The 1,100,054-nt window shown below is 40.0% G+C and overlaps 10 protein-coding genes and 1 non-coding gene across 21 annotated transcripts; 6 read left to right on the plus strand and 5 right to left on the minus strand.

The window, feature by feature from the left end:
- The first annotated feature begins 11,331 nt into the window (after window positions 1–11,331).
- Window positions 11,332–17,345, plus strand: COX6C (cytochrome c oxidase subunit 6C). The gene is made up of 4 exons (XM_068396415.1): window positions 11,332–11,437; window positions 12,466–12,593; window positions 14,239–14,377; window positions 17,219–17,345. The coding sequence occupies exons 2-3, from the start codon at window positions 12,480–12,482 to the stop codon at window positions 14,356–14,358; spliced, it is 234 nt and encodes a 77-aa protein (XP_068252516.1). The 5' UTR covers window positions 11,332–11,437; window positions 12,466–12,479; the 3' UTR covers window positions 14,359–14,377; window positions 17,219–17,345.
- A 729-nt stretch (window positions 17,346–18,074) lies between these two features.
- VPS13B (vacuolar protein sorting 13 homolog B) lies at window positions 18,075–524,294 on the minus strand. 6 transcript variants are annotated; one of them, XM_068395717.1, is made up of 63 exons: window positions 524,235–524,294; window positions 523,288–523,465; window positions 514,516–514,659; window positions 467,904–468,027; window positions 463,938–464,105; window positions 462,600–462,781; window positions 458,549–458,723; window positions 447,286–447,554; window positions 444,140–444,235; window positions 443,672–443,794; window positions 441,723–441,860; window positions 440,252–440,339; window positions 435,352–435,543; window positions 434,570–434,739; window positions 430,635–430,829; window positions 428,890–429,014; window positions 410,628–410,812; window positions 359,014–359,148; window positions 357,975–358,148; window positions 304,073–304,182; window positions 288,343–288,490; window positions 276,155–276,282; window positions 268,468–268,702; window positions 256,488–256,708; window positions 250,922–251,128; window positions 234,513–234,684; window positions 233,367–233,481; window positions 231,129–231,270; window positions 228,941–229,349; window positions 223,177–223,288; window positions 195,560–195,763; window positions 186,327–186,453; window positions 184,137–184,280; window positions 139,769–140,471; window positions 130,356–130,493; window positions 117,807–118,214; window positions 105,411–105,610; window positions 103,402–103,606; window positions 102,886–103,070; window positions 86,012–86,208; window positions 76,104–76,285; window positions 73,948–74,297; window positions 67,783–67,944; window positions 58,120–58,275; window positions 56,548–56,811; window positions 56,310–56,393; window positions 55,967–56,142; window positions 55,300–55,470; window positions 54,449–54,650; window positions 53,256–53,444; window positions 52,888–53,034; window positions 51,503–51,786; window positions 49,816–49,943; window positions 49,006–49,205; window positions 46,212–46,330; window positions 44,381–45,204; window positions 39,705–39,881; window positions 38,621–38,791; window positions 31,791–31,967; window positions 29,212–29,314; window positions 28,287–28,536; window positions 22,154–22,411; window positions 18,075–18,131 (listed from the first exon to the last, which is right to left on the minus strand). In XM_068395717.1, exons 2-62 carry the CDS (start codon window positions 523,432–523,434, stop codon window positions 22,166–22,168), a joined length of 12,102 nt encoding a protein of 4,033 aa, XP_068251818.1. In that variant the 5' UTR covers window positions 523,435–523,465; window positions 524,235–524,294; the 3' UTR covers window positions 18,075–18,131; window positions 22,154–22,165. The 6 variants fall into 6 exon arrangements, with proteins under 6 accessions (XP_068251818.1, XP_068251819.1, XP_068251820.1 ...); XM_068395718.1 differs by lacking the exon at window positions 18,075–18,131 and having other exon boundaries at window positions 20,168–22,411; window positions 467,904–468,024; XM_068395719.1 differs by lacking the exon at window positions 18,075–18,131 and having other exon boundaries at window positions 20,168–22,411; window positions 288,343–288,487.
- Window positions 524,295–591,937: 67,643 nt separating this feature from the next.
- On the minus strand, window positions 591,938–597,901 carry OSR2 (odd-skipped related transciption factor 2). 3 transcript variants are annotated; one of them, XM_068396635.1, is made up of 4 exons: window positions 597,677–597,901; window positions 594,000–594,727; window positions 593,266–593,365; window positions 591,938–592,500 (listed from the first exon to the last, which is right to left on the minus strand). In XM_068396635.1, the coding sequence occupies exons 2-4, from the start codon at window positions 594,653–594,655 to the stop codon at window positions 592,318–592,320; spliced, it is 939 nt and encodes a 312-aa protein (XP_068252736.1). In that variant the 5' UTR covers window positions 594,656–594,727; window positions 597,677–597,901; the 3' UTR covers window positions 591,938–592,317. The 3 variants fall into 3 exon arrangements, with proteins under 3 accessions (XP_068252736.1, XP_068252738.1, XP_068252735.1); XM_068396637.1 differs by having other exon boundaries at window positions 591,938–592,418; window positions 597,673–597,901; XM_068396634.1 differs by having other exon boundaries at window positions 597,673–597,901.
- Window positions 597,902–619,470: 21,569 nt separating this feature from the next.
- On the plus strand, window positions 619,471–772,953 carry STK3 (serine/threonine kinase 3). Of its 2 annotated transcripts, XM_068396881.1 has the most exons (11): window positions 619,471–619,780; window positions 627,122–627,202; window positions 627,646–627,774; window positions 631,605–631,719; window positions 656,890–657,054; window positions 657,474–657,641; window positions 696,248–696,385; window positions 698,471–698,596; window positions 714,288–714,480; window positions 724,405–724,580; window positions 771,008–772,953. In XM_068396881.1, exons 1-11 carry the CDS (start codon window positions 619,758–619,760, stop codon window positions 771,164–771,166), a joined length of 1,473 nt encoding a protein of 490 aa, XP_068252982.1. In that variant the 5' UTR covers window positions 619,471–619,757; the 3' UTR covers window positions 771,167–772,953. The 2 variants fall into 2 exon arrangements, with proteins under 2 accessions (XP_068252982.1, XP_068252983.1); XM_068396882.1 differs by lacking the exon at window positions 698,471–698,596.
- Window positions 772,954–788,507: 15,554 nt separating this feature from the next.
- KCNS2 (potassium voltage-gated channel modifier subfamily S member 2) lies at window positions 788,508–789,941 on the minus strand. Its single transcript, XM_068396993.1, has one exon. It carries the CDS (start codon window positions 789,939–789,941, stop codon window positions 788,508–788,510), a length of 1,434 nt encoding a protein of 477 aa, XP_068253094.1.
- A 74,672-nt stretch (window positions 789,942–864,613) lies between these two features.
- NIPAL2 (NIPA like domain containing 2) lies at window positions 864,614–919,291 on the plus strand. Its single transcript, XM_068396965.1, is given in 13 exon segments — window positions 864,614–864,691; window positions 864,693–864,736; window positions 864,738–864,963; window positions 886,352–886,420; window positions 889,489–889,660; window positions 900,239–900,298; window positions 902,271–902,392; window positions 908,605–908,701; window positions 913,035–913,170; window positions 915,578–915,666; window positions 917,393–917,456; window positions 918,788–918,882; window positions 919,197–919,291. Coding segments are annotated over 13 exon segments (1,347 nt in total).
- Window positions 919,292–947,348: 28,057 nt separating this feature from the next.
- Window positions 947,349–970,947, minus strand: POP1 (POP1 homolog, ribonuclease P/MRP subunit). The gene is made up of 15 exons (XM_068396835.1): window positions 970,736–970,947; window positions 968,039–968,221; window positions 965,255–965,430; window positions 962,593–962,841; window positions 961,973–962,060; window positions 961,485–961,660; window positions 960,616–960,866; window positions 960,392–960,485; window positions 959,487–959,598; window positions 958,395–958,514; window positions 952,744–952,859; window positions 951,248–951,439; window positions 950,199–950,353; window positions 949,017–949,361; window positions 947,349–948,182 (listed from the first exon to the last, which is right to left on the minus strand). The coding sequence occupies exons 1-15, from the start codon at window positions 970,854–970,856 to the stop codon at window positions 947,522–947,524; spliced, it is 3,039 nt and encodes a 1,012-aa protein (XP_068252936.1). The 5' UTR covers window positions 970,857–970,947; the 3' UTR covers window positions 947,349–947,521.
- A 248-nt stretch (window positions 970,948–971,195) lies between these two features.
- RIDA (reactive intermediate imine deaminase A homolog) lies at window positions 971,196–981,833 on the plus strand. Of its 3 annotated transcripts, none has more exons than XM_068396908.1 (7): window positions 971,235–971,305; window positions 972,839–972,858; window positions 975,429–975,534; window positions 976,107–976,161; window positions 977,817–977,885; window positions 980,576–980,631; window positions 981,063–981,833. In XM_068396908.1, exons 3-7 carry the CDS (start codon window positions 975,439–975,441, stop codon window positions 981,129–981,131), a joined length of 345 nt encoding a protein of 114 aa, XP_068253009.1. In that variant the 5' UTR covers window positions 971,235–971,305; window positions 972,839–972,858; window positions 975,429–975,438; the 3' UTR covers window positions 981,132–981,833. The 3 variants fall into 3 exon arrangements, with proteins under 3 accessions (XP_068253008.1, XP_068253009.1, XP_068253010.1); XM_068396909.1 differs by lacking the exon at window positions 972,839–972,858 and adding an exon at window positions 971,730–971,951 and having other exon boundaries at window positions 971,262–971,305; XM_068396907.1 differs by lacking the exon at window positions 972,839–972,858 and having other exon boundaries at window positions 971,196–971,305.
- Window positions 981,834–1,007,895: 26,062 nt separating this feature from the next.
- Window positions 1,007,896–1,011,862, plus strand: RPL30 (ribosomal protein L30). The gene is made up of 5 exons (XM_068395765.1): window positions 1,007,896–1,007,988; window positions 1,008,083–1,008,133; window positions 1,009,075–1,009,220; window positions 1,010,361–1,010,491; window positions 1,011,757–1,011,862. Exons 2-5 carry the CDS (start codon window positions 1,008,113–1,008,115, stop codon window positions 1,011,804–1,011,806), a joined length of 348 nt encoding a protein of 115 aa, XP_068251866.1. The 5' UTR covers window positions 1,007,896–1,007,988; window positions 1,008,083–1,008,112; the 3' UTR covers window positions 1,011,807–1,011,862.
- On the plus strand, window positions 1,011,379–1,011,513 carry LOC137661669 (small nucleolar RNA SNORA72). The gene has a single exon (XR_011047893.1). It is a non-coding gene; the product is annotated as a small nucleolar RNA SNORA72 (small nucleolar RNA).
- A 1,687-nt stretch (window positions 1,011,863–1,013,549) lies between the features above and the next one.
- MATN2 (matrilin 2) lies at window positions 1,013,550–1,091,978 on the minus strand. The gene is made up of 27 exons (XM_068395766.1): window positions 1,091,939–1,091,978; window positions 1,082,441–1,082,608; window positions 1,067,723–1,068,292; window positions 1,063,122–1,063,244; window positions 1,057,282–1,057,404; window positions 1,050,609–1,050,731; window positions 1,046,255–1,046,377; window positions 1,042,312–1,042,434; window positions 1,040,145–1,040,267; window positions 1,037,001–1,037,123; window positions 1,036,717–1,036,839; window positions 1,036,233–1,036,355; window positions 1,036,017–1,036,139; window positions 1,035,686–1,035,808; window positions 1,031,855–1,031,977; window positions 1,031,638–1,031,760; window positions 1,031,426–1,031,548; window positions 1,031,133–1,031,255; window positions 1,030,806–1,030,928; window positions 1,030,542–1,030,664; window positions 1,030,258–1,030,380; window positions 1,024,636–1,025,049; window positions 1,021,906–1,022,058; window positions 1,017,700–1,017,771; window positions 1,017,019–1,017,129; window positions 1,016,680–1,016,775; window positions 1,013,550–1,013,820 (listed from the first exon to the last, which is right to left on the minus strand). Exons 2-27 carry the CDS (start codon window positions 1,082,592–1,082,594, stop codon window positions 1,013,768–1,013,770), a joined length of 3,837 nt encoding a protein of 1,278 aa, XP_068251867.1. The 5' UTR covers window positions 1,082,595–1,082,608; window positions 1,091,939–1,091,978; the 3' UTR covers window positions 1,013,550–1,013,767.
- Between the last annotated feature and the right edge of the window lie 8,076 nt (window positions 1,091,979–1,100,054).

Raw genomic sequence — 1,100,054 nt, forward strand, 5'->3', positions numbered from 1 at the left:
CAGTTGTCTGTGGAGTTTGCTTCTACAGACAATAAAAACAATTCTCTTTTCAGAAACCTGAAAACCCAGAAACTCTTCTGGATGGATTTATGCTTTACTGGCGTTCAAAATACACAATCTAATCATATTCATTCAGACTTACTTTTCTTGTTTACTCCCAAGTAATGCAACATATTGGAACTATTTTGGAATTTTTTTAAGCCGTCATTTGGATTCATAAATATTTACACTTAGATGCTATTACTGTGTGTTTCACTTCCCTCTCATCAGACCTGGCATGTTTATTAAAACATTTTATAATCTTTGAGGGTGCAGTCCTGAAGTTGCTCATTCAAATACTTTTGATATCAACACAAGCTGTGACTATGCACTTCAAGAAGGGGCTTTATACATTTTGCTTTGACTTCTCTCCTGCTACTGCATGACACAAAGTATCAGACTATGACACTAATTCCTGAAAATATGTAGTGCCAGATTATGTTATTAAGGCGCACACTTATAATAGCTTACAAGGGTGGTAGTGGTGGTCACCAGGCCATTTAAAAGGGGGCAAAGTGCTTTCTCATTTGTGTTCGTACAATGCTGCCCTGCCATTGCCTCCATACTCCTCGTGATCTCTTTTTAGTGGCTGTTTCTTAAAGTACTGTTAATGGGGAATGGTCTTAGACCCTGAGCTGTGTATTCGTTTGTCCTTTTCAAGGTGTGGAAATCCAGTATTTAATCATCAGGCATTGAGATCGGCAATGAAGAGAGGTGCTTTGCAGACACAGCAGTAGACCAGATTCAGCAGACCCAGTTTCTGTTATTGGTTCTCTTATTACACAGTACTGGGTGGCCAAGGCCAGACCTGTTTGTGCCACACCTTCTATATCTTTTATACGAGAAGAATCATTGTGACTCACTTTGCAAATTTGACTCAAAAAAAGAGAAACCTGCATTAATGAACTCAAAAGTGTCAAGGAATTGTGTATTTTCATAAATGTGGGACCCTCAGTTTCCTGCTGTTGAAAAATGGCAGGTGTCACTTCATTGCTCCTTCTGTGCCTTTATCCCTATACAGTATTACAGACTTGGGAACATTTTCTGTCCTCTACCACTTGTACGCTTGTAGAAGTGGCCAGCCTCAATCCCACCCAACACTATTGCTCTAGTCAAAACTATTGACTTTAGCTTGTGTGTGTGTAAAAATGCTTGAAAAGAGACCAGATGTTTCAAAGTTCTGTCCCAAACTTGGAGAAGAAAATCCTTAAGTTATTTATGTTTGTAATGTTAAATACTGGGTCAAACTGATCACTGTGTAGCTGCGGGTGGCCAATGGAGCTGCAGTAATCCAGCTTGAATTTGACCTGTTTAAACTGTCCCATTGCATTCAACTGATGATTTTTGTCACTGCCTTTTTATAGAAATGCTTTTAGTCAGTCATTGTGAATCATGTCTGAAAACAGCTAAGATGGGATTAACTGGTATTTTTTTTAAGCTTATGGAACATTGCTGGTTTTAATACATTCAGTAGTTGCTGTAAAAATGTTAGGGAAAGACAGGTTTGAATAAAAATTTTAGACCTGGATCTGTACTCACAGTTCAAACCTATGTCTAATGGCCTGATTTGGTGCATTCCCAGGATTTCAGAGAGTTATAATTCACATCTGTGTTTCTAACTCCTTCATGTATGATTGTTCGAATGTGCACTTTTGGAACAGGTCCATGTCTAATAGGCTAAAGTGTAGCTCCCAAATCAGAAGCCACATGCTATTGCTATATAGTTTTTTATTTTTCCTCTTATTACATAGCCTTCAAATAAGGTTCTGTCAGTCCAGCACATTGGATTAATACAAAACACTGAGGTCTACACTTTCTACTTAGCTGCTAACGAACTCACACATTCTGACTTCTACTGGTGATTTAGTAAAGCATTTGCACAATGACCATGATGGATGCTTCTCTGCCAAGTAATAATTTATCAGAGTGAGGGAGCAGACTTGAATTATGCAGGACCCACTAGGCTGCCCTAGTATGGTAAGGGTAGTCAAGGTATAGATGAGAGTCTCTTATTTTTAATATTCATTGAGCCAAGCTAATTTATACGTCAAGGCTGCATTTACTTGGATTTTCCTCCATTTCTCTACTAATTAAAATATTTTAATTTCGTGGTAACATATGTGAAAGCGTTGACAACAGCGTTGCTTATTCCACATGTTAATTATGTATTTGTTCAGAGTATGCTGATGAACAGTGTGCATTTCTCATGTTAAGTTTTCATTTCATGTCAAAGGAAAAGTGGAAATGTAGTAAGTGGATTTGTGCTTTTAATTTCAGATATTTCTTTTTCCTCTAAAACAATCTTGTACATGATTCCTCCGTACCATATGCGTTTGAAAATCTTCTGTTGGCAAGAAGTTTAAAAAGAAAGTAATACTCACTTCTCAGAAAAGGATTTTTGAACAAAGCAAAGCAATTGTGCCATTAATGAGGAAGTTAAATGAAACAAATGACGAGGCAAGCAAGAAAAAAACACAGCATCACACTCAAGGAATGCACAGGCACACAATAGCTTATGCAATATTCCCCATCTGTCAAAGTCAGTAAATACAGATATTTCATTGGAAATATTCATTATAATAGGCCGCAGTGCCTATGGCTTGGTAAATGCAATCAACAAGTTTTAGCATTCCTACTAGTTTTCACCTAAACTAAATGAATTTCATCCGAGCTGCAAACCCCAACTGCTCAGTATTGGTTTTGTAAACCCCAGACCCTGATCAGTGTACCACTCATTCCTGAAAGAGGTATTATGGGAATCGAATCTGTCGTGTCTCTAAAGCAATTTACACCTTTACAGTTTTGTCTGTGTATATGTGTGTGTAGGCATGTATAGAAGCCTATAAAAATCTATACTTCATGGATTTGTGTGTGTTTGTGGGCATGTATATACACACTATATACATACATGCATAAAATCACCTTGTTTGGCAAACTATTTTACTGTCATAATCACATAGGGCTTAAGTTTGGTGTATACCATCTTTTTCCTAATATAATGTTCCAACCATTTTCTTCTGTATATTTTTTTTTAATGAATGTCTTTACATTTCATGAAAATGTTTGCGTTTGTACTTACTTGCATTTCAGAGGATAGAGCCGTTATGCCTGCTTTGTTGAGGAATATGGTTCTTTCCAGCGGTCTGCATGGCTGCTGGAAAGAGAAAATAAATGCACTTTTTGGGAGTTCTTTTTCCTCTAGAAAGCATATGCAAGAAAAAAAATTAACTTTCCGTCTGTTTTTTCTCCCAAATGAGAAAGTAATTAACAGCACTTGTTGGGCCATTCACTACAGACTACGATAAATGATTTACTATTTTCAAACTAATGAACCAAATGCTTGACCTAAAAAAGGAGAGTGTGTATGATTGTGTTCATCTTCCAGTTATGACCTTCCAGTTCAAAGATCGTCTTAACTCCTGGCTGCTTGATGCTGAAATTTGCTGAATGTATTGAAACTCATTGCCTTAACTCACATCTCCAGAGATGCACCCGGCAGTAGTAGGCCTTCAGAAAGCTGTCCAAAGGACGAAAACAGTGATATTTTTTTCTTCTGCTTGAAACACCAGGAAAGCAGCACTGCTTTGTCACTGTATCTCCACGTGAAAATATATTAAAAAAAAACCAACACAGCAAAACAAAATCAACACACAGAAACACATAGACGTAGTTGGGCTTGCCGAGGTAATGTAGTACTAACCACAGATTGTATTCCCAGACAACAGCTAAGCATTGGAAACAAACTGCCCTGAGAGCTTTTGGTATCCTTATTTTCATCAGAGGGGTTCTAAAAACAGATAAGATACGCACATCTATCAGGAATGACGATGTATTTTCAGACCCATATTGCAGCAGGGGAGTGAGCAGATGGACTCTTGAGGGACTTCTTTTCTCTGAACCCATATTCAGGTTGTTCTGAATGCAAAAGTTTAGCCTCTGCTAAGGAATCTTACGACAGTCAAGGGGCGTGACACTTCATTTGCTCTGCACCCGAAACTCCCACTGAAGCCAATTATTCAATCTGATTTAACAAAGCCCACAGCTTCTCTGGCTGTGCAATTGTTGGTAACCATCAACAAACTGATTCATCTACAATTGGGCCAAATGTTACAAAATCTGTTTCTGAGTTCTTGTTTGTACCCCCATCATAAGATTACACCAAAATTAAAGCATGCAGTACTTGAACTAACTTCAAAGGCTGAGCTTGCACTTCTAGCTAGTTCAGCCTTTTTATTGGTTCATGTTTTCCATTTGGCTTCAACATCCTGTTCCTTACTGATGCCCTTCTAGAGTTTCATTTACAAATATTACATCCCTGGTTAGTGAGCCATGCTAATTAATACTGTGGTGGAGGGTATGGATTATAGTAATCTCATGCCTCCTGCTTGGAAAAACACTGCAATTTTTCCAGACATTTACATGTAATGCCGTATTGAACATGGCCAAATTTGTCTTTGGAAAATGTATCATGAACTCATTTAATCAAAATATATTTAACTAAGGTTGCTTATGCTGTTATCTATTGCCAGTTTTGCTAATCATGAAGCTCAAAAATTTCAATGCAGTAGAAACCTGAGATCCATAATTTCCTAATTAGATTATTTCAAACAAAACAGTAAAGTTAAAACAGGCTGGTTTAAGTATACATATTTTTAAAAGTTTGTGCCAATAACAAGTTTGTTAAAAAAACACGAACAGATGATTTGACTACTTTCTGGAAGCCTCACACGTCTGACTGTGCCTTACCTTTCAAACCTGGGACCACAATCTGACATGGATTTTAGCTACACTGGGGATATTGTACTCAGAGACTCCCTGACTGCTGGAACTTCAAGTGTTGCCAAAGTCATGATTGTAAAGAAAATCTATTATATTTGCAGTACCATCAAATACAAGCTATGGAGCCTTTACACAACGTAGCAATCCTAAGTTGAGAGGTTCTTCCAACACCAAAATAAACAAAAGCAATGGCATTTTTTAGGAAGAGAGGATATCTTTTATTAGACCAGGTGATGTAATTGGAAACAACGGACAAGCTTTCAGACTCACAGTTTGTTCACCAGGTCATAAAGAGGTCAAGAAACACATTATCTCTGGGGTACTTGTTATTTTATTTTTGGTTTTAATTGTGTTTGTGAACTCTCTTTTCATAAATGGACACAGTTTGGTTAAGGTGACTGCAGCATGATGATACAAGTCACAACAAATCTGAAAGAGACCCCTCCCTACTCCTTCTAGACTGTCATTTCAGACCCAGAAAGCAAAACTTGCCCACATCTCATAACAATTACCATGTAATCACCTCGACATGAATTAAAACAGACTAAAATGAGAGGTTTAGAAACCTATGAGAAAAGTCTAAAAACTTGCCACAAGAAACAATTGCAAAAGTGGCACTTTACACATGACCTGGGCCAGTCTTTTTTTGCCAGAATGAGCTCTGGGTAAATTGTACTGGGCAAATAGAATAAAGCGCATAGATGTCTCCAGGTTAAATTCTACAGCTGCAAATTTTTAGGTGTCACTCTCTCAGGGTGCAGGCCCTAACCTGAGCAAGGCCTCTTCTCTCTATGCAGCTCACCCCTCTGAGAGGAGCATGCTGAGCCAAGAGCTGCCCAGAGCAAGCATGTTGAACCTCACCAAGAAAGGGGCCACATGCAGTGCCTCGAGGAGAGGGAGTCTGACCTTCTATTTGAAGGAGGCTTTCCCACTTCACAGACACTGTTTTACACCCACAAGTAAGCTGGTCTGTCATTTTCTGTAAGAATTAATTCCTCGAACAAAATTATAGCTGTATGAACAACAGCAGTTGGACCTCCGCCTTCCTGAAGGTCAGATGATCACTGATCACATCTAGAAAAAACAGAAGCTAACAAAAGGTCTGGTCTAAACCCTAATAAGGTATGAAGAACACTCCTTGTTTCAATGGCTTCGGACCACTGAAGGGTACTCATGAACCTTCTGCTCAGAGTTACTGTAACGCATCCATGACCAAAGAGGAGAGGACTGGTAAATGTACCTGGTGATTGCTGGGCAGGTCATGCAGACATTGTCTGCCATACAACAGTTTCCATATGGTAGATGATGTTTGGAGCTAGAGAGTTTCGCCTTCTGTGAAACTAAACCATGTCACAGCATGTCAACCAAACTGTGCTTTGAAACGAAGTGTGAAAAGCTTGGCCTTTTGTCCTCATGTTGTGGTCCTTGCTTTCATTTTCAAAAGGAGGAACTCTGCTTCCATGCTTTTCTTACCCTGGACACTTTCTGGAGCTGAACCCAGGCTAGGCATGCTTGTGGCCTACAGCTCATAGGCTGTCAGTTGCTGAGATGGGACTGTAGAGACTGAATTACATGTAACAATTTTAAGTGCTGACTGGTTAAACTGTAGATTGGAGTGTTTGTCTAAAGGTGGTTTAACTCCACAGATTTCTGGAAAAACGAGGATGAGCAATGAAAAAACTTTCCCAGAGTAAGGCACTTCTACCCAAATACAGAGGAGTAAAGGAACAGTATAAAAACATTGTCTTTGATGACTTAGTTCCATTGCAGACAGGCTACATAACATTTAAAAACACAGAAGAATCCTGGCATCATTTAAAGGGCTTTAAGCAAGGAACAGGGACTGGGAGGAGGTGTTTCTGTGGGTGTGTTTTTGTTCTTTTCTAAGAAATCAGATGACAATGTCGAGCGTTTCTGGCAATGAATGATGAAGTTAGACTTGTCTAAGTTATTTTAGCTAAGAATGACACATATATAGAGTATTACTAAGTATTACTATATATGTAAACTGAGTAAACTGAGGAAGTGTGGTCTGGATGATCGGATAGTGAGGTGGATTGTGAACTGGCTGAAGGAAAGAAGCCAGAGAGTGGTGGTCAATGGGACAGAGTCCAGTTGGAGGCCTGTGTCTAGCGGAGTCCCTCAAGGGTTGGTACTGGGACCAGTACTATTCAATATATTCATTAATGACTTGGATGAGGGAATAGAGTGCACTGTCAGCAAGTTCGCTGATGACACCAAACTGGGAGGAGTGGCTGACACACCAGAAGGCTGCGCAGCCATTCAGAGAAACCTAGACAGGCTGGAGAGTTGGGCGGGGAGAAATTTAATGAAATATAACAAGGATAAGTGTAGAGTCCTGCATCTGGACAAGAACAACCCCATGTACCAGTACAAGTTGGGGACAGACCCGCTGGAGAGCAGCGTAGGCGAAAGGGACCTGCGGGTCCTAGTGGACAGCAGGATGACCATGAGCCAGCAGTGTGCCCTTGTGGCCAAGAAGGCCAATGGCATCCTGGGGTGTATTAGAAGGGGTGTGGTTAGTAGGTCAAGAGAGGTTCTCCTCCCCCTCTACTCTGCCCTGGTGAGGCCGCATCTGGAATATTGTGTCCAGTTCTGGGCCCCTCAGTTCAAGAAGGACAGCGAACTGCTAGAGAGAGTCCAGCGCAGAGCCATGAAGATGATTAAGGGAGTGGAACATCTCCCTTATGAGGAGAGGCTGAGGGAGCTGGGTCTCTTTAGCTTGGAGAAGAGGAGACTGAGGGGTGACCTCATTAATGTTTATAAATATGTAAAGGGCAAGTGTCATGAGGATGGTGCCAGGCTCTTCTCAGTGACATCCCTTGACAGGACAAGGGGCAATGCGTGCAAGCTGGAACACAGGAGGTTCCACATAAATATGAGGAAAAACTTCTTTACGGTGAGGGTAACTGAACACTGGAACAGGCTGCCCAGAGAGGTTGTGGAGTCTCCTTCTCTGGAGACATTCAAAACCCGCCTGGACGCGTTCCTGTGTGATATGGTCTAGGCAATCCTGCTCCGGCAGGGGGATTGGACTAGATGATCTTTCGAGGTCTCTTCCAATCCCTAACATTCTGTGATTCTGTGATTCTGTGATTACTTGTTTAAAAATCCAGTTTACCTAAACAAGGTTTTCCCATTGCTAAAATAAGCAGTGTATTTGTTTCAGATAGGCCCTCCAAACCTGGAGGACTTCAGAATGAGAACATTTAATATAGAACCATACTCCAGAAAAGAAAGTGGGAAAAAAGAAGTGTCACGTGAATGTTGAAGTCTCAGCTGTGGAACCTGGTGTGTTTTCTAGTTCTTGGGCCTGAATACCCAGGCCTGAATACACACATCAGCCATGTCTTGACTGCAAGTTGGGAATTTGGGAAATAGCAGAGGCTCTTTTTTTAACAATATAACTCATGATGGTACCAAACACAGGATCATTCATGTAATTATATCACTATTTGATGTGTATAAAAATACCAAAATCTGTCTCCTTACAAGTTGAACAAAACTTAAGAAATTGCTTTTTTTTTTGAGATTTTTCTGTTTCAGAAGCATCCATAAAATCAACAAAGGCTTGTGAAATCCCTGTCTGCTCCATTTATTCTGATTTGAACTTTTGCTTTTTTTTCCCTCCTTTGTTTATAATGCCCTTTTGGAAGTACAAAAATATTTTTCTTCCCCCTACTAATTTTGACTTTTTCCATTTAGGAATCATTGATTCACCCTCATTTTTGTACAGCTGCCATTCCAATTCTGTTAAATAACTTCTTGTGCCACAATATCTTTCTTTGTTCCACAGCACCACTGATTGATGTCAACACAGCCATGGTAAGAGAGTATTTGATTAATTAATTTCTGGCACAGAAACGGGAGGAGGAGCACAAATGTATGCATTTTCATATGTGGCACATAGCATTGTTTAATTTTTTTTTCTTTTGTGATAGAGAGGTAGATTTTTATAATAAACTATTTAGGAATGCAGCTGGCTCAGAGGATTGCTGATGTCCCATGTGATCTTTTTCCAGTAGATTTTTGGTTCTAATTTGATCCAGACTATGAGTATCTAAAGACTTTTTGTGGCATATGCAAAATCACTTGATTGATTGTCACAGTCCTGTTCCTAGTCGGCTCCAGTCCACACCACAGAAAGTACAATCCTAAGTATCACAGCTGGCACTCTTTGTGGAAAAGACAAGGATTCACTGCCTAAATTTTCTCTCACTGAAGTTAGAGGTAAATTTTATTTTAAATTTCAATGGAGCAGAAGCAAGAAATAGTTTAGCATTAATGCCTTCCCTCACTCCTCAAAAGATGATCCTTTTCAAGGACACCATGAAGAAGCATCAACTGTTGCTGGTGCTACAGTATTTTGGAGAGGAAAAGAGGACTGCAGATTCTAGTTTGGTAACTGTGGCACCTTTTGAGCAAACAGTCCTAATATTCATGTGCAAAAGACAACTGGAGCAGGTGCCAGAAACCCCAGGGACTGGGGAAGGAAAAAACTGCGGTTGTCTCTTTATTGTATGCCTCAGAGTTTTCAGGTTTGTTTGCTTTGATGCATTTGGATGCATGGGGTCCACTCGGGTCCAAAACCACATTCAGCCTTATAATTCATTCAGAAACTGGAGTGATAGGAAGCAACACTGTGCACTGAGTTAATGGAGCTGATTATCTCTGCCCTCCTCCCACAGCTCTTCCTCCAATGTATCCTCCATCCTTTTTTTATCCCTTATTTGCACAGCCCCGAACTGCCCTTTATACAGAACAATAAGGAGTTGGCTGTATATTCCACAGTAATGACATCTAAGAGTAATAACAATTAGCACTTCATTTAGCATCTTAACTATAACACAAATAGGCCTAGCCAGCAGTATCTCAGGCACATGGGGAAACTGATCACATAGAAAAGAATTTAACGACCTGGCCAGCCATGAAGTAAGCTATTGAAAACAGCAATCAAGATGATTATTTTATTTGCAGACCTAGGTCCATCCACCAAAATACTCTTTCTCACCGAGACTGGCGCTCATAGGAAAATTGCTCATATATAATTTATAACGATAGTAGCCATGAAACCTGCTATGCTTTTATTGCAATTAATTTCATATCCTCTTTTTCTGACTGCATAATACGAGGGCAAGTTGAGTGGAGCTTTTAAGATCCCCTAGACAACTCTCCCTGCCATTTCTTTCCTGGGCTCACCAAATGACAGTATGAGTTCGCCTCAGGAACAGCAGTACACTTGTGGACCCGGGTATTTCCTTAGACCCCCACAATCAGGTTATAGAGATATCTTGTAATTCTCTCTGCATGACATCATTAACATTTGGCTTTTTGTGTTAATCCACATGGGAAAAACTCTTGGACAAACATTCTTCATTTCAGTCTCAACTATTGTAACAAACTTCTCTTCAGTTTGAGGAATGTTGTCCAAATTGAATCTATTCAGACTGCTATTGCAAAGACCATTCTTCCAGCTTGTAGCTGAGGCTGTATGATTGCTCTCTCCAATTTTATACTGATGCTTTCCTCTTCTTTAATCCCATCAAAGGAAAAGCAACTTCTCTTCAGTTTTAAGGGCCCATTTCCTCTGTCATTTAATGTCAGGATCTGCTGGCTTTGGCAAGGGAGTGCAAGGCTTGAATGAATACCTCGCTGCACAGGAGGGGCTTGAGTTTTTAAAAGGCAGGACTTTATAGCATTTAGTGTAAATCCCACAGAGACTCTCCAGGAATAAAAACAATGACAATACCACATGCATGTGGTGATTAGGTGGAGACCATGGGCAAAGCATGTACGAGCCTCATTTCCAAGAAAGGTACAAAACCTGGCTAAGGGATATTTATAAAGGATTACAAATTACTTAATTTGTTTCTAGGCTTGGCCAATCATTCTCAGCAAACTCTATAAAGGTTATGATTTCATGTGTTCTGTTATTACAGCCGTTTGGGTTTGATGGCCACGCTGGAGATCTGGAAAAGTGACTGTCGTGTGCGGAAAGGGCGGAGGGCACTGTTTTGTTGGGGAAGTGGTGGGGCAGCAAGCATGTAGCATTGTGAGGGCTCATGGCTGGCGCCAGGGATGCGGCTTGACTCGGCTCGGCTCAGCCTGGCCCAGCTCAGTAAGGCGTTCCATGCGCCCACCTCCGCTCTGCACCGCCCTCGCGTGTAGCCTGAGCGCACAGTGGGGAGAAACCAGGCGCCTCGGCGTTGGGCAGGCCGGTGCGCACGGTGTTTGCAGCGCCCGCCGAGGGTGTTCGGGGCTTGGGAGGCCTGAGGCGAGGGAAGGGCCCTCACTGAACCCCGCGGCACTGCAGTGTCGCCCCGGGCGCCCTTCGGGCGGGCAGCACGCCCTCCTCCCTTGACTCTCGCTCGGCAACGCTGAGGCCCGACACGGTGAGGCCGACGGACCTTCTCCCCGCTCCCCCTCCGCACCACACGGGCACTCCCCTCCGCCGCCCCGGCAGCGCGCGCGCATTGCGGGGCTTGGCCCGCGCCGCTCGCCGTAGCGAGGCCACCGCCCCCCCGCGCATGCGGGGTAGCGGGGCCGCAGCGGGTGCCCGGCCGGCGGGGCGGAAGGACGTTGTTGGGCCCGCGCTGAGGTGAGGCCGCGCTCCCGCTCCCTTCCCCCGCCGCCGGGTCCCCTCTCGCCCCCTCAGCCCAGCGGCCTCCAGCCGCCGCTCTCCCCTCGGCCGCGGCCCCGCGGCCCGTCGCGGCAGCCCGTGACCTCTGCGCGTCCCTGAGGGTGGCGGGGACGGGCTCTGCGGCGGCGGACGCGCTGCTGGAGGACAGCGAGGGGCCGGAGCGCCTTCTGTGAGGGGGGGCCAGGCCAGGCCGGGGCTTGTTCTAGCATGGCCAAGGCGCTGCAGCGCTTTCCTCCAGTAACGGCGGCAGGGCCGGAGAGGGGCCTGCTTGCGATGGTTCCTCTTAAGTGTGTGAGGAGACTGGGGGTGCGCGGCTGTGGGCAGCACCGAAGCCCCTGGGCACAGCGCGGCTGCCTCCTGGTTTTCTCTCCCGCTCCGTGGCCCTGTGAGCGCCGGAGGCTGCACAAAGGGCAGCACCCTGCGGGCGGCGCTGCCTCGGAGCCGCTCCCTGCCGAGTGAACCTTTAACTTGTGTTTAAAGAGAGCCGCCTGCTTCGGGCCTTACAGGTTTTCAGTAAAATCTTGTAAATAGAAAAAAAATCTTTTAAGGGTTTGTAGTTACTTAAAAAACCCCACAAACTAGTTTAAGAGGCACGTGCTTTTCCTTAGAAATTAATAAAATGTGATCAGGGTTCTAGATGTGTTCGGATGTGACCACCAGGACAGCTGGCCTGAAATGGTAGACCGTGCAGGGAGAGAAGGATTTAGTACGAAGAGCGATGGCCAGTCTTGATTCCTTGAGTACTGTGTGTAAAGAGTATAAAAACTTACTTAGATTCATGTTTTTAATAGGTTGTCCTTGAATGTTGTCCCTTAAATATTCTCATAGAGAAGTCAAGTGGAGAAGGACCACTGTTGCTTATGTTGTGAAGACGGTTATTACACAATATAAAACCCACAATCTTTCTAGAGTGGAGTTACAGAAAATTATTTATGTAGAGCTGCTTGTCCCACAATACTTTTCTCCTTTTTTTTTTTTTCTTTTAGGAAATATAATCACCATGTCATCTGCACTGTTGCCTAAGCCGCAAATGCGGCGCCTTTTGGCCAGGCGGATGAAGTTTCACCTACTTGGGGCATTTTTTGTATCTGTGGGATGTGCGGCTTTATACAAGGTGAGAGCTGTAGTCATTCAATTATAAACTGGACTCATTAGAGTGTTTTAAGAATTCATAATATTTTTTTGTCGAGATTTGGTTGAGCTGTTCATCAGAAAGCTTTAGTAATGTATTTTTGTAAGCATGTTTCCAGAACATAAATAAATCTTCCTAATCTTCATTTGAAGAAATGATATGAATAACCTGATGCCTTAAGCTGTGTGATCAAGATCACACAATTTGTGACAACTTAACCTTGAGTCTCCTGGTCTTAGAGTACTCTTGATCATTCGCACAATTGATGCACATTAACACTAGATTGTCTGTGTCTCTTTCTGTCACGGTATCCGAGACTCTGGAGAGTTGTCAAAGTCTTATTTTATTTCTAGACTGATTTCAGAAAACTTGCTTATATGCAATTCAGAAAACTCATCCTTCACACTGAAGATATCAGTGTGGGTAAGGCTGGTATGGTTCTTTTATCCTTTCTTTTGAAGTATCATGTGGAAATGGAGCACTACATCTCCAAAAAAATCCACTTACAGATTGGAGTTGTTTTTTTGTGCTCCTGAAGAGACTTCTGACGAAGATAGGAGTGGTGGTTGTTCTTGAGTGCCTTTACTAAATAGTTCTTGGATCTCATACACAAAGCAAGCAACACAGTTTGAATTCCTGTGGAAGAACTGGATCTCGGTTTACCCATTGAACTCATTGATACCCTATTTGCAGCATTGAGTACTCAGGAAGCTATTGATAAAAGTGACTAGAAATTACATTTATTTCAGATCGTTCATAAAAATATCACTGTTCACTTAAACTTCTCAGAGATCAACAAATGTCTGTCAGAAACAATAAGCTTGCACAGTTAAAGTTCAGCATCTACTTAACACATCTGTTAAGAGGTGGGCAAGCTTGTTTGTGGTCAGACTTAAAACAGTTTTCTTAACAGTCTGTGGTTTTATACCTTGTTTGGCACCCCCACATTAATACACTAGAAAGGCAGCAGACCATATTTAGAACAAATAACATGGATCTCAGTAGTGATTGTTTGTTACGTGTTAGATACTGTTGGACAAACCCACCTTGGACTTTCCTTCACATTTTTGGAGGCTTCTTGAGCATATCCCTGTGCGTCAGGTGAATGAGTATGCAAGGAGTCAGGATTGTGTGTTTTTATGTCAGTGAGCTGTAAGATTGGCTTGGCAGTCTTGTAAAATTTTACCAGACTTCTGTAGTTGATGTACAGCGTAGCTCAAATGTAATACATTATTTTAGGATGCCATTTTATCTGGAGTTACAGTTTTGCAGCTGCCCACAGGCACAAAACTTGCCATAATGGCATGTTTTACGTATAAAACTATTAGCAGGCTGGGCATTGGACACTCAAGTGTCGATATAGGTGGAGTGTTTGTGATCTTAAAAGTGTAATGTGCTATCTTGAAATGGACTTTCTTTTTAAGGTTTCACTTCAGACATTTGTTTTCCTGACCAATGGTCAGGTAGCCTGAACTGTGGATTTGGACAAGAATAAAGTAATCTTTTGCTAATTTGAGCTAAAGGCTTTTTAGACTGATACCCACAGATACAAATCACAGCACTAACAGAAAAAAAATTCTGTTCATAAAGCTTTGCAAGCTTTAATTTTCTGTGTTTTACTTTCCAGTTTACAGTTGCTGATCCCAGAAAACGAGCTTATGCAGAGTTCTATAAAAACTATGACCCCATGAAGGACTTTGAAGCCATGAGAGCAGCTGGTGTGTTTGAGTCTGCACCACCCAAATGATGGTAACCTGCATTTACAGGTAATAAGCTACTCTGCATTAGAACAAGAGTGTTTCAGTGAAACATTGTGCTTTTATGTGGAGGTTCTTTTATTTTGATCAAATAGAAAGGTGCTTCCAAAGAAAAAGGATACAAATTGCACTCAAGAGACCTCCAGGTAATAAAACCACGAAGAAATACGGGAACTGGGGAGCGGGGCGTAAAGGCAGAGTAGAAAGCTCCTGAATACCTTTTGGGTAACGTGTTTAACTTGTGTGATATAGCAGACTTGCACAGAGGGATGCTGTGACTTTCCTTCCTCATGCCCTTCAGAACAATTCTGTCTTCGCATGGAGAGGAGACAAAGCTCTTGTACATGACTTGCCTGATATCACTGTTACGTTGATGCTGTCACATCTTGAACTGCTTAGCTTCGGGCTATCTATATCTACTACTTAGGTACTTATGATGGTAGAGTGAAAGAGAAAACCGAGAGGCTGTTTCTCTCTCATAGCATGCATCTTAATGTAAGGAGTAGAGACAGCTTCCACATATCCTTTTGTCTTTTGAAGTTATTGAGATGGAAAAGATAACTAGTCATGAGGGGAAATAAACACATTTATATACATATATACGTGTATATATATATATGAAAAAATCGCAATGGCAGTCAGCTCTGTGTACTACTGTTCAGATTCTTGCCATACTGAATTAAGCTTGAGTAGAACTTTGTTGACGATACTATTTTCCTAGCACTAAACACTGCCTTTTGTTTGAAGACTACCAAACTTTGTCCTCCCTTACTTGTCATAACACTAGGGAAAAAAAAGTCTTAATTTCAACCTTGTCGTAGTTACTAATAAGCATGCTCACTAAACTGCACAAGCTCATGATGTGACAACTCAATAAAGAATTCCTTCCCCCTTCTTGATCCAGATTTTTTACATTGAGTTCTCTGCTTCTCTTAAAATGACTTCAAACTAATCTAGAATGATAGCTTTTTCATTCTTTCGGAATGTTTTCATATTGTGATCATTATGTGATAATCTGTGGCTCTAATTATTCTGGCCAGCTGGATTTTCTTAGCGTGTTTGCTTAAAGCAGCAAGATTGAATAAAACATTTGTACTTAACACTATTAATACTAAATTCTATTGTGTGAATTTCTACAACTATCTGGTTTCTGCATAACACAATTACATAAAAAAAGTGGAGCTCCAGCTCTTCTAACAAATGTAAAAAGAAAAAAAAAAGAAAAAAAAAGGGGGAAGTCCCTTTGTTATTTTTTTTTTTGTGAGAAAGGGAACCTTCTGTTCTTTAGCTATGACTGCAACAAAGATAAATAATGAAATGATGAATTTACCTGGTTTTAATCCTGGTAATTCTGCCTCTGGTTCAGTCCTATTGCTAATACAGAGGCACTCTTAAACTTTTCTTAGACACTAGAATTGCATTCTTTAGTCAGGTGGCCTTCATCAGAGTATTCTGAAAGGCCATCTGGTGGTAAAATCATTTGAAACAAACACTGTCAACAAGGATGCATGTTGAATATTTAATTGGAATCATGAGCAGGATTTTTTTCAGTGCAAACAGAGCTCCACTCTCAGCTTATGTTCCCACTTGCAGCTTAAAAAAAAAAAGTTGCACATTGTGTGCACCTGTTAAAATTAAATGTTTCCTAAACATTTCTTCCATTCCTTAATTACACCAGCTCAAAAGAAAATGTGAAAGAGAAATCTTTATATGTGATTTTGTTCTAATTGCTGATGCTTCTTATTCTTTAGCCTATTTATATAAGAACTGATATTGTTTTACTCCTTCCTTGTAGAAAGGAGTAGAGGGGTTTTTTGTGCCTGCACATGAATACATAAGTAGAAGAAGGGGAAAACAATGCCAGTGTTTAAAATGTTCTGAAAAGACTGTGAAAAGGACAAGTACACAGAACAGATGGAAGACATTTTCATTTGCCTCAGTAGCTTAAGTCTTAGCTATGGAAGTTGGATGGAGGTTCAGTTTGATGCTTTTTTTGGTATAGTTACCTAAAGGCTACAGTGGTCATGCATGCTCTGCATCTCCTGTTATTGGATATACTCTGGCAGTAAATACAGTGGTTTAACCTCATGTAATACTCACTCTGGAATCAGTACTTAGCCCTAAAATTGAGGAAAGGGTAGGGTAGGGTAGGCAGGGAGGAGAATTCATCAGTTAAGCTGGTGGCTTGGAACTCTGCACCGAGTTTGTTCCTGCTGGGCATGCAGGCAGCTTGGTACCTAAGTGTGAATTTACGTTGTTTTGTGTGCTTGGCACGGACCTTGTGTGGTGATACTGATAATGGAAACCAAGGTCAAGTGCAGATTTGTGGAGTATCCTACCTCTACAGTGTGCTCAGTAATAGAATAAAGGGGCAAGCTAAGAGTTTGCTGCTAACCACTTGCATGACTCTTGTCATGGAGCACAGCTGGTCTTGGATTGTGTTCAATGTAATGTGGAGAAGCAATTTGAATTTGGTTTTCTTCCTTCCTTGGTAGGTTGCCTACACCACTTGTTTCCTCTCTGGCTCCTATCTGAAAGCTGCATTCCTTTCTCTTTCAGGCCCTTAGCAAGATTGATTCAGTTATCAGTGCAGCATGTATAGCGAATCTGACGTGCTGTGCAGTATTGTTCCAGCTCTTGATTTGTTCCATGTTTCACTTCTGTTTGCCACATGAAGGGTCTGTGAATCTTAAACCATCAGGAAATAATGGGGGGGGGAATTCCTCTAGACTAAACCACCACATATAAACATTCTTCTGTATTGCTTTGCATTCATACATACTAATATGTTTACTTAGAGCATGAAGTTTGTCCAACATAACTTAATATTTTTTTATATCTATCTTGCAGATCCCTTCAGTCTAAGGAGACTTGATGACCGAACCTTATTTGTTCACTGAATTGTAAAGTGTAATCTGTTTCAGTGCATGGCATGCTCTAATGTAACTCAATAAATAAAACAGATATGTGAGTGGCACTTAGTTGTCTTCATTTTCTCAGATGCTGGGAAGAGTGGTGGAAAGTCTTCATAAATTGGTGAAGACGAATAAGTCTAGCTTTTTTTTTCCCTGAGGAATTATTTGCATCTCTATTTTGTCCCAATTCTACATTTGATAATAAAGTATATCCCTAAGCAATTACGGCTCGGTTGTCTTTGCTGCTGATGGAATATGGAAGAGGATAGTGGTCAGAGGAAGGGAGAGGCTGGATTTCTGTAAGGGTTTGTGTTACCTCTGGCTTCAGAAGGTGAACTGACCTTGAGATGAAAGAATTTGGAGACGAATTCTGGAAGTACACGAGCCGACCTTCCTAACTTCTGCTGCTGCCATCACTGTATTGACTTCCTTACAGCAGCAAACTGTTACATCAAGACTTATACCTATGTAAATACCCATTCTTACACAGGGTATGTAACTGATTGGAAAATGACTCTCAACTGCAGGTATGTTCACACATTTGGTGTAAAAGGGGAAAGAGGGTAAAAGCAGACAAAAGAAGAAATACTTATCTTAGGATATTACAGGAATGAAAATCTTTGCATGCTGCTTCTAGACATGTATCATCTTTTTAATATCTGGAAGTAGCTAAGCGTAGTTTTGATCTCTGCTGCATTCTCTGTAGTCAAAGACCTCATGCTCTTCTGCCATGACACCCATCATTTGGAACATACTGTGTGCATTGCCTGTTGCTGAGGTTGAAGATGGTACTAGGACTGTAGCTCTTGATTGCTGAATGTGGGTACTAGGAGAGGAGTCGAAGCTGACTGTGAAAGGAGGGAAGGCTTTGTATGAAGACGCATGACAGATTAAGCCATCTGTGTTGTATTTGAAGGTCTTCAGTTCAATTCCTGTTTGGAGTAACACTCATTATTTTAAATGGATCATTAACTACTTAGCACTTAATAGGTATCCGTGAGCAACATTTGGACTAATGAAAGCACGTAAGTAAGTAGTGTATTTGATCCAGAACGCTATTACAGAGCAACATGGGATTTTCTTTAAACTTTCCATACAGGCAGCGCTTCCTTTAAGCAAAGAAAGAATTTGACATTAGTGGTGCAGGGGAAACCATCTAGTAATCAAAATACCCCTGCTCCTATAAATGTAAACCAAAGCTTAACAATGGCAAATGATACCCATTTATCTTCCCAATGTACAGTATAAACATTGTATGCCATTAAGTACTGACTAACATTTTCTCAGGCATGTCTGCAGGTTTAAACAGCCAGGGGTCTTCAGTCATACTGACAGCTTCAGGGGCAAAGAAACTTGCTACTGCCAGGTGTGCAGGCTAATAGACCTGGCTTCCCTTGCAGCTCTAGCCCCTATATCCTTCCCAGTTGCTATGAATTAATTTACTTCTAAATTCTAAGTTTCTTCTAAACTGTTATAGCCAACCGCAGTTATTGTTGTAGTCTGTGTTCCTTCAGTTACCAGCATGTGTTGATTTAAAGAAATGGGAGTCTTGTCCTGAAGCTGATTGCAGGCTTTTTGACCATGCAGTAGAGCTCAAAGGTATCTCTGGCTATATGTATTCAATGACGATGACAAAAGGTGAGCTCTAACTTCCATGTCTGTGCTTTGAGAGTCTGTAGGTTGTAATTGTTGCTTTCTGTATAATGGTATTATTGTTTCACAGGGGATGCAAAGCAAGTACTGCCTTTCAGGAAGCAATGCCAGCCAACCCACAGCTTGCTTTCCCCTGGAGGGGAATGGGAGGGCAAACCTGGGTACCTAACATAGGAGCAGGCAGAAGGGCTAACCTCCTTTTCTGAACTCAGCACAACCCATCAATTTTAATTTTCTTTTTTTTTTTTTTTTTTCTTTTTGCCTTTGCGAGCAAGAGTTCAGCTAATCCTATCTTTCTTACAAACAATTGGGAGTGGGACTTAGCATAGTACAACAAAGACCTGTGTGAGTTAGACCCTCCTAATCAGCTGCTTGTTGCAGGGTCTGGCATGCTGTTTCTAGGAGATGCAGAGCTGAAAAAACATGCTTGTCTGCTCTGAGACCATCCCGACTGTCTGTAAAGGTTTTTGCTATATTTATGTATGAAATAATATATAAAAAGGAATTGTTTGACCTAAACTACTTTGGGAAAGCAGTTTGCTGTGTATAAGCCTGACCATGTCTTCAAATTTTTGGCTGGCTTACTTTATTCTTGAGTGTTTGAGGAATGATTGATTGTTCTGGAAGCAAACTAAAAAGAGAGATTTGAAGTTGTGAGCTCTCCAGGTCTAAAGAGCATTATGAGAGTAGGCATGTTTTAAGAGTACACACTGGAGTGCTTCAGCAGCTAAGTACAGGCAGCTGCTCTTTGGACAACTTTGTTTTCATAGTTCACACAGCTCATATGTAGGAGAGGCTGATTAATATGCCATCTCCACACATGTTTCCATACATGTGGTCAGAAGGGGGAGAAAGAACCTGCCTAATGCAGTAAAGATGCTAGCTTAATTCGCTGAAGAGGAGTGTAATTTAAGCAAGTGTTTATTCCAGGAGAAGACAATTCAGGAAAAACACAAATGTATCTTAAACAATGGCTGCAATCTACAAACTTCTAGAAATCAAACCGCTGCCGTCCCTCATTTTTAACAGGTGTGTTTGCATCCTCTTGGCTGGTTTGTGTACTACATAAATAATGAACAGATCAGTCTAATTCAAATGGTGACTACGGTGCTGTTTTGATTCAGTTTTAGTCACAAAAACATAAAACTTTTCAGCACATGTTTTTTGACAAGCGAATCATCAGTTTTTACTTCCAAAGTATTGTCATAATCTATTGCATTTTCTGGTACATGATGAAGTCCAGTGACCAACTGGAAGCGAATGGGGTCTACATGAAGCTTGTGTGTCTGTCTTGTCACTGTGCTGCACAGTGACCTGTTCATTCCCTTGGAACTGAATGACCAAATAGCTCACAAAAAGCACTATTACAGGAATAGCTTTATTATCTTTAAACAATCTCATATTACAATTTATCCACCAATATGCAAAATTAGAAGTATTAAACTATTTCCATCAAATATTCAGGAATGAAGCGTGTGTGTGTGTATATATACATATACATTTTTTAAATAATGTTATTTAAACAATGACTAAGTTATTAAATCACTGTATGAAATGTTGATAACGGATGGGCTTATTTCACATTCAGGAAAGGACGATGCAGATCCCAGGCTTCTGTATTTTCAGTACACAAGAGACACGGCTTTTAGAAATACCTTTTAACAAAACAGAACTCACGAGAAAAACGTTGCAGTTACTACGTTCTTATTTACTGTGATTTGGTCATATCAAGTATGCATAGAAGTTATTAACTATAAAGCATATGTATCTGCTCCAAATGGTGATCAGATTTTATTCCAGTTCTTGTCTCCAATTCCAGACATGTTCAGGAAGCCCCAGACAAAATTCATGTCCATAAGTACATTGAAAAGGGAAGAAAAGTAACACGCATGGTTGAAAACCAAGTAAGCTTTTGTTTCTTAAAATAAACCTGCCATAGCCAGATTTGGTTTGTAAAGTAATCTAACTGTGCCCAGAGAAAGTGGTTTCTTGTCTAATACAAACTAAAACATCTGAAAAATAAGACACTTAGAAAGCTCATTTGTCTTGATGTGTTTAACATCGTATTTATAAGTGTATCGTTAATTCACTATATTCAGCATAATTAACTATTAATGTAATTGGAGCCTGCGGGTCCATACTTTTTGATCAACTTGGAAAAAAAAAAAAAATCTCACTTTGCTTAGCACAAGCATATTTGAAAGGTTGTGTTTCTAAATATCCCTGGTTTTATCTGTTCAAAGATGATAAGCATAAAATGAATTAGGGCTTAAGTGAGAACGTACTATGTAGTGGTGGCAGATCAGAAGTAAGCGAGACCCAACAAGGCTATCCTTAACACCTGCACATCTATATTACATTGAGCTTATAGATTTTTGATAGATTTTACGGAGACTAAACTCTTGTTTCTTCAGTTTTTGAACTGCATGTTACTGGCTTCCAGCTAACGACCAGACAATGCACAATGTCATATATACATTGAAAGTACTTCTGAAAATTTGATGGTGGATAAAATAAAGTTTCTGTATACAGACAGTTTTAAAAATAAATTCATGTTGTAGTTCATGTTTTGTTCTTCAAACCACACAAAGGCACTAGTTTACATTGAGGACTAATGTCCTGCAAAACTTCAGTCAAATAAAGGAAGCTATTCTAAGGTTAAAGTGGTGCTAAAACCCAGCTGTCACTAGTAACTTAAAACAGCCACACTGGGTTTTTCAGATTTAGTGGGGGAAAATGTTTTGCCTCAGGATGGACATGTTGGGGGGAGTGCGTGTGTGGGGGGAAAGGCTCGGCCTTGAGCAAGTTTTTACAGCTGTGTTATAAACATGGTTTATAACAGAAACTGGCAGACCCTAAAATATGATAGAGTAGGTATTGATACACATTTTGTGTGTGTGTGGCAAAAATGTCTCTATGCATGCAATTTTTGGTTATTGAAAAGTAAAAGGATTTTTGGGTATTGAAAAGAAAAATGATTTTGATTGAGCTGTAGTCCAAGGCTGTTCCTTTTCACTTCATTCGTTTGCTAGAACACTTTCCTTCTAGCACTAGTATTTTGGCTAGGGAGCAGGAATGTTGTCAAGATTAGAAAAGCTATTAGGCTTAACTTTGTTATCATCTCCTACCTCCTCAAAAATTATGTGCATCTCTACTTGATGTAGGTTACTGCAGAGACAGCATTACTTTCAAAATGGTAAGGTATTAATATACTCACCACAAATAATTATTAATGAAATCCTTTCCTCAAGGCTTTATTTTTCACCATGGTGAATTTGCTAATGAATACTTGGGCAAAATTTGGATCAACTACATATTGGTATGTTTTCATGATAGTTGGAAGGTGTTCAGTAGCCACAGTTTGCAATGCTGGCACTGTCGCGGTGCTGGGAGTGAGGTGATACGATGTCTTTGTGATGTACTCCACAAGGCGGTTGTATTGTTGTTCTGATAGTCTCTCTCTAGCTCCATCTGCCTGAAATCAGATAGATAACATAAAATGATTACTGAGTAATTGACAGTAACTGAGCTTAGTAGTAAGGACAGTAACTTCTACATTACTTTCTGTAAGTAAAAAAATCTTCCTCCCTGGGATCTTTCTTACAATAGTTTAATGGATGTTTTAATCAACTGTTCTCCCACAGTTTAGTGCTTGATGGATTAGTCCTCTCCTTTGTTGTACTGGACACTTCTGAGAAGCTCTAACTCTACCATAGAAAATTTACGCAGTATCTTTTGAGAATTTTAGGGATGGACTCTATACACCTTGCTCAAGAATAGCTCTTTACAATAGATCAACTCTTTGTAGACAGGAAAAGCATCTGAATCCCTTTTAGAAAAATGCCAGTAGCTCCTGGCAGTGCTTATTAGCAATTCTAATTAGCAAAACCTTTTTCTCACAAAGTACAATTAAAGATAGCCCATAGCTATATCTGGGCAGTTAAGTTTAAGTCTTTTTAACTTACTTGATTTAAAACAAAGACAAGAAGCTACTTTCCAGGTGAATGTTCTATGACAGGATATATCCATCTGCTTCTGGTCAACAAAAAAAGCCATTCTGGGTCAGAGGACCCACACAATTACATTTTTTTTTTAACCAAAGGGTTTTACTAAAGATGGTTTGGGTGTGCCATTTCTGGAGAAGAAATTAAGTTGTCTATGCCAACTGCTTTTTCCACCACCATGAACTGGAAGGACTCCTCTGAATAAATCCCTTTTTGCAGGCTGAAATACATAGAGGTCCAAGGCTCTAGCAAGAAGGATGCAAGTAACCTACCTCTAGTGGAAAAAATACAGTAAATCAAATACTGTCAACAGAAAGGTGGCATCTACCATATGGTTCCAACCAGATAAAGAATTAGATGAAAAGCCATGGGCAAACCTGGCTTTGGAAGATCAATCTGCTGTGCCCTTTTTTTAAGAAGAAATTGAAGATGACTATCATTAGCTTGAGAAGGGAAAGCATGCAAGCAGGCATCAAGCTCGTTGCATGGTTTCAAAAAAATGTATTTCAGAAATACCCCTATGGATCACTAGCAAAGTCATTCAGAGTAGACGTTATTTCCAAAATATGACAACGAACAAAAAGGCAGAAGCTGCCCTCGGGCTAGGCTTTGATGCTTCCTTCTTTTACACTTGGAGAACTGCTGACCAGTTTCATTTTTGTAGGATTTAAACTGTCTTTGTTTGTTGGATGTCACGCTAAGGATTCAAAGGCTGCTATCTTCTGACTGTCTTTCGGGGAGTTTTACACATGCCTCACGAGATGTGATGATACTTTCAAACACTGCTATTGGATTCAATTTAACATCCAGGATCAATATCTTGTCACATCTCTGGACTGCAAGGCTCATTTTAAACAAACCATTGCTTATTTGAAGAAAGAATTATGATTGATAGATAGTGACAGATGTCACATCCAAATCAAAACAGTCCCCTCTGTTTTTTTTTTTACTATGCCTTTGGAGATGGATTTGCTGCTCAGCAAGTAGAAACCCTCCTGTTTTCAATCATCACCACAAAAATGCTAAAGGAAGCAGGCTTATAACAAGCTCAGAAGCTCAAGGTTGGAGCCTGTGCCTAGAAACAGTGGAAATGATGACATGGGCAGAGGAGAGTGTGGTTTCCATGAATGACCTTAAAGGGAGGGAAAAATCAGAAGGCAGACTGCTGCAGCAGACGCACAGCTAACAGTGGAGAATGGTGTCTGAACCATGGCTTCAATCAGGTGACACAGAAAAAGTATCTCAGCAGTCAGTCCGTTTTACCAGTTGAAAGGAGAGCAATATGCTAGAGTAGCACCTATGTCAACTAGATTTTAAGATACGGGGTAAATCTTGCAAGTAGGTGACTCCACATTTTTTCCTGATTTCTACTTCTAGGGCGGTAAGCCCAGGGGAAGCTGGGTTACAGTTCCGCCTCCACACCCACCAAAAGACCCAAGTTATCAAAGGAGATGGAAACGGTGTTGGCATCCACTCACCTCCTCTTCTTCATTCAGCTCCGGGCTATATCCCACAGATACAGCACAGTTACTCAGGAGGAAATACTAACTGCACTTGGATGGTCTTCCAACGTAACTGGGACCCTACTTGCTTCCAGATGACTTCATCTGCAATCATCTGCTTCTCCAGCCAGTTTCAGTTTAGCTTATATTGTCAGGACAACAGAAACTTGGAATTACTGTTATTCTGCATTTTTTCCTAAATGGGACCTAACATATTGTCACTAAGTGCCTTAGCCCACTACTTTGAACAGCTATAATGTTAATAGCCAGATCATTCAATGAATCAAAACTTAAGTCAAGGATTGCTTAACGCACCTGCTAGCGGAATCTCAAAGATAACATGTCCTTTCATGCTAGAAGGACATACTTTTGGGCTAAGAACTCCAGAATTTTTCTAAAAGTCCTCCCATTATGGCTTATAAAGAATAAGCCTTCAGCAATTCTAAATAACTCTGCAGTAGCTATAGCATCTTTGTTGCACAGACTGGATGTGTATGAAGCACTGATGGTCTGCTTTGTGCACACAGATTGAGGAAGGAGGTCTGGTTCCTTAGGGATTTTTTTCACTGCTTTGAACAATCCAGAGACTGGTTTTCAGCTCCAGAGACAATTAACATGTAGCACTATCATGAAAACCCTGTTGTAGATCATCACAAAGCAATTCTGAAATATCTGAAATTCCAGGGCCCTTCAATTTTTTTGCTGTCTTCTTGATGTTATGAGCTATACCAAGAACAGCTGGAATGGAGGCCTTTTGAGTTTGATGTCTGTCTGGAAGCAAGCAGTGTCTCAATCACTTTGGAAGATAATCCAGGTACAATTAATGCTTCCCTTTCAATAACAATGTCATCAGTGCCAGAGGTTTCAAGAATCCATCCTGGCTATTTCTAGCCAGATGGATTAAGTTATACATTGTGGAGGCGAACAAGCCATCAGGCAAACCTATTGCTGAAGGAGTCAAAATATGCTCTATAACGTCTCTGGTGATTACAGCTGTAGAATAACTCATGTTTTGTTTCCTAATAGTTCCAAGAAGCTGAGGAGAGGGAAGGGGAGAAACTGTTTTGGGCAGAGCTGAAACAAAATGTTTGGCAATTATTTCTGTGAGCAATAAGACAAAAAAAGTGGATTTTTATAATGTTGAAATGAAATGTTTTAATTGGTTGTCTTATTTCTAGGATCTTTGACTAAATTGATCAGAAAAATAGACATCATTTACATTTGGTAATGTCACCTCTATTTTGTTAAACTCATCATAATATTTTGGTTGACCTGACTGGGCGTTTTCCAGCTAAAAATTCTGGCCATCTTTACTAACGTCATCATGTACAGAAGTGTTTGCACGTCAGCTGAGGACATCTTCAGTGCAACAAGATGGCCTGCCACTAATATTTAGAAGTCGTGTCTATTTGGGTGTAGGTCTGCAGCTCTGAGGCTGCTCACCTGCAAGTCACAGCTTGCTGCTCCTAAGGTTCCTTTCCCTAATCACATTCAAAGAGTTTTTAGAGAAGCTCTTGCAGGGGAGCTGAAGGGGGGGCCCTGGCTCCCACCACTACCAGCACTGCACACAACGCCCCAAGCACCACAGAACTGACATGCTCAGCTGCAGAAAGGAAATTACTAAGTATGAAATTTCCCAATCCATTAAGGCAAAAAACTATAATAAACATTAATTACAAAAGAATATTACGTAACTCTAGGTAATTAGTAAAACTTTATGAAGCTTTTGGAATCTTTTATTGTGTAGCTGCCTTAGCATAAAAAAATTTAAACTTTCTTATTCTTGTCTGCCTTACTTTCAACTGCTCCTCCTTATAGCACATTTCTTTAAATTTTCACACAAGTTTCAGCATTAGCTCCTGCATTCAGGAGGAATACTTACGCCAGGTCTGTTTTGTACAGCATCACTCAGCTTTTGCTGTCTTGCCATCACTGACTTTGCTCCACCTGGGGAACAGGCACTCTTCACCACTTTTACCATGCCACACATTTTCACTGCATTCTCAAGAGTCAGCAAAAGAGATTGTGTACTGAGGCTGGGTGGCTCAAGGCTTACAGCTCCTGGCATTGCTATGCCACTGGAGTAGGACTCCCACATTTCTATCCAAAACTTGAGAAAAAAAGATGTATTTGGTCCAGTACCTCCAAAGCAGGTCACATTTACTGCATGTACTAGCATGTGTATGTGGGAATGTTGGACTGCACACACCATGTACATGTAATGTGCATGTACAGGAGCCACTTGCCCAGGAGTCCTGTACATTCCCAGCTGCAGCAGCTGTGGGGACTAGAATTAGGTTCCCTGTCCCTTGCCTTCCCTTCTCCCAGACAGGCAGCCCCTCTGGCAGAAAACTTTGGGCAAGCAGCCCTTCCCCCAGAGCAGCAGCCTACTCCTCACCCCTTGGATAACCAGATACAAAGACAAGAGCCATCACACTACAGCCTAATAAAAAAATGTCTGGGCTGGTGCTAAAGTTAAGGTTAGGATGGGTTGAGTGCATCAAATGTCCTAGGATGGGTTGAGTGCATCAAATGTCCTAGGGAGACCAAACTATCTTCCTCTTCCCTCCAGGACAGTAGCTCTGGACTGAGCAGGATAGTCTGGATTCAGTCTGATGCGTGCCTCCAGCAACCACACAGCATTCAGGGATAAAAAAGCTGAGCTTTGCCCACTTGCATCAAAATTTAAGTAATGCCTCATGTAGCTTTGTGGTGAGAGAAGGCAATTTCAGTCAACATTACTTAGAGACTGAGGTTAGTGGAAAGACAATAAATGTAAATAGAGAATTCAGCACTAAAAAAAGCTTTCACAAAAAAATGCAAGCACTGTCATGACCCAGATGAAGTCCTTGCTGTGCTGGAATTGACGGCAAAACTCTTCAGTGACTTCAGCAAAGTTAGGATTTTAGTCAAAGTGCTGAAGCCTCCCCTACTTTTTGGCACACCTCATACTTCATGGGGTTTTACGTATGTTCTTTTCTTATATTTGAAACAGAGAGATTTCTGGTACAGCAGTCTATGAACTACCTGACACACTTTTATAAAAACAACAACTGGGACATGCATGTTTGTTTTTGAAATGATGTCTCATATGATTCCACTTGAGAGTTTAATACAATAAACATTGTTTCCCGAAAGTGTAAAAATATAGCATTCTTCTACCATTAAATGAAGATAATTCATCCAAAACCTCAGTATTCAAATAGCTTAGAGATCTTTCAATATGAAGATGAAGGATTTATGCTCTTACTGGAAAAAACTTTGTGCATCCAATCTCAGCAAAGGAACTGATCCATTTTAAAGCTAGCATTTGCAGAAGAAGGAAGATCTAAGGAAGTAAATACAGCTAGCAGACAAGTAAGACCACTGTATTGGAAGTGGCAAGATAGGAAACATGCTGAAAGGAGCATTCATCAGTGTCACTGAATGTTACAACAGGATTCACCAAAGAATAAAAGGAACTGTTCTCGCTGTGACTTCGTAGGTACAGGCAGCAATGCTGACTTGCCAAACAATAAACACCTCATGCACGTGTAGTCATGACCACCTCTTCAGAAAAGAGCTGGTGCTTACCAAGAACCCAGACTTGCTCTAATTTTTCCCTCAGAAAATTGTTGTCACAGATGTGAAATGTCATGATCAATAAGAGGACAGAAGGCAAGAGACACGTCCCTTTCATCCAAAGGGCAACACAATCAACTATGAGTTGCGTGAAAACAGCAGGTCCCCTGGTTTGGCACTTCAACCTCTGGCCTCCCCATCCAAAGGTGAGTATGCCCATTGCTAAAAGCATCATCATCAGCATAAATTTATCTTTGAATTAAAATCGTACTCAAGTCTTTACCTCCAAATCAGAAGGCACTCTCTGTTGTTTTAGCTGCACCTTCAGCAGGTCTTTTTGCTGATCATCTTCCAGACAATCAATTTCAGTCACAGGGAATGCCTGCTGCTGTGTGTCTTCACTGATACTGACCACAAAGAGCACCTCCGAGGTAAGCAGCAAGCAGCCTTCATGCTGCTGGCCTGATCCACTCACAATCATGACGTCTAAGGCCATATGGACCTCTGGCCTTCCTAGAGACTGCAGCATTTTCCTGCATTATCAAGGAAAAAAAAAAAAAAAAAGAGAAAAAAAAAGAAAAAGAAAAAACCCCGAAGTAGTCAGTATTATGCATTGGATCCTCCAGGACTTCATTTGATCACTAATATTTTTACTTAAGCCTGTAGCTATCACCTACAAACATAAAATAAGCCAGGGAGTATATTCCAAATCTCCATTACTGAAAGATGCAAGACTTACTTAAGATCTAGAGAATAAATGTGAAACTGTCACTTATCAAAACTCGTTATCATTCGCTGCAAAATTGGCCTAATAACCGTGCTAGGTCAGCCTATTTCCCATCCTAACAGAAAAATTACCCTGAGAAGTGGCTTACAAATTCAGTGCAGAAAATAAAGCTATTTTCACTAACAGCTGTTTCTGGAGATGTGCAGTATTTTTCTTGGGCCCGGTGCAATGGTAAATAAGTAAGAACTTACTGAATGCCATTAAAGAAATATCAGCTCTGTAGTTCCAAAGCTGGAAGCAGATCAGCAGCCCATCATCTGCAGATTGGGTTTCTATGCACTACCTTTGTGTTTAATGTTCCTAAACAAACTGCCATAACTCAGCCTTTCCTAGGGAAGCAGCCTGTTAACTTGACCACAGGCCAGAACCTATTAATAAACAATGTGGATGTAAAAATGAGCAAGTGTCTAAATAATTTTACCAGACATATTTGACGTGGCTATTTGGAGCCTGCTCAACGTGTTGATCATTTGGATGAGAGCGCTGCTTGGGAAGCTGAGAAAGTCCAGCTCCGTGCAAAATACCTGTGGTAAGAGAATTTAAGTTTTTTAGTAGTTGTTTTCTACCAAACAGTTACATGTTGTAGTGATGTCATCTGTTTAGAACAGTTCATAAAATAGTGCAGATCCAAAATGATGTCACATCTTTGGAAGCTGTAGTCAAGATAATTCATTAAATATTACAATGCAAGAGTTGTGCACTTAACCCCAGTGATCTTGCATTAGCAAGAAACAAAAAAAAACCCCAACTGTGTGTTCTAAAAATCAGCCATACACTTGCAATCAAGAGAAACATAATGCTCCTGAGAGCCATCATTTCAGAGTAGGACTGGACACATCACTTAGGATTTATGTAGAAAAAATCAAGACCGTTGTTAACTTTCTTGCTTAATATTAAAATACTTCCATATACGTGTCACGATCGGTACAAATTAAAAAGCAAGTTTGCCTGGATACAGTATTTAAATATTCAGTTACTTAATCCAGCTGTTAAACACAGATCCATATACATTTATGAGATCGCCTGGGGCATCTGGTTTATTGTGAATTTTTCTTAGTGCCAGCACAGAATGGAGACTACAAGAAGCAGTTAAACAGGTTTCTCAATAGACCATCCAAAGCTGAAGATGATACAGTATGTATGCTTTCAGATGGCTTGTAAACTTCTAAAGATGAGGTATGGTCACCAGAAAGAATGAGTGAGTTGCAAAAAAATTCACATATCAAGTAGTTTTAAAAATTTTTACGAGACAGACGGGAAGTAGGTTAAGCGGCAACCACCAGTGCTATACAGTTTAGTGCAAAGTTACTCTTTAAATAAACAAAGAGATTTTCTTTTGTCTAATTAAGCATTCCATTGAAGCAAAAGGCATTTTTGCATAAGGGTGTCAATAACTTAGATTCCTTTTTACACAATGGATAATAATTTAAACAAAACATCAGCGTTGAAAAAAAACTTTAATTTTTAGCACACATGTTGATGGTAACACTTAAAAGCAGCATCCCAGTTGTAACAGTTGGCTTACCGAGGTTCTCAGCATTATGTGAGTGAAAATGTTATTTACAGATGGAGAAAGAGAGAACATGTGTTTACTTCTGTGTGGTCCCCCACCCCTCGGTCCCCCCCAAGAGGCATGGTCCCACTTCCAATCCAGTTGTGGGTAAGAGTTACTTAACTCTTGTGTGTTTTCCTCTCACGCACTGTCAGCTATTATTGATACAGTTTTTATGTTTTTTCCTGGCTAACTCTTTTTGTCACATGCTCATGGAAAACATGATGTCTTGTATACCCTATCTGCAATGAAAAGTGTCCCTCTACTGTTACAAGTTTCTTGATAAAGACTGCAGCGGAATTAAATGTAGAAAGAATAATGTCATGGACAGCAAAACCACCGCACAGCCAGCCGACAACAGACAAAAGTTTCTGATTTTACCGATACGGGTTTTAAACCTATGGGATGCATAATTCAGGAGAACAGTTATTATTTACACTCATACAAACAAGATACAGTTAATTTGAAAGAATTGTAATAATTAAATGTTTCATTATTTCTTGAAATAGATTGCTTCAAGGAATGATTTCTAAATGTAATGGGAAGCATGGAAACAATATCCTAAACTGAAGCCCTAGGAGAACTACTCGTATTCTAATCAACACGTCACAAACATAAATATTGCTGGCGATTAAAGGCATAAATCTTCAAGGTTTGTCCGGTGTAATTAGTGAAGTAAAATTGTTGACACATTGTCCTTGTATCAACAGGTCTCCCTGCTTTTCTTCCCTGACTGCCCTCCCCCCCACACTTTAAATATCCAGACCAACAGCTTTGATTTATTGATACTGGAAACAAAGAAACTAGTGTATTTTGATATTTTATTTTTATCTTTTACAGTTTTTGGTCATCCAGAAGTATTCACATCAATCTGAAAGGATTCACTACCACTGCCCCTAAGTGCTCAGTCTAGCTGGAAAACCCACCTCTGGTCGTTAAAAGGTGACCTGCGTATCCAAAAATGGGACTGTCTTCTCACAACTCCCCGGCTTAAAGGGGATGGTCCCACTACCTGACTCACTTCTTTCTCCCAGGAACATAACTCTCTCTTTGTGTAGAGGTAGCACAACTCTTTCCTTGCCATAACAAAGCAATCTCAAAATAATGCTCTAATTGGATATAGTGTTGCTCTAATACTTTTATGTCAAAAACTCTTTTGTAAGCACATATGTTTCTGTAACTAATTCTACTGTATTCCAAGAATTACTTCATGCTTTCTGCATTCTGTGTCTCTGTGGCTGTGCAATGCTGATCGGTAACACAAGAAAGAAGCGCAACACGATAGTTTTTAAGAAAACGAACACAATATTTATAACTATTCAGCGCCGGCATTTCTAAATCTTTCTCTAAGTCACACAGCTACCGAGACGGTTAAGTAATGCATAGCAGGTTGCATCTGAAGAGCATTTTAAAATTTAAACGGGGATGTTGGAAACAGAGAAACTCACCGTAACCTGTCTGTGAGACAAGCTCAGCTGCCCCTCCGATGGGCTTTGTGAAGACGCCCATGATTCCTTTCCCCACGCCTGAGATGACCCCCCTGGCTTTATGCCCGGCTGAAGCCTGGGCCTCAGACACTCGCTGAAAGTTCTGCATTGGCTGATCCACAATCCCAGCGATTGCACCTGAGAAAACAAGAGTCCCCAGTAATTAGTGAAGATTAATATCCCAGAATAAGAGAATATCTTACTACTGGACCTGAATGTTGCTTGGATTACAGACTGTACCCCACCCTTCTTATACAGCTATTTAGCATGTGACCCATTAGCTAAACAATACCTTAGCTTCAGTTTAAGTTAAATCTCAACTTCCTTTTTTTTTTTTTAATGTATTTTACTTTTTTAAACATTCAGATAACTTGACAGTATGCTTTCATCTTTCAATTACTTTCACTAAACACTTTTGCTGAGTTAGTTTAATTTAGCTCATTCTGTGTAGCAATTCTGAAAATCTTGGGCTCGGAATAAAATCCACCCATTTTAGAAGACTTGAGCTGTTATGGAAATGAGATTTTCACGTAAGCCTGAGATTGACTTCATGAGAATAAAAACTGCCTGTATTCAATAGATCATTTTTATATCCTCTTCCACTGCCAGAAATGTTCATAAGCTAATGCAACTTTTGATGTATTACTAAGATTAGCAGAATTAGACTTTGAGACTTTTTGTTACTTTTTTGTGAAAACGATCATATTTTACTTTAATGCACATGGGTCAAACTTTTACAAGTGACACAGTGACCTTCCCAGCTTTTAGTATCAACAGAGAACTCCAACTTAAATCTTCCTAAATGTAAACAGGTATGTGAGGTGGTACGTTTCTTTGATCTTGAGTTTACTCGAGCCACTTAACCACAGACATGTCTCTAGTTATTGTAATTTTGATAGATAAGCTATTTGGAAGTCGCTAAGAGTACAAGGATTGGACAAAGTGACATCAGTTAGAAAAAGGTCTGCCTGATCCGAGGTTCTTTGCTCAGTGAAAAGGAAGTTTGCAGGCTCCTCGGCTAGCTCTCAGTTTGCACCTTCAGCTGCAAATATCAAGATAAAACAATTATTTAAGGAGTAGGACCGAGTGTCACCTTGGTAACCAGGCATTTTTACAGCGACCCAGACGTCTTTGAAGATTCTGCTTTGTATGTGGAAGCAAATCCAGGCATAATTCCACAGATTCGTATAATCACAGCGGAGGTATTTGGCCCCATGTGTTCACCAGCGTGACACACACTACTCAGCTAGCTGCTAACCGGGTTTCAGATGGTTTTAGTTACCATTACTGGATAAACAGAGAAGTTGCTGACTTTGAACAACAAGAACTAATATTGTACTTGTATACTGGTATTCTGTCCAAAGAAAAGATGAAGATGAGAAGTAGCACACAGTTCTCCAGACCCTTGTCCCTGGGATACTATCTATCAGCAGTTCAAGAAACTTGCATCCCCCATAAATGCCTCCCTCTCCTCTTAGAGCGATTGCTTCCAACTTCTATACATGTATCATTTACTGATAAATGTATAGTATTTCCCCAGAAAATACTCAGTTTTTATTGAGCTCAGTCACTGAAGCCGAGTGTGCAGCTGAGCATCCACCCTTTGTACAGCAAAGGCCATGAAGCTTCCTTAATGCCATGCCATGGAAATGATACAAATTTCAATTCAATTCTCTCTCATTAGTACTTACCAGCTGCTCCTGCTGCTTGACTAAAATAATACCCCAACACCGCATTACACAATTGGGATTGTTCGTCCAGTCTTTTCTTTTGTACAACTGTGATGCATGTGAAGGCATAAAACAATACTTGGAGTTCTGCTAAGCTACATATTACATTACCCTGTGACCTCCTTCACCCTATCTATTGAGGTCATCCACAGCAACGGCGCTTTCAGAACAGAAGTTATTGCCTTATTAAATGTAATCCACCTAAGTCCTAGCACTAGTAAATTATTTACTGCCATACACTTGAGCAATGTTATAAGGTAATAATAAATAAGAGCCTACTCCAAAGGACCTGGGGTATGCTCCAGGCACTTCGCAGCTGGAATTAGGCCCAGAGGACAAGGAAACAGAATGGAAACTGCTGTGACTGTGTTATATATGATTATTTATATAGTACCCCAAATAATATATAGCTTAATTAGCCAGTTGTTTAGTACTTCCACACTTTCTGTTATTCTGCCATTTTATGCATGCTCTGAACTTGTCTGTGAAGCCATTGCCCTTTTGTACCTCAATCCTTTTGCAAGTCCTGTCTTTCTACCTGCAAAAAATATAACTAATGATCTTCTCTTCCCTCTCTGCTCACCCTCTGTCATCTTTTATCTTGAATTGCAACTCACTGACACAACTCATTCGTGTGCTCTGGTCATGCCACAAATCACATAATAAACTACAACCTTACTCCTTCCATTAAGGAGTAGCTGGTCCTACCACCCTTGCATGGGGAAGCCAGATCTGTGCAGCTCCTTTCCTGTGTGCATCATGTGTGGGCAAAGGATCAAAAAAAAAATCATAGGTCAAAGGCTGAGCAACCTCAAAACCCAACAGCAGTGAGATAATGGTGACACACATGTGAGGTTCACTGCATCTCCTAGCACCAGAAACTGCAAAGCAGATGTCCCCTGGCATCCATGTGGCTTTTTTCTTTCTAACATAAAGTTAGCGGTAGGAGCACCACGTCGGAACTTACCACAGAAGGTCTCTCCTGCCAGGTTTCAGTAAGGTATCAGAAAAGCAGAGCATGAGGAATATATAGTGGTTCCTCCTTTCCCACTCTTATTCTCACAGTCTAGAGACAGCTATGGTGTCCTACTGCTGTCCCTGTCCCTTCTCTGTAATGTCCCTTGCCCATTTATTTTTTTTAAGTGAAACTGTTCTCCATTTTTCTTTCCTTCCTTACCCTAGGCATTCCATTTTATATGCATGTCCACATATGTACACACAGATTATGTATGTATAAAGAAAACCTCAATAAAATCAAACACCAAAGCAACAAAACAAAAACATATTCTTCCCTTACTGGACCAAAGAGGTTCCAGCAACACCGTAACATCTGCTAAACATCAGCTGGGGTGCGCTCTGGTTAATACATGTTGCTCAGTAACCATAAAAAAGATACTTTGATAACTACGAAATTCAGATAGTTCAGAGTATATCACTGGATTACTTCAAGAAGAATTTGATTACGGGCAGCAACCGGTTTGTGCGCAGACTGTCAATGTTTGGTGAACGCAGCACGGCTTACAGAACTTAGCAAAGCTTGGGTTGCTTGTGACAAACTCTTTCAGACCAAGAAATAATTGGAAAAAATCCCCCACCAGGAGAAACTGGCCATGCTTTGCCATGAGGCTGGAAGCCAGCCATGTTGAAACCATTTTGCTTCCTTTTCTCTGTTGTCCTGCAGGATTGCCTCAAATGTTTCACACCAAAAATATGGCTGAAACGTAGTCTCATCACAGCGAACACCACATAAGAGTACAGCTAAAAGAAAAGAGCAGCTGTTGGTGTACATTAATATATTTGCAGAATTAGTGTGTGGAATAGCACGCAGCTTCAGGATTAGCACTGGCTCTTAGTATCTCGCTTGTAGATAGGCAAACATAGAGTGGCCCCGATTCAGTGACTGTTGCACAGCAAGAACAACCACCACCACCCTTAACAGAAAAAATTCGAGCTTCTGAAATCCAGGCTTTGCCTTCTCTAGCAGCACAGTTACACTGTCAGTCAGTACTACTATCAACTCACTTTCCCAAAAGCATGAAGGAGTAACTGAAATGTTAAGCACTTTTGCCGTTGTGAAAAATGGCTTTTCTAGTAGTTGTCAGCTTTTTGGTTATTCAGAAATGCTCAGTTTCCCAAAGGGAGCTACTTCAATACTATATTTTTCACTAGGACCAGTAGTTGAAAACAAAGCCTATAGTTTCAATATTCTCTTTTACACAGTTTTAAATTATTATTTTAAGCTTGACCCTGTCATGAAAAATGAATAAGATAGATAGTTCCTTGGTGGGTAGTGTCGATCATCTAAATATTTTAAATACAATTTCACTGCATTTTTGTCTAATCATATAAAAGAAAAAAACACATCTATCATAAGCTCTTGCTTATTTTCACGCACAAGTGTTACTAAAATGACCCAAAAGTCTCCCCCAAACTAGAAAAGAAGATGATAGCCTGCCAAAGATAACAATCAAATCAAACAACACCCTGACAGTGCTTGAGTCATTTAAAATGAGACGGGACAAAGCAGTTAAGAATGTACCACAGGGAACAACTTGCACTGAGGAGGAGACAAGAGTACATGATTTTGGCCCTGATTCAGCAAAGCTCTTAAGCACATGCTTAAGAGCTTTGCTGAATCAAGGCCACCATGAGCCAGATTTTCAGTAAAATCAGAAACGCAACTCTTTCTACGTAGATACCACAAGGTATCGGTGAACTGAGGGCTCTTACATGCCTGTGCCTAGGCACAAAATCTGCATTTGCAATTCTTTAAGCTGCTTGTGTGAGTCAGATGGCTTTTACACACATGACAGTACTGTGTCTATCCTAGAAATGTTATTCACACTTCTCAATTTTACAATTAGAAAGTCACAGAAATGATGGCTTCAAAGACTCTCGCTCTCTGCATTCCTGTGCTCATCTGAACTCTTCATCCTTGTGATTTAGAACAACATAGCAGCTCTGCTTCGTTTTGTTATGTATGAAGAACTTGGAAGTGTTTTTAGAGTAAGCATGTTCACGTTCACTCTGAAGTGCTGGTGAAAGAAAGAAGCACAGTGGTACCTCCCTTCAACTACAACTGTTTTTTTGGGGGAAGCCACAATATTCTTTAAACTAAATGATCAGGACAGAAACAGCTTTCTGATGCGTTTGTAAAAATTGAAATGTAGGTCTATTCATAATTTAGGTCTCGGCACAATTTACATGAATGCTGCCGTGTATATAGAGAAAACATGCTTTTTAAAAATCAGGCTTAAATAAAAAGTTATTCCTGATAAAAATTCACTGGAATATTTCTGATTCCTCCCTTAGTGAGAGGTCCCATACTTGCCGAGTCCAGCTACACAGTAACTGTAGCTATTTATCTGTGTGCTTCATTGCCTCCACTGCTGAGAACGGAGGTATTTAGCAGGGAGAAAATTAATAATAACAGCAGGAGTAAGAACAAGATCCTAGCTTGTGGAGGAGCTCTGTTTAAATGCTAATACAAAGTTTTCGGTTTCTAACTAAGTTTGATTGCTTAGGAAATCAGGGGCACTGAAATTCTAACTCTTCTTTTTGGTTTTGTTTTTAACTCAGGCAAACAACCGAAGCCTTGTGCGCAGGGCGGTACAGGCATGGCGTATTTGTGCATGCACATTACGAGTTCTGGGCTTTCCTGAACAGCAGAAACTTTGCCTTGCTACAGCCAAAGCTTCGAAGTTTTCCTCTTTAGCTCAGGCTGTACAGCTGAAGCTTTTAGCTCTGAAGGGCTCTGGTGTGTCGGTGAAGGGGTAGCCACCACATTATCCGGTTGTCTTATTAATAACCGAGCTGAGATCACCAAACCATTTCACCAGCGCACATACACCAGGTTGACACGGTGCTTCTAAAAGTATAATCTTTCATCCAGCTACTCAACCTGACTGCCCTTAGCCCAATAAAACAAGAAGGAAAAATAAAACCTTCTCCGAACTGCCTTTGATTTGCAACACCAGTAACAGCTTACTATCGGGATAGTAGCTACTAATATATGAAGTTTCTCCTTTATGCACATTTCTCCCAGGACACTCGCTTGCTGGTTTGCAGGCATTATCAAATGACAGTGCTTCACATCATCTAGTGTTATTGCTTAAAATAATTTCCAGTAACTTAACCCAAACTTGTAACATTTTTACCACTTCCTCTTTGGGGCTTTCAGGGTTGCGGCTGCAAATTTAGGAGTTGTGTACACTACTGAAGATTAGGAAAGAGGACAAATCCTTTCAAGCTTCAGCTCTTCTAACCTTTTGCACTGGACTGCTTTTGGTCACTTTGATCTCTAAGGGATTCATACTCTCTAATACGTACTGAGGAACTCCGCCAAACAACACAGTTCTGCATTCCTTTGCTGTGTGACAACTAGAAGTAACCTAGAAAATCCAGCCCCTTACTGCAAAACTTCTCACAGAGATTTTTTCCAGTGCAGTTTAGTTTTCAAATTTTTAGGTACTACTTTGAAATGACCAGAGTCATCTTCACTTCTAACCAAATCACTTGGCTGCTTGATGAATACAATTACACTGAATCAGGATGATCTGGGTCTCTTTATTAATGCAGAATTCCTCATCAAAGCTTACTTAACATCTGCACTAAGTTCAAGTGGCTTTCAAACATAACCAAGAGTCCCCGATGTCTACAGTGCAGCAAAAACAAGCAGGTTCGGAAGGCATTCCTATAACTGATTGGAAAGTAAACATCAGCATGATGACGTCTTTGTGCTGACTTAGTTACAAGTCACCCTGGCAATGCAGAAGTATTCTTTTCTTCTCAGATATACATCATACACCAATGAAAATATTATTTCACAAAGACAGTGCAAACTTGTCTATATCTGCAATTATTTTATCAGCAAAAAACATATACAAAAATTACTAAACCTTGATGAAAAGAAACAGTATCTCATATACATACTGTGAGGCTATTTCACAAGAAAACACACAAACAAACAGATTTTGCAATTATAACTCACATGTAGAAAAGGCTGGTGAGCAGATCAGAAAACAGTATTATCACTCAACTTGATATTTAGTAGTACATTACCTAGAAGGCTAATGCCTAAACGAGAGAGCCCCTGTCTCAGTCCTTCTCCCAGGCTCTCTGGAAGCTGCCTTCTCCATTCTTCTTGTCTGTTGTAATGCTCCTCATCCAGTGACAGCCTATCCATATTCCGAGCAAGACTTGTTGCCAGATTGGTAATTGACGTCAGTGTACCTAAATACACGGAGATATACATTTGGGTCTGGATCAAAATGCTTTAATTTAAAACATGGAGACGTTCTATGCCTCATTGAAATACTGAGCTTACAAGCAGAACAGCAAGTCAGTTGAAAAGTCGCCCATGTGTAACATGCTTTACTATTTGTTAAGCATCACCACACTGCTCCCATGGTCCACGTCACGCCCTTTACATTACCCTGCACCAGGTTTGCCTGGACGGTGCAAAAAAAGCAACCCATCCGAACATCCCTCCCCAGTTCCCAAACTTCTGCAAGGCTAACCTAAACGGAGAGAGGGGGTGATGGAAAGGTAAACATATATTTACAGAAAGAGCCGGGGAGGACGTGTCCTGAGGGAGTGTGGAGCAGCAGCAAGCAAGCGGCAGGGCCAGCGGCAGTGGCTGGAGCCACGCGATGGCACTGTTCATACAGGCTTCGCAGAACCCGAGCTGCTCCCGCTCCCGGACAGCCCAGCCCTGCTGTCAAAACCTATCCACATACTTACACAGTTATAACAACTGTATCTACTTTTTTTTTTTTTTTTGAAAAAAAGAAATAATAAATATGATGAGGCGACACGGTGTAGAATTTCTGATGGTTAGCAGAAGTACAGAACACCTTTAATATTTCTGCAGTTATCACATGAAATACTGGCTGAGCCAATCTCCGTTTCCCACTGGGAGGTTTAAAATTCTGAAGTTTCTGAAACATTCTTACACACTGTAGTTAAGCGGTGATCTGTTTAATACATAAGATGTTATATACGAGCTTTGTTACCCTCCCAGCATTTCGCTGCAGCCTAGCAAGCCAAACAAAGCTGCAAGCAATATTGTTTAAAACTTTTAACACATCCTTTAACAACGCATGACAACAAAGCAGTAGTTGGAGCAACAAAGTGAAAGATCTACCTTTGGAAATGTGTTTTACAAATGATGTTGTTCCTCTGGAAACTCCACTGACAAATGCTCCTGGGCCTCTGGTCAGCCCTTCATAGGGGAGCCTAAAGAAATCAGCTATGCCGTTCCCTATGCTTCTCACTAGACTAGCCGGGCTTCCGAGAATTTCCAACGATCCGACAACCCAGCCTGTGTGGAGAAACAAGACACATGTTACGGCTGCAAAAACTGCAGAAGCAGCAGTTGTGAAAAGGTTATTCCTTAATTCTCTTTTTCACACTAGAATTCATCGCATTATGAACTTCCTTTGAGCAAAACACGGGAAATAACTCATCCACTATGAATTCAGAAATGGCAATCTTTCATACTTCGTAAATCAAAGAAATCCTTTTGGCAAACTCACAAATAGCTTTAGAATGACTTCCTTCCAGGAGCTTCCCGTATTTCTGCTAAAAGTGTGCTAGAGAGGCAGATGCTAGAGCCTCACAGCTACGGAAGAACGGGGCTGGGAGTTCAGATCGCGGGGTCGGTTTTAGATGCTATAAGGCAGCGTTGTGATTTCACATCCTCATGTGATAGAATTGTGACAGGGAGTTTACACTGATACAATGTACTGCTTTACCGGAGTGTGGAGGTCAATTGCTTGATGGAGTGTTAGGAAAGGGGATGCAGATTTTTGACAAGTGCTTAAGAAGTTATTTTAAATCCACCCCAACCCTTCTAAGCTGATCATTTTCTTTCAGAGCGCAGTGAAAGCCAGACAAACGTCTTTTGCTCAGTGCAGTTGTGTAAACAGCAATGACATCTACATGCTGATTAGGTTACTCATAGGGGAGTATTCCTTATGCATATCCCAGGAGAAGTATCTGTGGATCTGGTTTCCTATACAAACGCAGGGTTGCCAGCAGCTTGCTGGATGGCCGAGCGTGCAGCAATCTGTTGCTGGAAAGCTGTTTGCAGGTCTTGTCTTTCTCAGGCTGGTTGGCAGCAGATTTATTAGGGAAATAGCGCTGCATAACTCTTTTTTCGTCAGCCCAGAGAGAGCAATTCAGAAATGGCAATAAACATTAAATGGGAACTGCCTGGTCTTTGAGCCCCAGTACCATGAATTTCAGCTGGCACCGTCAGAGTGACACAAGGCGTGACAGAGCCAGGAGACTGAAAGATGGACAGATTGGCCTCCTGCTCTCTCGCCGAGGGCCCTTCATCTGCGCTGCCCTCCTCACTCCCATCTCATCACTGCAAACTCCTGCTATCCAGATGCTTTTCTTGTTTTCTAGTAACCCCTCCCAGTCACTCCTGTGGAAAGCTCAATCATGAAACTGAACAAAAGAGAAAATGTTACTCATATGAAATGAATTAATCTCATACCATCATTGTAAGCTCCCGGAAAATCTATTATTCTTGTTGAATCTGTCCCACATTTCAGCCCTGACAGGTTGAGAACTCCAGTTCATGTAGTATAAAGAGTGGGAACCACAGTGGACATAAGGGAGAGGGTGGGATGGACTATGAAAACAAAAAACAAGTACTACTGGCAAAGTGACGAGCAGAGCAGCAATGAGTGCTGTGGCCCCACAGCACCTGCCCCAGAGACAAGCGTCCCCCTGGCAGTGCTTCCCCACCGGAGGCCAGGGAAGCCAGCGCTCCAGGCTGGGCCTGCGACTCCCTCACTGTAGTATTTTTAACAAATTATCCTTGCCACTGTGTGAAGTGATGAAAAGCTGGAGGGGCGGGGAGGCGTGTACAGATGGGAGAGATGTTCCTTCTGCTTTTTCTGATCAATAATGTTGCAACAATCCCTTACTAACAGCCTTTTTTTTTTTCCGCCTAATGTCCTTGGCATTCCTTGTCCCGAGGCAGTGATGGGATGTCATGAGGTGACGAAAAGGGGCTGCACAACACCACGGATTAATGCCTTGCTGCCCTGCAGGCACCGCCAGGCTGGGACACGAGAGACTCCAACGCCACTCACCTGTTTGGCCGGCCAGCCAGTGTGTTCAGGAATGAAAATGGATTAAAACCAGGAATGAAACCAGTTAAACACAAAGCTGAGGGGTTGCCTGGTATCCTGGGGATGGGCTGTTGCAGTCTGGCCCTGGCCTGAGGGCTGTCAGTTTTGGGAAGCTCTGGAAGGAGCATGCTCGCCCTTGGAGAGCACATGGGAGGAACGTGAAGCCTGCAGCGAGGGTGACCCTCCTTGGCCAGTGCTCAGAGCAAAACTAATGGCTCCTCACTGCCGGCATGGACCACCCAGCCCAAGGAGGAAGGCGTGGGAGTAAGTCGGGAATAGGAAAATGATAAAGCAGGAATAATCCCTCAATTCACAAGCTCAGTGCTGCATTTTACTTTGCAGAAATATAGTATCATGTCAGGTTACCATTTCCCAAAGTAGGCTTAGTAATTATATCCACTAATATGAAATAATTATGACTATATTAGCAGAGAGCCACTGCACTTTCTTTATAGGCAACTATAGGGTTAGATCTGGCAGTTACCAGTAATATTTTTAAATAGAATTTTATTAACTTTTAAATAGAAGCCAACTTAATTAGAAAAGTATGGGAGATTTGCATTGCAAGTTTTGCTAATTTGAGACAAGCAACGCTAATCAGCATATCTGGGCAGAGCTCTCTAGCCCCATTCATTGCCTACGAGACATGGATTCTGGCCGCTCTTTTGCACCATATGGGGCAGCCTGATACACTCTCTTTAGCAGGCTTTGGGGCAAATCCTGCCCCCTCTCCACAGGACAGCAATGGTCTCGCACATGGCTAAGGGCAAAATGAGACTATATCCCACTTGGAGCATAAGGCATAGCTGTATGGGAATGCTGTTTGTGCAGATGCTGCAATGATTTATGCGTGGGACAATGGTGGGCAGAAGGGGGGTCAAACAACGCCTCATTTTGCAGATTAATGTGGTTAAAATGCAGGAGAGTGAGGTCCTCTTCCATAAGAGACCAATCCAAGAAGTGTAACTCACCTGATGGTGAGGAAAGGACTCAGGGCTTGCAGACCATATAAAACTTTTTGCTTGATTTTCCCCTCCTTTTTAACTTCGTTGACACAGTCAGCCTTTTGACAAGTGTCACAAACTCTTCAAAATAAAGTACCTTCTTTGCCCAAGCAAACATTAAACAACGCAATTCACCATTTTAATCATGGTAACCCCTTTCAAAAAATCCATTTTAGTTTTAGTGCTTTGAGTGGGATTTAAGTAGTAACTAAATATATGCTTACGTATTTTCCTGACGAGAAGTACCACTGAAGGAAACCTTGTATTTCTTAATATTTAAACCTGCTTGATTTCAGCTACATCATGAGCCTAGAGCAAGGGGTGTCCTGTGCAAAGCTGCACACTGCAAGGGTAGCACAGGAGGAAAGACCAAGACCAGGCTCAGGAATCCCTCACTAGCATATGTGCCTCACCTGGGATGTTGTGGATGAAAAGCCAGTACAACCCCAATTTCCTGCTGCAGTCTATCACCACTTGTATCACCACTCCTAGCCAGTTGTGGGGAGAAACATTCACACTGTGGACCATATTTGGCCACAGTTTCACTCTTCATTAGCAAGAAACTAGATCTCCTCTTTTGTACTATGGGATTTGACTGTAAAACAAATCCAAACAAGTAGTAAAAAAGAAAAACCTGCAAATTTTGCAAGCAAAATAATGCAAGAAAAAAAAGAATTGTTGCAGAATGTCCTGGTGCACAATTGTGTACACAGATGCCGTAATCAGCTATGCAAATCAGGTCTGCACACACTGAAAGACCAGATCAGCATCTCTCTATTTATGATTACCTGAAATGCATGTGTACAATTTTGGAAACATGCACAGAAATCAGGTTGCAGATATGCTTGCAGCACAAATGGAAGCATCAGGATTTCAGAAAATCTGACCATTAGTACTGCAGGAAAAGAAATTCCATGTTTCAGCGTGGAGTATGTTACTTGCGTGTAATCATGGAGGAGTTTCCTTCTGTCTCAGGTACAAATTCCGTACCACACCAAGACACAGCAGAGACCAAATTTCATTATTTCTAAATTAATATTTATGGAAAACAGAATGTACTTGCTAACCTAATAGACTAATTGCTCACTATTGATCCTACAAGGAGAAAAAGTTAGTAACAGCAAACCTCATAGTTCTTGGATCAAAGGACAACAAACATCTGTGTGCCAGTTTAGCATGAAGGCTGTATGAAGAAAGACAGATTCCTAATCACAAACTTCAGCCAAAAGGAGTTTTAACAACAAAACAACATTCAGGGCTATAATTTACTTCTGAATGCAGAGCAACATGCTGAATAATTTGATTAAATGTAGTTTTGGGGAGTTTATGTGAGGAACGTGGGTTGATTCTGACTAGTGCTGTAATACAAAATGACAAAACCTAAGCCAGCTAGAATACATTTTTATGCTGTGTTCAGGGTTTCGTAAAGCCTTCAGGCAGCTGGCTAATGTTTAGCACAACTTTACAAATCTTCACTGGTGTCTGCTCAGCCATTTTATTTCTCTTCTGTCGTATGGCAGGACATGAAAGGTGTCTGAAAATATCATTATCAAACAGTGTTTGAGGGAAACAATAATTGTATGGCTACCATCTAGGTTATTCAGCTTGAAAGACAATCACAGAATCCCGGTACCTAATAAAAATGTTACATGCTATGGAATAGTACTGACCTGCTCTGAAAAGTGCTCCAGCAGCATAATGCATGGCCAAGGCATGGATAAGTTGCCTGGCAGTGGTGAAGATGGGTCCTCGCTCAAACACAGAGAAGGAGAGAGGGGTGTGATCTGAGGCTATATACAGTTTCAATGAAGCATGAATACTGACAAGGAGATTAACAGGCTGTATTGTTAATTTTCTTAACTTCACTGGCTTGACTAAAGCTCTTGCATGCTCTCTCACTTGTTCAGGCAGCATCAAGGTAGTATCTGAAGTATTCATGGATTGACAAGCGGTTTTGTTTTCTGGAAGATATGTATCAAACAAAGTCTTAATGTAGTAAACAAAGGTGTCTTCCACATACAGCCTAGCTGGTTTGAGTTCAAAGCTAAGGTCATTCACGTGAAACATGAAATTCTCTTCGTCAGAAAAAGCAATGCACAGTTTTATAAAGCAGTTTTCCTTATAGCTTTCCAAATCTTTGTTACAAACAATGAGGTTGTTCACTCTGGACCACTGCACGGTCTCATTTTTCTCTCCTTGGCACAGCAGGACTGCAAAATGGAAATTGGATTTGCTGTACAACTGATTGTCCAGTTGCAGGTCTTCACAATACACTTGGAGACTATGAAATTGTGGGAGGCCTTCCACGGCGTCCCGCTGGAACTCTTGTGACAGGGGTCTCAGGTAGCTGGTGGCTGGGGCCATGTGGAGGAAAACGTTGTCTGCTGTGAGACGCAGAAGTTCAGATGACACTTTATGGTTTGTAATATCATCAAAAGCAGAAAGACTTAACTGACTGATGAACATTTTCAGTGACAGGGTTTGCTCTTGACTTCTAAATAGGAGGGAAAAGAAGTTTTGTTAATTCATGTATTTGGAGTTCACCTGGCATCTTGCTTTCTCAAAAAGCTATCAGGAGAGACATTCTCTGTAATACATGGGAAATTCATTGTGCAAGTCCCATTAATGTTAATGGGATGTGGCAGCCTTAATCACCACAGTGGATATCACCCAGGGGGTCTTCTAAGATATTAAAGCAGACAACAAATACAATTTTCTGATAACTCATGTACAGCCTTAGCTGTTACAATACTTTCTGGGAGTCACCACAGCATTTTTATACCATTGCATCGAGGGCCTCCCCCCCCTCCAGTGTTAACTGCCCATTGCCACTTTTAACTAGCAAGGGGGCTATTACGTACTGCTGATGACCAGTTTCTCGGGGATTAATACTTATATTATAGTGCAAATAAAAACAGTACAACAAATTCCACTCTGATTGTAACAGCATTGCTGGAAGCCAGACATTCTGCATCCTAGAAATAGGTAGTGTTATAATTGCACTTGAATGGAGCTGAGGACCAGACTGTGGTGTGTGGGGAAGGCTTCTAAGGAAGAGTGTTATAATCAAGTACAGTTAATTACTGACTGTAAGACTATTTCTACAGCCCTCGCACATCAAGCTTCCTACTAATTTTAGTGGAAGCTTGTATGATTACAGATGGCAGGACCTAGCTGAATACATTTTAGACTGATGAACACACCAAAATTAATTATGATGGAAAATGTCTTTTCTTAATGAACAACTCAGGACTTCTTTTTGCATCAGACATCTAGGGTTTACCCTGAAGTGACACGACTTTTGATGTTAGATTGTCCTTTTTTAACTGTGATATACAAAGCATAACAGATGGTCTAAACATGCCACAGAGCATACAGCAGTATTAAACAAAACAAACAGTTAAGCCAAAGTTCGTAAGTCACATTTACACTTAGAAAGCTGACTGACCTCTCAGCACTGTTTGGCAATGCTTTTTATCATCTTTTATGTGCTTTATGTACCTGTTGAGGTTGATTTCGACAGGTCCTGCTCTTCCTTCTGGGGCCAAGGTTATGACTGTTGTTCCACACTGATGGGCAATGTCCACATAAACATAGCCAAAGCCAGTTAAGAACACAATCTAGTGGAGAAAGTTAGAAACATACAGAATGCTACCGAAATTACTATTTTTAACATCATAATTTGAATTAATCCTATTAATGCCTTCTGGTTGAGATCTTTTACTTGAATCATGATAATTCTCCGGAAAAACAGAAATAGATTTCAGTACTTCACAAAATAACAGCTCTGATACTTTAAGTATTTCAGTTGTACAGCAAGATGAATTTTGCACCTCATCCTTTAACTATTTAACTGAACACATTTTAATAAGAAACTTCTCCAGAAAGGAGAAGAATCCTTGTATGATTCTATGTGTAGATGTGGTGCTTAGGGACATGGTTTAGTGGTGGACTTGGCAGTGAGGTGGACTTGACAGTTAAGGGTTGGACTTGATGATCTTAAAGGTCTTTTCCAACCAAAACGATTCTATGATTCTATGAAATGATCAAGACGTGCTGGGGAGGAGGGAGGTTATATGAGAAAAGAATAAATAAGAAATTTTAATTTGTGATTTTGGATTAAGGAGAAAGGCATATTCCTGGATCTCTGCAAAATCCCGCATTCTCCTCCGGAAAACAAACCCTAAATTAACATTCTCTTGCTATGCCCTAGCTCAGAGCTGGTTAGACGAATGGCTGCTAGCATGATGCAAAACACATGAAGACTAAAAAATAAGCAACATTTTGGATTAATGAAGATTTGCTTAACAACTCATCACTGAACACCTTTTTTCAGCCATCTAAACTGGTTTGGTGAGAACACCTTCACAAGCAAGGTGCTACCACAAAGAAATGGCAAAAGTCTATTGGAAAGCGTAAAATGTCTAAAAAGTCAGGAAAATGGGAACTTGACAACAGGTTTGTGTCTCGCTTATAGATGTGCAAACTTTCATTCTGAACAAGTTGTCCTTAGGAGTACATATTCTACTTAAAGAAATGATGTATTGTTTTTGAAGCTTAATTCTGCAATATTTCTGTGCAAGTTTTATGTTTTTCAAGAATATGAAAGATTAAGGTCTTTTTAGGTTTGGAAAACTCACAGCAGTCCTTGTTAGAGCAAGCTGGCTTCTGTTTTCTTGTAGGGCTACTATCAATACAATTGTTTACTAGATTGTAATGACAGAAGCTGTAATTTAAAGGAATGCAAACTCAAGGAAAAACACAAAGATAATGGGCTAGCACAGGTAAAATAAACAGTTGTTTGTCTTGAAGAATCCTTACTGCTGTTAACAAGTCACCAGAAGGAAAAGCACTTGGAAGTTTAGTAGGATCAGCACTTAAACTGATTCTTGTTACATGATTTATAATAACCTTGTACAGATAATTAAATTTCGTTCATCAAATTATCTTATTCTTCTGAAAATTACATATAAGAGAATTTCTAATTTCGATATGTCAGTTTTAATCCTTTGCTTATCTGGAAGAGATTCACAATCCTGTATGATGGAATTGGAGAAAAAAGGACATTTACTGAATTTTCAATACACCCTCATTATTCTAAAAAACCCTCATTGATCTTAAAGGTTCATCATTTTAATTCCAATTTCAGATGATTCTGATGATAAATACATTAATTTTAGTAAATTGGGAAAATTTTCTTTCTAATGGAATAAGAAGCTCCTATCTGTGACTAGGTAGAAAGAGTACAAATTACTTAAGATCCTCTAAATCCCAGTTATTTCACAATCAGAACCGAGTTGTATGTGAAGCTATTAGCATATTCCTTATTTACTTTTATTTATCATTTTCTAAGAGAAAGACTGACTGAGAAATCCTGGGGAAATTCTCTACATGTAAACCCTAAAACTTCAATAACAGAAGGCTACACTTTTTTTCTGGAGAGTTCTTCAAGTAGACAACGATCCCCAAATGTTGTCTTAGCATCTAATTCCTTCTAGGAGCCAGATACTTATAAAGAACCCTGGTCTGGCATAACATTAATGACTGAAATTTGAAACCTTGCATTGCTTGACTGGCTTGCTGAATGAAACTGAACTACTTGCTATATAACATAACACTCAATAATCAAGAGCATTTTGTGATTGGTCCCCAGGGAAAACATCTGAAACTAGTATTTCTTTCAAAGAGCCAAGCAGTTTATGTTGATTCCATGTAAACTAATGACTTCAAAGATGGAAAAAATTCCCATCAAAAAGAATTACTCCAGTCAAGGAAGTTTTCATTTACCTCAAAACAGGAGAAAAATAACAGAAGGAAAGAAAAGGGGGGTTTTGTTTTGTTTTAGAAAGGCATGCGTAGCTTCTGTGAAGACACAGAGGGAGAATGACAGCGATGATTCCTACAAGATGTAAAGATGAAAACCCTGTGATAATTAAGTTATCAAATAGAAGGATTTTGCTGGATCCTGTGGGATTCTTTGCTTATATGGGCCAGAAATTTTCAGGACTGATTTTTCCAGGGAATAACAGGTTGATTAAAAAAGAAGTGAAAAAATTCAGCACTAGAAAGTCTGTATTTTTGATCTAGCTATTTTTAAAAACAGTCAGTGAAGAAGGTAATCTGTATTCTAAAACTTCCACAGGAAGGTGCTTAGGAAGGAGAGCTCCCAAGACTTAAACAAAAAACCCTAAAACCAACAGAAAGGATATGCTTATTGCAGAGGAACAAATTAATGTGCAGGTCAAGAAGACAATCATTTATGGTGTGAACTAGGAAATAGTTTATAACAATTTACTTGTGTTCCTTGATTGTTGATGTCCACAAAATCACTCCATTCATTTACTAATTCATCGGATGACATCACTTTCAGAAGAATGCTGGGCAACAAATCTCTTGTTTTGCAATCTGGATAGCTGGAGACTTGATGGTAAAGTTCATGATGAACCGAAGATTCAGCTGGAATCTTTCTACAATAAACTTCAAACTTTGGTGTATCTGAAATTTTATAAAATATACAAGATTAGCGCTTTCTAAAAGCCATATTAAATCAAAACTCACCTATGCTTACACAAATGAGGAAGTTTCTGGCTGAAATATTACTAATAAATAAAAACATTACTTTTCTATTAGTTGGAATTTTATGTGTTTCAGTTTTTTTCCTTTTCTTTTTTATGTCATTAAGATTTACATAAATAATGTTCCAGTGATCATTACATTAATACACCGTAACTGGAATTTTGGCAATATGTGTTGTGTTACATTTGCAAATCTGAGGAGATTTAAATGTTCCACGGGATTGAACTGATGTCGACAAAACTCCACTGCCTACTACTTTCCTACAGATGAGTCACCTTGACAGCTGGAACCAGGAAGACCCAAAAGCCTGGAGCCATGAAAGTTCATACTTCTGACCTCACGATGAGCTCCACTAGCTTCCAGGCTTCAGTATCTTCCAGAGTCTCTCACTTTGAAATAAGACTTTTATGAGGACATCAAGTTCTTGTTGTAACCAAACCACATACTGAACTCAACTTTGTATTGGAGATACAGTAAAATAATTTCTACTACAACAGTGCACTGCTTCTAATTACTGCATACTACCTACCTTTGAAGTTCTCTTTTACAAGCAATGGAACGGAGCACCTATTGTGGATAATTATACGAGGACTAGGATCTTCTGTAAGTGTTAGGTACGTGACACCAAGATGCTCTTGATAAGTCAGTGCTATAGCTCTAAAACAGAAGCAGATACATTTGATTATGCATGTTTTGGATGAAATCTTTATGTATTGTTACTCTGGACAATTAAAAACATTCAAAACTAGCATCTGTAAGATTCTTTACGATCAAGTTTCAATTTCACAGATATTTATATACATTTAGGCAAGTACATATCTCCACTGAGAATTATATTTAAACAGACAAACACGTGGAAATAGCACGAAAAACAACATTAGAAAACAAATCACTTCATAGAGACTACTCATGAATTAAATTGAGCACGTGTGTTTGCAAGATGAGAACCCCAGCCAGCAGAGATTTATATTAAATTAAAAACATGAGATTGTAGGCCCAAATTTTTAACATAAATCTTTAAAATTTTCCAGAAGAATGTGCATGCATACTTCTCTGATACACATGAAAGATATTTTTAACAAATACATAAATTTGTAACTGACTGCTCCCCTGGAATGATCTAAAGGCTATCGCCCTTTCAAATGTTAGTTATGGATCATCACTACATAAATTTCCAAAACAAAAATAAACTAATTTAGTTCTACTCATTAGCTACATAAAATATCTTCACACGTAAACACAAATTCTTTTTTTTTCTTGTGCAAATTTATTGGCTATTTCTAAAAAACTTCACCTCATGGTGATTTTAAAAATCCAAACAGTCTGCAAATTTGATTAGGAACATGGATCCTCCATGCCTGTCTCAGAATTATAAGGAATCCTTTCTTTGTTCTTCGCATTTTAAAATTTTTTAAATTTGAAGTCTGTGTGAGAATCTTTAGTATCCACATGATACCTCTTAGACTCTGCAGAGGAACTGTATGAGGGTTTGAATGATATCGAGCACTTCAGGCACGAGAAAGAACATATGGCTGGTAATATATAGTGATGTAGCTTCTCTAATTTCAACAGATTCTTTTTTTGTTTAGACCAACATAAGCATGAATATACTCAGATGTCAGGTCTGAGAATTAAAGCTGGGCATCTGACAAGACATTGGACTATTATTTTTACCTAGCTGGATGCATTTGTTTGTAAGTAAGTGGAATGCACATTTGGATATTTCAAGCTTTAAAACTTGGAAATCTTCCCTTGTTGTAGTCTCAAAATAGCTTCATCCCTTTTTTGCTTTTCCTGTTTATCCTCATTATTATTACTAAAATATATTTTTATGTTTTGTAAACAAACCCTAAATTTTTGTATTGTATTATTTCGCACTATCCTTGAACTCTTAAATTGTTACTCACAAATTAAAAAAGGCCATAATCTCGAATATAAGTTTTCATGCTCTTATTTTGTATGCATGTAAAAAAATAGCAGCCCGTACGTTATAAAAATTGTACAGCTTGTACACGGTCATAACATTAAACCATTTACAATAAAAGCATCAAAACCATGAAAAGATAACAATTTTTAAATTAAAGTAAGACTTGCCTTTACATATGGGGGGCATGTGTTACTCTGACTTTTGCATTAATCTCTCATGGTTTGTTACTAGCTGAGGCTTTATAGCAACAAGCAAAGTCCATTATTCATGGCTGTTCAGTGTACAGTACCTGGTACAAAATCCATGTTCACTACGAAGCCCTGTGGGCACCGCCACGCTCTGTCTAGGAACCTCCTGTCTAATGACAGCTGGTAGGCTCCACACCTCACAACTCCCCGTGCAGCCGCCTGGACTGAAACTCAGCAGCATGCGTTTTTCAGTAAGAGATGCCCCTGAAGATAAGGGACTGGGGTCCAACATCAGGTCCCAGCAGGGCACAGCGCTCAGCGTCTCGCTGGGTGGTGCCCCGGCTGGATTGATGCTGAACACCGTACTGTCTGATGAGTGGAAGTCCTGCAAAGAAAAAAGATGGTGGCAGCACGACACGGTGGCTCCTAACAGGAAGTTTATTCATGTTGATCTTGCACAGAACAGCCTCAAGTAGCCAACTGACCACAGCTAAAGGTTGCACTAAGTCCATTGCATTAAAAGCTATTTGGCCAAATTCTGTCTTCAGGTATACTTACGCAGTTAACCAAGCACAGTTATCTACAGTCCACTCTCAGCTGCACCACACAACTCTACCAAAAGCAACAGTTACATCACTGTAACATAACTGTGAGAAGAAAATCCCTTTATAGATATAAAACTAAGAATGGATTTTAGCCTCAACATTCTTCCAATTCCCCATCCCATAAGACTGCCACAAAATGTGCGATGCATACATGCAGACACCGATGTGAAGAAAACTAATGCAGAAAGAAAACAATACAGAAATAGGGAACATAAAAAATTTGTTTATCTGCCAACACCTCTAGCAAGTTTGACCCTGAGAATTCTTTCCACATATTTTACTATAAATGTAATTTTCAATAAATATGTATAAATGGCTGATTAAAATATATTGACCATGCATACATTTTGGTTCCTGTAAGTTAGTCCTTAAATACACTGTGCAATTATTAGAAAACTGATATTCATGATTTGATGCAGTTCACTGAAATACATACACTTTGGGCACGTCTCTAGTTCTGCAGCTTTGTTCAGTTAACTGGAATCTTCCCAAAAGGATAACAAAAAGTTTTCAGCCTGCCAGGCCAATATACCTCTTTTACACACGAACTCAGTAAAAATTCTGAGAACAATTTCAACAGCTACTACGGATTGCGCTGCCTGTTTTACAGAAATGGCCATTAGTGCCTGAACAGATGGAGAACAGGCAGAACTAATTCTACAATGTGCAAGAATCTCCTGCTTTGCACAGATTTCTGATCACAGTTAATTACTGGAGTTGAATTTACCCCGGATTCTGTATTTTAAATTAAAATGATTTAAAATACTTTATGATGTCTGAAGATTTCTGTTCAAGCTCTGCTATATACAGTTCGGACCATACAAATCTAAATGCTCATGTACTGCAGACGACAAACAAGAACAGTATCCAGAGTGCTTTACCTCTTCTCCTGAGTGGGCTTTGGAAATAGAAAGCTGTGGCCTATAATAGATTTGATATGATGTATCATTGATTATCGTTGTCTTATCTTCTATCTGTAGAATTTGTATGCCTTGTCGAACCATCGAAGAAATGCAGAATTGACACAACTGTAAGATATTGTATTATCTTGATGAGTTGGGCAGAATGTTTTTGGCGATCTAATTCTTTAAATTATACTTCATACATCGTTTATACCCTCGTTATGTTTTACATGTATTAACATAATTAGGAAGGAGCTTTCACACTGCATGCATTTGATTGTTTTCATCTGCTATATGACTTTGTTTTTAAATTATAAAGTTATAAATGATAATAATTTTCTTCTAACCTTTTGATGTCCTGGAAAAGCACCAAGTTTTATTTCAGCTTCAATAAAACCTTCTTCATCCAATGTTACTACTTCCCCATTATCGGCATCCTTCCATTTCGGGGAGGTCACATTATGAACCAGCTTAATTGCCACTGATTTGTGCACAGTGTTAGTGTTTGCCCAGTATATTCCAACCTGAAAAGCTTCCTGTAAGTGAAAAATGACCGATTATCACCTCTCGACAATTCGATATGCTTCTACTAGAGTTAAACCTAGTTTCCAGTATGAAGCCAATCTTATTTCCTCCCTTTCTCCCTCTGATTCTTTCTATGTGGTACAAGGATAGATGAAACCACAATGTGGATATGGGACGAATCCTCATGGTGGAATCAAGACCATACTCTACACTGATACGTGTTAATAGGCAGACTTTTTGTTTATTAACAGACATACATGGGGGGAAAAAGATAGCAAAACAAACAGGAAGTATCAGATTATCCAATTGGAATTGACAAGCTGCTGTGTGAAATTATTTTAATCCTTTAAAAAAAAAAGAACATTGGGCTTCTAATAAAAAAGCGTGTGCATGGCCAAGCTAAGCTCTGTGAAATGATCCGTTATACAAAACTCTGAATTCAGGAAGGTAGGCATCCTAAAGAATCTTCCTCGTTTGTAATTCACCCTATCTCATTATCAAACCTTTCTTGGCACCACATGAGCTATGAAACAAGTTGACCTAAAACACTCAAACCAAACATTCCTTCCAGGCTGTCAGCTTTGCTACTGTGGTCAACACACTTCCCAGGTGACAGGTCGGTACAGCAGGGGCCAAAGTCTATTTGGCCTTTATAGCAATGTACTTCGGCTGCTACATTATGCCCATGATGCGGATTCATTGGCTGAATTGGGAGGAAGGAGAGAAGGCTGCTGAATCAGAGGGCATGCAGGTCTTGTTCCTACAGTGTCTTACAGACAATTTTTAACTATGCATCTTTAAGACACGTTGTTCTTCAAACATTGCTATCAAGTATGTCATGCTACCCACTCTCGGTGGCTCAGTCAACGTGGCAAATTTCTGTTGTTATTTCTACTCCTTGTCATATGACTAACAGACAGAGTGACTGGAAAGTGGGAATCATCTGGATTAATAACCATTCTTCAGAATCAATGTTTAGCAGAACTGTGCCTGTTAACATGAATGGCAAAATTACCTCAAAGTTGGGAGGTATAATCACTTTCCCAGTAGGTACTTGAAGAACGATCTTCTCTCCTTCAAACAGCCAGAGGTCCCACTTGGACTGATTGATAAGCAAAGCCCAGGGCAGGAGTTCTATCAGCAGAGTTTTAACACATGGCTTCCACACTGACAGCTTTACCCGCATTGGGCTATCCCATTGGGAGAGTTGTTTGTTGCTGTTCAAAAACAAATAAACAAAAAGATAAAGTCAAATGAATAATGAATTCAAGATTACAAATGATAAGCCAGCATTTTCAGAAATTTGAAATAGAAAAACAATGTCCTCTTACCTTATCATTCTGGAAAATACTAAGATGCTGTCAGACAGATCTAGCTACATGGAGGCTAGAAAGACATATTTTTCACTATCTAGGCTCAACCTAAATTGGGTCAATTAAAGAAATGCCTTAACAGAATTACCACTATATTCAGAACTAAACCTGTGACTTTTGTAGTCATAAAATCACATTTCCTTTTTTTTTCAGCAACTCCTCCCACAGCACCTCCCTGTTTCTGGACTGAAACAAACAGCTACTGAATAAACAACAGACTCTAGAGCTGCAGTAAAGAAAGTGCATTTACAAAAAAAAAGAGTTCCATTTTTATAATCTTTGCTGATGCAATCTTCTCAGTGTAATCAAGGGCAGCCCCCAGGCTGACCTCATTTTTTTCCCACCTGCAACAAATTCTGCAGCTTACATACAGGAATCATGTAATTACTGAAAGCATATTCAATGTTGATCACATATAGTCTTCTTGAATGTTATTTCAGTTTATTTGAAAAGGCAATGCAACAGCCATGAAGAAGGTTTAGCAAAGAATTACCTGTCTGAATCCTTCCTATTATATGGCCATGCAGCCTGGGAAGGATTAGCAGTGCCATAGAACTCGGACAGTATTTGGTTGACATTGCCTTCTGGATAGGATTTAGTTGCTATCTGTTTAATTAGCGTGGTTGAGATCGGAACTGCACAATCTGATGGATCATCTTCCTCCCTGTCATTGAAAACAGATTCAGTCACTTACACAACAAGATCAAGCACTAGTAGTACTAACATTTTCTTTAATGAAGCTTTCCAAGTGTACTCTGCAGTAGGAACGCTCTCAAGGTAATCACGGATGAACCAAGTTATGATGTCTAACAAGTTCCTGAGCATTAACTGACATGCATGAATTTGTTATGACACTGTAATGACCTTTGTGTCTGAGACCCTAGAAACTCTTCAGTATTCTCAAAAAACATTTCAAGATCATTTAGGAATTTATTTTTCAAAACACAAAAACGCGGACTGCTTAAGCAAACGATATGCTTAGGAGAGTTATACCAAATTTAGTATTTCCTATCATATCATTTCAGGCCACATATGCTTGTTCTGTTGTACCTCCTCTGTGTATGCCACACTCTTGGAAAAAATGCACCAGAAGTTAAAGTGTGAATTATTCCTTCTTTTCCATACAAATGACCCATTTTCAAGGAAAGCGAGTATTTTACCTGGCTTGAAATGTCAGGTGGTGTGTAAGATCAGGTTCTACATTTTGCAGTGCTTTCTCCTGTCCTTTCCCTGGAATCACTTGTGTTTCATTCAGTCCCAGACTTCTTTTCTCTAAATGTATGATAATTGGGTCCGGAAGATGGCTCCTTACAATGAAAAGAGGGCTGAAAACAATCTACAAAAAGAAAAGAATATACCAATTTAAGGCTAATTTTCTTCCAGTATTACAACTGTTGAAAGAAGCTGTTAATAAATCTTTAAAGTAGGTCATTCTGCCCTTAATTTATTATATGATTTGTAAGGCATAAACATTTAGATTTCAGAGACATTAAATGTACTTACAAATCGTTGCTGCACATGAGAGTTGGGCTCTAAAGTCAAAATTGTGCACCACACATATGTAATTGAACTTTTTGAAGATGGTACCTGTATGCAAAGAGATCAGCAGCATTACACTAAAATTATTTCAGGATGATAATGTTCAACACTTCATCACATCAAATAGAGGTCTAAACGCAAAGTCCCCAGTTCTCTCAGACATTTTTTAGGTTATATTCCATATACCTATTTCTAGTCATACCTGAATGACAGTGCTGTGTTCTGTATGTTTAGAACTTAGACATACGTCTTGTGACCAGTCTTCATCTCCTGTAGCTTTCACGCTCAGCTTGGTGAGCTCATTGTTTTCTAGGACATATGAAGGCAACTTCTGCTTGGCTGCAAGGCAGTTGATGTGTTCTTTAACAACGGCCTGTCCATCCTGACTAATGTAATGCTGAACCACTTTCAGTTCAATATTTTCAGAAAGGTAACTACAGACTGTCTGTCTTCCACGGACTAGGATCTAAAACACACAAAAATATGCAGCTCATGTATAAACAATTGTGAAAAAGAAAGATCAAAACTGAATTATAGAGTGAAAACCTGTACAAGAATAATCTCCCTATTTTAGGTTTTCCCAAGCACTGCTGAAGGCAGTGAATGGTAAAACATTATTTTTATTGGCCAAATGTATGTGCAATTTCATAGAAACCTAGGCATTAAAATGCATGAAATATTGCTAAGGCAGTATCCGGGCTTGAAAGAAATATGTGACATATCCACTTTCGTTCCCACTGAACTCAGCAGTACTGCCCACGGCTGACATAGCTCTGGTTTGGATTTTAAGAGTACTGTGATGGTCTCTGAATGTTGAGCCCTTTCTGAGCTGACACAGTGACGTACTTCAGAAGAAAGGTTTCTACTGACACCTCACATTCCCATCACAATCCAGCAATCTAGACCTTGAAGTATGTTTGCCGTTTTAAAGCTTATAATTCCATTAAATGGCTGTACCATATTTCTGCATTTAAGTGCACCCACCTGGAAAACGACCAAATTAGACTCAGAGTTGTTGCTGTCCATCAAACATGAATTGTTTATCATAGAACACATATCTGACTTTTTCTAAGCTATACCAAGAAACAACGTTCCTTGCTTTTCATTAATGAGGGTGCACACCATAGTTACAACCTACCAAGCAAAACCTCTCAGCAGGGCTTTCAGTGACGCCAGGCACTGTTCTTGTCTGATCAGCTGTATTTCTGTTGTGCAACATAAGGCGCGCTGCCATATCCATGAGCTGAACATGTTATGTCCACCACATGCTCGGGTTTCTGCCAACGCAGGCAGAATGACTGCAGTGTTATTACAGATCTCTTTACAAAGACAGTATGTGAAAAGTTACTGCACAGCAGCCCAGTTTCAAATGTTAATTTGGTCATTACTTCTTTCTCTTTTAACAATACAAAGGCCTGAATTACAACCCAGAATAAGATATGAACAGTTTCTTAAAAAATATATATAAATTCTGCTTCTCAAGAGCTTAAAATATGCAAGAGATTGTGTAACAGCACTGTCAGAACTTAGAAACCATGCAAAGGGATGTTTACTGGAACATGCAAAATATGTGGTGGTAATTGAGCTTTTAAATGCTAAGCTCCATACCAAAGAGAAGAAAAGAGTTGTAAAAACTCCCAAAAATGCCCCCAGAAGACCGTTATACTTGTTTTTTTTCAGATTCCAGTAGGAGAGAATAAATAATAAGGTGACTAATTTGTGAATAGATTTAAATTACTCATGTTTTTTTTTCCAAACTGGATCAAATACTTACTTGCTTTTGCACTCCACTGAGCTGCTGTACCTTGATAATAAATGATGCTGTCCGGCCCTTGTACTGAATGGTACGAATAAAGGTTCCTGTATTGTCCACACTGAATGGTTCAGACCACCGCCAGTTTCCCCAGCCTTCAATACAGACGTGTAACAGCTGGAAAGAAAGCAATTACTACTTCAATACGTAACTGGGGAAAAAAAAGCTTTGCAGTAGGATAGAAATTCCCATGACAGAGAAATATTCTTGGGCTTAAAACTCAGCAATGTTAAGCACACCAGTTCTCTGAATGATCCGCTCATTCTGTGATTCTGTGATTTCAGATACAAACAGCAGAATCAACAATACCATAAGATGGCTCTGCATCATGCATTTCTATAAATGACCTGCTTTAACAGTGTATTTAGGATGGTAAAAATCCAGCACACAACTTTTCAGAAAAAAAGGGTATGCAGACTAGAGAGCACAAAACAGGAAATAAAGAGATTTTTCTTTACTGCCCTTGAAATTGTTCTAGAAATCCACCCCCTTTATTACCAGCAAGGTGATATGAAACGCAGGTCCAGGCCAGATTTTTGGCCTTCAAAATAAGACAGAAAATTATAACTACCCTTCCCTTCAAAATAAAGAAGGACGCAAATCTATTCGTATGTATACATGTATAGCTCATATATATACGTGTATTAAATGCAGAACTCAGCATATTGTTGAGAGATGGGAAACATTTCATTTCTTACACAAACGTGGTGGCAACTTCAAGCTTGACTGCATGAGAAGAAATTTAACTGCATAATTATACTCCCTGTGTGATTTATTCCGGAAAAGGAGTGGCTTTTTTCCAATTTAACTTAAATCACTTCCAGAGCAATATAGTCTTTCATCATCTGAAGAGCCTTTCATCCATTAACCCACCATACGCACTTACCTCTATCCCATGGAGATTCTTTAAGCCAGAGTAGTGAAAATTGGTACTGTTCCATGTAGGTCAATGAAGTTACATAAATGTACGCCAGCTGAAGATCTGGCTATTTAGCTCTGTATAGATCTTTTGTGGCTATGCAAACTGAAGAATGTGAAGGGATCAAAGCAGTAAGCATTCTGGGTAAAATTTTTCTTTGCAGAGGGCCAGCACGGAGCCTAAGCATCACTTAAGTCCTTTAAAACAGTTATATAAAGACCTTGTGGGAATTCTCTCTTGAGGGTTGAATTTCACTCTGATTTTGGACATCTGTCATTAATTAATTTAAGTAATTGAGAACAGGATCAGGCCCAAAGTTTGAATATTTACACGAGCAAAAATTGAAACTTGTAAATATTATGTTCTCCCATGATTTGTTTCCAGAAAGAGATAGCACTGGCCATAGATCTGGCCAGTTGGACTTAGTGAATGGCTGGATGTTGGGTTTTCTTCATTGTTTTAAGAAACAACCACAGAAACAACTTTCAAAGATATTACAACTCAGTAGCCTGTTTGCAATTTGTGGTATCCTCAGCACAAGTTACACACAGAACAATAACATCCATTCAAGTGGGTGGCTTTTGAATTTGCAAGAGTGATGACTGTTGCATTCAGATTCAAATTAGCTTTATGCTGGAAGCGCAAAGACTAATATGTGCCAGCGTGAACATGGGCATGCATCTGGATGTGCACATGCGTGGGCACAGCTTTATATTCAAGAATACGTTGAGGGAAGCTGTGCGCTAGGACACTCTAACTCATAAACAAACATGCGCTTTGATTCTTAAATATTAGTTACAGAAAGGAAAAACAAAACAGAACAAAAAAATCCAACTGCAGCGGCTGGAATCAGTTCAGTTTCTTACAGAGGCAGCTGGGAATAAATCTCATCACATATGAAAACTAAGAGAAACAAGAAAACTGTTTACTTTGGAGAGACTGGTAGCTGGAAATGACAGCCAAATAATGAGAAAAGGTACTAAGTGGTCAGTCTCAGCTAGAAGGCACACAAAATACGGAGTGCTCCAAAGATAGATGTCATATAAATGCCATAATTGATGATTAGTAATTGTATGTAGCTCCAACTTCAGGATGTCTCCCACCCTGTATAAACAGCTTTGCTCATGAGTTGAATGTTCCCAAGGAACATGCTGTCAGCTTTCCCTGAGCAGTCATTAGCTCCCCAAATGCTGCCTTACTAATTTTCTTTGTAGCACAACGACTAGTCTGCATTTAACTTCATGGTTCAGAAAGAAAAATAAAAAAGAGCTATTATCATATATTGACAATTTCTTGATTTATAAACATACTATTTGTATACTGGTAAATGCTACATACAAACCGAACAGCCTTCAGAAGTTATTTTAAAGATATCTAATATATTTGCATTAATGACATAACAATGTACGAATTGGGTACTGCATAAGTATACTTTTGGGCCAAGCAACTGCATTCCATGAAAATGCAAAGGGATCTCTGGGTGAATCAGTTATTTAAATGTGAGACTTCTGGAAAACGTGGCCAGAAGTAATTAGGAAATGACACCAAGTGATATAGAGATATATGGCAGGAAATAAAAATTGAAGTAATTTTAGCAAATTAAGTAATCAGGTGTTAACATTATTTTAGCAGAAGACATCATAATAGATGGTGTTAGATACTCAACAAAGCAGAGCTCTAATGTTATAAAACTGACCTAATACTACAGATTCATGGTAATTGCCATGTAACTGCTTTTCATTTATCAAGCTTTAAGTAAATTATAAGTATTTATCAGACACTCTGATTAAAGAAAGTTCAACAAATACAGCTAAGTATAGTACGTATATTAGGAGAAAAAAGAAATCATTGCAAAAAGGTACAAAAAATATTCAATGGACTTCAAAAGCATTCTAACAAATCTAATCTAGTGATAAGTGACAATTTATAGCTTAGAGAGAGAATTTAAAACAGACTATGTACTGTGTATGTGAAGATAGGCACTCATTTGTGTAACCATTTGATTTCTGTATTTTCTGTTAGGGAAACATATCAACAGATAACACAGAGTTTTTTGTTTTGACTAGACTTTGCTGGGGTTTGGATTTGTAATTCTGAGCCATTATGGATTTCTGTTTTGAAAGGGCAAGAAATTGCCTTTAGGGAGGCAGACTAAGATGAAGCTGCTCCTATTGGAGTGAATGGCTAGAAAAGCTGTATTCTTTATTACATCTCTTCACAGAATGTTTCTATGCACTCCTCAAAATTTACTTAGGTTTTCAGCTAGATGTATGAGTGAAGGATACGACCTGAGTAAATAAAGCTAAGTGTCATATGACAAGGCATGAAGACTAAAATGGGGGATTAAAAATGAAACTAAGAATGGAGCCTGTCCAGAAAAGGCAGCATTTTCCAGCTGTATAAGTAATGTAAAGCTTATGCCCCCAAAATGCTTAGTGATAGAAATTTGATTTCTACTTTGCTTGTAGATCCACCAAAGTTAACTTGGTTTCACTGTAGTTGGATTATAACGGTCTTCTAAGCAAAACTAGAAAATGCTTTTTGGGAAGACTAAGGGTTATTGCTCTCAACTCTGAGAGACTGGGAGGAATCAAGTGAGGACCTGGTTAATGGTGTGGAAGCAGTTGGTTATTTTAAAAGATATGAGACAGTAAAATAAAAGCTGTAATGATGTAGCAGCACAGAGGAAATGGAGACCTGGTGACTGGACCTGAATTCTAAGACTTGAAGATAAAGCAATTTTTAATTTAAAAATTAAAGGAGAAGGATGATCGGTATTTTTTCGTTGTGTTTTCAGGATACAAGGTGGCTCTTGACCAGAATTAGGACTTACAACAATAAAACCAATTAGTATTTGGGAAAACAGTGAATGAAATATTCATTCTACACATTGTCAGCTGCAGCAGCCACCAAAACAGTTTGAATTTCAGTTTGGCTTCATTTTCTTACGGGACCTAGGAGATCTCATCAGTTCTATGCCATTGGCCCTTGTAAGACAGAAGGCCGGTATGGAGCAGGAGAGAAAGAAATTTCCATCACCCCATGTTGGCTAGTAGAAAAAAGGTCACACTCGGCAGATAAACTCTGACCCTTGGTTGCTCCATACAACCTGCAAAGCAGGCCTGAACCTCGCAGGTACAAACTAGCTCTACACACTGTGGAAGAGTCCTTTGGTTAAGCATACATAACCAAATTATGAGGCTTCATGTGATTAATGAGTAATATCAATCCTTATCTGCCCTAGATATTATCTAGAGAGTCAATTACATATAATATAGTATAACCATTGATTTCGAATGCAGGACCTCAAAGGAAAGCAACAATACATTTCTCACTGCTTGAACAGTGTAAAATAACTTAAAGCTTTTTTTTTTTCCCCCCAATGTTGTTCTGTAAATGACCTGGGGAGGATTACGTAAAGTACATAAGGTCGTGCAGAGAATCTGTAACATCCTTAAACAATAAAACAGGAAAATATCCCAATAATAACTGATGTGTAAGTCATAGTTTCTAAGTTTGAACCCACAGAGTACTGTATATCATCTTACACTTTATATAACCCAATACCTGAAAGAATGGCAACTTGGAAATAAATAACAATGAATTATGATTCTGCTGGAGATGCAACATAAACTAAAATTTGGCTTCAGTCTTTTTTTTTGTAGGAGAACAAGGAGGAGGTTCTTAAAGCTATTTCCAAATCTACAACTGTCTTTAAAAATTGCTTATAAAATTCTAGGAGAAGCTGTGCTTTGCAGGCATGCTATTTAAAATAAGAGAAGAAAAACTTTAAATGGGTTCCAGTGAAGATATCATTAATATACCAACTACTACTGATATCTATTCAAGAACTTATAAGTTCAGAAGAATAGAAAAGAAAACGACAGAGATCTTTTCCCTCAAATTCTATATAAGTAGCAATAAAGTGACACAGAGCTGTTTCAGGCATATTTACCTACTTTGATAAGAAATAAATCTATTTTGTTTATAACCAGTAACTTGGCCACATTCTCATTGAAGTCATTGCCCAAATCAACACAGGAACTGATTTTTACCCAGTACACCTGCTGCTTCAAGTTAAGGACAGCAAAAAAGTGAAAATAGGCTGTTACCATAACCCTGGGAGAAGACTCTGGAGAAAGGTTTGGGAGCTGCTACTTTGAACGCCAGCTTCTCCTCTGCAACATTATGTTTTGCATAGAAAGCAAAATAATTAATTTAGATCCATTATTCTTTGCTTCTTCAGAGGACTCTGCTGAAGTTTGAGCATGAGGGAAATAGTAGTAACTAGCGTGTTACAGAATATTTTTGCTGTTTATTCACAAGCAAACCATCTCTGCAGAATACATTCAGGTGACTCACATGAATACCTGGTTTTTACATTTGCTGTGACCCCTAGTGGGACCCTCTGACTGCCTACTGTCTTGCAAGGCAGAATTCCTTAACTCTGAGTAAATTATTAGGAAGATCTGATCTCTTCTAACTTTAGGATTTCACTCTATGTATCATATGCTCCAGTCCTCCTAAAAAACACAGCTGTCTTGGAGACAAACATGACTTTTGACATAACTGGGGTCCATCCCATGAAGCAACTTGAAGATCAAGATAAGAAGCGCAGACTGGATCCAATAATAACGTAGGAGCCAGTGTTGTCTGTAAAGCACAGGAGTGATGTAGCTTCTCTTCCCTTTTAATGATATCTAACAGACGTCTAACTTTCATTAAAATCTGCAAAAGGAACTCATGAGGTCTGGCAGCTTTTGCTAGAATTGCTTAAAGCCTCAAATATCATCAGTTTTGGATTCACCCCAACTCTGAACGGGACTATATAGTCGGGGGTGTCTTATCCCTAAGGAAGGTCAAAACCTCATGAAATCTGAGGAAAACATGGGGGATGGAGCAGAGCAGAAGAGCGAGCATCAGACCTCAGACTTATTACTGAAATATTAGCCAAACTAGCGAGACTTGCAGGAATCAGAGTGAAAGTTAAAAGGGAAAGGTTAGGTTCCCTGAAATGTAGCAGATCCGGGCTGGGAAAAAATGAAGGAAGGAAGGAGCTTTAAGTTAAGCCAAACAGTTGGAGGGACACCATCAATAGCTGATAACTCCAAATCCTTGGTGTGCTATAGCTGTTTTTGTAACATGAAAAAGTTGAACAATTTTTAATGTTAGTCTATAGTAGCTTCATTAATATTAAAATTAATTCTAAATGTAAATAAAGCATTATATAACTATGTACTACTACAAAAATAACTTATTTTAGGTATACATGTTTGTCTTAAATAATTCAAGTGCTGCATCTCTCACTATGCTTAATTAGCAAAAGAAAAATGGAGAATTTTATTGATGTGAATGTGAAAGAAATACAATCCTTTTAAAACTATTTATTTTCATTTAACTGAACTGCCTTGCCATACTAAAAAAACATTTTTCAGAGGTTAAATAAAGTATTTCATGGCAACCGCTGCTTCTTAGTGCCTGTGTAACAAGAAACATGAGACAGACGAAGTTGTGCAAGTTGGTTTTCTTTCCCAGTAAGAGAATGTGGTATCTAAGACCTTGTCCTAACTCATTTTATCCCCAGGAGTAAGTCAAGTAAGTCAAGTATGAACTAATGCCTGGAGGGAAGTCCCTGACTCCAGAAGTATGGATTATTTCACATTTATCTTACAATCTGCTCTCAGAGTTCTTAAAATTCACTAACTTGGCAAGTTGGGAATTATCATGAGAAATGAAATAATCTCATAACTATGAAGTCATCTAGCATTCCACGAATATGACACTTGGAGGGTTTGTCCATGCTTGGGCATTATTCTGACCTTTGGATAATAAGCTGCTAGATAGTTTTGCATGGAAACAATTAGAAAAGTGCCATAGCATAACAGGGACAACCTGATGCCTTAATTGAGTCGTCATTTTCATTTCAAGGATTTATATTAACGATTGAAAAAATTTACATGACAACATTTGTAATACTGTTTAAACAAACTTATTTCATATGATCTGAACTGTCAAAGGATTGTGCTGTTTAGACTCTTTAGATGAAGTGCCTTTCTGAAGCATGCTAAACTTACAGTGATTTGTATTTAACATCAATCAAACGAACAAGGCTTATAGATGGATGCCAAGATTCTCTGACCTTTGTAAAGAAAATTTGCTTCTATCTCAATAGTGTGTGGAAAGCCTGTGCTTCCATATATTTTCAGTGAAATTACCTCAGTGCTATTTTTTAGTCTCTTAAATTTTCCAGCAAGAGATGGCTGTTGAAAAATGCTAAAAGAGCAGAAATCTTCTTGAAATTATTCCAAGGGCTGGGACAAGGGAGGTATAGCCCCCCTACTAGAAAAGCCCACTGGCCAGCAATGTGGCTGAGTCAGGAGGAGTGAGCTGTTAGCTTCGTCATCTCCTGGGACGTGGGAATCCAACATGACACTCCTGACTGTTTATCAGCCCAATTCTTCAGTGAATCTGAATCTGATCAGAGCAAAACAGAATGGGGAAACCCTTTGACATCACCAGCTTTCAGCTGAAGAATGAATATCTGAAAAATGAATCTGAAGTTCCTACTGTCATGTCACCCACTCCCTAATGTGTGATTTGGTTTTCTGCTGGACTTTCCCACTTTTCATCCTGCACTTTTATTTTTCATTTAATAAGAAACTTACGTAGCAGCTGTGAGAATGGAATATTTTGCACTGCTCAAGTCTGTGACTGAAAGGACAAGATAAAGATCAATGTTTTCATATTTAAACTCTCCAGGTGCTGGATGGCTAATGGCATATGTTGTCTGGTGGTCTTTAGCAGCTTGGCTGCAACTGACAGAAGCCGCAATTTTAACTCTTCTACTTTTCACTTTGCTTGAGTCAATCCTAATTTTCAAAACTCTTTCCAGTTTGCACCATTATTGGAAGTACACCATTATTAGAAATACACCATAACCAGAACTACACCACTACTAGAACTATCTAGAATTATGGTCAAAAAGAGGATTCTCTCAGATGAATAATCTTATGTAAGTAACCAGAAAATGGATAAGAAAAATTGTTAAGTGGAAAGCCTTACTTAGTTCTGGTTTTATTTATATTTGCTATAAACTTTTCCTTCTTTTTCCCTGTGCTTATGAAAAGGTTTAAATGATTTTTTGTGTGGTTGCTAAAAAAGCAAGTGATAATTGGTTATGAAATATAGGTCATATTTAGCTAGCTTTCTATAAGCCTGGTTGTTCTCTCTCCCTCACACAACCAGAGGGAGTTATGGCAACCGTAACCCAAGTGCGAGTACTGTCACCTGATGAGCGGAGATCCTGTCTCACAATCTGACACTTGCCCAATTGCACAGAGCACAGTCACCCATTTGGATTGCTTGCCCGTGGGCTGGGGCATCACAGGCTATTTGCTTGTATGAGAAAATGTACGTCCTTTTTGAAAACCCGACAAGGGACGTACAATACTCCAGTGTCTCTAAGTCTCCAAAGGTCTCCCTCTGTGCGCTATTCCACCAGCGCAAACCGTTTATAACAACTCCTCTGTCGCTGGGGTGAGACGGTCCTTCATTAGCCTGCCTTCCTCTTAACTTACGCTTTGACTTCAATGTCAACTGCAGCTGTTTACTCTGGCTGAATTTGCTCTGCACAGATTACCGCATTCATGTAAAATTCAGTAGTTTTGCACATCCACCAACTGACATATGAAGAAAAACACAGTAAATTTGCCATCTCTGCTCCCCAGCGAAACCCGAAACTTGCCAGCAGTGAAAGTGGGCACAGCTCCTGTTTAGAATTACCAGCCAAATTTCACCTTCTTTTTTCACATGCTAAGGCTGGTATTTTCCAGGGCTCTAGAGGAGTTAGGAACATCCATCCACTACACTTCTGTTAGGATCTGTAAAAATTTTAGTAACTCTTCAGTGCAGGACTGCTGCTCAGCAAGTGGGGTGGCACAGGTCTCTAGTCTCCCACTCAGCAGGAGCTGGGTATGTATTAAAAAGAGAGAAGAAATAGCTTTGCTGTCGCATAAGCACCTTTTTTAGGTTTAAATTCTTGCCCTATCTTGAATCAAGATGAAAAGTCCATTTTTCACCACCACTCAAGAAAACCAACAACATGGTTTTATTGAAATATTTCCTGTTGATAATTTTACAATATTTGATTTCAGTTTCAGTGTTTATTCTTAAAAAAACACCCAAGAAGCAGAAATGGCATTATTTAAACTATATAAGTGGGGTGTTTCTGACAATTTCAAATCTTTTCTAATGCACCACATGCTGACTTGAGAGATTTGTCCAGTTTGACCCTGTTCTGCAAACAATTTCAGTGAACAGATGCTTCTGGTAACAACAATTCATTAAAAAAATTCCCCAAACCTCTAACGTACATCACAGAAAACAGACACTGATCACTTAGTTATAAAAACCTGGCAAGCGATCTTCTTTTGCTTTTTTTTCAGAAGCTTCAGTTTCAACAACCACTCAGTTTTACAGAAAGCGGTTGTGCACATCCAGTTCTACCCCTGAGTAACTTCTAAACACTTCTGGCTTTCCTCACTCTTTGTTTACCTTTTCTCTCTGATGAAGCCCCAGCGTGTGGCTCCTGAAAGAACTGGAGCATTAGAGATAGCTGAGACAACAGAGAAAACTGAAGAACCAATGCACACAGCCACCAGTAAGCTTTAGCAATTGCTGCATTCAAAGGGCTGTTTCTGACGTACCTGCGGGGACTTGTGAGAGCGCCAGCTGTACTGGTGACTGTGGAGACTAGCCAGCAAAATATTTTCATCGGTATCCACCTGGCCAAACCGCAGTGTCTCTTGTGTGTCATTACAGATCACAAAATGGCTGAAGACCAACTCCTCTGCCTCAGGGCATTGGTTCTGAAAGGAAAGGGATATGAAAGCCAGTAAGCATCTGATTAATTGCAAGACATTTGGCAGCTGTCTGCCCAGTGGCGACTGTTACAACACAGAAATGCTTCAAGATCTCTTGCTATTAGCTTTGGTCTCTCAGTACTCTACTCTCTGCAAAAACTAGTGTTTGGGTTGACAAAATACATCCTAAGATTTAACATATTTTACTTTATGTTTCTGTAATGCAAATCTTGAAGATTTAAAACCACAATAAAAACTTGATTTCCTAACTTATGTAAAAGACTTCAATGAAATTAAATTCAGTTGGAAATGACAAGTCACACAGGGCAGGTGGGGCACTGCAGGCTGAGCAGACAGGAATGAAGAGGTTTCTCCATGCTTGACAACTGATCTCTCAGGCCAACAGGCTGCACTTCCTCTTCCCCAGCTGCTCCTTCTAGTTTGAAATGTTGCTATGGGTCAGCAGCAGAAGACTCTCTCCTGACACCACAATACTTAAAAAATAAAGAAAAAGCAGGAGACATGGTAAGAGAAGTTTCACAGCTTCACGAGGCTAGTTTGAAAATGCATCATGCAATTTGACAGTCTAATAGGAAAAATCAATAACTATTGTGGGTTTTAAAAGTATTTTAGATTTTACAATACTTTTTCTTCTGCCTGCAGCACCCTTCCATCCCTCTATTTCTGCTTTTCATCTGGCTGCTTGTCACTCTGTTGACACAATTAGACTATATGATAGTCATAAAAATTATCAGAGCTACAGGTCTTCCGCCCCTGAAGGCATGAACTATAATCCCCTATACAGCAGAGGTCAAAGTGTGCCTGACGATTTGATTTGGAGATCATCTCTCATATATTTCTGTCCTAGTCACTACTGGGCTAGCACCTTCCACTTACAGGCAACTATCTAACAACCATAACAATTACTCCAAGAAAGCAACATTTGGATAGTCTTCCTGCAATTTAATGGGTATAACACAAAGAATTAATCTTGTGCTTTTTGTTACCTCTTTTTGACCCATCTTTCTTAGCACACACTTTTGACAATGCTTTATTGTTGGTTGGTTCCCTTCTCTCCACAATATAGCCCAGCTGCTCTTTTCTCATCCTTTCTTCCCATGACGTCTTCTCTAACTTATGGGACCTCCATGGTCTTTGAGAGCTGATTCTGTTTCCCCTCCTTGCTCTCTCAGTGGACCTTTTAAACGGACATAATGAAGCTAGCACCTCCTCTGTCCATGATCATATGGATCTCTAGTTCTTTGATAACAATGTGCCTGGAAGCTTGCAGAAATTCAGAGATCAAACAAGAGAGAGAAAAAAATATTTCCTCATAGATCCCTATGGATCCTTAGTTATCCGTGAAAAACAGTTCGGTACATTGCTTGTAGCACATTGCTGGGTAATACACATGGAACAGATTTTCTGAAAAGTGAAGTGTGCAAGGTATGTCCAGTTTAGCACCCTTGAATGCATGTTCACTACTGTTATTAACTTCAGAAGAACCTAAGGTGCAGGTTGCGATTCGTTTGTGACAATGTCAGAATGATTGGCCGAGAGTGTTGGTGCAAAAAATTATTCATCCTAGAACTATTTAAGCATGAGAATATTTACATTAAAGTTTCTCCTCAAATCTCATGAATTCTGCATAAGATCAGGTATCTTCTGTGAAACAAGAGTCAGGCAAGCATAATCAAAATCTCACTTTTTCAAAGTAGTAAAACTCATTACAGAGCAATATGTCTGTATCGCATTCAGTAGCAGATCTCGGTATGCTAAAGGCTGACATTTACAGTGCCACTTCAGAGTGCAGAATTTATTTTGGCATTTTCTAGTGGTGGATCTATGACTTTTTACTGTCAAGCTGCCATACCCACATACCCATAAGTCTACCACAAGTATATATATTTTCCTGTTACAGCTTTGCAAAATGTTCCTTTTAAAAGGCAGGATTTACTATCTACAGAGCTCAGCATGTTGTTATAGTCAAACCTAGATATAACCCCAGGGGAATTTAAGAAATTTTTTTCTAGTCCAATACATTTTCTTGCTGATTATGCACAGACCGGAAGAACAACATCAGAAGATGATGAACTTCCTTCTTTTTACCTGACTAACTTAGTTTCAAGTAAGTTAACACAAACTGTAGGTTCTTGCATTTTCCAGAGGGAAAAGAGAATCCAGCAAGTTTTTGGTATGCACAGAACTCCTAAATTGTACTGGGGGAATGTTGTCCCATCAGAGATTATTAAGAGACTTGCACACATTTTGGTGCTGATGAATGACTGCCATTAATCATCAGTCTTAAATGCTAGATTTGCTACTAGAATCCACTGCTTTTAACAGCAACACTTCTCGAAGTTAAGAGGTATTTTAAGCTTGATTTTATAACTGTTCCAAAATTTTAACCAAGGAAACACCAAGATTTGCATAATAAGGCACTGCTCCGTGCTGCCAGGCTTAAGAGAGAGCTACTGATGCCTCAAGTCTTGATAATAACAGCTGACTAAAGGATCATCAAGGAAGTCTGGGGATGCTTTAGCTCAGTATGGCAACTATGCACTGTACAGGCAGGGTTCTAGCCAACTCTTACTCTCCTTGCAGTAAATGCAGGAGATTTTTCCCAGAGACAGTACCACCCATGCTTCTTGGTTACTGGGGAGCTGCAGCAGCTCCCTGCACCCATCACAGGGAACAGGATCCCAAATTTGCTGCTGAAGTCTGACAGTAGACCAAAAAAAAAAAATTCAGAATAAGGATGGAGTGAGGAAATCTTGATTGATAGAAGAGAGTGTAGAGAAACTAGATGTAATAAAAACAAACAGAACCAGGCCATTTGTGTGGCAATGATGCTGAAGGGCTGAATGAGGACTCCAGGAACTGAAAACACTAAGTGTGGATTAGGAAAAAAATTCCCTCTCTGAATTAAAACAGCAAACCAAAAGAATCAGCAAAAGATCAACAGCCTGAATCAGATACAGATTAGGGTCAGTTCCTGGGGGACAATTTCCTGCCCCTCTTTAGATCATTTTTCAGCTGTTCTTTTCTCTCAGAGAGGCCTAGAAAGTGTGTCTCCTTTATTGGGCTTTCAAATATTTTGTGAATTCTACTCAGAGAGGGGAAAAACATCGCACATAATACTAGTCACCAGGCTTTCCCTGTCTCAGGGCTTTCTGCTCACGTCTCAGCTCACAGCTATTTCAAAGCTTTTATGGATCTGGAAAAAAAGCCCATAAAAGCCTAGGCCTCTTTATATGCACAAAGTTATTTTCTGTGTGCTATCACAAGCTACTGAAGACCTGTGCAAGCCCCCCTCCCACCCCTGTCTGGGGTACACACACATACTCTCTCTCTAGTACCTAGTAATACTTTCGGACAGAAAGTCTTTAGCAAGTTCTTATCTCACTCAAAGTTCCTCTAAGAGAAAAGAACATTTTCCTTCTGATTGTTTAAACTTCATTCTCATGGCAGTATCCTGACATTATCAGCTAGAAAGTTAAATTGAAGGTACATGCAAGTTTTCTGTGCTCTTTTCCCTTGTTCATTGTGCTTATGGTAGAAAGACGGGGAAACTACTATGATCACAGATGTCATTCTGACTGATCCCAACTCATTAAGAAAACTTATGCAACTGCCAACAGAAAGGTCAAGCATCATGCAAACCTCAAGATAAAGAAGTTCTAATGGTTTAAAAGAGGAGCTTTTATAACTTCCGAGGGGTTTAGGAAAACATTTTCAGTGTGAGACCACAGAGGAATAGTTTTTTCCCAGGAATACTCACTTAGTACCATACCTGGGGAGCTGTTTCCTCAGCTGACCCTGTCTCTAGGTATCACAAAGCACTAATGCTATAAAACAATTTGTGAAGGCTTAAATGCCCAAATAAGGAGGAAAAAACCAACCCTCCCCATGTATATTCACAGGAGACATGCATTTTCCATCTCACTTTATACTCTGTATGTTATTATTAAACAATAAAACTAAATTAATAGCAATCTTGAAATTCCCTGTCCAGTTATTTGATTATTAAAACCTTTACTTTAGCTTTGCATTTAGGTGGGCATTAGCCTGTTACTGCTTGTATTTAAACAGGGATTTCAGATTAGACAGTGAAATATGTCAAAAGGGGGAAACTGTTTTTAAAAAGTGCTAATCCTCTCAAATTTCCAGCATGTGACTTAGAAGTATAAAGCAAGTTGTATGCCTGGTGTTTTTTAGGCTTATTCTACTTTCAAAACATTCATCATTACTTAAACAAACAAACAAAAAATCAGTTCATATCTAAGAAACAAAGACACTGACAGAGGCTTCTGTTAATCCTGAACTCTTGACCTAAAGGTGCAGTGCGAAATTGTTTCATGCTTCATCTGTTTGTCCACTGACTACAACATCACTTGTTTCAGATATTAATCTAGTAAAAAATATGTGGAGAATTCAAATAACCTTTCCTGCTTATTAAATTCATGCTTCTAGTTGGCAGCATTTATATTGTATTTTGTGTGAACAACAAACATCAAATAATGCTTATCATTGGGAAATTCATTCCCTCCCCATGCAGTGTGTGCCACCCCCTAGTCTGGAAGTAAAGCCACATACAAAACATCTTGGTAACAATTAATTTAATAAGCCTTTTTGAACCCACTTGTGTGTTAACTGTTCCCTAATTTCAAAGCGATGCAAGTTTTTAATCTCGAATACTCAGGGCTAGATACCCACCACATCAGAACATGGTGGCAAGTACCCTTGACACGAGAGGAAACGAGAAAATTACAGCAACAATTACAGAAGTATATCCTCCTGTGGCTCATGTTAACATTGCCAAATCCATGTATAAATCAGTACCAACTATTCATAGAATGTACCTGTCAGCAATATACGACGCGACATATGGCTCTACTTAATCAAATATACAAATTCCATTTTTTCAACTCAGAATATTCCTTCAAGGCACAGAGTAGTCAGTCAGTCATTCACACTGTGATGTGGTTTAAAACATTTAAATATTTATGCACCATATTTTATTTATATGTATAGCTATGTCTGAGAGAACTTTTTTTTTCCATCCTAAGAGGAAATTGACCTTTCTGAAGGCCATTTTGCAGTAGTTGCCACACATGTCTTAGACGAGGGACTAGCACTAAGTCAGAAATATTTTGGGTTTAAACAGCCTACCAAGAACTCTCTTATACTTTCAATGTTTGTTTTTTATTAAAAGCATTGTTCAAAATATGACAAAAACCAGAAATTGGAGCTACAAAGATTTTTGTTCACATTGATATTTGAGCCAGCTGTAAAGATTTAAATCACACTAGATCTTGTTTTATGAATGTCCTTTTGCAACAAGAAAACCATGGAATGCCCTTAAAAAAGAATTTTTTGATATAAAACAGATGTTTTATCCTTTTTTGAGGGCTTTGTTATTGTAGTGCCATGATAGGTAATTAATTCCCAGGCTCCACATAGGTCTTCAGGCAGATGAAGAGAATGATTTGATTTCAAGGCTATAGCGGAGTAAGGGAATTACAGGCCTTCGAGGGGTCATTGCAGAAGCAAGGTTCCTTACACTGGGACTGGCTGCAGCCATTAATGCTGCTTGCACATAATGTAATGTGAAACTAGTGTTGAACTTCAATAACGATAGAAGCAGTAGCTGGAAACAATATGCTCTACCACTCAGACTGAGCTGTGCTTACATATCATGCACCACTCATCTTTTCATAAATTAACAGAATATTATGCATTTCAAGACCAAGATTCTGGTTATTCTGATATAAATCCATGTAGTTTCACTGAAACTCAAGCAGTTCTGGCTACATCTACCTTTACATATAGCATTCATTGCCTCCTAGTTTTCACTGCTATCACAGAATTACTGTTTACTAGTAAAAAACAGTTTTAGTGAAAATTAAAGCATTTGCATCTTGGAATATTTTTAATGAAGGCAGTTGGTATTCGCATTTGCTATTAATCACAATAGCTACATTTTTTCTCACTATAGTATTTGCATACCTGCTGCCAAGCTTGAATCGCTGTATTCAGAGAATGAAGTGCATACTGGCCAAAGTTGATGAAAATGGGGTCCACCATTATTGTGCAGTCCAATAGCCTTCCTACTGTGCTGCTGGAAATAGCAATCTGCCCCCAGATTTTGAAAGGTTTCACAACACTCTGCATAGTCACATTTCGGCACTCCAGAAGTTTACAGTCGGCTTGAGTCGAAAACTGGATCTCCTGGAACATCGACTCATTGCTCCACTGACGAAGATATAGATGAGGCTCATCAAAGGAAATTATCATGTATTCTAGTTCAGATGGCATGTTCTTATCAGGTAAAAAGGGCTGAAGAAACTTTGGCAGTGCTGAAAAGTAAAAGAACAAACAAGACTAGGAACATCACTATTGCCACATTCTGTATGTTTTTGTAAATTGTGTTTTAACTGCTCGTACATATGATGAAAACAAGTAAAATTCATAAAAGAGCCGACATTTCTGAAATCTGAAATTAATCCTGTTCACACTGTTTATTAGATATAAAATAGAACTGTAATTAATAGCAGCTGCAAACAAAAAGTATCTGCAAACCAAAAACTTTTCATGGTAAATAGACCAGCCAGACAAACTGCTTTATCTACACACTGCACAATACTTCAGATTGCCACCTATTATTTGGAGCAGAGACCATATTTCTGTGAGAATTTTTGCTATAGTAGATGTATATGATATTCCACACACAGCACATTATGAATACAATAAAAATTAGCAATATAATATTTGCTGACATGTGAGTGTGCAGGCTAACAGGCTCCACAATGAGAACTGTCTTTGCTGCAATTACAGAGAGTTCAAGACCACAAACCCACTGAGATGCAACATATTACCCCATAATACTAGAAATTAAACAAAACAGTATCCCAAGACTACTGCATGAGAAATATATCATAAAAAAGATTTTATCGCATTCACTGAAGTCTCAGTCCTGCAAAGTGCTGAGCACTGTGGCAGCAGACACTGCAAGGCACATACACCACTTGTGTAACATTAAGCATGAGAGTATTTCCACTGATGTTATTATTTATGTTGCTGGAACTACTCACACACTTAAAATTAGCATATGCTCAAATGCTCTACAGATTTGGAACCAAAACACTCATCACTTTCCAGGATCAAGTCCTATTATTCTACAAAAGCATAATGGATACAATGAGTTTTGTGCTCCCTTTGCATATAACATAGCACAATGGAGCCCCAAAACTTAAGGTCTTTAGGTGCTATAACAACAACAGCAGCAGCAGCAGCATAAACTCAGTCGCTGTTGAAAAACGAAACAGCTGGGTTTGATTTTAATCTGATTTTTGCTTTTTTCCAGTACATGTAATTTTAAAGACTGAGCATCTGGAATTGGAGTGTAATAGTGCGGAAGATTGTGTACTGATAGAATTAGCCAATAGACAAAAAGTTATCTGCTAGACGTTGAATGTCAGTCTTGGTATGATTTGATAATGAATATATTATAATACTCGCAGAAACACAAAAAATACTCACGAAGCAAGCTGTCCCTATCAAAATTATCCAAGACATTTGCTCATCTTCCATGGAAAGCATTCCTGGCATTCAAAAATCAGACAATAATCTAAAGATCTCTTGGAATGTATTTACCATTAATGCAATGACAGAGAGCACTGAACAAAACCAGATGTAGCTCCAGAAGTGATCATAATTGAAATAACAGTTAAATCTGCAGTTCTCAGAGGTCTTCCAAGGAATTCTTACCAAGGGGGTTGCAAAATCTTCAAATATTTTAATAGTACAGTTAATATGCTGGAAAATTTAGAAGATCAAATTCATTCACTAAGATGGCTCAAGACTGAAGTGGCACCTGCTGTCACTAATCAGACTACGAAAACCAGATGGCTTCTACAGTTACCCATTCTGGAGGGAGGAAGGGGGCTGATCAGCCAGCCCCTCTGCCTACCGCATGTACTTTCTCAGTGCAACAGAAGTGATCCATTTTGCCCTGAAGCCTGTACCACCGGTGGCTGTTGGTGATAATTTATTTCATGAATGCCTGTTTGAATGAGGAAATGGGGCCTACAGACAGCAAAACAGCGATTAAGCAGCACATATGAACTATATGCTTTTATTAGTCTACATAAAGGAGTACATACCTGTGCCTAGTTGCTCAAGATGATGGCAGAGGTGGACTTCCAAATAAGTAAATTGGATCAACACACTTAGTGACGGCACAAACCAAGGAGTAAAACAGGAGTCAACCCTGGTACAGGCTGCTAATGCCGTGGGGGTTACAAGTGGATCACACGCACTTTGTGAGCCAGATTCACTTTCTGAGCTGTGGAAGGTAGATAACAAAGGGGTAGTTCAGCACTTCCAGGATTTCATCGCTTTACAGTAAGACTTGACATAGCCAATGTCATTGTTTTCTTTTAACTGCTAATGTTAGTGTATGTGCTTTTTTCCAAGCAGAACACAGCAGACAAGACTGCAATCCAACAATGCTTTTATCACGCTGCACTTTCAATTTACAAACTGAAACACCTGAACAACAGAAGCCAACCGTATTTACAGAAAATAAAACCAAAATATACCAGGTATCTTTAATTGCTGAAATAGCTAAACAAAGTACGTTACCATTATTAAAGCTATAAGAATGAGCTGAAAGTTAATCTGGTCAAGAGAAAGATTTTCTTCATTTTATTTGAAGGAAACAAACTCACAACCATCAAACTACTTCTACGGATAAACCCTGTCCCTGTAAGCTTTCTTTCTTTTGGCCATCATTCTGCAGTCATCATATTAAAAGAATCTCTGAGTGTTACAAGCTTAGCCTGGAGCCTTTTACTAGCACCTATTACAACATATTAACTATACATTTAAAAATGCCACCCCACTGATTTTTTTTCCTAGCCGTGCTCGTGACGTCATGAATTTCCAAGCATTATCTTTCGGTCTCTTGAGTGAAACTAACACCACATCACAATTCTATGGGTTGCTAAGACACCACTGAAGTACAAATAAACTTTCTAATTTAAGCCAAATCTATCCTTAATGTTCCTTATTCTCACTCCCTTTGCAGTTTGGCACTAAAGAGTTTAAGTTTAAAAGCATAGACTTGATTGAAGAAAACTATGTCCACGTCCTCAGCCCAATACTGCTTTTGTTTTTTAAATAAAATTTAACAAAAGATTAACTAAGGCCAACTTACTACTTTTGTCAGAAAGTAATTAGCTTTTATAAAGCACCATGAATAGATTTCCATTGACACTGTAAAGATACTTTAAATTCAAACACAAGTTTAAATTCGAACATTGGCTTTCAAAGCAACATGTCTTATGCTTTTAGGACCAAATTTTTCTTCACTTCATGTGTGTTAGTGCAAAATTATGCACAAATATAGTAGGTACTCAAAATGTTCAGCTGCAAATGCGTAAATTCCATGGATACATAAGTTTATCAGTATTATTTTGTGTTATGGTAATTAGCTAGTATTGTATTTATTTATGAAGCTTAAATCCAACTTTAGATTCGTGGACATAAATCAAAATACTTGTATAGCAGTAAAACCCAACTAAAATTAGCTAGTTAACAAAGAATCAAGACAGGATATCAAGAATGGATTAGGTTGGTGAAGGATGAAAGACAGATCACTTAATCAGATTTTTAGCTGCTTTCCTGTGCTTCACCTCTTCAAATTCCCTGTCTACATTTCAAAAACTGGTGGTGTAGGGCTTTTGAGAACTGGCCTCTTTAGAAATAAGACTATTCTTTGCGTTCACATGTTAAAACATCTATGGGAGTGGACTAGACTCAGAGAAATGAGCAGAGCTTTTCTTTGCTCTGCCATGGATATTCCCTAGATTATTGGAACAAAGCATGGAAATAAATCTAAAAGCCACCAAAATTCATATGTCGATTTAGACCATTAAATAATTTTGAATCTGTGAAACTGGTTAGTGCTCTCAGGATAACTGTTAACATTTTAAGAATTTTTGCTCATTGCATTTTGATTAGAAATAGAAGTTCAGGGACATATGGAATGACAATAGAAAAAGGGTAGAGAGGTGCGAACAAAAGTTAACCAAACTAGAAGGAACTTAAAAAAAATAATTACACTTTGATATTCTGAATTAAGACTTAATTTGCACAAACAGTTATAACTAACTGCAATAAAAAGGAAAGACATTTGTTTCTGAAATTATAAATTACTTTTCCTTGGAAACCTATTCCTTGAGTCACCTGTCAGTGACTCAGCATTTTTATTTCCTTGGATATGTTTTTTTTGGAGTTGGATATTTTCATAAAATAAAAAACAAACAAAGCCCTCCAAAGTCTTTTTTAGTCAAATTTTATATACCTGCTGTTTATTTATCAAGCACTTCAGTGTTATGGGACCTTTGTCATTTCTCTTTCAAAACCACATGCTTGATGCAGGAGGAAATGTGGCAGGAACTTCACACCAGGGAAATAATTTAAAGCATTTAGCCCTACTTCGCTCAGATTTTTCTGCCCCATAAGCTGCAGATCAAGCAGAGGTAATATTCTGAAACTCAAAATGTTGGGAACAAAATTATTCCAAACTGCTTTTTGTTTCCTCATGGAGAATCACCTTAGAAACCAAAAAGGCCCACCACTGAAAGGATTCCCTAACAAACTTCAGAGTCCACCCACATGCTTAAAAAACTAACCAGAGAGAAACAGCAAATGAGGGTGGGACAATGTGTCTCCCTGGGACAGCACTGACCTTGCATCCTCTCCCATTGTAGGGAGGGACAAGCGCTGGCAGTGGAAAACTGAGAGGAGCAGGACAATGTGGGCTAAACCACACTTTAGACGGGAAAGTCACTCTACAGAGAGAAGATCACCTTCTAGAAAACATCTGAGAAGAAATGCAATGAAGATCACTGTTATTGTTTATCTGTGAAAGGGTCCATTTGATTTTTACTCAACCAGAAACAATATCCAGAATTACAGCCCCCATGTTGTTATGAAAATAAAAATACAGTAACAGTATAAACCACTTACAGTACAATCTATACTAAGAGCAGCATACAAATGACTATAGCATTGTCTTAAAAAAGAACTGTAATAAGAGATCGGAATATTGAGTGAACAGCTTTTAAAGGGGACTGTAGTCCTTACAATCACTACCATGACCCTCTGATTTTAAATTAAATCTCATTTAAACTTTTTGCCTAGCTAAACTTCCGTCAGACCTTTAGCACTGCTACTTTCTTCTTTTACGTTGCACAGAGCACAGAAATCATCACATGCTGTGCACAAACAGAAAATAAAGTAGTGTTAACTGAAAACCCAGGAAACTTTCTATTAACTATTGGTGAACAACAGTAGAAGCATTAATATCATAGAGGTAGATCTGACTGTGAAATCAAAAGTTGTGCATCAAATAAATACAACATCAAAAAAATCCCACATTCTCTTGGCTGCTGTGGAGCTACAAAATACAGTGTGGACTCTCCATAACTTTTCAGCTGGGGAGAAAAGGAAGCTAGTTAGCTTCTACTGTTTGTGTTTGGCACAACATGCTGAGGGGATGGGTGTAGCAAAACCAGAGGAAATTCTAAATAAAACTGATGTGACTTTAATACCAGAAATGTCTTTTTTTTTTTTTTTAATCCTGTGAAATATCAGAATGTTTAGAATGGAAAATATCTACATTCAAAGTCATTCTATATTATAAAGTATGATAGTTTCACACCACACAAAGCCATTTGAGTTAAATATATGGCAACTGGGAACAATGACTTAACAGTGAGCTGCATTATTCATGTTATTTTAAGAATGGAATATTTAAATGAAAACTGCCATTTGTGACAAAACCGCAACATGGGAAAATATCACTGGGAAGAAGAAAGAGACCACTTAACTCATATAATTTATGACTCAAATGCTCGTCTGAACCCAAATTGTTAGAGGTCAAAATCCAGTACATCATCTACTTTGAATAAAAGCTAAAACAATTAGCAAGAAACATGATCATGATTCCTCACTTCAATTTTTAAAAAGTAGCAATTTAACGCTTATTTAAAAGTTTTTGTACTTGTTTCATGGTTTGTATCTTAAGGTATTTTCAATTACTATTTCACATTAGTACGTCAGTAATTATAAAAATACTGTTTACATTACACAGGAGATGTACAAATATATAAAGCATCTTGTAACGTAACCCATTTAAACACAGAATGATAAACCCCTCCCAACCAAACCAGGGAGGGCCTTTAGTATCTCGTCACCCAAACAGAGCTTTAAATAAAAGTAATTTTGATTATAATTTGCTAGTCCTGCAACATGAAAATGCAACCTATAAAACTAATATATTCTATGATAATTTCCTTTTAATCCCCTATTTTAAGGTCTTCCATAGACAGTCATTTATGCCATATATGATTCCTTCCACAGACACTATACTAAATCCTCAAGGGGATGCTAAATTATTTCCCTTAGGAATTCACATTTTTTCATTCATTGAATAAACATTTACAAATGTTCACTCAAACCTTATTCACAGAATCACAGAATCACACAGAATCAACCAGGTTGGAAGAGACCTCAGGGATCATCGAGTCCAACTGCTGCCCCTACACCACCCTGTCAACTAGACCATGGCACTAAGTGCCATGTCCAGTCTTTTCTTAAACACATCCAGAGATGGTGACTCCACCACCTCCCTGGGCAGCCCATTCCAATGCCTAATAACCCTTTCTGAAAAGAAATTCTTCCTGATGTCCAACCTGAACCTCCCCTGGCGAAGCTTGAGGCTGTGCCCTCTTGTCCTATCGCTAGTTGCCCGGGAGAAGAGGCTGACTCCCACTCCACTACAACCTCCCTTCAGGTAGTTGTAGATTGCAATAAGGTCACCTCGGAGCCTCCTCTTCTCCAGGCTAAACAACCCCAGCTCCCTCAGCCGTTCCTCGTAGGTCAGACCCTCCAGACCCTTCACCAGCTTGGTCGCCCTCCTCTGGACTCGCTCCAACACCTCAACATCTTTCTTGAAGTGCGGGGCCCAGAACTGAACACAGTACTCAAGATGCGGCCTCACCAGTGCCGAGTACAGAGGGACGATCGCTTCCCTAGACCGGCTGGCTACATTATTCCTAATAGAGGCCAGGATGCCATTGGCCTTCTTGGCCACCTGGGCACACTGCTGGCTCATGTTTAGCCGGCTGTCGATCAGCACCCCCAAGTCTCTTTCTGCTGGGCCGCTTTCTAACCGCTCTTCCCCCAGCCTGTAGCGCTGCATGGGGTTGTTGTGGCCGAAGTGTAAGACCCGGCACTTGTTCTTGTTGAACCTCATGCCGTTGGTCTCGGCCCATCTATCTAACCTGTCCAGATCCCTCTGTAGGGCCTTCCTACCCTCCAGCAGATCGACACTCCCACCCAGCTTGGTGTCATCTGCAAATTTGCTGAGGGTGCACTCAATCCCTACGTCTAGATCATCTATAAAGATATTGAACAGCACCGGCCCCAGAACTGAGCCCTGGGGAACACCGCTAGTGACCGGCCGCCAGCTGGACTTTGCCCCATTCACCACCACTCTCTGGGCTCGGCCATCCAGCCAGTTTTTGACCCATTTAAGAGTCCACCCATCCAAGCCCCGGGCAGACAGTTTGTCTAGGAGGATGCTGTGGGAGACAGTGTCGAATGCCTTATTGAAGTCTACACAGACTACATCCACAGCCCTGCCCTCATCTACTAAGCGGGTCACTTGGTCATAGAAGGAGACCAGGTTGGTCGAGCAGGACCTGCCTTTCATGAATCCATGTTGGCTGGCCCCGATGCCCCGATTGTCCTGCATGTGCTGTGTAATGGCACTCAGGATGATCTGTTCCATCACCTTGCCTGGCACCGAGGTCAGGCTGACAGGCCTATAGTTCCCTGGATCGTCCTTCTGACCCTTCTTGTAGATGGGCGTTACGTTTGCTAATTTCCAGTCAGCTGGAACTTCTCCAGTTAACCAGGACTGCCGGTAGATAATCGAGAGTGGTTTGGCAAGTTCATTTGCCAGTTCCTTCATTACTCTAGGGTGAATCCCATCCGGGCCCATAGCCTTGTGGGTGTCCAACTGGCACAGCAAGTCAGTAACCATCTCCTCCTGGATCATGGGAGGTTCACACAGCCCCCCGTCCCTAACTTCAGGCTCTGGGGCCGAGTCTCCTGAGGACAACCGATCTTGACATTAAAGACCGAGGCAAAGAAGGCATTGAGCACCTCTGCCTTTTTCTCATCCCCTGACACTACACTACCCTCCTCATTCAGCAAGTGGTGGAGGCTCTCCTTGACCCTCCTTTTGCTGTTGATGTATTTGTAAAAGCCTTTTTTGTTGTCTTTGACTGTAGCAGCCAAATCGAGCTCTAATTGAGCTTTGGCCCTTCTAATCTTCTCCCTACATGACCTGGCCACATCCCTATAGACCTCCCAAGTTACCCGACCCTTCTTCCAGAGCAAGTAGGCTCTCTTTTTTTCCTTAAGTTCTAGTCTAAGTTCTCTGTTTAACCAGGCCGGTCTTTTTCCCTGACGGCTTGCCTTCCTACAGACTGGGACAGCCTGCTCCTGAATATTTAACAATTCCCTTTTGAAGCATGTCCAGCCTTCCTGGACTCCTTTGCCCTCCAATTATTCAATTAATTCATTGAACAATGAATGGTCTACAAAAACCTTAAAAATAAACAACATACACATATATACTACATCCTTAAGCAGACAGCTCCTCAATTTTTACACTTCTAGTTACTTCCTGATCAATCTCAGAAAGAGCTTGCATACCACAGGATTTGGATCATGACATCTTTGCATATTCCTATATTCATTATTGGCTGATATACTTTAGCCTGCCAGCTACTGCTCAACATATCAGCTGGATCCACATCTTCTCACAAACATTGTTGTTTTCCTGTCACATGAGCCACATAAGTTTTATACTTTATAACTGATGTTAGGAATCAGTAATAAAGTACTTAAAACACAAGGGATCAGCTCTCTGGTATTAATAATTGGCATATCATAGAGGTTACCACAAAAAAACCCCTGCAGAATTTGAAGGAAAAAATATTATCATTGAGCAGCAGCTGCATGCACATGGCAGCTGTTAGTCTGACTCAAAATACAAGATCAAACTAAGAAAATAAACTTCAACAAGACTAAGCATTTTTAGACTTTACAATTAATAGTGAATTAAAGTTGCTAATCAATCATGCAGTTACAGCATGTGATTAATGTCAGATCATCATGAGTCTCCAGGAAAACTAAGATTCAACTTTTATACAGTCTTCACTTCTCATTCTCATTCGCAGATACCCTCAGCCTTGAAGTTCCCTGGTCTAACATTTGGCACTGGCTTTAAGCACAGCTCCTTGTGGCTCTTCTCACAAGTCTAAGATCTCATGTTAAACACGTGCTTTAGGAACAAGTCTAACATAGAAATTTACCATGACATGGGGCAGTCTCTCTCTCAAAATCAAAACAGTTTGGGATTTTTTGGTCAAGTAGAATCCAGAATACATTCTAGGGTGCTTGGTCACAAGAAAATACCCATGCTGGTATAAATATGTTTGTTTGATGAAGATAGAGCCACAGTTTCAGCAAAGTTACTGCCAACATGGACTTCCTATGCTACTAGGGGTCTAGAAAGGTTGGCCTTCTCTGCAGGTGCACAGTATCTGTCCCCACCTCCTAACAAGGCTTCCTTTTAACAGAACATTTAAAGTGATCCTTTAGAGCTTAACCGTTACCTTAAACTTGTTCTGTAGCTGTAACTATACGTATTTCAGTGCTTGTGAACTGTCTCAAAACCTCCAGGTCAGTGACATGTGACTGGCATGATTTGCTCTGTCTCCAAGAAAGAGATATTGTGCCTCAAACACAGGTCAAAGCCTCATCTCAGAGGAACAGCTGCTCTTTTTCTGAACCATTAAGTTTCTCTGAGAAGGATCACTCCAGGCTGGTCAGGACTACTTCTTCCACACCTGTCCTTCCTGCAGTCATCCTTAAGAAAGCTTGCAGTACAACCTTGTTTGAAGCTAGTATAAAGAGATCAGTTTGAATTTCTATCTGAAACTGTGGCTGAGGCAGGGAATATAATCTTTTCTCTTCTCTGATTGAAATCAGAGGTTTTCCTCATGTGTCTCTCAGGTTTCTGGCTTCAGACCTACATGAATCTTTAACTTTCCAGTCTACTGTTAGTTCATGTAGATATAAACTACACCTCTTAAAACTACTATAAAATCCTCAGGCCACCAAAAGTATCAGGACTAGTGACTGCAGCCTTCATGCATGTGCTTAAGGAGCTGCCAGTTCCTAACATCTTCCCTTGACTTCCCTCTTTCCCTTCTCTTTATTTACCTTCAAATGCGTCAGTAGCATGGCGCATGTTTTTTGCTGCCTTCTTTCCTTTCCTGTTATCCCTATTCAGTGAACTCCTAATGCTTCAGTTTAATTCCTGTTCTTTCAGTTGTAGTTTCTGCTTTAGGTTTATGTGTACACGCACAATCTGGAGGGCACAGTGCTTCTAATATCATTGCTGTGGACAGAGCAATTGTCTTCCTTGGAGTCTTCTGGTACCTCAAGGCCATTAGGATATTTCTACCCCTTTATAACTTGACACACTGATACCACTGAGCGTGGTCACTACTGTGGAGCAGGCTTGCAGCCTCCCAGCTGAGAACTCATGAGTTTAGACCTTCTAGGCAGGTGAATTCATGTTGTGCTGTAAAATGTTTCTGATGTTAATCACAGTTCAAACTGGTTTTACATTTTTTTTTTTACTTATTTGTATTTCATTTTAGCCCTAGCCTCTTTCTGAATGATTACAACTCATTAGCTTATCAGAGCTCCCTGAATGAAACACTGCATATAGTGATGAACCCTATTTGAGCAGAAAACAATAAACATGATTACAGAGCCAAATGCCTTGACGAAAAAAATCTACTAAATTTCACTACTACACTTTCAGTTCCCACCGAGTTCACATTTCTGTGGTGTTAAGCTCACCAGGAAGGCAATTTTACCAAGGTCCCACATTCAGAGGAATTAACCTTGTCTAAAACACTTAACTTCTCAATGATGAAAATGCATTCTTTCACAATTAACATCAAGAAATCATTTCCAACCTGATACTATTAATGGAAACCAGATGTTTAATTTTCTTTATTGATTTTGATGGCCATGTTCATATCCCCTGATTTCTCCGAATTCTGTAGCTTCACGTAAAGTATATGTGGATGCTACACACTCATTCAAGCATGTGTTCATACACAGGCAGCGACAATCAGCAAATACCAGTGATCCAACAGGGTCACTCTGGGTTTTCCGCTCTAACTATAAAATGTTAAGAAGGTCTTTGAAAGCAATTCCACTGCTGTTTGTGGAGAGAACTTCTACTCATTTCTTCTTACTCTACATATTAGCCAAAACTGAACAAATGCACATAGAGTGAATATCTGTCATTGTACATTGTTTCCAGCTGTAAACATAATGAAAAATGGATCCCCAGTGTTTGAAAACACCAATTAAATTTTTTTACTGTTAGCATAGTAAGCAAGCTGTGTGAATAATAATGTAATGCTCTTGAAGTACTAAAGTTTTGTTGAATATATTTAAAACAGACACTTGGCTTATTTTAGTCATTGACTTGCACTGAGGACAGAATAAAGGTGATGTATGGGGGGATACATGGGAGAAGAATGTTTACTACTACGTTACACAATGGACTGTGCCTAAGCCTTCTTTTGTTAATTAGCTGATTTTACTGCCTTGTGCAGCGAAGAGGTTTCAGGATATGGCCTGTTTGTCTTCACTTTTCAGTAATCCTTGTGTTCAGAAAATTGATGAATATGATGCTGCCAGGCTGCCTACAAATCTAAAAGAGAGGTCTTTTTGTACACACTTCATGCCCTTGCGAGAACGTGAACTACAGTCTGAAGCTCATTTAAGACTAGCTACTCTTACCGCATATGAAAACAGTATCTTATTTCCTAAGTCTCTTGAAAAAGATCTCTCAAGAGTGCAGCACTAGATTTCTGTTTTTCCTCTCCTCTAAAATTACCTTTGGTCATCAGCTGCATTCTGACTGCTGTTCAGGACAATCCTCCAAAGATCGGAGGCTATGAGCTCTTTCTGATCATTCACAAGGTTGATACTGGGCAGCTGTAGTTCACAGACTTTGCTTTCTGATAGACTGAATTCCCGGAATGCAACAAATGACTTCTGAAGCTCATCCCAGTACTCCAAGCTGCAAGGAATCTGTGATAAAAGGGAGAAGGCATAATTACTTTAAGCTTGATTCCAAATATAATGGGATTTACTGTACATGCTTAAAGTGCAAAACTAAACTAAAGTAAGTTGTCATATAGAAAAATCAGAATTGTAACTGTTACTCAGATTCTGTGCTGTTTTGACTTAAATGTTTTTAGAACCTCATTGCAGTATAACACTTGAAACTTTCTCTTACTAGGTCCAGAAATAGCTACTTGTTCCATAGTACCCAAGAATAACAAAGACAATTCAACTAATCATTATTTGTATTATGCAGCCAAAAAATCCATCAGATGTCATCACATCATGGTATCAGGGACATTCGAATAATCATTAATGTTTTTTTTTGCTTGAACTAGCTCTTTTAATTTTATTACATAACAAAATATCAATTTATTAATACCCATTTATTGTCATATTAAAATGATCACAGATGCAGAGTAAAAACGATGATAGGCAACACAATGGCTCGTGGAGGGCCAACACATGAATAAAAATCCTGGGACAAAGCATGAAGTACTTGTAATCACATGATCTTTTCTTCCATGGAATATGCTATTTAGGCAACTGTGTGATTTTAAAAACCCAAAAAAACAATAAATAGAAGGTAACTGCAATTTAATCACATTCTGAATTTTAAGTCTGTAAATAACCCACTTGGATTATTCCTGGATGCATCACTGAGCTGGAGAGAATGTTATTAGAGACAATTCTAAAGAAAACAGAAACAAATTTTAATAAAAGCATAGCCTTTAAAGGAGTGTGTCTTAGGTCTCCGTTTGTCTTTTTGTAATATCATGAAAGTGAATGAGAATATGAATTTAAAACAAATGCACACTCAGTAAGATATGAAGATTTTAGAATTATGATACAGAAATCCACAGTTATGGCACTTGTACATGCTGAAGAAATACTAAAAGTGAGGCTGACATAAAGCAAATAGTAAAAAAATGCATATGTATGTCCTATTGCCTTTTTTATCCCTGTCTGTCTGTGTGTAGACATATATATATAAATAACCAGGGAAAAAAGTAAGAATGTGGTAGAGGTGCAAGTAAATCTAGGCGCAGCCAGAAAAAGCTCTGTAAGTATTCTTCCTTGTTACTCAGTAAGGACTGTAATGTACATGGAGGCGACAGCAGGCTGATTAATTAACAGGAATTAAGGTTAAGAAGGAAAATTCAGGGAGCTCAGTAGTTCAGGCTCGGGAGGGCAAAGGAACATAAATAATTTCCAACAAGGAATTCTGGAAGAATTAACACGTGGAACCACAGAGCCCGAAACATCAAGTTTTACTACATCTGTCAAGTGATAGATCACACAGTGATACTTGAAGATTGAAAAGAGCAATCACAGTCACTTATGTTTTTAGGTCAGGATGGAAGTAAAAAAGCAAAAAGAAAAAAAAAGAAAAAAAAAAGAAAAAAGCTGATGCCAGCAACATATTATAACATAGAATAGCATAGGAATATCAATCGGGAATACACATAAAGATAGCAACATATCTGTTTATAAGCTGCATATTCCATTGAAAATAGTGAGGACATGTAAGTGTCAGCTGGAAAATTATGAAACAGTATGATGATGCCTGGAAAAAGCAAATGCCATCCAGGTGAGGTATTTCCAAAAGCAAGGGACAAATATTACTTGAGTTGTGTAAGACACCAGTAAGGCCTCATCTAGAATATGGCATGCATACATGTTAAAAACTTATTAACTCACTCAGAGTGGAATCTGTGAACAGTTGAGGACCAAATGAAGCAAAATGAAAGGAACACGATTGCTGTACCTAGACACCTCAGGACACAAACAGTGAATAGAGGAAAAGGTCTCTAGAAACTATGGGACAAAACTGAGTTGCTCTATGAATAAAGTGTAAGGCTAGAAACCTGAACAGCAGAGGTCTGAAGGCAGCCTTGGTGCTCATGACAGCTGCTTTTAAAAGCTTGATTTGTTAATAAGATGGAGCATTGCCCTGACGGAAGGAGGCTGGGCTTGATGACCCAGAAAACATCTTGGTTCTACGTTGCTAACTCTACAGTGGTTCTGTGCACAATAACAGCAATAGGAAATATTACGTTATTGTGTTTGTAGCCATATTTCAAAGTCACACTATATTTATTCATTTTGCTCTTAGTGTCACTAGAGAGTTTTACATTTCTTTAAAACTCCTCAGTGTTGATTTTTCTTAGGTTTTAATGCCTGTGGACAAACACTCAAAATTGCAATACCACAGTAATGTTCTTACCCTTCAATTACGGACATACCCAAGGAACTCCCCTGTGTTAACTATGAACATATAAACAGCAACTTCCATCATCTGCTATCTTTCATACTACATTGTAGAGCCATTCACACTGACATACTTCTTTTCTAAACCTTCACAGTCCCACTGGTGGCAAGCCGCCTGATTTTATTTAAAATGTTGCAATATTTGGTGTATTTCCTATAGCACGAGGTCTTGGAATTATAACGTTACAAAAGGATCTGCATAATTTCTAAAAAATGTTGCAGCCTTTCATGGTTGCACAGGTACTTCTGGAAATATGACACAGACTCAAAACAACAGTATTTATTTCTTTATATTTGAAAATCTCAGTCCTTAAAATGACCTTCAGATTTTTTACGAGTCCGATTCAATATATTTGAATACTTGGTTTGGCCTTGTGCTTCCTATTGCCTATCAACACCTAAGTTATCTTTTCTTGTCAATGCTGTTGGGTAACATGTGTGCAACAAAAGTCTTGTAAAGCCATCCTCCTATTGCTTAGGATATATATTTCTTTCAGATTACATCTCACAACAAAACTCTTTTCAATATGCAAGTCTCCCTAATGAGAATCTTGCAAAATTGGGATCTGAATGGCAAGTAGTGGGTATTTTAAAAGAGGATAAGCAAGGTGATAAATTCTATTCCCACTACGATTAATGAGCTGGAAGAACAAGTCAAAGAGCACAACAAAGGAATTCCGTAAGTGACACTACAGTACAAAAAACTTAAAACTATCAGTAAGGCTAGAGGAAAGTAATATAGAGAGACTGAAAATAAAGATGGAAAACAAAGGCAGAGCAAAACTTGAGGGGGGGGGGAAACAAAACAGATTTCATATATATTGTTTAAAAAAAAAAAGGAAGTACTTAAATATTTCCACCACTCAGTAGGTGATGGAAATATTGAAACTTATCTTGAGGTAAAGATGGCAGAGTAAAATGAACAAAACAATTATTATGCCATAAATAAGTAATAACTCCTCTTCGGGCTCTGGTATAACCTGATACGGTGTATTTGTCTTTTAGGGACTTCATGGTAACCTCCTAAGCAAATTCTGAAGAATTTGGAAAGGCACAGGAGTGATCGCTGGACTCAGCAGTCTGAGTAGCCAGAAAGAACGTATCACCTAACAATTAAAGCAGGCTGGTAAGCATGTTGAAAAGATTATTCCTCTTTATTTTTCCTCATGAATTTTTTCCTACCTGTGTTGTAATAAGTCAAGAAATCTACCAGAGTGAGAGACAGTATGTTTCAAGATGTCATCTACACATTAGAAGTAAAAAGTCAAAGACACGCTTTATGTGATTGCCTGTACAAAATATAGCTCATGCTTTGGGACTGTCCAAACCACAAGCTTTCTAGTTTGAAGCTTGCAAAAGACTTAGTTGGCTTAGTATCTTTGATTCCTACATATCTAGCTTTATTTGTTCTAGGGGGTTTATTACTAATGCCTGATCTGGGTAAGTTTAAGAAAAGATGGTAGCTCTGGGCAATATTAGCTGCCAAAAATAATAGTTGTGAAAGCCTGGAAATGGGCTATAACGCCAGAACTGAGTCATAGGTAGTGGGAATAAGTGAATTAGCTGCAACAAAAAATTCCCCATGTGTAGAATTAAATATGGTACTTTTACCTTAAAATATTTGAATAAAACCTAAGCTGTAATTCAGATAATTGTTACCTCTTAGAAAATGTGACTGCTAGTGCTGCATCTATAAAACTAAACACTAACGAAGCACTTCTAACCACAAACTTCTTCGCTAAACAACAAGCACGCTTCTTCAACAGACACTTCTCCATTGCTTTTTGCCTTCCTTCCTAGCTTTCAAAGCAAGTTTTAATTGCAATGATTATTTTCAACTGTAAAATACAAACAGAACCATTGCTGTACAGCCCCTGTCACGTACGTGTGCATAAAACTATTATTTAAGTGTGGGCTCAGATTTAACCAAAAATCTCCAAGTTCTGTTTTGCAAGAAAACCATGTACTATGGCGCAAACACTTATTTAGAAGGATGATTATGGCAACAGAGAGCAAAACAGCAGAAAAATGCTTTTTTTTTTCAGCAGCATTAACAACGGAGATTAAAAGCAGAAGTGAAAAGCTACGTGAAAACAGCCTAAACACTAAGTACTTACAACAAAAACTGTAAGATAGATAAATATATTTAAAACAAAGCAGAGAATTTGAAGGTTCCTCCTTTTTCTCTTTACTGCTGTGGACTATAGACATGGGAGATCTGGAAATTGTGTGGCACTGTTCTGATGAAGAATAAAAATGGTGTGTTAGCAATTTCTGATAGGAAGGAAAGCATTTGCCTCTGAGTGACAGTTCCAGTCCTGCCCCCTGCAAGTACAGGACACAAAGAAACAACTCAGCTGAAACAGTTGCCTTGGAGCAGAAATCTTTTGAATTAGTGAGTGGATTCTCTGTGAATCTCTCGTTTCGCTCTAAGAAAAAAATCTTCATATATATTACACTTACATAGACATTACGAGAATCACCTCTGTGAACATATATCAACTCTCTACAAATAAAGCCTGTCTCAATTTCAGCAGAGCTGAAATCTGTCATATACATTTCCCCAAAAAACAAAACCCCCGAACAAAAAGAAACTTGAAAACCCCCTTAAAAACCTGCATCCTTCAAGTCATTTCCCACACACTTGTTAACCTATCAGCAAGACAGTATTAATAACCAACATGAAGTATTCCCACTAATGCACTACAATGTGATAGCTCATGTTTTTTCTCATTCATCATATATTGTGTCACACATTATCTGTACCAGATTAATTTAATTCCTATTTGGAAACTAGGGGTCAAGAAATGCTACAGAATCTATTGAGGCTATGTTACACACTAATATTTTCACCCTAGCTTGTACACCCTATTGACTGCATGGATACTCCTTAGTCCCACTTAAAGTTATGTGTAATAATAACACATGATGGGAGAGAAATGACTGTTGACCCAAATGTGCTTTTTAAAGGCTTTCAAGATCACAACATGCATCTAGATTTTCCTGTGACCTGATGTTATCCTCCCAGCTTTAGACTACTTTGCTAGTTTGGACTTGCAAAGCCTTGGGTGCATGTCACATCACCAGGTATGTTTCTATAGCTGAGCTCTCTACCTGAGCAGAGGGCCAACACCAGTGCACTTCCACAAGCTGTCACCTTACCATAAATGACCATCCCTATTATGCACTATACATACTGTCATCATGCTAACAGGTCTCAGACACAGAAATCATTGCCATTTAGGACAGAAATAATTAAAATATCTCAATTTCTTAGCTAATCCCATCTTTTTCATAGGCATCTTTTTTGCCTCTAGGAAAAAGCTACAGCCATCTGCCTACTTATTTGAGGTTGCTGAATGAAGGGTATATAAAAGTACTATTATATTAATACTTAAATAGTGGAGCATGTAATTTTAAAACTCAATATAAAAAATGGATCTTTAACTATACACATGCAGATCTCTTAGTTTGCAAAATACATTTTGTCCAGCTGAGAAAGAAAGAAAGATATTAACAGCTGGCTTACAGAAGAATCTGCTTCATGTTGCTTTCAGCGATGCTTCCTTTTCATTCATGCTTTTGCTAGAAAATAAGCTTCTACAGAGTAAACGTTCATTTCTTGAATCTCAGTCCCTCAGATGGTGGGCGCTTCCTTTTGGAAATGAAGCTATTCTCGTTCCAGAAACAACTACTGTACAAGAAAACGCACACAGAAGACAGGAAGCGTGTGTGTGTTTTATCTTCTCCGAGCGGGGCCACCTAAGTGAAGGAGAGGCAGAATACAATACAAACTAGCACTTTGTGTCAGACGCCAACCCATGCTGAGATTTTAACTCCAGCTTCCTGAACATGAATAAACTGATTGCTCTGTAATAAAGCTATTCTGTTGTTAGGATATTTTACTGTTTTAGAGCCAACTGCCTTAAAAATACAATTCTCCTATTAGGTGAACAGAAGTCACAGTAGTAGGAAATAAAAAGCTTTATCCAGATTTTTATTAGGGAAAAATTCTTGGCAATAGCTACCAAGAACATTACTTTTAAATTTTATTTTGAAGTATTGTTTATATAAAAATAGCAAAAAGCCCTGCAGAAAAACATATTATGTAGAAAATATGCTCAAAAGAAAATTAATATGAAATAGAATAAAAACTCCATAATACGCCTGTTCACACAACACAACACACACAATCCAATCTGACCAGTGGAACAACGTCTTGGACAACTCTAGGATACATTCCTGTTTATCTTATGTGATTGACATTGTGAAATCGTGCTACAAACCAAACTGCCTGCAGGATAACATTTTTTCAGCCTTCCTCAGGGCTAAGATTGTATCATATCAGTGTAGAAAATAGCCTCCCCTGGCACAGCTACAGACCACCAATTTTCCCTTTTCATGAAGATCCAAATAAGAAAAAAGATGTGTTGGTCTATAGTGAGGTAAAAATTTAGCCTCCTGTTAGTAGCATGAGGATTAGCTGTAGTACTAGGATTAAAAACATCCTAGCTGTACAAAGTATTTGCTGGCTCCTCAGCTCAATCTCCTTTGTATTTTTATTATGGTTTTCTGCACTTTGAAACCATTTTGATGTGTTACGTACCCGTATATTTTGGGCAGTAAAAGTTATTCCACTATGGTGCACTCTCAATTTTCAACACTCATGAATAATCAGATACCACAACTGGAGAAGTTTTTCAAAATTATCCCATATAATTTCTTCACAGAATTTGTTTTACTTCTCTTTGAACTTGGTTTAACAAATTTTGTCCTAAAGTTAGAACACTTAAATTATAAATACTCATTTTAAAATTGAATATGCAATATCTGCTTAATTTGATTTTTTCGCCTATCCATACTGAGGTCTTTGGCTGAATAACGAAAATAACTACCATTCTGCTTTCTGAGTAATAACGTATACCTCGTCTCTCTCAACTCCATTTAACAAATTTATTTATAGTCCTATTAGCGTATTTATTTCATTTTATTTAAATTTACATCTGTACTGCAGTTTGTAAAATAAATATGAAATAGAGTTATAATAAAGAGATGTGAAAGAAAAGTCCTGTCTTCTGAGAGAAATTGTTCTTTAAAAATACATAGCTGCCTTTTAGCTGACTTTGGAAAAAAGCTTCTATACATCTTCAACTAATAGAAGCTATAAAAAACCCTTTGTAATATTGGAACCAGTTGAGAAACCACAAGTATTCAAATGCAGGAAATCATGATTTTATAACATTTTAATGTGATCTACTCTTGGGAAACAAAGTTAACCAAGCCCTATTTCTGTACAGGAAATATTCCACTGTACAGTTGTAATACATTGTGGTGAGGGGTACAGCTGCAAATTTTTCACCTGTAATGCCCCACTGGTATTGTGGCTTACTGAATTGCATCAAGATTGCCTTCCTGTCCGGAAAGCCCTCTAAGTACAAACAAGACTCTAAGCCCAGGTTTTATTTTCCCTTGGTATCAGAATATGGTAATTTAAGAGCCCTGAGAAATGCTTTTTAACCTTTCAGAAGAAATATGCAGCATTCTTTTATTAGGAACTATGTTCTTTGCCTTTTTAAAACAACATGTGACCAACTTACCAATTTATCAGGCTAGCAGGTTCAGAGCGAATGCAGGTGTGTATAGTAATGTAATCTGTCACAGATACTGGCTTTTTTCATTACGGAAATATTACTCTCCACACACTAACAGCTTTTGTTAAGAAAGCACAGAATAGCACGATGCTATAACTGAGAAGATTTCTGCACGACTTCTTAAACAGGAAAATGTATGTACTATTAAGTGTCAAACCCATTTTTTTCTGTCATTCATCTTGACACTGAGTTTACGTGAAGATCGCTCGCTTTTCTAATAGCAAAAGCAACAGTATTTCATTTAATTTATTAGGGTCTTAATTTATTGTTGCAAGTATTGAGAAACAAAAGCATATAGATAGGAGATCTTACATTAGGGACTTACCTACTTCTTGCAATACTCCTTATTCTCTTTTTCTGATACAGGAACAATCTTCCACATTTTATTTAAGGCTTTTCATTTTCTAGGCTTCAGTATTTATTAATAATACAAGCATTATGCTGTTGAAATGTAGTCACCTCTGGGATTGAGGGCAGCAGTCTATTGACACATGAAGTACTGCATAATTTTCGGTATATGGGCTATTTTGACCACATATTCTCACCACAGTAAAGCCTGACTCCTACAAGAAGTTCCACAAGATCAGCGTACAGCCGGAAGGACTCTGGTTTGCAAAGTTTCATAAATCAGAGTTACAGAATCTGAAAAGTACAGAACACGAGGAGAGTGTAAATCTGTCATTAAGATAATCTGATGGTTTCGTCAGTCCTCTGGCACCCGGTAGAATTTTCACCGGCTCAGTAACCCCAAAGGGTAAATTTCAGTGTGATGCACAGGGAAATTATGCACAACTTCCATTAACATTCCCAACGAGTTACGCTTAACTCCCTGCAGACTGCACAGAAACCGTAGGCCAAACAATACAGTCTCATCTCAACGCAGTGAACACTAAGATCACACAGCAAAATAATTAAGATTATTCACACAAAATACAGCAACAAAATAGTAAAGTCTGAGATAATCCTACTCTCAGGCAAGGAAGCTCACAAATAATGTTTAAAGCTGGAATTCCTAAAGAGAACGGGCTCTGTTTCAACATCTGCTTAAGTCTCACTGTGTAATCCTGCAACTCTTTTAGCCTCTACTTCCTTCCTTGCAAGAAAATGAAGACAATGCTTATCATTAATAGTCAGAGTCTTAACTTCAGAAAACATGTGCAAAACTCTGCCCAGCATCACAAAACTTGCTTGCATCCAGATCATCTGGAGTGTAAGTGGCTCAGGCTACAAGCAAGCCTTCAGCCCTCTTAAACAGACCAGTTGTTCACATGATGACCTGCATCCATTTTTGTACCATGCATGGATGTAAACACTGCTTCTGCTGACAAGAAAGCTGTTTCCTACATTAGAATAAAAGGCATTCATTACAGTTCTAGTTTATGATCAGACACGCTCAATAATTATACTGTATTGTTTCGTTTCAAGCCCGTTGCAACTCTTCACACAGCAGAGAGATCATAAAAACACCATGTACAGTATGTATAATAGTGGTGTGACTAGTGCAGTCATTTTGAATAACATCAAAAGATAGAATTAACAAGAAATATTAAGTTTTCAAAAGCAGAACCCCAGATAAAGCACCAAATTTGCCTTCTGAGCAATTTACAACAGCTAGACAAACTATTTCACCATCCAAAAAAGTCTGATTATTTGAATAGAGTACTGAACTGCACGGCAGTAGATGCAAAAATTTGCAAACCGACAGGTTTATCAATAAGCACAGTTGAACTTTACAGCTTATTATCTAATAATACTATGAACTTAAATCACTAACCTGTCACACACAAATCATCTGGATTTCCAAAATAGTTGTTGCTTTGGGAACGTAAGATATAAATCAAACATGAATAAAATTTGTGGTTTCCCAAAAAGCTCTTTTCCCAGACTCTCATATGCCCAGCTGAACACCGTAGCCCCAATAGGGAATGAAAAGTAAAAAGGAAGCAGAGTCAGCCAAAAATGAGGTATTCTCTGTTAAAAGGAAAAATGAATGTCTTTGACATTGATCATAATTCTTTTCCTGTTGACTGTCATGTCAAATCTTTCCTGGAATAATGACTTACAGTAGGTAAAATGTCAGTCATTCTTAAGCTCATGCTTCCTTAAGCCACAGTTTAAACAACCACAAGGTGTTAGAAAATGACTGTTTATTGGCTGACAGTGTTGAAAAAATCAGATTCCAGACTGCAGAGTTTGCAAATGCTTTATTTAAGTAGCGTAAGCGTGTAAGGCAATGCAACAGACAGTTTTTTGAATCCTCACCTTTTGAAGTTGAAAATATTTCATCTTCTCCTAAAAGAGATTTCACCATCTCAGCAAATGCTCTGAGTGGATTTTACCAAAGCGGTTTTATTTACCTAGTCTTTCTTTATTAAATCTCAGTTAAGCCCTTGCAACCTCAGACCTATACTCACTGCCCTAATTTTCTCCAGTAGACTTTGAGATCTGGTTAATTTAATCACCACTTTTCTAAACGAGGAATAAGTGCTCTGTTCATTAGGAGACTATATAAAGAAGAAAGGCCAAAAAAAGAAGACCTCAGCACACATTCATCTTTCCGTCAGCTGTTATAATGCTGACTACACTTGCATGCAATAGGAATCCTGGCAGCTACATCAGCGAAACATCCTCAAATACAAAAACCTGTCAGCGTTATAGCTCAGTAGATATTTTAACTTCATATGGAGAAATGAACAAATGCCACAAATTATCTTCCTTTTGTCTTGTAAGCTTTAACAGCTTGTATCTCTCACTGGATGACAATCCAGGAGAAAGAACTTTAAGTCTGTGTTGGTGATGCAGCTTAAACAAATCAGAGCGCTCAGAATTTGGAGCATTACACATTATATGATCGCTTTGATTAGACAAATCTGGTTTTCTCCACCTTTTAAATCCACGGCCACCTGTGTAAACGCTCTTGTGACAATACATAGCTTTTTGTTTGAGATATGAGGCAGTGCCAGCAATACCCCTTATTGGAAAGAGAACTACAATGGAACGGCAAACACTGAGCATCTCTGCAAAAAGTTTACTAGCTAAAACAGGCCTCCAGTTGTACAGGACATCATTTGTATGTCCTGTTCACCTGCTTGCACAGAAAAGCAGAATACTTCCTTGATGGCATACAAATTGCTTTCCTGTCTTGGTGAGCCCCTCCCAATCCTTGCTCTCTCCCCTGCCAACCCAAATCTGTCAACCATGTTCTTGGTAAAGATAAATTATACAAAAATGTGGCCCAGATGAAATCAGAAAAGTAAAACAATACAGGCTAATCAGAGGCAAAGACAAACGTAAATCTGAGATTCTCAAGACTGCAAGAAGACACAGGAAGACTCTGGGAAACTAGAAGCATAGTGCAAGCACAGTTTTAAGCCCCACAGCATAGATATCCAGCAGCACTTTCTTTGAGCTTAAATGCCTAAATGTAGCTAACCCCTATTGTATCTGTACAATTTGAAAGTCACTACTGAATCACCAAGAGAACTTTTTTCCTGCAACTTCCCCCTTCAAATTGTAAAAATACCACAGAAATGAAGAATGCTTATCCTTTCTCAATGGATGGAGGAAATAGCCACAAATTCTCTTTCAGCCGTCCTTGCAACCAGCTCAAGCCAATGTTCTCAGCATTTGGGTTATGAAGAGAGAGACTATGAAGCCCTTCCTCTGCAGTTTAGACTGTCTAGCACACTTTTGTTCCTGAGTTTCTCTCGTATCTTCTACAACTTTGATATGCCTGCAGGAGACATTTCTATATACCTTATAAAACATATTCTGCTTGAAGGCTATTACCACGCTTCGAAGTCCTCAGTGGAAGACATATTATGGACAGATTCACAAGAACGACAATCATCACCACCAACAGATTCCAACTTTATCTGCTACGAAACAAGAAAGTTACAGAGCAAATAAAAGACCTGTTGCCCTTTAACGATGAGATGGTTGCCTTGTAGAACATAGTTTACTGTTAAACTGGGAAACTGAGGCATACCTTAAGTCTTCACACGTGAATACTTACTGAAACAAATCTATAAACATTTGCACAACTTTTTCCCATAGAAATTATCTGCACAAGAGAGTGTACTAAATGTAACAGTAACTGTTTTGGAGCAAGAACAGTAGGCTTTGTCTCTCTGGTTTTGTGTACATATTTTCTTTATATAATAAAACAGGCTTTTAAAGTTGCTTGTCCACATATCTTCAACCACAAGACTTTCTCTTATCAGCAGTCTACTCGAATGATTTAAAAGTTTCATCTGTTGTAACTGAGAAAGTCTCACAGAGCATCCTTTTTGATGTACCAATATCAATCTTCAATATTTAAAAGTAATGACATTGCTGCTTCATCTTGCTTATTATCTTTTGAATTAATTTTGTGAAATTTTTCCAGGTTTGGACTTTCCTCTGCTCCTGAGGTGTGAATATGATTCTCACATCAACACCGTTCTACCCTTTGCCCTTGCTGATTTGGGCAGTAATGGATTACCCTGGCTTATATGACATTAGATGGAGTCAGTGCTGGGATTAACTTCACTCTTATGAAATGTGTGCTGCCTTAAGTGAAGTTGTCAGTTGAATACGCTTTTTCTTCTCCATGTATTTTAAAAATAATCTTAGCAGTAGTCAAGATCAAAACGGTTTGCCTTTACCAACATTTGAGTTGCTGCCTTAAGGTCTTTTCTGTAGATCCCCTTTATACAAGGGGTACATTATTGGTGGCTTACAGCAATATTTATCACATTACTTGGACAAGATACAGCCTATTTACTTTTTCTTCTTAGGAGAACATGAAACTACTGCTCTTGTGTGTATATTCCTTCATCCCACATTGACCTTCACTAAGATATTTAGCTGTATCTAGAGCTTTCTAAACACCTATCAAAAAAAAATCTCACAACTTGGAAAAGACAACCATTTGTAGAAATGAAACAGAAGCTGACAGAACAGTCAGGAGTTAATAGTTTTGATCAAGGAACTAGAAAGACGTTTAGTATAAAAGACTGAGGAATATTCTACATCCATAGCACATCTCTCTCTTGACACAGAACCCACTATTAACTTTTTTTTTGGTTAGCTGTACAATGTTGCACCCAAAACACTTGTAAGCACAGTGGCAAATTGATTTTTGCTTTGCTTTTGTGTTCCAAAAATAATACCTGTGTATGTACTCTCTTCATCAGTAAGAACTTGCAAATACTGCTATATAAACTTTAGAACAGCCTTGAGAAGGTATATTCAGAAAAGATCTTGGCACTGATATAGGCACAAGGGGAGTAATAAGAAAAGGTGTCCAGGCCAATAAGGGCTAGAAGTGATGCCAGACAGTGGCTTTGGTACCTGAGGATAAGAAACACCTTATGTCACTGAACAGGAACTCCTTAAAAAATTAAGAAGAGGTACCAGGGAAGTCTAAAGGTGTTTCATCAAATACTAGTTATCTGAAAGAACGGTAAATCACACAGAGCCAAAGAACTTTTGTAGCATGTGAAAATGGGACAATGAGGGATTAAAAATTAAATAGAAAGGGGCTGCAATGTCCGGTAAACAGGAAGAACAACAAGTTCAGATACTCCAATCTCCCAAAAGAAATACAATCCTGATGCAGTTTCTTGCAAGTGCATCTAGGATTCTCTTTCACTTCCTTCAAACAAATAGATCAAACTTCTATTTCAAATCGCAAAAGAAGATGCAACCATGGCAGAAACATCCGTTCTTCCTTTTCCATCCACAATTAAAAGCAATAATGTTGGGATTGTAAAAAAGAAAAGTATTAGAAACTTGACCAGTGAAACTGCTTACCTTTGCAACACCACAAGTAAAAGAACAAGAAAATAAGCTCTAGGGAGAATCTAGAAATAGCAGCAAGGTAAGATTTTACAGAAACAATATAGTTAATATCAACTCTTATAATCTGAAGCTGTGCGCTTATCCTTTGGCCGCAGCAGATGACACGCAACTTCAATATCTAGAAAAATTCTCTTTATGGTGAAGCTTTTGCAAGTTCCAGGAATTTGAAGAACAGCTATAAAAACAAAGAGACTTCTAAAACCTACCCATGATTAAAACGATATGCCAAAAGAAGTTTAACAAAGATAGAAAGCTAGATGAAATGTCACAGCAGCTTACTTGGAAAGAAAGAACACGTAACTGGCAAACTTTTAATCCAAGACAAACTACAGAAGTGCACCTTTGCCTGGATTTATGTGAACTAAAGGATTAAGGGAGACTAGTATCACAGCTGGTGACATTATGGGTCCTCCTAGCATTTGAACATATACACAATTCTGGGAAAGTTTTTAAAATATATTTTTAATATCCTTTGATATCATTATTGCCTTTAAATTTAGATCCTTTTTTCAAAAAAGCTGAAGTCTTTGGCTTGCAGATGTTCCTCTAATGTTTCATGTCAAGAAGTGAATAAAATAAAGTGTTGTTTTGTCTTTTTTATCTTTATATTTTGTGAATTTTCCATATGCACTAAATACACAGTATATTAAGAAACTGACATATATCCATACGGGGAAAAAAAGTGGAGCTGATGAAAGGCCTCCTGACTAATATAAATCAGAACCTAAAGTTTGAGATGAGTATTTGATAAATGTAGTTTGCCTAAATAATTTGAAAATCGCCTCTGTGTTACTTATTCCACCCACATATCTATGTTAGACTAATAAAAAAATGCATATTGTCCATGTTTAAAATGGCTGTTTATCTATCTTGTGCTGAGCTGCTCTGCATAGGTGCATGGCCATTTCTGGAAAATGTGATAAATCACCATCTAAAGCCAGGCAACGGTTACTGCCATAATTAATGGCCCACTACCAAAATATGGATGCTCCTGTAGGCATTTCTGCACTCCATGTGCCCAAGAACACAGTTTTTGAATAGATGTCCTCTAATTTGGCTGATATCTTTCATCTCTTCCTTTGTAATTGAAAGCCCAAGGTGGTAATACAAGACTTACTAAGAATTAATGAATGATAAAATTAACAGACCTTAAGAAGAGAGTGTGCCACAGCAAAAAGCATTATGGAGGGAAGCTATACAGGGACATTTGACCACAAACTTAAAATGGGACTGATGGAAACAGTTCTCTCTGGTCAATATATAAGATTAAATGGAAATCTGAGCAATTACATGAAGACCAGTAGAAGCTGACAGAACCTGAACACTGGTAGCTGAGTGCTTCCCAGTCTCTATCTTACTGTCCAAGGCGATCATAGGGGGATGAAAGAGGACTGCAGCTACCTTCTTTTCTCTAGACCATAGCTTGGAAGCACAAAGCAGCAGAACGTGTGTGCTACTAGGAGCCCAGCTGCGTATGCCTACTTGAAGAACTAATGATATTCCCCCTGTACAGGGTCATATTATTACACAAGCACATACGTTATGTTCATGATGTCTGTTATCTACAATGGGTGCTTAATGCAATTATACCAAAAACTTGGTGTGCTGTCCTCTGAAAATACCGCCCTGAAAGAAGACAAATTGCTGGCTTTCATAGCGACCTAATAGGGTCATCAAGACAGCACACAATAACATAATTTTGATCTTTGATTCAAACCTCATGCCAAGTGGAGCTGATTTTTTTCCATTTAATTTTAATTTTCATATAAGTGAAAGGAGCTGACATTTGGCTGTCTAGAGGGCAAAGAAATCTGCAGAACACTTACATGATCTCACTAACAGTATGTGCACGGTAATAACGTTATACCATTTACCTGAGGAAGATTATCCTACTTACCCATAACTCAAAGCATATTGGTGCATAATTCAATTTTAAAAGCAAGTTTTAAAGTTACAGCAACAATGAAATATAATTCAAAATTTCTGAACAAATAGGAAGAATTGGGAGATACTTATTTCCCTTAACTCACAACACTATTCTGATTAACAGATTCCAATTAATAAAAATAATGACAGATCCAACTGGTAATACAAAAAAGAAACTGATATTAAAAAAAAACTAAAATTGAGCAAAAATCAAAATAGGTATGCAAGGAGTAAGTGAATTTATAAAGATGAATTACATTAGACAGAAGAGAATGTAACTACTTGATTGTGTGTTTTAGAAAGCAAAAATTCTCAGAGTTAAGGATCAGTGTAATCGTGAGGTATGGTATATTTTTGGGTTACAGAGTCACACAGATGCAGCACTCAGCCCTCCTTTGAAGGGCAGCTCCATGATGCCACACAGTCAAACTAGACTGCCCACTTCAATCCTTGCAAAGCAAAATGAGAGAAAATAGATCCTTGCTCTCTACCCTGTGGATCTTACTAGAACCAGCACAACCATCTGCCATCACAGACACAGGAGAGGATGGCCGGATTGGAGATTTGAGTTCAGTGATTCCACCGAATCTTGGCAATTTCAGACAGGTCTTCCCTCACATGTTTCAGTTTCAAATCAAATGAAGCCTTTACTTAAAGACTGATGGATGAAATCATAGGAAGACAGAATAAAAACTCTGCATGCTTGCAAACCAGAACTGATAAATTTGGCTATAGCTTATTATGTCATAGAAAAACTTTACAGGTAAGTGGTTAAAATGTTCACACGAGTAGTTTTAAAACTAGAGATGTGCTCAAGCTGTGGAATTTACCTCCTATTGATTTTATAGCACTCTTGACATTTGTTTTGTGCTCATTTTTAATAAACCTAAGTTTGAAAACATTCACAACTGTTTTCTTTTGTTAATGAAAGTAGAAAACTCTCATTACCCACCTGAAGAACATCTCCAAGGTCAGCAGTGCTAATATCTGGGTCTTCAGTTGTATTAAAAGGAACAGGGTTAATTCGTACAAGAGTGAGCGCTCTGGGTTCTGGATATCTCCACAACATCATTCCTGGACTATCCTCAGTTTCATTGTAAAACACAACTTCATAGGCACTGGGCAATTTTTGCGCTTCTGTCAAATGAAAGAAAGCTATAATCTGTTATATAATTTCTAGAAAGAAACATGCTCGTTTATGAGACCAAAGTAGTTAAAAATAAACCCCTTAGGATCAAAATGAGAGAAAATAAAAAAAGCCATTTCCCTGACTTTTAAAAGATTACAGCTTAATGGAAAGAAATCAAAAAAGCACTTTTTTTTTTCATTCTAGCAGATGTCTTTTCAATTGCTTTTCCAAAAAAAGTAAAGTATTCATTGTAAGAGGTAAATAATCTTTAATAGGTTACTACTGTATTTACTTCATGATTTAAAAAAAAAAAGAAGAAAGCAATAATATTCTTCTTACCAGCATCTTGTATATACTGGAACAGGCCTGTTCTCAGATCATCTGAGGTATGCTCAGTTTTTGAGGCCTGATTTGGAGGCCCCACACACGTGGGGTGTGTACGTTCAGATACAAAAGTGTCTACACTGCCCTTTTTAGTGAGGTACTGCCACAGAAGCTCCTGGAGAAGAACTAAACAGTTCAAGTGCTCTTGACCCCAGAAAACCTTAAAAAAAAAAAAAAAAAGAAAAAGAAAGAGATAAGACAAAATAATTACATACAAATATTTAGTCATTATTGAAGGAAAAAACCTCTCCAAAACAATAGGAACTTTATATGGCTTTCAGCCTGCTCTACTTATACCTTAATTGCTTGCAAGTATCCTTAATGTGAAAATAAAGAACAGGAACAAGAAGAAATCTCTACAAAACCATTTGGCAAATTTGTTCTTTTCATCATTCGAAGGAAAATATTAATTCTTACTACTTACAATTGATACTGATGCTGTCTGGAAGAGTACAGAACTTAAAAGTGATGCACAAGAACTTACGGCTGAGTGGAGTACGTAATGCTACGACTAGTCACAGATTTTGCAGTTTAAGATATGACAAAAAAAACCTTAAAGCTGCAAAGTTTAAACTGTTCAAAGAGCATGATGCTCCAAAAGTGGAATTCTGGAATGCATCAAAAACTGAGTAAGTGACACAGCAAAGAAGATGAGTAGAAAGACATGAAAGATCATCTCAAGCACAAATATTGAGTATATACAGCACATGAATCGGATGTGCTGTAAGTTCTCAGAGTGAGGTTTAAAAGTTTAAAGTTTGTTGAAGTTTAAAATAAAAATTTAGAAAAATATCTAAGAAAAACAGGCATTCAAAGTCCAGAAGATTCAAACACTCTATAGCAAAATAAAAGGCAAGTAGATGTGTCTCTCTCCCAGGTTTGACAAGCAGCACTTGTTAGCATTCTCAAATCTATTCTGGCAGACCAAATACTTAATTGTTTTCTGCAAAAGCTAATAAACTCAGTTGATACTCTAATAATAAATGGCTTTCCCAGATTTATAGATATTTTTCTGGTGCTTGTCAAAACCCCAAAATTTTGGAAAAAACCAACTTTTTATTATTAACAACATGTAGAGGTAGACAGCCAAGTACCTGCGAATAACAAATAAAAAAGAAGAGGAGAAACAAACTGACTTTATTTATTCATGAAGACATAATTTTTTAAAATTTGTATTATTCAATTAGCCCTATTCCCAATGCTGTGGTTTTAAGAACTTCTAATGACGATTCTGGGAAAAGACCTAATGACATGACTAAATGTCAAAATTTCCTTTTTGTGTTTTATATGCTTGATTTATATATTTATTTTAAAACATTTGGTGTGTATAGATACTACAATAAAAATAATTAAAACAAGATATATCTTAAAGCCCACTTGTTTAAGCCCCACAGAACCTATTTTTCATTTCAAGAACTCCCATGCTTCTTGGCCTGGTTTCAAGTTGTGGGCACTTCCAAAAAGGAGAGGATAGCATGGAAAACTGAGTATTAATTGCTACAAACAACAGTTTATAATTACTCCCCTGAGAAACTGATGTAAGTTTAGAAGGAAAGGATATGTATTTCTTAAAGCTACCCCCTAGGCATTACAGACACATAGCTCACGGACAGACAAACACACACACACATCAGAACAGGGTCCTAGATATTAAGTGTTAGTAATTTGATCCAGTAGCTTTAAGGGAACACACACATACAGCTACAATACATGGCTTAAGCAGTATTCAAAAAAAACCACCAAAACACTGTACACAATTTTTCAATCAACAGTTTTACATGAAAGAATACTTATTTTAAAAGGTAAAATAAAAACCACCCAAAAAAAACAAGCAAAAAATCCCAACCCAATGAACTGTTATAGGCTGCAAAGCTTTACAGGTTTACATGCAATTTATTTATGAAATCTCAATCATCCAAAGCCAGTCGAGCTCAATAGCAGAGCCATAAGCACCTTATACAGACCTGCAGCAGTCCTCCTCTCAAATCGATGTATATTTTCGGAATAGATTGCTCTGGGCCAGGATCACCACTGTGCTTACACCACTTGGCCTCCACATTAACAGAGCAGCAAAAAGGGCCCATCAGAGATCTGGCTCTTTCTTTGAGACTTGTTTTAAGTAGGAAATCTTGTATGTCAAGGACAAAAGATGACCCATGGATTCCTAAAAAGAGAGACAGACAAGTAATTCTGCTGGTATTTATTCTCCCAACATCTGTGTGCTTACTTCCTGAATTCACTTTGCCATGAGCCTGGGAATCTCTGCCCGCAAGCAATTACTCACACAAGTAGTCCCACTGACCTTCATGGAAATACTTGTGTGGACAATCGCTCTCCTCTCCAAGCAAGAGCATCACAGTTGGGCCACAAGACTTGTGATTTTTCTTTTTTTTTTTTTGGCTTGCTCTTCTGACACTATCGAGCATGCTTTATATGGTGTTGCAGTTATGGAGCAGGTATGTCCCATGCACATTCCTTACAAAGAACTATTCGCCAAAACATTATGGCTTTTACATGTGTGAGTATTTTAAGGTTTATGAGAAGAGACATTTTTCATTAAACTTGAAATTTTTTTCAAAAGAGTATATTAAGAACAAATACAGCTGCTTCACTTGATTATATTTTAAACTGATAGGAAATAGCTATTTTGAACAATACTCTCTGCTTTTGTTCAGGTTAGTTATTATAAAATATTGCCTTGCTAGACTTTGTAGTGCTTAGCAGGAGAATAAGGGTAATGTTTGAATTCAGATAATTGAAAACAATTACTGTAACTCAAAATATATAACATGTGTTTACCTAAAAAACAGTTTAATCTAAACTTTTCACATCATAACTATTTGCACTTTACATAGCTTTATAAAACATAAAAATTATAATGGCAGGTTAGATTTATGACAGAACTTATGTACTCTCATTAAAGGCAAACATTTTTAGGAAAGAAACATTATCTAGAAATGTCACATCTCTTGTGAATTTAACTTACTGAAAATCACTGTTTAATAAAACAAACCGTACTTAATATCTCTGTATTCTTTTTGTATATTTACAGGAAAAGTACTACATCTGAGGTTGGGTTAACTTTTTTCTCTTCTGGTGCTCATACTTGGACTCAACACTCTGCATATTGAACGTCACCATTCTTTAAGATGCCCATAGCTTATTTTTCTAATGAAACTGGATATTTACCAAAGGCAAAAGATTAAAAAACACCTTACATACAGATGTTTCACGGTACAGGTCCATTTTATGTTGTCATACCTTTGCTGGTAGAAAAGTCCCACAAAAATACAATTCCCTGTTTTGAATACATGCAGTAAAACTTCTCCTATGAATCTCTTTTAGAATCCAGAAAGAAGTCTGTCTGCATCCTGGGAGTTACAATTTCATTAAACAGAGAAATATTTTATACAATGGAAGGAAATACATTGGATTTTTTTTTTTTAATCGAGCATTCACTAGGAAGGGGGTCCAGCAGTCCCCATAGCAAGAATGGCATTGAATTGTATTCAACCCGAGTAGGAAGCACACACAACAAGAATCTCTCCCTTGAGCAGTGTGGAGTTTAATAAGAATGATCAAGGGCTTGAGCAAACCTTTATCCCATGCCAATCAACAGGACTGTTGTCACCGATTGGGAAAGGGGTTTTAGCTCTGGGTTGTTTAGGCTGGCTGCTGAACCCCTGGGTCTGGCCTCATGTGTAACAGGTCTATACGACAGAAACTGTTCACTGAACTTCAGTGATAAGCAAGAAAACTAACATCAACACACCCTGACGCCTCTCCTTTTGGTACTGGTTCAGACTTGATTCTGTAAACTGTGGAATGAAGCAGCTTCACATACAGTCTTAAACCAAGAAAAGGAGGTATTTTTATGGGAAGGGCTCACCCTCACCCTGCTATGCTCAGTCTAGTTATTTTAAGAGGCACCACAATATTTGGAAATTCAACTTTTTTTATACTCTACATGGAACTTTGACTTTAAAGAGGAGAAATTCTCGGTAACTATTGCACAATTCTGCAATATACAGAAATGTTCTATAGTTTTATTGGAATATGTGCCAAGTTGCAGAAATAACAAAAGGGAAAAAGGAATGCCAGAATACAAGTGGTTTTATTTATGTTTTCTTTCACTGGGATTACACTTGGAAGGATTATGTTTTGCAGTCTTTTTCTGTTGTTATCTCAGCTTCACAGAGTACAAAGAAAACACAATATCCAACAGCTTAGAAACAGAACTGAGCATTCAGCACATAATACTGCTGGTTCAAAATCGGCAGCACCTTTCTCAAGCGCTATGTAAACAATGAGAAATGAAGACACAATTAAGAATAAGGAAGTGTCGGTAAATTTTAAATAAAAGAAATATTACAAGACACATCAATGGATTGTGTCCTACAAATACCAGGAAAAGCTCAGGGACTCAATGAGAGATTTTTCTTTTTCCTGCTGCGACCCAGATTGCTCTTGTATAGGCAAGAATCACATCCTTGTCCTTCCTAGCAGTTCTATCTACATGCCCTTTTGAGGATGAAGTGACTCTTCGTATAAAAACCACTGTGCTCTTAATACAAAAAAATGCAGAGATCACTCAGACAAACTTGCACAAAGTGATGTCTTGAGGAAGCTTAAAGAACACAAATGAAGAACAATAAGTATGCACAAACCCTAAAAAGCAATAGTAAATAAAGACATCCCTGGGCCTGAGGGAAGCTTCAGTGGGGCACCATTACTACAGAAATCCTAAAGGGATGACGTTAGAAAAGAAATAATCTCACATTCTAAGGGAAGGGAGTGAAAAAATACCAGTATGCACTAGTAGAGAGCTTATTTTAAGATTGCTAAATGCCACACTAGCATTCAAAGTATATGTTCAGTTAGTGAAGTTGCTTTCCTATGACTAAAGCAATCACCTCAGAAAGGTAAAGATGCAAAATAATTCTCTTGTTTTTTTCCCTCCTACACACTATTTTCACTCAGTCCTTTCATGCATCTCTCACAAACTTCTATTGTAGAATTCGAACTTCAGTTTAAACAGATTAAATCAAAGTCTCCATTTGAAGTGAACTTGAGATGGCACCACACAGAAGTCATATATCTTCATAAACGATTGTTGTGATATGCAGAAGTTAACTTGTTCTGTTTGGATTATTGCTCATGAACACCAACACACTTTTCAGTACGTGCAATAATTTACTTCTAGGAACAAATAGTTTCATGACTTTTAAAATACTCCTCCAAGAGACTAATAAATATGAAGCACTTGCTTTGGACAGTGTTTAAAAAATGCTGCCAGCCCCCTCCGTTGTCAGACTCCACCCAGACCCACAACAGCACCGCAATATGCTGCCACGCTAACTGAGCAAAACACAGCTTACACCAGGCTTCTGCATGCCATTGCAAGGATTACCCTTCTGATGACATATGCTCAAAAGGAATAGCCACGTATTTTTATATACTTGGAAAAAAGGTAGGAGGGTTTGAAAAAAAGCTAGCACTTGCTTGGTAACGTCAAGAAATTAACTTGCTCAGAAATTAAAGATGGAGATCATTACAACAGAGCAGTGAAGAAAATTTACTGAAGGACAACATTTGCTTTAATATTCTAACATCTTTCTTTTCTTAGTCAGGAGAGACTTGATTTATGCTAACATTTACAAAGACATCTCCTAGAATCCAAGTACTTTAATATAGTTATAAATATGCTTATATTAGAGTTTATATATAAGTATAATATAGCTATATTCATGTTTACCAATAATAGGAGGTACCATGTTTGTTAAATTGCCCTGTGTGCATCAACCCATTTGTGTGTATAGTAAAAAAAAAGAGCTGGCCCATTTTAATAGATGCAGCAAATACATTAAAACAACCCTTGCTTTACAGTAACAATCACGTAGTGTTTAGGCAAAACAGGTGTTAAGAAAGAGTTCTGTTATTTTTCCTGGTTCACAGACAAAGGGAGAGACAATGTTTTGACATTAACTATGGGCTTTCTATTTTCAAAACCATTTTAAAATACTGATATTTGAATCAACTCCAAATGAATCAAGTAGAAATGTATCAGGAGTTTTTTTCCTTCTATTATGCTCTGTGCATTTGCTCTTCCTTAGATAGCTGCAAATCCTCTTTGATTCACTGCACTGTAACCTAACAGAACATAGCACACGATTTTAACTGGCAAACTTCTATACAGGAAAAGAGTTTTAAGAAAACAGAAACACGTGTATTACAATAAATATAGCAAATGGCACTGGACTATAGTTGAGCTACCTTTTGAAAAGCCTCTTGGAAACAAGTAGCTTTGGTACAAACTGTAGCACTAGGAAGAAAATTGCTTTTCTGAGTTTGGGGCAGCTCAGAAGCAAGACTGTGTCCCAGAGCACAGAGCTTGCCACGCTGGTTCGGACTGGGTAAGATGCACGTGAGCGATGCAGTCTGCACCGACCGCAGCATCTGGCAGATTGCATTCCCACCCAAAGGATCGCGGTGCGCTCTGAAGGAAGAAGTCCAGGCTCTCCCGTGGGCCCTCCATGCCTGGGCGGCAGAGATATAATCTGGCTGCTGAAGGTGAATTAGCGAGTGGTTTTCCGTACTACCTTCTGCTTTAATGTCGCACGTTACTAAGGTGATAATCTGTGATATTTGCTCCTGAGCTTTCACTCTTCATATTTGCAACTTCAGTAGCTAGTTTAAAGTTGCCCAAGATACTAAGACAGATTTGAATATGTAAATATGTTATTATATCTAATATATTGATACAATTATGTACACGATTTTTTTCCTCTTGAGGAAACTTAAGATACAACATGTAACGAGCGGTTACTCCACAGTTACGCTCCTCTGTTGACAAGTATCCTCTAGGAAGCAGCTTCTGAGAAGAAAGGGTAACAAAGCTATGAAAACAATTACAGGGGAAATACTGCAGTTAATTTAAGAGTCTGCCAATTTATTCAAGTCGGGAAATAGCAGCAGCAAACAAATGGTGAGATGTAGTAAAGGACAATTTTCCAGGAGAGATTTAGTTAACAATCCACTGGCCGCCCTGGATTTCTCATTAGTGTTGAGCTGAATCTTATGGTAGCTCATTCTCCCCCCGAGAACAATATTTACACATTAGCAATTAACTATTCTTTAGTGAAAGAGAGTTTTTCAGCGTTACATGGGGACACACGCGGGCTCTGTAAAAACATGAGATGTGTAACACACGGTAAACAGAAAGTAATGATCTTAAACAGGCCAAACCCTTGAATTCATCACTAATAAACGTCCCCATGCATTCAGCAGTCCTGGCTGCTGGGAGCCTGTTTTCTTCAAATACTTCAAACACTAAAATCCAGGAACATTTATTATTTTAATCCATTACAGGCAGTGCTTGATTTAACTTTATTGGTTGTGGTGGTGGTAGTAGTTATAGTGGGGGTAAAGCTATGTTCTTTTACACATCATTTCAAAAGGGCTTAATTATATTTTATAGCTCAGGCCAGGAATCCTGCTTGTTTTGTGTCTAACAAGGTTCAAATGGAGTTCAGGTCAGTGATGAATCAGAAGAGAAGTCAAAGATGGTTATCTATTTGAAATGAGCTCATCTCCCTTAAAGAATAACTGGGCAGGTACATCATGTTCATTACACTACCGCATACTAAATAGATGAAAAATCTCAATTCACTCATTGATTTGGTAATTTTGGATTTTGTGATGCCTGATCAGAGAGAGCATATTAAAGTTAAGATCTAAAGATATTTTCATTTTCGGTCAAGGCTGTCTTTGGTATACAATAATTTAGAATATATTTGTAAAGCTCTGTATTGCCCTACCTTACTCTAATTAAGTGGAGAAAAATGCATAATGGAAAACAACAAAAATAGTGTTCATTTTGCATCCGTGAGTCTAGCTTTCAAAACTGACTGAATGCTACACTGACACGAGTAATACTTGGTTCTTGTACCATAAATATTTTATTTTTAGATATCAGCAGTTTTCAGAAAAGTAACTAAACATTCTTAACTCCAGCTTTACAGACAGGCATGGAGAGGTTCCTCAATGTAAAACAAATCATGTATTTTCACATCTTAACTTTAGGTGGTTGGTTGAGAACTTTGGTTTATTTTCAGGAGATAGCTGGTACCTACAACTGTCACTGATTTATAAAGTTGTAGATACTTAGCACTACGAAAAAAATCAAACATTGAATGGTTGCACAGTAAATGAAGCATTACAAAATAGTGGATGGCACTCAAAATGTAGCCCTATATAATTGTCACAAGGTTGAATTAGAATTACAGCTTTGGTGTCTTGCTCCTCTGCTCTACGCTTGATTCACCGGATTTCAACTGCTTTAATAAACTAAATAGTCCATGAACTAGAGGGTAACTTCTCTTTATAAATAAACCATCCTTAGGATAGTGCCCAGCAGCACCTGAGCTGTTTTAGCCTCTATAACCCAGTGAATTATGCTTGTGGAAGTTCAAGGCTTGACAGATATACCCAGGCCACACAAACTGAACAGGTTTCCCTGTACTCTTGGGATGTCGTTCCCCAGGATTAAGGTCAGTCCAGGTCCAGGCTCCTATGTTCCAGTCTTCTCCCTTTGATCCTCCCCCTCCCTCCTTTATATACTTCTCTGAATTCTCATTTGTGCCAGCATGGTCATTAAAGTGTCCCTGTGCACTGAGCCAGCTGAAGGAGATGGTCTTGCTGGAAAGTCTTCTTTCCTGGTTTAGTTTTCAGACAGATCTGTCCCAACTCAATGAACAGCTGCCCGAGTAACAGAGCTAGCACAAGCCAGAGTGTGGAAATGCGCAGCCACAGGAACCCAAACTTCCTATGGAATTGCACCTTTTGTTTGGGCAGCAAGCTGGTGATCTCATCCCATAAAAAACATTCTTGTCAGAGGAAAAGAAGAAACATGTTGCCAGTATGTCAACAATTTTAACATCTTAAGGAACTGGTCCTTAAGACCAGGCAATAATGACTAATCTCTGTGTTCCGTACCTCACATTGCAAAATGTAGATTGAACTGGAGGAATTACACAGAAAGCATAAAATGTACTAAGAAAACATTCAGCTTTCACTGTTACCTGTGTTTCCTCATGAATGTAAATATTCTATAGAATTGACAACCATGAAATTGCTGTATCACCTACTACTGCCATATATGGCACTGGGTTCCACATAACAAAAGAAATTCCACTCTGAAAAAAATATGCAATTACTTTCACAATAAAAGCTGAAGAGATTACAAAAACAACCATATTTGTTCTGAATCAAATTTCAGTTGGAGTCTACTTTTTAAAGTCGAGTTATTTAAACTGTAAATGCAGTTCTACAGAATTAGGGCACAGTCTTGAATCAACAGCCTACAACTAACTTTTTTTGTCTTTTTTCTTTTTTTTCTCCCCGAGTTAACGTGCTAGTTCATCAGTAGCAATTCTGAACCCTGTTACAAAGTACCAGTAGGGAATCTGACCAGGATTAATAGTGGTACTCAGTCCTGGGATTAGGTGGTGTCTTGTTTCATGGATTTTAGGCCATCTGGTTTTCCCTCCTACACTATACTCCTGCAGAACTATAAACGCACCTTCACCTCAGGGACTATAGAAAGGAATTAGAATTCTTCTGCTTTTCATTATCAACAAGATTCAGTAACTCATTTCATTGTCAGGATAATCCCCTTTTACTCTTTCTTTTGCGCTTGCAGGGTATGCCAAAATGACAAATAAAATCCCAGATGTTAGAGACCTGATGAGGTCTCCACCTTTTCTTGAGTGTTGGGTTTAAACTACTTGGGACACGGTGTCAAATCTGACAGGACCCTGATGCCCACACCCAATATTCATTAAGGTTTGTTAGTGATTTGTATAGCTGTCTACAAGCTGCACTTCCACCTCAATCCTCAGTGGCCATTTAAATATTTACTTTGTCCTCTGGCTTTTACTGACAAAGAATTAATTTCCTATTGTTCAAGTGTTGGAAAGAGTTTATATTTCTTTCTAAAAGTAACAAAGGTCTTCTGGGTGTTGTAAATGGCTTGTTACTGCTGCATATTATTTTAGGTAGTCATATCTAATTTAATGTTTTATTTCCCCATGGGCTAACTTGCCTATCTGCAGCATCCAAAGACTATGACAACGCCTTAGCAGAGTTTTCTCAAGAGAGTCAGTTAACTCCAAAATGAAGTTTGGTCTTTGCTTTACACCAGTTACTAGCTGCATTTAATTTTTAATATTCCTGTAAAGTATCTTAAGTATGTAATTTCTTTCAGGTTTAATAAAAATACTTGCGATCATCATACGCTCAACTAGTGTTTATTTTTTTCCCTTATTTATATGCTAAAGTAATCATCTCTGCATATGGGACAAAGGGCTGGGGAATTCTGTCTATGATCTTTGGAGTATTTTATGTCCGTAACTCTCTCAGTTCAGACACTGAGACTTCAGAACAGCAAGACTTCCCTCCTGTGTCCAGCCAGAGCAAAATAAGGCTCTACTGAGAGGCTACAGGCTTCTTGCTGCCTTTCTCTCTGGGGAGAGTATAGTCCTCAACTTCTCTCATTTATCTGCTCTTTTGGCAGGTAGGTAGTGCTGATTTCAACACCAAACTTAAATTAACTGAAAGCCATATGTTTAGAATTGCATTCTATTTCCTAGTAGTCATAGATAAAAATTATTTCAACTTTAAAGGCATGTGACTGTTCCAGAGTGAGCTACATACATCAAGTGTGATACCAAGCGATCTCAAATCTGACTGGGTACATGGCACTTGAGAGCTCTAGCCACTTTGCAGAAGATGCCACATACTTCAGACAACAAGAATCACTGAACCAGGTCTAATAATAGTTCCTGAACTTGGGGTTTTCGTCAACAATACAAATAAGCTGCCAAAAAGGAGCTAAATGTTTGTTATTTGCTTGTATGAAGTTTTGGGTAGAAGTTTTAACTTGTAACTCTAAGCCACAAAATATAAAATGACTATAGATAATTATTTTATTTAACACCAGTATGACTGAAACTTCTGCCCTTAAGGGTATCAGAAAAACTATACTGGTAGCCTCTTCAAAGTAAAATTAATAATACTTTTTTTTTTTTTTGAGAAAGGATTTTGTTTTGGTTTGTTTTTTGCCAATACACCGCATCACATTCTACAATAGTATTACTTTACTAAAACCAAGATACTTGGGATTTCACCATAAGTACAGAGGAGAACATAAGTATTCTAGCAGAAATAGTAACCATGTTGTTACAATAACTGTTGTATTAAAACATGAAAAATGTCCAAAAAATGAAGTCCCTTGACACACTAAGGGTTTGGGGTTGTATAACAGTGCAGCAGGATATGTAGAAATGGAGGTGTTTTAATTTGATCCAACTGCAATGTGAATGTTCAATACTTGGAATTTATTTTGTTAGAAGTGAAATAGTTCAACTAATGAGCCCCTCCATTTTTCAGAAGGTGTATCTTTTCACTTTCATAAGTTAAGAAGAAAAATTAAAACAGAAGGCCTTTAGCTTCCATGACTAAACCAGGAAAGTCTAGAGGGAAAACTGATAATTAAAAAAAGTTATATGGCAAGCTTCCTTCTTAATTTCAGCTAAAAAAATCAAAGCATTACACAAGGTCACGCACTTTTGTTTTCCCCCTGTAAGGGAGGAAAAATGCCGACAGTACATTCTTGTGAGGTTTTTTTGCTAAATAATTCCTAGCAAATAGGATTCCTTACAAACCAACTTCATCTCCTACATCAAAACTCATCTGGAAAAGGGGTCGTTTACACTGTTTATAAAACACTGCCACATAAAATGTGTAAAAAAACATATTTCACTAAAAATAGCTTGCGTAAGTAAGGGATTAGAGTAGTTTCTACTGCTATAATTGTTCCTTTGTAGTTTTTTCCATGATGTTTTTGAACAGTGTTTTTAACTATGTTTATTAAAGTCAGCACATCAAAAAAGATCAAAGAGAAAGCTAGTGAGAACCAAAGAAACACCAAGCGTATTGTGTTGTCTCACTGGGGAGTTATGCAGATTCAAGTAAACAAGTGCAAATTGTTGAGGTTTTAATAAAAATTTTCTACAATTATTGTATCTGAAGTCATTCTATATAATAACATCTGTACAGCAGATGGCCATACTGTACAAAAGGCAAGCAATGCTCCTTTTTCCTCCTCTGTTTTAACAGTATATCTGAGATGACTACTTTTGTCATTGTGCTTAGTTTGGTTCAGCAAATAATTCGTAAAATGCAGCTGCTGCAGACGGTCACAATAGTTACTTGACTGTAAAATCAAAGACACGGTGAAGTATTTGCGTATTAGTTTCATACTATAAAAAAAAATCTGACATTAACCCTGTTCAGCTCAAAAGGTATATCAATAAAACCTTTTGTAAAAAGAAAAGTAGTGAAGAACTGACATATTTAAATACTCCTTGCTCTCAAGACACAGCTACTACACTTTTTAAAAACTGAGTTAGATTGCATAATTTCTTTGCAATAATAAAACAAATCTAGTTGGTAACTGTGGTATTCTGCTAAAGTATTTTTAACAGAAATTATAATACTGTTTCCCCCACACTGAGTAATTTTTTTGTCTTTCCTGAAGTTACAATTTCCACTTTAGTTTCTATCAGCACTTTAAATTAATAATTTGAAATAAAATCCAAACAATTTATTAAAAGAATTTTTGACCATTTCAATCAGTTTTGTGGAATTGCGTCTTTTGCACTTATTGAAACTTAAAACAAGTTATTGCACCGTCACAATAGCACGAAAACCTCATGTACATGTATTTTTATTTTTATAAAGCAAAGATAAGGCAACTGTAACTGGAAAAAATCTGAAAAGAGTCCGTTCATGTCTATTTATTGTCTGGTTACGAAAGTTCGTCATACAGAATAACTGATCTCAATTTTCATTAGATTCGGCATCAGTATTGCTTTACTTAACAATGCTTGCCAGGCTACAAACATACTGAAGATTCATGTATAGCTTGTGACACGAAAAATAAAGATCGGCTTCCTCAAATTGCCAGAAGAGTTAAGAAACAGAACTTCGTAGCGGAACGTTTCTGAGGCTTAACGTGCAAGGCAAGGTACGTCCTCTTTCCGGGAGGATGAAAAACTCCAGGGTAAGTGATACACACTGCTGAGTTTGCCAAATTGCTTTATAGTACAGTGACGGAACAGGCTCGGCTTTGATATATCGAAGCTTGCTGTGGACATCATAATGTATCATGGGACGGATAATGTATAAATGATAGAGGAGAAGTGACGGAAGGAAAGAGGATTATTATACAGAAAGAAAACTAGAACTATTTAAAGGACATTAGAAAGGCCTTTTACTCAGTTGCAGTGCTTTCGATGCTAAGGTTGTGATCTGATTGGAAAAGCGTGGGAACGCAGGCACTGTTCCTGCCTGTACTGCTGTTTATTTATGGATAAATCAAGAGTTTCAGGCTCCAGCACTTTCACAGGCTTTCATGTCACATGAACCTTAAATTTTTCATTTTTAACTTTTAAAACAATAAAGAAGCACTGAAACTTGCTGGCCTGAGGAGAAATATTTCTGATGAAAAAGAAATAAATCACCACCTAGCTTGGCCTACAACTTGTTCCTCTCAGCTACAGACCATTTTACCTCGCAAGCTACTCTGCCAACTACCTACATCTGGCTCATCTCCACATCATGTAAATGTACCATCTTATTAATTTTATTATAAGATTAATAAAACAATTTACAAAGACACTCAAAATATCTTCATTTTAAATGAGTCTCTGGTATCCTGTTAATTGTACCCAAGGTGTAAAGTTTCCTTGCAGTACTGCAGTAATGAGACTGGAGCGCCTGTTTTCCCCAAGTGACTCTCAGCTGTGCATACGAAGCATGTAAAAATTTAAAACTTCATAAGCCTGAAGGAGAATAATGGTATGACCCAATATTTACATAGTAGCATATGCCAGGGCTCTGAACAATTATTTTTGTATTTTTTAAAACAGAAATATAGGGTCCTAACAAGAAAATGTAGTTATAGAGTGAAAACTGTCAAGATTTTGCCCTTTGAAGTATGTGCTGAATTATCAGAATACCAGAATAGTCGCTCTTGTAACCACTCTTCCAGCCAGAATTCCGTCAATATATTAGTAATTACAAGCTAGGGGATATTAACTACAAAATTAAGCACTCCTGGGCGCTGCCTCACTGAAAGCAAAACTCACATAATGGAGTCTATCAGGGATTTGCTGTTTTCCGTTGTGGATTTATTATGTTAGCTGGAGGAGCTCCCCTCAATGCTCCACGCTTTAAAATGGTTACTGGACCACCACTTGAACAAATCAGTTGCACTTCCAACCTTCAAAAACTCTTACCTGCAGTTTTATGTCCACTTTTAACATTCAGGCTCCCACTGAGGTTTGATAGAGAGACTAACAAAGCAGGTTTACTGGGATCTGGGATGGTTTCCATCGAAACAACCATTTGAACAGTGTGAATCGAAATTTTCTGGAAGCAGGAAAGGGCTCGCCACAAGTTTTCTTGTACTGAAGCCTTTTGCGCAGCGTAGGTATGTGCTGCAGGTAGCAAATCCTTTGTACTGGGGTGTTTGGTTATGGAAGTGACATCCTCATCTGGAATAACGCCAGCTGACGGAGCAGCCTCCTTCCTGGGCTCATCATCATTTGTGGTTACGATTTTCTTTAAAAACTGGTTTATTTGATCAAGTCTGACAAAACTGAGATTCGCTTTCAAAGGTTTTGATATGTCCACATTTATGTCAGCTGCAGGAGAGAATTAGAGAAAGAGATATGAGAAGCTACAGTGCAATTATTCAAGCAATGTAAAAATATTAGGCATTTAGTGGAGATAACTATTTCTACCATGTTTCATTAAAAGGACTGAATAAATGGTACAACATAATGAAACGATATTTTTAGGAATAAATCTGAATTAAAACATTATGAAAAGTACTATAAGCAATCTTCACTATGCACAGTTTTAAAGAAACATGTCACAATGTCCATCTTACTTCCTTGTTTCTTCCCAGGATCACCACAGCTATCTGAAAGAAACACACTTTATTTGAGCATGTAGGAGGGTAAATACATTAGTCCTTTTGTGTCAGAATGAAAATATACTTCACATTCTCTTGAGTTTTACATCCAGTAGAACTATTTGACTCAACTCCAAAGCCAACAGCAAACATTTTCAACACATTTAAATGAGTGAATAACATGTATATTCTGTTCTTTCCTATACAGCTAATATGCAGTAGTCTTCAATCCATTTTCAAGATGAAATGTGAAATAAAAAGCAAATATAAAAACTGAATTATTTTTAGATTTCTGTGTTTTCCAGGGAGACTGGAATAACCTAGTATTTTTTAAATGTTCTTTGTCTCCTTAGTAAAGGATTTTGGTACTTCCTAGACTGCTAAAAGTCTCACAGAATTTTTAGAAATCACAACTAGTATGAACAACATTGACAACAGTGATATTTTAGTAGCTGAGATGTTGCAATTACCAAGATTATTTCACAGATGGGAAGCAGGATTTTATGATGGTTGAAACTTATTTCTGTGCTGCTATCTGCCTTTTTATCAGTACATTGTACTTCATTACAGAAATCCAGCTTTAACCTAGTTTTAAAAATTTTTCATTTAAAATTCAGCTTTCACCCAGTAATGAGACAGCTACCCTGGGCAGGGGGAGAAGTTTGTCTTTCACTTTGCTCTTTGATTCCCACCACCCCACCCCCAGGAACCAAAAATGATAAAAATTCTATGCATATATCTGAACTAGATTAAATGTTCAGAGAAAACACCACTACTTAGTTTCAAGTTTCATTATAAATATATATACAGGAAACACTGTTTGTTGAAGGTTTTACACAGATTAATGAATATTTCACCAAAATTAGGACCTAGTTTCAAGTTGTCCAGGATCTCGTTCTACACTTAACGCTGATGCAAACTGACAAGCTCGATTCTCCCACTCTTTAGGTCAATTACAACAGTAAAGGGCTGCAAGAGCAGAGCTGCGGAGCTGCTCTTAAGCATAGGTTTATACTGACTTCAGAGAGAGTCCCAGGCACACGACAAAGCACTTTTCTGACCCCACAAAATATCTGGGGGTTCTAAATTTCAGTTAGATGCTTTGGTATCTGAATAGATAAGTCTTTGAATTATAAACTAGCACTTTTTCTACAGAGATGAAAGAAACTTATTAATGACATGTAAGATTTGTTGCAGTTGAATTAAAAAACCCAAAACAATCTTAGAAAAAAAGTCTGTAGTACTCCACAAGCCACAGCTAACTGAAATTTAAGACTGAAAAACTATTTTAATTGTAACTTAGAATTTAATTAATGGTTTTCTGAAAATACTTTCTCTTGTGTTAAAGCCTTCCACGCTGAACTAGAAACTGTGGCAAAACACTAGTTAACATGTGGGCCTAGTAGAAAGGCAAGTATCAAAGTAAGGAAACTGGAGATTAGAAGAGAGCAAGATTTTTAGGCATCCAAAACTTGGAAGATTTTTCAAAATACTTAGGTACCAATATTGTTCATTAAAACGAAGGGAAGAAAAATGTCATAACACTTGAAAATCTCTCCACCCTTCTTGGCACTAAAGAATACCCCAAGACTTGCCTGCCTTCTTGCACACATCATTGGTCCCCTCCCTCTCTTTGAATGGAGAAAGAAGACTTACAAAGAAAGTAGAGACCCATGTGACATTATGATATTAATTTACTTATGATACTCAAATGGAAAGGAGTGTTATTCTAATGAAACGTTTAAAAAAAACCCAACAAGAACCCACACAAACGAACAAGCAGTGTTTTAAAATGACCCAAGTTTGAAATCAACGCACACTAGGATTTGGGTTGCTGAACCATTTAGGCACTTTCAAAACAAGTCCCTTATTGACTTAATTTTCTCCATTAGTGATGTAGTAATAAAGGAGTAAAAGAGAAGTTCTTGGCTTTGCTCATAATTCAGTTTGTAAGTTAGTAAATGAGGAAAGGACCCTTACTGCTTGGTGTGCCAGCTTTCACATCTAACTGGTTTGCCAGAGGCACATGTTATTGCCAACACATTCCTCTGGTAGTATAGCCCAAGAGAGGAAAAAACAACAAAAACCCTACAACCCCAAAACTACTTAGACATAAGTTGATAGAACAAGCGTCAAGCTAAAGCCAGAGAGTAAACTGATCGAGAAAGATTTAAAAGGAGATGAATATGACAGCAATAGTTCTCTCTTGGGTTTCCTCAGGCCAGGGCAGAGAAGTCACAGGGCGCTGGTGAAGCTCAGTGGTGGAACATGCATAGCACCTGTGGTCCTGGGCCTGTGTTTTATCACTACTGTTTGTCACTTGTTTTCACAAACACCACGCTCGCCCAAGACAGCAATAAAAAAAATGGTCACTAGGACACCAGAGAAATGCAAATGACTTCTCTGTTTTCTGTTTGGAAATGGCTCATGTCACGTAGAAAAATGTTATCATGACTGATAACTTGACAAAGGTTTGTATTAAGTTATTATTATCCAGTGAATCAGCCCCAACAGAAGGTGGTGGCAGCCAGAAGCATAATTGCAGAAAATGTAACTCTGCATCCTTCACTGCAAATATTTTAACTATCTCATAATGACATAGGTTATTTTTATAACTGGGGAAAGATTATGTAAGGAGATTCTTTGGCATTAAGTAAAACATTCAAAAAATGAAAATTCAATTGAGCAATCAACATGTTTTTAGTTTTTGTGCTGTTTTACACGTTATACTTAGTGCTGCAAAAGAAACTTTAACATTCCTTCTAAGAAAAACATATTTAAGTGATGGACAGAAACAGTGAAAACTGATGAAATATGAAGAGCTATTTATAGCAGTTGATGAAGACAGATGTTCAGCAGCTTCTCCAGTTACTCAAAATGGGCTAAAAAGAGATGTTACAACATAAAGGGTTACCTAGATGCAGCTGAAATAAAATTTCCAGGGTGCAAAATCCAAGGGTAACATCTTTTTAGATGATTTTAAACACCTCGGGAAGCACACCACACAACACTCTGCAGATTCTGTACCAGTAGGAAAACACACGTTCCTATAATTCAAACAACTCCTTGAATTGTCCAAAATTACATCAGAATTAGGACAGGGCAAAAGGTAGCTCAAAGCCACCTTTAACTCCTCAATTACATGAGTCTCTACTTTGACTACTAGTGATTGGCTACTGCAATTATACCCCAATGCTTTCTTTAGATTTAAGACATAATAGCAATAGCTTATTTTGCCAGTTGTAACCTATTTCCAGCAAATAAATAGTAAAGAAATTAAAAGAGATTGCGTTCAAGTTATTTCTGGTTATGTTTAAATCAGACTGAACTAGATGATATCAAAGCAGTATTTTTTATTACAATGTAGCATTTGAGTGCAGAATTTGAATTGTTCTTTCTCCATTTCTTCGCTACCTGTCTTTAGATTACCCAGTAAATCCACGTCTGTCAATTATTAGTTTCTAATTACCCTTCACAACTTTCTGAACAGCTACTAGGAAACAGAATGATGAAATAACTATTGAGTTAAAAGGAGATTAGATAAATATAAATAAATTACACTTATTATATGCTCCCACCACACCAGGAGATGACTTAACGGCGAAAGGAAAAGAATCACGTTGCAATAATGAAATCAGAGAGGGAATTCAGGTCCCAGAGGCGATTCTACGGAGTTTATGTTAATGTACACCTTGTGGGGGACCAAAAATCAACTGGAATAGTTACCTGAAAACTGTTTCCAGCTATTTTCTCATTTAAAAAGTTCCAACTTCACTTGACCCATTAGTCATCATATTACTTACATTTATTACGTATTTTGAAATCTATTACAAAAAACCCAATGGATTCAATATGGCCTGTTTTAACAAAATCATAACATCTGTAAAAGAAAACCTATAAGCAGCACTCTGAAATTTCTGTCTGAAACAATTTCGTTCTTTGTCATTTTATTACTTAGAGCTTCAGATAAAAAATTTCAGGGTTATGAGTATTTTACCCTTGTTCTCCATAACATTCAGATTTGTACCGTGAAGATATAATTTTATTCTGTGAACTTGGGATAACGATATTACTCAAAAGGTCTTCTTATATGGTGGGCTAGGGATGAATAAGCAACACAAAAATAACAGAGCTCCTTGCAAGTTGCTTTAGGTCAATCCCAGCTCTTACTGAAGTCAGTGGGCTTATTCTAATATATGCCATAACTTAATGTACACCAGGTTACTACTTCTATGACTAATAAACTACCATAGTATACTCTTAATCTGAAAAACCAGAAAGTAAACTCCATGAAAATTATTTGTAAGCTTTATTTATAAGACTGGGATCTTTTCACAGTCTATGAGAAATGTTGAACTGTGAGAGAGAAAAATATGGTGTTTTCCAAGAATTTGTTCACTTCTCATACCCATCATTCCACAGTAGGTCTTTTATTTCTCATAGCTAATATTGAAAAGACCAGGTCTTTCTCCCTCAGGTTGGACATGGGTCTCACTCTCTCCTACCCTAAGAAGGCTGTAAAATATTAAACTTCTTAATAAATAGTGGTGCTATAAAAGAAAATACTATTTGCCCTAAACTGTTAAGAGGATTGGATTTCATAGTTCTGAACAGGAGAGGAGCAGACAACAGGCATGAAACATTTTACCATCAGTAATATTCTTCCTCTGGGAGCCACCCATCCTGATGTAGGGAGTTTAAACAGAGGAAATCTGAGGAAGGTAAAGGTAATCTTGAGTCCTGATTCTGATTTGGAGTCCGGGTGGCCCTTCAGTAACAGGGAAAAGGCTAAATTGCAAAAATTAAATTTATAAAAATAGGAAAGAGAGAGGCATGTAAAGAGAAAACTAGCTGTACTGTTCTCAATTGTCCCTGGTCAGGCATCAAAAGAGAGACAAATTAAAAGAAATTGAAAAGCAAGAAGAATCCAAACGAATTGTTTTTATCCTCTAATTCATCATTCCCAATTTGGATCAAGGGAAAAGAAGGAAGAAACTTGAGACAAGGCTTCAGAGGCCATCTGCAGTCCATCTTGTATTCTGCTTCTGTGAGACAGATGCCAATTAGTCTGGAAGAGGCTGGTAGCCACGGCTCAGTATTTCTACCTACTGCCGTCTGTGTGCTGCAGCCCCACAGAAGCAGCTCTCTAAGGCCAATATGGCAAACTACAGCCTTCAGGGAGCTCAATCAACTCGAGCCATGCGGGGTGTTCCCCAGCAGTAACAACTCCTACTTCCATGACCTAGTATGTCATTGACATTACACTAAGGTGACACAAGACATTAACAGCTCTAGCTGGCCAGCGCTTGCGTTTGAGATCTCAGACAAGGCTCAGAGTGATGTAATTCTATTAATTTTAAAAAATTGTCACAACTGAAGCAAAATAAATTGTTGTAGGTCGAGAAGACCAAAGATACAATTCATAAAGAATGGAAGGTTACTGCTATTCATAGGATGATGACTGAAATTAAGCAACTGTGCTACTACCAATCACACTACAGAAATGTGTCAAGGGTTGGGTGGCAAGGCCAAAAACTATAATGGGGGCATTGGGAGGCACTACCATGAAAGGAAAACTCTAGCTAAGGGAAACAATAACTCTCTCAACAGAGAGACAGGGAAGTTGAAGCACAATACGGTGAGAAGAAATAAATTGTTCCAGGTCATGAAGCATGTTTGTGGAAAAGAAAAGAACCCATAAATACTAACTCTCTATTACCTGCTTAGCTGCTGAACAATACAACTATATTAAGACATATATGAAAAAAAGAGGATTTCAGAAAACTGAGCAAATGTTTGACATAAGTTTTAAAAGAATGCCAATACACTGAAAGAGATACCAAGAAACTATTTTCCAAGTTATCCATGTAGCTTCGGTGTGCAGTTTTCATTTTCAGTGCTTAGGCATTTAAGAAACTAAATTTAAAATAAGTGTTGTAGACACTGCTTTTACAAAGGTAATTTTATGCATTATTACACTGATATTACAGACAATAGATGTGTCTGTAATCAGACGATCATCTGATCGACAGCCAGCTAAACATGAGCCAGCAGTGTGCCCAGGTGGCCAAGAAGGCCAATGGCATCCTGGCCTCTATTAGGAATAGTGTAGCCAGCCGGTCTAGGGAAGTGATCGTCCCTCTGTACTTGGCACTGGTGAGGCCACATCTTGAGTACTGTGTCCACTTCTGGGCCCCGCACTTCAAGAAAGATGTTGAGGTGTTGGAGCGAGTCCAGAGGAGGGCGACCAAGCTGGTGAAGGGTCTGGAGGGTCTGACCTATGAGGAACGGCTGAGAAAGCTGGGGTTGTTTAGCCTGGAGAAGAGGAGGCTCCGAGGTGACCTTATCGCAGTCTACAACTACCTGAAGGGAGGTTGTAGTGAAGTGGGAGTTGGCCTCTTCTCCCGGGCAACTAGCGATAGGACAAGAGGACACAGTCTCAGGCTTTGCCAGGGGAGGTTCAGGTTGGACATCAGGAAGAATTTCTTTTCAGAAAGGGTTATTAGACATTGGAATGGGCTGCCCAGGGAAGTGGTGGAGTCACCATCTCTGGATGTGTTTAAGAAAAGACTGGACATGGCACTTAGTGCCATGGTCTAGTTGACATGGTGGTGTCAGGGCAACGGTTGGACTCGATGATCGCTGAGGTCTCTTCCAACCTGGTTGATTCTGTGATTCTGTGATATGTCAAAACCAAAGCAATACCTACAGGCTGGTACACCTGTCTGGAATATTTCTCTTTGCCCTCTTAATCAAATAAATATCACTTCATGGCTACAGTGTCAGTGCTTTAAAAACTTGTTTGTAAAAGAGCAAAGGGGAAAAAAAAAACTACTAGAAAGCTCAAAAGTTTTGCAAATGACCCAGAGTTAATTAGAAAAGTCTGCACCCTGGCTAGTTCCCCTTCTCACATGTCAGCTCTCATTAAATCAAAAAATTCTCATTTCAAAGTTAACAAACACCATGGTTAACAAAACTGTTAAACTGGGATCAAGTGCGCACATTCCTAGGTTTATATATGATGTCATGCTAAGCAGCCCACAGCTGAACTTGCAAGTAGTATGAATGATTTTTCAATATATTAAGTATCTGATCTAATGCTAATTTTCTCTCTATAGGCTAACTGTGCTGGGAACAGGTGGCCCTGCTTTCAATTACGGAGGGCTAACATGCCAGTGTGAGGCCTGGATTAGTTCACCTTCTCACAGGGAATTTGCCTCGGTTGGGAATGGATTTATTATGGCTTCACACATGGAATGGAGCTCATGTCAGCTGAGGGCAGCGATACATCATATGATTCAAATTAACCTGCTGTGGACTGTTCCGCAGGGCTGATATTGTGTATTAAAATGACGACATTTTTAAAACAGCTTGAAAGAAACCAGGATTGCTGAAGTGCAGTGGTTCCAATTTGTTCCAACTAATCTATCACCTGCTGGAGATACTGTTCTAGTGGGTTTCTGGTAGCTGCTATTTTCCAGGTTTCTCCAAACCACTGACCTTGCTAATGGATACAATTGTTGCCTTTGCAAACAGGGGAGAAAAAGCTGGAGAGAGTGCCATGGTGCAGTTTTGTTTGTTGTTTTCCATGCATAACGCTGGATCCAGTGCTGTGCCCCTCATGGCACCCAAACCGTGACAGGGAGGGACTGGCAGGAAAGAACAACTCCCCAGGTCCCCCAGTTCTCACTTCATCTTTCAGTGGGACATGGTACTTCTTAGTTTGTCTGGACAGTTTCTTGTGTAGAAATTATTTTGAAAAGCAAAGTACCAAGGACCACATTTAATTCACACCTAGCCTAACGTCTGCCCAAAAAACTGCTGGGGGAAGAGGACTTTGGCGTAAACCATCTATATTTTGCATGTATAAGTATTTTAAGGCAATTTGTATGAAGCTGTACTTCATAAACATGTTTTGTATCATTTGCAGAAAGTATACATCAAAAAGACAGATTTTACAGCTAAGAAAGCATAGTTGATTTCAAAAAAAAACCTCCAGAGAAAGGACTAGAGGGTAAAGATGATAAATTTTCAAAAACTATTAAAACAAGATGGTCATATTTGCTCCTCACCTAATGAACGATAACTAATGCTGAAGCAATAAATAGTTCACTTATATTTATTAGACAAGAATTAGATGTACAATCCAGTTACAGACTGAATATAAAAGAGAGGGGGTCATGTAAACTGGTGTGGATGGAATTTAAAAAATTTTAAATAATTAGTTACTGTAGAAAAAGAAAAAATAGTCCTTTAATACATTGTGGGGTTAAAGTTGAGGTCTGTTCCCACAGGCCTGATGATGAATGCTTATTTCTCCTAGGATCCTATTACCTTAAATCTGGAAGAAATATCATTTTTCTTTAGTTGCCAAAAACGTACAAAATAATCGACTCATGTGGCAAGAAGTGCATTAATGTATCCTGTTATTCTCATCTAATTAGTGGTTTCCAAGTTTAGCTACTTGCTGTAGTTTTTTGATCTCCAAGCTAATACGGACTGACAACCTGGCTTCCTGTGTGGTGAAACCATACGGTTTTTCTGTGGAACACTATCTACTTATCTATTTCAGCTGACAAACTATTTACAAGGAGTATCGATTTTATCTAACACAGCAAACACTGGGAACCACTTGCACGTTTTTTTCTTTTAACTGCTTGCATAGTAGTTTGCATCATAAAACACAGGCATGTTTGATTGCTATATTTGAAATTTAACCTCAGCACACCAATAACGTACTTTGTAAGAAAAGTGACATTACAATTAAACTGCTGAACTTCGAGCACTTAAAATCTACACAGAAAACTGTAGTTACCACAACTGCTACATCCAGATTTTTGTCTGCATAGGCACAGCTCTTAAAAACGTGCTGACTTTGCAGAACAGCAGATCAGCTGCATCCAACAGGTAGCACCTACTAGTGCATTCAATGCATTTTAATAATTTATTTACTGCAGTTATAAAACGCATATACATAAATCAATATGAAAACACACAGTACGTCCTTAGAAAATATGCCAGTTAGTAGCAGCATTATTCACCAAATGTTCACCAAAAAAGAGTAGACCTTCAAGGCCTAAAACATAAACGTACTCCAACAGTGCATTTATTTCTTAAATTTATTAACTGTGATGTCTCCCATCACAAATATCATTTGTCTGGTGACCTTACAAGAGCTCTCAGGAGTTTTGCTGAGGTTCTTGTCCTCAATAAACAACTGCCAGCTTAGTTAGGATCTGGTGATGTACACACTTTCTCCAGGCCCACTGACGGCCAAGCTACCTCACCCTGGAAGAAGTTGTGGTTAGAGGACTTTCCCCCCAGGAGAGTTAGTAACTTATTTTCCAGTAGCCTGCTGAGGAGCTGTCAAGCTTTCATAACTCTTTGCATGTGCTGTTCTGACACAATCACATGCGGAAAGCGCTTTCCATTACTCATCCAATGAAACCTCCAGCCCCCAAGGAAGGCTTCTTGGTAAAGGTTAGTTTATTTGAAGAGGATCTCACAGTGGCAACAGCTGAGGTTAGAAAAATCTGCAAAGGAACCCAGAGCTGTTTTGTTATATTACACTGGCAAAACACTTCATTAAAATTCAGAGTAATTACGGTTGAGTCATGTGTAATGATAGTTCCAATTAGCAGCAAAAAGACGATTAAAAGAATGCCTTTTGGCTAAGAAGAGATCCTGGAGGAAATCTCTGAAGCTTTATATGCTTTGCAAGAATAAATAGACCGAAGTTTATGATGCATTAATTTATGGTTTTTCAGTTCCCTATTTAGCCAAAACCACGGAGGGGGGAGATTAACACCAATTCGGGATCTGACTGAATTGTTGAGCATGGGGTAGGCACTTAGACTACTTGTGAATATAGACTTTGCAAGCTGGTACCAACTTCCATGTTTGCTAGTTTAGTTAGAAGTCTGTCCTACTGACAGGAGATGATAAGGGGAAACACCTTCAGGTGTGTAATATACTAAATATAAAGGCTGTGCCCGGAAACTTCCATGAGAACCTTGAGAAAAGGGCAATGCACAGACAAAGGGTCTGGGAATATGGGAATCTTCCAGATGTGGAGAGAGAAAACAGAAAAAAAAATTGAACAGGAAAAAAGAAAGAAAAAAAAAAGAATAAAAGAAAACTAATCTGGCAGTAGTGACCAAAAGATTGTAGCCTCGAGAAAGAATACATTTTCCTTTTGGCTTTCCAACGGAACTCAAAAATCCTAACTCTTGATATTCCTCTGCTTTCATCTGCTATCTATAAAGGCCACTGGTAGTAGGTGTCTCTGCTTCTCTTGTGCTGGTCATGATTAGAATGAAAATCTACTATTATTATCATTTAATCATTTAGTTCAAATGGCAGTAGAACACACAGTAGTTCTGAAGGTTCAAAGTCCTATTAATGAAGGCAAATAGGGATCAATATAACAAAAGCTCTGCATTGTCAGATGCTTTTAAAATCTGCTCTTAAAATAATGCTTTTAAGGCAGCACACAAAACCAAAAAAGGGGCAATGATGAGGTTTTTTATGTACTTTATTTTTACCTTGAGACTCCTGCCTGCCTGCAAGCAAAAAATGGATTTTCACGTTACTTAACCACAGTATTTATAGTCAGGGGGTAAACACGTATGTCTCATTCTCTGGTTGTTCAATTTGATACCCTGGGGTCTGATATGCAGAAGTGATTACTGCTTCACCCAAAGACAATATGAACTGTGTTTCCAACATCTAAATTTCTATATTTTTAACTACCTTGGAAAACTAAACTGTAACCTTAATGTAATGAGAAAAACTTTGATTTCCCTGTGCCTCAGTCGCCTTCTGTGAAATGGCGAGGGCATACTCTTCCATCATCCGCAGAAGGGTTGTGCAGGTAAATTAGTGCTTCTGTTGTGCTCAGATCCTAAAGCAGTAAGCAACGCAGAGGAAATTAATTCTGCTATAGAGCCAGGTTTAGATAGTGTGCTGTAAGACTGTACGAATAGGTAACTGACTGAATAGGAAAATGCAGTACTGAAGAGCTGGTCACTAAATGACTGATAACAGCTCATTCTATGTGCTGAGTGAACTAAGGATATTCAGTGAAAAAAAAAGAAGTTACAAAATTCAACAAATTATAACAAATATGTATAAGAGAAATTAATTATGATGGCACAGGTAAAGGTATTTTCTAACTTTTAATATAACCTCAATTATATTCTACATAGTAATGTAGTTATAAATACGTAATTCACAAAATAGAGAATGCATGACATACTTCAATTTGCATGAGTTTCTGACAGTTTCAGGACAGTTCTGACAGTTTCAGGAGTGGAACTTCAAGTCACATTATTTTAACTAAATGCTAATAAACCTTCATACTATACCACTTATATTCTGTGTTAATTAAAGAAGCACAATATCACTATTTTTAAAATTTTATAGCAACTCTTTAGATGATAGGAATTTGCAATGCCATTACAATATCCAGATTCCAAAGAATCCAAGAGAAGGCGGCGTATGAAAATATTCAGAAATATTTTAAAAGTCAACTTTTATAAACATAACTATAATAAAATTTCAGTTGTTCTAGGGCTAGAAGCAGGTAGGTTTCATTCCATTGGAAATCTGCCAACCTCAGCCTTCTTGAGCAGTAAAATTTCTAAATTTACCTTGGGAAGAAAATAAATAATTATACCTCAAACCTATGACTGGACCAGGACTGACCATTCCTCAACTTTGATTTCAATTCAGGGTACTTGCTGGAGGAAAATTTCACATTCATTAGCAAGGAATACAGCATTTTTCTGATGATCTAATGTGTGTGTCTATGTGTGCATATCAACAAATAGATTACATTAGAAAATAGAGATTAAAGTGCAATGCTTACCTGGTCCATTAAGGAAGTCTTTAATTTGCACAGTGATAAGAGCAGGTGGAATACCACTTTTAGCATCTACCTCTCCTGCTACTGTCTGCAGCCAAATCTTGCAATAATCCAGAGCTTCTGGTAGTGTCTTCCCAGGATCTACAGGTGATAATGATCATAGTCACTGATGATATTCCAGGCATAGATACATAACAAAATGCTACACACAAAACTGATTAAATAAAATTAAAAATTTAAAATGTAACACAGTAAATAATATTCCTAATATTACTGTTAAACATAGCATTTGTGCCTACAGACAGGTGCATGTGTGTAACAACAACAAGAGGCAGGAGGGCGAAGCTGTAATTACACAAAATGTAGAAAAGGCACAAAAATACCAAGTAAAATATGAGTAAAAGACATCAGTTACCACAAGATGACGTTAAATATCACACAATTTTAGCTTTAATTATGATGACACTTAAGGAGTCCTTACAAGAGAACCTGTGCTCAAAACCTGCTACTTCTAGATCGTATTTTTATTGCCAAGGAGAGAAAATAATAACGGAAAGATATATGATAAAGGCTAAAAGACCAGAATGCTACCAGACCTCAGGAACAGAGCATAATGACAATGTGGTTATATCATTCTCTTTGGAGTTTCACTCAATAGCTAATTAGTAGCTGTTCTTGCATACCACTTTGTATTGCATTCCTTTGATCAGATTATAATATTACAATAGGACACTAAAATTAATTTCCTCCAAGTGCTATTCTTGTCTTCATTTTCCACCTATCAGAAATGGCAAAAACAGTACTGTAAAAAGGCTTTTTAATCTTTAGCAACTCAGGACCTTCATTATAATAGTCCTCAATTCTGGCACTACAGGTCTTCAATTCTAAATAATCAATTATTCTTTAGTATCAAGACTGCTATGTTAATTATTGAATGTCTGCTTCATCCTTAACGATTTAAGGAGATTTTCTTGATGCTATTCTCTACCATTTTCAGTCAATTAAAAACTGCTATAATTGCTTTATTTGAATTTTACGGAATGGATTCCTTTCAAGAACAGTATTTACATACCCACTATTATTGTCAACATATGGTATCGTGGTAACACAGTCATATGTGGACTGGGTATATAAAGTCAGCTTTGGAATTTGTATTTCTTGACCTTATCATGCGATTCATATAAAACTTGGCACATATGAACCCTTATGTGATTTCAAAGAACCTACTGAAACCAATTGATCATGACTTTAGATCTATATGGAAAAGATCAAAAGTTAGCACATTCTTCTGTTTTTATTTGATCAATCTTCAGGCAATGACTTTACAGCAGTATTTGTACTGCACGGCATATACATTACAGCCTTTCCTTCCCTTTATTCCCGCTATACATTTATAGTCAGCTCTCAACAGTTATTTAAGAGCTGTCACTGCATACAACAGATTTGTATATTTTCCATGTGAATTTCTACATTTTTATGGTTCTTAGCCCTTTCCTTTAATTACATTAACCAGAATGGTGTGGCACGCTCACTTTTCTATAGTAACTGCTTTAGGGAATATCTTGTTTCCTGTGTCTGGAGTTTGCCTAGTATACTGAAAATAATAATAATAAAATATCTTTACCACCAAAGTACACATATTTTCCAAAATATAGTTTTGTAGTTGTTCTGAACAAGGATGTTATCTCTGACTTGGATCTACACCATAATTCTTGTTTTGTGCTAGTAGCTCATCATAAATAATACGGTAATGTTTTTCAGAATATACAGTGTAAAGCATTGTAAGAATTACTGAACATTGTGCAATGAACATCACTGAGTCAATTAAATTGATCTCTAAGTTATTTTTCCTTCAGAAGTATTAGTATAAACATTTAGGTGTACCAATATGGGCCAAAATGTTGCAATACGCCATTATTTTGTCTTGTTTCTGAAAGGTATCATCACATACTGTATATCGCATCCTAGATCATCCATCAGCTTTTCAGAAAATCCAATAAATTTAGTCAAACATTTCTTTTGAAGAATACATTTACAGGTATTCCTATTATCCTAAGATGAGTTTATGTTATAAAATACCTAATAATTAGTTCAACGTTGCAGCTGTTTAAAGATGAAAATATCTCTGATGAAAAGACATTACATAGCAGAAAATCCTTGTGTGACATAATACATTAGCTATACAAACACTGCCCTTAGGGCACTGGGAATTGCAGCACGTAAGCACAGAATCAAAAAAATAAAGGAACCATGGGGCTCTCAGGGGATTATTTTGCTCTGTCATTTCTCCAAGGAGTGCAGCACTGTCACCTCTTCATTACCTGGGGCACTGCAGGACTGCGATACATGAATAATGAGAGGCACTTCAGAACTTACAGATTAGGAACACAACGCAAAGAAATCCCAATGCACAAAAGTAGCCTGAGTCCAACAAAACATATTACTTTTAACCCAGCACTGGCCTTACTGATTTCAAGCATTTTTTTTTTTTTTTTTTTTTTTAGTTCCAGTGAAACTGTGTTATTCTGAAACTGAGCTAAGTCTGGAAGAAGGACAGTTACATTGACACAATTTTGCATGGAAGGTAATAATCGCAAAGGGCCATGCAAAGAATTAGTTTGAGTGCTTCCAAGCCCATGGCATATGGTTAATTTGGAACCTAGGTTACAGACTTGACCATACATGCAAATATGCCAGATATGGATCAGTAAGTAGGTTTTTATGTAATGAGAAGAAAGCTAAAATCAAGAGGTTTCAAAACTGACTATGCTGGTATATTATCTCAAAAACTTGAAGGGAGTTCCAAACAGGAGTTATAAAATGTATCTGGGTGGGACAAATTCATTTACATCAAAGGTCAAATGACTGAAATGTGTGTTTTGATTAAAATATCTTCTAAACTAGAAAACAGCATATGCATTTTCATAGGATTAAGGATCGGGAAAGGAATAAACCAATATCAATCAATCAATACCTATGCCAAGGGCATAGGAATCGACAAAGAAGCAATTGAATGAAAAATAGAAAATTTAGGCTGAAAAGTGAGGAATTCTTGACAGGGAGAACTGTTATAGAAAAAGGACTCCTTTCCCTCAAGGAAATGAAGGAAACATTCAGAATGTTTAAAAATACACTTGACAGAACACTATAAAATATACAATAGGGAACAATTATGCATCAGCAGGGAACTGGTCTGAATAATGTATTATGATAGGTCATTTCCATTTTCATTTTCTATGATTCTCCGAAAAATCAACACTTAAATTTGCAGTTATTTGTATAAAGAAAATGCTGGAGAAAACCCAAGGGATGCATATATAAGTAAAAGGAGAGGCTAGAATTACTCCGCAGCAAGCCAAGAGAGAGAAAAGAAAGGCTTGAGAAGGGAAGAGCAGTGAAGACGGCCAGAAATTCTATTCTCTACACCATGTGAAAAATTTGCCTGTGGCAGCAAAAGAAAAATGGTGAGACAACTATCACAGATTGACAATCAAGACTGTAAGTTAAAATCTGTAAGACTGAGAAGCTGTGAGGCCTTCAATAAGTCTACATTTTCCCCCCACCTTTTTTTTTAGAAAAAAATAACCTCTAGGTATTTTTGAATGCACCCAAAATCCAAAGCCACTTTTTGGTTTTGCTAAGGTCCAGACCTCAGCTCCAAACTTCACAGTTTATGAAGTATTGTCCTAAACTTGATTTGAATTTGCAAGCTTTTGATTTCGCCTGCTATCCTCTCATTCTCATGTTAACAGGAGACAGCAATCTCCAAACTTCAGAAGAGAAAGGGGAATGAGGGGAAAGGAAAGGAGGGACGCAGGAGAAATTTCACATCTTGAAGATTTTCATTCTTCAAAATGTCATTTTGTTGCAGTTTGTAGCCGAGAGCCAGGGCAGCTCTGGGGGCACAGCCTGTGGGAGGCTTTAACAGGGGGGCTCAGCGACCCACAGCACCCCAGCAGCCACCCCGCAGGGGACAGGGCTACCGAGTGCGCGCACAGCACGGCAACTTGGCCTGTTCAGCTGGAACTGTACCCAGACCAAACGAGCTCTGCACACGCTTTTATTTCAATGGATGAATCATATTTTGGTCTGCAGTCAATTTTAAAAGCCAGTACGATGCTGCAATCACCTCTGCATTTCAAACCCCGAAGTGGAACGTTTGGTCTTGTTTTAAAAATGTTTTCCATTGGAATTTAAAGAACACAAGTGAGAAAACATTTCTACTAGCGTACTCAGAAGTGCAATGTCAGGAAGTTCAAAAATGAGCACTTACAGTAACCTGAGGACTGTACATTCCCAGGCCAGCTTGCCTTTATGGGTGGGGGCTGCATCCCCCCCAATCCACGGATGCAGATGTACTGGACAATAAACACACTCAAAGGGGAACAGGTGACACTGCAGCAGAACTCCCTCAATGCTGTGCTAGGAGAGAGCCTTAAATCCTCTCCCTGCCTCGTAGGAAGCACAGGCTGACAGAGAGGCAGTGAATCACACTTCCTGCCAGAGCCAGCCTGCCTTGCTCTCTGTGCAGCCTGGCCTTCCCATTAGATCAGAGGTTACATGTGGTCTTAGCTACTGCATCTGCTCTTCATGGACCCCCTGCCATCAAAGGCGTGGGTGTAAAAATAAAATAAAACAAAAATCAAGAATAATTCTGGATGGCCTCACGATGCCTGTTTTTTGCAAATGCTTCATTGGCCAAAGTTGAAGAAATTCCACACATAACAGATATTTATTGAGAAATTTCTCTGCCTTAAAACAACCAAGCACCACAACCTCCTCTTTCGAAGTAAACAAATAAACAAATAGAAAAAAGATTCTTCAAGAATGCCCAGAGCACAATGCTCAGGAAATGAGGTAATTTTGTATCTGGATTACATTTACCTGAAACAAAGCAAATAAAAGATTTAAAAAAATATTTATAAAAGCGGCTTATGAGATTACATTAAAAACAATTGCACCCACTTTTATTTAAGTGGAAATGGCCAATGCTCTGTTTGCAGAAACTAACAGTTAGCAGATGCCTTTTTATTAAATGGAGGATGAGCATTGAATAAAAAAATGTTGTTTTATAGTATCTTTCAGGCTATTTATATAGAATCTTACAAGTAAACTCAGGGAGCAACTAGTCTTTTTAATGACACTTACTAAGCAATTAATATTTATTCCATTAATTTATTTGATTTGAAGTTCCTATACCTGGCAGTAGCATAACTGCAACCAAGCTGTGCAATTTTAAAAATAATTTTAAACACAAATGAAGCAGTTTAGCACAACCATAATAAAATTGAACGAACATTTTAATAAGCTAGTAAGTCTCCTCCTACAAACTGACTTGCCAGTAGACCTGGTTGGAGAGAAAGACTGAGGAAATTGAAAGCACAGCCATCAGGTCTTTAGCTCCAAGGCAGGCAAATGCTCCCACATACAAACACTGGCCTGATGGAAATGTGCCGCTACTAACTGCTAATTAACACACTAATAAGACTTAGCTTTTAAATAGCCTATTTCCTCCTATTTTATTCTTAAGTTCTTATTTCTTTCATGTTTCAGAAAGTAAGCAAAAAAATAACACAGCTAGTGCCAGAGGAGCCAAGTTCCTTGGGTGAAGTTTGGTATTTTGGCCACTGTGCCATACTCCCAAATAAGAGTGACAGCTTAATGTGCAAGATCCTGAATTTTAAGCTCTATTAACTTGAAACCTTTCAAAAATAAGAACAAAACCCTTGTCCCAAATAAAATATATGTGGCTTTGTAACAGTATTAAAAATTTCATTTCTACACATATTCAAAGCAGTAAACCATCGTAAGGCAGTAAGCTTAAATTTGTCACCAGCTCAGGATTAACTATTATTCTCTTTAAAACTCATCCTGGTGCAGTTTTACAGGATAATTTCCCTGTTTTATTCAAAGCTTCATAAAACAGACTCTCATCAAACTACCTGTTAGAAGCAGTTCTAAATTCTAGAGTATTCTTTCTTGACTTACAGCTGAACAACATATTTCTTAGAAATACACTAATGGGAGGTGAGGGATGGAAAATATGACTAGGTCCAAACTATTACCAGCTTTTCTTTACCCTAAAGTTTTTTTTGGAACTCGCATCCATCAAAAAATAAGACCTTCCTAACTTCACAATAGAATTTTGTATTTACTTCTGCCTTGCAAGATTTGAGAGTTGTTTCAGAACCGTAGATTTTCTTTTAGAAAAGCCATAAGAAATAGCACGGTATTTCACAAGATCTGAATCTGCTGCTGTTGAACTAACAGTAGTCAAGTCTTCAGAATTACACAACAAAATTGATTCAAAACAATTTTTACAGATTTTTAAAACATTCCTAAAATATTCTTATGCAGCATATATGGTGCATATATACACACAGAATCATGATTTGAAATGGCAAAGGTTTTTTTAGCATGTTTTGGATCTAATGTACATATTTCACATATAGCTTAACTATGCAAGCTTAAACATATTAGTGTAAGTAATGAGAAACCACTCCCATAGGAGTACCAATAAAACTTTATGACAAACGTCATGTATTTTTCCTTTTGCCCAGACAAGTCTTAATTTTTTAGGTTGTGACGAAATTTGCTATGTTATAGGCCCGACCTTCTGAGCTGCTGCTGTGCTGTTGCCCATCTTCATTATGCGATGTAATGCACACAATGTTTTCATCAGGCCTGCTTGCCTAGTCCCACTGTTTAAATGTTTTTTTAAGAGGGAATAGGTTCCATCATTTCTTTTAATCTAGTTAAAATACATCTTTTATGTTTAGCTTGTGTCCTCTTCCCCATCCTATCTTAGATAATGGAGAGATAGTTGCATGCATACATACAGACACAAGGAGAGCAGCCTTCTAGAGACTCGAACTGGAAATATTCTTTAGCAACATTCACTGTAAATTAAACATCATTTATGCCCTCTTCCCACCCTCCAGTCCTTGATATATGGAGAAATACAGGAATACGGTGCATACCTATTGTACAGAAGGAGAGAAACTAATTTATTTCTTTCAAATAAACTTTATATCGTTCTTCATTTGGATGACACATCTCTTTCAGATAAAACTGTCAGCAAATAGTCACAATGTCAAGAAAAATCAGCATGAGTGATGAAATCAACTGTAGCAGTGCAGAAAATGCCATGCAAAGCTCCTGATGCTGAATTATATGATACGCAATATATAGACTGTGTGTGTATATATATACATATACACGCACACACATATATATAACACATAGTTCATGGCTATTTTCCCTCAAATATACATGCTAGAAATGAAGAATAGAAATTTCCAAAATTAACTACAGTGTTATGACAACATTAATCCTAAATGATGCAATTACAAGCACAGCAGGCTTTCCTAAACAAGAGGCAATAAAAATTTTATACTACCTATTTTGCTGTGTGAATTAGTGGGTGACTTGAAGTGTGGATTAGTTTTATTAAATTATTAATACATTTAGGATGGTGTTTTTAGGCACTAGAACTTTGGCACCCACCTTTCAAACTCTTTTGAAAAGAGCTCTAATGCTTCGGTAGCAAGCACGGGATTCTGTCTGATAGACAAGTAAGGTACTTACTACTGCCCACAAAGGCAGCAGGACAAGACCAGAACCTTTGCCTTCACATAATGTCTTGACTCCTGCCTCCACACTTTTTTACCTTTACCTGACACGGAGACAAAAAGCCAAAGAAAAGAGTAAGACCCATGTAGGGCTAGTCTTTGGTCCTCCAAGAAGACTTCTTTGCGTCTCATTGAACGACAGCTGGTGACCAAGGAGCTCTCAGGCTGTATGTTCCTACTATCTTTATTATTTAAACTTCTTGTCATGCTTCTGCGCTCTCTGATCCACTTTAAATTTGTAGGAAGACTTTATTACAGCTTGTGTTTTCTAGAATTGCTCCCGTAGATATGAAGATGGTCAAAGACTTCAGAAGTTAATTGTAGGAGCAGAATGGAGGGAACTTTGCCCAGTTTATTGGTAATGTGGTGGCAACTTGTACAGGACACACTTGAATGCCTCAGACATGAGAAATGAGGAAGTTCTATTGCATCTTTCCAAAACACTGTTAATGAAGTTGTGATCTTTAACTTACAACTACTCCAACTTTCCTCCAAGCTTTGCTTTGTTAATTGATTTGTATTCTTTTCATATTAATTGCTACAATGACCACCTTTTATATAGTATTTAACAAAAATACTGGAGTAAATCAAATTCATGACACAGCTATGTTTCTTTCAAGACATGACAGCAACAGCAGAGAAAGATGAAAATGGGAGAATGATGAAAGAAAACATGGCAGGGAATTAATCTTCTCCCTATTTTAAGTATCTTCTTTCCAGGTGTCTAATCTTCCTCACTGTTTAATCCCTCTTAAAAGTTCCACTATAATTCAGATTTCTGAAAAAAAGTTAGGATCTATTAAAAGTAGAATTTTTAGTCTTCTGCATAAGCACATTATTTTAATGTCAATTTTCAAAAGATACCATCTCGTTCAGCAAAGATTCGGTATAGCTGCACAAAAAACATATACTACTTTTCACAACTAGCATGCTGTATGAATTCTGGCAACAAAAATCGAGCAATGTTTTTTGCCTACAGCTTAGTGAACAATTTAAAACCCCACACTTTTCTGGCTGCACGTTCAGCAGACCTCTGCATCCTCATTTACATTTTTTGTGTGTAATACTCTGTAATGATGTATCTCATTAAATTCTTACACCCAGTACTGGCTGTCAGACAAATGAACTGCAATCATTTGATTTCTCTCTTCAGCAGTACAGATAAGACAGAAAAAGAAATTTTCACAATATTTTCTTCTGAATAATTATTCTGATATTTATTATTATAAAAAGCTGTCCATTAAGAGAAGGAAATTCTTGCAAAACCCTATTACTCAGCTGAATGAAAACTTAAAAATATATGACATCATTAGATATCATTTGGAAGATCACTATAATTTTCTTAAAGGTTATGATCAAAACACCAGGTGCTTCTACAATGTTTACCTTTAAATTTTATCAGTAGGCTAATATAGGAAAATATTGTGATATTCAGTCACAAAAAATATTTTTTATGAAATCAGCTTGGCTTGCAACTCTTACTTCTTTAGAAAACATTGAGAAGTTAGAGTAATGCAACAATCCCTGTGGCAATCTGGTAATGAAAAAGTAATATGGAGGAACAGGAAGAACCGGTTGCTAAAAGGTTAGATCTTCATTAATTTCAAACATTTCACACACTTAACTTGATTCAGCTGTGGGGTATAACCCTAAAAATATCTATATTTACCGTCTGATTTTTAAAGACATCCTAGAAGTCTCTCAGCTGTTTTCCACCGCTCCAAACTTTGAGAAGTGCAATTATTTTGGCAGTTATAACCAGAAGTGAACGTTAAATGCTCTTACCTGTACACTTGTAGTCTGAGGCTACTCCTTTAAGACCAGCATCAAACACCGATATTTCTACCTTTTGCTTTCTGTGGTGGCAGCTCAGGAGCACAGAGGGCTGCGATACAATGAGGTAGAGAAAAGGCTGTAGTTCTATGTCCCCAGTTCCCCTGCGACCAGGCTGACGAACAATAGTTATACCCAGGGCTTGTCGAGCAGATGATCTTGTGGAAGCATGCAGACTTTCCAGTGACAAAAGACCCGTTTTTCTCCCAGTAGACAGGGGAACATTACTGTTCAAAAGATCGTCTGCTGTGACGGAGGAAATGCATGGCTGACTGGGCTTCTTGGTATCATGGCTGCCACCTGAGCCTGACTCTGGAAGGTTCAAGGAGCTTTTGCTTATTTTCTCACCGTTTTTCTGATCTTGTGCTGACTTGGATTTAGGTAAGGCAGTGCATGAGTAAGTCATCAAGGAGATTTGACTTGCTGTAATAAAAATGTCAAAGGGAATGAAATTGAGATTCTTCACGATGGAAGACTGGCGGGAAGGACGGGCAATGCGGTGCTGGCTGGTACCACTGTGCTGCTCGATCTGAACGATTCGGATCTTAACACTGTCGCTGCCAATTCCACTGTCCTGTGCCCCGCTATAACGGGAAGAAGTCTCAACTGTTCCTCCATCAGACACATCCATTTTTTTCTGCTCTTGTTTGGAAACCTGCGAAGGAAAATATTATATTAACTTATATCCATATCCCAACTATTTCCATTTCAGTGGCAGCAAACAATCACTATATAAACATGATGTCAAAAAAGAGAATTATAAAAAAATATGTGCCAAGTTAACTTTAACACAGTAATCACTCATGAAAACACAGCAGGTGTCTGTTCCAATGAAATGATGACTCACAACAGACAAAGTGCCAAAAGAACATGTGAAGGAAAAAAAAAAGAAGTACTGATTTCTAGGCTTAAATGACTTTTTTTTTGTTTTTAAATTTCAACTCTTTCTTTAAACTCTAAAGAACCTACAAGAAATTTATGTTTTAATATAAAACCATATCTTTGTGAAATAGTGCATCGTAAACAAAAAGCTTAGTCAGAATTGTTTTCTAGTTTTAAGAATTAATGCTCAAAAAGTCCTCTTTGGCACTAAAACATTTTACCGTGATTAGATGAAATAGAATGTAATATTAATCTACTGCAAAATCACAAAAAGACTAAATAGAAATTGTAAGCTGAAATTTATAAATATTATGTTGTAGAAAAAATATTTTTCTTAAAAGTCATGGAAATGACAGCTGCCTTATATAAGACACCAAAGCTGAAAGAAATATCAGCACTATCTCAAGACTGCCTCTGTGACAGGGTAGGAGTTCTTAGCTTACCAAGGCTCACCAAGGCTACATATGGTCTTGGCTGTGACATTCATAAGGGTTTCTCATGAGAAATCATCGCATATAGAAATATTGCAAAAAGAAAACATACACCACAGATGAACAGAAAAAAGAACGCTCCTTCTATCACAGGAAACGCAAGAGTGAAACAAAAAGTTGAAAGGCTGTGTCCAGGGACCACATAGTACCAGGTCAAGAGACAGAGATATCCAAGACAAGGAAGTGCTTCAGGAAGAAAACACTTCCAGTGCTGCTCATGAAACAAGTAGAAAACTTACAAAGAGCTTGAGGACAAGGTGGGGAGCATGTGCTAAAATATTTGGGAAAAAAACCCCTGCAGAAATTAAATAATAATAATAACAACAACAATGACAACGATGTATGGCCAACTAATCAGATTCATATGGAGTTGAGAGACATGCATTCACCCTGTAGAGCTTCCACAGCATAACTAACACTTCCATCTGTGCTGCCCAGAAGAAGTGTTTCTGCTCTGCTCCGTACAAGAGCTAACATAAGAAATGCGCAACTCAATCAGATTTGTGACCCATCCAGCCCAGTACGCTGTTTCTGACAGCACTAGGAGACTCTGTCAAGAGAGACCATGGATATTGGCCACTTCCTGCAATCTGTTCCTCTCCTACTCCCCAGGCATCCACAGCTGTGGCATTTGGGATGCCAGTGGTACACACCTGTGTAGTCATTTTAGCAACCATTTCTGGACTTCTTGTCCATGAATTTGTCCACTGCCTTTTTGAACACGCTGACAGTGTCTGGCCTCCACAATCTTCCGGGGCAGCAAGTTCCAATTTTTTTTTCTTTGGTTTAAACTAACCTCCTAGTAGTGTCAATGCATTTCCCTGATCTTTTGTAGTGCATGATTTGAATGTTCATGTCCACATTCAGCTCTATCACCTCTGCTATGACTTCGTAAACCTTGATCATAGCCCCCCTCAGCCTTCTCCTCTCCAGACAGGGAAATCCCAGCCTTTTTAGGCCCTCCTCACAAAGCAGCTGCTCCAGCACCTTTAGTCATTTTAGCCTTCCTTCCCTACTTATGTAACTCCACAATGTACTTCCTGAGTGCTCTACACAGTATTCAAGAAGTGGGATCACTATGGTTTTATATAGCAGTAAAACGATGCCTTCTGTCTTGTTCTCAGTCTCCATCCTGACGATGTTCAATATTTTGTTGTGGTTTTTTGGCTGCCACTGCATATTGACTCAATGATTTCATTTCTTCATTCCAGGACCTACTTCAATAGTTTCTTTTTATCTTCTCCACCCTAGTGAATCTTTGAAAAGGGAAGATATAAAATAGGGCAAACCATACCGTAATCTTCTTTTGAAAAAAACAATCATGAATTACAAGTACTTATAAAATTTATCAGAAACTTAACTACAGGAATGAAAGGCAGTAAATTACTGAATTTCTTCGAACTTTGGTCTTTATGCAGCAACCTCAATAGATTCTACATATACTGCAGAAATTGGGTTGTAGGGGAGTTAAAGAAAAGCAGGTTTTTTTAAAGGTTCCTTTATATTGTGCTTTATGAAACAAGGGGAGCAACCCCCTCTCCTTTTCTTTAAAGGAATGAACATACAAAGAGAAGTACTACAGAGGAAATCCTAAAACAGAACCATTAACTAGCTGAGATTTTCTTTGAAAAGGTTTTTGCCAGCTCTGGTTACAATCTTTTCAGATTCACTCATGTACATATTTTTCAAATAACCAATAAAATTCCTTGCGGCTGATTTCTACGGCAGACTCATATCACTGACTTGTAAATGTGATACCACTTCTAATGTAGCCTCTGTAAAAATAGTTAGAGACCATTTTAATGAATTACTACATTGTGAGCCAAGAAACCTTGATTTGTCCTGATATCCTAGCAAAGTTAGGCTATTTATGCCTCAGCCACTTTGTCTGGTAAACTACAAAGTGCTTCGTCCATATCCTGAATTGATGGCACTTTCAAAAATGGTAGAGATGTTTTTATCGCTCATGTATTGAGGGCAAGCAGAAGGGATGGAGCTGTGAAACAATCTTGCCATATCATTTCATGGAAATGCTGCCTGAAACAAAGTAGACGGCATATGCTGCTAAACCCAGCAATTTTTAATTGCTCCATAGCCATCAGTTCAGTCTGACAAAAAATCTTTTTAGAAAGTACGGTTCTGTAGTGAATGATGCTCTTACAGGTGCTATGTGGTATTCTCTTTTTATCCTCTATGAAGCAGAAATTTCTACAGCTACTTGACATTCAGGTTATGTTTGACTCGGCTAAAGGGATTGAAAATACAATGTCATCCACTAAATGATAATCTTCCAGGGAGAAAAGCACTGCATGTGTATGACTGAGTGGAGGGAAAAAGCAGATTACTTCTGGTTTCTGAATGGATCCGTTCTTCTCACACCTAAATAGATTTGACTTGAAGCCTGTTTCTTTTCTTCTGTCTCTTTTTATAATGAAGTATTTATTAAATGTGCTGGTCTACATAGAGCATCTCAAGGAACAGCTGCAGGGCCTGTAGCGATAGGACAAGGGGTAATGGTTTTAAACTAGAAGAGGGTAGATTCAGACTAGAGATAAGGAAGAAATTTTTTACAGTGAGGGTGGTAAAGCACTGGAACAAGTTGCCCAGAGAGGCGGCAGATGCCCCATCCCTGGAAACATTCAAGGTCAGGTTGGACGGGGCTCTGAGCAACCTGATCTAGTTGCAGATGTACCTGCTTACTGCAGGGGGGTTGGACTAGATGACCTTTAAAGGCCCCTTCCAACCCAATCTATTCTATGAGTCCATGATTCTATGAAGGTAAGAAAGCAGCTCTACCTCCATCCCCATTCAGACTATAATTTCTCTGTGAAGACTACTGCAAGGGTGCTAATTGGTCCCAACTGCTGAGTTTCCTGTTATGCGGACATTCGACTACAGAAACTTTACTGAGACCCCAAATCAATTCATGCAGGTCACCGAACAGCAGTCAGATGGTAACTTCTGCTCAGTACTAAGCAGTATGAAATATGAACCAGTGCCCCAAAGGTGAAAGACACCATATCCTATTACAGTTTTCCATGCCACCCGGTTCCACAATGAAACTTTGACTTATGTATGCTCTTACCACATTTATTATAAAGGTTGGAACAAGTGAGTAATGATTTGCAAGACAGCTTTATATAACACAACTGGGTACAACTGGAACTTCTTGCATCAATTTCAGCTCAGTAAACATCAAGCCTTCCGACCAAGTTTCACAGTTAACCTGAAAATATGCCTAGCAATAAACTTGGGAATCATTTAGGTATTCCTCTAACGGGATAAGGATATGAGAGGGAATGACTCTCAGTATAACAACTCCAAAATGTTTCTTTGCTTTATTATGGAATAAATGGGCCAATACTTTAAAGATGTCAAGAACAGCAATATCAGCTCGCTGTTAGCAAATGTAATGGTAACATTTATCATTGGGCTGCATTATATCAATTCTCTTACTCTTTACATAACCCATTTAAAATGAACAATAAAAGTTTTCTTTAATTAGCTACTGGTGTGCATTAACATGATCATGATTAAACCATAAAAACCAACTGTACATTACTCTGGTCCCCTATCCCATGTGTTTTAAATTATTTTAGTTGAAAATGTACTTTGAGTCCCTCTTAAAAGTTCGACCTTTTGCTTTCAGAGAATTAAATGCATATTACTGTAGTGGAGAAGATAATGTTTCAGACCTCCAGGCATATATTAAACACACTGGCAGCACATTAGACAAAATGCTTTACTTATTAGATACTTCCTATTCTAAACAGTGTCATCAAAGGCTAAAAACAAAATCCATATAAAAGCTGCACAATGCTTCCACACAGAACCTGTGCCAAAATCCCTGTACTTTCCAACTAATGAGGAAAGGATGTGTACTCTTAACATATGAATGTAAGATTTTCCAAGCATTCACTTTAGGAAACAGGACTATTGATTCCACATGGCTTATGTTAAATGAAACTGTATTGGTAAAATAACCTTTAAGATATTTGGCATGATAACTATAATTAAACAGTATTCAAAGGAATAAAACAAAAGGGAATTTGGTTCCACAATGGCTAATTAAAATAAAATGAAAAAACATAGCATGTCATCTATCAAGATAAATTGTTATTGTTTAAGAACTATTTAAATACTGTTAAAATATACTTTTAGATAAAATCTGAAAGGACTGGAAAAATATTTGTGGCTTAAAAATGGATAGTTTGGCAAAGAAAAAAGTATAGGATGCTGAAATTTTATGCTGAGATAATAGCTTTAAAGCTTTGAGCATAACCAGATGGTACTTAAATCAGAGGAATTCTACAGTTTCACTGTCAGAATGAGTTGCAATATGGAAAGGTTTTCAATAGCTAGAAAAAACACGTCAAGATGATAGTTTACTTAGATCACTTCAGTGCATTTTCTCGTCCTTTCACAGTTATATATCCTATCAATACTCGACACCATAGAAAAGGTGTTGAAAGCTACACTAGTAGCTAGGGAACTGTAGCTAATTCTTCCTTTTCATGTGTTGAGATAGGTAACTTTACCAGCTTAACCCCTTGAGTTCAATAGGGCATATGACATATACATCTACCTAGTGAAAGGGCAGGGAAATAGTACGTCCTGTGGAACACACACAGAGAAGTACATCATAAAATCAAGGGTAAATAAATATAGTTGCTTTTCAAAATTGGCAAGCAGTCCCATCTGAGGTCACTGCAATCTTAACCAGGTAACTCTTCATTATTTTCCTTTCCTGATAAAAGGATTTAGATGGTAGAGACATGTCTTCAAAGTTTTCACTCCATAAAGAGAGGCAATAAAACCATCAAGCTAAACACACAACCTAATACTTTAGACCAATAATTAACACATTTTCGGAATCAGAGAGAAGTGTTTTACAACAATTGGCAGCATTTTTCCATTATATTTTCACTTTCCTAATCTCTCAAGAGTTTTCAACAATAACAAATGTAAGCATGTGCAAATTTCACTATAAACATTTCTATCAGTTTTATTTTCTTTTACTGATATTTTACAGGATAATTAATTAATACAATAACTGTAAGCAACATAATCTTTGGAAGTTCAACTGCTCTAGATCAAAAGCATCTACATCTGCATAATTTTTCCAGCTTCTCATATTAATTATGGTTATATCTCGACACTACTGAAGTAAAATTTCCAGCCTTCTGCATAGCCGTTCCTTAACTCTGATGAAAACCCTTCAGCCGATCATGAGATCATTCTTCACATTACACAAATTACGGAAAGAGTCACAAGTGTGAAACCACAGAATCAAAGTGCCAGTCACATCTGCTCCATCACTGTGGCACGTGACCTAGTTTTATTTCTTTTGCTAAAAAGTAGTAATATTTTCATGGAAATAAAAATCTTGCCTACCACACAAACTGAGCTACAGAAAAGGAATATGTTCCAGGTTTTTTTCTGTTGTGCTTAAATTGGAAGGACGAAGGAAATACTGCATAGTTTCTTTCTGGCATTGTTCTAAGTACTCCACCTACTCCATCAAAGAGTCCCCAACAGTTTAGAAATTTATTTGACATATCATTGTTATCTAAAGAACCTTTTATTTGGTTAACCAAAGTTTGCTACTTTGTTCTACTGAACGCTTCAACTAAAACAATTTTATTTTGTTTTGCATATGAGTTACATGATTGACTTGAATTCTGACCATTATCAAAATTATTTTGTAAATTGACATATTAACCTTACATGGAAAATATAATGAAAGACACATATACAAGCATATTAGACTGCCAAATTATGTCTTCCTAATAAAGTTTCTCTTTTAAGTTTTAAATTAAAACTTCAGTCCTACAATTTAATCTAGACACTCGTTTCTACTTGTATCAATCCAACTGCAGAAAGAGTTCTGTATAACATGAATCCAAAACTGTCCTCCAAAAAGGGAACTATTAAATCAAGCCAAAATGAGGCAACAAAAATACCAGAAATGTTTGAAATAACTTATTTCATATAAAAGTCAAATATTTTTTTTTCCACTAAGGAATTTTCTTTTTAACCAGAATTTGCTGCAAAACAAATGATGCTGATTTGAAGTGTCATGGTGTATATGAGCTCCCAGACCTACAGAAATACTTCCGACAGGAATTCAGTTGTAATTTTCACAATACTGCAGGAATTATGTGAAAGATGTGACGGCAAGGAGAAATACAAACTCAGCTTCTTTGTGCAATGTTTTGCCAGCTCTTCAAAAGTAGAGTAAGAGGCTACATTCTGTTAAACACTGATACAAATATTTGTAAATCAAAGCTGTGCTAAATGTTCCAATTGTAACATGGGTATATGCAAATGCTAAACCCTTTCTAACGCCAACAGAATTATTTTTTTAATCTTAGTACAAACAGAATATTTTTGGGTTTTTTTTCTAAAGAAATGCTTCCAATTTAAGACCAGGCTGAAATCTGGCAGAGTACTTTGTCCAACAGTAATTTTTCACTGATATTTTTACTAAAAGTATTAGGTTTTTTGTGTTATTTTAAAATTTAATTTCAGAATTTTAAGTTAATGTCTTTGCTTTTATACAAAAAAAATCTGGATTAAAATAAATACACATATTTACTTTAGACAAGGTGAGGGTTTGTTCATTTTTGCACATTTTTTTTTTGTTAATGCCAAGATACAGAGTTTTTCCATGGAAGTCTGCTTGCATATTTCTCTTGGACGCTTTAAAAAGACGTAGCTGAAATTTCAGCTTGATTTTGCATGACATTCTCCAGCATTTCAGTGTTAAGATTTCAGTAGAAGATGGCAGTTTCACCAGTCTCAGTTTTGGGTCACATTTCCATGCAGAAAGACATATTGAACTAAATGGTGGTTTAGTGTTGATCCAATCTTATAGAAAACAACTTTGTCTCTTCAAGCTAGCTGAAGGCTGAATTAACTCTCATTCACTGGTGTGCCTAAGTACATTGAGGGAAAAAAAACCCCACAACAAAAAACATTCAAGGACTTACAATTTTCAGTCATTAAGGCTGTGGTTTCACAACAGAAAGCTTGCTCTCAAATACTAGACAGACCAATTACCTAATTCAGCGCCCAGTATGGCTGTATAAACAAGTTTGCCATTGGAACTGGCAAGTCACAGCCTGCGGTGGGATTATTTTAAGTGGTGTTGTCACTGACCAGTCCTAGGCAATCACAGAACTACTGGGTGGCCCCTAGCACAATACTGGGCTTCGGTGCAAAAAATCCCTGGGTCCTACGCATTGATGTTTTTCTTCACCAGGTGTTCAATCATGGATCAAAAACTTTCTCACGCAATGAGTATGTTTAAAGTAAGAATTCACTGAGCAATTCTTAGATGTAAGAGTTTAAATAATTTAATAATATTAAATATGGAAATACCAGATGATTCACTGGTATGACATCCAGAGAAGAGAAATTTAAGAGTTATTTACTCCCATTGGAGTAAATTGGAATATTCTCCCATTGACTAATATTCAGTGTTCTTTAAAATAAATGAAAAGATGCAGAAGCAAATGCCAAATACCCTGGCAGTGATCCAAAGCAGGATTCAACAAAGCCTCAGAATGGAAATTTAGGCATCATTTTCTAGGACAGGATGAATGAATGTACAAACAATGAAAAGAGTCATCGTTGTAATGCAGTCAAGTAACTTGGTACTTGATTTTCATAATACAGAATCTACCTGCAGCCTCTTAACTGAATAAGCATACAGTTAAATGAACTATCCCCAAAATGAAATGCCATAATCTTTTCCTTAATATATATTAGAGCCTTTATCTGTTTTGATCATCTCAAAGGCAATTAAAATAACTAAATCCACAGCAGATCAGAAGATGCCATTTACAAATGTTACCCAACTAAACAAACTTTCTTCTACATGATTTCCAGTAATGTAAGTCAGACTGAGTCAACCTATATGCCACAAGCAGAAAAATCCACAGTACAGGAGTCTCCAGTGAGAAATGTCCAACTCTGGCACACGATTGCTCACTGAAATGTGTGCTGGGATGTTGAGTGCTTTAGGTTTTAAAGTGTCCAGATGTCTGAAAAATTATCTTTTATGCCTTACTGCTTTTTTTTTGTTTTGTTTTGTTTTGTTTTAAAGGTTGTTACATCTCGCCAAATCAACTTGTGTCTAGCCTAACGTTTGACTAAAACATGTTTCAATTTGTCCAGAGTATCTTACAAAAAGACTACATGAGGAAGTAAAGCACATGAAGTGGCATGTGAACTAAAGACTAGGAAATTAAGAATTCCCGAATATGTTTTTTTGGTAACAAGGCCATCACAAAATATCCACATTGTGAGCAAGTTGTTTGTCACAGCCTAGGTGTGCAATTCCATGCCAGACTGAATTTGTGTTTCCTCATTTGTGCCTTGTATGATTGTGTAGAACAGCCAGTTCAGGGTTTTGAAGCATCCAAAAAATAATCTCAGGAAAAAAAAAACACCAACCCAAAAAAATAAGAAAAAAAGTACTTGTTTATTTGGCCTGTTCTGTTTCCTGCACTGGCTCATTGTACTACTACAAAGAGGAGAAGGAAAAGGACAGACTGTGGCAGCCCAGTTTGGATTAGCTTAATGAGCCTCAAAATTGCATGCTAAATTGTGCCCTCTGAACTCGTTTAAAAAGAATTAACGTAAATAAAATAATTGTGGTATTGGAGCAGGAACGAAAGGCCAGAAACAGGACCTTTGTAAGCCCACTTCAGGAGCAGATGACACATGGAGCTGCATCTTCGGGCTTTTCTGACTGATCAAGCCTGGCAGTCTTCCAACTGCCTTAGTCTCTCAGTGCTAGGAGGCTGCTTCAAAGCACCCAGCACTCAAACCATACTGAGATTTGACTTTATACCTTATTGGAAAATCAGCGGAGAATTATTATGAAACACATCCTGCAGCAGTCTGCCATTTTCAAAGCTTCTAACTGCAATGCTAAGATTTCATTGGAGCCATCTAACTGATCATCTAACTCATCTAGCTGATAAAAACATTAAAGACAATTAGAAGACCTAGATACAAAGACAAGTTTTCTTCTTAATGAAAAACACTTTTGGCCTTTGCATGCTTCTATATGGCATTATTATGGCATATTATATTAAAGATGCAAAAAGATTGCAGATATTACTGAATATTATTTACATATACTGTTTTTCATAAAAATAATGGTTTTCCAATTTTGGGCCATGAAGTTCCTGTTGGTTCACTAACAATTGCTGCTTTTTTCCTACTTGTTGAATGTTATTAAAATACTTTCTTAAATATTATTCTAAATATAATTTTTTAAATTATGCAACTGCTGCAGTTGCCATGCAGAAAATACGCACTGTTGTAAATAGAAATGCATACAGCATAAGAACAATATGCCTGTGGTCCATACGCTCAAAATATTTGTGAGATGCTGCCCTAAAGCTAGTGTTCCAAATAGCTCCTAATTCAGCTATATAGGCTGTGCAAAGTATTCCTTTCTGCACATAATTTTTTAAAACGTTGGTTCTCACTCCTAGTACTGAAAAAATAACCTTTGAAAAGCAAGCTCAGGATGGTCCATCTTCTGGAATCTCCAAACAGCCCAAAAAAGAGACAGACAGAACCGCCTCATCTATTTAACACATGGCAAAATGTTACATTTACAAATGTCATTTGAAATGTTCATCCTTTAGTGTACTGCTATAGGATATTTTATCAAAAACAATCTTTGAAGAGGTACCTTAGCATTTTCTGTTTGTCTTTAAAGCCTTCTAAGATACCAAACCGGCAGTATATGCAGTAGTGACACAGCTATGAACTACTTTTCACAGAATCACAGAATGTTAGGGATTGGAAGGGACCTCGAAAGATCATCTAGTCCAATCCCCCTGCCGGAGCAGGATTGCCTAGACCATATCACACAGGAATGCGTCCAGGCGGGTTTTGAATGTCTCCAGAGAAGGAGACTCCACAACCTCTCTGGGCAGCCTGTTCCAGTGTTCGGTCACCCTCACTGTAAAGAAGTTTTTCCTCATATTTATGTGGAACCTCCTGTGTTCCAGTTTGCACCCATTGCCCCTTGTCCTGTCAACGGATGTCACTGAGAAGAGCCTGGCTCCATCCTCATGACACTTGCCCTTTACATATTTATAAACATTAATGAGGTCACCCCTCAGTCTCCTCTTCTCTAAGCTAAAGAGACCCAGCTCCCTCAGCCTCTCCTCATAAGGGACATGTTCCACTCCCTTAATCATCTTTGTGGCTCTGCGCTGGACTCTCTCTAGCAGTTCCCTGTCCTTCTTGAACTGAGGGGCCCAGAACTGGACACAATATTCCAGATGCGGCCTCACCAGGGCAGAGTAGAGGGGGAGGAGAACCTCTCTTGACCTGCTAACCACACCCCTTCTAATAAACCCCAGGATGCCATTGGCCTTCTTGGCCACAAGGACACATTGCTGGCTCATGGTCATCCTGCTGTCCACTAGGACCCCCAGGTCCCTTTCCCCTACGCTGCTCTCCAGCGGGTCTGTCCCCAACTTGTACTGGTACATGGGGTTGTTCTTGTCCAGATGCAGGACTCTACACTTGCCCTTGTTATATTTCAATAAATTTCTCCCCGCCCAACTCTCCAGCCTGTCTAGGTCTCTCTGAATGGCTGCGCAGCCTTCCGTTGTGTCAGCCACTCCTCCCAGTTTTGTGTGATCAGTGAACTTGCTGACGGTGCACTCTATTCCCTCATCCAAGTCATTAATGACTATACTGAATAGTACTGGTCCCAGTACCGACCCTTGAGGGACTCCACCAGATACACATCTTTAATCTACAGCAAAATAAACGTTAGGGAGAAGCATAAAATTAACGAATGGAACAAAAAAAACCCCTTATGTGGAGGGATGTTCTACTTGAATTATTACACAAATACTGACAAGCTTTAACTGTTTAGAGTGATGATCATTATTATGTATGCATATAATCATACATACAAATATAGAGTACAAAAATTTATTTTTTTTTTTTTTTTAAAAATTAGTTTTCGATTTTATAGCACCCACTGGAAAATTCCCAGCCTGTCAGGATGCAGCACATTAGAATTTGGGAAACTTGCTACTGAATTAAGGTTCAGCTTCCTGAGAAATACACGAAGTCTTGTTCGAACAGCCAGGATGCACAACTTTGCCAAGCTAACTTTCTGACTTATTGTTTTGGTAGCCGGGCCATACTGATCCTGGGCATAAACCCATTTGCTATGGTGGGCTTCATCACAGACAAATTTGGACAAAGACCCAATGAGGCACCCAACCCAGACCAGCCTACTGAGAAATTACTTTGTACAAACACCAAGGATCCAATAGACACAATGGGTAGAACCCCCAGATGTTCAATGTGTAATAAACATTTATCTGGGGAAAAGTGGCCTTATTGCCAGATAGAATGAATTTTATGAAAAACAGGGAGATTTTTAAGAGCATGTAGATCAGTTAGGTGTCCATCTCCCATTGAAAAAATAAGAGTTTGGCAGATAATTTATTTGTGATTCTGAATCTCTCCCACTCTCTTCTGTCCCTGTTTCAGAAAGCAAAGAATCAGCAAAAGTGGCTGATCCGTGGAGACCAGATTGCATATTCTAGTGAGAAAGCAAAAAAGACATACAAATTACTGCAAGAACACAGGTGAAGTAACACAAACACACAGACCTAATTATCCCTGTAGTTACACACAGAAAAAATGCCTGATTTCCTAAAATACTATCTTAAGTCATTGTTCTTCAGACAATTATGAGTTTGATGAAACCTACACACAGGATCCCTACTCAGTAAAGCTAACAGATTTTCAGTTTTATGGATCCTCTATTTTAACCAATTTTCCAATAATTTGAAATAGTTGTCACTGTTCGTTTCTGAGAATACCCTACTAAATCACTATTATTCCTGCACTTTGATGGAGAAAGTTAAAATTAGTGGAAATCTTTACTCAGGAGGAGTCAAGAATGAAGCTTTAAGTCTTGATTCATGCAATGAGTCACAGATAATTTTGGGGGAAGGTACACTCTCAGTGAAATTAAAAGAGTTGGAAATACTGCCTAGAAACACGCACTGAGGAAAAAAATTGCTAATATGCAAGGTTATTAACCAAACCCATTAACTAGTACAGCAGAAACACCGAAGTTGCATACTATGTATACACAACCGAGAGCTTCACAATGTCTTCTCTCTAGATAGGTACTGGTTGCCAATTATCTGCAGAAATAAGTTCCAAGTAATTAGAAATGGCTGCAAACCTGAGTTTGATTCAGTAAATGTTATTAGTATCATGTGCATGACTCATATCAGTGTCTTATCACAATCATCATCTATGATTTCACCATTTGATATAGCAAACAATAACTCAATCAGAGTGAAGCTAGCTGTAAAAATTGAAGTACAGTGCTGCTCTTTATTCTCCTCAATACTCATCAGAAACACTCTGCAACACAAGTCAGTGTGACAACTACCTCTACTATCTAAATGGGAATACAAACTGTACCAGATTTTATCATATTTACCGAAGCCACAGAACCTGTGCATGTACTTTGTGGGCCTTGTCACCCAAGTGTGACACTGTACTAAAACACAGTTCACTGTAATTTTACTATTTTGGCTTTTGTGATAGATGGCAGAATACATTGGACATATTAGAAATAAATGAAATGCAGCTAGGCTCTTTATTATCCTTCCAGTTTGAGTGCTATGTGTCCAGGAAGAAACACTATTACATTCTCTGCCCCATTCAACAAAAGTCCAGTGCAACATTCAAATGTTCAAGACAAGTGGAAAAGTATTCTTACTAAGACAAGTGAACTGCCCTGCAAGCAGGGCATAGAACAAAATGAATTGCTGGGATTCAGAGAGGCTCAGAAACCCACATAATCCCAGAAATTAATGATGTTGCTGATCAGGGTAAGGATATTAATATCAGAGAATTATTGTCTACTTTTGGAAACCTCAATTGAAGTGTAGAGTTCAAGCTATATTCTTCCATTAAAAATATCTAGTTTAAATTCAGACATCTCAACATTTTCACGATGTGACTGTGGATGCAACTTGTACAGCATTGCAGGGGGATGAATGAAACTCTACAAAGCAGTTTAAAATATGTTAAAAAAACTGCTTAGATTTGAAGTGTAAAACTAAATTGTATTTCTACAAATTGCAGGTTAACACACAACTCAGAGCATTTGGCATGAGAGGTTTTCACTGTATGAAACCTCTGTGCATGCGTGCACATCAACATACATACATATATGGTCTTTTGAGTAATCCTCATGTGTTGTGCCTTCATATCTGCAAAACAGACCCTTTCTCTTAAGAATTCGTATTTTAGTGTGAATTTACTTCAGTCCCTTGCCTCCTTTTTGCTTTGTGGAAAAGTAAGATTTCTGCTTTGAAGAGTCTTGGTAAAATCACAGCCATTTTCCCAGTACACGAATTGCATCTATATTTCTACTGGAATGAAAATGTTTGCTCATAGGAAGTATCAAAAAATACTGCACAAAGATATCTTGTGCAGTAGACATCTCCCTGCTGTTTTTGGCAACAAAATCAAATGATGAGACAAAGCTTCCTAACAATGGAAACATGGTACGGTGATGACTCAAGATACTGGCAAGGACTTTATTTTGATAGTGTCCTTTAACTAACCAAAGACCACTTTATTTTCAGGAAAACATCCGGCAAGTGGCTATGTGGGAATCCAAGTACTGGTAAAACTACCAGGAAAATGATGCAAGTATTATTCAACTATTCCAGCTAAGGGTTTTTACTGGCATTCTCAAGAAGTTACACTTTTGGCACTCTCTCTGACACTATCAAGCTACAAGTTCATGTTTAAAACTGTATGACCAGAATAGTCCAATGGTAAAAACTATCAGAAGATGATTATGTAATTTATGTTTCAAAAAACATAGCCAATCCACAAATATTAAGTACTGCATTAAAAGCAAGACTCCACAGAAACTAAAATAATGTCCAGGCCACCAGACAAATCAAAATAATACACAGCCTATTTGTCCAAAATAATACAAATAGTCTATTTGTCTTCATCTGAACTACTAAGTCAACATGACAAAGAAATGAAGACAAGTTGGCTCAACAGAAATTGTAAAGCAAGAATATAATGCAAAAACCTTAGATCTACTTTTAACAAAGATGGGGAAGCACTTGCCTTCCCAAGAAAGAAAGGAGTCCTCACTAAATTTTTTCTCAATTGAAATGAAAACCCATTTCAGATTCACTGGAGTCAGAAACTCTCCTTAAGCAGCAAGAGTGTTATTTACAGATTTTCAAGATTAGTTTCTCTTTGGCCTGTGACTTCCATTCAGGTGTGAATACTCTGTATGAGGTACAATTTCAGCACTGCTAGAATAGTGTCCCACCTATAATATGAAATAAGATTCTACTGTATTGCACTCTGGTAGAGTTTAGCAAACAAAGATTAATTTTAACTTATTGCACAACATGCCAAACTACAGGCAACCACAAGGGAAAAAACTGAGAGCGCAACAATTTTCCTACCTCAAGGGAAAGAAAGCGTTTGTTAGACATCAAGATACTTGGATTTTAATTTTATTAGAACATTTCTTGTCATAAAAGAACTCTCATGCAATTTGAAGGATTAAATCTAGCAAGTTCACTTACTACCTAAGTGGATAAGATTACCTGTAGAACAACCTATACTAAGAAAATGAAGTTATACATGGTGCAAATTTTGCCCATCAATTCTATGCACATGTATGTCTCAAATGTGCTAACTTTTTACAGACATCTTCACGTTCTTATGTATTTGGAAAAAAACATACAGTCAAATTAACTCATACAGCTTCCTTTCACATTTCAAGGTTTCAGGTCTTTAACGTGAACAGAAATAGGAAATGTATGTCACCTTACAATCAAACATTCACCATCTTACAATGGTGCTGTAGAACACAGACTTTCAGATTTAGATGAGACTGATTCATCTGCCATCTGGACGAGGGGATCGAGTGCACCCTCAGTAAGTTTGCAGATGCCACTAAGTTGGGCAGGAGTGTTGATCTCCTGGAGGGTAGGAAGGCTCTGCAGAGGGATCTCAACAGGTTGGATTGATGGGCTGAGGCCAACCATATGAGATTCAACAAGGCCAAGTGTCGGGTCCTTCACTTGGGGCACAACAACCCCATGCAACGCTACAGGCTTGGGGAAGAGTGGCTAGAAAGCTGCCTGGTGGAAAAGGTCCTGGGGGTGTTGATCAATGGCTGGCTGAATATGAGCCAGCAGTGTGCCCAGGTGGCCAAGAAGGCCAACAGCATCCTGGTTTGTATCAGAAATAGCGTGGCCAGCAGGGCTAGGGAAGCGATCGTCCTTATGTACTTGGCACTGGTGAGGCCGCACCTTGAATACTGTGTTCAGTTTTGCGTCCCTCACTATGAGAAAAGACATTGAGGTGCTGGAGCGAGTCCAGAGAAGGGCAACGAAGCTGGTGAAGGGTCGAGAGCACAACTGTTATGAGGAGCGGTTGAGGGAACTGGGGTTGTTTAGTCTGGGGAAAAGGAGGCTGAGGGGAAACCTTATCACTGTCTACAGGTACCTGAAAGGAGGTTGTAGCGAGGATGCTGTTGGTCTCTTCTCCTAGGTAACAAGCGATAGAATGAGAGGAAACGGCCTGAAGTTGCGCCAGGAAAGGTTTAGACTGGATATTAGGAAAAATTTCTTCACGGAAAGGGTTATCAAGCAGTGGAACAGGCTGCCCAGGGAAGTGGTGGAGTCGCCATCCCTGGAGGTATTTAGAAGACATGTAGATGTGGTGCTTAGGGATATTGTTTAGTGGTTGACTTGGTAGTGTTAGGTTAATGGTGGGACTAGATGATCTTAAAGGTACTTTCCAACCAAGACGATTCTGTGATTCTGTGAAAGGGGGCCCACAGGAAAGATGGGAAGAGACTATTTAGCAGAGAGTGTAGTGATAGGATGAGAGGTAATGGTTTTAAACTGAAAAAGTGTAGATTTAGATTAGATATTAGGAAGAAATTCTTTACTGTGGGGGTGGTGAGACACTGGAACAGGTTGCCCAGAGAAGTTGTGGATGCCCCCTTCCTGGAAGTGTTCAAGGCTAGGTTGGATGGGGTTTTGAGAAACCTGGTCTAGAGGAAGGTATCCCTGCACATAGCAGAGGGGTTGGACCTAGATGGTCTTTAAGGTCCCCTCCAACCCAAACCTTTCTATGATTCTATGATTCTATGACTTTTTACTAAGGTCTAATGAATAAAGAATTCTGAACATGGACTGGATATTTTTTTTGTTTAAAATATTGTAAAAATTATTAAACTATAATATGGCTATAGCTAATCCTGCTCAGCATACAACTGGTTGCAAATTGTCCAAGGATATTGTTGCAGCTCAGACTCATGGAAATTTTTTTTGAGAGGAAACAGTAAACACCACTTAACTCTGTCCAATCAAATAAACTGGGCCTCTTGAACATCTTTGTATCCATTTGATTTTATATACATAGAAGGCTATTCTCTTTTGTGTTTAAATTCACTACTGATAAAAAGAAAATTTATTCATACAAATATTCTTGTCACTCTTCAAACAGTACGAACAGCTCCCATGACTGGAATGTTGTCATGGATAGCTATGTACTATTTAGGAAAGACAGACCAACGAGGTGAGGAGGTGGTGTTGCTCTTTATGTGCGAGAGCAACTGAAATGTATTGAGTTCTACCCAGGGGGGGGGGGTAGAACAGGTTGAAAGCTTGTGGGTAAGAATTAAGGGACATGCAAAGGGGAGTGAAACTGTTGTGGGGGTCTACTATAGACCACCAAACCGAGAAGAAGATGTTGATGAGGCCTTCTACACACAACTGGAGGTAGCCTCCAGAACACACTCCTTGGTACTCATGGGTGACTTTAATCACCCTGATATTTGTTGGGAAGCCCACACAGCTAGACATGTTTAGTCAAAAAGGCTCTTGAAGTGCATCAATGATAACTTCTTAATTCAGGTAGTAGAGGAACCAACCAGAAGAGATGCACTGCTGGACCTTGTATTAACGAATAAAGAAGGACTAGTTGGGGACATTAAGGTTGGGAACAGCCTTGGCGACAGTGATCACGACATGGTGGAGTTTAGTATTTTACAAGGGAGAAGTAGGGCAATAAGTAGGATTACAACCCTGGACTTCCGCAGGGCCAACTTTGTACTCTTCAAAGATCTACTTGCAGGAATCCCATGGGCTAAGACTCTGGAGGGCAAAGGAGCCCAAGAAAGTTGGTCAATTTTTAAATACCACTTCCCCCAAGCCCAAGATAGGTGCGTTCCCTTGAGTAAAAAATAGGGTAGATGCTCTATGAGACCTGCATGGATGAGCAAGGAGCTTCTGAAGGAAATCTCGTGGAAGAAAGAAATTTACAGTTCGTGGAAGAAGGGTCTTGTCACTTGGGAGAACTATAGGGAAGCTGTCAGGACGTGTAGGAAGGCAACAAGAAAGGCCAAAGCCCTCTTAGAACTAAAACTGGCAAAGGAAGTAAAAGAGAACAAAAAGGGCTTCTTCAAATATATCAGTAGCAAAAGGAAGAACAGGGAAAGTGTGGGCCCTCTGCTGAATGAGGCGGCAGCCCTGATAACCGAGGATGCAGAGAAGGCAGAGTTGCTGAATACCTTCTTTGCTTTGGTCTTTAATCCTAAAACCAGCCCTTGTGATCTCCAGACCCTGGATGTAGGAGAGGAAGCCTGGAGGAGGGAAGACTCTCCACTAGTCAGTGAAGACTGGGTTAGTGATCAGTTATGGAAATGGAATACACACAAGTCCATGGGCCCCGATGAGATGCACCCAAGAGCTGATGCTGTTGCTCTACCGTTCTCCATCATTTTCGCAAGATCGTGTCAAACAGGAGAGATGCCTGAGGACTGGAGGAAAGCCAATGTCACTCCAGTCTTCAAAAAAGGCAAGAAGGAAGATCCAGCAAACTACAGACCAGTCAGCCTCACCTCCATCCCTGAAAAAATGATGGAGCGGCTCATTCTGGAGGTCATCTCTAAGCACATGGAAGAGAAGAAGGTTATCAGGAGTAGTCAGCATGGATTTACCAAGGGGAAATCATGCTTGACTAACCTGATAGCATTCTATGATGTCGTGACTGAATGGGTAGATGCAGGGAGACCAGTGGATGTAGTCTACCTTGACCTTAGCAAGGCGTTTGACACAGTTTCCCATGACATCCTTGTGAGCAAACTCAGGAAGTGTGAGGTAGAAGAACAGACAGTGAGATGGATTAAGAACTGGCTACACAATAGAGCCCAAAGAGTGGTAATCAATGGTGCCAAGTCCAGCTGGAGACCTGTAACTAGTGGAGTCCCCCAAGGATCAGTGCTGGGTCCAGTCCTGTTCAACATCTTCATCAACGACCTTGATGAAGGGACAGAGTGTCTTCTCAGCAAGTTTGCTGATGATACGAAGCTGGGAGGTTTGGCTGATACACCTGAAGGCTGTGCGGCCATTCAGCGTGATTTGGACAGACTGGAGAGCTGGGCAAAGAGGAACCTAATGAGCTTCAACAAGAATAAGTGCAGAGTCCTACACCTGGGAAGGAGTAATAAAATGTACCAGTACAGGTTAGGAGGTGATCTGCTAGAGAGCAGCTCTGTGGAGAAGGACCTTGGAGTCCTGGTGGACAACAAGTTATCCATGGGACAGCAATGTGCCCTTGTGGCCAAGAAGGCCAATGGTATCCTGGGGTACATTAAGAAGAGTGTGTCCAGCAGATCGAGGGAGGTCCTCCTCCCTCTTCACTCTACCCTGGTGAGACCTCACCTGGAGTACTACGTTCAGTTCTGGGCTCCCCAGTTCAAGAGGGACAGAGATCTACTGCAGAGAGTCCAATGGAGGGCTACGAGGATGATTAAGGGACTGGAACACCTGCCTTATGAGGAAAGGTTGAGAGACCTGGGGCCTTTTAGTCTGGAGAAGAGAAGACTGAGAGGGGATTTGATTAATGTGTATAAATATATGAGGGCTGGGTGTCAAGAGGAAAGGAGCAACCTCTTTTCACTTGTGCCCCGCGATAGGACAAGGGGCAATGGATGCAAGCTAGAGCACAGGAAGTTCAACCTCAACATGAGGAAGAACTTCTTTACTGTAAGGGTTACAGAGCACTGCAACAAGCTCCCCAGAGAGGTTGTGGAGTCTCCTTCTCTGGAGACTTTCAAGACCCGTCTGGATGTGTTCCTGTGTAACCTGCCCTAGATTGGTCCTGCTCTGTCAGGGGGGTTGGACTCGATGATCTCCAGAGGTCTCTTCCAACCCCTAACACTCTATGATTCTATGAAATTTCTGCTAGAACAGGCAAATGAGTTTTTTGAGAAAATACCCACATTTGTTTCCTGCCGAAATCTCTGGCATGAGTTACAGAATGTATCATTCTATTAGGCAGTTTCAGATGATGCAGCATTACCTCAATTTGAAAACAGACTACAGCTGGCCAGAAAAATTGAAAAGTAGGAAGGCAGCTAATATGATTAATAGCAATAGATTCTGAAAAATTATGCCTCATTGCTCAAGAGACATGATAGTAGTAAAGTGAAATTCTGGCCTTAAGAAAATCAGTAGCAAATTAAGCAGCATGTTTATCCCTAGTTGACCATCCAGTCCATACAAGCCACACAGGTGGCCAAACAGTGTCTACTGCCAGCTATTGAATAACGGCTTTCCCTCAGTGGCAACACCTATTTTGTTTTCTCACCATCCATTTCCTCATTTCACAAGACAGATAAAAAATTAATTGAGACTTCTATTCTGCTTTATAATTTGTCTGGGAACACAAAATATTACATATTATTTGAGGAAGACTGACATACAGAGGGATCATACTAGCTTCATTTATTTCCAAAAATAGGTTAAAACGCCTGAAAAAGGTTGTTTCTCATGAAGAAATGCCAGAGTAAAGTGAGGATCCTTCTCGCACAGAAAACAGGGAAGTTCAAAATCTGAGATTCCTCACTGCCTACTGAGTATTGCTTCAATGAACTCCTTACTGGCTTCAAGTATCCTTTCTCCTTTTATTCCTCAGCTTTCCCTTTAAGAAAAAACCATATTATTTCACTTTAAAATCAAGAGAATTACAGAATCCATGTGTTTATAATTACTGTCAAGAATCAATTTTTCCGCACTACCAAGCAGGTGATGTTCCATACAGGGAAGAAACTATAACCAGTGCTGTCTAAAGGTGATGTTGCCACAGCATCAAACTCTACTGTGTACAAGCCTTAGATGACTCAAAGGAGAAGATTAGTGAAGATCAAAGAATGCAGAACCCTCAGTCATACATCGTGTGACCTAACACTCAAACTTTCGTCTCCTCATCAGACGATGAAGCAAATCATCACTATGACACATTCAATGTCCACAGTGTGAGAAAGCCCAAGCACGTGTTCTCTCACACTTCTGTTTAGGGTGAGTTCAAGCCACCGTGTTGTCTCTATTGATTTTGTCCTGCCTGCACTTCAACAACCAACTATATTTGTTATTTATGGCATAACTAATAATTCTTACACAGTTTCTGTTTTTCTAATCCTTTTTTTTTGTAAAATGAACCAATATGATTTCTTGTACGCGGTCTATAATCTAAAGAACAGTTTGAGTTTTGGACCTATTTCATAATGTTTTTATTATCTCTGTAATGAATACTTCAGATTTTTTGGTTAATACATTAAATGACCTGAAATGGCAAAGTTTTAAATTAATTTTACGTACCATGTGGTTATTAAAAGCATTTTATTTTGACAAGAAAGTACAATATATTTATATTGTACTTTATAATATTTAAGTTACTGATAATAAAAATAATATCCACAAGTTACGTTGAAAATATTGCTAGGCAGAGTATGTCATAAAGAGATTGGACAGAACACTTATGTCTTTTAGACTATTCCACTAAGGGTGGAACGAGACAAAAGAAACGTAATTCATAGGGTAGAGACAAGAAGATCTGGTTCAGATAATCAAGCACTGTAGACTAACGAAAAAAGAGAAAAAAAATGGACTGAACCCTAACTCACACTTAAAACTCAGGTAAAAATTGTTCTGTCCCATGAGGCTCCATCTTAAAACACTTAGAAAAATACCAAAAGAGAAAAGAAAAAAAACCCAAACCCTGAGAGATTAATTAGTATTAACGTGACCATAGAGGAAAATCAACACTTTAGTTTTCTTTCTCTCTTTCTTTCTCTCTTTCTCTTTCTTTCTTTCTTATTGTAAGTTTTAAATTTTGCTGTTACAATTTATTTTTTCCAGAAAATAACAACAGTCCCTATGAGGTATTTTCCCATTAGCTATGTTCCAGCATGGCAGTTTCATCACACTTTAAGAAAGCAGTGAATATCTAAACGCTATTGATGTGAAGCTTCACAGTATTCTGATGAAATACTTGTCTTTTTTCCTTTCATCAACAATATAAAATACCTTTTGATGTTGAAGCAATATTCTTTGGAGTGTCCAAACAAGGAAGATTTGGAAGCATGCCTATAATTCTCAAACTTTTTTGCAGATTATTGTTTTGGGTAAATGCCTCCCCAGCTACATTTTATGGGAAATCTTCATATGCATGAACATCTTATCACCTTAATTTAAGTGGTCACAGAAAATGTTAAGAGAAATTGGTCCTGAATCAGTGTTTAAACGGCTATGGGATACAACTTCCCATTTTTTTTTCCACATAGTTTGTGTGCTTGTGGACATTAAAAACTAGCAGGAAAAAAAGTTTCTTCCTAGCAAAAAGGAAATACACTTTGAATCTATAATTTCAAGTTTGGTTTTAATATACTAGGAATTCTTTACCTTGTAAGTTTAATATCTACCTTATTTCATATGTCTATTGATCTTTCTGAACTACATAAGTCAGAATGCTTATTAAACAGACACTTCATTGTGAAATAAAAATTGTCTTAGTTTTGTATCTCAAAGAGAGACCATAAACCCTATATTCTCATTTTAATTTTATATTTGCAGAATCTGAGCATGAAGATCTCTTCAATACAGCCATTTTAGTTGCAATAATAAGTTTGGAACATTAGGTTTTTTTCCTAGTAATTCTAGGACAGAAGCTAACGATCACATATATTTACAGCAAAACAGATTTCCCTTTGCTTCCTAGTTCTTCATTTTCCTTTTTCACATTCTAAGGACAATACTTAAATTGATATTGAAATGCCTTTCTTTGTTATCAAAACTTCGTGAGCTTTTAGGTTATGGAAGTGATTCTCTTCTACAAATTCATGTAGGGTGTACAAGGCATAATCTGGATTTAAAGCACACAGAAGTGGCCTCACTATGCAGGAACGGAAGCACAAGACATCTCTTAATGCCAGTGACATGAATTAGAGCTACTTTGGAGATCTAGTTGTTGTGTGTGCTTAGGAACTACAAATTTCTGCAATCCTCCTCATATGAGAAAACATTTCTCTGGGAATATTTCGTTATTTCCAAAGCCATAAAATAAACACAGTGAGAATAACGAAGGCTAATTTGAAGCTAACCCCTTTCAAGCTGCTTGAGAACCTCTGCCAAACTGCTTCCAATCTGAATAATCCAAATTTTGTTACTTTCTCTTTACCTTGTTTCTTAGGGCTGTTATCTAAACTTTACAGTTTGTAACCTAATGAGAAGTTTTATAATACCTCATGCTTTTAAATGTACGATCATGAAAAGAGAAAAGAAGGCAGCTACATTTACTGATTATTCATGCAAAAATGCAGTCCACAAATCTCAGGGAATGAGATCATTGCTAACAATTTTATTAATAAATTAAACATATTAACCATCTGCAATAAATTTGTAATTCTCCAATTACTGTAGTGCCAACCCACAAGAAACCATCTTATAGCCTAGGATATCAAAGATACGGGACTACATGCTGCATGATCTCCTATTCCCAGAAATGAAAATTCGAAGCTTTAAAACATGGGGCAAAACTGAGCAGATATGCATGACTGGATCAGTAACTGTGCAAACTACAAGAAAGACAGAATTCTCTGAGAAGTATTTTATTGGTTCACATTTCAATACCTACTGTTTCTGGGACATCATTGTTCCCATACACTAAGTTTGCTCTGCTTCTAGTCATTGCAACAAATTTCAAATGCATAATGAAAAAAGTCTTTAAACCCTCAGGAAGCTATCTTCGCACAACATTACCTTTTTTATGTGCCAACACACTTTTGGGTATCAAGACATACCTAAATTCATCTGATCTATATAAAATACAGAAACTGAGGCTGTTTTGTCTCTCTAACACTGATTCCCTTAGACTTCAGGAATCAAAAGACAAAAGATAAACACCTTCTTCAAAAGAAACTTGTAAATGAGGATGCCAACTTCTCAAAGTTTCAACATACTAAAAATACTTCCAATTACACAAGCTTTCCACAAAGATACTAACCAGTCAACACAACATCTGTGCAACATGTGCATCTGCCACTTCACACTTTGGCTGTCTGGCTTCTTAAGTAGTATTATCTGGAACTTGTTTTACCAGTTTTCTGATTGTTATTATTTTTGAACAAAATACAAATGGAAAAGAAAGCTATGTTTGTTTTCAAAAAAAATATGGTACTATTTTTTTTTCCACTCTCCACAGAAATAATGCATTGATAACTGACTAAAGTTTCGTTGAATTGCTCTTCACTCAAGAGAGCTTGCTCTGTTAAAATCTCATAGGCAAGAAAGACTGCCATAAATTCCATTAGCTAGCATTCCTTCAAATTTTATGTGTGATATGATGTGATTGCAATAGCACCTTCGTACATACTTCCTGTTGATCACGTTCTTTATCTTACAGTGAAGTTACATCAACAACAGAAGGTTGATGAGATTGCCATAAATAGAAATAAACTACAAGAGAACATAAGAATAGTCCTACTGGGTCAGACTAAAGGTCCTTCTAGACTCCTGTTCTCTGACAGCAGCCATAAGTGGATGCTTAGGGAAAAAAGTATAAATAAAGCAAGCATACAGAAATACTTCTTCAGAACACTCTTCCAGACTTCCTGAGCCAGCATATTACAGGGTATTAGAACTTATCAGAAATGCTTTCTTAAGCCTAATCTGCAGTGACAGAGAATGACTTATATCTTCTTCAGATATTACTGCAACGTGTCTAATGTGACAAATCAGTACATAGTTTGATTCAACCAGGCTAGAAAGGAATGAGCTGCTACAGATGTGAATTTTCTATGCCTTCTCTCTTTTGGAGACCTCTCAGTTAACAATTAGTTTGCTGTAATTAGTGTGTTGTCTATTACTCATTGAAGCCTTTGCTGATTTTGTCTGGGCATCGGTGCAGATAGGAGCCATACCTCCCCCAACCTTTCCCATTACTGGGATGATTACAAATAATATTCTGCTTGCTATGAAATATCCAACCTTTACATTAGTTAAGACTGCAAAAATAATTTTTGTGGTAAAAGAACAGAATGCCAAAGTGGAAACAACTTTTGCTTCTCCCTCCCTGCCTCCAGTATTAATATTATTTATTCAGAAAGCTGGTGGGTTGTCATTGCAATTTCTCAGAACGTGGGGGTTAGCCTTATGGAACATGTCACATCTGCTGGTGGGTTAGACTCAAAGTGACTGGCCAAGAGCCAGGTCTAGAAGCAAAATATCATCTGGCAGGCTTACAAACACTGCTGAGGCCAGTGCTTGGGTAGCCTAGACGGAGTGCTCAAAAGTCAAATACCTAGAAGCAGGTACTCCAATGGCAGAAAACATTAGCCAGCAGGTCATGCCTTGAATTTCTGAATGAAAACAAAGATCCGCCCACACCAGGTTTCCCCGCTTTTCGCTCAACACTGGTCCCAGGTGAATGACAGTTTGTGTCCTATTGGCTCTGACTGCAAATTTTGGTTGAAATATATATCAGTTGTGAATAAAAATTCCAACCAGACACTTCAGTCCCAGGTCATTCTTTGTGTGACCATTTTACCAGTACATCTAAGTCCATCCTTCACCACCTCAATTGTTAAATGTAGTTTCTCCTCAACTTTAACAAGTAGGTTTTTTTCATGTGTTTTGGGGGAAGAAATAATTTTTAAGCATCAAATTTGTGTAGGATCTACTGTATTCTAATGGCTAGAAACACATAGATACAATAACAGCAAGAACACTGAAGAATTTTGGAAGCTTTGTTCATTGCTCTGGCAGAAATAACAGAATGGCAGAATGGGGCAGGGGAGGTCTGAGAGGGGCAATTTTTTGGTTTTTGCTTGTAGTGTGAGCAAATATATCCATATTTGCAACAATTGATTGTTGAGTGCTGTGTTCATCACTGCAATTAAAAACTTGTGAATAAGAAAAGAATGATGGATGGAAAAGATGATGAATTTGGCTATGACTGTTTCAAGAAATAGCTTATCATAGAATCATATAATGGTTTCGGCTGGAAGGGACCTTAAAGATCATCTAGTTCCAACGCCCCTGCCACAGGCAGGGACACCTTTCCACTAGACCCGGTTGCTCAAAGCCTCATCCAATCTGGCCTTAAACACTGCCAGGGAGGGGGCATCCACAACTTCTCCGGGCAACCTGTTCCAGTGTCTCACTACCCTCACAGTAAAGAATTTCTTCCTAATATCTAATCTAAATCTACCCTCTTTCAGTTTAATGTTTTATCTTGTTTTATATTAGTATATTAGCTACCTATCTGAATTTCAGATTGTATGGGATAGGTATGGACTGGTAGCCTACTGAAGCTGGCATTTGGGCTAACACAAAATAAACAAGACTATGTAACCTGACAAATAGGGGTGGAGGGGACAGGGAGAAATACACCGGCAGAAGACAGAAAATGGGTGAAGGCTTTAGATGACATCCTCTGGAAAATAGTTCAGGTGTTTAACTCGTCTTGAACTTTAAAAGCAAGCATCTTGTGTTCACTAGTTTAACTGATTTCTTTCCTAGAGCCATAATCCTCACAGAGGTTTTGTGAAGAAAAAGTAAGCATCTGAAAGTACCTATGAAGCTCTTCAGCAAAGATACAAAGTAACTGTGCTTCATAGTCATAATTATTTCCAATGTAGTTATTAGACAGGAATGTTCTTTAGGGTAAATTTAAGCAAAATTATTTGTGTAGCAATTAATATTTTTCCAAAAGTCTAGCCTTACTCTGAAGCTTATGGAGGAGTCCTTTGTAAAGAAAATAGTTGTTAATGATCTCAATGGTCATATTTGATTGAAGAGTATAAAACTTACTGACTTGCAGTAAGATATGTTATCCATGCATGCCTACATGGTCAGCAGCAGACCAAGATGAGTGTTGGTTTGCATTTCATTTCTTTCTCAAAGAGGAGTTACTGTATTTTCCACTTCTAAATGTTAGTATGACAAATAGATGCTCTCTTGCCAAAAATCTCCAGGTGGTAAGTGATGGACACCAGGAAATGGATTTGCCAGACTAAGAAATAAACTCCTTGAGAACTCACCTGTTCTATCATTGATCAGCAGTAAAACTAGTTATCACTTATATTGGAAAGACTTTTACCAGAATATTAAAAATTCTTTTAAGAATGAGGAAATATGATCTTTTTATTAACATTGCACCTATAATCTTAGGTGCATCACTGAACAAAATCAGGACATTAACTGCACTTCACTATTATATTTGTATTTTTTTTCCTAGCACTTATGTTTCTGTTCTCCATGTGCAGGTATTATATCTTCTTCTTGTAAGAATTTGGCATATATTAATTCTGAAAAAGTGAATAATTAGGAAAAGGCAGCAACATTCTTTGCCCCTCAGGTAATTTATCAAACACCACATATGTGTCCATACTTTAAACCTGTCAAGCAGATCAAAGCAATATTCTTTGCAATAATAGACTATACTTTATGAAGTCAGTACAATAGGTCTACTGTACATCAAAGATGAATTTATAAAAGAGTATAAAGCTAGGGCTTATAATAAGTAAAAACACAGCACTGGAGACCTGGCATGAAACTCTTTACAGAATATTAAAACACTTAAAGAAAAAAAAAGATTTATCCATAAATCATAACTTCTTTATTATTATTGTCTACACTAATCTTTACAACACTGCCCTATAAACCACTAAATATAGCCCATTTGGAAATCACACCTTTGAATTTTAAACAAGGGGTTGCTACTTTGATGACTGTCTGTATTTAAGTAAACAAAGCATGAAACAGAGAACCACAATATATTTTATTTTTGAGGCAGGAGACAATTATTTAATCCTTCTATTTACCAAGAACTTCCAGTGAAATCAAGCTTCCTAACTAAGATTAGTGATGTTTATAGCTGCTCAACAATCCTCAGGATTTATCTAGTCAAATATTTGGAAGAGAGTGATGTTTTTTCACATCTTAAATGCTGCTTTTTTTTTCCCATTTTTTTTCCCACTCTTCTTCTGCAATATACACGAAAAACATTTTTCCAATAAGATTTGAAGCCAGCATATATCCAGTGTATCTTCTCTTTATTCTTCCTAGTTTAAAATATAGTTAGCTGTTTCAAATATGGTTTTCAGACAAAAGGGAAAAGAGGTAACACAGACTGCCACTCTGACACATGGGCATTAACAGCAATTATTGAATTTCTAAAGTCATAGATTGTCATTTTTTAAACAAGAAATAAGATGCACTTCTTTAACTGGAAAAGAATTACTTATTGGAAAAGTTTATGAGTGGCTATAGTGGATTCTCTATCACTGAATTATTTTATTATTTTTAGAAAAATTATTTATGGAACAGAAACATTTTAAACCTTCTCTAATTAAAAATCTCTCATCTAAAGATGAATTAGTTGATGGAAATCTTATGGTCTGAGGTAATTCCAATCACAGTGATCTCCACTGTCACCTTAATCAAAGATTCTATAAAACTCTGAATTATAAAAAAACCCTAATGATAGAAAAGTTAGCACATCTGTCAGCTTTGCTTCTAATGTTAGACAATTTTCCAAAGGACATCCTCTTCATTTGCCCAAATCAGTTTTAAAGCAATTTCTTTCAGCCTTAACACTAATTACTTGTCTCATTCAGGCTAATCAGATGGCTTATCTGTCTGAAATTGCACCCCTACCTATTTTCCAATTAGTACTTTTAGTTTCATTTTGGCAATTTACCTGTTTTCATTAAAGCTTGTTTTATCTTCTAATTTACTTAAGGTCATAAATCAGTAAAAATTCAAGTCGTTAGTTCTACCTTAAATAGTGACTAAAATCGAACAAATCCAGTATCAATACCAATCCTTCAAAGTCCACTTGATGCCTCCCAACAAAAGCCATGTGCACTGATGATTAGATAATCCCTTAATGAAGTCAGACTCATTGCAATTGATGCAACAGTGTCAATATAACCATGCTGTGAAAAAATTAAGAGCAAGTGGATCGGCTTAAGTTACTGAATTAATTATTAGTTATTTATTGAATAGGTGCCTGCGATGATCTGATATCATTCTAACCTGCAATGCTAAACTGTTGAAAGAAGAAAGTTAGAACAGCACTTAGCACTTGGAAGATGATAGTAGGCTAATCAGTAAGTTAAACAGAATTCTAACAATCCTTACTATTCTACTTATGCAGTCATAATAAAATATTCCAGAAATCCACCAATGCCAAAACGTCAACTATTCTATTTCACTAATAGAGCAACTACAACTTACAACTACGTTTTGATCTTATGTTCAAGGCACACGTACATAATTATATTTCTAATTGTAATGTTCTGATAAAAACTAACAACCGCCAGTATTATGTCTTCTAGCCCTACTAAGCAATTTTTTTTAATGTCAGTAGAATCAGAGATTAATCCATCTAGTTGAGAAGAAAAAACATTTTCTGAGACGTCATAGTCTTACTAACTGAATAATTGCAGTTTACTGGATTAAGGTATGTCTGTGGGTTTTGAGACCCATATACAGATAGTTCCCATTATAAACATATTTAAAGGAAAAGTCAGACATATTATAAAAGATATTATAATTCTTATTACTGAGAGAAGCTGGCAGCAAAGAGCCTACTTCTTTCTAAATACTTACAGACAGAGTGTCCTGGTTTGGCCTAAACCAGGCCGATTTTCCTTTCAGTGATTTTTACTTTCAGCTAAGTCTCCTCTAAGTAACTGCACTTTCTGAAACTAACTGCATGCTTTTGCAGACAGTGTCTGCTTCCAGGACTGATAACGCTCGAAGTTTGTAGTTATCGCCAGCCCAGCTTTAAACCGTGACACAGAGATAGAGTTTTATTTCCTGCACTATTAAATGTTCTTTGTAACCTTTCATTAATTACACTTACTTTTAAAACCCTTCACATGTCTTTGCAAAAAGCACATAACAAACTCCTCAGTACTGTCAAATCAAAACGTGCTAAATTGTTGTCTAGCTTTATCATATAATCCAGTGGTAAGAAAGAACTAGGAGAGCTCTTCCCTTTTAAGCCTAAAGAGCAAAATTATAAATTCAGCTTTCAAGACTGCCTTGAAGAACTGATTGCAACAGTTTTCTAGTAATAACAAAAGCAAATAAATGTAAAGACATAGAAATACTTTAATACTGGCCTCATTTGAGGGTCAATATTCATTTTTATACATTGTAAAAACAGAGATAAAATTGAAAAGGAATCCAAGAGATCTTCTCTAGCAGATATCAAGTGTACCCATGTTTTTAAAAACAGTAAAAACCGGTATGGTCACTTATGCTAGGAAAGTTTTGCTGACTATAATTAAAAATAATTTCAGGATGTGACCTCTGCTCTATTTCCGTATTTCTGAGAGTCATTAAAAAACAGGGCCTACACTTTTCAGGTTTGTGCAGTTATTGGTAGGAACATAAAGTTATTAGGCACAGAAAGACTTGTAATTTTCTGTTGGCATGCTTTTTAACGGGAGAAAATGAATTTGATGCTCCTGCTTTGCAGGAAAGAGTACCTGCATTAGAAATGTCATTAATGTAGCAATGTACATTACTAGAATATAATGGCCCTAATTGGAGTGGTAATACAGCTAATTCCTCTCCCCATTTACTCCAAGTACCAGTGTACTTTGTCAAGAGTAAGATAAACCTCAGAAAAGCTACACTAGTGGCTTTTAGTCATGTTTCCAAACACTGAGAGATTACAGAAATATCTATTATTAAGGACAGGCATACTCTAAATCACAGATATATACTGACTCTCACAAAAGATTGTAAAGTACTTAGAACAGTGACAGGACAATGGGCAATGGGCACAAGCTGAAACATGGGAAGTTCCATCTGAATATGAGGAGGAACTTCTTTACTTTGAGGATGACAGAGCACTGGAAGAGGCTGCCCAGGGAGGTTGTGGAGTCTCCTTCTCTGGAGATATTCAAAACCCGCCTGTGCAACATGCTCTAGGTGAACCTGCTTTGGCAGGGGGTTGGACTAGATGATCTCCAGAGGTCCCTTCCGACCCTTAACCATTCTGTGATTCTGTGATATCACCAAGGATTAAAACACAGTTAATTTATATCCAGAGTGAGATCCAGACAGAAACTGTTAAATGTAGTTTGTGCTGAAAACTTCCATTGTAATACTGCTGATTTGTACTCATTTGCTACAAGTCAACAAGAATACAGGGAAAAGGCAACCATTGCATTCGTCCCCTTCTCTTTAAGGAAAGAACATCACTGCTCACAGCCAGACATGTAATGACATTCCCATAAATTATTTATTCCTATAAATAATGAGCAGTACACGCACTTTCTTGTGTTGGACTGAATGCTAAGTGGATTATTGCCTTTTCAAGTCTTGAACCTGAAGTTCTTAATTTTATTTGAAACCCAGATTTAGACCATCATTCTGCCACAGGAGGCTATGGGAGGAAAAGCACAAATACAAATTCCTATTTGTCTAAAACCTTAAAAAACTCACCACAATTGCTTCCCTGACTCCAAAGGTCAAATGTTTATTAACACATCAAAACAGGCAGCTGTAAACTCAGGGTATTTCCAGTCTTAATTTCTTGATTGTTTAAAACCCCATCCATAAGTTTATCATAATCAAGTATGGATTATTATTATAATTTATAATAATAAAATTATTGAAATTTTACACTTCAAATTCATATATGTGCATATAGTCCTGGGCTAAATGCAGGGATCCAAAAAAATCCATTACTATAACCATGATATTTTAAAATGATAAATTACTACTATCCCATTAGATTACTGCTAGATTTTTACTACCAGTACATTTAGACAAAATTTAATTATACAGTTTTAAGATTTTTCAATTTGACATAGAAACAGAAGTGAATTTGGTTTTGAATGCAATGTCCACTACTAAATGAACCCACACACTCTTGGAGAACCCTGCATTTTGCTATAAAACATTAATAATGTTGGATGAACAGCAGGGATGAATGTGCATTTATGTAAAATTTATATAGGAAAATTAGGTCTATCTTCAGTGTGTGAGACACATGTGTAATATCCATGGTACCTAATACAAAACATCAAAAGAAAAATTTTTTCCATCAGTGACTGGTGTCAAGCAGGTCATATCCCTTTATGGTACTAACATCTGTTGGGCGTGAATTAATTTCAGTGGCATAGGTTTTCTTAATGAGCGATGTGCCAAAATTGTGATACAATGTGGATAGACACCTGCTTTCCATCTGCTTAAATCCAGTCCCTTGAAAACTCTCCATCCCGTTCCTCAGTGTATCCTCATTTACACATTAAAAAAGGCAAATGAGATATTCATTACATAACAGCGAGAATACAACTTAGAATAATACAGACAGGAATGTTCAGGAATGTCACAGTTTTGTCACTGCAATTTTATTTATTTATTTTAAAATATGCAAAGCTTGCTTGCATAAAGGATACTTCATTTCGTTCCTTTAAAAATAAAGAACAAACAAGCTCTTCAACTCCTGCTGTTGAAGAGCCACAAATGGCTGCTCAACTCAGCCACTAAAAGATTGCTTAATTTCCAACAGAAAAGGTTAAATACTTAAGAAAAAGCTCTCTAAGCATGAGCCCCAGTGGGGTGTAACAGAGAGAAAGGACTTGTCAGTAATAGCATTTCTTGTGAGAAGTAATTACGAGATAATTGTAATTGTGAGAAGTATTATTACAAGACAATTCATTAACTATTGATAATTTCTCACAGTTTATCCAGGGTAGAATAAACTAGATAAAGCAGAGAATGCAAATCCATGTTTCTACGTTTCAGTGAAAATGTATCAAATTTAACTCAAACCTGCAAAGCTTGTAACTAAAAAAAAAACCCAATGAACAAATCTCGGAAAAAAAAAAAAAAACAACCCTGAAAATTCATCATGGAAACAGGAATAGCTGTATCATTGCTAAGAAGATTAATTTCAGAGGGGAGAGGAAGAGAGGAGGAATAGCCATATTGTCAGCTGACTGAGCTGAACTTCAAACAAAATTTTTAATTTAATTTCTCATCAGACTTGGAATACTGTATACAGAGAGTACGTTGTAAGATTGTGGCTTTAGGTAAATGAGAGAAAAGCCTGTTCTGCAGATAAATTCCTACTACGGATAAGCAATGTGCTAGCAGGGAACAAGAGCTCAATTCAGTGTGCGTGTCTAGTCAACTAAGTTTCCGTGGGATAAGGAAGAAGGTCCTCACCTAGATAAATAATTGATCAATTAGTCTAGATGAATAAACTAAGAGTAAGAGTACAAGGCCAATTTAATGATTCGTGGTTATCAGTGTACTCTCACAATGATCTATGCTGGGGCTGATCATATTCGATATATCCATAAATGGAAAAAGGAATGAAGAGCAAGGTGAGAAATTTTTCTAAGTATGTTATTCAGGGGCCAACTGTGAAGAACTGAAGACCCTAGAATTCTGAATGAGAGGGCAGTAAAACAGCAGATTAAATATGATATAGGTAAATGTGAAGTGATGCAAGCAGGAAAAAAAAACACACAAAAGGAATATAAAAAGATGGCCTCCAAGTCGACTACTGTCACCTAACCCAAGTTCTTAACCTTATTACATACAGTTCTATGAAAGAGTCAGGTAGAAGAAAAAGAAAAAGAAAGGGAAAGGGGAAAACGGGAAAAAGGAAAGGGAAAAGGGGAAGAAGGGAAGAGGAGAAGGGGGCAAGAGAAGAAAGGGGAAAAAGGGAAAAAGGTCAGCAGCAGTCATAAAACTCCAATTCTCTTATCAAGAATTATAAGGAAGGAAGATGGAAGAAAAGGGAGAACATCACTGTGCCAACGTATAAATCCATGTGTGCCTGTCTGTATCTTGAATACTGGGTGCAATTCTGGTCTTGGGGTCCAATTCTGGTCTGGACCATACCCCACTTATTCCTCAAAAATGGACACTGGAAAACTGAAAAAAAGCCAGAACATATTAACAAAAATAACTAATGGAATGGAACAGTTCATGGGGAACAATCCTAGTTAAAAAAGACCGTAGGATTCTTCAACCTGGAAGAAAAGAGACACTGAAAACAGGGTATGATCCAAGCATGTAAGATAAAATGGCCCAGAGATGGTGACTAAGAAATATTCTTTTTTCTTAAGATAAGAACTTGATGCAAGATAAGTAAAAAGAAATTAACAAAAAAAAACCCCAAAATGGTGGTTCTGTTCCCATTGCATATAACTAGCCGACAAACTCCTTCTCACAGCTTGTTGCAAATGATGAAAGTTTAGATGAATTTCAAAGGCAACTGGACAAATCCATAAGAAAAAAACCACCGAAGACTCTCAAGTACATAGACATCACCACTATATCTGCAAGTTCCTGTGCTGCAAATACTACATTATAGCTGAGAAAATATTATAGGGATGCATAATTAATGTATCTGTTCTTACATGGTTTCCAAGACATATGTTAATGTAGGGCTAAATAAATGAGCCTCAGTTTAAGCCACTAGGGCCATTACTATATCATGTGCCTCACATATCAACTATATTTATCTAGTCATGTCTTTAATATTTATCTAGTAATGGATCTGAAATTTTTGTATTAATTCCTTTCTACATTCTGTGCAGTAAGTTCAAAAATATCGATGAATTCATCACAGAAAGCACTTGTGAAAATTTAGGGTACTTAAAAAAACAAAAAGACCTAGCTAGAAATTTGTAATGGTGCTTTCTAGACTTAACAAAACAAACAAAACAACCAACCCAGGATAATATGGTACAAAAGGAATAAGTATGTGATCCCTTCCAAAAGATGATCCAGGAAAAACCCAATATTTTGAACAAAAGCAAATCTGCCAGTGAAACGAACTATTAAGCACCACAGAAAATCTTCAGATCTGTTTCTTTGATATAGCCTTTTATGTTAATTGAGAAAAACCTGGAGAAGGTATCATGATATTCTGAAGAATTTTTCTTCCTGTGTAAGAAACAGGACAAGTCTTCAAATAATTTCAGAAGACACAAAGCCACATTTATCCTTGCTCTTATTACTTAATCTCTAAAACAGCCACTCTGCACAATGGAAAAACTGGAGAACTGCATATGAATATCATGAGTCAGTCGGGTCAAGACTACTGGAAGTTAAGACTGTGTGGATTTCTGGAACAAAGTAGACCGTAGGAGACCAAGAAGAAAGACTGGAGTGAGGAGACTGGGAGAAGGAAGGAATGTTATATTAGTTTTATGACTTAAGGGTGTTTTTTTTTTCCTGGGGGATGCTGGGCAGAATACATACATAGAACAAAGAGCATCCCCATCTCTGCCTTTCTTCATGATGTGGTTCATCCCTGACCCCTTAAAATATGTTTTTTATTTTGTTAAAAAGTATAAATATTTAACTTGCTTGAAAACACTGGTTTCAAAAATAGCCATGTGTTATTCTTTATACATGGTTGTTTTTAAAGCAGACTTAATATGATGATTACTTGACATTAATGAATAACAAAACTAATTACTGTTGGCAAATCCACATGCCCCAGGCAGTCTTAATACACTGAATTTCCTCTTTACCTAATAAAGAGAGATTTACCTGCTTAAGGATTTTTAGGCTTCAGAGAATGCAGTTGACTAATTTTTGCCATTTTAACTAAGTGTGGCTTATTTTTTGAAATCCAAGGCAGACGAATAGAACACACTGAACTCAAAATCACATAAATTAGAAATTGATAGAGGGATGTTATGATCAGTTAGAGATTATAACATTAGAACTAGTTCAATCACAAAACCCGCAGCAGGTAGTCTTCTGATATGAAAACTCAGTGAAATGACCCCAGCTCAACATCTTTTTGTCATGTCTCTTGGCAGTGTTCTACACCAAATAAAATTTTCCCTAATATCCAGACTTGAATAATGTTTCCTTTCATTTTTAATTATATAACTCCTTGCATATCTCTATAATTCTTTATACAACTCTAGATGATTCTACTTCAGCCTTGATGTTTGCACTTCTCAAATATTTGTGGCTTCACAGCTCCAAAACATTCATCTTGCAGCCAAGGTGTATGCATTTGATTCTTATGATCCACCCTCCGCCCCATAAATCATACCCAGAATCCTCAAATATTTTGCTGTCTTTCTTTGGAATACTGGTTAGCTTCAAAGGGCTGCTAGCTGGAAGAGCTGTCATCAGCCCACATAGCTGGCACCCTTGAGTGCTCACCTTGCTGGAGAAAGAATCAGCAGGGAGGCCTACAGAAAGAGTGCTAGAGAGAAGGAGAAAAAGAGACAAGCTTTATATATTCATAGTTTTTACTTGACATTTACCGCAAGCAGTAGAAACTACTGGCTCTGAAAAAATGAAAAGCATTGCTAAGTACCAAAAAAGATGAACACACCTAGGTGACAAAGTTAAGATGAACAAAGCAAAGCTTCTGACTGACATGCTTTGCCCTTCCTCAGAATCCACAAAGAGATATCTATCAGATTACCTTCTATGATAAAATGGCTGGATCTGTGGACAGGGGTAGAGCAGTGGATGTCATTTACCTCAACTTTGGCAAGGCTTTTAACACTTCAACAACATTCCTGGTTAACTGGAGAAGTTCCAGCTGACTGGAAATCAGCAAATGTAACTCCCATCTACAAGAAGGGCCGGAAGGAGGATCCAGGGAACTATAGGCCTGTCAGCCTGACCTCGGTGCCAGGCAAGGTGATGGAACAGATCATCCTGAGTGCCATTACACGGCACATGCAGGACAATCGGGGCATCGGGGCCAGCCAACATGGATTCATGAAAGGCAGGTCCTGCTCGACCAACCTGGTCTCCTTCTATGACCAAGTGACCCGCTTAGTAGATGAAGGCAGGGCTGTGGATGTAGTCTGTCTAGACTTCAGTAAGGCATTCGACACTGTCTCCCACAGCATCCTCCTAGACAAACTAGCTGCCCGGGGCTTGGATGGGTGGACTCTTAAATGGGTTAAAAACTGGCTCGATGGCCGAGCCCAAGGAGTGGTGGTGAATGGGGCAAAGTCCAACTGGCGGCCGGTCACTAGCGGTGTTCTCCAGGGCTCAGTTCTGGGGCCGGTGCTGTTCAATATCTTTATAGATGATCTAGACGTAGGGATTGAGTGCACCCTCAGCAAATTTGCAGATGACACCAAGCTGGGTGGCAGTGTCGATCTGCTGGAGGGTAGGAAGGCCCTACAGAGGGATCTGGATATGTTAGATAGATGGGCCGAGACCAACGGCATGAGGTTCAACAAGAACAAGTGCCGGGTCTTACACTTCGGCCACAACAACCCCATGCAGCGCTACAGGCTGGGGGAAGAGTGGTTAGAAAGCGGCCCGGCAGAAAGAGACCTGGGGGTGCTGATCGACAGCCGGCAACATGAGCCAGCAGTGTGCCCAGGTGGCCAAGAAGGCCAATGGCATCCGGGCCTCTATTAGGAATAGTGTAGCCAGCCGGTCTAGGGAAGTGATTGTCCCTCTCTACTCGGCACTGGTGAGGCCGCATCTTGAATACTGTGTCCACTTCTGGGCCCCGCACTTCAAGAAAGACGCTGAGGTGTTGGAGCAAGTCCAGAGGAGGGCGACCAAGCTGGTGAAGGGTCTGGAGGGTCTGACCTATGAGGAACGGCTGAGGGAGCTGGGGTTGTTTAGCCTGGAGAAGAGGAGGCTCCGAGGTGACCTTATTGCAGTCTACAACTACCTGAAGGGAGGTTGTAGTGAAGTGGGAGTCGGCCTCTTCTCCTGGGCAACTAGCGACAGGACAAGAGGACACAGCCTCAAGCTTCGCCAGGGGAGGTTCAGGTTGGACATTAGGAAGAATTTCTTTTCAGAAAGGGTTATTAGACATTGGAATGGGCTGCCCAGGGAGGTGGTGGAGTCATCATCTCTGGATGCGTTTAAGAAAAGACTGGACATGGCACTTAGTGCCATGGTCTAGTTGACAGGGTGGTGTCAGGGCAACGGTTGGACTCGATGATCCCAGAGGTCTCTTCCAACCCGGTTGATTCTGTGATTCTGTGATTCTGTGATTCTTGTATCCAAGTTTGGACATTACAGTCTGGATGGGTGAACTACCAGATGGATAAAACACTAGTTGAATGATTGAGCCTGCAGGTTTCAACACAGTCGAGATTAGTATCTTAATTAGTAATAACAGGAGAGCCTAAAGGAAAGCCAAGCAAATACATTCAGTGCCTTAAGTCACTGTCATACAAAATTCCATTCATAATCTGAGTTCCAATCTAACTTTCCTCTTGTCTCCCAATCCTTGTGCTCAAAAGTCCCTTCAGACCTTAAATTTCCCTAAACCTTTTCACTAAATCTGAACAATGATTCTGTGTATTCTATATTCTGGATTGTTTTTTCTTTAAAAAGACTAAATCTCTACTAGCAATGCAGAATTTTCAAGCAATGCAGAATTTTCAATCATCAGCTGGACACCTTCAGAAACAAGAATTTTTTGCAACTTTCAGTAGTCCATGGCCAGATCTGTAAAAAATCAAATGCATTGCTAGGAGTTCTTTCTATATTTCATCTGCAATGTCTTTAAAGACACTGTGGCAACAATACATAAAAAAACCGTGGAGAATACATAAAAAAAAGGTGGACAGCAGGATGACCATGAGCCAGCAGTGTGCCCTTGTGGTCAAGAAGGACAATGGCATCCTGGGGTGTATTAGAAGGGGTGTGGTTAGTAGGTCAAGAGAGGTTCTCCTCCCCCTCTACTCTGCCCTGGTGAGGCCGCATCTGGAATATTGTGTCCAGTTCTGGGCCCCTCAGTTCAAGAAGGACAGCGAACTGCTAGAGAGAGTCCAGCGCAGAGCCATGAAGATGATTAAGGGGGTGGAACATCTCCCTTATGAGGAGAGGCTGAGGGAGCTGGGTCTCTTTAGCTTGGAGAAGAGGAGACTGAGGGGGGACCTCATTAATGTTTATAAATATGTAAAGGGCAAGTGTCAAGAGGATGGAGCCAGGCTCTTCTCAGTGACATCCCTTGACAGGACAAGGGGCAATGGGTGCAAGCTGGAGCACAGGAGGTTCCGCATAAATATGAGGAAAAACTTCTTTACGGTGAGGGTGACCGAACACTGGCACAGGCTGCCCAGAGAGGTTGTGGAGTCTCCTTCTCTGGAGACATTCAAAACCCGCCTGGACGTGTTCCTGTGTGATATGGTCTAGGTAATCCTGCTCCGGCAGGGGGATTGGACTAGATGATCTTTCAAGGTCCCTTCCAATCCCTAACATTCTGTGATTCTGTGATTCTGTAATTTACCATTCTTATTATCTTCCTACTTTTAGGCAACTCTTTGAATCCTAAAGCTTCTGTTACAGTTAATTTCTCAGTATTGAAGTACACTTCTTGACAGATACTCAAAAAAATCTTTGACAAGAAAGTATCTCAATCTTTTAATTATTCTAGCAGAAAAAAAAGGACAATCAATAAAATCAATTTCATTTATGGTCAGTTATCTCAAGAAATTCAAGGCATTCTTTTATCCCCTTTCCTATTCAGAGAATGCTTGTGTGCATTGTTTTTACATACTTTTGCTTATTGTGTGTTTGCTCATTCATGCATGAGTCCCTGAAGAGAAGCACTGTAAGTGCACAGGTTCTGAATACCCTTGAAAATAACTGAACAAGTACTTAATGCAAACAGTTTGACGGTGTAAATTCATGTACAAATACCAAAATAATGTTTATTCAAAAATGTTCTATTCCTTTCAACGTCAAAAAAAAATCACCGCCATGCTATCTTGGGGCAGGTTTGGAAGACAGGTTTTATACATTCTGATTTGCAAATGCAAACTTTCTTGGTTTCTCCATTTCATTTTGTACTTTCCCATGGGGAATATAGTTTTTTCTGTTTCTTCCTATTCTTCGGTAAATCATGCTTAAGCATCTAATAGAAATATTGGTGAAAATCCTCAAATGCTATGAACCAGAAGCTCTAAATCTGCAAAAGAAATAGGCACTGTGGGGAAAAAGCCATCCTAAAGCTATTTTTGATGAATCGTCTTGCTGAATAAGACTGTGTAAAATGCAAATGCAAGAGGAACACTGCAGCAGGAGAAACAGAGCACAAGTTCTGTGTATCACTATAACCTGCATAACAGCCTAGGTAACTTGCAACAGTTTAGGAAAGCCTTTGGAGGATGGATAACTTCAGCTCAATTTTTCTTTTAAAGTATCAGGCAGAACACATCCAAAGACGTTTGAGGAACTGGCTAGTGCCACTGCTGCAATTATCTTTATCATACATGAAAGGACATGTTGTCTGGGAGAGTCTTTGATATCTGGAAAACAGTAAATGTCATGCCCATCTTCAAAAAGAGCAAGGAGGAGGATCCAGGGAACCACTTGATAGTCAGTCTCATTGTAGTCCCTGGGAAGATGACAGAACACATTTTCACAGAAGCCAATTCCAGGCACTTGAAGGACAAAAAAGTTTTTGGGAACAAACACCATGTATTTACCAAAAGGCAAATCATGCCTTACCACAATTTGATTGTGTCCTATGATGAGATGATTGATTCTGTGGATAGAGCACTGGATGCCATTTGCTTTGACCTTAGCAAAGTCTGGACAGAGTCTTCTACAGCAGACTTGTATCCAAACTGCTATGTGTGACCTGAATGGGTGGACTACAAGGTAGGTAAAAACAACACTGGACCACTAAAATCAGAGACTAATGGCCACTGTTCCAAAGTGTAGCTGAACTCTAGTTACAGAATGATATTCCTCAAGCTTTGATCATTTTTAATGTCTTTAATAAAGACCTTGGCAATGATACAAAACATACCCAAAGAAAGTTCACAAAGACACCAAACTGGTGGGAGTTGTTGATACACTGAGGGGTAGGGCTGCCATTCAGAGGGACACTGACAAAATGGGGGAAAGGTTTAACAGAAACCTCATGAAGGTCAAAGGTAAATGCAAAGTCCTGCACCTGAGGTGGAAAAATCCCCAATCAAATACAGGCTGGAGGCCAACTGCTACAGAGCAGCTTTGCAGAAAAGAACCCAAGGGTCCTGGTGGACAACAAATTGAACATGTGATAGCAGCATGCCCCTGTAGTGTTGAAGGCTAAACACTTACTGGGCAGCCAGGAGATGAGAGGTGAGATGATTTCCTTTTATTAGGTACTTGTGAGTCCACATCTAGAGTACTGTCTCTAGCTTTGAGCTCAACAGCAGAAGAAGATTGATGAACCTGAGTAGGCCGAGTGTTAATAGGTTAAAGTACAGGATTTATGAGGAGAGGGTGAGAGAGATAGGTTTGTTCAGATGGAAAAAGAGAAGGCTAAGGATGGTGGTGGGGTATCAAATTGCTGTTTCCTGTTACCTAAAGCAGGGTTATGAAGAAGATGAAGTCAGACTGTTCTTGGAGATATATAGTGAAATGTTGAGAGGCAATGGTTAAAAGTTGTATCAAGCAAAATTCTGAATGGATATAAAGACAAAAATTTGCCAGAGCGAGGGTAGTTAAGCACAGGACAATTACCCAGAGGGGCAGTGCAACCTCCTTCCTTGGAGATAAAGAAAGATTTGACTGAACAATGCACTGAAAAGTCTGATCTAGCTTTGACATTAATGCTCTTTTGAGCAAAAGAATGGTCTCCAGAGACATCTTCCATCCTAAATCATTTTCATTCTTGCAATGAAATAATTAGCAGGTGTGTAGTATGAATAGCTGTGTGCAGGCTCCAGACTTCATTCATTGAGATGAAAACAGCAGCATACAATCAGTGTATTATATTTCTCTCTGCTGACTAAAGGAGAAACATAAAGATAATAATAAATGTGCATATATTAGAGGCTGGGGTGGCTTCATATAGGCACATGAGACTACAGAACACTGAAGAAAGAACTGGACAAAAAGTAACTAACTATTGGATTTTACACTTTGAGTAAATCAAGATACAGTTCTACAACTTATTAAAGAGAACGCAAACACCACCTTGAACCAGAAATATTCCCATTACTCATTACAGGAGATCTCAATAATGCAAGGGAGATATCAATGAAGAACAAATAAGCATCTTGGGATGCAGACAACAAAATCTTTCTGAAATTCTGTAGCAAATTGGTTTTAAGTTTGTACAGTCCACATTAGTCATGCAGCACTTCTGCACAGTGCCAATTCAAAATTAAAATTCTTGGCAGCCATTCAAATCTTCTTATTCTATCCATTCTGCTGACAATGGGAAAACAGTGCTCCACAAATTATTTATTGAAGATATTCCCATATATACTTATTTATAATGTTCATCTCCAAAAGAGGCCCTGTGTCTGCAAAGTATCCAAGGAAAAAAAAAAGATACACTACATTTCTTTTCTAATTCTTTTGTGTTTCAACATGGTAATGAAACAATGCCCTTAATTTCCCTCTATCCTTGGGAAAGGATAAAGGAGGGGGGGTGATATGATGCCTAGATTAGCAGATACAAATGACTTCTGGGGTTTTGACAGGGTGAGGAGAGAGGAATATAAGTAGTTTGGCTGCTCTAGAGCATTCCTTGCTTCCACCCAGACTCACACGCATGCTGAATTTGTGGGATTTAGGAAAGGAAGGAGAAGAGTTTCTTCAGGTCTCCCATTAGCTAGATTCTTGGAAAGGAATAGTGGATTGTGTCTTGCCCTTTAACTCTCTCCCTGACTCTTGGTTCTTATTTGTGAAGATTTCCCAATGGGTCCAACAGCCACTCCAGTGGATTTAGTGCCTTGTAACATATTAACTTCTACCATCTTTAAAAGATGCTGTCAGCCCGACTAGATTCCTGGTTTTGAAGATAAGAAATATGTATTTTTTCTTAGGGCAAAGTTTTCACTTGTTTTTCTCCTGTCTTTTTTGTATCAGCCCAGAAGTTTAATAATTTAAACTTACAAGTCTGTCATAGTTAGTGACTGGCCTTGAACACAAACTGAGGTATCAACTTCCAGAAATAAAGAAGAATGACACATTCAAAAGATGGTTGCTGAACACTGTAAGATTCCAGAAAAATGGAGAGATTAATTGTTCAGAAGATGAAGGACCCTTTATGATGTATCCATCACCATTCTTACTGAAGCAGTATAAGAATATTCAGAGGTAGATTGAATCTTAGGTACTTGAGTGAAGACAGTTAACGTGCGTAGTGGTTACTAGGCACAGAGAAAATTTTACGGTTTACTGGCTTTAGTGAAGCACAGTGTAGTATGTGAACTCAGAAGAAGATGCCAAAGCTTCAATAAAAGTTAAAGTTAAATGCCAAACAACTTCACCAACCTACTTGGGTTTGTTTATTTATTTATTTTAGTTATTCCTTCATCGCTTACATAAAGTAATTCTCCTTGTACATAAGATGTTGCAGAATCACCTTAGTCTAATTTACAGAATAACATTCTTTTAAAATAGCACTCATTCTATTGTTAGAGCAATGTTAGAATGTACTTTAAAGCTGACCAAACAAGCAATAACAAAATACGTATTTCATTTACCTATATATTTTTGTCTAGATGATGGAAATACCTGATCAGAGCTACAGTACTATAAAAAAAACCAGCTGCAAAACAGGGAAAAACCTACCTCAGTGGTGCTACTGGAAGGTTCCAGTCCAACCATATTGGCTTGTACCAGCTGCTGAAGAAGTTGTACTTGAGCCACACTGAGGAAGAAATCCAGGTTTGTTGTCACATTCACCTCCAAAGAATGACCACACACCAAAACTTCCTGTGGAGAAATTAAGGGAAAATACTAGATGATAGCTACCAGGGAAATAATTTTCAGCTTCTATATAACTGTATTGCGATTCTCTGCCATAGTCAATGCTTCAGCACTGTATATAGTATTAATTTGGTCATTTTAGGAGAAAGTGGTGTCTCAGGCTTCTAAACAAGGATGTGGCTTATTCTTTGCTTTGCTTTCAACAGCATAACTATTAAGACAAATTTTGCAAGAAAAGCATCTCATGTGTGAGGTCTTGTTTCCATCTCTTGGTAGTATCAGACACTGGACTGCCAGATTTTGTTTTTTATTTCCTTGGCAATGACCACAATTCTCCTTTTCTTCCAAGAAAAGGATGTACTCTTCTTTTTTTTTTTTTTTTTTAACAAACACTGCTTGATTTATAACGAAATCATATGTTGGAACTCACTGATAACCAACCTAATTGATTTCTCTTTGCCTGTAGACCATTGTTAATACCTTGGCAAAGCTAGCTGGATGGCCACTCTTTTATTGGTGTTATTTAGCACAAAAAAAAAGCTCTTCACCGCTGTTGGCAAGTGATAAAGAGATGAAAAACAGAACCAATACGGAAGGGTTGCTTAATAAGTATAAGTACTGCCCCTTCTCATGAGAAGGTTGCTCAGTGTTCAAGCTCTTCATAATTTAAACTAGAACTCTCCCTTCATCAGTGAAGGTCATATCCAGGGAACAGATAACAAGAAGAATGTATGTACAGAAAACACTGAAATTCTTGAACAAAAGAATTAGTAAAGCTCAGAGATTTTTTTTGTTGAATAACTTCTATGCATGCTAGCCACTCCCTAAACTTTCTATTTCTTTTTTATATTAAATAATTTTCCATCTGCCCTTGTGATGACCCTTTACGCAAAATACGAAGCTGTCAATTTTTTCTTTCTATACCCATTAGCTGTTATTTTCCAATAATATACACCTATTGCATGTTGCAATACACATCTAATACCCTTTATGCTCCTGTACCAGTTTTGCTCTTCCCAGGAGGTAGCTGTTACGAGAAATACTCCTTGTGAGCTGACAAAAACTTTCTGATATTTCCTCTACATAAAATGTTTTAAATTCTTGGGCTATAAACTAATGCCAAAAAATGAGCCAATACCTTTTGTGGGTAACGTGCTTCACACACTAATCATTAACAAGTTGACCCACAGACCGGTAAAAGTGATTGTTAAATCTGGAGTACCTTGAAGTACCCACAGTAATGGTTGGGGAGCAGATGCTTTGTGGAAATCTATAGGCTTGAAAATCTGGCTCAGTTCAGCTCAACTTTCTTCTTATAGATAGCGTATAGATTGCATTTTCAGGCTTCTTTATGAGAAGCTTGTGAATACAATGCTTTGTAATGTTCATAGAGTCATAGAACGGTTTGAGTTGGAAGGGACCTTAAAGATCATCTAGTTCCAACCCCCCTGCCACAGGCAGGGACACCTTCCACTAGACCAGGTTGCTCAAAGCCTCATCCAATCTGGCCTTGAACACTGCCAGGGAGGGGGCAGCCACAGCTTCTCTGGGCAACCTGTTCCAGTGTCTCACCACCCTCACAGGAAAGAATTTCTTCCTAATATCTAATCTAGATCTCCCCTCTTTCAGTTTATAACCATGACCCCTCATCCTATCACTACATGCCCTTGTAAAAAGTCCCTCTCCAGCTTTCTTGTAGGCCCCCTTCAGTACAGTGGTTGTACTATAGCACCTCTTTTCAACACCTTTCCACCACAAATCTTTTAAAAATATTGCTGGAAATCATTAAAGGATTCCCATTTTCTGAATTGCAAACAGGCTTATCTGCCTCCGCCAGGATGCCTTTAATATCAAATGCTATACACAAATTCTTTCTCCAGCACAGAAAGAACATTTGAGCCAGTGAGTAAAATTTTTTTTTTTTTTTTTTTTTTTAGTTGGTGATCTCTGTATGTGAAAACACACCTGGACACGTAAAATGGTGGAATGGTAAAATATTAAGATTATCCACATATTAAAATTCATGCTATTTCTGTTCACATTTTTACTAACCTCTGGGTGTAAATTCTCTGCTGCATCAATTTTCGTAAAAATAATTGCAGGAGCTGCAGTTATTCGAACTGTGAAATCTGTTAAAATTGGAGTTAAAATTGCTCTCCTTTCCTGATGTCGTCGTATGCTAAAAAAAAAAAAAAATTAAAAAAAAAAAAGAAAAGAAAAGATGAAGTTACATTATAAATTGTTGAGGGGCAAAACCTTCTCATTCTTCTTTACATCCAGCATGTAGCAGAAAACTCCTTCAATAGTAGTTTGGCATTTGATTGCTACCTCGATAAGCATTAAATATCATCATTATAAATCATGTTAATTCCAATCTTGAAGGCAGACTTCTACCTCCATTTCACAGAAAAAGTATGTCTAAACATTTGACTCTTCAACCCACCTCCAGGCAGACAAGTTTGACATTTGACATTGCTTCTTCTACTGTTTAATGAACTATACAAAATCATTTGAACAAAGATACAAACTTTATTATCAGTGTTTTTCAAACTTGCCTGTGGATGCCCTACACTTTAAGAACAGCTGTCCTGAAGCCTGCATAATATTTGAATTCATGCATTAAAACTCTGGTGAAAAAATTCTGCACACAACAACATAATTGATACAAAAATCAAAGACATGAAAAATTAAACTAGCAAACCCCATGAAACTCTAGGTCTCGCACATTAAATTTATAGTAACTATTGCCCAAGATGTTTTAAATGCCTTGAAAATGGAGGGATGTCGGTCTTCCTCCACTGCTTCTGTCACTGGTTGTTCTTAGTTGGTACCTTTTCATCTAAATATTAACCTTTGCTTGCCAAGAATATTTGTACCATTCAACTTGATAATTACCTTTGTTTTCTAGCTGGGTGTTAGTTTTTTTTTTTGCTTTAACCAAATACTACGCCTAGAGGCACAACTCTGTTATAGATGGATCACTAATAGCTTATGACAACACATTCTAAATAGCCAGAATCTTCTGGGTCAGGTCAAATAAACTATTGCCACAAAATGCCATATGAGAGCCTCTGATCAGGGGAAAAGAAAAAATGTAATGAGATCAAGATGGTGTTCAGCCCCTAAAAGAGGATACAGTCCAAATTCTTGGGAGAACCCTTCCATCAAGACAGTTTTTTGATAATTCTTTTTACCTATCATCATTTATAGAAATGCTATATACCTGCATTTCACCAAGGAGAACTCTAAAAATCATCAAAATGTTATTGGTCCAAGGTAAGTTTTCCTATGCTTACAAAACAGTAAATTATCAACTGTGAAACAATGCAAGTTAAAAGCATACACTAAATATCTATCACTATATAAAAGATCGAACTGCACTGTCATATAGAATAAGAAAATAGATTTATGCAGAACTCTTCAGATATATCTGCATGCCAGTTAGGTATCCCTGTACTACTTTTAATCTCCCCATCTCCAGTAATGGAAACACAGGAGTTCGGACATAAGCATAAATCACACAGGTGAGCCAGACACATGAACTATGCAATTAGACAATTAGTCCTTAAGATCAGTTAGAGTTATCCATGCTGATGTCATTAAACGATATGGTTATGTGCCTGTCTATGCAGAAATTTCTGGACTGCATGTAGAATAGGTAATTAAATCTCTTGATTAAGAACAGGTATCGATATACATAGTCTAGTAAAGGTAATGGTTCTGAAATGGATTCTGTTGAAAAGTAAACAATCTCAAATGTTGATGGTTTGTAGGCCAAGAGTTAGGCCAAAAAAAAATTAAACAGATTTCATAACGTGACTGTAATTCAGTCAAGTTCAAAAGGTTCAAAATCCATAGATGACAATTTAATTCTTAGACTATTTTGATTTTCATGCTTCAAATTCTACTAACAATTTGCCTAAGCATCCTCAAAACATGTAGAAAGCATGGCGATCTGAAAGGGAATATAAACTGTCAGATGTGGGTAGGCCTAAAAGCTTTTAAATTTATTTAGGGCAACAGTATACAGAAGTTAACAGAAGATGCTACAGAGCACAGAGACAGTATTTACTGAGCACAAGTCTAATAAAATTTTTGCTTCAAATGACCTTCACAAACTTTGCTTCAAATGACCTTCACTAAGCAGGCTGTGCACTACCATAAGTAGTATGCAGTATGCTTAAGAGCAAGCCAATTAGTGAGTGTGATAAAACTATCACCTTACATTAAAAGCTTTAACATTTTTGTCAGCTGTAGCTCTGCTGGTCTCTAATGATAGTTTTTAAAGCAAGATTAGTCTAATTAGACCCCCAGATTAGAAAGCAGACTCATTAGTGGTTAGTGTACATCTTCAACTGAGAAAATGGTCTTAGATTTTGCCAGTTCTAAAATGCTCTCTCCCTGCCATCACCTTCATTTTAAATTTAAACCAGATGGCTTTCTACCCAATTCCTATTTCCCCTTCACAATAGGATGAGAAAGAAATGCCTTTCTTTTTAAGGAAAATGAAAGAGCTAAGTAGTAGAACAATTCCATGAAAGAACACAGAGCCATACATTAGAAAACTTCCACTTGAAGGGGCATAAAACTGCTAGTGAGTATGATTTCAATATATGAAACAGAGCTATAAAAGCAAGTTATTTGTTGAACCCCAACTGTCTCTCTTCAATCATTGTTCAAATTATTTTTCAGCTCATACATATTCCCATTTCTTAATTTTCAAATGTTATTCTAGCAGATCCCCAGTACACTGCATTTTAAATTACTTTTTTTGGTAATATAGATTGATAGCTAAGGTTTTTAATTTTTATTTTCATTTAAAATCATCCTTACGTGGTATCCTTGTCCTGATCTACTTAGTAGTTTCCACATTTCTAGTTGGTGAATTTCAAGTTGAGCCAAATCAAGTATTAGCAAAGTAATTGTAAGTACAAACAGAAGGCAAACAGAGCACAGTAAATAATGAAGGGAGAGGATATGAGAAAGAGCACAAAAGGAACAAAGAAACAAATTCCAGTTTGAATTATTAAGTCTTCCACACTGCACCTAAGTGCACCATTAACTTAACACAGGTGTACGCCACATGAGCTTATGAAAAAACTTGATTGTGAAGAGCGTAATGATGGCTCTATGTCTGCAGCACATTCATTCCATGGTTCATTTATGCATCTGTTATATATTTGTCTTGGAAAAAAAAGGAAAAGCTAGTGCTTTTAGAGATGTTAAAGCAGTTGATCATCTATGCTTGAAAGTACAGCACATTTGAAAAACCATACGCTAACACAAAGCAACAAGGCAGCAAAGCAGTTGTGATAAGGCCTGGAGGTGTATTGAATTTGGGCTATATCTGCGCGACAACATGAACTCTGGTTATGGACCACGGATCCACATTGTAAAAGCAGAGGACAAAAATGGTCTCTGTCCTCAAAGGCTTACAATTTAAGTATAAGAAAAAACACACCTACACACAGGGAAGTAAAAGGGAACAACAGTACCATAGGTAATGATATCCATACTAGATGATCTTTCGAGGTCCCTTTCAATCCCTAACATTCTGTGATTCTGTGATACAGTGGCAACCTGAAAGCTGTCTTATGAGTTTTCATATTACAGTATAATAGAAACAAATTTTTTGGAAGGATCTGAAAGAAGACATTGCAATAACTTTGTGAACATTCACAGGAAGTGCCTTTATAACATATAGGTTAGCCTAGGAGCGAGCTAGAAAGTGCTTCTTCGAAAATTAAATGCGGCAGCCCTGGTAACTGGTACGATGAGGTCTGATGAGCAGTGAGTGCAGATGTGTCAAAGCAAATGAAAGAAGACACATAAGCAAAGACATATCTAATGATTAATATGACAACAAGTGTTGTGGGAAGAAGAGAGAAAAAAATGTGAATAACAGAATTTTGCAATCAAAGCAATAACATTTGACTACATCAAATCAAATCATCAGTATTCGATTACATCGACTCAGAAACAAATTGAATTTATATGAGGAGGAGGGACTGCCAAAGAGATGATGTTGTACTAATCAAGGAGGTGTGATGATGTGAGACTGGATAAGCTGTGAAAATGCACAATGGACTATAACCTGGCCTTACGTGGAAAAACTAATCAAAACAAACGGAAAATACTGTCCAGTAAGAGCTAAATATAACCTAGATGTGAAACTTGGAAATCACAGAATCATAGAATGGTTTGGGTTGGAAGGGACCTTAAAGATCATCTAGTTCCAACCCCCCTGCCAGAGGCAGGGACACCTTTCCACTAGACTCGGTGGCTCAAAGCCTCATGCAGTCTGGCCTTAAACACTGCCAGGGAGGGGGCATCCACAACTTCTCTGGGCAACCTGTTCCCACCATCCTCACAGTAAAGAATTTCTTCCTAGTATCTAATCTAAATCAACTCTCTTTCATTTTAAAACTGTTACCCCTCATCCTATCACTACATGCTTTTTGTTTGCCTTATTCTTAATTATAATTTTTTTCTTAATAATACCTTACTGAATCTAGAGTTTGATCTTTTATACACTTAAAAAAATACACAGGTCAGGGAGAAACTCATATACATGAATGACAATCAAGAGCTCATTTATGCCACGTAAGTTTACTATCTACAGAGAGATGAGCCCTCACAAAGAATTCTGCAACTTGAAATGGCAAAAAACAAGTATTAGCATGGAATAGGCAATATAATCAAATAGCAGTGTGAAGCATGCAAAACCAAAGATGTTATGTTGGTCAGCATGCCAGCTTAGGACTTACAGAAGAGTTTTCTCCTGCAGGTTTCCCATGTAGTTGTATAAATCAGTTAATCCTTGATCCACAAATGTATTAGGATGTCTAACTACTACTGACATCATCATGCCTCGTACTTCCATCTCTCAGTGAGCAGAACAGTTCACATCTTTTCAGCTCTCTGAGGTGTTGCAAAGACACATTGCAAGAAAGTGAAACAGCATAGCAACATTTTGAGGAATATCTAACGACTGAAAATAGACAACAAACAAAACGTACACCATCCGGCTGTACAGAATGACCATTGTTGTATAATTATGCCTCAGTAAAGCTAATTTTCATCTTACTAAGAATGTCATGCAACATATCATTGCTGTGGACTAATAAAGAAAATAACACACTCCATCTTACTGAGTAAGGCTTTTTACAGTATGAATACAAGCACGACTTCAAGTACAATAAACACAGCAACTCAAATACAGGACTGAATACAAAAGTATTGCATTTTATTCAAAAGATTCACAGGGAATGTCCCTACTTCCCTACACATGGATCTACAGATCACTTTTTTATGGTTTTCCTTATTAGAACTTGGCAAGCTGCACTTCGACTTTCCAAAAAAGCATGAAAATGAAAACTATTCAAAGAAAAATCTGCAGGAAACCTTTCTGAGGATCCTTGCAAAGCAAGAGTGGTATTTTGTTCAGTTTTGTACAACAGATCATTGGCTCCCTGACATACTCAATGAGAGTCACAGAGAGCTGTTCCAGATGGTGGTATGCCAAGGACAAAACTGTAATGCAGTATATTGCCACACTCAATTCATTACCACACAGAGAAGTAATGCTTTTAAGCTCAATTAATTTTTTTTTTTTAAACAGAGTTTATTCAGGCTGCAGGAAGCAGAAGTTGCTGCTGGGAGCTGTAGAAGGATTGCATAGGGACGGGGGCGAGGCCTCAAGAGAGGATATATTTCTTTATTTCCTTCAGGGCTGTTGTTTTTTCCATTGAGAGGAAGGAGAGGGAGGAGGAGATCTGCAAGCTGTAAAAGCAGTGTTCAATCAAGAAAACTTCTTTTGGTTAAGTACTCCCAGTTCCCCACATGCTGTTTGGTAAAGGGAATAAATGTGGACAGGTTTCATTTGTACGTAACCTTATTAGAACTGTCTGACTGTTTCCAGTATTCTTTTTATATATTACACCATTAGGGAGCTTTTTGTAACATCCAGAGTGAAGTATAAACATTTCATAATGGGAAGAGTTATGATCCCTGATCCTCAGTACAGGATAGCATTTGGACGTTTGTTATTCTGAGAGAGAGCATCCACTGTACCAAAGTGCTCCCGTTCCCTCGTTCTTCTTGGGTGACCTGTGGAGGCACAGGAGGCATCACAGCAGCACTTTGTAGTAGCTCCTCTTGAAGAATTTTGCACTAAACTCCTTGAAATAATCAACACTTTGTCTCAAAGCAAGATTGCTTGCTTTCCAAATTACAGTGTAAAAGTTAAAAAAAATTCAAACCCATGAGATATTAACTACTAGAAATATTGAACTTCAGAAAAATTAGTGGGGAAAAAAATGAAGGATTTACTTTCTGTGTAAAGATTGTTAAAGCATTTAAATGATAAATTATGTCAAAAGCTTTCAAATATTTGTTTTTATGATATCCGTAGATCTTATATTTAGAGTGATTTGGTTTTCATGCAAATTTTTAAAACAAGAAGAAAGTTCAACCCAGTAGACTGAATTACAATATAATCTATTTCAGAATTTTCACAACTATTCAATTTATTAAAAAAAATACAGCAGTGCTTTTAGAAATGGGAATGGACAATTAATGGCTGGTATCTATGCTGAAATTTTATGTAAAGTAACTGTACGAAATACTTGGATATAGGCTGGATTCCATACTGCACCACATAGCACCTAAGAATTAAAAAATGAGGGAAATGGATCTCAAAAAAGAATCTTAAAACCCAATGAACCTAATAAAACATAATACTGGGTCTAAATGATAAGTAAAACCAAATAGAAGTATATTAAAACCAAATAAAGAAACTAACCCTAAAATAACTCAGTAAAAATCATTCATTATGTTCCAGGTTAAACACATCTAAGAAACTTAAAGAATTAAAAAAGAAAACGGTATCACAGATAGGTCAAAGAATAAAGCTTCTGTGGCAGTTGCAGGAAATCTTAAGATAAACTTCACCCTGAAAACACTAAGCACCATGTAAAACACCATGCAGCCACCCTCTTGGTGCATGCTGGAAATATCTCAGCGGATGACAGAGTTCAATGCAGGTTCTTCCAGTTCTCAGCACACCACTTCCACAATCACAAAATAAACCCAGATGCAGCAAAACTGACTGCCAACTAAAAAGCAAAAATCCTGAAAAAGAACTGTAGTAAATGTGTAAAATTTTAACCCAAAAGGACAAGAAAACACTCATACCAACTTGCTCTTTAAACAAACGCAAGCTGGAATTAAAATACAGTATTGCATACCAGAAAGGAAAAGCTAATGTATTTAATTACAGCTGATCTAAATTAAAACCCAAGTAGAAAACTCATTCAAAAGCCATTTCAAAACAAATATATTTATTTGTCAAATATATTCTAATAAAATTTTATTTTGGAAGTCTGCTGAGGAAAAGAAGAATGTCCAAGCAGTTATTAAAAAAAAAAAAAAAAAAAAGAGAGAACTCAGATTATGTGTAATAGCTGCTTCCCTTATTCTTATCATAATAGCTTTTCAGGAATCCCACCAAATTTCCTATCCAAATCTATAACCATAAAGCTCAGACCAAAGCATGCTGGCAATATGATTTTAGTCATCAATGGGAAGGAAAAGGAAAGCCAATTCCTCAGTGGCTGTTTTTGCAATGTTAGCTTAACTTGCAAATTGGCCAGAACTCCTTTGAGATTGATGTCATCTTATCTTTCAAGAAATACCAGTGGCCCTGTGTTGTTTTGTGAGAAAGAACTTCATGGGCAACTTGCCCACCATCAAGGCCCAACTAAAAGGTTATACACATTTTTTCAAGGCTAAGAATTTAAAAGAAAAATTGTCTATGGAATTATATTAGTTAAAAAAAAAATTGTTAAAAGACAGGAAAGAACTAGGTGATCTTATACATGAAGAACAGACACTATTACTGTGTTTAAATTTTTATCTGTAATCCTGTCACTCCTTGTGGTTTTATCATTACTTTGGTTAGATCTGCTTTTCCTGCCCTCTATTTTTCAGTGATAAACTGGAATTTATTCTTGATCAGATCTTTTTGCCTGCACGTAATCCTCCAGAGTGAGCTTATTTGCTCTCTTGGTCTTTCATCAGTTCATCACTTACAAAGCTCAGTCTGCGTGCCATCCTCACGTAGCTTCTTCTGCTACAGCTTGCCTCACTTTCAGAAAAATCTGACTCTCCTCTCATCTCCCCTTTTCTGAAAATTAACCAGCAATAGTTCAAATCTTGTCTTTCCATATGATTATGCCTGTTTTTCTATATCACTTTTAGGAACTCACCCTTTGATTCAGGGAGGAATCTTATCTTAGGAACCATAAAATTATGCACGCATATTTAAATATATAAATATTTAAATATATTTAAATTAAAATTGGCTTGGTTTTGCATGAATTAGATATAAAGGACTTTTAAATGAAAATAAATAAATAAACACGTGGGCAAACAGGCATCTTCTAGCAGAAATGCTTCTAAATCCACAAAATGACTTTTGAAAGCTTGCTCTTGGCCATCAGACCTTATTCCTGTAAGTCTGAAAAGAGAACTCTGCCACACAGTCTATAAAAATTCAGTCTTAAACCACCTGTATGAATTTTAAGTATAAAAAAGTATATTAAAACAAAAATAAAAATTTATTATTTTCACAAATTACCAATTAAAACCCCCCTATTTTGTATTTTAAAAGTTCAAAATTTAAAATACCATGCAAGTGTATGCATGCTTTATCTTTCAACTCTGTTTAACTAGAAGGCGGGGCTTTGCATGCACATATCATACAATACACAATAAGGAAGACTCAACAGTTGAAATATCTCATTCTCAAAATTCATCTGGTTTTAGTTACAGAAGTGCAAAAACCAGTTCAGAACCAATAGGAAATGTTCTACTTTACCCTCCTCTAACTTAGAAATGTCTAAGCTGGTTTTACTCAAGCTTTGTAAAAATACAAACAAAAGAAGTTAAAAAAAAATGAAAAATCAAAACCAAAACCTCCCGTTGCTTTTAGACTAAGAAGCTGAAGTCTCAGCCCTGGAGTTATTTTTATGGATATACAGTAAGCCACTCAGAAAAGAGCCTACAATGGAAATGAAGGCACACAATAACTAGACAGTAACTACAGTGTAACAATAATAGTAATATGCACTTCAAATATATAATCCAAAACTCCATGGAAATGTGCTTGCAGCATAAAGCAAAAACAATACAGAATTATTTGATTCAGATATACTGTGAATGATATCTGCAGTGTTTTATGCTTTGTAATTCTAGAAAAGAATAAGTTAAAAAAACCTTCCTACCTACTGGCCATGTTCCATTCAAGTGCTGGATTTTGAGAATTTCTTTCACTCTCTGACAAAACCCCTCCTTTTCCATTTTCCTTCTCTGGTTTCAACTGATTCCAATGAGCAGTACCAACGTTTATAGATTGAAGATCTATTTGATATTGTCTGTCTTCAACCTCTGATCCAGGGTCTCGAAGTATTCCTAGATTCAGTGCTCTCCTGTAACGCCAAAGAGGGGGGAGGAAGGGAAGAGGTCAAAAATCAGACCAATCAGATACTCATTAAGATACAAAATTAAGAAAATTAAGGTATCAATTTTGCCATTCTTCATGACATCTAAGCATTATTTTAAGCCCAGAACTTCAGAAGTATCCAGCTGCCTCTTTCCTATAGAATTCAATGGGAGATAGGCAAATAAATATATTCCGAAGTTTAGTCAGATCCACCAAAGTCGAGACAAGATCAATCCACTGACTTCATTGCACTTTCAATCAGGTCCATATGAGCAGCCTTATGGGGAAGCAGGACTAACTCATATCTACTGAATAGGTAAAGGATGACATATTCAAGACCTCAAAAAAACCAGCTATGTATCAATCAGTAGTACAAACAACTTTATTGCGAGACAATTGTTCCACCGTTGAAACTTATCAAAGAATAAAAATTAAAAACAACATTCCAAGATGATGGAAAAACAATTCAATGTTTTTAACACAGAATTTAAGTGCAGTGCTTTGTTATTAAAAGTCTTCAGACAAGTGAGAAAAAAGCATTTTTGAGTGAACCACATTACTCGTGGCTTCTGCTAAATTCTACTACATTAGATTTTATGAAATATTTCAATCTTGAGCTGAGCTTGGGAAACAGCCATACACAACTTCCACAAAACATTCAAGATCTATTAGATGACTGGAGGCTGCTAAAACCTTTCTGTTTTACCAGTGACCAGTATTAGAGGAGTCTCCTACTACCATTTGTCTTCTGTTAATAAGCTGTAGTAAATCTTCCAAAAAATTATCTTGCCCTTTCTACACTACGAAAAATATAGCTTTATGTGCACTGTTCGTTTGATATTATAATAAAAATGCACAATTGAACTTATCACTGGTTTTCAAAACAAGCCAGTAAAGGGAGAAAGGGGATCTTATCTAAATTTTTTTGCTTTGAATCTATGATCACATCAAATTGTGGTCTATTTTTATTGATTTCATACATCTGAGTTGAAGCTTAAGCTTCGTATTTGCATATGTCATCCAATCTACTGTTCCATTCTAGGTTGTCGTCTTATGCCAGAGTCATTATTTAGTATATAACTACTGTCTCCACAGAGAACTTAAAAATTCTGCAATTTGTTTAATTATTGATGCTAACAATCTAAAAATAAATAAGGATTAAAGCAGCACATCTCAACCTGTGATGCACGCACTGCATGCGATCTGTAAGTATAGGTATGCAACCTACATCAAAGTGCAATCCCAAGGCTGCCCAAATCCAAAGACAATTGAAACTGCTAATACCATTGCCATTGTCACCAATGGAGCATGCTAGCAATTAAGAAAATTACGTAATTAATCGTATCTACCCACATAGGCATGTGAATGGCAGGAAAGATGTTTTGATCAAGTCATTCCTGGTGAGGCAGTGTGATGGCATTGTTCAGTAGCCCTATAACTTTCTTAAATGCTTAGCAGAAATACACTGAAAATCTGTTATGTCAGTAGCGGTATTTCAAAATTAAATGTGGTTTCTTAAAACTCAAGAATGTGTTTGTCAACTTTCCACATAGAGAGATCTAACCACAACAACTGTGTCTTCTATTATTCTTTCTAGGCATTATTTCATCAATATGAATGCAGTTCTGTTTTGTTTGGGTTTTGTTTTTTTGTTTTGTTTTTGCTTTTTTTTTTTCCAAAAACCACAGTAGATGATTGTATGACCCAATGTCTATTTTCATACTTTGTCTAATGCAAGTAAATATTGGAATATATGTTTTGTGAAATATTAATGAAAATTAAGTACTAAATTACATATTTTATGAAATGTGCTCAAGTATATAAAATACAGAATATGACACTAATTTCACCTGCATAATGAATTCTTCTCTCCTGTACTTCACAGTAAAGAATATTTTTCATTCATTCTTTTACAAGCAGCTTGAGAACTTGCATTAAGCTGCACCTAGCACTATATTCCTTAGGCTCCTTCAGCACAACCATGACCGTGTGAACCAAATTCCTAGAACAGAATGTGGCTGTATGCGCCAATCTGAAACTCCCCATTGTGACAATGGCTTTTTTCCCCTCATAAATTTACTTATTTAAATCTAAACCCCAATGAAAGCACTCTTTGGCACACATTTTTTAGGTGCAGCAAAATACGCAGAGTTACTATTCAGACACAAGGTACTAGCGCATTGCATTGCTAGTATAAGATTTGTCCACTGGATCTTTTTTTATTTGATCCAATTAATTTTCTAAAATGTAAAGGACTGGATAATGTTTGCACTGCTTTGGGATATCACAGCCTAATACTTTCATGCTGATATAAAAACTGCATTTTCATTCTGTTCCTACTATTAACAATCTCCTATATATAATACTGAACTCATCCTCTGATCCTTTAGATACCCCTTTGAAAGCCAAGCAAACAAATTGTGTTTCTATAGATTACCCATTTCGAGAAATGCATATTTTATGCTAACACGTAAAATACGAGGATTAGTTATTAATGCCTTGATGTTTCAACTAAGCTGATTATTGCCTTCAGAAAGTACATCCTGCCAGTTTTATACAAGGATCAAAATATAGCCTTTTCCCAAATAAACTATATACATACAGGCATTTCAATAAGCACTCATTTCTGGTTTTCCATATCAACTGTTTTCCTAAGAACACCCCCAATTTATTAGTTGTATTCTTCCTAGAAGGATGAGAATAAGTTAAACTGCAGCAGAATTGGCCTAACCTTAAGAATACATGCTATGTAGGAACTCTGCAGCCTTTTTGATTCTGCAGCTTTCGAAATCCTTGTAGCAGATAAAATCAGGGAAACAGAGTAAGCCAAATTCATGACTTCTCTACCCCTAGCATAAATGCTCTTTTACCAGCTGAAATGTACTGTAGGGGTTATATTTTAATTGCTTCCCCCTTCTGAAAACAACCATCCCATCTGAACCTTTCAGCAGGTGGTGTAGAATACAACAGTTAGTCAATAATACAGTAAGATCATAAGCAACCAGAGACGACCATAAGCTTGTTACAGGAAACACAGCTTTAATGTTTTTCTTTTTAAAATTGATTTAGTCTGGGTGAGGCTTTTTGTATGTTTATATAAGAAACAGCTCATGTTGAACCAGTTACTACACGCTGCTGAACGGGCATAGTTCTGAGACCCACTGTAAAGAAGTTAAATCTATTCACTTATAGCTCATCTGAGACCTACAAAAAGCTAAGCAAGCCAGGAAAATGGCATTTAAAGACTATACACTATGTAATGATTAAGAAATGTTCACAGCCTTTACACATGGCAGTTAATTTTTGTTAGCACTTACAAGATCTCTGTGTGCACTGATTTCCACTTCCAGGTACAGAGATGACAAACCTGTCTTGGATCCAAAGCTTGGATCAATATATACCCTCTACTTTACAGGGGTAAAACCAGTGGCACCTTGTTGGACCTGCATTTAGATACTATGCAAGAGGACCACTTCCTCTTCTGCTTAAGCTTGTAGAGTTCAAGCCCAAATGTAGTCTGAAAGCCCATCACCTATGAATGAGATGTGACTGAACTAGTGTAGAAATCACAGCAATATTTATCAGTGACCTATTCCTCCTTAACTGCCTTTTTCCCAACTTAGTTCAATAAAGATTCCTAACTTATTCTCCTGACAAGGCCATTGAATGTATTATACCAAACAAGGGAAACAAACAAATGTTTCTTAGGGAAACAATGGACCACAGCTCCATTTGGAGCGAGATGCTATAGATGTTAAGAAGGCCACAGAACAAAAACGTAGTAAGCCTAGAGCATCTATGATAACAATACTGGCCTTTGAAAACGTTGAGCTTCTATCAGTAAAACCCCAGAGAGGAATCAGCTTTCCAAAGAAAGGCAACTTTTTTTCTTCTTTTTTCTTTTTTTTTTTTTTAATATTATAGCAAGTAGGTGCTTCTTGGTCACAGGCAAAGAAGCTAACGCTTGAGCCACTGGGAGAGAAACAGAACTTCCCCAACATCACAGAACATATGTAGACATGATCTTAGAACAGGAATAAAAGAAACCCTGTAGTATGAGAGTTCATGATGGAAGACTTGGATTTGCCTAAGTCTGGAGAGATGAAAAACACATACTTGTGAGGAAGGCCGAAAGAAGAATGAGAAGTTAAGGAGAAAAAAAGGAGGGCACAGGAGTGGACAGGATGGAGAAGAAAGATGGGATCAGGGCACTAGTGCTAAAATTAAAGAAAAGCAGCACGTAAGAAATTTCTATTACTGCAAGAAGAGAGGAGGAGACATCCTTATGCAAGAAGGGACGATCCTGACAAATTTCTAAAATTTTGTACATGATCCTGGGTATACATTCTGCCATCCTGAGTGAGCTCTGTATCTTCCCCAAATGGTAACCTCAGCTTTGCTTCCCCACCCTGCCAAATAAGGGATACTTATTTGTGGTTTAACAAACATAGTGTTTTATAACTGCCAGGATATTAGAAACAGTTTATTTTAGTCTGGGTCAGTAGAGCAGGCTCTCAAATGCTGTCAGCGGTAAACTCCAATTCTCACCATTTCTGCCTCTTTTCCCCAGGAACCATGCCACATATGAGTGGCTTTGCTGGCAGCTGCTCCTTTTCCTCTCTCCAGCTCAGCCTCAGAACAACTCAATTACTGCCCCATCTCCACACTTGCTGGCAGCATACTCTGGATTGGACACCAGCACATTTTTATTAAATACAAATATAAACTGAGTACAGTAAGGTTCCTTTGTTTAATGCTTTAGTGATTAGCAAGTGATACTATTTTGCTCATATGTCTATACTCACTTGACTTTTCATTTTAACATTACATTTAATCTTTACAGGAATCTGTTTAACAATGAAAACTACATTCCCCCTGATTAGCTCTTGTGTTGTGTTCTGTACAGCCAGATACATCAGCATTATCTACAGAAGACACTACACGGCGGGTGTCCTGTAAGTCAAAGTGGTTAAGGTACCTGGGTTTATCTTCAATGTGGAAGACATATAAAAAGAAAAAAACAGTGCTAGCTTCATAAGAAAAATAAAAATGACTGATCACTTCTAAACATTTACATAGTGGACATATACACCACATTATTAACACAGAGGAAGAAGTTATTAATTGAATTCTGACTATGTTTTGTAGCCATCGACGGTCATATTTCCAACTCTATAATGATTTGCAGTGTTTATAGCTTTTGTAAATAGACATAAATCAACTTAGAGGTAGATTACTTGTGCAATTAGTATGTTAAAAAATAAAAGACAAGCAGTGACTGAAACATACACAAAAATTTATTTTGATTGTGCTAGACTGCTTCAAACGATTTAGTGAAGCAAAAGTACAAGTATAACACGTAATTTTCCTCTATTTTAAACTAATGTTGGATAAATGTCTGACTTGTGTCTCTTGCAGACTGGTTCCTTTTTTGTTCTGTATACCTACAGATGAGTAGCATGGCGAAGAGAGGAACTGGTATAAGTGTAAAAAGGCTAAAGAAGAGGATGAGACATGAAGTAGCTGTAAAGATCTTTAGATAACACAAGGATAAGCATATTGGAGAAATTATGGAATTCTACTTTCAAGTCATTAAAAAAAAAAAGATGATTCAACTACAGAGTAGTATGCGCTACGACATCATTCAAAACAGGAATGTCAAAGTGCCTGGTGGAAAAAATTCAAAAGACAATTGGATGTACAGAACAAATCATTGACCTCACGATCATCCAGAAGAGATCACCAAATAAAAGACTACTAAGATTTAGCTGAGTGTCATTATGTGTCTTTTAGCCTCCTCAGTGTCAGAGTCTGGAATACATAAGGACATGTTAGATATATGTTTAGAAAACTCAGCCCTGAAAAGGAGTTTGATCTACAGCTATTTCTAGACACTGAGCTTCTAGACACTTAAAGCACAGCACACAATCTACTACTATGAAGATCTCAGTTCCTGGCAAACAGAGAATGACATTAAGAGAAGGTATTCAAAATCTTCAGCAAAGCCATCACACTACTCTTTCTACAACTGTTTCTCTTAATCTCCAAGCTAGGTATTAAACAGTCACATTTGAAACAAATGTAGATGGGATAGATAGAAACACAGACTTATCCCCTCTCTCCACTTCTTGACTTTCCCAGTTGTGCAGCAATAACTCTTCTATGGAAAATAATAATAGTAATAATCAAACTACTTAACTTTTTCCAAAAAATCTTACCAAAACATGCTATTTTCTTTTTATTTATACTTTTAAGTACAGCTTTTTCTTGCCAAGCTGAAGTAGACAGGTCTTCCCTTACAATTACTTTGTAAGCTTTTTCTTAAAAATAGACAACAAAGACAAAAATCACAGTTCTTAAACTGCTCAGAGATGAAAGACTGTAAAATTACAATCACTTTTCTTTTGCCTAACTACTTTGTGTCCTTTACTTGATCAGTCTCATCCACTGCAACTATTGGGTCATACAGATACTTACTTTCATCCAAAACCATTTTAAAAAGGACTGATTTTCTTTGAGCTATCATAATGCAAGAGAAAAGATATTTGGTTTTGAACATACAGAAGAAGAAATCTGGAGAACTGAATTCAATGGTCTATGCCTATTTTGCAGATGTGGCTGATTCCCTCTCAAAAGGAATAGAAGATGCTGTCTCAGTTAGAGCTTGAGGTGACAAATCTAATGAGACGCACAGACATGTAGAAGAGCTAAGTCTGCCAGGTGTTCATACGTTGTGCACAAGAAGGTCTAGGACTAGGGAGACTGCTAGAGACTTCCTTCTCTGCAAGGTTAGAACATGCCAAAGGAAAACAGGAGAGGCAGATTTCATTCCTATTCTCTCTAAACTCACTTATTCTGTGACTCTAAGCAATGAAATTAACCTCTTCAACAGTTTACTCACATATATTATGGGCATAATGCCAAAGTGATGTTGTGAATATAATTAATTAATTGCATAGAAAATATTTTGCGATCATTGGATATACAGTGCTATAAGAATACAAATAAATAAAAATATGTATAAAAATTAACTACTGCATTTTTTTATCAAGATATTATTTATGTACACTATTTATATAACTACTTAAATATTTTTATTTTGAAACCCAGTAGGTACATATTCAGAGGAAAAAATAACAACAGCCCCTCATGCCCATTAATTACAGTGGTGGTGCCAGGTGGGTGCTACTATAATTCCATTTGCTATCCATTTAGGAAGGTCAGATTTTAGTGAACTGGACCACACCAAGGTCAGGATTGGTAGCAGTGCATTGATCATATAAAAGTTACTAAACACATGAAAGGAACTACAGTAGATCACACATCAAACATTTTGGCCCTGTGCTTCCTTCCTCTAGTCCTCTGGGAAGGAAATGCTCTACACATCCTGTGAGGTGACCAGACATTTAAAAGTAGCCCCTTGTTCCAAAGGCTCTGGCAAAGTAACTGCCTGCAAAGAAGCTGAAGAACTTCTGCAGTGCAGTCGTCTTCTACAGTTGTATCATCTGGAACACAATATGAATGATCCTATGACCATAAGGTATGCTATGGTAAACTATAAAGTAATTTCAGTCTCTCTCTCAAAAAAAAAGTGTAAAATGAAACAAAGCTGAAGTTTGCAGCTGCGCATTTAGATGTCATCTGTTTAATTACTTTTGTAATTTTATTGTTTAAATTCCTCAGCAAAAATAACAGCATGAGCAAGTCTGAACTTTTAAAGATCAGTTTTTCATTTTTATACTGTTTAATGTTTAGACAGTTTGAGGAATCTCGTTATAGTTTTGAAGCATTCACCAAAATTCAGGGAGCATAGTATAAATATACAGTTGACAGACTGTATAAATGATAAGTATGCACAATTCCAAAGGAAGGTCTGTATGATATTTCTGGATGCCAAATGTTTTTAGAAAAAAAAAAGTGGAATAGAGTTTCTCTAAATAGAGTCAGTGAGAAGAGAGCTTGAAGGGTTTAAGTGGGTGGAGTAGAAGTCTGGGGTGGGGGTCAGAAAAAAAAGCCAAAATAACTACATAATCCGAAGACTTTTATGCTTTTGTTTCATGGTAGAAATAATTTTATCTCAAAACTTAATGCTGTCTGGCAGTAAAAGTATCTTTAATTTTGATTTTTCAAATATTTCATGTGTACTTGGCTTACCATATAGCTAAGGTAAATCATCTTGTGATTTTCCCATTGCTCTCATCCTGTATTTTACTTTGTTTTAGTTGATTCATCTAGTTTAGTGGTACAATACCTCAGTCTTTTCAGATGTTCTATAAATTCACCTGGAAATACCGAGGATGAGTTTCACTGAACACAGTCTTCATATTTGATGCACAGAATTTCTTTAAATGGTGCAGTACAACCTGGTACAATGGTACAAGCTAGAAGACATACTGTCCAGAGTATGATAAGCTGACATGGGACAGGATTTCTTTTCACTCTTGTGTCAGTGTACCACACTCATACCTGGACATCAATCAAATTTTACACAAAGTAGTACAGAACACTAGAAATAAATACCAGGTTTTCCCTTATACTAAACAATGGGTACTAACACATTTTCAGTACGTGTATATTGTAGTAGATGATGTTTATAGCATAAATAATACAACAAGAAACCACTCTATAACATGAATATTTAGCTTTCCAAGTCAATTCACATTTATCTTCGACACGGATGAAATTAGTTTCTCAAGATGCCACTTGTATTTTCTTTTTCTTTTTTTCAGAATCATTGCATTCATAATAGCAAGCTCGAACTATTTTTAAAATACTGTATATATGATACTGTAAAATACGTCAAAAACAAAGACTTAAAAATTACCTCTAGTTCTCCTTTTCTGAAGTCCTTGCACTGCTTTTTCCATTTAAATATCACTGGGAAACTGTCCTTGTAGAAAACTTATTCCATCTTCATTATGAAATATATTACCTTCCACGTTAAAACGAGTATTTTGTCTTCCTTGAAACCCCATTAAACTATTGTTAATGGCACTTCCAAATTCAATCTGAATCTATGCCTAACAAGATACATTGAAGAGGAGCTTACTTCCAAATACACTTTTGAACAGGGTGGAAGAAAAAAGATGCAAATAAATTTCTTAATGTATTCTCAGTGATTCTTAGGACTGGAAAAGGCAGAAATTATTCATAATCGTATCGAAATAAGAGATAAATATATGAATAATGTGTATTTCGCATTTCCCCAGGGAATTCAAATTTATCTTGTGTGTACTGAAAGAAAATAAAAGATTATGCTCTGACTAGAGAGGCAGTATAGTTTCAAGCTCCTTCTAATCAGGTTGTAGAAGAAACCAGAGCCATCTATACAAATCTGATCATCCCACATGAATCATTCCCTGCAAAACACAAAGAACGGCACCTTTCATACACATTATGAGCTGTATGGGAGCACTTGAATCTTTACTTTTTTGGTGTGTTTTAAGGCTATAATGATATGATTAAGGCATGCTACTTTTTTACTGAATATTGTCTTGTATGACTTGAACTCATCTACAGTATGCCTTTGGATCTCATTAGAAAATTTGGAATTCAGAAGAAATGCAGGGATTCATTTTATTTAAAATAGTTTCAGACAACAAAACTATTGGAGGGTAGTAAAATACTTAGGTTCAACCAGACCTCTCCCAGCTCACACGTTATGAAACTGTAGCCAGTTAGCCACTGCTAGTCTGTTGAAACCAGACTGGTTCTTGCTTCTCCATTCTGAAATGCAATACATACATATTGTATGATCTTAATATTTAGATTTATGTAGATTTACTAGCATCAAAAGTAAGATTCAAGTTGCCCCAGGAATGTTCCTAGACAGGCTGGATGGAAAGATGGCCCTTTAATCCTGAACATAGGGGCAAGCTCAGACTGTTGAAATGATCCTTTTGCTGTAGAATGTGGAAAATTAAGAGCTGTCAAGACAACTTTAGAAAAGGAAGTAAAATCACCTAAACATTGCAAAAAGCAAGTGACTGTTTGATTACCTAATTGAGAAGCTTATAAATTTCTTGTTGAAAACACAAATAGTCTACTTGAGAAATCCAGATTTGCCCGAATGTTGATTTTTTAATGAGAAAACAGTATTTTTACAGATATTCATTCTTTCCCTGCTTTCCTCCTAATTTAGGTTGAAAATCAATTGGTTTCTCAAGATATTGACACATACATGAATGTCGATTTTCTTTGATAATTGCCACAGGCTCCTCTTCAGACACGATGCATGTCTGCATAATAATTGCATCTACTGTCTTGTATTTTCAGGCAAGGAATTTGGTGTACTCCCACTCTTCCCAGTCCTTCCTCTTTTTAAAAGATATTACACCTCCCTAAAATGAATTATCCTGAAAGCACACCTTGGATATTTGTACCTCTAAGTCTGAACTTTTCCCTTTGTGATTTAAATTCTATTTTACTTCTTTTCTTCAGCTATGCCCTGTATGAGTAAGTCCTGCGTTCAGGGAGGTCAAAGTAAAATCATCAGTGCCCACAAAATATCAAGGTTCTCCCACTTTTAGTTTCCTTAGACAATTACAGCTTTGAGTTCACATGCCTGTGGGCAGAAACTCTTGCTACACAGACAGAAGCTAACCAACAGGAGAGACCTCAGTTATATAGAAAATGATTCTTCCACTTCCGTGTTTAGTTCTTTCTAGAGGAAATTTAGTATCAACTACATGCTAATAAGCGTTTCCAGTACGCTTAGTGTAAAGGCAGGCCTGCTCATTTTAATTCTTAAAGGAATGAAGAGCTGAAGGGCAATTGTTCAAACTGGTGTTTCTCCAGTCTTCTTTTTACAAAATATTAGGACTTGAACAATCAAGGTGATGTTATCAAAACAGGACAAAATGCAATTTATCTGGTAAATTTTCTCCTTTCTTTCCTTAGAGAATTCTGGAACATAACAAAGTACAGAGTGCCCTCAAACTCCCTTGTCCTGCATTATTCCTTATTGGATTTTTATAGGTTTCTTGCCAACTGCTTGAGAATCAGATAAAGCACCATCCCCAAACCTTCCAGCTTTCCCAAGATCTGTTATAGGGCTTTTTTCCTCTCAGAAAAAGCATTTGAACATCTGTCTCTTGAATTATGAAAGTAAAATATCCTCCTGAACAGTCTTTCTCACCAGCATTTTCCTGTTTGTTCTGGCTTTGCAGGGGGACTGAAGCAGAGGAAGGAAATGCTCCACTACAGCATACTTTGACTGTGGAAATTATGATATACCTTTTGACAGTATTTCACCAGTTCTTTTAGGGACTGAAGGTAAAGCTGCTAGGTATGTTATTACTAGAGACCTCATCTCCCCTTTACTATATCGTTTCTATTCTTTCTCAAAGTACAACTAACGGAATCATACCTAAAAGTCAAGCACATTCTCCTTGACTTAAAACCATCAGAAAAAGTTTTCAAGAACTAACAACTTTGACAAAGTGTAAACTTCCACAGAGAAATCTAGAAAGGTTTTCTAAAAGAAACAAGAGACTAAAGCTACTGAGAAGTACTTTGCACATCACTGACAGGACTAATTTTTTTCCAAACATTTTTAATTAATTTAGTGAAACATCCAGAAGATGTGGAAGGATGTAGTAAACCTTCAAGAGAGATCTGCTTGAAAGGTCAGTTTACAAATTAAATTCTGATACATAGATTCTTATCTTAAAATCTGTAACACATTTTGAGTCCCATTCTTACAGTCAATTTTAAACCCGCTAATTCCTCCATGTTATTAAATAGAACTACTGCAACTTAAATTTACAAATAGGTATTTCAGATTGAAGTTACTAACTTTTTGTTTCGTCCGTGATGAACAATAAATTGGTAGCTCTTGTTTTAAAAGCACACTACTGCTTAATCTTAAACTGTGATACCAATATATTTTGAAAATAAACTTTTACATGTGCACAGATGCACCACTTTAAAGGGGTTATTTAAGTAAAGGCTTTTTAACGTATTTAGAATATGCTTTAAAAGGTGAAAAGCATAACAAATGAAACCTATTAGGAAACTAACCTCAAAACTCATCTTTAGGACAAAAGTATAAAATACATAAAAATCTTAGAGAACCAGAGAGAACAGGTAAAGGACATGATAAAAACAAGCAGAGCCCAAACTCAAGAGGATTCTCATTCATAATGATAAACTGTTGCTGAGTTAGCTTCTGGCAGCAGGAAACAACATATTCTTAGAAACCTACATCCTGCCATAGGAAGCCACAGAATACACCATTGCTTTTGTAAACATTAAATATAAAGCCTTCACACTGAATCAGTTAAAGCCTACTATTCAGCATTGTCCTGGTTTGGCCTAAACCAGGCCAATTTTCCTTTCAGTGATTTTTACTTTCAGCTAAGTCTCTTCTAAGTAACTGCACTTTCTAAAGCTAACTGCATGTTTTGCAGACAGTGTCTGCTTCTAGGACTGATAACACTCGAAGTTTGTAGTTATCACTGAGGCACTGGTAGGGATGTTATGCAGAAAGGCTCTTGCTGTACTTAGTCTTAGAGAAACCAAGGTCACTGCTAAATTCCTCACTGCTTACGAGTGAAGAGACAAAGGGGGGTCGCACCTGCAGGGAGGAGCGGACAGGACAGGTGACCCAAAATTGACCAACGAAGGTATTCCATCCCATACATGTCATTCTCAGTAAAAAGCGGGGGGATCACGAGGGTCTGGCCCTTCCTGCCTTCCCTTCACCCTTCCGCCTGCTGGTTTTGGGTGCTGCTGCTGCTTCGGGCTGCTTCTGCGGCTTGAGCCTTTGGCCAGTGTCCAAGAAGGACTCTGTCCGTTTTCCTGCTGCCCCCGATCCTGATCCGTGCATCCCTGAATCCAGTTCTGGACCGTTGCTGGGCCCAGCCTGGGCCTTCCTGGAGCCTGCCCTGCAGTGCCGGTGGTGACGTGGACGACATTGGGGGAGCTCGATCTTGGTTTTGTATATATTTGTATATATTTGATTATTCCAATATTATTATTATACTCTTTTTCATTATTATAGTTTATTAAAACTGCTTTAACTTTCCAACCCGTAAGTCTCTCTCCCTTTTCCCTTTCCCTTTCCCTTCGGGTGGAGGGGGAGGGTTAACAGAGAGCGTCTGCCACAGGTTTAATAGCCGGCCCAGCTTTAAACCGTGACAAGCATGTACACAAAGCTTGTTGGTTTGTTTTCTTTTTTTAACAGAGGTTTTAAGAAAGCTCCACTTACAGGGCAATATCAGGCAAGAGTCCTCCTCATCTACTCAAAATATCCCTGTGTATTCACAACATTGACCATAAAGACTACAGATTCCAATGTCAGGTAGTTCAACCGACTTCATGAGGCACCCAAAACATATAAATGGTGGTAGTTATGAAGAAAACTCATTACTTTCTGTCTGGAGCTAAAAAAAAAAAATATAAGTACACTACACAGATACAAACACACACACAAACAAATACCCAGCTCACCACACTGCCCATTTGGGAAACAGCAAATTCTATCATATGTAGTTAGTTTGCATCCAGTTTAGTAAAGATAGTTGCTTAAATTTTTTATGACCTGCAATGTGTGAAGAATACAATATGTAGATTTTTAAAATTAGTTTTAGAAAACAACTTCTACAACACTTGCAGTTACATAATATATCAGGCATTTTTTTATCATGCCAAGAACATGGAAAATCAACCATTGCAAGCTGTTTGAAGAATACAGTGTATCAAAAGAGAGTCTGAACCAACACATACCAGAGAATTCCATTCCTCTGAATATTTCTTGAATATATACATGCATATATACACATCCAACCTTAAACTGGGAAACAGAAAAATATCAGATTTGCTTTGCAGCTGGATTTGCTAATCTGCAAGTTTCTTCGTGTTCTTTGAAAAACAGTCACATACAAAGATTAAATAGTGTTAACTATTCAACAGTTAAATAACTTTGATTACCAGGAAGAGTTCAAATCTGTTCTGTTCCTATCCTGCAAGTTCCTATCCTATCCTATACAGGATATCTCTATGTATAGATACTCCTACGTTCTATTTGTATCACCTTCACACCTGTTCATTTTTTATTCCTGGGGAACACACACTATCATGCCAGAAAAATGAGTATCTGTGATTTATGCCAACCATTGACACTGAACTCAACAGAGATGCCTGATACCATCTCTGTATTTTATTACTCTCAACATGCACTTGTGTTAGCCATTAACATACCAGTGTTAGTCACTGCCTTCTCACAGAAAAAAAAAAACCATACCAACCAAAAGCATCAGAGGGCATGAAAAACGTTTTGAAAGGCTGAAGAATGCTACATTTATCTTTGTGTCCTACAACTAATAAACCCCATAAGAATATGAACTAGTCCTAAAAAAAAGTGATGATTTATATCTTTAAGGACAAAAAAATAAAAAGGAAAGAAGAAAGAATAGCTTCTGAAATGCAACAAAACCACGGCACATAACTTTTTAATCTGTTTTTTACTGCAGCATAATCAGGTTTAATAGCAATAATGGGAGACGAAGTAGTGTGCACAGTAAGAGCTTAAACATAAGAAACATTAAGCATGACTTTGGACTGTACTTAAGGTGGTTGAGCACTAAGCTATCTTGGAAAATCAGTAAGGGGAAGGAACCATACTCACTTAAACAATACAACTTGAGCTGTTTAGGATAACAGTAACAAGGATTAAATTTTGCCATGTGATCTTTGAACAGAAACCCACAGAGAAATATGCTCAAATAGCATGTAATCATTCTGGATATTTCTGATAATCCTTTTTGTTAAATAATCGAAAAGCAAAGTAGGAATACTTTAAAATGTTAAATGGAAAAGAAAGACATTGCCAAACCATTTTGCAAAAGAAAGAAATCTTCTATCCAAAAAAGTAGTTTAAGAACTGTGGTATGAATTTGTCATAGATAAAACCTTGTGAGGGACATCACAGAACCCACAAATATTTATGGAATGAACCACAATCTGTATACAGAAGTTAACAAATGTCTCATTACAAATGGGATACGGTTTTCCGAGTAACAGAAGCACACAACTTGCATTATATTTAACTTGAGATACTGTTATAATTAAAAATACTACAAAGAAAAAAAGTCTGCTTTATAAATTACTGGAAAATACTTTTCAACAAACAAAACATTTGTTGAAACAAAATCTGATGGAAATTATATTCACTCACACTTAAGTAGAAAACTGTACAGAACAGTAAGTTTTTAAAAGCTTTCCTGAATTATTTTAGAATAAATTATTTATCATCACAGCCAAGACTTTTGGATGTTACTTTTCATTATATAAGACAGAAAAGTAACCTTGATATGTGGATTCAATCATATGTTTTAAGAATCATCAAAGGAAACCCAGGGAAGAAACTGAAGAAACTGTGTCAGATTCTGTGCTGTGTTTCAAAAGCCCAAACCACGATGGCAGATTAAGCTGATCCAAGCCCAGGCTGCTGCAGTACTGCCTTTTTGCTAAGGCTAATCCCTTTGTGCCTATACAATAAATAGGCTCAGGGCAACAACCTGACTGAAAAAAATTGCCTGAGCGATGCCTGAATTATTTGAGATCCTTTAGCTACCTCAGCCAGCTCACTATACACAAGTACGACCAGCAACACCACGGAGCTGCAAAGAGAAGTAGGTCTTAGAACACCTGGAGTTTAGATTTGCAACCTTGGTGGGTGCAAAACTCATTGCCCAAAGAAGACTATGGCTAAAGTAATGTTAAAAAACAACATTAGACACACCCCACTCTAGGCTGCCCAAGGAAGCCCAGGGTTGTGCTTTACTCCTTTAGCCCCTTCACTGGGCATGGCTAGTCTGCACATCACTTGCTTCGGTGGGAGAGTGAGAGACTTCTCTACTCAAAGAGATGTTCAAACATCTGACATGTTTTCTCTCCACTGTAGTAAATCAAGAATTTGGGGAGAATTAACAGTGTAAAAAATATTTTCAAATGTGAGGAAGAGCCATTATTAGAGATAAGGGAAGCAAATAGTTACACAACCTGATTTCAGTGAAGGAGGTGTGTTTTGGTGCTAGTTGAGGAGAAACAGAGACATGAGATTTCTGAGGGGTTCATTTAAAACATGCAAAAGGTTATGAAACAACAAGAAGAAATTACTCTTCCTAGGGAGAAGACAACAAGAGCTGCAGTAACCTTAAGGTCTCAATAAAAAAAACCTACACACAACAAGTATTTATCATGTAAAGATTAGGAAATATTAAGGCAAGCAGTTCAAAATATTGAGCATTTCAGTATACAACATGATAATAGAATATAATGAAAAGTTTAAAAGTATTAAAACTCCAAAATTCAAACATTTGTTGTTTGATTTTATTTTGATTGGCTTCACTATAATAGCCTTCATCGCAGCAGAATTGCAGTTTTTTGGAAAAAAGAAAATGGAAAAAAAACTATGTTAAAGATCACCTCAAATCAGTACAAACAAAGGAACTCCTAATCTCTCCTCCACTTGGTCCCCACAAACATTCTACAGATTTCAAAACTGAAGTTGTATGAACTTCACGTGTCAAGCTCCATATATATCACACAGCAAATACTAGTTAATTGTGTTAAAGCAGTATTTGAGACAGCAAGAAACATCAGAAACACAAGGAAACTCTGAGTTCAGGCTGTTGTGTATCTTTAACTCAGTCTTGACTTTGCAGAACGTACGGTAGTTAAGATCACCCACAGCTGAGAAACCTTTTTATAGAACAAAGTGTAGCGCACTGGTACAACCAGTGTTGTGAAAGATCTACTTTACAACCGCTATTTACTTCTGACCTTAAGCTGTTAAGTGATGGCATCTTGATTAAACAGTCAAAGAAATAGAGCACACGCTACAATAAATTATATAAAATATGGTACTGAACACTTTTGTAGACTCCTTTTTTGAAGAGATGCTTCTCATGCCTGTCTCCTAAGTTCACAGCTAAACTGTCTGACCTGAGAATTTCACGACCTGAAGCAACAGACCAGTTTAAAGGGAGTCTGAAAACCTATTCCCAGTACAGTTCTAAATCACACACAGGTGTTAGTGAGAATGAGCTATACCTGAATAATGAAACGACCATAACCACACTTCAAACTCAAAAGCTTTACCATAAAAACTAAATGCAGTTGCCCTAAGCACTGAGATCTTCACTCAACTGCAACTCTTTCAACCTCTTAGCAAATGGACTAGAGTAAGGCAAACAGACAAAACAAGGCTTGAACACGGAGCATGAGGTTGTTACCATATTTGCCCACTGAAGTGTGAGTGCAAGCCAGTCATAGCTAGCCAGGCATTGCTCTGCAACTGGTACACAAGGCCGGGGGAGACCACTGCATTGCCCTGCACTGCTAAAGAACAGGCACCTCCACAAGGTGTCCAAGCTCAGAGCGATTCTCCTCACCATTCCTCGCCACTGGAGTCCCTCCCAAACACGTAAGCAACTTCTCATGATCTTCCAGGTGAAACTTGAAGGAATTTAAGAGAATTTAAGAGATTTATGAAGATGGTCTTTGAGACCTCAGAGAAGGCTCCAGGGAGACCTTCTAGCAGCCTTCCAGTACCTGAAGGGGGCCTATAGGAAAGCAGGAGAGGGGCTTTTTACAAGGGCATGGAGTGACAGGATGAGGGGTAATGGTTATAAACTGAAAGAGGGGAGATTTAGATTAGATATTAGGAAGAAATTCTTTCCTGTGAGGGTAGTGAGACACTGGAACAGGTTGCCCGGAGAAGTTGTGGATGCCCCCTCCCTGGCAGTGTTTAAGGCCAGATTGGATGAGGCTTTGAGCAACTGGGTCTAGTGGAAGGTGTCCCTGCATGTGGCAGGGGGATTGGAACTAGATGATCTTTAAGGTCCCTTCCACCCAAAACCATTTTATGATTCTATGAAATCTCTGCCTGCCTCTAGAGCAGGACTATTGAGCACACATAAACACATCTCTCTGAATCTCGATAAAATTAACTTCATTCCTCTTCCCCTCTCCCCCTCTTGAAGGGCTGGGATGCTGTTAGGGTGAAGAACACATTTGTGCAAATACTTCAGCCAAGTCAGAAGCAGTGCACCCAACTGAAAGGAAGGAAGAACTTTGCACGACAGAATATACATTAACAAAATTGAAAGTAACAATAAATCATTGAGAAGGGATGTTACTTTTCATATTAAAATCTTTTTTTTTCATACATGCATTGTTTGAGAGTTACTAGGAGACTTTAAAAAATAACTTTAACTGTTTTACAGATTTCACCTTTGCTCTGTTTGAATGAATTGGTTATTCCTTTGAATTCATTCATTATTGACATTTACTTGACAGTTTTTTCCCTGACATATTTAATAAGGTTTCCAAAAGAGCTGCCCCGATTAACAACAAATGGATGCTTAAATGACACAATAATGGCAGCGCTCTTTGATAGGAATGTTTCTATAAAGCATATTTCAATTTGCTTCCTATGAGGAACTGAACAAAGAAATTAAACATTATTCTAAGAATCAGATTAAAAAATTCAGTGCTACTAAGTGAAACAGAAAATATAGAGTGGGTACGTGTATTGAGCACACAGTGATTAAACTGATGAATTAAAGTGAAAAATAAAGTTGCAGAAATGTTTATTATGTCTTATTATGAAATTTATTTTCTTTTGACTATCACATTATAAGGAAATGTATTTTAAATATATGTATTTAGGCAAATTAGTTATGCATTATTGCAGATTCCAGTAAAACTCACAATTAAAGAAATTTCAAGTAAAAAAAAAGATTGATAGTTAAAGCTGAACATTTTTAAAGTTGAATTCCAAATACAAATTAAGCTTTGAATAGCTTTTGGTATTAGATAATTAACAAGATGCAATTCTGAAACTAAATGGGCAGTTCCAGCTGTTATTTTACAATTAGTTTCCACTGAGGGTTTTAAATTAATAACTGCTGCAATACCCTCAGACATGCCAATGTTAATTAGGAGTGGTGTTTCCATGTAATGCTATCCATCTATATGAATATTTTACTAGGCAAAAGGTCTAAGTAGACTTTTTTTTTTTTGCCGCTCTACTAAAGATAGAAGAAGAGAGAAATGTAAAGCAGGAAAAGACTTTACTTCCAAGCCCTATTCCAGAGAGACGTATAGGATTCTTATGGAAGATAAATACAAATTTCCTAAGGCCCTTATGCTAAAAAAAGCATGAGCTCAAGTAGAAGAGCAAAAGACAGTATTTAGAACTTGCTATTTAACATAAATATTTTGATTTAAACCTCAATCCAACAATTAATAAAGCTAAAGATTATTAAAAAAAAAAAAGATTGCATATCCAAATTAAATGTAGAGAGAATCTTGTTAAAAAGAAAGACATATCTTGAGGAATAAAAACATTCTGGTCTGAAATCTGAAAAAAACAGAATACAAATTACAGGAACAAGTTTAAAATTTTCACTGTTACAAATTTTTTGCCTTAACACAGGAAGAAAAGAACTAAAAATGGTAATATGTACCCCTGTTTCACAACTTCTATGCAATAAAAGAAATACCTCTCCTTGAAAGATTACGATTTCTTTTTTTTCCTAAAAGTTATTTTTCTGCATAACATTACCTCTGGAGTTTTAATCATTTTGAAATTAAAGAAAAACGGCAATAGAGATTTTATGATGCACTGTAACTTTTACTTTTTCTAATTCCCTATGGTACATATGCACATTTTAATAAGCTGCTCACCCTTCCATCAAAAACTATGTATGCATATATTTTTTTAGCTTATCTTTGTTGTCTTTATTCAAAGAAAAATAAAGAAACTCAAGTCAGCATTAGCTAATTCTTTGTTTGCCTACCAAATAAGCTTCAATGAAATATCCAAAAAAATAAAGTGAAATGGAAAATAAGTTTTATTAGAACCTTTATAAAGCAATCAACTCTTAAAAGGAAATTATTCATATTAGGTGTATATTCTGGAAAACATTTAGTTATCCGAATACTAAACTTCTATGAAAATAGGGGGTTTTTTTACTGTTTATTGGTTTGAAAAGGAAAACCTTTTTATTCATACTACAGTGACAGAAAATCCAGGCTTTTTGTTTACAAAAATTTAAAGGTATAGTTTTTTGAATATAAATATGTCCCACAGCAATGTAATACTGAACAAAAAATATTTCTGAAGAGAAGATGCTTATAGATGTGGGTGCTGTTGAAACATTTTGAAAAGCATTTGATTTTCTAAACCACATTCAAAAGAAAAAACAGATTTCCACACAGGCTGCTGGCTGTGTATGTGCTTCTTGCATAAACTCCTTCCATCATTCTTTTCTTCCTCTCACTCCAGCACTATCAGCACAGACAGACAAAATTGTTTATTAGTCCTTTTTTTTAAACTGAAGGATTTTTGTTAACCAATTATGGGCATTACATGATTATGACAAGCATGCTCTAGATAAAGCTCCTTGAAATAAAGATAAATAGCAGATATTTTATATGAAAAACAACATTGTTTTGTTATTTGTAAATGTTTGAGAATTAAAAAGCAGTGGAAAACAGTGCACTACAGAAATTAAAATCATAGTAGATTAGATACATTTATAATCAAAAAGACTTGTATAGATGAAAAGTTTTAAGAAAAAATACTAAATAATTTACAGCTATCTTTTCATGATTAAACACTTCACATGTAATTTTTTTGGGGGGGGAGGTCGGGGTATGTTTAAAGAATTTCCATTTACATTCACAAATTGAAAACAGTCTAAGGACAGCTTTATGCTTTGATCTATGAACGATCTACACATGAAAATGACCATGGAACATTCAGACCTGGAGTATTAAGCTTTGATGTATGACATGAATGAAATCCTTGGATCTCAAAAATGATGAATCCAGAGTGTGGACAACAATTAGATTCTTTATTGGCCAACCCGAGGAAAGCTTGTGATTCTGTTCACCTAAACTTCCAGAACTTGATAGTTCAGTAATATTTATTCCAAACTTTATAATCAAAGCCTTTTCACAATAGCCTCCAAACAGCCTGCATTCTCTGTGCTCTTTGTCAGCCATTTAATTTTTATCTTAACAATACTTTACCTCAATATTATTTTACTCTATCTGTTCACAGATGCTCCCTAAAATTCTATTAATTAGTGTTTCATGTCACAGTTTGATAAAAACAACCATGTTGGGGATGATTGGCAATGGTCTATATAATAGAGCAAGCAATTTGCACTGTATTTGGTATAATAGGGCCCTTAGAAATAGAACTAAACGTCATCTCAATTTCAACTCTGTGCTGCTTTATATTTAAGCAGAGCTCTGTGTCTACTTCCTCTTATTTTTTAGTCAGAGAAACAGAATTGCTGGGTCTTGTGACGAAGTTTTCTCCACCATTTTCCTATTGATACTGTCCAGTTCTGCTGGTAGCTTAGCACAACTAGTGCTATTCATTGTTATAAACCCCCAACATACACACTTTTTCTTTTTATTCAGTCCTTTTTATGTCATGTTTCCACTGACCAAAAGTGTTCAAGGATTCCAACTATGATCAGCTTAATTACACTAAGCACTGTTTGTATATACAGGAAAATACTGTTGTAATCTAAAAAGGTGACAAAATTATCTCACAGAATGTGAGGTAATTGGGCAGAAAACTGATTAAGATGACTACGGACACATTTGATTAGTTCCACTTCTTTAAAGCATTATAATTTATTCATGCTGATATTCTACATTAGCCACTTTTATTAAAAGACAAAGAACTAAGGAAATGACAAAAGGAAAACATATGAAGACACACAAAGAAGTAAATGTGGCTTTTTGAGCTACCCCAGGAGATGCTACTCTGTTTGCTGCAGCCATCTCCATACATGGAAAAGGATCTTTCGGCCTGGTGCCCTCAGAATTGCTTTATATCCATCAAAAGTCTGTTCTTTTGAGAAGTGATTATCAAACAGATCTAAATAATCTGCTAGGTTTGTTGTCTGGAGAAAGACTTGAGCAACTTGATCTAAATTGCTTTGAGTAGGAGGCTGGACTACATGAACTAAGGAAGTCCCTTCCAACTGAAATTATTCCACAATTCTATGCTTCCCTCGGATTTCTGTAACAGAATCAGCCACATAACTGCTTTTAGCACTCTCCACGTAAAAACTTATATTTTTTAGAGAATTGCTCACTGCTAGTAAGAAATCTTAACTGATGTACTCCAAAGCTAACAAAGCATTGCTACAAACACCACAACTGCTAAAAGCCTCTGTGTAGTAGGCATACAGTTAAGTTCTTAATTTCATTACACTGGCACCGTAGCAGAAGCGTACCTTTGATGCTATGTACCAAAGAACCCATAGATGAGAGAGTTTTATTAAGATCTTGAGGAAAAAAGCTTCAGCTGGAATTTTTCTCTTACTTAACACCAGAGAGCCAAACAAGAGTGAGCCCAGGACAGAGAAATGCAATTTTTTGCCTCCAAAGAGATGCTTGTTTTTTCCTGTAGTTACAGCATTTATAAAATTTCCCTCCAATGTGATTTCTCTGATATTAAACAACTGGCTTTCACTCCATCAGGGTATTAACATGATTTCCCTATCTCAGCACTCCTCCTCCCCAAAACTGCTAGACCTTCTTCTGTTTTGTCAAATGTATTTGACCATTCATTTGGCCACTTCAAAAGTCCTAACATACACAGCATGATCACAGAATCACGGAATCACAGAATCACAGAATGTTAGGGATTGGAAGGGACCTCGAAAGATCATCTAGTCCAATCCCCCTGCCAGGGCAGGATTGCCTAGATCATATCACACAGGAACGCGTCCAGGTGGGTTTTGAATGTCTCCAGAGAAGGAGACTCCACAACCTCTCTGGGCAGCCTGTTCCAGTGTTCAGTCACCCTCACCGTAAAGAAGTTTTTCCTCATATTTAAGTGGAACCTCCTGTGCTCCAGCTTGCACCCATTGCGCCTTGTCCTGTCAAGGGATGTCACTGAGAAGAGCCTGGCTCCATCCTCTTGACACTTGCCCTTTACATATTTATAAACATTAATGAGGTCACCCCTCAGTCTCCTCTTCTCCAAGCTAAAGAGACCCAGCTCCCTCAGCCTCTCCTCATAAGGGAGATGTTCCACTCCCTTAATCATCTTCGTGGCTCTGCGCTGGACTCTCTCTAGCAGTTCCCTGTCCTTCTTGAACTGAGGGGCCCAGAACTGGACACAATATTCCAGATGCGGCCTCACCAGGGCAGAGTACAGGGGGAGGAGAACCTCTCTTGACCTGCTAACCACACCCCTTCTAATACACCCCAGGATGCCATTGGCCTTCTTGGCCACAAGGGCACACTGCTGGCTCATGGTCATCCTGTTGTCCACTAGGACCCCCAGGTCCCTTTCCCCTATGCTGGTCTCCAACAGGTCTGCCCCCAACTTGTACTGGTCACGCAAGCCAAGAAATGACCACATCATCTTGCTTTTCTGCAGCCTGCTGAGCTGTCTCCAAGCAGCAGCACCCCCAATCACAAGTTTAAAATGGTCAGGTAGTTAAAACCCACAAAAATGTGGTTCTCTTCTTCATTGCTTAGCAGAAACTTCATTTACTCCTACTATCTGACTCCTCCATAGTTTTAATTAACTGCTCTTCCCTTTCTTTGGCCAGGCTAGGCAACTGCCTCACTTGCATCCTTATCCAAAATCTCCTTTATTCTGCTCCCCATCCCCGTCCCAAGGCCTCCGGGTATCTGCAACAGTTCTGCTCCACAGAACTGGCAGTTTCTTGATGGGAACATACAATTCTGGTCATACTAGTTGAAGACAAGCACACCTTAGCTGGGGTTTAAGAATCAGAAATTCATGAGAAATCATTAAAACAAACAAAACAACTCCTAGGATTTAGTAGGGGGAAAAAAAGAATGAAAAGGAGACATTGTCTCTTACTGTGACCAGCTAAAAATAAGTCACTGTACTTCTTTCAGGAGCCCTATATTTGCTGTTACGGTACATGCATTTTTGTTTACCACATGTACTAATAGACTAAACTCAATTAGTCCATTTTCTCCTGGAGGAAATAGTTATTTTTAGACTAATTTTTATATGGTATAAGAAAACTGAAGTTACTATGTCAATACATTTCTTTCCAACTTCCAATAATCACCTGCAAAAATATTTGTGCCCAAACTTTCAGGGCACATTATTTTTCCAACATCCATTTTCAATTTAGTTCTCTCTCCAAGTTAAGCAAGTAAGCTATTTTTCCTAAGACACAGATGGAGTCACTTCAGTTACAGGCCAGAAGTGGCCAGGTTTATTAAGTATGACCTGCAGCCATACCAGATTTACCTTTCATGCACTGGCATTCTGTTAATGATATATAAGCATATTCAGTTTTTCAAGTATGAATTTATGGGACAAATTCAAAAGATATTTGGAAATTCTATTCAGACTTTAGCCATGAAAAAGTTTCTCAGCCTTTCTTAAAAGAACAGTTTCTAAATGAGAAGCAAAAAATCTTCTTTCTCATGAAACACTACAGAAGTGACATTAATTGCATGTGGTTGTAGTTCAGACCTAAACAGAAGACTGTTTAAACCAAAGTGACACTGCAAATTAAGTTTGTATCCCCACTCCAGAAACACTGTAAAGACAGTGGTTCAGACAATGATTTATTTTCTTCTATTCTATTAAAAGCAGCAGCAGCAGCAAATTAGAGGAGAAGAGAAGCTGGAAAAAGACAGAAGATGACATATTGGGATTATTAGAATGCTGTAGCAGCTAATTCTTCAGTAATCAACAGGCTGTTGTAATTTTTTTTTAGTCTCTTAAGCTGGATATTGTACTACTTGTACCTCTGTGGACATTTACGAAGAAATCTTTCACCGAAATACATGAGTTACACATTGTGTGGGTTTGCTCATTTTACTACTTGATTTTTAAGCATTCCATATTAGCTCCAGTTGCACATTTCTGCTATCTAGTACCATCTACCGTGGGCAGGTTAAAAACGGCAAATACTGTGTAAGTTAAGAAATCTCACATTTGGAGAAACAAATACTAACATCAGGCCTACGTGTTAAAAATATCCCACTGGTTATTTTTTTCCCTTGAATACAGACTGTGTGTCCTGCCCTAACAACACAAAAACCTTTGTATTATCTTATTTTCCGAAGAAAAACTGACATGGTGAAATGAACTCTGCTCACAACTCTACTGGTCTAACAGCAGTGACTGCCATGTAAGAAAATGAATGGCTATCTTCAACAATGCTTCTGTAACTACAGTACATTCTGGAATCAAAAAATACGTAATTAGAAAATGCATCTACTTCTACTCCAAACTGGATTCTTAATATTTTTAATTAATATTAATTTATATTGCTTAAAAGTGTTGAAGCTTGCATAAACAGATCAGAACAGTAACCCTCTTCCCAAAACCAAAAGACCACCCACTACCAACTTCAATATTGTCTCATAAAACTGCAAAGTAACTTGACACTCTGCCCCAATGTATTTTAAAAACACCAAAGCTATTATAATTGGATGATTAAAGGAACAAAGATAAGACTGAGTCATTTGACAGCTGCTGAGAAATTAGAAGAACGGTCACTGAAGCAGTTAGAGGAAATTACTGAAAATGGCAGATATTTCTCAGAAAAAGACACAGGAAGCATGATGTTGTGAGACTGGTCACAAAGAAGCCAGTGACAGTCAGATGAGAGATGTCTGTGGCCCAGTGCTTATTTCTACCTTACCCATTTGTTGTCTTGATTTCTAAAAGAGGACTAGAGCATATCGTAACTGTATAAAACTATGAAACCCAAATATACACTGTACAAACCTAGTCCGCAACATTTATGTATATAAGACCCAGAGAGCCATAATGCAAAGGGCATCAAGAAACTTTAAGCAATTGAGTCACTTCTGACTTGAAAAGCACAGAATTTCTGCATTTCAGGTAAAGCCACAGATGCAAAGATATCAGACTCAAAAATGTAAACCAGCCTAGCTTCATTGATTTGAGATGTAAATCGCATGCCTCCCGTTGCTTACTCACTGACTTGTGACGTGCGTACAAGGAACATTGCACAGTTCCCCTAGGTGACAGAAATAACTTATGGAAGCTGGAACCTGCAAATTTCACTTTACAATAGAGGATTTTTCTGATAAATTTTTTTTGTTGCTGTCAGAAGAAGAGTGGAACCTACATTTTGGTTCTGTAACTCTCAAAGCAGATATCAGATGGGAGTCTCCTTGGACAGAGAGGGCAGAAGCAAGAAGAGCCTGTACAAATGTTGGGAAGATGTCTTTTATCAGTGGGCATACTGAGAGTTGGATCAAACCCTGCCATCCAAAGCTGTTGCTGTGCCAGGCTTTAAGATTTCTTCCATGAAAGCTCCATAATACAATAGATACAATGCTCATTTAAAAAAATAAAAAAAAAAAAAAAGAGAGAAAGAGAGATAAACTACTATAACTAAACTTACAAGCAAAACCACTAAATATTTCCACATGGAAACATGAAGAAAAAGACTCTCTTACAACTTTTAAGTGATCAGAAGAGAAACTGGAGATATTTCATGGTCTCCTAAAAATCCTAGTCTTGACAAAAAGTAAAACTTGCTGTCATTTGCTAGGCAGTAAATGTTTTACTGCTGGGAAAAGATTTTGATGTTTGTAATTTCTATTGAAGAGCACTATGAAGTAGTTAAAAATATTGCCACATCTGAAAAACAGACCAACGGGAAGTATAAGACACTTGTTCATCTGTATTTCTGTGACTTTTCTCACTTGGTGTTATTTGCAACCATACTTTCATGTCTGGCAACAGTGCCAGCTCTACTAAGGATCATATATTACTTTTATCATGTTGATTACATATGTTCACCAGTTTTGCTGCCTATATATGATTAGTGTGGTTTGCACATACTTAGTGACACAATCCAGAGCATGACATTTTCATAGAAAATGTGTTTACTGGGAAAGAGCTCCTTAGAAGTTTGCGTTCCTTTCAGCTTTGATCTACATGACATCAAGAATCCTACAGTTTGAATACATGTTTACCATTTATATTATTAAGACCTATCTCCTTCACACTATATGGCTACTGAGCACTTTGGTAGTCACAAAAAATTTCCTTTTCTCTTAGGTGAACTTAGTAGTAGCTGAATAAAAGAAAGCCTCTTAAAATGCTCTCATCTGTGAGCTGAAGCTTCGTAATGACTTGACATTTAAATTCTGTTATTCATCAGCACTTCACAGAAGAACTTGATTTGTCTAAATGGATTTGAAAGCCCACAAGTGAAGAAAATCAGAAAAACCTGGTTTTGAATATCAAAAGATTGTATGTGAAAAGTATTTTTACAGGCTGCACGTACCCGTTTTATTGATCAATTAACTTCTCTCAGAATAAATTTTTCTGAGACCATATATGAAAACCCAAACCCCTCTCCCAACACTTACTGATAAATGTCTTTTCTGAGCACAGCTCTGCTAAGAGGGTTGTCAGCCTGAGGAGCCATACAGACAGATCCAATCTTGAGAACCAACGTGTCTTCTTTAATTGCTGGATTAGCTGTAGTTAGGAGAAAAGAAAATATATGTTTGACTAAAAGTCAAATGCACATAGCAGAAACACTGAAAAACTATTTCTTAAAAAAATCTAAATAAGAATTTCTGCTAAGGATTCAGTTCTGCTCAGGAGCACCAACTAATGCAAAAAAAAAAAAAAAAAGCCATAAAATCAATAGCATTATTATGATACATAAGACAAAACTACTGTTATTTAATTTCCCCATGGAGTTTTATCACACAGCTAAATCCTGGTCTGTGACTTCTCATTTTCTCTGATGCTTTTTTATTTCATTTTTTTTTTTGTCCAAAATGGTGTTGATCCCACAGACTTTTCTGTGATCTGTTTCTCCAATAATTATCTGCTGAAATATCAGCATGTAAAGCACTCTGAATCATGTGCCCTTTTTAATATGAGCCTAGGTCCTTCAGAAGTAAAACATTGCAGGATATTACAATATAACCATCCTAGTAGCATTTGGTATGGGTTGCAACACACATGAAAAGTTCAAACATGAGGACTGAAACAAGAGAATCTGAAATCTGACACATATACAAAGAACAAGATGTAGTACTGGACAGTAAATTCCACATCAATAACAAAATTACTCCAAGAAGAAAAATCTCTGCTTTCCACTTCATCTCCATCATATTCAAATTTCAGCCACATGTACAAATTCTTAGTTTTAAAAACAGTGGTCACATTACATAGAAAACCAAAGTTCTGCACAGAAAAAAACAGCACCATGTTTCTTGTACTAAACAAACTCTGTGAAGTTTCCTTGCAGGAAAAGACTGAGTCTACTGCATCTCCTTCTCATCAGACAAAGACATACACAAAGCATCTGAATAAGCTTCTGCTCAGAAGACTTCATAGCACCTAGGAAGCTTCTGAGAACATGTGATGCAAGCTCAAGGAGTTCATCATCTGAAGTGAAATGGTTCACTTCAACACCAGCATGATACATAACAAGGATGGAACAACACCACACTTGCTCCAACATCCAAGGAAATTCTGCAAGACTCTCATATACGAGTTCTGAAAACAAAATGATACTAGCAGAACAAATTTTAAATATTTTACTGATGACTGAAATGTTTGGTGTGGAAAGAACCAGCAAAATCTGTGAGCTTAAAAAATAGCTTCTCCAGACCCGTTAATGTCTTGGTGAATAAGACACCATGCTTTGCAGCTATATGTATACATATGTATATTTTTAAACAGATATAAGAAATCACAGAATTCACAGAAATTCTAATATGATACTTTGAAACAATTGTAGGGAATACCACAGTAAACGTGCAGCAGAGTGGTAACACGAGTTTCGACACACAACCAAATCAGAACACAAGGGATTTACTTAAAAGAACCTCATCTACTTAGAAAGCAAAGCCAAATCCTTTAGTCCCCAAAGCAGAGCAAAACCATATACAGATGGTTTGGTTGACAGAACTAAGGCAGAAAAATTAAGCCGACAACAAAATCCTGTTCGTGACTAAATCAGAAGCCATATTTTCAACTTTTAGATCAAAAAATTAGTAAGTATTAGAATTCCTGACACTGTACACTTAATGTGTTGGACTTTTTTTCCTGATACTTACATAAAAAAAAGGAATGAAGATATTAAATATACTTCAGATTGTAATTGCAATTTAATTAGGTGGCAAATGCTTTATTCTGAGAAGTAGTTTTTAATAAAACATGTCTTAGGCTAAGAATTTTAATTTGTCTCTGACACATAGCAAAGTAAAATAAACACAGGACTTCTCATTACGGTCTCTGTTATCTAAGTGGTTTAGGATTTTTTTTTCAAGGCTGGTCATGGTTCTTTTGTGTACAGTTTCCTGTAGGTCAAGGAATTAAGTCAATCTTAAAACAGAAAGAATTACAGGCATTAATATTTTCAGCTGGTTTCTAACGGTACTCTGAGTCACAATTTAGGATGATGAATTCATATCTCCATTCATTAACCCACGAATCCTCCCATTAGCTTTTCAAAATATGGGAATAATGTAGTAAACATAATCACAGTCATTATAAATATTTAAAAATTTGAGAGGAAAAAATGTCTACACTACACAATATAAGTACAATCTAGGAAAAACTTACAGACCCAAGTGTAATAATGTTGTTCACAACCTCACTTGGTTTTACCCACTCATCTCAGTCTTCTTTTTACTGAGCTAAACACATTATGCTCTTTTAATCCTTTCTTGTAAAGCTGCTTCTCCAGCACTTGATTAACATTTGTGGTGCTTTCCAGCACGCTCTCCAGTTTTATCAATTCCCATTTTTATAATAGAAAGCAAATTGGACATGATATTGCATCATCTGCCATATGCAGAAGAACAGCTACCACCCTTATTTCGTTTCCTTAAATCCACTGTGACCTTTAATCTGTTTTCAGCCACTGTTTCCCAGACAGTCTCTCCAGTTCTGAAGATATGGTCTGCATAAATTTTTTTCCTTGATATATAACTTTAGCTTTACAAGATTTAGTATATTTTCTACAAGTAGTGATGTAAGCACAGTGATCCAGATGCATGGCCTATAGAGTCCTTAACATTATTTTCTTCAGGAAATTCTTTGCAACATATGTTGATGCTAGCAGAAATGGTTTTATATTTACTTTCAGACTATTAAATACCAGTTTCACTTATTGTTCCCAACTGACAATTTATTTTTGTTTAGACTTCTAGTTAGCCATTTTTAATTCATTTAACATTTCCATAGATATTGTATGGGGATGTATTTAAATTAGAATACCATGAGACACAATGTCAAACTCCTTACCAAAGTCTAAGCACATCAAATCTTTGCAAACATTCTATCAAATTAGAATTGTAACCATGATGAAGCATAGAAATCACATGTGTTTAACAAGACTAATTTTCCATAAAACCATATTTATTATCATGTAACAAATATGTAATTCTTTATTATTAAATGCTGTAACAATTTTTTTTTGCTTTACGTTCTCTGAAGCAGAGCAATAAAACTACCTGTCTTAAGTTTATTTGAACATCACACTTCTCATTTTACTAGATATACCTTCAGCTGTCTAAAACCTGCTCTTACAAGGTGTGTTAAAAATTAGCCTCAGAAGACTAAGATCCCTGAGCACAATTTACTCAGTCTGACTGTTTTGAAACTGTTAATAGTAAGGAAGGAGGATGTTACAGACCACATGTTATGACAGACTTCAAAGTAGGGAGTCATGCTCATGTGACAAGAATATATCACTTTTACAAATGCAAGACATAAGTTTATCCAGTATGCTGCCTTTTCTTTTTCACTGTCAACAAATTTATCATGTCCTCTCTAGTGATTCCCACTATTTTGCTCCTAGTATATATTAGAAAAAGTTCCTATTGTCCTCAGACCAGCCAGATGTGGTTTTTCCCTGTCTCTACCACTTCTTATCGGTTTTTTGCAATTCACAATTTTTATTTATAGTGTTCTGCTACACAGTATTTCTTGTTTCTATTTGTTATATATCGTTTTTATGTATTTGGTTGTCTTTAGTTCATCACTAATTAAGTGAGGGCTGCTGGCCAGAGTCTGAAACACCACTTAATGTATTAACAAATCAAACTCTGAGGGAAAGCAGCATTGCTTATTGCCTAGGATAGAATGCTGCCCTCAAGTTCACCATAAAAAGAAATGTTAATCTGCTGCTGCTGCAAAAGCCACAAAACTAAAATGTTATAAAATTGTGTGGGTGTATTCATGCATGCGTGTATGTAAATTCCTCAGCAGAAAAATCATGATTTTCATTATTTCATAGTGTTTGTGTACCACAGATCATGGTGCAAGTTTGGTTTTGGATTTTGGACTGCATGAATAAAGAACAGATTTCCTTTTTTTTAACTCTACATGTAAAGTCACAATTATATGTGTTTTTTGGTGGGGAGGATAGTTTGGTAGCTATCGCTAGGTCCAAGGTATGAACAGCAGACAACTGATTAGAAAATAAACTGAGGTCATTGTTTTTCTACTTTTACTGGAACGATCACAACCTGAAACATGCAAATCTTATTGGATTAAAAATTTCTCTTAATCAACGATGAATGAGGTCTTATGGGGGCATATCTCCACAATCGATAACACTTTTCTGACCTAGCACACCAGTAACATGGGTCATATTCAACTTTTACTCCTTATGATTGTTTCTAATTTATATTGTTCTTGAAGACAATAAGCAGTAGAAAAGCACTTTATTTCACATTCAGAATCAGACAAGAGTTTGGGAAAATCTGGGGTGAAAGAAGAAATGAAAGAACTTATTTTCGTAGTGATGATACTTCAGAACTTTCCAGTGGAAGAGGTTAGCTGGCTTTCTTACTAATTTGGTAAAGCTAATCTTCAGCATTATCCTTTAAAAGCATACATAGTTTTTCTTCCTACATCCACACTTAACCATGGCAATTCTGTTCTTTGTATGCATTTCCAAGCAAGGGATAGCAAGAAGACAAAGTTTTTTATAATTTCTTTTTAATGAAGTATACAGCTACAGAGCTACAAAAATATACTTTTAAAAAAAGATTTCCTTGACAGCATGCCCTAGAACTCCCTTCCAACCAGAACCATAATTCTTTCTTGCCAACACAGCCAGTCTAATTTTATCTTCCTGTGTTTTCAGCATTCCCAGTTGGAAAATCGTAGAGGATGCTGGCAAAAAAATGATCTATGTAAATGCTGACTGTCTGCACTTCTTGCCATTAGGTTATGAGAAAAATTTAAAGATTATACTCTTAGGATTATATTGTGTGCTATCATATATAATGGTAAAAAAAAACCAAACATACCTATAGGACTTATGTAAACATATGATACCAGTAAAACAATTTTTTCCTTTTTTCTTGATCTCTAAAAGAATTGTTCGTAATGGAAGTGATCACATTCCCACTATCTGTTACAAAATATAATTTTAATGTCAGCATCTCTTCATTTACATATAAAGATTGTAATAGGGATGTAAATATATTTTATGCATGAAGGGAAAAAAATTTCTTACAGAAAAAAGTATTATCCATAGATCAAATGGCTACTTACTGTTGTTTGAAAGAACCGTTTATGCTATCCACACCTCTGTAAACACATGAAAGCCTCTCACATAAGGAGTCTGAATAGTTTCAACTAAGACTTACTAAATAAATGATAAACTATATCATCTGTTGGTTATCAGTCACAAGGTACATTTTAATAACTTTTTCCAAACTGAACTAGAATATCTACCTGCTTCACTATTGCATGGTTTTCTAGGTGCCAATTTCCACAAGAGCTAAGGCTCCCTGCTTACACTCCATCGCTGGAACAGGCATCTATGGAAGACTGAACTAGTATCAGCATAATGAGAGCTGACACAAGAATCATCACTGCAGAATTGGGTTAGGTTCTCTTTCCACAATTCTTGAGCATTTTTTTTTTTATAATCACATTTTAAATGCAAACTCTGTAGGTACTGGGAAATCAAAGAACAAATAAATACCTAAAACACTTCTCAGTAAATCTGCAGAGAAGTAGCATGAATGTTAGTTTCCTAACTCTGCCCCTTAAAACTGAAGGCCCTAGCAATTGTCAGCAATTTAACTAAGTTATAGTATTTGTCTACAATACTGAACAGCAAAAAAACTCTAACATAAAATACTGTACCTTCTGCAGTATGACGCTCTTCCTCATTTTTGGGAAAGAAGACTCTTATTACACCAGTGTTGATATAAATTAGAGGCAAGTTGCGGGAAGTTAGAGCATGAGTCCTCATAGGTTGGTCTGGTGATTTTCTTTTCTCCTTTTGACTCCTTGGCAATCTGGCTTGAAAAATGCTTGCCATAGCATTAAGCAAAGGAAAACAGAGGACCACATCAAAGGCCTGAGCAGAAAGAAGGATCTCATGAAGAAAGTGAGGAGAACCATCAGTGTGACCTTCTGATAGCTTATGGAACGTTCTTCGTTCATTTCTTGATATCAGTTTGTGCCGGACATTTTTTGTTACAGCTTTGGTATAAGTGAGAGAAAGAAATCCATGTTGTTGGTGTGAGCCATCTAAAAGTTTTGCAGTGGTCTGTTTCAAGGGAAAAAAATAAATAAATAAACTGCTGCAAAAATGTAAACATATAACATCCATCACTGCCATATTCTCTGTTAGTTAGGTTGTTTAGGGTTCTATATTTTCTAATAGCTTTCCACTGTCTCTGAATAGTAGAATTTTTTTGAATGGACAATTTGTCCACAGTGTGTCCACACTTCACTGTATTGTCTCAGCTAAAACTATGAATTGCTGAATATTTTTTTCTTTTCTGATTATATATGATGTATGAAGTTCAAATCCAATCGGCGGAAAAAACCCTCCATATATTCAACAGTCTAAATTTACCAAACATTTTCTGATAATCTTTCACAGAGTTAAATATTTTGATTTCTCCTTAACTTTAGACGTTTTAGAAGTAGCTCTTACTCCCTTGCATTGTTCCTTCTGTACGTGCAAACACCATAGGTGCTAAAACAATGCCTGGGTGCTGAGATAGCTTTACTCCATCTAAATATGGGTTTATAAATCACCCATAGTCAACTAAATACTCTAAGAATTGAGTTGGTTTTGCACTCATCACCTCTGAGTATTTAAAGAGAATAGCTGTACCACGTGCTAAAGCACATCACTTAAAGATACATTGCACTGTACTTCAGAAATAACAGTCCTTCACTTAGAAGGACAGATTTCCCAGATAAAGATGACAATTAGATGCTTAGCTCCCAGAAGATGTATAGTACAGCTTTCATATTATCTTTGAAAGTCTTTCAGTCATAAATTATTAGTGAGTGAAAAATGTAAAAATAATAACTAGGAAAACCATTATTTTAATAGTGTAATAAACATTTTGATAGAATTTTATAAGATTTTTTAAATATTAGCTTTAATCATGTAAGCACAAATGAAAGCAACTACATTTTGCAAGTGGTTGCTTCTTTCACCATCTTAAATTTGATTGAAAACAATTTAGTGTAATTTAAATCTTAACAGAAGAAGAACATCTCTTTCTTAAATAGAATACATAGCTTAAATGCTGGAAGCTTTTATGAGTAAGTGAATTAAAACAAATTAGTGAGTTAATTTCCTACAAGAACTGAAACAAACAAAATAAAAGAAAGTATTACCAATCAATATTCATGATGAAAATAAATCAGACAACACAGAACTTCCACTAACATAAGAAGATTCTACACAGCCATACATTTGTGAAGATAAAGAGCCCAATGTCATCACATATAAAGTCTTGCAAGGATAAACAGGCAAGAAAAAAAGGGGTTAAATATCTCACACTGAGATATTCTGAATTGGCAAGTCGTGTTCGAAGCATTCAAAAGAAAGACTCAAATATGAAATTGTTAATTATTGCATTATCATAAGAAGTAATTTTAAAAGGTTACATAAAGATATATTGCAGTAACATAAATTACTCGAATTCCTAAACAGATACCAGAATTACATGAACAAAATGCAGCGTTCAGTACTGGCTTGTATATATTTGGTCTCCAAACATTACTGTACGTGCTCACTTTTAATGTAAGTGAACTCCATTGACTTCAGTGGACTGCTGTTAAGTATCAGGTTGTGAACCATCAACCCATATTCCCATATTTACTAAAAAATTACTGACAACTATTATTAAAGGATAAGAGGGAAATAACACAACTAATATAATCAATATAAGCAATAAATATATTCAGAAAAAAAAAAATAGATGACAAGAAATGAAAGCCATTTCAGGTTGTTTTTTTTTTTACTTCAACTGGCATATATTAGTGGAAGTTCTGTAGCAAAATTTTTAATAAAGATTCTTACAGAGGGAAAGAAGCCAGAGAAATTACTGAAAGGGTCCTGCTTGCTGATGGGTCGAACCAACAAGGTACGTCTGTTCAGCTTGTCAGTACAGGAAAGGAACACACCTCCATATTGCCCCAGAGACCAAAAATCTTCCCCAAGGCTTGAGGTAATGAACGAGGCATGGAAGAGCGGAAGACAAAAAGGAAAAAAAAAAAATTGCTATAAGCAAAAAAAAAATTACATTAAACTTGTACAGTTCTACGTAACTGCAAGATAAAGCCTATGCCATATCTTTTCCTAAAAAGCTGAAATTCAATCAGATCAAGCAAAAAAATGGTAAAAAAAAAAGAAACTTTGTAAAATTTTATGCGAAAGGACAACCTATAGCAAGAGGTCAAGACAAATGAGGATGAATGTATAGTAAAATGCTGCATACAGAAAAGAGACTTACCCCTGGATTTTCAGTAGATAGATTTATTAGAATGAGGAGGAGAATGATTACAAGAACCAAGAAACTGTGAACAAAATGCTGTACTTATATATGTCACAAAATCTTAGTATTATTTAGAAAAAATGAACTATTAAGTATTAAAATGGGCTTTGTAATACAGTTCTTGTAATCATTCTTCTTAACATATACAAGAATAAAGAAAAATACACTGCTTAAGAAGAGTTATACAGGTAAACACCTTCGTTTACTAAAGAAATCTCACCAAAAGCTTTTCTCTGCATTGTAGAAATATTCCTTCAAAATGTCCTGACTGCCAGTCTCCCCCTGGCCTGGAAGACAGAATGTTCACCTTATCTATTCTCTGCTTTTGGTTTTAGTCCATAGAGATTTAAAAGATAGAGAAAGGCACTCTGAAGAGATTATGACATATGAGAACCATAACAATTTCGTCAAGTGGAATAAGCTGGTTTGGTTTTTTTTAAAGCCTTTATACAACTTTAGCAAACAAGAACACCCTGAAGTTGAAAACGTTTCTAATGGATCATTAGGGTCCTGGGAGTGAAGTACCTTCTCTCAAGCTTTCCATACAATATATGGACAAAGAAGCTTGTTAAAAGCACCCAGCTGCTGGGATTCCAAAGCATTTTAAAGCATCATGACTTGATTTTAAAAAATAAAGTACAAATTTTGGTTATCAAATATTACAATATGTACAAATAATAAATGCATTTGTAACAGGCAAAAGAACAGGAATTCAAATGTTTGGGTTTTTTTCAGGCAGCTGATCAGAAAAAAAGTCTCAGAAACATTGGTAAATTTGCTAAGTTAACATTACATCTCCTTCCTATTGTACACAGGGAACAATAAGTGTCCAATAAGACCTTGCAGACATTGCCTCCTAAGTCAAAATGATTTGTGCTCCTAAATATTTTAGTCGCTTTCAATGCCAAAAAAAATGTTCTGAAGCTTTTAACTACTTTTTTCTCTCGGGGAGTAACACAACAACTATTCTATTTTCTCTTAATTTCTGTCTCCCATAACAGAATCTGTTGATCTGTAATGGCAAACACTAACCCAGCTGATCAAAGATGACAGAGGCTCTCTCTTATTTTGTCAAAACTAGTGTGTTCATGGCCAATACGAGCTAGAAGGTGGCACATGCAATCTCTCTACAGAACTCTGTGTCTGGGTGCCGAATGAACACAGTCACATTGGGGCAGCAAACTATTCAATCAACAAGACTTGCTAAAGTTGCAAGACATATAGTAGGCCTAACTACCTACCCTAAAAGTACATAACATTGATGACATACTGGTTAACATTAATTACCAAAATTTTACTCGAGCATGTCTGCATGTGCACACACAGATAATCAGCTTAGTTCCCTGCATTACGGTGCTGCTAAGCCATAGCAAAAGAAACAGTTCCATTTTTTAGAAACTTCTTTTTAATATCTAAGAGTATGGTACTATAAATCATTAAATATTGGCACTTTCTAACACATCATGAAGCAATATTTAAGGAATTTCCCATTCAAAAGTTCAGCTACAATAAGTGATTTTAACGGACCAACGGAGCAGTAAGTGTGAAAAAACACTCTCCTGATTTGTAATGATTTCTATGTATTTCTTTGGAATCAGATACAATTCTGAGAAAATGTAATTCTGATTTTTATCACTTAAAAGGTTAAAATACTTTCACTGAAATTGAACAATGACCTTGAATTCAAGTTAAGAATTAAGAAAAAAAACACCTGCCTCCTTCTTTCAGTCTGAAACTGAAGCAGAATAACTCCCAGGAATTACCTGTTTCTGTAATGGTCAATATTGAAGCTTTCTATTTTACATTTGATTTTGGTATAGACATCCTGCATATCCACTGAGGCACTAAGATCTTCTAGTTCACTGACAACACAAACTTCTGCAATAGTAAAAAAAAAAAATTATTACTTATTAATCTGAAACTTGTAATTTTTTAAGCAAGAAATATGTCTGAGACACTACATTTCGTAAATAGGATGATACTACGTCTACTCGGAGTCTTTTCATAAAGCACTTTTTGATTCAAGTGTCACATAGAGAGGAACCAGAAAAAATCCTGGAATACAAACCTTTTAATACAAATGTTTAGAGAGACTTATATATGGGGTTTTTAGTGAAGGTGTTCACAGTATAATTTCTGCAAAAAAATGTAAAAAAATATTTGCCAAGATACTTACTCTAACAATACTTCACATTTCCTTCTCTCATGTAATCAGTTTTTTAAAATCAAAGGTTGGAGTACATCTCCCTGAAAATCAGCTTTAATCATTAGTCTCCTTATTTTTTCACATTTCTGTGAGTAACAATGTTAACTGCTAAGCAGCAGTGTTTCCTAACCAAAGAAAATATTCTAAGTCCTGCAGTACATTTATAGAATCCAAGTTCCTTTCAAACAATTACTATCTGGATGATAATCCAACTTTAACCTCAAAGAAAATACTTCTCTTTTCAACAAAGAAGTTGAAACTCCATATTAAGCTTCCTATGGCTTTAAGGTTTATACTATGATGACTACATTAAATTTAAATTTGAAATTATCAATATAAAACTACATGTCTATACACAGACATACACAAAACATACTACTAAATCATATCCAAAAATGAAACATGATTACTGCTAAGGCAATAAATGCAGCACTCTATTAAGTAAAATAACCAACTTATTTCCAGCTTAATATAATCACCCTTCCACATGGAGAGGCAAGTTATGCCAAAGAACAACACTGAATTCTGATTACATGCACTAACCTAACTACAGCTTGTCGCTCTAGTTTAAAATACATATCCAGCCCATTCTTTCTGCATTACAGTGTTTAATATTGTCCATAAATGCTCTGAATAGCTAACACTGCTGTAAAATAATGTATGGAATTTAAAATACTGTGTCAGGGGAAAAAATGCTGAATACCTGTGCCATTATTTCTAGGATCAGGAGCAAACAATTTTATAGTAATTTTTGGCAACATCCACTGCATCCATAGGCTAACACGTCCACTTGAGACTCCAATATTACTTGTTGTTTGTTCCAATGTAATGGAGTCTGAGAATGGAGAATCATCACCACCCTGAAGAGAATCACCCTATGAAAGAGAGGTAACAGCTGAGGAAAAAAAAGTATTTCTTTTCAACACTCCTCTTTTTTCTTCTGTGTAGGCTGAGGTAGATGCTCAAACTATATAAATACAGACTCACAGTGTATTTGAATTAAGTCATTTTTTAACATCAGGAAAAACATAAACAAAACATATTCCCCTTTTCTTAGGCAGAAATAATAGACTTTGGCAGAGATTATATGGTAAAACTGTAAGGTTCCATGACTTAGTTCCACTTGGTGTAGTGAGCTTTCCTCATTAACTACACTAATGAAATACTACCATCAATGAAAAAACACAGGCTGATAGGAATATTCTGAGATGCAATGGGAAAGGGGATAAGCAGGCTTGTGCATATCGGAAAGGGAAAGGAAGAAAGAGTTGTTGGAGGGCCCAGTATAGCCATAACACTTCTATACTACATACACACGGGTTTTGGGTTGGTTTTTTTTTCCTTCTTCTATGTGCTTCCCTTTAAGTGCTTAAGAAAATAATTTCACAAAATAACAGCTTTTTGTAAGAATTGGAAATGTTTTTGTTGCCACTTTTAAAATATTTCTATTGTTTAAAAAAGGTGATTGTCACTTGTGATATTCTTAAATATATATGTTGACAAATGAGCTTGTAGAAGCTTCTGTGCCATTGATAATCTCCGTTCATTCCCCAAAACGTTAACAGCTCAACAAAGAAGACACAAAGGTTACAGTTTTCAGGAAAAGAACACGACAAGTGAAAACTATACTGAAAATTCTGTTACGAGGGCTTATCAGAACCCTGCAGACATGTTCTGATAATTCTTGATGGCACAACTGAAATATTTACCAGTCACAGGACTTCATCCTGCTCCTTTGCTGGCACTTACTGCCTCCAAATAGGAAAAGAAAGATGCAAACATATAACTGCTCATCAGCTCCTAGTGTTTATAGCCTATTAAACTGAATGCAATGGACAAATAAGGCACTAATGTCAACCAGAGGCCACTAAAAATCCACCAGCATCTTCACTTGCAACTCTACCAAGTGTTGCAGGTTTTCTTCATTATTCAAGCACAAAAGAAAGGAACAGGGTATTATCACTTTGATCCATTAAGACAAAGTTGTTTCTAAGATTTACAGACCAATAAACACCCAAAGTCTTAACTTTCATTGAAGGTTTGGGGGATTAGGAATTGTAAATTATGGTGAACAACATGTTTGGGAATTTTGAGACTTAGATATTTAATGATTAACTGAGATGATTTCTATAGAAGACACCCTGACAGCAGACCTACATAGAAAGCATCACAGTTTGCCTGAATCCATTTTAACCTGTCAGGCAAGAAATGACAATGCACTCACTTCAGCTTCAGATGTCCCAGAAAAACACTTTCAGTAACAAAACTTAAAAATCTGACAGTACTTGACTCATTCTGCAGGCCAAGACTGGAGAATGCGAGTATGGAAATTCTGTTAGCAATCTATTTTCTAGATGGGTAGAACTTATCTCAAAGCAAATTTCATAGCTCATGTGGAAGCATTTATGTTGATAAATCACATTCTCAGTCAACTCAGGCCTACAGTTTAATTACAGGATTTCTATCATGTATATATGTTCTTTTATCACCAACCTAACCGTAAGAGAAGACAAGAAGGTAGGTCAAAATCTCACAGAATTTTGCACACAGTCCATTATGACCTTGGGGTATCTGATATATGCCAAATGGAGTAGCTGACATCATGCTTTTAGAATTTATTGCATAATGAAGAATATGATTAGCTTTACCTCTTTCTTTTTCAGAGAAACACCAAAACACAGCTTCTGCTTCATGCATTCAGCTCTGTGTCACTCAAATTAACGTTTACGAATTTTTTTTTTTGTTGTTCCAGCAAAACTCTTAGAAGACACAGAGAGAAACAGCGAAGGTACTTTAACTGTGTGCAGTAACTTTTACCCTTGAAAAACTCAGTGATACCTACACAATTGGTAGGAAACCATCTATGTTGTCAATAGCTGACAAAGAGAACTTACCGCTCCAGATACTCATTCATATGAGGAAGGGAGAGCTTGTGCAACTAACATATGCTACTGGAAAATGATACCTAAACACGAGACTATAATATCTGGACTAGTTCAACAGATGTAATATGACGTGTTGAAATGAAAATTAAGATTCAATTCACCTTCAGTTATCTGTGGTGATGGTGGATTTGCATTAATCAAAATTCTTGAAAAAATACAGATATATTGCTATTTATTTTTATATTTATTATAGAAGGCATTATTGCTTACAGCTCCGAAGAGACTACCTGTAGAGTCAGAGGTGACTACCTTTTGAAAAACTGTTAGACTCCAGAGGTGCAAAAAGATAGCTGCTATTAATATGAGGTTTCTTAGTGAAGTATATACACTTTTCCATCTCCTCATCTCACTTTTGAAAGCAAATGAAAAGAACAGGCCATAGCTCAAGACAAACTTTCAGGCTAAATACTGATGGAGGGTGATGCTCCATACGCTATATATGCATTGCAATATTCATTCGATGCTGAAATTACACAATTCAGAAAGAAAAGAAAGAGAAAATCCTGCTCTCATCAATTAAGTTTTAGTAAAAATCAGTGGTATTTCCATAACATTATATATAATTATAAACTTGTGCAATTTTTTAAAATATCATCATTGCTAGATTTAGAAACAAACTGCAACATGTGTTTTATGGACTGCGAAAATATATTTTGCTTTATGAAATGTCATTCAAATGACGGCGGGCTTTTGCTCTTCAGATACCATTTGTGAAGAGGAAAACAAAGAAAAACGAGTCCAGTTCTAACTTTACCATGGTTCAAGACTATTAATCTATCCAATGGTGCATTTTCATTATGAATGTAACCAGCTAGTACAAGATACAGGTATGTGTAAAACTGTCTATGTACAAATCTGTGTTGACTGTATTAAAGAAATCTGTTAAAAAAAAAAAAAGGCATCACAGAAAAAAGATATCCTGTCAGTTACTTGAATTTAAGCTGCTGTTCCTAAAAATTACGTAGTTCAACTTTGTAAATCTCTAGGATTAGAGATTAGTGCTATTATTACTAATCATCAGTGGCTGGTGAACAGCAAATTACAAAATGCCTGTTTTTTGCAAAAGAGTTCATGATGAAGGAAACATTCTCTAAGAGAAGTGTTTCATTAGTGTACAGAAAGCAAGTGCTGTTAGAATTGAGAAGATTTCCTTAAATATTAGTCATAATGTGTCTAGGAACCATGGATATGGCATTAGGTGACAGTGTACAAGTCAGACTAAAAAAAAAAGATATTACTCATTGGATTTGTGAGTGCCATGTAGGAATGAGATGGCAAAGCATGAAAGAAAGACAATGAAGAGTTTTAACCCATAGGAAAAACAAGTAGCTTACCTTCAAGAAAACTAACAAAAGAGTAAGAAAATCATGTAATATTGACAGTACTAACTTCTGAACAGGTGTAATCTATACTAGCATCTTAAATATAAAAAGGCAAACAGGGTAATGAAAATAAATTGGAATGCATGTTATATATTCATTGTCCCATGATGGGTTTTGTCTGTGATGCCTTTATTCTACATAAATCTAGATGTCTGCTATAAAATGCTTGATCACTTATTAATGGTCAGATTGAGAGACAGAAAGAAAATAAATGAATGAATGAACAACACAGAGCTGGAGGCACCAAAGACCTGCAGAAACAAACTGAAGAAAACTAACACCTATGTCTTGGTCTAAATCAAGTTCTTGCTCTCTAAAAAAAAAAAGCCGTACTTGGAGGTCTATCAATTAAATGTGTGGTCCTCATGGAGTCCATAAAGGCAGAAGTGCAATTAGCCCAGAAACTAAGATAAGAGGAACACTGCTCTCTCTATATATAGAGACAAACATACAGACTGGTCTGAAGTAGCTGGACAAGTACCAGAAAGGTATGAGCAAGATTAATCAGAAAAAGAGAAAGAACACTTGTCTGTATATGTATATATTTATTTGCACGTGTGGTGGAAGGAGCAGGGAGCTATAATAATGCAGGTTATGGAAATTAATTTGGGCGATAAGATTCCGAATGTACTTACAGAAGACAAGTTACAGAAACAAGGGATGATGAGTCCAATGGTGAGAGAGCTGGTAATAGAGCATAGAAGAGAACAAGCAGACAACCAGAGTTAAAGGAGAAGATTCATCTGGTTCCCTTCAAACAGACCTCCCAGAGGGAAACTTCCCTATACCATTTTATCCACCCATTTTTATAACACCTTCTCTCTTTTAGAATCCTTTCTTCCCTGAAAGGTTCTTAACCGTCACCAAGTCGTCAGTGCGTTTAAATCAGTAATAACTAACTTATAAATGAAATGGGAGAAAGGACCTACTCAAGGCTAACTTTTTTTTTTTTTTTAATTCAGCCACACACTATGCCTTCTCTCCCTTCCTGCTTCCTTCCCTGTCCTTTCTCTTTTGAGCATTTCTTCTCCATTGTGTCCTCATTGAGCAAACTTCCTTACACAAACCCACCTGTAATTCCTCTCCAAGTCATGGACTCAACATGACCTCTAAAAACAAATGCTTCTAGAATTTGTTTACTCTTCCTTCTTCCGTTTTTCTCTTACATTGTCTACAAATTTAGATTCTTAATGTAGCAGGGCCTGTCTCCTGCTATGTATCTAATAATATTTAATGTCTACCACAGTAGGACATCTAATTGGAGAAATCTCAGATAGCTCATTTCACTAAGATGCATCCAACTCAGTAAGTGTGGCACAGTGGACATATGGCACCCAATAAGATGAAAAAGTAAAGGGGTGGTAGAACCTGCCAAATAACATGTTCAGGGCAGAGGTTAACTCCCTTCTGCCAAACTGTGACTCATGTTTCCTATTTGCTTCCCCAGCAAAATCCTTCCTGCCTCTTGCCAGACCTTTTTGTCCAAAGACTCGTATCTCTGAGTACTGTTTACTAACCATGCCTTTACAAGACACTTCCTACTGCCTTCACAAAGAACTTTACTCTCTCCAGTGCCACCTAATTGTCCTACAAGGCAGCACTGAGAGCAACATGGAAATAGATATCTTTTCAGCACTGTAAGCAAAACTCAGTTTTGAAATTGAGAATGAAAATTGAGAAACAGCCTTGGAGAGTGTCAGGCCTGGAAGTCACCCAGCATCTCAAAGGATGAAGGTAGAGCAGCCACTTCTCCAGTGCTACCCCATGTTAGTCCTTACTGCTTCTCCTGAAATGGCAGGCTCCATTGATAGGACAGTGGCATAAGCCAGGAGGCAACAACCACCCAGCCATTTTGCCATCCTTTGACTATCCCTGTCCACCCTCTTCAAACACTAGCTTGCCTCCCCTCAAACTATCTACTCTGCCTACTTGTAAAGCTATAAAAAGCAGAAGCAAAAATGCATCCTTCCAGAGCTGTAAAGACAATACTTTGAGAATCCTGCCTCCCTTTTTAATGAGTCTTTATTTGCAAAGTCCTCGTTCTGACATCAGAGAAGCCTCATCCTATTTCATGACTTGCAATTTCATGCCATCAACATGGCATCAGTTTTGAGCCTTTCAATTCTGCCAAGGAATTCCTTCCTCCTTCTTGTTTCTTTGTGTAACTCATCCAAATGGTTCTTTGACATTCTGCCTTCCAATAACTTCCCACACCTTCATAATTTGTCTTTGAATGATACCCCTAGAAGATGATGCTTCTGTGTTGGAGTTTCATTGTGTCTGGGATGACTGTTCTCATCAAGCCTCACATGCTTCAGAAACGTTGGAGTCAAGGGTACTTTGGAAAATAGGGATCCCTGCAGCAGGGCAGCTCTGAAGGATGGAGCCAGCCAAGGACAATATCCCTTAGCTGAGATCCTCAGATGGATTTCACAGGGTATCAAGAAGTAGTAGCCAATTAAAGGTGAAGGAAAGAGAGAAATAATACTTATTTAAACCTGAGAATATGTTTATTTACAGTTCAAGTCAAAGTTCAAGCCAATGTTGACATTCTGTGGACTGATTTGCTGCTCTCTATTCTTTTCATTCTATAAAATCATAGAATTATAGAATGGTTTCGGTTGGAAAGGACCTTAAAGATCATCTAGTTCCAACCCCCCTGCCACAGGCAGGGACACCTTTCCACTAGACCTCCCTTTCCAGGGAGAGGGCATACACACCTTCTCTGGGCAACCTGTTCCAGTGTCTCACTACCCTCACAGTAAATAATTTCTTCCTAATAACTAATCTAAATCTACCCTCTTTCAGTCTAAAACCGTTCCCCCTCATCCTGTCACTACTTGCCCTTGTAAAAAGCCTCTCTCCCGCTTTCCTGTTGGAGCCTTTTCCAAGTTCTTTTTGTAGTGTAGGCACACTTCATTTGCCAAACTGTAACTTACAAACTGTGATGAAGGGAGTGGGAATGAAAGACAGTCTCCTTCTTGCCCGCCATACGCACCCTCACTCTCCCATGGTGCAGTTCCAAAATGCTTTTTGTATGAAAGTCAACTTGGTTCTAAAACTTTGGCAGGTCTCTACATTTCTGATAGTTAAAAAAAGAAGAAAACAATAGTAAATTAAGCTTAAAGGGGTACAGTTAACAGCAAATATGTACAGGCACCACCGTAAGTTTTGAATTTTATAATTGGTTTCTTTTATTTTCATGATTTAATGTGTTCAGATGTTTCATGCATTTTTTTAACTTTTTTTTCCAGAGAGTTGATTTTTGTTTAGTGGTTTGAGCATACAGATAACTTTGTTCTGTAGAAAACGAAGGCTATCATTTTCCCACACTCTTCTTTAAGCTTATTTTTGTGAAGATATTAAATGATGTACTATGCTTCTCAGAGAATCAGCCAGTTGGTCATTTTGGCACAAGGTTACTTCTAACAGTATTTCTGAGATTCTTGAAGAACTGCATTTATCTAGCATAACCCCAGACATATATAAAAACCAAAGTAACCCAGGAATGTGCAATCAAATTTAAAAGCAGTTAACCCTGAATTTTTGGGAATGTAGCCCCTACCAACTTCCAAGCCTATTGTATCTATGAAGTTTAAAAAAAAAAACCAGAGTTACAGGTACAGGCCCAGATGTATCATTAGAAACTGCTTCATCCTTTTCTAAATATATAATAGAATAGGCTGTATACCTGATATGCTATAACCAAAAAATACACAGGTGAGGAAAAGAGGCCAAGGTGCTTGCAGTTTCTGTTATTAGTGCTGGAGCTAAGCATTCGCTGGCATCACTCCAATATTGTTTGTGCTTATGCTTGTCTGATTTGCAGATGTTATTCACACTTTAATTTCTGTAGCATGTGAGGTGGCTTTATTAAATCCTATTCAAATTATGTAGCACACAATTGCGTAGCTGGAGAACAAAAGTTCATTTAGTCCACTCACAAGCGAGGCCTACACATGCATGTGTTTCTGGAAGTGAATTTGAAAACCAGTCCTTGAATTTCTAGGAGTCATATGGAGGCTGTCAATGTAAAACAATGCTCTCGGAAATAAAGGAATTGTGAACCTCTGGACACAGCCAGAGGCACAGTAAACTGGGAGTCAGACACCTGAACCTGCAATTGCCAGGGATTTGGAACTTGTTATACCACAAGGCCTGCAAGTCCTAACCAGGGCCTCCAGTCACTTATGCTTAGCTTTGCTCTGCAGTTCTGTACTGGGGTTACTGCATTCTCACCCTGTATTCCAGGTCACTTGTGTGTACTACTGCTTGGACTAACTAGCTTGACTAGTAAAGTCAAGTAAAGACTAGTAAAGCTAAAACTGCATTAAGCTGAGGCTTTCAGTGATAACCTTTTGTGTTTGCAGCTATGCCAGCTGCAGAGCTTATCACCAGACATCCCCAGCTGCTCAACACCACGTCCCTGTCAGAGGTTACTGGGTTACTGGCTCTGCCCATCCCTTACTTCAACAGTTCAATGTGAACATACTATCTAAATTTTTTCTGCCATTCAAACATATGTAAACAATTGAATTGGCCCATTCTCTTTCTCAGTGGCAGAAGCACTGCAGATGCTTCTCTGAAGGCAGATGTTGCTACATGGCTATCCTTTGGGAGGTGAAAAATTAAGAGATCGCATTTCTTCTCAGCCTTCTGTTCATGGTACTGTAACCAGAACCATTGGGCAGAGTCACAGGGCCTGAAAAACTGATGGTCTGCAGTAGCTGACGTCTGTTTTTTTTTTTTTTAAAGAAGCTAAACTTCTTAGAAACTTTTTGCTGTGAAAAACTAAGAAATTGAAGTGAGAAGAGAGGCTGTGCTCTTGTTTCTCATGCAGTTTCAATTTTCATTTTGGATTTTCAGCACCCAGCATGGTATTGTGAAATATGTTCATGCATTAATTTTCTGCTCTGTTTCCAGATCTACAGAAAAATCAAGCCAGAGTCAGAAACCCTGAACTATTTTCCCACAACTTCTCATGCCAAGTCCTAAAATATACAATTTAATTCTTTCACCAATTGTTGCAAATTGACCAATATACTGAGTTTATTTTCTTAGCAGAATTTATCTTTGTTCATCAGGAAGATCCAAACATATGAGGCCTTCATCCTTGGCCTGCCTAAAGCTCAGGGATGATCACAGTTTGGCCACACTAATGCTATGCCTTATCAAAATAACTTCTGCGTTCTTGCTCAAACACTGAGTTTCCCCAAGGACTAAACACTTCTACCACTGTTTGTACTTAAGTAAACAGTAACAAGTGCCCTGTTGTAGTCTGTACTACCTTTGCTTTTGCTGTTCCAAAGGCAGGATAGTAAAAATGATTAACTGTTTCAGTCCTCCAGTACTTAAGCCTCTCACTCATGTTTCCCTGTCTTACCACCACCCAGACTAAAATTCAGTAAGCTAGGTAGCTTTATCCACATCGGACTGCAGTGCTCGCTATCAACTTGTCAGCATGAAAAGAATTACACGCAGCTTAAAATATAAATCATCCTCAGATCACATAAACAAATTACTTCTTTTGCTGTCTAATATAAACAGTTGTGAGAGTTTGCTTTCCTCCAATTCATTTATAGCAAGTCCGCTGCAGTTGAAAGAAGCTTTAAAAATAATAATTTGTCTCCCACAGAACAACACATTAACTGTAAAATCTCTAAACTTAAAAAACCCATACCTATTGCAGTGAAGTATTTTTGTTTGACAGACTTAAAGATTTCAAGATTTAAAAATATAGGAACATATAAACAAAATACAGACTGACAAAACACAAACTGCTGGAAAATCTCCCTTAGTCAAACCTCTAGAAATACATATTATTGTTTAATTACTCCATATACTTCATTGCTGCTTATCAGCAATAATGACTATAAAATGTATAGCTGCAAGGTGAAACTGTGGCTGATGCACTTGATTTTTATATATTACCTCCTGTATTTCTTTCATTAAAAACATTACTGTTACAATAGTCTGAAAACAAGTTATAATTTACAAATATAGGATGGTATTTTCCAAATCAAACAACATGGACCTAGATTTGCTCCCACTGACTTCTTTGCGAGTAACATTAGGCCAATATTAAATACCTTCAAATTTCTACAGACCAAAATACTCATCTATAAGTAATCAATACTAGCGTTGTAGAGAATGTAAAGACATTAAGTACACAGTATTTAAAGAGATTAAAATAAAAGTATTTTTCTATTTCTCCGAGTATTCACAAGTTGTTTTCAGACCTGCCAGTATCAAGACAGCAATCAAGCAAAGTTTTGTTGGTGTTACATCTCCTGTTCAGTGAGTGCCTGCACTATAACTGCCTCATCTGCTTTTATTGCTCCCTTGATAGAATTCAGACTCTGGGAAGGGAAAGGAGTGGTCTAGTTCCAACCAGCAGCAAAACCACAGACAGGGATAAATCAGACCCAGGAAAATGGCGGAATGCTGCTCCAATCTTCTCAGCTGCCTCCACTTCCCTTTCCTCTTTACCGTTCACTGAAAGCATGCCTTTTTCAGTCATCCTCCGCTTCCACAAAGTATCACTCTCAGTTGGTTAACTTAACCTCAGACATCCCAGCTCCTACAGTCACCATTTCTGTGAGGTATTCCTGTCTCCAAACACCTTCAATCCCTCCCCGTGGCTCCGATTTTCTATGCCAGTGTCTGAAGAGTACTTGAAGAATACCATGACATATGAAGTTGACAAGCATTAGGTTTCTCTGACATCCCCTGCGTCGCTTCTACGCTTTCTGAAATTAAAATTACTTCTTCAGTAGGTACCTAGAAAAATATTCAGCCCTCAACTGTACTTTGGTGCAAAACAATGCAACTGGGTTTTAAGGTACTTGTTTGGATTTCATCAGTTAGGCTCTTGTGAACAAACAGGGTCTCCAGACAAAAAGTCTTATGCCTAAGATAGATGTTGTATACAACGATCCATACTTGGATAGACTGTAGAGGACTATGTCTTCACCCAGAAGAAAAACTTGGCCTGATTGAAAATCGTACGGTGTAACAACTGACATCTGTAGCCCATTAGGCAATCTGACAGGTAGAACTAGCTGCTGTACTTCACAGGAGACAAAAAATTAAAATCTGTCTACATTTCTTGTCTACAAGTCCTGTCAACTTACTTTGCCTGCTTTTGGGGCAGAGGAATAGCTGTGTAGCTCTCTGTACAGATGCCACTCAGATGCACCCCTGCATCTATAATGGCATTCTGTGCATATATGAACATACTAAGGTTATCTTTCTTCAAATAAATTCTGTATTATATGGACTATAACTGATGCACTTAGACTGAAGTAGTTCAAAGTAGCAGCTGGATACAACAGAAGTTACCAGATTCTCTCTCTCATCTTCACATCCTACCCTCTTCAAATAAAGGAGAAGCACAATTTCATGATCACACTATCTACAGCTAAGTATGGTGATAGTAATTAAGTTAGCAAAAGGAAACAGGGAAACTAAGTGCGTAACTATTCTCAAAGGATAAACAGCCTTCACTGGTGAAAAAGAATGAGGGAGAACAATCCTTAGCTTAGTTTTCAATACATATATTTTTAAATTCTCAACAATTCTTACCTCAAAGAACAGGAAAGCAATCATGTCATTATAAGGAAAACCTAGCTTGTGGTTTGATAATAGGAAATATGTTTAGTAAGTTCGGAGACAGCCACCAGCTGCAAAAGAGTGTTACAGAGATACTGCCAACCATCATGTTGCAAATTATTTAATTTATATTCTCTAAAATAGTCTATTAGAAACATGAGAAGAAAACACGGTTCCTTTTACTAGTTCTTGCTGGTTGAGCAAGTGTGATTCTCCTACCTCTTTCCCTTTCCCATGCCCAAAGGTACTACACAACTCATAGACATCAGGACTGTGAATAGTCTCAGGAACAATGTTCTTAACTACTTCACACATGATGATTTGCAAAAGTTCATTGTATAGCTTCAAAACACTTTAAGATTTATTTTTACTGATGGCCACCAAAGGTTAAAAAGAAAAAAAATTCAGGTAAAGTGATGACTACATTGATTTAAAATGGTGGTAGAGTGCTTCAGATAATTTTCCCTATGGCTTAATAAAAATCTATTTGAAAAATGTTACTTTGTTTACACCATCTAGAATGTATTAACTTAGTCATGCTCCTGGGTGATTCACCTCACTCCAAGTGGTAGCTTGACATAAAATTAGTCCTAAGAGTGAAGGGATAATAGGTTTTTTGAGGTTTGTTTTGTTTTAAACCTCAGGTTTTAAATACAAGAAAGCACTAGGTCAAGACAACCTCTGATGCTACATCCCATAACAACCAAAACATTTAGAAGAATCCTCCACTGGCTATCCATTCTTTTTCACATTACAGTACCACTAACTTCTCTCTTCAAGTTATCTTCAAGTGATCTTCAAGTATAAACATTGACTCACAAATTCATAAAAATGATAGTACCCACAAACTCAAATGCAGCATTTTTGTAGCTACTAGTCTTATAGGAATCTAAACTCTGCTTGACTTCCCATGACAAAGATGCTCTCCAAGTCTTTTTTTTCAACTACCGTAACTCAAAACCTTCGCCTTTGTCTCTTTTTTTTTTTACTGTTAATTAAAGCCCTTGTACATCCTACATACTGTTTTGATTTTAATCACCTCAATACACCTAATCTTCCCACCTAGTTAATCAGAAATGGAATACAATTTTCCTCAGCTGCTGAGCCAAAAATATTACCCTCCTACTTGAATAACTCCGTGAATCTTTTATGAACAATATAAAAATTAGCCTTCTAATTCCCATTTTCAACTTCTGACAAAGAACTTCTTACAATCTCAAATATCTGGCCATGTATTACGTTCTCCCACCTCACTGTCCCCATTAAACAAATGGCACCTGCCTCAGTATCCACTTCTGTCTGTGGACTTATATACCTTGTGCTGGCTCTTTCTTCTGGACCGCCTTCCTATGCCAGCCACAGACAGAACACATTGGGCTGAGAGCTCTGAATGGAGATGATGGACAGGAGCTCAATTCCTCAGTCTTTCACTCATCTGAACTACGGCTTCATGCAAACATTTTCTCCTGTTTCTACTGTTCTTTCCTCATCCATATCTTTAATAATATCCTGAGAGCATGGTCTATTTTTTAATTTATTTATCCAGTATAAGCACAATGATAAATTTCCTTTCAAAGCCATTTCCAAATCTCAGTTGTGAAGTGCTATGTCAACTCTAAGTCCCCTATTGTGAAAAAAAAACAGTATTAATGCCATGTGTTTTAACAGAACTTTCTATTCTAACAGAAGTGAAATTATGGTCTTAGCTTCAGAGTGCAAAAGACTGAACACAAATTCTAACATTGTCCTTTGTTGGCTAATTCACCAAACTTCATTTAGATCAGGAGAAAATTTATTTAGCTAGTGCATAACATTTGTTAGAATAGGAAGAAAATTAAATAAATGATGAACAACATTTTGCAAAGGGGTAGGATATGAACACTGAACTTGGATCCATGTTACCAAAATAATCTTGGTAACATATGGATTAAAACAATTACTGAATCAGTTTCAAGTAATGCTCCAAGTACAGCATGTACTCCAAATACTGCTGTCTATATAGAAGGTCAAAACCAAATTGTTATTTATAAAGCTAGTGGTTTCCGATTTTAATGAGAAAGGGATTTGATTTAAGTAGGTGGAAAAATACTACTTTTGTGACCATATACTATCATTGCTTACCTTCAATTCTGTATCCATGGCAAAATTTTTCACAATTGACATCACACACACATGGAAATACACCAAAACCAATGCTATTCAAATAATCTAGAAACATTTAGTGAAACAACTTAAGAACTGAAACTCTAGCTCAAACACCTTTTCATGACAGTTACCTCTGTGTGTGTGTGATGCATATAAAAAGTAAGCAATAGCAATCCCCGTTTCATTTTCTCCAAACCCAGGAATTAATATAAACCATACATAGGATTAAAGCGATGCTGGCCAAATTTTGTTGAATATGTAATTGCACTCAGCATTCAAACTGCTGTGTATTTGCCTGTGCTCCAGAACTGTTCTACGAGGTGCCCCCAAAATTGCTGTTTATCTCAAGAATGAAACCCAATCTCTCAGAACAGTCTACCCGCATTCTAATAGCTTTATGTTAAGAATGAAGCATTGCATACGTATGATATACCGTTGGTATACCTTCGACTCATCTTAAGCATTTTTGGCTCTCTCCTGGAGCACAACAAGGCTAACTCATTATTCTAACTAGTAAGCCTGACAGAAGCACTACGAAAACCACAAACACTAGGCCTATTCAGTTGCACAGAACCCTATGACCACCCATTCTACTATATATCAGCTACCTGGTGACTCATAGCTAATGATACTCATGGATGAAGTTTAATACTGTATTCATATGAACCACATCAAGTTCAACAAGACCAAGTGCAAGGTCTTGCACATGGGTCGGGGCAACCCCAAGCATAAATACAGGCTGGGTGGAGGATGGATTGAGAGCAGCGCTGAGGAGAAGGACTTGGGAGTGTTGGTCGATGAGAAGCTCAACATGAGCCAGCAATGTGTGCTTGCAGCCCAGAAGGCCAACCGTATCCTGGGCTGCATCAAAAAAAGTGTGGCCAGCAGGTTGAGAGAGGTGATTCTGCCCCTTTACTCCACTCTCATGAGACCTCACCTGGAGTACTGCATCCAGCTCTGGGGCCCCCAACATAAGAAGGACATGGAGCTGTTGGAGTAAGTCCAGAGGAGGGCTACGAAGATAATCAAAGGGCTGGAGCACCTCTCCTATGAAGAGCGGCTGAGAGAGTTGGGGTTGTTCAGCCTAGAGAAGAGAAGGCTCCAGGGAGACCTCATAGCAGCCTTCCAGTGCCTGAAGGGGGCTTACAGGAAAGCGGGAGAGGGACTTTTTACAAGGGCATGTAGTGATAGGACGAGGGGTAACGGTTATAAACTGAAAGAGGGTAGATTTAGATATTACAGAATCACAGAATCACAGAATGTTAGGGATTGGAAGGGACCTCGAAAGATCATCTAGTCCAATCCCCCTGCCGGAGCAGGATTGCCTAGACCATATCACACAGGAACGCGTCCAGGCGGGTTTTGAATGTCTCCAGAGAAGGAGACTCCACAACCTCTCTGGGCAGCCTGTTCCAGTGTTCAGTTACCCTCACCGTAAAGAAGTTTTTTCTCATATTTATGTGGAACCTCCTGTGTTCCAGCTTGCACCCATTGCCCCTTGTCCTGTCAAGGGATGTCACTGAGAAGAGCCTGGCTCCATCCTCATGACACTTGCCCTTTACATATTTATAAACATTAATGAGGTCACCCCTCAGTCTCCTCTTCTCTAAGCTAAAGAGACCCAACTCCCTCAGCCTCTCCTCATAAGGGAGATGTTCCACTCCCTTAATCATCTTCGTGGCTCTGCGCTGGACTCTCTCTAGCAGTTCCCTGTCCTTCTTGAACTGAGGGGTCCAGAACTGGACACAATATTCCAGATGCGGCCTCACCAGGGCAGAGTAGAGGGGGAGGAGAACTTCTCTTGACCTGCTAACCACACCCCTTCTAATACACCCCAGGATGCCATTGTCCTTCTTGACCACAAGGGCACACTGCTGGCTCATGGTCATCCTGCTGTCCACTAGGACCCCCAGGTCCCTTTCCCCTACGCTGCTCTCCAATATTAGGCAGAAATTCTTTACTGTGAGGGTGGTGAGACACTGGAGCAGGTTGCCCAGAGAAGTTGTGGATGCCCCCTCCCTGGCAGTGTTCAAGGCTAGGCTGGATGGGGCTTTGAGCAACCGGGTCTAGTGGAAGGTGTCCCTGCCTGTGGCAGGGGCTTGGAACCAGATGATCTTTAAGGTCCCTTCCAACCCAAACCATTCTATGATTCTATGATAAAAGCCTTCTTTCCTCAGTATGGCAGAGAAGCAGAACTCCTTTCCATGCCTCAAAATAATATTTTAAAGTCTTAGGCACACACAGAGATTAAGATCAGGTACCAGACTGCTCCAGGCAGTGCTGTACATTAAGGAAGCAGAAATACATAAAACCAAGTGGCCAATATTTCTTATATTTGAAGTTGCATACCCAAATCCTCATGCGACTAAGTTACAAAAGCACTCCTGGGACATGGGACAGCTGGGAGAGGTGAAGGAACTGAGCTCCAGAAGTAGTTCAGTGATGGAGGGTAACAATGGCTGGATGGACCTGGGGTGAGCGTACAGCTGGGTGACCTGCAACACCAGCCTTGGGAGCCTTCACTGCCCCTGTAACTCTCCTGGTTGCCAATACAGTCTACACACAGCAACTCTCCACTGACTCAGGCATTGTAGTGAGTGGCTTCAAAATAATAGGCTGACTGCTGAAGGTACTTGGAATGACTAACAAGCAGCACAGGCATCACAGGTACTTCCAAAACACCAGTTACTATTCTAATAATTTAGACTTGAAGAATTCCTTATGCTTCTTGACCTGAAAACCCTAACCAAAATTTTCTGACAAGAGTTAAAATTCATTCACATCAAAGAGAAACAATCCAGACAAATAATAAACATAGGAGCAATACAGCAATTCCTTTTTTTTTTCCCCTCCTTCCTCCTGTTCCACCAAACTAAGTAATGAAGTATTTTTCATTAGTTTATTGGGGCAAAGCTACTTTCCATAGGGACACCACTGCTCTTTCTGATTCTTCTGATTCTTACTTGACTGTGCACCACCACACCTTGTAAGTCAGAACTCACACAACTTTTTTTTCTAAGGAAGTCTACCTCTGTCGTGGTCCCAATGTCAGCAGACGGGCTGTATGTGCTGGTATCTGGTGGAGCGGTACCAACACTACTCTTAACTGGAGAGTTAGGAGGAGCAGGTCCTGTCATGGTTTCAGTACAGACAAAAGACTGATATAAAATTCCTTTCCTCTGAATTTTATTCCAAACTTTACTTGTGATCTCAGCGAGTTCATACAGAAGTTGCACCTAAAAGAAAAAAAAAACACCTTTTTTAAGATGAAGCTTTCCTTAATGAGGTGAAGGAAAATCATCAAAGTCCTCCACTGAGACTTAGAATATAGTAGAATTGAACTTGTCACCATTTGTAACATTGTGATAAGCAACTGCATTGCAATTAAAATAATTAATATCAGTTACAGTATAGTGTTTTTGATAAAAATAACCTGTGCTTTGTCTAAACGTATTGTACGTAGCTCATAAAAACATAACCAATAACATGATCTTGTAAAACTTTTGCTAATATCAATTTTAACAATAAAACAAAGGTAATTTATGGTATATTTCATATGTATAGATAGTCCCTCCAGAAAAAGGCAAAATAAAAACTTTATGAAATATCAACACCACAAAAATTATTCATTCAAATCCTATTAAAATAATGATCCCAGGCAGCATATGAAATTGTTCTATGTTTTACGAAGAATATCCATTATCAAACTCAATAGTCTCCTGGCATATGTCATTCCAATATTCAGAAACACACTGTTTAACTTGCACATTGTTTGACTCAGTTCTAAGATATTTACACAAGTTTTTGTAAATAAGCATTTATCATGGAATTTGTATGACAACATACTGCAATATACTGTATAAAACAAGCTCAGAGAAAACTGCAAACAATATATAAGCAGATCCACAGCTGCATACCATACTCAACTTGCCATTATAAAAAATGGAAATTCTCATATTTATAAGAACTTTAAGCCTCAGGACACATCTACTCTATGAAGCTGGCTCCTTATGTGGGCAGAACAGATGCAGAAAAACACTGCTGTCAATCTACATTTGATACAAAACAGTACTTGATTTTGTGCGTGAGAATGTGTGAGGAAGTCTCAAAGTACATGGTACAGTCCTTTCTTAAGACATGAAGTGCTGGAATTTTATAAAAACCTTCTTAATGCATCTTGGATTTCCTTCTGAAGTTTCAAGGCTTACACTGAGCAGGTCATATGCTCTTTTGACAGAATTTTTCCTTAAAGGACATAAACATCTGAGTACCATTTTTGTCTTCATATACAGAGCAATCTACAGACAAAAAATAACCCTGGCTGCAGCAAAAAGTTCTTTTAGTTATGTTTTAAAATATTTTGTGTCTGTAGCATTCTGATATGCACTGGTAACCTTTAAATTACTAATTACAAATTTCTAAGTTTTCTCAAGTCTTTTCCTTGTAACGCAGGAAGATCAACTAATACTACTCAATCAATCAGATGGACATTATAACATTAACTGGTGTTGACACTTTGCTGGCAAAAAAAGTCTCTAGAAAATTAATAGGATACAGGCACATATCTACTCTGCCCTGGTGAGGCCGCATCTGGAATATTGTGTCCAGTTCTGGGCCCCTCAGTTCAAGAAGGACAGGGAACTGCTAGAGAGAGTCCAGCGCAGAGCCACGAAGATGATTAAGGGGGTGGAACACCTCCCTTATGAGGAGAGGCTGAGGGAGCTGGGTCTCTTTAGCTTAGAGAAGAGGAGACTGAGGGGTGACCTCATTAATGTTTATAAATATGTAAAGGGCAAGTGTCATGAGGATGGAGCCAGGCTCTTCTCAGTGACATCCCTTGACAGGACAAGGGGCAATGGGTGCAAGCTGGAACACAGGAGGTTCCACATAAATATGAGGAAAAACTTCTTTACGGTGAGGGTGACCGAACACTGGAACAGGCTGCCCAGAGAGGTTGTGGAGTCTCCTTCTCTGGAGACATTCAAAACCCGCCTGGACGCGTTCCTGTGTGATATGGTCTAGGCAATCCTGCTCCGGCAGGGGGATTGGACTAGATGATCTTTCAAGGTCCCTTCCAATCCCTAACATTCTGTGATTCTGTGATATCCAAATCATACATGCTTGCAACCTCCCCTCCCTCAAAATATTTTTTGGTCAAGAAACCAAAGGATAATTTAAGCTATACTTGTCTTAATGAAGCAAGGCTTCCAGAAATTTAATTATGCTGCTGTTCATAAAGGCACAAAATAATGAAAAAGAAAGAACTTCTGTGTTTACATACATGCTCATAAACTTGGTAAAGAGGTTTGTTGTTAGCTAATGCAACACTGAAGAGTTTAAATCTTACTGGGGTTGCAACAGTTATAATCATTAAAGCTAATCATTACTTATGTTATCAGGGAGAATTTTTAAGATTGTGCAGGCTAGAATCTTTGCAGCCACTCTGAAACAGTGGCTATTTCAGACAGCACTAGCTATCTCTCCGAACATGGCCAGCAACCAGACAGCCAAGCAGTATGACCCTAATACTCTATCCTGCTCTGAAACCAGAGAAAAACCAAGAAGTTCACCAAGAAAAAGAAGGAACACTTTGATTAGAGGGAGGTATGTTGAAAATCTTTCACAGAGATACGTTAAAAAGTAGAAAATACCAAAAAGTCTCACACCAAAACCTCATTAAAACAAAAAAGAAAGCACATGTCTACATGTAAATGAAATTTTAAAACTTCACATAAAGAGCTGAAGTTATCTTTGATTATTTTTAATACACTTAATTTTATTCCATTTGTTGTTACTCATTAAAATGGAAGGATTTCTACTTCTCTTGAAGGTTGCACTTCAAGTGAGTAGTCAATATTTTGAAAATCCATTTCTGATTATATTACACAAGCTAATATAAGTGTAAGGCCTCTCTCCTTTATAAGTATTTTTGAGCATAACAGTTAATATATAATAATTATTTTAGTACACTCTATTCAAGAGAAGAAAAATGGTATGACAAAAATAGGAATAACTCTGCCAGTACTTGTTAAAAAAGCTTCCCTCTTTCACTGCTTCCACTCCCTCTCCAGCAAAACCACACATAACTCAGTAAGACCCCGCTGTCTACTTGGCAAAATCTGTAAAGTTCAGTATGTTACAGCATTTTATACTTAAAAAATAACACATTACTACAAAATTGAAAACTACAACAAAATGCAATAGCCTGGCAATTTTGCACACTGGAAGTATCTATTGACTTTAAAGGGATACAACCATCAGAACATGGTTTCATATTAAATCATAATAGGCATATAGTAAAATACTATATGCTACCATTTAACAAATTCACTAAGTATCACCTACTCTAAGGCTGTCATCTATAGGCAAAATACAGCCCGTCATTCTAAAGAATCAAATTTCATAGTTACTCTACCGTGAATTTATAACTATCAAATGCTGTTTATGTAACTGTATTTTCCATCTTCTGTTCTTGAACATCTGGTTAAAGAAGACTGGTGTTTTTTTCTTTCCCTTTTGCATAAGTAAAGAAGAAAGGACAAGTAAGGCAGATGCAAGGGAGAAAGGACAGCTCAAGAACTTTCACTAAACTTAAATAATTTGTCCGTACCCTTTTGGTCATTATAATACGTCAGTAAATGAATAACATCATAGTGAACAGGGGCATCCTTTAAGACAAAACTATTTGGTCTGATATTCCACTGTACAACTTCATTTTAACATTTCACTATACTCGTAATATGATTTCCATGGAGCTTACAATTTTATTTTTTTAGTGCAAATATTTTCTTACAGTTTTCAAAACAAATTATTTGACCATACTTTGGTAGGAAAGCTTGAAAATGTTTTATTTACTCCATTTTTCTTTTTAATTTACAACTCAAACTTCAATAAGGCTTCCACTTACAACAATGCCATTCCACTTATAAATTAATACTATTAATGTATTATATATATTAACCATAAGTAATACATTTGGAGAGTTAAAGAAATCAGAGCTGATCAGACAATTTGCTGGAATTTCACTGAGAGTGTACTGATCAAATGTAGGAAACTATTTTGCTACATGAACATCTCAAAATATTTACCAATTCTCTGAATAGCTGCAATATCAAGGGGAATTTTGTACAGTTCCATGAAAATTAATACAGAATAAGGCAGGTTTCCGTAGGCTGTGAAATTATTGCATATGAATTCATTAAACATTATGGAAACACCACAAAGTTGCAAAGTAAAGCTTTCAGAAGTCTTTAAATAGAAAATGTAAAATTGTCAGCAAAATTATAATTTTGTCCTTTCCTATTTATACATTTATAACACAGCGACAACCCTTTCTTTGTGCAAACACACCTGTCATACAGCTTTACAAGTCTGAGTAGACCTTGTTGAAGCTGCTCAATTTTAAATTTTCATTTGCCATGTCCAGTGCACAAGTTCTCACTCCACCAGTCCTCTTCCTAGTGAATGTGAGCCCATCCCTTATAGAAGACCACAGCATATAGCAAATGAGGCAGAAATAACTTGGATGGAAGGCAGTGAATGGGGCAGGAGACCACACATTGACGATAAAATAAATATGTAGTTTAAAACACTTGTTTCATTCATAGAACATGGAATGAGGCAAGGGAAAAATTGCACGCAACTGAGAAACATATTGTAATGAGTACACACAAGGGGTAACATTAAAATTAAACCAGGCACCTTAGCTTTAGTATTCCCAGACTTAGGCCATAGGTCCATAAATCTTTACAAACATGATAAGCTATCTATCAGATAAATATTAAAATACTTTGTATTCTTTCCCTTTCTTTCTATTAAATGAAGCAATAAACAGTACACTTTGTCCATGACTTCCTTTGAAAAATCATATACACAGCTAAAATTTTGGAGCAGACAGCGTATGAAGGCAGAGTCCTACTCAGACCTCAACAGACTGGCAGTTCCCAAGAACAAGAGTGTTCTCTCCAGCACCACTGGAAATGCTGCAACTGTCAGGTAAGTGTTATTCAAGTTGCAGTAAAGATTACTCCAAATTTTGCATAGAAAACCTACTCTCTGGAACTACAGCAAACTTGATCCAGATCAGTAAAACACAGGGTGCACTTTCTGAAAATCTAGCAACACCTTTGTCTTTTAATAAACATAAATAAGGTGGTAACTTTTGTTTACATACATTAATTTTGTTTTTTTTTTTCCTTTAATATAGGATACCATTCTTTGCCTAAAAAATAATTTATGTTTGAAGAAATGTTAGTTCTATGAAAATATGGTAAAAAATTACATTAAACCACTTCAATATATGAATCCACAATGATGGCAGAACAGCACTATAGCATTTAATGGTACATCTGCAATTAATTTCACTCCATCAGCCAAAAGATGCATTATACTGTAGCTATTACATTTTGAGAACAGTTTAAATTACAAAACTTGAGAAAACTTCAAAGCAAATCTTAACCTAAGCACCTTGATCTTGATGGCTCATTTAAAGAAAAAGCTAAGATAGAAGACACTCTCTTCAACAAAATGCAGAACAATTGTACTTAAACAGAGTTATTTTTAATTTCCTTTCATAAATCAATTAAATGTACCAACCTGGGGGTTCGAGCATTTTATTTCGAGGGACTCAAGGTCGACATGGAGGCAGACAACAAACGAATGTCTGGATTCTGTCCCTGAAGCAAGCAGTTTCTGTGAAGTAACAGCTAAAGTAGAAGTACAGCCCATTGGTTCCACTAAATTAAGTGTCATCTGTTGTCCAAGAAGAGTATATATACTAAAATGATGAAGGCTAATAGTCCATGGAAAAGCATCACCTAATGATTAAAAAGAAGGGAAAACAGTTAAATAATTGCATAATAAAAACTAGGCTGTTATTGTCTCAAAACTCAGTAAAGGCCTTATCCCTAAACCCCCTCAGAAGTCAGCAAGTGCAATCAACAACCATTAAATCGATTCCAAACTCTCACAAATGTATTCAACCATCAATTCCATTCCACACCTCAATATCTAAATAATAGCAATAAATTTTTTACAACTGTTAAAAAACTGAAATCCATTGGGAATTTTAACCCTAAACTGTGAACAGATGTGTACAACATAGTCTTTAAAAAAGTCTTTTTGCTTTATATGATTTTCTCCAACTGAGGAGTATCCTGAAACCACTCCCCACTTATTTCAGCATATGGATGGCAGAGGCAGTTCTTTACATTATATACTTACACATGTTTACAGGTTTTAATACTAAAAAGGAGAATTATCTTTCTTCCAAAAACTTACAGCTTGTATCTCAACAGAGTTGTGCCACAGAGTAAAGCCTATCCCAATGCACTTCTCAGGTAAGTGAGACCTTGATTACAGTGCAGCTCTTTCCACTGCCTCCACTTAACTTCCTAGGAACAGAACGGCGACGGATTTTGTAAAAACCAATTACTACAGACATACACTGAGCACTTCATTTCTTAGATTTTGGAGGGAGCCCACCCAGAGAACTGCCTGGCAGCCCACCATGAATCATTATCAAGAATAATCAGTGAGGGAATTGGCAGTGTCCAGCTGAACCACAAAATGGCTGCAACTTCAACGCAATCCATTTTCTTTAGATTGTCAATGGCTGGGAAAGAAAAGGAAAAGTTTCCAAAGCAGGACCACAGAGAGAATTATTTGGGTAGGTCTTTAAAAGGCCAACAGAAACTCTTTTTAGTGAGAGAAAAACTTCAACAGCTCTACCAGCTAGGGTCAAAAGGAACTGAGAACACAGACTACGGAAACTGAAGCAGAATCCCTGTGGTGAGTTGACCCTGGCTGGCTGCCAGGTGCCCACCAAAGCCTGTCTATCACTCCTCCTCCTCAGCTGGACAGGGAAGAGAAAATACGATGAAAGGCTTGTGGGTCAGGATAGGGACATGGAGATCACTCAGCAGTTACCATTACAGGCAAAACAGACTCCACTTGGGGAAATTAATTTAATTTATTACCAATTAACACCAGAATAGGAAAATAAGAAATAAGAACAAATCTAAAACCACTTTCCCCCCACCCCTCCCTTCTTCCGGGGCTCAACTTCACTCCCAAATTCTCTACCTCCTCCCTCCTGAGCAGCTCAGGGGCATGGGGAATGGGAGTTGTGGTCAGTTCATCATGTGTTGTCTCTGCTGCTTCTTCCCCCTCACGCTCTTCCCCTGCTCCAGTGTGGGGTCCCACCCACCGGAGACACTCCTCCACGAACTTCTCCAGTATGGGCCCTTCCCACGGGCTGCAGTTCTTCAAGAACTGCTCCAGCATGGGTTCTTTTCATGGGGTGCAGCCCTTCAGGAACGGATGCGGGTCCCCTGCAGGGTCACATGTCCTGCCAGAAAACCTGCTCCAGCCTGGGCTCCTCTCCATAGGGTCACAGGTCCTGCCAGAAGCCTGCACCAGCATGGGCTCTCCATGGGGTCACAGTCTCGTCAGGACTCATGCACCTGCTCTGGTGTGGTGGGATCCTCCATGAGCTGCAGGGTGGGTACCTTCTCCACCATGGACTGCAGCAGGACAACTTGCATCACCAGGGTCTTCACCACAGGCCACAGAACCTCTCCTCTGGCACGTGGAGCACCTCCTCCCCCTCCTTCTTCAGTGATGTTGGTGTCTGTGGAGTTTTTTCTCTCACATATTCTCACTCCTCTCTCCCAGCTACTGTTGTGCAGCTGTTCTTTTCCCCTTCTTAAATACATTATCACAGAGGCGCTACCAAAATCACTGATTGGCTCAGTTTTGGCCAGTGGCGGGTCCGACTTGAAGCTGGCTGGTATGGGCTCTGTCGGACATGAGGGAAGCTTCTAGCAGCTTCCCACAGAAACCACCCCTGCAGACCTCCCGCTACCAAAATCTTTCTATGTAAACCCAGTACGACCCCACATATGATAACTGGGCCCTGGAGTTATTTATTTATAATTTAGGCTCTGCAAGAGACACTGAACCAAAACCCAATGAATGTTCAACAGAAATAGGAAAATGAAACAATGAAAGAAACCCTCAGTTCAAGAACGACAGGGAACTGCTAGAGAGAGTCCAGCGCAGAGCCACGAAGATGATTAAGGGAGCGGAACATCTCCCTTATGAGGAGAGGCTGAGGGAGCTGGGTCTCTTTAGCTTGGAGAAGAGGAGACTGAGGGGTGACCTCATTAATGTTTATAAATATGTAAAGGGCAAGTGTCATGAGGATGGAGCCAGGCTCTTCTCAGTGACATCCCTTGACAGGACAAGGGGCAATGGGTGCAAGCTGGAACACAGGAGGTTCCACATAAATATGAGGAAAAACTTCTTTACGGTGAGGGTGACCGAACACTGGAACAGGCTGCCCAGAGAGGTTGTGGAGTCTCCTTCTCTGGAGACATTCAAAACCCGCCTGGACGCGTTCCTGTGTGATATGGTCTAGGCAATCCTGCTCCGGCAGGGGGATTGGACTAGATGATCTTTCGAGGTCCCTTCCAATCCCTAACATTCTGTGATTCTGTGATACGTGGGTAATTCTCATTTTATCTGAAATACATACGGGTTTTTGCTCTTTAGAAGTACAAGAGTATAACAATTGTTTCAGGTTTTGTTGTTTTTTTTTTTTTTCCTCTAAAAGTCTTCATCATTCTATTTATAAGATTTTCTGTTGAGGAAGTTGGGCCTTTTTCACTTAATTCACTTGAATGATGGAGAGTCTGTGCTCAGCATGTGAATTTTCTACCCACCAAGAGCAACTGCCTGCCCCAGTTCAAAGTAACATAAAAGTGGCTGGATGGAGTCTCAGATCCAAACACAGCAGGCTGGTGAAACATCCACAAACCTCAGCCTGGGCTGAAACACTGTTAATCTTTGTACACAGCACATTCATGTGTAGGAAGAGAAGGAGAAAAGTTCTCCTTCCTGTGCAAAAATTCAGAAGATTATTTGGTATGAGGTTTTATTTTTTAAGATTTGGGCCTGGAGTCATGAGTAAGAAGAGTCCAAATTAATCTAATACCCTAGAAGCATGGGAACCAGTCTTGAGAATCAGAACACAAGACAGCAGACAAATACAAATATACTCTGGGATGGGCCCTTGGAGTCTCACAGCGCAACAAAGAATTCAAACCAGTGTATTTAAACAATATATGGGGAGTGTGTTTGCTGGCCGGTGTGGCCTATGGTCAACACTGTCTTGCCGAGAAATCACAACACTAAGAAACAGCACAAATTAAGTGTTGTGATTGTTTAAAAGAAACTTTAGAAAAGTTTTGAAATTAAAATAAAGCTGGATCCAAACATCTTTTTACCATATTATTTTAGTACGAGTTCCATTGTTTCTTCCACAGGTGGCACAGCAATAAATTTATATGGTCAGGAGTATATATCAGGAGAGTTTGTGTGTCTCATCCTAAGAAAGAACTGAAAACTTCGGCAGTTTATTTTGAAGCTATTGCATACTGAAGAATTTAGCTCAGCCAAAGTAACTTGAAAATATTTTGTAAAGGTTTCAGATTAGAAATTCTGAAGTAGTTAGCAATCTGTATTTTTTCCAAGTTCAGTCAGCCAAGAAATACAAAATATTAATTGTAATAGATGGAAAAAATTCAAATGCAAAGTCAACTCTAATGACATGTTTCTAATTACTATGCATGAACTTTATTTTTCTCTGTGACCACCACGGTAAATTAACATCATTTATATTTCATGGATTAGAAAAAGAATCTCCAAAGAAAATACTGAATGTTAACTCTACTGTGCTGCATACATTATCTACCTTAAGTATGCTGAACAAACACTGTAGTAAAGAAATGGCAAATTTACAACTAGAAAATTCCCCCTAATGTCATCAATTACCTCTTCCTCAGCTCCATACACACTATGTGACCATTCTAATATTATACTGGAACTGTCCACCTGATAAATCCTCATTTTGTTGTTGTACTTATGTTTGCTTTATTAATTTTAAAAAAAACCTGTACCTGCATTTATTTGCAGGTTGGTTTTATGAAACTATTTAAATAATTAATTCAAAGCGTCTAAACATCAAAACCAACATTGTTTATAGGATTTATTTCAAAAATTATTTATTATTAGGAAGGAAGGAAAAGTCAGTGCCACACTGGGCTGATATTTTCTCTACATCTAACCTTCCCATCCATGTATACTATTGCATTGTCACCTAATTGCTTAGATTCTTTTAGACTGAAATATTATAAGTAAACCTGACATTGCCTTCAGTGAAACTAGAGCTCACCCACACTTCTCTTATGGGCAAGATTAGAAAAGATACACATAAAAGACCCTTAGTATGGTTGAAGATTTTGGTTAATTCCTGATCTAATGCTCTCATAAATCCCTATTTTTCATTTCTTCAAACACCACTACCGATTTAAAAAACTTGAAAATGTATTCATTAAGATATTTCAGCAGCTTTGATAACTTCTAAAATTTATAAATACCACTTTCAGATCTTTGGCAGTTGACTGACCCAATCACCAGGCATTCATCATTCATCTGCTATTTGCAATAGTTTAGAAAGACTCCTTCCCTACAGAGTGTTTGAGTTATTTTTCCAATACTAATTACAAATTTTTGCTATGTGCAAGCACTTTCTCTGGTAGCTATTTGATGCACTTTGTTTCTTAGCTAGAATTAATGCTCATTATAAGCATTTCCAAAAGCATGACATACAATATTAGTAAATGTACTTAACTACCAATAATTGTTACATGTTTGCTCTCACTTTTATATGATACTTCTCTTTGTATTAAAAACCAGATTGCAGAAGTGGCAGTTGTACAGAGTGTTGCGTATACAATATTGACAGTTGCATAAAAGAGAAATTTTGTTTGCTTAAAATTAGTGATGGTAGGAGAGAGATCATGAAAGCTTTATCATGCATGTGATCTGGGATCTGTTCCCAGGCTTGCTCAAGGTATCCTTTGCAATCTTCAAAAAGCATCTTGCCTACTCTGTCTTCGTTCTTTCTGTACCCACATTGCAGTGTCTTCACACGGATTTCCAATGCACTCGCAGAATCACAGAATCACAGAATGTTAGGGATTGGAAGGGACCTCGAAAGATCATCTAGTCCAATCCCCCTGCCGGGGCAGGATTGCCTAGACCATATCACACAGGAACGCGTCCAGGCGGGTTTTGAATGTCTCCAGAGAAGGAGACTCCACAACCTCTCTGGGAAGCCTGTTCCAGTGTTCAGTTACCCTCACCGTAAAGAAGTTTTTTCTCATATTTATGTGGAACCTCCTGTGTTCCAGCTTGCACCCATTGCCCCTTGTCCTGTCAAGGGATGTCACTGAGAAGAGCCTGGCTCCATCCTCATGACACTTGCCCTTTACATATTTATAAACATTAATGAGGTCACCCCTCAGTCTCCTCTTCTCCAAGCTAAAGAGACCCAGCTCCCTCAGCCTCTCCTCATAAGGGAGATGTTCCACTCCCTTAGTCATCTTCGTGGCTCTGCGCTGGACTCTCTCTAGCAGTTCCCTGTCCTTCTTGAACTGAGGGGCCCAGAACTGGACACAATACTCCAGATGCGGCCTCACCAGGGCAGAGTAGAGGGGGAGGAGAACCTCTCTTGACCTGCTAACCACACCCCTTCTAATACAGCCCAGGATGTCATTGGCCTTCTTGGCCACAAGGGCACACTGCTGGCTCATGGTCATCCTGCTGTCCACTAGGACCCCCAGGTTCCTTTCCCCTATGCTGCTCTCCAACGGGTCTGTCCCCAACTTGTACTGGTACATGGCGTTGTTCTTGCCCAGATGCAGGACTCTACACTTGCCCTTGTTATATTTCATTAAACATTCTCATGCAACATGCATTGTTGAAAAGAAAAAGATATTGCAATCATTACATATTAGGTCACTGTTGTACTTCCTCCCAGTCATGCAACACGGAAGCGGTTGTATGGCTGCATAATCCTAGGTGTACTCAGCAAAAGCCCTAAGAGCTCTGCCCAAGGCCAGAGCTCACTTTCAGCAGATGAGATTTAGTTCTACAGACTTCAAATATAAGCACAAACTCACAGGCTTTTCTAACTTAAATCCAGCTATTAGAGAGCTCTTAACAGCTGATCACAACAAGTTGTTTATGCAGAACTTCGTTGCTATTCTGATACTGAAGAATGTCACTAAAATGTGAGAACTAATTTTTTAAGGTCATTAACCATAAGAGGTAAGTTAAATACAATAATTGCCATGTTTTACAGATGGTGACACTGAATATAAACTCAAATAGCACACTATTTGAATGTCAAATATTCATTTTACAATTTACAGAAATTATTTTTCAGTTATTGTATTGAAGTTGAGCATTTTTTTAAATCTAATGCAATACAATAACTTCCAAGAATGCCAACATACTGCTGCCCTACTTTAAACATTTAACTGCCTTTTTGCAGGTTAAAATCTATATGCTTCTATTATATTGTAGTAGTCTATGACCAATACATTTCATTATAATTAATTCACACGCTAGTATTAGAAGCCTTAATTCTCTACTGCCCTACAAGTCACTTGACAACTTACTGAATTTAAACACATGCTACAAAAATCTGTGAGGTTATACAAATTGTCATATTTCACAAACAAAAGCCATCTCTCAGATTTAAATGTTTGGAATACAGTGATTTACATGATTGTCAGTATCCTGCTATCCGTAGAAGAACGTGAATATGATATCTAGCAGTATCAACAACAATTTTAAGATATTTTGAACACTGGTTTCTAAAATGTATTTTACTGTGTGTTACCTAAATATCTGTATCCTACTGTATCTTACCTAACCAAACGTTTTTACAAAGATGGATTCATAAAAGTTACCAGTATAAACCCAAAGAGGAACATTTTACATGTGCCAGCTAAGGATTATTAAAAAAAAAAAAAAAAAAAGGAGTGAAGCAGGGAGAACAGACTAAAAAAGCAGCAACTAGTTTAAAAATACGAGTGGAAGCCAGGAAAATATTCTAAAGTAAAATAATTAAAAAACCATAAACTTCAAGAAAGATGTTGAGGTGTTGGAGCGAGTCCAGAGGAGGGTGACCAAGCTGGTGAAGGGTCTGGAGGGTCTGACCTACGAGGAATAGCTGAGGGAGCTGGGGTTGTTTAGCCTGGAGAAGAGGAGGCTCAGATGTGACCTTATTGCAGTCTACAACTACCCGAAGGGAGGTTGTAGTGGAGTGGGAGTTGGCCTCTTCTCCCAGGCAACTAGCGATAGGACAAGAGGACACAGCCTCAAGCTTCGCCAGGGGAGGTTCAGGTTGGACATCAGGAAGAATTTCTTTTCAGAAAGGGTTATTAGACATTGGAATGCGCTGCCCAGGGAGGTGGTGGAGTCACCATCTCTGGATGTGTTTAAGAAAAGACTGGACATGGCACTTAGTGCCATGGTCTAGTTGACAGGGTGGTGTCAGGGCAACGGTTGGACTCGATGATCGCTGAGGTCTCTTCCAACCTGATTGATTCTGTGATTCTTCTAAACACAGGAAGATTTCATAGAAGGTTCTCATTATTACTCTAAAACTTAGTGCTTTACCTGAAACAAAGTTTTAGTTCCCTTCATGTCTTCAATTTATTCTCTTATAATAACATTTTAAATTTTTGGAAGACCACTTAGCAGTCCAGAAGTCCTGATCATAACAACATATTTTGTCCATCTATAAATTTACCACATTTTATCCTAGCACTATAGGTTGGGACTTAAGAGAGTATATAGATGAATTGTCAAGTATTTTAAGTTGGATGTACACAAGCATGCACAGAAAGTCACAATTCACCCTGAGCAGTTCTCTAAACATTTCAGTTCTGCTCAAACTGAGTTTCTAACTATTTAATTTTTTCTTAGTAACTATTTTACTTAAAGAGTAGCTACAAACAGGACAGAGGTCCCCCTCTTTACAAGGAGCCAAAATGGTGAAGACAAGGGGCAACACGTACAAGTTGCACCGGGAGAGGTTTCATCTTGATATAAGAAAGAAATTTTTAACAGTTAGGAACAATCATTCACTGGAACAACCTCCCCAGAGATGGGGAGGTTTTCAAGAAGCATACTGGACAGGGTGCTGGGTAATGTCCTCTAGGCTCCCTTTGCCACAAAAGTTTGGGCCAGATGATCATTCAAGGTCCCATCCAACCTGGGCTGCTCTATGATTCTGTGATTCTCTTGCAATATCCTCAGTGAATACTACCACATGGATCTAGCACCTGATTGATTTGAACTCTAAAGATAATACTTAATGTAATTTAATACCTTTTTATGAACTTATTGAGTTGTATTTGTTATTCAACAAAAAATCAACAGAATACCTCGTTCTTTGCATGGATAAATCCATTTCTGTTCATATGTTACTCAGTATGACTGAGCTAAGTAATGTTTCTGAATTGAAGTACTGTATTTAAAATGTTCTTTTAAGTATTCCTACAAACTACAATTACCTCAGAAAAGTATCAGAACTCTGAAAACAAATGGAAAGACCTGATTGTGGGATATTGTATAAGCTACTTTTACAGTATGTTGACATCGTGAGGTCAGTAAGTCTTTGTGAGTAGGCTGCAATATTCCCCAATGACAGTATGACTTTGCTCCCTTTTCCTCCTCTTCCAGCTTTCCATGTAGTAAGAAAAACACATGAGTGACCACACAGCTTTCCTAAAAGTAACAATGCATCCTTGTAAACAAGCCTTTTACTTATATCTTCTTCATAAAAGAAGGAATGATTCAAAAAATAGTTTTCAGGAAAAGTAAGGTTGGATAAATATAATTTCAGAGAGATGGTAACGTCTTAAGAATGACAGTATGTCCCTGAAGCCTTGTTCAAAGACAGCATGCAAATTAAGAGACTGTACCAATAAAAGTCCATAATTATTTACCTCTACATGTGAAGAAACAAAGAAGGTGACTTAAAAGCTTTGAAAAAACTTTTTAATAGTCTGTTTAAAGGGGAGTTTTGGCATGGGAGAAGGCAACAGCTCCACTAGAGAATCAAAAATATCAAGATTGTGAGAACTTCTGTTTGGCATTATTCCCAGAGCACAAAGCCACACACAAATAAATTCCTTACCATAGGCTTTATCCCAGCCAGGGGGATTCTTTTCTCTCACTAGGATCTTTCCTTCCAATCTGGGTTTGACAAAATTCAAATGACTTCTTACTTTCATAAATGCTTTAAATTACATCATCAGTTTAAAACAAACAAAAGACTGGTTAAATTTATTTATCTTTTATCTGTCACTATGATTAGCAAATTAGATCATTCCTACTGAGAGTTATTAGGAAAAACACATATATCTTTCTCTCTCTTTTTTTTTTCCTTCCTTTTTTTCCTCCTTTTCAGTTGGCAGCATCTCTAATATGACTTTCAGTATTACAAACTACAATTTTAGTTTTGTTGCTGTGAGTTAAAGTAAAATACAGGAAGGAGAAGGGTCCAATATAAGTGGCAGAACAAAGAGAGAGGGAAAGCACTGTTATAAATCCAAATGAATTTCAGATGGCAGGAGTAGCTCCTGAATGTGCTTTTGACTTAATTTCTCATAGCATAGACTTTATAATTCTTTATATTTCAGCAATAAGTATGCAGAAACCAGAATAATTTTCCCAGAAAATGCTGTCACAAAAGCAATGGAACAATTGCTGCATCTCCCTCTCTTCATCTTAGAACAACTACACAAACCAGCAACAATTCTTTCCAAATAATATAGTTCAACAATACAATAATGAACTAACTGTAGGCCAACGTACTGGTTTTGGCGGTGACAGACTTCATTTTCTTCATGGTAGCTGGTATGGGGCTATGTTTTGAATTTGTGATGAAAACTGTTGATAACATGGGGGTGTTTTAGTTATTGCTGAACAGTGATTGCACAGTGTTAAGGTGTTTTCTGCCTCTCACACCACCCCAACCAGCAAGTAGGCTGGGAGTACACAAGAAGCTGGGAGGGGACACAGCCAGGACAGCTGACCCCAAGTGACCAAAGGGATATCCCATACCATGTGATGCCGTGCTCAGCAATAAAAGCTGGGAGAAGGAGGAAGGGGGAGGACATTCATAGTTATGGCATTTGCCTTCCCAAGTAACCATGATGTGTGCTGGAGCGCTGCTTTCCCAGAAATCACTGCACACCTGCCTGCCAGTGGGAAGTAGAAAATTAATTCCTTATTTTGCTTTGCTTGCACATGGAGCTTTTGCTTTACCTATTAAACTGTCTTTATCTCAAACCCGTGAGTTTTCTCACATTTTGCCCTTTCTCCCCATCCCATTAATGGGAGTGAGTGAGTGGCTGTGTGGGGCTGAGCTGCCTACAGGGTTTAAACCACAACAACTGGCATTTCCATGAAATTTTAAACTTGGTTATGAGGCTAGATCTCATGGATGCCATTAAAATAAACCCAGATCCCAAGACTCAAGACTGTTAGGGATACTTGCCTTACCTATTTCCAATATACAATTTTACATATGAAGAAGAACAAGATTTTTACATCAGTATTCCTTCAAAATACTGCTGCAAATCCAATTACTTTGATCATTTCTAAGGGCTCTATTTTTAAAAAAATCATATCGAACATAAGCAGCTTGTTTTTCCTTGCTAGGTCCTTTACAGCTTATCCCCTGCTTTCATTTCTCAATCAGTTGCAGAATGTTAAAAGCTGAGTCTTCCCTCAAATTGGTCTACAACTCAAGCCTCTATCAAATATTAGCTTTTCAAATAAGAACTACCGTACTTTTTTCTCATCCTTAGCCTATGCACAAGAGCATCCCCCCGTAAACACTTGTACAAAGCATCTCAATTTTTTTCGACAAATTTTGACAACTTTGCTACAAACCCTATAGACACAAAACAGAACACAATTGTTGTCTATCATGATGACCAATAAAGTCTCCTTCTTTTCTTTTTATAGTCTGCTGTATTTATAAATTTCTTTTCTCATCTTACATTGAATCATAGAATATCTCAAGTTCAAAGGTACCCATAAGAATCAGAGTCCAAGTCCCTGCTCTTTATGCGACTACCTAAAATGAAATTATATGACTAAGAGCATCATCCAGTCACTCCTTGAACTCTGACAGGGTTGGTGCCATGACCACTTCCCTGGGGACCCTGTTCCAGCGACCGACCACTCTCTCAGTGAAGAACCTTTTCCTAATGTCCAGTTTGAATGTCAGATCCAAGATTTCACCCCCCCACCCCCCAGCAAAGGTGGCATGACAAGTTTTTCTTAGCCTGCCTCCATTCTGTCTTGGAATTCACAACTCGCTGCCCCCTCCCATTGTGTCAAACCAACTGTGGCTACGCAGTAACTCGAATGACAAAACCAATGAAGGTAAAAACTGTACTTCTGAATTCTTTTGGCTTCAACAAACATACAAAACATATCACAGAACTAGCTCTTGGTGATGAGTTTCACTTTGATCTCTGTGGGGCAAACCTTGTAATTACTATTTCTAGCCATCAATAATACATAACATACTGCTAAAAGAGTAGCACAACACCAGAAGTTTTCAAACTAAAATGAAGGTAATTTTCATAACAGTAAAAATGGAAATTAAAGAGTAAGTTTTATGAGTTTATCACACTACCTTCTTCCAGTATGGGTCTCAGCACAACAAATGGGATTTCCTGCAATGGTTCCATGTGTTTGTGTCCAGCACTCATAATCTTTATCTGGGGCAAGCAGACGACAAGTGTGCCAGGCATACAGGCCTGCCCATGGTACCAGCTTCGCACAGTCCCAGGAATGTCACCCGATACAATAGTACTCGGGGAAGGCAGGCTATCATTCGGAAGGAATACACAACAAGATTGCACTTCAAGCTGAAAAAACAAAACCAAGAAAGATTTCTCAGAAACAGATTACCATTTTCACCCCCAATGTGGAGTATTCATCTTGGTACAAAATCTCAAGTTACTCATCCATCACAGCTGACTGAAAATAGTCTTAGCTTTGAGTTGAATTAAGAGGAAAGGTGACACAAAATGTTGAAAAATAATATATTCTTGTAAATTATGATTATGGGAGAGGAGGGAAGAAGTGTGGTTTTGGTCTGTAAATTCAATCAGAAAGGTGTTGCCATATAAGCCGAACATACAACTATCTACATTTCAACAGCTTTTTACAAGAAGCATAACTGAGTCAGAAAATGTTCTCACAATAAAGCTGAGAAAACCTTCCTCTTTTTGCAGTTCATTACCTTTTGTTAGCAATAGCTAAGCCTCTAGAACTAACCAACATTTTATATGCTGTTACCTTCTATAAAGACTTCTATAAAGACCTATTTCAGGGAAAATTCTGTCTTTGTAGTCAACAGTAATGAGCATGAACAGAAAGGTTAATCATCAGATAAACTAGGAGAAATATAAACTTTAGTGAAAAAGGGACTTTAAAACAAATGGACAGGTGCATACACAGACCAAGAGAAAGAGAAATGAATAAAGTTCACAAAGTTTATACAGCTTTTGTCCTGTTTTCATTGCAAATCAGAAGTAGTGTATACGGTTTCTTATGAAATAGCACTTTTTTGTTCTTTATTTTCAAGCAATGCTGTTATCCTGAAACATTTCTGATCATTCTGCCATGTCCTTATGAGCTTCTAGCAAGGCTGAGTGAGCCCACACCAGGAACGGAACTCATCATGACTTGTTAGCTCAGAGATGGTGTAAGCTGCAGACTGTTAGTCTTCCTTGGCTCCTACAAGTAATATTCTGCACCTGGATATCAAATAGTCCTAACAGCCTGCACACTTGAACTCTTTGTTAATGGAGTACAAGCTATGATTCAGTTCATTTCTTCACATTGTTTGGAAAAGTCTAGTGTAGAAAATGTAGGACACAAGATGTTATATGTAGCTGTTATACAAGAACATTTGTTTGCTGTAAACTTACGTAACAGAGTCTTTCAATTTGACATCATTAAAGACATCACAGCTTAAAACTGATAACCAAGGTTTGTACTCCATACCCTCCCTTGAAGGCTAATAGTCCCTCAAGACCACAATCATGATTTGCAATAGAACTGGAATTCCCCAACACCGTAAGTACTTTGCCAGCCTGGTGAGGAGAACACAGATATTCATCTTTATTTCAGCATTTTTGTGCCCTTTTGCTTAGACAAACTGACAAGAATTCACCGCAGAAAAATATTAGTAGAATTTTGCAAAAATAAATACATTGTTACATGAAGTCTGTGTTTGTTTCTAGTTTTAGAACTGTTTGAGTCGTAAAATGAAGTTAATTACATCTTTGATAAGTAGTTTATTGATCCAAGGTTGCAGAGTATACTTTATTTATACTGGATGAAAAGCGATGGTGTATTGTTACAGATGTAACAGACTTGGATTTTTTTTTTAACTGGTAAATTAGTCATTTGTCAATTTGCAAAGATTTTTACAGTGACATATTAGATCGTTTTCTGGTCTATTAGTAATAGGTTGCAGGTCAAGCCATTGTGGGATAATGATAAATAGATGACAAAAGAACTTATGATCAGTATAACTTTTGTTTCATCAGTGCATTTGCTGAATAAACAGTTTATAACAAATCATCCATTCTTCATATATATATATCCATGATGATTAACATCAAATGCTGCCTGGATATACAAACCATGTGGTGGTAATAATCTAAAAATTCCACCAACTTGGAGAGATGCTACACTTCATCGCATTACCAGCAGCAGGATCTACAGGAGATGTTTTACAAAGTCCTCTTGAGAAGAGATCTCAATACTCAGTAGAGTTTTTACACTTAATTTACAGTTCAGTACAGCTTTGTACTGAAGACAAGTTCTTCAGATCAGTTTTGTTTTGTTTTGTCGTATCAAGAATATTGAAGGGGAATCACAACAGTTCCACTCCTTCAAACGCCTGAGGGAAATCCCTGTTTACATAGGTGGCTACTTTGTCATTCATTTTCAAACAATTGAATGGGAGTTCGACCATGAATTTTCGTGGAGTTTACATGATAGCATCAGGTCCTCCATATGTAATATTACAGATTTGTTACAGATATAGTTTGCTCACTTGTGTTTCATTTAAAATTAAATTTGCAAAACAGTATTGTAGGATTTCGAAGGCCAACACAATGAACATAGGGCAAAATTCCACATTTGAGGGCAAATCATGCTATTATTACAATTACATAAAAAATTGCCAACTGGGATGCACAAGGGTCCAATAAGTGCAAAACTGGATTGCACCTGTTGAACTGCTCAGAGGCAGATTCTTCTTACACACAACTATCAACTCAATGGAATTTGTCTATGTTTATCTGACAGAATCTGGAGATCTGTCTAATAACAAGTTCCGGTGAAGGAATGGAAGAGTGCACCTGAAATGATGGAATTATATGTTGGACAAAAGTGAGAACGTACGCTACAGATTGCTTCATCAATCGGAAAGCGCTTTAAAATATATGTAATCCAAATTCTTAAAATTAAACTACATCAATAGCATATATTAAAGCTATCATATAAATCTTTTTACACTTTTTAAATAACTGTTAAACTGTGTGTCTAAAATTGTGAATTTAATGTAAAATGTGACTGATTTATATAACTGAATATAAAACTGAAGCAGTAAATCTTGAATTAATGTAAGGATCTGACAATCCAAGGGAAAGAAAATGAAGTAATCTGCCAGTAAGAAGTCCTCAAACTGGGGGTCAGATCCTGTTCATGGAAACCATCTGGTGGGGACCCTCCAAGCCACACCAAACACAAATGATCTTTTAAAAAAAATATCCTATTCATTAATGCTTCGCAGCTGCACTGAGTGTTACTTCATTTTTCCATGGCAACATCCTTTCTGTTTCAAGGATCTTATTTCAGTTTTGGTAGCAACGTGTTCTTTTGCCAATACTGAACACATTCATATGTTAAAGAGAAGGAATTATTACAAATTCTTGAAACAGAATCACCCCTTATTTTCATTTCTATTATGTCAAGGCCTATACATGCTAACTAATGTACGCTAATGATAAACCAATGACGTAAGCAGTATTTTCCCTTCTACTTTTAAAAAGTTACGCAAAGCATATTGCTCTAAGCCTTTACTAATATGTAAGCCTAAACCAGTGCAATGACTTTAAGATTCTGTTGTATAAAAAGGAAAGTATTAAGTTACTGGAATAAATGGAGTATTTTTAGTTCATATTTTATAAAAAGAGAATGTGTTCAATAGAGAGAAAATATAAACTGCAGAAGAGTTAGGTCTTCCTAACTGAGGAGGGTGGGCAGGAGTGAAACAGAACAAGTGACATGCCATAGTTATCCTGCAGAAGTGCAACAAAGAGGGACAGGTTGAACAACAGTCTTTACAGCCTTTCATGATAGTGATGCCATAAGGAGATTCCCTTCCCTAACGCACATTTTCTAGCTATATAAACAAACTGGAGGCATTGAACATAACCTACAAGGTGACACTCACATAAAGGCGTCTCCTGGGAAGTGGCCTCTCTCCACATTAATCATCATCCATCGCATGCTCTCAGCCGAAAGGCTAATGTGTTTTTCTGAGAGTTTCAGGTACAAAATATAATCTTGCAATGACTCCCAAAACTGCAAAGAACCACTGTTACATATCTCAGGTAGGAGTTCTGATGTGGTCATTATTATAAGACCATACCTCAGCCTCTGATATCCAAATTAGCTCTACCCGATTAGACCAGATGCAGTTGAGCCGGACTCCCACTTTTGTTAGAATTTTAAAAAAGTAGGCCAGAAAGTCATGTTTTGAAGTTAGACAAAAAGTAAAAATTATATAATTGGAAAGCAGAGCACATGAGTAAGAGAACTAAAGAGAGCAGGCTACCTGTACATACAAGTGAGTATAATAAGGATCAGCTGCATGTTCTTTGACCATGTAAAACACAATATCTTACCACTACACAGTATACTTCTTCTTTTGTAAGAAAGCTTGATTTTAAAAAGTTTTTATTTAGTTATGGAAAATTTCATTTTTTGTCAGTTTGTGGTAAGTAACCAAATTCAGAAATCATCCTAAATTCATCCACTGCTGAATAACTGTGGATAGCTGTAACTGCCGAGTTACAAGTCACAGAATCTCTTCCTGACCCATGAATAAAGACCACTTCAAAGAACAGGAACTCTAGTCAGTCTCATCCTTACATTTCTGTTCTTTCAATCAATGTTTCACTTCGACTAAAATTTTGTATGATTTATATGCTTTAAAGAAAATACTATTTTCAAATATTTCAGGAAACAGACTCATTTTTTCAAATAATTTCAGCGATATTTAAAGATGTGGAATATCTGGCTAAGTTTTATATATAATAATTACACTCTTATTTAGTTGGCCTTCATTGCAACGTTACTCATTAATTCATTCGCTTTTAATACAGATCCTTCATTGTTCTCACTGGAATTCAGCATTAACAACCAATTAAAAATAATTGTGTTTATACTGCTTCACAATTTTAGCAACTATTAGTATGACAAACACATGAAAAGTGAGTATTACCCTCCTACACAGTGTAACTGCCAAAAAGACTTCAAGGTTGCATATAAAATCCTACAACAACTAAATAATAAAAACAACTTTTTATAGTTAAGTATGAAAGTCTTTTCACTTCAATACTAATAGCTTACCACAACTTCAATGCACAAAATCTTCATGCAATATTCTATCACGAGCAAGCCAGGGCTAGGGCTAAGCAAGTACCAGCTTTGGATCCAAAATAAACTTTCCAGTTACTTTTGTTCCAAACACATTTACTTACTCAAACTTCCACTAAAAGAATAATCCTTTGATGATTTTAAGTTATGAAGTTCTGTTTTATCTGACAACTACAGACTTTTCTGTTCTACAATTGTGTTAATAAAAGATCTAGGAACACTAAAATAGCTTTAGAAAAAACCTTAGCATCTAAGTGCTCCAGCATTTAACCAGACAAAATATTCTAAAAATTTGCCTTTTTCATGCAAAATGATAAGAAAATACAAGAAATCTGTATGAATTTAACATACAAATATATTTATGTGTTTAATTAAATGTGTATTATGTTTAATAAAATAAACATATCATACTGTACTTGAATTGAAAAGCAGAGTCATAGCCTTCATCATCTTATCCTCTATACGTTGCCTTGCACAAATTTCAGCTTTCCCATTTAGGCTGGTATTGAGGGAAAAAACTATATATATGCATTTGTGTCTTGCAAAATATATTTAAATAAAACAGACATAGAGACTACTAGCAATAATAAAAAGCAAGCATATCTATAAATCCTTCATATTTAACTAAGAAGGACTGCTGCATATTTGTTTGGAAGCATGTTCTTTGACTTTTCCTGCGGTGTTTCTTTGGAGTCTGTTGAAACTTTTCACTGGTAACATGTAATGTTCTCCTGGCAAGGTACTGGCATATACTTTACCAAGTATGATCAAAGCATAGGGTTGAAACATATCAGAAGTGTGTAAGCTGTTGTATGAATTCATAGGGCCATTTAATTTCAACATAGATAAAACCTAAAAATATAATTTAATATTCATAATGATGAAAATTGAAAGCTTGGGTACCTTACCAAAAAACCCTGTAAAAAGTAAATAAATCTAGAATCTCAAACACCAGAAAGAGTATCCAATACAAAAAAATCCTCTGCCAGTATTAGCTCTGATCCATGAGTGTATTTAGTCAGAGCAGTGATATATTTACAAATCACTCTCTGAGAAAACATGTGCCTATCACTGTCATCAGCTTTCATCTCCACAAAAAAACCCACTAGCTTGAACACAACCTTTTTTTTTTTTTCTATTTGGTAACAGCCAAACTTCATTTTTAGCTGGTCAGCATCTTAACCATTCTTCGAAACAAATTAACTTTGCTGATTGCTCACGTAACAAAGCATACCTTGAAAAATATAAGAGCAGAATATCAGTCCTGATTCAATTTTCAACATTTATAAAGGATCCAGCTGTTCATCATCCTCATTATTACATTATTGTTTTTATTATGACTCAAATTGTAAGCCTCATTTATTTTGGGACTCTCATTGTGCTAGGTACCACCCAGGCACATAAGAAAAATACACTGCTTCCTTCAAACAGCTTACAAATTATCTCTCTTGACTCCCCTTATCTAGCCATTTTAATCTCCAGTGGTGACAACATTAAGAAAGAAAGGAAAACAAGCAAAATACTCATGAAACAATGATGAAAGAGCTGGCTGAAAACTCAGCAGAGTTAATAGAAAGCATCTCCTCAACTTCAGTATATTCTGCAATCAAGTCACAAGTCTGAAATCCTTGCTCAGGCAGAACTTAAACTTCCGAACTTTCTAATATTTTGAACCCAAAGTACTTTCTGCATGAAAGAGGAGTAAAACAGACACAGGTTCTGGGATAAGCCTGTATATAAATAAATATATTTCTTGGTAGGAAGAAGGAACAGGATTCAACAATTACTTTCTGTCAGGAATAGTGGGAGGTATATTTTGTTTATTTTATTTTAACACAAAACCAGTTTAGCTACTATCTGCTGGTATACCATAAAATACCAGTCTCATAGAATGTACTGTTCAAAAGGCACAGATTATAATAATTCTAAATTAGAGTCATTTCTAAGCAGGCACTTGGTATATACTTGGAAGAATAGAGTCCCAATTCTAGCATTTCTAAGTCAGCTAGTATTTGATCATGCCATCTTAACACTGGACTTCTAACATGGCCTTTTCCATGTATAGCATGGATATATACTGCTACATGAAAACTCTTGCTTTTACTGATCAGCAATCACAATATAGAGTACAGTCTAGGATGATATGATTTAATCCCAGTGGTCATCTACTTGTCCTTTATGAAAAGATAGACAACTTAGCAGCTGAACCATCACTGTATAACATCATATTGTATCATAAACCCCAGGAAAGTATTTATCATACACATTTTCCTCAGATATTTTCAGAAAGTAAGGTATTCTGAAAATCTAACTAAAGATAAAAATGTGTATAGCTATGTTTATAACACAGAAAAGTGTGATAAGCATTTTTTTCTTCATATAGTTTTAAGGATCTTCCTCTTAGATATAAAAAAGTATTTCGAAAACTAATATTCTAAAACCAAAGCATTCTTTGCTTAATTTACAAAAAATCTCTATTTTATTTTTCATTCTCTAAGACTTTGAAACTACTCAAATAAGACAATAAAACTTGGGAGCTCCTTTAAAAACCCTCTAATAAAAAGCACTAGGATGCATAAAAAGTATCATAAAGTTTGGAAAGACATAGTTTTTTTTTCACTTCCTTTTCATCTTACCTGAAGTGTAAGGCGCTTAACTGCATTCCACACTATTCCAATAAATTCCTTCATTTTTTCTTCAGGACTTCTGCAGCTTTCAGATGAGTTCAGCATGGTTTTCACAGGAAGTGACAAACGACGAGATTCTAATACAAACAATAAAACTCAGTTACACAAAGAATATATAACTAATATACATACTTAATAGTAGCAAAGAAAAAGATTCCTTATTTTAAATTCTAGAAGAGATTTTCTCTCACTATGCATCTCATTATGTACATAATAGCATGTCTATTATTAGTTTTAAACTTGGAAAAACAACTGTATCAATTACGCCTGGTGAGAAATACAATGAAATTAAATACTTAAACTTTTTTAATGTACACTGCTAAGAAAATATTATGAAGAATGCTTGACCTAAGCAAATTAAGACAGTTTTCAAAGTGTGATAAGCTATTTGGTGATGGAATAGCAATCCAAGAGATTTCCACATACATTGCTGCCAGTGTAATCTGAAAAAGATTTTAGTTCTTTAAACTCGTCATTAGAAATGAAAGATAGCTCATATTAAATTACAGCCTTTGATTTGTTTTCTTTAAAAAATTCACTTAACAGAACTTGAGTACGCTTCCAAAAAAAGGCATAGAAATTAAAGCACTTCCTTATTTTGTCAAGCTTAAAGGTGCTAAAGTATGAAATATTTTAGCAAAATTCAAAATTTTCTAGTAAAAAGAGAAATTTCCTTAAATTGATAGTTATTTAATAACATGAATATGAAAATATTTTAGATAACAGAAATATTTAATTGAATATGAGCATAGCAGAACTTCAAAAGAGGACTAGTGAGGAGATCAAGTAGTAACTACAAATTCATTAAAGACTGTATGAGTGGTACATACTTCCTCCTGTCATCTCTTACAGAATATCCTCCTCCTTATGTTTTGGGATACCCACCAAATTATTGTTAGCTTCTTCAACATTTCCAGTTTTGGCCTACAAGTTGTTGAGCTGACAAAACTGCAGGAATAAATTATGAAGTCTTCATGACTTCATTTTAAACTAAATTGAAATCATCACAAATGTGACAATTCATGTCTCCCAATTACACAGCTAGAAGAAATCTGTGGCATACAAACCACAGAAAAATTCTTAAAACAAAATAATTCTACCAACTGAACTCAGGTGAGCAGAAGTATATGTCCCTTGATATGCATCACTTGGTCTTCAGTCAGTTTTGATCGTGCAAGGAAACATGCAAGGAATTAAAAACGAAACATCTGAGGTGAATTTCTGCCAAGAGCGTGCAATGTTAATGCCACTTGAGGAATTAATTTGTGATATTTTTCCCATCAGGGCTAGAAAAGACCAGAGTTGATTAATATTCTAGACAAAATCCTTCAACAAATAGTATTTTTAATGATCTGAAATGAACAAGCAGCATTAACTTTATTAAACTGATGGGGAATCAAAAGATTCAAAAAGAGAGGTAGTCAAAAGAGTAAAAGAGAATTTTTATGGCTGCAGTATAATTAGTCCTCTCAGATACTACTGAGAGGTTGTGGAGCCCAGAGAGGTTGTGGAGTCTCCTTCTCTGGAGACATTCAAAACCCGCCTGGACGCGTTCCTGTGTGATATGGTCTAGGCAATCCTGCTCCGGCAGGGGGATTGGACTAGATGATCTTTCGAGGTCCCTTCCAATCCCTAACATTCTGTGATTCTGTGATATTCCTGGGTCCGATTATGGATCTATTAGAATGATAAAGAATGAAAATTGGATCATGAGGATGTAAAAATTGTAACATTTCAGGACTGTGTTGTCAGCTGTGCTGGAGAGACAAACAAGTTGTTCATACAGAGAAGCAATGTGGAGTAACTATTTCATAATATTTTCTCATGTGGACCCTTTTATGCCATGCAGTGAATATTCCATCCACATTATGAATGGATTAAGTTAAAACAAAGACATTCAGTGAGGAATAGCTGTTCTGATTTAACTTAACCTACCTCAGTTCACACCATCTTCTCTGTGTAGTCAGGCCCTACACCACGCATATGACAAGGTAAGAATTATGAACAGCTTGAGTATCAAGAAATATTAAAATGAAAGAGTTACTGGCACACAGAACTCCAAAGAAGGGTATACAAAGTCACTGTGAGATGCTGGAAATTTCACAGGCAGAAATGCTTCTGGTCAGGATGAATAGATAAATACAATGTAAAACTATATTCTACAGGACAATCAGCAGAGATTATCAACGTCCTACGTCACTGAACAAGTGCATTCCTCATGAGTGGGATCTAAAGCTAGGTTTTGTTCCAGTCTCCCATGTTTTGTTCACTGGTAAACACACACTCTGCTAATTCTCTCTCAATTAGGGGAACCGACTTTCTAATGCCAGGAACAACAACCTGTGGGTTAAAAATAAAATTAGGTGCCCGAAGCACCACTTGTTTCTCTCCATATATGTGCAATTCAAACCTGTAAAGCTAATTCAAATTCCAGGAATATTCATGATAGACAACAGCTTCACTGTAATATCCCAATAGGCCAAACCAGGACACATACTCAACCAAAAGACCAAAAAAAAGAAAGCCTCAAAACCCAACAAACAGATAAGGAACAATTCAACCAGAAATCATGGAAAATAGAGAAGTAATAAAAGGTGTTTCAGAGTGGAAAGAGGAAATAAGCACAGATGTAACTCCTGAAAAGAAAATAAGTCCGCTGTTCATTTTTTTTCCTGTACTGGTAAGTCCCAGACTTTTGTATGAAGGGATGCTGGGACAGAACAATGTCTTAATTCCTCATCAGGCAAGGCCATCAGTAGATGACATTGCTAAGAGACTGTAGTAGCCTAGTGTGGCTATCGTGTGTGTTTGGCTAGTCCTCTGTAGTAGACATGTAGACTGGATCAGCTCCATCTGTCTCGGTATGAAGGTTAATCTCCTAAAATAATTATGCTACTCAGCTACTACTGAACTGAAAACCTAGGAACGGTTCCTGGCACTGTAATCAGCCTTGTGTTGAAGCCAGAAGCCAGTGAGTAATAGCTAGATAGAAAATATGATTTGTATGAAACACAAACTGATGAGGGAAAAAATGGGGGGGGGCTGTTTCAGGTTGTACAAGCTGAAGTTTTAAGAAAAACAGTGTACAGGAACGTAAAATGTTCCTAGTCTCATCTTCTAGTCTCATATTGTGCAATTGGTATTTCTGTAAAAATATACACCACAACTATTTCAATCAACTATCAATTACTCAGAGACTGCCACACTCACCATCAATTTCGGAATGCACACTGGTGAAGAACAGACTTTTTAAAAAGAACTGATCAGATCAATCAGGATTGAGCTACCAGAGCAGCAGTTTTCATAATTCATTTCACAATTTATGGTTAAGGTATAGAGGGAGTTCCAAGTGGTAATCCTGCTAAATTAGTCATAAACGTACTCTCTTTGTAGGAGATGCCACTAAGTAAGACTTATAGGTATAAATTCTAGGTAGAGGTGTCTTTCTTATACAGACATATGCCTCTTCCTTTGTGCTTTTTAGCCTACTGGGAAATAGTTGCTTTAGAAGCCTGATCCATAAATACTTAAAAGTTTTAAAAATAAAAAGATCTTTAGGGAAAACGGTGCTATTCTGGGCTATTAATATTCAGTGACCTAAGGAACACGAAAGGGAAAATAAAACCTTTGAAGTGCTAAGATTTGGGGTAAATGGACATTTACTCAAATCAAAGCAGAAAAGACCACAGATCAGAGATTTTCCACTGCTGGGTTGAGGACTACTTCTAATTTGTACTACTCACCACTGGTCTCATGCTTTCAGTTCCTCCTCTCTCCTTATAGCTAGCAATTGAACTAAAGGGAGGTAAAATACAGTGCTAATACCTTATTCCTAATTTGTATGTGGTACAGATCTATCATGTCTCACCCCTCTGGCACAAGATGTCATTTCTCCTGGCCCACTGTGTGCCTCAGATACCTCATGCATTAAGAGTGCAGCAGCTTCTTTCTGGTTGGAAAACGTTATCCTGCTGTAAGCAAACCTGTACTTTCAGTGAACCCCAAACGCTCAGAGAGCTCCTACTGAAAGACAAGGTTCATAGTCACCCAGGCAGCAGCCTGCAGTGGGATAGTCTCTCCACCATCCCATTGTATGACCATACTCAAAATGCATCTGTCACATGACCTCAACAAGCTGGGCAAGCTTTCCTTCCCACATCACATCATCTGTCATATAGCTTCTCTCACATCAGAACCCAGTTAAGCTGAGAAAAACCCTATTGCAAACTAATCATAGTTACTAAGAGGCCATGACAGCAAAACACATGAACACTAATAGTATTTAAAAGAAGGAAGAAACCAAAGGAAAGCATACTGTTACTACATGGCTCTTTCTGGAAAGATTTTTTCCTCTGGTAAAATTAAAAGTAGTCTCCACAGCGTCAAAGAACTCATTGGGATTTCTTAATATCTATTCACATTTTAATGCATTAGATACGGCCTTTTATCAGAAACAGAAACAAAAATACCAAGGTGTTTGTGAAAAATGCAAGCCATTAAGGAACTGATCAAGGGGTCTAAGGGATTAGCAATCAGATTAAAACGCAGTGGAGGAGAAAATTCAAACTTCAAACAAATCTGGAAAAAAATCTAAATGGCCTAGAGATTTTTTTTTTGTGGAAGATTAATTGGCTGCTTCATACGTAAAACAAAACAAAAACTACCCCCCAAAAAAAACCCCACCCCACCTAGTTAAAACTTACTTGCTCTTTTCTGTAAACCAGCAGGTTTTAGTTTCTATGTATAATATTGTGCAAAAGTAAAAATTCATTTACATTTGTTACAGAAAAGCTTGTTTGTCTTTAGGTTTGCATTCCACTTTTCCTCGTAAGTCTATATATTTTTATATCTGCAACACAACAGAACTAAACATATAAGTGTATATAGAGAGACAGATGAAGGCATTACAAATGATTCACACTTTTGTGTGTGTGTATATATATATGTGATGGGCAAAGAAACAAATTCTGTTCTCAATAGAATGCACTTCCATATAATAATTTCATTCCATGATTTAATATTAAAACATTATATATATACAAGAAATTGCAAAAACACAGAGGAATATCTGGTTAAAAATACTTCGTACCTTAATGTACTACTTTTACCCACAATCCAATTTAAAAATAAAAAGTTAATCTAAGTAGCAGGCTCACTGAAACCATTAGGTGAAGCTCAAAGTTGTATTTACGAATATTTTCTGAACCATCAGTATCTATCAGAAGTGTTTCAGAAATATCCACATTTTATTTTTGCAGTATCATAGGAGAAGTTATTTCCTATACCCCCATTCCTGGATGACTGATATTTGAATTATTCATGTAACAGATTTTTTTCCTAAGGATAGACTATGATGATCTGTATGTAAAAAAGTTTGCACTCTTCATCAGGATGCTTGAGAATAAAAGCAGTACTTAACTAACTTAAATGGCAGCAGAAAGTCCTTTTAAGCTTATAAAAATACACAATATATTTGCCCACATACTGAATAGTCTTTGCATAAATAATTTCTTTACTGGGCTTTGAGCATTTTTGTATTCTACTTTACTAACGGTGCAGATCATACATTACTTTTATCAATCAAGATGATAACTGAGCCACACAGTCCCTGAGAACTAGCCAGAGCAAGTACTTTATACCCACGGATATGCTAACTCAACGAGTTATCAGCAGAATAAGTGTTAAAATACAGAGGCTTTTGAATTTTTACCCCACATGCCTTTTTCTAGAGTAAACATATGTCAGTAAACAAAGACAAACGTGATATTAACATTGTTGTGCAAGCAAAAAGGATCTTTCTATGTGAAAGTGAGGGTTGGCTAGGGAATGGCTATGGTCAGCATTTTCTCTCACCAAATTCTTAATGATTGCTCACTATTTCTGGCAAAAAAAATTACTTATTTAGTTCTGGGAACAAAAATAAAAAAGGACTGACACTTTTGTACAAATCAATAACAGCTTTTCACATGCAAAACTGAGCTACTATATTAGTAATTACAAAAACATGTTATATGTGTGTGCATATCTAAAGCCCATGCCTGAATTTATCTTAATATTGCTTACCATTCCAAATAAATTTTATACTATGAAGTAAGAATTTCTGCCTGTGGATTTGCAAGAACTTTTCTGGCAAATGAAGGAGGAATTCTGCCTAGTTTTCTGCCTTTTTAAAAACACACTGAAAGTTCCCTAGTCTTTTAAATATTATCCAAAAATAAACACCCATTCTTTCTCTCTCAGCTTTGAATTTCTCCATGCAGAAAGCATGTCTGATATATTACATTGGCTTTGTGTTACTAATGTTTTTGAAATCCACACACTTGAACTGAAGAAATCATGCCATCATAACACAGACGTCAAACATTTTACTAGCTATGAAAACTCACAATAATTATTTTTTAATATAGGTATGTAACTGTCCAGCCATTTAAAAGTTACTATAAATCATCTGTGCTAGGAGAGCTTCCTTTTAAATAATCCTTCCAAGAACTAATCCCCATTTATAAAAATATAAAAATTCTAGTATTTTCAGGCACCCTAGGTAAATGTGCATCAGATTTTAATTCCTATATTTTACTTTGCCTACGTAGCATCTATTTAATTTCATTCATCTTCCCAAATAAATCATCAGTCATACATTTCATAGCAGGCATGAATAAACGATAATCATTCAGTTCATTGAGCAGAAATAGTGACCTATTAATTCAAATACTTCAGATTATCCATTGATTTCTCACCAGCCAGACTTCTCTAACATTTGCCAGTTTTTTGCATTCCAACAGCTCATTTTAGCAGGAATCTACTCCAGCATTCTAGTTGTAGTTTAGGAAAAAAAACAAAAATCAGTAACTGCATCCACTTTTGCTAAGTACAGGTCATATTCTGTCACACTGTACTCAATAGAAAGTTTACTAACTTCAGATGAAACTTCAAATAAAAACAGAATCACAGAATCACAGAATCAACCAGGTTGGAAGAGACCTCAGGGATCATCGACTAACACAGAATCAGTTGGTCTAAATAAAATAGAGACATGTCTACATTTAAAGCTTCCTCTTTTCTCCACTTTTATGGGGAAATATTTAATAGTGGTTCAGAAATATCTTACGTGTATACTTTGAGGAATTTTAAGAATTACTTGATTAAAGCTTTCAAAATCAAATTACTAACACTTCCTGTCACAATCAAGAAGTTACAGTTACAGTAAGTATCTAATGACCAACTTATAAGCATGTTATTATATCCACACTATCAAATGTTAGGAAGTGACTGAAAGGAGAGGTGGGGGTCTTTCTTTGCCTGGTTTCCTATGGAAAGGAGGCTTATGCAATCCTATGCTCTATGCATATGTGTGCAACTCATTTGCTTGTCCTCTAATTCCTTTTGCATTTGCTGGTCAATATAAACCAAATTTGACAGGATAAATATCTCGGAGACACTACATTTCTACAAGCTCTGGTAAAATAAGTAAGCAGGGTAAAGAAGGTAGAAATTGGCAACAGGAGCTCTGTCCTTATTAGAAATCAGACAATTTATACAGGACAGAGAACATAAAGGCCATCTAGGACAGAGTTTTAAACTTTCTTGTTAAGACACCATCCTTCATCTGCCTGAAATGCAAATGACTAGTAGACTAGGTGTAACTTAGCACTTATGAAACTTTAAAACTCTTAACTATTTCTCTGTAACAACAATAGTTCAACAGAACAAAATATCAATGTTTCAGAAACAGAAGTAAGAGATTTTTCCAAACTGGAATGATTTCATGTCCTGTCTTTCTCTCCATATACACATAACTCTTACACCCCACTTATACGCTTCCTGCAGAATGAAACAATGCTGGATTCTCTTCTCAGCTTTGAACTTGGGACTGACGCTCCATCGTAATACTGAAATTGTAGTGGAATTAAATGACAGTGCATTCTCTGACCTCTGGCCTAAGGAAAAAAAAGCTGTCCAAAACCCACCATTGTTTAATTCTCTTTGGCAAATGCTCTTGCAATCTGTCCACCAAACAAAACGGAGCGGTCTCATGTCGCAGGCACTAGATCTAGTGATGAAAATCACTTGCCTGCTGTCATATGCCCTGATGTACTCTCTTGACATGGCTGAAATGCAGTCAGCCCCTGTACCATGACCAAATACCTGGCTGTTCCATAACAGAGATCAGCAAAATTTTATGTGACAAGTGTACTTTCAGTTATGGGATAGGGCATTTAGTTTTCAGGTGCCTTTGTAAGAGGCTATGTGGTCCACTCCAGTTGAAAGGTTCATGAATTCTTAGATGATGCATTATATTCCACTTACCTACCTATCCTGTGGCTGTTATTTTACTAAAGAATATTTTAGTAAAGAATGAGCACCTATCTTGAAAGTGAAAACAGACACTTCGGCTTTAATCATTACTCAAGCATGCACAGGACAGCTTTCAAAAACTGCCCTGTCCATCCACTGCAGCCCATAATATCTTCCTGTATAGGTATGCTACATATGCTATATATATATATATATACACACATATAATATATTTATACACATACATAGCAATCATTTTACCACTATCCAGCCATAAGAGCTATACTTCTATGCCTGGCTACGGGTCTGCAAATCACTTTTCATTGAACTAACACGGAACTGCTGAATTGCCGAGAATGGGAGAAGTGGGTGGGTAGAGGAATTGAGGTAAATATTACGTTTTTTTAATATTCTTTCTTTATCACTTTGCTTGTTCACAGCCACATTATCAAAATTTAAACCATATATTCTATTATCTTACTCTGGTTTTGAAGCCTCTGTGGTTAAGGAGATTTATAAATAACTACAATTTGAGACTTAAAAACAGAAACCTTGGATTTTCACAGACAGATATCATATAAACAGTAGTTTTGCTCTTTTCCCATGCTTCATTTTTGGCAAGGTCTCAGCAGCCATTAACTAATAAACTGAACTCAAGATCAATGTTTTAAATCATTTTACAGCTGTGATTACAAACTGCTTTCATTTAATACACAGGGTTGGTTTCTAGCAGTTCTCAAGGGAGTGACTGCTGAGATCATGCTAGACTTGAAAAGGGTAAATTCAAAATCACCACCTGAATAGCATGATTTTAAGACACACTCTCTTCCAATCTGCAAAGACTATGCCTATGTGCTTTCTATCAATGTAGAAATCTCAGTTTTCTGACAACTTAAGGCATCTGTAGCTAGAGCCTTGATGATTAAGAAATATGAAGCTTACAAGGATCGTTGCCTGTTTTACCTAGAATGGTTTAGTAGCATAGGTAGCATTATAGGTCCTAGACCTATAATCAGCGTGGTATTCCTGGTGTAAAAAGGTGAGACGAATAACGAAAGAAAAGTCAGACAGAAAGTAGGTGAAATTAAAAAAGAAGGAAATAAAGTAAAAAATTGTGGGAGCAAGGGACCCAGAAAAGTTAGAAAGGAGGAGTATCACAGGTCCTCTACTTTTAGTTTAACAAACTAGTCACTCATTCACCATATTCCAGCACATTATATAATTGTAAAGCAACGAATTGTGAAAGAAAGGATTCACTGAAGCTTCTCTGAGAATGAGATCTCACCTTTCTCACTTGCATCCATCCAACCTTTTCTAACCACTGTAACTGGTGGCTTTGTAATCAGAGACCTTTTTTGTGACATGACATACACGTTAGTTTTTACTGTCCCCTAAATCTTCCAGCGCAAAGCCAATTCTGACAAACAGGGCACAAGATGAACTCTACAGGAAAAGCTTCTAACATTGCATGAAGTTTCAGGAGGCTATACAGAGAATAAGCTTGCATGGCACTTCAGTGTGACACGGCTCTCCTTTCTTTAATTAAGGGAAATCTGTGTGGTCTAGTGAAGCAGACAGACAGCAATCCTTTAAATAATTTTAGCATCCCTTTAAATAATTTCATTAGTATACAAGGCTTTTGCTCTTCGGCATTCATTTTAGGTTTTTATTCCTCATTTTTGCATGTAAATCTCAAATACTTCAGGTATATTACACCTGACATTTTATCTCCAGAGTATAACAAATAGGTATACATTTTAAAACACAGGCTAGCCTTCAAACCAGCAGTATCAGGCACATTCCATCTTAAAAACAAAACAGACCCTCTGCTATACGAATGTAGCCTCACTTAAAAAAAAAGTAACTGTTTTCAAAAAACATAACAGTTGAGAATTAATGAAGCCAAATTTAGTACTCTCTTCTCTAAAAGACTGCTTCTAATTCAAAAAAGAAAATGCTTAGTCAATGTTATCTCTTGAGAGAATTAGTACTATCACCTTTCATTTATTAGTATCAAACTCTATGCCACGAAATTGTTCTACAGAGAAGCCAAATATCTGCTTAATCATGAAAAAAAACCAGCATTTAAGCTAAACTTACTTTACTTATTCAGTTTATCAAATAAGTGATAGCTGACATAAATAAAACCCAAAAATGAACTTTTCATTTTTGCAGCAATGTTGAAAACACATCTTGATATTGACTTCAAGTTAAGAAGCGGAAGAAGCTGAGATGCACAGAAATCCTTCTTTTGCTTTTAGGACGTTATTTATAATTTATCATTTTGTTTTATCATTTCTGCACTCATGCACACAAAACCCAAAACAAAAGCAAAACTGACATTCACGGCAGATCTAGATTTTCCACAATAACGTTTTCTTTCAGTAGACTTCTGGTGGGATCATTACTGCAGAAAAGATAATACTCAAGGTGAAGAATTACAAAGGATGAAGATCAAAACTGGCTACCAAGCTAAACAGGCATCAGACCAGGACACTAATTTTTAAAACTCAAGTACAAATCTACTTCTGCAGACTACATGCATACTTATATAAATTGGTAATTAACACAAACTAATCTAGCATCTGTTCATGCAAATAGCTGGTTCGGAATGTCAAACATTCATAATTACAAAAGATTCTCTAGTGAATTACACCTTTGTGCTTTGTTGACAAGCACAGATAGAATTAACCTCAAGAAGAAAAAATCATATCATTTATGACATTGATATAGCAGAACAGATGATAAATATAGTTAAAAGAAGAATATGCTTAGTATAGTGGTTTCATTACAGGTAAAAATAAAGGAAATTCATAAACAAATGGTAAAAATAAAAGAATAAATGTGAAAAATAAAGGATATTCATAAATTAAATAGAAAGAAGTCTTTGAAATTAATCTGTTATTTTGCTACCAATGATAACATGGCAACCCACATAATATTCAGCAAACAGATTTTGTGGGTTTAGTCCTTTTTAATCTCAAAATAACAATTAAACCCTACCACTAACGGACAAGATTGTAATCTCAGATTCATCAGACATCATCTTGAAGTACTTCATGATTATCTGAAAATAAACATCAATGCAAAGGAAAAGAGAATTTGTTCAGTGTATTTCAGAAGGATTACTAAAAGTCTCAGCTGGATAGTCACTTTTTTTGGATGATCTCCTACTTTACTACTTGCAGACAGCACTATATGAACAAATAGCCTAGAAAATCACAGAAAGCCATATCATCTTGATTAGTGATAACAAAGTTTAACTTTAGCACTTTTAAGTGGCCAGAAAATATTCCTAAATCTAATAAGTTCTTGAACTCCAGAAACAGAAGTGCCAACAAATGCATTTTCTATGGGAGAGTGATTTTGAAAACAGTGATTTTATCTGTTTATGCACAAATCTTGACTTCCATACATGCCAGCCTTTAAGCAATGTGAACTTTGTGAACAATGTGAACAGAGTGACTGAAATCAAAGAGATTAATCACAGTGTATAAAGTCTGATAAAATTATGGACTAAAATATTAATTATCGAGGCAAATAGCAGATATTCTATTGAAAGCACATCTCCTTTATCTCGTTTTAGAAAATGTGTTACATGAAACTATCAGGGCCCCAAAGATAGCACCTAAACAAAAAAGAGAAGAAAATTAAACATAAACTTCAAAATTGCAAGTTTGATTATTTTTAATTTTAAAAGTTGTAATTTTCTGGGAGAATATTTCTTTCAAACTGGAAGTTGTTCCACAGTATTTGCACAGCTAATGCTGTTCAATTGTAGACGCATGTTATTGAGGGAGGTTGCAAAGGCAGAATGGCTAGTTTCAATTAAGTGACCATACCTGTTACTGTTTTTGTTTTGATAGGACTGCTGGCATACTCAGAGGCTTGATTTGATTGCTGCCTTGCCAAAGGTGCGCTTCCAACTGATGCTTCATCCTCTTTTTTTCGAGTTACTGACACACCAAGTGGAACAGTTCCTACAGACTGCTAGAAAAAGAAGTGCCTTGTGAACCACTCAAAACCAAAACACATTAATATCGAATTACGACATTGTCATGAGAAGGATATCCTAAACTGCATGTTCTGAAATGTATAGAAGACAACTTGAAACAATGATTAGAGCACATGTATTTTGAAAACAAATTATGAAACTCTACAACCAGACTTGCATTTGTAATCCTTTATTTTAGTCCTGTTAGTCTGGAGAAAAGCTTTACAACAACAAAAAAAGTGAAATAGAATTTATTAACTTTGTTAGCCAGTCAAAATGCACATAAATAAACCTGGATGATCACCAAAGCAAAATAATTATCTAAACGTTTAATGGAAACTGGAAAATTTTAGCCAGATATGAACATTCCAAAGTTTTGCAAAGAAAGTTATCGACTTTCATTAAACTACGAAAGATGCATTATTTTTTATACATTATTATATTTGTTCCTCACATTTTAAATATAAAATTCAATTCTGACCACTACTGATTTTGAGTTGTTTTGTCTTTCAAGCATATCAGTAAATGACAAACTGTTCAAAATATGACACTGTTAAACAAAACTGAAGGCATTAAAATCTAGTTTGAAGGACTGCACCCTTATTTTAAAGATTAGAAAAGAGTGATGTGTATTAATCCACATGGGTTCCGGAACTGGCGGTGCACAAATGAATACAGTCTGTTGGCTTTGTTGTTACTTTTTTTACTAACACGAGCTAGAAAAGACAAAATCGTTAAAAAAAACTGGATCCTCAATTTTGCTGTATAGCTGGCCGTTAACATTTTGCTGTAGTATTAGCTGCTATGTAAATTATAGATGCATCCCAGCTGACAAAAGCAGAATATTTCTACCATTGATTTTGCAGAGGTTTATCATTTAAAGATGACAAAAGTTCTTTCTAAAGATCAGACATCAGGATTACATGCATCTTAATCAATTTTTGTGTAATTTAATTTTGTTGGTATTGGAGTGAAAATGTAATCCATATAGCTGGGTAATGAGAAACCTCACACGTTGCATTAGGAATCTCTGTGGGAAATAAATTCGTGTGAGGCGGGCAATGTGCTTGTAAATTTTCTCCAATAGAAAACAGACCACCGAATCAAGCAGTGTGCAACACGTGCACACATACAAAACCCCAAAACAAACAGAAAAATCATTTAATTGAAGGCGAATTACTTCCAAACGCCTTCACCATTTTCCACTATAAAAGTAAATTAAAATAAGAAAGACAATCAGATAATCAATCCTACTCCAGTGAAAACAATCAACTTATATTTACAGTGGTATGCAAAGTTAATAGGAAAATACTAATGTCAATGACAAACAGAACTCTCATCTCTCCTTCTCCCTCTGAATGTACAGTCATCAGCTTTGTCTTCAAAAGCACTAAAAAGTCATTCTGGAAGACAGTTACATGCCACTTTGGTGTCCTCTAGCCATAACAACAAAAAACCCATCAGCTTTGAACAGACAAGTTTTACACCACAGAAATATTTCCCATATGCATACAGAGAGAAAGTCTGAAGCTTTGTAAACTTTCGTCAGACACATTACATCACTTATTTTCAAAATTTAGCACTTTATCTGATACAACCTTCCATAACACAAAGCCATCTGCAGCTTTCCCATGACGGCAACTGTTGAGCCATGATTTGGCAATTCTGGACATAACATTGCAAGAACATTGACTTGCCAAAGTGAAGCAAGAGTTTCTGAAGAAGAAACACAGACAATACAAGACAGTACAAAAGACAACAGGATGGAAATACTGTCTGAAGAAGCAGTATCTATTTCTGAACCATTGAATAAATGGATCAGCAACATACAATAATAAGTTACACCACTAGTCATACAGTGAAAAACATCAAGACTATCACAGCCAGCCAAAGCTGGAAAAAATTATGACCAAATATTGAGTGCTTGAGTGCTGATCTGGACAATGAAACAGCTGTTTCATCTTTGCTCACTGAAATCAAGCCTGATGTTGTTGTTGATGACGCCCAGTACAAACTTGTCAGGTTTTTGGCAAAAGACTTCTGGTTAAAAGAATGCAGAAGATGAAAGATCAACATTGAACTAGATGGAAAAGGATCATCAAGATTTGGGTTTTAGCCACAAACTGATGAGGAAATTGCGGCTTGGGAAATAGCAGATGACAAGAGCCCCACAGCTGTATGAGAAGATGAATCTGATGGGAAAGGAGACATTGCAGGCAAGTGTTATCATAAGCATTTCATCACAAGAATCCAAAAAGCTAGCGATACAGTAATATGTAGTAAAGTTTAACACACCTACTTAGATGTAAGCTTTATGGTTACTAATTGATAGTGTTATAAAGAAGATAAATAAAGAACATTTAATAAAGTTATAGAACTATGGTAATATTTATATGAGGTTGTTTTGTCAAGACAAAGTCAAAATCAGATTCTGTTCTAGAATACTGACCAATGCAATAATGTTATTATAATGGCTATTATACACTGAATACTAGAGTAATAATAATTCATAGTACTCAAAATAAGAAAATTTATTACTTTTCCAGTATAATTATTACAATTAACTTTTTAAGCAGTGGCTAAAAAACTACAGGAAAGCTATCCTTTTCCAAATTTAAATGTTATTGACACAAATAATCTAACACATTACACACCATGTTAAATATGTGTACACAAAACACACACATACATATATGCTATTTATGCATGTAAATGGATCAACAGATACAGATTAAAGTTTTTATTTTACTTCATACTGTGAGGTCAACATGACTTTGGAAACGATAAAGATCTAAAATTGGAGAAAGGTACAGAACAATAATAGCTAAAAAACAACCTGCCAAAAATACCAAGCCCCAAGTATTTCCTGATTTATGTGGAGATATGCCACCTAACTGAAGCTAAAATATCCTGTAAAGAGGGCTAGTGGAAAGTTGCCCCAGGTAGAATAAATTAATATTTTATGTTACTTGGGATTTTCAGTAACTAAGTATTTTATTTCCAAATTAAAACTTCCCAGGAGTGTGAGGTTGAAGAGGATACAGGCAGATCTGGGAACATGAGAAATGCCTTGAAAAGAAAACTTGACCAACCAATTAGACGAGTAACTTTCATTTGAAGGATGCCTATACAGTCACCTCCCTGATAACAAACAAAAGGCAAAACAATATTCCAAGATAGGAAATTAAATATTATTACTAAAGGAAAAAACGAAGCTCTGGCTTGTGAAATGTTGAATTCAGAAGCCTCAGCCCAGACATGGGTTGCCATCTTTGAAATGATACCAAACCCAGCTAACCCATACAGTGGATGCTGTTTGCACACAGAATAACGTGCACACGTGCAGCAGCTTGCAAGCAGCAAGCAGGAAGAAAAATTAACAAAGTCTTTGGAATGGGGACAGATGGCAATTCTACTTAAGACATGGTGTTTTGTGAACATCTAAGATCACCATCATGCAATCACTATCTGCCTCAGAGAAGAATATTTATCTATGCTGCAAGACTGTCCAAGCTGTGTCAGAACAAGCGCCAACAGCAAGGAGGATCCAACTTGCAACAAGTTCTACTATCATGAAATCACAATCATTGCTTTGTTTTGATTTCTGAGATTAATACCATAAGCACACACCTAAATTGCTTCAGAGAGCTCAAATAAAACTAGGCATTAGGCCTAGTTCTCATTTAAAATTAAATAATTTAATAAAATTAAATTAATTAAAATTAAATTAATTCCTAATTAAAAAGATTAGGCATGCGTAACCGCTGGGGTTCACAAAAGCACCTTCTTTCCTGGCTGATGAACTTGCTAATTCAAATTAAATTCTATGACTGCTTCAGGCAGGAATTTCAGGTATGCTCAGAAAAGTGCTCTGCTGGGATAAAAGACCAATCACTGATTAGCTGTAATCTTCCCAAACTTACGTGATGAACCGATGTCAGCCAAGAACCCCCACATTTTCATCAACTGATGAAAGCATTCCATCAGCAGTTTCAAGGGGCCTCTGAAAGTAGACTATATAAGGCTCAAGTCCCATGTAGTTTTAGTCCCTTAAGTAAGCAGTAACTTCATTCCTACATCCTTCAGAAACTTAATTATATTCTTCAGGGTAAGAGGTGACAGAACCTGATAGGGATAAACACAGTGCTTTTGGCCTGCAAGCAATATCAGAAATCAAAACCTATCACAATTTGAGAAATCTTTGCACACCAAGAAGATAATTACACCTACTGTGAAACATGCTTGTTTTATCAAACTTTCCTGCTATTTATCAAGTTAGAAGAGGAAAACTAGAACTAAAGAAGGGCAACACATCTTTACCCTCAATAGCCAACTTTGCCACAACACAGAAAAATCTTAAGTTTGGGTACTAAGATTTACCCTTACATTGTGTCATTCATTCATTGCCATTCATTATCAGAAGTATTTGGCTCAAAGACACAAAGATCTGCAATATTCCAAAAGTCATAGAATCACAGATTCATAGAATGGTTTGGGTTGGAAGGGACCTTAAAGATCATCTAGTTCCAACCCCCCTGCCACGGACAGGGGCACCTTCCACTACACCAGGTTGCTCAAAGCCTCATCCAACCTGGCCTTGAACACTGCCAGGAAGGGGGCATCCTCAACTTCTCTGGGCAACCTGGTCCAGTGTCTCACCACCCTCACAGGAAAAGAATTTCTTCAAATAACTAATCTAATTCTCCCTTCTTTCAGTTTAAACTGTTACCCCTCATCCAATCACTCCATGCCCTTGTAAAAAGTCCCTCTCCAGCTTTCCTGTAGGCTCCCTTCAGGTACTGGAAGGCTGCTAGAAGGTCTCCCTGGAGCCTTCTCTTCTCCAGGCTGAACAGCCTCAACTCTCTCAGCCTATCTTCATAGGAGAGGTGCTCCAGCCCTCTCATCATCTTCATGGCCCTCCTCTGGACTTCGCTCCAACCTCTCCATGTCCTTATTTTGGGGCCCCCAGAGCTGAACGCAGGGCTTCAGGTGGAGTCTCACAACGACAGATCAAGTTAGAGGAATTACTTGTTCTACGTGAGTCTACTGACCAAGTCATGATGTTAAAATTATTTCATCATTAGCAAACACTTCAGAGAGACCTCTGGTGCAGACCTCTGAATGAAGAATTGCCCAAAGCATACGATCAAGGGTTGATAATATCCTCAGCTCACAATGAATTTTCCATAAAGCAGTGAAAGGATTTTATAATACAGCAAAATTCCTAAGATAATGGTAGAGAAAAGAGGAAATGAGCAAAGAAAAAAGTTGAAGGAAAAAAATTGATTAAATTGAATTGCTAATGATCAATTCTGTAACCCACCTATCCAGCTGATAAAAATTCTTGGTTTTGAATTGGGATACACAATCTTCCATGGTGTAAATGTTCATGAAAATGGGAGAAACTTAGATTCTGGAAACACGTAGGTGTGTCACATTCTAGTGCTTTAAAGCATGATGAATCTGGAATAGGTGCAATGTCTTTTCCTTAGTTATTCCTGTATATGACTAAAGATGTTCTCCCTGCACTGCTGGTTTTAGATCTGCTCCATTGCTGAAATACTCATTAAATTAGGTAGTAACATACACACACGTGTATTGAACAGCCAGAGAAAATGACAGATATATGCAGCCATGCACATTTATATTATACATGTACATATATGTGTAGGTACACATTTTTGATAGTTTGGTCTTCACTAAAATTAGTCATTTTATCTCATAGAAATGTGTAATGTAAGGTAAGTATTGACAAGCGATGAAGGCTTTACAGTAATGTGCATTTGAGAAAAAAAAAGATTACATGCATTCATTTATATATTCACTGAAAAGAGTATCACATACCTGACTGTCTCATATCGAAGTATATCTAAGGCTTTTTTTTCCAAGGAAAACAAACTTATTAAATATTCATCTATGCAAAGCTAAGTATGGGCTTTTATAAAAAGAGTAAATAGATGAAAAACAACACTAGTTTACAAAAATAAAACAAGCCACATCTGAAAAAATCTTCAAAAAATAAGTCAAAATAAAATATTAAATTACTGGAAACAAGGCCTCTAAATGTAGCTTTGTTTTGCTATTTAATAGGGAGGCAATGTTAACAAGCAGTAAACAGCATACATACAAGAAATCACTCTCTATAGTGGTATCTTTCCCAAATTCTTTTCAAATTAACCTTTCATAAAGCATTAAAGAGCATATCTTTTCAACAGGGCGTTCAGATCAAAGAAACACAAGGAGTTTAAACATATATTACAGATATGCTGAACTAATGAACTGTTAAAAAGCAGCAAGTAAACAGCTGCTGCACATGCTACACTAACACATCTACTGCTGCTACAGGTATAGCTCAGCTTTACAAAAACAATCCATACAGACTAATGCATTTTAAAAAAAAAAGAACACCAATTTTGGCTGACACATACAAGAACATTTAAAAAAAAAAAATCAACTCGAACTTCTGTACCATTTTAAACCCTGCTTAAAATCTAGCATAGATTCATCAATCATCAAGCGGGGTACATAAGAGGTCTTTTGAATTTGCTGCTCCAACTTAATGGATTATTACCAGTTACTGAAAAAAAAAAAAGATGGTAACAAAAATATATTTCATAAAAATCTAACAAATTCAGGGAACCAAAAATGTGATTATATTTAACACCCAAATAATGTAAAGTATGTGATTTCGATGTGGAACAAATGGATGGAGTGCAACGTATCTGGTTCATACTAATTGTCCTTTGAGCATTTACACGGACTGTATATAAAGCAGAATAATTACGTTTTTATCAGATTTCTTATTAATGCATTAATTCTTAAAATGTAGAGTTGAAGAGCAAAACATTTACATTCAAGAAATTTACCCATGTGTCCAACATAATATTCTTTATAAGTATTGATATCTTTAAATTTTTCTTAGTATTTCCATTTCATAGGTATAACACACCAAATGTCAGTACAAAAAAAAAATACCATTCAATAACTTGCTCCAGAATGCTTTTCACCTACTGTTGAGGTTTTGAACCAAAGGAGAGCAAAATCGAAAAGAATATTTTTTAATTTATTCTTCCCATATTAAGTACTAAAAAGTTGAGAATCAACCCATTAACCATTAGAACTATCACGTAATGGGTTAATAACAAGGTGGCACGACAAATTCACTCTTTCTTAACATATACATTAGGTAGCAAGATCTGGTTGTTGTGGTTTTTCTTTCAAACTAACAATTTGGTGCAAGTATCTTAAGAGGCACGATGTTCAGAAGGTGCCAAATTAAAACATCTCCAAGATGTCTCTAGCTTACAAGTCAAAAAATGAGAATTTTGAAAATAAGTTTTGAACTTTAAGTTACAGCACTTTGTTTTATAAAGTTTATTCCTTGCTCTGCACCAGACTCAAGTTATTTCAGTTCAGTATTATTGAAGAATAAACTAATATAACTTAACAAAATCAATTCCAACAATCGCTGCCACTTTAATATATATTGTGTCTTGGGTGTTCTGGTTTGGGGTTTGGTTTGGTGTTTTTCTGGGGTTTTTTTTGTTTTGTTTTATTTTGTTTTTTTAAAAAAAAAAAATCAGCTGGCAAAGGTTTCTGGTGTTGATTACTGCACACTGTACACACAGTACAGCGCTCCAAACAGGAAAGGTGATCTACCAATAGTGTCTTTTCTAGACAAAAGCAACATGTAATACTTGCTACACTGATTATCTGGAAAGATCATCAGCTGATGATGAGGTGAAAATACTCTCATGATAACCAATATCTTTTCCTTACCTCTTCCTGGCTCTGTTACCAATCCGCAGTTTTTTTTTTCCTTTTCTGACACTAAATAACTGTCTTTTCTTCTGATTGTACATTATTCAGAGCTGTTAGACATGAAATCAACATAAAACATTTTTGAAAAGTGTGGATAAATTGTATAATTACGCAATCTTAACTAAACTTCTGTGCTCACTTGAGTTTAGAAAAGGAAAGGAGCAGCAAGGTAAAAGAGCTAAAATATTTCGTTGTCTATGAGAATACACATTGATATCAAGTCAGGAAACTCATGAGCTGCTTTTCCCACTGGAAAAGGCTGCTGTACTGAATGCCTTCTTCACCTTATTCTTCATGAGCAAGATCAGCCTTGAATCCCAGCTCACGGGGGAAGGACTGAGCAAGGAAGATGTACTCTCAGTGGAAGAGGATCAGGTCAGGGAATACTTAAGCAAACTAGATATATATAAGTCCATAGGCCCTGATGGGATGCACCCATGAGTGCTGAGAGAGCTGGAAAATGTCATCACAAGGTCACTTTCAATACTCTTTGAACAATCATGGCAATTGGGAGAGATGCGTGATGACTGGAGGAAAGCAAATGTCACTCCCACCTTGAAAAAGGGCAAGAAGGAGGACCTAGGGAACTACATGTCAGTCAGCCTCACCTCAATCCTTGGGAATGTGATGGAACAACTAATCCTGGAAACCACTTCCAGGTATATGAAGGACAAGAGGTGACTGGGGAGTAATCAGCACAGTTTCACCAAGTGGAAGTCATTCTTGACCGATTTGATAACATTTTATGATGAAATGACTGGCTTGGTAGATGAAGGGAGAGCAGTGGTGTCCTGGTTTGGCCCAAACCAGGCCAATTAGTCTTAGAGAAACCAAGGTCACTGCTAAATTCCTCACTGCTTACGAGTGAAGAGCCGAAGGGGGCTCGCACCTGCAGGGAGGAGCAGAGAGGGCAGGTGACCCAGAATTGACCAACGAGATATTCCATCCCATACATGTCATTCTCACTTTCCTATTTATCACTAACCCACTGCCTCCTGGAGGTGGGGCCCAGGAGGGAGGGGCCCTCCTGTCTCCCACTGATTGGTACCAGCTTTGCCAATTATCCAGTTAAAAGCCTGCAGGTGTGATGGCAGGGAGAGCTATTGCATTTTGCCCTCTGCCCGTGCTGGGTGGAGCTACTGCATTTTGCCCTCTGCCCGTGCTGGGTGGAGCTGCTGCATTTTCCCCTCTGCCCGTGCTGGGGGAGCAACTTTGCCTGAGGAGGATTTCCAAGCTCTTGATCTTGGTTTTGTACATATTTGTATATATTTGGTTATTTCTATTATTATTGTTATTATATTCTTTTTCATTACTATAGTTTATTAAAACTGTTTTAACTTTCCAACCCATAAGTCTCTCTCCCTTTCCCTTTCCCTTGGGGTGGGGGGGGAGAGGGTTAACAGAGAGCATCTGCCACCTGGTTAATAGCTGGCCCAGCTTTAAACTGTGACAGATTTATTGGAGCTCAACGTGGGGCTCGAGAGAAGCTCCAACAGGTTGCTCTGATAAGTTGAATCCTGGCTCTGGTGGGAGGAGACACAGAGAGCTCAGCTAAGAGAACATCAGATTTCTTCCTTTGAGATTTACGAGGGGTTGGAAAGTTAAAACAGATAGTGAAGATGGTGATGTCATTTTTGAATGCTGTGTTATCTCGTCTTTTTATGGAGTTTCTTTCACAATTGAGTATTGCAATGATGCCTTACCTGCCGTGGGCACTGTGTTATTGCTTGCTTCTTATGAATGTTTACATGCAGTTTAGCAGTGGGCGCTGGTCGAAATGTATTGTTTTGGTATGGGGTTTGATACTGATTTATGCTGTGATGAACTGGGCAGTTAATATTCTGATCTCTTATCTCTATGACACAATGATGGGCAGCTTTAATCGCGAATCAGTAGCAGCAACTTCATCTGCACGCTCCAGGTGCCCTTTAGCTGATTCTGTTAATGATTACACTTCCAGTTTTACTTTGGGAAATAGTACCTTCTCCTTTTCTGCCAAGCTGATTCCACTAGATTTTGCGAAATTAGGATGGTGCTGTCTAGGTGGTATGTTTTTATTTTTGGTTGTCCTGAATGTGTTTCTGATGTGGGATAAGATTAAATATCGGTGCAGGGACAGTTGTAGGTGTTATGCAGCCACCTCAGACCCTACAGCGTGTACTGCCGATACAGCCACTAAACCCACTGAAACCTTGGCAGCCTGTACCACAGCTGCTACACCCCCCAAGATGGCCACTGCATCTACTCAGACCCCAGCATCTATCGAATCTGTACCAATTGCTCCTGTAACCAGGAAGAAATACCAAAAGAAATCAGCTCGTGAAGTGAAGGATGATGACTCAGAGCCTTCTAAGGCAGAGCCATCATATGACCCAGGTGAGGGCCCTTCTCAGGCAGAGTTAGGGCCCAACACAGATGGGGGTTTCCTCGATCGTCCTTTTAAAGCAGACCCATCACAGAAGAAAGGTCCTTCTAAAGCAGAACTATCACAAGAGGAGGACTCGGACATAGAGATAACCTACCACTCTTTATCCCTGAAGGACCTGAGAAATATAAGGAAAGACTTCAGCCGTTATGACGGTGAACCTATTATTACCTGGTTGCTCTGATGCTGGGATAATGGGGCAGAGAGCATGCAATTGGATGGCAGAGAAGCCAGACAGCTGGGATCCCTGTCCAGAGATGGTGGTATTGATAAGGCGCTCGCAAGAAAGTCAAACACTGTCAGTCTCTGGAGGCGACTCTTGTCAGCTGTAAAGAGCAGGTATCCCTATAAAGATGATGTTATGAGTCACCTAAGCAAATGGACCACTATAGAAAAAAGGTATTAACTACCTTAGAGAACTAGCTGTGCAAGAGATCATTTATAGACACCCACGGGACATTGTAGATCCTGTAGATCCTGATGAAGTGGAATGCAACCGATCCATGTTCCGGAAGGTTGTGAAGAATGCTCCACCGACATATACCCATACATTGTCAATATTAGTATGGGGAGAGATGCTATGGCACGATCTAGTGTGGGCGAAATGGCTAACTGTATGCGACAGTATGAAGATAGTATTTCTTCCCCACTGCAGGCACGCATCTCGGCTGTGGAAAAACTGACTAAGGAGAACAAGGACTCATTTAAACAACTGTCAGACAAACTGTCCATGATCGAGAATAAACTTGACTCTCTACCTACGCAGGCGCGCGTTGCAGCTGTTAAGAGAAAACGTTCTCCTACAGGACCAGCTCAAAGGAAACAGAACACATCACGAGGTATCCTGTGGTTTGCCCTGCGTGGTTATGGGGAGGACATGAGCAGATGGCATGGACAACCTACCAGTACCCTACAGGCACGAGTACGTGAGTTGCAAGCTAAAAGAAATACCAGAGAGAATTTTTTCTAGGAGGATGGCTGCTCCAGTTACCAGTGAGCAGGACCCCAGTCAGGGTAGATGGGCCTCAAATCATTTTTTCCCAAGTGTGAACAGGAGAAATGAAGGTCCAGTCCCTGTGAGCAGCACGAATCCATTTCTTAATTAGGGGGGCCCTGCCTCCAGCCAGGTGGAGGAGAGGGACAACCGAGTTTATTGGACTGTGTGGATTCGATGGCCTGGCACATTAAAACCACAAAGGTATCGAGCCCTGGTAGACACTGGTGCACAGTGCACCCTAATGCCATCGGATCATAAAGGGGCAGAACCTATCAGCATTTCAGGAGTAACAGGAGGATCTCAAGTGTTATCTGTATTGGAGGCCGAAGTGAGCCTAACTAAAAATGAATGGAAAAAGCACCCCATTGTGACTGGCCCAGATGCTCCGTGCATCCTTGGCATAGACTACCTCAAGAGAGGGTATTTCAAGGACCCTAAAGGGTATAGATGGGCCTTTGGTATAGCAGCTATAGAGACTGAGGACATTAAACAGCTGTCTACCTTGCCTGGCCTCTCAGAAGATCCTTCTGTTGTGGGGTTGCTGAAGGTTGAAGAACAACAGGTGCCAATTGCTACTGACACGGTGCACCGACGACAATATCGCACCAATCGAGACTCCCTGATCCCCATTCATAAACTGATTAGACAACTAGAAAATCAAGGAGTGATTGGCAAGACTCGCTCACCCTTTAATTAGTCCCATATGGCCAGTGCGAAAGTCTGATGGAGAATGGAGATTAACTGTGGACTATCGTGGCCTAAATGAAGTTACGCCACCGCTGAGTGCTGCTGTGCCAGACATGCTAGAACTTCAATACGAACTGGAGTCAAAGGCAGCCAAGTGGTACGCCACCATAGACATTGCTAATGCATTTTTCTCTATTCCTTTGGCACCAAAGTGCAGGCCACAGTTTGCTTTTACCTGGAGAGGTATCCAGTACACCTGGAATCGACTGCCCCAGGGGTGGAAACACAGTCCTACTATTTGCCATGGACTGATCCAGACTGCACTAGAAAAGGGTGGAGCTCCAGAACATTTGCAATACATTGATGACATCATTGTGTGGGGTGATACAGCAGCAGAAGTTTTTGACAAAGGAGAGAAAATAATCCAAATTCTTCTGAAAGCTGGTTTTGCCATAAAAAGGGGCAAGGTCAAGGGACCTGCCCGGGAGATCCAGTTTTTAGGGATTAAATGGCAAGATGGGCGTCGCCAGATCCCGATAGAGGTGATCAACAAGATAACAGCCATGTCCCCACCAACTAACAAAAAGGAAACACAAGCCTTCTTAGGCGTTGTGGGTTTCTGGAGAATGCATATTCCAGATTACAGCCAGATTGTACGCCCTCTTTATCAATTAACAGCAGTCACATTTTGGCATGCATTGACACTTTGTAACAAAAAGGTAATACACTACAACGCCATTGACTGAAAGCATCTGGCACCACGTATTCCATTGTATTTTAAAAATTATGCAAAAGCCTTAAAGACTAGTTCTATTTCCAAATTTTCCTTTTTTTTTTCCAAGTTAGTTTGCAATACGCATGAGGAAGAATGATGTATGTAACTTGCACACCATACAGAAATATAACTCACGTAGAAGGGTTGCACATTAAGTGAATTTCCAAATTCTAACATTTTCTTTAGATAACACTAAGTCCAATCCCCTTCTCCCGCAAACAGTTGTCATACTTATTGTTCCTAAAGACATAAAACTCCATATAGGAACAAGTTAGAAAATTTCCTTCTAATGATAATAGAAGCAGCAAAAAACTTTACTGTAGTCTTAATACTCAGTATTTTAAATTTTTTTACTGCTAGCCTAAATATATGAAGAACCTGTTTATATTCACGATTATTGTACCAAACTTAACTTTTCACTTAAATAGTTTCTCTCTCCTTTGGTGTTTATCTTTAGTCAAGCTTTTAAAATCCTCATTTATTATTAATCACACTTTTCAGACACCATCTAAGAACATATCAGGTTATGTGACACAGTATACTAGATACTACATAAACACAGTTAAAGAATTTATAACCTAATTGTACAAAATAGACACACGAGGTAAAGGAGGGGAGAAAGTGTACAGAAGTAATATCTGTACAAGCCAAGTAATATAATGGCCTCCACTATCACACTAGTTCTACAATTATTAGCTGCTGGGTAAGCAAGGTGCAAACAGAAGTAGGTGTAGCAATGGTCTAACAGTAATAAATGAAAAGGGATAGTCCTTCCTGGGCTGCGTGTAACCCCCACACCCCAACACGGCAGTCGCCCATTGTTCTGTTCCAGTTGAATAAAACCTCAGTAAGGCCAAAGAGAATTACATTTCTCGGTGGCTTCATCACATTAATCTTAAAGAAAAGACCGTATGGCTTTATGAAAAAAAATCATTGAAAATTATGTGTTTCGTAAAAACGCATTTACTTTTATTATACTTCTGTCCTAACCCGTTTCAGCTTATGAAGTTAAGTATGTTCTGATATTTCTAACTTTCCATGCTTTCAGACAAAAGTACACCAACACAGTTACATTACACATAGTGAGTACTTCAGTAAAGATATAAAATAAATGTACTACCAAATTGGCATTATAAACCTAAGAATCCCAGAGTAATAGTTAAAAGGCAAACAAATTTGAAGAAGTCCTGGTATGTAAAGGCACACCTGTCTCTGTGGGGACCCAGACAATCGCAGCACTATCCTGTATGCAATCAGAAGTTTACATTGCTATAGTTGTGGTCCCAAATAAACTAATAATTTAACTTTTGAACTCGTAAGTTATTACTTGACAGAATGTGTAGAGACAACCAAACGTACTGAAAGATTTTCTGACTGTGTTTTCAGATAAAACTCACAATTTTGACTTACTCAAAATGACAGAGCAAAAAATTGTATTAAGTAGATATTAAAATTTAAAATATTTTAACATTTAAGATCTCTGACTCGCACAGGAACTTCTAAAGTGATGTACTTTCTTTTCTTTTCTTCTGTTGCAATTGTATAAGACTGTCAGAAAAGGAAAGAGCTTTATCAATCAACATTTTGACACTAACACTTACCTAAAAGCATCATGTCTTACAGTTCTTCCATTAAATGTTCAAAAATTATGAAGGATGTACAGAGCATTTTTGTTTTGTTATACAAATTAAACTATAGTAACATAGTCTATACAGAGTAATATACGAGGCCATAACTTTGACTAGAATGCTAATCCTAGGATAATTACACTATTATATAAAGAAAAAAGTCTTTGCTTAAGGATAGTTTAATACAGGTATAGTTTTCTTTTCAAATAAAGTTTCTTCACGACTACTACAGACATTGTAATTTTTGTTATTATGTGCAGTCTATTACCACAGTTAGGTTAATGGTGAAACTAGTATGATGTTAACAGTTAGGTTTATCAATTCACATTTAAAATAATTTTGAAATGACTAAGCAACTCTAAATGCTAATAACATTAGAAATGTGATACAGTAATTTTAATTAGAAATAGATCACAAATAAATTTAGAAGGCTGTGTAAGGTAATTACTACCTAACAAGGTCATTTACACACAAGAAACAAACGTTTACAGATCACCACCAGTTTGATCAATTATGACAAATTTAAGCTTTCGAATATTCTACTGGTCTGCCATACAGCAGTTAAAAAGAAGTTTAAAATCAGGCAAAACCTGTGTTCTTTCCAGGTCAGAAGTACAGGGCATGAAAATTAAGGTCAAGAATACATTAAAGAAAACAATGTGCCACACAGACCCACAGCCTTAACTTCTCGATTCTTTTCCAAGCACTTTGTATGCAAATATGTTTTGACATTATTATATAGAGAATCTGTTACAGCATTCACTTATGTCAAGTTATCATAGAATCATAGAATGGTTTGGTTTGGAAAGGACTTTAAAGATGAACTGTATGGTTCACCTCCTATTAAAATGAGTTTTAATAAGAGTAGTGATTTTATAACAAATTATCCAATTATTTGACAGACCATCCCAAATGGTTAAAATATGATTTACTATTCAGACTCAGGAGGCTTATGAGGCCTCAGTAGTTAAAATTAGTTGCAAAATACTGATCCTAAACAGTGACCATCAAAAAACATTCACTCTATTCTTCTAATTAAACATTATAAATGAAAATGTTGTGAAATTAAAATCTTAATGTGCAAACCTTAAGATTTTAAATAATTCAAAATAAGATCAACAGTATGTGCAGCAAACCACAGAGAACAGGGTGACAGAAAAAAAATACGTGGAACAAGAAGGCACTGCTGGCATATGGAACAGAAAGTTTCCCCTCTCCCACTCCTTTCCCTCCAAAAATACGTACCTGCTGACTGTGTCTACTAGCTCGTTTCTGAGGCTGGTAGATAACCCATGTATACAGGACTGGATCAACATTAATTGCTAATCCTTGTACACTGGACAAGAGTACTGCACCTATACACCGTAGAAAATAAAAGAAAATGTAAACTATCTGCTAAAGAATCTCCATATATGTATTCATTTTTCTTGCACACAAATCATCTTTGACGCAGACTTTTATTTAGATTGGACTTAAATATGTATTTATTTTAAATTACAATCAAGAGTAATAATTAAAACAAACTTCAATAACTTCTTGAAAGTGAGAAACTTGCCAGCACTGCCAGTGTTATGGACACACATATACACACAAAAAAAAAGCAGAGAATTGCGTTTTGATTTTGCTTATTACAATTTTTTGCCAAGAAAAATGCTTGTTTTCAAAGTTGTGTGTAACTGAATACACACAACACCTTTCCTCAGTTTCTCAGCCAACAATAACATTATGCAAGAAATGAGTCAATGAGACCCTTGACAGAAAGAAGAATATAATGCGTGACTCCCCTCAGCCTCAATAAAGAAAAACTTGGTCTAAGACAGCGAGTTCTTCTAATAAAGACAGGTCTACTTTCAGATAGCGTTCTGCCCAAAGCTGCTCAGGATAAACATTTTTCATGTAAAAGTGGTCATGAATATACGTTAGTGGACTAGTTAGGTAAAATAAGGCAAATTTTTGAACTCTGCTAATGTTGGCAGTCTCAGTACTGTGAGCTCTTAGGATTTTATCCTAAGTTTTATAATATACCTTATTTCCTTTAAATCTCATTTTTGAAGTCCTAGGATTACAAGATAGGGCTACTATATCTTCATTTCTTAAAAGTAAACTTTGAGTTTTCTTACACTTGTGAAAAAAAAACTTACAAGGGAAATATTAAGGCTCAAAATAGGAGAAAAACTATTCTCAGTATCCAGAAATCTTTAGCATATATTCAAGCCAAGCACACTAAAACCCCATTTACGAAGCGCTATTTCTGTTAAACCTGCATTAAAAATCTGATGATATATTAATTTAGTGAGGCTTTTGTTTTAATAGTACAGATAAAGTATCTGTTGCAGCAGAACTTAATTACAGAGCTGTAAAATTCAGAAGCAAATGGATTAATATAATACAAAGGTAGCGATTATATTGAAAAAGTGTGGCAAGTAGTAATAGGCAGTTATTTTTTCACATACATTTTGCAATTTTACAACAAAGAAATAAATGAAATAATGAAATAAATAATGAAATAAATTCAAAACAGAAATCCTGGTTATTGGAAGGTTCCAGAACCAAGTCCTAGAGAATTACAGTAGTCCTATAACTCAAAGAATTGCAGTTCCTAAAGCAATATATACTATGAAATTTACTCTGTAGTATACAATATAATTATGCAGCAATCTGAATTTAATAATAAATTCAAATAAATTCAGAAAGCTTGTCACACAATTCAGTGTACTTTCCAAAAAAACAGCAAAAACAGACTCCTCAAAACACATAATACATCATCAAAATTGTAAGTGGGAAAAAAAAAAAGATAAGTTATGAGTTTATTGTATATAACAAGATTTTAAAACCAGCTGAATTCCAAATGGCAGAAGACCCACCAACCTGGGGTGACGCAAGCAAAGCCTGATGAGTACAATGGGAAAATGGCAGTCAAGAAATACACAAAGATAAATCATCCTCCTAGCACAGGCTTGGAGTTGGAACACACACTGTGAGGAACTCCTATACACAGACTAGCCTATGTGATCTGATGGTTTTAAATGTCAGTAATAAACCTTAGAAATAAATCTGTAGTTTAAGGCAAAGCTGATGTTGAGCATAAAGTAAAGGGGTAATGTCCAAGTAAGACAAGCAGTGAATATGCCATACAGCAGGATCTGGAGGAGGCTGGAAAAAGGAAGCAGAAGGTAAGGGAGGATTCATAAAGTATATGCCACAATCATTAGCTTTTGTAAGATACTTGGATGCCAAAATAAGAGAATCCTGCATCTTGAAGAGATACTGCCTGTTGTCAGCAATACTTAATGAAAGGTTTAACGTATATATGATATGACAAGTGGGAGTCAGAGACCTCCCAAAGAGTGAGGAATTAAGTCAGCCTACAAGCAAAGTCAACAAAAAAATCTCACATTTATAACAGACTCCTGAAAAGAGAAAAAAAAAAAGTGTTACTGTAGCACAAGATGCTAGTTACTCAATTTAGTTTCTTGTTTACTGAAAAAAATTAGCTAAAACTAAGAAGTTCAATACCATTAAGTCATGCTTTGAACTTAAACTATCTTTTCACTTTGGTGAAGTCACATTAGCACAATCCCACAAAACACTAATGTAAGGTAGAACAAAGTAGTTTATTTTTCTAGTTGTCCTTTGTCATTTACAGCTTGTGTCTGGGAGAAAAAAAAGAAAAGAACAGGAGAAGTAGTCAGATAAGCAATTACATTATTTGTCTTTCAATTTGACTGTCAGGTAACTTTGGCCTCCTACCAAGCCACTTCTGTCACATTGAATTACTGAAATTTACTGCGGTATTTGCTACTCAGCCACTATCTTCAAAGAGCAGTTTAATCACCTATGTAAAGTTGTTTTCTGTGTAACAGCTGTCTTCAAAATAAATAACTATGTAGTCAAAGAAAAGTTTCTCAGATTTGCCTTCCCCCCCCCAAAAAAAGTCTTATACTTGTGTTTTCATGCCAAGAAATAAGAATCCCCCCAGTTTTAAAGGAATATCTCACCAACGTGAGGACCAAGCTGTAACTTGGCAGCAGACTCCTTACACGTCTAAGAAAAAAAATTAATTGCTATTTTGTCTCTGTCAAAATGTAATGCTTGAGTTTCCTGGATTTCATTAAGACTGTGGTGAACTTTCTTTTCTCCCCTCCTTTTCCTCCTTTTAATTAAATTTACATTTTAGAAAAAAACAGGCCTTAGTCCCATACCATACTAGATTTCCTTTCCAGATCCCTGTTCTTGCCAGAGTTATCTATTACATCTATCAAGTAAATGATTTGAAAAATAAGAATCAAACCCAACACCATGCAATCTTCGAACATCTGAGAATTTCCTCAAAGGCATGGTGTCATTTGTCAGGCACAGTTTGGGCAAATAATTTCTTTCCTCCCCAACTGTTGGCTCTCTCCTGAAGGAACGAACCAAGGGGATGCTGCAGGAAGCAGAGGAGGATGAACAGGAGGCAGCAGAGCACAGCTGTGCTTGGCACTCTCATGCTGCGGATGAGCTTCTTGACAAGCTTCCTTGAACGATGACAGCCGTGGCAACAGCATCTTCCCAAGGGACTGGAGGGCCCACAGAGGATAACCTGGGGCCTCTTGCACTTGGGTTGGCTCTGCTGCCACCTCCTCCCACCTTGAGTGCTGAGCAAAGGTTGCTGGAGAAGCAGGGAGCAGAGAGGTCGCTAGCCTAGCCCGCTCCTTCAAAAGGGAAATTCAAGCATATAATAAGTGGGACAAAAAGGGAATATGGTGCACCTCTGTCGAGGCAGAAGAGGACAACTGAGGGATGCAGCTGCAGAGAAAAGAGGCCAGAGGTAAAGGCAGGATAGATGAACTGGGGCAGAGTTGAGCAGCAGAGTGATGGTGCTGAGGGATGCTCAGTGGTGATGAAAGAACGGGAAATGTATCACAGAGGCAGGAGAAAAGGATGAAGGCAGCAGGATGGTGAAAGAGGAATGCAGAGATGAATGAGTGCTTTGGGAAGGAGAAGGGAACTGGCAACATTTGGCAAAGATGGCTGTCATTTTGGAGATGTAAGAACCTTGTGAAAGAGTAAACTTTACATTACTGAGTCACTCCCAACATTTTAGTGAAAAAAATTTACTAGGAAGAGTAGACAATAATCAGTCATAAATTTCCTTATCAAAACTCAATATTTAACACAACAATAACATACTATGACGCACTAGACATTGAGAAGTGGCCTTGCTATTTATGTGCAGAAAAATTTATTTTATCTCTGCAACGATAAAGGATTACCCTGGCAGAATTCTTTCTAAATTCTGCTCTGTGTATATGCAGTATCCAAACACATCTATATTGCTATTTCCAGTAAAAACTTTCAGTAAACATTTTAGATATTCCCCTATAAAATGAACTTAAAAACCTTTACAGGAAACTGAAATTTGGGGAGGGATCAGAAATAAGAACAAAGGGAATTATCTATTCTGAAAAGTTTTTTTTATTTTTAGTAACTAAGTAACTAAAGAAAACATTACACCATCTTGCTATATAAACTGCACCATGAATTATTTTAGCATTGAGTTCACGACTCCTAAATGTCTCTGGACACGTGAATGATAAGCAGGTGCTGATACAGGTTGAGTTAGCATCAGTAACTTAGTATTCAATTATTTTAAAGGACGACAGAAAGAAGAAATAATCCTTTTACTTATTATCTTATTGTTTTGAAGTGCATTTCCACTAAGGCATACTATAAAAATGCAGATCTGCATATTACACCCAAATGAAGAGTTTGTTTTTATAAAAGTATATAGGCAATTAGTTCTTTCTGCTAGTTGACTCAGAACAGATGCATTGTAAATTAATAAATGTGGAAATACCTAACTCTGTTTAATTTTAGCTTGGGAGTCAACTAAGGGAAAAAGAGTGCTCTTTACTACTCTGCTTACTGCCAAAATGTCTCGCTTACCCACATTCCAAACAGGCTTTACCAATTAGCTATCCCATGGCACCACAGCCATTTCCAGTCACATCCCAAGCTGAAGAATGAGAGCTGAAGTAGGAGTTAGAAAGTGCAGTTACACAGCATAAAAATTAAACATGCAACCTTTTTGTCCACTTTGGAATATCAACGACAAGCCAATATGATTGTCTTGCAAAATAATCAGCTTATCTAAGAGAAGAAGTCTTACATTTCATCCTGAATTGCCGAGTCAGACAAGTGAAACGGATATTTCAATCTACATCAAAGTTTATGTGAATGTGAAAAATTATTGTTACATTATACCAGCTACAATATGTTAATAAATTTTGTCTAACTACTGAAATATATGTCTGCATGTCTCCCTATTCAAGGTTGACTTGAATGATTACAGATGGCCTTTTATGTAAACATTATCCCAATTTTCTCTCAGAGAAAGATTTCCAAGTCTACTGTACTTTTGTATAATTTTACATTCACCAAGAGCTTAAAACAACTCTTAGTTCAATTAATTTAGTTGCTTAGACCAATATTAGAATATTTCATTAAAAGAGAAGTAGTGGGGTAACATTTTCCCCTGAACTAAGGCACTTTGGTCTGCAATATCGAACACAGTTCCTTCGTACAACAGTTACTCTTTGCTTAAGCATACACACACCACAATATTTTAACACTATTCCTTTTTGCTTTTGATCTTTGGAAACATGCAGTAAGAATGTACTTCTGCTACCATGACCTTGTAACTCTCCTCCTGAGGTTCATAGCAGAAAAGTATTAAATGCTGAAACAAAAGAGGTCAGCATCATTAATTTTATTTTACAAATAGAGAAAGTGAGGCAGAGAAGTGAAGTTATTAAATCACACAGCAGGACCCAGGGATATAATTCAGATGTTAAAGTTATGTGCCACAGCTAAGTACTTACTGTAACTAGTAGTAAAAATAAATGTAGGGGTGTGACTTGTATTAATCGTAAGTCTAAATAACATGAGCCTAATTTCAGTTGAAGGTTCTAATAAGCCATTGTTAGGGTTAAAGAAAAGAAACACCGTATCTCCACCAATACGCATACCCAAATTTTCACAAATGCTGAATTACGGAATTATAACATAAATTATATTCAAGGACTTGACATAATGAGGAAAAACACAAAGCTGCTGAATACACTGGTTAACAGAAATGGCTGTATGTCAGGAAATGTGTAGGCAGCTGTAGTGTAGAGACATGTCAGCTTTATTTGGATGATTACTGAATTGTCTCTGTGAAAACATAACAGCAATATTCCTATGCTGAGCTGCATAGCACCTCTTCCTGAATTTCTAGGTTTTTAATGCAAGAACTTCTCACTCAACTATCATTTCCTCATGTTCACTTTTAGGTCCTGTCTATATATTTAAACATCACACTTAACTATTCTGTAAATATAAGGAGAATGAGGAGCTCTAAATTCAACTGACAGAAAGGACTATACAGATAGAAAGTAAGGATTTATTATAATGACTTCAAAACCACATCGTCAGTTAGTGAATAAAATGATATGAACATTTTAAAAAACATGGGGTGTTTAGAACACTTGGTTTGTTTTATTCGTCAAAAAAAGAGGGAGAAATACAACTTTCAACTTGCTCAGAGAGTTTTATTTCCACTCAGAAAATGCAGCGTGGCCCAAGCTGACTCCAAGCAGTGGCTGTTACTGGAGATGGTGCTATGCAAGCAGGTATTCAGAAACCGAGCAGTGCTTACACGTAAGCACTTCAGTTTACAAAGGTATCTACTGAAGTCTGGTCCCTTTGTATTTTTTTTTTCCCCAAAAAATCCCCCTAGAAAGCTATCCAACATTTGTTGTTATAAATCTGATCATCAGTTTGACTCTTAAGTCCTTAGACTGTGTTTATCATGAAAGTTCATAGATAAGATCTGCTCTGCTAGCATCATGATACTTCCACAGATAAAAGAGTTAGTTCTCAGGCTATCAACAGTTTTGCCTCTGTATCTGATACCACCACAACTACATGTATGACAAAGATTAATTAGACCTCTAATGCCATAAACTACATTAACTTGATCATACCTGACCAGATTTTCAAAATGCTAACAAAGGTTTGAGAATTTTAGCTTGTTTAGCTCTACAACAGAAGAACTCAAATACATGTTGTAATGTCAAGGCTGTTCCTTTTCATTTTCCGTATGGAAGCAGTACAACTTGCAGTTACTCATGAGTTTTCCCTCAATCCTATTTTAAAGGCTGTGGTGGCTATTTTTCAGACTACAAGGACTTTCAGTCTCACTTGTAAAATGCCGTAGTTCCATGGAATGGATTTCTGATGAAAACACATCTTCTCAAGCAGACTAGAAATAAAATGTTTATACGGATATTTTTTGTTAAACAAGAATTTTGCTAATTCCTGTATTTAATGGGCTGAGATTAGACATGAGAGGAGTAGGGGAGCAAATCCCTTCTTTCATCTGATCTCAGGAGTCTACTACTACTTTTGGATCATATTCTATTCTGCAACAAAAATGTGAATAAATTTAATTACAAAGTAAGAAATACTATGGCTCAAACCTACTGTTCTCCTAAGGAATCAACAAGCATAAGGACAAAGCAGATTCACTTATGTAGTCTACTGGAATTCCCTACACAAATTCCACAAGGTGTTTCATCAAAGACTTTTAAAGAAACTATGCTACCTATAAGGGATAAGAGAGGAAGTTAAATAGATAAATAATCCGAGATTGGATAAATTATTTAGAAGAAAAGAAACAGTGAGAGGAAAAACACGGTAATTTTCACTACGGAATAAGGCAGAGCCCTGCAGGGACCTGTGCTGCCCAAGACACTCCAGGACATTAATGTCGTGACCAACTCTGCTGAGTTATCCAGAGTAACCAAGAGTCGGGCTGACCGAAGAACTCCCAAAGTATCCCACCTGATTCATTACAAATAAACATACTTTTCCTAATGGTATCACTGCCTCATATCTTAACTTGACATGTAAAATGATAACTGAGCTGACTGCTTTGACTCAGAAAACAAGATTTCTGTTTATTCTGGAAAAGTGTTAGCTCAATGTTAAGTAGGAAGGAAGAAACAGGCAATAAAACAGAAAATATCATCTGTACTACTGCATAAATCCATTGTGTACACAGATATTGAGAACACTGCTTGCAGCTCTGGTCAGTCAAAACGGTCAGTTTTAAGCATTCAAACCCGGAAACTTCTGTTTCACAATACCATTCATTCAGTATTTATGCTCCCTGATTCACTCTACGCTCCATGCCAAAAGCATTATACATTCTCCAAATCCCACAGCAGAAAGCACAGAAATAAAAATGTATACACACGTGTATCTTGAATTTCGCTTACTGGTTAAGTAATTTTCTCTTCATTTTTAAATGATTGTCTATTTACTATAGTCAGCTCCAAAGCAAATGGGTTTTGAACAACTCCAGGTCCAAACCACCTGGATGTGGACCTCAGAGCCTTAGACAAACTGCAACAGCAGAACCTCTTTTCCAAATGCAATATTATTTGTAGATTTTTATGATTGCATTGCTCTTGGTACGTATGTATACAAATGTGTAAGTACCACCAGTAGCTGCACTTTACATCCTGTTTACACAGACATTAATTGATGAAGATATTGGAGTCTCCAGATATGCAACAAATGTGTTCTAACCACTGCAGACAATACTGCAGCACAGTTTGGTTAGAAAACCCTCCAAATTCCACACAGAAACTGCTGCACAGAGAGCTTCAGCTGAAGGCCAAAGGGCCATGGAGAGGCAAGCCACTGAGAAAACACATGTCAATGGACAAAGGCTTCTTGCAAGTGGGTGAGGGAAATAATGTTTTGACAGAGGGACTGCTGAGTAAAATCTTGCAGTTGCTTATGAGGAGCTTTGTCCAAAAACTTCTAACTGCACGTGGGTATTCTCAACCCTCTTTGAGGGAATACTGGCTATCAGGAAGACTGTTTTCCTGGAAAGGGAAAGCCTCAAACTGCCTGTTTTACTAAATGAACTTTTTATTCCTTGCAGAACAACAGGACTGCAAGAACAGTGAGAATCAAACAACTCTGCACCACTCAGTGGACTGAAATTGAAACTAAAGCATCCTGATGGACAAATGACTAATCTTCAAGATCTAAAAGACAGCCTGAATGCTCCAGCTGAAAGTCTGCAAAACAGCAGGTTAAGGACCATAGTTGACTTGGATAAGCAATCTATTGCGTGATCTTTCCTTGCTGTGAATTAGGATGTTTTCAATAAGGGGTAGACAAGGTTGAAAAACTATATGACCTATTGTGAGACGGTTTAGTGCAAGGCTGATCAGGGTGCAAACTTCCAGGGTTCTAGGTGAATAGCTCATACAGAGTAAGAAAACACTGGAGAAACTGAAGCAGAAGTCTCAAAGCTATCTTAAATAGGCTGGGTTTGAAAGGATTAGTCATATGGAACCATTCCTAGACTTGTGGAGCACCTGTAAAGTCAGAGATATGGCAGGAGGACATCAGAAAAGAAGTGCAGATTTATCTTTGCCTTTAAAGGTCAGACTTCCTCTTCACTTCGTAACCAAGACATCTATACTGAGTGATTCTCAGCCCAGAAAAACTGCCAGAAAGATGACGTTAGATTTATCAATATCTCATTCAGCTTAAAAAAGCAGAAAATAGCTGAGGTCTGCTCCAAGGCTCTGAAATCATGGGAAATACATTTTTGCTGGAATACTTGATTTCACCCATGTACCAGCAGGGAAGAGAGGACCACATGCAATCATCTCTCTTAATGTAGAGAATAATATCAGTCATGATCCAAACGTATTACCCTTAACTAAGCTATCAGAATGCCTCACAAGCTCTCTCAACTTTTCCACTATGAAAAACAGCAGAGTGAAACTTTACTATATTCAGTTTACAAACCATGATTTCTATGATCTGTAGGCAGTTAACCATGCATTGCAATACACATAAGCACACTAAAATCAGGATTGTATCCTCCCTTTCTCTATGACCACATTTGTAGAGTGCTACCACACCTTTTCTTCTATTGTGACACAACATTATAGGAAGATTGTGAACTAATGATATAGTTAGAATGAGCAATGCCTCAATATATCTCCTTCTAAGCGATTTTCAGTACAATCTCCAGTTTGTTACTCTTATAACAGGGTTTTAAACTAAAACCAGAAAATGCTCTGAAAACTGCCTAGAAGTTTTTTAATACAGTTCAGCTTCTGTATTTATAAAACACCGCACTATCATCTGCCAAAACGCTATTTTGCAATTTCTTACAGCAGTATTCCTCTAGGAATTGCTACAGGGCAACATGGCACCGAGGGAGCTATTTTCATTTCTTCTTCAGCAACTGAATATTTGTAGTGTTGTGACTATGGACACCAACCAGTCTTGCACTTTAGGTTACAAAACTGAAATATTTTCAGCAGTTGATGCCTCACCTGCCTTCTCTTAAAAGTAATTTGAATAATATAGAGCTGTGGTTTCTGTTTTCTTTTTTCTTAAACATTACAGCTTCTCAGAGGCAACAGGAAACACAGAAGATTTCATATAATGTCTTAGGTGCTCAATTAAAAGAATATACCCACAGACACAGAGGCTGAGGAATAAGAAAATTTAGGAAGGCAAGCAAGCTTTACAGTAGAAATTCCACATATGGTTATGCTTTTCTACAGCAGAAACGTAAGTAGAGGAAGAAGAGAAAACTAGGTATCTTCTAAATAGAAAATCCTAATTAATTCATATATTCTTTTATATTGCTTAAGAAGACTTCAAGCTCTACACCAGTGATTCAAGATTGCAATAAATAGCATATAAATGAGCTGCCAAACAATGAGCCAGAATAAAAATAGCCACAGTACATTACACTGTCAAAGTTGTGACACTACAAAATAGGTAAAGTTACACAGGCAGTTCCACCATAAATTTTTCTTTTTTTTTTTTTTTTAAATATGAGCACTCCAACAGAAACTTGATACGCAGGGCTCAAGTTGAAAGCAAGTGTATTCTTTAAATAAAAAAACAACCAAACAACCAACAACTGAAAAAATAAGAAATTTGTAGTGCTTGGTTACTTAGTCAGAAAGAAATACAAGTTTTAGATACTATGAACATAAAATGGGCAAGTTTTCTAAAGGACAGTCAATCCTGGTCCTTTTTGCTGCTGATGTCTGCATAGGCAATAATTTCAGAAGACGCTTGTATTTGTGAATGACAGTATAGACCCATAAAACCCATTTCATTGAATCTGTGCTCAATTCACACAAACAAGGAAAATTACATTTTAGAGGTAAACCTAACATCATATTAACTTAACTCCAAATTTGTATGAAATTCCCTAAGTCCGTTAAAGATATTTGATTTTGAGCTTTACAGTACCATTTTGATAGACTTAACATCTGCCCTATAAACCCAAAAAGCCTTCCTCAAGTTATGAAACCTACATGTAAGAAAAAAGAGAGAGCAGATAAACTTCTCCACATATACTGAAATGCTTTTACCAAGACACAAACAGGCATTAACTAACTGACCACATATACTAAAATGGTTGTACCAAAACAAAAAAAGGCATGAACTGACATCTCAAATGTGGAAATAACTCTATTCACACCTACAGGAGGGGAGCCAGCTTCAGAAAGTCTTGGGAATGTGCTGTAGTTTCACAAGATTCTAGAAAGAATATTTCAAATTAACTACATCACATATTGGAGGGTTTTTTCAAAATATACAGTGTACTGCTAACTGAAAAATTCCCACACAGCCTAAATACCAAGGAAAAATGCCCTGTTGCTGCATATTGTGAATTTGCCTAAAATTCTGACTGAATTTACATATCAGCATATTGAATGCATGTAGTGCAATCTGGATTCCTTGCCTGCAGTTTTGTCTGTCACTTCTCTTTCATCTGGGATGCTAGTAAACTCAGCAGAATAAATAGCTTTCCTTTGTATAATCTTCTTGTAAATAAACACAAAACCTAGAAATAAACAATTACTCTATTAATCACAGCTTCAGTCATCTCTATATGAAATGTAAAATTGCACCTTTACCGGTATTGATTTTATTCTCTTCTAGAACAGCTTCATATATACTAGTTACAAAGAGGAATTGATATGACATGTCCTCTAATACTTTGGTAACTTCTAGTAGTATTTATGCTACTAGAAATGTACAGTAATTCAGAGCCTATAGACAATGGTGACAGTCACTATGAATGTTACAGAGATTAAAGAAGGCTCTTAGCTGTGCAAGGAAAAGCCCATCACAGTTCTTTTACAGAGATGAAGCAATTAATGTTAGAAATGCCAGAAAAGAAAGGATCCAACACGAAACACCAACACGAGTAATACTGGAGGACACTGTTGATCATCCTGCCTTTATTACTGAGGGCAATTTTGAATATTTTTAAAGTATTTTTAAAAACTAAAATAATTTTCCAATTCATAGAGACAAAGGTTCCCAGGTAAATTTAACAAAAATTCTGAATTACTGAAATAACTTTTCTCAATAATATAATGAATGTTACCGTGATCACCAATAGACAAATAATAAAAACATGTCTTTACAGGTCATATAGAGGGCATAAAAATCAAAGGATTAAGTTAAAGGTGATGCTTAAATCTTCATGGCACAGTACAGTATAAATTTCATAAAGTATTACTTAAAAAAAAAAAATCAATGAAATATAGCATTCAGAATATCTTTAAAGATAACCAGATAACCAAACTAGTTTATTATAAAAATTGCTTATTCTTCTGCCTGAAATAAAGCTGTGAGCTTCCAATGCAGCAAACAGAAAAAGTAACTGTTAGGCTTTTCACATCAGAAATTAATGCACAAAACTACAAACAAAGCCAAAGTTTGTGCAGTTCATTTCTACCTGTAGTAAACGGGGAGTTAGTTACTTAATATTTACTAGTTGTTTCAAAATTACTGCATCATTTAGTTGATGTAGAACTAAGCTATTCTTCTCAATACCAGCATGTTTGTAAACTTCAAATGTACAGTTCAGGTCAGCTGTTAAGATAAATTATTCTCAATAAGAAGAGATAAATTTGATGAATCCAAAAAACTGAAACACCTAATATAGTAAACTCATTTTCTTTTAGACTGAAATAGGCATTTTTGAATGGTGTCAAGATTTATGATAAGTATCTTCTCACTCGTGGGGATCTAATCAAGAACTTATTAGGGACAGGCTTGCTAAATCTCATAATTAATATTTCTGAATTAGAGGAAACCTGTATTAGATTAACTACGCTTAATATACACTAAAGCATTAGTTATACTATTATGTAAACGTATCTATTTTCAAATCCATTTTTTCACCTCTTCCATCACTGCTAAACTTTTTTTAAACACTTGAAACAAGGTAGAATTTAATTGATTATATATATTGATTAATAAATCCAAAATGATGTTTAGTTCAGTCAGTGTTTTAAATCACTTCCTAGCTAAACTGGCAGCAGGATGTTACTTTCACTTTTGGGCTTGAGTGAATGGTTCTCTTCATTAAAAATATCAACAGCACTGTATGGTTGGCTATTTACAAAAAATTATTTATTTATGTAAACTACAAAACTGCATCTCTTGACTAGCAGAAGTGCAGAAAGCTGCTGTCATACATTTAGGCCACAGTGGGAGTTTTTAAATGTGCTGCCTTGAAAAACTGATTTTTAAGTGAAACCAGCTTTCACGTTTTTACAGTGTCTTCTGAGAGAAATGTTACAAATAAACAGAAACATGTAACCTTTAGTATTATTTTGTCAGTAAGCTGAACACTGCAGCTTTATGATTTTACAAACCTCATTTAAGATTTTTAGCCAAAAAAAGTGTTAAGTAAACTGTATAAAACATCTGCACAAGCATTATAAGAACACTGAGTTTATTTACAGAGCAAATGTTCCTGCACATGGCTAACAATGTATCGTGATGTCTTCAGAATACTAATTTTCTGAGCAGATCTTTCAGCGATGTGCTCCGTAAGAGTGGTATGTGCTCTTGCGTCATATTTTACAGATCAGCAAAACCCGTACCTGGTACAAACTACTTAGATCAAGTTTTCATGCATTTGTTATGGCACAGATGAGACTATTATAATAAAAAAGAAATCCAGTCAGGTAAAAACAATAAGAAAATAATCAAAGAGAGTTCTAAGCAATCAAACATTAAAAGGGATACTTACTTATAACCGTGCTTTAGACACTCCATGCAATTTTAGATTTTCTGCCTGACACTACGTGTTGCGGGCCCTACCATGTAACCATAGCACGAGCTAAACAAATTGTTTGCTAATCCAGATATCTCAGAGCTGTATTTCTATGCTGGAGCTGGAGAGGTGCCAGTTCTAACACCACGAGGTGAACATAACAGCAGGCATACTACATAACTTCTGTACCTGTAAGAGGAAGAAAGCTAGACGATTTTACCTCACCTTCATTTTCTTGATATTAAGGGAAGCAATTCTGACCAGCTGCTTCTTCCCCAGCTCATTAACCTCATAGTCCTTTATTACGATTATAACACTGCGTGTAGAAATCAGATTTCTGGAATAAAATGCAGACGACGTTTATAAAGTCTTCTGCCTGTTTATAGCTTTATGTTTTGTGACACTAAGTGGATACTTGGCTTTTGGGTTGGGCTTTGGGCAGAGGGGGTTAACTGGTGAGAACATTTAAAGACTGTTTAAAAAGTGACTGATGTGTAAGCATTTCAAGCGTGCAGTTGTCATTCTAACAAAACTTCATCTTGGATCAGGGACTGAGTAATTTTCAAGTTTCATTAAGTCACAGGTTTAAGAGAAAACCAGTTGATATATACTGTTAACAAAAGGAGTGGTGTCATACATGCTGTGTTTCAGTTGCCTCCTGCTCCTTATCACACCATTAATTTTACATGGAATAAGCTTTATCTGCTTTGTTACTACTGCTGCATAGCTAGTTGCTCCTCTTATGTAAGTTTATACCAAGTCCAAAGGTTATTAAAATCACATAAATTTTCTGTAAATATTAATCTATGCTCAGAGATTAATCTATCTCCACAGTGACAAGCTAGATGCTAAACAGTGTCCAACTGAAGAACATGACAAGATAGTTCAAAATAACTGTTTACTTAGCTGTTTTCAGTCCAAGGCAAAAGCAGATGAATAGTTAATATGACTGCCTTCTAAGTTTTCAGTTTCATGTTCATATTTTACAGATATGTGTAAAGAATCTTTGTCTTTACTTAAAATCCAGAGAATTTGCCAGAAAATAATTTCATGTTGTCAATAGCTAGGAATATCCAAGTTGTTTTTGCACAGTAACGAACTTAAGTACGTCCTAATTTAAGGAAAACAACTGCTATCCAGATCAATCCAGTTGTGTCTGTGGTATGGCTCGGAGAAAGAAACAGGGAGGCTCACAACAGCAGCCTGCTATAGTTATGGACATATTGGAAAAAATTATTCAATAGAATCTGCTCTAAATTCTTGTACTCCCAGCCAGAAAGCTCCTGCATGGTTTGGTATAAAAATAGCAAGGTACACTGAGTAAGCAAGCACCTCATTGTGCTGCTTGTACTGCCTGCTGGTTATGAGAGCATGTTTACATTAGCATCTGCATCTGTCAAATCTCAGAAGACCTGACAGCACCCTATGTTGTTTCATTAAATGCAAGTGTCCCAAGTAGCCTTACATATTTCTCTGTAACTCAGATGATCATATGCTGAATTCTACATTAATCCTTTACACAACTCAGGACATCTTCCTGCACAGCAGCGAATCTTTATCACAAGTTGCATTACGATTTTCTGTTTTAACAATTTGCAGCATATTTACAAATGTATGAGAAATATTATTTAACAGCTTAAAGGATTTGTATTTTTAATACATGATTGTCTACTTCTCATCGTTTGTCAACACGTTCAGCTACACAAGAGCAGGATAACAGATTTCAACGGATGTTTAATTGAAGTTTTTTATTAAAACAGGCTAAAACTGAATTTTATTAAAACTCCCAGCCACTAAGAAAAAAATGTTCCATATTTGAAATAATTCTAATAATAATTAAAAAGAAATACTACAACATCTGTAATCCAATCACAGTAGCATAGTAAGAGTGAAAGAAAACACGAAAGTAGTATTTAAATATAAATGATACTCAGCTGTGAAAAGTACAATAAGCAAATGCATCCAACATCAAAATATGCTGGGGGTCAAAATTTAAGGTAAACATGGATGGCAAGGTTAACCTTACTAAAACTTTGACTTTTACATATCTGTCCTGAGTCACATATTCATAGGCTACAATCAGAACAGATATTCTTTAAATATAATACATTACAATGTATGAAAGTCTCCTTCCCCAGAAGTATGGTATAAAGGTAATACACTAGTTAAAAACAAACTGTCTTAAACATTTATTTTGTGTCAGACCACAACTTAATGAATACTAATTGTGCTTGAAAACCAAGGCACAAGAAGAGTTCTTCGACATGAAAGATGAGCATTTTTAACATCAAAGAACCTACTGTACACTTCTTTATTAGACATGACTCTTTCACTTAGATGGAATAAAGCGAATTAATGAATAGATCATCTATGGATCTAATCTGAATTTTTGTAAATGTGCCCATATCTTATACTCTGCAGCTGTAATGGCTAGTGAAGCAGCTACAGACACTGAAAAAAGACAGTATTTTATAGATGAGGTTTTGGACACCACATATTTGATGTGCAGCACATTTTAAACTGTGAAACATTATTAATATAAGGAGAACACTATGGGGGTAATCCATCGAGTATTTACAATTAAATAACCATTTACTAATAAAAATTCACAAATTAATTCAGTCTTGCATTATTCTACAGAAGAACAACCATTAACAGTTTGTTCCTGATATCAGAAAACCACTTAGCGTTAATTCCTCTAATGAATCCTACAGACGGGTTTTCATGTAAGAGATACCACTGTTACTGTAATACCTAGAAATGTTGAGATGTAGAATTTTTTAATTTTTTTTTTTTTACAGCGGAAGAGATAACACTCTATTTAAAACATTCCTTAAAAATTATATACCATACTTATTCCCACTCTCACAGGATATGCAGACTGACTCCTCCAGCCCTAGCAAAGACTCCCGTCATGAGAGACCACCACATTCAGGAAAGGGAAGAGAATCCTCCACGGATGCCACTTGAAGAACAAATACAGACAGCTCCCAGTACCTTCCAGCAGAACTAGCCCATCCTCCCAGATGGTCTAGCTGTGCCCCCAACTCACAAGCCCCTAGCCCTGTTAGGGCATACTGGCTGGCACATACTAATTCTGCACATTCTTTCACTCTCAAGTACTGGCAGCAATCTCGTGCTAACAAATAGGTAACAGATACACTGTTTGTGAAGTGCCTAAGGCAGATAACACCAAAACCAGCATTACCTGCAGGTAGCTGGCTGAAGTGAAGCTACATAAGTAACTTTCACAGTATATGCAAGGATTCTATCACGTTAGATATCTCACTGGGAGAAAGAAAAAGTCATTTAATCTAGCCACAAACTTCATGGTACTCAAGCTTCAGTATAATGTAAGTCAAATAATAAAGCTCAAATGTAACGTAAATCATTATTACATGAAGGTTTACTTTCCTGTCACAACTGCCATATTCGGAAGCAACCTACAGTTCTAAGTATCTTCTAAGTATTTTCCATTGGTGCAAAATGTTTGTAAATGTTCTCTAAGCTGAAGTCTCAAATAGATAGTCTTTTGTGAACAAACTTTTCCTCATCGTTGTTTCATTACGACATGAGCATATAGAGTAAAATAAAAAATTAGATTAAAAAAACTGAGAGAAGCTATAATCGCCCTCTACTGAGATACTATTTATTCACAGGTAACACAATTTTCATATTGTCCAATGGAAGCACTGAGTTGCCACACAGAAGCGCATGTTTCTGTTGATCACCAGGAAACTGTGGATCCTAAAAGTCAGCCCATGAATCATATCTTAGGTGCCTGAAGGAACACATGAGTCAGGCTTCCATAATGAGAGGGAAGAGACACAAGGCAAAATAAAAATCAAACCCACACCAAAACCCAGGAAATGTATCTTCCATCATTTTCTTTCCGGATAACTTATTGGATCAAGAAGGAAAAAGGTATTATTTATGAAAAAATTCCAGCTTCCTCTATAGTCATCGACTATCTCTCAGGCATAGACTAACAGTATGGGCCCCTGAAGAGACCCAGCAGTGCCCTCTGGTGATCCAGGTCAAATTTACCTGTGTTACATGGGCAGAAGAAAAGTGGACCAATGCCCCTACAGAAGCTCCAGATAAAGGAGGAGGAATCTGTCACCTCTGTTGGGGAACTACAAAGCAGCACATCTAATTTGCATATATTTGTACTGTTCTGTGAACTTTCTGCTATGAAATTTACTTTGTTGCAATGAATAAAAATTCCATCTGCATTTGGGGACAAAAAGGCACCAACAGGTATTGTGTCCAATACACTTGTTGCAAGTTGCCAGTCCTTCGCTTACACTGAAGATGACAGTGACAGGTAGAGCAGTTTTAGAGAATGGGACAAGAAAAGGGGCATTTGTTTTCTTCTTTGCTTGGGTGATTTTTTTTTTTTAAAAGATATGTAAGAGATGCGCACAGGAACATGGCAGGTTAGTATAACTTAAATCAAATAAGTGCAGCAGACTGGCGTTTTCTTTTGGTCCTTTGACATGTTTGGGAGAAACAATGGAAAATGGTAGCACTGGAAATTCTGGCAATGTTGCTGGTCTCAGTGGAAATCCAGTATTCAAAAGCTGCCCAAAGTATTTAACTGTATGGCAAGATCTACCAGATTGGATTCCCAAAAGAAAAGCTTAAAAATATATTTTAAAGGCATAATTAATTTAGGTTCTTAATACACTGATATCATTACTCACATCTTATATTTCCTTATCTCCACTACAGTTACTCTTGCTGAATTCTAATCTTTCTTCCAGCCATTCTGTTATCCAACAGCTTCCTTCTATCTGCCTCGTCTTTTGCAATTCTCATGTGATATTATTCCCAATACACCAAATATCTTTATTCTCATCAGCATCTCCCCTTATTTCTTCAAATGTAGCCTCTCAAGTACATTTAATGTTTTCACTTTCAACCCATCAGTATACCCCATACTCTTACAGACATGTTGTCCTACACCCACCTTTTTGGTCTTGTTCCTTAACTATGTTGAGTTTTCTGAACCTGTAATATAGTTTATTTTTTGAACGTACCATTTACTTTTACAGTGTGACAAATAATTTATTGTAATCTGATTTCAAACTCAGAAATTTGGTAACTAAAGTTTTATGACAATCATTATATATAGGTCTCATATAGCAAATAATTATCATCTATAAAGTTTCTGCTAGGTCTGTATTATTTCTATTTGAAATTTAAGCAAAAATAATCAAGAAAGAAGATTTGCTGCCTTGCATACATTTTGATGCTGTAAGCCAAACCTGAGAATAGCCTTTCAAATATATTCTTCAGTTGAATAGATTTAACTGGAACGTAAATTAAAAGGAACACAAATTTAGAAACAGGGAAAGCGAGCAAAACTTTAAGATGGTATTTTGTTCCTTTTTCAACAAAAGTTATCGTAATAGGACAAGAAACTTTTACGTATTTTGGATTCTCACTTCACAGACATTCACTGGAATGGTGTGGCAGAAGAATCAATTAACTCAGACCATGTGGATCTCAAGTTTTTTTCTCTTAAGGAAAATAAGGCACAAGACAAGAAGTGTGTCACTCAGCTCCACTTCAACAGCTGCTCTTCCACTCCATTCTATGTCAGCTAATTTTTCTCCGAAGTCATTTTACTGCTATCTCCTGTGCAATTGGCTTTTGCGTCTGCCCTAAAATGGCACAGAAGAGCAGCAGATTCATTACCGCTGAGCATGACTAATTCTTATCTGGTTACAAAGCGAGTTCAGAAGTAAATTCTTTTAACCTAATTTCTTTCCTAAAATACTATTACCCCTGCTAATCCGTATTATATCTTAATTATCAACAGGTAATTAGGGATATGAATAATATGTTGCCAAGCTACTGTTTCATTTTCCATAGTTCAAAAAATGTTTCCATTCCTTTTCTGTTCATCACGGTAAAAAGCACATACACTGTCAGGCACACGATTTGCTGATCTGTGCCACTTTGCAGCACTGCCTGTTTGGAAGGCAAATTGCTAAAAATTACAACAGAGAACAAACACTTTTGTTGCTAACACGTAATCATGCAGAACTTGCTATGCTTACAATAAGGGGACATTTGTAATTTCTTTTTTCATTTTGTCTTTATTTATGTTATTTTGTGTTAGTTTAATTCCTCAAAAGCCTCAATCTTAAGATAAATCTGGAAAGTAAATGTGTTACTGAAAAGATAACTTACTACTATTTACAAAAGTTTACTGTGGATATAAAAGTTGTTGTAAATGCCTGCGTATCCCCCATTCCTTCTCCTCCAGACAACGAACAAACACTATCGCCTATTTTCCAGAATAAATTCGCACTCCAGAGGCAAGATAATGACTTTTCATTTGAAAAATGAATTTTATCAAATTAGACACAGGAACATAAAATAAGGGATTCCACACAGCTGAAGAAAATGAAACATTTCCTAGATATCAAACAGGAAAAAATGTTGCTGTATGCAGCAAAAATTGTTGTTTGGTACCATTTTAATGGTCTCAAAATGTGGAAGAAACCAAAAAGAGTACTTTCAGAAAGAAAAAGTCATTATTGACTACATTTAATAGATTACAAATTGTTGTCATTCTGTGCAGAACTAATTTAATGTTGCAAATGGTAATGTATATCAGTGTGTTTAAAACAAACAGGAGTTAAGCTAGCATATAGTCTAAGTATAACACTGACTTTGTACTTGTAAACATCCTTTCCACACAGAGCCCTTCAGGACATTCAAAGAATTTACTGAATGAGCTACTTGGAATAAATAAAGAACACTCAACTTGGTCTGTAAGAACACTCAACTTGGCCTGTAATACTTTAACTGATTTAAAAAAAGGTTTTAACTGTTCCCCTAGTTGCCTGGAAATGGCCATTTAAAAAAAAATGCTGCTGTGGCAATAGTAAATCTTTATTAATTCCTCATTTTTGGTTTTTCCTGCATGGGGCTTGTTAAAAATAATCTTTCAATCCAAACAGTTCAGGACTGAAAATTTAGCACTATATAGTGAACCACACAAAAGTACTGAAACAAAAGATGTTACTTTTTTTTTACATATTCACAGGAACCAGTTAATTCTGGCAGTAAAATTAGCTTAAGTAATAGTTACATAATCTAAAAGAGAAGATGCATTTCTTCCACCTCATTACCACGCTTAGCTTTAACAAAAATCACCTTTAACTCAGTTACATGTACCAGCTACATGACTGTTCAAAAGTTGTTACAGATGACCTGTCAAATTTTATTTTCAAAATCTTGAAATGGATTTTAAAAGTCTGCAGCTACACTTATGTAAAATTCATTTACCATGCAAGTTTAAGTGCTTGAATCTCTATTTAGCAGTAAGTTGATTTTCTAGAAAATGTGTGGGCTACAGGTGCATTTGCAGAATTACCAGTTATAATTACTGTAAAAGTGCATTTCTTGTCAAGATATCCGTTTGAGAGCACCAGCACCTACTTTGACATACCTTGTTTTGTTTGAATGTCAAGCAAATAAAAGCAAGTTGAAATCCAAGAGCTCAGAGTTGACAAAAAAAATATTTTTAAAACTACTTTATATACAAAATGCCTTCCCTCCATCCACTGTACGTTCTGACTATATCCATATGGGGGCAGTAATGTTAAAGAAAATAAAACACCCTAAAGTAGTCACCTTAATTAATTTGTTCACAGATAATTTTTTAAACACAAGGTTCTCAATACAATACTCCAAAAAAAAAAAAAAAATGAAGCCTACTGCTCCTCAGAACTCTGTTTAAAGTGCTACCACAGAGTAATTGCTCTTTTCATCATCCAGAGCCTAGATCTATTTCCTGGTGTATTTAATCGTCCCTAGGAATAATCTACCATTATTTTTGCATTGTACTTACTATATCTAAAGCAGTGTCTATAATGCAGCACTGTCCTAAGACAGACAGCAGATGGAGAGGAACTCATTTGTCCATAGAGTCTGAAGAAACAAGGTGCTAAAACAGCTATTATGGATTGTCACCAGAGTAACACTTCCCGGATTAGGAGAACTGTATCTCAATGTAAATTATTCTATCAGGTCAGCTGCCTTCCCCCTCCATGGAGTAGCTGGAATCTCAGTGGGATAACCTCTGCCTGGACACTCAGAGCAGCAGTTTCTCCGTTGAATTGAAGCTGGCCTGAACCAACAGCCCTGTCAGAGTCACAAATGAATGTTCTTTCAATCTTCATCCTGTCCCTCAGGCACACTTTCCCAAACTAGCTGCAAAAATCACCATCACATGTATATCTGAAAAAAAAGCCAGTTCTTCCACAACCTTTCCACAAAACTAGATGATTAAATCGCCACCAATCATTCAATGGCTTCCTGAATGTACTGGTAATCTACGGGGAAGAAGTCATTCATTGTTAGGTGAAAGGCTGTATGAATACAGCAACCAGCTCTAGAATTTATTAGAAGAGACAGACCAGGAATACGAGCTATGGAAGCATAAATGTTTGCAAGGTTTCACAGAAAACCCCCCAACAAAAATCAAAACCAAGAAAGCACACCAAACACAGTGATCATTATTCTGATCTCTTCACTAAAACTTACAATTACAGTCCCCCAAACGGCCTTCTGACTTTCCCTGCACAACAGTTTTCAGTCTTTGTGGTAAAAGGGTTGGGGGATGCACTGTGTGAAAACAGCCCCTCTAAGACACGGTCTTTGTACCCCTCAGAAGTTCGAAAACCCACTAGTCTAACACGAATTGCAACCTGCTACAAAGTCATAAACTAGAAAGCTCCTTCTGTGTTCAAGATTCAATGACAACTACTTAATAACTTATGCTGAAAAAAAAATCATTCAAAAGTGGAGTTAATAATATGAACAGAACTCCAATCCACTGTTATAGCTGTGCTACTTGGAGATGGAAATTATGTAACAAGGTTATCTTCTAGAACCATACAACACCTAATTGGCTCTAAATACCATCAACCTAGGTGGTATAAGAGCGTGAGCCTACTTAATAAGAATCATATGATTGCCTTAAAAAATCAAATAGCCTAAAACCTGCATCATTTCAGGTGCAAAGGGTACGGCATTTGCATCTAATTTTGAAAAACGGATTGGAAGCCTCCTTGACTCCACCTGTGTATATACATTTCAGGATGAAAACAGTCATTCCCATTACCCTTCAATTAAAATAAATGTATTTCTCCCTCACTCTGCACTTCCCAAGGCCAACTCTCTTGTCTCCTCACCTTGCAGTCTCCTCCATCCTCTCCTGGAGCTCATCCAGCCACTTTTCATAAACATCTCCCAACCATTCATTCAATTATTCACAGATTTTTCTTCTCTCTATTCTCACAAAATCATAGAGCAGAGGGAAATAGGAAAGTAACTGGAAATAAGACTACTTTGAACTGTTAAAAAAACCAAAAAGTCCAGGAATGATACTTCAAACAAAATTACAGCTATTTGTAAACTCTCATTTCATCTCAGGACTCAGAATCCCAAATACCACTTAAGTCCCACTACACTGGGAATATGCAGACACATTCTACGCAGTAATATAGTAGTTGATACAAATCTGGAACAATTTCACAAAACGTTTTGATATCAACAAGATGTGCTTGCTGAGCTCCCAGCTACTTCGAAAAAAAAAAAAAAACAAAACACAAAAAAACCCCTTAGTTCTCCATACAAAAATACAGAAGTCAAAGTTTAAAACCTAGATTTGAAAAATTCTAATGAGGTCTGCAAAATGACATGAAGTACCACAACTGATTAGATGTAATTCGATCCCCAGAGAAAATGAATTCGTATTTGATGATGACAGCTTGTATTTGTTTACTTTTCTTTTTTTTTGCACTAAGGAGTTATCAGAATGTCTCTGACTTCTGTAAAACATTAAAAGGAAAATGAGCAGAAAACTTCCTACTTTCTTACTGTACTACACAAATAAGTATGGCAATGTTATCCAACGACTGTGATACATAACTGTTTTGAGAGCTAGAACGAATGAAACGGGATAACAGGATGGGAGAAGACTTCGAACGTAATTATAAATACATGGGAGCCATCTAATAATTTTGACGATGCAATAGCCTGTCACTTCTGAAGTAACTGGTCAAACCCAAAGCTTGGCTTGCAGTTTTCAAAGCAGCAGTGATGAGCTCTGTTACTTTTGAGGCAAGCAGGGCCTGTATTAGGACTAAACTGCACCCTTACTTAGAAGTGAAAGACAAGCTTGAAGTAGGTTTCCGGGGCAAGGAAAGGAAAGCCTTATTATCTGTGTCTGATCATTAGCTCACGGAACAGACACTTTCCTATAGAAAGGGCAGAAAAGGGTCAGAGCCACAGAGCATGTCTAGCAATTATGTTGATAGCTATCATGCCAGCCGACAGCTGGGGGAATTGTGGGGTGCATTACATATGAAGTTGACTTTATGGCTGCAAAGGTATCAGCTTTCTTCATAATTTGGAACTAACAGGGAGTTTCCTCTTAAGGCAGATGGATTTTTTCTGGCCATTTGAGAAGGATTTTGGTTGTTAATGCTAAGAACCTGTACAAAGAGAGAGAATGCTAACAACTGTCTTAATTGCACTTCTGACCAGAATACCCACAGAGATCGAGACCAGCAGAGCTACTGTATCAGATAAAATTCTTTCCCCAGACATTTGGTTGTCCTATTCAATCAGATTTCTCAGATAAACATTTTGGATTTGGGACTAGCAGATTCTAATTTTGCTCATGGAAAGACGTGCTGAAAGGTTTTGGTTTGGAAAAGCAAACACGAAACATCCCCGGTGCACAAGTTAATATTGAAAGAAAGAAATCTCACTATATATTAATCCTTGTGTGCATATGGCGTTCCTGGTAAAAACTCAGGGGCGCTAACTTATCCAGCTAAATCAAGAAGATATCGTGTGCTCCTTCAGTAGCAGAGCAATGTTGCAGCAGGTTCCAGGTACTATTCTTTGAGTTTCTGTTAGTAACTATTGCCTGACTAAATAGAAAAAAAAAAAGGGGAGGGTGAGGGGGAGAGGGTGGGTGTGGGAAGGGGAAAAAAAAAAAAAACTTTGGAATATAGAATCATAGAATTGCTTTGGTTGAAAAAGACCTTTAAGATCACGGAGTCCAACCATTAACCTAACACTGCCAAGTCCACCACTAAACCATGTCCCTAAGCACCACATCTACACATCTCTTAAATAACTCCAGGGATGGTGACTCCACCACTTCCCTGGGCAGCCTGTTCCACTGTTTGACAACCCTTTTGGTGAAGAAATTTGTCCTAATATCCAAACTGTTGAGTCTAGTTCCCTTACCACAAGGAACCAAAACACACTTCCCAATTCTACCTACTCGTTTGAAAAGCTTGCTGTTAGCTAAAAGACAGCATATTCAGAATTTAAAAACAATTGTAAGCAGAGTGCAATAAATAAATAAATCCTGGATGCCAGAGATTGTAAGTCAGGCTATTACAAAATTTACTGCCCAAGTTGAGTGGAATGTGGAGTGATTTTTTGCCTCTGATCCTTGTCAGACATGTTTCAAAAGACATGGAGGTTCCCACTCTCTCAGAGGGACAGGATCAAACTATCAGCTATCTTTAATTTCATTAATTATCCAATCAGGTCACATATTCCTTTAAGCCAACCTAGGACTGCTCTGACACTGACAGCAGGATGTAACTAATCTGTGTGCTCCTAACCATAGTACCTGCAATATTCAAAGAGCAATCAGTGCTTCACTCTTTCACTGACACCTAATTATATCAGCTAAGCCCAACAACAGAAGTACAGGATTAGATACTAACTGACCTGCCTATTCTCTTAAAACGAAATGTCCAATGTAAAGTTAAGGATAGAGAGAAAAGAACATTTGTATACACACACATACACATACACATGCATACATATGTGTATATATGTACTTGGTCAAACTTTTTGTCTCTCCTAGTAAAGATGGAAGTATTATAAACTACTTCCTCATCATCTTCCTTTAAATCAGTCTAGTATTCACCTGGTTTTTATTACACAGTTAAACAATTACATACATCCCAAAATACATGAAAATATTTCACTTGCATCAAACTACCAGTTCAGATTGCATTACCTTTTATCTGTAGTGCAGGGCCTTCAACGGATGATGAAATAATGAAACCCGTTATTCTTGTGAGGTAATTATGTACAATATCATGTATTATTTAAGCTTGATGTTCTTTCTAGGCACCTCAGATTGTTTTTTGTTTCTTGGGGTTCTTTTTGCAGCTAGGGTGGCTATCCTATTAAGTCTCAAGCAGCTGAAAGACACTGTTCCAGCCTCTTCAGATACCACCTATGGACAAGAAGCTTTCCTGCCTTAAACAGGAACATATGCATACACACTATATATACTTTATCTACATTCTCCACACACAGACACTTGCTTCTTACTATCAGCATTTAGTTTCTTTCACAGATCTCCGATTCAGTATTAAAAAAGAAAGCTTTATTCATAATATGATGTTTGAAACATATACTACGGTTACATGGACCAGGTCCATTAGTACTCAGCAGAAAGCACAGGTAACTGTTGGGCTTTACTTTGGATGTGCCTGTAGTTACCTGAAAACGTATCAAAGGAAACTCAAAAACATTCCTCCCCTCTTTGCTGACCTCTCCTCGCTTCACTGGCAGCAAGGCTGACTGGGTGACCTAACAAGCCTTTTCCGTCTCTTGCTTCTGTGCTAACTGACAGACCCAAAAAAGAAGAGTTTTTGAGGGGGAATTTCAATAGAGATGGGGAAACGCAATGCACAACGACAACGTAAGAAGAATAAAGAAATGAATGAAAACAAAAGACACTTGGGAGATCGGCCAATCTTTGCCACTTCAAAGAAAACTGACTTTTTTGCCATTTGAGCAGCTTGTCGGCAACAGATACAACAGACATATTTTCCATACTACAAAATATAACTTTTACATAATATTACCATTAAAAAAAAACATTCACTAGTTGCAATCTCACGAAACATTTGTTGACTGAAAAACATGCATGGGTTTCCACATATATAAAGAGTTAATAATTGTTGAGTTTTCTATCATCACAATGAATTAACTTTCAGAGCAATAACATATAGCCAAGGATCTATTAATAATTCAGCAAAATAATAGATGGCAAGTGTGAAATCACTTCACAGGTTGTAACAGTGCTTTCCAGTAATGCTATTATAATTAAGAATCTGTCATCATTGCTACTTAAGACAAAGCAGTGCAAGGATTTATACTTTCCGTTATAAATACCAAATCTATTTTCCAGGAAATAAGTTGTCTTCAGCATCCCCATTCTTTTCCAATAAAAGCTGTGGTCAGGAAAAGTAGTCTGTTGCATTTATGTAATCAGGTCTTGTATCTTTTCTTATAAATCTAATGAACAGAAGCATATAAATAATTATGCTAGTATTGTCATTTCCCAGTATTGCAAAAACATTGGAAGGAGCCTGCCTTGCCATCTGCAGTTCTAGTACACACAGTAATTTCACTAGCTGATTGACAACCTGATAAACATAATTTTTTTTTTCCCAAAACACGACTATTTCAGTTACATAAAACATGTCTCCTTATCACAGTAAGACTATTACTAGAGAACTTCCCTTATTTTTAGATAATTCTCCTTTTCACTCTCCATCTTCTTTACCATCTGTGCTTAGGATTCTCTCCATCACAGCCCTGTACGAGCACAAGCAGTCTAAACAAACAACTGCACAAATTAAACTAAAAAAAACTCTTGAGGAAACCCGTCAAGACATTAATGTCTAGTGTTGTGCTTACAAGGGTGCGATCGCTTTCTATTTTTGGCAAAGTATGGCAAACTTCTCACTCCATCCCAATAAAAACAAACTCACGCCACCAATTTAAAGCACTGCCCTAACCCTGCTAATGCTATCACTGCAGCTACTGGTTACACTCCTCACCACAGCAGCAGCAAGTCTATTACTTTCTCCTTAGCAGACCTCACAGAGAAATAAGCAGCAAAGAAAGAAAAGCTTGATAAGAAATGTGTTAACAAAGGACATTGCTGTCAAAGAGCTGTGCAACAGACTAATCTATAAATTAGCTGCATAATCCAGTGAGACCATAGTGACAGCTCTAAAGCCCTAATGCCTGTTCTTTATCAGGCCAAGATAGATCTAGGTCTTTGACATTTTAATGAAGTAGAATTATTACTGATTTGGGTTATCAAACCAAAAAGCCAGAAAGAGCAAACCAGCCAGCAGCTAGCTGATCTTTTCAGCATCAGCCACTTAGTATTAAGAGAGATAAAGGCTTCACAGAATCCAACTATTTCTACTTACTTAATACTTGAATTATGGGATAGTGGTAGAAAAGTACTCTCTACCTTAAGAGACATTTAGGCTCTTTCCAATAAATACAAGAAAAAAAGAACCTACAAATTGGTACACTAGGTCTAAGCTTTGACTTGAATGCTCTGTCAAATGTGAAGTACACTAGAAGCATCCCTGAATTCTGGCAATCTAAAAAAAAAAAAAAAAAAGAATTGTTACAGTTCAGTTTCCTACATCTTTTCCTTCTGCAGTGTATTTAAAAAAAATAAATTTTATGGAATCTCTGCTTCACTAAAAGGATAAAAAAAGCAGCTGAGCGATTTTAATCCTCATTTTCAGATTAAATATTTATGGTAGAATGATAATTTTACTCCTGTGACACCAGTCATATTTCATGTGATTAATGCCTTTCAGAAATCCATGCTCTCTTACACAAAATATTGGAGCAGTTCTGCGTAGATAACCTAAATATATTAAACATTTTTAAATGTCAGTCACAACATAAAATATTTGTCACAAGTTTATTCTAAATCCCTAAGCCTGAGGATTCAGATGATTAATTTTAAATGTTTGCTTCCGACATTTAAGAAGCAATATAACTTCACAGTTTTTGCAAGTTTCTAACTAGCCCTTGACTTCTCTTTTTAAGATCTTCTAATGCGCTTATTTTCTTTTTAACAGATATATGTGATACTCATGAGGTAAAAATACAGTGATCACTGGGCTTAAAGGAACAGAAGGGGACAGCACAGTAGAAAGAGGTAAAGTAAAAATACTGGAAACGTTCCTTTTATGAGGTTCCTTGCATTACATGCAGACTAATCTGGCTTTTGTTGGGCTAGCTTTCCAAACCCCTACTATCATTAGGAGACTTCCTATGGTCTCTTCTGGCCCCGTATCTTACTAGGTTCATGACCTTTTCAGCAAACAAATATAAGTTTTACTAGTATTGGCATAAAACAACCGTGTTGAAAAGTTAAAAAGGATTAAAGAAAGGTTCTTGCTACGAACAGCTGAAGAACCATCTTTAGTTTCTTGGGAAATAACTCATTCCTGAGCCTTGAGAGTGCCTATGTAGGGACCCTCTGGGTCTTCCCGAAGTGCTAGTGCTCAGGAGTGTGTAAGCTCTAGTATTTCTAAAAGCTCCCTAAGACTTTGGTGAGGGCCAAACACACACACTGATGTCATTGGGGATTGTGAACTCAAGAACCCTAAACTTTAAGGAACGGAGTAGAGGTATTGTAACACTGCTTAAGAATCAAATGTGTGTGCAATTATTTTTTTTTTTTTTCCAAATAGAACAGATCTATATGATGCTTTTTCACAAATGATGCAACACTATTCAAATCACCTCTTAAATTCCATGTGAGGGAAACTTTTTCCTCAAATAACTGAAGATCTGCCAACAGAGTGGGTTTATTAGTAAATACCACACTTTCAAATTAATTAAATGTGGCTAGAGATTGGGCATTAATCCACTTTTGGCTGACTTCTGTTTTCAGGCTTCTACTCTCACAACAAGCTCTATAATCCAGTTTAAAGCCAAACTACACAACCGTCAGTCCTGGACAGACATCAAAAAGTCATATTAGCTGTCGGTTTATATGTTTTACCAGTCAAAACCAATACTGCTTCTTTCATTACAGTGAAGTGGGAGCAAATACCTAAGTAAGTACTGTCCGCTTTTGTCTTATTCATGCAGTGTCTTACGTTCTAACTAAGATTCTGTTTTGAAATAACAATAGTTAAAAACGCCAAGAACTCTCTATGTAATTTTTATCTTATGATTCTAAGACTCAATTGTACAATACTTGGAGTTACCATTACACACTCTTTATGAGACTATAATGCTCTGTTATATCACTGTCAGCAAAAGTTGCCCCGTTATGCCCACTGACCTTTTTTTTGTTGGAGGAAAAAACAAAAGCTAACCCAGTTTGGCTTAATGAGCACCTAGTCAGTACACTTTTTGTGCTCTGAGAACTAATACTGGTTACACTCCTTCAAAGAACAACATGACCTCCGAGGGTTCCTCCAGCTGCTTCTCTCAAACTGCTGCCATCACCTCATCTTATCTGGCTTTCAGCCAGCTTGCTCTCATCCACATCTTGTATCTTCATCAGGCACTGACAAAGGCACTATCCAAAGGGAACAAATGCAGCTGGGCGCCATCAGTGCAATGCAATCACTGTTCCATGGAACAGTATACAAAAATAACTCAACAGGTTGTTAAAACAAATATTTCAAGCCTGCATTTTAAACCAAACTTCTAACTTTTGCTATCAAATAGGAGAAAAACACCAACAACCCCAAACTTTTGAAGTAATCTGAATGACCAGAAACAAGCATGAATGAACTGAGACACTTGACTGCATCTTACTGAGAGCATACCTGAACGTCTACAAGAGTGGGGCCAACCGCAATCTTAGTCTTGACTATATATCTTCCTTATATTTCATATGTCAAACATAATGTCCAAGACAATTATTGGCATGAAATTGCATATCACTCTTTTAAAGTTTTTTCTTCATATATTTTCGATTTCTAAAATTCAAGAGGATAACTTACCAGATAGTCCTTGATTATTACAGAAATCCCACCAGTACCATGCACTAAGCGAGAGACAGCAGTAAGTCAAGATCCATCCACCTAATTAATTAAACTCTACTGAAAAGCAGGTGGCAGAACCTCCCTGAATTAGCTTTCAAACATACAGTTGTACTTGAATATATCGTCTGGATAAGCACACACTTGGTTTTAACATTTCCAGTAAGAAAGAATACACTGATCACCCTTCATAAATTGTTCTAATCACTACCTTCATCAAAATGCGCACCTCTCTGAGTTTGAATTCTTCTGGAATCACTGTTCAACGTTGCTAGATTATGATGAGCTTCAAAAATCCATTTCCTTACCAACATTCATAGATTATAAAGCTATCTCTTAACTGCCTTTTTAATAACCTTAATAAACTAAGACACTTCATTATTTAAAACAGGTAAATTACATAAGCCCCCATTTATTACATCAACATTACAATCTGATATTTATTGTGCTACTGTTCGTTTTAACAACATTTGGCTGACAGAAGTAAGCATCTCACATTCCACTTTCCCTCATGACCATTTTTACTGGCATTAATTGTACTCCACATACATACTCCATAATTTATCTAGAACTGGTATCAGCCAGCAATGCTAGTACTACAAAGGTTATCCAGTCTCTCTTTAAACCCCTCCCTTTCTTCACCCCCGACACACAAAAAAAACACCACCTGTATTCTTCTAGTGCCACAAACTTGTTTTCTCAAACCTTAGTGAAAATTGAAAGTAGTGATCTAGACTGATGCTCATCCCATTCTTTCATTTATCTTAGATGCAAATGTGTAAACAGAAATGCCAATGAATAGGCAAATTTTAGTTTGTCCAGGTCTGCCCCCTGCCCCTATCTCACATCAGACAGCTAAGACTATCTACTTTTAGAATTTCCTAGTACGCAATTTTCCCAATGTTTAGTTTATCATAATCCCACTGTTCAGCAGTCATTTCTTTTTCCTTGAATCTGAATCAGTACTTTTTCCCAAAACAAGCTGCATCCTTTCTCTGTAGTATCAGTACTTGTCATTCTATATCGTGAAACCTTATTCTAATACAACTGCCTGTTTGTATTTCAGCAAGAAAAACAAAACTCTTCTGTCTTGTGGAAAAAAAAAAGACACCCCTCCACTCCAAAACAAGGATTATCCATCCCTTCTCACTATTGCGCATCTAATAATGTTACAGGCAGAGCTTAAAGCCCTTCAGGTTAGCCATTCTGATGGAGCAGCACTTGAACACAGAGTAGTGAGAGGATGAAGTGACCAAGTCATTAAGGAGGGGGTTTCTGATCGAAATCCTCAGATTGACAGTTACGGGTGGGCTTTACTGTAACACAAATAAATACACCTGCTTCACCAGACATGATCTGGGCCCTCAACTAACCAACATCACTCTTACACAGAACAAGAAACAGCTCATGCATACATGTTTTCATTCCCTTTACACCAAAATCAAGATCAGGTCTTGCCTGAACAATGTAACTAATTAGCACTGGACTTGTATAAGAATTTCACTGCTTGGTTCTTTGGGAACTATGAAGGAAAGTATTGAATATATTTTCCCCAGAAAAGCAATTACAAATTCCAGGAATTTAAATGAGTTTAGTTGAATGTTTCCTTAAGTACTACTTTGGAAAAGAAACTAAAGGTATGGCACGAGCAACCTTCCTCTTAACGAAAATCTCATTATAGTATATTAGCGCACAAATAAAAAGAATATAATTTATAAGAATGTTTTGAAAAAGGAACAATTTAAAAATTGTGTTAAAACCAAGGGGATGACCCTCAATTTTGGTCCTTTCACCAAGACCAGATTAAAAGAAACATACGTAGCTTAATTTTTAACTACTTTCTTACATTCTTACCACCACTAAACTTCAAAGCCCATTCTCCAGCAAAGAGATCCAACTGTTAGTTTTAAAAAAAAATAATTCCCAATGCTTTTATTCCTTAGCTACTGTCTGCAAGGATCTCCTCCAAAACCCCCAAGTAAAGACTTTATGCATGCTCAAATCTTACATCCCATCCTGCATTCATTACTTCACCCCATTAACATTCCACGCAGAGAGCCCTTTGCTAGTTTTATGAGGCGAAACCACAGAATGTCAGGTTAACAAAGCCCTGCCGAAAACATTCCCCTCAGTAAAACTCTTCATCGGGAGTCTGTTTACATAGATTTGCAATGAATTATTAGCATTATAGAACTGGAGGAAAATTAGAAAGGTTGGTAATGAAAATACACAGCTTGTCTCTATACCTACATATAAAGCTGACTGCTTCTTCATCACCGATATTATTTCACCATATCTTTGTTTTTTAAAAGAAATTAAAAACATAATTACTATACACTCTAGTACTTTATCTCAGGAATTTTAGAATTTTTGTTCTTTTTCACTCAGTTTGTTATAGGGTGGTAAAACGAAAAGGCTTTATGGCTTGTAGGACATGTGGACTGGATGTTTTGTGAACTGTTCTGACTTAAAATTATTATTACATTGGTACCTGCAATTCCTTTGATAATGTGGATGACGCAAGTTTATATTCTTATACTCCACATACGTAAAATAATAATTAAAGAAAAGTAGGCTGGGTCTGTTATTCTGGGTTCTGCCTCACCAGTATTTAACATAATTAAATGAAGAAAGTAGTAGCTGTAGAACTTATGTACAAATAATATTAATTTGATAATTAAACTATTATTAATGCACCGATTGAAATTAGTGTACACATCCATATATGTATATCCACAATAACACACAGGCACAACATTCAGGCATTTACACTGTATCCCATCAGTTCTCCTCCACACCATCCACCTCATCTGCCCTGCCATGCCTGTATCTTGCTGCTCTAGAAGCACCTCAGGTGCTTACAGGACTTTAATTGAAGTCCTCTTTATTCAAAAGTTTCTTCTTATTTTGCAAAGAAACAGGAATTATTTGTATCTTTCAACAGGGCCATAAGAACACTTGTATTCATTTGAGATTGAATTAAACTGACTGAATAAAAAACTATCCAAGTACACAGATTTGCATCTACAAAATAAATTTCACTCCTTTAGTAGGAGCGTCTATCGAACCTGCAAAAAGGGAGAATTTAGACGCTACCTTTATTTTAGTTTTAAGAAAGGATGAAAAGAAAAATCAGAAAACTAGATGTTAAATAAAACCTATAATGGAAAAGAATGCTAAAGAAATAAAGCAATATACTTTAGTGAAGTTTTGCATAATGTGTCACTGTTTACTTTTAAATATTTCTTCTAGCTACTGAAATAAGAAGGTTATAGAAATATAAGATTTTACTGAGACACAACAGAGAGATTCTGAACCCAAATAACAGTTAATGTAATAGAAAGTATGACCTCTCAGCAAACTGTCTTTATATTTTTTAAGTTATCATCACTATAATAACACTATTGCTACAAAAGCATGTACATAAAAATGTTGGCTTGTGTTGGTTCAGTTATGAGACTTACACTTTATCTAACAAATCTAAAAAAAGAACAGAATGGGAAACCATCTTGAAATGACAGCTGCCACAGGAAACGCTTTACCTCAAGGGAATTTCCCAGCACTATCTATTTTTAATCATGAAAAATATTTACACAGTTCATATACATCACTTTACTGTGGTTTTAAGGACAAAAAAACTGCTAATTTCAATCATTTCCAAAGAAGATATTTTCTGCGTTTTCCAAAGGCCCTTTAAGCTTGGGAACAGAGCAATTCTAATGCTGAATTAGCTGGTTTCGTATTGTACCATTTCTCACAAATAGAAGTACAGTTAAAGAAGTTCAAGTAAGAATTATTTTCTTATGAGTGCTTCCAATTTGATTCTCATTGCAAATCCTAGAAGTGGCATTGATCAAATATCCCCCATTCAAAAATCTCATTTACATGTGACATACACAAACTCTGTAATAACTTGAAATTTCTACTCAGTAGCAACTCATTGCTAAACTACTAATTCTACTTTTGCCCTAAAAAGAGAAAAAAATTGGAAGGTTAAGGTCATAAGTACATAAGGAGGGTCATTTTCACAGGGACACTGCTTATACAGTGGAAACTTAGAAGAAGGACCACCACCAGTAGGCAGCCAACTGCATTAAGAAATCACTACCAAATATTTCCAAGATCTGTAATACAACTTGTTCGACCCCTAGTAAAAGGCCACTTCTTTCAGGCAATTGCCTGTTGCTGGCCCCTTGGGTGGTCCAAGACTCGGGTGGTCTAGTGATTTTAGCTTGGACAGCTTATTTCAGTTTTTACTATATTTAAGTGTCTCACATCACATTTTATTCTTCTGGAGAAAGAATTCAAACTTCACTAAAACAAGTAACAGTCTCTTATTTAAAACTTGTTTCCTGAACATTAACACAAGTCTTATCAGAAAACTGTTACCACAAAACCAAACCAAACAAACAAAAAGCTTTTACACTACATCATTCCAAAATGACATAAAGGACCCTAAGGACCCAAAAGTATCCTGCACACATAATCATCCACACAGTAGTCTGAAATCTTTAATGTTGAGGCTGCTATTAATGTCCTCATATGACAATTTCTAGTAGATCCACCTGACAGAACTGTTGTGAGCATAATTTTTTTCTTACTAGTGTGGGATGTAGAAAGGAAGAGAGCAAGTCAGTTCAGATGAGGTTTCTACTTCCAGAGTTGGCTACATTGCTTTTGGCACCTGGCTGAGCTCTGATTTGACTTCCACTGTACGCACTTTACAGGCAATCTGTTGTGGTGGGAAATTGTTTGAACAACGATGGCACGATGAAGCACTTCTTTTAAAACTGATTAAGACATGTTACTATCCAGAAAAACAACAGCAACAACAGAACTGCACTAATTACTGAACTTCAGCATTTAACCAAGTGACAGAGAATGATAACATTGCATTTGGATGCAGTTCACTGTACTGTAGTTTTTAGGTACTTCTTGAGAAATACTGTCCAATAGCTTTTGCTGGGCCCTAGCACAAGTTCAGGTTCATCCTTTATTCTTCCCATCATACTGGTGTTACATTTTTTCCCCTCTCCACATTCTTATTCATTACATATATCGGACATGAAAAATTAAAGATAATTAAATTGTCTTAGTTATCAAAATGCATAAAACTTTGCAGTAGACAGCTCAGCTGCTCCACGCAGTGATATAAACATTCAAACAATATTCCAGTAAGATTAATTTTGCAGACATAAAGCAGACACTGAAAACACTAGACGGTACCAGTAAGTGGAAATAAAGAACAGTAAGGGATCAAAACAAAACCAAAAACACTCATCAAAGAGCAGATGCTCATAAAACAAAAAATCACAAAGAATTTTGATCAAACCAGAAAATCCAATCTGAAGGGGGGTGGGGGGGGAGCAGTAGAACTTCAACATTTTTCTACAGACAAAAATGTGCTTTGATTTTTCAAATGTACTTTCCCCTTCTTTTTTTCTAAAGAGGGATGATTATATGAAAAAGGCTCTTCTCACAATGCAGAAAATTTATTATTAACTAAGGTCAAAGAAGTTCTGAAAGATTCGATAATAGTTTACGCAATTCCCAGTGCATTTGTTATCTCCCAAGCTGCCTTCAGGAGGATTTAATAATAATGTCACTAAATGCATTTGAAGTTCTTCCTCAGTTTCAAATTAAGAGTCAATTTAACAACACAGATTATAAAAATCTACTTATTATTTTTGTTTATTCTTAGCTTACTATTAATGCATTAGATGTTATACCTTGCCTCAAATGTACATTGCCATTACTGCCTCTGGGAAAAGGAACTATTATTGGTAAACAGATGCCTCTTAAGGGTAATATTGGATTCGGGGGTTTAAACATAACCACTATCCAATTTGCCAGCTTAAAAAAAGCTTAAGTTAATATATATGAATTTTTTTATATATCGCTTCATCAGAACTGTTTAATATTTAAAATATGCTATTAATATTTTTAAATATTTAACAATAATAAATATACTTATTTAATAAACTAATTCGTCCCGATCAGCATTAATGCCAATGAATTATGCAATGCCCAGAAGCTACCACAACATCAGCTGGGCAAGGACAGTGGGCATGCCCCAGGACAAACACTGACTTGGGAGATTCTGTCTTTTCTTCACCCAATATCGGACAGTCTCTGGCATTTGAGGCGGGGAAAAAATAACCCCAGAAAAGAGCCTGCATTTGTTTCATTTAAATGCATTTTAATAGCTTGAGCAGGCAAAAGCAATCTTTATCCTGAAAAGTGAAGAACCACCAAACAGACAAAAATCTTTCTCTGACCCAAGGACAAGCTCCAAACAGCCTCGTGTGAAATCTCACTGTGGGACAGAAGCAGCATTTGAAACAGCGTGAAAAAATATCTTTAAATATACCTATGACTGAAGGAATAAACACGTTTAAACACCTTCAGTTGTAGAATTCTGCTGTGTTATTGATTTTCATATGGAAAATGTATGAGCAGCATACATAAAGCTGCTCAAATCATTTTGCTGTTAAACAAACAAGCACATGCCTAGAGGGGACAGAATAAAGTAACTAGTCTCCTTATGATGAATAGCATTAACTTGCTCTGGCTTGCCAAGTCAGTAAGCGGTGTGAATTTAATGGCAATTAGCCGAGATCAAAGTTGAAGTACCATGAACAAAGTAGGTAAAACTGACAATATCAAAGGAGGGAAGTATATCACGGGTGACTGAAAAAAAATTACTTATTTAGAATGTTTGGAGCCGTTAATAGAAAAGGACAGATCCTTATACAATGTTTATTTTCAAAACAGTATTACTCATTAAGCATGGGTAAATTAGCCAAAAAAAACTGATAGTGAAGTAAACTATTCGGTAATAGCTCCCACTGTGGACACACTGCTCAGAATGATATTTTCTCAAGAATTTCAACTCAGAGTCAAGCATTCTCTGTCCTACCTGGCAAACAATTTATCAGCCACTCAAAGTGAAAGAAAAAGTTCACAGGCATCAGAAAAAGGCAGAAAGGGAGAGAGTTCATGTATTTTATACACAAGTAGGCTTTAGGGACTATTAGTAACTGGAAAAATATTCCTCTCATTAAATCTACATGTCTTAATCAAGACTGACATAAAAAACATATAAATTTAAATTATACATGATTAATCTGGGAAAAAACAGCTTTGAGGTTTTTTTTAGTGCTTAAGGAGACCTCCACTTCCACATAATACTAGCAGGAATTAAATTCCTATCTCAAATATTAGATGCTTAAAAAACCTACAGCATGCTCACTAATACTTAATATATAACTACTATCACTATAAAATTCGAGGCTTCATGTAATACCTTCCAAGCGAGAGTCTGAAAATATTCTTATGGTAATTCCCATCACATTTTGCATGGATGGTAACACATACTTTTACAGATGAACTGATGCACAGAGAAGTTAAATAATTAGCCAGGACCAGTAAGTTAAGAAAAAGGAATTAACACAAGATAGTTTCCTTCTACTGTAATCACTAGCCCATTCTTTTAATATAGGCAAAATAATAAACAACAAAAGCAAGTTGCAATGCTGTTTGAATTAAACATGTTAAACCTAGGCATAAAGAAATGGTCCAGTATAATAAATAGCAATATATTTTTGACCTTAACCTGAAGGGTAAAGACCCAGCAGTTCTTCACCAATTAGTCAGTGGCGTCTACGAGCAACTCACTTGAGCAAGGACTAAGTTTCTCAGAAGATCAAAGATAACTGGTGTTACACTCTGCCCTAACCAGACCCAGATTCACACTTTCCATTACTGATTTACATTGATCTTATGACTATTTTTATAGAATCAACAGAATAAGTGTGCTTTTACTCTTTTACTAATATTTGTTTAATTAAGTTAATTAATTACTGCTCAACTGAAATATCGTACAAAAGACCTCACGCAGCTTTCAAAGTGTAGGCTGAATCCTAATCTCCTTTTTTTTTTTAACTAGCAGTAAGGATGAAGTCAATAAATTGTCAATTAATAACATACTTGCTTTGATGGCTCTTCAGTAATTTACTTTCATACCACTTCATAAATTTCTTAGGAAAACTTCTGGGATCGCTGATACAGTACCTCTGCCATGGGAAAATTTGGTTTAAATCTGCTCTGCTGCTAATAAACCAATAAGACTAACTGGCTGATAATCCTCCCACACTACACTGTTTAGGTATATGCACTCAACCAGCGAAAGTTTAATTTGTTCCGCTAATGGCACAGAAAACTACTCAAACTTATTCACCATATAAATTTGAACTTCAGTCTGCTACTTTTTGTTATTCCTTAGGCAGAAAATTCAAGCTATTGAATGCTTTGTAATTCAGACTATTTTATCTTTTCTTTGATCCAAAGCATAACAATAATAATGGACACTATCAGTAACTAAATATTAAACTGCACTTCACAGAAGAAACATATTAAAAAGCCTTAGAAAAGTCTGAATATTATTTGCATTGGCACACTGACATGCATGACACATTCTATCGTTCTAAGCAAGTGTAACATTATTCTTAAACTACTGCACTAAAATCAGTGATGCTAACCACCTTTTACATATTTCAAGCTGCCACACTTAACTTTTGGCTAGGATTTCTAGGGGGATGACACATATCTTTATTAGGTACAGCCTATTTATTTGTAAGATAATTTAATTTATAAGAGCATGCTAAAAATTTAGTAAAGAAGCCATAGAACCCTCAAAATACTGATTTTCTCTAAAGTTATGTTGATAGCATTGATACAGGTTTATATAAACTAAAACATCTATTATGTATAAGATAATGTGGCATGCAAACTTCATGTAAAAGTGTTGCAGGTGTCATATATTGATGACAGGCCAAGGCCGGGTGTAAAAATTCTTAAAATAACTATGAAGAAACTACTATGTCATAAGATATTTTATTATTATCTTATGAAGGAAAAACTACTGGAGAATATTAGAAAAACTCAATCAACTACTGCTCTATTTTCTATCCCACCCTATATAAGAAGAGCTTGTCTGCATTTCCCTAGAAGATGTCAACCACACTGCGCTGGTACTGACAGAAACTAGGTAGGATTTGTCAAAAACCACCAAGAGTTCAGCTGGCATTCTTCCTGGGGTATGAAGAACCAACTGGAGATTTTCCAAAGGGATTGAGTTATGGATAAAGGAACTAAAGAAACTGTCCTCCTGTTCCACTTGTAATCCTCTGAGAAACAAGAACATCCAGAGCTAAAAAGATTTCTATTTTCTCTCAAGCTGTATCTCTCTGATATATTTATAGGGGTAGGTCAAACAATGTACTATAGATTACGGTATCATTTTTCTAAGCTTTCCTCCCAAATCTCAACAATGCTCAGAGCATCCTCTTCACAGATATAATGAGAATAGATACCTTGTTCTCTCCTTACTCTTATACACATGCATGCACATATACAGGTACAGTTAAACATGAAAATATTTAAGAAAATTATGACAGCTATGCGGTAAGAAGTAATTAGGTATTCCCACTTTTTTCAACTGTAACTAAAAACTCAACTCTGGTCATTGCAAATTCTTATTTTGGCATTCCAGTTTAAGAAATGAATGGTAGGAAGGGGGCTTTATCTGTCTTTTAAGAAAACAAATATAATTCTCCACAAAAAGAAAATGAGTAGGCCTGCAATCTGGGCTAGCTTCACATTTTTATTAGCTAAAAGAAATTTTTGTATTTGTTACACTGGTTCTACTTCTCCAAACCAGCAGCAGTAGGAAGGCTTCTATGTTCTAATGCTGTTGGGAGTCATGGCCCCGTGAGGTGTGAACCCCAAAACAACTATTCACAAAGGCAAGGTCAAAGTCTTGGGAACACACAAACTGGAGTATTACATGCTGGCTGCTATGCCATGGAGCCAATAACCTCCCCTAGAAAGAGTATCAAGAAAAAGGCACATACAGAGGCATCTGTGTTAGACAGAAGTTGCAGAACTTTGCTTGCCCCATGTCAGAAAGCATGGCAGGAACTCAGATGTTGCTTTATTTCTTCAAAGCAAGGACTGAAATTCTTCTGTAACTGATTCTGAGTTATAATGGCTCCCAATATAACAGTATTCCCTTGCAAGTGTTTCACTAAGGGACCTTGCAGAAAATGAATGAAAAACATCTTGCTCCCTTCGCATTACCTCATGCTACTTTTGTACAAGTATGCTTCTTAATTACTAATTTCTATGCTCTTAAAAACAAACGTTCTGAAGTCACTTGCTCAAGTATATTCACACCTCAATATACAGAAACCATTTACTGGAGCTAGCTGAGCTGCTGCCATTTGAGAAGAGGTGACGAACTATTGTAGCTAAAGCCAAATAGAGCCAAGCCACAGTCAAGGCTACAAGGGTTAGTGCATCCTTCTTGCAAATATCCCTGCATCATCCTCTTGGAGCAGCCCATAAGAGTACCTCAGTGGAGGAGAGCAATGCAAACCATTCCAAAATGTTCCACTTTGCACAACACTAAGATAAATACTGTCCTCCCTGGCTATAACTCAATACCTCTAGTAGTGCTGCCTTGGACAAATATTAATGAAGATTTTAACCATCATACTTCAGCTCTTAAGGTGGATTATTCTTGCCTCTCAGTTTTCCCATTAACAGGAAGGAAGGCACGATCTCTGAGTTTGTGGCTTAATTTGCTGCCATTGTGTAGAAATCACCTGCTCCTTCAATCACAATTTTGAGATAATGATATTCCAGAGGAAAAAAAAAGTGTGTATGGTGCATATTAGAGATGCTCTTTTCCAGGAAACAGACTGAAACAAAGTACAAGGAATCTTAATTCTACTTGTAACAGAAACAAGAAGGAAAAAAATACTTGACCAATTCCTGAACGGTCCTTAATTAAGAAGCCCTGCAGTCTCACCAACTGCTGTAAGATGATTATGAGTATCCCTGGATAGATACAACATGGCAATGTTGTCTGCCTCCCAAGTGCCACACAAAGACAAAGTTCACACTGCCCTTACAGATATTCCAACAAGCAAAAGTGTGTGCTCCTACTCTCACTCACCTTGTGTCACAGCAGCTTGTACAATTCCTGCAGTGAAAGAAGAGTGGTTACTTCTGTGCTGTTGACTTGGGAAGTGTGAGGATACTTGAGACACAACATCTGGCACTTCTTATCAAAAATCTCTGAATCAAGTGTAATGGGATGCACACTCTTTGGTATTGTGCAAGCATTTGAAGAAAAATTAAGTTGAACAGTTAATTTCCTACATGTCTATCTTTTCAAAGGAAACATGGTATCAAGCTGTGAAGACAAGGAACTTGGCAATGCAGTCATCTACAAAAGACTGTGCAAGCTGTAACATCGCAACAGTGCAAAGAGACAGACATCCTTTCAATTCACGGCTCTTGACAGCTATTATACTCTTATGTCCTCAGTGAGCATGCAGGTAACATTTTTGAAATTGCTACCCATACATGTGCTTTATTTTGGTATTTACAAATCTGTAGGATTACAACTCCCTCATCACAAGCAGAATAAAAGTTAGAGAAAAGTCTATGTAACAAAACAAATAAGGTCTTAAAATAAAGCTGGAATAATCTGTGCAAAGTGTGCAAAAAGCAGATAAATATTCTGATTCTTAGGTCCTAAATGTTCAAACAGCTCTTGAAAATAGAAAGTCTTGAACTGAGGATGCAATGATTAAAATAACACTAACCTTGGTTAGCACTTAAATGATCACATCTCCCTTCAGACTAAAAACGTAGACAACAGCCAATAGCTGACATCTCACTTCAACATTTTACAGCTGCTCTAAAGCAAAGACTTTCGACATTTGAATGCACGCATGCATTTTATTTTCCCAGGATTTCAGAATCCACATCCAGGCTGCTGCTCAGCCATTATAAATGAGTAATTCAAGTAGGGCATGACTGCTTCTTGTATTAACTTGATAACGATGTTTCATTCGAAGTGCATCAACAGTTGTGTTAGTTAAGTCATCCCTTTCACAGGCTTGTACTTATTCTGTGTTATGTTACCAGTGAAGAAATAAAAAAGTATTATTTGCTTCAAATTATTATAAAAGTCTTCACACTAAATATAATTAGTATTATGAAGATTATTATTATATTTTTACTACACCTTTTTTCAAAACTCCAAAATACAATCAAATATACCTTAATTATTTCCTGGTCTTATTTAAAAACAATTTTATCAACTGACTGCAATCTGCTCTAAAGTTTTATTTCATCAGTTTAGACATGCAACTGCTTAAAGGACTGACGTGCACTTTAAAACACACATATCTCTTTTCAGAAAATTCCATTATACTGAAGATTACTTTGTATCCATCAAGTTTTCCAGAAGTTGGTTTAAAAACCACAATTTTAATATAATAAATTTTAAGCTTAACCTTTAATATTGAATCTATTATCAAACATATACAAAACAACTATTTTGCAGTAATTTTAATGTCTGAAAAATGTTAATCCAGGGCTTGAGCTAAAATATCTTTCAAATACTACAAAGATATATTGAACATCTTTCATTTTCTTGTATGAATTTTCAGGTCACAACCTAGAGAGATTTGCTCAATGCTGAATTCCTCTTTCTCTTATCACAGCAAGGACATTATAACAGAACTCAAAATTAGAGGGAGAAGAGAATTCATGTTCTCCATTCTTTAATTTATTTCCATTGAATAGACAACCAAACATGAACATTGTTACACTAAATATAAAAAATACACTGTCTATATAATTTATTCAAAACCCCATGAGGAAAAGATGTCCAGTTTATTTAAAAGATGATTAATTACGTATTCCTGATTACCCTCTATGCCATGGACAAATACAGAACAGAAAAGAATAATACTGTCCAGAGGTGATGATCCGTCACATGCGCTCCGTAACCCTGCTCGCTAATGTTGAGCCAGTGTGTTTAATGCTTCATTAGATTCAAGCATATCTTCTCTTATTTTTCCAATGAGAATTGTTTCTATTTACAAAATTTCCATTATTTTCTCCATTTTGGGGGGAAAAAATCCCTATAATAGCCAGTTCTAATATTATACTTTATATTACATTTAAGCAATATTTCCGTATGGTTTAAGTAGTTTTATTCCAGAAATAAAACAAGTATAGGCACTTTTGAGGGCAAGGGGGAGATGGGAAGAGGCAGTCAGCCTCTGATTTATTCAGATAATTATTCTGATATCTAACATTAATTTTCACATTATACTTTTTTTTTCCTTTATGGTTTGTATCATATTATTAGAACATGGTCTGTTTTTTCCTCTGGCATGACTGTTAGTTATCAACACTGAAATTCAACAAGATGTGGCTCAAACTCCAATCAGTCAGACTCCTTTCACGTTCACCTTCCCACAGGCAGTGGGCTATTTTGGCAAGATTCTGGACATGAGGCAGCATAGTCAAGCTATTTCTCCAGCCTGGCACCGATCCCAGGCACATGGCCCGAGAAGCTGTACAGTGACAGATGATGCACACGGGCTGAAAGTGGACGAGTTGGCAGATGCAGGCATACTCTTACTGTGCCAACTGTAAGAGCTGACATGTTTGTTTGGAACCCCCCATCCCTTCAGTTCTCATTGCCAGAGCATCCATTCCTTTATGCATAACCATGCAACCTTCTCATTAAGTTCAGATAGTACAAGCCCAAAATGATTTGCTATTGTGCTTATAGACAAAGAATCAATTTTCTAAATCTCTTGGGGAAAATCATAACATTTTTTTTTCTAGATCTGTCTACTTCATCTTGAAAATACATCAGGAATTAGGAATACACTTAGGAAAACCAGACTTTGCATTAATTTGCTGTGCTGTAAGTGGAGCTCAGTATCAACAATTAGCAGCAGAAGAGTGCTTGAATGGGAGTTCAGGACTCAGGTCAGCAAATTCCTTTGCTCCAGCAAATGTTTCTGTCTTAACTGAACCAGCTGCATGATTAGGGCAACACCCAGAATTTTCTCTTTCAGACATGACTTCAGAAAAACAAATTGATTTTTCCTTTTCAAAATGCTTTTTCCTCTACTGAAGAGTGTAAATCAGATTAAAATAAAGAATTAAAAAATATTTAGCTATTTAATTGAACTATATATCCACTACAATCCTATCACTGCATTTCTCAAATAGATTTAGTACTCCATGTAATACTGAGAATGTCAAGATACCTCAAATATACAGTATTTGTGTTTGAAGTTGCTGTACTTAGACATCGGGGAGGGCGAGAGATCTGTTATATATATGTCAACATTAAATGCTCACATTACATAAGTAGGCTAATTTTAGCTATTAAATAGAACTGAAAAGTTACACAGTGCACTGTTATCCTCGTATCAATTTTAAATATTTCTGCCCCCTTAGACAACAAGTACATACATGAGCATCTTGCACATATTAGTTCTATTGCAGTGCACAGGTAAAAGGAAAATGAAATCAGCCCATACAGCACAGAACTGATTAAATGGTCTAAAGGTTAAAAGTGACTAATGGTTCCTGCAGTACTAATGTCTATATGGCTTGCAGATTTTTGATAAAAAGAGATTGATTTTCAGAAGCTTCACAACGCATGAAGAAAATTAAACTAATTTAAATGTTTCCAAAGTTGGATATCTTAAATATAATCTGTCCAAAATAATTTTCAGTTTGGTCAACTACAGGAATACGTCTTAGCTTGGAGCTCGTCATTGTGTTGAATTAAAAAAAATCAATATACTGCTAAGATTCTAACCCACTTTGTCTAATCCTGGCTGTGAACTGTTGCTTTCTACATAAAACTAACTATTCAGTCACTTGGAATTTTGTGACCACAAATGTCTACTTGTAACATCATGGAAAGGAACTTCTGTGGGAACCTAAGGTCATTAACATTCGAGTGGAAGGGAACAATGTGGTTGAATACACACTCTGCGTATTTAAGACTGCATCCTAAACCAAATGAGACCGTTCGTACATGGGAATCTTTGGAGTGACTCGTAGCTTCTTTTTAACCTACTACAGAGTTGAACCATGAAAAGTACTGAGAAAAAATAAGTTATTTAGAAACAATTATATATTTAGATTATAATTTCCACATTGAAAAGAATGGAGATACTTCATTTAATGCTGTTTTTCATCAAATGTGCTATATTTCTGTTCAGTAACATGTTACTTAATCACTTGTTACTAAAATTTGAAAACAAAAATTGACCTGGTCAAAATGCATTTATATTTTACCACTAAAAGTTTACTGATTTTCAGTGATATCTATTTAGCATTTCATTACAAAAAAAACAGCCATGTTATATGAATCATTTACATCACCAAAGCGGTAGTGAGAGCAACATAATTCAATTATAAAACCTGGAAACAGTTTAAAAACCATTTGAAAGTAAACAGTTACAGTCCCTTATGCCCATGTCTGGGAAGCATCCAAAAGGAAGTTAAAGATCCCATGGCATTTTTTCAAAATGAGTAGGAGCTATCCCAATATGTTGGCCAACATACATTTTCTCAACTAAAAACAGATTTCAATGTCCAAAGCTATGTGTCAGCAATTGCTGAGAGCATATGCCTGTCACGTTTCCAAAACTCTCTGCACCATCAGTAAGTATCTCGTCACCTTGCTGAATAACACTTTTCCAGATGCCGCAAGTGGAAAAGGTAAATGCATTTTCATAAATGTATGAAGCACAGATACATTATCCTATACTGTTATGGAAACAGAAGTTATCATTTCAACCCACATTTACATTATTTTTTTTCATACGAGAAGTGTTAAATATGATTTTAGTGGCCATATGAAAAACATCGATATCGCCAGATTGTAACTGAAAGAAATCCTATGGAACACACATGCACACATACAAAACAAAAGTAGCAGAAATAATCTCATACCTGCCATTCCCTAACTTCTACACGTTTAATGCGTTACAAGGTAAAAGAAAAAAAAAAGCTTGAACAACTTTTTTTTTAGTTACTTTCACAGAATTTTCTAGGTTCTGCTCTGTTTAAAGAGAAGGTGGGAAGATTTCCTTTATGCATGTCAAAGCCTGCATATGCCATATTACCCACCACTCAAGAGGTCAAATCTCTCGTTGCCAATACTGATACACAAACTCCTATCCAAAGAACTACAAAATCAACTACATTACCTATAGGCAGAATGCTGTTACCCTGAGTTAAAAGAAAAGAGGAAGTCAGGCAATGACTTTTGAAAGAAAAAGGTATAAATGCAGAGGAGAATCAGGCTTTCCTACTCCCTCACTCAGCAGATTTCCTAGTGCAATATCTCAGGCTCCTGCTATTTGGAGTTGAGTCCCCATCTTCATTGTTCAAATTTTGTTTTTGTTTTGCCATGTTACCAAACTCTTAAGTGATACTTTTAAGAAAAGGAAATTGGAAAAAGGCAAAAGCACTTCTTTGGCTATAGATATTACTCTGTTGACTTCCATAGTGCAGCTGAACAGTACATCTCAAAAACAGTCAGGCTTGAAAGAAAAACAGAAATATTTTCAGGGAACTTAACTACACAGGCTGACTTCCTAACAACTGGTAGGACAGAGTGTAGCTTTTTTTTTTAAATATCATTTTTTAAGTATCATTTTACAAAACTCAGAATCCTATTTAGTCACAATTTCAGAATTTTAGGGTACATGTACTGCTGAAAGAGTTATGGCATATTGAGAGAAACTAAATGCAACGTATGCAGAGAGATGAAAACACCTCTTCCCCCAAGAGGATTTGCAGAATCACTTGATGGAAAGTTGAACAAGCTGCCTTATTCCTGCATTGCACAATTACCTTTCTATAACCAGAACTTACTGCCCGTTACTAGAGTTATGCAACCCACTGGAAATAATGTTAATCTAGTCAGCGTTGTATAGTATGTCCCTCCCTGATGCTACTCCCATGGACATGAAATTTAGAATTGGAGCCAGCAGAGTAATAGGCTGTGCTTGAGGACAAGTTTACTTCCCTCTTAGAAAAAGCAGTAAGTGCTGGATCTTTGTAAGACGGTAGATACAGAAGTGATTCAGGTCTGGAAAAATATTTGATAATCTGGCTGTAGTGCACAACTGTGAGGGCAATGGGTGAGGATGGAGCACACGCAAGCTTGGTAAACATACGAAATTAAATGCGTTTAAAAAGAGGCTTTTACCTTCTCAGATGGGTATTAACTAACTTGCATTTACTACTGTTACCAACTTGCTCTTCCCTACACCATCCTCCTGTCCTGCACCTCTCAGTAGTACCACCATCTGCTGCCGCCACTTGAACTTGTGATGAAATTAAAAGACGTCAGACATTTTGTTTACTACAATCAACTAATTTCAAAATCATAAAAGAGTGAGAAAGTGAGGGAGAAATCGCATTACCACAAAATACTTCTGCCCTCAAGTTTTGTAACTCGGAAAAATTCTAAGTTTAGCCTCACAGTTCAGGCAGTTGAACTACTATTTTTAATCCAATTTTGAAAACTACAGGACATTATTAGAAAAAAATCTTCTAAAAATGTATACTTATCTGAATTTAAATTCACCCTACAGCAACATAAGTACTACACAAATACTGTGTTTTCAGTAACTTACACTATTAGCATTCATATTTTTCCAAGGCAAAATATGAGAATAAGCCAGATTTTAAAAGTAATTAAGAGGATATAAATGTTGTGTGCTGCAAGAGCACAGTTCTCAAAAGAGCAGAGTCCTGGCAACTATCATAAACCTTTTGAAATTGTTCATATTAAGATTAAAGATCACTTTGTTCCTCTATTCCCACAACTAGTTGGTATGGTAAAAAGATCAGTCCCCTAGTTTTATATGTAACATCTTTAACATTTGCTCTCCTTTCTGTGCTTGTGATTAAATGTAACATTTTGAAATCCCAAAGTTCTGAGAAAAACATAAATCCTTGTCCACAGCTGCTGTTTGACTCTGGAAACACATGCATTTTCTTTTCAAGCATCTACCATCAAAAAATCCCACAGGACTTGAACTGGAGAACACCTGCATCTCTTCATTTAGTTCCAATAACACAGTCTAAACTTCAAAATTACAAAAATAGATGCTATGTTCAGCTGCAGTTACATTCTGCCCCTAATTCCCGTGAACAAAAATGCTAAGAGCGTGAAATCATTCAGGCAAGCTCTGTCATCGAGAGGATAAGATTTTTTGCACCAGAAGCCCAGTGGGAACTTGATAGAAAACTGGCAACAATTACAGATAAAGTACATAGTGAAATCCTCAGGGAGAGAAAAGGAAATGTAATAAGATAGATGGGTATAATTTTTACACATTTATGCCCAAACCACAAATGTGAATTGTCTTTAATTACTCCAATATATTAAGCGTTTTTACTCATTCATAGTGTCAAACCTTTCCAAAAATACTTTCAATTAGTTTATGAATTCTCTTTTCCAAGGTTTCTTCATTTATTTACTAGCACAAGCATTTAGAACTGAGAACTTAAAAAATATCGTTGTTCCAGCTGTAAAATCCAGACTTTGCAGTACCCCCAGTCTAAGTAGGCAAAATTAAACTAAAAAATATGTCAATGGCAGGCTTTTTGAACTACAAAAAAAGGGAGAGTTGGGGCACATAGAGGTGTGTATACATAAAAACAAACATACATAAAATCTCTAACCTTCTTTCAAATAAGTTCTAACAGATAAAATCAGCCAGTTTATGATAGGAATGAAAAATAATGTTCTTCCTGGTACAATATTTATGGCACTTTTTCATGTTTGAAGATATGATTTCTTCAGTCAAAAATATTTTCACTTCACAAATTATTTTTCCTTTATTGGGGGAGGGGGGGGAGAATGGAGTGATCTTATCTAAACTTAAAAAATATAGACAGTGGAGGAAAAAAAATGCAAAAATCTTTGGACGTTTAAGAAAAGTACAACTTAAAGGACAAATTACCAAATTCTACAAGGTTGAATATTTGCTCTTCAGCCTCCATGAAGCTTTCACAAACTAGAGAAGCCTTCTCACTCTTACTTTGCTCCACTGGGTGTATCAATTTACCACACATCAGCGTGATATTAACACAGGTAATTTTGTTTACTCCCTTATTTCACTGCTGCATTACTGAATATTCAAGCTGATCTTAAAGAAAACGTTATTAATTGTATTTTTTATTTTAGTTCATCTTGATTTATATGTAATAAAGCTCTCCATACACTGGCTGTGCACGAACCCCCAATTATTCAATACGGCAAACCAAATAGAGCTTAATCAGCTCACCTCATCTATTCAACAGCTGCTCATAATTAAATACTAACACCAGCATTCATTTTGAAATCTCCCTATTTCTCTCAAAGGCCAGGTGAAACAAACAAGGCCTGCAGCTTGCTCTGATGGTTAATAAAGACAGGGTTATTTCAGGGAAGCAGTAAGACAACCTTCCCAAGGCCTGGAGTAATGGAATAATCTCCTCTCTTGTATTTATTTAATATGCTGCAGTTTAGCTAAAGTCTGGAGAGCATATCCACTGATTTTTACAACTATACAGAGATACCAGTGAAAGTTTATCATACAGCAAAAGTATCCAAAATTAAAAGCACCACCATGCAGACTTGTATTTAAGGACTAACCAAAATCATATTTATACTGTGTGTCCCTAAATACCTCCTCTGCCATAGGTGGATCAGTTTTCCACCGTGCTAATGACACTTTGTGCATCAAACAGTAAAATACTCTTGCTAAGTAATCACCAGTATATGCTCTTGTTATACATACTACTTACTTTGCCTGTATACGCTACACATCACACACTTTAATGCTGCCTTTTTTGGAATTACATTTTATAGAGTTTTTTCCTTTGCTGGTTATACTCGACGCAGTATGGTACTACTAGAACTGTATTTTTTTTCCTCTTCCTCTCAGCAGCAAGAAGTGACATAACAAGAAATAAAATACTAGTGTAAAATGCTTTATCACTCAAATTGTAAATACATACTCGATCTTTGCAGAGCCACCTATAGATAAGCAGTAAAAGCAAGCTGCACAACCACCCTGGTCACCCTGGATCATACAGTTCGAGTGGTACACAACAGTAGACAGTTGCTGACTCAACAGCGAGAGGAGAAGGAAAGGTCCCCTATCTGTTCTCCAGGTAAATATGCCCTGATTTATTCAAGAACCTCATGCCACTTGCACAACCATCTCCTTGGCATTTTATATCCAATCACCTGCTTTGATTTTAGACCAAGTCGTTTTCCATTATCCTTCACAGATGCATAATGAATTAATTAGTTTCTCTTCCTTCACTAATTTTTACATAAGCAAAAAATTTGTAAAAGTCATTTGCATAGGCATTGTGTTGTATTCCAAGATTCTTCCAGAGTACCCAGAAATTCCTCTGCAAATTGCTTCTCTTCGTTTTACATACAAAAAGATATTATATCATTCTGTTCTTAATGGCAGCGGCTAAATTGCAGCTCTTTAGCTTTGTACAGCTCCAATGCACCCCCCTGCCCCACTGCACTGATATTGAGTTTTCAAAGTTCTGAATCCTTGTATATGGGGAGAAGTAAACTGAGTTTACCTGAGTGCTGGGTGACAAATTCTCCAATCCCACCAAGCTGGAATTGCTGTCTCTCTTAGCTCTTCTGAGAAATTATCCGTGTATTTTGTGACCATCAACTCTACAGCTATTTGTATATACACTTTGTAGAGTTAGAAGACTTGGCCAACCCTGGCCTTATTTCCAGCAATCTGATAACACTGAACAACCCTAGATTATTTTTCTCATCTCTCCTGGACAGCTTTTTTCATTCTTCCTACAAGCACGTTGCACCACTCTCTTCACTCTTCTCTGGAGACCAAATCCCTATTCCAGAACATCATATCTAACATTATTAGGATAACTTCCTCAAATAGCACAACTTCAGTACTGCAACCCTTTTGTTCCCCTGAGGCATAAGTTGAATTTGCTGTCAAATTATCCAGTAGAGTTTTCTTAATTCCCAGAAGTGACTGCAATTGACAGCAAAAGCATTTTTATGCTCTCAAATCACTTCATGTTTTCTCTCCATGTAGTTGTAATGAAAAGGATAGCCATATCTCCTCTATTAAATTGCCTCGGTTCTTTCAGCAAGCATTTGAAAGACAAGGCTTTAATTAACTCCCTCATCCTTTGCATAGAACCTGAGATAATTTAAACATCAATGTTTCCCAGTTTAAATTACATTTTAAAAAATCATTTGCCGTACACTGTTCATGTTTACTGGGACCAAAGCTTTAACACATCAGTCAGCTTTTCCCTCTCATTTGTCATCAGTCACAGGTGCCACCTTACAAACCTAGAGAAGCAGAGCTGAGTCTGAGCATGCAGGTTAGCGACCAACACTGAGTACACAGAATCAATACAACTTTCCTAAGGCACTGGCGGGGTGGGTGAAGTGTCCAGTAAATTTTCAATTCTTCATTCTTAACATTTAAAATGTATCTCCATTCACCTACAAAACGGGTACCACAGACAACTGTCTTTTGCAAACCAATTTTCTGTCTCTCAAAGTCCCTGCATATGAGTCTGGCCAGCACTTCATTTCTCAGTGCCTTAATTCTCATAGGCATCTCCTGTCACAACCTATCAAGTACTCTCTGCTATCTAATTGGACTATCCATAATACTGATGAGCTAAAATGTATGTGATCACTGTGACCTGTAACAAAAGCAATAATTCTATAGTATAGGTAAGCATGCACAGCTCCTTTAAAATGTAATTAATAGTCTAAGCAAAAATCAGAAAATGAAACTGAAAAGATCCTCCAAAAAGGCAGAAAATACAATAATCAATAACAGTAATAAATATTATTATTATTATGAACATTTAAAAGCTACTTAAGTGAGACAACAGGTGTAACACATTTCTACTTTTTTTAAAAAACAGATCTGAATAATTCAGAGACTGTTGAATCATGAATTGCTTTTCAGCAATGTTTCAGGGGCAGAAACTTAAGATAATTGTTATAAAAACACTGCCGTAAACATTTCCAACACCATGCTCTCCAAGAAACATAGAAGTACAGTTACTGAAAAAATAACCTAAAAACTGCTGGAGTGCACAGTGCTTACAAATATTTACTTTGCCTTAAGACTCAAATGTTGCTTACATATGCACATAAAAATTACAAAGATGGTAATAAATTAGCTGTTACTTTTCAGACTAATGACATTCAACAACACATGAAAAGAATTAGAGAAAAAAAAAAAGCACAGTTTTCCGTTTACTTTTGTGTTTCATAATATTGGGGACAGCTAATTCTTCTGCTTTCTTTAAACTAGATGCTTTTTGGATTTGTTTTTTTTTCCCCTACTTGATTCCACTCTTAGCATGGCAACAGGATAAACTTTTAAAAACATTAAAGCATGATTTTTAAAATGCACCATACTGACAGCAAAACCTAGATCCATGTCTATTTCACAAACTATATTAATAGTTATTTTAAACTAAATACATTTCAAAATTGTCAGTGCTCCTTAAAACAGACCACTGTTTTGCTTAAAGCCCACAGAAACCATAAGAATGTCAGGTAAGACTATTTATGCCCACAAAGTCAACACCACCCTTAAATTTATCCAAGCAACCCTCTGAAAATATTAACTTGTTTCTCATTTAAATCCACCACAACATCAAGTTTGATGACGTCAAATGTGTGCTCTGTAGCATTTTTTAAAACCACATTTTTATTATTAACAAATTTTAGGATAAACAAATTCTTAACTTAATTATAAATTATGCTGCAAATTTATACGAACCATTTTGAATTCAGTATGTCAACTTCCGTACAAGAAGCTCAACTCAATAGATAAAGGGAAGAAAGAATAAAACTATATTTTCAACATGGATCCTGCCCCCCAAACAAAGTTTAAAAAAGGTTCTGTATAAATAATTTAAAAGGCAACCAAAGTCAACGAAGCATTCCTTATTGAAGATGACATACATCAAAATTCTGCTTTTAGTTTTTGTGTCTCTCAGTGAGCTAAAGTTATAATGTGTGCAGTATGTGAAAAAGATACTTTGGCATTTGGCACATTTTATATCAAGTCCCTCTTTTGAAAATTACATTGGATAGGAAAAATGTAATGCGATACCAGCTTAACAAGACTTTTGCACTTACCAGAACTATGGCAATAGTCCATATACTGTGGAACTTGGATTGTAAAGGCTACCAAATCTGGAGCTAAGAGAGATTCTGGCTTTCTGCTCTCATTGAGCCATTTACTGCTGTGTAAGTCTCTGGTGTCAGAAGGGCCTTGAATTAAAGGAATCAGCTTCTCTTTTCCACCATCACCTAAGATGAAGATTAGACTCCTTAGAGCTTTTACCATAACAAGATAAATTTTCAACACATAAACATTCACTAGTCCAAAGAGAACAGCTGTTAACATTGTAAGTACAGAATTAAGAGAGGAAATAGAAAGAGCAATCTCATATAAATTATTAAACAACTTCTTTAATGTTATCTTGTAAATGTCTTTCCATCAGGAGGATTTCAAAAGAAGTAATCAATTCTCTTTAAAATAGTAATATCCATCCCAACTTTATAAAATAGTTATCTTTAAAAATCACCGTGAACTCAATTTAGAGTTAAATACACTACACTTTTAACATTCTTGACATTAGCTGCCTTTACATATGAAGAGATCATGGACATTGATTGGAAAAGTTCCTGTATGCTCTTCAAGAAAAACTGTATTAAAGAAATTTAAAAACTGTTTATCACAGAGCCCTCAAAAACTTCACAAGCAAAATACATACTTGTAGCATTAATGGAAAATGAGACATTAAACAATAAACAGAATACATCAAAATTATGCTACCAATAAAGCAAAATGCAAATATTCTGTGTAATATGAAAATGCAGAATTGCTCCAGTTTCTTCAGTGCTGTTGGACTAATATTTGTCTCAGCAGAAAAAAATATCATCTTTATTTTTTTTTTTTATTCAGTGTAAAAATTGACTATACTGGGGCCAGACTGGATCATCCTGGCACACTTAACAATAATAATAAAAAGCCCCAAAACAGAATACAAAAAAACCTCTCTGATTCATAGGAACAATGAGTAAATTCTTGTTTCAGTAACTCTCCTTGTAAAATGCAAGGCCAATTCTCCTATACAGGCAATAAAGTTTTACATGGTCCAGCTGCACATACCTGGGGCTTTGGCACAAATTTTTATTGATCCCACGGTCCCAGAGGCACATTTGACCAATGATGTGCCGCAGTACTTCAATTCAACATTCTGGATTGAGCCCTCAAGAGTTGGCAGGGGATTCTTAGATTTCACACCTAATAAAAGAAAACTGCAAATGTACTAGCCTGTTGAATTTAAATATTTTTATATTTCTTCACCAAGGCATTTAAACTTAATTATACTTTAATTATCTACCTTAGATGTTCTTATAGCATTTTTGTTGTGATTCAGAGTTTTTAAATGGAAGTGAGAGAATGTTGTATATGGGCATTTTAATACAAACAGTTACGCATAAAATATATAAAGATATTGTGAGGAAAACACACAAGGCCACTTAGAAGTTGGAATAATAAATACATATATATATATATACACATACATACACTTTTGTTTTCACTTTATAAGTGCCACCTCAACTATTCTCTTTCATGTTTTTATTATGACCCTTTCATTTCAGGATCTTAAAATGACTAAGTGTTTTCAGCTTACATTTAGACAACAGCATTTCCCTCAGTAGCAATGTAAAGCATTAAATCCTTGCAGCTGAACAGCACAGAAGGCCAACAGCACACTTGCCATTTTTCAACGGAAACTAGAGTTCAAACCTTGCCTTAGGTCACAAATGGAAATAAGTTTTGGTGGTCTTCCCTCAGCCCCTGTTTGTGCACACCAGAAAACTACCGCACGGGTTGGAATAAATGGGTGTTATTGGCAGTTGCTTCTGAAGAGCTGCCTAGAACTGCGGTGGCAGCAGCAGGGGATCTTACAAGTGAGGACTGAGATATGTTGGCTGAGCTCGAGGGCAGCCCTCAAAACAGCCCCAGAGCATGGGTGGACGAAGCCAGCCCTCCTATTCTGTACAGTGCTGCCTATCAGAAAAAAATACATAAATTTACTTGCAAATTAGAAAGAAATAGTTTCAACACCTGTAAGAAGTATGAAAGAAAAAACTAACAGAATTTACCGGGTTTTATGTTTTTTTTTCCCCTCATGCAAAAGTGGCTTGGAATTCGTCAGTTAAAATCGGCAAGCAGCTTGTTAATTATACAAACATTAGTATAATTCTGGAACTGTTTCCTCGCATACGTAACATAGAATTTGTTCCAAAATCCATAATTATGCAAGAAACGTATTATGGGATATCAGGTAAAAAAAAAATTTAAAAGCATTTAGATATCTACTTCAAGATAGTTATACACATTAAAGAAACTATATTCTCTACAGAATGAACTCATTAGTTTTTTGCACAATCTATCAAAGACTTAACCCAAAGAAGAACCTTTAATATATATTAACTAGTAAGGAAAAATTCCTAAAAAATTATAGGAAACAGAGATTTAGGATTAAGCCTGGCAATTGTGCTTGGTTCACTGTGCCTATTTCAGTTCCTAAGCATTGAAGTGTATTTGGTAGCGCATATAAAACCATTTGGTAAACAGACTTCTGGACATATATGTTCTGGTAAGACATTAAAATAATTTTTGAATAAAAAAAGAAAAGAGAAACAGCATACGAAGGGACACATGGCATTCAGTAAACCAGACTGCCATGTGAAAGCAGGTTCCACATTCTCTGCATACTTTCTTATCAACATTTAACCTGTCTTCTGTGTTCGAGGTATGCCCAGCCTTTTCCTAATTTGTCATTCAGGAAGGCTTCAGGCTCAAAGAATGCTCACTGCAACCCATTTGCGTGCCTGCCACTACAATACGCCATTGGTGTTCAGTCTGAAAGATCAGCTACCAGTTTTAGCCTTGTGAATACACCCTGATTCCCAGTCTTGCCCAGGGTAAGACTCTTTCAAAGATGAAAATCCCCTTTGATCTAAGGTGTGGTATCAGACAAACGCATGAATTTGTCAAAAAAGCAGACAGGGTACCTTTAGGCATTTCCTAGTCTTGGCTCTGCCTCCTTCCTATAAGCTTGTGCAAATAGAGGAAGAAGAAAAAAAAAAAAAAAAAAAGAAAAAGAAGTATGTTTTTCCCTGTCTTCTGCCTATTCCAAAACAAAGATTATAAAACACCGTTAGTAGCAGCCAAGATTACTGTCAAATCAAAACAAATTTGAGTTCATAATTTGACCTCCATCTTTCAAGTCTTCTCAAAACTGGTAGCTTCTTGCTGTTTTCATCTTTCAGCAACTCTTTTATGCCTCAAATTACAAGGTGTGATGACGATACATTTCTCTCACTTCACTATGGAACATTAAGTATGTTTAAAACTAAATATTTTCCATCATGGAGCCACTTTTAGATGCATTACCCTGGACAACCTCTCTGCATTAAGACTAAAACTTTCCACCTTAGTTACATGTGTAACTCAAATTTTGTTTTAGTATTGTATTTCAAAACAAGAAATCAAGATTCACGGACGTGATCATGTTCCATATTTGTTTCCGTTCACTCCTATTCCCTCATCAAATAACTTCTGGACTCATTGAATCTCAGCAAGATATGCCAGCGTTATCAAATACATTTATTTCCTACAATCTTCATGAAAATGTGGGTATATTTGTTCTCTCACCTGACCAGTCAGCATATGCATGACAGTCAGCAAAGCATAGCTCAAACTAGCCAGTGCACTGTTTTTCAATTAGCCAGCAGTTAGGGATCATGATGGGAAGCTAGGAAAGCTGAATGGCTTGGCCTTGAAGAAACCCACGAACTCTCAATACATCATCGTATAATTAACAATTATATGACTAACAACTATATTTTAATTCATATGAAGTAGTAACTGATAGCAGTAATAAGCTATTTCTTTCTGGAACACCTGTTAGAGGGACAGGATGAATACTTTCTCAGTTGTTTTCAACTATTTGAAAAGAAAATAGAAAAGTATTAGGATAATATAGCATAATCATGCCCCTCCTTTTCTACGTTGCTTTGACACCAAATGGCAACATCATCCTGCTCTCAGTTTTAACACCCGATAACCACAGCACACCACAGTAATCAAGGAGAAGTGGCAAGAAAAATTACTTCTGCTCAGGTTTCACAACTCTGGACTGAAGGATACTCAGAAAACCTATTTATTAAATAATAAAATCCTATACAGAGCCTACAATAAGGAACTCAGGATGTCTAACTAGACTTTCATCACTAAGACAAAAATCACCTGAACCCAAGGTGATTCCCCTTGCCCAGTTACAAGTCTCTTTTTCAGAGTGCAGAAAGTTTAGCAACTTTTGGTGAACCATTTATAATGAATAGGTTTAATACAGGGAAACAGCGCATTTTCTTCAGTCTCTGAAAATTTTTGGAAATGATGAACCATTACTCAAACTTGTCAAACTGGCAAGCTGCTCTATAGAGAAGAAAGAAGCCTCGTTTCCTATATATGCCTCTGACTATCTGTAGTTTCCATCCCTGCAACTTTAGTTCTTCCCAAATATTCTCCCTTATTATCTCTTTCATCAGGATAATATTGTTATAAAATCAAAGTTGCAACAGCTGTACACATAGCTAAAATATTCCTTAAATTTCAGCAAACAAATGTTTAAGCGAGCAATGACTGGGGCTCCCTTCCCTCCCCTTAATCAAATCTGTCATTGCCAACAGCAACATTATCTAAATTCAACATCCTGCAAATGAAGCATGAGAAAGGCTTATTTCCAAGGTGCAGGACAACAAAGCAGAATTTGTGCTGTACTCGCTCTTCTGGAATCACAATTTCAAAAGCAGCACTGTTATTTACTTGACTTTGTTGCTCAATGTACTCAAAATTGGAGAACAGAGCAATCCTGTTTGTTCTTCAGTGCCCGTCACATTTTCTTTAGTTAATATAATATTCTCATCAGGAACCTGGTAATCAAAGATTTTATGGAGACAGAGATACACATATACCTGTCTCCACCAAGTATAACCTGTGGCTGCTTCCAGATAAAAATGACACTTCTAGTTGCGTGCTTTTCGTACTAGAAACATCTTGCCCATTGTAAAACTATTTGCAGCAAAAATGAAGGGTTTCCTTCCCAATATGTAACCGTGTTTATACTTGGTGATCAAACATAATCTGTTTTAGTTGAATCAGACTATCACACATAGAATATAACATTTCACCAAAGACATAAAAAGCTGTTCTTTCCATACTGCAGAAGCCAAAAATAGGCAGAAATGTTTTCTAACTTAAAATCTGTAATGCCTTGACAACTTACACCTTATGCACACTAACTCACTTTAATTTTAACTCCAAGCCTAAAGAGCCATTCTGTTCTAGAAACACCCACAGAAGTATCACACCATCGAGCAAGGTTCTCCCACACTTTAAAGCAGGCATTCACATCCTCCCCACAACTTTTCTGGTCATAGCTTTGGTCCTCTCCACATACATAACCCAACTACGCAGCTCGCCCCAAGTCCATGCATTCAGCAGCATTCTATGTGCAAGCAGGAGGGAATCAAATAACTAAAGGCAGGTCACAACTGTGTCTTTATAGATCAGCCCCGGGTTTCTGCTAACAAGCCTATTAATGCTGAGCAATCGTTTAAGCCCTGTTAAAAAAAAGTTACCTAATTACTGATTTTACCCATGGCCTGTACATCTTTTACCAATCTGTCTGTAATGAGGTGAATTTGCAATGATTAATGGAAAACCAAGAGACAAAATTTAAACTGATCAACAGAAAAGACAGGAAACCAGCAAAAGAGGTATGTTACTGATTCTGAGGACAAGAGTCAGGACTGTGTGCCGCCAAATCTCTGCAATACAATAAATAATTCTTTAGAAAGATCATGAAAGAGAGAACTGCAAAATATGACATAGGAAATGAATAATGTATGACTAAAACTTCTAGAAGCAGCTCCACATGAATTCTCCCCATATTTAGGTTATGGCCTCAGAAGGAAAAATTTCAATATTTAAAGCATTAAATACCAATAAACTATGGTTTGGCAACATGATATAGTAAAAGACTGTCACATACATGTCAAAATGATTTCAAACTCAGTAAAAAGATCAATCCATGAATAAAAGCAAGGAGCTATTAACCAAACAAAACAACATTTAGGCCTAAGTCTTACTGCAATCAGGAAAAAAAAGTCCAATCATTTTCACTGAAACATATATTTAAGTTTTATATGACGAACACAGAAAAGCTAGTAAACAAATTGAAGCATAAGAGAAACTTCATTTCCTTCACGAGAGATACTCGTTTGTGCTCAGTCCCTGCTTAAGCAGTACCCTCAGTGAGAACTTCTGAAAGTCTGTACTGAACTTGGTCAGAGAGATGGCACTTCTGAGGAACTTGAAGCTAAAACCAAACTTAATTCCTCCCTCCTTGCGGTATGAACACAATAGAAACCACAAAGACCAGCTCTAGCTGGCATCAGTCCTACTTCTCACGTTCAAAGCACTGGGGTAGCATAAGCTTTCCTCTTCTTTCTTGCAGTAAAACAGCAGCAGCATAGGAACTTCAGCATCTCTTTTAACTACTGTGCTTCCTCACAAACAATACCTGAAGAGACAACACTGGGGTGTTGTATTTGGGGCTTTTTTCCTTCCTTTTTTTTTTTTTAAAAATTGGAAAAACAGAGAGAGATTTTCTAAAACGTAAAAGCCAGGTTATAAATACTTCCTCAGTTTTTTCTGCAGTAAAACTAAATCTTTGGGATGAAGTTCCTCAAACATCTTTACTGTGTTCACAATTCCACATTTTTAATCTGTCACCATAGGGCTGCAAAATACGGTCTGCAGACTAACAGAGACACTCACATGCTACTATTATTTTCTTTCTTCTTCAAAACAGTAATTCAGGCAGCTTATTTTAAGAAGGTGTCAAAGGACAGGTCTATTTTTTTTCTAACTCACTTTATTTAGCATTACTATTGCTATTCTAATTATCATAATTATTTTTTTTCTTGTAACTCTGTCAATGAGGTTTCAGTCTACATACCACTGTTCTAAGAAATTACTGTGTCATCCCCACCCACTCCCAAGACTTAACAGGGCAGTAACAGGATTATGGTAGGCTTCTCTTGCCTCTAGCGTACGGTGAGCTGGACAGATTTTCTACTGTCTTGAGCTTCCTGTGCCACAGTTCCACACCTAAAAGAAATCTGTCCTCAAAAATAGCTCTGCTTTCATTTTCTCTTCAACCATGGTACTCAACGGAAAAGTAAATGCATGGAAGGGTAAAAGCAGTTATTGACAGACTAAAATACTCTCTAAAGAAGGTCAAGCTGCTTTTTTCTTGGGCAACAATGACAAAATATTTATCAATGTAAGTATCTACCATTCTCTTCATCAGAACATAAGCTGCAAACACCACATGTATGCACACATATAACACAAAAATGAATCTCTTCATGTACTTTCAGTATTTTCAGAGACAGATTTCAGGCCCAAGCACACAGCCAGTCATATACTGGTCTTCACCTTGGAGATCAATATTAACATCTCTATAACTAACCATTTGAATCCTTAAACTGCCTGTAAACCAATTAAGGCTTTTCCATTTCCTAAACACTAAAACAGATGTAGGACCATCATTTATTAATGGAGATTAACATATTGCAAAAAATTTCACAGCTTGCTAAAGAACAACAGCATTGCTCCTACAGGAAGAGTCACTTAAATCTGGCAAATCCCTGTTGCCCTATTCCCATTTTGAGACTCTACACAATGGCCTTCATACAGGTCCCCATCTGCCTTAAACCACAAACTTCTTGATTTTTCTAAAATCCTCCTTCAAATAGAGAGTTAAATAAAAAGTCTGTGATTCAAAGACTGAAAACCAATATTGAAGAAATCATAGAATATTTGGAATAATATGTTTAAGGCATTCTAGGTCAGAGGCACCTTCAAATAATTCTTTATTGATAATGTTTTAAGTGATTATCCACTCAAGTAAAACAATGCTTTAATTTTGAATGCTCAAAGACGAGCTGAACAGCTACCACTGGAAAAAAAAAAAAAACCTTTTCTGAAAATACAACAGAGCTGGGAAATGTTTCAGAACACCCTTTACCCACTTTACTAAGGCTGGCCAGCAAACATTCACGGACTTACTACCACAACCTTTCAAAGGACAAGGACCATCCTGAAACATTCTCTGTGCAGGGTACAGAAACACAATCCATGCACAGCCTGACTGCTGCTCCTTTTGATCTAAATAGTCAACATTTAGAGAAGTAATACCGTCTTCCACCTTTAAATATATATAGTATTGCAAATAGCTCTAAAACCTTGACGTGAAAAGTGTAGTTTTGGGCAACTTATTATTATTAACCTTATTATTGCTAGCATTCAGGCTATTTAGGCATCACCAATTATATCTAATTGAACTATTATTTTAGATTTGGCAACATGACACTGGTCAGGACACAGGAGTAAAGTGGCTTTAGTGGCATTGTTCCTGCTGTTGTAAACAGAGGTTTAAAAATAAGAAAAGGACTGATTTTCCTTTCTGCACAATTCAACAGCTGCATTTCAGATACTGCTGTATTATCTGAGACAAATGGTAGAAGCCCAAGTTAATGCATTAAAATAACTTTTGTCTTCCAAGAAAATACAGAAAAACTATCAGAATCTGAATTTCTAACTCTCAAAAAGCATGTTCTATCAATCCTCCTATCTATACATTATCAGTAGACAAATGCTAAAAATGGCATGGATGCAAATGCTTCCAGGATACAGACAAAAAAGAACTTGAGGAACTTTCACCATAAAGTATCTGAAGCAAGATCCTGAAAAAGACAAAGACAGACAGATGGACAGAGAAAGAGCTTACAGTTTCCACCCCTAGTAACACACCCCCTTTGGCTGGAAGCGTGCACTTGCAATCGGTTGCTTCCATCTTAGTCATATAAGCTTTCTACCCCTTTCAAATACAGTAGTTTTGCTGTATCTGAGGACAAGTTCAAATAGCTCATACAAAATGCCAACATGTAGAGCATATTCAAATGCTTTTTCTCATTAATATATGCCAATATGATCATAAAAAACCTGAACTGCATTTTCTATCCTGCATTTCTATTAAGGCAAGTTCAAGTTCAATCCAGTACCAGCTCAAATGCCTTACCTTCAAATACGCTAAGCGTAAATTGCAATATACCTTAGGCTCTGGAATAAAGTCTGCATTTTACAACTCGTCTTTTAGAAAAAGGTGCATAGCAACTAGAGAAAAAAGACATCTACAGCTTTGAAGGACAGCAAAATGTAGGATGAAAGAACAAAGTCTTAGAGGTACCAGAGCTCATCTCAGATCTCATCAGCTTTGTTTCAACCGTGGAGCTCATTTCTCTAAGACACATCTATTTAAATAAGCTATTTGGCAACTATGAAACTAATAAAGCTTGGTTTCCTGTGAGTTTATATTCCTTTGCCCTTAAAAATCCTTATTCACCAGAGCAGATGCAAACCTTGAAGTGCTGTGTAACATACCTACTCTGCAAGAGACAAGAAATGCTAGATCTCACCTGGACCTACATGTGGTTGGGAGCTTCCCTGTAACACGCATGACACCTGGTCACCTGCTTGCTGTCAAACAGAGTATCTAACAAATGAAATCTCTCATAAGCTCAATTTGCAACAATTGTATATAGGACAGAACAGTTATGGACCAGTAAAAAGGTCAACAAATTGAGGATTCTAGAAAATGGACACAGTTAGCCTTCAAGAAGTAAAGAAACCGCAAAGGTTTATAAAAATTCAAAAGAAGGGCAGACGTGTTCAGTAACAGTATTATCAAAAAACAAAAAAGAACTAACATCCAAGATGTAGTCATTAACAGTTTGATTTCCCAAGTTGATGGGGATGGTGGGGGAAGTGAAAGAGAACATTAACATCTTTGAAGTGGAAGGTGAAGATAGCCAGCAGTCGCATGGTTAAAAGATGGACAACAAAGGTCGCTGCTGGGGACACTGACAGTAAAGGAGTAGGAAATGTCAGGAAGAATGTAATTCAGACAGGGTGAGTAAGTAAAACACGATAGAGATTACACAGAAAAGATTAAAATACAGTATATCAGTATTATCTTGAACAGTCTCCCCACGATTTTCCTTCTCAGATAGTATATGCTGCTTTGAAGAACAGAAAGATCTGAGGCTACCCCTTCACATGTAGTTTTCCACATGCATGGATGACAAAATTTCACTTTCTTTAAAGAGGAGTTTTGTTTTTAACTGGAGTATCATTCTTACTCAATCACAGTTTTCTATATCACACTGCATTTCTTTACAATACCACAGTGCTCCTCCCATCAATTTAAATATGCATTGTTTAGGATATAAACTTAAAAACACAATGCTCTAAGTTTAACAAAAATGTTTATATTTTCTTTTAAATATTCTATACAACTACTGAGGACTTAAAGGGAAACAGTACATTTAGTGTCTGGAATGGCAGTTTCTTACACCAGGAGGATATTAACCTTTAATCCTTGAAATCATTAAAGAAATGTTTGTAGAAATATTTTTAGCCTCTTTATCTGGTCAAAGTACTGGAAGTTAAGTCGTGTCTGTACAAACCAATCATTTCACCAGCAGTTTTATATTTCTTTAAAGCCTCATATAAAAAGCACCTGCTTAAAGTGAGTAATGGAGTTTTATATTCATTGCACTTAGGAACAGCGTATGTAACCTATTCCGTTTTCCTCCCTTGTGAAATATATTTCAGCTTATATTGCACAGCACATTACCGATGTGTATAAAGACCCTCTGATCAGCAATTTGGACTGCAGACAGCAACCTGCATGAGTACACTTTTTTCCTCTCCTTAAATACAGTATCCACTTGATTCAGCAACTCAAATTAAAACCATCCTTTAAAGATGATGATCTCACCTTCATAGTGAATACACGAAGCCCATACGTGCTAACACCATAACAATGTCAGGCTACAATCTACAGCACATACCCTACACAACCAACAAGCCATACACATGCTGTCAGCATTATAAAAAAAAAAAAGAAGCTAAATATATTATCTTCTCTGGCCAAAGAATAGAAAATCTCCATTAGCATGATTAATTTCTGAGAGGTTAAAAATCTTACTGTATTAAGACACAAAGAAGATATGTACTTTAGAAAATCCAAATGCAAGGGAAGTTCTGTAACATAACACATACTAAGGATGCAATTTAATCATGTAATTGGCATTTTGTCAAAAAAAAACCCATTTCCAGAATATAAATTATTAAAGCACATGCCTGTGACATACTTCTTTATAGTCGAGAAATTTTAGGATTTCTTCAACTCAACCTCAATGTAAGGTTTCCCTGCAGAATTATTTAGTACTGTATTTTGATAAAAGTATAAACTTGCAAGAGCCTAACAACAGTGTTCTTCAATCATGACAACATTCATATTGGACACTAGTATGTAATATAGGCATGACCACATAATATAAAGCACATACTGTTTTTCAGTAAGCTGCTGTTTTTCATTTAAAAAACAACAGTGAATTTTGACAGGACAATTCAAATAATTTTTGTACACACTTTTGTATGATTAACCAGAATCATACAATTGCATTCATGAATTCATTATAATATCTATTACTATATTACACACGAAAGCACATTGATTTCAATGTATTTCAATGTATTTCAAACAGTGTTCTTAGCAGACTGATTTATCCTCTATGCACAGAATCATATCTTCACAAAACCAGATGCTACCTTAAAGTAGATAGTTACTCTTTGCATATTCTTCCATCCACATATCTTTATGTTGATAAGTTTTAAATAACAGGGAAAATAAATTTGGCAGAACAACTTAAACTAAGCATAGAATTACCCGTCAATATTATTGCACAGAAGTACTTACTGAACTAAACAGGAAGAAGGGCTATATTACATTAGCTTGATTAGTACCTCATGGAATGCTGCAGAAGTAGTTTTGAGGTCAAGGCAAGTTTACAGAGCCCATGAGAAATGGAAGGAATAGATATTCTATAGTCATACATTTGAGGAATATCTGTGATTGGTGAAGTACATGTTTTCTAACTTACTGTAATCACGTTAGCACTACAGTAAACGTGTTTGTTACAAAATGTAACTCTGATATACTCAGTGCAGTAAAACTTGTTAAATCTACCCAATGTTGAAATATCTGAGGAAGCAGAGGACTTCAAAGTTAAAACGAAATTCTAATAAATCTTCACAGTATCTTAGAACAATATCCAAAGGAGAATTTGAAAAGAAAGAAAAAGTCAGGTTTTTAATACAGAGGAACATTACTATGAACTTACTCTTTCTACAGTGTTGTTTCTTTTGCCAATTAGACATCCTTACCATAATTTCAAGTATGTACTGAATGTCCTTATAGGTATTACAGCTCGGCTTAGTTTACAAAAGGAGGCCTATATGAATGGCAGTTGTATGCTTTTCAACAGAAGGATGTAAACTTATTTAGCAGTCTGTTTTTCTCTTTCATCTTATCTCTAGTTTCTGTGTAGATTTATAATGCTCATTGTTTCCAATTTTAACAAATCACCTAATGGCAGAAAGGAAAATATGTTAACCTTGGAATTATTTGCAGTTGTAGAAATCCCTTTTGTCTGGCTCATGCAAGGCCTGCAATCTGTTTTAAACACAGATTGTCTGTCTTTTGTCTGACAGCCACCAAGCTGCACAAATTACTTTCTGCCTGTTCACCTGTTTGCAGCTGTGGCTGTAAGCTAAGGATTCTGCAGTTTGACTTCAGCAGCCACTCCAGGATTGATGACATGTGCTGCTGATAAACCGAGCAATTTGAAGAAATTACTGGCTAAACTTATTGAAAGACATCTGTGCATGAGCTGAGAACTAGAAGCCTTCAATTGTGTGTTTGCAACCTGCAGTGGCGGCAATCTGTTTGAAGTGATATCCTTCTATAAGAGAGCTGGCCCTGACACAAAATAACTAAACCATCTTTGCAACATATTTCCTCACACACCAATAGAATTCTGTTCTTTTGGTCTTAAATATACTTCCTAAATAGAGGATATAAAAACAATTAAGACTTCCTATACTCATCTAGCAGAAGTAACTTCTTTTGAAGTGTTTCCATTTTTCACTCAGATTTGGCATTCTACTGTTTCCCAGCCTTCTCTGCTATATAGACTAATTCTCAGCAGTTAATGGTAGTATGAGCATCTCACAGGCACACTTACTCTTTCATGTTAGCCAATAAGACAGGCCTTTGCAGTATTATGATGGTACAGCTCAACTCTTCCTTCCACAGGCAGTACATCCATTACCTCTTCAGCTAACTAATATTAACACCTGAAATTTCTGCCCTAAAATTTAGTAATCAAGAAATTGTATTTCCGAACCTTGTGAATCTGGATAATGTTTGAGCTTCTGGGGGATATTTGCAGATGTTAATTTTAAGCTCAGGAAGCCCAGGACTGCTATCAGGGTGAGCATGTGCATGCACATGTGTGTATGTATGAAATTCTTTTGGTTTAAAAAAGCTCCACCAGAGTGGTGAGCTGTATGTGACGGTTAGTCATTTCTAAGCGGTACAATACATTTAGCAAAATAAATTTCTAGGTCCTTTGGGACACGTTCTCTAGCAATATACTTCAATGTTGCTCCCATTTTCTTTGTTCTTACACATTTAGCATAAACACATTTCAAGTATACATTGTGACAGAGTAAGCCAAATGAGAATTCTACACATCTTCAAATGTTTTAGTAGCCTAGAATAAACAACAAATTAAAAACAGCATTAAAATTGCTTGATACAGCAATGAGGAAAAAAAAATGTAATTGAAGGGAAAGTGTTAAGCCTAAAAATGTAACTAAGTGCTTAAGGAACTTAAAGCGTGTAGTCAGAAGCACAGAAACTGTCCACTTTCACATGTGCACGTTAACCCCCGCCCCCAAAGCCCTCCTTTCATGCATTTAAAAAGGATTAAGTATGCAGTAGTTAAGTATATGCAGTGAACCGTCAAAACAAACTATTCGTTCACCTTGTCTTTGCAACTAGTTCATACTAAAAGTCAAAGTACTGACTAAAATGATCAATCAAGACTTCTATCTGTGCTGTTTGTTAGTTTTAACAAACGAAATTAGTGCTTCCATTTTAATTTCCTAAGTATTTGAAGGCAAATATTAGCTTTAAAAGTATCTTCACAAACCAGGCCTACTAACAATGACAACAATTTTCAAAATACGTATTATATTTGATAAAAAATTATCACTGTGCTTAAACACATCTGAATATAGGAAAGCAAAACTTTCAAGTTAAGTAGCTATATAAATTGGGCTTTCACGTTTCAGAACCTATAAGCTGGATTCAACGCAGAGCTGAAGTGACCTCCTTGAAAAAAAGGATATACAGTATAGTGTATATGCGTACAATAAATCAAGTCCTGATTATGTGCAGCGCATAACTATACATCACTAATAATAAAACCCTTAAGATACTGTGCTATAGCAGATATCTAAGTAAATGCAGTACGTTTTATCTTTACCCTCTATGCATATTGTGAGTTCGAGCATTTTTAATGTCAGCTTTTATTTTAAAAGAGCTAAGTCGTGAGAACATTCTTATGTACCACTTCATAACTCTGACACCAAGTATGTATAAAAAGATTAGCCTTTATTTGGTATAAAATCAGTTGGCAGTTTTACATCTGTGCAATGCAACATAAATACCCAGCTGGCATCTCAACTCACACACATATGGACTTCAAAACAGAAACTTCCTTATTTGCAGCCCTGCCAGGGTAATTTTGTGTACTCTGCATACTACAGCTATTTGTCAGGCCTCTGCAGGTGTGCACTGCACATAAACACACAGCTGTAGTCTAGCAAGCCAAGTGTTCCATCAAACACATAAAGGGAGACCTCAGCAGCTGGATTAGTCATCCCTGCAACAGGTCCAGGGAGAACAATATGGGTTAGTATTTTTGGAAAAGCATGGATGGTAAATTTATGATTATGCTGGCCTTACCAAATAACTGCTGGATTGTGTCATTTTTATGAAATGTCTACTTATTAAAGTTTTTGTTAGAATGGCTGGAACAGACTGAATATTTTTTAGTTTTTAATATAAACAATAAGGTAGTTTATGTATAAAATAGTTTATTAAGTGCAAAATGTTAAAAGGTTTTCATGCTAGTGGTTGGTTTTTGACAGATGTTACAATTATTTGCATTGGCTTTAACAGACAAATCACTGGAATCAATTATAGTTAGTATATCATAAAGTTTCTTACTAGTTATATATTATACTTGGTCACATTTACTGTAACTATATAGCACTTTTCTATCTCTATGTTTTTTGCTCTAACTGCTTAGATCACAGGTTAAGTCCCAAAAAACACCTAATAAAAAGAAGTGCAGAATAAACACTTTACTGTAATTAACTTGCTTGCTTAAAGTGCGATATTAATGTTTTTTAAAAAAACAACAAAAATTACTCTCAGTACTGTTTCGAAGACATCAGCATCCACAGAATTTCACGGTGGTCATACAGACGTTAAAAATATTTTCATCAACCAGAAAAAGCAGTAAGTCTAATTTTATGCAAGTTTCCTTTAAGAAACTTCATCTGTCAAAAGTAAGAATAAAATTAATCAATAAGAAAATGAATAAAACTTTTAAAACAATTTGCCGCCTATTTATCCAGAACGTTCAGCGTACGGTATGTAATTTTAGCATTTAAAAATTGCCTCAGAAAAGATGAGAAAATATTAACACTATCAGAACAAATCCTAGATGCATTTCATCCATTAAACTTTGAGTTCAAATAATATGCAGGCACGTGTGCTTGCTTCTCTTTGGTGTTTGTTTGGAATTTACCAGTTCTTACATATAGCTCTCTTTTCTGAAGATGACATCTTTACACACGTATAACAGCTCTTTCAGATTTGATGTGCTGAGAGGAAGATGTCAATTCAATACACGAGTAGGGTGGACATTGACCAGCACTGAGAACGTTACCACATTTTCCTCACATACAGCAGTATTTGGCAGCACCTGGGAACACTGTGAGCAGGAATCCATTCCCAGCTGCCTCATCTTCATTAAGTTAATTGCACAATTTCAAGAAAGAAGAGAAGGGGCTTCCTAAAGGTCACTTTCTTAAGCATGACCTAATGATATTTCAAGACCATATTCCCGGTGGATGACAGATACATCACTATTGGTGGCTCAGTAATGTACATAAAGGTTATGTTAACATTATGGTAACATAAGATCTAATCATTAGAATTACTGATGGGTAACTAACAATCACAGTGATTTTCTCATGTGGTATAAAGGTAGGTGTGTTCTTTAAAGCCCAACATGTTGCGGTAAATGCTGAAAAGGTGCATGTGGCAGCAGAGACAGAGAGATGAACAGCCATACTCAATATGAGAGCCACTAAAACATGTCATAACAAAATCAAACACTTCAAAACAAAATGGATGTTTAGAAAGTAGGGAAAATGGAAATAAAGTTAATTATTCCTTTTATGCAAACAACTACCTTTCCAAATCAAAACAGAAACCCTAGAAAAGAAAACACATATAAAGACTTAACCATGGAATTTTCAGGTAAACTGAAGAGAGAGTCCATATCAAAGATACAAGAAAAAATGGAATAGGGCAGAACAGACCGATGGTTTGAGGGCAAAGTTGACAAGATTTAATGGCATATTATATCATTGATGAACAAACCATATTCAAAGGAAAAAAAGAACTTTTATTAAAATGATCTACCATCATATAAGAGCTCCTGAGAAAAGAGTAGAACCTACTTTAGAAAAAACCTAAAACATCTTTCTTGAAAAACAACTAAAGATGATCACAACATTATAAAGCAAAATAATGTGATGTTCATAAAGTACAACTGTGCCTTTCCAAACTACTAGTCCTCTTGACAAAAATCTGAAAGGAAACCTTTAAGAAAGTGTTTCTGTGAATATTACAAAAAAAAAAAAAAAAAAGAGGAATTAGTGCTCATAATTGTTAATCAATACTATGCAGTGAACTATAAGTGAAAAGAAATTAGAGAGGGGGAAAGAGAGAGCAAGAAGGGTGAGGGGCATTGGTCTTCCCTGGGCGTTACAGTGATACAACAGATTACACTGGATCTATCAGTCAGAAACTTGCGTTCTAATCCTGGTTTTGGCAGGTATTTCCTGCCTGAGCTCAAGAAAAACATTCAGCTTCTGTGCATTAATTTCTCCCTAGAGAAATACAAGTTCTTACAGGGGCATTTATTCATAGATGGGGAGGATGCATGTTTTGTAATAATTTTATTAATATTCTACAAATTAATCACTACACAATCAGCACAAAACTATTACAGTGTTGCTGCTATATATGTAGATCTAAAATAAGTTTTCTACTTGTACACAGAAAAGATCTTAACCTTACTGTTATAGGACAATCTTCTGGATTAACTGAATGCCACAATAATTGCTGTGTTATACATTAGCCCCACTGCTGTCAAGTCACTCAGATTCAGCCTTTCCAGGAGCAAAGCTTCAATATCACCTATGAAAATGACGGACCCAATCACACGTTCTACTAAGAGTACCATCACATTTTGGTACTACAAATGCATGGTGCTTAAGTTACTAGGGATGAGGGGTGGAATGTTCTAGTAAGAGGCAGAAGACAAGGAAGGAGAGCCCTAAACACTCCCATAGTAGTAGGGCTCCACAAAAGGTGAAGTCCTACAGAAGCTGGCAGAACATCAGGAACTACACTTCCCTGAGCAGACTAAATATGGAACTTGGCTTGGCCTTGTTGTAGGTATGGATCTGAATCTGGCCTGAGCTCTCTGAGACAACCTTTTCCAATCCAAAAAAAAAAATTTAAAAAAATCTAGTCATATCATGATGCAAGTTTCCCTTAGCCCATTCCCATATCCTGAGGAACTGCATTCCAGTACAACTAAATCAAACCACAGACACTCTTCTCTGTCTAGAGAGCTGAGGCAAGTGAAGTACTTTCAACAAAACGTCCTCTCCAGAAAGAAAAAAGAACTTATGTGAGCTAACTGATAGGGAAACACAGTTATTATTCTAATGATGAAGGATGTATCTATACAGCTAGATGGCAGGGATGAGTGCAGTTTTTTGTGTACACAAGTCAAATAGTATTCAGAATTTCTTCACAATCAAGTTATCCACACTTTTGTTTTCTTTTAATTTAAAACTCAAATTCAACAATTTGTCCACCTTAGCTGGCTGGGATTTTAGGCACAGTTATATTATGTACATCTTAATCAGATCTTGCCTAAGACTGTATCAAACCCTTATGGAATAAATCAAAGCAAGAAATCTAGGAGAATAAAGGCATTACTGAACTTCTACAACTTCTGCTTCAGATGGAATGCCATTGTTTTTATCAAATTAACAAAAGTTAAAGCATATAAGATGCCCACTTGGGAACTAATCAAGAATATTGATGAACAAGAGCACCGCTGAATAAGAGCATTTCATGTCTTCAAAATTTTTATTCATTGAGGCCTAACACTTAAGACGTTTCTGCACAACGTTAAGCCAGCAGACCTTGATAATTTAGTGAAATATATACATCTTGCCTACCACAGGAAAACTACAAGCTACTCCTGAAACGAAAAAAATGGCTTGCAGTTAATACATTGATACAATATATTAAAGAAGAGAACCATAAACAATTACTGGAAGGATGCAGTATTTCCTAAATTAAAGTTTGAGTCTCAGCAGTGACTTCTAAATTTTAGAACACCCCATCACTAACATAATTAATGTTCTGTAAGAAACAAGAAAATATTGTCCCTGTTTCAAGTGCCTATCAACTGAAAAAGGGACAAAACCAAGGTGAGATACTCAGAGATACATTCCATTTATACAAATGGATACAAACGCAAAAGTAGTAAAAAAGATTTTCTAGTACAGAGAAACAAAGGGAAGAACTGCAAAATATTCTGTAATTTTGGTCTTTTTTCTTGTTAAATCTTATCCTGGTAAACATTACAATTAAAAAGCCATCCAATATCTTAAAATGTTTGAGAAATGCATATTGACTGTATCTTCACAACATATTTAAAACCTGATAAAACCTAAATTGATAAAGAACTTCCTATATTGAGAACTACACTGTTGTCCAAACAGCTGAAGCAACATTATCAAACTGTAACGAATTCCAGACCCCTTTGGGCATCACACAGACCATGCTTACTTACCTCTCCATTCCTACCCCCACTTTTTCCCCATTTTTCTTAAAATACAAGCTATTTTATAGGGTGACTGTAATATGATACTATGATCATTGCTGATTGCAGTTAGAAACAGACCCTTCTAATCCAGCTGCTCCCCACTTCAACAAATGCCATTTAAAAGCTACTTCATAAAAACATTATTGCTTCATACTTAAAACACATTAAGTCAAGATTTTGGAAATTCCATTCACTTGATTATATCAGCAAGTGCACTATATGTTAGATTTATCATTAAAGCAAGATCCATGAGAACTGTTTTCCAGACTATAGTTAATGCTCTTACGACACATTTGGCCAATGAAAAGGGATGAAAAACTGTAGTGCTTTGAAGCAATAGCCAGTAAATGCCGCTGTGGTTTACCAAGAGTGGGATGCACAACATATTAGACCACAGTTAATGAAATTAAACCATTTCTTATGGTTTTTAAATCTGTCCTGTATTACTTCCTTGGAAACTACACAACTGCTTCATCTTTGAGATTTTACTTTTTCTGTAGTAAATTGTATCTCTTACATCTACTGGTAATTAAATCAGTAAGCGACTACCACTGTTCTGTATTTTACAATACTATTTAAGGCAAAATAACTCAATAAATAAGCTGCATGTTCTTTTTTGTTTCCACATAAAAATGAAATTCTAACTTTATGTTCCTTATTCAAAGATGCAGGGAAAAGATTACTGTGAGGAAAACAGGATAAAGTATTTGCATACTACCTACTTGTGTAAGATATACATTGATAAGTAGTTTCCTTCCATAATATGCCCATGAAATGTGGATTTAATCTAATGCTTTCTTCACACAGTTTGGCAGAAAAAATACTCCTGGCAGATATTTTGGTACAATAGATTTTTAAAGCTTTAACTCCAGCCTTCATGTACAATTTCTTCAACAAAGCAAAGAAGCGGCTTATTTACCAAAAATAAAACACTATTTGTCCTCTACTCTTCTGAAGTCTTGAAGAACCAAACAGATAGTTAATCTTCAAAGCCCATTTACTTCTCTAGCATCTTTAAATATTTACATACTAATTATAAATCTATGGTTAAAGCCTAGCTAAATTAAATCCTTAAAGAGGACTACATGTCTCAATTATCACAGAATCACAGAATCACAGAATCACAGAATCAACCAGGTTGGAAGAGACCTCTGGGATCATCGAGTCCAACCGTTGCCCTGAACACCACCATGTCAACTAGACCATGGCACTAAGTGCCATGTCCAATCTTTTCTTAAACACATCCAGAGATGGTGACTCCACCACCTCCCTGGGCAGCCCATTCCAACGTCTAATAACCCTTTCTGTAAAGAAATTCTTCCTAATGTCCAACTTGAACCTCCCCTGGCAATGCTTGAGGCTGTGTCCTCTTGTCCTATCGCTAGTTGCCCAGGAGAAGAGGCCGACTCCCACTTCACTACAACCTCCCTTCAGGTAGTTGTAGACTGCAATAAGGTCACCTCGGAGCCTCCTCTTCTCCAGGCTAAACAACCCCAGCTCCCTCAGCCGTTCCTCGTAGGTCAGACCCTCCAGACCCTTCACCAGCTTGGTCGCCCTCCTCTGGACTCGCTCCAACACCTCAACATCTTTCTTGAAGTGCGGGGCCCAGAACTGGACACAGGATTCAAGGTGCGGCCTCACCAGTGCCGAGTACAGAGGGACGATCACTTCCCTAGACCAGCTGGCTACACTATTCCTAATAGAGGCCAGGATGCCATTGGCCTTCTTGGCCACCTGGGCACACTGCTGGCTCATGTTTAGCCGGCTGTCGATCAGCACCCCCAGGTCTCTTTCTGCCGGGCCGCTTTCTAACCACTCTTCCCCCAGCCTGTAGCGCTGCATGGGGTTGTTGTGGCCAAAGTGTAAGACCCGGCACTTGTTCTTGTTGAACCTCATGCCGTTGGTCTCGGCCCATCTATCTAACCTGTCCAGATCCCTCTGTAGGGCCTTCCTACCCTCCAGCAGATCGACACTCCCACCCAGCTTGGTGTCATCTGCAAATTTGCTGAGGGTGCACTCAATCCCTACGTCTAGATCATCTATAAAGATATTGAACAGCACCGGCCCCAGAACTGAGCCCTGGGGAACACCGCTAGTGACCGGCCGCCAGCTGGACTTTGCCCCATTCACCACCACTCTCTGGGCTCGGCCATCCAGCCAGTTTTTAACCCATCAAAGAGTCCACCCATCCAAGCCCCGGGCAGACAGTTTGTCTAGGAGGATGCTGTGGGAGACAGTGTCGAATGCCTTATTGAAGTCTAGATAGACTACATCCACAGCCCTGCCCTCATCTACTAAGCGGGTCACTTGGTCATAGAAGGAGACCAGGTTGGTCGAGCAGGACCTGCCTTTCATGAATCCATGTTGGCTGGCCCCGATGCCCCGATTGTCCTGCATGCGCCGTGTAATGGCACTCAGGATGATCTGTTCCATCACCTTGCCTGGCACCGAGGTCAGGCTGACAGGCCTATAGTTCCCTGGATCATCCTTCTGACCCTTCTTGTAGATGGGCGTTACATTTGCTAATTTCCAGTCAGCTGGAACTTCTCCAGTTAACCAGGACTGCCAGTAGATAAGAGAGAGTGGTTTGGCAAATTCATTTGTCAGTTCCTTCATTACTCTGGGGTGAATCCCATCCGGGCCCATAGCCTTGTGGGTGTCCAACTGGCACATATATTATAGAACAATATATTGTATATTTTCCTATTTACATCAATAAATCTATCAAAACATAGTATTTTTTCTCAGAATTTAAGACAGAGAGCTCACAGATGAAAATGAATTTATTTCTAGCAGTCCAACCAGCTGTAGTCTCAAGCTAAGTCCTTCAAGCTTTCCAAATGAAGCTCTTCACACACCGTATTTTAACAAGTTAATTTATGACTAAGCACTGTTAATTGATAAACTTTTAAAATTACCATAATTAGTTAACAGTAAACTGAGGGACAGTCAATAGTTCAGGTCATTTTTACATAGCATCACTTGTAAGAAGCCACTGCTATTCTTCCCCAGGGACTATCAAGCCACAGTTTTGCTAGTTAGAGTCATCAGCGGAGTGAGAAGATTTATATGTGAGAGATTAGTCATGAAACAGCATCAAAAACAATTCGTAAGAGAAAAGGCAAACAGCAACAGCCCTTCTACTGCCCCATATCAGAAGAGCTATTGTCTTCTCTTTGCTACTTAGAAACATTTTACTAAACATTTTACTAAATAATTGGAGAAACACTGATATAAAAATTAGAACTCTTCCTTGATGGGAAGCGAGGGAATAAAGATATGGGACCTTCCAACTAACAGAACGTATTTTCAGGCAAACCACTTTTTCCAGATAAAAACATTAAAAAGTCAACAGTGGAGTTCTCAATACAACTTCCAATACTGAGACTATAATTTCTGTATATATTAAAACAGTAGTCTCCTAAAGAGAAATAAAATGAGATAATTATTGTGCTTAACAGAAAACTGTCCTTATTAGCAGAAGTGTTGAATAACACGGTCTTTAGCAGAAGTTAAACTGCACACCAAAGTGGCAGTGAAGCTCAGATCACATACCCTCATTTCCATAATCATTTTCACATGTCTAGAATGCATTAAATACAGTACCATCTTAAAAATGAAAAGCAGACATTCCTTTGGAAATTAATTCAATATTTAGCATGTCACACTCAGAAAACATCTCCTTTTTTATAACGCATAAAAATTGGAACATAATAAATAACTATAAAGATGTTTATTATTTCATTTGCCTTAATTTTGTCATATAGGCACAAGCATACACTACAGCTGTGGAAAGATGGCATTCATGTCTGTAACACTGTATTCTGTGTAAACCATGAGTTTTTCTCTGAAAATATATACAGAACCTAAAAAGAAAAAAAAAAATCAACATGGAAACTTCTTTACCATGCATTTCCACATACCTCACATTAACTACTCCTGCTGACAAGACTTTGATCTCAATAGTCTCCAGTCATTTCAGAGAAAGAAACAAACACACACATTACAGAACATTTCTTCTTACCAGATTCTTTCCTCACAAACAAAAATTTAAGCCTACGCATAATGTATATACATATCTTGAATCCACATATGCTAGCATTGTGGAAGTTAAGAGCTAAGGGTGCATGCAAGAACACTAATTAGGAATTGCTGTGAATATTGCTTCTCTTTCTGAGGACTTTTGAAGAGGATCAAATTCTTCCCTACAATCTGTATCTGGGTTATCCACAATCAAGTTAATTCTCATGCTAACTTAGCTCTGAGGGCAATTGCTTACGGAACAAAACTAAAATTACTGTATCTGAAACAGCGTCATTGTTCCTCATTTGTAATTATTATTTCCAGAGGCAAGCCTGTGGTTCTTCTCACCATGGCTACTTGAGCTCAACTATTAAACCCTTCACTGTAAAGAACTTGATTATCTCTTCTGGATAAACAGGATCACTTGTGACAAGTCACTGAAGAATTAGTAACAGGCAAGTAGAGCTAAGTGACATTCTCCCTAAAGATCACAGTACAAGATACGTTAAATTAAGTTTTAACTTGCACTTTCTTTCAGGACTTTTCATTATGCTACTAGAACAAATTCAGCAGTTTCGCATATGGGAATGGAAATTAATTTTGCAGTGCTAAGAAAACCCTACGCAGCAAATGGACAATAAACCATGATAATCAAACTTTTCAAATTACATCCATGCTTTGAAGAACATGTATATAAGCAGACGAGCAAGGGAGAATTCCTCTAAGTTCAATTATATGATAGAATAAATAACATATTCTAACGTCAAGCTTCTCCATTTACATCACAATGCATTAGCTGCTTCTTGTAGTGGTTACACAACATATGACAGTATAGTTCCCAAGACTTCAGACAATGTCAATAAATACAGGAAAGAAATTTTTTTCAACACACCGACCAGAATGCGTAATTAATAATCAGACATATGTTTCAAATTAATTCCCAGAGGAAATAGTTAACTAATAACCTTTCCACAGAGTACACAGGAGCAATGTGTAGACCAGCTATATGAAATGGCAACTTACTTTCAATAGACTTCATCCTATCATGGGAAACTATGTATCTGCCAATACATTCACAGGTGGAAAGATCTGGGTTGTTATCTCGCCAACCCAAAGTATTTCATTGCAACAGGAAACAACACACAAAAGACAGACCATACAAAAGGCATAAACTATTTACAACAGAAAATCAAGGAAAGAGAAGATGATGTTAATGATTTCTGAAAGTCAATTTATCCCATAACAGCGACCCAAACAAAAAAAAAAAAAAAAAAAAGTAAAGATTTCTAACACTAGTGGCAAAGCTTAAATAGACATACTACCCTAATACTTAAGATTCAAACGCCTTTTAAAGAAGAAAATATGCCCATACTGATATGGACACAAAAATGTAATGTGTAAAATAAAAGAAAACAAGACAGGTATCTCATTTCTTATATAAGGAATGTGTATTGTTTCATTTCACCTGCAGAGTATGTCATCACTGTAGGGCAAGGCCAAAAATGTCCAGAAGTTTTAATAAGAAAAATTAAGAATATTCTTGCTGATGATCAAATTTTGTTTTTCCAGAAGACAGCTGTTAATATTAAAAACGGAGGCTGCTGGTAGTTTTAGAAATCTACACATTTAGAATTACTCCAACAACTTCCATACAGATAATGCATTTGTTATATTTTTTTAAAAAAAAGGGAATACTGCAGTTTTACAATTCATTAAGCTGCTTTTTAGCCACACATAAGCTGACAATCCTCAGTTACATTCCCTCAAGATTCGCAGAAGTCTAAAATATTTCTGCTGCAATTCTATAAACTAAATAGAATTTTGAAAACCAAAAAAAAGTAATGATAAGTATTTTAGAAGAATACCACCTAAAGAAATCTCATCTGTGTTTCTGATCAGTTACTTCGCTAGTATAAAAAATACCACACCTATACAAACACATGACATACTCAAGGGAAATATAAAGAAACAAAGATGAAAATGAAGGAAAACACTTGCTCTTGCTTCAATTGCAGCCAGTGATCACAAAACAGGTAGACCATTTAAGTAGTCAAGCAACTGAAGGAAAGGCCAGCATTCCTTATGAAATAAAAAACCCAAAGGAAATGAAAATGGAAATGAAATCAAGGGAAAAAGGTATTTGGCTCTACACCCTGAGAATTGCATACAGCAGCATATTACAGAAAGGTCCCTGGAATCCGGCTGAGCTTCAACAGCAGCAGCATTACACTGTAAGTGCCAGGTCATCAGTGGCATAGTTGGCTGATTAAGAGATGATGTAATGTATTTACTTATTTTAGTAAGAAACTGCACAAAACACAGCCATACAGCCTGATATACAGAGCATTTTTATACAGATATCAAATAAAGCAAAACCCTGAAGTCAATCATTTAATTAGAAGGAAATATAAGTGACTGAGAGACTTCAAGGAGATTGCATCTTACGTATCTGCATAGAACACAAAGCAAAACAAGCTAACCCCACCACTATCCCCCAAAAAAACCAAATCACAAACAGAATAAATTCATATATTTTCCAATAATACCACACGAGGAGGACTTCTCTCATTACCAATAATTATCCACAGGACAGGTGTGGTAGCTCTTACAAAAAACATTGTAACTGGTTTTATACCATGGATAATATTAATGCTTAGAATAGTTTTGGATATAAATAGTAGTTTTCTTCGCACAGCATACCCACACAGCTGTACAGAGGCTTGCTTCACAACTCTTTACAATTGAAGGCTGCCTTTGCAAACAGTCTTCATATGCACCTTCCTATAATCAAAAATTCTACTCTTTTGTCTCGTACTTTAAATTTCTCCTCTTACATCTACAAACTAGATAAGATGACAACCTTTCAATGTCAACTTTTTTCCCCTTCTTTAAGGCCAGAAGAAAAACAGTTGAAGTTTTTACGGCAGTGTATCTGCAGAAACCCCACCACACAAGACTCTAGCGACAATTTCTGAAATGACCACCAAATAGTAGTAGTAAATAAAAGAAATGAAAATTTTACTTTACAGAAACTTATTCACCACTTCAAAACAGAGAAACTAAATCCTACCTACACACTGACTACAGATATCTGCTTCATAAATTTTCAATGTAGGAATGTTACTAAAAGAAATTTCAGCTGTTTTACAGAATCACAGAATGTTAGGGATTGGAAGGGACCTCGAAAGATCATCTAGTCCAATCCCCCTGCCGGGGCAGGATTGCCTAGACCATATCACACAGGAACGCATCCAGGCGGGTTTTGAATGTCTCCAGAGAAGGAGACTCCACAACCTCTCTGGGCAGCCTGTTCCAGTGTTCAGTCACCCTTACTGTAAAAAAGTTTTTCCTCAAATTTAAGTGGAACCTCCTGTGTTCCAGCTTGCACCCATTGCCCCTTGTCCTGTCAAGGGATGTCACTGAGAAGAGCCTGGCTCCATCCTCTTGACACTTGCCCTTTACATATTTATAAATATTAATGAGGTCACCCCTCAGTCTCCTCTTCTCCAAGCTAAAGAGACCCAGCTCCCTCAGCCTCTCCTCATAAGGGAGATGTTCCACTCCCTTAATCATCTTCGTGGCTCTGCGCTGGACTCTCTCTAGCAGTTCCCTGTCCTTCTTGAACTGAGGGGCCCAGAACTGGACACAATACTCCAGATGCGGCCTCACCAGGGCAGAGTAGAGGGGGAGGAGAACCTCTCTCGACCTGCTAACCACACCCCTTCTAATACACCCCAGGATGCCATTGGCCTTCTTGGCCACAAGGGCACACTGCTGGCTCATGGTCATCCTGTTGTCCACTAGGACCCCCAGGTCCCTTTCCCCTACGCTGCTCTCCAACAGCTCTGCCCCCAACTTGTACTGGTACATGGGGTTGTTCTTGCCCAGATGCAGGACTCTACACTTGCCCTTGTTATATTTCATTAAATTTCTCCCCGCCCAACTCTCCAGCCTGTCCAGGTCTCTCTGAATGGCTGCGCAGCCTTTCGGCGCGTCAGCCACTCCTCCCAGTTTTGTGTCATCAGCGAACTTGCTGACAGCGCACTCTATTCCCTCATCCAAGTCATTAATGAATATATTGAATAGAACTGGTCCCAGAACCGACCCTTGAGGGACTCCGCTAGACATAGACTTCCAACTGGACTCTGTCCCATTGACCACCACTCTCTGGCTTCTTTCCTTCAGCCAGTTCACAATCCACCTCACTACCCGATCATCCAGACCACACTTCCCCAGTTTAGCTGCGAGGATGCTGTGGGAGACCGTGTCAAACGCTTTACTGAAATCAAGATAGACAACATCCACAGCTTTACCATCATCTATCCACCCGGTAACATCCTCATAAAAGGCTATCAAGTTGGTTGAGCATGACTTCCCCTTGGTGAAGCCATGCTGAGTGCCCCTAATGATCCCCCTATCCTTGATGTACCTAGAGACAGCACCAAGAACAAGTTGTTCCATCACCTTTCCGGGGATAGAGGTGAGGCTGACTGGTCTATAGTTACCCGGGTCCTCCTTCTTGCCCTTTTGGAAGACTGGAGTGACATTCGCTTTCCTCCAGTCCTCAGGCACCTCTCCTGTTGCCCACGACTTAGCAAAGATGATGGAGAGTGGCCTAGCAATGACTTCCGCCAGCTCCCTCAGCACCCGCGGGTGCATCCCATCAGGGCCCATGGATTTATGGACGTCCAGGTTGCTTAATTGGTCCCTGACCCAGCCCTCATCAACCAAGACAGATTCCTCCTCTATCCTGACTTCTTCTGGGGCCTCAGGGGTCCGGGGCTCCTCAGGACAGCCTCCAACAGTATAGACAGAGGCAAAGAAGGCATTCAGTAACTCCGCCTTCTTTTTATCCTCTGTCTCCAGGACCCCCACCTCATTCATCAGTGGGCCTACATTGCCTCTAGTGTTGGCTTTACCTGCAATGTATTTGAAGAAGCCCTTTCTGTTGTCCTTGACCTCTCTTGCAAGGTTTCATTCCAAGGAGGCCTTAGCTTTCCTAGTTGCCTCCCTACATCCTCGGACAACAGACTTATATTCCTCCCAAGTGGCCAGCCCCTCCTTCCACGATCTGTACACCCTCTTCTTCCACTTGAGTTTGCCCAGCAGTTCCCTGTTCAACCATGCAGGTCTCCTGGTACCCTTCCTTGACTTCCTACCTGTTGGGATGCTCTGATCTTGAGCTCGGAAGAAGCAGTCCTTGAATGCTAACCAACTATCTTGGGCCCCCTTACCTTCTAGTACCCTGTCCCATGGGATTTCCCCTAGCAATTGCTTGAAAAGGCCAAAGTTGGCCCTCCTGAAGTTCAGGGTTGCGATTCTGCTAGCTATTCTGGTCCTGCCACATGAGATCCTGAACTCTACCATCTCATGGTCACTACAACCAAGGCTGCCCTCAACCTTCACCTCTTCAACCAGACCCTCCTTGTTAGTGAGGATAAGATCCAGCAGCGCTCCTCTCCTAGTTGGCTCATCCACCATTTGCATCAGAAAGTTATCATCAATACACTGGAGGAACCTCCTGGACTGGGGATGGCTGGCTGAGTAGGCCTCCCAGCAAATATCAGGGTAGTTGAAATCCCCCACGACAACCAGGCCCTGTAATTGCGAGACTGCTCTCAGCTGCCTGTAGAAGGCCTCATCACCCTCCTCATCCTGATCCGGTGGCCTGTAATAGACACCCACAACAGTATCACCCCTGCCAGCCTGCCCCTTAATTCGCACCCACAAACTCTCAACTTGCTCCTGATCCGCCCCTGGACAGAACTCAATACATTCTAGCTGCTCACTCACATAAAGAGCAACTCCACCACCTCTCCTTAGCGGCCTGTCTTTCCTGAACAGGACATAGCCATCCATGACCACATTCCAGTCATGCGAGGCGTCCCACCAAGTCTCTGTAATTGCCACTAGATCATAGCTCCCCGACCGAGTATTACCTCTTGAGTAATGCACGAAGTATTTTTGGCACACTGCTACAAGTACGTTACAGCATAGCAGAATGTAGAATTTCATCAACTTTGACATCCTTTTGCTTGAGGTAGTATGGACTTCAGCATTAATAGACAAGGCACAAATAAACCTACGCAATTTACCTAAGTCCAGTGTAAACATTAAGAAGCAGATATTAATAATTATTTTAAACACACAAAGAATGTAAACAATCTTAACCTGCAAGATTGTGCATCTTTCAGAAAGTAAAAGAAAAGAAGCTGATGCATTAAAATAAGAGCTTGAGATTGCTGCAGTGTGATACCAAGACCAGCTTATAAATTCAATCAGCTCTGAGGTGCTCTCCCCTGGGGCAATGCCATCATTCCCTCTGCCTTGAATTGCCTCTAGTGCTCATGACGGCACATCATAAGCCAGATAAATGGCTAAACCGACTGAAAAATCACCCTCAGAATGAGCAATTTCTAGCTGGATCTACAAGCTGAACTAACTGCTCACATATCTGCCTGATCATTAGAAGGTGTGGGAAAGCTGCTGTCAGGAGTGGAAGGGAGGACCACCCCTTTACACAGTAGTATGATCCTACATCAGCTAAAAATAATAGGAAATCACATCCTTTGTAAGACAGTACAAATGAGGTTTCAAAACCCTCTTATCCTTATGAAAATGCCTGCAATCAAAATCTGGCACCAAAACACTTCAATAGCATATACAAGAATAAACAGGTGCCAAAAGTTTCAAAAAGACTGTCTATGTCTTTGTAAGAACTAGATCCAAGTTTTATGCTTATCCCTTGAACCCTTAAAGCTTCTATTAGGAGTATGATTAGACTGAAAAAATAGTTTAAAAAAACCCATCTGCCTCAAACACACTGTAATCATGGGGCTGCAGGAGGACAATGCAAAACTCTGAATCATTATAAATGAGATATGATAATTACAAAGCAAGAACACAAACCACTGTTTTGTTTCTGGATAATGTTCTTAATATCCTTCCTTGCAAAGGTAAATATTAATTGTTTTGAGCTACTGCCTAGAGACCTGAGGCATCAAGGCCCTGTTGTGCTAGATTAGTGATTCTGAAGAGCAGCTATGAATGCCACCACTACATCAATTTAATACATTTAAGTGTTAAAACCAGCTATGGATTTCCAATCATAGTAAAAAAAATAAATTAGATCCATAATATACAATACTATACACATACTACTGAAGGATGTTTCGAATTTAAAGCACTTAGAGCCTAACTAAGAATCTGGAATCAGGGAAATGAGGAGACAGATGTGTGGGCAGGACTGAAACTTAGGGTTTGCAGTTTCACTTTGCATCCCTGCAAATAAATTAACTAGAAAAAGATAACCAATTAGCATTCAGAAATTTTGGATTTGATTTTTTTTGACATAAAATGACAAAAATTAATAACCTGTATTTGTTCCACATGGTCCCTGTAAGCAATTACAGATCACACATGCTCAGAAGAAGCTCAGATGCTTTGGATTCTCAATGGTAGCAACAAAAGAGAAAAGAACAGACTGTCAAACATTAAATGAAGAGGAAGAGACGACAGAAGTTCAAGGCAACTTAAGACAAGCCCCTGCAGAGTGAAGGAAAGCAAAAGACAAGACAGCAAGGATAAAGAAACTGTATAGAAAGTCCCTCCACACAATCAGTAAGAAAGAATAAAGAGAGAGAACTAATAGGCTCAGTAATACAGCTGTGAATAAAACTTCATAAACAACATTTGAGTATGTCCTTCATTTTCTCAGAACAAAGCCAAACATCTAAAACACTGCCGGTAATGTAAATCAATACTTATACATGCGTGCAAGAGAGACAGCGAGAGATCATTTCTTCCTATTACACGATCCAGCAGGACTGTCTTCAGTATCAAGTAACCAAGACAGCCACCTGTCCCAATGGTGAGTTACACAAGACAACAAAAAGTAGAATACTTATCACCTCCTGAAAATAATAGTTTCCTATTAAAAGCCACTACATTGTCAAATGTCATTGCTAACTTTCTTCGAATTTTATTGGGCATTAAGAAGAAAATACCCACTAAGTAAGAAATGAGGGAGAGAAGTTTCTTGTACTGGATAATTTGAGTTTCCATTAAAAAAATATATTTGCTCTAAGTCATTTTAGACTAACACTCAAACTCTCAGTTCAATTAAGACAAAAATGTTTCCTTCACATAATCAGTCTGCATTCAAAATATTATTGAAGAACATAAGAGTTAAAAACCAAATGTCCACCTAGACCAACATTCCACCTTGAACCAATGCTGCATTCCTAAGGAACAGCACCAGATCACAGAAAGTCTGAATGACACTTCCTAGACGATCCTCCAACTATTAGGAACGTACTACTCTTGAACCAGAAGAGTTGTCTTTGTTTCAATAGCCTTTCCATAATTTTGTTTTCTTCTCCTTATTTACCCAGAGGTTGTTTCATTTGTTTGTTTAATGTAAACCCAACAGCAACCACATTGTGTTTTAACAGGGTGTCCTCCGGTCTGACTACTTCCCATGTGGAAATGGCTCCTTTTGCTTAGCATCCTTTGGAACCTGGTATCTACTGGGTTTGTCTAACGACACAACCCATACTGGGGGAAGTAGTCACTCTTTAAGTCATAAAATTTTTTTGAAGCTTTACGCTTCTCTTGGTAGGCTGGTCTAAACGTAACCATTCTCACTATTGCAAATGTGTCCTTTATTTTTAATATACCAATTTCCATGGGTTTAACTGGAAGATTTTATCAAAGAAAAGGCAAAAAATTATGAAGGAATCCTTTGCTACCCAATTTACTATTCATTTGAAAGTATACAGGTGGCACAGCCAGGTCATTTTTCAAATCTCAGAGCACAAAGAAGCATTCGTTACTTATTTCAATTGAAGGTCTCTTTCTCCAGTTCTCATATAAGCTTTACAGATCTCCTCTGCGCCCTCTTCTAGTTTTCAATTTTCTTTTTAAGCTACAAAATACTGGACATAAGCATTATCTTCTGCCTTATAAACGTCATACATAAAATTTATGCTTACATATTCATATTTTTACTTATCATTCCGTTATCACACACACAAAATTCTCACTAGCTCCTATTGACACAGTAGGACACAAAGTCCCTGTTGAGCTGTGGGCTGCTATGATTCCTGTACATTTTCAGCATCCGTGTTTTTGAAGAGTGAGATCCTCTTTGTATAAATTTGGTCTACATTTCTTGTTCAAATGTACATAATCCTGGATTTTATTTCAGTGGATCCCAATAACCATGTAATTCAAATCATACTGTGCAACTGCCCTATTACTATCATTTGGCATTCTTCCTAAAACATATATTTTGCAATGCATAATGGTAAGGTTTTTTCCAACAGTTCTGTGAAAAGGAATATTTCACCTTTGAAATGATAAAAAGTTCTAGAATAATAAAACAGAAAAGTATATTTAGTGTGTTTTTAAATAAAATATTCAAAACTTTATACAAATGTCACTAAACCAAACAGATGCACAAGCAGTTTTGATTCAGGTAAATGACATTAGCATGAACAATCACAAAAAAAAGTGTAAGGAGTAAGAAGCCTATTTAATGAAAAAACATAGAAATGTTTCCATATGTTTTATGAAGTATTCTTTACCCTTTAAATGAGCACATTCAGATTTAGTCGCTGGCTTGGTTTCAGAGAAACCCCATCTGTACACTACATCGCTTACAGGCACATCTCAGTCATGCAATAGCTATGTCACAGCTCATATATCAAATAAAAATCACATTCAAGGCCACACAACCTTATATACCCAAAGTCTTCCATTCTATTTAAAGTAATCCTAAGAGAGCTCTTATTGCACCTCACTGCTGATGTCACATGACTTTTGTTGGAAAACAGAGTCCTACAACTGAAATATCAAACAGTTCTTAACACAGATGAGAATGATCTAAAGGACAACTACATTGTACTTATATATTCTGGAAGTCAGGTGGTTTTTTTTTAACAAAGAAACAGTGGGGATCTAGAAGTATAAAAATAGTAGCACTGCACGATGTTATGTTGTACTGTGAAAAGCAGGATAAAAACACAGGCAACTCACAGTAGGCTTACGGAATTCATCTGACATTTAGATTCCAAGGCTAATAAAGTTGATGGCCCACATCAAGGACAGAAAGTGAAGAAGTTGTTATTTTACCTTCCTGACATCAAAGGTTTCAGTGCCAGAACAATCATTTCAAACCTAACAAGCAAGGATAACTGATAAGCCACAAGGCCACGTTACATGGCAGTCCATAAACACATTAGCTTTTGTAGCAAGGAAACAGAATGAACACCGATGTTAAAGATCACTGAAATCATACAAATCCAAGCCATCTCCTCCACAGAACACCTTGAGCAAGCAGAACGCTGCTGAAACATTTGTCTGTTTACTTTGGTTTTCCTTATTATCAGGAAGTTTCCTTTGCCAAAGAGAAATTGTGTAAAAGAAAAAATATCTGAGGTAGTCAGCTAAATACAAATGCCTCACAATGAAAACCAGCTATCTTCAATTAAAGAGAGAGATTCATTCTTGCTAATGTCTACAGTTACAATATATCGCTGAAGTACTGGCAATACATATAAAGATGATTATTCAGTAGCTGTTGCTTGATAACTTCCTAAGAAGGTAAAGAATGTTTCCAGTAGTATATGAAATAACAAATGACACAGCAATCACCAGAAATTTATATTATACTTATTTAACTTCAAACAGTCAGTTTCATGGTGTTTATCTTAACATTTACTAACTTGTATTTAAAACAATTAGTAAAGCAAAAAACAGACAAGCAAACTTCTGTAACGTCACAGCCAGCAAGCTTGGTAAACTTTTCTTATGATTTGGTATTGTAGGCTTGGATTCTCATAATAGTGATGAAATATTACATTTTCAATCACCACTCACTACACATAAACCTATTACATTAATATGCCACAGAATGAACAGAAGTCTCACATGAAGAAAACATATACACAACAAGATACAAGTTAAATATAAACCAATAGCAAAATATACAACTTCAGCTAGCACCAAAAGCTAAAAAGGGTCAACTGTGTTAAATAGACACAGTGTGATCAAGAGGATAGTTCAGAAATCAGCTGGCTCCAGTTAGAGATCTAGGGGAAATAATATTTCAAACAGAAACTAATTTGTGAAGCATCAAGTAACTCAGAATGAAAAGGAAAAGAAGGAAGCCTTGTGATCATCCAGCCTCTATTCTTCTAAAATACAGGCCACAGGATTCCCTTCCTATATTTAAACAGCAGCATGAATCTATCAAAAAAAAAAAACAAAACCAAACCCTGCAGTCTCAGTAAGTTGTTGCAGTCATTAACTATTGTCAACATAAAAAAGCATCTTTTAACTGGAATTTGTTTTGGCTACTGGAACTTGTTACACCTCAATTTGCTAGACAAAGTTTCATTTTGAATACATGATGCAGTTGCCTCAAATGCTAGTAGATTTGCCTCTTACAAAGCAACTCTTCCAGGCTTGCAAGTAATTTCTGTTACAAGTTTCATCTCCCACTCCAAAGTCCACATGAGCCTTAAGAAGATCAGTGGCTTTTCAAATGCCAAAACGACGACTTGAATGCCATTCGGAAGTCAAGCTGTTCTTTGAGACTTCTGGGAGGACAAAACAACATACAGTGCTAATCCGATGTAGGATAACCATGGAGCCATTTCTCAGTGTTATGCTCTTTTTGTTTATATGCTTGAAATCAGTGAAAGCAAAGACAAAAAAAGGGCAAAGAACGAAAAGATATTCCCCCCTTGAATACAAAGACTTAGCCAAAAGGGTATACCTGTATTTAATATAGATCAAACAGGGAAGAACCCAAAAGGGTATTTTGTTTCTGAACTGTGATTTTAAGTGCAACTGCACTAAGAAGTCATTTTCTAATTGACTAAAACTAAAAATCTCTGTACAGTACTACCACCTCAATGAAATAGAATATGACTCCTAAGTACAGAAAAAAATTTGAAGTGGATTTTACAGAAGTGAAGGGCATATCTTTTCTTTTTAGATTATGAGACGCTAGAAAGATCTCTACTGACTACAACTTATTAAACAACCTATTATTAATGGAAAAAGTTTCAAAACAGCAATAAAGCAAAGTCAGAGTTGTTTAAAAAAATTTACACTATAGCTCATTGCCCTATTTTACCTATTGTATCTGCTCATTATTTTTCACTACCATTTTGGGCAGCAACTGCAAGTCGTACTGCAGGACAGAAAAATAGGGAAGTGAGCCTTAGAGACGAGTTGCTTAAAAGACTATTCCTCAAATTTCAGAAAGGTTAATGAATGTATTAGCAACTCTGACCTTTTTGATACAACATGTTAAACCACCATATGAAGAAATCTGACACAATCACCATTTTATCATGCTTTCAAAGAGCATCTACCTCTGCTTGAGAAGAGCCAGTATTCATTCCCACATGTAAGTCATCAGGCACCTCAAATTCACTGTCATTGTCACTGGGTGACAGTGGGGTGACACACAAAGCTCCTCAGAAGCTGCCCTGGAAGAGTCACATCCCCCTGCAGGTGTTGGGTGTCAGCCTTGGACCCGCTTTGCCACCCCTTCCCCAGGCAGAAGAAATTCAGAAACCCAAATCTCCTCTTTGCACTATCAGTTCTTTTCAATATTCTGCCATCTCAAACAACTTTTTTTCTGCCAATCTTTGTAAAGTTTTCAATTGACTTCTGCAGTATTTCTATGATCTATCAGAAGCTTATACTTTCATAAATGAAGTGTGGACTGGAATTCTAACTAGATAATATTCAGACATGTACAAGGCTGGCATATTAAAGCTTCAAGTTTCCCTGTTCTTTGTGGTAGAAACTTTTAAAGTACTATAAATGCATAGGAAATGAACATGATATCAGAATATGTTCAATTATATTCAAACAACTAAGAGTAAAACACTGACAGAACAGACTGCAAAGGAGATTGAGGAATGTGATATATAGACATAGAGAAAATGTAATTCTACACAGAGAAATCTTACTGCATTACAGCAAACAAGAATTTCAAGGGAAAATTAAAGAGAGTCTCACAAAAACCTAATTGACAGATACTCATGCCATTTTGAAAGACTAAGAACAAAGCCACCTGGTGCAATAAACCATAGCCTTATGTTTACCCTAGAAGCATTTGTGCAGTTAGACGGGTTCCAGAAAAGACGGGGCAATGTTATAGAAACCTAAATGACAATCCCCATAACTCAGACCAGCTTCAAAATGTAATAGGGAGGGAAATACGCAAATTTAGTTCTCTAGAAAATCATCTATTTCACTTGTACACGTGCTTCAAGGTATTCTTGTTATAAAGCCTGCAGCTTCTTTTTCTGCAGCCCAATTTTCTCATCAAATGCTACCACAGCAAATGCAGCATCTGACTGAATACTTGATAGATGAATATTAGAAAAAAATGGTTTTCAGTGAATGCTCTGAACCGTATTTCTTTATTTCATCTCACAACCAGATGTGTAGACTTTTTAGTGCTTACTTCAATGCCCTAAAAACTGATCACCAGCTCTTTTCTGTTGATCATTTCCCCCTCTGGTTTTTAAGTTAGAAAAGCTCTTTACTGACATCGTTAGAAAGAAACTCCCCTAAAGGTTTATATTCAAACTCAGACAAATCATTCAAATGAAGGTAGCAAAGGAATTGGGAGGGTATGAGATGGGAAGACTGAGATAATGACAAAAGTTTGGTCCAGTACTATTCCCTTTTTCAGCTAGTTTTTTTCCTGTATTTAGGGAATATTCTGTATATATACCAAAGAGAGTTTTTTAAGCCTTTGTGCAAATTTACAGAAAGCAAATTCTATGAATTGAAGAAGTAGTTGTTATTATTGCTGAATATGGTAGAGGTACTATCTTGGAGATAAGCACAAATCTGCTGGCAAGCTGTGTTTCATTGATAACATATGGGATACTGCAACATACGAATAGATAGCAGCATAAACGTGACCCCACGGGGAAAGTAGCCTGGACACAAAGTACACATCAAAACAAGTTGTATAAAAAGCTCTCTTGAAAGACAGAAGATCAAGTGCTTAGCACTTTGGTGATCGCAACCACCTCATCTAAGCCCAGTGGACGGAATACAGAGTTAACTGATGAAACCAGGAGCCGAGAGCTATAGCAAGATGCAATCATATAAGCTTTCAACAGAACCGTAAATGCCGTTATGTCAGTGCCTCAAAGCGTTGCTTTAAACCTTACAGTCAGTCCAAAAAAAAAACTAGACAAATACCTATGGACTCCTAATGTCTCTGAAGTGATCTGGTTTGTTGGCACGAACAGTATATTTTTAGATGCAATTTCCTAAGACCATGCCTAGAATAGTGCAGTTCACCTTTTTGAACTGTACATTATCTTCATTATAACACAATTTCACAGCATTTGAAAAGCTGTTGAATACACGCAGAAATTATGTTCTTTAGAAGATAAGTGGGACTCTAAAAAAATCTGCAAAGTTTAAGTAAAATAGATACCTAACAGGTGTTCTACATCGTATACCCTACAATTCTAAAGTTGCCAGTCAGATATTTACTGCCAAGGGCCTACCGAGCACATGGTTATAACTTCTTACAACACCAAATATTCGCTGACAAGCACTCATACAAAAATTGCATTTAAATCCTGAGAAGCATGAAAGACAGTACAACTGGTTTTTAAGAAAAAAAAAAAAAAAGCATCCTCTCTGTTCATGTTTCCTCAGTTTGTAACAGACCATAACAAAAAAATTTTTTCTTTCAGTACATTTTGGATGGAAGGGAAGAGGAGACTTTCTTCCCTTCTGGCAGGCAGGGCTGCCACTCGTCTCCATTCTACTGGGTAAAAATGGACTCTCCTCTGATAGCAAATCACAACAGACTCATGTGATGTCCAAAGTGTCTCTGAAAAACACCTATTTTATTCCTAACTCTAGTCATCCTTTGGAAGTGTAAAAGGTTGAAATCTTCTTTTACCAAGCAAACAACTAAACCAGGCTCTTACTTCAATCCTCCTTTTGCTGACACTCGCTGCAGATGGATGGCTAATTCTTCACAGTGGTAACAAATCTGAAGGCACTCAGAAAAGAGTATCATTCTGCATCCCAAAATTTAATTGGGGTCTGGATTTCTGACATGACATGTTGGTATATATGTTAAAGGGGAGTAACAGAATTTAGCACAGTCCTTCGACAGCCAAAATATCAGAAAATACAAAGTCATAAAGCTGAATGGAACCAGTTATCTAGGAGGGGGAGCATCCACTGAGCTCACACTAAAAAGGCTGATACAGAGATACCAGAGAAGGGATTTTTCAGGAAAAATTTTCTTTGAGAAGACAGTAAAAAGATAAGAAAAACATTCCAGAAGACAGATGGAAATGGAAATCTCAAGGACTCCTTGACTTCCTAAAACTGTTAAGTTGGGATAGCTCTTTAAGTCAGCACAGAAATCCTTCTTGGTCAACTTGTAGTAAAGCATGTAACGAGTTTATTAGTATTCTTACTTGTTATTACTTTTCTTTAGAGACTTTTCTCCAGTAATTCCCATTACTAAAATATCTATTTTAAGATGACTTGGCTACATCACAAAACTGAGATTACTTATAGGAGAATAAAAAATGCTAACTAATACAAGAATAAAGTAGTTGGCATAACAAAATTGCTGTATGCAGCTGTGGTATATCATGCAAGCCAGGTAAAAACAAGAGATCTAACCTAAGAAGGGAACTCAAAGCCTCCGCAGACGTGCAAGGATATATCACTAGCTTCTAAAATGTTGTGATTCTTGCATCGTCCTCTGAATCAATCAGTATTCACTTATCTCAGAAAACAGATAAAGTCAGACTACAATATACTCCCGCTAAGGTAACAATTCATACGAAACAGAACCAAATGCAGTTTCCTGACAAGATCCGACCCCTTGAAGGAATGAAATTTTTCTTCTTCCAACAGCACATTGAGAAAAAATGCATCAATGTCTTAAACTGGAAAATTTGAATAAATTATTAGATTACTTAAAAAAACCTTTTGCATAAGTCTAGATTTAAAATATTTCTACAACACTACCTGAGAGCTGCATTTCTTTTTAATTTCTGTATTTTCTACATAGTCACACGCCATGCCCTGCAATAACTGAGGAACAAAAAAACTGATTACAAAAATCCCCAGTTCAGAAAAACCATCCTTAACAAGAAAAACAATACTTGAAGCTACCATGCAAAAGACAATTTTACCCCTCCACACCTAACTGATCAGATCCCCTGCTGTTTATTAAAGACAAGCAGAAAAAGAGGCAAATGGAAAGGAGAAAGGAAAAGGATCGGAACAAAGAAGTCCGATAAAGAAGAAAAGGGTCGGATATCCCAAGATCTCACATAAAAACAGTGAAAAGAGGAAAAGATCATGAATGAGATGCAGCAACAAAGTCAGGGTGTAAAGACAGCAGAAATCAGCATAAGAAGCTGTAATATCTGGATTTCTCATGCTGCCCTCAAAACAAAAAAAAAAGAAAAAAATGAAAAAAGGAAAAAAAAGAAAAACTAAAACACACATTTGGTTTGATCTGTATCTATACCAGCCTTATGATGTAACCGTAACAGAAAGAAACTAAGCTCAGACTGTGGACTACACTAATTTAAATGTTTAATAAGTTTAATAATAGTTAATAAGTTGAGTTTAATAAGTTAATAACTTTAACCATATTTAAATTTACTTCCTGAATGAGGAGGGTAGTGTAGTGTCAGGGGATGAGGAAAAGGCAGAGGTACTCAATGCCTTCTTTGCCTCGGTCTTTAATGTCAAGACCGGTTGTCCTCAGGAGACTCGGCCCCCAGAGCCTGAAGTTAGGGACGGGGGGCTGTGTGAACCTCCCGTAATCCAGGAGGAGACGGTTAGTGACCTGCTGTGCCAGTTGGACACCCACAAGACTATGGGCCTTGATGGGATTCACCCCAGAGTAATGAAGGAACTGGCAAATGAACTTGCCAAACCACTCTCGATTATCTACCACCAGTCCTGGTTAACTGGAGAAGTTCCAGCTGACTGGAAATTAGCAAATGTAACGCCCATCTACAAGAAGGGTCAGAAGGATGATCCAGGGAACTATAGGCCTGTCAGCCTGACCTCGGTGCCAGGCAAGGTGATGGAACAGATCATCCTGAGTGCCATTACACGGCGCATGCAGGACAATCGGGGCATCGGGGCCAGCCAACATGGATTCATGAAAGGCAGGTCCTGCTCGACCAACCTGGTCTCCTTCTATGACCAAGTGACCCGCTTAGTAGATGAGGGCAGGGCTGTGGATGTAGTCTATCTAGACTTCAGTAAGGCATTCGACACTGTCTCCCACAGCATCCTCCTAGACAAACTGGCTGCCTGGGGCTTGGATGGGTGGACTCTTCGATGGGTTAAAAACTGGCTGGATGGCCGAGCCCAGAGAGTGGTGGTGAATGGGGCAAAGTCCAGCTGGCGGCCGGTCACTAGCAGTGTTCCCCAGGGCTCAGTTCTGGGGCCGGTGCTGTTCAATATCTTTATAGATGATCTAGATGTAGGGATTGAGTGCACCCTCAGCAAATTTGCAGATGACACCAAGCTGGGTGGGAGTGTCGATCTGCTGGAGGGTAGGAAGGCCCTACAGAGGGATCTGGACAGGTTAGATAGATGGGCCGAGACCAACGGCATGAGGTTCAACAAGAACAAGTGCCGGGTCTTACACTTCGGCCACAACAACCCCATGCAGCGCTACAGGCTGGGGGAGGAGTGGTTAGAAAGCGGCCCGGTGGAAAGAGACCTGGGGGTGCTGATCGACAGCCGGCTAAACATGAGCCAGCAGTGTGCCCAGGTGGCCAAGAAGGCCAATGGCATCCTGGCCTCTATTAGGAATAGTGTAGCCAGCCGGTCTAGGGAAGTGATTGTCCCTCTGTACTCGGCACTGGTGAGGCCGCACCTTGAATACTGTGTCCACTTCTGGGCCTTGCACTTCAAGAAAGATGTTGAGGTGTTGGAGCGAGTCCAGAGGAGGGCGACCAAGCTGGTGAAGGGTCTGGAGGGTCTGACCTATGAGGAACAGCTGAGGGAGCTGGGGTGGTTTAGCCTGGAGAAGAGGAGGCTCAGAGGTGACCTTATTGCAGTCTACAACTACTTGAAGGGAGGTTGTAGTGGAGTGGGAGTCAGCCTCTTCTCCCAGGCAACTAGCGATAGGACAAGAGGACACAGCCTCAAGCTTCGCCAGGGGAGGTTCAGGTTGGACATTAGGAAGAATTTCTTTTCAGAAAGGGTCATTAGACATTGGAACGGGCTGCCCAGGGAGGTGGTGGAGTCACCATCTCTGGATGTGTTTAAGAAAAGACTGGACATGGCACTTAGTGCCATGGTCTAGTTGACATGGTGGTGTCAGGGCAATGGTTGGACTTGATGATCCCAGAGGTCTCTTCCAACCTGACTGATTCTGTGATTCTGTGAAATGATCTCCAATTAAAACAAAGGTGTTTCTGGAAATAGCCCTGATTACTTTCTCTGAATCGACAGCAGACCTGGTTCCAAAGTATGTTTTGGAGGATGTTAAGCAGATGCAGGAGCTCTTGTTTTGCTTAAGACAAAGCTCACAAAAATCAGGACCTGCAGTTATACATAGAACTCTGTAATCTCCTTAGAATCCAAGCTTTTAATTAACATATCACATAGTGTGATATGTATCTTTATTCATTTAAAAAAAAAAAATCTACAACAACAATACTGCAAAGTAAGGAATACTTTCCTACAATAGTACAACACTTCAAAGCAAGATCAAAGCAGTTACATCTGCTGTGCCACATTTAATTTTCCTATTACGCTTCACACAAACAAAAGGGAAATTCACTCGGTACCGTTAAATAACACTGTAAAAGTACACCTCCCTTTCTTCACTTATTCCTCAGAAATTCCTCTCCAAAACCAAAATCAAAACTGTAAAATGTTAGTTCAAAAATTTTCTTGCTTACTATAGTGTCCTGGGAATCTAATGTTTCACTAACTATGTCTGCTTCATTGTTACTACCTTTTTATGTTACTATGTATTTCTACCATTGGTAGAATTTTTCTACAAAAGAACTGCTCACCCTTTAGAGGCATAATACTAACCTAAACAATTCATACCCAAAGCACTGCTCTAATTGTAGGTTAGTATTTTCCAGTAAAAAATACAATTTCTGTCCTTACCATTACCTTATTACATGTACGTTGCACTAATTTTATTCTATGACTATGAGGTGGACTAGACACGTAGGTAAAACATTATTCTTTACTGCAAGGGTCACAATATTCATTCCTCATACAGTTTGCATTTCAACAGCTTAACAACTCTCCCACAAGATATATTCCTGGAGAAGAATATCTTTTTCTTAAATATCTATGCAATTACAAACTGGGATTTGGATCTATAATCTCTAGGTTTAAAATTATCACGACATATGCAGCTTTTTAAAAAGCCTGATTTAATATGATAAATCATGTGGGGCATCAGACTAGCAATTGCTATTGCAGTACATAATACTCTGTTATCTTTCTATGGCAAGAATACCTTTAGTATTTATCATCTTACCTTGTCACAAGAAACAAAATGCTCCCACAAATGGAAAGTAATTTTCCATGTCATTCACTAGAGTTCATTACATTAAAGTAATTTTAGAGCATACTAGTATTTTGTAAACTATTAGTATTGTAGGCACTGTTACAATAAGTTTTAAGCAGCGGTCCAATACTTAGAATGTGTCACATGATTTCAACTTACTGCAACTTTTATTTGATCAAGACCAGACACACTATGTAAACTCACTATGTACTCAAGATCAGCCTTCAATATGACATGTTTACAAACACAAAACTTGCTTCTACAATGTTTAATAGCTTATCAAGGTGCTTATTCTTTAAGGGCTTTTTTCCTACAGTAAAGATTACTACTACAGCAAACAGATTTTTACTACAAGAAGTTCCTCACAGGAACTTCTTCAATTCTGCACTTACTATTTTTCTATTTCATTCGCATTCCCTAATAATTTATCCTATTCAAAATTTCCTTGCTGATATTTCTTGCCTCATCAAGATCAAAACCTCTCATTAGCCTGCTACTTTCCAAACTGCAAAATTTCTCATTCTAAGTAACAAGGAGGAACGTGATAGCACACACTTAAGATTTTTAAATAGCAACTACTGAAGCCCAAGAACTAAAACTTGTGAACAAAACCCTATAACAGGCAGTTTTAGCAGCCCACAAAAGCTTTGTTTACATTTTAAAATGAAAGGGGGTCTCATGAAACCATAAACAGAAAAGATTATACAATCAGTAGACAATAATTATTTATTATTTTTTTTGTGTTGTATCACCTGTATGTATGTATTTCCCTCTTAGAACATCTCACTATATAAACTGATCTAATATCCTACAAAGCAGGATTCTTTAATCTGAAGGGGAAAAGGAGAGATACTGACTTCTGTAATTTCCACAACTGTCAAACTACCACAGAGTGATGGTCTGAGCTGGAAGTATTCAATGTCATACACTAGCACACTTATTAACCAACAACAGTGCGACTGAGTTTATATGTACCAATAGCATCAAAGCTCAGGTTAAATCTAGTTGGCATGAGAATTAGAACAGGAAACAGATTTCAGAGGCACCATTGCTGAGTTTTAGCACTATCTAGGACTCCTCAGTTATGATTTGGCTTTAAAGTTTAAAAAGGTGAAAAACAGCAGTAATACATTTGACATATTAGCAGCCTTCCAGTATGTACAGGAAGGTTGTGATAAAGACGCAGCTAGGCTCTTCCCAACAGTGCATAGTAGGAGGATGAAAGACAACGGTCATATATTGAAACAGGAAAGGTTCTGCCTGGACAGAAGGAAAAGCTTTCCCACCATGTGAACACTCAAGCAGTGGTACAGGTTGCACAGAGAGGCAGGGCATTCTTACCCTTGGAGATTTTCAAGGCCTGACTGGATAAAGCCCTAAGGAACTTGGTCTGATCTCGTAAGTGACTAGGACTGTAGGAGATTAGACTAGAGACTTCCTGCAGTCCCTTCCAACTTGAATTTTCTGACAACTCTATTATTTTTTGCCAGGAGCAAAGAAAAAAGTTTCCTTTTGCTTCTCTGAAAAGTACTCTTCAGCAAATGGTAGCATGACTGGGGTCAATACTTCCATTGCAGGACCTCTGCATGCAACTTTTTCTTAAAACAGGCACCAAAACACACCATGGCCTTCTCATTCATGCTTTATTATTGTGTTAGCAACCACTGATGGCCTCCTGGATCACTCTAATTTGACAACTTCTCTGGGTTCTCCCTTGTCATGGTTTTAACCTGGCAGGCTGCTAAATACCATGCAGATGCTCACTCACTCTCCGCCCACCTCTCCCAGGGAGTGCGGGAGAGAATCGGAAAGGTAAAGAGACTTGTGGGTTGAGATAAAAACAGTTTAATAATTGAAATAAAATATAATAATAAAATATACACATAAGTGATGCACAGTGCAACTGCTCACCACCCGCTGATCAATGCCCAGCCCACCGCTGGCTAGCGAGCCCGGAGGAGAGAAATCCTGAAACTGCAATCCGGGAAGAGAGCGAGCAAGCTTCCCAGCCAACCCTCATCTACCTACTGAGCATGACTTGCGTGATATGGAATATCCCATTGGGCAATTTGGGTCTGTTACTCTGGCTATGCCCCCTCCCAGCTTCTTGTGCACCTGCACATGAGTAAAGCATGGGAAATTGAAAAGTCCTTGATTTTCTTAGCAAGAACTAAAAACGCCAGTGTATTATCAACATTCTTCTCATACCAAATCCCATACTAAATCCAAAACATGGCACTATTCTAATAAGAATAAAATTACCTCTATCCCAGCTGAAACCAGGACACCCCTCAAAAAAGAATCTTTCCTTCTGTTATCTCAAAGCTTTCTTTTGTGTCTGCTCTGAGCTCTTCTCAGAAATTTTTCAGTTCCTATTATGCAGATCTGTGACTTCTATTCTTCCCATAAGAAGAACACTTATATTCTTCTTGTCATAACACTGAATTCCAGTAGCTTAATCTCAACATACTCTATTGCTCTTAGAAAAGAAGCCACCACCTCAACCTCCCTGTAAAGCTTTTCATGTGACGCAGTATATGGCAGCTAGAACAAGGCAAAAAGGCAGCCAGAACAAGGCAAAAAGGTAGCCTACCTCCCTGCTGTCTTAATAGAACAAGAAATAACATAAAGCTAACAGCTGAACAAACAAAACAGGTGCTCTCAGTCACAACTTCCATTGCTATTTGTGCAAATAAACTACAGGCTCTGGAGGAAGGGCACTATTTATAGCTCTAAGTTTAGGTCTCTTGTTTTTGGTAGCCCACCAACATACCCAACAAGAGTTCACTGTTAATTTCAACATACACACTGAACTGAGCTGCAATTCTGAAACACAATTCAGCTTAAGAAACTTATATATGTTTATGTATATCTACAGATTTCATGTATATACGTGTTCTTTTCACAACCTATTGATTTGTTTTACTCTTTCTTTTTGTCCTTTACTGTGCTGTTGACACTAAGTATACATTCACTTTCACCACAACAGACATTTTAAAAGTCTCAAGTGGATCTTTAAGTACATTAGATTCTTTAGCACAATGTTACAAATCGGAGTTAAGTTTGTATGAGTGCCATAAGTATGCCTATCACCATTCTTTCATGAGAAAGCTGTATTTTTCAATTTCAAAGCTTATTAGTGTATATTAATTAGACTGGGGGGAAAAAAAAAAAGCACTTAAACTTACTGGTTTACATGCATACTTCACGTGTTAGTTCCTCATTTCAGGCCACTACAGAATCATTGCTTCAGGCAGAGGATTTATTAAGATACTCAACAAGCTAAACCTCATTGATTACATATTAAAGGTGATAAAATGTCCCACCTATCCCATGTTCAGTGTAAGTCAGTTCATGACTTAAGAATATCACTGAAAATGTCTACAATAAGAAGAAACAAAAGATTATATACAACTATATTAAGTTCAAATAACTAAGAACAAATTGTGCTTGGGGTGCTTATCTACACTCTGTTTCCATTTGAAATTAGAGTCGATAATCTACCAGACTTTCACAGAAATGTACTATGTATAAAAATAATACTATTTACACATTGTATTCAGAAGCCTGCATGAAGGATGAGGATCCTTCATGTGGGTACAAGCACCCATGCAAGACAGTAAACTGTTTATACTGTGCAAATTTCATACAGCTGTGTCCTGCCACTCCCAAGCAATGACTTAAGAGAATACACTATTACACTTCGATTTTAAACAGAAAGTTTAAGTCATACTCCTCAAAATGAAACTTTGAAATGTTGGGCTTTTGCTGGGTTTGGTGTTTCGGGGGTTGGTGGCAGGGGAGCAGGTAAGAGGAAGAAAGTAGTTTTAAAAACAGGGGTATTAGAAAGGCAAGTCCCTTACTTCAGTCTTTTTCCTAAGTGGTTAAAAGAACTATGCAGCAGCTCCACAACCCTTTTTTATATGTACACCTGGGAAGAATACTGAATTCTGTTACTTTCCTCAGTGTTACCCTGATGTGGTTTAGACCAGATGTTTAAATGTTACAGTATGTACATTTTCTTCTCTTCTTCCAAGGCAAAAGCAAAATAAGAGGAATATTTGACTTCACTCCACAAGAGACCTATTTAATAGTTTGGCGGTTATGTAAGTAAAGGTAGCTTGGCTAAGTCAATGTTGACGACATACAGAACGACATGATCCTAATGAGTTGGAAAATATTGGCTCTCATGAGATTCAACCAGATGCTACTGCGCTGAGAAAGCTACTGTATTATTGAATTTCATTTTTATGAGGTAAAATTTATTATTCAACCATTAAGGTATCCCACATGAAATCTTGCATAAAATAGTTTTACAGTTACTTTCTGGAAAGTAGATTTTATTTTAACTTTAAGACATCATTTACATGAGGGATTCAAATGCCTATTTGATCACCTTCAGTAGAGAAACGTAAGGTCTGCAAGCAATTTTCCCAAAAATACCAGATTAATGGAACCGAACTGTCAACAAAATAATGAACTACCTGAATAGGACAAGGAAAAAGTGGTAGCAAGTTCCAGTTTTCCAGAGTAAACTAAAGCCATGTGTGACTGTGTATATGTTTTCTTGGCAAGCTGAAATGGTTAGAAACTGAGCGCTTCGGGTACCTACTAAAAAATAATGAAAAAATACACAGTAAAATCACTCCAGAGGATTAATTATGCTCAACCACTGAAAGATCTTAACTGGCACTATTTTTCTAAAATTTTGGTATTTTGTACACTAATTTTTGTAAAAAAATTGTGAAATTATAACTGTAAAAGAATTTTAATAACATCAATACATCTACTTGCAAAAATGTAGAAAGCATGATGCCTTTCAGATTCATGTTTGTTTCCACATTTATAGTGGATGAAATGCAAAATTGGGATGTTTCACAAGCATGTGCAAGCATAAGAACTAACACATTATTTAACTGACATGTAACATACTGTTGTGCTTGTAGACTAGAAAGATTATAAAATAAAACCAAAACACAAACATAAATTTCCAAAGACCTATGTGTGGTTTGAAGACTTTTTTTGTTCTTTTTTCCTGTTTTAGATGTAATGCATTATCAAAAATAATGCCTTTTTCTCAACCCATAAAAAGATCAAACAGTTGTTTGCAGCTGTTTTATTTATCCATTTCTTATTTTGCATTTTGTCACTTTGTATTCCCATCTACTATTCTTAATTTTCTATTCTTTTTGTTCTTGCACAACTCCTATTTTAGGCAGTATGACTCTTCCTTGTACTTTTTAATGGTAAAGCCTATTCATTCAAGTAATAAGTTTCAATGTTTATATTTATCGCAATTTTTTTTATTGTCTTGGCTTCTCTGAACCCAAAAAATATCAGCTGACATTTGAAAAGAACCTTTGCCAAGTAGGCATTTAAAACTACAGATTACAAAACTGCTCAGGTGTCACTGCAATGAAGGGAGTCAGGTGCTTTCAAAAATTCCATTAAGCCATTACCTGTATCTGCAAATTCCAAATCAGTTATAATAAAAAATGTGCTCTTAGCAGAATTAAATAGTCTCAAGCTAAGGAAGATATAATATGTAAGCATATTTACAATAAATAGTGTAAAAAACTTATATCCTTCTTGAAATATTCATTTTACCTGTCCTCCACAAGTTCTGAGCTCAATCAGCTAGTCACAGTGCTGTATACATCTTTTTACCGGTGGTTTTAAGGTAACAGACCTTACTATGTATGACAAATACAAATTTTAAGTAGTATAGGCACTTCATTTCTAAATTCTGTCAGAAACCAAACATACAGAACTTCCTTTTGAGACTTCAAAACTTACTTTTTCAGACAGCTTGCCTTTGGACAAGTTAATCAAAAGAGAAACTCTCAGACTACCTGATGAAGACAGCAAGTCAAATAACTAACAAACTGTGAAATAGTTGAGGAAAGTGTTTTTCTCCTAGTAGAAAAAGGTTTCTGGAAAGCAGAGGGAGGAAGGTAGGTGGGGGGGCATAAGAGTGTTCAAGTAATTTTCCCTTCCTGGTATTCCATGAATCTATTCACAGCAAGAATTTGTACAGGAAAGAGCTTGAGAGTTTGTTCTGAATCCCTACACCACCTTCAGCCTCAATTAGTTTTGAAGTAAGTTTTGGAGCAGAAAAACATTTCTGCTCCAGATGAAACTGTAGGACAGAACCCCAGATACCAGCTATAAATTCTGCTCCTATGTTTGCGGAAATATACAGTGCAGAGCTCCCTTTTTAAACTACATCCAGAGAAAGTCTTTCAGCAGTTACCCAGCAGACAGGTTCCCAAAGAGGCCTTCGTACCTTGGGAGACTCTCCACAGCATGTCAAAGTGCCAGTAGTCAGGTGTTCTTCCCTGATGTTCTCTCCTCCTCCTGCAACTCAGGTATCTGTACTTGTCTTCCTATTAAATTTTGGCTTAACTTTTACTGATTTTCTACTTTAACTCCTTCTACCTGCTTTTCCTTGCTTTGGCTTCCCCTTCATCTCTCTTCCCTTTTTATTAGTTGATCATCTTTCTCCCTTTTTCCTTCCTTTCAATTTTTTCTTTCTTTTTTACCCTAATTCACCTGTTCTTCTTTCCCTCTAGTATGTCTTAGCCCATATCGTAAGCACAGTTTCAGTGATGGAGTTTTAAAACTGGAGGAGATGGCTGTGTTGGAAAAAGTATACAACTAGGGACCATAATTTCTGCTAAAAAACTTCTATGCTGAGAGGATACAAAAGCTTGTGGTACCACTTTTGAGTTCAAGTAATACTGAATCAATATGTTATGGAGGCACATCACTCACTCACAGAAAGCACCTGGCACAAAGCCTCAATAAAGACATAAAGAGCTCAGCAACAACTGTTTCATCCCAATAACTCTCTTCAATCACGGCATAAAAAGTGGTAATACAGACATAGGCAGTTGAGAAAGATGTAGGCTATGTAAACAAATGGCAAACATATTTGAGACTAGCTATGTGCAAGTAGTAAACTATAGAAGAAAAATTTGACATCTTAGTATATTTTCAAAATTGGCAGAACACATCTGGAAGGGTAACTCATAACTAGAACATTTCTATAGGAGGGCACAGTTTGCTCACAAAGGACAAAAAAGCATGGTGGTGTACTATGTATCAAGAATGTGTAAAATCCTGTGATCCAGACTGTCGGTAGGCAGATTTGCTGGAAACCTCTGGGTAATAGCCAACCATTAAAAATAGGAAGACAAACTACATAAGCCCTTTCTTTTTTTTTGAGAATAATGTCGTGTCTGAGCTGGGCTTTTTTATTTATCTTTAACAGGGCGGGGGAAGAATCTAGAGACATAGCTGTTTGTCCTGCTATATTTCTAATTAGTTAGAAAGATGGCTTTTAGAAGCTTGAAAATGTAAAGGTAGAAGACAATTTGGGCAACAGTACTCATGAAACACACAGTTTATGATTCTTGTCACCACAGAATGAAAGCAATGAATTTCAAGAGAGAGATCCCCTTGGAAACAGGATAAAGTGAAGGTAAGAAGATCTTCAATTATATTGTTAATTTTTCCTGCAAGAACACTACAATTTCGTAGAAACAAAACTCAGAAAAAGCCAAGGAACACAGGGAAAGAGCTATAAAAGAAAATAAAACAGATGTGTTTATATTTGCATTATTTGTACAAAACTGATCAAAGAAACAATTAATCCACAACATCACAATGATGGAAAGCTATTTTCTTGAAGTACTTTTGTACTACTTCAGTGCATAGCTACAAACGAGCTGTGATCAGATGGAAAATTCAATACAATGACAAAAAGGCTGTTATTTCCCTGAGATGGTAGGTTATACAATAAAAGCTCATCTGTACACCCACAGAGATACAATGGCAGGAGGGGGAGCCCAAATAATACCCTGCTGGGCTACTCCCAGGTCCACCACAGGAGCCATCAGCACATCAAAGGCTGATCTGCACAAGCCCAGAGGTGTACAGGGGCATGCAATGGCAGGCGGGAAACCGAATGAAGGACTTGCAAGCAACGTTCATTAGCTGTTTTTCTATGTTGCAGAAACAAAGCTAAATGTTAGTAGAAGCATATCAGTAATTAACAGATGTGCCTTGTTTACCAGAAAGTTCCTTATTGACCATATTATCCTCATAGTTACTTCACTGGGGAAAAAAAAAAAAACAAAAAAACACCACCAAAAAAATCTGAAATTACAACTTCCCTGTTCAATTACTGTCAGGTTTTTTTTAGAAGCTTGCATACATACATGTTACTGTTAAAGTACGTGGAAGCTGACACTAAGTACAAGGATAATTTTCAACAAGGCATGATACTAAATTTTACACAAAGGTATGGTAACAAAAGGTAGTAGACTTAGAGAATCAACTAAACCAAGAATCAGGGCAAAAGGGTAGATGAGATTCATTTCATAGCCTTGAACTCAAAGCTGTGTTCATCTAGTTAACGCAAAGTACAACTACAAAAGTATAAAATTTACCAGGTCAAGCGTTAAGCCACGAACAATAGAAGATCAAAACAAGTGTACTATACTGTTCATTTACTTTATTGTAAGTACTTAAAATGTGCACTTCAGATTTCTATTCTGCAGATATATTGTTAGCATGGTTGTATCACAGCTCAGTGAACTGAAGGACCAAAACATGTTAAATGATGGAACAGGTTAGTCTGGAACTGTGCAAACCCTAAGACCATCTGAAATGATCAAATGAGTGTATTTTCACATTTCTCCGAGGTTTGGATTGTAAACCTGCTACCTTCAGAAGTACCAGCACTTGAAAATAAAATCTCACAATCTCATCCTTAGGTGACCCACACAGAATCAAGGAATGAAGAGAACCAGTGACTTTTGGGAAAGAAGGAAAAACTAAGCACTTAAAACATTTATTCCAAGGGTTACATATGTGAAAAATACAACAGTTCTTTTGCATCATCAGATCAAGACAGATTCAACTTTAAAAAACAGGACTGAAAAGGGAAACTAGGACTGAGCAAAATAGGACTGATAAAGACTTCCAGCGGCAGTCTAATCTACCATTCTGCTTCAAGTCATGATTTACTACATCGGTCATTCTCCTAACACATTCTCCAAGACTGGTAATGATGGAGATTCCAAAAGATCTCAATTATTCTTCTTAGGTGTTTATTCACAACAGATAAACAATAATGGGTCTAAATAATAGTGGGTCTAAATTATTCTAGCCTGCATAGAAATATAAAGAAGGAATACATTATCTTCTTCCAAATGACCTTTATGCACTTGAAGACTGTGGTCTCCTCTGTAAACTGGCCAAATTCCTTAACTTACTCCCAAAAACCACAGATGTGTTGCAAAAGGATGACAGGTAAACAATTTCATTATTTATATCATCATCACTGAGACTTGCCTATCTTCAGCAGTTCCACAACAGTTAAGTAACGTTTATTTATGAAACTGGATGAGAAATATTTGCAGCCCTTTAAAAAAATTCAATGTTTGCCATTGATTGATAAAACCCTTAATAATCCAGTATTTTTTATTTCCTCCAACAGTTTCACCTCTGAATGATCTTAAGTTACAACACTGCACCATATAAGGTAGCAAGGCTGGATGTTTCAGATGAGGGAAGCATGGAAAAATTATCCTGTATGGGAAAATTAAATGCATCCAGAAATTGGTGCCAAGAAGTGAAGTTTGGTGGCTTAGCTTATATCCTGGATTTTAAGCATAAGCCATAAATACCCATATACATACAAAAAAATTTCTGTCTGTTAACTACTACAAGTAAAAACCTGGATTTAAAGGATATAGTTGTATGCACATTCACTAGCAGTGCTCTGTACCATAACAAACACTTAACCAAAAGCATAACACATTTACCTGAAGTCTGGAAAACCTCATTCAGTAAAGCTTCATTTACCACCACTGAACTGACGTTTCCAACAGGATGACACCAGCTCTGATAAATAGTTTGGAGCAGAAGGGTTTGAGCTCTAGTTGCTTGAACTGTCAAATTAGGAAGCTCAAATATGCATTCTGCTAGTGGGACATGAGCTCTCTTGGTCCTGTTTAAAATATTGAGAGAAGAAAAAGGAAAATCATTACTTTGGTTCATAAAAATAACAATTTAAAAACTTCGAGAATACCAGACTATAAGCAGTTAGTTTGTAAGGTTGGAGCTGTGTGCCTGTTCAATTTCTTCTTGTAATAGCTGATTCTACTTATACTGAAATTTACCCTAAATAGGACTTTTGTTACATGATTTAACTTTACATCTCCCTCCAAAACACAAGAGGAAAAAATCATATCTTTTTATCTAATTATCTCTTGGTTTTAAAATATTTAATAAAAGCAATTCCAAGTGCTTCCACAAAAATAAGAGCTACTCATAAAATTGTGCAGTTACTAACACAGAAGAAATCTGTTGAAAAGTTGCATTTTCTGGATTTTTTTAATTTAAAAGCTTACAGTGAATCACTAAATGATATATGTCCAGTGATCCAAAAAAACATGCAGAAAATATCCATACAACAAAAAACAAAGAGCCCCACATTCCATATTTCTCCTCATATTCCATATTTGTCTGACACAGAACTCATTAAGTGATTCTACTATTTTTCAATGCCTTCTACCTTATCACTGGGGAGGAGGAACAGGTGGAGACAGGCTTTTAGAGGGCAGTGCAAGGTAAAGGACATGCTGTTTGGAAATAAATTCTTCTGTGACAATATAGTCCACTATCAACAAGAAGGCTCTACCACAACTATAGCGAAGTCAGTGTGTTACTTTTTCTTCCTAATATATACACTATTACCTGTAATTAAGCAACAGACTGATTTGCTACATTCAACAAAAACTGCAAATCACAGAATCACTCAGGTTGGAAGAGACCTCATGGATCATCGAGTCCAACCGTTGCCCTGACACCACCATGTCAACTAGACCATGGCACTAAGTGCCATGTCCAGTCTTTTCTTAAACACATCCAGAGATGGTGACTCCACCACCTCCCTGGGCAGCCCGTTTCAATGTCTAATGACCCTTTCTGAGAAGAAATTCTTCCTGATGTCCAACCTGAACCTCCCCTGGCAACGCTTGAGGCTGTGTCCTCTTGTCCTATTGCTAAAATTTGAACTTGCTTTCCTAGAATTTCCTAGAGTGTAAGTCCAACCTCTGTAATTTATCAATTTAAGCAGAAAAGGTGTGCATAAGTAAAGGAGTATATAAGGTGATTCTGTACTTAGGGAAATCCATGCCTGCAAAACAAAATGCTATATACACAATAAGATGTGTATATAGCAAGATTGAACAGACAGCACAAACCATTTACATTTATGCAGAATTGAAGTTGGAAAACTAGATATGCATGTTAGTAAAGCTTTTGCAGGCATTACATGGAAATAAATGTACTGCACGGTGATATCAATCAGAATGTTTCCTAGTACTCCTGTGTTTTCAAGCCATGTATTGTGATCTTTTATTATTTATCTCATTGCAGAAGTGCACTGTAACATTTTTCCTTTCTGGCCTTTTCCTATCTGTTCTTTCTCGTTCTGTTACCCTTTCAGATAACTGTATTTTGTACTCTTCCTTCTCATTTATGAGTAAGATTAAAACTAAATATTTCTGAAAAAAAAGTGTAAAAGATGGGTTCCCTAATGCAAAATTGGGAAGGCAGAAAGAAGGTAGAAAATCTTTTTTTTAGCAAAATTCAGGATGAACATGACTCCACAATAATTCGCAGTAATTCCACCTAAATTAACACATTTGTGTTAACAAATTAATGTACTTTAGGAAGGGATCTGTGAAGAGCTGTGACAATCACAGCATACAATAAGACAGTGGAAAAGATTTTGCTTTATAAGTTTGACTATTCATTTAATACATAATTACAAGCTACTGTACTGAACTATGCTAAATTTAAAACTTAAAAGTTTCACATAAAATATTCCCTTATGGGTAAAATACTGTATGAATTTTTTTAACAATATGCAAATTCTATGCTTATTGTACTTTAACAATCCCATAGGAATGAAGTCTACTGGTCCTTTTCTGATAACTTTGGAGGAATGGGAAGTTGAAGAAAATAAATCCTTTTTTATAGAAAAAAAAATCAAGGCGGGTGGAACTATTGTACCATGTGTGCAGCAAATGTTGCTTAAAGGAAATTTTAACTAGACCTGGCTAGTGATGAAAGTGCATTTATAATTCAGGATTTATTATAATAGTTTTGAAACACAAATAATGCATTTAAAAAAACTTAAAATACTAAGTTTGCTACCAGACTGCACCTGTTAATACAGAAAACCCATCATTAATAAGGTACTGAGCTACATTTAACCAAGTTTTATGACCCAAGAGATATATTCAAGCAATAAGTGAAAATACAAGTACAAATAATTTTTTCAGTAAACCAAGTCAGATCTGTGTTTCTATATTGTATCATTAAATTTGTATTAAGCAACTGAATGTGACTTCATATCAAAACTCATCACCATATTAAAACAGTTACTGCACATAGTTGGAGTCTAAAACCACTATTTAAACTGCACTTTAAAACTGGTAACAACAATGGAAATAATTATTTCTCAAATCTTTACACTGAAGAGTTAAGATGCAGTCCTGAACATATGTTCATTTAACTGAACAGGTTAAAAAAACTACCCATTCAAACATTCTTCTCTAGGGGAAAATAAATCCTAATGTAACTAGCAGGATAGGCTACTCATTAAAGCTGAACTTGGACAAGTTCCAGAATAAATTTAAGGAAATATGAACAAGCAAGTCTTGCTGTGTAGTGGCATGGAGTGAAAATGAATCTGTCCTAATTAAATGATTTTCAAATACACGTTGGTTGTACCCAGTTTGCTGACAAACTGTAATACAGACTTGCTGAAATATTTGGATAAATCTGGCGTACCATTAAAGAAAATAGTTTTCTTCGCTGTTTTTGAATGAAAACATGAATTGGTCCTTATTATACACCGTGCATAGGCACCAATATAACCAATCCATGTAAGTTCACAGGCTTCCTATGAAATATTTTCAGGTCGTAGACTTTAGGAATAGCAACTCATTCTTTTAAAATCAACACCTCAGAGTGACTGAAAGAATATAGTGGTGAACAGCTGGCTCCAGAGGTTTATATAAAGTCCCCAACTGCAAAGCTGAAACCTGCAAAATGTTTCCAAAAATATAATTCTTGTTATTACTCATATCCTGTACAGCAAAATACTATTAGTTCATTTTTTCCAAAATAACAAAACCATTAACCTGCTACTAGAACCCAGCAACTGTGCCTTAGAAGAACCTGAATGTAATTTAAACACCTAAATAATTTCAGTCAGCATTTGCACACCTTTCCTCTTAGGCAACACAAAATGTATGCTGGTTTTATATTTGACGTGACAAAGGCTTCATCTACATACGTACAACAAATCCATCTTTATTCTTAATTTGATCTTTCATATCAACTTAAAGAAAATGACAATTTTGATCCTTTTTCTTAACATTTAAGCAACTATTATTGGGTAAGGGAAACAATGTCTAGCTACTTAATGACAAATATCAAACCTCTGAAGGGAATGTGCAGGGAGAAGAAAAAAGGGAAAGGAAGTTAACCACTACAGTCTTGGAATGACTGTTTTTTTAAATGCAAGACTGAAGTCACTACTATCACAATAAAAACAGTTATACCACACATCTGCATATGCTAACATAATTTTCAGTCTTCAGACAGCAACACACAGTTATTGGTGCTAGAGGACCAATTTAATTATTATCAAAAAATAATGATAAAACCTGCTTTGGAACACTTCATTCCAAAAATATCTCCAAGACTGATGTCTTCAAAACTCTTCGGCTCTTCTATAGGCTTACTAAAGGCTGCCTGACATCTTATGTCATCTCTTACAGGTGACTCTTCAGCAGCTGCAGCTGCCTTTGCCTCCTATTTGTAGGAAACTGCTAATCACACAATTTAATACAACAGAGAAAACAATGAACTTCAATATTCACCAACTTTTTTCTTTTTTTCGATGAATAAAAAAAATTAACTTTTCCTTTCTGAAAATTTTAGAGATGGGATTAGAAGGGAACAACACAATCATTTCAAAACTGACTTCTGTATAGTAGAACAACAGTTCTGGAATTGAAATTGTCAGTGACAAAAACTGTTTGTAAAATGTTAATTCATATGTGAACTTCAGAAAAAAAAATACAGATTTCCTGGAAACAACTGTGAAAACAAAACAACACAGGCAAAGTACAAGCTTTAATATGTCTTAGAAAATGAACGGAGAATACTCATTCACGGTACAGTGTGTGTCTTAATGGAACAATAAAATTTACCTTCATATAGCAAAGTAAAAATAAATGCATTATTACAAGAATAAAAATAATTACTAAAATCAAACAAATTTCTAAAAGGAAGAAACCTTGCAAAAAAAAAAATCCCTTTGAAGCAAAGAATGCAAGACTCTGGACATACATGTTAGGAGCTCTAAACCTGGATTGTTTTTAAAATCTTTTAGTTTGTTTTGTTACATCTGGACATTAAAAATTATGATCATTAGATTAAAAATTATGATAGTTACATGCGAATAACAGTACTGGTTTGTGAAGCAACAAGGAAGTGAGAAGCAGTGACCTCAGCAGGATGGTTACTGTAACTTTATCTGCTGTGAGACATCAAGAGAAAATGTTGAAGGCTGCAAGAAAAAACAAAGACCTGGAATGTGAGGGTAGGGAAGTCTTAATTTCCCTCAGCTCAAATCCAGCCACACTAAGCATCAGATGAGTCTTTCCACCCACTTAATTAAAAGTTTAAGATAGAAGGCAAGAAAGCAGTCTACCTCCACTTCCAGTTAAGTCGTTGCTCATTTGCCTCAAAATACAATAGATTTGAACTAAAAATTTGTTGATACCAAAAAGGGATAACCCAACAAGGGGCTGGGTTTTCAGTCTTACTTTTGGACACATGATAAACTAAGGTGGCTGCTGAAACTGTAATCAGGAACATGTTAAACTTGCAGCTGCATTAGAGAAAGATATTTAGGATGTTTAGATCAAATTCAGCTTACTGGCTTGGGGAAAGCTCATCAATGGGACACATTCTAGGGATCTGAACTCCCATCAAATTGCAATTTGAGGTCAGTCACTAACTGCTATTTCTTCCTTTGAAAAAAAATCCTTTTCTAATCACTAGTTAATACTTGTCTCCAGAAAGAATCATTAAAGTGATATGAACAAACTATAAAAGAGTAAAATTCCATGTTCTCTGCTCTGAGGAAACTACAATATGAGCCCTCAGTCTTCTTTATGTCCTTAATATATATGGTTAGCTTTGCACACATCATCAACAAACTTAATCTTGTGTATAAAGTTGTATCTTTGAAGAACTGCATCTTCAGAACTCCACAAGGTGTGTGTGGGAAATTAGAAAACAAGGGATAAGAGTATCTCCTCACAAAATGTGATTAATGCCAATTCAGGACATTTTTTTCTTACTTACACTTTAAGCTATTCTTTCTTTACTTCTGCAAGAAGGTCCATAACTTTTTTACTTGAATATAGGAATCTTATTGTCATTGATTGTGAATATTAGTCGGCACAAGAGAATGGATATGACATTTAGCTGCATTATGTCCAATGAGAATCAAATATAAGGACCATGAGAAAAATCAGTACTTATTACAGTGACCAGAGATCAAAACATATTAAAAAACAAAAACAAAAACAAAAAACACACAGAAAGAAGTCTGGAAAGAAGCAAGGACTTTCTATAGGAAACCACTGGCTTGATGAAGGTAGTACAGAGGGAATCATACCAGAAGCTGAGCACTTTTACATCTACAATTTGAGTTATGCCTTTTATCTTTTCAGGAGAACCAGCTCCTACTTGGAAAACCAGCAATGCCAAAATAAATGCAATCATTATGATTTATCTGCTAGTAAATTATAGTTTCTTAGGGGTGGGGAGAAATCAGTTGGAACTCAGAGATGCTGTAATTAAACACCTGCAGATGACCAAGACCACCAAAACCACCAGAGGTAACCAGGTAAAAGTTGCTAGTGTCTATAAATCTCCAAACAGCAAAGATCTGTGTTTATTAAAACAAAGCAAATGTTACATTTTTTGCAGCTTTTGTAAATCCAGTATCATTGCTTTGGATACCACAGTGTAATCCAATGTCACTAGCCACACGGGTGGAACAGGGTTCAGGGAACTGCCTTCCCACAGAGCAGCCTGCTTTACTGTCCAGAGAAGCAACCCCTCTCCCTCCCCACTTCACACACTCCCAGAAGCAGCAGCAACAGCCATTAGATCAATCCTCTAAACCTGCCACACAGAGCCATTTGGTTGCCATTAGCAGGTGAAACCAGGAGCCAGGAGGGCTCAGAAACATGCTCGTGCTCAGTGAAGAAAACTGCATGTACGAATGCAGTCATCTGCTGAACATGATGCCACAAAACAGGAACAGGACACAATGGATCTCCATTTGGCAAGGAGATCCATGCTTAACCTGGTGTTATTAGGGCAGCAAGAGTCACAACTGTGGAAGCCCTGAGAACAGCAACTACTTCCATCATCCTTTCATGCTGTCAGAAGTAAGAGCAGCAGCTCTCACAGAAACTATCCCTCCAATCTGAGGGAAATTCACACAGTCAATTCAGCAGCTAATAATACAGTCATTTACAAGATATTTTTGTAGGACAGAATTTTGTTGAACTACTAGGAGCACAAAAATGTAGATTTCTATACAATATGATCTTTTAAAATTGCACTATTTTGTTTTTAAGTTACTGCCAAATTACCTTATTCCCAGAAGAGCTGCAAAATTTGGCAACTTAAATACAAATTCGTAATCTCCTAATAAATTTATTTCAAAATGTGCAGATATTTCATTTGTTAGTCAATTCCACTCTATTAATGATTTCAAATTTCAAACTCTTTTCCTACCTCAAATTGGCAATGTGACTTTCCTCTTTTCTATTTCTTACAACACTTTGGAAATTATCAAACATGTTCAAAAATTAAATATACATTATCTACAAGAAAACAGCCCAGCTCATGGGCCCTATCTATGGTGAGGAACTTTCCGTTTGCCAGAGCCAGCACAGCTGACCAGACATGACCCTTTGCTGTAGAAGGAAAAACTTGAGCGTAGAGCTGTATTTTATGCAGCAGAAAAGTTGCTATCTCAGGAGTCTGACCCTTCTCCAAACAACACAGAGACGACGAACTCTCAAGAATGTAGATACAGTGAACAGAGGCTTTGATTTCTTCTCATCTGAAGACAGCTCCTGAAGTAAGGATATTAGCAAGTCTTGCAAGCTAGGAAGAGTGGCTTGTGAGAGTTAACTGAGAGAGAAGACAGGCAGTGTTTAAGGCCAGACTGGACAAGGCTTTGAGCAACCTGGTCCAGTGGAAAGGTGCCCCTGCCTGTGGCAGGGCAGTTGGAACTAGATGATCTTTAAGGTCCCTTCCAACCCAAACTATTCTATGATTCTGTGATTCTAAGATAGCTCCTCTCTTTGGGGAGCAAGGAAGAGGAACTGCCTCAAGCAGGAACAGTCACAAGGACAGATCCACAGACTTTGTCTCACAAAAAGTTCTCTAAATAACTTGTAGAGCATCCTCTCAACCCTTGTAGACACAGCAAGACAGAAAGTGACAGAAGACAACAGTGGCTTTTAAGAAGGGAAGAGGCACAAAAAGGCCCACAGAACTGCCTTCCTCTCACAGGTTTCAAATCGTAAGAGGAAAAAGGAAAAAAAAAAACAATACAGTGGGATTAGCAGATTTGGGATTAGGGCACAAGGATAGAGAATAGACACCAAGAAAAAAATAAAACAAATAAGAAAACACAAAGGAAAAGAAGCATCTTCAGAGTATTTCCAATAAAATGCTTGGAAGATGGGAAGAATAATATAAGAACAGAAGAATCTCAAAGCACATGTGAAGAGAACAAGCTGTATGCCTGAATCTTCTTTGAAAGAGCTTGGAAACTGAAAGAAGGGACCAGAAAAAATAAAATTATTTTTAGAGCATTAAGAGGAAGATAGTTGTGGAATAAAATGCTGACAATGGGAACGAAACAAAATACTCAGATCTAACCCATACACACACTAATACACAAACCTCCTTTCCTGCCCGCCTCGCAAATTTCTCATATATACCACTTTTGAATAGTCTTAACTGAGCTCTACGTACTCCCATGAAAATTGTGTGAAATCGAAAAGAAGTGACCAAGTAATTATCCTTTTTCTTGAGATTATTAACAGCTGCAAAGTTGTTAGAAGATGGACCACAACTCACTGAAAGAAGCACAAAACTCCCCTTTTGTTTCCTCTCTGAAATGTTCAAAGATCTTGGGAATTAACACCATTTCAAATTCCCTGCTAAAGATTCAAGAGCTGAACACAACGCCAACTTCAAGTAAACACTAACAACTGATCTAAGAAACTTTGTCCAGAAAGGTAAGGTGGTTAGGATTTGAGGTTTTCCATTAATTTCTTCTACTAAATACTTTTTATTTTGTTTCATAAATGGATAAAATCTTTTGGTGGAAAAAGACGCATTTACAGTCAGAGAAAAAAGGTTGTTTGAAATTCTGGCAATTTTTTTACAGCTAGACTATAAAGATCAGACAGGTAAGAAGGTGAATGTCTGCATTAGCTAAAACAAAATAAATATTTGAATGAAAATATTCCCACGGAAAAGAACAAGCACATCTGGGTCCCAGAGGGAACAAGCATGAGGAGAATACAGCAAACAAACGATACTGGACACAGGACAGTATGCTTCTCCTACCTAGAGATGAACACAGATGCAGAAAAGCTGCTAAGGTATTACGGACAGCTGAACAGGTGAACATGCACATAAGTCTTTATATTTATTTGTTGCTCTGAGTGAAAGTAAATACAGCTGCTTTTTTTTGTTAATAAAATGTTTTTAGTCACCATTTATCATGGTTATCAAATTCAACTGAGTGTCACATTATAATGCTTGTAAAAATAGGTGCATAATTTAAGACTAAGGAGTTTCTGGTACCTCACTCCAGGTGGAAATGAAGCCTACCACTCAGGAGTGAAGCTCAGCTTGTCCAGCAACATAACAATGCTCCAAAAGCATAACAAAGGTAACCATAAAAAGATAAACAAAATGAGCAATTCTATATAGCTTATTCAAATAAGCATATCACTTATTCAAGAAGCCTTTAAACACATAGCCTGGGAATTATCTGGCACACAAGGTGAATTATACAATTTCAGAAACATAATCCTACAGGGAACTATAGTAAAAGTCCTAATGCATGAAAGACAATCTAATTTTTTCTTCAAGTTATGGTATTTAACAACTACAATTTTTAAAACAGTGTTTTCAATCCTATCAACTCCCATGACATTTTCTTAAAAAAGAAGATGCAAAGAAAAAAAGTGAAACGTAAGAGAGCAACTGTAACGCTATAGTACATTCCTCCAAATTTCTGTGTAATAGCCAACATTTGAATGGGGCTGGCTAGCAAGATGACACCACGTTGATCTCTATGCCCTTCAGTTTCAGGGTGCAGGTTTCAAGCAGGTTACACCCTTATTTGCCAACTAATAAGGGTCAAATGGAGGCTCCAGTAACAGTCTGTGGCTCTGCATACTGTTTATATCTGTTAACTTGGTCCCCACCAGTTTCAGGCCACATCAGCTAGCACTTTCTCAAACAACGCTGAAGAGATCAATCACGCCAGAAGCTGTCTGACCATATCCTTCTTAGCTTTTTTTTTTTTCCCTCCTTTTGGGAGTGGAAGGGAAAGCTACAGGTAAGCATGTGGATATGAACTGAGCCTCATGAGGCTACCGGGCCTCAGGGCCACAGATTGGTTTCTGGAATTATTTAGTAGTATGGATTCCAGCTCAGAGATTGTATTTCTCTTTGTGATTCACAGATACACTTAAACGGAAAAAAAAAAGCCACCAAATTGCAAGCAAAATTCTGGAGAAATAAAGGACAAACACTCTGTGTGAAGAACTGCCACCAGCAGATCTTTGTGGCTAGAGTTTACATGGGTAAAGCCTCAAAAACTGAGAATATCACTGAAAGTCCTAACCAGACATTTTCTACAGAGTGGTAACACTAAGGAAGAGAAACAGAATTTCCAAATATATCCGATGCAAAAGGAATATATATTAGGGATTCAAATTTTCTTTAGTATTCATGTTGCATAACAGCACTTCAGCTTTAAGACAGTAAGTTCTTCATACCTTTCACCAATCGCAAGTAAAGCAAAATGTGGCTTTAACCTCAAAAATCCTACACCTTTTGAACTAAATACCATTTACTTGTTCCTAGTACAAATGCCAGCAAATACTGATGGCAACAGTTACTACAGCCAGGATAAAGTATTCACCACGTGCACTCACTTTCCCTGGACAGATATTAGTTAATAGGTTTAATTTACTTTCACTGAAGAGCCTTGACAATTAATTAGTCTAAATAACTACACTGGAAACACTACAGATGACCACCCTTTACTGTCAACTCTGCTGAATTTCCTCCTCATGGACAATACTAAAAAAATACAACTGCTTCCAATTTACATTGATTAAAAGTGCACTTTTAACAGATTTGCTGAATGCTGCCTGCCACATCTGCTGAGAAGCAGTAACATTAGATCTGGACTCTATTTAAAAAAAAATTAAACTAGAGGTTTCCAATTGAAGTTAATTTGTAGTCACACTAATCAAGCTGCAAGTCATGTACTTAGAATGCAAAATCCCTCCAGGAGAGAGGGTCGTTCTTGGTAACTGACAACAGCTCCTTCCATTAGAGTGCAGTTGAAAAGTGCCCCAAAATTTTCATCCTGAAACTCGATACATTAATATCACTGCAGATTAGAAAATGTTCCACACAAGTTCCTTAAGCATCTTCATCCTTATACACAAGCATGGCCTACTTTAACTTTTAGAATTAAAGATACGTTAAACCATGTTATCAATGAAAAATCTCCTGTTAAAACTAAGTGTTAAATCACCCTATATTACTGTTCACAATTTGCTATGATATATTGACATACCTGTTCCTCAAACACAAAGATGCACAGTAAATCAAACTTTTGCAAGTGTCAAATTCATTGCTCACAAAGCCATACCAAAAACAGCTACCAATAAATTAAAAAAAGAATCTGATCTGCTGTTCAATATCTTTATAGATGATCTAGACGTAGGGATTGAGTGCACCCTCAGTAAATTTGCAGATGACACCAAGCTGCGTGGGAGTGTCGATCTGCTGGAGGGTAGGAAGGCCCTTCAGAGGGATTTGGACAGGTTAGATAGATGGGCCGAGACCAACGGCATGAGGTTCAACAAGAACAAGTGCCGGGTCTTACACTTCGGCCACAACAACCCCATGCAGCGCTACAGGCTGGGGGAAGAGTGGTTAGAAAGCGGCCCAGTGGAAAGAGACCTGGGGGTGCTGATCGACAGCCGGCTAAACATGAGCCAGCAGTGTGCCCAGGTGGCCAAGAAGGCCAATGGCATCCTGGACTCTATTAGGAATAGTGTAGCCAGCCGGTCTAGGGAAGTGATTGTCCCTCTGTACTCGGCACTGGTGAGGCCACATCTTGAGTACTGTGTCCAGTTGTGGGCCCCGCACTTCAAGAAAGATGTTGAGGTGTTGGAGCGAGTCCAGAGGAGGGCGACCAAGCTGGTGAAGGGTCTGGAGGGTCTGACCTACGAGGAACGGCTGAGGGAGCTGGAGTTGTTTAGCCTGGAGAAGAGGAGGCTCCGAGGTGACCTTATTGCAGTCTACAACTACCTGAAGGGAGGTTGTAGTGAAGTGGGAGCTGGCCTCTTCTCCCGGGCAACTAGTGATAGGACAAGAGGGCACAGCCTCAGGCTTCGCCAGGGGAGGTTCAGGTTGGACATTAGGAAGAATTTCTTTACAGAAAGGGTTATTAGACACTGGAATGGGCTGCCCAGGGAGGTGGTGGAGTCACCATCTCTGGATGTATTTAAGAAAAGACTGGACATGGCACTTAGTGCCATGGTCTAGTTGACAGGGTGGTGTAGGGGCAACGGTTGGACTCGATGATCCATGAGGTCTCTTCCAACCTGGTTGATTCTGTGATTGTGTGATTCTGATTTAGTATTATGTTGCTTGATGCATTTTTTAAGCAATGGCAGAGAAGTACGCACAATGTTGAAGCAATCTAGCATACTCCCTAGGTTGATTGTTCACACCTGAGGCAATTCTACACAACCACCTCTGCAGAATCCAAGAGAATGACTGCTTCTGTCTGGTCTTGCACTCCCCGTATCACTGGCATATCTCAACAGTTCAAACAGGTTTTTACACGTGCTAGCTCTAACTCACATGATGCTGGTGTGGCTGAAACTGTCTCCTGTCCCATACACTGATGGCATCTGTTCAGTCATGCAATCTCAGCTCTTTTCTGTTTCGAAGGATACCCTGAATTTTCATCTGGCAGTTATATCCAATTACTGACATAACTAATAGTCACAACCGAATGCTACAAAATTAGTTTCATATGTTTTCAACCTGTTTTTGCTTCTGACCCAGGAACTGAGCATGCCCCTCAAATGCCCATGTGAAACACAATCCACATCCAATCTAAATTGACATTACTCTTGATTTACTATGACTAGTCAATAAAGCAGGCTGCCAAAATTGAGACCCAAGTGTCAATTTATTGGAAAACTTCCTAGATTTATGATCTAATGTTCACAGTCTGTGGATACCTGGCTCTGTGTTTCCTGCCAGCAGGGTCCGCTTGCCTCTTACTAGCACAACTGCACTGAACTGCATGACGGCTACATCTCGTGACTCTCAAAAGCTCACAAATCTACTGTGATTTCTAGTTCTAAGCAGCATTACTCCTCTGGACATGCCTTGCAAAGATGTTTCAATCAAAAAAGTAACAAAGACAGATAGCTCATCTGATCCCCATTATACACTTTTAATCCTCTCTTCAGTGAGTAGCAAATCCTAAAATCTCCTACTGTCATCACAGGTGTACCTTGTTGGTAAAGGCCATGTCAGCAGGAGCTAATTTCCTTGCTAAAGAACTTCTTACTGTGCAAGAAACCAGATCTTCTTCTACCACACTGCTTGTGGATCAACATGAATTGCTCTCACTCTGGTCAATTCATTGTGATACCACTAAATGCACACAGGATTTTCAAGACGACCCATAAAGCCAAAATGAGGGGGTGTACATCCTGACTCATACTGGAGCTTATAATGACCTTACAGGATTGTGTAAGGTGTCTAACTATGAAGTCTGTCAATAAGAATACAGTTGTATGGCATACCACTACATGGCTTTGATTGAGAGGGATGTTTGCCTTGTAAGGGATACATGATGGAAGAAAATGGAAGTGAAGCTGTATAAAAATATAAGCAACTTTACAGTAACAGAGGTTTGAGAGAAATCTAAACAGTAATAACACAAGGTCTTTAGAATTCTCAGTTTATGTAATGGTAATATTAAAGTTATGAATTAAAACTAAATTATGTGTACAAAGCAACCATTTGGCAACTACATGACGACAAAGTCAAAATAAAAGCTAAGAAGTCACATAAGAAAACATAAAATACTGATGTTCAGGTTGCTGGCAAAGTATGTTTCTCAATATCATTGTATAATAGTTAGCCAAAAGGAGGTTATGACCTAACATACCAATCTAATGTAAATGTAACAGATTCTAGAGACATAGTAAATATTTACCTTTACAGTTAAAACTGTGTTGAAATATTAAGAACAGCTATATTATACAAATGTTAAGGGTTCAAAAAAACAAAGCCTACAGAAAACGCACATATATATTCCATGTGAGGATATCTGTAATCTAGATTTCTGTAGTGATTTTTCAGTACTGTGAGGCCATATATTAATAAAATAACTATGCCAGGACTGTAATCCACAGCTTTCTCAAGTGAAACAAGTGACATCATTATCTGTAGGCAGCTGAGGTGCCCAGCATATGATACATGTGACTTCCTTTAACAGCAGAGCAAATTTTAAACTTTGTTCAGCTTTTGTCAATAATGGATAGCTCTTCAATAAGAACACTAAAGGAAAGAGACACAATGCCAACACAAATCAAATCTCATGTTGTCAAGAATCCTCCCTCATCAGAAACTGCTTGACTAAAATCAGCACACTGCCTATGTTTAAGCTGAAATTTATTTCTTAAGACAGTATCTGCAGAAAACAGTTCAAAAGAAAGAATCTTTGCAAAAATTCTATCAATTTAGTCTCATAAAACTTTGTTTGTTTATCAGTAACCTCAATCTACTTACAAGTTTCTATTCTAGATTTTTGTTCTGATAGAGTAACAACTCAAGAACAATAAATTAACTGCTCTATACTCTCTAATAATTAAAGTGCAGGCCATGAAATCCTAGATACTAATTTATCCAGCAGGTCTTCAACTTGTTCATGAAAGGTTCATTCACACGCTCAAACTTAACATGACCAGCTATTAGTCAAGTCTGTGCTGGTGCTTCCTTGCAGAAAGCAAACCAGCAGCTATTGCTCTGGTCTCAAAATGAGAAAGAGGAGACTCATTATCAAGGAAACAGACCCCTTGAAAACAGACTACTGGACCAAGAAGCTGAATAGAAAGGATGCAGGGATGGATCACGTCATCCCCATTTATAACCTTATTCCATCAGTGTTTAGAGTCTCAAAAACTGCCACAGGTGGAGACAGTAAGTGAGAACCTTCCCACAGACCTGAAAAAGGAAAACAAAGAGTCTGGAACACTTGTCACAGGAAGGGAATTTAGAGAAGACAGGTCAAGAAAAGAAGAAAAGCAATAAAATAACACACAAAACGGGACCAATATCTAGCTCAAAACATACAGATGACACACTTCACTATCAATCCAGATATCAGAAAAATAAAGGCAGGCTATTCAGAATCTATATTCTTTAATGTTACTTTAATATTCTTCAGAAGTACAATACAGTGATATTCTATAAGTGATACAGGCCCATAACACTAAAGTGTCTCACACTAAGTTACCTCATCTGTTACCACAAACATTGTAGCCAAAAGAAAAAAAGAAAAAGAAATCAGCTAATTCCTCTCAAGATTTCTGTTTGGCAATAAACATTCCTGTCATTCATTCTAGGCTTTTAACCATATTCTGCTAATTCTCAGTTGCTTTTAGACATCCTCCTGAAAGCTTTGAAAGCTGCTTTACAATCTGGTATGCAACACTAAATAAAGTAGTTGTAAAATATTGACATTAACATTGTATTTTGCATCTTGTTTTACTTGACAAAAACAAAAGACCAGATGTTTTTACTTTAATATAGAAATAGATTAGCTATACAACTTAAAAGATGTCGAAGACTTAGGTAACTAGTGAGCTTGAGCACTTTTCTTTTACAAGAGAAAGCGTATTAACTGAAATTAAAAGAGACATCAATCTAGTAGGTAAACGAAACAGTACTTTTGTAATGTTTATGGTTATTTACTGGAATTTATGGGGTTGATGTTGCTGAAATTTTATCTGTTAAAACATGCTACCAGCTTTATCACCTAGTTTTAAAAAATAAATATTACTACAGTATTTAATACACTGCATACATTTTGAGATTATTATATTGAAACTAGAAAAGAAAGCTATTCTACTGATTTATGTCAGAAATAAAGCTGAGATTTTCACTGCTAACTCAAAACATACTACCTGAGGGATTCCATAACAGTTCATAAAATGTCTTTGTTTTCAGAAGGTATGGTCTGTGGTATACATTTTCTATGAAGAAATAGAAGAACACATGTAGCATCAGATGTGCGTACTTTAAGAAACTCTGGAATGTGAAATCTAAAAATCCAAATAAAGCAGGTGGTATAATTTGGGGGGGAGGAAGGACTGAATTTAAGTTTAATGACATTACCAGGTTATCCTACCAGACTAATTCTCACTCACTGCATGACTTCAATGAAGCTCTCAGTCCTCATGCTGATTTCGATTTAGTTCAAGTGCTATTTGATGCGTTTCATCTGGAGTTTTATTCACTTCAAACTACACTTCATTTAACCAGGCTGCTGCTGTACTCATTTGTTTTTCTACTTTATTACCCGCAAATTGGTGTTGCTTAGTTTAGATAAATTGTTGGAATAAGTTAATTTTATATAATTATTTCACACTGTTAATAAATAAATAAGCTTTAGAAAGATATCATAGCACAGAAAAAAGTGAGAAAGCTATTAAAATTATTTTAAAATACACTAGACCACAATAAGTGTTGGTCTTACAAGATCTACTAATAAATGCTGATAGATGATTTGCTGTTTTAAGGCAGGACCATTCCCCTGCCTCCACTCTGCAAAACTACTGCGCATTTTTATTTTACTATGTTTTTAGTCTACCATACTTTATTTTCCAGCTGGGCACACATCGTAATACAATGTATTTTGTACAGTCAGAAAGAAAGTGAGCAAGACAGAAAGCATGAGAGAGAAACCAAGAATGCATGAGAGAGAAAGAGATAGAGAACGCGAGCACGAGACCGTGTACATGAGACAGAGTGTGATGGCAGGCACGCAACGGTGCATGTGGAAAAGCGCGAGAAACCAAGCACGAGTGAGCAAGAGATTGAGTGCTGCGAACACAAACACACACAAAAGAGAATGCAAATGCACTCATGAGCAAGCACTAGCAATTGAGCATCATGAACTTGTCAGATGACAGATTTTTTCCAACTATTTTTCATCTCCAAAATAATATTTTAACTTGCACAACTAACCATGGGTTTTCTAATGTGCTAAATAAACTTAAGTTTACCATTAAACACTAATTTATTTCTACAGTTTACTAACAAGGATAACTAACCAGAGTTTACTGTTAAATGTCAGGTCATGTCAGGAACAGCTGTCAATCCTACTCTGGTTAGTGCCAATTATGGGTTATCCTGGTAACATTTACAAATTTTTAGGAAAACTCCGCAACAGAACAGCAATTCTTCTGAAGTGGTTAGTACTTTTGTAAACTATCGATGGAAAATATGAGAAAGTCAATTAGGCTGCTACCACCTGGTGGTGTGCTGATTATGCTAAAAATCCCTTATATTTATCATGGTATCACAGCTTGTGAGAGAAAAACTAGTATATTCTTTATGTAGCACTATGAACAATCATAGACGTAGTCTTTTTTTTTATAATCCATTAAACTTTCACAAACAAATGACTGTTACAAATTAGCTATACGACACGGAATGTTCGAAACCGAAGTATCTAACACATTAACCTGTTTTCCTGTTATCTTGTCATTTTATATAAGATTTTTTGTATGGATTTAGTTATAAAGTACTTCTACAGCTACAGCTACTGCTCATAATGAAGGATAAAGAAAACTAATGTTCTGTTCAAAGTACTGTTAAAACTCATTTTCTTGAGAATAGTTTTTATAAATACAATTTATTAATAAAAATTATTACACACTGACATTTATGATGACAAGATTTAACCTGTAGGGCTAAATTAAAATACTGAATTTCCATGGCATTAAAGTTAAAAAAATATATATATAGCTCATTTTATAAAACACAGAATTGTTTTCAGAACAAAAGTGTTTGCATTTAAAATCTGAACTACTACCAACAGCTTAATATCTGATCACAATGTTAAATGCAATGAGTAATAGAAATAAAAGTCTGTTTTAGCAGAGACTATCTTTTGGGGGGGGTTGGGGTGTTTTGGTGTTTTTTTCCCCCCCATTTGTTTTTTTTACTTCGTTGAGTTTAAAACAGAAAGAGCTGACCTTCAGTTCAGTTAAACACATGAAGCTTGCCATCAATATATAACTTCAGGTTTTGTATCCACTGAAAGAAGAATGGAAACTGGTTCACAGAATTCTACAAGGTCTAGAAGAAAGCCATTTACTACAGGGCTTGCGTAGCCTGTTCTCTCAACCAAAGGTCTAAAATGTTTACTAACAGCTATCCTTACAAAGAAATTTATTAATGATAACAGACTTAATAGTAGAATAGGATAGAACAGAGAGAGAAGTTTAGGGATATATATGGAGCTTAGCTTTTTTAAACCCTTCATTAGAAACACGAAGTAGTTGAGTACATTGCTTAAATACACTGTACATGCTTAATGCTCACCAGTATTTGGGGAACTTGATCAGCTTGCCATAAACAGCAGTACTGAACGAGGGGATAACTGGGACAGGGAAGCAGTACAATCCTTTACTGTCCAAAGAAGTTAGTGCTGCTTGAAAACCAAATACCTGAAACAAATTAAGTTGGTGAAACTATATACCATCACATGATTAGATCACTTTCAAGTTACTTTAATATAACATGCGCGTTTTTAATTCAACTTAATAAATACAAAATAGATTGTGTATTATTTTTAAATAATTCCTTTTCCCTTCAAACACAAAAATAACTAGAAAAATCTACCTAAAATAACGTCCCAGTAGGAATACACATAACAATGTTTTCTTCACTCAAAAAATGTGTTGATTACACTTTGCTGAATTTTTAAAAAATGCTGAATTATAATTTATCTACTAAAATACATTATTCTATATCCTTTGAATCTGCAGATTGCACATTGCCTTTCATATAAAATAAAAAAGAAAATCACTTTTTGTAATTATAACAACACTGGCCTAAAGAACTGGTATTTAAGGAAACGAGAAGCTTCCCTTCAAAGCTTTTTTTCTTAATAAGAGCACCTAAAGAAAGGTTCATCGCAACTATTCTTTATGATTTTCCCTGTTCAATATGGAAAACAAATGGCTGTAGAGTTGACTTTTTAACATGCTGTACCATCACTCACAGAAGAGCAGAACACTTCAGTCTATATTAAAGCTAGCAAATAAACCCTATAAAAATCAAAACTGAAATCCACATTTTGCAAACACTGATGAAACAGCTGCTAAAAACTTTCTGAACAGAAAAAAAATCTCCTCAAACTGAAACACATACAGATGACTTGCAATATTGCCATCCCATTCACTTTAAATGTGACAGAAGGTAAACTTGTCATCCAGAAAACAAAGCTTGTCATGCAATTCTGGGACAGAGCTTGTTTTATGCAGATAGTAGGAACTTCATTGTTTAAATCTCTATTAAGATATCAGCATGGAAGTAAATGGATAACTGAGAAATTTAGCAAAATTAACAGTGCTAGTAGTAAATATTTACATTTTAGTAGCACCCAAAAGGTTTCAAACTGCCTGAGTACATCTAAAAGGTTGGAAGGCCTGTTTTAAAACCCCACTTGAGATTTCACTTTTTCATTCTACTAAAATCTCAGCAGATGGCAACAGAATAATCTAAAGCAATTTTTCAGTACCTTTCTTAAACTTCCCTCAACCTCACAATAAGAACTCCTCTCACATAATGGATCTTTAACTGAGAACATTCAGAGGTTCTTCCTCTTATAATAAAACAAACGAAATTGTTAGGCAAAAGGTTTTGATTGCATGCCTTCACTACCATAGTTTTGCTCTATCACTACTGCTAGAAGCTATAGTTTTTCCTCGTAACACCCCATCAAGTTTCTAAGTGCAATTCACTGTGATCTACATACTCTACGAGCATTAACATAGAAGAGGGAAAATGTTTCTTTCCAAATTATTTTAACCCAATCTTGCCACAAAGACCTTGGGGTTTCAGTCTGCACAGCTTCCTCATATGAAGTTCTCTGTTCATGTTACAAAACGTTTGGCTCAGGTCAGAAGCAGCAATCCCAAACAATAACATTCTGTGAAATGTATTTACTCTATGTCCTTTTAGATAAGCTGAAAACTTTCTCCCAAAAAAACTGCTAACACTTAGGATTAATTTTTTCTCAGCACATTGCAATAAGAAACAGATCTCAAGCCTTCTTCTTTCACCTTCAGATAGCAGTGTGAGTAACAGTAATGAAGCAGGTTGTCAGACGGCTGACCAAGGCTGCTGACCATGTGCACCAGTTGCTCAGCATACATCGGCACCGAGTGCTCCAGGTTAACCTTATCCACCAAAATTCGGACAGAAGGTAAAGGTCGCAGGGGCTGGAAGCTTGCAGCATTTAACAGTCCACTTAAGTTCTAGGAGAGGTAGGTGAAAAAAATATGCAATTATTACACTACAGATGTATTATCGACCACATTTACGAATTCTTACCTCCACACACACACAAGCAAATCTACATGTAATAAACTATTTACAGATACCATGGCCTTATGGTCATTATAATACAAATTCTCAAATCTTTTCAAAATAATTTCTTCGAAGTTTAAAATTTCTGTATAAACTTTTTATCTAGAATTGTCTTGGGTGTAGGCGTCCAGGTGTTGGGAGCCGGGGGTTGCAGGGCGGCCTCAGTGAGGGGAGGCCAGGGGCTGCCCCGTGCCAGGCACGACTGGTTCCAGCCAGTTCCAGCCGGTGCTGCACCGGCCCCACCACAGGACACAGCTCAGCCCAACAGCCAAGCTGGTGGCACCTCTGTGGAAACATATTTAAGGAAGGGCAAAAACACCACACAGGCTGAGAGAACTGAGGGAAAAAATAAGTGAGAAACCACAATATGAACAGCAAGGGCAGAGGAGGAGGAGGAGAAGGCGGTGCTCCGGGCACCGGAGCAGATGTTCCCCAACAGCCCATGGAGGAGAGCACTGGAGCAGGTATTTCCCTGCAGCCTGTGGATGAGACCACACAGAGTAGATATCCACACTGCAGCCTGTGGAGGTCCCCACACTGGAGCAGGTGGATACGCCCCAAGGACACTGCAGCCTTGTGGAGAGCCCGCACTAGAGCAGATTTTTCCTGAAGTACTGCAGCCTGTGGGAAGGACTCACGCTGGAGACAGGGAAAAGCCTGAGGAAGAGGGAGTGGCAGAGATGAACTGTTATGGACTGACTGCAAGCCCCCACTCCCCATCTGCCTGGGCTGCGGGGTGGGAGGTAGAAGAGTCAAGGAATGAAGGAGTGAAGTTGAGCCTGGGAAAAAGGGGGGATGAGGGAAAGGCGTTATTTTGATTCTTGTCTTTGTTTCTCACTATCCAAATATATTTTAATTGGCAATAAATTAAATTATTTTTCCCCAAGTCGAGCCTGTTTTGCTCATAATGGCAATTGGTAAGTGATCTCCCTCTCTTTATCTTGACCCATCCAGTTCTCTGGCCCCTGTCCTGTTGAGGAGGGGGAGTGAGAGAGCAGCTGGATGAGCATCTGGCAGCTGGCCAAGGTCAACTCACTACAAGGATATGCAAAGTCAAAATATTTTGTTTTATAAAATATTTGCTTACATTTTTACCACTCCAAAGCACTATCAGCATACTAAACTCATGCTGATCTAACCTCTACACTGTCATATATTATGTATTCACAGCCATGCCAGACACCTCAGAAAAAAAATGCCATTCCACAAAAATAAATATTGCAATTTTACAAATCCAACTATATTTTTCATAGTACCCATTAAAATGAAGTACTGTATCCAGTACAAGACAGACATGGACATATCAGAATAAGTTTGTTGAAGGGCTACCAAAGTGGTTAGGGGGCTGCAGCACATGAGCTCTCTCTTGGGATAGACCAAGACAACTGGAGTTGTTCAACATAGAAAAGGCCAAAGGGAGATCCTACTGCTGTCTACAGCTACCGACTGGGAGGGTACAGAGAAGAGGGAGCCAGACTTGTCAAAGGTGTACCATGAGGGGACAAGTGGCAACAGACACAAGCTGAAACACAGGCAATTCCAAGCAGGTCTATGGCGAAGCTTTTTATGACATCTATCCTTGGAGCTAATTCAGCATTTGACTGAACAACCTCTGGAGCAACCTGCTCTACTTGGGCTTGCTTTGAGCAGGATGTTGGACTCCTGGAGATCATCTCCAGAGAACTCTTCCAATCCAAATTACTATATGAATCTAAAAGTTTTATTAAACTTATATCAGAATAGGACAATAACCTGATGTATGTATGACATCCAATCTAAAAGCCAAAATTATTATTATTTTCAATAGGCTTGGCTTCACTTAGGAAACAAATTGAAACTCCAAGTAAAAAAAAAAGTTAACTTGAGTTCAACTTGTTTGCCTCACACCTACGATAAATATGGGGTTGTGAATAAGGTGAAAAGCACCACAATCCATTGCACTGTTCTGGGCTGAAAGGAAAGAATGCTTCCTATTAGGCACCTAGTGATGTCCCACTTTCTAATATTAGAAGCTTCTGAATGTATCCTAATACATCAAAAGAGAACAGATTTGTCACCAGTTCACTCACTCCATCCAGGTTAACTGAAAAGATAAACTGTCTAAATTTGAGAAAAAGATACACACTCCTTAAGCACACTCACTAAATAAATGGCACATACTTGAAACTTATAGATGTTGCAGTCTAGAGACTAATGATCCAAGTAAAGTATTAACGTGTATGTTACTATGTGTATTTCACTTCACCAGTGAAAATGGTTATACAAGCACACTACAAGAAATACCATAGATTAAGATTTCCTGTACTCTGTCCTCTTGTGCATACACATACAATCTTAAACCACATAAACATTCTGTAAACAAGCACATTCTATAAGAAAATACAGCACAAGTTAGACAGCGCTCCCTGAGTCATTACCAAGATAATTTAATGTCATTGTGCCTTCCACCATGTAATATTACTCAAATCCATCTCTAAAAAAACCCTAATAAACTTTTTGAAATCTTTTTCACCTTTCTTACATATCAATACTTCACAAATACTAATAAGGTTACTTTCACAACGCCTTCAGAATATAAAACTTCATCTCCATTTTAGATAAGAAATTATCATTGAAAAGAAAAGCTGATACAACCATAATTCAGTAATTCTGGAAGTCAATTGAATGCCATTTTTTGAATGTTTAGCATAGCAAAGTACTTCACAAATAAAAGCCTAACTCCAATTGCTTTAATTAGAACCACAGATACTGAAAACTTCTACAAAATACATCCTACTAAAAAGAGCTCGTCCTCAAGTATAAGCAACATGTATTTAGTGTCCACTTGTGAAAAACACATTGGAAGTGTTTAATATGAGATGAAAATTCTTGGAAAACTCAATCAAAAAAATTTTTTTCCTCTTCTTCCCATCCCTTCCGTTATCCATAAAATACCTTCCAGTCTCTGCCGCAAGAGGTAAACCTACTGCAAGTCTTCACTACAAAACACTGACTCATCCCTACAGTACCTCAGCTTTGTGCACTGAGGAAGGAGTCCTGCAGGAATAAAACCAGTACAGGATTCTTTAGCTGGAGTTATACTACACCCATCCAGAAGATAAAACAAATTAAGGCTATTAGGAAATTTCATTTCTGGCTCTCTGAGCTAGTCAGTCAGTAGCTAAATGCTCAGTAACAGTCAAAGTCCTGCTGGCATCCTGGCTGGAACTAGTACACACAGAGCTGGCTGTTAACACCTCTGAAGTCTCTATGAGCCTATGTATTCAAAGATTTTTATTTGACCAAGTTTGGGAAGACCTGCATGGCAAAATGACAACAGGTACTCTTCTGATCGAAAGGTTTCCATAAAAAACTTCAAGTCGGAGCTACTTCTTTTTAATCTACTTGATTTAAAATCCTTTTTCTTCCAAATTCTTTTTTCCTACCAGTACATGACACCTTCAGTTTACAAGTCTAGCTAGACACCGCACACATTACTCATCTTAAGTATCTGAAGGGAAGCCTCATGGGCAAACTCATTTGGAACTCAGTAATACATCCAGCACATGGAATAACAGCCCAGTGAAAAAATTATACGAAATAGCACATGCTGATACGAAGAAATGAATAAATATCCGTGCATACATACCTTCTCACCCATGATTACAGGCATCAGGTGGTCTAGTAAATTGAATTCTGCCACAGGGATTATAATTGTACACTTAAGAACAGTGAACGTTGTAAGTCGAGTGGGAATGTATTCCTCCAATAATGTTACCTCTTCTGAGCTTGGCATAGTTCTATTTCCATCCATATTATCTACAATAAATCAAGATTACATATGTTTTGACTAAAATATATAAAATGTCTCCTGCAGTCGCTGTTTCAGAAATGGTTAGTGACTAACAAAAAATGGAAAGGATTTTCCCCACCCTTCATAGTTAATAATTTTATTCCACATTGCTTCTAGCTAAGGCTAAATGCAATCATAACTGGATTTTCCTTACTTTGAAATCTGTATAGCTCTTCCTCAGAAACTCATCTTAACAGTTTACCATCACTTGTGTCCATGCATTTTTATCCTGTATAACTATTATTTCAAACTAATAAATACATACCAACAGGGCTACTTTCTTATCTAAGACTCCAAAATTAAGCTAGAGTTGTCACTGAAATAAGCCCTCCTTACTCAACAAGAAACTTGTGACTGAAACAAATGGCCTCCAAAGAGTCTGAAATTATCTCAGAGCTATATACAGCACTGATGGGGATATTGCTATTCATTTAACCTTTATTGTAAATTTTGCTCTTTGGACTCATAAAATCCCCCGACAGATTCAGAGTTTAACTATTTAGAAGTTGCACCTTCAAGAACACTGAATTTGGTCTGGTTTAATTCTGGATATTTGCATATATGCAATAGGAGCAAACCTGGCTTAATTCTGCTGTATGGCTCATATTCATGTTCCAGAGCACAAACTATCATTTTCATTATGCGGTGTACTGCACTGCTATCCAGTCGAAGATTGAGTGGACCCACAATGAGGCTTTTTGTAGACATCTCCTGAACATTTCCAAAATCTTCACTCTTTACTGAAGAAAGGTCTTGTTGGGTCCCAGTAACTACAAGAAATGTTATAAACAACAACAAATTACACCAACAATTGGACATACTAAAAATTTTTATCAGCTACTTCTGTTTCATATCCTGTAACCACAGACTTATAAATATACAGTAAATATAACGATGCAAATTGAACACATAAATATACCGTGACTGGTTTAACATGTTTAAACAAATACTGTTTGTTTAAACTCTGTTTAATGCAGAGCAAACAGGGTAAGATTCTGCCTTGCCTCCAAGCACAGCATAACTTAGGAACCTTTCCATTAACCTTGTACCCCTCAAGCTTGGGACCCTCTGAAGGTGTCCAAACTATCTCCAGACTTCTGTGGCAACTTAAGCCCAGATGCCAGTGACAGCCGTGCTGTTCAAAACTTCCTACAGTTTATTACAAAGATATCCATCCCGAACAATCAAGGAAAAGGTGTGCTGCAAAGAAACTAGAGATAGGGGCTCTTGAAATGCTAGCTGCTGGTACTTGGGCTAGAACAGTGATGAGAATCACACTCACTTGTATTGTCATAAACCAGACTGACCCTTCCTTCCATTCACTGATGAGATAAAGCATGCGCAGCAAGAATGAAAACTTCTTTAATCATCATGTCTCAGACCATTTTTAGAAGGACTACCACAGAGGTAAAAGGGTAGTTTAGTCTCTGCGTCCAAAAGATATAACACCTTTGTGCTCAGAATTAAAACTAGTGTACCAATAAAAGCATAGCTATCGTTTTTGTGATACAGACATAGGGTAATGAAGTAGACCGAAATAATACGTTCACTGTATACAGGCTACTCATCAGCTATCAAACAGTATGACTACATTTCTCTAAACATACTTCATGGAAATTGTTCAGTTAAATTATGCAAATTTCAGAAGCTTAAGTTTTCCTGTTACGTATGCCTTGTAAAAAAATACCCTAACTCCTTTAATGTATTTAGTTTGCAGAATTTCACTTGTAATTTTTTTTTTTCCTAATAAATCATCACTTTGACAGTGTCTTCATTGCTTTGACACAAACACTAAACATTAAACGTCTTGCTAACCATTCTGCAAATGAACAGTCTGACAAAATAAACATCAAGATTAAATGGATTCTGAGATCACTTAACCTATAAAAATGAAAAAGTCCTGAGATAAAATTGTAGGATAACAGTTTAATTCATTCAGTGAATCTGGACAGCACATACTCCTTAGATAGCACAGTAGTCCATAATCCACCCAGTCAAAGCTGTGACAAATAGGAAAGCCAGGAAACACACAGCCATTGCCATCAATTTCACCTTGGTTTCCACAATTTAACACATCTGCAATTGCAGCGCTGTCCATTTGATACGTTCTCCTTGTACTCATGGATCAAGCCATGCCACAGAAACCAAAGTCTGTGTAAGCGGTGGACTGACTTCTTCCATGATGATCCTTCTCAACAGTAGTATTTTTCAAGTGATTTCCAAGCTCTTATCCAGTTCCCTCCCTCCTTTACTGCACTCATTCAAAACAGCCTTTTTAATGGGGGAAGTGAACTTCTGGGAAAAGGAAGGAAGGGTAGGGGTTTTTTCTCTTTTCTTTAAATAATACTCTAGAAACTGTTCTTGCTTCTAAGCACTGGTGAGGAAAAGGTCCCCAAACAAACCGAGACTACGCCGAATTTGACACAGAGCTGGCCTAGTGCTCTGTAGGCCTTTACAGGCCTATATACTCAGCAGAAGAATTAACTTTGTCCCTAGAAGCCCAACAGAAGCTGATGGTGAAAGCATTTATAGCCCCTGCTTCCCTTGGTGTTTTGTTTACCATTTCTGAGAAGGAAAATAAAAAAAAAAAAAAAAGGAAAAAAAGGACAGAAAGATACTACCTTAAAAAAACCTATTCAAATCTTCAAATGGAACTGAAGTTACAACACTTTTAATAAGTCCTGAAAAACATTTTTTTTAAAAAAGCAAACAATACTGCTTGCTGTCAGGGTATGCTTTATTTAATATGCAGTTAACACACATTTTTGTCCTTCCAATTCTACACAGTACCTAATTCAGATGAACACTATTAAGAAGCGTAAAAAAAACATAACCTAAAATAAAAAATACCAAGGCAAAAAGCCTTTAGAAGTAATAACAGCCTACCTTTTCAAAAAGAAAAAAACAAAACACGTTTGTATATATTGTATATATATGAATAATATACTGAAGTGACAGTACTTGTACAAACCATTTTCAGGAATAGTTCCATTTAATTCTAACTAAGTGCCAAGAGAATGTGATAGGAAACCTATTGGTTCTACAGAAGCAGGTGATCACAGGTTACTTTTGAAACTGCAGATGCATAAGGGAAAATAATTTCTGATCACTGAGTATTCATTTCTCCATAAACCATATGTCTAATTCTAACTGACAAAAAAAAAAATCTTAAAATGATAGTGCTGCATAATAAACTTGCCACCGACATAGACAGGTACATATTATAAACAAAACATAACTTCAAAAGTACACCCCATTAGGTCTGTAGGTCACGCAAGTCAGTGATCAGGGAATTGATAGGCTACAGAGAGTTTCAGGGAAATCACTGTTTTGTATTGAAATACAAAACAAAAATAGAAAAATAAAGTCAGAAGGGAAGGACAGGCAGAATTTCAAAATAAGACTACTGTCCATGACTATCTAGCTTGTTTTCATTCAAAATACTAAAAGTGATTAATGCACTTAGTGAAGTGACAGATGAAACTCCTAAGGTTAACATTATCCATGAGGCACTTGCGGTTTAATCAGTAATGGTATGCTTCGGGAAAGGTTAAAGGGGCAAAGAAGGTGTCAAAGCAAAACTACCTTGACAGATAAAAACCTTACAAGTCACAGTAACTGCCTCCTATAACTTAAGTTCAGTTAGGTTTTTTAAGGGAAGGTGGTGTGCACTGATTGTAACTAAAAACATAGTTAATGTAATATGTAAAATTTTACTTAAATACTTTCATATAAACACCACACATTAAAAATGTAGCAAGATTTATATTGTTTTTAAAATATTGAGGTATTTATACCTTCATTTTAAATGAAATAATTTACACCTATTTGTTTATATTCTATTTAATAATTACATACTTGGCTCGCAATACAGAAAAAAATAGCTAGAAAATAACTAGCAGAAAACATCACATTTGCTTTTCTGAGGAACAAAACTATTTGAAAATGTAAGGTTTTAAGTTCTTGATTCTAGAGCTATAACAACCATTTAAACCATTAATTTAAAAATTAATTACTCCATTAGTCTATGTAGTCAGGTGGCTGAAATTAGGAGTAATATTTAAACAAAAACACACAGCAAGGCTTGATAGGAAGCCAAGCTATGTTTTGTGAGGTTTTTTCCCTGGTGACTGACGCAGGAAATAAAAGCCAAGGCCCTGAGAAAGCAAACTGAAAGAAATAGAAGAGAAGCTGAGGCAGGGAAAAGGTAGTCAGAAAATATCAGTAGCCTGGCCTTGAGGCAGGGGGGCGGGAAGTGTTTCTAAATTCAGCAATTTCTGAAAAGGCTTAGTTAGAGTCAGAAAAAGATACGTCATTACATTTCTTGTGCGTTCAAAGAAACAAGGCCAAATACTCCACAAAAATCAATTTTTCCTCATAATCAAATAATCTGTGCATATTCAAATTTCTATACCAAAAATCAAAAAGGAGATAATGCTTATCCTAGGTTTTCAACTTCTCTACGTAAAAGTTCTGCATGCAATCAAACAGTTATTTCTTTATTAAAAAAAAGAATAGACTGCAATAGAAGCTTGACTTAATGTACATTTTCTCAGCTTCATATCACACTTATACTACAGAGGGAGGAAAGACTCAGGGACAGGAAAGAACTGTTAAATTGCCTTTGATAGCAGAGGGATACACCAGGTAATGGCATCATTTAGTTCTTTTTATAAGCTTTGCATGACCCATTCTCTAAACAAACTGCAAGTTTTTCTTTCCTACTCCTTTTATACTTAATGTCCAACAAGTCCAGAAAAGAAAAACATTAGGAGTTGATACTTCTCTTACACAGAGACAAAAAATGCACAAAAGAAACCCCAGATGAGCTGGACTAGGTAGCAAGGACAGACAAATGTTTGGTCACAAAACAGCAAGAAGTTACCAACAGATGTCCACAGAAATAGTGTTCGTGATAATAAATACACAGGTGAGGAAGAAAGCTTTATTTAGGCAATAAAACTGCAGAGTAGCAGCTGTAGATTAATTCTCTGCACTCTCTCTCATCCTTGCATTTTTCTCCATGGGAGAAAACAACAGTCCTATTCATCTTCTGCATCAAATAGATGATCAACTTCATTCTTCAACTAGAATTTCTCAAAAGATTTTTTTTCCAAAGTCAATTATGACAACATTAAAAAAAAAAAAAAAAAGACATCATACTTTATAAAATTCACCACTGCTGCCTGCTGCAACAGAATTATTTTCAGTTTAGCAACTAATGTATGATATTTTTTTTTTAAAGTTGTTGTTTAAAAGATATCATTGTCATTACTTATGCAGGGGAAAAAAAAAAAAAGGAAGAACAGCAACAATCAACAGCTAACCTCAAACATATCAATGAAGAAGAAACCATTTTAACGATGAACCTCATGGTAAACTTAAGGTAAGTTAGAGGACAGCTGGTCAAGGACCAGCTCTGCATGAAAAGTCTTTGCTTCTATTATTTAACAGGGTAAACAAAGAAAAAAAAGGTACCTTTGCCACTGGTGCTTTCCATTGTGTACAAGTAATCCATGTAGAAAGCCCCAAACCTCTGCATTCCAGCTATCTCTGTGTACGTCTCCTACCAACCAAGCAAAGCAAACAAAGAAAATGTTGTATAAGGAAAGAATCTTGAGATTACCAACTGATAGGCTGGTATGAGAGAGATATATTCATGTTTGGATTTGTGCATCAACACACAGAAAGGCTTATCAAAACAAAGGACAGAGGTTATCCCAAAGAATTCACCTTCCCAATAGGTAATGTAACTTCTATTTGAGGCCACACAAAGGCACATCCATAATTCCAGTGGACATGCTGACCAATTCATCAATAACATCTAGTTACTTAGTACCTTTAATGGAGTAAATATTCTTAACTTGACCTCTTGCATCCAACAGATCTGCCTAATTAAATACACTGACAACTGAAGCTCATACATTCTGGCTTTTTTATTTAAGGAATATTGTGGTTTTATCTTTAAACAGTAGGATACCTATTAAGACTTTATGCCATCATTCAGATTTGTACATAGTATAATCCATTATTACACAGCAAGTTTGCCTCCACTCTTGCTAAAAAATATGCAAATCATAAAAGTATCAAAGACAGGCCAAGGAAAAAGTAAAGCTTAAAACTAAAACACACTATGTAAGATGTTTGAATATGTATAAGTACTTGTGATTTCACTAATTAATTTTATTTTTTATGTGATTCTTCAGGGTTACACTTCATCAGTAGTACTAAAAGGGTGAAAATAATAAAATTTAAATTTAAAAGAAATTAGATATATTCAAAGCTGTAAATGGCTTACCTGTACAATAACACGGAGCACAGAACTCCACCTATGAACACACCTGGAAGGGACCACCTTGGTCACCACATCCAGGCTTTAATAATTGCAGACAGTCAGGGAATAAAGTTTTACTGCACAATTTGCAACAACAGAGACTATTGGTGCCTGAAAATCTGTCTCTACCGAAGGCAGAATTAGCAAGACTTCCTCTAATCAGATAAACATAACACACAGACAGTAAAATTAACATTGGCCAAGATCTGGTTTCCAAGAGAGCACTTCTTAGTTTGAAGACCATGAACTACTTACTGGTTGGGATTAAAGAAGTATGTGCTAGTAAAGCTTGACCTTTTGCTAACATTATCTCATATCTCTGTTTTCCTCTGCAGGTGTTCTGTAGTTAGTGCTTTTGGGAACTATGGCATTAATTCAGCTTTTGGGGCAGGAGGGGAGTTTGAGGTTTCTTTTGGACATGTTTTTGTTACCTTTTTTTTTTTTTTAAACACAAACATGTTTACTTTTTTTTTGGCCATCTGCAAAGTAAGACACAGTTAAACGCAACAAAGCAATGAAAATTAGTCCTCTAATAGTACTCAGATCTAAATAATCATTAGAAATCCATTAGAGAGCATTAGAAACTACTTCTTAAGAAAAATGTAATTCTCTGACCTTATGATGAGCTGCATCCAATATAAATTCTGCACGAATACTATTATTTTCTGGACTTCTGTAATCAAACAATGAATTGGTAAGGTATGTCATCCCTTTTGCACTCAAATTTTCTCCGCAATTAAAGAAGTAGGCCTCCTTCATGAGGTAGCAGAAAGTAACAAGGCAAGGGAGGAAAATAAAACACATTAAAGTTAACAAAGCAGTTTCAATTCTGTCACAACACGCTAATGGCATGGTAGTATCCCTCAAGAGCATATGAAAGAGGGTACCTCAGCACCAGACACATATTTCATTACCAATGAGGTTAAGACAATTAAAATAATTTTACCCAAATAACACTGAAGTTCCTGTCCACTCCCTCCCCATTTTCAAGTTAATAAAGACGACCTGAGCTAGTGAATATTATACAACCCATGATACAGAACATACTAGTTTCATTTTAACAGAAAATAACCTCAGATCATTGTTACTCCGAATTCTACCCCATCCTCTTAACTATACACAATCTTGTCATTACCTATTCCATTTCTCTGACCAATGCCTTTCACATGCTTTATCTATCCTCTTCATGATGAGCAGTTATTTCAATGCATGACCTGCTTGCTAGCTTATCACTCTTCTTTATTTATCTAGGTTTTTACATGCCATCCATATCCCAAACCCTTTATCCTTCTGAAATCAATACAACTCTTCCATCAAGAGTTATTCTTCTAAAAATGGGTATTTATATGAGATTGATTTTTTCCAACCATCTATTCTCAATCACATACAACAAAGCTGGAACCTGGATGAAAGGCACAAAGTCCCAACTATAGCAGTACAGAAAGAGAACAGGTGAGGCAGCATCAACATCACCACCATTCTCACAAAAGCAGAGATTTTCTTAAATTCACACCCTAGAGGGTGGCAGAAAAATGAAAAAGAGCAAAAATCCAAATGTCCCTGATCAACTAACCTACAGGAAACTCATTCATTCACCCACCCACCCCAATCCAAAAATCACTTCTCTCATGATTTTATACCTCACAATCTCATAGTCACTGCAGACAAGGCTGCTGTCCACCCTCACATCCCCAACCATGTCTCTCTAACAAGGCCAGCAGAGCATCTTTTACACTTGGCTTATCCTTGCCTCCCCAGCCTGTCTTTCTGGAAAAGCCTGTATCTATCCATTGCAGCACACCAGTCATGTAGCATATCGCACCACACCGCTATAATCCCAACAATGTCATACTCTACAGCTGCGTAAGGATATCCAATTCATCTTGTCTGTTTTCTGTGCTGCATGTGTTTGTATACAAACACTTGAGATGGATGCCAAGCCATGCCACTCTCACAGGGGAAGAACCTGTCCCATCATACCTGTCATAGTACAGTATACAATCATTTTCCAAATAAGGAGATACTTGACAGTAATATACAGTCACTTTGTATTTTTCTTCCACCTGATTTTGTCTTATTAAGCAACTGAAGCTTTGCTTCTATTTAAAATATATAAATTAATACTGTTTTACTCCTTCACTTAATACTGGTCTCATCAACGTTATTGAAAAAGGTTCATTCAATATTTGAGCCACACTTCTATTATCTTTAGCATACAGTGTTCCCATTTCTTCCCTTACAATCTTCTGTTGATTTAAGTACTTTCAAAGGTTTTCAACTGTTTTAATTTGTTATACAAGATCAAAGTATGCAGACATACATAATAATGAGTGGTAATGAGGCTGGCAAGGAAAGAGCCTTATGTTTTGCAGCTTCTCACTCTTCAATATTTGCCTTTCCAACTGTAAGGAATAGACATTGAGTTCTATATTCCAGTGACACATTCAAAAGACTTAAGTCAGAATTGGTAACAGCAGTGTTTCCAATTCTTGCAATCAAATACTTTAATAAAGCATACCAGAATTGCTTATTCAGCAAATCAACTGATATTTCAATATACTCACTTCATCACTCCTATTCATGTTCTCTTCAAAGTCTTTAACTCCCATAATTCCTTTAAGGCACATAGCTTGGCAACCAACAAAACCTATTTGGCAATCAAAGAAGAGTTTGCCTTTCATAAGGACCTAGTAAGGAAAAAAAAAGTGATATTTTGAAGAATTCTGCTCCATGAGAAATAGAAAAGATGGAGCAAATTGAACCAAAATATGTTTAGGTTTATATATTTAGAGCTTTAACAAATAGCACGTTAATCAAATAGGGCACTTAGAAGGAAGCAATTACTTCAGTGTCTGATCACCATAGCACTAGAAATCTAGAGACTGTCTATCTGCCTGATTATTACAATAAACTCATCCAATATAGCAGAATATGAAAAATCAGTAATGAAATAATTTCAAAATATTTTATTGGTAACTAGTTGCTACATTATTTATAATGAATAAAAAAACACCCTGTCAATGGAAAATTACCTCAACTGTGGTTCCTTCTTGTTCCCAGCATATAACTTCTTTGGATTTTACTTTCTGAGGGCTGTAATAACTACTTTCTGCTTGCATCTCAGTGAGCTATGAAACAATAGGATAAACACCTTATATAAGTCAGTATTAGTATTAAACAGCAGTAATGCCATTAATATACAGAACTGATGAAGACAAATTAAACTATGGGCCAAAATTTATTAACAAGCAGGAAACAGGTGCAGTTAAACAGCTGTAATGCATTATCCATATTAGAACTTCTCATATTCAACTTCTGGTTGAAGTATGCCATAACAGAAAGTTTTAAATCTACTATAGTACTTTTAGCTTGCTTATCTAAAGAGAAACTATGTGAAACGGTGAAACAGATACACAGCTGCATTATTAAATTGTATCAAATTAGCTTATAAATTGCTGTAAAAATCCATAAATACATTATTGATTCTTCCCAACAAATAATTAAACAGCATGATAATATTAAGGAAATATTTTGATTACAACCATATTCATATTTGTTTCTTGTCATGGCAATTGAGAGAAACATGCGTTTATTTTTCTTGCATGATTTCAATATAAAAATGTAATATGGTAAAACACATGCGCTCAGCTTAAAAAGCATATAACCTGCATCTAAGAAAAAGGAGAAGAGACACACAAAATAATGAAGGGGTTATGTTTTGCCTTAAAAAAAATAAAGTTTATGTTGAGCAGCTTAAATAGTTCAAATTCTAATTTTTATATAAAGAAGATCTCATTATTTTCAAGAGTGGATACACATGGATGTTGTTTCAAATTAAAATTTTGTAATCCAAATGTCCCAATAAATTGGATTTAAAAAAATCACTGACCACCCTTCAGCTGTGTGCAATTACTGTAGAGGAAAAGCAATTAATTGATTAAAAGAACTCAGACATTACAAGAATCATTTTCACCATTATTAGAAAATGCTACATTTAATTTGGCATGATTTTTAGCTGGAATGATATCAACTGTTCAGAATGCTAATGCAGAAACTTGACCTTATTTTTTAACCAAAATATGAAGCACAAATTAATTCCATACATTATTTGCATGCAAGCAGAACAATGAATTCTGGTTTCTTCCTAACTGTCACCATATTAGTATCATACCTCACATTTAAAACCTATAGAATGGAAGATGTTACATTTTAAACTTGCCAATGAAACATTAGGAAAGCCCAATCCAGCAAATCTTGATCAAAAAATAAGTTCATAATATTTTTATGAGTTTTCTCCAGTGAGGAAAGAGCGCACAAAATTACTGCCGTATGACAAAGCGCAAAAGCAAGAAGATGCTGACCTATGACAAATGAGAAATTTGAGTTTTGGCTATTTGTTCAGGTTTTTTTAAGTGGTGTTCCAGGAATATAATTAAAGGAGGGAGAAAAGATTTTCCATGATTTATTTTTAGCCTTTTTTTTTTATTGAAGGCTGAAGAAGATTGACACAAAAGAACATGATTGAATGTTTGTTGAAGCTTTATGTCCTCAAATTTTGCAACCAAGTTTGCCAGGAGACTGAAGGCTTAAAACATTAACCTCCCCACAGAATGCCTGCAGCTCCCTAAGTCACTTGTCTCATCCCTTCTGACAGTTGCTGAGCAGCTAAATGCTCTGCTACGCCACCAAACAAAAACAGCTATGAGAAAGTTGCCATGAAGCCCCTCGAAACACTCTCTTGTGCCCAGATGACAAGCCAAATGGGCAGTAAAGGAACAGGGAGCTGCTGATGGTGTTGAGTGTATAATCAGGCACAAAAAACATTATATGAGGGTTATAAAAGTACTGCAGTTCATCTGAAAGGCTCAAAGTCATAAAAAACAACCTTCGTTATTCTGCCGCTCATAGAAATAGTATTATTTCCTGTTCTGAAGAGTTTTGGCCTTGATTTAATATATGTTTAATTGTAAAACCAAGAGCCACTTTCCATTGGGCGGGTGACCAAGCTGGTGAAGGGTCTGGAGGGTCTGACCTATGAGGAATGGCTGAGGGAGCTGGGGTGGTTTAGCCTGGAGAAGAGGAGGCTCCGAGGTGACCTTATTGCAGTCTACAACTACCTGAAGGGAGGTTGTAGTGAAGTGGGAGCTGGCCTCTTCTCCCGGGCAACTAGCGATAGGACAAGAGGACACAGCCTCAAGCTTCGCCAGGGGAGGTTCAGGTTGGACATTAGGAAGAATTTCCTCTCAGAAAGGGTCATTAGACATTAGAACGAGCTGCCCAGGGAGGTGGTGGAGTCACCATCTCTGCATGTGTTTAAGAAAAGACTGGACATGGCACTTAGTGCCATGGTCTAGTTGCCATGGTGGTGTCAGGGCAACGGTTGGACTCGATGATCCCAGAGGTCTCTTCCAACCTGATTAATTCTGTGATTCTGTGATTGTAGTTATGCACGTAGAATTGCTTGCATATATTTTGGCACGTGTTAGAAGTATTTTGCTAATTCAGAACCTTAATTTTTAATTTCTGTCAGTACAGCTCAGTATCTTATTCAGACTCTCCATATTCCCTTCTGCAAGCTTACAAAAGGAATAGAGAGAAGCCCAGCAACTATTTTGAGATTTGTTTACAGAAAATACTCAAATCTTTGTATTTATAGTTTGTAGTTCAGAATATGTGTAATTTATCCTTTCTTCCCTTAATTCAATTCTAGCCCATGGAAAATAATTTCAACATTATCAATTTAAATTCATATTTGCACAGATTATAGTTTAAAAAAAGAAAAAAACATTCCTCCAATTCATAAGCTATATGAAGCTAAAGCTTTTTTATAAAGAAATATATTTATATAAATATTAGATGGGTAGAATACTGCAATAAACATTCACAGAAAGCCTTTTAAGCTTTTTCTCCCATCAAAAAAATATTAATCTAAGTGAATTAAGTGGTTTCCCTTTAAGATGAAAATTGTTCGCACTCAAATTCTTGCTCAAATGGCAAAAACCTCACATTGCAATTAACTACACTTTATGATGCAAGAGGAACTTCCAGCATTCACATTGTTGTTCTTTAATGTACTATTCCCTGTCTCGAATCAAACAGTACACAAGCACTCACAAAAATCTTTATGCACTTTCTCAACAAGCCAAATAAATCCTATACGACACAGAGAAATACTTACCTTAAAAGTCACTGTTGCCTTTGTACAGTAAAATCCAACTGAAATAATAGGATCCTTATGGGACTGAGATTTCTGCTGATGTAGCATCGTTCCATCATCCATTCCACTAGAATCATTCTTTTCATCATCATAACTCACAATAGCAGGAACAAAAGACCAAGCCCAAGAAACCCATCCTTGTTGCTGGTCATAGTCTTGATGCAAATAAGGATCTTGATTAATATACTGTGTAGGATATTGCATTACTGAGCTTGCTTCATCTTCTGTGCCTTTTAAAACAAAAACTACGTCAAATTTGAAATCAACCATAGTTGAAAATTTATTATACTCAAAATTATAGTATATGAAATTTATCTAGGACAGTATTCCACATATCATTCATTGATATTTGGTTTATAATGACAGAAAATAAGTAGAAATTTTAAATTTCTGAATCTAAGTTTCCAAACACTTGTTTGATTCATTAACATTTTCCTCCAAAAAATATTAAAGGTCTTTGCAATGATTTTATTATCGTACATTTGCAGCAAGACCAGAATTTGTCATCTATACCACATGCTTTCAAGACATCTTCTATTAAAGCCCTTCTGAAGTTGCAAATTAAACCCTACTAAATAACGATATATTACAATCTTGTAGTTTTCAATTTTAAAATTAAATAAAAAAGGACTTCAATTGCAAAAGCCATAATAAGGAAAATGTAAACACAGTACAGATCCAAAAATTAAGGTTGAAAACCTCCTTTAAGTCAGCTTTTCAGGTATTCAAAGATACATGTTTATCTATGCTCTAAAAAGCTGGTATGCCACTTGTGAGTCAAAAAAACAAATGTTCGTCTTCTGTGAAAAAAATATTAGAGATAGCATACAGAACAAAACAAGGATTTCCCCAAAGATACAAGTTTAAGATTCATGATCCAAATGAGTAACACTGTGCATGTTCAAATGCAGCACAACAAGCTTAGCCTGTCTGGCTTCATCACCACTCTTAGGGGACTCCCGAGGGGTATTAACTACTTCAGAATTACCATAGCTAGTACAGGATGCAGTACTATTCCCATAGGGGAACAATACTGAATGTATTATTTAACCAAGAACAGGAATAGGCATATTCCATTTCTATTTACTTATTTTTAAACTCAGAGATCCCATTCTTACAAGTTTTAGAGCTTTCAGGCTTTAGTCTAATTAGTCTTTAGTCTTATTATTTATACACTGGCGCAATGGGAGAAAGCATAAGAAAAAACACTCATGAGAATTCTCTGCATATGCTTAGAGGCGAGGACACCTCCTCCCACAAGGGCAATGCAAGCTTCCTTCCTGCTCTCTTTACAAAAGAGTGTCAGAGATCAGATTTAAATCCAAATGTAAATCTTGAAACACGGAAAATACAGAAGAGTATTCTGTACATAAAGTCTTGGAAACAGCCAAGAGGCAGAACTGTAAGATGTAGAAGGAAAAAGAATTGATATGGAGCATGACTAGAGTAGTTAGGCTAGACTGTAGTTGCCAAGCACAGAAGAAATGGTAAAAGGTCTGCCAAAAAGAGAAAAAAAAAATCTGGAGATGTAGGACCTGGGTCATGCATAACATTTGGTCTACATAGGCATAAAATTCAGCCATCATTTAGCACACCTCTTGCTGCAGTAGGTGTAGAGAGACAACAGTAAAAGATGCCAAATAATATTTTGGTTTACAATATTTATTAATATTTTGGAAACCACTAATATAAGACAGACGAGCAGCTAGACTAAAACGGTGATATCTATATCCTGGTAGACAGAAGATGGAAAAAAAGAAAGATACATCTATCTTCTATCACTAAATTAAAACTACTACAACCATTATGGAATCAACAGTCAAACTTTGGAACAAATGCACATCAGCCTAGTAAGCAACCCACAACAGCCTCTAAACACTCCAAAGCAAAAATATAATGTAAATTCCTTTATAACAAGTAATGTATGAAGGGGACTATGTACTTTGGAAACACAAAGTCTCTTTGGTTTTTACTAACTACACTATCCACTGCATCAACTGCAAACATACAGGATAGTAAAGCATAATGATAAAACCCCTATGCTTTACATACATGAGTTTGTTAAAGGACAAAATGCTCCTACTCATCAGGTTTCTAAATCCACTCTTGCTAGCCACCCATAGCAAGATCACACTAGAACAATCTTGCTTCATAGCGTAGTGCGGTGATTCCAGTTAAGAAATACACTTGATATAAACTACAAGATTGCAATGTGACTGCATCTCACTGTTTCCATGTTCAAATCAAGCCCGATCTTCAGAAATCAAGTTTGATCTTCAGAAATTCACTACCCTTTCTTTTAAAGGGTTTGAGATACTTACCTCTAAGAGTCTGCAAACTCTTATCTCTCACCATAAGTCTGGAACTAACCTCGTAGAAAATTACTCTCTTTGTATTTATTTATTTTTCTGCCTGTGTTCGTGTTCAGCCAGGCAAGGCTGATCCAGCTCAGCCTGTGGCTACATAAATGCAAGTGCTGGCAGAAGGGGAAGAGGAAGGGAATGCATCACCATCCCTGCTGGCAATAGCATGAATTTTCACCTGATTCAATCACCCATTAAACTGCATAAGTGAAACTTGGTAAGTATTTCAAGAACCCAGCTTTAGATGTTCATTCTTGTATCGTTAAATAATGTAGATATTAAAATTCATTTCCTTATCCATACCTTACCTGCTATAAGGTAAAGAAGCTACTGCAAACTCACAGATAAGATGACATTATCAGTAGTTATGAACACAAAACTTATGGAATAAATCTTTTTTTTTTTTTTAAAAAAAAAAAAAAAAGACATTTGCAAGCAAGAGTTATCTGGCCGATGACAACAGTTTTGGTACTGACTTGAGAATGCAACAGCCCTTAATTTTGTCCTTGCAGCTTGAACTGTGCCTTGGAGAATCTCAAATGTAATAACACACACGCTTTCAGAGTAACAAACACTTCCTCTATGACTTTCCTTTGCATATATTTATTATATAAGGAATGCACAGAAATTACTAACGTACAGTAAAAAGACAAGTTCTATGTTTGTACAAGTTCCTCCCAATATGTTTATACTATTCAGTGGCTGTGTTGCCAAACTGAATTTTATTCGAAAGATGTTCATTTTGGATCTATAAGACAATAAATTGACTGCCACAAGATAACTCTTAATATTTACTATGCTAGTAGCTTAAATTTTTGATGTTTAAATAGTTTTACTTCACAGCACATATTAAAAACTAGTGGCTTGTGATCTATTGCACGTGTATTACACTAGCACAGCAGTATCGATGGAGGAGATTGTACGTAACTGGAAATTATATCAACAGCAGCAGAAACTAAAATCCTATGTACCAAACTCTAGTCTGATATGCATTCCACATCTCCTTTTAAAAGTAAACGTACTCCCAACACTTTCTAGTTGAAACTCTGATGCCATCAAAATTGTTGTAGGATTAGTATTTGTGCTACAAAGTCGCACACTCAAGTGACAGTACTTTTACACATTTAAGAGGCATCACACTTATTTTGTACAAGACAACCCACTACAGTGACTGAAATAGCCAGGAATCAGTACTGCAAAATAGTAAGACTTAAAGGTTTCTTCTTATTTCTGTATCAAGAACATCATTTTCCTTAAACTCAAACGTCTGGATCCTACTAGACCAGAATATGCTCCCACCTCACAGACAAACATAGATCAAGGGAAGAAATCATAATTCCCTTTTACTGCTGAGTTGTACAGTCCACTGGATATGCAATGTGACTGCAACATACGAAAGCTCCAGGTTCAGCTCTAGTGAACCCGCTTTATCGTGGTGTGTACCTCCATTTTTTAAACAAAATTTCCCAATTCCCCAATTAAAACAAAATTAAACAAGCTTCTACTCCTAGTCTACCTGTCTTGTCCTACTGTAAATTGAAACTACCCTAGTGAAGAACTGATGGATAAGGAGGGAAAGAATGAAATCACCTTACAAATTTGTTAAGAAAATTCCAATTAAAGAATGCCACAACAATTCTGAAGTGCTGAAATAACAGAATCACAGAATCAATCAGGTTGGAAGAGACCTCTGGGATCATCAAGTCCAACCGTTGCCCTGACACGACCATGGCAACTAGACCATGGCACTAAGTGCCATGTCCAGTCTTTTCTTAAACACATCCAGAGATGGTGACTCCACCACCTCCCTGGGCAGCCCATTCCAATGTCTAATGACCCTTTCTGTAAAGAAATTCTTCCTGATGTCCAACCTGAACCTCCCCTGACGAAGCTTGAGGCTGTGTCCTCTTGTCCTATCGCTAGTTGCCCAGGAGAAGAGGCCAACTCCCACTTCACTACAACCTCCCTTCAGGTAGTTGTAGACTGCAATAAGGTCACCTCGGAGCCTCCTCTTCTCCAGGCTAAACAACCCCAGGTCCCTCAGCTGTTCCTCGTAGGTCAGCCCTCCAGACCCTTCACCAGCTTGGTCGCCCTCCTCTGGACTCGCTCCAACACCTCAACATCTTTCTTGAAGTGCGGGGCCCAGAACTGAACACAGTACTCAAGATGCGGCCTCACCAGTGCAGAGTACAGAGGGACGATCACTTCCCTAGACCGGCTGACTACACTATTATAACACCAATATATATAACACCAAGTTATATAACACCAATAACTATTCTAAAGTGCTCCCCATGATATTACTTGGGGTTGCTAATGAATTATTTTAAAATTGCAATTATTTAAACAATATCCCAACCTCAAAATTAGGAGCAGAAGTACGAGTTTGTTAAGGGTGAACTATAAAACAAGTGGCAGTGATTTTAAAACACCAGAAACAGGACAAGAGGTAGGAGATAGTTCTATTTTAGTGGCAAAGGAGACTAAATAACGTGAAATATCACAAAAAAGGGCAAATGACTCTGGGTTGAGGTACAAGTGACAGGACAGTTAATCTCAAAGTGATATGTAAGTTCAGATATCCAAGAAGTTGAGGAAGGTGTTAGCTGTCTGACAATGCCAATCCAAAAAGTGGTTTTGTTTCATATCCTGCTTACAAGTTCAAGTAGATCAATGGGAAATACACTTGGCTTACTGGAAGCATTCAAAAAATTGCTTGCATTGTGTCATCTACATTAAGCCACTTTTAAAATCATCAGCTGAAAAACTGGTCTGATATTTAAGCTTTTATGTAATAAGTAAAAACAAAAGGTCAGCCTATGACTCATGCCCTTCAAAAATTCAATCAGATTTTTTGGGGTCTTTACTTAAGGAGTATTAATGTTTTTCAAGAAAAAAGAAATGGCAACAATATAAACAAATTTTATCTGCTCAACTTCAGAACTTTATAATTTGGTAAGAATTAAACTTTACTCATTTTTTTTAATTTGCTACTCATTTTATCGCTGCTCATTTAACTGATGTTAACAGATGTAAGCAATTCTACGTGCCTAAACATGTATTCCAAATTAATGAAATTTGGCCATCTCCATCCAATATCCTCAGCATATGGGATCTCAGCAACCAGTTACAATGCACTATTATAGATGCTTACAACAAAGTTACTCACTGTCATGCTGGCTGCTAGACAGCCACACAATGCACTGACCCTACAAGCCTTGTTCCACAGGTGTCTATCTACGCTGCATCTTTACAGCTTGTTGAAATATGAATTGCAGGTATATCTACTGTTCCTTGGGAGGATACCAAAGTAAATAGGCAAAGAAGAAGATCCAATGACTGGAGCAGGGGGTGGGCGGGGGGAAAGTGTGGGGTTTACTGCACAGGTCATTTACCCCATAAACACATGAAAACATGAAGAGCTGAAATGACATTATGTACCCTGGTACAATGATTATATGCATATTTCCATCTCTTTAGCCCTCAAGAGAAGACAGATAAAAAGTGCGGGTCAAAAAAATACACAGGAAAGCATAATTTGGCACATACAACCTTTTATCCTGACACCACTTCAGTCAAACTGAGGATCATTTTCTCCACTGTTTAGGAATAACTCTACTCTACCCAAACTCTTTAACACAGCACACAGCTGCTTTTCCTCAGTCAAGTATAGATAAATCTTTCAGTTCTCCCATTTTTATCCTAATAGAATATTGCAGAGTCAATTCCTTCTCCAACAACTAATGCTCATCCAGAATTTCTTGGTGTCACAAATTATTTGCACCTGGTTTTCAGTCAACTCAAATCTCATATTCAGCCCAAAGCTGGCAACATATTAAACTCATCCTCTTGACCTGCTTTTTGTTCCATTGCTATCTCAAAAAATTCCCCCACACTACTGTTCTTACCACCAAGTTTTCAATAAGAAGCACTTCAGCTCATTGAAAATTTGAGTTTTATAGGATCTATGCAACATGTTATCCTGCTTAGCAGTGTTAAAGTGTTAACTACTTGCATTCACAAGGGTCATCTTTATATTCATTCACTCACAACAGGGTCAGTGTGCTTTACAAACATCAGAAAATTTCACAATATTCCTTTGGTATGGAAAGGTACTGTTCCTATTGCCATTTTATACCCGAGAAACGTGCTTCATATGCTGGAATCACATCTGCCATGGATTTCATTTCATGAAAGAAAAAAAAACAATCCCACAACTTTCATATTACAAAATCCTAAGGCAATCATTCAGAGGAGGCAGCACCAAGAACTGTTAAAACCAGCTCTCGGAAGCTCAGTAGCTTATACTGCTCATGATTCCAGCTTCTCACATCTGTCCTAAGCTTCTTGCTCAGCACCTCCTAACATCATTGTGCCGACCCATCTCAGCTGTCTGCCTGCCTGCCTTGCACCCCTCTCTCAGCCATGTAACTTTTCATTTCTAGGCCACTGTTTGTATTTCTTTGCCCAGCAAGTGCTAGACTTCCTCCGCTTGAGCTTTCTCTGTTCTTCAAACCCCTCCGATCATTCTTTACTCAAGCAGCTCTAGTATTTCAGCCTTAGGTCATCAACCTCAGCAACTGCATCCAACTACATTCCAGCTCTCCCTTGCATCCTGGCTTATTGTTCTCTTCATGCCTAAATCATTTTCATTTCTAGTTACATTAGCCAATTTTTTCCACCACAAACCAAAAGCTTATTCTCAAGTCCCAGCTCCCCACAACTACAACTGCTAGTTCTGCCACAGGCTCTTGTCCAAACCCTTCTCACTTTTGTATCTCTCTGCACTGAAATACATCCATTCCCTCCTCTGCACTACCAGTACAATGCAAGACCACATGTGTGTGTACATACATGAGCGCACATGTGTATACGGATGCCCTACACATATACTAAACTCTATGCAGGAAACGAGCATAAATGGTATGAAGGAAAACAGTTGATAACAGTTTTAGCCTGTGTGTGGCAAAATATTTTGCAGTGAAGATAGAAATGGACTTATAGAACTGTTTCTACAGCTCTGGCTTGGCCACCCAACAATTGCCATCTGTTTTGTGTTCTGAAGGAGATAGCTCTGTCAAATAGATATGATCATATAATTAAGTACAATGACAATGTTTGAGCACAGCATAGTTGAAGAAAAATTGCATAGGAAATTACAGATTTCTTCCTTGGTAGTTCTCATCATTGCAACTAGTCTAATTTCTGACCCTTCTAACAACTCTGTTGTGCATCGGTGTGAAGTTACATGATACTTCTTTTTTAGATGGCTATTTTATGAAAAACTAGGAAGTCAGAGTCATAGTCGTTAAAAAAAAAAAAAAAGAATGCAAGTAAGATTTCCAGACAGCAATTGCAATTCAACCTTCCTGACATACATTAGAAATAAGGATGGCAAGAGATGCATTGTCAAAGATTTTACTCATATTTGGACATAAGAATCTCAAATTCCATTCCAGATGCAGAAAAGACTGAGAACTTGTAGGCAGCTGCCTTTTGTTTTAATGTGAATCTTTGCTTAAACTATGCTTCTGTTTCACCACCTCACACCCTAACCGAAAGAAGCCAAACAAACAAAACCCGCATATTTCTCCTATCCAACTTCCATCCTCTTCCACAGTTACAGCTGTTCATCCCAGTCTTCTCACTACCCAGCTAATCTTTGTCGCCAGTCCTTAGATCTTTCCATCTCAAACTCACTGCCTACCAGTCCCAGCTGTTCGCATATCGATTTGTATGATTTCTCTATTCTTTCAATGTCTTTCCTATATTCAAATAGTCCTACTCGCCTTAGCAGCGATATCTTTATCAATGATCTGGACAAGGGGATCGAGTGCACCCTCAGTAAGTTTACAGACGACACTAAGCTGGGCATGAGTGTTCATCTGCTGGAGGGTAGGAATGCTTTGCAGAGGGATCTGGACAGGTTGGATTGATGGGCTGAGGCCAACTGTATGAGGTTCAACAAGGCCAAGTGTCAAGTCCTGCACTTGTGGCACAACAACCCTATGCAACGCTACAGGCTTGGGGAAGAGTAGCTAGAAAGCTGCCTGGTGGAAAAGGACCTGGGGGTGTTGATCAATGGCCGGCTGAATATGAGCCAGCAGTGTGCCCAGGTGGCCAAGAAGGCCAAGAGCATCCTGGCTTGTATCAGAAATAGTGTGGCCAGAGGGACTAGGGAAAACGATCATCCCTCTGTATTCGGCACTGGTGAGGCCGCACCTTGAATACTGTGTTCAGTTTTGGGCCTCTCACTACAAGAAAGACATTGAGGTGCTGGAGCGAGTCCAGAGAAGGGCAATGAAGCTGGTGAAGGGTCTGGACAAGCCTTACGAGGAACGGCTGAGGGAACTGGGGTGGTTTCACCTGGAGAAAAGGAGACTCAGGGGAGACCTTATCGCTGTATACAAGTACCTGAAAGAAGGTCGTAGCAAGGAGGGTGCTAGTCTCTTCTCCCAGGTAACAAGCAATAGGATGAGAGGAAACAGCCTCAAGTTGTGCCAGGGGAGGTTTAGATTGGATATTAGGAAAAATTTCCTCACAGAAAGGGTTATCAAGCAGTGGAACAGGCTGCCCAGGGAAGTGGTGGAGTTGCCATCCCTGGAGGTATTTAAAAGACAAGTAGATGTGGTGCTTAGGGATATTGTTTAGGGATATTGTTTAGTGGTTGACTTGGTAGTGTTAGGTTAATGGTTGGACTTAATGATCTTAAAGGTTCTTTCCAACCAAGACGATTCTGTGATTCAGTGAATTCAGCTACAAAGTTCAAGCAACTCTAAATACATCATAATCCTCTATGGCATGAAAACTTGGCCAAATTTGGGTGAACTTCAATGGGAACAAAAGAAAGATAATTATGGTACGAAGATAACTCTCTGTCTGAAAGCAAGGACACTGCAACTTTTCACAGAAAAGTTCTTCACCCTTTCTCCTGCAAATAGTACAATTAAAACATTGGTTAGATGTAAGGAGTTCTTGAAATGCACACCAATGTTTCTTCTAAAAACTGTGCTTTTTAAGGCTCAGGAAAAATTAAGTTAATATTTTCAGAATATTAATTAAGTACTTCTAATCATATGTCTTGTGTAACAAACTCCACATTTCTTCTAAGGCAAATAGTTTCTAGTGCAAAAAGCTACTTGAGCTTTAAAATAAATACAACAGAATTATTTAGAGACCTCTGATTCATTTGCTCAGTTCCACATAACAAAAGCATGACAGAGAATTCTACATCTCGCATGACAGTGAAATGGTTATCTGTGCCAACCAACACTGAAGGCTATATTTTGGCAAAAAAAAAATCCCCTGCTGTCATTTTTCCAATAATTGATTTATTTCTCTGAAACTAGAGAAGACAGCAATACAGGATTAAAAAAAAATTGTAAACTTCTTATATAAATTGAAATTGTATATTTCTTAAACAGAACAAAATGAATTAATTTAATAGTTTGCACAAAGTTTCAAACTGTTGTAATACTATAAACATAAGCACAGCTTAAGAGTGCCGCATCACCTTCACATATAATTCCAAGAATTTTCTAGAAGTCATCATGCTCTTGGCTGTGTGGTACATATCTCTTCCTACTTCCCCAGATCCAAATTCAACCTTGGAAAGATACCCAAAACTTATGTCTTGAGATTAAAATTAAAATACAAATCTAAATAAGTACCCTGTTTTGACAAGTAAATTAACTTCTGCTCTACAAAAGCATAACAACATGAAAATTCAGAATTTGGAATGACAGTCCATCCTCCCTCTTCTCTTAGTGCCCGATACATCACAAAAACTTTAGATTCAAGTCTGGATATTCAAGATCATGACATTCATGATTAAATTACTGAAAAAAAAAAGAGAGCATGATATAAGTCAATACGACTGCTTGACTCTTGAATGTTCTGTGTTCATATTTTACACAGAACGGAAAAAACAGGAAAGTATTTAAGTTCTGATGTCTACTTAGAAATTTTATTTCCCTTATATTTTAATAAAAACTAAGCACCTATCTGCCTTTCTTATGTTGCTGCAAATTCCTAATAATTCACCTAACATAAAACCTCAACCCTCAAATACATGACATGATACAACTAGAAAAAATAAAAATACAGTAGCAAAGTTGTTAGGTCCTAGCAAAGCCACTTAAAACTGAGGCTGGAGTGAAGGGTTCACAGCTCAAAATGCATCACTGGCCATCCAGTACCTGTTGTAACCCCAGCAATATTGGGGAAGCAGCAGATGGGAAGCCATCACACAAAGGTAAAGAGAATTCACCTATCAGTGCGGTGCTCCTCAAAAGATCATGTCACAGTAAGTTACCAGACAAGATCATGCAGAAGATGAATACATGTTATACAAAAATAAAAAAACAGAGTAGACTAGACAATGTAAAAGGATAGAACTACTGAAAACACAGTGCAAAGTAATACTTTGCTGTTCAGAACAAATGCAGATATATCTATTCTCAGTAACAAGTTTCAAAGATGAAAAAACACAACTTTGAAACTGGCAGCAGCCACATTTGAACCAAATAATAGAGAAAAGTCAAAGTTGCCTATGGACAGGTGCCTTGTTGCACAATATAGGAACAGATAAATCCAAAGTACCCTACTGTGTCACAACTCCTAAAATGATCTTTAAAAAAGTTTAACCTCAGCATAGTCAGGACTCTCAGAATACTTTTCAGAACAAAACATGAAAAAGAGGTTAGAGCACCACAATCTTGCGCAGCACAATGAATCGGCTCTAACAAACTGCAGACTGCCGAGATACTTTGCAATGACTAGCCTTGGCCATCTACATTTGTAAAAAGCAAAGAAATTAATATTTTTAACATTTCTTTTTAAGAAATAAAAATTTTATTTACCTGTGATACTTCCCAATATATCTTTAGCGTGGCAAATCAAATCTTCACTTTCCCCATCTTTGAAGTTGCCTATTTCTCCATAATAAAGAGCAATCCCAAGTTGCATTATACGTATAAACATGGGAAGCTGCTGATCCGAGATTGAAAGTTTCAAACTTTCAACTAAGGTGTGAATCTGCAACATGAAAGAAAACAAAAGCAAATAATAACAAGCTCTGTCATCATTAAAGCCAACTTTTAAAACATACAACTCCATATTAATTTTGTATGTGCATTCTTATTTTTAAAACAAAAGCTGTAATATAACACAAGACAAAGGGCTGTAAACAATGTCAAAAACATACACTGAGTTGCTACACGAGAGATCTTCAGGTTGAAAAGTCAAATGTAATATATTTTGCATATATGTATAAAAAAAATTTTTTACAATTGTTGCCAGAGAAATTTCTAAAACATAAGTCACATAAGTGCACCTGATTAAACTTTTATTTTCATTATAGATTCATAAAAATCTCTGCATGCTAAAGAAAACTTAGATATACTGGTTTTAATATGCAAGGTCCTTCATTTTGATTCTTTCCCACTCCCAATGTTATTGCGAGTGGACAAGTAACAGGAGGGGAAAAAGGATTCATTCCAACTGAAGTGCAGAAAATCACCTTCTCTGGATATTCCAGTTCAAACATGCAATTAAGTAGTTTTCTCTAAATGAAAGCAAGCTTTGCAAAGTCTGTAATTATTAGGATGAAAATTTAACCTTCTGTAAATATCTTAGCTATTTTATTCAACACTTCAGAACAGTTTTATGAGTATGTGATCAAGCTATAAAGACAAAAACAGACTTGATAAGAAAGCTACCTTTCGTTAAGCGAGAGCTGCATAAAATAAAATTACTGTAATAAAATTACTGTCTGTAACATTAGACATATCTCTAGCTCCAGGTTCAGTTTCTAGAAGTTGTGGGTAAAAATAAGGAAAATGGAGAGTCAGTACACATCAGCATTGGCCTTAATGCAATCCAATTTAAGAAGCATGAAAAATTACTTTGTAAACAGTACTGTACATCCATGGCAGGTAAAAACACAGTAGTAAAATAAATATTTGTATAAAAATATTCTAATATACTAATAAGACTTCACTAATAAATTTATATGAGTAAATTTATTCATAAAGCCCCAGCCTTAATCATATAGAATGAGTGACAACATAGTATCAGCCATTTATATAGACTAGAGGAAAGATTTTAGGTATTAGAATTCTGCTATTATTTAAAATTGTCTGAAAGAAAACAGCATGTAAAATCCTAAGATACATTTCAGAAATCAAAAATTAATTCTTCAATACAATTTTTCAGGGCTAGTTGATTAAAAGTTGTCAATAATAAATATTTTCTGTGCAGATGAACAACAGGAAGGATAAGGAGCAAAAAACTGTCTTAAGATTTGGAAGAAAAAAAAGACTATTTTGCCAGAAGCCTTTTTAAAAGTCAAACAAGGGGCATATGTCATTGTGGAGGACAGGAACACCAGGTAGCACTGTAGGCAATGAACATAAATATCTAGTGGCTTAACTGGAATTATGTTAAGAAGCCCTGGACTTCTTGTACAGCACAACTCTTCCATCACAATCCTGCTCTTAAATTGCCAGTGGAACTCATCTGCCCCTCAGTAAGTTGACTCGTCTCACTAAAACTGGCAGAAAACTATATATTTCTTCCTGTTCAGTTAGCTTTCTGTCACCACAGTGAGTTGACTTAGATGAGTGACAGGTCAGACAAACGTCAGTGCTGCTGCAAACAGGGGGAGACAGGACTGACATCCCCAGTGCAAATCAGTTCATTTGTCTCACAGTTGTCTCATCCCATGACGATTTCAAACAGAAAAGCAACAAAAAGCTTAAAATTCTAATCATTTTACATGTGTTTCGCTGCCTCCCCTCACATACACTACTTTAACTGTAAAATTGAAAATAGGAGCTTAGTGTTCCCAGTTTAACAGCACACAAATGCATATCCAAGTATTTCAGAACTGTCCTCCTTTGAGAAGTCTCAACTTAAACTCATTAAGATTAGTTTGGCCAAAACTTTGCAATAGACGTAGTAGTCAAAATTATACAGGTTATAAAAATATTCTAGTCCCTACAGAGAAACTAAAAGAGTATATGCTATTACAAATGTGGAAGTCTTGGAAACTCTCACTCAAGACTAAAAAACAGATGTGCTTTACCAAATGAACAACACAGAGTATGAAAGTTTTCATTATAAAAGGTCTTTACAAATTTGGAGAAAAATATTTGAGTGCTGCAGGCTTTGGTCTTCAGCTGGGAAAGAAGCCACCAGAACAGAAGCTGCTGGCATTCAGTATTCTACCCTTCAGACGCACTGAAGCTACAGTAATTTCATTTGCACTGGAGACTTTCAAAAAGCTTTAAGCATCCTTGAATTAATTCCACTAACGAAGTAGTTATATTTACTGGTAACATCTCCTTTTACTTCAACTGTAAGAAAATACAGCTATTTCTATACAACACTTAAATATTTTAAAGACAGCCTATTTAAATAACTGCATCCTGATCCACAGCACACAATCTCCATGCATACAAGTCAGAAAGTTATCAAATGTAAAATCTGTGAGGATTAACAGATTTGTAGTTCTAATCATTGCATAACAGTATGGCAGTGAAATAAGAGAAAAAAATTAAGATTTTTAAAAAATCATTACCTTTGGACCATTATTCTTTGGAATATTAATTCACCTAAATATTAACCTAGCATCATATATCTAAATGCTTTGATTTAATTAAGCATATTTCTGAACATCTTCATAAACAGTATTTTAAGTTTAAAGATTGAAGAAAAAGAGAAAAAAGGAAGAAACAAATTAAAAAAAGAAGAAAATGATAAAAGGATAAGTAAACTATGTGCAATGTAACCAAAAAAATCAGGCTATATAGGAAAAAAAGATAAAAGACATCTTTGAACAAACTTAAAAAAAGGGCAAGTATCCAGAATTTTGTGACAATTCTTATCTGGATAAATACTCATATGGCCATAACCATATCCACAAATCTCCAAATTTGCCCAAAGTAATCAAAGGCATACAGCTGTACAGCACATCAAGAAATAGGAGCATTTGACAAATTGGACATGATTACTAATTAACTCCCATCCTTAAGTTCACAACAGCTTAGGACTTCCTGAATCATATCATGAGTCAAACAAATGCACTATCCCAACTGAAAGAGTAACACTTCTAAATTATATTCTTGAGAAACGCCCATCAAAATTTATCTCAAAATTTACGATTTTGCAGTGTAAACATCTAAAAATTATTTTTATTAAAACTTGGGAAAAGCCTAGTATAAAGTCTGTGTCTTAATTTAAAACAGTTCTCAACTAATTAAACGGACACCACTATTATTTGTTGAGAAAGGAAGGAAGACAAACCTTACATATATGACTATTCAGAGCAGAAAAAAAAAAAAGCAGCAGTGAAAGGTAGTTTAGTCTCTCCCTGAACTCAGAGTTTTGCTTCTGCACTGCCAAATGTAAAGATGTCACCTAGTGTCAGATGTCCATGAGTAATATTGCACCCCTGCTCACTAGGAACAGAGCTGGCTTGCTAATCCATTTCACATGGTTCACCGCATAGTGTTAATACACTGAAGTTTCTTGTTATTTATAAGAGTTTGAGCTACATTTGAAACAGTAACAGAAGTGAAAAATCCTTTCCATCTTATTGCAGGCTCCTTAAAGCATACAGTGTTTTTTCTTCTTTATCACATTGTCTGCAGATCTCTTTTTGCTTACAATTATCATGGGGTTTTTTTTAAACTTCAGGAAAAACAGAAAATATTAGAGAGCATTACTTCCTTACTTACATGCTGTTACATAGACTAATTGCATCATATGAACAAAACACAATCAAAAAAATCCCTTTAGCAAAAAAACAATAGCATTAGCTTTTCGTTTTACTTTAAATTTCAAAGTATATTTTAAAAAACCTCAAAACTTCACAAGTGAGTAGCAAAATAAATTATTTTGGATACCTACTTTAATAATAGATGGCATTTTGGAGTTGAGGTTATCATAAGTAAAATGCAGACGAGTCCTGAAGGAACATTTGTACAGTAGAGGTTCCTGGTAAAATTCTATTTTACCACTAGCATTTCTCTTATCAAGACATACTGTGCAGTCAGAAAAGTTGATCATCTTTCTCAGTACTAGATCGGTGGCTTTTAAAAGAAGTATACAGGTTAAAAAAATATATCGCATAAGAAAACTAAGTTATGCATACATGTTCTTATCTAGAAGAAAACAATACTAGACAGTTGTGTGGTCATTATTTAAATCATCAGCAAAGTACTTGCTTACGTGACTAAAGAATAACTTAACATGTCAGACTTTTCAGCTGAATACTTAAGTGAGGACAAATTAGTTATACCCAATTCAAATTTTCATTCTTTCACTGTACCTTAGATCTGTTTATAAAGTAAGATTACTGTTTCGTGTGCAAGCTAAGACCAATAAATATTATTACTGTTATTCTCCCAGAAAGAATCTTGCATATTTTCCCCCAGTCTTCTTTTGAATCTTCCAAAGTAAATGAGATCTATTATAGTGATCTTAACATGAAACATATCTTATGATTTGTCATATTGGTTTGTAATACTTTTAGCCAGAACAAAGAAATGGGTCCAGTGGTCAGGAAACTATTAAAACTCCCTGTGCTACTGGAGATCTTCTGTATGATCTTAAAACACTCTTACTGTGCCCAAATTTTGCCTCTACCAAATGTCAGTAAGAACATCTAGACTCACAGGTGACATTGGTAATTCAAAGACTGAGACATTCAGATACTGAAGATCAAGATAAAAATCAAAAAGTTTCAGGTTTTTTCCCTGAAAATACGAAGCTAAATGAAGCACGCCTAGCAATTGGTATGCCTTGCTCACTATGGTGCAGCACATTTTACTACCTCTCTAGCCATCCTGTTTAGATAGTTTTAAGATCATCACAACCAATTGCAATGGAATGCCTTAATATGCTAACACTCATTCACAAAAAAAGAAACAGATTACCTAAGCACTGACCGCCAGCAGCAAGCACAAAATGAAGCATAATCACAGAAGGATAGCAAGTATGAGCATAGAGGACTACAAAACATGTTGTATAACTATCTGTGATCGTAAAAGTATGCATTAAGAATCAGTCTATACCATAATTGGCTCTTTAAAAAGAAGGACAAGGGAAAAACTAGTAAGAAATTAAAACAGGCAGAAAGTATCTTTCTTCTGACATAAAGAGCCATTCTTCTTAGACTTGCAAATTTCTATATTAATTTAAGAGTGCCTCCACTGTGATACCTAAAACCAAAAAATATCTACTCACCAGAGATGTCCATAAATGCTCGATCCCAAAACTCATCCACTGTATAGCATTCTGCAGAAGTGATATTGACTGAGAGAACAATATCATCCTCCACATATTTTAAAATGAGATTGTTGATCACAATGTTGACGTTGTTTACAACACGCCTAATCAAACTCTGAACATAACCTATAAAACAAATTCTTAGGAGTTATAAGGAAGACATGATGCCAGATTCATTTATTACCAGAGGAATTATTTCCAACTTGTATGCTTTTTTAAAATCAAAATTAAAAAGAAACCAAGTATCACTGTCCTTTACTTATCAAAAAAAAACACAGGACTTAAAACTCTTTAAAAGGGCAACCAGTGCAGTTAAGTCAATCAGCATCCTGGAAATGCAACAGAGGAACTATAAAAACAAAATTGTAAATACTAGGAATACAATATAGTGCAAGATTAATTTTTTTGTGGCAAGAATCAACCTTCAAAACAATTAAGAAAACAGAAGACTGTCTACAATAATCAAAAGAATTATTGTAGACAAAGAATTTTAATGACAGTGACTTTTTTTACTTGAAAGATATTTAGAAATAGGTTTGAAAAGTGAACACCAGTTGCTAGGTTACTTTTCAAGTATGCATATACAATGCCTATTTGCCTCCTCACCTATTTTTTAAACGTTAACTAAACATTAATACGCCTAGTACTTTTTTCATTCTAAAAGCTAATATAATCCACATCATGCTCAGTAAGACCCCTGTGAGGTATAACAAAATCAATTTCTGTCAACAACCCAAATAGTAAGCACCTGCACTGAAGCCTGTTGGGAAGAAATCCATCTAAATTTTCTCAGACATGATGTGATTGGAAAAACGATCTCATCTATGAATTCCCAGTATGCAGTAAACATTCATATTTTACCAATATGGTAAAGAAATTAAACACTACCCATATTCATGTCTTTTATGTATACTGAATGTAACTATGGAGCTAACTCATTTGTGCTGGAAAAAAAAACAAGCCCTAAAATTTCTATGTTTTAAAATTGATAACATTAGTCACATTCTATCTAAAAATATATTTAATACATGCTGTAGAGGTCTGGTTTGGTAACTACACTGAAAAAAGCCAGTTAATCATACAAATTTAAATCCACAGGCTTCAAAAATGGTTTTCGGAAACTCGCATTAAATAAGACTCATTTATATAAACAATTTTAATTCAAATAAAACTTAAAATGAACATCAAAACACTGTGAGATCAGCAGGCGCAGACTCAGGTTGCTACTTCCATTCCACTCTGCTTTTTCTAGCTATTCATCGTTTTCACACTCAAATATTACTTTTCACCTCAGAGTATATGGAACATTTTACCATTACATAAGTGATTTTCTTCAGTTCCACAACAGCAAATATACACAGCTGACAAGACTTTTTTCCTTTTTCAGCATTCAAAGCCTCCAACCACCTCTTTTATTAAATGCAAAACGTGCTTTCAGCTACCATTAGCAGAATATTTTGATTCTGATCAAAATATTCAGGTACATTTCTATGTTTTAAGAGTATTTCAATATGAAGATCTCAATTGTAAAACACATATCACATTTCTTATCATAACTCACTTTGCTTCGTCACCCTTTGAGCAAAGCTAGTTCCAGCAGGACAAAAATAGCATTTTAACGTTTCCTGCCATCTTAATAGGATTGTAATTGTATAAAAACGAAATCTGGAAAATGTTTTAGATCATTGTCTACAGAAACAGGAAATCCAGAAATGTAGTTAAAGTCAAAATTTTGACAGCTGAGTACTGTCAGATTTCTAACATAATCTGAATTTACCTTTTTAGCATATCAACCTAAAAAACTACCGAAAAATATGCGGAGTAACTTGTTTCTAAGAATTTTCTCACTGACTTCTTAAAATGGTAATGTATTTTTAGGTTATATAAATTCAGAAAGATTGATGTATTATTTCAATAATTAAGGGGCATAAGAGTCCCATATTCATCGCTGCAATGGTGCAAACTGGGCTGTAAATAAACAAAAGCCAGCACAAAGCATTTAGTTGCTTTTCTTAAGTTCAGCATAAAAATATTTTGCAGACTACTTAACTAGCAACTACAAAATCATAACCAGTGATTTAGTTATTATTTTAAAGTAAGCTACTAATTTCATTGAAGAAAGTGAAGCTGTCGCTCCACAGATCCAAAGTTTTTTTCAATAGTTTGCTTTCAAAGGTTTTTCAAAGTCAATCTAATTCAAAACAAAGTAATTAAAACATCAGTAAGTTCATGTATAATACAGTTTTTAAAAGGTTTTTGTTTTAAATACAAGTGGGAATTGCTTCTTATTCCTGTAATTTTTAAACATAGCACTGTGACCATCTTTGCTACTAAAATTCAGGTATTCTATGATGAAGTGACTAAAAATTCTATAAAATGTGTAGGAGTAAATTCTCTCCTGAGATGCTACAGAAAATCCACATGTATGCTTTTTCCGAATTCTCCAGAAGCTGGTAGGCTGCACTGTGCAGTAAGACCTACGAATGCAGCTTCAGATCCAAGCCCCCAAAATATTGTAGCACTATAGCCCACAGAGTGGTCTATTGATTCAACAGAACTGATATCATCAGACTGCTCACATCTAAACACCTTAAGTTTAGCAGTGCTCTATTGTTACAAAAGCTACATTTTTAGCTAAGCTCTGCCTAGCTCCTTCTCTGAGAACACAGCAGAGCTAAAGGACAAACAAATCTTTCAACAAATTACAACAGTAGTCTGATACCTGTATCTTCCAAAGATTCAACCAAATCTGAAGTAGATGACTCAACATCTTATTAAAATCAAAGATGTGCAAATTGCAGCTTAGCAAAGCCATATCCTTTACCACAGAGAATAAAATCTTCCTATAAGGAGGCCTCTACTCCTCATGAAGGCTGTTTACCACATAGGACCTCTATAGTAAACAGTGTTATTTATGCATCAAAAAAACAAAAACAAAACCAACTGTCTTTATAGAAATGCACCACATGAAAAGTAACTTACAGTCCATTCAATAAGGTAAGCTTTTCACTAATGCTCTCTGAATCATTAGACTTCACTACCAAGATACTCTACGTAGTTGAAGAAGGAATGTGGTGACAATGGAAGTGATAGTGCCCTACAGTCTCACAGAAGCACAGAGTACATTTACAGAATCTATCACATAGTACCGTAAGAAGGCACAAGATCTGATAATTAGCTATGGTATTGCAAATCCAACATGTGCAATTCTTATGAGCACAATAATCACTGAGAACCACAATAAATTCATAAAAGACAACACACAAACCAATTTTCAATGTGCATGTTGCACCTGGATCTGTGGAAACACATCTTTTGGAATGTTTAACTTCATCAGATGTCAACATTACAATAAGCAGACCTCCAGCCTTTCACTAAGGCTACACCTTTCTGAGAGGTCCACAGATAACACCAACTGAAACAAATTTGAGGAATCAAAATCCTAAAACTGTCACTGAAGTCAATACAATCATTCAATTCTTTGGCAAGCCTTTGGCTCCTGTTGTTCACAGGTGAGACACAAAGAACAAAATGCCAAGGGACTGCCAGAGCTGAAGCGCTGTCCATGGTAGCACACGGCGGATGCCAAGAGTCCTGCAATTCCTATTCCTGAGATCCAATTATGGGATCTCAGAGCTTTAAGAGAACCATTCTGAAGCAAGATGATACTCTGTAGTACATAATATTCCACACACTGAATTCAAATGTTCTCTTTTGATTCGAGGCAAATATAAACTTTCCATTAACAAAAGGCAGAAAAAAAAGCCTAACACAAAACTGTCATGTCTTTAACCCATCTAAAATTACTTGGCCCAAGAAGGCAACTTGCAATTCTTTCCAGTACTCTCCATTATAGCCACCTGAATGAAGTTTAGGTATTTTCTACCACTCAAATACAATCCAGCTTCTGAAATTACGGTTTACCTGGAGGTAAATCAGGGTCAGGAGAAGCAGATTGCTGAACTCGTCGTGGTTTTACTGCTGATTTCATACTTTCTGTGGTACTGCGGTTTGTTGAACTGGAACCACAACTTTCATGGTCTTCCTGCTAGAAGAAAAGAAAGGGGATATCAACCAAACAAAAAGAAAATAAATGTGGGGAGAACGACTTGGTAAAGATTTGGTAAATTAAACTTCTGTTAATGTTCTTCCATCAATTCAGTCCTGTACATGCATCTAACTACAGAAATTTTTACAAAACTAGCTAAAGAACATAAATTATTTGTAATTAATACTTTCACTAACTTTTATTTAAAAAAAAAACTTCAGTCTTTTAATTATTAATTTCAATTGACCACATTTCATCTAGCTACATTTCTGCCAAAACATTCCTTCAGAAACAGAGCCCTACAGACTACCAAAACAAATACGAGAAACTACCGAATTTTATGAGATTACATGCCTACTCATGAAACCACCTCAGACAGTTCCAAGATGTCAGAGTCATGTCCTTCCTAACACGGGTAACTGAAGCTGATTCACAAAGCAAAATATTTTTGCAGACTTCTAAAATAGCAAAACATGGCCCCAGAAAAGATAAATGAACTGACGGCATCTGCTCATCTTGAGCTTCTATATAGCCTATTCACCTTAAGGAATTCAGAAGCAGGAAACATGGCTCGTAAGTAGAAAATATGATATAAGCCTTACAAGATGAAATTTGCAGACACAAGAAAATCTCAATTAGCTGAATTTAGGTTTTTAAATACCCCACTAGTATTCCCATTACATTCCAGAATGACAGTTTAACTACGAGATTCAAGTACAAGAAAGCCAAGAAAAGTAATGCAAATATTCTTGTAAGTGTATTAGAAGAGCAGGTTAGAGAGGAAGCAAATTCTTACAACTTTTGACCCAAGCCAAATTACCTCTTTGATAGATGTAGTCTCTTGCAGAAAAAAAAAAAAAGAGTTAAACGCTCTCTGGGTCATGGCATACTAGGATCACACAACGCATTCATAAAAAGAAGGGTTTGGGGAACAAATGTCAAGTGCTGCAGTACGAAGCTATAATATTCTCAAGTCCTCTAACCACCAAAAAGCAAACAGCTTAAACTGTGCACGGTTCTTGTACAGGATAAATCATGTGTTTCCCTATATGCTGCCTGGTATTTTTAATAATCTCAGAGAAATTACAAAATGAAATCTTCACATTACTTGCTTCTTAATGTTTTTTGCATGAAAAATAAAAAAAAAATTAAGTTACATGTAATGATACATTTTAAATAGAAGTCTACAACTTCAAAAACAATTGAAGAGATAGTTTCTTTCCTTCCATTCCAATTTTAGAAAAACAACACAGAAGGAAACTCTGATAAAGTGGAAATACCACTTCACTAAGAAAAAAAGATGAGCAATATAATCTTAGCCTGGAGAAAAAAAAAGTAGAAGGCTGAACTTATTTGGAGAAACTGCAGAAAACGGACCCATTCATACATTAGAAGGGTAGAAGATAGCTTCTAAAAGAAGGATTAGTTACCAAAATGGATTTGAGATTTTCCAGTCATTAATATAGAACTGAAATAAGCTGTTCGTTGCTCTTTAATTTACGGTTATTTGGCCATTTCAGTCATACAGGACTTTCCCATTCCAGTGTATGATAAAATGAAATGTGTCCTGGTTTGGACTAAGACAGACTTTTCAGTTAAGTTTCTTTCAAGTGACTACTTTTCTGAAGTTGACTATATGTCCTGCTGCCGTGGGAACTAGGGTCCCCTTTGGGTCTCTGTCCCACAGAGGAAGGGGCTGTAGAGTGCCACAGAGTGGGGAGGGGCGGACAGGACAGGTGACCCGAACTGACCAAAAGGGTTTTCCATCCCACTCACGTCATCCTCAGTATAAAGCTGAGAGACCACGAGGGTCGAGCTCTCTTCCCCTATGGCCGACACCCTGGGAGGACCCTGCCCACGCTCCTGCCTTCACTCCTGGAGCCGGTTCCCGCTGCTGCTGCTGCGTGTGCTCCGGGACTGCCCAGCACCCGCGCTGCAGCGTCAGCGGGGACGTGGGTGTCATCGGGGAGAGCTCAGTAGCGGTTTTCTATACAGTTCATGATTTATTATACTCTTTTTCCTTGTTATTGTTCATTAAAACTGTTTGTTTAATGAACTATTGTTCATTAAAACTTTCCAACCCACAAGTCTCTCTCCCTTTTCTCTTTTCCTTTCCCCCCTGGGGAAGAAGGTTAATAGAGCAGGTTTGTCATCCACTTAACCGCCTGCCCAGCCTTAAATGGTGACAAATGAGTGTTTAGCATCAACTCTGTTTGGAAGGCATTTGTTTGATTTCTTATCTCTGACAACCTTCTGATGCTTTTCATCGAGGAACACAAGGAACACAAGCCTCCTGAAGACTGAGTCAGAACTTCTAACTACAGTGCAACTTCATTAGAAAGGCACCACTCTCTTCATGGCATACCTGAGCAATAGTGACACCTTGAAGCTATTGCTTTACCTTTAAACTTGGGTTGACAGAAACCTCTTCATCAACATGTATATTTTGTAATCAGAAAAGCCCACCTCTCCTTCACGTCTCCAGTTTACTACGAAAAATTAGATCATAGATTTCTAAGCTCAAATTTCTGAAATAATGTTTAACCATACCGTCTTTCTTGGAAACTAGTTCGTATGTAGCATGAAAATATTTTTTCAGATGACTCACCATACTTGCTATTTATGTTTTGAACTTGCAAAAAAACTCAACATGCCAGAGTGCCCAAACAGCTCAATTAGAACATTTCCTTCTTTCCTGAGCTCACTTATGGATTGTACAGAATGCTGTGGTATGACTACTTAATGATTTGATCTGATAGGATCACATTATGCTTACCTTTTAATATTTATGTTGGCTACCAGAAAAAGAAAGGGGGGCCAGGGGGATGGTGAAGGCATTCTATTTTTGAAGTGTTAACTGTACAAAGCCTGACTGCATTCAAGTCTAACTTTTCTATCTGTGTACTGCCACGACCATGTTTGATGAATCTTCTCATAACTTCATGCAAAATCTATGTGATGGTTCAATCATAGAGTATGACTAACACTTAAAGATGAAATAAGAGTGGTTTAAGCTTTTACCACTTTCAGAGAGTTCGGAATACACACTAGCACACTGAGTTTTGGGGGGTTTTGTTTGTTTTAAAGGAAAGGGGAAGAGAACTCTTAGACTGTGTTGATTTTGAAAGAAAGTCTCAAATCTTAACCTATAAATAAATCCAATACAATAAGCTTTTTATATTTCCCTGAACTACAACTCTGTTGTGACAAAAAAACGGTTGCAACCATTTAGAGCATGTTGGACCTAAAAGTAATCAAAACAAAAATGTACATGTTCCAAGATGGTGCCAAAATGAAACACATAAAAATTTATCTCAGAAATATACCTATGTGACTTAATCCACATGAAGTAACAGAGTATACCTACATTTAAGAAGAATTCAACCTGACCAAACATTTGAAAAAAGTTTTTTTAATCTGGGATAACATCCCTTCATTTCCTTATATTACACAATTATCAAAAAGGTTTCAGAGTTGCATGGGTTTTTTTGAGTGTGAACACAGCATTTTTCACAACAGCTACTGATACTTTAGAAAGCAAATGTATTCTTTAACATCCAGAAGATGATAACAGTGGCCATAACCTTATAGGAACTACATTCCTATATAGACATATATCCAAAAGCTTTCTGTATATGCATACTTCTGCTCAATGTTAACTTTAAGGGCACACTATTAATTTCTCAAACATGTGGCTGTCTCATAAGCCCAGAAGTAAAACATGTTCATTAAAGAAATGGGAAAAAGTTCCAAGTGAACTGCCAAAACTAGCATAATTATGAAACTATTTAACACTGGAACCAACTAGAGTCACACACTGTGTCTAGATCACAATGATGTCATCAGAAACACCCGGCCAAAAGGCACTAAAACTACTGCACTCCCAATAAATCCACCTCACACCAGATGACAAACATTTTAAAGTTAAAGTCAAAATTATACTGGGGGTGGGAAGGGAGTTACATTCTAGAAGTGCTATTAACTATAGTTATAGTATGAGATTTGATAAATGCCCATTCATTTTACCACTAATGAGAGTGATTCCAAACAACAGTAGTGTTTAGTTTTTAGTGGAAAACTAAAAAAACCTCATGATGTATCTAGAGAGATGATTTTTAAAGAAAATAATACTCATTTACAAAAATATCTTTTCCCACTAGCTTGTACCATAAGTAAAGCCTAGAAAACTTAAAAAAAAATTTAACATGAGGTCCTGCTTATGGGAGTTGTTATACAAATATACCTTGGATTGGGACAAATAGAATTTTGCACAACCAGGCTCCTTTTTCCCTTTTGGCAAACCAGGTACTCGGCTGAAATGTTTACATAGAGCACTATGGTTACATCTAAAACTATGCAAGTCATAAGTAACACGCTAAAGACACCTAGGCTAGTAAATTTACATGCCAGCTCTTCTGTCAATTTTCTACTGCAATATAAAAGTTATTGTAAGGTTTAAATGGAATTACAAATGACAATGCCTGAACACAAACTAGATGAGGTTTATTATGATCTTTCCTAATAAGTGGAGTTTATTATCTTCATTCATTATTCTGTTTTCCAAATTTAAAATACGTAGTTCTTTTTCTCTTTAAAAAGAAGACACCTTCTCATTTTAAAATACATAAATCCTATTTAGTGTGGAAGACCTCCAAAATGCCTCATAAGCATGCTTTATGGGAAAATAACGTATTCTCTTGGGGATCACTTCCCTATTTATGCAAATATTGTCTCTCTGCTTTCATCAAATCAAGATAAAGAAAACTGAGTTCTTAAAAAAAAAAAAACACACACAGGAAAATGTGTAAAAGCAATAACCATTATGAACTAAAATTTTAAAACCCAAACTGATCCTAAGTACCTACTGCACAAACTTGCAGAGAGCTCTCCATTGCCATTTTCTCTCTTCCTCTACAAAATTTTGCCTCTTATCCTTTGTAATTTCTAAAACAATGAGCTTAATATCTTTTACAAGTCAGTAAGAGATACATGTTTGTATTTCTGTAAAGTATATCTTAAATTGCAAGATGCAAAAACTGCAAGAGAGGAACTCATTTCCTGCTGGTGGACTATGCTTATATAGCCAAGTAGTTAGTTGCCTGTGGCAAGGCTGAAAGTAATATTCAGAATACACTCCTTCTAGTAAGGCCTTTGACACAGTCTCCTGCACAGATCGTATTCCCAACCTGGTGAGATATCAACTGGACAGTAGGAGATAAGTTGAGTGAAAAAGCGGCTGGACCACTGGGCTCAAAGTGCTGTGATCAGGGGTACAAAGTCCAACTGGTGGACGGTTACTTGTGGCATCCTTCAGGGATCAGTACCAAGCCCATGGTGTTTTAACATCCTTATTAAAGACCTGGAAGATGGAATACAGTGCACCCTCAGCAAGGCTGTGGATGGTACCAACCTAGGGAGAGGAGCCAACGCACTGGTGGGCAGGGCTGCTATTCACAGGGACCTTAGGAGGCTGAAGAAATGGGCTGTCAGGAACTCCGTGAGGTCCAGACACAAACACTAAGTCCTACACCTGGGATGGAGGTACTCTGTGTAACTGCACAGGCTAAGAGCCAAACTGCTAGAAAGCAGCTTTGCAGAAAAGAATCCAAGCGTCTCAGTGGACAGCAAGTTGAACATGAGTCAGCAGTGTGACCTTGCTGCAAAGGCAGCCAACTGTGTGCTGGGCTGTATTAGCAAGGGTGAAGCCAGGGGCCTGATTCTTCCCCTCTCTTTGGCCCTTGTGAGACGTTGTGTGGAATACTGCACCCAGTCTAGGGCTCTCCAGTACAAGAAGGACATGGACGTACCAGAACCAAGTCCAATGGAGGGCCACCATGGTGGTTAGGGTGCTGAAGCACATAAGCTCCCTCAAGGGAGACTGAGACAACTGGAGTTGTTCAGCCTGGAGAAGGGAGATCCTACTGCTGTCTACAGCTGCCTACTGGGAGGGTACAGAGAGGATGGAGCCAGACTCTACGTCCGTCGCCACTCACCCTCTCACAGTACACCTTTGACAAATCTGAAACACAGGCAATTCCAAGCAGGGCTATGGGGAAGCTTTTTCACTAGGTGGGTGGCCAAGTATTGGAACAGGCTGACCGGAGAGGTGGTGGAGTCTCAGTCCTTGGAGCTATTCAGCACCTGGCTGGACAAGCCCTGGAGCAACCTGCTCTAATTGGACTTGCTTTGGGCATGATCTAGTTGGACTAGATCATCTCCAGAGATCATCCCAAATTGCTCTATATTTCCTCTCCATGGAAAAATGAGACAAAAAGTTTTTAAAAACATTATCTTAAAAATACATTACAAGCTTCATTAAAATGGTAAACACTATCAAGATCTTGCTTTCAAAAAGATATCTGATTTTGTGCCACTGCTATATAATTGACAATATGCATTATATGCATACGCAAACAAATTCATTCATACTACACTTCTGTCTAACCTTGCAACAACACTTCTGCTGGCTAGCACAGGTCAAGTGTTACTTACAAACAAGTCATCAACTTTAACATAGCCTTAATAATTTCATTGCACAATTATCCTGCAAAGAATATTTTACTAAGAGTTAATAACAAACAGAGACTGAAATATGGAAAAAGAAAATTAACTTTACTATTTTTCTAATGAACAGCAAACTGGAAGTGTAATAACACTGAAACAGAGAAAAATCAGTGACTTAAACATGACATCTGTAAATCTTTTGGAAGGTGAGAGTTAATAGTCTAATGCACGCTAACTTTAACATTATATATAAATGAATATTTTAAAATTATGACAGTATAATACTGAAAAGAAGATTTAGACAAATCAGACAGGGTTACTATTTTGTAGAATAATTAAGGAGTTCTGTATTACATATGGAAATTATAGCTTATACATATACACTTGCTGTACCTTCAAAAGTCTAGTCAAGACAGTCCGTTTTCTTTCACTATTACAAAACCCAATTTTACATCTTTTCAAACTGGCAAATCACATACTTCAGAGTGAGTACTTGGAGATTAAGCTCTGTCTTTCTCTAAGGCAAATGAGAACATGGTAGAAAGTCTTTATTTTTCTACTTAAATTTTTTTTTCAGTATTATTTCATGTAGAAACATGTCAAAAATCAACTCTTTAATTACGTACCAGACTGCAAAGAAGAAATACCAAGGAATTCGGGGCAGAGGTGTAGTGGTATAGCACCTTGACGAGCGAGGGGAATAACTGCCAATCTGGAGCAATCAAGAAATAATTTTACAAGGTATTAGCCTGCATTTGCATCTTGTTGCATCTGATCTCAGCCGATGTTAGATTCAGAGAAACAAGTAGTAACAGCAACTAGCAAGGCACACTAAGATACCTGTACTACATCAGGAGGTTACATCCATCTCTCAGTCTGTTATCACAAGCCATGTTTTGTTAATTCTATATCAGCATAGCACAATGTGCTCTGAAATAGAGGTATGAGTTAAAAATCCATGTGAAAGCTGTGGACAGGCTAAAACACTGTCACAGCAGCCCCAGCTGAAAGCCAAGAAGCTTGTAGTAAGTCTATTGCACTGACACTGCAGAATGTGTGCTGTTTGCGTATTGATCTCTAGGCAATAACATCTCCCTGTGATGTTACTACTGCTTTGATTAGCTGATTATCTGAGGTATTTGAGAGGAACATTCCTTTGTTTACAAGAAAGGGAGCTGTCAGAGTCTGAAAGCCTATGGCAATAAGGCCATAGAGCCAAAGATAAATAAAACAGGCTACTCTCACTTTACGTGCTCCTCAGAAATACACCTGTGCTGGTTTTGGCTGGGATAGAGTTAATTTTCTTCATGGTAGCTGGTATGGGGCTGTGTTTTGTATTTGTGTTGAAAACAGTGTTGATAACATGGGGATGTTTCAGTTACTGCTGAGCAGCGCTTACACAGAGCCAAGGCCTTTTCTGCCTCTCACACCACCCCACCAGCGAGCAGGCTGGGGGTGCACAAGTAGTTGGGAGGGGACACAGCTGGGACAGCTGACCCCAACTGACCAAAGGGATGTTCCATGCCATACAACATCGTGCTCAGCATATAAAGCTGGGGAAGAAGGAGGAAGGGGGGAAGGTTCGGAGTTATGGCGTTTGTCTTCCCAAGTAACCGTTACGCGTGATGGAGCCCTGCTGTCCTGGGGATGGCTGAACACCTGCCTGCCCATGGGAAGTGGTGAATGAATTCCTTGTTTTGCTTTGCTTGCGCACATGGCTTTTGCTTTACCTATTAAACTGTCTCTATCTCAACCCACGAGTTTTCTCACTTTTACCCTTCTCATTCTCTCTGCCATCCCACCAGGGGGGAGTGAGCGAGCAGCTGTGGGGGGCTTAGTTGTCAGGTGGGGTTAAACCACAACACCACCCTAACTTCTCAACACCCAAGACAGAGAGACAAATAAAATGACTTTGCAAGTCTTTTTGAGGGAAGTGAGTTGTACAAGTATCTTCCTTCTATTTTGGAAAGAAAGCTATAACATAAACTGTTAACTGATCATCTAGTAAAGTTTCTGATATATTTATTGTGTTTTAAAAAAAATATGAGACCACCTACCATGATGTAAGTGCTTTTTAATAGAAATAAACATTTCAAAATGGCTTTTCTGCAATTCCTCCTAAGATAAGCTTTTTAAAGTTTTCACTCATCCTCATGTTGCAGGAAGCTTGCCTAGTGCTTTGGTTTGGGGGAATATGGGTGGGAGCATCTTAATTCTGTAACACTATTCTGTGTTTGTTTAATACCTATCACAGCGGAGTCCTGATCCATGACTAGAGCTCTCAAAGCTACAAAGAAGAAAACAACAAACAGTAAGAAATGTTACAGTAGCAACTGGCAGCTATACTCAAGATTTGGCATTACTATAGAGAAAGGATGGAAGGGATGGAAAAAAAAAAAAGGCAATTCCTAAATGTTTGTTCCACAAAACTCACAAGGTACAGAACTCTAACTCAGCAATTCTCACACCAGGGTGGCCTGAAAGGAAAGGAGTCAGAAGGAGAGACGCAGCAGAAAGACTACTGCTAGATGAGCTCCTTCAGCAGAACTGATGATGTGGGGCATCCTTGATATAGGGTGGATGTGGGCTAAAAAGGGTCCTTCTGCCCCACGTATTCTCTGTGCCTGCAAATGAGAAGAGTGGCTGAAACAACTTACCTGAAGGACTGGGAGGAAAGAGAGACAGGAAACACTCAGGAGAACAGAAGGCAAATATGAGAAGAAAAGAGAAGTGACCTACAACATTTTTATTCTCTTTTCTGACTTTGAGACTGTTAAAAAAAAAAACCTTTCTCTTGAAAATTAAGTCTGAATAAAACAGAATATATATTTCACATTGAAACAGTTTATCTCCATGCATGGAAACTCCGGAACAGTTTGACTGTTCTACTGTCATTCAGCCTAATGCACAATTCAGTGCTGTTACAGGACCACCTGACCCACAGATAGGTCCAGCCCCTGAACTAGTCAGCACCACAAACATTTCCTTCTTACACCACTGCATTTCTTCTGGGTACAGTAACAGTATTTAAGCCAGTTTACATTTTTTTGTGTGCTATTTTGGAAGACACTGTACCAAAGACTGGACATACTCTCATCCTTGTTACAGGTCCCTAACATTTATCAAGTATGTTGTCCTGAACACTATAGGAAGATCAAAACACCATTGCAAGCATGGCTAAATCACATCACTGATTCATTAAACATTGTCTGGGAACCATTAGCAAAAACTTGGCCCATTCAGGTCACTCTTCCCATTGTAATCTGTTCCACCTGCTACAGGGCTAGCACTAGTCCCTAACCCTGGCCTCAGACTCTTCACCAAGACATCACTTTCCTTTGTAGTGGCAGATTATTAAGGGTACTTGTTCCCCCCACTGTCCTAGTGGGTTGCAGTTGCAGCTCCATTTCACACTTTCTTTAGGGGGTACTTTCCCCTAACACATTTGCTATTGCAATTTATTAGGAAGCCAGACCCCATGTGCAAGAATTCCCTCCACCAAGCACCTGCCAAGGATGTAGTAATAATTTTTATTACAACGTAACCTTGCTACCCACTTCCTTCAGAGGAAGGCATAATACTGTCCAGACCAAGTTTTCTCCTAATTCCAAACACTACTGAGCAGGATATCTACAGCAGGGCCCCAGTAAGTTGAGTAAGCCCCAGCTCTCAAATTTCTAACAACAGGACAAACCTCTGACACACGACAGAGGAAGGCCTGAGGCACAAAGCTTTGCCTGGAGAACCTGCTGTCCAAGTGAGCTCTTTTCACTGCTGAGCATCATTTGGGCAGTGTTCAGCTTTTGGCAGCTGCTGGGGTTAGAAAGAGAGGAAAGGAGGTAATGAAATGGCAACGGATTACACATGCCAATATCAGAAGGAGGAGTATACCCATTAGGGTCTTCGCAGCTGCCACTGATGTTCACAAATTTATATTTTCAGAAATTATTATCCCTGAAGTGACTAATTCTCCATTAAAATTGTTTGAAACCAGACAATAGGTTCAAAATTTAATGGTGCAGTGCGAAAGAAGAGAAGACTGAATGACAGACAAAAATCGCACGCATGTGGTTTCCTTAAGATAACAAGTTTAAAACCCAACACAACTGAAATGCGTTGGGGTCACAGCTTTTAGCCTAGCAGTCCTTTCTTCCTCAGTTACTGTTTGAGATGGGTCCAAGCCAAATTTGAGCTTGCAGCCATTCTCCCCAGACCATGCAGCAGGGGAATTCTGCGCCAGCTGGGAATGGTACTTTTTCAGGACATTTTTGCCAGTGGAGGGAGGTTCAAGTAGGAATGAGATTTCCCAGCCATGGGCACAGCAATACTGCAACTCTACAGTTTTCACTGCATTCTGCAAATTCAAAAGCATGGGGAATTTCATTAAAGAAAAAGTAAGATCTCAGCATACAATACGATCTACAGCAGGAGATTGGAACATTGACATGACACTAGTAAAAAATAACTTCCCCTTTTTAAGAACTAGGCACAATCTTCAAAAAAAGATTGTGTATTCACTAATGGCTTTTTAGTGCTATGTTAAGACAAAACTTCATTTCCTAACTTATTTCCAGTAGTATTCTCATGCAGTATACTTTTTGTGCATTCTATGCACACACAGGTAATACTATGTAATTGTATTATTAATGCCATGTATGAATGATATTCAAATAGCTGTAACAAATTAAAATCTATTGAGTAGAACTGTATGTTAAATTTTAGAAACTTCCATATGCCTGCCTGAAACATCATTAGTCCTAATGTAGATAATTTTCTAACTTTTCAGCTGATCAAATTCTAAACATAGAAGCCAAGTTAGCTGAGGGTTCCAGTTATCTCCAGCCATTTAGTTGTCTCAAGGAAAACTTCCATAAAAACAAGACAATAATTTTATCAAAAGCACAGAACCACAGAACGTTAGGCATTGGAAGGGACCTCGAAAGATCATCTAGTCTAATCCCCCTGCCGGAGCAGGATTACCTAGATCATGTCACACAGGAACGCGTCCAGGTGGGTTTTGAATGTCTCCAGAGAAGGAGACTCCACAACCTCTCTGGGCAGCCTGTTCCAGTGTTCAGTCACCCTCACCGTAAAGAAGTTTTTCCTCATATTTATGTGGAACCTCCTGTGTTCCAGCTTGCACCCATTGCCCCTTGTCCTGTCAAGGGATGTCACTGAGAAGAGCCTGGCTCCATCCTCATGACACTTGCCCTTTACATATTTATAAACATTAATGAGGTCACCCCTCAGTCTCCTCTTCTCCAAGCTAAAGAGACCCAGCTCCCTCAGCCTCTCCTCATAAGGGAGATGTTCCACTCCCTTAATCATCTTCGTGGCTCTGCGCTGGACTCTCTCTAGCAGTTCCCTGTCCTTCTTGAACTGAGGGGCCCAGAACTGGACACAATATTCCAGATGCGGCCTCACCAAGGCAGAGTAGAGGGGGAGGAGAACCTCTCTTGACCTGCTAACCACACCCCTTCTAATACACCCCAGGATGCCATTGGCCTTCTTGGCCACAAGGGCACACTGCTGGCTCATGGTCATCCTGCTGTCCACTAGGACCCCCAGGTCCCTTTCCCCTACGCTGCTCTCCAACAGGTCTGTATTTAATCTGCTTGTATTTAAACTTGTATTATAATATATACTATATATATATATTATATATAGGTATAATACTGCTTGTATTTAAACTTTCAATTACACATTAATAGCCCTACTATATTTGTAACAACTCACTTTAAGTTTTGTATTTTATTTTTATTCTTTCTTTTTAAGTTAACTTCAGATACCACTATGGGGAAGAACAGATTTTTCACCAAATGTAATTTTATCAAGTGCATCTTATTTAGATAACATTAGTTAACAAAACTAATGGACTAAACTACAAAGCTGGCTGAAAGACTGCAAAAACTTCTTGGTTAATCAATAAAAAAAAGTACACATAGGTGCAACTTATTCAATACATGTACATTAAGGAGTTTTTACTTATAATCAGTCATTTCTTTTGCAGTTGTCGGTCTGTGATATGTACACAACTTCAAGGAATTTATTGCTATTTATAATGCATTGCTTTTTAAATAAGAAAGCTTTTGAAACATTACCTTAAACCTAAACAAACAATAATTTATCTTCTAAAATACTCGGCAATCTATCACACAAAACCACCAGAATGCTATATATTAAGTGTAGCTTTCAACACTACAGTATAACTGTTGCGAAGTTTTACAAAAGACCTCTGTAATTCTAACATAACATGTAAATTTCTGTCACATTGGTTAGTTTAAAATACAACGTGCCTCCTCTCAGTCAGTAGGGACTTTTTATCAGGATCAAACATTTATTTTTCTTCCTAGAGACCACCATATGCATACCACTTCCTTCCTTACACAAATTTTGACATTCAAAATTCTTCAAATGAATATACTTTCCTTGGTACAAGCTATTCAGAAGAGATTTTTTTTAATACAAAATTAAAAGCAAAACCTCTTCTCCCAAATCTGTGCCAATCACTTTGAATGGAAAATAATTTTTCTTTCATCCCTGGTCTAATTTGCAATGAAAGAATGAGTACAGTTTTAAAATGAGGGAAGAAAGTGAGTGTTATCAAGAAATGAAGTTGCGGGCCCCACGGAACAAAACATACAAATATTCTTAAAGGAGCTGGGGGGACAGAGATGGGATTGTTACTCATTGGTACTCAGCTACGCACTCCACTCACATGCAAAAGTAAGAGATTAAAAATTGGCCAACAGGATGGAGATATAAGAAAAAAGGGAAAAAAGAATATACGTATGTGGAAAAGTTAGAAGCCTGGAAACATCCTCTAATCTCATATAATGCCAAGCAGGAAAGCTCGGGGAGGATTTAGTGTGGAAGAAGAAAATAACGTATCTTGTTTCAAATTAAAGCATGCAACATCATCTGTAACAAAACTATTGAATAACATAGGCCAAGTAATATATTTAAAGCTAAACTCACAAAAATATTCTCTTAAATCTGTAATTCATCAGGTTTTTATTTATTTACATTAAGAAATCTGTTTTATAAATTTAAGTTTGACATGAATAATCACAGGTAGCACACCACTAAGTCATCACTTCATTCAGGTTTCTCTAACATTTGTCATTTTACATGGTATATATTTGTTGGGATGGTGGATAGTTTTAGCTTCTTCAAAAACTAACTTAAAGCATACTACGCACAATACTACAAATTCATTTAAGTGCAGCTGCATTCATATCAAATGAAAAGAGAGCTTTCCTTCGCTGGTGCTTTTCATCTGCAGTCCTCAAGAGCAGTTGCAACAGATAACTCCATTATTCAGAAGGCAAATCCCTCACTTTACAAAAAACATCTTGATCTCTATTTTAGGTAATACCAATAACTGAAGGACTAAGACAATCCAGGATTGTCCACCCATGGCAATCACCCAGGGATCAGGTTCATGCTTTAGCACCTTCCTGTGGTACAGATCATAGTCCATTCACTCCTGAATCCACCATACACAGGCAGACACCATCCTCCACTTACTCTTTTCAGGCAGGTCTCCTCACTACTGTCTTTCCCCTCCTTCCCGCTCAAACAGCCTGTCGACCAAATACTTACCCCACATCTCACAGACTAGGTTGAGCTACATCATACTTGTGCCTACAAAGTTGGCCACTGCAACTATCACTTCTGAATGAGTCCTATATACCATTAAAATAAATAAAAAATTATGATTTTAAAAACTATGTTCAACATAAAATATTCATACATACATATTGTTAAACTGCTCTGGAAATATAAAGCTCTAAAACATGTCAGTTTGAGTAATGTTTTTTTCTGAAATCTTGAATAAGTATGGTCAACTGATTCTGAGAGCTGCTCTTTCTCAAGACTTACTGTTAGGGGAGGAACACAAGTTTGTGATTCACTGCACAAACAGATTAAGTATTTGTTTTATGCTTGGTAAGATAAAACGCATCTAGCTTTCATATAGCCAACAGGCTGGCATATCATTATTTCCAAGTTTCCTGGTCAAGAAGCTAGGATGCAAAGAACCACACACCTCCACTTCATCCTGAACAAATATTGAAGTGCACAGATTTTAGATAGTCCTTTTACATCTATGCGAGTCTCAAAATCAGTTTCTAAACTGTAATACAAGGTTGAAATAGACAATACACTACACATCAAGAAAGTTACCACAGGACATGACTGTGGCAGTGCATCATATTCATATGAGTCTCTTAACATAGTCACACAGTGATATCTAAATATCCATGTTTTTAATAATACTGAACTGTGTTTCCTACATTGTGACTTTCTACATGTTTTTGAAACATGATCTGGCAGTTAGAACTTCATCCTAATCCTGCTCCCTTGGTGGAAGCACACAGGCACACTTACATATAGGTAAGCATTTGTGCCAAATGATGAACAGCCTCTTTCTATCCATATGCAGTCTTTTTAAAAACTATTCCATGCTCTACAAGCATTAGGATGAACAAATATAGTTTAAGTAGAAAAAGCAATATAAAAATTAATTTAAAATACAATTGAAGAGTTACAGTTTCAATGCAACCGTTAAAAAAGAAATGCAATACTTGAGATAGATAACCTGTGGGTTTTAGCAGCTCTTTGAAAAATAAAGTAGCAATGATACAGATTAACAAAGAGCATCTATGTTATGAAGCCAAAACTTCATGCCAAATCATGATACAGAATATTGGAAAGTTATCAATTGTATATATACTTTTATGATTTTCATAGATGACAAAAATAGCCCTAGTCACTGTGCTATCGTCTAAACTCCTTACAAATTTTTACATCATAATTGTCAATGCCAAACTTATCGACAAATCTAAGTTATGAATACTTCTGGATATACAGATGCCGCTTACTAAAACGTCATTTCCAACGTAAAATTAACACGTTACATGTAAGATCTCAAAAAGCAAGGGTGCTTCCACCTCTGCACTTCTTTTGTGCCTGGATTACAATCACATGTGCACACTTGCCCATCACATACCCTCTGCTCCTATGTGCAAACGTACTATACTACAACCTTTAATTACTTCCCAAGAAAGATTACTTCATTAAGTTATTTCAGCAACGCTCATTAGTTTAGTATATAAAAATAGATGAATATACACACAGTATATGTGGATATACTTATAGCTAAACTGATATGTATTTACATATGAGTTTGTGTATATATACATATACTATATATTTATATACTTTTGCTTAAAGTGTAAGATATCTAATATCATTATCTATTAAGACATTATTTTACAACCACTTCTACAAACAAAAGGGTCCCGTACATGTCTGCATGGACAAAACTCATACTACACAGTTTTTCCCCCTAGATTCAGTCTGTAAAACAAATTTAAGAGAAAAAACACAGATGGCATGAATACACCACAACATTTTCCACGAATAATCTGTGTTCACAGAATCACAGAATCACAGAATCACAGAATGTTAGGGATTGGAAGGGACCTCGAAAGATCATCTAGTCCAATCCCCCTGCCGGGGCAGGATTGCCTAGACCATATCACACAGGAACGCGTCCAGGCGGGTTTTGAATGTCTCCAGAGAAGGAGACTCCACAACCTCTCTGGGCAGCCTGTTCCAGTGTTCAGTCACCCTCACCGTAAAGAAGTTTTTCCTCAGAGTGTTCCTGTACTCAGCTTTGCAAAACAGTATGAAAATGTTTTCTGTGACAAATATCAAGTAAGTGATATTCATCTGTGGTATTCACAATGTTACATTTTACTAGAAAAATATCCTTGTATTTAATCAAAATTTTGCATGAGGTAAATGTTGTAGGTCAGGGAGAATATTTTTCATCTGTTACTTTTGTAACAAACATCCATAACTATTCATAACTATCCCTGTAAATTAAAGATCTTTGCCGGGTTTGTTTTCCCCCCCACATACACACTCAGGTTTACACTTCAATGCGAAACATTTCCCTGGCTGAGATTACAGACTTTTTTAGTCTATAAAACAGTGGTAGAAATATGCAATGAAAATCACATTTATTTATTTATTACATAAGAAAGTTTAGAAAACCAAGCAGAGGCTTAGACTTCTCTTTTAAAATGCAAGGCACCCTCACCACTACGTCATTTTAGGTCAATCGCAACAAAAACAGTTTCTTAAACATATTTGGAATATTACATTTTTCTGATATCAGACTAAGGACTTCTTAAACTCCAAACATAAGAACAACTAAATGTCTCAAAACCTAACAGGCATGATGTGAGACAGCAGAAGACTCTAAACAGATTTTTCTTGTTTCTACATGATAGGGCCAACTGGGATTTGTTCCAGAATAAAAACTTTGCACTGTAATCAGGTGCTAAAGATAAGTCAACATACTGAGACACTACCTTTTCACTTTCAGAGAGCTTTGATTAATGTAAATCACCAATGAAATCATATTTATTACCTCTCACTGGCATGTTTAAATAAGGTGCACAACTGTGATTTTCAAGGGGTTGCATTAAGACATCTATGGACGGTGACCACTTTGATTATTTACACATTCCTAAAAGCAGGAAAGCACTTCAAGGCTGCTGAAGAATCACACATAAAAAAGGCTGGGAATTACCAAGTTTCAGGGTACTGCACCTTCTTAACTCTTTCCTTATCAATTCTGATCTACAGCTGCAGAAAGAAACAACATACAGTAACTCCTCGCAGCAGCTTTGGGTTCTATCCCAAAGGGCAAATGACCAAAGACGATGACAACATTTCTCTCACACAGAACACCTGTATGTTGTAAGATTTTTGAACAAGATTAAATCCTCACAAAAATATTTTGACCAACTCTAACCTAAACTTCTAAAGTCTTCAAAAGCACCACAAACTGAGGGACTCCAAAAGGAATTTTTGCTGACTGCTGCATCAGCAGCGTGAAGGATGGAAAACTGCAGGAACGGAAGAGCAAGCGCTGAAAAGTAGCGGGGCTTTTCAGTTGAATTAAACAAAAAAAACCCACAAGAGCTGCTTATCCAGTCTAAAAATTGGACGTGTTCCACACAGTGCTGAGGAAACACGTATGCAGAAATACATGCTGCACATCCCATCCCAGAGGGCTCAAGAAGCACCAATATATTTGGCACTCCTGTTCTGGTCCCCATCCCCTTTATTCTCTCCCTCACTGCTCCTATGCAAATGTTACTCTTGGCTTAATACACTCCTTTATGCGTACAGCGGTCCATCCACCCATATTCATGCAACCAAAAATGACACAGCTCATTTTGCCAAATATCTCATAAAGTATACACCAGTGACAGACCACTAGTCCAGTTGAGCCCTTTCCCATGTTTACTACTGTTAAAATTGTCAAATTACAGTGTTCCAACCTCTGTAACAAGTTCTGAACATGAAATCCTCCTCCTCTTCCTAATGTCAGGAAGGAAAAGGGAGAAGTGACTCCATTTCTGTCTTCCACACAAAAGTCTCATGTTGTTCCCCTGCTGCAAGTGCCATTAGAGCAGAGCATGTATCTGGGAGAGCACCAGCCCTGTGGTGGTATATACATCAGAGAGAATCATTAAATCACTGAAGCTGAAGTTTTCACTTGTACTTCCAAGTGTGCCATAACAAAGCCAGAGATATTCAATTTCCTACGGCTTCTAGCCTTGCAAACATCCTGATCAAGTTTTAAAAATCCTTCATAAGTTTACTCAAGAAAAATTTTCAGGCACCAAACTAATTTTTTGAGTGTCATATGTTAGCCCAAGGAAGAAACCTGATTTACAGTAGCCCAAATGATCAGGGAAAACCAGTTCAATTTATAGACACCTTCTTATAAGAAAATAAGATAAGATTATCAAAAAGCTCCTGTTGGTCTTAAAATTCTATTAATCCACGATTGTAGGAAGCTTCTGCAATAATTACTTATTCCAATATTGACTACTGAATAGTATCAAAAAGGACAGACTAGTAAATGATCAGAAATGGAGGTGGGATAGTGTGACAAAGATGACAAAATACAAAGGAAACAAGAAAGCAGAGGGGTAGAAACAAAAACCAAAGTGCTCCTTAAAAATCACATCTTCAATACAAAAGAAATACAACTTTCACCAAAAAGTGCGAGTCGTAGCATGGCCAGTCACCTGGCTTAATCCAAGGAAAAAAAAAGTAGTAGACATTACCCTTATTCTCTTCCACAGATCCCTGTTTTGCTACATAAAACTCAAACGTGCGATTGTCTCTTTACAAGATTTTAAAGGGACTAAGATTTACTAAATGGCTTATTATATGTAAGATCTGCAAGTTTACCAAAACAGTTTGGAAGAAGTTATGAAAATGGCTCTCTGAACAAGAGCCAAACCAACTAGCAAGAAAAAATTCCTATAAGCATCTCACAGCAATACTTCAATCAACTACAACATGCTAAGTTGAACTACACACAGAGCGGTAAATCTTAGTTCCAGCATTATTAAATGGAAAAAGAAACCTCACTGACTTTTGACAGTAAATTTTAATTTGGCATCTGAATGTAAAAACATGTCCAATAATTGGTTTTTATCATATAGAGACAATTACATACACAGATATTACTAGATGTATATTAAATACTGCAAGATCTACAAAAGTTATTGGAAACAGGTTTTTCCCCATACTAATGTACAGTTGTTTCAATGACTACCTTTTTAACCATCTGAATACCCCATGGCACAGCGTTCAGAAACTAGGTGTCAGTATGCACCTCACACACGTCCAGTTGTTCTTGATGTAAAACAGGACCATATAAGACAATACAGTTAGAATAAAGATACCGTGTTCAAGCATTTCAGATAAGCAATGAAAGGCATGTTTGCTAACTACACACCTAGCAAGGTCGGGTTTTTTTCTTTTCTTTCTCCCCCGCTTCTGGAGGAAGGAGCTGTGTTTCTCAGGTGGAAGGAGCCTGAGTTTCCAAGTTACTTTGCCCCAGTATTAACTTTCAAGCAGAGTTTGGGACATTCTCCAACTCAACGTGGGGAGGTAGGAGGAGGCCAGCAGTGGGGGAAGACTCAATTCATTAAACCTTTTGCTGAAAACCATGCAGGTGGATTATTTTAGGTACATTACAAAATACCACCATGACTGTATAACAGCAGCTTGTTATGAGATATTCAGTAAAACATTTTATTGGATATGAGTACAGAAAAACCAGCTGTAGCAAACCATGACCTCCAGAGAATCGTGAAACTACCTGCTACCTGCATGGTATTTTGTGCAGATGCCCCTGCTAAGTAGGAAATTAAAATGGCTACAAGTTTTCAAATTAATCTTTGGGCAACCAAATTATCGATTTCAGAATTGCATTAAGAGCAATACATATCACAGCAATGAAACACCCTGGGTAAAGCTACTGAACTACACGTGAGTTTGACAACTGAGGAACCTGCTGGGCCACATACAAGGTAAGGGAAGGGCTGTGGATGGAGATGGATGAGATGACCAACCCTGGGAGTCAGGGGCTTGCAGGCTTCTCAGCAGGGACCATAAGGGCAGTGAAGCAGCAACACTGCTGTCCCCAAGCTGATCTCTTGCAGCACCTTAAATGCTACACCCTGTAGCAACAAGAAGCCTTCTGCATAACCTCCATAGTCAGTGCTTGGCCCAAGCAAAAAACAAAATCAGCTATCTACACAGCGAACACCAAGAGGTGGCTAGTTTCAATATAATAGAGACTAAGCCCTAGTGAGTATTGTCTCTGAATATGTACACGTACTAGAGACTATTTTGAAGTTTGATAAACTTACAGGGTTTATTAGGGACTTTTTCCAACAACTTACATCCTGCTAAAAGTTTGTCACAGCTGCTGTTACAAACAACAGATTTACTGAGCAGATAATGTAACTCAACACATGGGAACATACTATCTGCAGCCTCACACAAAAAAAAAAGATGGAAAAACCCACACACACAAAACCACCCTGTGAACCCTCTTTCTACCAAATTACAGTGTGCATTACTGCTAACAAATTTTTTCTCCAAGGCTTAGACTATAGCAAAGAAAAGATAATGGTGTAGAAAAGTGTTTGCATTTTATATTGTTATCGTAATTTAAATTTATATTTAAATGCATATTATGTATCACTGTTCTCTAATGTACTAGATGAAGTATATAGCTATGTTCCCATGAAAGGGGTGATTAAGTGGTTTTATAGAATCATAGAGTTATATATGAGAAGCTTTGGACAAAACATCAAATATTTAAACAGTTCACAAAATAACATTTTTTTTAAGAAATGAAAGTTCCCAAAAGAACAAATAGAAAAAGAGAACAAGGGTAGCATTCCCAACAGGAAAAAGAAAAGGCAATTTTTCCTAAAATAAACTGGTTTTCATTAAAAATTTTATCAAGTGAGCGTTTATACACAACTCTATTTATAAATAGAAGTGTGATAAAGACTACTTCTATTTGCAGTTTTATAGTCAGAAAAAAAAAAAACTAAATCAGAACATTCTACACTCACTACCTCTGCTTACCAAGCCAAATCAAAATACTTTGAAACTCCCATAAGAAATTGTGCAAGTGTTCTATTTTTTAAAATTATGAGATTCATCCAAACAGTCTATTAAAGAGAATGAGCTATTCAAATGGGTCCAAATCTGATTTTTAGTTGTGTAAATTTAGACTAAAAAAGACAGTACTATATAACTGGTTTTGTCAGATAGGCACTTGTTAATCTTTAAGACTCATTAATTTTTAAGAAATAAATGTTTCCAAATACTGTAAACATTGACAAAAAACTGCCTTTGTCTTCTATTTTTCAGCCTAATTTAGATCAGGATTCGGAATAAAACAAGTATTTATGGAAACTGGTACAGGACTGCAAGACAAGTTTCTAAGACCTGGCTTTCTCATGGGGAGTGTGCTTATACACTACTCGTCTTCAAAATACAATGTGAACCCTTTCCAAAACACAGGTCTTGCACTCCTTTAATTAAGGCAAAATAAATTATGCAATACCTCCAACAAATCTATATTCAAAATGAAGTAGCAATTGAAGCACTGTGGGTTTTTTAAGTGAGAGGGGTGGCTGAAGTAAGGAAGGGAAGTTCAGAAAGGCAAAGCATAAGCTCAGGCAGCAGCAAATAGCTCAGGTGGAGAACAGCATCTTACAGAGCAGCAAGTAGCACAGCAAGCGGTGATCTGAAGTAAATGATGACTGGAAAGCTGAAACATATGAGATCTCTCAGGCAGTAAAGCTTAAGAATCAGTCTGATTAAGATTAAGCCCCTGTTTCTTTTTGAACAGGCTGCACATTGCAGAGAACCAAAACCAAAGCAAAGCCAGAATGTGTATTTAGGAATATACTTGTGCTTCTTAAATTGCAGAAAGAAGAGGATAATCTTGCATGCGCAAAACCATTTCTTATTCAATAATAAGAGTAAACATGACAGAACACATGCATTTATACTCAAGAATATAAATACTGAAAAGATAATGATTTGTGCAAGAAGCCATACCAAGCCAGCACAAATGACAGGATCATACCACATTTAAATTCATTGCAACAGTGTTCAATGACGAAAAAAAAATCATCACGTACAAAGGAAGCTTTTATGCTATTATGACCTGAATACGTTCAGAAGGTTACTTTTAGAAACCACTTAAGAATGTGCTACAGTTCTCCCAAGAGGCAGAGTTAAACACTGAAAATAGCAGAACACTCCATTTAAGTATGTCCTTGCTTTCTGCTATGTGAGATTACTATACATAAGCCTTCTGCACAGATCTAAGAAATGTGTTTCTTCAAATGAAAAACTAATAGCACAAAACACAAACATGCTACACATTAAAGATGCAAGTATCATCACTATTAAGATTTTGAATTGGGTGAAGATATCCAATAATATTACATATTCATAAAATGTAAAATGTCATACACCAGACATTTTAGATGGGCAAAACTCACAGGTCAGGCATCAAAAAATGAGCAAAAGTAAAAACACTAGAACAGACAGGAAAACAAAAAAAAAAAGATAACTTAAGATCATTTTGAGATGAGGCACAAGGGAGTATCACAGAATCACAGAATGTTAGGGATTGGAAGGGACCTCGAAAGATCATCTAGTCTAATCCCCCTGCCGGAGCAGGATTACCTAGATCATGTCACACAGGAACGCGTCCAGGCGGGTTTTGAATGTCTCCAGAGAAGGAGACTCCACAACCTCTCTGGGCAGCCTGTTCCAGTGTTCAGTCACCCTCACCGTAAAGAAGTTTTTCCTCATATTTAAGTGGAACCTCCTGTGTTCCAGCTTGCACCCATTGCCCCTTGTCCTGTCAAGGGATGTCACTGAGAAGAGCCTGGCTCCATCCTCTTGACACTTGCCCTTTACATATTTATAAACATTAATGAGGTCACCCCTCAGTCTCCTCTTCTCCAAGCTAAAGAGACCCAGCTCCCTCAGCCTCTCCTCATAAGGGAGATGTTCCACCCCCTTAATCATCTTCAAGGCTCTGCGCGCTGGACTGTATGTGAGTGGTGCTGTTCTCTGACAGTCTTCAAGCAAAGCAGGACAGGACAAAGTTTAAAGAGGAAGGGCACCACCACTCAAAAAGCTCAGTCCCACCAGATCACACTTCCTTCATGTTTCTGTCACAGTAGTATCTCAAAAGCAGGGGATCTCTTCAGAACTGCTAGCAGCAATCCCCCCAGCTTTCTGTCTTTGGAGCACTACCCATCATTTGTTCTGGAATGAGCAAACTGCCTGCCAGTTCTTTTCCAAAAAAAGATGAGAAAGGAGCACATCGGATTGCTCTCTGCTCAGGAGAGCTCAGAAACCTACAAAATCAGAAATCACGAAATATCAGGGTCAGCAGATCATAAACATTACTTCAAGAGCTCAGAGCCATCTTCTACGAGCAAGCAGCACACACAGAACTTGTACCAGTCCCACTGGTGCCAAGGACTGGACAGGATCTTGGTATTAGCATAGTCATCAAGATTGGTTTAACAATGGATAAAGACATAAAGCATTAGTTTCAAATTAGCTGCACTTTATCCTCCAATAGCGTCAGAATCATATAATTGCATTCCAAAATAAGAATTTGTGGGCCAGAATCATCAATCTCTAGCCAGGTCCAGCACAGCCAAAGGGAAGATGAATGCTCGTCAGCCAGCAATTCTGAAGCAAGTCTGTTCCTCACCAGGTCCTAAAACACTGGCCATTTCACTTCAGACTCCTGCGCTCTCATTACCTTAATACTTGCTTTTAGTACTAGATCAAGGTGAAAACTGGTGGGAAAAAATCATTTAATTGGAAGCACTAAAGTTTACTTTCAGATTTCTGAAAAACTGTATGTTGGTAATTCCCTTTCAAATAAAGTTTTCCAACATTCCTGAGAGCAACACAACTTTGTCTGATCAAAATATTCTGCTGTTTTCACACACAAAAAAAACATCCACCCAAAGTGAATTCTTGGGAATAATGACCACAAAATGTTAGAGTTTTCAATAGTGGGGGAAGTAAGGAGGGGCAAGAGTAGAACTTCTGCCTTAGATTTCTGCCGGGCAGACTTTAGCCTGTTTAAGAGGCTGGTGGACAGAGTCCCTTGGGAGTCGGTCCTGAAGGGCAAAGGAGTCCAGGAAGGCTGGACATGCTTCAAAAGGGAATTGCTAAATATCCAGGAGCAGGCTGTCCCAGTGTGTAGGAAGACAAGCCTTCAGGGAAAAAGACCGGCCTGGTTAAACAGGGAACTTAGGCTAGAACTTAAGGAAAAAAAAGAGAGCCTGCTTGCTCTGGAAGAAGGGTCGGGTAACTTGGGAGGTCTATAGGGACATGGCCAGGTCGTGTAGGGAGAAGATTAGAAGGGCCAAAGCTCAATTAGAGCTTGATTTGGCTGCTACAGTCAAAGATAACAAAAAAAGTTTCTACAAATACATTAAGAGCAAAAGGAGGGTCAAGGAGAGCCTCCACCACTTGCTGAATGAGGAGGGTAGTGTAGTGTCAGGGGATGAGGAAAAGGCAGAGGTGCTCAATGCCTTCTTTGCCTCGGTCTTTAACGTCAAGACCGGTTGTCCTCAGGAGACTCGGCCCCCAGAGCCTGAAGTTAGAGACGAGGGGCTGCGTGAACCCCCCGTAATCCAGGAGCAGACGGTTAGTGACCTGCTGTGCCAGTTGGACACCCACAAGGCTATGGGCCTGGATGTGATTCACCCCAGAGTAATGAAGGAACTGGCAAATGAACTTGCCATACCACTCTCTCTTATCTACTGGCAGTCCTGGTTAACTGGAGAAGTTCCAGCTGACTGGAAATTAGCAAATGTAACGCCCATCTACAAGAAGGGTCGGAAGGACGATCCAGGGAACTATAGGCCTGTCAGCCTGACCTCGGTGCCAGGCAAGGTGATGGAACAGATCATCCTAAGTGCCATGACATGGCACATGCAGGACAATCGGGGCATCGGGGCCAGCCAACATGGATTCATGAAAGGCAGGCCCTGCTTGACCAACCTGGTCTCCTTCTATGACAAAGTGACCCGCTTAGTAGATGAGGGCAGGGCTGTGGATGTAGTCTGTGTAGACTTCAATAAGGCATTCGACAGTGTCTCCCACAGCATCCTCCTAGACAAACTGTCTGCCTGGGGCTTGGATGGGTGGACTCTTCGATGGGTTAAAAACTGAATGGATGGCCGAGCCCAGAGAGTGGTGGTGAATGGGGCAAAGTCCAGCTGGCGGCCGGTCACTAGCGGTGTTCCCCAGGGCTCAGTTCTGGGGCCGGTGCTGTTCAATATCTTTATAGATGATCTAGACGTAGGGATTGAGTGCACCCTCAGCAAATTTGCAGATGACACCAAGCTGGGTGGGAGTGTCGATCTGCTGGAGGGTAGGAAGGCCCTACAGAGGGATCTGGACAGCTTAGATAGATGGGCCGAGACCAACGGCATGAGGTTCAACAAGAACAAGTGCCGGGTCTTACACTTCAGCCACAACAACCCCATGCAGCGCTACAGGCTGGGGGAAGAGCGGTTAGAAAGCGGCCCGGCAGAAAGAGACCTGGGGGTGCTGATCGACAGCCGGCTAAACATGAGCCAGCAGTGTGCCCAGGTGGCCAGGAAGGCCAATGGCATCCTGGCCTCTATTAGGAATAGTGTAGCCAGCCGGTCTAGGGAAGTGATCGTCCCTCTGTACTCGGCACTGGTGAGGCCGCATCTTGAATACTGTGTCCAGTTCTGGGCCCCGCACTTCAAGAAAGATGTTGAGGTGTTGCAGCGAGTCCAGAGGAGGGTGATCAAGCTGGTGAAGGGTCTGGAGGGTCTGACCTACGAGGAACGGCTGAGGGAGCTGGGGTTGTTTAGCCTGGAGAAGAGGAGGCTCAGAGGTGACCTTATTGCAGTCTACAACTACTTGAAGGGAGGTTGTAGTGGAGTGGGAGTCGGCCTCTTCTCCCGGGCAACTAGCGATAGGACAAGAGGACACAGTCTCAGGCTTCACCAGGGGAGGTTCAGGTTGGACAATAGGAAGAATTTCTTTTCAGAAAGGGTTATTAGACATTGGAATGGGCTGCCCAGGGAGGTGGTGGAATCACCATCTCTGCATGTGTTTAAGAAAAGACTGGACATGGCACTTAGTGCCATGGTCTAGTTGACAGGGTGGTGTCAGGGCAATGGCTGGACTCGATGATCCCTGAGGTCTCTTCCAACCTGGTTGATTCTGTGATTCTGTGAAACATGGCGTCGAGACAGACTAGCTCTGAGTGTATGCAGCTCCAAAAGAACATTGCCCTGGTGGTACCCTGTAGCCACAGGACTTGTGTACCTTATTAGGCACTTCAGTGACCAAGGCGGCAGCAATACTTCCAAGGAAACACAGCCAGAAAAACAGTCCAGAATGGAGAACAAGACATCCGAGGTACAAGTCACACACAGAGAAGCAGTTTAATTACTGACAACTCAATACTGAATAGTCCAAACTCAGTATCTTGTTTCTTCTTCTTCTTTTTCCCCCAAGACAAGAGAGAAAAAAGGTTAAAACCAACACTGGAATTTCACTAGAAAGAAAACACCGTTTTGCAGAAATTATGCTTTCATCAAAAATGCCAAAAGTAAAACAACTGAGCAGCTATAGCATGTTCTTTTTTCAAGTTAATTTGGGTTATACAGATACCAATAGAAGTGCATCTCAGCTTTTCCAACAACTATATGCACAGTTCACTTGGTTTTACTTTACTGAGAACAGAAGTGCTTAAACAATTAGTGTATGGGTAACAAACTACAGTATTATAAGTCACATTTATGAGTGGAATACTCTTAGATATGTAATAAACAAAGAAAAGATTAAAGTATCTTGACCTTTAGATGACAGTTCCGAGGAGGGAAAGTTAACTGCAGAAGATTTAGCATCATCAACAACTAGAGGATTTCAAATGAAAAGAACGGTTGTATACGCACAAGCAGGTACAAAAGATGTCCACCATTCACTCCACGCCACCCAATTGCTTTCAATTTTTATATGACTACAACCATAGCTCATTTTTGTACAAGTCAAGCAAAGTAGAACATCCTTAACAGAGCAGGAAATGAAGTTTTATTCGTTGCACAAAATAAATCAACAAAAATGTAATGTCTGTTGATGACAATGAAACCACTAGCATATGCACTCGGGACTCTGATCTATCCTGCCCACCAGATGCTCCCTCCTTGTGGAAGGCTGGTAAAAAGAACTGGAGAGTTCACTGTGGCTTAAGCAGATTTTTCTCATGCTGTTAAGTATTTTTCCAAAGTTTTACTGCAAAATCTTAATGTTCTTCACGATTGTAAGCAAATATTGAGGATGAACAACCTATAGCCCACAGGCCATATGTAGTATGGCAGGACAATTCATCTAGCTTGTTCCCTTTGGCATCCTCTCCTAAGAGCCTCAGCTGCACACCAGATGATTGCACTGGAGCAGGCAGCCTGCTCCCCATGACCATTTTATCTAGGAAGCTTGTAGCCGCTCCCCCATTATATAATGAGCCTGTATTTAAATGCACGCTGGGAAAAAGGGCTGAAGAGATTCCAGGATGGATGGCCACTTCCCACTGCCAGAACAATGCATTTACCCCACAACCCCGTCACTGTCCACATCTGAGGAACATATGGGAAAGAGGACAGTCAGGAACGGGCTGAATGAATTGTATGGAGTCAGCAGCACACCCTCTTTCTCAGGTCTTCATCAGGTCCTGCTGCGGAAAAACTGCTGGGCAGAAAGCTTAAACACTTGGAATCCAGTAGAGATGCAGGAAGGCAGAGGCTTCCAGAAGGCAGCAGAACTACACACATATACAACACAGTCCAGATGATATTCACCTGCAGAAAGGGTCCCAGAAGCCATGAAATATGACACTCTTCTGCCACTGGGAATAAAAAACAAACCTAGAGCAGTCCACCCACGCACCCAAAGGACTGGAACACAACTGTTCCCCACAGTAGACTGTGGAGCAGCATTGATTGCATTGATCAGGAGACCACTTAGCTCACAGAACTGCATGGAAAACCACTGTCGTTCTTTGAAAAGTAGTCCCTAATTATCAACACAATTCTAAAATATCAGGACTAATGAGCTTTGGGCCTAATTCTAAGTAATTACACATTACTACTGCTGCAGCAGCTGTTAGCTCATTTCAGAGAATCCTACACTAACCTGAAATGTTGAATAACACTGACAGGCTAAAAGGGGGAAAAAAAAAAAGGGGGGGAAAAAAGGTACTTCGCTATCTAATGAAAGCAAAACACATTTTCAGCTTTAACTGAAAATACTTGCCAATTAAATAACTCCAATCAATAGAGCCCTTTACATGACAAAATCTTCCAGAAGAAGGATTCATGCATAAAATAAAAAAGGGTAAAGCAACTTTGTGTTATTCATCCTCCAATTAGGTGCAATGCATAAGGACTTATACTGGAAGTGAAGGACACCACCTTACAGCATTCTGGGCTCTTTAGACCCTCGCATTTTGACAGATACCCCGCTAGACACCAACTAGTCCAAAGCTGACAGGTGCCTGGGTAAAGGAAACCAAGTGAGGATCCTCAGTAAGCCAAGGTGACAGCATCAGGACATGGTTTCTTAGCAAGTCAGAGGCAGAACCACTAACCAAACATGCCAGGGCAGGAAGAGATTTTCATAGTTCCCAATAGAAGGATCAAGTTTGTTCCATCTTCTCCAGAGGCAAAGAAATAAATATTTACAGTTAAAGTTCTTAGTTTAACTCCAACTGTTAAATAAACATGAAGATGACTAAGACAACAGGATGGTTCAGGATACTGCAACAGGATGGTACAATTTCCCTGGGGTTCTATGGCCTGTAAAAATGTAAGGCAGTGATTTTTCCTTAGAAAAGAAAGTGCACATTTAAAATGGAATATTTCCCCATTCTTTTGGAAAAAGTGCAGCTTGCTAGGATACAGTTTATTACTGGATATAAGTGTTCAAAATAAAACACAGTCTACATCAGTTGTGCATCAAAATTATTTGCCTAAAAAAAATTATTTTCCCTAAGTTATTATTTCCCTAAGCAACAGGTGAATAAAGAGATTTTTTTTGCCTAAGTTCAGTAACTGTATCTAATAAATTATAATTGAATCATACCCTTTCAGAGAAAATACCACTTTTTCCAAAAGAACAAGCTATAATTTCAGAGTACACTTTGTACTTGAAAGAATTAAGAGTATTTTGTCTTTTGGAATTTTAAGATGCTTTTACTAAAAGTGGATAAATTACAGGCTTTTTCCACTACAAAAATCTGTAATCATGCCCATTCTGAAAGAGTAGGTTTTGCTATAATGAGGAGCTAAAAATACATTCCAACAAATTTAACTATGCTTTAATCTACCAACAAATGAGGAAAAACTGCTTCCTCTCCAAGGATATATTCTTAAATGCATTACCTCACCTCAGTCCCTGTTAAACCATACCAATCCAAACTCTTCACCCGACTACATGAAACAAAGCTGGATTGTAGGGTTCTGATTTTGATGTCAGCTGGATTGGGACAACTCTGGAATTACTCCAAAGTAAATCAATTGAGGTATTCCAGACCGAGGCCAGGGAAAGCTGAATCAGAATCCAATCCTAGATTTCTAGGCATTATGCCAAAGATGATACATAAATCCTTTCACCCTATACCTTGGAACAAAGACATTGACTATTGGCATTGCATTTCCTTGCTGTGAGTAGGTCAGTAAAAAAGCTGAGTAAAACCAGTAAAGGTACAAGGATTACTCTTAATCTTTCTACTCTACACACCTGTGTCTACAGACAAGAACTATTTCTCTGCACTTTATAAAGAGAAATACACCACTGTCCTGGTTTGGACTAGGACAGACTTTTCAGTTAAGTTTCTTTTAAGTGACTACTTTCTCAAGCAAACAAAGCACGCTTGTTGCCGTGGGAACTAGGGTCCCCTTTGGGTCTCTGTCCCACAGAGGAAGGGGCTGTAGAGTGCCGCACCTGTGGGGAGGAACAGACAGGACAGGTTTTCCTGACCAAAAGGGTTTTCCATCCCACTCACATCATCCTCAGTATAAAGCTGAGAGACCACGAGGGTCGAGCTCTCTTCCCCTATGGCCGACACCCTGGGAGGACCCTGCCCACGCTCCTGCCTTCACTCCTGGAGCCGGTTCCCGCTGCTGCTGCTGCGTGTGCTCCGGGACTGCCCAGCGCCTGCGCTGCAGCGTCAGCGGGGACGTGGGTGTCATCGGGGGGAGCTCAGTAGCGGTTTTCTATACAGTTCATGATTTATTATACTCTTTTTCCTTGTTATTGTTTATTAAAACTGCTTTAACTTTCCAACCCACAAGTGTCTCTCCCTTTTCTCTTTTCCTTTTCCCCTCTGGGGAAGGAGAAGGTTAATAGAGCATGTCTGTCATCCACTTAACCGCCCACCCAGCCTTAAACGCAACAACCACTTACATGTTAGTATTCGCATTTGCCTTAGTAAACCTGTCATCTGGAATATAAATCAGTGAGGCTGCGGTATCTGAGTTTCAACTATCTACTTGCTCACCTGCAGAATTAAGATAAATAAATGCTTTTGTTGGTTTCTACTTTCAGTAATCAAGTGTATCGAAAAGACTAATATTGGGGGTTTCCCCTATAAACTTGAAAAAAACAAAATGCAGTTCTGTAGCAACAGTATTGCAGTAATCGCTGTTTGTCTCTGTTCCTGTGCAAATGGGTTCCTTTCCAAAATTCAAAAATACATACCATGACATCACCACCAATTACAATTCACCAAATCAACCACAGCAAAAAGAAACCAAACAATGTTTTCTACCAGGTGCATCCCATGAACAGTGCAGACTGTTACGCTGCGACAACCTTGTTCTGAAAGCAGCTGGTGCAGGTTTGAACCCTGAGCTGCAGAACAGCAAATGCAACTTGCACTTAAATTTGAAATTCAGTTATGTCAGTGATGTACAAGCCAGCTTCTTCTCTCCCAAGACCTTAGCCTACACGTTAAGGAAGGAAAAGGACTGTGGCAGGAAGGAAGGGGACTGCTGGCTGGCTAACATGGACCAATTTGGTCAGTTACTTGTCCAGGACTACCCCACAGCACAGTTCCTCAAATAGATGAGCTTTTGTATCACCTTAGCTGTCTCCATAGACAGTCCCCAATACCAAAAGTTAGATACAGCATTTGTATTATTTTTTTAAGTGTTGGCACTGAGGATGCTTACACATTTCTAAAAACATTATGTATTAACACACAAGTTTCTGGCAAGATATTGTGCTATTTTCCCTGCTAATCTTGATGTGATATACTTGTACATACCTGTATGTGACAGGCAGTATCAGAGAGCTTAATAAACTCAGAAGCTTATGTTGTTGTATTCAAAACAGTCACTCTGAAGCAACTCCCGAGTTGTGCAATTACTAGTTTTCTTAAGCTTTTTGAAAATGCAATAGTTTGTTAAACTCCTCTGTACCTCCATGCATGGCCTGCCAAAGCAGCTCTGTTATTTCAGAGCTTAAAAGCCTTTGGAGTACAAGATACAGAAAGCATGACATACAGAGCCAAAGATTTCTGTTCAAGGGGACCTATGTCAGGAGTGAACTTTCAGAAGACCTGAACAACCAACTGCTCTGTCACCTTTTGGAGGTACCGGTAAGTTTAATGAACTTGTCTAAAATCAACTTTGAGTGTTCATGTTGAAGGAAAGTCGTGTACGTACATACACACACCCCCTCTGTACTCATACATATCCCAGAGACAGTAAAAGGTTTAAATTTAACACACGTAATCTCATCTGAAATATATGAGCATATGCAAATTACTAGCGTTGGTGGGAGGGATTAATAGTTTTTTCTATCTACTAACTTGCTGATCTTTTTTTAAGAAACATACCACATTAAGCTGCACTAAAAGCAATCCTAGTGTATTCATATTCAAATTCACCACAACTTTGGGAGCCACAACACACTACAAAGTTCTAAAACACAAGTTACAATGACCATGGCTACATTAGCTCTAATATTTAACTTAAGCCATCCACTTCCTTACTAAGATGTTAGTTTGCTACGTGTAATCCCTCCAGCTCCCTAGCAGTACAGACACTTAAAAAAAAAAAAAGAAAAAGAAAAAGAAAAGAAAAAAGTTCTGGATACTATCCTAGCTGGTACAGAAGACTACTATTATTTACATTTCAACAATGCACTTTCTAACTGGTGTTTTGAGAAGAGTTCAACCTGACATTCAGTTTCCAAGTTCATTTTGCAGCCTAGAAACCCCTTGCATCTTCCCCTTCTCTCTCCACACAGCAAATTCAGCTGATTTGATCTATAAATATAAACAAGCATAACATTCACAATCTTAATGTAAACTTTCTAGAATATAGCTGTACTATGTAGTGTAAATACCCAGACTGGGGTCTGCAGCTTTCTAGTGATTACAGAACATGTGAAGATGGTCCATGAAAGAACTGCAGAAGAAAATACTGTTTTCACAGAATCACAGAATCACAGAATGTTAGGGATTGGAAGGGACCTCGAAAGATCATCTAGTCTAATCCCCCTGCCGGAGCAGAATTACCTAGACCATATCACACAGGAACGCGTCCAGGCGGGTTTTGAATGTCTCCAGAGAAGGAGACTCCACAACCTCTCTAGGCAGCCTGTTCCAGTGTTCGGTCACCCTCACCGTAAAGAAGTTTTTCCTCATATTTATGTGGAACCTCCTGTGCTCCAGCTTGCACCCATTGCCCCTTGTCCTGTCAAGGGATGTCACTGAGAAGAGCCTGGCTCCATCCTCATGACACTTGCCCTTTACATATTTATAAACATTAATGAGGTCACCCCTCAGTCTCCTCTTCTCCAAGCTAAAGAGACCCAGCTCCCTCAGCCTCTCCTCATAAGGGAGATGTTCCACTCCCTTAATCATCTTCGTGGCTCTGCGCTGGACTCTCTCTAGCAGTCCCTGTCCTTCTTGAACTGAGGGGCCCAGAACTGGACACAATATTCCAGATGCGGCCTCACCAGGGCAGAGTAGAGGGGGAGGAGAACCTCTCTGGACCTACTAACCACACCCCTTCTAATACACCCCAGGATGCCATTGGCCTTCTTGGCCACAAGGGCACACTGCTGGCTCATGGTCATCCTGCTGTCCACTAGGACCCCCAGGTCCCTTTCCCCTACGCTGCTCTCCAACAGGTCTGTCCCCAACTTGTACTCATACATGGGGTTGTTCTTGCCCAGATGCAGGACTCTACACTTGCCCTTGTTATATTTCATTAAATTTCTCCCCGCCCAACTCTCCAGCCTGTCCAGGTCTCTCTGAATGGCTGCGCAGCCTTCCGGCGCGTCAGCCACTCCTCCCAGTTTGGTGTCATCAGCGAACTTGCTGACAGTGCGCTCTATTCCCTCATCCAAGTCATTAATGAATATATTGAATAGTACTGGTCCCAGTACCGACCCTTGAGGGACTCCACTAGACACAGACCTCCAACTAGACTCTGACCCATTGACCACCACTCTCTGGCTTCTTTCCTTCAGCCAGTTCACAATACACCTCACTACCCGATCATCCAGACCACACTTCCTCAGTTTAGCTGCGAGGATGCTGTGGGAGACCGTGTCAAATGCTTTACTGAAATCGAGATAGACCACATCCACTGCTTTACCATCATCTATCCACCAGGTTACGTCCTCACAAAAGGCTATCAAGTTGGTTAAGCATGACTTCCCCTTGGTGAAGCCATGTTCACTGCCCCTAATGATCCCCCTATCCTTGATGTGCCTAGAGACAGCACCAAGGACAAGTTGTTCCATCACCTTTCCGGGGATGGAGGTGAGGCTGACTGGTCTATAGTTACCCGGGGTCCTCCTTCTTGCCCTTTTTGAAGACTGGAGTGACATTCGCTTTCCTTCAGTCCTCAGGCACCTCTCCCGTTGCCCACGACTTAGCAAAGATGATGGAGAGTGGCCTAGCAATGACATCCGCCAGCTCCCTCAGCACCCGCGGGTGCATCCCATTAGGGCCCATGGATTTGTGGATGTCCAGATTGCTTAACTGGTCTCTGACCCAGCCCTCACCAACCAAGACAGACTCCTGCTCTATCCTGACTTCCTCTGGGGCCTCAGGGGTCCGGGGCTCCTCAGGACAGCCTCCAGCAGTATAGACAGAGGCAAAGAAGGCATTCAGTAACTCCGCCTTCTTTTTATCCTCTGTCTCCAGGGCCCCCACCTCATTCATCAGTGGGCCTACATTGCCTCTAGTGTTGGCTTTACCTGCAATGTATTTGAAGAAGCCCTTTCTGTTGTCCTTGACCTCTCTTGCCAGGTTTAATTCCAAGGAGGCCTTAGCTTTCCTAGTTGCCTCCCTACATCCTCTGACAACAGACTTATATTCCTCCCAAGTGGCCAGCCCCTCCTTCCACAATCTGTACACTCTCTTCTTCCACTTGAGTTTGCCCAGCAGTTCCCTGTTTAACCATGCAGGTCTCCTGCTATCCTTTCTTGACTTCCTACCTGTTGGGATGCTCTGATCTTGAGCTCGGAAGAAGCAGTCCTTGAATGCTAACCAACTATCTTGGGCCCCCTTACCTTCTAGTACCCTGTCCCATGGGATTTCCCCTAGCAATTGCTTGAAAAGGCCCAAGTTGGCCCTCCTGAAGTCCAGGGTTGTGATTCTGCTAGCTATTCTGTTCCTGCCACATGAGATCCTGAACTCTACCATCTCATGGTCACTACAACCAAGGCTGCCCTCAACCTTCACCGCTTCAACCAGACCCTCCTTGTTAGTGAGGATAAGATCCAGCAGCGCTCCTCTCCTAGTTGGCTCATCCACCATTTGCATCAGAAAGTTATCATCAATGCACTGGAGGAACCTCCTGGACTGAGGATGGCTGGCTGAGTAGGCCTTCACAGAATCACAGAATCAACCAGGTTGGAAGAGACCTCAGGGATCATCAAGTCCAACCGTTGCCCTGACACCACCCTGTCAACTGGATCATGGCACTAAGTGCCATGTCCAGTCTTTTCTTAAACACATCCAGAGATGGTGACTCCACCACCTCCCTGGGCAGCCCATTCCCATGTCTAATAACCCTTTCTGAAAAGAAATTCTTCCTAATGTCCAACCTGAACCTCCCCTGGCGAAGCTTGAGGCCTTCCAGCAAATATCAGGGTAGTTGAAATCCCCCATGACAACCAGGCCCTGTAATTGCGAGACTGCTCTCAGCTGCCTGTAGAAGGCCTCATCACCCTCCTCATCCTGATCCGGTGGCCTGTAATAGACACCCACAACAGTAACACCCCTGCCAGCCTGCCCCTTAATTCATACCCACAAACTCTCAACTTGCTCCTGATCCGCCCCTGGACAGAACTCAATACATTCTAGCTGCTCACTCAAATAAAGAGCAACTCCACCACCTCTCCTTAGTGGCCTGTCTTTCCTGAACAGGACATAGCCATCCATGACCACATTCCAGTCACGCGAGGTGTCCCACCAAGTCTCTGTAATTGCCACTAGATCATAACCCCCCGACCAAACACGGATTTCTGACTCCTGTTTATTCCCCATGCTGCGTGCATTGGTGTACAGGCATTTCAGGGAGCGAGCTGAGCACACCGATTTCACCCTAGGGGGATGGGAGGCCTCCTGGTCTACCTCAACACTAGAGCATTGTCCCAGTGGTGCAAGCCCAGCTACCACCCCATCCCCCTTCGAATCTAGTTTAAAGCTCTCCGAATGAGCCCTGCTAATTCCTGTCCCAGAACCCTTTTGCCCCTACGAGATAAACCTTTCCCATGTATTACTGTCAGGTTTTGGTTTGTTTGAGGGAAGGAAGGAAGGAAAGAGGTTAAATATACATTGACTACCATTCAGCTGGGCATACATGACAGTGCCTGCCCATAAAACAGTCAGAAAACACCTCTTCACTGCTATCACTACCTTACTAAAATGTGGAATAACAGTGAAATTATGACTTCATAAAGCAGTTGTTTACCTATGTACTACGTGCTATTTATATTTCATGACCCAGCTGTTTCCCCTTACCATCAAGCAATAATGAAATAAAAAAAACAGTTAGATGGGAAGCTGTCTTTAAAATGCACAGATATCTACACAGATATACACACACAGATAAACATATGTGTAAAGAACCAGCTTTCTACACCAATGCAGCCCAACAGGTGAGTAGGTCTCCTGCTTCCTCCCTTAAGTAACATCACGATCCCCCAAGCAAGGAATCTATAGCAACAACACAGGAAACGGGGAACTACAGTTTTAAATGAGTAAAAGAAGCAACGTCGGCTTCCTCCAGGACAAAATACTCTTTCCCTCCACATGAGCAACAGTGCTGAACTGTCAACTTTTGAACTACTTCACATGCAAAGTAGGAATAACAACAAAAGTGGGATAGGTATGGATGTTAAGTATCAAAGAAATGTGTAAGAGGCAGCTCAGTAAAATGAAATTGTGTTGCAGACAGAACTCATACAGAGATAAGCACAGGAACATGATTATCCATGCAGAAAAGAGAAGCACCTGCTTTTGGTTAAAATAAATAATACAGATTTTGTTAACACTGGCATTTGACATAGGTTTATAAGTTTTCATGTGCGTGACTAAAGAGAAATGTGCATATTTGGGGGTCGAGTGGTTTTACTGGCTGTTGGCGTACATAATTTGATTTCTAATTTTTTTTCAATAGAACACAACTTGCCAGTGGCAAGTTACAGTCAAATACTAGAATCAATTTTAGAAAAAGTTATGGAAGCAAAAGTGAAAGAAGAATGAGAGAGAGACACAGAGAGAGAAATGAGTTAACATGACTGTTACTTGTGCCCTATTTGATAACAATAAAATATTCTCAACAATATGCGAGTTTCCACAACTCAGAAATGGTGAAACACTTCAGCCAGGATGTACCTCCATCATGGTTTGCAGCTTCTACACCAACAAATCTCTACCCCTAGCACACTCCAGTTCCAAGGAAAGCCTCACAGATTGATATATAGCTCTTCTTGCAGAAACGGTAGCCCATATACAACAAGCTCATAACACAAATTTTCAACAAATGATAGCATTGAGAAAAATTATATGAACATGTTTATGAACATTTCTTGATTTAATGATAAATTTTGAGATCCTGAATTCTCACCATGCTCTTTCTCAACCAACTCAGTTTTGAAAATGGACCCAGTCTGCTTCTTCGCTCTCCATGTTGAATTGAAATTGCAAAGTGCATTGACATGGCACTGCAATAGAGACACACTGGATCTTGAATATTCTCTAGTTCCAAAAGACCACTCTTGGGGGGAAAAAAGCATTGGCTATCATTCAGAAAGGTCAGTTCAGTAGGTCAGCCGATAACCACTCAATATATAATTTAGTGGGATGAGACTGATCAGACAAGGATGCATTTAGACAACACAGCTAATCAGAGCTGAACCTTTCCCACACTTGGTGTCTTCTCTGTATGCCATCTTTGGCCCTCACTGATCACCCAGCAAGCTAATTCAACACACTAATCCAGAACAAACAAAGAAATCAACCAACTTCATCACCTTTTGGGGACTGGTTCCATTTTCTACGAGATAAGCAAATTGTCCGATTCACCCCACAGTAAGACAAATGCCAACACATGCAAAGAAGTAGACTAAAGCTGGAACCAAGACAGAAGGCACCGAGTGAGCTCCATCAGCCAAGTAAACTGAACGAAAGACTACAAGAATCAACACAAAACACTCACAGCCTGAGAAGAGCTGCTGAGATATTACTTCACGAGTTTTTGTCAATATCATATTTTACTGAACTTGGGAACACTGACAAAGGAAGAAGAGACCTAACATGAAAGAGTGACGAGGTTCCAAAAAGAAGAGGAATGAACTTCTACAGCCAAATAGGAAAGCACAGTTATAGCTAAACTGGAGTTCCACGTAGAAGGGAGGAAGCTAATTAGGAAGTCAGTGCCCACATTTTCACTGTTTAAAAAAAAAACAACTTAGAAATTAAAAAAAAAAAAGAGAATAAACAAAAATTAAGGGGGGGAAGTAAAAAAGATTAATTTAAAAGTGTTTGCCCAAAAGCCAAAGGCTTTTAAAAAGTACATATCAGAAACACATCGCATAAAGCACTGATTTCTGCTGAAATACAAGTTGATCCTGAAAACAGCAAGCATGATATGCACATCTATTTTAGAACAAAACCATGAAATAACTGTGTTCTAGCAATCTGCTCTGAAGAAAAAAAATTAATTTTCGAAGCATAGGAGAAAACAATAATATATTAGACTACTAAGACTGAAATATTATGACAGATTCAAGAAATTCAACGCTATGCAGTATTCCCCAAAACATTATACACGTGGAAAACTCCAACATGTCCAAAGTTAGGATTATATCTTTCCAAAATGTGGCATCCTGACACGGTTCCACCAAAAGAAATGAGAGATTTCTCGGCTAGTCAGGTGTTCCAAGGCAAAAAAATGAAATTCTTCATGTAAGTGTGGTACCCTCATCTGGTTAAAAAATTTATTTAGAGTTACCTGTAAACCTATGAAAGCTTAAAGGACCACTACCCCCCCAAGAAACACCTCTCCCCTTCACATCCATCAGGTGGTTTTAATCTCTTCTCACCTAACCTATTTCTCCACTTGGCTGCCCCAGCCTTCCTCCATGTACTACTCCTACCTGCATTAACCTCTTGATACTTGAGAAAGACAGATCTCCAATTGATGTTCTGCATAAGACCAACTAATTTACAAAGGCATGCTCCAAACGTGTTCCTTGTACTCAGCTAACAAGACCATAAATCTCAAACTGTGAAGCGCCTACTTTTGTAAATATGCTTGGGACTCTTCAGCAAGTCAGAGAGAACTCCAGAAGAGATCTCTTGGAAACGTACCCATGCTGCAACCATCCAGTCAACTCAAACTTTACCTGCTGATGAAAGAAAATTGGAGCTGCAGTCTCTGCAGCTGCAAGGTTGTTTAACAGCCTATAGAAAGGTCATACATTAAATGAGGTACAGAGTTAGCGCCACACAAGCATTGGAAAGAAGCTCAACCTCCAAACCTGGGAGATTGATTTGTGAGTTAAAGTGAAGTTCATATGACATTAAGGTATATAACCCATGTTTATACATAAGTAAATATATTTCTGTCCTTCTTGAATTTAAAGGACAATTAAACTGGTTTTTGGAAGGCAGAAGGTTGTTTAAAACTTGAGAAGTGTTATTTCCTCTTTGGCAACGCCATGTTTCCCAATACACAAACATCTTAAAAAGGCAATGAGCCAGTCTAAGCCAATATAGCCAAATAGCAATAAAAGCCAAATAATATTTAATTCTAAATATTTAAATTTTAGAAAAGCAAAAAAAAAAAATTTAGAATAGATCACAAGAAGCCTAGCCCATATGCCTAAGACCAACTGACTGTATGAGTATACTAAAAGATACAAAGTACCACCAATCACGAGGCAGCTAAGGAACTGGAGGTCTTGAACCTCAACAAAACCCCAAGAGTTTTAAACAGCAGACCTCCACCAGTATAGCAGCTATAAGATAATACATCCAGGTCAAATTAGCTTTACAGCTACCAGCACTGCATTATGAAGACTGTCTTTCAATCATTTTTTGGTAACTGAAGAAAACCACCAGTTTAGAAAGAGGTAGCTCAGGGGACAGAAGGAACAAGAAAACAGGAATTTTAGAATTAGACTTCCAAAATGTGAGAAGCAGAAACTTCTTGCTCTCTACTAATACTGAATCAGGTTCCCACAGTACACAGGAACACAAAATAAACAGCAGCAACACCACTATGAGGTGTCTACACATGATAACGAGACCATACTTTGAGGTTTGTCAGTATGAAAGACATAAGGACTTCACTTGTTCATGCCCAAGAAAGAAAATTCCTTATTACGATCTGAAGTGCAGCTGCACTGCTTAGTTGTGTCGGTGTCCATTACCTTCCTTATTAATCACTGAATCCTCATATGCCTAAAATTCTTCCATTTTCCTCATACGTCTTCTTGACAAATAATCTCATACCAGAAAGTTCTGCTGTTTATACAGAGTCCAAGACACTGCTGGAAGTAGGATATGAGTATTAATTTGCTGTCTCCTGTCCATGCCAAATACATAGATCTCAAGCACTGGTATTTGCCTGTAATATGGAACCTGCTTCACTACCACCACAGACAGTTTTCCTTTTCTTCTAGTTTCTTCTTACATTCTGAGAGAGCAATTCCAGACTGTTTGCAGAATGTTTGCTACTTAAACCATTATAAAAATGAACAGAGTGATAAAAATCTATCATTCTGGAAGCTTAGATTCTGCTTTCTTACTATGTAAACTTTTTCCTGAACCCTTGGATAAGAGGAACACACAAATTTACTGCAGTCTCAGAAAACACTAGAGGGATGTGCTTTTATAAAGGAGAATAGGGGAAAATAAAAAAAAAAAAGTGGTGCTTGCACCACTTCTGTTGTCCAGACTTACTGTGCTTTGACCCACAACCAGCAGATTTCTTCAAAAGCACAAATTCAATCTGAAGTACACCAGACGTACACAGAGAAGATCTTGTTCAGAAGACAAGAGGCAAGCTGAGAAAAGGCAACATTTACTTACCAGATAGTATTGCTCCAGCTGCTACAGGCACTGAAGCAAAAACTAACTACACATACAGCTCCTGGCAGCTTCCTTACCTTGCAACGCCTACACCAACACAGAGCCATACCTTTGCCTTGCTTTCTCTTCATCACCCTTATAATTCACAAAGTGCATCCATTTGAACACAAAAAAACTATTGAAAATCACTGGTGTTATACAATCTCAATACATTTTGTAATAATGACCAGGCTGATTTTGACAACATTCCTCTTGAAATGAGCTGCATTCAAAACCTGAGCTCCATAGTAAAAAAACATCCCCAAATACATTTTTGACTGCTTTTCTGTTCATGAATCTGCTACCACAGCAAACAGGCCTGACACAGTGTACTTGGCTTCTCTTTTTAAAGAAGTATAATGTTAACATTTGCAGGACTAAATATTTCAAGGAATGAAACTATCAAGTTTTAAATCTTTCTAATAAGCATTTAATTTTTAGCCAGTTGGAGAGAGCGTTTAGAAGATAAGCTGGCAGGAAGAAAGGAAAACATATCTTGTTTACATCTTTCATGCACATGTGTACTGTCATGATAAAACACTGGGAAAATGTTACAACCACCAGAAAGTTCCGCTGCAGTGGGCACTCATACATTCCCTGTCTTGTTCGGTCGTCCACTGTTTGGCTGCTCAGAAAAGCATCCTCCTAGTCAGATCCTTCTCAGATAAACAGAGTCACATGTATTCACAAGGTACTGGGACAGTTTATCATGCCTTGTCCCTACGGGTGTTCTCAGGAGCTAGGCACAGCACTGCCGATGAAGATGTCACCCTTGTATTGCACGGAACAGAAAGCAAGATGCTTACTATCCGAAGTCTTGTTCTTTAGCAGAAACACCAAAAAGCAAGGCTCACGCACCCAGACTAAGTACTAGTATTAGGTCAGGACTGCCCCTCTATCTTTGCCTGTAGGCAGCACACCAACACTGGAAGCTCTCCTAGGGCCCAGGAACAAAAGGAATCCGGTGGGACCACTCATACCTTTCACAGTAATCAGTTTCAGACATTTGAAATCACCAGTACATAGCCCTGAAAAGGGCTTCAAAAAGAAACATGCTGACAAATTCACATGAGAACTGTCCAAAATGACTAACATGGTAACAGGCATTTAGGTAAGCAAGCCAGCTATTCAGGTTGAGGCAACACAATGGCAGAGGAAGGACTTCTACAGCTAGAGTATTAAGAAATGTGCCCACAGGCATCTTTGAACAAATTCACAGTAAAGGCCATTTTTTCTCTTGCAAACAGAATTACTGCAACTTAAAATGTCAGATACCTTGCTTTTTAAAGACTTTTCATATTAAAGTGCTTAGTAGGAAAATAACAGGTAAATCACATGGTCACTCTTACTTGCCCAGCCAGAACGTATGACTATTAATCCAGCTTCAAGAAAAGCTGTTCAGTATCTCCTCTTTAGCCACTCACTTGAAAACAATGGAAATAGAAAGACAATAAGTGTCTGAACCAAATGCTGCAAGGCCTTTTCTAGCAGCTGTTGCAGCCTGTCTTCACTGTTTCCTCTACTGAAAAAATAAGTTTACTAAATGTTTTTGCAAGAGATTTGTGAGACATGGTATTTCTGCCCTAGAAAGATAATATCCTTAAAAGAGAACCTCCTACCTAAACCATTTCTTTTCACATCAAACAATTCACAGAAAACATAAGAACTCTTCAGAATGGAGTTCTGGACAGAAAATAGCATAAAACCCAACCAAAGGCTCTGCCAAACCTTCCTGAACCTTTGGAAAATGTTAAACTCTATTTAAAGTCTGATTTACACATAGGAATTTGTTTAACTAAAAGTAATACAAAAACCTGTTCTTGTTACTTATACTTACTTGTATGCACACACACAGAGAAATGGATAAAATCCCCTTTGTTACATTCAGCTATTAAAACATACATAAAAGCAGCATGAATTGGCACAGAATTTCATATTCATCATGAACCCGAGACTAGGATTCAACACCAGCTGACAACATAGTTTGCTTCCTGTAAGGCAGATCTCAATATAATCTTCACCTTAAATGTTGTATGCAAACATTAAATGTGAGTGTCAGATTTACTGAACTAAAGATACCACTATGAACATGAATAAGTACCAAATAAAAATATTTGAAAAAGAAAGACCTTGAGTTTCTATGCAAGCAAAAGAAAAGCAGAAAGGTGAGCCACTAAAGACTGTTAGTCCCTCCTCTGACTCCAGCTCTTACCATTTTTGCTGCTACTGAACAGCATACACATACTCAAATGGAAAAACCAGCACTGCGTGTCCATACAACCACACACGATTGAACTACTTACTGCAACCCAGGTGACATGCAAAAAATAGCAAAGCACTGCTTTGGACCTGGAGCTAGCTTTACCACTTAACTGAACACATTATATAACTATACCCTTATCAAACACAAGCCTTCTGTCTTCACTTTCAAAGTCCTTCATAACCTTTCTGCACACCATCACCTGGGCTGCTCTCCACTGCTTCCACAAATTCGTTAAATTCCTTCAAAACTTTTTTTGTAATCCCTCAGTAAAAGGAACAGTGCTTAATCATCTGTATGCTGATATAAACAACTACTTGGTTTCCCTGTGCCCTTCTAAGTGCTTATATCTAAGTCTTCCCTGATTCCATAATTAGTTATCCTTGGGGTAGAGAGAGTTTCATCTTCATATACATAAGCATATTCATGATGCACTGTGTCCTGATTAAGGGCAAGGACTCAAAAGTGAAGCAGTAATTCAGATAACACATTTCTCCTTGGATGTCCTCATTTGCGTCAGTTCCAAGACTAAAAGCCACAGAATTCGAGGTTGAACATAAAGATTAGTCTTGTGGTTAGTTACAATGTCAAGAAGGTGAAGGATACAGACACAGCTTGTCCTTCCCAATTTGCACATAATGAATTCAAAGCCTCTGGTTTGGGCACAGAGTTATTGTGGCATGGAGGGGGGAAGAGAAGTGAGAAAAAAATTTCAATTTTTTTTTTTTTTGAAATTAAAAAAAAAAATAGTTTGGGTAGAAAAGAAAAAAACAGTACATAACATTCATGAAGAACAGTCTCATGGGAGTCTATTACTATAACTTAACAAATAGCAGCCAAGCAAACTTCAGAATCAGATTTAAGTGTGAAAGAACACATTTCAAATCGTACTTACCAACATAGTTCATCAACTGATAACATTATAAATGGACACACTTAAAACTCAGTGCTGCAGAAGATCACATTCATGAGCAAATGAACAGGCACAGTTGCGTTAAGCTGACAGACATCAAAAAGCCGTGCAAAATGCCTCACACCCGATTTCTACTTCAATTACTTGCATTAATGAAATTCATAACCAAAAGAGCACATATAAAGCATGTTCAGTAGAATACCACTTTAATCATTGCAAAGTGCTTTTCCTGATGCACTTAAGTTTCATTTTCTTACAAAGTTGCCATATTTATTTAACATTCTGGGTTTAGAAGTGGTAATATCACCTTTGGAGAAGGAAAGGAAGGAAGAAAAGCACTGAAAAGAAGGGAAAAGCGAGGACCTTCAAAATGCTCAAAATTCAAAATTCACTGGGTGAACTTACCCCTTATACAACATTTCTGGTTAGAAAAGGAGAATATTAGCATAAAACTAGAAGTTGAGCCATTACTGTCTACTCCAAACTCTTAGCTGAGGAGATGCTGCAATAGCATAAACAGAAAAACAACCCAACTAACACTGAAACTGAACTAACAATGACAGCATCAGAGCAAAGCACAGACGTACAGAAGCAATCCCAAGGGGCTAACACACTTCAAAAACATACAATGGGAGAGAGTTTTTGCTCACAAAAATCTGTAGGGACCACTGGACAATAGCTTCAAACAATGCCATGTATCTTAATCCCCATACATCTTAACAATAAACATTCTTTGAAATAGCCCCTTTCCAAAGGATGCACATCCCACCAAGGTCAGAAGCCTTATTTTATGCTCAGGTTAAATTATGCATGTGCTCATTAGAGGTTTCACCTGAGGAAGAAAATGCAGGATCAAGCCAATAAATTTTTGAGAGCTAAACTTTCTTGCTAATTATGCTCTTTGCCAATATGAAGCTCTTGGCAGAACAGTTCCAGTTGGAGCTAAATTCACTGAAAGTTCATTTTACTACCATTTTCCATAGAAATATTCTATTTCATTCAGGTTTTCTATTCACTAACTAAAAAGATTTTTGTGACAATTGGTTTTACCCCAGTACACTGTCACACTGGAAGTTAGAACACAAGAATTTGTCAAAATATTTTTTTTATAAAACACTTTCAAATAGCAACTTAAGAAATAAAATTCAAGCTGTCAACTTTTTAAATCAAATCCTCAGAAAACAGCACAAAAGTATTTTCATTTACACTCTTGTTAGTCAAAGATAATCCTTCTACGGCACAGACCCAAATTTTACCCTCCTGAGTGTACATACCACTGAATAATTTGTTCAAATGTCAGTTACAATTTTCAAAAATCCTTTCTTGCCTCTGAATCTTAAACATCTGTAACAAATACTTGTTTTGAGAGTGCTTTACATTCATGACACTTGACCTTTTGCTGTACACACCACAAAATTTAAGTTTCAAATACCATGCAAGAGGAAATCTGATCATTCCAGCAGTAGCCATCTGCATGGTCCAGTATCAAGTATTAGTTCTGGGTTGCACAGTCATGGGCTACAAATCTTTTTCTGCAACTTCTATCATTAGTTGTAATTTACTGCTTCTAAAACACATTTCTCATGGAAAGTCTGGCCTCAAAATCTTACTTTAACACTGGAAAAGTACTTAGTATTTGGCTGTTGGTGCGTGTACATGTGTGTAACTACCAAATGCAAGCATATGCTTTGCGAGTAGCATACCTAGGACTAGAGATTTCTAGTCCAGCAACAAAAGCCTTTTAGCTCTGGAACTGTAAAAGAATATTACAAGAAATATCAAATATAATGGAAAAGGGTTTTCCAATGCTCTTGCTGCCTTCTATCTAATTATTGATGTTAAAATTTAACAGCTCATCAAGCACCCTACCAAACACTTGAGAGCTTTGCACAAATTGGAATTTTCTTTTGTATGTTCGTTAATATAACTGGAGGAGTCTATGTTGAAATTAAAATGTGAACGTGGCTAAAAAAAAAAACCCACAAAAACGCAAAAACTGCTCTACAGTTAAAGCACCATGCTGACTAAAAAACAAAAACCAAAGTTCAACAGTAACATACCCAAGTACTTTTTGTTAACTAAGTTACATTTATAACAAGATTGAGCCACTGCGTATTTCAGCTTCATTGTGTCAGAAGTAAGTCTTTCCTGAGCCTGTGAAATGGTATAATGGACTAATTATTTCTAGCAACTAAACAAAAAGCCCTTTGAGACCCTTACATGTAAGAAGCCTTCCAAGTACACTCAGGCAAGTACTATAACTTCTAAAGTGAAAAAAACTCCAGGATCTTGAAAGCACTCCTTCAATCATAAAAACACATCATCTTTTGAAAAATGCCCAATGCCCAGTGGTGCCACACACAGCTGTCTCAAGCAACCAGCACTGCTTCTTGGGAGAAAGCACACAGGATCCTATATTGCTCCTGAAATGCATTTCTTGTCTAGTCATCGGAAAATTCTGGCAGAGCACTATTAACGTGCTTTTACATCTTCAAGAACACAGATACAGCTAATAAAGAATTAAAAAATATGCATAAAGGAAGATACTAGCCATGATGAGAATAACAATATTAGCCTCTCAGAAAATAACAGGGACCGCAACTTCACATGCCTGATTATTCAGATGGCTTTAAAGAACGTGACACATAGAAGCTATTATTCTGACCAACATCTCAATGTTAGAAAAGCATTCATCACATTTCTTACCTGAGCTCCATCCTTTAATTTCAGGATGCATTCCATTGTATTGATAGTGATGACAACTGGTTCTGATCCCAATTTTGTCCATGGCACATGAATACGAAGTTCATGAATATGCCCACTTAAAAAAGTAAATGGTAGTTTCAGCTCCTAACAAGAACAAAGAGAGTGGTGAATTAACTACTGAAACATATCAAAATTTAAGACACGTTTTTAATTTAAAAAAGTGCGATTCTAAGACAAAACAAAAATCAAAATTTATTCTCCCTCCTCAAATCAGCAGTGTGCCACGAGGCTTGGCAACTGGCTTTATCATCACTTACACACTTAGGTTACAATTAGTCTGTTTAAAGGAGACATTTGGATTATCATGTCCTTGATATTACAAGACAGTTTAAAACCACTCTCACATGAAGCTACTGCAAAATATGGCCCTATTCAAGGCAATTTCTTCAGAAATAATTTAGTACTTTGAGTTGTAGGAGCTCGGTGCTCTTATGATTGGGCTATTGTTGCCACATTCACATCAAACTGCTCAGTAAATACAAAGTTATTAAATTCTTCATTGGCAAAACCAGACTCCTCCTCACCAAGGCCTAATGTGGATATCACACTGCTTTACAAACTGGTGCAAGTCAGTCCAGAACTCCTAAAAAATGCCTGGCACTCCACCCAGTCAATGCATAGATCACACCTCCATAGGACAGCCCCAGTGAGCCAGCTGCAGCACGCAGTGAGTCAGCAGGAAACAAGGTGCCAAGGTTCAGATAAATTCTTTGCATACTAAGTGTTGGAATTTCCCCAGTAGCTTCAGGGGTTCTCCTGGGAAGCATGAGCTTAATGCATATCAGACAGAATGGTCAGGCTAGAGACCTGTTCCTAGGATTAGAAATCAAGATTTAAAATAATGAAAATAAGGGCTTAGTGCAAAATAAAGAAACAATATTTGATATTATGTCAGAATTTTAAGTCAGCATTTTCAATACTAAGTATTCTAATGATGAGGCTTCAATGAGGATTTATCTTCTTACCTTTCTGATCTCCTATACTGACTTTTTAGCTATAAAGGTTTAAAGTTTTAATGGGGGGAAAAAAAACAATAGATGTCTTCATTTGGAGTTGCTCATAGCTTGGTCTTCATCATAGATGCTGGGAACTACAGGTGTCAATCTTCTCATGTTGAGAAAGAAGGGAATCACAGAATCACAGAATCAATCAAGTTGGAAGAGACCTCTGGGATCATCGAGTCCAACCGTTGCCCTGACACCACCCTGTCAACTAGACCATGGCACTAAGTGCCATGTCCAGTCTTTTCTTAAACACATCCAGAGATGGTGACTCCACCACCTCCCTGGGCAGCCCGTTCCAACGTCTAATAACCCTTTCTGTAAAGAAATTCTTCCTAATGTCCAACCTGAACCTCCGCTGGCAACGCTTGAGGCTATGTCCTCTTGTCCTATCGCTAGTTGCCTGGGAGAAGAGGCCGACTGCCACTCCACTACAACCTCCCTTCAAGTAGTTGTAGACTGCAATAAGGTCACCTCTGAGCCTCCTCTTCTCCAGGCTAAACAACCCCAGCTCCCTCAGCTGTTCCTCGTAGGTCAGACCCTCCAGACCCTTCACCAGCTTGGTCGCCCTCCTCTGGACTCGCTCCAACACCTCAACATCTTTCTTGAAGTGCGGGGCCCAGAACTGAACACAGGATTCAAGGTGCGGCCTCACCAGTGCCGAGTACAGAGGGACGATCACTTCCCTAGACCGGCTGGCTACACTATTCCTAATAGAGGCCAGGATGCCATTGGCCTTCTTGGCCACCTGAGCACACTGCTGGCTCATGTTTAGCCGGCTGTCGATCAGCACCCCCAGGTCTCTTTCCGCCAGACCGCTCTCTAACCACTCTTCCCCCAGCCTGTAGCGCTGCATGGGGTTGTTGTGGCCGAAGTGTAAGACCCGGCACTTGTTCTTGCTGAACCTCATGCCATTGGTCTCGGCCCATCTATCTAACCTGTCCAGATCCCTCTGTAGGGCCTTCCTACCCTCCAGCAGATCGACACTCCCACCCAGCTTGGTGTCATCTGCAAATTTACTGAGGGTGCACTCAATCCCTACGTCTAAATCATCTATAAAGATATTGAACAGCACCGGCCCCAGAACTGAGCCCTGGGGAACACCGCTAGTGACCGGCCGCCAGCTGGACTTTGCCCCATTCACCACCACTCTCTGGGCTCGGCCATCCAGCCAGTTTTTAACCCATTGAAGAGTCCACCCATCTAAGCCCCGGGCAGACAGTTTGTCTAGGAGGATGCTGTGGGAGACAGTGTCGAATGCCTTACTGAAGTCTAGATAGACTACATCCACAGCCCTGCCCTCATCTACTAAGCGGGTCACCTTGTCATAGAAGGAGATCAGGTTGGTCAAGCAGGACCTGCCTTTCATGAATCCATGAATCTAAGCCTCCTAGATACTGGGCGATAGTTTTGGTCATTTAAATAGACTATTTCAGTTGGAACAGACCTACAGCGATCATCTAGTCCAACTGCCTGACTGCTTCAGGGCTGATCAAAAATTAAAGCACGTTATTAAGGGCATTGTCCAAAGGCCTCTTAAACACTGACAGGATTGGGGCATCGACCACCTCTCTGGGAAGCCCATTCCAGTGTTTGACCACCCTCTCGGTAAAGAAACGCTTGCTGATGTCCAGTCTAAACCTCCCCTGGTGCAGCTTTGAACCATTCCCACACGTCCTGTCACTGGATACCAGGGAGAAGAGCTCAGCACCTCCCTCTCCATGTCCCCTCCTTAGGAAGCTGTAGAGAGCAATGAGGTCGCCCCTCAGCCTCGTTTTCTCCAAACTAGACAAGCCCAAAGTCCTCAGCCGCTCCTCACAGGACATGCCTTCTAGCCCTGTCACCAGCTTTGTTGCCCTCCTCTGGACACATTCAAGGACCTTCACATCCTTCCTAAATTGTGGGGCCCAGAACTGCACACAGTGCTCAAGGTGAGGCCGCACCAACACTGTGTACAGAGGGATGATCACCTCTTTTGACTGGCTGGTTACACTATGTTTGATGCACCCCAGGATGCGGTCTGCCCTCTTGGCTGCCAGGGCACACTGCTGACTCATATTGGGCCTGCAGTCAACCAGCACCCCCAGGTTCTTAACTGTTGCATTTCTTAGTAAACTCAGGGACATAAACCTTTGTTCAGAACTCCAGAATTTCCCTGGCAAAACTAGGCAACCTGGATCCTAAGCACCTTTGCACCTTGGCTCAGTTTAGGTACTTCCATGCTTCGACTCAGTACTCCTGCAAATGTGTAGAAGTTAAATAGAGAAAACTAGTCCATGAAACTCTGAGGTCAAGCAGGCAAGTTGCTAGGGAATTTCAGACAAATGTCTAGAAGCGGATCCAAAAAGCCTGTTTTCCTGCACTACTTGACCCTAGACCTATCCCTGCTGTACAGAAGTTCTACATGAAAAAAATCTGAGGACAAGTGGATTTTGCATTTAGTACTTGAAATATATTATAAAGTCTACCTATAGAATACTTCTGTGAAGCTAGTTAATGTCATTATTTGCCTAACATCTTGAAACTGTAATCAAATCTTAGTGACATGTTTTGAAAGCCCACTAAAAATTTTTATTTTTCTAAGTAGTTACTGTGTCATAAGTTCAGAGTTGAAATAACCACTATTGCAACTGTGACAGGTTAGCATCCCGAGATAGCCTCTAACTAGTCACCCAAAAGCAAAGTCCAACTATTCTTACACAGAAATACCTAGCACCATCACAGCAACAACAGCTGCTAACAGGAGCAATTTTAAGGAACATTCTCAGCCTTTCTACTGGTACTATGAAAAAGTTCATCTTGCATCCAAGAGCTAAGAGTAGATGAAGTATATTCACTGCTGACAAAATCTTCAGAGAAGACAACTACACAAAAGTATAACTCTATTTTTTTGCAAAGTGCAGCTTTCAGTTTGTAAATTAGTTTTTGGGGTTTAATGAGCTTTCATTAATGAAGTTTAAAAAACCACACCCATCTCATGTCAGGGAAACTCCTGACTCCCACCTTGGCCATGCTTACACAAAGCCACATCTAATTTCAAGTCACCATTCCAAAAGATGACAGTTAGAGACTTTCTCATAAAAACAGTTTGAAGAAAAGTGTTAATTCGTTTTCCAAAGTGTTTTTTCTTCATCTCATTCACTAATATACTGAAGGATTTTAGCTAAAAGCTTCTCTCTTAAAAATTCAGCCTTAGGCTTACAATGAACACAAAATTTTAATCCAGACAGCTTCAGTTAAGCCACTGAAAAGCAAGTACTGGGCAGTTTAGCTAGAGATGTTGCTAGACTAATCAAAGAACAAACGAAAAAGTACCTTATGTCCCACAGCTTGGGAGGTGGGCGCAGAAATAAGTGATCAAAAAACATGCAATCTAAAAATACATTACAACTTAAGAGACAATGCTTTCATGAATCAAGACAGCAAGCTATCACTATTAACAGCAATAGATATGAATTCCCTTTCCAGACTTGCAGATAAGTAATTTTTATGTCACTCTTCAGTACCGCAATATCTATTTAAACCCTGCCTTGTGTTCACAAGTCTGTGATGAGTTTATTTCAAAAGGCATTCTAGAACAGAACTTTTTCCACTATTTGCTGGATGAATTTAACACATTCTCATTTTTGTCTAGTTAACTGTAAGATATTGAAAGAAACAGAAGTAGGAATTCTTTCAAAATGAGCGGATACAACCAGATGAACAGCGTATTTAGAAGACAGAGTTGTTCTTTTTCAAAGGAAGTTAGATACAAATGTTGTCTGACATTATCCTAATTGCACAAGCAAGTTTCCTTAACGCAATGCAGAGAAATCTTTGTTGTGCTACTTCAGTAGACAATACAAGTGGGTGCCAAGTTTAGTAACTTGTTCATAATACAGTATAACAAAGACCATTTTTATTCCTCCTCCTTTCCCATGCAATCTTTCCCTTTCATTAAGTACTGCATGAAATTCTTAATATATCTTTTGAACTTACAACTGATTAGACTTCACATTTTAGATTTTCTATTTACATCACATAAATCCTTCAAATAATTATGATATGGCTGAAAACAAACTCCTGGCCTTGACAGATAAATAACTGACCAACACCACACAAGACTGCAGACCAGATGATCATAATTCCCCTTGCCCTAAAATATAAGGCTCTCCCAAACTTTGGGGTGATAGGCAAGTACTGTCTCCTCCACATCAGTATTAACTCAAATACCTTTTCTTCACATTCAAGGCTGTATTTCACAAGTAACCCAGTGGCACATAACACAGACACTTACTGTAAGGGTACTTTAATGCCCTAATTTCCTTAAAATTATTTTAAGTACATTAGAATTTTTCATAATTCTTTCTTTCTAAATTCTTTCAGATATGAGAAGTCCACACTACAATAAAACTCAATGATCTTTAGACCAAGTTCTCCTTCGTCTTTCAATGAAACACCACTTCATCTTTCCCTTCTGAGTTTGTAAAACAGCTAACATAATAAGCTACAATGTTATGGAAATATACACAAGCAGAAAAAAGAGCTCACCATGTATCTTATCTCTTTGGTACCAGTGTGCCAACAGAAATACTACACACAAGCTAGTTACCATGTTCACAGGTAGTTCTGTTACCTCTGGTACCATAGTGACCTCACATAAAAGTTGCCAAAAGTGCTTAAAAGGCTTTTCCATAAAACAATATTTAAATATTAATTTTAAAGTTTAATTACAAAATACTTCAAGTAGTTTTTGTACAATGTGCCAGTTATTATGCCTAGATGGAAAATTTCTTGGAATGCTTAGTCTTCTAGTAACCATCCAGGATAGGAAAAAAAATTATTATCAAAATTTTATTAGATTTAATCTTCAACTAAAGATAATTATTACAAAATTAACTGACTATTCAAACAGTGACATAATTATGTACAAAAGCCACATTGTACCTAGAAGGTTGAACCTGAGTACAAACTAGTACTCAGCTTTCACTATAGAACTGATATTGTCAAAAAAAAAAAAAAAAAAAAAAAGGGTGGGGGCATGGGAAGGACAGACCCTTTGAGTTATTGCAATAACATTTGGCTTAGTTTAATGAGAGCATATAAAACATACATAAATATATATAAAAACATGCAAAGTATTTTCAGGTACTGAAACATTCCCTTTGGGTTTGATAAATCTTCTATGTCAACAAGTATGTTATATCCGATTTCAAAAGGTATTGGTTCCAACTTGGTCCCAAAAATAGAGATCTTCTAGAAGACAGACAGCAGTTTACACTGTTCTTATCTGTTCTTTGAGATTCTGTTTAGTAGCCCGTAAGAGTGCAAGATGACATGGAAATGCTAACATCAGCTGAAGCGCAAGGAGAGGAAGAACAGATTTGTTCCCAGATCTGTTGTAAGGTGCTTTGTCCAGGTAGTTTGGCACCTACGTTGATGTTCCCAAATACTCATGTATAGTTTCACAAAAGCTGGAATACTCTAAAAAAGTTTAAGGCTCCAGACGAAGATATCCAGGGTATGTGCATTTTCATCCAAAGCCTAAAGCATGAAATTAAGGCTGCATTCATGCCAGATAAGGAGCAGGGAACCAGGCTGGGGATAGCAGCCGAGGACAGGAAGGAAGTTAGAAGAGCAGAGCAGTTAAGGTGACTAACTGGATATTATGAATCCATCCAGGCAGAGAATCCAAATAAATAATATATACTGGTAATTTTTAGAGACTTTAGCTTTTCAAGTGAGCTCCCTGCCAGCTGCAAGAGGCTTGGGATGTTGTATCACCAATACTACATACTCGAAGAGTTTCGCTGAGCAGGCAATAAAGCAAACATCCCTTCCACCAAAAAAGAGGAAGACACCCTAAATACAGCCTGTGGGTCCAGGCAAGTTCCAAAGAACAATAACAGCCAAATTAAGATCACTACATTTCACATAAACACACAGCCAAATAATGTAAAAAAATTAATGAGCTAAATTTCATGTTAATTGCATATTCACATCCCCATTCAAGCTGATAAGACATGAGCACAGGTATATACGGCAACACTTGCCTCTACAAGAGCCATGACATTAACAGATTGCACTGGATATTTAGGTACCCAGCTGATACACAGGCAAAGCTGAAGCCAGGGATCACCTATCTGCAAACTGCAACTATGTGAAAGGGAAAAACATAGATGACGGCAGCAAAATCCTAATAGCACCAGGTAATACAGCAGGTTTGATATATCCATCCCAAGTCATCATTTGCTATTAGGACAAACTTTCTCTCTGCACGGTATAGCACTGGAACAGTTTACCCAAAGAGGAGGTTTTCACAACCAAGACAGAAGATTTCAAGACTGACCTGGAGAAAACCACAAGCTGATCTGACGTAACGCTGGCAAGAGCCCTGCTCAAACAGGAGGTTGGACTAGACGACCTCCAGAATTCCCTTCTGATCAACCCTTCTTTGACTCCATAATATATACATTAAAAAAGACTTTCAGCATTCGCAGGAGGAACACATCCTACACAGCTGAAGTCTAGTATCCACACCAGCTGTATGGACAAGCTGTAGCAAGAAAATGAGGCACTTGAGAGAAAATACAGAGGCCACCAAATACTTGAATGACAAATCAGTCTCTTTACAGAAGCACAGAAAATAGGACAGGATCTCTTGAAAGATTGTCTCCTCTTCTACAACAGGATCAGAGATACTTCATTAACCATAAATATTTTTCACATTTTTAAAAGGTCTCCCCTGACAGAGACCTCCTCAGTCTACTCCAATGCCTCATAATTCGATTAAAACATCAGAAAATTTTCCTTGATGTCCAATCTAAGGTTCACAGAGCAGAATTTATACTATTCTTTCTTGTCGCATCCATATAACTCTTGCCCTATCTTGTCTCACCTTATTTTATTCAAAACTAAAAACACATTCCCTGTTCCTTCAATGGCCATGTTGTCTAAATCTCCCACTACTTTTTGCTGCATTTCTCTCAGCTCCTCCACTTGGATTACATCTGTGGCTCTAGCTAAGACTCGCTACACCATGCACAACAGAAAACAGCTTTATCTGTCTCACACTCTCAAATCCTTAAGTTGTCAACTCATATAAGCAGAGAAGGAAACAGTCCCTCCACTAAGACTTAATCAGTTCATATTGACAGCAGGCTCCAAATTCTCTATCAAGTGTTTTACTTGGTCTTTTTAAGGCTAAGTTTTAGAGTCTCTGATCTAATCCACACAAACCAGCTGATCAAACCTGTCCCTCAATTACTCTTAAGTTTAAATACAACTAGAATGATGAGAACTGGAGTCATAAAACAACACAGAGAACACAAATCTGTGTTTAGTATGTATAATTAAAAGGAGATCCTACTTTACTGTGTGACATTTTGAATTAGTTACTATATGCAATTAATAAATATGACTGGAAAAGCAATTTAATTAATGTTCATACTATAAAACAATGGTTACTGAAAGAAGAAACATGTCTACAAAAAAGCCTTTCTCTTCACACCCCACAACTTACAGAATGTGCAAAGAATTACCATTCATTACTAAACAAATGGCATGGAATTAATGCAAGAATAACTAAATGCAGGGGGGGAAAAAAGGACTTGCATAAGAAGAAAAACAGTGAGTACCAAATAAAGATTTATCTGTGCAGACCAAACTAAATTATTTAGCCAATTTGTTTTAAATCAAAGACACAGACTGTAACTACTGTAATACAACATACCTGTTCAAGCACATCCAACTTTAATTCAAGTTTACTAAGTACAACATCTCCTCCCCAGAGCGACAACTGTAGATCTGAAGGCTTCAAGTTCTTTATGTAGCGATTCACATAACTCATCAGAATAGGAGTTACATAGGACTCCAGCATTCTGGAAGATTTCTGTATTACAGGTCAAGCACTAGGGAAAAAAGACAAGACAATGTGATATTATTTATAAATCTGTCAGCCTAATTTTCAATAAAACAACATTCACATTGTTTGGATGTATGAAAAATTATATTTCAAATTCTGCTTTATAAACATATATGTCAATATGCAGAGATACACATACTTACATATAAAGACGAAATACATACCAAGATGAAAGCATGTCTATTTGCACTGACAAATTTCCAGCTTACACGCATATATATATATACACACACACATATATATACTGGAACTAATAACTGGCTTGCTCACTATCAAAAGAAAAGCCAACCCAAACAAACCAAAAAAAACAGCAAAGGAGGAGGTCAAGCAGTCTACCACGCTTTCATATAAGAGTTAAATGACACAAACCCTGTCACTTTTAACCGATAAAAGTCCATGCTAAAACATCACCCCAGATACACCTCACCGATCTGATATCTGGAGCATCGTATCACGTACGCGACAAAAATGCCAGCTTCGTGCCACCCTTAACTCTAAGCAAACCAACACTCTTCACAACCCAAGTTGAAGTTACATTAACGCTTGCCACCACCCCCCTCCCACACCCCATCCTTTCCCGCCCTCCCTGTAGCCCTGAGGAGACCCTTCCCCACCCCCATCGCCGCCGCCACCGCCTCTCCCGGGCACCCCCACCAAGCCGGGAACCCCCTGCCCGTACCTTCGGGACACCCCTCACACCTCCCTCCCCCAGCCCCACGCCCTCTCAGGACCCCTTTACCTGCCCCTCCAAATACCTCCGAGGCTCCGCGCCCCCCGCCCCGCCGCCGCCCTCACCGGGCCGGCCGGGCCGCGGGAGCGCCCGCGCAGGCACCCCCCGCCGCTCCGGCTCCACCGCACTGGCACTTCCGGGTTCCTCGGCGCGTGTGCTCTCTCCCAGCGTCCGCCGCCTCCCACGTCCCGCGCGCGTCTGGGCCTGTGCCTCAGCCGGAAGGATTTGCCGGCAGCACGGAGGCGGGGCCGGAAGTCGGCCTCTTGAAGCCGGTGAAGGTCACGCGCTCTGCCAGGAGCTGGCGGGCGGGGCGGGGTGGCCGGGCGTTGCGTGGGGGCGGGGCGGGGGCGGTGGGGGCCGTTAGGGAGGTGGGAGGGGGCGGGAGGCAGCATCTCGTGTGTGTGAGGGGAACTGGAGGGGCGGCAAAGCCCGCCGGGATCGGGATCCGTGTGTGCCGGTTCCTCACACGGCGGAGGAGGCCCTGCCCCCGCATTGGGGTACATTCAGAATCACAGAATCACAGAATCAACCAGGTTGGAAGAGACCTCAGGGATCATCGAGTCCAACCGCTGCCCCTACACCACCGTGTCAACTAGACCATGGCACTAAGTGCCATGTCCAGTCTTTTCTTAAACACATCCAGAGATGGTGACTCCACCACCTCCCTGGGCAGCCCGTTCCAATGTCTAATAACCCTTTCTGAAAAGAAATTCCTCCTAATGTCCAACCTGAGCCTCCTCTGGCGAAGCTTGAGGCTGTGCCCTCTTGTCCTATCGCTAGTTGCCCGGGAGAAGAGGCCAACTGCCACTTCACTACAACCTCCCTTCAGGTAGTTGTAGACTGCAATAAGGTCACCTCTGAGCCTCCTCTTCTCCAGGCTAAACAACCCCAGCTCCCTCAGCCGTTCCTCGTAGGTCAGACCCTCCAGACCCTTCACCAGCTTGGTCGCCCTCCTCTGGACTCGCTCCAACACCTCAACATCTTTCTTGAAGTGCGGGGCCCAGAAATGAACACAGGATTCAAGGTGCGGCCTCACCAGTGCCGAGTACAGAGGGACGATCACTTCCCTAGACCGGCTGGCTACACTATTCCTAATAGAGGCCAGGATGCCATTGGCCTTCTTGGCCACCTGAGCACACTGCTGGCTCATGTTTAGCCGGCTGTCAATCAGCACCCCCATGTCTCTTTCCACGGGGCCGCTTTCTAACCACTCTTCCCCCAGCCTGTAGCGCTGCATGGGGTTGTTGTGGCCGAAGTGTAAGACCCGGCACTTGTTGAACCTCATGCCGTTGGTCTCGGCCCATCTATCTAAGCTGTCCAGATCCCTCTGTAGGGCCTTCCTACCCTCCAGCAGATCGACACTCCCACCCAGCTTGGTGTCATCTGCAAATTTGCTGAGGGTGCACTCAATCCCTACGTCTAGATCATCTATAAAGATATTGAACAGCACCGGCCCCAGAACTGAGCCCTGGGGAACACCGCTAGTGACCGGCCGCCAGCTGGACTTTGCCCCATTCACCACCACTCTCTAGGCTTGGCCATCCAGCCAGTTTTTAACCCATCGAAGAGTCCACCCATCCAAGCCCCGGGCAGACAGTTTGTCTAGGAGGATGCTGTGGGAGACAGTGTCGAATGCCTTACTGAAGTCTAGATAGACTACATCCACAGCCCTGCCCTCATCTACTAAGCGGGTCACTTGGTCATAGGAGACCAGGTTGGTTGAGCAGGACCTGCCTTTCATGAATCCATGTTGGCTGGCCCCGATGCCCCGATTGTCCTGCATGTGCCATGTAATGGCACTCAGGATGATCTATTCCATCACCTTGCCTGGCACCGAGGTCAGGCTGACAGGCCTATAGTTCCCTGGATCGTCCTTCCGACCCTTCTTGTAGATGGGCGTTACGTTTGCTAATTTCCAGTCAGCTGGAACTTCTCCAGTTAACCAGGACTGCCGGTTAACATTCCTGGCGCAGAGCAGCCTGAGGAGGGCGGCTTTAACCCGCAGCACCACGGATCCCTGCGATGTGTTACTGTTGGGTGCGCGGCTTCAGCCGACTCTAGCTCCAAATTTTTATTCACGTTGTTATGTTGATGAGCGGCCATTTGGGGCAAATCTCGGTGATGGCAAACATGTTGGTTGTTTCCACGGTGTTTAGTAAGGATGGATGTTTTACGGTTTGCTTTTGAGTGAAGCTCTGCTTAGGTTCTCAATTTCACCATTTCAAATGTGAGAAGAAAGTTGCTCAGAAATACCTTCGATTTTCTGTGTGACCAGAGCTCTTCTCCATATGTTGATCATAGTGAAAAGCCCTCCCCAACAGCCCTGAGTCCCTTGGGGTTGCTCCTGGCAGCAAGTGATTGCCCTGGAGAGGCATGAGTTAACGGACTCCTCACGGGCTGGCATGTGGATGATCTGGAAAAGAGCCTGGGCCCATCTTCTTCGGGGTGAAGTGCAGAAGGCAGTGCCTGTGGGCATGGCTTTGATGTAGATAATGAATAACCTTATACAAAGGCCTCTGATCTGAGTTTTGAAGAAAAGGCTGGGATATGCCCGTAGAGTTATATGTTCCTCCTGGAAACGTGAAATCCTGGGTGTTTAATCTGCACGGTGTAGTTACATGTCTGAAAACAGAAAATAAAGCAATATATGGCACGTGGGGCAGGTTCATGTGAAGCAGGGCGCAGTGAGCGCTCGGGTAGGAGCCTACCTCTCATAGCAGTACATGTGTTGAAATCTGGCTGAGCTAATCAAGGTCTGAAGGCTCCAGCTCCTGAAGGGTTAGCTGTCTACACTGCCTCTGGAATACACAGGCTGAGTTAATCATGAATCTACCCTTATTTTACATACACCAACCCCTCACTGGCTGTGTCATCTTCACTCATGAATCACAACCCGTAAGCCAGTATTCACCTCACAAAGAGTTGAAGCAGCTTGGACTGCTTTTCCTCTTACAATGAGGGTGACCACTCCCACAGCTCACACTCGAGCATATGTTTGACTGTTCTTCAGCAGGCAAGGCATGTTAACCTGTTGCTAAGAGGTGGTAGCAGGCAGATGAGGGACAGAAATATTTTAACATCATCAGTGGTCTTTAATTAAGGATGTCTTTCTGACTTAGAATTTCTCTAGTGCTAACATTCTTGAAGAGTTCCTTTATGCAACTGCTACACGTTTCTGTCCCTCTGCTAGAGTTGTGGGAGGGGTGAATTTTACTGGTGAAACTTTTTGGGAGTCTACACTGCAAGCCAGCTCAGTGAAATAATCTGTGTTAATGGAAGCAACCTCGTTTATAGACAGCCTCCCTATAGATTTGCATTGACACAACAGAGGGATGTGCCAACAGATAAGTGTAATGTTGAAGCACACCCTAAGCACGCATCAAAAACCATCATTTCAACAGAAAAACATTCCTCTGCTTCTTTATCCATTGTGTGATTACTTTTGAATGACACATCCAATCAACGCTGGAATGTTTTCTGAAAGTTTGGAATTGAAGAACAACGCCCTATTTTGGTGAAAATCAGTAAACTAGAAGAAGAGTAGGGGAGACACGTAGTGCTCCTGGCAGCTGCTTGGCAGACCTAGCAGCTCTGAACAACTCTGTAATTTTCCTGGCAGTTATTAGCATTTCGTTATAACTACCTCCATCTCAGTCCCAGTTCAAGTATGTTGACGCCCTGAATAACTTATTTCCTACAGAAGAAAAAAAAAATACAAAAAATGGGAGGAAGGGATCATGCGGGAATGAGTCTTTGACAGAAAGGAAATGGGCGGCATGAAATGGAAGTAGCTGGAGAGGGTTACAAGAGGTCCCCAACGTACAAAGGGATGAGAGCAGTGCACATGGGGAATTTGCAGGTAACAGGCAGGTGGTGTGTAGTAATGAACTTGGCCATAGTAAAGCAAAGAGGGCATGTCTGCTGGAAACATCAGCTGCCTGAACTAGTCTGATTTATTCAATATTTCAGCAATTCAGTGAAATGTGCAGGATAGATATATTCAAAAAGTGCGTATCTAGTGGTATGCACATCTTGTTGGTTCCTATAACTTGAGTAATTCTGAATCCCTTAAAGGCTAGCAAAAATAGATACAGTTCAACCTGGAGACTGAAAAAGTGTACACAAGATTGTGTAACACTTGGCCAGAAGTGAAAAGATTACAGGAGTTCAAGGAAGTCCTCAGGAAATGTATCTACCGGCACAGGACTGCATCTTGATAAAAGAGACTATCAACGTGTTTCTAGCTTCAGTGCTGTTGCTGCTATGACTGATTTGCCATTTTATGCAACAGAAGCAGGATCAATGAAGCGCAAAACGGAGAGGAAAAATAGAGTTCATAAAAAATGAGGAAAGTTGAGAAAAGGTAGAGGATGATTTAGTGAATATCCTACTACCTGAGGCTGCAATCAAGGGGAAAAACAAGGAAATTAGACATGTAAATAGATTTTTTTAAAAGTCTGTATAGCCATATCAGTTAATTTCTACCTCTTCTGTTCATTAACTTAAATCAACCTTTTCTTCTGAGCACCATTTTGGAAAGACCCCTCTACTGATGTTGGTGTTTGACAGTTGTTGTGCTTCTAATGGCAGAACTTGAGTCTCCTGCCTCCTGTCCATGGGCAGCCCAGGGCAGTCGTGTGAGCAGAGGGGTTTGGAGGTAGGCTGGCCCAGGCTGTTTGCAGGATGTGAGGGAATCTGAGGTTACTGACAAGGAGGGTTGGGAAACAACCAGTGAGGAACATCTTTTTTCATTGGACAAAGGTTTCCAATCCTCTCAACTTCTCCTTCACTGTGTCTGTTAGCTAATAGAGAGACTTTAACTGGGTTAACTTACCAGGCAAACTGCTGTCCATGTCTGCCCTGCTCCGATTCTGCCTGTCCTGCTCCCATGCCTCCAAGTACAACAGCACGGGTGCAGGCAGGTGGTCCCGGGACCCCTCAGTCTACCCATGTGGGAGAAGACTTTGCTATTTTGTGATTCTTTACAGCCTGCTGAGGTGCCCTGTGGACAGTATGAGACTGACAGCATGGAAGAGTTGGGGATCCTAAATAAGCATACTTACTTTAGAAACACTTGTGAAGAAAATAAAAATGATTTGGGCTTCTTCCTCCTCTCCTGTTCTAGGTGCTAAAACTTGGACTAGTTAATTTGTAATGTTTCCTGGTGGTTTCTTTTTCTGTTTTTACTACACATTACTATTTGTAGTGAATTATATTGTATATTGTATATACTATATATATGTAAATAAATGTGTATATATTATAAAATATTAAAAATATATTATAAAGCTATTAAGATTTGCCCCTCTGTTTTATGGGAAATTTCCTGAGCTCATGACTAAACTGACTAAAATTATGTATCTTCTAATATTTTTCAGACATTTAAAAACTACATCAATAAAAACAAGCAATATAAGTCAATCTGTTTCACTATTAGAATTACATAACTTATTAGAGATGTCATGTATCTAATTATTAAATCATATATAGCCATCAAAAAGTGGGAAACAAGAATTGCCATGCCACTTTTATTACTATGGGGTCATTTTCAAGTTCACCAAAATGCAGAGATTTGAAAGTTGGAAAAAATAAACCCAAATAAAAATTAAAAAAAAATTCACATAGTTTTTCATTGTAATTTGAGTGTTAGGTATAGTCTAGATTTAAACGTGCAAATGATTGTCTGTTATAAGTTTTGTTTGTTCTTCTATTCCCTAAATTTTGAAAAAAACCCACAGCTGTAGTCTTGAACTAGTAATTTTTTTTTAAGTGTAACGGAAAATAGACTGAATTGTGGCACCTTTAAAATGGGAAATCAGTGTTCAAAAGAAAAAAAAATAAATCTGGAGTTTGTAACTATGATTATGAACAAGAGTCTGTTGAAACAGTTAAGTTCACACTAAGTAAAACTAAAAAGTATTAATTTAGTGAACGAAGGTCACAAAGTTCTGGAAGCAAGTGGCTTTTGATACGTAATCCCAACTCATTGCTGCCTCATCTGGCTTTTTAGGAGCTCACTTTTCCCAACACTTTCTAAATCTCTGGTAATTTTAAATCCCTGTAGTAGCTTGGGCACAGAACGCTCGGGCACTGGGGAGCGAGGCACATTTATGCAACTTTGGGTGCTAACCCGGCTCAGGGCTTTGCCAGCTTCCTCCAGTGTTTCCTCTGTCAGTGAATGTTCACTCTGAGTGAATGGGGCAAACGTCTGATGAACCCCCTCTTCAGAAGGGTGCACGATGGACTAGCAACCAGCTTAACCAACATGAGCAGGGTTGGGTTGGAAAGGGTCTGGTCCAGACAGCAACGGTGCACTCCAATGTAAGGATTGAACTACAGTGACTGTTCTTTTAAAATGTAGACTGCACGCGTAAATTCTTTTTACATATGTTCAGATTGCTTTGGGAATTATTAGACCTCTGATACAGAGGCTATATTGCATCTCCAGAATAGCTGCGGTACTGAACTTTTATTCATGCACCAGAATGAATGAAAGACAAGATAGGAAACCTGAATCGAACAGGGTGGGAATGTACAAGCAACGCAGTATTGTTCTTCTAGGAGTATAATTTCCAGGTAAATCGTGAGAGGCACATGTGCCCGTCTAAACCAGAAAAGTTAAAACTTGAAAGTGTTTTCCAAGGTTTTGTTGAATTCGTAACAAAGGAGAACAATTACCTGTCTTGCAGTAGTGAAATTTTAGGGTATATAAAGATATTTGACCTGTTCCGATATGCTTAAGGTGTTTATGTATCCTTTGGGTATAAGGAGGTATCTTTGACTTCTACACCTAATTATGGAATACATCAAAAAAAAGTCAGCCAAGAAGATATTATTTCTGGTTCCAGTACATGAAATGTATGTCTGACATTTTTAAAATGTATATGTAAAGAAACATGTAATTTATTACTGCCTCCAGGCATGAGGAGATTTATGTGCTAAAAGTTTCACACAGGTTTTTGCTTGACTGTTGCTCTACTGTTCATGCAAAACATATGTATTCCTAATGACAACTTCTAGCGTACATTCTTTTAAAACAGTTCTGCTTTTCAAGAGTTAAATCATCACATTTCTCTGATATTAATATATTTACAAAAATTGCAAATATATAATTTTGTATGTATTTGTACTTATAAAAAATTGTCAATAAATACAAAATTCATAAATATACTATAAATACATTGCAAATAAATATTTGTAAATACCACTCTGCTATTATAATTTTTCCCAATTTCAAAAATATTATATGTTATCAAAAGATGAAAAGTAATGGACAGCTTCTTTCTGTGTCATCGGTTGGTTCTTTAGAGGTTGAAGACAGAAATGACAAAGCTCAGTAATGTTTTTGCTTGAATTATGCTAAAATCCAGTTGCCTTCGTCGTTTATTGCAAAATCAGGTTTTCAGTGACACCGTAACACTCCATGATGCCCTTTGCTTGGCTTGTCCTGCAGCTGGAGCCAGGAGCATTTCTGCAGGAGCTGAAGTCTGTTCTAAAGTTTCTTCTTAATGGAAATGAAAATGTCCTTAGATTTGATTTGCATCTTGTAGAGCTGATATTAATGAATATCAGACATGTTGAACAGCTACAAGAACTGCAAAGCCAAGAAAATGTGTGTCAGCTCCAAAAAGCCACCCTTGGAACCTGTTTGGCAGCCACAGCTCCATGCAAATAAAATCTTCATTATTTCAGCAGTGACCTCCTGGGTTTCTTGGACTTTATAGATAAGTAAACATGGGTCCTAACACTGAAATCAGACTATATAAATTGAAATCAGACTGTGAAAGAGACAAAAGACTAAAGAGAGAACATGTAAAGCTTACGATTAGGATACTTGGATCTTTTATGTGAGGGATGCTTTTATTCATTTCCGGAACTTTTGGTAATTTTTTAGGTGTTCATACTAGCATATAACTTACAGCCCTTAGATAGGCTTGCCTTTTTCTCTCCAAAAATTTATGGAGGTTAGTATTAAATGATTTTCTGATGTATTTTGTCATGAAAGAAAGTAGCTGTTTCACATCACTCCAAAAATAATGGAGAAGTCTCCATAAGGATCCAACTTCCAAGGGGATGACTGCTCAGCATTCCCTCTGTCCCTGAAAAACAAGATGTAGAGACTGGGGAAGATATCTGCACACAGCAGGAGGTTTGGAGGAAAGGATAGCGTGAAAAGATGAGCAACGAGTGACCATACCCTGACACATGAAAGGAGACTGCATCAACACTTAAAGCTGGACATCTAATGATTCGATTGAATTAGCCTAATGATCCGATTGAATTTTAAACTGAGGAGAAGACAGAGCAGGTGAATACAACACAGAGGATGTAGAAGAGACCTGGAAAAGGTGACTAGGAGATAGGTACACCGTCTATTCATCAGGTTGCAGTTTTGAGACATTTTTGGTTTGGTTAGAAGTTTCGAGACACTGTGGACTTGTTCTTGCTTTTAAGCAAGTGCTTCTTACTATCTAGGCAGCCATTATCAATTACTTGCTTTCCTGGCTTTTTTCTTGTCATTCATGTAATTTTCTGTCCACATTTTAGATTCAGTATTGCTAATGACATTAATCTGGGTATGGAATGGAAGCTGGAGAAAGTGGAAAGGTATCCTTTCAATCTTAAGTTCACTGAGTAGGCAGCATTGTGCATCTTGTGTTTTATTCCAGACTTACTTTTTTTTTTTTTCAGTCCATACTTTTACGTAACACACTCACTAGCAATTGATATTGATTTCCAGTGTGCCATATCCAACATGCATTCATGCGATGCACAAGAACTTCTTGTTATACTTCTTGTTATGCTTTTTATATCATCCGTCAACAATATAGTGAGCAGTTCTCTATGTACAGGTAAATATAATTCATTAGTCCAAAGATGAATAATTATACCATCTAATTCACACTTTTTTGAGTTTTAGTTCAAATCAGTGTTCTTGATGCCATTTCAATTACGTGATATACACCTATTATTTTCTCAATATAATCTAAAACCTGGAATGATGGGAAGAATGTTGACTTACCCCAGATTATTAATGGTAGCCAGAATTTGAGAGACTGTTTTATAAAATACCCAAATGTTTATAGCATGATTTAAGTGAGAGATTGTTGTAATGTTGTATGAGATATTACAAAGAATTTTATTAGTAAAGGCTCTCACTCTTTTCTGAATCTTGCTCCGTATTGGAAATTCTTAAGATCTATGTGAGAAATGAAGAAAATATGACTAACCCAATCTATTAGTAATTTACACTAATTAGTAATTTACACTAATTGTGACACAGACTGCGAAAATAAGGTTTGCTGACATCTGGACACTGGGCTTCTGATAGCTTGTTCAAGCTTTATGTAGATATCTCATGCCTAAGAACAAATATGCACAAGTCTATAAGATGGAAAGAACTCCCAAAAATGAATTCTTAGGTTTTATTTCAAAGACTGACACCACATGAATCACCTGGTTCATGGTAATGGATCTCATACCCTTACATCCAGATGTTTTGTCGTCACCTTTTTTGTTTTCAAACACACACACGACATTTCTAGAAATGCAAATTAGGCCTAACAATTTAGGGCACTGAAAAGATGTTCTCTTCCCAGCAAAACACAGCTGCTGATTTTAATTCTGATCACAAATTACCTGGAAAAACTGAGCCATTTTAGGCTATTTTCCTACCTCTGCTTTCTCTCATGTTTCACACAGTTTCTTCTTTAACAAGAAACAAATCTGTGTGAAAAGGGGGAAATAGTTATATTTCATAGGGGAGTGTATTTACTTCTTTCAGACATACAAATTTGATACTGAGAAAGGATGAATACTTGTTTTAGGGAAGCTAGACAAAATATTTATCAAGGTAACCTAAACTTTACCAATGGAAAACATCTGAAGGTGGGGCAGCTGCTATTAGTTAGCAAAGATAAAGTTCATGTTCTCATCATCTCATGTCAGAGGTACCACAACATCCTTTTCTAAAGCACCTGACAATTGCAAATCTACACCATTTCTCTTCCCTACAAAGTGACAACCTCCCCTTTGCATGCCTCCATTAAGTTGTCTGAGTTTATCACAATAGATATGAAGGATTTCATTTTCAATGAGTTGCATTTCTTTCAAGCACATTACCCTTACTCTCCCTTCTTTACTCTTGCAGCAGATCCATACTCACTTCTGCTCCAGCAGTGATGCAAATCACCATCCTGACACCAAGTTTTTCACCCTTCTTGTGTTTTCTCCTAAGCAGTCTTTCATACATAGAGACAACATGTTTTAAACATCTGCAAAGACCCTCGCTATACTTTGTCATATCCTTTCTTAAAACTCACTGTCACCAGGATGTCTACCAAAATGACAACAGCTAGGAGCAAGGGAACTGATACCCTCCCTGTCTCGTGGATCACTGTCATACAATTATGTTCTTGGGCTCCCCATCCATCAGTCATGTTTCCGTGTTATCTTAGGATGTAATTAGGTGCAACGTTTTTTCCTGTGTCAAAGCTGATGTACAAAACACATGCCAACTGTTACATCTGGGGAAAACTTAAAGCCAGATGACACCTTTATGTTGTATATTTTTCAGGCAGGGACCATCTTTTTCTTCTGGATTTGTACAGTGTCTTGTAAAATATTACTTTGATTCCTGACTTCAGCTTTTAGCTCTGCTGCAATGCAAATAATTTTGATAGCAAAATCCTTTCAATGAGATCCAATCCATTGGACTGGAGTCATGCAAAACCAGTTTGCGTTGCTTGGATGGCCTTTAAAACCGCTTGAGTTAAAAGCAATAGGCATTGGAGAATTATATGGCTTCTAATCTCTTCCAGCTCAAGGGCTTCCCAGGAGCAGACTGTGTGAACTGGCAAGAGGACTAAAAGCCTTCCTGTTCACTGCGGTTCTCAGAATTGTACACTAGATAAAGAGAGGGATGTAGTGACCACAGAGAAATACAGCCAAAAGAAATGCAGTGTCTAAATATGACTGGGAAAGGAGGTGAACCCAAGTCTGAGTAGAGCAGAATTTTAAACTAAAAAGTCCTAGAAACTTCAGGGAGCTGGGAGCACCTCCAGTCGGTCTCTCTTTGTCCAGATGCAGCAAGAAATGAAGCACTTCTTTCCAGACACAAAGACAAAAAAGAATGGACAGCAGACGTGTCATTTTTCCCAGCTAAGCAAACTTCTGATGGACTGTTTTGCTCTCACTTTACAAAGAGGAAAGAACAGAGTAGTACTATCCCTCTTAACAGGGTTGTAACAGACGTGCAGACCCTGATTGTCTTGCTCTCCAGCAGCATGCTACCTTTTGTGCTCTTTCATAGATGGTTAGCACTAAAACCACTAAAACATTACCGCCTCCAATTGAGTGAGGAGCCAGGGCCATCTCACAGTAGTTCTTTGCTTCTGAATCAGTGGTCAATCTGTTCTAAGAAGACAAAAACACAGAATATTCTTATTATTCTACATATCCTGGTAGTATTGTTTCAATCTGTCAGCGGTATGGTCTGTGAGACAGTGCACTGGTTAACATTGTAAAGGCTCCTTTCAGAAACTGGGAAGTTAGAACATATATTATTTTAATGAAAGCATAGATTGTAGAGGCTACAACAAAATCCACAGGAAGATCCTAAATCCTCCAACACTTTGGATTTTTCAACAGCCTGGATTTGGATTGACCCTAATAATGTGTGTACTTAGCGCTTAGAATCACATGTATAAGGTCCATAGAAAATACAATTTACCAGCTGTGCAAGTATTTTTCTAATGACTCAGACTCTCTGCCTTTTTGTTATTGTATAAAAATGTGATGCTTTTATACTGAGCAGCATAAATTACATTGTTCCTTCTCTGCTGTAATATAAGGTAACCTTTTCCTTTAGTTATACATTTTTAAAGGGTGATATAGAGAGTTCTGTGTACCCAGGGCACCTCCTGGAGTTTCGTTATTCTCTGTCACCAGTTAGAGTGGCTTTCAGGCACTTCTGCCATCCTTCACTTCCTAATCATCAAAGATCTAAAATCTTCATGTTAGCTATTTGTATCATGGGAAGCATGAGATACCTCTGCATTTCAACATCTTTCTCTGGTTGAAGGGATACCTTCAATTCTGAAGTACTTAATTGCTATGGCAAAAACAGTGTCGCTGTCACAAAACATACTTTTTGTGGACTGATACTGTAAAATAAATTACCTTACATGGTAATTTACGTTAGTCTCCTATGAGAGGAAAACTGGTCCAAAAATGCTATATCCGAGGCTGTTTCTCTGAAGGGAAGAATGTGGATGAATAAATAATTTATTTCCAAGCATGGAAGATAGCAATTTTGTTTGCTCATCGTTAAGACCCTCACTGAGGTAAATAGGATCAGGACATGACTGAGCCCTGCATGTAGTAACTCTGGACAGAACTGAGTCAAAAGTATTGCATTACAAAATCATCAAACATTAATTTTTTTGAAGTTTTGGCACAAAGATTGCACTGTACCATCAATCATTAAAAGGTACATGCAAAATATAGCAAATGTCTCAATTAAAAGCAAAGCAAGAGATTCCTCTGCATGACATGTTCTTTACAGAAGAAAAATTAAGATGACAGTACAATAAATCAAAACATGAAACTGGAAAATGTATGCTGTTGCTTTCTGTGTAGGACACACATGACCCATGACTTACTGAGTGTTCTGATAGTTATGAAACAACCTCCACTTTAGCGGGACTTTCATGCAAGTGAATCAGTTTGCAGAAGGGCTGTAAGGTCTTGTTTTATGCTCACTTAATTTTATGGCTGAAGCATCATCAGGAGGTTTGACTGTGGCTTAACAGGTATTCAATACATAGAACACAATCCAAAGGGCTAATGACTGCCAAGCTGATACAATGTGTATTTGAAGAGGCAATTTAATGTAAACTTTTGTTTATAATGTGCCACATGTTGTGCTGTAGCAGTCCATCAGTACTTGCCAAACCACTCTCGATTATCTACCGGCAGTCCTGGTTAACTGGAGAAGTTCCAGCTGACTGGAAATTAGCAAATGTAACGCTCATCTACAAGAAGGGTCGGAAGGACGATCCAGGGAACTATAGGCCTGTCAGCCTGACCTCGGTGCCAGGCAAGGTGATGGAACAGATCATCCTGAGTGCCATTACATGGCACATGCAGGACAATCGGGGCATCGGGGCCAGCCAACATGGATTCATGAAAGGCAGGTCCTGCTCGACCAACCTGGTCTCCTATGACCAAGTGACCCGCTTAGTAGATGAGGGCAGGGCTGTGGATGTAGTCTATCTAGACTTCAGTAAGGCATTCGACACTGTCTCCCACAGCATCCTCCTATACAAACTGTCTGCCCGGGGCTTAGATGGGTGGACTCTTAAATGGGTTAAAAACTGGCTGGATGGCCGAGCCCAGAGAGTGGTGGTGAATGGGGCAAAGTCCAGCTGGCGGCCAGTCACTAGCGGTGTTCCCCAGGGCTCAGTTCTGGGGCCGGTGCTGTTCAATATCTTTATAGATGATCTAGACGTAGGGATTGAGTGCACCCTCAGTAAGTTTGCAGATGACACCAAGCTGGGTGGGAGTGTCGATCTGCTGGAGGGTAGGAAGGCCCTACAGAGGGATCTGGACAGCTTAGATAGATGGGCCGAGACCAACGGCATGAGGTTCAACAAGAACAAGTGCTGGGTCTTACACTTCGGCCACAACAACCCCATGCAGCGCTACAGGCTGGGGGAAGAGTGGTTAGAAAGCGGCCCGGTGGAAAGAGACCTGGGGGTGCTGATCGACAGCCGGCTAAACATGAGCCAGCAGTGTGCCCAGGTGGCCAAGAAGGCCAATGGCATCCTGGCCTCTATTAGGAATAGTGTAGCCAGCCGGTCTAGGGAAGTGATCGTCCCTCTGTACTCGGCACTGGTGAGGCCGCACCTTGAATCCTGTGTTCATTTCTGGGCCCCGCACTTCAAGAAAGATGTTGAGGTGTTGGAGCGAGTCCAGAGGAGAGCGACCAAGCTGGTGAAGGGTCTGGAGGGTCTGACCTACGAGGAACGGCTGAGGGAGCTGGGGTTGTTTAGCCTGGAGAAGAGGAGGCTCCGAGGTGACCTTAATGCAGTCTACAACTACCTGAAGGGAGGTTGTAGTGAAGTGGCAGTTGGCCTCTTCTCCCGGGCAACTAGCGATAGAACAAGAGGGCACAGCCTCAAGCTTCGCCAGGGGAGGTTCAGGTTGGACATCAGGAAGAATTTCTTTACAGAAAGGGTTATTAGACGTTGGAATGGGCTGCCCAGGGAGGTGGTGGAGTCACCATCTCTGGATGTGTTTAAGAAAAGACTGGACATGGCACTTAGTGCCATGGTCTAGTTGACAGGGTGGTGTAGGGGCAGCGGTTGGACTCGATGATCCCTGAGGTTTCTTCCAACCTGGTTGATTCTGTGATTCTGTGATTCTGTGATCAGTACTTCCAGTATAATTTAAGTTTTCCTAAAGTTCAGCTCCCTGTTGTGTACATCTATCCCTCTTTCAGGATGTTAGAAGAAACTATCAATTATTTTTCCTTACAAAATAACAGCAACAGTTTCAAATGAAACAGAAAAAAAGCTAATGTAGTTTCTTATAGCAAAATAAATATATAGGGGTTTTTTTTCAAGAAAGTATTACAAAAACATTAATAACTAGTGCAAAAACGTAAGCGTAGAAACATAATTTTGAAACTAGGAACAAAGTTCATTTATCCTCTGTTTGTTTATTGGTAAAATATTTTCCATTATTCTAGAGAATGGCATTTGTAAAATGTTATTTCCTTAGATACAGCGATGCAAAAGCATTTATATTCTTTTAATCGCTTGTGCTTCTATTTAACCTAAGTACCATGTACATGCTTGGAAACCTAGCTTTCAATAGCAGCAAAGTATGTACATAATTAGTAATGGGGCCTTCAATCATTCTCCCTCTCATGTTCCACTGTTTTCCCGTATTCCAGCACAGTTATGTGCCCTTTAAGCTATTTTTATCAAGTGTGACAACTTTGAACTTGTTCCAAGACCATATTGTCTTAGAAGTGACCTTCTGGTGTGGAAGTTGAATGTTCTCTGAAAATCTTGCATATAACATGTACTTCTCTATATTTACTCTTAATGTAATATCTTCAAAGAATACAAAAAAGTCAGTGAAACACGAACTTTTTCTATAACAGCCTTAGAGCCTGATCCTTTATACATGACTTCAGTAGGATTTACACATGTGTAAGGGCTGTGGACCATGTGTGCAAATATGGACACATGTTGTATCATATTAAGGTTCAATAATAGGGCTGGCCAGGAAACAAGGATTCTGTTTCGTGAAGAATTCTGAGGTTTTGGCATTTGGTTTCATTCTGATGCAGGGTGAAATCAAGACTTTTTGGAGTGTTTTGAAAGCAAGACAATCCAAGAAGGAGACAGAAAGACAGACACACCACTGGGGCCAAGTAGTTACCTGTCGTGGTGAATCCCTGTTTCAGACACTGCTTCAAATCTGACAGCGGTGATTCAAACCTGAAAGTGCCCTGGGCAAGATGAATTTCCTCGCTATCACATTATTTGGTGTCCATAAATGAGCAAAGCCCTTCCTCCTCATTTTGACGGAAATTCCATTCTAATGTTGAGGTGGGCAACTCCGGTCCTTTCTCAGCAGGGCAGGCAGCACTGTTCGCTAAGCTTTTTGCTTGTGGAGCATCGTCTAGCCATGAGATATGTTGTATGCCAGGGAACCCAGGTGGTGTATTTTATCACAGGGCAGGCGACAGGCCACGGTGCTGTACTCTGCTGCCTCGCAGGACTCTCTAAACCTATGCCTGGTGGTATTCCCTGAGTGGCCACAATCTACTCAGCAGACACTCATGAAGCAGAGTTTGGGGACCAATGATGAGAGCAAAAGGGCTGGGTGTGATGGTTTTATATCTCATTTTTTTATAATGTGCCACAGGAATCTCTGTCACTGGAGTTGTTTGTGTGTTATATCTGCAAAATATTTGTCTGAGATATACGTCTCTAAAGTGTCAAGTTTTCTCTGGTTTACAAGGAATCGGGTATCCAAGGGAGCAGATTTTCTGTTTGATGAATGGTGCTTGGTTAGAAAAATGCTGAATGAGTATGAACCCCATCAGCTCTGCTTTATTTCCACTCAAATGAAAGTTAACATTATTTGATTTGTTCCTTGAAAACAATAGTGTTGATAACAGGACTTTGAGATACATATGTGTTTCAGCCATATCTGTATCACTGCAACAGCAATATCAGCAATTTTTTTAAGTATACTTTGAGCATTTTATGCCCAAAAAATAACATCATAACATTGTGCTGACTTTTTCTGCAGTGATGTTGTAGATAATGATAATAAAGCAATTCTCATACAAGTTACATTTCCATGTGGATTATACTATAAAAATTAACTTTTCCAGGTTAGATAGAAGCTCTAGCAAACATTAGTTGATAATTTAATTTAACTTCATATATATTTGAATATTTGTTTCATGCAATAAAAACTCAAAAGAAATCTCAACAACCTTGAGTGAAATTCTTATGGATAAACGGAATATAGCTTTGCCCGTGGATTGAAAAAGTCCTGGAAATATTTGTAGATTCCTGTTTTGTTCAGCTGTTTTACTGTCTGCAAGCACTGAACTGTGATAATGGTAAGAAACAGTTAAAACCAGTAAAGAAAACTTTCTAAAAGAGGAAATAACGATTGACTGATACTGCTTATTTTAAACTTGAACAGTTAGAAAACTGATGAACAGAAACAAAATCTGGATTTTCTCTGAGTTTGTTTCTAAGACAATTGTCTAAATTTAGTTTCTATGTTTGAAAAAACCTCACAGACTATATTTAAAATAAAAAATGGTTTTTTTCTTCATCATTCATTGCTGGCATGACCTAAGACAAGTTTCTGGTACATTTTGCCTAAGGGCCGAAGTAATAATTTCAGTCTGAATGTAAAATACTATCCAGCAGTCTGTCCTAGATCTTGATATGAGAAATGGCCAAGTAGACTTTTCTTCAGTTCTTTTTTATTAAAACAGTGTTTCAAAGGGTAATTTTAAAAAAAAAAAAAAAAAAAAAGCAGGGAATTGGAGCTGCCTTTTTCAAAGATCCGATGATGGTAAGTTTAACATTTATGTGGTAGCACCAAAGAGGCATGACCTAGTAAGGCAGAGGCAGCTTAACAGATGATATGAAGTGTAAATGCTAAAGATCTGCTTCAGCGTGTCTGGTAAGAATTACAAGTACGGATTATTCCCACTTTGTAGATGTAGAAGCAAATCAGGAAGATCATAACTAGATTTAGACCAGGACTTGGTGTCAGAGATGGGATTAGAATTCAGAAGTTGATTGCTGTCGAGTTTAGTTCATTAACTCAAACTACAAGGCATGCTACTAGATATCTGGTGCTCTTGTGGCTGGTGGTCACACCAGAGGCCACCCAGCCCGAACAACCATACTCTGAATGGAGCATTTTTCGGCTTTCTGAACTGTGGCACTTGTTCACGTGGTTACACTGTAGCAGGCCACAGCCAAAGCAAAGAATTAGTTCTTTTCACAGAAATTGTCAGATTCAGCTGTTTCACCAGGGATATATTCTAGCATTGCATTTCCCCACTATCTATGCATTCAGATAAAGTGAACTGGCAAGACTACCTGCAATAATGCCCAGCTGATGATGTATCAGATCTCCCTAAAGTCCAGCTTTGGTTGCCCTGTGTTCCAGAGCTCAGCTGGGAATGGCTGTGTGAGGGAGCATGGGCAAACCTGTCCTTGTGGGGAAGAAAACAGTGGCACTAGTGCACTCTCATATCAGTAAAACAATAGAAATACCATTTTAACAAGCAAATCAGTGAATGGACTTCATAGGCTGTAAAACCTCTTGCCTGAAAGCCAGAAGGCGTCGATCTTCATGTGCTATTGGCCCACCAAGGGAGGTATGAGCAGCACGGATCTCACAGCCGTATGAAAATAGAGTAAGCAGAATGTTTTAAAACTCTCTTTTAAAAAACTAGAGGAACCAAATTTGTCTTTATTTTGATCTTGGTGCGTAGAGGCAAATGCCAACCAGAAGAGGGAGCGCATGTCAACTGGAAGTCTGTGCCCAGCGCTCTACTGACTCAACTAATTATCCTGCTGACGAATACATCCATGTTGGCAAAATAAATAAAGAAGATAAATCTGGGCTTGCTTTCTGGAAAAGGGCAAAGCTGATCAGAAAGGAACAGATACTTACATACTCCATTGAACTGCCCTATCAGAAGTATTTCCAAGTGTAAGAGTGGCTAGATTTGAGACAGAAATGTGTGTCACTCTTGTGCTTTCATGTACATCAACTCAGCTCATGTGAGCAACAGCAGGCTCCTTGCTGTGCCTCTCCTACTTACAGCTCACACAGGGATCACTTATGTATGTAGTACAAGTTATTCCTGTAAAGAGGCCATGACCATTAATTGCTTTTCTCTTGTACTCCCTTCCCTCTTTTGCCCTGTTTTTGTGCCCCTTCTTATGACAGGTGTCACTTTTCCTTATTTCTCCTGCTGTTGTGTTCTCCAGCTGTACTTCTACCCTAGGCTCCTCAGGGGAAAGAAAATAAGAGAAAACTACATAAAATAAGGTCTGGCTGCCTGCGACACTCCTGTTGCTCTTGGGAGGCTCACCCTGCGCACAGAGCAGGCACCAAGGGACTCCAGCCGCCGCTGGCTCCAGCTGGGTCTGCTGGCAGGAGCGCTCAGCTCCAGGAGAGGTGACATTTCCCTGCCACACAGGACTCTCTCTACCATCTTCTCCTGCTCCCTCTGACACTGGACCACAGCTCCAAGTAGTTATCTTGGCATGAGGCTGCACAGCTATGGCCGCAGGCTGCCCCAGAGGGGCTGCACATGTGTAATTGGGAAGCACTGATTGCTCCAAGAGGGACTTACCGTACTCTCTTCAGTTTAGCGCTCATTTGGGCAGGTTTCTTTTTCTCCCTTTTTAGCTTTTTCACCCTGCCCTTATTTTATGTAGTTCTCTCTTATTTTCTTTCCCCTTGGCTTCTTATGCTCTTTCTCTGTCCCCGCTGACCCTTATTCTTCGTTCTTCTCTGTCACATTCTTTACCCTCCACTGCCTATTTTCTATTGTTCTTTTTATTCTTGTTTCCTTTAGCTGCCCCCCCCCCACCCCGGCATTTTCCTTCTTTTGCTTTTCTCTTCTTTATTCTTGTCCCTGCTTCTTTGCCCCTAATCCCATCTTCAAAGTGGTATCTCACATCTTCAGCCTACCAGGAAATAGTCCTGCTTACAAACTCACATCTATTTTTCTTTCTCCTGCTGGTCATGCCACTTAATACATCTTTCCTTCCTTGAAGGGAATAGGCTCTGATCAAGGTTGCAAACATTTTTTTAAATGGTTAGAGTGGATGAAATATTTGAGGAATATTAATTAAACAAATTATTTTCTTATTAATGTTTAATATATTTGCTTCTGCTCAAATAGTCATTGAATTATGTTATAGTATATTTCAGTCTTAACTGCAATCAATTAACATATAAACAATAGATTTAGAATCATTACATTTAAATTGCAAAAATTATTTTCATTTGCATTTTTTGTGATCATATGTGTAAGTTACATGTTTGCACATAGAAACTAAGAAGGTAGGTATAAGTATTCATTATTTTCCCTTTTAAAATCTGTCCTATAATGTGACTTTTCACAAATACTCATTTCAAATAATTATTTTTTTAAAAATTTTGCAAATTATTATTATTGGTTCATTACTGAACCAAAACCAGAAGGCTTTTTTCCTTTCTATATTATTAAGACCAACAGAAGAGATATGAGTGACAGTTTTATTTACATACTATAATGGAACAAGAGACCATTAGGCTTTACACAGTATAGAGTAACTAATATTATTCTTTTCCATCGTTTTTTTGTCTTTCTGAGCCACTGAGCCCTTGATCTTTTTAAACAATGCTGGGTCAAGTCAGCTATCTATCTAAGGAATAGTTTGCTAGAGAAAACAAAAAAGCAATGGTGTCTGACAGTCTTCAAATGCACTTTGTACCTTGTTGTTTTAGCATCAGCTATTGACAGATCTAGTTGGGGAAATTTCTGGTCCTATCAGCACAACAATTCAATCTTCTACAGCACTTTTCACATCAGAGCACATTACAGATAGCATTATCATCCCTCTGTTGATAGCACAGGAGGCTGGGGTAGGGATAACTGACAGGTTATAGGTAAAGGAAAGATCTGACTGGAAGAAATAAAATTCCAGCAGAAAACAAATACAAAATTATGTCTTGCAGTGACATTTCCCCCCCCCCCAAAAAAATGTTACACAAAGAACTTTTCAAACCTTGCTGAAATTTGCCATCCTTTGATCTGACTTTAGATATAGTTGCAAAAATAGTGAAATTAGGGTAACTTTTGCTGACACCATTTTGGATTAGTCAGGTCTTTCTTTTTTTTCTTTTTTTTTTCTTTTTTCTTTTTTCCTTTTTCTTTTCTAAAGTACAAGTTTGGTCTCTGAGGAAACATTCCCTCTCTACCACACAAGTGGTAAATAAAATCTACAAATAAATTCTACTATTCCCCCAAATGTATAGGATACAAAAAAATGTATTCATTAGTGTGAGATATAAAAATGTAGACTCACACTTCTGAAATCTACGGCTGTTCCTTTCACACTTGTGCCAAAGGCAAACAAACATAATTCTCCCTGGCAGCTGGACGACATTCCAAACAGCCACCACATTAATTCACTCACCTCCATCAGCCTCCGCCTGCAACCTGCACAGCTTGCTGCCAGGAAGCCTGGCAATAAATTCCAACTCTAAATATCAAACAAGGTAGAAAATCCCATACAATGCGTTATTCCAAAGGACAAAATGGGCTCGCTCGATAGGGATACCGAGGAAGGGGCTTTTCTACCACCTTTTGGAGTTTCTGTTGCTGCACTTGCGGAAGCTGGGAGTTTTAGTCACAGAAAATGTAGGTTTGCACTGGCAGTTGAAGTCTGAAATTGTTACTCAAAATTTGTGTCATTTTCTTACTGAAGTCTATAGCTAGTTGTTTGATTAAAACTAAGATTAACCTCTAGTAACAGCTGATGTGATTATAAGGGATCTAGCCTGGAATTTCTGTGTATTTGACTGTGTCTGGAGAAGGATGTTGTGGACACTATGCTGCAGCTCTACAACATCTGTTAGTGCAGAGCTTCTTATTTTCTCTCCAACAAAATGTATATGAAAATGGAAGGCATGTACCAAATAATAGCACTATCTATGGTTATAGATTATGTTTATTTACTTTATAGATATATTTATTAATATATTTGGTTAATATATATGTATGTATATATGTATGTACACAAAACCATTCCACTTTTCTCCTAGTCTTTAAATTGTTTTTATTTTGATTTCAAGATGAAAACCAAGAAATAAAAGTAGTTCTGCTCTTGGAGGAAACGGTGTGCACCTCTCATGCCTAACAGCAACTGCAAACAAAATAGTCATTGTCTCAGGTCACTGATAATTTCTCATTGAGTTAAAGGTATGGTGCACAATAAAGGCATCACAAATCCGAAGGTTTTCCTATACAGGTTATTTTGTCACTTTTTTCCGTTCACCTTTTTCAGGAAAGTTGTGTATTCTGAAATAAAATGAATGCAGTATGTTAATTTTGTTTTCCCTGCAATGATTTTCCAGAGTTCAGCCTGGAAGAACACCCGGCAATCTAAAAGTTTTCCAACTTCTCAGGTTCTTGTGAGTATGAAGACCTGGGCTGGAAAACTCAAGGGAACAGCCGTCAAAAAAAGTTGTGACTGGTTTGGCTTAAGGTTGCACTCAGCACACCAGAAAGTCAGCCATTCTTTACATTTGGGCCCCAGCCAAAAATAAGTGGAGCAAATGGGATAGTAAAAGAATAAAATAATTCTCAGAGGCACTTCGAATCTCAGAAAAGTTTTACTTTGTGTTGTGAGCGAAGTTGCTGACAATAATTTTGTGCAAACTGCTTCCACCCATGTTAGTTTTACTAACTTCAGATTAGTTCACTGCCTTTAGGGATGGCAAAAAAGCTCCCTCTGTTTGATTAGTCATCTATCTTGACTTTATCTTTTTAGAGTTTTGCAAAGCTGATAAAAATACACAAATTCACACAGGACTATTTATTTGGATTTCAGCCAAACCTCTGATAAAATTGTGTGTCATGAGCTTCTGTATCAGCAAAAGTAGCTCATTTTTGAACAATAGGATAAGTAGTTCTTTAAAACATATTTTACACCTTGGAGAAGTGTTTTAGTGAGGAAAACATTATACCCTGTAGATCTATAAATTCTTCATGTTTTCTTTGAGCGAACACCTACTCCACATTCCTGCAATGACTTATTTTCAGTGCTGCTTTTAGTGCGGGCAGAGGGGTTGTTCATACCATTTCCACTTTTCTTGTTCTTTTTGAAGTTGCACTAGGATCTCCACCTGTAGGCTGTTTATTATGTTGAGTGGCTGTAGTTTCAGTGGAATTAGAGCTAAAATAAGCTTTCTGACAAAAATTGAATTCAACTCCTGTTTATCCCTCCTTCCAAATTCTAATTGCACTACATTTCCTGCCACTGGATCCTTGCCTGGGATGGGTTTTTGTACTGTAGTGTACAAACTGTGCAAATGTCTACCCCCCCTTTGTTGTTGACAGCATAGTTGAAAACTTTTCCAGCATAAATTTGATTTAGTCCACTCTCCATGAGGACTGATGCTTTCCAGTTACATGCTTGTCTTCTTCATGATTTTCTTTTAATCTCCAAATAATTTAAACTGGCTTGTGGACTTCCTAAAATATCAGCGTAGGGTAAGGAGCTACAGGGTCAACAGGTCTTGCTATAATGACTAACTAGACAAGGACTAAGTGCTGCAGTCCTTTCACATTTAAAACTCCTGTTGACCTCAACAAACCATAAGGAGATAGTCTGGTTTGAACTGTCTTCACCTCAAAAAGGGTATTCACTGGGCAGAGAGGACTGGAGACAAAATTGCTTCACTTTAGGAATGGCTAGGAGAAGTATACCCTAATTTGCACTTGCAAGTCTTTCAGTGCTTCAGGTTTTTTTCATACCGGCTGCTGAGCTTTAAGTGGCTTTACTTTCAGGGTATTTTAAAATTAATTTGTTTTTTAAGAAATGACACTGTTCTGCTGTATTTTTGCTCTACCTTCTTAGTGGAGATTTAAGTGTAAACTCCAGAATAAGAGCTGCTTTTGGTCTAGGGGGATGGTGGTGTTCAGTTTTGAGAAGTCTCAAGATTTTATCTTGAGTTTCAATATTTGCTCCTTCCTTTATAACTGCCATTCTTGGACATGAATGAACCCATGACCGTTTTAAGCTTCTTTTTCTTTAAGTGTGTTTCTACTCCTCACATTTGTAACATCTGAAAATACAAACACAAGTTCGATAAAAGGTTAGAAGTTTAAAAATTCCACCTGATTTTTTCTGGAACTTAAGATTTTTAAGCCTGTCTCATTATTTTTGATGCCTGTAGGACACCAGTTTTAGGGTTAGCAGAACTATATGTTTCAGCATGAGTTCGAAACCAAGGGACTTAACAGAGCCTTAAAGAGCAGCTGACAAAAAAAAAAAGAAAATAAAAAAGAAACAGATTTTTTAATGTGTTTTTAATTCAGTTATTCTTTAACAGGGACAACATTAAGATCCTTATTTTTCATTTTCGATGACCTCCATATCATATTTGCTGAGTTTACAGGTCAAAAATCAAAAATCAGCTTCCACCTGAGATTTGAAAGTAAGAAATACTCATTCTGCCTCCTACGTCGTTGCTAGTAATAAAGATTCTGCAATAGGAAATTAGCTGACAATTTTGTTGATGATGTGCAAAACAGAATAGAAGCCAGCTCACCCTCCCAGAGCTCCGTGGCTCTGCAGTGCTAGCAATAGTAAAAACAGGCTTTTGGTCAAAAAAGTAAGCAGCTCTAATTTCAGGGTACTCAGAGAACAGCTCTGTTGAGTAAGAGTGTGCGCCTTAACGTAGTGACTTTGCTGCCCGTAACTCTGCGTTAAACCGCTGGCACTCAGCAGCGGGGCAGCGTTGCATTCCAACGGCCAGCGGCTGGCTCTGCCTGCCCACAGAGGTGCATCGCCGTCCAGGCAGCCTCCTGCCCGGCCCCCAGCACCACCAGGCTGGGGGGAAAGGGAGAAGAGAGCTACCAGGTTTTGGGCGGTAAGGTCCTTTAAATGGAAATGCCCGTGGAGACAAGATGCGCTCTGCTAAGTTGGAATCAGGTGCCGGAGCAAACAGGACTCAACTCTCCTGGGCGGCTGAGAGATGGTTGGGATTACCTCTGTCGTGAACAAGAGCTGGTATTTTTCTTTCTTCCTGTCCCTAATAAAGAAATAACAGCCACTTTAAGAAAGATGTGTTCTTCGGCCTGGGATTATTTTTCTTAAATGATCTTGACTGAAAACTTCATCTTTATCAAAGAATCTTCAGAGATTTTAAAATGGTTGTGGCTCTGTCTCTTATTCCTCCCCGTAGGAGAGGGAGAACAAGGCATGAAGTGGGACTATGAGTCTATGTTTGCTCACAGTCTGTTCCTTGGGAAGAGCAGCTACATGCATGAGCAGCTTGCAACCCCTTACAAGGTTAAAATCTTGCCTGGGGCAAGGATTAGTTTAGTGAAAATGCATAAATAACATGGGTTTGTCTGCAATGATACATTCAGGTGTCTGACTCAGTATTATTACCAAGAATAATTAACTCAGCAACGGGGAAAACACACATATACACAAATGAGGTGCTGATATTCATGAGATAAATTTCATTTATCATGCACTGTCTCACCTGCCTTCTGCTCTCTATGCCATCAAGGCCTCTGAGACTAATTTGAAGGAGCATGAAATATGTTTAAGAACCAAATAACCAAAAATACAAATAGCCAGATAAATGTTTCCTCACCTCTTCAGAGGTGGACCAAGCATAGTTCTTGGATAAAGTGGTATTTAGTGCTGCATCTATGATAGATTCAATGGGGGGAACAGTGCAGGAGAGGGAGAGCTCTAGAGATAGCAGAATGCAAAATTATGGCATTATGAAACATGGAGCAGCTATTTTGGGGTCATTTTAGGGCATTTTTAGGTCATAAAATGTTCTCTACTACGTTGTCTAATTCGACTCATGGAAAATCAGTACCCTAATTTTAGAAGACAGTGGAAATACATTCAGAATAAGATAACATTTAACAGGTTCAGGTTAGACATTAGGAAAAATTTCTTCACAGAAAGGGTTATTAGGCATTGGAATGGGCTACCCGGGGAGGTGGTGGAGTCACCATCCCTGGAGGTGTTTAAGAAAAGACTGGATCACAGAATCACAGAATCACAGAATCACAGAATGTTAGGGATTGGAAGGGACCTCGAAAGATCATCTAGTCCAATCCCCCTGCCGGGGCAGGATTGCCTAGACCATATCACACAGGAATGCATCCAGGCGGGTTTTGAATGTCTCCAGAGAAGGAGACTCCACAACCTCTCTGGGCAGCCTGTGCCAGTGTTCAGTCACCCTTACAGTAAAGAAGTTTTTCCTCAAATTTAAGTGGAACCTCCTGTGCTCCAGCTTGCACCCATTGCCCCTTGTCCTGTCAAGGGATGTCACTGAGAAGAGCCTGGCTCCATCCTCTTGACACTTGCCCTTTACATATTTATAAACATTAATGAGGTCACCCCTCAGTCTCCTCTTCTCCAAGCTAAAGAGACCCAGCTCCCTCAGCCTCTCCTCATAAGGGAGACGTTCCACTCCCTTAATCATCTTCGTGGCTCTGCGCTGGACTCTCTCTAGCAGTTCCCTGTCCTTCTTGAACTGAGGGGCCCAGAACTGGACACAATATTCCAGATGGGGCCTCACCAGGGCAGAGTAGAGGGGGAGGAGAACCTCTCTCGACCTGCTGACCACACCCCTTCTAATACACCCCAGGATGCCATTGGCCTTCTTGGCCACAAGGGCACACTGCTGGCTCATGGTCATCCTGTTGTCCACTAGGACCCCCAGGTCCCTTTCCCCTACGCAGCTCTCCAACAGCTCTGTCCCCAACTTGTACTGGTACATGGGGTTGTTCTTGCCCAGATGCAGGACTCTACACTTGCCCTTGTTATATTTCATTAAACTTCTCCCCGCGCACTTAGTGCCACGGTCTAGTTGACACAGTGGTGTTAGGTCAAAGTTTGGATTCAATGATCCCAGAGGTCTCTTCCAACCTAGTTGATTCTGTGATTCTGTAATTCTGTGATTCAGATGCAGGGTTCTTCAGGACTATATTGTTACCCCCGGCATTTTGGAGCTAGTTTCACTGGTAAATCCAGTAAAAAATCACAGATGTCTGTCATTTACAGAAATTAACCTTATCCAGTTTGTTTCTTCCCACAAAAGTAGACTACCATATCATTCCTTTGGGACATTTGCCAAATCCTTTTGGATAATCGGATAGAGATGCCTTGGAGTTGTGAACAGTTGTATTTCTGCTGTGAACCTACAGTAGCTCTGTTTTATTTTTTTCCTCTGTGAACCTTGCGTGAGGAATGCCTGCTCTGTTGGTTTTATCTTCTCCTTCCCAGTAGGATTACTTAATGCGGTTCGATTCTGTGCTGGCTTGCAATGTAATGAAGCCATATGAAGTGACATTACTGGCTGCAGAAGGGTCACTGGAGAGATTAGCACACATATTGCTCTCGAATATCTGCTGAACAAAGTAGGCTGAAGCAGGAGGAGGCATCGTCATTGCACCAGGCATGAAGAGACAGTGGTGGAGCTCTTCTTGTAAAATAGCATGAAAAAGAGGAACACCTCTCTGCTTTCAACAAAGGAAAGGAAAAGTTTTACTTCACTTCTGAAAATATTTATGGAAGGGAATAAAAAGACTAACTCTAGTGGATGTGCATCTCCTGTTACAGAGCCACAGCCCTGAGTCAGGCAATACTCTTTCGATGTCAAATGACAACATTGGGAATTTTGCTCTAGTAAGGCTACAGAATTTGGCCCATTAAAAATCACTCACTATCCTTCAATTTTCAATCATCAGCCTTTCCAAGCCAAGTACTTTTTCTTGTTTACACTCATGTAAATCCATAGAGGAAGTAAGATGAAGTCATTACTCCCCAGGTTACACCATTGTAAAATGTTGTGTTTCTAAATTCCATGACTCAGCTTTCAGGGACTTGTTCTGTTATCATTTTAGCAAACACTCTGAGTCCCAGGAAAGTTCATCACCTGGTAGTCTTTTTTTTCTGAAGGAGTTTAATACTGAAAAGGAATCAAAAACCACTTAGGAGGTTTTACTTGGGACTACAAATATTGCAGAGGCACAAGTTTTGCCAAGTGGTTAGCTGGAGGCCAAATTCTGCAAATCCTAAAATCGCATGAGTATTTCTTTCTGCTTGAAAAAGACTCACAATTTGAAGGACTGCTCATGTGAAAAGGGATCTGCAGGATCTGGCCTTTTCTGGCAAAGCCAAAATCATGGCTTTGCTGTATATAGTTAACCTGCATTCTGTTTAAAGGGATCCCATCAGGAAAGTGGAAACAGATTTTTCTTACCTAAGTGCTTACAGTTGAATTTAAAAATGCTGCCCTTGTCAGAGGTTAAACTGTCCCCTCCCTCTCTCTTATAAGCATTTTGAACTGTCTACATTAAATACTGTAAATAGGAAATACAAGGAATAAGAGTACAATCTAAGCACAAGAAACTGTAAAACAAAAGGGCAGTTTCATTGTCCTTATTAAAACGAATAAAAACTCCATCCAGCTGCTTGTGTTTAACCAATACAAAGTATGGTTTCACACCAAAAGAACAATTTATTCTGTGAATTAAAACATTTAAAAGGCCTTATTAACAATGGTGAGCACTTACACACATGAGCAAAGTCAGTGGCTGTATGCACACGATTAAGTGCTTACTAATGCAGATAATGCTGCAAAACTGGGGTCAAAAGTGTATAGAATAACTGGACATGGTTCTGGTTAGAAATTAATCCAAGAAAAGCCCAAAGATCTGAATGACTGCAGTAAAATATATGGGGGTGTGTAAACATAGAAGTTGGGTTCAAGGAACTAAGCCCAGTTTCTAATTTCCATATCATCCCTTTCTATCTTGCAGGATTAAAAATCTTGCCACTTAGACCTATCTCTGTTGCTTACTTTCTCAAAGGTCTTGACTTGTTTTCTGTGGGGAGAGAGTTGGAACTTTTTCCCGTGAGGGTGTATCTAGAAATGTTTATATACACATCACTGAACCTATTGTGCCTCCTGTTCACCCTCTCTCAATGTCAATATAGTCTGCATAACATGATCAGTAATGCAGCAGTGTAATTAGCTACAGAGATCTAACTGTCTGTTAATAAAAGGCCTAAGGAAAACAAAAATCTGTCTTCCAGCAGGAGTGCCTGTCTAAACATTTGTTTCCAACCTCCCAGGTTTAACGTAAAATTATAGTGCATCTCTTCCCTAGCAATACCTATAAATAAATGGACACTGACTTCAGTCAATTTTTACTCTTCAAAAAATCACTCCCTGGCTTATTATTCTGCTTTTCTTCTACTTATTTTATCATTTCTACTTTTCTCTACCTTGCCCTACAATTTCCTTTAGTTTCTTCCCACCATTTTAGATTTCTTGCACAAAATTTTATTGTATTTCAATCATAGAATCATAGAAAGGTTTAGGTTGGAAGGGACCTTAAAGATCATCTAGTTCCACCCCCTTGCCACAGGCAGGGGCACCTTCCACTACACCAGCTTGCTCAAAGCCCATCCAACCTGGCCTTGAACACTGCCAGGGAGGGGGCAGCCACAACTTCTCTGAGCAACCTGTTCCAGTGTCTCACCACCCTCACAGTAAAGAATTTCTGCCTAATATCTAATCTAAATCTACCTTCTTTCAGTTTAAAACCATTACCCCTCGTCCTATCACTACATGCCCTTGTAAAAAGTCCCTCTCCAGCTTTTCTGTAGGCCCCCTTCAGGTACTGGAAGGCTGCCAGGCTGAACAACCCCAACTCTCTCAGCCTCTCTTCATCGTCTTCGTGGCCCTCCTCTGGACTCGCTCCAACAGCTCCATGTCCTTCTTATGCTGGGGACCCTAGAGCTGGACGCACTACTCCAGGTGGGGTCTCACAAGAGTGGAGTAGAGGGGCAGAATCACCTCCTCCGACCTGCTGGCCACGCTGTTTTTGATGCAGCCTAGGATACGGTTGGCCTTCTGGGCTGCAAGCACACATTGCTGGCTCATGTTGAGCTTCTCATCAACCATCACCTCCAAGTCCTTCTCCTCAGGGCTGCTCTCAATCCATTCTCTGCCCAGCCTGTACTTGTGCTTGGGATTGCCACAACCCACGTGCAGGACCTTGCACTTGGTCTTGTTGAATTTCATGCAGTTCGCACAGGCCCAGCTCTCAAGCCTGTCAAGGTCCCTCTGGATGGCATCCCTTCCCTCCAGCATGCCAACCGCACCACACAGCTAGGTGTCATCGGCAAACTTGCCGAGGGCGCACTCAATCCCACTGTCCATGTTGCTGACAAAGATGTTGAACAGGACTGGTCCCAATGCCGACCCCTGAGGAACGCCACTCGTCACTGATCTCTGCTTGGACATCGAGCCATTGACCGCAACCCTTTGAGTGTGACCATCCTGCCAATTCCTTATCCACCAAGTGGTCCACCCATCAGGTCCATGTCTCTCCAATTTAGAGACAAGGATGTTGTGCAGGACAGTGTCAAGTGCTTTGAAAAATTCCAGGTAGATGACATCAGTCGCTCTTTCCTTACCCATCAACTCTGTAACCCCATCGTAGAAGGCCACCAAATTTGTCAGGCATGATTTGCCCTTAGTGAAGCCATGTTGGCTGTCACCAACCACCTCCTTATTTTCCATGTGCCTTAGCATATTTTCCAGGAGGATCTGCTCCATGATCTTGCCAGGCAGAGAGAGGTGAGACTGACTGTCCTGTAGTTCCCTGGGTCTTCCTTGTTTCCCTTGTTGAAGATGGGGGTTATGTTGCCCCTTTTCCAGTCGGTGGGAACTTCACCAGACTGCCATGACTTCTCAAAAATGATGGATAGCAGCTTAGCAACTTCATCCACCAGTTCTTTCAGGACCCATGGGTGCACCTCATCAGGTCCCATGGACTTGTGCACCTTCAGGTTCCTTAGATGGTCTTGAACCTGATCTTCTCCTACAGTGGGTGGTTCTTCATTCTCCCAGTCCCTGCCTTTGCCTTCTGGGACTTGGGTGGTGTGGCTAGAGTACTTGCTGGTGAAGACTGAGGCAAAAAAGTCATTGAGTACCTCAGCTGTCTCCATATCCTGGGTAAAAGGTCTCCAATTTCCATTTTAATACTAATAGTCTCCTTTTAAATTCTGTTTTTTACTCTGTTTTCTACTCTGTTTTCAGTTTGCATATCACTTCATATCCTCTACCTAGCAAGTTCTTCTTATTTCATATTCTGCTTTTTTTTTGTTCCACTTTTTGTAGCCTCTCTCCTGACTGCCCTTGCTTTGTTTTATTCACCTCCACATCCTTCTCCCTGGCTCTCTACTCCTCTTTTCTAACTGGTACTCCCCTTCACTGCACCCTTTAGGTTTATATCCCACCTGTACTTGTTTATATCCCACCTGTCCTGTATGGAAATATCTCAGGCAAGCCCAGGAGCGAAACTTATCTTATCGTGTTTCCCTGCAGTGTGTATGATGAGATTTAACTGCATGAGAAATGACAGAGAATTCCCTTTAACATGGCAAAATCAGTGAAACTTTTGAGAGATGGGAATCTTTCTTGGTAAGTAAATGGGACAGTTTGAACACTAACCAGTAACAGTTATGCATAGGTACAGCTAGAAAAAGCCACTTTTTGAGAGGGCTTGTCAAAGCAATGAAGAAAAATCTTGTTCAAATTAAAAAAAAAAGACAAAATCGTGAGAGAGGTAGCAAGCACTGGGACTGACTGTAAGCATTTTTGTGGGTCTGCAACACATTTTACACCAAAAGAGCAATAACCCCCAAACAGAAAGTCCTCGCTCTAGAAAAATCCAACTTACCAGCAGCAATTTTTAAAATTGGCTCTGTTCTTTATATTTCTTCAATGTCTTCACACTATTTCTTCCCTTTTAATGCTCTATCTTTTTCTCTTTTAAGATGTTTCCTCTTACAATGTGCAATAGTTGGTTTCCCCTGCTTTTCTCCTGCTGTCTCTCTCTGTTCCTCTGGATCCCTCCTGTCGCTCTTTCTCCTTCCTGTGTTCCTCAGTTGGACTCTTCATGTGCTCTCTTTGTACTCATTTTTTAACTCGGATGTTTCATCATACTTTCATCACCATAGAGGTCTTCTATGCTAGCTTCTTCCCACACCACAAATAATATATTTATGCTCTGCTGGCATAGCCACAGAAACTGCCTCTCTCTCCTTTCAGTCGCATGCGCTCTCATTCTTTCCTATGCACATACACTGCACCAGCACTTCAAAACAAAAACAAATATGTGGATACATGAAGATTTCCCCAATATGTGTTTGTACATGCAGGCTCCACAAATGTATTCAAAGCCTGCTTACAGGCTCTATGCCAGACCCAATTTATGAATTATAATACAGCCTCCTACTGAAACACATGTTCAACCTCAGCACACTTTCTTCTAGATCTCTTTTCCACATATGCACAGAACCTCCTTCTCATGTGTTTTCTCATTTCCTGATTGATCTATCCTCAGATGACTTTTAAATAAAGAGGTTCAGGTTTTGAGTAATAAGGTATCAGCTAGACTGAAAGTAGTTGGGTGAATGTTGCGGGGGACAGGTTTGCTCTTCCGGTTTGGAAAAACTCTCCTGGTTTTCTCAGGAGAGGTTTTTTTAAGTGTTTATTCCTGAAAGGAAAAGGGGGCATCTTTGTTTTGAAAGGCAGGATTTTGGTAGTAGCTTGCTGAGCAACTGGCCTGGACCAGTATCCTTATTTGATCTTAGGAGAAATCTCTTTTGACTTTTCAGAGGACAGTATTTATAGCATGCTTTTGTCACACTTGGTTTTAGGCTTTTGTTCTTGCCCTCAGGCATGTCAGAGAGTAAACTAAGAACTAAGATAAGACCAGTTTCATGACAGAAATGAGGTTCCTCAAAGCAGTGCAAGGAAGGGCAACCATAATAGTTCTTATGTGACTAACGACAATGGTGTGAATGGTACAACACTACCAACCTCTCTCAGGGCTGGCTAAGTGGCACAGAAAGGCTCATATGCTCCTCAAAGAGTTTGATTGTGTCAGAACTTGAAGAAAAATGTTTTACAACATTTCTTCAAGTAATCTCCCCTCCTCTTGCCCACCCAGCTAAGGACAATATGGAGATGTGACTTCCAGCCTTTGAGCTGGAACAGTTTTTTGCAGTCTACCAAATGTACTGAAGATCAGCAGAACACTCTTGGCATTGCAGCTACATCTCCAGACTACATCACATGGGAAGGAAAGGCAAGCACTTGCAGAGGTCATGGTTCAGTCCAGCTGGACTCTTAGTCTATGTGACCGGTGAGCAACAGCCTCAGCATGTGGCACGCAGCAGCTACTCAGTGAAGATACAGAGGAAGTGTTTCAAAGTGTACTTTGCCAACAGCCCTTCAGAATCACAACTCTTGGCCTCTGCAGTGTTCCCCTTGCCAGCATCCTCTTAGCTCCCAAGAGACTTTCCCTTGTTGATCACTGATGCACTCAAAAGTACAATCTTGACTAAAGTTTATCGGACCTGTCTTTTGCCCTGTGCTTTCTCTGTCCAATGCCTCCTCCACACAGCAAAATCATGTGATCCAATCCACACGTGCTGCCTTCAGCCCTCAAACTGTTTTCAGGCTCTCTTCTCAACCTAATACCAATCTAGCTTACTCCTCAGCTTCATTGGGAAATTTTTACAGGGGGAAAAAACTATTCAGCTCTTCAAACTGCATTTAAACATCCTGGTAGGTGTGTGTTGGTGTGCCCCAGGGTTTTGGTTGCTCAGTTCAAAACTGGGAATGTGGTTAAAACGCAAGCCAGATCTCTTTGGACAGGGTGCATAAATTTCTTTTTGATGGAAAGCCAGGTACAATGGAGCTGACTAGGAAAGTGATATGTGGTAAGAGCCCAACTTAACATGGGGTTCCTATGCGGATATGTTGCTTGCTTTATTTCAGGAACTCCAAAATGTTTCCAGGGCCTCCAGTTTAGAGGTAACCTTAGCTCATCGTGTCAGCCAGGGAAGCTGTCAAGGCCCATCAGCAAGCAATATTGAAAGACTTGCACCTTCTTTGTGCCCCAGGAACCTCAGAGTGTTTTCTGTCTTACAAATAAAGCAGGAGTAGGAAGTAGGATAGACTTAGATACCAACTCTGAGACCCAGTGCTTGTCTTACAGCCAACTATGGCCAGTCTTTGGTAACAATTGGACTAAACCATCAATTAAATATTTGTATCATTTCAGAATGAAATACTAGCCACCTTCTAAACGCCTAGTTATTATTTGCATAAAATGATGTCATATCCTTTTTGCAGTCACCTAATTTCTCTCAAGGTAAGCAGTTTCCAGGCTTACCTATATGCCAATTATGCAACAGGACAGACCCTCATTCAGTGGTTTTTGTTGGGAGCTTGATATTGCTTTGGTTTAAAACCTGCATAATGGCAGCTGCCTTCTTTCTTATGTGTGTGAAAAAGCAGATACACACAATGTCCCTGAAGTCTGAACTCACAGAAAGCCCCACAAAAGTATTGTTTAGTCTCACGCATTAAATAATGTCCAGGAGCCTAGGATATGTCTACACTGCTGATGAAGAAACTTCTGCCTGAGCCGAAGTGGGTTGATAAGCAGTAGAAATGTGCCTGAACGAACGAGTTCTGCCTTACGCCATCCTGCTGCCAGACCTTGTCTAGCTCATTTGCACAGCAGTGATTGCCATGCCAGCTTGCTGACGTGGCTCACTGCAAGCTGAGGGATCACTGCTGGGCTCAACGTGGAGACAAGGCTAACGAGTATCTGACTCCCAGGGAGTGGTGGTGGGCAGGAGGAGGAGATGCAGAAGAGGGAAGGAAGGCTGACTGCTGTCTGCTTTTTTTCCATTACATTCTCATTTCATATTCTCATCATCTTATTTACATATATTTTTATTACTTATATTTATGTTTTTCCATACTATTTTCTCTCCTTTCTCTTATTAGATTATGAGAAGTATCTATTGATATTTCTTCCAAGACTCTTGAATGCGTGGGAAATCCTTGGTGCAGCTACTGGCGAAAGATGCTATACGAAGAAAACAACTTCAGCATGATGCTGCCATTGCACCCATCAGGGAACATATCTCACATATCTCACACTGCACCTGTCAGGGAACATATCTCATAATATGACGCCATTGAAACAGAATTGAGGCATTGTACTGAACACAGAAATATTCCATAGCTTTTGTGTCAAGGTCACTCTTACCAACAGGATAAAAACATGCACTGGGAAGAGAGTCTGGCGATAGTTTTCTGTGCATGTTTAAGGGCAGAAAGTCATAAACAACTTTTAACAAAAGCTTCTGACACTGCAAAACTAGACTACTTCTGTATATACAGAATTAATTTTTAGCCAGCACAGTCCTGCAGCATGAAAACAGAGAAAATGAGCAGGAAGTACTCTGACAGATAGAAAATCCAGCTATATACTATTTTTAACCAGGGATAAAAAAAGTGAGCCTCTGCCCAATGTATGTGCAAAGTGGATAATTTTCCTTTTTTTTTATTTTTATACAGCTTTTTATTTTCAAGGCAGGGATTTGGAAAATATCGTAAAACAAATTTTGCAAGGCAAAGATTTACAAGTGCTTCTGTCTATCTTTCTGATAGGATAGCCAGACATCAGGGAAAAACTTTGCTTGCCTCTCAAGAATATTGGAGCTATCAAGATGAATTGGGCATAGAAGATAGTGTATGTAAGGGCAGCTGGAGGACTGAGAACAGAAATTCTCGAGAATAAAGCAGAGCCCTTTTGGAAGAGAATTTTGTATCTGGAGAGCCAGAGGCACAGCAAATTGGCCAAATTATATCAAGGATATCCAGGAACCTGGTGAGCAGATGTGAGACATGCGAGGAAATGTGGTCCAAACAGCAAAAGAGACTATGAAAAACTGCAGCATCCCTAGCAGCTCTTGGAGCAGAGTAGGAATGGGACTTTTGAGAAAATGCACTGCAAGAAGTTACAATTTTGAGCTAGAAGTTACTTACACAGTAAGTACTCATACATGTCTTGCAAATGCAAGTGTAAAGACAAAGCACTGCCACAGTTGAGCGTAAACTTAGCCCATATTACTTTGTTTTCATGCTGCATGTATTGAATTGAGACTGTTTCCCAACTGAGAGACACTAAGTTACTGAGAGTAACTTAGCCCAGGAGTGTGTTAACTTGGGTGGTTGCAATCACCTGAACATAGTAGGAGACTGTATGTCTTCAAAACGCAAAGAAAATATATAGTCAGCGATTCCTGAATAAAGAAATACATGTACCAAGAGCCTGAACAGCATCTTGAGGCCACACACAATGTCATCTGCATATTTCTGCATCATTAGCCCCAGCATCACTGTCACTAGTGGTGGTGAGAGGATGAGGAAGAAAGATGCGTATGGAAAGATGGGAACTCGCTACCACTAAAAACCTAACTGCCTTCTAAACAGGAGACCTTGTTGTAACCAGGGATCTCCCCAGGACAAACTGTGATCTTGAAAAAACTCAAGGCATTGAAGAAGTAAATTCGTGTTGATATAATACAGCAATGGGCAAGCCTGTGTTTCTCTGAGACATTATTACAACACCAGGACATTGGCATTGCTATAAAGGGTAGTAAAATCTACCTCCGCTGAGATATGATCAGCACTACATTGAGAAACTACATCCACCAGAAGGACTGAATGCAAGAAAGCCTTTTGGCACTACCAGAAGATAAATACTCATTAAACTCCTACGGGATATATCCAAGACCCTATGCTACAGCACAGTGTGGAGCAACACATCTCCAAGCCCTGAGGAAAATATCTTAGATCCCACACAGAGTTAAGAAAAGAGAAAGAGAGAGATGAGTGTGTTAAAATATGTATGATGCTAATGACTTCAAGACTTCAAGGGTGTGTAACAGAATGCTAAGCACATAAATTGGCCATGGTATTTGCACTTAATTTTGGTATCTCAAATAAATGCAGTAAATGGGACATTAGTATAAATATATTCCCTATGAGGACATTGTCACATGGTAATTTAATGTATAAAACCTGTCCATCCTTACCCTGTACTGTTGGCTGATATCAAAAGTATCTATGAGCTGAAGGCCCATCTGCACTGCCTCAGTAAACACAGTGCCAGTATCGGCAGCAATACCTACATCAGCTTAAATCTAAATAGTTCGTGCAACAACAGTGATTACGTACAGGAACAAGGTTTAGCACAAGCTTCACTAATCTTCCGGGGATGAGTGGCTGGTTTACATAGGTTGTCTGAAGCAGTGTGAGGATGCTTGCTCATACTCCAAAATGAAGCGTAAAGTGACTTTGAGGAGGTGGTTGGTCAGAGAAGATCGCATGCAAGGCTGAAGGAATACCGCCAGGCTATTGAATTGTCTTGACTGTCTCTCTACCCTTGCTTGAAAACTGAATGATCCCAGACTTTCACTGTCATGTGGATTTAGAGAAATTTGCCTCCAGGCACCCCCTTGCCTCCCCATGTTCTCCTTACAATCTCCTGGAACCAGTTGTGCCCAGGGAGCGGATGCCAGAGGACATCCCTCCTCCTGGCCCACCTCCTCTGCACTGTGGAAAGGTGGGGAGCAAGGTCTGCTGTCAGTGTGCAGCTGGGTGGAGCCACCAGTTCTCTTCTCTTCTCTTCTCTTCTCTTCTCTTCTCTTCTCTTCTCTTCTCTTCTCTTCTCTTCTCTTCTCTTCTCTTCTCTTCTCTTCTCTTCTCTTCTCTTCTCTTCTTTCTTCTCTTCTCTTCTCTTCTCTTCTCTTCTCGCTCTTTCTCTTCCTTTCTCCAGTTGATTTGCTGTGGATTGGAGCACCTGAAGGTCAACTGTTTTGCTCCACTAAGCACTAAAGCTCTTGCACACAACCACATGTGAGATACCCAGGCAGTCAGGGAACTACTTTCCTGCACCCATGTCCAGCTATGTTCAGTCTGGATATAACTTACTTAGTAATACACGAGGAAGTTAAAATATCTTCTGATATAATTTTTTTCTACTTCATAACATTTAAAAATTTGACTTAACCTCTGAGTGTTGAGGGTCAGTAACCTGCTGAATGTAACCTCTCAGTGGGCACTGCTGCCAAAAGAGATCCTAAGGCTATACAGTCAGAAGCACTTATGAAGAGTAAGGAAGATGATGTGACTGCTACACTTAGCATTGGTAGGACTCATGATGGACTAAAGTCCATTCCTGATGATTACAATCCATAGAGGATGCTGATAGATTACACAGACTATGGAGAAGAGCCATGGGACTCATTAAAGAATCCAAAAACATGTTTTATAGCAATAGACTCAAAGAGTTTAATATGTTATTTTAAGAAAGAAGAGGCTAAGCGATGAGATGATCACAGACCATGAGTATCTATGGCAGGGATGTGATTTTGATAAATGAGAGTTAGTCTAGCAGACAAAGGCATAATAAGATTTAATTGCTGGAAGCTGAATCAAGGCAAATTCAAAATAAAAAGTAAGGCACAAAAATGTAAGGGCAAGAATAGTTTTTCCTTGAAACAATTCACTGAGGGTTGCTGTGGGCTCTCCATCACTGGAAATATTTTAATTGAGATTGGCTGCTTCTCTAAACTTTGTGCTCCAGTTCAAACAGGAATTAATTCAGGGAAGTCCCATGGCTTGTATTATGAAAGAGGCCAAGCCAGATGATCACAGTCGTCCCTTCTGACTTTATAATTTATGAGCTCTGATATAATCAGACCCTAGCACAATATAGCCATAGGCAAAACCACTTCCTATTCATCACAGATTATTCTGAGAAATGTTAGCATCTTCTCATTATTTCATCAGGATAAATCAGGCATTATAGTTTATGGCTGTATTAAGCTGGTAAAACATAACTGTAGTTTCATGTGTCTTTAACTCATTACCTTAAAAAACCTCAAAACATTTACCCAGCTCATCCTAACTGTTCAGCGTAAAAAGCATTTAAATGTTGAGAACAATGAGTTCAGGCTCCAATACTGCTGAGTTGTCCTTCAGTAAGAACACACAAAATGTATCCTAATAAATGAGCAACCCTAAAGTAAACCCTGCATCACTATCACCTGGACGTAACTACACCTAATGTCCCCTTGATCTTTGCACAGAACTCTCATTGCGTACACAGCAAGAGCAGTAAATGGCTCTAAGGAGGGAGATACTGTTTCACAAAAAGGTTTAAGACAAACATGGACAGCAGAGAAGTGCTGATTTAGTAACAGAATATTTTACAGCAAAGAAGGTCACAATTGGCAGCATTAAAGGTTTTATTTTGGTTAGTTGACAAGTGCGAATAAATGCTATACAGAACAGGTAGTCAAGTGCCAGCAATATTTTTCTTTTGAAAATGTTATCTTCATTTAGATCTTCTTCAGTAGAATATCATCAGTCAATCATAAAGCTGGCTGTTCCAGCCAAATACTTTTACCATTACACAATCCTGTGTGAATACTGGGTTCACGCAGTGGAGACATAATCCTGCAAACCCTGAAGAAGATAATGTTTTCTAATCCAAAAAGAGCCCATTTCCCCTTTATAAATTAGGAAATGAATCTTTACAGAAAGTGGCTTTTAAAACAAGCTAAATTCCTATTCCAGATAGATTGGCTTAACTGAATTTACTGAGTTGAACTTTTCGTTATTAGGCAGAAAGACGGACAAACAGCTTATCATCTCCAGCATGTTTTTCATGCACAGTCAAGGCAGTATCTTGTGACCAGCTTCACAGAACACATCTGACTTTTTAACTAATGTACAGTTTTTAAAAATCAGATAGCTAAGAATAAGCAATGGATTTAATAGTGACTTTAAAGAGAAAATACAAAGGAATTGTTGCAGTACCACATAGCTAGTTGTATCCACTAGACATAGCGACTTAGCCACTGAGTCACACTAGCTTAATTTACCTGAACTGTCCAGATCAGACTGTTTGTTGCTTATTTGTTGAAAGTTCATGAGGAATTGGCACCTCTTTAAAAATTATAATTCTATTTTTCATAATCATGACAAAAGACATTTCAAAAGAGCTGTGGAGTCTCATTAATCACCTTTTCTTCAGAGCTAGATTATATTTTAAATGATCGTAAGTAGATGTCACGTAATATTGCCACAAAATATTTAAATGCTTATCGTCAGCCATACAGGCAATTAAAATAGCAAGTGGATTGACTTGATGAGCAACTTGTGGCTGAAGTTTAAGTTTGCTACAGAATTATCAGCAGGGCTCCAAGTGGATGGTATCTTCTTTGGTTCTGTTATTTTTGCATAGTCCCAACTGCACCTCTACAGTCACATCCTCCAAATCTTATCCCTCTTCTGGCTGCCTGTGACACTTTCCCACTGCCCTCTCCTCTAGATATCCTCGTTCCATTCCTGACATTGTCTCTTCTGTGCTACATCTATTTCATTAACTTGAAAAACTTATTCCTCTCACTGGACTTTTACCTAATTTATACTACTTGAATTCAGCTTAAAACCACTGAAAGCAAGGTCACCATTTTTATCCTATTCTTCACAGTACACAAACGTCATGACTTGAGTTGTAGTTCACAGAATCACAGAATCACAGAATCACAGAATCACAGAATGTTAGTTCCTTGGTTTTCATCCCCAAACTAGTACTTAGACAAAGAAAATGTACAGTAAATGTATTACCGATAGATGTAATGCAATAATTTGAGCACAAGAAGATTAGATGAATGGCTTTGATATGACCATTGCCTTTTGGTGAAGGACTTGTCTTTGCGGTATAGCTTTTGATGGCCTAAGATACATGGATTGACCTGCATACACCACCAGCTAACAATCATGCTGTTGTACACTCTCGGAAGGAAGAAAAATCCATTGACTGAGAAAGGAAATGAAAGACTATTTCAATCCCAAGGAAGAAGTAGCAAAGCAACCTAAATGAAAGTAAAACCTCTGAAAAGAGCATTGCATCTCTGAGAAGATGAAAGGGGGGTGTCAGTGATATCTTATGATTTTTAATAGCTTTGCAGTTGCAGGCTGTGATGTGTGAATGTGGTGTGTTTTCCTAATAAGAGGAATAAGTGCTCTGAGTTGATCCTTAAATAAATGTATAAAGGGCTGAAAAGCATGAGCACAGAGTACAGCTTGAGAAGTGTAAATACAGATATGAAATGACTGCTCTTGAGTGCAAGAGGCTGAGTGATAGAACGAGAATGAAAGAATATAGTGTTCCTTAAAGAGTTTACTTTTTAGTGGGGAGAAAATGAACATACTGTCTTCAGTCCTACACTCCCTCTTTCTTTCTTCCTTTTATCATCTTGACAAAATTGTTTGCTTTTGAAAAATAATGAAGATTTTTTAAAATAACTACCCTTCTTATACCTTAATACATTGCTTCATTTCTTCAAAGTGCTCAGCAAACATTGCTAAGTCTTCCTAAAAACATGGCTCTAAAATATTACTATGAGATAGGGAAACTGAACCCTGGAGATGAAACGACTCAGCTGAGGTCCCGTATTTAAAGCTTCTGAGTGACACTGTTGTACAAATAATGATTATATTAATAAACAATGCCATTAAATAACTGATAGTGGAATCAAAGGTGGAACACGGGATTTCCTGCTTCTTCTTTTAATGTTGTGGACCACACAGCCTGCCTGTAGAAATCCATCTAAAGCATTCTTCTTCAGTGTGTTCTTACTTTGCTGTATGAGCCTCTCACCAATGAGTAATCAATTCCTGAGCTATCAGTTTAATAAGTTACACATTATGCCTCACTTGCACATTTTATCAAATGGGATCTATGATCCATTCTAAACACCTTGTGTGTTTGGAGTATGTTGGGGATCTAGTGTGACCTGGAGAGATCCAAATGCTACTGGATGCTCCGTGACTCCAGCAAATTAACGTGATGGTCTCTACAGCTTTCTAACTAGGAAAATGTCCCTATATCAGAAAAACTGGTTCCACATTGACAAGCCAAACTGAAAGAATGAAGACTGCTGTTTCCTCAGATTGTGTCTCTTGCTGATACCAAGGTTCCTTTCATGATCAAGCGGAAGCAAACTTAAGGGACAATGTGAGTCCATTTTGCTGTAACTGCCCATGCTTTACTTTTTCTTTAAGTAAAGCTTTTAACCTATGAGCAACTTGCAGAAAAAGCAAATTTACACCACCTTCATTCTCACTTACCCAAATACCTAAGATTCAGGTTTTGCTCTGGTATGTCAGTAATAATAAGTGAAAATGTACAGCTTGTAAGAATACATCAGAATAGGACAAATACTGTAGAACACTGGTAGAATACAATAGAATGCATAGATCTATGTATTCCATAGGATGGGATAGTATTGTTTTCTGAAAACGTGCTCTTCAGCTGGCTCATCCCCATATAGATAACCTTTTCTCAAATTGCATTTTGAAGATCTCAGAAAGCTTTTTCCAAAAAATCAATCATTTGTAAAAATGTCTGATAAGAATACTTTTATACGTGACTGTTCTGCACCTTTGATGACTTTAGGAAAAATTAAGCACTGCTGGGCATATAGTTAACAGTGAGCTATGTCATTCTGCTAACTCACTGAAATACCAAATCCAGTATTCTGGACTTGGAACACTCCCTTGAGGACTTTGTGACCATAAACCAATAAATGGATTACATTCATCCACATGTTTTTTTCCCATCTGTGACAGATAATGTGGCGTGCCACAACTAAGGTAAAATAGGATGGTCAAAATGCAGTTTCTTTCATGTCCTACAATTCATCAAGAAGCACCCGGATAGATGCCAAGACTTTCAAAATCTTGAATTAAATGCAGAGGCCGAACCCCAGAGGTTTAAATAAGGACACTAACATTTTTTAATATCTGGATGGGGACATCACTGTCACAGAGCAGGAATACTCACAGCCCAGCTGCAAATGGATAAAAATTGCACTGAAAGCAATCAGCTTGGGAGTATGAGGCAAGAACTCCCACAGTTTTCTTTCCTCCTCCCCCATCTGGCAATAAAAATCCCACAGAAGAGAAAAAGCTCCTTTTAGTTTAGATTTTAGATGTTAAAAAATAGGTATGTCACTTTTACACAGTGCCTGATGTATTAAGTCTCAAATAACACAAGAATTCTTATATAACCCAGTAATCAGTGAACTCAATTGTTTATAATATGCCAACAGTAAATGCAGGAGGAATTTATAATCATATTTTCATGGGGACTAAGCCAAAACTCCTTCTGCAATTCAAACAAACTGCTTCATTTCTCCATTTTGGACAGGTTTAAAACACAAAGAGATATGACAATATGTCAGATAAATTTCTCTTGTGGCATTTTCCCCATTGGGGTGACGCAAAGAAAAGTCAGAAGATTAGCTTGTTATGTGCAGTGTGTATTTTACAGTTACTGTACAGGTGGATGGTTACAATAGTCTGATGACAAATTTTTTCTACAGAAAAAATTACCAAAAAATTACTTCACTTCCTACATTTTCTATCCTTCCTGTCAATTCTCCACTTTTTTTTTCCTCCTCTCAAAATGTTCTTTTCTTTCTCAGCATATCTCTCCAGTAGACTTTGTTTTTTTCTTTCTTTCCTGCCTCTTTTAGACTCCCTCAACAATGGAAATTAAGTGGGGTTGACTGAATTGATTCAAACACAATAGAAATACAGTTCCAGTGCCTGGAACTTAAAGACAGATTTCCCCTGACTGATGTCTGCTAGTCCTAACTGTTTTGAGACAGTATTTTAAAATCATTTCTCAGATGTTTCTTCAAATGAAACGATCCCATTCTCAGTAGGGAAAGAGACAATACCTTCCTCATTTCCTTGCTGTTGGCCATCAGTTGCTTTTAGTCCTAGGCTTCCCTCCTTCCCTTCTCCACCCATTCCCATCTCTTGCCTGAAGCTTCTTTTAGAAGAGATTTCAGCTAGGAATGTGCTTCAGCACCCCAAAAGTCAATCCATGTGCCTCTAAATGTCCCAGTGTCAGCAGGGCAGTGTTCTTGCATTGGCTTGTCTACACCAGGATTTATAACATGGTGGCACTGCAAAAAAACACATCTTCTCCCCTCTTACTTTCAGCCAGGGTCATTTTCAGATGCAAGCTGCCCTGGGGCTAGCAGGGAGAGGAAAGCAGCCCTCACTGGAGCCAAAGCTCCTTTGCCAGGGGAGCAGGACAGGAGCAGGGATCATGTCCCTCAGGCATGTGTTGACTGGCACAGTGAGGTAGGGGAACGTGGGGGACGATGGCGGAAAAGGCTTTTTGTCAAAGTGCAACAGTCTAGCTAAGGAAACATGAAGAACTGAACAGTGACACAGATACTTGCAGCCTGGTGGGCATTTTTGGAGCTCCTCTGTTCCCTGTGGTCCCCTGATACCTTCCTGATCTACTTGTGAGCCCTCAACTCTTCTACTCCTGCCCTTTTTTGCCTTCGCTCCTCACAGGTTTTTTTCAGTTAGTCCTTTCTCCTCCGGGGAGGACTTGACACTTTGGTTAGCCCATTAGTGCCCCAGCCAGCCCTGAGTCACTGAGGTGAACAAAAGCTTCCCTGCTCTTCCATTCATTTCTGCTCAGAAGGAAGGAAGAAAGGGTAGACATTCTGGGAGGGAGAGGGTGAAAGCAGCGATTAGACCAAGGCACAGCTATCATTTCAGTCTGTGAATGTGGGTTGTAATGGAGAAAATTAAGATGCTGCCTTTCCCAAGCCCTGCAGACAGACCAGTCTTGGGACACGCTGGAGAATATTCTCTTCACCTGGAAACATTTCACAGATTCCTACTGACACTGATTCCTCTCCCAAAGTCCAAGCCCTACTTCAGTTCAACACCTATGTTCCATAGCTTTAAAGGCCAAGATCTCAGCTTAAAGTGGTGCAAAACTGCCAGTTTTTTCCTTGAATTTAGGGCAAAGCAACCCTTTCTGCACTTGGGCAAAGGCACTTGTCTTCTGTGATGAGGCAAAGAGATTTGTGCTTCAAACATTCTTGGTAATACAACTTCAAGATGCTTGGCACAGCTGAAATCCCGTGAAAGAATCTGATGCAAGAAAACAGATGAAAGCTGCAATGTGGTTGAAGGGAATTGCAGAGATTGGATTGAGGACAGGATTTGGCCTCTACCACTGAACATTCATGAGGCCAAACATGATATGGAAACTGTTTCAGTAAAATGTAGTCCACAGAATCAACACGCCAAGGAGCCTGAACAGCTTCATTTATCACTGCTCCACTGCTGGTGCTTGCCTTTACGCAGGGTTATAACTTTTTCCGTTAAATCCCATGTCTGACTCTCAGTCCCTATTGATTTGATTTCAAAGGATGCAGAAAACTGTTTATAACCAAACCTGTGTATGATTCCTTTTTTAAAAGAGAGCTACATGCTTAAAATCCTTCTGACCAAGAACATAAGAGTTTGGATGTTGTTCTGAAGCCGTTGAGAATAAATGGAAAATTAATTGCTACAGATAGGTGTGGTGAAGAGGAATACTAAATGTTAAAAATACTCTTTAGTATAGAAGAGTGTCTGTGGCAGTACCCTCACTTAAGGAGAGAACTATGGAAAACTTGAGACTCTTTGATATCACAGAACAAAATTAGTCAAGGATGTAGCTGGTTTTTCACTCTCCATTTCCATCTGATTCATTTTTCTTAGTGTTCCCACAGTGTCTCTTTGAAGTAGCCCAAACACCACTGGCTAGAAGAGCTTTCCACTGTATCTTTCCCACAAATTTGTTGAAAGTTGTTCAAAAAAAGATTTCACACATATATGCTTATTTTCATATGGAAATCTTTAACTCGTGAAATGAAGAGCATTCTTTGGTCTCATATCCAATATTTATCCTAGTTAAAGAGATGATACTGATTTGCACCACTAAACAAAGAGCACATTAGTATTGCAAGCAGTCATTTTCCATCCAGCTAAGCTTTCTTTGGAATGCAGCTGTCAATTTTTCCTTTTTCAGACCCTGAAGGAAGTATCCACATTTATTCAAAATAAAGAATCCAAACTTTCAGACTCCTCAGAGCAAAATAAGCCAGAAGGTGGAGTTGCAACTGTAATTATGATCTTTTTAGTGCCTGAGGACAATGTCTTTAGTTAACTAGATGCATTCCACTGCTACTAATGTAGTCTGTTCATGTTTAAAAATGTTTATTTTGTCCTATCTAGTCATAGCTTTCAATGCTATTGATAAATACAAGCAATGCATGCATCCAATAAACATAAGAATCACCAAAAACATCCCTTTCTTGTTGGTGCAACATCAGGTTGAAGAATCCATTTCATAAACTATTAGCTATTCTCTTATTTGATGTAAATGTGGTAAATGTAATGCTTATCACACCCTACTAATAGTTCTTAAATTGTTTTAGAATAGTGTATATGTACCTAAAATTGAACTAACCTGATCAATTTCCCATATGAAAATACATAAATTACAGAGATCAGGGAATTACAGAGATCAGAGAAAAAGTGAACCTTTATGCACTTAAAGCTATAAGCAATTTGTCCTGGGAGGAAAGCACAGAAACACTGCAAAGCTACAACTCCATGAGAATATTTTGCTTCCATCAGCTCTCCACTTTTTGTGTCCTGGGTTCTGATGAGAGACTGCTTTTAGCTTCACTTGTAATTAAAACTATTCTAATGTTTTTTGCTACAAGTAAATATTACTCGAGATGGAAAAGAGCTTTAAGACTTCAAGCTGAGAAATACAGTGCTGTGTAACTCTGCCTGCCCTTACTCTCCACCTTTTTAGTTTGAAATGCTTGGGGAATTTTTTTCACAGGGGGAAAGATCTCTTTCTGACATTACACCCTGCACCTTCCTATCAAAATGTGATTAGCGGAGCTAAAGAGTGACTGGCTCAATATCGTAAAAATTAGCACTTGTTTGAAATGTGAGAACATTGTCTTGTTGCAGGCTTTCAGAAATGATACTTAACTGTCAAGATTTTTTGCTGTCATTTATTTATTTTCCTTTGACAAAAGTTCATGGCACAGATCTGAGATAAGCTGTGCTGTTGTAAAACTAGTGTGAAACCTTGCCTACAATAAAGGAACTGAGAATTGTAAATTATTTAGACAACTATGAAACAATTTTGTAATTCTGTTTTACTACAAGTTACTCGGCTGTTCCAAAGGCTCGAAAGATCTGTGTGTGTGTGTGTGTGCATGTGTGTGCATGCATGTGCGTGTGCGGGTGTGTATCTCTATGGAATTTTCATGGCAGTGGATTTTTTTAATCTAGAGTCACATTCCTCAGTAAAGCTAATACAGGTGTCTGTCCTTCGAGCTAACTAAAAAAAAGCAATTTAGTCCCTTCAGGAGAAGGAGACAGGCTGGAGACAATGGAAGATGTCACCCGAATTGTGCCAGAGCCTGATCAGAAGTAGGCTGAGCTCCACCAGAATCTGCTGTGGCATATGGAGGTTAGGAAGCCGGCTGGCTAGATAGTGGGGGGGTGTGCATATGCACGTCTCACTGTCCATAAAAAACCGCAGCCAGAGAAGTAGTCCTGCGAGGAACCCAAACCAGACAGGCACGGCTCTATGGGGAACGCACTCTGCTACAGAAGAAAGCTTGGAAACTTTGAATACGAAAAGTGCCTGTTGTTTATTTCTACTGTGTTCAGAGAAACAAGATTCTGAGTACATGCTTTGTAAATAAACCAAAGACATTCCTGACTCCTATCATCAATTTCTCCTCCTAATGGAAAAAATCCAGCAAATTTCCACTCTGTGAATAGGGGCAATAATACAAGCACGAACACAGGGTCAAGTCAAGTGCTATCCTCACTTATACTGGTACAGCCTCACTCAAATCAGTGCAGGAAAATGTGTCCCTCGATAGAAGAGTCAGAGAGAGACTTTCTCTTGTATCTGAATTTTCAAACCCAGAAAGCTAAATGTAGAGGGATCAACCGTGCTCATTCCTTTGGCTAGAAGGAAAGTTGCACTTCCAACGAAGTAAGTAGAGTTTTATTTCTCTGAAAAGTTTTAATTTGTAGACCAGCATTTTTCTTGTCCTAAATATACGGACTCAGCTTGCTGAAATCTCTTCTTCTTCAGCCCTCCCAAATGCAAAACAGTTCTCGTATCGCAGTACCAGGCTGCCTCATTTTTTGAGACCTGATTTTTTCAGACTCAAAAGCTATGAGATCCTTTGGATAACAAGTAGTGGGCACTCAGTTTCTGTATGGTCAAAAGTATTTTTCCATAAGTGAAGGTCTTTGGAAGATATAATTACATATTTTTATATTAAAAATATATTATAATATATATTTTATATTATGAATAATACAGCTGGAGGGAGAGAAAAAACAGTTTTCCTATATAGCAAGCTTGAGCCTTGCACAGTTCATGAAGAGAAAGATTTAGAAAAAGCCCTCAGAATAACTGCAACTGCTGGCCACACACATCCTTCAGGATTGGAGTTCATTACTGCTTGATAATGTAGCCTCCATATCAATGCCATATTACAGTTAAACACCAGCAGAAGCCTTTGAATTTTCCACCTTCTATTTAAAAGTCACCTTTGAAAAATCACCTTTCTTCCCATAAAAACATTGTATTTGAAGGGTTCTAACTTTTCCTCCTGGGATACTGTAATAAAAAAGTGCACGTGGGGTTGAGTGAAGCCACTGACGTAAAGGGCATAGCTGTGCAACACGCAGGCAGGGATGTACCAAGTGCGTTCACGTGAACAGCCTCATGCACTCTGATTGCATCTTGCAGGAAGACAGAGAGGAGAGCCTAGAGGAGCGATTTAGTTCGTCCACAAAGTCTTTCACTCATGTAACTCTCTCTTGTACAAGGGAAGTCCTAGTACAAGAGTAGGGCTCCTGACCACTGTAGTAACACAGGTAAATTAGTTAATCTAGTGATACCTAGACTGTGAGTTGAAACACAGTCTTGTCAGTCTTATATTCTTTTTGAAGGACCCATCTCTCAACCAGATTTCTTGCTCGGGGTGTCTTGCAGGAGTAGGGCAGCAGCCAAGAAAGCACAGTAGCCTAAATGGTGTCAAAGAATGGCTGGGAGGGAATCTGTTGGATGCTGTCTCTCCAAAGCTGCAGAAGCTGGAAAGACACAACAGATGTCACCATGTGCTGGAGTGGAAAAGAAGTAACAGCTCTAAGAAAGACCAAGTCTTACAAGACTTTTGATCTGTAGTTCTAAATGATGGGGGAACAATAAACCCAAATTAAAAAAGAATTGAAGTTCTAGAGGAAGTTCATTTAAAAGTCCAGAGAAACAACTGGACTAAAGGAGTGATTGTTCTTCTGGTCTCGTGACTTCTGCATTCCTGGCTATGTGGTGGCCCAGCTTTAAGAAATGGGAAAGGATGGGAAAGCAGACAATGAAAGTGAAAGGAAGAGGATGAGGCAGGAGATGCACAGTAGGTCTATGAATCATTAGCGCAATAATGACTTCTACATTTCTGTTTCTGGAGGAGGTGGTCAAGAGATGAAGTACAGAAAAACTGGGGAAGGAGATCAAAGTCAAAATCTGAAAGACCCCTTTGAAAATCAATAGGGGATCATAAGGAGGAGTTTCAAAAGGACTTGTTAAAAGAGTGATTACAGAGCTGGGAGAACCACAAGAAGAAGTCAAGAAATGAAAGGGTTGGATTGCAGGAAGAGGGTCTAATTGCTGTGGAGAAGAGAGAGAAAGCATGAAGTTGGGAAGAGCAGTCCAAAAGAAGTAGGACTCAAGCTAAGGAGATGAGGATGGGAGAGGTCTGCAAATACTTCCCAGATTCAGACCCCACTTACTCACAGGGAGTTCATGCAATTGATGAAGTGCAAGTCCAGTTACATCCCCACCTCCATACCTCCCAGCCAGACAAAGGTTTTTCGCCTCAGCTGAGCTGATAACCACTTCCCAGCAATGGAAGCCCTACTGCCTGCCGAGTGCCCCAGTACCTCTTCCTCCCACCCCAGAAGCACCTGGTCCCGCTCACCCCCGTGCGCCAGCTCTGGTGCTTACGCAGCCCTGCATTAAGCCAGAGTAGAACTAACCCAACAAAGCAAATAGTTTTCCACCAGCTTAGTGTACTATTAAGCAATACTTTAAATAGCAAAGAAAATACATGGGATGACATATGGAGACACTTTCCCACAGAAGCATTAAAGGGAGTTTAGCACAGTGCTTAGTTTCAAGACGTATGAGTATCTTTGATGTCTGTAGCCCCACCTTTACTACGGCTTACAGTCTCAGAATATCAGATGGAGAGAAGGATGGATATGCTGAGGCCAGTGTTTACTCTGAGCAACAAGATAAAAAGGCTACAAAATTCTAAAAATAAGAGATCCTTGCAGAAGCTTGTTATTTCTGCACACACTAAAAGCTAACAAACTGAAATGGCAAGGTCTCATCACACTGTGAAACACCTTATATATTTAACTGGAACTGCAAATACATCAGATGTATTTGGTCATAGCCATAACACAACAGATCATAAATGTGGAGAGAGAATGTGGGAAGATAGCCCTCTGCCAAGGCAGGTGTGGAAGGACTATGCCAGTGCAGAACCAGGTAATATTAATGCTTAATTATCACAATTAAATATCACAAAAGACAGCAGCACAAGGCAGCATCCTATTGCCATAAGGCTGCCTGGCAGTCCCTACAACATCTAGCTGCTGTGGGATCTATGTTAGGCTTTGTACAGCATGCTGATGTAAAAAAAACAGCCTTCTAAAATCTTAGAAAATGCTTCAGCTAGACAGCAAAAAAATGGTGTTTGGTCATTCATATATAAATTCAGATCAGGGGTGTAGAGATATATATTATAAATATGAAATAATTATTAGATTTTATGGGAGTATAATAGAATGTTAACAGTGCAAATTATTGATAGTATTAACATGTAACATAGTCATTCCCAAAAAGGAATCTAATGATGAAAGTATATGTGTGGAGTCTGCTACACACTGTGATAGGACATTTATATAGAGGGAATGGCCAAGACGTACAGGGACTCCATTTGCAGAAAGCGTTTGGTGAGAGAGGACATTGTATGTGAAGGAAGGAATAAAAGCTGAGCGTTTCATTCTCTTGGCTCTGTTTTCATGTTTGCTCACAGAACAATTGCTGACTTTAGCCGAGTCTAACTTACTGTTCAGCCTCGCCTCGGTGCTCACTGTCAGCACTCGCATTTTCAAGCCGTTGCGATATTGTCTGTTCATCATGAGCACGGTAGGATACACACTTGAGCTCGAAAGGCCATGGTACATGTGTATCTAGCAGAAGGAGCTATTTATTCCGATAAGTAGCTGACACTTGTTACTCAGCTTTCTGCTGAGAGTTTGCAAAGGGCAAGCTGCCAGGGTACACATGCCAAGGGCAGCTCTGTCATACCCGTGCCCAGGATGGGAGGGCATGGCCATAACATGGTGGCTCTGACCCAGTTTGTTCAGATTCACTGCATTTTTGTGGAGGCAGGAGACACGTGGAAGCCCTGGTCTCCCCTGGTTGCACGGCCCGTGCACCTGCGGCACATGGGAGCCCTGCCTCCCTCAGCGCAGGCGATGCAAGATGTACAGGCAATGGAGGGAAAGATCCACAAAATCTGTGTGTTAGGAGAGACAGCAGTCAGGGCAAAGCTGAGTGAGTGCTGACAGCAGAGCCAGGGAGGAAAGCAGAGAGCAGAGCTCCTTTTCAGCAGAAAACTCTCTGGAAAGGCTGGCCAGGGATTCTGGGCAAAAGACGTCACGTGATGCTGACGGTGCCTCTTCGGGTTTGGGAAAGCAGACTGTGTTTATTCTTCGTAAATAAACAGGATTGCACCAGAGAGTTATCATCAATCTCCCATGCTAAGGAAACACCCAAAAAGGTCTTAAATGCTGGCTCACCTCTCAGACCAGACTACGACAATACAGCTGGTTCACTTTCTAACGTACTCAAACACTTGCAGGAATGCCAGTACTAACTGGCAGAGCTGGACGCCATCCCACCCTGACAGCATGGGGAAGGAGCTGCCCTTTCTGCAGCAGCCTGGATTGGCCCAAAGGCCCCATGTATAGGGTTAAAGCCCTAGGGAAGGGAGCATTGGGGGTCAGGGGGTCTGAGGCAGGGAGTTTGGGGTTAGGCCTGGTTGAACTACTTGTCTCTCATACAGAAACTGTGTCATCTACCTTGGATAGCTTTAGTATCACTAATAGTTGAACATCACTGGAGCTGTACTGCCAGCTGAAAGGGAGAACAAATTCCAGGTTTGCCATGTGATAAATCTTCTTTGAAAAGCCTTACCTGGGAGGGGGAGAGGCTGGATCTCAGGTCTCATCCTGCAGGTACCCCACACAAGCAGTCCTTAACAGCTTCTCCGGGGGTCGGGTTTAATCCTTTGATTAAGGCGAGCAGGATTTCGCCAGCAATAACCTCGTTCTTCTGTGAAGCAAAGCAAGTTAATTAAGTTCACGTATCTCTCTCGGCCTGGCTAGAGGTGTAAGTTACTAAATGCAAAGCAACACCAGACAGCAGCTGAGGGCAGGAAAGGCAAAAGTCCCATCTAGATCCAAACCTCAGATGGAAAGTGCATGGGCAAAATCAAACCACCCATGCTTATCCACTCTCGTTGGCATGCCTAACTCTTCGGAAAAATTATGTGGGATCTTTGTCATGAATGACAACAGCTGATTTAACATCTTATCCCAAAAGACTCCACTTAAAGTTCCTGAGGAATTTCTTAAGTAACCACATATGTTGAACTGTTACTTATCTTAATGAAAAAAAGATAGTCACTTAACAAAAAGATATCCAGAGATGAGTTCACGCTATGGATTATACAATATGTACCCCCCCCAAAAAGAGACAATCTTAATGTATACAGGCACAATTTTTCCATATGAAAATACTAAATGTAATTGTTTTCTGTCACTTGAAGGAAGTCCTGGCTCCACTGAAGTCAATGGCAAAACTCCCATTGACTTCAAATAGATCAGGATTTAAACCTTTGCCTTTAAGAACATGCCGACTGATTTTTAAATTTTCTTTTTAAAAAAAAAATCAAAAGAAAAATGTGCTTGTATTTAAAAGTTTTGATGCCAAGTTTTGTCCCGGAGTGAATTACTTCAGCCTTGATATAAATCTATCAAAATAGGTTTAAAAATGTAAAGATGAACACACCCTTAAAGAATAGCCTGGGTCTCCTCTTCTGCTCAGGTCCATACAAAAGAAGTTTGCACAGACAATAATGTGAATAAAGGAGAAAAGATAAAATAACAAGCCAAATAATATCCAACCTTATGGATGTAGTCTGCCATTTAGAAATAGGCAACATATTGTAGTCTTAAGTATTTAATAGTAAAAATATTTATTTCCCCAGCTTCAATTTTATTGAGATACCCAATATTAAGGAAATAAAATTAATCTATTTAAATTGCTTTACATCAAGTTAAATTAATTAATTACAGATACTTAATCTGAATACAAAAAGATACTTTTCCCATTTCATTTCATGTTGCATAATACAAGAAAGCTGACAGACTAGGGGTCAATATATAGCTGTATCCTGTCTTTGGCAATTTTTAGGAGCATTTGTTTAAGGACAAAGTATAAAGCCAGGGCAAGTATAGAAGTATGAGGTCAACATCTTCTAAAATGCAGTAAATGCATAGTTCATGAAAATATTTTATTCTTTCTAAAAATTCATTTGAGATTTTCTAAATCTGTTCTGTATCTGACAATATTGTCTTGTGAGGATCAATGAATTAACACTGCGGTTTGGTGTTGGCATGCAACAGCTAGATCACATTGAAACTTCTGCTTAAATAAAATATTTGCATCTTTCCCATTGCAATCTTGATTCATTTCTAGTAATGTTAATCAAGAAAAATTTCTTCTGTACTTTCACATTTAAGCAGAGAAACAGTTGGTGTCTTTTGACTCCGTCTGAAAATTAACCAGGCTCCTAGACTCGAAATAATACCCGAACTAAACAAGTTATGCAGTTTTCCCAGATGCATTAGCATAGCTCATCGATCATTGCAATGATAGTATGACACGGTGACGATACAATTTTGCTATATTTGTTACAGTGATACCAAAGCAAAAAAAAAAAAAAAAAGGACTCGACATTGCAGAATGTTGTAGAAACAATTTCTCTACTTTCTGATTATGATTAAATCTTGATGTGCTTTGAAATCCCTAATGTGTAATGCAAACCAGGATTTGGGGTGTTAGGAATGCATCCCCACCCTTCTTCCAAAACACTCTGTAAATTATCATCTGCAGACCCCAAATCCTTGAGTGGAGGGGGGAAGGAAGGAGAGGGAGGCAGGGAGAGGGAGAGGGAGAAGGGGGGGGAGAGAGAGAGGAGAGAGATTAGAAGCACTTTTCACCTCTTGGTCCCGTCAGTGTGCTCAACGCCGAGAACCGTGCTTCAAATCCAGTGTTATCGTTAGGCCCGATTCAAAGGAAGTCAAATAGTCTACTGAGAAAACAGTGGAAAAAGTAAAGGTCCTGAAGAAGTAAGTGCTGCATGTTGAAACGTATGCATGTCACACCCCATTTGTCTTTCATATTGAAGAATAAAGCAGCCTGTCCCGCAGCAGTTATTATACACCATATTCTTTATTTTAAAAATGCAAGAAATTTGGCACAAAGAACAAAAAATCAACTGATGAAAAGCATTTATGTCATGGTTTAAATTAAGACCTTTGTAATGCAAGAATTACATCAGCAGTGGGCTTAGCTTAATGAAAATAAGACAGTGTTTTTAAAGACTATGAACGAACAAATCCTCTCCACTTTCTGGAAGAGAGAAAAGGCAGATATAGATAAATAGATAATTTAAGCTGAAATCAGAGCAAATCACACTTTGCTACCTCTAGGAATTACTGAACTTTTTATTCCACTGACAATTCTGGGTCAACGAAGTCAAGTGAGAAGCTATTTTATATTCACATGTGGATTTTAAACATTTTCAGGGAATATAGGTATTACAAAGTCTCTTCGATATTCTCATTGCTTGAACTTCTGGTTAAGATTAATTGAAATTTTAGATTTCCTCTCTTTTGATGTGTTTTTGGTTTTCGGTCCGCCTAACAAGATCTAAAAGTTCGAATGTTCTACTTTCTCAACTTTTAAAAGTGTTTATTAGAGTATTATTTTGATAGAATGATCGTTAAGGATTTAATAAAAAATCATTTTGAATGAGAAGAAATGAATTAATATGAGCCATTTGGGGCTACTAGCAATGATGTAGTAATGATTTGATTAATGCTAAAATGTATGGGTGAAGGTAGCAAAAGGGAAGTTGAGTCTTCTCTTTGATATGTATTGTTTGATATAAACTTTTGTCATCTATTCTTTGTGCACTTTTTTATCTTTATGGGTCTGCCAAATGTTTTATGAGAATATAAGCAGTAAATTTCTGATGAGAAAGCAAGATAAAATAGTGGTTTCTAGTGGAGATGAGTATAGAGTTCAAAATCTAGACAGAAAACTTTCTGCTGTAGTACGGTGAGTATAATTATATATGATTTTAATATTTCTTTATTGTATTTATGTGACAGAAAACTGCAAAGCGACTGGATCGAGTCTATGTTTTGCTGTTATTGATGACATGCAACTGTTTTAGTCACAAAACAACATATATATTTGGGGGGGTGTAATGTATATGTGTCCAAATATATATGTGTTATTTACTCAATATAAAAATCATAACAAAAGTTGATTTTACTTATATCAGTTTTTCAGGGGGAAAAAAATACAGTATTTTGCATTTCTCTGTTTCTTTTTGTATATTAACTAATTATGAATTAATCATCCACATGTTGCAAAGTTATCTTAAATATTTGGGGATGTAAATAAATGAGGTGAGCATGCACAGCACAGAATGAACACTAATATTTATGTTTTATAAATATGTTTTATAAATATATTGTTTCTAAAAATGTGATCAAGCTACTGCCAATATTTGAGATGATGATGTGTATTAACACACTGCTAGCCAATCTGGTTTGAATGGTCTCTGAATTAGTTATGGAGAATAAATTATTTCTGATGTGGGTGAAACTAGCTATCCAAATCCTGGAAGAACCTTCATCTTAACATTTCTTCATGTGTCCATTGGGATTTCCAGGAAGATAGTCGGTTCTGTGGTAAAATAAGCGTTGTCCTCTGTACCTACACAAACTCTCAGTAACAAAAGGATGAGCAGCAGAGGTTTTCTCAAAAAAAAAGGATTATGTCAGTGCTTTAAAAAATAGTTTTTATCTTTCACTTTCAGAGGACTTCTGACATCTGTTGCAGTTTTATTTTGAACAAGTGCAGAAAACCGTTGACTTTCATTTTCCACTTCCTTTGGGCTGTGGGAATGAAAGGGTGAAGGGAATGGATTTGGAAAGATGGGGCCTGATTCTGTACCCAGAGCAGGTCAGCAACTATGGCTGGTGTCAATGAGACCTGCTTGGAAGCAGCAGCTGCAGGACTGGGCCTAATGCTAAAGGTGATCTGGTGTGCAAGAAGCAAGGGAGATAAGGGAGTTGGATTTGCTGCTCTTTTTATTTGCACACACACACACAAGTTCCTTGTCAATCAAATACAACCCTTCCACTCGCAATTGGTGTCTCTCCGGGAGGACTCAGAAGGCTGTTAGGAGTCTGCCCAGTCCTTGAAAAATAGCAGACAATACACAATGTTTACCAAGAAATCCCTCCCTCTCACTAAGTATTGTTTTCAAGGAATTTAGGTAGGAGCTAAACAAAAGGAAACAACAATTTCAAGCTGTCTAAATTGAAAAATGGCTTTTCTTCCAAGAATTCTTTGCCCCCTTGATTTCTGTCATGTCATCTCAGATATCTTGTACTTCCGTCATCTCTAAAATCCACAGTCCCCAGGAAGTAAAGGGGGTCAGTACCTACCTTCCTAGCAGCAAAAAGGGGAAAAATATGACTTTTCCTTTCATACGTGATTTAAGAGAAATCCAGGCAACAGACAAAAAGACCCTAACATCTAAACCACTCCGCTTTTACAGATCACCTTGAACAAAAGCCGATACCAACATCGTCATTCTCTGACGGGGTGGCAGTTGTGTGCTGTGGGGGCAGCGGGCACAAGAGGCTGGGCTGGGAGGCAGAGGAGGTCAGTCCCCATCCGGGATTTCTTCCCCTGTTGTGCCGAGCAGTGTCTGCATGCTGCCCTGTTTCTATAACACTAAGCTACTTGAAAACGCGATAAATAAGCAGAGCAGCCTTTCTTAGTGGGATAAACTGCTACTTCTGTTTTGCCAGAGGACTTGACAGATGTTGCTAATGAAAAGATTAGTTTCTTTTCGCCTTGTCACTGGTAGGTAGATCGGAGTAGGAATCTGCTCTCCTGCCCTGCTGAAGTTTCTGAGCTTTCAAAACACTTCCCTGGGCAGAAAAGGTACCAACGTGAAAGAGCATTTGTGCCAAGGAACTTTTTCTTGTGGGCAAGGTTCTGACAGCTGAGATTGACAGGTGGGATCCTGAGTGAGATGTTTCATGCTGTTGTTTATGAAGCAGATATTCCTCCCGATGCACTAAGTCAAAACGGCAGGTCTTAAAATGCGGTCGACGAAGCATGATTTCTGAAGAGCTGGCCACTCACCTGGTGCTAAATTCCTTCCTTCTGCTAACTGCTAAATTGCATTAGACACAGACAAAAAAAAAACATTAAAGGTTTTCCTTAGATTAATTTTCTTAATATTAATTTTCCATGTCGGCAAGGGTTCTCATTACCGCAAATATGTTATGCAACTGTGGGCTGCACGGCTAGATATGCATCGCAACTGCTATCTATTAAGGTATGAGGCACATCATGAAAATATTAGAGAATGTCTGCCTTAAAAAATTACTATCTCCTGTTTAAAGCAGGTTTATATTAATAGGGATCCTCAGCCTAAAATGTTTTGGGAAAACAAGCCATCCCTAAGAAGCTCGATGTGGAGCTAACGTTCACGGGGCCTGATCTTTGCAAATGTGCACACTCATAATCAGTTTTATTCGTGACAGAAGTTGTACAGAGTTTAAGGGCTCATTCTGTTAGATGACACGCATACATGTTTACAAAATGGCCGCGCAGGCAGTCATACTAGTCTTAAAGACTGCACTTTGGTACGAGACAGGGGAAGAATCTCGCCAGCGAAGGTTCTTTGAACACATTCACTTTTTTCTAGAATACTGTAAAAGGTGCTACAGCTTTAGACTTCAAAGTTGTGAAGATTATTTGCAGTTAATCCATCGGTGTTACAAGCTATAACAAGAACTCTGCCCATGCTGTAAAAAAACACTAATAAGAACTATCTTGACTCCAGAGCCTGATAGCCGCCCACTTTGGGAATGAATGATCGGCGTCTATCTTCCCCAGCTGGATGGTCAAATTACAATAAATGATAATTAGCAAATTAAAACTTAAATAGTCTTCCTGCTTGCTTGAAAGGGGAAAATTGGTTATAAAGGCATTTTTCTAATGCTAAACTAAATTTTATTGCATCAAAAGGTTATAGCTAGATGTGTGAGTTTTTTTCCAGAGAAAAAGAAAATTCAAACTTTACCCTTCTCAGCATTTAAAGCTGAGCTTCATACACAGACACATACTTATACACAGGCAGATTTTTGCCCTTCCAGCTCCAGTGATTTCAGTCTTTTCACTTGTAATTGTCCTGACACATTCCTGCTTCCATTTATTTTAATCCTCTCAGATTGTGACTCTTATTTGGAAACTGGAGCACTTGGACTAATTCAAAAGTACTTTCTGAAAGAAATATTCTTTCATGCAGCATTTTGTAACACTACTGTTGTAACATATTACAAATTGGTGGTGTTAGATCACCCTAACACAGACAGCCACTTCCCTGCTCTGCCCTTCTGAAATGTTTACTTTATCCTACCAAAAAAAAAATCTAATTAAGCCTCACAATCAGCCTCATTGCATAAATAATTGTTAGTTTCCTTGGGTTGCTAACAAGAATACTGAGACACAGATGGGTTAAATGAGTTGTTAAAAGCCACACAGTAGCTGCATTTTTATTATAAGGGTTAGCTCAAAGGGTAGCTTCACTGATTTAAAATATGAACAAAGGAAAGAGAATCCATATGAAAAACAAATGAAAAAAATTCACCCTCTGTGGACAAATTTCTGCTGAAAAGGATATGCACAGTGATCAAAGCAAAGTTTAAAGAATGAGCGTCTGGAAAAAAAAAAACTTTAAAAGATGTTTTAGTTATAATAATGCAGTTATCCAAATGTCAGTGAATTTGATCAAAGCTGATCTACAGAGCTCAGGTTTAGCATTAGGTGAGTCATTTTCTTTTATTAGTGATGCTTTTTCATTCAAATGGGTAAAAAGGTGAGAGTTTGGATATGTTGAAGGTTTCATTGGCTTACAGTAGGGACAGACAAATGAGGCCCACCTAGTTTTACAATCTGGCCCACAGCTACTTTGTTTTTAATAAAACGCAGCATATTGAAAGGGCATGTCTCAACATGTCTTGACCCATCCAAACTGGATCAAGATGGAGAGCTCCGTATTGAAACCAGTCCACTCCCGGGATGGGGCCTGTTGTCCCCAGGGAGTGGGAAGGGTCCCTGCCTTGCCACGGAGGGGAGAAAACAGCCAGCCTTGCTCCTCCCAGCCATGCACCCATCCCTCTCCAGGCCATGGGCTCCGGCTGCCTTGGGGGGAAGTATATTTTCAGGCTCCAGTGCTGTGGGGAGTCCTGGGAGTTCATTCAACCATCTTGACCAGACTTTGTACTGCCACAGTCTGTCTAATTTACCTGTGAGCGCAGTGTGGAAACCGGAGTGGTGTTAAGTCCTCATGGGCAGTTTACAAAGCCCACACAATTTTGGGACAAGGACCCCTGTGCTCCAACCCACAGGTGTATGAGGACAGTCCCTGGGGCTCCCCAAGGAGAAGGAAGAATGTGTTGTCCCAAAAACCTGTTTTTTCCTCTCACAGCCCCTGAACAGCTTCTACCATTGCCATGAGAAGCATTTCAGGGCACCTCTGCTGCTGCCTGGCAGAGGAAGCCCCTAAAAACTAGGTTTTAAAATAAAGTCACCTTCCTAACCTCCTTTATTGTGGCCAGGACGCTGTAGTGTGCTTGGGGGTTTGCTGAGATGCTCAGACAGCAAACAGTGTGATGGTAGGACGGGGGGTTCTTGAGCATCATTGGGAGGTTGTGTACTAGAACAAGGCCCTGATCCTCCGTCAATCTCGATGCTATCAGAAAAATCAGTATTAATAGCAATGTTGAAGTTGAGAGCTCGGGGAGCTGCTACTTTTGGCAGCTTGCGACTGAAACTGTGTAAGTGCACTTCACAGCGCATTCTCTCATCTGCAATTTCCTGTTGCCGAAACCTGAAAATTTCACTCAAACCCTGTTGCTGCCTGCAAGTGGCTATGGGGCAAAGGCCACCAAGCAGGTAAGCTCCTGCACCATTCCCTCACCTCTATCGCGGCTTTGCTGTGGGGCTTTTAGGGAAATTAATCTGTTGTGACCCAGAGTTTGGGGAGACAAACAACTAACTGCAGGGCAAGGTAGTGTCAGCCTATAGTTTGGCTACTCTTTGGTGGCAAGTGTTCACATGCACTCTCTTCCCCAACAGTACCCTGTAGCAAAAGGCAGGTATCTCATTCCTTTGTGGGAGAGGGGAAGTGAATTTGTGTTTATGAGGGGGTTAAAGAATACATAAGAGCAGTTTCTTGGCAGTAGCTGAGATGCTGAACTTTCACACCCCTTGTTTTCCCTGCAGTAACTTGTTCATCTGCCTGTATCCTTACTTCCCAGTTGGAAAGCTCTGTTGAAGCAAACAAAAAAATGCTGCCTCTGTAGGGCTGGGCTTGGGTGAAGGCAGCAAGGTCCCCACCTACAGCCCTCGCTCCTGTGCCATAATCTCAGTTCGTCACCAATCTTATCCCTAAATTGGGCGATTTTAGGGAACTGAGCCTGTTGTCCCCCCATGAAAGGACAGGACCATGCAACTACATCACAGTCTAATTTTTAATTTAAAACTTCCTGTGTCTAGAGATTGATTTTTGTTTTAACTAGGCAAATAAGAATCAGAAACATGTGAGTTGCCCATAGCTGAACTACTGAAAAACTGTTAGGTCGTTTTTCATTTTTTTAAAGGGAGTTTAAAAACATGAATCATGACAAAGATGTGGTTGTAGAACCACAAGAACGTGACATGTGATGGTATGAGCTGCCGCATGCCTCTTAATGCAGCATTAATTTCAAGACCCACTTTTCTGTGAAAGAAAATTAGAGGATAACGGGCATGTGACAAAAGAAGATGGGAAGGATCTGACCCATTCACCCAGATTTGTTCTGTCACTTATGTAACTGAAATCCCCTCGAAGACTTCCTTGTTTTCCTAGCATTTCTCTGTTGTAGCCCATGCCCATGCGTCTCCAGGACAGGATCAGGCTGTCACTTCCACTGTGGGGTGGGAAAAGGAGGCCACAGCATGGAAATGAGAGGCAGAGTCATGGGGTGCTTGTGTGGTCAAATGATTCATCCCAGCACAACCAGCTCTGGACTTAAATCAGGGCCAGGTTTACACTGTACCCAACCGGGCGGCCTTGAAAGGGCTCAGAAGGCCAGGGTGCCCTGTAGGCATCTGCACCGCTTTTGCATTGCCCTTGCAGGCAGCCTGAGCACACCTGGGGCTGGAGCTGCCCACGAATCCCATCTGCCATTGCAGCTGGGCCTCGAGGCCTTCTAGAAAGGCCCTGAGGGTTTGCCTACCTGCCACCATCCTTGCCAGCCCAGCATGCAGGCAGACGGGGCAGCACGCAGCTGGCACAGCATGGGGAGCCACAGGGCTGTGCTGGAAGTATTAATTAAGTATTAATTAGGGCCATCCCCTGGACTTCAAGGGCACTCCAGTAGGCAGCCTGTGACCATAGGTTCTGAGCTGCTCCCTCACAGGACCTTTGGTCCTTTTCCTGCTGATGCACTGAGTGCTGAGCATTGTCACCCAGCTTAGCCTGGTGGGGCCCGTGGGATCCAGGGAGGAGAGGGTGCCTCCACGACCTGGGAGCATTCGCTGTGCTTGCTAACTGTGAGCCGCAGATTAACATAATCCAGCTGTCTGCCTGTGTTTATCAAGCCAAAGAATTTACAAGGTTTAAATAAAAGGACTGTGGTATAGCAACAAAAGCACCTAAAGCACATAACTTGTACGGAAGATACCAAGCCTGTAGCAGCTGTGCTCATTTCACGCAGAGGCTCAAGCGCAAGCTCTCCCCATGTGCTCAGCATGGCACGTGGAGCGCAGGCTGCTTTGAACGCGGGCAAACTTGCGTTAACACGATGGGAAGGAGCAGCTGCATTCTAGCGCACCAGTGATCCATGCAAAATGGGTCACTGGGAGATTTAGAAACTGTACCTTTCAATCCCAGCCAAAGAGATACATCAAGGCACGCTGACGTGAAGCACAACTGACACACCTTGAGGCATCTTCAGTGCACTGAGTGGTAGTGACGCCAAAAGATGTCAGCTGGCAATATCAGAGAAAATGCCTTGTAAATAATCTCTGAGGAAAAAAAGAAAAAAAGGTTTTATTTCCTCTTATGCTTGAAAAAAGAAAAGCAAGCAAGCAATCAATCTCCTTCCCCCAGACAAACAAATGGGTCTCCAAAATGCCCTAGCATGTAGGAGATCCGTCAGGAGCGTGCAGCGAGGGAGCCCCAGGTCAAGGCGCTGCCAGAGGAGCGGGAGTCTCGCAGCGCTGCCTACGGCAAGGCACCACTGGCGCCACCCGTGCCAGCCGGTTCCCTGCCGATCTGTATAGGGAAGGTGAAGTTTGCTCATTGCAAAGCTAGAAGTCTGGGTGATTTCTGCAAAGAGGGAAAGCAGAAAGAGCAGGGGTTTGTAATCTTCTCCCAGCTGCGGCCCTCAGCCCTGTGAGGCGATGGAGCCACTCTCTGGATCCTATGAGAATTTCAGGGAAGCAAAAGTTCTGCTGCTCCCCTTCTCCTACCAAGAGGAGGGTGATGGTAGATGGACCCCAAAGGCCTGGAGAATCACTCTGACAATCCCGAGCAGAGCAGGGACTGCCCAGCGCCCTCCTCGACCCCCTTCCACTGCTGCCCCAATGGAGCCACTGGCAAGACGGCTTGTGGGAGCACTCCCCCAGGTCCTAAAATCCAAATCAGCCCCGTGATGGCTGCCAGGCCTGCCTGCTGGGGCTGGCAGTAGCCCACAGCTGGCATAGACATCGCCTTCAACCAGTGGAGCCAGATCTGAGAAGAGACACCTGGACATCTCCTGGGGCCGCCACGTCTTCCAGCACAGCACGCGGAGTCTCTGCCGAGGCTGTGCTACCTATACACCTGTCTGCACCCCTGCCCCTGTGTCTGCTGGAGACACAACCTGTTTGTGCTCCCTACTGGTACAGCTGTGCTGGCAGAGTCTGCTGCATAGACCACTTGCTTAAGGCTGAGCTCAGTGTTTTCCATATCAATACATTTTAAATAAGTTTTTAAAGTCAACCTGCACCGCAAAGTCTTGCCCTGGTGCTGACAGAGGAAAAAGCCTTCCTGGGGAAGACAGCCATATATTACTCTGGCTCGGTCACATGGGGATGAAGGTGCGAGGCCACTGCGCCCAGGATTAAACACTGCCAAGTCCTGCTTTGCTCATCATAAATTCCCAGGCAGTGTTTGGAAGTTGTGCCTGGGAAAGGGTGCTCAGGCTCATGGGGGAGGCTCAAAAGAGGGGGAGCAGCCTACACTTTGCATTGCCTTAATCCTGCAAATTGAGAAAAGATGTTTAGTGTTCTCAGCATAAATATTTTTGCGTCTCTTGTTTGGTAGACTAGAAGCCTCTAGAAAAAGTTTCACAAACATCTGCATCTGGATTTTTGAAAATAGAGATTAAAATGAATGTTTTACACACATGTGATGCCTTTATTTTGAATGTAAACAAACATTTTTAAATCTAAGTATTCCTCTCTTCAATAACTTCAACAAAAATAACATTTTGGCTAGTAGCTACTCTATTTTTGCCATAATTAAACCATTATAAGTAGGAAAAAGAACTAATAAAAGCTTCTGTAATTAGGGAGGAAAAGAGATGCTGTGAGGAGGGAAAGATACACTGGAAACACAGTACAATATTAATACAAAAGCAACATATGCCTAAAACGTTGTGTAATGTAGCTTGGAAAACAAAGTCACTCTTCCACATATAAAGGACTACCTACAGTTAGAATATTAGGAGCACGAGGAGATTAGGGGCTCTGAGCCACCAGTGGAGCTCAGATGACTAACTGCAAACTCAGTCTTGAAATTTTGGGGCCGGTACATCGCTTTTTTCATTCACCTCAAGCCATTGGTTCCTCTTAATGTCTGTGAGGGCTGTGGAGGCCGGGGGTTGCAGTGCTGCTGCCAACAGTGCTCCCACTCCGAGCAGCCAGGGCTGCCACCGGCCGCCTGCGCTGCCAATTCAGGTCCTCCAGGGACCGCACTCCTGGCTTTGGGCCAGACCCAGCATGCTTAAAATGCTCCGAGTATGTCTATGGCACCTGCACTGATGCCTCCTAAGTGCCACGTGGACGTGGCATCAATTAATGGAGAGGTCAAGGGAAGACCAGCAGCGCATGGGAAGTCCCAGGCAGGGAAAACAAGGTCTGGGTTAGTGAAGAGAGGGGAGCTCGTATGAGCTGATCGAGGCAACAAGTAGAAGCTGGGATGGTTCAAAAAGAGTGAACCAAAAAGTCTGAGTGAGAGAATGTGTTTAGGAGAAGAGAGGTTGAAACACAGGGTGAGACATGGGAAGGCAAAAGAGAAACAGGAGGAAAAAAGTAGGGAAGGAGATGGAGGGGACACTAGGCAGGAGGCGGGGTGAGGAGGTGAGGCCAGGGTGAGAGAAGCAGCTCCTGAAGCAAACATCCAGAAGCAGAGCAGTGAGAAGAAAGGAAGAGGAAAAAGGAAAGGGGAGGGAGGTTTCAGTAAATAATGGATTTTCACATGTTTTACTCAAATGGCCTGGATTTATTAAAATAGCAGGACCCTTGGCACCAGCCCTTAACCCCAGCCAGACACGACCGTGCCACGTTCCTGGGTCACTGCTGGGCTGTTTCCCATTTAGATCTAGGCTGTGCCTGCTCCTGAGGTGGTACCAGTACAAAGTTGGGCTTTGTCAGCAAAGCTGCACTGGCATCACGCATGCTGGTCTGGAACAGCATGGCATGCTGTCGCTGTGTAACAGATAACCTCATGGAAAAGCATTATACACACATCGCTGAGCTGCTCTGCCATTGGCTGCGGACAGCATTCATTTCAGCAACTAATTTACAAAAAACTCAATTTTCAGATGCAACCTAAAGGACTTTGATTTTTTAATCTGATTTGCCTCCCCGAAAATGGAGATTACGGCCAGATGATATCTTATTATCTGCTATTTTTTCTCCCCAGTATGTAGCAAAACTAGTCCTTTGCCCTGCTACTTCTCTCCACTGCAGCTGCTGCATGTAACACAGCAAAAGGTGCAGAATGAACGGTGCCACTGCAGGAGAAAAAAAGCAGTGCCCAAAAACAGGGGGCAATGGGAGAGAGAGGAACATAGGGAGGCAGAAGGCAGGTGGTTTGGGAAGCTCCAGGAAACTGTGGAAGCACAGGGCTGCATGGTGTGCGCTCAGACTGAGCTGCAGAGGAAAGGAGGATACTTCACACAGACAGTGTGAACGGCAGCCGCAGGGATATTAGTGTATTTAGTGTTTGCATTGTGAAAGTCAGGATGGCACTTTATGGCTATAAAAACCCTAGCCCTGCCCAAAAGATAGCTTTACAGAACTTGTTTCCATTCCCAACATGTCTAAAACCAATGAACCGTATCTGTATTTTAACATGTTCTTTATAGCTGGCTCTGAAATTTCCCAGGGAGAGATGATCTTTTAAAAAGTGAATGGAGCGCGTCAGTGCCATAGGCAAGAGTATTGATAGTAAAGAGAAATCCTAAATCATCCTCTGACATTTTAACATGATAGCTACTGGTTTAAATTTAAAAAACAGTCCAGAGACGAACCATTAGAGATACTTGTCACTGCCTCTCTTCCCCAATTTGGGCTTTGTTCTGGCCACTGAACTTTTGAAATCCTCAGAAGACAAATTTATAGTCTGTGTCTGCTCAGGGGAAAGATTATTAAACAGGCAACCCCTAACAATTAAATAATACCTTAGCTATATGCAATCATTTTAATTTAGTCCTTTGATATCGTTCGTCTGATTAAGCTCTTTCCAAACAAACTGCACATAGAGCTCGGCCTAGGAGGAGTGGACTAAGCCCATATGTATCCTGACAGGGGTGTTTACTCAAACAGAGTTATCCCAGCCTTGCTGTGCGTACTTGGGGACGCAAAAGGGCCTGGGGATAGGAACTCGGAGAACAATAAGGGAAGAGAAGCTTAGAGGAAATAACCTACTGGGAGAACAGGAAGGCACTGGGAATAGAAAAATCAGGCAGAGAGGAAGAAATCAGATATTGGGAAGATGCTCACAGAGAGGGAGTGAGAGATGCCCATGAAGAGATGTTTAGAGAGGAGCAGTGTGGAGAGAGGAGCAGTTTGGAGAGGGAGGACAGGGGCTGCCAGCACGGGGCCAGGGGAAGGCAGTCCCAGGGGTGCAGCACCCCACAAGGGAAGGCGTGCCAGTCATGGGGAGTGAAGGGAAAGACAGCAGATGGCCCTTAAATAAACTTTGACTCAGGAGGCTGTTCTTTAGCCAGCAGAACAACATTTCTGGCTGCAGAAACATTTTTTTCCCTCCCCATCTTGCTGGGCAGGAGCAGATGGAGAGATAGGCCTTGACTGCCTAAGAAAGTTTGGCTGAATTTGAGACTGCCATGTCTGCCACATCAGTGGAAACTCACCTGGCTGCCTTGGCCTGGGGCAGAGCAGGGCTGGCTCGGAGGTCCCTGCCCCTGGCCCCGGGGTGGACATGGTAGCCCTTTGCGGAGGCAGCAGACTGCTGCAGGCAGTAATGCAGCCCTTTCTGCACTGATGGCCTGACTGCAGCCCAGGCGCTGCTGGGTTTGACTTGCTACTCATTAACAGGGTTCAGGTAGTGTGGTTCCCTGTTGCAGGACCAGCGAGGGTTGGGGATGGGGACGCTGCAGCCGCCTAAGCTCTGTCAGCATCTGCTCCCCATGGGCCTGCTGGGACCTGTGATACACCCATGGATGGACCATCCATGAGCCCTGGTACCCTGCTAGGTGGGGCCCAGGAGTGGAGACCTCCTCGCTGAGCTGGGTGCAAGGGGATCGCTCACCCCACCCCAGACAGGGCTCCCTAAGCCAGGAGGGAAGATTTCTCCCTGCCATTCTAACCTGGTCCTCAGTTTGGGAGAGGAGTAGGGCAGGATGGGTGTCCCCAGCCTGGGAAAGAACAACTTTTGGGGTCCCAAACTACCCAAGACACTGCAGGGAAGGTGCTGGGAGTGACAAGAGCAGTGGGATGGCAGAGGAGAGGAGGCACATCCAAGCCACCCTGCAACACATGTCTCAGCGCTGGCACCAGACCTTCCCAGAGGGGACCAGAGGCACTGGTGACGGGCTCGCAAGGGTGACAAGGGAGGGGAGCCTGGGGGTCGGTGCCACCATCCTGCATACTGCGTGCAGGTGCTGAGCGTGCAGCCCATGGGTGGGTGTGCCAGGCCGCCAAGAGTCATCTTGATGGGGGGGCAGCTGGGGGCATATGGGGGTGGCAAGGGAAGAAGTGAGAAAGGGGGGGGGCCACGGTGGGGCGAGGGTCTCCCGGGAGGGGGGAACAGCCCCTCTCCTCGGCGCCCCTCCGTCCGCCCCCCGGGTGTGACCTGTGCTCGGCAGCGGGCGGCTACCGCGGGCGCTGCGCAGCGCGGATGGAGGCGGGTGGGGGGAAGAGACGGGGCGCGGGGGGGGGGAGCTCCCCGCTGCCAGCGCCGCCTCCCTGCCAGGGCCCCGCGGGGGTCCCGCGGATGAGCCCCGGGGTGGGGGGCGGTATTTGCGCCTGGCTGTTTGCTCCCGGAGCTGTCGGGAAAGGATCGTCTTCTGCGGGATAAAGTCCCTGTCTGCGCGGGTGGACTGCCCGTGTCCAAAGTCTACTGGCGGGAGGCCGGCTGCGGCAATCTCCGCGCAGGGATGGCTTTTACAATACGTGGGCTGATTGCAAATAAGTTACTAATAAGCCGCTTTGGCGTAAGAACGGCTCTATGCATTATTTCCTAAGATCTGTTTATTTGCAAGTATTTCTTTCTTTCTCTTCTTTAAAAAAAAAAAAATCGTTCGGGAGAATAAAAAAAGTACAGAAGTTAATATTTAGACATTCATACTATTAAGTAATAGAGCTATAAACTCTCAAATACGGCACTTTCGTTTTACTTAACAATAGATAACACAACAGCGACAGTGAAACAGGCCAAACAAAAGCGATCACCAAAATTGTTGTGACAGTACAACTACCCGACTGGGAAATTTATTCAATATGCTTTACCATTGCATTGACACAGCAGGAAAAAAAAGCCCAAATGTTCAGAGAATAATACAACAAGGCAGGAGGTATTTGGAAAAAAAAAAGGATTTATTTTGAAATACACTTTTAAGAGATACTTTGCCTCCCCGAATTGATATCGATGTGCATCTGACACGACGATATGAAACAAACAAACGAAGAAAACCACATTCTGTACAGAGCTCTAAAATGAGCCGCGAGTATCTACAAGATGAGCTTTATGCCTGGGTGTGGGTTGGAGAGGGGCCCGATCCTGCAGTCCGCACTCTCGAAACGAGTTTTCGCAGACGTGTGGTGGGAAAGCTTGGCCCCGAGTCTGCGCGTGTGTCTCCGTGTGTATGTGTGCATGTCTTGTGAGTTCCTACAATACAGTCCTTGAGTAAAATGAGCAAGTTGGAGCTGCCGGAGCGGGCGCGGGTCCCTGGCTGCTCTAGAAGTCCTGCCGCGGGGTGTGAGTTAGACTGTGCCGCCGTAGATCACAGTTTCGCCTGAACACTTTGCCGCACTGCTCACAGTTGTAGGGCTTGATGTCTGTATGGGTAAGAAGGTGAGTTTTCAGATTACTTCTTTGATTAAAGGTTCTTCCACATGTGGGGCATTTGTGTGGAGATTCCTGTTCAGATTTGAAGCAAGCAAAGGATTAATCCTTCACAAACTACCTGGTTTAACGTATTAACTGCACTTTTTCTTATCGCAACGCACAACTTGATATATCGGGGTTCGACACGAACGACAGCAGCCCCGGGAGGACGGCAGACTGCCTCGCTCGCCCTGTCCTGCCCCAAATGCTATAGTTCTATATAGTCTATAGTTCTATATAGTCTATAGTTCGCATTTCGCGCCCCTGAGGCGCAGGGAAAGCGGCCGCCACGCCGTCCTCCCGCTCTGGGGCTCCCGCTACCCGCCCGGCAGCCGCGGCGGTCCCAGCGGGCGGGCAGGGAGCTCCGCACCGCTCCGCACCTCTCCGCACTATGCCGCCGGGCTGCCCCGCCGCCCTGCCCCTGCTGCTGACGAGGTAGGGCTGGAGCCCTCAACGAAAAACGGCTCGAAACGGCGGCGTGGGCAAAACCAAAGCCGGGGCTCGCTCCCCGCCGCCAACCGCGTCCCCGCCGGCTTTCAGTCCATCTCCCGCGGCCGCCGTTTTTACGCGGGTCTCCCGGGGCCGCGGAGGTAACCGCTGGCTGCTTCCCTCTCCCAGGGAAACACGGAGTCGACAAGTGGTGAAGCCCCCTCGCTCCCCTCCGCACCGGAGCCCCGTTCCCCCTGCAGCCGCCGCCCTCGCCCTGCGGCGGGCCGAACCGAGACGAGCCGGGACGGGCCGGGACGGGTCCGCGCCGGCGGCACACGCGCGGAGAAGGCCGGGGAGCGCCGGGCTCACCTGCATGTGTAGGGTTTTGTGGACCGCCAGGGTCCTGGACTGGCAGAAGCCCTTCCCGCACTCCTGGCACTTGAAGGGTTTCTCTTTGGAATGGATGTACCTGGAAGGCAACCCGAGGGGTGAGTGGCGCTGCCGGGAGCGCGGGGCCACCCGCACCCGGGCCCCGCTCCCCCAAACCCAGCTCCCCCCAAACGCCCTCACCCTGCTCCTTCCTCCCCCCTCCCCCGCGTATAATTCTATTTATCGTTAAACTCCTCTATCTGTTCAAAACATTTGCAATTAGTTCGTATCGAGGAGTGATTGCCCTCTCTGGTCACAGGTCGGGACAGCATCTGCTAAGCCGGCGCGACTCGAGTCCGCTCTCACCCGAAAACTGAGCGGATCTTGCGCCCGGCGGCCGCGGGAACCGCTCGGCACCGGCCGCGGGGTGAGGAGGTGGAGGGGGGAGAGCCAGGGAGCGCCCACCCGCGCCCCATCCTCCTCCCCGCACCCCCCAGCGCCGCGCTTCAGAAGCACAACAGCCCCGGGGACTTCACCCCAGACCCCCCAACGCAGGTGCGCGTCCCACGCGAGCGCAGGTTTTGGCTGCCCTGGCCCCTCCGCGGCCGCGAAATCGGAGCGGAGGTTTCTCCTGTTGCCTTCCCGGCTCAGCCCAGAGCTCCCGGAGAGGCTCAGCCTCACTCCCCCCGACCCCGGCTCTCCACAGCCCGGCCGCGGGCGCGGTGGTCCCTCACCGGTGGTCCCGCAGGTGGTCCTGCCTCCGGAAAGCCTTGTGGCAGATATCGCAGGTGTAGGGCCGCTCGTCCGTGTGGGTCCGCTCGTGGATGAGGAGGTTGTAGGACTTGGTGAAGTGCCTGCCGCAGAACTTGCAGATGAACTCCTTTTTCGTCTTGGAGGGCAGGCGGCCGCGGGAGGGCTTCCTGTCCGGGGACAACTTGCTGATGCCCGACAGGGGCGAGGCCAGTCCGGGGCTCAGCTTGGCGAGTTCCCCCACTTTGGGGGGGTCCTCCTGCGTGGCGGCCACGGCCAGATTGGCAAAGTCAAAGCGAGGCCTGTCCTTGTGCAAGGCTGGGAGGACGTGGGCAATGGCCCCTTGCTTGGGGTGGAAGAGGTGCGTGGCAAAGGGGAGCGCGGGGAAAGGGAAGCGGGAGTCCACCAAGCCCTGGGCGGCTGCCATCTCCGTGATGGTGGAGCGAGTGATTTCATGCACGTTGGGGTAGCCCAATGTCCAGTGGTTCATGTGCATGGTTTGCACGGCGCTGAGTCCATACAGACCTTGCAACTGGTCCACAGCTGCGGGGAAGGTGTTCACAGCCTGGAGGAAGGAGTAGTTGGTGAGTTGCAGGGATGGGTGCAGCGGGATGGGGGCTGGCAGAGCCTTGCTTCCCATCTTCCCGGGGCGGGCGCAGGCCGGCGATGCGGCTGGTGCCTCTGCTTGGGCTTTCGAGACGGGGAAAAAAACCTAGGAAGCAAGAGGGAGAAAGCAGGGGAAAGAGAGTTTTACTAAGAGCAGCGTGGTCCCCCTGAGCCGAGGCGAATGCAGCGGCGAAGCCAGGGAGGGCCAGGCACGGCCCCGGTGCGCTGCCTTGCTGCAGCCCCAGCGCCCTGCCGCAGCCGCGGCTCCCGTCCCCGGCGGCCGCCACAGACCCACTGGCCCGATCGTTTCGACCGGAGAAGCTAAAGCGTAAAAAAAAAAAATTTAAAAGTATCACTCCCAGAAACACCCACCCCAAATTAAAATAACAAGGAGAAAACCCAGCGCCGGGCCAACCGAAGGCGCTGCTGACTCAAATGAAAGTAATCGTGGAAATATGCACCCGGAACGGGGCCGGAGCCGGGGCCGGGGCCGGGGCCGGGGCCGCTCCGCTCCCCGCCGCCTCTCCATCGTCACCCCGCAGCGCCCAGCCCGAGCCGCGGCCACCGCGGGGACCCCCGGGGCCGCCTCCCTCCTGCCCCCCGCGCCGACTCGGCCCCCGGCGTCGCTCCCACCCTCCGCCCGGCCCCCGCGGGCGCGGAGGCCCCGACCCCGACCCCTCCTGGCTGGGGCCTCTCCGGGACAGAGCAGGGTGCTCACCGAGAGCCGAGGCAGGCCGGGGGGCGGGCGGGGGTAAACCCCGCGTTTATCCCAGCTCGGGTGCTTATTATTCTTCCTTCAACAACAACTCATTTATCAAGATAACCGAGGGAAAGAAAAGGCGCTCCTGCCCCGCACGCACACCTCCTACGCAGCCCCCCGCGCCGCAGGTCCTAAATAAATCCACTTTGCGCTGAGATCCCTTCCAGATGGCCGGCGCTGCCCCACGCAGCCCGCCCGGGCCCGAGCGATCCCATCGGCGGCGAGGAAAGCGGCCGAGGGTTGCCCGCAGCCCGGCACGGCGCAGCCCCGCAGCCCGCTCCCTCCATCCCGTAGGGCCGGGAAGGGCGAGCGCAGCCCCGGCGGGACGGAGCCGTCCGGCTGAGCCCCCGCACCCCCTCCGCCGTCCCCCGGCCGGGAGCTCCGCCGGAGCGGCGAGGCCGTGAGCTAATGAGCGGTGTGTGACTGTCAGAGGGTTTCACTCAGCCCATTCAACCGAAACCGCCGGGCCCTCTTCTCCCGCCACCCGGGGGGATCCCTCGGCGCACCCGGGGAGACGTTCCCCTCCCACGGGACCGGGGGCATCGGCGCGGCGGGCAAGCCATTACCCTCTCCTTTTTTCCTTTTCGGTGAGGGTTCAATTCCAGCAGCCAAGCGGCTGCCACGACCCAGAAGGCGGCAGCTCTTCCCCAGCGCAGCGAAAGGAAGCGCTGGGGTCTCTCCGGGCCTGTAAACAAGAGGCAGGGCCGAGGGTGCCCCAGCACCTCCTGGGATTTTATGTGGAGGGCCTGGTAACGGGTAGTTTCCAAAATAAACAACGCAGCCTCCCCTCAAAAAAATCCTCAAACAACCCCCCAAAACACCACCACAAATAAAGGAAACTCTCCGAGCGCAGAGCCCGCGCCCCGGGAGCGACGTCCCTGCCCCTCCGGGCCGCCGCCGCCCCGCAGCCCTCACCGCGGCCACACGGGTCGGGCCGCTCCGCTGGCACCGCGCAGCCGCCGGCTGGAAAGCGACTTTTCGATATATTTCCTAAAATACCTTTCCCGCCCGTTTGTGGCACCGCACCGAATTGGCCCTCCGCGGAAAAACTGTGGCAACGAGGTCGGGTGTGAATCGCAGCGCTGCCCACCCCTGTTTTCGTTTGCCTTGAACCGGGGCTCTCCGGGGTTTATCTCCGCTGCTGCCGAGTTTTTCTCGTTCGTGATTGTATCGAGACCGGGGACAGTGTTATTGATACGACCTGTTATATATGGCGACCTTTTCCTTTTTTTTGGAGGGGGGATGGTTATATATAGAGACTTATTTTTAAAGATGTCGTAGTGTGAGTTCCTATTCGCTTTCCGCCAGGAACCGACACAGAGGCAATAAAATCGCTTTTCGCTGACTGCTCCCGCAGCTCCTGCCTCCATCCCGGCTGGCTGCGGCTGGATTTCGGAGCCACCGGCTAGGAGCAATGACCTAGGTAGGTATAGGATTTCTGTAGGGCAGAGCTTCGTCTTTTACAGCCGCGTTTTGCGACTGTGTGTGGGGATGTCATCGCACAGCGCTCGTTTTCGTATCAAAGACGCAAATCCAAAAAACTATTCCCAACACGAAATACGTATTTCAACGCAGAAACTTTTAAAACTACACTGTTGCCTAATCCACTATACCTTTATTCGTACTCGGGGATAACTTTATTAAAGCCTATCAAAAAAGACCAGAAAGTGCCTTCGTGCGTGATTTTAAGGTTACTTTATAATACGGTGCGGGGGGAAAGTCAACCAAAAACGGATGTTACTTAAACTTTGGCACTTCCTTTTCCCTTTCCATTCAGAGCGCTTAATTAAATGAAGCCCTCTGTCTCGGCAGTACGCCCCTCTCTACCTGCCCGCCCGCCTGCCGCCGACCTGCCGGCCCGCCCGGCTCTGCCCTTCTGCCGCGGCGGGGCCGGGGCCGCGGCCGTGCCCCGAGGGCGCCGCTGTAGTTCCCGGGGAGCGGGTGGGCCCCCGGGGCGCCTCCACTCCCCGCCAGCCTCACCCAAAGCCGCGGCCGCCGCTGCCCGCGTAGCCAGGTACGTTTCCACGGACCAAGGAGTTCTCCGGTCCAGCCCCGCAGCCCACGCACGGACCGGCTCCTCCCCGCGGGGAATTTCGCTTGAAGGACATGGGCCGCGCTCCGGGAGGTCCCCGCCGCCTGGCCTCACACCAACGAACGGCAAACTGAAAGTAAACCCGGCGGCCCCGCACTCCCCCGCCGCGGGGACTCTCCCCTCCCGGGGCCCGGCCGCAGCTCCGCCGCCCCGCTCCCGCCGACGGCAGCGGGCAGGGCGGGCCGGGGGAGCCACTCACCTACCGCAGCCGGCTGCTCCTCCCGGGGCAAAGCCGAGGCGGCGGCCGCGGCACCTTCACGGAGACATTAGATCCACAGCGGGGGCGCTCAGCGGGGCCGGGGCCCGGCGGCGGCCGGCATGTTGCGGAGGGCTGGGCGACGGCTGGGAGCTCTGGCTGCGGCGGTCCCGGGGCCCCGGCATAGACCGCCGCCACCCGCCCGCAGCCTCCCGCCTTCGACCCCGGCGAGGCTCGGCGCGAGTCTGAGCCGCCCCCTGCCCGGTCCATCACATTTCAGCGGTGAGTGGCGTGGAGCGCTGTCCCCGCCCGCCCGCCGCCTCCGGCCCACCCCGCGGCGCGCACAGCTCCGCGCTCGGGGCCGCGCCGCTCCGCCCCGACGGGACGGGACCGCCCCCGGCCCCGGCCCCAGCCCCGGCCCCGGCCCCGGCCCGCCCCGCCGCGCCGGCCCCACTGTTTACTTGTGTTTGGGTAGCAACTGGGTTTTAAAGGGGCAGGACGTCCCCCGCCTCCCCTCCCGCGTCACCTAAGGTGACTTGTCCCTCCGCGAGCAACCCGCCGCCCCCCGCCGCGCTGCCGGCCGCAGCCGCGGGGATTTGCGCGCTCCCTGCGCCGCACCGCCTGCCGTGCCCCGGGCAGTGTGACACACGCGGCGCGAGTTGCTTAAATACCTAAAATAACTCCCCCAAACCCAAAGCGTGGGGGTTTTGTGGGCGTCCACCCCTCCGAGGGGACCTGTAGGTGCAGGTAACGCTCACGTCCAAATGGCTCCATGGCCGTCGGGTCGGGTCGCCCCATGGACCGACACTTTAGCGATTCGGCTCTGCCCTTTAACTGCTATTTAGGCACTTAAAAAGGCAGATTGAGGAGAACCGATGCGGAGGTATCCCCATGCGCGGGGACTAAGCACGCAATCCCTACCTGGAACAGACAAATAGTTTCGAAAGAAGATTCGATTTATTACCGGGGGATTTACTGCTAAATGGGGCCTCTGTGACCCTCTTCGAATTGCTCGATTAAAGCACTGTACTTATTTTCGTCGTTAGCTGTAATATGGTTGGTTGCATACAGCGAATTTGGGATGATTTTTTATCTTTAACGTTATCTTGTTCTGTGCATTACTTAAATCACATGTATGGGGAATTTATTGTATCGTCTGGATTGGAGATCGGAGGTAGGCTTTGGGAAGTGTAAAAAGATTTCCAAGAAATGGCATTTAAAAACAGTTTTGAAAATTTTTCAAGATCGCGTCTGTGCCGGTTAATTCGAGCCCGCGCAAGGGAAGAGGATACAAGAGACGGCTGCACCGGGAATTTTTTCTCCTTTTAGTATACAGTAGAAAAAATTTAATCAAAGAGGGGGAATAGGAGTCGGCAGAGGAAGGTTTAGAGGTGTCCCCTCAGAGGGCAGCGCAGCCGAGACTGGCGCTCGTTGCAGCCCGCGGCTGCCGCTGGCCGCCGGGCGCTCGGGTTGTTTTTACTACTTTTCACAAAGTCGTACTTCGAAAATGCCCTATTGTACATTCCAGTCACCCTAAATAAATAGTATTTAGTCTCCTGGGCAGTGATGACACCGAGGTTCACAGTTCCGGGAGAAGGAGCGATCGCCCCGGGCCGGGCGCGGGCGGCCGCGGGAGCCTGCGCGGGGCGAGGGCTCGCCGGCCGCGGCCGCACTGGGGGCTCCGGCGGGATGCGAGAAGGGAGCCGCATGCCCTCGTTGTTTTGCTTTCTCGAGCGAGGCCGGTCCTTGCAAGAACGAAGCGGAAAGGGGACTTTTCAGCGGCATTTTCCGCCCCATACTATTGCGTTGTGGATGCCAAAGTGGACCCAAGGATGGGAGGGGGCTGTTTCGGGAGAACCGTAATTTCTTGCCCTTTACAGCAAGGAAGAACAAACTGCAGCTGCTGGGGAGAAAGAAATCCCCACAACCAAACCCAAATAACAAAATATATTAAAAAAACAACAGCAACAAACTCCCCACAACCCAAACGGACCAGGCAACGAAAAAGCCTCAAAGCAGAGGGAAGTGGGGAGGGGAACGGAGCGGCGCAGAGTCGCTGCCCGGGCTCTTCGCTCCCCCGGCAGCTCGTGGTACGTTTCGGCTACGCCGTGAGCGGGGAAAGCAACCCTCCTCCGCTACCGGCAGCGCGGCGGCAGCCCCGCACTTCTGCACTGGCAGGGAGCGGCCGGTGACCCCGGCACGCCGCCGCCCGACCCGGCCAGCAGGTGCGCGGCGAGAGCTGGCGGCGAGACCCGCCGGTACCGCCGCGCCGACCGGCGCCTCCTCACCCCCCGGAGCCCGGGGCCGCTCGGGCGTCGGGGGCTCCACGGCAGCGGACACCCGTCGAGCAGGGGTGACACCACCGGGGGCAGAGGCCACTAGGTCCCCACGGAGCCTCGCGCTTCCGCGTCACCTTTCGGCGTCCACCCCGGGCGGGCCTTGCCCCGCCGCCCGGTGCGCGGAGCAGGCACCGACGGCCACCCCGCGGCCTGCTGACCACGGGCGCTCCCGGGCCGGGCAGGTGCCCTGCTCTGCCTCGGCAGAGCCCGCCGCCCTGCTGTGCCCTGGACGGACGCGGAGCACGGCCCGGTGGCGCGGCGGGGCCGGTGGGGGGGGCGCCCAGAGCCCCGCGTCAGGCGGCGGCGGCGGCCCGCGGTGCTGCAGCGCCCCCTGGAGGCCAGCGCGGCGCCCTGCCTACTCTGCCCGCCGCCGCTGCCGGCCCGCTCCGGACCCGCGGGCCGCGGAGCGCGTTGGGGCAGGCGTCCCGGCGGCACCCGGCGCGGAGCTCTCCCCGCACCGCCCGGGAGACGGGAGCCACGGTGCCCCGAGAAGGCGTGGAGGCAGCAGCGCTCTCCGTGGGCTCCCGAGCGCGCATCTCGCGCCGCCGGCTCCCATCCGCGCGTCCCGCCGGTGCCGACACCGCCGCGGTCATCTTTGCCTCCCCTCGCCCCCTCTCTTTTTCTCCCCTCAAAAATACACCCGGAGCGCTGGACTCCGTCCGCGGGGGCAGGGAGACAAGCAGTGTTTGTTCTCGCTGCGAGGAACAGATCAGCGCAGTTCACCCGCCGGCAGTGCAGCCTGGGGCAAACCTTGACCACCCGCCCCATCCTGAGCACAGAAATACACCCGGGAGGGGGGAGAGAATCGTGGCTCGGCGGCAGCGAGGCCCCGCGGCGGGGCTCGGCCGGCCCTCCCGCGGAGCACCGTGGGCGGCCGCGGTGCTCGATGCGCGCACGAAGCGGCTCAGAGCTTAGCAAGTGGGCGGCTGCGGTCGCTGGGGGACTCACCCCCCTTAAAATGAATGGAGGGGGAAAATTTCCGTGGGAGCCGGGGGTGCGCCCAGAGCCGGGGCCGGAGGGAGAAGGGGCGGCCGGGAGTGGAGTCGGCGCGGCCGGTGCTGCTGCAGCACCGACCTGCGGGTGTACCCGAGCCGGCTCCGGCCAGGGGCTCTGCCGAGGGAAGGAGCCGGGGAGCGCAGTCCCCGGTGCACGGCACCCCCGCACCCTGCTTAGGGGGACGCACCGACGACTCCCGACGGCTCGGGACAGCGCTGCCGCTGCGCGCAGGGCCGAGGGGCCGCTCGGCAGCGGGCCGGATCCCAGCCCCGGGCTGCCGCCCGCCGCCGGACAGGCTGCAAACGACTCGGGCTACACACCGAGGACTTTAATTTTTTTTTTAAAGGAAAACAGTGACCGCCCGTCGATCTGTCATCTGATTCCGCTGGTGTTTTTTGGTGACTAAGTCATCACTTACTGCACCCAGATTTATTGGGGTGGGATTTTTTTGTTTTGTTTTTAACGTACCAGTCAGGAAACGCCACGGTTTAACAAACAGGCGCAGGCGGCCGGAGGCGAGGCGCTAGGCAGGCTCCGGGGGACACCGCCGATGCAACTCCCGCTCAGCATCTCCCTTTCCCCGCCTCAGCCTCGGATCCCTGTAAAACACCGCCGCGATTAATTTCCATAAAAGAAGAAAGCAATTAAGCACACAACGACCGCAGCGGGCTGGGTCTCGCCCGCGTCTCCCACAGGCGCACAACCCCCGCCACCCCCTCGCCCGCGGCCCCTTGCCCGCAGTCCTGGCCGCGGGGCCACTCCCGGGCAGCAGGGAGCGGGGCCAGCCGCCCTGCCCGCGGCACAGCCGGCTGCCCGCCCCGACGCCTCCCCGACGGGCACCACCACCGCAGCCAGCCCGACGAGTGCCTCCTCTTCGCCCCCCCTTCGCTAGGGAGGCCCGAGGCCCGGGGGGGCTTTTGCTCTTCAGCCGACGCCGTGCCCCGGCTCCACTCTCCCGGGAGTTCCCGGCCCCACGTCGGGAGACCGCGGGGCTCACGGGCACACCGGGAGAAGTGTCAAACAGCCCTTGGCCGAGGCCAGCTTTGCCGTGTGCACGGTGGTGGGGTCCTCTCGTCCTGCGGAACTTGCGCGCTGTGCCGCGGTGCAATCGGACGGTGCGGACGGGGCGAGGGAAGACGCGGAGGCAGCCGTTGGCACAGCGGAGACCGGGGCGAGGACGCCGCCCACTGCGGTGCTGCCGCCTTGCCCCGACGGCGGGTGCCTGAGAGAGACGGGGTGGCCCCGGGGGTCTCTGCGGAGCAAAGGCTCCGTGGCGGGGGCACAGGCTGGCAGAGCCGGCCTGCGCCAGAGGGGACGCTCTGCCCCGACCCCTGCGAGCCCTCCCAGCACAGCCCAAAGCCGGCGGCTTTCTCCTGCCCATCTCAGCCTGCTGCCTGCTGATGTCCTCAGGGAAGAGGGGGGAAAAAGCCCTCGATAAATGGACTTTTCTAGCCTAAAGCATTCCTTTCCCTGCCATCAGCGATGAGATGTTTTTGTGGTGCCTGAAATGAACAGTTGTCAAGACATAAAGAAATACAACGTGCTGTACCTTATTATAGTTTTGTTTAAGCAACCATTTGGCTAAAGTCTTTCTTGCCGTCAGCACTGAAACACTGAGCAGGGCTGCTGGAAACACAGACACCCATCGCACACGAGCGGGCCCCTTCCTTGTCTCTCCATACCTCACCCCCCACCCGCCCCCGAGCCGAGGCTTCCGTTACTCTCTGGTCGTGGCGTTTTACCTCCCTTGGCAGACATGCCAAGGAACAGCTCGCAAGGTGGAGGCCAGCGGGGCTTCAGGGCCGCCTGTCTGCTGCACAGACGCGGGCTTGTACGCTTCGCTCCTGGGGAAATGGGGGATTTCAGGCACCAATGAAGTTCTGCAGCTGCCTCGGGTTGGAAGGATCATGAAGTTTGCAATCTCCGAGCCAACTATTGGGGGGAAATCTAAGAGAAATATTGTATAAAAGCAATAAATTGTTTTAAGAAATGCTGTTGTACATTTGGTTGCGTGCCTCGTAACTCACCTAGGACATGCGAACTCCAAGGCATCAGAGAACGGGGCCCATACATCTTGTCCGGTGGCGTATATTAAATAACTCCATTTCCTTTTAAGAACTTTTTATACCCCAGTGAATAACTCGATTTTCACAAATAAAATTAATGCTATAGGGTGAAAGTCAGCAAACAATAGAAAAGCTCAGAGGGGTTTTTGCAGTTGTAAACATGCAGAATCCATATGGTCATTAGATACATCTGTGGGTTAAGCACTGATTTGTTTATGCAAGTCTGATGCTTATGATACTCTTAAACTGGGACTATTCTGTGGAATATATGTATACTGTAATCCTCTTTTACCTACACTCCGCATGTGTATTTCCTGTTTTCAGCATGCATTCTCGATGTGTAAACTGTGGCGAAGGATATGTTATAAACCAGGATACGACAGAGCATTTCAGATATTTTCAGAGCATTGCAAGCACAGTGCAAGCATATGCAAATCATCACTTACAGATGTGCACAATGTCTGTCTTAATCTCTGCGTGTTTTTTCACTTGTTTGTGGCATCTAATTCAAAGAAAAGGACAATAATGGATATTACAAAAAAGTACCAATTGTTCCTGGGCAGACTCACCCCTAGGATGTCCAGACAAATCTTACTGATGCAACCCCACACTTAATAAAATCAGTGTCTTTCAAAGTTAAGATATTGAAGATTCCTGAAATATGAGGAAATTGAGGGAAAATGTACCACGGTAAGGCATTTGAAAACTCTTAAAGACACTGCCAAGGCTGGACACAAACCTGTATCTCTATTGGGTACGATCCAACAAAGCACTCAAGCGCATGCTTAAGTTCATCACTACCCAGGGCAATACCTAAGCAAGTGCTTCAATTTCTTTATATGCCAAAGTCACCTGCTGAGTATGTGTTTTACCACTGGTCTAAAAGACCTCCTCAATCAGGGCCATTATTTTCAGATTGCCTCATAAAAATAAACAAATGAATAAAAGCTTATAAAAAAAAACAAGAGCAGTTACCATTCTAGGTAAGATTTTGCATCGTGCCTGCTTTTATGCCGTTTTCCATGAGTTAAGTTGTTGGCACTCAGTCATCTGGTGTTCTCCTCAGCTTCTCCTGCTGCCACCGCATAGCACCACTGTGTGCACCACCCTGTTGGGTGAAAGGACAGGTGCTCCAACGCGGAGTTTGTGGATGTGATGCTGATACACCTTGGAGATTTTTCAGAGCAGAACAGTTTGGACCTAGCTTGTGGCATGGGAAAAAGAGTCCTTTTTCTCCATGAACTCTCCACAGCCACTGTGGAGAAAGATCAGGGCAAGATCACTCTGGAGTATAGAAAGGCTCCCTTCCTGTGAGCTGAGCCCTTCAGATGACAACATGCACACCCAGTGTGTCATGGCAGACAGTCTCTGGTCTCTGCGTATCATGAGTCAGCAACAGATCAAAAGCATGTAAAATTAGGATGAGTCTGAGCTGAGACCCAGCAGTGGATTTCCACCTTCTTTGCTCATGGACCCCTGTTTTCTGTTCCTGTGGAGTTGCAGGTCTCTGCTCAGAGGACTGGCATTCCACTTGCTCTCCTTAGTTCCCTTTTTCAGACCCCTCAGAAGTATTTGAGTGACTTACACAGGCTGGTAAATGGTAGGATGAAAACTAGCAAGTGGATGTTTCCTCTGTTTTGTCCGTACTAGATGGCATGGTCCATCTCATGAAGAGTATCAATAATTATTGTGGATCTGCCTTGTTTGCATTAATTATTTCATTTATTTGACCTGCTCAGCTGTGATAGGCTGGTGAAAATTATTTGTTGGTTATGCTATTCTTTCAAACGCCCCTTTGGGAATTGTTTCCAAGAAAAATACAAACCCTATTCATTTCAACACCAGAACTCAATTTAGCACCAGAGAAGCGCTGAAAGCCGAGAACATTACACTGCAGCAGAAAGAGAACTGCCTCGAGGTCTCTTATTTTCAGCTTTTCAGATGAGTGGAAGGGGGAAAGAGATACTGTCTGCCACACTGCAAACTTTCAAGTATCGTGCATATTCCCCTTTTCTACTTCATTTGTCCTGATGATTACTGGTCGTTCAAACGCAAGCAGGAGCTTTTGAATCTCACTGTTGTCATGAGTTTGCCTGTCTTTGAACTGCTTGATGGAGCCCACCTGCGCAGGTAGAGCACTCTGCTGTTTTGGGAGGCTGGGTGCACGTGGAGGGGAGCAGCAGAGACCCTGGGACAAGGCGCGCTTTGGAATGACAGTCTTCCTGGCTGTTATGGAAGCAAGGATCAATGGTGCCTCCAGGACCGGGGGCTTTCAGGGAGCCTAGGACAGTGCCTATGGAGAGCTGTGGGGAAGCTTCCATCATTAACAGAAATGCTCAGAACAGAGAAGGCAAAGCTGATTATAGTAACTGAAAAATTATTTTCTGAATCCAAGAAAGGCCCCACAAGAAGACTCATGAAGCCACCTGAAAGGATTCTTGAACAAAATGTATCTTGTGCTTGAACTCTTTGTGAAACCTGAAAATAGAGAAGTCTGTGTGACTTTGGCCAGAGGGCTTTGCCAAGTTTGGCTCGGTAAGAATTTCTATTGGGAAGAAGCATCAAGTAAATACAATACAGTGTGTTTATTTCAGTGGGAGCTGGCATGAGAGCCAGTCTGTGGCCACAGCAGCATTGCTGACACTCCCAAGATCTGAAAAGGAGACCACCGAGACCACCGGCAAAGGTCATTAGCTAAGGTTAAGCAGGGTTAACCCTGACCTTTCTCCAGCCTCCAAGCAGACAGCTTTTGAGCAAATACAAACCCACAGTTATTAAAGAATTCTTAAACAACTACAATAACAAAATAGAGTGGAGTCAAAACTGCAGATCTGTTTTATTAAAAGCATAATATTTACAGATGACAGATGCTGAAAGGCAGCAGAACTGGTTTTAAGGACCATCCCTGTACCTAGATAGCAGAGGCACACTTGAAAGCATTTTGTCTTTTGAACCACAGTGAGACATGAATTTAAGTTTTTCAGAAAGAGTATTTTCATTCCTAGAGCTTGGTAATTCCTATGTGCTTGAAAGAAGAATACTAGAAATACTTGACTTTCTGTTGGAGTTACAGGTGGAGCCTGAAACGCTAAAAGGCTGTCCAAAGCATCACTTAAGTCTGATCTAGTCCAGCATTAGTCTAATGTTATCTTTTCCCCCCTCAATGTTTTCAAGAAGATATATAAAACCAGACCAGAGCTGATGTTTACTTTTACAGCTAATGGTTCCTCAAATCTACAAGAACTTCTAAGGAGTAGATAAAAGCAGCTGCAGAAGTGATCTAGAAATAAACATCCAGAAGAAAACATAACTGCAATCAAAGTTCCAGCTGTTCTCCTCTTAATTCTTATCAGTATTCTTTTTAATCAGGCACATTTTGAAGTCAAAGGCTTATTTCCAACAGCTTTTTTCCATACATACGTATATATGTGTGTGTGTGTAAGTCCCTTGAAATATTACAGAAGTTCTGTTTCACATCAAAATAGTGTACATTGTCACCGGAATTATTAATTTTCTTTTCCTCATCCCCCATGTTCTCTCTGGGCCCCTCTTTTGCATCTGGCATGTGTACTGATACTCAAGATGACAAATACTGATAACTGCGAAGCTGCAATGCTGCATACTTCCATAACGCAAAGCTTAGCCAAAGTTAGTCACTGATTTATGTCCCATATTCTGTTCAACAGCGCAAGGGTTTTTTTTCTAATTCCATACCTTTAATCCTCGCCACCTTCAACCTAGTGTGTGTCAAATTTCCATCTTATTGTTGCAGCTGTGGTTCTTAAAACTAAAGTACGCTTCTTGAAGGCAGTGACACATTCTTAGGTTTATTCACAGATTTAAATGCTCAGTTTTTCGAAACGGCCTGAGCTCATTAAAATGTGATGGTGTGGGTTTTTTGCCATATTAAAAGGTTGATACAGAGGCTTTAAAACACAAAGGAGGGATGTTGGGATGACTATTTTTATTCAGCCCAGTTCTATAGGAATTGTGGTAACTTAGGCAGAGATCGTAAGCCCAGGTTTTTCTTTAGTAAAGGGGTTATTTACAAAATACACAAGGTAGAAAAAGCTCTCTCCCACACAAAAACCCCTCTGCAGGTGTATAGATGAAAGGAAACAAGCTCTGCACCATCTAGGTACCATATTACTCAGGTTGACTTCATGACCTACAGTAGGAGGTAGCCCACAAAGCAGATCGATTTCAGAAGAATCTATACGCTCACAAAAAAGAGCTGCAAAAATAAAGTATTTTCATTACAATCTTCGCTGTTTTAAGAGCACACCCAACTTCCTTGTGCTCTCCCATGGAAAGCGGACCAGAGGCAAGATGCTGTAAATATTCCTCCAAGAGCTTGCAAGCGAGCCCTCCGTGTTACGGTCCCAACCCCTTCAACAGCTGTCTGTTAAGGATTGCTCTTCCTGTAGGTGAGCTGGTGAAAAGGACCATACCTTTGCTTCAGCCATTTCAGTTCAAAGTCCGGTGCAGTAACTCATACCCGCTTTTATCGTCTGTAAAGGCTGAGAGGTTAGTGTTTTCCACTAGAGCAGCTGAGACATGTCCCATTCCAGGAAAAGGCCAAGAAAATAGCTGAGAGCAGTAACAACTTAAACTGCTGAAAAAAATCTGCCAGAGGACATCTGTCAAAGCCCAAAGAGTTCCAGTTATGTATGATTTCATTTGATCCCAGAGGCTAAATAATGTACAGGAAAGATTTAATAATGTTATGCAGATTATGTGTGGAAATGTAAAAGGAACCAAATACAATGCCAGTTTGAAAAATCTTCATGTGCTTGTAGCACTATTATTGCTGCACAGTCAGAAAACACAGCTTGAGTAGTAGACTATGATAATAAAATTAAGAATTGGAATTGCTAGAATATTTACTCAGGTGAGACCATTTGATTAAAAAAAGATGACTTAATATTTTCCCTCTGCCAGGAAATTATCAGCGGAGAGAGCCCCATTTCTGTTTCCACCACATAAGTTCCACTGCCACGTGAAACCCTGATAGTGAAAGTGTGGTAACCAAGGATCGCTGCTCACAATATTTCCAAATGCCAGTGCAAAGGCAACTTCAGCTATTAAAAGAAGAACAAAAATGAACAGCTCTCAGCTGTATCTGTTTGCAAGTGTGAGTTACAGCATCTGATGGAACTAAAATTCCTGAACTATAGATATGGCCCCTTTTGCCAAGCCACTTCCAGAAACAGGAATTTCTGGCAGAGAGGGGGAAGAGGCAGATGAAATGGTGATGTGAACGGCCACCACAGGGTCTGCCAAATGATATCTGTCAAATCTTCTGGTAGTGTAATGCCCAATGCCATGTGACACTATTTAAATACTGGAAAAGGAGGGATTATTAAACAGGATTCTTAGCCAGGATGGCCATGGGCTTCATCATTAAAAAAATAACCTGAAAGCAGAAGCAAAGGGATCCTATTTGGTAATACCTGAAAACTTCTGTGCAGACTCTCACAAAGGAAGCAAGTGTAATGTTTTCTAGATTCCTTGAGGCTGGCACTTGTGGTGGTCTTTCTTTGGCTGGTGCTTTTATCTCCCTTGGGATAGCGGTTATAGTTTTAGCAGCTGAAAACTTATGCTCACCCATTTTTCTTTCAGTGGAGGGATCTAAGACTTTTCCTTCCAAGGTTGGGTCTTTATTTGCAGGGAGTTCCAGCAGGTTTCTTAGGTTTCTCATTTCCTCTTGCTATTTCTGCTCTCATCTGTTTTGCAAATGGCCACCATAATGTTAAGCTTATCTAATGGCCAGGCCTCCAGCTGGAAGACTGCCAGCAGTGTTCTGAAAATCAGTCAAAAGCATTCAGAGGAGATGGCCATCACCTTCTCCCTGAACCTCAAACATAAAACTTCGCTGATAAGCACATACTCCAATGCCATGAAAAGCAAGAGGTTAGTCTTAAATTTGGATATCACTTCAACCAGCTTCCTTGGGTGACACTCAGACACTCTGCTGAATCAATCTCACTCTACAAATATTAAATTCTTTTTTTTCAGTGTTTAGAAAAGAATCTGGTTGCACACACACACAATTAAGACTGAGTGTCTCCATGATGGCTTCACTGTGAACCCAGGTTGTATTCTACAGTTGGTTCTCCTTATTTTGTTTATCAGGATCCTTTTCTCCCTCACTGGCAGGGTGTAGTCCAGGTCCATCTGCTCCTGGCTTTTGACATTAGGCACGGCCATGGCAGTTCCTGCCATCAGTGAGACTTTGTCACAATTCCTGCTGAGAAAAGTGGTAACGGCAGAGTAAGTTTCTTTTCCTTGGTAAGGGGAATTCTGAAAAAATGCAAGATCTGTTACAGGTCTTTATGTGCAGATATACACAGAGGACAAAAATCTCATGAATTTTGCTATTGACCTGAGTGAGTTCTGGATTTTATTCAAAAGGAGGAATTCAGTAGGAATACTGGGTCTCCAATTTAGAAACTTGAGAAGAAGCCTAAAAAGCTGTCCAAGGTCTGCATAACACTCTGAGGACAGAACATGTAGCAATAAAGATTGATGTAAGAGATAACAAGCTTAACCTTGCAAAAAGAAAAACCGAAGTTTGTCGTCATAATATTTATTTAGTTAAGATCTGAGAAGGAAGAGCCAAGAGCAGCTCCTTTAGGACCTATAGAAGAAGCATCTCTGTAGGAATGGGGTCTGTGTGGAAAAATCATCCCTCATTTGGACTTCCATTTCCTCAAAGAGGACGAATTCTGACCTTGTGGGAGATAGAAAAAACAGGCCCAAAGGAGGAAAATGCAGTATGAAGACACCTACACAACAAGAGACTACCCTCTGGAGCAACCTTATTTTGAAAAGAGGGCTGACAACAGGAAGAGAAAGATCTGCTGGCTGCTGCTGTGTCTGTCTGAAGGGCTGGCTCAACCAGCGGTGAGAGAGAGAGAGAGAGAGAGAGGAACCTCCTGTGAGCCTGCTGGGAAAAGAGTGTTTCCCAGCTTCCAGGGATCTCGCTGCCTCAGTGCTGTGGGATCTGCTACTGACCACGGCAGGAAGGCTGCTGAATCAGCCGCTGAGCATCAGTCAAACACTTTCCACTCTGATGTACCACAGGACGCAGGAATCAGAGGGGCAGGAATGCATGACGGAACTAGAGAAGGTATCAGTACGCAAGGTAAACGCCTTTCTGGAAAAGCAAAAGAAAGTCATACCCTTAATACTGTTTCATTAGACTACATAGTATAGCTTAGCTTATTTATTTGGAGTAAATGAGAATATATTTAGGAGGAAGTGATAATTAAGTGACTTTAGTAAAAAATTAAGCTTAAAACAATAAATATATAGGTATAAACTGGCACAGCTCTAGGGGTGTCAACTGGTGACTTACATGGCCTGTGGGTCTGCCTTAGCACAGTCATTTGTTGATTAAACAAACTTTCTTAAGGCTGAGGAATCCAAATAACAGCACTGAGGCTCCCTCCAGCTTCTAACTTGCACGATAAGGTCCTGTGCTAGCCTTCCTGTCCTAGGACTAAGACAAACAAAAACAGAATTTCTGGAATCCATTGCATTTCTGAAGGGTATTATTTAAAAATTAGACTGCAAGAGATTATTATCACAGACACACCACTTTAGAACAGACTTCCTAGAAGCAAAGCAAGTTTGGGGAAAACCTCTCAAACAATCCCCCTTACTGTAAGACACCTGTTCTCAAAACACGTTTTTTTTTTAGTGGAAGTCACCCCAGCTGAATTAAATTTGTTTCCCTTGGGCCTGCATTTTCTTTAGCCAACACAACAGCTGCACCATGTGGAGATGAGCCACAAGAAGTGTAACAACACATGTTTGTGATTGCTGTATCAGCTTTGGCAGATTTAAGTGCAGAGGTCTTTAGCTGCCTTCTATTAGAAAGCCAGTTTTACAATATATACAACATCTTGCAAAGTAGCAGCAATAATATATATAGCTTTATATATTTCTTGTACATGCTGGTACAGTAAAATCAGAAAGGAATTGACTGTTACTTGTGGCTATAAATATTGTATCATCAAGCACAAACATTTTCTTTTGCATGTAAAAGTAGGAACAGAACAGGAGGATGGGTCAACTACAATAAAATCCCCTGAGACCCCTGTGCTAGCTGTTATCCAGTCCTGCAGAGACACTCAACCGTTCAGAATGTTCAGTAACCCTGTTATTTCAAAGCTGCAGTAAATTTAATCTCCCCAAGAAATTGCTGAATTCCTGGAAAATAATGCATAATCTTGGTTCAGCATGTTTTGTTTTTTTTCTCATTTCAAGAACAGGTGCCAAAAACTGGTCTTGTGGAGTCTAATTCAATATACTTTAGAACACATTTTTAAAGTCTGCTTTTGAGGCATTTAATTAAGAGCTGTTGAGTATCCCACACCTGTTAAAATGAGGTACTTGTTTTTGAAAGACCATTTTGAAAGGTCAGGATAAATGTCAATAACACAGCATAGGATCAAGCATTTGTGTTTATAATGTGTTGTTCCTGTTACTTTATGTATAACTAGTGCTGTATATATTTGTGGGTATACTAACACAGTTGTGTGACTTTAATCTTCCTACACATTTTCTCACTTAAAATTACTATACCATTGCATATTGTATAATATGCAATGCATATTATACATTGATATTGTAATGCATTATACATTAATATGCAAGACATTATACAACATTGCATAAGTGCCCCTGTGACTCCGAACAGCAAATTTTCCAGATGCTTAGTATCTATTCCATGATAAGGGGACCACTTCTACACTGTTTATCTTCTCTGACTGCATCGTTTCTAATCAAAGGAACCTATGACATATTATTAGAGGTAACATCAAATAAATGGTGGTAGTGTTTAATGTGATCTGCCTCTGATTTTGACCTTTCCTCCATCCTCCTGGGAGATGAATCAGGCTGAGGATGGAAACACCAGTCAAGCAAAAATCTGCATTTATATTCACACTCCCATGAGCAAATTAGACGAGTCTCTAATTTGAGGAGATAGGACTCTCCTTTGAGAACTGATCCCCAAAGTAGTATATTTGAAAGAAAGATTCTGTTGATGTTAACAGATTTTGGATCAGGTCCTAGACGCATTCTGCCTAGTTTGAACCGCATAGAGCAGGGATTTACTATCTATTAATCTTACTGAAGGAGAGATGCAGCATATATTAAAACATGTAGTTTGCCTTTTTTCTTCTGTTTCAGTTTCTCATTGTTTTACCTAGTATTCAAATCAGCACATTCATTTTAAAATTAGCTTTAAGGAACTTAAACTGTGTATTGTTAATCCAGTAAGAGCAGCTTAATACCACCAGTGTAACAAATTAGATCATGGAACTACAGAAGAGCTCAAGGATGAAGCAATAAAAGTTGTGTACTGGCCAGTTCAAGGTTACACAAAATCATTAAGCTCTGTCTTGTTTAGAAGACATTGAAATGTGATATATGAACACAAAGAAGTAATGTCTTTAAATCTTAAAACGATTAGCAGTTTTATTCTGTAGGGATCTATGGGAGGAGATGAACTCCACCCTGAGGAAGATAAAAGACCTCAGTTTTCTCAACTGGAAGGAGTGATTCATTTTAGGTGGAAGCGGTATGCATGTGATATTCCTCATGTGGTAAATTAACTGTTTCCATTAAGAAAGCTCCTTACATATGGAATTGCTCTATTTTGCTCCGCTCTGCAGAGAAAATTATACCACCAGAATATTTTCTTTCTGCCTGGGTAAAAATGAGTGGAGCTGATGTCTGTTGATAAACTCTTTTTTGCTATTAAATAAATCCATTAATCTTCCACTGGTTTTCTGCTTCCAACTAAGAAAATTTATTTTTAGTGAAGGAATAGTGGAAAAAGCTTAGGTCTCAAATTTAATGGGGTTCATAAGCTCTGTAGATAGTAACTTGCTTTATGTTTTGCTGTGGTTTCATAGCCTGACCTATGTACACTCAGGCACTTCAAAGTTTTGTTTTCAGCAGAAAGTTCCCTTGCTTGGTAGTGACAGTAGTTTAAGTACTCATCCTGGGTAACGGTGAGGATGCCGTAAAGCTCTCCCCTAATGAACCAAACCAAACCTGATTAGTGGATGCTCAAATCAGTTCATCGTATAAAGCCAGTTCCATGAAACTTTATTATTTGCTGCTTTGCTGCTGCTTTAGTACATGGGCTGCTGTGGGCAAGGCTTCCCGCTGCTTTTAAGAGCAGAATGGGAATGTAAGTGCAAATCTGGATCTTTTTCTTGTTTTCAATGTATTTCTACTTTCCACGGGATCTTATCTTGTAATCAGACCCATTACTTTACAGTCAGTCATGAAATGGCTGTTATGCCACTGAACTTTTTTTCTGAAGTTTAAAGCCTAGAATTGTATTTAGTTGGTTTTTTTTAAAGTGTGACTGTACATGTTATACGAGTAGCTTATTTGAACTTGAATTATGATCTTCTGGCATGTTTTGATTGGGAAAGGTTGGAAAAAAGTAGGAAACTGAAATTTTGTGGTTTCTGGATTTTAAAGCATTTAGAATGAGTGCTTCTTCCACATACAAAACACTGGCTTTGTAATATCTATGAAGCAAGCTGGAGATGCACTTCAGAAATAAATAGGAAGGGTTTTATTAAAAAAAAAGCTCTATAATTGAATAAGTTGTAAGCATTTCATGGCATTGCTTTTGTAGTGCTCAGTATTCATGATGTGCTTTCCAGTTGTATTGGATTCTCCTTATTTGTCAATTGTTGTTCTGTTCTTCTGCTTCCCACCTTTTTACATTTCTCTTTGAGCACTTCTGGGAAAGGCCCACAAGGGCAAGGAAGCTTCCCTTCTCTAAATCTGAAAGCATGGGTCTTGTTAGCCTCTTGAAAGCATTGTCCCCCAAAATAAAAAAATACCCTTATCTTCACTAAACGTTTCTGTTATGTATTCCTCAAACTCTCAGCTCAGGAGCTAAAGGAAGATGGGAGAAAATGCAGCCTTCATGGTGGTGGAAGCCTTGGGCATAAAGCTGTGTGTATTCAGGCAGCTGAAGTTCGTTTTGTGTAGCACTTGCTTCATCAAGTAACAATGATTCGATCATTCTTTAGTTATTGATACTAGTTTCCATTCCTAACACAGGCATCAAGCCTTGCTAGTTAAGTGTTAGTTATTTATTCTCCAGGGTGTGAGCATACTTCTTTGCAGACTGGAGAACAGATGATTGCCCCCAGAAAGAGGGGGAATATTTTGGTGTAGAAGGGAATCCAGAGTAACCCTCAGTATTACCACAACAACAGTAACTGTTTTACAAACCAAAATGAGTTTTTTATTCAAGTTGATGGTAATCTGTAGATCCCACGAGCGCAATCAACACAGCTGTAGTACAGTCTGGAATATCTTCTGTGGTTAACTGTAAATAGCAACTCTGTATCCATGGTTTATTTTTACCATAGTGTGCTATAATAGGAAAAATAGCCAATAGTAAGTCTATGTACAGCCTGTTACTAAGAATGTGAGCTAAATGGTTAGTCAACAGAAAAATCCTATCCTAATCAACAAATGTCTTTAGGTCTAGTAATAATATTTTGGATACCAAAATGATGTATACTAGCCAGTGAGAGGAATTGCAGCTGTGCAGCTAATATTTTACTCTTGCAGGTTTTTAGTGCTCTTTTTACTTTCAAGTAGGAATTTTGTGAATCGTGCTGATTTTAATAGAGTGGATATGGATGGCAGAATCTGTACCTATATTTCCTGACTATTTTCTGCATCTCTCTTTTGCTGGACCAGCAAAAAGTCCATTTCCTTTTATGTGACATTAATTAACCATTAAGTTGTGAATAGTTCTGGAAAAGAAATAAAAACCAATTATTCTTTATTCCTAAGTTTGATTAAATACTCGCTTTAAAAATATCTACATTTTAGTCCAAACTTGAGAATATGCTGTTCTTTCATATTTTATTTATAACTATTTTATGACTGACAGCGTTAAGAAAGTATATAACAAATTCTTAGATAAGCCTTCAAGGTTGTTTCACATTAGACGTGATAGGTAGGAAAAAATACAGGCACAAGTGAGTTTTTCTTATCTTTTGTATAAACAAGCTGGTATTTCATTCAAGGCCTTTTCCTTAACTTTCAGCATACCAGATCGTTATCAGGCAGTCACAGGGAGAGACATGCAAACATGTTGTTGTTGGCTATTTATGACTGAATTTATGAATCAGTTTCTAAGGAAATCAGGCTTCCGCATGCACTCTATCTCTGTGCTTGCCTGCCGTTCCTTGCCTTTCTCCCCTTCACAATCATTTGTGGCTTAGCTGGCCAATATTAACCATGTTTGACAAAAAATTGGAAGTCTGTAATGATAGTAAGTTCCTATTTTTACAAAACTCATAGGTGATGGGTAGAGGAGGGAACGCCCTGTTTGTGGTGCAGTCCACCCCATGGCAAGGGAAAGTAAAGGAAACTCTGTCCGTAGCTGCTGGGTTTGGGAGCATGCTGCAGACCGACCTGCAGCCTTCTCCTGTGAGCTAAACACCGGGTTGTGATACAGACGCAGGATACTCGTAACTCTGTGAGGTAATGCTGGAGTGGGCCAAGGCACAGTGAGATAGTGACGTGGAGGGGTTGTACGGAGCACAGAGCTGGGGGCATGCTAGGGGGTCTATGCAGGCAGTAAGGATATTGCCGGTTTTGGCGTGCCAGGGGGTGAACGGAGCTATTGTGGAATGATAGAGGGGACACTGAGGGAGAGGGCATCGAGGACCCTGCAAAAGAACTGGGGAGCTACTGCAGTGAAAGGGTAGAAAGCACACGGGGAAAGGAGCTAGGCTGTGAAAAGCACCACGGACATGATGAAGGACTAGGGGTATTCTGTTTGGAGAGCATAAGGTGTTTGTGACATACACCTCTTGCAAAACATGTACTATTAATTCTGCTGTTTTCCAGTAGCGCCGTGTATTAGTTACAATGCACATTGTTTAAATGAGCCTGATCGAATACCTTCTGAAGTAAATGCTGCTTTTATTTGCTACCAAAGGAACAAGATAAGGTCCCTACTATAACATACATAATGTATTTGCATGACATTTATGAATGACTTTGAAGTGTATATTTGGAATTTAAATCTTACCATTAGTAATACCTGTTAGAAACTCAGACAATGAGCTTCTCAAGTAATTTTTATCCTTCTCAGGTTTATTACAAATCATATGCAACTGAGGCAGGACACCTTGGAACTTTTTGGTTCATATATTAAGGAGCTTGGGGACTGTCTTAGTTTGTGGTTATTAGGCACCTAATACTTGCCCAGGCCATCCTGATTCCTGATTCCATTGCAGCGTAAGTAATTATAATAGAAATTATTTTATCTGTTTACAAAACTACATTATAATATAAAATAATTATAGTACTCAAAAACTAAGTATGATCTTCATCCATCCTTTGGTCTAAGGAATTGTATTTGATGTTGATGCCAGTTCTGCAGAGAAGGGAGTCCTAATGCATGCTGATAAATTGGTGAAATGGATGAAATAATACTTCAGAAGAAAAAGAGTAATTCATTCAGCTTTCTCCTATATTTTTAAGATTGGGCTACATTAAGCCTTTTCTTACTCACCTGCCTTCTTAGCAGTGTTATATACTTCCAGTGTTGGAAGAGATCACGGGAATACTCATGTAGATTGTCTACAACTTCCTCATCTCCATGTTGTCTAGACATCAGCAATCTCATAGTATATTCATGCCTCCAGAACATCTAGACTTCCCTTGACCAGAAAGCCTGAATGAGGTAGTAGAACAGAGAGAGTCTGTTTTCCCTTTCAAAGTTCCTTCTTTGCTGGTGGCTAGGTACAGTATTGTAATGAATACCAAATCAGTGTTAGATTTCACAGCACGGTTCCCAAATTCATGTTGCAGGGGAAAGGTGAGAGATGTTATTTATTCCAATGTTATCAACTAAAAATACCATTTGAAATTATAAGAGATTAATAAAATGATCTTGAAAAATACTATGATATATATGTTATCTTCTTATTGATATTTTATTTTCAGCACATATGTACTTAGAAAGCATTCTGGCAGTTGAATAAGGCACAACTGAAACTTCTGTGAGAAAAGCATGGAATTACGTCTGTATTTTTTGACACTGACTCACTAGGTTAAAGCCAGGTAACCCAACTCTTTCTGTTTCAGGCATCTTAGTTTTTTTCACACTCTTCTTTCTTCAGTGGCAGAGATGGAGGACACTCCTGTCCCCTTCTTCCTCAATTATCGGGTGGTCAGGGTATTTTCTGGGAGTGTAGATTGTGGTATTAATTTTTTTTGAATGAAGAGAGCTAATATCTAAATCTGCTTTTCTTGGATAAATTTTCTTCAGACTTGTTCTCATTGGCTGTTGTTGAAGGGCGAGGGAAGAATGGCAGATTAGGCTGTTTAACTGAACTTTTTCCAGAGAAAGACATATATGCGTGAACAGGAAGAGGGAGCACTTCTCGGCTCCCTTTCCTTGTGTTGCTGCTACAACTGTAATATAGTACCTGTATTTTTTTTAAGATTGCTTTTCCTTGCTCAAATGTAGAGTTTATCACAGCTTTGGCTTGAGAGGCTGGAAAAAAACTGCCTCCTCTGAAATAGCCTGAACAAAATATTGCTTTAAAGATTTGTGTTAAAGGATGTGGAGACAGTCTCTGCATTCCAGGAGTATCACAGCCAAACAGGGATGTCAGGCTACCCTTCATTAGGTGAAATTGGTGAAATGTAAATAATAATTGATCAGTGGGTACATCCGAATACCCTGTAAAACAAACTTGGACACTAGCCACATGGCATCTTCTACCTGCCTGACCTCACTTGTCCTAGAAGTGGGAGACAGGAAGTCTTGCGCAGTTCCTCCTCACCACTTTCTAAGACACTCATACCACACTGCATCTGAGGCATCTGCTGGCTCCTTCTCCTGGGTGGGGTTTTTTTGGCATCTCCTACAAACAGTTGTCTATGGCATGGACACATCTGGCAGTACTGCTGGTAAACCACACTGGCTTGTGGGATGATAGTTGAAGAGCTCTGCATTAATCTGTTGTGCAAAGGAAGATTTTCTATTGCAGTTTTTCCATGATTCAGAAAAACAAAGAAACCCAAAAGGTCATATGTTGGTGTGTGATTTGTTTTACGGGTTCATTCAGTATTGCCATTGTGCATTTAGCCTGACCACAGTGAGTCAACTGGACTGGATTGACTCAGGCAAAGTCAAGGACTTGCACAACAGTAGGACTTCCGTCATTCAAAATTCCCTTGCTAATGCACATCAAAGAGATGAAATTAGGTATGGAGTGAGGACTTTTTTAAGGGGGAGTGCTGTTGTACATCTAAAATCAGCTTAAAGTGGAACTTGAGCATCTCAGTATGTATATGGATCTTGCCCAAGTGTTTTACTCCCTTGAACTTCCATCAGTTAGGCAAATAAATCTACTTTCAGGAAAGGATACGGAAATTGGCTTGAACATTTAAGCTTTTCTTGTATTGACTTGGCTGGATCTACCTGGATGCTTTGTCAGTATCTTCAATTGCTACATAAACAGCAGAAAGTCAGAAGTTGTAAGGCGGAGAAATCGCAGATAACTGTCATACGATACTCGGTGGCCTATAATCTGCTGCTTGAATAATTACGTGACAGCTTCCTATGGCTTTGCAAGGTAACTTGTATGCTTTGGCACTAAAAAGTCAAGTGCCAAGTGCCAGCGTTTTTCATCTCAAAGCTGTATGGTGTCACCCAGGCCAGCTTTGGAGAGCAGCTCCCCCGTCCTGCCATGACTAACTTCAGTCTTCCTCTCTGCTGTGCTCTGGAGCCAGCTGTCCATGGAGAGATTTAACTTCTCAAGGAGTGGCTGGATGCAGCTCAGCACCGAGTGCGGCTGCCCCTCGGCTGGTGCAGACAGGCGGATGAAAGGCGCAGGCCGCCCGGCAGCGTTGCCCCGAGGTGACGGGGCCCGGGGGCGGCAGCGGGGGGAAGAGCCGCTCTCAGCCTCCGCCTCAGGCCGCGGCTCTGCCCCAGGCCTGCCCTTGCCCGAAGGCCCAGCTCCAAGGGTCGGGGGATGAGGTCAGCGTGTGGGGGAAGCACGGCTGTCCTTCGCCTCGGCGGCGCCTCAGGGCCGCGGGCCTCTGTTTCTCCGCCGCCCGGTTTGCCTCGCCCGGCCAGGCCCCCGCGGCCGCCCCGCCTGCAGGAACGGGTGGGGTCGGTTCCTCGAGAGGACTACACCTCCCGGCGTGCCCCGCGGGGCACAGCCGCGCGGAGCATGCCGGGAGCGCGGCGCCTCTGCCCCGTCCCCCGCCGGCGGCACTGCCGCCGCCTCCATGTTCTTCCCCTCCCGCCGGCGCGACACCGCCCGCTCTTCCCGTGCTGGGGTGGGGCCTCGTCCCTCCTGCCGCTCGGAGCGACTTCCGTGCCGCCCAATCAGCACTTGCAATGGCGCAGGTTGTAACCACTGAGAGGTCGCGAGGGGGCGGGCCTCCGGCGGCCGCCGGGTAGGTAGCGGTAGTGGCGGTTGCCTGAGAGAGGCCGGGAGCGGCGGCGGCCGCCGAGGGAGGGCGCGAGCCCCGTTTAAAGGGCCAGCGAGCTCGTACGAAAGTTGGGAGGAGTTTAGCGGCTACCGGCCCGGTGCTGCCAAGGGGGCTTGGCTGGGAGCCCCCCCTCCAGGCGGCGGGGCCGGGGGCAAGCAGCGGCATGGAGCAGGCAGCGCCCAAGAGGTAACGACCCTCCCTGGCGGCCCCTTCCCCTTCCGGGAGCGAGGCGGGGTGAGGCCTTGGGCCGGCGGGGAGCGGGGGCGGGGCCCCGTCGGCCTCGGGAGACTCCAGTCCTGGGCGCTGTGAGGGGGGCGGCGGGACAACGACGGGGCCTGAGAAGGGGTTGTGTTGCGTTGGGGAAGGTCGTTTTTAGAGGGGGGTGTCCCCTAAGTAACCGTCCTGAGTGAACGTCCAGGTGGAGGCAAACCCTTAGGGGCTAGTTGAGTTGCCAGAGGAACATTTTAATGTGAAACGAGGGGAAACTTCATCGCCAAGAAGAGTCCTTTGTGGCCTGGGGGTCTGTGCACTTTATAGTTAGAGCGTGTGGAAGAAACCGACATAAGGAGTTGTTCGTATGTTTCTACATTAGAAAGTGCCCTTGTGTCCTGCTGGTGGAGAGATGCTTGTGGGGGTGGGAGTTGCATAGTTGCAGTTGCAAATCAGGGAGTGGGAAGAGGAAAAAATCAAGAGTATTCCCATAGTATATGTATCTTCTGAAATATATAGGCTATCTGGTCATCTTAATTACTATGTGGTGTGGGGTTTTCTTTTAGCATTTATCATTTGACTTCTTTCTGTGTGCATGTGTAATGATGTAAAGCCATGAGCTTTTGCTTTAAATGTGACACTTGCCTTAGTGCACAAAACAATTTTGCTTTATTTCTATGGGTATATTTAAATTGGAACAATCCTTTCTTGGCATAGTTATATATTACATAGGATGTGTGGTATACAGAATGTACAGTTTACATATACGCTTACTGTCTTAGAGCTCCAAGTATTTTACTCTTGCTTCCTGTTAATTTAATGAAAAATCTAGGGACTACACAATATAAACTGGTCGTAGAAGATGATAAATCAATTTTTACATTTTACTTTAAAACTTTTACATTCCACATTTAAAACCTCTAAAATTCTTTAAAACAGCATGCTGTGGGATGACAGGACTTGGGAAGAATGTGGTCTTGAACTTCTACGTTTTTTTCCTCCAATAATACAACAATTAACAGTATCTACTACTTGAAAACTTTGACCAAGAACTGATTAGCAGTTGTTGTGCAGAGTGTTTTTTAGCAGGCAATGGAACAGTATCTACTACTGAAAACTTTGACCAAGAATTGATCCGTAGTTGTTACGCAGAGTGTTTTTAGCAGGTGATGGGGTGAGGAGGGACAGGCCTACACTGTAGTTTCAGGCTGACAGTGCTGCGTATCTCAAATAAAGGAAGTAGGACGGGCACTGGCGAGGGTTTAGGAGAAGAAATGGGAATGTATGAGGAGTAATCAGTTACCAGCACCAGTGCAAAGCTTGGAATCTGGTGATATCAAAGGATTGAAGTTAGCATAACCTACAAGATTTTTCTTTTGGAAGATCTGGGATTTGCTCTAACTTTGTTACCTAGCTGGAGGTGTGTGTCTGGCCTAATTGAAAGTGAAGAACTGTTTAAATCCTTAGATTCAGTCAGGAAGAACTAGAAAGCTGATGAGAGAACTTTTAAACTCTCTGGCATGTTTGTATACTTTCCATGTTTTTTAAAGCTTATTTTTAGAAATTTGAATGTGATGAGAACTTAATGGATTTGTTTCTTTAGTGGGAGGGAAGATTTGAACTCGGTTTTTAATAAGATATTAACTCAGGTTTTCATAAGATTTCAACTAAGTTTTTCATAAAGGTGCATATATATCCCCTTTATCCGTTGTTTTTTACAGTTTTCTGATTGGTGTTCCCAACTATTCTGCTAGGCCACCCCCCTTTTTCTGCAAGTCTAGAAGGAGTACAGATTATATTTTGTGGGCTGATTTTTTTTTGATGCCTGCCTTGGGTGCAGTAGCGGCTTGGGATGGGCACACCATGTTTGCTTGGTGAAATAGATGTGAGCACTAGACTTCTTTAATTTGGTGCCTGCTGCCCACAGGAACACTTACTGACAGGGATCGATTGCCACGATATCTGTAGCACAAGACATTCATCTAGAGGTAGCAAGAATTTTATATGAACACTTCAAAGCTGCATGGATGTCCTAGAATCCCAGTGTTCTCTCCCAGGTGCAGGGCACTTTCAGTCCCCCCTTCTCTGTAAAGGAACTGACAACACGGTTGTGTGTTGTGTAAATCTTTAAAACAGCCCTTCAGAAAGTAGCAGTGATGATGCCCAAGTTGACAGGCTGGGCCAGTGTGGCTTTTAAATGGGGATGCTGTCAAAATCACTAGCTTTTCTTGTTTGGCCAATGTACTGCAACAGTAACAAGACTTCTAAGGAGGAGTCCTTTTCAGAATAATTTTGTTTACTTTTAAAAATAATTTAGAGTAAGTGTTCTGATTTTATACTGAACAATTTGTGCAGGAGTTGACACAAAGTGTTTTCTTGCATCTGAATTTCTAACTGTATTTCAGATGTGCTTTATACTTCTTCACCTCACTAAAAACACATTCACTCTTGGAAAGAGACACAAAATTTGCTTCTGAGTCTTGTAATTTTCCTCTGTTATTATTGTTGCATTTTTCTGTATATATTGGCATACTCAGGTGTGAGGAGATAGATTACATACAAGTGAGAAGGAAAGTAGCTAGATACACAAGTCTGTCAAACACATAGTTTTTAATCTTGCCCATCTGCTGCCCACTGCTGCCAAATAAAAGGCCTCTTAACAAGCATGGAGCACGTTAATTTAGGTTTTCCAGTCCTTTCTTTAAACTTGAGCAGTTTAATTTTCACTGACATTTAAATTTTGTGGGAAGGAAAAAACTCTTTTTTAAAATATGAACTGTCTGTGAAAAATACACTGGTTTTAATGTTGGTGTCAATGGACATGTAAGGCCATATTGATGACAGTTGTCAAGTTCCTCCTGAAAACAATGGGACAGAAGTGTAAGTTTGCTTGGGTTTTATTGGTAGAAAACTAAATGTAAGTATGCAGTACAATAAGCTAAACTACTTGTGTGAACAATGTAAAGCAGTGTAAATGTCTCAAGGCTTTCGCATGGCACCTCTATTTCTGATGACTGCAGTGATTTCTCTTACTAGCTTCTCTTTTAATATATCAGTATAATTGATCCCAGCCATTCTTTTTAAATGTTTCAATGTGCTAGAGCTTCTGCAGAACAAGCTGCATATATTCATGTTTTGTGGAGCAGCTGTGCAGTTTTCCGTAACTCATGACAGTAATTGATGGGGTTCTATTCTTTAGTACTGATTTATTTTTCAGGATTTTTTTATACCTACCTCTGTAGCACATAACCAATTTATTTTGTAAAGTCTGTACGTAATGACTATGGGACTTTAAACTCATACTTCTTTTTTTCATGTTGTGCGGAAAAAGGTCTCTTGCTCTTTCAGGTCCCAATTCAGATTTTTCTGATATTTATGCCAGGATTGATAGTCTTGGGTGCCTGTCACTGTTTCTAGATTTCTCTGCATTTAGTTATGTGGAGTTTTGCGGACATACTCAATGATGTGTAAGATTCTGGTCGTGCTAAGTATGAATGTGTTTTATTTTTATAAATCCAGTTGATGGGAAAATTCTTTGCTAGGATGTTTTTCTGTTTAAGAGACTAGGTGTAATGCAGAAAGTCAAACCTGTTTGGAACAAGAAAATCCTTTTGATAACTCTTGTTGTTCCAGAATTGTAGTTTAGTTAGTCCTCCTGCTTTCAGGAACAGCTCTCCTGGAAAACTACTGAGATAGCCCATAGTCTCTACCTGATGATTTCCTAGAGCAAAGAAAAGCAGAATGACTTTCTCCCCAGGTTTTATACTTGTATTCTACACATCTCCTTTAGACTTTCTCACAGATATATCTCTCTCTTTCCTGTATTCCTATATGTGAGATATATATCTTATAAAGGTATATATATCTCTTTTTTTTTTTTCTAGCCACAGAATACAAGTGGCTAGAATAAAACAGTGCCTGAATTTACTGATTTCTTCGTTCTGTTTTAAACTCTTCTGTTAGGAAAGTAGAGGGCCAATGAGGGAGAGGAATGAGACGTCTTTTTTTTTTTCCTCTCTCATTGTTCTTGAGCCCTTTGGCTCTTCAGTTGCGTGTTCCCCCCTACCCCCCTTGTATTTCTAGTCATGCCTTAGCAGGTAGGTATTTTGCTGGGTGCTCATAGTATTCACTTCCCACGTAGAACACCTTGATGCCTTAAAAAAAAAAAAAGTGATCCTTCTGAAGTGTTTGGCTCGGTATGTCTTACGTTGCACGTTTTCAAAGTGTGGACAGCAAGGACGCACATGTACACAAACAACTCCTGATTAAGAAGCTGATTCTGAAGTCTTGGATGTGTTTCTCTGTCTCAAGTTTTAGTTGCTTGTTTTTAACCAACGCAATAAGGTAATATTTCTAGTCTTTTCTTCTTGTATTCTACTTAGTGCTTTACAGCAATTACAACAGTCATCTTCCTTCTCCCTGCTTCTCATGAAGTTTTCATAAACGCTTTCATTATTGCAACCCTTTCAGGGTATATCGTGTGCTGCTCTGCAGTTAAAAGAGCTGGCAATTCTGTTAAACTTCTAGAAATAGAAATCTTTAAGCAGTCTGAGTCATTAGGATCTTTCTATGGTTCAAAGAACTGTGGTGTTAATACTGTAACTTGAACACCGGACCTAGCATCTGTACTCTTACAACATATTTGTGAAGGAGTGTGAAGTACTTTGAGCAGTGTATTTGGTGATGAAATTCCTGAGGTTCACATATCTTTCTTCCTTTAAATAGGTTTGGTATTTAGCTGCCTTAGTGTTAAATATTATTTGTAATAATATTTATACATAATAATGATTTATGCATAAATCATAATGTATTTATCAGAGTTGGATAACGTGAGAATAGTTTTAAAACTACAGAATGCTTATTTCTTTGGTCTCCAGGTTGCCTCTTAAGTACTCCAGATAATCTGTTATTTGACAGTGACATTGGTTTTCATCAGTTCATGGCTGTTGGTGATTGTTTCCCTAGCTCTTCTCAAGCACTCCCAATGTCTTGGCATTAATGGTGCTGCTGGAACCCTTTTGGTATGGATTTTTTTTTTTTCCACTTCTCATTTTAGCAGGCATTGCTCTTTTGATGAGCGTGTGGAAGTGTTCTCTTCTTAGACATCTTTGGTTGAGGTCACTGTATGTTTTCTCTTTTCTTACAGTGACTAGAAAGTTCAGTTCCTCCACTGTTCTGTTGAGTATGTATGCCTTCTGTTACGCAGCTCTTTGATCAAGTGAGAGACTTGGCTGATGGTCATGCTTTTTATTTTTTTGAGGCTCTGCTGGTATCATAAAGCATACTGTGCGTGCTTTTTCTTGGTGGTAAGCAGAGGACAATTGCAGTAACTTATTCTGTGAACTCTGCCTTTAAGGCTGCAGATAACCTGATCAGAGAGAGGGAAAAATAATTCGAAACAAAAGCAGCAAAATTAATGATTTCTTTCTTTAAAGACTACCTGCAAAATCTTTTTTTTTTTCCCCCTCTTCTTTTTATTTTTCTCAACTTATACTTGTTCAGTAATGAGAAATGTGCTTCCCTGCAATATTTAAGTTCCATCTTTCTGCTTTCCAGTCTCTAACAAGCAGAGAGAGGGCAAAAGAGAAATCGGAATTGTTATGTGTTCCTGCGTTTGATTCGCAGGCCAATTTTGCAGACTTTATGTAACTGCTTTCATTTGAGTTTTCTGCTGTTTTTCTTCGTGTTTGTGAGTTGTGCCTTTCCTTCGTTGTGGAGATTTTTATTGTCCCTTAAACACACATGCTTTCCAGCTTCCTGCCTGTTTGCTGTAGCAAACTGCATGGTCTTTACAGCAGTTCATGCACCTTTCCGTACTGATTGTGGATGCTTTTTGTATTCATATAATTGCTACATGAGTGAAATAGTTCTTTGATATATAAATGTGTACACCTCCACCAGCCCATTGCTTTCCTTGTTTAATACCAATCCATATGACCTGTGTGCTTATATAGTACTTAAAATTTTTGTCTTTAGTTAGATGGCAGTAACAAGTCTTTTCTGGCTCAGTAATTCCCTCATTAGTCATTTCACTAATTTTTATTAGTTCTGTATATCACAGAATTGCATCTCTTAATATGAAGGAGTTTCTTTTGAACACACTTCATCCCCTATTTTGTATTCATTTCCAGAAAAGTGTCACAGGGTAACATATTTTCCAGAATTCTCAATGATCTGCTGTGCTTCAAAGTTTCTTTTTTTTCCTTTTTTCCTCCTCCTGCATATGGAATGCATTGTCCGTATCTAACACTACAGCACCATCTATTCTTTAGCTCATCGTCTACTTTAATAGTACCCTTGGCTATCATATAGAGTTAACTTGTTATTTCAGTCTTGCAGCAAAATTCCCTATAACTTTTTAAGGTGAAGGATTTACATGTTGCAGCCACCCGGCCTCACTGCAATGCGTGTGTGGTTATATTTTCCTGTGCCAGGTTCAGTGTCAGCTCCATTGCAAGCTTGCAGCCAAGTTGTGTTCTGAGATATGCCAGGAGTCTGAGGGGCTGGATAGATGGGAATGCTGGAGACTGCGGAAAGGCTAGGACCGTTTGTAAAGGACAAAGGGTAGTAGTAAGAGTGGGTTGAAGGTACTGGAAGAAATAGTAGGGTGATACTGAGTGATTTGAGACTGTGTCAGAGAGAATTGGAGGGCAAAATATGGTGGTGATATGTGGTTAGAGATTTTGTTGCACCTGTCCGTGTGTATATTCACAAAGATGCAAAAGGGACTGCCCCAACAACTCTTAGAGTACTCAGCTCTTGGAAGTCCAGTGTTCTGCTACCACCTGTGAAGGTGAAGTGCTACCGTGTGCTTCCAGAGTCATCTTGACTTTGGGTTCTGCTTTTAAGTTGATGTAATTTGCTGGCTTATGAGTGGTATAGTTAGAAAAGGGATACTTCACGTGGGTGAAAGATTGGTTTATACTTTCTTAGATAACAACATGGTGTACTGTAGGCAGTAATGAGCGTGTGTTTGCATGTTGGCTGCTTTTTGACGAAAGGTGAGCTTTAACTGTATTCTTTGGCTGTTTCTACTTTAGCAAAGGAAGTGGTTTGGACAGTGAATTGGTCCCATGCTGCTTTGAATTGAGCAAACATTAGAGGGAAAGTGATAATGACAAAAATTTTCATAACTTTTTCCCTCTTCTATGGTGGTTCACTAAGATTTTATTACTGCACTTTAATTAGGCATTTCATTTTCATTGGAATATATTTTTCTTTATAATCTCTTTTTCTGTCTGCTCACTTGTATGAAAATTTGCTTGAGCTTCGAGTCTTTTCCTCCCCAAACAAATAAAACCTTTGTCTTTCTTTTAGCAAACTGAAGAAGCTAAGTGAAGATAGTTTAACTAAACAGCCTGAAGAAGTCTTTGATGTTCTGGAGAAACTTGGTGAAGGGTAAGTGCAGCTATTTACGAGGGGATGGGATCAGAGGGAAACAGTATATAAAACGTGTTGGAATATTAAGTTACAGAGACAGTGACTGTAAATGTCCTAAGGAATGCGTCTCTAGACAAGTTTTAATAATAAAGCGAATGCGTGCATCGGTAGACTTCCATACTTCCCCAAATATATTTATGCATTTTTGATGTCCCCTGTTTATTAAGGCAGCAAAGCTGGTTGCGCCTGCATTGGAGTTAGATACACTACCTCTTGACAAAGAGTCAGTCTTCAGAGGCACGTCTTTCCTGAGGTCCTGATAGAACGGGATTTTTTTCAGCCTGAAAAAACCTTCAAACTTCTGCATGGACATGGCTTCTGTGACTTTTTAAAGTTTCTGCATAATGGAAATAAGAAGCAGTTTATCTTGTCTAAAAAAAAATTTCCTCTTTTATTTTCAGGTCTTACGGTAGCGTGTTTAAAGCAATACACAAAGAGTCTGGGCAAGTTGTAGCAATTAAACAGGTTCCTGTGGAGTCAGATCTTCAAGAAATAATTAAAGAAATCTCTATAATGCAACAATGTGACAGGTAGGTATGGCAATTCTACTCCCTTTCTAAGAATCTGTGTGAAAATGTACTTGTGAATATAGCTGAAATATATGCAGCTGCAAACTTTTTTTAATATGGAAAACTAAAGCAGTCTGTGTTGGACAGTTTACTTAAAGGAACCACTTTGCGGACCTCCTGCTATCCTTAGCTTGGATTGAAGGAAGTCCAAATAGTGTATGTAACAGAACCTGTTGAAAGAAGTAGTACTTGCCTCTGCTTAGAATTCTTCATGCTCGCTTCACTTTACTTGCACTGACAAGCCCAAAGGTTAATTCTTCCTGTAAATGTCTTAGGCCTTGTAAATTCAGAGTTACCTGTTTCAGAAGATTGATAAAAATGTTTCTAGCACAAGATTAATGACTAGCAGTTAACTTCCAAAATAGTACTCTATCGGTTGGCTTTTTCATGCAGGAACATACCCTTTAAAAAGTGAACAATCTTCTAATAGTTCTGAAGAAGGACTGTTACCTTACACTTGTTCACAGACGGTATATCTTATGATTGCTAGTATTGTAGGAATGGAAGACTCAACATCAAGTGTCTGCAAGGATGCAGAAATTGCTTTGCATTTCCTCTCTTCTATCGACTTATCAGTTTCTTATTTGTATATTTTTTGGGGGATAATCTTTTCAGGTTTTGTCTGTAACTTAAAAGTCAGATTTGCTAGGGTGAGTATTCATGTCTGGTCAGTGGTACAAGGATCTATTGTTTGTGACTCGAAGTACAATAAGGAAAGCTTTACACTCTAGTTAGGCAAAACTTTCTTTAAAATATTGATTGCTTTAGTCATTAACTTGGTGAATTGTGTTACAGCAAATGGTCTGTTATTTATCAGTTGTTTTTGGGCTTTTGTGGCATATCAGTGTTCTGTCTTTAAATGAAAAATTTACTCTTGTTTGGCAATGAGCAGTACTCATCCCAGATTTAAAGATAATCCTTTTGATGCAGTCTGAATTCATTCAGATTTGTTGCTGAATGTTTTGCTCGGGTGTTACATGGAGCTTGATCGTACTGCTCCACAGCATGTTGTCTATGGGGTCATGAAGGAGGAGAGGAGGTTCAAATATTTATCTTTAAATATAGAGATAGAAACCTCAGGGTACATTGAAAAACAGTTGCATTTTCATGTGCTAGGTACTAACTTCTTTAGAACCTCTGCCTGAGAGCCCTGATCTGAGTATTTGTGACCTATGAACACACTGGATCTTGTAATCCATTCCCTTCTGGCATTGACTGCTCTGAATGCTAGAAGCTTGTTGAATGTATAGGCAGGGGAATGGAAGGAAAAGAAAGGATTTATGTTTTTTCCCACATTCCATGATGATGTGTGATAAGGTTGTTTCAGGTGATACTAAAAGGATTTGGGACCCTTGAGGTTTTTTTCGGGCTCCTCGTAATCCTTTTCATCCCTGTGAGACTATTCTTGCCTGTCTGGCCAACTGGAATTTTGTGACAGGTGCAGATTAAAAAGGAAGCAGTAATCTTGTTTGTCTGCTTAACTGTGGGACTAGATTTGATCCACAGAACAGGTCCTCAGCTCTTCCTGTGCACTGGAAGAAGAGTTAAAATATGTTTACTTTGATTCTTCTTATTGCTGTGCTCTTAATTCTTTTTATCTCCCTCGCTTCATTTCTTTCCCCTTACATAAAAGAAGACATTGAATAAGTTGAAAAATAGCACCTTACGAATTCTCAGAAAGAATTCTTTGTGGGCTTAAGCCATGTGAGCTGACTGGAAGCAGTGGTGTAGACTGCAGTTTGTGTATGTCTGTTAATACTAGACCAGGATTGAAACAGATACTTAAAACAAATGGCTGTGAAATATATTGACAGAGAAAAGAAGTGGTGATACTTGAGAATCTTCTAAACTTTTCACCTTTCTTTCTGTACTATGCTTCTTGTGCCATTTTCATTCTTGTCCTAGGTGGGCCTACTCAGCGTCTTATTCCTGTGTCCCCTGTCCTGCCCCCCTTTCTCTGCCCTTGTTCTTTGTTTCCTGCTTTTCTTTGAACAACATGTTGCATTTAGTATCTACTGGACATGTACTGTTGTATAACTTTTTTTTTTTGAGTAAGAGTTCAGAATTTTAGAACAGAAGCTCTTCCTTCGCTGGACAAGATGCAGCCATTCTCTGCTTGGAAAAGAAGGGTTGGGCTGCAGCTCTGCGCCATGTGCTTGTATATGTGTCATGTGCCTTCGTGCAAATACAGTGCTGTGTGGCACTGATGGGAGGGATGATGCACTTTTTAGTACTTTATTTTCACATATGGTGATTCCACAGATATTACAGAAAAGCATTGAGCTGTTGCAGCATCTCAAATAAAATATGATTAAATCTTAACACTTTACCCTTTATTCTCCATGCCTGTTTCTAGAACTAGATACACTGTATGTGCTGAAGCTTTTCTAAGGGGAAAAACGTAGATTCTAAGACAAGCAGTTAATACGGAAAAGGCTGACCCATGTAGTTAACTGGGACAAGACTTTAAGCAAATGTGAACAGTGTTTTGAGATTGCACAGCACTTGATGTTTTGAAAAGATTATCTTATCCTGATTTGTAATAATACACATTTTTTGCTGGGAATACTAGTATAGTGTTAATCTGGCAAGAGACGGTCATGAAAATCAGGGGATTTTCTTCAGAAGTAGCAGCAACCTTCCTCGCTTCAGGAATTTATAAAGGGCAAGATCAGTATGTTGTACTTGTTTGGTAGACATTTTGACTAGTTAGGAGGGAACTGGCCCACCTTGCCTTCTGTAAAGGCAAGTTCCTATAATACTGATGGCTGCTCTTTAATGAAGTAGTTTGCCGATGGTTTTGACCATCATGTTGCAGGAGGCAACCATAGGTGCTCTCTTTTTCTTACGTCAGTTTTGTAACGAAAAATGTTGCTGCCCAACATGCTGTTCCTAAAATATGGTTCCTTGCTCCAAAACAAAATAGTGTTTGATTCCACCCCACAATGCAGGTGTTCTGACCAGAAGCCACTGTCTGAGATCTCAGTATCTTACTTAGTGACTTTGGGAGATGGATGGCAACCTAACTGTAACCTCCTTTGCTTAAGTTCCTGCAAAAAACCCTCCAACCTTTTATTTCCATAAATACACCATGTAATCTCTTTTCTGAAGGAAGATGCTTGTTATGTTTACCACATCTGTTTCTGCCTTTCTTTTGCAAGCGCCTCTGAGGAAGCATTGTGTCAAGTGACAAACTGATGAGCAGCAAAGCAATATGTTGTGTTTATGACAGTACTATCGCTTCACATGAGACGCTTCAATTTGAAAATGCATTTGCAAATCCAGAAGTCTTGTTCAAACCAACACTAGATTCGGTTTAATATGCAAGTCTAGACCTGTACTTGAAATAAGTCCATGCTTGCAAAACCAGAAAAACATGGGTGATATTTCATGGTTTTTTGCTGAGGAGAGAAGCAAACAAGGCATGTTTTTAAGACGGGAAACATCCAGTAACTTTCTGAGGAGAGTTAAAAATTGAGAGGCCTTAGAGGACGGAAAAACAAAGGTATATCAGAAGACTAATGTTTGTGAAGACTATGTCTGTATTTGAAGATCACTGAAAGGTTGTGATATATATAGTAGTGCCTTTATAATTTTATTAAGCAGTCAGACTTCATTCTAACAAGGCATTGGTTAAGCTAATTGCAGTTTTAAAATGTATTTGGTTATACTTGCTTTTTAGCTGTGTTAGTGTGTGTCAAACTGTAATTTTTAACAACACTTGTGATGATGATTTTTTTGTTTCCCCTACTAAGAATTCATCTATTTATCTAACTCTTTTTTCCGTCTAGTCCCTATGTTGTCAAGTACTATGGCAGCTATTTTAAGAACACAGATCTATGGATTGTTATGGAATATTGTGGAGCTGGCTCTGTTTCGGACATAATTAGACTTCGTAATAAAACGGTGAGTTTTCTCAAAAAATGTATAACACTTATTAAAATTAAACTGTGAATTAAGACTAGAAGCCAGAATAAAAGTCAGAGTTACGAGACAAGATCTTGGTTGATGCCAAGGGGCGTATCTGTGTCTTGGTTCCTTGGAAACAAGCTTGTGTAGTTGCTCTGACTATGTTTGTCCATTCCTCTGTGCAGTGATCATCAGCAGAAGTAAATGCATTTTGGAATATGAAGATCCTGTAAGTTTCTTGAAAATTACTGCTTTGTACAAGGCAAAATTGTATGTGGCTTCTTCCCCCTACCGCTTCTGCCTCACAGTCTGTCAGCAGGCCGCTTAGTACATGCATGGTTTGAAAACAGACATAGAATTGTCTTGCTCCCACTCAGAAATTAGGGAGCGTGAGAACTAATTGGGATTAGTCAAGGAATGAGAAGGGGAAGGGTGCCACTTAAGGAATGTGAGAGGGAACCAAAATGGAGGGTTGTATGGAAGAGTCTTAATGGGCTTATAACAGAAATAATGTAGAGGAGGATGCAAACCTGTAGAAAACAGGCTTTGTTAGTTCCACTTAAGAAACAGTTTCTCTGAAAAATGTTTTATTGTAGATGTCAAATAATATTTAGTTCCTTTGAGTCCATTGTTTTCAGTAGTGTGCTGTAACAGAAGGTGTTCATTTTACCAAGTACTATGAGATGGCCCTCTGCTTGCTAGCTCTTTACATTTTGTAAACACAGCTTGAGATGTTCCTTGCACCATACCTGGGAGCAGAGAGGGAAAGAGAAGGAGAGAAAAACAATCTTTAGGCTTAGAAAATAAAATGTTAGTGAAAATGGAATTAGATTTATTAGGAAGTGAGGGTGGTGTCCAGACTAGAGGGAGCCTCTTTGGGACAGGTGGCTTGCATTAGGGCTGCTGTAATGTTCAACTGATGACTGGGGAAAAGCCAAAAACAACGTGAGATTGCTGGAGATCCTGCAACCTTTAGAACTGGTGTCCCTACAGTTGTAAGGGTTGGAAGAGTCAGTAGCTCCAATAAGAAATGGTGCAAGCTAGTCCAGAATTTAAAAAAAAAAAAAAAGAAGAAAACCCATTTAAAACAGGATTTAGAAAAATAAGGAGTGCTCTTGTGTTTGTATTAATAGAAAATGCTAGAATTTTTATTTTAAAAAAAGTGTGCGTATGTGTATGTATTTATATTAAATAAATCGGGCAATCTAGTTTCCCTCGTGTCTCATAGGATATTGACATAGTAGAGAGGTTAGAGATTTGGGAAAAGAGATGGAAAGAGATGTTTGAGTCTCAGAGCAGATGCATACCAATGATCAGACAAACTAACTCTTCTACTGCTCTTTGTGGTTAAAGTTGATATGATTAAATAATGTAAATTCTGTTCTAAGAAATAGAATAATCAGTAAATACATGGATATGTGTAATGAGGGTAAAGTTAACATACCTTTTGTAAAGGCAAGTCATGCAGCATGTGGCTAGTAGAATCCTGTAAAGGAGTTGTTGGGCACACAATTAATGCTGATTGGTGTAAAGTTGGTCTGGATGTGTTTGGTAGTGAAAGGTTTATGGACAGACTTCCACACCAGAGGGTCTTCAAGAAATACACCTGTAGTGCAGTAAATGGGGAGTTCTGTCATACATGGGTAATTGGTTTAAAGATTAAAAAAGAGGGTGTGAGTAAATAGTCATTTTTGGAATACTACGTGGGTCTGTGCTGTCCTCTTTGGCAAAGAGAGTAGAAATATCGATGAGAGAGATTTGTATTCCTAGTAGTAAAACTGGGGAAAAACTTTAAAGGCTTTGTGGTACTGAGTGTCTGACTGAGAATATAATCATAAGTAAATGTGAAGAGATACATTTGGCTTGGTGGGGGAGGCAAAGTCTTTATATACGGGTTCATGAGCATTTCAGCTTAATGTTTAGAAATAATTGAACAAGTAAAGGGGTTGCCAAAGATTACAAATAGTAGCAAGGAGGTAACAGAACTGTGGAAGCTACAGAAAGGTGACAAGTATGATCAGAAGTAAAGAATACTTCTCTAGAAGGAGATAGTAAATGAATTAGGATACTTCTGTGTTGAGAAGAGGTACCTGGAGGGAGAGGCATGGTGGAAGGTTTCGAAAACCATAAGTAGCACAAAGAAAGTGGGTAAGATATGATTATGCACTGTTTATTACAAAACAAGGGATCACTGGTGTTAGCAGATCCAAAGGAAAATTTTTTTTTTGTCTACACATGATGATGAGGTCCACTGTATAGTTATAGATGATCTTATAGGTGCTAAGAGTTTGTTTTCAAAAGGCAATTGAATAAGACCAGGAAAAAATGACTGTGGCTGAATACGAATATTTAATGGCTGGAGTGGGAAATCCATGTGCTTCAGATCTCTGGGAGGGTGAAGAAGACAGCTATCACTGTTTACTTGGCGTGTACTTACATTCGTCCATAGGTACCTACTGTAGGCCACTGATGAAGACAGCCTACCAGGCTAGATAGAAATTTTATTCTGATTTAGGATAGGGGGTGTTCTGGTGCATGTAACAAAAAAGCAAAGCAAACTCCTCCATTTCTTACTTACTGTGCCTACGTCTTGCAAATTTTGGAAGATTTAGGCAGAGGCTCTGTACTTGTTTGAATGCTCTCTCTTTGTGGAACAGTGACCTGATCACCCAGACTATTGTGTGGTGGAAAGCTTGTGACTGTGTTACTGGAATGAGGCTGCTTGAAGTACTTCAGCATTCTGTTGGTGACCACCTTTTTTTTTTTTTTTTTTTTTTTTAATGGAAACAAGAAGTGGTTTCATGGTGCTTTTCACAAGAAAAAAAGAAATGTCTTCACTTGGAATTGACTCGTTTTTTGTCAGAATGTTTGTTGGATAGGCCCAGACACACAGCGTTATGTGTTCTGTAATTTTCCTAAGTTGTCGAATGAAGACTCTGGCTGAGCCAAGGGAAAGTTTATTTCCTGCTTCTCTATATGTAAAGAAAAGAAACTGAGGAAGAGAGAGTTGAAGTAAGAACTCTTACTTTAAGGTAATGGTCATCAGGATCATCATATCAAAATACATCGTAGGAAAGCGTGAAAAGAAGCATGACCAGCAGGTCAAGGGAGGTGATTCTGCCCCTCTGCTCTGCTCTCACGAGACACCACATGGAGTACTGTGTCCAGCTCTGGGGCCTCCAACATAAGAAGGACAGGGATCTGTTGGAGTGAGTCCAGAGGAGGGCCATGAAGATGATCAGAGGGCTGGAGCACCTCTCCTGTAAAGAGAGGCTGAGAGAGTTGGGGCTGTTCAGCCTGGAGAAGAGAAGGCTCTGGGGAGACCTTATAGCAGCCTTCCAGTGATAGGACAAGGGGTAACAGTTTTAAACTGAAAGAGGGTAGATTTAGATTAGATATTAGGCAGAAATTCTTTCCTGTGAGGGTGGTGAGACACTGGACCAGGTTGCCCAGAGAAGTTGTGGCTGCCCCCTTCCTGACAGTGTTCAAGGCCAGGTTGGATGGGGCTTTGAGCAAGCTGGTGTAGTGGAAGGTGTCCCTGTTCAAGGCAGGGGGGTTGGAAATAGATGATCGTTAAGGTCCCTGTCAACCCAAACCATTCTATGATATGATTCTGAAAGGTGAATGTCCCCTCATATTTGGGGAGTAGAAGTTACTATGTATTTGACCTTGTAGCTTATCTCTAAAAGTAAGAATTTACCGATCTTTTTTTTTTCTGTATCTGTTTCCCCTACTTCTTCAAACATTTCGTTGTTTGTCTAGAAAGCGAACAATGCTGGACTTTGCTCTAATGGACCAAAAATGAGGGAAGCAGAATTCAAAGTTAAGGAAATTTCTAGTGACTGTTGGGAGCCTGTTCATATCAAGAGATTTTTAGCTTGACAGGAGCAGCTTCTTGTCCAAGAGGCCCAAGCTAATTCTTTGAAGTTAAATCGACCTCTGGCATTCTGCCCAAGAGTATTCTAGCATGTCAGGCAGATCAGCAGCACTGGAGCAAGCTTATGATGCCTGTTAGCTCAACTGAGGTGTGCTATTCGTCAGTCCAAGGCAACAAAGCTGTATATCTAGTTTTGTCTGCCTTTCTCAGAGACTGCTTTGGGAGGTACGTGTATTTTATACAGTCAAACTGTGGGTCGCTGCCAAAAAGGGCAGTTCCACTGTTATCCTTCAGCCTGGCTGATGTGTTCCTGCCTTTTCCACATCTCAGATGCAGTGGTTGTGTGGCTGCAGGGTAATCTTGGATAAGCTTGATGATCTGATGGGGCAACTTTTTCCTCTCTAGTCTGTCCTCCCCACCCCCTCGTGAGCTAATTCAGGAACTTACGGCAGCACAGTGGCTTGATCTGATGCAAGAGAGATATTAGGAATGAGCAGTGGGGAAAGGGAAGGAAAAGAAGGAATGAGACTGACTTTTTCAGTGGCAGCTTGCAATAGAATGAGATAATTACAATGTGAAGCAATACTTTAAGTCCTGCTGGCTGCTGTTAACATATTGGGGAGTACTGACGTACCAGCAGCCCTACCTCTCTACTGATAATTTAGGGTGCACTTGCTTATGCGCTGATCAACTGAGTCATTCTAATCCTGTCTTATTTGGGGATCAATTCAGTTGACTGTAGCATACCATATAGTGGCTCTGCAGTGGACTTATGAAACAAAACCTGCTTATTTGGGACAATATTATAAGTGACAAGTGTAGTAATGAACTACTCTACAGGTGGTGTGCTGTTGGGACCAAAGGTCTTGCATCTTGTATCTGAACTGTGGATTCCTTTACATACCAATTTGTTTATCAGTTACATATACATTGCCTCATGTATTCTTATTGATTGTCTTTTGCCGTGTTTTCTTAGCTAATTACTTTTTTCATGTGTTTAGACTCCAGTAATTCAAATGAATAGCATATCTGTATCTCTAGATGCTGTGTTTGAATGTCCTCCTGGTTTTGCTTTCTGTATATGCTACCATGGGGGTCCAGGGCAGACTTTTGTTACCTCTCTGGGCTAAAGGCACTTTGCTCATAAGAATGTTATTTTGCATTTTTAAGCAGTCATATTTCTCTGTAATTTCACACTTAAAATAGTTTTAATATGTAGGCCTTTGCTGCACTAAAGTATCACAGAATCACAGAATGTTAGGGATTGGAAGGGACCTCGAAAGATCATCTAGTCCAATCCCCCTGCCGGGGCAGGATTGCCTAGACCATATCACACAGGAACGCGTCCAGGCGGGTTTTGAATGTCTCCAGAGAAGGAGGCTCCACAACCTCTCTGGGCAGCCTGTTCCAGTGTTCGGTCACCCTCACCGTAAAGAAGTTTTTCCTCATATTTATGTGGAACCTCCTGTGTTCCAGCTTGCACCCATTGCCCCTTGTCCTGTCAAGGGATGTCACTGAGAAGAGCCTGGCTCCATCCTCATGACACTTGCTCTTTACATATTTATAAACATTAACGAGGTCCCCCCTCAGTCTCCTCTTCTCCAAGCTAAAGAGACCCAGCTCCCTCAGCCTCTCCTCATAAGGGAGATGTTCCACCCCCTTAATCATCTTCGTGGCTCTGCGCTGGACTCTCTCTAGCAGTTCCCTGTCCTTCTTGAACTGAGGGGCCCAGAACTGGACACAATATTCCAGATGGGGCCTCACCAGGGCAGAGTAGAGGGGGAGGAGAACCTCTCTTGACCTGCTAACCACACCCCTTCTAATACACCCCAGGATGCCATTGGCCTTCTTGACCACAAGGGCACACTGCTGGCTCATGGTCATCCTGCTGTCCACTAGGACCTCCAGGTCCCTTTCCCCTACGCTGGTCTCCAACAGCTCTGTCCCCAACTTGTTCTGGTACATGGGGTTGTTCTTGCCCAGATGCAGGACTCTACACTTGCCCTTGTTATATTTCATTAAATTTCTCCCCGCCCAACTCTCCAGCCTGTCCAGGTCCCTCTGAATGGCTGCGCAGCCTTCTGGTGTGTCAGCCACTCCTCCCAGTTTGGTGTCATCAGCGAACTTGCTGACAGCGCACTCTAATCCCTCATCCAAGTCATTAATGAATATATTGAATAGTACTGGTCCCAGTACCGACCCTTGAGGGACTCTGCTAGACACAGGCCTCCAACTGGACTCTGTCCCATTGACCACCACTCTCTGGCTTCTTTCCTTCAGCCAGTTCACAATCCACCTCATTACCCGATCATCCAGATCACACTTCCTCAGTTTAGCTGCGAGGATGCTGTGGGAGACCGTGTCAAACGCTTTACTGAAATCGAGATAGACCACATCCACAGCTTTACCATCATCTGTCCACCGGGTTATGTCCTCATAAAAGGCTATCAAGTTGGTTAAGCATGACTTCCCCTTGGTGAAGCCATGCTGAGTGCCCCTAATGATCCCCCTATCCTTGATGTGCCTAGAGACAGCACCAAGGACAAGTTGTTCCATCACCTTTCCGGGGATGGAGGTGAGGCTGACCGGTCTATAGTTCCCCGGGTTCTCCTTCTTGCCCTTTTTGAAGACTGGAGTGACATTCGCTTTCCTCCAGTCCTCAGGCACCTCTCCCGTTGCCCACGACTTAGCAAAGATGATGGAGAGTGGCCTAGCAATGACTTCTGCCAGCTCCCTCAGCACCCGCGGGTGCATCCCATCAGGGCCCATGGATTTATGGACATGTGATTTGTAGCTATAAATTGGTTATCTGAGGCCTAATAACTCTTATGTTTTCTGTTTAAGTAGCATCTATCACAGTATAATTTCCTCAGTTTTGCTCACATGGATTAAATAGTATCCAGCCAGGCCATGCACAAAGACTGAAACTCCTTCTGCGCTGGTTGCCTTGTTTTAATGATCTCGGTTGCTGGAAGTCATGGCAATGGACAAGTCCATTGTGGATATGCTGCTGACCATGTTCCATCAGTAAGCCTTCTGGGAGGTGAATTGAATCAATGGGCTAGTCAGCTGTGTTACTGATCTTTAGACAAAGGCTCTTCAAGTACTTTTCGATACAGCTGGACTGAGGAAGAGGAGTAAAGTAGTTTATCCCAGATGTCCTGGTTGCCTTATTCAGTGTCTAGCCTTACAAACCAGGGTAGTCTATACTAGCTTCTGCAGTGGGGCACAGAGATCATTCAGTGCTTGATGAAAAAAATCCTTATTATAACAGTGAGCTATTTACTGTTACATAGATGCTGGGTGGTATTATGTCAATTTTTAGGAATTATTTTTCCTAGTTCTTTAGACTAGCATTGTATGTTCCTTCAAAAATGGGTTGTGGTGTCTGAATCTCAAAAGGATAGACCTGTTTTGTAAACATGCAGTAAAACTGTGTTCATCTGCTTGGAAATTAGCTCATAGGAGAAAATTAGTTTTCATCTCGAGGCGGGGGGGGGGGAAGTATTTATTGTTTGTGTGCCAGAAATGAGATGCATTGTATATGTTGGTTAATTGTCATGAAAGAAGAGCGAGTTAGAGCTATACTGTTATTCATCAGTTTCCCAAATAACTATGTGTATATTACATGCAAATAAGGCTTCCAAAAAAGCATTCAGAAGTTGTGAAGTTTCAGAACGAAGACTGGCCATGCAGCATCCTCTGGTACATGTGCAGTGTGCAACACTAATTGCCCTCTCTTCTTCCTTTTTCTACAGGACTCAGTGTTAGTGGGTCATGCTTACGCAGTGAGGCATCACTGTATATGCTGTTAAAATAGTATATAATCTGAGGCCTGGTGTTTATTTGCAAAATACTAAAAGAGTTACTCTGAAAACAGAATTGTCTTTCCCCAAACTTTATCTGACCTTCATCTTCCCATTAAAATAAATACTGTTATTAACTAGTCAGATATTTCTATGAACATCTACAGGTCAGTTCTAAGGAGAGTTAGCTTCCTGGATGATTTCTGTAGTTTTCCCACCTAGATTACCCAAGGTAGATGCATAAAAGGTTGGAGATCCATTTTGTGGGCAGTCTTAAAACTGTTGGTAGCGATGTACTGTTAAAATGCTTAGCATCGTATAATTCACAGGCTTTGTGTTTTTAAAATGTGCTTCTTGGAAGAAAGCTTACAGAATACTACTTCAGTACCAATGGCTGTATTTGCTGGGTTTCACAATGTTTATATTTGCTACTGATCTCTTTCTGCAGTCAGGTCACTGCTAGAAGCTGAGAGAGGCTATAATAGGTTGGGGAGGGGATAGAATTTTCATGTTTTTTCTGATCTATACAGACTATCTAGTTGCATATTTAACCGATGTCCTTTCACTCCCCACCATCCCCCAGTTTTCAGAAGGGAAATTTGGAGAGATTTTAGGAGAACGGCGGAAGTTGCATCTGTGGTTTGAACTCAGTTACTCATTTTTCAATTTGAGCTGCTGAAGATTTTTCAAAGAAAAGATAGTTAGACTTACATCATGTAAGCAACAGCTTTTTTCCCCCTCCTTGTATATAATTTTCAGTAATGCTAGTTTTAAGTTGCTGAAACAATAAAATGACCATGTAAACACAGAATATGAAGAAATCTATACTAATGTGTTCCAATCAAAGGCAGCTGTTTAAATGAATGTTAAATCAAGGTAGTCCTTTATTGGTACCCCATATACACCTCACATCACAAAACACTCAAAGTCTTATTCCTGTTATACTAAAGGGTGGAAGTTTAACCTTATTGCCACCCCACAACGCTCTTTCCCCTCAAAGAACCCCATCATTGTTTGCCTTGGAGAGCCGGAAATATCAGCTGAATTGTTAATGTCTTTCCAGTTTGAGTCAGTCTTTCTGCATATAAACTTCTAATCCAGGCAATAAAATTTGTCTCAATGTAAGGATTAAACCAAGTTTCGTTAAGGTCAGAACAACATATCCCTTTTCAATATATATTTTATTTTACAATAAAAGAATGTGTTTAAAGTTGGAATGGATTTGTTGCTGTATATTATTGTGGTGAGTTCGATTAGGTTAATCAGGACTTTGTTCAACTGAGTTTTGAAAATCTGAAAAGGGGAGAGTCAGCAATCTCTCTCTGCAGCCCTGTGAACTTCTTTCTTCTTGTATCTACCTGAACTTCCTTTGTGACCACTTATGACTGTTGCTCATTCTCCTTTTTCTCTGCTACTCTCAGAAGTGTCTGCCTCTATGAGAAATTTTTTTAATCCCCCCTTCAGATTGTTGAAAATTGCATTGAAATATCCACTCTTGTTCAGATAAGGCAAACTTTGCTCTGTCAACGTGCTGCATCATGTGTTCTAGCCCCCACTGCTAAACTGTCCAGTTTGTCAGTATTTCTTTTATAGTAGCTTGAAACTGGGCACAGTGTTCTGAATTTGGCTTTACATGTGCTAAATAAAGGGGAATAACTAAATGACATCCTCAGCTCTCTCTTTATCCTCATAGGAAAGTGGCCAGGTTAATTTGGCATGATTTCCTTCTGGTAAACTTAAGCTGGCTGTTTCCAATCACCTTTTTACCCTTTGTGTGTCTAAAAATTAGCTTCTATGAGGATTTGCTCCATAATAGCCTAGGGACTGAGGATAAGATGGCCAGCGTGTAATTCCTCAAATCATTCTTCTTGCCCTTTTTGAAGATGGTGTCATAAGGGGACATACCTTGATTGCTGTAATTTTTTAAAGCTGATAAGAAGTAGCATTGAGTTGGCACTAGCCAGCTCCTTGGTACATTTGGATGCATCTCATCTGCTGCTATGGACTTATATTTGGCCAGTTTATTGGAGTAATTCCTAACTCCTTCCACTTTTACTAAGGCAGAGACAACGGAGAGCCAGGGAAACCCTACTAAAAACTGATACAAAGACAATGCTTAGATGATTTCTGCATCATTTGTCAATAGATTGACCCCCTCCCCCCCATTTAGCAGCAGGCCAACATTTTTTCCTGTGCTTTTTTTCCTTTTCTTTTTTTTTTTTTGCATATAGAGCAATACGAGCTCTTCTTGCTATTCTCTGTATTGCTGTCCACTTTCAAACCCACCCTAGCCTTGGCCTTCCTAATTCTGCTCCTTAGTATCCAGGCGATGCTTCTTTATTTGTCTTTAGTAATCTGTTCCTGCTTCTGTCTGTTATAAGCTTCAGTTTGTACACTTTAGCTCAGTCAGGAGTTCCTAGTTCATCCAAGATGGCTTCCTGCTGTGCTTCCTCATTATCTTGCATGTCAGTAAGGACTGTGATCGTACTTTGAGGAGGTTGCCCTTGATGCTCAGCCAGCTCTTCAAGGTCCCATTGTCCTTTAGGGCAGCATGCCCTGGCATCCCATCTACTAGTTCCTTTAACAAGCTGAGGTTTGCTATCTGGGAATCTGGTTCTGCTACTGCTTTTGTCACTTCCCTCCATAACTTAACCTCCAGCATCTCATAGTCACTGCCAAGGCTGCCTCTGCTATCCCTGGTGAGTTCTTACTCTCTCATCAGTAGCTGGTCTAGTGGAACATGTCCTGTAGTGGGCCTGCACAGCACCTGCAGTAAAAATTATTACTACTCATTCCTGGAATTTTTTTGTGCCCTGCCCTGTTGCCCTTCCAACAGGTATTGAGGTGGTTGACCCCCTGCCCTGGCCAATCAATGGCCTATGATCAGAGGCTTCTTCCAGTGCTGAGGATGATGTCATCTGCTTCACCTTTTTGATTGGGTGGTTTGTAGCAAGTGCTGCGATGGCAGCCATCTTTTGGGCTACCCTTCTGATTTTGACCTATAAACTCTCAACAAGTTTAAATGTTCCATAGCAGAGCTGCATGTTTGTGTAGAGCTCAACCCTGCCCATCCATCCTGCTTATGGCTTGTGATGAGCCTGCATCCGTCTCTCACAACATGCTAGTTGTGCGAGCTATTCAGTTGTGTCTGTAATTCCAGTGACATCATAGCTGTGCACAGGCTGGCAGTTCTTCCTGTTTGCATCACAGGCTGTATACTTCTGTGCCCAGGGTTTCAGATGTACCCATCTGCCCTATGTTATCTCAAAAGGTGTAAGAAAACCTCCCCTGGAACCCTGTCTGATATGTGCTTCCCCATTTGTTCCTCCACTGAAGGCTTTGGTTTCTGTTCTTTGGTGAACCTAGTTTATATCTCTTCTCACTAGGTTAGCAAGCCTGTTGGCAAAGATACTCTTGACCGTTGTCAGGTAGATCCTGTTTCTTCCCAGTAGTCGTCATTCCTCTGAGGATCCTGTGTTCGTAACAGCAGCAAAGCATTAGTGTTTTTAGCAGACCTGCTGGAAGGTGTGGCTCTGCAGATGCTTCTGCTTGAGGCTTTCCCCTTGTCTGGCAGGATCAAGAAGACCACCACAATGACCATTGTTCACTTAATACAGGTTATTCAAGATCTCCCTTGGTGACGCTGTCAGGGCCAATGTGGATGGTGCGAACAGGTGTGTAGTTTGTGAGCCAAGTGATCTATTTGCAAATACGTTTTATGTAATGGTCAAGTTGTTTTTAAACAGTGACAACCCAAATAAGTGCTTCCTGTTTGAAAGGCATGTGGTCATATTTTTTTAAATGACCCATGGTTAGGATTTCCATTGAAGTTCTTGATCTTATTCACAGTGCTTTGTCAGAACAAGACTTTGAAGAACGAAACTAACTAAACTGGTGCTGATCACAACTGTGTGTAGACATGACAAATGCGTGCCGTGATACTGAATCATAGTTAAAATCTGTTTTCCCACATTATCTGTACTTAGTACAGTGCTGAAGAGACTCCGTACCATTCTGCATTACTTCCAAGGCTGTGCTCAGCATCTGGTTAGCCAGTTTAGTACCTCATAGATATGTTACAGTAAGCTGGAACTTGGTAGTGAGGAATAAGGGCTAAGGAGTCTGACTTCTGTATTCTAATCAGTTCTTGATCTCCCTATGTATACTTACTAGTGCTAGCTAATGTTGAGCATGTGGCCATGGGAGATGCCTGAGATTTCCTGAAATAGTTTTCCATACAAGCCACTAGATACGTTTTAGATAATTTTATGTTGCTGCTAGGCTGTATTCATTTTCAAACTACAGATAGAAGACTGATTTGTTAGCACTATCTTGAATTATCTAGTACAAAAATACTAATTTAAGGAGAAGATGGGATCTGTTGCATATTATATTCAAGAAACATTACAAAAGTTATGTTACTGGGATTACATAGTTAAAAATCTGAAAAAATACCAACACTGATCATCACCTGTGCAGTGAATTGTCGTTGTTATGTTTATTGGGGCATATTTTCCATACGATATGGATTGAGAGCAGCCCTGAGGAGAAGGACTTGGGGGTGGTCGTTGACGAGAAGCTCAACGTGAGCCGGCAGTGTGTGCTTGTAGTCCAGAAGGCAAACCATATCCTGGGCTGCATCAAAAGAAGTGTGACCAGCAGGTCAAGGGAGGTGATTCTCCTCCTCTGCTCTTGTGAGACCCCACCTGGAGTAGTGCGTCCAGCTCTAGGGTCCCCAGCATAAGAAGGACATGGAGCTGTTGGAGCGAGTCCAGAGGAGGGCCATGAAGATGATCAGAGGGCTGGAGCACCTCTCCTGTGAAGAGAGACTGAGAGAGTTGGGCTTGTTCAGCTTGGAGAAGAGCAGGCTCCAGCAGCCTTCCAGTACCTGAAGGGGGCCTACAGGAAAGCTGGAGACGGGCTTTTTACAAGGGCATGTAGTGATAGGACGAGGGGGAATGGTTTTGAACTGCAGGAGGGTAGATTTAGATTAGATATTAGGAAGAAATTCTTTTGTGTGGGGATGGTGAGACACTGGACCAAGTTGCCCAGAGAAGTTGTGGCTGCCCCCTCCCTGTCAGTGTTCAAGGCCAGGTTGGATGGGGCTTTGATCAACCTGGTCTAGAGAAAGGGTGTCCCTGCCTGTGGCAGGGGGGTGGGAACTAGATGACTTTAAGGTCCCTTCCAACCCCAACCATTCTATGATTCTATGGGCAGCATGACTTGGGCTCAGTAAGAGTAATGACACTTGCTGCCTCATTTCCTTCGTATGAGCCTATGCCTAAGTTGTTATACTTGAGTAAAACTGGATTCTCCTGTGGTAGTGCGTTCTTATTCTGGCTATTACTGTAATATTGAGGTGTCCCCTTAGTTATGATATAGGAAGAAGAAGGGATTATCTCCATTAGTTTGAGACAATTATTGAAAGTCTCAGACCAAACCTTGTCATCATAAGTAACTTAGATGTCATGATTTGGTACCTCATTCAAGGCGCAGGCTGTGTTTGAACAGCACTGTCTTTGCACAGAGCTTGCAGATCTGCCTAAAAAAAGAAGTTTGAAAAGTAATTGCTCTGAAAGTGAAGCTCCAAGTGGCTTCAGGAGAGTGTAGTCTTATTGAACCTTGTAGCAGATGGTGGGAACCAGAATCTAATGTTGACTTCAGGCTAGAGCGGCAACCGTAACAACTCTTTTTCTCTCTGAAGCTTTCTCCTTTAATTCATAAGTTATACTTCACATATTACAAGCGGGAAGGGTATTGTAGCAACTATCGTCTCTTCTCCCGTGCTCATTTGCTTGTCTCTCCTGCATCTCAGCCTCTTTGTTAGTTCAGCCTTGTCTTCACATAAATGAAGACTTGGAGAGGTATGTGATTATGATAAGATCGGTGATGTTTGAGCTTCATAGCTTCTGGTGGAAGAATGATTATAGCATGGTGCCTTTTATTTCCCATGAGCATGGACTTACCCAGTGTACTTGACTAATCAGACTGTTTAGATGCAGTGATCTGATACTTCCTGGAAGCATCGGGCTTAATATGCGTGTATTACTTAGTGTAAGAAGAGCAGATGGGAATGGACTTAGGCAGTTAAAGCAATTCAGCTGACCCAGACCCCATCAGAGGGGCCCTCAGGAAGGAGAATGATTGACTGTGAGCAGAGAACCTGTAGATGAGATGTCCCAACAGCTGCATGGATTAGGTAGTGTGTGATAGACTGTATAAATGCACCCTTGAGTCTCTCTTGTGCATGGCATCCATAGCCTGTTAGATGTAAATATATGGATTAGCTGGTTTCCTAATAGATGTGGAACACCTGAATTTGCTGCGATCCGCTTTGCTTCAAATTTCCATTTTAAAGATTGGCTTCATGGTTAATGTTTTACGTAGGCTGTAGAGTTGTTCACCTTTATCATCACATTCATTTTAATATATAACTTGTGTGTGGTTTTGATGATGAAGGATTTGAAGCTGTTTCATGGCTGACTCATATTTGGAGGGTAGTACCAGCCAATCAAAGGGACACAGCATGCAGAATTAGAACTAGCCAAAGATACCAAGCAGACAAATGTTCCACAGGATTTTAAATTAGGATCTTGACACCACTGGAAATCAGAAATGAAGTAGAAAGATGACTGTGAAATTATACTAAGGTGCAAGGTATAGAGCATGTTATGCTGATGGAAGAATGGTGCTGTGTGTTTAAAAGCTCAGAATAAAATAAATCATCTGTTTTAACAGGAAACATAATACCCATGTGGCTTGATCAGGAATAGTACAGTATAAGAACCATATATCTAGACCAGGATAGCAACATTGACTGGAACATATTACTAGTATTAAAATATTAAATAGTTTTGTTTCTTTTAATAGTACTGTGTGGTAGTTATCAATGGCATTACTTGTATGTCAACATCAAACTACTGTTAGAACTAGAGAGTACTGGATATTAAGTCGATGGCAAGTCGTGCGCTATGGCAAGGCATATTATGGGCTGATTCTGTACTTAACTGTTTCCTTTGTAAGTTGAAAGTCACTTGCAGTGACACAGGACTACACTACCTATGTAGTGACTTTTAACCATCTTAAGAGGAGAGCCTGTGATTTAGGGTAAAGAAGGGAGGAGACATAATATGAAGTATTTTGATGTGGATTTTAATAGTTTATTTGAGGTTTTGTAAGATTTTGTGAATAAGTGAATAAGAAATAAATCCAGGAACTTTGGATCTGGTTATGTATACTTTGGTCCCTGTTGCTTTCAAAAATTGGTAGGCACGAGAAGTGTATCTGCCTCATCTATTCCCTCAAATTACATTAGGCTTTTATTAGTTTATGTGCAAACTAGTCTCCATGTGATGTAAAGAACTATACATTGTGTTTTGTTGTGTTTAAAATGAAGTAGTTTTATATATTTCCCAACAAAACAGTTTTTTCATATCTTGTATATATGAAGACATAAGCTGTTGATGCATTTAGGATAATCTGTCTTCAGGAATATGTCCTTTTAATACAAGTTTAGAAGGATGGAATGCATTGTAAAATCTAAATGGAGTTAACTGCTATGCTCATCGCAGGGGAAAAAACAGAATAGAATATTTCAGGTCGAAGGGACCTACAACAATCATCTAGTCTAACTGCCTGGACAATTCAGGGTTGACCAGCAGTTAAAGCATCTTATTGTGTTTTGTCCATTGTCCAATGTGCATTGTCCAAATGCCTCTTAAACACTGACAGGATTGGGGCATCGACCACCTCTCTAGGAAGCCAGTTCCAGGGTTTGACCACCTTCTTTACAAAGAAACGCTTCCTAACGTCAAGTCTAAACCTCCCCTGGCGCAGCTTTAAACCATTCCCACACGTCCTGTCACTGGATACCAGGGAGAAGAGCTCAGCACCTCCCTCTCCACGTCCCCTCCTTAGGAAGCTGTAGAGAGCAATGAGGTTGCACCTCAGCCTCCTTTTCTCCAAACTAGACAAGCCCAAAGTCCTCAGCCACTCCTCATAGGACATTCCTTACAGCCCTTTCACCAGCTTTGTTGCCCTCCTCTGGACACTTTCAAGGACCTTCACATCCTTCTTAAATGGTGGGGCCCAGAACTGCACACAGTGCTCAAGGTGAGGCCGCACCAACGCTGTGTACAGCAGGATGATCACCTCTTTTGACCGGCTGGTTACCCTATGTTTGATGCACCCCAGGATACGGTTTGCCCCATTGGCTGCCAGGTCACACTGCTGACTCATATTGAGCTTATTGCCAACCAGCACCCCCAGATCCCCTTCTGCAGGGCTGCTCTCCAGCCACTCCTCTCCCAGTTCATACTTGTGCCTGGTGTTACGCTGTCCTAGGTGCAGAATCCCTCATTTGGACTTGTTAAATTTCATGCCATTGACTATTACCCGGTGCTCCAGTCTTTCTGGATCCCTCTGCAAGGCCTCTCGTCCTTCAAGAGAATCAACAGCACCTCCCAGTTTGGTATCATCAGCAAACTTATTAATGGTGCACTCAACTTCAGCATCCAGATCACTGATAAAATACTGAACAGAGCTGGCCCTAGAATTGAGCACTGAGGAACACCACTGGTGACTGCCAGCCAGATGTGGCCCCATTCACTACAACCTTTTGAGGCCTGCTTTTCAGCCAGTTCTTCACCCAGTGCACTGTGAACCTGCTCATCCCAAAGTTGGACAACTTGTTCAGAAGGATGCTGTGAGGGATAATATCAAAAGCCTTACTAAACTGCAAAAAAACATCTGCTCTCTTCTCTTCATCCACTGGGCTCGTGGCCTTGTCATAGAAGGTTATCAAATTAGTTAAACAGGACTTTCCCTTTGTGAACCCCTGTTGACTGTGCCTGATGATTGCATTGTTCTTTAAATGCCTTTCAGTAGTACCCAGTATGATCTTTCTATAATTTTTCCAGGAACTGAGGTTAGACTAACAAGTCTGTAGTTCCTTGGGTCTTCCCCTCATGCCTTTCTTGTGAATTGGAATAACATTGGCTAGTTTCCAGTTAACAGGGACCTCAACCACTAATTTTTCAAGAACTGAAGCTAGGGATTTACCTCCTTTGGAACACATACTTACCTTTTGTTCAGACAGTCAGCTAATTTACTGGATATTCTTGAGTAGCTGAATATTTTGGAATTCCTTTATTTTGGGGTGATATGAAAGCTTTAAATGTAGACCAGTCAACTAAAACAAACAAACAAACTACCCCTGATTTATTGAAATTGGCATAAATGCACCTAATTCTGCTGTACAGAATAATATTAGTTGTAAATGATACTAATACAGAATCACAGAATGACTGAGGTTGAAAGGGACTTCTAGAGATCATCTGGTCCAACCACCCTGCTCAAGCAGGGCCATCTAGAGCTGGCTGCCCCGGACCATGTCTATGTGACTTTTGAATGTTTCCCAGAAGGGAGTCTCCACAACCTTCCTTGGTCAACCTCACAGTAAAAAACGTGTGTTCTGACGTTCAGAGGGAAGTTCCTGTGTTTCAGCGTGTGTCCATTGCCCCTGGTCCTGTCACTGGGCACCACTGAGAAGGGCCTGGCTCTGTCCTCTTTGTACCTTTCCTTCAGTTATTTGTACACATTGATGAGGTCCCCCTCGAGCTTTCTCTTCTCCAGGCTGAACAGTCCCAGCTCTCTCAGGCTTTCCTCATAGGAGAGATGCTTCAGTCCCTTAATCATCTTTATGGCTCTTTGTTGGACTCTCTCCAGTATGTCCATGTCTCCCTTGTACTTGGGAGCCCAGAAGTGGACCCAGCATTCCAGCTGTGGCCTTACCAGTTCTGAGCAGAGGGGGAGGATTACCTCCCTCCACCTGCTGGCAACACTTTGTCTAATGTAGCCCAGGATACCATTTGCCTTCTTTGCAGCATACAAAATACTTAAATACCCTTAATGTTTTGCAAAAACATCTGCAATAGATAGTTTTGGTGTACAGGAACAACATAACTTTCTGTACAATGCTTTATACGTCCAGTAAGGGAAGAAATGGTGTATGTATGGCTCAGCTGCCATAATGCCATAGTTAAATAATGTTTCTGGTTTTAGAAGTATTTTTTTTTGAGATTTTAATATTTCTGTGTTTTCAGTGGTATGCGTAGATGGTGTATGTTCTGCAAAAAGTTTAAATTGCACAAAAATAAAAAAAGAATTTTGGAAGATTTTTTTAAAGTCTCTTTTTGTTGTGATTGCATGGTAATGTTCAATATGGCAGTACATTTTCTGAAAAGGTAATTTTCTGTAGGGAAGGTGAGTGTACTTTTTTGGCTTGTTGAGTAAGGCTGGAAATTCATTGCATCCTTCTAAATATTATAAAATATCAAAGCGAAACATTTTGTCTGTGTATTGTTATGCATACGCTGGGCTGTGTTTGGCAATAATAGAAGCAGGAATTACTTTAGTGACTGCATCACACTATATAGATGATGAATATATACATGTGTGTGCATATATACGTGTACACATTTTATGAAGCACAGGTGGATGGATCTAGAACATCTGGAGTTGGGATTACAGAATCACAGAATCAACCAGGTTGGAAGAGACCTCAGGGATCATCGAGTCCAACCGTTGCCCTGACACCACCCTGTCAACTAGACCATGGCACTAAGTGCCATGTCCAGTCTTTTCTTAAACACATCCAGAGATGGTGACTCCACCACCTCCCTGGGCAGCCCATTCCAATGTCTAATAACCCTTTCTGAAAAGAAATTCTTCCTAATGTCCAACCTGAACCTCCCCTGGCGAAGCTTGAGGCTGTGTCCTCTTGTCCTATCGCTAGTTGCCCAGGAGAAGAGGCCAACTGCCACTTCACTACAACCTCCCTTCAGGTAGTTGTAGACTGCAATAAGGTCACCTCGGAGCCTCCTCTTCTCCAGGCTAAATAACCCCAGCTCCCTCAGCCGTTCCTCATAGGTCAGACCCTCCAGACTCTTCACCAGCTTGGTCGCCCTCCTCTGGACTCGCTCCAACATCTCAACATCTTTCTTGAAGTGCGGGGCCCAGAACTGGACACAGGATTCAAGATGCAGCCTCACCAGTGCCGAGTACAGAGGGACGATCAGTTCCCTAGACCGGCTGGCTACACTATTCCTAATAGAGGCCAGGATGCCATTGGCCTTCTTGGCCACCTGGGAACACTGCTGGCTCATGTTTAGCCGGCTGTCGATCAGCACCCCCAGGTCTCTTTCCACGGGGCCGCTTTCTAACCACTCTTCCCCCAGCCTGTAGCGCTGCATGGGGTTGTTGTGGCCGAAGTATAAAACCCGGCACTTGTTCTTGTTGAACCTCATGCCGTTGGTCTCGGCCCATCTATCTAACCTGTCCAGATCCCTCTGTAGGGCCTTCCTACCCTCCAGCAGATCGACACTCCCACCCAGCTTGGTGTCATCTGCAAATTTGCTGAGGGTGCACTCAATCCCTACGTCTAGATCATCTATAAAGATATTGAACAGCACCGGCCCCAGAACCGAGCCCTGGAGAACACCACTAGTGACCGGCCGCCAGTTGGACTTTGCCCCATTCACCACCACTCTTGATGTATCTCAGGATGCTTATGGCAAAGTGAGCTTGTTCTCTCTTTTCCCTGTGCTTCCCTGTTACTGCTGTTCCTGATAAACACAACTCGTGCTCTCTGCTTACTACTTACAGGTGACATTCACTTCTATGGGCTTTTCTGACTACTGTATGTATTTTGATGCTACCTAAATACTTCTTACTTGTGTAACACGTAGCTTTCCTTTACCGATGGTCCCAGATGGTGTATCAGGCTGCAGTACTCTAGAACTCATTCTCTTCTGGTTTACAGGGTTGTCAGTCCTTAGCTTCTTTGTCCGTCTTTTGGTATGGGTGTTCTGTTACCCTCTGCTTTTGAGAGCTGGATTTTGCCACGCAGCTGCAAAAGCACTTCTTCATATAGAGTTGTTCCAAAGATCTCCATGCGGTTTAACCATTAATTTTTCAAGAACTAAAGCTAGGGATTTACCTCCTTAGGAACACAACATATTGAAGAGAGGTCTTCTCTGCAGACCCTTCTAAGCACAGTTTCTCATAATACTTGTTTCTAGATGAAAGCATGCAGTAAGTTGTATGCCTATCTTGCTATACAGTTGTCAGTGCTCGGGATCATTTTTTGGTGCATGTTCAGGATTAACTGCGTGGAAGTCTTTGGAGATTCAGGACATTATATTGTTTCTGAACTGGGGTGGATTTGGCAAAGCTCTGGCAGGAAGTGTTACACTCAGCCTGTCATAAACCATTCATGATACAGTATTTGTTAATAGCCAGAGCTTAAATTGCCTGTAGTGTGAGTCTTCAGATAATCAGTTTTAGTGTACTTCACCACAAAATTATTAGCTCACATAATGAGAGTTGTCTCTTTCTCCAGATATCCTTCTGACCATACTTCAGTTTATCTTACACTTGATTTAAAGTCACTTCTTCCTTGGCTCCACGTCAGGTAGATGGTTTTACTCCCCTGGTGCAATGCCAGGAAAGCAGTCTTTCAGCTGTGTATAACAGGGTTTTCAGTTCTCCTGGTATACAGTCATTTGAAGCAGCATAGCATTCAGCATAAAGTAGCACAAATAAAAGCTTTGAGCAGTGTGCCACTGAACAGAGACACTGAAAGATCTCAGAGGTAAACAGCAGGCAAGGAATGCATAATGCACAGCAGGCGATAACTGCTTGCTGTGGAGCATGGAGCTAATGCCTCCACCAATTTCATCCTCTGCTTGCATAGGGAAAGGTTTATAAAAGTTACTGGGACTCTTTGGGTATAGCAACACTTGTACTTATTTGGAAAGCAATGCCAATTTGAGCAGCTCGTACTCTGCTACATCCTTGCTGACGATGCCGTGAATTGAATCAGGGAACTGATTTGTTGGAAAAATAATTTGGCAGACAGGTTTATTTTTAACTAGGGTCAGTTACAGTTGTTCACTGGAAGGGCTGACACACAGCAGGAATTACTGCTGTAGGTTGCAGTGAAAGGAGGGACTGGAGCTTGGCACTGCTATTTAAATAAATGTGTGTGTAACTGTGCCCTTGGGCTCCACGCCCAGGTTTTATGAGACTGGATAGAAGCTGGAATAGGGAAGTGGTTCTGTTTGTTAAATAATGAGCACCTCAAGTGCATATAATCTTGCTGACTAATCATTTTTTCCTTTCTGTTGAGTCATTCCGTTGGCTTAGAGTGATTATGAGTGGGTTTTTTGTTTCTTGTGGGCTTTTGGTGGTGGTTTTTTTTTTTTGGAGAGAGATGCGGATGTGTACCAACACTTTCAAAACTGAAACTGGAAGGAATTGCTATCGCTTAATTTAATTCCTGTGTAGGATTGGAAAAGTAGAGAAAGAGAGGAAAAAATGTAACCCGGTGTTGCAGCCAAACTGGAGTATTCGTCTTCAATTTTTCAGTTTCTTGCATTTCTAAAAGTGTGTCAAGTTCATTTGCTTAGTTCTTATATTAAAGCATCAATGTACTGTAATTGAACAGCATTTCAGTTGCATTAATAGTTTCTTTGTATTTCCTTGAGAAATTGCATCACATGAATTGTGTGTGTGTTTGATTTTATTCTTGTCCTGGTTTGGCCTAAACCAGACCAAATTTCCTTTAGGTGATTTTTACTTTCAGCTAAGTCTCTTCTAAGTAACTGCACTTTCTGAAACTAACTGCATGTTTTGCAGACAGTGTCTGCTTCCAGGACTGATAACACTCGAAGTTTGTAGTTATCGCTGAGGCACCGGTAGGGATGTTATGTAGAAAGGCTCTTGCTGTACTTAGTCTTAGAGAAACCAAGGTCACTGCTGAATTCCTCACTGCTTACAAGTGAAGAGCCGAAGGGGGGTCGCAGCTGCAGGGAGGAGCGGATGGGACAGGTGACCCAAAATTGACCAACGAAGGTATTCCATCCCATACACGTCATTGTCAGTATAAAGCGGGGGGATCACGAGGGTCTTGCTCTCTTTCTGCTATGGTCGGTGTCCGAAGAGGACTCTGTCTGTTTTCCTGCTGCCCCCGATCCCGATCCGTGCATTCCTGAATCCAGCTCTCGACCGTCGCTGGGCCCAGCCTGGGCCTTCCCGGAGCCTGCCCTGCAGTGCCGGTGGTGATGTGACCGACATCGGGGGAGCTTGATCTTGGTTTTGTATATATTTCTATATATTTAATTACTTCTATTATTATTATTATGCTCTTTTTCATTATTATAGTTCATTAAAACTGTTTTAACTTTCCAACCCGTAAGTCTCTCTCCCTTTTCTCTTTCCCTTGCCCTTCTCGGGGCTGGGGGGTGCACGTTAACAGAGAGCATCTGCCACCGGTTTAATAGCCAGCCCAGCCTTAAACCGTGACAATTCCAGAATAAATGTTGATGAAAATCTGAGAAGTGTTCTTACACGGTCTGGTAACTGCAAAAGATTCACTTTCACTGTTTCTCTGATAACACTCATTCAGGAGCTTCTGTCTTCCTAGTATGTTGATCTAAAGCAATGAAGATAAACAACTGGGCTAACTGATGACTTAGTAGTCCATGTAGTTTATGAAGCAGATAAATGAAAATATATCTCAAATTTTTTTTTTTACTGTATTGTATTTTCTTTGGTCTGTCAGCTTGTTGCCAATGGATACTTGTAGCCTATTGTATCGTTTGTGATAGTATATGAATTCTGCAACATACTGAAATAGTAAATAAGAGAAGCATTTTGGACTGCCCAGTATACAAGCACCTCTTTATTTATAGTAGGTGTTTAATCATTGATAGGTTTTTTTTTTTCCTAGCTTTAAAACTGAAGTTTCTGTGGTCTGCTTAAAAAAAAAAAAACTCAAGCAAAAGAGTTCTTAGTGTTTCCTTTGTGATGCTTTTACAGAGTTCAATAAATATCCCAGCTGTGAATTTTTTTTTTCCCCGTACTCTTCAAATTTTGAATTTTGTTTCTCAGTTTGTATTCAGTTACTTGACTAATTTGAGAGTACTTTTCTGTTCATCCTGACTGAAAAATAAACAGCAAACATGATATGAAGGAGAGCTGGGTATAACTGTGCAAAATGTGTTGTTGATTTCAGGAACCCTAAAGTTCTAAAGAGCCTCAACTCTCCTACCTTAATTCTCAGAAGTAACTGAAGGCCATGCTATTATTAAAGAACATAAAGAAACCTGTTAAAAATTCATCATGGCCGTAGAAGAGAGCTGTATGCACTGGTAAATGTTATGTAAAGGAATAGGTTTTTTAGAAACCAGAAGATATTAACAGGCTGCAACTACTTTGAAAGTTGCAGGCTGACATGTTGCATTATCTTCACATAGTGGTAGTTCTGTTTACTGAAATGTGTCTTGTCTTATGAAATATATTCAGGGCCAACTATGTTAAGATTTCTGTTAGTTCAATTGTACAAATTTATAGTGCGATAGTAACATGATATATTATAGCATAGCTCGTGTGGATTATCTGAATTTAACATTGAGAACTATCAGGAAACCTTTGCACAGATGGCAAGCTGATTAACATTGTTGGTAGGTATTTAAAAAAATACAATATTTGTGGCTGAAATTGAAGAGCCATAGATTCAATCTGATTGTATTGAGGATGCCCCCTCCCTGGCAGTGTTTAAGGCCAGGTTGGATGAGGCTTTGAGCAACCTGGTCTAGTGGAAAGGTGTCCCTGCATGTGGCAGGGGGGTTGGAACTAGATGATCTTTAAGGTCCCTTCCAACTGAAACCATTCTATGATTCTGTTTTTCCTGTGAGGATATCATCTAGCAATTGTCAAGTGATTCAGGTAATTTAAAAAGAACCCAAAAGTTCAGTGAGCATTCATTCTCTGCATCAGCCAGCAACAAGAAAAGAACAGTGTAAGAAAAAGCCTGTACCATCTGATTGTCATCCATTCTCAGTCATTTCTGTAATTGTCTACAGTTAAAGGAATGAATGATAATAGGTACTGGCACCTTCCAGCATAAGAGTACCCTGGCATCTTAGTTGTCCTTTTTCAGGGCTGAGTAGTGTTTTAGGAAGGTTAGTGGGACACATCTGTATGGGTGTAGTTCTACAGCTTTGTGTCAGTATGGAACACAGGCTGAGTGAGAAATATTTATTTTCAAAAATCAGCATTTACTTACATTCCATATAAAATGAAGGCACTAGTCTTAAAAGGAATGAATTACGTGACAGACTTCAGTAAAATTCTGTAAACTAGTTGGGAACTGTTTACAGTTAATTTCAGAGCATTTGTATTTCTGCATGCTATATTATCTCCCTACAGATAATAAGTAGCAAACTATCCTCAACACATATATTTTTTGCAAGCTTTATAGTAAATAATTATTTGGCTCTTTTCTGTACACCTTTATCCCTTGCTTTTTGTTTTGTGTTTTTTTTGTTCTGGCAAAGCAGCTCTTAATTAATCCTCTCTAATTTGTAAATTACCAGCAATGAGAATCACAGAATCAAGCAGGTTGGAAGAGACCTCTGGGATCATCGAGTTCAACCGTTGCCCTGACACCACCCTGTCAACTAGACCATGGCACTAAGTGCCATGTCCAGTCTTTTCTTAAACACATCCAGAGATGGTGACTCCACCACCTCCCTGGGCAGCCCATTCCAATGTCTAATAACCCTTTCTGAAAAGAAATTCCTCCTAATGTCCAACCTGAGCCTCCTCTGGCGAAGCTTGAGGCTGTGTCCTCTTGTCCTATCGCTAGTTGACTGGGAGAAGAGGCCGACTCCCACTTCACTACAAACTAATAGTAGTGCAGTTAGGAATAGCTGGTGAACAAAAGCTTGATACTACTAGTTGCAGACTTAGCAGGCATTTCGTGTGTAGGAATTTGAGAAATAAAGAAAACATGGCATTCCTTTCATCTCTTTCCAAATATAGGACTGTGCTAGTGTGTTGGGCAAACTGTGTAAAGAACTTAAGGGCGTGGATGTTTGAGGAACAGCTCTAGCCTTCCACAGCAGAGAAAGGGCTATCTCTTTTTCCGGGGAGGTATTCTGGTATGTTCCATTTAGTCCAGTGGTGACCACCATTACCTTTGTTTTGACAAAGGTAGTTCATAACTTGGCAAATAATATGTATGATCTTAGTGATAAATTTATTAGTTGTATATTGTGGAAACTGTGCAGCATTCTTTATGAAGGATGTCAACATCTAAGGAGTAGTAACTCTTGAATGACAAGCAAGAGAATATTGCATATTCTGCCATCTGATCTGCATCAGTTAGCCCTTTCTCTAGTTTTGTAGCTCGCTTGCTCTAATTGGACTCTAGGTATATAAGAATCTAGCTATATGGATCAAGTTAGTAGATCAGAGTTTTGAATTGTAAATTCTGTTGGGCATATTCCTGTGTTAAAATAGCTAAGGTACGTTGTCCGTATTATTTCTAATAATAATTATGAAATGATTATGTTTTAAAATGTTCAAATATATAACCTCTATGTGTATACCTCAAAGTGGTTTTATGTTTTTTTGCAGCTAACTGAAGATGAAATTGCAACTATTCTGAAATCTACTCTGAAAGGACTTGAATACTTGCACTTTATGAGAAAAATACATAGAGATATAAAGGCTGGAAACATCCTTCTTAACACTGAGGGACATGCAAAATTAGCTGATTTTGGTGTGGCTGGCCAGTTAACAGTAAGTACCTGTGGAAAGATCATTTAAAAATGCTTTAGTGCTCTTAACCACGTTCTTTTGTCTTTCTTCTGCCTTGAATTTTGTGTCTGAGGAGTGACTAGTAGTAGTGGTAGATCTAACATTCTTTATCATGATGAGTATTTAATGTATTGCAAGGCTATTTAGTTTTTAGTTGTTTATTTTTATAACCTGGTGTACTTCAAGTGCCTGATGATCCCACTTTAAACTTTTGTTTGAGGTTGATGATCATTGTCATGTGTTTGGCCTCTGTAGGCTGATGGGCTGAATCTGGTCTTAATTGGAAGTCACTACCATTTGACCTTTGGGTGGCTAATTTAACTTTTAAATATAGAATTAATATCAAAAAATCTGAAAACAAGCATCTCATGTTTTAATTGCATAAAAAAATATAATTACAGGATACAATGGCAAAACGTAATACTGTTATAGGAACTCCATTTTGGATGGCTCCTGAAGTAATACAAGAGATTGGCTATAACTGCGTGGCAGACATCTGGTCCCTTGGTATCACTTCAATAGAAATGGCTGAAGGAAAGCCTCCGTATGCTGATATTCACCCAATGAGGGTAAGTGTGTGTGGTAGTATTTTCTTGTTTGTTGTACTAAAAAACCAAAAAACCCCCCAAAACTTAAAAAACTAATACTGGAATCATAAAACTATACGTTTATGGACAAAGATTTTAAGACTAAGGATTTTTACTTGCTGTCTAGCTTCCTATTTACTGCAGTTTGCCTGTGTTTTAACGCATCTCTGTAAGGTTTCCGAATGCTTTTGTCTCTGTTTGAAAGACAGCTAAAGCAGTAAGTGCTTAATTGACTTGAAGGCAACATATAGAGCCTATTCCATACTGTACCTGCACTTGGAGAGTTCCATAACCAAGAGGGCCATCCTCCTTTGAAAGGGAGTTTTGAAGATGACCTAAAGAAGGATTCAGGATTTGTCCTGTGTGAGCGCTGCTAATACTAGTAACCCCTGACAGTTTTTATTTATTACTGACTCTTAAAGTCTGTTACTGAATTAGTTTACTTTTTGCAAAATAAAATGTAAATTGAATTAGTCACTTTATGAGAAGTAGCAGTTATAAAGGAATTACTTGGAGAAGTTCATGGGGAGCAATGTTTATCTAGGAATAACCGTTGCCACTGTTATGCTTTTATTTTTTTGAAATGAGCTGTACAATAGCCACACTGATTGATTGCACTGAGCATCAATAAGTACTCTGTTCTTGAAATGTTTATATCTAAAGCCCATTAGGTATTAATAAGGCACTTCATATTGCTAAAAGCAGATTTTTTTCAGCTTTGTCATTTGTTGCAAAAATGGCATGTATACTAGATTATTTTATTCAGTTTTCTTTTGCTGGTGCCTCATATATCAGGATCTTAATATAAGGAAGCCACCACTGTTGAAAGAGAAGGTACTATGCATATATGATTACTGTAAGGTGACACATATGAGTTCAAGTGCATTTAGTGATGTTGGGTTCTTGATTTTTGTTTTTGGGGTTCTTGGTTTTTGTTTGTGTGTGCTTTTTGGAACAGAGATGTTTCCTGAAGTTTTACGGCAATGTGCAGCTCGGTTAAAGCTAGTGAGTGTTTTGCAGTTAGAAACATTACATAACGTTGGAAGCAAAGCTTAGTAATTCTCCTGCACCATATTTTTTTTTTTCTGTGTAATTAACTATTTTAAAATTACTGTTCAAACTGAAAATACTCAGATGAAAGCTGGAAACAAAATTATCTCTGAAGCTCGTTTTGGATGGGAATTTAATTTAAGATGAAATAACATTTAAAAAATATTTTGAAGAACTATTGATTACAAATTAAATACATTTGATCATGATGGGGTTTCTGGTTGTACTTTTAATGAAAATGTCTTAGTTACATCTGAGTTCATTTTAACATTGTTATATGTAGTTGCACTAGCTGTTGAAAGGTGAGGACTACGTTATCAGAGAGGATTTTTATACGCATGACAATAGCTGCTTATAAATCAAAGGTCACTGAGTTTGAAAGCTTGTGAATCTCTTTAATTCTTGTAATCAAATGAATGCTATCAAAGGCCAAAGTAATTTAACACAACAATTCTGGATTACATAGAATATGTGCTCTTGTTAATAAATTACGTTATGGTTTTTAAGGGCTTGTATGCAGTTAGTACTCTTTTGTATGTTTGATACCTACAGTTTTTCTTAATTTTTACTAGTGAGTTGTTACAGTGGTTGACAAGAAATACACGTATTTAAGTTGCAATAGTTTTACCAGTGTCATATGATACAGCTTCACAAGACTTTTGGACACATGTAGATGCTTTCCTGCTTTGTTTTGGTTATGACACAGAATTGATACAGGCAAGCATGAAAGCCTGGGCAAATTTTCATTGTTTTTTCTAGATGTTGCTGGAGTTTTGTGGTATTTATGTAAGGCACAATTTTGTTATTTGGGAATGCATGTTGAAATTACCATGTGCGGTATTTTGCTGTAGGCTGGTTGGCACTGCCACAAAGGTAATGCACTGCCAGTGGGCCATTTCCTTGTCAACTGCATTTACAGCTTAATAGAAATATTACATGACTTCTTTAAACAAGTGTTTTGGCAGAGAGGAAATAGCAGGTTCCATGCAAATAAGCATGGCTTCCTCTGCTTAACCACACTCTAGCTACTCCAAAGAACTGTGCTAGTTTCAGCTGGCAAAGAATGAGAAGTGGGGGGTGCAAAATGGAATTTCATAAGGGGGGGAAAACCAGCAGGTTTTTTCTGTTTAAGTATTCCTGTTTTAGTATATTTGCTTAAGTGTCATTGATGCTATTTCACTTGTTTCTGCTGCAAACCTGAGTTCAACAGAACCTGCAGTTGTCATACTTGGTTTGAGGCTCAAAGGTCAAGACCATTTGCCAGCCCAGTAAGTCTAATGCTTTATTAACATAAGAATTATAAAATGCCTCACATACTTGGTGTTAGAGTCCTTTTGTGCTTTTGCTAATGATGAAAAGTGAAACCTCTGTATTTTCTGAGTTTTTATCAAAGGAGGAGTGTTTTCATGTATTTTTAAAGGAGGAAAAAAATACAGACATTTCAAGGTTGCCCTAAAACATGGTGATACAGCCTCTAGAAATAGCAAGGAATTTGCTGATAAGTGAAAAATCACTCAAACCTAGATAACGTAACCCATCCAGCAGGGCTAAAAGCATGTTAATTGCAGTAGTCCTCGCAGCAACCAGGGTTAGTGTGGCTAACAATGTTTGCATCTGCCTTTGATTACTCTGCTAGGATAAGCAGTTATGAACGTATAGTGGAGCTACTTAAAGGGTGCTTCAGTGTGGTTCTAGAGCAAGACTCAATCTCCTACTCTGAAGCTGCAGTGATATCTTTTAACAGCTGTGTTCCTGTGTTCCCCATTGATTGCAGCATGTATGCTGTATTGTAGTGCTAAAGTATTTATGTCCTACCACTGTTTGAATTTAATTCAAATAATTAACTGCTTTGTTCAGTCTCTCCTCTTCACGCAATATCTGTCTTTATTATTTCTGTTTGTTTCTAAACTCCTTTTTTTTTTTTTTTTTTTTTTAATCTATAATGGAAGCATAAGGATTGGTACTGTTTTGCTGTAGAGATTGTGATTTTGCTTTTTGGTAAAGATTGGTAACATGCTTTTGAAATATCTTCTGAGTTTGCTAATCAAGCCATGATCTCAAATTTGTTGTGTAAAAGAGTTGTTTCTGGTGGAAGATCCTTCAAGCTGCAAAGTTTTTTACTTGATCATAATCCACCTACTGCTGATATTTGGCTTTATTAACAAGTAGATTAACAACACTTTGCCATAAAGCTAATCTTAAACCTTAAGAATGGCTGTTTTTTTGAGGTCCTTTCTCTAGGACCACCTTTACCAAAAATCTTCCTTGTATTTGTGCAATGACATGATCACTTATTGCTGCGAGGCTGTGATTTTATGATCAATTTAAGCCAATTAAAGTGTGGGCTGCTGGTTATAGAGACAGCCTATCCTTAGGTAGGAGTTCCTGACCTTTCTGTTAAGCAAACACTAGCATTTTGGTGGCCTCACATGGAGTTGGATAAAGGAATTGATGTTCTGAAAAGTTAACGTGACAGAAGCCTGCTAGAACTGAGACGGAGAAGACTTAGGAGCATGTAGATGGACAGGGGAAGTGGGTTGAGTGGAGTTACTGCCTTTGGCCACAGCCATGCACTGAGCGTTGTAGACCAACTGTAAAACTGCAGCCTGCATTTTATAATATTTGCTTTTCTTTGCAAGGTCAACACTTGCTGACAGGTTGGTGTGCTTCAGATAAATGCTGGTAGCTCTCTTCCAAAAAAAAAAAAAGCCAAAAAACCCCCCAAACTCTTTTCTTTCATGCTTATCAGGCAGCTGCAATAATTCACGTTGGTGTGGTATGGAAGAAGCTGGTGGTAGATGTGTTTTTCAACACTTGACAGTATTGGCCTTTGTTTTTTTTATGGTGAGGTTTGTTGGAAATGGACATGTGGGCATCACATGTTCTGCAGTGAATTGGAGGAAGCCCATTTGAACTGCTTCCATTTGCCTTAAGTCCAATCATGATATTTATTTTTCCATGGCACTTACCCAGATTATCCATGCCTCCTGCTTAGCCTGTGTCATTTCCACCCTGGACTAATCTGTTTATAATAACCTTTTATTTCTGATGTATCTTATAACAATCTGCCAGTTCTCAGTTTTTATTCTCAGCATATTGTATTAAAACTTGAGATTGAAGTGAGAATGATTTCTGTGCAAAGCTGTAAGAACGAAGGAAGGTGTCATGTTGAGCATCGCTGTCTGATTGAGATCAGTTTTTCAATCATTGAGAAAATAGTTTCCTCTAGGCCTTTTGTGCCAGAAATTGAAGAGAGGGGAAAACCCCCCACACTTCTGGTGATGTCAGATGTCTTTCTGTATAGTCACTCTTGCATTTCTTCTCTCCAACAGATGGAGTTGTCTCATCGGTCTCTATTATTTTATTTGAGAGTTCACCTATCTTATCTGAGCATTACTGCTTTTAATTTAGAGTAATTTAAGTTTGTAAAAGTATGTTATGTAGTTTTCTTATTTTAGTACTTTTGCTTATCTTTAGAAAAGAGTTTGAGTTAACTTCTAAAAGTCCTTTTCCTTTTAAGAACTTTCTATGAGACACTTTTTGTTAATTTGTAACTTGAGATCTTGCCAGCTGTTTCTAGATAGAGTGAGCTAATATTTAAAGAGATTTAAAATATGGATTTTTGATTGTACATTACTGTTTATTATTTTACTACCTCTTCATAATCTAGTGAAAGAATGACAGTGAGCTGTAGTAGGGCTTACTGAGTGTGATTCCCTCAGGGAGGTCATAATTCTGCAGTATTTCTGTTGTGCATTCTATGTTATGATAGGTCCCTTACAATTAAATATCCTACATGCTTTTAGGTGACTTAATACATTAAGATTATTTTAAAATAGTGAAATCTCAAGTTTTGAAAAAAAGCGTGTGAGACCCTAACATATCCAGCTCTTTGAATGGTAGGAATGCATATAGTTAAAAGAGCAAAAAAATGTAGCTTGCCCTTCCTCTGGATCTTCCATTGTGTCTTGTCTTGTCTTTTTCTTAAAAATCTGATTTCTCAGGACAGGATTTTAGTGTGTGTTGTCTTACACAATGCCACAGTCATTCTAAATTCGTGAGTAATAAATGATGATATAATGTATGTTTACAGTGGGGACCTAAGACACTGAAGTGATATGGTTGAGGCAGTAGACTGGAATTGGAGAAGTATGCGTCTTGCTGCAGGCTTCCCAAAGAGCTGTTGGAAGACCTTTGGACCTTTCTAGGCTTTTGCGTTTGCTTTAAACTGACCTAAATGCAGGTGGTGGCTGCAAAGGGGTGGTATTCCTACCTGTTACCATGCATTTTTGTCACCCATTTCTGTTGGAAAGAGCATTTAGGTGGCCACGCTGGATCAGAAAATTGATCCATCTGAAAACTAACCAGGTAACAAGAAGTAGCTTTCGCTGATATTGTTAACATGATGCTTGGACTGTTGGGACAAAAATATATAGGTGCCAAGAGACTGGAGAAGGATGGCAGGTCAGCAGGAGAATGCTGGAAGAGCCACAGAAAGGGATTTCAGGCAGCAAGGCAGCTTCGTTGGGGGCCCAAGTGAAATGCCTCTCTGCAAACATACGGAGCATGGGGAAAAAACAAGAGGAGCTAGAGATGTGCGCATACCTGCAAAGCTACAACCTTATTGGCATCACAGAGACATGGTGAGATGACTCTGATGACTGGAGAGTTGGAATGGAGGGATACAGGCTTCATTGGAAGGACAGGCAGGGGAAACAAGGAGAGGGGGGTTGCGCTCTATGTCAGTGACCACTTTCAGTGCGTGGAGCTCTGCCTGGAGATGGAGGAGTTGCCGACGGAGAGCTTTTGGGTCAGGATTAAAGGGTGGGCAGGGACGGGGGAGACATTATAGTGGGTGTCTGCTACAGGCCACCTGACCAGGAAGACCGAGCGGATGAGGCCCTCTACAGACAGATAGATGTAGCCTCACATTAACAGGCCCTGGTCCTCATGGGGCACTTCAGCCACCCTGATATCTGTTGGAAGGACAACATAGCTGGGCACAAGCAATCCAGGAGGTTCCTGGAATGCGTGGATGACAACTTCCTTCTCCAAGTGACAGAGGAGCCAACGAGGAGAGGTGCCATGCTGGACCTTGTTCTCACCAACAAGGAGGGGCTGGTGGGGGACGTGAAGCTCAAGGGTAGCCTTGGCTGCAGTGACCATGAAATGGTGGAGCTCAAGGTGCATAGGGCAGCAAGGAGGGCACGTAGCCAGCTCACCTCCCTGGACTTCAGGAGAGCAGACTTTGGCCTCTTCAGGGACCTGCTTGGGAAAGTTTCCTTGGGATAAAGCCTTGGAGGGAAGAGGGGCCAAAGAAAGCTGGTTAGTATTCAAGGACCACCTCCTTCAGGCTCAGGAGCAATGCATCCCAACAAAGAGGAAGGCAGGCAAAAAACGCCAGGAGGTCTGCATGGATGAACAAGGAACTCCTGGATAAACTCAGGCACAAGAAGGAAGCCTACAGAGAGTGGAAGCAAGGGCAGGTAGCCTGGGAGGAATACAGGGAAATTGTCTGAGCAGCCAGGGACCAGGTTAGGAAAGCTAAAGCCCTGTTAGAATTAAATCTGGCCAGGGATGTCAAGGACAACAAGAAATGCTTCTACAGGTATGTCAGTGATAAAAGGAGACTAGGGAAAATGTGGACCCTCTCTGGAAGGAAACGGGAGACCTGGTTACCCAGGATATGGAGACGGCTGAGGTACTCAACGACTTTTTTGCCTCACTCTTCACCAGCAAGTGCTCTAGCCTCACCACCCAAGACACAAAAGGCAGAGGCAGGGACTGGGAGAATGAAGAACCGCCCACTGTAGGAGAAGATCAGGTTTGAGACCATCTAAGGAACCTGAAGGTGCACAAGTCCGTGGGACCTGATGAGGTGCATCCACGGGTCCTGAGGGAAGCGGCGGATGAAGTTGCTAAGCCGCTAGCCATCATTTTTGAGAAGTCGTGGCAGTCTGGTGAAGTTCCCACTGACTGGAAAAGGGGCAACATAACCCCCATCTTCAACAAGGGAAACAAGGAAGACCCAGGGAACTACAGGACAGTCAGTCTCACGTCTGTGCCTGGCAAGATCATGGAGCAGATCCTCCTGGAAACCATACTGAGGCACACGGAAATCAAGGAGGTGATTGGTGACAGCCAGCATGGCTTCACTAAGGGCAAATCATGCCTGACAAATTTGGTGGCCTTCTACGATGGGGTTACAGAGTTGATGGGTAAGGAAAGAGTGACTGATGTCATCTACCTGGAATTTTTCAAAGCACTTGACACTGTCCTGCACAACATCCTTGTCTCTAAATTGGAGAGACATGGACCTGATGGGTGGACCACTTGGTGGATAAGGAATTGGCAGGATGGTCACACTCAAAGGGTTGCGGTCAATGGCTCGATGTCCAAGCAGAGATCAGTGACGAGTGGCGTTCCACAGGGGTCGGTATTGGGACCGGTGCTGTTTAACATCTTTGTCAGCGACATGGGCAGTGGGATTGAGTGCGCCCTCGGCAAGTTTGCCGACAACACCAAGCTGTGCGGTGTGGTCGACACGCTGGAGGGAAGGGATGCCATCCAGAGGGACCTTGACAGGCTTGAGAGCTGGGCCTGTGCAAACTGCATGAAATTCAACAAGACCAAGTGCAAAGTCCTGCACGTGGGTCATGGCAATCCCAAGCACAAGTACAGGCTGGGCAGAGAATGGATTGAGAGCAGCCCTGAGGAGAAGTACTTGGAGGTGATGGTTGATGAGAAGCTCAACATGAGCCGGCAATGTGTGCTTGCAGCCCAGAAGGCCAACCGTATCCTGGGCTGCATCAAAAACAGCGTGGCCAGCAGGTCGAGCGACGTGATTCTGCCCCTCTACTCCACTCTTGTGAGACCCCACCTGCGTCCAGCTCTGGGGCCCCCAACAGAAGAAGGACATGGAGCTGTTGAAACGAGTCCAGAGGAGGGCCACAAAGATGATCAGAGGGCTGGAGCACCTCTCCTATGAAGACAGGCTGAGAGAGTTGGGGCTGTTCAGCCTGGAGAAGAGAAGGCTCCGGGGAGACCTTCTAGCAGCCTTCCAGTACCTGAAGGGGGCCTACAGGAAAGCTGGAGAGGGGCTTTTTGCAGGGGCATGGAGTGACAGGACGAGGGGTAATGGTTTTAAACTGAAAGAGGGTAGATTTAGATTAGACATTAGGAAGAAATTCTTTCCTGTGAGGGTAGTGAGACACTGGAACAGGTTACCTGGAGAAGCTGTGGCTGCCCCCTCCCTGGCAGTGTTTTAAGGCCAGGTTGGATGAGGCTTTAAGCCATGTGGTCTAGAGAAAGGTGTCCCTGTCCATGGAAGGGGGATTGGAACTAGATGATCTTTAAGGTCCTTTCCAACCCAAACCATTCTATGATATATGGCTGGTATGGGGAGGAGAATCTGGTCGTCTCTTTTGTGGATCAGCCAAGTTCGTGCTGAGGGTTGACTTAAAGTCATTGCAAAACCAGAGTCTCAGCTGTCCATTTGTAAATTTATTATGATTAAAACTTAATAATTATTTAAGGAAACTCCTGTGTACGTAAGTACATGAAAGGTCATAATCTATCCAGTTATGGTTATGCTTGGGAGCTGTAGCTGTAGTGCTGTCACGCTGTTTTTGCTGCTCTGGATTTCATTTACCTTTTGAATGCAGAGAGAATTTGAGGGGAAGGAAAGAGATTGCTTTTCCTTTTTCTAATAGACTAGTAAGTGTCTGCAGACTGCAGAGCTTCTCTGGAGATGGCTGTTACAAATGCCAGTTGTAAGGGTCAAACTGACTTTTTTGTAGCCTGTCCTACCTGTCCTTTTGGACTTTTTCTAGTTGTGCATATCAATAAAATGAGACAAGGTTCTAGACCTTTTATGGGTAAGTGTCCCCCCGCATAAGCCTCCCTCCTTCGCCACCTCATCTGTTCTTCCATTTTTCAAAGCTATTGCCATGATACAGCTGAACTTCATGGGGTAAACTTCCAGTGGCCTTCAGTTTGCAGGCAGCTGAAGGCAGGTGTTGCTTCATAATATATTTGTCTCTGTGGTACTATTTAGAGCCAGAATTTTAGGTGTTATAACTTTATTTAACAAAAAAAAATGAGGACAATTAATACCAGACAGTATTTGCGTAACAGAAAATGAAGTATGTTCTCTATATAGATTGGAGAAAAAAAAGTCAATGTCAAAGGACTTGCTTCTCACATAAATCTCCGTGAGAAATGCAACTCTAAGGTAGTAGGATATGTAGCATTTTTTCTTTGAGAGAGTAGTAGTATTATGTAGTTCAAACCAGTTGCACCTATCTAATACCAGTGCTAATCTGTGTATTGTATCTTTAGTAGTTTTTTTGTTCAACAACTTTCTTTTCAGGGTTGAACTTGAAGGAAGTGTGGCTTACTTTATTTAAGGGTTCTTAAAAAAGAAAGCTTTAAGTTTTCATTGAAGTATGCTGCTACTTCAAATAAGTAAGAAGCCTGTCCAGCTGCTCTGATCAAAACGTGAATAACTGTTGTATGGTGATTTTTGTACGAATTGAAAAAAAAAACCCAGATAAGATACTTCTTTCAGCAGTACATTTAAAAAAAAATGCCAAATGCTTTTTCATTCAAGATTTTATTTCACTTGTCAAAATAAACATAGATTTTTTTTTTTTTTTTTTTTTTCTTTTTTAAACTTTGAAGAATGATCAATGTTTATAGTGTGTGAACAGACCTCTTTACCTGAACTGCTTCTGGTGTGGTAAGTTATCGCTGAGGTGCAGGCCAGTTCCTGACTAGATGATCTTTCAAGGTCCCTTCCAATCCCTAACATTCTGTGATTCTGTGATTCTGTGACTTGACTCCTTTCAACAAGGCTTCTGGAATTGAGAGATGATAAATGTTGGGCAAAATAAAGTACGTAATTGTGTACATTTGAACATGCACATCTGAGTGTATTCTGTTTTTTGTGAGCAAATACCTGATGTGCATACCTAAATGAGATATTTGCATAGACTTTGCTAGAGCCTTAATATCTGGATATTAGATCTACTAATCATCATGAGAGTTGCTCTTTCTGTGAGTTAAGATGCCAGTTAGTGCTTGCTGTAATTGTAATCAGAGTTGGACTTGGTTGCTTCTTTTGTCAGCATTCTTTAATAGGTATGTAAAAGCAAATTTTCTCTATGGGTTGTGATATGTAACTTGAGGAAATACATTTATAAATTTTTCTGGAATACAATTAAGGCAACAGTTAACTATTGCAGAAATGTAATTTTTACTAGGTGAAAAGAGCCAGTTTTTAGGTACTTGGTAATTGTGTCAGTTTTGATGTTAGTTTTCACTGTGGTTGAGTTTACTTTTATCAGTGGATTGAAACTAAATGAAGTGCAAAACTGTGGTCCTGCAGAAAAAATCATTGTTTGTCAAAGTTGCACTTGTGGCTCATGGACAAACTGCTCATAGAATCATAGAATGGTTTGGTTTGGAAGGGACCTTAAAGATCACCTAGTTCCAACACCCTGCCACAGACAGGGACACCTTCCACGAGACCAGGTTGCTCGAAGCTCATCCAACCTGGCCTTAAACACTGCCAGGGAGGGGGCAGCCACAGCTTCTCCAGGCAACCTGTTCCAGTGTCTCACTACCCTCACAGGAAAGAATTTCTTCCTAATATCTAAATCTACCCTCTTTCAGTTTAAAACCATTACCCCTCGTCCTGTCACTACTTGCCCTTGTAAAAAGCCCCTCTCCAGCTTTCCTGTAGGCCCCCTTCAGGTACTGGAAGGCTGGTATGAGGTCTCCCCGGAGCCTTCTCTTCTCCAGGCTGAAGAGCCCCAACTCTCTCAGCCTGTCTTCATAGGAGAGGTGCTCCAGCCCTCTGATCATCTTTGTGGCCCTCCTCTGGACTCGTTTCAACAGCTCCATGTCCTTCTTCTGTTGGGGGCCCCAGAGCTGGACGCAGTACTCCAAGCAGGGTCTCACGAGAGTGGTGTGGAGGGGCAGAATCACGTCGCTCGACCTGCTGGCCACGCTGCTTTTGATAGAGCTGCAGAGATCCTGCTCTATAGATTTTTTTTTTCCATTATTTCAAGATATATATGGATCTCCAAACTTAAAGTTATGATTTATTATTTTAGCTAAAATGTGCTCGGTGTTCACTTACATATGTAGGGTGATCTGGGGAGGGTTCAGGTGCTTTCCTCCTTAGGCTCTTATTCTTTGTGGAAATGCTAGGCGTAGATACAGACGTAGTACCCTTTGAATGTAACTTCCTTTTTAGTATTTAATGCCTGCAGGATTCATGGAGGAAATGAATTTCAAAAGGATTTAATTTGCTTATTTGCTTGTGACCAGCCTTTCTATGGACTTGCTGTAGAGGAGACAGTGGGGAATATTTTGATGAGTGAGGAGGTCAACCCAGGCAAGTGCCCTCGGGGTATAGTCTATTTTCTTGTGATAGAGAAATACAACTTCTTCCCATTTTTCAGCATGCCTAGCATAGAATTTAATGAAAGTTCCTATATACCAAGCACAGCTTATCCAAAAGAGATAAACGAAGTACAAGAAATAGTATGCGAGTTGTCCTCAGACACTGAAGACAAGTTTAGAGGTGTCTGGTTGCAAAACATATGAAATAAAGCCTGTAATATTTTACTTCTTTTGTTAAATTGCAATCGATAATTCATTGCTTGGCTTTACCAGGTTCAGTTATATGTATAGAGAATGATGTGCTAGCACAGCAGCATCCAATTTCCAAGACTTGACAGCTTGCTATGCGAAGGGGTAGTATGCTTAACATCAGACCATTTCATGTGGAAAGGGGAGAGTTTTTGTAATACTGTTGTGAAAGCAAGATAGGAAAAATACCATTTGTCCTCTGGCAAAACTTACAGATGATAAAAATTTTCTCCCTAATACTCCAAGGAACTTTTTGAAGCGGTTTTGCAGCATTGCTTTATGTCTGTACTCCTTTCTTCCCACAGAAAAGACTGACAGATCTCTCTGGTTTTATGGACTCTTGAGAGAACAAACTACATAAAAGACTGGATACATACTGTAGTTCAGTTCTCTTTGCCTAGAGATTTGCAAAGGGGTGCAGAACTGGCCCGATCATCTAATTTCTTTTAATCAAGATACTACCATGTCAGTATCTGGTTCTTCATAGGGAGGAAAAATGACGTAGAGCAGGATGTAAGGAGCAGAAGAAAGTAAAAGACTGGGATAACAGCAGACAGAGTTGGGTTGAATTCAGCTTTAGAAATCCAGAGGATGCTACTGAGGTAAGACAGGGGAAGCTATGCGAAGGCTGGAAGAAGAGCTCAGTAACGAGAGAAAATCAATGCTTTATGAAGGTTCACATTCGTTCATACTTGTTTGTCTAATCAGCACAGAGTGATATGACATTAGCCTTGATACACATACTAGGAAAACGTTAGATTACTTGAGGTGTGCACGAAGATTAAATCGGAGGGTGACGAGGCCCTATTCTAGTCCACATTAAAGCTTTTGAAAAGTCTACAATCTGATGTCTGTAATTGTTGTCTTCCTTTAGGTATTGTTTTTCTTATCTACTATTCTTTTTTTCTTGCATCTCTCTGACTTGTTTTTCCCTTCAATGAAGAGATGGCTTGAAAGTTCACATAGTAAAACTGTTGCAATATAAACAAAGTGCAGTTAAAAGTATTTGCAGTTATAGAATCTAGCATAAATGTTTCACTGTGGTTTAGAGAATGCATCTTCACTCCATATCACTAGAATTTTTGGAGGTAGAATGAACAATATGTTTATTACTGTTAAAAGTATAAATTATTTACATTTTTTAGTGATACCAGGTTTGTTGGTTGCGTATGTGCGCAAAAAGGAAATGTTAATCTGTCATGTGTAATAAAGTAGCAGAAGTGGAGAATATTTGAAATTGGGACTGGAAGTGGACTTTAATTTGAACTAAATGGAAGACACCTATTTCATGCTTCTAAATGAGGATTTAATTAAAATTAAATTAGTTCATCTTTTTAGACTTACCCCTGAATAGGAAATTTGAAACATGCTTCAGTCAGTTTCTCTGACTTTGATTAATCACTTTCAAAGTAAGTGGAGGATCAGTACAGTAATTTCATAATTACACACAAGTAAGTTAACTTGAAACTTTAACTAAAATAACTGTAAAGGATGTTTGTCCTTGGTTAGTTTCATGTCATGCTGTGTATCTTTTGTGTATGATTCAGATTCTTAGAAGTGCTAATCTGCAAGAAGGACCATACCATGATACTACCCATTTATTTGCAAGATATTTTAGTAGGGAAATGTTTTACCTGGGAATATTATTTTTCAAAGATGTTGGAACAATAAACAGAGGCTGAATGAAGCCATGAAGTTGATGGGAGGATTCTTGATGACTTGAGTGGGCATTGTATCAAGCCCTACTTCTGTAAGCATTGTTAAAAGATTATTTGATAGAACTGTTAATGTGGGTAAAGCGAGGAATGTATTCAACAAACCTAGCACAGCATAGGTTAACATTATTCTCTGCTGCTGAGCTGGCTGCTTTCTCCCTGGACAAATGTTAAAAACAAGCAAGCAAACAAACCCCCACCAAAAAGCTCATTCAGAAGTTTTGAAGCACTATAGATCTGCTCATTTGTTATGTTAGTAAAACTGTAAACAGAGATCAAAGTGCCAAACAAAACTATTTTATAGCTTGAAGATCTCAAGAAAATTTTATTTTAAATAGGCAATTGGTAGTAAATTAAGATGCATTAAAACTAGAATCACAATTTTAATGTTACAAGCCCTTTTTTTTTATTAATTAACTTTACAGACATTCTTATTTGAAAAAGCCTTTCCATCATTTCTACACATCGTTGTACGATGAATTTATTCAATTTCTTTTTAACTTGCACTATGGACTTGGAAAATTATTCAGCAAGGTGTTTATGCACAGACTTAGTTTACTAAAAATTGTACAATACCCTGCGGAATATTGTAAAATATACCACAGATTTCAAAACTTGTAAGTGAAGAGTTATATATATATTTACTACAGATGCTTCTATTTCTTTTTATTTCTATCATCTTTCAAGTTCCAGGATTAACACAAAATATACAAGGTCAATTTTTATTCAGAGGTCTGGCAGCTAGCTTTATTGAAGAGGAGGGAATTTGTGTATTACTTCTAATTGAAGTAGGTCTGTTTGGATTTTTGTATGTGACTGGTGTCTTGTTAAGCCAAAAAAGAACTCAGTAAATAATTTTAAGAGGATCTTAGAAGCTTGAATCAACGCTTATTTATTGAAGTGAATAATATGTTCATTTTTTCTTATACTGACAGAAAACATGTCAAAGTTTAACTAGTTGACTTGGAGGAAGTGCTTTAAAGAGATTTGGCTACTATATCGCCAAATTCTTAACACGTTATTACACTTTTTAAAAGCAAAAGTGTGTTTACTTGGATTTTAGTTGAAGGGAAGTTTATTTGATTTTTAATCATGTGGGAGAAAACCGCAGTCAGATTAGGAGAAAAATATTAAGCTTCTATTGCTACTTACTGTAAGATTTTTAAATGCTTTATACTGGTTGTTTACTTTGTAAAAAGTCTAAAAAATTGCTTAGATTGAAAGGAAGGTAAAATTTGGAATGGAGAAGGCTTATTAAGACTATGTACCCTGTTTCTGTCTTGGTATTATATTGCCTTAAAATGTATACTAGGTCATTTTTTAAAGAGGATGATGCATATTTAGTGGAAGAAAGTTATTTAAAAGGAAGGGTTGCCAATCAGTCTAAATTTGTTTCAGTTAAAACTTGATGGTCTAAAGACAACTTATAATCCTTTTCTTGTTATAAAGTATTGTCAAATTTGTAGTAGTATCAGTTGAAAAGTTTATGGAAACTTTATTTTAAGGTGGTTTAAAATAGAACTAAATCTTTTAATTTGTATTTGATGGCACCTGTTTTCATTTTGTTTCCCCGGCAACACCAGTGGTATCAAAAATTGCCTGTAGACCACCCTGGTTTTAGAGAATGAAACCAGCCTGGCTGTTTCATTTCAGCCTTTTATTTTACTGACTAAATACTTAAAGCTCTAACACACAGTCAGTAGTTTGTGAACTCACTGGAATGATTTGGGTATGCAATTTGTGATTTTTGTATTAGAATTTTCTGTATTAATGCCAGTTTGTTGTTACATTATTTTGAAAATGAATTACTTTTGATATCCCACAGAAAAAGCTGTGTTTGAAAGCTGTATCGTCTACCTGCAGAGCAGTAGAGTAAAAGCTCATAGTTTTTAGGTAGTGTGGTCTGTTTTTAAAGCTGTCTGGATCCAAATTTTTATTCCAGATGTAAGTTCTCATTATTGGTAATCCCATGGGAAAGAAATAAAGCCAACACAAGTGTTACCTCCAAATTTCTACTTTCTTCTGTGCCTCTTTACCATGTCTGAGAATTCATGTTGATTATCAAGATTATACATATGGTGTTCCAAACACCTCAAATCTTAATGCATTATCAGGTTCTAGTTTGAGTTTTAGAAAAGCAAACATGGACATAATTCTGGGAAATACTGCTTATCATTACCTGCCTACCTGAAAAACTCTGCTTTACCAACAAGAGCCTCCTCTGCAAAGTGTATTCCTGAGCTCCACGCTATACTGTTGATGATGATAAAAAAATAAAAAAAAAAAAGTTGGTGTTCTGGTGGAGCAAATCAGAACTAACGAGAACTTCTGATTCATAATGAGAATTATAGAAACACTGAAGAGTCTGGGAAGTTTCAGATGTGTTACGTTTTCCATTCTCCCCCAGTTTTAGAATAGTTTTGGAAGATAATGAAGTGATTTGTTCTCAGAAAAGACTATTTTAGTGGCGAGGACCTCTGATGGAATTCAAGGTAGCCTATGATGGCCCCTGCGGTACTTCTCAGCGTCCTGATGTCATGACTGTAGGCTTCGCAATAGAGATGGCACCCAGTATTCTCTCTGCTGCTGCTCCTTTTTTCATGCTACGAATGTTTCCGTAGATAAATGTAAAATGGGTAGCATTAGCAAGCACAAGATTTATGGGCAAACTTACATGCTTGTGTTGAAATAAAGTAATCTGTTTCAACTGGGATGTTCCTTAAGAAAAGTAATCGTCATGAACTCTGACCTTGGGACAGAGGGCATGTCTACATTGGGCAGGTACTCAGACACAAGTGAGATTTGCCCGTACTGTCCTCCTTTTACTTTTCTCCAGGAGTTTCTCCAGAGCAACTGTGTATGCACTTTAAATACTTTTATTTTTTTGTCAGATGAGGGAGGAACATTACCCCATATTGCTTTTTGTTTCTTTCTCTGAATAATACAACTAATTTGTGCAAACTGTGTTTTTTGATACTCAGAAGTGGTAAGCATTTGATTTTTTTGGGGTGAAAATGAGCATGTGTAAGTTCCTAACTTTTAAAACAAACTAAAAGAGGAGCTTTAATGACTGCAGTGTTGTTAAACAGTCAGATTAATTGAATTGTATAGAGAAATCAGTAAAAAGTTTCTTAAAAATTAATCCTTCTTGCATTTGTGTGAATTGTCATATATAGCTGGTGGCTCTGGAGCAACTGGATGTGATATGACTTTCTTGGTTTGAAAATACATGGAGTACAAAGTAGCTGGAAGGTCCTTGCTAGCCTGGAAATACTACAGTAAGCTGACGGTGCTAGAGAAAGGTCTTACTGCTGTAGCTCTGGATGAACAGTAGGACAGGCTAAAAGCCAAAGGGCATGTCTGTCTGGATGGGTGTTGGAAAGTTGATGGGTGCTCAGATAGCAGTGCTCTCGGAGGGCAGTATGTGACTTGGCTCCAGCTCGGAAGCAGTACACTGTGCTAATGTGCATCTGTATCCAAAGTAACATACCTGGCTTCTGAGCTCGCTTACATGTTTACCTCTCTCCATGTAAAAAACACCTCCTGTTTCAGGCTGTAATTCATAACCTGTAACACTGGATTCATTCATAGTGCTTGGACTGTGCGGGCACAGAAGTGCATTTCTCTTAAGTGGCTAAAGCATACACTGCAGTATTTCTGCTGCTGGCTTGTTGACTTTATGCCAGTTGAGGGTAGATTAAGATTTGGTTCAGCATTACTTTAGCTGATACAAAGTTTAACCTATTAAATTTCTTGTTCTAATTAACTTACTGGAGGAGAGAGTGTATTCTGTTGCGGTGTTCCTGATTTGGCATTACAATTCCTAAAGCTGCTTTAGTGTTGTCTGAAAGGAGCTTTGATAAAAATCAACTGGATTAACATGCCCATAATATGGCTACACAGCACGAGTGTGACTGTAGTACTGACAATCGTGTTTGCACTAGATGTGTTTTGTCTAGCATGTGTCTCACTAGCAATGATTATGTGGTGGAACAGCAGTATGGGACAACTGGCCAGTGGTCCTGGGGAAACTTCCTCAATGAATGCAGAAGATGAATATTGCAGTGACTTGACTCCATCTATTCTAGCTGTACCAGAATGGCACAGTCACACCCTCAATTGCAACCTTTGTCATCCAGGGTTCTTCTGAAAGCTTTTACAAAATGGCTGTAACTTAGGCAAAAATTCTGAGTTTGAACTGTATAAAAAGAAGTTTAAAATACTTCCTAAAGTTAAAAAAAAGCTTTCAGAAAAATTATAGAGAAAATAATCACAAACTTTAAACACCTTTGCTACCTTTTTCTCCCAGCTTAACATAAGTGTAAAATTTAATCAGCTCAGCTTGCTGCCATGGAAGGGAACATCCCTAAGGTGCGTCAGGATTTTTGCGCCTAGTGTTTTATGATCTCTCATGCTTGTCTTACCTGACAAACTTGTCTGGTATTGTCACTGAGCTGAACCAAAGTTCTGATTTGATAGAAAGTTGTGGGTTTTTTTTTGTTTGTTTGTTTGTTTTTTGAGATGGGGGTAGTTTTCTACCAAAATAATGAGTTCAGTTTGTTTAATGCTGTCAGAGAAGCACTGGAGGAGTTGGAAGCATGTGATGGGAAGAATAATCTCCCCTTTTCTCTGGTAAGAAGCTGTTACATCAGCATAATTGTATCACATCAGCTGTGCTGACACAGCTGGTTTTTGAACAGCATTGTAAATGGTTTCCTTGATGTGATATTTGTGGGGGGGTGGGGATGACGGGACTTTCTGGAGGAAGAAATTTACCTTAGTATACATGAACATAAAGGTCTGCAGATGGAGGATTTGTTGAGAAACTGCTCCCAAGAAGCCAGCTTGTCTGTCTGTCTTGAAATGTTTTAGAGGTACAGATAATTATTTTTAAAGATCCCCAGAGATACCAAATGACCCTGTATATTGAGTGTTTTTGATGTACCTGAGCTCCCAATAGTACTGACTTCCAAACGAATGGAAAAATTACATGTTTGTATTTATAGTATTCAGAGAGTTCAGTGGAAAAACCTGACAACTTTGTGAAGAAGTGCTCTGATTTCTCTTTTGAGATACATCAATCATTCTGATCGAAAGCCTCTGGTGTTCCTTGCACCATCAAAGAAACTAGGAGATTAACTACATTCTTGTCATCTAAGTTTAATCCCACCCTTTATTTCTGAATCATGCAGAACATTTAAATTACTTAGCATATTTTTCACTGTTCACAACATCTGTTCTCATTAGACCTGCTTTTGCACGTTCGCTTGTAGACTTTGATTTATGCAAGAGGGGGTCAAAGCAGACGGTTGCCCTTTCGTGTTAGATCTGTCGTATATTGTAAATGCGTGTTGTTCTTAAAACGTGATGCAGTTATAAGCATCCCCTTTGCATCAAAACTGTATCTGTTTCTGATTCATCTGCCTCTTGAAAGTGTTTTGTTGGTAGATTAAGTGATCCCTGTGATTATTATTTTTTACATCTGTGGTTGACAGGTGATTTAAAGAAGGCTGTTTGGCCTATATTTAGGCATGCTTTGCTTTCAGCAAATGGTATAATACAAATCAATTTCCTCATATTTGAAGAAAAAGGAAATCAGTGTTTGGTGCCCTTGGGGGTTATTAACACTAACATTAGGTTATGTACAGATATGCAGGAAAGAAAGTTTTAATGAAAAGAGTCTCCCCCTTCATTTTTGTTTCTTTTTCTTTATCACCTCTTCCTTTGTAAATATTTTAACATAACTGCAGAGCAAGAGTAAAATTATGTTTCCGAATAATAGTATTTGAACTGTGGTGTTAAATTCAAATTAAAAAAAAAAAATCATGAGGACTCTATATTTCTGACTTCATACCTTTGACAATCCTTACAGGTATAGATTTTGATATAGCACATTTTGGCTTCCTGGGACAACTTGAGCTCATTGGCTGGCTTTTTGTAGTTTGTTCTTGACCCCTCAGTACTTTATCTTCTTCTTATGGATGAAGTCAGTGGGTATGTTATTTTCATAAGCCATTAAGGGCCATATATGTCCTCCAGGTATTGTTTAATGCACTGAGTGTGTTCTTTTTCCACTGCTGCTTAATAGTCTAGTTAGGATGTTACCTTGATTACTTACCTGTATTCAGAAAATAAAAACATCGTTGGCTGAGCTTTCGTTCAGACCTCAAGGGAACTTGTTTCCATAGAATTAACCTTTACAGTTAACAGAAGAAAAAGGTGTACAGTGAATGTCATAATTACATTTGTAACACAGTTAACTCATAAGTTATCGGAAGACACATGGTGACTAGATGGAGACTGGCAACCCTGGCAATTAACACAGTAACTTTTTTTTTTTTTTTTGCCTTTTATAACATTACTTTCATCAAAAGGCGCTCTCAGTGCCTGTTACTAAAATAAGCAATTTCACACTGCAGAATGTCAGCGATTGACGAAAGTCTCTACCTTTTTTGGTTTCCTTTGTCAGTTATGTTTTCATAAATAACCTTGCAGAGTGACTTTAAAGGCAGTAAACTGGATTACTGGGGCCAAGACACCAAATCTGGAGCTAAAGACAACCACTGAAAATATCTTCCTTTCTATTTAAATTGGAGAATTGTTACCCAGGCTCAACTGCTGTAGTAGCCTCACAAGGTGAGGTGACTTCTGCATTATTTCCTTCACTGGCTGCTTTTTTGTTTTCATATTATGAATTGAAAACTCCATTGTTTCATGATCACTGTGCCCAAGACAGCCTTTAATAAATAAAGAAATTTATAAATTAATTTTTATTTAATTATTTATTTATGCTTTAGTACATATTTGTAAACATTCAGGGAATTTTAGTATTAAGTTTGTAAGAATTCTGCTAGCCTTTTGACATTGAAATGGTAGCTTTTGGTTGCTGTTGAGACCAGAATTTATTAACAAAAGAAGATTATCATCTGCAAGAGAAATTTGTTCTACAGAGTAAAATGTTGTGCTTCTAATGCCTTTGCATTTCAGCTGGTGATGGTTTAAATTATGACACCCAGTCCTGTGCCTTAGGGCTTGCGATTCTGTAACTTTTTTCAGATGCATCAACCAAGCATTGCCTAATTTGTTATGAAATTGAAAGAAAAGTTGTTCAGTAATTCTGACTAAGTTGTGCTGCTAACATCTGTTTCTGATAAAATATAGGTAATATGATAAGAATTTGAAAGAACTGTATGATTACTGGTTTCAAATAACCATTCCAATGATAGTCAACCAGAGATGGCTTTTCCTTCCATGAGAGAGTCATTTATATGTACGGGGTGTTATGTCCAAATGTCAGAAAAATCTAATGCTGGGTGGAGTGTGAAGGTAAGATGTGTTGTTTTCGAATGGTGTTCTTCATGGAAACTCTGGCAAATTTATGAGAAGTTCTATGTTTTCACTTCTTCAATTTATCATTAAGTGTATTTATAATTTGATTAAGGAAATTGGTTGAGTATTCACTACTAAAATGAAGGTGACTGCTTGTTATAGACAATTAAAATATGTATGCTTAGTTTTTATTTTTAATCAGTATTTTTTAATACATAGAACAGTGGTTCTCAAAAGAAAAGATTTTATGTCCTCTGGCAAGTGTGGGATGCATTCTGGAAGTGGAGGGTGTTAGATGGCCCTGTTTTGAGCCAGAGTAACGGTTGGCTGGTCCCCCACCATAACTTAAGGCCAAACTCTGATGCTTAGTCTGTGTTGTTAAGGTCAGGCAAGATCTGCTCAAACCTGTTGTCTTTTTCCCTAATTTCCACATGAATTTTCCTCTCTTCCACCTCCTCTTCTTATTCCTGGTGCTTTGGCTAGGCGAAGGGGAGCTCTCCAGCAGGCAGGACTGAAAAGGTAAAGTGAAGCTTGGCAAAGTCTCCTTGAGAGATTGCAGTTCTGTTTCACACAGCTGCTCTTTCTCCACATCCTTGAAAATTGTGTGTGGGGATTTGTTTCAATTCCATTTTTGGTCTTCATATTTGTGAAGATTGCATATTAGAGGAAGAGGACATAGTGCACCTGACTCTAATTTGGTGGTTTTTGACTTATTTAGCTGCAATGTTGTAGGAACTTTAGTGAAGATGAGAACCCAGCCGTGGTAATCTTTTCATTTGGGGAACTTCTGCTTTCAGAATTTTCAGTAGTATTTGTTTCACCTGTATTTTGTTGTCTTTGCATGCCAGCTTCCTAAAACAGTAGCCATGACGTCAGGGTGTGCATGTGAGTAGCTCATGAGATGTAACTGATACATTGTAAGAACTCACCCTTCCTTAACTGCTGTACCTTGTGCTCATGTGCTTTAGAGTTATGCTTTATCTCCGATATGGGCAGCATTGATAGGGAAACACATGTAAATCTTGTTCAGAGGCAGAGCAATGAATTTAAAAAACTTGCTTCAGAAGAGAAATAGATGGTCAGGAGCCTCAGCATTTTCAGACAAAAATGAGCATTGTATACTTCGTAATTTCTTTCCCATGGTTACAAGCTACTTCCAAACATGTGGAAACCTGCCTCCGTTGCGTGAAGGTAAAGAAAACAATGAATTTTTATTTTTACTGATATTTTATAAATATACATATATATGGAGTTAGTTCTTTGAGAGAGATATATATGTGTATGTATAAAATCCATATATATATCTCAATATCTATAATCAAAGAACTCGTGTGTGTATATATATGGAGTTTTTAATATACAGGGATATATACATATGGATATATCTCTCTCAAAGAACTCCGTATATACATACACACACGAGTTCTTTAATCATATATATTTGCAAATAATATAATAATAATTCATTATGCTCAGTTTTTATCTTTTCACCCCAAGTCTGTACAGTAGTGTAATATTCTCAGGAACAGCTTCTGACAGTTTTCAGAAGAATTTGGATCTGGGACAATGTTTCAAGACTTATCATTTGAGATGGGGAACTTCCAAAGGAGGTCTCTTTGCCTTGGAAGTTCCCAGGAAGTAACAACCCTTCCTATTCCATGTCAAGCCTTTGCTTTAGGATTTTTATCCCTTGTGTTACTTCTCCATTTATTGGCTTCCATGAGGTACTGTTTTTCTTCAGTCATGCTGTATTTGAGTGCTAGGAGCCCTATTCAGCTAGGAAGTGTGCTGGAGCATACTTGAGGTATTGAAAAGCCGTCTGGACATGGTCCTGGGCACATGCCTCTGGGTGGCCCTGCTTGAGCAGGGGGTTTAGACAAGATGACCTACAGAAGTGCCTTCCAATCTCAACCATTCTGTGACTCTATGGGTATCCCTCAGAAATTCTTTCGAGTCTGTTGTCACTTGCTTCCATCTGCACCTTTTATTAGAGTCTTCCTTTTTGTTGACCTTGGATCTGCAGAGGGACGGAGCACTTTGATTAATTTTGTGACTCTTTGTGCAGACTTCTATTGGAATTAGGTTATTATTTTCTTATGTTGGGAAGCTAACCAGCTGATACTTTTTTTCAAAATTGCATGCATCCCTCAGCTAACATGACAGATGTCAGGCATGCTTTATTTTTCTGTTTGCTTATGAATATCTCTTGCCTCTATTGTCTCTTCTATAGGGAGCTCTTTAGATACTATTATCTTAAGCTGGGGACCATCATGTTGGATAGAGGAATTTCTGTGAAGCTGCTTGAGTGGAATGAATACATAAAATTAGAGCAACAGAGAGAGGTGGGATCTCCAGCATTTTCAAAGTGTGTCTTTCTCAGATCTGCAAAGTCTTCACTTGGTAGTTCTATACATGTGCTGTAAAGTACTGTGCCATTTGGAGGCTGTTCAAGTGAGATGAGTCTTGATAAGATGCTCTTTGAGATGCTTTTCATGTGAACTATGTAGTTTACCCAGTGAATAGTTATCATATTGCTAGAAGAGCCAGGAGTGTGAACGCTGTTGAAGGAGAGAGGAAAGGCCATTTACATGTAACCGAATATGGCTTCCATGTTTTGAAGAATCTTTGCATTCAAAATTCCTTCCCCCTCTTCTGCCTTGAGGTCTTTTTGTATAAACTGGGGACAAGCTGCTAGGAATTAAGAGTATGATATGGCCCATTTATACGCTATCAGCATTTCTAGTCACTGCTTCAGCTGTTGCTATATTGTTTGCATTCTTGAGTGATTGCAAAAGCCACATTGCTAAACTGTAATTTTTCCAGTCATAGAGGCTGTACATTTTTGTTCCCTAAACTCTTTGTGAAGGAAAGTTGTTTCTGTGTGTACCTGCAGTAACAGGGATTTGCTTTCAATAGTTTTTTTTTTTTTCCTCTGCAGTGTCAGTCATTGTAGGGAAGCTACGATACATGTCTTTGAACGGAACAGAATGCAATAGGTTAAACCAGACCCTAACAAAAATTTAGAAAATGTGATTAATAAGTAAGTATTTGGACTGGGCAGTACAGCACAGATCACAGATCAGAACCAAAACTGATAAAATTTTGTCAGCATTGCAATAAAATATTCCAGGTTAAATAATTTGGGAATCTTAATAGATGCTTGCTATTTTTTTTTATATTCTCCCTTCAGGTTTGTTTAAAACTTGGTTTAAGCAAAGAAATTTAGATGCAAGGCCAATTCACGCTATAGTGGATCTTTTATCTCAATGTCTGTATGTCTTTCTGGCCTCAAAATGTTACGTCTTATGCTATGAGCTTTTTTCTTAACTACATGAAGAAATCTTTTTCTGTGTCCTTGATCCTGTAGAGTGATATCATGTACATGCAACCAAGCAATTTATCTGCATGACTTCTGTGTATTTCCTCTAGGGTGTGCAATTTTGAAGTTGATGGCCAAGTCTGGAGGACATCTGATTAGCATGTGTTGCGTTATGCTCCTGTTCCCTGTATTGGGTGAAGTTTGTTAAAAGCTGAGCAGATCATGTTGGGAGGAAGTAGAGATGGGTACAAAACTTTGAGATGATACAAATAACAAGCAACTTGTATAATTCAGTGTGTTACAGAATAAACAACTAACTGGGCTAATATTTTATAATGCATATTACATTTGACTTTAGCAGTTGATACTACTGTTTGAGAGGTGGAAAGCTTCTGGAAAAAAAAAAGATGCCAAATCCAGACATAATTAGAAAGAATACCATCGACAGATTTGCAGTCAGTTACACTAAGTCTAAAGTGATGTTTTATTTAGATTTTTAAATTAGATAGATTTTGATTATCATTTTATAGCTAGTGTTTTTGTCAGAAAAGATTCAGCCCTTGATCACGACTAAGACATCAACAAAGAAGTATTCTTTATTTGCTGCTTGGAGATAAACTTGAGGGCTTTCCTACTCCTCTGGAACTAATTTCTCTGCATTATCAGTAAAGGTTATTGTATGGCTAATTACATGGCAGTTCAGGTTGATTTAAGAATGCAAATGTTATTGCAGAAATAGAAGAGGCTTAGACCATTATTATTTTTAGTGTTCACCAGATCTCCAGTGCTATGTTTTTATTTTTTACTGTGGTAAGTTCAAATGAACAGGCTTGAACAGGTTAGCCACTGGGGGTATTAAAAATAAAGTGGAAACTACGTTGTTTGTACTTCTTAGAATATTAAAAATGTGGTTTTTTTTAAATTGAGTGGAGAAAGAGGAAACAACAAAAACTTCTAGTGAGTCTGTTCATATCTGTCACTTCAGGGTGGGAAAGGGTTGGCTTTTAAATTAGTACATTTCAACGTGAGAAATCTAGAAGGTGTGTTGAAAAAAAAAAAAGGTAGTTTTTAGCTTCAGTTCTGTGTTTGATGTTAGTTGAAATGTAATTCAAGCAATTGTGTTCTCTAGCCACTGTATGACCTACCCAGCAGCAATCAGCCCCTCCTCTCTTTTTTTTTTTTTTCTTTTAAGCTAATTGGCCCATGTTTAGCTTACTAAATGTCATCTGGACTCAGTAAAAAGCAAGTGACCTGCATTGAATTAGTGTAATTGTAATACAAACAGAACATCTCATAGTTTTGGTCTTACACAGGAAAAAAGAAAGTTGCAGAGATTTTTCAGTTTGATAAATAAAACTGAAGATATGGGGAGCCAACTTTGGCTCACAGTTCATTTTACCTTTTTACTGTCTTGTTCTAAAAAATAATAATTGGCATTTGAATTTTGTCTATATGTTTTCTCTTTGGAACTTTTTCTCTTCTGGAAGAATCTTCCTTAGGATGTATGTCATGCCAGTTATTAAATCATGACCAATTCCAGTTTCATCAGACACAATACCATTTCAGAAAGATAATTTCTTTTTGGTCTACCTAGCCTATCCTGAATTTAGTATATTGTTTTACGTCTGTCATTTGGTAGGATTACTTTGGAATGCCATTAAGTAGTCCATATTTTCTGCTTTCTGTTTCAGAGAGCAGTGGTTACACCTGCCAAGATAACAAAGTGCCATGAAGCACTGATGTGTTGGTTCCAGTGGTATATTTGGATTTTAACTCTGACTTTGATCTTGTAGTTGTATTATTCGCTTTGGTTTAAGAGGGTTGTTATTTTTTAAAATGTAAGACTAGTGTCATTGTGTAAGTAATACTATGCCTTGGTTATACTTCTCTTTTCATTTGGTCATTCAAACGCCCAGATTTTACTTTGTGATGCCTCCCACTGCTTGTATCTGCATCGTGGCCTATGGAGTAGGCTACATCAAAAAGTTAGATTTGCTCTAGCAACTACATTTCCTTACAGGAAAGGATATAGATAACTTTTACACTAATCTAGCAATGAAATTAAGGGGCTACAATGTAAATGATATTTTTATGAAGCTATAAGGAAGACTATTGGAAGTGCTAGCTAGGCAAGGATAGTAACACTGTTCTCTGTACGTACTTGGTAGCAGGGAAAGCAGCGCTGTTGAGTCTTGTATTCTCTCAGTACCTTGTGTGTCAGTGAAGCAGAGACAAGAGAAGAAATTTTCCTTCTTTGCTTGAAGGCAGACAGAGCTTTGAGATGTAAGAACTTAATACTCAGTTACTCTTTCATAGACTAGAAAATCTTCTGTAATTAATTAGACATTTCCACTATTTCAGTGGGATGTAGGCATTTAATATCTGGAATATTGTAATCTGTCAGTTTAATTTTAGTTCTTAATTTGGACACTGCAAGTGAATGGGTCGGTTTCCTCTGTGCTGGTGGATGGCATTTGCTGTCATCTGTTCAGCTGTTGCCATTGTAAATGGTGAAGTAGGAAGCAACAGACATTCTTGTGAGCATTGTTCCTTTGTCTTTCACGTTTCTTCTATTAAACATGATCATTCTGTTTCTGTACCTAGTCTGACCAAACATGGCAATCTTCTTTTGTGGGTTTTTTTTTTTTAATTATTACCAAAGTCACCTTTGGACATCCCAGTGAGCGGTCAGCCGCTATCGGTTTTTAAATTCACAGTGTGCAGATTATTTTTCTAGTAAGACTCTATTCCAGCTGTGACATGACTAGATTAAATTCCCACTTTCTTTTGTGCTACCTGTAACCTCTCAAAGTACTGACTCTTAAATGTAAATCCTTACATAATCCACATAAAATCAGAGGCAGAGGAGCTGTTGCAGGGAGAGAGCAACCTGTGAAGGATGCACATGGAGTTTCATTTCATTTCATCTTTGTGTAATGCACTCTTCCACTGAATTTTCAGGTTAGATATGGGGAAAATACTATGTCTTCTGAGATGCTTTGCATGGACACAGGACAAATGGGGAGTTGGTGATGGTGCAAAAGGTCTTTGAAACACATTCCCAAATTTTGATCATACAGTTCTGAAACTGTGTTTGTCTATAATTTTTGGTAGAATACAATGACAAATTCTGGAACTTCTCAGGTCGTTTATTGGAAACTTTCCTACTCTGTAGCCTGAATATTCTTTGTTGAAATTTAAAGTCCTTAGCCCTTCTTCTTTTGTTCTTTGTGGACTTGAACAAAAAAAGAGTATTTTCGCCCCCTTTGAAGTGGCATTTAACATGTTGGAGACTGTTATCATGTTTCTCACTAGTCACCTTCTCTTTAGATGAAGCAATCCTAATTCATTCAATCTTTCCTTGCAGGTAGTGTTTTTTAAATATCTAAGCATTATAGTTGCTCTCTTTTGAACCGTCTTCAGTTGGTTCACATCTCTGAAAGTGCGATGCTTAAAACTGAACACAGTACTGCTGCTGGAGGTCTAATGTATCCTGAATAAAGAATTACTGCATAGTTCTTGAATGCCTTCTGTCATTACTACTGTGTGTGGTTATGGCAGAGGTTTCACATTTAATGTCCAGTGAGTTTACTACAGCTTTTTCTCACGAATATAAGTTACTCACTCCTTGACTCTTTTATTAGTAAATATAATAGCAAGTGCAGTTTTTCCACTTCATGTCTCAGTAGATGTTAATATATTTCTGGGTGTAACCACTGCCTCATTTCCTCAGAAACTGCAGAAAATATTGTGGGAAGAGAGAAAATATGTTGTTATTAAAGTAAGCTATCTTGTTGGATTTTTCTTGGAGGGAAAGTAAGTTCCTTAGTCTGGGCAACACAATTGGAACCTTGTAGACATTATGTCTAAATTTTCAAGATAGTACTGAATCAGGAGTGAAAGAAACTGTGGTGAAAGAAGACTAAATTAACCAAAATAGTATTCCCTGGATTCAGTCATGTAATGTGCACTTTCAGAACCATTTCCTTGGTTTGTAACTGATAAAAAACTAGTTGTTCAAGTTCAATGCTGAAAAAAGTAAAAGTTGTTCAAGACTTATGTTCTAGATATCTCGGATTCTGTGAAAGCGGGGATTTAAGGGGTAGCAGGATGCTTCTATCTGAGAGAGGTGCCAACATTCATGAAATCACCTTTGTCTTTTGATTCCTGGTCAGCTGTGTGATTGGGAAATATCCTTTAGGCAGTGAGTTGCTGGGTCTTGAGCAAAGGTCTGCCATAATTTATAATTTGGTCTGAGAGGCTCTTGAATGTTGTGGAAGTTCCCTGAGGGTTATGGTAGAACTGGCTAGGCGTCTGAAGTGGCCCCATCTTTCTGTTATGGTGATTTCTTCACAAAGAGGAGGTGTTGCCTGTCACTATCAAAAGGAAATTTTGTCCTATACAACTATGTTTAAAAATACCTTCTTTTCCAAGTTCGTGTCAAGTAAAAATTTAATTAGAAGGTTAAACCACTACAACAGATACTTCTTTCAGTCTAAAGACAGCTTATTATTGATTTCTTTTTTCCTACCTTAAAAAAACCCCACAAAACTCTTCCTCTCCCTCACAAAAAAAATCTTAAAAAAACCACATGTGCATACACACTTTTGCAGCCTTCTTCCTCCTCCTGATCAAATGCGTCTTGCTCACCCAGTGCTGAGACTGAGGGTACTTTTCAGAACAACAAGAATAAATGAACTTGTGACTTGTTTAGGTTTTCCTTTTGGTGAGTGAAATTGTTGGAAATACTGTCCTAGATGGTGTCCAAATGCTGCAGTTCCTTTCAGGTGTTTGAAACTCTTGTGTGTGTTTGTCAGACTTGCTAACTTTCATCGTCTTGTTTTCTGGAAGTGTTTGGATTTTTTTAGGTTTGTTGGCTTTTGTTGTTGTTGGTTTTTGTTGTTCCTGGACACAGTAAAAATGTGGAGACTTGTAATTATTGTGAATGTGAACTTTCAATATAACCTTTCAATAAAATGTTAAGTAATTATACTGTTTTGTACCTATATGGGATTATTTGCAAGTTAGGTATTTTTCTCTGAAAATTACTGTATATGTAAATTTTAAAAAAATTCAAAACCTTTAGATGCCTGGGGTAGTTTAAGCACAAAATCTTGAGTAGCCTGAAATTATTTTTGTTTTCAGTGAATGCCTTTGCTTTAAGAATTGTGTAATTTCACTTATCTAAAACACCCTTCCCCTTTCACCCCAAAAAAACCCCAAAGAAACAACAATAAAACCCAACAAAGCCAAAGAACAGTTAAAAAACCTTCATGAGATTGCAGATATTTCCATGCTTTATTTTACATTTCTACAGACTTTCAAAAGGCATTTGTTGCCCTTCTTTAAAGGCTTTCTATCTAAGTTGAAGGAGATGAGAATTTTGAGATTTCTGGCTGTTTCTTCTGTTATAACTTCACTGATGTCAATGAGTTCATAACCTTCAAGATTAAATGGGAACTTGAATGTTACGTCTCTAAACAAAAAGCAAATGGGAGGACGATGTTCAGTTGAATGGCAGAATTCAAGAATATTTTGTGCTGAAGAGTTCGTTTCAGGAAATCCAAATAGCCCTACTGAACTGGATAGAAAAACTCAAACTATTCCATTTTAAAGTAGAAGATGGGAAGTTAGGGTGAGATAATAGCTGAAAAACCTACAGGCAAAAGTCGTGAAGAGTTCCCCAAATCATACGGAATTATTTAAGTATTGGAAGAAAGCCTGGAGAAATAGTGATAGGTCTGCTGGACTTGAAGGGAGAGGAAGAAGAAATAAGCAAGCAAAAGAAGGCCACTGCAGATAAACAGTTGTTTCTTTGCATACAACTCCATCAAGTAATTTGTTGAGTTGCTACCAAATCTCTTTGGATAGTACAAGTGATGACTTACAAGAGGTCAAGAAACTTTCAGAAATGAAACAAAACAAAAAAACTACCCCTGGATAAATTGGTAAATGAACTGGCAGTAAGACAGCAGGTTGAGGTGATATTTCTGGGAAAAGATTGGTGGTAATATTTTTATTAGTCATCTGAAAAAAGGGTTTGACAATGAACAGACACATGGAGATGACATGATCTTCTAGATGAGTTAGCAGGGAGAACTTGCTCTTTGTCTTGCTAATTGGATAACAGCCAGTGCAATAAATTCTGCCTTTTAAATATACCAGTGCTGATTTGTCTCAGCATATGGTAGAACTTTAAAGTTATGATATGTGACGGGATTTAAAAACCAATTGTACAAGTGAGGTTGTTTAAAACCAGTAAAAAAAAAACCCAGACTGAACGAACTTGTGCCCTTAGAATGCCGACTTCTTCAAGCTGTTGTCACAGAACAAACTATCTGTAATATTCTTTTGAAATTTCAAGCAATTTTTTTAAAGGAAGTGTCATAGAATCATAGAATATCTCAAGTTGGAGGGGACCCATAGGGATCATAGACTCCAACTCCCACCTTTAGTAGAAAGAGTAAGTTCAGAGGTGAATCTTGAGGCACAGGTCTGTTGCGTGACGGTGCTAGCAAGGCAAGGGTTGATTCTTTTCAGTAGATTTACAATTGCACTTGCTATTGCAAAATGTTTGAGATTGCTATCTTTACATTCTTGACCTATTGTAACGCTGTCAAAATGTTATGAACTTACTAGCAATAATAAATATACGGGTCAATATAAATGGCTTATCTTTCAGTAACCCATCTTTGCTGTTAATCATGTGATTATTCTTTCCATTATGTATCTTTTCTCTGTGTTTATTACTTTATTACTTTACATCTTAAGTGCATCATACTTTTCTTTGAACAGCAAAGGTCATCATTCCAGAGGGAGGCTTATGACAGTGAATGGCTGTTAAACCACTGGTAACAGTTGTGGTGTGTGGGTTTCTTTTTCTGTTCTGGTGTTTTATTTTATTTTTTTAAATGTTCCTAGTGTTAATATGTGAGGTTTGTCTGTCATTTTATCCTAAAATAATTTGAATGTCATTTTTACTGTATGTAGTACTATGTACGTGATTTAATCAGAGGTCACTCACTGCTAAAGAACTTTCGAGGTGAGCACAATAGAATTGCATGTTAAGTGTTACATATATTTCCCTTCATTAGGATTAAAAATTCAGAAGTTCTCTGGACTAAATCTCCACTTATCCCTTCCTGCAGTTAGGTCTGTGTTGACAATTCCAGCTGTGCCTCACTGGAAGCTTGTGAGGCAGGTGGGTGTAACAGCACAGCAGTCTTGTTCTGCTACTCAGTTGGATGAGCAGTCATTGCTGCCTCAGTGAAGAAGGTGCCTTTTTGGTTGAAGAGTGATAGAATCTTTAAGTTTTTGCTTAATGTTGGAAATGTTATTTTATTGCTAGGAGTAGGTGTTTTTTAATATTTGGTACTATCAGTTTTTTCAGATTTTGTGAAAGGGGAAAGAAAACTGTTTCTGTTTTGATGATCTAGCTTTCAGAATAATACAATTGCTGGTTTGTTTTTGGTTTTTTTTTGGGGGGGTGTTGGGTTTTTTTTGTGGTTTGGTTTCCCCCCCTCCACCCCCCCGATGACATTTACAAGTATTTTTCTTTGATATTTCGTTATTAAAGTCAACTGAAAAATAAGTAACTTCAATGAACTTTTTTTCCTAAATTGGTAACAACTTCGTCAATAGAACAAAAAATGTGTTTTAGCTAAGATATGGGAGAAGCAGTTATCCATTGGGTGGCTAGATCAGTCTGGAGTATTTATTCACTGATCATATCTTCAGTAAATGCTTTTTGTGACACAGTTTCAAAAAAGTGTTAGTGATCAATTAAGAGGATGAAACTTATTTGGTAACTTTTGCATTTCTCCAGTCTTTAATTCAGGGTAAATTGTTCATCTTTTCCTGTGCAAAACTGAAATGCTCTGTTGTAGTGTGTTTCTTCAAGCTACTTCTCTGTTATAAGTGTATGAGGTATGAGAGAGGCAGTGAAAATTAAGAAACTAGCACTGCATGGGCTGTTGGATGCAGAGTTTTCATTTGAGTGGTTCTTTCTTGATCTCTGTAGTTCATGTTGCTCTTGTCGCTGAGATTAGTACAGAGCAGCAGTTACTGCCCCCCAAAAGGAAGATATAGTTGGATGAGTGAGAACTGGTGTGTGACTGAGAAGCCACTTTTTTCTCTCCAAAAAGAAAGAGTAAAAATTGCTATTGGCTGCTTCAACGTAAGTAATATTTCACACAGAAAGATAATTAAGCTTTTCAAACATTTTGAATCCCACGTTCAGATTCCAGTTCGGAGTTTTATCAAACTTGGAGGATACTGAGAATCTTTTTGGATCAGGTATCTGATAGATGTCTGATGGAACCAGACCTGTTTGTAATTCTGCATAAAAAGTGTGAGTGCACTAGAAGATCTTAATGAACTTCTGTGTTTGCAGGTGGGAAGAGGAAGCTAGTGATTTTTAGGGTGCTCCTAATAATGTATGCTCAACACTGAAACAGATCATAAAGTGACTACCTTGTCTTTAAACACAGGAGGTGTTGTTCAGGAATGTTGTTATTTGCTGTTACAAAGTTTTGCAAAAAAACCTATCCCTTAACAATGTTGTAGTTCTGAATGTGGAAGAAGATCAACAAAGCAAAACCAATGTAGAACCTGCTAGTATCTCACCCTTCTATGACCATGCTGGTGTTTCATTTCTAGACAGCTGTTGAATTGTGTAATTGAATAATTAGTGGTGTTTCAATAGCCTTTTTGAAGGCTATTCAAGAAGAGAGGGAAGTTCTATGACATATATCACAAAGAAGACAAAAATGTGTCTTTCAGCTGATTATTTCTTTCTAAAGTTCATAAAATATTACAGTATTCAATATTTAAGCCCCGCAGGCTTAAATACAATTTCATACTCTAAAATGTGTTACTGAGTTTAAATGTATTTTGGAGTTATTTTTCTGCAGTAGATTGATAAACTAAGTAGGATAATTGTGGTGCCAAAAACTATGGAGCCACAAACTGCCTGTGGATGTCGTGTATCCTTACCCTCTTCGTAAAACAAGTTTCTCTCTGTAGATTCTAGCAACGGAGCTTCACAGCATGAAAACTATAAAATCACCTCAATATAAAAATCTTTGCTATCTCCTTCAGTAGTAGTCATGACACTGAGCAAGTAATATATGATAACAGTAAAAGTTATACTCTTTATTTTGATTTCCTGCTATTTATTAGAAGTCATTTATTTAAACTAAGCAACAGAGATAAGTTATTCAAGAAGCTAAAACCCAAAAGACACAGTACCTCTACAAAATTACTGTTGATCATTTAATGTGTCCTTGGGCTGTGTGTAATACAGATGTATTACCTTGACTGACAGGAAGAATGAGCTGCAAGGATTTTCTGATTACGAAATTCCAAATGCAGTATCTGAGGGTCTCATTTTTCTTTTGGCGTTTCTTAATTCATCATCACCATAATCACATTTTCACGCCAATAAAATTGTCTATAAAAAAAACTTAATAGAAAAATGTTTGCAGCCTGGGCTTCATTTAAAATGCCAGACCCTTTAAGAATAATAAAAAAAAAAAATGTGCTGATTTGTGCAGTTCTACTGTTATTTAAGTCCTGGTCTGCAGTCCAGTATTCAGCTTAACTGTAGCTGCTGGTTATTGGGCAGCTAAGTGCTTCCAGGCAACAGTTATGGTAGTAACTGTGTTAGATTGTCTAGTGCCCAATTCAGAAGTGGCCACTGGAAGCTGCCCTGGGTGATGTATCTTCTCCCCCATCTTTTGTCACGTATATGCTGTAATCTGCCTTGGATTCTGGTTTCACTGCACGGTCTAGGACTTGCCTCAGAGCAGCATATGAAAGATGATTCAAAGTAGAGTTGGGCTCAAGGTTCAGAGGTGGAAGAGCCAGTTCAGGACAAATTTGGAATGGATTCTGTTACAGACAGGTGAAGACAAACACTGATTTAGCTGCCATGGTTTTTCAGGCCTGACTTCTGATGTCTTGCAGCTTAGAGATTTCTTTTTTTCATTTTTTTTTTTTTTAAAAGGATGAATGAATAGTTAAAACTGAAGACTGGGTCACACGATCTAACACTCTGGCTGTATAGTTGATGTGTTACTTGAGTAAGACTTGCTAGTCTGTATCAGATATGTAGGAAAATGTGGAAGGTGATGTTGAAGGTGGGAGAGAAGAATTAGCCCCTGCTCTTTCGGAGTATGTCAGAGCCTGCCCCTTCTGTTGAACAATTTCCTCCTAATGTTTCCTGCAGTTGTTACTGCCAGTTCAGCCCATGTAATTGGGTGGATGGGAGCTTATGTTCAGTGCTAGCTGCTGCTGTTGGTTTGGGTTTTCTTCTAAGCAGCAGTTGCCTAATGCTGCCTGTATGAGCATTGCCATCAGCCCTACTGTGAGAGCTGAACTAATACCCATAGCTGTGGGAAACTTCTAGAGAAAATTATAAGTGGAGTGGAAGCAAAAAATGACTGCAAGTAATAGTTTGGGAGAACACAAGGACTGGAGAAATACAGGGTGAGATGAAAGAAACTTGAAAAAAACAAGTCTCTAAGGTTTCCTGTTTCCCTCGGCACCCATGGAACAGAGTGACTGAAATAGCTTAGTTTTGTTTTAAAATAGGACAGGGTTCTTTTAGGATAGAAAAGATGTATTTGACAAGAAATGGAAGCAAAAATGAGGAATAAATTCGTGTCAGATAAGCGTTTTGTTTTTATTCCTGGAGATTTGGGACTAGCTTTATAATTCTCCTGTGACTGCTTTGCAAGCTTCTTGGAAGGAAACAGAAGTTAGCTGGAAGCTAAATCATAGACTGTTTTGAGAGAGAGAAGGAGCTTAACTTCTATGCAGAGAAATATGCAAGCCAAAATGAGGAAGTAGAGGGGGAAGATGGACTTGAAACCCAGCATTTCAGGCTAGTTAACAAAAGGGAGTGCTGAGAGCTGAAGGGGAGAGGTACGCACTGGCAAGTGCATGGCATAATTAACAAGTTGGACTAAACATGTGGAATAAATAGTTTCTCTATGTTTTCTTGTATTACAAAAATGCATCTAAACTTTTTCTTCTTTTCAGCTAACAGCTCATGTCACATGTCAAGATTTTAAAAAGCCTACAGTTTAAGCATTAAATAAATATACATGTTTCTGAAGTAGCTATTTTCAACAAACATACAAAGCATAAATGTGGATTTAGGACCCTAACTCTATTTCTCGAATGTCTCCTTTTGTGGCTTTTATTGCCTGCCATAAAACAATGATTCATGAATTCCCTCTTTCTTCTCATTGTCCTTTGTGATTTATAAAGAAGTCACTTCTTTGCTGTGGTTTTTAACTGCTGCGTAGTTGATGAAAATAAGTGGCAAAGGCAAATATTTTTCCCAGAACATGGGAGCTGAGTAGGACGCCAAAACTAAGCTTTGCTTACCTGCGGAAAGACAGGTCAATGTTTATTATCAAACAGGAGGTATACCTTTTAACACCACACAAACAGAAGTTACTAGTCTTCTGTTACAGCTGTGTGTTTTCAATAGCTACTGCAGAGCTAGCTGTTAAGAGTAGCTAAAGATAAGATTAAAAGTCATCAGTTCAAAGTTCAGAAGAGATGATTACCTTCAAGGACAGAAACAGCCACTGCTTTATACCAGAAGCATTTCACTTGTACTGACAATTAATCTTGTATCACAGTGAAGTAGGTAAGGCCAATTACAGGATAAGAGTGCCACGTTTCCTATCTGAGTTCATATACTAGTTTGGCATGGGTGCCCACTGAAAATATAAAGCTATCGAAGCATATGTCTTTATTAAACAAAATGCCCAGGTCTCTTCTTGTAATTCTTGTATTAGGCAGATAATGAAATTAGTTTTGTAAATGTTTAAGTATTTCAATTAAAGCAAGCTATTCAATACTGAAATAAATTTTCATTAAAATTATAGTAAACAGTTTTTGCATAATTTTGCATGGGTTCTGCCTTTCTTCAGCATATGAGAAGAATACACAGAATGTTAGGGATTGGAAGGGACCTCGAAAGATCATCTAGTCCAATCCCCCTGCCGGAGCAGGACTGCCTAGACCGTATCACACAGGAACGTGTCCAGGCGGGCTTTGAATGTCTCCAGAGAAGGAGACTCCACAACCTCTCTGGGCAGCCTGTTCCAGTGTTCGGTCACCCTCACCGTAAAGAAGTTTTTCCTCATATTTATGTGGAACCTCCTGTGTTCCAGCTTGCACCCATTGCCCCTTGTCCTGTCAATGGATGTCACTGAGAAGAGCCTGGCTCCATCCTCATGACACTTGTCCTTTACATATTTATAAACATTAATGAGGTCACCCCTCAGTCTCCTCTTCTCCAAGCTAAAGAGACGCAGCTCCCTCAGCCTCTCCTCATAAGGGAGATGTTCCACTCCCTTAATCATCTTCGTGGCTCTGCGCTGGACTCTCTCTAGCAGTTCCCTGTCCTTCTTGAACTGAGGGGCCCAGAACTGGACACAATATTCCAGATGCGGCCTCACCAGGGCAGAGTAGAGGGGGAGGAGAACCTCTCTCGACCTGCTAACCACACCCCTTCTAATACAGCCCAGGATGCCATTGGCCTTCTTGGCCACAAGGGCACACTGCTGGCTCATGGTCATCCTGTTGTCCACTAGGACCCCCAGGTCCCTTTCCCCTACGCTGCTCTCCAACAGGTCTGTCCCCAACTTGTACTGGTACATGGGGTTGTTCTTGCCCAGATGCAGGACTCTGTAGTAAGGGGAAAACCGGGGGAGGCGCACTCGCGGGTGCTGGGGAACGGTCCGGAGTAAGCTACACGATCTCAATGTGAGTATGGAAGCTTCTCGTTTATTAACAAAGAAAGCAGTGGTTATATAGGCGGTAACCTGAGTACATGCTAATCACGCGCCCCGATCGCACTTGTGATTGGTCCATAGGTTTACATATTCAGAGCCATGACCGCCCCCACCCCCGGATGTAGTTTTGCTTCCCGCCGAAGCAGGCACCACGGGGTTCTTTGTTTTGCACCGTGCAAGGGGAGTCCAAGGTCGCTAGCTCTGGGCTTAACCCTTGCTCAAAGCCTGGGTTGCTCAGACTGCTCAGTGGCACAAGACCGTGCCTCTTCTCACTTAACCAAACCTCTACAGGACTCCACACTTGCCCTTGTTATATTTCATTAAATTTCTCCCCGCCCAACTCTCCAGCCTGTCCAGGTCTCTCTGAATGGCTGCGCAGCCTTCCGGTGTGTCAGCCACTCCTCCCAGTTTCGTGTCATCAGCGAACTTGCTGACAGTGCACTCTATTCCCTCATCCAAGTCATTAATGAATATATTGAATTTTAGAATGAGGGGTTGAACAAGTTAAATCAACTTTCAAGGACTTATTAAGAAGTTATGGATAAAATCTCAGGAGTTCCCTCTCCCTTCTCCCCATGTTTCAAACACAGGCTGAAGCTTCTGATGCTTCTACTATGTTAACAGTGTGCCTAATGTCTCATTTCAATTTTTTCCCCTTTTCTGAGTACATATTTCTGCCTATAATTGTAGAAAAACAAATGAAGAACTTTTACTCCCTTTTACTGTGGAAAAAGTGGTTGAATTGAACTTAGTTCTAGAAGAAAATAATAGCTTATTATTTCTGTCAAAAGACCTAGTTCTGAGTAGTATGTTACTGTTGTGTAAATCTTAAGCAAAGATAATGAATTCATTTGAGATATTACATACAGAAGTTCAAAATTTCAAATTATTTTACAGTAGTCTCTCAGGATTGTACTGCCTTTTTTCCCCCTAGAAGTGTAAATCTATAATTAGAGGAAGACCTGGAAAAAATGATAAAGAAAATGGCACAATATATAATCTTAAGTGGGACAAACTCTTTCTTAATGTAGTATGAATCTTTTTTCCTAATTGAAAAATCTGTCTACGTATGGTTCCCGACAGTGTGAATTTTTTATTATATAGGTAAAATGCAGCCTCTTCAATTTCAAGTAAATTGTCACTGCTAGTAGACAAGTTACTTGATTATTTTATTTTTGTCATCTTTTAATGTTGTCTTAGGTCTTTCAGCTTACGTTTCTAAATCTTTTTAAGAAAAGCAAGTTTTAAAACTACATCTGAAGATTTATGAATGCAAAAAGAAATAGTAATCCTACCAAATTTCCTAAGCAATTCTCTTATAAAACTAAATGCAGTTAAGAGAAGAGAAGGTGTAATTTTATATGTGTCTGTTTTAAACAGTGCCGTCATTTCTACTAAGTATTTCCAAAAGAATGAAATCATCTCTTGGGACTGATAAACAGCAATAGATAAAATAACGAGTGATGTGCTCAATGGGGTACAGTTTAAATAGAGAAAATCTAATGGGAAGTAGCTACATTAGTAGCAGATGGATTTACTTCCTGAATCTTGAGCTGAGTGGAAATCCTAGCTTACTTAAAATTTATCTTCCAGATTCTTAGCCTGATAAGAAAGGTGGATCAAGCAATTTATTTACTTGGCTTCAGCGCTGTGATGATGTGTTTTGTTTAAACTTGCTATTGTTGTTCAATTTTTATCTAGGCTATTTTTATGATTCCTACAAATCCCCCTCCAACCTTCCGGAAGCCAGAGCTCTGGTCTGATGAATTCACAGATTTTGTGAAGAAATGCTTGGTGAAAAATCCTGAACAAAGAGCTACAGCAACACAGCTGCTACAGGTCAGTATTTAAGTTACTGAGGAAATGCAAGTTTTATGGCTTTTTTCCTCTAGTCTTAAACCAGAACTGTTGTGAAAATTTCTAAGGGCAAATCTCCTTTTAGATGTTATCATGCCTTATTTCTTTTCCATTTTGTGGTCTTTTCTCTATCGGCTCCTGTATCTCTACCCCCATTTTATTTCTCCTTTGCCGCTTCTAAAAATTAATTGCTCTTTGTATAGTGTAGGGCTGGTTCTTGCTGTTAAAATTGGATCCTTGCTTTGGGGTTAGAGGCCCTCAATAGATCTTGGGATTTAGGCAAGTGTTAAGTAAAAGAGTTGAGCCCAGGTTACCCCTCGGTGTGGACCACCCATGGAGTATATTCAATCTGCCCTTCTGGTCACGTCAAATTAAGCAGCCAGGTTGCTCTGTGTCCCAGAAGGGTCTGATGCAGTTGGACAGTATAAGGAGTTTGTTCCTTGGCTGAGTTATACCAAGTGGGGACTTTTAAATTCAAGCCACAGTTGGTGGTATGGACCTATTGAGCCAGGGCAGGGTGTGCCAGGCTTTCGCCTGCTCGCTGACCTGAGCTTCTAGTAGCTGCAGAAATTTAACAGTTGTATCTTTTTGGCACTGAGATTGGAATAAAGCAGAGAGATCAGTCCCTCCTGTTTGATTTCTGAAGTTCTTTGAAATCTATCAATAAAGATTTAGTCTTTGTGAAATGGACATAATTTTACAGGGGCCATACATTTTGATGTGTGTGCGGGAGAGAAAACACAAAGAAAGCTTTCTCATTTGGTCTTGTGTTCGAGTTGTCCACTGTCTTCAGGTTTATCGTAATAAGACTACAAGTAACTAAGGAAAAACAATTTTGCACAGTAGTTTCCAGTAATAGATCATCAAATTCATAAGTCGTGTTATGAATATTTTATTTTACACACTGAGAACACCAAAATGTAGACTGCAAAGAGAGTTAAAATTGAAAGTTATAGGTTGTCATATGATGTATGAATCAGTACTTGAGACCATAAAGATCTGAAGTTTGTACGGTTAGCTGAAGACTGGCAGCTGGATAGAAGAGACTTTCATTAATGCGTACAAGTAAGGGGGGCGGGGAGCTTCAGTGTTCCTCTTTCCACATGCTTATTGGCCAGAAAACCAAATACTGTGTCCAGCACAAGTACATGTTGCCTTTTCCCCCAGCTGGAATTTGGATCATGTGTGATGGAGCTGGAGCTGCTGTGGGTGCGTGTGAGTGGGAATAAAAGTACTGCTTGTGGGGAAAGATCATGGAGGAAAAAGGGGGGTAATTGAATTAATATATCAAGGAAGAAGATAGATAATAGGTGTAGGTCACTAGGCTTCATCAAGTCTGTTCTTCGTAGAACAATTTTTTAATATTTAATAATACATTTCTGAGGTGCTTAGTGTTACATTTTGCGTAAATTGTATTTGCATATAATGATACAAAAATCAGAATTTTTCTAACAGCAGGTGTTTACTAGACAGCAAAATTGAGTGTAAATGGTGGTGTGCACATGTTGGCTAAAGGAAGAAGTGATGTTTTAAATGTCCTTGAATTAAAAATTAATCTTCCTGCTAAAAGTAACATATTTTTTTGCTTGTTCCACATTTCAGCATCGTAGATCAAGAAATGTTTTATGACATATAAAGTACAGGTTTGTTGAATTAGGCAGCCATAGTTGCTCTGCTTACAGCCACTAATTTATGGTGTCAGTTTGTTAAGATTAATTAAATTCTGTAACTGAATATCTGAAAAAGTTTATTTTTCTATGTCAGACAATCACCACTCTATTTATTTACTACTTACTGCACGTTTCCTTTGGACAATTATATCCTTAACTATAAAACAGTTGTTACATGATTACATTTCCAAAGGCTTGCTGTTATTAAAAATAGTTAAAGTAAAATCTTAGTTATGAAGCAGCTTAAAGATATTGTATGTTGTGTTAGCATAGATTGTAATTATTGTGTAAAGTACAACACTATCACTGAAATCTGTGGTGTTGAATAATACTTGTAATTACATCTGAAGTGTAACTGTTGTAATGATATACAATTTAATAACACTTTTTTTTCTAGCATACATTTATTAAGAATGCCAAGCCAGTTTCAATTTTAAGGGACCTGATCACTGAAGCTATGGAGATAAAGGCAAAGCGACATGAGGAACAGCAGAGAGAACTAGAAGAGGAAGAAGAAAATTCAGTGTGTACCTTTTTTCCTATAACTATACTTTATAGATAAGTTGCTGGTTTTCCCCTACTACTTGTACTTGTGTTCAAATACTTTTCTTTACCAGGTTTCTACCTGTTTTTTTGTCTATGAGGGCTGAGTATTCCACTCTTATTTATGGTTAATGCTTCTGTGAGTAATGCCTTATGAGCCAGCTTTCATTGCTATTCCATGATATGTCCTAGAAAAAAGTTTTTCTAGGAAGTGGAAAAAGAAACCACATCAACTTCAGCAGTTCAGACTAGTATTAAAAAAAAAAACAAAACAAAACTGTTAAGGTTCCACTTTCACATATGGGCTTCTAGACAAGTGGTTTAATTTTCAGTTCAGGGCACTTAGCTTTTTTTTTTTTTCTTTTTGGTAAAGTCTAATACACAGAATAGTTATTTGTGAAGCACAGTAAGTAGCAATTACAATATGGTTTGAATCAAGTTGGCGACAACATTTAATTCTTCAGATGACATTGTCAGCATATAGAAAAGCAAGTCGTGTGATAAATATGTTGCATTTAGAATTGTTTGGCAGTGTTAGGAATAAGTCGGCGTTCCTGGCATTATTACTTTCCCTACATGATTTATTTTAGGGCAGTCTTGTGCAATGCAGCAGTATGTGCTTCAAAGAAGTGTATTGCCACACATACAATGAGAGCCAAGGTCATTCAGGAATAACACACAGAGAAGATGGAGACTGGGATGTTGGTAGAAATCTTACAGCTTTGAGCAAACAGAGAAGAGCAGTGCAGTAGGGCAGTCTGCCCTATCCCAAATTGCAGAATCCTTGTAATGTGTTAGAGTGTTAGGTGATGATCTAAATATAGGAATACTTTTCAAGCTGATTCAGTGGAGTGTTTTGTATCCCAAGAGACAGTATGGTCTTTTGTTTGCTGGATGTCTTTCTGTTCTAAGAGTATGTTCTAAGAGTACTGATAGCTTGTGTTTATAAAGATGGCTTACTCTGAATTGTATTTGCTTAGTCAGGAATAAAGCAGGCAGGGAAGGCTGGGATTATTTTTTTTACATTTTAGGAGATGTTGCCTATGTGGAAATGTATGACTTGACATGCAGAGTTGATGTTGTGATTGATATATTGAATAGTTGACCTTTGAAGAGACTGATTTATTACCAGCATAAAAACCTAATGTCCTTACTAGCATGCTTACCTCCCTACTGTTGCCTTCTGAACTGCAGACCTCAAACACTTGGGTGTTGCTGATGTCTTTTGCATTAACCCAAAATTAAGTATGACGTCTGATTACTTAGTCTGAGGTTCAGATGGGGAATCAGATTGCCAGGCAGGGACGAAACAATCCCTGCCAGCTCAGTATGTAATGTACACCTTCCCTCTCCCACTACTGGGTGGAAGGGTACAACACAAGTTTGGTCCACCTCGACTGAAGAAGCATTTAGCAACTCCTTGTGCTTCTTGCATGGGTACAAAAGTCAGAATGTAACACTTTTTTTTTTTTTTTTTTTTTTTTTCCTCCCCACCCCAGATTATTCAGTGTTTACTATATGGGAACCTCAAATCCAGGATTGGGGGAGAAATCTATTATTTGCGCTACCATTGCAGTAGATGGGAGTTTTCCCATGTACTTCTGTGGTGCAGTCAGGGAATGGGTTATGAGTTACAAAGACAGCGAGACTAGGTGCCTCAAATCTGAAAATAACAGAAGTATCTTTGGTTAGCAGGGCTGAGAGAGCAGAATCACAGAACAGCTGGGGTTGGAAGGGACCCTGGAGCGCATCTGGTCTAACCCCCCTACTCAAGCAGGGCTACCTAAAGCCAGTTGCCCAGGACTGTGTCCAGAACGCTTTTTAATACCTCCAAGGAGGTAAATTCCACAACCTCCCTGCGCAGCTTGTGCCAGTGCTCAGTCGCCCTCACAGTAAAAAAAGTGTTTCCTGATGTTGAGAGGGAACCTCTGGTGTTTCAGTGTGTGCCCATTGCCTTTGATCCTGTCACTCAGCACCACTGAAAAGAGCCTGACTCTGTCCTCTTTGCACCTTTCTTTCAGAGATTTGTATGCATTGATGAGGTTCCCTGTGAGCCTTCTCTTCTGCAGGCTGAGCAGTCCCAGCTCTTTCAGCCTCTCCTTATAGGAGCGATGCTCCAGTCCCTTAATCATCTTTATGGCCCTTCATTGGACTCTCTCTGGTATGCCCGTATCTCCCTTGTCTGGGGAGCCCAGAAATGGACCCAGCACTCCAGGTGTGGCTTCGCCAGTGCTGCACAGAGGGAAAGGATCACCTCCCTCCACCTGCTGGCCTCACTCCTCTTAATGCAGCCTGGGATACCATTAGCCACCTTTGCCACAAGGTTGCATTGCTCTTAAAAATAAGTGCAATTGTAGTCTATGGAAACGCTAAGTGTGTAATTTTTTTACTTACACTAACAGAATTTTAGGGGCTGTAATCATGTACCAGTGCATGAGCATCAACAAACCCAGAACCAGAAGTCAGCACCCTCTTGAAAGAAATTGCTCTTAAATATAAGGCAGAAGGTCAGAGTGGATGACAGAAAGGCACAGGCAGAGGAGATACAAGATCAGTCAGCATGGGAAGCTCTGGCATTAGCATACCTTGGCTCAGTTTTTTTTTCAGGATCATGATGTAGAGCAGTTTTAAAGGACAATAATGACAGTCCTGCAGAGGGCTAGAGGCAACCCTGCCGTTAGTAGTGGGGGACCTGAGAAAAGAATAAAAGTGTTAGAAAACTTCACAGGTGAGTAATGCAGGAGGCCAATTTGAGGCAGAGCTGACTTCTCAGTACAGAATGAAGTGATGGAATAGGAGAAGGCCATGAAAGGGGGCTTGTGAATGTAAAAGAAAAGAAAGGTAGTAGAAAAATAAAGAGTATGACTCCACCATAATGAAAGACAGAAGGGGAGAAGTTGGAAAATGAACATTTGTGGTTGTATTACCTTGAGTGGAGGGATCACTAGATGAGACTTTAGGATGACGAATAGGCAAGGAAGATGAGAGAGTCTGAATAAAAACGTTAGCAATATGGACATTTTGAAAATAAGGGTATGTTTGTTAGGGCAAGCCCTTTGTAACACTGTACTTGTAAAAAACTTCAGAATTATTTAAAAAAATAGTAAAATACATTGAACATGCATATTATGCTGTATAGTATCCTTGGAGTTAATTATTGAAGTTCTTATGAAATAGTTTTATAATCCTTAGTAATTTGATGTCTTGTACTCCTTTTTAGTTTTCTGTGGCAATGCTGGCTTACAGGCTATAATTGATTAAAATTAATAGATAATACCAAATTATGTTTGCAGGGGATGTTGAGAGGTGGATCCTGGATATTGAGTGCATAACATATTGCATTTGGACATAATTACATAAGCCTTTGTGGTTGCATTTTTGAGCTAAGTAGTTTGCTTCGTCAGCAGGATAACCCGTCTGCCTCTATGGGTCTATTTTAATGCAAAGTAAACTTTGTGAAGGATGGACTTAAAGTGACACTGAAGGTAGGCTGAAATCAAAGCACAAAAGAGATTAATGCAAACGATCCCTTAATGTTTTAGAGCATGAGATAACAAGTTTAAGAGTTCAAGTGGGTGGTTACTGCATATTGCTAAGGGGTGGTAACTGCTTGAACTACACATTCTAACTCTGCTTAACAGGTTATTGTAACTCTGTTTCTTTGGGGAAGAAAATTTAATCTTTACAATCTTATGTCTGTTTTGCTTGCTGTAAGAGAGGTCCAGTAGTAGACTAGGCTACACAAATAGTCTGTACTCCAATTCATTGTGGGCTGAGGTAAGTCAGGCTGTCTTATATTTGCTGCAGGCCTATGTGTGCGTTTGAAGCGACAGTAATTCAGAGGATGCGTTTGCAACACCATGGTAAGGTGATTGAGAGTTTAACTGTAGTTCTCCAGTAAAGGCCAGCTTTGCTCATGGCAGAGAAAATGGATGTTTTTTAAAAATAGTTTGTGTCATTCTTGTAAACTTCAGTAAGGGGAAGGAATAGATCTCTTGAGCTTGGGGGGAGTTCCAAATGTAGAGGAAGACCATGTGCAAAAATAAGAAGATGTGCCACTTTTAAGTGGAGCAAACAAAAGGGAAGTACTAGCTGGTGCTGCTGGCAAGTGGGAAGTGGTGCTTGTCAGTGTGATAATTTCATATTTTTTTGTCCTGATCATGGATAGATAAATTTCATTACTCCTGGAGATTATTCTGGTGAGGTTTTGTACCTTTTTTTCCCTTGAACTCCATCAGCTTTATTGAAGGAAGACTGTAAGCCACCATGTTTTTACTACTGCAAAAATGTCTTGTAATGGACAAGAGGATGTCCAGCTATTTTTGCTCTAAGGTTTATATTGAATAATTAAACTTTTGAAAAAGTTTGCCGTTATAAAAAGATTAGGTAAAAAGGGATTTTTGTTCCTATTTTTGTTAATGTTCTTTTTATGCTGTTGAGATGTTTTAATTCCCTAAGTTTTCATACGGTTTTATAAGTCTAAAAAATAATTTGTGATAAGGTTTGTAATTAGGGTGAAATTTTTACTTGTATTAAAACTGTTAATGTGATATTTCATAGTAAGTATGACTTTTGCTATCAGTAAATATAAGCCTTTAGTGATTTTGTATTGCTTGGTAAGCCTTGAGTGAAAAAAATTACAAATACTTAGCTTTAATAGAAAGCATGAGGGTACAAGCGAGTGAAGTGAAGAATACTGATGGTGAGGTGAGGAGGAAGGATTTTCTTGTTGAGAAATACAGTTTGTCAAAACTCCGTATTTGGTAGTGACTTACGAATAGCTTTCGTGTTGTCACAATGCAGAACTAATCTTGTTCCAAATGGGTTTTAATAATTGTTTGGTTGTAATACAGACTTCCCATGCCTTGCAACTGAGTTACAGTGCAGTACATCATTATAAGAAATTCCGGATTCATTTGAGAGAGGACACCAGCATCTTGCCCAGTTGCAGTCACTGAAGGTTCTGATCAGTTAAAAGCACAAACCCAGCCAAATTAGGAAACAGGAGGGCAAACTGTTACAATTTTTGATTTAATGAGAGAATTTTTCTGTACCATGCTTCCTGAATGTATGTTATTCCTGTACTGCATGCTAGAAGACTTGTGAGCAATGTGTAGGTGTGATTGAGTCCTGAATTAAGTGAAATTCCCTACAGAACAGATTTTAGTTTTTAAAGCGTAATAGGCAGAGATTGATCGATGGACCCACAAGTTATTAAAGGAAACCAGGATAAAAACCAGAAGAATAAAATGAAAGCATTGGAACATTTGTGTTTGTCATTTAAAAACCCCCCACCAAACAGCACTGCCCCCCTCCCCAAGCCCCCACTTCAATTTTAAATAATGCTTAATTTCAAAATAAGCTCAAAGATTATGTCTTTCATTTAATTTGGATCTTGTTTGGGGAACTGCCAGAAAAACAGTAAACCAGTTCTTTTTACACTTCTGAGTGTTTATTCTTTCCCTTCTGGAAAGGGAAAACAGATAATAAGAGTGCCAGTTTGGTATATTGTAGTGGATGAAGTCAGCAGTCCAGCAATCAAGTTTAGAGATAAATGACCGTTGCACATTCCTCTTTCTTATGTACCAGTTTCCACAGAACCCTGAAGAAATACAGGGCTGCTTGTGTGTAGTTTGCATGACTATATGAGCATACAGTTCAAATTATAGTACAGGGTTTGATAAGCCAACATGCAATGATGGCAGCAGTTCCAGAAAGAGATAATGACAGTCCCTGTGTTACCTTGTGAGTAGTGGCAACAGTAAGTCATGCGTATATTTCTTCATATTTTAATATCTATAAAAGTTTTCAGATTGTGTATGGAATTGGAGTAACTGTTAAGTGGGACAGTAGTAGGCACCTAGCACATAAATTTTGGAAAATAATACCTCAAGAGTGTATTTTTCCCAATGATACCACTGTGAAGTCCTAACGTCAAAGTGCGAAGGCAGGCTCAAGCCTAGAGAAATGCATATTTAATAACACTTAGAACCAAGAGTAAATATTGATGTCAGTGTTAAGTAGAGTCTATCAACATTAAAGGTCTCTTACGGGCAGTGAATTGAGTCCATATACTGTTGCAAAGAATGGTTGAGTTAACCTGTTGGGGGCTTGAATTTATTGATCTAAACCTCCAAAAATTTCTTACGCAAAGTGTGAAGCAGTTGTGCTCAGTAGTTGCTGGTACATGTTTGGGATCCATCAAGAAGAAAGGTGTTAGAGTGCTCTGAAGTATGATGTTCCATTTGTTAGGAAACCAGATTTAACCCTAACCAATTACATTGAATAAGTTTTTATAGTTTTAATTCCCTCCTGAAGCCATATATGTATTGTTACGGGCACTCAAGTTATAAGTGACTTGAATAACGGAAAGTAGAATGGAGAGAAGTGGGTGGCTTTGGAGAATTAAACGGATGCAAAGATTTCACAGTTACGTACTTAATTTTCAGGATCAATTCAGGTTGTTTTCCTTCAAGTGAGGAAGAGTCACATCCCTAAAATTTATTCTTATTTTTCATTTTGCCACTTTCTGTGAACACTTTATGATATGGGAAGTTGTCAATTGTAATGTAAATATTTTTTGCTGTTCAAAAATTCGTATTATATAGCAGTAAATAAATAGCCAGGTTGAATACAGTCTTCATGTCTCTATCCTTCCAGAGAGATACAATATTATTATAAATAGTGCGCTCTGAATTGATTTTATGCTTGTTACAAGAACTGCTTGTGTGATGTGAATGCCTTCTGACAAACTGACATGTTTTCATAGGTGCTGAGGTAATTGTACAGATTTTTTTAATTAAGCAAAAATTGCAAGTGGTATATTCTACAGAAGGTTAATCCCAATATCAAAGTTTAAATGTTAGCTTAGGCATTACTAAACATGACCAATCTCTTCTTGCATGCATTTTTTGAAGTGCGATGTGAACTGGATGCTGAGGCTGGGCAGCTGTATTATGGGAATGTAAAGTAACTCGTTGCCTGGCAGCTCGCAGGAAACATGTCTAAATATTTATTTCTGTGGATCTTTTAAAGGAATGAGCTAACAAGCAGCTCTTCCTATATGTTTTCTTTTACATTTTAATGTCGCTATTATGTGAGGAATGCTTAATTATTTTAGAGTATTCAGACAAGGAATTACTATTTCAGTACTCCATTTTTGTTTTTCTTAGACACTTAGTGGTTGACAACTATTGGCAACTTAGCCAACTGTCAATAATCAGTTATTCCTATATGTAAGCTTATTTATTCATTCATACAAAGGTTTATTTGGTTAATCATATTTTAATTATGAGAAGTTGGCATCTATCTTTTGAGACCTTAAAGAAATAATTGCTGTAATTATTCCTTTATATTTTTACAATATTTATATAATTAATTTAAAGGAACTAGTGAATCATTTGAGTTGTTCTGTATTTTAAATCTGATACATTAGGCTGTATTTTTTCTGAAGGTTTTTATATTTACTTTTATGCATCTTTCATATATCTTTCATGTGTTTGTATGTATATGATATATCTATATATCTGTCTATATATATGTAACTTTGGATGACAGTGTTACAACTTTCTATTTTCATAGCATTTTTCCTTTAAGCCGAAGAACGCTTGACATATGTGCTAATTAAATTGTATTGCAGTCCTTTCAGTGTCCTGAAGTTAGAAATATGTAAAGATGACTTTGTCAAGTGAAATGTAGATACCCAAGGGGCATAAACAGCTTTTTAAGAGCATATTGTTAAAATCCACAGCAATTTAGAGTCAGAAACTGATTATAGAAAGAGTAAACGTAGGGAGGTAATTGTGAGGAGCAAATTGTTACTTAAATTAGAAGGAGGTAGAAAACAAGCTTAAACGCTGTTTCATGATGTGTGTCTATTGAACTTGATGGGATAAATAGAGAAAAGACTATGAAAGTACAACAGATTAATATGTGGCTGAGAGACTGGTGCTGTAGGTGGGACTTTGGGTTTGTTGACCACGGGGAGGCTTTCATGGCACCGGGCCTGCTTATGCCAGATGGGGAACAGCTGAGTCAGAAGGGGAAAAGGGTTATGGCCCAGAAGTTGGCAGGGCTGATCAAGAGGTCTTTAAACTAGGTTGGATGGGGGAGGGGGATAAGACCAGGGCAGCCACAAATGAACCTAGGAGTGACAGGCCTGCGTCGGGGGCAAGGCCGCTAGCCCAGCTGAACTGCGTTTACACCAGTGCACGCAGTATGGGCAACAAACAGGAAGAGCTAGAAGCCACTGTACAGCAGGAAGGTTATGATGTGGTTGCCATCACAGAACCGTGGTGGGATGACTCTCATGACTGGAGTGCAACTATGGATGGCTATAAGCTCTTTAAGAGGGACAGGCGAAGCAGGAGAGGCGGTGGGGTAGCGCTGGATATTAGGGAGTGCTTGGACTGTGTTGAAATTGAGGAAGATGGTGAGGATGACAAGGTTGAATGTTTATGGGTGAAGATCAGGGGGAAGGTCGGCAGGGCGGACATTACGGTGGGAGTCTGTTATAGACCACCCAGCCAGGATGAGCAGGCGGACGAGGCGTTTTACAAGTGGCTGTCAGAAGCCGCCCGGTCGCCGGCCCTTGTACTCGTGGGCGACTTCAACTTGCCGGATTGTCTGCTGGAAATACAACATGGCAGAGAGGAAGCAATCTAGGAGGTTCCTCGAATGTGTGGAGGACAACTTCCTCATGCAAGTGGTAAATGAGCCCACTAGAGGAGGGGCCCTGCTTGACCTGTTGTTTGTGAACAGAGAAGGACTAGTGGGAGATGTGAGGGTCGGTGGCCGTCTTGGGAGTAGCGACCACGAAATGTTAGAGTTTTCGATAGTGGGGGAAGTAAGGAGGGGCAAGAGCAGAACTTCTGCCTTAGATTTCCGGCGGGCAGACTTTAGCCTGTTTAAGAGGCTGGTGGACCGAGTCCCTTGGGAATCGGTCCTGAAGGGCAAAGGAGTCCAGGAAGGCTGGACATGCTTCAAAAGGGAATTGCTAAATATCCAGGAGCAGGCTGTCCCGGTGTATAGGAAGGCAAGCTGTCGGGGAAAAAGACTGGCCTGGTTAAACAGAGAACTTAGGCTAGAACTTAAGGAAAAAAAGAGAGCCTACTTGCTCTGGAAGAAGGGTCGGGTAACTTGGGAGGTCTATAGGGACATGGCCAGGTCGTGTAGGGAGAAGATTAGAAGGGCCAAAGCTCAATTAGAGCTCGATTTGGCTGCTACAGTCAAAGACAACAAAAAAAAGCTTTTACAAATACATCAACAGCAAAAGGAGGGTCAAGGAGAGCCTCCACCACTTGCTGAATGAGGAGGGTAGTGTAGTGTCAGGGGATGAGGAAAAGGCAGAGGTGCTCAATGCCTTCTTTGCCTCGGTCTTTAATGTCAAGACCGGTTGTCCTCAGGAGACTCGGCCCCCAGAGCCTGAAGTTAGGGACGGGGGGCTGTGTGAACCTCCCGTAATGCAGGAGGAGACAGTTAGTGACCTGCTGTGCCAGTTGGACACCCACAAGGCTATGGGCCCGGATGGGATTCACCCCAGAGTAATGAAGGAACTGGCAAATGAACTTGCCATACCACTCTCTCTTATCTACTGGCAGTCCTGGTTAACTGGAGAAGTTCCAGCTGACTGGAAATTAGCAAATGTAACGCCCATCTACAAGAAGGGTCGGAAGGATGATCCAGGGAACTATAGGCCTGTCAGCCTGACCTCAGTGCCAGGCAAGGTGATGGAACAGATCATCCTGAGTGCCATTACACGGCACATGCAGGACAATCAGGGCATCGGGGCCAGCCAACATGGATTCATGAAAGGCAGGTCCTGCTCGACCAACCTGGTCTCCTTCTATGACCAAGTGACCCGCTTAGTAGATGAGGACAGGGCTGTGGATGTAGTCTATCTAGACTTCAGTAAGGCATTCGACACTGTCTCCCACAGCATCCTCCTAGACAAACTGTCTGCCTGGGGCTTGGATGGGTGGACTCTTCGATGGGTTAAAAACTGGCTGGATGGCCGAGCCCAGAGAGTGGTGGTGAATGGGGCAAAGTCCAGCTGGCGGCCGGTCACTAGCGGTGTTCCCCAGGGCTCAGTTCTGGGGCCGGTGCTGTTCAATATCTTTATAGATGATCTAGACGTAGGGATTGAGTGCACCCTCAGCAAATTTGCAGATGACACCAAGCTGGGTGGGAGTGTCGATCTGCTGGAGGGTAGGAAGGCCCTACAGAGGGATCTGGACAGCTTAGATAGATGGGCCGAGACCAATGGCATGAGGTTCAGCAAGAACAAGTGCCGGGTCTTACACTTCGGCCACAACAACCCCATGCAGCGCTACAGGCTGGGGGAAGAGTGGTTAGAAAGCGGCCTGGCGGAAAGAGACCTGGGGGTGCTGATCGACAGCCGGCTAAACATGAGCCAGCAGTGTGCTCAGGTGGCCAAGAAGGCCAATGGCATCCTGGCCTCTATTAGGAATAGTGTAGCCAGCCGGTCTAGGGAAGTGATGGTCCCTCTCTACTCGGCACTGGTGAGGCCGCATCTTGAGTACTGTGTTCAGTTCTGGGCCCCGCACTTCAAGAAAGATGTTGAGGTGTTGGAGCGAGTCCAGAGGAGGGCGACCAAGCTGGTGAAGGGTCTGGAGGGTCTGACCTACGAGGAACGGCTGAGGGAGCTGGGGTTGTTTAGCCTGGAGAAGAGGAGGCTCCGAGGTGACCTTATTGCAGTCTACAACTACCTGAAGGGAGGTTGTAGTGAAGTGGGAGTTGGCCTCTTCTCCCGGGCAACTAGCGATAGGACAAGAGGGCACAGCCTCAAGCTTCGCCAGAGGAGGCTCAGGTTGGACATTAGGAGGAATTTCTTTTCAGAAAGGGTTATTAGACATTGGAACGGGCTGCCCAGGGAGGTGGTGGAGTCACCATCTCTGGATGTGTTTAAGAAAAGACTGGACATGGCACTTAGTGCCATGGTCTAGTTGACAGGGTGGTGTCAGGGCAACGGTTGGACTCGATGATCCCTGAGGTCTCTTCCAACCTGATTGATTCTGTGATTCTGTGTGATTCTGTGGGATTTGAATGTGTGCTGAAAGGGAAGTCTTTACCTGCTTTGCTGATGCGTCTAAACTTAAATGTGTGCTCAGTATTAAGCATATACTTGGGTTGTAGTTGGGCTTTGTATGTTAGGAACGTTTACAAAATCCTTGTTCTTGACCAAACTATATTATGTGTTTAGCTACTACAGTGCTTTTACGAAAAGATAGCTGTGACTGCAGCCAGGTTTTTCAAAGGTGATGATGAGGTGTTAATAGTAAATGAAATTATTTTACAGGATACTAAGTTTTGCCAGCATGTAAATCTTCTTTTAATGTATTGCAGCGCAGTTAGCTGTCTATGGTGCCCTCTAGTGTTCTTTTAGCATGCACAAACCATAGTTAAAGAGATTTTAAAGGCAAGTTGCTGTATTTGCTTGTCCTGTTTAGTTTTTTCTTTATCAGTCTTCATCCCTTTTTTTCCTATGGATGTTAAAAATGCAACAGAAAAATCCACTGATCTCTATCACCTCGGCTCATTTGCTTCTATCATGATGTAGACACAAGTATGATGTGCAAGGCCATCTTTTCTGAGAAAACTTGTGTGATGATAAGATCTTCTATGTTACAAGCATATTGTGAAGTAGTGTGTGTTTTTTCCACTGAAGTATTTTTGATTTTGTGGTCCTGATAATCAAGTATCTATGATTGCATTTTCATGCTTTAAGGGTTGCTTTTGTTCATCTTCTAACTTGTTTTGGTAAATAAGGAGATCAAAGAGTTAGTCTCATAGGGTTGTAGGGTATTGGCAATGTTTTACTTGTACTTGCTTTACGTTATAATGTTGTTTGGAGTTTCTGTAGTTTATTGTAATTTCTGTAGCATTTCAAGAGATACTAGTGCTCTTGCTCGTGTGCTCTTTCTGTTGCCATCTCCTGGTGTATCAGAAACCCCTGTCAAATATCGGTTTGGTGCTTGTTACTTGTACAGAAGAGAATAGCAGACAGTTTAACTCTAGGGTTAGCGGTTTTTATTGCTTGATTCTTGGATGTGTTTTCATAAACAGTATGAGAACATGACACTTCAGCTTTAATACCTTATCTTTTTTTTCCTAGTTAAAGTTGAGATTGTGTTTGGTTTTGTTTAATCAGGGAGTTTACCTTTTTTAACAACAGATCAGAAGTTCTATATCAATATTTATGGACCGTACAGCATGAATGAGAATTTGTACTAAGGAGTCACTTTCATCTGTGATGAAAATGTGCCCTTACATAACTTGGATCCACTGGGTATTTTTATAAAGTTACTTTTTCAGATCCAGTATTGTCTGCTGCCATATTACCTAAATCTCATATTTATGAGAAATACTGGAATGATAGTTCTGGAAGCAGTCTGGCTTAACCCACCAAATTAATTATTCTGGGGCATGCACAGGCCCCAAAAAAGTTTTACATTGCTCTCTCTCAGTGCATCATTCTTGATCTAGGGAAAACGCTGTTGATCAAAATTGTCATGTACTTCCCTTTTTGGGACAACTATTCTGTTAGTACTGAGGTGGGCTTTTGTGATCTGTAGTCTTCTAGGTAGTAGAAGATAACTGTTCTCTTTGCCGAGAGACAAGAGTAAGATAAAGGCTTTTGACACTCTTAGACTGGAAAATGAAATGCTATTCTTTGGGACAAATCCAGATACTTGATTTGACTGAAGGAATAAAATATAATTTTTTTTAATGAAGCAGAAGGTAGGAAAATGGTCATTTAGGACTCCATTTCATACTTGTTCATATTGTTAGCCATCACTTTTTTTCACTAACTTCTAAAATAAAACTTCGAAGCTTCAGGAAAAAGTTTGTTTCATTTCTGATTTCAGTTTTAGTAAGTTTAGGACCATATGCACTGCAAGTGAATATTAATGTTAGTCAAGCAAATCTGTAAATCAAATGTAACTGTGCCTTAAACTTAGAGATTTGCCTGCCTGTATGTTAGAGGTCGCACATTTGTAGAGCTCCATAGGGGACATAGCAGCATGTTGTGAGTTGGTTTTGCATTGTATTGCAGTACTGAAAGAAGCACTTGGAAATAACAGCTTAATTGTTACGGCACTTTTAAAATGCAATGCAAAAAGACACTTTTGGACTTAACTTTCTGAGTACCCTTGTTAGAAAGGAAAAATATAACTCGTAGAAAACACTGACGTTAGCAAGAACGTTGCAGGGTGGTGGGGGGAAGTAAAGAAAATTAAAGTTGCCACCAGGAGGAGCAGTACCAGAATATTCTAATTTATTTACTGACACAGTCCTCTAGTGCTGTAGCTGTAAACTATCTGTATCTTTGGGAATATCATAATTTTTCTAAGGGGAGGGTACTAAATACAGTGTTTCAGAATGCAACAAAAACCCAGAAAGAATGCTAATGAAGAACTTCAATATTTTTACAAATTATAATCTGGAAAATAATGATTCTTTTGACATTTGAAATTTTAATCACAGGTTTAGGTCTGTATCCTGGTTTCAGTATGTTATGCTGTTAGCCAGACTCTCTGAATCAAAATTAGGTCTATTTTTGTGTCTCTCAGTTGCGATGTAATACAATAATTTTCAGGAGCTGGTGTATTGGTATTACTGCTAACTAAAGTTATCTGCTTAGACCAATCAGTAGAGAAACAGATACTCAGGCAATGTTGTGGCTTGTCCACGTACATCTATACTAGAGGCAAATTGTCTGCTGTGTCAGGGAATAACAGTGAAGGAAAGGAATGAGTAAAGTGAGAAATAAAAACTCCCAGACCTTGTAGGGTTTGGGAGCTTGGGTTTATCTTTTCTGGTCCTGTGTTTTGTGTTTCCCACCCCCCTCCCTGGGCCCTTACATCTCTTCATATTTAAAATTTTAAAATATATAAAGCAAAACAAAGATTTAGGAAAAAGGGGAAATTTTTTAGCAGGTGAAATCTTGTTTTAATGTTACATGTGGCAACAAGCATGTTATTTGTAATGGTCAGATTAAAAAAAAAAAAAGTGTTATATGATAGTCTTTCAAGCTGTGTACCTAGAATATTTTGCTAATCAGAGATGGAGTTCATTTATAAATGAACTCAAGTGAAGTTTTGACACAACAGAGGAAATGCGTGCATATATGGTTATAAAGTTGGTGAAAGTAGCATTTGTATTTAAAAATTTCACATAGAGTGACTTCACAGTGATGGATGTTATTTCTTATATAATCAACATGGAGAATGTTTTAATTTTTTTTTCCTTGAGTAATAGACTTTACTCATATAGAAAATGTGTATAGCCCATCACATTATTCCTGAAATGCTGTGATGTTGTGCATATAACCTAAACCAGACTTTGGAAAGCAGAGGGATTTTCCATTAAAGTTTTGAAATATTGATATTCCATATGAATTTTAGAATTCATTAACTGAATTGTCCTTAGTTCTCTGTTTCATGTTCCTAGCCCATTATTGTCACCAAATGAAAATGCTACTGTATCTCTTCACGATACTAGTTGCCCTACCCACTTAGTGGTTAAGTATGTGCTCTACATACTCTCAGCACTGGTGAGGCCGCACCTCAAATACTGTGTTCAGTTTTGGGCCGTCACTACAAGACAGACATTGAGGTGCTGGAGTGAGTCCAAAGAAGGGCAACGAAGCTGGTGAAGGGTCTGGAGCACAAGTCTTGTGAGGAGCAGCTGAGGGAACTGGGATTGTTTAGCCTGGAGAAAAGGAGGCTGAGGGGAGACCTTGTCACGCTCTACAACTACCTGGAAGGAGGTTGTAGCTAGGAGGGTGTCGGTCTCTTTTCCCAGGTAACAAGTGATAGGACAAGAGGAAACGGCCTTAAGTTGCACCAAGGGAGGTTTAGATTGGATATCAGGAAAAATTTCTTCATCGAAAGGGTTGTCAGGCATTGGAACAGGCTGCCCAGGGAAGTGGTGCTTAGGGACATGGTTTAGTGGTGGACTTGGCAGTGCTGGGTTAACGGTTGGACTGGATGATCTTAAAGGTCCTTTTCAACCAAAGCAATTCTATGATTCTACAGGTAGTTTTCTACATAGTATCAACAAGTTATTTTGCTCACTCTTGTGACAGAGGTTTGTAAAGAGAATTAAGCACATGAAGTAAGCCAAGTTGACCTTCTGTTTCTGAGGTGGACTTCTGAAACTATTTTGGAGGGTTGTTTAATAGCTAAATTGAACATGAGTCTGTCATCGGCGTGCTGTGCATAATGTAAGATGCAGAGCGTGATACTTAAGGGTGATCAGCACAAATCCATGGTGATAGTCCATTGCAAAACAACCAAATCACTTTATATAAATTGTGGTACTGATTTTGGAACCCAGGGAGGTGCAGTGGGTCATGAAAATCATGGAAATGTTCAAAACTGGATGCTGATGTGAAGCGGGTTTGTAGGCCATGTTTCTGTTACATCCACCCTGCCAAATATCTGTGGGAAAGAAGAAAGTTTTTATTCTTCCTTTATAAAGAACGTTTTTTATTTTGTAATTTCTTTTAAAGTTTTAGATCTGGAAGTCTAGCAGTACAACTAGGTCACGTGAAGACATAAAGCTAATGAATAAGGATCTAAATGATTGCTTCTTAACTTTGCTTTTTTTAAACTATCTGCTGCATTCTGACCAATGTTTCTCCATAGGATGAAGATGAGCTGGACTCTCACACCATGGTGAAGACCAGTTCAGAGAGCGCTAGTACCATGAGGGCCACAAGCACGATGAGTGAAGGTGCTCAGACAATGATTGAACACAACAGTACTATGTTAGAATCGGACTTGGGGACCATGGTAATAAATAGCGATGACGATGAAGAGGAAGATGGGACCATGAAAAGTATGTTGTTAGTTTACTTTCCTTTTCTTTTAATAATGTAATATTTTTTCTCATACCGCATGAGAACATTGTATCATCAATGGCTTTTAAGTGTCAAGTTCTTTGGTTAAAACAGGGGGAGAGGGGTATTTGTGTCTCTAAGTGCTCTCTATAGCTTGTGGAGAAAAAGGTGACTATAGTGGGACATTCAAAGCAGAAGCCTGATTTTGATGCTTTGCTAAGTCTCTCTGGAGGACTCTAAAATTAGCGTCTGTGAATCCTCACTTCTACTGCTTGTCTCTTGCTTTTTTGCCTCCCGTCCACATGCATTTGGACCAGTTCCTTGGAGCTAAGCTGAAGTAATGTCATTTACTTTGAAGCTGCTGCTTCAATGTCAGTGCTCCTTGGAACTTGTAATGACTCTCCATGGGTTCAGTAATGAGTACACATCTTGCTGCAAAATTGTTTTATAACTTATGATCAGTTAGCAGATTTTTATAAGTGAAATATTATTTGAACATTTGTTGACATGTTGTGCAATAATGCTTGATTTAAGGCAATGATCAAAAGATAGTTTAAACCTAAGTAAAAAGCCCAAATTAACTTCAGCAGCATGTGAGGGAGTATGTAGCAAAGAGGAAAAAAAATTGCAAGTGTTTTAAAGTATAAAATTATAAGTTACACTGAAATATGCATAAATACGTATTTGTTAAATAGTTAACTTATATACCTACATACTGATGTGCTCATTATTTGGCTGAAGACTTCTGTAGAATGAGACCCACTGAATTTAATAGAATTATGTGCTTGAATAAGCAGCATCAATAGATGAATCTAACTTAAGCTGTAGGTGCCTGATTTCATGAGGCACAATGTAATGTTTAACTCCAAGCAGTTGTTGAGGGGGAGGTAATAAATAAAGCTAATGTCTCAAGAGTGGAAATCGGTGCCAAATAAATAACATTGTTGAATGCTTTATAGCAAAAATAAAGTTGCATTTGTATTTGCATATATACACCTGATGTAATTTGTGCAAGATTAGTTGGAACTGCAAAGCAGGAATAGGTTTTCTCTGTGGTTTAATGTACAGCAAACTGGAAGGAAGGAGGGGTTTTGTTGATTTTTTTTTTTTTTTTTGGTTGGTTGGGGTTTTTCTGTGATTTTGTTGGTTTTGGTTTTTTTTTAGTGTTCTCAGCAATAAGGTAGCAAACATACCCGTTGACTGGTGATTAGTTTAAGTAGGATGATTCACCTCATGAAAACACTCAATATGTGCTTTAAATTGTTTTCATGCTGAAACAGAATATTTGCCTATTAAATTGTGAGGCTAATGGAGAGTTAGTACAAGGGATCTCACGCTCATCGGTTTCAACATGTTAAGGAAAAGATGAGTGCAAAACAAGGGGAAAGATATTACAAGCAAATTTGGAGTAAAGGATAATAAAGTAATTCTGAGGGTGGAAGTATTATGAAGTAGAGTTTAGTGCAGTTTCTATGCAGCCTTTCAAATTGTGTCAGGCTTAATAACTATCTGTGTAGTTTTTATATGTGCTGAGAGGAAGTACCTGTTAGTATGCCAAACATCAAAAAAGTGTCATTAGGTTTGCACTGTAGTCTCTTATCTGTGTCCAGTTTGTCTGCTATGTTGCTGGAGACATTGTTTTTAAAATGTACTGTTGTTTTCAATTTTCACTTGATTCCAGTAACAATCTGTAGTTAGAAAGGGAATTACCTTTCTACACCCTGGCATTTAGTCAGTATAATTCATAAACCCATTCTTCCTTCTTGTCAAACAAGAATATATAATCTTGGGGACAGCAGGTTTCCTTCCCCTCTCTTCTCCCCCGTAGGCGACTGTCTTGAGACCTGTAACCCCAGTGAAGGAAAGCCAGCAAACTGGAGGTAGCCTGATGGCAAGTGATGGTTTCATCATTCAGCTGGTAGGCAACAGGTTTGGTTCCAGCACTTACTCGCTGAACTTTTTTGTATTTTGCATTAGACACTCATTGATTGAAAACTAGAAATAATTCAAGAATGGGACCTCCACATGTCTTGGGTGAAAATAAATATAATTCATGTCCACTGTAGCTGGTCCTCCTCTGGTTCTGTGATTCAGGTATTACTGTCTGAAACAGGAGCAATAGCAAGTGTCCTAAATAAACGTCACCAGGAGGGGACATACAAATCCTTGCTTTCCCTGAGAGGCAGACATAGATTTTGTGCTGCTTTATGCTTGACAAAGACACAAGATTTTGGAGATTCATTGCTTTTTCCAATGTACCTTTATTGGCAAGGTGGGAACTTTCTAGATGTTTGTGTCATTTGATTATAATAAATCAGAACAGGTAGCTTAAAAGTGCTCTTTGATATTTCTGAATAAGAGCATTGCAAGCAGGAAGCTTGGAGAAGTAAACTTAGTGAACTAGGGAAGAGGGATTTCGTTTCCTTCCTAGAGAAACGAAATATTTATGACAAACTTTTTTTTTTTAATTACTCTTGTGTTTAGTTTCACGTTTTGTTTCCTTCTGCCTTTTGTTTTCCTGCTCAAGGACAAAATAAGAAACAATAATAAATTTTTATTTATAAGTGCCTATGCTTAGAGGCCTCTGGGAGCCATGGCAGAACATAACTAAAAACATATTTTTTTCACAAATAGGGAATTGTGCCCAGATGAAATTGGGATTTGGAACAAAAAGAGGCGTGTCATCCTGCCCCAACGTACAATATACAGCCTAGCAATAAACAACATTTATGCCTTCTTGCTTAGTATGCCTGTGCATGCTCTGAGCAGAGACTATGCAATATGTACCTAGAAGAAGGAAAGAAAATGCAGAATACAGAGAGGTGGGAGGACGGGGCTTAACTTTAGGAGGTTTAACATGGAGTGCAAGAAAGAGTGGGATTGATGGAAGGGAATACTACTTTTGTTCAGCTGCCTGGATTGTACTTATTTTCATGTAGAAGCTTTTTCATATCTCAATTCAGAGACCGATGTTCACACCAGCTTCCCCACATTCCCTTTGTGGCTTTTCAGCAAGGCTTAATGTTAGGGCTTTCTGGTGCATCAAGAGTACTTCCGATTGTTCTCCTTTCTCCTTTTCATTAACACCTCCTCTCCTTCTGTTTTTTTTTTTGTTTTTTTTTTTCCCTGTTAAATTTATATTTGCCACCTGCTTTAGGCTGGCAAACAAGTTGCCTCTTCTTGTCATTTGGACTTATTCTGGGTTCCTAACTGTTGCTTCAGACTTCAGTGAAGCTTCTACATTGTTCATGGTTGGTAATGAATACATTAAAAGAAGAGGACAGTGCACTAATGAGGTGGCATTTGACAGATAGAATGTAGAAAAGTGGTCAGGTTTTTGTTTTATTACTTTTTGCCATATAAGACATGAAATGTTTTAGGTTTAATCAGTATAATTCTTAAACACATTCTTCCTTCTCATCAAACAGAAGAATATAATCTTTGGGACAGCAAGCTTCCTTTCCCTCCCTCCTCCCCCACAGGTGACTGTCTTGAGACCTGTAACCTCAGTAAAGGAAAGCCAGCAAACTGGAGGTGGCAAGTGATGGTTTCATCATTCAGCTGGCAGGCAACAGGTTTGGTTCCAGCACTTACTCGCTGAACTTTCTTGTGTTATTATACTACGGTATCCTTGATTACAGCAGGACGTGCACCATGATGTAGAACCTACATTTTGAAAGGAGAATTCGTGAGTTGGTTTTATTTAGTTATTATTTTTTAGTGATTTTAGTCCATCCAGTTTAAGAGATTGTGCCATGCTGTAAGTCAGTCTCTTCTGTGACAGGAGGTGGATGCTTGGGTAGCTCTGGAGTGACGCTTCTTAACTCTTAGAAAGGCTAAAGTCCCACAGCTGGTTGTTCAACTGAAAAGCAAAAGCTATTGCTATGTGTTTCATAACAACCTATGACCCAGGTCCTGTAGGAGTTCAGCTAGGACGCTTAATTAAGGGCTGGTTTTGGTGGTGCTGTAGCCTGGGCATTGATATTTTGTTGATATAGTTTAGTTCAAGTGTGTTTACTGTGTCCATGTTAAGATGGTTTGCTTGATGCCATATGCAGGTGCACTAGTGCTTTACTCCTGTATATATAGAAAGAGATGATAGATGTTTCCAAGCTTATTCCAGTCCTTGAGCCCTCTCCTGTTGTTGGAAATAAAGTCGTTTATTTATGCCACTAGTAATAGTATCTTTTAGAAACGGGAATTTTTTTCAAAGAAAAACATCATGCTGGCAATTCTGCTTCAAGAGCTGTTGCAAAATGCTAGCTTAACATTGCTGAAACCAGAAATACAGCATAACTCAGCTGGAATGGACTAATGGGTTTATAATAGTAGTGTCACTGAATATTTTTCCTTTTCTCCAGAACATGGAAAAATAGAACAAAAGTTATTAAACCAGTTTTACAAGTCTCATCCTCAGGAAGCAAGGCAATGTTTTGTGCAGGAAACTCTTCCCCAATAAAAATTCTTTAAACTTGAGTTCATAGTCCTTCAAAAAACCTGTGAAGGCTTCAGCTGGTCAAAAAATGTATGGATTTTTCATTTAAATGCCAGTTGCAATTATTTCTGATAAATAGGCATATTATAAAACAAACAAACAAACTAACTACTGAATGAGGCCTGAATTTGAATGAAGACGTGGGTGTGACGTGATGTGAAACTGCAAACTCGGTAACTGCTTTGTTACACAGCTTTCTGTAGTCAAGCATTTCTTAGATATGCCCTTTGGTAGACTCCCAGCTGCTCTGCCCTAAGGAATTGGTGATCTAGTTTCTGCTGATGCTTCCTTGCAATTCAGAAACTAAGTAGACTGACCTCTGATTCTCTGAAGTGTTTGCCTAATAGACATGTATTAGCAGCAGAACTCACCCACTCATAAAATACAGTCACAATTTCTGCTTAAAATATGTCTGAAGGATGTGACTGTGGCAACTTTCTACATGGTAGTTCACTGTTAAGTGTACTTGCCCAGAGACTGAGGTCAGAATTCCAAGCTCTCTTCAACTGTATTGTATTCAAAGCTCCTGTCTCCCATTTCCCAGGAAAATTACTACCACTGTGTTGTAGGCCACCTTGTGTGGTGAGAAAGTAGTGGTAGTGAAATATAAAGCCTAAGTAGTATATGTTGTTGTATAAGCTGTTGTAGCCTTTGTAGTAGAGGTGATAGTCCAAAGAAGGCTAAAAGCTGATTGCAATATAGCTTCTCACTCTAATGGTGAGAAAGCAATGTATTTTGAGGGAATAAAGATACTGACAGGAACTTCAGAGAAGCACTGCAGACAGGACAGCCTGATCCCCTAACTTCACTGAGGAGGCAGCAGCTGGAAATGTTCCTCAATCGAGTAGCAGGTGGAGATCCTCCAGCATGGGGAAGGTTGTGGAAGCTTGTGGCTTTTGGCAAAAGGAGGAAAGCTTTCCTTTGTAGATTTGCAGCTGTAGAAGAGGTCCAGTGCACTGGTAGTAATGGAGCAAGAGAAAGACATAGAGACTTCCCATAGGAAATCGTAAAAAAAAACCAAAACAAACCACAAACAAAAAAAAGAAACAAACAAACCAAAACCCCCAAACAAACAAACAAAACACCACTGCCACCCACCCCCTCCCAGGAAATTGTAGTCGGAGACTCCCTTCTGTAGGAGATGGACGCCCTTATCTGCTGACCTTACTTGCTATCTAGGAAAAGTTATTTCGTGCCCAGGGCCCAGCCCCACAATGTTGATAGACTGCCAGAACTTGTCCAGTGCTTAGACTATGGCTTCCTGCTGCCCATCCATGTGGGCAGTGATGCTGCCAGAAGAGATCTTGAGAGTGACCTCAAGAGTAATGCCAGGGTTGTGAGGATATTCTTGATCATGATGATGAAGGGAAAGCCTTGGAGGAGTGGATGGATCCTATGGGTGAACACTTGGTTGTGCCTCTAGTGCTGTTGACAGAGGTTTGACTTTTATGACCATGGTGCCCTCTTTGAGGATCAGAGACTGCTGTGGAGAGATGGGTTCCACCTGACAGGGTAAGGCAAGAGTGTTTCTGGCCAACAAGCTGGCCCTGAGTTAGCCAGACCAGCATGGGGGAACATATATGTGACTTAGCCCAACATAAGGTATAAAAGCTTTACAACTAACGGCAGAACTTTTAAACAGATTTTAAATCAATTTAATGTTAATATAATACTTTTCTGTTGGAAATACATCACTACAAAAACATTTTTCTTTATCGATGACATCAATTGAATTTGATCAAAACATGCATTAAAATCTAATGTGCATTCCTTCTTATTTTGAAATGTGTGTTTAGAATTATTTATTTTAGTTATGATATGTTTTTCAAACAGTGTAATAGAGTGGGGGGTGTGTTATATCATTGCCTCGTTCATTTTATCCAGCATACTTTTTGGAAGAAATTCTCTTACGTAACTATTTGGGGACAACCCCATTGGCTGTATTCCTGTCAGGGTTATTGCTGAGGTAGAATGGATGTTCTCAGTGTCTATGGTGGTCTCTGCGTTCCATGGCTTGCCAGCAATTTCTCAGACTGCGCTTTTTATTGTGGCTTTCTTCCCAAAGCCATCTTGAAGTCCTGGAGTGGGCAAGTGTAGGGATGATGAGAGACTGATAATCTTAAATGTTGAAAATGTGGCAAACATTTTAAAATGTGATCATCTGTTGTTGAAGAGCAAAGAAAATTGAGAAGAACTGAAAAATCTAAATCCTTCTAGAATGGAACAGTCTATTGCACAATAGGTTTTCAGTGCAAGTGTGGAGTGATACTGATTGTGCTGCAGATTTTTTTATGGCAAATATATAGCTTGTGTAAAAAGTAACCTACTGGATAGTTGAGTGAATTAATTGTCCTTAAAGGAATCTTTAGGTATTGTACTTTTAAATTTCTTGGTTCTTGAAAGACAGTCCGTAAGATACCATTACTCTGTTTTCATGAAAGTTAGAAAAAGTGCTTTCAGACCAAAATGATGTTCTAATGACCTTAGGTTTTTCAGAAAGAAAGTGCAACCTGCATCAGTTTACTCTGGCATAAAAAGCCTGAGTGTTTTGTAAAGTCAATACAAAAGAGGTAGGAGCCTTCACAGGGCCTTTAAACTAGTAGGTGTCAACCTATAGCATTTTCCATGAAGTATTAAATAAACTTATTTGTCTTAGGTTAGCTAGAGATCTAAAAAAAGAGTCTATTTTTTCATTTAATTATTTCTAAAAATAAAACAAACCCTTAAAAATAAATCTTTAAATAAATCATTCATATTTTTTTTGCATTGGGGAAAAAACAAACCTTGAAACACCTCTGGTCCCATTGTATTGCAGGCATAATATTTCTGGTTTTCTGTGTGAGTTTTTATATTTACAGTGAAGGAAAGCAGCTCTTGTTCTTTTAAATGGGTTAACTAACTGTATACTAAATTGGAATCAGAAGTGAGTTCTGAATTCTTATTTATTAACACAAATAGAACAAGTCCTCAAAGTGTAAAATAAATGTGCTTTGCTCATTTTGGAGTAATTTCAGTCCTGTTGACCCACTTTCCTTAATATGCATTTGATAGCAAGGAATTTGGAGTAGTTGGTTGTTTTACATATGTAGGCAGTCTTGTATTACATATGTAAGGAAGATATTTATAAATAGCTCTAAAACTTAAGAGCAGTACTTGGAAAATCTTCAGTATTTTCTGTTACATGAGGAGGGAGACTATCTTACCTGTGATGGGCCAACATTTTTTGGGCCAGTACTTTAGATTTTCTAACAGACACTGGTAATCTTTTTGTTTATAAGTAAGTCTCAGGGATGAAACATAAGTGCAACCGTCTCAGCAGAAGAAAAAAATCGGTTGTGAAAAGCCAGCAATGTGGTGCCCTGTCTTTTTGGTACAAATAGTTTCAGGGTTTTTGGGTAGTGATCAGCAAGTAATAAAAAGTTTGTATTAAAAAAATGCGTTGTATTTCTGTTTTTAATTTCATCCGCTTTGTACCACTACCTTCTCTTGGATCTGTTTTCTAAATTTATGCTTTGCTAAAGTTTAGACTCTTTCATTTTTGCCTTTTAGTGCTTATTTCTGTAGTTATTTGGCATCCTTGCTGTTTACTTCCCATCCATTCCTCAGTCCCAGACTCAAGAGATCCAGAAACCTCATTCAAGTGATCATGGGTTCAGTGGGAGCAGACTTGGGAGAATCTGGAGAAGTAGTATCTGCTATGTGGTCTGTTAAATCCAACTCGGAGTTTAGTTCACTGAATGTTTTTGTATGGTTGTGGTTGTCATTAATTAAAAGATGGTAAGTAGAGATAACTATGATCTGGGATTAGAAAACAATATGGTAACAGCTGAGAGAAAAACAGGATAAAAAAAATGTGCGGAGGAGAAGGTGTGTATGGAAACACAGCAGACAGTCATCGTGGAGCTGGAGAGAAGCAACTGGAGTCAAGTGCAGTAAAGCCTAGAGCATAAGCAAGACAGTAGAATACCACATTCGAAAAGCCAGAACAAATCTCACTAGAACAGAATGATATAGAAAAAGTGGAAAGAAAAGAACAAGTTAATATGCTGTGAAAGATGGCAGTACAAAAATAAGCATTAATGAAAAAAATAGGCCACGTTTAACCATACAGCACAACTAGAATGAATTTTTAAAATCTTGAGACAGAGGGGAGTGGGTTGCCACAGGAAGAGATGATGAAATAGGGCATGAAAGAGGAGGGGAACAAAACAACATTTAGTGAATTAATGAAAGCAAATGTAAAGCCAGATATGAAGATAAGCAAGTCTTAGTGATCATGTTAAACACAAGCTCAAAAGATATTTCCAGTGGTTTTCCTTTTCACTTGTTAAAACAAGTAGTTCAAATAAAAATTCCGAATTATTTTATTATGCTTATAATTAAAAAGTATAGTTCTACCTGTGGGTTGGTTTGTTTTGTTTTGGTTTGTTTTGTTTTGGTTTGTTTTTTTTTGGTTTGGTTTGTTTTGCTTTTGTTTTAGCTTTGTTATTTATATTTCTTGTCCAGTTTCATATTTTACTTGTGGAAATGTATTTCATATTTCTCTATGCAGAATGTGTTACACTGCAAGCAAGGACATGTTTCATGAGTCACTGCTATGCAGAATACAGTCTCTGAGGTGACAGTTATGTAGAGCTACTAAAGCATTTCTTATATTTTATTTATTGTTCTATTTAGTAATGAACTTACTTTGAAATCCCACAAATGAAAACAAATTTCAGTCATTTGTGGATGAATTTTTTTTACATTTAGTTTCATGAAAGGATAATAGAACTCAAGAACGTGAGAATGCTGATCTCCATCTGCTTTGTAACACTTCTGCAGCTGTGTAGATGATGGCAAAAATCCCCCGGGGTTTCCGCACCATGGCAATAGGGTCCTTTGCAGCCATGTGTAGACTGTGGTCCCATAATTTGCTGAGAAACCTCATTGGCAATGAATTTAGTTAAGCAGTGTCTAGGCAGAGTTTAGTTGTTTTTTGCAAGTTCTTTTTCAAAATAATTTTTAAATCGCACCTTTGGTGAAACTGGTGGAACTCTGTTGCTTTCCTACAAGTGCCTGTGGACCAGGCCTTGAAGTTAGGGGCATTCAGCACTCAAAGGGATGCTTCGTACCTTATGTTATTCAGTCTCTATAACAGCAAATAGATATCACATGAAGTAACTTGTAATATTATGTATGTGCAACTCTGAAATGTCTTGAACATTTCTCCACATTGTATCTTGCTACAAAAATATCATTCTTTGGCTATGAGCTTTTATGTCAAAGATCCCCAGGGGACAAATGGAGGCTTACACCAGATACAAATGACTGTATTAGTTTCTGTAAAATCCAAGAAAATTAATAAATGGAGTTTATTTTATAGTGCAGTAAATCTTTAATTTTTAAATAGTTTTAACTTTTTTTTTCTTTTTTTCTATCAATTAAGGAAATGCTGCTTCACCACAAGTTCAAAGACCTTCTTTCATGGACTACTTTGATAAACAAGATTCCAAGAATAAAAGCCCTGAAAACTGTAATCAGAACATGCATGAACCTTACCACATATCCAAAAATGTTTTCCCTGATGACTGGAAGGTCCCTCAAGATGGAGACTTTGATTTTGTAAGTACATTTTTATTGTTTACTTTCTTGCATGCTGTTTATTTTATTTGTGCAAAAAATAGTTAATCCCTTTCTATAACTATGTTAATACAAGTAAAATAGGTAAACTTTCAAGAGTACCATCCAATTATCTACTCTTAATGCCTCATCCTGGTTGTTGAAATAAGTATATTTGCTTAATGCAGGACCTTTTTAATGAGGAGTGGTGTGTGAGATTATGAATATACTTCTTTGTAACCACTTTTTTTAAAGTATTTTTGATTCTTCATAATTTGTGTGTTATAACAACTTTAAAATTTGACCCACTTCTATTTAAAAAAAGAAATAAATAGCTAGAGGCATGGAATATTGTTGTCATGTTTGCTGAGTATCTCAGTAAAATGATAAGCGTTTTAAACTAGATTGGCACCATTTAATCAGTCTCCTTGTAGTTGGTTCAGATCACCTACTGTTTTACAGATGCCAGCTTGTTGGTACTATTCCAATAGCGCACGTCTATCTACATAGAATTGCTCATCTAACACTAGTCTGTCTATTTTAGGGTGGGTTTTTTACCCCTCCAAAATATGTGTAGTTTATTTCTTTTTTTCCTATGTTGCAAATTATAACAGGGGAAAAAAGAAAATGTTCCTAAGTTATAGGTTGCTATTAAAATGAAATAAATAATTACTGTTCAGAGACTCGTAGATAATTATACCTGGTTTTCACCTTTGTTATTTTTTTTTAACGTGTTTGAATGAAAGAATTTAGTTTATCTGTTGTAGATTAAACATGTTCTTAACTGCAGTGCAGTAGCTAAATACGATCACGTGGCACCTTTTTGAAAGTGCACTTGGGATTTGGAGAAAAATGTTGTGTTTAATTTTAGGTGACAGCTGTAGGTGTGGGATTTTTTTCCCAGATTTCACTTTCTGCATTTCTACATAAAGCTGACTTTTAAATTTAAGCTACTGGAGTAAAGCCAGTTAAATAGCACAGTACAAGCTGTTGCTGCTGGAGAGTTTTGATTAAGTTGGATTTTAGTTTGGGTGGGGTTTTTTTAGGCTTTTTTTTTTTTACCATAAAATGCAATAGTAATCATCCTGATTATTGACTAACAAAATAATTATTTGCACTATTCACTGGAAAATAACTGGCCATTATTTAAGTAGGATTATTATAGTAGCAATAAAATTGCCCTTAGAACAATTTAAAGTTAATCCTATCTTTTCCATTACTTGTTAAGAAATGCAAGCAAAAATGATTCTTCTTGTAAATGCTAAGATCCTGGTTCTGTAAGTGCTTATTCGTTAATAATTCACTCATAGATAATCCCATGGAAGTTGTTGACATTGCTTGTACATATGAAGTTGCCTGCTTGAAATAAGAATTTGTCCTAGAACCAAACCTGAGGAGGTCTGATCTGCAGAAACTAACTGCTGTCTGTGTTGTAGGCAAACCTTGCTAGGGTCTTAAACTGGCAAGTCAAAGACTTCAAAATCATAGAATGATAGAATGGTTTGGGTTGGAAGGAACCTTTAAAGGTCATCTAGTCCAGCTCCCCTGCCACAGTCAGGGACATCTTTCACTAGTTTCTCAAAGCCCTGTTCAGCCTTTGACCTTGAAGACTTCCAATGATGGGGCATCCACAACTTCTCTGAGATGTATTCTCAGACTGTTCCAGTGTCTCGTGGAAGTTTATGTGATGTGCAGTTTACCCTTGACTTCCTAAAAAGGCAGTGTTGTAAGGCTTGTTTCCACAAAATGATTCTGATTGAAGACCGAATAGGACTCAAAAGTAGTGAATAGCTATTTGCATGAGTGACATATGTAGTTAGTTGGGGTGGGAGGAGACAGAGGGATGGGATTTTGTTGTAAGCATGACAGAAGCCAAATACTTCCCATAGATAAGCCAGCCTAAGAAAGAGTTTAGGAAGACTCTTCAATAATGGATGTAGTGCTTCAGAGTAGTCCACTCAACAATACATTTCTCTGAAGCATCTGGTGCCAGCTGCTGTTACACAGGATATGGGTTTTAACAGCCTGCTGGTTTGAACCATAGACAATTATTATTTATTTATATATTCTAGAAGCACTTCTATTTACATTTTAGACAACGGGTGGCAGTATTGGTGGCCTGCGAGAGACTTTCTGAAAGGATAAATCAGTGGGCAGCATGCATAATATATTGTCTGCTCTGAGAGATCAACATGAATGTTTTCAGTTGCTGACATGAAGTCTTTAAATGATTCATGAAAGGGATAAATAATAGAAACTTTTTGTACTAAATAATTCCATTCTATTTTGTTTGAAAGTAGCCTTAATGGGATCTAGAAAGGGATCCTAACAGTAAATGCTGACTGTCATAATTTTATTTAAAGAAGGGATTGATACACTAGAACTTAAATATAAATGTTCAAAATCTAACTTCACGTTCGTATATTCTAATAGTGCTCCAGCTTTCTATGTAGAAGAGGAGGGATGCTCTCTAAGTTGGAGGTCACCAAACTCATTTGCTGAATGATACCGTTATTCTTTCTTACCCATATACCCTTGTAAGTCGTACATAGCATGCCAGTGCAGGCAGCCAGTAAGTGATTTACTTGTGAGCCAAGGCAGAATGACAGTGCCATGCTAAGAATTGATACTCAAGTGTACTGAATGAAAAGACTCAGAAGTTTATTAGTGTATGTGTCTGTTACAACATAAACTAGGGAAGCAGAAATGCCATCGAGGTGGGAGGGAGAAGGGAAAACGAAGCAATAACAATCCTTATAAGTCTCTGCAACTAATTGCTTTGCTTATTTCTGTGTACAAGGTGAGACCTGCAGAATTGGGAGCTAATTCTTGTGGCCAAATGGTATATTTGCTTTAGGTAGCAGTGATAATTTTATCCTATTCCTAGTACATTTTACTGTTTGATAAAACAATACATAGTTATTTTATTTGTTTAAATGTACAAATACATGTAATGCAGACGTAGCAGTCTTACACACTTGCTGATGTTTTTAGATAACGTAAATAAATGACACAGGAAACTTTTCTCCTAAGGTGGATAAATGAATGTATAAAATAATGCAAAATGAATTTAGCACTAGGTCTGGTTTGAAAGTTTTTGTGTGGGCATAGTTTTCTGCTTGACATAAATGTTTTAAAAACTCCTTGCCAATAAAAATAGAAGACTTTTCTAAGAAAATAAGATGATTTGGTCATCAATCTGAGCTTTAAAAACAGTAATTTTAGCAGCATATTTTCTTCTGTAAGTGCATAATTATGCTTTGGTTTTCACTGTTGAAGTACATCTGTTTTGATATTCAAAAGCTGATCTTATTTCTTTTCCACTAATGCCATATGGGAATTTGACATCCATCTCTGACTGTTGGTCCTGTGGGCCTTCAGCTCAATGATCAGTCTGTGCTGATGTAATGTTCCATGAGTTGATGAGAAAAAATTGCCAGTGCAGACCTTCAAGTTTTGCATGGTATTGAATCAAGTATAGTGCAAATAACTTTTAACTAGATGTAATTCTGGTACTGTATAGTCACCTTGAATATTATATTATTCAAAATTTACCCTGTTATGTATGCTTCATGACTTAAGGTGCTGTTTTGGTTGTTTTATACAACATTTCTTCTTGCTTTTTTAAAAAAACAGACTATCCTAAAGATTTTTGAATGTTGTCTTTTCTGTGACTAGGAATTTCTATAGGGTTGTTTTTTTTGATCTTTGTTTTCAGTTATTTTATTGTTTATTTTTGTTGTCACATGATAAATTCTGAAAACCAAAAGTATGGGTCTTTTATATCAGTGAATCTTAGGGAAATGTATTTCTGGGGAAGTGCTTGTATATGTTTTGGTTTGTTTTCACTTCAGTCTTTACAATAGAAGTGTTGAAGGTCTAATTGGGTATAAATATTACAAAAAACAAACTAGTGTTTATTCAAACTTCAGCTTTTGTATTAAACTTTTAATATATATCTCACACTCAAGGATCATTGTGGATTTTTGTTTTCAATGAATACTATCAGACTATAGGCAATGCTTTTACACATTTTCATTATTTTTAAGGGACATGCAGCAGGCAGCAAAGTTAAAGCAATATTTTTAACCTTAATTCTGTCAGTTTTATGTGGAGTTCAGTGATGTTTTATTCACAGCAAACCTTTATGCCAGTTAGTTCAATCAACAAGATACTACTCATTGTGAGAAAAAGCAGCATAATGTCTTCAAATAAGTAAAGATGTGGTAAAGCTATATAGTGTGTGGATATGATATTCATAGAAATGTTAATGATGCATGGTATAAGCAGCTTTTCATAACGAGGCTTAACTGTTTAATGGGCCAACTTTTAGTCTTACCTGACAAGTCAGCAGTTTGGATCAGAGCGCCGAATTAGAGCAAATGATGTGTTTGTTTCGACCATCTAAGTGACCAGTCCTTTTAAGAACAGCTGTTTTTTATAGATATTATGTATTCGTATGACCATGTTGCTATTATAATAGCTTTGTTCTTTCCATGGGGAATGTTTTCCATGAGATGGGTACATGCTGGAGAGAGCTGTGTATTAAATGAGCAGTGTAACTGCAAGGTGGTGTTGAAGCAGCTTGCTCAAATTTCTTTTTTGTCTTTCACACTTGAAGATTTTGTGATATTTTGTGTAGCGTTTATCACATTTTTATGGGCATTGTAGAAGGCAGTTTTCACTAAAAAAGATGAACTTTTAATAAGCAAGAAGTGCTCGGAATTTTTATCATGTGGGGGAAAAACAGGTAAATCAGCTTGCTAGATTGACATGCTATGTGTATGTGTTGTTTAATAACCTGCTGCTTACATTTTTACTGTATCATGACATTTTACATCTCCATTAAGATATAAAATTGCTCTGTAAATCCTTCTGCCCCTTAGTAATGTGTGTTAGTGTGGGACACTGTTAACAAAGGATTTACATGAATTACAGTGAAATGATATCTAATTGATGATAACCTGTGAATTACCATTACTCATAATGAGTTGCTAAACTTAATTTGCAATGATTGAATATATTATTTCATTTTAAATGAGTCATTTACTATTTGTTATGAGACGATAAAATGTAAAAAGGCAAATCTATTTATTATAGCGATGTTAGGGTAATGATTTCTGTCTTCAGTAGAATTATTTCCAAACAGGAATGGTATCCAGATTGTTAAATATTAAATAGTGAACATGTAGACCATGTTTTGCAGTAACTGCAGTATCATGCTTAAATAGATGCATTTTGGTGACTTAAAGATTCTGGAATAATAACAAAAATTTAAAAAGCCATCTGTTACCCTAGGCAGAATATTTCTCTGGGTTTCAACCAGAACAAATACATTAGAATATAATCATTGTGAAATAATAGCATTGCAGATACTGAGCACTTTAGTTAACATTTATAAATGTATAATGTGACAATTCATTCCGTTAAAAAAGTAAATACCATAAAATGACTGAAGACCATATAGAATTTAATTAAAACTTCAATAATAAAGCTAGGCTGAGGTAGCTTCATTGGAAATACTTCTTTGTCTAAAACCTTGGCTGGGTTTACTCTGATTTTGTTTAAGCAGCAGATGAGTGAGTTTGGTACAGTCTTCTTTCTAATTAATGGGAATAAATGTATATCATCTATTTTCAACCACTTCAGTTTCTCCTCTAAGTAATTTGAAAATTTAAGATTAAGTATTAACATATATTCATTTCTCTTTGTTTTTAATGAGTTGCTTGATGTCATGGTTTAAGCCAGTCAGCAACTAAGCCCCCCACAGCCACTCACTCACTCCCCCTTGGTGGGATAGGGGAGAGAATCAGAAGGGTAAAAGTGAGAAAACTTGTGATTTTAGATAAAGACAGTTTAATAGGTAAAGCAAAAGTTACGCACGCGAGCAAAGCAAAACAAGGAATTCATTCACCACTTCCCATGGGCAGGCAGGTGTTCAGCCACCCCCAGGACAGCAGGGCTCCATCACGCGTAACGGTTACTTGGGAAGACAAACACCATAACTCCGACTGTCCCCTACTTCCTTCTTCTCCCCCAGCTTTGTATGCTGAACAGGACGTCGTATGGTATGGAACATCCCTTTGGTCAGTTGGGGTCAGCTGTCCCAGCTGTGTCCCCTCCCAACTACTTGTGCACCCCCAGCCTGCTCTCTGGTGAGGTGGTGTGAGAGGCAGAAAAGGCCTTGGCTCTGTGTAAGCACTGCTCAGCAGTAACTGAAACATCTCTGCATTGTCAGCACAAATCCAAAACATAGCACCATACAAGCTACTACGAAGAAAATTAACTCTATCCCAGCCAAAACCAGCACACTTGAATATCATGAAGCATTTCCAGATGCTGACAGGAAGAACATTTTCTTAACTAAGCAAATATGAAACTTAGGTTTCTGGGTTTGCATAGGCCGTATGCATATGAGATAAACAGAGGTATTATTGGTGTTGACAGTCTGCATGCAGAATTTTGTTCATTTCAGTTCAGACACAGCTAACAGAGGAGAGACTGTAAAATTAATATAACACATATAATATGCTTTATCTAGCTCATTTTGTGAGGACAGTATGAACCTCAGCAGTGGAGGTTTTCTGTATCTCTTATAATAGGGAGCTGGTACAGAAGCTTCTTGTGTGTTGAGTGGTTATTTAAAAAAATGAAAGGTGTGGAGGTAATTCAATGGGAGAGGGATTCGTATTAGGATTTCACTGTGGATGGTTTGCAGGTCACGGTCGTGGTTTGTTAGGCTTATCACGGAGCTGTTCAGACAGGCAGTAGGGGAGGTTGTCCCAGCCTGACACGTAAACTAAAAATGTATTATTGGTTGTGTTTTTTTTTTCTATTAGGCGAAGAGAACAGGCCAACCTATTATATTTTTTTAAAACTCTGCAAGTCAAATACTGACTGATTTTACTAAATCCTGTTTGTATATTCTGACCACAAAAGCAGAATTATTTTTCTTGCAGAGAGTGAGGGAATACACCTCCTGAGCAGAGTGTTTCTCCAACTGATTTTGAATATGGGATCCTTTCTCCTTGAATATTTCTCTTCCTCTATTATTATAGAAGTAAATAATTGAAAATCAAGCATAGTAATTTGGTTTTACATATAACTAAATTGTTTAGGCTGTAAACAGAACCATTCCTTTCTGTTTATCTTAAAATAGTAAGATTATTTTAAAGCTGTTGCTCTGATCACTGAGTCATTCATGCCAAAGTGCCAGTGATGTACTTTTGCAGTTTTGGAAGGTGAATCGTGCCATCTGACAAAGATTATATGAGGTTTTGTATCCTAAAAGAGCACAGAAAACACCTTTCTAGTTCAGAAAGCTTTTTGAGTTCTTACATGTGAAAAACAGAATTAAAGATTTTTACTTATCATTGACATATCCTCTGAAGATAAGACAAGAACTCGGGCTTGAATTGCAGCAATTTATTTGAAGTTAAATAGTAAGAAGAATGTCTATTAGGATAACAACGTATGACAGCAGAATGCCTCAGAGGGTTGCAGAAGTTGCCATTATTGTGAGTGTTGAAGACCTGGTTAGATAAAACATGTCAGGAATAGTTTTGGTGGAGTTGATCCCCCTTGGAGCAGAGTATTGTTGTAGGCTACCTCCTCCTGTAAATGTTTCTGATGGCCTTATTTCCTATGGCTTTTTAAGCTACTGCTGACAGCTGATGTTTGTAATCATAAAAGATGTTGAGAATACATAGGTCTTACAAGCTCTCAAAAATAGTGACATACTTAATTTGTTTATTAGGAGCGTCAGTATTTTGGAGGAGCTAGACCTTGGGTAACCTTGACAATTTTTGCAATTAGCAGTCAACTGTTACTTCCAAACATGAGTCTGCCTCTGGAGAATTTCAGGCGAGATTCGGTCAATAAAACTTAACCATGCTTTCTCTCCTGAAAGTTTAAAGCATCCCTGCCATCTTATTGTATCATGTCAAAAAGTTTCAATGTGCAATGTGGTTTTTAATTACAAAATAGTTTCTAGTGAGAAGACACTTTAAAATTTATTTTTCAGCCAACTTTCAAATTCTTAATATAGAGTTAAGAATGAAAGTACTTCGAAGAGTTTAAATGCTTGCATCATCGAACGCCTGCTTTTTTTTTTTCCTCATTAGCTCGAATGGAGAGCCTGAAGCGTAGCTCTAGTGTATATATTCAGTTATACAGCAGGTCTGTAATTTGTGTGTAGTTTAAGGAGAACAAAGGAAAGAAATGAGTGAAGCTGATGAGCTGAGGCAGCGCTGCTGGTTTAAAGTAACATCTTGTTACCTTAGTAACCAGTTGTCTGTACTAATATACCTCTTAGAGATCATTGTGTAATAGCTAAGTAATGTGTATAGCCTAGAAAGAGCTTTGAAATACTTGGAAAAAACAGTTTTGGCTGGGCAAGTTTTAGACTATCCTTTTTTGTCCATCAAACCAATTCAGTTTCAGGTCTCTCTATGCTGTTTTCTCTTACAAAAAAAAAAAGGGAGGGGGGGCAAGATATTTAATCCAAATAGTTTCTGTGTTGCATGAATCACTGTTAATGTCAAGACAGCATACCACACCTTTGTGTGTAATGTCTGATCCCCAAACTGAGTGCTGACACCAAGGGGTGTGTGTTCTACTTCAAGGTTTCAGCAGAATTCTTTGAAATCATCTCTATGACAGTACCATGCAAATTAACCACCAAGAAACAAAATCTATTCTCCTACTCTTTGCTATGATGATTAACGGTAATGAAAAGTAAAAATAAAACTTGCCTCAGAAGAGTGGGTGACTGGAATTTTGCAAGACTGCAAGTTAGCTTTTGTAACTCCTTAGTTTTGAAGAGGATTTCTTCATTATGTGGTTTGGTAAAGAGCATGAGGTGTTTTTTCCGGTTTAGCTTTTTTAACCTTTTTTTTAATTTTTTTTTTTTATTTTAGTTGACTCAAATAAGAGCATGAGAACTTGTCAGATAGGATTCTACCAATTTAACAGAAAAAAATTTTTGGATTAGTTCAGTGTCTGTGTGGCTAACTCTCAATAATCAAAAAGCTTGTATTGGATTTCTGTGCCTCATGTTTTCATCAGCAGCCAATAAGTAACATGTGTAGACTATGTTAAGCATAGATGTTAACAATATTTCATAAACAAAATACTGGAAATTAAATGTCTGACATTTAATACTATTGAGCTTTATGAAGAATGGAAAAAATTCTATGTGGTTTTTGTTTGCAAATAACTTGTAGAATTTGAAGAAAGAGACTTCTGCATTAAGGCATTGACTTCAACTAGAGGGCTCATAATATATGGAGTTCTTTGTTATTTGGAGTTAATATCTTCAGATATCTGATTAGATTGGGCTTAGTACACGTTTACCAAAACAAGGGATTGCCCAGAATATTTTGGTTTATATGTAAATTTTATTTCCTTTTCTTATAACTTGCATAATTCAGAGATAAAAGGGAATGCCTATGAAACTTGAAAGCAAAATCTGCATTTCTATAAGAATACACTTATTCTCATTTACTTGTATTTTAGTAATGTGTGAAATGTATACATTAAAATAATCTAAATGTTATTCTTTTACATTAGATCTCTGCTTATAGATGCCTGATAGGCCACGTTTACTTTTGTTTATTGGGAGTTGTAACATTGCTATGCACTAGTCATTTTATTTTTGATGAAAAATATGAGACTTTTTATAGAGATGTGTGCTGTGTAAAGCTGTAAGCTAACTGTTTGGAGACACGATTTTTTTCATTCATTGTTGTTGTTATTTGTGTCTGGATAAAAGTGTGCCTTGTAGACAGCACCAGTACCTAAAAAGGTAAAAAACCCTATGTAAAACCACCCAAGGCGGGGGGCAACCCAACAAAGCCACAAAATGAATTTGGCAAGTTTTTTTACCTGTTTGATAGTGTTGTATGAGTAACAATGTAAAAATAAAGCTATGAAAGCCCAATATATAAAGCTGCAGCTATTGACAAACTCTCTGTAGAAGGGTTAATCTTATACTTGCTAAAGTCAGTGGCAAAGCTCCTACTGATGGCAATGTTAAGTTGAGCTGCTCACATTATTAAAGAAACCACTGTCATTTGTGCGCATAAATGTGAAACTGCGTTTAGGTTTAGGGATAGAAATTTCACAGTTTAGAGTGTTTCTCTCAGTATTCCTTAGTTTAGGGCAAGTATGCCTAGTTCCTAGGAAAGAAATACCTGAAGAATGAATGTTTATTTAACATCTACTTAAAGATCTTGGTATTGCTTACATTTACATTTGTGTTGACAGTAGGAGTTGTACAGATGTAAGAAAATTTAGCTTCTTAACCTAAATAAGACGCGCCAGGACAAAATTGCTCTGCAGGAAAGCTCTAAAGGTACGGTAGCATAGTTATAGCTGTTTCAAAAAGCTGCTTGATGCTTAGCTGAGAACCCTGACTGCATTTCCCTGGCAATTTTTGGTGTGCCGTAGTGAGAACTAGAACAAGTTAGTGTAAACCATTTTTAAGAATTTAACTTACTTTACTTGGTGTTGCAGCAGACTGGGCTCATGGACAAGGTTAGGTGTTCAGCTGAGAAGCAGGAACTTTGCAAACTGTGCAACCTTGGCTACATGATACTGTATAAACGTGCTGTAGTGCTTGTAGATGTGACTTAGGTGGAACTTTCTAAAAAGATGTTTAAATTTTTTTTCCCTCATGGTGTCACTACAGCCCAATATATTTAGCTGTTTTTTATATTTGAATATTCTTCTTTCAAGTAAGAATGGAGGAAAAAATGTTCTTCAAAGACACTTGCAGACCACACTTCCCCATCACCCCAAAAAGTTCTCTAGATCCAAAAAATTCTCTTAGTAAAAATGGACTGTCCTAAAATGACTCTCTTATTTTGTTGTGTCCTCTTTGAAGGTTGGCCTTTTTGGCTTAGGGAATTACTTCAAGAAGTGTGTGAATGGAAGAGGAGGCTGCCTTACTGGGAGCTCTTTGGGCATTGGTCCCACTGGAACCTGGAGGAGGCGCTTATATTTTTTGAAGGTTGTTCTTCATGTGCTTCTAGTGCAAATGTTTGGGGTTTTTTTTTCTGCAGTGTCAATTGGATTATCACTTTTGTAGAATGATAATTTATTTTTCATTGAAATTAATCATTACATTAAGATTGCCATTAATTATAGTCACATGTTCTAAATGCCATCCACACACAAGACGGACATGCACTCTACAGAGATGGATAATCACCTCAAGATGAGAACTATTATCTTGAAAATGTTCATGGAGATAGAAATGTGATATTTCCATGGTGCTTGTGATGTGTGTGTATAGGGTGGAGCAGGCTTATTATTTTGCTTTTGCAAAGTTAGAAATTTCATTGCTATTCCTGTCTTTACGAAGAGTTTCCATTAACTAGTAGAATACCATTGTGAGTCAAGATAAAGACCTGTGTAAGTAAGTCTACATTCGGACAGATTCAGTTAAAGTAACGAAGACATTAAATTAAAAAATGAAACTGACAATTGTCCTTTGGGATTTTGTCTGTGACTAATGATTCACTGAGATGTGAGCACCTGTCTGCAGCCCACCATCAGTGCTACTTTAGAGAAACAGAGGAGGAATTGGTAGGAGTGTGTTGATCATAGTGCAGCTTGGTGTGTACATGCTCGGCTGTTTCACTTGTTGTCTCTGGAGCTGGTTAACTTCCTTGTCACAGGTTTCAAAGAGACCTGGTTTACACAGATTGTTTTTCCCTACACCAAGTTCTCTGACAACTGCTAGCATGTTTTGAATGGTACTGTAACATAGAGCCTTTTGAAGGAATGATGTTATGGCCAAATAATGTACCTTTCACTTACACTCAGTGGTTACAGGATTTAACTCCCAAATTGTGCAATGCTCTTTTATTTAAAAAACAAAACCAAAAAATGTAAGCCCCAAACAGTTTTCAGAGTAAAGGATATTTGCAGAGAAAAAGAGATGGAAAAGAGCTGGTGTCTCTCAAGAGGATTTCTGAAGGATTTGAGGGAAGGAGCGGTAGGTGGAGGGAGGCCAAACTCAGTGTTACTTAAGCATCCCCATGGCCTGTGAAACTCAAGAGCCTTATTTTCTCCTCTCTGCGGGCTGATGACTCTATGGCAACAGCCCACTGATCATCTCAGAGGTGGGCTAATTCAAAACTACAGGGGAAAACAGCGACATTGGAAACAGTGGTTAGTTTGAAACTACCTGACCTGTTTTCCATGTTTTAAAGAGCTGTTGCTATGGCAACAGCAGCTCGCCAAGGACCGAGTGCTGCTAAGTTTGAGGTTCGACAGTCATGTGCGCGTGGAGGGGGTGTATCACTTCCAACACCAAGCTGTGTTCCCTGCACCTACCTTTTATACAGATACTTATGCTACCCTAGAATTAGCACTTTAGAAAACATATTACCTAAATCCTAATGGGGCAGTTCACTAATCTAGCTTGATTTCAGCTCAGTTCTTCCTTTGTTCATCTTCTTTCCCTTATTGCATCCTCTCAAAATAGAGCACCTCGAAAGAATGTTAGTTACTATATCCTATGGTCCTCAAACTGTCCTGTCACCAAACACCATGATCATTTTGTTCTGCAATTCCATATCCCACGTTATGGAAGTCAACAAACATAAGCTGTTTGACCATGGGTTAGGGAGAAATTAATTCCAGAGCTGAAATGCCTTCATTGAAAAATAGCCTGACAGTTTTAATCAGTGAATACCTATCTGAAATGCCTCTGCTGCTGTCAGTTGCCATTGTAACGTATGGGGGAGAGAGGATTTTGCAGATGGCCAATTCAAGAAACTATTTTACAACTTTAAATTGAAAATCAGTGCAGTGAACTTCACCTGGCATCTGCAGTAAGCTGTTCTTATTGTGAAAACTGTCACTTACTAAGTGGACAACAGTATAGTATGCTAGCAGAAATGTTTTGTCAGTAGAGGTATAATCCAGTTCTCAAATTAGTGCAATTTTTTAGTACAGAGTGAGAAGAGTGACTGTAATGTGATCCATGTCTGAAAGGAAAGTACATTTTTGCCAAGCACAAATTTCAAGAGGAGCTGTAGTCATAACTGCACCTCGGATACCCAGGAGCACTTGGGAACCCGGCAAAGCACCTTAAGTGTAGCAATACTGGAACCTCTGCCTTACTGAGTGGGAGCTAAAAGAAGAAAGAACACTTCAGCTGCTTTTTTCTTTTTCAAATCTATTGGTATTATTTAAGACTTGCCCATGTTGAGCTATGGATTGAAAGCCTTCCTCCATCTCTAACAAGCAGATTATAAGTCCAAATATGAAGGAGAATATTCATCTGTGATGTTTATTTTATTGGTTTTCTGGGAAAAATAGTGATGTGACAATTGTGGATGATTCTCAACTAACCTCATTAAATCTCATTAAATGTAAAAAAAAGTGCTAAAACACTTTAGATGATGAAATCAAATGCTCAAGAGTTAGGGAATGATGCATTTATGATTGCTTGACCCATTACGGGTCCATTCTTTAACTGAGTTTTTAACCTGTAGTCCTATAATTGAAGAATGCATTATAATGTTTAAGTATAATGGGAAGAGGGCAAAACTAAGGTTGCTTTTAAGGAGTTGGAAGCGTGTTCTTCCCTAATGTCTTTCAAGTATTTGACTTAACATTCTTTTAAAGGGTTTTATGCATGTAATTTGATACCCATTTAAAAAGGAAAAAGGGGAAGAAAAGCAACATTTATTCCACACAAGCACAACAGCCCTCCACTGCACAACACTGGTGAGGTTTGAATCCTGGATTGTTAACCACTGGTACCCAGATGGCTTCAGTGTCTTGAATTGGTAGACTAAGTATGTTGATAGAGGAAATCAAAAGGAGAAATAGACTACTGGGAGCCTGGATGGAGGGAACAGGGAAGGGAAGAAAACAAGGAAGATTGACCCCCTGCAAGGAGGGGGAGTGAGTGAGCAGCTGGGTGGGCATTTGGCTGTTAGCCAAGGTTAACCCACCACACCTGGTAAGACTCATTTCAGGAGTCTTCTATAGCTAGAAGTTCATCTCCATCTTTGACATAAGGATAAATTTGATTGGTCTATATCATCTCTTCTTTACCTTTTCCTGATACAGCACTTCTGTTGTGTGGCCATAGCTCAGTAACTAAGAAGCACCATTGCAGATGCTTGCTTTATTGGAAAGAGTGCCAGGTCTGGTTCCCCCTCAGTGATCTAAAGCACAAATACCATCTGTCCTACAGTTAAGATCACTTCAATAAGTTTCTATATAACTGCTCACACTTGCCAGAGAAAGAGAATCAGTTTAGCTGCTTTTTCATTTCTTTTTACAGAACTGTCCTCAAATTGCCCCATATCACATGTACAGAAGTATTGCTTCCAAATTCCTACTCATTAAAGTCAGCAGCTTTCTCTGGGACTTCTCAGAAGAAGGCCTTGTCTGCAATATAAGGGCTTCAGGGTGGCCTGAACGCATTTTTTGTTTGGTTTTTTTTTCTGGAGTGACTATCTGTCCTCAGAATTGTGATCAGGTCAGAGCTGGCGCAGAGCTGTCTTGGTATTTTGCAACAGCTAGATGATTGGCAAGTAGTCTTACAGCTGGTGAAGTTCATCAGGCAGGTGCATGCTACATACAGATGCACCCCAAAGGGCAGTTGCAGTTGAAGAAATTGATATATCCCACCCTGTGCTCCACTGTGGCAATTAGGAACAATTTAAGCCTCTGTATGTCAAGAACACCAAGAACATGAACATTACCTCCTCGAGGAGAACATTAGAGCCACGAAGATGATTAAGGGAGTGGAACATCTCCCTTATGAGGAGAGGCTGAGGGAGCTGGGTCTCTTTAGCTTAGAGAAGAGGAGACTGAGGGGTGACCTCATTAATGTTTATAAATATGTAAAGGGCAAGTGTCATGAGGATGGAGCCAGGCTCTTCTCAGTGACATCCCTTGACAGGACAAGGGGCAATGGGTGCAAGCTGGAACACAGGAGGTTCCACTTAAATTTGAGGAAAAACTTCTTTACGGTGAGGGTGACTGAACACTGGAACAGGCTGCCCAGAGAGGTTGTGGAGTCTCCTTCTCTGGAGACATTCAAAACCCGCCTGGACGCGTTCCTGTGTGATATGGTCTAGGCAATCCTGCTCCGGCAGGGGGATTGGACTAGATGATCTTTCGAGGTCCCTTCCAATCCCTAACATTCTGTGATTCTGTGATTCTGTGAACATACCAAGACGATAATTTGTGTGAACAAACAAGAGTGTATGAGATCTTGATGCTCTGCAGAAAAGATGATGATATTTGGAATTGATATATCTAGTGTCAAACTCATTGGCTATCTGTTTCTTGAGATCCCAGATAATATTGGGCAATGGAGCCTGGAGAATTGTGAGTAGGCTTCAGGAGGATACTCAAGCCAGTTTTCTGGGACCCGAGATGCTTCAATGGGCCTGTTTTTCCTGATAATGAAGAAGAAATTTTTTATTAAGTGAATAAATGTTTTTTGTCTTGGCCTGGTTTACGCACAGGGTCCCATTTGGATACCTCTTTAATCCACTAGTCACAGTCATTTTACTAGTCTTTTTCTTGCAACTTATCTTTAATAATGATCCTCAGAAAGTTATGATAGTTAAAAGCCATAAGTTTTCCCTAGCTTCATGAAGGCAGCTTTTATTCTAGAATCTCTTCCACCTCTCTGTGATAATTATTAGTTTTGGGATTTCAGGCTTACTGTCACAGGACTCTCATTTATAGAATCATAGAATGGTTTGGGTTGGAAGGGACCTTAAAGATCATCTAGTTCCAACCCCCCTGCCACAGGCAGGGACACCTTTCCTCTAGACCAGGTTGCTCAAAGCCTCATCCAACCTGGCCTTAAACACTGACAGGGAGGGGGCATCCACAACTTCTCTGAGCAACCTGTTCCAGTGTCTCACCACCCTCACAGTAAATAATTTCTTCCTAATATCTAATCTAAATCTACCTTCTTTCAGTTTAAAACCATTACCCCTCATCCTATCACTACATGCCCTTGTAAAAAGTCCCTCTCCAACTTTCCTGTAGGCCCCCTTCAGGTACTGGAAGGCTGGTATGAGGTCTCCCCGGAGCCTTCTCTTCTCCAGGCTGAACAGCCCCAACTGTCTCAGCCTGTCTTCATAGGAGAGGTGCTCCAGCCCTCTGATCATCTTCGTGGCCCTGACTCCTTAAGTCGTAGGCTGGATTGTTGAAAGTCTCCTCATCCGACACTGATCCTCTGAGAACAACCTTATCAAAAAGTGTTAGGAAGTTCACTGTATGTACATACACAGCCAAGTGGACCAGTTTCTGTGCATCGTAGCCAGCTTTGTACTCATCCTCTATGTTTTGAGGGGGAGGTCTCCTTCGCCTTGATCTGGATCATGTTTTGAAAACAAAAATAGCAGTTCTTCAGACACTGTTTTAGGAGTGCACCTGTCCTGGAAATGTTTTCATTACATTCTTCAGTGAAATTTCCCAAGAGCTTAATAGGAGTTTTCTGGCTGATCTAACGAACCAGTTTATTATTGAGACTTTAATGTTGTCTTTACATGCCCTTATGGATCATCTTTATAAGCCTATGGCCACATGTTCACTTCTTCGTTTTTCTAATTCTTTTAGTGAAAATAGTCTTTGCTAGCGATTACCGTGTACTTGGGAAAATATATCTTGAGTCATACTGGCTTTCTTTATGTTGGAAAAAACTGTACAAGGTTGCACTTTGTGTGGTTCCTGCAGAGTTTGGTTCAAGCCAGGAAATCAACCTGCCTGTGTTCTTACCGAAGTCACACACATCCAGGACTGAGACATCAGATATTTTTTATTTTTTTAATTTTTTAAAATTTGGACGAGAAGGTTTAGGAAGATTGTTCAGCTTTTCAAATGGGTGGCAAAAATGCCTGTATGTATAATGATTTTTCCCACAGGGAAGTAGTGTAGTGAGAATAGCATGCTGGGTCAGGATTTACTGCAAGAGGGCTAGGGTGTGATTCATGTGCATTCACATGAGCACAAGTGTGCTTCGAGATCTGAGAAATGTATCCATCCCTGAGACTTACAGATTTGTCCCGATAAATTCCATATGTGCTTTTTGTAAGCATGGTGCCATCACAGAGATCTTCTGGGCATGATGCAGCTCTTGAGAGTGGTTCTTCCATCATTGTTTTCCTCAAGGCTTTACATTTCTTCATCAATCAAACTGTAGGTTCAGCTTGTAATGGAACTTCTTCAAGAAGTTATATTCACGTGTATATTCCTAACTCTGCCTGAAGTCCCATTAAAAGTTACTTGGGATTCTGGATGTGAGGAACCAAGGATGCATGTTTACCAGTTGGTACCTTAGCTGTGCAACCTTCATAGCATGACCTTGAGTATATATGCCTATGAACATTGCAAAGGCAAAAACACAAAAATCTTTCTAGGATTGTGAATAGAGCAGCACATTTCAAAGACCTTCTAGTTACTGCTCAATAACTTACTTTAGGTAGTGCTGTATATTCTTATTTATAAAAAAGAAAAAAGCCCTTTGGGAGTTAAACAGAGAATTTCAGGAAGTATACTTCAACATCCACTAGTTTAATGACATAAGTGGAATTAAGGGAGAAAAAAGCAAGTTTAGAAGTTGTTTTGCTTTTTTTTTTTGTGGGGTGCACCTTGAAAAACTTTTTTAAAATGCAAAAACAATTAGAAACTGTACAGAAAACTCACTGAGTAGGAAAAATAGTGGAAGTGGGAAAGAACTGGGGAAAAAAGGAACAAAACTGGTTTTGAATATGGCATTTCTGGTGGGTAGCATATAGAGGGGGACACAGTGGGAGGATGGTTTAATAAATAGGCAAGGTTGTAGTTATGTATGTTTGTGAAGGGAAAGGGTAAATACCTTTGAGATAAGGACAGTTTGGACTGTGCTTATTTAATTTTCTACTTGAAGAATCCTACATCTAAATGTGCGGTTCTTTACATAACAACCACTCATTTAAGTTTTGGGGTTATTAACTTCACACACTATTGCAAGAAAATGAAAATAATGAAACCACCATGAGGCTGCAAGTCTTCTGGTAACACTGGAAACTCTAATGCTTGTTCTCTTTCACTGCCAGGTTTATGGTTTTGATTTCCTATCTAGGCATTTGGAAGAACTGGGATTTTTTTTTTTCAGTAGTAAGGCATTCTGGGACAAAGATGAAGGGAAAAACTTTAGCAGCAATCAAAATTGGAGGAAAGCTTGGACTGTGGTTATTCTCCATGACAATACAATCTAATTGTAACCGTATTAGAGAAAAGCAGAGTTCTGGAAGTAAATAGTTGGTGTAATATATTGAGTTATACTTTTATATGCTAACATGACTATACAAGACATTCATATTCTCTTATTTCAGAAGTTATTGGTATTTCAGTTAAAACTGAAATTCTTTGGATACCCATACAGTATGAAAAAAGAAAGAATAGAAAGAAGATGGCTCTTAAAATTGGGTAGAAGGGTTTTTTTGAGCTGCTGCTTTGTTTGTTAGGTGTAAAATCCCAGTTATCTGATAACCACACAAGTAAAAAGCTGAGTCAAAAACTGTTTTACACTTTACTGTGTAAGGTGAATGATAGCATCTGCAACCCTTGTTTTAAATGCTTTTTCTTGTTTTTTAATTGTTTCCCTTTGCTTGTATACAAACAGATTCACCTTATTCTGTCTCTTCCTTCAACCTTTTCCTTTACTAAAAATGTTGAGCATAACACTGATAACAGTTAATTAATGAACGGCTAGATCAAATAATACGTATTAAATTAATCTAAGATGTGACACATCACAAGTTGCACAGGAGGCACACTTTACGTCAGCTATACATTGCCAACAGGTTCTCTGTGAACTGTGATTTATCACCTTTTCTGGTATGGACTCTAAGTTGCGCGAACTTAATTCTGATTTAGTTAGATTTTCTAGCCAGTAATTTGTACTTATCAGCTACTTACGGTTTCTTATCTCTGTAAAAGATCTGCCTATCTCTACCTTTGCCCCTCTGAGAATTTGTACTGACCCTCTTTGACCTTCTCATCCCCCTTCTTTGCAAATATCAGGTTTCTACCTCTAATTCAGCATGGCATTAACTTGGCTTATCTGTGTTATTTAAGTTGTAGTTTACAACTTGTGTTTATAATACCACTTCTTTAGTCAGGAGTCTATCTTAAGTATGTGAAAAAATCTACAGGGTCTCAATAGTAGTTTGCATATACCACTAAATTGTGGGTAGACAGGGTTACCTTGAAAACACCTTGTATTTGAGGAAAACTTGCTTCTGCTATTAATTTGTGGGCAGGCAGAATTTCTCCAAAGACATGTTGTACCTGAATACATTACTACATGAGGATCATCGATTTCTGACCTTAGCTCCTTGGGGTTTTCCTAAACAATCTGGAAATATTGACTATTTTAAGTTGTTGGGAAAGAATTGTACAAGTTATTTTTCTCCTTCAAATCAAAAACAGATAGGTCCAAAAATATTGTAAATGGATGGTTTTCTTGCAAAGGGTATAAAAGGTGACTTTAAGTAGACTGTCATGATTTTTTGGCAGCCTTTCAAAATTTTTATTTCCGATAAACCTGAGTTTCACTATCCCTATATGTTTAAATGAGCACCTAACTTAAAGAAAGCATTAAGTCACTAAACCACACAAGTCCACTGGTGATATCCATTACAACTCAAAATAATCAGAATGATGATTTATTCTTTCAGTGGTTTCTGAGCTTCTTATACTTGGGATGCGTTGACATGGTAATGCCAGTATGAGTACATGTAGAGGTCACCTTAAAATAAATTAGCAACTAAATAATGATTCCAGCGTTTTCTTTTCTTGTATACCACTGTATTATTTTTTAGTAAGGTAAACTACTATTAATCTGAAAAATGAGAGATTAAAATTACTTACTAAATGATCTTTTCTGAATCCCTACTGAAGTAGATTGTTCCAACAATGTGCTACCGAATGCTTTTTCCAGACTAGCTCAACACATCTGAATTGAAGGTACTTCCATCTCTTTCCTTGGAGGCCCATGTCACAGTTTCATAGATCTGACAGCTAAACAATAGTTTTTTATCTTCAGTTTAAAATTTTATAATGTTATGCCTAGTTATAGCTCTTTGAACAATCTTCAACAATTCTTATTCCTCCAAGGAGGAATAACTTACTCAAGTTATATAGGTTATTACATCTTCCCTTACGTGTCTATCTTAGGGAGAATATTGCACAAATAAAACAATACATGTATGAGTGTATAAATACCCACCCCTGAAGTTATTATAAAGATTTGGAGTTCTGTTCTACTTTCAAGGTCCCTGGAGCATAACCATGTTGTCCGTAGCTGCCAAGAATATGATCGGTTCCCCCATGTATTGATTCTGTACTTGCATCGTGAGCATCCACAGGTGGGAATAGCTGGTCCTCCAGGAATAGGACATCTGTCATCAGGTCACTAATTTTAAGTTGTGACAAGCTGTCCTTGGTTCTGGAACTGCAGCACAGGAACAAAAATACTGTAACTGCCTTGTAACACCTTGACAACAGCCAGGGGAAATTTGTCTGTGTGCCATCTTCCCTAAGGAGCTGCTTTCTCTCCCTATGTGTTGAATGGACTCTAGACAGACTCAGAGAAAAGGTTTTCGAGCTCACAGTCTTTCCTTTTGAACACAAAGACAAAACACTGTCAAGTTAAAAAACAAACAAAACCCCTCTGTTGTTTCATGCATGAACTGTTTTAAGATACTGTGTGAATAAATTATTGGTTTCACAGAAGGAAGAGGCTAGCCACTGGCAGACAGCAAGGAATTTATCCTCAAGGATGCTGCCAGGGTTATTAAAATAATTGTGTAGTGTAGAAAGCGTAGATGGAGCCATTATCTTAAGTCTCAGTGTTTCATTCATGTAATCAAGTGGTTTGTAGGAATGCTTTTTTACAGTGAATGATTTTCTGCTTGGACTAAATTGTGATGTCTTATATCTGGTATTAAGGGCTTGAAAGAAGAAAGTATCTTATACTATACAGATATTAAGATAGGTTAATTGAGTTCTTCACTAGAAATATGAATGCCGACTTAAGGAAACAGTGAAATTGAAACTTTTAGGATTGTCTCTTGATTCCAAACCAAATGAGAGGAGAAAAAAAGATTGTGTACTGATTTTTTTAGGCTCGTGTTCTTATTTTCACTAAAGATTTGCCTTCTTGCACTGTTTTTGACAAGTTTATTGTGCTGTAATTCTAGTTATAGAAATGATTAACTGTGTGCTTTGAACAGTTCAGAGATTAAATAACATCAGTTTATTTGGATCAGATTTAATTGAACAAAAAGATTATCTTAATTTGCTTGTGTTGTGCTTATGAAATGGTGATTTTTTTTTTTCTCCCTATTTAGGGAAATACTCTTCAAGAAAAACTATTACTGTTTTTAATTTGCAGATAAACTATATTTTAACTCTTTGTGCCTGTTCATTTCAGAGTTCATGAGAACTCAGCTATATTAGAGCATTTTGCCCTGTATCATCTCAAGGCTTTTTCTACCTTTGTAACTGCTGGTGATGACTTTTTTCCTCTGTGCTAATGTAACACACCTATTTTGCTCCAGGTTATGTTTATGTTACTAGCATTGTTTGACAGGATTATTTTAATTTCAAGCTAGCATAGCCATGCCAGATCTGAAGGGAATGAAACACTGTTTGAACCTATGACAAATGATTTTCATGGTATATTAGTGGGTGAAATATTTGTGTGTTTGGTGTAGCCTATGTTGTGAGAACAGGATTTACTGGTACAGCTAAAGCAAGGTAATTGCACTGACAGAGACCTTTTGGTTGAGAGACGACAGTGAGAAGGATTCAGATCTGAGTATTTATTCAAGCACTTTCTTAATTTTAGCCTCATATTACGGAAAAATTAATAAATGCTGTTCTCATCAGGAGAATGGCGGCAGAGAAACAGAAAGTGAGTGATTCCACAAAGAGTTCATAGCAGAGCTGGAATAAGATGCAGGAGTCCTGCCATCAGGTCTCATGTGAAGCGTAAACTCTGATCACTCCTGTGTATTTTATCTTCACTTTCAAATGATCTACTACTTTGTGACAAGCTTATCTCATTTAGGTTGTGTCCCCTTCTGGGCAGTTTGGAATGTGCCAGGCAGTGGAGCCTTGGTTTGGATGCTATTGCAGTTCAGTTAAATAATAGGTGATGTATATCATTATTTAATCAACATCTGTCACATATATGGTTTATGTTGTAAATTTTTTTCTTAGTATTTAATTTATTTTAATATATTTATTGAATACCATCTGTTGGGTATTAAAATTTTGGGATTCTTTTCTCCTTTAGACAATCACTGTAGTCCTTATTTTGGCAATCAAGTAAATTAAGTGATGGATGTTTGTCAGCATTCATGACAACCCTGAATATATTTGCTTAGCTATATAGGATACTTTTGTATGAATTTATATAACCTAACGATGGGTGAAGAATTATTTCTCTCAACATGCATCTACCCATTCAGACCTACTCCATATGCAAAACACTCTACCTTTCTTGTCATCTATGTTCAAAATGTGGGCTGTGTCAGTGGTGATAGTAATCTGTTCTCATGCTGAAACATTGTCAAAATTTCTAATAGCCAGCTTCTCTACCCCTTGTGTGTTGGAGCATTCTGTTTTAGAAGTACGCAGTGCTCAGCAATACGGAACGTAGACAAATATTCTGCAAGTACATCTTTGAAAACCAGCTGTTTATGAACTAGCCAGTAGTTTGATAGATCTTTGCTGAGCATGCTTAAATTTTAATTCTTGTCTTTCCTTAATACTGTTACTGACATTGTTTACCTCAAATGCACTGTACATTTGCTGTTCTGGCATGTTGACGTGGGAAGCTCTAGGGCTTTAATGATGACCAAAGTCACAAGTACAAGGAAATGACTAGAAATCTTTTGAGGAGAATGCGTATTTAAATTATTCCTGTACTAAAATGAATTTGCAATGTCAAAAAAATACATAATGTAAAATGATATATGATCTGGTTATATTACAGAAAGGCTTTATTGAATTTTGTATAGGCATTACATTCTGTTGACTTTAAATCCCAGATGCTTTATTAAATATGCTGTGCCTAATTTCTTAGCATTACTTGGTAACAAATAGGAGTAAAAAACCTGTATCAAATATGTGAAGACCATTCACTCATACATTGAAGCATTCTTGTAAAAAGAATTTGTCACTGAAATTTTTCAACACAAGTGAAGAAGGAATTTAAGCACATACTCAATTTCAAGCAGGTAAGTAACGACATTCCAGCAGTAGGATAACTAATGTATTTCTTTAAGTTTCTTGTGTCAAAGCCCTGTGTGGCCTCTTTCGCAGCATATCGTCATTGCTATAGCTTCATGTTCCCTTTGTTCATAGTTGGCCACATTCATATAAAATCACTGGTTTCTGAAAAAAGTTGCTTCAGCTTCAACAGGCTGCTGCTTGTCAAATCTAGATTTAGTATAGTCTAACACATTAAAAATATCAGTCGTGTGAACTTGGTGTTTACCTATAGAACTGTTTATAGCACTATTGAAATCTAAGAGGGATTTGCATTAATAATGAGGAAAGCCATAAAGAGTGTGTGCAGATGTTTCCTAATGCAGTAAGTCTGTTGCTCTAAAGGCATATGATCACATTTGGAAAATTGCTATTGCATGTCTTGGCAGTTCGTTAAAAACTGAAAACCTCAAGTTAACCGGTATTTTGATAGACAGAGTTCAAGGTCACCTTTTGTTTAAATGATATTTTGTTTTCTGTAATTAGACCATGCCAGGTGTATTAAGTATGTAATTAAAAACACAAGGTTTGGCTAATTCACAGTAAATGAGAATGAAATACAAGGTCATTATTCGTCTCTAGTGAGACTCCAGATGAACAGCGCACATGGAACTATTTATAAAACATTTTGCATGGTCAAAAATTGCTTTAGGTTGCTGTCCATGGCTTTTAAATTAAACTACTCACAGATTTTTACAAAAGTACCTATAGCATAGAAATATGTTTCTATGCATAGTGTTGAATTTGAGTGGAAATAAAATATATATGATGTACAATTTTATGGCATAGATTTTTAAAAAAAGGGAAAAAAAAAAGGGGTAGCAAGAGAGCCTATGAGGCACTCTGCAAAATGTTATTAGGGTGCACTTCCACTGGCACCCACGGTACCGAGCAACTGGTTCAAAGCATCAGAAATAATATCTGAAAAGGAATGGACTACTTTTGTGCTAGTGGGGTGAATTTCTTGCTCTGTAAATGCTCTGTGTTGTACAGTGGTGGCAGATTTCCACCACTGTACTGCACAGTAACCAAACCTTAATGGAGGCAGAATCCATCTATCAGTGATGATATTCTTTGCTTCTGCACCTCTTTTCCTGAGGGCCATGCGGTTCCCGCAGTGTGGGGCTGGAGTGGGATGTGACCTGCGGATCTGACCAGTCCAGGGCAGAGCCCGTGGAAGTTGGTTTAACCAGGGAGACTTTCTTGGTCTTCCATCTTCCAAGGTTAGCATCTTTTTTTTTCCTACCATGCGTATTTTGGGAAAAGTTAAGTCAAAGACAAGTAGAGTAAAGTGTGCTGCTTAGATATTGTATGTGCAAGTGAAATCACTTAGATTTGTCTTCAAAATTTTAAATAGTTGAAAGCTACAGGGATACATAAAGTTTAAGCTAGTACTTACAAAAGTGATATGTGATTGGCTCTTGGGGTTTTTGTGGAGGTTTGTAAGGAGTTTGGTTTTTGGGGTTGGTTTTTTTGGTGGTGGTGGTGTTTGGTTTTTTTTTTGTTTGGTTGGTTGGTTGGTTGGTTTTGTTTGTTTTTTTTTAAAAAAATAAAATGAAGTCCACACTCTAAAATCAATCCCTTTGGAATACTGTAAACTGGCCTTACTGAATTCAGGTGAAACAAGGAATGCCTGTACTTTGTTTTCATGGGCTTTGGTATTTTGAATATTTCTATGCAATTGAAATGATAAGAACTAGATTGTTTAGTTACACGTTTTCGTTAGAACTACAACGTACCTGGAAATGCTTTTCAGTGAGAGGCCCCTATTCTTCACAGTTTGTATCAACATCTTCACTCTGTTTAAAAGTGACCAGGAATTGAAGAGGCGTGCCTCAGAAGGACTATCAAGAGTAGCCAGCTGTGTAGAAATGCAGTCACCAGAAGCAAGTTGCTGAGCTTCATGCTTATGCCATGTTTCTTGAGGGAGGAATTTCAGAATGCTCACACAGAACAGCTGGGCAATTCCTTTTGCCATTTGTATTTCTGTAGAGGTAGGACCGGAATTTCAACGTGCCCAGAAACTGTGAGAAGTGAGTCAGCATGAGGGGATAATTCTTAATCTTCTGTTTATATCTTGTTTTCTGTTTTAGAACTTGGGCTTGTTAAATTCCCAGATGACGAGGAAGGAATACCATGGTGTTGCTGAGCTGGTTTAGTTGTAGTTATGGGAATGTGATAACATTTGAAATTACTTTCATGTCAGATTACTGCTTATTTTTCTGAAGATATCCTTATTTCTTTTCATGGTGTTGCCTTCCTGATGTTTACTGCTACAGAACTAATCCTGTTTCCTATTGTCTGTGGTTTCTTTCCTTAATCTTATTTTCTACTGTAAAATGAGTTCATTATTTTTGCAGTTTGTCCAGACAACCTTGCATCCACAAAAGTATTTGTTTCTTGGAACCTGCTGCCAAACAATTGTGCTGGCTTCTTATTACATGATAATCCCACTCTTAATTTGGAAAATACAGTAACTGGTCTAAGCTGTACATTGTAAAGCCCATCTCAAAAAGCAAGCAAAGGTGATCAAATGTACCTGGGCTGCGTGGTGCAGTCTGCACCATATGCTGGAGCTGTTGTAGTTGATGGTAACCTACTGCAGCTGCCAACACTCCTCTGCAGCCCATATAGCACTGGACAGCGAAGCTGGCACCCGCCCTGTATGTGTCCATCTTGAAGTTGATGCATACATATATTTCTGTGCTGGGATCTAACAAGGCACTGGAAGAAAGTGGGTCTACATGCATACACCTACAGCGATACGTGCAGCGTCTGTAACTGTGCAGCTCCTGCAGCAGTCCCTGTCTGGGAATATGCAGTCCCCTTTGCAAAAGCAGGTGTTGGTGCCAGAGCCATTGGAATGCCCCTGTCTGTTACCAGACCATGATTTATGGAATGCATACTAGATTTTTTCATTCAGCAAAATTGAAATGAGTCCTGATGTATGAAACTACTGACTCAGGAGCCTGGTGATCCTGCCAGCTGCTTTTGCAGGACAGACTACTTTAAAAACACACACAAAAACCCCAAACAAAAAAAAACAAACCCAAAAGAAAACAAAGCCAAACAAAAAACCCCACAAAACCAAGTAGTTATCAATTTGGAATGCAATGTCCCTGAGAATATATAAACACATAGCATAAATTGTATTTTAAGTAAGATCTGGTTTGCCTCTTATTATCAGCAATACAAGTTTCTTCAACTGAACAAAGGTGAAAGATTAAAATAAGACACAGTCCATTCCTTGAAGTTAAATGAAAGCATGTTTGTGCTTGATATGATAGGAAATAGCTTGAAGAAAATTTTATTCTTTAAAAAAAAAAAAAGAAAGAAAAAAAGGTATTTTAAAGCTGCCAGGGACTTTGTATGCAGGTGATTATGAATTGAGTAAGTGTCAAGTATTTAAGTGAAAGCTGGCTGGCTTATCCATATGGGGTTTTTTATTATTAGTTTTATTTTTTAGCCGATTGTGCCAGCAAACTTCATGCTTTGTTTCGCCTTATACTCATCTAAATACACGGTACTTAGTGCCAGGCAGTCCATGATCACAACTAACCCTTTATGAAATTTAACTAGAATTGCTGTGTTCAATGCATTAATGAACATGGAATATATATTTTTATGTAAAGTCTTGCATACTTGATACATTCTTTAAGGGAGTTTTTCTGCTTGCTCTGGTGGTTGCTGTTGAATCGTTGCTACATTTGTACATGAGAAAAAGCATATGCTGATTTATGGGGAAAAAAGTACAGAGTAAAAATGTTGCTTTCTATTACTTCTGTTAATAGCAGCCATGTCTACTTGTGAAGCAGATGAGAGAGAATTTTACTGTAAATACAGGAGGACTTTGTATCAATTTAGGGAGATCTACAGGAGACATCTCAGGAGGTTGGTAAATGTCTTAAGATTGTTTTCTGTAAATGTCAGGCTCATGCTGACACTGGTGCTTTAGGAAGTTCATATCTAGATGGACAATTGTAGGAATCATTAATGAAGAGTTTCCTGTCTCTGTTCCTTGCCAAAATTCCCTTTCTATTTCTTCCTTCTTGAGTGGATATAGTAGGCAACTTCACATTTTGAGTATAGAAGGGCGTCTAGTTTTTGTCTGTGGGAGGCTTATGTTAAGAAGGTGATACTTTACTTTTACGGTATCCGTATGTAAAGGTTAAACTGAATCGTGTTCAGTCAGAGCTTTGTTGTTGACAGTAGCTATCTCAGACTTGTTCCAATTTTGAAATTTTCAAAGCAGTCACCTGAAATCAGTTGAATCCTTTAAATGAGCACATATGTCGTGATGATGTGGTACAGGGAATCTACATACAATTTGACTGCACTTCAAACTTTGCTTCATGAAAAGCCATCTGCCTTACAGGATAGGTACTGCAGTAGCTCATCCCATGGTCCTGGACTGTGTGCTGCCCTGGATGGCAGTGAGTAAAAACTTCCCTTTCCTCACTGCCTTTGGTTTGCCAGTTTAGGCTGGGAATAATCTGAGCCTGTCATTTTAGTAACACCTTTTGACCTCAGTGTTGCATAGCATGAAGTAAAACTGAATGAGGTGTTGTAGTCCTTATCAGTAAAAGGTGTCATTACTTCATGAGTAAGATACATTTTTCTTGCAGTGTTGTAGAATCTCAGTATTTGGACAGTTTTAGTAGGCTATGCGGTAGCTTATTTTGCAATACTTGCAGAATTTTTTTGCCCTATTTTTTATATTCAGTAGCTCCACAGATGCCTTTTAATTCATAGGACAGAGAATTTCCTAATAAACATTCACTTTCTGGTGAAATGGTTCCTAATGAGACTGTGATTGTGACTTAAACTTTTATTGCAATTAGTTGTGTTATTTTTAATGAAAATGAAAATCAAAATCTGTGGTAAAAAATGAAATAACAATTTCCTCATTTAAATATTTTAATTAAAACGTTCTTGTTGAAGTGTTAACATTGTCTTTGCATTTTCATCAGAGCTATCACAACAATTGTGGACTCTGCTATTCATGTACTGCTTTTAAATTTTTAATGTTTTTGATAAAATGATGCTTTTGCACAATGGTGAGAAGATGTGATGCCAAGTCGCTGAAGGCTTTTCTGAGAGAGAAGCTTTTGAATGCTTCCAAATTCAACCAGGGGGCTGCCTGAGCAGTTAATTGAACACAGGTCAGGACCTCAGCAGTAACACTAAAGCAACATAAAGGGTGGATTGTCAGTGACACCTTCAACTTTTTCTCCAAAGATGCTATTTCTTCCTCTTCAAAGGTGTGAAGGCTTTTTAGAAATGCACTTGATGAGTTAGATTGTTTTAAAAGTCATTGTTGTATAACTGCAGTGTTTGAGAAGATTCCCACCTACATCCCCTGTTGGGTCATAATTCACATTCTTTGTAATGTGAGAAGATCAAATTTGTACAGAGAATAAAAGAATCTATGGTGCTAAATTCTTGTTCTATAGCTTTTATTCTCTTTTCATTTTTCTCATGATATTTTTAGTTTGTGCTAGGAAGAGATATAAAAACTTAAGGAATTATTGCAATAGTTTATTTTGTAGGATGGTGTTACAAAAAAGTCTTCAAAAGCATGTATTGTGTATACCACTGATAATGTCTGATGATCATACCACAGCATTTACTGTGCATATTTTGCATTTAAAAAAAACTTTGTGGAGTAAGAAAAAAGTTTACAATTGAATTTTCTAAGTCTACTGTTTCCAAACCCACAAGAAATAATTGGTACAAAGGCTTTGCTTGCTGGTATTAAATTTTCACTTGAGGCTTGTTGGATTTTGAGATCCACTGCCAATTTTGGTATAGGTAGGGCAGTCTTGTTATTCCGCTGTCAAATATAACATGAAACCTAAAATGTGCTGAGGATACACCATCTCTGCGTTTGTTCTAAAGTGCTATGAATGCCAGAAAGAGAAAAGCCACTGTTGGTTTACCCCCAGCCCTGCAGAATCCCTCACTGTTGTATTTAAATTACTTATTTACAGTTCTGCTTGCAGATTGAATTTGAGGAAACTACTAATCCTGTTATCAGAGCTTTGGGGGAAATACTTTATATGATTAATTCTTTAGTAGCTGTAGTGTATAAAATCAATTTTATTCACTTTGTCATAAAAGCACAGCCATCTTTCATAGATTTTTATCATTCTCCCCTCTCCTACTTATCCAAAATGGGATGTTCAGTCTTACTGTGTGTTTTCTGTTAACATTTAATCTTACTGGTGTTTCCAATTTTTAATTACCCTATACAAAGAAGATTTTTTTGTAATCCAGCTGTATATTATTTTTGGTTTATTTCCTGAGGAAGAGAGACTTATGTGATTATGCTGTTTGTCCTGATAACTTTTGAGTCATATTGTCCAAATTCGGCAAAGGTGTAGATTTCAAAGGAAGTTAATTTGCTACAAGTTTCAGTACTATTACTACTGGTACTACTACTGATTTACCTCTGAGAAGAGGGATCCAGATCAATACCTGTGCTGGGGTATGGGTTGTGGTCTGAGGTCAATAGTCAGCTGTTGTCTTTGGCCTGCTGGTGGGTTGACCTTGGTCCCTGTAGCTTGGAACCGGGGAGAGATGGGTGGCATCTTAACCCAGACTTATTCAGGAGATGGGGGTTACGGAAAGAGAGAGGAAGGGCAGAAGGGGGCACCTGCTCATTCCTGTTGCTCTCCTTGTATCAATCGTAGAAGTCAGGCAGCCAGAGAGCTGAGTCAGTTCGGCTTGCTCAAAAAACATCTGACACCTCCTTGTCCTCCTCTCCGCACCCTCCCTGCTCACCCTGCAGTGGCAAAATTGCTAGATCTCATGCGAGGAAGTGGTCAGGAGCCTGAGGGTTTCACACGGCAGGACTAACCCTTTTGGCTACCTCCTGTCATTAGATCAGATTAAGTGTAGAATTAAGCTACTTCCTTAATCTCTATCCCTTTTCAGATGGCTCACAAGTTCTACTGCTGTTTTATTAGTGACAGATCAAGACTGTTCTTTCTGTGAAGATTCTTGTCTTTGGTTTAGTTGCATCTCACCTGAACTAACTTTTTTATGCAAGAATTCCCTTCTTTATATAATGGTTTCCATATGCCTGCTGAATCAAATCTAAATTTACCATCTTTGGTTTGAGCTCCATTTTAATTCCAGCTGCTTTTTTGTCCTTCTTTGAAACAAGAGAGGTGTGAAAAGAAAGTGTTGTTTTCTTTATTATGCTCTCAATACAAGTCAATGGATAACATCCAAAAAGGAATTTTATTAGAGAGGTTCGATTTTTGGCTTTGTTAATTCTTTAAACAAAGAGCTGTAAATGTATTATTTCTACTGTACACAAAACTTTGATTTTGACTGGCCCATGTGTTGATTCTAGCTTTGATATAGAGATATCTGTGTAACATTTATTTTTATTTTAGGAGAAATAAATGCTTTAAAGGTGTTTTGCTCATAGGTAAGAATGTCATATTATCCAGCCTGTATGACTTCCATGTCAAACAAAATTCAGGCTCCAGGGTGTTTTCTCTGAAGGGTCATTGGAAAGGTGAGGAGCAGAGATGAAATGATATCATTTCATGTTTACATTTATTATACAGAGCAGTAGTGGGTTGACCTACAGGAAAATAGATCCCTGCATTTGAATTCCTTCATAACTTCCTAAGTCAATTGTTAGTTCCTTCTGCTGGAGGGAATTTTAGAAAACCATGTAGAACTGGCAGCAATTTAGCTATTACTGTATTCTGGTTTTGAGGGCTTTTAACTGTTTATATCATGAAACACTGCAGCACTATTGCTATGTAGTTATAAGCAAGAGATTTTTAAAAATCCCCGAAACAAGTTTCTGTCGTAATCTCTGCTGAATTTTTATCTAATGTGTTTTAGTTTTCCTAGAGGTTTCAACTAATCTGCATGTAATTTCTGTTGGAGAACATTGGCAGTATGCCATATAACTACCTTTTTGATTTCCCCACCTTAACTACCCTTTTCTATTTCTCCACCTTTTTATAATTCTGTCCTCGAACTTGCTTGTGCCTAAAATTTTCCTTAAGGCTAGTGCTGACACAGCTTGTTCTATTCTTATCTGTTTCTATGGTGTTTCATCCTTTATTGCTCGGTATTTTCTTACACAATTTTCTATGGTTGTTATGGCAACAATAAATAGCAAATTTGTCAATTTTCAAGCGATATTGTTTCAAAATTTTGCATGATAGTCAATTGCTGAACAAGAGGTGAAATATTTTCAGCATAATTAAGCTAATTAATATGATTAAGTTAAATCACCATGTAGTTTTGTAACGTTTCTGCTTCTAGGCAAGGTGTTATGCACTGTGATGCTACTTGGGAAAGTATAAATAGAGTACATTTGTGGAAGTAGGAGAAATAGTGAAATTACTGAAACTACTCCTTTGCTATTGTTATTCTAATGGCCAGGATCTGGTAAAGGTGGCTCGCATGGCATTCTAGAAACATCATCATCAACCAGGTTAGTAGGTGTTTAGTTTGTAATTACTAGGGTTCCCTGTGCAATACAGACCATCAGATGGCATAGGTACAAGCTCCCAGAACGGAAGATGTTTGAAGATATTTACGTCAAAAACAACAGAATGAGATATTTCTCTAAGGTTGTGTTTAAAGCAAGAAGAGATACTGACTGAAGAGAGAGGAGTGTGGTTTGAGATTGAAATGGGTGAGGACTGCTAGAAGCCAATACCTCCGTGAATGAGCATTTAAAGTCAGAATCACTAATGAAAATGGAAGTAATCAAAATTGCTTATGTTAAAAAATGAACTGATGGACTAGGTCCACATTTTTTTTTGTATACAACGTGATTATGTTACTACTTTAAAATACCTCTTCATGTATTTGGGATTTTTAAATATTTTGAAGTCAATACTTGCATTCATTGTGCCTTTTGATAGAGCCTTTGGTGAATTTGACATTCACTGTAACGGAATAATTTGCTAAAATAAATGATTTTTTGCTTTCTCTAGTATGTTTGATTTTACAGTGTTGTGAATTCTCGTAACATATACAGTATTTGTAATTTCAACTGTGTGCATGTGTGTGTGTGTCTGTGAGTGTGTGAGATTAAGTAGGAATACTATAACGAAAACCTTACCTTTTCAGTGGTGTCAAAAGACCCAACAAAAACATTGCCTTCTTCATGTCTATAGCATTCTTAAATTGTTAGTGTAACTTCCCTGATGACAGGATGCTGGGACATTTAGTCTTTGATTACACTGTAATTTCAGACCATAAGAATGCAAGGTCTCCAGCTGTGTCAGCAGCGGTGCAAATCTCAAAGACAGTAAGCAGAAAAAGAGGTATAATTTTTCCCCCATCCAAACCAGAGCTAACAGCTTGTTTCTTCTGGGAGAAAAGAATTGACTAGTCGGTCCACTGTTCAGTATGTTTGGTAGTTCAACAAGGCAGTTTGTATTCAAAACCGTAACAGCTCTTCTGAAGATGGTGGCTTAAAGCCAAAATACACTTTTCTGTCACCAGTCGAATCTACCTGGAAAATCATTTGAGTTTCTAAATGAAAATGCATCTCTGTTTTGTGTGTAAAGGGAAGAGGAGACCAGTGTTGGGGACACTTTCAATTATTACATTCCTGCGGTTCTCAGGTTTTGTTGCTGTATGTTTTTAAACTATTTGATATGGTGCTGTTTTCTGCTTCTGACAGGACATAAACGTTATAAAGATATTCACAATTTTTTTTTCCTGCATCCTTCTGCCACATGAGGTGAATTTCATTAGCATTAATTCAAGAATGTGTGCTATATTTTATATGTCTGAGTGTAGTTTTTCTGCAACAGTAAGTCCTAATGTCCCCATCCAGACATGTGCAATAACTGGATGAAGAAGTAATCCATGGGCTTTGCTAAATTCGTATGTAATACAGAAAGTCCAGGACAGATACACAATCTTTTTGACACAAAGTCTATGTTTCCCTGCATTTGTTTGTGCTCACGCATATGCATCAGATCTGTTGGTGATGAGGGGGTTGTTTACACCCTCTCTACTCTTACAGACTCTGAACAATGACACTTACTGTGTGACCAGTGCCATTAATTTGTACTGTTACCTCTGTTCAGTGTTATGTCTTTGAATGCAGGATACCACTGGAGCTGAGGAATAGATGTTCTGTAAGCAGAAACCCCAGTGATGTATTTTAAATAAACTGCAAGAGCATTTAATAACCTCTGTGTTTATATTTTTTCTTTACTTGGGAAAAGCACTACTCTGAAGATGGTCTTAACAATTGAACTGCTTTTACAAGGCACTGTAAATTGAAATCAAATTTTATTTGGCTTTTAATTACTTCTGAAAGTGCAGTTGTGAAACACATAATTCTAGTTAAAGCTGAGCCTGTGAGCTCTATAGCATTGCGTTGAGCACAGATTCTGTTTGAGTACTGACACCTTGCATTTGAGGAATGCATTTCACATTTTCCTTATCCTTTTTATATGGTCTAGGAATGTGCTGGATGGATTGTTTGGCATGAGTTGGAGCTCGATGAGAGCTTTCATTATTTCCTACGCTGGTAGTTAGGGTTGGAAATAATATAGATGAGGCCCTTGGTTCTACTTCAGTTTCCAAATCATGAATACTAAATCAATTTTAAAACGTAGATTAAATTCCCAACAGTGTTCTTCAGGAGAAAGATATAGATTTGAAGTTACAGCCACATGAACATTACAGATGTTCAAGTGCAGTACGTGTAGCATTTTCATTGTTGATGTATAATGCAATGAATAGGATTTTATAATTATTTTCCTTTTCTTTACGGATTTTAAGTCTAGAAAACTGAAGCATAATCAAAACATAGATAATCACTTAAGAGATGAATTGGAAAACCAGCAGAGAGGTCAGAAAGAGTCTAGACTTGGGTCACATCATATGTCTGGAGGGTTTGCAGAGCTCGTACCATTCCCTAGCTGTGGGCTGTGTAATTGACAGAATTTACTCCAGAGATACAGAAGTGGAGTAGCAAGCACCGTAAATTGGGGCTGGGATTAATGAGTTGGCACAAAAGCTTACACTGTACTTGTTTGTATTGAGTAATAAACCACAACTATATCTGCAGATTATCATCTGAAAAACCTAATTAAACCAAACTAGTGTTATTCTATACTCTGTGGCAAAGCAAATAGATCAAATGCTGTAGACCTTCCTAGGAGATAACACTGTGAAGGTAAGAAAGATCTGTGCAAATTTTTGGCTTGATCGTATTAATGTTTGAGTCATAGACAAAATATTTGATAATAACATATTTATTTGGCAAATGATTTTGGCAGTTCTGGACTCAGTAAGTGAATATGCCACTGAATCATTGAGTCTTGTTCAATGAATAAATGGAGTTTCTAAACTAATACAGAGTGAGCATCAAACTTTTCACAGGATGGATTGTGTTTTAGAGAGTAGAATTGGATTATGGTTAAGTGTTCTGTTCAGTGTTGAGATAGCCTGGATTTCTCGTTCATTAAGATGAGAGTGGTCTGGTTTTTTAATTTTGTATTAGTATTGTATTGTGTAACTAGTATTGCTCTGAGTTGTATGTTGGTACACGGGCTTCTTGATTAATGTGTTTTGACATGAATGATTATCAATTATTATTTTGTTTTGTATTTTCCTATTTTTGGGATATTTCTTAGTATATTACTTGTAGTGAGAGTAGCCTACCACATATCTGTAAAGGAAAAGATACTGTATATTATTTAAAAGCTTCTAGCTAAGAGGTGCTATTTGATAGATTATCCATTTCTGTATTTGTTCACTTATTTTAGATCTAATTTAGTTTGGATTAGGAGCAAGACATTAGCGGTCTTACTAGATTTAGACCATCGCAAAGTGGATTTAGCTGGGTTCATTAAAGATTATTTGATGGTGTTTATTCAAACTGTGTTTCACCAGTGTGGAGCTGGTGCATTTTGTCAAAAGAAAAACTAAATCCACTTTAATGAACCTGCTGAAACTCTGCAGTATCTGTCTGATTGGTATGATTTGTAGGTAAGACTTCAATAGAAGGCAGCATTAAGAGTTAATAAACTATTCCTTAAGGTGTAAAGAGATTTTCAAAAAATCTTATCACGCTCAAGAACTGAGCAGAAAGTTTCCTAAATGATTTAAATCAGTTTTCATAACATCAAAGCCATCATAAGCGAATGAAATCTCCAGCCCCTGTGGCTGGTGAGCTGCTGAACGCAATGCAGGAGTGGAGCAGTGTACCCATCTGTTGTCTGGGGTCTCCGCGGGCTGTGCCACTGCTATTGGGAGCCCAAATATTTTAGCAAGCTGAGTTCTTTCAGTGCTTAGGAAAACTGTGAACCACATCAAACTAAAGCAGTCAAGCGGTTCTGTGGGGGAAAAGATTTCCGAAAAATGATTGAGGAAGGAATAAAGAATTTTTGAGGAACTACGGACTGAGACGCGTTCTTTAAAAGCCAGCAGTGCTTCTGTTAAATTCTTAAAGTTGTACGGAAAATGAAACTTGCTGCTGTCTGGCAAAGATGCCGGTAGCCTCAGGCTAGGGGATTGCTTCTCCACTCCCAGATCGCTGCAGGTCTCTGTGCAGCATCCACTCTCCATGCTGGTGCTTGAGCTCAGGTAGGCTTGGCTGTCCTCTCCCTGATCCCTTTCCAAGGTGGTAACCTGCGTGCCGATCCCAAGGCAGGGATCTCCTTTTCTCCGTGCCGCGACTAACAGCTCAGTTCAGTCTCTCTGCTTAGCCCTGGCTTTGTTCAGTTGCTGTATTCAGATTCTGCTCTTCCCGATGTTTTGCAGGCCTCTATCAACTGATGTCACGGTTTTACTGTCTTTTGCTTTACTTGTCTTTGCTGTTATTTTCTTCCTTCCCCCAGGGATTAAGAAACCTGGCATTTATTGCCTATAAATTGCCATAAGTTTCTGGACTACAGGATTTTTCCTGTCCGTCTTGTACCAAAAGTGGCTGAAACCCATCCTCTGTTGTACGTGACTACCAGAATGCTTTCTGCATGAAATAAACCCCAGCAAACACTATGTCTATCATTTTTCCATTTATTAAAGATGATGTGTTATTTTCCTAAATCCTTTCTAAATTGGCTGTTTTAAACTGAACTGAATTTTCTTCCTTTTAAAGCGTATAAGTAAGTCAAGGTTGCTCAGAAAATAAGATATAAATTTGCGTGTGCGTTTTGGATTGGGAGGTGTGGCTGTCCTCCAACAGACTTTTCCTGTTAGGAAAATTTAGTTTTGCTGTATCCATTTTTGTTTTAGTTTTGAATATCAGCATTTTGTACTTCTAGAGAAACTTGAGATTCACTCGTGTTGTCCCTCACTAGGACACTGAGGTCTGAGGTTTAAGGTTTAAAATTCTTCTAACCTCTTCCATTGCTCTTCAGGTTAAACGCTTTTCTGGGTCTGGTTTTAACTTCAAGGTTATCTCTGTGCATGCTTGTATCTTGTGGTGTCATAGCTCATTATTCAATGAGTTTCCACTTTTCTTTCTGTTTTTAAAATAATCTTAAATGGAGCTATTGAAGAAAAATAGCTTTAAATGTTATCATTATGTATTTCATGAATTTGTAGGTTTTAATACAGTTTCTTTTTAACCTTAGGACTTCTGTTTCATGTTATTTCTATCTTTAACTTTACTTCTTAATATGGATTTGCATTTACAATATATTTTAGTGAAACTGGGAGCATCTTTCATTTTTTTTTTTTAATTTTCTCTTAAGAATGTTTGGGAGTCTTAACTGAATGGTTTTATTTTTTAAAATGGTTCTGATCCCAAATATCTTAGTACTTAATACAGCTTACATTTACACGTAGATTAGTGGAACTTCAAAAAGATGTAAAACTGTTATTTTCTGAATATTTTAAAGTGATCCTCTCATGGAAGAAACTGTTGTCAAGGAGGCAGTGCTTTAACTAGAGAAAACTTTTTGAGTATGAAAGTAACATTTGGGTTTATATAGCTTAGTGATAACTGCAGTTTGCTGAAATGTGATACGTTGAACTGAGGGCACTGTAATGTACCTGCTGATAACTGAGCTTGTTTTGAAAGACAACGAAAGCAATTGCCCTGGAGAGCTACAGATTACTAGAGATAAAATGTTGACTCTGTTATACTACTTACTTAGTACATTAAGAACTCTAGCTAAAGAATTCTTTTATATCTTTGCTGGGTAATATTTGAAAAGGTGGGTGGTTTATTTGTTTGGTTTTTCTTCCCATGCTTTTTTTTTTTTTTCTCCAAAAGCAGAAAGGGCTGAGGGGAGATCCTCTATATTTTTAGATCAGGTGTGGCAGCTGCTTTGCTATCAGCACTGTGTGGGTACATTTGCAATCAGGTTTAAATAGCATAGTGAGTATCCAGATGGAGTGTTTTTCCTAAGCTTTAGGTTATTTGCTCTGTTGGGAGCTCCAGTAAACATTTATAGTATTCTTCAGGGCTAACTGTACCATTAAGCTTGAGATGCCTGGTATAGAAAATTACAGTATTTAAAAAACACAAAGATTTTTTCTAAGACGTTTCAAACGGTGATTTTTTGCCTGTGATACTTTAAAAGTCACTTTTTAAAAGGGCGATAGCAAATTAAGGTGGTGTGCTTCAGTAGACTCAACTCTAAGCCTGTAATGTAACAACACAGTCTCTGTAAATGACAGAGGAAAGAGGGAATGGTCGGATTTTTTCCTTCTGTACACTTTTAACATTCAATTTATTTATTAAATTTATTATCTATCAGATAATAAAGATTTGATCTGAGGTGCTTATTAATGGATGTTTACTAGCTACCAGGTTTTTGGGATACATTGCTTGCAGTGTATTTCCCCATGTTTAGATTCTTCTGTGTTGTTTTATACCTTTTAGTGAAAATTATAAACCTCTGAACTACATGAACATCAGCTGCTATAGTAGGTAAAAACAATGTAAATGAGATTTGAACTGCTTAGGATATGATAAAGCATAGATACACACAATGTGACTGGTTTTGTCGGGCACTGTGTAAAATTGCAACATGCAAGAGTTAGCAATATTGCTAATTTTACACTGCATTTCATGGTCATCTGTGCTTTTCCTTAGATTTCAATTCCTGAAGTCAAGATTACTCATTAAAGTTAAAAGCTCCTAGAATTTTTTTCTCTGAACTTTTTAGCCTTTTTAATTGCAGAAATGCTTAGATTCTAGCTGCCTCCTCATGACTCGGAAATGAAAGGGGAGATAAAAAGACACCTCCCTCCTCCTAAAAAATTCTTATTTTAGGTGTCTAATTTTTAAGGGTAAGTTAATGAAGGTGAAGGACCCAGCTCATGATTTTTGAATTTTAGGATTGGCAGTGCTTAAAGGAGAGCCCTGGGCAGTATTCAACAAAGGTATGCAAATGATAGTAGGCACTAATGCCATAGAAAACTTTTTTTCCCCTGGTGGTTTGCTATTGAAATGTAACTTTGTATGGAACTTAGAAGAGCCCTCTAGAGCTGAAAAATTTTGATGGTAGTGACTGAGATTTAGCTATGTGTTGTTAAAATGATGTACAGTTTTAATGTCTGAGCAGAGAGAATTCTACTAGTGAAAACAGGGATTAATCATGGGACATTTATATACAATTGTATCACTAAAAAGACTTTTAAAAATTTCATTAAGTTGTCCGTCTTTAATTTTCTTTTAGTGCTATGTGCTTATTTTACCCCCCAAAATATTTAAGGTGAGTGCAGTCCTGTGGAACGAACTTTGGCTTTTGAAAGTTAGGTTGTCTGTCCTTCTCTCTCGTAAACTGTCAAAAAATAATGACAGCAAATGAGGTCCTTATATTTTTTAACTCGATGTTTTGTGTTTTGCAACAAGGAGACTTGCTCTTCAGACACCCTGAAATAAATAAATAAATGCTCTCATTCTGTCCCCTGTCTAAGTTTATTTTCTTGTGACTGATTTGCCCGCTGTAGTGACGGCAGGGGTGGGGATGACAGCATGTCAGAGCTCTGACGTGTGGCCAGTGGGTGTCTGAAGCAGCTCATCACCTGACACTGATTATTACGAGGTCAGCATGATTTGCTGTATAAGCAAACATAGAGCAGTTCTGCACCCGTTGCTGCTCGGGAGCAGCTGGACAGACAACAGTGACAATGGAGTATTTGCTTGCACACAAGCCAGAGACAAGAACTACGTAAGTGAGATTCACAGATTTTGGGTGTGACTTCGTAGACCAGAAAAATTGGTCAGAAAGGCTCATCTTGTGCCTTTTGTATCCTGACTCAAGTCTAACTTTATAGTAAAACCCCTTAGTAAAAAGGAGTTCGAAATAATCAGCGGAGCTTATTCCATAAGAGAAAAGAAAACTGCTCAGCAGAGGGAAGGGAACAGCTGGAGAGAAAGAGTTTCTCTTACCTGAGGCCACTAACAACACAAAACAATCCAAGGCATGTGCTGGTTAAATCTTAGAAAGTGCTATAGGCAACCCACTTCTGCAATTGCCATAGAAAATTATTGTTGTTAGCCATTCTGTTGATAGTTCATATTGTAGGAATTACTAGCAGATGGGAAAATAGATGACTCGGAATACAATATTAACAATCCATATTTTTTTAATCAAAGGCCTCTAATAAGGCGTGTTGCATCTGTAAGATTCATTTAAGCAGTTGCTAGGAAGAATTTTTTTCAAGTAAACACAACAAACTTGATACAGGTTATTTTTGATTGAATATCTATTTTTCTTAACAATTTAAACCCTGAGAATACTTTTGCTTGTTTTCGTTGCACCAGCCTAATGGCAGTATTCCATAATTTAGTTTGATAGACTGGAGATTTCCAATGGTAAATCATGCATTATAGAATTACTAATGAAATCTAATTTTATCATATTGAAAACATCACAGGCCTAGAGCTTTTATTTGCCTCTGTTAGCTGTCAAGGGTAGAGTAAGATTATAGTGTGCTACATCCACCAAAACTTTGGCTTTCGCCCCCTGAAAAGTTTGGATGGCTACAGCTATGTTCTGGCCAAGTACGGCTAATGAGTTCCAGACCCTTTTCCAGACCCCTTCGCCTAAATCCATGGGCTGCAAGCACCACCAAGTATCTCAGATGTACGTCCTTCCTCCTGACTCCTGTGCTGGGCGCAGGTGGAAGCCAGTAGTCAGGATTTGCATTGCACCCTTTGGCTTGATGACTTCTGAGAGTCCATTTTTGGTTGTACTTTGTCTCCCTCCTTTTCAGCTTATTGCTACAGAATGCAGGTCTGTAGACAGGAGCGCATATGTATTTTCCAAGTGCCCATTTTGGTCTGAATTTTCGTCAGTAGGATTTGACCAGGGTTGTGAACAAAATCTGTAAGGTACAATGTGGGTCTTCCTGCAGACAGAAGTAGTATTGACTGCAATCAGTTATTCTTTGGTTTGCTGAAAATACTGATCCCAATGAAGCTGGTCCATCTGGGATGCAAGAAGTTAAACTGAAAGATGAAAAAAAGTAAAAATTGTTGCACTTCTCTTGCTGAAGTTTGGTTCTGAGAGACGATCGCATCAGTATGTGAGGAAAGAATTCCTTGTGTGTTGCAGTTTGAAGACATGTAGAAAATGCAATGGATCTGAAACTGGTGTTGACCAGAGTAAGTTCAGTGAAAAGGTTAGTTATGCTTTGATTCTGGGCTGGTTGTGCCAGCTCAAGGTGGTGCTGCTGAAAGGACCTTCTGCCACTAGAAGTTTGGGTTGATGGAGCTCCTTTCTGCACGGGTGCCTTTCTCCCACCAGGATTTGCCCTGCATCAGGCAGAGGCAAGAGCTGCGGGCACTCAGCTTGCACCACAGGTAGCTCGCCCCACAAGGATGACTGTTAGCTGGTCTCTTCGTAGGCAAAGTCGACTTCCTTTGCTTTAGCAACACAGAGTGGAGAATTTCAGTGTGGCTTCTTTGGGTGTGACTATGTCTTGAGAATCCATCAGTTTGTAGAAGAAACGATTCAGTGTTTTCTGGCTCTGGAGATGGTTTTGCCTTGTTTTTTTTCCTTGCTTCCCTTACACATTGTAACTCTCTTTAGTGGTCAGGTTAACAAATACACCTTTCAGGAGAAAAGTTTTTGGTGGTTTGTTTTTTTTTTCCTGTAAACACAGAATCACAGAATCACACAGAATGTTAGGGATTGGAAGGGACCTCGAAAGATCATCTAGTCCAATCCCCCTGCCGGAGCAGGATTACCTAGACCATATCACACAGGAACGCATCCAGGCGGGTTTTGAATGTCTCCAGAGAAGGAGACTCCACAACCTCTCTGGGCAGCCTGTTCCAGTGTTCAGTCACCCTCACCGTAAAGAAGTTTTTCCTCATATTTATGTGGAACCTCCTGTGTTCCAGCTTGCACCCATTGCCCCTTGTCCTGTCAAGGGATGTCACTGAGAAGAGCCTGGCTCCATCCTCATGACACTTGCCCTTTACATATTTATAAACATTAATGAGGTCACCCCTCAGTCTCCTCTTCTCTAAGCTAAAGAGACCCAGCTCCCTCAGCCTCTCCTCATAAGGGAGATGTTCCACTCCCTTCATCATCTTCGTGGCTCTGCGCTGGACTCTCTCTAGCAGTTCCCTGTCCTTCTTGAACTGAGGGGCCCAGAACTGGACACAATATTCCAGATGGGGCCTCACCAGGGCAGAGTAGAGGGGGAGGAGAACCTCTCTCGACCTGCTAACCACACCCCTTCTAATACAGCCCAGGATGCCATTGGCCTTCTTGGCCACAAGGGCACACTGCTGGCTCATGGTCATCCTGCTGTCCACTAGGACCCTCAGGTCCCTTTCCCCTACGCTGGTCTCCAACAGCTCTGTCCCCAACTTGTACTGGTACATGGGGTTGTTCTTGCCCAGATGCAGGACTCTACACTTGCCCTTGTTATATTTCATTAAATTTCTCCCCGCCCAACTCTCCAGCCTGTCTAGGTCTCTCTGAATGGCTGCGCAGCCTTCCAGTGTGTCAGCCACTCCTCCCAGTTTTGTGTCATCAGCGAACTTGCTGACAGCGCACTCTAATCCCTCATCCAAGTCATTAATGAATATATTGAATAGTACTGGTCCCAGTACCGACCCTTGAGGGACTCCACTAGACACAGGCCTCCAACTGGACTCTGTCCCATTGACCACCACTCTCTGGCTTCTTTCCTTCAGCCAGTTCACAATCCACCTCACTACCCGATCATCCAGACCACACTTCCTCAGTTTAGCTGCGAGGATGCTGTGGGAGACCGTGTCAAACGCTTTACTGAAATCGAGATAGACCACATCCACAGCTTTACCACCATCTATCCACCGTGTTACGTCCTCATAAAAGGCTATCAAGTTGGTTAAGCATGACTTCCCCTCGGTGAAGCCATGCTGAGTGCCCCTAATGATCCCCCTATCCTTGATGTGCCTAGAGACAGCACCAAGAACAAGTTGTTCCATCACCTTTCTGGGGATGGAGGTGAGGCTGACTGGTCTATAGTTACCCGGGTCCTCCTTCTTGCCCTTTTTGAAGACTGGAGTGACATTCGCTTTCCTCCAGTCCTCAGGCACCTCTCCCGTTGCCCACGACTTAGCAAAGATGATGGAGAGTGGCCTAGCAATGACTTCCGCCAGCTCCCTCAGCACCCGCGGGTGCATCCCATCAGGGCCCATGGATTTATGGACGTCCAGGTTGCTTAATTGGTCCCTGACCCAGCCCTCATCTACCAAGACAGATTCCTCCTCTATCCTGACTTCTTCTGGGGCCTCAGGGGTCCGGGGCTCCTCAGGACAGCCTCCAGCAGTATAGACAGAGGCAAAGAAGGCATTCAGTAACTCCGCCTTCTTTTTATCCTCTGTCTCCAGGGCCCCCACCTGATTTTTCTACGGGAAACTCGAGTTTGCGTACCCACTCTAAAAGACTGTATGTGTGTGTAAAACAGATGCATGCACATTCTGAATATTACATATTATTGTATCTAATTGATAGATTCGTGGCATTATTAGTTGGAGTTTGGACTGTTGCTTTCCCAAACCCACGTGATTACCTGGTGATATGAAGGTGTCTCAGTGAAGGCAAATGCTTTTACCAGAAACTCCAGTCACTGAAGACCTCTGTATTGGAGGTGGCCCTTCTTGACACTGATTGCTGTCTGTTGTGTGATTGTGGGTGTTTGATTTCTGAAAGGACACGATTGATTCCGTTATTTGGAGTGGCAGAAACCGAACTATCTATCGTTGTCAGACAAATACTATGCTGATTACTGAACTGCTACAGTTTACAGCTTTTAAAAAGCTATCGAAATATAATTTAAAGCCTTTTTGAATTCCTGTAGCTTGCACAGCTGAATGCTCTCCTCTCTTTTCCCATTAATGCTGGTAGCCCTAGTAGTTACAACAACAAACTACATGGGAAATTACAGCAGTTTAAATTGCAAACTGTTTGCAGGTGAAAGTAAATGAGAGCGCTGAGCTCTATTGCGTTAAGAATTTGAATCAAAATAGTTGTCATGCAGGGGAATAAATTACATAGGAATAATTAAATATCTTGTTTGTATTATTTCTGTACATCTCATTTGACGTATTTGCTGTTGCATTCAGCATTTAGGCTTTTGCAGGCTTCAGGCTTCACAAGGTAATATCTATAGCACAGACAGAAGTCAAGAAAAAATATTTTTAAATTTACCAAGGAGACATATATGTCCATCAGCACGCACATGCACATCCTAGGTTCAGCTGCGGCTTTTAGATGTGCTTAAGTGGTTTTCTATAGTACATAGAGCTCTCTGACTATTCCTGCCTAATCCAGCATCTGATGTCAGATAGGTGAGACTTTCATAACTTTATTTTCAGTTTCTTAATGTCCCTGTTTTCTGTCATTTACTTCCTTTGAACGTCCCGAGCATCAGCTGTTCATACAGATGAGTACTGTGGCTCCCTGAGTTCCCTGTGTGACGTGGCTGAGATCCTTTTGAACAATTCTTATTGTCTGGATTCAAACATTCATTCTCTCTATATTTTAATTTCCAGCCCAGCTGTCTGTGATCTTTAAAGAATATTTAATTCTGTTTGCTGGCTCTGTTTCTTGATTGAAATTTAAATAAAACCTCACCCATCACATTCTTCTCTGACAATTTAGAAAAAAATGTTTTTCAGTGCAGAATAATTATGTGATTGCATCACATGGCAGTTCTCACAAAATACTCACACACGAAATTATTCGTGGTGCCTGCCGTAGTCTGTTTGCTGGTCCACAGAGCTCCAAATATGTTTCTCCTCTCACATATGCTAAAAAACATGGTTTTATTGCTCCTCTCATCTGTGCTGCATTGGGATCAGTTACACAGGGGAATCAGCAGTGTTGTCTCTTCTCATTATACTGCAAATCTCTCTGACGCTTCAGTCCTCTAGAAGATCTTCACTGAAAAGTGTCTGTCATGTGCCAGTATATTTACCAATGGGCTAAAAATGAAAGAGAATGGGTTCATGGGGTTTTTTTCTTTCTCTGAAAATGGAAAGGTGTTTTTCTGCAAAAGTCTTGGTGACTGAGGAATTATGATTCCCTTCCCCCATCCTTTCTTCCTCCTTTCTTGCATATATCAAATGGGAGGAATACAGTAAACTAGATGATATTTAATTCCTTGGGAGGCAACTTTTTCCCTCCTAAGAAACAAAAGGTGTTGTTTGTCCTTGGGAGAGACAGATGTTACTGATGAGCTACTGAGCGCATCTGAGATCTCTGAAGCTCATACAGGTCTAAGGATCTTTGGTCCTGGAAGATATTTTGACATCTGGGTTTTAATTCTCATCTTCATTAGGAATCTTATTGTTAAAATGACATTACATGAAAATGTGTATCTTTTTCCATATGCTTGTCTATGAATTTCTGATATGTACTCCCTCTTTATTATGACTTTATTTGTTTATTCTGTTTGTCTATTAGTAGAAGTCATAATGCTGGGGTTTGAACTGTATGTAGTGATATGTGGTGCTAATTTATGTGCCTCAGATGCTGATAAAAATGAAGATCAAAAGTAGTATTTCATTCCTCAGGGAAAACAGATCAGACTGTGTTGATGGAAGGCTGCCCTAGATTCATGAACAAAGTATTGACTCATTAGTAGGTTGATTCAGAAAATGTGTTTTTTTTTCCTCTGAGTTAGGTGGTGTGCTTGTTTGCAATGTCAGAATATTTGCAAACAAAATATAGAATATTGCTTTCCTAGGGTGAAATTACTTGTGCTATTTGAAATTTGTTGATATTTTTCACACTCGGTGAAGAGTAACTGGCACATAGGCAATTCTGACGAGAGAAAATGCAGAGAGGCACTAGACTCCATCACGGAAAAAAAAAAATAAGTAGGCCAGCCAAAGGCACATTTTGCCAATGTAGATCCTTCCCTGCAAGAGCAAGTGGGGCAGTAGTGCCTGATGTGCCCCAGTACCTGACAAGACTCCAACCTTTATTTGCAGCAACCAGCAAGCCAGTAAAACGATTGACTTGTTATATGACCCATCGCTCTTAACGAATGCAATGTAATGAACTGTTTAACATTTGTGAGAAAATATTTTTAGAAAGATAAGAGCTTGGTCAAAGGTAACTCCTTCTCGTGAATTCAGGAAATTATTTCATGTATTATTTAAACACTCTGTTGGCAATTTGCTTTGACTAGTTCTGGCAGCAATCTGTTGAGGAAGACAGGTGCTTTGTCATTCTTATCAGAAAGTACCTCTAAATATCTGTCAGACTATTGTTGACTATTTTTCAGGCTTCTATAAGAGACTGAAGTTCAGTAAGAAGTATTTGATTAAGCAGTATAATTTATATACATGAATATAACTGTGTATAGTGTAGCACGCTTGTTTTCAGCCTAATGAATTAAACTCCAGCCCTATACTTATTTGCAATGTGTTTGCAAGATGATTTTTTTTTTAAATTAAATGTACTGTGTGTGTTTGTGCTTTCATATGCTGTTAAATTATTTACTGTGGAGCATACTAAGGCTTTTGGTTATATAAACAGTTGTATATGTGTATACCTACGCTCAAAGTGTGTACAAATACTGCAACTGTAAATTAAAGGATTATGAAAGGTGGTGGGGTGGTGGTTTTCATTTTTGTTGTAAATAGTTTTTGATCTTTTTTTTGTGTTATTTTTTTTTTGGTGGTTGTTTTACAGTTAAAGAATCTGAGTTTAGAAGAATTACAGATGCGATTAAAGGCTTTGGACCCTATGATGGAGCGAGAAATTGAGGAGCTTCGTCAGAGGTACACTGCAAAGAGGCAGCCAATCCTAGATGCGATGGATGCGAAGAAACGGAGGCAACAAAATTTCTGAGTTTGTTTTGCTTTCAGAGATAATACTATGAGTCAGTGTAGACACTGGTAACTTTGTAAGTCTAAAGGAATTTGATTATGAGAGTTTTCAAAAACCCAATCTTTTGAATTTTCCTTCACAAGCAATGACGATTGGAGCAGTGAAAGAACACGCATGTAGTGTTCTGCAAAGGCAGCGAAACACATTACCACTTGTTTATATTTTCAAATGTTTAACGTAATAGAAGTTAATCTGTTACTTCTCAACCTTTTTCAGGTGTGTAGTGGTAACTTGGTGTTGTACATTAGGAGTTGTGTTTTGGAGCACCTGGAACGATTTCTTGATTGTGCAACACTACAGAGCCTTATGTTGCAATATATTTTCCTTCCACTTAGTAGCATATTTATTATGTAATCTTTGGTTATGCTATTTATTTTTGCCTGTTTTCTTTTTTATTAGGATAATATTGTGGAGAGCGGAGTCAGATTAGATAAAATTGGTATTGTAGTATAATGAAGAGAAGCTCGCCACTGTATTATCTTTTAAAATCCAATTTCAGCATACATCCTAATTCAGGACAGCACTTGAACATGTATCCAGCCCATTTATATCAGTAGGATTTAAGCATAAAATAAGTAATAGGCACATGTTTTTCTGCTCTCCTGAACCAGGGACTGTGGCTGTAGTTGAGCAATACAGTTGTTAACGCTACAGAGCATTCTTTTAGAGAGTATTTCTATCATTTTTACGCACACTGAATGATCTCTCATTAAACAAGAAAACAAGTGCCTAATCAGTTTTGATTTTTCTGTTATTCAGGAGAAGCAATACTTGCAGTCACTCCTTCAGTGTAAATTTCCAATTACTATTGCAATTCTGACCAGTACAAACCTCTATTTTGCACCGTAGTTTTATAATGAAGTAACAGCTACACTTTCTGGATATGTTTTTTGGTTCATTTAATTTTTTATCACTATTTTGAGGGGAGAGGGGAGTCGTTAGTGGTTTGGATTTGGTTTGGTTTGGTTTCACATTATAGATATGAAGGGATAGTAATTTAAAAGCCAAAGAAAATCAGTTGAATACTTATATATAATAAGTATTGAGAAGAAGCAACATTTTGCAGTCTTCTGAGGGTTTTGTCCTGCAATTGCTAAACATTCAAAATTCCTGTAGTCTTCTGTGGTAGATTTTGGGGAATCAGAAATCCAGGACCAAGCTCTTAATATCTTTCTACAAGTTCTTCTGTCTGGTTTATTGTGGGATATCTAGTAGGTAGAATTTACAACATTGCAAGAAATATTTCAGACTTAGCAGAAAATGTGATCCACTTTCTGAACAATCTACTGTGTCTCTATTGATATCTTTACTATTGTTGCCTTTTGTGTAAATAACTTTACTGTGATAGTCATACTTCTTTAAACAGTACAGCTGAAAAGGTCTTTACATTCAACTTTCAGCTGTTAAACTTCTAATGGTGACTACTGTATGGGCATCTTCTGTTAAATGTTTTCTGGAAGTTAGTAATCATCTCATACCTCTTAACATTTACCGTCATCATAGGTGGACCATTTAGATGGAACAGTGCAGATTTTGGAATGGTGCATTATATCATAAAGCTTCTGCAAAAGGAAAACAAAATTTTTTTACAAGATCAGCATACTACAGCCATGCTGGGACCATGCTGGGGTTTGAGCTGTATACAGCCATTGTTGTCATTGTCATTCTGTGTGTGTGTGTTTGTGTGCACGCCACGGTCTAACATGTAAACCCTAGAGTCAAATAAATTTTAATTGTGATTACTGGAACATCCTTACCCTCAGGTCTCTTCATATTTCTTAAAGTAATGACCTTATGAAAAAGCAAGAACACAGAAGATCCATAAAAATTACTTTAGGCAAGATAAAATGCACCTGGTAGCCGTACACCTCACATTTATACAATGAAATGATGTAAGTAAAAAATGGTATAATCATATCACAGTGTCATTAGATTATAATCATAACGCAGCAAAAAAATAACAGCACCAACTTGCTCCTATTAATATGGTTCTTATTTATTTAAAATTAATTTCTAATTCTTGAACTTTCTATTCTCAAAAACTCAAAGGGGCGTGTGCATACATATATTTGTGTAGGTATACACACATATATATGCAGGAGAGGAACCTAGCTTGCCTTTTCTTGGTGTGCCTTTAAAGCAAAGTGTCATTGCGCAGACACTCTTGCTTGCATCATTAGCGGCTTTCTTTTCCCTTATTCTCTTAAACTTTTCCCACCGAAAATTAGACTTTGATTTTTAATAATGTGGCTTTACAGCCACATGTAATGAAATGAACACAATTCTCATATTTTGTGTATTCTGAAAACTTTAGTAATGCAGTGCACTAAATACAAATTGCCTATCCAGAGGGACTCCAGTAAAGGCTGTTTTAGACTAGAGCTGTTGCAGTCTGACACCTAAAAGGTACCAGAAGATAAAGGACATCCTTTCTTCACTCCTGATCTGTCTGCATAGAAACAACTCGAATAAATTTTGTGCACACAGGTATGGATTATACATGCAGGAGAAAAAGCTGAAAGCCATGGAATAAAATACAAATGTAAACAAGCTACTTAAAATGGGTGAAAAATAGCTTCTGAAAGACTGTAAACTGAGTAGATATAGGATCTTTGTGACCAAAGAATACTTTCACCAATTAATATGAGATTAGTAATGTTGCCCTTCTGACTGCACACTGCAGTCAGTGTAAGAAATGTCTTCGGCTTCAGAAGGCTCTAAATTATGTGCGAGTGTAACGTATAGAAATAGGTTTTATACTGAGAGATGGACACGACTTATTTTCTCTTTCTTCTGTTTATATAAATGAATCAAATCATCTGTGTTGATGACTACACATCTCTACTGGAGGATAAGCATCTCTGTAAAGGAAAGCCGATAGTACAATAAATAAGACCTTTTAAAAGCAAGCCTTGCAGGAAATCTGATAGAACTACTGACAAGTTAACCTTCAGTAAGATTTTAACGAAACAGTTTCTTGTTTGCTTCTGACCTTGTCTGTTTAGGTTTAGTAAGTAAAAAAAAAAAAAATTGAAAAATCATTACTTATTACTAAACATTTGTAATAAAAGCTAATTTTTCATGTGTAATTGTCGTCTTGTTGTTCATTCTAACTGAAGCTAAATTATGTTAATAGTAACCATTAATGTTCATTTCTATAGTCATATCTCATGCTTTTATTTCCTTTTGTATAATACTTTGAGCCCAGCTATGAGTGCAGAAAACCACATCTCTCAAAGTCAGCTCTGGAAAGGATTTTTCCAGCTCAAGACATTGCTGCAAGCTCTACAAGTCTGAGGATCTCAGTGGAAGAGCCTCAGGCCAGTCTAAGCACAGATATCCTCAATACTTTGTGGAAGTCCCTCTCTCTGCAATCTGAGGTTTCTAGAGGCCTAATCCTGAGAGAGCTGAGCACCACCCCAATACAGTGGAAGTCTTCATAGACATGCTTTAGTTGGAGGTACTAGCGGACATTAGCAGCTTTAGGTGTTCCTTTGATTTTTCTAGTGTAATGAGAACAACAATAGGTAATGGATAGGCTTAACTAGGAAAAGCAAAAATGTTTAATGTCTCAAATTTCATTCCATAGCCCATTTCTTTTCTGATTTTTTAAAAATTATTCTCTAAGAATTTGCTCACAAAGACACTTTAGTAAAAGGGACTCATGAACAAAACTCCTTAGTGAACCACGGTATGTTTGAAGTGACAAAATTCTACTGCTAATCTGAATTAGTCTGGCAATTATTGGATATTATAATTATTTACTGATTATTTACAGTAAAGAACAGCTTGCCTGTATTTGCCCAGGTATATTCAGGTGAGAGTGCAGAGTAGCTCAGGCTGCTTCTCTATCCAGTGTGTTGAACTTCCGAATGTAAATACGGCTCATGATGAGTGAATCTGTGCACAAGCACATGAGATTGCCTTAGTCACCATTAATAGCACTGGTGCTCCCAAGCGGAATGTGTGCTGTACGACTTCTGTAAAGCACTCTGTGTGCACGCTGTTTTGTCAATGTGGTATGATGAGGGTTACATTTTCTTTTTAAGTGTACACGTGGTTATAAAACAAATTAAAAAGACCTTATGATGTGAGGAAGTCTTTATTTCTTTGCATTCATAAATATTAAGGGCTCCAGCTTACTGTGGCATTTCTTTCTGTACTTCCAAAGCTGATGATGGATGTTCTATAATACACAGCTGGCTGGGAAATTGGCTTGGGGATATTTCTATACCAGGCTGTGGTGCAGCAGTGTTATGCCCACTAGTGCCATCGAAAGCCTTGGAGAAGACAAGTCCTGGGTAGCGCACGGTGATTCTCACCATCGTGTTGTTCCAGGTGAAGTAATGGCTTAATCTTTTTGGGAAAAGACAAAATTACATTGATGGTTCACTGTGAAGTTGTTAAGTTGCTCTTGGGGACTTGCCCTGTTAAGTTTGTTTTAAAATGCTTTTTCACAAAATGTATTTCTCCTCTCTAGTTTATTCACTATGGAAAGGGACTGCCATTTCCATGGTGTGCTCTCATCCTTTTTTTTTTGTTTTGGTTTAATTTGTTAGGGTTTTTAAAGAATACTTGAAAATTCCCCATATTTTGCTGCTTCTCTTCCCCCTGCTTAGGAAGATGAAGGTGGGCATTACTTTTAAGAGCATCCCCTTGAGCCAAGTGTTCTTGGGACATTGTGCACAAGGGCAAATGTCAGCAACAACTTTTATTCTCTTCTTCTATTCAGGGATCACTGAAGTGAAGTCTTGGCTGTCCTGTTTTCCCTTCATTTGAAAATGTGGGATGTTCAGATTCTAACCAGATCTTTCTCTTTCAAAATATTTGTCAGTCCCAGACAGACTAGATACTAGGTACTTTTTTCCTTTGTTTGCTTCACAAATTCCTCAGGATAGATTCATTCTTAGGCCTTAGAAAGTCTTCTAGGTTACAGAAGAGCTATATTTGTCACAGAAGCAGGAAGAAAGAAATCATTAAAAAAAAATTTCTTCAGGGAGGAAAGAAAAAGCATATGGTATCTGCACCTGGCCACGTTGCTTATGAGGCTAACTGCAGATGTTAGGGGAAAAAAGTGTTGGCTGACAAAAGCAAATCAGGTAGTCATTTATGTAACTTACTGTTCTATGTCGCTGCTTCACATCTGATTTTCTTCCATTCGTGTTTATTGTCTTTTTTTGTCTGTGCTTTATTTATTCAGTTGCCACTTTTAAAGAAAGAAGTGTAAATTTTTAAAAATTCTATAAATGGAAACATACCATAACAGTGCCAAGTAAATAAACATGGAAAAAAAAACCCAGTTAAAGTCACCGAAAGGGTGGTGTTTTCTCCTCCTTTCCTCCCCTGCTCCTTTCTGGAGTCATGGAGGGTTTTGACTGCAGACGATGTTTGTCACAGAATCACAGAATCAACCAGGTTGGAAGAGGCCTCTGGGATCATCAAGTCAACCATTGCCCTGACACCACCATGTCAACTAGACCATGGCACTAAGTGCCATGTCCAGTCTTTAACACATCCAGAGATGGTGACTCCATCACCTCCCTGGGCAGTCCATTCCAATGTCTAATAACCCTTTCTGAGAAGAAATTCTTCCTAATGTCCAACCTGAACCTCCCCTGCCGAAGCTTGAGGTTATGTCCTCTTGTCCTATCACTAGTTGCTTGGGAGAAGAGGCCGACTCCCACTCCACTACAACCTCCCTTCAGGTAGTTGTAGACTGCAATAAGGTCACCTCGGAGCCTCCTCCAGGCTAAACAACCCCAGGTCCCTCAGCCGTTCCTCATAGGTCAGACCCTCTAGACCCTTCACCAGCTTGGTCGCCCTCCTCTGGACTCGCTCCAACATCTCAACATCTTTCTTGAAGTGCGGGGCCCAGAACTGGACACAGTATTCAAGGTGCGGCCTCACCAGTGCCGAGTACAGAGGGACGATCAGTTCCCCAGACCGGCTGGCTACACTATTCTTAATAGAGGCCAGGATGCCATTGGCCTTCTTGGCCACCTGGGCACACTGCTGGCTCATGTTTAGCCGGCTGTCGATCAGCACCCCCAGGTCTCTTTCCGCTGGGCCGCTTTCTAACCACTCTTCCCCCAGCCTGTAGCGCTGCATGGGGTTGTTGTGGCCGAAGCGTAAGACCCGGCACTTGTTCTTGTTGAACCTCATGCCATTGGTCTCTGCATGGAGTGATTTTCCATGCTCTAACCCTGGGCAGACGTGGATGGAGATGGTTTTATCAAGAGGGCTGAATGAGCTGTACACCTACGCAGGATGTCATGTAAGTGTCGTGCTCTGCTGGGAACTGTTGTCCCCCTGCTGCCCTCCTGTAGCAGAGGCCCTGAGGCTCCTGCAGAGCGTGAGGAAGCCATATGAAGCAGTGGGTACTGCTTTGCCACCAAGAGACTTTGCATGAATCTGGAAGCTGCCGATCAGCATCAGGGTAGCACCATGCTCAAACCAATGCCTGTGGGCTTAGGAAGCCTTGCAAGAGCCAGCTCTTTATCTCAGGGACAAAGCCACGCCGCAGTGGCAAATGGCTTTTGATGCAACTTCGCTTTGTTGGCAAGACTGCGGCGTGTCCATAGCCCCCTGTGCAGGTGTAGGCATGCCCACACAAAGGTATTTGAAAATCACATTTAACTCTTGGAAAGGAAAAAGTTCGTCGTGTCCATTTTTATATTGATGTACAAAAAATGTTTAGTGGCCCTTAGGAAATTATCTCAGTGCAGTGGAAGAGTCTGTGTAATCACATCAGCTAACGAGTGCTCCATGCCCTATGCCAGGACATTTCTTAGTCCAGTAGCACTATCCCTTGGCCTCCCAAGTTCTTAATGTGGGCATTGGGTTTAGCTTTGATGGAAGTGATGGTGGGAGACGGAAGTTTGCACGTGCTTTAGGCAAACAGCCAGAGTCCTTGCCTGGTGCTGTTACTTGTTCAGTGCAAACAGGCACAGAAAATTCAGAGGGGATGAACTGGACAGTAAGCAGGGAGCTGCCTGGAGCCAGCCAGCAGGAAAGCATTGGAAGGAATTAAACTAATCTGATTCTGGCCTTAAATGCTGGTTTTCTGTCTGTCACAATGGGGAAGACATTAATGGTATTTACTCATGCACTGCAAACCCTAGCAACCTTCAAAATTTTTTTCTTGAGGTGTCACAACTTCAGAAGTCAAATTTGTAAATGTACACAACCACATGCTAATGTATATGGATATGTTTTTCTCTGTCAAATTAATTGAACCGTATGTTCTTTACTAAAGACCTGGACTCTACTCCCTGCAGATATTTCTTCTGAGGACTGGTATTTTCTATTACAGTATCTCTCCCTAGCCAGCTCCTAGAGAGAACCACAGCCCTCCTAGTCCTGTTTCTTCTCTCGAAGACAGTATTTGGAGCTGACCAGGATAATCTTTCTTTCTCTGTGCACAGGTGTGCGCAGGCACACACACAAACACCCCCCTCTACCTCGTATTTGTCCTTTCATGCACTTGGTGTCACTGAAAGGACCGATTCATAAGAAGATGGCCGTGGCCCCCATGTTTATAATGCTGCTTTTCCCCCTCTTCACATCTTTCTGCTGCTTTGCCCTCCTTCTGGGCTTCCAAAGCCTGCATGGTTACTGTTAAGGAAAAACTCACAGCCAATACATCAAAGAGGGAGACCAAAAGCTTTTGATTTGATTTATCTGACACTAAGCCTTTAGTGTAATGCATCAATTGATATTTCATTTTTATTACAGTACAATGGAGTATACAGACTTAACAGCAAGAGGTGTCCTTTTGATCTCTCATTGCACATGAAAACAGGTGTCATAGTCCAGAGATTGTGGAGGTCAGAGATTATTTGAAGAAGGATTAAGTAGAATTACCATTTTTCTTAGCAACCATATCCAAAAGCATGAGATTCTTTTTAAAATGCAGGCCTTACTTCAGTCTGTAGATGTCGTGTTTATTTGTCATATACCAATTTTCCCTGCTGAAACTATAGAAGAAGACTAGAATTTTTCTAAGTGTTTTGTATTTTAATATGTGGGAAAAAAATCAAACTCTGTACTTATAAATACAATTAATAAAATAACTTTTCTGAGTCTCCTAAAATCCAGGAAAAGTTTTGTTTTGTTTTTCCTGTTAGTTGATCTTCACAGAATAAAGTTCTTGAGACCAGCCTGAAAATAATGGGGTGACTGTATTAATGTTCAACACTGCACTAATGTATATACACGTATAACTGCTTAATCCAAACCTGATTTACCTCTGAAAAGAGAACAGAAGTCTCTAATGCAGTAAGTACTGGTTCAGTATTTCAAGAAATAGAAATGAAATATTGCTCTGACTCCTTCCAAGAGTCTCTCTCACCCTGTTAGGAACTCTAACAGAACCAAAAATAATTTGGTAACCCACTATGGGTGTGTGCTAGAAAATGTTGATGGTCTATATACCTGTTGTATTTTTTCAGCCACCTATCCTGCTAAGGAAGCACATCCACCACTGATGGCTCAGCTTTTATAGAAACACATTAGCTTTTCAGGCTGTTTATATTCCACGGGGTAATGTGGCTGAAATCGATGGCAATAGCCTTGTATTAGATTCAATAAACCTGTTTCTCCTAGTTAGTGTAATTGTCACTCTTCTGTTGACACCCATATGTTTAAACAGCCCCCAAATATGTAATTATTGGGATAAATAAGGAATTGAGGATTTCTAGGATCATAGGACCAGCAATACAGTAGCCCCACATCCCAACAATTAATGCAAGTTTATTCCAAGAGTGGGTATATGTTTGAAGCCTTTTAAATGTGGTTACCACTGATTTATTCAGCCTATCAACTGACACAATTTTTATACATCTCATAGCACTTATCTGCAGTTACTGCCACCACAAAAAGCATGACAGTTAAGGCCATCTTGCAGCTGAAGTAGAAGGAAGTCTTATTAGCAAAGTGTTTGACTCGTATTTTGTTTTGTAGACAGATGCTTAAGTAAACTGTTTAGTTCAGCTCTTCGCTCTAGAACGAGGAACAACGATTCAGTCATATTTAAGAAGAGATTACTGCTGCGTTTCTGAGCCGTCTTCCAGCTTCTGTCCTCATCAATGGAAATGAAGCTTCTCAGGGCTGAACATGCACTGTCCTGCAGACCCAAACAGCTGCTGTGTCCCATCATCACAGCAAACCACAGAAGCTACATGGCCTTACTTTCCTAGTACTTGCTTACTCGCCTCCCCCCAAAACACCATGGGGCAGCCAACTTCATGTTTAGAGCTCAGTGTTGCTGACTCAAGTGAGGGGAGGGTATGCCAGACACCCCTGGCTGTGCTTAAAAACTTGGGAGTCTAAACTTTGGGAAGTTGCCCTCCGTTTTTTGGTCCAGACCTCTGAATGAAACCATGCAAGACATGGCTGTCCTGCGCACTTCGTAAGTAAAGAATCTGAACTCTTCCAGCTGCAGCTTTGCTTTCCATTCAGGTTTATTTTTATTCTTTTCTGGACTGTATAGGATTCATGTTTTATTTTAAAAGCCCAGAACCCAAGCAGGCTTTATTCACCATGGCTTTTTTTCTCACCTTCTCTAGCAGGATGGAGCGATGCATTTTGCTTTTTTAATTGTGTTTTCTCAGGAATGAAAACTGTCAGATATCCCAGATATCTTGTTTCAGGAAACATTAACTGTCTGTCAAAGCATGTAGCCTTTTCCTTCTATATTCTTGGTGTGTCTAGACTGACCTCTCTCTGAATCTGAAGGGATTCTTAAGAAAATCAAACACACATAGAAACACCTGCCACCACCTCCTGTTCCCAGCATGACTCCCATCTCCTGGCATGTGAAATGGTTTCAGTGCTTTGAGGCTCCCGCCAAGTGTGAGGAAGCACATTTGTGTTTCTGTGTGCTGGTGGATGGGCTGGGTAACAAACAAAGAGGAGTCCTTTGTGCTTTCCAACACAGCCCTGGTAGCACTGGTGAGAGCTCCAGTATGGTTCCAGTTTATTATGCTTAGGGAACATGAGAGCCAGGAGTGGGGCTGCCCTCGCTAACAGAAGTATAAAGAAGGCTTGGTTCATTTTTGCCACTAAAAGCGTAAACAAAATTGCCCTGTATTTTAAAGCATTTCCAGTACCACAGCTGAGAAGTATCATGCAAAAACCAACTGTCAAACCTGATAGCTCACCAACCAGGCTCAATATGAAAGGATCAGTGAAGGAGCTTGGCCATTTGAGATGTTCCCGTCGTAGGGGCCTGCTTTGCCTCTCCACTGGCTGTGCAAGAGAGGAGGGGACGCATAAGGGGGAATTGGATGGGGATGACCCACTCTTCCTGCAGGTGCTTGCAAGTGGCACCAGCCTCTTTCCAGGTTTCAGCTGTCTTCTTTAAAGCGTGCTCCCATGGGGAATACCGAGAGACACTTCACCAGAGAAAAATACATCCAGGGCTTCTTCCTTTGGGTTTTCAGGGTAGGGATCAAAATGTTAAAGAAGGATTATACTAACAAGCAATAGAAAGCTATGCCTTGGTATGGAAAGAACAAAGAAAGAAAGAATCACAGAATCAGCTAGGTTGGAAGAGACCTCTGGGATCATCGAGTCGAACCTTTGACCTAACATCACTGTGTCAACTAGACCATGGCACTAAAAGTGCCACATCCAGTCTTCTCTTAAACACCTCCAGGGATGGTGACTCCACCACCTCCCTGGGTAGCCCATTCCAATGCCTAATAACCCTTTCTGTGAAGAAATTTTTCCTAATGTCTAACCTGAACCTCCCCAGAACAGATTTTTCCCAAAAGTAAACCACATTTTTGATGTGTTATCTTTTGCCATACTTCGAAAACCTAACACACAGAGGTGCTAGCCCATGACCTGGAGTGCCTAGCTTCTGGTACAATACAAATAAATTAGAATTTACTTGGTAATTAAATGGCTGGTCGTTAAAGGGACTATGCTAGGGTGTCGATGTTCAGAACATTTCCTAGAATGGGACAGAACATGAATTTCAAAAATAACATAGTGATTTAAAAGGACAATTTCCACTGGAAGTTGATGGGATTGACATTGCTAAGTCAGGAACTCCAGCTGCTCATTTTGCTGTGTTACGACCCCACCACATCAACGATTCATCGTATGTCATGGGAGCTGCAGGAATAGCCACATCAGGATATAGCAAACAGATACAGAGGGTGAAGCAAGAGGTATGGGACTTAAGATGGGCAGAGCAGTGGCTGTTGGTAAGCACACTGTGATGTTTGAGTACCACTCATCTTCCAAATGTGACTAAAAGTTTTCTTTGAAGGTCAACACTGTAATCAGTGGAATATCTGCTCAGAACTACATGGACTCGTGCATCACGCAGAGCGCCTGCGCATGTGGCAACCACAAGCAGATGTTGGACCATGCATCTGAAAGTGGGCAGCTCTCTTAGGCTGCTTTAGATATATAGAAGAAATTGGCAGATTTATAGCAGACCTTGTCCAATCCCCAAAAAAACTTAGCCCTGTTTATTTCTGACTAGAGTTCAGTGAGAAGCCAAATCTTACTCGTACCCTGAAAGAAAAACACAGAGTGGGAGGTGCTGATGTTTCTTCTACACTTCTGTGAAGCTGAAGTGTTGGATTTGTGCCACTGCCTCCTATAGCCAGATGCACGCATCTATCCAAGTGAGGACTTACATGATTTAGGGTTGTGTGTAAAGGGTGAGGTGATGTCAGGCAAACAAATTTCTGAGGTGTCTAGTGGGAGGTCAGTTTGAGTCTCAACACCTGTGAGACGATTCTCCACCCTCTGTACTAGCAGGAGAAGTAAATACCAGAGCCAGACCTTTGCCAGCAGTGTCACGCTATCTTGGGAAACACTTTCTAGACTGTTTGGAGGTTGCCTCCTCCAGTTGACAACCCATAATTTTATCTATGAGAAGTGAAGAGATCCACAGTCCTTAGTGAGGATATTTCTTAACAACTTCAATGATTGCTCTGAAAGCACAGGCATTACCGCTGTCTCTGAATCAACTAAGCAGAAAACTGTTGCTGTGAATAATGAATTGCCTGTTGTTGCATTGTTAACCCAGTAAATTATTCTCAGGTGAGAAGCATCATCTTGGTTTTTTTTTTCTTTTTTCTTTTTTTTTTTTTCCTAAGGAAAAAGGCAGAATCAGTAAAAGATGCTTCAGAAACTGGATGGGAATATTCTTCTAGCCCTGTGTAAATAGTGGGCAACTTGAGAATAAGTTACAGGAGATGAAATTAATTTCTGGTAACTTAATGGGAAACCAGGTGCATACACTGGGGAAAAAAAAAAAAAGGAATAACATGATGAGAAAAGAATAGTTCTGGCACAACACTTCACCAAGGGATATGAGTGGTGACTGTGGGTTGAACATTGTTTGAAAGTATCATTAAAGGTAGGTTAAAGTCAGGAGTATCGTGAGAGGAAATGGATAACTAGCACAGCAAGAGCAGCTACTGCAGGGCCTTGCTGCTGCTTATATGTGCACAGCTGGGGCCTCTAAGGATGGGGGTTGTTTTGGAAGAGATGAAAGGTCATGTCAAGTTGATATAGTGCCTACGAGTGTTATTGGTATGTTGCTTAGTTGCTAATCTGTGAGGTAGAGCACAAGAAGCTTGCACTATTTGCTCAACTGAAAAATGTGGGTTCCCCACCACAACCACCAATTAAGAGCATTTCTAAAAACAGAAATCTGGCCTGATGTGTATGTTGAAAAGAAACCTATCTTCACAATGCTATCCAGGCTTCTCTTTGATTGTAATATATACCCAGAATATCCTGAAATTTAAATCAGTTCTTAATCCCTGGTGAAATATACCTTTTTAATGCATTTAATTTCCATTTTGTGGCACAAAGATGAGTTCTTGAATGTGTTACACACTACTGGGACAAGAAACACAGTATAAAGAGCACCAGATACAGTAGTTCCCTGCAGTCTCATAAAGTTCTGTACAAAAAGGTACAAATAGTGGAGGTATTAAAGCTGGAAAATTAAATGCAAAGTTCTTTGTTTTTAAGTTTGCAATGTGAAGTAGCTCATGCTATATATAATACGTGAGGGAAAACCAGTCTGCTTTCAAAATGGATAAAATAGTCTGCAGGAAGAGAGAGAATTAGCAACTAATGAAAGTAAGTGAATAATAAACCAGGCAATAATACAAAATCTGAATTTACATAAAAAGCTTAATCACAATCTATATATAGATTTTACATCTCAGGAAAATAACATAACATATTGCTTCTCAAGGACATCGCTGACTCTCATAATAGCCTAGATTTGTACTAGAAATCAAGGCAATTCCTGGCAATAAAGTAAGTTGCCTCGTTTGAAATATTACCATAATCCTCATTAAAGCAATGCAAAGCTCTAAGCTGAAAGAGAGTAGGAGCAGTGTTTTCACCGGTGCCAGGAAGGTGACCATCCCAAGGCAAGAGGAGCACGTGCCAAGTGCAATGTTCTTCACTAAACTGCACATCCATAGTAAGCAGATTTCTGACCACAACAATTTTCAAGTTTCAAACACTGAAGAAAGCGGCCAATTAGTCCTGTCATCATCCTTCATTTCTGACCTGCTGTTCTATAGAAGTGAAGATGCCCTGCTCTTACAAAACAGTGACTTAGAAGTGTGGCAAAAGTACTGACTACTCAAAAAGTACACCACCTCTTCTCCTCATTGAGGCTTTGGAGAGATTGAATTTTTCCTTCAATGTGGAAACATTTTTCTGTAACTTTTATTTAATGAGAGATTAGGATTCTCAGCACTTATTGGCCATAGAACACAGGTTATTTCATAAAATGCCAAGAAGGGTGTGCCTCATTCTTCCTTATCTAGATATTTTGAGGGAGCTAAGACAACAACATTACTTAAATTGGAACAATTGTTATCCTCCTCAGTGAAAAAAGCTGTTAGCCATAAGCAAATATTAAAACTGCTGTACAAAGCAATACAATACTGTACAATGCCAGCTCAAACAGATTAAATCTAAGAAGTAATGCAGGAGAAAAGGCTACATCCCTTAGGATGGTCAGGGGAACACAACTTGCAAAAAGAAAACTAAGAGGAAGCTTGGCAGGTATAACCCATTTAAAATAAGGATGTAAAGGCATATGGTTGCTGTCTATAAATACACCATGCATGAAAACACTAAGAGGAAAATGAAATATTTAAGCTAGAGAACAGTGGTGGCATGAGAAAAAAACTGATATAAAACAGCCATTAATAAAGCTATGCTAAAAGTTGCACAAGCCTGGGAGAGCAGCACAGCTCTGGAATGCTCTTCTGGAGGAGAGGGGAGCAAAAATCTGACTACTTTTAACATGGAGTTAGTTAAGTTTATGAAGGGAATTCCTGTGTACTGTGTAAAGTCATTGTCATGATAAGAACATATTAAATTTCAGTACTTTATTTCTTTAGTGTCTTTGATCCAAAGCACTTATATAAAAAAGCAATAATGAAAATTCCTTTCAACCAGTACAATAAAATTCATAATTCCTTGGGGTATTTCATTTTGTTTAGTAAAATGCAATTTGGACACATTCCATTCAATATTTGCAGAAATGACAGAGCATCAGCCCTATGAATAACAGTAATTCTAGAACATAAGATAAGCTATAGGTTATTGAAATGATGTGTTGCAAAGTTTGGATCCAACCTTTGCAATGCTAAACTAGCAACAGCTGAGGGCATTTGTAACTCTCTGGCAAGTTTACAAGTCTCTTCAAATAACTGCCCTGAAAGTCATTGGTTTTCAACTCTGTGAACCTACTGCTTATGAAACTCAGATAAAACCACTGCTTAGATCTGGATTCTCTGAAGGCCCCCAGCCAACAGACCTAGTGAGAACTTGCAGTGTCCTTGACATTGGTGGGAGAGTTTGCCACCCTTGCAGTAAGTAACCCAAAGGAGTGTATGCACTGCGCAAGCCAATCTCTTCCTTCCCTTATTTCTTTCATGGTATTTCAATCCAACAGGCAACCTAGTGCTGTGCCATGTTTGGGGGGGGGGGGGGGGGGGGCGGGGGGGGAGGGTAGGTGTATGATAGTTTACACACATGCAACATGAATCAGGGACAAGACTATTAAATTCATGCCTGTGACCCAGCAGAAAACTTGAACCAGCCCTCCAGAAGTGAACACCTTAGCAAAAGGTTTCAAGTTTAGACACCTAATTCGGGTTATCAAGGTCTACCTTCAGGGCCATGTATATGGCTCTTTGATTTTCAAGGACACCAAGCAATGTCTTGCCTATTCACTTTATAACTGGTGCAGGCTATGTTGAAATCTCCAACAGTTTTATTTGGTAAGGTCAGAAAGGACCCGTTTCCCTCACACTTCATGGCCTAAATCAACTGCTAACTGATGTGAGAGGAGGGTGTTCAAAGGAAATGGAGGGATGGGATAAATTATTTCACACTGTGTATTCTGTGATAGATCATTGGGCATACAGGAATTTGATTCTGGGTGCTCAGCTTTCTGGTTTCAGGTGGAGCTGATACAGCAACAAGAGCAAAAAATCCAGACCAAACAACCACCTCTAATAGCCTAAAAAAGGGAATTACCTATTTGTACCATATTTGCTTTATTCTGCCTCCTTGTTGCAGTATAGAAAACACAGGCTTCCAAACATGGCAATTTCAGCTTTAGTATTTTAATTTCTCTTCTAACTAGTTTGAATTTCTTTTCTGAACCTCTCTAGTCTTCACAAGTAAAACAAAAAAAAATTTTTTTAAATAATTAATTGGAACATTAATAAACGGGATGGAAAACCAGCAGGATCTGAGGAGAAATGCTATTCTGCCTGCTGAGTGCCAGTAGTTTGTTTTATAGCACAGATCCCTAGAAGTATAAAGAGAGGGAAGCAGTGGCTACTGCCTGTGGGCTACAGGTGTTTGATCTCTGTACAATTGCGGAAGGGGAGAGGCTGAGCACTCAAAAAAGAAGTTTATGCAGATTCATGATTTCTCTTGGAAACCCAGATGATCTGCTCTCTCGTGTCTTTTTTTTAAAAAAAACAAACAGCACAACAGGCCAGCCCTTGACAGGATTTAAATTGACTACGTCACAGAAGCAGGTAGGAGGATCTGCCCACAGTGAGTGCCATATTAAGCTCTTTTTCTTTATCCATTCCTTTCTTAGGCCCTTATACTCTTCCTTAGCTCTAAATTGTGGGTGCCTTTCTGAGAGAAATGTGACTTACAGGTTTTTTTTTTTCCTTAGAGTTTCCTTGGCAGAAAGCTTAATGGAATTGTCTGCCATCAACACCTGCTTTCAAGCTTTCCTGATAAAATTAGATCTTTATATCTCAGCACCACATATGGCATCTTTATAATTAGTCTTTTTGCAGTATATGAATGCCAGTTCCTAAAATGCTGCCTGTACTGTTCATGTGGGAATATTTCGCTTCATTAAACAAATCCAAGTTTTTCATTGGAGCTTCTAACCGTTGAAAACCCACGTTTTTGTGTGTCTGATCTCAGAACCATTTTGACAGACTGAAATACAGCCTGTCTTCAGCTTCACTGGAACTGAGCTGTGTGCAGATCACTGCTGGAAATGGGAACCTGAGATGTCTTCATGGGCCTCCATACCTAGAGTCACTTGTGGAAACGCAGTCTTTGAATATGTAGTTATCTGAAAATGAGGGGTGGGCTTCTTCAGAGGGCTCAATATTGACCTAATCTTGGAAGCAGAGGTAGGTCTATGCTTAGGAGCTTCTGAAAAATGTTACCATACATAACATTTCAGAACAAGAACACCCAGTTTTTAACACACATGCTCAAGAGTAAGCAAACTTCCATCAAAATGTGAAGCTCAGAAGTGTTTTCAGACATGTGATGTTCAGAATCACAGGTCAGAAAGACGGGGAAGAGTGTTCCCATGTCAGCGATTCACAGGTGACTGTTTTAAACTGTCATGAAATGCATGGGAAGTCCTACACTAGTACAGATACCGGTATAGGTGACAGGAGATTTCTTCATTACTCGTGTCACAGCTGAGAATTTTATTTCACTTGGGTACGTTCGTTTCTCTGTTCAGATGAGGAAATGCACAAAGTAACAGATCATCACTACACCACTAGCACTAATGTCATGGAAGTGGTAACATTTATATGGAAAAGTCAGCATTTAGTACCTATGCAACAGGATGAAACTGTGCAAAATGTCAACTCGTAATAGAAACATCTTTAGTTTCTCAAGTGCAAAGTTAGTGCAGTGTCAGCAACACTATCCTCTAGGAAAAAAGAAGACAAATAGGAAAACATTTATAAACATAGCTCTTGATAGCTCTCATGCAAACTGCTGTCAAACTTGTACATTAATGCAGTGAATCATTCAGGCTCAGCTCACTGGGGGTACTCCTGCTCATATTGGTAAGACTGGCCATAAGGGATTTAACTTTATAAGCATAATAGTCCCTTAAGTTGACCGACGGAACTTCTTTCATGCCATCACCAAAATCACAGCTTCTCATGGCACTCTCTAACTGCTTCTGACGCCTGTAGAAGTGGGAGAATTTATTGAAGATCAGTGTAATGGGAAGCACTACCACTAGGATACCAGCTAGGATGCATGCAGATGCCGTCAACTTGCCAGCAGTGCTCCCGGGCACAACATCCCCGTAGCCAACTGTGGTCATGCTAACGGTAGCCCACCACCAGCAAGCAGGGATGGTGGCTAACCCTTCATTCTCTTCTTTCTCAATGGTGTAAGCCACTACTGAGAAAATGGAGATGCCAACAGAGAGGTAAAGTAAAAGAAGCCCCACCTCTCTGTAGCTATACTTCAGGGTGGCTCCAAGAGACCTGAGACCTGTGGAGTGTCTAGCAAGCTTTAAGATGCGAAAGATCCTCATAAGTCTCAGGACTTGTGCAACCCTGCCTAGATTTGCTAAAGTTGGACTACTTTCCACCACCAAGTTGACAATTAAGGTAATATAAAATGGAAGGATAGACATTAGGTCAATCAAATTCAGGGCATGCTTGAAAAATTTTAAAAAGTCAGGAGCTACTGCAAATCTTGCCACCAGTTCAAAAGTGAACCATGCAATACCAAAATGTTCCACGATTTCAAAGCGAGGGTCTTCCTCAGGGTTCCCATTGCTGTCCACAATCTGAAAGTCTGGGAGGCTGTTCAGGCACATGGTCACGATGGAGCCCAGCACCACCACTATTGAAAGGACACTGAAGATTCGGCTTAAGACTGAGTACCCAGGATTATCCAAAGCGAGCCAGAGCTGCCTCCTGATGTTTCCAAAGGGTTGTTTGTCAAATTTAGAGGCATCGTTGTAGAATGCCAAAATCTCATCAAAAGAAGATGTGGTACTTTCCTGGTCACTTTGTTCCTCCCATTTCTCTTGGTCTGGCTCCATTTTCCTCCCATGGTAGCTGTAACTGCAGCAGGAGTCTATAAAGAATTCATTGATTCCCCAGTATTCAATCTCCTGGCTGAAAGAAAACACGCAGAGTTCACCCATCACATGGAGCTTGCCGGTATTATAAAAATGTAGCACATAAGGAAAAAGCTCGGGGTTCCTGTCAAAATAAAATTCATTCTTGGTGTCATCATAGTCGTCGCAGAGCTCCAGTATTGACTCCTTTGAGTGGCAGCTCAGCAGTTTGCCCAGCCTGGTCTCAGGGAACCTTAATAATGTGTTGGATCTCATCTTTTTCTTAAAGCCTCCGACGTTGATGCTGATCTCATTGTCTTCGAAATTTGCTTCAGATAAAGCCTTCAGACTCTGCCCTGTCATAGTGAGATCCTTCCAAAGGTGTACAGGGAATGAAAACCTAGGACGCAATTGCACAGGAAATCAGCAGAATGAGCAAATCTACAGCATGTTCACCTATTGATGCTTGCTTGCATTCTTTCTTTCTCTTTCTTTCTTTCTTTCTCCCTTCCTCTCTTTCTCCCTTTCTCTTTTTCTTTCTTTGTTTCTTTCTTCCTTTCTTTCTTTTTCTTTTCTTTCTTTCTTTTTGCTCTTCCCCCCTTCCCTCTTTTCCCCTTTTCTCCCCTTTCCCTCCTTTTTCCCCCCTTTTCCCCCTTTCTTTCTCCCACCGAAGACACTGAGGGTGGCTCCTTTGTCCCCGCTGCAGGTTCCTGTCCCTCCCCGTACCCTTCACCTGGGCTGCGGCTGTCGCTCCTATGAAACCCCCCCATTACACACGGCCTTTGTGCCACCGGCTCCGGGCGGACCTTTCCCTTCCTCCCGCCGCGCCAGACGAGGACCCCCACCGGCTGCCGCCGCCCGGGGCCCGCTCGCCCCCCGCACCGCTCGCCAGCCGCACCTCCTCGGGAGCCCCGCGCCGCCGCCCCCGCCCGGCGCCCCGCTCTGCCCCGGGGGCTCCGCCGCCCCCCGCCCCGCTCGGGCCCCCGCCGCCGGGGAGCCGCCCCGCCCCGCCCCGCCCCGCCCCGCCCCGCTCCGCGCCTCGCCGCGCCCGCCCTACCTGTTCTCTCAGCGGCCGCGGCCCCCCGCCAGCGCGCCCTGCTGCCCCCGGCCCCGGCCCGCCATCGCCGCCGCCCGCGGGGACTGCCAGGGCTCGCCTCGCTGCCGCTGCCGGGGCCGCCCCTCTGCCGGTGCCGGTGCCGGCGGGGTGCCGGTGGGGGTGCCGGTGAGAGCGGCCCCGCCGGCCGCGCGGTGCTGAAGGGACAGCGGCCGCGCGCCGCCCCGCTCAGCGGCGAGAGGCGGCGGCACGCGCGCTCGTCATGGCGACGACCCCCACGGCTGCCGCCCCCCCGCCGCCGCTCCCACCTTCCCCCCGACCCCGCCGGCCGATCGGGGCTACCGCCGCGGGACGGCGGCGCGGAGCCAGGCGGCGGGGCCGGGTGGGTGGGTGGGTGTGATGCCGGCGGGGGGCTGGCGGCCGCGCTGCCCGGCTGAGGCGGGGCGGCCCGGCGGAGCCGGTGTGCCGGCGGTGCCTCCGCTCGCTCGCTCTCCCTCCTGCCTCCGCGCACCGGCGCTGCGCGGGGACGGCAGCGGCGCCGCCAACTCGGGTTTCCTCCCCCCGCGATACAGCCTCGCGCCGACTCCAACCGGCACAACTTCCCGAGGCGGGGGACGCCCACCCGCAGCCGCTCACCCCCGCCCCTCTGACCCCTCACCCTGCCGGCGGGCTCCGCGAGACCCCGGGCAGGGCCCCGGGAAGGGGCCGGGGAGGGGTGCCTCCCCCCCGCCCCCCGCCCACGGCACACGCGGGTCCTGCCGCGGCCCCCCACGCTGCAGCGCCGGGGCAGTGTCCCTGCGGGGGCTGAAAACACGAAAGATGGGGGCACTCGTCAGAGCAGTTTGGCGTGTGCAAAGCGGCGCGGCGTGTTGAGGCTGCCCGCTGCCCCCTCCGACGCCAGCGAGGAACCCCCGACCTCCCCACACAACCTGCCCGGCGATTTCTCAGAATCACAGAGTCGTTTTGGTTGGAAAGGACCTTTAAGATCATCAAGTCCAACCATTAACCCAGCACTGCCAAGTCCACCACTAAACCATGTCCCTAAGCACCACATCTGCATGTTTTCTAAATACCTCCAGGGATGGTGACTCCACCACTTCCCTGGGCAGCCTGTTCCACTGCTTGATAACCCTTTCAGTGAAGAAATTTTTCCTGATATCCAATCTAAACCTCCCCTTGCGCAACTTGACGCTGTTTCCTCTCTTCTTATTGCTTGTTACCTGAGAGAAGAGACTAGCACCCACCTTGCTACAACCTCCTTTCACGTACTTGTAGACAGCGATAAGGTCTCCCCTGAGCCTCCTTTCCTGCAGGCTAAACAAACCCAGTTCCCTCAGGTGCTCCTCATAAGACTTGTTCTGCAGACCCTTCACCAGCTTTGTTGCTCTTCTTTGGACTCGCTCCACTACCTCAATGTCTTTCTTGTAGTGACGGCCCAAAACTGAACACAGTATTCAAGGTGCGGCCTCATCAGTGCCGAGTACAGGGGGACGATCACTTCCCTAGTCCCTCTGGCCACACTATTTCTGGTACAAGCCAGGACACTGTTGGCCTTCTTGGTCACCTGGGCACACTGCTCACTCATATTCAGCCGGCCATCGATCAACACCCCCAGGTCCTTTTCCACCAGGCAGCTTTCCAGCCACTCTTCCCCAAGCCTGTAGTGGTGCATGGGGTAGTTGTGACCCAAGTGCAGGACCCAACACTTGGCCTTGTTGAACCTCATACAGTTGGCCTTGGCCCATCAATCCAGCCTGTCCAGATCCCTCTGCAGATCCTTCCTACCCTCAAGCAGATCAACACTCCCACCCAGCTTCTTGTCATCTGCAAACTTACTGAGGGTGCACTCAATCCCCTTGTCCAGATCATTGATAAAGATATTGAACAGAACTGGCCCCAACACTGAGCCCCGGGGGAACACAACTTGTGACCAGCCACCAACTGGATTTAATTCCTTTCACGACAACTCTTTGGGCCTGGCCATCCAACCGTTTTTTTACCCAGTGAAGTGTATGCCCATCCAAGCCATGAGCAGCCAGTTTCTCCAGGAGAATGCTGTGGGAGACTGTGTCAAAGGCTTTACTAAAGTCCAGGTAAACAACATCCACAGCCTTTCCCTCATCCAGGAAGCGGGTCACCTTTTCACAGAAGGTTGTCAGGTTAGTCAAGGAGGACCTGCCTTTCATAAACCCATGATGACTGGGCCTGATCGCCTGGTTATCCTGTACGTGCCCCATGATAGCTCTCAAGATGATCTGCTCCATAATCTTCCCTGGCACCAAGGTCAGACTGACAGGCCTGTAGTTCCCCGGATCCTCCTTCCAGCCCTTCATGTAGATGGGCGTCACATTTGCTAATTTCCAGTCCCCTGGAACCTCCCCGATTAGCCAGGACGGCTGATAAATGATGGAAAGTGGCTTGGTGAGCACTTCCATCAGCTCTCTCAGTATCCTTGGGTGGATCCCATTCAGCTCCATAGACTTTTGTGTGTCTAAGTGGCGTAGCAGGTCACTAACCATTTCCGCATGGATTATGGGGGCTTCACTCTGCTCCCTGTCCCTGTCCTCCAGCTCACGAGGCTGGGTACCCAGAGAACAACTTGCCTTACTACTACAGACTGAGGCAAAGAAGGCATTAAGCACCTCAGCCTTTCCCTTATCCTTTGTCACCACGTTTTCCCCCCGCATCCAGTAAAGGATGAAGATTCTCCTTGGCCCTCCTCTTGTTGCTAATGTATTTGTAGAAACATTTTTTATTGTCTTTTATGGCAGTGGCCAGATTAAGTTCTAGCTGGGCTTTGGCTCTTCTAATTTTTTCCCTGCATAGCCTCACAACATCCTTGTAGTCCTCCCGAGTGGCCTGCCCCTTCTTCCAAAGCTTGTAAACTCTCCTTTTTTTCCCAAGTTCCAGCCAAAGCTCTCTGTTCAGCCAGGCTGGTCTTCTTCCCCACTGGTTCGTCTTCTGGCACATGGGGACGGGCTGCTCCTGCACCTTTAAGATTTCTTTCTTGAAAAGTGTCCTGCCTTCCTGGACCCCTTTGCCCTTCAGGACTGCCTCCCAAGGGACTCTGTCAACCAGGCTCCTAAACAGGCCAAAGTCTGACCTCTGGAAGTCCAAAGTAGCAGTTCCTTACTTCTCCAAGAATTGAAAACTCTACCATTTCATGATCACTATGCTCAAGACAGCCTCCAAACACCACATCATCCACAAGTCCTTCCCTGTTTGCAAACAGGAGGTCCAGTGGGGCACCTTCCCTAGTTGGCTCACTCACCAGCTGTGTCAGGAAGTTATTTTCCACACACTCCAGGAACCTCCGAGACTGTTTCTTCTCTGCTGTATTGTATGTCCAGCAGACATCCGGTAAATTGAAGTCCCCCATGAGAACAAGGGCAACTGATCGTGCAACTTCTCCCAGCTGCTTATAGAATATTTCATCTACCTGCTCATCCTGGTTGGGTGGTTTATAACAGACTCCCACCATGATATCTGCCTTGTTGGCCTTGCCCCTGATTCTTACCCATAAACACTCAACCCTATCGTCAATATCCTCAAGCTCTAGACAGTCAAAACACTCCCTAACATACAGGGCCCCCCCCACCGCCTCTCCTACCTTGCCTATCCCTTCTGAAGAGTTTATAGCCATCCATTGCAGCACTCCAGTTGTGAGAGTCATCCCACCATGTTTCCATGACAGCAACTATCAGTTTTCCTGCCGCACAATGGCTTCTAGCTCCTCCTGTTTGTTGCCCATGCTGCATGCATTGGTGTAGATGCACTTCAGCTGTGCTACTGATCCTGCTGCCTTTGTGGGGGCAGAAGCCCTAATTCCTGTATGACCATTCTGGATCACTTCCGTGGTTTCTAAACCATCACTAACCCTTGCATCCCTGTTGCCACGTGGCTCTCCATCCCCCACCGCCACTGAGCTGGCAGACCGAAGGACCTTGCTAGCACGCCGTCCCTCAAACACTGATGTGCCACCCCCAGGCTTGTCTCTAGCAAGCCTGGTTTTATACCCTTCCCCCTTCCATACTAGTTTAAAGCTATTTCAATGAGCCCTGCTAGCTCCTCCGCATAGATCCTGTTCCCCCTTTGAAACAGGTGTACCCCATCTGCAGCCAGCAGGCCTGGGGTCGTGTGTATGGACCCATGATCAAAGAACCCAAAATTGTGCCGGTAACACCAGTCTTGGAGCCAGGAATTGATCTCCTGGCTCTTCCTGTTTCTTCCTTTATCACATCCTGAAACTGGAGGGATAGAGGAGAACACTACTTGTGCCCCTGACCCCTTAACCAGTTGACCCAAGGCCCTGAAGTCTCCCTTAATTGCCCTCTGACTTCTCGTAGCTACTTCCTCTCTGCCAACCTGAAATATCAATAACGGATAATAATCTGAGGGCCTTACTAGGGTGGGAAGTTTCCTCTTCACATCTTTAACCCAGGCCCCAGGGAGGCAGCAGATTTCCCTGTGAAGTGGGTCTGGTCTGCATATTGGGCCTTCTGTTCCCTTCAGGATGGAGTCTCCCAATGACCGATCTTTTATGGATGCTGTTTTGACACAGGGCTTAGGTTGACTTAACCTCAGCAGCACCTCTGAGCTAGTTGAACCATCCTCCTCATTGCTGTTCTGGTCTTCTTGCATAGCCTCATACCTGTTACTCAGGGGCACCTGGGATGGTGGAGCAGTCATGGCGGTGACGTGCCTGCTGTGCCCACTGTGGCAGGCAGGAACTTGCTGCCATTGCCGCTTACCCCTAAGTCCCTCTGTTCAACCATGCAGAGAGAGGACCAGGAATCCCTTCGTCATGTGCCCCTTCTGCCTGTCAGGTCTGTCCCAGGGAAGGTAGGGTGTGATTCCCATAGTCTCTCTTGCATACCCTGATACTCCTCAACCTCCTCACCTCCTCTTGGAGCTCTGTCACCAAGCGGAGGAGTTCCTCCACCTCGGCACACCTCCCACAGCTGTGCTCACTGCTGCCGTCCGGTGCTGGCACAAGAGCAGGTCAGACGCTGCAGCCTGACGCATGGTTGGCAGCGCGTTCCCCCCAGAGCTCTGTCTGGGAAGCTGCATTGGTTGTGGCCGGTGCAGACCTTAGAGAGGCTGCAGCTCTCTGCCGGGTGGATACAATTGCTCCTGGGTCGAGTTGGCAGATCTTTAGCGCCCTCCCTGCGCAAACTGCCATGCAAACTGTCGTGCCATGCCCTGTTTGCCCACCCTGTTTGTGGCACTCCTGGTTGCTGGCACTACCAAGGCTGCCAGGGAGATTCTAAGAGCTAAGGCCCTCGTGCACAGCACCTAGGCTCAAAGCTGCTCACCTGCTATGAAGTCACCAAAGCCAATGCCAGTCAGAGTGGTAAACACAAAGTAGATGGAGTCCAAGGCTGTCCATCCCTCAAAGTGTTTGAAGATAACTGCAGGAATGGTCACAAAGACAATGCAGCCTTCCAGAATGAAGAGGATGGTAGAAATCACCTAGGTCTTTGGTTGACTCACTTGCCTTTCAGGAGGAGCAATCCTGAAAGAATGCACCCTGAGCCGAGGGACCTGACCTCCCTCCACCGCTGCTCTTGACAGGGCAGAGTTTTAGTGCTGGCATGTGGAATAATGTCTAATTACATGGTCACCAATGGCAGCGTCTCTGCCCACGCTGGAGGCGGCTGTGAAGAAATATCCCTCCTCTTGCTGAGCCCGGCATTAGGCTGAGTTTCCCCCCAGGGAGAAGCCTGGTCTTGGCAGCTATGGGAAGCGGTGGCACCCTACGAGCAGGAGCCGGCTGTGCACCTGACTCACCCTGAGCAGGTATCCGGCTGTGCAGAGCACAGATGCTCTGAGACAGGTGCTTTGTATGGGGCTAACCAGCATTGTCAGCTGCCTTGTGACCACCTCTCACTCATGATCCTACACATCTGGAGTCCGGCTCCTAGAAATGGAGTGCTGTTGATGCTCTGCAGGATTAGGGGGTGCAGGGGGATGAAGACTCTTCACTTGCTTTCCCCAGACCTGGCAGAACCCCGAGCACTCCAGCCCTATGCTTCACCTTCAGCTTGTTCCTCAAACCCTTGGAGAGGAAGAGATTCCCTCATACACTCCAACTCCAGGAGCACATGAGCCCTATTTACAAGGAACCCCCCAGTATTAAACAACAGCCCTGTAAGAACCCAGGTAACTGAGCGCAGACATGGAGTGGGGCAAGCAAGTCCTGGTGCATGCCAGCAGCCAAGTCTCCAAGTGCCTGCTCAGCTTTCATACCTGGGATATTATGATCACCCCACTGCATCCCACCAATGCTGGTGCATTGTGCAGCTGGAGCCCCCACACCTGTGGGGACACTCCCACAGTGGTGTGCATAGACACCCCAGGGATGCTTCAGAAGATCTGTGCTTCAGAGATGCTATAGAAGCTGCCCCTCTTTGCCTTTTCTTGGGTGGTGCTTGCGCTTGCTTTGCTCTCCTGCTGGTGAGTGCCTCCTGCCTCCCTTTTCCCCCACAGTCCTCCTCCGTGTCCCTCCCTTTGCTACAGATGCCCTGGGTCGGGGCTCTGGGTGACAGCGTGCTTCACTGCATGTCCAGTGGCATCTCACGGGACATTGAATCCACACTACATTATGCACACCAGGCTGCCCTCCTGGACAGGGAAAGTGCTGCTGCTTCTTGGTTCAGTCCCCCCAGCTCTTTCCCTCCTGAGAAGGTGCACACAGGAGCCAGAGCCTGCACGTAGCAGGGAGGAGGCTTCGCAAATGCAGTGGTGATCTGCACGTTTCCCTACAACAACAGCTTTTCATCTCCAGAGAGGTAGCCCTCCTGCTTCTCCGTGGCAGCACAGCTGTTTGTTAGGTTAGTTTGTGACAACCTCCTCCTCTCCCAGTTCTGCTGGTGAACTAGTCACTGTGGAGCTCTAATTATACTGGTTTTTAATGCCTGGGACAAGGGATGGTACAACACAGGACTGGGAACCATCACACTGGGATTTCTGATTTGGATGCCCCTCCACATTCCCCAGGGCTTGGATAAATCACAAAACTTCTCTGATGTAATTTCCCACTCACTGTTAGGAGAACAAAAATAACTCCTGTTCCTCAATGACGTTGCAAGGAATAGTGAGCTGCTTCTGCTAGTGCATTCAAATGAAGTCTGTGTGTTTTCACCAGCTCTGCAATATTCTAGGTATCTCGTGGGGGGGCTTTAAACATATTGAAACATCTTCAGCAAATTTGTAAAAAAAATTCTTTTTCATTACTTCTCTTATTCTTAAATTAGGTATTTTTCCCCTAATGCTACTTTGGAAGAAACTAAGTGGAGATACGTTTAGAGGATTTTCAAGCTTTTATACATTCTTCTCACCTTCTTAGCCACTTGGCTAAGAAAAAGGATTATAGGCAACCTTATACTCATTTTGGGAAATGTATTTATCCATCTCTGGATATTCTGTGTTTTCTCATTAAAAGGCACAGTGAAGTTTATGCAGCTATACTGGAGATGATAATCAGCGAAGCAATGTAACTGTGTAAGGGTACAACTCCCCCTAGTCTAATATAACTGCTCCTGTAATTAGGGCTAATTGGCTCAGCCAGAGCATTTTGCTAATAAGGCTAAAATGCTTCCAGCACCCAAGACAGTAATGGAAAAATCATCTGAATGTTTCTGCAAGGTGGGCAGTCTGCTCTACAGACACACAAGCAGGTCTGTTTCTGATGTAGTGCTTTTGCCTTTCCCAATGGTGAGTACAGGACAAATTGTGGTGGAATCCAAGGCAAAAGATCCACTTTGATATGTCAAAAGGAATCAGAGATATAACTTTTTGCACAAAATGAGCTTGTGATGTGTCAGATAAGCGCAAATTTTGGTATGCACTAATAATACATCAAGTAAATATAAAACAACTGCCCTGTGGACACTTCTTGGACTGGGGAGGATAAAAGAGGAGTGCTAAGATGGGGCTAGGATGAGAAGGGAAGGAAGCATGAAAGAATTGCCTGTTGGAGCGGAGAGATAAATGGCTGACTCATATCACCCTAGGGCAATAGTACAAAAGCTCAACTAACTTTGGGTCTGCTGCTTATAGTGGTTGACTCTGAGACTGTCTGAGAGACAGGGTTTGTTTTATTGGTACACATGCTACCATGTTATTTAAGGAATATGAGAAGATGCAGGCGCTGTGCAAATCCATGGGACATGTAGAGGTGCCCACCAGGGCTGGTCTGGGTCTGGAGACATACTAACCTGAGACCGGTTGTCCTCAGGAGACTCGGCCCCCAGAGCCTGAAGTTAGGGAGGGGGGGCTGTGTGAACCTCCCGTAATCCAGGAGGAGACGGTTAGTGACCTGCTGTGCCAGTTGGACACCCACAAGGCTATGGGCCCGGATGGGATTCACCCCAGAGTAATGAAGGAACTGGCAAATGAACTTGCCATACCACTCTCGATTATCTACCGGCAGTCCTGGTTAACTGGAGAAGTTCCAGCTGACTGGAAATTAGCAAATGTAACGCCCATCTACAAGAAGGGTCGGAAGGAGGATCCAGGGAACTATAGGCCTGTCAGCCTGACCTCGGTGCCAGGCAAGGTGATGGAACAGATCATCCTGAGTGCCATTACATGGCACATGCAGGACAATCGGGGCATCGGGGCCAGCCAACATGGATTCATGAAAGGCAGGTCCTGCTTGACCAACCTGGTCTCCTTCTATGACCAAGTGACCCGCTTAGTAGATGAGGGCAGGGCTGTGGATGTAGTCTATCTAGACTTCAGTAAGGCATTCGACACTGTCTCCCACAGCATCCTCCTAGACAAACTGTCTGCCTGGGGCTTGGATGGGTGGACTCTTCGATGGGTTAAAAACTGGCTGGATGGCCGAGCCCAGAGAGTGGTGGTGAATGGGGCAAAGTCCAGCTGGCGGCCGGTCACTAGCGGTGTTCCCCAGGGCTCAGTTCTGGGGCCGGTGCTGTTCAATATCTTTATAGATGATCTAGACGTAGGGATTGAGTGCACCCTCAGCAAATTTGCAGATGACACCAAGCTGGGTGGGAGTGTCGATCTGCTGGAGGGTAGGAAGGCCCTACAGAGGGATCTGGACAGCTTAGATAGATGGGCCGAGACCAACGGCATGAGGTTCAACAAGAACAAGTGCCAGGTCTTACACTTCGGCCACAACAACCCCATGCAGCGCTACAGGCTGGGGGAAGAGTGGTTAGAAAGCGGCCCGGCGGAAAGAGACCTGGGGGTGCTGATCGACAGCCGGCTAAACATGAGCCAGCAGTGTGCCCAGGTGGCCAAGAAGGCCAATGGCATCCTGGCCTCTATTAGGAATGGTGTAGCCAGCCGGTCTAGGGAAGTGATCGTCCCTCTGTACTCAGCGCTGGTGAGGCCGCACCTTGAATCCTGTGTCCAGTTCTGGGCCCCGCACTTCAAGAAAGATGTTGAGGTGTTGGAGCGAGTCCAGAGGAGGGCAACCAAGCTGGTGAAGGGTCTGGAGGGTCTGACCTATGAGGAACGGCTGAGGGACCTGGGGTTGTTTAGCCTGGAGAAGAGGAGGCTCCGAGGTGACCTTATTGCAGTCTACAACTACCTGAAGGGAGGTTGTAGTGAAGTGAGAGTCGGCCTCTTCTCCCAGGCAACTAGCGACAGGACAAGAGGGCACAGCCTCAAGCTTCGCCAGGGGAGGTTCAGGTTGGACATTAGGAAGAATTTCTTTTCAGAAAGGGTTATTAGACATTGGAATGGGCTGCCCAGGGAGGTGGTGGAGTCACCGTCTCTGGATGTGTTTAAGAAAAGACTAGACATGGCACTTAATGCCATGGTCTAGTTGACAGGGTGGTGTCAGGGCAACGGTTGGACTCAATGATCCCTGAGGTCTCTTCCAACCTGGTTGATTCTGTGATTCTGTAACCACAGTATGTTTGACTATACACCCTGCTTTGGGCTTGTGGTGACCTGAACTGTGACAGCATGTGGAATTATTGCTGTGCTAGTGACTGACTCGGTGTAAGAAGCTGCCACCTAGGAAGCCATGTCCTTGGACAATATCTCCTGTCTGGTCCTTGTTGGCTGTCCCATCACCACAGCAGCTATGCTACCCTGCAGTGAGTTTAATGCTGATGAGGACATGTGACACTCTTCTACAGGCATGGTACACTGATAACTTAGATGCATTGTCAGCTTTGGAAGAATTGAAATTGCCACGACTACTACTGCTTTTACAGCATTAATGAAATATTGAATAGTGTCTAAAGGAAGATACGGGACCTATCCAACTGTAGGCCAACCATATCCTGGGCTGCATCAAAAGCAGCGTGGCCAGCAGGACAAGCGAGGTGATTCTGCCCCTCTATACCACTCTCGTGAGACCCCACTTGGAGTACTGCGTTCAGCTCTGGGGCCCCCAACAGAAGAAGGACATGGAGCTGTTGGAGTGAGTCCAGAGGAGGGCCACAAAGATGATCAGAGGGTTGGAGCACCTCTCCTGTGAAGACAGGCTGAGACAGTTGGGGCTATTCAGCCTGGAGAAGAGAAGGCTCCGGGGAGACCTTCTAGCAGCCTTCCAGTACCTGAAGGGGGCCTACAGGAAAGCTGGAGAGGGACTTTTTACAAGGGCAAGTAGTGATAAGATGAGGGGTAACAGTCTTAAACTAAAAGAGGGTAGATTTACATTAGATATTAGGAAGAAATTCTTTACTGTGAGGGTGATGAGACACTGGACCAGGTTGCCCAGAGAAGTTGAGGATGCCCCTTCCCTGTCAGTGTTTAAGGCCAGGTTGGATGGGGCTTTGAGCAACCTGGTGTAGTGGAAGGTGTCCCTGCCTGTGGCCGGGGAGTTAGAACTAGATGATCTTTAAGGTCCCTTCCAACCCAAACCATTCTATGATTTTATGATTCTATCTGACCTAAGTCAGCACTTCCATTGAGTGGTGGATAGATTCACTTTGGACTTGAGGACACAACCATCTATTAGGTTGAAGGTGGAACTTCAGTCTGAACTGAATACTTACTGGAAGGTCCCCCTCTGGCCCTGGAGCCAGATTCAAATGTACATTCTTGTTGATTTCATTTTGCTCCAGATGGATTGGAAAATCCTGGAGTCTTAATGTGTTACTTTAAGATCAATAGATATGATCTGTTTTTCTTTGCAAAGCCTCACAGGTGGCTGGGAGCAAAGCTGAGATCCTTTCATGAGAGCATTCCTTCTGCCACAATTATTGACTGTGGCCAGTTGGTGAATACGTTCAAAAGAAAAACAGTTTTGCACATAATGTTCATTTAAATACTGGAAAAGGACTGTTGCAGAATATTGCCAAGTCTAAAAGAATGAATAAGTTGAAAATGGTTTTAAACAAATTCATAAAGGCTACATCCCTCTCTGAATATTTATCCAAATGATCTGACTACAGCTTGAATCTGAGAAAACCCCTAATTGACAGATAACGTTGCAGAGGAGGAACCCTTCTAAAGATGCTTTTTTCTTACCCCCTCATATCAGCAACATAGCTGTTCTCATGACGTTTGGTTGCTGGCAATCTATGGCCAGCTTTTTCTAACTGGAACTTTAAAGAAAGATGAGATGAGCCCTGCTGCGTGATCTTTCGGCTGTTTTAGAAAGAGCTATGTCAGCCCTTCCATATGCACAGGCAGAAAAGAAGTACCATTTGTTTATTAATCTGCTCATCCTACAAGTGCCCTTACTGACATGCCTGCTTTTCTTAGGAGGCAAAGGCTTTGCACAAGCTCTTGTGGCATTTGCAGTACAAAACTGGGGAGGGAAGTGAGTCAAATGCTTTAGTAAGCTGGAAGTTTACAAGGCAAAGATAGTGGTGTCTGAAAACAAACCTCCACTGAGATGGAGTGGAACTCCAGTGGACCACAGAAAGGCCATCTGGCAGCTAAAGAAACTGAACCATGTACTGAACATGAACTGAACATTTCATTTTGGCTGACAGCGCCTCAACAGAGTGACAAATCCTGGTCTTTTGCGGTGCACTGATTGCATGAGCAGTGAAGTTTTACTGTGATGATGCTGCAGTATTATGCCTTTTGTTGTGAGTTGACCTGCTTAGTCACTGTTGTGCCTGCTCCACCTGATTCTTGACTGAGTGACACATAATATTTGCTTTTGCAAGCCCTGTGGGGATCATTGTCTTCCTGAATTAAATCACCATATCCCAGAATCATGGAGTGCAAGGCAAAAAAGGATCATTAGATAATTGTGACTTTCTTTTAGTATAGACTGTAGAATTACAACCTTCTGTCCCCTACTGAAAGCTGATGTCTGAGATGGGTTAAATGAACCACACCTACAGACCCCACTGACAATATATTAAAGGAGCCGGCAGTGAGTATATTTACATGAGCATGTTACTTGGGATTGGGATTGTACTTTTGAAGTGACCCTCTTGATCAGCTCCACTGCCTTGATTTCATTTACATTGAGTCTGAGAACTATATTCCTTTTGGATGAAACAACCCAAAAGCTGAGCTGCAGGAGTAAGCATTGCCAGTAGCAATAAGCAATGGGAAAGAAGGATTTTCAGGACTGCAGTTTTGGATGCAAGATGATGACCTGATACAGTTCTGTTGTCACTTTCCCAGTGGCACTGGTGCAGACAGCAGTGGGCATGACCTCTTTGATATTTGCCTGAATGGAGATGGGGAGAAAGAGGACCTTGCTTGGATCCAGATTATAGCTATTAGTTTTAAATTGTCACTAAAAAGCCAAGTTCTGTGCTGTCAGTCAGCTGACTTGGAGCATTTGAAGGCTGTTTTGCTTGCATTTGGAACATACTCATGCGTTTCTTCCCTTACATTTCTCATGCTTCTGTGTGTCTAGAAAAAAAAAAGCCATGGGAAATCTAACTACAGCATAGCTCTTCTGGGCAGATCCCCAGATCTGATATATTCTCAGCTGATTTGCTCTCATTGAGAACATGCCTCATGCTTAGATGGTGCAGCGTGTTTTGTCTCCGTTTTTCTTCTGTGCATTTTTAAAGAAAATGGGGAAAATGCTACTTGCTCTAAGCAAGTGAGAAAAAGCTCACCCAAAGCTAATCTGGGCTCTTTATTCTAAAAAGAATAATTGAGATAATTTCTTGTTTCCATAGATATATATATCTCTGTGACACAGGAATTTCTATCTTAAATAAAACTGGTTGAACATAAGCAGGAAGAGCAGCCCCTACTTGGAAACATTTTACTCAAAAAGCATGAATATGAGAAACTCTCTCCTAGCTTACATCTGTTTCAGTCTGGGAGGAAAACTGCTTTTGGTTATGAAACCAGCATGCAGAAGCGCAGGAGAAACCTCTCGAGCTAGTTGACCCAAGCTCACAGACTGTCCTAACTCCCTGGAGCAGCAAAGGGCCATGCAATACTTTACACAGGTTAGTAAGCTTCAGGTCAGGCTTGTTCAGTGTTGAGATGATGGGCCAGCTCCATTGTTGCTACCATTGCCTGCCACATGGATCAGTATTATCTCCCTCTTTCTTGGCATTTCCTGCCTTTTTTGGGGGGAGTTTGGAGTCGGGAAATCCTTAGCTGATCCTGTGTTTCAAATAAACAGTAACAACATTGAAATTGTGCTGATAACAGCCAGAAGAGACTGCTTCTGCTGCCGAACACAATTTCTTAATCCAGTGACTTCCTCTCCCAACTCTTTGGATGAGTTTCTGATCGGTGTCCAATTCTTCTCTTCCATATAGTCACAACGTACAGCATATACCCTGTCATGAGACCTGCCCCACTGCCCTTCACACCCTGTTAGCACAGACCTCACCAACACACTCTCTGCTCTGCCTGGCCTGCCTCAGGTGCAACTGAAGAGTGCTCTGCAGAAGGGTCCAGCTGGGCAGCCTGCCCTTGCCTTTTGTTGCCCAGCCTCATCATTAGGGATATTGGCAAGGATGGACTGATCATTTCATGGCCAGCATCCACACAGCATGAGGCTAGTCTGCAGTGGGCCAGGTAGAGCTTGGAATGATAAGCATCTTCACTTAACTGGGAGCATAAGAGAATATTACACTTCATCTGTCCAAATGTATTTATTTTACAACTGAAAACCTTAATGCTCATCTAGATCAATGAACGAGATGACAAAATAAATAAGCAAAGGAAATGGAAGGCGGGCATATCAGCAACATTCCCTGCACCTCCCAAAGGTGTTTCTGCAGGGAGACAGCAGAAGATGCACTATCTGCTTTCCATGCCTGAGTTGCCACTGCCACCCCTCACTGGCTGCCCAAACAGCTTGATGCTGCAATATCTGGTGTCTGCAGCTATATTCTAGCTTGAGAGAAAACTCTACTGGATCTTTGGATAGAGGTCATAGAGATTTTAGTGGAAAGGTTTCGGGGAGCTAATGTAAGTATTAAGACCCAGCTCTGACCATAGAGGACCATTAGGGACTCCAGCCCTTTCTGCCTCCCAATATTTGTGCAGCTCAGCACAGATTCAGAAGCTACTGGTTTGTGCCTCCTAAACATAGGTCTCAGCTTCTTAAATATGAAATACCAGCATTGTCTATTTTTTGCGAAGCCACCCATCATCAGATCCTTTGTGAAGGATTTAGCTGTTGCACTGGGTGCTTCAGTGTTCACAGTTCTTCAGTTTCCGCTTTATTTGCACCAGTTGCTCCACCAAGAGAAGAGCGAAGTTTGCCTCTGAAGTCAGCCTAAATGTGAAGAAGCTTAAAAGTCCTGGATGACTAAAGAAATAGCAGCATGGGCCTGAAAAGGAATGGTCCCAACCTGTCAGCACAGGTGCATCCTCACAGCCCAGCATTGTCAAAAGGGAGCAAGTGAAAGGCACATCACACCTAGGCAGTTTCCTGCAGCTTCCCAAGACAGGTGCTGTGAATACTCTCTTCCAGTTTGTCAGCCATGTGCAGAGTTTGCCAGCTGGGAATTTAAAATAAATCTATCTCTACTTGAGATGTTTGTAGCAAATAGCCTGGAAGGGCACTATCTGGGAGATATATGACCATTACATGCAGCCAACACAATATGTTTCTGTAATGGTATTGCCTCCAGCAACTTCTCCTTTTTTTGTGTAACAAACTAAAGCACAAAGATTTTGTGCCACACAGAGCCTTATTACGCTATCGTTTTTTTTTTAAAAAAAATTCTGCTTTGTGGAAAACAGGCAATCAACTTCAACCATTTATCCTTCAATACCTGCCCACATAGCAAAAGGAATTTAAAAACTTTTTCACAGCCTGCATAATGCTTATGTCCCATTTTTTGAGTGGGAGAGCACCCCCCACCCCTTCAAAAACACTGATGAACTATTTGCAGCAACAGCCCATCTCTGAGTCATTCACTGTAACTTTGCAATAGTAGCACCTTTCCTGAAATGTATCTCAAAGGCAGTTTGGGCTGTAATTTATCCTAAAGGTCAGACTTGCCTATCTGAGGGTCTGATCGAGAGTATGCACATTCTTATATGCCTCCAAATATATTTTAAGAGGCACAGAGGCGCCCTTTTGCCTACCTGATGCATTCTCTAGAGAGGTGTGCTGCTTACTGGGGGCTCACATCAGGGATGTCACTGAGAGACTATCAAGACTTGTACAGCCACTGATTATTACCCGTGACTCTTGTTTCACATGGGCACCAATGATGCAGCCAGGAGCAGCCTGAGGAGTATCAAGAAGGGCTACAGAGCCCCAGGAGCAGCAGGAAAGGACTCTGGAGCCCAGGTAGTTTTTTCGTCAATCCTCCTGGTCAAAGGGAAGGGGTTTGAAAGGGCCAGTAGAAGCGGGCAAATAAACAAATTGTTACAGGACTGGTGCCACAGCCAGGAGTTCCGCTACTTAGACCATGGGACTCGCTTTGAGATACCTGGTCTACTGGCGGCCGATGGGGTCCACCTGACAGACAGGGGGAAGACCATCTTCGGTCACAGTCTTGCCAAGCTGGTGAAGAGGGCTTTAAACTAGAGTTGCTGGGGGAGGGGAACCTCAATCCATCCCAATCCTGCCAGTTTGATGACAGGGCCAGCAATAGATGCTCAGACCCTGGAGGAGGATCACAGGACAGCAGGAGAGCACCGGGAGAGCAGCAGAAAGGAATTTCAGGCAGTAAGTCAGCTTCATTGGGGGCCCAACTGAAATGCCTAAAGATCACTAACTAAGATTCTAATTAATGCTTCCCACTGCTATCGTGGAACAAAAGGTCTTAAAGTTTCTGAAACATATTGGGACATCTGTGCTCAGTTTCTATACACAATGCAGAAAGTCCAAAACATCATGGGGAACCTTATTCTGAAGGGATGCCAGTCCAGATCCATGCTCTGAAGAGTTTCATATGGTTCAGATCGGTTTATAAAAAAAGCTTCTGAACTGTTTTATCCTTAGCTAACATGATTTTAAACTTCAAATTTTTAAACCCTAATTCAACAAAGTACTTAACGATACACTTAATTATAACCACCTCTGGTTTTCAGAATCATGCTTTTCTTTGCTCTCCTGGAGTTTGTTATTCCTATAACAAAAAGTAAGAGGAAATAATGAAGTATTTTTTTTTCAAGAGTGTATACTACAGAATTATGAGAATACAGCAGTAGTTTAAACTTCATCATTGGGCTTGCTGACTGATTCAAATTTGTTCAAATTGCATTAGAACTGATGGTGAGAAGAAGCCCCATAATTCTGTTCCCACAGCTCATGGGTTCGCCATCTGTACCTTTCAGAAAGCTGCCATAGTGTGCTAAGATGTACTTCAGCCAGCCTTCTCCCAGGTGTAGCAGTGGGGAAAACTGTAGTGCAATTCTGGTCTCTGTTCGCGATATTGTTTGGGTTAATTTAAAGGGTTAAGTTAGCATCACAGAGACCACATCAATAGACAGAGAACGTCTAACTGAGCAATGCCCTGCAGCCAGCAGAAGAAGCTGCCTTGTAAAGCAGTCCTGTCTGCCCTACAGATAGGCTGGAACATCAGGTTCACCAAGGGCATGTTTGCTTCAGTGAATATTACTTTTTTATTTCACAAGAAACCATGAACAGGCTTATTTCAGAGCAGAGTCATAACATATCATAGAATCATAGAATCATAGAATGGTTTGGGTTGGAAGGGACCTTAAAGATCATCTAGTTCGAAACCCCCGGCCACGGGCAGGGACACCTTCCACTACACCAGGTTGCTCAAAGCCTCATCCAACCTGGCCTTAAACACTGCCAGGGAGGGGCATCCACAGCTTCTCTGGGCAACCTGGTCCAGTGTTTCATCACCCTCACAGTAAAGAATTTCTTCCTAATATCTAATCTAAATCCACCCTCTTTCAGTTTAAAACCATTACTCCTCATCGTATCACTACCTGCCCTTGTAAAAAGTCCCTCTCCAGCTTTCCTGTAGGCCCCCTTCAGGTACTGGAAGGCTGCTAGAAGGTCTCCCCGGAGCCTTCTCTTCTCCAGGCTGAAGAGCCCCAACTGTCTCAGCCTGTCTTCATAGGAGAGGTGCTCCAGCCCTCTGATCATCTTCGTGGCCCTCCTCTGGACTCGTTCCAACAGCTCCATGTCCTTCTTCTGTTGGGGGCCCCAGAGCTGAACGCAGTACTCCAGGTGGGGTCTCACGAGAGCAGAACAGAGGGAGAAAATCACCTTGCTTGTCCTGCTGGCCATGCTGCTTTTGATGCAGCCCAGGATATGGTTGGCCTTCTGGGCTGCAAGTGCACATTGCTGGCTCACGTTGAGCTGCTTATCAACCATCACCTCCAAGTCCTTCTCCTCAGGGCTGCTCTCAATCCATTCTCTGCCCAGCCTGTATTTGTGCTTGAGATTGCCCCGACCCACATGGAAGACCTTGTACTTGGCCTTGTTGAACTTCATGTGGTTTGCACAGGCCCAGCTCTCAAGCCTATCAAGGTCCCTCTGGATGGCATCCCTTCCCTCCAGTGTGTCAGCCGCACCACACAGCTTGGTGTCATCAGCAAACTTGCTGAGGGCGCACTCAATCCCACTGTCCCTGTTGCCGACAAAGATGTTGAGCAGGATCAGTCCCAATACCGACACCTGAGGAGCGCCACTCATCACTGGCCTCCACTTGGACATCGAGCCATTGACCATAATCCTTTGATTGCAACCATCCAGCCAATTCCTTATCCACTGAGTTGTCCATCTGTCAAGTCCATGTCTCTCCAATTTAGAGACAAGGATGTCATGCGGGACAGTGTCAAGTGCTTCGCACAAGTCCAGGTAGATGACATCAGTCGCTCTTCCCCTATCCACCAGTGCTGTAACCCCATTATACAAGGCCACCAAATTTGTCAGGCACAATTTGCCCTTAGTGAAGCCATGTTGGCTGTCACCAATCGCCTCCTTGATTTCCATGTGCCTCAGTATAATTTCCAGGAGGATCTGCTCCATGATCTTGCCAGGCACAGAGGTGAAACTGACTGGCCTGTAGTTCCCCGGGTCTTCCTTTTTCCTCTTCTTGAAGATGGGGGTTATGTTTCCCCTTTTCCAGTCGGTGGGAACTTCACCAGACTGCCACGACTTCTCAAAAATGATGGATCATGGCTTAGCAACTTCATCTGCCAGTTCCTTTAGGACCCGTGGATGCACCTCATCAGGTCCCACTGACTTGTGCATCTTCAGGTTCCTTAGATGGTCTGAAACCCGATCTTCTCCTACAGTGGGCAACATGTGTGTGCATCTATGTATATGTGTGTATGCACTGCTTATATGGTGAACACCAACAGTTCTTAGCCTTTTGGACAGGACTTTGTTACAAAACTAATCTTTTATGAGGTTTTTTGTTTGCTTGTTTCTATAGCTGTAGAGGCTATTTATTTTGAGCACACTTTGACTTGCACTGAACATGGATACTTAAAATTCAGCCATAACTCTAATTGTAACCGTTTGGGACATAGCTGTTCAGGCCCTCCAAAGGTTGTATCACTTCCTTCAGTAAAACATGGCATGGGGGAAGATGAGTATTTCCAGATATAAATAAATACACCCAGTTTCTTGGATAAAGACATGAGGCCTTGTTGCCTGTGTGATAACACTCAGGTTATAAACTTTTGACAATGTTGACCCACGATCCATGATGCTGGGTAGTAAATCCTGGTTTGCTGTTTTAAGCATTCTGTGAAATATTACTGCCATCCAAGGCTGAAAGGAGAGTCCCTGCCAGTGTCAGTCTGGAACTTGTACTACATATTATACCTTTTAGTATGATAAGGTTAATAATACCAACTCTATTCCAGCCAATATTTACAGCACAACGGAATCCTTACATGCAAGGATATTTGAGGTTTTTATGCTACTACACCAGAGGAGAACTTGATGTCAGTTTTGCAAGTGGTTATAATTTTTAAATTTGCTTTGTAAAGGACTTCACCTTCCCATCTCCATAGCAGTCAGCACATCTGGATCTCCACTCTGGTTGTGACCTCTGGATATTGTCATAATATAAACATTAAACAAATGTAATTATTGATAAAATGTGGGAAGGTTATTTCTTCCCATGATTTATGGTTTAAAAGATTTTCATGGACATGTGTTGTTCCTAATCTACAGGTACCACTAGATTAACACAATGACCAGTGTGTGAGAATAGTGTCACTGAATTAAAGTAGCTGAGGATTCTTTCCAATGGCTGAACCAAAGCGACTGAGTTCAGCTTTCAGTCCATTTTTATATTGGCTATACCACAACATGCTACAGATTTCTTAGCAAACAGTATTGAATAGTCAGATGGAATGGAAAACAGCCTGGGAGAAATTGGGAATTATATTGGGGGAGAGGGAGCAATCACGAAGTTTACTACTATAAAATTTTGTTCTGTACCCCAAAGAGAGGAGCAAGGAGAACAACTTCTTGGAGATTAAAGTGTGTAACAGCAGGCAAACCTTTGTACACTCAGAGCATCCAGTTCTCAACACAGCAAACAGTAACCTAGAAACATATGTGGTGAGCAATAACACTCATAAATCTTAAGAGATTATGTGTTCCTAATGTGAGACTTCAGACTGATCTATTTTGTTAAGTGCCAAACTTCAGCATGATTCAATCAAGTTTTGCTTAATCTGAATTTATTTGCTCTTTGTGATGATGATTCATTGAACATGTCTGTAGTCCAGTGTGTTGGACTAATTTATCAAGCATTTTGATGGACTGGTGATTTGTCTTCTCTGAGCATTTCATGGTTTATTTATTTATATCATCTGGATTCTGTGGAATAAGAACTGCAGTTCTGCTAAGAATTAAACATTCCTTAATGATGCCTTTAGTAACAGGAAACACTCTCTAGACAGATAGGTATTCTTCTTGCAATGTAGCCAAACAACTAACCCAGGAAAACTACTTCTCTACAGATCTAATTCCCCTAACTAAATTCCTGTGTCAGGAACCTGGGTAAATTTGTATCGGAGACACAACCTGGCAAAGATGGAGGGACAACAGTGATGAGGTTTCTTTTTGCAGGGCACAGGGCTTCCTGGAGGCTGGCCCAAGAGTAGAGGTCATCCCAAGAAGAAGTAAGACATGAGGGGTTTGCTTACATAGTCAAATTAACATGCAACTACTGTGCAGAGAGGCATTCTCACACTAGTTGTCCTCTGGCTCCTATGGATAATGATAGTATGAGACAGGCTAGGCTGAACTTCATCATAAGTTGGCAACTTATATACATTCCTAAAACTGTACTTGAATTGCTGTTCTCTACTGAAATCTGTGTCACTATGACCACACTGCTGGGGCTACTCGTTAAAGCTGACTTCAGAACACCTATGAGCAGCTGGTATACCTACCTTCAATGCAGGTATGTTGCTTTGACCTTCTCTTTTCCAAGGGAATATATCTCATCAGGTTTTCAGAAAGACTTCCAACTCTCTGCCTGCAAAGGAATTCAAGAATAAATATGTGGAAGAGGCAAACTATGTCCCAGAGTGGAAGGTGCTGATTTTCTGTACACACGGGCACAGAATAAGAATCCTCTCTCTTTCAAAGAGGTGCAGTCTGCTAGGTCTGAGCTCCCCGGTACAAGAGATATGGACATAACTAAAGGGAGTCCTGTGAAGGGCCATTGAGATGTTTAAGGGACTGAAGCATCTGACATATGAGGAAAGGCAGCGAGAGCTGTGGCTGTTCAGCCTGAAGAAGAGAAAGCTCCAGGAGACATCAGTAATGTGTATAAAATACCTGATTGGGTAGAGGGGTGCAAAGAAGCTGGAGTTAGACTCTTCTCAGTGGTGCTCAGCAACAGGACTAGAGGTAATGGGCACAGACTGAAACACAGGAACTTCCACTAAAACATAAGAAAAAATGTTCTTCAATGCAAGAGTGATTGATCACTGTCACAGGCTGCCCAGAGAGGTTGTAGAGTCTCCATTCTTGGAGATATTCCAACTGAACACAATCATGGGCAACCACCTGTAACTGACCCTGCTTTGGGCAGGGGATTGAGTAGAGGCTCCCCAGAGCTGCCTGCCAGCCTCAGCCATTCTACCGTTCCATAAGATTAAATTAAAGAATCTCAAGTATTTGTTAGTGCAGATCTTCCTGACAATTGGCAGTGGTAAGCAGAGCATTTCAGCGTATCAAGTAGATATTAACTCTCTTGACTCTTAGGCACGTGATGTTCTTTTGGTGAGCAGCCAAACAGTGGATATAAATTAGAGATCAAGCACCATTAATGGAGCAACAGTACTAGAACACGTGTGGTAGTAAATGTGTGCACAGGTATGTAGCATGAACATCAGTTGAGGGTGTAAGAAGAAGTAGGGATGTGATTCAAATACCAATTAGATGTGCCTTATTTGCTACCATTCAAGGACTGGCATTCCTGTCATACCACTGAGCTTGATCAGTGGCATCAGATTTTGGTCCCTTTCCTTATTGTTGCTGTTTCATGGGCTACATCAGCCCTGAACTTGACTCAAAGCCTTCCTTAAGAGTTCTCTCATTTAGGATTTTTGCATAGTCATTAGAAAGAAAGAAATTGTGAAAATCTGATGTTACATGGATTTATGCCATCAGTAACTGGAGTTCTAAGTAGCAATGATCAGGCAAAAATGTGCACTTTTTTCCTCCGATACTTTCTTCTGGCTTCCCAGTGTGCTGACTTGCTTTGTAGGTTAGCTAACCCTAAATAGATACACAATCAGTTCGTATCTGAGGACAGTGAAATGCATCTGAGATATCTCAAACACATTTGGCATGTTTAAACACATCCTTTCAACTTGTCTTCTTTCACACAGCTTCTGAGTGATGTTAATAATAACATCATTTATTTTGGATGATTGATTCTGTGATTCTTGCTTCTATATCCCAAATGCAATACTTCCAGCCTTGGCTGCTTTTCTTCTGCAGGGAATTGCATTAGACTTCTTCAGTTATTCTAGATATTTAGAGCTGGAAGACCAAGACCCATTTGTATACAGGTCTAAAGTTATTAAACAACCAGAGGTACTTCAGATCTAATTGTTTTATTAGTGCCTCTATGTTGACTTTGATTGAGGTAGGAGATTTACATTGCCAAGAAGAAGAAATGAATTGGGACATTGTGTAGAGACATATGTGTTAGATAATTTGTGAATTTTTAACATGGGAAAACAGCCATATTTAAATGATAAAAAGTATTTGTATAACACTACTGTTACTTGCTGGTGTTACTTATCTGAAAATAATTCTACAGGAGTCAGTGTAATTGGAAGTATATAAAACCTGTGGAAGATAAGAACAGAGACCTATGCTTTCGGTCTTATTTTAGATTCAGAAATCAGCACAGGGACCATGCACAGTTTCAGGAAGAAGATACTTAGCTTTGCTATCCAGTTAGAGATCCACAGTGGGTTATTTGTCCCTAAAATCTATGGAGACAAATGTAGCCAACTGACACTCTTTTAACAATATGGCTTTACTTTTTTTATACCTGGAGGATAGCCAGTACGCTGGTACACCTATAAAATTAGCCAAACCTGAGGGAAAGAAGCTGGAGTGAGAAAAGGAGATGTAAATTTGCTTGAAGAGTATGTTTTTCAAGAAAGAAGATGTACCACTGTTTTTCTGTGGAATGCACGAGTCATGTCTGAAGATATGCAAATGAAAAAAACATCTGATGATAACAGCGTATCAGTATTAGCAGTTCTGCCAGTGTCTCTTCACTCACTCACTCAGCCGTGCTGAGGATACAAAAGTTCCAGTTCTACTGTTTACTCAGCTGTGGATCAGCTGGTTCCATATGAGGAATTTGTCTTGACAGTTTGCTTTTGTAAAAGCCTAAGAAATGACTTGAAACACTAAAAAAATAAACCCATAAGAAAAGAGTATAATAATTGCCAAGCCAGGCTAAGGACTGCCAGAACTAAAGCTGCCATAATTCAAGTCCGTTGTGTGCATTATCTTCCAATTTCTAATTGCATGACCACAAACTGGTGGGTTTTTTTGCTTTTTTTTTCCTCTCACTGCAGAGGATGGACCTGCTGAGGGATGAATCATGGTTACCTCATTGCAGAAACTGTGGAATCTGGAGGGTGATGGCAGAGGATTTCAAGATAGGAAAGGATTGTACTGTGGTTTGGGAAACTGAGTGTTGTCCTGGTATTGAATTTTGTTGCTATTATGGATTTTGTTGTTATTCTCCTGAACATCATTTCTATGTAACGCTGGGCTAGTCACTTAACTCAAAACTTTTCGCAGATGGTAACTGGTTTTCTGGAAACCCTGACAACTGGAATATGATATGGGATATGCTGAATACTGACTTTTATGGGAACTGTGCTTTGAAGATAAGTTTTGGATGCTGAAAAAAACTCTTCTTAAGCATCTCAAATGAGAAACCAAAGTTTATGATTTCTTTTGGCAATTTTGACTCAATGACCATGAATAAACATAGAAGGTAATACTTTCTTCTCATCTTCAGGAGGCCTGGGAAGATAAATTGTCAGCATTTGTAGAACACCAGGGTTCTACAGAGATGAAGACCATAAAATGCCTTTTTTGGTGAATAAGTAGCTGTGTTTCAGCACCGTCAGATGGTAGGTGCCGTACCTAGAACAACATGATAAGATTTTCAAATATTGATGCCACTATTTTTGTGTCTTGAATCATCAGAGAACCATAGCAAAGGCTTTGAAAGTTCATTTAATCCACTCCCCTGCCTGAAAGCAGCATCAGCTAGGCCTGATATATTCCTGTTAGATACTTGTCTAAGCTCCAGTGACAGAATTTTCACAGTCTCCTTGCATGATTTTCCATTGCTTTACTTTCCTTACCATTAAAATTCTTTCCCAGTAGCTAGCTGAAATCTCCTCTTTGCTGCACTGCTTGCCCGGTCCTCAGAGAAGAGGGAGAAAGGTTCATCTGTGGGACTGCCTCATAGTGCACATGTAAAGGGTGCAGAACTGAGATTATCCCTTTATTTCCAAAGAGATTTAAAAATTGCTCCAGACCAATGGGCTGCAACAGCACAGGCTCGGGGTTGACTGCCTGGAGAGCAGCTTGGCAGAAGAGGACCTAGTGGTCCTGGTGGACAGTAGGCAGCAATGTGCCCTTGCAGCAGAGAAGGCCAACAGCCTCCAGGGATGCATCAGGTAGAGCGCTGCCAGCAGGTTGAGGGAGGTGATCCTTGCCCTCTGCTCAGCACTGGTGAGACAGGTCTGCCGTGCTGGGTCCAGTGTTGGACTCCCCAGTACAAGAGAGATATGGATATTATAGAGCCGGTCCAGTGAAGGGCCATTAAGATGTCTAAGGGACTCAAGCATCTGACACACAAGAACAGGCTGTGAGAGCTGGGGCTGTTCAACCTGGAGAAGGAGTCTCATCAATGTGCATAAATACCTGAGGGAAGGGCATGTGGAGAAGATGGGGCCAGGCTCTCCTCCGTGGTGCCCACTGACAGGACTAGATAGAGTGAGCACAAACTGAAACACAGGTAATTCCACTAAAACATAAGAAAAATACTTCTTCAATGCAAGAGTGGTCAAGCACTGGCACAGGCTGCCCAGAGAGACTGTAGAGTCTCAATCCCTGGAGATATTAAAAACTCTACTAGATGCAATCACGGACAACGTGACCCTGTTTTGGACAGAGGATTGACTAGACGATCTCCAGGGGTGCCTGCCAGCCTCAGCTATTGTGTGATTCGGTGCCTCTAGGAGCCATATGTAGAAAACATGAGCCTGGCATTTACCTCCTGCATAATGAAGATATTGTGCAACTATTCTTTGCACTAAAATTGGAGATGGCTGTTTCACTCATGGGCTGTCTCTATAATAAGGGGAATCAAAGTAGGAATACTTAAAGTTTGAATACCTTTTATGATTCTGTATGGTGAGAGTTCTCCCTTGCTCCTGAGGATCTGGAGTTCCGGTGCCTTCCCAGCTCTCTGCAGTAAGGTGTTAATTGTTTTTTTAAAATTTATTTCCATCTTTGTGTAGTTTTTCAAAAACATTGTTGCCTAAGTAAAGAAATACAACTTGTTGCCAAGACTAATGCTTCTCTCACCAGTGATATATTAAAATGCTTCTCACTTTCACTTTTGTCCTTATCTTCTCCAGACAGCTGAGAAGCAAGTTCCCTGTGTCATATGCTTGAAAACATGATTTTCAATAGATTTCCTTTCTCCTTTCCTTCAGCCCAGAGCATGAGATCTCATTTTGTAATGCGTTATAGTTGCCTATCTGGGGAACAGAGGTATCTAAATGAAGGTATTTTTCCAGTATATTCTGGATGTTCTCATGGTGCACAGAAAAGGTTTAACACCTTAAACCAATGATCCTGTAAGATATTAATGCTAGATTAACCTACCCCATAACGAAATCTAGACCTCAAAATTCGCTTGCCCTGTTCGTCTTCACCCTCATTTTGCCTAAATTCCTGAGCTATCTGCATGTCTCTCAGCCAAATTCCTCTTAATCACCAGCTTCTGGTCCTGCCTCCAGAGCCACCCAAATCCATATTGTGCTGAGCAAGTCAGCTTTGAGTTCACAGTCCACTCTGCCACCCTGCCTTTTAATTCTGCTCAGTGTTTCTCTGATTTCCTGCACCTCCTCCCTTCTCCTGGTAAAGAGACTGAGCAGTTGCCTTCCTCTTGCTCAGTATCTTCACTGCTAGAACAGTCACTCCTGACCGCTGAAGCATTTTCTCACAGGACTATAAGCCAGACCTGTGACCTCTTGCATGATGAGAACATAATTTTCATTCCTCATCCTGTAACCCTGTAAATCCTTGAGGGGAGTAAAAGCATTAATGGGAGGGCTGGTAACCACTGCTCCCTCTGCTAGGCTGTGTGGTCAGGGGATTCTTTGGGGAGCTGGGAGATCTGGGGTCAAATTCAGCCTGGCGAAAGGGGCAGCGAGCTCAGGTCTCCCTTGTCTCTGCTGAATACTGCAGCCACTGATCTGTGAAGTGCGAGGGTCCCTGATCTGAACCTGTCTTTTTCCTAGGTGGTACCTGCTGGCAGGTCACTCACTTTAGTTCCTTGGCCTCTTTCTTATCCTTGTGTTTTCATTAGCTGCCCCCTGGTTTTGTGATTTTTTCTTCCTTCCCAGACAATGGTGTTGTGAAGGCAGTTTAGGGGACAGAGAGGCTCACCTATTCTCAGGATTTTACAACAGATGAGATGCATTAGCAGATAAACCCTTTTATCTGGACTGCAGTCACCCTGGCTGCCATTGCCCTCTATATGCATTCAGTCCATCCTCTCAAAGACAAAAACCTATTTCCTAGAGCCTGTTCTCTCACGTGTTTTTATGCAATCTAGTTTTAAGGGATTCAGAGAAAGAAATGTCAGAGCCCTCCGCAGGTAGCTGTTTCACAGGGCAACGCAGCTCACCCTGTCACTGAGCTAGCCTATATTTCTTTTAGCTTGTTTCTGACCCTTGTTCCTCCCCACTCCATAAATCAGTCCTCCTCCTCCTTTGTGGTGTTTACACTGCCTGAATAGATAAAGGTCCCCAGGGTGGTTCCTCACCTCCAGCAATTGTCTCAACATTAACGCCTGAGCACACTCTGCTCTCTTTGCTCAGCTGTCATGCAGCCAAATTCATCTCATTGACTTAATTCCTCATAAATCAATAGGTCCAGATACTTACCCTCTCGCTTCCTTTGGGATGAGGCTGCTCCACAAGCTTACAGCCAGTTTGTTGGTCTCTGCTGTTATTAGGACCTTCTGTCTCCTTTCTTTTAGCACATTTCTCCACTTCATGTCTGCATTTGAGGTTGTGCTTCCTCCTGCAGACTGTTGCCTTGTGCCCATCCACTTGGCTGTCGTTCTGTTATTTCCAGCCTGTCTAGGTTTCTTTATGTTTTGTGTCTGTCCCCACTGGTTTACACAACACCCCTCTAATTCATAGGAGTCGTTACATCAAATATAAATTGAATGAATGTGGTGTTTACTGCTTCCTTCCAGATCATTAATAGACATTAAATAAAACCAGACCTAGAGCAGATTTCTAGCCCTCCTTTCCTCCCCTCCCCACACCCAATCCATGCCCCAGATATTCTCCCACCGGCTCTTTATGTTCGTGTTTATCTTTTGTTCCTCTTTGTTTATGGACTCACAGCCTGTGTTCAATCTCTGTGACAGTGCTCATTTCCCAGCCAACTTGCATTCATTTTTCAAGTCATGTTTTGTAGCTGAGGCTTTTCTCAGGACTGGCTGTAGGCTGCTCCTTCACTCCCTTCATCTGCTGGTTTTGTAAATCAATAAGAAAGGAGTGATCATCTTTTTTTGACAGAATTTAGTCTTTATTGACTCTCTGGGATGACTCTCATGCTGGTGCTAAGCAAACACACCGTCACTGATGATGGGGGATGTGCTCCCTTTAGCACTAGCAATGAAATTTCCCAGTGCTCTTCACTGCTTATTGAATTTATTAATTCCATTGTATTTATTAATCCAGTCCCTTAACTATGTAAAATATGGGTCATAATGGCCATCTGGTTGTTCTTCCATGCTGACTTTCATCTCCCTCCCACCAGCAAATACTTTATCCATCTGCTTAGGAAGGTCTCAAATTTGTAGCAAGAGGAAAGAGATTGCCATTGACAAATTCTGAGAAACAAATTGCGACTGATCTAGGAGGGTGGAGGCAGGAGGGAGATTCATGTGGTTAAAATGTCCTCTCCAGCACAGCTGACATCCCTCTCACGTTGCAGCCGGACCTGTAATATGACTGCAGCAACCTGCTCTCTGAAGGCAGGATCAGGCAACAGGAGCTGTCACACCCCATCACTTATCGCAGGCATGCCACAACATGGTGCTGACATGGCTCAGCCATACAGGTTGGTGCAGAGAAGGCACCAAGAAGGAAAATAATTTCTTTCCACAAGAAATATATCTCACTGTCTTACCAATCTCTTCTTGCCCCTTATCTTAGGGGCAGAGTTCAAGCCTTTTGCCACAAAGAAACAATAAAACAGGGGAACCAATGGAGGGATTCAGAAAGGGCAATGTGATCAGAGGTATGGGCCAATGCCCATTGCAGGTGGGTGGTATGACCTAATTTTGATCCAGCTTTGAGCTGGGTAGGAAGCAGGGCCAGTGACCATAGTCCAGGCAGGCTGATATCCGGAATATTTGGTGCAGGGGGACCATGCTTAGTGACCAAGTGGAAGGTGCAGGACCCAAGGAAGGGTTCTGTGCCTACAACTTGGTCAGTAAATTAAGTGTGTGCAGGCTGAATCACTGGCACTGAAGCTAACTGGCACAGGAGGGGCCTTAAGCTTGCTTAGCTTCCAAAAAAGGATGACTGCATGCAAACCCTATCTTGAGCTACATCCCAGATCATGTCTTCAAACTGTTTAGGAGTGTTTGTTGGCGCAGATTCAAGGCATGACAAGAGTTGTTCTTACAACCTTACAGTTACTGTGATTGAGTTCTGTGCCTAGGAACAGTCTCCAGTGCTTTTCAATTTACTTACACAGACGATGCTTTATACACAGCAAGGGACAAGACAGAGTGTAGGCCAGGGTTTGGAGCAAAGGTCAATCTCCAGTTGCTATGGACTGCATCACTCACAGACACACACAAGTGCCTCCCAGTCCCCTATGGCACACTATGGATCCCCAGTAAGGTCAGACACCAAGCCTACCTAGCAACTAGCCCTTGCATCCTCTTGTCTCCAGTTGCTTCATGCACAGAGACGTGCACACACAGATGTGCACTTGCACACACACACACAAACAGGTCTCCCAGTTGACTATGAGACCCCATGGTCTCTCCATGAGTTGGCCTGAATCTCCTCGTGCCTCCAATAGCCAGTTCCTCCAGTGGTCTCACTCACAGACAAGCACATACGCAGCCCAGGCTTGTGGTGACTCTGATACTTGGCTTCCAGGCCACTTCTACCAGCTTGGTATTTTCTAGCAATGATACACTGTCATACGAACCCTTACTCGCTCCAGTTGCTGGAAGATGGGCCCTTATAACTTACAGTCCAAGTCCATTTGCTGGCACTTAGACCTCCATACACACTCATGCGTGCAGAAAAGAGCCCTCTTGCTCAGGAAAATAGAGATGGAGTTTAATAAGAGAGGACAGACTGTGCTGATCAGGTGCAGGGCATGGCCCAGCAAACATATTGACCAGCCACCTGTTTATGTGCAATCAGCCCCTTTTATTTCCTTATCCCTCTCTTCACCCATGCTTGTTCCTCCAAAACAATCTTGATCCATCTCATTTCCCCGTCTGTGGTCCTTCTAAACATGCCATAATAAGTCCCATACTTCCCGCATGACCTGGAAGCTGCTCTGGAGAGCCTTTCCATTAACTAACCTGCTGGGTGTCACCTCTGTCCCATGGGGCTGATCGTGTCCCAGTGACACCATTTGGAAGGGTTGGGTCAGGGGCTCTGTTTCTTCGATAGCAAATCTTAACAGGCACAAAGCTGCATCAGAAATCCCTGATAAAATTCATGTTTTAGAAACACAATACAGAAAAAATAGCAGGAAAATGTGACGAGTGGATGGATGTAAAAACTTACAAAAAAGTCAAAACCATGGTTACTGGTTGATCAGTACTGACCAAGACAGAAGGATGGTTTCCAAGGGAAATGTTAAGTTCTTCTGCTGGACTCTCCCCAAAGGCTTGATGTCTGGCAGTCATGTCAGCAAGACGTGCTTCTGTCTGAAAGAAGTGCCTGTCTAAACTTCACCATGGCGTGTTCCACTTAACCCACAACCAAAAATATGCTTTCCTTTTGTCTGGATTGTTGGGACCAGGATATAATTTCAGAAGTTGCTCAGAGAGAAGCAGACAAGCACTTTCACCCTCCATCACTGCTCTACAGCTAGGCAGTCAGGTCAGCAGTGAACAGGTCTAGTACATCAGGTTTTGTGCCTCTTCCTCTGCAGCCATGTGAGGAGGACAGGCAGTGGACTGGTCACCTTGTGAAGCACTAGGGAATGTTGGGCAAGGAAGCTGCTGGGATGCACATGCATGGAGATGAATGAAAAGAGCATTTTCTTACCTTGCCTTGCACCACTGAATGCACGGGTGGGTTGGTTCTTGTCGCTTGAGTTGGGTATCAGAAAGATCATGGACCTCTTGTTGTTTTGTTCACAGGTGTCACTGTGATGGTGGAGATACTGATTATTATGAATGAGACCTGGATCTCTTGGCCTCAACAGAAGTCTCATTGTAGAGCCACATGCTTTATGTAAGGATGTGTAAAATTATAAGGGCTACAGTCTGAAGATACTGCTTTTGTGAACGAAGGTTACTGGTGATTTTGGCAGCCTTATGAAAAAAGCATGTAACCAAGACAGCTGTAGCTGCAGGTCCACTGACTGAGGAATGAGGAGATCAGGAATTTTTGCACTTTGGCATAGATGGCATAGATGTTGCACAGAGATCCTGGTTCTTGGATTACATGGGAATAACTGCACAGAAAAATCACATTTCCATTACTTTTAGGGAACAGATTTTCAGCTTTATTCTCCACCTAACCCTGTAGCAGGAATAAGCATATTAGGGCAAGGATTGGGTGGATGCCTCTGTCTTCCAGTGAATCCTTTAAGAGATAAAAACATTAAATGATATTAAGCTCCTCCAACTCAGTTTGAAGCCAGAGTACAACAGAAGATTAGAAGCCACTAACTAGACCCTGCTGTCCTGCGCGGTTTTACTAAGTAGTCTCAGCTGCTGTGGAGGATCTGGACTTTTCTGTTCACAAGTAAAAAATGTTCTCTAAGACCATGGTTATAAAGGCGCAAAGCATCAATTGCATCAAGCCACCTAGCCTAAGCGCTATATTTAAATGGGTAAAGCCACCCGTGGTTTGAATGACATCTGCATGTGTCATTAAAGTGCTACTCTTCAGCCAACATGGTGATTCTAACGAGAGGGTCCCCAGCGCAGAGACACAGCATTAGTGAGCTGCCAGTGCAATTCCCAGCCCTGTGCACTGTGCCGAAACCACATCTGCAGTAATGACACCAGACTTGGATGGCTTGGTGTGGAAAGTTATGGCCAGCTCTGGTCTCCAGAGAGAGGAAAAGGGAAGGGTTTAGAGTGACTTTGCACCTGTGAAACAATGTGCTGTTATTACAATGCCCAGCACCAGCCAGTCTTTGCTCCTGGGAGGCCTGGAGTGCTTTAGAAAGCTTTTTGCAACAGCTATGGTCGCTATAAACACAAACGGAGAAAGCAGCTATTAAAAGATTTTTGAAAGGCTCTGTTGGTTTCTGCTCTCTCTAGCTGCGTTTGGAAAGATTAAGGATGCAGTGAATGCCAAATGATAAGCTTTGCAGTCCTCAGCACTCCTGAGACCTGAAAGAAATCTGCTGGTAATTGTTTTAAGCTAATGATTCCCTGCAGGTTGATTGGTGCTTATGTGCTGAGGGGTGAGAGGCTGTAGTTACAGAGTTATGAAAACAAATTACCTCTGTGTTAAGGAATGCCAAGCCGCCTGCTCAGTTTAACCTACTTCTACATTTTTTATTTTAAGGCCTGTTTGCAAACTCTGATCTTGGGCTATGCTGATTAAATAGTCCCCTGCTAGGATTTACTGGGATAAATCCCTGAACCACAGCAGGGCATTGATAGCAGGATACTGTCTCCTAGTTAAATTAAGGGGGACTTCAATGTGTTGCATTTAATGCAAATCACATTGGCTATCAGGTTCTTGGGAACTTCCTTCTCTTGGAAAAATAGGAAAAAAGATCATCTTTTCAACAGATGGGAGTTTTGTTTAGTCCCCGTCTGTGACTAATCAACTGCCTCTCAAAGGTATTAAACTTGGGTTGGAGCTGGAAAATCACCTGGTCTCCAGAAAAGCCACCAAGGAGACTTCATTCTGGGGCTGGATTCTCCAAAGGACTTGGATACATGGGTCCTGTCTGCATTGATCTGTAGGAGCCACAGCACAAAATGTAGTTCCCAAACACCCCATCTCAGTAACTATATAACTCTAGAGACATCTTAGGTCCCTGGGGAAAGGTGCAAGAAAGGCAAGCTCCTGATAGAACTTTGCATTAAGTTCCTAAAACCAGACAGGATGCCCAACCCTGTTGTGCAGTGGCTTTGCAGAGCATTAACCATGTGTGCCTGCCTGGACAGCAGTGCAGGCAGACACAGGCAAGTCAGAGGCTGCTGGCTTTGAGCTACCTGTCACATAGGGCCAGGCACTGCCTATAGCTGTTCTGTAGGATAAGCTGAACCAGGATGTCCTAATCCTGTGCTGGGTTGCCTCTTGGCTGTCTTGGGCAGCAAGCCACAGCCACACAGTGTGCCACCAAACTCGTGCTGCCCCTCAGTGCCATGCTCCCTGCAGGCTCCGTGCCAGTTCAGCAGGGGATCTGGGGCCAGAAGCCCTGCAGCAGCACCAGGCTCTCAGCTGAGATGCCTGCTGTACAGGGAGCACAGTGAGACTGTCACCTCCTGGGGCAATCCAGTTCATCAGAGGCAGAAAGCTGAGCTGGCTCCTGATTTAGAGTTAGTCTTAAACAGGTATGTGGGAATAAAAGCAAGGTCTGAAAGAAGACAGAGAGATCTTCTGATGGGGGAGTGTTCTCCAGAGAGTTATACAGAGAGTTAAGCTTAGCAGCCCACCCAGACCAGGCAGAGGAGAAGAAAACTGCTCCAGGGAAGGGATTCCTCCAGCCCCACACAGCCTAATGACCCAGCAGTGCACTAGGCACAAGATGCTTTGCAGGACCACCTTTGCCAGAGAGACCAAGTCCTGCCTAAAGGGAGGCATTAGGTTGGGGAGTCTAATTCAATGACAAATCCTGTGCTCACGTGACCACCTACCCTCAGCTGAGCAGAGTGCTCCTTGATATTAGCAATGGGGATGTACACAGTAACTCCAGAAGACAGAGTCGGAGCAGGTGGATCTGCAGGACACTAACACCAGAAGCTCAGGCAGGCTAGCAAAGGAGCAAGGTGAGCTGCACAGATCTTCCAGTTGTTCACAGTAGCAGACCCAGGGAGGTGGCAGCGTTAGAGCTGTGAGTCCTGTAAGCCAGGGACTGGGGTAAGGTGAGGACTAGACCTTGGACTGCCCAGCATCCACTGCAGCAGGTATAAAGGGAGATGCTCTGCTGTCTTGGTACATATGTGGAAGTAGAGACCCAAAAAGTATAAAGTGAATGCATGAAGACTCAGCTCTTATCTCTGACCACGGCTTGTCCTCTTCACCACCTATATTGAGCTGAGGAAAATGTGTGATTTCAGCCTTCAAGGGTCAATACTGGCCATTTTCAGCTTGCTGGGGAGATATTGGGGAGCTAGCAAGCTCGGCAGAAAAGGATGGATTTGGATTTTCCTCTAACTCTCCCTGCAGAGCTGAGAAGAAAAGTTCCTCATAGACCTTCAGCCCCTGCTGCAGCCCCAGTGACTGTGACAGGGATTCCCCAGCAAGTGTCCAATGCGCATTGTGTCAAAACTCCATAAAAAGCCCTTTGCAGCAGACCTGTCTGCCTGATGTCGGTTATGGGCTGCCACTGCAGGGACTGATGGGGTAAATGTATAGTAGTGGACTTGCTTCAAGCAATCATGTGCCTGTGCCATCCACATGTTCAAAGGCAGAAGAGATCCAAGTGCTCTCCACTGATCACATAAAACTCATACCTGAGAATGAGCATCTATCTGCCCAACCTATCTACATGGCAGGTGATTTGGGCCTCGAACATAGTGTTAGGTCCAGACTTGGAAGGCAATATAGACATAAAACCTAGAATTCCAGCTTCCTTTTGAAACAAGGATTCGCTTTGTCCATCTTATTTTGATGGTCCATCAGTAAAAGTGCTACTCCCATCATTATTTCGAATGTTATGTTTTTCATCATTACCAGCCTGTGCTTTAGTTCTAAAACAGTAGCACAAGCCCTGATTTTTTTCCATCATGTGCAGGCACTGAAATCATTCTGCGAACGCCTCAACAAATAGGACACAAGGTTCTCTGGGAACCTGTGCATTTTATGTAAGATGAGTATGTGATCATTTTGAACTCAAAGGCTATTTTTGTGATGTGGGGGAGAGAAAGGCAGTTAGAGCTGAGAGCCTGAATGACTTCAGAGGCATGCTGAGCTTTACCAAGGGAGGTGAACTTTTCCCCTCTCTGGAGCTTGAGTCTTTCAGTGCAATTGCTGCTACATTTTCTGACAAAGACAGCATTGGGGAAATATTTGTTATTATCCACCGAGGGAGGAGACATGCGTGAGATACCTGCGACCAAGAACATGTTCTTTCCCTGAAGAATTTAAACTGATCAGAGTGGGAAGCAAAGTCTTGAACACAGTATTATTATTCAATCTGTCAACATGAAACCTGCTTTTTCAGAATCAGCAGGACCTTCACAAATCTCATAATAGGCAGCCGCTGCTTAAAATGATGTAACACAGACCAACAAGCCAATTGAAGGCAAGAACAGTAGATTGCCTACACATTCATGGTTTTCTTTAAAAATTACAAATTGATTACACCCGTCTCTGAGAAATATTCCTACCTATGGCAATGCTCCATCCAGCTACATCTAGCTGTAAGCTTCCAAGTCAAATAAACTAGTAAGTGCACACACATTTATGTTTCTCTTGGTAATCATGACCTTTCCGTAGTATTCTGCAGGCAAATGCTCTAGCTGTCAGTGATATAATACAGATGCAGGTTTCTCTGTGAAATAAAGCTGTGCACTAGACATGCAATCTCATTGTTCTTGAAATAAAATCAACATGGAAATATTTTTATTTCTACAGTAACTTAAATTAGCAGAAAAATTGCAACTGACTATAATCCCCAAGCAACTAAATGGTATGCATTTGGAACTTGCTTCTCTAATAAAATGACTACTACAATCAATATGGTCTGCATCATCTACATGAAAAGAGTGCTTTCTTCCCATTGTACAATAAGGCACATAATCACCTCTGCAGGCCAAGAAATCCTTCAGCAAATGTACAAACAAAGAAATATAACAACAGAGGCTCACAACAAACATCTGAACAATTTCTATCAATGATGTTTTTGATGGTATCTGTCACCTCATTTTAGATTTCATTAAGTGATATGTATCACTGGCCAAAAAAAACTTACAGTTATCCATTCCAAGAAAGTTTCTCTGCCTATTACACTTTTTAGGAGATGAGGTAAGCAGCGCAGCTCACAGATGCAGGGGATTTTTAAGCCCAGAAGGGACTGCCAGCTGAGCCTGACCTTCTGTGTATCTATCTCCAGCTTTTCGTTTGCTTCCCATTGCTTCTGAGTCCAATAACTAGGTTTTTCTTTTTTTTTTTTGCTAAAATTTAGCTTGCAGAAAGGCACTCAGACTTAAATTGGGGACATTATGAGAAAATTATGGAAAATCCATCCTTTCCAACTTTTTTCCCAGTGGTTAATTGTTCTCACTGCTAAGGATCTGGGCTTTATTTCCAATGAGAATTCATTTGGCTTCATCTCTCATCCATGGTTCTTTTTATGCTTTTCTCTATGAAAGTGAAGTGCCTCTTCAGATTGGGTATTTTCTCGCATTAACATGCTTGTATATTAGTTCTTTGTCTTCTTTTTTTGAATCAGCCTGATCTCTTTAAGTCTCCCGATATAAGGCATTTTCTATGGCCCTCCAATATTTTGATGACCCTTTGCATCTTCTTCAGTTTCCCAGAAGCCTTCTAAAAAACTTGAGAAAGAAAATGCTGATGATACACAGTACTGTGGTTTTGGTACCCACACTGAGTGGCAGACTTCAGTTAGTTTTGCTCACCATTAATTCCTCTGCAATATTGCACTGGGAATTTCTGTTAAGGTATTTGTTTACTGGGACCTAGTCCGAGTCACTCATCCCAGGCTAGAATCCCTCCTCTCTGCAAAGATTTGGTCTCCATTCCTTGTTCAGCAGTAAATAATGTAGAATTTACCTGTATTAAATGGTATTTAGATAGAATGAGTGCAAAGTCTCAGTCCAGCCAGCACAATTATTTACCTTTCTGTTACCAAATATATTATTAGCAATGATTTTATGCTTCCAGATCACCAGTGAAGATATCAAATAGTGCCAGGCTCAGCACCTGGCCTGACAGAGCCTTAACAAAGCCAACCTGATTTGATAATGGCAGTCACTATGATATGTTGGATCCTCATCAGCTTAGTGGTCACTTTATTAATATTTTGTAATGCTATCATCAGAGCACTGTGTAACACTAGATCGAGTACCTTTCCAGGGTGGAAGTGTATTATTTATACAGATTGCTTTTACCAACCAAAGATGTAATGAAAAATAAAGTGAGATTGTTGGAAAAGAGCTGCTCTCTACCTATGTATAGTTGTGAACTCGCTGAATAAACCTTGATCACATCTAGAAATTTAAAGTGTAATCACTCTGTAGAGATAATATCTGCTTAGTGTGCATCTAACTTGGTGGTGTGGTCCCAGCCATGAGCTCATGGCCACCAGCAGTTCCCAGAGCTTGCTGAGGGCTTGGCTTCTCCCTCCACAGCCCGTCTGAGAGCAGCTGCAGTCACCATCATTCTCCTGGTGTTTGTCCCACTCCACTTCAGCAGGCTGGAGAGATGGTGCCACTGGGGAGCAGGCTTTTATTTACATTCATTTCAGTTAAAGAGGAGGAAGGAAAATGGAGTTTTAGTTCAGGCTGGTATTGTCCTCTGAACACCTTTTTAGCCCTGGGATGGTACTTTCTCATCTGTGGTTGCCTTTTGTGAAAGTCCACTGTGAATCTCCGCTGTGAAATGCCCTCTCCTCCCTCAGGATCCAGGAAGCCTTAGATGGGCTATGGTAGCCCCACATGTGTCCATTTGGTGTCCTTCTCCATCCTTCCACAATGATCCTCTGCAATTGGAAAAAACACATTTGGCTACATAAGCCAGCTTCAGGTTAACTTCAGAGTGCCAGAGCAGCTCTGATAGCGCCAGTGGAGCTGGAATTTGCTATGTAGCACTTGGCTGGCAATTGCAACAAACCTTTGAGTGGCCAAAAAAAAAATGTATGTGGGTTGCAAACCACGTGAAGACCCTTTTCTTCTCTTTGTAACTTCTCCAGATTTGATGATTTCTCCTTGATGGCAGGGCTCTGCTCTTTTCCTTTGTAACTGAAAAAGCTTATTGCTAGTTTGTGGGTTTCTGAAGAAGTGTCACCCTTTATTGCTCATGTGCAGCAATGATATTAAAAATAAACCAGCCAGTTGTCATAGATCAGGAACATGCATATGAATTAGAAACAGACAGTAAGCAACATCTGGGAAAATCCATATCATCAAAAGCTTAGAGTGTTGTAGTCTAGTTCAGTTAGGTCACAGGTGAAGCTTTTTGAAAAATAGGATCAATAAATAGGTTTGTATGAACTGTGAGTGTATTTTTAGTGAAACAAATTTTAACTTGGATTTAACCATTTTTCTGTAGAGTCTGCAGCCTGAGCCCTGCCATGCTGAGTTACTGCGGGAAAGGCAGGAGAGGAAATTGAGCAGAAATGAGCTATAAACAGAAATGAAGCTAACTCGATTATTCTATGTCCTGAGCCTGAACATAAAATGGGTGCCATTAAAATATGGATATTTTACACCATGGTCATTTATCTTTCTCTTGGCAAAATCTGGGGAATTCAAAATATTCACCCCTCATAGAAAGTTCAAAAGCAATGACAGTGTACTGACAGTGACAGTACTGACAGAATATTCAGTCACACTGAATATTCACAGTCATGACAGTGAATATTCAGCGTTGAATGGTGTCTTCTGTAGAGGATGAGATATCCTCACGATGACAATACAGGCTATTTATATATTTATAAAGCCATGTGGTACCTCTTCTGAGAGCTCAGTTCTGTGCAGAACAACTCTGGTGCTGAGAGCTTTTCTTCAACTGGGAATGTGATGTGAGGGCTGTGGGAGAGGCTTGGAGGGGCTGCAACAAGATCTCAAACTAATTTAATGATTTCTGTTTTGTCAGTATATCTCCTGAGTGTTTGACAGATTTGGGCAATTCAGATGCTGTGGCAAGAAGCCAAACGGAAAGCAACAGGGGAACCTGAGTTAGTGAGCTACATTGTCATGGGCATTCCTACCAGCCCAGGTAAAAGAGCAGTTTGGCTGTGTTTGCACACTGTTTTTAAGCTAGCATCTGTATATGAGGACACTCGGGGAGCAGCTCCATGCCAGCTGGATGCAGGCCAGGGTGCGGCTGCTTCAGCTGTGTCCCTGGCTGGAGACAAACCCAACCAAACCCGGCTTCTCTTTGTGCTGGCCCTGGTGCATGTGTGGTGTGCTGGGGGCTCACATAAGACCTTGGGGCTTGAAAGAAGTGAGAGTGGGAAAGGGCTGAGGGGAGAGGCTGGGATTACAGAGTCTCTTTGAGTTTTCCTTGCACGCAAAAGGCCGGAGATTCCTTGCAGGCTTGCCTGACCCTGCAGAGCCGCTCCTGCAGGATGAGCTTGGGCAGAGGGCACCAGCCCCCGCTGTCACCAGTGTGCTATGAGTGGTATGTCTGGCCTGCAGGAAACAGGACTTGCTTGGTCCACAATTAGTGGCTGTACCCCTGTGACAGTGGGCGGTGGTCCTGCCTGCCTCTTGGGCACATTGTTGTACCTCTAGTACCCATCTTCATGGCCCCTGGACTGCACAGTCCTGCCGGGACCAGAAAGGATGCTTGTCTGTGACAAGGGGAAAGTGGGGCTGTGGGTGAGTGTTTTTTCCTCCCTTTTCCACTCAGGAGGCACAGAGACACTGACCATGGGATCCCACTTCAGGCATGAAACGTCGTGAGGGAAAGGGATGGCTACAAACAGGCCTCAGCCAGTTTGGGTAAGGAAATGAACTCATGGCCAGTAATAATATCAAAAGGACAGTAGAAAAATTACAGGTGCAAGCCCGGAATACAATACAAACACAAAATAAACGTTAAACGCCCCCAGAGAGTACTGCCTCCACCCTTTTAGGTTGTCAGCAAACATCTCAATGGCAAAGCGAGTGGAAGGCATCGAAATGCACTCAAAACTCTGCATCCCTCCAGGCTCATAATGTATGCGCCTCGTAACTCCAGAAACGCAGGCACCAGCTCAATGGGCAGACAACATTTTTTCCCTCTTTCTATATAATCTTTTTTTTTTTTCAATAGGAGAAAAGAAGTAATTGGACTAATGTATTACTAGGGTTCATTAATTTTTCTCCTCAAATGGCAAGATGAATCACAAACTCATACTCAGATGTTTTCCAAGTCAAAGAATAGATTTAAAATTTTCCTTTCACAAACAAAAATTCATGGGGCCAAAATTCAACAGTTCCTGCTGGAGAGTCTTCCAATGAAAACAGGTGTCCTTCACTTGCTGAAACCCCGTGCAGAGCCAGAGCCTGCAAGCAGAGTGCCTTGTGCTTCTAAGTCTTTCTGAACAGGGGCTGCGATCACGAAATCTATAACATAAGGACCGTGTTCTGAATTACAACACAGTGAATAATTGGCAGTGACTGACTTGCCTAGTGAACGTTACTGGCCTTCCAAGTAGACTTGCCCCAATATTCCTAAATGTGTTCAATGTGAGCTGCTCATGCACAGATGTCTGTGCATCGCTTTGGCTTTGCTAGCTTGGTTGGAAGCAATTAATGATGTTAGTGTTTGATGCTCAAAATTCAGGCTGCAGAAGTCTCAGGAGTTCCTTTCCTCCCTCAGAGCAAATGGTTTGTGTTGTTTTGGAGCCCCAGTTAAAGGGAGCATTCAAGCATGTGCTGATCGATGGATGGGGTTGAAAGCAGGCTCCCAGGGTAGATGTGCACAAAGCTGAGTTCTTTGTTTTTTCCTGTAGCGTTTTCTGATGCTGCCACATCCTGGCTCGCAAGCCTGCAAGTACACTCATCAGCCAAACTCAGTGCTCCAGTCAACTTCCTTACCAAATTTGCCAAAGATTCATGTTCCAAAAATCTCATCTTTCACTTCTGAAAAAAGGATGTTTATAGTCCTCATTACTGTGGAATAATGTGAAAAATGTATAAAACATCCCAGTGCTGTATTTAAGTCTTTGGTTTTGAGTAGTGAGGCTCATTTGAGACTCTAAATGCTCAGAAGGCTGTAGATAGATTCCTGAATCCCTGCTCAAACAAGCTTTGAATCAAGATCTGTGTGTCTTGGACTACATCTCCACTGTCTTGTAATGGCAGTCTCAGGACCCCCATCAAGAGGGACTGCGCCAGCCACCCTTACTCCTACCCTCTTTGGCATGGTTGGAGGTACAGCCTGCACACATGCTCCACGGGACATGGGAATATGTGTCCAAACACAGCCGCACGATGACCTGCCAACAGGCAGTCTTGCAGAAGAAACCGGCCCCTGGCCACCACAGCAGCCAAGTCACTTGGAGATGCACAGGCTGCCTAGTCCGTCATCCTTCAGAGCTATGTAGACAGACACTATGAGATTAAATGACCAAATCACGGGGAAGACAGATGAGGATTTGAGCCCACAGTCTACTGAGAATGTAGCAAAACACTTAAGCAAAGCAGCAGTCCAGCAAAGCACTTAGCATGCACTTAACTTTAAGCCTGTAAGCAATTAATTTTTGAGTATTCGTAACTATAAGGAACCAAAAGAAGAAAAGCTGTCCTGTATTGCATTGGTGAGCAGATTCATAAGCCTGCAGTATAATGTTCTGAGGATGGCTATATATTTTCCTTCCTTACTGAGTGAAATGAGACCTTCCAAAGCTTTAAAAATGTCCTGTTGATAATTATTAGATTGATTAGTAGTTACTGAGAAGGAAAGTAAAATGATGATTGAATCTTTATTCCTTAAAATCCACCAGGTAAACAACCACTCTCCTTCCCCAGTGCTCTTACCAACACTCCCTTGTAATACTGCATACCATGAGTCTGTGAATATATAATACTGAAAGAACCTCCAGCACTGTGCAGCGTACAATCCATCCTTGTATATTTAAGCTGTATGAGTCACGGTGCGTTTAGAGATCTCCTTCCATGTAAGTGTGATCTATTTACAAGCATGCGTAGGTTTTCAGGATTTCACAATAGCTGGCAGAAGAGCATAGTTTATCTAAAAACTCTCATTTTGTCCTGGCCTATTTGCTAGTCATGTGAGTATAGCTATTTTTTGGAAAATACAAATTCAAAGTAAAACTTCGATCCTGCTCTATCTGACGTGCTTAGTTTGCGAGAAACTTTCTCCTGACAGGCCCTTAACATTCAACATCAGGCCTTTTAATGCAGAATAAACACGAATGTCATCCTTGTGTTTCTTGTAGAATCTGGTGTCTCCACGTACTGTGCATATTTCAGAAGTCAAGGACATTCAGGCAAATAAAAGCCACTGGATTGTGCCTAACACAAAGCTGGTACAGAATATAACTTTTACGAGCCTCACAAGATTAATTTAGACTCAGAAATCTTTATTATCCTCATTCCTTTGTTGAAAGTAATAACTGAAACCACAAACCACCATCAGAAGAACCACCCAAGCAGTGAGTTGGTCACTGGCAGATCTTTGTATTAGACCACAGGAGCTAAATTCCATTTGTGTTTCTGTGCCTGATGTTCCTATTGGCTAGCTCCAGGCAGCTGCCTGCTTACTGCCTTATTTAGGTCCTGCGAATCACTCTCTGAGGCTCCCCCACTGCCATAAGGAGATAGGTGAAATTTAGGCTGCAGGTTTTTCTATACCTACTCAAAGATGAGGATTATTTCAGTGCAGCTGTGCATGAGAGTAGGGCTAGAGCCACACAGCTGCTGGCTCCCTCTTCACTGACCTGTTTGCATGTACCATTTCTTGCAGGTTCTCCCTCTATGTGTCATAGCAGTGATGTTCTCTTGGATAATAACAGCAGGCGAAGGCCTCCCTCTTCGCCTTTTCCTCCTGGATTGTATCAGACTGTGTAAAGCAGTGAGCTAAATTAGGAATAATGAAATTCCAATGGAATACAGAAATAAAAGGGATTTGTGCTGCTTTGTGAAACATTTTGAGATGTACTATTGGAGCATGCTATATACAAGCTAGGTGCTATTTATTATCATTATCAATAACTGGCAATTCAGTCCAGAAAAATCAATTAAACAAATGTAGCACTGTGCAGAAAAGTGGAGCTCTCACTTTTGAAGGCTTTGCAGATCACATTTACATTCACAAGAGGTGCCCCTAGAATATAGGTGCCCCACAGATTGAGACTGGCATTAAGTAAAGAAGAACAAAATAATTGCACTGGAGCATTACCAATCATCTGTATATGCAGTAGTGGACAGGCTGTATGGTATGACTCAGATATAGTCACTGATTATTCATGCCAGGTACCTGACTGGACACACCAGGTTCTACCTCCACCCCATTTCTGGATGCATTTCTGGGGTGTAGAAGGATGCAGTAATCATTTGTAGGCAGCTCTTGCCCAAGTACGGAAGGGGGACGCAGCTTGGGTGTGTACCTGGATCAAAACGCTCCAAAGCACCACAAGTCCAGGAGTTCACACACAACCTGTATTTTTTTTTTAATTAAAAGAAGCAATTTCTGCCTGGGGTGCATACTCACACCTCATACTTTGGAGTTTGCTCCTGTGTGTCTGATAGCAGAACTTAAAAGCCACACAAATTTGCCAAATGAGAAAACATAAAGGATCCTTCTCCTGGGGCAGCAATCTCAAAATCCCAAGAAACAGCTCTGTGAAAGCCTCCTGCAGCCAACTTTGCAGACAGTCCCTCTCAGTGGTTTCAGGCAAGTAAGAGCTATGCAGCTCTTACCCTGTTGAAGTAAATAGCAAATACCTCAATGACTAAGCACAGCCAAGATTTCACCTCGGAATTTAAGTGCTACAGTGCTATAGCTTCCTTTCCTGACAGCTGAGAGAGATGGACAACAGCTTGTTTGGGCATACTTAAAAACAAGCTATTGAAAAGGAATATCAGAGTCTTGCTAGTACCCTCTTGGCATGTTCTTTATTTGTGCTATAAAACCTGACACAGAAAAGCAGGGAAATTTGTTTCTGAAGGTTAATGCTCTTTCCTTCATACCCAGCAATAGCACCACACTGTACTGTTTGGAGGAGCTGCTCTGTGGAGTACCCCAGTCATATTTTGCCAGGAACAGGACGGCTGATTTCACTGCTGCTGTTGGAATTGCTCCCTCCCTGCACACTGTTGAATCGTTTGTGCTGATGAGGACATATTTGGGGGGATGCCTCCTCTTCCACAGAGATGTCTTTTGCTTTTTGGGAAGGATCACCTGTGCTGCATGACAGGTATTTACAACTGGAGATAAAGTGACCCTGAGCCTTCATTCAGGTTCTTCCTGCAAACCCCATTTCTAGCTGATCCACTTGAGCACTTCATCAGGAGGACAAAACTGTTCCATAGTTTGTTTCCCTGATATTTTTCAGAGAGCATCTGTAAAAGTTTCTGAGACTGAGGATGTTTCTTGGACAGGACAGAGCTTATCTGCACATAGACCTTTATAGCTGCTGATAGTACTGCCTCCTCAGGGTTGTGAAGAAGTGCTTTGCTTAGAGTGGGATGAAGGGAAATTCCCTTTCCTCCTCATGAGCACATGCGATCCTGGGGAGTGAGATTTAATCACAGGATCTACGAAAGGATTTTCTGGGACTGCCTTGTTCAGCTTAGAGCCTTGTCATTGGGCCACCACCACAGCTAAGGCTAAGGTATTCAGGTAATTGCAGTAAGTAAGACCATTACATTCAAGTGATGCTGAACAGAGGAATCATGGGCAGGACTATGGTGTCCTGGCTCACATTTAGGTACTGCTCTCAATCTTTGGGATATACAAACACACATTGGGTTTCTCTAGAGAAATGTACCTACGCCAAACCTCCTCAGGCCCCAGCTAGGTGAGAACATCGTTATACCTGAATCTTGAGCAAAACTAGATAACATACCTTAAATCTTTCCCTTTGCCACACCACGTTTAAAATAGATCTTACCAGGTAGGTATGTGCAGACACATTTTTACTGTTGAGGAGAATGTAACATATTGGAGCAATTTATTTAGGGATGTGTCTCTCTTGGTCAAAGAGACACATGGTCAAACAAGAAGTTTGAAATATGATGCAGAGATCAGCCCCTGGAATTTTCTGTCATATGCGATCCAGCTACATGATTTTCAAGTGTCCTTCCATTCTTAGATTCTACATCTACGTCTCCCTTGCCCCAGAGAGAAAAAAGGCTTGAACATGTGAAAGAAGTTGGCATGCACACACTGTGGATAAAATGGGTTGGGGCCTGAGAGAGACAGAAGCCTTTATATTTCCGTATCTGAATTGATTTCTTATATATTTTCCTTGCATGTTGTATACTTCTCTTTCCCCTCTCCTGTGCTCTTATTGCACACCAAAAAGTGCTTTTCTTTAATTTCCTTGATTTTGAGAATTTTTGTATGGACATGAAAATCTTACAATATTTGGGTAAGGCTTGGGTCATTCTTGCAAAAAGGTAGATCTAGCCCAGATCTACTCATTTCCATTCAGAGAGCTGAGCATGCAATTCATATGAGGAAGATTCAAATGCAGCTCATAATAAGACTGCATGTATGCCAGGGAAGGGGATGGTCTCCTTCAGGTGGCCTCTTTAGTTTGGACTAGATTCCTCATTTTAGTACTGCGAGTCATTTTAACATGTGAGTTTTGTTGTGTCACTAGAGGTGGTCCAAAACAAGAGAGTCTGATCTGAGAAAAATTTGTAAAATATTGGCTTGGGCCAAATTGGCCTGAAAACTTTTTCCTGTCTTTTCTACTTATGTTCAGGAGCTGCAGCCGTCCCACCCTCCTATCTTGCTCCATAGACAGAAACGCTGGGGCTTGTCTCAGTCCTCTCAGGACTTGGCTCTGCAGCTGGGAATCAGGCAGCTCCACTGGAGGCTCTGTGGGCTGCCAGCATTCCTGCCCTGACCCAGGGAGCCAAGACCCGGTCAGAGCCAGAGCTTGCAAGCTTCTCACTTTTTGGAGTCATTGGGTCTCCAGATCGAGGGTGTGCTGCCTGGCATCTCTCCCCTAGCCCTGCAGACCGGGGCTGGCTGCCAGAGACCCTGACACTGGGGCTACCCTGCCTACGAGCAGAAGTCCCGACTGCCAAGACCCTACAGCAGACCTGACCGGCTGGGCTGGCCTGGCATCACAGACCCAAAGAGAGGGGCCCTGGTTTTGCGTATTCTGCTCAGAATCCAGGCAGGGTTGTGCTTATGTAATTTGGTGAAAGCTTGAATGAACAAGAGATTTTTTTCAAACAAAAACATTGCAGGAGTAGAAAAAAAAGATTTTCCTATGAAATATAGTTTTGTCAGGAAAATTCCTTGCCATGTTTCCTATGACTACAGATAGCATCTAGAGCTAGCAAGATGCTTTTTTTCAAAGAATGTGCATAATGTCTAAGATATGAAGCAATGAGCCCTTCTCACTGGTGTCTCCTATTAGCCACTACAGCAATCTGTATTACCTTTCTCACCTCCCACACATTTCTGAAAGATTAACTAATCCCATCATGATGGAGCCTGACCAGTTCAGACCAGATGCCCTTAAGAGCAAAGAGTTGCTCTAAGGATCCCTTCTGAACCTGAAAGGTTTGTAATAGAAACCGTTTGTAATTGTGCTATCTTCAAAGAAGTGATGTGGAAATTCATGATGGGGATGACAAGCCACAAGAGTCCATATTTAAAAAAAATATATAATTTGCCAGGACTGCCAGCTGCTGGCCAGACACTGAATTAGCTGCCTTCCTCAAACAGAGATGTCCCCCATCTGCTGAATAAACACTCCTTTTGTGCACATTTTCACAGCTGAGGTTTGAACCAAGAGCCTTGTGGTCTGCAGACAGCAGCTCCACAAAGACAGCCAAAAAATTTCTTGCTCTGGACTAGACAGGCAGGAAGCTAAAGCGTTTCTCAGCTGGAAGCATTCTTTGCCTATCTCACAACATCCCTTCCAATCATATAAAAATCTTTGAAGGAGAGCATCTCCCTGCAATCCTTCACAGAGCGAATCCACTTAGGCAAGGCATATTTTTGGGAAGGAGCCAGCTTTGCTTGGTGGTCCTGGCTTTTGGCATTCACCATGACTCAGTAGGGAAGAGAGAATAAATAAAATACTATTAAGAGGTACAACAATGTTACCAAATGGGATTGTGCCTTTCCCAATTAGAGTTGTTTTTCCTATCTCCATATGTTGCATATTACAGAGCCCTTTTGTTGGTAAACATATCCATGGCTCCCTGCAGGGGTGCCAGGGCCACTCACCAGCAACTTGGAGACTGAAATTGTGCGTGAAGTCTGATATGCCATGCACATGCCATGCAAAGACTGTCTTGTTTCCATGCGTGCTCTACTATAACACAGAGAGGCTCTGAGAAGCTGGAAGCTGCTGACAATTGGCACAATGATTCTTCCACAGGTACCTCTCCCTAAGAAAAAGAAGGAAGGCTGAGGATAAGCTTAGTGATTTTTCTTTCATTGTATGGGGGAACCACAGCAGTAATAAAGCAACTAAAATATTTCCATTGCTCCCTTCTGTCTGGGAATGCCTGAGGCCATAGCAAGGACTATGCTAACATTACATTTGTGAGTCAGGCAACGTTATCGCAGTTTGTAGTTGAGATATGAAGAAGCAAAGTGATTTTCCCCAGCAATTAGACACAGGAGCTGGTAACAGGGGCTTAACAACTCACTGTGCACCAGCCAAGCTGTGTTTGCATTTCTGCTCTCAGCCCACGGCAGGCTCAACTTAGCTGTCTTTCTCTGTGTACCAAGTTAAGTTGTTACGTAGCCTTTAGTGTCAGATTAGAGGTTATAAACACATGTACAGGCAGTTACTGGGGCTTAGCTGTTGTGCGATTATCTGCCATATCGCAGTAACTCACTGTTGTGTCTAAGCTTTGAAATCACCTGGCACGTTGTTGGCAGACCAGGCAATAAAATCCCCAAATCGTGGTCCTCGGAGCTGTGCTTTAAGCACTGGCCTGTCAGTTCATTTAATGCTGCAGCAAACCAGGCACAACTTTGAGCACGAACCACCGGAGACTGAATTTTCTAGTGCAGGTACAGTATGGGCTTTGAAATAAGATCTGTTTCTGACTCCAGCTGTTATGTCGTTAGCCTTTCCTGGCTAACTGAGTAAAAGCTGATGGGCACCGGAAAATTTCTTTGACATCTATTTCTCCATTAATTGCTCCGAATGTGTGTGATTCAAGAGTGATGCAAATCATCACTGCCACCTCACTCTATTTATCTGTTTCTTCAGCAGGTTCTCATGGCAACCAGCAACTACTGTATTTAAAGAATGCACTGTACCACACCTACTCAGTACAGTGCTTTACTATGGAAGAGTGAGAGAAAGAAAGAGAAAGAGGTGGAGGTAGGAAAAAAAAATGGAACCTCATGTCCTTTATCAGAAGAAGGGAAAGATTAGATTTATTTCTGGAGTGACTATGAATACTGGATCAGTTAACTACAGTTTAGGAGGTCTTTCTATATAGTCTACCCAGTCCCAGTTATTTTAATTCTGTGTTGCCAGCTGGCCTCTGCAGAAATCTATTCAGGGTTCAATTCTAAACAGTAATGTTTGGGAAAAGTACAATCTAAAACAGACAGTTCTGTATGTATTTAGGTTTTGCTTTCTTTCCACTTTTAAATATTAAAAATTGACTCCAGCTGTGGGTTAAAGTAACGCCCAACCTATAAAGACACTGACAAATAAATCACAATGCAATTTGCTGTGCATTTTCTGAGGTCTAAACACCAGTTCTTGAAAGGAATTTTCCATGATTACATCTTGGGAAGATATCTTCACTACCAACAACTCGTTTGACTTTTATACTTCTTAAAGGCCATCACATTCCAGCAGGGCCAGACCTTGCCATTATTTCTCTGGCACATATCTCAGGAGTTAACTGAGCTATCTGATGTTAGGACATATGCAAAGCTTCACAACTATCCTATCTAGGACGTTGTTAACCAGAATAGCTACCTTGTGTTTTTATAGTCCACTTTTTACAAGGGTAAATTGCTGATCGGCTGTTCAGCCCCCTCAGCTGACCAATTCTGCTTGAGTCCACTTTTCCTCTGTGTCAAGTTTAGACAGCCTTGCCTGAAGTTAAAGCTTTTATTAGTGTTCATCTCAAAATCACTGAATAGCAGAAGGTTTCCCACTTCATCAGGGTGCATCCCAGAGAAGTCAGGTTTAGCTCCTGAGTTCTGATCCAGCTCACCCTAGCTCATTTTGTGGCCCACAGCAATCACTCTTGCCTGTCCTACATTTCCCCTTGAAAAGGGATAAATATTTAGTGTTTGAGAAAGGAAGAAGATGGAAATTCCATCCTAAAGGCACCGCATTTCTTTTTTTCAGAGAGCAGCCATTAATCCACAGAGTCCCCTTCATCTGCACAGCCTGAGTAACAATCTAGAAATAGCTCTGATGTTGATATCATATTTTTAAAATTATAAATTAACTTACAATTGAAAAAAGCTGGCTTTGAACCAAAACCTCTTGAACTATCCTATTTCAATTATTTACAAAACATTAAAAAAAAAGAAAGTTTCTGGCCATTGCCCTGTTCCTGCCAAAAGCTGCAATGTAAACTTTTTTGTGGGGAAAAATAATTAAAGCAAAAATTCGTGACCAGTTCTGCTTTGCATGGCATTTCACTGGTGCTTACTTCAGATCTGCAAGTTGGTCTCCCCTTCAGAGCTGGCCTGCGGAAAGCCTGTCACCTCCAGGGAGGGGGTTTAAGAGGTTCCTGCTGTTCCCTGCCTCCAGCTACACTACTGCTGCCTCTGTGGCACTGGGTCAGTGTTTTGTGTAGTTCTGTTCTGAACCAGATCAGTGAAAAATAAAAAGTAAAGGCTCTGCTAAAGTATGCTTTCGTTTCTACCCAATCAGTTCCCTGATCCAGCCAAATCTTTGCATTGTCCTAAGGAGGGGACTGGGAAAAAAAACTCTGGTGGAGATGCTTGGAGCCTCCTGCACGTCTGCCTGGTCACTCGAGGGACCCTAAAGTGCAACTTCACTTTTAAAAGACATCACTGGGCCCACAAACAAGTTGTTCTTGTCCCAACATCTTTGCCCTCCCTGTCAAAAACCCATGCATAGGTTCACTCGTGGGCAGTGTCAGACCATTCTTCAGATGATCACCCTCCTGAGGTTCAGCTGCATCTTTTTGTTGGGGGTACTGGACCTTCTTACCCTCAGGAGGAGTGCACTCAACAGCTCCTCTTCATCTGGAAATCCAAAAAGGAGAAACAAGGGCATGTTCTTAAGCTGAATAGAAACTACAACACAAGAATGAGGTAACTATGAGAAAGACTTAAGGGCCCCAAAGCTGTTGCCAACAGCAAAAGTTGCAAAAAAAATCAAGCCAAACCAAAAAGGTTTCAGTGAATGCAGCTGATGTAGATGGTGAGGAAAACCTACCAAGAAGGCTAGAAAATAAGAAGTTTTAAACAGATGCACAATGTAGTTAGTAGCAACAAGGGGACAGTGTGTTAGGACAAATCAGGGGGGATGTATATGCAGTTTATTGTGATGGGTGAGCCGTTTCATGCAGGAGAGCTTAATAAAGCTTGGAGAGCCAAAGAATTATCAAAAGCAATCTCTAACCAGAAGCAATTGACTTTGAATTGTGGCACTATCACAGAATTAAGAGAGAGAAAAATACCTGCCTTTAAAAGGGGTGAGGGGTGGAGAAAGGGTCTGGAATTTATAACTTAGCTTTGCAATGATTTAAAGTTATTCAAATAAATGCATTTATTATAGGAGCACCTAGATGGAAAAAATATGATAAAAAACAGAAACACGGAATTGTCAAGAACAGATCATGTCAAAGTAATCTACTTTCTCTCTTTGAAAAGAAATGTACATCATGGAAAGGGGGAAGTGGATGTGATCTATCTCGACTTTCGTAAGATTTTCAACATTTTTCTGTATGACGTTCTCATGCAGAAAATTGGCAGTCTGGTCTAGCTGAAACTGCTGTGGGGAGGATGCACAAATACTTGGAAAATGTAATTTAAAAGGTACTGAAAAAGTAGTTCTCAAGAATTTGCTGACAAACAGGAACAGTTGCATGCATGAGGTTTCATAGAAATCTGTCTTGGGCTTGGTACCATTCCGTATTTTCATGAATGACTTGAATGATGGAAGAGAAAACATGCTTGTGAAATTCACACATGACACCATGCTGGCAGGCTCTTTAGGGGCCAGGAGAAGAATTTAAAATGAACTTGATAAATTTAAGAAATGGTCTGAAAGCAATTAGGTGAAATTCAATAAAGGCAAGTACAAAGTCCTAGACTTGGGAAGGGAAAAATGTATCGTACAAAGACAAAATAAATGCAGGAATGTCTCTTTCTAAAAATAAGGCAATTTTTGAAGCAGAAAGGACTCAAAATTGCAGTCCAATTTTCATGAATCCTGAGGGCAACTAGAGTGTCAGGTAATAATGGGCAATCCTCTAAGACTTTAGCCTTAACTTTTCACCTACATGAAAAATCAGAAGTTCTCACATTTCCATTTCCCAAAAGACAGGGAAGGGGCAATAGGCTGGCTTTGCTCTCCCCACTGCTGGGACTCCTCCTTACTGTGCTACTGCTATAAGTTAAGGTGTATGTGGAGACCCCTTGAGGAAAGAATGAGGAAAAATACATGCCTTTTGTTTTCTTCATAAATATCAGTACATCGATATCAAGAGCCTCTCTGTTTTCCTGGCTGATAATATCCTGCCTGGCCACATGGAGTTAAAGCAAAGCAGGCTGTTGGTGAGAAGCTAGCAGGAAATGAAACAATGTAAAGCCATAAATAATATAAATGTATAAGGTCCCATCATGGAGAATGCCAAGAGTCCCTGAGAAAGCAACAGGAATCGATCAATGAGAAAATGGCCTTTTCCGTGGCTCTGAGTGCACGTGAGGTTTGTTACCGGAGGGAGATTTTCATTCCTGGTGGGGAGGCATGATGGCCACCACAAAAAATCTTTGTCAAACAACAGTTTGGTGATGGGTGATTGCCCTAATGCCAGCATGGGATCAAAGTAGAGCAACAGGCCAGGAGGACGCTGGTGTGGAAGGCAATGTGGGCAGGGGCATCTGGAAAGAGCTGCTGCAGGACAGGCACCCACCCAGAGAGGGAAAGGAGCTGCCTGTCCTCTGCCAGCACAGTGAGGAGGCAGGAGCCGGTGCTCTCACTCGCCTTTGCTGCTCTGCAGCCCTGCAAGGATGAAGAGATGAAGCTTTGTTTTAACGGTGCTAATGATCTGGCTAACTTGGCTTTTAGAGCGGTTGTCACTAATGGGGCTCCTCTGGTCAGCATGGTGCGTTGGTTCACCAGAGGGTGACACGGGAGGTTTTACCCGCAGAGCAGAATGCACTGCCTGCACCTTCCTCCGCTCCCCAGGGAGTGGGTGACCTCTGCCTCCCCCACTTTGTGTGGTGGGGCTCTGCATCTGCTGTAAATAAAAAGAAGAATAAAAGCATTCTAGTGGATATAAAGGGTGTAGGCATTTCAGAGACCTTGAGAGTTAAGTGGGTGTAGGAGAGAGTGTGTGTGTCCTACACAAACCAGCTGAAGAATACGCAGGAAGAGAGAAAGGGAGAGATGGTGCAGTGCTGTAAAAACTGAGCAGGTGACAAATGTTTTCCCACTTAATAAATGAGTAAGCAATAAAAGCAAATAAATACAAATTCACTGTTTTAACTCAGAGCCCGCTCTTGCTGTCTTCAGCGTGAGGGCTGTTCCTAGGCACAGCCGCCTTCAGCCTCCTGCAGTTTTAATGATGTCTCTGCAGGCACACAGACAAATTCTGAGGAGATCACTGGCTTTACACAGGAGGACATGTGGGTTGCTACTGTCTCCGTTGTAAACTTTAAGATATCGGTGGCAATTTTGCAACCAAGTTAAAGATCTCAATATTAATATGCCACTTAGACCCACTCAGCAAGTAACACCCACTCTTCCAAGGATGGTGACTGATTAAAATAAAAGCTTCCATCAAAAGCCCAAACAATCTCAATATTAAATCCAACTACTTTGCAACAAGTGGCACTTTTTTCTCCTGGTCATTATGCTGCAATGGCAAAATAGAGACAATATTTTACCTTTTATTAATTTCTTTGGATTTGGTTACATTATCAGTTCCATAAAGGCTATCAACTGTCACCCAGAGAGAACCAGGCTCATGACAATACAACCAGCTGATATAAATGAATTGTGGCTGTGCAGTGAGAAGTGACGGTGTTTAAACAGTATTTGCTGTCTGAAGAGAGATGCTATTTGCAGAGGAAACTCACTCCTGTGCAGAGGTGTTTAAACGTAGTTCAAGCACTTAGGATTTTGCGGATGGGTGATTTTTACTCTGTGTGTATTTACGTTCTCTCCTACTGATAGCAGCTGAGGAGATCATTGCTATCAGCTCTGAAATATTGAAGTGTTTTTGGAGAGGGAAACATCACCTGCGGCTCCCATGTTTGCTGCCAGCCTCCCATAGCCCTGTGCTCCAGCATGGCAGGTAACGGGGACACCTGCACCTATGGTTCCGCTTCCCTTGCTGCCAGCAAGCGTTGCAGGGGTAGAGCTGAGGTCATTGAGTGATGACCACAAGGCTGTAGTGATCCTTCTAGCCTAGCAAATAGGCACTGTGGATTCATATGACATATAAAGGGAATATATTTTACTTGCAGTTGCGGGTAGGACAGCACTGCAAAGCAAACACCAGCCACACAGAATCACAGAATCACAGAATCAACCAGGTTGGAAGAGACCTCAGGGATCATTGAGTCCAACCGTTGCCCTGACACCACCATGTCAACTAGACCATAGCACTAAGTGCCATGTCCAGTCTTTTCTTAAACACATCCAGAGATGGTGACTCCACCACCTCCCTGGGCAGCCCATTCCAATGTCTAATAACCCTTTCTGAAAAGAAATTCTTCCTGATGTCCAACCTGAACCTCCCCTGGCGAAGCTTGAGGCTGTGCCCTCTTGTCCTATCGCTAGTTGCCCGGGAGAAGAGGCCGACTCTCACTTCACTACAACCTCCCTTCAGGTAGTTGTAGACTGCAATAAGGTCACTTCGGAGCCTCCTCTTCTCCAGGCTAAACAACCCCAGCTCTCTCAGCCGTTCCTCATAGGTCAGACCCTCCAGACCCTTCACCAGCTTGGTCGCCCTCCTCTGAACTCGCTCCAACACCTCAACATCTTTCTTGAAGTGCGGGGCCCAGAACTGGACACAGTATTCAAGGTGCGGCCTCACTAGTGCCGAGTACAGAGGGACGATCACTTCCCTAGACTGGCTGGCTACACTATTCCTAATAGAGGCCAGGATGCCATTGGCCTTCTTGGCCACCTGGGCACACTGCTGGCTCATGTTTAGCCAGCTGTCGATCAGCACGCCCAGGTCTCTTTCCGCCGGGCCGCTTTCTAACCACTCTTCCCCCAGCCTGTAGCGCTGCATGGGGTTGTTGTGGCCAAAGTGTAAGACCCGGCACTTGTTCTTGTTGAACCTCATGCCGTTGGTCTCGGCCCATCTATCTAAGCTGTCCAGATCCCTCTGTAGGGCCTTCCTACCCTCCAGCAGATCGACACTCCCACCCAGCTTGGTGTCATCTGCAAATTTGCTGAGGGTGCACTCAATCCCTACGTCTAGATCATCTCTAAAGATATTGAACAGCACCGGCCCCAAAACTGAGCCCTGGGGAACACCGCTAGTGACCGGCCGCCAGCTGGACTTTGCCCCACTCACCACCACTCTATAGGCTCGGCCATCCAGCCAGTTTTTAACCCATCGAAGAGTCCACCCATCCAAGCCCCGGGCAGGATGCTGTGGGAGAGAGTGTCGAATGCCTTACTGAAGTCTAGATAGACTACATCCACAGCCCTGTCCTCATCTACTAAGCGGGTCGCTTTGTCATAGAAGGAGACCAGGTTGGTCGAGCAGGACCTGCCTTTCATGAATCCATGTTGGCTGGCCCCGATGCCCCGATTGTCCTGCATGTGCCGTGTAATGGCACTCAGGATGATCTGTTCCATTACCTTGCCTGGCACCGAGGTCAGGCTGACAGGCCTATAGTTCCCCGGATCATCCTTCCGGCCCTTCTTGTAGATGGGCGTTACATTTGCTAATTTCCAGTCAGCTGGAACTTCTCCAGTTAACCAGGACTGGTGGTAGATAATCGAGAGTGGTTTGGCAAGTTCATTTGCCAGTTCCTTCATTACTCTGGGGTGAATCCCATCCGGGCCCATAGCCTTGTGGGTGTCCATCTGGCACAGCAGGTCACTAACCATATCCTCCTGCATTACGGGGGGTTCACACAGCCCCCCGTCCCTAACTTCAGGCTCTGGGGCCGAGTCTCCTGAGGACAACCGGTCTTGACATGAAAGACCGAGGCAAAGAAGGCATTGAGTACCTCTGCCTTTTCCTCATCCCCTGACACTACACTACCCTCCTCATTCAGCAAGTGGTGGAGCCTTTCTTCTTACAGCATCTTTTTCTATGTCCAGGTTTCCTGGGTTTCCCCCATAGACACAAATATATTGGCCCACCTAGATGCAAAATGTGAGAAGGCCAAGTGTAGGAGTCAAGCAGAGCCTATCAAATGCTATGGGATTTAGGTTTCCTAAACTCTTCAGCTGAGATCATCGTTGTATTTGAGGACCATGCCCTCTCTGGAGATAGGGCAGTTCAGGCTGTTGTGCCTTTGCTTGCCAATGCTAAAAGAAAATGAAGGATAAATTAATCTCTCATGTGCTGAGGATGTGTTCAATGATCCACCTAAGTTGGAAGGAGTTTACAAAAAGGTCCAGTTCTACAAATGTTTTTTACTACATTACTGTGACATTGTTCTGACAGAAAATGCTGGCTTCTGTCAGTTATTTAGGGAAGTGAAAAATGTCCTAAACCAGGCTCTTAACTGTTTCTGATTCTCCTTTGTCTTTTGAGGAACAAGTAATTACAAGAGCTTCTGCTTTTATTTACTCAGGTGTAAATCAGTTGAGTTAATGGAGTTTTATGTAAGAAAAAATGTCACATGTGAGACCAAACAGATCAGATGATCCCTTGGTCTCCCTGCTGACAGGGTGATGTCAGCACTTGCTTTAGCCCTTGCATCATATCAACTGCAAAGTAGTATTATTATTACCATAATCTTAGTTTCCTTCTGCAAAGTACATCCATGTGGCAAGATGCTGAGTACATCAAAGTCATTTTCAGTGTTTCTTTCCTTCTGTGCTCTCCTGTCTCTGCTTCTCTGTCCCTCACTGCACTGTCCTGAGAGCACTTTTTGTCAAGTGTAGATGTTGAATTGTATATGAAGCTGAGACTGTGTGATTTTGAATTATCTGGTTTTGCCTGTAGGAAGTCATTAAGTACCAATGATCAGCTAGAGAGCCGGGGGAAGGTCAGTATTTGCTGGTGCATACCTTATAAATCATAAAGTAACTCATATCTGTGAGACAGTGTAAGTGCCTACACTGTAGAGGCGAATGTTGCTGCTGAGATCCCTGCTCTCCCTTGCTCTGCTCACCCCTGGAGGTACCTAGTGTAACTTTCCACTCTGCAGCATGGACAGACATCCTATTCAGGATCCAGCTGTGTTGATGGAAAAGATGCTGCTGTCAGGTGTCGATCTTCTTCATCCTGTCAGCTTGCTCATGGGAAGGCAGGTGGAAGTGCTTTGTAGCCTAACCCCGGTATTGGCTCAGGCCAGAAATTTTAACTGCTTTAACTCACCCAGGATGATCTGGACTGTAGGAGGCACTTGACTGCTTGGAGGGATGGGGAAGCTCACATCCCTGACATCCGCTGACAGCGGCGGCAGCAGCGAAAGCGGCGGCAGCGACTTGAGGTTAGTGCCGGGGCGAGGGCGACATCGGGCTTAACCGGGCGGTTTTTCGTACTCTGGGCCCCCCCTGAGCCCCCCGCGAGCATCAGCCCCGAGCTGCTTCCCCCTGACCCCGGACCCGGAGGTTCCCGGCAACGAATCAGGAGAGGAGGGGGCGTAGCCAGAGGCACCGCGGAGGCACCGCGGGCGATTTAAGCGATTTAAACGCTCCACCCACTGTGATCGGGTGATAAAAAGTCTCCTGGAGGACAGGGACTAGTCCCTGCCCAGAAGGGAGAGGGAGACTCAGCTGTGACTGGGTGTGTCCCAGGGCAGGAGAGGCCGCAGCCGTTTGCAGCTCGTTGGGGAGGGCGCTGACTCCCTCCCAGTGCACAAGGCGAGGAAGGTGCCAAGGAGCTGTGAACCAGGAGTGGCACGAACAGGTATTTCCCAGTTCAGTGAAAGAACAATGGTATCTACCCGGTGGAAGAAGACCAAAATGGATGTGGGAACCCAGACAGAGCTCCCACGGAAGGAGGCGATGGTGCAGGTTGCGGGCTGCAGGGAATGCTACAGCGTCTCTGTGGTGTCAGGGGGCTGTGTGCGCTGTGAGCAAGTAGATGATCTGCTTGTCCGAGTGGCACAGCTGCAAAGCCAGGTTGAAAGGCTTCAAGCCGAAGTAGAAAGGCTTAGGAGCATTCGGGAGGCTGAAATGGAGATAGACTGGTGGAGCCAGGCTCTGCCCTCCCTGCAACAAAAATGGGAGCACCTGCCGGAGAGCTCCCAGGATCGAGGGACCCCTGTACTCTGCCCCTCTCGGGTGGAAAACAATAACCTAGAGGAGAGGAGTGAGTGGAGGCAAGTCTATGGCTGTGGCAAAAGGCGAGTGCCCTCCTTGCCTACCTTGCCTCCACAGGTGCCTCTGAGCAATAGATACGAAGCCCTAGTGGAATACAGCCGGTCCAATGGGGATGTGGTGGAGAGGCAACCTATATCAGAGGTCCCACCACAGTCAGAAAAACCTGACAGGCGTATAGCTACCTCCTCCACAAGGAAGAAGAGAAGAGTTTTAGTGGTTGGAGACTCCTTCCTAAAGGGATCTGAGGGCCCAATATGCAGAGCTGACCCCCATCACAGGGAGGTCTGCAGCCTGCCTGGAGCCCGAATCAGGGATATCACCAGGCAACTCCCCAACCTGGTGAAGGCCACAGACTACTACCCTCTGCTGATCTTCCAGACAGGTGGGGAAGAAGCTGCATCCCGTAGTCTGAGGGGGATGAAGAAAGACTACAAGGCCCTAGGACGGTTGGTGAAAGAGTCTGGGGCACAAGTTGTTTTCTCCTCCCTCCTTCCATTTTCAGGTGATGACGTGGGATGGAATAGTAGGATTCTCTCTATTAACGCCTGGCTATGAGACTGGTGCTACAGGCAGGGCTTTGGGTTCTTTGATAATGGCTGGTTTTATAAGACAACAGGCGTGACAGTGATACATGGGAAAGGTTTATGTCGTAGGGGCAAAAGGGTTCTGGGACAGGAATTAGCAGGGCTCATTCGGAGAGCTTTAAACTAGATTCGAAGGGGGATGGGGTAGTAGCTGGGCTTGCACCACTGGGGCAACGCTCTAGTGTTGAGGTAGACCAGGAGGCCTCCCATCCCCCTGGGGTGAAATCGGTGTGCCCAGCTCGCTCCCTGAAATGCCTGTACACCAATGCACGCAGCATGGGGAATAAACAGGAGGAGTTAGAAATCCGTGTTCGGTCGGGGGGCTATGATCTAGTGGCAATTACAGAGACTTGGTGGGATGCCTCGCATGACTGGAATGTGGTCATGGATGGCTATGTCCTGTTCAGGAAAGATAGGCCGCTAAGGAGAGGTGGTGGAGTTGCTCTTTATGTGAGTGAGCAGCTAGAATGTATTGAGTTCTGTCCAGAGGCGGATCAGGAGCGAGTTGAGAGTTTGTGGGTGCGAATTAAGGGGCAGGCTGGCAGGGGTGATACTGTTGTGGGTGTCTATTACAGGCCACCGAATCAGGATGAGGAGGGTGATGAGGCCTTCTACAGGCAGCTGAGAGCAGTCTCGCAATTACAGGGCCTGGTTGTCATAGGGGATTTCAACTACCCTGATATTTGCTGGGAGGCCTACTCAGCCAGCCATCCCCAGTCCAGGAGGTTCCTCCAGTGCATTGATGATAACGTTCTGATGGAAATGGTGGATGAGCCAACTAGGAGAGGAGCGCTGCTGGATCTTATCCTCACTAACAAGGAGGGTCTGGTTGAAGAGGTGAAGGTTGAGGGCAGCCTTGGTTGTAGTGACCATGAGATGGTAGAGTTCAGGATCTCATGTGGCAGGAACAGAATAGCTAGCAGAATCACAACCCTGAACTTCAGGAGGGCCAACTTTGGCCTTTTCAAGCAATTGCTAGGGGAAATCCCATGGGACAGGGTACTAGAAGGTAAGGGGGCCCAAGATAGTTGGTTAGCATTCAAGAACTGCTTCTTCCGAGCTCAAGATCAGAGCATCCCAACAAGTAGGAAGTCAAGGAAGGGTACCAGGAGACCTGCATGGTTAAACAGGGAACTGCTGGGCAAACTCAAGTGGAAGAAGAGGGTGTACAGATTGTGGAAGGAGGGGCTGGCCACTTGGGAGGAATATAAGTCTGTTGTCAGAGGATGTAGGGAGGCAACTAGGAAAGCTAAGGCCTCCTTGGAATTAAACCTTGCAAGAGAGGTCAAGGACAACAGAAAGGGCTTCTTCAAATACATTGCAGGTAAAGCCAACACTAGAGGCAATGTAGGCCCACTGATGAATGAGGTGGGGGTCCTGGAGACAGAGGATAAAAAGAAGGCGGAGTTACTGAATGCCTTCTTTGCCTCTGTCTATACTGTTGGAGGCTGTCCTGAGGAGCCCCGGACCCCTGAGGCCTCAGAAGAAGTCAGGATAGAGGAGGAATCTGTCTTGGTAGATGAGGGCTGGGTCAGGGACCAATTAAGCAACCTGGACGTCCATAAATCCATGGGCCCTGATGGGATGCACCCGCAGGTGCTGAGGGAGCTGGCGGAAGTCATTGCTAGGCCACTCTCCATCATCTTTGCTAAGTCGTGGGCAACGGGAGAGGTGCCTGAGGACTGAAGGAAAGCGAATGTCACTCCAGTCTTCAAAAAGGGCAAGAAGGAGAACCCAGGTAACTATAGACCGGTCAGCCTCACCTCCATCCCCGGAAAGGTGATGGAACAACTTGTTCTTGGTGCTGTCTCTAGGCACATCAAGGACAGGGGGATCATTAGGGGCACTCAGCATGGCTTCACCGAGGGGAAGTCATGCTCAACCAACTTGATAGCCTTTTATGAGGACGTAACCCAGTGGATAGATGATGGTAAAGCTGTGGATGTGGTCTATCTCGATTTCAGTAAAGCGTTTGACACGGTCTCCCACAGCATCCTCGCAGCTAAACTGGGGAAGTGTGGTCTGGATGATCGGGTAGTGAGGTGGATTGTGAACTGGCTGAAGGAAAGAAACCAGAGAGTGGTGGTCAATGGGACAGAGTCCAGTTGGAGGTCTGTGTCTAGCGGAGTCCCGCAAGGGTCGGTTCTGGGACCAGTTCTATTCAATATATCCATTAATGACTTGGATGAGGGATTAGAGTGCGCTGTCAGCAAGTTCGCTGATGACACAAAACTGGGAGGAGTGGCTAACGTGCCGGAAGGCTGCGCAGCCATTCAGAGGGACCTGGACAGGCTGGAGAGTTGGGCGGGGAGAAATTTAATGAAATATAACAAGGGCAAGTGTAGAGTCCTGCATCTGGGCAAGAACAACGCCATGTACCAGTACAAGTTGGGGGCAGAGCTGTTGGAGACCAGCGTAGGGGAAAGGGACCTGAGGGTCCTAGTGGACAACAGGATGACCATGAGCCAGCAGTGTGCCCTTGTGGCCAAGAAGGCCAATGGCATCCTGGGCTGTATTAAAAGGGGTGTGGTCAGCAGGTCAAGAGAGGTTCTCTTCCCTCTCTACTCTGCCCTGGTGAGGCCTCATCTGGAGTATTGTGTCCAGTTCTGGGCCCCTCAGTTCAAGAAGGACAGGGAACTGCTAGAGAAAGTCCAGCGCAGAGCCACGAAGATGATTAAGGGAGTGGAACATCTCCCTTATGAGGAGAGGCTGAGGGAGCTGGGTCTCTTTAGCTTAGAGAAGAGGAGACTGAGGGGTGACCTCATTAATGTTTATAAATATGTAAAGGGCAAGTGTCATGAGGATGGAGCCAGGCTCTTCTCAGTGACATCCCTTGACAGGACAAGGCGCAATGGGTGCAAGCTGGAACACAGGAGGTTCCACTTAAATATGAGGAAAAAGTTCTTTACGGTGGGGGTGACTGAACACTGGAACAGGCTGCCCAGAGAGGTGGTGGAGTCTCCTTCTCTGGAGACATTCAAAACCCGCCTGGATGCGTTCCTGTGTGATATGGTCTAGGCAATCCTGCCCCGGCAGGGGGATTGGACTAGATGATCTTTCGAGGTCCCTTCCAATCCCTAACATTCTGTGATTCTGTGATTCTGTGATCCCTTTCGGTGCTAACAGAAGGGAGGACAGCAATCACAGCTGCACCCAGAAAGGCAGGCTGCAACCTTGAACCTGAACAAGTACACTGGCTTGATGAATCCATTTAAAGCTGCCATGATTAGGTTGATGCAGCTCTGTACATGCAGAGTAGGTGTGAAGTCTCACCTGGTCTTGTTAGAGTTGCATAACATTGGATCTGCAGCACATGAGAAAAGAGCTTGCACCTTCCTTGCATTGGCATCTTGGGACACTTTTGCAACACCAGCAACTGAGCCCAGCGTTAATGTTGTTTGTTGGCCTTGCAACTGGAAAGGGACACCAGTGGGATGGTTTACACTGGGAAATTACATCATGTTAGAACATGTTGCTCGGGACTCCTGGTGACTACCACAGTGTAATTTCCCATCATAAACAAGGCCTGTGAGACAGCTGTTGGGAGGCTGAGCATCGGCAGCCAGGGCTGATCCTGCTCCCATCTGAGCTGCTTGGGCAGCAGGTGACTCAGATACATGTGCAGGCGCTGCCGTGGGGCAGGGCTGAGCCCCAGCTCTCAGCATCATCCCAACAGCATGGTGCAGGCATGCTGTGTAGTTTCGCTTGCTGGCTGTAAGCATCAACAATCTTTTCTGGTTTTAATGGCCTTCAGAGAGCTAGATCATGTTTTTTTGGGTTTTTTTTTCCAGTTTCAAAACAAGCAAAATCTCCCCTCTTCTCCTAATAACTTTGGCAGGTTGCAACCAAGACCAGAATAGGAAAGTCTCAGTTAACAGGCTGTGTATGCTCCGTTCTGTGACTGAATGGGCCGTCAGTGCTTTTAGGCAAGGATAAATACGGCAAAACATTGTGCAGGTTTTGAGGCTCCACCATTCAAAATTCCGTTGCTCCAAAAAGCAATGGTTCATTGGCTCCGTGCCGTTAGGCAACTACGAAGAAAAAATAGCACCTACAAGAACTCTTAATTTAAAATTTAAATGGGAACCTATGATTTAATTATATATAAGGAAAGGTTAAATGCCAAAGGACAATTGGTTGTATTTCAGATTAGGTTAACTATTCCCAGGTCATGCCAAAGTGTCCAGTACTCTGCTCATATCTCTTCAGTCACCCTGTGCACACGCTGCATTACTTTACACAGGGCTTTGGTGAGGGGTGGTGATCATAGGATTTCTCACACCAGATTCTTAAGCAAACTGGAAGTAACATGTTATTTTTGCACACTGTAGTGTCTGCATATTTTACAGGGTGAAGTAGGAGATTTTTACATCAAGATAAGGATAACTGTAAGCAGAAAAATTATAAAACTAACCCGGGGAAAAAAAAAAAGAAAAAAAAAGTCTTCAGCCAGATTGGCTTGTGTCTCTGGATTTCCACAGGGTTGCAGCATTGCAAGAGCTGAAATGAGAGGAGGGAAGGAGTGTGCAGCCAGGGCAAGAGGGATCTGGAGACAAGGAAAATCTCTTCCAGTAGCAGTCCCCGCTAGATTCCTGAAAGCCATCTGTGAAACCTCAGGACCAGTCACATCCTTTAGGATCAACTTTTGTTCAAGAACAAAGCTTGGAGAATCAAGAGATGAGCAGAGGAAATCTGGATTATCTTTGGAATTGGGAAATTTCAAACATTGAAAGGTGTTAAACTGGGGACAGCCCTTGACATCTGAGATGGCAGGAAGACCACTTGGGACAGAGAGCTCTCTTTTGGTTCAGCACAATGCTTGGGCTTGCTCCATACACATCTCTCTCATTTAACTCTACATTGCAGCACTGTGCAAAGCAGGCACAGTGATTTCAGAGCCTTCGGTGTCTGGATGGAGTGCCTTGAAGTGATAAGATTTTTCAAGATGAGATGTACAAAGCTTCTACAAATCCAGGTCCCCATACAGCATTGCTGGATGAACTACCTGAAATGGAAGCCTATGAAACCTCTAGTCACTTGAAAGTCTTTGTCTATCATTATTCTCCACTGGATAAAAAGGAAGCATAAACTGTGGGTAAGAGTTTAGGCCTTGTAGGGATACAAGACTTGAGTTATCCCTAGAGGAGCTTTCCCTTTACTTAATTTAATTTTAATTTAAATTAATTTTAAAACACCTCCCTTTCAATTCCTGTGCATTTCTTCCCTTGTGGATGGTATCACACACAATTTTACTGAGAAGCAGCTCACAATTAACCGCTTCAAAGATACTGCTACAGTTGCAAGGGAAGGAATTTCTCCCTGACAGTTCAGCAGCACCAGCATGTGCTGGAAAATAAGCGTGCACCCCCAGTCAGTATACTACACATGGGGAATCCTAAACAAACAAACTGCTTATAATGTGACCACATGCAAAGATCTGACACGAATTTGAAGCAGTTGCTTTCAGTACCTTGGAGCATTGAATCCAACTGCACAGAGCAAAGAGAAGTTGCTGTTGGTGTCCATGTGAAAAACATTATTAGGGGAAAGAATTATTGTTTTGTTATGTTTGTACAGTGGAGTCTTGGTCTGTGCTGGGAATTTGTAGGTGCTACTAGAATGGAATTTTTAAACAATAACAGACACCAAATACACTCTTCTTTTTGTTCAAAATACAGGGATTAGAGGAATCTGCATTCACAGCTTCATACAACATAAAATCGAGCTACTGGTACTGAGCTAATTTATTACAAAAGCTTGACACTTGCAACATGCTACTTAAAACTACTGATGTATTTACACAGGGAACACTTGCAAGCTATACCCGAGGCTGATGGGTGATGTACAAAAGCTAAAATGCCTGGCAAATATGTTTTCCATTGAAATTTTTCAAATGAAAAATTTGCTTTTCTTCATTCTATTTTTGTCTTTTCTGTGGCAAGATGTTCTTTCCTGGACAATTTTCAAATGTTCATTTGAAAACCTGAGACTGAGTTGTGCTTTTTATTAGGTTTCATAAAAAAAAAGCACCATTGCAAAAAAATAAATATCCATTTTCCAAGCAGCCTTATCCCTGTCACCTGCACCGTACAGCACTGCGGCGTGCCAGGCAGCCTCTTGGGCAGTCTGTAGCAGAAGCTGCCACACAGCAATCCCAGCTGAAAGCTGAAAGCCAGTGTGTCTCAGATCCCTCTTCCCTCCTGCCAGCAGGGATGGGCATGACTATCTGGACTGGGAAGGGCTGTGACTTTGGCATGGTGCCTGCCTGTCCATTGGGATTTCTCATCTCCCAGGCTAACCCTGCAATCCTTCTAGAAAGCAATTAGAACATTTTTTTCTTCTTCTTTTTAGTAGTCTTTGTCTACATTTGGATTTTCAAAAGTAGCAAACTCTGGAGCTGTACAGGTTAGGTAAATGCAATCTCAGGAGTCCACCACAGGCTTAATGGCATAATCCCTACTTTGCCATTCCCATATCCCAGGACAGAGGGGAAAAGGGAGGATATACACACACACAAGAATCATCATGAAGGATAACGCAAAAATAGAAAAGACAGGGGGATGAGACAAGACTTTACAGAAATGGCAATCACAGCTTGCACCCAAGGCAAAATGTTAAGGGAAACCCGTTACAGCCTTCAAACTCAAACATACCATTTCTCACAGAGAATCTAAATCACTCTCTAGGAAAAGGGGAAAAAATAAAACCTCCTCAAAATGCCAAAGACCTAAAATCCCCTCTGGCTTACAGTTTCTATATGTATCTAGCTATTTATAAAGCCAATCTCCACAGCTTCTGTCATACATTTCAGTTACACGTGTCCTGAGCTAGCAAATTAGTGGATACAAACCTGACCTATATAACCATGGCAATAAGCGAAGATATTTGTGCACACTCTAAACCGTGCTTATTTAAATAACAAGAATTGCCACATTTGATTTATAAAGAGATGAGTAGGTTTCTGCATGAAACTCTGCTAATAGTTGAAAAAACCTGTTCCGCTATGGACTAGAAATGGGCTCTCCCACCCACACATGCATCGGGGATTTGATCACTGACCTTTAGGAGAAACCCACAAAACCTGTTCCACTTAGGAGAGTATATTACAGGGCAAAGGAAAACCATGCATGCTTGAGCTTTGGGTGAAGTCCATTTATTCCACATGTGCAAAGACTGGATGAGGAACTGGAGGATCCGCAACAACCAAACTGAAACCTCTCCATGTGTTACACACATAAGCCATTCTTGATTGATTGAAATCCTGTAAATCTTTTCCTTATATAATATATTTCCTTGTCTGGTAGAGCTTGATTTCAGTTTATACGGCTCTTTTTTTCTTTCCATCATGTTCAGAACTATCATAAACAGTCTGTAAACTCTGTATCGCAAATGGTTTTCTAACAATAAAAAAGGTATTTTCAGAAGAAAGATCAGTTCCTCATGTCTAAGTTGAAAAAGGGACACTGTCATGCAGTCCAAGGTGAAAAAAACCCTATTAATCTTAAAACTATTATAATATGGTAAAAAATATAATAAATATAGGAAGGAATGTTCTACAGACTCTAAATAAGGAACCAATTTCTGGCAAGAAAAGAAGTATTTTCCCCAAAGGAATTTAAAACTCACAGAGCATCCCTCATGACAGTATTTTCTATATGTATTGTTTTTAAGAACTTGAATACATGTTCTACCAAAACTGTCTAGGTCTAGAAAAGCCCCGAATCACAGGCAAAATATGTATTTTCTCCATTAATGCTGTTAGCTGCTTCTTCAGTGAAGTACTTAAAATTCATCTTTTGCCTAAAGAAAATGTAAGACCCTCTCCCCTAACAGATAACCCTGCAAAATCCTGTTTACTAGTACCGCGATAGTATTCCTCACCAAAGCAAATATCTGCCCTTCTGCAGCAAATGCTTCAGGGATCTCTACTTGCTCTTTCAGGAACCATCTGTGTCAATTCACCTCAATGAAGATGTTCTCTGCGAAAGAAATCTATCACCGTGTTCTCGATTTATTATTATTTACTGTTGTGCTGTCCAAATAATCCACAGAGTTTCTCATCTCCATCTCTGAAGATCTGGACAGGGTTTGTTTGCTTGGATGGTTTTACAAGGATGAAAGCAGCATTTCCAAAACACTGTAGTGAGTATTGCTGTAGTTAAAGCAAACAGCATCGGACTTTGATCTTTGGCATTTATAGAAGCTAGTTTATAATCAGGATATCTTATCTGTTCTTAGAAGGCAAAATGGTACATGTATGAAAACAGAACTTCTAAGGAAATAAACCTATTGAATCTTAATTTAAAACACAAAGACATAAAAAGACTTTGTCCTTTGTAATGTGAAGAAAGCTTGTTTCCAATTCCCCAAATATTTTAACAAGCAATATTGTGTATATACAAGCTTTGTGATATCAATTGACTGGTTATTAAAACTGGTTATTGAGCTCTTCCGCTGCTCCCAGCACACTCACACACACACAAACATATGTGATATTCACGTTAACGATTTATTTCTTGGGGGGAAGAAACCAGTGCTTTCTCAGTCCAGTTATCCTGGAGGTTGCCTCAGGTTGTTTTAGTTTTCATGTTTAATATTGCAGGGATTTTATGGATTTACCAAAATACCATAATTTTTATTTTTAAATCACTTTTTTTTTTTTAAACAGATCCAATCCAGATCAGACCTTATCATACTCTGTTTCAGTTCACTGCCACCACATGTAAGTGTTGTCAAGGCTGTAATACATAAAGTATCTGGCGCCAGGGCCGGTTTCACTGTGATTTTGGAATACAGATTTTATAATATGCAGTTTCCTTCCTCTGGAGTCAATGGGCTATTCAGTGGAATAAAGATTCTGAGGCACAGGTCAGATGTTCAAAGGCACATAGGCACCCAAATCCTGTTTAAGGATATTCCACTGATTTGAAGCGAGGTGCTGCCTTACCCCCTTCAAAGGTGGGGGGATTCCCAAAACCATAGCTAGAGACAGGTTAAACAGGCACTCAGGCACTCCCCAGATAATCTCGTGACTACATGTCCCCTAGCCTTACTGCTAGGCCACTAACATAAGACACAGGCAGGACATACCCTCCTTCAGGTGAGCCTCAGTTGATGCAAACAGAGACATCCTCAGGTTGCTCCAGCTCATGCCATGGATGAGACTGAAAGACCTGATGGATTTTTTGCCCTTGGATTGCATGCCCTTGAGTTTGCATGATGTTACCGCATACACACGTGCAGTGAGCTTGCTGCACAGATGGTCTGCATACACGTGCCTCTGGTAAGGACAGCTGATGCTTCTGGGACACACCATACTGGCTGAGTAGGAGCAAAGCAGCTGAATAGCACGTAGGCCATGGCGTTGATAGTGTCCAGAAGCACTGCGCTTTTTGTGTCTTCGCTATGAACGTGAGACCTCTGAAGCTGCCCCAAAGCATCAGATCAGCTGTCTTGGTGCATGGTGACAACAGCATGTGCCTGCAGCAGAATTTATCTGCTGCAGCACAGTAGCCACGGCTGCAAAGTCTGGAGGGGTGCCAGTACACTTGAAGCTATTGTACTGGACCTTCAACAAAAGATGCTGTACACCCAGAAACTCAGCCAAACACAGAGAAATCCTCAAAATGAAATTAAATCTCCAAGAGAGAAAAAGAGGACATGTGCTGGAAAACTCAGATCTATGGCTCTTTGACTCCCAGCTCCAGAGGAATACCACCTTGCTCTGCTGTCCCTTGGGTTCTGGCTATCCTACTTGGACTCTTACTTTCTGATAGATCAATGTTCTCTGACTTCTTGGGATGTGTGTGGGCAATGGCAGATTTAGGTCAAAATTTACAGTGGCAGAATAATGGCTTCACCTCTGTACATGTTCATTAAGAAAAACAGTTTTGAAAGGGCCCTTCAGGCCAGGGATACACTACGAAGCCTTGTTGCTTTACCTCTTTTAAAAGTGTGTGTGACTGGAGGAAAAGGAAAAACGTACAATGTGTGCCCAGCTGTAGCAAATGTCAAGCCATCAGGATGTAGACTGGGCACGTTTGGTCTCATTACAGGTACTGCCATAAGAAAGGTAAGAAGAGACAGGGAAGAAGCCTGGCTCCAGGTTTCCAAAGGTTTGCCATTACTCCAAAGAGCTGTGTCTTTAATTTCAGTAGGAGAAAATAGAGCCCTCGTATACATAGATTATAGTCTAAAACTTGTTCTGAGCAGGTATGCAACTGGATAATCCGAAGAACTGCTTTGGCTTTCTGGTGTTTGCCAGGAAAAAACAAATCACACCTCACTTTTCCTGCTACTCATACTTTTTTCCCTGAAGCCGTCACTAGCCACTGTCTGTGCCCACCTCCTCGGTGACCTCTCATGTTCCTACACAACCAGAGCAGATGATACTGCTGCGGTATGTGGGGACGAGGTGTATCTTCCCTAACTACACATGAGAACAGCAGGTCTCTGTGTCCCCAGCAAGTTCCACCCCCTCTTGCCCAGGATCCGAGGAAGATGCAGGTCTTTGAACCCATGCTGGGAAACTCCAGGGAGGTGTAGATTGGGAACAGGGCTGATCCAGGCCTATTGCAGGCCTGCAGATGGGGAGAAGGGGTAAACAGAAGGCAGAGGAGCACCTCCCAAGGATGGAAGAATTGTGCAGATATTCGAGCAAAACCTCACAGGCAATTTCTTCCAGCTAATCCCTGCCATAATTTTTCCCACAGCAAAGCTGATGCGGTACATCATTTCCATGAGACAGAAGACAGTTTTATCACTGATCTCTTCTCAGAGTTCTTAGACATTTGCTTTTAATCATATAGTATATGCTGACATCTGGTGGCATTCAGTAACCAAATCTTCGTTAAACAAATACATTTCAGTTTTAAGGAGTCTTGTTTCTTATTTTCCCTTAGTAGGGTCCAGAAACAGGATTTCTCCCAGACCACTTCAGACTGAGGATTAGTCTGATGCACACGTATGGGACTGGCATGGTCCTGGGTCTCTTGCGAGACCCTTACGTGGGCACTGGCCTCCAGGTAAGGAAGGGACCGTCAGCCGAGGGACCTGACTGCATTTAAACACAGTCATTCCAGGACACAATGGAGCAAACGGCATCTTAGCATGCCCCAATCTGAACACAGAGAATCAATTCACTTAAAAGGAGTGATGCAAAACTACCATGGGCTTTAGCAGGAAAAGAGCCACTCTAAAGTCTTAGGTGGTAACACTTCTCCTGTAATTTACTCTACCTTTATTTCAAATTGGAGAAAAAGAAGCAAAACAGCATGTATGAATAGCGAGTGAGATGTACCAAAACCTTGTTTCATGGCAAGTGAGAATAAGTAGCATGGAGTCAGCTGTCATGGTTTAAAAGATATCCATGATGTAGCTGTTCCATTAAAATTTGGATTAAAATAATGTTTAAACTTCATTTCCTCCAGTCCTTATCCTGCTTTTGATTAGTTTTAAGAGCAGTTGATGGTCTCATGATTTGAAGATTTTGCATTTTAAGTTTTGTGTACATGGTCTGGAATTTTATGTGAAATTGTGGGTTTGATCTTTGACCTCTGTTTACTACAGTCCTGATTTACCACTAATTTGATAGCAAGCCATAAGGGCCTACTGTAAACACGCTGCTCACTTTACATAGCTATGTTTGGCTCCTAAATGAAGAAGTATGTATGGAATGTACTTTGGGTACTGTAGCCTCCTAAAGAAATAATAAAAAACACATCACCGCTTAGCTCTCCAGGTAATGTTTACATTTGGAGAAAATAAGTTGCATGCCTAATAGAGAGAGAAAATGCAGTTCTTATACATCTTAGTTTTTTTTCTTTAAAATTGTTCTTTAATGTATTTGAGAGCTCAGGCTGTCTCTTTTGAAGTCAGTGGGAACTTTGCCATTGATTTTAAAAGGATCAGGATTAAGCCTAAATTGGTAGGTTCTAAAAGGCAAAATGAAAATGTCCAAACTCTACAAATCTCTCACTGATCAACTATCCAGAAAGGAAGGAGAAAAGCCTTCTCCAAGGTCTGTAATGTACATCTGCATTCCAGGACTCCTGTTTTTCGTACATTTGTAGACTTCAAGATGGAAAGCAACTTCCAGTCAGGACTCTGATTGATAGCATATGGAGTACTACATACTTGCACCATGGACTTGTAAAGCTGCTGGGGGAAGGGAAATGAATGCTGCTTGTAAAAATCAACTGACTGTCTGTACACATCTTCCACAAGTTGTCCTGTGGTAACACTACACAGTAGACCCTGCCTGCAACTCACCCCAGGCAGATTCCCCAGCTCACAGGTTCAGGCCTTCAGGTACAGCCTTACACACAGGAACTGACCCAGCAAAAGTCTGCTTGTAGACATTTAACTCAGAAACATGTCTGATCATCCTGCACAAGCTTAGCACTTTTTGCACTAATCTGGCACTAGCAGCCATGTCCTCTGAGCAGCAGGTAAAGCAAGGTCTTCAACTTTCTCCTGTATCACCCAGCTGGACCATCCATCCCAGCAGTGAACTTCCCATCACCTGGGCTCTATCCTCAGAGTGGAGAGCAGATGGTTGTGGGAACACCTAGGTACCCTGGAGAAAGGGCTGTTTTCCTATTTGCAGAGGAGGAAGCCATGACCTTTTTCTTTTTCTGGTTTAGGGAGTCTTGGTAACTGTGACCAGAGCCCAGTAGTCAAGGGTGTCAACTCTTCTGAGCTAACAATGTGGTTCATCTACAGTGATGAAGCGTAAGCTCAGAGAATTGATGGGACATGGGCAATTAAACACAAAAGGCCCTCTTGTTTCCTCTTCAGGCACCCAAGTGCGTTGACTATCTGAAATGAAGTGACCCTGGTGCCAGTTCAAACTATCCATGGATGACTTTAGAAGGCTAAAGAAACTAGAGGTTGGAAACTGCATAATGACTCTGTTCGTTTATGTGGTCCCAATATCAGACAAGCCAGAGTTCAGAGAGACACATGGATCAAGCACTGTCCCAGATCATCTGAACCTGAGGATGACAAAGCACCCATTTCAGTCTCCAAAGCCTTGTGACCCAACAGAGGAACATCATCTTCTGTTAATAGAGACCCATGTTTGGCCAAAGAATATCAGACAGAAATACAGCATCAAAGTAAGGGTATCCATACAATTAAAAAACACAGTAGACTCTTGTGTCTCCGTTGCTCAGAAGTAAACCAAGCTGTTAAGAGCCTGATGGGAACCACTAGAGAAGGTGGATGTCATTTCTCAGGCTGTGTAGCCCCTTCACTTCTACCCCAAAATGACTGGCATTAGAATGGGAGGAGTCAAAGATTATCACTTTGCAGATTACTCAGTTTGGTCAGCCTTGAGATTTTCTAGCAAACCAACTCGAGCAGCATCTACTCCATCTTCACAGGTGCTACCTCCTGCTGTGTGTTACTCAGAGGGAGTGAGATGCTACTCCCACGGAGAATCAGTCCTGTCCTGATTCTGATGTGGGCCAGCCACCACAGCCAGACACATACCTCTACTTCTGTTGCCTTTGCCCTCGTGCAAAGACAGATAGAGTCAGCAACAGCAAGTCATGTCACCTTTCTGAAGATACTTTCCCTGAGGTGTTTCTTGAGCTACCCCAGATTCCCCACAGTACAACAAGGACAACAACTGAAAATGCACAAGCAGGGAATCACACATGGTGCAGTGCATTCTGAACACATCCCCAGTAATGTGACCCTGCCTCTGGTGTCAGATCTCTGCTGTGCTGTTTTGCTAATCTATTGTGGTGCCCACTAAAAACACTTTATATTTCCATGGTTTTGAAGTAACTCCAGTCTATTCTGCTGGCTCGCTTGGCAGAGGACACCCCTGCTTTGAAGTGCCCTCAAACAGAACTCGACTTTGGGCAGAAGCTTGCAGCACAGCTGAGCGCCACTGAAAACTGGAAATGTTCTCAGTCAAAATATTCTGCAGATCCCACCTTCTACGTCTATTCCATGGGACATTTCCTCAGAACATTTTAAGCATCAGTCCCAAGAGCTTTAATACCTTTATGGCAATTACCTCAGCATCACTTTCAGCCTGAAAACAGCAGCAATGCACAAGACATTTGCATGTACTGAGTTGTTTTTTCTAGTGGAGGGTGGTAACTGAGCAGAAATAGTTTCTAAAATGTTGGTTACTTTCTTAATAGGTCTGGCTTACAAGGTAAAGAAAGGTTAAATTCATCTGAATAACTTTGGGCTCTTATACATGCAAGACAATCAGAGATTTTTAATAAATAAAGGATGCCGTAAGGGCCCCTGGTGTGTTTAGACAGAGTGGGCATGTCTGGACCCAGTGTGGAACAGAGATCCGTCACTGCTCGATCAACTCCAAAAGCAATTGAACAAGGGCTCCACGTAGACAACATTACAGAAAATCTGTTCCAATATCTTCCTTATGCAAGAGAAAACCACAGTCACATTTGTATTTTGGGCAGTGAACCAACAAGAATGAAGCAAAACAACAAGAACTGTCCTCAAGAGATATTTTGGGCTGCTCTCTCCTCCCACTCCCCTTACACTCCTTTTCAATCTTTTACCAGTTCGTGCATTTTTGGCAACAGAGAACCATACTGCAGAGGTCACTGGCAGGCTGGTGGGGACCGCTGTGGCTTTTGGCTACCAAAGACAACTTCTTCAGCCTGGGGAAGCATTGACCCCTTTGCTCCCCATTTTGAGCTGGGGCAGAGGTGACTGTGGATGAAGGAGGCAGAGGAACAGGAGAACTTTCCTCAGCCCAGCAACCTTTGACAACCAGTTGCTGCTTTTCCTCTTTGCCCCAGGATCTGCTATCCAACAAGTGCGAATTGAGGATGACAAATAAGAACATTAGCCTGGTGTTTCTGCTAAAATGATCCGCCTTGAAGTAGCTGATGTTGACACTTAAATTGTCAGCAGACTTCCAGTTTAGGGCTCCAGTTAGAAGAATGGGTCCATTCACACTTCCCTCTGAGCTATTGTTTCAACTCTCTCTGGACTGGGCAAGTATCACTGCATCAGTTTACACTCCAGTTCCATTTGAAAGGGTTTTTTTGCAACTATAACCAAAATTGCCTAGAAACTTTTTTTTTTGAAATGTAAGCTTAGACTCCAGGGAATAATTATGCAATGCTGTAAAAATAGTCTGCAGCAATTTACATAGCCGTGAAATATTGGAAGTGTTTTTTTCCAGTGTACCTATGTATACATGACTGCAGGTAGCTCCAGTATTTACAGAGGACTCACTGGAGCTGTGAACACAGAAACTGGTATTTCAAGTTAGGCCACACATACGAACAAAACATTTCATGTTATTAAAGCAAGGTTTCATATTTTGGGGTGTTATATCATCACCTAACTGAAGCACTACCTTTCCACTTCCGCCTTTCTTATGTCACCTTCTGGCTGGATTAAAATAAAATCCCTGTGGCTAATGCAGGCCTTGTTTATGTAGTAAAGTAGGAGAGTATTGATTTAACTGCAGGTTTTTCCCTGTAATTACATGTTCCTTCAACTTTCGAACAAGTTGATCATACTGAGGGGCTGTATCCTCATTTATTTCTCTGCAGTCAACTTTGCTGCTGCTCATTTCTATTAGGTATCATATCTCCTCACCTGCTGGAAGTTCACTCCCCATCCTGCTGTCCTGCATACCGACTTGTCCTCTTCTCTCCTGATGTGTCTTGCTGATGGTAGGACTGCCAGTCCCACTGCAAATAAGCAATTAATCCCACTTCTTCATAAGAGTAGGAGAAAACTGCTGTAGCAGGAGGTAGAATAACTGCCTGCTGACCCTCATCTGCTACAGTAATTGTCAGGAGCTTGGGTGTTTTCAAGCCCAGCTGACCAACAGAACAAGCTAATACAACTCACTACTTCCAAGGAACAGTATGAGCTCTCTGGATTACAAGCAGTTATCCTCTCCAGAACCTGAAGATGCAGTCGCTTAGTTCTTCCTTTCTATGCTTCCCTAGAAGCTTATTTCTGTCCCCCATGTAATTCTGCTACCTTGCTAGCTCCTACTCTCCCTTTTAAGGTGATTTTTTAGTTGTTGTTTTCCCCAGGAGAGCTTAAGTGATCAAATCAAAACTAAAAGAATGAATGGACAAAGCCACAGCCTGGTAACAAACCCATTGCCTGAAATCTCTGCAAAGAAACTATTCAGGGAATACTTACAAGTGAAGAATACATGACAGAAGTAAGAATTTATGCAAGTGACTATATGCATATGGGAACAACAACTTCCAACACTTGCAACATAGCAGTGAGGAATTAATAACTGACCATTAGATTTAGGTACTGATTCGAAGGAGTTAAATTCCCAGGCTGCCTTTTCAGAGCAGGGTGGGGCACTGGGGAAGTCAGAGAGCAAAAAAAAAAAGGCACCTGAATGATCTGGGCAGGAGCAGCAAAACCTTCTGTCAAGCTCCCCTTTCTTTCCTGTGCTACAAATACTCCCCAGCTGAGGGTCCACGGTGCCCACTGGCAGCCACAACCCGTGGCCGCACACACCGCACAGTGACCCAAGCCAGCAGCCTTTCCCACACCAGGAAGAGACTGCTACGTCCTGGTCCTGCTCACCTCTCCTCACAGCCACCCATCCCCACCGGTGTGACAGCAGATGGCATGGCCAGTGGCCAGGCCCTGAGGACAGGGACATGGGCATCCTGGAACGCATCCTTTTGGGGGCCAGGTGCTGGGAGCGGGCCCCTCTCCGGCCCCTGGTACAGCACACACAAGGTAAGTGCCTGCTGTACAGCACCTTGCTGGGGCCCAGGAATGAGTGGGCTTGGGGACAGCGGGGTAATAATTCCAGCCTCCTCACCATCCTCCGAAGAGCTCCCTTCCAACTCGTTTGCTGCTGACACCTTCTCCCTCTTCACCCAGTTGTTCAGCCCGAGCTGCTCTGGCCTCCCCCTCCAAGCAGTCCTTTCTGAGCAGTAACCGGGCAGAGAGCTGTCCTGTTCTGCCCTAGAACAGCGCTGTTTTTTGCCATTGGTGTTTTGGTCGCTGTCAGTGCTGACAATGTACTTGGGCAACTGCAAAAATGAGACTGAAGCAGCCCCTGAGGACTAGCAAGTTGTAGCATCTGCTAACAGTAAAAATGAATTGGAGGTTGATTACACCCTTTACCTTTTCCCTGCTTTTTTTGCTTCACAAACTAGGAGGCATTGGAGAATACTCAACATTCTTGTTTTTCACTGCATAAGAAGCAAACCACTTTTTTACGATGCAAAGTATTGGTATAAATTGTGCATAAAATGGCTTGCAACTAACTGCTCTGCGAGCAGCCCAGTAGCAGGTCATAACGTGGGGAAGGTCCTAAAACCTTTTCCCTCTGGATTCTGCATTTGCTACTGGGTTGGTATCCAGATGGCAGGAGGCAATTCTCAGCCTCATGTTCTCAGAGGGAAGGAAAACTGTGCATTCCTGTGCTCGGGTCCCCGAGCAGCAGGATTCTTGGCTGATGGTGGTGCTTCCCAGGACCACAGCTGGGATCTTTTATGGGAGACAAGAGTGTGGAGCCAAGGGTTACTGTGGGTTTGGGAGTTAGAGCCCCGGTGCTGGGAGTGCTGCTGGAGAAAGGGAGTGATAGGGAACTCCCTTGGCATGGGGACACCCACCCACACGTCACAATGGGGTTATCAATTTGCTTGCAAAACATCCCAGCCCTGCTCCTGTACTTCTTGGGGTGGTTCTGTGAGGATTGCTGTGTTTTAAGCCTGGTAGTTTTCTGAGAAGACCTGAATCATTTTTTAGTGTTGCTTGGGTATCTGCAGGCGAGACTGATTTTCTGTGCTTTCATTTACTTGTAGAGTTGAGGCTTTGGAGACAGTAATGCGTAACTATGGGTCATGTGTTGCTGCCAACCTTCATTTTCCCAATAGTTAAATTCTTCTGTGCACCCCTATTTTCACATTTTACATTTTTGGAAATATCAGAAACCATTTCCTCTCTCCACTCCCAGCTATCCTGGCTGTGATTCAGTGTATCAGCCTAGTTTCAGCTCTTCACGCAGGGGGTCTTTCCTCTTCCCTTTTCTTGAGGCCACTTTATCCTCTTGGTTTGGTTTGAAGAGGAGCTTCTTGTTTTCTGCATCTACAAGAGACCATAACTGCACCAGCTCTCATCTGCTTGGAAATATCTCAGGAAAGCTGAGGTGAATTGCTTTCAGGGGGAATATTTTTCTGCCCTATGAACCATCAGGAGGTGAAAGAGTGAGATCCCCTTTCAAAAGCCCCCAGACATGAGCAGCTCAGCATGGCTTCCAGTCATAGCTTCCTAGTGCCATGTGGGCATCAGAGACGTTCATGTGGGATCAGCAGATCTGACACATGCATTAGGGAAATCCATGGCACTAGAGTAAGCCTTAAACAATGTGTATAAACACGCAGCTCCCTGGAAGAAGTTAAAGTGCCTGTGTCCACGTGGCTCTGTAGTATAATGCCTCCTTGTGCTGGCATTACATTTCTTTCTTTTTTTTTTTAATTGGGGTTATTCTTCTGACAAGTCCCTGATCAGGATAATTGGTGCTAGCTGTCAGCATGAGGATGGCAGGGGGAATGCATGGTCGTGGGAAAAAAGGGTGGAGGCAGGACTTCTCCTTGGCATCAGCGTGGATGTAGCTTGATTGATGTTGCTCAAGGAACTGCACCTCTGAAATCTGCAACACAGGATCCTGTGCTCAAACGGCCTTCCCTGTCTCAGCCCTGTATTGCGTGTCATGGGACACTGGCGTGTTTAATGATGCAGTAAAATCTGATGAAATATGTACTTAGTTACCTGAAGTATTTCCTGACAAACTAATATTATTGTAATATTTTTGAGTCTGCTGGAGTAATGAATGTAAGAAGCCACCACATGTGGATTTGGTCTGCTTAATAGAAAGTGTATGTAATTGCTTCGGTTTAATCCTTTTTTATTTCCCTTGGCACTTCTCAAAGGTTGTTTATTTATTTCCAATATTGTTGTTTATGGACAAAAATATTTTGCAAGATCAGCTGAAATTATTAACTACAATATTGATCTTCGTTTGACTTTGTATCAGAGAGGGAGAAAAGAGCTGCGTGGCAACAGTCAATGAAAGCGCGAATGTAATCCTTCTTCCATAACTCAGTAGTTCACACAGCTGTTGTGTGTGGTCACTGTGTATAGTTGTTCAAGTGCAGAAGCTGAGCTGGAGATGGAAACTAATTTCACTTCTGCTTCTTTTTCCTCCTTTGCCTGTCTCTTAAAAACTCAGAGTTATTACTGGCTGCCCAGACACTCACCTCGAGAGATTGTTTTATTTTGTGGGTTATAGTAATAAATCATTTCGGCTCTATATTTGAGGTTTAAAATGTTGACAGCTCCTTCAGATGGATCTGTGGCCTCTTGTCCTATGACAATACATCACAGCCTGCCACAGGCCGTACATGCAGGTGGTGAGTATGTGCAGCCAGGAAACGTGATCCTTTGTGTGCTATAATCGGGAGGCGGTGGTGGCTGCAACCAGGTGTGATGAGAAATCCCATGGATTAAATACATTGTTGTGAGGTCTTTCTATGCTGCCTTCTATCATATACATGAAATGTAGATTTCGTGTGAAGTGCCACAGTTAAGGATTTTAGCTCATTCTGTTCAAGGAGAAAGTCTTCAGTGCTTCAACTCACCCCACCTTGCTAAGTGATGTGTAGTGCCATTGAGCCTCAGCAAGGTGAGGGTATGGTTTGGTTCTGGTTTCTTCCAGTGGCAGCACAGTCCCTGCTTTGCTGGTGGTACTGCTGCTGTGGGAGCTGCTGCCCCTGTGCTGTGAGAGACCCCGTTCAGGAGGGCAGGGAGCTGCCACCACGGAGAGGAACATTATTTCTTCATTTCCCTTGGCTGAGGAAGCACCCTAGAAACAGTGAGGGCCTCTTCAGCTCGCACTGCCACCAGAGAAAAGGGTTGTCACGGCACATCCTACAAGCACTCACCAGGATATTTTAAGCACTTAAACAATGAAATTTCCAACCATGGTTTTCAATCAAGGAAAGCTCTAGAGCAAGCTAAGGTATCCATGGAAGTGTGGGTGAGAGCCAAAAGGGAAGCACGGCTACGGCACACATGGGTTTCAACCAAGGCAGCTTTCCTCTGCAAGAAGCAACCACCAGATATTATCAGCCTACTAAAGGCAAAGCTTCCTGTTTTTTTCCCACTTCAAGTGTTTTATAAGTTCTTTTTTAATGCCTTCTTCTCAGTCTCTGTAGGGTAATTCTTGCCGCAGTCTGCTCCCTGATGGACTGCAGATGTTAACTGTTTCAGGTTAATCAGTAAACCTGTCCCTGAGCATGGGGAGAGTGGAGACGAACATGTCCTCACCCAGCTCTCTGCTGCTGTACTCATCTGTGAAGATGATGGTGAAAAGTTTTTCCTGTACCCCCAGCTCCTTATTCTAAAACTGTTCACTGAAAGCAAAGAAGGGTATCAAAACCTGACTCTATTTCATTATGTTGTTCTTTACCTGTCAGATTTCAGAGTTCACACAGTTTCGGTTTCCTTCTTCTTATGGGGGAATGTGTATGGGAAAAAACGCACACTGTTTTCTTAGATGGGAAATGTGTGTTATTTTCAGCCTTTATAAATCAAAAGCTAGGAAGAGGACATTGTTCGGCCTTTCAAACACACTTTTTTTTTTGAATCAGTCACAGGGAATCCAAAAGTCAAAGCTTCTAATGAAGAAGCATTGCAAACAGTTGCTGCCAGTTCCGATGCACGCTCTTCTGGTAGTGTCCTGCTGTCAGGAATCCAGCAGCATTTCCATGGCTTAGTCCCCATTTAATTAAGCTCTTCTAGAAAAGGATGTGTAGCTTTGTATCATAAATGCAGCTGGGCCAGCTTTGCACCCAAGCTTTCAGGCTCTGCCAGAGCTGTGGGTCTGATCTGCTGGGGGTTGTGCTCTGATTAGCTTCAGTGTGAGTGAGAAGATGACATGAGAAAGCAAAACTGAGCACTGGTTAGAAAGGATCACCCATATCCTTTTTACAACCTCATACATCCGTTCTGCCTTGCCAAACATCAGCTGTCCCCGAAGATGTAAAGATCACAACATGTCTGGTGTGAAATGAGAACACAGCTTACACAAGGTGCAGCCTCCAGGTTAAAGAAAGATCAGCTGCTACATGCGAACTTACTCATTACTCAAAGGTAAGGGATATAAGTACAGGAGAGCCTTACCCTTTGCCTCTCCCCTTGCACGGTTCCATAAGCATGTTTGTATCATCACGACTCTCAAATTCCTTAGGGAAATGTAGCTTTTTTTCCTTCAATCACTGCAAGCAGCATGGGAGTAAGTCATGGAGCTGTTTATACCTCTGAATATAGAGGAGGCAGGGGATGGGGCAGCAGGTCTGGAACAGATGCCCTGGGTGGGAAGGTAGCCCAAGGACTGGAGGTAGCACGCACCTTTCTGAGCCAGCCTGAGGAGTGACCTGCTTATCTGGATTGCACCAGGCACTACCCTGGGTCCCAGAACAGCCTAATTTCCTAGTGCTGTGTTATTGGCAGGCCTCTATCACCCTGCTTGAGTTTCTCCTACCAAGGCTGGAAGGAGTCAGGAGCCTGTGGCAGTTTCCCCCCAAAGCCCAGCACGGTGCTGGGCAGCAGTTACAGCAAACCAACTCAGCTCCATGTCTTGAGCTTGGGGCACGCAGACCCAAAGCAAATGCTATTGATGGGAGAGCTCATCCTCCATCTGTTCTGGACACTTTCACGTCTTCAGCATTGCTGGCAGAGCTGCTTGAATGAGTGCTTCCTAGCCCGACAGCTGGTGAGCAAAGCCCTTTTATTTAGGCTGATGACTCACAGTTCATTTTGACTGAAGCAGTCTTGGTGGCTCCTCCTGGACACCTCAGCCAGGACACTGGAAACAACTGCCCTTGCAGGGCTGGCGCCGTGCTGAGCACCAGCTATAGCTCTGCCGAGTGCCTGTTCCCTGATTCTCACTGGGCTAATTTTCCCAAATCTCAGACTGTTTCAATGCTTCCCCTCCCAACAGCTGCTATTGTAGATTGAGTTTTCAGTTTTTCTGAGGATGTTAAAGAACATGTGCATTTGATTTTTTTTTTTTAAATGATTAAGGTGACAGTGAGTTAAACAGGAGCTTTGTAATTACGCTGATCTGTTTTAAGAGGTTTGAGGATGTTAATTTGGAAAATCTAGGCAATAAGGAACATTACAATTCTTGTAATTTGTCAGCAAGTGGGGTGCAGAAGACAAATGCAAGGAAACTTGAGTCACAAGTTATACATATCCTAACTAGTGCAGAAATTAGTTTTGCTTTGAACTGCTTCAAAATGGTATTTTAGAGAAAGATTGGAGGCACAGTGCGGACCCTGTCTGATATCCAGCTCACCCACTGACTACAGGGCTTAAAACATAGGCACTGCTCTTAAGCACAGTGATCCAGAGCAGCAGAATCAGATTTAGTCCGGAGCCAGCAGAGTAGGGTGAGTGCTCCTCTTCCCTTCTTCAGCACTGAGTAGGAAATACCAGGCATGGGACGAGTCTGAATTCCTACCCTGCTTTGGAGGTGTCTGGCTCAGTGCAGCGCTTTGCCCTCCCTGCCCTTAACTTCTAGACTACTCTGCAAATAATGGACTTTAAATTAAATTGGCCGTGGCTACTGTCTTGATTTTGGTGTCTCACAGCCTTGCCTGGGAGTTGCAAGGTGATACAAGGTGAAGGTCTGGCTGCTCAGGCAAACACTTGTCTGCTACCGCGATGTCATGAGGTCGCTGTGTGTAACTAGGACATCGCTGCCACCCAAAGAGGTGGTGTTTCTCCCATCTTGAATCTGTGCTTCTGCTGCTTCATTTGCCCTAGCACTCATTTGACTCCTTGATGAGGCAGTTTGTCTGCCTAAATCGACAAGAAAATATTCATTGATATAATTTTTTAAATAAAAGTTGCCCTTCTCACAAAATCTCACCTATGACACTGTGGCCCCTTACAATTTTGTAACCCGAAGATGACTTTGTTGTTCTTTTAAGCTGAAGTATGATCTTTCTCTTCCTATGCACGTAAAGTCTGCTTTGGGCATCAAAAAAAAAGATGCCTGAATCTTATCCCTGCATGTCTCCAATGGTGTACTGGATCTGATTAACTCCTGTTTGAAGAAATCAAAAGAATCCAAATGACTCAAGTGGAAATTTGACCAAACTCAAAACCCAAGGCTTTAGAAAGATGAGCAAACAGCAGACTGTGCACTTCAGTCATAAGGAGGTGAGGACCTTTGGCTAACCTAGTAACTGGAGGCTGCGATTATTCCATTTGGACTTTTGGTGACATGTATAAACTGTTATGCTCATGTTTATAATGTCACCACAGATTGTCCCAGAAGAATGGCATTTGTTAGCATGAACAGTTGGGAGATATGCTTTCCATTCTGTGACTAATCTGGACTTTGAAATGTACTGCCAGCAGCTTCAAAAGACAGCCAGTTGGTGTGCGAATCAACGCCAGGCCTGGAGCAGAGATCTTAAGAAATGTGGCAGTGATATTTGCAGAGTATGCTCAAAAGTAAATAGTCAATATCAAACCAAACAGATGTGTACTGTTTAAATTGAGGTTATACCAGTATAACTGCATTCTCCTCCATGATGTCCATGGCTGATTTACATCATCTAGGCTAGAAGCTTTGGCCTTGCTTGGTGATATGAACTGTTTAGCCCATAATGGGGAAGAGAGATTACGGAACTGTGATAGAGAGAAATCACAGGATCATTGGAGTTTTACTCTTGGATGAGGCATGCAGTGACTCTGGCTATATTCCCCTTTGTATCCTGCTGTGTTCTGAAGAAACAACCCTGTGATGCAGAGGCTTATGGTGAATGCAAGGTCTGGACCATGATGAGTGCAAGGTTTGGAGGAAACACCTCCATGTGTGGAAGAAATGACTCACGGCAAATGCTGGCTCGTTGGACATGGCTGCTTAATGCTGGCTGACGTGAAGTAGTAACATAGAAGTACATCTCCTGTTGTGGGCAAGCCTAGCTCTTGCTGACATTTAATCCCCTAGAACAAAATCAGCTTCATGGGAGCTAAAATCTTCACCAGAGTCTTAGATAACATATCCAATGACTTAACTGTCATCCTGCTCAAAACAAAGTCATTTTGCCAGCTGATATGGATTGCACATGAAGCCGCCGCCTTCAACACCCAAGAATATCTCCCCTGGAAAGAGGTTCCTGTGAAAAACAACCAAAATATGGGTTTTGTATACATAACAGACTTCTATCCAGGTAGTTAACTCCCAGTTAAAACCCACTTTAACTTTTTAGGGCTCCAGCTTGTGAGTAAATGGATTGTGACTCCATTTACTTTGTTTTATGACTCTAACCTACTGTTTCTTTATGTTTCTCTTCCATATTTGTCAGGGGGATTTGTTTGGGGTTTTTTCCTGCTTTGGAATTGTCACAAGGTTCTTGTATTTATTGACTTCTAATGACATTAATGTCCTTGCTTTGTTTCTCTCTTTTTCGGTGACAATCTTTTGCTCCCTGCAGTGACTAAAGCACCATGAACATTATCATTCAGTGTCTATGTTATGATGCAGCGATGACTCAGTCATCATGTCAAGATGATGGAGAGCAAAGCTTGTAGTGTCTGCAGAAGTTTCAGTCAAACAAATACTAGCAGTTTTCATCTGATCAAGACTCTAGCCCCATCTCTTGACTATTGTCCTGGTTTTGGCTGGAGTTAATTTTCATCATAGTAGTTTGTACAGTGCTATGGTTTGGATTTGTGATGAAAACAGTGTTGATAACATGGGGATGTTTTAGTTACTGCTGAGCAGCGCTTACACAGAGCCAAGGCCTTTTCTGCCTCTCACACCACCCCACCAGCGAGCAGGCTGGGGGTGCACAAGTAGTTGGGAGGGGACACAGCTGGGACAGCTGACCCCAACTGACCAAAGGGATATTCCATACCATATGACATCGTGCTCAGCAATAAAAGCTGGGGGAAGAAGAAGGAGGAAGGGGGAGGACATTCAGAGTTACGGCATTTGTCTTTCCAAGTAACCTTTATGTGTGATGGAGCCCTGCTTTCCCAGAAATGGCTGAACACCTGCCTGCCAACGGGAAGTAGTGAATGAATTCCTTGTTCTGCTTTGCGTGCACATGGAGCTTTTGCTTTACCTATTAAACTGTCTTTATCTCAACTCATGAGTTTTTGCGCTTTTACCCTTCTGATTCTATGCCCCATCTTGCGGGGGAGGAGTGAGCGAGCGGCTATGTGGGGCTGAGTTGCTGGCTGGGGTTCACAGAATCACAGAATCACAGAATGTTAGGGATTGGAAGGGACCTCGAAAGATCATCTAGTCCAATCCCCCTGCCGGAGCAGGATTACCTAGACCATATCACACAGGAACACGTCCAGGCGGGTTTTGAATGTCTCCAGAGAAGGAGACTCCACAACCTCTCTGGGCAGCCTGTTCCAGTGTTCGGTCACCCTCACCGTAAAGAAGTTTTTCCTCATATTTAAGTGGAACCTCCTGTGTTCCAGCTTGCACCCATTGCGCCTTGTCCTGTCAAGGGATGTCACTGAGAAGAGCCTGGCTCCATCCTCATGACACTTGCCCTTTACATATTTATAAACATTAATGAGGTCACCCCTCAGTCTCCTCTTCTCTAAGCTAAAGAGACCCAGCTCCCTCAGCCTCTCCTCATAAGGGAGATGTTCCACTCCCTTAATCATCTTCGTGGCTCTGCGCTGGACTCTCTCTAGCAGTTCCCTGTCCTTCTTGAACTGAGGGGCCCAGAACTGGACACAATATTCCAGATGAGGCCTCACCAGGGCAGAGTAGAGGGGGAGGAGAACCTCTCTTGACCTGCTGACCACACCCCTTCTAATACACCCCAGGATGCCATTGGCCTTCTTGGCCATGAGGGCACACTGCTGGCTCATGGTCATCCTGCTGTCCACTAGGACCCCCAGGTCCCTTTCCCCTACGCTGGTCTCCAACAGCTCTGCCCCCAACTTGTACTGGTACATGGGGTTATTCTTGCCCAGATGCAGGACTCTACACTTGCCCTTGTTATATTTCATTAAATTTCTCCCCGCCCAACTCTCCAGCCTGTCCAGGTCTCTCTGAATGGCTGCGCAGCCTTCCGGCGCGTCAGCCACTCCTCCCAGTTTTGTGTCATCAGCGAACTTGCTGACAGCGCACTCTAATCCCTCATCCAAGTCATTAATGAATATATTGAATAGAACTGGTCCCAGTACCGACCCTTGAGGGACTCCGCTAGACACAGGCCTCCAACTGGACTCTGTCCCATTGACCACCACTCTCTGGCTTCTGTCCTTCAGCCAGTTCACAATCCACCTCACTACCCGATCATCCAGACCACACTTCCTCAGTTTAGCTGCGAGGATGCTGTGGGAGACCGTGTCAAACGCTTTACTGAAATCGAGATAGACCACATCCACAGCTTTACCATCATCTATCCACCGGGTAACATCCTCATAAAAGGCTATCAAGTTGGTTAAGCATGACTTCCCCTTGGTGAATCCATGCTGAGTGCCCCTAATGATCCCCCTATCCTTGATGTGCCTAGAGACAGCATCAAGAACAAGTTGTTCCATCACCTTTCCGGGGATGGAGGTGAGGCTGACCGGTCTATAGTTACCTGGGTTCTCCTTCTTGCCCTTTTTGAAGACTGGAGTGACATTCGCTTTCCTCCAGTCCTCAGGCACCTCTCCCGTTGCCCACGACTTAGCAAAGATGATGGAGAGTGGCCTAGCAATGACTTCCGCCAGCTCCCTCAGCACCCGCGGGTGCATCCCATCAGGGCCCATGGATTTATGGACGTCCAGATTGCTTAATTGGTCCCTGACCCAGCCCTCATCTACCAAGACAGATTCCTCCTCTATCCTGACTTCTTCTGGGGCCTCAGGGGTCCGGGGCTCCTCAGGACAGCCTCCAACAGTATAGAGAGAGGCAAAGAAGGCATTCAGTAACTCCGCCTTCTTTTTATCCTCTGTCTCCAGGGCCCCCACCTCATTCATCAGTGGGCCTACATTGCCTCTAGTGTTGGCTTTACCTGCAATGTATTTGAAGAAGCCCTTTCTGTTGTCCTTGACCTCTCTTGCAAGGTTTAATTCCAAGGAGGCCTTAGCTTTCCTAGTTGCCTCCCTACATCCTCTGACAACAGACTTATATTCCTCCCAAGTGGCCAGCCCCTCCTTCCACAATCTGTACACCCTCTTCTTCCACTTGAGTTTGCCCAGCAGTTCCCTGTTTAACCATGCGGGTCTCCTGGTACCCTTCCTTGACTTCCTACTTGTTGGGATGCTCTGATCTTGAGCTCGGAAGAAGCAGTCCTTGAATGCTAACCAACTATCTTGGGCCCCCTTACCTTCTAGTACCCTGTCCCATGGGATTTCCCCTAGCAATTTCTTGAAAAGGCCAAAGTTGGCCCTTCTGAAGTTCAGGGTTGCAATTCTGCTAGCTATTCTGTTCCTGCCACATGAGATCCTGAACTCTACCATCTCATGGTCACTACAACCAAGGCTGCCCTCAACCTTCACCTCTTCAACCAGACCCTCCTTGTTAGTGAGGATAAGATCCAGCAGCGCTCCTCTCCTAGTTGGCTCATCCACCATTTGCATCAGAACGTTATCATCAATGCACTGGAGGAACCTCCTGGACTGGGGATGGCTGGCTGAGTAGGCCTCCCAGCAAATATCAGGGTAGTTGAAATCCCCCACAACAACCAGGCCCTGTAATTGCGAGACCGCTCTCAGCTGCCTGTAGAAGGCCTCATCACCCTCCTCATCCTGATCCGGTGGCCTGTAATAGACACCCACAACAGTATCCCCCCTGCCAGCCTGCCCCTTAATTCGCACCCACAAACTCTCAACTCGCTCCTGATCCGCCCCTGGACAGAACTCAATACATTCTAGCTGCTCACTCACATAAAGAGCAACTCCACCACCTCTCCTTAGCGGCCTATCTTTCCTGAACAAGACATAGCCATCCATGACCACATTCCAGTCATGCGAGGTGTCCCACCAAGTCTCTGTAATTGCCACTAGATCATAGCCCCCCGACCGAACACGGATTTCTAACTCCTCCTGTTTATTCCCCATGCTGCGTGCATTGGTGTACAGGCATTTCAGGGAGCGAGCTGGGCACACCGATTTCACCCCAGGGGGATGGGAGGCCTCCTGGTCTACCTCAACACTAGAGCGTTGCCCCAGTGGTGCAAGCCCAGCTACTACCCCATCCCCCTTCGAATCTAGTTTAAAGCTCTCCGAATGAGCCCTGCTAATTCCTGTCCCAGAACCCTTTTGCCCCTACGACATAAACCTTTCCCATGTATCACTGTCACGCCTGTTGTCTTATAAAACCAGCCATTATCAAAGAACCCAAAGCCCTGCCTGTAGCACCAGTCTCGTAGCCAGGCGTTAATAGAGAGAATCCTACTATTCCATCCCACGTCATCACCTGAAAATGGAAGGAGGGAGGAGAAAACAACTTGTGCCCCAGACTCTTTCACCAACCATCCTAGGGCCTTGTAGTCTTTCTTCATCCCCCTCAGACTACGGGATGCAGCTTCTTCCCCACCTGTCTGGAAGATCAGCAGAGGGTAGTAGTCTGTGGCCTTCACCAGGTTGGGGAGTTGCCTGGTGATATCCCTGATTCGGGCTCCAGGCAGGCTGCAGACCTCCCTGTGATGGGGGTCAGCTCTGCATATTGGGCCCTCAGATCCCTTTAGGAAGGAGTCTCCAACCACTAAAACTCTTCTCTTCTTCCTTGTGGAGGAGGTAGCTATACGCCTGTCAGGTTTTTCTGACTGTGGTGGGACCTCTGATATAGGTTGCCTCTCCACCACATCCCCATTGGACCGGCTGTATTCCACTAGGGCTTCATATCTATTGTATTCCACTAGGGCTTCATATCTATTGCTCAGAGGCACCTGTGGAGGCAAGGTAGGCAAGGAGGGCACTCGCCTTTTGCCACAGCCATAGACTTGCCTCCACTCACTCCTCTCCTCTAGGTTATTGTTTTCCACCTGAGAGGGGCAGAGTACAGGGGTCCCTCGATCCTGGGAGCTCTCCGGCAGGTGCTCCCATTTTTGTTGCAGGGAGGGCAGAGCCTGGCTCCACCAGTCTATCTCCATTTCAGCCTCCCGAATGCTCCTAAGCCTTTCTACTTCGGCTTGAAGCCTTTCAACCTGGCTTTGCAGCTGTGCCACTCGGCCAAGCAGATCATCTACTGGCTCACAGCGCACACATTCCTGTGTGTTAAACCACAACAACTACAGATCAGAGGCTACTAGGACAAACTAAAAAGCAATGAGTGGTTTACAAAAGCATAGAGATGATAGCATCTGACTCAGGAAAAGGGTGCTCTGTTCTCCTTCATTTTTTTGATTCCTGAAAGGGAGTAGACAGAATTTATCTTCATGGCCCCATCTCTATAGTAATTCCTGTCAAGAAGAAACTTTCTAAGTATCATAGCCTATACTAATGCTAAAATACTGGAAAAAAGACATCAGGTTCTGTATGAGAGAATCCACATAAGGTACAGTTGCTGAAAGATCAATAATACTCAAAACTGGGGAAAAAACCCACCACCTTGTTGTGTCTTTAAGTGCAACAGAGAATATAGAAAGGTGATAAAGGTACCTAGAAGGGATCATCCAGCTAAACTGATTTCTGTTTTCTGCAACAGAAGGTAACTATGTAGTAGATGTTTTGGATTCTTGTGAACTAGATGCCTACCTTACGTCAACACCCACTATGAACTAGAAAATGGTAACCAATACTTTAAACTAGGTTACAGTTTGTAGTAAAAGATCAAAATGCACAACTGCAATGTGCCACAGGGAGACAGCTGGGAAAACATGAGCCCATTGCCTATATCTCAGGCCCCTGCAAGAAATTTGCATATGAAATCATTTCTTTAAAGAGTTTATTTGTTATCACCAGATTTGCATCTTAAAGTTTTGTCCTGAAGCATCTGCAAATTAAATGCATCCAGTTATGTGTTTGTGTGTGTATGCACCCATATACATGCATGTGAATATTTTAGAGAGTGCAAGACCTCCTGTTTATAAATCATCACTGATAATCTAGCAGTTGTTTATATTTAAATGAATAATGTTGCTAACCAGAAGGTTCTGCCTTCTGGAGTCCAGTCATTTTTTTTGCATTAGGAACTATCTGTAAATGATTAACACTCTCTGTGGAAATGAAACTAGGAGAGCCAAGTGCGTGAGGTGCAGAAAGGAAAGCAAGGAACTAATGCACAGCACCCTCCCTCTGCAGGAATAGCAAACTGGAAGGGCCTTTGGGCTGCCCTTTCCCCTACCATAAAATCAAGTCATTCTTTTAACAGATGGATCAAATTTCATTCGAAATGCAGTCAGATCTTTTCTTTTTCCCATCCCCTGTTGTTACTCCTGTTAGAAACTGTTCTGAAATGCAACCAGCTTGGAACTGTACTTATTTCCAGCCTACATTTACCCCTGGTCCTCATGTGACACCAGAGTTCAACAAATGGGCATGTTTACTTGGGTTGTGATGTGGAGAAGCGTTTTCTGTGCACATCAAAGGAAGGGTTATTTATAGCTAACAGAGGATTAATTGAGACAGGATGGGAGACAAGCCTGCCGTTGTTGGAAAGTGATGCTGGAGAGGTGCATGCTGGAAAAGGCATGTCATTCCCCTGCTCCTCTCAGCTGGTAAAAGGAGATTTTTATATAAAAGTTCTTTTTAGGATTTGGTAAATAATGTATTAAGCTGGCTACATTGCTGTCAGGGTTTTGTGTGTGTTATTTAAGTGGAATTAGAAATAGCTCATTTGTACTCCAGCAAGACTTTTACTACAATAGCAAGAGGGAATGAGCTAGCTATGCTTGGTTTGGAGGCACGTTTGTGTGTACACGCAGAGCAAGCCATCTCTCCAAAAGTACTCTCTGTGCCTTATCCTGCAACCTGATGTAACACTTAACAGCACTATTTACTCAGTTGTTCGGATACCTCGCTTTTGAGCTTGCCTGTCTTTTTGAGCACAGGCAGAGCTAGCTCCATCTTGCAGGGCATGAACTGGTACACTCCAGCTCCCTGCGAGCCTTGGATCCTTTCCTTGGCTCTCAGTTTAGGGGTGCAGGGAGCCACATGAAGCAGGGAGCAGTGCAGACTCACAGCGTGAGCCAGGCTGTAGCTGCTGGGAATTAATACACCTAGGCTTTGAGTGGTCTGGCTTGAACCCTATGTAGCACACCAGGAACTAGACAGGGTCAAACAGGAATATCCAGAAAGCCTGCTCCTGGGCAGCAATAGAGGAGTATCCCCGAGCCAACTGGCCATTTTGTGGGAGAAGATGGTCAGGCAATGCTGTCTTGCCTCCTCGTTTCTCCCGAGGGACCTGGAAACTGGCAAAAGTTAATAATCCTCTTCTTGCTTTTCTGAGTATGTAATTTCTATAGTTGCCATGGAAATGTTACGTGATGGTCCTTGAGAAAATCTTTCTATTAAGGCATTATCAACTATGATTGAAATTTTTAGAGTCTCTGTTATACATTCATTGGAGAAGTTTTTATTTGCAATCTAACAGGCAGTATTAAAACATGAAATGGTCTTTGATTATGTGGCAAAGTATCCCAGGCTATTCACCTGAGAAACAGTGTAAAAACCCATTCTGTCCCTTCCCCATTCTCCCATTTATTTCTAATTTTGAGAGTTTTTTCCTAAGAATAAGAAACTGAAATTTAGGAGTTGCGAAGTTCGGTTGTAACTCTTAAAAAAGGAAAAAGAATTACTACTCATAATGCTTGTTAACCTTGTAGTGAACAGATATGTTTGTATATAGCCTAAGTGAGCATATCAAAAGTCACTTCAGTATATTTCACAATTCATATTCTTTCTTCTCAATTTGTTATCCATTATGGATATTGATTAATCAGGCTGATGAATATAAATAAGATCTCATGAAAATTATTAAAGCATGGAGATGAATAGAAGGGTCCCATTTCTGTAGTTGCTTTATCCTCTCAAGTTCCCATAACTTTTCATAACTTATCAGGCTCTCCTTCCAGGCTTTACAGTTTGCCTCTTTTCTGGAAAAAGATATATTTTAAATTTGTGAGGTAATGAAAGGTAAAACCTAGTAAAGGCAAGGGTACTGTAATATTCTTGAGACAGGAACGTTATCTACTGTGGTCTGGAATCCAGCCTGGCAACCTGTGTGAAACCTACAAACTGTCTTGTCTTCTCTCAAATTTATCCTTAGTTACCAAGTTGTTCTCTCTCCTTCTGTTCCTAACAAAGATGGTGCCAAATGTTTTAATTCTCTCCTCCTTGTCTATTGAACAATGTCCTTTTTCTTTATGTCACTACAAATGAATCAAATGTATTTTCATTACATGTTCCAACACTGGTAATTGCCCTTTTACTCTTATTCCAGGTCTCTTTCAGTACTTCATATGGGCCTGAACCCGTATATATGAATTGCATTATGAAAACCATTGAAACAAGGACCTTGTTTTCTTTATACATCTGTAAAGCACCAAGTACAGCCAGAACTCTGTGAATAATAATAGCTAAATGATAAGCCTCTCCTAATTCCACATGGTGGCTCTTTGAAGAATACGGTTTTTGTTAAGGACTCTGAATTCCCCTTGCTTCAGGGTTAACTAAGAACTGGACGTTTAGGAGGCTTTTCCCCCCTTTTTTAATAAAATCCATTGAGATCTGACAAATTCCTAATTAGTGGAAATGATGTGTAGTTTTTGAAGCAGTATATGTCATTACATTCCTTGGGAACACCTTTAGATCTCAAATAAATGCAGAAATAAAGAAAAATAGGAGGAACAGTTTAACTAGCCTTGATGAGTGAGCCAGAAACATACCTTTGAAGTGGTTTTTTTTCTGTTCATCTGTTTAATTTATAGGTATAGAAAGTTTCCATAAATAGTGGCCATATACCTTTTAGTCAGTGCAAGTTAAGTTAATCTTTCTAAGTTTTCATTCCACAGGCCTGGCAACTGCAGTTTAATGCATACTGGGAAAACATACATGTAAAATGGGTAAATTGCATCTCACTGTATAACTGAGTCTCCAATGCAGATTTTAGTCTGCAAGGGATAAATTTATTAGAATTAGTGCCAAAGTTATAGATTTCAGCCTGGCTTTCATTTGCCATAAACCCCTTACTTCGGTTTGACAATAAAAAGAGACCTTGCATGTAAAGTGCCCTTTTAAAACACTGCCAGAATGATGTGGAAAGGTGCTGGGGTAAATAAGCATCAGGTCCCGCATGAGTGCTCGAAACAGGACCGTATGCAGCAATATGCCACACTGCTGCTAATTTATTTTGAATAGCAATATGTTGCCACTTCGCTTGGCAAATGGATGCCTCCTGACCGATCCTTCAAACCCCCCTTCCCCACGCCTGGGCTTGTGCAAGAGCCTTACACAGCTGGGACAGGGGATGCCAGGTGAGTGCTGAGTGTGCCTTGCTTGAGACAAATTTGCCACTTCTTGAACTCATTCCCCTCAGCAGCCCCCTGTACAGGCCACTGTCACCACCAGCAAACCGCATGGGGTCACCATTTTAAAACCCTTGCTGTGGCTTGTGAGTTTTTATCCACCTTTAGTGTTAAACAGTAGCAGGTGGCTTATAAAGAATGTAATGCTAATGGGGTATATTTTGGGAGGGTTATTTCAAACCTGGAACAGTGCCTTGCCAGCCTCACAAATAGTTGTTTTAACACAAATGAGGCAGTGAGGGAGCAAGGGGCCAGAGGAAGGCATTCCTCAAGCAGGCTCTGCCACCAAGGGAAATGTCGTCAGATCCACAGCCTCAGTCCATGGTCTGTGTGCTCGGGGACTGTCTAGAAAGGACTGCAAAGCCAGCAAGTGACTTCTGTGGCTTGTTCCAACCATATTAAGGTGAAGGAAATTAAATTTCTGTGGTGATTTTTTACTTGCTGGAAAACTTAAGGGTAGGATGTTTCTGTGACAAGCCTCATGCATTTGGAAGCACTGGAAGAATGCGTCAACGGTTTGAAATCTGGAGTCCCACAAAGTGGCCTGTACGTTCAGACAGATGTTTTGGTGATGAAGGGACTTGCGTTTTATGCCAACAGTTCTGAATATTTAAGGGTTTTTCCTGTAGAAGTCCTTAGTTGACTGAAGTAGCACCATGGCTCTGAAGTTGTGTCTGCAACTGAATTCCCTCATAAAGGTTTGTCTCAAGACATGTGTGGGAAGCCCTGCAGTGCTGCGGATGATATCACAACTGGATATCACAACTGGAAACTCTGTGTTCAGAGATATCATGTTTATTACTTATAAGACTGACTGTTCCACCAGTCCTTTAGCCTCTAAAGGATGTTGAATGGGAGACGCAGCACAAATAATGAAGCCTTTTACATGATAAGGTGGGAACAGAAGAGTTGTGGTGGCCTTCAGGGCAACACAGCAACCATTTTGGTTTGATAGGGTGATCTATCTTCTGTCGTAGGTCATCTGTCATTCGTGCATGGTTTTACTAGCCTGAGATATGGTATCCTATTTTTTTCTGTCCTGCTTTGAGTACTGCTGTATGTGATAGCTCTTGTGCATTAGAAATTGCCTGCTGATTTAAGATGCACTCTGATTTGTGAAGTTTGCAATCTAATTTTCCTCTTTACTGCATTTTTGTTCCCTGTTGTTTTCTTTAATATTGGCATGTCTGAGTATGAACCTGTACAAGACAGTTTTGCCATGCTATAGCTGCATGGTGTTACTGTACTTTCATCTCATCTCCCTGAACAAATCCATGTGATATTTGACCTCCTCAGGGCATTGTGCTCTGCTTTTAATCTGTAGGGGTCTGTCCAGCCCTGGGTTTGGAAATATGGTGCTATCACCATATTAACCAGAGCTCATTAACACATGTCAGTGTGGAGCAGGCAGCGCAGTATATATGCCAACAGCAATGCTCAGGTGAAACATGTGGTCATTACAATAAAATGACCTGAGCAATGAGGGTAAGTTTTGAGCCCAGATTGCCGCTATGAATTTGCCTTGATCATACACACGTGGTTTTTCCTTATGTGCAGACACAGGAGGTTGCTTAAGTTAGACACAAGGGACTGTCACCTCAACAGCTTTGTATGTGTTTGTCAGGGCCCTGAAGGCACCCACAGCCCTGCCCATCCCTACCCACCCCTGGGGCTCTCCCACCCTGCCCGTAGCCCCAGGACCCCATTTCTCAGCCCCTTGGGGCCATCAGCCTCTGCTCCAGTGATGCCACAGCAGGGCCAGTCTCCAGCTCCCCACAGCCCTGCCCTGCCCAGCCAGGACCCATGGCCACCCGCAGGTCCATGTCCCAGCCCAGCCTCAGCTGAGGGAAATACTGATCTCGGCATTTCACGGGGAAGTACTGTGACAATGGTCACACGTGTCTCAGTATTTCCCAGAAAACGAGGAGAAGACTGAGAAGAAACAAGTTTTTGACCTGTTTTCTGTTCCTGGTAATTTCTGGAACCTGTAAGAAGAAGATTGACTTTTGGGAGATGGGTCCTGTTCAGACACAGGGTGTTCATCACGTTAGAAATCCTACATGTCCCACAAGGATGTCTGAGCCAAGCTCACAGGTACCTGATGAAGCAACCACCATGGTATGAAAGCAGTTGCTGTTCTGGAGAGGACACCAGAGATGCAGGACATTGGAAAACTTCCTGCTAGAGTCCCTGTCCATGCAGTGGGTAAAGCCATGAAAGGGGCATTTGACTCACAGGCTCTGGAGGCAGATACTCAGGTCATCATCAGCACCCATACGTGGATCTGATTTTGCATGTTTTTTTAGATGACAGATGGAACACATAGCCTCATCCTCTGCCCACCAGCTGCATGCAAGTTTTAGCTCCAGAGCTGGATGGAGACCCTCCTTTGGGCTAGCTCGAGACCAACCCTGTTTCCTTCCTGGGGTGCTGGTTGCCTCCTGAGTCCTGCACAGAGTGTGACCCCTGGCTGAAAGCTGGGAGTAAGTAGCTGCAAGGCGTTATCCAGAGATGCAGCCATAAGGGTAGGATCAGCCACTGAAACGGAAAGAGCCACAAAGAGACTGGGTTCTCTGGTGGGAGTAATGTAGATGTATCACAATTACTTATGTGAAAGCAATAAAATGATGGCGTAAATGAGGTGGCAGTTTCTGTTTTCTATTCCCTGCTGTCTCCTTTTTCTTAAACCCATCATGATGAGACTGACAAGGCCACTTCTCCACCCCCTCACAAGTGAGCACGTTGTCATTTAAAAAGAAGAAGTCTTTGGGAGCAAGAAAACAATTTTGATTTAACTGCTGTTTTGTTGAAGCTGCTGTGTGCGTAGGATGATGAGGGGAGTGCAATAATCCACCTGTGAAGTGGTCAAACTTTGTGCAAGAAGTAGTACCACCAGCATCAAAGCCTCAGGAAGGAAAATCCATCCCCTTTGCTCCTTCAGAGCCCTGGGTGGGGGCCATTTGACAACATTTCCCCAGTGTGTAAGGAGGCTGCAAGGCTGCTCATGTCCCTGTAACAGTTAGTGCCCAATCTCAGCAGAGACACCTGTGCCAAGATGTCCTGAGATGTCTTGTCACATACTCCCCACTGCTCCCAGTGAGGGGTGTTCCCAGAGCATGGAAAATACACTTTGTATGAGAGCCCAGGACTCACTGCTGAAGCATCCACTGGGGGATACTGAGATGTGGGGAGAGGATGCAAGATGGGAAGGACCTCCAGTGGCCAGGCACCACAGGGTATGGGTAAAACTCACGAGTAATGCTTCTCATTGGATACTTCTTGCACACAGGCTGTGGCACTGATGCTGTATTACTTAGCACAGAAGACGTGTGAGCAAAGGGAGTCCTCTCACCTCCTGCATTCCCCTCTCTGCATCCCCTTGTACTTGTCAGTCATGTCTTGGTGACACCTGGCAGTCGGCCAAGCACTTCACCCAGAGCGATTCTGTTGTCTGCATCTCCTTCTGTGTCTAAGCCACTACAGAAATGCATGGGCTGGAGACAGTTGGATTCAGCTGTGTCTCTTAGATAAGAATATTATCATACATTTGTAATAAGACTGTTGTTTCTTTACACTTTTGGGGGATTATCATCTCTATTGTCATCACCAAGGGCTTGCTGGACAACGTATTGCCTCTTTATAAATGTTGAGGGGTGACAGTCTCTGTGGCTGGTAGGCACTGCCTGTTCAGGTGTCCCCAGGTACCTAGGGACCTTCTTGGAGAAGAGTCATAAAAGCTGAGGCTGTGAGCACTGAGTTGGATGCTGCTTTACAGCTGGCAAGCAATAGTTATGCTGGGTTATGTTACCATGACCTTGTTTATAAAAACTCACCGAAAGTGCCTTTGTCTTCTCTACAAGCTAATGTGAGTCCTCTCAGCACTATACCAGTGACTTTGAATGAGTCTTGAATACACTTATGACAATGTACAAAGTGTTACAACATTTTGAAAGTAGACAAGGAACTCTGCCATGTACCTGTTATTTGAACTTGCTGAAATGGTATCTTTAAATGGCTGCTTTCCAAAATAATGAATCCTGCTTGAATGTTTTTAATTTCTCAGCTTCATAGAAAGTTTGCAAAATTAGACAGGCTGATTAGAAAATAATTTGATGAAATAGCACAATACTTTACAGAAACTGCCAGGAGACCTGTGTTCCTCGCTGCCCTGTCAAATAGTGGGTATGTTTACAGATAAGATAATTGTGTTCCAATATGAACGGTTCAACTGCTGTTGGTTTTCCTTCTGGATTAGGTAATAAAACAGGTCCTTTTTTTTTTGAAAAGAAGAATACATGTATATAGTGTTCAGCTGAGACCTGTCTAGTTTTTTCTTTCATGACATTTAAGAAGGGTTCTACTGAAGGACAGCAAAACCACCTCCTGTACTGGAATGCCCTTTCCATTCCCAGTGGTTTACTACTTAAGCCCTATTCAACTGAGCAGAGATATTTTTTATCAGTTTACTCAGTGCAGCATCAACTCAGTGACTGAAAAGTGCAATAATTTGGTTTTGATTGGGCTACAATGTACTATCAGAAAACCACTGTTATATTGTTCTTCTTAAACTAAGAAGTATTTTTGTATTTCTTTATTTTGTGATCTTGCAGGCTCAGCTCTTGGGAGTTTTACTTGCTGCTGCTTCAAATTTTCTGATTAGTGCCTCTTTGAATATACAGGTATGAAATTATTTCTCTTTATTGTGAGTTGTTTATATTTAGCAAGTAATTTATGTTAAAATTTGTTTTTATGGTGAAGTTCAAAATACAAATTATGTTGCATTTAAGAAACATTCCCTCTCTTAACTAGTGTCCTGCTGTAGTTGTTGGCGGTATTCTAGCTCTCAACCTGTTCTGTGCTGTGATTTCTATATGGGAATAGAATAAAAATCCGTAACTCCTACTCCTCCTTGTAATGTGCCATAAGGAAATATCAGCTGTGACCTGCTTGTGGTCCCACTGGATGTCATGTGAACTTGTCTTAGAGTGTCCAAATCTAAAATAGAATTGACCACAAGGTCTTAGGGGCCACTTAATGCAGTGATTAATGAGATTAAATGCATAGAGGCATACAGTTTTTTGCAATATTGTGTCCTAAAACAACTTTGACCAATTTAGTTTTCCTTCTGCAATTAGGATGAAACAATCTGAGTAAATATTATTTTAAATCATAAAAGCCATGGGAGGTGCTGACCTTACAACTATGGCAAAGGGTTGTAGGATGAGATTTATAAAATCCTTTCTGTATTAATAATTAGAATACATAATCAGTAGAAAGTTAAATCATTCATTATAATCTGTAACTTGTAGACTTCATGGTATTTTCAGGTCTTCTGACAAAAGTTTTCAGAAAAACTATTTTTGCTAGCTTGTATTTTATGAGTTGTGTATGTCTCATATAAAACTACTTCTTGCTTTTTCTGTAAAGGATGAAACAGAAGGCTGTGAAATATGAAATCTTCTATTCATAATAACCCCTTTTATTAATGCTGGAAGGTTCTCCAATGATTCCCTTCTATTTTAAGTATCTCTAGTGGAGAATCGTGTAGAAAGAAATCTGTTTAGCCAGAAATGGCAGGCAGGTTGAGATGATTGCTGCCTCTCCAATATGAGTTCCAACCTGCTGATGGTGCCAGTATTAGGACAGGCTCTTTTTCAATGGAAAAACTCTTGCTGGTGAAGTGGAAATTCAGTCTAGCCCATAATAATGAGGTTGTTCATCCTTCGTATCTTTTGTCTGCTGAGGGCAGTGAGTGCCAAAGTGGATACTTTGCCAGGGGATGTACTGAGGCATGCAGACAGACTTCTATTGACTTGTAATCATTAACAGCATTTACTGGATTTGAGCTTTTAAAATGCTGTTTAGGAAAACCCAATAGCTCTTCATTGCCATTTGAGAGAGTTTCAACTGAAATTTTATTTACCCTCTAAAATAGGTTTTTCTCCATTTAGTAACAATATATTAGAAATATGAATAATGGCTTTCCCTAGATCTCAACGTTTATTTTCACTCTTGTATTAAATGGACAGGCCAAATTTTATTGTTGTCTCTCCCTTTCCCACCATGCAGTCAGTCATCCTCCCTCTCTTCCCTTTAGCTAGTTGTCAGCTAAAGAACAGCCCACCATTTGCAATGTATTTCAGCTGGATTATAAAAAGTTTCCACCTAAATATCATCCATACACATTACTATGCAAAGAAGGCAGATATCTGGAGAAAGAAGCCATAGGGGAGCCGCTGAGCTCACCCTCCTGCGTTTGTCGCACATCTTTTCAATCACACTGTGTCCTCAAGGGTTATTCCTACAAGAATGAGGGGGGAAACCAGAGCTCAGGATTCAGTTAAGAACTTTTTCTATTTGGTTTTCAGCAGGAACTTGGATTCTTGATTTCACACTATTTAATATCCGGTTCTCTTTGGGGCTTTTTTTGGTTTGTTTGTTTATAAAAATGAAACATGCAAAATTCTGGATGTCACTGTGAATTGCTGGTCTGGCTTAGGAATTTTTGATTTCCTTGTGCTCCTTTTCTCCTGGAGGGCTAAACTTCCTCCTAGGATGTCATCCCCTCAACATGTTCCACACCATGTAGCTGCAATAATGTGCTGTGACCTTTCAACAGAAAGAACGACTGAGACTATGGTATATCCCAGACATTACTGTTTGGCCCATACTCTATAGCGTAGCCTACAGCGTAGAATGGGAATACGAGAAAAATTGTTTACAATTTCCCTAGGACTCTGCAGGGACACTTCCAAATCAAATGTCAAGTGGTGAAGAAAAAAAATGTATTTTACAACCACTTATACTACAATAGTCGTATCATTTGGTTTCCAACTTTTTTGACCTATTTCCCTGTGCAGAGAGGCTGGTGAGGAATCTGAGAAAGGAAACAATATTCTGCAGAGCTAATGTGGTAAACATTGTATCCTTCCCAATCATGACACCTTCCTGATGGAGACTGCCTGGACCCTGTTTCCGAAGACCAGTGTGATCAAAGTCAAATTATCTTGTTAAATACAGGTTCTTGCTGTACAGCTGGAGAGAAAACAATTACAGCATGTGTCGATGACAGCTTCTCCATGTAAGAAGAAGTGTTGATGCAGTATTACATGAGTATATATTACACCTGTTCACACAGATATATCTCATTTTCCTTCTGAAAATAATGCTTTACCTGAGATGTTCTTCTAAGGTCAAACAGAAGATTGTAGCCAAATCCTAAATTCTACCTAATTAATTTAGAGTCCTCCCTACACCAGATGTGATTAAGTGCTGCCTTTTTCATTTTGAAATTGTATTTCTGGCAAGGATATGTACCATGGAGCAGGAACACCATGTTGTCAGGTCCCCTTCTCCTAGTTTGTTGCCACAGTTCTGATTCTGCCCCATCTCCTGCCTCTGAGTGTTTCCAGATTCACAGCACAACTGCTGAGCTTTGCTTTGAGAGAAGAACAGGGGTGTGCAGTGATAGCTAAGAAGCACTAGCCAGTATTCACTTAATATTTTCAGTGGTCTAATTTTTCAATCGTTTCCAGAAAGGCTAAGAAAACACACATCTGAAGCAGCATGGAGTTAATACAAAGCAGTGTGTCTGGAAAAACAAGCTGAAAGTCATGTTTGAAAAGAAAACCTTGACACACTTGGAATTTGAAGTTGACAGCCCCCTTAATTATTCTGCTTTTGTCAGACATAAGAACACAATTGAAGTCTTTCTTTTCATGCCCGTTCCTAATAATTAATTTTCTAGAAATGCGCTCATCTCCGACTGGCTTGCCAGGCAGAGCCGAAGCCCTACTACAGGAGCAAGCTGTGGTGGTGTGGAATTACCCTTCTGGGGCTTGGAGAGGTAGGCAATTTCACAGCCTACGGATTTGCCCCCATCACCCTTGTCGCTCCACTGGGATGTGTATCTGTCATAGGTGAGATGGTGCCATATCTTGCTTGGGTACATTCTTTAATTAAATGCTTTTTTGTGACTAAAGGAATAATACCGCAGGAGCTGCAGCAGGAACAAAAGGGGAAAATGTTAATGTTGTGGTTTGAAAAGAAATTATTCATATAATTACATGAGCTGACAGTTTAACACAAACCTTCTACTTAACTCGGAGACTCTTCTAATATCTTTCTCCTTCTATAGTTTTTTCTTTTGTGGTCTCTGGTCACACTGTGCTGTGCTAGCTCCTGCCAGTCAGTCACCCAGTGCTGCACCAGCATTGCTGGCTCTACAAGACCCGAAGCTGGGGGTTCACATCCTGCTTATTGCACGGAACTGTGGTCTGATCCTGAGTACCTACAATGTGGTTTTTATGTTACCATCACACCGAGCAGTTTCTGCTGCCTGCCCCTTTGATTCATGTTGGGCAAACTTGCCTGACTCTGCCCCCCCCATCACTGGCAGATGCCCTCACGCTCAGGTGCACCTCAAGGTCTGCGTGGTGGCGGGGTTTGGCCTGGCCTGCACACAGGAGTCACTTCTGCAGAATGATGTTCTTAGTAAATCCACAGCAATTTTTCTGTCATTCAATCATTATCTTCCTATTCACACTGTGTTTTAGGAACTGTACTCTGAACAAAGAATCTGTTCTGCTGCTTCTGGTAGCTGTGGGTGACCAGAAGGGCCTAGAAATTTCCTGAAATGTTTAGTTTATTCATGGACATTATCAAAGTTTTTCATTTGTTCCTTCATGTGCAGATTAACTGGACTTTAGCAGAAGTCCTATCCTTAGGACTCATTTGATATGATCTTACTCTTTACTTCATGTGTTTTTTTGTAATTAAGGTTTTTAGAAGACTAGCTCAGGTATGAGATATCTGTTTCTTTGATAAAGAAACATGCATTTTAAAATACGTTATCATGTTGTGCTAATGCAAAGCAGAGTGGACAGGGCGATACTGTACAGAGGCTGTGAAAACAGGAATACAGGGTGCAGCTGTATCCCTCAGTTGAGTCGCTTCATATCCACCGCTGAAACCTCTAGGGCTGAGGTATCACAACAGCTCTGCATATGCTGGAGCTCACTCGCCTGCTATTGGCAAGTGGTAACTTTTCATGGTCTGTCTCTAGCTACCATTTTCATTCTTGGAAGTGACACTGCAGTAAGCGATTCTGACTGGGAAGGTAGAAAAGATGAATTATCTTCCCAGTGGACTCCTGGCTGTAGTGGAAGGAGGCAGCCAACCCCATACAGGTGCAATTTAGCAAAGAGATAGTGGGGGAAGAAAACTGCGAGCAATTTACTGTAACCTTTAATGTTAAACAATTGCCGAATGTTGGAGAATGAGATATAAAGGTACTGTACTTCACCATTATAGAAAAGATTTCTTGAAGAAAGGAATGAGATACTACTTGAGATGAAAATGTAAATTAACATGACATATCCTAGTGTGATTTTGGTAGCAGTAGTTATATTTTAACATTGTAGACATTTCCAGATGTCTCTGAACATAAAGGGACATAGACCAATCTAATTTGTCGCCCAAACAGAATAAAATGCAAATATAGAAAACTAGAAAGAAGAAATGAAAAGCAGTAGGAAGGGAAAAAATTCCATTGGTGATTAAACTGCTACAAAGCAGAGGTTACATTTAGGGTCGATTTTTATCTAGGCAGATTCCTTCTTCTTTACCTTTGCAATATGCAAAGAAATGTTGCATCTCTTTCCTCCATTCTCCATTTCCTCTTACTTATAACAAATACCAAGAAAACATTTTTCCTAACTGTTACATCTTATCAAAATTCTTATACACTTTTTTTTTAAACTGACCCAAAATGCTTATCCTGGAAGACCCCCAGAGAGCACTTTAATATCTTATATTCCTTTCCCATGTATCAACTGGCAGTATCCATTTCATAGCCCAAACAATAGAGATATCTGAAATTTTATTTAGTCTAGTAAACTTTCCCTTAAGGAAGGGAAAGTAAAAATGGTCTAGACAGCCAACTACAACAGTAACTTCCCAGTAACACCTCCTACCACTAGATACTTACTTGTCTTCTGAAATTAGAGCCAGAGAGAGCGAGCATCCTTTTAATTTTAGAAGAGTTCGTCATTTAGGGCAATGACAAACTGACCAAGACACATGCACATCATCTGCTAACAACTGGGCAAAGGATAATTTAGGTGGCAGGTCTTCCAATTTAAAAGATCAAGAAAATTTTTTCTCATTTAGTTGTGACCTCTTTAGGTGGTGGAGGGTGGACTTTGCACAGTCTAGTCAGCAGTTGTTTTGAGGTATTGTTGAAGGTGTGTCTTTTCCTAAGTTAATTTTCAAAAGGAAAAAATTAAGCACTTGATAACAAACTCCAAATGTGTATCTGACCCTAAGTCCGCCCTTCTGATAAGCTTTTTTTTCCAAATTTGGTGTCAACGCATCCCACATGGTAACAGCTGACTCTCACTGACATTGGGTACTCAGTACCTATGGTGAACTGAGGGGAAATGTGCTTTGCAGCATGCGCAGTCATCTGCGGGACTCTCTGAAGATCTCCATCACTCTGGGTCTGCCTGGAAATTTCCTTTGCTTGGAAACCAGGGTTTTGGAGGAGGATAAGGCAGACTGGAGTCTCTGCCGAGAACAAATTTGGGTTGTACTCATCATATATCTCCAGACCTCTGCGACAGGAAGCATCCTGGGTCTTAAAATAGATGGAGATAACATCTATTATGCTCTGCTACCACATTTAACTGCATCCAACTGAATTTTGCACTGAACCCGTTACCAATTAAATAGTGAAAAGTTTGTGCCTCATTCTATTGAGCTGGATGCTTCTGATGGTTCTTTTAGAAAGAATCCAGCACCACAGACCATGAACTGGCATGCCACCAGTAGATTTTAATTTTTTTTCTTAGAATGAAGCTCCAAAGACTATATTTTTCTTCTTACACAGTGGAAGTATTTCTGTGTGTGATTGCAATGATGCAAGCTCTACATCTGTTCAGGGTTTTAAATAGTTTGAGAAGACAGCAGTTTTTTTTCTTCAAGAGGAGAAATTGCTAAATTTTTAATTTAAAAATGCAGGAGTAATATTGTTTGATGTGATCATTAAAAAGCTTTTTATACTTAAAAATTAAAAATCATGTTTTACATGTAGCTCGAGTAATTTTAGGCTGCTGTGTTTTTTCGCTCACTGTCTTGCTTTTGCCTGCAGAAATAACTTGGGGGGAGGGAGGGATGAGGAAAGGCCAGTGGTATCAGAGATCGTTTCTTCTGCAGTTTTCATCATTCTGTAGAGAATTGTTTTACACTTAACTCACTTAGACTGACATTGTTGAGATCCCTTTGCATTTTTATATGCTCCTTCTAAATAGCTGTGGGACAAGAAATTACTTTAGGCTTTGAAAATTGATATCCCTGAGGGTGCTTTAAGAAAAAGATTCTCAGATATTCTCATAGAAATGGATTTCTCCCACTCACTGTAATTTAACATCTTCATGGCCCAAGAACTTGGGATTTTGAGAACTCTGCTACTAATGAGAACTGGGAAACATTCACCAGACTACTCCTTAAAATACTTTATTTGTACTTGTCTAGAAGACGCAACAAAAGGATTCTCAGGGTTCTTCCTTCTCTCTGTGGTGTATATGTCCTATAATCCAGTTTACAGAGTTAAGCTCACCTTAATGGTCTCTCTTTTGAGCAATTCCTCTGATATTTGGCTTGCTTGTTTATTAGGATATTGGCATGAAGGATGGGGAAAAACGTTTCACGATTTTGTTCACCGCTTTTCCAGTACTAATATTTAGTCATGCTAGAAATATTACATGTTCAGTGTGCAGGATAGCTATCAAGAAGGCATGCACCAACTGACTAAATTCTGTAGTATCTTCCTTTGCATTCAGTGCACCATTAATATCAATCATATAAACTAAGAATAGGTTTGAGTAGTCAATTAACTGTGATGAATTTGTTCCCAGATGTCTTGCGCAGAGCTAGCTCTCTGTTTAACTCTGGCTATGCATGCAGCTATTTTTTAAGTTTCTCCAAATTTGTGTTAATCCTCCCTGACACAGAGCTCTGGCCCTGAAGGAGACTCAGGTCCCACCAGGTCTAAATGCATCCATCCTCCTTATACCTGAATCATCTCCCCTGTCTACCCCAAAATGATCCACAGTAGGTCTGCAGACTGGTTTTGCTCAAGCTCCTGCCCTCCCCTTCAGCAAGACTCTACATCTGAGATGTAGGCAGGATCAGATGAAGGAGGTTTTAAGCTAATAGTCTCAGAGCAGGGGATTCTCAGTCATGAATTGTTTATATGCAGACTCCACCACGGAGACAGTGCTACAGGCACAAAAAAACAGCTGTGATTTACCTGTCAGTGCCTGCAGAGTGCCCATGGACCTGCTTGTCTTTGTGTTTTGTGCATGGGCATTAGAGGCAGTCTGTGCTTCCTGTCCTGTCCCCTCCAGTAGTCCTTTGCATGGAGAGAGGTATTTTAGTCTGCACAGCTCCTTTCTCCAAACCAGCTCCTTTCCTTCTGAATGTGCTTAATAAAAATGCTTGGGCACTTTTAAAAATCTTTTTTTCCCACTATTCTTCAGCTAAACCACATTCCTCTCATGACCAGCAACCTCATCAGTTCAGTTTTTTTTTTTTTTGTCTGGATCCCCTGTGGAAATACCGGTACTTGGCCAGGAAGAGCTGCTCCCCATTCTCTGCCCTCTTAACCTCTTGCTCATTTGAGCTGCAGTGATCAAATGTACTACCTGCCTCATCATCTCTCCAGATCTTCCTGACTGTGTGACAGACTACAATAGCTTGAGTTTCGGGATGGATTAAAGTGTCTCCAAGTGCTTCTGTACTGGGATAGTCCTGAATCTCTTCAGCTTGGAAGGTAGTCTGAGGGTCTAACTGTACAAAGCATCTTAAAATGTGTCTGGCAGCAACTGCATCCTCATAGCTTGAGCACTGCTCAGCAGTTTTAGTACAAAATCAGCTGGGTGAGCTTAAACAGCTACATTAGATGGAGGCAGACCCTTAAGTTGCATAAAACAGCGTAAATGTTTGATCTGAAAGTGAAATGTTTTTCTTGTTGCACAAACTGGGAGAGATGCAAACATTAAACTGTAGTCTTTGAATCATGGCTAGTACTCCCCCTTTGGTATTTCATCCAGACCACCTGTGAAATGGGTACAAAAGTATTCTGCAAAATGAGTGGTTTTAAATGCCTTTACCTGACTGTATCAGGTAAGCTTAATAGAAGAAGCATTTGAGGCAAATATTGAATTTTGTGTTTTTATTGGACAAGACAGAAGCAGCAAAAGCAGTCTATGCATTTATGAGGAGAGTATCAATCTATTTTATACAGTACATAAAGCTCATCTAAAAATTGAAAAGAGGAAAAGGAAGGATATACAAATATTTGAAGTTATGAAAGGAATTATTTAGTGTAAGACCTGACGATAAAAATAGAGGTAAAAAGATGAGATTCATAAATAGCCTCAGTACCGGGAAAACAACATAATAATCATAGAATCATAGAATGGTTTGGGTTGTAAGGGACCTTAAAGATCACCTAGTTCCAACCCCCCTGCCACAGGCAGGGACACCTTTCCTCTAGACCAGGTTGCTCAAAGCCCCATCCAGCCTGGCCTTGAACACGGCCAGGGAGGGGGCAGCCACAACGTCTCTGGGCAACATTGGTGAAATAGTTTTGAGTAGGAAATATAAGTGCTGGACAGTATTTCCTTTGTGTCTTCTAAGGCTGGATTGGGCAAAATGCAGAAAATACACTCTACAGATCAGTATGTATTTTCTGTCTTTATCTTCTCTCGCTGTATACTATCACTTTCTTAAAGAAACAAACAAGAAACAATCCTAACTGCAGCTTTCACATCTAGGAGGCAGAGGAGTTGTTTTGTGAGCTGGGTTCTCACCATTCGGTGTCTGCTAGTGGCAGGACCCACATATCTCACTACTCTTTATTTCTGTTTGTGCTGGAGAAAACCTACATATGGAGATAATCGCACACACTCACTCTCGCAGGAGAGTCAGCATCTGACTAAGCTACGCGTAGCACCATTACAACCCTCTCTTAAGGCACCTAATTACATATCATGCAGAAAATGGACATTTTCTACCATTTTTCTCAATTGAAACTGAAATTCATGTGCTGCAATGAGTATATATTCATTCAATAATGTGAATATATTTTCATTCTATATATAGTGAATATATGAATATATATTTGTTCATTCAATAATGAATACAAACCAGCTTATTTTATGCTGATGCATGAGAAGACAAGGTTGTTCCAACATAATAATTAAGGTCCTGAACAAACTTTTTTCCCCATTTTCTACCCAATAGTTTTTATTTATCATGATTTTGATGTACTGCCAATTCATAATATTTTTTCATTTGAAATACTAACTCTGTATTTCCAGATTGAAGAGTTTCATGAGCCTTCAGAAAGGTTCAGTCATACAGATACAGATATTTTATAGCACCTACTTACTTCTTAATTTGAGGATATTAATATAAGTGTCATGCAATCAAGGCATGAAATGAACTCAAGGATTTCATTAGGATGTGTTTGTTCTGTAATGTTCAATCCTTAACAAATCATCTCCTAGATTTTCTGCCCTTCTCTTGATCTAGCAGGCTGTCTGCCACTGCTCTCAGTGGGAGTAGGATCTCTGCCTAGTTTTGAATGTTTTACCTTAATAATTAGTTAAAAAGCTAAAAATGTTCTGATCCACCCCAAAGTATACAAGTCTTCTCAGACACCCTGGGGTGCAGCCTTTGCTTCAGTGACTTACAGGATGACAATTCGGGCTTAGAGTTGTGCATGTGTCATGTTGCTACAACCAGTGGTTCAAAACCAATGAGGCTTCAGAAAAATAAATTGCCCATTTTGCTGCCAACCTGTTGCCAGCTTACACTTTGACACAATTTTTTTGTCTGCATTTCTGTATTGTTGTATTCTATTGCTGACCAATTAAAAAAAATCAGAGACTATTCCTCCCTCTGACACAAATCTCTATTTCTATAACTGCTGATAGATTGGAAAAAAAAACCCCAGGCAAATAAATGAACACATTAATACTTTTCAGCACAGCAATTTTCCAAGTTCCTCAGTTTATTCATACGTAGAGTTGAACATAATGTTCAGTGATTTATTTTGCACATCAGTATAATGGTGTAGGAGGAGGAGGCACACAGCTATTGTGACAGAGGTGGAAGAAGAAGACCCTGGCGTGGGAAAGGAAAAATTGGGGCTGGGTGGTAGGAAGTTAGTTAGACTTACACTGCAGTGAAGTGGAAGCCGGTTAGGAGGGAAGCATGAAGGTGTAACATGTCACTGGTGTTGAGGAGGAGAAATGGGAAGACAGGAAACACCTCACCTGTGGTGTGAGGGATGGTGGGGAAGGAGTGGAGCACAGGGGTTTTGGCACGGCTGCTTTTAGGAGCTGAATCTGGGATGCAGTAAGGGCTTTAGCTCATATATCTGGTGGGCTTAACTGTGGCCTCTGGATGCCCACTCTTCTGCCAAAGGTTCACAGGGTCCTAGGATAACTCAGCTTGGAAGGGACTTTGGGAGATCCCTAACCCAACCTCCTGCTCACAGCAGGGTCAGCTTGAAGGCCACCAGGCAGAGAGGAAACAGTGGGGGAATGTGTTGACCATCTAGCATATTGTCTTAAACTGCCTTTTCTGGAGGAGTTAATGTCTTAAGCAGCTAAATGCACCTGAGACTGTGAGCTGGAGCCCAAAGGAGTTAAGGAAGAGGGGCAGAGCAGCTGCGAGGGCTGTGCATTTTTCACTGGGCTCCTGGGATGCATGCTGGTGCCTGCCATTTGTCTTGCTGGCCAGGGAAAGCTGCAAAGCCAGCAGAAGGCAAAGCAAGTAAAGGCCAGCCGGCACTCCTGGGGCTCACAGGCTCGCTTCATACCCCTTCTCCTCTGGCCCATCGTTTCTAGTGAGCCACTGTCTGTGTCAAGACAATCTGCACCTGGTTTCTTTGATTTAACCTGGTTCAAACCCACCCCGCAAATTGAAGAACATAAAAGACTACTTAAAAGTCAAACTTATGGAGCTTAACACCCAGAAAATTCACAAAATTTTTTAAAAAACATTGTGTTAGGCAATGTGTAATAACAAGGTGCTTTCTTGGCTGTGCTACAGTAACTTGCTTAAAATTCAGCTCTGAAGGTGATAGCCAGAGTTTGCCAGGCTGCTGATCAGTCATGTATGTCCTCTAGCATCTCATCAGCTCTGTGTGACTGTTCTCTGCTTCTTCGCTTAGATTTACCCCGTTTGCTTTTCTTCTTCACTTGAATGCATATGAAGTGTTGGCAGCTTATCCATAGGGACAGTCACCTTTTGTGTTCAGAGTCTCTCCTGGGTCTCACTCTCCCCACCTTCGTGTTGCGTCTCCCCTCCTACTTCAGTTTTTCCTGTGTTCCCAGATGGCCTAATATATGTTCTTAAAACCTCTCCTATTTTTAGATTCCTCTACGTATTACACATCATAAAGAGCATTAATTATACATACTTTCTGCTAAGCTCATGATCTCTTGTGCATTACCAGCTATCTCTGGAGAAAGAGCTCGCCATATTTAAATGCATTATTAAAGCAGATGACAGGCTGAGTGACAAGTTTCATTATCTGGATGCATTCCAGTGCCTCCCTGTGCCCACAGCCAGCCTCAGAGATTGTGATCCCCCCCAAGCTGTCATTCACCATCTCCAGAGAACCCGGCAGTGGAATTTTGGGCATAACTCATCTCACCCCAAATTGGATGCCAACAGTGGAATTGAACGCTAAATTGCATTTATTAGATCTCCACTGAATGCAGAGAGCCCAGACAAGGGGGTACTCAAAAAAAAAAATAATCACTGAGGCAGCAGTTCTTAAGCAGCAGGTCTTTGCTGTTATGTGACTGCCTAGGTGGGTGGGCTGAGGTGAGGTTTGGGAGAGCTATGACAGCAGGAAGACAGAGCAGTAATTAATTCCTGCACTATCCTGGGTCGCTGCTGCTTCTTTCCTGGTTTTTGTCCTCTTTTCTAAACCTAGGTAGCTTTGCTATTACCAGTGTTGCCTGGATACCAGTGTCTTTTCTCCAGCAAAGTTGTCACTGAAAGGCTGAATAAAGAAAACCACGTCAGGCAGCTTACTTTCAGTGGGGCATTTTCAGTTGAAGATTCTTTTATTGCACTTATTTGTTTGCATAGATCTCCATCACTCTTCATACAGTTTAAATTGATGACTTCTGCTATATCTGATTTTCTACTGACTGGATAACACAAGCATGATGCTGAATTCCAGTTTACCTCTTGGTATGAACCTCTCTAGATTTATCTAGAGTACATCTACTAGTTAACCACAAATTAAATTTTCCATCAGAACAATAGAGATAATGAGGCAAAGATGGTCACAAAAATGTTGAACTGTTATTTTAAGAATAAACCAAGAATTTCATGCTGCAGGCAGGGACAGAGCTCTTGTAACAGCATCCCATGATTTAGGTTCAATGTGTCTTCACTGTCCCTCCTAGGCAGAGCCTTTCTTTGAGGTTTCTAAATGAATCTAACATTACCAATGCACCTCTCCCAAAGGTCTTTCCTCATCTCTTTTACATAGGAGCTATTCAGACTCTTTTGCTTCTCCTTAGAGGTAGATGCTGTGATGTTGTATGCTGGAATAGAGCCATCTTTCCCAAGTGGCCAACAGTCTCATCCATTTTAAGTTCAAACCCCTTCTTCCCTGTCTAGCACATGTCCACATTTAGCTGCTTACCTGAAATCCTGGCTTGATCACTACTGCTGCTCACCCATCCACCTTCCAGGAGAGGCAGGGCTAGGAGCTAACACTGGGGAGATCTGAGAGCTGGACAAGGAGAAGAGTTGCCCAGGGAACAGGAGGTCATTTCCAGGACTCACTTCCATTTTTCTCCTTCCTCATTACAAGTCACTCTAAAAGATCATGGGCAGTGCTTCTGTATGGTACATATCTTGGTTATTCCACCTGCTTGTTTACAGACATCATGACCACTCTCTTAGTTCATACTAAATGCTACGTTTTTGCAGTGGCTTGCTTTCTTCTGGTTGTACAGCTGCTACTTTTCTTATAAGCCTCTAATACACTGAAGGCTAAAGAAGTGGAATTTTATCCCCCTATAAGGCAATTTGCCTTAAGCAAGTCCATACAGTGAGTTGGTAGCAAAATGGGGAGTGGAATGGTAAGGCTGATCAGTGCCCAGCTTTCCTGACACTTCCACATATGACTGAATCAGAGCAGTTTAAGCAGCATCTGCGTGGGAGATGGGAAGGGTATAGCATCCCTTCAACCACGTAAGAGCCTGCTGGATATGTTTAAAATCTTACAAAAACTGAGGGTTGGTTGGTTGGTGGAGTGGACTCCTGGCTGGTTATATCATGGTATGGTGCAACAACAACAGCCGTGAGATATATTTATACTTGACCCAGGGCAGCTTTTTGCTATGGCACTTGGTATTCTATTAAATATAAAAAATGTCTTTATGTTTCTGTTCTAGGTAGTGCATTTATTTCTGTTTTATTCCTAAAGAAGAGCATGAGGGCTGCTGATATATTGGGTAAGTAAGTGTTTGTTAATATGGACATGTGTGTCGCCATATGCTTAGCAAGCTGTAACTCATGCAGCCCCCAACCTTCACACTCCCACTTACCCAAGCAAGTGTTTTGAGGCAGATACTTTCAAAATTGGGAAGAAGTGACAAAAAGAAAGAGAATCTTCAGTGCATGTGGAAAAGAATACATTCCCAAATCCTCTGCTCTTCTAACCATAACTCATTCCTTATGTGTCCTTATTGCTCAAATTTATTTTCATGGTCTATTTTTGCCTCTGAGATTGTATTTAGTATTATCTTTATGTGTTCAACACAGTTTTAGTAAAAACAATGAAGCTATTGAGTTATTCATTCAAATATAAGTTGTTTTTTTTTCTTACTGCATAGACATTGCACAAAAATTCAAGGTCAATTAAAAGTGACAACTTCTCTTTTGATATTAATTTTATCCCTTCAAAGAACAAATTATCATGTTGCCAATGTCTTGTTGGTAAACATGGTCTTCACTGTAAAAGTGTGTCAACTTTTTGTCTGTGTCCAAGACTTTTTTGCATATCAAAACTGCCCTACTTGAACACTGTAATAGTGAGAGACAAGCATATTTCAGGGTTTGGGCTTTACACAAGCCATCTTGGCTGAGACAGTGCACCTGATGTTGCTATGGGACACCTGGTATTTCTGTAGGGTTCCTAGTGTCTAATCTTGATTGTCCGTAATATAATGAGAACATCCCAGCTGTTCTCATGAATGTTTTGGAGTCATCTGTTCAGTATTGTTCCAGGAATACTATATAATATTTATTTATGTTTGGGATCCAAGTTTGCCAGCTCAGCTGCTACATTCAGATTCCTCCCTACCTTGACTGATCATGCTTCCCTTATGGCCTTATACATTGTGTGTTGCTTTAACTAGTGTTCAGCACTGATTTATTTTATTTCTGTGAGTTCGACTTTGCAAGAAGGAATTAACAATGTTGCTACATTCCATAGGAATGAGCTATATGATGGGAAATATGGTGATGTTTTTGCAAGCACATAAATATAGAACAGTTCTGCTTTTCCAAAGGAACTGTGTGCGATAGCAGTGCCAGCAAAGTCCTCTGGATGTGCTTTGCTTTGTATTCCTGGGCCTTGTATTCCACACTGATTTATAGGTTTGCCAAGAATTTTAAAGATTACTTGAAAAAAAAAGTGATTAGCTAATATCTTCCTTAATCCAATACAGTTTATGAGCTCAAGATCGGCTCACTTCTATCTCAATACCTCGATGAACATCTGTGTTTGTCAGCTGGCTGTCCACAAGGCAGAACTTCCAGATTTTTATTAAAAGCATGATAAAGCAAGTTCGACCTTGAAAAGGGGCCCTGGCAATCTAATGGCTGAACAGTCTTTTGCAAATCAGTCTTTTATAAAACAGTTCATAGGTCTGCAAATACAACAGGGAGCGGCCAAAATGTTGGCTTCATGACAGCTTCGCATAAGCATTGGACTGGAATATATCTGTTGCTCTTAATGTTTCCAGGGCAGGTCCATAGCTGGTGCAGATCTCTGTGGCCACACTGACTTTGGGAGAGTTGTGTTTATTTAACTGGTTAATGATTTAGCTGTCTGCCTCAGTAAGAAACTTGTCCTTTCAGCAACTTGCTTTCTGCCTGTGAGAAATACAAAGGTTCAATTCTCCTTCATCATGCACTTGGTATTAGAATTCAGAATATTTGAAAATGCATTGCTGAGTTGGAATCCTAATTCATGAGGCTTTACTGACAGCTTTTTTTCATATTTCTAAAATACTTTGAGTCTTTAAAAAAATTACACTAGATAAGACCACAAATGCAAGGCAACTCAAGCACCTAAGCCCAGATCTGATTAAACGGACTTAAATTTTCTTCTAGAAACTATTTCCAAGTCAACAGGAGAGCAAGGATGACCTTGATTAACACATATTGTATTACCAAAATAATGTGTCCTTTTCTTTAAAGGAGGAACACTGACAGTAACAGGGACATACTTGTTGGTGACATTCACTCCAAATGTACCCCAAGAGCTCACAGCAAGACGAGTACAGAACTACTTAGTGAGCTGGCCTTTTTTGGTATATTCAGTGAGTATCTGATTCATACTACTCCCTAAATCAGAAAAACTGGGGCTCTTGGACTTTTTGCAGAATTATGAATTAGTGGCAGAAAAACTGCCCCTGAAGATAAATTGTGTGATTTTCACAGGAGAGAGAGCAAGTCTCTGGGTCATCACATCAGTCCCCAAGCTGAAAATATGCTGAACCAAAAGATGTCTTTTGAACTACATGCCAGGGGAAAGTCACAGTTGTGCAGGATTGACAAGAATGGAAAGATTTTTTTTTCAGCAAACTTGAGGGAAAACCTAAATATTGGCACTTATATATGTGTTCATGCCACACTGTCTGCATGTACATCTAAGTTACAGTGCTTTTCTGGAATGTAATGGACTTGTGCTTTTAAAAAACAGGCTATATATGCTCTTGGTCCTGCTCTGTGCTTTCACAGAATCACAGAATGTTAGGGATTGGAAGGGACCTCGAAAGATCATCTAGTCCAATCCCCCTGCCGGAGCAGGATTGCCTAGACCATATCACACAGGAACGCGTCCAGGCGGGTTTTGAATGTCTCCAGAGAAGGAGACTCCACAACCTCTCTGGGCAGCCTGTTCCAGTGTTCGGTCACCCTCACTTTCATATCGCTCTGTTTTATCCCCATGTTGCTAAGCCTGGCTGAAAGGAGCTTTGTATGGAGTTAGGATGTGAGAGGTGGCCTGCTTCACTGCCACTCAGGTTAATCTGAACCTGAGTCTGAATTCAAATACAAAAATACCATTTTGATTAAAGTATCTGTATACAAACTTCAAATACCATATGTCGTCTTTGATGTATTTAATCAGCACCAGGAGCAAGACCAGAGTGAGTAGGAGGGATTTCTCTCTCTCTTTTCCTCCGGAACGTTGAAAATTTGTTCCTGCAGCTGAATGTAAAAGATGCAATATAGGAGCTTCAGAAGCAGTTACTTTTTTCCCACTAAAGTGACTCACTTGGGTTAGATTGTTAGTGCCCAGAATTTTCTCAGTAGGAAGCTCAGTTAGTAAGCCGCTGAATAGACAGTTTAAGGACCTTAATCTTTTAGCCAACCTGCAGACTTTAAATACATCTAACTAGCCATGAGACTACTGATTAAGCAGAAAGTACATGCTGCCACAAAAAATGTTGATCCTCCTGCTCAATTTTTTGTTCATTTTAAAAGCTCCTGAAAGATGGTGATACAGCTCAAAGGAAGAAATTAATGATCATGCTGCATAAATCACAACATGCATTTTCAATCAGGCAGTAGAGAGGCTTTTGAAGGCAATGCATAAGAGTTTTGGGGTACTCAGTAAGGGTAGCTTCAGCCTCAGCAAGAGCTTCAGAAAATCCACATAACCAGCAGAGGGACAAGGACTTCTTTAGCAGGGGGTTCAGAACAAGGGTCTTGGTGCTCACTGGGGGACTCTCTCCTACTGAATATCACCCTCTACCATGCAGTTCCACCAGTAGATACTAAAATGGCCTGGAATATTAGGCAGTTATTTTAAATTGCCGACTCACTCATTTGTGTAGAGGTGGTGGAGGAAGAAAACTCCCCATCCACACCCAATGACACCAGAAATCTCTGTGTCATAGGCCGTTCACATTTTCTTAAAACCAACAGGTTGCTGGAAAAGCGCTTTTCCCCATCTGAGGACTTTTTTGACTTTGTTTCAGGAAAAGTTAATAAGAACACAGTTGAATGCCTAGGAAGACTGTGCTGTATTCTTAGGGGACATTATGAGGAGGTGGTAGGTAACCCCTGAACTTTCTTTCCCCTCTGCTCTCTTTTCCCTGCCTCAGCCAGTATCCAATTCTACATGTACAGCATAGGTTGCAGGGAAGGATGGAGCAAGCACACAGCAAAACTTGTTGACTCAATAACATATCAAGCTTTATTTGTTCCTTCTGCTCCCTGGATTCATCTGTTCTGAGATTCCTCTGTCCAAACAAGAGGGAAGAGTGAAAGGCTCCACAAGAGACTCTCAGATACCAGCCCGATTATCCTGGTATGCTGCTGGAAGTTCAAGCAAACCCTGATGTAAACATTCTCTTTGGGCAGGGAACTAGCTCTTCGTAATTGTTTGTAAAATGCCTAGCACAGGTTGACTGCCGAGATATTAAAAAAGCACAGCAGAAGTTGCAGAGTTTCCAGTATAAATATATAGTGAGGAGACAGTACAGCAGTATAATGCAGTCCAACAGTCTTTCTAAAAGTAGTCCCAAAGTGTGGTCTGCTGAGAAATACAAAGCCCCAATGCTACAAAATGTTCTATGTGGGTAATAAACCATCCCCATGTGGCACTTCACTGGCGTTGGAGGAGGTCTGCAGAAATAGCCTCTAATTCCCACGAGACAACTTTGAGTCACCTTCTGAGACTTTGCAGTAGCATAATCATGTCTGAGCAAGAATGACTAGCCTAGCTTGGTTTTTTTCTCTTTTGCTTATGTGCACATTGTGTCACTACAGAAGACATCAATTACAGATGAAGCTCTTAGGCTCTCCTGAACAGAAGCATAGTGAGTATTGGGTTGTTAATATTTAATCTCTGTAAAATCAGGTTCAAAGTATTTCTGCTTTTCCTTCAAAGTGCCTAGAAGACCTTCCTGGTTCATTGGTCCCTACGTTGCTGTATATCCCAGAAAAACAGTTGAGGCAGACAGTGTGGTATTTTGTTCTGATGCCTTCTGGTAATGCTTAGAAACATGGAAAATATCATGATTATAAAAAAAAGTTGATGAGATGTGGGCTTGAGGAGACTTCAGTAGAGATTAGTTATAATAGCAAAAATTATTGTAAGCAGGTCAAGTTCCTTCAGTTCCTCTAAACAGGACATGTGAAGCTGATATAATCAATGCACTTGTAATTCCTGGACTTTGCATTTAACACTACCATAGCTATCAACTATGAGAGCGAGCACTATTTGGGTAATTCTCGGGAGACAATCATAAGCAACAGCTGGGACACCCCAGAGGGTCACTATCTGTGTGAGGTCCTGTTAGGAGCCATGTACTCTGCTTGCACCGTGACTCAATGTGATGGCCTCTCCCTTGTCTTGTGACTAAAGGTGACCTGTTGGTGGGTCACCGAGCAGCAGAGAACCAGCAGCAGTTTGGCTGCTGGGCAGCACAAGGTGAGAACTAACGGTTTGAATTTCATGCTTAGGGTGTGAGACTTGACAGAGCTGTGTAAACTTAAATAACAGCCCTGAAAAGCAAACATCAGCTTTCTCCCCAGGCTCAGCCACCAGACTGCCATCTCTGGCCCTACACCACTCCTGGTCTTGGGGCTTCCCCAGGAGGCAGAAGCAGCCAGGAACACAGACCTGTGGGCCCTTTCCAGAGCTGCCATCAGGGACTCTTTCATGTCCTTTTGATGGTTTTCCTTGTCTGTTTCCTTTCAGAAGTGAATCATCTTGGTGGATTTGTTTGCTTTTAAACAGGAGGAGATCACAGTGGAGCTTTATTGTAGCTTTAGCAAGAGAAAAGGTGACGACAGGATGAGGACCGACGGAGGGCTGATGGACAGAGCCAGAAACAGTGACTTGGCTCAGTCGAGATCGATGGTGCTCAGCACTACCTTCCACTCTGGGGGTTGGAGTGTGGTGGAAAAGGGAGTGGAGCACCAGAGCTGGTGTGATGGAGCGGTTTGAGCCAGCGACTGTCCCAGGGCTTGTTTTCGGATTATTGTTCTTTCATAGTTTGAAATCTAAGTGACAGGGCAGATGATGGTGCTTCCCTCTACTGGCATTGTGATTAAAGTTGTCTAGGGGATACAAAATGAATCAATACCTGAGGTGCAGCTGTCTGCCTACAGTAGGCCTGTCTCATGGGTTTCTGCACACTCTGTGGCAACCAGTCCAAGGGTCTGGGAGAGGTGATGGGTGCTCAGGTTTGCACAGGGGGGCGAAGCAGATCTCACAGTGCTGTGTCACCTGGTGCCATGACCCCATCCCAGTCACTCCACCCTGTGTGCCAGTGCTGAACTGGCACGTCACAGAAGAGGATACCTGAGACTTCTCTGGAACTTCTGTCTTAGCCTGGGTACCTTTCCATGTGGGGAATATTTATTTAGCACAGCTTTACTCTATTGTGTTAGTAATTGTTCACTGTCAAAATAGCAACTGAAGCTATTTGGAGGCTGTTGTGGCTGCAGCCTGATAATGCTTTGGCCCTGAGATGTGTTTGCCAGTGGCATGACGAGTGAAGCTGCTACCTTTACTTCTCCTCTTGAGTTCCCTCAAAACCCTCCTCAAGTTTCCCACAGGGAGGCCAAAATGAACTCACATGTCTGCAGATCTTAACATGACTTTTCTGCCTTGGTTCCTGATTTAGACATACCCACCCCTTGTTGCACTGTTGCATAAAGCTGGGGAGGCGGGACAAGTTACTGACTGTGGGACTGAGGCAAAGACCTCTTTTCTACCTTCTGGTGGCCCAGCTTTCACCTCTAGGTGCAAGCCTGGTGGGGAGGGATGTTTCTCTGGAGGGAGATGAGACCAGCACTCCACAAGAGATTGCAGAGATTATTAAACAAGGATTAGTCCAGGAATGCTTTTTTTTTAACCAACAACAAAATGCTTTGTTATATTCAACATATTTTACAGAAAAAAAAAAAACACCAAAGCTTTCTTTTTTTAATCTTGTGATAAATATTTCACATTTTTTTGAAGAAAGGTGGTACAAAATCCAGATCTGTGTTTGTAGTGTTCTGAGATGCAATTGTTTTGTTTCTCAGTTGCCTTTGGGAGCAAGGGATCAGTGTGAAGGTAAATAAAAAAATGAATTAAAGCATAATGATGTTCTGTTCATATTTTTGAAAACTACTAAACTGGGAGAGGTGTGAGTGTGGTAGAGAATTTTAGTAACTGAATGTGGCTGGTGACTGTTTTCCTGCTGCAGTCACTCTCCAAAGCGAGAAATCAGCTCTGTTACGTTATATAACGGCCGCTGGTAACTATTCAGTCGCTTCTTTGGAAGTTCCATCAGCGCAACGCCCAGGGCTTTTAGAGCCTAGTGCTGCCTTATGGTGACTGGTGGTTTAAGAGTGGGGTGGCATTATAAAACATAAAATAGTATGTTGGTGACAAAACCAAGGAGATAGGCATGAGGTTTTTCTATGATTTGTTTTGTAGGTAAAAAAGGACGATAACCAGATCCATTAATGACGACAATCTCATTTCTGTCTTATTTCCCCCATTTGATTACTTTCCAACATGCACAAATTAACTTCTCTCTCTTCCTGCTGTCTCTAAGGCTACCAAGCTTCTGAGCACCTCTCAGTGCAGAGGTCCATCGTCCCTGTTTTCGTAACTCTTCTGGGCTTCACAGAAGATTTTTGGCTCTCGCACTTGCTGTTTTCTTTAGGCATAGAGGGGTACTCAGGCAACGTGAGTAGGAGGGAGAATACCTACACTTTTGAGATGGCAAAAGGCAAGAGTTACTAAAGGAATCTGCAAAGAGACACACTAACAGCAAGTCAGTAAATTTAACTGTCTGTTATTTAGCTGTCAGATGTTATTGAAGGAGCAAGTTTGGACCATGCACAGTGTAGGTAAATCTGGTTGAGCAACTGCAGATGTCCTGCAGTGTGGTCTGGTAGTGTGTCATTGAGCTTTTCAAGGTAAGTTTCTGACAGGTACCTGTGATTTGAGAGCCACCACACGAAATAATTGTTTTCCTCCTTACGATATAAGGCAGAAAGGTTGAACAAAAAGACAGTGTTTGGGTTTTCTTTTTTTAGTAGGACTGGGGAGAAAGGCAAAAAGTGTAGCAAAAATAAGCTTGCACGTCACAAAGAGTGACACTAGGAATACCAGAGCTAGAAGGAGAGACTGCTGTTCTTCCAGGTAAGTGCTTTACTCCATAGGAATTATAAACAGTGTTTCTGTAAGAATTATTACCAATAAACATGGATATCTTTGCTGTCGCATTAAAAAAGTCTTCTTAATGCTACCAGTGACAAAATATACCTAGAAGTGCAAAAAGAAAAACTAAAGAAATAATAAGAAATGCTATAACTTTTGCTATAATAGGAAAGGTGAATGACAACGATTGATAGCTCAGTCAACTGGCAGTAAGGTTAGTTTTTAGCAGATGTTTAATAAAGTAATTCTCCTTTGAACTGTTAGAGCAGAGAAAATGAATGTGACATCCCAAAGACTTTGAATGAAGCATTTATTACATAGTTTCACAGCTCTAACTTTCTTCCCTTTTATTTTCAGATCTTAGAAATGATAATATTCTGCATTCTCCTCTATTTTTACAAAAGAAGGGCTGTGAAGCACATCATGGTTTTGTTAATGATGGTAGCACTACTGGGTAAGAGCATATTATTCACTTTAATGTTCCTGTCTGTTACTTGATAATTCCTTGTCACTCAGTCTCCCCAGCTCGTTCAGATTAGTGCCACTTCAAAGCAGTGTACTGAAGGAGAATCACTGAAACATTTCACATGATTCTTACTGGGGTCTCTTTCCAAAGAGAAAAGCTGATTATGAAACATAGTTTCTGTGCTTATTGCTGGGACTATTTCTTTTTACAGATTTCCTGAAATTAATATGCTGTGTGCAATGGTATTTCTGAAGCTTTTTTTAAATAGCACTTTAGCTTTAGGTCCTGGGAAAGCAGACTGTTTGAAACTTTGTTTTGGAGAGCAGGCTAGCTGTGAAAATCAGTTCCTTAAAACACAGCAGCTTAAGACCTTGTAAGCACTCTGTAAGCAAGTGCAGTAATATGCTGTGCCTGTACGGAAACTTTTATTTGAATTATCTATGCCTGGTTGCATATGCAACATTTCATACTTTACCACCTTTCCAGAAGTATAGCAAGAACTCAGGCCACTGAAGTTTGCCTTCTGATTAATGTTGCCACAATCAATACCCAGAGAAACAAGCAAGATCATTTTATCAGGCAGCTTTCAATAAAGCTAAACTTGATTCGGTTTTGAAAAATGTCAGGAGGCTATCTCTAAAGCTCTGCTGCTTGCAGGCATATGTTAAGAATTTGTCACCACCCCATGTCTTCTCCCATCCTTGTCTTGTCGCTTCTTCATGAAACTCTGATGGGACACCACACTTCTCTGGTTGAAGTGAAAGGTTCTTGAACTGTGCCATTGAAGTAAGTGGTTGTAGTTTCACTGAATTCAGCAGGGGCATGTATCAGTCTGCAAAGACTTATAAAGGACATTTCTAATGGAGCTGGTCATGAGTGGTTTGATAAAACAGAATTTCACTAAAGTTTGCCAGTTATACAATTTGGATTTAACTGAATGTGAAAAACCCTCACAGATCTATTAACTGCCTTCCTTCAGATCCCTGACTGGTTTCTTACCCAGCTGAAAAGCTCAGACTTTCAGATCAACTTTTTTTGGCACTGTCTTCCCATTTAAGTTTCCCAGCGCTAGGAATATTACAGTCTGTAGCTCTGCAGAAGCTTTGAAGGATTTCCATGCTCCCTGAATGAGGCAGAGATGGAAGAGCCCCAAAAGCCTTAGGTCTAACTGTTTGACTGCTCTTGGTTTGGAGGAGCGAAGTGTGAGTCCAGCCATCCTTCAGCTCCTAGCACAGAGCCTGGGAGCTTCATCAGAGCTTGCTTGAGCTGCTCCACGGCTTTCAACTCTGCCATGAGAGGCGTGAAGCACTGTGCACTCCTGAGCGATGAGTGGGTCAGGCTTCTTTGTCACGTAGCTGAAGATCCCCATATGGGCTTCTATGCTTGACTGCTGCAGTTCTGGGCAGACCTACCGTGATGGCTGCCCCAAGAAAGGTCAACATGTGGCTCCGGGATACCTGTGCCATTGGACTGCAGAGCCCTGCATGCTTATTTTGCTGTGGAGCCTGCCAGCCCTGACGCCACCAGTGCCAAAGGGACACATGGAGCTGCTGAACAGCAGCAGAGCTGCAAACCCAGGTCCCTGCAGGCACCAGCTGCAGTTTGGTGGTCAGGCTGCAATCAACCAAAAATAATTTCAGCTGGTGGCTGCTGAGGTTTTGGTGAGCGTCTGCAGCTTCAGGAAAAACATATGTTCTGGTTTGGCCTAAACCAGGCCAATTTTCCTTTCAGTGATTTCACTATTTCTGCCCTATTAAAAAAGACAAAAACAAACAAACAAATCCTGGTCATGGGAACTTTAGAAATACTGACATTTCCCTCGAGCAGGAAACACAGAACTGTGGCTGGCTCCGGTTCCTGCAGCCGCTCTGGTGCCTGGCAGTCCCCACAAAGATACACTTAGAGCCTTCTGCTTGGTCTCCAACCTTTCTGCTGAACAAAGTGATGAGGGGCTAAGAGAGGACCCAGCAGCTTTGCTCCCAGCTGTCTGACGCATGCACTGCCCTCCGAGCGCCCTGGCTGTGGGACAGGTGGATGGGGATTGGGGTCTCTGTGCACAAAATTCTCAGTGGCAGCTCATGGAAGGGGATTTCTACCTTTTCTTGTAACCGCACAGATGCATTCCTGGTGGAGGGTTTGTACAGATGTAAATGAAATGTAGAAAGGTTTCTTTAAAAAGAAGGCAGCCCTTGTGCTTCATTGGGTATGAGAGCTATTTTCATTATGAAGAAAACACAGAGGTGATCATAAAATCTGCAAACGTTTTGCTTAGTACAACTCTGCAAGTTCATTTGGTGGGAATTATCTTACCACATATATACTGGGAGTTATCATAAGTTTGGGGGGAAATATTTCAGATTAAAGTGGGATTTCTGAATTTCCTGCCCTAACAGCTGGAAAGTGACATCATTTGTCACACAGCCCTTGGCGGGGGGGTCATTCTATCAGAGACAGAAAAAACATTTCCTAGATTTTGAAACTTATTCCAGGACTACTTTAACTAAAATGATCATTCCACTTTTCAAAAAAAAAAACCCAAACCAACCAACCAAAGAAAAAAAAACCCTGGTGCTTTCTTTTCTGGTTTGTTAAAATTATAAGTGATGGAAACTGCCCTTTCATCAGAAACAATTCTTCAGCAATCTTTACCCTTAGTTGGACAATTCATACTACTAATTTTTACCTGTAAGTGTTCATTTCAAATAATAACCCCCATGTTAGGGTGCAAATTTCAGTTTTTATGTAGGCTGCTTGTTGGGGCTTGAGTGTATTTTTTCACTTTTTGTCATACCATTAGCACCACTGCAGGAGAGGATTTGACCTCTGCTCACTTTTACTGCTGTGTTTGTTAAACCGCCCAACCTGTTTCTATTACAGAGCAAGAAGTGAAATACTAGGTGGAAAGGTTGTCATGAAAACAGTGAATTTCATGACAGTGAACAGGATCATCACAAGATGTATGCAACTCAAACTCCCTCTGGACTTTTGGACTCGCTTATAAGAAAAATGCTTGCAATCAAAACCACAGACTGAATTTGTTCTTCTTCTCCCACCTTTTCTCCCAGCCCTTGGCCTGCACTTTTTGCACGGTGCGGCTCCTCTTGCCAATCTGAATTTTGCAGTTGCAAGAGGATGAATCAGACCACTGAAATCCAATACTCCTCAGCTTTGGAAGAGGCTGGAACTGGATCCCAGCTGGGGGACGGTGCTCCTGACAATTAATTACCTTTCTTCAAAGGTCATCTCTTCACCCTGACTCTTCTCATAATTTTTAGTTTCTCTTGAATTTGTTACATTTTATTTGCAGTAATCACAGCCTACTTGGGCTAGCTTCAACAAATCAAGAGCGCACTCCAGAAGGAAATCTAAAGTAACTCTTAGCTGAACCGTCAGCCCCTTTTCTAAGAGATATGCATTGCAAGACTTCTCTGAACAGGTGATATCTATAAAAATCATTGCCTGCTGTCTGAGATTTGTTTGTGGTGATGCAATAACAATGACTAAATGGATTGAAAACACACTACTAAAATATTCTTTTTTGTGGGCTAAATCTAGTAAATGATCTTAAGAGCCTGTCCCCTGAAATGAAATGCAGACCTCTGTGTTGGTTGCCTGCTCTCTGTACGTAACCCATGGGGAGAGTTAGGTGCTTCTGATGGGATCCCAGCAGTCAGCTTTGACCAGGCTCTGGTCAGCTCCTGTCTCAGCAGAGAAATCCTGAGGGTGAGGAGTTATTTTAGGCTGCCAGTGTCACATGCAGGCTGCTATTAGGAGGTGTCTCAGCTGCTTTGAACAGATAACAAAAACTCTCAGACCTCTCCTGAATAATGCAACATGGGCTCCAAATTAGCAGCTGGAAGTATGTCTGGAAGATGTGGAAGCCACCTCTGACTGGTAGTCCAGTGTTTAGGACATGTGCCTAGCAGTGTAAAATGGATCCAGTTCTTTCCTCTACCTGAGCTCAGCATCTCTCACACACACACAGAGTCCTACCTTGCAAGACTTTACCTGACTCTAACCTCAGCACTCTAGTGAAAATGGGGAAACATTGGGTAGATGCAGGTTGCAGACCTCAGTGCTACAAGAACTTAAAAGCAAAACACAAAGCACACATGGAGTGAAGGCCACTCTGAGTTTAGGTAGTAGCTTAGCAAGCGTTTGTAAAATCACACACTTGGCTTTAGGTGCCCTAAACCCTTCCTCAGTGTCTCTTAAGGTGCTCAGCTCTGTGGCTCTGACCTGGCACCTTGTCCTCCCTCACTGATGCTCTGAGGTCACTGCTGTGAATCCTGCCCTGCTAATCTCTCCCTTTCCCTTTCAGCATCGCTGACTGTCATTGCTGTAAAGGCTGTGGCCAGCATGATAACACTCTCTGCCAAGGGGAAAATGCAGCTAACTTATCCTGTTTTCTATATCATGATTGTTTTAATGGCAACTTCTTGTGCTTTCCAAGTCAAGTAAGTGAGATTCTACTTAACTCCTAACCTTCGTACTCATTTATCTGTCAATTTTATTTGGTACCAATACTGACTCCAGATACAAGTTGCACTTAAAGGCAACAAATTCCTGGCAGAGCCTTGACAGATGCATGAATTGCCTAAAGCTGATTATATTGTTTATTTAGGCTTTATTTCTCTGTTTATAATTGATTAATTACACAGATGCTACCTCCTCTCATTATCACGTTATGCAAGGTCTTTCCAAATCCATTTATAGTTTTGGCACAGGTTTTGAACTCATTAAATGAAATTTACGTTTATGTAATTTTTTTTGTTACTTTTAGAAACCTTCATTGCTGAATAATCAAATGGCCACATTTAGACTCATTATGCATCTCTTTTCCCTCACTTATGTCACTTGTCAGACCAAAGAAGAGAGTTTGCCCCAACTTTCTCCCTGTCTCTGTTAAATCTGCATGTTGCACTTTACTACTCTGTATGTTGTACCTTTTTAGGAAATAGTTAACTTTTAGTGTGCAATGGACATCAGAGTTTTCCCTGCTGGCCTGTTAAGTGATTGTTTTACGCTGCCTTCACAGATTGCTGGGGGTGGCAGCATGGTAAAATATGGCTTGCAGCTGAACAGAGAGTCCGTTCCCTTTTTGCTGGTCCCTCTGCTTCAGGTGCTGATAGCATCATTCAGTAATCTCATCTAGACTGCTCCAGTGCGAGTCTGAGTGTTTACTTGCATGATTATTTTCCGGTAGAAGAGCCAGCCCAGCTTTCTCATGGCAGAACATACCATTCCCACGTGGAATCAGAAAGTCCATGAGTTATTATGCAGTGACTCTCCATGGCTGACTCAGGAACTCCCCTGTAACAGATTACAGTGATCTACATCCAGCTTGTCTTCTCTGGGAGAACAGGTTAGGGCATTTAAAACAGGAAATAAAAGCTTGGTAAATAGGAAGCTGGTGAATTAGCCTCTCCTTCTTGCCAGTTTTTTCTTTCTTTTATTTGCTGGGTCAAAATTAAAACAGAACTGAAATGTGCCCATTTTATTCCCCAGGCTCCGTGTCTCTTTCTCTCTTCTCTGTTGGACACAGTTTCTAAGGGAGACAGTGCTGTCAGTCTAAATTCTTCATTTTATTTGTTTCCTCTCTTATTTTATTTGACTGTCGTGTGTCAGCTCAGAACAGCCTGTGCTGCAACATCCTACTGGATTTGATGCTGGACCTTGGTATCACTGTTTTAGTCCCTGTGACCAAATTTGTTGCAAATGGGAGAAAATAATGAGGTGTTTCCAACGACTTCAAAATCCTGACTATCCTGTGGATATGTAGGATTTCTTTATTTTTAAAGCACCATGGAGACTGTTCAACAGTTGCTAAAATAACCATGCAATTACTTTAATGGCTAAAACAGATCCAAGCTTGGATTTTACTGTGCACATACATTGCACCAGTGAAACATTTAAGTATGGTTCTTTTTATAGGTTTTGAATACACTCTGCAGCCTCCTGATTTTTCTCTTTCAGTCTGAAATGCACCATTCACATAACAGAGTATCTCCTGGTGCATCCAAGAGTTCACACTCATGGTTCATCACCCCATGGGTGAATGTTGATAGCTCTGGTCTCCGTACAAGTGGGTTAATTGCTTTGCCTTTTTCATCCGCTGATGCAGACTGTGCGAGCTGCTCCATGGCCAATGTCTTGGTCCTGCAGGTTTGTGTGCAGTGTACGCCCCTGTGGTCCTGCACACTCTTGCTCATGATTCTAGTGAGGGTTGGTGTTGCCTTTCTGAGGAGCACAGCAGAGAGTTTCTAACCCAAAGAGCACAGGCTTGGAGCCACCTTCCTGGACTTTCCCAGCAGGACAGAGTGTGTCTGGGGTATGATCGCATGGATGAACATACAAATATGTGTTTTAGCCAAGTTGGATTGAGCAGTAGCAGCAATGTGGACTTCAGCAAAGTGAAACAGTTCCTACAAGGACTTGTGTGTTCATGTCTGTGCTGGAAATATACCCTTACACAACCTGTTTAAATTAGAGCAACTTGTCCCTGGCTGCTCGCAGGCAGCATCGCTTCCAAGAACCGATGCAGACCATAAGCAATAATACCCTAGCATTCCTCCCTTATCTGTGGCAGACAAAATTTTTCCAACACTGCTTCAAAGGACTCTCCAATGACAGCCTATGGCCAGAAGAATCCACGTCAACCTTCTTGCTTTCGCCTATTTGTTTGATCTCTGCAGAGTCAAAACCAGAAGGTAAATTCAATACATGTATACATCTGTCCAGGGGCTACTTGCTATTGTGGTAAGAAGTGGTCACACTTGTTAAACTGACATAAAGTGACTTAACCTGACATAAAGTGCAATGGACATCCTGTAGGCATGATGTGCAATAATGCTTGTCTTCCAGGTTCTTGAATCAAGCAATGCATGTGTACGAAGCGACAGCAGTTGTGCCCATTAATTTTGTGTTCTTCACCACCAGTGCCATCATTTCAGGTTTGTTTCTGGCCTTCTTCCTCTACAGAACGATTTTCTAAACATCAGGTTTTCAAGAATTACTGCCTGTGAACAGGAACACAAACCAGTCACATTCGTCTTCACAAAAAGAAGTTTTTCCTAAGTGACAGGTGTTTAAGTTCTGAAAAATGAGTAAGTTCACAACTTTTGAAACAAAACAAAAATAATCAAATTCTAGCATTTCCAGAACTGATATGAACTGTTTCCTGTGCCTTGCCGGCTTACTAGAAGTACCTGCATTTATCCTAGCCTCATCTTGACATCCAGTAAATGCATTTACCTTGTGCACACCAGCCTCTCCATATCCGAACTGGTAGAGTAATTTTAACAGCCTGGCAAACTACTCAAATGACAACCAGCTGTGTTTCAGAGTAGTTAGTGTATATTCCATTTCAGAAGGTGGAATTCTAGGTTAAGTGAAGGAAATAAAATGACTCCAAAGACGTTTTAAGCATTTAACATTTTATTCTGGGTGAGAACTTTGAACTCAGCGTTGTTGAAGGGGGGCTACAAATCTTGGAAATGGTGTGCAGCGTAAGAATATGAGCAGGGAGGATGACTAAGACGCTGTATCAGCAATGAGCCAAAACGATCATGTTGTTAGAACATTTATGACTCATTTTAACACACACTGGGGGCTTTCCTGTCATAAATGTGCAGGAGTTTCTCATGCAGATTTGCCATTAATGAGAAGGGGAGTTAGCTTCACGCACAGATTGCTTCAGCACCTGTGTTAGGAGAGACCTACACTTTGTGACTGAGAGGAGACTTGCGCCGAAAGGGGGTTGTGTTCTTGTGACCATATGGGGAATTTGGCCTTGTGCCTCCTTAAAAGATCAGGTACCTATTCAGGAATGGCTTAATAGCTTTGAGACTGGATACACATGCATTCACACCAGGTTAGTTAAACCAGTGTAGGGCTTAGAAAAAGCTCTGCTGAACCTTGCTGGGTTGCTTGTAGAAGATACCTCATCTCGTGATTTCCCCATCCCAAGTTACAACCTTTGAAGATACAGTCACACTTCAGCTGCACTGGTTCACACTCTGGCATTTCTAAGCAAAACTATGCTCATCAGTGGTTTAAAGCTAATATACTTGGCTGTTAATTGGGGCAGCTGAGATCCAGATACACATCTGGTTCTGTCACCTCCACTGCAGAGGTGCTAATTCCTGGAAAAGGGATGACCAGAAAGAGATACTGATCCCCTCATCCAGAAAGATTTGGCAAACTTGGCTGCTGGAGCCCTTAACTTGGTGTAAACATCAGGGACATAGCTAGTTATCGAAAACCTGTTCCCAATTGGAGTTAAAATGTCCACATGGTCTGTTGGAGTGGCTTAACTAAATCCATGAAGAATCTGTTATTGTATTGGTATGACTCTGCTTGTGAATAAGACCTTGAGTTTGACCTGCATAAAAACTATTGCTGACAATGCAAAAAATACCTGCATCTGTGCAGTTACTAACACAGCACATGCTCCAACTTGATAGACTAAATCTTCTCCAGTCCTGTGCAGTATCTTGAGAAAGTCTAGATAATGGAATACAGGCACATAAAATGGAGCTATCACAATGTGTATTAATTCCTTATTTGGGATTTCTTTTCTCCATTTGAGCACAACACTGCTCCTGACCCTCCCAGCTGTAATTCATATCACTTGGAAGCCAGTCAAGATCTGCAATTCTTGTTTCTGTCACATTCCAGGGGTCATATTTTATCAGGAATTCCAAAGTGCAGCTTTGCTGAGCATGTTCATGTTTCTGTTCGGGTAAGTGTATCTGCACTAACGTTTATACTGAAACAGCATTGCCTTGCGGAGTCTCTTCTTTTCTCAGTAAGAAGAAACCCGTCTTGTTATTAAAGTATTATGGAATAGCCATTATAGTAGGATAAAAAAACATTAAAGGAAAGATTGATGTCTGTGCTTTGGGAGTTTGGAGGCCTGGTTTTGAATCCAAATATGTAAAAATGTGAGATACTTATGAACTACTAATCTCATGATGGAATGAAAAACCAGCAGCATGTGTTCCTCCAGCAGGAAGGAGAAATCACTGCTCTCCACCAAAGATCATGTTGTAGGGGGTCCTTTTACAACTGCGAGAAATATCCTCCCATATTACCTTCCAATTGCGTGTCCGTCTGGTCTTTGCTGCCATTAGGCATGGGCAATTACATGAGTTGCTTGCCTATGAGGTAGTACTGTAATATCTCTCCCTCATCTTTCTGTGCTGAGAAAGACACAACATGCCTGTGGAAAAGTTCAGAGCATGCTAAGAAGCTGTTAAGAATAGATGTTTGAAGAAGGGCCTAGATGTCATGAGAGCAGAAACCTTCTCCTGACTGCCAGCACTGTAACAACTCCGGGGACAGGTGACAGTTGCTTGATAATGGGTGTGAGATGGTTAAAAGCATCTCCCAGAACTGCTGCAGGTGTCTTGCCACAGTGCTGTCAAACAAATGGGGTTGATGATAGTTACAGATATCTTTGTGCTCTGCAGTTGGACCGGAGTAGGTGCACACAATCTCTATCTTGTTTGACTGCAGGAAAAGTGACAGAAAATGGAGATGAGCAAATTCAAGCCATGTATTTGGCAGGCAGGAATTAGTGGTTATGTGTCCAATGCAGAGCAGATAGAAGATTTATCCAAGTATAGCAGTTTCTCATTGCTTCTGGCTTACAGCTTGCCCCTGAGACACATAGTCAAATGAGAAAAACAAGAGAGATGTTGATTGTCTGCAGCTAGACTGAGTTGTTAATGAAATTGCAAATGCTAGAATGCTAGCTTAGATGCTCTGTGAAGATTTGCTCAGGGATTCAAATGTTGTGGTCTCACACTCACAGGCATTTGATTAGGTATATATTGCTGAAAGAGTAATTTTGCCTGCGGAGCCTTTGGAACTGATAATAAAGCTTCAGGAGGCAAAAACTAGACTGAAAGGGAGCCCAAGATGAATTTATAGAGCTGCTAGGAAGAAAAGTTTTTTATAAACTGAGCAGCTTGGGTTTGGAAAGTCTTTGAAAAAGAAAGTTGGAAAGAAATTCTCATCTCAGATGCAGTGAACTGTTTCTAATGATACTATGCCACTGTTATTTTGCAGGTGTCTCCTATCGTTTCTTGGTGTATTTGTAATTGCAAGAAATAAAAGAGAGGAGCATGTACAAATTCCGTTTATTGACTGTGGACATATTCCTGGTAAGTAGGGCTTTTTTTCTGTCTCTCTGTTTAAAAATGAGTTATCAGATAATGGGATGACCTAGGAAAGTTGAGTCACAAATGTGCTCTAGTCATATTTAATAAATATACTGTTCCCTTATTTTCTATTCCTGTTCCCAACAGATTTTTCAAAGAATTTTTCAGAGTTTTTCCAAGCTATTGTTACAACCAGTCAAATGAAAACAATGATTACTGGAGCAAAGAATGTTTAAATGATGGATTGGTGGGGGATTAGTTTTATTAAAATTCTTCATAAAGTTGTCATTTTTCCCTTCTCTCACCCTTTTCCTTAGGACAAAAATTGACAGGCAGAATACAACCAGATTCTCAGAGTTCATGCTATGGCACTTTGAATAATGAAGATGACTCGGTTAAAAGTCAAAGCTGAAAGAAGAACGCACCTTACATGCCAAATAACAGGAGGAAGGTCACTGGAACAAGTATCAGCAGCACCTTTTTGTTGAACGTGTTCAAGTATATGTTGAACTCCTGTATGTTGATGAGTCATAGTATTATTTAATCCTACTTAATTTATCCCATGGCTGTCCCAAATGCGTTCTGAAGATAAAGGAAGCCTTAGGAAAAACTAAATAACCATTAATGAAACAGAACATTCTCCTAGTATCAATGCCTCTTGGGGATATTTTTAGAGTCTTAATTGCCTCGCAATGCAAATAGGCACAGAGTAGGATTATAAAAATTCCCCTTTGAAACCCCTCAGATCTATATAGATGCTTAAAGACAAAAGTGGGAAATGAGAGTTTTCATAAGTGACTTCAAAGTACTCTGCCATATGTATAATACTTTCAAAAATCTGATCCTCAGATCAGTTCAGGAGTCAAAACTGCGGGCATATATACAGCATGCACAAATATGTACACACAAAGTATTTTATACTATGTGTAGAGGGAAAACCCTGATTATCTTCTGCCATCAGATTAATTCTCTTACCTTCCAAGGAAATAAACACTCATGTGAGGAGGGGGAAGGAAGAGAGCATTTGCCATAAACAGGCACATGCGCACATGCACACATTGGAGGTCACCAGCCAAGGCCGAGCTAGGGAACCATGCTTGACATTTTACATCTTCCCAGGAGAGTCCTGTGTGCTGGGCTGACTGGGCTGGACTATACTATCTGTTAGTATAGTCTAGCCTGAGGTTTAGCCTCTGTTTTCAGGAAAACAAGGTTTTAGTGAAGAAAGTGCAAAATTCTCCAGAGGGAATGGGGTAGCTAGGCTCTCTCCCTTGATGTTTCTTGGAAAAACACTCCTAAAAAAGAAAAGTAGGGCAACTCCTGCCTGCTTCCTAAACTGCTGGTAATCCTGGATGAGGAAAGGGTATAAAAACACACGATCACAAAGAGTCACAGTAACAGTTCAATTTTTCCTTCATTAAATGGTAGTGTTTCCACACTGATTTGAAGAGCCAGCAGTGATGGGAACCATGGAAGTACACGCTCTGTGGTCAGGCCTGGGAGGTCTCGGTGTCCCTCAGTCCCAGCCTCCTGGCAAGAAAGCTTCTTCTGAACATTCATCATGGGTCCACTTACACATGCCTGGTAGCACCGATCTATCTCAGCCAGCACAGCGGGGTCAGATGCCTCCTCTGCAGAAACAAGTGAAAGTGCTCTTGAAAAGAGTTCGTGTCACGGACAAGATACTTCCTTTAGGTTTCAATTAATCTGCAGTCATGGATAGGGGCCATAGGCTGTGTGTATTTTGTTTCAGTGGGAAATGAGGAAATGAGGTCTCTTTTTTCCCCAGTAATTGTTTATTTCATTTTAAAATAGGTACAGCTGAAGACCCATAAGACAGTTTCATTTCAAACCCTACAAAGCACATACAGAGCTGCAGTTCTTCCTCTGCAGCTGTGTCCCGGGAGCCAGGGCAGGGGGTTGTGAAGTTGTTTTCCAACGTGGACCTTTTCCAGCTGGCACAGGGCAAGACTCTGTCTCTGCACCTTACTTGTACCAGCTGCCTGGCCATGGCCTTCCTTTCCCCTCTTGCAGCTTGAGTTCAAGTTTCTAAAGCTTAGAATAACAAAAATAAGCACATTCCTTCTGTATGCTTTCTCCAGGGAATAAGGGCATGCCTCTATCCTTCTTTTGCAAGTCAAATTTACGCCACTTTCTAAGTCTCAAGTGAGAGTGTGTGCTAAAGATGGAAATGGGAGGCCTACAGTTTTTCATTCTGTGACCTGGGAAACAAACGGGTAAAAGGATTTGGTTTTGTTTCTTTTTTAAATGATTGGCCTTGGGCATCTTTCTGAAATCTGTTTCCATGACTCAGGAAGGCTGGAGGGGATAATAAGGGTTACCAGGTATAGGATTTTCTCTTTAAAGCAGAAAATCAATTTTAAAAATCTGTGGCAAAAGTTATTATTTATCTTAAACTACTGTATTTCTTCTTGAACAACACTTCTTTTCTTCCTATGGGTTTATAAAAAAATTATAAGGGTTAAATGTTTTCTGTAAACTTGAATGTAATTGAAATTAATTTACGGAGCAAAACACTGTCAGGAATTATGTGCAATTAAAACTTGTGATTTGACATGATTTTTGAGATGTGAGCATGTTTCAACTAATTAAAGTATTACGAGACTGGAAAAACTCAGTGATGAGAATTCATTACTGCTCTGCCAAGAAAGGGACATGATTTGTTTCAAGAATCAGTTTCTAATCAATGTCATTTTCAGATTCTGCTTGCAATATTTAGGTTGCAAACACCACAGAAAAGCCTTTTCACTGGAATACAAAAACGTCTCTGGAGCCCTTCTCTTTAATAATGAGTTATTTTCTTGCGATGTTTTTCCTGACATCAAAAATGTGAGCCAGATACAAGCTGCAAAACTCACACCTGCAGACTGAACTTTCTGGAACAGATCCTCCATGGGATCTGAGGAAACCAAACCACAGGAAGGCGTGGTGGGCAGGCGGCAGCTCACATGGTCCCCCAGCTCCAGCTTGGGATTTTGGACAGACCAGAACCAGCAGGACTCGCTAAGCGCTTGTTCCACTGCTGGTCACGCTGCCGTAACAGATGAAGTATTAACTGGCCACGGGCCTGGAAATGGGAGCTCTGGAGTAGAGCAAGGCTGTTTAATTTTTGCCATAAAATATCAGGATGCATTTACCAAATGGTTTCAGCTGGCAAAAAATACATGAATTTTGGACTGGATTTGTATTTCTGCCCATGGTAGGGGCCTGGCATTCACCTGGCAGTCTTCTTGCCTCCTGCTCGCTACAGCCCAGCTTTTGGTGGCCTCATGTTTTGCATGTAAGGGCACTGGTCACCTAAAACCAAAGGAGAGAGGTTGGACATTATAGGGGCTTGAGCTTCTGTGCTTTGAAGCTGTGGTTTAATGCACCTGGCAAGCTGCTTGAATGGTTCAGTGCTGCTAGAATTGTCATACTCTTTTTCCCAGCTGCTAGGTCCTGCCTGGCCTGTGGCTCTCTATGGGACAGTTCAGCTCACTCAACCCACAGAAACCATCTGCTTTCTTCTCCTTGCTGGGTTGGGTCTCTGAGCTGAGCCAACCAGGCTGACTGGAGCATTTGGTGGGAAGGAGGGGAAAAGGAGGAGAGGGAGTGAGACCTCTCTTCTTTAGGGGTATTACACTAGTTCTCTCCTTCTGAGGAGCTTCACCATACAGCAAGCACCCTGCTAAGCTCACTCCTCATGTGTCACAATGTCCCAATGCAGCAGTTATGACCTTCTTGAGGCATTTTTAAGAGTTTGACTCCTGAAGAAAAACCCTGAGCCAGGCTCACTGGGCTGTGTGTAGTGAGAGTTGAATGGCTCCACATGGGGCTAAGATAGGCATCTTGTGGCACGAGGAGTGCCCTAAGGTCAGCTAGAGGCCCGGACATGTGTCTGACAATACAATTTGTTCTAAGGACTGATTTTTTTCTTTCCATCAACTGTTTGCAATAAGATGCATAAACAGCACTGGAAGGATGGATTGGGACCAAGTCTTCTGAACTCAAAATGGTCTCCCCTTGTGATCTCTCCTTCCAACCCACTTTATGCAGGATCATTGGTTATTTGCAGAGAAAAATGTTGACTCTGATTGGGGTGCAGATGATTAGACCGAGCTGTCTTTCAGTTTGCCCTTTTGTCACTGTCTTGGCCTTTTTCTTGTTTAAATTTGTTTGTTTATTCCTTTTGGAGGAATCAGCTGGACTGTGTCAGAAGCAGTCCAAAGGACAGATAGGCTAATTACCATAATTATTATTGGAGGGCCAAGCTGGAAGATTTACAACTGAGGCCACTTCAGGAGAAAAAGACAGAGAAATGTTTAGTGCTCTGAATTCTCAGGAGTTTGAGAAATCTTGTGTTTGAAATGTTTCTGCGTTCTGGGATAGAATTAGGGACATCAGTGAATAAATAATGATTCCATATATTTTTGTATGTGGTTTTAGTTTGGCTTTTTTTTTTTGTTTGCTTTTTTACTGATTTGGGAGTGGAGGATGACTATTGTCTGCCTGGAGAAGCAGAGAGGAAATAAGACATTCCCTTGGCAAACAGGAGATATTTCAACCTTTCAAAGCTGGGAGAAGTGTAGAGGCACCTCCAGGCAGCCTGGCTGAAGTAACCATTGAGTTATACAAGGAGGCAGCACTGGCAAATACATCACTACATATTAAGCAGTCATGACCATTTAGAAAGGATTCTTGTCCTCTTGTCATGTGTTAAATCTGTTCAGAGCACATGTAGCTGATCTGGCCCCTTAGGCTGCACATAAATATATTTTTGAAACATGCTGAACCAGCCTCTGGGGTCTGGCCCCTTGAGCATCCTGTCAATGCCTCTTTGGCATGAACTGTCTCGCATGCAGAGCTCTTGCCAGATCCTCCCTGTGTGGAAATTAGACTGTGTAGTGGGTACACACCACAGGCCTACTCTGATAAGAAGACACAGTATTGCCAGGGCATTTCCCTTCACCTGGGAAGTGTTTATAGGGTACCACCCTACAAGGAAGTTGCACAAACCTACACTCTTTGATTATGTTCCCTTTACTTTGTGATTCACACTGGAGTAAGCAAGGGCAATTTTGGATATCCATAGAAGCAGAATTATTGGCACCTCAGGAACCTCCAGGCACAACAGATGGACCCTAAATAAAGAGTTAAGTGTCTGCTCAGTAGGTTTCTTATTTAATCTAAATTCCAGTTTTTCAGTTAGGCCCCTAAACTTTGTCTGAGCCTTTGAGGGAGAAAGTGCATTTAATAGTATAAATCTGCAGTAGCATTTTGACTGCTGATGGACTCAGGCATTGGTGCCAGGGAAATTTGTGTCAGTTCACAAAGTAACGATGAAGGGGATGGTGTTCAGCAGCAGAATCAGAGAGGTATCGTGGTGATAGTAGAGTTTTGCATGAACACAGAGGAATGACTCCAGGGGACCACTAATAAACAGTGGTCCTCTGGACTCCTTGTTGACAGTGTCAACAAGGCATTTGTTGACAGTTTGCAAAGCAGAGCTACCGTAAAGGAATGATTAAACAGGTGGTTCTAACACTGACTGTTTTACATTAAGTCAATGTATCACTGTAGCCCACGGCACTAATACCTTAAACATGAAAGTGGCCTGTGGCCATTGATCAAGGAGCCAATTTTTGTACTTTGCTAGATCACACTGGGAAAAATAGAAATGATTGATTTAAGCCTCCAGCACAAACATGCGCTTGCCAGCTCTCCAGTGGGAGATTTCCACTCTTGGAATACGCATTGCCTTGCCTAGATGAAATCTTTGGAGTCTGCTGCCAAGTCATTTGCCAGAATCATTAAACCGGTTGAAAGAACAGCACTGTCATTTGTCTTCTGTTTGATAGCTGGTGGGCATAAATCCAGAGCAGCATGAACACAAGATCGGGACTTTTCTTGCCATTTGTAAAAAATTTTAAATGTTTTTCTTGAGTTTCAATACCATGTGTACCAGGTCCAGAGCTTTATGCTGTCTAATGCTTTGTAATGCCCTCAGCCAAGAGTAAGAGAGAAAGCTTGCATGGCACAGAGGCTGCTAATTAGGTAGTCCTTACCTGACACTGAAGGTTACTGCTGGTAACACATTGTACGGCAATAGAGTACAACAACAAAGTACTGGAGCTTCTATTCAGTTTTCCAAGAACATCTGTTCTGTGTTTTACAAGGGAAAGGAGCTGAGGAATATGATTTACTATTACTAAGCATCACAGTTACCCATGTGTTTATTTTTTCCAGACAATATTTAACAGTTAACTAACAGACATGTCCTGACAATACTGACTGCATGACGGTGTGCTGTTGTGCTGCAGGATTCGATGCAGCGGTAAGAGTAGCGGCAGGTTACTGATATGAGAAGGCAGTTCGATGTCATCTGGCCTGGCCTCCTGCACAGCTCTGGTCAGACAACCTCCTCCAAGCACTTCTGTGTGAACCCTTTGGCCCATCTACAGAAGAAGGCACCCTGTCCTCTCCTACTAGTCAAAGTAGAGGATCCACCAATGCCATTAGTAATTTGTACTAGCAATGAGTCATTGTTTGCTTTTGAACTGTGCCTTATGTCTATTTTAACTTGTCTGGATTTAACTTGCAGCTATTTGTCTTTTGCCAGTGATTTAAAGCACTCTGTAAGTCCCTCTAGTAAAACACAGTAAGATGACTTGGGCTTTTCGCTAAGACAAACAGATGGACCTTTTAAGTCTCTCACCATCAGATATTTCTGTCAGCCCTCAAATTGTTTTCGGTAGTTGTTTTCTCTTCTCTCTCCATTTTTTCCGGTGTCTGCAACTGGCCAAATACAGAGTAAAAATCAGATCCTAGCACTGCTGAAGTAGTAGGACAGAACTGGACCAGACCCAGCACACCGTGGTGGGGTGCCCGGCTTCCCCTCTTCCCGAAGCTGCAGCCCCGCACCCGGCTCAGCTGCCACGTCTCCCCAGAGATGCCTATGCTTTCTGGTTTGACACGAAGTTAAGGGTGGCTGTCTTGCATGCCCAGAGGTGCAGCAGCCTCGATTATTGTCAGCTATTTGACTTCTGACTCATTGCTGAGTTCGGCGATGGTCCAAAGAGTAGGTGCCTCCGGTCAGAGGTCCTCCAGAGGTCCAGCACAGCAGGACATCCTGAAACCCTCTGGCCCAGGGGTTGGCACAGACGTGGTAGCACCTGGCAGTGGTAGTAAGCAACCCCACTGAGCTGCCCTTTCTCCAGTGCCCACAAAACTTAGCTCAGCCCGGATTTGAGAGAAGGGTGACCCATTCAGCAACCGTTTAAGGTGCTGTAAGTAAATAGGCTTTGGGAGGGGTGCCAGGATGTGAGGAAACCCTGCCCAGGTCAATTGGTCTCTCCTCAAGGGTGGTGATGGCACACCAGAGAGAAATGTTGCTGATATTTGTCACATACAACAGAAAGGCTTCTGCTCCCTCTGCCCCTTGCCGCTCTCAGCCTCACGGCGAGGATGTGTTTTGAAACCAACAGCTTGGGCATCTCCCCTCTGAGAGGACACGAGCACCTGGTAACGCTGAATGGGGCATCCGAACCCCAAAAAGTGTGGGATGCGCGTGCCAGCCCTGGCCTCTTTGGCTCATTCAGGTGATCAGCAATTTGCTCAGGCTGTGGATGTCCCCACTCTGAGGTGCCCAAGGCTCCCCATAGGGTCCTGCTTCTGGGAGGACCCTGTGCTTCTGGTCCTGCTTCTTGTCCCTGCACAGGGGATGAGTCTCCTCCAGCTCTTTTGGGGATCTACGTTTTAAAATGCATTTGTGTTGGACAGAACGTTGTGGTGCATTTACAGACCAAGGTCCTGTGTCACACCACAGAGCAGTCACGGTTATTTCACTGGTACCCTCACACAGTGAATAGTTTGAATTTGGTGCTTTGAGGTGTTAGAGTTGGTTTTTTTTAGTAATTTCAAATGAACAGCTTGGTAATGTCACCTCAGTTAGCCTGAGGTAATTTGTGGTGGAATTCTTAATTTCTTAAAATAAAAAAAAAAAAAAAGAAAAGCTGCTTTTAATAGTGAAGTCTTTGCAAATAAAAGGCCATGCTGGAGCACTTTGAATGTGATTACAGTGACCCATATTTTTAATGGCTTTTTTCATCTCAGAAATGGCTTTTTTCCAAACAAAGTCCTACAAGGCCTCATATAAAAAACAAGGGTTACTGCTCTTTTCCACACATAACATGAAAAATATCCTTGAGCGGAGCGAACTGCAGCCCATCTGCTGTAGCTTGGCCCGGCGTGCGGCGCAGCTCCCTGACCATTATGCGTGGCTCTTGGTAAAGCAAACCACCTGCTTCCTGCACGAGGTCCCGGCTCGAGCCTCCCCAGCACTTCTCCGAGGAGGAAACCCATCCAAACCGCTGACGGGGGATGACAACCTTGGCATTCCCTTTTGCTGCATTTGTTCTTATGCCATTTGTTGTTCGCTCAAGTGCTCTATGGACTTTTGTCTTCTTTTCCATCCAGACTAGAAAAAGGTAGGCTGCGCCAGAAAATAGACTCCTACTTGCCTGTTTATTGCGCTCCCTTGCTCTCCAGCTGTGGTCAGCAAATTCTTCATTTGGGAACCCAAAAGGGCACCCTTGAAAGGGAAGGAAAAGGAGAGAGAGAAGTCTTGGGGCAATTTTGCCAAGGAGTGATCTGGATATCAGCCCCCTCCTCCCTGATTCAGGGTCTGGTGCTGCAGATGCTTAACTGAGCTGAGCCTTTCATGAATCCCACTTATGTCAAACAAGTACTCACGTGAATTCCAGAAGCATCCCGGACATGTACTTCCCAGACACACTACCTAGACACAGTGCAGACAAACTGTAATTTTGCAAAGGCTGTGCTGAGTAAAAAATGGCATTTCCTTCAGCTGCTTGCCATCATGCTCCACAGCTGAACAGACCGAAGCCAATGCAATTACACAGCGTGCGCTGAGCATCCTCATGTTGCCTTCACTGTTGATGAACGGAGACCTCTGTTAATCTCACTGTCACTGCTCAGAAGCAGATTATGGATCATTTACACGAACCCATCCACCAGCTACACTGTGAGGGTGCCCTGCAGCCCTGGGCTGTGGAGGTGGACATGTCTTCAAAGGACAAAGCAGCTTTACAAAACAAAGGGCTTCCCTACAGCCTAAGCGAGTTCAGGGTATGCACTGATCCAGGGTACCTCTTAGTGGTCAAAACATTAATGTGAAGTTTAAAAGTCTGAGTTGAAATCCTTCCCCAGTCTGAACTGGAGAACACTAGCTATGTCTTCAGGAACTGGAAGAACTGGGCTAATGGGGGACGAGGACTTCTGCTCAGCCGTGACCCAGCTGCTGCAGTCCAGAGGGTGCTGTGGTGGCACCTCATATGGCCGTGAGGACAAGATGCTTCTTTCCTCCTACATTAAAAAGAAAAGAAATTCAGTTATGTTGTTTTGCTAAGAAATAAACGGTTTTCACTACCTTTTTCTCTGAAGAAGTTAAACCATATTGTTAAATCAGCTGTTTATAAATAACCATCTGAAGTAAAAACCTCATATAAAAAAAATTCAGCTCACATGGTAGAGATTTGGCAGAGTTTTATGATCAGCTCAAAATGGGATCTTATAGCAGAGAATGAAGCAGTGCTGCCAGCTGTGCCTGAGACTGGGACATCTGCCTTCTTGAAATAGTGTTATCTGGAGGAAAAAGTGTTTGTGGATAAGTCAGGTTAACTGGGTACTTGTGTGGCATAGATTAATATCTCACTGGCACCAGCCCTATCGTGTCCGTTAGTGTGCAATATGCTGTGCCACTCAGTGCTCAGAGTGCACCTTTTTTGTATTTCTTTCTTAGACACTGAAGCTGTGCAACATGCAGTGAATATCATTAGAACTGGAAAAAATACTTATTTGCTATGCATAAATAAGTCTTCTAATGCAAAATAAAATCACAGCTTTAAAGATGTCATCATTAACCATTGGCCAAAACAAAATCATATCTTAAAAATGTATAATCTCTGGCTGGCCAAATCTCAAGCCTATGTTAATTTGTTTTGTTGTGCTAAATGGTGGCTTTAAACACACCAAGCCAGGAGTAGAGCTAGGCTGCAGTTGGGGCTGTATGAAACAGGGTAAAATGTGCAACACACACTGCAGTAAAGCATTGATTAAGATGTTCTCAACATCAACCTATAAGAATACAGTTGTGCTAAAAAAATGATAGGAATGGTCCTACCTCTATTTCAGCAAATGTTGGTGGTCACAGATTGCAGAAGTCACAGCAGATACCAGAGTCCCTGTGCTTAATAACTAACAACCAAACTGCTGGGGTGAGCAGGGTGTTACTGGGAGGCATTCAGATCCTTGCCTTGAGCCTGCACTTACAACAGACTGTGCCCCAGCACAGGTAAGAGATAATCCTGAATTCCTGTGTGCTCATGGATATGGCAATGTTTTGGTCCCTTTTTTCAAAGAATCTAATTCAGGTGAAGTAGGTATAGCCATAAGACGTGGCCTCCTCCTCGCTGGAGCAACCACTCCTGTTGACTCTTTCCCATTCCCTCCATTTGCCTTTCACAGCAGGACTTTGGGGTATTTCTATGTTCCCTGTGATGGAAGAGGCACCAGAGCTGTCAGCAGTCAGGACACCAGTTTGCCTCCTCTGCACACATTTGTGTTTTGCATCTTCTGCTTAGAGTCTCCTCCTGAATCCTTTTGGGTCAGTTCCATATGCAGAGTTTGTTGGGTGCTCGGCAGCATCTGAGTAGGGCCCATGGCTGTGACTGCAGTACAAATAATTCGCTAAGATAAAAGGCAGCAGGAACACAAGAATAAATAGGCTTATACATACCATAAAAATGTGTCTGGAATTATAAAGTTTCCAGCAAGCTCTGGTAGAAGCAAGCTCTGGAACAAGGCTCCAACAAGCTTTACAGTAGAAACATCAGGAGCAAGAAACCTAACTAGTCTTAAGATGGAGCCTGCAAAATGTATGATAGCCTTGTCTGCAATAGCACAGGAGCCTCTGATGTGGAGGTCTCTCCCCTTCTTATGCTCCACAATCTGATATAGCTGTTACATTCAGTCTTGGCTTCCTGCAGCTATAAAGCTGCAATGTGAAATTCTGTGCATAGCAGAAAGCACCTCCTCCCTGTATTGTGGAGCTGTGAGGAAGGGAAAAGACCTGCATTTGAGCAGAGACTATGCAGTAGCTGAGAGATTCCGGGAGCAGTGTTTATGCTGGAAAAGCCAACCCAGCCTACTGCAATAGTGGTAGTAAGGGCTTCAGCAGCATCTGAGGTGGTGTCCAGGAGACAAAAGGAGTGGAGCAAAATAACATAAAACTGCTGGTTTTTATTACTATCAGTGTTGCATTGAGTATGCTTCATTCATGAGTATTAAGCACCCGGTGGAAGATGGAATGCAGCAATCTGTCATTGACTCCAAAGAGTACAGACAATGCACAAGGCAGATATTTTGTGTCTTCCCAAATAAATAAAATAGCAGACACACTTCTCCAAAGCAGTGTTTCTCCATGCTTTTAAATCCAAAGATCCCTGAACTTTTTGGAAGACTAAGCTGCAGGCTGCTTGAGCAGTCTTAATGCAGTGGTCTTCATGAATAATCAACTAAAAATTAGGCCGCCCTTTGAAAGTTGTGACAACATGTGTGTGTGGGTTTGGGCAGTTTTGGGATGGGGGAGACAGTGGGGAGAGTTGCTTTGTTTTAGAGTGATCTCACAAACCATTCTCTGAAGTCTTTCAGACCACAAGTGGTCCCCAGAGCACAGGTTGAGAAATACTCTCCTGTGGACAGAATAACATCTGAGAGCAGCAGTGCATTGTTCCCCAAAGCTGTCAAGCTCATCAGGGATTGCTCTGAGAGCAGGGGGTGGTTAGACCTCTCCGTTGTTATTCACAGCTCTGACTTACACTGAAATAGAAAATAGTGCTCTAATTGTTATCATAGCGATGGAAATGTTTAAACCCCAATGCAAATGTAACCCATGCTGTTCTTCTGCAAGCATGTGTGGAAAGCCTGAGATGTAGGATCTCCTGGGTATTCCCATGAACTACAGTATAAAATCAGAGCTGATACATTGAACACCTCATATACTCTAACTGATTTTGGTGATGATCAAAACATGCAAGAACTGAGAGGGAGTATAGATTTTAAGGGAAGTTGCATCAGCAGTCACCAGTGTAAGGGCATCCCAAGGAAGAAAGGTGGGTGGGCTCTAGAAGATGCAGACAGTAAATGTATGGACCCCTGAAAAGAGCCAGGTTTCCTAATGTGTTTCTTTCATTTTCTGGGTTGAGGAATAGCCTTTTAAGAGTCTGGAAACATTTTCTCAGTGAATGAGAGATGCCTCAGAAATGAGACATAAAAGGATAGTCTGACTAGAATCAGTACTCCCCCTCCTTAAATTTCCTTTTAAATAGTGATTAAATGTAAATATTGAGGAGTCTCCTTTTAGTATTTACAATGGTCTTGCTTTTCTGTTCCTTTTGAGGAGCACTTAAGAAAGATACCTCTTTTCTCTTTGTCAGTAGGAAAGCAATAAAATTACAGTCACCTGAAAAATACTGGCATTAACTCTGAAAAGGGATAATGCAAAAGTATATCAAAGAAAAAAAAAGGAAAATTAGATTTTTGTTATAGTCTGTTGAAGATAACTGAATTCCGCTAAGTGAGTAGCACATTTATCATCATGAATGTCAAAATTTCTAAAGGTAACCTTCGTTAAGTCTGTTAACAAGTCAACCATCAACACCCACGTGGTTCAGAGTCTGCACAGCAAAATCAAGAATAAAACCAGTAGGTGTAATAATTGTTTGTGTTCTCTTTCCCCATTGCTTGCTTTCTTTATATAAGAGTACGTGCGTGCGTGTGTGTGTGTGTGTGCAAAACAGACATAAATCTACCAAAGAACAGGACTTGCTTGGCTCTGCACATATTGTGGATCGATGACTCAAAAATACATCGTTCTGAAAAAATAAAGAATCTTCCTTCTCCTGTCATCCCCCTACAGGAGGAACTTTCTTTTTCCTGCCCAAATCATCACTTAAAACGTTTTAGGACTAAAACATGACTAAACCTAAACATTTTCATTTGGAGCAAGCATTTTCCAGCAGGTTTGGCTGGTCAGCTGTGAAGATCATTTGGCTTCTATGAAATTACTTGCAAAGAAAAAAAGAGTTGTTGTAAGTGACTTCATTTTTTTTCAAAGATTACTTTCTTGATAATGTTATACAATAAACCCTTAATAGCTGGTTTATAGGCCAGCTCCACAAGACAAACAGACCAGCTACACAAGTGAAACAGTGAACAAATCGGCCTGGCCAAGGAAAGTTTCCCTAAGATAATTAAAAACACCTCGTGCCTGCACTGTGAGAACGATGACAGATTTCAAAATGTTTATCTTAGAGCTAAAATACAGGTCTCAAGCCTAAGTTTGAAAAGCAGATGAAAAATAGTTGGCCCCGGTAAGGAGCTGATGCACAGCCAGGGGTAGGTGGGCCAGGCTGTGACCACCATGCAGGCGGGACCAGAGCCAGCGGGTCAGTTGGTATGGTCCTGGGAGGAGGTGGGCAGGGACCCCCTTCCTCTCATTTCTGTTCATCTTCACATCTTGGAGAGGCATGTCCCCCTGGTCTTGGAGGCACATCCTCTGCCAGCTGTCTCACAGTCCCTCCTCACATGAGGCTTCCCGTTAACTCACCCCAGCACCTTTAGCCTCTCAGCTTGTTTCTCCCTTTTGGTCCCTCCATTCTTCTGCACCTGTGGATGACCACGCAGCACCACCGCACAGCTCCTCTGCCTCTCCTGCATCTTCTCCAGACTGCCCCACCATGGGAGTATAAAAAATGACCCTTTTTTGCCAACACGTCCTTCTCCTACTGTTGCTTCTCTTCATGTTGTCTTTGTGTAAGTTATTTCGGCGATGGTTTGTATGAAAACCTAGGGTGAGAACAGAGGTCAACATCATAGTAAAAAAGCTTTGGTTGTAACCTCACTTTCAGTCCCTACCTTTAGGAAACTGCTACCTGCCAGTTCCAGGTTTCCTGCCGCCGTGGCTGCTTGCAGCTCATTGGTTTTGTTTATTATGGAATATTTGCTTCACAAGAAGAAAGGAAGCGAAGTTCAGCCATTACCATGTGAGCGGGAAGTGAAGAAAAAAACCTCTCCTCATTATAAAAATACTCACTCGGACCTTTTCGCTCTCTTCCCCCACCCTCCAAGCAAGACTTCAAAGCAAAAGGCAATCTCAGCCACTGACATTTGCTATGGAAATATGTTCATGGAGTGCAGAACAGGGCTGGGTCCCAGAGGTAATTTTTGTTGTTGACAGTTACAAGGATTTGGAAATCACCTAACGAGCATGTGCACTAGGGTGTTACTCTCTCACTCACTCATTAAACCTGCACCTGGTGCATTTCTGCATAGCAAACAGCCACATGCAGCACTTCCACCTCCAGAAATAAATGGCCTGAGGAAGCCAAGGGTCTGGAAAGAAGGACAAATCCCATGCCCAGGGTGAGCTCCTGCAGATTGCAAAATTGTATAGTGCTCTCCACTGTTAAGCCTCGGCCCGGCGCATTTGGCCTTCTGTTGGTTGCGGATGAGGGTTTTGCTGAAGCTTCTGGGCCAGCTCCTGCTCACCATCTAAGTTCTGCTAGTGCCGCCTGCAGATGCTGTTGGGCTACAAAAAATGCAGTGTGCTCCCGAGAAAAATGCAAACAAGTCAAACATCTGACTGGAGAATATGGTCACAGTGGAATTATGGTTTTGAAGACACATTTCTCTGAGAACTAGGGAATAATAGAGCCCAACAAACAACACGAGGTTACAGTAAATGCTGGCCACCTCTTCAGAGAAACCTGCACAGAAGAGTGACATCTTTGGTCAGGGATCATCTCTTATTTGTCTCTTACTTTCTTTTGGCTAAGAGTGGCATCTCTTCTTATTAAAGACCTGATCTGTCCTCACTGCATTTTGTGCTACTAAATGGCTTTGTTGAGCCAGGAGGTGGCACAGAAGCCCTAATCTCTTGCAGGGCCTCTGGGACATCACATCAGCAGTATCAGGAATAGCATGTAGTATCCAAGGGGAAAAGATTAAAACACCCTACTTGTGAAAAAAAATTGTTAAGAAAAAGTTTCAGACCCAGCGGGAAGAGTTTCAGAGACTGAGAAACACGTGTTGGATATCCTCCAACACTGAAGAACTACTAAACTTATAAAAGACCTGCAACATCAGATAACACCAGTGATACACCCTGATCATTATCCTATCTCTGGCCACAACCAGGTGGTGCCAGAGCAAAGGGCAGGAACACCTGTATCCAGTAATTGAACACTGGGTGAAAGTGTTGATGGTCTCCTTATCAAGAGTCAAGGCTTCTAGGAATACATTCTGCTAGGATGAACACAGTGTTGCCTCATTGAAACAAAAACAAGCAGGGAATATGTGCCACCAAATTGTAAGGGTAAACACCAGGGCAATGTCTCCACGTACTTATGTGCTCACAGCTGACAAGTTAATATTCTATTAAAGCCAGATTTAAGCCTTGAACACACTGGACACATGAGTAACCGTGCATGCATCTGAAGTTAAGAGGCTGCCTTGTTTGTTGTATGATTAGCAGCTAAGGCTTAGGCAGATGTGTTACAGCTACAGCAGTTCTGCCGCGCTTACTTGCACAGACAGAGCAAAGCACAGATACAAAGCTGATAATTTCAGCAGTATGCTGAAGGTCTGTAGCAATATGGGAAAGGGCCAAAATGGATGGTGGCAAATAGTGGGGCAAAGGTCATGAGAAAAAAATGAGGGAAGTAAATTGTATTAGCAGAGAAACAGGGCATGACCCTACCATTTGGCAAAGTTACAGAAATCCTAACCTTTGGAAATGCTGTTCATTGCTGTTGGAAAGTTGGCTAGAAAAGCAAGACTAGGGGCTGACCCAGTTCTAGGGTTTCTGCTGCGCTAAGCACAGTAACACATGACCACACCTCCCCTCTCAGAGGCATGCTCGTAAGGAACAGTCACTAAACACTGTGTTATTCCTAATATTTTGCTACCCTAGGCAACCAACCACCAACTCTGCTCGGCATGACACAGCCTGGAAGAACTAGATAGTCTAGAATCAATTTGCTACTCCAGTTGAGTTTGATTTTATGATCTTAACACTTGTCATTTTGGGAAGGAACAAAACATTCACTGTTCCCAGGGTATGTAATGCTACCAGGAAGCCATAAATTTTAATTCAGTGTTTTATTTCCCTCATGAAGAGCTGTTGTTCATATGTGCTGTCACAGTTGGGGGTTCCTCTTTTTTTTTCCTTTTGGTTGCCTGTCCCTTCATTATGTTGGAACACGCTCAGCAGCACGATAGCTTTTGTTCCTATCAATGATGGATGTTATAGTGAGAGTTTTGGTCTGGTTTCCTTGGACCAGCAATTGTTTCACATGAGGTTTTTCTGCTGGATGAGCTGGCACTCCTCACTCCTCCTGGCTCCTTCTCCAAGCTCTGCCAATCACTATTTCGCTTCCTTCAGCATCCAGCTTGAATTTGAAGTGGCAGTAAATACAGATTGATGGTTTTATTCTTTAGAGGAAAGGAATCAATTCAGAGCACATGCTGGTGCCCAAGAGACTTCAGGGAGAGACATGCCCTGCAAGTTTATCCAAGGCTACTTCAGGGTTTGAAAGCAGAAACAGAAAACTTTATTAAAAATATTTGTATTTTTTATTTAAATTAATATTTTAATCTTAAATTGGAAAACCATGCTCCTATATATTTTTCTGTAAGATATATTGCTTCATATTTGAGAAAAAAAATACCTGGATGTCTAAAGAGAGAAAATGTCTGCTTTTCATTCTTCCCCCTTGTATTTTCCACTTGAAAATACTTTACCTTGACAAAAACAGAAAGTACATACAGAAAAACATCCAGTTTATTGAAGGGTGTTTACTGCAGTCTATGAAAGAAGATAGGTGGTATCCTAAAGGAAAGAAATTTTAATGATAGCAATCAAAGTTCAAAGGGGAATCTTTTAAGGATTTTCTATAATTTTATGTTATGGGGTAAAAGTATATCCTGTCTGTGAGGTCAGAAACCCTGTTTAGCTCCTGTTTGAGGAGACTCAAACTTCAGTCAGGCGGTTGGCTGAAGCTTTTCATATTTTTCAATACTTAGTGGTCTTAACATTTTGAGGACTGAAAAGGAAGAAACAAATACTGCAACTTGTATCAAGTCTAGGTCCCCACAGACTAATTTATATTCTTGAAAATATGTAAACTAATTTTACAAATGGATCTGGATAAGAATCAGTTTTTAATGCTCATCAATTTAATGACCTTGCAGAGAGAAGAGGTTACCTCTCTTGCTTCTTAATAAACTCTGAAATCTAGCTGACATGTGGAGTTCACTGTTTTTAATGGTGAAAGGGAAGTTATTATTTTCGGTAGGGATTTTTATTCCCATCCCTGAAGACCACATGAAACCTGGCTACTGTCCTGGGACTTCAAGTTATTGTCTCTGTAGTCCCTGGAGTTAACCTAATAGCCTGGGATCTTGTCTGTAGAAAACATTTGAGAAAAATGAATTTATGTTGTATTTCCTGCATATTTTTGATAGCTGCTTGGCCAGACTAACAGCATCCCTCCTTGTACTGTGGGACAGCAATCTTTCAGCTTTTGACAGCCTTTTACAGAAGGAAATCTGAATTTAAAAAACCCCAGTATTTCAAAACGAAGGCCAAGATTCACTCAGAGTAGAACCAAAGTGGAATTTAAAACACAGATACAGCATAAACGTGGCCTTTCCCTCTTCTGTGGTCTCTACTACGCCGGAACAGGAAAGTTGTCAAAAAGTAAACCGTTCCACACCAAACGGTGAGGGCACTGGATACAAACTCATGGAGGGAACTCAGCAGAGAACCCCACAGAAGGATGTGATGAGAACTGGAGCAGGGGCTGCAGACCCAAACACCCCACGGGCTGAGGTCCCCTTTGGGGCGCTGCCCAGCTGCATGCTGCTGGGTTGAAATGCTTAGCTCTTAAAAAACAACCATTTTAACTACTGAAAGAGACATGTCATTTGAGACACATGGTAATGCTGTGGACTTATTACATGTAACTCTTCATTTGATGTGTTTTAACGTACACATTAAAGTGCATATGCTATAGAAAATAATCCCAAGGGCTACAGCATTACAATTAAAAAATGAAAGCGCTCTAAAATCATAAGAAATTAAATAGAAAAAAAATCAAAACAGCAAATGGACGGCTGCTACAGTTTGCAGAGCAGACTCCAAGAATCGAGCTTAGTGCCCATCCAGAGAAACATCTGAAAGACTGTGTTGCTCATGGCAGGTGTATCAGTTTCCTCGCTGTCCTGTATGAGTACAGGTCTTGGAAAAAATTCCAGGTGGGAACTGAATCCACCTTTCTAGCCCTGGAAGGGATGCCTGAGGCACTGCAGGCGGGCCAGAAAACAGTACTTGGTGCATCTTTCTGCCTTCTTTAAAAATGTGAATGACAGAACATGTCCCCCAAATATTATCTGGTTGCACGATTTTAATGCCTTTATGCTCTATAGTACAGGGAGGCCTTTCCCAGGACTTCTGTTTTTCTGATGTGATCTATTTTACTGCATCTGCAGCTCCAACAGCCTGCAAGGGTGCTTTCCACTAAGAAAAAGTTGCTGAACTTAAAGCATTTTTACAAATTAAAATACAGCATACGATTCAAATTACCTTTTTAAATAAAGAGAAAACTCAAGTTTCAAACCACAGTGCTTTTACCAGCAGAGATTAAAAACATCTCTGGCTTTGGAGGTTCTGATTTTAAAGTTGTGTCAAGCCTCTTCCGCTCCTCAGGCAATCACAGAAAAATATTTGCTCTAAGAGAAAAAGTGATTTAAATGTACATTCGTCTCTTACCATGTGTGTCACATGTGGTTGCCCATGTGCAAATGCTTGCACAGCAACATCTTGTACCGTTGGTGAGCTCTAGCTTTACACCGTGTTGTACAACAAAAAGGGGTTAATCGCATATGATGTGAGAATGCAGCCTTCAGGCACGGAATTGCTATTTTCTGGTTAATTCTGGTTTTGTTGGCCAACTTAAAGTGGAGTAAAACTAGCCTTCTGCATGTCTACTAACCTAAAAAAAAAGGAAGTTTTGTTCTTTTTTTCTCTCTTTTTTCTTCGGCAAATGAACCCAGAATGCCTACATTGGCATCTCTGAGCTAATTGTTAGACTCACCCTTCCTTCTCCACCATCAAAGACCCCAGAGCTTCGCCACCAGTACGGGAAGGATGGGCTACCACAGCTTCACCAGAGAGCTACTGTCACGTTGCTCCAGTAGCAATTTCGGTTGTTTTCTCACGCTCCAGCGCCTGTCCCGGCTGGCGGCGACTGGACGTGTGCACCCAGGTCTGGCACTGCTCTGGAAACCCCCTCGTCCCAGCATCAGGTTTGCGGACGCTTTAGGGGCTACACAAATCTGTAGTTTTGGGGTTGCCACTGTGTGCTACCTGTAGGCATAGAAGTTCTTAAAGACACTAAAAGAAGCTACAGCTTATTTTTTTAAAAAGAATTTACTCTAATGCTTATGAATCATTAATGCCTCAAAATACAGTAGCTCAGGGAAAGTCTTAAAAGGACTAATAGAAACTGCAATTAATACTTTTAAGACCTTCCCTGGACTACTATTTTATTGATACTCTCATGCTTACTTTCATCTGTTTCTCTTTGAAAAGATAAGTTTTTAGCCAATTTAATATATTTTTGTGATTTCATTTGGAACCCCCTTGATATATTTACCAACTAATTTACAAGAATTTTTGCATTGTAGAAATATTCAGAAAACCTGGATGCAATTGATTCCTGTATGTCATTTTGTCTTACAGGAAAATAAATTATCTATAGTTAACCCTTTAATCCGCTGGCCTGTATCAAAACCACTTCCACATGCATCTTAAAAAAAAACCAAACAAAAACAGTGCATTAAGCAACTGCCAATCTGGAAAGTGTATTTTTAATTGCAGATTTACAGTTTGCTCTTCTGTGCACGTACACTGGATTTTTCTGAGTGCTAAGGAAACGTCCCCGTTTCTCACCCAATCCAATCCATTCTGAGCAACTGGCTTTGCACGTGGGTAAAGCTGCCTTGGGTGCCACCTGGTACAACTCAGGTAAGATTTTTCAGAAGTACATGTGTGGTATTTATAATTAATTACAACTGTAGAAACATAGGATTTGTCACTAGAGCCACAGTTAAAATAACTGGGGTGTCTCAAGTGGGGAGGAAGAGGTGGCTTATTTCTGAAGTGGCATTTAAACTCACTTTTGAGTGATAAAGCTCTAAATAACTGTCCAAGTTTGCTTTCACTTCATCCTTTTGCTAAAAGACAAAAAAAGAAAAAAAGAAGAAAAGAGCTTTTTTGATATTACCCAATGGGAAAAAAAGAACAAAACCAGAAATTAAGAGAAGGGATGTGTGAGAGTGAACCTGACGGGCACACGGGTTTACAGATGCATGAGCTCTCCCATCCGTCACCACCATTGTATTCTTTTTAAAAGAAAACATTTTCTGGGCTAAGAAACAGGATGCTGAGAGAAGGAGTGAGCTAAAAAAAAACAGCCTTTCTCATCCTGGCTATTTATTTGATATTCTTGAGATGAAATGAAATCTTGAATTGCACCATCCTTTCTAGAAATTACAGCAAATCATCACATATTTGGATCATGAAATTTGAGCCCATCTCTTCCTTCAGACTGCTTTTTCATTCTCTGCTTTATTCTTGCTGTGTCCTGGATGTCTTTTTGATTTCTGTTTCTTAAGAATTGGGCTTAGCTGTGCAAGGCTGTCAGATTAGCAGCACTGCCGTAAGCCCATGATGAAAAGACAGCTAAAATGTGTCAAGCAAGCTGATGCTGGTACATGTTATGCACATCTTGGAGTGTCTAAAAAAATTTTAAAAAAAAAATCATTCCGTGTAGGCATTTTTCCTACTATAGAAGAAACTTTATTTCTTTAAAAAGAGACCCAATGCAATAAATGAAAGCTGTGTTTTGTCTATTCTGTTCTTTTGTCACCCCCCACCTATTTTGCAAACTACCCTGAATTTTATTTTGTCCAGGGTTAAGCAGGCTCTGACTTTCAAAGCCACCACAAAATGGTTTCAGCCCGTCTCCTCCACCCTTTCCCAGAGTTCTCATTATCCAGTACAAGTTTACTTACTCTTGCTGGGATTTGATGACACCAGTGTTCACAAAGAATTTTAGTTCAGCTGAGTTGAATTTGCAAGAGGTAAACCATGGGTGCTATTTAGACTGTTGACCTCTGGGAAGAGCATTTAGAAGCATGGGATTTTGGGGGCTTTGGGGTTGGTTTTTTTTGCATGTTGTATTTTTGGAAAATAAAACTATGCTATTGCTTTTCTGCTTTTCTCAGTCTTAGCGCTTCAGAAACCTGCCTCTGGTAGTTTACTCCCCCAAGCTCTGTTCCTACTACCTACCTCACATGGACATGTGAATGGATCAGGTTTGACATATCAAGCTCTTCCAGATTTAGAGCACTGAAAGAAAACTGTCATGCTGCATTTGACTACCCTCTGTCTGCGTGTGCCATGATCCCCCAAGGCTTCCACCTCCATCAAGAGGTCTGTCACCCTGCCAATTATTTTCCCAGACATGTTTCAACAATGCCAGCTGCCTTTCTGCCAGGTAACTTCTTCCATTACTTACGCACTGCTAAACAAACCAATTGCCCTGAATGTCTTTAACAAACACACAACAATCTGGCCATGGTCCCATCTCACCTCATTCCACAGAGTAATCACCACGCTCTTCTGCAACCTCATTTTCATGAGGATTTGCAATGGTAAAGAATGTGCATTTCAAAGCCGTGAGACCCTCAGCTTGGTAGGTCTATTACTCACTGTGCCTCTCGACATAGCAGGCAACTACCATGTAAGTCATGGTTCAGGCTGGGAAAAGACCCTTCACCAGGTGAGACTCAAGTACAGCATTTATTCAGCTGTTCTGAGGGAACTGTAGGTAGAGCTACAGGAGCAGCGCAGTAGCATTTGAGCTCTTCACAGTGCTACAGATAATGCCAGAATTGCCTTCGGTGCTTCACATCAGCTTCCAGAAGCTCTTGCCAAGCAAGGAACAAGAGCTAAGGGTTTGTGCTGGCATCCATTTTGGGAAAGTTATCTGGAGAACAGCATGGGAGCCAGAGAGTTTGTGAGAGCATCTTTCACTGAGTGAAAGCTTCCTGGGTTCCCAAAAATGCTCATGTATCGGAGTCCACAGGAGCTGATCCAGATGCTCTGGGGTAGTTAACCAACAGGTAGTAACTGCAGTAAGATACAGCCCAAGAACAGATGTGTGCTGCAAACTACACCTGATTCAACATGATGAACACATACTGTCCAGCTGATGCACAGATAACACAGGTTTAATTACCCACAGTTTGATTATCTGGTGTTGACATGGTTTTTATGACTAAGTCACCCTTGAGACGCTCAGAACCTGGAAATCCCAACCACAGATAAAAATTTCCTTGCAGCTACATAAAGTCACGGTATTTTTCTGACAAACTTTGGCTGAGAGTTTTGAGCGTTTCTAACTTATCAGGCTTGCAGTGTATTTTACAAGGAGAGTGAACTCTTAAGGCATAAATCATTGACTTAAAGGAAAACAACTGTGTAACAATATTACAAGATATACAGAACAGGATGCACTTGGATTCCAGTTTCTGTTCATTGCCTTGCCAGAGAGAAGGATCATAAATCAGAAATAGAGAATGGAAATCAAAGAAAAGTAACAGGAAGTGTCAAAATGAAAACCTGGTAGAAATTACCAATAGGGGGAAAAGAAAAAAAGACTCCAGATGTTTTTTAAAAAAATAAAAACCTGGGAAAGATTCAGCGAAGAAAAGATCTACAAGCAGAAAAGAAAAAATGATAGCTTAGGTGGGGGGCTTCTCCTCTTCCTTTCTTTATCACATACAAGCCAGGTCTAGTGAGGCAAGAAAATATGTATCCACTAAGAAGATGAGGGAGGCAAAGGGGGAAAAGGCCATATAAACATCACCTCCCCTTTCCTACCATGAAGCACAGCTCTGGAAACTCTGATCGTAGAAATATTTCAATCACGTTCACAATTCAAAAGGTCCATTAAATCCAGGATTATTACCACAAGAGAACTTGATCGGAGCAGCCAGGCTGTAATGTTTAAGGTGGTCCCTAGTCACACATACCTACAGGCTGCAGCACTCCCAGTCACACTGCGCGGAGCGTGTGAACCCCAGCCCTGTGCAGCACCAAGCTTTTTCCTCTGGGGCCATCTGCCGGCTTTCACGCAGATGCTTCTCGGGACCTTTCTGGGACGATGATTGCTTTATCAGGTGCATCGAAGGTGAGCCATGCTGGAGCCAGTAGGCATGATTTCTCACGGAGCTGTAGTCCAAGCTGTGCTGGAGGCTGCGTCTTCCCTTCCCACATGCCGCCGTAACTCCAATTGGCACGTGATTCTTAAACCAGTCTTCTGAAGACTTAAAAAAAAAAATCCAACTCCACTTCCCGTACTTCCCTTGTGATCAGAGATGTTATCCACCCTTTCCCATGTGTGTGCCACGTTTAATCCAGCAATGGCCCTAAATATCATAATTGTGAAGGTAAGGTACTTTAAATCCTTCCTCCAATAATCAACTCCAAACAACATTAATCTATCCGCCCAAGACTTTTTCAAACAAAACTGTGAATGATGGAATTAATTTGCAGACTATTCCTTAGAAAGACTAAGACATTAACTGATCCATATTTAATTTCTTGAAGAATCAAGCTTAGTCAGTAGACTCCTGAATCAAGAATAGATTAGATTTTTATTTGTACGCAATCATTTCAGGGTAATTTTACCAACTGGCACATATTTGTATCATGCTGCTACTAAACTAACAGTGTATTATTGCAAACTCGTTTTCAAGCTGCTTAACCCAGGAATGGCTGGAGGCTTAAGGTTATCGTTAAAAAAAAACCCAACAAAACACCAAAACCAATGAACCAATCCACCCTGCCCCCATTAAATCAAACACCTTTCTCCCCTCACGCCTCCAGCATGCTTTACAAGTGTTATGAATTTGAATAATATTCATAAACCATACAGTAAAATGAAAACACCTTAAATCCTAGCACATTCCATACAAAAATAACCTCATGTTTTAAGGAATCAAAATATCCACTGTTATTAGGGGAAGGCGTCCTGCTGGACTTCTTGTTTGCAAACAGGGAAGGACTTGTGGGTCATGTGATGGCTGGAGGCCATCTTGGGCATAGTGATCATGAAATGGTAGAGTTTTCAATGCTTGGAGAAGTAAGGAAGGGGGTCAGCAGAACTGCTACCTTGGACTTCCAAAGGGCGGACTTTGGCCTGTTTAGGAGCCTGGTTGACAGAGTCCCTTGGGAGGCAGTCCTGAAGGGCAAAGGGGTCCAGGAAGGCGGGACACTCTTCAAGAAAGAAATCTTAAAGGCACAGGAGCAGCCCGTCCCCATGTGCCAGAAGACGAACCAGTGGGGAAGAAGACAAGCCTGGCTGAACAGAGAGCTTTGGCTGGAACTTGGGAAAAAAATGAGAGTTTACGAGCTTTGGAAGAAGGGGCAGGTGACTCAGGAGGACTACAAGGATGTCATGAGGCTATGCATGGAGAAAATTAGAAGGGCCAAAGCCCATCTAGAACTTATCTGGCCCATGCCGTAAAAGGCAATAAAAAATGTTTCTACAAATACATTAGCAACAAGAGGAGGGCCAAGGAGAATCTCCACCCTTTATTGGATGCGGGAGGAAACATAGTGACGAAGGATGAGGAAAAGGCTGAGGTGCTTAATGCCTTCTTTGCTTCAGTCTTTAGTAGTAAGATGAGCTGTTCTCCGGGTACCCAGCCTCATGAGCTGGAGGACAGGGACAGGAAGCAGAATGAAACCCCCATAATCCACAGGGAAATGGTTAGCAACCTGCTACACCACTTAAACACACAAAAGTCTATGGGGCTGGATGGGATCCACCAAAGGATACTGAGAGAGCTGATGGAAGTGCTCACGAAGCCACTTTCCATCATTTACCAGCAGTCCTGGCTAACCAGGGAGGTCCCAGGTGACTGGAAATTAGCAAATGTGACGCCCATCTACATGAAGGTCTGGAAGGAGGATCCGGGGAACTACAGGCCTGTCAGTCTGACCTCAGTGCCAGGGAAGATTACGGAGCAGATCATCTTGAGTGCTATCAGGGGGCACGTACAGGACAACCAGGCAATCAATCAGGCCCAGTCAGCATGGGTTTATGAAAGGCAGGTCCTGCTTAACTAACCTGATCTCTTCTATGACAAGATGACCCGCTTTCTGGATGAGGGAAAGGCTGTGGATGTTGTTTACCTGGACTTTAGTAAAGCCTTTGACACCGTTTCCCACAGCATTCTCCTGGAGAAACTGGCTGCTCATGGCTTGGATGGGCGTACGCTTCGCTGGGTAAAAAGCTGGCTGGCTGGCCGGGCCCAGAGAGTTGTTGTGAATGGAGTTAAATCCAGTTGGCGGCCCGTCACAAGTGGTGCTCCCCAGGGCTCAGTATTGGGGCCAGTTCTCTTTAATATCTTTATCAATGATCTGGACGAGGGGATTGAGTGCACCCTCAGTAAGTTCGCAGACGACACCAAGTTGGGCGGGAGTGCTGATCTGCTTGAGGGTAGGAAGGATCTGCAGAGGGATCTGGACAGGCTGGATCAATAGGCCAAGCCAACTGTATGAGATGCAACAAGCCTAAGTGTCGGGTCCCGCACTTGGGACACAACTACCCCATGCAATGCTACAGGCTTGGGGAAGAGGTGGAAAAGGACCTGGGGGTGTTGATCGATGGCCGGCTGAACATGAGCCAGCAGTGTGCTCAGGTGGCCAAGAAGGCCAACAGCATCCTGGCTTGTATCAGCAATAGTGTGGCCAGAGGGACTAGGGAAGCGATCTGTACTCAGCACTGGTGAGGCCGCACCTTGAATACCGTGTTCAGTTTTGGGCCCCTCACTACAAGAAAGACATTGAGGTGCTGGAGCGAGTCCAAAGAAGGGCAACGAAGCTGGTGAAGGGTCTGGAGAACAAGTCTTATGAGGAGTGGCTGAGGAACTGGAGTTGTTTAGCCTGCAGAAAAGGAGGCTCACAGGGAGACCTTATCGCTGTCTACAAGTACCTGAAAGGAGGTTGTAGCGAGGCGGGTGTCAGTCTCTTCTCCCAGGTAATAAATGATAGGACGAGAAGAAACAGCCTCAAGTTGCACCAGGGGAGGTTTAGATTGGATATCGGGAAAAATTTATTCACTGAAAGGGTTGTCAGGCATTGGAACAGGCTGACCAGGGAAATGGTGAACTCACCATCCCTGGAGGTATTTAGAAGACATGTAGATGTGGTGCTTACGGATACGGTTTAGTGGTGGACTTGGCAGTGCTGGGTTAATGGTTGGACTTGATGATCTTAAAAGGTCCTTTCCAACCAAAACGACTCTGTGATTCTATGACTGCAAAAGGGGAAACATAACCCCCATTTTCAAAAAAGGCAAGAATGGAAGACCCAGGGAACTACAGGCCACTCAGTCTTACCTCTGTGCCTGGCAAGATCATGGAGCAGATCCTCCTGGAAACTATGCTAAGGCACATGGAAAACAAGGAGGGTGATGGTAACAGCCAACATGGCTTCACAAAGGGCAAATCATGCCTGACAAATTTGGTGGCCTTCTATGACAGGGTAACAGCATTGGTGGATAAGGGAAGAGCGACTGATGTCATCTACCTAGACTTGTGCAAAGCATTTGACACTGTCCCGAATGTCATCCTTGTCTCTAAATTGGAGAGACATGGACTCGGTGGACGGACCACTTGGTGGATAAGGAATTGGCTGGATGGTCAACGGCTCGATGTGAAAGTGGACACCAGTGACGAGTGGGGTTCCTCAGGGGTCGGTATTGGGACCGGCGCTGTTTAACATCTTTGTCGGCGACATGGACAGTGGGATTGAGTGCGCCCTCAGCAAGTTTGCTGACGACACCAAGCTGTGCAATGTGGTCAACACACTGGAGGGAAGGGATGCCATCCAGAGGGACCTTGACAGGCTTGAGAACTGGGCCTGTGCGAACCACATGAAGTTCAACAAGGCCAAGTGCAAGGTCCTGCACGTGGGTTGGGGCAATCCCAAGCACAAATACAGGCTGGGCGGAGAATGGATTGAGAGTAGCCCTGAGCAGAAGGACGTGGAAATGATGGTTGATGAGAAGCTCAACATGAGCCAGCAATGTGCACTTGCAGCCCAGAAGGCCAACCGTATCCTGGGCTGCATCAAAAGCAGCATGGCCAGCAGGTCGAGCGAGGTGATTCTGCCCCTCTACTCTGCTCTCGTGAGACCCCACCTGGAGTACTGCATCCAGCTCTGGGGCCTCCAATATAAGAAGGACATGGAGCTGTTGGAGCGAGTCCAGAGGAGGGACATGAAGATGATCAGAGGGCTGGAGCACCTCTCATATGAAGACAGGCTGAGAGAGTTGGGGCTGTTCAGCCTGGAGAAGAGAAGGCTCCGGGGAGACCTTCTAGCAGCCTTCCAGTACCTGAAGGGGGCCTACAGGAAAGCTGGAGAGGGACTTTTTACAAGGGCATGTAGTGATAGGACACGGGGTAACGGTTTTAAACTACAAGGGGGTAGATTTAGATTACATATTAGGAAGAAATTCTTTATTGTGAGGGTGGTGAGACACTGGAACAGGTTGTCCAGAGAAGCTGTGGATGCCCCTCCCTGGCAGTGTTCAAGGCCAGGTTGGATGGGGCTTTGAGCAACCTGGTCTAGTGGAAAGGTGTCCCTGTCCATGGCAGGGGGGTTGGAACTCGGTGGTCTTTAAGGTCCCTTCCAACCCAAAGCATTCTATGATTAACAGAAAATGTATGCTGACCCACCAACAGCAATTTGCATCTGAAAGGCTTATTACCTTTCAAAAATAGAGTTCTCTCTCTCAGACTAGAGACTGATACACTTTCCAATTTAAGAGCTGCAGTTGCTATAATTCAAGATTATATAGCCGAGCTGTATTTGCATTTCATTTAAGCACAGAGCTTCTCCACCAAAGTAAGCACCCTTCTGCTTTCTTAATAGGTTTGTGTACTTAGCTCTGTTCCACTGCAGCCACATACATTCAGACATGAAGAATCTGGAAAAATCACTTGCTATATACACCGGCCCGGATCGCATGAACTTACATGTGAACAATGCACTGGAAAGTTACAATCCATCTGACCAAAAGATTTCTAAAAGGAAAATAATGTTTTTCTGTGTATTGTTATAGCATCCACTGCTCTGAGGTGAAAAATGAACAATATGCTTCTTTAGAGATAAAGAAGATCATGATAATGGATGCATTACTGTTAGAAACCCTTAGCAATGCAGACCTCAAAAGTAATACTAGGTCTGTTTCTGCATATTATTTTCATGAATAATGCTGCAAAGCTTTTTAGTTATTTCATAATCCTCAAGATGTTGCTGGAGCTCAGAATCACCTCAAATTTGAGACATATCAGAAAGGCCACAGAAGACAAAACAGACATTCTTTGGTATTTTTAGCATTCCACTGCATTGTAATGATACTTAAACCTCAATATTAAGTCTTGCAAATCTGTACTGTAAAGATGCTGGAGTTCTTAACAAAACAAGCCCCTTTTTATCTGCTGGCTGGCTGTGTAACATATAAAGTAACCCTGTCAAGCTAACAAAACCCTGTGCTTCTCCACAGCCCGCAGCCAATGAAAAATCCCCTCGTGTGACATAGCCCAAGAGAGTTCTGGAGCAGTGGGAAGTAACATCTGGGAGAGCGTCTGACCAAAGACCAAAAACGAGGTCTTCATGCTCCTCAGTTGTTTCTTTATCTGGAATGCTTGGAGGGTGATTTTCTAGAGCTTTCGTGTTATCCTTTTTCTTCTTCTTCTCCTCCTCCTTTAGTTTCTGTACCTTGTGCTTGAATATGTCACGATGTTTGGGTTCTTGAGGACCACAGAAAAGTTTGTCTTTGCTCAGATGCAGCAAGTCGTCTTCTGTTGGGATGCAAATCATGGCATGTAATTCAGGGTTCCCCTTTCTCAAGAGAGACAAGTTGACCCATACAAGAGCCCTTGGATAGCTCATCAACATTGGCAAAAAGACATCTTCAGTCATTTCTTTCTGTCCCAGTCGAGAAATAAGGCGGACTCGCCGATCTTTTCCAGCACTGGGATAGCACCAGGCTGATAACTGCATTAGTAGTTTCTCGCTCCTATTAAAAATTTTTAAAAATGAACATAAAGGATAGTTATTAACAAGTAGTACATCAGAAATCCAGCACCCTGCATATTTGCAGGAGCATGATTTAAAAAAAAAAAAAAAGCCCTAGGGCTTTCTGTACCCTTCCAAGTTGGTATTTGTATCACCCTGAGCACAAAAAGAACATGGGTGGGTGGAACTCATGTGCAAGGCTATTTTTCAGAAGGAGACATCACTTGTTAAAACCCCCAAAACTTGTTAAATCACAAATGCTCTAAAACCTTCAGTGACATTAATGCAGTCCAGAACTGCCAATGTTTTCTTCCCCTGATAACTACACAAAAATGAAAGACCTGCATTTAGGCACTTTCCAAACACTGCTGCTGCCCTCATGCGTTGCATTGGAATGCAGGGGATTCTCTATTTTCTTTATAGACCTTAGTTAAGTAGCACAAGAACCACCTGTGATGATGTGTTAGAAAAGAGAATGCAAGCTGATTTACACAGTAACAGTTCTAAAATCACAGATATGAGCCTCTAAAAGCTCCATCCACCTGGAAGCAGACTGAATATGCCAACTCCAAGAACACACTAAACTCAAGTGTTAAATTTAAGATAATTTAAGAAATGTACTTCATCTAGTCACCAAGTTTGCTGGGGAAAGCAGAAGAAGGACTTCCATTCAACAGCAAATTCTGATCCACAACAAGACTATTTAATCTCCTCACTGTATTTGGATCAAATAATTCTCTCATCTTAATAATCAAGGCTGAGCTCTTCCTTTCCCCAATTCTATAATTCCCAATAAAAAAATAACACCTCATATGCATGTATCATTTTGACATACCTGAGAACAATGAAGTCACTTGTTATCATAGCTTCATCTCTCTCACCAAAGTCTTGTGTGCTTGTCACATCATCTGTCTTTAGGACACCTTCAGAGCTTGTTATTTCCATGGTCTCCTCTACCTTGCCAGTCTCAGGGGAAGGTTCTTTGACCACTTCACCTTTGGGGTCACAAAAACTATGCCCTTCAGTTGCGCAGCACTCAGGGTGTGGGGAAAAAGGATGAACAAGTTCTCCTGAAGCTTTCATTCTTCCTTCCCAGTTCTTTGTCAGCTGCCCCCAAGGACAGACGAAGGGGGACAGAGTACCCAGCTTGACATAATTTGCCCTTTTTGCAGGTGGACGTCTAAACAATAAATCAAGTAGGTAAGAATATTTGTTTCCTGGGCCCTTATTCAGTCCCTAGCACTTCAAAAGGCTGTCTACTATGCCCTGCTGGTCTAATAATGTTTTCTGTTTTCAAAACCAAGTACTTCGAAGAGAAAATTAACTATGCATTTCCTTTGTAATCTCACTGAGCAAGAATTTTGAAGTTATACTTCTAGACAACACTGCTGTACTTCTGACCACCACATCCTTTGAGCCATATTTATATTTTTATCTACTCTGACTGATACCACCACGTTTTCCTCTAAACTTTTCCTACTTCACCTTTCTAGCTGGAAGGGAAGTCAACACCAGTTGGTGCAGAGGACACTTCCAGCTACCCCCTACTCATGGTCAAGAGTTCTGTGTTTACTGTAGTGAAAATGAAGACAAACTTCAGAATACCTGGTATTTAAGAAGTGGACACTGAAATATACCTCTTCATTCACTTCATTCCTTAACATTTAGTACATACTTTGATATTCTGCCTTTGCCTTCTCCTACCTCCTCCCTCATTTGCTGCTAAAGGAACTTGAAATAGCTTTATTTTATTGTTATGCAGCCTTGCTATAGCCTCATAACTGAGCGTATCTCTGGGAACAGAAGGGTTTTAATTAATTCATATGCACTGTTTAGCAGAGCTTTTCTGTTAAATACATCTAGGATTCTTTTCTTTTTTGTAATATCAGGATTTAAAACACTAGTGAAAGTTCTTAATAAAGTCCAAGTCTAAATGAACACAAGAGATAATTAAGGGAATATTTTAAGCAGAATTGATTTTTTTCATTCTTGCAATCAATTTTGAAGTTAATATTACCGTTTGAATTTTTCAAGAAGATTGGTTTCCAGTTCTTTGGCAAACTGCATTCCCGCCTGGCAGTCTGGGAAATCATTTGGAGTGTGGGGTGTTCTTTGATATTCAGAATGCTTTAAAGCCTCTTGCAAGCCACCGACTCGTACACCTCGATATATCTGTTATAAAAACCAAAACCCAAAAAAGCAATGTTTCTACTGATTCCAGGTTCCTAACTGAAAAAAAACGATTAATGCTCCAGAAGCTACTGCCTTAGAAAAGGGAAAGTCTATCACTTTAGCTTTCAAAAAACATAAGTATGATTTTCACAGTTCTAGATGCTCATTTCAACAAAAATGCTTGTCATGCTCTTTAAAATTAATTCTGAAAAACTATCAACAAAACTGAAGAGAATTTCACAGGTTCTGATCTTGTACATTGCCAGGAATGTCATATTACTTTGACAAAGTCACTGCCCTATTTATTTTAACTGTACAATAGGTATCACTGCAGTTAATTCCCTTGCACATTGAAAAGCATAAATTTAACTGCAGAAAGACATTAAAACTGCCATCTAATCATTCAAAGCAGGATGTTCTAAATAGCATCAGAGAAGTATTCAAGCCTAATGCAAACTTTGTATTTTAAGCTCTCTCCCAAATCAGATGCAAGCAATTTGTTGACAGAGTGGTGGAGACAGCCAAGCTGGAAATGGATTAGCAGCAGGCACTAAATGATTTCTCTTTAGAGACATATGCCCTTAGAAACACAAAACCAAAGAGGTATGGCATCAGCTTTCTCTCCTTACTCCCCACTCTGATTTCCTGCTATAGATTGCCATGTGGGCATAGTTACACCAAACAGAAGATATGGGCAGCTATTGTTTATTTTTAAGATTTTAAGACCAAGCCTGTCATCAACCAGTTCATGTACCCTCTTTTAAGGCGGGATTTCAACCCTGTAATTGTGAATCAGTTACACAATGTGAAGTATACTCTTTAAAATTGATTATTTTGAACCAAATTATATAATTTTGTCATATTTACTTGCAATTTGCAATGAAAGTCACTTACAAAAGGAATCCAGAAAGCCATGCCCCATCCCTTTGGGAGATAGATATCCCAGCCACTCCCCCATCCTGGTCGATCTTCTCCAGCCATTTTCCCTGGCTGCTGCACCAACAGTATGGGAATCTTAGATTCACAAGGACCCAAATCAAGGTGTGATCCAGGTACCAGTAACTGAGCTCTCATATGGTTTAAATCCTGAGAACAAGGAGACATTTCCCAGAAGTTAGTAACCATTTCTCCCTCTCTAGATACCATTCCAAGATACAGAGAGGAGGTGAGCTTATAACTAGGAAAAATATTCTAGTAATATGCTACACATCTGAACTGACCTTCATCAAGGCTTGAAAAATGTTTTTACAAAAAAGTATTAAGCACCCTTTTTCTCCCCTTCTTACCTCCACAGACCTTGACGGAGGGCAGGTACTGAAACTCAGAGTAAAAACAAGTATTGCAACTTGATATTTATGGATTTGTGCACCAGACTAGACTGAACAGGTGCTTTCAGACAGTCTGTCAATACACGGAGCAAATCTGAACTACATCCACGGAGGTGGGAAGAACGTTTGGTCACGAAACAGTTACACATAAAGCATGCTGGCACGAAGGCTTTGTCAATCACCAGTTGTTGTATTTCAGTGTATCACATGAAGAACACATTTATAAAAGAACAGACCATCAGACTGCCTCTTTACATGTCCCTTCTGCATCAGCTCTTTTGTAAGGTAAACATTACATTTCATGACAGCATGAAGAACAGTTATATACAAAAAGATTGTGCTGATAACTGTTACACGCTGGTGTGGTATTTTGTAAGTACTCTGCTTTTTTTACACTATGGCAGCCAATTTGAAAGAGCACAAAACTAATTTTCATAAAAAGAATATTTAGAGAGATGTTTCTGCCATACAAATATTTTCTCTTTTTGATTACAATGGTGACGTAAGTTTATCACCTCTTTTTACAGGTTGCTCCTCAATCGCCAACGGAAATGTCAAAATAGCAGATTTCAAACCTGTAACAGCACATTTAAAGCTGTCTACAGAACACAGGTATTGCCCAGAACGCCCACAACACAGTGTGCTGCAGTTCAGAACCAGAGGGATTTATTTCCTTCCAACTTCCGTGATTCTTTTGTCAGGAGAATTGTCCTGGCTATGACTGACGAGTGAACGGCCAGAGCCTCTTTATGCCACTTCTTCCCTTTTATCTGCTGCACATGAGTCAAGGTGATGTAGGAAAATCCAATTCCAAATCCTTCTAATAAATGAACTACAACTATTTAGTCCTGTAGACAATCCAATAAAGCTTTCCTTTAATTGAATCATGAACAGTCATTGTGCACGAACATTACACAAAGGCTAAAAAATAAACACTTCAACTCAGCAGCTGGATACTATGACATTACGAAACTTGGATTTATACACGTTTCAAGAGTCTCACTCTATGGAGTCTAAGAACCATTAGCCATTTTCTCCATGGTAATCCACCTTTTTAGTTACCTGCTCTGAGATTTTATGTTCAGTGACGTTCTTACAGATGTCCTGGTCCCAGATAAAGCTGTGAGCACAGTCTACAGGTACACCCTCCAGGTACAGCTGCCTAACTTTATCATTATCTACAAAAGAAGAGAGCCTTCAAATAAGATTCAAACAATTTTTGTGGCTTAAATTATCAAATTACCAAAACCACTCCACTATCATAAGCAGACAACTAAGTAAACAGACCATTAAAAGCTTAACAAGCATTACTGCTTCTGCAATATCTTACTACCACACGTTTTTCCAAATACAAAATATGAAATAAACTGTTAGTTTTAGAAGCATTAACCTGGCATTCTCTTATGAATAGGCATTTCTTATTACAAATGACATCACCTTTGGCAATGTAAGTTACGTCTTCAGTATGCCACCTTTAATATTGTGGAATCTGGCCTTTCAAGCAGAGTGTGAAGCTCAACAGGTTCCGTGAAAATCAGAAAAACTAACATTACAAAGCTTGAAATAAGTCCGCGTAAGTAAACTTATAAGAGAAGCAAGGATGACCTTTAAGAAATGTACATACAGGAAATATTTTTATGGATATGACTAGCATGCATCTACTTATTTAGCCCTAGTTTCCCACTCTGGATCTTCTCAGGCTCTGCACTTCACAGAAGGGACTATTGTTTGCTTATGTCTCCATAGATCAACAGTTGTGTGCCTTACTGAAGATACATAAAACTTCTAGCTTTAAAACTAATAGTTGAGGTATTAAATAACCTATCTCTTCTTCAGCTCCACAATCTAACCAAAGCAGAGAAAATGTATACCTACCTTGAGTGATTTATGGATTAAAAGCCTTCAGTGTACACTACTTAATGCATGCTGATCCATATTGTAAATAAAATAATTCTTACCAATAAACTACACAACAAACGTATTAACAGTTCTGTGACTGCTGCTCATTTTGTCATCTACAAGGACTTACATATTAAAGGAACATAATGTGTTGGGTTTTGTTTTTTAAATCACTTAGTCTTTCAAAAGATTATTCAGCCAATTTTTCCAGTTAATGTTGACAAAGATTTTGAGCACAGAAGATATGCATTATTCACTGGTACTAACAATACAATAGGTACTGCCAAACATAATTGCAGTAATTATTTATTTAAAATCTATAATCTTTAAGATGTTCCCATTATTGAGAGTTGCAAAATCGTTCAAAAGAAGTATTAAATATGACAGCACTCCTGACAGTTTGATGGCGTTAAGCTGACGCTTGCTATGCATTCTTGCTGATGAGTTACATTTACATGAGAGGAAGAAATACTAAAGAAATTATCAGATTAGGGTGTCTTTCCTTCATATTAAGAACGATAAAACTAAAAAGGAAATCCTTGCCAATTCCCTGTCAATTAGGCCAGAAGAACTCCTTCTCAGACCAAAAATTAAGGACAGGAACCTGAGCAGGAACATAAAATAGCTCAATACTCCTAGACACAAAGCACGTTCTGTCTAGAGATACAGCAAACATAAATGCCTCAAAGGAACGACAAAAAGACAGCAACAATACTGTGTGTAGTGTTGGTAGGGAATTCCTTCCTAACTCTTACAGATAGCCAAGGGTGAAGGGCACATAATTACAAGCAAACGTAAGGTAAGGAAAGTGACTTTTTATCTTCCATACAGAAAACATTCATGAACTCCAGAATCTCCTTACGTTAAATTATTTAAACATGTTCTAGTTCCTTCAACTATAAATTATTCACTGTAACTTCCTCTAAATTTTTGTTTTTACCACCTCTTTCTGTTACCACAGTTTAGGCAGTCTATCCCTTTCATATTCTTGGAGTTCTTTACAATTCCTATACTCTATAATGGCATGAGTATTTTTTTTTCCACTTTAGAAAGCCCTTTTAAGTCAGTCTCTGTCCATCACCACAGTCCATCCAATATCCCACTCACTACCTTAAAATATCCTTCTCTGTTTGGTACGTTCTTTCTCCTTGATCCCCATTGAACTTGGAGAATTTAATCTCTCTACTAAGCATACTATAATTCAAATCATAATCCCAAATCTTCACACCAGTTCTCTTTATTTCTTACCTCTCTCCTGTTTTCTTCAGTCCACATTTTAAGACTGCTGGGGAAATAACCCTACAGATGAGCAAGTTGCTGATGACAGTGGAAGTAAGATGTTAAAGCTAGTATAGGAGATAGGCAGTTGTGTTACTAAGCACACAAAGCTCAGCGACAATGAGCACGTTATCTGCTTCTGCTATTATCAATGGTTGGTGCTTAGACAATACAGGCAAAGGAAGGTTTTGTTCCATTTCAAGCTGTTGTTCTGATTTGTGTAGCTGATGATCTTAACAGTCTTAGAAGACAGGCCTAAGAGTTAGACTTCTTCTATTTGAAATTTTTCCTTCCCTCTGTGAGGAAACAGCAGGAAAAGCAAAACTATAAGCACTGCTAGGGAGCAGTTTCAGAGCTGTATGTACATACGGGTGCATACCAGGACAACTGATGCCAGATACCTAAACCTCTGCAAAAGGTGCGTTTACAGGCAAGGACTCAGGCTCTGTGTCTGAAGAAGAAACTTTAGCTCACTTATCTTTCATGTTGCATTCTCCTTCACTGATTGTTTAAAAGCTCCACCATACTCCACGTTGAGAAGTTTTTAAGGCAGTGGAATTTGCATTCTCCCATAGAAGACAGTAAAAGCATATAAAAATGTCAGAAGCATACTTTAAAATGGATAAAAGAACAGCACTAATTTGCAGTCATGTATGCACTCACTGCTTACTGGGAGCCTTGACTTCCAGAAGGCATAAACCTGCTGAGAAGGCAGTGAAAAGTGATTTATTCACAAACATTCTATCCTCTAGCCTGAAGAAACGAGGGCAGTTCTTTGATTAAATCCCATCAGCACGTGTCTGTAACACACAGCTTGCACACATGCATATGTATTCAGGAGTGAGAGTAAATGGGAAAGACTGAAATTACCTTTGATTTGTTAGTATGTCACTCACATGGGGAAAAACTACACAGGCATATCTTAGAACAGCATTTGGAAAAAAAAAGGGATATGGATAGATGTGTATCATTTCACAGATTGCATGTATGACAATCCACAGGTAAAGATGACGGCTGTAACTTACCTAAACTATTCACTCATTTGACAAACAACGCATCTTTAAATTAGTAAAGATTTCCTAAGAGAATCAGTCAGCTTTTATACAACAATAAAGAACAAGAGAGGCTAAAGCACATACAGAATCCGCCTACACACACAGTGCCATTTCAATTGTACTAATAGTAATCCTAATAGTACTTGAATGTCCAGGAAGCAAACAGGGGAAAAAAGTGGAATATGGCAAGGGTTCCTTTTTATTGCTCAATCAACATGACATGCCATTAAGGCTAATGAAGGACTACTAAAATTTCTTAAAGATCAGCTCACTACATTACCACATCCGAGTAAGGTTACATCAAAATCAAGGCTCAGAAAGCTATCTAGTTACAGGGCTCATAAAAAGTTTTCTTCTTACAGAAGGGGCAAATTAATACCACCCAATGGAATTACAGATCTTAGAGAAGTCTAACTTTTTTTTTGGGTGGGTGTTACTGTGGAAATGTTGGTAATACTATTGCTGTAGTGACATATACTATATGCCATGATTAAATTCCTTCCTTTTTCGATTAAACAAATTGCCCTTCAAAATATTGAAGAGGATAGTTTCCATTCCTGGGTCACTCTTGGCAAAAGAACCAGTAGAATGAAGGGAGAGAACTGACTGGAAAAATTATGGCAAAAATGCTAAATCAAATCAGAATAATCTTTTGGAAATATGTTGCTTTGATTAAATTCTTGCTGGATATTTCAGTAATCTGACTCCAAGGGTGGCCGATAACAGGGTCCTGGGGAGGAGCACAATGCCAGAATCAGTATGTAGTGTTGCATTTCCTCACTCTGCCATTGGTGGCTTACACACTTATTCAGTTAGAGGTGATCCTTTCATACTGAGTAGCCTTCAACAGGTTCTCCTTCATATCTGATCAAACTGATCTTTTAACTCCTGCAAACCTGCCAGGCAATCAAGGAGGCTTACAGGAAAAAGGAATAAATCCAATCAGTGTAGAGAGGCAGTGAAATATGAAACAAGACCCCACACTCCAAGGAGATTACAAACTAAGCTGACAGAATTCAGGAATACCTTATAATGGGTCCTGAAACACTAAATAGTGGCAAGAAAGCATAATGCTTTCATAGAGAGAACACATTAGACATGAAATACATTCTGCACAATAACTGACTATGTCTAGGCTTCCTTTTATTAATGCATATGCAATTTTACATTTTCTTTCAAAAACACCAGGCACTAAATGCACTTGAATGAGACATTTCCAATGCCTAGATGCCTTCTGCTGATCTTGCCTTCTTGAACACATCTTCACAGACATGACAAGCAGAATGAAGGGGCCGAATTACTTCTTGTAGTTACTTACTCCTTTACAGCTCAAACCAGTATCTGTAAATAAGTGCTACACAGCTCACCTTACTTCTCAGCAGGAAAGAAACCAAAGTAGAGGTCATGTATGTTGCAGCATTTCCAACAGGAACATTAATGATGAGAAAGTTAGCTGAGCAGAACTAATTAATAGGAGAAAGGCTGTTCTGGATACAGAGGGTAGAACAGGAGGATGTAAGAAAATCCAAGTAACAGTTGTGCAGAGAGCTAAAAGACAGTAACTGAAACAGGTCTTCAACCTGATTTAAGTGAAAGGTAAGGCTAGATTATTTTATCATCTTGCAAACACACCACCAAGGAAATGAAGTATTTTCAAGTCTCTGGAGTCTTCAACTTGTCCTATTTGCTACTGTTTGCTAGCTGGCTATTATGTTTCTCATATTAGATTTCTAACTGGAAATGCCTACACAGCACTGTACACAAACCCCATTGTATATGGTATGCGCTCTTGCACATTTTTCAAGGACATTCAAATCCAACTGAATTTGAGTTTTGCACTGAAATGTTGTGTAAGTCAGCACTGAAATGAAAGTTTCAGAAGTCATGCATGCATCTTTGATTTTTCAACATAACCAGCAACTTGGCCATCTAAAATGCTAATCTTGCAAAGGAAAGGGTTTTTTTTTCTCAGTGGAATTGAAACTTTCATCATTGTAGGACTATGATATCTTCTTGGAGAGATAAACAGCATCAGGAAGAGTAAACACCAAACAGAAACTTACTAAGTAGCTTTTAGCACCTGGTTGGCCTTGCCAGGATTCGAACCTGGATCATCTGTATGGTCAGACAGAGGCTTCCACTGAGCACAAGACCAGCTTTGGTGCATGTCCCTCCCTCACAATTACTGTTCTAAAACCCATGCAACTTTCAAGCTGTTTCTGTTCTGTCAGGGGCTGTGGGAAGGGGAAGAAAACATTCAGGACATGGTTTAGCGGACATGGTGGCACTGGGTCGATGGCTGGACTTGATGATATTTTAGGTCTTTTCCAACAATTCTATAATTCTATGAAATGCTAGAAGAAAACAGCAAGAGACAATCAGTAGAAGATGACAGTAAATGAAAACAAAAGCATAGAGAGAAACTGAATCTCTTGCCCTTGGCAGTTCCACAAGAAGCACAATATAAGCAAGGCGTTTTACCTTGGTATTTTTCAAAGTCTGGCATGGCTTTTGTCTTCTTTTTTGGCAAATTCACTCGAGGATCTCCAACAGCGAGGCCCAGTATTGTACCTGGTGGCATTTCTGATGGTGAACTTAGCCCTTTAAAAATACACAGATGAACACTGCCATGAAACCACCTACTAAGTTGTCATCATTTTCTGCACTACTATTTTGTGCATCTTTGCCTGCAGGGATGTGACACTGCTCTAAGCCAGAGAAGCAATTCAGAGTACTGAATTTAACATGTTTTGAAAACTCACCAATGCTTGTTAAATGTCCAGTAACAAAAGACAACATAGCAGCATAAGACTTAGTTTGCCATTACATTTATGCTTAGCATAGGAGTGAGGTCACTCTCACAACTTACAGACTCGATTCATCCTTTACACTTGGCACATCTCTTAAAGAACAACCAACCTTTGCTTTATACTTGTCTTCCAAAGAAAGGAAATTAAAAAATGTTTTTTAAAAGTTTTACCTCATCTCTGCTTAACTGCCTCACACTGGATAGCTCGAGTATAGTGTGAGATCTACCAAAGCCAGTTCCTTACCTGCTTCAGCACTAGAAAGTGAGGAGATGTTGTTAACTTTATGATACTTTACAACTCAGTCAAATATACAATTGTTCATTAGAAAGAAAAATATATAAAGCAAGATGTAATACTTTCACTTTGGGTAGGAGCCTATCATTTTATCTGTGGAGGTATAGTACGACTTATTGCTTTAATTTGGTGTGTATGGGGGGAGAGAGTGAGAGTGTATGTCAGACTGTATATCCATCAGCAATCTCAAATCTTAAGTTCATGAAAATAAGAAACAAGATTCAGCTGATCTATTAAGAGTTTGGACTACACATAGGATTAAAATTTCCTTAAAAAAGTTAATGTAACATTTCTGAAATCTTCGACATGCCATGGTAATTACCTAAGCACATGCTCAATGGCATCACTCTCTTTATCAAGTGAAAAATAAGCATTTCCAAATTGAAGTCAACTTGTTAGCATGCCAGTTTTAACACTAGACTTTAAGAGTTTTTCCCTTCCTCCCATAGCACCCACCACACCCAAATACCTTCTAATAGCTCAAAGATAGCACTTTGACGTTGATGAAGAGATACTTTTTCAGAATCGTTGCAGTTTTCTACCCACCAGTTATTCATTTCTGTCTCTGAATCCGCCATCTCCTGGAAAACAACACATCTAATTAAACTCAAGTGTTCATTCAGTATTTTCTATCAGTATGAATTCACTCTCAGTTTGCCTTAATCACTATGGTTGCTTTCTTCAAGTTTCAAATGAAAATAATTTTTTCCTGATGCAGTCTATTCCTGTACTCCATCATACAGTAATCCCCAACAAGCTGTTCAGTTCAGCCGTGTTCCAAAAATAAACAAAGCAATCCACAACGCTTCCTAATTCTGTTGTTAATTATTTCTTACAGAAAGCCACAGATTTCATGGCCTCATCATGTTTGCTGCAAGAGACAAAAAAAACCCCATTAAAACCACAGTGATGCTATGTGCTAAGAGGTGGACAAAATACTAAATCCTGGAGAAATCGCATATTTGAATGAAAACACAGAAGTTTTCTATACCCTACATGCCTTGCCTTTAGCTCTAGGTGCTCTAGCTCATTGCTCAAGAGACATGATCTATGCTTTGTCAAAGAGAATATGAATTATTCTGGACCTCTCACAGCACAATACATCACTACAGCAGAAACTACATAACCTGCTCAACAGCACCATTGCTTCTATTTTCTTCCTACCCCCACTCAAAATCCAGATAGGAGTTCTTCCTGAGATCAGCGTTAGTCAAGTGGCTCAATATAGAGAAGCTAACAGAGTAGAAATACATAGGTTAGCCTTTATAATAAGTAAGGCTAGATAGTTTACGATTCTTTCTAGCAAAAACAAGCTTGCATATTCTAGAAATCTTATCATATTTATAGTAATATCCAAACTTCCAATTTCCTTACTGTTTGGAGAGAAGCAGCTTTCAAGGACTCTGTAAGGACCGAGTGTGATAATGGGCCGATCAGCCGATATCTGAGAATCTCCATAGTTCTGTCACTGGAACAGAGGAAAACTTCAGGTGAATGTACAATCATACAACACACAATTTTCCCCACTACTGTTAAGCCAGAATTCAGCTATATTAACTGGTTAAGGGTTACAGTTTCTGACTCTGCTATGAACAAACCTGATCACAATGCCAGTAGTCTGCGAGATCCAAGAGTAGGACTGGAATGGATCTCTAGTGCCATCACCAATTATTTTTTTCACTGGCACAGCTTTTTCTCCTTCCTTATCCTCCTTCTTTCTTTTCTTGCCATGGCTCAGAACAACATCCATTTGTTTTTCCTCTTGAATTGATGTTGTAACAGGCTCAGGAATATACATTTCTTCAGGCTCTGAACACTGAAAAATTGCTTTTAACTCCCTCAGTATGTCCTTAAGAAAAATTAAAAGTTTGGATTAGAATGATAAGCAGTGCATTACAAAGCTTAAGAACTGTTTTAAGAATTACACTCTAGTACTTTATTTTCCTATACGGATTTAAGGGAATAAACTTCATTCTGCTGAACTCCAGGGCTTACTATCAAGAGCTGAAAGTAATACTGAATGTTGCTAAGAATTTATTCTCACTCAAATTAATACAAGAAAAATTGCCGGTGCACAAAATTTTACTTTATTTTTTTTTAAGTTCATAGCTAAGTATAAGATTATGATAATCTGTGATGAGACTGAACAGCCTGTTGGGGGTGCCAGTGGGAAGGATGTGAATCAAGCAACATCATATTGCAAATGTATCCTGAAGCAAGCGACACTAGAAAACTTAACAAGCTCAAACACTAAAACAGATTAGAGGCATGCACCTTCTGTACAAGCTTTACAAAAATAAGATGCAGAACGTAAGTATTGTTAGAGCAGAAACAGTCTTCCAACTTTTAATTCCTAAAGCCATGTATTATAACTAGCTCTTCTACACCTTTCAGAAGGTATCTATCTTCAGCATTAAAAATGTACAATGCATAAAGAAACCAGAGTTCAACTGCAGAGAAAAAATACCTGTTTAAGGGCTGGATGCATCCAGATCCACAACTGCCTGTTTTCAGACCCATCCCTGGGTTTCCAAATAAATGTAACGGGACCAAGCATATCCTCAGGATAGCGATCTGCTCGGTAAAGACTCAGGGAACCCTCGAATCTTCCAGACAGACAACAAGCCTCTTCAAATGTTAATCCTAAAGAAGATGATACTTATTGAAAAACAAAATAATCTCTTGTTTAAAAACAAAAAAATTGAAATTCAGTTTGGCTGCTGGGACAGTATCAAAGAAAGAACATGTACTACAATTAGTTTATTAATAAGCAACTGAAAATAAGAATACCTAGTCCCAGTATGAGACATTTTAATCAGTTTTCAACCAAATCACAACTCAGTATCAACTCTGTTACTATGATTGAGATTGGTAGGATATTAAAAAAGGAAAAGGATGGCTCATCCTATTGCCTATTCAGAATCTTAACTTTCTTTTGAACTACATAAAATTTACCTGTGTCAATGCTACATATTCGAGCAAGTTGCTTCAGAAGCTCATTCTCTTTACCAGTCAACTCCAGGCAACAATAATATGATAAGTCCTGAAACAACAGGATAGTGGTATAGTGAGAATAACTCTTGAAAGGGAGCCTGGCAAGGAAGGACCAGGCAGAGCTTCACAAATTACACTGAAGTAGTAATTTTTCAGTTTTCTTTTTTTAACTTGAAATTGTTAGTTATAGGAGAGCTGTCACGCATTTCGCATTTGAGGGCCAACCTGTCTCTCAAACCAACAGACCAAAAAAAGCATGGAACAAAGCACCTGTCTTCAATAGCATCCTGTTCAGGAAGATGATGCAGGAATTCACTGAATCTCTTGGCTGTTGAGAAGACTGAAGATGCAGCATTTCAGTCACAGTTACCGTAAGACTCTTCTACAGGTTCATCTTCTCTCTGATACTCGCCACCCTTCATTACACTTATGAAATCACTCATTTCATACTTAGCAGTTATTAACAGCTGACACAACAGTACTTCAAAGAGACGGAAATATTCATTATAACTGACCAGTTGACCACATCACCTTGGCAAAATAACAAAGAAAACAAATAAAAAAAGACGTAAATGTGGTACCTGAAGAAGGCAGTGTTTTGTCATGGCTCGGTAACAAGCTCTGTAGCTCTTATCCGTAGGGCTATCTCCTAAACAGTATCCCCATTTCTTTACCATATGAAATCTCTTTGCATGCCAAATATGCGTTTCCAGCCAAATATTCTTTCTTTGCCTGCGATTAAACTCTGCTACCAAATTTATGTGGCGTCTTCTAGCTTTGCGGCATTTAGTCTTTGACTGTTCTTTTTTCTGATGTACAGCTTTCTCTGCCTGTTTTTAAAAGAGAGGATATTGAAGTAACTCTCAAAAGGACAAACTTCTGTAGAAGAAAAAGGCTGACATATGTAAGGATACAGGAAGCACTAGCATGAAGTTATACTTTATTCTGATGTTAGTTCGCCATAATTCTTGAGGCTAACTAACACTTTGAAACTTTATACACAATCCCCATCCACACAAGTGCATCAGTGTTGACTGGAACCCACAGACAAAACAAAATCTCCACACATTCAGAACCTTATCAGTGAACAGTAAGATCTGCTACCTCCTGTGTGAAGTTTTTGCCCAACATCAATATGAACATGTGACATTAGGAACACCTGGACATTTGAGCTTGTAAAGAAGCAGTATGGACTCTCAGACTGCCAGGTAGGCCCATAAGGATTCTACGTGTAGAAGGGAACAAGAAAGGACTGTGGTGATGTCTTGACCAAATTCTTGATAAGGTCTGAATTATTATGGGTGAATGCATGGCTGGCGAGGAAGGTTTGACTCTCCCAATCAATGTTTGATTTGTCTTTTTGTGAAGAGAAGTGGTAGAAAGAAATATGGACTATAAGACAAAAAAATTCTTAGGATGTCCTTTGTAAGCTCACCAAGGAATAGTTGACAACAGACCACCGGTTATAAGAATAGCAAAGGAATGAGAATGCTAGAAGATCACTACCAAGAGCAAAGAAAACACTGAAGCAACCCATGACATCAAAATAGAAATGCACAAAAAACTAAAATATGTTCCCATCATACCACCACACAGTAGCCAATATAAGCCACTGGATCAATGGTATGTGAATGATTGGTTCAGAAAGACAATTATAGAAAAAGGGATGTGGTATTGTAGATGAAAAACATGTCTTTAAGCTTCTGAAGAGGTAAGAGATGGTCCACGTAAATGTTTGGATGAAAATGGTCATGATAAAGGATCTAAGAAAAAAGCAAGAAAATGTAGCGGAATTGGAACAGTTAACTTCGAACAAGTCGACTTCAAACACTGAAAAGTAATAGGCAGAACCTTTACAAAAGGAAATAGCTCAGGAGATATGACAAGCTGCAAGAAAAGATCAAACAAAACAGCCTGTGCAAACACACAAACTACAGTAAAACACCTGAGGAGAGAAAACATAGCAGAAGAAATACAGCTGTACCAGGGCCAATTAAATAATCTCAGAAATCCGAGAATCACACAAGGAGTGGCAACAAGGATGGAAGAAAACGTGAGCATGTACAGGGAATTTAGAAAGGCTACGATGTGAAAGGAGTTAAAAAAGCAGGACACGAGAACCAAGGATAAACGTTAGAGAAATCTAGATTATTTAACAAGGATAGAGCACATAACTAACTGTGCAAAACAGCTCAGGTCTTCTTCTTTCAGTTCTCAGAAAACAGGCCAAATTGCACTTCTTGTCATGACTAATAAAGCAAAAAAGAATGCCAGTCACAGCAGTAAAAGAAGAGATACAGGTTATGAAGATGCAATAAAACACACTCTAAGGAACATGTCTGGAAGTACCCAAAGCAATTTCTGAATCATGAACAATTATCTTCAGGAACTCAGGGTGGAGGGGGTAAGGGCTCGAAGAACTTAAAAAAGACAATGCAAGGGAAAAAAGAATGCAAGAAATATGTTAATCAGTCAACCTTAATACATAGAAAACTTGCCAAGCAAACTCACTTGATCACTTTAAGTGTCTAGAGACGATAAAGCGATCAATGCCAAAGATCAGACAGATCATTTCACAATAAAATCCTGCTGAACAAATTTTTTCATATTTTTTTTTTTTAAACACACAGGAAGGCCACACTGGGTAAGGAACCAGTAACTCCACAGGACCGTTCTGACTAAACACTAAGATACTGCCACAAAATGAGAGAGTTTCATGAGCAACTAGGAATAGTCAATTAGTAAGTCTTAAGCTGCATGCAGCCTGCCAACAACTCCAGTGTACCTCCCACGTTTGAGCTGCAACACATGAACCACTGTGCTGGTCATGAATGGGCTATGCTGGCTTGAGGCCAGCAGGGTCACACATGACAGCTGTGGTAGGGTGCAAGGCAGACAGGAGTTATCAAGGGCTCCTGGATCACCTGGGACCAATGCACTGCCTGAACAGCCCCTCCCGCAGTGGATCCTTTTATCAACACTACTTTAATAACTTTTCAAGATGTCCAATAATCACAAAGTCAAGTGGTTAGTGAGATCTACTTGAGCTACCATCTAAAACTCAGGTGTTCCTGCATTTTGAATCTGAATGTCAGTCAAAGTTTGAGAACCTGCGTACGCAGGGAAGTTTTGCAGGTAAGATCAGGTCTGCACATTAATAAATATACAGTTGAACACTGTGCATTAGCTACGTCCACTACGTTGTCTGATACTATAGTCAAATACTATAAAATGCACTTATACCTCTTTCCTGGCAATCTCTTGGAGCCGCCTCGGTAGGCGTTTAATATTGTGACTCATAGCTCGCCTTCGCATGTGCCTAGGTAGAGTCTGGAAAACTAGAGAGTTTGAAGACTTCTGCGCAACTGCTTTCAACATGGCATTCATCTCAGCAGCACGAGCTTGAGCAAAGGTAGACACTGGAATAAAAAGAACTGCATCAGAGCATGACAAACAGCAAAAATCAAAGAAAGGGACACTGTACGTAAACTATCACAGAATCAACTAGGTTGGAAGAGACCTCTGGGATCATCGAGTCCAACCTTTGACCTAACACCACTGTGTCAACTAGACCATGGCACTAAGTGCCACATCTAGTCTTTTCTTAAACACCTCCAGGGATGGTGACTCCACCACCCCCCTTGGTAGCCCATTCCAATGCCTAATAACTCTTTCTGTGAAGGAATTTTTCCTAATGTCTAACCTGAACCTCCCCTGGTGAAGCTTGAGGCTGTGTCCTCTAGTCCTGTTGCTAGTTGCCTGGGAGAAGAGGCCAACCCCCACCCCACTACAACCTCCTTTCAGGTAATTGTAGAGAGCAATAAGGTCTCCCCTCAGCCTCTTCTCCAGGCTAAACAATCCCAGTTCCCCCAGCTGCTCCTCATAGGTCAGACCCTCTAGATCCTTCACCAGCTTGGTCGCCCTCCTCTGGACTTGCTCCAAAACCTCAACATCTTTCTTGAAGTGAGGGGCCCGGAACTGGACACAGTATTCAAGGTGCGGCCTCACCAGTGCCGAGTATAGGGGGACAATTACTTCCCTAGTCCTGCTGGCCACACTATTCCTGATACAAGCCAGGATGCTGCTGGCCTTCTTGGCCACCTGGGCACACTGCTGGCTCATGTTTAGCCGGCTGTCCACCAATATCCCCAGGTCCTTTTCCACCAGGCCGCTTTCCAACCACTCTTCCCCCAGCCTGTAGCGCTGCATGGGGTTGTTGTGGCCAAAGTGTAGGACCCGGCACTTGGCCTTGTTGAACTTCATGCCATTGGTCTCTGCCCATCTATCTAACCTGTCCAGACCCCTCTGCAAAATTACTGCAATTACTGAATTTCAGCAGAGTACTCCTAGTACACCATTCTAACAACTTCTTGAGATAAAAGTAAATAAAAATATTACTGAAAAAATTTCAATTCATTAGATATTCTGAAGCTTACAGATATGGTTAAGCAAATACTTGGACATGAATGAATCTGAAAGCTGTGGTATAACCAACTGTCTCCATTTAGCCCACATCCAGAGCTAAACAATAGCCAGCTGTTCTATCACCCAGTGAAGCCTCCCCAGCTGAGAAGGGGAATCGGGGAAAGGAAAGAAGACCCATGGGTTGAAATGGAAACAGATTTAACAATAATAAAAAGAACTAATATTAATACTAATGCTCCTATAAAGTACACAGTTATACTCAGCCCATATAGTGGTTGTGAGCTGCGCACTCCCAGCAGTGAATGCCAGATGTCAAACACTGCGAGCACCACAGCTCCAGTGAAAGCGCGACGAAGAGCAGGCCTCGGGAGCAGAACGATGGGCGAGACCCTCCAGGGATGGCAAGCATTGAGAAGAGCCGTCCCCAGCAAACTCCTAGCTTTAGCACCTAGCTAACTTGAAACTGCTAATGGCCTTGATCACCATGGGAACCTGCATACCATGGCTGGCCACAAACTAAAACAAAGTGTCTTATCAACTTTGTTCCCACCATATCGGGTGCTGCAGTCTTCTCAAAAATGCAGCTTTCCTGAACAGAAAGTTGAGTCTATGATTCTATCCCAGCGAAACCAGGGCACCAAGTCCATTTGCATTACGTACTTTATTAAATTAGAGCAGCAATCACAGAATCACAGAACGTTAGGGATTGGAAGGGACCTCGAAAGATCATCTAGTCCAATCCCCCTGCCAGAGCAGGATTACCTAGATCATGTCACACAGGAACGCGTCCAGGCGCGTTTTGAATGTCTCCAGAGAAGGAGACTCCACAACCTCTCTGGGCAGCCTGTTCCAGTGTTCAGTTACCCTCACTGTAAAGAAGTTTTTCCTCATATTTTGTCCTGTCATTGGATGTCACTGAGAAGAGCCTGGTTCCATCCTCATGACACTTGCCCTTTACATATTTATAAACATTAATGAGGTCACCCCTCAGTCTCCTCCAAGCTAAAGAGACCCAGCTCCCTCAGCCTCTCCTCATAAGGGACATGTTTCAGATGGTATTCAGAGAGATGAAAAAAAGTTCAGCATGGTAAAAAAGGAAGCAGTAATCATATTACAGACTGTTTTAAAATGACCAAATAAAAAATCCAGAGGTTGGTCTTGTTTTATGCTTATGGAAGCGTATCTACTATCAGAACACTGCCACATTTTGAAAAGTTAATCTGCTCTCCAAAATAAACGTTCTGTTAGATAAGAAGTTGTCTTTAACTCACATGATGGGCAAAAACAGTTTCACTGGCTACATTAAAAGCAGATGACTGTCAGTACTCATTTTGCTGGCAAACAGAAAGCAAAATGCATATCCCTCATTACAAGTAAGTGCAACTTTTCAACTCAGAAGTCTGAAAGGACTCATTGAACAACAGCTGGTCATTCGTTCAAGTACCCAACTACTTCTGTATTTTAGAGAAAATCAGGAAAAACAGAAGAACATAGCATCAGTTCTAATTTTTGCTCTTGCACAAAAACAAAGACAGACAGCAAACTTAATTACCAGCAAGTTGCCCTAGACATATAAATTGTGACCTTTTCTTATATACAAACCTGTTATGTATTTCGGCATTTCGTCAGAAACACTCTGGTGTCCTCCTTGCCATCCTCCTCTTCCTCTGCCTCTCTCTCCTCTATTTTGCCCTTTTGGTAAATACTGGTCTTTCCTGTGAGAAGGCCCAGATGACTGATTCGAAAATTTATGCTGCTGATACTGCTGCTCAGGACGAACATCTCCTGGAAGGTTTAGAGATGAAAAGAGGTAACAGAAATGCAAAGCAGTCTGAGTAACTGATAACTATACACAGTCTTTCCTCATAAGACTGCACTGCGCATTCTTCCATTTTATTTAATATATGTACCTGAAAAAAGCCATCAGAAATCAGAAGAATTATTCTTTTTTATAGGAAGAAATAAACATGCCTGCAGTAGATTAAATAACTTTTGCACATTCTGAAAATGGCACCCAATCCAGACTTTGCCTCCAATACTCCATCAGACCCAACAGGAAAGACCTGACTCAAATCAGTCTACACAACACCAGCAGTGATTTTTACTATTACCTAGTCAGGGTTTTAGTACCAAACCAGCAAAGTTAATATTTTTCCCTCTTGCCACTAGATTTTTTTTCCCATAAGCAAATGTATTCTTGTCTCACTGACATGTATTTCTGTTACAGCAATAAATAAGGTAAGCATGATACATGTATGTTGGTGCAGTAAGATACTTTCCTGGTACAGGCATTTAAACCAATATTGAAATTAAATAACTAAAGCTTACAGTAAGCTTCCTAAGGTACTGCAATACCATTCAAGAGTGATAAGCACCTAACAGTACTTCAAGTTTAAGAGGGCTTTGAAGAATGTATTTAAAGATTAGTTTATATTCAACCTATTCAGTTAAGTCTTGGTTAGTATTTCTAGTACAACTTGAGATCTGGTTCTCAGGCAGCTCATGCTGGATAACTGGACTAAAAAAGGCCAAAACAGTCATTCCCATCACCCCCCCTCAATGCATCAAGATGAGTGCTTGAAGGAACAAGGGGCCATACATTTCAGGGAGCTCGTCTAGTGAAAATCAACATGTACATCAGGAGAAATGGAGTAAGAGATTAAAAAAATCAGTTTTCAGGTTGATCAGCTTCTTAAACAAGCCTATCACGTTATCCCAAAAATGCTATAATTGGCATGAGGGACAGCCAGGAGCAGCTCCACCTCCAGTAGCCTCACTTTATGTGAGCTTAACATGCCAAGGAACCTCCTTTTTCCATTTCAAATAAGCATGAAGCTGAAGTTTTATGTTCAGCAGCAATGCTGTTTCAGCCCTGATGCAACCACACACCAACTGCAGTAATTCAGATGAAAAAACAATTTGGGGTGGAAACAGAAGTTACTTTTTATGTGGAATAACTCCCTGATCTGGGTTCTCCACACGGCTGAGAGCAGCGCTGTCCAGACAATGAGGTGAAGGTGAGAAGGAAATAGCTGGGAGAGAGAGATGGATGCTGCCTCAGTCAGCAGATCTGTGTAAACCTACAGTACAAGTCAATCATGGGAGGGCAACTGGACAGCAATTAACTCGCATCATAAAAACACCCTTTCACTAGCAAGTTAGCCTAAGAATGAAGGAACTAACTATTTCAATAAGAAGATGGAAGAGTGTTTCAAAAGACTGTGACTGACTTAATACCTACAGAAAAATTAAATTATTTCAGGTACTATGTAGATCCATACTTTTATAACTCCTATTTATATTTTTTCTTTCCTGTTTCTACAAAATAGCCCTATAAAACCGAGATACTCACTAACACTACAGAAAAACAGAACCACGTAATCTTAGAAGTTCCCTGCTACAAATAAAGTTAGAAAAATCTGTTTAATCTGGCAGTACTCCTGTAATGATCTTCAAAAATCTTCAGATAGGGCTGAGCATAATTTGCTATGTCATTCTGTCTGCTTAGGAACTCTCCATCACCTACATATACACTGACACTTCAGCATTTTTTTTGTTCAACCACAAAGATGCAATTCATCAACTTCTGAAAGCCTCAGAGTAACAGGCCCTGCTCTCATATCTGCCTTTTTTTTTCCCCCAGACACAATATAAGTAACAAAATAAAAACATGAAATGGGAGGGGGGGTGTGGGTGTGGAAATCAAAGTCCAGTTGAAGCATACGTGATGCAGGTCGAAACACACAGACAAAATAAGCATCTGGCACACAGGTTGACAGGATCCTTCAGCTGCAAAGGTTACCTGTGTACAAAATGTTCCAGCAATGACCTAGCAACACTGCCACGTTAGGGAAATGCCTTGCTGCCTCCTGCCAATACTCTTCCATAGATACAGGAGCCACAAGCGCCAAAAGGCAAATTGGTTGGGCATGCTGACCTGATGGAAAAACAGTGCATTTACCATAGGGCCAGTGGGCTAAACCAGCTCCTCCTGCGGCTCCCAGGCCTGAGAGAAAGAGAAGGGAGGTCACTGGACGGGGCATAACAGTCAAATTCACTTTAAGACTAGTAACCGCAGCGGGTGGGCAGGGATTTGTCGTGCAATCGAAGGGACGATGCAGAAAAACGTGTATTAAAGAGAACCACGGCTGAAGGAGTCAACAGCAGCGGAGGAAGCCCAGGGGTGTTCCTCGCCGGCCGCCGGGGCTGAGAAGACGGGCACACCCGGCCCCGAGGCGGACGGACACCCCTTCCGCGGTCACCCACCCCGGCCCTGGGTAGGGGGTCCCCCAGCCGTACCTGGGGGCGGGCCCGCTCTGCTCCCGCCGCCAGCGAAGGGCCCCGGCTCGGCGGGAAGGGTGACGCTGGCCGGCTGGTTCCTCATCTTCTTGGCCCGCTTCTTCTCCCTCGCGCCGGACATCTTCGGCAGGGCCCGCGGAGCGTGCGGAGAGGAGGGTCACACCAACCCGCCCCTCAGGCAGGCCTCAGGCGCCAGGCGGGGGCTGCTTGGCCTCTCCGTGGTGCGGGAGGATGCGGGGGGGCGGGGAGGAGGTGGGGAGGGTTTGGCGAGCGATGCAACCGCGGGCGGCCTCCACCGGCTACACGCGGCCGCCCGGACCGAGCATCGCGCATGCGCACGGCGCATTCACCACACCCACCCACCCCCGAGAGGACTACATTTCCCAGAAACGCCTGCGGGAAGGTGGGGGCCGCGTGCGCGCGGCGGCGCTGGGGGCCGGGCGGGCGGGGGGCGGCAGGGGCCGGCGCGGCGCTGAGGGGCGGGCGGGAGGCGGTTGGCGCAGGTATGGCTTCGCTCGTGAAGAAAATAATCAGCACTGCTAAAGCCCCTGCTGCACTGGGTCCCTACAGGTATGCCTTAGCGAGAGGGAGGGCTCTTGGACGACGCAGGAGTGACCGGGAGCGGGTTTTCCTGGTGGGGTTTCGCGCAGGTCCCTGAAGGGGCGGGGGGGGGTGTGTCTGTCAGGTAGCCCTGGGGGCGTGGCGAGGGTCTCCCCCCATTCCCCAAGCAGGGACCGATCTCCTCCCCAGTAACCCACCCCTCAGGGATACCCGAGGCCCTACAGCACGAGTGGGTCTGCAGTTATAGCGGCAAACTTCAGCCTGACTGAGGCTGGGGGGTGTCTGATCGTTTTAGGTGAGGTTTTAAAATGTCTCTCAAAAAGTCGGTTTGGGAAAATAATTCTGAAATTAGTGATAAGCACTGGATGCAAAAAAAAAAAAAAAAAGGCAAGAGAAGGAATGATTCCTCTCAAGGAGAAAAACGCTTGCCTAGAAAAAAGCACGTTAAAAAGGCGAGTGAGCGCTGAGCGCGGAGGCGACGGACCGTGAAGGCTGAGCCCGATCCGGGCCGTGCTGTGGCAGCTGGAGAGTTCGCTGCCCGGGAACTGCCAACCTTTTCTTGTTTCGACTGCGACTGCCAGGAAGTCTGAATGCTTTTCAGCCTAAAAACTAACTGCTGTAAAAATATATAAGATGTTGTTCAACATTTTCACAAGTAAGTTGTTAGTTGCAACAGTTCTGAATGTAATTAAACAAAAAATCCCAATTTTAATTGGAGAAAGGTTTCTCTTTGCTATTTGGATGTGAAAAAATGTTCAATAGGTATAGTAGACTCTTATATCTAACGTACTGAGGGATTTTTACCAGGGCATTTTCTAAGAATTTTTAATTCTGCTTTCAGGCTTTGTTTTCCCAATATAAACAGAGACACCTTTGGTTTACACTTTTCTACTTGTAACATCTTAGTGCCTTCCAGGTGCATTTTTGTCTCCATTACTTTGAAACTGAGCTTCAAACTGTGTGTTCTTTATAGGAATTACACAGATGGAGAAATACAAAGTGTAGAAGCAGAGAGACATGATATGGAGGTTAACTTCTGTAAACAATAAACTGGATTGCAGCCAGAGGCCTGGCGTTGCTTGTAGTTAGGAGAACATCTAAGACATGGGAAAGTAACAATTCAGCTGCACACACACCAGCATCCCCCCCGCCCCAACTGGCCTAGCCTTCAACATAGCTCTCTGCTTCTGTTGTGCGTTAACTGCACTCCAGCATTTTGTGCTTATTGGTAGTCCTTGATGAAATACTGCTTATTTTGCAGCCTGTTAATCGTATGATAGGTCTAACGTCAATAAGTTTATTGCTAACTTAGTTTATCAGGTTTCAGTAAACTTGTCAAAGTCCAGCGAGCAAAAGTTGCACAAGAAATAACTGCTAAATCTCTGCTGTGGAGTTTGAGCATGGTAACAGAGGAATGAGGGCTTAATATAGAATGAAGAATTGGGATGTATGGGGTGCGTTCCTGGTTCTGCTACAGCCCTTCAATATGCTTTTTGGTGACCTATTTTTAACGTATTTTTGTATTTCCTTTACTGCATCCAGTTTCCAGTACCTTGAGATAGGTAGGTAGGTAGATATATAAAAAGACTCATACGTGTGAGTGCGCATGTGTATATATAATCTCATTAATGATATTAAACTTTTCAAAAGATACAGCAGACAAACTGTTCTTGTATTAATCAACAATGATTTGTGTAGAGAAGATCTGATTAACTTTGCAGTCCTTGTCTTTAAAGAGCATGCTTCTTAACACCATCTCTTGGATGGATGATGTTCTTCTAAGGTCATAATGTCCTTAGAATAAGGTGACCTTATTGCAGTCTACAACTACCTGAAGGGAGGTTGTAGCGGAGTGGGGGTTGGCCTCTTCTCCCAGGCAGCTAGCGATAGGACAAGAGGACATAGCCTCAAGCTTCGCCAGGGGAGGTTCAGGTTAGACATTAGGAAGCATTTCTTCTCAGAAAGGGTCATTAAACATTGGAACGGGCTGCCCAGGAAGGTGGTGGAGTCACCATCTCTGCATGTGTTTAAGAAAAGACTGGACATGGCACTTAGTGCCATGGTCTAGTTGACATGGTGGTATCAGGGCAATGGTTGGACTCAGTGATCCCAGAGGTCTCTTCCAACCTGACTGATTCTGTGATTCTGTAATGTCCATCCAGTTATGCACTTAGGTATACTGAAACCTGAATGACTTTAGGCACACACTCAGATCTCTGCTGAATCAGAGATTAAAGAATAGCTACGACTGACCCTAGTTATAGGATACATCTGCAGTTAAAGTGCGTTTGGGGATGTGTAGTTGAAGTTTCTCTGAGCTTCACTCATGCATTTGACTGCAGTAAAAGTATACCCTTTAGTTGGTAAATTGTTAACAGTCTCAATGAATGGAGGGTTCCACCGGTAAGCATACCAAGAGAAGAAAGTTGAGGAGCAGAGAAGGGGACCCAATAAGACTGCTGCAGATACTGATCTGGCAGTGGTATCGGAAGGCTTCAGCTTGTTTTTTCTCCAGTTATTCGTGATTTAGGACTGTCCGAAGGCCTTTGTTGGGATAAATGTTTTGTTGTGTCATTTGCTTTATAATAAGCAGTACAAGACAATCTCTTTTTTTAGAGAGCTCATACCTTCTTGTTTCATGGTTCTCTGTGCTTCAGACAGAAACAGAAGTTTGTGGTCTGAGGGCCTGTGCCTCAAACAGAGCAGGATATAGTAGGAAAGAGAATAAAATTAAAGAAACATGAGTGTTTGGTTCATACACACATTTTCTATCAACAAGACTGCATTGGCTAGAAAACTATTTCATTCACTAGTTTATCTTCTTTAAATGGTGTAGTTTTGTGATTTAGTCGAGTTTTGTTGATGACAAAGAAAATAATCGCCATGTAAGATATTTTACTATATCAGATAAGTTACTGGCTGTTTTTTCCCCTTATGAAATTACAGGAGAATGTGGGACAGGGGTAAAAGGAAAAATGGGAGTGATGGCACTGTTCAGATTGCCTAACCGCAGTCATTTTACTGAGTCCCTAAATTAGGTTGGTCCCCTGTGAAGTCAATGGATTGAGCCAATCCAATTGAGTCAATCTCAAGAGATGTAATAAAAATGGTCTCTGAAAGAGTCCCTTTCTTTCTCCATTGACATTAAAGGGAAGCTACCTCCTAATTTAGATGCTTCAGGGAGGTGCCTAACTCTAGTTTGTGTAACTTGAGAGGCTTGTTGAACTGTCAGAACAATGCATTTTCTTGTGGAATGGGAAGAGATAAGAGAAACTGTGTTGACACACCACAAACACTTTCAAAATAATTTTTCTATAATTTCTTTGCAAAATGTTTTTAATTACCAGATGAAGAGAAGCAAATTATCCTCTTGCATAATGTTTGCTAGGTAGTTTAAATCTTTGTTTTAATCTTTTAATCTCTTTATGGTAATTAGAGACATTAATAATTGCCAACTCTACTTCAGCAAAAACACACCTGACATTTATATAAAAATGTTTTGCAAATAGCTTGAATTCTGTATTCTTCTAAACTAACCCAGACAACAGGTCACCCAGGTTGTTTTGTAAGAGGAGAGTGAGTGTTCTGGGAAAGGAGTGATCAAGGTGGTGTACTGATGGGCCTGTTTGAGAAGAAAATGGTAAATTTACTAATCAGCTCTTTTTTGATTTTTTTTTTTTAAACTGCATTGCTCTGCAGCTGAGATGTAGATGAAAGGTATTGTCTACCTATCAAACTGGGATGGAATATTTTTCTAGGCAGGTGCAAAAAACGTTTTTTTTACTCTGCCTCCTCTCTGTGCTATCTGCAGCGTGGAAGTTTTGTAGCTGTGTTCATTGTTGTGTTGCTGCACTAGTGCCTTTTGCCTTTCCAAGAAACAGGGTTTATTACCTCAAAACCAGAGCTATGCTAATGTAGCTATGTCTTTTCATAGGTGATCTAATCCTAGGTCTCCAAAAGCATAAGCAGATTGTATGTATGACTGTGTGTGGAGACTTGTGTGTGCATAACCTAAGTCCTCTTATCTTTCTGAGATACTATAAACTACTGAAGAAAATGTGAAATGTGCTTTCAGATAGTTAAATATTTTGATGGGGGTGCATTAAACCTAAAATGTCACTTATGTTTTCAGCCAAGCAGTGATGGTAGATCGGACAATGTACATTGCAGGACAGATAGGTATAGAACCTTCCACCGGGCAGCTTGTCTCTGGAGGGGCAAAGGAAGAAGCTAAGCAGGTAAGATGTCTTCTAGGTACAAACTTGTAATGGAGTTGGGTTGTGCTTAGTTAAACATGGACTTACGAGAAATTGAAGAGCCCTAGAGAGCGCATTTCACATCCTCCAAGGTGAGGGAAAAGCGGGAGGAAGTCATTCCATCCTATCCCTGTAATTTTCCACCCACACAATGTGAAGGTCAGGGGAGGAATCTGTATTTCACGTAGGAAAGAATCAATGTTTGTAACAAAGGTTCGCACCCTAGTAAAAGCTCTGGCCTTGAGATGGGGAAGGATTTGTTTCCCAGCATCAAAGAGGTGGTGTGAGGTAACAGGTAGGATGAGATGGCGCTGCATCATGTATTTACATCTAATGAATGGATTGTTCAATATTTGTGGTTTATTAGAAGCTCCCTTTTATTAATTTACTTTTTAATCTATTTCTGATTTTGCTTACTTACTGATGACAGTTGTAAGATTTGCTGGGTGAACTTATGCTGTAACATGGATGTAGCCAGATCACAACTCTCATTTACAAACTTATCTCAATACAGCCCAGCTGATACTTAAGATTTTTGTCTCATTTTTCATTAGGCTCTGAAAAACATGGGAGAAATCCTTAAAGCTGCAGGCTGTGACTATGGCAATGGTAAGTGTTTGTCACGGTTTAAAGCTGGGCCAGTTATTAAACCTGTGGCAGATGCCCTCTGTTATCCCCCCCCCTCCCCCCAAAGGGAAAGGGAAAGGGAAAAGGGAGAGAGACTTCCGGGTTGGAAAGTTAAAACAGTTTTAATAAACTATAATAATGAAAAAGAGTATAATGATAATAATAGAAATAATCAAATATATACAAATATATATACAAAACCAAGATTGAGCTCCCCTGAAGTCAGCCACGTCACCACCGGCACTGCAGGGCAGGCTCCGGGAAGGCCCAGGCTGGGCCTAGCGATGGTCGAGAGCTGGATTCAGGGATGCACGGATCGGGATCGGGGGCAGCAGGAAAACAGACGGAGTCCTCCTTGGACACCGGCCATAGCAGAAGGGAGCGAGACCCTCGTGATCCCCCCCCCCTTTATACCGAGAATGACGTGTTGGGATGGAATACCCTCGTTGGTCAATTTTGGGTCACCTGCCCTGTCTGCTCCCCACTGCAGCTGCAACCCCCCTTCGGCTCTTCACTTGTAAGCAGTGAGGAATTCAGCAGTGACCTTGGTTTCTCTAAGAACAAGTACAGCAAGAGCCTTACTGCACAACATCCCTACCGGTGCCTCAGCGATAACTACAAACTTCGGGCGTTATCAGTCCTGGAGGCAGACACTGTCTGCAAACATGCAGTTAGTTTCAGAAAGTGCAGTTACTTAGAGGAGACTTAGCTGAAAGCAAAAATCACTGAAAGGAAAATCGGCCTGGTTTAGGCCAAACCAGGACAGTGTTGCAGTGATGGTGGCAAACAAGTGGTTGTTTTTACCTATCTGAATTAAAAAAAAAAATTAAGTGACCTTTTAAAGAAAAAAAAAAGTGTTTGTTAAACATGCAGTTGTTACCAATAGCTGAAGGAAACAAAAGGAATCATGAGTCTGGGTTAAAAAAGAAAAGAAATAAATCAATTTCCAAGGGTTTGTGATGGGTATCTGTGGGACACTACTTTTCACCATAAGTTCCTATCCACAGTACTAATATTTTAATTCTACGTGATGAAGCTCAGATATAGACAGAGCTGCAGGCATTTTAAGTATTCTAGACTTTGCTCCAGGTAAAAGCAGGTCTATATCTATGGTGTTAATATTCTAGGCATTTTCAGTGCCTTTTTTGAGGAGGATTCTAATAGTGGAACCAAACCATGATTAATGTTGGCTTGGGCAGTCACGGGTAAAAAATTATAGCGTAGACTATATCTTCAGGCCTTTTATGGACTCTTTTTTTTTTTTTTTTGGCAGCAGATATTATATATGGTGTAATTTTTGCCAACAGTTGGCTTATAACAGCTTTTTTATTTGACCTGCTTATCAGTTCTGTGGCTCTTGGAAGAACTGGGCTTAGAACAAAATTTAAAACAGGTATTTTCAGAGCTGGCCACGAGTATCGCATTCCTTACAGTTTTGTTATATACGAGGTATTCAGATTTTTTAGATAGTTCTCCAGATGGTTGCTCTAATGGTCAATATCTGTTTGCAAAACTTTTCAAAATGTTTAGAATATTTGAGCGTAATTTATGGAATAAAAGCAAGAAATGTATTAAAGATTTTCAACTTCTGTATAAAAGTCAGAGGTCCCAAATAACTGCCGTTATGTCATTTCTAGTTGTGAAGACTACGGTTTTGATGGCAGACATGAAGGACTTCAATGATATTAATGATATTTACAAACAATGTAAGTAGATCTTTTGTTTCTGTTTTACCAGTATGGCTGGTAAAACAAATTATATTTGTAGTAAGCAAAGTGTTTTAATGACTCAGATGATGTAGTTCCAGATTCTTTGAGATTCTACTAGAAATATAACATTAAAAAACCCCAAAACTTTAATTTGCAAGCACCAGATCAAGCACAGCCCAATTTCTTGTGAATTTATGTCCTACCATCCCTCTAACCTACTGTCATGTGAAGATTAACTCCTGCTATTCGTACAGGTTGATCTTCCATGCCTCTTTACCTTGATAGATGCTGTGTTGTTCTACTGTAGGCAGCCTTCAAATGCTTAGTTTCAGATCTTGTATCTCTGTTTCTTTAAAGTCTGTTTGTGTCTTTGAATGATTTGTGGGTTATTGTTATGGGACAGGGCTCATTTTTTATACAAGGATGAGCCACACTGCTCCACTTAAGAAAAAAAAGAATAATGCTTGGTTAACAAAACTGAATGTAGACTGAAACAGGTGATTCCAATGAGCCATATGGTGCAGAAGAATTTGGGAGAGTACACACATAAGTTGCTTATTTGTATAGCTTTGGGTTTTATATAGCAACATCTGGTCTTGAATGAAGTCTTTTATTTATGAGCTATCAACATAGTCTTCTGCATGTCAAAATGGAATTGTGTGTGCATTTAAGCAGGGTAAAAAGACCAGTTGAATATTTAGTTACTTGTTGCTTCCTACCTGTAGTCCAAGAAAGCAGTTGTTGCTGTTCTTTGATTGTGAGTTCACAGAATTCACAGAATCAACCAGGTTGGAAGAGACCTCAGGGATCATTGAGTCCAACCGTTGCCCTGACACCACCCTGTCAACTAGATCATGGCATTAAGTGCCATGTCCAGTCTTTTCTTAAACACATCCAGAGATGGTGACTCCACCACCTCCCTGGGCAGCCCATTCCAATGTCTAATAACCCTTTCTGTAAATGTCCAACCTGAACCTCCCCTGGCGAAGCTTGAGGCTGTGCCCTCTTGTCCTATCGCTAGTTGCCCGGGAGAAGAGGCCAACTCCCACTTCACTACAACCTCCCTTCAGGTGGTTGTAGACTGCAATAAGGTCACCTCTGAGCCTCCTCTTCTCCAGGCTAAACAACCCCAGCTCCCTCAGCCGTTCCTCGTAGGTCAGACCCTCCAGACCCTTCACCAGCTTGGTCGCCCTCCTCTGGACTCACTCCAACACCTCAACATCTTTCTTGAAGTGCGGGGCCCAGAACTGGACACAGTACTCAAGGTGCGGCCTCACCAGTGCCAAGTACAGAGGGATGATTACTTCCCTAGACCGGCTGGCTACACTATTCCTAATAGAGGCCCGGATGCCATTGGCCTTCTTGGCCACCTGGGCACACTGCTGGCTCATGTTTAGCCGGCTGTCGATCAGCACCCCCAGGTCTCTTTCCGCCAGGCCGCTTTCTAACTACTCTTCCCCCAGCCTGTAGCGCTGCAGGGGGTTGTTGTGGCCGAAGTGTAAGACCCGGCACTTGTTCTTGTTGAACCTCATGCCATTGGTCTCGGCCCATCTATCTAACCTGTCCAGATCCCTCTGTAGGGCCTTCCTACCCTCCAGCAGATCGACACTCCCACCCAGCTTGGTGTCATCTGCAAATTTGCTGAGGGTGCACTCAATCCCTACGCCTAGATCATCTATAAAGATATTGAACAGCACCAGCCACAGAACTGAGCCCTGGGGATCACCGCTAGTGACCGGCCGCCAGCTGGATTTTGCCCCATTCACCACCACTCTATAGGCTCGGCCATCCAGCCAGTTTTTAACCCATCGAAGAGTCCACCCATCCAAGCCCCGGGCAGCCAGTTTGTTACTATCCTGCCTTGTCAGTGGAGGACCCTGAAATTAACATTTCTGAGCTTAGTGTTAACTGTCACTAGTAAAACTTTCATTTAATTATGCAAATTCCTTGGAAGTCTTCAAAGTCAGGTTGGACGGGGCTGTAAGCAACCTGATCTAGTGAAAGATGTCCTTGCCCATGGCAGGGGGGTGGGTTGGACTAGATGATCTTTAAAGGTCCCTTGCAACCCAAACTGTTCTATGATTCTATACATTCAGCTCTCATATCTTGACCAATACCCTTTTTTTTTTCTCCCCCCTGCTGTTCTTCTAATATCCTTGAGGCCCAGGCCTAACTGGGAATGGAGGAATAGGTCAAGGGCCTATTTTAACTCTGCCTTCCTTTGATGTGAGTGAGGTTGGCCCCTGTTGACTTTAGGCAAATCTGGGATCTTTGCTCATGACTCTTTTGGCAGTGGCCTGTTTTTCCCTCTTGCTCTGTCTGTGAAAGAGCCCTCTCCCACTCTCTGGTGTTTACCATTGGATGATCACCGTTCTGATTTAATCTTTCTTTTTCAGCCAAGTTGGTGTTAAGGCCAGGCAGTGAGCAGAGTGCAAGTTATCACTGGCCACTAGGTCATAACTGTAGCTGCTGCCTTGATGATGAATGGTAGCTTGCTGAGATGTTAGACCAGTCAGTGACAAAAAAAAAAACAACAAGGGGGAAATGATAGCTGGTACAGAAGACTGTTTGTCTTGTAGCCTTGTACCTGAAACTGTTCTAATGACTGCAGTTTGTATAGATTACTTTGGACTGTGTTTTATCAAGCAAAGTTAAGTGATTGGTGGCTGTTTCTGTCTAAATTACAGTTTTCAAGACTAACTTCCCAGCCAGAGCGGCCTATCAGGTTGCCGCATTGCCAAAAGTAAGTGTCACTTTTCTGCCTACAAAAAAAAAAAAAAAGAATTTTCTGAAATTCCTTACTTCTGAAGCATTCTGACAGCTTTTCTTATTCTGGAATAGCATCAGTTGAAATTATTTTAATGAAGAATCTTAGGTATTTAGTTTTTTTCTAAGTATACCGGTCTTATTCCCACAAATGATAAGACATCTGAATATGAGAGATAGATAAATTTCTTCATGGTGGAAGAAGGCTATGACACTAGAAATAAGGGGTTATGATACTTAAGTAAGAGTAAAGTCAATTTGCAGTATTACTTAACATTGCCAAATTAGTAATACAACTGTCAGAAGTATAATGTCACTCTGTTCTTACAAGGTTGTGTTATACATCCACTTGTTTCATAAAAGAGATATATTAAATTCCTAATGTGTTTCTTTATTGTTTTCTCACAGGGTGCCCGAGTTGAAATTGAAGCTATTGCCATTCAAGGACCCCTCGAAGATGCTTCAGCACGACTATAAATAGAGACTGAATATCCTACAACAGCAGTTTTAGATTTAATATTTCTCCCTCACATCCTATTCCTACAATTGACTATCAGCAGTTACATACATACAGTCAAAATCACTGAACTTACTAAGGAAAGGTACTTTCTTCTGGATTGTGGCCTTGGATTCTCTAAAATACAAGCTTACAGTGAGTTCTCTGCTGGCAAACCCTGAAACCTCCAGGAGTTCTGCTAAAATCATCAAGCTTGATTGCAGGGGAGGGACCTTACTTTGTGATGGTGACTGGATATTCAGGTATTAAGTACGCGTTTGGGTGAACGTATGACAGTTATACGCTAGGTGATCTGGACATGGAAAACTAATGATTTGTAATAGTAGGGTTTTAGTAACAATTTTAAATAAGAGAAAATGACAAATGGGAAAACAGTAGAACACTTGAATTGTTTAGTGTACGGTTCCACTTTTGTGTTTTGGGGAATTTTGTTGTGTTTGTTTCTGAACTGTCTTAAATTCTTTCCTTACAGAACAGATTACTGTTGGGACTCACATTTTTTTCATATGGAAGCAATTGCTTAAGAAAGTTAATATTAATTTCAGAAAGAAGAAAATTATGCTTTTCTGAAATAAAGTGCTAACTTTATAAATAAGCTGTAAATGAATCTCTACCTGTAACCTTTTTCATAATCTTTTCATAGCAATTCATCTTTTATTATCTTTTGATTAAAAAAAAAAAAAAACGAAACAGCAAAAAATAATCCTGTTTAATGAGAATAAATGATAATTGCATCTGTAAAACTACGCTTGTCTATTTTGGGAACAAACTTTTCCTCGTTATGTTTGGATACTCCATTACAAGAAAGTCTCTGTCTTGCTTATTCAGTAAGAAATAATTCAAACCAAAGGAACAGGTTTATTATCTATCTCCTAATAGCTAAGGATGAAAATAATCCTCCAAGACAGGAAGCTTTCAGCTACCATGGCATTACAGTTCTTGGCATTCTTCTCTCTACCATGAAGGACAGAAGCATCTGTTTGATGTGGTGATTAAGCAATATTGAGAAGTCAGAGTGGTGATGCTCCTATGTTATCCTATCGTTCTGCATTTATCTTCTACCCAAGTAGAAATGGATACTGTATTTTTAAGGATCTAGTTTTAAAGTCAGCTACCTCATGGCAGAGTTGATTCCGTCTTCCCCACAGCCACATGACTAAGCACAGTATTGGTTTATTTGGGGGGAAACAAGCAGAAATTCTTTTCTGTTGTAGTCTGTCCACCTCAACATCTTTGTTTTGCTCTCTTCTGGGAAGATGGCCATCCAGTTACATATGGGATGCTCCTGTCACTGTGTCTTCACTTTCTTTGTGTCAGAAGTAAAAATGTCTAAATCCAGCAGCTTGGAGAATGTACCATTTCAGTGGTAGAAACATGGACTTTATCAAACATACTGTGAGAGGGAATCCTGTAGGCTGCTCTTTCCAGAGGCTGCTGTTTGTATGCCAGAGTGGCATGAATGAGCACTTCAGAATCTGTTTCTGGTCCCATCTCGTGTGACCAAACTCACTCAAGTTTGGTAAGCCACAAAACCAGCAGTATAGCAAGGAGAAAACCTAACGCTGGTTTGCCACAGGTCAAATCACAATAGTGGGGGTTCAGCTGTCCAACAACTCAAATCCAAGCTTCAGCTCTAGTTTGTGGGTATCATTTGTCTTCTGTGTATAATGCCTACTGATGATCAATCTCACATAATTTTCACCAGTTAATGATTTTCGTAGGGTAAGAATGCAAGAAAAATCCTATCTGGCAGCACCATGTTGCTGTCTACCTTTGCATGGCACATGCAGATACTGGCTTGTCTGAAAATCCCCCTGCATTCAATAATACCACAGCCACATTGTGTGAATTATTGTCCATTCCTGGATAAACTGTAAGTGTCCCACTTGTGGTTTCTTACCGTCCTGCTTGTCAGCCATGCTTTCCAGCTCTCGTTACTTCAGTTGCACTATTGCAGTAACTGTCTTTTCTATTTTTCATGCATTTCTGGTACCACTTTAGCATACACAAGAAGGGCAGTTTCGAAGTTGTGAGAACAGTCAGACCCAGTTACCCCTTCCAGATGTGAAGTGGCAGTTTCTCCTGCTTTTTGCTGAGCTTGTAAATTGTATCTTTATAGAAAAAAGATTAATAATGATGTTGTCACAGCAAGTATGTACAGATGCATGGATTTTTTTACAGTATTATCTTGTTTTCCCTTGACAAAGTGGGAGATATTTATTTGTATTAGAAGCAAGATAATGCTTTCAGTATTTCAAACAGTGAATTTCCAAGCAACAACCTTTGAAAAGTACCTGACTTTCTGCATATAAACTTCCTACAAGTGAACTTTTATTAGTCTTGGCTTCTGCTCTTGTTCTCTCTCCTTCGCTATACTATTAAGGTCTTTTATGCTCCACAGCTCTGACTCAAGAAGCAATCCCACCTAAGAAAAAACATGACTAGACTTGTTAGGAGGGAGCTAGTTGTAAGATGAATATGACTTTCTAGGAAACACAGATCAAATGTTGCTTCACTTTGTCAGTTAAGAATAATGTAATTGAATGGAATTACATTTAAACATGTTTCTAATTTATGTTTGTGTTTCTCTGTTACTGCTTTGCTCAGATATAATTACTTTGTTGGAATATATTTAACTTATTTGTAGCAGATTTGGTTAAAATTCACCTTCAGCAGATTTCAGTAGTGTTGAACACGAGCTAAGTTCAGCCTTGTATAATGGCTACAGTTCTCCCTTCTTACCTCTCATGTTATTCTCCACAGCCTCACTTGTTCTCTGCTACCTCTTTGCCAACCTTGAACCTAACACTAGATGGCAGTTCTGATTTTTTTTCTTTGTGCCGACTTGTCTGTTTGCTCATGTAGGTCCTTTATAGAACTCCTTTGGCTGTTTTCACTAGTACAAAGGGGTGTGAATATACCATTGCTTTCCACAATAAGGTACAGTACAGTCTGAGACTGAAATGTAAGTGAAACACCTGAAAAAAAATGCATGCCGGATGCAGCTAACAAGCCACAACACATTACTTCCATTAAAAATGTTTGTATCAGTAAGTAGGTGCCATTCTGCAAAAAGTCAGGAAGTAAAATCCACTTTTAGCTCTACAATTCTTTAGCTTTTAGCTGGAGACCAGTTGCACAGTTTCTTGAATGCCTCATATATAAATATGTATTCTTTCAGGTACAGGAATTCTAATAACTGAAATAAACTCTCTTATTTATAGCTATAACATAGCAGTTCTCAACATAAACAACCAGCCTTCCACTGAGATGTTTAAAACTTTTATTTTTTAAGCAGAGTTATATTATTTGATTCTATTCTTTAAGACAAAAAGGCTAAGCCCCATAATTTACTAATATGAAAAGCAAGTATTGTGGATATCTCTTCGGTCTTAGTTCAGTAAAGTACACAAACATTTAAGAAATCCTGTTTTATCTAGATCTAAGTTAAACTTAGCTTTTTTTTTGTTTGCTAGACGGAACCTCTAGCATGCAAAATATGCTGTTGCAGTTCAGCTTGTTGCAAACTAATGTCACCATTTAAAATTTGTTTCAATCACATGTTGTTTTTTAAAAAAAAACAAGACAGGTCCTCTATTTCTCTGAAAGTAAAGCAATACTTAAATTTGCACATTCTACCAGGTGTTTCTTTTAATTATTTTTTTTTCCTCCAAAAGATTATATTCTCTACAGATTACACAATGCAAAAATAAAGCTCAGTACATAATTTTAATAAAACTTTGTTCCCTGTTAACACATATAGCCAAACTGAAACTACCCTAATCTTCTGCTACAAGCACCTTGCTCTTGCTGCAGCTTTTACCTGAAAGCAGTTCTGCATTGAGTGAAAGAGCCAACGCCAGCCAGCCAGGTTGCCAACTATCTTCTGGGATCCTAATACAGTGTTTGTATGTGTGTGCATAGAGCTGACAGGGTGCAAATTTAACCTCTTCTAGGGCTGTGTTTATTGGTAATTGAAACAAAATTCCTACCAGAACTTTCTTGTTAGCTTGGAAATTGAGTTTATTCCTTCCAATGTCCTGCCCAGCACTCCCTGAGGCATGGTATGATTACCTCCACCTTGGATGAAGTTAAGGGCTGAAAATTGTCTAGCTTTTGTTAAACATTTCTGGAGATTGTTTTGTATTTGGATTATGTTAAAAAAAAAAGCTAAAGTATATTGTGCTATACCTCTGGAAGTATATCTTGTAAACAGAGCCATTGGAGCATATCCTCTTCTCAGGCTTTAACATGAGAAAGCTCTTTGATCCACAGACCAATTTCTGCCCTTTACAGTCTCTGTGATGGTTTGCAGAGGCAAATAACCACACACATTCTGGCCCTTTATACACAGTACATGCTTTGGTAGCTGACAGACCAGGAATGCCAGGCCTCAATGTATTTCTCAAGGTAGGGATGTTCAGCATACATCTAGCAGCCAATTTCTGATCTTGTGGTAATTTAAGTGATTAACATTTCATGTTTAGCACAGTGTCAAGCATATTTCATCTTTTAGAAAGGAAAAGGAAAAATAGCTTTCACTTGTAATCACAGAATATGTAAGGACTGAAGATGACTGAGAAGGGCTGATACTGTTGAGTTGTTGACTGGCTTACACTCCTCTTGTTTCCAATTAGCATTGCTTAATGACCTGAAGAAGTTGAGCAGTGAGGAAAGGATGTATATTGTCATCTGTCTTCCTTGTAACAACAGCGGTAGAAAGAGTGACTCTGAGGTGAGCAGATTATCTTGACTCCCTTGTATCTTCATATTGTATTTCCAAGTGCAGTCTCCTCTGTGGCTATTAATACTACTTACTGATCTCTGTCACAGTACTCCTCTTGCTTTATGCTTTTAAATTGTTCAATGTAGCTGGTCAATCTGCAGCTCATGATCTAACATGCAATTTGCAAGTAGTCAGCATGGCTCCCCTGACGATTTCATCTCCTGAGTTTGGGAGCAGGACTGTGCTGGCAGAGGTGCTGGCAGCTGAACCGAATTCCTATCTCACAGGAGGAAACCAGCCACCAGAAGGAGCTGAAGGTGGCAGTTCCTGGAGTGTCCTGGACCCTGGCTGTATGCCCAGCTCAGTCCTGTATCACCCTGGCGAGTCGTCATCCCTCTCAGTACCTGTTCCTCAACTCCTCAGCTCTCCCAAGTGCACGATATGTTTCTCGTGGCTTTTTGTCATGGAATGATTTGGGCATGTGGACAAAAAGTTTGACCACCTCTGTTTGAATTTTTAATTCCCACTTTAATGACAACAGATTTTTAATAGAACTAGCTGCTCATTTTAACTTCTCTATTATAGAAGGCTAGTAAAAATAAAAAATAAAACTCTGCAGCATCCACCTACCAAAAAATTCCTAAAAAACCCGAAAGTATGCATTTTAGTTCTAAACGTTTATGGTGCTGCCTACAGAAAGCTGACATTAAATGAAGCTGACAAGTTCGTAAGAGTGCTGATAAGCAGAAAACCTTAGATTTAGTGATATAGCCAAGGAATATCAGCTTACATAAAAGGCTGATAGGCCAGGGATATCAGTTAGATTATTTAATACAAACCAAAGTCAGCTGGAGTCAGATGTGCACATCCAGCACAAAATTTAGCTCTTAGAGGGGATTTGTATAATTTGCTAACGACAGCAAAATTTTTGTCAAGTCCTTTTGTACAATAAAGCTAACAAAATAGCAACATGTGCTTTCCCCTTTTAGATAACTGACCTTTTCTCTGTATTCTACTTCCTTATGCCAGAGAATCCTGTAAACACAGTGCTCAATGATAACATATAGTCCCTTTGCAACATTCACCACCAGAACAAACTTCTACTCTCTGTCAGATTCGTAACATCAATTATATTCAGGGCCCGTTCTCACAGGAAATTTGTTTGAAAGCTTTGCCATTCAGCTTCACCTCCAAAATGATTATTTAGCATTTTTGAAAATAACCGAGACAGTCCCTGACAGCGTCCTTCTTCTGGAGGACAGCACTACAGGGAAATTAAATAGATGACATCTCCTTTAGGAACAGGCTTATATATGTCTCCAGTTAGAAATCTATTTTAAAAGCCACAAGTGTGTATAAGGAGCTACACAGCTAAAGACAGGTTATTAATCACCATGAATATTAACAGCTGCGAAATTATCTTTGTATTTTAAGTGTGCTAGAATTTATAAGACTAAAACATCCTACTCTTAGTTAAAAATGCTCTCTTCTCCCTGTTTTTGCAGAAGTCATCACATATATTGTACTACTAGCCTTGCAATAAATTTGTGTTTAAAAATGGAGAGTGAGCAGCAGACACCCACTTGGGTCCTGCACACTGCACCCTGTATATCTTCTATTTTCTGAAAAACTAACCTCTGCATTTAGTTACAGCCTGATAAATGGGCGCTTTCATCTTCCAGTCCTCTACGTGTTATGCACTTCAGCAGCTCCATACACTGGCAGTCCAGGCACACGGAGAAATTGCCTGCATACTACCATTTAAAAAAAAAAAAAGCTACACTGTATTCTTTATCCTATATAAGGCTGGTTGAAGGTTTAAAAGGTTTGAAGTTAGTTATCTGAACCTGGAAAAAATCCTAATTGAAAACTGAATGGTTATACTGACATCAGAAAATGTTCCCACTCTGCTAGACGTGTACAGAAGGCACTCTGTGGCAGGGAGGTGAAAGTTCAGGTATTTCAAACACTTGAAGTCTTGGCAGCTTGACTTCGAAAAATATCTGTTATATAAAACTTTTTCTGATGCCTCTTATTCATGTTCATGGCTCATGGCTCAATCCATAAAAGCTCTATTTTCCCAACCCAATAAAATTTAAAAATGTTCATGTGGACAGAAGAGCAGGCCCAAGAAGAGGATGTTCATAGAGACATAACTTCTATTCCTTCTTATTAGCTGTCTCTGAAACACATGGAAAAAATATTTAACAATTAATTGAGGGTACAACTTGATATTCAATAAATTTTACAGGAATTAAATGTGAAAGTTTGCTGGAAGCACCACAGCATGAAGGGGGTATCTGCTGTTCTCCCAGATCTATAAGGATGTTCTGTGTAGACCTGAAACAGTCACAACATCCCCTGGCTCTGCTTCCTCTTCCCCCATCCCATTCATACACAGTCTTCCTCTTACAGACATTAACATCACCTATGTGAAATCCAGTTACGCTGCAACAGTCTTATGCTCCTCCCCACCCTGCTGCATTTTCTCTTAACTTTTGAAATCACTGCATAATTTCAGTCATATGTGATACAGAGGCAAAGATCTCATGGACATTAAATCTTACAGTAGTCTTAAATAAGGACAAGAGGCAAAGGGCATAAATTCAAGTACAGGAAATTACATTTAAATGAAAGAAAAATCTTTTTTTTACTGTAAGGGCAATTGACCGATTGGAACAGGCTGCCCAGAGTTTGTGTAGTCTCCATCCTTGGGGATATTCAAAACCCAACATGACAACCTGCTCCAGCTGACCCTGCTTTGAGTAGGGGGCTGGACTAGATGATCTCCAGAGGTATTTTTCTACCTCAACTATTCCATGATAATGTACAGTTGAGGAACTGCACCCAGCCCCTGAAACTATATGTTGGCCATCAGCAGCTGAGAAGCTACGAGTTTCACTGGCTTGTTTGGCAGCTAAAAGATGGTGCCCAAGGGGATGATTGGCAGAAATCATAGTGTTGGACCACTCCAGATCAAGGTACTTCTTTCACAGCCAGAAGACCCTGCAAGGGCAGGTTGAGAACATGGGACTTCCTTGTAGTCAATGGCGGTATTACCACAAGGCTGGGTAGGGAACACAGGGAAGGTGGGAATTTTGCAGGGGAATGTGGGTGACAGGAGAGAGACATCCAACTGCAGTGACTCTCTGTGACAAAGAGTCTTGACAGTTAATCTGTATGAACATCGCTAATATAAGGTGGAAAAAAAAAATCCCCTTTAGTGGTTTTCAATTCAACATGCTTAGTGTGTCACTGAGCATTCCCTTGTTCAGAGATGGCCCTCAGCTACCTCTACAGCACTGTTTATTTTGCAGTAGGCTCAGCTCATATCCTCTTAGTCGTACCCTCTCAGAGGCAAGACTGAATGTTTTTGATCTCTCCCAAAGTAAGAATTTTTCCATTCCCTTTAGCAATTTTGCTTCCCTGCCCAGAATCTTTAGTTCTTCAATATCCTTTCAAGATGGAAGAATTGCTCCCTTACACAACAGCATCCCAGATTTAAAAGGCCACTCTTCCATTCTCCACTTCATTCGCTTTTCTCGCCCACAGCTGTTCTCTGAGCTGTCTGCATCGGTACACTCCTGTCATCTGAAATGTATTACAGACATAGATGCAGGGCTGCTTCTTCTGCTTCCTTACAAAACTGTTGGGGAGAATATTGTCAAGGCAGGTAAATGCAGAAAGTATTTCAATAAAACTGTAATCATTACATGATGAAATCTCTTACTTTTCAGGAGGATGCTGCTGCTGCTCTTTGAGGTTTCCCAGAAGCAGATTAAGTGTTTTGCTGAACTCATAGCACAGACAGATAATTCTTTGCAAACGCATAGAGGCAAGACATTAAAAACAAGTTGAATGAATAAACTTTTTTGGACTTCATAGGCAAAGCTGTAAGTATTAAAGTACTGATTAGACATCTAGTGGCATTCGCCATCTAGTGACAGGACAAGGGGTAACAGTTTTAAACCGAAAGGGTAGATTTAGATTAGATATTAGGAAGAAATTCTTGACTGTGAGGGTGGTGAGACACTGGCACAGGTTGCCCAGAGAAGCTGTGGCTGCCCCCTCCCTGGCAGTGTTCAAGGCCAGGTTGGATGGGGCTTTGAGCAACCTGGTCTAGTGGAAAGATATCCCTGCCCGTGGCAGGGGGGTTGGAACTAGATGATGTTTAAGGTCCCTTCCAACCCAAACCATTCTGTGATTCTATGATTCTATGGCATAGATTTGAAGATCTTGCAAGAGCACAGTTGACAACAGCAAACAATAGCTTGTCTTCACAGGCTGCCTGTTGTAGAAATTTTCAAATAAATTGTTATAGAAGTTCTCATGAATTAAGCAGATAAAAATCAATAGAGGTGAAAAAGAATTAAGAATAGAATAATAAATATAAGTCTATCTGACAAACACAGGTGGGCTTTCACAATCCATGAATATTGTTCTCAAAGCTCCTTGTGTAATCCTGACGTATGACTGAACAAATCATCAATCAAAGCTTAATGAGTAGCTATGCAGGAGTAGGCCTAGAAGTATTACTTTCTGGTGCCTTTAGTAAAAAGGATGTACGGTTAACCTTTTCTTTACCTTAAAAGAAATACGGATACTTAGAAATAAGCATTAATAGAAATAAAGTTCTAAATAGACTTTAGATATTTTAGGTTAATATTTAGGAGACGTTGGCAGTGGAAACCAGACTCTGGTCAACCCGGATCAAGACGGGATGCTGATTACAGCAAGAACATTAAGGATGGGGTGTCAATCGGAGCCAGAGTGGAACCAGAACATAAAGATCAGCTAACCAATGGAGAAGAATAGACTTTTGTGGACTCTTGACAATAGACTTTTGTGGACTCTTGACGAAGGAAGAAAGAGGAATTGAAATAGTTAGTGGATTTTTAACAGAAGCTCGTGAGAAGTTTGTGATGTAACTACTTATTAGTTTCTATTTAAACTGATAGTGAATTTGAGTCAGGTACTATTCACTGCGGTGGTGGTCCAACTCTGAGTTGCTTCAATAAAGAATCAGCAAACCTAGAGACCCGGACTCTGCCAATTTTCTTTAACACTGCCTTAAAAAGTAATAATATAAAGGTCACCAACAGTTAAACAGATGAGAATTAAAGGAAGGTGAGTGCCTGCTTATCTAATTCCACTTGAGTAATCACAAGGTCATAAAGACACACACACCTTGACCAAACAGCTCGACCACCACCCTACTGGTCTGCCAGGCTGCAGTGCTCATGCTGCAAACCATTTTCCTTAATCCTGTAGCGCAGGTGGAACACGCTGGCTTGCTGCTGTCAGTGTAACTAAGACAAAATAGCACAGGCATGCCTAATGCGTATGGCAAAATTCACTGAACAACCCTCTTGACTACAAGTTTTGTGGACAGCTAGGACAAAGAAAATGGTCTTGAGTGCAGTTCAGTGTGTTAAAGACTCAGCAGTGCCAGCAGCTGTGACTAAGACAGAGGGCTGCTCTGAACTGCCCTGTAGAGCAATGGCTCTTCATACTCTGTCCCATAGTCCTTCTTGCTTAAGAATTTCCTACATGCCTGCTCCCTGCAAGGCAACAATTGCAGATATTCAATGTCTCCCCACTTTGAGAAGAACCTGTCTTTCTCCACCAGTTACAGAAGGTGGCTTGCAAAAGTCTTGCCAATCCTTTCAAAGGCACGTTTCTGGACCTGCCCAGCAATACTTCTGCCCTACTGGAACATACGAGTTTGGTGCTTCTCATTTATTTCCCACAAAACAAAACTCTGCATCCTCCCAGCATATCAGGAAGGATGACAGATGTAACATACCTTGCTGGTCTGTTTAAGGGAGCCCTCACTCTTTGTACTCAACAGCTCAAAGGCCGGAGCATATACCAGCACTGGGAAGGAACCAATGAGCTCTCATCACAGGTGCAAGAGGTTCATTTGGAAGTCATGAAAGGTGCTGGTGTAAGATATTTCCCACCCTTCCTGCTGAGGCTGTCCTCTTCCGAATTACACATACTCACTAGCCCATAGAGGTTTTGAGCATGGCTACGTAGGCCAGTGGTTAGGAGAGAGGGGAGAGGGGAAAAGCGGGTTCAATCATTGCAGTCATGTTCACCGGGGGAAGGGAGAAGGTGCCTGCATTGCCTGCTCATCCTTTTCCACATTCTGGCAATACCACGGGTAACCTCTGCCTTCTGGGGCATGTGAATACCTTACGTGATGGACTCAAAATAAATGACTGTGGGATTCTTAGTAAATGTGGAGGAAGAATAAATAACTTTTGCAGAAAGACTGTGATGACAAGAATTGTGAACATAATTTCCAAGTATGCTAGAGGACAGGCCTATCCCCTCTAATTCTTCGCTGGTGTTACGATTTTCCAAAGGCACTTTATTTGGCCTGTGATTTTTCCTTCCTACCACTTGACTGCATTTGCTGTGCAATGTGCTTTCATTCCAGCACCACACTGCTGATTTCAGCTGATAAGGAGAACGAGGGGATCTAAAATGACTGTCTGGCATAGAATGGAAATCACAAAGCAGCATTAAGGCATTAGCTCATAAAAATAAGCCTGCAAATAATAACGAGCAGAGTCATGATTCTAACGCAGGTTTATTTTTCAAGACTGCATGTTACAGTCTATCGTTCTCCCCAAAGAGGGGTAATTTATCACCTGTAAGACTTAAGTATTATATAAAGATGACCCATGTAAAAGGCATGACTTCCAATCGATTCCTTCCAAAAATATCTCTTAATGTAAACAAAAATATTTATGACTCTCTCTCTTGTGTTAAATTGCAGAAAGCAACTGTAAGCGGCAGGGGGATGACAAGATGTGCTCACTAAGGACAGCACAGTCTTTTCTGTCTCCTAAACAACAACCCACGTGGTCCTTCCCTCCTCTGTCAACATACCTATCTCTGTTGCTGCTGCACCATCCACAGCTTCTCCTGTTTCTTCTTCTTTTGTTTCAGGCCCCCCACTTACTATCTCACTGAGCAGCTCAGTTTCCACCTGTTCTCCCGTCTCACCTGGGAACGGTAACCATGGAGATCAAATTAGGATCCACTGAGAAAAGCACCAAGTGCCCCAGCTCCTTTCCATAAACCTGACTTGACTTTGTCAGCTCTCCAGTGCCCTTTACCAAGGTACCCCCTGAATGAATCCACAGGGAACAAACAGGATGCTCCCAATCACTTTCCATCATCCAGCTACATGTGTGCCTCATGCCCATGAAGTTCTCCTGATGCTTTCACAAAATCCCCTTGGAGCTCTATTCAGTACACATCATGAGTACTATTTCTGTTCAAATTATTTTTCCTGGATTTTACTTTGTATATGTGCAGTTTTATTTGCAATTGGAACAAAACAGAAACAGAAAACATGGTAACATGCCAGTCTGGCTGAAACTGTGCTTTCCCTGGGAAGGTGCTACCTAATTAATTTACTCTCACAGCAAATGAAGAATAAAGGAAAACAAAACACGTCCTAACTATCATATGCACCACAGCATAAAAACGGAAGATCCTTTCTTCATCATATGCCTCATGGAAAGATAATGCACACAAGTTGTTACTTCTAGCTTGGAACAAATAGGAGCAAAACTCTTTTTCCCAAAAGCCTTGTTCACTCACCCTGCAAGCAGCATGAACCACTTGGTGGTCAAAGCCCCATAACTGATCTTCAGGCAAATGCTCAGTTGTAAATGAGTTTCCATGGACATGAGTACAACATTCAGGGCATACTGCTCTGCCTCCAGCACTATGTCCCAAAGCTTAGAAATGGTCATTAATGAAATTGGAGTTTCCAGCTGGGCAAGACTACATGTTTTACAGGTGAGTATCCAGTCATTTACTGCTTACATAAAACGGGACTTCATTCCAAAGGATAGATGCCCACTTTATGTAGAAGAAACCTCAAACTTGTTTTGCAAAGAGACACAGGAGAGGACAAGCCAACCCCCATGCTCAGCTACTGGGATGCAAGGAGTCAGATTTATATAGCCAGTTCAGAGACGTGCACAGCAAAGCCACAGGGTTAGTGGTAGTGGGTGTAACTGGCTCTGGGCTTCACACAGATCAGTCCTCCTGCATCTCACACTTCTTCGAGGCAAATGTGGAGTGAGGAAGGCTGCTGATACATTTCCCTGCAGTGAAATACTTCTCATGTGCTTCACCTGCTTATTCCTTGAAGAAATGCTCCCCCAGGAAGTATCCAGTTCCCCACTGAGCTGCTTTGTACCATTTAGGAGAAATCCGATTCCTCCTGTGAAGTGTTCATTCACCTTCTGTGTGTGCATTCCATGGGAGACACACGTCCCCTGGGCACTAACCCAAAGATGAGCACAGCCTGCAATCTCTGGCAACAACCATACCTCCCAGTAAAGGTCCCTCTCACAGCACACAGAAATACCTCCCATCTCAGACATCACTGCTTCCTCAAGCAGCCTTCCTTCCCAGCTCGTCAGGTCCAAGCATTTTTGGAAAGCCCATCCCTATGACCCTTCACTACTACTTCTGTTCTGCTGGTATAGCAGCCAAGCTTGTAGGACAGGCTGGATATAGCAAAGCATCAAAGAGATGCTTTTTCTTCTATATCCAGACATGCACCCTCCAACTTCATGTGCACAGGGACGGCTGCTTTATAATTAATACATGTAATTAAGTAATAGAGCCTTTGGTCTCCGTAAATATTAAGGAACATGTCTGAGCTACACAGAAACACAACATTTTAAATGAGGGGTATGGCGGGGCATTGTACCTAAGAACAAAAAGGGCATGAAATGAAATAGCAGAGATAACGACTGGAAATGCTGATTACATTTATTACAGCTTGGACTTATGAGTCTGAGGCTTTCCCAGCCACGTTCTTCTACGCTCCACATTGTACAGACTCCCCGGACCAAATTCTGACTCCAGAAGTTCATGTGAGGCCCTCAGTAAAGTCAAAAGGAGACATGCACAAGTCCCTGGAGGCAGAATTTGGTCTCCTGAATTTATGAAAGCACAACTATTACCCTCAGTGAGGTGGTCCTCTTCAGTATTATGTACTTTCTCGATGATTTCCACTACAGAGCTGTCACTGCCCTCCACCAGCCCACTGTCCTCTGCTGGTCCTGGTGATGGTGACCCAGTGTCTTCTCCCAGTGCTGGCGGTGAAGGCCCAGCGCTCTCCTCTCGCCACACAGACGGCAGCTCAGAGCTCTCCTCGGCTCCTGCAGGCAGAGGCTCGGTGCCCTCCGGCTCCTCCCTTTTACTGCCCGAATCGATCTTTCCCTCTACGGCCAGAATCACGGCTGCAGCCTCCTCTCCCGGCAGATGCTCACCCGGGTTTGTCTCCTCAGAGGCAAGACTCACATCCTCTGCTGGGTCCAACTGGTTTTGGTCATCTATGATTTCATGATCGTCTTCAGTCAAGGTGTTTTCACCTGATGATGCTTTTAGTTATGGCAAAGCAAGGAAAGAAAAAAAAGAATTACAGATAATTGATGAGTGGGCATGTAAACTAGATGAGAACTAGACCCTCAGGGGACCGCACAAGCACTACCTGTCAAAGATCTCCCACCTGGCTACAGACAACACTCCTTCACCAGGTCTGCTGCTCTTACACGTATCCAGAAGAGGATGGTTCTGCTCTTACATAAAAAAAAAAATTGCCTTTATGCACATCATATATTTTTATATGAAGAGAGCTGATCTGTTTACAGGCCAACATCCTACTACATTTTGCCTTATGGATCTGAAGTGTGCAGAAGGTTTGCCGGTGATGGGATGCTATGCAAGGAAGCACCTTTTCCTGCCCCAAACCAGGCACAGAATAAACATGTTGAGCGAGAGGGAGCTGCTGCCCTGGGCTGCACGTGGGAAACTTCGGGTGGTGCCTCTGGGTGGACTGAACAAAAAACACTGAGAAGAACCTGCTCATCCCAGAGGGTGAGCAATGCCCATTTCTTAAAACAAAAACCAGTTGGTCTGTATTTTTAAATATTAAACTACCATTCATAGTACGCTTTGTCTAATAAAACATTCAACAACAGGAAGCCTAAACAAATTAAAACTTCTGCTTCTTTCATCTTTCATCAACCTATTGGCTAAGTAAAGCAATGAGCCTTTTTGGCAGACAAAATTCATGAATAAAGAAATGGCAAAATTACTCTGACAGGTATTTAAGGAGAAAAGTTGAGGACTCAAAATGAGCTACACCTACCTATCAGACTGGCTTAATAACTTTCTGATTAAATTCAGTTTGACAAGAGCGTGTACTTAACCTTCTCCAAAGGAATGTCAGGGTGAAAATCCTGGGAATTCATGCACAAAATCTGTTTATATAATAATTATAAAACTGGACAAATTGTATTTTCTGAGAAAATGATGACTACAGTGCCAAAGCCAGTGAGCAGAACCATTACACACATAGATGATCAGCGAAAAAATGTAATACATCCTGCTCTTACAACAGCTGCTTGAATACTGCTGCTTGTAAGATAATTTCACAGTTCTTTCAAGGCATTCAAGCAAAACACCTCCCCAGCAAGAGTCACCGAGTTAGCATGTGCCTACAGACACGGGGAAGGACGGCTAAGCCAGAAGAGGAAAAACCAGGGAATCTAGAGTGTCAAAACAGACAGAAAACAGCTTTGACTATGGGACACGTAAAATCTCATTTGTCCCAGGAACTGTAAAATCATCCAAGGTCCAACCAATCCCTCCAAATTCACAGAGGTATAGCTATATGGAACTCAAAAAAAAAGCAGGGAAGCACAGCTACGTGCGTCAGACCACAGCCTCACGCAGGGCGGCACCCTGCCGCTGAGAGCGGCCGAGGGGCAGAGGGAAGGGCAGAGGGACCCAGCCCATCGGGCCCGGGTTCAGTCTGCCAGTGGACATTCCTCTGGGAACCTGCCCAAGCCCCTTTTCAATCCATTTATGGACTTGGCCTCCATCATAACCAGGGGCAATGAGGTTTACAGGCTACTTACACCCCCTGAAAAACACATTTTTGCTGGTCTTAAGCCTGCTGCTAGTAATTTCATCAAGTGACATAGTTCTTGTGCTACAAGAAATAGCAAATATATTTCCCTGTTTACCTTCTCTAGATCTCTATCATACCTTGTCTTCCAGGCGCTTCTTTTCCTAACACAAAACTCAACGTGAAACAGATACCCAATCAGAATAACAGCAAGTAAGTCTTCAGCTACTTGATCTTTTCATGTTTTACTTTTTATCCCTTTAGACACTTCTCATGCCTTCACCTTGCTTGGTACCAGGTGGACAGGGAACATTTAAAACCTACAGACAGAAATAAATAACCCATGAAAACTAGCATGTTATGCAGAGTTTTCAATTGGTGTTACCAGTAAAAGAAACAATTCAAACCCATTATTACTGGGAATCTCCTGCCGCTCCTGTAAACATCAGCCCTGTAACTTCCAGCTAGCCCTCTCTTCATCAAGATGGTTTATATAAATTGGATTATAAAATACTGCCATGCAATGTGAGATCTGTGCTGCCAGAAACCCTGGAAGCATTCCTCCACTCTCATGTGAAATGCAAAGAATTCTCTAATACGGAAAAAATAAATCCTCCCAGTAATCTGTTCAATACCTTTATCCCCAAGAAGAATGAACATCATGTGGCAGTCAACATTCCTAGGATGCCTTCTAGTTTTGCTTTATTTTTAAATTTATAATTTTTATTTTCCCTGCTGTAGACTATTTCAGCTGAAGAAACAATGAAAAGCACAGTGAATTTAAATGGGCCATGGCTACGGCCTTTTTCCCTTTGCCTTCTTTCTTTCCTTTTGGAAAAGCCTCCCATTTTTGTGAGTTACACATCAATAGAAGGAAATTAAATACATTTTTTCCCTATTAACACATTTAGAGAAGCTTCTTTCAAATTATCTTTTCTTATTAAACTAAATTAGAAAATAACTAACACATCTGGCCAGTAAGTGCCTGATTAATGGAGATCTTTAAGCTGTAATTACAAACTGCACTTTATCATTACCATGACATTAGTTTATCTATTTAGTACATTTCATGACCTGTCCTAACATGAGCAGGCCTTTACACAGAATTCCTAAAATTCTCAGAATAAAGTACTTTGGTTGTTTCCCTGAGCCTTTCAGTGTTCCTGTGCAAGTATCTTCCAGTAGAGGATGGAAAGGCAGAATTTGGTACATTGACCAGGTGAACAAGACAGCAAGCACAGTACCAAGAGATTTCTGCCGATATTTTGAGCCAGGCTCCTCGCTTTGCAGATGTATGCTGGCTCTATGGTGGCACAGACAATGCTCACCCCACACATCATCTCCGCAGTCACAAACCACAACACCACAACACAACAAATGGAAAATAAACCCATACGGAAAATAAACCCATACAGAAAATAAACCCATACTGAAAATACGGATGCTGCAGAATAACAGCAACAGATGATATTTATAACTCAAGAATACAGGAAAGAAATGCAGTAAAATGAAACGCAAACAACTTTTATGTATTTATCTTCAGGATATATCTTTCTGGAGAGGCCAACATCTGTAACTGCAGCATTCAGGTTCTTACAAAAGTGTTTCCAAACCTCCTTTGGAGCAAAGAGCTAAATATGATATGGAAGTTAAATAAAACTTTGTTTCCATATTCACCATAGAATCTATGATTTATTTAACTTCCACTGAATAGCAAGGATATTCTTATGGAGCATCCTACAAATACGCCTTGCACTCAAAATTAACCCTCTGTGACTTGAGCCAAATCAAAGTCACAAGCGAATTGCCGGTGCTGTAAACTGTGTTAGGGTGGATGTACAGATTTTGTGCGAAAAAGGAAGGATCGCGGGGTCAGGTGTTGCTAGTTCACTATTATTTTAAAGGGGGGGAAAAAAGCATTGGTTACACGGTATCATACAAAAGGACCTGTCTGTAAATTAAAGGAAAAGCCTGTGGATGAGAGCGGGAGCTGATAACTTATTCATCTACAAGACGCAGCAGTTCGCAAAGCCGTCGGGGCGCAGCTCCACGGACAGCTCGGGCAGCGCTAACAGCCGAGAAACCCCCCGCGGGCCGCCCACCCCGCGGCGGCGGCTCACGGTACCGCGCCTTCCCACCCCCGGCAGCCTCGGCGGGCAGCCCCCCGCCCGCGCCCCCCGCCCCGGCCCGGCCCGGCCCGGCTCACCCCGCGGCGGCGGCCCGGCGGCGGCGGCGGCCGGCGGCTCCTGGGGGCGGCTGCGGGCGCTGCTGGAGCAGCCCATGGCGGGGCGCGGCGGCCGGCGCTGCCGCCTCCTCCCGACTGGCCGGCCCGGGGCGGGCTGAGGAGGGGCTGGAGGTGCCGCCGTGCAGCACCGAGCGATGGAGCCGGGGGGGCCGCAGGGGCGGCCCTGCGATGGTGCCTGAAACACTCCCCCCGGCCGGCGGGGCTGCGCTGCTCGCCCCGGGCCACCCGTCCTCTTCATTCCTGCCCCTGAGGCGTTTTTCTGGGCTACATGCGGGTGGGTGCCACAAGGTCTAAGTGGCAGCAGCCGGGAAAGGGACGGCAGGCCTGTGTGACAGCAGCTGGAGACCCAGGAATTTAATCCTGGGTGCGGGTACGTGTGGGTAAAACTCGCTAGCAAACTTCAAGCCGGGTTAGCATCGAGTAGAGGGAGAGCCGTACACCGCGTAAGCGGGTCCAGAGTCTGGGCAGGGATATTAAATGGACTTGGAGGCCATGCTGATGTTTGAGGGTCCATGAATGTGGTTGTGCTTGTGAACCTGAGACTGAGCGTGTGGGGTTTCTGTAGGGAGCCCCAGTCCGGACCAGACGGAGAGGAGCAGCCGGAGTGGGCTGTCGGCACTTAGGATATATGTGGTATACAAAGGTGCTGCTGAATGCAGGGCTCTGTCTCAGCGTCCTGGGGTTGTGTGCTTGTACGCACACGGGGCTCCGCCTCACTACTGGCCCTCCCTGCAAACGGTAACAGCAGAGGACGCATCCGTGGGACTGGGATGGGAGACCTCCGGGGTCTCAGCAGCTGGGAGGCAAGAAGGAATCTCCAGGTTGCAGAGTCCTCTGGATTCAGCAGCCACCTGTAACATCCTTACCATCAGCCTTAAAGGTGAAATGGAAGATAATACGGTTTTTATATTTGTCTGTAGGCAAATCAGCAGATGTCAAATCTGTCTGTAGGCAAATCAGCCACAGGGAAGTCCAGGTGGCTTAGAAACTTTCCAAAGAGTAAGAATGCAGAATGTTTGCCATATACTTGCTTGCATAAGCAGGTTCGGTGTATTTTATTTATCGCACCCAAGACATGTTTCATTATGTCCTTCACAGTTAATCACCCATTCTTCTAAATAAATGCCTTTTATCCATCCAGAAACTTGTCCAGACAAATCATGTTGTCTTTGGACATTTGTCCAGGGTTTGTTGATGTCCTGCAGTTGAGATGGAGCAGTAACTCCAGGCAGGCTGCAGGACATACGGAAATCCTGGACGTGTGGTATACCCCGTGGTACGCGTACTATCACTGCAGCACAAGTGTCAAGCTCTGTCACACCTGGGAAAGACTCACAGAGACAAGGTATGTATTGTATGGATATATGTTGTACCCTGGAGCCGTCAGACTCACTGCAAGTGCAATGCACACTGAGTGCACCCGTGTCACTCTGGGAAATCACCTGGCAAATGTACGAGGTGCAACACAGGAGGGAATGCACCACGTAAGCCTAAAAACATTAACTTCTGCTTCCTCAGCCTGAGTTCATTTTTAGGACACTTTTTTAAAATAATAGAAAAGGCTGTATGCTGTATAGATTTCTCTGTGGCTATATATAAGATTTCTACCAGCCACTAGACAGTGAAACGCTGGTAACCTTAGCATTAGCAAAGCGTGCTTCTGTGTAAGCACAAAAGCAAAAGTGCAGTGAAGGGCTTAGCAACTTAAGAGTTAATTTCAGAAATACCTAACGTGCATACTGCTGGTGTGGAATCCCGACAGCCCTGTGGTGGAAGCAAGGTTGGTTTCCTACACAGCACTGGTGGCTTCCCTGTGCAGCACAGATGTGGGTGCCTCAGTGTCAGAGGTGGATGTGCATGTGAAGACACCCAGGCACCCACCTCTTGCCTACCAACTGGGATGGGCTCTGCTGCCACAGATAGGAGAGTAGAAGCATCTGTGCTTGCACAGGGGTCCCGACAGCTGAGGAAGCTGCCTGCAGAGAGCACATATGCAAGGGAGGGATGGCAAACATATCTGATATCCCACCTTTCTTCTATGATGTTCTTTCAGAGAACAAAGCAAGGAGGCTGGGCCACCGGGACAGACTCATTGGGCACTGGGCACTGAGGAAAATAAAAAAGGGAAAGCTACATTCAACTCCTTCTCTTGCCTGTGGAGCTTTGTACCTGCTTCCCTCTGTGTCCTAACCAAAGGGTAAGTTGTGCAGAGTGCACCTAACATCCATCTTACTGAAACACTGGAGAAAGGAATTCGAGATTTACAAGGCCAAAGAGAGGGAACATGTGTGGGCATGTACCAGCAGCCAAGGGCGCTCTCCGGGGAGGGGGCGGGCAGGGCTGCTCTGTACTTCATGTTCTTTAAACAGGCCTTGGATAAGGTACAGAAACAGGAATGAGAACCCAAGGGCCATTTGGGAGGTCACTCCTGGAATCACTAAATAACAGTTTCACGGTCTTCTTCCCTCCTCCCATGAGTAAAGGATAAGTTGCATCTTTTCAGCAGGATAACTGGACACAACTGAGCCAGTGCTGGAGCTGGACACAGGCAGGGCCATGGCAGGACAAGGCTGCACCTCAGTGTTATCAGCTGTATTGCCATGTACCAGGTCAGGCTTGGACAACATTTTCCCTCTGCAGATCACTCAGCACAAGCACCTTCCCGCGGGGTAACATGCTGCTCCACAGCTGCCCCTGTGCCACTGCCCTGCCTTGCTGGGCCCACCAAGATGATCACCCCTCCACAAAAAGCAGTAACTCCATGTGCTTACCATGGGGGCAGGTTACACGTGCTGATGTAGATCAAGAGTTCACTGTGCAAACACAAACCATGTAGGGAAGTGAGACATAAGTGTGAGACTGAAAATGAGATGAGGTTCCTGGGTGTGTGCCAGGTGGTGGGAGAAGGCAGGGGCAGGGAGCAGAGAGGGTATGGGAGCAGGGGCTATGGCAGTGGCACTCACAAGCTATGCCCTGTGCTTGTACAGAGCCCCAAAAAAATGACTGCAAGTGATCCAGCGGCTGCAGCATGATGTTGGCAGAAGAAAATCCTTGGTAGCCTTCCCGTCCCTTCCCCTGGTCAGGGCACCTCTCCACAGATTCCCTGCCTTCTCTAATCTGAACCACCCTGGTACTGCCCCAAATGAAGGCAGTACCAAAGTAGCTAAAAATAACATTTAACAACAAACAAACTAAACAGTCATCCTGAATTAGTTATTTTTACAAAGGAAAACTGTTTTATTCAGGAATATAAATTGGGAAATTAAAATAAAATATAAACTGGGAGTGTTCAGGGATAGCTGTATCTCCAGAGGTAAAGCAACAAATACCTGTGTCCTCTTATAAACAAGCAGAAATACACTTCCAAAAGCAAACTTTGTAAAGACTTCTCTAAGGTCCTGGCAATTTTTAAGTTCCCCAGGCCAGTACTACATGATCAAACTTGTTTCACTCATTCCAGAGCTCACTAGCTGTTAATAATTTTGAATATTTTAGATATGATTCCTACTGCAGCTATTACATTTATATGTACTTTCTGATAGACCCAAATCCTGGAACTTTCCAAATCACAGTAGACTTTTCAAAACATTTTATTAATCATGAGTTTTCTTTTTAAAATGTGGCTCCTTTTCTCAACTCTTTGGCTATTCTGTACAGAAAGACCAGTACTGACCAAGCAATCAAATATTCTAAATTGTTTATTGTAGCACATAATCCAGGCCAAATCTTCCACTGATGCAAATTTGTGTAGCTCCACTGAAGGCTGCTCTGTGATGCTGATTTACGAACTGCAGAGAACTGCCTTCTGAAACCGATATTTTTGTTTTGGCTGGGATGGCAATGACCTCGAAACTTAGCTCCTAGGACATACCTTGAATTATCCTGGAAAGGAGGGAATCTGAAGATCTTCTTAGCAGACTAATTACTATCTTTAGAAATCTGCACCTGTGGATTTCTGCACAATTTGGCCCTTAGAAAATGCAAGTGCCTTAGAAATGGCATGATATTTAAGCTGGCTATGCATATAGGTATACAAATGTATGTATTTATATATGTGCATACATACATACTCCTTAGCATCCTTTACTGGCTGAAAACATATCCAAGGTGTGCAGATATCCAGGTATTCACGACAGACAAGATTTTCCTTGTTCCCTAATGAGATAACCTTTCTGCTTTTGGCCCACTTTCCTCTACAGCCCTTTCCTTTCCTTTCCTTTCCTTCCTTCCTTCCTTCCTTCCTTCCTTCCTTCCTTCCTTCCTTCCTTCTTTCCCTCCCTCCGTCCCTCCTTCCCTCCTTCCTTCCCCATAGTAAAGCCACTGGAAGGGGCTGAGGAGAGGTTTGCACCTGGACCCAGCGGACCTGTGCATTACTGGGATTCCAGATTCCCAGCGATCTGAAACAAAGAGCTGCATTTGTCTGCCTGGCAATACAGGGGATAGTTCAGTGCGTGACCCTGTGAAAATCGGATGAACATGTTTGCATTTGCTGTAAATGCGATGATTATCAGAGAACACAGTCTGTCACTCTTAATAGCCCTGACAAGTGCAAAAAGAGGAAATAATGGCTGCAGGTGTTCACACAACATTGTTGTGTAACTGTGCAGAGATTTTGACGGGACTAAAAATGCAGGAAAGAACAGGACTGTATTTTTGCATATTTTCATCCTATTGAAATAGTATGCTTTGGTCATATTGGTAAAATAAAGATGTAGGCCTAGCTATTCAAAAGATCAGTCGTCTTTTTTGAATTGAATCTTGCCTTTCCAGGTTAGCGTGTGACCTCTGGCCCCTGAAGGACAGCTAGATACGATGCCTCCCCCTTGCAGTGGCTTTAGCAGAGGTTACAATGTGAAAGCCCACCCCCCAATCACATCACACAACATTTCCTGGTTCTTTGCTGGTAACGGGTCAGTACCTGTTACCGCCTTGGGCACCCAGCAGCTCTGAGCAGGAGCAAGTCCGGAGATCTGCCCGTTGCCTGCTGATGCTCAGGGAAGGGGGGTAAGCAGAGGTACAGCTTCAGACGTTCCTCTGCATCTCTGGCTGTCAGGGTGATCCCCAGTTTCTCTCAGGGTCAGCAGTGCTGCCACTTCAGCTTTGTAAAGATCTCAGAAGTTCAGAGAATTTAACAGAATGATCCATCCCAGGCCGTGCCATAGGATGTCCACATACCACTTGTATTTTAGACTTCAGTATTATTTTTTCTCTTTCTTCTTTTCTCTTTTTCTTTCCAACCATTTCTCTCAGTTAACTATACACTGTCTACAATGGCACACGTAATTAGCACACATACCTTTTTTCTTAGTGCTTCATTTTACTGTCATCGGATTACATGTCATTTTCCGGTGGGCAATGAGACCACCCTGTTAACAAGCTGACAGCGTTATTACCATTGCATTTGAGGGGGCAATGTTTGGGGTTCCATAATGTGCAGAAAAGTTGCTTTGGGATTTCTCTGCAGAAACGTGTATGCCTGTGTTGCATGGATGAGCCTGCATCTGCAGTATGCCCAGTGCCCACTCCTTGCAGCTGAACTGCAGCAAGAGATCCCACAGGTGATCCTTGCCAGCCCCAGCTGTGAAGGAAAACAGGAACTTGCTTGTCTGTCCTCAAGTATGAGTGTACCCAGCCACCATGGCTTGCACTGCTGTTTGATGATACACTGGCGTTGGTGTCAGTGCTGCCGTGGGAGCTCCGTGCCTTGCCCTTTCGTCTTCCCCTCCACGGCTGCACATTTCCACCCCCAGCAGGACATCCCGCCGGCTGTGTCAGTACTGCTGTGGGATGCGCTACCAAATGAAGCACTGACTTGACTTAAAAACAACTCTGAAAAAAAAAATGAGGCTCAGGGTGAGAATTCCTTCAGCTGCCACCTCTACTGAAGTCGATGTATCACGAAGTTATGGCCCCAGCCAAAGGATGGCCATTACGTGGTTACTCCAGTCATGACTCAGGAATCTGTGATCGCATGTTCAGACTCAAAGAAAATAAGGCTTCTGTATGATCTTAGATACTTTTCATTTTCTAGATCACTTAGAATTTCTCAGATACACTGACTTGGTTCATTTTCCCCCAGGCTGCAAATTATGAAGTTGCTCTCCAATTTTTGGGATAGGTCAATGCTCCATCAGTGACTTCTTGCAGTGCTCTCACTCTCCTAATTCATACCTCTAACTGGTGCTTTCTTACACAACCTTATCAGCATTTTAGGGGGGGGGAAAGGTGGTGAGAGACCTCCTTCAAGACCACTGCTCTCCAGATTTGAATTAAATTCTCTCCCTCTCCATTGGAATCCCTGCCCCTGCCCTCTCACTAGGCAAGCGCAGAGTAAGGCCAGGGTGGGAGAAGCAGTAAGGGAGGAGGAGTGGCCCTGCTTTCCCTGCATACTCTCTGTTCCCTGCATGCTCATCTTCACTGCCAAACTGAGCATCAGCCTGCAGAGCCCCTGTGCCAGAGTAATACCCGATGCAGCCCATGAAAGAGTTGCTCTCCATGGCTGACCGTGGCTGGCGGAGCAGGCAGGAGGGCTGGATGTGGCCACGGTGCCTGCTGTTAGTGCTGGGAGAAGTAATGCTACTTTTCCTGAGGTTGCCAGCTGCTCCCTGGATCTCTCCATCTTGAGACTTGTTTGTTGGAGATGGAGACGCTGTCTGCTGCTTCCCTCCCTTTCTTTTATTTCTGCTGTATCATGGCCTTGTCGTAGCGGGGAGCTCAGCATCCTCTGCGGAGGGTGCCTGGGTGCTAAACTCTGCCTGACATGCCTTTCCCCATGCTTTAATTCCCAAATGCCTGCATTGTAAATGCCCATCCGCTCCCAGCTGCTGATTTTAATAAAAAACAGTGGCTGTATAATATTGTGTAAGAAATTTTGGTGGGGCCAAAGCCTTTCTTCCTTCTAGTGTTGCTTTCATCTGACTTGGACTGACCCTTTGCCTTTATAAAGGACATTTTATGGACCACAGACCCCCAGGAGAGGCTTTCATGGCAACAGAAGGGAGATTTGGGGGGTGAGAGACAATAGTGCCCATTTCTGCATGTATTTCCCCCCGCCCAGATCCTTATTCCACTCAGATTTAGGGACCGAATTTGGGGTTCAATGACCAAAGCGTCTTTAAAAGCAGGGCTTTTAAAAAAACACATCACTGGAAAGAACTAGTTTTATAAACTCTTAAGGAAACTGTTGCATTCTCCCCTAATTTGAGCAGAGGTTGCAAGGGTACCCTTGAAAACAGTTCCCTCTTCCAGAGCACGGCCTCCACGTTTTGCAAGGTAACATAAAACATGGCATATTCGAAAGGAATCGCACCGAGGACTTCCCGAGGCCCACTGAGCTTTGTATTCTCTCGCCAGTAATTTCAACAAGCAAGAAAAGATGAATGTTTCACCTGACCACAACCAACCAGGTAAAAGTTTAAAGAATTAAAAGCAAAGTCACAAGTTGACGGTAGGAACAATAGCAATGCACCTGAGTGCTGGGGCACAGAGAGGAAGAGGAACAAGAAAAGAATGAGATGTAGAATGGAGATTCCATTCATTACAAAGAAAATAAAAGTTTTGTAATTTCATGAGAAAATGTATAGGCTGGGGTGCCTTTCTGGTGCAATGCCTCCTAGGAGCACGAAGTCATACCAGCAGCCTACTGGCTGCCCTGTGGGTGGACCCCCAGGCCTCCTCCTGGGAGGATGTCACAGGGGAACCCCCAAACTCCCTGAACACCCACATTGCTCGTCTCTGCAATGCCCAGGCAGGCGCCAGCTGAACTGGTGCTCACTGCTCCTCCCTGCGCCAGCCTGGCAGGTTTGTCCTGGGCCGGACACCACTGTGGGATAGACCGCTACTGTTCTTAGCCTGAAACCAAGAACGTCAGGTCATAGCCATGTTCATAGCCAGCGTGTGTGTGTTCAGCAAGCTAATTTTCAAGCTGATGGTTTCCCGAGCCCATGGGGGCAGGAAGAAGTTTCCCTGCACCATGACTCCCGCACAGCAGAGGACTGAGCTGCTCTCACACGGGCCAAGGCCACCACACAGCAAGGTGGGAGATGGGAGAGAAGCGCCATCGCCCTCAGCAAACCCGGGAACCTCACCAAGGGTGCCCAAAGCTGAACCTGCCAACGCAGCTGGCCTCAGGCCCAGAGCTATTCCCAAGCTCGGTGGCACACTTAACGCTTGAAACCCAGCTGTTTGCTCAGTCTGGGGCCGTAGTTCCTTGGGACAGTTTATGACCACACTGCAGAATTCGGGGCAGGCAGCCGCCGTCAGGCCTGGCGAACGAAGGCGCTGCTGCTTTACAGAAACCTGCGGGTTCAGTGCTTACAGCTGGGAACACCAGATGTCCAGCCAGCGCGTGTGCCTACCGCTCCGGCGGCTTGCGATGACGAGGAGATTTATTTTCTCCGTACTGTAATTTCCCACGTGGGCCCTGTGGCAGAAGTGACGCCTCCACAGAGCACGGGGGGCTCAGGCCCCTCCGGACTCTCCCTGCAAGGAGCTTCCTTGATCAGCGCCTGAAGTTTCCCATAAAGCTGTGACGGGAAAGGGGCACTTAAAACCTCCCGTGAAACACGGGACGCCGCGAGGCTGGGGAAGGGGAGGGCGGAGGGAAGAGGGAGGCACCGCAGGCCCCGCCCCGCTGAGGCGCCGCAGCCATGGCGGCGCCCCACCGCCTCCCGGCCCGCTGGCCCCGCCCCGCGCGCAGCCAGGCCCCGCCCCCCGCCACCGCCTGCCGCCTGGACTGGCCCCTGGTGCTTGTGCGCAGGCGCATTGGCAGGGGGAGGGAGGGGCAGGGAGGCCGCGCGCGGCTCTCGCGACAGCTGCCGCGCGGGGATCCGCGATGCCTTGTGGGAGCTCGGTCCTTTTTGGCTGCCCGGCCATCTTGGCGGCGCGTCTCCGGTGAGCGGGGCTGGGCTGGGCCGGGCCGGGGCGGGGGGGCGCGGGGGCCGCTGCCGGGTGCTAACCCCTCCCCGCGTTCACCCCTGTGTTCCAGTTACCGCTCGACCCGACGCGAGGCAGCGACATGGTGGCCGCGAAGAAGACGGTGAGTGGGAGCGGGCCGCGCCGGGCTCACGTGGCGGCGGCCCGGCCTCCGCCAGCGGCGGGCGCTGCGCCGAACGGGGGCGCGGGCGGGTCACGCTGCGGTGAGGCAGAGCGGACCCCGGCATGGTCTGGGGCGGGGGTGGCGGGGGGCCTTGGGCGCAGCCGGCGACGCCTGTCGCGGCCCTCGGAGCTCGGGCCATGCCCTCCTTGCCCGGGCTGCGGCCGCCTCCCACCAGCTTCTCAGTTCTCCGTTTGCTCCTCTGCGCTGTCCCGGGCTGCTTACAGGGCCCCTGTGCTAGCTGGAGGAAGGGGGAGCTGGTGCTGAGTTCCTAGTGCGGGTGGAGCTCAACTTTTGCATTTCTTGCCGTGTTCTTGCCTTTCTCTTAGAGCGACTCTGGCAAGTATGGGCTTATTAGGTGGTGGCAGTCATCCTTGCAAATGCATTTACCTGTTGTCATGAGCACTCTGCTCTCCTGCTGGTGTCAGCTTATACTGCATGTGATTCCTTTTTTCTGCTAAGTGATGTAACACTATTAGTGTTCGTCCTGGGAAGAGACATACTGCAAACCTGGCTTAGATTTGCAAGGCAGAAGTCCACTCCTTGGACTTCACTAGCTGAGCTTTGCTAAAGGCCTGTCAAGTACACCCGGATGTTACTGATTAACATAGCAACAGTACTTTAAGATGTATTTTCCTATTGTAAGATACATGGGTAATAGGTGTATTTTTACAAGGTTGGAAAAACATAGTATCAGCAACCACCTTATCCACAAGCCTTTTCATAGTCATATGGTAGGCTGGCTTTTCTTGTCCCGTGTTGCAAATTATAGGGAAATTATTAAAAGATTGCTTGTATTTGTAATGTCTCTGTTTTCTTATGTTCCGTGTCATTTTGCAAAATGTAGAGTAACATACAATAATGCTTTTCCACATCTTTTCCAGAAAAAGTCCTTAGAGTCCATAAACTCTAGGCTTCAGCTGGTTATGAAAAGTGGTAAATATGTGCTAGGATACAAACAGACTCTGAAAATGATTCGGCAGGGCAAAGCCAAGTTGGTCATCCTAGCCAACAACTGTCCTGCTTTGAGGTAAGCAGATGCAGGAACAAACAGTTCTCCTTAAAACTAAGACAGGTTCTTTGTACAAATACAGTGTGTACTTCATATTAATTGCTACAGGAAATTATTAATACAGAGTACTTTGCTGGCATATTCCAGAGTGTTATGAAATAAAAGTGATGGGTGGTTCGGTGTATAATGATTTCAGGTCTGGATGTGCTGAAACACTTCCCAATATTTTTCTGGCTTTCTGATTCAAAGTTCACACTAGAGAAGATACTGGAAGCTTTCCACACTGTGATAGTGTTCGTTAAAAGTATAATGGGGGTGAATTGCTGTGTTTTTTCAAAGTAGTGTATTGGAAAGTAATTTTACAGGTAGGAAAACTGGCAATTGACACTGATTTAAAATATTTGAAGCACACAAAATTTGCTGTCCAAGTAAGTTATAAATTTAGGTTCCTGGCCAGTGAAATTGGTTTTTTTGAGAATGAAATCTTTACTAGCTTCCTGACATTTTCCTTGTTGAATTTCTGGGCCCTTGTAGTCATCAAGGGATGTTGACAGAGTCAAGAAACTGTAAATGCAGAAAACCAAAATTAGATGCTTGAGAAATGGCAGGACTGTTAGAGAAGGCAACATGTTAGTGGGGATCCCAGAAGTGCTTGAGGAACAGTATTGACCATTAGAATCTCCTGGTGGGAGTCAGAAGAGATGGGAATATAGATTTACCTTTTTTTTTAAAGAAAAATACACAGTTTCGTTCACAGCTAGTGGCAGCCAGATCTCTGTTCAGCATCTGGCCACTGGGTATTAGCATTAATAATGGTGGTTGTTTATGCACTTTGGCTTAGCTCCTACAACCTTTTGGAAGTCTGGAAGTCCTGAATCTCCTTCTTTCCTGTAGAAATGAGCATGTGTAGGAGCAACCTCAAGGATTTGCACTCCAAAAGGGGGTTTGCCATTACATACCTTCAGCATACTTCTGGATAAGGGTTCCTGAGCCACAACACAGCAGTGATGTTGTCTGGCAAGGAACAGATGTGTTTTTCTGTGTGGAAAGGAAAACTGTGTAAGGTTTAAGTGTGGTTGGAGGTAAAGCTGCTCCCGCTGTATTACAGTCAATCAGAATTGTTTGTCAGTACTGTAACACCTAGTTTTTGAATTTCAGAAAATCGGAGATCGAGTACTATGCCATGCTTGCCAAGACTGGTGTCCATCATTATAGTGGCAACAACATCGAATTGGGCACAGCATGCGGAAAATACTACAGAGTGTGCACACTGGCTATCATCGACCCAGGTGCGTCTCTCTTACAGTATAGTGACCAAATGAGTATGTATCAGTGGTTCCTCCGTTCACCTGTGAGTAGCAGCACTGAGCAAGTAATGTGCAGGGGTGATGACACATTTTGCTGTCCTTTTCCGTCAGGTTTAACTCTTAATTTTAGTTTTCTCTGACCAAGATCCTGTTCTTCTTTTGTGAGTCCTAGGTTCTTAGAACCTGGAATTACTGCTGCTTAGTTTGAACATAGCTCTTCACTGCTACACCCTGTGAGCCTGCGTTTTGTCTACCTGTCGGTCTGTAATGAGGTTTCAGTGGCTGGGAGGCAACTTTATGGTACATGTTTCTGAGCCCATCAGCTAGAATATGAGCTTGTGCAACATGCTGTTTACATCAACCTTGTTTGACTGTTTTTAATCTTAAGACAAAGGATCGCGAGTTGTTCTGCTTCCCTGAATGATACGTACAAAAATGACCTGTGTGCAAGTGGATACTAATCCAGGGTTAAATTATATTAAACATTTCATTTAAAAACTGTAAGTCTGTATGTAATTAGTATGGTTTGGTAGCACTCTGTCCTAGAGAGTTGCTCAAGTTCATCGTGTAGACTGTTAATCAGGTGACTTCTCAACCTCTCTGAGAGTCTTCTAAGACAAGTATCAATTTTTTGTTCTGTTTGTTGACCAAAATGCATATACATGGATTTAATGATTTCTGTAATAACTTTCACCAAATGTTCCCCAAGTGATACAGGTTTGAATTCGCCGTTTCTTCAGAAAACTTTATTTAGCTTGCTTGTATTCAAATGCTCGCTGTAAACTTAATTTTCAAAATGTTACCCTTTAGGTTTGATTTTTGGGGAGGGGGGAGGAACGGCAAGTAAATCTTACCGCTTATGTAACGTAATGCGAATATTCTCGCTGTCCTGATATTTTTGTGATCAGGGGAGGCTAGACATTCGCTATATTAAAACAATGCATTGTGTCCTCCAGGACTAGATTGTTGCACTAGTACTGGCTTTGTAAATGCTAGTGACAGGTACATAATTATTGTAAAAATACTGTGTATGGATTAGCAAAATACAGTTAGAAGTATTTTTTTTATCAAGCGATCAAAATTACTTGCTTTTTTCTGAACAGACTGTCTTTGTATTGCTTTTAAGTTGTTTTCTGTTTGTAGAATCAGTGTGTTGGTTGTTTTTTTTTTTAAAAATCTTTTTGGCTTATTCCTGAAAACAGATCTTTCTGAGGGTCCTCTTGTAACAATATATTTTTGTTTTACAGGTGACTCTGACATCATTAGAAGCATGCCAGAACAAACCAGTGAGAAGTAAATGCTGTAAAGGTGTTATCTACAATAAAACTGGTTACAGATCTGTTTTAAGAAAAATTTGTATTATACCTTTGCTGGTTTTAGGGAACAAACTATATAAATGAAGATTCGTTACTGCTGCTGTGTTTCCTGTTCTGTTAGAAATAACCTTCGCAGGACAAAACTTGCTTGTTCCGTTCTCTAGAAGTCGTGAATCTTGAGAGGTAAGTAGAGGAAGGCTTGATCATGGCAAGAATGGTGCCAAATCCCAACAGGCTAGGGCTTCCTTAGCTTTTGGTTTTGGAGTGCTAATGGAAAAACAAGGCGTAATGTGAGGTACAGTAGGAAATTTGGGATGTTGGTGGGGGATCCCAGAGGGTTTACTTACACTAAAAAAAATTCACATGATTTTTACCAAGTCAGTCACAAAGTACTAATGCAAATTATCCCCTTTGTCTTTTCCTTCGAAGATAACGTCTGTCAAGTGGCAAATAGGATAGCTGCTAGACGTGATACATCATACTTTCAATAAGATATTAATTAACTTCTCAAAGCTGATTTTAAATTAGTCCCTTTTTTTTAGTTTTTTGAAGATATTATGTTAGAGACATATGAGTGGGTGTTCTAAAGTTGCTATTGCTGAGGACATTGGTATCTTACAGATTTGTGCCTCTTCTGTGCGAGACCGTGACTGCAGGATATTCTTATTACTAGTGATTATTAATTGAGGTGCCAGTGCTTTGCTGACATGTGATAAAAGAAACACTTAATGAAAATCAGTATGTACCAGTGTCCTTGCAGAACTTGCATTCTGTTTGCCAAAGTGTGTCAAAGCACAAGGTACCTTTTAAAGCTTGCTGTTACATATCCATGCGTGCTCATTAGCTTATCTGAGATCACTTAATCTAGTTTTGCTGCAGCTGCTTCTGCTTCGTGTATAGAATGGATGAAGTTGTGTATCTCCCATTTGGAGACAGTAAAGAGGCAAACCAATGTGTGTCAAAGCAAAGGAGCAAGTGCTGGTATCTCTACCTATTAAACCCCAGATTTCAATCAGTTCAAGAGAGAGTTTAGATACTGCTGTTAGTGTGAAAGTAAAGCTAGCAGCAGTGTGCTGTTGCTGCCAAGGGGAAGGAGCAGAACTTCGAGGCACTTCAGTTGGACAGAATGGCTGGAAGCAGTCTGCTGTTTTCATTTGTGTTCTAGTGTTTGACAGACAGGCATGTGGCTAGTTGTATTGCCCAAACAATGTTTCCATAATTAAAATACTAGTTGTATTCAGGGAAGTTAGAGAATCACTGAATGCTGACCAAGGAACATTAGGGAGAAGTTACATGGTCTCGATGTGGTAAGAGAAATGTACTTGAAACTTCAGATTGTGATACCCTGATAATCCAGCAGACTTCCCACTTTGAACACTTACTTTCATCAGTTTCAACACAAACATATAAATTTGTATTTTTACTTACAAATGATTTCAGTAGTCTACTCTTGTTTGAGGAATATAAGTGAAACCTAATTGCTGTGAATGGTGTCCCACTTGTTCTGGTTTTATATATGGATGTATATGTAGAACTATATATATCCAAACAGATAGGGTGCTTAAAATACCAGCAGAGTGGGTGGAGGAGGGAAATACAGAAAAGCAAGCCAAATAAATGTAATACCCTAAAAGCACTTCAAAACATGGAGGTTTCACTTCAAAAAATAACAGCATTTTATTATTTTGCATAGCTTATTTCAGTTGTTTAGTTCTGCTTAATTAGAATTTTTGCTAGTTACTAAATCGTTATATATATAAAATTTTCAACATTTCTTATCTGCAATCAATGCAAGACAGAACACATAGTAAAGATGCAAGGATCCAAAATATTCAACTTCAGACACAAGGATTTGTTATTTTACTTTGAACCAGTTTAAGAAAATAGCTCTGACAAGTTTGTATGTATAAATATACAGTGTAGTACACACTTCAAATTTTGCTCAGTATTTTAGCCTGTTTTCCAAGTCTTCCATTCTCTTAGTCATTTCTTCCAGTAGACAAAAGTTAAGGAAAGAGAGCTACTGATCGGATGCATTAATAGGAAAAGTGTCAGCTGCCTGATTGCTGTGCTCCACAAACCTGCTCTTGTTTCTCCTCTTTGTTACCCTCTTTGACTCCCAGTAGTTTCTGATACAACACTACTCTGTATTTTCTTGTCCTGCTTTGATGGGCAGAGTTAAGAAAGCTGTGTGAAGCCCCATTCATTAACAGGCACACCTAGACATGGAGTTCAGGCTGCAGCTTATTAAAAAGGCTGGTGGTTCTGAAAACTGGCTGTTTTCCTCTGTTTCAAAGGGAAGCTGTTTAAAAAATATTTCACTTAATCACATGGAAAAGTACATGCAAGCTAACAGTAGATTATAAAACTGTAGGGAGCTCCACAACTGCAGTAAGAATGTCTGCTCCTGATCTTGTATTCCTGCCCTGTGGTGGTGTAGCATAGGGTACTGTTTTTACAAAGCCAGTGGTTTGCGGACAGACTTGGAGTAGAGCACAAGAAGAAGCTCCATGGGATCTAGGGCTGGCTCCACTGAAAGTAAGAAGCTGTAGCAATGCAAAGCAGTGTAAAGCAGCACTTTCCTGGTAAGCACCTCCAGCTGACAGGAATGCTGTGTCTGCTGCAGGAGGAGGTTGGATTGGTATTGTTTACCTGACCACCTCTCTCCAAAAGCCATGGTAAGGCTGGAGCTGGGGGAAGCTGAGAGGAAGAGAGGACCTAGCATTAAGAGAGAACTGAAGGCACAGAGGCCCACCTTAAAAGGACCAAGTTGCTGCACCCTACTTTTTGCTTGTTTGTCTAGTGTCTTGATTTCAACATTTTAAGGCCTTACGTAAGGGAGAACTGGGCATATAAAAGTGGGATCTTCAACACGGGGCTATTAGAAATCGGTTAGGGTATGCAGGCAAATTGAATTCAGCCTCTTGAGTTTGGCCAGAACAGCCGTGCGCTTGCCCCCCTGCCCCATGTTGCATTGACAGCAGGAGAATCTATCCTGTTGCTAGTAGGGAGCAAGAGTGGGAGTCCTGCTTCTGTGGGGACTAGCCTGCCCATACGTTGGGTTTATGTTTGATAATTCCTCAACCGTCTGTCATACAGAAGGGATTACTATAGGCATGCTAGCATCAATTTACCTGCTTCCTATGCACCATCAATGTTTCTCAAGTGTTTACAGAGGCAAAGTTCAAGCAGTGGAAACTGCATTCTACTGATAGAAAATGTTAAATGTAGCTGGATACAAATCATCAACAGTTTGGATTCGTCCCTCTAAATCTGTATTCTGTAATTGGAGCTAGTTTTGCAGCCAGTTCTCCCTCTGCCCCCTCTCCCCAGATACCTGGGATGGGGACTGGCCAGCACAGCCTTCTACAGTTATCAAGGACTACTGTATCACTCAGTATCTGAACCACTTTTGAGGTAAGGCAGAGAAACGAGGTTTGTAATGGAGAGGAAACTGGATAGATCTTACTCTGCTCAAAGCAGTGGTTGCACAGTGCTCTGGCAAAGTGCTTGGCACTGTTCCTATCAAAATGCATAATTTCTGGCTCAGTGTCAGCAGCTTTTCCATCACCTTGAGTCCTTCTCAGACTCTAAAAATCACAGGGACAGCGTGTGTCTGGATAACACTCTTAAAGATATGGGAAATGACCTAGAGATCTTTCTCTGAAGTAATTTGGAGACTTTGGAGAAGCCCCTTCAGCAAAGTATAAATGTTGAGCATTTGAAGCACCTATAAATAACCTTATGTGATGGCTTTCGCCCCCTTCATATATAAAGTAATTCTGCTTTGCATGGAATAATTTAAAATAAATGAAGTGATCAGAACATGATTCCTTGAGCTATCTGCTGGAGAACTCACTTTGGAAGGTGAGAGAGAGTGAGGCTGGCTGCTGCAGTTACACAAAATAGCTGGAGGTAAGGCCTGAACTGGTAGGCAATATCTTGCATCAGGTTAACAGCCCTCCCTGGTCTTGCCTGCTGCCATGACCACTGAGGGCTCTGTCAGCCTGACTCTGGACAGACTGTTACCTCCACAGGTTCCCCAGTCTGAAGCTGTTCTTGTCTAGGAAGCAGTGTTGTGAGCGGTGCAGAAAATAAGTGCTTATTCATCTTGCACACAGAAAACTTAAATAGAAGGCGTGATGTCTTCTTACTATTTATTTGATTAGGCAGAAGCAGCTTTCATGAAGAAAACACAGGAATTTGCTGCATAAATACTGCATGATGCAAAATATTGCAGAAAGTTGTATTGCTGATTGGCTGCTGTTGTCTCCTGAGACATCTGGTGGCCGTTACAGATACTGTACGGGCTGCTGGACTACAGCTCCCTTGAAAAGACAGACTAACTTGAGAGGGGAAAAAAGCTATTGATCTGCATATTTGTTTATGCAAAATTAGCCAGACCTCAGTCCTCTGAATTCCTCTTCATTTGGAGTATTATTTTAAGTGACTCGCTGCATCTGGTGCTTCACCAGGCAGTTCAGAAGTGAAACATCTCCTGTATTCTGACTCCTGTAGCTATTGCAATACCATCTGAAGAAATACCCAAAGCAATGAATGTGTCTTGAATTTGAACAGTCATTTCTTTGCTGTCCCTGAAGGTGTTTACTGTTCAGGATTATTAAAAGTTAAGATTGTTATTAATATTTTGGTCCCTCCTATGAAGGAGAGGCAGATTTCATGTCTTAAAAGCCTTGCTTCTTAGAGATTAACATTATCTATTCAGTAGTTTAGCTTTTCATTACAGTAGATTGATTTCAGCTATGGAGACAGCTTAGACTTGATGCATTATCATCTCTTTTAACCTGCCCCCCCTTGCCTTACATGTAAGAAACAATTATTCTGAAAGGATATATCGCTGGGTGAGTTTTCTTACTTCATTGGTTGCATAGTTCTGGAATGTCACAAGGTTTTCACATTTGCACTGGTCTTTATCTTTAGAAGCTTTTGCTGAAAAACAAACAGTCGAGCATCAGCTAAATGCTGAATAAGTCAAGTGGGATGGGGGAGGAAATGACAAGGACTTATAAATGCAGAGCAGGTTTAATACAGCTTCCTGTTCTCAAAACAGGTCAACATCCAAAGGAATGCTCTGGGGCAGATTTTGTAAATACTGGAAAACAGTACACAACACATAGGCTTATGTATTCAAAGAGCAGTCTGGGTTATCCTAAACAAAGGTAACCTGATTACCTGATGTTCTTGTTGAGTGAGTGTGACTGTCTTCAAAGAGATACTTGTGGTGTATTGCAAGATTGGGACAGGCAATGACATCTGTGATGGCTATTGTGGTTGATTCAGGTCCTGCAGGAAACCCCCCAAAAGTCTAACAATCAAACCCACTTCACTTAATTATACAGTATTTTTTCTACTCGCATGCACAGAGTTCTCCTTAATTAGTGACTAATCTCACTGATTGCAGTGAGGATCATTCATGGAGAGGACTAGGGATACAAAGATGTGAAGGAACAGAGCTGTTAGGCTGTATTTACTGTATACATGATTTAAGTTGTGGGTTGCAGAACTGAAAGGGCATTTTGAAGGTTCCTGTGAGAAACAGAAGTAATTGAAAGCTGAACATGCTTTAAAATATCAAGCACAGTGCTGAAATACAAGTTTCCCCATGAAGTAATTCATTTGGATGGTATAAGAAGCATGCAGCCATGCATTTGTTACAGTGAATCTCAAATTTTTTTGTACAAAGCAGATTTGAATTGCAGAAAGCAGGAGGGTGGTTTGGAGAGGGGTGGGAAGGAATGGGATTAACAGTTCTCCCATAGGTGAATTGTGAGGGTTCTCTACAGAAGGCAGCATGAAAAGGCAACTTAGCAATGATCTGGGGAGACAGCAGGACACTGAGTTAAAACAGCCAACCTGAAGGCGGTAGACCGGTCTTACGAAGCCTCCCAGATGATGGATCCTGCTGGTGAGCTGACTCTTTCAAGGCTGGTAGAAAGAAATTGCCAAAGGAAATGAGATCACAAAAGGAGCAATAAAAATGTTCACGTTTCCTAGAAATGGAGATGTTTGTTACTAGTAACTTGTTTCTCTCTGTCTATCATAACACATGGAGAATGCCTCATACCTGTGCGGTTTAGAAGAGGTCCGGTGTTGATAGAAACTCGAGGACTCACCCTTCAACTCAGACTATCAGAAGAACTCTTCCAAAACCAGAAGTGCTTTATGAATAGATCAATAGTAGTGAAGCAATCTGAAATGACAGCAACCTACTTTGTGTCCTTTAGTGAAAATTCTTGCATGTTTCATTGTCATCCATCAGTCCTTTGGGGTGAACTGAATAAGAATAAAAACTGCTTGGAGAAGGAAGAAATTTCTTACTTTCCTTCAATTTTCTCCTTTGAAATGGGAAACATTGTTCAGGGATTTGGGAGTGTTTAGGTGAGAAGGGTGCAGTAGAGTTTATTTGGTGCACTACAGTTGTAAGCAAAAATACAAGTTTCTAATTCATGAAGCGCAGCCTTTAAAATGTAGGAATTTATTTCAGACTCCACATACCTATCTTTTTAGTCAGAGTGTCTGGGGAGAAATGGAAACCTATTTTATACATGAGTATAACCACCTCAAGGGTCATTCTGTGCACTACCCCTTTCTTGCCGCAGGAGGGTAATGTAGAGGCAGCTTTGGTTCCTTAAGAATGGGTTCTTTTCTAGAAAATAAATGCTTCACCGTAAATTAACTCTGGAGCCCTTAATGGCCCAGATGAGCTGAAGAACTTGCATTTAACAACCGCACGACTTGATCAGCTATGCCAGGGGAGTGGATGGAGCACTCTGCCTGCGAGTATTACCCAGAGTTCCTTCACTGAATGTGTGAGGGTAAAAGGTGATGGTGCAAACTCTCCTCATAGGCTGTAAAGTGCAGCAGGGAGGTGGAAGATGCTTCTGGGCCCCACAGGTTTGTTGCAGCTATCGGGATCTCTGTTGGTCTAGTGAATTTTGACATATGCATAATAATGTGCAGCTGTGCTAAGCTGCACTGGAAGGAGATGAGACCCTCTGAGCTGGGGCTGGAATGACTGAGCACAAGGAACGGGGAATGAATAAAGATGAGTGGTTAAGGAAGAAGACCAGAGTTCAGTGGGCAGATCTATGATCTTTATATATATCAAAAAGTCTGTGTGGGAACCAGCTGGTGGAAGGAATGCAGATTTTGGAGAAGAGTTCAGGGCAGAGAGGTGTGGGATGAGATCATGAGGTAAGGAATGAAACAAACTGGGTGAGCAGTCCTGTAGAAGAATGATCAACTAGGAAAAAGGATGGTGAGATTTCCAGTGTAGGAGGGAAGAAAGAGGTAAGATGAACCTTGAGTGTTTGACCCTGGGTAATGACTTGCTCTAGAAGTTGTTTTAAGAGCTGTAGGGTAATGAAGAGGCTATGTAGGAAGGGAAAAGGAACTGACCTGAAAAGTTTGAGCTTTGGACACTGGGCTGGTATAGACAAGTAATTTGGATTCAGATGTAGGGGACAGGAAAGAAGACTGATAACCTGGTAGAGGTATGGCAGAAGGTCTCCAGTTTGGGACAGGAATTGGGCATTTCAGAAACTCCTCTTCAGGCTACAGAATCTGTTTGAGACCCAAAGATTTCTGATCTCATCACCTCTGTAAAGCTGTGAATAATCAGGCAAGCAGCAACAGAGGCTGCTAATCCTAACTGAGTCCCTTGGTGAAGTCAGTGCAGTGAACATAAATATTCAAATTTGTTGGGGAACAATGCTAAAATTGGGTGTTTTAGTGTTCTGTTTTGTAACAAAACCTAAGTATTCTGTTAGGAAAAGCCTGTGAGAAAAGTGTCTTCAAAAAAGCGTGTCTTCAAAAGCAGTGGCTGATTATTTGCAGCAGTGATAATGATCCGCAGTTTGGAAGGAGAACAGAATGTTAACCAGCAAGCTGCTGAGTACTGTCATCTGATCAGTGCTGGGATCTTGTTACAAAAATAGTATGTGACCATGTAATTAAAGGCTCCCATAATGCACATGCTCAGAACAGGGGTGAAGAGGCAATTGCGGTGAGTGCGTGTTATGTATGACATTGCTGTAGCCTTGTTAGTGCTTCCAGTCAGATGAGAAATGAACATTAACCAAGGCAACGAATGGGAACCTTCTGACTGAATTCCTCTTAATAAGAGGCAAAAGAGAAAAACACTTTTTTTTTTTTTTTTTTAACTACTAGTCATCAAGAATAATTAATAGTAATCAGCAGCTATTCTACAAGGCTGATGCTTTCTTGCAGAATAAAAGGAAAAAGCCTTACCCCAAAAGAGATTTGGAAGGCTTCGCTATACTTGGAAACACGCAGCCCATCCACAGCTGGGACTGTGGATGAGAGGCTTTGTCAGTGGAGTCCATGAGGTTCAGAGGGTCTCCCATTGCCCTCCCAGGCTGGAGCCTCAGAAGTCCTCAGCTAAGGACCAAGGCTGGAATAAGAATGAAATTGCTGCTCTTGCAAAGAAGGGAAAAAATTTAGACTGTAAACCAAAACGGGAAGAAAAATGAACTTTCAGCTTGTGTAACAGGCTTGGAGGCAGAATTTCTGGTGGAGTGAGTTGATGAGCAGTAAGTACTCCTTCAGTGTCCAGAAAAACAAGGCTAGGTCTGTCCTCAGTTCACAGGTGTGAGGCATTGCCTGTGTATGAGAGGGGAGGAGGACAGAAGCTTAGAGGCACCAGCTCTGCCCAGTTACTAGAGGTGTAGTCTAGAAACTGCCACAAAGGGGCAGGACTTACTTATTTTTCATATGGTAAGTAATGTCGTTTAATAAAAAAAAATTGTGGTTGCTAAACACCGCTGTGGGTACCTGAAAGATGCATTTCCATCACCGAGCTCTGGGGTTTGCTAATGAGGGAGAATTATTATACCGGTTGCCAGATAGTTTTGGCTTTGGCGTCTCCCCAAGTTTTTAAGATGACATGCTGTCATCAGCAGATTATCTGCCTAATAAGAACGTTAATTGAACAGACTTGGTTTCATGTTATCATAGTATTTTGTATTTCAGAAAGATGGAACTAGGACTTCTTAAGACTGAAACACAAAGAATATACAAGCCATGAAACATTCTCAGATTCTTTTTTTTTTCAGATTCTTCCTTAAGATCTGTATGAGGAAGAAATGCACTGCTGCTTGCCAGCCAATTTTACACAGTAACATTAAAGAAGAAAATAAAACCTGTTTGCATTTAATTCCAAGAAAAACAACCCAATAAAAGCTAGTGAAAATTAAATCATCTTGCATAATTCTGGTGCTATGACTAATATTATTCACAGTGACGTTTCTGAATTTTGCTTCAGATACGAATTTGAACGTAGAAATAATACCGAGTCCTGGGAACGTGTGAGTGGGAGAGACACGCTGTCCTCCCTCTGGCTGAACAACTTTTGCCCCAGCTCACATTCCCACTTCCCCTTGCAAAACTTCAGCTGGGAGTGTTTACATAGAGGCAGTTTGTGCCACAGTGAGGAAGGGTGCTTTCTGGAACAAACCTTCCACATTTGTGGAGCAAAACCTGGAGCTTATGCGTAACTGAGATCCACTCTCTGTAGCTGTGAGCGTATGTTCAATGAGCTATTTTTAGTTTTCTATAAACACTCACTACAGTTCTTGACAATTTTTTTTTCTGTGGTTTAGGTTTTTGCCACTGGTCTTACGAGTAATTTTTTAATTCTCATTAAGACATTACAAATCCCTGGTTATTTTCCCACATTCCTAATGAAGTAGATCATGCTGCTTTGGCGGGGTGGGGTTCAGTGCATGACTGGCTTAACTGTAGAAAAAGAAAGGGGAAGGAGCAATTGATTTTTCTGGGCACAGAAGCGTACATTTTATGCAACCTTTATGAAAATGAAGGAAAGACAATTATTATATACCTTTACCTGATGATAGATTAAGGGTAAATATTCCTCACATATTAAAGGGCAGAAAAACTACTGTGAGTGACTTACGCCTTGCTTTGTCTGACACCAATGATCTATGACCTATACTATGATACTAGTTGTCCTTTCAGGCCTGCAAAAAATCTATAAGCATTCATTCCTGTTCTATCTCAATGAAAGTGGAATACTGTTACCTTCACAGATGTGGGCTTTTAGCTCTTCACTTATGTCCTCCATAGCTGTGAAATCCTCAGCATAGAAGAGATGTTTATATGATGGCTCAGAAGCAATTTCCAGCAGTTCTTCCTCAATTGCTTTTCCTATTCCAATGGCATAGATAATTATACCTAGATTCAAAAAGATTCAAAAGAAATTGCACATAATTATTACATCAGCAGTTCTAAACCCTTGTTCCTCCATGCAAGGAAAATATTAGCATTAGTCATTTTAGAGAAAGGGAAAGCACAGGAAAAGTATATGCTGTGTAACTTCAAAATTGGTTTTGAACAGGCTTAATATGCTTTAGTTACTGAGAGATTTGTAGAAACTCACTGCTTTACTGTAGTCTAACAGAAAAGAAAGAAGACATGAAAGTTGTCTGGCCACTACTGGTAGTAAATGAACCCAGGAAGAGTACTGCAAAACATCCAAGATAATCACACAAGTCAGCCTCACAGTTGCACTGAAAGTTCCTCATTTGCGTGGGTCTGTGTACGTAGGGTGTGTGCAACAAAGCGAATTACTGGGATGATGAGAAGACCTGTTCTATATTAGTAAATGGGGCAGAATCCGGAAAGATGGCAGTAATTTTTTTAGAAAAATATAAACACTTAGTGTTCCATCAAAATCCTCAGAGCACATGGAGACTAGATTCTTGCACTCTAAGGGACACTAGTGGGCTGGGAGGCACTGCAAAGGCACCCGGACCTACAAACGTAAGAACAGGGGAAAAGAAACTATTTATGGGGCTAGGAGAGAAAGAGCCTTACAACAGGGATGTTCGGGACAAGCATTTCCCCAGCAGAGGTGCTAGGGAGAAAGTAAATGAGGATTTGTAGTTTTCTTCACTCTGAAAGCAGTGAAGGAGTAAGTGGTTCACAGCCCTCTCACTGGAGAGATTTGAAACAAGCAATGAATACAAATCATACTGATCTTCAGTATCCCCTTTATTTTTTATTCTCATGAATATATGATCTGATACAACATTTTTCTTTACATCAGTTCTGACTTAGAAAGGGTCCACAATAGTACTGATTTTGTGCTTCATAATACACCATTAGCTTCAGAGTATTTCAAACTCTTTTATAAGATTCAAGAGCAGAAGCTGCCTTCTCAGCTGGTTGGTTTCCGATAAAACTTAGGATGAGAAGGTTTGATATCTCTTTATTATCACGGGGTAATAACAGCTACACACTCACTGAATTGCAACTTTAACCTTTTTGCTGAAGAATCCTGGGCCTGATATAATAAAATATGCATTTTCCAATTCTTTAACATTTATCATAAGCATCTCCTTACTTTTCGTCATGAATCTGCCTATCATTGCACTTTAGCCAGGAGAGTAAAACATTCACCAGGAGCTGATTCAATTTAATGAATGGACCACTCATGCTGAGGTCTGTTGCTTTTTAAAGACTTGGAGATATCAGAGATAAAGCATTCAAGGCCAATTTTGTATTCAGCATTACTACATTGCCTATGCTGGAATTACACAGGGGATGGATTTGGCTTGTAGCATTACAAATACCAGTGTAAGCAGCCCGGAGCTGAGGTTTCATTCAGCAAGTGAGTAAGGTTGGCTTGTCCTTCTTTCCTTCTTCAGTCCTGTAAATCCTCCATGTACTTTCCCAGATCACACTAGTTAGCATATAAATCTTTGGTTTTGTTTTTAATATTTTAAAACCACTTTGTTTATATTTTTGTAATGGCACCCTTTTTAGCACACGCTCGTCTCATATCCCTGGACGTTTTTCCCTTTTCTTCTTACAGAGAGGTATCAGTTCTGATCAACGCTATCACGTTATGACTGATATATCAAGTCAAGAAAACAAGAACAGAAAAAAGATGTGCAGTGTCTTCTAAAATCTGGCTATTTTCTCTGTGTTGTGGGCCATCAGCCATGGTTCTTAAAGCAGTTTCTCATAAAACAGGAAACATTTTGCAATAAAAAAAGAGATCCTTTATTTTCTTGAAAAGTTTTGAAAATTTTCAGTTGACTCTGCTAAACGACTGAAATGTTTCTGATTTGTGGTACAAGTGTTCTAGAGGATGAATTTCTGCCCAGACATATTCTAAATTAAAAATCACCAGTTTTCAGTTACATTTCAGCATATCACCTGATAAGGCACATAGAAACAGAAAGGTAAGACAGCACTACAGCTATATCCTTTTGTAAAGAGGACCCATCTTCCTTCTAGAACACCATCAGCACTATAAAATTGGTTAAAAATACAGAATATATGTAAATAAAAATATAACATAACCAATTATTACCATAGTATTTCTCAGGAAGATAGATTTCTGTATTTTGAAGAGGTAGGTTGGGTTTTTTTTTATTGTTTTCTTAGAATTTTTGATGAAGTTCCCAGTGTTTCTAAACCTCTGTATCAAATGTCTACCCTTGGTGGATATGTTCAGGGCACCGCACGGCATGCCAGGTGGGTAGTACCGCTACCTGTGGATGGCATGGAACACCCATGGTGTGACACTCATCATGGCTCCCGCACTCGGGATGACATACACACCTTGTAGCAAAGGCTCCTGTCAACACCAAAGATCCGCTGCTACAGTGGCTACTGTACTAGCCAGACTGCTATGGCAAACACTCTCTTCATTAGCACATACTGTAGCATATACACACTATTACCACATCTTACTTCTAACAATTTTGCCTTTTAGAATGAGTCAAAAACATCTCCACTTACCATTTCGCTTTGCTCTCGCAGCCCACTCGGCGACTTCATCTTGGGCTCGTCCATCCGTAAACACAATGGAGATTCGAGGGACGTTTGCTGAAAATGGTCTTGCTCCTTCTGTTTCTGTGAAGCTTCTCTCAGACATTTGCTTCAGAGCCAGTCCTGTCATGGAACCTCGCCCCATGTATTTCATTTGCGATACAGCTTTCTTCATGTCTTTGGCTGAGCTGAACTGCTTCAACGTAAACTCTGTGCGAACTTCAGTGGAATACTGAAGCAAACCAACTCGAGCAGCTTTGGGTGAAATCTCAAGTGAATCCAAGATTCCTGAGACAAATTGTTTTACAATTTCAAAATTATCCTCTCCGAGACTTTTTGATCCATCAATCACAAACACCAGGTCAACTGGGCCTTCAGTGCATCCTGTGAAATAAGCAGCAGAGCGTTCATATTATGAAAAAACTCCACAAAGCTGAAAAAGGGACCTAGATACCCAGGGACTGCATAAACTCAGAGATCATCTACAGTATCTTGTTCCTGACTCATCCAGCTTTGCCAGTGTGTCTAAAGATGTTGTGTACACTCTGTATCAAAAGCTAGAAGTGTGCTTATTACCAAGAGTTTAACAAAAATATAATCACAGTGAATACTTACTGAGACATACTGCTTTACAGAATACTACAACTCTTAAAAATACAGCAACAATCAGCAAATTTTAAGAATGACCGTTAAGTGGAGTATAACTGTATATGAATATATGATATGAACTGTATAATATATGAACTGTATAACTGAATATATGATCTGTATAACTGAATATATGATATAATATATGAACGTATAACTGAATATATGATATGAACTGTATAATATATGAACTGTATAACTGAAGAACATAGCTAGGATACAGAGACAGAGTTGCCATCATCTTCTTCCAGGGATAGGCCAGTATGCTAACTTTACATTTGTGTAGATGACCAGCACTGAAAGACATGGAAGAGATTCACTGGAGCTGCATTTGTGTTGCAGAAGTAGCAAAAAGGTGAGGGTGGTACAAGGAAATGAGTCAGTGAAGCCACACTTGTATATAAGGTGATAATCTAGGAGTCATATTTAGAGTGGCAGGGAACAGTGAAGCAAAAGCAAAAGAGCTTGGGGAAGGTTGAGCAAGAAGGGTTAGGTAGCCTGCCCTAGAGCTTAGGATGAGGTTCAAGTCTGGGAACAAAATTCAGAAAATGCACATGTTTTTATAGCACAAACTTAAATCTCTAGTGGCAGAAAAACAGCTAAAAAACTATAGATGAGAGAGTAAATGCTAGAAATGGGCCTAGCTGCTAAACATGGATCAGAATTGTTTATGTAAGTTTTTTTGCTTGTAACTCTAACAATCTTGTAATTAGAAGACATTTATTGCTGAAATTAACCTTTTAAGCTTCCATTTTTGGTTTACCCCTTCAAGCTGTGAGTTTATCAGCAGACTGACAAATTTCACAGAATCACAGAATCACAGAATGTTAGGGATTGGAAGGGACCTCGAAAGAGCATCTAGTCCAATCCCCCTGCCGGGGCAGGATTGCCTAGACCATATCACACAGGAACGTGTCCAGGCGGGTTTTGAATGTCTCCAGAGAAGGAGACTCCACAACCTCTCTGGGCAGCCTGTTCCAGTGTTCAGTCACCCTCACCGTAAAGAAGTTTTTCCTCATATTTAAGTGGAACCTCCTGTGTTCCAGCTTGCACCCGTTGCCCCTTGTCCTGTCAAGGGATGTCACTGAGAAGAGCCTGGCTCCATCCTCTTGACACTTGCCCTTTACATATTTATAAACATTAATGAGGTCACCCCTCAGTCTCCTCTTCTCCAAGCTAAAGAGACCCAGCTCCCTCAGCCTCTCCTCATAAGGGAGATGTTCCACCCCCTTAATCATCTTCGTGGCTCTGCGCTGGACTCTCTCTAGCAGTTCCCTGTCCTTCTTGAACTGAGGGGCCCAGAACTGGACACAATATTCCAGATGCGGCCTCACCAGGGCAGAGTAGAGGGGGAGGAGAACCTCTCTTGACCTACTAACCACACCCCTTCTAATACACCCCAGGATGCCATTGGCCTTCTTGGCCACAAGGGCACACTGCTGGCTCATGGTCATCCTGCTGTCCACTAGGACCCCCAGGTCCCTTTCCCCTACGCTGGTCTCCAACAGCTCTGCCCCCAACTTGTACTGGTACATGGGGTTGTTCTTGCCCAGATGCAGGACTCTACACTTGCCCTTGTTATATTTCATTAAGCTTCTCCCCGCCCAACTCTCCAGCCTGTCTAGGTCTCTCTGAATGGCTGCGCAGCCTTCCGGCGCGTCAGCCACTCCTCCCAGTTTTGTGTCATCAGCGAACTTGCTGACAGCGCACTCTAATCCCTCATCCAAGTCATTAATGAATATATTGAATAGAACTGGTCCCAGAACCGACCCTTGCAGGACTCCGCTAGACACAGACCTCCAACTGGACTCTGTCCCATTGACCACCACTCTCTGGCTTCTTTCCTTCAGCCAGTTCACAATCCACCTCACTACCCGATCATCCAGACCACACTTCCTCAGTTTAGCTGCGAGGATGCTGTGGGAGACCGTGTCAAACGCTTTACTGAAATCGAGATAGACCACATCCACAGCTTTACCATCATCTATCCACCGGGTAACATCCTCATAAAAGGCTATCAAGTTGGTCGAGCATGACTTCCCCTTGGTGAAGCCATGCTGAGTGCCCCTAATGATCCCCCTATCCTTGATGTGCCTAGAGACAGCACCAAGAACAAGTTGCTCCATCACCTTTCTGGGGATGGAGGTGAGGCTGACCGGTCTATAGTTACCCGGGTCCTCCTTCTTGCCCTTTTTGAAGACTGGAGTGACATTCGCTTTCCTCCAGTCCTCAGGCACCTCTCCCGTTGCCCACGACTTAGCAAAGATGATGGAGAGTGGCCTAGCAATGACTTCCGCCAGCTCCCTCAGCACCCGCGGGTGCATCCCATCAGGGCCCATGGATTTATGGACGTCCAGGTTGCTTAATTGGTCCCTGACCCAGCCCTCATCTACCAAGACAGATTCCTCCTCTATCCTGACCTCTTCTGAGGCCTCAGGGGTCCGGGGCTCCTCAGGACAGCCTCCAACAGTATAGACAGAGGCAAAGAAGGCATTCAGTAACTCCGCCTTCTTTTTATCCTCTGTCTCCAGGACCCCCACCTCATTCATCAGTGGGCCTACATTGCCTCTAGTGTTGGCTTTACCTGCAATGTATTTGAAGAAGCCCTTTCTGTTGTCCTTGACCTCTCTTGCAAGGTTTAATTCCAAGGAGGCCTTAGCTTTCCTAGTTGCCTCCCTACATCCTCTGACAACAGACTTATATTCCTCCCAAGTGGCCAGCCCCTCCTTCCACGATCTGTACACCCTCTTCTTCCACTTGAGTTTGCCCAGCAGTTCCCTGTTCAACCATGCAGGTCTCCTGGTACCCTTCCTTGACTTCCTACTTGTTGGGATGCTCTGATCTTGAGCTCGGAAGAAGCAGTCCTTGAATGCTAACCAACTATCTTGGGCCCCCTTACCTTCTAGTACCCTGTCCCATGGGATTTCCCCTAGCAATTGCTTGAAAAGGCCAAAGTTGGCCCTCCTGAAGTTCAGGGTTGTGATTCTACTAGCTATTCTGTTCCTGCCACATGAGATCCTGAACTCTACCATCTCATGGTCACTACAACCAAGGCTGCCCTCAACCTTCACCTCTTCAACCAGACCCTCCTTGTTAGTGAGGATAAGATCCAGCAGCGCTCCTCTCCTAGTTGGCTCATCCACCATTTGCATCAGAACGTTATCATCAATGCACTGGAGGAACCTCCTGGACTGGGGATGGCTGGCTGAGTAGGCCTCCCAGCAAATATCAGGGTAGTTGAAATCCCCCACAACAACCAGGCCCTGTAATTGCGAGACTGCTCTCAGCTGCCTGTAGAAGGCCTCATCACCCTCCTCATCCTGATCCGGTGGCCTGTAATAGACACCCACAACAGTATCACCCCTGCCAGCCTGCCCCTTAATTCGTACTCACAAACTCTCAACTCGCTCCTGATCCGCCCCTGGACAGAACTCAATACATTCTAGCTGCTCACTCACATAAAGAGCAACTCCACCACCTCTCCTTAGCGGCCTATCTTTCCTGAACAGGACATAGCCATCCATGACCACATTCCAGTCATGCGAGGCGTCCCACCAAGTCTCTGTAATTGCCACTAGATCATAGCCCCCCGACCGAACACGGATTTCCAGCTCCTCCTGTTTATTCCCCATGCTGCGTGCATTGGTGTACAGGCATTTCAGGGAGCGAGCTGGGCACACCGATTTCACCCCAGGGGGATGGGAGGCCTCCTGGTCTACCTCAACACTAGAGCATTGCTCCATTTGGAGTTCTCATACTGTTTGGCAAGCGCGCATGCAAAAATCAAAGCAGTTTGTAGGCACTGTGCATCCACAACAAGCTTAGGGAATGTCTGGAGAATGTCTTCGAAGCTGCAGACTGGTTCTGCCAGGGTTTTTTTTTTTTATTCTGGAAAGCAATTGCCTCCAGCAGGCATAGACTAGTGTGCTTTGTGCAAGGGGCTGGCTGTAGAGATACTCAGCTCCCATTTGATCAATGCAGCTTCCAGAGAGAATTTGCCATACTAAAGAATGTAAGATTTGCATCTTAGTCTGGACGAAATGAACTCTGACCTCCACTCATCTCTGTTTTTTTTATAGTAAGAATGCTGTAAGCACTATACAAGAGAGAATTGTGCAGCAGAAACTACTTTGACTGTAGAAATTACTGAAGATGTCTGTTACCAAGTTAGTGTAGGAATAAGGAATTTTCAGCTTTAAAGCTTGAGCTTTTCTCTTAGACAATAGCTCTATTTTAAAACTGCTGTCCAAGAATTTCTTTCTGCAGTCATCTGAGGAAAAAATGTGTCACACATACTACGGCGATGGAAATGCAATGAATATGAATATCAGAACCACCTCACTATCATTGCGTAAGTCAAGATAGGGCAGCAGTTCATTGTGAATGGTTTTAATTAGGATTGAGATCAGCCATGAACATGTTACCATTCTTTTGGTAATAATAGTCTCCCCAGCAAAGGCATCCATTTTTGCAGAATAAATGTTTTTACTGAGTTCCAGCAGAAGAATTTCTCCTCCAAGTATTAAGGGATGATGAGATAAATGCATATCATACTCCAAGCATGTCATGTTAGAAGATAAGCAAATAGAATTAATGATATTTTAAAATAGAGTATATAAAGATAAAAGCTCCACAGTATATGAATCTGATTAAAGTGCACATTCCTTGATAATAAGATTTCACTTTGGCTTTTTTCCTGATATTTGGAAAGAATTATTATCGTACTTGATGCTATACCAAAACAACTGTTCCAAAACAACTGTTCCAATTTGTTAGTTTTTTGCTTAGGAGAGCATCAAGTTAGTTGTTCAAGACATTTTCCATCACACTCATATGCTTTGGGCTTTCAAATATTATATCATTTTTGAAGTGAGGCATTTGAAGAGAGGTCAAGTAATTTCAGAAATCAAAGAAACACATGGTTTCTAAATAAAATGTACTTACTTCTGCATGTTTTCTGATCCTCTTTTAGTACATATCCCTCCTGGCATTTGCAGATGTATGAATCGTCATTATTAATACAAATATGTTCACAACCATGGGTAACTGATTTGCAGACATCTTTATCTAGGAAAAATGGAAATATTTATATGTATTCTATTTAAAATATTTATAAATTCAAAGACTCCAAACATTATATTTGAAGAATGTATGACAAAGGAGTATAACATCTTTGTTTATATAGCAATGCCAGGGAAGAGTGGTGACAGAGATATTGAGTTACTTACTTCGACATGTTTTCCCATCTTGTCGCAGGACAAAACCCTCATGGCACTGACAGCTGTATGAATTGTTGTTATTAATGCACACATGTTCACAGCCATGGTCAATGGATTTACACAGGTCTTTATCTGAGAATTGTTAAGAGAATTGTCCTATTAAACCATTTCTCAAATGCAAAACTGGCATGAACAAGCTTTGAGTGAAATTAAGTCTGTTATTTCTTTTATGACTGAAAAGACATATTCCTCATAAAAGTTTCAGCTACTCACTCCTGCAGGTTTTCCTGTCTCGCCTCAATATAAATCCCTTGTGACACTGACATGTGTATGAATCGCCAGTTGGAACACAGACATGTTCACAACCATGGTTGACTGTTTTGCAGATATTTTTACCTTGGAACAACAAAGATTATATTTAGCATAGTTAGCTAGGTAAGTAACTTTCACAAAACGTAAAAGTTATGGCAATAATCTTCCATGAAGGAGTTCACTTCCATGAAGATGATTCTATTATAAAGACACAAATAACACACTACAGTTGCATAGTGTGTTTCATTAACAGATCAGGAAGTCCAAAACAAAGATTAAACAACTTACTCCTACAAGTTTTCCCATCTTCCCTCAGTATGAAGTCCTCATGACACTTGCAGATATAGGAATCATCAGTATTAACACAACTATGCTCACAGCCATGGTCAACTGAGTTGCAAACATCTTTATCTGAGAAGAGAGGATGGAATTTGTGAGGTGAGGTTCATTAGGGAGAGATAATATCTTTTATTAACCAGCTCAAATAGTTAAAAATCACAAACATACATGTGCAAACACTCACAGCCACAACACTTAAAAGCCTCAAATAAAAACATACTTTTATAGCTCAGGCTACTCACATCTACATGTCTTTCTATCTTCCTTCAGTATGAATTTTTCGTGACACTTGCAGATGTAGGAATCTTCAGTATTCACACAAACTTGTTCACAGCCATGGTTGACTGAATTGCAAACATCCTTGTCTGCAAACAGAAGAGTTGGTAGTCAACATACATCAGCAGAGGCCTCGATTAATGTGTAATTCATCAAATTAAGTTCTCATGCTACTTACTTCTGCAGGTTTTCCCATCTTCTCTCAGTAGGAACCCATCAAGGCATTTGCAGATATATGAATCATCAGTATTAACACAAACATGTTCACAGCCATGGCTGACTGATTTGCAAAGATCTTTATCTGAAAACAGATGACAGCTCTTGCTGGTTAATGCATTTCTACACAAGCATGAGCTGCCGATAAAAAGTATGCTGATAAATATCAGACTACTTACTTTTGCATGTTTTTCCATCTTCTCTGAGCAGGAATCCCTCCTGACACTTACAAACAAATGAATCGCCAGCATTAACACAAGCATGTTCACAGCCATGGTTGACTGACTTGCAAATATCCTTGCCTGGGAATAGTTGTTAGATAATATTTAATGTGATTTGCTAGTTAAACTTTTTTTATAAATACAAAGACTGTGGGGGTAATCCCATGAGCAAAGAAAGATGGAAGCCTGCAAACTGAAAGCAAATCACTGGCTAGTTAAACGATAGACAGCTTAGCTTACATGGAGCATGAGTCCTTTACCATCTGAGCAGAGAGAATTGCATGGTTTGGATGGCCTCCCACTGACAATAAATAATTTTAGGATTAATCTGACTAGATTAAGGAGGAGGACTTTACATTAAAAGCAGTAAGAGTGAAAGGAGGGAATAATTTAGTACAGTCATTTAGCACAAATTCATGCTGGTAAAAACAAGATTAAGCAGAACGCCACAGGACATGAAGCAAAATAATTCTTTAACATCCTTACATCAATGCCAAGAGCCTGCATAAGCAAACCCCAGAAGAACAGGAACTACTCATTTAAGAGGATAAATAAAATCTAACTGGTATTGCTGAAAATTGATGGGAGGATTTGTATAAAAGTGCAATGTTAAAATCAGTTGGTTAAAACCTCTTCAAGAAGGACAGACGGGGAGAAAGTACAGAAGGAAGCGGAGCCATCTATCAGTGTTCCCTGTTTCTTTTTCACTGCAACACAAAAGAAAATATTCTCAATGCCTAATGGAGAACTACCTTTACATAGAAAGTAGAACAGTACTGACAGCCAAGTTCAGACTGACTCTTCAGCAAAATACTCAGGTTTAATGTGTAGGCAAGAAACACATTTTTACAAGAACTTCAGTCTGAGCCAAATTACCTTCAGGTCTCATGCTGCCAATACAAAAATTCCAAAAACTACTACAGAGGACAATCTTCTAACTCAACAAGCGTTACATTTAAGACATGGCAGTCTAAACTACATCCCATTATAGCAGATAAAGAAGAAATTATCATGTAAGTAAAAATTAACATCTGCTTATACACAGCTGTGTGCAACTCAGAAACATTTGTTGTTTATGAACAGAATCACACAGAATCACAGAATGTTAGGGATTGGAAGGGACCTCGAAAGATCATCTAGTCCAATCCCCCTGCCGGGGCAGGATTACCTAGACCATATCACACAGGAACGCGTCCAGGCGGGTTTTGAATGTCTCCAGAGAAGGAGACTCCACAACCTCTCTGGGCAGCCTGTTCCAGTGTTCAGTCACCCTCACTGTAAAGAAGTTTTTCCTCATATTTAAGTGGAACCTCCTGTGTTCCAGCTTGCACCCGTTGCCTCTTGTCCTGTCAAGGGATGTCACTGAGAAGAGCCTGGCTTCATCCGCATGACACTTGCCCTTTACATATTTATAAACATTAATGAGGTCACCCCTCAGTCTCCTCTTCTCCAAGCTAAAGAGACCCAGCTCCCTCAGCCTCTCCTCATAAGGGAGATGTTCCACCCCCTTAATCATCTTCGTGGCTCTGCGCTGGACTCTCTCTAGCAGTTCCCTGTCCTTCTTGAACTGAGGGGCCCAGAACTGGACACAATATTCCAGATGCGGCCTCACCAGGGCAGAGTAGAGGGGGAGGAGAACCTCTCTTGACCTGCTGACCACACCTCTTCTAATACACCCCAGGATGCCATCAAATACAAACCAGCAGCAGACATGGCTATTACTTTAAAAGGATGAATTTTACACAGGTGAAAGCAAATATAAGCCAGAGTATTTTGGGATGGGGGGGGAAATAATAAAAGAAGTGAATGATTGCACTATTTAAAGTTATTTTACTAGATACCCCCTAAAAATGTAGTCCCATAATCTAAGACTAATGCCAGAGTAGTTAAAAAAGCAACTTCATTTAGAAATTGAAAACAGCTATAAGATTTGAATAATGACTGAAAGAAAGGAACATTCATAGTATTTACTGAACATGAAAATATTAGAAATTTGAAAACACTGAAATAATAAGACAAAGGACAAGGGAATGCATGGCCAACAAAATGGATAGTATGAGTAAGTTATTTAAAGACTGTCAGGAACAAAAAGCATTCTAACAATGTATTGTTAATTAATAGATAGAAATGGTAGAATTTCCAATCTTAATGCAAAAATGTTAAAAATATTTAGTGTATTCAGATCTGAACTTATGAAATAGGTTACTGATGATATTGTTGAGTTTCATCAGCTGAGAAGTAGGTCACATAGCACCTACTGAACACACACATTTTTAAATCAGTAACTCCAGATAACTTGCAGCAGAGTTGTAAAAGAGCTGCCTGAAGAACACCTTGGATGCTCAGTGTTATTTTTCAGTAACTCCTAGAACTCTGAGGAAGCCCCAAAACACCGAGCATTCTCCATCCCCAGTGTATACACACACACTGAAAAAATACTATTGTTCCAGTTTTTGAAAAGGATGAGTAGTTCATTGTAAGCCTGTCAGCTTGACATTGATCTGCATTAAAATAATGGAATAAATAGATAATATGGAACTTGATTCAGAGTAAAATCAAAGAAAGAGAATTAATATCAATCAACTTAGTGTTATGGAAAAATAGATCCTGGAAAACTAAATAAATATCTTTTTTCATTGATTATGAGCCTGGTTCATAAAGCTCATGCTGTTCATACAATGGAGCATTCAGTAAGGCAGCAGTCTTGGTATTTATTTTGATTAAGAAAACAGACTACAAAATCAACATTATATGGATTAACACTGGCTAGAGAGGTCTTCAGAATAAATTGTAAATGGGGGAACATCAAGTGGCTTGCTTTCTAAGAATTTGCCCTGCTTCTCTACTACTTAACATTTTTATGAACAGCCCAAAAGAAAATACAAAATAATCACTGACAAAGTTTGTAGGTTACTCCAGTTTTGAGAGAATGTCAAATAAAAATAGAGCAGCTGCCGATATAAGGAGATATGAATCTTTTTGCAAGCTAGATAACAGCAAATCATACATATTTTAAAATAGCCAGAACTAAACTTATACATTTAGAAACAAAAAATGAATGCCGTACTTACAGGATGTGGGACACCTGTGTGACTGAGAGTCTTAAACAGCTCCTGATCATGGTAGAAAACTAACTGAACGCAAGCGCTAGCAGAATATTTTAGTTACAGACTAATGCTATCTTTGGTCACAAAAAAAAAAATAGATTAAAAAAAAGAAGAGGATAAAAAAAATAGGTAGATTCAAATAAAAATTAGGTATGTTATAGTTCCTCTACCCTGGACCCTGCTGTGTCTCCTATTAGAAGACTTCGTACCACTGTGGTACCCCCACAAAGATGCTGATAAATAATAGCAGAGGTTTGAGGGGAGCAAGAAGAGACTTATGAAAAAATTAGAAAACATACAAAGAGCCTGAAGGAGTTTCATCTCCTTATCAGTTAGAAAAGAACATGCTAAGAGGTTAAGTTAAGGAACAGGTTGAATAATGACCTGCATGAATATGCAGAGAACAACACAGTGGCAATTAGAACTTCAGCCCATTGAAGTTAAATGCAGCAACATCCTATGCTTAAGATAAAACTCCAACATACTCAATCTAGAAATGAAGTTCACATTTTAAAAGCTACATTCAAACCTTAAAATTCGCTGATTTTCTGAAATGTATCTTTAGTTCAAACAATAATTAATTCATAGAAGTCTTTTGATCTATAGAGACCACTATGAATCAGTGAAAAATCTCCTAATAAAAGGAAAATAAAATTTCTTCTTTTATTCATAAACTACTTACTTCGGCATGTTTTCCCATCTTGCCGTAGTACAAATCCATCATGGCATTGGCAAGTGTATGAATCGTCATTATTAACACAAAGATGTTCACAGCCATGACTGACTGATTTGCAGATGTCCTTATCTAGGAATAATTTAGATTGTATTTACTACAGTTTGATGAATGACATTTCCAAAACTTTAAAGACTAAAAGTAATAAGCTCCTAGTAAATAAAGAATTTGTCCTCCTTTTTGTCAGGCAAAATCCCCTATAAGAAGACCTACCTCTAACATAATATGTTTCTTCTGTAGACCTCTGAGTGCAAAAAATACAGTAACACAAATAACTTACTTTTACACATTTTCTTATCTTCCCTTAACACAAAACCCTCATAGCACTGGCAAATGTAGGAACTATCGGTATTCACACAAACATGCTCGCAGCCATGGTCAACAGAATTGCAAACATCTTTATCTGGAAAAAAAAATAAGGTTGCTGGTATTTAAAACATGTCTATGAATGCACAGATTGTAAAGGAAATCTTCTATTAAAGATAAGCATACTTACTTCTACATGTTTTTCCATCTTCCCTTAGTGCAAATCCCTCATAACACTGGCAGATGTATGACTCATCAGCATTAACACAAACATGTTCACAGCCATGGTCAACTGAACTGCAAATGTCTTTATCTGAGAATAGTTGATGATATTTAGTTAAAGCACATCTACAGCGAATGTATCAGGCAGGGAGAAGTAATAGCTTTTATTAGGTCTACTGATATCACTGGAAGAAATGGGCAAAAATTTAGGCAGCAAACACTTCTAACTCTTGGTGCCTGAAAAATTGTGTGTTTTGTCTCCAGCCATATCAGTTTGGCTATTGAAATACACTATTTCTGTCCACAGAATCTCTTACAAGATTCTGGCAGGTATAACAATACTACTCCTGTATTATAACAGTAAACTGTTGTTGTTGTTGTATGTGTTAGAACACTTCCACAAATCTATATACTGTAGATAAAAGTCTATGAGTAATTATCAGAGTACTTACTTCTGCATGTTTTCCCATCTTCTCTCAGCAGAAAACCCTCATGACACTTGCAAACATACGAGTCATCTTCATTAACACAAATATGCTCACAGCCATGGCTGATTGATCTGCAGATGTCCTGTCCTGGCAATGATTGATATAAATATTGGTTTTGAATGAAAACATGTTAAAAAAATGTAGATATCAAAACGAAGTTTTATTCTTTTCCAGTAAGAAGTGAAAAAACCCTTTCTCTCCTTGCCTGATGCACATGCAAAAATGTTCAATAGATACCAGTCACTCACTTCTGCATGTCTTGCCATCTTCTCTCAATACAAATCCCTCGCGACACTTGCAGATGTAGGAATTGCCAGCACTAACACAAATATGCTCACAGCCATGGTTGACTGATTTGCAGACATTTTTACCTGGGAATAATTTAATAGATAAAAAAATTTGTCAGTTAAGGGCAAGATGTTCAAAGTCTTACAATTCCCAGCTACTGAATGTTCTTATCCTTGCTAGTATACTGGACTCAATCCTGCAAATCATTTATAGCACCTGCGGTCTTTCTTTGTTGTAACAAAAAGGTACATCTTTGTCCTGCTGATTTTATAGCCTTAATGTCAAGGAAAACTGCACTGTTCCTGTTATAGTTTGTAGAATTTCACGTGTCCCTAGCATGCAGATCAGTGACCCACAGGGATTTCCAAAGGCACCTAAATTCCACATCCACATTTCAAGTAAACTTTCTGGTGAGAAACAGATCTTCTACCATCATCTTTTTATCTTCAGTAATGAACCTACTCAGACCTGAGAGAGTTAGGCTTTTTTTCCTCTGTGTTTAAGTTCAGAAGGTGTTTGTCATTATTCTGTAAAGTAGGATTACAAAAGTTCCGTGTATGTGGTATTTAAGGGTAGTGAGAAAGACAAATTATATGATCCTGCTGTGAAATTCTGGAAAATTGTCAGCTATAATTGGACAAGCAGATGTTCAGTGGGGTTTTCTGATACAGAATTTAAATACAATTCATATTTCAAAATAAAATAAAATACAATCTATTAATTAATGTTAGATAAACTAACATCTTGCTTTCACTTTCTTCCCCACACCCTTTATTTTCCTGCAAGGACTTCAAAATAGAATAGAATAGAATAGAATAGAATAGAATAGAATAGAATAGAATAGAATAGAATATTTCAGTTGGAACGGACCTACAGCGATCATCTAGTCCAACTGCCTGACTGCTTCAGGGCTGACCAAAAGTTGAAGCATGGTATTAAGGGCATTGTCCAAATGCCTCTTAAACACTGACAGGCTTGGGGCATCAACCACCTCTCTAGGAAGCCTGTTCCAGTGTTTGACCACCCTCTCAGTAAAGAAATGCTTCCTGAGGTCCAGTCTAAACCTCCCCTGGTGCAGCTTTGAACCATTTCCATGTGTCCTGTCACTGGATACCAGGGAGAAGAGCTCAGCACCTCCCTCTCCACTTCCCCTCCTCAGGAAGCTGTAGAGAGCAATGAGGTCACCCCTCAGCCTTCTTCTCTCCAAACTAGACAAGCCCAAAGTCCTCAGCCGCTCCTCACAGGACATTCCTTCCAGCCCTGTCACCAGCTTTGTTGTCCTCCTCTGGACACATTCAAGGACCTTCACATCCTTCTTAAATTGTGGGGCCCAGAATTGCACACAGTGCTCAAGGTGAGGCTGCACCAACACTGTGTACAGCAGAATAATCACCTCTTTTGACTGGCTGGTTGTGCTGTGTTTGATGCACCCCAGGTGGCCAAGAAGGCCAATGGCATCCTGGCCTCTATTACGAATAGTGTAGCCAGCCGGTCTAGGGAAGCGATCGTCCCTCTGTACTCGGCACTGGTGAGGCCGCACCTTGAATACTGTGTCCAGTTCTGGGCCCCGCACTTCAAGAAAGATGTTGAGGTGTTGGAGCGAGTCCAGAGGAGGGCGACCAAGCTGGTGAAGGGTCTGGAGGGTCTGACCTACGAGGAACGGTTGAGGGAGCTGGGGTTGTTTAGCCTGGAGAAGAGGAGGCTCAGAGGTGACCTTATTGCAGTCTACAACCACCTGAAGGGAGGTTGTAGTGAAGTGGGAGTTGGCCTCTTCTCCTGGGCAACTAGCGATAGGACAAGAGGGCACAGCCTCAAGCTTCGCCAGGGGAGGTTCAGGTTGGACATTTACAGAAAGGGTTATTAGACATTGGAATGGGCTGCCCAGGGAGGTGGTGGAGTCGCCATCTCTGGATGTGTTTAAGAAAAGACTGGACATGGCGCTTAGTGCCATGGTCTAGTTGACAGGGTGGTGTCAGGGCAACGGTTGGACTCGATGATCCCTGAGGTCTCTTCCAACCTGGTTGATTCTGTGATTCTGTGATTCTGTGTGATTTGCCCCCTTGCCTGCCAGGTCACACTGCTGACTCGTATTGAGCTTAATGTCAACCAGCACCCCTAGGTCCCTTTCTGCAGGGCTGCTCTCCAGCATTTGGACTTGTTAAATTTCGTCCCATTAATCATAGCCGAATGCTCCAGTCTGTCTAGATCTCTCCGGACTTCTGCATGGACAGAACTTTTCACTTGCTTTTAGAGTGTCGGTACTTTTTGAGACAAGCAGAATTTGTCTCTTTTTGCATGGAATAACAAAGTAGGGTGTTGTTGTGATACACAAATTGAGAATAAGGAGCTTTTCATTTGTCATGGTAGTTATCTATATGGATGACTTTAATTTTTTTTTTCTGTAAATGTTTTTTAACAGCAGATGTTGATGAGATCTATGGATATTATTGGGATTACAGGTACAGAATACTTAATGCCTGTGTGTTTTTCAGAGACTTATCCATGATTCTTCTTTGATCACTTAGTGATCAGATCTATAAAAATGAAGAAAAATTTGCAATGAATTTTTTCTTGATATCTGCTACTCATCATAACTGCATAATGTAGCCAAATGTGTAATGCAATTACATCTCTTTTGCAATCATCCTTATCCCATGCTGGACAAAATGAACTTTCCATTAGTAATATTGCAAGCTTCATGCTGTATAAGACTTTGTCTTATACAAAGAAACATTATGTATTTTTGCCCTGATTTGAGAAGAAAATTACAGGTGTCCCATATAAGGATGTAAGTCAGAATAAAGTAGTTTTGGATCTACAACAGTCCAATTTCAGGGCTACTTTTTAAATGGCACAGACATTTAGTGTGTGATTCAGGTCCCTAAATGTATGCATCCAGTATCACTTTAGATGCCTTAGCACATCCAAGATATTGACATACTGCTGGCAAATATGACATCAAAGGGGAAACTATGAACTTTTGGAATCCTCAAGCATTTAAAATGACACTGGACATCAACGTTTAGGCAATCAAATCCTACCTTGCAGATTTCTTCTATGTGTGTAATAAAAATCTAGCTCTGAGCTGCTGAATAATAACTTACGTTTACATGTTTTCCCATCATTACGAAGCCTGTATCCTTCAAAACACTGACAAGTATAGGATCTGTCGCCATTTACACACAAATGTTCGCAGCCATGATCACTCAGAGCACAATAGTCAACTCCTGTAGGGGCAATTGAAGTTGTTAAAAAAATTTAACAAATAATGAATCAATTATTTTTCATCTCTAGTATTTGCATGGCATATAAGCAAGTAAATGCAAATACATTGAACTGCTTAAACTATAATCCGGTTCCTTACCTGATAATATACACAGAGTTGAGAAATCATACTTTCCTATGCTTAACACAGCTCAACAGAGTTCACGTCTCAGTACTTACAAATTGAATTTAAAAAAAACAAACCAAAACACTTTAGCAATGATTTTATATAAGACACTGGCAAAGACATAAAAGCTACCTTGTGAACGTTCTTTAAATGCAGTCTCTAAATGGCCCAATGTGAAGGTGGCAATCCCCAGAACTCACTTGTGTGCCCGACCCAGCTGCTGTGACAGCAAGCAGAAAACCTCTCAGGGACCTCAGTAGGCTTGGCTTAGACTAGTCAAGCTTTTGCAAAGACTTGCAAATGACAAGTACTGTCAAATATGCTCCATTTTTCATCTCAAATTTCCTAAGTGTTTCTTCTCTGTAATACAAAGACACAGGACTCCTGGGATCCTGCAGGCAGCACTTGCTACTGTCTATTGGCTACACACACAGTGTCACTCATTTTTTTGTAATTAGTTGTCAGAGTAGAAATCTGTTTACCATTCAGATGTTCCCACAGCTGTCTTAAGATACTTGTGCCTGTGTATATGACACCAGAATTGTAATTCCCAGATGTTTTCCCATTAGGAGTGGTATATGTTAGGCACTAATCCGTTCCATTCAACTGCTCATTCAGGAAATCCCAAGGTGCCAAAACTCTTTTCATGATAGCCTAAAAATGTCCACAAGGTTTCAACAGCTCATCTGGAGCTCAGATCTCTTCCCTAAATATATATGAGAGGGCTGTGCTGGCAAAAAGAAGAGCTATTCAAAAGGGCTCAGTTTCATTGCACAGAGGGATTCCAGAAGCCACAGCACTCTTAATGCTGCTGATAGGTGTCCAAGTATGTCCTGGAGGAAAATAACTCAAGAGTGAAAAACAAAGGAAAAGGGATTTTCCATTTGCAAGTTGATAAAACTCCATAGTTTCGCTGTTTCTAAATTTCCAGTGGTTCTTTCAGATAAATGTCTAGCTAAATTTTTTCTAGTAGACCCTATAGCTGTTGCATGTACACTAGTTCTGCTTTTGCATTACTGCCTGCCCCTTTCTAGAGAGCTGCAGTGGCAGACATAAGCAAAGTCTGTCAAGGTATTGGATGGGGATAAAAACTTTAGTATGGAGGCAAAGACAGGGTTAAAGACAAAGACAAATTGACTTTGCTGATTTGCCTCACTTCTTCCTAGACCATTTTTGTCACTGAGCACTTGCAGTTTGAGTTCTGTTAAAACTGTGTTGCCCAAGTGCAAGAAAAGGAGCAAACTCTGGAGCTGCTTCAACACTCAACAAGCTTGAAAAATAATGTACCTCCAAAATCTGCAGAAAAAGTGGCCAAAACTTTCTCATCAAAGAGGTCTAGGAAAAGTCAACAGGTAAAATGCATTCACATTACTCTTTGCCTGGCCCTTTCTATATATTATTCTTCCAGTGAAGGAGGCAATTCGGCTATTTGCAAAACTGCAATGATTCTCAATGATCATCAGATTTATAAAGGGTGGAGAGCTGTCAGGGCGACTTTTGTTCACTTATTAAGGGTTCCCATGCAAAATGCAAAGCTCAGTGTGGGACTCTCACTTCTCCTCCTGCCCCAGGTAAGCTGATGCAGTTTGCCGGGGGGACACTGCTGTCAAGAGGACCTGTCAGTCAGACACATTTCTCATGTGACTGAAAAACTGTCCTCAACACCTGGGGATAAGCAGATCTTCCAAAACTTTTCTGAATATGTGAGGATTTAGAGTTATCTTTACAAGTATCCTTTCCTAAGTCCTTTTTCTGTCTGTTTCTGCTTTCAAGTCATTATTAAAGTATAAGAATAAATGGAAGGTGTGCCCTCTTCCCTGTATGAAAGCAGAAACCTTTCCCAGGTGAGCCGAGATCAAGAAGGTTCTCGCAAGACTTACGTGTGCAGGTTTTTAGGTCCTCATTGATGACAAATCCTTCAGAGCACTGACAGACATAGGACACATCAGTATTTAGGCACAGTTGCTCGCAGCCATGATTGCTCTCAGCACAGTGGTCCACTCCTATTGATTTGTATTAATAATTGAAGAAATTAAATTGGAGCCTTAGATACATACCCTATGACACTGTAGTTAGTACACAATGCCTTTGCAGAGCAAGGGAAAAAGATCAATACAGCTTTTTATTTAGGCAGTATCCCCACCTATTTGAGTAACCTGAGTTAATTAACAACACCTAAGGGAAATGAATACAACAACCCCACTTGGCAGATAACAAACTTGATGAAGTGCAGATCTCCCTTGCCAAAAATCACAAAGGGAAACTAACACAAAGTAGAGTGAAGGGAGAACCTTGAAGTCCCGCCTGGTCTTACCAGCAGAATTATGCTTTCTTTCTTTAAAAAGCAAGACTTCCTCTTTTGTTCACCATAAAATTTTCTCAGACAGAAAGTATGAATATTAATAACTCTTGAAATAGAAATTATGGCTTTCATATTATTTCATAAACAGTAAATTCTTTTTCAATAGGACAAGAAATCACCAATTTAAAACTTTAACCTGCCAACAGGTTCAAGCAGTTAAAGCCTAGTGGGGGACAGATACATATTATGAGTGTAAGAGTGTCTTAATATGTTCATTTTCTTTGATTTTTCCTATTCCTATTCCAAGTAAGATAAAATGGAATATTTTTTTTTTAGTCTGGTATGCAACTGGTTGTGTGAAAGATGAAGGGCGGGGAAAGGGAGAGAGAGAGAGAGAGGTTTGAATTGGGTTTAAAAATTACATTGTCTCATAGAACGGACAGCAAAGCAGTAGGGTGAGATATGTGCACTTGCAGATGTACTATGTAATCTGCTGACTCTGTAAACATAGAAAAAGCACATTTTAGGAAAAAAGCCATATACTGAACTTCCTCATAATAATTTATTGCCGACTTTTAATGGCTATTTTTAGTTATACAGGCTCAAATCACTTTAGCTTGATTAAAATAGTGGAGTTCCCTCAGCCACAAACACAGTCTCATATGTCTCTATTTGCAAATCACTTACAGATGTGAACAGGCATGTCTGCAGCTATTTGTTTACATTAAAAAAAATCCACACTTAATGTAAAATTACTTAGTTCTAAATATTGCTGTTTATTAGTTTATTTAACTAAGCAACGAGTTTGCAGTAATTGGTCCAGATTTACCATTATACATAGATAGAGATAACAAGTGAAGCTGAGGTGTCTGTTTTTCCTAGCTAAAACAAGTTCCAGCTGGAACATTCTCTTTTTTCCAAGGGTTTACATCATCATGAAGAGGCTTGTGTAACTTCTCAGAGCACACAAAAAATGTGGAAAAGAAAAAAGAAAATAAAACCCCCCAGTATTCTCTCTGAAAAATTGCATCTGTTTGGCACTGTCTTTTACAATACAAACACCCACACTAACGTGGATTTTAACACTTAAATACTTTGGGTTCTCATGATGAATCTTTTAAAACACTCTTTCAAAAGAGTGGAGTAATCACAAAGTTGCTAATTGCCAGGCTTTAGAAATTAGTATAACTGTAAATTCAGTCATCATGTGTGCTTCATTACATGTGTAAAAAAAATGTAAGAAGGGAAGGGGACAGGGGAAGGCTCAGTATTTTTAAAAACAATAAGTGTCTTGGGTTATATTAATTTTTAGATATTCAACTTGCTAAAAAGTTCTGAGCTCTTGCAACACATCCAAGTTTCCTTAAATACGGCTTTATCACAAACAGTTTATTTTAAAATAATTACTCCCTGGCCTACCAACTTTTTCTTAATTTCAGTGACTGAGTATTCCTTTGGAAAAATATGTCATAAGTACATCAGGGAAAAATGCTGCCAATATTTTAGATGATGTGCAAAATGGTTCTCTGCAATAAAAGTATCTTCCAAAAACTGGGTGACGTCAAGTGAGCAATGTTGTTGGGTTTTTCTGGTGCAACACTGATCCTTTGTTTAGTAACGTTCTTATTAAAAGAGGACACTTTATTGAACAGATCACTGAAAGTGTAAACATACGGAAGGGGGAAGTCTCTACATATCTCCACACATCAGCATACATCAGTGTCAGGCGTGCTACAGTTTACATAGCCCATAGCAATGATACAGACGTTCAACAGCAAAGCACTGCCTTTTTCTTAGACACCTTGGCTGAACATATTTTCCCAGTTATTTGGATCGGAGATGATGATGCTTTAGTTCTCTATTGGATCAGGGATCTCACTATAGCATTACTTCACTCGGCCTGGCTCGTGGTGGACTTTACAGTAACATAGGTTTGCATAGCTCAGAAAGATCTCAAAAGGGGCCCAGGAGCATTTTCTCATTCTGTTCACACCTCGCCCCACTGCAGTAACCAGTCATGAGACACACTCATTTCTGCACGTATTGCCGTCATGTTGTTGGGCGTATCCAGGATGACATTTGCACACAAATGACTCTTCCATGTTAACACATGCATGTTCACAGTCATGCTGACCTAAAGCACAGAAGCTTACTTCTGTGGAGAGAAAAACAGTGAAGAATTCAGCCAGACATGAGGGCTTCTGGAGTAAAATGGCTTAGAAAAACTCACTTCTCTTAAACAATACTGGATTCCGTGCTTTGGACACCTGTTAAAGCTGATAGTGAGCCGAGGATCTGAGAGCAGATTGCAAATACTTGGCTATGCAAGACTTCACTTTGACCCCCATAGACCTGCTCCTGTAGTCATCAGAAGTGGTGAAGGAGGAATGCCTGGTGCTAGTCAGCAGTGATGCATTCTCCCTGATTTTTAAAGAGGGCATGTATGCAAATGTTCTGCTTTATTTTACAAGCTTATCTAACATAAGCCTTGTTATAACAAGATTTGGAATAGGAGCTTAATCCTGGAAACATCACCAGGTTTACAGCCAAATCGAAAGCCCCCTAAGGTTAAGGAAAAATACCTCAAATGGGAATTACAATTTGCCTTTAATTTGCAATTACATCCCTGGCAATAAATATTCTACACAATGATGTTCTTTTGCTCCTATACTCACCAAGGTACATCCAATCTATAAAAACCTGAATGTATTAAAATACCATATAGATAATAAAAAACAGAGTAGCATGGATTGCTGTAAAAACGGCACTGTTTAGACAGAGATGCTTCATGAGAATGCATCTTTAAGACTGAAATAAAATACAGTTCCAAAACGAGATAAATTTTATGAGCGTCTAGAAACTAATTATGTTGCTCCAGGCAAGCTTCTTATTCATAAAATATCAGCAGTACAATTCTCCCCTCCAAGAAATGAGTCATCAGATCAGGCTAGTTCATTTTGCTGAATATATTCTCTTTAAACTTTAACAACATCACATTGAAAATATGCTGTGATTCCAGGCCCCCACTCAAGAAGAGCTGTAACACGAAAGGCTTTTAAAAGTAAATAGTATGTGTGGTTTGTTTAGAACCCTGACATTGCTGAGGCTGCTTTTACAACTTTTTTTTGGAAACTGTGAGATTTCGTGTGTGACTTTAAGTTGATTTTAATAGCTACATTACCTATCCAACACTTTCCCAAGCTAATGAAATACATCTGTCCTTGGCTAAACCAACTGGGCAAAGCAAGGTGAATTTTTTTTTTTTAAAGTTGTTCATGTCACTACAAGACAAGGTCAGAAAGTTTCAAATAAGTAATGAACTTATTGGTTTTGAGCAAAAAACCAGCAAACAGTGTATTTTTCCCGCATGACTGGCTCAGTTAAAATTCAAGTTTATAAAGAAACATTTGTTTCAACCTTAATTATAGAGAAAACTTTCATCCTTTTAGGAGGGAAAACATTCACAGCAGGTTTAAGAAATAAAAGCAGATGAACTTTATTATGGCCAAAGGATTACTCACTTCTGCATGTTTTCTTATCTGGATTCAGTCTAAACCCTTCTTGGCATCGACAGAAATAGGAGTCATCTGTATTAACACATTCCTGTTCACAGCCATGGTCCTGAAGAGCACAATAGTCTGGTCCTAAATGGGAAAAAATTGTGTCAGTGAGGAATAGAATTCCTCAGAAATAAGTCAGGTAAAAAGCAGTTACTTCATTTTCTTTTCTTTAGCCTTTTTTTTTCTAGGCACCATTCTGACTTTTTACCATGTTGTTTCAAACTATGAAAATAAAATGTTCCTTTTTCCAAACATTTGCTATACTTACGTATACATGATATGTATACTTCAATGAATTCTTCGAGAACACATGCACTACACACAGCAGAGAAGTTAGAATCTTAAATATTTCTTAACATTTTGCAGCTAAAAGTCCTATACATTGCCTCATCAAAACCACCTCTTTATTTTACTCAGAGCAAGTTAGATCTGATCTGTAATAAATACATAAACATGCTTTTGAATGCCATTCATTAGATGAAAGCAGACCATCAGGAGCGCTGGTGTTTTAACAGCTCTGGGTGTTTGCTACATAGTTCTTCCATTTAAAATGCTCACAAAAGAGAAGATGAGCAAAGTCTAGAAACAGCCACTACTTGTGTATAAAGTACCTTAAAAAGGAAAGTAATTGTGCAGTAAGCACTGGGATATTTACCACATAGTGTTTACTATGACTGATGAAGTCAAAGAACCTGACATTCACTTAGATGCAGTGTCTGGCCATCACTTAGTTTTACATCAGTGGAGTTAACTAATTTATACTAGTGAAAGAATGGTTATCCCTTAGCACTGCTAAAAAAAAGATAAACAAGTCAAAAATCAAGTCAGTCACATTTTTAAAGACATCCAGGCACTTTTGAACATCTCATTACACAACCTGAAAACTGACGTTCAGAGGTTAATTATTATTCCCAGAGGTAACTGGCTTCCTGAGGCAGGAACTGTTCTTTCCTTGTATGTGTGGCGAGCTAATACAATTGAGCCTTTATATATGATGAAAGCCCCTAGCAATAATAAACCACCTATAATTTCAGGACAAACACAGTCAAATGTGACTTTCTAAGAAAACCCGAGAGGAGTATTTTATCATTTATGAACTCCACTTCATACATATATAGAACATTTCCTTTCTCAAAGCTTTTTATGACAGCATATGCACATACACATATACATAATGCAGGGATATCTTATCTGTTTACTAAAAAAAATAATTAGAAAATATGGTTTGTTCAAGAGTGCACTGAAGAGACAGAAACCAAAAAATAGCATGTTTGCACCAGAGGAATATAGCTGTATGCCTTCTGCACCTACTCAGTGCTGCATTGCATTTACCTGCTCAAATCCTTGCTAATTCAAGTGTGCAGGACAGACTTTTCCTGGGTAACTGATTCTGAAGACGACCACAAGAGTTGAAAAATAGGTATTATTATCTTTGTTGGAACCTTGAGGCTATTATGTTGGGAACACTAAAAAAACATTTCACAGGGCTTCATTAACACAGTCCAGATTTAAGGATGCTAACAGAAGGCCTCCACCAGCTGCAGCTCAGGTGAACCCACCCACAACTCAAACAGGGGCTTTCCCTAAAGAAAGAAAAACATTTGAGGCTCAGCACCCCTAAGCACAAGCAGAAGATACCATCTGTTCTGTTCAGGGGAGCAGCAAGAGAGGCAGAAGTCCCCTTAATAGTTAACTTAGTAGCTAGAAATGACCTCTACCTGCCTCACTGATAATCTGAATTTGCTGCTCTCTTCCAGCCACACACAGAGTACTCCATTGGTGTTGGCAGGGTTGCCCTCATGAGCCGTGTTCCTTGTATATCATTCTAAGAAGTTTGGAGTAATTCCCAGAGAAAACATTTGTCAGATATGCATGACTGTATTGATAATGTACATTTTCAAGCTTTTCTTTGGAGCCATGAGCACGAAAGCTTACTTTTTATTTTTGAAAATGAAAGCCAGGACTCTGAGATAATCACAGGATCTCGGGAGCTGGCACCCCAGGCCTGCTTGCTGATACAGAGATCCGGTCTGGCATGGGTGTGAGTCTTGGCCAGTTTGTGATCATCCCTGAGATTCAGTACGTAAGCCAAATATGTAGAAATTTATGTTAAAGGTTTTAAATATAAAAACATTTTAAATCCAGTGATCTCAAGTTTGTTTCTTCATGTTTATGCTGACTCAAAGGCAGTGTGATTCATATTATATGGGAGCTAGGGGACACTTGCTCTGAAGAGCTCTCGTGCTGTCTTGACTTTTGCAGCATTAAGAGCTACACGGTTCTTTCATTCATGCTTTACTTTATTAGCAAGGCTCAGAAGATATCAAGTGTAAGGAAAAGTGGCTTAGTAAGTTTTATTTATGCTTAGATTCAAGACATGCATCTTGAAAGAGAATGATTTGACATAGTATTTGCTCATTCCTCCCCGACCACCCCTTAATGCCTTCTTTGCATCAGTCTTTAGTAGTAAGACCAGTTTTCTCCAGGTACCCAGCCCCCTGAGCTGGAAGACAGGGATGGAGAGGAGAATGAAGCCCCCATAATCCAAGGGGAAATGGTTAGTGACCTGCTATACCACTTAGACACACACAAGTCTATGGGGCCGGATGGGATCCACCCAAGGGTACTGAGGGAGCTGGCGGAAGTGCTCACCAAGCCACTTTCCAGAACTTATCAGCAGTCCTGGCTAACCGGGGAGGTCCCAGTTGACTGGAGGTTAGCAAATGTGACACCCATCTACATGAAGGGCTGGAAGGAGGAGGAACTACAGGCCTGTCAGTCTGACCTCAGTGCTGGCGAAGGTTATGGAGCAGATCATCTTGAGTGCCATCACACGGCACGTACAGGACAACCAGGCAATCAGGCCCAGTCAGCATGGGTATAAACCAAGGCAGGTCCTGCTTAACTAACCCGATCTCCTTCTATGACAAGGTGACTCGCTTAGTGAATCAGGGAAAGGCTGTGAATGTTGTCTACCTGGACTTCAGTAAAGCCTTTGACACTGTTTCCCACAACATTCTCCTGAAGAAACTGGCTGCTCATGGCTTGGATGGGCGTACACTTCGCTGGGTAAAAAGCTGGCTGGCTGGCCAGGCCCAGAGAGTTGTGGTGAATGGCAAGTTGGCCACAAGTGGTGTTCCCCAGGGCTCAGCATTGGGGCCAGTTCTCTTTAGTACCTTTATCAACGATCTGGACGAGAGGATCGAGTGCACCCTCAGTAGGAGGAAAATACAGACACTTCCATAAATTTGTGTCAAAGCTGTGAGCAATCACCTTCTAGAAGTGGATGTCTCTTTCCCGTGATCAGATGTACAGCCTGGATTAGATGCTTTCTTTCTGAACATTAAATTTCAGTGAAATAGCTACCAAGTATAATACACAAAACAGTCTATAGGTTAACATAGTCTCCCATCATAAAGACTGAAATGCCCCCAAGGCTGTAAAAAGCACAGAAATGCAGTGATATATTGATGCATTTTTTGAGAAATAATGTTTGTACACATTATTCAATAATATGGGCTAAATTCACACTGGAATCAGCAGTTCCACTCACCTACAACTAATGGAGTTTGTCTGCTTACAGACACAATAGTAACATTTCTTTATTAAGATCCATATTTTTGAAGAAAGGTACCTAGGAATGTACATTAAGGTTTTCCTTTCACATTTCCTGAAAGATCCCCCCCGCTTTATATTTGCTCCCAGCTCTGGTAATTTTTGAGCTTGTTAGCCCAGTAGCAATCAAATTTGACAAACAACAAACAAGCAAAACCATAAGCTTATTATAATCTGGTGGAAACATGGAAGCTTGGTAGAAGATACTGATGTTGCCAAAGCTTTGGCATACTATCAAAGAGCTCACTCTTGAGAAAAATCCATAGGAAAATAGGCTGCAGTGTTTCCTCTGATTGTGGAACTACTCTATTTAATTTAACTTGTCTTACAAACCAAGCTTATTATAAATTGTCTTGTACAGACTTGTTTGTTTACCCAGCTAGGGAAATGATACTCTAACTGAAAAATCTGGATAATTAAAGAGACCATGCAAGACAAAGCTCTGGGCTTTTACTGTTGAAAATGAGCCTGGTTTCATGCTAAAAGCTTCCTGTTCATAGGAGGGACCCCTCCCCCATAAAGCCAAACTGCCCCCCAAAACAACTTGCATTGCTTTCAAGACCTTTGGCTTCCAGGGCACTCCAACATTTTCTATACCTGACGCATTATTTAGTGTTCCCAGGACCAGTGGGAGTATTACTGCTGAGAACTGGAAGACAGAAATACAAACCATTCATAATAAAACCTTATCACAACTTACTTCTGCAAGTTCTTTTGTCTGGATTTAAAATGAACCCTGGGTGGCATCTACAGTAATAGGAGTCCTCAGTGTTAACACATTCATGTTGGCAACCTTGGTTATCCAAAGCACAGTAGTCTACAACTGAAAAAGAACAAGACCAACATGTTCAATTACAAAGACAAAATTAGAACTAGTATGTATAGATATTATGGTACTAGTCATACACAGTAACTATAAAAAAAGGAAAAGCTGACATAATTTCTGTCCTGAAGAGCCTTTCTGCAAAAAGTAGTGCACTTTCAATACCAGTAAATCAGATTCGATATAAGTCCTGGATCATTTCTCCTACCCTTTGAACATTTATCAGTTCTCGGATTGTCAGGAGCCTTCTCAACATGTTTTCTCAGATTTGGAAACCATGCCTCAGTCAGTAATTCTGTCCAGATGTTCACAGCGTAGACCAGGGCGTAGCAAAGTGTTTGATATAGTTCTGTCTTCTGTCTCTCCAGTCCCAGTCCTGGAATTGCTCTACTTTTCCTTAGGTCCCTCCCAGCTGTATTAGTTCTCAAGATGTGTTTCCATAGCCTGAGTATATGAGAGACCCACGGCAATACCTTCTACACCAAGGACTGTCACAGTAGATTCATTCCCTCTAATGTGCTCTAGATTCATCCTGTACAAAGCAGTTGCACTATGAAGCCTGAGAGCTTCAGGCTGATATTCACCGCTGATACTTTGTTTATATAACACCTTTTGTATGACAGAAATAAAATATCATCGCTAGTCCAGTCACTTATTTCTTAAGTCCAGTCATTTATTACACAAAACCATATTTACAAGACAGATTGCCAAAAGGTAATAAGGCAATACTTTAGAGTTTACTCAGTCAAGCCCATTCAAAAGTGCTAAAGAAATGAAATTATTTTCTTCTTTTATAAATTTCTTTGCAGGTTAAGCTGTTTCTTCACAAAGAAACTCTAGAAGAAATTAAAGATAAGTCACAAAACACGTGTTCTGTCCCCAAAGAGCTGTCAGGCCCACGTTAGGCAAGTTTACCTGATTCTTTCTACAGAAGACAGTAATGTGCTCAGCTTCACACAGACTTTTAACGAGATAGCTCCCTGTTCTTTGCCAACTGAGTAATTTTTTCTTTACTTTATACTGCTGAGCCTCCCGAATTGCTTTAAGAGGCAGTAATTTGTTTTAATGAAACCAGTTCCTTCTTCAAGAGCCCCGATTTTGCAAATCATGAGTATACTCAGGTGTGCTAAGATATTCAGTCAAGGTCATCTAGTCAGTAATGTGGATAATCCATTTTGTTACTTTGAAAGAGTTCTTTACCCTTCAGAATATTTGTGTTGAATCAAGTCAAATTAGACTACTTACTGGCTACCATGTGAGATCATTTTCCTGGCATGTGCCTTCCTCTATCCAGACTGAACAGCTTCATATAAAAATGTATTTACTGAATATATATTTCAAGGATATAATGTGTCATACAATTAGTCAGCTTTCCTCTTAAATTAATTCTAACCACATGCACATATTCAAGTGTTTTAAAAGACACATTAAGAAATAAGTAGGCCAAGGAATATATAATTTTTTTCAGTCTAGCATCATACTTGGGAAACAGCCCATATGGATCGCTCCATAAAATCACCTCCTCTTCTGCATTTAGACCCTGACAAAATGACAATAGCTGCAACTGCCCGACTAATGATTATAAAGTTGAGAACAGAACAGAATAGAATAGAATAGTTGCAGTTGGAAGGGACTTACAATGATCATCTAGTCCAACTGCCTGACCAATTCAGAGCTGACCAAAGTTAAAGCATGGTATTAAGGGCATTGTCCAAATGCCTCTCAAACACTGACAAGCTCGGGGCATCGACCACGTGTCCTGTCACTGGATACCAGGGAGAAGAGCTCAGCACCTCCCTCTCCACGTCCCCTCCTTAGGAAGCTGTAGAGAGCAATAACATTACCCCTTAGCCTCCTTTTCTCCAAACTAGACAAACTTAAGAGTCCTTAGCCACTCCTCACAGGACATTCCTTCCACTCCTTTCACCAGCTTTGTTGCTTGAGATACAACTAAACAGGTCTTAGAATGTTTTATTATCAACATCTGAGCAACTATGACCCTAAGCACTTTCAGATGACAGTCTCTTGAGAGAGGAACTGTGCCTTCTTATGGCTATGCAGCTGCTAATGTACTGTGGACAGAAAGGAAAAAAAACCAACAAAATAAATAACTAATTTTTCCAGGCTTGCTTTTCTCCATTTATGGCTTTCTGGGGACCTCTTACCCACAGAAGTAGGTCTGCTGGCCTGTAAGAATAATGAGCATATAAATTTAAATACTGCCTTTCCAGTAACACAGTTAAGAAGTGAGAACATTCTCTTGACAGTTGCTTTTGGAGATAAGTTTTATTCCCTTTTTTCAATAATTTTTAAATACAAATTGCCCTAATTCCAGACAGGCTTAGCCTTACAGACTGGCACTAGTAATTGACCTACAAATTCATTTCACTTTTAGCTTCATGTTTCATTTTGGTGGTACTTGCTTAGAAGGGAAACTTGCCAGGAGCATTCCAGTCAGCAAGCAGGTAAGTAAGTTGCCCATGGAGTTAAATCTTCCTGAAAAGACTGAGAAAAATTATAAATCTATATTTCTTATATTGAAGTACTGTAATCCTTTAGTTGGTATGCAGAAAATATACACAGTTGGTATAAGAGCAAAGTAGAATAATATTTTCCTATTTTTTTAAGTTTTATTATTTTCATATTTCTGTACTGAGTCATGAGATATACACTAGTATGTGAACACTTAGAGATCTCACTGTTTTTAATGTTAGCCCATGCCTATTTCAATAAGAAACTTTTCTAAGGGATGACTTAATGACCTTTTTAGTGAGCAAGCAATTAATTCAGTTGTCATCTCCCCATGTTTGTTCTACCCTGTTTTTCTTGCTTGGAATTAGTTGGTAAGTGACAAGAGCCATCTTTTACTTTCAGTTACCAGTTCTGCATTCTGGGTGCTCACATTGCCCTCTCTGTAACTGTGGACAGCATGGGTCACCTTTCTCTTGTATTGTTGTTTTACTCCTATGATGTTTATATAGGTTATTCAGGCTAAGGAGAATGACGTAAGTCAAGGAGAAGGGTAGAAGAAAAGGGTAGGAAGAAAAGATGACAGAATAAGCAAAGGCACAGGAGGATAAAAAAGAATGTGGAGGAAGAGTAGAGCAGACTCATGGAAGACCCCTAAGAACTTAGAAAGCAGCCAAAAAAATGTAGCGGTGCCAGGACTGCTGAGAGGTGCCAGCAGCCAAACCACTGCCAGGAGAAGAGGTCTGAAGCCCAACAGCTGCAGCAATATGGAGACAGTCTAGCACCAGCGCCAGAAAAGAAAGGACAGTATGTGCAGCAACACCAAGAAGGTGGAGAGACTGAGTGTTCAGCAGCATGATGGAGAAAGAATGGCTCATTACCATCAAACTTTAACTGAGAGGATTTTGTTCATGTGAAAGGAGGGCAGTTAACATGAAAAGCTGTTTAAAAAGGCAAAGTGATAGTGCTCTGCCAGCCATACTTATAACTGAGCAGACAGTTTAAAATATTGTTTAGTCTACAAATTTGTTCATAAACTGTGTGCTGCAAACCCTCAGAGTGGTTGGCCATTCAGTAGTCACTTTGAATGGATACATTGTGAGCTGCTGGTTGTGAGATTTTATTTAATTATTGCCATTCAGGTAACTGACTGACAGACACGTGTGTTAATAAAGCAATTAGCATTGCCTTTGATCCTTAACCAGAGAAATTAGACATTAGAAAGGAGGAAGAGAACTTAATAAACCTGCCTGTGAAATGAGTTTTCTGTACTTTCTCATTTACTTTTGCTGGAGTTAAAATTTTAGACGTCTTAGATATCTTAGAGAGAAATCTTTGGCTCTTTGAGAGAACTGCAATGTGTGTGTCCTACTGAAATTCACTCTTCATTCTCTGGATGAAGAGGAGAGAGTAACCTTAATGAAGTCACTGCTTTTTGCAAAACTGTCATTCTACTCAGTGGTCTCTGGTATATGTGTACATCAAGATCTTTCTTCTGATCCTGCTCATTTGATAATAAATACTTCACAGAAAGGAATGGTTAACTTTCGTTAAGAGTAACGAAAACTGAGAGTTTACTACTGGTTCAGTACTATACATAGTCTCCTTTAAAAGATTTTCCAGCAAGGATGATTTTTCATTGGTGATCACATCTGCAGAAGCTGTACATTCTTGGTAGTAGCATATTCTTCAAAAATCTCAAATTGTTCAAATCTGAAAAGTCAGATTCTGGAGACTGACAGCTAATAGGATTTGCAGACAAATTAGCATCAAAATCACAAATTTCCCAGACAATCTTTTCCTGTTCAGGAAATATATATGAATATAAATGGTCAAATAAATGCAAAAGAAAATTGAAAAATAGAAGTGCTAATAATGTGCTTTAACATCACAATTAATATTGCTAATTATTGCAGGGGTATGAATAGCATGAGTTCATGTTTTTTTGCTAAACTAGGTATAAATCAATAGAAATCAAGTGGAGAGGAAAGACAGATATAAAATGCAAGATACCATAGTGAACCCATGCATGAACTGTATTTTGAAAATAACTGAAAATAATTGAGAATATGAAAACTTCAAATGTCATCAACAGAGCTTATAATAGGCCTGTATCTCTCCATGCTGAAAAGAGTCAGTGAGGAGGTCAAAAAAAAATGTTAAAGATGTATCACACCTCCAAACAGCACTCTTCAGACTTTGCAGAGAAATTACTAACAGGCAAAAAACAAGTCCCACTGTAAGAAATTTAATAAATGGCATAGAAATATTTTGAAGCTTTTAATAAGAAAAATAGGCTTTGTATTTATTATAGGGGATAATATTAGGTTTGACATACAAAGAAATTCACCAAAATTTATTTTTATCCCTACAATGCTATGGTAGCTACCTTCCTGGTAAGAATATCTTTGGCTGTAATGGACCCTGCAACTTAATAGAGAGAAAATAGTAACAACAGCTGATGACACTAAGCATGAATATTTCAGATTAGAATATATGGTAGGAAAGAATTAGGGATGAAAGAACCTACCAACAGAAGTCACAGATCTTCTGTCTCAGGATATAGTCAAATCAATAACAGAAATATATGCTTTATCCTAACACAGGTAAAGGTCATGAGGATTGGCTAAAGTTTTTGAGTGAACTTCTGTGGAGTGTTAGATGTAGAAATTTGGGCCAAAACATCTAACAGGCCTTCTTGCCTAAATAGCCATTATTAGCTGCATTTTCAAAACAATTCAACTTCAGAAAGCACGTTCTTAAAATGGTATATTAGTGGTCAAATTATGCTGAGGATAAATTATGTTGAGAAATTTAAACACTCTTATACTGAGATCATGAAGCTACAAGTAAGGGAAACATTTCTGAAGAGTAAGTACAGAGTGAATGTTCTTCAAAACCGCATGTGTCATCCTAGGTCTAAAAAAATCTCAAAACCTCATTTGTGTGTCCAATGTGAAACGACATGCAGAAAATTCAGTTCCATAAACTGTCATCTATTTTGCATCTCAAAATAGGCTTATTCTGCAAGGTAATAGCTCTGTGAAGGCAATAAGAAACAGATTATATAATGTTAGAGTTCTTTAAAATGACAAGAAAGAGTAAGCTGTTGGACAAAAGCATTGTGGTGGCCTGTGGCAGATTTGGGGCCAAGGATTCACTTGGATTCATTTCCATGGGATTTCAGCATGTGTTTGAAATTAAGCATGCATTTAAGTGCTTGCCTGAAGAGCGTACCTAACAAATAAGGCGATTTTTTTTTCAAGGACTCACTAGGGGTTTTATTTTTGTGGTGGATACCAGAAGACAGTATTTTCCCAAAATGTAGCACGGGATGAAAAGTTTATGAGAACGCTAATTGACTAGTGAAAAAGATTATGCTAAAAGTATTTACTGTGTATAAATATGGAAGAAGAGTGAGCTACTTATATGGTAATAGAGAGGGAAGTATGTTTTGTGTTTAAAAATTATTATACTGTATTTCCACACTCGCTCTTTGGAGTTGTAATTCTTAGAGCTGATGTTTGCTTCTTCACTGCCCATAGTGAAAATTAAAGGCACCCAGCGGATGAGTTATTAAGGGGCGCTAAACTTTCCTTAAAGTCATCTTCCCAAAAAGAGTTTGAAAACTCTCCTGGCATGACCACAAAACCAAGTGAGAAATGGCAAGAAATTGTCCACTTTCAAGTTTTTCCATGTATAACTTCTGTCTGAAGAGGAGCTACCAAGTTTGTCTGGCTTTGTTTGTTTTTTAATGGCCACATACATCATGCCAGTACATTGCTGGCCACCTACATGGATCTAGAATAAAACATCTTGATCCAATGTTGGATCTAGATGTTGTTTCAAAACAACAATGTTACTTTCTGTGTGAAACTAGTTGGAATAATTTTCCCAAGTCACCATTCATTATCAGTAAAGGCCTACAAGCATGCCAATATGTATTCTTCCGTATCTACCACTCATACAGGAGAAGAGAGCTTCCCATCATTGTCTATGGCTAAACTTGATATTAATTTACATTGAATTTCCCTTTGATTTGTGTCAAGAGATAAATGTGAATTGCTAAACTCATACTCACCAACACAATTCTTTCCATTTGCATCAAGCTCATATCCTTCATAACACTGACAGACGTAAGACCCAGGTGTGTTCACACAAATCTGCTCACAGGCATGTTTCTCCACAGCACAAAGGTCCTGAGCTACAAAACATAATTGCATGAATATGAAATTCTTTGACCTTCTATAATGCACAGGTAGACTATAGATCAAAAATAAATTTCAGGAAGCTATGAACAGCTTTTCAGAGATGAGCTCATTTTAACACAGATCATGCCAATGTTCTGTCAAACAGAGAAAGTCTTAAGCCAGCAGGAAGGATCACTCAAAGCTGAGGAGCTCATTCAGCTTCAGCTGAAGGCAATGACTATTGATGGACCAGCAGTGCCTAGTAGAGTTGATTGACTGTATGTTTCTCTAAAAAAATTTGAGGAGCATTTTGGAAAAAAAATTTGTGTTTGTGTATTTTTTTTTTGCATAACCCTCCCAGATAAATGATGACGAGGTTGGAAAGGGAAAGAAAACGAAAACACACCACCAAAAGACTTGGGGATATTTCTTTTCTGAGTTTTATAATTTTTCAGTTTTCTACAAAATACCATAGCAAGTTACCCTCCCAAACAAAAGATCTCATTAGAAAAATTACTATGACAAATGAGGTCAGTTCAGCACCCGGCTGAAGGAAGCACATTGGGCTTTCTTTTCAATAGACTGAAGCTTTCTGAGAACCCCAAGTTTCACAGAATCACAGAATCACAGAATGTTAGGGATTGGAAGGGACCTCGAAAGATCATCTAGTCCAATCCCCCTGCCGGGGCAGGATTGCCTAGACCATATCACACAGGAACGCGTCCAGGCAGGTTTTGAATGTCTCCAGAGAAGGAGACTCCACAACCTCTCTGGGCAGCCTGTTCCAGTGTTCAGTCACCCTCACCGTAAAGAAGTTTTTCCTCAAATTTAAGTGGAACCTCCTGTGTTCCAGCTTGCACCCATTGCCCCTTGTCCTGTCAAGGGATGTCACTGAGAAGAGCCTGGCTCCATCCTCTTGACACTTGCCCTTTACATATTTATAAACATTAATGAGGTCACCCCTCAGTCTCCTCTTCTCCAAGCTAAAGAGACCCAGCTCCCTCAGCCTCTCCTCATAAGGGAGATGTTCCACTCCCTTAATCATCTTCGTGGCTCTGCGCTGGACTCTCTCTAGCAGTTCCCTGTCCTTCTTGAACTGAGGGGCCCAGAACTGGACACAATACTCCAGATGCGGCCTCACCAGGGCAGAGTAGAGGGGGAGAAGAACCTCTCTCGACCTGCTAACCACACCCCTTCTCATATACCCCAGGATGCCATTGGCCTTCTTGGCCACAAGGGCACATTGCTGGCTCATGGTCATCCAGGTCCACTAGGACCCCCAGGTCCCTTTCCCCTACACTGCTCTCCAACAGGTCTGTCCCCAACTTGTACTCATACATGGGGTTGTTCTTGCCCAGATGCAGGACTCTACACTTGCCCTTGTTATATTTCATTAAATTTCTCCCCGCCCAACTCTCCAGCCTGTCCAGGTCCCTCTGAATGGCTGCGCAGCCTTCCGGCACATCAGCCACTCCTCCCAGTTTTGTGTCATCAGCGAACTTGCTGACAGCGCACTCTAATCCCTCATCCAAGTCATTAATGAATATATTGAATAGTACTGGTCCCAGAACCGACCCTTGAGGGACTCCGCTAGACACAGACCTCCAACTGGACTCTGTTCCACTGACCACTACTCTCTGGCTTCTTCCCTTCAGCCAGTTCACAATCCACCTCACTACCCGATCATCCAGACCACACTTCCTCAGTTTAGCTGCGAGGATGCTGTGGGAGACCGTGTCAAATGCTTTACTGAAATCGAGATAGACCACATCCACAGCTTTACCATCATCTATCCACCGGGTAACATCCTCATAAAAGGCTATCAAGTTGGTTGAGCAAGACTTCCCGTTGGTGAAGCCATGCTGAGTGCCCCTAATGATCCCCCTGTCCTTGATGTGCCTAGAGACAGTACCAAGAACAAGTTGCTCCATCACCTTTCCGGGGATTTCCCCAGTGAAATCTCTGGAAAGCAGAGTACTTTCTGTTGCTCGAGATCAGGCTCAAAGACTGCTCAACACGTAACAAAAAAGGCTTTGGAACATGTTTGAGGCAACTAGCCAAGCAAAAACGGATTTTCTTTTATAGCTGTCTGCTTCATATCAAGCAGCATGACGAACAGCATAAACAGTCGTTTAACTCTCTTGTTCCAGTATAAACACTCACAAATAGATAATTTTCTAGCTTGTTTCAGCTACATTTCCTCTTTTGTACTATTTTGAGTATTAACATAAGATTTGAACTTCTCTAGAAACGAATGGAAGAGATTAAGTTAAACAAATACAGTGTAATTAGTAAAGAATAGCCATTATCTGACACAACCACTCTTCTCTAGAAAAGTTAGACCAGAGTATGTGAAAGGAGCATCCTTTGCATGGATGCAAAACCATCTTAATGAAATAAATGTAAGAATATTTCAAGTTAAACAAAGGAACTTTTTTTTCCCTATTTTTTTTCTGGAAGATAGCTGAGTTGCTTGCTTTTTTTTTTCCTTTTCCATATGGAAAGCAAAAAATCACACGTATGGCACAGTTTCTTCCTTCAATGCAAGGAAATAATTTTTTTAGAAATAATGTTAAAATGAAATGTATCAAGGAAAAAAACGATGATCTATTCAAAGGAGAAATGCACCCTTTTCCAGCCTGAAGCAAAGTTGTCAGTTCATTGCTGATTGAAGCCATTTGTTTAAGGTCTTTTAAGAACTGAATACTGATACGGTGTACTCTCAGAACATAATAAAAAGGAAACAGAAGAATGAAAAAAGTATAACTTTAGGTACAAAAGAATTAAAAGAAAGTATAAATTTAGGTACATACCACTAATTTTTCTGCATTGTTTAATTTAGAAAGCATTAAAATATATATGTAAGGAAACTATTTGTTCATGAAAGAGCTGACAAATATATCCAAACTTCAGATAAATACATCTGGTTTATGTTGAACATGTATTGCACTAAACATAAACATGATGCAGATTTATTTTACTTAGAGGTCAAGTGAGGAACACATTGTCTCTGTGCACTTGTGGACAATCAGCAGCCAGTGAAGGTAACTAAAATGGTTACAGACTGTGGTTTTTTCTATCACCATGCTTCCCCTTACCTCCAGAAATAAGCTGTCCAGTTTGTCCAGGCTTGGCCTCCTTTCCTCATAAATGCTGTTTCTTCTCTGCGGAGTTTTTAGACATAATGCTCTGACCTTGTCTAGACTGCTACCATATCATCTCCCTCCTTCACCAATGATTTGCACCATCCTAGCACATGTAAGGTCAGTTTGATGGTTCTCAATATTAGATTTCCAGTGCTAATCACTAAAATTAGCTTATAGTTTGGTGATGTAGAAAAAAGTCCATTAGAAGTAGGCTACAAACACACTGAATGACTCATTTCCCTTCCATATTTAGCAAACTGCAATCTAGTATCATCTGATTGATGAACAAAGCAAGTACACAGTCAAGCAAATCATGTGTGACAAGTAAGTGGGGAAAACTAATATAACACTGAGTCATAGCTAAAAAAAAAATGTAAAGCTTCGAAAAATGGTAGAGAGGAAACATATTGAGGGCTACTGTGTGTGGGTCACCAGTAGGAAAACTACACACAATTCCAAAACTCTCTTGGAAAATAATCTTTAATTTGAAGCAGTGCAGTGCCCAAAAGCTGAACTACTGGCTGACAAAAACTATGGAAATGTAACACAATAAAAAAGAAGAAGACACCATAAAGAAAGAATTTTTCATACTTGTAATTAAAATTTTTTTAGTTGACTCACAAAAAAAATTTCAATTGTCAAAATTGATGTTAGGGGTGAGGATGGGGAAAATGTGTAAAGAGGAAATTAAAAAAAAGAGAAATTTTAAATTTCAAATAATTTCCAAAAATTGAAAGCAAAAGAATTCTATCTTAAAAATTCTTTAAGGAAATTAATAGCATGAGGAGGGTTTAGAAGAAAGGCTTAAAGGATACAAAAGTTTTAAATGAGAAGCATTTTAAGAGAGAGACAACGAAAAGAATAGGTTAGAGAACATTACTGAAATGTGATTACATAGTTGGAGCCACCATTTGGGATTCTGACCACCCTCTTTCTGAAGAGCTGTAGCAAATATGTGGAAGCAGAGAAAAGAGGCTATGTTCAAATTGTTCTTGTCACTGCTCTTGTCTTGGCTCAGCTGATAAACCAAATAATAACTAGGAAATATTCCAGATTGGATTGAATTTTTTTGTGTTTTCTTGAGGAAACAAAAACACGAATAAAGTGTTAAATTCGTTCCATTTAACACAAAACATTCCCCTATAATTCACACACATGCATATGACAAACGTCTACATTTGGTGAAGGATGCTGGTGAGAAGGACTAGAAAACAGAGATTCCTAAAAGTAACTCATTCCACAGCTCAACAGCATAGGAGGTGAACAGCTCAAAGCAGTTTTCTGCTGTAGCCCAAAGGGTCTGAAGACACTTCCACGTAGCAGTAGCGAGAATGCCCAAATCACTCTGGTGCTGACATTCTTTTGTTCCCATTCCTGTTTACTGAGGCTTTGACTGAAACCACGTGTCCCACTTCACATGTAAGGACTCTAATCCCCAAGCTGCAGAGTCACCTCAGATACTGACATACTCTTGCTGTTTCAGTGGTCATTCAGTATTTGATCTAAAATACAACACTAAGCAAGACAGACTAAGAACCCTCTAATCCCAAGCTACCTGATTGTTTTATGGCACTCTCCTGAGATGTGCAACATGCGAGTTGAAACACAAGGATAAGATTTGAGCCTGCATCCTTCACCTTAATTCTAAATTATCAGCCGTGAGGGGTACATCCTATGCTCTCACCATGACTGTCTCCTCCAGCTTTTTGAAGAGACGTTTTCCAAAATTTTTCTTCTGGCTAAAATCAGTTTGGCAAATTTCACTTGAATCCATGCACTGTCATGGGATAAGAAACTGCATTTTTAGCAAGCACATTTTCCACAAGTAATTAAAAATAGTATTACATAATTTCTTTAAAATAATGGTGGATACAGAAATAAATTTGGCATACCCATCTAATGTAGTCTGCTGTTAATTACTAGGAAGCAAGTTAAAATGGACAAAAGAAATACTGCTTACAAAGATCACAATTAAAGTGAAATACAGTTTGTTATTATAAACTATAAAGCCAATTACTTAAAACTGAAAAAAGTCAACCCTTTTAAAGAACGAAATCAGAGCGTAAGCAAGACTTTTGAAACTATCCTTTGGAAGGTTGCAAACCCTTATATTTCAAGCAGCAGTCCGGAAGAACTTTTCAGAAAGGCAAATTATTTCACAGTTTTCAAGTATGGGGTTTATTGCACCTTTCTGTACTATTAGTACTGGTTGCTATATAGACAAGTTACTAAAATAGTTGGATTCACTTCATGTGAGATGATAAAAACAGTTCTTTCTTTGCTTGTTGCTTCATTGTTGAACTTACTACACCAATAGAATTGAAATGCAATTTTATGTAGTTACAGTGTACCTCTGCAGAGCTGTGTATAAAGATTAGCTTGATGTATTTCAGAAAGGTTTATAAGAACTTCATTTTCACAAAATGAGAAAAAGAATTACAACTTCACCTTTTCAGACTCTTTCTGATGATTACCATTAATTATATACTGAGCTCAGCCCTTCTTTGTGAGCCCAACAAAAAGGGTATGTGATGTTAAGCACTTTTTGTGAGCATGAAAAAGAAAAGCTAAGAAAGATAACATACTGCTGCAAGTCTTCTGGTCAGCATTCAGAATGTATCCTTGTTTACATCTGCATATGTAGGAGCCAGGGGTGTTTATGCAGAAGTGATCACAGTGATGCTCAACTATACTGCACATATGGGGCACTGAAAGAAAAAAAGTAAAATGTTATTAACTGCTGGTCTTACTTACTTGGGGTCACAACAAAAAAAAAAGGTGTAGAAAATTTTACTGAAGTAATTCAGAAATTTCAAATTAAATGTTGACAGTAAAGACAAAAATGGAAGCTTAAGCTTATAAGACTGTAAAAAAAATCCTTAACAAACAGCACTATGTATTTATTCCTAAAAAAAGTAGGAATTTAGATATTTTCTGTCTGGTTGACATTGGTGGCATAGTTTTGGACATGAAATTACATGTGGAATGGAGATATAAACAAAATAAAAATACGCAATAGAGTATCTGGAAACACTAATTAGTTGGTGGTCCCAAGAAGACAATGAAACAAACCTACCACATTCAAATTTAAAAAGTAAGTGGAATTTAAGTACAAACTGTTCTAGAGGACATTCAGTTTCTTGAATGAAGAAAATCACCACACAGCACAATACTAATGAAGAATGACTAGAAAACAACTTGATGAAGAATCTTGCTTGCTTAGTTAATAATGTTGAGGAACATCCAAGCAATACATGATGACACTGAGGTCATGCTTCTCCAAGATTCAGTAAGTGGGAGCTGAGCTGAGCTAGCTCCAGAGTATAAGTCTTTCTGAGTCTACTTTTAATCTGTTTGTATTTTATGTCTCTACTAGCAAGTAGTAAAATGCAACAGACTGAGACAGTAAGAAAGAAAAAGAATAGTGGGCCCATTCTGTCAAATTCACTGTTGAACTATTTTTCTCCAGATCACTATTTGGGAATTAAGAAATCTCTCTGATGTTTTCTTTCCACTGGAGCATTGCTTGTCTGTAATTTCTATAATATATAGGTCAATTACTTCTCAGAGAACACTGTGTGGAAAATAATCTATTTTGCTCAACAACAATTAGGGATTGCTGTGGTCCTTATTGTGCTAGGTTGACAAAACTCAAAATTTATGGAATAGATATTAACAGTAATCTTCTTCTAGTAGCCACAACAGAAGCCTGATAAATAACATGTGGTATGTGTGGTACTTGTGGAAAAAAAATGTGGTTTTGAGATACATACTATGTATCTGGCCTTTGGAATGGTTACCAAAGTTATGCATTTATTACTAATATACAGACCACCACAATTCCCAAATCTCTTAATCAGCTTTTTGGATCTCATCATTTTCTGGCATAATAAAACTTCTCAAGTACTTTTATTTATGTGAATACAGACCTGCTTGGACTTCTTGTCTTCTCATCTTTCTGTCATTCTGAAAATGAAGTTTATGACCTCTGACACTTTCTAAACAGAAGTTTCACTAGCTTTCAACATCAGGTATAGCTTTTTATGACCAAAGAAGCACTTCAAATATGACAAATGAAAAATATACTAATTTCAGTAGTTTAAGTGTCAGAAAATCTTACCATATGCTAATGCTATACAATGTGAATCTATAGAACATTACTCTAAAAACAATCAGTCCTCCCATATCGAAAGAACATAAGGTTGCAAAACAGAGTACTCAAAAATTAAAAAAAAATAAAGAAAAAAGAAGCATTCGATGATAGGCATCCCAATAGCTCAGGCCCTTCAGAGAATACTTGTTACCATCTGTTACCAATCGTCCGATATACTATCACAGGAAATTTTTTCCAAGGTGTCTCTCTTCCACACATTTCCAAGAATCAGTGGTACTCTGGTCATCAGTCAGATTTCTGTGATGAAGAAGGCTGCTGTCTGTGTGATTTCTGCAACTTCATCTGTTGCAGGAGGTGTTTGGTGGACACAGCCAGGGACTGAAGTAATAGAAAGGGTGATCTAATAGTTAAGGAATTTGAATGTGAGTCTTGTGAATTAGATTTTATCTCTATCTGTGTCACAGGGTCCTTATTTGATTGCGGGCAAGCCAATAATATCAGTATCTTCCAGCAAGCATCAACCTTCACACTGTATGTATTCAGCTAGAGACAGCTGAATCTGGATTTGCAAGAATGCAGGACTGCAAGTAAAGGCTGTACAGCTGTGACCGGTATGTTTTACTAGTCTAGAAATGCTAAATGCCCCAGAAAATCAGATCAGGGATTGCATTGAGTCAAATATTTAAAGTTAGTGGGCAATCTCGATAGACTTAACCCTGTTTCTGTGCCTCCATAACTCCAATGTAAAATACGGATGACACCACTATCTACTTTGCAGGAGAATAATAAAGACTTTATTTGCTCCTGAGTGCTCCACCCCAACTTCTTTCTTTCTCACTCTTCTGTTCAATCTCCACCTCCCTTTCTGGATTCTGTCCCCATTTCTGTTTCACTTATTCTGTGTTTTCAACTCTTCTCTCACTCCTCATGCCTCTGATGTCCCAGGATACTGTTTGCTACTCTTTTACATTGCTGACTGCTAATAAAAAGAGGCCCCTGGGATCCCCTGGCTTCAACTGCTGTTTCTGACACCCCCAAATCTTTAGCAGCCAGAGGCAGCAACTGTAGGGAAAGCCTGACTTAGAGGATGAAGCACAGCCAGTTTATACAGATTCTTCTGTGCTAGGCACTGGGTAATCTCTGCCATCCATGGGTGAACAGTGGTTAATTCAGTTTACTTTTTTATTTTCCCCATAGAGCTTCATCACTCGGCCAGGTTTTTCTCTTATCTTCACAGGAACCATGAAGACACATTCCCACAGACATAAGGGCAATCCAGACACAAGGACAGCTCAGGTGCCAAGGTCTTTTCCCACAGCACGAAGTCCAGCACTGCGTGCCAGAAGACTTGACCAGAGGGGTGCCTAGCAAAGAAACAAGGTGTTCAGATGTTTGACTTGGCTACAATGATATTGCCTCTGGGTCCACGCTGGGAAGGACTTTAAAAAAACTAATTGCATTTCCTGGGAAGAATGTAGATGCTCTAGGAAGCAGAGGCTAGGAGATGCTTAGATTGCTCTCTTGAAATTCAGCAAGCTGAACACTGCTTCACAGCCCAGACTCAATAAAATATTAAGAATCCTATCTGCAGTTTAGTCCCTTAAATTGAAATCCATAAGAATCTAACAGCTTAAATTCTCTGCTGCATCTGGGCCTGGGTTTCTAAGTGCGTTTTTAGATCTCACCTTCAATTTCTGACACAGCAAATGTTGTGGAGGCATTCCTTGAGAAAAGGGGGTAGCAGCAATCCTTGTGACCTCCACACTTCTCCATCTGTAGCAGGGGTGGTTTATTGAGAATCACATGTATTTGGAATAAAAGTGAGCTATAAAACTCTAATACATTTACTAGACACTGCCTAGTCAGAAAAAAAAAGGAGTAAGTGGTATTTGTACTGGATTTGTTTCTAAAATGCAATTTAAAAAATCCAGCAAGATGAAGTTTTGACGAATTTGCTGTTCATTCCATTTAAAATCCCAATCCATGTTTAGTTTACTCTTTTTTGGTTTTTAAATGTATCTTACTATGCCAGATAAGAATACAGCAAGGAAGACACAGGAAAAAATCTATTATTTGATGAGTGTGATGATGTTTTGAGCTGATGTAGTTCAGCTGGAGCCCTGTTGCTCTTTGAAACAATTTTGGAAAAGACCAAGTAAGGAAAATTCTCCAGACTGTCCTGACAATAAGCCCCAGTTCTTTTCTGGCAAAAGCATCCCTAGAGATGAGTGAGCATTCAATCTCATCATGCATTCTTTTTCTGGACTCTGCTGAAAATGCCTCAGTTTAATGCCAAATCTGTATGAAGATCTTTCATATTTATTTCAGGAAAAACTGAAAAAGAAAATTATATTAAATATACAGATTGGAATAAAATGAATTATATATGCCACAATATTTGTAAAAGGTAATTTCTTACCAGGGAATTACAGATGGAAGCAATTTCTCGGTTGTAAATTAATACCTATTAAAATATTATTTACTTTATTGTATGAATGAATAATATTACTGTAATGGCTTTTCCTAACTTTCTGTACTTCAAACGGAGGTAATAAAAAAGCCACCACGTCTCTGTGTCTCACTTCCAGTCACAAGACATGTTCAGAGATAATTGTTTGCATAGAATTAATAGGTAAGCTCTGGAAGAGATATACCATGAACACCACAGAATTTTTTTAATAACCAAAAAACTGTTTATCAGTTTGAAGTTTCAGTACTAAGGGAGATCACATTTAAAATCAATTGATGAAACAACTATTCTAATATTCAAATAGCAGAAGATTGTAAATTGATTGCTATTATGCAATGAACAGGAAAATCATATGTGTGTTTGTCTCACTGCTTATGACCACTAGGAATTAGATGTCATTTTATGGCACATAGCAGTAGAATGAGCTTTTCCCCGTGTGTATGACTGCTGATCTGAATGTTGTCTGGCTAGTCTCCCTTTTTTCAATGTATATATTCTAACAGATAAAGTTTAATGTGAAAAAAAATTTTAACAACAATGCATATTTTTTTTCTCTGTTTTACTTTCATCTATGCATTCAAAACTATAGATAAAAGCCTTACCACAAAGTTCAGTCTGGAATGCAGAGGTCAGTGTTTCAATCTGACTGAAATTAGCAACCAGAAACACATGCTCTTCATGGGGTTCACTCCCAATGGACTTCAGTGTGTTCATATCTACTCTTCCCACTCCAATGGCAAAAATCAGGATTCCTGAGTTACGTGCTTTAGCAGCAATCTCTGCCACTGGATCCTGAGGTCTCCCATCCGTCACTATCATGATAATCCGGGGCACATTCTGCTTCAGAGGCCGAGCTCCTTCTGACTCTGAAAATGCAATGTTCACTGCATACTGAATAGCCAGTCCTGTCATCGTGCCGGTTGCCAGGTGCATCATCCTTTTCACTGCTCTTTCAATGTCCTGCTTCCTCCTGAATGTCTTCAGCGAAAACTCATGTTTGACTGTGCTGCCATACTGAATCAAACCTACGCGGGTGGCATCAGGACTGATGTCCAGAAACTGCAAGATGGTTAAAATGAACTCCTTCACTTTTTCAAAGTCGTAAGGCCGTACACTGCGAGAGCTGTCAATGATGAAGACAAGGTCCAGACGTTTGTTGTTGCAAGTATTTTCTGGAAGGCAAAATGCAAACAAAAATAATTTACAAGAATTTCAAAAGGCAAATTGGTTCAAGTTGACCCGACGTCTCAAACACACTGTCTATAAACAAACGCCCTGACAAATGCTGGGAAAATACATGAAAAATACGAGATGCCAGAACTAAGGCTACCTGGGCAGAGAATGGATTGAGAGCAGCCCTGAGGAGAAGAACTTGGGGTGATGGTTGATGAGAAGCTCAACATGAGCCGGCAATGTGCACTTGCAGCCCAGAAGGCCAACCGTATCCTGGGCTGCATCAAAAGCAGCGTGGCCAGCAGGTCGAGCGAGGTGATTCTGCCCCTTTACTCTGCTCTCGTGAGACCCCACCTACAGTACTGCGTCCAGCTCTGGGGCCCCCAACATAAGAAGGAGCTGGAGCTGTTGGAACAAGTCCAGAGGAGGGCCACGAAGATGATCAGAGGGCTGGAGCACCTCTCCTATGAAAACAGGATGAGAGAGTTGGGGCTCTTCAGCGTGGAGAAGAGAAGGCTCCAGGGAGACCTCATAGCAGCCTTCCAGTACCTGAAGGGGGCCTACAAGAAAGCGGGAGAGGGACTTTTTACAAGGGCATGTAGTGATAGGATGAGGGGGAATGGTTTTAAACTGCAAGAGGGTAGATTTAGATTAGATATTAGGAAGAAATTCTTTATTGTGAGGGTAGTGAGACACTGGAACAGGTTGCCCAGAGAAGTTGAGGATGCCCCCTCCCTGGCAGTGTTTAAGGCCAGATTGGATGGGGCTTTGAGCAACCTGGTCTAGTGAAAAGGTGTCCCTGCCTGTGGCGGGGGGGTTGGAACTAGATGATCTTTAGGGTCCCTTCCAACCCAAACCATTCTATGATTCTATGATAATATAAATTTGGCCTCCAGTGAATAGCAAAAGCTGCCTGTTACATCATCAGTATATATTTTTTTTCTGGTGAGATCAGTGCCCAGAACAGCTAATGCCAGCAGAATGGGCAGATACTTGTGCCGTAGCCTGTTTTGTCACTGTTGTTGAGATTTTGACCCCATATCCTACACAGCATGAAAAGCCCCTCTGAATTACGTAGTTTTTATTGAGTGGGCTGCACTGTGACGCTTTTTGTGGTAGTACCTGAGAATTTAGAAATCTAACACTCCAATGAAACAGGATGGTATCAGTCTTCCATTACAAAGAGGGAAACAGAAGACAAAGAAATTCAGGTCAAAAGCATCTGTTAATTGCAGTCACCAATATGAGATGCGAAGGGACTGATTTTTCAGGGAACTTGGCATTAAGCAGCACTTCGCATGTACAAAGTAGAGCTCTCAATGATGTCAACTGCAGCTGTGAGTGCTCAGCACTTCTGCAAATCAAACCCCATGATTTCAAACGCATAATTAATGGCCATGTGGGAAAAGTCTTGTCTATTGGACTAGCTCAGAATCACACAGAAATTCTGTGGCTGCATTAGAGAGAAAATCCTGTTGTCTACAGTGGCATTCAACTGGGCCAAAAGACCACTCATACACTTCCTGAAATCTTCTATATTTCAGCCATCAGCAATCTGTTTTTCCAAGAGCCGCTGAAGCAGAAACACCACAGGGTATGTCTATATCTGACAATTGCACAGGCGGGCAGGCCAAGCTATCATGGATAACGGCAGAAGTGAAGGCTGGCTGCCTTCTGGGCATGCTACAAGCTTTGTGGGTACATCCTCTGGCTTCTGCCCAGCATCCCTCTGTTTTGAAAGAATATGAGACATATGCATGAGTTGAATGATGTGAACGGATAGGGACCGACCATTCACAGAATGCCAGCACATGGCAGGCTTAAGGCGAGCAGTGGGAGGTGAGCAATGAGCCTTGCCACAGCAGACAGCATATGGCAAAAGATTAAAAAGACTTTCAAGGGCTTAATGGGATGCTGGTGAAGGGAAATCAAGTGAGGTTTAATATTTACATTAAAGACTCCTCCAGATCAGGAAAACCGTGAGCCACAAAAGCATGGCAGTTGGGGGAATACCTGCACGTAGTATTGCCTTGTTCTTAAACCTTCTCCTATGTGTCCACTTTTGACTCCTGTCAGAGACAGCACACTAGGTTAGATAGACCTGTGGCTTCAATCCGTATGTCTGCTCTTATGTTCTTAAATTCCTGTGCCTATGAATGAAACTGTGAGGTAGCCAGTTGCCCCTTTGTCTGCCTGACTCGAAAGATTAAAGTTAGCAATAATGCTTACCAAACTGCAGTAGCATCCTCATCTTACTAAGCTGAGATACCCCTAACCAGTAACGTCCCTTATTGCCCAACCCCATTCAATTCCCAGTGCACTCTCATCCATATTGTGCACTGAAAAAAGCAGATGCCAAGTGGAAAAGTAGTCTTTGACTATATAATTAAAGGTCATGTCATACAGCACAAGTGGGCCAATCAAAGACTCAACTGGAAAAACATCTGTCTGTAGACAAGCCTTTACATGAGTTCCCCTGTGACTGCTGATGACTGCTAACCATGTACTTCTGCCAAGGCAAGGGGTGAGAAAGATGCCTATTTTCACTTGTTAACTCAGAGGCCTCTTTCATAGATTACCAAGAACGTTTGTGGGCATAGAATAAAAATGCTCTTTGATGACAATAAAAATGACTGCCTGGCTTTATTCATGTGCAGTCTACAGTACGGCTTTATTCATAAGCGTAGGAATATGCTCGGGTTGCTTATTCTTTCAAAATCAGAGGATGCTGAATGCAAGCCAAACTGAGCAGAAACAAAATTCCATTTCTAATGGGATACAGATATCCTGACATATTAACTATTTTCCATCTTATTATCTTATCATTATAATCTAATCATTCATCATATCTAATTCATATCAATAATTCATCATATCTAATCATTATTTTTACTAATATAACATGAAATATTCCGGCATGGTCCTAATCCAAAAATAACACTAGGATATGATTTGTGGGAGCAGAGCAAGAGGAAAGAAAGATAATGACAGAAAAAAGGCTAAGAATATGTGTGTGTATATGAGGGGAAGGACAGAGGAGGGAGAAGGGTAAAAGGACTGCTATTTTATTTCCCTTAAAACAAGTCAAAACTAGAGCCATGGTATTTAATCCTTTTAATTTGCATATAAAGATTTGGATCTGAAGAGACTCAGTTATGTATTTTGAAGTCAGGCATGAATCTTGGTGGGAAAAAACTTGCATGGTGTTAGTGGATAGTACTACTAGAAACACACCCCATTCTGCTAAACTACTTAAGAAAAAACTATCAGTGTGCATGCAATACAGTATATTTCAAAATTACTTTCACTATTAAAATTCTGTCTATAGAAATACCAAACATTTCCATATTAAAGTGTATTTAAAGTCTTTGTCTTCTGACTTGGTGGGGATTTTTAATAACCTTGTAATTATTAAAGTTGATTTAGCTGAGGTGGGCTTAATGAAAAATAAAATGTAATTCTTTTACTAAGCAAAACTTCAGCTGGGTGGTATTTTGAGGAGTGGCAATTAGTAATGACTAACAGATCTTAACACTCACCTCCTCAGATAAACTTTCAGTGATACTTTTTTAGCAGTTCCACGCTTTTGCACTTGCCCTGTAAACTATAACCTCTTCCTCCTACTAGCTCTCACATTTAAACAGAGAACTTTCTTACAACTTTGGCAAACATCCTCGTACCCAAAATTAATTCCTATTCACTCTTCTTATGAAAAGGGACACATTCATTGAAAAGAGCTACTCATCCATAAACCTGCTTCTAAGTCAGTGGAGGTTTCGTATTGCCAACACAAAAGTTAAAAAAAATATCCTCAATGTGAATTGTATTGTTCAAAGGGAAGGCACGGACAGGAGTGGCAGGACAAGGACAGACATAGTAAGGAAAGGAAAGGTCAAGTCAATAGTAAATATGTTCTCCTCCTCCACTCAACATCCAGTTTGTCTGTAGGTGACAGTTACAGTGATGCCACCTTTGCAAAATTAACAATGCAAGGAAATTTCAGTTCTCCCTGGAAGAATCCAGCTGGGATCCAATTACACAGATACATAAAATAGAGCTTAAAAGAATATTTCACATTGAGCATCCTTCCTCTAAAGCTGAAAATTCCATTAAATTATTTTCTTTAATCCCTGCAGGTTTCCTTCTGCTCCTCTCTCCAAGCAAGTCATGCTCCCTGCTTGGCTTTGACGAAGCTCACACCGCCCAGGGTCTCTGTCTCAGAGTGTGTTAGTACCCTTTCAGCTTATTTCTAACTATTGCTACATTGCCTTAACATAACTAAAGCAGTGCCGGGGAGTTTTCCTGGGCATTGGAATTGACTCTTCTAGGCTGCGAAACCATTAGAACAGTTCCTGATATTGTTTGTCCTAGGATAATTAACACTTTCTCAAACAATCCTCAGGCATGATATGGGAAGTAGCATAAGCCAGGGACCCATCCTAATAAGCAATGTGGATGCAACCACTCTGTTAGCTCAGGCTATTTAGCAGTACAGATGCAGGCCATTTTATAGTACTGGTCTCAGTGCCAGAGAGCAGTCTAAGATACAAGCTAAGCTCAGAGGCCAGCTGGCCTGCATCCACAGTATTAAACTCACCTTCCCGCTAAAACAGAGTGGCTGTATGCAAACTGCCTACTGGGAATAATGCCTGTCCTCCTGTAGCCTCTGAACCACGCCCGGGGATTGCTCGGGGAGTGCTAATCACTGTGGGCCAGAGACAGCTCCAGAAATTTAACAGCACCAATAATGGTGGAGTCCCAATGCCCAAGAATGTCCCCCAGCACTGTTTAATTTCCTCAAACATTTCCATTGTGGGATATCCAAACTGAACACGTTCAAAGGACCCAAGTTTTAGATGATGATTTTTCAAAAGGTTTTTCAAGCCAGTTCCCTTGAAAAGATTGACTGTTTAAAAATGAATTATTTATTTTCTATTGTTGTCCTACATCTTTATGACTCCTTAATATTTTTTTTTAATCTGGATATTACTTATTTGGTTATGTAGGTCTTTGTCCTAATACATGAGAATGGATAAATGTTAAAAAGAAGTCTATTGCTGTATGCAAAGCAAAAGGAGGTTAGCTCAATTCAGTAAATACTACAGCAAAGTTAAGACATTGAAAAAGTAATTTATAACAAGTAAATATCAGTTCCATGAACATGTTTGTTATAGAGTAAGACAAATTAAACAGAAAGGAAGGATGAGATCAGTTAAGAAAAAATGAGATCATAGAAGAATTATTGCCTGAGCAGGCAATGCATTAATGGCAATTTTAAGACTCCATGTATTGTGTTTCTTAGCTCACTCCATGTTAATGTATATACAAAAAAATCCCATGTCCTGCAACACTGACAGCAATAATACCAGGTCTATATTTAGATTTTATCTTTGAGTAACAGAACAAAAGTCTTTGCTCAGAATTAAATAAAAGAGGAGAAAACTATTCTCCCAGCTAGCACATTATAAAACTTCTTCCGAAATTTCTCTTCTTTCTTTGCCATTTTATTATTTCATTTTCCCTCTAATCCTCAACCTGACTTGTCTCTTTTCTCTTTACAACTTCTTTCTTTATAAATCTCGGTATAACTCCTACCAAATTTGTTTCAAAGTGTGCAAACTTGCTGGGTGTCAAATATTTGTTCTTAAAGTCCAGAATTCTGGTTTTCCCTAGCTAAATATCCAGCCAGAAAGACTGGGTTTGACAGGTTCTCAGATTATTTCCAAAAGATTTCTCAGTTCATCAAGAAGGTTTAATCTTCTTTTCATACAATCACACAAGTAAAGAATACTCAAATTTGCAATTCATTCATAAATATACCAAGAGCAAAATGCTCTGATGGGAAGACATATCTACGTATTACCTACATACACCTTCTAGGACACTGCAGTAGCTTCATTTGCAAAGATCAAGCATGAAGTACATAGCAGTTAATGTAACATTTTTCCTGTTTGGAAAACACATTTTGTGGTTGTTGCCAAGAGTAAATGAAGAATAGCAGTAATTTCAAGCACTTCTTGGCTCTAGTGAGACATATTGTGCAAGTTGGCTTCCACTCTTTTTCTTTTTTCTCATTTTAATTCAAAGAAGGGCAAAGGATGGTATGGTGCATTTCAGATATAATCATATTTAATTCCCAAAGTAAACGTTAGAAACTGCTCAGTACCCCTCTCCTGGCACGCATACGTGCTGCACTCGGTTCTGCAGGTGACTCCACCTCTTGCCAGCTCTGGGACAGATGCTGGGTCCAAGCCCGTACTCCCTGGCCCCATCCTTGCACTGAGCCTTTCCCCAAACTCAGAGGCCTCTGGCCCTAACCCAAAGATTCATTATGAGTTTGGCAGCTCACCCATTCCTCCTTACAAATTTCTTCATCTAGGAACACTCTCTAAATGCAACACAGCCTCCAGACGTTTATTGCCTCTGACAAAATCTTTTCTGAACTTCCACAATTGCTGGGAGAACTGTACAGCAGGAAGCTCTTGTCCACAGATTTCCACTTCCTTCTACATGTAAATGCTTCATTGTCAGTCACTGCAGGAGGGTCCATTACCTTGTTCTCATTTCACTTCACTATTTGTATTTCTTCCCTGTCATCCTTTCCAAAATAACAAGGCCATTATTAATATAAAGCCTCTCTAATTCCAGAGTCCCAAAAGTGACTACTAGTATTTCTCTATTTCTTTAGTGAGACTGGTGCTGTCTCTGGCATGAAGCCAAAGTATGGTGTAGGGACACTCTCAAGTTTCTTAGTTCTTTCTGCATAGTTCAGCTGTTCTGAGATTGAAACTGTTGGGTTTCCTGACAGGAGTCAAACCTACTTTCATGGTCAGGAGGACCAGGGAGTGGGTTGCTTTCCCTTGCAGGCAGGGGAATACCTGGATAGGGAGTTGAAGCATCTTGATATCCCCATGCCAGTCCCAGCAGCAGCAACATCTACCCACCGCTTCCTGACATAAATAAATGTTATGTGCTCTCAGTTGAGCATAGCTCCCACCCACAAGAGAGGAGGAATTCATTTTCTGAGCCACGATGGAGAAACCTTGTAGTACACACAGTTAATACTACTTTGAATCCAGCTTCCACAGACAGCCTGGAGGCATTTACTCTGCCTGTGACTATGTGTTTTCCTGAACACATCCGTAAAACAACAAATCATAATCAACACGAAAAAAGGTAACTGTATGGAAGAAGATGATCTTCGTATCTTTCTCCTTGAAGATCTGAAACTGCTGTCTTGCCTGAGCTACTTGGGGTGCTGTTGGAAGGAGACAGAAATTATTAGAAAAGGAACAGATAGAGAAAGTAAATAACTGTTAGTAGCAGCAAATGTGACCTTAATGAGTCTGTGCTGTTCTGCTTTCAGGACATTAGCTTAACGTTTTAAAAACTCCTATCCATACTTTTTTTTTAAAGTTGCCCATGTCTTTGTTTACGGGGAAAGCTGTTAGCAACCTCAACATTACCGATTGATCAGCTGACCTGAAACCACATATTTCTATCCATTGGTAACAGTCTAAGTATTAGATTCTTTTCCAGAATAGTTTCAGAAACAGCGCCATGGGATAGTGCCACATACCGTTTCCTCCTGCCCCCCAAAAATATGTGTGACATCATGCTCACTGGCAAACCATTAGTTCTACCACTTCAGCAGTACTTAAATAAGTAGATAGTGTCTTCTAGCTTCCAAAGCAGCTTAAAGGCATGTTGTCTTCATTCACAATAGTGTCTGATTACCCACTCATGCCTATAAAATGAGACGTTCCTTAAGTTATGCAAATGCTCTTTCCGGGATTTTCAAGTTAATTTTGCACATATGTGCTTTTTTAATTATTAAGATAAAGTACTCACAATGAAGCCAAATCCACCACACTTTTGAACATTCAGTGTTCTTTCTTTTGGTCTGATCTTCCTTCAAGACAAAACACACAGAGGAGGCTTTGAGCTCTTTGAGGATATACACATAAAAACAGTTTGTAATTTTACTCAGTAAATTATTGTCAAGGCAAACTCTTTTTCAAACAGAAATGGTATTTCACAGTAATTTGTGGGGGCTGTAACAAACAATTTCAGAAACACAAAGAGCATTTGCAGTTTAGTACATGACTCAGTTTTTTCTGTAGCAGCAGATATTCTTTCCTTCTTGTGGAAAACTTACAAATCACTTAAAAAAAAAAAAGGAAAAGGAAAGAGGGAAAAGGGAAAAAAAGGGGGGAAGAGATAAAAGAGTAAGAAAACAAAACAAAGAGATGAGAGAAGAGAGGAAGGAGGGAAAAGAAAAGGCTTTGTTGGAGGAGATACTTACACATTAAAGAAATACAACAAAATTTCTTCTGCTGCTAGAAATAGAATTCTATCCCATATAACATTAATTACTGAATTGCCCTTTAAGCAGCTTAAAAGTGAATGCTATTTTGATACATGACTTGAAAATTAATAATGAATACTAAATACGACAGTTGGCAAGCATAATGTTGTTATGTGGTTAAAAACTGCTAACACAGACCAAAATCCAAACTTTCTGATCTCTATGATAATTGGCTGCAGATGAGCATACTCAGAATAGGCCACAAATCCCTGGGGTCTGTCATGGTCCCAGCTAGCCCTCGTGGATCATTAGTTGGGCCTGCTTAAGGGATAACAGCTCCTGCTGGGAACAACTGGCCGGGCAGGGATACGATCGCTGTTCAGATCTCACCTTCTCAGACTCCAGGACCTCTGCTAGGGGCTGGGGAGGCACAGCCTTAGCAGAAGCCAGGCTACCAAGCCTCAGAGCCACAGAAAGAGGGTCTCTCACTTCAAACAAAACCCAGAAGCCTGAAAGAGAAGGGTGGTCTGAGCAAGTGCACCCCAGCCAGGTAGATAGTGCAGGGGAGAGGCGAACAGCTGAGAGATTAAGATGAAAGCTGAAGTTTCAAGACTTGGCATAAAGTCCAAGGGAGACCGCTCAGCTATCGAGACAATCACTGCTGGGAAGCAAAGCATGCAATTGCTAATATTGCCTTGAGCACAATGATTGTAAGATGTACTTACATACCTCAGAAGGAACAAACAGGTGATTTTACAGACTGTAAAATGCTTTACTTGCTCTCTTTCCAAATATAACACATCTCTATTTATATGGCAATTCTATGTTTTGATTAGAGAGATTCTAAATTGATATGTATTTGATCACCTTGTATCTTTAGAAAAGTTTGGTTAGGATTTTGCTTATATTTTAACTAAATATGTGATAATTAAAAAGATGTAATTTACAACCTCTTCCTACCTTTATTTACTGCCTGGAATAGTTTTCATTTCCCCTCATACTATACCAGCATAGTATGTCAAACACATGATGTAGTTATCATGACACAATTCTGACTTCAATTGCAATGCAGACTTCAGTTACAATGAGTCTACTTAATATGTCTGAGGAAAAAAAAACTTGGCAGGGTTGCATTTATGTGAAGAAATAACACATACGCACATATGCTGAGGCTGTGAATGAGTTTCTTACAGCCATTATCATCCCACACTGGTTCAGCAGTCCACATTAGCAGGATTTAGAGATCTTTGGCCAGCTCTTAGTGCATAAATGTACAATGAATTCAACCAAAACTAAACAGAAATCTTATCTGCACTCAACAGAAGTATCATGGACCAGACTCACTTTTGTCACATATTTTCCCCTCTGATTTGTGGCTAAAATTTAACCCAGAATGGTTAACCTGATAATGTTCTTGAGCCCTAAAGTTACACACACAAGTTTAAGAACCGGGTTCGATATAAGAATGTTTGGAATAATCTTAACTGACTGTAGTGAGTGATTCATAAATTCTGTGTACTTCATATTACTTCCCTTCATATTATTAGTGGAATCATATACATACAACCAAGAGATAAATCATTATATATTTTGTTGCAAAATATAATTTAACACAGACAGGGACATTTGCATTTAGCAGCAGTTTCTACTGAACAGGAGCCAAGTACATTTCCTTCTTGGCCTCCTTTCCCCTCTCTGTTTCAGTTTTGTGCAGTATCAGTCAATCTCTTGTAGTTTCTTTCTTCTGGTATCGTGCAGTATCTAAAGGAATGCCCCCTAAATTGCCTTTTCTCCTCACATAAATAGTTATTTTCAAAAACAGGTAGGTGCATGTTTTGTATTCCTAAGGAACAGAAGGAATGCTATTGCTTAGAATATTATTCTACAGCTTATTCAATTATTTCCGTGCATCCACTTCAGAGCTCTCCAAAGAAATACGCCCATGTGACATGAAATACATGCCCAGTTTACAAGAACAGAGTTCACCAAGAAAGCAAAAACAACACAAAAACTTGTGTTTTTTCCACAATGCTGAAATTTTGCTTTGCTTTGTTTTATAATAAATGATTAAGATGTTGTTGGGCATAAGTCCCAAATCTGCTCCACCAAAAAAAACCCACATCATCAAACACCAAAAAAGCTACATCTTGCAAGGACTGGGCACATGTTGCTTCTGAACGTGGAACCTGCTGAAAGGTGCTGTGGACCTCTGACCAAGGCTTTGAAATCACAGTATGGAAATCACCACCCTGGACAACGGACAGAGCTCTTGATCAGTCTGTTTAGGTGCAGAAGTCCATTTGAGTTATCATCTGAAGGAAATTAGCTAATGTAACAGAGATAATTTTATCTTTAAAACCATGCAGCCAAGTACATTTCCATTACTGCTTTTCTCTAGTATCCAAAAAGCAATGCTAAACTGGCAAACTGCTTCCAGTGACCTGTGTGTAATCTAACAAAGCAGCTGCGCTCAGCAAGAACAATGATTTCGTCAGAGAGCTAAGTAAAAACTATTCAGAGCTCTGATAAAGCCTTTGAAAGAGAAGATTCTAAAACGAAAGCTTAATTTCCATTAAGGAATCAGGATAAAGCCAAAGATCCAACACTCAGGATCAAATTACTGATGAGGGGAAAGAGAAGGCAAAGTTTAGTTCATATATCATGTAAGGGGAGAGGAGACTGCTCTCTGCTACAGGAAAGACAAATAGACCATCCTATTTCTTTCTGTTATTTCACAAGATCTTGCAGGACTATGGAAGCAATCCTTTAAAACATAAATACACCTACAGTAAAACAATATTTTCCAGCAATCTAATACAAATTCTGTTATTATAAGAAATATATGTGTATTTTCTATCTCTAAAGCGACTACACATGTTCTACAACTAATATGCTGCAAGAAAGTTTTAAGAAAATGTTAACAAAATTAACTAAATTGGAACAACTGACAAGTTTCAAAAACTTTGAAGTTTGATTCAGTGTTTGAAGAAAGAAAAACCTGCAAAGCCGATCCTACTCAAAGCAGTTTAGCTTCCAAGGGCCCCATTGAGAGAGCTCCAAAAACTTTATGTCCAATTGATCCTTGCACAAAAGATTTCAGATCTTTAATAGAAATTATTAGCTATAGCAATAATAATTTTAAACAACAGTAAGTGATGCAAAGATCTCCCAAATTAAAACAACACACAACGAGGTTTAACAGAAAGACTGGGGATAAGAAAAACATGGAAAAGACATAGCTCATTCCTTCTGAAACCTTCATTAAAACACATAGGCTATTAGCCCTAACAAGACAATTAAGAAATCTATGAAGTATTAGTGCATGGATGCGAAAAAATTAAATCCTCCTAAAGCTGGATCCCAAAGTACTTTTATGTCTATGTGGACAATCCCACAGGGTTTTTCGTCCATTTCATTTTGCTTATTTATGTTGTCAGTTTCCTGGAGCAAGGACTTTTACTTCTGTATGTGGCCACTACTAGTATTTTACCAGTAAATAGTTATCACAGACGTACACTTTTGTTTTAAAAATTTGTAAAATGAAGAAAAAAGGAATAAAATTATTTTAACGCGACTAATATTTACATAGCATAATACTTCATTTTAGTCCTAAACACATAGAGACCTCTGCCCAAAAAAAGACCCCTCAGCCTGAACTTTTATTACTTTTCCAGGTATCTGGTGGTTCTTTGCAGCTATATTGCTCACTTTTGCCTGCCAACCAAGTCTTTCCACAACAGCAGCAATTGTCATCACCACTAATATTTATAATATATGTATTATATAGAATGGGACAGCTTCTAATCCCTGTTAAATTGCTGTAAATCTGGAGTGATTTTATTAAGTCAATTGACTTGATGTCACTGAGATCATCGTTTGGCCCCGTTCTTTCTCGTGTCGTTTAAGGAACACTACAGCTTTCCAGCAGAGTGGCATGCATTTTACACATTCTGTTCTTTACAGAGAGGCACGTTTTAACCATGTCACTGTTTATATGAACTGCTGAATTTGAAGCAGGTGACCTAATTTATTGTAACAGAATGCAAGGCCCAAGAGCCTGACTCCAAACTGCCACGTACTTTTATGGGCTGGACCAGAGAACGTCCCAAGTTTCTTGCATCGTTTAATGTCTTGAAAAGGTTCTTTCAGCCAGAGCTGCCAGAATTGTCTGCATCCTGCACATGCCAAACTGAATAGGGATCCAGAATTTTCCAAATGCAGGGACCACAAATAGCTTGGCTTTCGAAAGAAGAAAGAAATAATTTAATCTATACATTTTTATATATATTGAGTGCTAATTCTTTTAATATATTTTCCACTATTTAAAATATGAAAAAGGCTATAAAAGCAATTTAAAAAATCATAGGGGGAAAAGGCAAGCTGAAAAACACGACACCTTTTAGTTTCTCCACAGAGCACCTTGCTATTGCATTCATTTTCTAGAGAGACAGGTAGTTTATTTCTTAAAGCAATAAGCTCACTTAGAGTATTTGCTGCGGACCCTAAAATATTCAGGAGGGGCTGCTATTTAATCACATTTTAGAATTTAGGATTTTAGAAAGTTTGAGAGTCTTGTTGAGTAAGGTGTGAATGTGCATATTTCTCTTTGCTGTTCCACATCCATATTTTTTGATGGACTAGATCTCCAGAGCTGTGGTTTTCAGCCTTCAGTTGCAGAACCCCAAGTGTCTGAAGACCACATCTATTAGTTTTGAGAAAGATGAATAAGAAAGGGAAATCTGTTGTCATTTGGCTTAAATTTGTTCTATAGGATTTGAAAACCAATGGTTTTAAGTTAACGAAGGACAGATTGTGAATGGTACTTTATGGAATTTTACATATTTAAAAGATTACATTTTGTTTGGAGAAGAGTTTCACTGATAGAACTTGGTGCTCCCCTCTCTGTCACTCATTCTCCCATGTTCTGGCTTTGTTTCTTCTTCTTTGTTCCCAATACATCTTCTGCAGGACATTTCACATTCCTCATGTTCACCTAGGTTACATGACCTTAACGGAGAGGCAGGCCACTTAACATCTCCCAGTGCCTGGAGAGAGCTATTTGATTTGATCTACTATCGATGTGTACCATGAATCTCTAATGACGGGCCGTGTCCAAACCCCATCCGTGCTATGTTTTCATAATCTGACAATTACTTTAAACAATGAGCAAAAAAAAATGAGTCTAAGTCATGAACTGTTAGCAGATGAAAAAGTTGACCAGCAGACTGCCTGATTACATACAGGCAATGATCAACAAGAGAGAGATGAAACTTATGTTTTAAAATATGGTAGCCACAAGCTAAAACTGCTAGATCTGTCCTCAGATTTTTGTCAAAAGAGGAAAAATGAGGTACTCATTATAAATAAAACTAACATGACAAAATGAAGGGGTTAACATCAAGTAATGTAATGACAAGCCTAATTTCAATAGCCACTGATTTCCATTCAGTCACCCTTACGCACAGCACATACATATAGACAGCTAAAACTTGCTGGCATGGGAAAAGGCAGCTTTGACAGAACCTCCATGGACTAATAAGTATATTCTCTAAACAGTGAAAATAAGGTCTTTTTTCCAAGACAACAATCCTGTAGCAAATATTTATTTCATACCACTTACATAAAGTAGATCTAGTACCCCAAAAGTAAACACCTTCTTTCAACAGCTGCTAACTGGTCAACAAACTTTCTCATATTCCTGCTTGCAAATGGCAGTCTCCTTTTTATTGTAAACTAACTCGGCCAAGGTTTGGCCAGCTGCTCATGCCGTTTATCACTTGTATTTGAGATGGCCTTTGGTCATGGTGTTTGCATTTTTGGGTTTTTTTTTGTAACTTACCTAGTAGAGATTGTGAGTTAACATCCCTTCTTTGGGTGAAACGTCCTCCAGGGAGATCTTTTGCCGTGACAGAGACAGTGGAAAGCAGAGTGTGTCCAAATAGCAGAAAGAAACATGCAATCATTTTCATCATCTTCAATAAACAGAGGGACATTCAAGGATGTGAAACTGCAACAAAGGAGAGAAGGAGATGAGCTCTTTGATTACACAAAAAAATACACTGTAACCACATCAGCCACCCAGCTGCACTGCTACGCTCCCATCACATACAAACATGCAGATATACTGGCATGGAATAACACCTACACCTTCAAGAAAGATCATCTACATAATAAAGTAGCAGTTAGCAGACCCTGCATGTTTGTAAGTATTGTTAGTTGAAGTTCACAGTTAACATTTAAAATGTATTGACTTTTACTATCATTTGTAATAATCAAGTATTTTTAAAGAAAGAAAAGGAACTTTGTTTCAGTCAACCTATCAGCATAAATAGGTTCGAGGAGGACACAAATAAACTTCCATTATTCTACTCAGTACTCCACTGTGTTTTTTCAGAAGTTTAACGGTTCTTGTAGTCTGAGTGATACTTGCTTCAGAAAACCCTGGAGAATTAAAACAAGAGAAGGGAATATATTCCAGAAACAGCAACTATAAATGTGAACTGGCGACAGCTCATGCTTCCTTTACAGAAGACTGTCCGTGGTTGCTAGCATGAAGATAACAGTGCAGACTGAATCTTGCTTACCCAAGAAGACTTCTGAGGACTGGCAATGAGCTTGCCATAGGTTATGGAGAAGTTTTGTCATACAGAACAAAACAGGCAAAATTCCTGCACTGAGAGATGATTCTTGCCCAGGAGTTTGTTAAGGTACCACCAAAAGCCATGGCTGACTCTGCCCACAAACAGAAAGCTAAGACTGACATGCTAAAGGCTCATCTTCTGGCTATGTCCCCTCTTGGTAGGCTTCCTCAGATGGAAATTCCTTCTACCTTCCCCCAAAACTTTATTGTTGTGTGCTGTGAAGAGAGCATCTCACAGGAGCTAGATTCAGCCTTGGAACTGGTGATATGATGAAGCTTAGCCAAGAGCTCCCCTAGGTGCACAAGAGATGGATAAAAAATGAAACTGAGCGGAAACTTTACAAGCAGTGCAAACTTTAACAGTAATTTTTGGTTAATTAACTAAGATGTTGAAAACAACTTTAATAGGGTCCTAAACCTCATAAGCACATAGAGCCACAGATCTGTAACAGAAGGCAACTCAATGCCCCAGTTAGAAAGATAATTGATTTTTTTCCCACCATGAGGTATTCACTGGCAGAATAGAAAATTCTGAGTAAATATTTTCTCTCTAATAAAGAGATTTTATATATTATTCTTCAGTCTGTCCCGCACAATGATTACACACTGATCTATTTTTCTGTCTATCAATATATTTTACCTTTTGTTTATCCTACTCAGCATCCCCAAAATGCAAACACAATGTTCTGGTGTATATGCCAGAGAGCACAATGAACTGAGTCTTTGCACCCAAAATGTCCAGCCTTGCTTAAACGTTTAATATTATTCCGTAACAGGCAAAACATGATTTAAGGAATTCAAACTAGGAAAGAGATGTATGTAAATAGTTGACACTTATAATAGTGGCCACAAAAAAATGGTGCCCTAGCAGCATGGACACCTGGCTGGTATTATTGGTAGAGTATTTCCAGTGCTCTGGTCAGAAACAGATGGACACTGCAAACAGCACGCGCTACTGAAAATGGGACAAAATTTTGCTGGAGGCAGCAGTTGTTACTGATGGAGATTACCAATGAAAGTTTGTCTCCTCACTTCTCAAGACATCGGCAACAAACACTGGGCTCTGCAAGGGCGCCTCCTCTCTCTCCGGCCTGTTCCTCTAGCACACAAGGCAAATGAACCTCAAGGATACATGCCAGTTCTCACACCAATGTTTTAGAAACATAGAAGCCACGCTCAGAGAGCTAAGGAGCTTAGACAAATATTTCTCATACTTATTTGCAAGGCCGTCACAGGAACGAGGCATGAACAGCTTGTTCAAAAGGCCTATCTGGCTGTTACTTAGCTATCAGTGGCCTAACTCATCCCTCCTTCCCATTCATACTAAACAGCTGTGGAAACTGGGCTAAAGCCACTTTACCTGTTCCTGATGGCACATTAATGGACAACCAAGGATACTGTGGCATATTTCACATATTTTATACCTTTGTAGCAGTTTTTGATTCTTTGGTAGCAATTTCAAATTCACTAGGCTCACAATTGTCCCCAAGTAACTTCATATATAAGAAAAAAAAAGTGTTTGTTTGCTCTGATATTAAGTCTTTGAATTCTGTTATGAAAATGTTTATACAGCGTGTAAATATCATATGATTAGCTGATCATATAAACTAAAATGCCTACATAAGCATTCATTAGCTGTCACCAAATTCCAAAACATATTAAAGCAGTAAATTTTCAATTTTGCATTATTTTATGAGTCACTTTGAAAAGTAAGGGAGGGGGTACTAAAGAAACAGGAGGACTGAATAACAGTGCCTAGCTTTCTTGGGATCTTTTTATTCAAATTTAACATAATGTCTGTTGTTCAATAGTATTTCATTTTGATTCAGAAACCTTAGATCCTTAGGTCTCAATATCTTTACCAGCCTGATAACCAGAAAATCAGCCTACTTACAGTTCCACCAAAAAAGATCCAATTCTCATGAAAAAATAAAGATCTATTATCAACACACTTCTACCCTCACAAACAGTGTTTTAAAATAATGTTTCAAAAGAAAGCAATGCTTAAGAGAAGAGAGCTTTAGTTGCCCCATCTTACAAATTTGGATATATAAGATAAACTAAAATAAAAATTAAAGTGAAATTGCATCCATTTTCAATGAGAAAAAAAAACAAGTTCCCAAAGCCAAAGGCTGTGTATGTGATAACAGATGCCACTGGTTCAAGCCTGTTGCCACTCTTTCATCTACACTGAAAGCTTCTCTACTGCTTTCCTGAGGTGACAACAATCTAGACTTGTGTTCTTTGCTCTAGTTCCAGGTACATATTTGTGTCCACTGCTGCTTGCATTTTTACATGACCAGTTTGTATTGTGGTTGCATGGCTTCTCCACATCCCATAATTTTCTGTTTATTTTCTGCGTCTTCTGCAAGGTCCCCTGTCTTCACCCTAGAAGTTGGATGGTGTTTATTGCACCACATTTGGTATTTAACACCTCATTTTCCCAGCAGGATAAGCCAGGCTGCTGGCACAGCTCTTTGTAGCTTCCCATTGCTGGCTAACCCTTATTCTACCAACTGAGATCACATTCCCAAAGTACCAAACTTACAAATATATTTTTGTGGCTAGCTGGAAAATATGTTTCAAGCACTTCTTCGATTCCAGCTGTCGCAGCAGGAGTATTCAGCATTATGCCACCAGGAGCCAACTCTCCTGGGCAGACCCAAGACCAAGACACTGTATGACAAACATCCCAAACACCTCAAAAGCAAAAGACAGCAAGAGGAGTTGTGGCAATCCATGGGGCTCAACCAGATTGAACACCAGATGTACCAGCTTCCACTGCTCCATTCTTCTACCCATGGAGAGGGGAAGAAGACTGTCCTATGCAGGGCTTTCACAGCAACCTTGGAGCAGTCAGTGCAGCACACTGTTCTGCTGGACATGTGAAGAAGCTCCTAACAGTGAACAGCCAACTGCTGCTCACAGAGGTACAATCTGGTGAGGGCTGCCTGCAATATCTGCAGCTGTCTTGAAGAAGCTTGGTATAAAGGAGGAGATTCTCCAAGAAGATGGCAAGTAAATAGACAGGCTCTCTTGTTTTGTTCAGGCTTCCCTTGCTCCCTAACTGGCTGCTAGTCAAGAGCTAAATATTTCCATGGTGTTTTCTTATCAATTTTACCTGTGCTTGCTTAGCCACATACCCATGCAACAGAATAATTTTTCTGATGCACTGTTACGGATTTTCAATTTTCATGAAATACAGTGTAAGAATACTGAAAAATGAAATTGGGACTTCAACTTTAAAATACTTATTTCCTTTGTTGGACAGTACTCAAACAACACAAGCCTGTTTCTACCCTTTCAAATATCTTTCCATGGAATTCTCCTCATAAGGGACTGATGGTCGTTTTGGACAGAGACACTACTGAATATTCAGTGTCAGTGGTGATAAATCAATGACCTCCACTGCATGGTGCGTGTTATTAAGGTCTGTCATCTTCACTGTGACAATTCTTAAATAATGTCAAGGGAGACGAGATGCTCTGCAGCTCATGCTGAAGTCAGTGTCCTTCCATCTCTTACCCCACTTCAGGGAAATTTCTTTCACACAGAATCGGGAAACCCTTCCACTGGCCTGGAAGGCCATCTTTTGTTCATTCAGGTACTTAAAAACGTACCTGACTTTGCTGGGCTGATCATGCTGAAAAAGAAATTGGGAAACCAGCATAATAATATGTTTCAGTTCGTGCTTCCTGGTCCTCTGAGTGGTCTCCTTCCTCATCTTGCATTACAAGTCCCCTTCCAAGGCTAAATCAGAAACATGAACTCCACAAGTCCCTACCTCTCTACCTTCTCCAGCTGCCACTAAAACTGGCACAATGCACAGAAGGGGAAATTCTCAGCAGTTACCTGGAACAACACCACCTTTAGTAACTGCAGATAATATCCCATCTCTTGAACCCTAAATAATTTCTCATCATAGATGGGAAGGAAAGGGAAGACAAAAAAAAAGCACCAGAGGCAGCAGTTATTACCACTACAGAGGCTGCCTTCAGCTTTCCTTGTTTGATAGTTAAAAGAGACAGCCATTTACTTTCATTAAGCTGCCAGCAGATCTAACTTTAGTGTTTTTAAGTTATAAAGAACATAAGTGAATAAAAGGGAAAACATTCTGAAGTTCTTTCAGCACTCCTTATTATCTACCCATTTTTAAGATAACAGGAAACTGCGATCAAATCAAAAGCTTTTACTGAAGTTAAAGGAACTGCAAGCGATCTACGTAAGTCCATAAAATCAGAGTCTGTGTCCCCAAGTTAGCAAGCACAGTGAGTTACTTGGAAAACCAATGAGCTCTTATTACATGAAAGCCACAAAATATCTCATCCTCAATCCTGTCACCTCAGAAATTAAAAAAATTAAGGACCGCAGGCACTATAAAACCCTGTTAACTATCAGTTACAACATGTTCCAAGCTACTTCACTATCCACAAGCCAGCACATGCATTACTAGTCCATTACTCATTAAAATCACTGTGTGTGGTATGGGTATCAGGATATAAGAGTACTAATAATTTCCTCTTTCTGGACCAGTTGCTGACACAGGCATTTTCCAGTTCTGAAAAATAGGTATAGAGCCCCACAGAGTCCAACATCACAAGATATCTGTCAGTAGCTATGCAGGTGTTGTGTGGGGGCAGCTGGACACAATTAGAAGGATGATATTTAGCACATCAGCAAGAAGGACCATCTTGCCTGCATCCTTACAAAGGAGTACTCTACTGTCATCCTGTTACACTAAATGATGCACTGGATTTTCAACTCCTTGCTGCACAAGGAAGGCTTCACTAGGCACAGCATCACAGGACAGGTAGAACTGCCCTAATCATGGCTGTCAACTGCATCTCACTGATACGGTTAAATCATGAAGAAGAAACCAGGCTACAGGTTCTCTAAGTTTGCAAATTCCTCATCTGCACCTCAACCCTGATGGCAGGCACTATGTGCACACGAGCACATGAACCTACCCACCACTGCACCAAGTCCTGCAAAGCTGCAGAGGGTACTCCCTTCTTTACACATTCTTCAGCTCCTTCTAAGAGGCTAGCTTTGGCCATTCATGCTGTCAATAGTATCAGATGAATCTGGGAAACTCATCACCTAGAGTCAATTAGTAACTCAGGTGTATTCTGAGACAGACAACCCAAATGCAAACAGCTTTCATAGTAGCACAGCAAGACACCACAATAACAAAACTAACTGTTGACTTTGCAACATCAGTCTTCTATCAATTAAAACAATGAGTGTCCAGACAGTAAAAGTAACCCAAATCTGCAGTGGGTTTAGGACAAGAAGTTGTGTACTCCAGCACAAGAAGACTGGGACAAATTATTTGCATGAGTCCATGAAGGTCTACTTCCTGACAGCAAGTTTTACAGCCACACATTGTTGGTTTGTGTCTGCAGAAGGGTACAATCCTAGCACGTGATGGCAATTTGCCTGCTCCAGACATGTCTGCATAGTGATGGGGACAGAATGACAACCACAGATTCACAAAGTCTTCCAGCTTTGTTTCCTATGCTTTCATATGGGCCTCCTCATCCAGTACATATCCCTACCTCAGCAGCTGAAAGGATATTCCGGTGCACTCTGGAGTGAGAGATCCCCCTGCCTTGTATAGCAATTGGGCTGCAACTAAAGAAACTCCATCAGTACCTAATTATTCTGACTGCTGCTACAGATACCCACAGCTGAGTTGTATCCGGGACTAATAAAATCAAATGTGACAGTGGACTAAATTAACTTAGATTTTGAAACAGTAAAGGGAAAACCTAAAATGCTATAGTGCAGTCCCTAGAAGGGAGGTGAAAGACATTTGGTGGTCAGCCAAATATTCCCACAAACCCAACACTGTACATGAGTACCTGTACGCAGAGTGTAGCTGAAGGTGTTAGAGGATATGGGAGGGCAACCACATTCTGGAAGCCATCAGAAGAGCATTGGGGATGGGGGAAGAACAGCTTGCCTATCCAAGCACAGAGGTCAGAGAAGCACACAGATGTCTTGATGAGTGTACACACCGAAACATACAGCGTATCAGAAAGAGCAAAGATCAGCGTTAAATTTTATTGTGAGATGTAAATACCATGGTAGGACTTACACAATGGACTCAGTTATCTAGATGGATTGGAGTATATGTACTACATGTATAATTTAATTTTCTACAACTCTAATTAAATAAAGAACATTAAGGGATCTATTAGTTATTTTTAAGTCATTCAACTAAATCACATATAGACTTCCTGGTATCACTGTTGTGAAACTAGTAACTACTAAATCATAGAATCATAGAATAATTTAGGTCAGAAAGGACCTCTGTAGGTCATCAGCTTCAACTCCTGCTCAGAGCTGAAGCCGACGATCATTTTAGTAATTTCAGAAACTCGCCATATAACAGTTAATGGTGATGCTGTAAAACAGTGCACCCATAGTATGGCTTACTCTGCATAGTTTCCAGTGGTCAGACAGCAAGCTTTGGCAGTGGGAGTTCTTATTTTATGACAGCATCAATCTCCATATTATGATTTTCTTCAGTTGCCACTTGGACAACAGACCTTTTCATTATCTTGTTCTTTTGGGGAAGTCTCATTTGCACTTTCTGGTTCTGAATCTGATCTAGACATCAGAGTTTCCACAAAGTTCCCAGAAGAGTAGCATGGGAAAACTGAGAAACTTCACTTTTAGCATGAAGAGTAGGTATTTATATGAAAGCATATATTATATGACACATAATACATATGCGGGCTGCTTAGTTTTGTCTCTGTGAAGTACAGTCACAAACCATAACAGACTGTTAACTGCAAACAAAAAGGCTTTTTTTTTTTTAAAAAAAAAGAGGATACAGTAGTTCTGAAACTTATTTGCAAACTCACACTGACCCAGTACCAGCACCACTGTAAAACAATAATTTGCGGATTAAAACCACTCCATTCCAAATATTCCTCGCTCATAATGAAAACACGATCTATCAATGAGTACACTATATAAAAGGAGCTTGTTAATGATGTCCAAACCATAATTAAACAGCAGCGCTGTGTTTTACGCTCCCATGGAAACAGTTTATAAGTCATGGGAGAGTATTTAGATCTGATTAGCCTTTCCCTGGTTTGCCTGGACTGACTAAAACATCTTTTACTATTACAGCTGGGTCCCAGGGTCCCAGCTCATAAGCACTAGAGTGTGCATTAGTTTGTTCATGAAAAATCCCAATGAAGTCAATGGAAAGACTCACGTAAAGTAATTAGGTGTGAATATTGAGTGCAAGATTGAGGATCTTAGCTGCAGCCTTGGGTAACAGAGTGCTACATTTTCTTAAGATATAAAATAAATAAAATTTACATTGATGAATATAGTTAAAATCATAGTGATATACAGTACATGAGGAAAAGCTTAAAAAAATACGGTACGCAAAGCTGACACATCTATATGAAAAGTGTACCATTCAAAAATTATTTTGTAGATTTTGTAGGATTTTATGGAAAAGCCACGTGTATTTTATTAAGCTCTTGATTTAAGGAGAATTTATGATGGGATTCAGTATGATAATTTCTTCTGAAGTAGTCAGCTACCTGACAGTAGCACAGTTACAACATGTAACACAGCATGTCACCTTTTCAGATCTTAGTCAGGATCATTCACCCTTGAATGATGGCCCCAAAAGAAAACCCAAGCATTTAAGAAGTATCACATAAATCAGTAGGCTGCATTCTTCCCTCTCAGTCAACACTAACCCATGGTAAAGCAGTGACAGCAGCCAGTCTGACACAGAAAGAATTGTCTTCTGAAACAGGGATATGTGGTCATTAAAGATGCCACAACAATTTGTGTAAGATTAAAGAGCACCATCTAAGTTGGGTTCCCAGGGTAAGTATATTACACGCAGCAAACCGTCCCCCACTCCTTCCATCTCCAGCAAATGCACGTCTCCGGGCAGCTGTGCACGGAAGCCTGGGCAGCGCCCATGCTGCGTGTTGGAGGTGACTGCTCCAGCGCAGAGCTACCTGCACGGCTGTACCCACCGCACGGGGCCAAGCCGCATCCTGTCCTACTGGAGGCTGGTACAGACATCTGCAGGCTACTCACTAACAAATGTTTCTAGGTAAAGTGTGGCTCCGATTCTGCACTGATTTTAAAATATAGTGGGTTTTTTGCTTACAGCACATACACTGTTAAATGAGTTACTGAAGCATGCACGGGGGAGAGGGTGTATGGGGAGTTTGCTCAGAGCCATGTAGTCCAAAGCAAAGGGCAACTTTTCTCCTGCGGCTGAAACACGAGCAGCAAACCATTCCAGCAGGACCCAGCAAACGAGCATCTAACCAGCCCCGGACCCCGCCGCGGCCCCTCGCCTCGGCCTCCCGCTCCCCGCCAGGCCCGTGCCGCCCGCGCTGCAGCCCCCGCCGGCCGCGGGGCCCTCGCCGGCCACCCCTCACCCGGAGGGGCCCCCGGGGCACCGCCGCCGCGGTGTACGACCGTCCCTCCGCCGAGCCGCGGCCCCGGGGCGGGGGTGACGGCAGCCTGTGCCGTGCCCCGGAGGTGTCAGCTATGCCGAGCCCCGCCCGGCGGTGCGGGAGGCAGCGGGGTCGCCGGTGCCCCCGGGCGGGGCACCACGGACCCGCCCGGCGGACAGGGAAGGCGAGGCGGGGCGGGGCAGGGCAGGGCAGGGCAGGGCAGCGCGGGAGGCAGAGCCGGGCTTACCTGAGGTGCCGGCGGGCCGCTCCGCTCGGCGGCGGGCAGCGGCGGGGAGTGAGCGCGGGAGCGCCTCCTCCCCCCTCGGCGCGGCCCCGGACGGCGCCCCCCCTCCCGCCCTCCCGGGAGCGCCGCGGGCTGAGGGGAGCTGCCGCCTCCCGCCAGCCCCGTCCCCGAGCGGCCGTAGCCGGGCTCAGCCGTACTGAGGGGAGGGAAAAGGGAGGTCCCGCTACGGAGACACGGCCGCCCTGCAGAGCCGGCTCTTACCCGCGCGCCCCGGGAGGCAGCCGCGGGTGGCCGGGCCCCTCTCTCCTCAGCCGCCTCCGCCGTCAGGGACGCGGTCCCGCTCCTTCCCGCCTGCCCCGTCAGGGACAGGGGCTGTCGCCCCGCTCCTTCCCGCCTGTCCCGCGTGAGGGGCGCGGGCTGTCTTCCCGCTCCCTCCCGCCTGCCGTGAAGAAAGAAGGGGGATCGACGGCCCTCACGGGACACGGGCCGGCGGCCCCACGCCTTCCCGCCTGCCCCGCGAGGGACGCGGGACCCGCTCCCTCCCGTCAGCCCCGTCAAGGACGCGGGCTGCCGGCCCCGCTCCCTCCCGCTCCTCCGAGCTCCCGACTGCGATGGGCCCGTCTCGGCCCCGCCGCCCCGCGCCCGCCGCGCACCTCGGCCCCGCCGCCGGTTCCTCCCTGTCAGACCTGGCCCTGCGCTGCGAGGGGAGCTCCTGCAGCCCCGACAGGGAGCGCCTGCCCCGGCCGAGACGGCTTTCCCCGCAGGAGAGGGCCGTGGGGTCCCCGGTAAAGCGGGGTGGTTCCGTCTGGCGGCTCAGCGCCGCGCCGGCGGCACCCTTCCCCGGCCAGCGCCGTGCTCCCCGCACCGCGCCCGCGCTCCCGTCCAGGGAAGCCGACCAAGAGAAACGTAGGGAATGGAAATCCCATTCCCCGCGTGGAGGACCTCTGGGCCAAGGCAAACAGTCCCTGGTGAATCATGCGGGTGTCTGCCACCGCGACGAGCCTGTGGGAGCCTCCGGAGGGGAAAACGCTGAGGGAGGCGTGAAATAAATGGGCCAGGTAGAAGGGACCATCGTTTCTCAGCTGTCATGGCAGCGGCGCAGTCAATAGTCCGGGTGGAAAAAGCTGAGTGTGGAATTTGTATCAACACTTATGGGTTTATTATGTATTAAGAAGAAAAAATAAAATTCCTGCTTTGTTCCAAAGCAATTGCGATTTCTGTTTCCTGGAAAAAAACAACAGTGAAAGCCATTCCAAACGGCAGAGGTGAGGCAGGCTCACTGTCATGTCCAACAGGAAAGGGATAAAATCACCAAGCCATACCAATTCTGGTGCATCAAGTGCAAGCGGGGTCTGAGAGAGGAGATTCGTACCCCCCAGAGTTGCTGAGATGGTGAGCGAACTTTGGAAATCAGCAGAGCTAATTTGGGTAAGTTTTGTAAGGTATAATAAATTGTCTGTGAGGTGAGTGTACAAAGTCTGATCCCTAAAAAAGGGGGTGGAAATGACGAGCAAATGTCAAACTGAAAGGGGCCAGATTCACCCCATCTTTCATTCTGAGCACTGGCTCCTGGACCTCTGCTATAGCTAGAGGAAAGGGAAAAATTAAAAAGACAGATGAACATTGATAGACAGTATCGCAAACCCAGAAGAGCCAAGTGCAGAACAGTTCAGCCATTGTTTTCCTTTCTAATGTATCATAAGACGACACCCCAGCTACAGTCCCAATTAATGCTCCATCATCTCAAAATACAGAATATGTACCCCTGAAGATTTCACTGTGCTGTGACTTGAGGCACCAGCTGAGTTGCCAGAGGAAGACAAAAGGCAGGAGAGCAAGCATTGTGTTGAGAAGATGCTGTGAGTGCCCAGAGGCTCAGCGTGGCGGCTTGAGCTCCAATTTACACATAAGAAATCCCAACACTAGCTCTGCCCAGAGGCTGTGCAGCCTGCTGCTGTTGACAGGTTGAACACACGGAAGGTATCCCACCTGGAGATCGGAGGAAGGGGTATGATGGCAGAGAGTCAGCACGATAAGGCATCTATTTGTTTCATAGGAGACAGCTTAGAAGATAGGGGATTTTTATTTGACTTTATTAATCAACTTTGCCATTTATTTAATACCGTACCAGAAGTTCTCTGTATTCCCCACATTACAGAGTCTAACTGTCTCTTCGCCACTTGTCCTTCCTCAAATGACGAGCTTCTGTCCTCTACTCCCACCGTGTGACTTCAATTTTGGAGAGACATTGTTCAGTCTGTCAACATTTGGGAGGATGGGTAGAGGAAAGTTGGAAGATGTTAAGTTAGAAAGAGCTGGAGACTTCTATCAAGCCATGCTTTGATCTGCAGGCAATTATTAAGCTGCTTGAAGATTGCTAACTGTACAGCAGCAGCTTTCCAAGTCTCCTCTTTCCAGGCTTCTCTCAGTGCCTGGAAGGGTAGTTCTCAGTCTGGAAGAAACTCCCAGTGATGTAGGCAGCTTTTCAATTATCACAGGCAGCCACATAATGTAAAAACCACATTTCAGAAAGTACGTTCCATCTTAAAAGCAGGTGCTTTAGTGAAACAGCAGGGAATTGACTTTCCTCCTGCTATTAGAGGACTGTTTCAGACCTTCCTGGTAGTTAGACACTTCCTACTAATTTCCAGCCTAAATGTATTTATGGCCATTTTATACTTGTTTTCTAGTACCAATGTTGTCTTTCAAACTAAACAGCTCTTTTTCTTCTCCAAGGCTTGCCTAGCTAGTGTATTTGGTGACAGACATCATTTTCTCTTTCAGCCTTCACTCTTGTTTTGCTCAACAAGCAACTTTTCGCTCTGCACGTGCTGTGCCGATTCCTGTGGGTGTGTGTGGCAGAACTGAACACGATAGGCTGTACGAGCTCTCACCAGAATGTTTCTGTTTATTGAAAATACTTTGCCTGATGTGGTCTGGGGTTTCATTTTAATTTTTAGTGGCCGCATTACCATTGGTGGCTGATAGTCTTCTTTGTGTTCAGTTTATATATGCAGCTGCACCTGTTTGCCAGTGCATAAATCCTGCCTAATATGTGATCTTTCATTTTATACTATGGTATTTCATCTCTCTTCTAGTTCTTTCATTCTTAAGATCATTCAGTTCTTTCCTTCTCCTTTACATTTACAATGCCTATAGACTCTCCTATGTTTTACCAGAAAACTCCCACTTTTGCCTGCCAGTTTAATGAATGAAAAAGTTAAATGCTAAATAAGATTTTCAGACTGATCTTTTAGTAATCGCCAATAACTTTTTCTCTAACTTTCCACTTTGAACACTCCCTCATCCCATTTTCCTATTGCCATGAGCTAGGTCCATACTTAGCTCACAGTCCTTCTCCTAGTTCCTATTTCAATTAGTAATTTCCTCTGTGGCAATGCTTTTCTGAAGTGCAGACAGATTAGATTTACTGCATTTCCTTTGTCTGAAAAAGGCAGGTTAGACGAGCACTACCTGATGCTGGAAAACTTGCTCATGTTTTGCATCATCTTTAATTATTCTTTGCTTCAAATTTTATTCTGAAGTCTTTAGTGCTACTTGTATCAGAATAAAAGCTGAGATGGTATTTGTACAACTCAAGTTGCTCTGAGGTATTAATTGCTTTTCATTGGGCACCATTTTTTACTCAATCTGATTGTTAAAAAAACTTGGTATGATACCGGTGCTGTCATTTGGGATGGAAATTGTTTGCTCCTCTTGATGTGAACATGTTTTAAGGTTCATGTCTCCCTTACTTCTTGTTGCTGCTCTTGCTTATTATCCTGCCTTTGTCTGTGTTGACTGTCATAAAATGTTTATAGATAGCAAAGTTTTTAGCATTGGGTAGACAAACAGAAGCAAGACAGGTTTGTCAAAGGCCTGACTAAAAGTTCTGTTAGTTTCTAGCACAAACAAGAAAATATTCAGACCTTAGTAAAAAAGGTTGAAATAAATACATAAAATAGTTGTTAGTGCAATAAAAAGTCTATGGCTTTTGCTAGTGAAGGAATTCAGCTTTTTATTTATTGACATGCAAGGTTTGAAGTGCTTATAAACAAGATCATAAAGCTGTTGTACTATTAAGTGTCTTTGTTAGTCTATAGAGAAATCAAACCGTATTTTTAAATCACCTCAAAAGTTTATATCTGGAAATGTTATAGTGTATGTGTAATATTAAATCATAGGGTTTATAAGCCACACTGTACTGCAATTAATCAAGCACAGTTTCCAATGCATATGCAAATTGGAGTCTATCAATGGAAGAACCATCCTTAATTATATAATTAGAAGAGAGACCCTTTCCTGGGTCCAGTGCTCACTGAAATGAAGCTGTCTCCACTGACTCCTGAAGTGCCGGATCAGCAGGTACTTGGTATCTTAAAAAACAAAATGCAAGTCCCTTCTAGTTACAGCAGGATTTTCAAATTTCTACAATAGCTTGAAAATAAAACTGTATCAATCTTTTCTTTCGCTACTACTCTTCCTAAATAAAGACAAGGTAGATATTTTTTTTTGGCTTAGTTGTCTGTTGTGGTTAAAACTACTGTCACGTAAAGCAGGTATGTTACAGTCAGTCAGTGATTGTCAATTATGATTCTCCATTGTTATCACTTAAAATCACTTAAATAAAAGATAAGGATATAGGGTTCAAGGCTATATCTAGTCTGTTTTCCTGAAGAAGTAGATAGATAGTATGCTATATCTCATCATCCCCCCAAAAACATTATCCTTTTCCTATGCCCACAAGCTCTTTCTACTTCAAGCGTATGCTTAACTTCTTTTCTTTGCTATTTTGATCATCTGTTCCATAGCTAGTTACCTCCTTAACACGTATATGATTCTAATTTGTATACGGTACATTACATAGCTTCTAAAAAAGAAATGAGGAGAGAGATCTTTTGAAAAGCCACAGTGTTTTCTAACATGGATCCTTTCCATTCAGCTGACACTTTCTATAATTCCAGGAACACGCTGCTGGCTAAAAACAAATTCAGTAAAGATTCAAACACAGATGCAATGACAAAGTGTTCATTTCTCGCTTGTGGTAAAAAGGACTCACCTGAGTGTTAGTGATGGACAAATGATACATGAATTGCATGGTTCTGTTCACAGGTCACAGTTTGTGAACTTCATTGTATATATAAAACCAGGGGAACTGAAACAGAACAAAGTGTTTAAAGGACTATGAATTGGTAAAGAGTGTGCACTTACTTTTCTCCCACACTTCTGTGTTAACTTTGCTGTGTTTTAGTTACAGATGTTTGAGGATTAGGGTCTTGGCTGGCTCTATACTTAATTCTAAGAATCACTTCATATTCTTAAGGCATCTGAAAAAGGCAAATAACTCACTGGCGTGCATGGCCAGACAATATACAGCCTCAGTTCAGCCCTTTTTACTTTGCTGTCTCTCACTACCACTGCAGGCTTCCATCTTCCTAGTTGCCGTGGATAGCACCTAAAGTCTCTGGCAGTGGCTCAGAGAACTGGACAAAAGGCAAAAGTTTTGCTTATTGAAGCCCAGATGTTGCAATTACCAAGGTTTTTCCTACTGAAATTCTCCTGGAAACTCCATTTGACTCCTTAAAATGTTTTGGAAGAAGAAAGCGAGAACTCTTGCAGCTGGTACCTGAGAAGTAAGCATTTGTCTTATGTATGTCACATCCTTTCTTCATTGTCCTCAGAAGAATTGTGTGGTAGCTTATGATTACTGTCCAGACTGGACAGTGTTTACTGGTGAAGAAAACTTTCATATATGGTCTCATCAGAGGCTGAACTCAATGAAGTTATATGCTGTTGATACAATACATACTGAATTCATCTGCGGACAGCACTCACCTACTCTAACTAGCTGAGAAATTGTCCAGGGATTGCCACTCTGCCAAGTATATTCACAGGCTTTACTTTTGCTGTAACTTTCAACATGTGGACAGTAAAACTGCATTTTCAGCAGTTTTCCCTGGGAAAACTTGGTGCTTCATGAAGTGCGTAAGGAAGTGTAGATGTTAATTCCCTTTGTTGCCAATCCTGTTCCAACATCCATAAGACAAGAAGACTGGTCCTTGCTGGCAGGGCTGTGCAAAGGACCTTGGGAGCAGAGAAAGGGTGGCAGGTCTGGCTAGCTCTCCGGAAGTCCTTGTGCTGGTCACCCTGTGCTCTCTCTGAGGCACACTTTCCAGGGCAGATGCTCCAAGCCTCTGTGCAAACAGCAGTTAGCAACAGCTAAGCCACACCTGCACCTTGGACTGTCCTTCAAAAGACACTAGGAGCCACTTCTGTGTTTTGTGAGGAGCAGATTTCTGCTGGTTTGTGCTGGGTGTGTTGTAAGAGCATACAGGGGTCTCAGGTGGCTGAACGGCTTCAGGGAACTTGTGCATGAACTGGTGGGCACCAGCCTGCTCATCCCTGTCCAAACTGGTGGTGTGTTAAACATAATCATCAGGTCTTTCTCCTTGTCAGATCCTCCTGGAGCCAAGGCAGGAGGTGAATGCCAAGCTCCACAGGCTGGAGAAAACCTGGTCCGCAATGCAGAACTGCAGCCACCAAGGGAGCAGTGAAACATCAAGCAAGCTGAAGTATTTGCAAGGTTGGGCAGCCATTGAACATGCTGTCTAGACATCAGTTTTGGAAATAAACATCCAGGTTCTTTTGTTGAGCCTTCTACATACCAAAAGATACAGAATTTCCCTGAATTAATGCATTCCTGAATTAATTTATGGATTGCCTTACAAAAACAGTCCTTTATAACTCAAAAAATTGCCAGGAAGGACAGAGATGTAGAATAACAGTAAACCAGCTTGTTTCTAGTCTGATTTTTCTATCTGCAGGTTTCTGTCATTAGGTGCTGTTACACTTCTGTTGGCTGCATTGAAGACACCTTCTATTGAAGTTTTGTTCCATATGTACTTACTTATATGGTGTCCTTAATTCACCTCCTAAATCTGAGTTACTAAGACATTGCATTTCCTGCATTTTTCGCTTGATGGCATATTTTCCAACTCTCTAATGGTTCTTTCAGCTCTTTGCTAGCCCACTCCAAGGTTTTTTAAACATCCTGCTTGAATTATTCCCAGCTTTAAGGTATAGGCAAAATAGAATCTTTTCTTCTTTTGCCTTTTTATTGATGATTTATGCTTTCTTTAAAGACAAGGATGAAATATTTTAAGCACCATGGAGTCAAAAACAGATCCTTGCAGAATTTCTCTTGAAACCAGTCACTTACTGAGTATTCTTTGCTTGCATACAGCTGAGATTTATCGGCTGTTTTGCAATCTATTTCATATGTGCAATGCTGTTGCTATATCATTTTAGTTCCCTAGTCAAAATATTGTGTTGTATCAGGTAAAGTGCCTAAGAAATGTCCAAATGTATAACGTTTACACTCGACCCCATATTGATCCATTTCATAGCCCCTTTCAAAAAAAAAAAAAAAAAGGATAGTTTGACAAAGTCTGTTTCCCCAAGCAGTCCTGTGTTCTATTATCAGTTTTCTGAGTAATGCACTAAATGACAGAATTATGGAAAAATTTAGGTAGGAAGTGACCTAAAAAAAATCCCCAAGGATGGTATTCAGCATCACTAAGTTATAGCCTTCTATGATGAATCTTCTATTATATCTGAAGTCTAAAAATTTTAATTCAGGAACTCTACAAAACATACTTTTTGAGTACCACCACTGGTGGTGGTGATGGCATTTGCCAATGTTTTGGCTCTGCACCAGATCACTGTGCTTTTAAAGACAGAAGAGGAAGAAAACTTTGAAAAAGAAGTTGTAGTGAAAGGATAAAGGATGAAATGCTTCTTGAAAATACTACTAGATATAGTAGTAGATATTGTAGATATAGAATATCTTAAATAATTTACTGTGTTCCTAGTAATGTTAAAAAAAAGTCCTCAACCCTTCCTGCCCCCAAATATCTGGAAAATCCATCCAAATGTAAGATGGTGTTTCACAGAAAAAGGCATCAGAACAAAATTGTGGTAAAAGAAAAAATATGAGACACCAAAGAAGATCTGTAGTAATTTTGGTACAGTTTGTACCTGAGTTAAACCTCCTAATACTGCCACTGAATCCAACCCAAAGGGAAAAGTTACACTCACAATAAGATGAACAAACTCTAAA

Source organism: Nyctibius grandis, chromosome 3 (assembly GCF_013368605.1).
Source record: "Nyctibius grandis isolate bNycGra1 chromosome 3, bNycGra1.pri, whole genome shotgun sequence".
In the NCBI taxonomy this organism is placed as follows: Eukaryota; Metazoa; Chordata; class Aves; order Nyctibiiformes; family Nyctibiidae; genus Nyctibius; species Nyctibius grandis.

Bases quoted from the DNA above. Each gene is read 5' to 3' on its own strand.
- COX6C (XM_068396415.1), top strand. From the start codon at position 12,480: ATGTCATCTGCACTGTTGCCTAAGCCGCAAATGCGGCGCCTTTTGGCC. The intron at 12,594-14,238 runs GTGAGAGCTGTA...TTTACTTTCCAG, and splicing joins GATGTGCGGCTTTATACAAG to TTTACAGTTGCTGATCCCAG.
- VPS13B (XM_068395717.1), bottom strand. From the start codon at position 523,434: ATGCTGGAGTCCTATGTAACTCCTATTCTGATGAGTTATGTGAATCGC. The intron at 444,236-447,285 runs GTAAGTATTTCT...ATTGTTTCATAG, and splicing joins AGGCAACAGTGACTTTTAAG to CTCACTGAGATGCAAGCAGA. The intron at 118,215-130,355 runs GTAAGCATTGCA...TCTCTCCTGCAG, and splicing joins AGACTTCCTTAATGGACCAG to CTGACATAAATGTGGACATA.
- OSR2 (XM_068396635.1), bottom strand. From the start codon at position 594,655: ATGGGAAGCAAGGCTCTGCCAGCCCCCATCCCGCTGCACCCATCCCTG. The intron at 593,366-593,999 runs GTGAGGGACCAC...GTTGCCTTCCAG, and splicing joins GACCACCTGCGGGACCACCG to GTACATCCATTCCAAAGAGA. The intron at 592,501-593,265 runs GTGAGCCCGGCG...AAATCTGAACAG, and splicing joins ACAAAACCCTACACATGCAG to GAATCTCCACACAAATGCCC.
- STK3 (XM_068396881.1), top strand. From the start codon at position 619,758: ATGGAGCAGGCAGCGCCCAAGAG. The intron at 627,775-631,604 runs GTAGGTATGGCA...TTTTCCGTCTAG, and splicing joins ATAATGCAACAATGTGACAG to TCCCTATGTTGTCAAGTACT. The intron at 657,055-657,473 runs GTAAGTACCTGT...ATATAATTACAG, and splicing joins GTGTGGCTGGCCAGTTAACA to GATACAATGGCAAAACGTAA.
- KCNS2 (XM_068396993.1), bottom strand. From the start codon at position 789,941: ATGACAGGGCAGAGTCTGAAGGCTTTATCTGAAGCAAATTTCGAAGAC.
- POP1 (XM_068396835.1), bottom strand. From the start codon at position 970,856: ATGTCCGGCGCGAGGGAGAAGAAGCGGGCCAAGAAGATGAGGAACCAG. The intron at 962,842-965,254 runs GTATAAGTGCAT...TTTTAAAAACAG, and splicing joins AAGAGATTGCCAGGAAAGAG to GCAGAGAAAGCTGTACATCA. The intron at 960,867-961,484 runs GTATTTTTTCTC...ATTTTTCTTAAG, and splicing joins TGCATCCAGCCCTTAAACAG to GACATACTGAGGGAGTTAAA.
- RIDA (XM_068396907.1), top strand. From the start codon at position 971,241: ATGGCTTCGCTCGTGAAGAAAATAATCAGCACTGCTAAAGCCCCTGCT. The intron at 976,162-977,816 runs GTAAGTGTTTGT...TGTCATTTCTAG, and splicing joins AGGCTGTGACTATGGCAATG to TTGTGAAGACTACGGTTTTG. The intron at 977,886-980,575 runs GTAAGTAGATCT...TCTAAATTACAG, and splicing joins TAATGATATTTACAAACAAT to TTTTCAAGACTAACTTCCCA.
- RPL30 (XM_068395765.1), top strand. From the start codon at position 1,008,113: ATGGTGGCCGCGAAGAAGACG. The intron at 1,009,221-1,010,360 runs GTAAGCAGATGC...TTTGAATTTCAG, and splicing joins AACAACTGTCCTGCTTTGAG to AAAATCGGAGATCGAGTACT. The intron at 1,010,492-1,011,756 runs GTGCGTCTCTCT...TTTGTTTTACAG, and splicing joins ACTGGCTATCATCGACCCAG to GTGACTCTGACATCATTAGA.
- MATN2 (XM_068395766.1), bottom strand. From the start codon at position 1,082,594: ATGTCCCTCTGTTTATTGAAGATGATGAAAATGATTGCATGTTTCTTT. The intron at 1,042,435-1,046,254 runs GTGAGTAATCCT...ACAAATCAATAG, and splicing joins AGATAAGAAAACATGCAGAA to GAGTGGACCACTGTGCTGAG. The intron at 1,022,059-1,024,635 runs GTAAGTGGAGAT...TTTTGAATCTAG, and splicing joins TGCGAGAGCAAAGCGAAATG to GTATAATTATCTATGCCATT.